The sequence below is a fragment of the Podarcis pityusensis genome, assembly GCF_964106645.2.
Source record: "Podarcis pityusensis genome assembly, chromosome: 4".
Taxonomy (NCBI): Eukaryota; Metazoa; Chordata; class Lepidosauria; order Squamata; family Lacertidae; genus Podarcis; species Podarcis pityusensis.
In genome coordinates, this window is record NC_138027.1 from 2,317,233 (window position 1) to 3,430,006 (window position 1,112,774).

The 1,112,774-nt window shown below is 45.5% G+C and overlaps 49 protein-coding genes and 6 long non-coding RNA genes across 90 annotated transcripts; 31 read left to right on the forward strand and 24 right to left on the reverse strand.

Moving 5' to 3' along the window:
- Positions 1 to 6,193: 6,193 nt before the first annotated feature.
- Positions 6,194 to 350,020, reverse strand: LOC308475059 (uncharacterized protein). 8 transcript variants are annotated; one of them, XM_081001830.1, is made up of 6 exons: positions 349,968 to 350,020; positions 189,292 to 189,784; positions 47,875 to 47,968; positions 18,620 to 18,702; positions 15,771 to 15,897; positions 6,194 to 9,720 (listed from the first exon to the last, which is right to left on the reverse strand). In XM_081001830.1, the coding sequence occupies exons 2-6, from the start codon at positions 189,691 to 189,693 to the stop codon at positions 7,250 to 7,252; spliced, it is 3,177 nt and encodes a 1,058-aa protein (XP_080857956.1). In that variant the 5' UTR covers positions 189,694 to 189,784; positions 349,968 to 350,020; the 3' UTR covers positions 6,194 to 7,249. The 8 variants fall into 8 exon arrangements, with proteins under 8 accessions (XP_080857956.1, XP_080857957.1, XP_080857954.1 ...); XM_081001831.1 differs by lacking the exon at positions 349,968 to 350,020 and adding an exon at positions 266,610 to 266,651; XM_081001828.1 differs by lacking the exon at positions 349,968 to 350,020 and adding an exon at positions 190,973 to 191,427.
- On the forward strand, positions 65,814 to 75,668 carry LOC308475390. 4 transcript variants are annotated; one of them, XR_013985132.1, is made up of 7 exons: positions 65,814 to 66,168; positions 66,740 to 66,825; positions 66,936 to 67,015; positions 67,176 to 67,275; positions 67,379 to 67,496; positions 67,721 to 67,847; positions 75,536 to 75,668. It is a non-coding gene; the product is annotated as an uncharacterized lncRNA (long non-coding RNA). The 4 variants fall into 4 exon arrangements; XR_013985133.1 differs by lacking the exon at positions 75,536 to 75,668 and adding an exon at positions 69,347 to 69,630; XR_013985134.1 differs by lacking the exon at positions 75,536 to 75,668 and adding an exon at positions 68,010 to 68,030.
- On the forward strand, positions 80,998 to 252,832 carry LOC308475087 (uncharacterized protein). The gene is made up of 7 exons (XM_081001920.1): positions 80,998 to 81,401; positions 82,285 to 82,401; positions 207,210 to 207,702; positions 208,048 to 208,129; positions 208,400 to 208,482; positions 245,543 to 245,669; positions 249,566 to 252,832. The coding sequence occupies exons 3-7, from the start codon at positions 207,301 to 207,303 to the stop codon at positions 251,458 to 251,460; spliced, it is 2,589 nt and encodes an 862-aa protein (XP_080858046.1). The 5' UTR covers positions 80,998 to 81,401; positions 82,285 to 82,401; positions 207,210 to 207,300; the 3' UTR covers positions 251,461 to 252,832.
- On the reverse strand, positions 86,600 to 92,380 carry RPS11 (ribosomal protein S11). The gene is made up of 5 exons (XM_081002494.1): positions 92,249 to 92,380; positions 90,546 to 90,677; positions 89,579 to 89,654; positions 87,385 to 87,514; positions 86,600 to 86,776 (listed from the first exon to the last, which is right to left on the reverse strand). Exons 1-5 carry the CDS (start codon positions 92,261 to 92,263, stop codon positions 86,653 to 86,655), a joined length of 477 nt encoding a protein of 158 aa, XP_080858620.1. The 5' UTR covers positions 92,264 to 92,380; the 3' UTR covers positions 86,600 to 86,652.
- Positions 95,371 to 98,383, reverse strand: LOC308475289 (olfactory receptor 52P1-like). Its single transcript, XM_081002349.1, has one exon. The coding sequence runs from the start codon at positions 96,807 to 96,809 to the stop codon at positions 95,850 to 95,852; it is 960 nt and encodes a 319-aa protein (XP_080858475.1). The 5' UTR covers positions 96,810 to 98,383; the 3' UTR covers positions 95,371 to 95,849.
- On the reverse strand, positions 99,076 to 116,828 carry LOC308476322 (uncharacterized protein). The gene is made up of 2 exons (XM_081003861.1): positions 114,915 to 116,828; positions 99,076 to 101,080 (listed from the first exon to the last, which is right to left on the reverse strand). Exons 1-2 carry the CDS (start codon positions 115,882 to 115,884, stop codon positions 100,128 to 100,130), a joined length of 1,923 nt encoding a protein of 640 aa, XP_080859987.1. The 5' UTR covers positions 115,885 to 116,828; the 3' UTR covers positions 99,076 to 100,127.
- Positions 110,367 to 111,771, reverse strand: LOC308475476. Its single transcript, XR_013985241.1, has 2 exons — positions 110,918 to 111,771; positions 110,367 to 110,558 (listed from the first exon to the last, which is right to left on the reverse strand). It is a non-coding gene; the product is annotated as an uncharacterized lncRNA (long non-coding RNA).
- Positions 119,155 to 146,598, reverse strand: LOC308476323 (uncharacterized protein). The gene is made up of 3 exons (XM_081003862.1): positions 142,694 to 146,598; positions 126,967 to 127,053; positions 119,155 to 120,502 (listed from the first exon to the last, which is right to left on the reverse strand). Exons 1-3 carry the CDS (start codon positions 143,647 to 143,649, stop codon positions 119,500 to 119,502), a joined length of 2,046 nt encoding a protein of 681 aa, XP_080859988.1. The 5' UTR covers positions 143,650 to 146,598; the 3' UTR covers positions 119,155 to 119,499.
- Positions 125,190 to 130,069, reverse strand: LOC308475304 (olfactory receptor 51L1-like). 2 transcript variants are annotated; one of them, XM_081002374.1, is made up of 2 exons: positions 127,339 to 130,069; positions 125,190 to 126,435 (listed from the first exon to the last, which is right to left on the reverse strand). In XM_081002374.1, exon 2 carries the CDS (start codon positions 126,380 to 126,382, stop codon positions 125,624 to 125,626), a length of 759 nt encoding a protein of 252 aa, XP_080858500.1. In that variant the 5' UTR covers positions 126,383 to 126,435; positions 127,339 to 130,069; the 3' UTR covers positions 125,190 to 125,623. The 2 variants fall into 2 exon arrangements, with proteins under 2 accessions (XP_080858500.1, XP_080858499.1); XM_081002373.1 differs by having other exon boundaries at positions 125,190 to 130,069.
- Positions 130,089 to 138,766, reverse strand: LOC308475395 (olfactory receptor 51A4-like). The gene is made up of 3 exons (XM_081002524.1): positions 137,165 to 138,766; positions 136,571 to 136,918; positions 130,089 to 130,481 (listed from the first exon to the last, which is right to left on the reverse strand). Exons 1-3 carry the CDS (start codon positions 137,498 to 137,500, stop codon positions 130,173 to 130,175), a joined length of 993 nt encoding a protein of 330 aa, XP_080858650.1. The 5' UTR covers positions 137,501 to 138,766; the 3' UTR covers positions 130,089 to 130,172.
- LOC308475269 (olfactory receptor 51G2-like) lies at positions 150,591 to 154,422 on the forward strand. Its single transcript, XM_081002325.1, has one exon. The coding sequence runs from the start codon at positions 153,060 to 153,062 to the stop codon at positions 154,065 to 154,067; it is 1,008 nt and encodes a 335-aa protein (XP_080858451.1). The 5' UTR covers positions 150,591 to 153,059; the 3' UTR covers positions 154,068 to 154,422.
- LOC308475303 (olfactory receptor 51G2-like) lies at positions 160,275 to 161,814 on the forward strand. The gene has a single exon (XM_081002372.1). The coding sequence runs from the start codon at positions 160,431 to 160,433 to the stop codon at positions 161,364 to 161,366; it is 936 nt and encodes a 311-aa protein (XP_080858498.1). The 5' UTR covers positions 160,275 to 160,430; the 3' UTR covers positions 161,367 to 161,814.
- LOC308476324 (uncharacterized protein) lies at positions 162,416 to 206,011 on the reverse strand. The gene is made up of 5 exons (XM_081003863.1): positions 204,412 to 206,011; positions 171,990 to 174,527; positions 168,426 to 168,668; positions 166,819 to 166,871; positions 162,416 to 164,740 (listed from the first exon to the last, which is right to left on the reverse strand). Exons 2-5 carry the CDS (start codon positions 173,029 to 173,031, stop codon positions 163,652 to 163,654), a joined length of 2,427 nt encoding a protein of 808 aa, XP_080859989.1. The 5' UTR covers positions 173,032 to 174,527; positions 204,412 to 206,011; the 3' UTR covers positions 162,416 to 163,651.
- Positions 177,430 to 187,998, reverse strand: LOC308476325 (uncharacterized protein; the record flags this gene model as incomplete). The annotated part of the gene is made up of 5 exons (XM_081003864.1): positions 177,430 to 178,852; positions 185,707 to 185,760; positions 185,824 to 185,950; positions 187,153 to 187,232; positions 187,983 to 187,998. The coding sequence occupies 5 exons, from the start codon at positions 187,996 to 187,998 to the stop codon at positions 177,861 to 177,863; spliced, it is 1,269 nt and encodes a 422-aa protein (XP_080859990.1). The 3' UTR covers positions 177,430 to 177,860.
- On the forward strand, positions 220,577 to 224,413 carry LOC308475460. Its single transcript, XR_013985219.1, has 2 exons — positions 220,577 to 221,651; positions 223,559 to 224,413. It is a non-coding gene; the product is annotated as an uncharacterized lncRNA (long non-coding RNA).
- Positions 256,266 to 262,624, reverse strand: LOC308475212 (uncharacterized protein). Its single transcript, XM_081002221.1, has 2 exons — positions 261,957 to 262,624; positions 256,266 to 257,620 (listed from the first exon to the last, which is right to left on the reverse strand). The coding sequence occupies exons 1-2, from the start codon at positions 261,988 to 261,990 to the stop codon at positions 256,278 to 256,280; spliced, it is 1,377 nt and encodes a 458-aa protein (XP_080858347.1). The 5' UTR covers positions 261,991 to 262,624; the 3' UTR covers positions 256,266 to 256,277.
- On the reverse strand, positions 270,919 to 436,523 carry LOC308475163 (olfactory receptor 52E4-like; the record flags this gene model as incomplete). 4 transcript variants are annotated; one of them, XM_081002132.1, is made up of 4 exons in its annotated part: positions 436,438 to 436,523; positions 435,387 to 435,469; positions 430,785 to 430,911; positions 425,571 to 427,412 (listed from the first exon to the last, which is right to left on the reverse strand). In XM_081002132.1, exons 2-4 carry the CDS (start codon positions 435,425 to 435,427, stop codon positions 425,679 to 425,681), a joined length of 1,902 nt encoding a protein of 633 aa, XP_080858258.1. In that variant the 5' UTR covers positions 435,428 to 435,469; positions 436,438 to 436,523. The 4 variants fall into 4 exon arrangements, with proteins under 4 accessions (XP_080858261.1, XP_080858260.1, XP_080858258.1 ...); XM_081002135.1 differs by lacking the exons at positions 425,571 to 427,412; positions 435,387 to 435,469; positions 436,438 to 436,523 and adding exons at positions 270,919 to 271,921; positions 430,649 to 430,702 and having other exon boundaries at positions 430,785 to 430,836; XM_081002134.1 differs by lacking the exons at positions 425,571 to 427,412; positions 430,785 to 430,911; positions 435,387 to 435,469; positions 436,438 to 436,523 and adding exons at positions 270,919 to 271,921; positions 272,637 to 273,221.
- LOC308475140 (uncharacterized protein) lies at positions 292,511 to 304,463 on the reverse strand. The gene is made up of 5 exons (XM_081002092.1): positions 303,980 to 304,463; positions 303,697 to 303,784; positions 302,656 to 302,738; positions 298,473 to 298,599; positions 292,511 to 294,985 (listed from the first exon to the last, which is right to left on the reverse strand). Exons 1-5 carry the CDS (start codon positions 304,394 to 304,396, stop codon positions 293,643 to 293,645), a joined length of 2,058 nt encoding a protein of 685 aa, XP_080858218.1. The 5' UTR covers positions 304,397 to 304,463; the 3' UTR covers positions 292,511 to 293,642.
- On the reverse strand, positions 337,600 to 348,733 carry LOC308475110 (uncharacterized protein). 2 transcript variants are annotated; one of them, XM_081002024.1, is made up of 5 exons: positions 348,265 to 348,733; positions 347,982 to 348,069; positions 346,950 to 347,032; positions 342,815 to 342,941; positions 337,600 to 339,357 (listed from the first exon to the last, which is right to left on the reverse strand). In XM_081002024.1, the coding sequence occupies exons 1-5, from the start codon at positions 348,664 to 348,666 to the stop codon at positions 337,763 to 337,765; spliced, it is 2,295 nt and encodes a 764-aa protein (XP_080858150.1). In that variant the 5' UTR covers positions 348,667 to 348,733; the 3' UTR covers positions 337,600 to 337,762. The 2 variants fall into 2 exon arrangements, with proteins under 2 accessions (XP_080858150.1, XP_080858151.1); XM_081002025.1 differs by lacking the exons at positions 347,982 to 348,069; positions 348,265 to 348,733 and adding an exon at positions 347,355 to 347,960.
- LOC308475402 lies at positions 363,149 to 375,813 on the forward strand. Of its 2 annotated transcripts, XR_013985148.1 has the most exons (3): positions 366,094 to 368,704; positions 373,881 to 374,510; positions 374,873 to 375,813. It is a non-coding gene; the product is annotated as an uncharacterized lncRNA (long non-coding RNA). The 2 variants fall into 2 exon arrangements; XR_013985147.1 differs by lacking the exon at positions 374,873 to 375,813 and having other exon boundaries at positions 363,149 to 368,704; positions 373,881 to 374,476.
- On the reverse strand, positions 379,618 to 676,153 carry LOC308475072 (uncharacterized protein). 2 transcript variants are annotated; one of them, XM_081001889.1, is made up of 7 exons: positions 676,074 to 676,153; positions 438,568 to 438,688; positions 393,814 to 394,306; positions 393,530 to 393,611; positions 392,155 to 392,237; positions 387,641 to 387,767; positions 379,618 to 382,095 (listed from the first exon to the last, which is right to left on the reverse strand). In XM_081001889.1, the coding sequence occupies exons 3-7, from the start codon at positions 394,213 to 394,215 to the stop codon at positions 379,973 to 379,975; spliced, it is 2,817 nt and encodes a 938-aa protein (XP_080858015.1). In that variant the 5' UTR covers positions 394,216 to 394,306; positions 438,568 to 438,688; positions 676,074 to 676,153; the 3' UTR covers positions 379,618 to 379,972. The 2 variants fall into 2 exon arrangements, with proteins under 2 accessions (XP_080858015.1, XP_080858014.1); XM_081001888.1 differs by lacking the exons at positions 392,155 to 392,237; positions 393,530 to 393,611; positions 393,814 to 394,306; positions 438,568 to 438,688; positions 676,074 to 676,153 and adding exons at positions 637,014 to 637,096; positions 639,778 to 639,859; positions 640,056 to 640,563; positions 642,173 to 642,225.
- Positions 396,062 to 399,292, forward strand: LOC308475427. Its single transcript, XR_013985181.1, has 3 exons — positions 396,062 to 397,343; positions 398,085 to 398,201; positions 398,598 to 399,292. It is a non-coding gene; the product is annotated as an uncharacterized lncRNA (long non-coding RNA).
- On the forward strand, positions 409,014 to 425,398 carry LOC308475406. Of its 2 annotated transcripts, XR_013985153.1 has the most exons (4): positions 409,014 to 409,443; positions 410,707 to 411,101; positions 411,533 to 412,775; positions 424,691 to 425,398. It is a non-coding gene; the product is annotated as an uncharacterized lncRNA (long non-coding RNA). The 2 variants fall into 2 exon arrangements; XR_013985154.1 differs by lacking the exon at positions 409,014 to 409,443 and having other exon boundaries at positions 409,909 to 411,101.
- On the forward strand, positions 472,039 to 527,538 carry LOC308475116 (uncharacterized protein). 3 transcript variants are annotated; one of them, XM_081002039.1, is made up of 8 exons: positions 472,039 to 472,218; positions 473,413 to 473,905; positions 474,108 to 474,189; positions 475,478 to 475,560; positions 476,415 to 476,541; positions 476,605 to 476,658; positions 488,255 to 489,781; positions 509,671 to 509,810. In XM_081002039.1, exons 2-7 carry the CDS (start codon positions 473,504 to 473,506, stop codon positions 489,748 to 489,750), a joined length of 2,244 nt encoding a protein of 747 aa, XP_080858165.1. In that variant the 5' UTR covers positions 472,039 to 472,218; positions 473,413 to 473,503; the 3' UTR covers positions 489,751 to 489,781; positions 509,671 to 509,810. The 3 variants fall into 3 exon arrangements, with proteins under 3 accessions (XP_080858165.1, XP_080858167.1, XP_080858166.1); XM_081002041.1 differs by lacking the exons at positions 476,415 to 476,541; positions 476,605 to 476,658; positions 488,255 to 489,781 and adding exons at positions 504,905 to 505,031; positions 527,100 to 527,538 and having other exon boundaries at positions 509,671 to 510,968; XM_081002040.1 differs by lacking the exons at positions 476,605 to 476,658; positions 509,671 to 509,810 and having other exon boundaries at positions 488,255 to 490,182.
- On the forward strand, positions 536,222 to 538,641 carry LOC308475286 (olfactory receptor 51G1-like). Its single transcript, XM_081002346.1, has 2 exons — positions 536,222 to 536,793; positions 537,030 to 538,641. Exon 2 carries the CDS (start codon positions 537,075 to 537,077, stop codon positions 538,032 to 538,034), a length of 960 nt encoding a protein of 319 aa, XP_080858472.1. The 5' UTR covers positions 536,222 to 536,793; positions 537,030 to 537,074; the 3' UTR covers positions 538,035 to 538,641.
- Positions 543,335 to 544,294, forward strand: LOC308475288 (olfactory receptor 51H1-like; the record flags this gene model as incomplete). Its single annotated transcript, XM_081002348.1, has 1 exon — positions 543,335 to 544,294. The coding sequence occupies one exon, from the start codon at positions 543,335 to 543,337 to the stop codon at positions 544,292 to 544,294; it is 960 nt and encodes a 319-aa protein (XP_080858474.1).
- On the forward strand, positions 549,512 to 550,489 carry LOC308475277 (olfactory receptor 51H1-like; the record flags this gene model as incomplete). Its single annotated transcript, XM_081002336.1, has 1 exon — positions 549,512 to 550,489. The coding sequence occupies one exon, from the start codon at positions 549,512 to 549,514 to the stop codon at positions 550,487 to 550,489; it is 978 nt and encodes a 325-aa protein (XP_080858462.1).
- LOC308476326 (olfactory receptor 51H1-like) lies at positions 554,427 to 559,897 on the forward strand (the record flags this gene model as incomplete). Its single annotated transcript, XM_081003865.1, has 2 exons — positions 554,427 to 555,387; positions 559,674 to 559,897. 2 exons carry the CDS (start codon positions 554,427 to 554,429, stop codon positions 559,895 to 559,897), a joined length of 1,185 nt encoding a protein of 394 aa, XP_080859991.1.
- On the forward strand, positions 566,446 to 567,408 carry LOC308475284 (olfactory receptor 51H1-like; the record flags this gene model as incomplete). Its single annotated transcript, XM_081002344.1, has 1 exon — positions 566,446 to 567,408. The coding sequence occupies one exon, from the start codon at positions 566,446 to 566,448 to the stop codon at positions 567,406 to 567,408; it is 963 nt and encodes a 320-aa protein (XP_080858470.1).
- Positions 573,178 to 577,801, forward strand: LOC308476327 (uncharacterized protein; the record flags this gene model as incomplete). Its single annotated transcript, XM_081003866.1, has 2 exons — positions 573,178 to 574,118; positions 576,835 to 577,801. The coding sequence occupies 2 exons, from the start codon at positions 573,178 to 573,180 to the stop codon at positions 577,799 to 577,801; spliced, it is 1,908 nt and encodes a 635-aa protein (XP_080859992.1).
- On the forward strand, positions 586,072 to 587,046 carry LOC308476328 (olfactory receptor 51H1-like; the record flags this gene model as incomplete). Its single annotated transcript, XM_081003867.1, has 1 exon — positions 586,072 to 587,046. The coding sequence occupies one exon, from the start codon at positions 586,072 to 586,074 to the stop codon at positions 587,044 to 587,046; it is 975 nt and encodes a 324-aa protein (XP_080859993.1).
- On the forward strand, positions 591,738 to 599,935 carry LOC308476329 (olfactory receptor 51H1-like; the record flags this gene model as incomplete). The annotated part of the gene is made up of 2 exons (XM_081003868.1): positions 591,738 to 591,773; positions 599,009 to 599,935. 2 exons carry the CDS (start codon positions 591,738 to 591,740, stop codon positions 599,933 to 599,935), a joined length of 963 nt encoding a protein of 320 aa, XP_080859994.1.
- LOC308475293 (olfactory receptor 51H1-like) lies at positions 609,441 to 610,394 on the forward strand (the record flags this gene model as incomplete). Its single annotated transcript, XM_081002358.1, has 1 exon — positions 609,441 to 610,394. One exon carries the CDS (start codon positions 609,441 to 609,443, stop codon positions 610,392 to 610,394), a length of 954 nt encoding a protein of 317 aa, XP_080858484.1.
- LOC308475290 (olfactory receptor 51H1-like) lies at positions 620,402 to 621,836 on the forward strand. The gene has a single exon (XM_081002350.1). It carries the CDS (start codon positions 620,414 to 620,416, stop codon positions 621,371 to 621,373), a length of 960 nt encoding a protein of 319 aa, XP_080858476.1. The 5' UTR covers positions 620,402 to 620,413; the 3' UTR covers positions 621,374 to 621,836.
- LOC308475228 (uncharacterized protein) lies at positions 623,172 to 651,683 on the reverse strand. The gene is made up of 3 exons (XM_081002248.1): positions 651,608 to 651,683; positions 636,769 to 636,952; positions 623,172 to 626,193 (listed from the first exon to the last, which is right to left on the reverse strand). The coding sequence occupies exons 2-3, from the start codon at positions 636,800 to 636,802 to the stop codon at positions 624,947 to 624,949; spliced, it is 1,281 nt and encodes a 426-aa protein (XP_080858374.1). The 5' UTR covers positions 636,803 to 636,952; positions 651,608 to 651,683; the 3' UTR covers positions 623,172 to 624,946.
- Positions 645,092 to 727,558, reverse strand: LOC308475068 (uncharacterized protein). Of its 3 annotated transcripts, none has more exons than XM_081001865.1 (6): positions 676,101 to 676,217; positions 673,461 to 673,959; positions 673,178 to 673,259; positions 671,662 to 671,744; positions 649,286 to 649,412; positions 645,092 to 647,588 (listed from the first exon to the last, which is right to left on the reverse strand). In XM_081001865.1, exons 2-6 carry the CDS (start codon positions 673,866 to 673,868, stop codon positions 645,445 to 645,447), a joined length of 2,844 nt encoding a protein of 947 aa, XP_080857991.1. In that variant the 5' UTR covers positions 673,869 to 673,959; positions 676,101 to 676,217; the 3' UTR covers positions 645,092 to 645,444. The 3 variants fall into 3 exon arrangements, with proteins under 3 accessions (XP_080857991.1, XP_080857992.1, XP_080857993.1); XM_081001867.1 differs by lacking the exons at positions 645,092 to 647,588; positions 649,286 to 649,412 and adding exons at positions 665,252 to 668,765; positions 671,417 to 671,543; XM_081001866.1 differs by lacking the exons at positions 649,286 to 649,412; positions 671,662 to 671,744; positions 673,178 to 673,259; positions 673,461 to 673,959; positions 676,101 to 676,217 and adding exons at positions 716,778 to 716,904; positions 717,022 to 717,104; positions 717,338 to 717,419; positions 726,597 to 727,558.
- Positions 690,140 to 693,449, reverse strand: LOC308475189 (uncharacterized protein). Of its 3 annotated transcripts, XM_081002182.1 has the most exons (4): positions 693,217 to 693,449; positions 692,902 to 692,984; positions 692,658 to 692,784; positions 690,140 to 692,082 (listed from the first exon to the last, which is right to left on the reverse strand). In XM_081002182.1, the coding sequence occupies exons 1-4, from the start codon at positions 693,275 to 693,277 to the stop codon at positions 690,806 to 690,808; spliced, it is 1,548 nt and encodes a 515-aa protein (XP_080858308.1). In that variant the 5' UTR covers positions 693,278 to 693,449; the 3' UTR covers positions 690,140 to 690,805. The 3 variants fall into 3 exon arrangements, with proteins under 3 accessions (XP_080858308.1, XP_080858309.1, XP_080858310.1); XM_081002183.1 differs by lacking the exons at positions 692,902 to 692,984; positions 693,217 to 693,449 and adding an exon at positions 692,164 to 692,346 and having other exon boundaries at positions 692,658 to 692,735; XM_081002184.1 differs by lacking the exons at positions 692,902 to 692,984; positions 693,217 to 693,449 and having other exon boundaries at positions 690,140 to 692,078; positions 692,658 to 692,785.
- On the reverse strand, positions 714,758 to 716,337 carry LOC308475260 (uncharacterized protein). The gene is made up of 2 exons (XM_081002312.1): positions 716,316 to 716,337; positions 714,758 to 716,234 (listed from the first exon to the last, which is right to left on the reverse strand). Exon 2 carries the CDS (start codon positions 716,206 to 716,208, stop codon positions 715,126 to 715,128), a length of 1,083 nt encoding a protein of 360 aa, XP_080858438.1. The 5' UTR covers positions 716,209 to 716,234; positions 716,316 to 716,337; the 3' UTR covers positions 714,758 to 715,125.
- Positions 727,559 to 745,054: 17,496 nt separating the features above from the next.
- On the reverse strand, positions 745,055 to 795,174 carry LOC308475135 (uncharacterized protein). Of its 2 annotated transcripts, none has more exons than XM_081002075.1 (6): positions 795,101 to 795,169; positions 793,357 to 793,849; positions 793,069 to 793,150; positions 747,442 to 747,524; positions 747,199 to 747,325; positions 745,055 to 746,621 (listed from the first exon to the last, which is right to left on the reverse strand). In XM_081002075.1, the coding sequence occupies exons 2-6, from the start codon at positions 793,756 to 793,758 to the stop codon at positions 745,204 to 745,206; spliced, it is 2,112 nt and encodes a 703-aa protein (XP_080858201.1). In that variant the 5' UTR covers positions 793,759 to 793,849; positions 795,101 to 795,169; the 3' UTR covers positions 745,055 to 745,203. The 2 variants fall into 2 exon arrangements, with proteins under 2 accessions (XP_080858201.1, XP_080858202.1); XM_081002076.1 differs by lacking the exons at positions 745,055 to 746,621; positions 747,199 to 747,325; positions 747,442 to 747,524 and adding exons at positions 786,755 to 790,423; positions 790,987 to 791,113; positions 792,339 to 792,421 and having other exon boundaries at positions 795,101 to 795,174.
- Positions 774,343 to 783,738, reverse strand: LOC308475267 (uncharacterized protein). The gene is made up of 4 exons (XM_081002323.1): positions 783,655 to 783,738; positions 778,918 to 779,000; positions 778,673 to 778,799; positions 774,343 to 777,513 (listed from the first exon to the last, which is right to left on the reverse strand). The coding sequence occupies exons 2-4, from the start codon at positions 778,987 to 778,989 to the stop codon at positions 776,675 to 776,677; spliced, it is 1,038 nt and encodes a 345-aa protein (XP_080858449.1). The 5' UTR covers positions 778,990 to 779,000; positions 783,655 to 783,738; the 3' UTR covers positions 774,343 to 776,674.
- A 2,493-nt stretch (positions 795,175 to 797,667) lies between the features above and the next one.
- On the reverse strand, positions 797,668 to 804,927 carry LOC308475278 (olfactory receptor 51G2-like). Its single transcript, XM_081002337.1, has 2 exons — positions 804,741 to 804,927; positions 797,668 to 799,375 (listed from the first exon to the last, which is right to left on the reverse strand). Exon 2 carries the CDS (start codon positions 799,348 to 799,350, stop codon positions 798,376 to 798,378), a length of 975 nt encoding a protein of 324 aa, XP_080858463.1. The 5' UTR covers positions 799,351 to 799,375; positions 804,741 to 804,927; the 3' UTR covers positions 797,668 to 798,375.
- Positions 804,928 to 818,408: 13,481 nt separating this feature from the next.
- Positions 818,409 to 823,692, forward strand: LOC308475280 (olfactory receptor 51E2-like). Of its 2 annotated transcripts, none has more exons than XM_081002339.1 (2): positions 818,409 to 818,482; positions 822,177 to 823,692. In XM_081002339.1, the coding sequence occupies exon 2, from the start codon at positions 822,211 to 822,213 to the stop codon at positions 823,174 to 823,176; it is 966 nt and encodes a 321-aa protein (XP_080858465.1). In that variant the 5' UTR covers positions 818,409 to 818,482; positions 822,177 to 822,210; the 3' UTR covers positions 823,177 to 823,692. The 2 variants fall into 2 exon arrangements, with proteins under 2 accessions (XP_080858465.1, XP_080858466.1); XM_081002340.1 differs by lacking the exon at positions 818,409 to 818,482 and adding an exon at positions 818,489 to 818,493.
- Positions 823,693 to 826,373: 2,681 nt separating this feature from the next.
- Positions 826,374 to 827,336, forward strand: LOC308475285 (olfactory receptor 51E2-like; the record flags this gene model as incomplete). Its single annotated transcript, XM_081002345.1, has 1 exon — positions 826,374 to 827,336. One exon carries the CDS (start codon positions 826,374 to 826,376, stop codon positions 827,334 to 827,336), a length of 963 nt encoding a protein of 320 aa, XP_080858471.1.
- Positions 827,337 to 832,737: 5,401 nt separating this feature from the next.
- On the forward strand, positions 832,738 to 833,700 carry LOC308475283 (olfactory receptor 51E2-like; the record flags this gene model as incomplete). Its single annotated transcript, XM_081002343.1, has 1 exon — positions 832,738 to 833,700. The coding sequence occupies one exon, from the start codon at positions 832,738 to 832,740 to the stop codon at positions 833,698 to 833,700; it is 963 nt and encodes a 320-aa protein (XP_080858469.1).
- A 10,367-nt stretch (positions 833,701 to 844,067) lies between these two features.
- LOC308475297 (olfactory receptor 52K1-like) lies at positions 844,068 to 845,015 on the forward strand (the record flags this gene model as incomplete). Its single annotated transcript, XM_081002366.1, has 1 exon — positions 844,068 to 845,015. The coding sequence occupies one exon, from the start codon at positions 844,068 to 844,070 to the stop codon at positions 845,013 to 845,015; it is 948 nt and encodes a 315-aa protein (XP_080858492.1).
- A 3,966-nt stretch (positions 845,016 to 848,981) lies between these two features.
- On the forward strand, positions 848,982 to 849,941 carry LOC308476346 (olfactory receptor 52D1-like; the record flags this gene model as incomplete). Its single annotated transcript, XM_081003888.1, has 1 exon — positions 848,982 to 849,941. One exon carries the CDS (start codon positions 848,982 to 848,984, stop codon positions 849,939 to 849,941), a length of 960 nt encoding a protein of 319 aa, XP_080860014.1.
- Positions 849,942 to 916,010: 66,069 nt separating this feature from the next.
- Positions 916,011 to 923,497, forward strand: LOC308475149 (uncharacterized protein). The gene is made up of 6 exons (XM_081002105.1): positions 916,011 to 916,105; positions 918,736 to 919,228; positions 920,548 to 920,629; positions 920,957 to 921,039; positions 921,158 to 921,284; positions 921,851 to 923,497. The coding sequence occupies exons 2-6, from the start codon at positions 918,827 to 918,829 to the stop codon at positions 923,125 to 923,127; spliced, it is 1,971 nt and encodes a 656-aa protein (XP_080858231.1). The 5' UTR covers positions 916,011 to 916,105; positions 918,736 to 918,826; the 3' UTR covers positions 923,128 to 923,497.
- LOC308475129 (uncharacterized protein) lies at positions 916,046 to 977,421 on the forward strand. Its single transcript, XM_081002053.1, has 6 exons — positions 916,046 to 916,136; positions 974,013 to 974,431; positions 974,633 to 974,714; positions 974,881 to 974,969; positions 975,082 to 975,208; positions 975,591 to 977,421. The coding sequence occupies exons 2-6, from the start codon at positions 974,030 to 974,032 to the stop codon at positions 977,033 to 977,035; spliced, it is 2,145 nt and encodes a 714-aa protein (XP_080858179.1). The 5' UTR covers positions 916,046 to 916,136; positions 974,013 to 974,029; the 3' UTR covers positions 977,036 to 977,421.
- LOC308475322 (CD209 antigen-like protein D) lies at positions 934,191 to 946,283 on the reverse strand. 7 transcript variants are annotated; one of them, XR_013985109.1, is made up of 10 exons: positions 945,226 to 945,356; positions 943,436 to 943,522; positions 942,505 to 942,606; positions 941,707 to 941,817; positions 940,515 to 940,613; positions 939,567 to 939,653; positions 938,677 to 938,798; positions 938,010 to 938,086; positions 936,948 to 937,057; positions 934,191 to 934,560 (listed from the first exon to the last, which is right to left on the reverse strand). XR_013985109.1 is itself a non-coding variant. In XM_081002403.1 (9 exons), exons 3-9 carry the CDS (start codon positions 942,590 to 942,592, stop codon positions 934,407 to 934,409), a joined length of 801 nt encoding a protein of 266 aa, XP_080858529.1. In that variant the 5' UTR covers positions 942,593 to 942,606; positions 943,436 to 943,522; positions 946,199 to 946,283; the 3' UTR covers positions 934,191 to 934,406. The 7 variants fall into 7 exon arrangements, 6 of the variants coding, with proteins under 6 accessions (XP_080858529.1, XP_080858532.1, XP_080858527.1 ...); XM_081002403.1 differs by lacking the exons at positions 938,677 to 938,798; positions 945,226 to 945,356 and adding an exon at positions 946,199 to 946,283 and having other exon boundaries at positions 938,010 to 938,161; XM_081002406.1 differs by lacking the exon at positions 938,677 to 938,798 and having other exon boundaries at positions 945,226 to 945,355.
- On the forward strand, positions 951,361 to 954,238 carry LOC308475143 (uncharacterized protein). Its single transcript, XM_081002096.1, has 4 exons — positions 951,361 to 951,636; positions 951,917 to 951,999; positions 952,118 to 952,244; positions 952,608 to 954,238. The coding sequence occupies exons 1-4, from the start codon at positions 951,426 to 951,428 to the stop codon at positions 954,233 to 954,235; spliced, it is 2,049 nt and encodes a 682-aa protein (XP_080858222.1). The 5' UTR covers positions 951,361 to 951,425; the 3' UTR covers positions 954,236 to 954,238.
- A 32,350-nt stretch (positions 977,422 to 1,009,771) lies between the features above and the next one.
- On the forward strand, positions 1,009,772 to 1,028,061 carry LOC308475086 (uncharacterized protein). Of its 2 annotated transcripts, XM_081001918.1 has the most exons (6): positions 1,009,772 to 1,009,845; positions 1,011,049 to 1,011,541; positions 1,011,738 to 1,011,819; positions 1,012,104 to 1,012,186; positions 1,023,809 to 1,023,935; positions 1,025,892 to 1,028,061. In XM_081001918.1, the coding sequence occupies exons 2-6, from the start codon at positions 1,011,140 to 1,011,142 to the stop codon at positions 1,027,784 to 1,027,786; spliced, it is 2,589 nt and encodes an 862-aa protein (XP_080858044.1). In that variant the 5' UTR covers positions 1,009,772 to 1,009,845; positions 1,011,049 to 1,011,139; the 3' UTR covers positions 1,027,787 to 1,028,061. The 2 variants fall into 2 exon arrangements, with proteins under 2 accessions (XP_080858044.1, XP_080858045.1); XM_081001919.1 differs by lacking the exons at positions 1,009,772 to 1,009,845; positions 1,011,049 to 1,011,541; positions 1,011,738 to 1,011,819 and adding an exon at positions 1,011,840 to 1,012,001.
- An 11,764-nt stretch (positions 1,028,062 to 1,039,825) lies between these two features.
- Positions 1,039,826 to 1,072,577, forward strand: LOC308475127 (uncharacterized protein). Of its 3 annotated transcripts, XM_081002049.1 has the most exons (7): positions 1,053,660 to 1,053,735; positions 1,058,999 to 1,059,503; positions 1,059,707 to 1,059,788; positions 1,060,070 to 1,060,152; positions 1,060,271 to 1,060,397; positions 1,061,309 to 1,063,641; positions 1,063,674 to 1,064,247. In XM_081002049.1, the coding sequence occupies exons 2-6, from the start codon at positions 1,059,090 to 1,059,092 to the stop codon at positions 1,062,772 to 1,062,774; spliced, it is 2,172 nt and encodes a 723-aa protein (XP_080858175.1). In that variant the 5' UTR covers positions 1,053,660 to 1,053,735; positions 1,058,999 to 1,059,089; the 3' UTR covers positions 1,062,775 to 1,063,641; positions 1,063,674 to 1,064,247. The 3 variants fall into 3 exon arrangements, with proteins under 3 accessions (XP_080858177.1, XP_080858176.1, XP_080858175.1); XM_081002050.1 differs by lacking the exons at positions 1,061,309 to 1,063,641; positions 1,063,674 to 1,064,247 and adding an exon at positions 1,070,323 to 1,072,577 and having other exon boundaries at positions 1,053,656 to 1,053,735; XM_081002051.1 differs by lacking the exons at positions 1,053,660 to 1,053,735; positions 1,058,999 to 1,059,503; positions 1,059,707 to 1,059,788; ... (2 more) ...; positions 1,061,309 to 1,063,641; positions 1,063,674 to 1,064,247 and adding exons at positions 1,039,826 to 1,040,089; positions 1,040,371 to 1,040,453; positions 1,040,573 to 1,040,699; positions 1,070,323 to 1,072,577.
- A 19,217-nt stretch (positions 1,072,578 to 1,091,794) lies between these two features.
- On the forward strand, positions 1,091,795 to 1,095,442 carry LOC308475274 (olfactory receptor 51E1-like). The gene is made up of 2 exons (XM_081002332.1): positions 1,091,795 to 1,093,115; positions 1,093,453 to 1,095,442. Coding segments are annotated over exons 1-2 (981 nt in total). The 5' UTR covers positions 1,091,795 to 1,093,114; the 3' UTR covers positions 1,094,433 to 1,095,442.
- A 5,519-nt stretch (positions 1,095,443 to 1,100,961) lies between these two features.
- Positions 1,100,962 to 1,102,780, reverse strand: LOC308475266 (olfactory receptor 52N1-like). Its single transcript, XM_081002322.1, has one exon. The coding sequence runs from the start codon at positions 1,102,713 to 1,102,715 to the stop codon at positions 1,101,666 to 1,101,668; it is 1,050 nt and encodes a 349-aa protein (XP_080858448.1). The 5' UTR covers positions 1,102,716 to 1,102,780; the 3' UTR covers positions 1,100,962 to 1,101,665.
- Positions 1,102,781 to 1,108,410: 5,630 nt separating this feature from the next.
- LOC308476347 (olfactory receptor 52P1-like) lies at positions 1,108,411 to 1,109,262 on the forward strand (the record flags this gene model as incomplete). The annotated part of the gene is made up of 1 exon (XM_081003889.1): positions 1,108,411 to 1,109,262. One exon carries the CDS (start codon positions 1,108,411 to 1,108,413, stop codon positions 1,109,260 to 1,109,262), a length of 852 nt encoding a protein of 283 aa, XP_080860015.1.
- Between the last annotated feature and the right edge of the window lie 3,512 nt (positions 1,109,263 to 1,112,774).

Here is a 1,112,774-nt window from a genome sequence, read left to right on the forward strand (position 1 = left end):
CATTGCCTACAGACAGCCACCCAATCTTAAACAACTCCTAACCCACAATAATACTACAACCAGACTTAACACGGACACTGGCACCAGAGCCTGCAATAAACCCAGATGCCAACTTTGCTGCCACATACACCCGGACAACACCATTACTGGCCCCAACAACATCACACATACCATCTCGGGACTATTCAATTGCTCATCATCTAACATTGTGTATGGCATCAAATGCCAACAGTGTCCTTCAGCTCTCTATATTGGACAAACAGGCCAAACCTTACGCCAAAGAATAAATGGACATAAATCTGACATCAAGAATCACAAAACAGAGAAACCAGTAGGAGAACACTTCAATCTCCCAGGACATTCTATACAAGATCTCAAAGTAACTGTTTTACTACAAAGGAATTTCAGAAATAGACTGGAAAGAGAAGCTGCTGAATTGCAACTCATTACCAAACTTAAAACCATAGAGAGACCTGGTTTGAACAAAGACATTGGATTCTTATCCCATTATACATGACTAAGCCATTTCTCACCTTCTCACCCCTTGCCTTTTCCTGTAAGACCTATTACAGTCGTTAAGAGTCGTCAGCAGGCTCATCTCAGCTATCTGCCAATCTCCAATTCCCACCACCCTTCTGAGTAATACCCCTCCCCACCTTCTCACTATATAGAAGGATCTGGCAACTTCTGTTTCAGTGTATCTGAAGAAGTGTGCTTGCACACGAAAGCTCATACCAAGAACTAACTTAGTTGGTCTTAAAGGTGCTACTGGAAGGATTTTTTTTATTTCATCTCACATAACAAAGCATAGAACCCCATATGTGACACACCCCCAGGGACAGGACATCACTCCGTGAGCTATTAACCCTGTAAGCTCTGGTTCTCCTAACATGTTCATCACGAAGCCCATTCAAAATGATGAATCTGGCTTTGCTGTTCTTTTCTTTCTAAGCTCTTATCTTGGCTAAATCACCCTCACTTGTGCCTGTAGGCTGAGTGCTTCTTACTGAATGCGAACAAACTTAATTAATTAATTACCTTTCTACCTGATTTGGAGTTTAGAATATGTATTTGGGAGCATTCTAGTGCAGTCTCCTTATAAACATGAATATATATAAAATGTGAAGAAGTGACAATATATGTTTCTGACATCAGTCAATACAACATGCACAAACATGAATAATAAATCCTCTCCGGAGTGAAGTGGGGTGAGTGGTGCGGTGCTGTGAATTGACTGCTTTTTCCACGGAGCGAAGCCGCACAGCCGTTGCTGGAGAGCGCTGACTTTTTCCTGTGGACAATTTGATTTTAAAAGCAACTACCCGTGAGTAGAATAAATTGGAAGTTTTTAAAGGGAAAAAAGACCTAATTTGGCACTGAAGCGGGGAGGCTCAAACAGGAAGTCCGCCTTCCGCTTTTGTAAATAGATCAAAGCAAAGAGCTTGCAAGCTAAAGTCTTGGAAAGTCGATCGGAAAGGACTAATTTTCCAACATTAAAAAATAGTGAATTCCCCCCCTTGGAAGCAGGAGAAGAGGGGGAAATTCGACCATATATACCTGCAAGAGAGAGGGAAGGAAGTTAAAATTCCACTGCTCAGAACCTGGGAACGGGCTGCCAACAGAACAATAAGATTGCCGTACATTTCAGTGTATTGACTGTGAATAGACCATCTGCTGACAGCTAGCTGAGTAAGAGAGATACACTGTTTTCAGCTGCCCCCTTTTGATCTTAAAAAGGAGGAAAAGTAACTGAAAACTGAAACTAACTTTCTTGCTTGAGTTGTGTTTTAAAAGGTGTTATTTTGGATTAACAGTACAGATAGCAACTGTTTCCCCCTAGAGGAAGTTTCTGAAACTGTTACAAGAGTTGTATCAGGGGAATTTTCCACTTGTAAGACAAAACTGTGGGACTGTGGGACTGACCTTGGATTTTTTAAAGTGTTATGGCAGACGGGAAAGAAAAAGTAGATCTGTCACTCCCAGACAAAACAACAAGGTCTGAGAAGTCTTGGCAGGGAAGAGCGTCAGCATCCGGCCCTTCTGCCTTATCTGCGGCTGTACCAACACAATCTAAATCAAGAGGAATGTCATCAGAAGAAGCTCTAGCGCTTGCATTAAGTAAGATAAATGAATCATTGGAACAACTTAACAAGAAAGCAGATGCTACAAATGCAAAAGTGGATGCTGCAGTTATTAAAATTGATGTAAATACAGAAAGCATAAATAGTTTGGGACAAAAGGTGAATACTAACACAGAAACCATTGAGAAACTGATACAGGAATCTAATTCGGCACGACAGACCGCAGAGGAAGCCAAGGAAAAAGTTGCTGCTGTGGAATTTAAGGTAACACAATTGGAAACAGAGAGAGTTCCAGATCTACAGAGGCAACTTCAGGACCATAAGCTGACGCTTTCTATGATTGAGCTTAAGGAGAAACAGACAAATTTGAGGATCAGAGCTGTACCTGAACTGGAGAAGGACAGTTTGATAGACTTTCTCACGCAGGAACTTGCAGAATTTTGGGAGCTGGATTTGGAACAAGAGGAATTTAAAATTGTGAGGGCCTTTAGATTGGGAAGAGGAGGGAAGAAAGAGAAGAACAGAATAAGAGACTGTTTGATTACCCTCAGATCTAAAGAAGAGAGAGACAGAATTTTGGGTTGGCATTACCAGAAGACTTTGGTAATACAACAGTCAAGAGTGGAAATATTTAAAGATATCCCAAAACATCTTTTGGACCTTAGGTCCAATTACGGAGATTTGGTTGTCCTGCTGAGAAGGAACAAAATCATCTTCAGGTGGGAATTTCCCCAAGGCCTATCCTTCAGTTTCAAAGGAAGGAAAATAAAAATAAGATCAGTAGAAGATAAAGCAAAGTTTTTGAATAACTACGAGGAAGATCTGCAGAAGGAACTTGGAAAAGAGTCAAGAGCATCGGACAGAAGATCACCAGACAGAGGATTAGAGCAAAGAGCATTGGACAGAAGATCACCAAAAAGAGGAATAGTGGACATTGCAACATTACCTTTTGGACTGGACGGCCTAGTGACACCGACACTACCAACAGAAGAAGAGCAGGCATTGGGTGCAGTTGGAGGAAAATCAGAGTAATTACATCATGACACTGCAAGTATTAAGCTGGAATGTTAATGGACTGAACTCCCCGGAAAAAAGGTGGAGAGTCTTTCATTTATTGAAAAAAGAACAATTGGACTTGATTTGTTTGCAAGAAACACATGTGACAAGGCTACACAGGAAGATATTGAGTAATAAAAGATTGGGCCAAGAATTTATTTCATCAGATAAAGTCAAAAAAAGAGTAGTCCTTTGTGTAAAGGAGAGCCTATCACCAAAATTTATATTTAAAGATGACCAAGGAAGATTTGTCGCAATTGAAATTCAATCACAAGGAGAGAAATTTTTGATAGTAGGCATTTATGCACCAAATGAGGGGAAATCGGAATTTTACAAGAATTTACGAGACTCTGATGGACTATATGGATTACAATATGATTTTGATGGGGGACATGAATGGAGTGGTGTCTACAAATATGGACAAGGCACTGAGACAGGTAGTCACCAAGGATGGTAGACTACCAAAGACTTTTTTTGATATGACTGACAATATGGATTTAGTTGACATCTGGAGAATGAAGAACCCTTTGGGAAGAGAGGGAACTTTCTTCTCTGAGGCCAAAATGACATGGACAAGAATTGACCAAATTTGGGTAACTAGAGGGTTGGCTCCGAAGATTAGAAAAGTGGAAATTTGCCCTAAAACTTACTCCGACCATAATGCTGTGAAGATGGAAATGAAACTAACACCAACTGGTTCCTTTAGATGGAGGATGAATGACACTTTGTTTAGGAACGAAGAAGTGACTAAGAAGGCCCCAAAAACCTTGAGAGATTATTTTGAGATAAATATGAACACCATTATTGAAAAAAGAGTAATCTGGGACGCAAGTAAAGCAGTTATGAGAGGATTTCTGATACAACAGAATGCAATTAAGAAGAGAACTCAAAATGAGAAAAAAGACAAGATTTTGGAGAAAATAAAGGAAGGAGAGAAGAAATTGAGAGTGAAACCAAAGTCGCAGGAGATCCTGAAAGAGATAAAGTTATATCAAGTACAATACATGAAAATGATGAACCAGGAAATAGAATGGAAAATTAAACAGATGAGACAAAAGACATTTGAATCGGCAAATAAATGTGGGAAACTGCTGGCTTGGCAAATGAAAAAAAGACAAAAACTTAATACCATTACAAATTTGGAAGTGGAAGGAAAGAATATACAGAATCCAGTGGAGATCAGAAAGTGCTTCCAGAGGTACTTTAAACAACTATATACACAGGAGACGCAGAAAGAAATGGACATTGACCGATTTTTGGAAACAAATGGACTACAAAAAATCTCTCAAGAAAACAAACTAATGTTGAACTACAAAATAACGGAGCAAGAGGTAGAAGGGGCCATCCAGAACATGCAATTAGGCAAATCTCCAGGACCGAATGGTTTGACCTCAAGATATTATAGATCCCTGAAAGAATGGTTAGTACAGCCATTAAAAGAAGTTTGTAATGAAATATTGGAAGGGGAAAGGGCACCAGTCGTGGAAGGAAGCATATGTCACACTTATACCGAAAACAGAGTCTGAGAAGACACAGCTTAAGAACTACCGCCCCATATCTTTGCTTAATGTGGATTATAAAATTTTTGCAGCCATTTTGGCTAAAAGATTAAAAAAGGTACTAGTAGAAGAAATTCATAAAGATCAAGTGGGCTTTCTCCCGGGCAGACACTTGTCTGACAATACGAGGAACCTAATTAATATTCTAGAAAAACTACAAGTGAATATTAATACTAAAGCAGTTTTGATATTTGTGGAAGCGGAGAAAGCCTTTGACAATATTTCCTGGAGTTTTATGAATAAGAATTTACAGGGGAGGGGGGTTGGTCAAAGTTTTGGAAATGGATTAGGTGCAATTTACTCAGAACAAAAGGCTAAATTAATTGTGAATAATGTAGTGACGGAAGAATTTAAGATAGAGAAAGGAACACGACAAGGCTGCCCAATCTCTCCATTGCTTTTTATATCGGTCCTGGAGGTTCTCTTAAATATGATTAGAAGGGACCAAATGGTTAAAGGTATACAAGTCGGAGCTAAACAGTACAAATTGAAAGCATTTGCCGATGATTTGGTATTGACATTACAGGAGCCAGAATCTAGTACCAAAAGAGTACTGGAACTGATTCAAGAATTTGGTCAGGTAGCGGGTTTTAAGTTGAACGAGATGAAAACTAAGGTTTTAGAGAAAAATCTAACAGTGACTGAGAGAGAGAGGTTTCAGAAGGAGACAGGATTAACATTGGTTAAGAAAGTGAAATACCTAGGGGTCAATATGACTGCCAAGAATGTGAATTTATTTAAGGATAACTATGAAAAATGTTGGATGGAAGTGAAAAAGGACTTAGAAATATGGTCAAATCTGAAGTTATCATTGCTAGGCCGAATTGCTGTGATAAAAATGAATGTATTGCCAAGGATGCTGTTTTTGTTTCAAACATTGCAAATTTTGGATAAATTGGATTGTTTCAAAAAGTGGCAGAGAGATATTTCTAGATTTGTCCGGCAGGGCAAGAAGTCTCAAATAAAATTTAAGATATTAACCGATGCTAAAGAAAGAGGTGGATTTGCCCTGCCAGACTTTAAACTTTATTATGAATCAGCCACGCTTTGCTGGCTGAGAGAATGGCTGCTTCTTAAAAATACTGACGTGCTGGACCTAGAAGGTTTTAACAATGTATTTGGGTGGCATGCATATTTGTGGTATGATAAGGTTAAAGCACATAAAGCGTTTAAAAACCACATTGTCAGAAAAGCACTGTTTAATGTCTGGATAAGATATAAGGACTTGCTTGAAAATAAAACCCCAAGGTGGTTGTCACCAATGGAAGCGAAGGCTCAGGAAAAGCTCAATATGGAGGCCAATTGGCCGAAATATTGGGAAATTTTGGAACAAGAGGGAGACAGATTAAAATTGCAGTTTTGAAACACTAAAAAATAGAGTGCGAGACTGGCTCCATTATTACCAAATAATGGAGGCGTATAATTTGGATAAAAACATTGGCTTCCAGGTGGAAAAATCAAAATTGGAAACAGAACTGTTAGATCCCAAAACTAAGAACTTGTCAAGAATGTATAACTTGCTGTTGAAATGGAATACTCAGGATGAAACGGTGAAATCTGCTATGATTAAATGGGCACAAGATGTTGGACATAATATTATGTTTGCTGACTGGGAACAGTTATGGACCACAGGTATGATGTTCACGGCATGTAATGCCTTAAGAGAGAATATTATGAAAATGATATACAGGTGGTACATGACCCCAGTCAAGCTTGCAAAAATCTTATCATTTGCCTGATAATAAATGTTGGAAATGTAAGGAAACTGAAGGTACATTATTTCACCTTTGGTGGACGTGCCCTAGGATTAAGGCTTTCTGGGAAATGATATATAATGAATTGAAAAAGGTATTTAAATATACCTTCCTGAAGAAACCAGAGGCCTTTCTCCTGGGCATGGTCGGCCAATTGGTGCCAAAGAAGGATAGAACTTTTTTTATGTATGCTACAACAACAGCAAGAATACTCATCGCGAAGTATTGGAAGACACAAGATTTACCCACCCGGGAAGAATGGCAGATGAAGGTGATGGACTACATGGAACTGGCGGAAATGACTGGCAGAATCCGAGACCAGGGAGAAGAGTCGGTGGAAGAGGATTGGAAGAAATTTAAAGTTTATTTACAGAAACACTGTAAAATTAAGGAATGTTAGAAGGATGTTGGAATGAAGTAATGTAGTTTTAGCAGAAATGCTATAAAGGATTAAGAAAAAACAGATTGTTAAATGGTAAAAGGAGGGAAAGTAAAGTTACATTATATTAAGATAAAATATAGGACAAAAACTGGAAAAGATGGAAAGGACTTGCTGAAATAGCTAACTGAACTAGAATACAAAAAGGGAGGTGTGAGGAGGTCAAGGAAACAAGCAAATGAAACATAAGTTATGGGAAGGTTGATTGTCTTTTTTTCCTTCTTTTTTCTTTAACTGTTTTTATCTTTTTAGTCTTCTTTTTGTGATGCTTTGTTTTTGCTTAATATGTTGTTTTCTATTTTTTCTTTCTGTAACCTCTTAAATCTTAATAAATATTATTTTTTCTAAAAAAAATAGATGTTAATCAGCCAAAGGCCTCGTTTTTGCCTGGCACCTAAAGCTATATGATGGTTTTTTTCCAAACTTTGTATGAATTCTTTGATGGGAAGTGAGTTGGGAGCCCTGACTGAAGCTCTTTCCACATTCCATACACTGATAAGGTTTCTCCACTGTATGAATTCTCTGATGGGAAGAGAGATCGGTACTCCTACTGAAACTCTTTCCACATTCCACACACTGATAGGGTTTATCCCCTGTATGAATTCTCTGATGGAATGTGAGTTTGCTGCTCCGACTGAAGCTTTTTCCACATTCCACACACTGATATGGTTTCTCCCCTGTATGAATTCTTTGATGAGAGGTGAGATGGCCACTATGACTGAAGCTCTTTCCACATTCCACACACTGATAGGGTTTCTCCCCTGTATGAATTCTCTGGTGGGAAGTGAGATCAGAGCTCGTACTGAAGCTCTTTCCACATTCCATACACTGATAAGGTTTCTCCCCTGTATGAATTCTCTGATGCCTAGTGAGATCGTAGCTCTTCCTGAAGCTCTTTCCACATTCCACACACTGATAGGGTTTCTCCCCTGTATGAATTCTTTGATGGGAAGTGAGATGGCCACTCTGACTGAAGCTCTTTCCACATTCCACACACTGATAGGGTTTATCCCCTGTATGAATTCTCTGATGGAATGTGAGTTTGCTGCTCCGACTGAAGCTTTTTCCACATTCCACACACTGATATGGTTTCTCCCCTGTATGAATTCTTTGATGGGAGGTGAGATGGCCACTATGACTGAAGCTCTTTCCACATTCCACACACTGATAGGGTTTCTCCCCTGTATGAATTCTCTGGTGGGAAGTGAGATCAGAGCTCTTCCTGAAGCTCTTTCCACATTCCATACACTGATAAGGTTTCTCCCCTGTATGAATTCTCTGATGCCTAGTGAGATCGTAGCTCTTCCTGAAGCTCTTTCCACATTCCACACACTTATAGGGTGTCTCCCCTGTATGAATTCTGTGATGGGAAGTGAGAGAGGAGCTATGAGTGAAACTCTTTCCACATTCCACACACTGATAGGGTTTCTCCACTGTATGAATTCTCTTATGGGAAGAGAGATCGGTACTCCTACTGAAGTCCTTTCCACATTCCACACACTGATGGGGTTTCTCCCCTGTATGAATTCTTTGATGGAATGTGAGTTTGCTGCTCTGACTGAAGCTCTTTCCACATTCCACACACTGATAGGGTTTCTCCCCTGTATGAATTCTCCGATGGGAAGTGAGAGAGGAGCTTGTACTGAAGCTCTTTCCACATTCCACACACTGATAGGGTTTCTCCCCTGTATGAATTCTCTGATGGGAAGTGAGATTGGAGTTCGTATTGAAGCTCTTTCCACATTCCACACAATGATAGGGTTTCTCCCCTGTATGAATTCTCTGATGGGAAGTGAGATCAGAGTTCTTCCTAAAGCTCTTTCCACATTCCACACACTGATAGGGTTTATCCCCTGTATGAATTCTCTGATGGGAAGTGAGATTGCCACTCTGACTAAAGCGCCTTCCACATTCTCCACACTGATAGGGCTTCTCCCCTGTATGAATTCTCTGATGGGAAGTGAGAGAGTAGTTGTGACTGAAACTCTTTCCACATTCCACACACTGATAGGGTTTCTCCACTGTATGAATTCTCTGATGGGAAATGAGACTGTAGTTTTGACTGAAACTCTTTCCACATTCCACACACTGATAGGGTTTCTCCCCTGTATGAATTCTCTGATGGAATGTGAGTTTGCTGCTCCGACTGAAGCTTTTTCCACATTCCACACACTTATAGGGTGTCTCCCCTGTATGAATTCTTTGATGAGAAGTGAGATGGCCACTATGACTGAAGCTCTTTCCACATTCCACACACTGATAGGGTTTCTCCCCTGTATGAATTCTCTGGTGGGAAGTGAGATCAGAGCTCGTACTGAAGCTCTTTCCACATTCCATACACTGATAAGGTTTCTCCCCTGTATGAATTCTCTGATGCCTAGTGAGATCGTAGCTCTTCCTGAAGCTCTTTCCACATTCCACACACTGATAGGGTTTCTCCCCTGTATGAATTCTTTGATGGGAAGTGAGATGGCCACTCTGACTGAAGCTCTTTCCACATTCCATGCACTGATAGGGTTTCTCCCCTGTATGAATTCTTTGATGTTTAGTGAGAGAGGAGCTCTTCCTGAAGCTCTTTCCACATTCCACACACTGATAGGGTTTCTCCCCTGTATGAATTCTGTGATGGAAAGTGTGAGAGGAGCTATGAGTGAAACTCTTTCCACATTCCATGCACTGATAGTGTTTCTTTCCAATGAGAGTTTGCTGATGGGAAGTGGAATGGGAGCTCTGACTGCAGCTCTCTCCATACTCCAAATTTTTACATGGCTTCTCCTCCCTGGGGATTTTATCATGGTCACCTTTGTTGTTGATTTCCAATTCATTACAATCTGCAATGGAGACAAAAAGGGATTAGAGCCTCAGGAACAAATGGAGACGAACTGAAGGGAGTTGGGTGTATGATCATTATCTTTGTTGTTTGTCATTTACCAATATATTTATTATTAGATTTTTATGGATTATTGAATGTTGCTTTGTTTGATATACAGTACTGGCCCAAATTGTGGAAGCCTTTTGGAAAAAAGTGTATTTCAGAGGTTTGTTGGCTCAAAAAACCACTTATTTTGGAGTTATTTCATAAAATTGTATATCAATGGAAAGATAATTTAATCAAGAATGTAATGCAACAAAATTTGTTCACTTCACTGTATTCTATGAAAAGTTTTAGCCAAATAATAATTTTCATTGGTTTTTTGCAGTTATTTTAAACATAACATTCAACTTATATATAATATAGAAAGCATTTGGCTACAACAGCCTGAAATTTTCCTCTTCCTCAACTAATGGTTTTCCCACTTATTATTCTATATTTCATTTTGGGATTATAATTATTATCTTTAAATCCTAATCATAAACCAACGATTTGTAAATTATACTTTGCAATAATTGATAAAATCCACCTTACAAAACTTCTTGTAACTCTACTTGTGAAGTTAGTTATTGTAATGGCTTGGGTCTCCCCCAGAGAAGTGAGACAACTCCGGCAGAAATTATTTCATATTTATTGCTCAAACTCATTAATCACTGCGGAGCTCAATCTTCGGCTTCTTCCCCCAAGTTTGATGTTGAGTCTGAGCTCCGCCCCTTCCTTCAACGACAAGCCCCCACAGTCTCTTCCGCTCTTTTTCACACCTCTCATGAACTTTCATAGCTCGACGAGATTTGGCAGAGATCATTTCATTTCACTGTGTCTGTTTCACTCTCAGTGCTCTGCAACTTTCTTCTCTCTGCGTTCTGTCCCCCTCTGTGTGTACAAAGGTTGAATTCCTGGGGCTAATTGCTTCCTCCCCTTCTCAGGAATTCTCACTGTTTTTCCACTGTTCCAGTCTCTGTCTTGCCTGTCAAAGAATCCTGTTCTCTGACATCACCCCCTCCTCTAAGCCCCCTTCCTCCTCCTCTTCGGCCTTGCTGCCTGCCACAGAGGACTCTCTCGGTTCTGGTTCCCACCCTGTATCACTCTCCTCAGCTTCTTAGCTAAGATCATTTTCCTCCCTCCACCCTCTAGGCTTGGGCTTGTGGGGGGTACCTACAGTGGAACTGCCTCTGCAATTCTTGGGTGTGTAAATCCTGGCTCTGTACCCAAGAGTTTTCCTGAGGTCCATAACCTTTCCATGACACTAAATACTGCAACTTTCTTCTACACAGCCTTGACTTTATAATCTGTTGGATCACAAATTCCTCCTGGTCTTCTACCATAATGGCGGGAGGGGGTGCCTGCCTAGGTTCCTGGTAGTGGTGTGCAGGGACATACAGTGACAGGAGAGCCCTATGGAAAACGGGATATATCTTCATTGAGGCTGGGAGTATAAGTTTGAACGACACTGGGTTTATCTGTTCTACCACTTCAAAGGGCCCCAACCGCCTTGCCTCCAACTTCCTGCACCTCCCTTTCATTGGCAAGTCCTTTGTTGACATCCACACCTTATCCCCCACTTTGATCTCCTCCCCTGTTGTCTACACCCGTCCACATCTTTTCTGTACGAGGCCTGAGCCCCGTCCAGTTTTTCCTTCAGTACTTCTTGTAAAGCCTGCATCTCCCCCACAAACTGCTCTGCAGCTGGCACTGACAAGGTGCTCCATGCGAGACCAGGGAGAAGAGTCGGTGAAAGAAGACTGGAAGAAATTTAAAGACTATTTAAAGAAATACTGTAAAATTAATGAATGTTAGAAGGATGTTGGATAGAAACTAAGTGGTTTCCAGCTGTAAGACTTTAGGAGACATGAAAAAAGGATTATAAATGGGTAAAAGTTTAATGGTAAGGATTTGCTGAATTAACAAATTGAACTGGAATACAAAGAAGGGAAGTATGAGGCGGTCGGAGGAAATAAGTGTATGGAAGTTATGTTATTGAAAATTAATGTGTGTTTTTAATTGTCTGTTATTTTGTATGTTTGTTTTTTGTTTTAAAAACTTTCAATAAATATATATATATATATATATTTTTAAAAAAACAAGGTGCTCCATGGATCTGGAAATGCTCTGGGATGTTTTCCATAGTTGGCTAAAAACAGTGTTTGTTGGGTCGACGCAAGCACCGCATTGTTATATACACTTCTACTTCCAAAAGCTGCATCAGCTTCCTCCAAAATTGTGAGGTAAATTGTGTCCCTCTGTCCGAAATCACTCGGAATGGCAACCCGTGCAGCTTGAACATGTGGTCGACAAACATCTGCGCAGTTTCCTGTGCTGAGGGCAGCTTTGGACATGGCACAAAGTGTGCCATTTTCATGAACAAGTCCACCACAACCCAGACCACTATCTGTTTACTGGAGGCTGGCAAGCCTGTGATAAAGTCCATCGTAATCACCTCCCATGGTCCTTATGGAGTCGGAAGTGGCTGCAGCAGTCCAGCCAGCACTGCCCGTGGCGTTTTTGCTCACTGGCAAGTGTCACATGCCTTAACATACTCCTTAGCCTCTTCTCTCATTCTGGGCCACCAAAACCGTCTCCTTAGCTGATCTACGGTCTTGTACTATCCAAAGTGGCCCACTGTTGGGTTGTTGTGACACTGCCGCATGACTTGCGCCCGCAAGTTACCTTCTGGTATGTAGAGCGCCTCTCCCTTGAACAAGAGACCTTCCCTTTCAATGAATCCTTCAGTATTGTTCTGACCGCTCTGTATCGCTGTCAGTTTCTGCTGTGCAAATTCATCTCCTTCTAGTTGTTGCTTAAACTCATCTACTCCGACAACAGGCGCCGCCGCCACTTGCAACTGTTCTGGCTTCAGAATGTGTTTCAACTCTTGTTTCTGTTCTCTCTCCATGTACTCAGGTTTCCCAGACAAGGCGTCTGCCCTCTGATTCTGATGCCCTGGCACATATTGTATGTGGAAGTTGAAATGAGCAAAAAACTGCGCCCATCGGATTTGTCTCTGGTTTAGTTGTGTCACGGTCTGCCAGTATTCTAAGTTCTTGTGGTCTGTGCGCACCTCCACTTGGTGTTGTGCTCCTTCTAGGAAGTGCCTCCATGTCCCTAAGGCTTCCTTTATAGCTAGCAGTTCTCTCTCCCAAATGGTGTAGTTCTGTTCCGAGGTGTTCAGCTTCCGAGAGTGGAACGCGCACGCCCTCAGGTTGCCATGGCTATCTTCCTGAAGCAGCACTGCTCCTACCGCCCTTTCAGAAGCATCCGACTCCAGCACCATCAGTTGATAATGATCTGCATGGTACAGATACTCCTCTGCTGCAAACATCTCATTGAGCTTCTTGAATGCACGCTGTGCCTCCTCCGTCCAGGCAAATGGCTTCTTACCTCTCAAACAGTCCATGAGGGGCGTGGTGAGTTGCGAGTAGTTGGGCACAAACTTCCGGTAATAGTTAGTGAAGCCCAAGTGCCTCTGCAAGTCCTTCTTTGTCTTGGGCTTCTGCCACTCTAACACCGTCTTCACCTTCGCAGGGTCCATTTACACCCCATCGGGAGACACTCGATACCCCCAAAACTCCACTTCTCTCCTGTGGAACTGGCATTTCTCCAACTTGGCGTAGAGCCTGTGTGCCCTCAGCCATCACAACACCTCCTTCACGTGTTGCACATGTGCTTTAAGGCTCTCCGAGAAAATTAAGAGGTCATTGAGGTACAATAAGACCCATTTGTCTAAGAGGTCTGCCTACACGTGATTGATGAAGGCCTGGAAGGTGGCCATACCTGATTGCAAACCAAATGGCATGACTAAATACTCGAAAGTCCCATATCTGGAATTTGGTCAGGTTGCAGGATTTAAACTGAATAAGTTAAAAACCAAGGTTTTAGAGAAAAATTTAACACCGATCGAGAGAGAGAGGTTTCAGAATGAGACAGGTTTGACAGTGGTTAAGAAAGTGAAATACCTGGGGATTAATATGACAGCAAAAAATGGGAATTTATTTAAAGACAACTATGAAAAATGCTGGGCCTACGTGACAGAAGAAAATCATCTGGGTGTCTACAAGATGACATGGCACAATGTAATGTGAAGTTGAGTGCAAGGACTGGTCTAAATGTTAGATTTCTAAGGGAAAAGCCACTGTTATCTCTCAAGCCAAGATTGAAAAGATTAAACTGGGCTAAAAGCCATGTTAACTGGACAGTGGAACAATGGGGCAGTGTTATTAGGAGCAATGAGACCAAAATCTCCTCGCTTGGTAGTGATGGCATGAAATATGCAAGGAGAAGAATCGGAGAAGATTTACCGTATTTTTCGCTCTATAACACGCACCAGACCATAACACGCATGTAGTTTTTAGAGGAGGAAAACAATAAAAAAAATAATTCTAAACGAAATAGTGGATATATGATTTTTGTGGTTCATGCTGTGGCCACAGACATGTGATCTGACAGTGAGTTTGGAGTAGCCCAATGCAAAAATCCTGAGGATCCACGTGGATCCATGCTTTGTAACCACGGAGGAGGGAAGGAAGGGGAACCATGGATCCTCTGCTCACGACTGCAGCAGATCCCCCCCGCCACCCATAGGCATTCCCTCCATAACACGCACAGACATTTCCCCTTACTTTCTAGGAGGAAAAAAGTGAGTGTTATGGTGCAAAAAATACGGTACATCCTACATGCATTACATTGACTTTGAAACACCCAGATAGTGTTATGATCTGGGGTTGTATGACAGCAAAAGGAGTGGGCAGAATTTGCATCAATAATGGGAATGTAAATGCTTTAAAAACATAAATGAAATACTTGAGCCCAAACTGAAGTGTTCCACATATGATCTTTTCCCAGATAGTTAAGTGTTTATATATATTTCTATAAATAATTATTTATTTATTTATTTTATACTTCAACAGGATTCAGCTCCATGTCATGTTGCTGCTGTGTGCAAAAGGTGCTTTCAAGATAAAGATATTCCACTGCTTGAATGGCCTGGGAATAGCCCAGACCTTAACCCAAGTGAAAGTCTATGGAGCCGCCTAAAGAAACTTGTTAGTCAGAAGCAACCCAGCAATAAAGTCCAATTAACAGAGGCAATAATTTAATCTTGGTTTCACTTTATTACAGCTGCAGAACTAAAAAACTTGGTTCACTCCATGGGAAGGCATTGTAAGTCCGTTAAGTAAAGCTAAAGGTTACCAAACTAAGTATTATTTGACATAGTGAGAATTTTTGTATTTCTCATTTTTTCTATGTATTTCACTTTTCTTCTTTATGACTGCTGTTCTAATAAATAATCCTTTATAAATGTTATTGCATTACATTCTTCATTTTATTATCTTTCCATTGATGTATAACGTTATGGTATTATTCCCCCCAAAAGTGGTGTTATAAGCCATCAAACCTCAGAAATACACTTTTCCCAAAAGGTTTCTACAATTTTGGCCACTACTGTAAGTTGTTCATTTTAAAGTTAATGTACTTTTTATATCGGATCAGATTGTTATTATTAATGTTTCATATATATATGTGTGTTGGAAGACAGGCAGGATATAAATAAAAATTATTACTATTACTATTATTATTATTATAATTATTACTTCTACTACTACCTGAGATTCAATAAGCCTGGCTCTTCTCTGGGACGGATTTTGTTTGGCCCACTCATGGCATCCCCTCCATCTCCAGTGTCAGTCATCTCTCTGGTCAACCCAAGACTGACAGCAGCAAAATCAAAAACAGAAAACCTGACAGAAGCTACTTATCTTTCCTAACAACTCTGAAGCTGACATTTAAGATGCCTGGGCAGTTCAGATCAGCCCAAGTGTGGTAGAAGGAGGCAGAACTGGAGGAAGATCGTTCACAGAAAAAAACTGTAATTTACTGCTTCTAGTGGGGGGTGTAAGGTTCCCAGGTGTTGCAGGGGGCGCTTTTGAGCTCTGTGGAAATATATGAGGTTTGTCACATAGAGGTATTTTTTGAATTTCCAGGCAGATAGGGCGATCCCACAGGGAGCCTTACCAAGAGAGGCCATGATCCCACGATTCTCCTCCATGACGTCCTTATGCAGAGCTCTCTGGTCAGGATCCAGCAACGCCCACTCCTCGTCCATGAAACGAACAGCGACATCTTCAAAGCACACTGGACCCTAAAAGAAAAAGGGAAATGTCCTCCTCTGAGACAGCAGAAATATGATCTGCTCTACAATGCTCTGTGGTTTCCTTCCTGTAAATTGCAGTGTTGTTTCAATAGGATTCCTTTGCTGCACATTTTAATTCTGGATGCCTATTTTGACATTTTAATTGAATTATTTCATTAATTATGGGTATTCGTCTTTGTGCAAATAGTTGGTACTCCACCTTGTGGTTTTCAAATCATTCTGCCTACGCAAGCATTCCAGTTTCCCCGATGGAAGGATCCACTTTCTCCTCTCCTCGTGAGTTGTTCTGGGGAGTTCCCTCCCAATGCCCTAGAGCCAAATTCAAGGGGTTCATGGGGGCATGGAGAGGGGGAGGAGTGGGGGGCAGGCCCCATTTTGCAACGGATGGGGCTAGTTAGGTGACTCCTGGCCACTATTTGTTATTGTCTGTCCACAGCATAGAAGCCTATTTCAGCACTCAGTGGTGAATATAGAAATACAAGAAGCCTAGTTTGGATGTCCATCTGTCTTGGGTGATCTAGCTGAGACTCCTGCAGTGCAGGGGGTTGGACTTGATGACCCTTTGGGTCCCTTTCAGCTCTAGGATTCCATGAAAACTGCAACTAAAGATGTATATGGGCAGGAAATCCCACAGTTCACAGCTGGAGTTAACTCTTTCTTAGCAAGAACACGATATTCACAGACTTGGCTGAGTTTCAGGTCTCATGAGAACAGCAGCTCATTCCCTGAGGGTCTGCCAGTTTGTATTGTCAATTAATGGACTAGTCTAGGTGGAAGTTTCTTTAGTGTGGAGGTATATGAAAAGTGATATTATATAGTGCAAAGTTTAAGTGCTCTTGTAAAGAGGTGCTCTGTTGAGTATTTTGTTAGAGAGGTAGTAGTAGTAGTAGTAGTAATAATAATAATAATAATAATAATAATTTATTGTTTATACACCGCCCATCTGGCTGGGTTTCCCCAGCCACTCTGTGCGGCTTCCAACAAAATATTAAAATACAATAGTGCGGCAAACATTAAAAGCGTCCCTAAACAGGGCTGCCTTCAGATGTCTTCTAAAAGTCTGGTAGTTGTTTATTTCATTGACAACTGGTGAGAGGGTGTTCCACTGCGTGGCTGCCACTACCAAGAAGGCCCTCTGCCTGGTTCCCTGCAACTAGACGTCTCGCAGCAAAGGAACCACAAGAAGATCCTAGGTGCTGGACCCGTGTCTGGGTGGAATGATGGGGGTGGAGACACTCCTTCAGGTATACTGGACCGAGGCCGTTTAGGTTTATTATAAAGCAGGGGTGCCCAAACTTTTTTCAAAGAAGGCCAGATTTGATGTAGTAAACATGTGTGAGGGCTGACCAAAGTTGCTGACCTTTTTTTTGGATTGAAATTGTTGGGCTTTAGGTCCCCAAAATGGACACTGGACCTGCCTGCTATAAAGTGTGGCTTTCAGGCCTGGGTTTATATATTTGAGTGGAGTTTATATATTATAGATAAGATGATAAGATAAGTTAAAATAAAATAAGAAAAGATGAGATGATAAGATAAGCTAAGGTTTATAAGATAGCTGTTTTGTGTAAATGTTTTTCTATAAGTGTTTTGCATATCAGTACTTCCTTCACAAAATAAATGGGGAGGTTGTCGGTTTGCATTTCTTAGTACAGAAAGTATTGATCTGATATGTAGAGCTCTTTCCTATTCTAATTAATTCAAGAGGGCTCTGGAAGAAACAAGCAGAAAGTTCCTGGTGTTTGGGTTATTCCTTCGGAGAAAGTGAGCACAGTTGGTTTAAACTGGTTCTGTTATCTCTTTCTCTCAAGGTCATGCTGACTATAATAAGAGGCCAGAAGGAGCCTGGGGTTCACTTTCTCTTTCTGTCTCGGTTCTTTCTGATGTTCTGTACACAGTATGCTTAGTGTTAAGGTTTAGACTTATTATAAGTTATGGTAAGAATTTATGTTAAGTCTGCTGCAACTGGATTTCTTATGGGCAGTGCCAATCCTGAATGTATTGGATTTGTGACCATTATGCTCATTAGTCTTCAGTAGCAGTAAAGCTCTGATGAATGAAATACAATTGCCTCTGGTCTATTTTTTGGGAATCCTGTAACATGTTTAAATTTTACTCTGCTAACTATATATTGGAGTTCTGCTCTGGATCAATATTGAGTAGAATTCCATGTCAGGGTCTTCCTCCATGAAATCAGTTGCCGAGAGGCAAGGCCCCCGGCTCCCCACAGCTTTCCAAGTCCCCTCCTCTCTGGGGTTTCTGGCAAGTGATTGAACAGTGCGCCAATGTGCAGCCTGCCTTTGCTCCTCCATTGTCAGACGTCTCCTGGCTCTGAGAGACAAGCAGGGAGGGTGGCTTCTGGCAGAAGGAGAGGGAGCCATCGGTGGCTCCTCCTTCTCCTGACTCACCTCAGCCTCTCGACCTTCCTCTCCCACTCGCTTCCTTCCTCTTCTGCCTCTGATTCTGCACCGCATTCTGCAACAGAGTCTCCCAGCTCACTAAGCCCTGTTACCCCTTCAGCTTCTGACACCTCCTCTTCCCAGGCTTCCCCCTCTTCCCGCCCATCCTTTCTCCACCTCCACTCCTTGGGCTCTGAGTTGTCTTCCCTTCCTGGTTCCCCGGCTGCTTCCTCCCACCATTCCTCTGTGCCCAACCAGTCCATGACAATACTCCATCCCTCGGCCTCTGTCCCCACAAGGCAGCTTCCTCTGACCTGATCTGGTTCCACAGCCACTGCTTCCCTTCTGCCCCCATGAATAGATGGATAAGGAGGTCCTGCTGGCATCCTTCTGTCACCTGCAAGAGAGAAAAGGTAATCAGGATGGCAGGAGTGCCTGCTTCCCTCACAGGTGAAACAGGGCATCTCTAACTATAGATCAGCCTTTGAGAAGCCTTACCTGCTGAGTGCATTAGGAACTTTGTGCCCATTTCATATGTTAGGTAAAGGTAAAGGGACCCCTGACCACTAGGTCCAGGTGTGGCCGACTCTGGGATTGCGGCGCTCATCTCGCTTTATTGGCCGAGGGAGCAGGCGTACAGCTTCTGGGTCATGTGGCCAGCATGACTAAGCTGCTTCTGGCGAACCAGAGCATCGCACGGAAACGCCGTTCACCTTCCTACTTGCACTTTGATGTGCTTTCGAACTGCTAGGTTGGCAACAACCGAGCAACAGGAGCTCAACCCGTAGCAGGGATTTGAACCGCCGACCTTCTGATCAGCAAGTCCTAGGCTCTGTGGTTTAACGCACAGCGCCACCTGCGTCCCAGATTTCATATGTTAATTGTGCAAAAATACATCTCCCCTCCTCTGGACCCCTGTTCCCAACTGTCTCCCCCCAAAACAAGATGAAAAGAACCCTCAGACAAGTTGGAAAACCAACAGAATGAGACCAAAAGGAGAAAAACCACCTTTCTCCTTACCCAGTGGCCTCTCTCTGGTGTCCAACGGAGGCCTCTCTGCCTCACAGGAATCCAGGTCCATTTCTGCAAAGAGATCCTTTCCCTGAGAAAGAAACAAGGATTCAAAACAGAGAATGGGGAGAAATACTAGAAAGAGAATGACAAGGACTTGAAGGGTGTGAGATCTCATTCCATGGACGTCTTCTCAGAAAAAGGATGGGCCATCAGTAGAGCATTATGGGATGTTCTCCGTCCTGCTTGGAGCCCCTTGGGAGTATCCAGAGAAAGGTCTCTCTCACCTGCTTTCTCTCCTCTGCCTGACTCAGGAGGAAACCTTCGGCCAGGGCCACCGCCTGGGAACTGGTCTCCGCTCCACAGTCCCTCACCCAGCTCTCCATCTCCGGGGGAAGGACAGCCAGGAACTGCTCCAAGAGCACCAGGTCCAGCATCTCAGCTTTCGTGTGCCTTTCTGGCTTCAGCCACTGGTGGCAAAAGTGGTAGAGTCGGCTGCAAACCTCTCGGGGTCCTTTAGCCTCCTGGCAGCAGAACTGCCTCCACTGCTGGATCTGCACCTCTGAGCGGAGGGTGCCCTCCTCACCCAGGATCTTCTGCACAGAGTTTTCCCAGAATCCCCCACTGCTCCCAATTTGGTTGGCATGGCCTCTTCTTGCTTCAGGGCGAGCTGAGTCTCGCACATCCATCTGTGCTCTCAGGAAGCCTCTGAGAGATTGGAAGGAACACTTTGGTCTTCTGCCAGGTTCTGTCCGTATTAATGTGAAGCTGTACCAAAACCTACAAAGCAAATACATTGTTCTGTTACAGAATCTGTAGGACGGGGGGGGGGGGGATGGTTCCCTGCACAAGCATGGCTTGCTGGGAACCAGGGCTGGACTGCACCGCATCCCAGACCATGAGCTATCTTTTTTAAAAGAAAGAGGAGGAAGAGGAGAGGAAATAAGTCTCTAGCCTTCTAGCAATGCAAAATGTGGAGGCAACTGAAGAGATTTCTACGAGATGAATCAGCCTGGTAGCTCCTGCCTTCCAGTCAATGCATGAAGTCAGAACTGACTGACAAGGGAGTCATTTGTATCTTGTGGAAAATGGATGCCTGGCTCTAGTGGGGGTCCTCACCCGGGGGTCCTCAGAAGTTGCTCCCCCCACCCCCACTCCCCTGCTTCTGTCTCCTTTTCTTGCACTTGGACTCTCTGCTGCTCTCCAGACATACTCCTGGGGTGGGGTCCCTTTTTCTTTGCTCCGAGGGCCAGGTATGTATCTGGAAAACCCCAGAGAGCCAAGTGGACGGGGCCAAAGACATTTCCCTTGAAATTTAGGCGACCAATTTATTATGATTATTCTCTTAGATAGCTTAACACACGCACAGCCGTTGATGCCAAGGTCCCTGGAGGCTCAGTGAGTAGCAGCGCCCATTTCCAGCAACAATCCCTTTGGGACAGAGAGGATGTGGTCCTGGGATGCCCTGCTCTGGGTGCGAGGGGATTGCTGCAGTGACCTCTGTGGGGAGCTGCCCTTGGAGACACTGGGAAACTGGTCCGCAATGCAGCAGCCAGACTTTCCTTCCCTTATCCCCATGGTTTTTTTGGGGGGGGGGGGGCTAGTCCACCTCCTTGTGCAGCTTTGGAAAACCATTTGCCGATGTTTTGCAGTGATGCTGAGAGACGTCACACAGAGTTAAAGTCCTAGGGACTCCTTTGTTTAAAGAAGAAGGTGGAATCCAAAATGAGTCCCATGAGTTTGGGATCCTCTGATCTGCAGGAAGGAGAGCGTGGCAGACCTGGCCCCTCCCTGGCAGGACCCTCTCCTCCCTGCAGGAGCAGATCAGGCCCCCCAGGAATCCTCCCCTGCTGCAGCCCTGGGACCCCCACCAGATCCCAGAGAGAGGAGACTCACCAGATCCCGGGAGAGCCAGCGATGCAGCCCTTGCAGGAGAGACACAGAAGCGGGAAAGGATTGGGGAGGGAGGGGCCTTGGCTCTGGACCTGCCCACCCACTTCCTGTCCTCTCTAGGAAGGCAGCTCAGTTCCCTTTAACCCTTGCAGGGCCGTGTCCACCTGGCTCAGCCATTTCTCGCTTGGCAGGACCTCAAATTTTTATTATTTTTTATGGATTTGGGGGGGGTAGCTGCCCCCCTGGCTATGCCTATGGTAAGGGACCCTTTTGGGGGGGGGGACTTTGGCTGTGGGTTGGGCTCTGAGCATCTCGCTCGGTCCCTTGGCCAGAAAGCGGAGGAGCAGCAGCCGGGAGAGCAGCGCAGTCCAGGCTGGAGCGCAGCGGGAGAGACACTGCTGGTCTGGCTTGGGAGAGCGAGCCCTGCTGCAGCCAGAGGAAGGCCGGAGCCCGAGAGAAGGAGGCCGGGATGGGGGGGGGAGGAGAGCGCTGTGTTGGAGCTTCCTGGGTCTGGCCCTGAGACACAGAAGTTCTTCCTTTGGTTACATTCACTGTGTGGTTGCCTCATTTCAGAGGGCGTTTCTTTCATTTTTTCATATTTTACACCATTATTTCAGCTTTGAGGTCGTACATGTTCCCGTTAGTCTTTGTCAGTATTTTCATGCCTCCCATTGCAAAGATCATGTTTGTTTTACTTTCTGTCTCAGAGAAAAGAGGGGCGGAAACCACTCAAAAAAATCAAATATCTTTAATACGGTCTTCCGTCTCTAGCACTGTGCTGTTTTTCTTTGATCTGCCTAGAGACTAGGTGGCAGTATGAGAGAGCTGACTCTCGCGTGCATGTTTGTTATGTTCTTTTGTTTTAGATTTAGATTTATAGAACTGTTGGAAGGGACCACGAGGGCCATCTAGTTGTTTAACCAGTAGTAATAAAATGAGGTATGGAACAAAATAAGGTATGCAACAGCATCTTAAAAAGTAGAGCACCTAAGGAGCACCGAATCCTTGGTCTCCCACAGGCCTGGTCATATCATTATTAGGCAGAGACAGCATCTTAAAAAGCAGAGACATCACCTTGCCCACAAAGGCCCGTATAATAAAAGCTCTGGTTTTCCCAGTAGTGATGTATGGAAGTGAGAGCTGGACCATAAAGAAGGCTGATCCCCGAAGAATTGATGCTTTTGAATTATGGTGCTGGAGGAGACTCTTGAGAGTCCCATGGACTGCAAGAAGATCAAACCTCTCCATTCTGAAGGAAATCAGCCCTGAGTGCTCACTGGAAGGACAGATCCTGAAGCTCAGGCTCCAATATTTTGGCCCCCTCATGAGAAGAGAAGACTCCCTGGAAAAGCCCCTGATGTTGGGAAAGATGGAGGGCACAAGGAGAAGGGGACGACAGAGGACGAGGTGGTGGGACAGTGTTCTCGAAGCTGCCAGGATGAGTTTGACCAAACTGCGGGAGGCAGTGGAAGACAGAAGTGCCTGGCGTGCTCTGGTCCATGGGGTCACAAAGAGGCGGACACGACTAAACGACTAAACAACAACAACAACATGCAACAAAACCTCCATTGTTTCGCTTCCATTACTCTGCTGCATTTGAGGTGCTCACAGTAGCAAATGTGAGTCCGCTGCACCAGGACATGTTCCAGAGGAATGCTGTGCTCTGCTGTTCCTGCATTCCTGTGATCGAAGGGTCAGAGAAGGTGCTCCTGACACTCAGCCCATGCAGGAGCTGAAGACGTGGGCTTTAAAGGGTGTACGGACAGTCTGTTGGCAAACACTTTATTAATAGGAGGTTACAGGACTGTGACAGGGCACCCCCCCCCCCATGATCCTTTTATATCAGCAGGAAGCAAGGAACCTCATCCTAGAATTCAGGAGTGGGAGGGATAGAAGGGGATCCCAGGGTCATCTAGTCCAACCCCCAGCAATGCAGGAATCTCAGCTAAAGCATCCAGGGCAGATGGCCGTCCGATCTCTGCTTAGAAACCTCCAAGGAAGGAGAGTCCACCGCCTCCCAAGGGAGACCTTTCCCCTGCCAAACTGCAGTTAGATGTCCCTCAAGGCAGCTGGTCCTGAGTTCTAGCACTGCTGAAACAATCGCACTGGCCACCAAGGAGGAACCAAGTGAAGTTCAAAATAAATAAATCCTATTCTCATCATAAATTAGTAATACTTTCTGATGCATGCTTTTATGCTAATACAGTGGTACCTCTAGTTACGAACTTAATTCCTTCCTGAGGTTTGTTCTTAACCTGAAACTGTTCTTAACTAGAGGCGTGCTTTCGCTAATGGGGCCTCTTGCTGCTGCTGCACCGCTGGCACATGATTTCCATTCTCGTCCTGGGGCAAAGTTCTCAACTCGAAGTAACTCTTCCAGGTTAGTGGAGTTTGTAACCTGAAGTGTTTGTAACCTGAGGCGGTTGTAAGTAGAGACTGTATACAAAGTGTATCAATTCCTCTTCCTGAAATACTTAATTGCTAATTCAAGGGACACTGAGGTCCTTGCAGAGATGACAGGACAGCTTTTCAGATTAGTTAGCTGGGAGTGAGACAGTTGGCAGAGTGGCATTGGGCCCGCTAAGATGCCAGCTACTACAGGAAATGCTTTATTGAGAGTTTTTAGGAATGCAATACCATTTTCAATTTTTTTTTGAAGATTCATTTTTAAGTAATGGCCGTGTGTGAGCAAATCCTCCACATTTGCCAAGCTTGCAGAAGCAGGACTAAGGGGTGAAATGAAGCCCCCTAGATCCCCAAAGGTTGAGGGAAAGGCTCTATCTCCCTTCTTCCTTCCCATTAACAGTTATTTCCACCTAAGAAATGGGAAGAAAGCAGCTGCTCATGCTAAGCGCAGGGTTTGTTGGGGTTGAGATTAATGAGATGACTGTGGTGTGATTTGTCAGCAATAAATATTTGTTCTTATCTGTAAGTGAAGTCACATTTGAAACAATACAGAAGCAGTCAAAGGGAATTTCCTAGGAAGTCTTTTATTCAGTCTCACCTGCCGTCATGTGTGCTGAACACACAGAAACACATAGATAATGTGAAATTACAGTCTCCAAATAACAGAAAACACATATAAGCAGATTATTGGAATAGTACACATGATTTCTCTACCTCCTTTTTAAAAGAAAAAATAACATTGCTTTTATTTATTTTCATGGTACAAAAGATAATTTTAAAGAAAGCAATGGTTACAACAGTAAATAAGAAATAACTTGTCCTCATGAAATTGTAGACTTTCATTCTGCCGTGTTAAAGTTTCATTTGATTATTCTAAAAAAGATCACACCACCTTTTCCCATGAGTGCTGGGTGGATTCTTGCAACAGTCGTCACAATTTATGTATTCAATAAACATTGGCCACATGTTATAAAAGGAATATGGATTGTGTTCCCCCACCTTCTTCATTTCTCCTGGCAAACAAAATTTAAGATACTTAAATGGTGGTGCCAAGAATCGAACATAGTATTCTAGGTGGGGCCTGAATCAAGATGAATTTTAACAGGGAGAAATGTAAAGTATTGCACTTGGGCAAAAAAAATGAGAGGCACAAATACAAGATGGGTGACACCTGCCTTGAGAGCAGTACATGTGAAAAGGATCTAGGAGTCTTGGTTGACCACAAACTTGACATGAGCCAACAGTGTGACGCGGCAGCTAAAAAAGCCAATGCAATTCTGGGCTGCATCAATAGGAGTATAGCATCTAGATCAAGGGAAGTAATAGTGCCACTGTATTCTGCCCTGGTCAGACCTCACCTGGAGTACTGTGTCCAGTTCTGGGCACCACAGTTCAAGAAGGACACTGACAAACTGGAACGTGTCCAGAGGAGGGCAACCAAAATGGTCAAAGGCCTGGAAACGATGCCTTATGAGGAACGGCTAAGGGAGCTGGGCATGTTTAGCCTGGAGAAGAGGAGGTTAAGGGGTGATATGATAGCCATGTTCAAATATATCAAAGGAGGTCACATAGAGGAGGGAGAAAGGTTGTTTTCTGCTGCTCCAGAGAAGCGGACACGGAGCAATGGATCCAAACTACAAGAAAGAAGATTCCACCTAAACATTAGGAAGAACTTCCTGACAGTAAGAGCTGTTCGACAGTGGAATTTGCTGCCAAGGAGTGTGGTGGAGTCTCCTTCTTTGGAGGTCTTTAAGCAGAGGCTTGACAACCATATGTCAGGAGTGCTCTGATGGTGTTTCCTGCTTGGCAGGGGGTTGGACTCGATGGCCCTTGTGGTCTCTTCCAGCTCTATGATTCTATGATTCTATGATTCTAAGGCAGAATAAAGTGGTCTGATTCTGCCTTCTGCAACATTAGCCTCCGCTCCCGGTTTGGTGTTAATAGTAATAATAATAATTTATTTTTTATTTATACCCCGCCCATCTGACTGGGTTTCCCCAGTCACTCTGGGCGGCTTTCAACAAAATATTAAAATACAATAGTCCATCAAATATTAAAAGCTTCCCTAAACAGGGCTGCATTCAGATGTCTTCTAAAAGTCAGATAGTTGTTTATTTCCTTGACATCTGATGGGAGGGCAGTCCACAGGGAGGGGCCCCACCACCAAGAAGGCCCTCTGCTTGGTTCCCTGTAGCTTCTCTTCTCACAGTGAGGGAACCGCCAGAAGGCCCAATGCGATGGACCTCAGTGTTCGGGCAGAACAATGGAGACGTTCCTTCAGGTCTACTGGGCCGAGGTCATTTAGGGCTTTAAAGGTCAGCACCAACACTTTGAATTGTGCCCAGAAACATACTGGGAGCCAATGTAGGTCTTTCAAGACCAGTGTTATATGGTCTTGGCAGCCGTTCCGAGTCACCAGTCTAGCTGCCGCATTCTGGTTTAGCTGTAGTTTCCAGGTCACCTTCAAAGGTAGCCCCACGTAGAGCGTGTTGCAGTAGTCCAAGCAGGAGATAACTAGCACCACTTTGGCGAGACAGTCTGTGGGCAGGTAGGGTCTCAGCCTGCATACCAGATGGAGCTGGTAGACAGCTGCCCTGGACACAGAATTGACCTGAGCCTCCATGGACAGGTGTGAGTCCAAAATGACTCCCAGGCTGTGCACCTGGTCCTTCAGGGGCACAGTTGCCCCATTCAGGACCAGGGAGTCCTCCACACCAGCCTGCTCCCTGCCTCCCCCCAAAACAGTACTCTTTTCTTTTCAGGATTCAACCTCAATCTGTTAGCAGTCATTCATCCTCCAACCGCCTCCAGACACTCACACAGGACCTTTAGAAGGGGATTGGGCTGGATCTGGCCCCCAGGCCTTAGTTTGCCTACCCATGCTCTAGACCAGGGATGTCCAACACGTTGATTGCAATCTACTGGTCGATGCCTGCAATGTTTTGGCAGATCATGGTTGATCGCTGGCCCCCTTCCGGCCCCGCCCTCTCTCCCTGCACCGGCCTCTATTGTTGCAGAAGGGAAGCTGGAGTTTAGAAACCGAGGCCGTTATCTGGCCAGCGATTGTAAGGTTAGTGACTGCATCTATTCCTCCCTCCTTAAAAAAAGGTCAGCAACCTAGAGCTGAATCCCTAAAAGACAGGGCATTTCCCCTCCCCAAAAAAGCTCAACAACTCTTTGACCTCAATTCCTAAAAAACGGAGGTAGATCACTGCCAGATTTTAATTTTGAAAGTATATCGCAGTCTCTCGGGAGTTGGCCACCCCTGCTCCAGATGGTCCAGAAGGATGTTATGGGCAATGGTATCAAAAGCCACTGAGAGATCCAGCAGAACTAGGAAACAGTTCTCACCTTTGTCCCTAGCCCACCAGAGATCATCGACCACTGCGAACAAGGCATTTTCAGTCAAATGATGAGGCCTGAATCCCGACTGGAAGGGATCCAAATGGTCTGCATCTTCCAGGCGTGTCTGGAGTAGTTCAGCAACCACTTGCTCAATCACCTTGCCCAAGAATGGAAGATTTGAGGTTGGGTGATAGGTGGCCATATTGGCCAGGTCTAAAGATGTTTTTTAAAGAAGCGGTTTAATAACTGTCTTTTTCCGTGGGTCTGGGAAGGCCCCCTCACAGCGAGAAGCATTCACCACTCCATGAAGCCCATCGCCCAGCCCTTCCCGGCTTGCTTTTATCAGCCAGGATGGACAGCAGGTCCCATCCTGGACCAGATGAAGAGAGGCAGGGACGGGACCTGCAGGTACTCACAGCAGGGGTTGCCTGCAAATGTGATGAGCATCCCCTCAGTTCCTTCATCCAAGTTATTTCTAAAGACGTTGAACAACAACGGGCCCAGGACAGAACCCTGCAGCTGTTGGGATACTGCCAGGGAGACAAAGTCCATCATGGCCCCCAGGTCGCCTCCGGACGTCCATCGATCTCCCGTAGACACGCAGTATCAGCAATTAGCGACACGAGCTCCAGAAATAGCCTGCCACATTCCAGAGCCGATGCACGCTCTATCAGCAGATAGGGCACAGCGAAAGATGCACGCAGGAGAGCATTATTTACAAGTTTATTCAGCATTGAGCATAACAAAGAAAACATGACTGCCTGCTTCAGTGTCTCTGACACAGAGAGAGAAACGAAAGCAAAGACACAACAGAAACATCCTGTGAACAGGAAATACGCAGACTCTGTGACTCACAAAGCCTGCTCCCTTTTAAGGTGGAACGGAAATATCCTAACATCCTCCCCCTTTCCGTGTAACCTGTGGTACCTGTGGTTCAACCCAATTGCAACCTCTGTACATAAACCTTAAATTGTTCTCTGTTAACAACCTTAGACAACAGATCAGCAGGTATTTCATTTCCTGCCATGTAGGACACCTGAATGAGTCCTTTCTCAATACACTCTCTTGCACGATGTAGCTTAATCTGCAAGTAGTTGGTTCTTTGCTTGCAACTCTCTGAGTTCAGCAAAGCCAAACAGGATCTATTGTCTTGATACACTTGTATAGGACATTTCACAGAAACTCTGATGTCCTTAAACAGTTGCATCAACCATTCACAATCCATGAGTGAAAATGACAGAGCATTGAGTTCTGCTTCACAGGAACTTAGGCTTACTTAGGCCTTGAAGACCCATTTGCTGCCAACCAGTCTCATTCCTGGGACTACCGGTACCAGTTCCCAAGTTTGGTTCCTATTCAAGGAATCAACTTCAGCCTTCATGGCATTAAGCCAAGGCTCAGCATCTTTAGAGGTTAACTCCTGAACCTCTTTGAAGCTTGAAGGTTCCCACACCTTCTCTGAGCTACTAAGAACAGCAGTTGCCGTTTTAGCAAACTCATCAGCAAATCTCTTTGGAGGTTTGCCCTTCGTCGCCCTTTCAGATCTGTGTACTAGACGCAAGTCTTCTGGCCTCATCTCCTCCTTCTTAGGAGAAAAGTGACCAATGGTGAACAGTGGTTCTTCCAGTTCATTGTCAGACGCATCAGATGGTCTGACTGAGGCCTTTGCGCTCTTATAGTCTGCTGTCATCACTGTCGCTGACATCAGCAGCAGCGCCGCCCACTGAACTGGAATCCGAACTCTGATCATCATCATCATCATCCTCATCCTCAGCTTCCTCTTCTAACTCAACATCAGCTGCTTTTTTCACATCACCTTCATCTTCCTCTGGATAACTCTGGAAAATTCCCACATTTCCCCCCCACTTAGGATTGTACTCAACACTCTTTGTGAACTTAATGGACTTAGAATCAGCATTAGACACAACAGCACCATTGTCATCATAAGTTATACAGAACAATCCATCTATAAACTTTGCATGCAAAATGTCCTCTTTGCCTTTCCTAATGACACAGACGCTCCTCTTGAAGGAAATCTCAAAACCACGCCCAGTCAGCTGTGGGACACTGAGGAAATTGTCTGCAGCACCTGGAACATAAAGTACACCTTTGATGGTTGTGTGCAGACTTGCCAGTCTCACAGTCCCTTCTCCTGCGATTCGCAACGTCTTTCCGTCAGCCAGGTGGATCTCACCATCTTGTATTTAAAAGAAACAAAGTATTTGAAAAATGAAAGTAATCTTTTTTTTCTTGTTGGTCCTGCTTTCAAAAGATGGATACAAATAGAAATTGTCTCCTCTAGAGGGAACTTGTTAATTTGTTGCTGGAGTCGATCTGGGGATTTCACAGCTGTAAGATTATGATCGTGAGACCAGACTCTGACCTTGAATAAAAATGTGTTTACAAGAAGTTTTGGTGCTTGCTCATTGCAAGACAAGCGCTTTGCTGGAGCAGATGCATGAGAAGATGGATTTGATGACTGTTGCAGTTAAAAACTTTGGACAAACAGCGAATACCCATATAGAAACCATTCAGGAACCAGCCCAGGAACCTGTGTTGACAGGGCAAGCGCAAGTGCAGAAGATAATGGAGGAGGTTGCTGTTGAACCTCAAGTAACACAAATGAAGAGATCCGAGGCCTTGCAGGAGCATAAGCCGTTGTTCTTGAAATTTGAATCTGGAGTGGACCAGGGGGGGGTCTGGAGTTGTGAGGGCTCTTAATTTTGGAAGGACTTTGAAACATGCTTTTAAATACTTTCTGGATTACAGTGTTGACTGTGGGGTAATGGGACTGTGGGGAATGGGCTGATCTGCTGAGGAGAGATGGAGATATTTTTGGATTGGAGTCCCCCCTGAGACCTACCCCCCAATGAGAAAGGAAAGAAATTAAGAAAAAGATCAACAGAAGACAAAGTAAAGTGCAGATATAAACAAGAAGAAGATCTGCAGAAGGGACATGGAAATGACTTAAGAGCCTCGGACATAAGATTACCAGGTTGAGGGACTAGATGGAATGGACAAGAAGGACTGACAAAACCCGAGACCAGGAAGAAGAGACGTTGGATGAAGATTGGAAGAAAGTTTTTAAAAAATTATTTTGAGAATTAGTGTAAAATTAAGGAGTATTAGGAAAAATGTTGGAATGAAACTATTTGGCTTTAGTAGAAATGATATAAGAAGTTATGTATATTAAGTTTTAAGTTTTAAGGTTTTTTTTTATGGTAAGATAAGGTTAAATAAATTAAGGTAAATTGAATGACAGAATATAGTGAAAGATGGAAAGGATTTGTTGAGTTAATTAAAAGGTTAGATCGTTAAGATAAATTATATAACAAAAATTGAGAAAGATGGAAAGAATTTGCTGAAACAATAAATTAAACTAGAATACAAAAAGGGAGGTGTGAGGAGGTCGATGAAACAAGTAATCGAAAGATAAAGATATGGAACATTGGATGTGTGTTTTAATGTTATTGTGTTTTTATTTTTTTGCTGTATTGTATTTTTTATGCTTTTCTTTTTATCTTTGTCAAATTTTTTGTTGTTTTTTTCTCTCTCTTTTTTCTGTAATTCTTAAACTTTTAATAAATATCATTTTTTAAAAAAATAAAAAAACAGAAACATCCTGTGAACAGGAAATACGCAGACTCTGTGACTCACAAAGCCTGCTCCCTTTTAAGGTGGAACGGAAATATCCTAACAGCAGCACCCCTCTTGTCACTTTTCCCCAGGATGATGAGGAACCATGAACGAGTCCTCTTTGGGTTCGGTCAGTCAAATCCACCTAACAGTTACCTCATTCAGCCCACATTTTACCATCTTCCTCACATAAATATCACAGGGGACTTTGTCAAAAGCCTTACTGAAATCAAAACACACTACAAAATTTGTAACTCCATCCAAAAAAGGGGAGGAGAGATTTCTCTGGCTTGACTTGTTTTTGAGAAAGCCATGCTTTCATCCTTTGTGTTTCTGTTGTGAAATCTTCAGGAGAAAGGCACATAAACTTTAAAAATGATAATAAATAAGGATATTGACAAGCTGGAACATGTGCAAAGGAGAGCGATTTATGTATTTATTTAATTTGTATACCACCCGACCCAGTGATGCCAACTTGAATAAAATATAGGTGGGGGGGCCAGGTAAGGCCCCCCTTGCACAATCAATGACATGATGCATGCACACCATTTGAATGGCAATGCCTACCAACTGGGGGTTTCCCAACTGGTTGCAAATGGGATCAGTTCCGGAGCCATGTTCACAACCTGAAAGGAACACAATCCACATCTGCGTGTCTGCGCATGCGTGGGTCGCAATTTGCCGCTTCTGCACATTCGTGTGATGTCATTTTACATGTCTGCACATGTGTGAGTGGCAAAACCTGGAAGTAAACCCTTTCAGCCACTTCCGGGTCACTGCGGGATGCAACCTGAAAAGACGTAACCTGAAACAAATGTAACAAGAGGTACGACTGTATATTATGGGGGGGGGGGCAAAGACCCATCGGCCTCTAAAAGTCGACTCCTGTTCCCACATGTCTCAGGACGGTTACAACATAAAAAGACAATATAAAAACACAAAATACACATCTGTAACCCCCGTCCCTACCACATTTTAAAAGGGCATTAGATGTCAATCAGCCCAAGGCCTGGTTAACAAGGTGCGGATTTGCCTGGCTCCTAAAGCTATATAATCGTTTTTCCAACGTTTGTATGAATTCTCTGATGCTTAGTGAGATGGGAGCTCTGACTGAAGCTCTTTCCACATTCCATGCACTGATAGAGTTTCTCCCCTGTATGAATTCTCTGATGGGAAGTGAGATAGTGGCTGTAACTGAAGCTCTTTCCACATTGCATGCACTGATAGGGTTTCTCCCCTGTATGAATTCTCTGATGGGAAGTGAGAGAGGAGCTCTGAGTGAAGCTCTTTCCACATTCCACGCACTGATAGGGTTTCTCCCCTGTATGAATTCTTTGATGGGAAGTGAGATCGGAGCTCTTACTGAAGCTCTTTCCACATTCCACACACTGATAAGGTTTCTCCCCTGTATGAATTCTCTGATGCCTAGTGAGAGAGGAGCTCATGCTGAAGCTCTTTCCACATTCCCCACACTGATAGGGTTTCTCCCCTGTATGAATTCTCTGATGCATAGTGAGATTGGAGCTCTTACTGAAGCTCTTTCCACATTCCACACACTGATAGGGTTTCTCTCCTGTATGAATTCTTCGATGGGAACTGAGATAGGAGCTCGTATTGAAGCTCTTTCCACATTCCAGGCACTGATAGGGTTTCTCCCCAGTATGAATTCTCTGATGGGAAGTGAGATGGTGGCTGTAACTGAAGCTCTTTCCACATTCCACACACTGATAGGGTTTCTCCCCTCTATGAATTCTTTGATGGAAAGTGAGAGAGGAGCTCTTACTGAAGCTCTTTCCACATTCCACACACTGATAGGGTTTCTCTCCTGTATGAATTCTTCGATGGGAACTGAGATAGGAGCTCGTATTGAAGCTCTTTCCACATTCCACGCACTGATAGGGTTTCTCCCCTCTATGAATTCTTTGATGGAAAGTGAGAGAGGAGCTCTTACTGAAGCTCTTTCCACATTCCACGCACTGATAGGGTTTCTCCCCTGTATGAATTCTCTGATGGGAAGTGAGATGGTGGCTGCAACTGAAGCTCTTTCCACATTCCACACACTGATAGGGTTTCTCCCCAGTATGAATTCTCTGATGGGAAGTGAGATGGTGGCTGTAACTGAAGCTCTTTCCACATTCCACACACTGATAGGGTTTCTCCCCTCTATGAATTCTTTGATGGAAAGTGAGAGAGGAGCTCTTACTGAAGCTCTTTCCACATTCCACGCACTGATAGGGTTTCTCCCCTGTATGAATTCTCTGATGCATAGTGAGATCGGAGCTCTGACTGAAGCTCTTTCCACATTCCACACACTGATAAGGTTTCTCCCCTGTATGAATTCTCTGATGCCTAGTGAGAGAGGAGCTCATGCTGAAGCTCTTTCCACATTCCCCACACTGATAGGGTTTCTCCCCTGTATGAATTCTCTGATGCATAGTGAGATGGGAGCTCTTACTGAAGCTCTTTCCACATTCCACACACTGATAGGGTTTCTCTCCTGTATGAATTCTTCGATGGGAACTGAGATAGGAGCTCGTATTGAAGCTCTTTCCACATTCCACGCACTGATAGGGTTTCTCCCCTGTATGAATTCTTTGATGGGAAGTGAGATCAGAAATCTGTCTGAAGCTCCTTCCACATTCCATGCACTGATAGGTTTTCTCCCCTGTATGAATTCTCTGATGGGAAATGAGATGGGAGCCCAGACTGAAGCTCTTTTCAAATTCAAAGCACTGATAGGGTTTCTCCCCTTTATGAATTTTCTGATGGGAAGTGAGATTGAAGCTTTTCCTGAAGCTCTTTCCACATTCCATGCACTGATAGGGTTTCTTTCCAATGAGAATTCTTGGTTGGGAAGTGAGAGAGGAGCTCTCACTGCTGCTCTCTCCAAATTCCAAATTTTTGCATGGCTTCTCCTCTCCGGGGGTTTTGTCATGTTCATCCCTGTTCTTGTTTTCCAATTCATCAAAATCTGCAATGGAGACAAAAAAGGGATTAGAGGCTCAGGAACAAATCAAGAAGAACTGAAGGGAGTGGGGTGTTTGTTCGTTGCCTTTGTTGGTTGTCATTAACCAACATTTTTATTAATATATTCTGATGGATTGATGAATGTCGATTTGTTTAATATACAATAGTGGCCAAAACTGTGGAAGCCTTTTGGGGGGAAAGTGTATTTCAGATATTTGATGGCTCATAACGCCACTTTGTTTTGAGTAATACCTTAGAATTATGTATCAATGGAAAGATAATTTAATGAAGAATGTAATCTGTATCTGTATTCTATCAAAAGTCAAAACTGAATAACCAGAAAAAGGAAGCACAACTTGCTTAGGTTGACTTTTGACAGTGTGTTGTGTGATGGCTATCATGTTGGTTGGTTATTTGTTGTTTTTTCATTTAGTGGTTTGTAAAACATAATAAAATTAAAGAAATGGCACAAGAAGTTGACTGGACACCCAGAAAGTGATGTAAAATAGTACTATTAAGTGAAAAAGGCTACAGTTATGAAGAAATTAGAAGAAAGATGGAGGATTCTTTTTCTTTTTCCAATTTTATCCAATTTTGTTTTAAAAAGTACTGTATTTTTTGCTCCATAGGGCGCATGGGGGGGAAATCAAGGAAAAAACTTATTTCTCCCCCCAGCCCCAAAGAGCAATGAAGCCAAGAAAACGAGCGGGCTCCATCCCGCGGGCTGTCTTGGCTTCCTCTTTAGCTGTGCCAACCTCTCCAGCCGGGAGAGGCTGCGTACGGCTTTGGCAGAAGCCAAGACAGCGAGCGGGATGGATCCCGCTCGCTGTCTTGGCTTCGTTTTTAGCCGCGGGGCTGGGGCGGGGTCCCCCGACCCCAGCCCCCAGAACAGGTCCAGGAGCAGCGGCAAGATTGAGCGCAACCTTGCCGCCACTCCCGGAGCTTGCGGGGCTGGGGACGGGCTTCCCCCACCCCAACCCCCAGAACAGGCAGCTATCCGCAAGCCTTCCGAGCACAGTGGGAACTCCTGCTGCACTCGGAAGGCTTGTGGATAGCTGCCTGAAGCCCCTAGAGTGCAGCCTTTGATGCCTCCGCAGAGAAGCAGGGTGAAGGCACCCCGCTGCCCTGCGGAGGCTTTGCGCAGCTATCCCAAAGCTAGAACAGTGAGACGGAGCGCTGCGCAGCCTGCATTCGCTCTACAGGATGCACACACATTTCCTCTCAATTTTTGGAGGGGGAAAAGTGCGTCCTATAGAGCGAAAAATACGGTATATAGCATTTTATTAGAGTGGGAAACCAAAGATGAAGAGGTTAAATCAGTCATGTTTAAATGGGCTCAGTATGTGGGACACAACATTCAGGTTGCAAGTTGGGGGAAATTGTGGAAAGTTGACATAAAATTTACAGATTGTATATTATTAAGAGAAATTTACATGAAAATGATGTATAGATGGTATATCACACCAGTGAAAATGGCAAAGATGTTTAAGAAAGAAAATAAGAGATGCTGGAGATGTAAAGAAAAGGAAGGAACATTTTATCATATGTGGTGGGAATGCAAATGCATTAAAAAATATTGGGAAATGATATATAATGAACTGAAAAAAATGTTTAAAATGAGCTTTGGTAAACATCCTGAAGCCTTTCTGTTAGGTATCTCAAATCAAGAGCTGCCAAAAGAAAAATGGACATTATTTATGTATGCTACAACAGTGGCAAGAATCTTGACTGCACAAAATTGGAAGATGGAAGAAATACCATCAAAAGAACAATGGTAAGAAAAACTGGTGAATTATGCAGAATTGGTTAAGCTAACAGAGAAACTATGAGAGAAGGACAAAAAGGATTTTGAAAGAGTTTGGGAACCATTTACAGGTTATTTGCAGAAACAACAAAATGGATTGGACTCACTGGCAGGGTCTGAATAAACATTCACAACTTTATTATAGTAATAGAAATTTTAACAAAATGATAAGGGAATTTACTTTTATATAAAGCAGGACACAATAAATAAAACTAAATAACTCAGTAGACGGGGAGTTACAGATAGGTAGCCGTGTTGGTCTGCCATAGTCAAAATAAAAAAAATCCTTCCAGTAGCACCTTTAAGACCAACTAAGTTAGTTCTTGGTATGAGCTTTCGTGTGCAAGCACACTTCTTCAGATACACTGAAACAGAAGTTGCCAGATCCTTCTATATAGTGAGAAGGTGGGGAGGGGTATTACTCAGAAGGGTGGTGGGAATGGGAGATTGGCAGATAGCTGAGATGAGCCTGCTGACGACTCTTAACGACTGTAATAGGTCTTACAGGAAAAGGCAAGGGGTGAGAAGGTGAGAAATGGCTTAGTCATGTATAATGGGATAAGAATCCAGTGTCTTTGTTCAAACCAGGTCTCTCCATGGTTTTAAGTTTGGTAATGAGTTGCAATTCAGCAGCTTCTCTTTCCAGTCTATTTCTGAAATTCCTTTGTAGTAAAACAGCTACTTTGAGATCTTGTATAGAATGTCCTGGGAGATTGAAGTGTTCTCCTACTGATTTCTCTGTTTTGTGATTCTTGATGTCAGATTTATGTCCATTTATTCTTTGGCGTAAGGTTTGGCCTGTTTGTCCAATATAGAGAGCTGAAGGACACTGTTGGCATTTGATGCCATACACAATGTTAGATGATGAGCAATTGAATAGTCCCGAGATGGTATGTGTGATGTTGTTGGGGCCAGTAATGGTGTTGTCCGGGTGTATGCGGCAGCAAAGTTGGCATCTGGGTTTATTGCAGGCTCTGGTGCCAGTGTCCGTGTTAAGTCTGGTTGTAGTATTATTGTGGGTTAGGAGTTGTTTAAGATTGGGTGGCTGTCTGTAGGCAATGAAAGGTCTTCCTCCCAGAGCTTGAGAAAGAGAACCTCTCCTGGACAATGACAGTTCTCTTTCTCAAGCTCTTCCAAAGCCTGTGAACTTCCCGGAATTTACTTTCCAACAGCTAGCCATATCACATGATGTCAACAAGCTGGCTGTCTGCAGCTGCGATGTTCTCATATTGTAACAGAGTCAAGGGAAATCCGGAGGACGGGACGGAGAACAATGGTATATAACATCATGATTAAGATATTTTTATTTGTTATAAAATTCAATAAATATTCATTTTTAAAAAAGAAAAAAGAAGAAAGATTGAGGAAAACTTAACCAAAGCTGGCCTTTCTATATTTGTGAAGAGGTATAAGAAGACTCAGTCACTACAAAATCAGACTGGTAAAGGAAGGAAAAGGTGCACAACAGCAAGTGACGATCGAAGGATGAAGAGACTGTGCCTACGTGACAGAAGAAAATCATCCGGGTGTTTACAAGATGACATGGGGCAATGTAAGGTGAAGTTGAGTGCAAGGACTGGTATAATGCTAGAATTCCAACGGAAAAGCCATTATCTCTCAAGCAAAGGTGGAAAAGATTAAACTGGCTAAAACCCATGGTAACTGGTCAGCGGAACAATGGGACAGTGTTATTTGGAGCAATGAGACCCCAATCTCCTTGCTTGGTAGTGATGGTATGACATACGCGAGGAGGAGAATGGGAGATTTACATCCTACTTGCATTACACCGACCGTAAAACACCCAGATAGTGTGATGATCTGGAATTGTATGACAGCAAAAGGTGGGGGCAGAATTTGTGTCATTAATGGGAACGTAAATGCCCCCAAATACATAAATCAAATACTTGAGCCTGAACTGAAGTGTTCTGAATGTGAAATCATATTCCACTGCTGGAATGGCCTGGGAATAGCCCAAGCGAAAATCTTGGGAACCGACTAAAGAAACTTGTTAGTCAGAAGCAACCCAGCAATAAAGCCCAATTAATAGAGGCAATAATTCAGTCTTGGTTTCACATTATTGCAGCTGCAGAACTAAAAACCTTGCTTCACTCCATGGGAAGGCGTTGTAAGGCCGGAATTAAAGCTAAAGGTTACCGAAGTCAGTATTAATTGACATGGTGAGAATTTCTGTATATCTCCTTTTTTCTAAGCGTTTCACATTTCTTTGTAATGACTACTGTTCTAATAAATACTCCTCCATGAAAGTTATTGCATTGCAATCTTCATTAAATTATCTTTGCTATGGTAAGGTAAAGGTAAAGGGACCCTGACCATTAGATCCAGTCGTGACCGACTCTGGGGTTGCGGCGCTCATCTCGCTTTATTGGCCGAGAGAGCCAGTTTGTCCACAGACAGCTTCCGGGTCATGTGGCCAGCATGACTAAGCCGCTTCTGGCGAACCAGAGCAGCGCACGGAAACGCAGTTTACCTTCCCGCCGGAGCGGTACCTATTTATCTATTTGCACTTTGACGTGCTTTCGAACGGCTAGGTTGGGAGGAGCAGGGACCGAGCAACGGGAGCTCACCCCGTTGTGGGGATTCGAACCACCGACCTTCTGATTGGCAAGCCCTAGGCTCTGTGGTTTAACCCACAGCGCCACCCGCGTCCCTTTCCTATGGTATCATTTCCCAAAAAAGTGGTGTTATGAGCCATCAAACACACTTTCAAAAAAGGTTTCCATGATTTTAGCCACTAGTATAAGTTGTTCATGGATCATCCCCTTCATGGATCACTGCCTTGCCATGGCGAAGGGGCTTGAATAACTCAGAGAAGCTATGAGCTATGCCGTGAAGGGCCACCCAAGATGGACAGGTCATAGTGGAGAGTTTTGACCAAACGTGATCCACCTGGAACAGGAACCGGCAAGCCACTCCAGTATCCCTGCCAAGAAAACTCCATGGACAAAGACAACAGGCATCTAAATGTTATGACGCTGGAAGATGAGCCCCTCAGGTCAGAAGGCGTCCAACATGCTACTGAGGAAGAGCGGAGGACAAGTACAAGTAGATTCAGAGCTGATGAAGCGGCTGGGCCAAAGCCGAAAGGACACTCAGTTGCGGATATGCCTGGAAGCGAAAGGAAAGTCCAATGCTGTAAAGAAAAATATTGCATAGGAACCTGGAATGTAAGAATCATGAACCTTGGCAAGTTGGATGTGGTCAAAAATGAGATGGCAAAAATAAATATTGACATCTTGGGCATCAGTGAACTAAAATGGACGGGAATGGGCGAATTCAGTTCGGATGACCATCACATCTACTACTGTGGGCAAGAAACCCGTAAAAGAAATGGAGTGGCCCTCATAGTCAACAAAAGAGTGGCAAAAGCTGTACTGGGATGAAATCTCAAAAATGATAGAATGATCTCGATACGAATCCAAGGCAGACCTTTTAACATCACAGTAATCCAAGTTTATGCACCAACCACTGGTGCTGAAGAAACTGAAATTGACCAATTCTATGAAGACTTACAACACCTTATAGAAATGACACCACCAAAGAAGGATGTTCTTCTCATTATAGGGGATTGGAATGCTAAAGTAGGGAGTCAAGAGATAAAAGGAACAACTGGCAAGTTTGCCCTTGGAGTTCAAAATGAAGCAGGGCAAAGGCTAATAGAGTTCTGCCAAGAGAACAAGCTGGTCATCACAAACACTCTTTTCCAACAACACAAGAGACGACTCCACACATGGACATCACCAGATGGGCAGCATCAAAATCAGATTGATTATATTCTCTGCAGCCAAAGATGGAGAAGCTCTATACAGTCAGCAAAAACAAGACCTGGAGCTGACTGTGGCTCAGATCATCAGCTTCTTATAGCAAAATTCAAGCTTAAACTGAAGAAAGTAGGAAAAACCACTGGGCCGGTAAGATACAATCTAAGTCAAATCCCTTATGAATACACAGTGGAAGTGAGGAACAGGTTTAAGGATTTAGATTTGGTGGACAGAGTGCCTGAAGAACTATGGATGGAGGCTCGTAACATTATACAGGAGGCAGCAACTAAAACCATCCCAATGAAAAGGAAATGCAAGAAAGCAAAGTGGCTGTCCAATGAGGCCTTACAAATAGAGGGGGAGAGAAGGCAAGCAAAATGCGAGGGAGATAGTGAAAGATACAGGAAATTGAATGCAGATTTCCAAAAAATAGCAAGGAGAGACAAGAAGGCCTTCTTAAACGAGCAATGCAAAGAAATAGAGGAAAACAATAGAACGGAATGAGACGGAAACATGGAAGGTGCCTAAAGAAGCCAGGGTGGCTATCTAAAGAACTTTTAACTGAGTTAGGATTAAAAAAGGATGTGTACAAAAAATGGAAAAGGGGGGAACCACCAAAGAGGAATTCAAACAAATAGCCAGCACGTGTAGACACAAAGTCAGAAAAGCTAAAGCACAGAATGAACTCAGGCTTGCTAGAGAGGTTAAAAGCAACAAAAAAGGCTTTTATGGGTATGTCCGTAGCAAAAGGAAGAACAAAGAAACAGTGGGGTCACTCAGAGGAGAAGATGGTGAAATGCAAACAGGGGACACAGAAAGGGCTGAACTCCTCAATGCCTTCTTTGCCTCAGTCTTCTCCGATAAAGAAAACATTGCCCGACCTGAAGAATTTGGAGCAAATGATTCAGCAGAGGAAACACAGCCCAGAATAACTAAGGAGATAGTACAAGAATACTTGGCTAGTTTAGATGTATTCAAGTCTCCAGGGCCAGATGAACTGCATCCAAGAGTATTAAAAGAACTGGCAGATGTGATCTCAGAACCACTGGCAGTCATCTTTGAGAATTCCTGGAGAACAGGCAAAGTCCCAGCAGACTGGAGGAGGGCAAATGTTGTCCCCATTTTCAAAAAGGGGAAAAGAGAGGACCCAAATAATTATCGCCCAGTCAGTCTGACATCAATACCAGGGAAGATTCTGGAGCAGAGCATTAAGCAAACAGTCTGTGAGCACCTAGAAAGGAATGCTGTGATCACCAATAGTCAGCATGGATTTCTGAAAAATAAGTCATGTCAGACTAACCTGATCTCGTTTTTTGACAGAATTACAAGCCTGGTAGATGAAGGGAACGCAGTGGATGTAGCCTACCTTGATTTCAGCAAGGCATTTGACAAGGTGCCCCATGATATTCTTGTAAAGAAGCTGGTAAAATGCGGGCTTGACTATGCTACCACTCAGTGGATTTGTAACTGGCTGACCGACCGAACCCAAAGGGTGCTCATCAATGGTTCCTCTTCATCCTGGAGAAGAGTGACTAGTGGGGTGCCACAGGGTTCTGTCTTGGGCCTGGTCTTATTCAATATCTTTATCAACGACTTGGATGATGGACTCAAGGGCATCCTGATCAAATCTGCAGATGACACCAAACTGGGAGGGGTGGCTAACACCCCAGAGGACAGGATTACACTTCAAAACGACCTTGACAGATTAGAGAACTGGGCCAAAACAAACAAGATGAACTTTAACAGGGAGAAATGTAAAGTATTGCACTTGGGCAAAAAAAATGAGAGGCGCAAATACAAGATGGGTGACACCTGCCTTGAGAGCAGTACATGTGAAAAGGATCTAGGAGTCTTGGTTGACCACAAACTTGACATGAGCCAACAGTGTGACGCGGCAGCTAAAAAAGCCAATGCAATTCCGGGCTGCATCAATAGGAGTATAGCATCTAGATCAAGGGAAGTAATAGTGCCACTGTATTCTGCTCTGGTCAGACCTCACCTGGAGTACTGTGTCCAGTTCTGGGCACCACAGTTCAAGAAGGACACTGACAAACTGGAACGTGTCCAGAGGAGGGCAACCAAAATAGTCAAAGGCCTGGAAACGATGCCTTATGAGGAACGGCTAAGGGAGCTGGGCATGTTTAGCCTGGAGAAGAGGAGGTTAAGGGGTGATATGATAGCCATGTTCAAGTATATAAAAGGATGTCATATAGAGGAGGGAAAAAGGTTGTTTTCTGCTGCTCCAGAGAATAATAATAATAATAATAATAAATTTTATTTATATCCCGCCCTCCCCAGCCGAAGCCGGGCTCAGGGCGGCTAACAACACTAAAATAGTGCAACATTATAAAAACATCAAAGAATTAATTAAAATCAAAATTGATGGCAACCATAAACTAAAGTATTGTAAAGATTGCCAAAGGAGGGAGTCAGGCTGCGCCCTGACCAAAGGCCTGGTGGAACAGCTCTGTCTTGCAGGCCCTGCGGAAAGATGTCAAGTCCTGGAGGGCCCTTGTCTCTTGTGACAGAGCGTTCCACCAGGATGGAGCCGCAGCCGAAAAAGCCCTGGCTCTAGTTGAGGCCAGCCTAACCTCTCTGAGGCCTGGGACCTTCAAGATGTTTTTATTTGAAGACCGTAAGTTCCTCTGTGGGGCATACCAGGAGAGGCGGTCCCGTAGATACGAGGGTCCTAGGCCGTATAGGGCTTTGAAGGTTAAAACCAGCACCTTAAACCTGATCCTGTACTCCACCGGGAGCCAGTGCAGCTGGTATAGCACCGGATGAATGTGATCCCGCAGCGAAGACCCCGTAAGGAGTCTCGCTGCGGCATTCTGCACCCGCTGGAGTTTCTGGGTCAGTCTCAGGGGCAGCCCCACGTAGAGCGAGTTACAATAATCCAGTCTGGAGGTGACCGTCGCGTGGATCACAGTGGCTAGGTCAGGGCGAGAGAGGTAAGGAGCCAACTGCTTAGCTTGGCGGAGATGAAAAAATGCCGCCTTTGTTATAGCTGCAATCTGCGCCTCCATGGAGAGGGAGGTATCGAAGATTACACCCAAACTCTTAACGGACGGTGCTGGCACTAATTGCACCCCCGCAAGAGATGGGAGTTGCCCCCTCAATCCCATATCGTCCCGTCCCAGCCAGAGGACCTCTGTCTTCAAAGGATTTAACTTCAACCGGCTCCCACGTAACCATCCAGCCACAGCTTCCAAGCATCTGATCAGTGTGTCTGGGGCCGAGTCAGGATGGCCATCCATCAACAGATAGAGTTGGGTGTCATCAGCATACTGATGGCAGCCCAGCCCAAAACTCCGGACAAGCTGGGCGAGGGGGCGCATAAAGATGTTAAAAAGCATCGGGGAGAGTATCGCACCCTGGGGCACTCCACACACCAAGGAGTGGCGGGATGACAGTTCCCCCCCAAGCACCACCCTCTGTCCCCGACCAGAGAGAAACGAGCGCAGCCATTGAAGGACTGTGCCCTGGATCCCCATGTCGGCAATGGAGCAATGGATCCAAACTACAAGAAAGAAGATTCCACCTAAACATTAGAAAGAACTTCCTGACAGTAAGAGCTGTTCGACAGTGGAATTTGCTGCCAAGGAGTGTGGTGGAGTCTCCTTCTTTGGAGGTCTTTAAGCAGAGGCTTGACAACCATATGTCAGGAGTGCTCTGATGGTGTTTCCTGCTTGGCAGGGGGTTGGACTCGATGGCCCTTGTGGTCTCTTCCAACTCTATGATTCTATGATTCTATGTGTTGAAGCCACCCAGAGGAGCTGGGGCAACCCAGCCAGATGGGCAGGGGATAAATAAAAATTATTACTATTACTATCACTGCTATTACTACCTGAGATTCAATAAGCCTGGCTCTTCTCTGGGACGGATTTTGTTTGGCCCAGTCATGGCATCCCCTCCATCTCCAGTGTCAGTCATCTCTTTGGTCAACCCAAGACTGACAGCAGCAAAAACAAAAACAGAAAACCTGACAGAAACTACTTATCTTTCCTAACAACTCTTAAGTTGACATTTAAGATGCCTGGGCAGTTCTGACCAGCCGAATCGTAGTATAAAAAGGCAGAACTGGTGGAAGATTTTTGACAGAAAAAACTGTAATTTGCTGTTCAAGGTTTATTGTGGGGGCATTAGGTTCCCAGGTGTTGTGGGGGGCGCCGTTGAGCTCTGTGAAAATATATGAGGTTTGTCACATAGAGGTATTTTTTGAATTTCCTGGCAGATAGGACGATCCCACAGGGAGCCTTACCAAGAGAGGCCACGATCCCACAAATCTCCTCCATGACGTCCTTATGCAGAGCTCTCTGGTCAGGATCCAGCAACGGCCACTCCTCGTCCGTGAAACGAACAGCGACATCTTCAAAGCACACTGGACCCTAAAAGAAAAGGGAAATGTCCTCCTCTGAGACAGCAGAAATATGACCTGCTACACAATGCTCTGTTGTTTCCTTCCTGTTAATGCAGCCGCTGGGAGAGATCATCCGGGGGTTTGGGCTGGGTGTTCATCAGTATGCGGATGATACCCAGCTCTACCTCTCTTTCAAATCAGAACCAGTAAAGGCGGTGAAGGTCCTGTGCGAGTGCCTGGAGGTGGTTGGTTGGTGGATGGATGGTGGTTACCTCTCTCGCCCTGACCTAGCCACTGTGATCCACGTGACGGTCACCTCCAGACTGGATTATTGTAACTCGCTCTACGTGGGGCTGCCCTTGAGACTGACCCAGAAACTCCAGCGGGTGCAGAATGCTGCAGCGAGACTCCTTACAAGGTCTTCGCTGCGAGATCACATTCACCCGGTGCTATACCAGCTGCACTGGCTCCCGGTGGAGTACAGGATCAGGTTTAAGGTGCTGGTTTTAACCTTTAAAGCCCTATACGGCCTAGGACCCTCGTACCTACGGGACCGCCTCTCCTGGTATGCCCCACAGAGAAACTTACGGTCTTCAAATAAAAACATCTTGAAGGTCCCAGGCCACAGAGGGGTTAGGCTGGCCTCAACTAGAGCCAGGGCTTTTTCGGCTGTGGCTCCAATCTGGTGGAACACTCTGTCACAAGAGACCAGGGCCCTGTGGGACTTGACATCTTTCCGCAGGGCCTGCAAGACAGAGCTGTTCCACCAGGCCTTTGGCCAGGGCACAGCCTGACTCCCTCCCTCGGCAATCTTCGCGGAGCTCTGGTCCAATGGTTGCCAGTGGCTTGAATTAATAAATTTTATAATGAATGATTTTAGAATGTTGTTTATGCTGTACTTTTGTACTGTTTTATTGTTGTTAGCCGCCCTGAGCCCGGCTTCGGCTGGGGAGGGCGGGATATAAATAAAATTTATTATTATTATTATTATTATTATTATTGAGGTCGAATCCTGACAAGACAGAAGTACTGTTTTGGGGGGACGGGGGTGGGTGGGTGGGTGTGGGGGACTCCCTGGTCCTGAATGGGGTAATTATGCCCCTGAAGGACCAGGTGCGCAGCCTGGGAGTCAATTTGGACTCACAGCTGTCCATGGAGGCGCAGGTCAATTCTGTATCCAGGGCAGCTGTCTCCCAGCTCCATCTGGTACGCAGGATGAGACCCCTCCTGCCCGTGGACTGTCTCGCCAGAGTGGTGCATGCTCTGGTTATCTCCCGCTCGGACTACTGCCATGCGCTCTACCTGGGACTACCTTTGAAGGTGACCTGGAAACTACAACTAATCCAGAATGCGGCAGCTAGACTGGTGACTGGGAGCAGTCATTTTTTTGTAAATAGGTGGTACTCCACCTTGTGGTTTTCAAATCATTCTGCCTATGCAACATCCCAGTTTGCCTGATGGAAGGATCCACTTTCTCCTCTCCTCATGTGTTGTTCTGGGGAGGTTCCCTCCCAGTGCCCTGGAGCCAAATTCAAGGGGTTCATGGGGGCATGGAGAGGGGGAGGAATGGGGGGGCAGGCCCCATTTTGCAGGGGATGGGGCTGGCTAGGAGAATCCTGGACACTATTTGTAATCATCTGTCCACTGCTTAGAAGCTTATTTTAGCATTCAGTGTTCAATATAGAAATAAAAGAAGCCTAGTCTGGATGGTCATCTGTCTTGGATGATCTAGCTGAGAATCCTGCAATGCAGGGGGTTGGACTTGATGACCCTTGGTGTCCCTTTCAACTCTAGAATTCTATGAAAACAGCAACTACAGATGAATCCTACTGGCGATATTCAGAAGGCTGGTGTAAAGGTGGTGTTTCCCCTGCACAGTAACACTTTGGCACAGTCAGTGTGGTATTTACAGTCTTTATTACACACGGCATTTTTTCATCTCCGCCAAGCTAAGCAGTTGGCCCCTTGTCTCTCTCGCCCTGACCTAGCCACTGTGATCCACGTGACGGTCACCTCCAGACTGAATTATTGTAACTCGCTCTACGTGGGGCTGCCCTTGAGACTGACCCAGAAACTCCAGCGGGTGCAGAATGCTGCAGCGAGACTCCTTACGGGGTCTTCGCTGCGAGATCACATTCACCCGGTGCTATACCAGCTGCACTGGCTCCCGGTGGAGTACAGGATCAGGTTTAAGGTGCTGGTTTTAACCTTTAAAGCCCTATACGGCCTAGGACCCTCGTACCTACGGGACCGCCTCTCCTGGTATGCCCCACAGAGAAACTTACGGTCTGCAAATAAAAACATCCTGAAGGTCCCAGGCCTCAGAGAGGTTAGGCTGTCCTCAACTAGAGCCAGGGCTTTCTCGGCTGCGGCTCCAATCTGGTGGAACGCTCTGTCACAAGAGACTAGGGCCCTGCGGGACCTGACATCTTTCCACAAGGCCTGCAAGACAGAGTTGTTCCACCAGGACTTTGGTCAGGGCGCAGCCTGACTCCCTCCTCTGGCAACCTGCACAGAACTTTGCTTAACTGTTGCCATTAATTTGATTTTAATTAATTTTTATAATGAAATGTTTTAGAATGTTGGATTATTTGATTGTTTGATTATTTGTTTGTTGTTAGCCGCCCTGAGCCTGGCTTTGGCTGGGGAGGGCGGGATATAAATAATTTTTTTTATTATTATTATTATTATATACAAGAAACAGCTACAGTTCAGAATTACGCGTCCAAACCTGTTGAGTCAGATTCGGGGAGCGGCTTCCTACGATTCCCGCGCAAGACGTCATTGATCTTTACGTTTCATTTCCCTTCTTCTCTGTGCTGATTTGAAAGCCCCCTCCCTTCCGGAGTCTCAGCTTCCTCCCTGAGCCTCTAGGTGGTTGAGGGGATCTTCAGCATCCCTGAGCCCCGGCTCCCCCTGACTGCTCTCCGCCCCCTGTTCTGCCTCTTCTGTCCATTACTCCTCCAAATCCTCCCTGACAGCTGGCGCCACAGAGTTGTATGGGCAGGAAAACCCACAGTTCACAGCTGGAGTTAACTCTTTATCAGCAAGAACACGATATTCACAGACTTGGCTGAGTTTCAGGCCTCATGAGAACAGCAGCTCATTCCCTGAGGGTATGTGTAGGCCCCTGGCTCCCCACAGCTTTCCAAGTCCCCTCCTCTCTGGGGTTTCTGGCAAGGGATCAAATAGTGCGCCAGTGTGCAGCCTGCCTTTGCTCCTCCATTGTCAGACGTCTCCTGGCTCTGAGAGACAAGCAGGGAGGGTGGCTTCTGGCAGAAGGAGAGGTAGCCACCAATGGCTCCTCCTTCTCCTGACTCACGTCTGCCTCTCGACTTTCCTCTCCCTCTTGCCTCCTCCTCTTCTGCCTCTGATTCTGCACTGCATTCTGCCACAGAGTCTCCCAGCTCATTAAGCCCTGTTACCCCTTTAGCTTCTGACATCTCCTCTTCCCAGACTTCTCCTCTTCTCCCTCTGACCGCCCCTCCTTCCTCCACCTTCACTCCTTGGGCTCTGAGCAATCTTCCCTTCCTGGTTCCCCGGCTGCTTCCTCCCACCATTCCTCTGTGCCCAACCAGTCCATGACATTGCTCCATCCCGCGGCCTCTGTCCCCACAAGATAGCTTCCCCTGACCTGATCTGGTTCCACAGCCGCTGCTTCCCTTCTGCCCCCATGAAAAGATGGATAAGGAAGTCTTGCCGGCATCATTCTGTCACCTGCAAAAGAAAAAAGGTAAGCAGGACGCCAGGAGTGCCTGCTTCTCTCACAGGTGAAACAGGGCATCTCTAACGACAGATGGGCCTTTCAGAAAGCCTTACCTGCTGAGTGCATTTGGACGTTTGTGGCCATTTCATGTTAGTTGTGCAAAACTACTTCTCCCTTCCTGTCAGAAATGAGTTGTGAGCACTCAGCGGAGATAAGAGCCCGGGAACCCAGCCATATTTACAAAGGGTTTATTTCTTCTTGACATTATTTACAGCAGTTCAAAAGTGCGACTCGATCATGGTGGGTAGTTGTCCCGACTAACTTCCTTCCGTTTTGGGGGCCAGCATAGCCAACGTCGAAGCCCAACCCCCCTCCTTCCTCTATGACGAGAGGTGCTTGCCCTCAGAAGTTCATCCTCCCTCTCAGATTCACCCCCCTCTGACCCCTCTTCGTCTTCTCTCTCTTCTGAAGAAGAACAGCTGCTGATCAAAGGAGGTCTCTTCGCAGGCCCTTCTCCCTTTCTGTCTCCATTTCCCTGACACTTCCTTTGGACCCTTGGTCCCAACTGCTCCCCCCCCCAAAAAAAATAAAAAAAACAAGATGAAAACAACCCACAGATTAGTTGGGAAAGCAACAGAATGAGACCAGTGGAGAAAAACCACCTTCCTCCTTACCCAGTGGCCTCTCTCTGGTGTCCAACGGAGGCGTCTCTGCCTCACAGGAATCCAGGTCCATTTCTGCAAAATGATCCTTTTCCTAAAAAAGAAACAAGGATTGAAAACAGAGAATGGGGAGAAATACTAGAAAGAGAATGACAAAGACTTGAAGGGTGTGAGATCTCATTCCATGGATGTCTTCCCAGAAAAAGGATGAGCCATCAGTAGAGCATTATGGGATGTTTTCCATCCTGTTTGGAGCCCCTTGGGAGTATCCAGAGGAAAGTCTCTCTCACCTGCTTTCTCTGTTCCTGCTTTCTCTCCTCTGCCTGACTCAGGAGGAAACCTTCGGCCAGGGCCACCGCCTGGGAACTGGTCTCCGCTCCACAGTCCCTCACCCAGCTCTCCATCTCCGGGGGAAGGACAGCCAGGAACTGCTCCAAGATCACCAGGTCCAGCATCTCAGCTTTCGTGTGCCTTTCTGGCTTCAGCCACTGGTGGCAAAAGTGGTAGAGTCGGCTGCAAACCTCTCGGGGTCCTTCGGCCTCCTGGCAGCAGAACCTCCTGAACTGCTGGATCTGCACCTCTGAGCGGAGGGTGTCCTCCTCATCCAGGATCTTCTGCACAGGGTTTTCCCAGAATCCCTCATTGCTCCCAGTTTGGTTGGCATGGCCTCTTCCTGCTCCAGGGCCAGCTGAGTCTTGCTCATCCATCTGTGCCCTGAGGGAGCCTCTGAGAGATCAGAAGGAACCCTTTGGTCTTCTGCAAAGTTCTGTCTTAATGAGAAGCTCTAGCAATTCCTACAAAGCAAATGCATTGTTACGGAATTGTTTTTATTATTCTTAGTTAATATTTTTATTTTTTTGTATAGTTGATATAGTTTTATATAGTTTGTATAGTTTTGTTCCTTAGGTGAGAGGGTCAGGGCTGTCTGGGAGTGGGCCCCATCCAACAGAATGGCAGGGACAAGTTCCCCGGGGTGGGGGTGGGGATGCACTGGGACACCTGATCACAGTGGTCACGGGTAGGAGGAAGTGTTACACCAAGACCAGACCACGTCATTGTTTGAGGACTATCCCTGCCTCCGGGTCAGGTCTTGACTGGATGGATGCTGGAATCAGCAAGGGAGACCCACGTGACCTTAAGGGTCTGCTACGCAATGCCAGGTCAATGGTTCATGAGACCACTGCCATCCATGATTTGGATGGAGGACTTGACCTGGCATGTTCACCTCTATGGATGTGGGTGATCTGACACGAAGTGAAACTAAAACAAAATAAGTGTCATGGTCAGATCACTTCCTGGTGCAACTGGACTTCTCCACGACCTTTCCCCTCTGCAGGGAGGTGGGACTGATTCGGATGGCCCACCCCCACCACTTAATAGATCCAAATGGTTTCCAGAAAGGAGAAGGGGATGTTTTATCCTATGTTGATGGCCTTTTAGCTGATTTCCTTGTGGCCCCTGGAATGTGGAGTTAACCAGGGCTATCGATGGCCTGGTTCCGAAGCGACCTCTCCGATACATGGAGCCTGGGATAGCCCCGTGGATTTCCCTGGAACTGAGGGCGATGAAACAATCACTGAGATGGCTAGAGTGTTGGTGGCAGAAAACACACTCTGAATCTGACCAGATACGAGATAGAGCTCAACGTTAAGCCTACCAAGTGATGATAGCGATGACTTTCTTCACTGCCTCTATTGCATCTGCAGAAAACAACACCAGGAGACTCTTTTAGGTGGTTTGCAATTTAGTGATTTGGCAAAGTTTTTTGCAGATAAAGTCACTCAGATTTGGAAAGAGGTAGACTCCACCGTGTGAGCAGGGCCAGGGCAGGAGAGTGCTAGAGTCCTGTCTAGTTAGGTTGTGTGGGATCAATTCAAGTTTGTTACCTCCAAGGATGTGGACGGGCTGCTTGGACAAGTGAAACTGACCACCTTTCTCCTTGATCATCCTGGCTCATAAAAGTGAACCGGGAAGGGCTGAGTGATGGGCTCTGCAGGGTGGTGAATGCTTCTCTCTGTGAGGGAGCCTTCTCAGACCCGATGAAAGAGGCAATTATTAAACCACCAGCCCAATATAGCCAACTATCACCCAGTCTCAAATTTTCCATTTTTGGGCATGGTGATTGAGCGGGTGGTTGCTGAAAACCTCCAGGCATGCCGGCAGGCTAGGGGCAAAGGGGAGAGCTGTTTCCTAGTTCTGATGGATCTCTCAGTGGCCTTTGATACCATTAACCACAACATTCTTCTGGACCGGCTAGAGGGACTGGGAGCTGGGGGCACTGTTATACAGCGGTTAATCTCCTTCCTCCTGGGCCATGTTCAGAAAGTGGTGGTGGGGGATGAATCTTCAGACCCTTGGGCTCTCACTTGTGGGGTGCCTCAGGGTTCTGTCCTCTCCCCGATGCTTTTTAACATATATATGAAGCTACTGGGAGGGATCATCAGGAGGTTTGGGCTGGGTGTTCATCAGTATGCGGATGATACCCAGCTCTACCTCTCTATTAAATCAGAACATGTGAAGGCGGTGAAGGTCCTGTGTGAGTGTCTGGAGGCGGCTGGTTGATGGATGGATGGGGGCTAACAGATTGAGGTTGAATCCTGACAAGACAGAAGTACTCTTTTGGGGGACAGAGGGCGGGCAGGTGTGGGGAACTCCCTGGTCTTGAATGGGGCAACTGTGCCCCTGAAGGACTAGGTGTGCAGCCTGGGAGTCATTTTGGACTCATAGCTGTCCATGAATGTGCATGTCAATTCTGTGTCCAGGGCAGCTGTCTACCAGCTCCATCTGGTACACAGACTGAGACCCTACCTGCCCGCGGACTGTCTCGCCAGAGTGGTGCATGCTCTAGTTATCTTCCGCTTGGACTTCTGCCATGAGCTCTATGTGGGGCTACCTTTGAAGGTGACTCAGAAACTACAACTACCATAACCCAGAATGCGGCAGCTAGACTGGTGACTGGGAGCGGCCACCGTGATCACATAACACCAGTCCTGAAAGACCTACATTGGCTCCCAGTACATTTCTGAGCACAATTCAAAGTGTTAGTGCTGACCTTGAAAGCCCTAAAGGGCCTCAGCTCAGTAGACCTGAAGTAGCATCTCCACCTCCATCATTCAGCCTGAGGTCCAGCTCCGAGGGCCTTCTGGCGGTTCCCTCCCTGTGAGAAGTAAGGTTACAGGGAACCAGGAAGAGGGCCTTCTTTTTACTGGTGCCCGCCCTGTGGAACAGCCTCCCATCAGATGTCACGGAAATAAACAACTATCTGACTTTTAGAAGACATCTGAAGGCAGCCCTTTTTAAGGAAGTTTTAAACGTTTGATGTTTCATTCTGTTTTTAGTATTCTATTGGGAGACACCCAGAGTGGGTGGAGTATAAATATCATCATTATCATCATTATTATTGGAACCAGGGCTGGACTGCACCACAGCCCAAACCATGAGGTATCTGGAGGAGGAGGAGGAGGAGGAGGGGGAGGAGGAGGAGATGAAGAAAGCAGCCTCTAGCTCACCTAGCTCTCCTAGCTCCTAGAAGAAAGATTGCAATGCAAAATGTGGAGGCAACTGAAGGGATTTCTACGAGATGAATCAGCCTGGTTTCTCCTGCCTTCCAGTCAATGCATGAAGTCAGAACTGACTGACAAGGGAGTCATTTGTATCTTTTGAAAAATGGATGCTTGGCTCTAGTGGGGGTCCTCACCCGGGGGTCCTCAGGAGTTGCTCCCCCCACCCCCACTCCCTTGCTTCTATCTCCTTTTCTTGCACTTGGACTCTCTGCCGCTCTCAAGACAGACTCCTGGGGTGGGGTCCCTTTTCTTTTGCTCTGAGGGCCAGGAATGTATCTGGACAACCCCCTGAGGGCCAAGTGGGTGGGGCCAAATACATCTCCCTTGAAATTTAGGCTGGCAATTTATTATGATTATTCTATTGGATATCTTAACACACACACAGCCATTGATGCCAAGGTCCCTGGAGGCTCAGTGAGTAGCAGCGCCCATTTCTGGCTGCTTTGACAGCAAGAATCCCTTTGGGACAGAGAGGATGTGGTCCTGGGATGCCCTGCTCTGGGTGCGAGGGGATTGCTGCCGTGGCCTCCGTGGGGAGCTGCCCTTGAAGACACTGGGAAACTGGTCCCCAATGCAGCAGCCAGACTCTGGGCTGGGATCCCTCTCTTTATTCCTGGCCTTTCTTTCCCAACTTTCCTTCCTTTCTCCTCATGAGTTTTTTTGGGGGGAGGGGCTAGCCCATCTCCTCGTCCAGCTTTGGAAAACAATTTGCACATGTTTCCTCTGTTGTGCAGTGACCCTGAGAGACACAGAGTTAAGGGAGATCTTTTCTGAAAGGGGGGGGGGGCGGAGGGTCAAATGAGTTTGGGATCCTCTGCTCTGCAGGAAGGAGAGCGTGGCAGACCTGGCCCCTCCCTGGCAGGACCCTCTCCTCCCTGACTTGGGGTCCCCCCCCCCTTGCAGGAGCAGATCCGGCCCCCCAAGTCCCCTCCCCTGCCCCAGCCCTGGGACCCCCACCAGATCCCAGAGAGAGAGGAGACTCACCAGATCCCAGGAGAGACACCGAAGCAGGAAAGGACTGGGGAGGGAGGGGCCTTGGCTCTGGAGGACCTGGCCCCCTCTTGCTTCCTGTCCTCTCTAGGAAGGCAGCTCACTTCCCTTTAACCCTTGCCAAGCCGAGTCCACCCAGCTCAGCCCTCTCGCGCTTGGCAGAACCTCAGATTATTATTATTTTTTTATGGATTTTGGGGGGGGGCAGCTGCCCTCCTGGCTACGCCAATGCTCAGATATCCTTTTGGGGTTTTTTTGTTTTTTAAAATAATGTTTATTACTTTTATAGATTACAAAAAGAGAAAAAAGAAGAGAAAAAAACAAAACAAAACAGAAAAATAGACAAAGAAGGAAAGCAAAAAGAAAAAAAGCAATACAATACAATATATAAACAATACAAAACACAACCTAAACTCAAAACTAAACACATTAAACTAAACTAAACAAACCCCACTCCCTAGCCTTAACCCTAAATGAAACAAAACAAAAACAATTTAAAAACATACATCATCTCTTTTCCGTACTCTATCTTTCATTCCCTTGTTTCCTCGACCTCCTCTCACCTCCCTTTTTGTATTCCACTTCTTTTAATTGTTTCAGCAAATCCTTTCCATCTTTCTCCTTTTTCTATCATATTGTAAATAACGTATTTTTTTAACCTTATTTTCCATTAAAACTAAAATACTTATATATGCTTAACTCCTTATAACATTTCTGCTAAGCCCATAAAAAAATCATTCCACCATTTTTCTATCACTCATTAGTTTTACCATAAGTCTATATATAAACTTTAAATTTTCCAATCTTCTTCCACCATCTCCTCTCCCTGGTTTCGGATTCTGCCAGTCCTTTCCGTCAACTCCATAAAGTCCATCAACCTGGTGATCTTATGTCCGAGGCTCTTAACTCTTTTCCAAGTCCCTTCTGCAGGTCTTCTTCATTTTCTTTAATGCTAAAGAGCAAATCTCGGGGAAACTCCAACCTGTCAATCCTTTTCTTCCTTCTGAACAAATCAGCCAAATTTCCATAGTTAAAGCTACAGTCCATAAAGTATTTCAGGGCATAGTCCATGTCCCAAAAGTCAGTTAATCCCTGCATAGAGGGATCTTTCCAACTTTCCTTCTTTCGTCCAAGCCGGGGTCCATTCCTCAGAGTCTGACTTTTCCTAGATTCAATCATAAAAGGCCTCAACTTATAGTCCTCAATTTGCTTCTGTAAAGCCACGGATCTCACTTGTATTACTTTATGTTCAACTTTATGTTCAACAACAGCAGCATTCTCCTTCTCCTCCTTCTCCTCCACCATTTGTCCTGCCAAAATGGATTCCTGTACCAAGTCCTGAATTATTTCTGTATTGATGTTCGCTTTTTGACTCAAATTAGTCACTTTCTGTTCCAAATTATCAACTTTAAAAGTCATGTCATCCATCTTCTTGTGAAGGTGTCCCAGCGAACAGCTTATCTTACATAAAACAGTCACAATGGCCTCTCCTGTCAACATTTTTAAATGGTCCAAGGTCGCTCTCTGGTTCTCAGAATCCTTATCTGCAGCTGGAAATCCCCCAGTTACAGTCCTGTAACTGTTTCAAAAGCTCCCTCTAGAGGGAAACAGTCTTCACTTGTATCAGTTCTTTCAGGCACAACTCCAGCATTAAAGATAAAATTTCAGTTACTTTTCCTCTTTTTTAAACGCAGAGGAGGACAATGGAAACAGTATCTTACTCTTATTTAGCTAGCTGCAAATCCGTTCTGTCAAATGCACTCTCTCCAAACGTCATCTGGCAGCCCGTTCCAGGTTCAGAACAGTGGTAATTTGATTTTTCACTCTCTCCTGCAGGCTCACTAGATCCAAAATTTCCCCCTCTTCTCCTGCTTCCAAGGGGGGTTTTGTATTTTAAACCGATGGAAATTTAATCCTTTGCCAAAAGCTTTCAAAGACTTTAACTTGTAACGTCTTTGCTTCAGTCTATTTACAAAAACGGGAGGCGGACTTCCTGTTTATGACCTCCCGCTTCAGTGCCAAATTAAAGTATTTAAAAATCCAATTTTCCGATTTACTCACGAGTAGTTGTTTAAAATCCAATTGTCCACAGGAAAAAGTCAGCGCTCTCCGGCAACAGCAATGCGGCTTCACTCCGTGAAAAAAGCAGTCGATTCAAAGCACCGCGCCACTCACCCCATGTCACTCCGGATCCCCAAAACAGGGTTTCCCTGCGAGTAGGGGAGGCGCAAAAGGTGCCAGCCGAATCCCAGGTTCACAAGCCTCTCCTGCTTGTGATTTCAATGGGTCTCCACCTTCGCTGTGGCGGTCAGACCCTGTTTTTCACGGAGCAAGTTCCTCCCGAATGGAGGAGCTCCGCCATTGCCAGAGGTGCCAACCCGGAAGTCCTTGCCCAGATATCCTTTTGGGGGTGAGACTCTTGGTTGGACTCTGAGCATCTCCCTCCCTTGGCCAGAAACCAGAGGAAGAGCTTGCAGGGAAAAGGGCTTTGCAGGAGGCAAGGAAGCTCCTCCTAGAATTCAGGAGTGGAGAGATAGGAGGGGATCCCAGGGTCATCTAGTTCAACCCCCAGCAATGCAGGAATCTCAGCTAAAGCGTCCATGGCAGATGGCCGTCCGATCTCTGCTTAGAAACCTCCAAGGAAGGAGAGTCCACCACCTCCCAAGTGAGACCTTTCCCCTGCCAAACTGCTCTTAGATTTCCCTCAAGGCAGCGGGTCCTGAGTTCTAGCCCTGCTGAAACCATTGCACTGGCTGCCAAGGAGGAACCAAGCGAAGTTCAAAATAAATAAATCCCATTCTCAGCATAAATGAGTAATACCTTCTTATGCTCTGTGACAATGGGGAAGAGCAGAAACTAGCGCCAACAGCATATCCCCCAGCTCAAAGTAAGTATCTTGCCTTCCGGTATTCATTTCTTTGGTTGCTTCCATCCTCCCAATAGCACATTCCCCAAGTGACTTTTAATGCAGATGATGCGGTGTGTGTTCCTGGGTGCCAGGATGAGGCCAGAGGCTTTTCCTACCCCTTTTCCTGCTGCTGCCCCTCTACCTAGGAGTCCTCACAAGGGAGCTGGTCCTGGAGGAAGAACTGTGAGGGGAGAGACTCCATCAGGCAAGGCCTCCTTCCACCTGCCTTGCTCTACCCTCTGCTTCTCAGTGTGTATTGTATTATTTTGTGTACTGTGGCTTGCCGTTTTTTTATTGATTATAGTTTAGATATTATTGTAACTGTTGAGTGGATTTCGGTTTAACTTTTATATGTCGATATTATTATTTTATACTATTCTAACAATTGTTGAATGTTACTTTTTTGATGGAGGTTGCCTATTTTAAAGTTATGTTTTATTATCACATTTTTGTATTGCATTAGATTGTTATAAGATGTACATTTTTTGTTTCTTCAGCTTGTAAACCGCCTTGAGTATTGTAAGATAGAAAGGCGGTATACAAATCCAAAATGATGATGATGACCTCTGCCCAGGAGGCTGCAGGGCTCAGGGTGGTCCTCTGGGACAAGGGATTGGGTCCAAGGTGGGTGCAGCCATCCAAGGTGGGTTTCGTAGTGTCATCTGACCCAGATTTTTCTTTCCTCTGCAGAATGTCATGGCTCGGCCGGAGTTGGCCTACCTGTGGCCCGATCGAAGAGAAGGTAAGCCCCACACCTTGGAGACAGGGAACTCCCTTGTCCCTTCTTTGCCCAAGACTCACCTCCCAGGTTTTCTTGCTGGGAGTCCTGCAGGACCTGCTTCCCACCTGGTCTGGGAGGGCAGCACCCGGACTGACTCCAGCTACAACAAGCGGAGGGGGATGAACAGACTCTAGGGTTGGGGTCTTGTGGAGGGGTGTTTGCTAGCAGGGGTGCTTCCTGTTTCCTTTGCCCTCAATGGTCTCCTTGCCTGAGCTGACAGAGCTGGTCTCGCAGGCAGAGTTGAAGACTACCTAACTGCTGGTGCTGGCCGACTTTGAAATCCGTGCTGAGGCAGCTGGCTCTGGGGTGGCTCAGGACTTCCTGGTTGCCCTGATGACCATGGGGCTGTCCCAGCTGGTCACCCCCCAAGGCAGATAGCCGGCCACACTGGGCAGGAGAAGGGGGGTTGAAAGTGAGGGACCTTGACCCAGTCCCTTGGTTGGACTACTGCAAGCCATTCTACATAGGGCTGCCTCTGAAGACAGTTCAGAAATTCCATCTGGTGCAAGATTCAGCGGCCAGGTTGCTCACTGGAGGATCTTGCACTGATCCTGCCCCAACTGCACCATCTGCCAATTAGTTTCCTGGCCCAATTCAAACTGCTGTTTTTAATACATTTCCAACCTGGGACTTTTGGCGGAAGGATGGGTTAAAATGTGGGGAATTAAAGGCCTGTGGAAAAACTATGTCTCTCATTTTGATTCTCTTCCATACAGATGATCTGATCCTCAAAGATTTATAGCCAGTCGTCCACGCAGTGCAGGATTTGAACACTGGAAGAATGACAAACCCTGCTGATAAAACCGAAACAAACTCACGCCTCAAAAGTCATAAAAATGTCAGCGGTACTAAGAAAGATGACCTTCAGCAACCCAAGTCTTTCCTGAAGGAATCTTTGGATTTAGAACTTTTGGTCTTGAAAGGAAAAGGAGAAAACCCTGAGTCAATGATCGCAGCAGAAGACACAGGGGACCAAGACCCAGAAACACTCCAGCAAACTAAACGCATCCCTTTCATTTTTTATGACATTCAAACATCCAAGACAAAAAACCTTCAGTTATATTTTTCTTACTGCATCTCTTCAATAATCCGACTTTTTTGTTAGTTTTTAAGATAGTTTTTAATTTTAAGATAATCCTGCAAATGAATTGAATTGTTTACAATAACTTTTCAAATAATTGTACATTGTTCAGTCAGAATCTTTGTTGTAACTTTGTTGTAAGCCAGAGGAAACAAGCTCACTCCATCTTCCATGCGACAGCCCTTGTGGTTGAGACTCTCTCTGGTGTCGCTGGATCAAGTGGATCAATTTCCTTGCATTACCTAAAGAGTTTTAAACGTCCATTTAATTGTTACTGTTTTGAAATTCATTGTTTATTGTGTTATTATCTCCCATTGGTCTGGACACTATTCTGTTGTTGCAGCCTGAAATAGCATGAGCTTTTTCTGCTGCTGCATCACAGTCAGGTTGACTAATGTTTAGCTTGTGGTCCACTAAGACCCCTAGATCCTTTTCACAGGTACTACTGGCAAGCCAGGCCCCCCTCCACCCCCCACCTCTTACATTGGTGCAGCTGGTTCTTCCTGCCAAAGTGCAGAACCTTAGATTTGTCTCTCTTGAAATTCTTTTTGTTACAGTCATTTTGAACCCTGATTCTGTCTTCTGTGGCACTAGATCCTTCTCCCAGTTTGGATGGGGAACAAGCCAAGGGAAGGAAAATGTCTCTGAGTTATATGCTCAGGTTGTATATATGTGCAAATAAAACCAGGTATCCTGAAGACTCCACAGTCTTTGTTGCTAACCTTCGTTCCCAGAAAACTAAACCCCGGGTAAGGAGAAGCACCCCGGAGTTTCTTGTTACACAGAGATTGGGGTGCTGGATAAGTAAAGGACACACCCCAGAAGTCAGAGCAATGGCGGATCGTGGCATCTCAAATGGCAGTGCCGCCCTGTACAATGCCAAATTCTGGCACCGCCACCCCCTTGCCTCAGGCCTTCCATTGGATTTCATAGTTGTTGCGCCCCAGAAGCTGTGCACCCGGTGCAAGCGAACTGGCCATGTTCCAGTTGTACCAAAAATAGAAGGCGATGCATTATGTAAGATGAGTTTTCAGGCTCCAATCAATGAGCTTGTGAATGGGAAAAGTAGGAGAAAAAGCAGAGTCAGCTAACTTTTTTAAACAAGGAAAGAGTAGCATAAATTCCATGTATGTAAATTCGTTTTGCACTGCTGTGGGGGTGAGGCTTTGAAGATTGAAAATGTTAAGAACATGCGGTGGGTTTCTGGCAAAGGGCAGTGGCCGGATTAAGAACTTTAGAGGCCCAAAGCGCTTAAAAGATGTTGCTTCCTCCATTTATATAAATATATTTCAAAGCATGTACAATAATATACCGGAAAATAAAATTTTCATTTTCGAAATGGGATGGAACCTACAGTAAGACAAAAAAATGATGTTTATTATTGTATACTTCCAATTTATTTATATTTGAACAATTTTGTTGGGTGAGCTGATTTGTACTGATTTTTGATGTTTCTGACTGCTGCTCTGTGATCTGCCTGTTGCTCAGCTGCAGGGTCTTTTTACACACACACACACACACACACACAATCACACACTTACGGGTTTCAAAGGGGTCAGTCTGGATGATGCCCTAAGTTCCTTCCTATTTGTGGGGGTCCTGTACCCAGGGAGGGTCAGAATCTAATTGGGGACTTTTCTGAACTGTTTGGACAAGTTTCTTCATAAGACTGTGACCTTTGCTGGCCCCTTGAGTGTCATCAGAATCTCCAAAGGAAGAGCTGGGCTGCAGGAGCTGCAGCAAGGGGATGGGGCAACCCAGGAAATGTGCCTGCCCCATCTCACCTGGCTGCTAGGTAGGAGGGCAAGGGCCAGAGGGAGTTGTGCAGGAGCTGAGCTGGAAGCTGAAGACACAGAGACCGGCTTCCTCTGTGCTGGAGCCAAAGCTCTTAGCAATGGAGAAGCAAGATCTGTTGAGGGTGTCAATGCTGTGACCCCCCCCCCCCAAAAAAAAGAATTCTCTGCTCAGGTTGTATAGATGAGTAAATGAAACCATCCGCCCTTAAGACACCCCAGTCTCTGCTGACCTTGGTTCCAAGGAAAACGGACTCTGGGTAAACTAGGATTCATTATTGTTTTTAAGAGGGAACTAAAGGGGGAATTTACCAGGAACAATCCAATCTGAATAAGCCAGACCGGATCGCTCAGTCTGTATGATTCTAAAAAATGCATCAACTAGCTTCCAGTAATGTGCAAGAGAATGTGCTCTGCTAGCATGAGTGAGGAAGGACAATAGATCCTCTCCTACTATCCACAACATTCCCACACTAAGATGCTGAGAATCGAAGTGCCTTCGACCCCTGGAGTCTCATTTGTGCCTGTGGTTATAATAATTATTAATAATAATTTATTATTTATACCCCACCCATCTGGTTGAGTTTCCTCAGCCACACTGGGCGGCTCCCAATCAAGTATTAAAAACAATACAGCATTAAATGTTAAAAACTTCCCTGAACAGGGCTGCCTTCAGATGTCTTTTAAAGGTAGGATAGATACTTTTTTCCTTCACATCTGAAGAGAGGGTGTTCCACAGGGCGGGTGCCACCACCGAGAAGCCCCTCTGCTTGGTTCCCTGTAACATCACTTCTCACAATGAGGAAACCGCCAGAGGGCCCTCGGCGCTGGATCTCAGTGTCCGGGCAGAACGATGTGTTAGGATATTTCCGTTCCACCTTAAAAGGGAGCAGGCTTTGTGAGTAACAGAGTCTGCGCATGTCCTGTTCACAGGATGTTTATGCTTGCTGTTTCCTTTCGATTTCAGTCGGGTCAGAGACGCTGACACAGAACGGTCATGTTTTTCTTTGTTCTGTTCAACGCTAAATAAAGTCTGTAAATATGCTCTTCTGCTCTTCTGCGGTGCAAGCTTTCTGGCTGTGTTTCTGCTGATAAAGGATGTGCACGAGCCTGGAATGTGGCAGTCTATTTCCAAGGCTTCGTGTCACTAATTGCTGGATCTGCGTGGCTACAGAGATCGATGGACGTCCGGCAGCCGGCTTGGGGCTCAGATGGACGCTATCTCCCTGGCAGTATCCCAACAACAAGGTTTCGGGCCCAGATTCACAGCACCTACAGGAGAGTAAAGCTGCAACAGACTGCGTCTGAGAGGTATGTCAAAAGCGAAAGAGAGGTTTTTCTCTGTTTACCTCGGAAGGAGCTTTTGGAACTCCGGCAGATTAATGGCTCTGGGAGCCAAGCCAGAGAGTTCGTGATTAATGAGCTGCCAAGATAAGAAGTCTTTGAAGGCATAAGAGACTCCCGGCTCAAAGGAAAAGCTGAAATGGAGTTTTTCCAAGCTTCTGAGGCTGAGGAGTGCCCAAAGTTAAATCGGCACAATTATGAAACCTGGGCAAAATGGTGTGAATCTTTGCTGCGTCAGTTTGGAGTGTGGCATACTGTGTCTGAAGCCCCTCCAGTTCCTCTGACAGATAGATGGAGGGCCGCTAATTCGAAGGCCGTTGACGTAATCGTCTTGTCCGTCTCTCTGGAGGAAATAAAGACGCTAGCTGGCAATCTGACTGCACGAAACATGTGGAATGCTTCGATGAAAGCTCACAAGCCAGTCATCCCAGCCCAGAATTTGACTGCATCGGAGGTCCTAGCTGTTTCCCAGAATGCGAGTGAATGCAGGGATGCTGAGGGCACCGGTTGCAAGCTGCAGGGGGAGCTGACCGTCACGTCATCCCAGGCAGCATTCCAGCCTCCAGGGGGAGCCAAGGAGTCGGCAGCTGAGAGCTCTGTTTCTCGTGGGAACCAAGGTCATCGTCTTTGCAGAGGCCGGAAGGCCAGAGGTAAACAAAGACAGATGCCTGCAGATTGCCAGAAGCAGAGGGAGGGTGAAGAGCCCGCGCCAGGGAAAAACAAAGCGTTGTTTGCTGGCACTGCTTCACCAAAGGCTAAAGGCACGTCTGCTGACCAGAAGCAGGGGGGCAAGCTGCAAAAGCCCACGCCAGTGGAAAACAAGGCTATGTTTGCTGGCACTGCTTCACCAAAGGCTAAAGGCACGTCTGGTGGCCAGGAGCAGCAGGGGGGCAAGCTGCAAAAGCCCACGCCGAAGAAAAACAAGGGTTTGCTTGCTGAAAAGACTGCTCCAACAGCCAAAGGCAGATTTATTGTCGATTCAGGTGCGAGCCGCCACGTTTCGAAGGACCGCCATCTCTTTATCTCCTTCAAGCCTCAGGAAGGTGAGATCCACCTGGCTGATGGAAGGACGTTGCAAATCGCAGGAGAAGGGACTGTGAAACTTGCAAGTCTGCACACTACCATCAGTAATGTACTTTATGTTCCAGGCGCTGCTAGCAACTTGCTAAGTGTCCCACAGCTTACTGGGCGTGGTTTTCAGATTTCCTTCAAGAGGAGCGTCTGTGTCATCAGTAAAGGCAAAGAGGACTATTTGCATGCAAAGTTTATGGATGGTTTGTTCCATATAACTTATGAGGACACTGCTGTTGTGTCTAATGCTGATTCTTGTTGTGTTGCACAAACTAACAAAGTTCTTCATGCAGGTTGCATTCACGATGCGCATCGAAAGTTTGGTCATCTCTCTTGGAAGGCACTGGCCAAGATGCCAGAGGTGGTTGAGGGTTTGAACATCAAACCCTGTAAATTTCACATGAAATGTGTATCTTGTGCAGAGAACAAGGTGAAGGTTGCTCCAAAAGGCAAGGAGTCTAGCAGGCAGGCTTCCAAACCCTACCAGCTAGTGCATGCGGACCTGGTTGGTCCACTTACGCCCTCTTTAGGGGGAGCAAGGTACTTCATGGTTCTAATTGATTCTTTTTCCAGGTACATTCATGTGTTTTTGCTCGAACAGAAATCGCAAGCGTTTCCGAAGTTTAAGGCATTCTGTGCTTGGTTGGAGAATGCCCACGGCAAACGTATCGGTTGTTTGTTTACCGATCGAGGCGGGGAGTTCACTTCTCAGCAGTTTGAAGCTTTCCTGACTGAGAAGGGAATCCAGCATGACATGTCAACGCCCAGATCGCCATGGATGAATGGGCTTGCGGAGCGAGCAAATCAGACATTGCTGCAAGGAATGAAAACCTTGTTGCATGATGCCAATCTCCCTGATAAGTTTTGGGGGGAAGCTTTGGGGAATTTGGTTTACTCCTTTAATCGCAGATTGTCATCACCCATTGGCTGTACCCCCTATGAGAAGATGTTTGGCAAGAAACCCAACACCAAACACATGAGAATCTTTGGTTCTGACATGTGGGTACACTCCCCACAAACCAACAAGCTTGGGAAGCGTGGGGCACATGGTTTGTTCATGGGGTACGAAAAAGGTGCATACAGGGTATGGATGACTAACTCTAAGTCCATTAAGTTCACAAGGAGTGTTGAGTACAATCCTAAGTGGGGGGGAAATGTGGGAATTTTCCAGAGTTACCCAGAGGAGGATGAAGGTGATGTCAAGCAAGCAGCTAAAGCTGAGGAAGCTGCTGAGGATGATGAGGATGAGGATGATGATGATGATGATGATGATGATCAGAGTTCGGATTCCAGTTCAGTGGGCGGTGCTGCTGCTGGTGTCAGTGACAGTGATGACACAGCAGACTACCAGAGCGCAAAGGCCTCAGTCAGACCATCTGATGCGTCTGACAATGAACTGGAAGAACCACTGTTCACCATTGGTCAATTTTCTCCTAAGAAGGAGGAGATGAGTCCAGAAGACTTGCGTCTAGTACGTAGGTCTGAAAGGGCGACCAAAGGCAGACCTCCAAAGAGATTTGCTGATGAGTTTGCTAAGACAGCAACTGCTGTTCTTAGTAGCTCAGAGAAGGTGTGGGAACCTTCAAGCTTCAAAGAGGTTCAGGAGTTAACCTCTAAAGATGCTGAGCCTTGGCTTAATGCCATGAAGGCTGAAGTTGATTCCTTGAACAGGAACCAAACTTGGGAGTTGGTACCGGTAGTCCCAAGAATGAGACTGGTTGGCAGCAAATGGGTCTTCAAGGCCAAGACAGACCAGAATGGCAAGGTAGTCAGACACAAAGCCAGATTGGTTGCCAGAGGTTTTTCACAGGTACCAGGACAGGATTACCACGAGACCTACTCACCCACAGTCAAATATGAGAGCATTCGGCTGATGCTCAAGGTCGCTGCGGAGGAGAAACTGCATGTTTCCCATCACGACATTAATACAGCTTTTTTGTACGGGATTTTGAACGAGGAGCTGTTTATGCTTCCACCTGATGGGATGGAGATACAGAAGGGAATGGTCTGTAAACTGCGGAAATCCTTATATGGTCTCAAGCAAAGTGCCAGGTGTTGGAACTGCGGAAATCCTTATATGGTCTCAAGCAAAGTGCCAGTGACGTTGGAACGTCACTGAGACGTTGCTTTCTCTAGGTTTTCACCAGGGCAAAGCTGATCCATGTGTGTTTGTCAAGGAGGAGGGGCAAAACAAACTGTATTGTTTATGTTTTGTTGATGATCTTCTGATGTTTTGGAAGAATCAGGCTTTTTACCAAAGCACCCTAGCTCAGCTGAAGGAGCACTTTGACATGAAGGATCTTGGTGAGGTATCCAACTATCTTTCTCTGCAGGTGGAGAGGGACCAAGCAGGTAATTTTCTGGTACATCAAACACAGAAAATTGCTGATGTATTAACCAGATTGAATTTGGTTGATGCAAACCCAGCAGACACACCGATGGTGACAGGTTACCAGGTAGACAGTACTGCTGAAGCGTTTTCTGACACAACGCTGTACAGATGCATTCTAGGCAAGTTGAATTTCACTGCCAGATGTTCAAGACCTGACATTGCTGTAAGCTGTAATCTGCTTAGCAGACATGCCAACAATCCTACAGTTCAGGATTGGAAAGCTCTGAAGCGCATAGCCCGCTATTTGAAAGGGACTATGCACTACAGGCTGAGGTTCACCAGTCAGAAGACTGGAGGTCTTGAAATCTTTGCTGATGCAAGTTTTGGAAGTGACACCACGGATGGTACAAGCACTTCTGGAGTATGCTACATGTACAACCACTGCCTGTTTGACTGGTTGTGCAAGAAGCAGACGACAGTGAGCCTAAGTTCCTGTGAAGCAGAACTCAATGCCCTGTCATTTTCACTCATGGATTGTGAATGGTTGATGCAACTGTTTAAGGACATCGGGGTTTCTGTGAAATGTCCTATACAAGTGTATCAAGACAATAGATCTTGTTTGGCTTTGCTGAACTCCGAGAGTTGCAAGCAAAGAACCAAGTACTTGCAGATTAAGCTACATCGTGCAAGGGAGTGTATTCAGAAAGGACTGATTCAGGTGTCCTACATGCCAGGAAATGAAATTCCTGCTGATCTGTTGTCTAAAGTTGTTAACAAAGAACAACTTAAGGTTTATGTACAAAGGTTGCAATTGGGTTGAACCACAGGTACTACAGGTTACACGGAAAGGGGGAGGATGTTAGGATATTTCCGTTCCACCTTAAAAGGGAGCAGGCTTTGTGAGTAACAGAGTCTGCGCATGTCCTGTTCACAGGATGTTTATGCTTGCTGTTTCCTTTCGATTTCAGTCGGGTCAGAGACGCTGACACAGAACGGTCATGTTTTTCTTTGTTCTGTTCAACGCTAAATAAAGTCTGTAAATATGCTCTTCTGCTCTTCTGCGGTGCAAGCTTTCTGGCTGTGTTTCTGCTGATAAAGGATGTGCACGAGCCTGGAATGTGGCAGTCTATTTCCCCCCCCCCCATCTTCCCCAGGGTCACTCGGCAGAAAGCCAAACCACTGCAATCTGTCAGAAAAGATACTATTTTTCTTTCTCGTTTATTGCTTCGCTTAAAACATTAGTATAAAGCACATAGAAATAATTACACAAATGTAGAGGGGAAATCAAAAATATCCTATCCTACTTTTTCTGCATTATTAAATCTCTCTGTGTAGCGATTTGTCTTCCCCAAAATTCAGATGAAACAGGCATGAAGATGACACAGGCCCACTTTGCATGCAGCCTTGAATATTTGCTTTATGAACAACAATTGCAGCTTAACGTGAACAAGCGGCATTCGTTGGAACTTCCCTTCCTGAGCCTGGCTCCCTCCTTGGGGTCTTTGGCCAGCAGGTCAAGACTTCCTTGTCCCAAGAGGCTTTGGGGAAGTGACAGCTTTGCATGAAAGCGCTGGTGGCATGCTGCCTCTATGGGAATGTTCTGTATGCTTCCAAGATACCAGATATATCTGTGAATTACATTAATATGTAATGGTTTCTTAAATTATTACACTTTTTCCATGTGCTTAGCTGTTTCTGTCTTAAATGTAAGCTGCCTAGAGTCCCTCTCAGAGAGAAAGGCAGGATATCAACATGTAATACGTTTAGAATGATTGAGTTAAAAATTAAGGCACTTGGCGTGCGATCCAAAGGGCCCCTAAGAGAAATCAGATCAGCTCCTCCTATACTGGAGACAAGATATCAAGAACCACCTCCCAACTTCTGGCTCCTCCAATGCCTCGATCCTCTCTTCATTGGAGATCCAACATCAGCAGGGCCAACCAAAATGGAGAGCATTTTAAGGTCCACCGCCCCCCTGACACCCCCCCCCCGCCCAAACTGGAGATATCCACTCACGTTCTTGAGTAATACAACCACTTTCCTATTCCCCTCCCCCCCCCCAATCTTTGGCCAGGGCATTGGAGGAATGGGGCTGCAGGAAGAAGGATGCGAAAGGAAGATGCAGCCCAGAGGCAGGCGGAACAGCAGGGGCCTCCGAGTTCTGAAGGAGGAGCATCACCAGGTGGGCCCGGGTCCAGGTGAGGAGGTTGCCACGGTGACAAGGACCCGCCCTCCTTTGTGACATCTCTTGCTTCTCCTTTAAAAGCCTCCGACTTGCAGGCAGCCATTGTGGGTTAGGAGTGAGGCAAATGGAGGAGAGAGGAGTTGGTCTGGGGTTGGGGTCAGAGTTAGGCTTGGATGGGCATTTTAGATAGTTAGCTAGTTCAGAGAGGAAGGTGGGATTTTTTTTCCTGGACGAAATGGGCAGGCTGTAAGTAGGATTCTTTCCCTTTCTCTTGGTCTCCTGGGGGGGGGGTGAGTCCTGGGGTCCCCTGCACAGTCTTGGCTCTCTGGAAATTGACCCGGCCAGTCTTCTCTAGAGAGCTCAGCTCCTCCACACTCTTTCCCTGCCTTCCCCTTTTCTCTCCCCTCTCATCATCCACTTTTGTTAGGACGTTCCTAGCCCACTTTCCTCCCAGGAACTCAAAGTGGCCTTCATGGTTCTCCTTGCCACCAATTTTTATCTTGCCAGCAGCCCTGTAAAGTAGGCTAGGCTGGCCCAAGGTCCACCAGGGAGCTCCATGGCTGAGTGGGGATTCGAACTCTCCTCTTCCCGGTCCTCCTAGTCCAGCCCTCCAACCACAACACCTCTCCCTGGCTCCATCTTGCATCTCTCCAGCTGCCCAACACCATCGGCCTTCTCCCCCTTCATGGGGGTCTCTCTGGTTCCAAGGAAGACTCCACCACCTTCCTCTCTCAGCCCCCCGCACAGACACAAACACCCCCCACCCATTGGGGCTCCTGGGTCACTCTCTCTCCCCCCCCCCACTCCTCTCTTCTAGGTTCAGGTGGTTCAGGGCCCTGTTCAGCTGCCAGCAGAGGAACAGGGTGGCCCCGCTGCAAGTCCCGGAGGAGCCCGTGGTGATAGGTGAGCAAGACACCAAAGGGGTAGGGGGCATCTCAGGGTGCAGTTCTCTGGCTGCCTCCCCGCCCCGCCCCCCCAGAAAGAGCTGACTTTCCTCCTCTGCTCTCTTCCAGGACATCTTGGGGCACTTGGAGCGCTTCAGGGATCAATCCCTGAACCTGGCCCTGGCCTTGGAGGCCCTCCTCCAGCTGAGGTGAGGTTTTTTTGGGGGGGATGGACAGGGTTGTGGGGGTGGGTGGGGGGCAGAACTCCAGGGGGAGCTCCGGGTGGGGAAGAGCAGGCAGGAGGGAGAAGGGGGCAAGGGAGACTCAGAGGAGGCAGCATCTAACCCTCTCCCCCCTTCATCTCTGCAGCATCATGAGGCCAAAATTCAACGGCGATATGCGCAGTGCCATTCTGCACAGGACATTTGAGGCAGTGCTGAAAGGGGCTGAGAAGGTGGAGGACAGAGAAGTATGTCCTCTGTCTTGACTTCCCTTTGCACAGCTCTTTCTTCTTCTCACACCCTTGCAATATTTAACGCAGTGCTCAACCTCTCTTCTCCCTTTTCCCACAGGCACTGAAGCAGCACTTCCATAGCCTGCTGGGCGGTCCTCCACTTCAGAGATGGGCCTCACAATTCTCCACACAACTTTCCAGGCCAACTAGAGGAAAAGAATGAGAGAACATGGGAGGTTTGTCCTTAGTCCTCTTTACTTTTCCTGTGAGGCAGCAGCACTGAGGGGCTTTTGGAACATCCAGCTGCCCAAGAATTGCACTGCAGAGTCCATTCTGGTTGTGTGAGGGACCCCAGGAGGGAGCTGTCAGGGATGGGCAAGCCAAGCCTGGAGTTTGAGGTCGCAGGTGGCCTCCTGATGCCCGCGGAAGGACCTGACTTTCCTCCTCTTCTCTCTTCCAGGACATCCTGGGGTGCCTGGGGTGTTTTTACGAGCGCCCCATAATCCAAACTTCTCCGACCTCTTCAGTTCAATAGTCCACAGGATGTTTCAGGCACTCCTGGAGATGAAAAGCAGCTGAACAGGAAGGTTTGTAACCGTTGGTCTTGACTTCTCTTGACATGGCTCTTTCTTCTTCCTCTTCACATACTTCCACAACTGCACTCAGGACTCAAAATCTCTTCTCTCTTCCCCTCCTTCCCCTTTGTGGACCTGCTGGCTTGAAATGGGTGTCTCCCGGGGGGGCACTAGGGGCGCATTGGAAGATGGCCGACAATACCATCTCTCCGACCCACACGAGGTAATTAAGAGGCTGTTATTGGAGTATGCAGCCTCCCTGCCCCCCCAAGGGAATGGGAGGGACTGCCCTTGCCTGCTGTGCCCATAAATCACCCCCGGATTCGAGGGGGTGAGGGCACTAGGCAGAACGCTCTTGTGTGGACTTCGGCTCTCCTGGACGCTGTCTCTGATCGCGCCACTAGCTGCAGCAACTTGAAAATAAACAATTAGGAAGAAGCAAATGCACATATTTCAAGTGAATAATGGGGAGTAAAGACTGCTAATTGAAGGGACCTCTGTGAAAGAAGACGGGTCGGATGAACAGGAATATATCATGAGAAGACACATCAAGGCTCGGTATGTTGGCAGCGGGACTGGATGGGGGGGGACTTTTCTTTCTTTCTTCTATGTAATTAACCAATAATCCCCCCTCACAAGTCAGAAATGCCGCTTAAATGACCTAAGCTGGATGATTTAATACTGTGTGGAAATAAATTCTAACCAAAAGCATGTTTTAAGGAGATCGAGGAAAGTACAAGAGCTTTGGGATGACGCAGTAAAAAAACAGCGTCGCCATTTTGGCAAGTTCTGTCGAAAGATTTATGTCTGGGAGGAGGAATGGATTTGTTTTCATACTACGAGTGAACCTCCTCAGAGGACTAAAGAAGGCGACAGATTTGTGAAGATTAATGATGGAAAGAGTGCTTTTATTTATGGAAGTGATGATATATGGAAACCATCTCGATATGGCTATTGGACGAACGGAAAAATTCACACAGGATTACAACTTGTTTTTACCTGCTTAAGGAGATCATCAGAAGAGGTCACAAAGAGAAAGAAAAAATATATGAAAATAACAAGATGAGATGTGGAAAACAGCAAGATAGGACAGGATAGAATTATGAACATTATTTGGACAGATTTGTGGACATTAATGCAGCAGCAAGAAGATGATTGGATCCCCTTCGGAACTTGAAATATGGGTACCCCCAACAAAAATTTAAAATTCGGCTTTGTAATTTGGAATTTATGTGATGTGATTTGATTTGATTTGATTTGATTGGTCGGTTAATAAAAATTATTTATAAAAAAAATGAAATGGGCGTCTCCCACAGGAAGTGAAGTGGCACTTCCATCATCTGCTCTGACAGAGATCCCCAATGCTCTGCACCTCCTCCTCCTGCTTAACGCAAGTCTCTGGATGGCATCAGAGATGGTAAAGGAAAGCCAGGGACTCTGTGGTGGGGGCAGGGGAGGGCCGCTTTGGCCCAGGCTGGCCCCTGACTCTGAGATGCTCTTTCCTCCTGCAGGACCTCGGATGTTACGCCCTTTGGGAAGTGGGGAGGAACAGAAACTAGTGGCCAACAGCATCTCTACTTAGCTAGCCTTTGCCCGAAGTTCCCCCATCTCAGAGCAAGTAGCTCTCCCTCATGGATTCAGTCCTTTCATCACTTCCATCTCCCCAAGAGGCTCCCAAGGCTACTCATCCTCTGCAGTTGATAGCAGACCTAACTGGAAAAAACAGCTTCCTCTTCTGGTGACACCAGAGAATTCTAGAAAGCATTAACCCTTTCCATAGCAGTATGGATGCACAATGGTTGGAATCTCCTTTCTCACAAGTCATTTGGGTCCTTGTCTCCAGAGCAGGAGCAGGTGCAAGCTTCTTGCAACTTCCAGTGGGAGCCCTTCGGGCATTTGAAAACGGCTCTCGAGTCATGCCTCCGTCTCCCCTTCTCCAGGCTACACATCCCCAACTGTGAAATCCACTTAAAAAATAATAATAATCTGGCCTTTTTGCAGTTTGGAAAATGAAGGGTAAATGCATTGAAAAGTGTGGTGGGAAGACTTTTAAGAAATTGGGATGAGTGTTCATGGTCCTATACCTGCCCCACAAAGAAATCTGAATTGGATAGAATCTGATCTCCGTGTGCAGAACCTTAGATTTGTCCCTCTTGAAATTCTTTCCTGCTCTGTGCCAGACTCCAAAGCTGGGCTTGGGGCTTTATGGGAAACCTAATGCAGAAGCAAGATCTGTAAGGGGGGGTGCTAAGAGCCCCTCCATCCTATGCTCAGGTTGTATATATGTGCAAATAAAATCAGGTATCCTGAAGACTCCACAGTCTCTGCTAACCTTTGTTCCCAGAAAACTAAACCCCAGGTAAGGAGAAGCACCCCTGGAGTTTCTTGTTGCACAGAGATTGGGGTGCTGGGTAAGAAAAGGACACACCCTAGAGGTCAGAGCAATGGCTGATCGTGGCATCTCAAATGGTGGTGCTGCCCTGTACGATGCCAAATTCTGGCACCACCTCCCCCTTGCCTCACGCTTTCCTCCCCCTCAGCTTTATTAATATCCTTGCAATATATATATATATATATATATATATATATATATATATATATATATTACATCTTGTAAAATAGATTAAAGTTTCAATCACATATATACAGACACACAAAAAGGAACATATACCTGTCTTTTCTTACATATTTATGAACCTTACGCTTCAACTATATTATTTTTTTATGTGATATCCTATGTCCAGCTATGTGCACTGCTACACTTGCAAATAGCCTTAAGAGAAGAAGAAGAGGAGGAGGAGGAGGAGGAGGAGGACTTTGGATTTGGTATCCCACTTTATCACTACCCGAAGGAGTCTCAAAGCAGCTAACATTCTCCTTTCCCTTCCTCCCCCACAACAAACACTCTGTGAGGTGAGTGGGGCTGAGAGACTTCAGAGAAGTGTGACTAGCCCAAGGTCACCCAGCAGCTGCATGTGGAGGAGCGGGGAAGCGAACCTGGTTCACCAGATTATGAGTCCACCACTCTTAACCACCACACCACGCTGGCTCTCAAGAGGCCTGACATGCAAGTCTCTTAAGATTTACATGAAGGCATCCATTTACAACAAACCAGGTTATTATCTGCGGGGCAATATTTTTTTAGAAAAAATTATAGCCCCAAAGGGGGAAAATGTTAAAATAATTTTTTAGGATATATTATATAAATGTTCCTAAATGTACCAAGCAAATACATATATAAATATATAAACCACATGTCCAAAACCCACAGGAAAAGCCCTAAAGCCATTTTCACTCTTTTACTCACCTCAAATATTTCTCTACAAGGTCGAAGGAAATGCAGAAACCTCCCCACTGTCTCTGTCCTCACAAATCCTGCCTTAAGGGCACATTTAAGGTGTGAATAGGGTGAGACTGCGACCTGGCTCAGGAATTAAGTATTATCATTACAAAAGAATGTCCAGGCTCCCCAGGTAATTCAGTCAAGTGACCATTAACAGGTAACCTGGCAGACAAGGTAAAAACAACGCACTCAGATTTCTGTTGTAGACCGCTTTTTCTGTGACGTAGGTATGATGCATCTGGGGGGTAGTTTTGGGCCACACCTCTTCTGTGATGTATGTATGGTGTTTCTGGGGGTGGTCTTGGACTCCAGGGTGGGCAATTAAAAATGTCTATATAAGGGCCTGCATGCATGGCTCGGGGTCCTCCTCCTCTCTCCTGCATGTGGGGGAGAACCCTGTTGCAACAGTTAGTAAACAACAGGCTTACTGGCTGCTTTGCTTTTCAATATTCTCTGGTTGGTCTCTGCTATTTTCTCCTACTGATAGAGAACCTACAAAAGGACTGTATAGGGGCCCTTGGGTACCCCATAAGCAAAAAGGAGCAGGTTTTTTTACTCATATCACCTGCAATCATGTGTGGTGTGTTAGCAATTCACTCCTCCGGTTGCTGGATATGTGGCTAGTATGTCGCATGCCCCTGTTTACTTTCCTAGGATTGGAAAGTGTAAGAACGGAAGTCAGCCTTATCTCTTCCGCTCTGCTGTGCTTTTGCACTGTTCTTTGTCTCACTGTCTGTTGCTGAAGAAAAGAGAGGATGCCATTATGATCCATTTGGTGTCGTCTGCAAATGTGATGAGCATCCCCTCAGTTCCTTCATCCAAGTCACTTATCAAGACGTTGAACATCAACGGGCCCAGGACAGAACCCTGCAGCACCCCTCTTGTCACTTTTCCCCAGGATGAGGAGGAACCATGAAGGAGTCCTCTTTGGGTTCGGTCAGTCAAATCCACCTAACAGTTACCTCATTCAATCTCATTTTACCAGCTTCCTCATATAAATATCACAGAGGACTTTCTCAAAAGCCTTGCAGAAATCGAGATGCACTACTTCCAAAGCAGTTCCCTGATCAACAAAGTTTGTAACTCCATCCAAAAAAAAGAAAAGGAGAAAAGGAGAGATTTCTCTGGCTTGTCTTTTTTTTTTTTGAGAATGCCATGCTTTCATCCTGTATGTTTATATTGTAAAATCTTCAGATGAAGGGCAAATAAATTTTAAAAAGCATAAATGAGGATATTGACAAGCTGGAACATGTGCAAAGGGAGGCGATTTATGTATTTTTTTAACTGGGAAACCACCCAACCCAGGGGTGCCGAATTGAATAAAATATTGGTGGGGGGCCTTGCACAATCAATCACAGGATGCATGCACGCCATTTGAATGGCAATGCCTATAATGGCAGTGACTTTTTAAAAAAGTAGTATTTTGAGCCCATAGTTCAATTTCCCAGCAGCTCCCCTTGCCCCGGAGAACACTTCTAGCATTTAATCTCCTCTACCTGTGGCATTGTTCAGCAGTGGGGAAAGTGACCTCTTCATACCGGATGTCCATTTGGTATGGCCCTTTCCAGGTTTTTTCCTGCCCCTTGTGTTTGTCTTTCATTTGTTCGCCTATGTGTGTTGCCAGTAGAAGACACAATTCTGTGGGTACTCTAGGTGGTGCAGAAAGCACCTAGAAGCTCCCTAGAGGTTGAAGTGCCGATCAAATTTCAGTTTTGCGCTCTATAAATTCCAATTAGCAGTACTGGGGGTGGTTCAGATTCTGGGGCAGTGCTTTTGGCCAGCAGAGGGTGTCACAGGGCCAGCCCACTTCCCCTTTAAAGCAAACTTGGGTCTCCAGCTGTTTTTGGACTACAACTCCCATCATCCCTAGCTAGCAGGACCAATGGGGAGGGATGATGGAAACTGTAGTCCCGGGAGCTGCTTGGGACCCAACTTTGGGAAAGCCTCCTTTAAAGCAACTTTTGCGTTTGGCCTGCAAAGATGGGACCTGTCCATGTTTGTATTTTCTTGTATTTTGGTTTTCTCATGACCTTTGTGCGGTTTTAAAAATTTCTTAAAAGGGCAAATTGAAAGCGAAATGGTATGGCAAGTTGCGAAAGAAAAAAAGGTTGCATTTGAAAAAAACACACAAAGAAAACCTGGGGGGTGGCCTCCTCAAATATTTTATGGGGGGGCGCAAAGACCCCTAGGAATTTAAGAGTGGCTGTATTCCCTACACCCACAGGTCTCAGGAGGCTTAGAATATAAAAACACAACATAAAAACACAAAACATCACATGTTAAAATAGCATTAGATGTCATTAAGAAAAAGGCCTGGTTAAAATGGTGTGGATTTGCCAGGCTCCTAAAGCTGTATAATGGTTTTTCCAATCTTTGTATGGATTCTTTGATGGGAAGTGAGTTTAGAGCTAACAGTGAAGCTCTTTCCACATTCCACACACTGATAGAGTTTCTCCCCTGTATGAATTCTCTGATGGGAAGTGAGATGGCCACTCTGACTAAAGCTCCTTCCACATTCTCCGCACTGATAGGGTTTCTCCCCTGTATGAATTCTTTGATGGGAAGTGAGAGAGGAGCTCTGACTGAAGCTCTTTCCACATTCCACACACTGATAGGGTTTCTCCCCAGTATGAATTTTTTGATGGGAAGTGAGATTGGCGCTCTGCCTGAAGCTTTTTCCACATTCCATACACTTATAGGGTTTCTCCCCTGTATGAATTCTTTGATGGGAAGTGAGATTGTGGCTGGTACTGAAGCTCTTTCCACATTCCACACAGTGATAGGATTTCTCCCCTGTATGAATTCTTTGATGGAAAGTGAGATTGGAGCTCTTCCTGAAGCTCTTTCCACATTCCATACACTTGTAGGGTTTCTCCCCTGTATGAATTCTCTGATGGACAGTGAGAGAGGAGCTATGAGTGAAGCTCTTTCCACATTCCATACACTGATAGGGTTTCTCCCCTGTATGAATTCTGTGATGGGAAGTGAGAGAGGAGCTATGAGTGAATCTCTTTCCACATTCTATGCAGTGACAGACTTTCTTTCCAATGATATTTTGTTGATGGGAAGTGGAATGGGAGTTTTGACTGCAGCTTTCTCCACACTCCAAATTTCTACATGGCTTCTCCTCCCTGGGGATTTTATCGTGGTCACCTTTGTTCTCAATTTCCGATTCATCACAATCTGCAATGGAGACAAAAAGGGATTAGAGCCTTAGGAACAAATCGAGAAGAACTGAAGGGAGTTGGGTGTGTGTTCATGACCTGTGTTGTTTGTCATTAACCAACATATTTATTATGAGATTCTGATGAGTTGTTGAATGTTGCTTTGTTTGATATAAAGTAGTGGTTAAAATTGTGGAAGACTTTTGAAAAAAAGTGTAGTTCTTCTTTTGTAGTAATATTATAAATTGATATATCAATGGAAAGATAATTTGATCAAGAATGTAATCAAGAATGCAATCCAACAAAGTTTGTTCAATTACCTATATTTTATCAAACCTTATAGCCAAATAACCAGAAAAAGGAAGCACAACTTGCTTAGGTTGACTTTTGTCAGTGTCTTATGTGATTGCTATCAAGTTGGTCATTTAGTGAGGTTGAAAAACATAATCAAATTAAAGAAATGGCACAAAGAGTTGACTAATCACCCAGAAAGTGATGTAAAATTGTACTATTAAGTGAACAAGGCTACAGTTATGAAGAAATTAGATGAAAGATTGGGAAAAACTACACCAAAGCTGGCCTTTCTATATTTTTGAAGAGGTATAAAGAGACTCAGTCACTACAAAATCAGAGTGGTAAAGGCAGGAAAAGGTGCACAAAGGCAAGTGACGATCGAAGAATGAAGAGACTGTCCCTACATGACAGAAGAATATCATCTGGGTGGATACAAGATGACATGGTGCAATGTAATGTGAAGTTGAGTGCAAGGACTGGTCTAAATGTTAGAATTCTAAGAAAAAGCCATTGTTATCTCTCAAGCAAAGGTGGAAAAGATTAAACCCATGTTAACTGGACAGCAGAACAGCGGAACAGTGTTATTTGGAGCAATGAGACCCAAATTTCCTTGCTTGGTAGTGATGGCGTGACATACGCAAGGAGAAGAATCAGATAAGATTTACATCCTACTTGCATTACACTGACTGTGAAACACCCAGACAGTGTGATGATCTGGGGTTCTATGGCAGCAAAAGGTGTGGGCAGAATTTGCATCATTAATGGGAATATAAATGCTCCAAAATGCATAAACAAAATACTTGAGCCCAAACTGAAGTGTTCCGCAGGTGATCTTTTCCCAGATACTGAAGCATTTATATATATTTATAAATTTTTATTTTTATGTATTATTTCAACAGGATTCAGCTCTATGTCGTGTTGCTGCTGTGTGCAAAAGATGCTTTCAAGATAATGATATTTCACTGCTGGAATGGCCTCGGAACAGCCCAAACTTTAACCCAATCAGAAATCTATAAAGCCGACTAAAGAAACTTGTTAGTCAGAAGCAACCCAGCAATAAAGCCCAATTAGCAGAGGCAATAATTCAGTCTTGGTTTCGCATTATTACAGCTTCAGAACTAAAAACTTGGTTCACTTCATGGGAAGGCGTTGTAAGGCCGTAATTAAAGCTAAAGGTTACCAATGGTTACCAAAGGTTTCACATTTTTTCTTTATGACTGCTGTTCTAATAAATACTCCTTCATAAAATTCATTGCATTACATTCTTCATTAAATTATCTTTCCATTGCTATATAATTTTATGGTATTACTCCACACAAAAGTGGTGTTATGAGCCATCAAACCTCAGAAATACACTTTTCACAAAAGGTTTCCACAATTTTGGCCACTAGTATAAGCTGTTCATTTTAAAGTTAATGTTCTTTTTATATGGGATCAGATTATTATTATTTATGTTTCATGTTTATATGTGTGTTGGAAGCCGCCCAGAGTGGCTGGAGCAACCCAGTCAGATGGGCAGGGGATAAATTATTGTTGTTGTTGTTGTTGTTGTTGTTGTTGTTGTTGTTATTGCTACAGTGGTATCTTGATTTAAGAACAGTCCTCTTCTGGAAAAGATTACGTTTGTAAACTGAGGTACCACTGTATCATCATCTTCATCATCATCATCATCACCACTGCTACTACTACCTGAGATTCAATAAGTATAGTTCTTCTCTGGGATGAATTTTGTTTGGCCCAGTCATGGCATCCCCTCCATCTCCAATGTCAGTCGTCTCTTTGGTCAACCCAAGATTGACAGGAGCAAAAACAAAAACAGAAAACCTGAAGCTACTTATCTTTCCTAACAATTCTGAAGCTGACATTTAAGATGGCCTGGGCAGTTCAGACCAGCCCAATCGTGGTAGAAAAAGGAATAATCTGAGGAAGATTGTTCAAAGAAAAAACTGTAAGTTACTCTTTATTGTGGGGGTGTTAGGTTCCCAGGTGTTATAGGGAGTGCTGTTGAGATCTGTAAAAATTTATGAGGTTCGTCTCATAGAGGTATTTTTGGAATTTCCTGGCATATAGGACGATCCCACAGGGAGCCTTACCAAGAGAGGCCACGATCCCACGATTCTCCTCCATGACGTCCTTATGCAGAGTTCTCTGGTCAGGATCCAGCAACTCCCACTCCTCGTCCATGAAACGAACAGCGACATCTTCAAAGCAGACTGGACCCTAAAAGAAAAAGGGAAATGTCCTCCTCTGAGACAGCAGAAATATGATCTGCTACACAATGCTCTGTGGTTTCCTTCCTGTTAATTGCGGTGTTGTTTCAATAGGATTCTTTTGCAGCACATTTTAATTATGGGTGCTTATTTTATTCTGCATTTTAATTATGGGTATTCGTCTTTGTGCAAATAGGTGGATCTCCACATGTGGTTTTCAAATCATTCTGCCTATGCAGGGATTCCAGTTTGCCAGATGGAAGGATCCACTTTCTCCTCTCCTCATGTGCTGTTCTAGGGAGTTCCCTCCCAATGCTGTAAAACCAAATTCAAGGGGTTCCTGGGAGCATGGAGAGGGGGAGGAATGGGGGGCAGGCCCCATTTTTCATCCGATGGGGCTGGTTAGGTGAATCCAGGCCACTATTTGTTCTCATTTGTCCACTCCTTAGAAAACAATTTTAGCATTCAGTGATCAATCTACAATTAAAATAAGCCTATTTTGGTCTCCTGGCTCTGAGAGACAAGCAGGGAGGGTGGCTTCTGGCAAAAGGAGAGGGAGCCACCGGTGGCTCCGCCTTCTCCTGACTCAACTCTGTCTCTCGCCCTCCCTCTGCCCACTCACCTCCTTCCTCTTCTGCCTCTGATTCTGGACTGCATTCTGCCACAGAGTCTCCCAGCTCACAAAGCCCTGTTTCCCCTTCAGCTTCTGACACCTCCTCTTCCCAGGCTTCTCCCTCTTCTCCCACTGACCTCTCATCCTTCTTCCACCTCCACTCCTTGGTCTCTAAGACGTCCTCCCTTCCTGGTTTCCCAGCTGCTTCCTTCCACCATTTCTCTGTGCCCAACCAGTCCATGATATTGCTCCATCCCTCGGCCTCTGTCCCCACAAGGCAGCTTCCCCTGACCTGATCTGGTTCCACAGCCGCTGCTCCCCTTCTGCCCCCATGAAAAGGCGGATAGGGAGGTCTTGCCAGCATCATTCCGTCACCTGCAAGAGAAAAAACGTAAGCAAGACGCCAGGAGTGCCTGCTTCTCTCACAGGTGAAACAGGGCATCTCTAACTAAAGATGGGCCTTTGAGAAGGACTTACCTGCTGAGAGCATTTGGACGCTTGTGCCCATTTCATATGTTTGTTTGTGCAGAAATTCATCTCCCTTTCTCTGGACCCTTGTTCCCAACTGTCTCCCCCAAAACAAGATGAAAAGCACCCACAGATGAGTTGGAAAACCAACAGAATGAGACCAAACGGAGAAAAACCACCTTCCTCCTTACCCAGTGGCCGCTCTCTGGTGTCCAACGGAGGCCTCTCTGCCTCACAGGAATCCAGGTCCATTTCTGCAAAGAGATCCTTTCCCTGAAAAAGAAACAAGGATTCAAAACAGAGAATGGGGAGAAATACTAGAAAGAGAATGACAAAGACTTGAAGGGTGTGAGATCTCATTCCATGGATGCTTTCCCAGAAAAAGGATGGGCCATCAGCAGACCATTATGGGATGTTCTCTGTCCTGTTTGGAGCCCCTTGGGAGTATCCAGAGGAAAGTCTCTCTCACCTGCTTTCTCTCTGCCTGCTTTCTCTCCTCTGCCTGACTCAGGAGGAAACCTTCGGCCAGGGCCACCGCCTGGGAACTGGTCTCCGCTCCACAGTCCCTCACCCAGCTCTCCATCTCCGGGGGAAGGACAGCCAGGAACTGCTCCAAGATCACCAGGTCCAGCATCTCAGCTTTCGTGTGCCTTTCTGGCTTCAGCCACTGGTGGCAAAAGTGGTAGAGTCGGCTGCAAACCTCTCGGGGTCCTTTGGCCTCCTGGCAGCAGAACTGCCTCCACTGCTGGATCTGCACCTCTGAGCAGAGGGTGTCCTCCTCACCCAGGATCTTCTGCACAGAGTTTTCCCATAACCCCCCACTGCTCCCAGTTTGGATGGCATGGCCTCTTCCTGTTCCAGGGCCAGCTGAGTCTCGCTCATCCATCTGTGCTCTCAGGAAGCCTCTAAGAGATCGGAAGGAACCCTTTGGTCTTCTGCCAAGTTCTGTCCGTCTAAATGAGAAGCTCTAGCAAATCCTACAAAGCAAATACAATGTTTTGTTACAAAATCTGAAGGACGGGGGGGGGGGGGGGGGAGGGGAAATGGTTCCCTAAGCAAGCATGGATGAGTCTTGCTGGGAACCAGGGCTGGACTGCACCGTATCTCAGACCATGAGCTATCTTTTTGAAAAGAAAGAGGAGGAGGAAGAGGAGAAGAAATAAGTCTCTATCCTTCTAGCAATGCAAAATGGAGGCAACTAAAGGGATTTCTTTGAGATCATCCTGGTTTCTGCTGCCTTTCAGTCAATGCATGAAGTCAGAACCGACTGACAAGGGAGTTATTTGTATCTTGTGAAAAATGGATGTTTAGCTCTAGTGGGGGTCCTCACCTGGGGGTCTCAGGAGTTGCTCCCCACCCCCACCCCCACCCTCACCTCCACTCCCTGCTTCTGTCTCCTTTTCTGTACTGTCTGCCGCTTGCCAGACAGATTCCTGGAGTGGGGACACTTTTTCTTTGCCCTGAGGGCCAGGTATGTATCTGGCCAACCCCTGAGGGCCAAGTGGATGAGGCCAAAGACACCTCCCTTGAAATTTAGGTGTGTAATTTAGTATTAGTATTCTGTTAGATAGCTTAACACACAGAGAGACATTGATGCCAAGGTCCCTGGAGGCTCAGTGAGTAGCAGCGCCCATTTCCAGCAACAATCCCTTTGGGAGAGAGAGGATGTGGTCCTGAGATGCCCCTGGGTGCGAGGGGATCGCTGCAGTGGCCTCCGTGGGGAGCTGCCCTGGGAGACGACTGGGAAACTGGTCCCCAATGCAGCAGCCAGACTATGGGCTGGGATCCCTCGCTTTATTCCTGGCCTTTCTCTCCCACCTTAACTTCCTTCCTCCCTGTGGGTTTTTTTTTGGGGGGGGGCTAGTCCACCTCCTCGTCCAGCTTTGGAAAACCATTTGCAGATGTTTCCTCTCTTGTGCAATGACGCTGAGCGATGTCACACAGAGTTAAATTCCCAGGGACTCCTTTGTTTAAAGAAGGGAGATCTTTTCTGAAGGGGGGGGCAGAGGGTCAAATGAGTTCGGGATCCTCTGATCTGCAGGAAGGAGAGCGTGGCAGACCTGGCCCCTCCCTGGCAGGACCCTCTCCTCCCTGACTTGGGGTCCCCCCCCCCACATGAGCAGATCAGGCCCCCCAGCCCCCTCCCCTGCTGCAGCCCTGGGACCCCCACCAGATCCCAGAGAGAGAGGAGACTCACCAGATCCCAGGAGGGGGCAGCGAGGCAGGAAGCAGAGGAACCCTTGCAGCAGAGACACCCAAGCAGGAAAGGACTGGGGAGGGAGGGGCCTTGGCTCTGGAGGACCTGGCCCCCCCTTGCTTCCTGTCCTCTCTAGGAAGGCAGCTCGGTTCCCTTTAACCCTTGCCAAGCCGAGTCCCTCCAGCTCAGCCCTCTCTCGCTTGGCAGAACCTCAGATTCTTATTATTTTGTATGCATTTAGGGGGGGCAGCTGCCCCCCTGGCTACGCCAATGCCCAGATATCCTTTTGGGGTGAGGCTCTTGGTTGGACTCTGAGCATCTCCCTCCCTTGGCCAGAAACCGGAGGAAGAGCTTGCAGGGAAAAGGGCTTTTCAGGAGGCAAGGAAGCTCCTCCTAGAATTCAGGAGTGGAGAGATAGGAGGGGATCCCTGGGTCATCTAGTCCAACCCCCAGGGATCTCAGCTAAAGCATCCATGGCAGATGGTCGTCCGATCTCTGCTTAGAGACCTCCAAGGACGGAGAGTCCACCACCTCCCAAGGGAGACCTTTCCCTGCCCAACTGCTCTTAGATGTCCCTCAAGGCAGCGGGTCCTGAGTTCTAGCCCTGCTGAAAGAATCACACTGGCTGCCGAGGAGGAACCCAGCAAAGTTCAAAATAAATAAATCCCATTTTCATCATAAATGAGTAATACTTTCTTATGCACGCAACAAAAGTATGCCATTTCCCTTTGCAGAAATGCTTAATTGCTAATTCAATGGACTGAAAATGGTTGTTGTTATTATGTTTAGGGAAGCTTTTAATGTTTGATGGACTATTGTATTTTAATATTTTGTTGGAAGTCGCCCAGTATGGCTGGGGAATGCAGCCAGATGGGTGGGGTATAAATAATAATAATTATTATTATTATTATTATTATTATTGATCAGGTGAGTGTTCTCCTTCCGAAAGAGGCAGGTGGAATCTCCACGGTTGCTAATAGCATAGCGTTGAAAGGCTAGTGAAATATGGGGAACCCTTGAGCATCTGCTTGGCATGCAGAATGTCCCAGGGTCAACCCCTGGCATCTCCTGCAAGGGCTGAACGAAATCCCGGCCTGAAACTCTGGGGAGCTGCTGCCAGTCAGTGTAGGCCAGGGGTCCTCATACTATGTCCTGTGGGCTGAATCCAGCCCTCCAGGGTCGTGAATTTGGCCTGCACGGCCATTTCAGAACCCGCCAAGTGTCCGAGGCTGAAAGCATCTCGCCACCCGCTCAGTCAGTCCCTGCGTTGCGCTGAGGTAAACGCTACCGGCGTGGTGGCAGCTCTACCAATGAAAGGCCAGGGGGTTTCGCTCGGGGACGGGGAAGTGTTGTCTTTTGACTTGAAGAGAGGAGTTGAGGTTGGCGGAGGAAGGCAGACTTGGGACGATATGGTTTCATTACGTAGACGTTTACTTTAAAGGTGGGAGAAGGAAGTATAGTCCTATTTCTGTGAGTGGAGCAGCGGTCTTTCCACTCATGTGGTTTACATGCTCTGAAAGTTGGGATCTGTTTTGTTATTTTAATGTTAAAAGGATGGAGTGGAACCGGATATTGACCATCTTGTTAGCCTGGGGCAGGGGTCAGCAACCTCTTTCAGCCGTGAGGCGGTCCACCGTCCCTCAGACCATGTGGGGGGCCAGACTATTTTTTTGTCTGGGGGATGAACCAATTCCTATACCCCACAAATAACCCCGAGAAGCATTTTAAATAAAAGGACACATTCTACCCATGTAAAAACACGCTGATTCCCGAATCATCCACAGGCCGGATTGAGAAGACGATTGGGCCGCATCCGGCCCCCAACCCTTAGTTTGCCTATCCCTGACCTGGGGAGCCACATTCTGGTTGAAGGAGGCCAGGACTGGCCCGCAAGGCTTGGGATGTCCCTCCTCCCCTGCAGTAGGACTTGGAATCCAGGAGAAAACTCTTGAAATAGCCTTTCCAGGTGCTCAGGGACGGACTCATCTGTCCCCATGTCCTTCTTTTTTCAGATGTCCTGCGGTTGCACATCCCTCCCCCAGGGGTGAGTATTGGAGAGAACCAGAGCAGGGACTCAGACCTGCCCTCCTTGCCCCCCACTCTGCACTCTCGGATGTGGAGAAGCCCTCCCTTCGTGAGGAACTGACTTTTGCCTTTCAGCTGCTGGAGGAAGATCAGCTGTACCTGCCGGAGGTGATTCAGAACTGCCAGGCAGCTCAGCTCAGGGGGCTCTGAACCCAGAACTGCTCCAAGCAGGAGGCGGCCAAAGCCATCCTGGTGAGTGATGGGAGGTGTGGGAGACCCCCATGGGGAAGTGGGGGGGAGGGGCTTTGGGGGAGGGGTTGTCCGTCTGCCAGAGAAGAGGACCCTACTGGCTTAGATTCACGTATCCTGTTTGAAAGGGGAATCATCTTAGGGACTTCTTGTGAAAATCTGGGTCAGGAATGCTGTTCCTGGAATGGACAAACACACAAGACGTAACGGGCTGTGCATTCATATAAACAATAATCTTCTATATATTCTTACCACAATATCAAATGTTTATCTTCCACATAAACACATAAAGTGCAATAATATAGACGGAAGTCCCAACAAATCAGTTCATTCATAAAGACCAAATGTCTGCTAGTTTCTGTTCCAGGTATGTTCATAAAGTCCAAATTGGGGACTACTACAGTTCCACATTGTTGACAAGGTGTGATGGCCTGGGATTCGGACTTGGATGCTGAACCTGAGGGATCCCAGCCTGCACACAATTCCCCTCCTCCACAACCAGCTGAGCCAGGGCTGGGGCATGAGCCTGAAGGGTCTTCACCTGTGCTGGATCCTCAGGTGCAGGCACCAGCTGAGTCTGCTCTGGCTCCTGAGATGATGGAGGACCCATTGCCTGCAGGTGCTCCACTCTCAGTCCCGTCAGAGAAAGCTGAGGTTGCCTCTGGGTCTGGTAACCCTCCAGCCTCTCCTGGGCTGCAGAGGCTCAGGGTTAGAGAGGCGAGTCACCAGAGGATCGGGGCCGCCCTATGCCTCAGGACAGATAAAAACCGGCCAGCCCCAGTCCCAAGTTGCGGGAGCAACATTGTTGATTGCTAGTTCCTGCCTGAGCTCCTGACCCGCCCTGGCTCCCTGCTTGCAAGCCTGTTCCTGACTTCACCCAACTCCCTGCCCTGCACCCAGCTTCAGCTACTACAGATTGCCTCCACGTTGCACCTTTGAGCACGGACCGGACTGGACCTAGCCTCTCTGGTAACCCACGGGACCAGCACAGTTTGCTCCCGCCACATCCGCACTCCCCCTTCGTTGGGGTGCATTCAGGAGGAACCAGAAGCCATGGCTGACCAGGCGTCTGCGCTGGTGGCATTGGCTCAGGAAAACCAGGTCTTGACCCACACCGTTCAGCAGCTAAGCAATGCAGCTACAACGCTTCAGCAGCGCTTGGACACCTTACCAGCTCCTGGTGCCGACGCCCCAGCTTCTGGCAAGTACCCAGTGGCCCTACCAGAGAAATTCAATGGGTCCCCGGCCAGCTTTCCCATGTTTCTTGCCCAGACCAAGCTGTATATTCAGGGGTGAGCCCGGAATTTCCCCGATGACTGCACCAAGGTGCACTTCCTGATCAGCTTGCTGAAGGACCGGGAGGCCAAGTGGGCATTGCCGCTGCTCCAGCAAGACTCTCCCTTGCTGACAGACTATACAGCGTTTTGCAACCATCTGGAAACCGCGTTCGGCAACCCTCAGAAGGGGAGTCAAGCCAATCGGGCGATTCGGCGGTTGAAACAGGACAAGTCCATAGTGGCCGCCTACGCCACAGAATGTCAGCTGTTGGCACAGGACTTGTCCTGGAATGACTCCACCCTTCAGGACCAGTATCTCTAGGGGCTTTCGGATGAGATACTGGACCAGCTGGCCAGATGGATCGCCCCACCACTCTGGACACCCTCATTCAACGGAGACTGCAGATAGACGATCGGTTGGAGGACCGTCGCCAGGCTCAGGGCCGCCATCACTCCCGGCTCCCGTCCTTCCCAGCAGTTCCACGACCACAGCCAAGTCACTGGAGGAGCCAATGCAGCTCGGGGCAGCGCGGCCTCGCCTCTCCCCCTTGGAGAAGACTCGGCGTCTGGAGGAGAACCTGTGTCTCTACTGCGGCGGGAGTGGACACTATGCCCAATCCTGTCCCAAGAAAACGCCGGCCACAGGGAAATGGCCAACCCCAGTAGCTGATGGCCCAGGCTACCTGGGGTCCCAAACACTTCATGATGGGCCCTCACCGGTGGAATTGCAACACCTCATGGTTCTGGTGCGTCTATACCCCCCGGCGGGCCCTGGGTTCTCACCCACGCTTTGGTAGATTCAGGGGCAACCCGCTCCTATATGGACTCTGCCTTCGCCGCCCGTCATCAGGTGCCACTCCAGGACAAGCCAGAACCGGTACAGGTGGAGGCAATTGACGGACGGCTCCTGCGCTTGGGTGCTGTTACTCAGGAGTCTCAGCCCTTGGTCCTGTGTCAGCAGCAGCACCGGGAGGTGCGCACCTTGGACATTGCCACTATGCCCTGGTTTCCCCTGGTGCTCAGGATGGACTGGCTGGAATCTCACAATCTTCAGATCGACAGTCAATCAGACTGTGTGCTTCCCAGACCCGTGTCCCCATGCTCGGTCCGAGATGCTAGTGGCCGCACCCACAGGGGAAGCTGCGTCACTGCTCCCCGCTTTTTACCAGGACTACCAAGAAGTGTTTGAGGAACAGGGGTCAGAGCAGCTGCTGCCTCATTGGTCTTTCGACAGCGGCATAGACCTCCAGCCTGGGGTGCCCCTGCCTGTGAGCTGCCTATACGCTCTTACGGAGCCAGTGCGCTAAGCCTTGCAGAGGATTAGTGAATTGTTATTTTTTCATTTTCTTATCTTGATTTCATTTATTACTTTTATTTATTTTGATTTTTTTATTCTTTATTTTAGCACTTAAATTAGCACTTATTTTTCATCTTTGTTTTTTATTTTACATTTTTGTGCACATCTGTGCATATTTTGTATATATTTATTTTGTACATAGAGGAGTAGTTAGGGTTAGGTGTAGGGTTAGGATGGGGGTTGGGGTTGAGATCATAGGCTTGGGTGGGCATTTTAGATAGTTACTTTAGATAGGAGGGTGGGATCTTTTCATGGACAACATGGGCAGGCTGTAAGTAGCATTCCTTCCCTTTCTCTTCATCTCCTGGGGGGTCCCCTGCCCAGACTTGGCTCTCTGGAGAGGCCTGGTCAATAATAATAATAATAATAATAATAATAATAATTTTTATTTATACCCCACCCTCCCCAGCCAAGGCCGGGCTCAGAGCGGCTTAAAAGCAATAATAAAAACAAGTGAAATGATTACAACTTAAACACAAAATTAAAAAATACAACATCAAAATATTGAAACATTAAAATATTAAAATGTAGCCTCATCGCAGGAGAAGGAAAAGAAAAAAGAAAGAGAGGGAGTTCATTTAGTCAATGAACTGTTGCAACCACATGGAAGAAGCCCATTTCACCCACAACACCTTTTAATAAAATGTCATACATGCATCACATCTGTGTCATACATACATCACTAATCTGTGGGTTAGTAGTGAAGCGAGTGGAGGAAAGAGGAGTTTGTGGTGGTTGGAGAAGAGTTTGGTTTATTGTTTTTCCAGTTTCTTATTTTGTCTACCATTTCATTTAATAATTTTATTTGATTTATTTCTTAGTTTTTTATTTTAACACTTTTATCTTATTGTTCTTTATTTTAATATTTTTTATTTTATTTTGTGCACATATGTGCATATTTTGTATATATTTATTTTGTATATATTTATTTTGTACATAGAGGGGTAGTTAGGGTTAGGCTTAGGGCTGGGGTCAGAGTTAGGCTCGGATGGGCATTTTAGATAGTTGGCTAGTTTAGAGAGGAAGGTGGGATTTTTTCCTGGACAAAATGGGCAGGCTGTAAGTAGGATTCTTTCCCTTGGTCTTGGTCTCCTGGGGGGGGGGTGAGTCCTGGGGTCCCCTGCACAGTCTTACTTAATCTGCAGCAGCATTGAGACTTCTTCATTTAATAGGTTTGCAATGCTTGTTTGCCCCCAGTATTAGTGCTGTAGTTAAGGAAACACTCTTCTAAGCCGTTTTACCCAGGCAAGAAGAACAGTCTCCAGATGTTGCATTTTTAAAAAATGTTTTTTAAAAATCCAATCAACTCCCCTGCTGGTGGGTTAGATATGACCAGCAAACCCCCTTTTGCCCTTCAAAACATAACCACCAGGCAGCCTTACTTTCAAGTAATGCAGATGAAACACAGGGGCATTTATCCAGTCCAAAGCAACAGATGAGCATGGTTCCTTTAACTCTGAAACCCTATCCTAAAAAAGAAAATAGCTAGGTCACCAGCAAGCCGCAAGGGAGTTGTGTCCCCTACCCCCCAAAAAAAACTCCTTCCCCAGAAGTAACAAAATCAAAGGTCTTTACAAAAGGTTTATTTGAGCATCCCAAGGAGAACCATGAGGCGCCACTTTAGAACTTTTGGAACTGCTTCTTGGTGCCAGCAGCCTTGGTCACCTTGAGGACGTTGAACCGGACAGTCTTGCTGAGAGGACGGCACTCACCCACAGTCACAATATCTCCAATCTGCACATCCCTGGAAACATGAGAAAGTAACAACAACTTTAGGGCAGGGATGTAGGAGAGCGCGTATTGAGGGAAAGAAGGGCTTGTTAATTTTTTGACAGAATACAAACTAAGCCTGAGGGAACATGAAAAGACCAATAAATAAATAAATTGTGGCAGATGTGTTGATGAACAGCTTATATGATCCCTAAAACAAATATAAATAAAACACCAACTCAGGTGACAAAAACAACAATAACTACCCTCTAACTGAGCAAGCTTTATGGTTCAGTGACTGCCAGACTGGCATTTTCAGCAGCCTCTCATTCACGAGAGAGCTAGGAAGACCATCGTGAGTTTGTACATCATCACCAACATGCTTGCTAGACCAACCACAAACCCAGTTACAAAAAGTTCTCTGTTATTTGCTCTAAAAGAGGGCTACAAATGTACAGGGGCAAAGATAACTGGTGCTGTTCTTTGTGTGTTGTAATCATTTTATCTGTGTCAGCTTATACAGCACGAAGCAGGAACTGATCTGCAAACCTTATGCGTTTTTCTATAAAGACCTGAAGGAACCAGATAAAACAGTATCTGCACCAGGTCGGGGACGGAAGCTAGAGACCCGCACCCTCTCACCTGAAGCAAGGGGACAGGTGCACAGACATGTTCTTGTGCCGTTTCTCAAAGCGGTTGTACTTGCGGATGTAGTGCAAGTAGTCCCTGCGGATCACAATGGTGCGCTGCATCTTCATCTTGGTGACCACGCCTGAGGGATGGAGGGAGAATGGAAGACGAATGAGACACCTGCTCTGCGAAGGAACAGGCCTGCCTCTGTCCCCCACCCCCTCACCTCTCATGAGTTCCCCCAGGGATGCCTGTGTGTGAGTGGTGGGATGGCAGAGGCACAAAATACCACACAAACACCAATAGAGTGCATTTAGGAGGCTCAATTCAGATGCAGCAGACCTAAAGATAAGGAAAGCACATCTGCTCCTCAGTCCACTCAAGCACCATCAGTTCAGCCACAAGGCAATTTCATCAGAACCCTGTTCACCATGGGCGCTCAGCAGACCATCGTGAGAAAAACATCACTTGCAGCTTGAGAACTGTTGGAAACAGATGTGCAGCACCTCTGGGCTATTGGCAGCAAAATATGGCTCTGCCACACAGCTCTATGGGGGAATGCTCCAAATAATCATTCAAGTGATCTGTTACAAGCCCACCACTTTTCACATAAAATCAAACCAGATGAGGAATTTGGGGGACCTTTCGGATGTTGCTGGACTCCCAACACCAATTAGCCTCAGCCAGCATGGCCCACAGCCAGGGATCATGGGAACTGTGGTCCAACAGTATCTGGAGAGCCAAAGGCTCATCACCTCTGCTTTAAGACTCAATCTAGTTTCCCAGTTACAATAAGGTAGTCAAAAGTAACAAACTTGACCAGTAAAGCTCAATAAAGTCCCAATTGCTTCATTTACCAAAATGGGTCTGGATGTCAAAAGAACATTGGAACAATGGCCACACCAAAATCTCTGATTACAGGATGCTGGGGTCTGTTTCTGAACAGGGAGGCTGCCCTACCGTGCATCAAACACATTTCCTATCCAATCTCAACCCATTTTGACCAATTCTCCCTGCGAAACAATTCCTTAACCCAAGAATTAGCAAACACTTATTCCATCAGGCATTTGTGAGCTGTACGGATTTTACTGTTTTGTTGTTCGTTTAGGCAGTTGTATAGCTTTTAAACTCTATCCATCTTATTGCAGAGTTAAGTTGCATGCTACTTAGGGTGCTTTCTTGTAGAAATCTGGTTTATAAATCCTGAAAACAAAAGGAGAGGGGTTACACCCAAGGCATAAAAATCTTCACGTGCCCTGCATGAACTCCTTGCTCTGCCCTGGGAGTCTGGGAAGAATTTGCTGCCTTGAAGACAGCACTACCATGTGGCAGTAAAGTGGCACCTGTCATCATTGCTGATCAGATGCAATGTCTCTTGCTGGGGCAGATGGGAGTGGTCCATCCACACTGGGAGGGCCACAGGCACCCAAGGTTTCCTTTTCCATGTGGGATTTTTAAATGTACACTTGCTTTACCGTACCATCACTGCAATATGAGTGTGTACTTCATGCTGCTTCAAAACTCACCTTCTGTATTGTTTTTAACTGCTTTTATTGAACAAATGCACCTCTACAAAGCACACAAAGGCTTATTGGTGCGCTGGAAAAATTCAATGCACAGATCACTGTTAAACTTCTCGATGGCTCACAAATGGTGCCATAGATAGATGCAGGAAACAAAAGAATTTCCAGGAAGCAAATCCACCACAGGGCACAAGAGAAACAAGAGATCCCGTATTTTTCGCCCTATAGGATGCACCGGCCCATAGGACGCACCTATATTTTTTTGGGGGGGGGGAGAATTATTTCCCCCCCCCATCAGGCGGGGGGCTGGGGCGGGGGAAGTCCGAGCTTCCCCTGACCCCAGAGCGATGCCGGAGCCGCGCCGGGCTCCGGAGGGTTGTGCGGAGCTGCGTGGACCCCGGGAGCGCAGGCAGCTCTGCGCAACCTTTGGGAGCCCGGCGCAGCTTCGCGCCGGGCTCCCGAGGGTTGCACAGAGCTTCCTGAAGCCTGGAGAGCGAGAGGGGTCGGTGTGCACCGACCCCTCTCGCTCTCCAGGCTTCAGTGAAAGCCTGTATTCGCCCCATAGGACACACACACATTTCCCCTTCATTTTTGGAGGGGAAAAAGTGTGTCCTATAGGGCGAAAAATACGGTAAGTGTCCACATCTTGTACTGTGTTAGCTTTAAACAGCACCTCCTCCTACCTGATAAAATGCGGCCCCGAATCGACACATTGCCAGTGAAAGGACATTTTTTGTCAATGTATGTGCCTTCGATGGCCTGGATGCAAAGAGAGAGTTATCAGAACACAACCAAGGAAGGAGACAACACAAGCACAATGAAGGGCCCCCTTTCTCCTCATACAATTACAGCAATAGTCCTCCCTGTTAAGACCTCTCCCCATTTCTTTCCCAGCCAGAGACAATCTGAAAGGAGAGCTGCTTCTCAGCCTGCCTCCTAATGCAGTCCTGTTCTCAGCTTGACTTCAGCTGATGATGGGAATGAAATTATCACCAAAGGGGTAAAACCTACATCTGGGCTGCTACTTCAGCCCGGAAGTATGTGTGTGTATCTACACTGATCTTACATCATAGAAGCTTCCTGCAAAACCCGCCCCCACAAATCCTTGTTTAGAGAAAAGGATCATGGATGAAAAGGCCAAGCAAGAACCTTTCTCTCTGATGCATTTCCTGCACCTAACAGTAATGTATCTCTTGGAAGTAGGCACATCCCATTATGTGGATGCTGCCAAAAGCAGTGCAGCCCAGACAGAAAGGTCTGCCACCTTGATGATAAAATCATATCCTAGATGCAAGAGGCTGCTATATGAAGAATTAGCCAGGCCTCTTGCTTTTATGCACATGAGCTGACGTCAGTAAGGTCCTATTGGACACTCTCGTCAAAGCCCCTTCACCATTGGGGCTTGGAAGACCATCGTGAGAATGTACATCATACGTCAGCAAAGGGAAACTATCCTACTGTTTAAACATTTGGCCTGATGACTCCACCACATATAGTAATTTATTTTGAGCATACAGGTTTGTACTCAAGTTTCCAAAAAGGAAAGTATAAAAGCGGAAATGTAGTCTACCTTTGTGTATAATTTTACAAACTTCACAGGGCTTAACAAGCACCCTCCCATTGGCCCAAACTGCCTTCTAAGCTCAATACCTCTTTGGGGGTCTTGAAGCCCAGACCAATGTTCTTGTAGTAGCGGGGGAGTTTCTCTTTGCCAGTCTCTCCCAAGAGCACACGTTTTTTGTTCTGGAAGATTGTGGGCTGCTTCTGATACGCCCTCTCAGTCTGCATGTGAGAAAAAAGGAATGAGTTTAGAAAGGAAGAACATAGACTAGATTGTCATCTGTTAAGGGTCATTAGCAGATGAGCAGCTTCTGTGGGTCTTGCAGAGTCCACAGGCAGCTTCTTTGGCTCTTCTGTCTGGTAGGATACACTAGATCATGGACTAGGTGCTGAACTGCACCACAACAAACACTCTTATAACATTGTATACTAAATGGACTAGTTGGCTGCTTTGGGAAGCGGTCTTGGCTAAAAAGTAAGCTGTAGAAGCTTTAACTCCCTTTAACAGAAAAATTGGGCCACCAGGCCTATAGGAGTTAAGAGGATGGTTGTTTCGCATGCTGAAAAGCATATATGGGGCGGGCGCTTGCAAGATGGAATGGAGCAGCCTAGAAATGGGCCATGGTTCACCAGACACATCCTGCTCCATGTGAATATTAGAAGCAGTGTGACCCCAAGTTTGAGCATCTTAGGAAACTGTTCCCAGAAGCAAGAGGGACGAGGTGCCAATAGGAAGGCAGCACATGCAAGCTGGGCCCCAACTACCTTAGGAAGGCACAGCAATTAATTTGGTGTTGCAGAGAATAGTCACCAGCAAAGCTGCAGTCCTCTTGCGATGGAAAGGAGCGGCTGAGCCTAAACAGGCACTCTTTCTTCCTCTGGACCTGGGAAGGCCTCCCCCCCCCTTGCCAGCTGCTTTGAATGGGTGAGGGCAAATTCATGGAGGAGAGGGCCATTGGGTGCCCTCTACAGTTTGAGGTAGGGCTGCCCTTGTGCTCCTGCTTGCTGCCTTCCCCTAATGGGCAGCTAATGGGAACCAGGCAAAGGGTCTTCTTGGTAGTGGCACCCACCCTGTGGAACACCCTCCCACCAGATGTCAAAGAGAAGAACTACCAGACTTTTAGAAGACGTCTGAAAGCAGCCCTGTTTAGGGAAACTTTTAATGTTTAACAGACCACTGTATTTTAATGCTTTGTTGGAAGCCGCCCAGAGTGGCTGGGGAAACCCAACCAGATGGGCGGGGTATAATAAATTATTATTATCATCATCATCATCTCATCAGCCACCGTGAGAAGAGGATGCTGGACCAGGTGATCCCTTTCCGGCCTGATCCAGAACCCCCTTCTCATCGTTTTACAGGAAGCACAGGAGGGGAGAGCACGTGTTGTGCCCGATTTCCAGCTCCTCATAATGGGCTGCAGCGCTGCCCCCCCCCCCGGGCCTGATTCTGCAGCAGGGCCCTCCTTCGTCGTGGTCTTAGGAAGGGGGTCAAGGACCGTTCCCTAAGCCGGGATTTTGGGGGTGGGGTCTCGACCTGCGGACCACGAGGGCGAGCAGAGCAGCCTTGCAGGGCCGCCTGGGCGTTGGAAGGGGAGGCAGGCGAGGGCCGGCGGCGAGGCCCTCCTGCTGCTGAGGGAAGCCGGCCTCGGAGGCCTCAGGGCGGGAGAAAGCAGGAGCCCCCCCTCCCCACTCAGGCCCCCCCACCAATTAACCCCCCAGGCACCCCCTTCCCCGTTTCCAGGGGACCCGCAGTCTCTCCCCCTCCCCCCCGCGTCACGGGGAGCCGCTCCGACCTGCGTGTCCGCCATCTTGGCCGCGCGAGGCGAAAGGAGGATGCGCGGGGGATGACGGGAAACTTATCGCCGTGAGGGGGTGGGGTGGGGAGAAGGAGCCGCGGGAAGTGACGTCAGCCGAGCTCCTCCGTCCCGACCATACAGAGAGGCGGGGGGGATTACTAGGCGGAGCGAGCGAGGAGAGAGGCGCCTGTTCGCCCCGACGTCATCGCGTTGAGCGAAGGCGGGTCCGAGGAGCGCTCAGTTTTTCCGCGCCGATGCCCCGCCCCCTTCTTCCCTAAGAAGCCGCGGCGGCCATTGCTGTGTGGGGCGCCGGCGCGCGCAGCCCGGTCGCGAGGCGCGGGAAGGCGGAGTGGGGGAGGGGCAGAAGAACCTGAGGAGAAAAAATATTTCTCAAAAAAACCCCCGTTTAAATGCTGTTGAAGAGAAAAACTTCCCATATTTCCCTTCTACTCGTAAAAGGGGTCATAGCAGCCGCTCCTTCATTTTTTTTAGTTATGTATATTTAGGCGATGCCTTTTCCGCCGCTTTGCGTGAGAGGAAAATGAGGCGTTTCTGTCGCCTCGGTGCTGCCACTGCGCCAAAAAGAGGCCTCCCTCGACCCTCCTGAGGGAAATTTACATGTGTTATTTCTATAATAAATAATATTTTTTTGGGGGGGGGGGGACTCAGGGCAGCTTTGAGCGAACGGAGACGCCACACAGTTTGGTTTAATTTGGCATTGATTTGGAAAACTTCACAAATAATGAAAACCGCGCAGGTGAAATGCAGCTGTGCTAAAACGCAGAAAAGGTGATGGTTAAAAACAGAATTAAAATGGTGGGGTAGGGGGAAATGCAGGTCCTAAAATGAAGACAGAACAAAACACTCCCTTTGCCAGCCTGCGGCTCTTGCTGTTGCCAAGTCAGCACTTAAAAAAACCCCATAGCTACATGCTTATTTTATTTAGCTCATGACATTTATACATTTCTCAATTGGGGAAAAAATTGCCAGCACCTCAAAGCAGCTTACAAAACCAAACCAAAAAGCCTAATAAAATAATTAGCAAAAACAAAACATTTTTTTCAAAATGTTGACAGGAGTTTAAATGTTTGTTTTATTTAGTTCATACATTTTATATACCACTTGATTGTAACAAGCAAATCTCAAAAGCAGTTTACAAAAACACCCCGTAAGAATATTGCTAAAAACCATTAAAACTTTTAAAAAAGAAATGTAAATTGAAAAAGGCTGAAGTGGGTTTATTGTTTTTGGATGGAGCCAGGATGCAACGTTGGCTCCCAGGTGCCCATAATCTCAGAGGTCTTCATCCAGCTGCCAGCACATCTGTAGGCTCTGGTGAAGGAGACTTTTAAGTCTTTTACGGTCTTTTTGAAATGCATCCTTGTGGAACTTAACTACTACGTAAGCGTTTTAAAACAAAACTTTTGAAAAGATAACAATAGACTAGAAGCAAAACATTTAAACTTGACCAGCTTTCTAAACATCTGGACAGGCTCGTCCAGACAAAAATGTTTTTAGCAGAAGGTGGAAAAGAATACGGCGTGGTTGTCTTGAAACTTCTGTGACAATACTAGAGGGGGAGATTATGCTTTCTCCTTGGAAGCATGTAGGCCAACAACCCCAGGAGCATGTGGCCATTCATTTGTTTGGAAATCCAATTACAAAAGCTTTTTCCAGGTCTTGCAACCTCCTCAAAAGCTTTTGAACACGCAATGTTTGATATGTGGTGATGGTGGGAATCCCTTGTATGGATTAGAACCATATGCAGTTTCTGATGGACTATATGGAACTGGCTGAGATGACCGGCAGAATTCGAGACCAGGAAGAAGGGTTGATGGAAGAAGACTGGAAAAAATTTAAAATATATCTTCAGAAATACTGTAATATAAAAGAATGTTAGAAAAAGGTTGGAAAATTTTATATTAGGCCGTATTGGCAGACATGGCATAATGGAATAAGTAAAAATGAAGTGTAAAATGAGGATAGAGAAGGATTAAATATTTTCGAATGTTAAAATAAGTAAAAGAAAAGAAGGTTAGAAGGATTTGCTGGAGATACGATCTAAACTAGAATACAAAGCAGGGAGGTGAGAGGAAGTCATGGAAATAAGTAAAAGGGAAAAAGGTTGTAAAGGTCTAATTTGATTTTTGTTATTCTTTATTGTGATGCATGTTTATTCTTTGTTGAGGGTTTTTTTTTTTATTGTCTGTTTTTTGTAACGTGTATGGTTTGTTTTTTCTTCTTTTTTTGTAACTTTGAAACTGGAATAAATATTCTTTAAAAAAAAAAAATAGAACCATATGCAGTTTCACCTAACACGCATATTTTGCTAAGCGTATTTCCCCTGATGTATCTTTGTATGTTATTTTCAGTGATGCATGCATTTGCTCACACACTTTCCCCAGTACGTGCATTCTTATACCCATAACTTGGCTGGAGAACTGCATTGCAAAATCTGGAGAAGTGTGAATTTTGAAGGGTGCCTGCTTTTCGGATCTTTTTTTTTTTTTTTGTGAACTGCAAGTTAGTTAGATTAGCCTTTAGATGCAAACTGAATCAAATTTCTTCTCTATCCCTAGGCCATTGTGACATATGCCCCGGTATATGCACCTGGAGCCTGGAGTTGGTGCAGAACACTGAGTTCGTGGTGGTGAGTAGGGCCCTTTACCAGGCACATATATCCATGCTAAAGGATCTACACTGGCTGCCTGTTAGTCAGCAAGCCAGTATTAAGGCCGTGTGTGTGTGTAAGCCCTAAACAACTCTGTACAAGTTGTTGTTGTTGTTATTTATTATCTTCTAAACCACTGTCTCAATTTAAACACAATACAAATTCATTTAAAACAATGAAGTTTTGTGGTAAAGATCCATTTATCCAACTGAGAAAGTCTGTTGGAACAAAAATGTACTCAGTCATTTCCAGAATGTGCAGATAGTACCTGTTGTTACCTTGAGAAGTACCCTATTCCACAGACCAAGACAGCCATTCTAAAAGCCTTGCTCTGAGTCACTGCAGAGGAGGCTTTTGAGATCTTTGAAACTTGCAAGAGAAACTCTCTTGCAGACTACAGTGATCTGCAGACTACAAGACTCTCTTGCAGACTACAGTGTAGATAAGAAATAACTCTCAGGTAACCTGGTCCTGAGCTGCATAAGGACTTGTGTGTTAGGACCAACACCTTGAACTATCTGGAAGATTGTATTCCCCTCCGGTACCTGCTAAAGGGGATTAAGATCAACAAATGGAATTTGGCTAGTCTTGTCTTGACCTAATCATTATTTGTTTTTAGGGGACACTGGTGGCCCTGGTGTAATAGAATGCACTCCCTGTTGAAATACAAGAGACCCCTTGTGTGTTGGCACCTATCTGCACCTGCCTTCCCTTGATCTCTCAGCCTGTCTCTCCTACTTTAATTGCTGTGTTATTTTAGTGCATATTTTAATTATGGGAATTTTTAAAATGTTCATATACTTCATAAGAGATATGATTCTGGTCCAAGACCAAGAGTGAGTGGATTTGTGTCCTTTCTTTTTTCTTTTTGGCATTCACTGCCCCACCAGTGGGTGTCCAGATGCGTCACTAGCCTCTATTTTTTTTTTAGGAGACATCTTTTCTCCTCAGGAGTAAGCCGACCACCTTGTCACGGATCAGCTTGGTCTTCACACCATAGACGATGGGATTGCAGAAGGGAGGCACCAGAATATAGAAGTTGCCGATGAGGATATGAATGTAGGGGGCCACATTGTGGCCAAAGCGGTGTGTGAGGAAGGAGAAGAGGGCAGGTGTGTAGGCCAAGACAATCACACAGATATGGGAGCCACAGGTGTTGAAGGCCTTGGCCTGGGCTTCCCGAGATGGCAGCCTCAGCACGGTCACAATGATCTTTGCATAGGACACACCAATGAATGTTAAATCCAGGCCCACCACCAGCAAGGCCACGGTCAAGCCGTACATGTTGCTGATCACAGTGCCAGCGCAGGCCAGCCTGACGATGCCCATGTGCTCACAGTAGGTGTGGGGGACCACATTGGTTCGGCAGTAAGGCAGCCTGCTGGCAAGGATGGGGAATGGGGCAGTCAGAATGGCCCCCCTGGCAACCGCCAGGCAGCCAATCTTCACGATGGCAGGATTTGTGAGGATGGCCGCATAGCGCAGCGGCTGGCAGATGGCCATGTAGCGGTCAAAGGCCATGGCCAACAAAATGGCCGACTCGATGATGGACAGCGCATGGATGGAGAACATCTGCGTCAAGCAAGCTTCAAAGCGAATCTCTCGTGAGCCGAACCAGAAGAGGCAAAGCATTTTGGGCACAACGGAGGTAGATCCAGCCAGGTCAATGACAGCCAGCATGCAGAGGAATAAGTACATGGGCTCATGCAAGGTCTCTTCCACCCAGATGACGAACATGATGGTGCAGTTCCCCAACACAGTCACCACGTAGATGAAGCAGAGGGGGATGGCCAGCCAGACGTGGGCCGCCTCCAGCCCTGGGATCCCCAGCAGGAGGAAGATTGAAGGGTGGAGGGTGCCATTGTAAGCGCCGCCAAAGGCAGACATATTAGACTGGAGGGGCCTTGGGACTCCTCCTATAGCCTGTGCAAAGGAGAAGCTTCTTGTTAATCTGGAGGTGGGGGAGGCAGGCAACAGTTAAAGGGCATGTTCTGCATCCAGCAAAATTTCACACCACCATTTTGAGGTCTTGTTTCCACCAGCAGGTATAAATTAGCCTGGTTGCTCAACCCCATTCCTGCTGGCAGGAAGAAATACAAGCTTTCAGCATGGCCTAATGGTGAAGGTTGGCAGCGATACAACAGTCGAAAATGTAAGTATTGGGTAACAGCACTCAGGAGTGTGATAGATACTCAGAGCCAATACTCAGATACTAGTGTGCCTGGCTGCCTACATTTAAAGGACGCTAACGTTAATTGAGCATTCAGCGATATTTTCTTCATTTAGTCAAGTAGCAAAATGTATATAGTTATCTCAGCCGCCCCTCCCCCAGCTGCTTCTGCTGTCTCCTGCCTAGTCCTTCCTCACTAGCTGTTCCTGCATTGCAGGGGGTTGGACTAGATGACCCTTGGGATCCCTTCTAACTCTATGATTCTGTGAAACTCTTCAGCCTGAAAAATTTGCACCTTCTTACTCTGCTGGTATAACAGTAGCAACTGGCGATAAGGCTCTTGAGGCCTTTAACAGCTGGATACCCGGCAAAAGTTCACAGATGCAGCTTTCCCCAACTGGATATGTAAATAGTGAGGACCCATAGTCCAGTTGCAGGGCCCAGGAGTTCAAATCCCCACCTGGCGATCTCGGACAAGTCACTGTCTCTCAGCCTCACCTACCTCACAGGGTTGATGTGAGGGTGAAATGGGGAGATGAGAACCAGGTTCACCACCGTGAGCTCCTTGAAATAAAAGGTAGTATAGAAATATAAGAAATACTGCAAGTAAATAAATAAATAAATAAATATGCAGGAAGTCCCAGGCTCAATTCCTAACAGCATCTCCAGTTAAAGGCGTCGGGTAGCAAGAGACAGGAGAGACGTTTGGGAGATTCTGACATGAGATACATCAAAAAAAGAAGTCTCACCCGCTTTGCTTCATCTGCTTTGCCTGTCTATTCCTGGCTTGTTTCTGATGTGCTGCTCTACCCTGTGGAATTATCTAGGGGTGTGTGCATGTGGAGAAAGTTAAACAACAAGAAAATCCCTTGTGGATTTTGCACAGGTAATCTGTGGGCTTAATGTCAGATTCATATTGCCAGCTTCTACAGAATCCATTTGCCTAATACATTATGACATGACATGTCTCTTTTGGGCATATCAGTTATGTGTTGAAAGCTCCCTCATGCTTTTCCTTGGAGAGTACAGTATGCATATAAGATGAGCCCTTCTGGATTAGGGCAATGGGGTCCCAACTAGTCCAGCATCATATTCTTACAGTGGCCAGTCACATGCCTGTGGGAAAGCTGCAAGAAGGACCTGAGGACCACCTCTCTCACCTCCCGTGGTTTCCAGCACCTGGAATTCAGAAGCATTGCTGCATCTATGGCCCCAGACTTAGCAAGGGGGCTTTCAGCTAGAAGATTAAATTGATGTTTTAACAGCAGCCTTTGCCTCTCAGCGTACACTTCCCTGTATATAAAAGCCAGTCCAAGCTGACTTTCCAAGCTGGGTCCAAAGTCTCAGCAGGTCTTCAAGGGAGAATGTATTCTTTCATGCAATTGACTGTAATTCCAGCCCTAAAAAGCCTAATCCCACTGGCTGGGTGAAGACACAGGCTATGGAGATGGTCACCTCTGCCTTCCATGCTGCTTCTGCATCCACCTGAGGGAGTTATCACCAGCTCTTATAGGGGAACAGCACCTGGGTGATATAACCTGCCTGGGGCTAAATATAGTCACTCACCTTAGCAGATTGTAGAATCTCCCTTTGAAGAAGTGGCCATGCTGTGCCCAGTGCCCTTGCCAGCCTCTCTAGGATCCGGTGGCGGGAACTGCTGCCAGGTCTTATTTATAGGTCAGTCTGGTCAGCACCCAAGAGGAGGCTTCTAATTCCCTTCAGCCTCCGCCAGTTGCATTCAAAGACCTCTGTGGGCAAGGATGCCTCCCTCTCCCCTCTTCCTTAGATAGCCAACAGGTGCTCTTGGGAACAAGAGTACTTTTTCCAGCATACACACAGACACACTCTTCACTTTCCAGATCAACATTATGATCTAAGTACCTTTGTGAGTGGGGAAGCTCTCCCATCTATTTTCCTACTTAAAATCTCTTCTAACCTGAAGTAGTTCTTCCTTTTATGGCAGTGTTGGGATTTATTTATTAATTTTTTTAAAAAACAGCTGCACACAAAATATATGTGGAACATCTGGCTAGCTAGTAGTACATGTGAAAAGGATCTAGGGGTCTTAGCGGACCACAGGCTTAACGTGAGTCAGCAATGTGATGCAGCAGCAAAGAAAGGCCAATGCTGTTCTAGGCTTTATCAACAGAATTATAGTGTTCCAATCACAGAAAGTAATTGTACCGCTCTATTCTGCCTTCGTTAGGCCACACCTGGGGTATTACATCCAGTTCTAGATTACCCTCAGGATCCCTTTCAACTCTGTTAGTGTTGTTTTTGGCATCTGCCTGTCTCAGGCTCCCTTTCATTTTAAGAGTCTTGTGCTCTGGAGATCCTTGTGACCATGACAGGGAATTATAGCAGGTACAATAGGGTTCCGGGTACAGGGATTTCTGAGCTGTCTACATACAACAAATGTTTATTTACTATATCACAAAAAAGTTACACAAAACTTGTAGTATAACAAAAACCATATAAGGGGCTTACAATTCATGTAAAACAGTTGCAAACACATTTTAAAAAGATGAATCTAAATTTGACATAAATACAGCTGCAGAGAGAATAAAACAAATTAAGCATATTCTGTATATTATGGGCTATAGCCAATGCCAGTCCCGCTCAGAGTAGGCCCGTTAACCCTAAGTTACTCATGACCATTAGATTCCAGTGGGTCTGCTCTGAGTAGGACTAACATTGGATAAAGCCGTATATACTTACAGAAGCACGAACAATTTCACAGATATGTTGAACACCAGATATAACATCAATAAAGCACAAAAAGACTTTGGGTGGTATTCAGCTAAGTTTTATTCAAGAGTAGACCCACTGAAATTAATGGGCCTAACTTAGTCATATTCATTAATTTTGATGGGTCTATTCTGAGTAAGAGTCAGTTGAATACCACCCGTTAAGATGAAAAAACATGGGATTAAAAAAAAGTGCTTACACCCTTACTACTTTTTAATATTTCTTTACTGTCTGCGGCTTTCTAGATGTTGCATTCAACACTGCAAGCCTTTATTGAGAGAGTGTTGTTATGTAGGTCGCTTCCTCCTGAGAACTATGTGAGTCACTCGTTCACGGATCTCCTTGGTCTTCACACCATACACAATGGGGTTCAGCATGGGCGGGAAAAGGAGGTAGAAGTTGGCCAGAAGGATGTGAACATGAGGCTGAACATGATGGCCAAATCTGTGTGTTAAGATGGTGAAAAGAGCTGGGGTGTAGGAGACCAGGATCACCACCACGTGAGGTGCACAGGTGCTGAAAGCCTTATAGCGGGCGTCTTTTGACGGCAGAGCCATGACAGCCCTGGCGATCATGCTGTAGGACAAAGTGATGAACAGCAAATCCACCCCCACTACGAGGAGAGCCACCAGAAGCCCATAGACAACATTGGCAAGGATGCTTGAGCAGGCCAGCTTCACCACAGCCATGTGCTCACAGTAAGTGTGGGGGATGACGTTGGTCTTGCAGTATGGAAGACGGGCTGCCAAGATGATGATTGGGATGATGAAGACTGTGCCTCTCAGGATGACCCCTGCTCCAATCTTGGCCAGCAGTGGGTTGGTTAGGATGGAGTCGTATCTCAGAGGATTGCAAATAGCTACGTAACGGTCAAAGGCCATTGCTACAAGCACTGTCGACTCCATGATGGAGAAGGAGTGGATGAAGAACATTTGGACCATGCAGGCACCAAAATCTATTTCCCCAGCTCGGAACCAGAGGATGCAGAGCATCTTGGGCAGGGTGGAGGTGGAGAGCACCAGGTCTATGCTAGCAAGCATGCAGAGGAAGATGTACATGGGCTTGTGGAGGCTCTGCTCTGTTTTGATTGTATACAGTATGGTGCAGTTTCCTAGCAATGTGATGACATACATTGAAGAAAGAGGGATGGAGAGCCAGTAGTAGGACGCTTCCAGACCAGGGATACCCAGCAGGATAAAGGAGTAGGGGGTGGCATAGCTCCCGTTAAATACAGACATCACTCATGGGAGGCATGGCGCATGGATAGTCTTGCTGGCTGCAGTGGAGGGAAGAGCCAGAAATTGAGACAGCATGTGAACTTTGTGCATCCTCAACAATGAAAGCATTCCCCTGATAAATAACTTTAAAGGTGTCAGTATGAATAGCATAAATTAGGGATTCCCTTAGGTGTAGACTTGGGGAAAGCTAGGCATTACAAGGGTCTGGAAACCAAGCCTTACGAGGAACAGTTGAGAGACTTGGGGATGCTTTGCCTGAAGAAGAGAAGACTGAGAGGTGATATGATGACCATCTTCAAATATCTAAAAGTCCATCTCATGGATGATGGACCAAGCTGGTTTTCTGCTGCTCTGGTGGATAGGACATTACGAAGAGCTTTTTGAAAGAGCTGTTCAGCAGTGGAATTGACTCTTTTGGAAAGTGGCGGACTCTCCTGCACTGGGTGTTTTTAAAGAGAGATTGGATGGCCATCTGTCAGAGATATTTTGGTCTTTGATTCCTGCTTTGCAAGAGGATGGACGAGATGACCCTTGTGTTACCTTCCAACCCTACAATTCTGTGAGTCTATATTTCATTCTAGCAGGCCAAGCACCTGCTCGTTTATGTGGAAGTAAACCCTATTGAGTTCATTTTTTGTTTTTGTTTTAATTACATTTATATACCAACCTTCATCTGAGGATCACAGGGAAGTTTACAATATAAAAACACAAAAATACATAATATGGTAAACAGTTGTGCTTACTTGAAAATAATGCATGGAAAAAATTGCTTTCTTAGAAAAATCTTGATAGTATGGGTTACATCCAGTGAATTGTGTTTAGCTGCCACTGAAATCAAATAGGACTTAAGTCGTGTGCTAAACTTTCCACATTGGTTCCAGTGGGGCTGAAGCACATCTATCATAATTGACATTTGGTGCAGTGAAGGGCAGCTATGTGTTCTGGGCAAGTGTCTCCCCTATTCTCATATCAAGTGGAGTGGGTATCCCTACAGACACAGCCTTGAGTTGCATGGAAGAAAGCGGGGAGATAAACGTTGTTAGATGCTGCTGAGCCCCTTCTCTATTATTGACATTTTCTTCCCACCCCAACAACCCCCAACCCTTGTCATGTAATAATAATAATAATAATTATTATTATTATTATTTTGTATTTGTACCCCACCCTCCCCGGCCGGAGCTGGGCTCAGAGTGGCTAACATCTTATAAATAATACAATATGCATAAAAACAAGCAATCAGTTGATTAAAATGCATCCCAAAATTAATTCAAATAAATTAAAGTTAAAGTTAAAACTGGACAAATAACAATCCTCAAGTGAAATTGAAAGCGGTTAATACTCGCCAGGACCAACTGTTTCCACTGATATTATAAGGACCTGTGAGCAGGCTGGGAAACCTCCTTCGTGCTTGTTCTTATACAAAGAGAAAACAAAGAGAGTCAGACTGAACCCTGACCAAAGGCATGGTGGAACAGCTCCGTCTTGCAGGCCCTGTGGAAGGATGTCAAATCTTGCAGGGCCCTGGTCTCTTGTGAGAGAGCATTCTGCCAGGCCGGGGTCACGTCCAAAAAGGCCCTGGCTCTGGTCAAGGCCAGTCTAATATCCCTGGGGCCCGGAATCTTCAGGGTGTTGTTATTTGCAGACTGTAAGGTCCTCCATGGGACATACCAGGAGAGGCGGTCCCATAGGTACGAGGGTCCTAGGCCATATAGGGCTTTAAAGGTTAAAACCAGCACCTTAAACCTGAACCTGTACTCCACTGGGAGCCAGTGCAGCTGGTAAAGCACTGGGTGAATGGGATCCCGCGGCAAAGACATAGAATAAAACATTTTATCACTGCAGTTGGAGGCAGCAGTGCTTCTGAATGCCAGTTACTGGAAACAGGCATCTGTTTCACCATTGTGAAAACAGGATGTTCTTGCATTTCCTACTGGAACTGTATATATGTATATGTTCCCTTGCACCTAATTCTGGAAATATCCTAACAGAATGACATTGTTCTCTCGGATGCTGTTTGTCAAGTTCTTTTTCGAGGGGAGGGGAGGCAATATTTTCTGGCCATTATGGTAAGTACACCAGTAAATGGGTTCAACAAGTGCATTATCTTTATTCTAAAATTACCCTCTCCTAGAACTTCCTGCACATTCTGCTGGTATATGGCATTTTAAAAAGGCATATTTTATTAATTACTTTCTTATGCATGCACACACATACACTTAGTCAATGGGCATGCAATTTTTGATACAGTAATTTTTTAAACAAAATATATGTCATTTTCTGAAATCGTTATTTACTAAAAACCAGCTTACAGAAAGTACAGAGAAAGTAAAATGTTGAGTGTGTGTCCAATATCCTCCAGTGCTTTAAAAAACCCCGACTCACATTCTCCCGGTTGGGGTCTGTATTGTTATTGCATTAAACTAATAGGCTCACGGGCATTGCTTTGTACTTTAGATTTTCTTTCACTTACTCAGATAGTACTTGTAAGCCACTTTCCACTTAGCAATGTAGTAGGGAGTCCTTGGAGCACCCCACAATCGCCTAACCTTGACTCCCTTAGGTTCAGGTCCAGGTCGCAAGCAACAGACTCTTTGTCTTTGCCTTGTGGTGTGGCGAGGCAAGGCTCGTGGTGGTGGTGGTCCCTCACCCTCCCCTTCCAATTTCCCAGTAATAACAAAGGAGTGCCCAAATGATATTTTTACCCTCTAGAAAGAAAGACCCCAGACCATCAAGGTCTGGTGTATTTTTATCCCCGTACTAAGCAATAGCCTAACAAAATCCAGTACAGAACCAAATTATGTGGCTCTGTGCAGTGCTCAAAGGCAAGTGAAGGTCCCGGGTGTCAGCCAGAGTAATCCAGTGGTGATACTCACTTCTGGTGCTGAGCAACAGGCGCTTGAAACAAACATGCTAACTTCACGGGGGCAACAGCAGGAGGAGGAACCATCGGCCTTTGCATGTCCTGCCCCTTAGCTGTTCCCTGTGGGAAGCAGGATCCTGGACTTTGGTCTGACACAGCAGACTCTTCTTATGTCTTTATGTGCTCTAGGAGTAGAGGGAGCATTTATCCAGCTTTCTTCAGTGCCGCACTGTGTGCAGATGGCCCCAGTGGTTCTGAAAGCACAAGATTTCCCTCTGGATCAGTAGTTTAGGCTGTTTTGTCTCTTTATGGCCTCCTCTCAGGGTTTCTGTGATGGCCTGGGATTCCGATTCGGAGGATGAAACAGAGGAATCCCAGCCTGCACAGGAGTCCCCGCCTCCAGGGCCGGCTGAACTGGGGCAAGGCCTAGATGCTGAAGAGCCTGCACCTGTGGCAGTGCATCAGGAGCTGGCCCCAGGTGAAGCCCTTCTGGCCCCAGAGGGGCTTGACGACTCAGTGGCCACAGGTGAGCCTCCTCCAGGGCCCAGTAACCCTTCGGCCTCTCCTGATCTGCAGAGGCTTAGGGCAGAGAGGCGAAGGGAACTGGTTGCCCCCAGGAGGAGTGCTCGCCTTAAGGCCAGAGGAGGCGGGGCTCCTGGGGACCGGGACCGCCCCTGGCCTTAGAAGAGGATAAAAGCCCAGTCAGCCCGGCCCCAGGTTGCGGGAGCAACGTCGTTGTTGGCTTCGGACCTTCCTGTGTTCCTGATCCCTGCTCGGCCTCCTGTTCCTGACTATCCGGTACTCCTGTTCCCTGCTCGGCTTCCTGTTCCTGACTATCCGGTACTCCTGTTCCCTGCTCGGCCTCCTGTTCCCGACCATCCGGTGTTCCTGTTCCCTGCACAGCCTCCTGTTCCAGCGTTCCTGTTCCCCGCCCGGCTCTCTGCCTCGGACCTTGCCCCTCTTCGTGTGGACTCTGCTACACCCAAGGTACCTTACCCCCGGGACCAGCACAGTTTGCTCCCGCCACACCCGCACTTCCCCTTCGTAGGGGTGCGTTCGGGAAGAGCCAGAGGCCATGGCTGAACAGGCGGCTGCACTGGTGGCTTTGGCCCAGGAGAACCAGGCCTTGACTCACACCGTGCAGCAGCTCAGCGACGCGGTTGTGGCACTTCAGCAACGCTTGGAAGCCCTACCGGCTCCTGGGGCCGACGCCCCGGCTCCTGGCAAGTACCCAGTGGCTTTGCCTGAGAAATTTGATGGAGCCCCGGCCAGCTTTCCCATGTTCCTGGCCCAGGCCAAGCTGTATATTCAGGGGCGAGCCCGGAACTTTCCTGACGACCGCACCAAGGTGCACTTTTTGATTAGTTTGTTAAAGGACCAGGCGGCCAAGTGGGCGTTGCCGCTTCTCAGGCAAGACTCCCCCTTGCTGGCAGACTATACGGGGTTTTGCAATCGTTTGGAGGCCGCGTTCGGCAACCCCCAGAAAGAGAGTCAAGCCAACCGGGCGATTCGGCGTTTGAAACAGGGCAAGTCCACGGTGGCCACATATACCACGGAGTTTCGGCTGTTGGCACAGGACTTGACCTGGAATGACTCGGCACTGCGGGACCAGTATCTCGAAGGGCTTTCGGACGAGGTACTGGACCAGTTGGCCACAATGGAACGCCCCACCACGCTGGACACTCTCATTCAACGGAGTCTACAAATAGACGACCGGTTGGAGGATCGTCGTCAGGCCCGGGGTCGCCGACACCTCCAGTTCACGGCACCAGCTTTTTCCGGCAGCCCCACGGTCACAACTGATTTAACGGAGGAGCCTATGCAGCTCGGGGCAGTGCGGCCACGCCTTTCCCCCGCAGAGAAGGCGCGGCGTCGGGAGGGAAATCTCTGTCTTTACTGTGGCGGAAGTGGACACTTCGCTCTGTCCTGCCCTGAGAAACGCCAGCTGCAGGGAAACCGCCAACCCCAGTAGCTGATGGCCCTAGCTACCGGGGGTCCCAAACCGTACAGAATGGGCCCGCACCAATGGACTTGCAACATCTTATGGTTTCGGTACGTTTATACCCTCCAGGTGGGCCCTGGATCCTCACCCATGCTTTGGTAGATTCAGGGGCAACCCGCTCCTATATGGACGCTGCTTTTGCCGCCCATCATCAGGTGCCACTTCGGAACAAGCCAGTACCGGTCCAGGTGGAAGCGATTGACGGACGACTCCTGCGTTCAGGTGCCGTTACTCAGGAGACCCAGCCCCTGGTCCTGTGTCTCCAGCAGCACCGGGAGTTGCGAACTTTGGACATTGCCTCTATGCCCCGCTTCCCCCTGGTGCTCGGGATGGACTGGCTGGAAGCCCACAACGTTCAGATTGACTGGGTCAAACGGACCGTGCACTTCCCAGACCCATGTTCCCATGCTCAATCCGGAACGCTGGCGGCCGCGCCCTCAGAGGAGGCAGCACCCACGCTCCCAGCCGTGTACCAGGACTACCAGGACGTGTTCGAGGAACGGGGGGCAGACCAGCTGCCGCCGCATCGGCCTTTTGACTGCAGCATAGACCTCCAACCCGGAGCGCCTTTACCAGTGAGTCGCTTATATTCCCTAACAGAGCCAGAGCGCGAGGCTTTGCAGGACTTCTTGCGCAAGAACCTGGAGCGTGGGTTCATTAGGCCTTCCACCTCGCCTACCGCGGCACCAGTGCTTTTCGTTAAGAAGAAATGTGGGGAACTCCGCCCTTGCCATGATTACCGAGCCCTGAACAAAATTACCGTCCCAGACCGATACCCCTTGCCCCTTATCTCGGAGCTGCTGGAGCGGGTGCAAGGGGCACAGGTGTTCACCAAGCTGGACCTCCGGGGGGCCTACAACTTGATTCGGATCCGAGCCGGGGATGAGTGGAAGACAGCGTTTGGGACCCGGTACGGGCAGTTCGAATATTTGGTTATGCCTTTCGGTTTGTGCAACGCGCCTGCTGTGTTCCAACGCTACATCAACCACGTGTTTCAGGACTTGTTAGACAAGTACGTGGTGGTGTATTTGGATGACATACTGATTTACTCCCGTGACCCGGCTTGCCATGAGGGACATGTCCGGACCGTGCTGCAGCGCTTGCGTGAGCACCGTTTGTACGCAAAGCTCAGCAGGTGCGAGTTCCATCAGCGGACTGTGGACTTCCTTGGTCACCGGCTCTCTCCAGATGGGGTGCAAATGGACCCGGGGAAGGTGACAGCGGTTCAAGAATGGGCGGCACCCCGGAACCGCAAGGACCTGCAGCGTTTCCTGGGGTTCGCCAATTACTACCGGACCTTCATCGCTGATTATGCTCATCGCACCACCCCGTTGACCCGGCTACTGCGCCCAAAGACGCCGTTTTCCTGGGACAAGGAGGCAGAGGAGGCGTTTCAGGGGTTGAAGGCCTGTTTCCAGAGGGCACCAATCTTACAACATCCTGACCCCTCTCGACCCTTTGTGGTGGAGACCGACGCTTCCAGTACGGCTCTCGGTGCCGTCTTGTCTCAACAGATTGGTCCTGAAGCGCCACTCTTACCCTGTGCCTTCTATTCTCGCCAGCTCCTACCAGCGGAGCGTAACTATACTGTGTGGGAGCGGGAACTACTGGCCATCAAGGTAGCCTTTGAGGTCTGGCGCCACCATCTTGAGGGGGCACGACATCCGGTGGAGGTGAGAACCGACCACCGGAACCTGGAGTACCTCCAGACCACCCGCAAGCTGAACCAAAGACAGATCCGGTGGGCGTTGTTCTTTTCCCGGTTCCAGTTCCGGATCCGCTACATCCCTAGCTCTCAGAATCAGAAGGCGGATGCCCTGTCCCGGAAACCTGAAGACAACACAGACACGGTACAGCAAGCAGAACCCACCACGATCCTACCTCCGGCTGCATTCCTGGCCACCCAGGAGGCGCAGCCACTGCAGGTTCGGGTGCGGGAACAGCAGCGGGTCGACGCTTGGGCCCAGGAACGACTCCGGGAGCTGGCTGAAGGGTCCAGCCCACAGTATCCGGGGCTGGTCCTGCATCAGGGCCTCCTGCTGCACCACGGTCGTCTGTACATCCCGCCAGGGCCACTGCGGCTGGAGGTTCTCCGGATGGCCCATGATGCCCCAGCAGCGGGGCACTTTGGACGGTATCGGACCACCCATCTGGTCAGTCGTGAGTTTTGGTGGCCCCGCCTGAAGGCTGACGTGGCTCGCTACGTTGCTGGTTGTGATGTCTGCCGGCGCACCAAGGGACCTACCGGGCGACCCCCCGGCCTACTTCAGCCATTGCCAGTTCCACCGCGCCCTTGGCACACAGTTTCGTTGGACTTTGTAGTGGACTTACCCTCGTCTCGTGGCTGTACCTGCCTTCTGGTTTTCTCCGACCATTTCACCAAGATGGTGCACTGCGCTCCCTGTCCATCTGTACCCACAGCCAAGGAAACTGCTCAGCTGTACCTTCAGCATGTCTTCCGCCTGCATGGACTACCTGAGCGCGTGGTGTCCGACCGGGGCGTTCAGTTCACATCCCGGTTCTGGCGAGCATTACACCAGACCCTCGGGACAGAGGTCTGCCTCTCGTCAGCCTACCACCCACAGACCGATGGCCAGACGGAACGGGCGAACGCGGTGCTGGAGCAGTACCTCCGGTGTTACTGCAGCTACCAGCAGGATGACTGGGTCGACCACCTGGCATTGGCGGAGTTCGCCTATAACAACGCGGTGAATGCGTCCACCCAGCAGACCCCGTTCCAGGCCAGTTATGGTTATCATCCACGGCTGTTTCCAGAGGTGCTGCCGGCATCCGCGGTCCCGGCGGTGAAGGAGTGGCTTCAAGAGCTCCAGTCCCAGCAACAGCTTTTGGTGGAGCAACTGCACCAGGCCAAGGAAGCGTACAAAGCCCAGGCCGACCGCCACCGCCAGGTGGGGCCGGAACTTCGCGTCGGTGACCTGGTTTGGCTCTCCACTCGCCACCTCCACCCCTCTCGACCTTCGCGGAAGTTGGACGCCCGCTTCACCGGCCCGTTCCCTATCGTAGACCAAATCTCTCCTGTGGCATTCCGTCTCCGGTTACCCGCAACCCTGAAGGTTCACCCGGTCTTCCACAGGTCCCTTTTGAGTCCGGTGGCCCCACCCGACGAGTTCCACCCGAACCGTCCCCGACCGCAGCCAGTGTTGGTTCGGGGAGAGCCTGAGTACGAGGTGGAACGCATCCTGGACTCCCGTTACCGCAGGGGAAAGCTGCAGTATCTCATTGACTGGAAGGGGTACGGACCGGAGGACCGTTCCTGGGAACCAGCGGCCAATGTCCACGCACCTGCCTGCCTCCGAGAGTTCCACGCGACGTACCCCGGCAAGCCGGGTCCGGACCCTCGGTTGAGGGGGGGGCCTGGGAGGGGGGATGGTGTGATGGCCTGGGATTCCGATTCGGAGGATGAAACAGAGGAATCCCAGCCTGCACAGGAGTCCCCGCCTCCAGGGCCGGCTGAACTGGGGCAAGGCCTAGATGCTGAAGAGCCTGCACCTGTGGCAGTGCATCAGGAGCTGGCCCCAGGTGAAGCCCTTCTGGCCCCAGAGGGGCTTGACGACTCAGTGGCCACAGGTGAGCCTCCTCCAGGGCCCAGTAACCCTTCGGCCTCTCCTGATCTGCAGAGGCTTAGGGCAGAGAGGCGAAGGGAACTGGTTGCCCCCAGGAGGAGTGCTCGCCTTAAGGCCAGAGGAGGCGGGGCTCCTGGGGACCGGGACCGCCCCTGGCCTTAGAAGAGGATAAAAGCCCAGTCAGCCCGGCCCCAGGTTGCGGGAGCAACGTCGTTGTTGGCTTCGGACCTTCCTGTGTTCCTGATCCCTGCTCGGCCTCCTGTTCCTGACTATCCGGTACTCCTGTTCCCTGCTCGGCTTCCTGTTCCTGACTATCCGGTACTCCTGTTCCCTGCTCGGCCTCCTGTTCCCGACCATCCGGTGTTCCTGTTCCCTGCACAGCCTCCTGTTCCAGCGTTCCTGTTCCCCGCCCGGCTCTCTGCCTCGGACCTTGCCCCTCTTCGTGTGGACTCTGCTACACCCAAGGTACCTTACCCCCGGGACCAGCACAGTTTCATTATGCATTCACAGCTCTGCTGGTTCCCACCCTCCGATGAAAGACTCAGGCTCCCAACTCAGGAAATCCCAAAGTTTTATTAATGAAATGAGCAGGTGGTCTCGGCATCAGCTCAAAGTACAGGTTACACAGTTGGAAGGGTGCACCAGCAGCAGCTAGAATACATGGTTAAAGGTAAAGGGACACCTGACATTTAGGTCCAGTCGCGAATGACTCTGGGCTTGCAGCACTCATCTCGCTTTACAGGCCGAGTGAGCCGGCGTTTGTCCGCTTCCGCAGACAGTTTTTCCAGGTTATGTGGCCAGCATGACTAAGCCGCTTCTGGCGAAGCCAGAGCAACGCACAAAAACACCGTTTACCTTCCCGCCGGAGCGGTACCTATTTATCTACTTTCACTGTGTGCTTTCGAACTGCTAGGTTAGCAGGAGCTGGGACCGAACAACTGGAGCTCACCCTGTCTCGGGGCCTCAAACCGCTGACCTTCCGATAGGCAAGCCTGACGGGCACAGTGGTTTAAACCACAGTGCCACCCGCATCCCTAGGATACATGGTGTCGGAGCCAGCCGTACAAATGGCGAAGTTTAGCATAAAATTATGACACAGAGAGCCAGCAATATTTTCATGATGGTAGGAGCAGCTCCTCTCGAACTTCCCTCTCCTCCTCCTGCAAACTTCTTTATTTCTTTGTCCCTCTCCAGCCGCATGGCTGTTTGCCAGTGTCTCACGTTACCTCATCCGGTCAAGGCTTTTATTGCCCCCTTCACCATATAGGGCAATCACTGCCCAGAGGAAACACAACTGCATTACATTCCAATACATTGTAAAGCTCAGAGTGCTGGTCAGCCGAGGTCAGGGGGCACCCTGCAATATTACAAGCCTTTACCGTGGCGTTATGACTCCCACAACATGGTTAGGAATAAGCAAAGACATCCCAACACTTGACATGCCCGTTTTGCTGTCCCTTTAAAGGAAAGGAGCAGGGCCCTTCACTTGGGCTACTGTTGTCCCAGGTGGGAAGGTTAAAATTGAAAGCAAACACCTACCTGGGGCAAGGGACTGAATCTGTGCCTGTGCCAATGGTGGTGCATAGTTGCTAATGGGACTGAAGTCCAGCCCTCTGACTTGCCCTCCACTTGGCCATCCCCACTGACTGGCCTACCGGCTCTTCAGCTACAGGACGAGCCTCTTTCCCACAGGAGGCAGTGACGACAGCCGACCTGGATGGTTTTAAAAGAGGATCAGACAAATTCATGGAGGAAGAGAAGGCTATGGATGGCAACGAGCCAGGATGGCTCTGCTCTTCCTCCACAGCTGGAGGTAATACTTATTCCAGCAACTGGTATTCAGGACCATTGCTGCCTCCAGCTGTGGAAACAGAGCATAGCCAACGTGGCTAGTAGCCTTTTTGATTTCTTTTTATTTTTTATTATGACAAAGTAATAATAATAAATAAATAAGAATAAAAATGTGCACCTCACCCCAAGACCATTCCATTATAACTATCCAGCCTCCCAAAATTTCAACACCTCTTGCGATGGGTTGACCTTTTCCATTTTAACAGTGCAAATTCTGCAAACACCTTCCATATCTCCTCAAAATCATTTCTGCTGCATATTCCCCATCTTAATAGCACATGTTAATTTATCATGGATAGCTATATCCCACAGCTCTTTGTACCATTCTTCCATTTTATACTGATACGGAATGGGGGGGCATGTCTTCTTCACCTTCTTCTTCGCTACAATACAGTGGTGCCCCGCAAGACGAATGCCTCGCAAGACGGAAAACCCGCTAGACGAAAGGGTTTTCCGTTTTTGAGTTGCTTCGCAGGACGAATTTCCCTATGGGCTTGCTTCGCAAGACGAAAATGTCTTGCGAGTCTTGAGATTTTTTTTCCCGCTTTTCCCCCCCTTTATCTAATCCGCTAAGCCTTTAATAGCCTTTAATAGCCTTTTAGCAGCTAATCCGCTAAGCCTTTAAGCCTTTAATAGCCGCTAAACCGCTAATAGCGCTAATCCGTTAAACCGCTAATAGGGTTGCTTCGCAAGACGAAAAAACCGCTAGACGAAGACTCTCGCGGAACGGATTAATTTCGTCTTGCGAGGCACCACTGTATATCCATTTATTTCCTAGTCCAATTGTCAATGTCAAAAGGGACTAAAATCTATAAAATTCATAGAAAATCAACGTGCCAATTTGCTCAATTTCTCTAGGACTCTATGACACCTCCCCTGTCCTCCATAATCCCTCAAGCAAGGTGTCAAGGCCCTAATCCTGTCAAATCACTCTGCCAAGCCTTTCCTCTGGGCAATGCCAGGTGGCAGACTAGGCATACATGGACCATTGTCTTCTCATCACTGGTACTCAGGATGTGCTTATCTGCGCATATCTCCAGCTCTGCATATTCCCCCTCCCTCCTCCATATGTTAATCCTGTGTAACCCAACCTCTTCTTCTTCTTCTTTTTTATAAGATATTTATTAAGATTTTTAAAAATATTACAATAAAAATGAAAAAAAATAACAAAAATACAAAATAAAAATAGTTAAAAACACACAGATTTTCCATTACTTATTTTCCTTTAGCTTGTTTCCCGGACCTCCTCATACCTCCCTTTTTTGTATTCCACTTCAATCTGTTGGTTCAGCAAATCCTTACCCTCTTTAATTATCCTAATCCTTGATCTTAAAAATAATAGCATTAGATTTTTACCTATTTATAACCCTTTTTTCATATTCCCTTAAAGCATTACAGCTGGAAACCACTTAATTTCTATCCAACATCATTCTAATATTCATTAATTTAACAATATTTCTGTAGATAATCTTTGAATTTCTTCCACTCTTCTTCCACCGACTCTTCTCCCTGGTCTCGGATTCTGCCAGTCATTTCTGCCAATTTCATATAGTCCATCAGCTTCATCTGCCATTCTTCCAAAGTGGGTATATCTTGTGTCTTCCAATACTTTGCAATGAGTATTCTTGCTGCTGTTGTGGCGTACATAAAAAAAGTTCTATCCTTCTTTGACACCAATTGGCCGACTATGCCCAGGAGAAAGGCCTCTGGTTTCTTCAAGAAGGTATATTTAAATACCTTTTTCAGTTCATTATATATCATTTCCCAGAAAGCCTTAATCCTTGGGCACGTCCACCAAAGGTGAAAGAATGTACCTTCGGTTTCTTTACCTTTCCAACATTTATTATCGGGCAAATGATAGATTTTTGCAAGCTTGACTGGGGTCATGTACGACCTGTATATCATTTTCATAATATTCTCTCTTAGGGCATTACATGCCGTAAATTTCATACCTGTGGTCCATAACTGTTCCCAGTCAGCAAACATAATATTATGTCCAACATCTTGTGCCCATTTAATCATAGCAGATTTACAGCAAGTTATACATTCTTGACAAATTCTTAGTTTTGGGTTCTAACAATTCTGTTTCTAGTTTTGATTTTTCCACCTGGAAGCCAATTTTCTTATCCAAATTGTATGCCTCCATTATCTGATAATAATGAAGCCAATCTCGCACTTTGTTTTTTAATTTCTCGAAACTCTGCAATTTCAATTTGTCTCCTTCTGTAACCCAACCTCTTCCTAATGTATTCATGACGGAATCCTGTGTAACCCAACCTCTTCTTAATGTATTCATGATGTAATCTGTGTAACCCAACCTCTTCTTAATGTATTCATGATGTAACTGGGATGTATTTTGCACTGTATTCTGGGACATGGAGGGAAGTTTCAAAAGTTCATGTCGCCCCTTTCTCGCTGTTCAATCTCACCTTGAACCTGTTGCGCAATAAACTTGGATCTTCTGCAGCTTCCTCCTGTCTCCGGCTGAGCTCATTTTCCTCCGCAGGGACCCGCGGACTTAGTCCGACGAGCTGGGTGGCAGAGCAGCCTCGCACCCAGATTTTACCATAACAATACTCACCTTGCCCCTTCCGCTTCCTTGCTATAATAACTCCTGTAGCTGTCAATAAATTTGTGAGCAAGACCTTCATAGCCTTCAAACCTCCCACCCCATCATAAATTGATAATAGTGCTACCTCTAGGCTTTCAGCCAGCTTTAACCCAGTGATTTCTGTTATCTCCTTAAACACCCTTTGCCAAAAAATTGTACATATTTACACACCCACCACATGTGAACACATAGCAAATCCCTCTGCATTATTTCCATATCTTTATTTTCCAATTCTCTCCTTTTTATCTTTAGCCAAATGGGCGGTTGTATAAGTAATAAATTATTATTATTATTATTATTATTATTATTGATAACTTCTTTTATCTTTACCATTAATATATTGGTTTTCCAGCCTCCTAATTTCTTCTTCTAATTCTCTCATCTCTTGTTTTCCCCCCAATTTACTGGATTCCCTAATACTAATTCCCCTCATCACTTCTTTCATCTTATCTCATATTATTGCTTGAGTACTTTGCACCTTCTCCTTAATCTCCCATGTGTCTAATAATTCTTTCCCCATCCTATTTACTGTTTGGCTATTATGGAAGATCCTCGTATCTAACCTCCATCTTCTGGCTTCCTTATAATCTTTCTTTATTTTTAATACCATATTAACCAATGCGTGTTTGGTTACCTTTATGCTAGTAGCCTTTGACAGCCCTCTCCTCCATGAATTCACTTTTAAGGCCATCAAAGTTGTGGCCATCACAGCCTCCTGTGGGAGGGAGTTCCACAGTTTGCTCTGCATGAGGAAGCCCTTTTTATCTCTTCCGAATCTTGCAACATTCAGCTTCATTGGATGTTCCAAAGTGCCAGACAAATATAATTCCTAGCCTTTATACAAGAGATGGTTTTAACTGGAGATGCCTGGGATTGAACTTAAGGGGTTCTCCATCCAAACCCTGTGAGCCACCATTGAGCTATGTGCCCTCCCTGAAAGTTGTTCTTTGTCCACCTGAAATAAGGAATATAGTGAGAATCCTCTCCCTGATCATCTTGGTTTTCACCCCATATATAACAGGATTCAAAGTGGGGGGCACCAGAAGGTAGAGAATAGCCACTATAATGTGGATATGGTGGGGGACATTGTGGCCAAACCGGTGAGTGAGGAAAGTGAAGAGAGCTGGAATATAGAAAGAAAGAATAACACAGATATGGGATGCACAGGTCCCAAAGGCTTTCAAACGAGCTTCTTGGGATGGGAGTCTCAACACGGTCTTGAGGATCATGACATAGGACATAGCAATGATGAAGATATCGAATCCAACAACCACAAAAGCCACAAAGAGGCCGTAAACAACGTTGACTCGGATGTTCCCACAAGCCAGCTTCACCACAGCCATGTGCTCACAATAGGAGTGGGAAATGAATTGGTGGCCACAGTAGGGAAGCCTGTTAGCCAGGAAGGCAAAGGGGCTGATGAGGAGAACTGCACGCAGAAGAACGAGGCTGCCCAGGGTCCCTATGGCTTGCAAGGAGAGGATGGCCGAATGCTGGAGCGGGTAGCAAATGGCCACATAGCGGTCAAGTGCCATGGCCATGAGCACACCCGACTCGACAGACGAGAAGGCATGGATGAAAAACATCTGGGCCAGGCAGGCATGGAAGTCAATGGCCCCAGCACTGAGCCAGAAAACAGCCAGCATTTTGGGCATGGTGGAGGTGGAAAGAACTAGGTCGGTGATGGCCAGCATGGCCAGGAAAAGGTACATGGGCTCCTGCAGTCTGGGCTCAGTCTTGATCACGTAGAGAATGATGCTGTTTCCCAGGGCTGCAATGACATACATGGTGCACAAAGGGATGGCAATCCAAGCCTGCACCCACTCCAAGCCTGGTATGCCCACCAGGAGAAAGAAGGCAGGATGCTGCTGGGCACCACTGTCATTGACCGGCAACATGGCACACAGTGGACTCTTTGTTTCTGCCTCCAGCCTCTGGCATCAGAGCATCTCTGTTCCACTTCGCCGTATTCTTGTTGATCCAGTTGTCAGGTTCATTAGGCTTCTGCTACTCTGCGAGTTTTCAAGGAAAAGAACATTGGTCATATTTTGAAATTGGATATCATGTGACTTTCACTGTAAGAGGGAGAGGCTTGATGGACCCTGGTAGATCAATAGATTTTATTTATTTATTTCCTACAATTTCTATCTCACATCATTGTAGAAAAAAACTCAAAACCAATTACAAAAAAGATAAAACCATAAAATTATCAGCAGCAGCTCTCAGTTTGAGCCCTGTCCCATTTTTTCAAGCCAGTCATTTAACTTTGGAACAAGAGGGAGAGGGATTAATGCACCAAGGTTGCACCTTTTGCTAAAGAAAAGTATTTGGGCTTGGAGAACATGGTCACCATACTCAACATAAGCTTTTTACTAGGTTCTGCTCCTCCTCTGTTGGCAACCATTTGTCTTTCTTGCACTGGAGTCCTATTAGAACTCTGTTCTGTTAGGACTGAGATATAGAAGGAAAATGTAGCCGAAACAAGAATGTGCCCTCCAGCAGGATCTGTGATGCCTGTGCTGTTTGCATACCCTTGTTCTCTGTGATTCAGGACTCTTTTTTTTAAGAAGGAGAGCTTTGCTAGAGAAGACCAAAGTAAGCCCACTTAGCCCAGAACCCTCTTTCCCACAAGGCCACAAAGGAAAGTCCATTAGCAGTCATTAAAGCAACAACCACTGCCCCAACCCTTGCTTCCTCAAATCATAGATTTGTATAGTCCAACACCCTGCGAGGTTTGAATCACAGCTTCCCTGAGCTACAAGTTGAATAAAGAAATGGGTACCCTAAGCAAGGAAAAATAACAGCCCATTCAGTTGAAAACAGCTGTTGTGTTGTTTAGTCGTTTAGTCGTGTCTGACTCTTCGTGACCCCATGGACCAGAGCGCGCCATGCACTCCTGTCTTCCACTGCCTCCCGCAGTTTGGTCAAACGCATGCTGGTAGCTTCGAGAACACAGTCCAACCATCTCGTCCTCTGTCGTCCCCTTCTCCTTGTGCCCTCAACCTTTCCCAACATCAGGGTCTTTTCCAGGGAGTCTTCTCTTCTCATGAGGTGGCCAAAGTCTTGGAGCCTCAGCTTCACGATCTGTCCTTCCAGTGAGCACTCAGGGCTGATTTCCTTCAGCTGAAAACAGCTAGAATCAGAATATTTTTGGGAGGAGGGAATGAATTTTCCATGAAGGAAACTGAGTGAAAATTAGCAAAACTTACCCCTCTGAAAGTCTTAAGAGGTTTATTCTGCTGTGTACAATGAAAATACCCGTCTTGTTTGCACAATGTCATTGTGTTTGCTGAGATAACCGAAGAAGGTTTAAGTGGATGCTTGTGAATCGCTTTTGGGAGACCTGCTCCCTCTCCTGGGAGCTGGTGCTGATTATGGGCACATTCTGGGTGATTACTGCCATCTTCACTGGTGGGAAGCTCAAGTGCAAAAGAGAGAGAAAATGCAACCAGGGGCCCATCTCCCATATGGTGCCCTATTGGTTGTGCATCTACTAGGGGTGGCCAACTCCCAAGGGGGTTCAGGTCAAAGCTGTTGAGCTTTTTTAGGGAGGCCTAAGTTGTTGAGCTTCATTGGGGGGAGCCACTGATCTACCACAGACGATCTGCCTGCTGGACGTGCCTGTAGTACACTAACACACTGGCTCAATGCAGCTTGTGTGACATTAGGCAGGCGCCATCACTGTACTCTGAGATGCCTGCTTAAAACATTTTTCTTTCAGCAGGTCTATCCAGACACTTTGGGTAGGATAAAACTAATGAATCCTCCCAGTGGAGAGCCAGTGTGGTGAAGAGCGGTAGACTCATAATCTGGGGAACTGGGTTCGCGTCTCCGCTCCTCCACATGCAGCTGCTGACTGACCTTGGGCTAGTCACACTTCTTTGAAGTCTCTCAGTCCCACTCACCTCACAGAGTGTTTATTGTGGGGGAGAAAGGGAAAGGAGAATGTTAGCCACTTTGAGACTCCTTCGGGTAGTGATAAAGCGGGATATCAAATCCAAACTCCTCCTCCTCTTCTTCTTCTTCTTCTTCTTCTTCTTCTTCTTCTTCTTCTTCTTCATCAGAGCATAAGGAGAGCCTGCTGGGTCAGGCCAATAGGGCCCATCTAGTCCAGCATCCTGTTCTCATGGTGGCCAGCCAGGTGCCTCAAGGGGAAGCCCACACGTAGTGCCTTTTTGCAAGAACCCTCTCCCCTCTTGTGATCTCCAGGAACATTCCTGCCTCCAGCTGTGGAGGCAGAGCATAGCCATCATGGCTTCCACACCTGCATACCTCCTGTGATCCCTGAAGTTGGCTCTGTGGGCCCAGGAAAAGCCCCAGAATAGCATGTGTGGGAAGGAGAGGCAGGTTGCTCTGTTAGTCAAGGTGAAATGCTTGCACTGGTGGTACGTTCAACGTAGCTCAACGTTGAATTCCTCACATGATTTGGTGACACCTGCTCTTATATTTGTTTTAGATAATGTGTTCTGATGTTTTTAACAGTTTTTTAATGCTTGAGATTTTATTTCTTTTATTTTCAGTTGTATTTTGATGAATAGAATCAAGACTGAAGCTTTATGTAAATAAATAATATTTTTATTAATGCATTACAGACTTCTGTGTGATTATTTTGTTTAGAAGGAAAAAGCATCCTAGATAATTAATAATAAGGTTAAGCAACCTTGTCTCAGAAGTTTCCGCATTTCATGCTGCAAAGTGATGCTAACTAGATGTTAAACTAACACAAGTGAGTAAAAGGAGGAATAAATAATAAATAATGTTATTTATTATTATTATTCATTTAATTTCTATACCACTTTATATTTTAAAGAAAAAAATCTCAAAGCATGCATTACTGACTTCTACGTCTGTGTTCCTTACCTTTTGCTTTCCCTGAGATGTATTTATGCGTAATGTGACTTTCATTTCCCTTTGATACGCTTTGTGGATTATGCATACATATTTCATAAAGGTAAAGGTACCCCTGACCATTAGGTCCAGTCGTGGACGATTCTGGGGTTGCGGCGCTCATCTCGCTTTAATGGCCGAGGGAGCCGGCATACAGCTTCCAGGTATGTGGCCAGCATGACGAAGCCGCTTCTGGCGAACCAGAGCAGCGCCCGGAAACGCCGTTTACCTTCCCGCCAGAGTGGTACCTATTTATCTACTTGCACTTTGACATGTTTTCAAACTGCTAGATGGGTAGGAGCTGGGACCAAACAACTGGAGATCACCCTGTTGCGGGCATTTGAACTGCCGACCTTCTGATTGGCAAGCCCTAGGCTCTGTGGTTTAGATCACAGCGTCCCTTGCGTCCCCACATATTTCATAGACTGCAATAAATTTAATGGGTTCTTTTGTTGATTAATTTCATATACATTCTTAAAACTGATTTCACCCTCTAGTCATAATCAGGTTACAAGTCTCTAACTTCACCGGGGCAAATTAAGGGCATGAGTTTCAAAATCCAGACTTGGGAACAACACAGCCTCCTACACATAAATGTGTTGAATGTTTTTTCTAAGATACTTCAGTTAACTTTTGCCCTTCTGAAACAGTTTAACTATCCTTGTTCGAATCTGTTTGGTTTTCACACTGTACACAGTGGGATTCATCAATGGTGGCACCAGAAGGTACACATTGGCCATGAGGATGTGGACAATGGGTGGGGCATTTTTCCCATAGCGGTGGATCATAGAGAGGCCAATCATTGGGATATAGAAAGTGAGGACAGCACAGATGTGAGAGATGCAAGTATTCAAGGCCCGAAGGCGCTCCTGCTTGGAGGCAATGCTCAACACGGTTTTGAGGATCATGATATAGGAAAAAACCAGCAACACAGAGTCAAGAGCCATGGAGGAGATCACCACCATCAAGCCATAGATGCTGCTAATTTTCCTGTCGGAACGTACCACCTTCAGAATATCCTGGTGCAAGCAGAATGAATAAGAGAGCACATTCTCTTTTCCATACCGTAGCCTCTTCAGGAGGAAGGAGGCTGGGAACACAAGAAGGGCAGCCCGAAGGGCAACCCCAACTCCTATCTTGATGATGTTTCTGTTGGTCAAGATAGATGTATATCTCAGAGGGTTCCGGATGGCCACCAGACGATCAAAGGCCATGGAGATTAGAATGCCTGACTCAAGAATAGAGAAAGTATGGATGAAGTACATCTGGACCAGGCAGGTGTTGAAACCAATTGTGCGGTGGTTGAACCACAGGACTCTCAGCATGGTGGGCAGAGTGACACAGGATAGTCCCAGGTCTGTCATGGCCAGCATGGAGAGGAAATAGTACATGGGCTCATGGAGGGTTTGGTCCATCTTGATGATGAAGAGGATGGTGCAGTTTCCCGCGATGGCTGTGAGGTACATGGAGCAGATGGGGATGGAAATCCAGGTGTAGTGTTTCTCTAGCCCAGGAAAGCCCGTGAGGAGGAAAGCAGGAGTACTGACTGTCTCGTTGATGGAGAACATGATCTTGTCAAAGACTGTTCTTCTGTGCCCTTTGCTGCTCCCTGAATTAGAAAAAAAAAGCCTGATTATTCAGACATCCCATTCCTTTCCACCAGCTGCAACTGATCCTTTCCCTCCTACAGTAGCCATCGCAGCCTGAACACAAAATAAAGATAATAGTATTTTACAATTTGATTTTGACTACAAAATCTACCCCACATTCTTCAGTTCAAAACCATCTGTTCCAAAGCACCCAAGAGCAATATCATATTCGATAATTAATTTATCCCAGTAGACCTTTGATACATCTCGGTCTTGTCTGTTGTAAAAGTACCACAATTCATCTGGTAAGCATGCCGGGCAACTAGAAAGGGGCCACCCAGTGGCTGGCTTCCCCCACAAACAAACTGATTGCAAATGCAACTTTGGCCTAATCATTTGGAAAGTCGGACATCTGTACTCTCACACCTAGCTCAAACTCTTGGCAGTTTCTTCAGAACTTGGCAGGGAACAAGACTCGGGTCTGCACTAGTGGCGCATGGCAGGGGCAGCATGAGGTGCTGCTTGCATGGCAGTCATGTCAGCCTTCAACTGCATTAACTGACCTCATATATTCTGGTTTTCTCAGTAGAAGTTTTGAGTAGCTTGGTCTGTGTCAAGGACCAGCTCCTTGGGAGCCTGGCTGATGGCTTTCAGCACATCCCACACTTCTGATATGTGTGCATTGATACTCCCCAAATGGAGAATTCTGTCTTTGTCTCTGTTGAATCAGCTCAGGTTCCCATTCTATCAAAAGGGAGTCATGAAATCCTGCCTAGTACTTCTCCGAGTTCATTAACATCAGGTTTCTTCAGGGTTCACACTTGATTAGGCTCACCTTTGGATTCATGTAAGATCCTGAATTCCAGCATTACATTGTCACTTTTCCACCCTGCTGTTTTGCGTGTGATGTTGCTAAGTGGCAAGGAAACAGCCCCTGAGGAAATACCAGCCCTACTTCTTCTATAATTCCAGCAGACTTTCCGTTCAAAATTCCTTGTGTTCATTTGTTCTTTGAGGTAGCACCACAAATATTTTCTCTTTTCTTCCCTTTAAGAGAGAGGTTGGAAACACTGTATGTTCACGTTTGCCCAGATTTATCTCAGTGAAGGGCTGGTCAAAGCCTGAGAAACAATGTTAAAATACTTAATGCCTGAGGATGCCTTCCAGCGGGACAACTAGAATTATCCTGGGGAGGAGGGCTGTCAGGGGGGTGCTCTGCAGGGTGGGGTGTTAGAGAGAGAGGGAGTTTTGAGCTGCCAGAGAGAAGAGAGAGTGAGAGTGTGCTAGGAGTGTCTAACTTGAGTGAACTGGACTTAGGATATGTATGGCACTGAGCAGTGGAGGCTACACACATTGATTTCTGGGAATGTGATGTGCACTGTCTGCTACAGTAAGCTTTTGGTTTCTGTGTGGTATGTTCTGTTCGTATATTTGTAGTAAAGCAAATACTGAAGATGCCCCAAGTCCACAGTGCCCTCAGTTCTGGCAGCACACTGGTGGGTGCCATTGGCATTATAAGAGAACAAGGGAGGTGTTCGTGGTGAGTTCTGGCACCTCTTTTTCTAGAAAAATAGCACTGGACAGATCTGAAGTTGCATGCCAGCTCATCTTCCTTCTTCTTCTTCAAGTCTGCCACAGTCAAAGTCATGTGATAATAATAATAATAATAATAATAGTAATAATAATAATAATAATTTATTATTTATACCCCACCCATCTGGCTGGGTCCCCCCAGCCACTCTGGGCAGCTTCCAACAAAACACTACAATACAATAACCTATTAAACATTAAAAGCTTCCCTAAACAGGGCTGCCTTTAGATGTCTTCTAAAAGTTTGGTAGTTATTTTTCTCTTTGACATCTGGTGGGAGGGCGTTCCACAGGATGGGTGCCACTACCGAGAAGGCCCTCTGCCTGGTTCCCTGTAACTTGGCTTCTCGCAGCGAGGGAACCGCCAGAAGGCCCTTGGCGCTGGACCTCAGTGTCCAGGCAGAACAATGGAGGTGGAGACACTCCTTCAGGTATACTGGACCGAGGCCGTTTAGGGCTTTAAAGGTCAGCACCAACACTTTGAATTGTGCTCGGAAACGTATTGGGAGCCAGTGTAGGTCTTTCAAGACCGTTGATGATGGGGTTTCTCTGCTCTGTTCTCACCTAAGTTGAACCTACTGCACTGACAACCCCTAAGCCTTGTTAAGGTGAGTCTATAATGATGTCAAGGAAATGCAACTCACCAAACCGCCTCTTGTTAGAGGACTTGAAGCAAGTCAATTCTGGTGGACTTTTCCTGCATCTCCGATGCTACAGCAAGAGGCACCCAGCCTTGCCTCTACTCATGGACACATGTCTGTGATGCCAGCAGTGCAAGGGAGCCTTTATGTGTTCCCATGTTCCCCTGTGGGAAGTGCTTGCATCAGCTGCCCTTGGGTTGCACCATTCTGACGAAATGAATGTGCAAGCCATGCTGCAGTCCCATGTTCATGCTTAGAGGAGCCCCTTCTGAAAGGCAATTGTTTTCCTGATTTAGGAGACCTACGGTCAACAAACCTAGATTTATTCAGCCTCATGGATTGTGATGGAAGTAAGAAAGTCAGGGTAATATTGGAACTGAATTGGATGCCACATACCTGAGGACTCTCCTTTATTTATTTATTTATTTGGGAAAGTAGCCTTGGAGGCTGCAATCTTAAACGGAAGAACAAATGAGAGTAGAGACGAACTCTTCCCCTTCCTTCTCACTCCCTTAAAAGGGATGACCCAAGAGCCCAGAGCCAAGACTCTGAAGCAGAAGGACTGAATCCACACTAAAGCCACTTTCACTTGTGAAGCACTGCAGTTTGTTTCTTTTTTTTACAAAGCAAATTGCAGGGGAGAGGGGACACTGTACTGAACACTTGGCCGTTTTTCTCTTGATTATAATGCTATTCCCTGCTGCATGACACTTCAAAGTGTAATAATGTAATATAAGCTTCTTTCCAAGTGTTTGGCATCCTTCCTTCTCTTAAGACTTTATTCATTACCTCACTTAATACCGGTGTTAGATGTTGTGATAGTATTTTATAATATTTTGCTGAGATGCCATCCGGTCCTGGGGCCTTCCCTATTTTCATTCTTTTTATTGCCTTCATGATCTCTTCTTCTGTTATTTCCTGATTAAGCATTCTTTTTTCTTCTTCTGAGATTTGATGTAGTTTATGGTCTTGGATGTAATTTTCTATTCTCTTATTATCTTCTTTATCTTTCCTATAGAGATCTCTATAGAATCTCTGGAATACTTTCCTAATTTCCTAACGTGCACATGTTTTTTAAAAAGAAACTGGTGGGAAATGCAGGAAGACAGGTCCCTTGAGTCCTAAAGTTTAAAGTAATGTGTACGCATATCACTAGTTCTGGGTGTGTATGGGTTTCTACTCCTTGTCCCCCCCCCCCCCATGTTCCACTATCTTGTGGCCTAGAAAAGAAGTGGGGATTGATCACTGGATATCAGTAAACTTAAAGACATCACATTCTGATGGAGACTCAGCATTCTAAGCAAGAAGTACATTCTAGGCAAGAAGTACAAGTTGAACCAAACAACCTTGAGCCCATCCTCAGAGTTCACCAAAGGAACTTTCCCAATATTTCTCTAGTGGTTTTTTCCCCCTGTGGTGCTACCACTAGTAATGATTGTGTGGTTCCAAATTCTGGAAATAACCCATTGTGCAAAGAGGAATAAATGATTATGCAAATACCTGTTTGTTGCCCTGGTCAACTCCTGAACAGGGTAGGGAAAATTCAGATGCAGACTTAGAATTAATGAGAAAATTTGAATTTTATCTAAACAAACCAATGGAGTGGATAACTCTGTAAAGAACAGCATTGTCCCTCTTTATATGTATTTCTCTAGTCAGAAGTGGATCTCTGGCAGGTTGGTTGGCTCTTGTATTTATTTGATTATTTTTTGCATTTAGTTGTAAGCTACATAGCATGATGACAGACTGAATTTCTTGCATTTGTGCCCTCAATTTGGGAAAAACAAACCCACAAATTGCCCCCTTACTCCCTGTATGCAGTTTAGAGCTATGTACTCACCTAGGTGACCGCATTTTAAAAATAGCTGTTTGGACTGTGTTCCACTTAGCCACCGTAAATTACCGTATTTTTCGCTCTATAACACGCACCCGACCATAACACGCACATAGTTTTTAGAGGAGGAAAACAAGAAAAAAAATATTCTGAACGAAACAGTGGATGTATGATTTTTGTGGTTCATTCTGTGGCCACAGACATGTGATCTGACGGTGAGTTTGGGGTAGCCCAATGCAAAAATCCTGAGGATCCATGTGGATCCATGCTTTGTAACCATGTTTTTGCACCACTGCGGCCCCAGGCAACAGTGGGTGCGTGATTTTTTTGGTGCAAGCTGTAGCCATGGACATGCTATGTGATCTGATGGTGAATTTGGGGTGACCCAGTGCAAAAATCCTGAGGATCCATGTGGATCCGTGCTTTAAAGCAAGCAGGCTCTCTGTCCCTCTCTCCTCCCCACTCAGCGGCTCTTCTCCCGCTTTGCTGTTTCAAAGCGAGCCACGGAGGAGGGAAGGAAGGGGAACCATGAATCCTCTGCTCACGACTGCAGCAGATCCCCCCGCCATCCGTAGGCATTCTCTCCATAACACGCACAGACATTTCACCTTACTTTCTAGGAGGAAAAAAGTGAGTGTTATGGTGCAAAAATTACGGTAGTTAAACTTCAAGGTGTTACAACAATGCACTGTTCTTTTCAATGCAAAATTTGCAATTGTACAGTTGGAGGAAGGGACTGATGTCCTGCACCCCTGACTTGAAAGGGATACATATCACTCCAATTGGAGCTCTCCAGCATTTACAAAAGGTGTCATGGACTTTGAAGAAGTATGAACTCAGGGTAAAAAGGAGAAATGAGCTAAGAGGAAGGCACGTTTGGCGAACCCTCACTGTGATCAACTCCCACCTGGAAACCTATGTCCCCACTGTGGAAAGACATGTGGATCCAGAATTGGCCTCCACAGTCGCTTGCGGACTCCCGGTTAAGACCATTTTCATGGAAGACAATCTTATTCGGCTACAAGTGATCACCAAAGAAAAAAGATAATCCCTCCTGTAACTTGCTTGCTCTGGTTGCTCCTGCTAAGAGTTTTCTGTTAACTCTTCCAAAACTGTCTGATTATCCTTGTTTGGATTTGTTTGGTTTTCACACTGTACACAGTGGGATTCATCAATGGTGGCACCAGAAGGTACACATTGGCCATGAGGATGTGGACAATGGGTGGGGCATTTTTCCCATAGCGGTGGATCATAGAGAGGCCAATCATTGGGATATAGAAAGTGAGGACAGCACAGATGTAAGAGATGCAAGTATTCAAGGCCCGAAGGCGCTCTTGCTTGGAGGCAATGCTCAACACAGTTTTGAGGATCACGATATAGGAAAAAACCAGCAACACAGAGTCAAGAGCCATGGAGGAGATCACCACCATCAAGCCATAGATGCTGCTAATTTTCCTGTCGGAACACACAACATTCATAATATCTTGGTGCAAGCAGAACAAATAAGAAAGCACATTGACTTTTCCATACCTCTGCCTCTTCAGAAGAATGGCAGTTGGAAAGAGAAGAAGGGCAACCCGAAGGGCAACCCCCACCCCTATCTTGGTGATGTTTCTGTTGGTCAAGATAGATGTATATCTCAGAGGGTTCCGGATGGCCACCAGACGGTCAAAGGCCATGGCCAACAGAATATCTGACTCAACGATGGAGAAAGTATGGATGAAGTACATCTGAATCAGGCATATGTTGAAATGGATAATGCGGTGGTTGAACCACAGGACTCTCAGCATGGTGGGCAAAGTGGCGATTGATAAACCCAGGTCAGAGAGGGCCAGCATGGAGAGGAAATAGTACATGGGCTTGTGGAGGATTTGTTCCGTCCTGATGATGAAGAGGATGGTGCAGTTTCCTGCGATGGCTATGAGGGAAGTGGAGCAGATGGGGGTGGAAAGCCAAATATGTTTTTTTTCCAACCCAGGGAAGCCTGTGAGGAGGAAAGCAGCAGCACTGACTGTTTCGTTAGAGGTGGACATGATGTTGTCCGAAGACCATTCTCCCTTGTTGCTCCCTATTTAAGAGAAAAAGAAGTCATCTGGCTATTCAGACATTCAAATCCTCCCCACCAATGGCAACACAGCCTCTCTTCCAAGAGTTGACATCAGAGCCTGAATGTGAAACAGAGATTTCCTTATGCTGATTTACATTTTGATTTTAACTGAATAATCTGTCCCATACTCTTTGATTCAAAACCACCAATTCCCCCCCCCCTCATTAGAATTGTGGGTATGAGTGTGCCTTTTTGCAGCTCCTTCTTGACGATCTCCCACACACCTTGGGCTCATTTTTGCACCAGTATTGTTTGGGATTCTACCTAACATTCCTCTGAGTTCATTAAAAAAAGATTTCCTCAAGTTTCAGACACACACTTGACAATTCTCACCTTTGGATTTCCAAAAGCTCCCGACCTCTAGCATTGTGTGGTCGCTTTCCCCCAAGGCCCTCGCTCCTTGCTGTTTGTGTTGTGAAGCTGCAATGGGGCAAAGGAGCATCTGCCAAGGAGACACCAGGCCTACTCCTACAATTCTAGCAGACTCGCCTTTTGAGAAGCCTTGCATTCCTTTGTTCTTTGAGATAACAGCACAGATAAATTCTCTTTTCTTCCCTTTAACAGAGAGGCAGGCTGGCTGATGGGACAAACAGGAACTGTATATTGGTGTGTTTCCCCAGATTTATCACTGTGAAAGGTTGGTTAGAACCCAAGAACAAACTTTGACATGCTTAATGCCTGCAACTGCTCTCCATATGGAACCACTTGAATTATCCAGGAGAGGAGAGGTTTGAATGCACTGCAGCTGTTTTAAAGACAGTGAGGTTTGAATTGCAAGAGATAAGAGAGTGAGGGAATGCTAAGGGTGTCAATCTGGAGTTAGTTGGACTTGGGATATGCACTGAAGGGCAGAGGCTACACACATTGATCTCTGGGAATATATTGTGCCCTGCCTGCTATAGTAAGCTTTTGGTCTCTGCAGTATGTTCTGTTTGCAGTAAAGCCATTACTGAAGATGCCCAAGTCCTCAGTGCCCTCCCACACACCAGAAGGAAACTAAACCAGGGACCTCTGCTCCCCAACAATGTCTCAGCATTTGAGTTTTAGGGGGTCCTCAGAAAGACCAAAGGCAGGGAAAGAGGTGTCTATGCAGACCGAAGGAAATGCAGGGCACAAGGTGCTCAACAAGGCTTATCTTATTTCTTCTCTCGACACTTGCATCTGGAAGTAATGTTTGCTACAGTAAAATTCATGTGGTGCTGGCGTTTTGTGGTGGGCTTACCCTGCTCTCTCATCTGAGTAGAACCTTCTGCACCAGCAAACCCCCATGGCCTGTCAAAATGAGCCTATAAAGATGTCAAGTAAATGAAGTGCAACTCACCCAAATCACATCTCATTAGAGGACTTAAAGCTAGTCAGTTCAAGTGGGCTTTTGGTGCCTCGCTCCAGCAATTTTGTGTGTCTTGCATTCTACAGCAAAGAGACATTCAGCATCATCTTTGCACATGAACAAGTGCTCACAATTCCAGCAGTGCAAGGAGCCTTTATGTGTTCCTGTGTTCCCTTCTTGGGAGATTCTTACATCACTGGAAGCTGCCCTTGGGCTGAAAAGTTCATTATCCGCAAAGCCCGAAATGAATTCCTGGGTAATTTTTGCAGGATTTTGTGTGTGATGCTTATGGATGCTTGACAAAGTTGGTCTTGTGAATTTTAATATGAACTGAAATTATCCCTATCTCTTGCACTGAGGGCAGGAACGTAGTTTCCTTCAGATTTCACAATCCACCAAATTTGCTGCGGCCATGTTTGGTTTAAAGATGTAGTAAGATGTATTTTAAAATTCATGTTTTCGGAATAAGGATTGGAGAAGTGTATTTTGTGAGAAGATTTACAAAAATATATTGAAATGGAATTTTTTATGCAGGGGTGTTTTGTGTTTGGTACTTTTAAAGTGGATTAATGCATAAAAAGTGAAGGGCAAGTGGTGCTCAATTCACCTGGGAAGGTAACCCATCCAGAAGGAAAACTCTGAACCTAAATCTCTGCTTCCCTGCGGCATATTTTTGGCATAACAATAATAATAATAATAATAATAATAATAATTTATTTATTTATTTATACCCTGCCCATCTGCCCTGGTCTCCCCAGCCATTGAGAAAAAAAAGGCTCATGAGATGGCTCCTTGTACATCTCCTTCCAGCAACTCCTACACCCAGGCTGGTGCCAAATGTCTTGCTCTGCTTTCCTTTGGACCACATCAGCAGGTCCAAAAAGGTGATGTTGTCTGGGTAGCCCATGACCTCCAGAAATACTGCCCAGGCTTGCACCCTGAGGAGGTCACTTTGGTGTTGCTAATACAGTGGTTTGACTTCACCCCCCAGGGGCACATTCTATTGTCTCTTGAATCAGATGGATGACAACAAATGCAGAAACAGGTAGGAATGGACTCATGAATGAGCAGATTTGAAAGAGTTGTTGGGGTAGATTCACCTCACCAACCCCGTCAGCAGAAGCATTGTGCGAATACTTCTGCTTATGAAGTGTGGCTTTCCCATGTCTCTTCCCCCTGCACCCCCACACCCTCTGAAAAAGGCCTGGGAGGGGGCTCAGTAGAACCCCCTGAGCAGCACATAGAAGGAGGAGAGGGGCATCTTTCCATCTGGCAAACAGCAATGCCTCACAGACAGAACGATTGGAAAGGGGCAATGTTGAATTCCATCTATCGCCTGGCACGTGATGGAGGAGAGCTCAGAAGGCAGGGGTGGGAAAGGGGAGAAACTTACACTTAAATTTCTCTGCTGTGCAAATTTAACAAGTCTACATACCCTCCAACATTCCTCAAATAATAGAATGCCACGATTTTCATTTGAGGAGTGTTGGAGGGTATGAGATAAGACAGAGGCACTGTTAGTGGGTGGTTTTGTAGATGGGAAGGTGGGATACTGCCTGCTCTTCATGAGGTTACACTCCCTGTAAAGGAGCAGAAACATAGCTTGGGGTTTCTTCTGAACCCATTGCTGTCACTTGAGACCCAGGTGACCTTGGAGTGCCTTCTATCATCTTCGACTGGTGGCCCCTGTATGAAAAGGGCTAGCCTAACTTCTGTGGCCTATGCCCTGGTAATCTCTAGGTTAGATTACTGTAAATTGTTATACACAAGGCTGCCTCTAAAGATGGTCCAGAAACTTCAGCTAGTGCAAATTTTGATGGTCAGGTTGTTCACCAGGGCAAGACAATTCTGGCTCAGCTGCACTGGCTACTAAGTAGTTCTGGGCCCAATTCTGAGTGCTAGAGCTCAGCTAAAATGTCTTACATGGCTCAGGACCTCAGTACCTTAAGGACCATCTCTCCCCATACAAGCTGACTCAGATGCTGTGCTTGTCTTCCAAGGCCCTTCTCTGTGTCTCCACTCCCTGAGAGGTTCAGAGGGTGACAACCTGAGGGCTCCTTGTTTGTGGAACTCCCTTGCCAGAGAGGCTCACCATCATTACATGTCTTTAGGTGCCAGGTGAAAACTTTTCTTTTTACCTAGGTCTTTGGCCATAAAACAATCAGAATGAATAAATAAAATAAATAAATATGTAGCATTGGGAAACCTGTCACTTTGAGGCTTTTAATGCCTTTTCCTTCTTCCGGAGTTTCAAGATTATCCGTGTGCGGATCTGCTTGGTTTTCACACTGTACACAATAGGGTTCATCAGAGGCGGCACCAAGAGATAGACATTAGCGATGAGGATGAAAATGATGGGCGGAGCATGCTTCCCATAGCGGTGGATCATTGTCAGGCCAAGCATGGGGATGTAGAAACTTAGGACAGCACAGATGTGGGAGACACAAGTACTCAGCGCCTTGAAACGCTCCTCCTTGGCACTTCCGGGGGCGGCGCGAACGGCAATGGCGGTCCTCTTCTGAACGGGAGAGGAGGCTCCGCAGACAACGGGTCGTCCGCTACGGCGAAGCGGAGACCCATTTCGGAAAACCCCAGGCAGCAAGAGCCTGGGGTCTTGAGGCTCGGTGGGCGCCTTGAGCGACCCTCCAAGCGCTAAAGGAACCCCGTAAGGGGCTCCGGAGCGTGGAGGGGGGTTGCGGCGCTGAGAGCTGCTTCACAGTCTGTGGAGCGAAGCCGCGCTGCTGCTGCCGGTGAGCGCTGATCCCTTTTCCTGTCAAATTACGGATTCGGACGAAAAGCAACTAATTTGTGAGTAAAAGACTGAATCACTTGAAATTAGAGACTTTAAAGGAAAAATCTAAATTGGCTTGAATTTGGCTGAAAGCGGAGAGACATGGAAACAGGAAGTCCGTCTTCCGCAGCCATTGAACTTGAAAAAAGCAATCAGCTGGAGGAGTGGAGGCTGAAAGAAAGAGATTCTAAACTTTACAGATCTAAGCATCTATTGAACTTGCATCTTAAAGTAACGACTTTAAGCTAAAGATTTGGGATTATTACTTGCACCTGACTTTCCTCCTTTTATTGGATTACAAATTAGAAGGTGAAACCCAGAGTCAGGAGCTGCCTGAGCACTAAGAGATTGAGCTGTCAGTACTGCAGATTTGGATACTGTATATTGGAACTTGCAACAATCTGAGGGTATTGAGACCTTTTAAATTTGAAACATTCTTTTTGGAGATAAATAAGCACTGTCTGTAACAAAGTGACCATTTATAAACTCTGCTAAACATTTGTATTTGAAGGTTCTTGGACATTAAATTAGACCCTGAAAGACATTTTAAGCTCCCTCTAGAGGATTGGATTAAAACAGTGACTTTACATGTACATTTTACATTCGATTCCCTTGTTGTTTGCTTGCTCTGGGCCTTTCCATTCCCATGGGAATAACTCAGTGTGACCTTGACTGACAGATAACGTTGGAATGAGTGGCACAAGAAAAAGAGGGAGAGTTAGACAAACAACTTTAACAACTCTAACCTCAGCCTCGCAGACACGTAGATCATCTGTACCTACTTTGCCCTCAGAAGTAGAAGTTGAAGAAGTTGCCTTGTCACAGGCAAAAGAGGGAGAGGGTGAAGCAGAGCAGTTACAGTTGGAAGATATGGCCTCAGGAGTATCTGTTTCTGTTCTAGACAAAATTTTTGAAAAATTGGAAGCTTTGGACAAGAAAGTAGATGTGCAATCAGCAAAGATTGACAAAAATACAGAATGTCTAAATAAACTAACCATACAAGTGGTACAGAATACACAAGCAATTGGACAGTTAACGGAGGCCTCAGCAGAAAATCGGAAATTGGCTGAGGACACCAGACAAAAATTGGAAAATTTAGAGCAAGAGGTAAGACCACTCACTAAACAAGTTGGGGAACATCAGATTTATCTTTCTATGATAGAACTGCGAAATCGTGAGAATAATTTGAGGATTAGATCATTACAAGAGGCAGAAGAAGGACATCTAACTGAGTTTTTGACCAAAGAATTCTCCAAGTTCTGGAATTTGGAAGAAAAGGACTTTAAAATTGTGTCAGCTTTCAGACTTGGAAGATTCATAAAAAAGGAGAGGCCCAGAGACTGTTTGATAACATTGAGATCAAAGGAGGAAAGGGATAAGATTTTGGGCCTACATTACGTAAAGTCACTGGAGGTTTTGGATAGAAGAATTGAAATCTATAAAGATATCCCAAGACAACTGCTGGATCTTAGAGCCGCCTATTCTGAACTTGCTAAACTACTAAGGAGCAACGCAATTCCATTCAGGTGGGAATTTCCCCAAGGAATATCTTTTACCTTTAGAGGGAGAAAGGTCAAAGTAAGAACACTGGAAGAGAGAGACAAATTTTTGGCTACATACGGAGAGGATCTTCAAAAAGGAATTGAACTACCTTCTGGGCCTGGGGCAACGCCAGTATCAACACCAGCACCTGGGGAACCTGAAGATTCAGAGAAGATACCACCCCTGGAGAAATAACCAGATTGATCCAGGATGTCTCTGCAACTGCTGAGTTGGAATATTAATGGTTGTAACATTCCGGAAAAAAGGAAGAAAATATTTCATATATTAAAAAAAGAACAATTGGACATTATCTGTTTACAAGAAACACATGTGACGAGGCTCCACAGAAAAGTGTTAATAAATAAAAGATTGGGCCAGGAATTTGTATCGTCGGCCAAAGTTAAGAAGAGAGGCGTGGTGATATATGCAAAAGAGAGCCTGTCACCTAAATTCCTATTTAAAGATGAACATGGAAGAATTTTGGCTATTGAGATACAATATCAAGGAGAGAAACTGTTGATATTAGGAATCTATGCACCTAATGAAGGGAAATCGGAATTTTACAAGAAGCTGCAGGAGACAATGCTGGACTATCTGGATTACAACAACATCATAATGATGGGAGATATGAATGGGGTCGTATCAACTAACATGGACAAGTCACAAAGTCAAAATGTTACAAAAGACGGCAGACTACCTAAAACTTTTTTTGAAATGACTGACAATATGGATTTGATTGACATTTGGAGGACAAAGAACCCACTAGGAAGAGAGGGAACATTCTTTTCTGAAGCCCAACTGACCTGGACAAGAATCGACCAAATATGGATTTCTAGAGGCCTGGCACCTAAGGTCAGAAAAGTGGAAATCTGCCCAAAGACCTGTTCCGACCATAATGCAGTAAAGATGGATATGACACTATTACCAACTGGATCTTTTAGATGGAAGATGAATGACAATTTGTTTAGAGATCAGGAAATTACCAAGAAGGCCCAAAAAGTTTTGAAGGACTACTTTGAGATAAATATGAATAATATGGTGGAAAAAAGAATAATCTGGGACGCAAGCAAAGCTGTAATGAGGGGATTCTTGATACAACAGAATGCAGTAAAGAAAAGAACACAAAATGAGAAAAAAGATAAGATCTTGGATAAAATAAAAGAATTAGAGAAGAAATTAAGAGTGAATCCGAAGTCACAGCCAACTCTGAGAGAAATTAAACTTTATCAAACACAATATTCTAAATTGATAAATCAGGAAATTGAATGGAAGGTTAAATTAATGAATCAAAAAACGTTTGAGTCGGCGAATAAATGTGGAAAACTGCTAGCTTGGCAGTTGAAGAGAAGACAAAGATTAAATACTGTTACAAACTTAGAGGTTGATGGAAAAAACATTCAGAATCCAGTGGATATCAGAAAGTGTTTCCAGAGATATTTCAAAAAATTATACACCCAAGGGCCGCAAGACGATGTTGAGATTAAACAATTTTTGGCAAAAAACGGACTATCTAAATTGTCACAAGAAAATAGGACAATCCTGAATTCTAAAATAACACGACAGGAGATCGAACAAGCCATCCAGAACATGCAACTCGGCAAATCTCCAGGACCAGATGGGCTGACCTCCAAGTACTATAAGACATTAAAAGACTATTTGATACAACCTTTGATGGAGGTCAGCAATGAAATTATGGAGGGGAAGAGGGCACCGGAGTCGTGGAAGGAAGCGTTCATCACATTAATACCAAAGTCGGAAGCTGAAAAGACACAACTTAAGAACTACCATCCCATCTCTCTTTTAAATGTGGATTACAAAATATTTGCAGACATTTTGGCAAATAGATTTAAAAAAGTTTTAAATGAAGTAATTCATAAGGACCAGGCCGGCTTTCTCCCAGGTAGACATCTGTTTGCTAATACAAGGAACATTATTGACATTTTGGAACTTTTGCAAACAGATATAAATACAAAAGCAGTTTTAATTTTTATAGACGCGGAGAAGGCCTTTGACAATATCTCCTGGAAATTTATGATGGGAAATTTAAAAGAGATGGGAGTGGGACGGGGTTTTGAGAATGGGATTGAGGCGATATATTCAGAACAGAAAGCTAAATTGATAGTTAATAATGTGGTTACAGAAGAGTTCAAAATTGAAAAAGGGACACGACAAGGTTGCCCTATTTCCCCTTTGTTATTCATTTCGGTTCTGGAAGTGCTATTGAACATGATTAGAGGGGATCGGTTGGTGGAAGGAATTCAGGTCGGTCAGAAACAATATAAATTAAAAGCTTTTGCAGATGACCTGGTTTTGACCTTGCAGAAGCCAGAGCCCAGTACGAAAAGAGTATTACAACTGATTAATGACTTTGGTCGGGTGGCTGGATTTAAACTAAATAAACAGAAAACTAAGGTTTTGGGGGAAAATTTGACTGATACAGAGTCAGAACGGTTTCAGAATGAGACGGAACTTAATGTGGTTAAAAAAGTAAAATACCTAGGGGTAAACATAACAGTAAAAAATCTAAGTCTATTTAAGGACAATTATGAAAAATGCTGGACAGAAATTAAGAGAGACTTAGATAGTTGGTCAAAATTGAAACTTTCTTTGTTAGGCCGAATTGCTGCTATCAAGATGAATGTATTGCCAAGGATGTTGTTTTTATTCCAAACACTTCAGGTTTTGGACAAAACGGAGTGCTTTCAGAAGTGGCAGAGAGACATTTCTAAGTTTGTCTGGCAGGGCAAAAAGCCCAGAATTAAGTTTAAGATATTAACCGATGCAAAACAAAGAGGGGGCTTTGCCCTGCCAGACTTAAAGTTGTATTATGAAGCCGCAGCGTTCTGCTGGCTAAAAGACTGGCTACTTCTTGAAGACACTGATGTGTTAGATTTGGAAGGGTTTAACAATGCCTTTGGATGGCATGCATATTTATGGTATGACAAGGTTAAAGCAAATAAGGCCTTTAAGAACCATATTGTCAGAAAATCATTGTTTAATGTCTGGACAAAATATAAAGACTTGCTGGAAAATAAAACACCAAGGTGGCTTTCACCTCTGGAAGCCAAGGCCCGAAAAAGACCCAATATGGAGGCTAAATGGCCAAAATATTGGGAAATACTAGAAAAGGATGGAGACAATTGGAAATTGCAGAGTTTGGAGAAAATGAAAGACAAAGTGCGAGATTGGTTACATTACGCTCAGATTAAAGAAGTTTTTAAAAATGATAAGAAACTAGGGTTCCAGGTGGAGAAATCGAAATTAGAAACAGAATTGTTAGAACCAAAGATTAAGGTACTTTCAAGGATGTATAACTTGCTGTTGAAATGGAATACACAAGATGAAACGGTTAAATCGGCTATGATAAGGTGGGCACAGGACATTGGGCATAATATCATGTTTGAGGACTGGGAGAGGTTGTGGAGTAATGGATTGAAATTTACTGCATGTAACGCTCTGAAAGAAAATGTAATGAAAATGATTTATAGATGGTATATGACCCCAGTCAAACTTGCCAAAATTTACCACCTGTCTGATAATAAGTGTTGGAAATGTAAAGAGTGTGAGGGAACGTTCTTCCACCTCTGGTGGACTTGCCCTAAAGTGAAGGCGTTCTGGGAAATGATTTATAATGAATTGAAAAAGGTATTTAAATATACCTTCACTAAGAAACCAGAGGCTTTCCTTTTGGGTATTGTCGGCCAAGGGGTGGCAAAGAAGGACCAGACATTTTTTATGTATGCAACAACAGCAGCAAGGATACTTCTCGCAAAACACTGGAAAACTCAAGATCTACCCACACTGGAAGAATGGCAGATACAACTGATAGACTACATGGAACTGGCTGAAATGACCGGCAGAATTCGTGACCTGGGAGAAGAGAGGATTGAGGAGGATTGGAAGAAATTTAAGAACTATTTACAAAAGCATTGTAATTTGAGTGAATGCTAAATAAGATGCTAGATTAAAATAACTGAGCACCACTAAATTTAGAAGTTTTTAAGAAAATAAGTAAGATTGTGAAAATTTAGCTCCTTTCGAGAATTATAAGATTATGAAATATAGAAGGGATATAAGAATTTAAATAAGATGATAAATTGCTGACAAAATGTTACAACGATGAAAGTGGGAGCGGGAGATGTGAGGAAGTCCAAAGAAAATGTGAAACTATGTTAAGACAAATGTTATATTGTTTATTATGTTTACTTTTATTGTAAAACCCAATAAATTGCTTTAAAAAAAAAAAAAAAGAAACGCTCCTCCTTGGAAGCAACTCCCAACACAGTTCTGAGAATCATGAAGTAGGACAGGACGAGCAACAGGGAATCCACACCAGTGGAAAAGAGCATGACCAGCAAACCAAAGATGCTGTTGGTTCTCTTGTCTGAATGCACCTCTTTCAGAACATCCTGGTGCAAGCAAAATGAATAGGAAAGCACACTTACTTTTCCATACTGCAGCCTTCTCAGCAGGAGGGATCCAGGGAGGACGAGGAAGGCAGCCCGAAAGGCAACCCCCACCCCAATCTTGATTATAGTTTTGTTGGTCAAGATAGTTGTGTACCTCAAGGGGTTCCGAATGGCCACCAAGCGATCAAAGACCATGGCCAACAGAATTCCTGACTCAGAAGAAGAAGAAGAGTTTGGATTTGATATCCCGCCTTTCACTCCCCTTCAGGAGTCTCAAAGCGGCTAACATTCTCCTTTCCCTTCCTCCCCCACAACAAACACTCTGTGAGGTGAGTGGGGCTGAGAGACTTCAGAGAAGTGTGACTGGCCCAAGGTCACCCAGCAGCTGCATGTGGAGGAGCGGAGACGCGAACCCGGTTCCCCAGATTAGGAGACTACCGCTCTTAACCACTACACCACACTGGCAATAGACAAGGTGTGGATGAAGTACATCTGGGCCAGGCAGGCGTTGAAGCTGATCACACGGTGGCTGAACCACAGAACGCTCAACATGGTGGGCAGAGTAGTAATGGACAAGCCCAGGTCTGTCATGGCCAGCATGGAGAGGAAATAGTACATGGGCTCATGGAGGGCTTGGTCCGTCTTGATGAGGAGGAGGATGGTACTGTTGCCTGCAATGGCCACTAGGTACATGGAGAAGATGGGGATGGAGATCCAGGCATGGTGTTTTTCTAGCCCTGGGAAGCCTGTCAGGAGGAACACAGGAGGACTGAAGGCTGAGTGGTTGGAGGACATGACAGCCTTCCAAGAACTTTCTCCCGTATTCTTTGCTGTTCTCTGTTAAAAGAAACACAGTTATTTCTTTCATAAAGTTTACACATCACTTGATTGCAGGGGAAAACAACAACCTCAAAGCGGTTTTCAAAAAGTTATTTTCTTGAGTGGTGTGCATTTCCCCCCCCTTCCAGGCTAAGTGGGAATCAAAAATTGCTTTTCCATTGTCACGTGGACATTGAGCATTGCAGGGAAGCCTGTGTAGATGATGGCAACCAAGATGATCAGGGGACCTGAACCTCTGGATTCAAGTTACAAGAAAGGACGTTCCGACTAAACATCAGGAAGAACCTTCTGACAGTAAGAGCTGTTGGATAGTGGGACAGACTCCCTCACACTCCCTCACAAGGTGGATTCTCCTTCCTTGGAGGTTTTTAAGCAGAGGTTGGATAGCCATGGATGCTTCAGTTGAGATTCTTGCATTGGATGGGGCTGGAGTGTATAACCTTGAGGTCCCTTCCAACTTTACTTTCTATGATTCAAGGCTGGTGACAGTTACATTGATTAATCTGTGGTAGTCAGTCAGCTCAATGGGAAATTTAGCAAAGACTTTGCTGCTGGCATTTATAAAGGAAGACTGACATATGAATATGTCACCATTCTAAATGGAAGTGACATATGGCCCCCTATACAACTTTGCTTGAGAGCAGATGGTTGCCTGTTTTGGGTATGCTGTGACTGCCACTAATATCAACAGCTAAAACCCCAATGATCTACTGATGGGTCCCTTTTGGGAAAAACAGGCAGTGTTCATGCGCAGAAGGTGGGCAGGGTCTACATCTTCCTACAAAAGCTGTACAGCAGTTGCATCAGTGTTACTGGTCATCAGGAATTTGGCCACTTGGGCACCTCAATGATGGTGGCAAGGAGCCACAAGGCATTGTCTACATGTGCCATAGCTGCCATGGCAGACTGTACCCAAGCCTTTTCGGGTGTTGCAGGGCAACTGCCCAGCAGACCAGACCCCTGGAAAAAAATATCGTTGTGTAAATCGGTCAGCATTGTAGTGCAAACTCTTCCTAATACAGTACACACATTTTTGTATGCAGTTCTAGCACACACATTTTTGAAAGCAATTCCCCCTAATTTTGTGCGTGTGTGCATGTCATTTTCACTAATACGTGCATTTTCTTGCACATTACTCCCAATATATACATTTTCTGTACAGATTTCTTTGTTAGAGAACTGCATCACAAAATTCAGAGAAATGTGAATTTCAGAGGATAGCTCTGTGAGGAGTGCTCTGATGGTGTTTCCTGCTTGGCAGGGGGTTGGACTCGATGGCCCTTGTGGTCTCTTCCAACTCTATGATTCTATGTTTCTATGATTCTGTTTCTGTCATGCTGCCTCTTTGTGAGTAGCATTTAAGGATGGATAAGGTTGAGGTAATGGCACCTTCATTCTCCGCCCAACCACCCAAGGCCTCTCCCTATTTGTGTTTCACTACGCTTTATCAAGAAGGCTGCCAACTGCAAACCTTAGCATTTCATTCCTTTATATAGGATGAAGCATCTCTGCATAACATCTAAGCCTTCCCTTCTAAAAAAAATTCACAAACCAGCTTTTGACAATTTCTGTGCTGCCAAAATTTTGGACCACAACTTCTATCAACCTCAATCACAGTTTTTTGAAGTTGTAGTCTGAAACATCTGGAGGGCATCAGGTTGGCAAAGCCTGCTACAACCTCATTGCAGAGGCCCTTTAGGCCCCTTTTAACTCTACAGTTGTATGATTCTGTGAACTTGTTAGGGGTTTAAGCAGGTCTTTTCTCTCTCTCTCTTCCTCTCTCCCTGTCTAACCGCCTTCCATTTACTTATCTATCACGACACAGTATAAACGAAACACAGCTCACCGAAATGACCTTCAGTTAGAGGATTCAAAGCAGGTTGGTTCAGGTGGGCTTTGGGTGCCTTCTTCCAGCTTTCTGAAGCTCTGTCATAAGAAGACAACCATCCCCTAGCCTAGGGACATGGGCTCATGCCTGCAACACTATCACAACAGAAGAGCCTTCTTTATATGTCCCTTTGCACCTCTCCTGGGAAGCGCTTGCATTCAGCAGAAGCTGCCCCTGGGAGCTGCTAAGTAGCAAAGCTCATTCACTGTGAAGCCTGGGACAAATTCCTGGGAGCCAGGTAAATTTTGCAATACCTCCATCTGTGGACAAGTGGCTGGGGATCAGCTGAGTTGTTGCCATTGTAGCTACCAGTATGTTTAAAATATTTGTGCCACGTAGTCTGAACATTTTTTATTTATTTTGCAGTGGAATCCTATAGCTAGCCACTCAGCAGTAAGTCCCATTGGATTTAAGGTGACCGACTCCCAGTTGGGCATGTCAGAGGAATCTCTTGAAAATGACGATCAAGTGGATGTGCTTCCATTCTTCCATTTGACCTCCATTGTGGCAGAAACTCTCTCTGTGAAAGCTCTTCACCTTAGTTCTCTAGGATGAACATTTTTCCTTAAAAACATGCACAAGTTACTTGTAAAAAGTTAAGTAAAGCCTCAAGCAGGCCAAGGTTATCTTGGGGGTGGTGTTGGATAAACCCAGAACTGTGGTTTTGGGTGGCTTTAAAATCCATGCTGAGGATGCCTCAGGTCTGTTTTGGAAGTTCATGGCCTGCATGGTGACCATGGGCCTGTCTCCTATGGTCATCAGTCCAATGCACAGAGCAGGGCATAGCCTTGTTTAAGTCTTTGGTCTTCCTGGGGTAGTGGTGGTCTGAAAATAAGAGGAGTGGAATGTCATGGTCACACCTCTTCAAGGTGTGGTTTGGACTTGCAGCAACCATTCTCTCCTGCAAGGCCAGAGGATCAGATAGGATCATCTGCCCCCAAGGTTATGTCCAGAGTGTAGGACTGGGTGAGTGTTCCTTAGCCTCCTGGCATTTGTGCTATGGGGTTCCACAGAGTACTGTTCTCTCCTCAGTGCTATTTAATACCTATATGAAACTGTTGGAAGCCGTCATTAGGAGTTTTGGAGCAAAGTGCCACCAGAACATTGATGACGCACAGCCCTACTTCTCCACTACATCTGAACCAGAAGTGACTGTGAAAGCTCTGAACTGTCGTCTGAATGCAGCGGTAGACTGGATGAGGGCCAATAAACTGTACTTGAATCCTGGGAAGATGGCAGCTCATTGTGTGGGTAGTTGCCATGTTCATGTGACAGGCAATTTAACCCATCTGTTTTGGGTGGGGGTACACTCCCTCTGAAGGAGCAAGTGTGTACTCCTGGGCACAACTTTGTCACTAGAGGCCCAAGTGTCCTCTGTGACCAAGAGTATCTTTTACCAGCTTTGTCTAATGTGCCAACTAAGGCTGTACCTAGACAGTCTATGAGTTGGCAAACTCAAGGCAACATACTGTGTATGAAGCTGCTACTGGGTTTGTTTCATATCCTCCAACACAATGTGGCCCAAATCCATCATCTTATGGGTCTGACTTCCCGTGTGAGTCATGTGACCCATGTGAGATCATGGACCTGGAAAAAGTGCTTGGGGGGCACAGTGTCCAAAAACATGCATTTTGGGGGACTATGCAAAATCGCGGGCCCCCAAAAATGCTTTTTTTTGGGGGGGGGGGCAAGATCTCAACCTGAAATTGTGCGAGAACAAGGCGCCCAAAATGTCCTGGTTTTTCTAGGGCAGTTGATGAGTATGTTGTTTTGGAACTCCAGCTGGTGTGGAATGCAGCAACCAGACTGCGGATGGGGACGTGGTTGTGAATATCTGGCACCATTGTTAAAACAACTGCATTGACTGCCCCTGTCTGCTACTGAGCCAGGTTCAAGGTCCTCGTCAAAGCACTGAACCACTTAAGTCCAGTGCGCCTTAGTGATCACCTGAACACTTGTATCCCAGCTAAGTCACTGAGTTCATAGGCATAGCAAAGCATAGCATAGGGAACTGCCTTATGCTGACTCAGACCACTGATCCACCTACCATTGTCTTGTCTACATTGACTGGCTGTGACTGTCCAGAGTTTGAGGCAGGAGCCTCTCTCAGTCGTATCTGGGGCTTGAACCTGGGACCTTCCTCAGGCAAGGCAGATGCTGTTCCACTGGGCTGCATCCCTTCCGCCATCATCTGCAGGAGAGCTGTTGGTTGATCCCTGAGTTGGCAAGGGTCAGTTGACCATGAGAAACTGAGCTTTTGGTGTCATCAACCAGTATTGTGCAATACTCTGCTAATAGTGATTATATTTTAACTTCCAAAGTCTGCTGAAAACATTTCTGTTCCATCAGACTTGTGAAGGCAATTAAGAATACTGATTTCTGATTTTAATATTTTTATATGGTTATTATTGTATGGTTTTATGTAGAATTATTGTAAACTGATCTGATATTTTTTATGAATAGCAGTATGTAAATATTTTTTATAAATGCATTCAAAAATGTTTTGCAATAGATATTTACATATTCATTGATGTATACAGGTGCCTTTTCTTGTTTCAATTTATTGCCAAAGGCAGTTGATGTGCACTATAACTGCAATCCTAGCCATGTCTACTCAGAAGTAAATCCCATTAAATTCTTTACAACAACAGCAAATCAGTGAGGCTTTCCCTCAAATTTCACTTTTAATCTACTATTGTGACTTTTGAAAACCAATGGAATGCCTCATTATTTTCATATGGAAATGTATTTCTTTCATAACATTTATACACTGCCTGATTGTAGAAAAATCCTCAAAGGCACTTACAACTTACAGAGTAAGTTGGGCAGGATTGCTCTGTCAATTTCATAAATAAGTACAATTTTATATACTAAATTATGAACTATGTATTTTATGTTGTTAAAGCAGTAAAAAAAAACTTGATGAGAAAGCACGTAGTGTAACCTTTAATTTCCCCCCAAAATTCATTCCCCTTCCACACGAGCACCTCCCAAAGCAGGATTTTTCCATGCTTCAGAATTTACAAAGCTTTTAATATCTAATCCAGCAGCAAAGTAAAACATTTCTATTTCCTTCCCAGAACATTCAGTGCATGTATTTTTAAACTGTTGTTTGTATTTTGGGCTGTATAGCACTGTAGGGACAGGAGCCAGAAAGTGGGGTAGAAATTCAGAACCAAAACAATGAACAAGTAAATGAACCATAAAGCAACATAGCTGAAGAATTCTCAGTGGAAACCTGGAGTATCCAAAGCCATTCCTAGTGGATGGTCCTTTTCTTACCAAATGCCATCAGGATGCCCTTCTGAATGGGCTGAGTTTTCACGCTGTACACAATGGGATTGAGGACTGGTGGGATGAGGAGGTAGACATTGGCCATGAGGATATGAGCAACGGGGGAAATGTGCCTCCCAAATCGGTGTATCATTGACACCCCAATCACGGGAATGAAGAAGATCAAGACAACACAGATGTGGGAGACACATGTGTCGAAAGCCTTGAGCCGCTCCTCCCTGGAGGCAATGACTGTGATGGTCTTAATGATCTTCATATACGACAACAGGATGAGCAGAGAGTCTATCACCAAAGTGCAAAGGACAACACACAAACCATAGACACTGCTTACTCTTGAGTCAGAGCAAGAGAGCTTCAGCACATCCTGGTGTAAGCAAAAGGAGTGGGAGAGCAGCAGGGTGCCCCTGGGGTACTTGTACGTCCTGAGTAGCCATGGTGTTGGCAGCACAATGCCTGAACTCCTTGCGGCAATGGCCAGGCCAATCTTGACCAACGCTGAATTTGTCAAGATGCTGCTGTATCTCAGTGGGTTGCAGATAGCAATGTAGCGGTCAAAGGCCATGGCCAACAGCACTGAGGACTCCATGAAAGAGAAGGTGTGAATAAAGAAGAGTTGTGTGGCACAGGCGTTAAAGTCAATCTCGCTCACATTGAACCAGAAGAGCCCCAGCACCGTCGGTAAGGTGGAGATGGACAAGCCCAAGTCGGTGATGGCCAGCATGGAAAGGAGAACATACATGGGCTGGTGAAGGCTTGGGTTGGTCTTGATGACAAAGAGGATGGTGCTGTTGCCTAAAAGGGCCATGAGGTAGATAGTGCAGAATGGGACGGAGATCCAGTGGTGATACATCTCCAGCCCAGGGAATCCCATCAGCATGAAGGTTGGTGGACTGAAGTCACTGCTGTTGCTCAGAGTGGGCATTATCTGGGATCAGGAAGGGATCTAGTTACAGACTGGAGATTTTATTTTATGTTAGAAAAAAAGCAGCAATTACAAATCCATTGCCGTACATAATCTAGCAGCAGACCATCAATCCATGAATAACATAATGGCATTTAGGACGCTGAGAACTGGGTTAGGTCAGTTGTTTAGAGTGTTGTGCTGATAATGCCAAAGCTGTGGGTTTAATCCCCTTATGGGCCACCTGCACATTCCTGTATTGCAGGGGGTTGGACTAGATAACCCTAGTCATCCCTTACAACTCTACAATTCTATGATTCTGTGGTGTAGCCATCTTAAATATCTCAAAGGCTGCCATATGGAAAATGGAGCAAGCTTGTTTTCTGCTGCTTCAGTAAGCAGGATCTGAATCAGTGGAGTCAAATGACAAGAAAGAAGATTCCAACTAAAAATTAGGAAGAACTTTCTCATAGTAAGAGCTGTTCAACCATGGAATGGACTTCCCCAGAAGGTTATGGACTCTCCTCCCTTGGAGGCTTTTAAGCAGAGGTTGGATGGCCACTTGCCATGGATTCTTTAGCTGTCATTCCTGCCTTGCAGGGAGTTGAACTAGATGACCTTGGGGTTACTCCCAACTCTACAGTTCTCTGTTTCAATTATTCATTGATTCTAGAAAGAGAAGAGCCCTACTGAATCAGACCAAAGGATGATGCAGCCCAGCATCCTTGCCCCCATAGTGAGCAAGGATGCATGAGCAAAAAACATCTTGAAATTCATTGATTGTCATAATCTTGACTCTTCAGGACCCATCTGGTGCTAGATTTCCCCCAGCATCGCAGTCCTGATCTGAATCAGGCCTTTTCCAACTGCTAATAACAGTTTTAAAACCTGCAAGGGATGGATTTCCCATGTCACTCACATCTAATGTAACAGTGAGCCAAAGAACATAAGGAGAGCTTGCTGGATCAGGCCAGTGGTCCATCTAGTCCAGCATCCTGTTCTCACAGCTGCCAACCAGATGCCCTAGTGGGAAACTCCCAAGCAGAATTTGAACACAAGACCTCTCCACCCTCTTGAGGTTTCCAGCAACTGCTATTTGGAAGCATTGCTACCTCAGATTTTGACGCAGAGCAGAGCCATCTTGGCTAGTAGCCATCAATAGCCCTCTCCTCCTCCATGGTTTTATCTAATCCTCCTTTAAAGCCATCCAAGTTGGTGGCTCCCTCCTGTGGGAGCGAGTTCCATAGTTTGGCTCTGTGCTGCATGAAAAAAATCCCTTCTTTTATCTGTCCTCAATCTTCCAGCAGGTGTCTGGCTTAACAAACTCTGGTATTCCCCCTACCCAACTCCCTCCTTAACTGCCTTTTGGGATGTAAGTAGAAAAGTTTATCCAGACGTCACCACTGTGCACTTTGCTAACCTTTACAAGCAGAAGAGTAGTCAGCCTTCAAACCGAGAGAGCCCACAGGCATGCTGGGAAATTTGCCATGTATGGTACAGAGTCTCTCAGTCCTGTAAGGAATGTTCCAGCTATCATTCCGATCACTCTGGGGCTCTGGCAATGTGTGAATCTCCTTCCTATTGTTCTGTAGCAGTCTGTCACTGCCGTCATGCGAGCCTTGTTCTAGGCAGCTTTTGAAGTAGTGAGGTTTTATTGGATCTGGGGAATTCCTTAAGGAGAATCCCCAGGTGCAAGTCTAGCTTGTGGCTGGCGTCATTCCAAGGAGTGGCCTTGAGGAATGAACAGCAGAGCCATTTGGACCTGAAGAACATTCTGGTGGGCATTCGGATCAAGAACTGAGGTTTGATACCAACTGGATTTTTAAAAAAAGTATTTCCAAAGAGAGAACCTCCACTGTTTCTCAGGACACCGCTCTGCAGCTTGTGATTTTCTTCGCAAGGCAGAGTTCAGCTTAATTTGTCTGCAATTATTTTTTCCATTCTCAGTCTTAGAATGAGACTTGCCACTAGGTTTCCCACATTTTCTCTCTCTCTCTTAGCAGCCAGTAAGACAAAGAGCTTTGTATAAATCAAAAGCCCCCACACACTATAGTGAAACTTAGTTTTTCCTAATAAAGTAAAGGTATTCTCTTAAAGTTCCTGATTGAATCTTATTCTACTTAACTCTTTTAAAAAATCTGCTGTCTGTGACATGGATGCTCTCCAAATGTTGCTGAACTCAAGTCCCAATAGTGTAAGAATATAACATAAGAAGATGATGTGCTGTTGGATCAGGCCAAAGCCCATCTGACCCCACATCCTTTTCTTGCAGAGGCCATCCAGATGCCTAGGGAAAGCTTGCAAGCTGGACCTGAGTGCAGCAGCCCCAATAACCAGCATGGCCAATGGTCACAGATGATGGGAGTTGTAGTCCAGCACCGCCTTGAGGGTCCTTACGGGTCTATGGTGTTTCTCATCAATGGTTCCACCCTTAGTCCATGTGACCTTTAGTTGATATTCCTGAATTGCAGGGGATTGGACTAGATGCCCTTTGAGGTCCCTTCCAACTCTGTGATTCTGCAACCTGTTTGTGGTCCCATCCGTCAATGAATCTGCAACATTTGAGCGTTCTCCCACCCACTGTTGGGTGGATGCTCTAGGTCAGGTTGTTTGTGGACCAGATGAGTCACCAAAGGAACTTGGACCCCTATCAATTGCAAGGCAGCCGAGCTCCAAATGGTTAATGTTTTCTTGGTGTCAGGCTGGAGCCCTCCTCATCTCCCAGCCGGGCTACTGGATGTCACTGGAAGTGACAGATGGCAAGAAACAAAGAGGCTGGCTCTGCCTAGTCTGGATGAATAAAAGGGGCTGCTTCTCCCACCACCATGCCATTCTCTCCTCCCCCCCCCCCCAACAGGAGTCTGTAGCAAGGCACAAGTGAGAAGGGCTTCTATGTTTTATTGGAAAGTGGATATTGGAAAACTGCTACAATGAGATTTATGGAAACTCAGTCAGGGGGGATTCGAGGAAGTTGCTTAACAATGAAAATTAAATCGGGCTTCAAACAGTTAGGTGTTTATATGTTTGTTTGTTTGTTTGTTTTCTTTTTAATATTGTAATGTTTTTTCTTTTATGTGTGTTTGTTGTAAATTATGAAAACCAATAAAAAAAATTGGGGGGGGGGAGAGAAGGGCTTCTATGAGCAATGGAGGTTCCCTTGTAAATTTAACCACAGGTGAGGGAGGGGATGGGCAGCTGCCTAGGATGGGTTGAGCCCAGAACTGAAGGCTCCCATGTCTCACCACATATAAGGCATCTTGGGTAGATGCAACGCCCTGGGATCTCAGGTTGCAGCTGCTCCTCCTGCCGTTGTTTCTAAACAGTGAAATGTATATGGCTAGACTGGGAGAAGAAGCGGTTCACCTACAAAGGAACCACAGCAAAAGGAGAAATGGAACACGGGAAGAAGCCCTCTACTGACTCAGACCATCGAGTTCAATGTTTTCTACAGTGACTGGCAGCCAAACTCCTGCGTTTCAGGCAAGGGACATTCCAACCAGCCATCAGGGATTGAACCTTCTGCATGCAAATCGGGTGCTCTATCACTAAGCTACAGGTGCCTTTCCCGTCTACAAAGCCTGCCTCTTCTTAATCTTTCCTGTCTGTGGGGACATTGCACTAGGGTAGTAGTCAGAGACTGTCTCAGACAGTGAATGGAAAAGGTACCGTATTTTTCGCTCTATAACACGCACCCGACCATAACACGCACGTAGTTTTTAGAGGAGGAAAATCCATAGGCATGCCACCCGTAGGCATTCCCTCCATAACACGTACAGACATTTCCCCTTACTTTCTAGGAGGAAAAAAGTGAGTGTTATGGTGCAAAAAATACGGTAAGTTTGAGGGGGTGGAGAAGATTCAGAGGGAAGCCCTGGCTGGGAGTGGAGGGGGACACTCTCAAATTCATAATATTGTTACACGCCGCCCCATCTCCACAAGAGTGAGATTCCAGACGTTGCATGCCCACCTATTAGGGTCTGTGTTCCCTTTTGGGACAATGAGGCACAGTGGAGAATGTAGTGTCTTTATGATACATGGTTTTATTTACACATACATGCAACCTGCACCTAGATGGAGAGATTGCAGAGCCATCCTATGAAGGTCTGGTTTCCCCCATAAGGGCAGCATTGGATTCAAAGGACAGCAAAAAGCCACCCTCTGTGTCTTTTGGTTTCAGCTTGTCATTTCCAGCTCACTTGAAGTGCTGCCCCTCCTTCTCCTTCTCTACTGAGCTACCTCGCTACTAACTGACTCCAAAGACCTCCCCCAGGCTACATCATCCAAAGGTGAAACCCCAAACCTAGACTTTGCCTCTGCCCACTGGCACCCAGCAGAGAAGGAGTCCCACTCCCCCTTGCCAGGCAGTCTTGCCCTCCAATGGTTTTCTTGATGGGCCATCACTGGCCTTTGTCCCCTGCTTATGGCCCATCCAGCTAGCTCCACAGAGCTGGTTTGCCTTGTTAGCATAACTAAATTCAGGGGGTTTCTGTGTTTGGCAAAGTTTAATCAACAGCAGTCACAAAATCAAAAGACACCTACTTCTTGGGAGAAAAGCAATGGCAAACCTAGACAGCATCTTAAAAAGCAGAGCCATGGTTTTCCCAGTAGTGATGTATGGAAGTGAGAGCTGGACCATAAGGAAGGCTGATTGCTGAAGAATTGATGCTTTTGAATTATGGTGCTGGAGGAGACTCTTGAGAGTCCCATGGACTGTAAGAAGATCAAACCGATCCATTCTGAAGGAAATCAGCCCTGAGTGCTCACTGGAAGGACAGATCGTGAAACTGAGGCTCCAAGACTTTGGCCACCTCATGAGAAGAGAAGACTCCCTGGAAAAGACCCTGATGTTGGGAAAGATGGAGGGCACAAAGAGAAGGGGACGACAGAGGACGAGATGGTTGGACAGTGTTCTCGAAGCTACAAACATGAGTCTGACCAAACTGTGGGAGGCAGTGGAAGACACGAATGCCTGGCGTGCTCTGGTCCATGGGGTCACGAAGAGTCAGACACCACTAAACAACAACAACAACCCTTGATTGGTGGGGTATAAATAAAGTTACTACTACTACTACTAAATCCAGGAATCATGGGGAGGACCTGGCACCCAGGAATTTAGGGGAATCTAGCCCCCCACAAACTCATAACAATATTCTGCTGGAGATGTTTTGCTTGAGCTTTGCATTACAGAATCAAAAGTTTTGCAGGATTTTTATTGTGGGCATCACCTGGAATGAACAGATCCATGTTCCCTGACCCCCAGATGAATGCATTTTGTAAGACTGCCATACTCTGAATGTTCTTTACTTGCTCAGAATTCAGGGAAGCAGGTTTCGCTCCTTTGTTGTCAGTTTGCATCATGATTAGCAATGGGTGATCAAGCTCTGAAACTCTAGGGGCCATAAAAGGAATGAAGCCTCCCCCCACATTTCCCAGGACTCTGGTGGTGCTTCTTATGTTCTGATCTGGCAGTGTTTGCCACCTTCATTCATAGGAGGGCTGGAAGCACCAGAAGGAAGGTGCCAGGTGGGTGGACCCAACTGATTAGCACAAAGGAGCGTCTGATATAATTGGAGTGACAGGGACTTTGCTCAAAGGGAGCCATTGAGATTAGGGTTGTGTTTCTCCTGCCTGCACGAGGGAGCAGTAATCTTCAAAAATGTGCCACCCGAAAACAATGAGGAGGATTTGGGGCCCTGGCTTTCGAAGTCCTGAGGGCAACTGCAGGCCCTGGTGTCTGCACTGCAGATGCAAGTGACCTGCAAGTTCCCTGGAACCCTCAGCACCTCGCAGAATTAATCCGGTTAGTTATTCTGCTTCCGTGCGTCTTTTACTGCAAGCTCCCGCAGCTGTTTCATAGGCTAATGTGAGACTGTCCTTGTGTTTCTCTCTGATAATCTGACATGAAAACACAGAGGCTGGCTTGCTTTTCAGGGAAAAGGATCCCTGATGAGGAGGTGTCTTGCCCCATTCTGAACATGCTCCCTTAGGATGGAGAAGTTCCCCAGGAGTTCAGGGGAACTTATTTCCTGGTGAGGATGCTTCGGGTGCTGCTGGTCTTAATCTTGCCCAACAAAATAGCAGCAGGATGAACGGAGAGGTTCAGAGCAATCAAGCAGCTTTCCTTCTCTACCTCTATTTCTAAGTATCTGGAAGCTGCAGTTAGCACAGAATTGCTGACAGGTGGAAGGCCTTGTCAGAGGTAGGTGACTTCAATGTACTCTTTTTGGTGCCTACCGAAAACATTCTTCTTTAGACAAGCCTGTCCAGAAATGTAGAATGTTGATGTGTGCTTTATTCTGTTTTTAGGTTATTGTTAGTTTTATTGATCAGGTTATAGTTTCATTGGTCCCAGTTCGGTAGTGCTTAAATTTTATGCAATGCCTAAATAAGAAACGAATCCGTTCTATGATTCTACATGCCATGCCCTGGGAAGGAACAAGTGGCACCAGCTGCTTTTCCTTGGCGCCATTTGGGTTTGTACATAACAACCTTCCCCAGCCTGCCCACTCCTGCCGGCTTGGTGTTTTGAACTACGGCTCCGTTGGGGCTCCAGGGTGGGGAAAGCAGATGCAAATTCCTTCCCTGCCACCCAGCCCACAGCCTGGCACATGCAGCTACAGCACAGCTCTGGAGTGTATTATTTGTTCAATAAAATATATTTATTTTACATCTGGGAAGCCTTTTGCATTCACCATCACTTGTTATGGAGTGGGAGCAGGCAGAGCTGCATTGGCAAATCTCTTCCTGCACAGCCGGATTGCTGGCAACCTCCCTTAAAGAATGTAAGAGCCTTCATTTGAGGAAGCTGGGTTTGTTTGGCCTGGAAAAGAGACTGAGATAACCATCATATCTATCCCTGGGATAGCTCAGTCGGTAGAGCATGAGACTCTCAGGGTTGTGGGTTTGAGCCCCATGTTGGAAGGGAAAGATTCCTGTATCGCATGGGGTTAGATGCGATACAGATGCGATATTAGATGACCCTTGGAGTCCCTTCCAACTCTACAATTCTAGGATTCTGGGGAAGCGCAGCACAGCAGCAGGAGCAAATGGCAGCAAACAGCCATTGCCCAAGAAGAGAGAGTGTGGCATGGCATGGCACAGTCATGCAGCTGAGCGTTCCGCTGGGTGAATGTTCCCTGAATAAATAGCAGTGGGGAGGGCACAAAACGCAAGAGTGAGCTGTTAGTTAAAAAGCTCCCCCCCCTCTTTTTTCCTGGAATGAGGCACTGGAATTATTCCAGGGAACAGAAGACAGAAGAGTTCCTTCTTCCCACTGTAGGGCATGAAACTAAAAGGAACTGCAAACTGCGAAGCAGCCAAAGTGAAGTGCAAGGCAGGTGCAGTGTGAGACAAAGGGAAGTTATTTAGAGTTTTGAATCAATGCTTCCCTTCCCTTCTGTATAATGCTTGTCAGGTGATTCAAATGCAAAGCAAAAGATGGAATACAGAGCCCAGTCTACATCACATGCTCCTGATGCTTCTCTTCTTCAAAAAGAACCCAAGCCAGAGGTTGTCTTAGGTTCGCGTGACCATTGTGGCTGTACTGGTCATTGCTGCAGAGGGTGCCACTACAATGCTGTAGGATGGAGTGCAAAAGGCAGGGGCAGCGGGGAAATTTTTTAGTGTTGCACAGGTTGCCAATGAAATCTGAGAGGCCAAAGTCTGCCACTGTCCAAGGCATGGCTGCGTAGAGTCTTCCTTGCTGGCCCAGTTCGGATTCAATCTGCAGCTGCAAAAGAAGAATCTCTTAATAGATAAATCACCCAGCTTGAACTTGGCACTTTTTGAATTTGTGCAACAACAATAAAAAGTGCGCTCAACCAGGCGCTCAACAATTTGCATTGATTTTTAGACAGGGTTTACTCTCTCTTCTGTTATTGCTTTGTTCTGCATTAGGCAGCAGGAGTTATTCTGGCTAAGAGAAGGTTGGATAGTGATCTGTTAAGAAAATGGTGTGGTTAGTTTTGGCTGGGCAAATGACAGCAGTTGTGGCCACAAGAATCCACAGCCAGGGGCATTTGAGAAACGTTTGCATTTTAGTCTCACTCTTAGGTGCTTGCAGATAATGGTGATGATCAGGGATCCTAGGGAGAAGACGTGCATTTCCAAGAAGAGCTTTTTGGACTGCAGACACATTGAAACCACCTGATTTATTATTACTATTTTAAGATTTTGCAATTCAGCAACACCCATTTAGTGCAGCAAAGTATAAGTAAGTGGCATTACAAGTAAAACATAAAAGGGGGGCTTGAGAAGAAAGAAAGAAATGACAAATTGAGAGAGCATAAACTTTGGGATTAGTATTGAAAGGAGAGATATCATCAAATACACCATCACTCCAAAAAGTCAGTCCCATGGAGTATAATGGGACTTGCTCCCCAATAACTGCACAGGGATGATGTTCCAAACCTTCTTACTTCCATCAACTGCATGGGAGAGTCACAACCCAACTGATGCTTCAATCCAATGTGCAGTTATTACACTGGCTATACATTCCATATGTTAGTTACCAATGACATAAATCAATCAACTATTGATTATGGTCTACCAACTATTAAAGAAAGTACGAAATCAGATCCTGAATGCTATAATACCATCTCTGTTTAGTGAAGATCAAAATTTATTTCTGTGCAAAATAATTGAGAATGAATGTCCACATCATCTTCATGATCAATTTACATAAGGTAGAAACAAAAAACCCCCAAACAGGTCAGCAAATGTGAGTTTAGTTATGTAAGTATTAATAATTATATTACCTGTCATTAAGTGCTTAATTTTCTCATGCACTTCATCCTCTTGAGCATGCAATGTATTGACCTAGTCACTTAGATGATTTTTTTTTTATAGTGAGTGACTAATAAATCAAATAAAAAATAACAATAAGAATTTTGGAATGAAAAAAGAGATTTGCATAATCCACAATTGGAGGTAGTAAATGCTTCTGAATCCCACTTGCTGGGCGGGAGTTGCTCTTGTGCCTGAGTCCTGCTTGTGCGTTTCCCACTGAGACATCTGGTCGGCCACTGGCCTGATCCTGCCGGCTCTTCTCATGTTCTTATTTGCAGTCTTAGTTTCATTCCTTTTGCCAGCTTTGCATTGGGTGGTCTTGATGAGGCACCTCAAACTCAGTCACCTGTTGACATTAAATTGTCGTTTGTTGCAACCAACATTGCCCAGCTGAGACAAAGCGCAGCTCACTGGCTCCCGAGAAACCTTAGAAATGTGATTTGAGCAGGGAGGTGGTGGCGATGCTGCTGCATTGGCCGTGTGTTACTGCTTTTGCAAGACATACATTGTGCACAGACATTGTACTTTTGTGGTTAAAATTCTCCATGTAAAAGCAAAAGTGATAACTTGTGTGATGACTTTAAGAATAATCATTCAAATGCACAATTGCTTCACTTCTCGTTTCTTGCATCCTTTTCTAGAGAATGGAGCTGCTAGACCCTCCATCAACGATGAGTAATCACACCATTCTTCACCATCCTAATAATACTGCCCTCCCTGGTCTTCTCTTTCTCCTGATGGGTTTTCCTGGACTGGAATCCACCCCATATTGGCTGGCTTTCCCCGTGGGCACAGCCTACCTGCTGTCCGTTCTTGGGAATGGGGCCGTCCTCTTTGTCATAATCACGGAAACAGCCCTCCATTCCCCCATGTACATCTTCCTTGGCCTGCTAGCTGCCTGTGACTTGGGCTTGGCCACAGCCCTCCTGCCCACAATGCTCCGGGTCTTCCTCCTTGGATCAAGGGAGATCAATCTGGATGCTTGCCTCTCCCAGCTCTTCTTCATCCACACGTTCTCCATCATGGAGTCCTCTGTGCTCTTGGCCATGGCCTTTGACCGCTTTGTGGCCATCTGCTACCCTTTGAGGTACACCTCCATTTTGACCAGCTCCAGGCTGGTCCACATTGGCTTGGCCATTGGCCTCCGGGGTGTGGCCTTGCATGTGCCAATCCCCTTTCTTCTCAGGAGGCTGACTTACTGCCACCATATTAACGCCCTTTCTCACTCATACTGCCTGCACCCGGATGTGATGAAGCTGGCCTGCCACAAGTCCAGCAGGGATGGCATCTACGGGCTCTTAGTGGTCTTCTCCACTATGGGTCTGGACCCACTGCTCATTGTCTTGTCTTACATCTGGATCTTGAAGACCGTTGTGGCCATCACCTCGCTGGATGAGCGCCACAAAGCTCTCAACACCTGTGCCTGCCACATCTCTGTGGTCCTGCTGTTCTACACCCCCATGTTGGCATTGTCCTTGATCAGCCGCTTCAAGCTCCACACCCCACCCTTCCTCCACATTCTGTTGTCCTACATCCACTTCCTGGCCCCACCTTTGCTCAACCCCGTGCTCTACTGTGTCAAAATGAAAGAGGTGCGCCAAAGGATATCTGCAAAATTCTTTTTGGCCCAAAGGGTCCATTGGGAAGGCTGAAGACCCTTGTCCACCTGCTCTGCTGCAGAATCAGAAGGGATGCCAGCTCCACGAGGGATCCATTGCCTTTCCCAATAGTTCAAATCTCCCATCTCAACTTACTCCCCTTTTTGTATCTGCTCCCAGCCTAAAACAATGCACATTCCATGTGGCCATGACTTCAACACACAATAGCAAAACAGCATCTTTGAGAGCAAGTTCCATCTTCTGCCAGGTGAAATCTCTATGTAAAATGAACACAGGCTTGCAAATTTGTGCCATAGAATTTGCCTTTTCTTTACACAGAAGCAATCCATGTCCAGTAAGGAAATGGAAGGTCTTGTTTCAGTGCTAATAAAGTTTTTAACCAATTTTCTACTGTTTGTTTGTGGAACTGCTGCAATCACAAAAAGCTGCATAGCTCCATATAGCAAGTCCAACAAATTTAACATGGGATAAAATTTTCATTAACCAGAGTCCACTTCAAATGCATTGTATGTGGTGGACTTTAGTCCACAAAAGTTTCTGCCCTGATAAGTCGGTTAGTCTTGAAGGTGCTGCAAAATTCTGTTCTGCTGTTCCACCCTCTAAACCAAAGTTTGGACCACTGACCACAGTGTGGTCCCATACTCATCCCCAGCACCCCCTACCCTACGCTATAAAAAGCATTATTCGGAATAGGGGTTTGCACAACCCACCAAGGAAGGTAGTGGCACAATAAAATTCAAAACAGTAACCATTATTGCACACTTATTCAAAATCCAATTAAAACTAGTTAGTTTAATGAATTAATTAGTTTAATTAATTCAACAAAATTGATGAGCTTGATCAGTGATTTTTTTTCAAAGTCTGATAGGCGTTCTCACCTCTAGTGCCCTCTTGCCTCTTGACACCCCCCACCCAGGGTGCAGTTCCACACACTTTGGGAAGCATTACTTTAAATGGTGCCTCTGGCACTAAGTGCAGATCCATCTCCCAGCGGAGTCAGCAGAGGGAGGCAATTACAAGCAGGTACCTGCTGGGAGGCTCAAAGCTGGCAGAGCTTCCTCCTTCCCGCAGGGACAAAAGGCCGCAGAGGTGTCAGCCTGGGAAGAACCATAAAGGCCATTTGATTGCTCTGTGGACTACAGGTTCTGCAACAGAATCACTTTCTCACTCATGATTTCTAGGGTTCTGAAGCCCCCAGGACCTGTCTTCTAGATAGATTAGGGTGTGCTGGACCACCTAGTTTTCAGGGTATGAATGCATGCTTCTGTGTGGGAAGAGGTCTGTTTGGGCAGCAAACCAGCAAATGAGCCATTGGTTCTTCCATGCCTACCAGCCATTTTCTCCGTAATGGTACCACATTCAGGACAGATACAAGAAACAATTTCTTCTTGCAGCACATTGTTAAACCATGGAACTCGCTCCCAAAGGAGGCAGTGATGGCCACCAGTGTGGATGGCTTTAAAAGAAGATTGAACAAATTCTTGGAGGAGGAGAGGACGACCGAGGGTGCTCTGCCTGCACAGTCATAGATGGTAATGCTTCTGGAAACTACAGGTGGGGAGACAGTGCTCTTGTGTTTGAATCCTGCTTGTGGGTTTCCCCTTGTGGCATCTAGTTGCCCACTGTGAAAAGGAGACACTGGGCCAGATGGCCCATTGGCCTGATCCAGCAGGTGCTTTTTACCTTCTGGTATGATTTGACACTGATATCTACAGCACTAGTCCAGAGTGTGATCTGGTTCCTGCACAGAGACTTTGGTCTGCATCAGATGCAGGTAGTTGGGGGAGAAGCCAGAGTTGAACAAGCAAAGAGTGGGATGGAGAAAGGAAGGTGAGGTGAAGCGAGGAGGGCTAAGGTGGTCCAGAAAGGTCTGTAGAGGAGCTGGGTCTTGAAAAGGTACTTGAAAGAGGAAAGCGATGGAGCCATCTGCAGACAGAGGAAAGCTGGTCCAAGCAGAGAAGAGGCTGCCCTATACAGAGTCAGGCACAGGTCTCTGCCTGGTCTAGCTGCTGCTGCAGCTGCTGCTGCTGGGGATCTTTTCACCTACCGCTGAGCTACAGCCATGGCACTGCCAATAGAGCAACTCAAGAGCAGCTGTAGATTCGGGACAGACTACATTCTTCTTCACACAATGCAAAATCAATGCCACAGGAGGCAGCGATGGCCCCCATCATGGATGGCTTTAAAAGGGGAATTAGACAAAAGCACACGAAAGCTCATACCAAGAGCAGACTTAGTTGGCTTCTAAAGTGCTACTAGACATTATATATATATATGTGTGTGTGTGTGTGTGTGTGTGTGTGTGTGTGTGTATGTATATGTGTGTGTGTGTGTGTGTGTGTGTGTATATATATATATATATATATATATATATTCCACAGAGGGTAGTTAGGATATCAATGGCTATCCATCACAATGGCTGTGTTACAATCCTAGAACTGTAGAGATGGCACCCTTGCTATCGTAAGGCTTTTTCCGGATTTTGAATTCTTTCTGCCCACCTTGTGTATTCAGTTACAACATCTCACAACTTTAAATGCCTACCCAGATGATTAGAAAGTTGAGGTATTTTTTAATCTGTTTTGATTTTTACCTTTTGTTTGTTTTAATGTAGGGCTGTATTTTCTCTCTCTTGCTTTTACTGTTCTGTTTTCGCTTTGAGGTTTTGTCTCGTTTTGTTTTACAAATGGATAAATTTGTGAAATAAATAGAATAAAATAAATTATTTGAGGACTTGGTGGCACAACTATCCAGCCCCGCAGAGGCTGATGGACCCTGATAGATTCTGCCAAGCCTTGCGGGACCTTGCTCCCCCTGGCAACTCATTGACTGAGCTTGTTGAGGGCTGGAATATCCAGCTCCTGGCAGCCATCAATGAGATCGCACCTAAGCGCCCTCTGCGACCCCACAGAAACCAGGCTCCCTGGTTTACCGAGGAGCTCCGGAAAATGAAGTGGGACCTCAGATGGCTAGAGCGAGTGTGGCAGGGTGCCTGTGACGGAGCCTCAAGAACATCTTATAGGGCTTTTATGAAAACCTACGAGATGGCAGTGAAGGCTGCTAAGAAGTCTTACTTCTCGGCCTCCATTGCATCCGCTAGCTCTCGCCCGGCGCAATTATTTAGTATAATCAGGTCTTTAACGTCCCTTGAGGGACAGCCAAATTTAAATAACAATTTGACACACAGCTGTGAGGCATTTGCGAGCTTTTTTGCAGAGAAGGTCTTGTTGCTCCGCCATGACCTCCCTGCCAATTTGGATACAATAAAGGAACTGGAGGCCCCTCAACTGTCCTCGGGTCCAGTATTGGACCACTTCAACCGGATATCCCCAGCCGATGTGGACAGACTCCTCCGAGCTGGAAAGCCCACCACTTGTCCTCTCGACCCGTGCCCGTCTTGGCTGATTAGAGCGTGTCCAGACGAGGTGTGGGCCCCCCTGGGGGATATCATCAATTTGTCCCTTGGCACGGGGACATTCCCAGGGGAACTGAAGGAGGCAGTGGTGCGCCCGCTCTTAAAGAAAACATCATTAGATCCTTTAGATCTATCCAATTACCGCCCGGTTTCGAATCTTCCGTTCCTGGGTAAGGTGATTGAGAGAGCGGTTGCTGAACAGCTTGGTGGGTTTCTGGATGAAACATCGGCTCTGGATCCATTCTAGTCCGGCTTCCGCGCTGGTCATGGGACTGAGACGGCTCTGGTTGCCCTAACAGATGATCTTCGTAGACAGCTGGATCGAGGTGGGTCGGGGCTGCTGATTCTTCTAGATCTGTGAGCAGCTTTCAACATGGTCGATCATGAACTTCTGGACCACCGCCTTGCCGACATGGGGATCCAGGGCACAGTCCTTCAATGGCTGCGCTCATTTCTCTCTGGTTGGGGACAGAGGGTGGTGCTTGGGGGGGAATTGTCATCGCGCCACTCCTTGGTGTGTGGAGTACCTCAGGGTGCGATACTCTCCCCGATGCTTTTCAACATCTTTATGCGCCCCCTCACCCAGCTTGTCCGGAGTTTTGGGCTGGGTTGCCATCAGTATGCTGATGATACCCAACTCTATCTGTTGATGGATGGCCATCCTGACTCGGCCCCAGACACACTGATCAGATGTTTGGAAGCTGTGGCTGGATGGTTACGTGGGAGCCGGTTGAAACTAAATCCTTCGAAGACAGAGGTCCTGTGGCTGGGATGGGACGATATGGGATTGGGGGGGCAACTCCCATCTCTTGCGGGGGTGCAATTAGTGCCAGCACCGTCCGTTAAGAGTTTGGGTGTAATCTTCGACACCTCCCTTTCCATGTAGGCGCAGATTGCAGCTACAACAAAGGCGGCATTTTTCCATCTCCGCCAAGCTAAGCAGTTGGCTCCTTACCTCTCTCACCCTGACCTAGCCACTGTGATCCACACGACAGTCACCTCCAGACTGGATTATTGTAACTCGCTCTACGTGGGGCTGCCCTTGAGACTGACCCAGAAACTCCAGCGGGTGCAGAATGCTGCAGCGAGACTCCTTATGGGGTCTTTGCTGCGAGATCACATTCACCCGGTGCTATACCAGCTGCACTGGCTCCCGGTGGAGTACAGGATCAGGTTTAAGGTGCTGGTTTATGTTACGGAAAAGCAGCAATGCGGGAGCGAGCTGCGGGTGGCTGGAAAGCAAAACAGGATGTTGATGTTTGGGACTGTACCATGGGAACAAAGGGGCAGTCTATTCACTGTACTGAGCACCGGATGTTAGCTCAGAGTGTCATCTGACCTGTACTGGAAGTACAGGGAGGGGTTTATCTCTCTGCTGTTTGGAGTCTGATGAGTGCAGACACATTTCTCTGTACTGCTGCAAGGACAGAAATAAAGCGATGTAAATACATTTCTGTCTAACTCTTTCCCCTCCCTGGGGAGGCAGGGAGGAGGGGAGAGTGGTGTATTCTTCTCACGCTTGAGAAGGATCGCCGATAGTGACCTAGCCTGTATACTGCCGGGAGACGCAGACGGGGAGGTCAACAAGGATCTTAAGCCGAGTGCCTGGAGAGTGGCCAGTTTCCCTCTGATAAGGCTCAAGAATCCGACAGTTTAAACCTTTAAAGCCCTATACAGCCTAGGATCCTCGTACCTACGGGACCGCCTCTCCTGGTATGCCCCACAGAGAAACTTACGGTCTTCAAATAAAAACATCTTGAAGGTCCCAGGCCACAGAGAAGTTAGGCTGGCCTTAACTAGAGCCAGGGTTTTTTTGGCCGTGGGTCCGATCTGGTGGAACGCTCTGTCACAAGAGACCAGGGCCCTGCGGGACTTGACATCTTTCTGCAGGGCCTGCAAGACAGAGCTGTTCCACCAGGCCTTTGGCCAGGGCACAGCCTGACTCCCTCCCTCGGCAATCTTCGCGGAGCTCTGGCCCAATGGTTGCCAGTGGCTTGAATTAATTAATTTTATAATGAATGATTTTAGAGTGTTGTTTGTGCTGTAATTTTGTACTGTTTTATTGTTGTTAGCCGCCCTGAGCCCGGCTTCGGCTGGGGAGGGCGGGATATAAATAAAATTTATTATTATTTAGGAAAGGAGGCAGGCAGCAAGAAGAGAGAGGGCGAGAGATGGCATTTCTGGGTGCTGGAGAGAGCTTTGGGGAAAGATAAGATCTCTAGAGGGCATTCACTTAGGGTGCTGAGGAACTCCTACCTCCTCTTTGCCGCCCCTCAAAAGTCACTTGCACAACTCCTCTTTCTTCTACAATGAGCCCAATTCTGGCTTTTACATAAGCTCACTTCTAGACAGTTGAATTGGATTTTGTACTGGCATTTGGAAGTAGACAGTACTCTTTTCAGCCCACGACAAAATCGAAATATGCCCTGCAAAAAGAAAACTCTCACTGTAGTCTCATTATTTGAACCATACAATAAGATTGTCTTCCATAAACACGGTTTTAACATCTAGCCCAACTTCCTGCAATGCAGGAATCACAGCTAAAGAATCTCTGACAGATGGCCATCCAGCCTCACCCTGCCTTCTTTCATACAACCAGTCCATGAGATTCCTCTGGCTGTCGGCTTCCTCTGCCTTAGCCTCCCTGTTGCCCCTTGTAGAATTCAACAGGGAGGATGAAGAAGATGGGGACAAAAGTAGAATGAGTTGGCTCTGCCTGTTGTTGGCTCTGGCAACACCCACTTCCCTAAGCCCTACCAGCCCCCACAGCTTTCAGGCAGCTGTGCTATCGAGTTACTACCATTTTTCTGCCTTTTTCGTCTCAGGAGTCCCATCTCCAGAAGACAGGAAAGGACAAAAAGTTGTAAGGAACTCCTTGGATATTCTTCATGCCCTAACCAATGTTGGTTGGTAGTAGGATACCTTTTCCTTACTTGCACCCAAGAGGCTGATGCTCCTGGAGGGACCCACCAGACCACATCATGGATCTCCAAAACAGCACCAAGACCAAGCCACCAGTGGTCTGGCTTACTGGGTTCCCTGGCATGGAATCCAGCCACATCTTGATTTCCATCCCATTCTGCTCCATGTACATCATTTCCATCTTGGGAAATGCCATTATTCTGTTCATTATCAAAACAGACCAAAGCCTCCATGAGCCCATGTACATTTTCCTTTCCATGCTGGCCATGACAGACCTAGGCTTATCCCTCTCCACCATGCCTACCATCCTGGGCATCTTTTGGTTCAACGCCAGAAGAGTCAGCCTGGATGCCTGTTTCACTCAGCTGTTCTTCATCCACTCACTGTCCTTCATAGAATCCTCCGTTCTCTTGGCCATGGCTTTTGACCGCCTCGTGGCCATCCGGAACCCTCTGAGATATGCCTCCATCTTAACTGTGCCGAGGATAAGCAAGATGGGGCTGGCCTTCGTGTTCAGAGGTGTGGCCCTGATTTTCCCACTGCCCTTCCTTCTCAGGAGGCATCAGTACTGCCGGGTCAATGTTCTCTTCCACTCTTTCTGCCTGCACCAAGAGGTGATGAAGCTGGCCTGCTCAGACATCACGGTCAACAGCATCTACGGGATGTTCGTCATCGTCTCCACAGTGGGCGTGGACTCGCTCCTGATCCTGCTGTCTTACATCATGATCCTCAAGACAGTCCTGAGCATCGCCTCGCGGGAGGAGCGCCTCAAGGCCCTCAACACTTGCGTCTCCCACATCTGCGCTGTCTTGCTCTTCTACATGCCCATGATTGGCTTGTCTGTGATTCACAGGTTTGGGAAGGATTCTCCTCTCCTCATCCGCATTTTCATGGGGTATGTTTACCTGCTGGTGCCACCCCTAATGAACCCAGTTGTGTACAGTGTGAAAACAAAGCAGATTCGGGCCAGGATAATCCAGATATTCTCCAAGTGAAGGACCAGCTCCTCATTCTTAGAACCTGTTCTGCTTTTCTGAAATTTGCTGGCAAAGGGGTGGTGGTGGGGAGCCACTCTGCAACAGTTTCAGTGGTGATGGTTGGGAACTCTGGGTCAGATGAGGACAGCTGTGGCCCAGCAAAGCTCATCTTATGTTCCTGGTGAGGTTGTGATCCATGTCCTGGGTAGATGGAGAGAGCAGCAGGTGTCTAAGATTTAAAAAGACCTCCCAGAGTGTCTTACAAAGACCACTAATAAGGCAGTCCCTGTCCCAAGGCTTTAGAATCTAAAATACCCATTTATTTCTCGGGAGTAGGGTTATAGGTTTGGTTTGGTTTTATTATTATATTTTGTGTTCTCATTTTGTATTTTAATGTGAAGCGCCCTGTGTTCTTTGGATGAAGGGTGGTGTACAAATTTAATAAATAAAAAATAAATTTCTACCCAATTCCTTGTTAAGTTTGGTGCATCTGCAGCAGCACAACCAGACACCTTCATCTGCCCCACCTGCAACACAACATGTCCCTCCTGAATCAGTCTCTGCAGCCACAGCAGGTGCTGCAATCTTCCAACAGTTTGACTTCACCTTCAAAGGTTCACTCCTCCATTGTCTCCTGGGACAGACGGATGCCAATCATTTTATTCACCATCCATGTTTTGGCTTTTTACCTTGTTCCTTATTGGCTACATCCACTTTATAATTGCATTTGCATTACCTGGTTTGCCTCAGTAAACAATGAAAATTGTTTCAGATATGACCTTGTGATTTGTGGCCCTTCCTACTTCTTCAGCCGTATCCACTGGGGTGCAATATTGAGCCCAGGTGCGCTTTCCTTTGAGGAAAGGTTGCAGCATTTGAGGCTTTTGAGTTTAGAGAAAAAGTGAGCAAGAGACAACATAATCTTAGTTTATAGAATTTTGCATGGCACAGTGAAAAGCTTTTCTCCCTCTCTTCTAACACCCTGCAATCGTGGAGATCCAATGAAGCTAAATGTTGGAAGATTCATTATCTGTCCTGAATCTTCCAACATTTAGCTTCACTGGATCTCCACGATTGCTAGGTGTTAGAAGAGAGGGAGAAAAACTGTGCAGTGCACAGTCAAACTATGAAACTCCCTCCCACAGGAGGCAGGAATGGCCACCAACCTAGATGGCTTTAAAAGAGAATTAGACACATTCCTAGAAGAGAGGGCTATCAATGGCTATTAGCCCTGATGACTAAGCTCTGCCTCCACAGTTGAATGCTTCTGAATCCCAGTTGCTGGAAACCACAGGAGGGGAGAGTTGCTCTTATACTTGAATCCTGCTTACAGGTTACCCATAAGGGGCGCCTGGTTGGCCACTGTGAGAACAGGAGGCTGGAGTAGATGGGCCACTGGCCTGACCCAGCACAGGCTCTTCTTATGTTCTTATGCTCAGCTGCTGCCACCGGACATTTGCCTCCTTGTGTCAGGTGTGGAGAGTCCTCCCCTCCCTTTGGTATCTTCACAGATAAGAATTAACAAGCAGTTGATAGATTTATAGTCTTTTTATTACAGCATCATGTTGTGAACACAAATGCACAGCTCTCCGCAAGGAGGGCAGTTGGCTAGTCCAATCCTCCTTCCGGCTTCTGCAGCATTTTGAACGCCAACGGGAAGTTCCTCCCTCCCTCTGACTCTGAAATATGCACAAACTGAAATACGCACACTCATATAAGCAGCATAAATTACAAAGTCAGTTAAAAATAATGAGCAACTAAACCATTATTACCATCCACTCTCGATCTACAAAAATCCCAGGAAAAGCAAATAGGCCTTTACATGGTGCTGAAATGACCTAAGAGTTGGTGCCAAAACTGCCTCTAATTTTTTTTTTGGGTGGGGGGCACTCCAAAATCTAGAATTCAGCTTTAAAGAGCAGGCTTTTGCAGGGTGGAGAAAACATGTTCGGACACGGAGCGTTAAAGCTCTGCCTGGAAAGAGAGGGCCAAAAACTGAGTGCGGATAAGCTATTGCACTACTCCTGTTCTTTTGGCAAGAGGTCATTAGAGGCTGACTGGTGTTGTGTGATATACTGCTTTAGTTATACCTCTATACAAGTTGAGCATAGGTGGATGAGAATCTAAGACGAGACTCCTGGATTAGGCCAATGGCCAATCTAGTTCTCAGCCTGTTCTCACAGTGTCCAGCCAGATGCCTGTGGAAACCAGGAAGCAGAGAATGAAGAGCCCTCTCTTCTGTCTGTGGTTTCCCGCAACTGGATGCAGCTGAACTCAAAGAGATGCTCCAAGTTCCTGGCCTTTTATCTGGTTTTGACACAGAAGATCTTGAAGAGACCCTGCTGGATTCTCTTGGTCCTTACTCCATAAATAATGGGGTTCATCATGGGTGGAAGGAGCAGGTATATATTTGCTACCAGAATGTGGACATGGGCAGCCACGTGACCAAACCGGTGGGTTAAGAAGGAGAAAAACGCTGGAGTGTAGAAGACCAGGATGACACAGGCGTGAGAGCCACAGGTGCCAAGAGATTTGACCCGTGCTTCCTTGGAAGGGAGCTGGAAGACAGCCTGGAAAATGAGGATGTAAGACACGATGATCAACACCAAGTCCAGCCCCCCAGTTAGAAAAGCAACCAAGAGACTGTAGGCCCTCTCTGCCCCTGTGTCCACGCAGGTCAGTTTCATCAGAGCCATGAACTCACAGTACGTGTGCAAGATGACGTTGCCTCTGCAATACGGGAGCCATTTCAGGAGGAAAGGGTGCGGGCTCAGGAGGATGGCCCCCCGTAGCACAATGGTCAGTCCCATCTTGGCAACCACATCATTGGTCAGGACCGCTGCATGTCTCAAGGGCTTGCAAATGGCCATGTAGCGGTCAAAGGCCATGGCCAAGATGAACCCTGATTCCATGGTTGAGAAGGAGTGGAGCAAGAAGATTTGGGCCAGGCAGCCATTTATATGGATGCTTCCATGGCCAAACCAGAAAATGCTCAAGATTTTGGGCACAATTGTGGTGGTGACCACAAGATCGGCACCTGCCAGCATGCAGAGGAATAAGTACATGGGCTCATGGAGGCTCGGCTCTCTCTTGACAACTACCAGGAGGAGGCAATTCCCAAGGAGGGTGAGGATGTAGAGACAGCAGAAGGGGATGGAGATCCAGATCTGAACATCCTGCAGGCCTGGAATTCCCACTAAGATGAAGGTGGAAGGGTGGAGCAGGGTCCAGTTGGAAGCCAACATTGTATGCTGAGCTCCTAGGAAAGGCTTCACTGAGCAGCAGCCATGGTATGTCTTTGAGCCTGCAAAGAAAGATCCCAGATAGTATTGTAAATTTGAAGAGGAGTCAGTCTGGATGATGTCACAAGTCCCTTCCAGTTCTTGGGGGTCCTGTACCCAGTGAGGTTAGAATCTGACAAGAGAAGTTTGCTAAACTGGTCAGACAGATTTCTTTCTAAGATAATGGTCTTAGCTGGCCATTTAAGTGTCAGCATCTCAAAAGAATGAGCTGGGTTGCAGGAGCTACAACTAAAAGATGATGCAATCCAGGCTAATGGGTGAGCCTCACCTCAAAGCTGCCAGGTGGAGAGAACAATAGGAGTGCATTGTCTGTGAACTGCTGGAAGTAGGCTAGAAGCTGGAGACACAGAGACTAGCTTGCTCTGTGCTGGATCCAAACCTGTGACTAATGGAGAGCAAAATCTGTTGTGGTATTAATGTAGTGAGCTCCTCCATGCTTATGGGGTGTGCGCTCACAACCATGTATCATAAAGACAACACAGTCTCTGCTGGCCTTCATTCCAAGAAAACTGAACTCCAAGTAAGTGCCTAGAACCCATGGGAGAAACATGAGTGTCAATAATTGACGCTTTTTATTCCAGGGTCTCCCTACTAACCCTACTATCTCCATCCATTTCTTTGATTCAGCTGAATTCAATTTTCTTACCCAAAGGAAGCCCAAAGCAGCTGGGAACACCATGTGCAAACCAATGCAATGATGCCAAAAGACAAACAATTAGAGGAATTATCTAATTAGGGAGCAGGAGGATGCCCTCTGTTTGTGAATGATGTCAAATTGATGGAGATGCTGCAAGAAAAGTAGATAGAGGCAGAAAAGTAAAATATAAGCAGCCCTCACTTCTTGTGGAGGACTTTTCCTGGTCCCTCCAAATTACCTAGAGCGACGGTGGGGTGGGCTCCCTTCCTTTCTGGGAGGCTCTTCAAGCAGTGAATGAGCAACCAGCTCTTAGGGATATCCCAGCTCTGGATTTCCTGCAGTGAGCAGAAATGACTGGACTATATGGCATTCAGGGATCCCTTCCAATGCTATCATTATATGGTTCTACTGACTCACTCTAGACTCTCCCCTTCCCAATATAACAAGTCTCAGTTCCCTCAACTTCTGGTGCCAAGGGATCAAATATTCTGATGCATTTACAGTAACTCTTTGCTCACTCAGCTCTTATCTACAGTTTCTAGGACTGCCTATTGGGTACCAGGCCCAGAGTTTGCTGAAACGTTTGCATGGCACCCTTCCTGTCTCTTGCCCTCTGAATTTGGCACAAGAGTCTCATTTTGACTCCTCCTGGCAAGCTGGTTTCCCCTGGGCTACTCAGCGTCCTCCTACCTCATTTTCTCTGGCACCAGCGGTGAGGAAAACTGAGCCAAGCATTCCCAAACCCCTTTTCCTTCAAGGTCACGATGCCAGGCCCATCAGAGATAACCTCGGTCCTGGAGTGTGCTGAGGCCAGCATCTGAAGGTAGGCCCCGTTAGCATTCTTGGTTGTCATATCCATCCAAAACACGATTGTTTTGTTCAAAATGTAAATCCCTCAGTACATCTTGAAAAAAAGGCCATTGGGTTCTGTACGATGCTTATATTTCACAAAGAATATGCTTGATGCCTCATTTTACCTGAGTTTAAAATATTTCTGTGACTAAATTTCGTGGATTTTTTTTTTTTGATGGGGGGAGGGAACCTGTGTGACCATAATGTAAATGTTTATGCAAGGGCAACATTAAGGTTGCTTAAGCTAATCATTTTTTAAATTTAAAGTACTGGTATTTCTATAAAGTAACCAATGTCAGGAATTTTGAATGTTAAATGTTGGATATGAATAATAATAACAATACTAATATATACCTCACCCATTTGGCTGGACATTTTATAGTTATGTTAAGAATTTTTATTAGTCAATTGGATATTTTCCTAATAAACTGCTCCCTTGACACCCTCTGAAGAACAGCTTTGAATGAGGAGAAAGATCTCATCAGCTGCATGGAGAAAGTGAACTCAGTTAGACTTACTCTTGAGTAAGCCCACACAATCTTATGCACACATTTACCTAAAAGTAAAGCTCCATGGTTGGACCCAGGCAGACTTACTCCCCAAGAAAAGCAGAAAGAACCAAACTGTAAAGTGAGCACGATCCTATCTGTGAGCACTTACTTGGTACTGAAGCACTTACTTCAATAAATGAATCAGAAACTGGTGCAGAAATGGGGCAAAGTAAGCAGAAGGCTGAACAAGGAGAAACGGAGAGAAACCAAGATTAACAGATTCGCCCCTTCCCCATTAAGATCCAAGGACTTTTCTGAAATTCAGTAGCAGTTGCTGGAAGCCGCAGGAGGGGAGATTTCTCTTGTGCTCAGATCCTGCTTGCAGGTCTCCCATTGAGGCATCTGGTTGTCCACTGTGAGAACAGGATGCAGGACTGGACAGGCCATTGGTCTGATCCAGCAGGCTCTGCTTATGTTCTTATTCCCTGTATTTACCTGTTCCTGTGGTAGCAGCAGGTAGAAGGGGAGGGCATCTCCAGAAGGCAGAAATTGGACCTGGGAGGTTTTTATGCACCTCTTGCTCAGGGAGGAGATGGTGCAAATCTGCTGGGAATCTTTTCCCATCAGATTTGCACCATCTGCTGAGAATTGCTACAATCACACTGAGATTCAGCTTGGTTCTAAATGTGTGTTTCATGAACAGTTGTGCAGGCTGGGAGGGGGAGCCTCCCTGAACTGCAGTGGGTGGGTGTTGAGGGTGTGAGTTGGAGCAACCCTCCATCTGGTTGTGGCAATGTCTTAGCACTTAAAAGGATTTCACAGTGTTGTAAGATGAGTGATCGGACAGGAAAGGGTTAATGGACCCAGGAGTCGTACTGCCAGGGGAATGGTTGGAGAGGCCTCTGGAAACTTGGGAAGCATTTTGGAGGGAGGGCCCTGCTCTTTTTCTCAAACCCCACCCCTTTAAGGAAAGATGTTAAGATCTAGGTGTCTGCGAGGGAGAGTGATGGCAGGAGACCGAGAAAGGTACCAATGCACAGAGAGCGGAACCTGAACTCTGCCAGCATCTTAGGGAACTGACTGCCTCCCCGGAGGTCAGATGGGGAACTGCAGGTTTTGAAGTGTTAAACGGTGAGATCCCACCTGTTGTGGGGTGTTCCCCGGGCTTAAGTTGGATCATTAAACAAAAGGCCCTGGCCAAGATAATGAAGCAGAACAGCAGTTAGGAGGCCTGATCTTTATTGTTGCAACAAGACTTCAAGCTGCAAGGAGCAGAGAGAACCCCCAAACAAAGGGTGCTTCTCCTTTTAAAAGTTCCGCATACTTCAGCTGAGCTCTATACATGTCGATATAAGTTGAACATAGGTGGATGAGAATCTAAGAAGAGACTTCCCCTCACCTGAGCTGGGTCTGCAACGCAGGCTTTGACAGCTGCAGTTCCAGGGGAGCCCTTGTTAGGGGGCGCTATTGTATAAGTGCATCGTTGTTGCTGTCAAAATGGATTCTTCTGATTGGTAGTCGGTTTGACAGCTATTTGAATGATAGTTCTTGATTGGCTAGGCATCTGGTGGATGGGGAATCATGAATGAATATTGCAGGGGTCGGCAAACTATGGCCCAGGGGCAAGATGCGGCCTGAAAGGGCCACGAATCTGGACTAGAACGGCCATCTGAAAACCCGTCAAGTGTCTGTGGGGTGGCAAGCATCTCAGCCTGGCTTTTCAGCGGTGCGGGAACTGATTGGTGAACTCCAACATGGCCTTTCATTCATTGAGCCACCGCCAACACGCAGCCACCCATGGCTCCCACAGCAGTGGGGGGCTGAGCAGAGAGTGATGCAGGATGGAGCAGCGAGGGGGCTGGCGGCTTTGGCGAGCTTGTGGGGCTGGCGCTGAGGTTGCAGCTGAAGCTGGCCTTCCTCTTGTGCACGGTGCTGCTGCTCAGCTCCTTCCTGGGGCTGCTGCTGCTCTGGTCATTGCTCTCGCCCCATGCTGAAGAGCCCAGCCCGGGGGGGCAGGGTCCAGGAGAGACGCTGCTTCCTGGCCAAGGGAAGGCAGAGGAGGAGGCGGGGTCTCTGCACCTGGATGGATGGTGGACCTCCCCTCCACCCCGGCAGTCTCCCTTCTCCCTATCCTGCCTGCCGCCCACCCACTTCAGAGGTGCCGGGCTGAAGCCCTCTTTCTCTCTGCCTGGGCGCCTTCCTCTTCAGCCTGGGCCGGCGAGCGGGCCGGGAGGGGCAGCTTCAGCAGCAGCGGTGTCTGCTGTCCCTGCCCAGGCCACCTGTGGCATTGGTGAGGCGCAAGGAAGGGGAAAGGAGCAGTGAGGGGCCCAACAGGGAGTCATGGCCAGCGAGGCGGCAGTGCTTGGGCCCCAGGTCAAACAGATTGCTCACTGGCCTTGCAGACAACTTCATTGTCCAGAAAGTGGGAGAAGCAACAAGAGGAACAGCCATTTTAGATCTGGTCCTAACCAATGTTGATGACCTGGTTAGTGGGGTAGAAGTGGAAGGATCGTTAGGCGCGAGTGATCATGCTCTTCTGAAGTTTACTATACAGCGGAAAGGAGCAGCCAAGCATACTAGGACTCAATTTCTTGACTTTAAGAAAGCCGACTTCATAAAACTTAGGGAAGTGCTGGGTGAGATCCCATGGACAGTAATACTAAAAGGAAAGGGAGTTCATGATGGCTGGGAGTTTGTTAAGAGGGAGATAGTAAAAGCACAACGTCAGGCAATACCAATGAGACGGAAACATGGAAGGTGCCTAAAGAAGCCTGGTTGGCTATCTAAAGAACTTTTAACTGAGTTAAGATTAAAAAAGGATGTGTACAAAAAATGGAAAAGGGGGGAAACCACCAAAGAGGAATTCAAACAAATAGCCAGCACGTGTAGACACAAAGTCAGAAAAGCTAAAGCACAGAATGAACTCAGGCTTGCTAGAGAGGTTAAAAGCAACAAAAAAGGCTTTTATGGGTATGTTCGTAGCAAAAGGAAGAACAAAGAAACAGTGGGGTCACTCAGAGGAGAAGATGGTGAAATGCAAACAGGGGACACAGAAAGGGCTGAACTCCTCAATGCCTTCTTTGCCTCAGTCTTCTCCGATAAAGAAAACAATGCCCGACCTGAAGAATTTGGAGCAAATGATCCAGCAGAGGAAACACAGCCCAGAATAACTAAGGAGATAGTACCAGAATACTTGGCTAGTTTAGATGTATTCAAGTCTCCAGGGCCAGATGAACTGCATCCAAGAGTATTAAAAGAACTGGCAGATGTGATCTCTGAACCACTGGCAGTCATCTTTGAGAATTCCTGGAGAACAGGCGAAGTCCCGGCAGACTGGAGGAGGGCAAATGTTGTCCCTATTTTCAAAAAGGGGAAAAGAGAGGACCCAAATAATTACCACCCAGTCAGTCTGACATCAATACCCGGGAAGATTCTGGAGCAGATCATTAAGCAAACAGTCTGTGAGCACCTAGAAAGGAATGCTGTGATCACCAATAGTCAGCATGGATTTCTGAAAAATAAGTCATGTCAGACTAACCTGATCTCGTTTTTTGACAGAATTACAAGCCTGGTAGATGAAGGGAACGCAGTGGATGTAGCCTACCTTGATTTCAGCAAGGCATTTGACAAGGTGCCCCATGATATTCTTGTAAAGAAGCTGGTAAAATGCGGTCTTGGCTATGCTACCACTCAGTGGATTTGTAACTGGCTGACTGACCGAACCCAAAGGGTGCTCATCAATGGTTCCTCTTCATCCTGGAGAAGAGTGACTAGTGGGGTGCCACAGGGTTCTGTCTTGGGCCCAGTCTTATTCAACATCTTTATCAACGACTTGGATGATGGACTCAAGGGCATCCTGATCAAATTTGCAGATGACACCAAACTGGGAGGGGTGGCTAACACCCCAGAGGACAGGATCATACTTCAAAACGACCTTGACAGATTAGAGAACTGGGCAAAAACAAACAAGATGAATTTTAACAGGGAGAAATGTAAAGTATTGCACTTGGGCAAAAAAAATGAGAGGCACAAATACAAGATGGGTGACACCTGGCTTGAGAGCAGTACATGTGAAAAGGATCTAGGAGTCTTGGTTGACCACCAACTTGACATGAGCCAACAGTGTGACGCGGAAGCTAAAAAAGCCAATGCAAGTCTGTGCTGCATCAATAGGAGTATAGCATCTAGATCAAGGGAAGTAATAGTGCCACTGTATTCTGCTCTGGTCAGACCTCACCTGGAGTACTGTGTCCAGTTCTGGGCACCACAGTTCAAGAAGGACACTGACAAACTGGAACGTGTCCAGAGGAGGGCAACCAAAGTGGTCAAAGGCCTGGAAACGATGCCTTATGAGGAACGGCTAAGGGAGCTGGGCATGTTTAGCCTGGAGAAGAGGAGGTTAAGGGGTGATATGATAGCCATGTTCAAATATATAAAAGGATGTCCCATAGAGGAGGGAGAAAGGTTGTTTTCTGCTGCTCCAGAGAAGCGGACACGGAGCAATGGATCCAAACTACAAGAAAGAAGATTCCACCTAAACATTAGGAAGAACTTCCTGACAGTAAGAGCTGTTCAACAGTGGAATTTGCTGCCAAGGAGTGTGGTGGAGTCTCCTTCTTTGGAGGTCTTTAAGCAGAGGCTTGACAACCATATGTCAGGAGTACTCTGATGGTGTTTCCTGCTTGGCAGGGGGTTGGACTTGATGGCCCTTGTGGTCTCTTCCAACTCTATGATTCTATGAACAGCAGCAAACAGGAAAACAAGGAATATGCTCTCAGGCAGAAAACATTAATGTTTCTACTGCTGGGACTTATGTGGTAGCCTCATAACAGAAACAGGGAAGGTGCAGAACAAAAATAAATGTAAGCTTATTCAGCGGCGTAGCATGGGTTGTCAGCACCCGGGGGAAGGCAAGTAATTTGCGCCCCCTAACCCGGGGCAAGGCAAGTAATTTGCGCCCTGCCGCCCCCTAACCCCTAACCTGCCTCCGCTGCCAGCTTCTTCTTGCTGCTGCCTGGGCTGGTATGGTGTGGTTCTCTCCCGCGCTCAGCGCTGCGCTGGGCGGCCGCTGCACTGTCCCTCCCCCAGATAGTCCCTCGCTCTCTCTCCGCACCGCACGCCTGGCACCCACCCCCTCCACAGTGGGCGGCGACCCAGCGGCTCGGATCGGATTCGCACAGCCAGCACTGCAGTGAGAGAGAGTGAGTGAGCCAGGTAGGGGCAGAGAGCTGCGAGTGCGAGCGCGCCCACCCCCGATGTTGCGCCCGGTGCAGCCGGCCCCCCCCTGCACCCCCCATGCTACGCCACTGAGCTTATTCAGTTCAGTCCCACTGGGATGATGCAGGGCCCTATTTTCTCATTTCCATGTTTCCAGCAGAGGAGACCCCAAGGGTTCTTAGGATGCTTTCTCGGATCTTCTTTGTCTTTGCCCCATAGATGATGGGATTCATCATGGGCGGAATCAAGACATAGATGTTGGCAACAATAATGTGGACGCAGGGGTTGACCCTGTGGCCGAATCGGTGGGTGAGGAAGGAGAAGAATGCCGGAGTGTACGAGATCAGGATGACACAGATGTGGGAGCCGCAAGTGCCCAGGGATTTGGCCCGCGCCTCCTTGGAAGGCAGCTGGAAGACCGTCCGCAGGATCAGGGTGTAGGACAGGATGATGAAGGTGAAATCCAGCCCCCCAGTCAGGAAGGCAACAGTCAAGCTGTATGCTCTGGGGGCACGGGTATCTGCACAGGTCAGTTTCACCAGCGCCATGAACTCACAGTAGGTGTGGGAGATGACATTTCCCCTGCAGTATGGGAGCCGCTTCAGCAGGAAAGGGTGGGGCAGCAGGAGCACTGCCCCCCGAATCAAAACAGCCAGCCCAATCTTGATCACAACGGTTTTGGTCAAGATGGCGGAGTGTCTCAGCGGGTTGCATATTGCCACGTAACGGTCGAAGGCCATGGCAGCGAAGAAGCCCGACTCCATGGTGGAGAAGGAATGGATCAGGAACACCTGGGCCAGGCAGGCACTGGTGTGGATGCCTCTGTCCTGAAGCCAGAATATAGCTAGGATTTTCGGTAAGGTGGTAGTCGAGACCACAAGATCTGCCACTGCCAGCATGCAGAGGAACAAGTACATGGGCTCATGGAGGCTGGTCTCCTTCTTGATGACCGTCAAGAGGAGGCAGTTCCCCAGAAGGGAGAGGATGTAGATGGAGCAGAAGGGGATGGAAATCCAGGCATGGAAGGCTTGCAGTCCCGGGATCCCAAGAAGGATGAAGGTGGAGGGGTGGAGCAGAGTCCAGTTAGCAGCTGACATGCCAGAACTGGGGACGTGGGCCTGCTCACTTCTGAAACATGGTGGCCTTTCTGAAAGGAAGCAAGCGTTTAGATGTGTTAAGAACATAAGAAGAAGCTGACAAAACAGGGTCACAGCCCATCTCAAGTGGCATCCTGTTTTTACAGTGGCCAACCAGATACCAGTGGGGAACCCACAAGAAGGATTCACGCACAAGAGCAGCGCTCTCGCCCGCTATGGTTTCCAGGAACTGGCATAGCTGTTGGTCATATGAGATGTGCCTGAATGAGGACCATCCATCCTGAGCGCCAATCCCTCTGTCCCTCAACACTGTCAAGGTGGTAGCACATGACCTGGATTCTTTGCAGCATGCTGAGCAGGGAATGAGCTCAGCCAGAAGGACTTGTGCTATGTGTGTGAATCTGTGTGTGTCAAGAGCAACAAATAACCCTGGCAAGGATCCAAGCAGTGCCTCAAGCAAAAATTGAATAACTTTCCAAACTTTATTTGTTTTGTTCCATTCACAGGGATGGAATTCCAGCAATAGAACACACAATGATAAGAAACAATTGTAAGATACACAAAACCATTCCAAATAGGAATGGTTCACTTTCTATGAAGTGGGCTAATCCTTCTCCACGATTCACTGGTAAGGTTAAGATCAGTGAGAATTAGACATGCTTGGGATCCTGTTGTTTGTTTCCAAAGTTGGGTCTTAAATCAGTTCTACATGCAGAGGCAACACTTTCTCCAGCAAGAGCAGACTCTACTATTTATCTGAGGAAACTTTGGATTAGGAATAGGGAGCGAAGTTCATTCAGTTTACAGTTCAACATAAACCAGCCTAATTTGCTCTTCCTGAACCACTAAGCAGTCCAAAATGCAGCTAGCCTTGAAAATCTGCACTTCTCAAAATTTGCAGCCTTTCCGCCAACACAAAAATGTGTTTATTAAGGGGAAACTGCACGCAACCACGGGTTAATGGGAACAAGGGACAAAAACGCATTGCCTTGTGGCAAATGGCGTGCAAAAGTGTGTCGGCTGGACAAGGCGGTAAGCAAAAGTGTGTTTGTGTTTCTGTGCACCCATTAAAAATAAACCACAAACTGGTGCAGAAATGGGGCAAAGGAAACATGAGACTCAAAAAAGAGAAACTGAGAGAAACCAAAATTGACAGACACACCTCTTCTACATTATTTTTTAAATTAAACATGCATTTATTCAAAAGTTGCATTACAGCTTTGTCCACTGCCATAATACCACAGAACAACCACTCCACTCCTCAGTCTTTAATCAGCTTCACGTTGGCTCACCCAACACTCTCAAGAGAACCCAGCTACCTTTCCCCATTTTGATCCAAGGACATTTCTGAAATTCAGTAGCAGTTTCTGGAAGCCACAGGATTCCCTGTATTTACCTGTTCCCGTGTCAGCAGCAGCAGCAGCTGGTAGAAGGCGAGGGCATCTCCTGGGGTGGCCAACAGGCAACAGGCAGGATGCCCAGGAAAGACAGAAGGCAGAAGTTGGAACTCAGAGGTTTTTATGCACCTCTTGCTCAGGGAGGAGGCAAGGTCCCAGCAGATTTGCACCATCTGATGAGAATTGCTACAATCACACACAGATTCAGCCTGGATCTAAATGTGTATTTAATTACCAGTTGTGCAGGAGGGTGGGGGAGCCGCCCTGAACTGCAGTGGGTGGGTGTTGAGGGTGTGAGTTGGAGCAACTCTTCTGGGGGAAGGATAAGGGGAATTCCCAGGAGTGCTTTGCTGCTCAGCACTTCATCACAGGGTTCAGGTGATGGAACATGGCCTGTGGCAAGGATGCTCAGCAGCCCTATATGGTTACAACACCCAGTAAAGTAGGCCAGTGCTATACTCTCCCCGTATTGCAGCTGTGGGGGCTCCTGAGGCTGAGACAGGGGCCTAGCTAAAGTCACCAAATTACACAAGGGCAGAGGCTGGAACCGGGGACCCCCAGCTATGTAGCTCATAGCACAGTCCTAACCAGGCCTACTCAGAAGAAGTTAATCCCTTTGAATACAATGAGGCTTGCTCCTGGGTAAATGCCGGTGTCATCTGTACTGAGCTAGACAGATCTAGCTTCCTCAGATCAGCAAAGTTCCCTGGGTTGAGAGAATGGTGCCCCCTGCTCAGGCTGGCTGCCCTAGCCCACCCCTCAAGGCCATTACCCAGGACCGGATTAAGCATTCAGCAAAATAAGCACATGCTCAGGGCATCAAGGGAAGGGGGCAATTCAGACATTTCCCATGCTGGATTTTTCACATTAATGGTCACCAATTGCTCAGCTGAGCTTTCCTTTCCTCAGCTGAAGTCTATGCAAAATCCCAACAGAACTACTCTGCAACAAAGGCAGGCTGAGAGTCTTATCTCTCTCAAGAATAGAAGGAGATGCAACGTGGAAGATGAGTTTTGATAATGCAATCAGAAAAAGTAGGATCCCCCCCCCCAAAAAAAATATATAAAGTGGAAGTATACAAAAATAAACATTCTTTCCCATCTTACTGTAAATTTTGTTTCATTTCAAAAAATAAATGGACCACTTATAAACGCCATCTCCAATTCCTTGAAAGATTCCATCAACAGTGTCTCTGAAAACTTTTACGCATCACTTGGGAAGACAGGCGAACTAAGGCCAGTGTACTGGAAGAAGCAAAGATCACCTGTGTTGAAGCAATGATTCTTCAACATCAACTTCATTGGACTGGTCATGTTGTGCGGATGCCTGACGTCTTCCAAAGCAACTACTCTATTCCGACCATAAAAATGGAAAGCGTTATGCTGCTGGTCAACAAAAGAGGTTTAAGGACTGTCTCAAGGCAAATCTAAAAAAATGTAGTATAAACACTAACAACTGGGAAACACTTGCCTGCGAGCGCTCCAATTGGTGTCCAATTGGTGTTTACCAAAGGTGTCATGGCTTTGAAGACAGTTGAACTCAGTACACAAAGGAGAAACGTGCCAAGAAGAAGGCACACTTGGCAAACCCACACTGCCCAGACAATGTCCCCACTGTGGAAGGACATGTGGATCCAGAATTGGCCTCCACAGTCATTTATGGACCCATTGTTAAAACCATGTTTATGGAAGACAATCTTACTCGGCTACGAGTGATTGCCAAAGAGAAGACACTCAGGTTAAATATGAGAGTAAATAAAACTATCTAACATAAAGACACCACAGTCTCCGCTGACCTTCGTTTCAAGGAAACCGAAGATGGGCCAGGGATCCCTGGAGTCTCACCGCTCAGAGACGGGGGTAGTTTGCAAATAGAAACACACAAGAATGTATTGCTGTGTTCCTAATACAGTGGTACCTCTACTTACAGTCACCTCCAGTTACGTATCCTTTGGGATACGCACCCGACAAATTTCTGGATTTCACCGTGTGCGCACTCTTTTTTTTTTTATAAAATATTTATTAAGATTTTTAAAAATATTACAGTAAAAATGAAAAAGAAAAAGAAAAATACAAAATAAAAACAGTTAAAAACACACATATTTTCTATTACTTATTTTCCTTTAGCTTATTTCCGGGACCTCCTCATACCTCCCTTTTTTGTATTCCACTTCAGTTCATTGGTTCAGCAAATCCTTGCCATTAAGCTTTTACCCATTTATAACCCTTTTTTTCATATTCTCTTAGAGCATTACAGCTGGAAACCCCTTAATTACTATCCAACATCATTCTGTCATTCATTAATTTTACAATATTTCTGTAGATAGTCTTTAAATTTCTTCCAATCTTCTTCCACCAACTCTTCTCCCTGGTCTCGGATTCTGCCAGTCATTTTTTTAGTCATCCGTTTTTTGTATTTTGTATTTTCTTTTTTTTTCTTCTAGGATTTTTTGTTGTTGTAATTTTTTGTATTTTTCTTGTTATCTTTTTTCTTTTTCTCTCTATGTTTTCTTTTTAGTTTGTTAAACCTGTGTTTATTGTAAAATCCTAATAAACATTTTTTTAAAAAAATAAATAAATTATTATTATTATTATTATTATTTAATTAATTAATTAATTAATTAAATTGATCAGGTGAGTGTTCTTTCGAAAGAGGCAGGTGGAATCTCCACGGTTGCTAATAGCATAATGTCGAAAGTCTAGTGAAATATGGGGAACCAAGAGCATCTGCTTGGCATGCAGAATATCCCAAAGTCAACCCCTGACAACTCCTGCAAGGGCTGGACGAAATCCCTGCCTGAAACTCTGGGGAGCTGCCACTCATTGAAGACCAGGGGTCCTCATACTATGTCCCACGGGCCGAATCCAGCCCGCCAGGGTCGTGAATCTGGCCTGCACGGTCATTTCAGAACCCACCAAGTGTCCGAGGCTGAAAGCATCTCGCCGCCCGCTCAGTCAGTCCCTGCTACTGGCGTGGTGGCAGCTCTACCAATGAAAGGCCAGGGGATTTCGCCCGGGGACGGGGAAGTGAGGCGTTCCCAAAGTAAAGGGAGGATTGAACTCTGATTAATAAGAATACACACAGAGGCTTGAACCAGCAAGACTCTGGGAAGGGTGCGTATAATAATCTCTGTCTGTGTCTCTCTCTGTCTACCCCTCGGCCCAGGTCGTTTTATTCACAAAAGAACTTTTACAGAGTGTTCATAAGAACCAATCAGATTTCTTCTGAGCATTTCAACAGACCCCACGGGGGAAAAGTTAAACTACAAACACTAGTTAAGCATGCATATTTTTGGGGGAAATGAATGAAAACTTAAAAGGAGTGCATTCAGCAACCCCGGAGGTCATAAACAATAAATACATATGATAAGAAGGGTGGCCAGGAGGACAAAAAAGTGCCTAAATGTGGGGAATTGGACTAGAAGCACCTTGTGGTACCTTCCAACTTGACAATTCTATGATTCTATTACTCCCCTCCTTTCCACTCACCTTGAGAGGACCTTTTGTTCTGCCAGCTCACCTACAGATTAACACAGCAAGGTGTGCTCTGCTGAGCCAGTGTCAAAGGTCTACTGGTAGCTGCATCGTGGATGGAGGAGCATCCCTCAGGTCTGACTCCTGTATGAATTCTCTGATGGGAAGTGAGATTGGATCTCTTACTGAAGCTCTTTCCACATTCCACGCACTGATAGGGTTTCTCCCCTGTATGAATTCTTTGATGGGAAGTGAGATTGGATCTCTTACTGAAGCTCTTTCCACATTCCACGCACTGATAGGGTTTCTCCCCTGTATGAATTCTTTGATGGGAAGTGAGAGAGGAGCTCTGAGTGAAGCTCTTTCCACATTCCACACACTGATAGGGTTTCTCCCCTGTATGAATTCTTTGATGGGAAGTGAGAGAGGAGCCACACGTGAAGCTCTTTCCACATTCCACACACTGATAGGGTTTCTCCCCTGTATGAATTCTCTGATGGGAAGTGAGTTCAGTGCTCCTACTGAAGCTCTTTCCACATTCCATGCACTGATAGGGTTTCTCCCCTGTATGAATTCTTTGATGGGAAGTGAGAGAGGAGCTATGAGTGACGCTCTTTCCACATTCCACACACTGATAGCGTTTCTCCCGTGTATGAATTCTTTGATGGGAAGTGAGAGAGGAGCTTTCAGTGAAGCTCTTTCCACATTCCACACACTGATAGGGTTTCTCCCCAGTATGAATTCTTTGATGGGAAGTGAGAGAGGAGCTATGAGTGAAGCTCTTTCCACATTCCACACACTGATAGGGTTTCTCCCCAGTATGAATTCTTTGATGGGAAGTGAGAACGGTTCTCCTACTGAAGCTCTTTCCACATTCCACACACTGATAGAGTTTCTTTCCAAGGATATTTTGTTGATGGGAAGTGGAATGGGAGCGCTGACTGCAGCTTTCTCCAAACTCCAATTTTTTACGTGGCTTCTCCTCTCTGGGGATTTTATCGTGATCACCTTCATTCTCGATTTCTGATTCATCACAATCTGCAATGGAGACAAAAAGGGATTAGAGCCTCAGGAACAAATGGAGAAGAACTTAAGGGAGTTCAGTGTGTTTCTTACCTTTGTTGTTTGTCAATAACCAACATATTTATTATGAGATTCTGTTGAGGTGCTGAATGTTGCTTTGTTTGATATACAGTAGTGGTCAAAATTGTGGAAGACTTTTGGAGAAAAGTGTATTTCAGTGGTTTGATGGCTCATAACACTGCTTCTTTTCGAGTAATATCATAAAATTATGTATCAATGGAAATTGTTCAATTACCTGTATTCTATCTAATGCTATAGCCAAATAACCAGAAAAAAGGACAAATTGCTTAGGTTGACTTTTGTCAGTGTCTTTTGTGATTGCTTTCAAGTTGGTTGTTTTTTTGTGTGTGTTCTTGTAAAACATAATAAAATTATAGAAATGGCACAAAGAGTTGAGGAGGCTTCCGGGGATTGCCGGAGTGAAAGCAAGCGGGATTCCTCAGTGCTGAGAGAATCCAGCTTTTGAGGGAAAAAGGGAGTGCTGCAAGAGCGCCGCAGCCCCCCAAACACCCTTGAAAGGATATTCAGGGGGCAGGGTCCCGGCACGGTCCAAGAGCTTATCCTCCGGCTGCCAAGTAACCTCTTTTTGGGAGGCGACGAGAGCGGTGGGGTAGAGAAGCGGACAGCAGGAGGCCATTTCTATCCCTCAAGAGCGAAGCTCCGAGCTTGCACACAGAAGCGATCAGCTCTCGAACATTAAGAAATCGAATTGGGACTTTTAAAAATACAAATCCATGGATTAGAGCCAATTTGAAGTGGGTAAGGTGGAAAAAAGGAGGTCAGCCTTGCCTGGAATTTAAACTACACACAAGAACAATCTTCAGAGCGGGACAAAAACGTAAGTCAAGGCAAAAGGATTAAACTGATAATTTATTTGACTGCCTTTTAAAGGACTATAAGGAGTATAAGGATTATAAAGATAGAGAAAAGGGGGAGAGTCATTTGGAAGGCAATTAATAGTCTTATCAGTGAGTCGGTGGGAAATGTTGGGGGAGAAGACTCCAAGAGCTTTCTACTTTTGTTTTTAAAAAGATCTGCCCAATTGGCAGCGACGGACTGATTTATTAATTCTAGCCTGTGAAGAGAGACAGAAGATACTAAGAGGGAAAATACTGTTTCTTTACCTTAATTTGGTGGAAGTTTAAAAGAAGTTTGAGAGGAATTAGGAGTGTTTTTGCCCTCTGAAGTTCATACCCCCCCTCCCTCCTTCTCTGTGGAGTATTTGAATGGGATACAAAGAAGCGAACTGCGCCATTTTTGTATCTTTGATGGGGGAGGCTTTTGCCCTTCTCCTTCTCTTCCCCTCTCTTTGAGATTTAACACAGACTTTTATTCGTTTGGTGGCATCTTATGGATGTTGATTTCAAGATACATCTGGCAGGGCAAAAAGCCGAGAATAAAATTTAAGTTGTTAACAGATTTAAAAGAGAGGGGAGGCTTGGCCCTGCCAGATATGAGATTATATTAAGAAGCAACGTGCATATGTTGGTTGAAAGAATGGATGAAATTAGAAAATAGAGATTTGTTAGATTTGGAAGGATATGACAATAGATTCGGTTGGCACACATGTTTATGGTATGAAAAAAAACGAGTGCATAAAGGTTTCAAAAATCATATTATTAGAGGATCTCTGAATGAGGTATGGGGTAGGTACAAAAACCTACTTGAACCAAAAATACCACACTGGTTATCACCATTAGAGGCGATGAGTGTTAAAAAGATCAATATGACTGGGAGGTGGATAACATATGGAAGTTTAATTGAGAAAGAGGGAAGTAAGTGGAAAATGAAACCATATGAAGAAGTGAAAGAATATGTAAACGATTGGCTGCATTATTTTCAGATTAATGAAATGTTTAGAAAAGAGGTTGCAGAAAGAGGCTATTCTGAAAAAGAATCTAGGTTTCAACGAGAAGTATTGAATAACGAAGTTAAAAATTTATCTATGATGTATAAATTATTATTAGAATGGCATTTGAAGGATGAAGAGGTTAAATCAGTTATGATTCAATGGGCCAAAGACTTTGGATATAACATTCAATTTGATGATTGGATAAAATTGTGGAAGGAAGGGATGAGATTTACGGCATGTACCACAATTAAAGAAAATGTTATGAAAATATCGATGGTATATAACATCAGTTAAATTAAGTAAGATGTCTAAGGTGAGTAATAAATGTTGGAAATGTAAAGAGAAAGAAGGGACATTTTATCATGTGGTGGGAATGTAAAAAAATGAAGTGCTTCTGGGAAATGATATATAATGAGATAAAGAAAATACTGAAATATACATTTGTTAAAAACCCAGAAGCATTTCTATTAGGAATATTAGGTGGTGAAATAAAAAGGAACGATCAGAAAGTATTTCTGTATGCAGTAACAGCAGCCAGAACTCTTTTGGCCCAGAAATGGAAACAAGAAGAAATGCCTACGATTGAAGAATGGAGATTGAAATTAATGGATTACGCGGAACTGGACAGATTGACAGGGAGGAGTCGCAACCGACGAGACCAAAGATTCACTGAGGACTGGAGTAAATTTACAGAATATATTAAAAATATTTGTGATAATGATATAACATTTGTAAGTTTTCAAAAAGCTCTGTAAGAAGATTTGGTAGAAATATTGTTTAAACAACATGGTAAGAAAGGATATATATAATGCAATATAAATTAAGATCTGTGATAATTACGGAAAATTATCAGACATGTTGATGGAAGTCTAAAAGAAAAAAAAGATATGTGATGAGTTTTTGATGTTTAATGATGTTATAAATTTGTTTTTATTGGAAAATTAATAAAAATCATATTAAAAATGTGTTCTTGTAAAACATAATAAAATTATAGAAATGGCACAAAGAGTTGACTGGTCACCCAGAAAGCGATGTAAAATTGTACTGTTAAGTGAACAAGGCTACAGTTTTGAAGAAATTGATGAAAGATTAGGAAAAACTTAACCAAAGCAGGCATTTCTATATTTTTGAAGAGGTATAAGGAGACTCAGTCACTACAAAATCAGACTGGTAATGGCAGGGAAAGGTGCACAAAGGCAAGTGACAATGGACGAGTGGAGAGACTGTCCCTACATAGAATCATAGAATCATAGAGTTGGAAGAGACCACAAGGGCCATCGAGTCCAACCCCCTGCCAAGCAGGAAACACCATCAGAGCACTCCTGACATATGGTTGTCAAGCCTCTGCTTAAAGACCTCCAAAGAAGGAGACTCCACCACACTCCTTGCCAGCAAATTCCACTGTCAAACAGCTCTTACTGTCAGGAAGTTCTTCCTAATGTTTAGGTGGAATCTTCTTTCTTGTAGTTTGGATCCATTGCTCCGTGTCCGCTTCTCTGGAGCAGCAGAAAACAACCTTTCTCCCTCCTCTATGTGACATCCTTTGATATATTTGAACATGGCTATCATATCACCCCTTAACCTCCTCTTCTCCAGGCTAAACATGCCCAGCTCCCTTAGCCGTTCCTCATAAGGCATCGTTTCCAGGCCTTTGACCATTTTGGTTGCCCTCCTCTGGACACGTTCCAGTTTGTCAGTGTTTGTCAGAAGAAAATCATCTGGGTGTATACAAGATGACATGGCACAATGTAATGTGAAGTTGAGTGCAAGGACTGGTCAAAATGTTATAATTCTAAGGAAAAAGCCATTGTCATCTCTCAAGCAAAGGTTGAAAACATTAAACCCATGTTAACAGGACAGCGGAACAATGGGACAATGTTATTTGGTGTGATGAGACCCAAATCTCCTTGCTTGGTAGTGATGGCATGACATACGTGAGAAGAATCAGAGAAGATTTACATTCACTTGCATTACACCGACCGTGAAACACCCAGATAGTGTCATGATCTGGGGTTGTATGGCAGCAAAAGATGTGGGCAAAGTTTACATGATTAATGGGAATGTAAATGCCCTAAAATGCATAAATGAAAGACTTGCTCCCAAACTGAAGCGTTCCTCAGGTGATCTTTTCCCAGATGCTGAAGCATATTGTCAGGGAACTGCCATCGGTTCAGGAGGGAGAGAGGAAAAGCCGAATGGATTACAGAGAGCCTCCAGGGATCATTGGAAGCAGCTCCCCTTCAACGGAGGAGAATAAAGACGCCTCCAGTGGAGAGGAGCTGCAGGAGTCGGAAGAGGCGAGGCGGTGCCAGGAAAACTTGCCTGGGCAAAGCGGGGAGGAGAGGGGTCCTCCGTTACCCACGGCCTCCTTGCGCAGAGAGGGGAGGCGCAGACTGGGCGTCAATAAGCTGCTTTGCTGGGGAAAGTTTAGGAACCTCCCACTCACGGATTCTGCCAGCGACTGAGTCAGCCATGGGAGAGTGGCGCTCTGAACAGGTAAGGTTTATTTTGGCAGCAAAAGCAAGGCTTCACAGCCAAGCAGGGAGATATTTGCCTGCTTGCTCTCGAGCAACCCCTTGGAAACATTACACACACACACACACACACACACACACCACACACACATATATTCTATTTTCTATTTCAACAGGATTCCGCTCCATGTCATGTTGCTGCTGTGTGCAAAAGGTGCTTTCAAGATAAAGATATTACACTGCTGGAATGGCCTGGGAATAGCCCAAACTTTAACCCAATCAGAAATCTATGGAGCCGACTAAAGAAACTTGTTAGTCAGAAGCAACCCAGCAATAAAGTCCAATTAACAGAGGCAATAATTTAATCTTGATTTCACTTTATTACAGCTGCAGAACTAAAAACTTGGTTCATATCATGGGAAGGCATTGTAAGGCCTTAATTAAAGCTAAAGGTTGCCAATGGTTATGACTGCTGTTCTAATAAATACTCCTTCATAAAAGTTCTTTCATTACATTCTTCATTAGATTATCCTTCCATTGATATATAATTTTATGGTATTACTCCACACCACACGGGTGGCGCTGTGGGTAAGAAGAAGAAGAAGAAGAAGAAGAGTTTGGATTTGATATCCTGCCTTTCACTCCCTTTAAGGAGTCTCAAAGCGGCTAACATTCTCCTTTCCCTTCCTCCCCCACAACAAACACTCTGTGAGGTGAGTGGGGCTGAGAGACTTCAAAGAAGTGTGACTGGCCCAAGGTCACCCAGCAGCTGCATGTGGCGGAGCGGAGACGCGAACCCGGTTCCCGAGATTACAAGACTACCGCTCTTAACCACTACACCACACTGGCTCTCAGCGCCTAGGACTTGCCGATCGCATGGTCGGCGGTTCGAATCCCCGAGGCGGGGTAAGCTCCCGTCGTTCGGTCCCAGCTCCTGCCCACCTAGCAGTTTGAAAGCACCCTTAAGTGCAAGTAGATAAATAGGTACCGCTTTATAGCGGGAAGATAAACGGCGTTTCCGTGTGCTGCGCTGGTGCAGGCTCGCCAGAGCAGCTTCGTCACGTGACCCGGAAGTGTCTTTGGACAGCGCTGGCCCCCGGCCTCTTAAGTGACATGGGCGCACAACCCTAGAGTCGGACACGACTGGCCCATACGGGCAGCGGTACCTTTACCTTTACTTACTCCACACAAAAGTGGTGTTATGAGCCATCAAATCTCAGAAATACACTTTTCACAAAAGGTTTCCACAATTTTGGCCACTAGGAGAAGTTGTTCACTTTAAAGTTAATGTTCTTTTTATATGGGATCAGATTATTATTATTTATGCTTCATGTTTATAAATGTGTTGGAAGCCATGTTTATATATGTGTTGGAAGCCGTCCAGAGTGGCTGGGGCAACCCAGCCAAATGGGCAGGGTATAAATAAAAAATATTATTATTACTACAGTGGTACATCGATTTAAGAGCAGCCCTGTTCCGGAAAAGATTAAGTTTGTAAACCATCTTCATCATCATCATCATCATCACTGCTACTACTACCTGAGATTCAATAAGTCTAGCTCTTCTCTGGGATGAATTTTGTTTGGCCCAGCCATGGCATCCCCTGTTGGGATACTGCCAGGGAGATAAAGTCCATCATGGCCCCCAAGCTGGCTGCCGGACATCCATCGATCTCCCGTAGACACGCAGTATGAGCGATTAGTAGCGACATGAGTTGTTTCTAGAAATATCTTGTCACATTCCAGAGCTCATGCACACCTTTTATCAGCAGATAATGCACAGCCAGAAGTCGCACCCAGGAGAGCAAAATTTAAAATCTTTATTCAGCGTTGATCAGAACAAAGAAAGACATGACTGTTCTGCGTCAGTGTCTTCGACCGAGAGAGAAATCGAAAGCAACAGCAAACATAAACATCCTGTGAACAGGAAATACGCAGGCTCTGTGACTCACAGCCTGCTCCCTTTTAAGGTGGAACGGAAATATCCCAACATCCCCTCCATCTCCATTGTCAGTCATTTCTTTGATCAACCCAAGACTGACAGGAGCAAAAACAAAAACAGAAAACCTGAAGCTCCACATTTCCTGGACTTGTATCAGAGCAGCAGAGCGAGTGCTGCTTGTGTGTGTGAGCTTGCAGAACTCAGGGTCCAATACACTGCTGTTCCTCTAAATTAGAAAGCTTTTTTGTATGTACAGCAAGATAAACCATCGGAAGATGCAGACGTTGCGTCTTCCTTGTCTCAGCAGAAAACGAAAGTCAGAAAGAACGAAGAAACAGCTTTCCCGGATGTTGAGAAAGCTCCTCCCCAGATGCAGGACATTCTGAGCTGTTAACCCTGTAAGCTCTAAAGCTCACAACTTATCTTTCCTAACAATTCTGAAGCTGACATTGAAGATGGCCTGGGCAGTTCAGACCAGCCCGGTCATGGTAGAAAAAGGAATAATTTGAGGAAGATTGTTCAAAGAAAAAACTGTAAGTTACTGTTTATTGTGGGGGTGTTAGGTTCCCAGGTGTTATAGGGGGCGCTGTTGAGCTCTGTGAAAGAGAGGTATGTTTTGAATTTCCAGGCTGATATGATGATCCCACACGGAGCCTTACCAAGAGAGGCCACGATCCCACGAGTGTCCTCCATGACGTCCTTATGCAGAGCTCTCTGGTCAGGATCCAGGAACGCCCACTCCTCGTCCGTGAAACGAATGGTGACATCTTCAAAGCAGACTGGACCCTAAAAGAAAAAGGGAAATGTCCTCCTCTGAGACAGCAGAAATATGATCTGCTACACAATGCTCTGTTGTTTCCTTCCTGTAAATTGCTGTGTTATTTCAATAGGATTCCTTTGCTGCACATTTTATTTATGGATGCTTATTTTATTCTGCCTTTTAGTTATGGGTATCAGTCTTTGTGCAAATAGGTGGAACTCCACCTTGTGTTTTCCAAGTCATTCTGCCTACGCAAGCATTCCAGTTTCCCCAATGGAAGGATCCACTTTCTCCTCTCCTCGTGAGTTGTTCTGGGAAGGTTCCCTCCCAATGCCCTAGAGCCAAATTCAAGGGGTTCATGGGGGCATGGAGAGGGGGAGGGGAGGAATGGGGGGCAGGCTCCATTTTCCAGCGGATGGCGCTGGTTAGGTGAATCCATGCCACTATTTGTTCTCATTTGTCCACTTCTTAGAAACCAATTTTTGCATTCAGTGATCAGTCTAGAAATAAGATAAGCCTATTTTGGATGGCCATCTGTCTTGGATGATCTAGCAACGCAGGGGGTTGGACTTGATGACCCTTGGTGTCCCTTTCAACTCTAGGATTCCATGAAAACTGCAACTTCAGATGAATCCTACTGGCGAAATTCAGAAGGCTGGTGTCAGAGTTATATGGGTAGGAAATCCCACACTTCACAGCTGGAGTTCACACTCTCTTAACAAGAACACAATATTCACAGACTTGGCTGAGTTTCGGGCCTCATGAGAACAGCAGCTCATTCCCAGAGGGTCTGTCAGTTTGCATAATCTAGCAGAGATTCCTGCAACGCAGGGGGTTTCCTGGCTCTGAGAGACAAGCAGGGAGGGTGGCTTCTGGCAGAAGGAGAGGGAGCCCCTGGTGGCTCCTCCTTCTCCTGACTCACCTCTGCCTCTCAACCTCCTTCCTCCCACTCGCCTCCTTCCTCTTCTGCCTCTGATTCTGCACTGCATTCTGCCACAGAGTCTCCCAGCTCACTAAGCCCTGTTTCCCCTTCAGCTTCTGACACCTCCTCTTCCCAGGCTTCTCCCTCTGATCACTCATCCTTCCTCCACCTCCACTCCTTGGTCTCTAAGATGTCTTCCCTTCCTGGTTCCCCAGCTGCTTCCTCCCACCATTCCTCTGTGCCCAACCAGTCCATGACATTGCTCCATCCCTCAGCCCCTGTCCCCACAAGGCAGCTTCCCCTGACCTGATCTGGTTCCACAGCCTCTGCTTCCCTTCTGCCCCCATGAAAAGGCGGATCAGGTTTTGCTGGCATCATTCTGTTACCTGCAAGAGAAAAAATGTAAACAGGACGCCAGGAGTGCCTGCTTCTCTCACAGGGGAAACAGGGCATCTCTAACTACAGATGGGCCTTTCAGAAAGCCTTTCCTGCTGAGTGCAGTTGGATGTTTGTGCCCATTTCATATGTTAGATGTGCAAAAACCCATCTCCCCTCCTCTGGACCTTTGTTCCCAACTGTCTCCCCACAAAACAAGATGAAAAGAATATCAGTGTTTGTAAAAAAAAAAAAAAGGTTCTGTTGGCATAAAAGAGTCCACGAGAAGAGTATCCTTGCAGAGTACTGGTGTAGCTGCTCTGTGAGTCGCCTACTGTGGTCCTCTAGGAGTTCAAACTGTTCCAGTAGCCAATGTTGAGTGCTTTCCTGATCCTCAGATCCTAGCTGCCCCAGCGTCACTGCAGACAGTTACAGCTTGCCACCAACTGCTCCAACGCACAGCCACTAGCTCCATACACCACCAGGACGCACCAGCTCCCTGCTCAGATGCTGTCAGTCGTTTTGCACTCTGCACAAGCTCAGAAACACTGGGCCCATAACCTGTCAGTGTTTGTAAAACAGAAAAGAAAAAAGGGTTCTAACCTCCCTTTGTTGCCTCAGCCTGGTCCTCGGACCCTTGTTGGCATAAAAGAGTCCACAAGAAGAGTATCCTTGCAGAGTGCTTTCTGCTTTTATTCTTAAAAGCCTTTCTGCAAAAGCGACTGACCAACTGTACACACTGTTGGTTTCTGCTTCCTCACTGAGCAGCGAATGCATGTCACAAGAAATTGTTTTGCATTCCACACTCCAAGTTACTGTTGGATTCCCACGGGAATGGGAGACTGGATGTGACGTACATGTTGGGAAAAAGCACCAAGGCAAAAGCCAGCTCCAGATGGCTGGAATGCAAAACAGGATGTTATGTTTTGCAGATGTACTGTTGGAGAAAAGGTGGAGCCTATTCTCTGTACTGAGCACCGGATGTTAGCTCAGTGTGTCATCTGACCTGTGCTGGAAGTACAGGGGAGGAGTTGAGACTCTTCTGATGGAGACTGAAGGGTGCAGTCACATTTCTATGTACTGTTGAGTGACAGGAATAAAACATGTAGAAAGGACTCCTGTCTGTATCATTTCTCCTCCCTGGGAGAATGCAGGGAGGGAGAGAGAAGCAGAGAAGCAGAGGGTGTGTTCTATCTCACGACTAATGAGAAGAATCGCCGGGTTTGTTTACCTAGCCTGCCGGAGGTCGCAGACGGACGGTAAACACAGTATCTCGCTCAATTGCCTCGGGGGAGGCCAGGTACCTCTGACTGTGAGCCGAAGATACTAACTGGTTTGCTGTTTTTCACTGTTCTCTCGGTTTCTTTGTTAGAGAGACAGGTTGCTTCTCTGCTCTCACAGAGGCAAGTTGCATGTTTGTATTCTCTCACCATAGAGTGGAAATAAAGTTAAGAATGTGGCACATACTGCTTATCCTTCTGCTGTGTGGACTACTCTGCTTGGGCTCAAGATAAGAAAAGCCTGTATCAGCTTCAGATGGGCCGAAGCTGGTCAAAATCTCTCACACACATCAACACTACCAGCTTTCACCAACCAACCAACCCAAACCAAACTAACATTTCTCACTCTATATATACAACCTGGTGCAGGCCGCTGACTCATGCTGACCCAGCTTTTTAAGCATTAAAGAAACAGCTGCCAATTTTTAGCCGTGACAAAGAACCCTCAGATGAGTTGGAAAACCAACAGAATGACACCAGTGGAGAAAAGCCACCTTCCTCCTTACCCAGTGGCCTCTCTCTGGTGTCCAACGGAGGCCTCTCTGCCTCACAGGACTCCAGGTCCATTTCTGCAAAGAGATCATTCCCCTGAAAAAGAAACAAGGATTCAAAACAGAGAATGGGGAGAAATATTAGTAAAAGAATGACAAAGACAAAAACATTCAAGGTGTTACATCTCATTCCATGGATGCCTTCCCATAAAACAGATGGGCCAACAGTAGAGCATTATGGGATGTTCTCCATCCTCTTTGGAGCCCCTTGGGAGTATCCAGAGGAAAGTCTCTCTCACCTGCTTTCTCTCCTCTGCCTGACTCAGGAGGAAACCTTCGACCAGGGCCACCGCCTGGGAACTGGTCTCCGCTCCGCACTCCCTCACCCAGCACTCCATCTCCGGGGGAAGGACAGCCAGGAACTGCTCCAAGATCACCAGGTCCAGCATCTCAGCTTTCGTGTGCCTTTCTGGCTTCAGCCACTGGCGGTCAAGGTGGTAGAGTCGGCTGCAAACCTCTCGGGGTCCTTTGGCCTCCTGGAAGCAGAACTGCCTCACCTGCTGGCTCTGCACCTCTGAGCAGAGGGTGTCCTCCTCACTCAGGATCTTCTGCACAAAATTTTCCCAGAACCCCCCACTGCTCCCAGTTTGGATGACATGGCCTCTTCCTGCTCTAGGGCCAGCTGTATCTCGCTCATCCATCTGTGCTCTCAGGAAGCCTCTGAGAGATCGGAAGGAACCTTTTGGTCTTCTGCCAAGTTCTGTCTGTCTGAATGAGAAGCTCTAGCAAATCCTAGAAAGCAAATACATTGTTCTGTTACAAAAGTTGTACAATATCAGGAGAAGAAAAAGGTTCCCTGAGCAAGCATGGATGAGTCTTGCTGGGAACTAGGGCTCGACTACACCACATCCCAGACCATTAGCTATCTTTTGGGGAGTAAAGAGGAGTAAGAAGAGAAGAAATATGTCTCTAGCCTTCTAGCAATGCAGAATGTGGAGGCAACTGAAGGGATTTCTGGGAGATGAATCAGCCTTGTTGCTCCTGCCTTCCAGTCAATGCATGAAGTCAGAACTGACTGACAAGGAAGTCATTTGTATCTTGTGGAAAATGGATGCTTGGCTCTAGTGGGGGTCCTCACCCGGGGGTCCTCAGGAGTTGCTTCCCCCCACCCCCACTCCCCTGCTTCTGTCTCCTTTTCTTGCACTTGGACTCTCTGCCGCTCTCCAGGCAGACTCCTGGGGTGGGGTCCGTTTTTCTTTGCTCTGAGGGCCAACCCGCTGAGGGCCAAGTGAGTTGTGCCAAAGACATCTCCTTTGAAATTTAGGTGGGTAATTTAGTATTAGTATTCTAATAGATAGCTTAACACAGACAGACATTGATGCCAAGGTCCCTGGAGGCTCAGTGAGTAGCAGCGCCCATTTCTGGCTGCTTTGCCAGCAACAATCCCTTTGGGACAGAGAGGATGTGGTCCTGGGATGCCCTGCTCTGGGTGCGAGGGGATTGCTGCAGTGGCCTCCGTGGGGAGCTGCCCTGGGAGACGACTGGGAAACTGGTCCCCAATGCAACAGCCAGACTCTGGGCTGGGATCCCTCTCTTTATTCCTGGCCTTCCTCTCCCACCCTTTTTTTCGGGGGGGGGGGGCTAGTCCACCTCCTCGTCTGGTTTTGGAAAACCATTTGCACATGTTTCCTCTGTTGTGCAATGGCGCTGAGCGATGTCACACAGAGTTAAAGTCCCAGGGACTCCTTTGTTTAAAGAAGGGAGATTTTTTCTGAAAGGGGGGGCGGAGGGCCAAATGAGTTTGGGACCCTCTGATCTGCAGGAAGGAGAGCGTGGCAGACCTGGCCCCTCCCTGGCAGGACCCTCTCCTCCCTGACTTGGGGTCCCCCACCCCTGCAGGAGCAGATCAGGCCCCCCAGGCCCCCTCCCCTGCTGCAGCCCTGGGACCCCCACCAGATCCCAGAGAGAAAGGAGACTCACCAGATCCCAGGAGGGGGCAGCGAGGCAGCCCTTGCAGCAGAGACACAAAGCAACACCCCCCCCTTCCTTGCAGAAAAGGACTGGGGAGGGAGGGGCCTTGGCTCTGGAGGACCTGGCCCCCCCTTGCTTCCTGTCCTCTCTAGGAAGGCAGCTCGGTTCCCTTTAACCCTTGCCAAGCCGAGTCCCTCCAGCTCAGCCCTCTCTCGCTTGGCAGAACCTCAGATTCTTATTATTTTTTATGGATTTAGGGGGCACCTGCCCCCCTGGCTGCGCCACTGCCCAGATATCCTTTTGGGGGTGAGGCTCTTGGCTGGACTCTGAGCATCTCCCTCCCTTGGCCAGAAACCAGAGGAAGAGCTTGCAGGGAAAAGGGCTTTGCAGGAGGCAAGGAAGCTCCTCCTAGAATTCAGGAGTGGAGAGATAGGAGGGGATCCCAGGGTCATCTAGTCCAACCCCAGCAATGCAGGAATCTCAGCTAAAGCATCCATGGCCGATGGCCGTCCGATCTCTCCTGAGAAACCTCCAAGGAAGGAGAGTCCACCACCAAGGGAGACCTTTCCCTGCCCAACTGCTCTTAGATGTCCCTCAAGGCAGCGGGTCCTGAGTTCTAGCCCTGCTGAAACCATTGCACTGGCTGCCAAGGAGGAACCAAGCAAAGTTCAAAATAAATAAATCCTATTCTCGTCATAAATGAGTAATACTTTCCTATGCATGCTTTTTATACTAATATACAAAAGTATGCCATTCCCTTGTCCAGAAATGATTAATTGCTAATTCAATGGACTGAAAATGGATGGTTATTGTTATTATTATATTTAGGGAAGCTTTTAATGTTTGATGGACTATTGTATTTTAATATTTTGTTGGAAGCCGCCAAGAGTGGCTGGGGAAACCCAGCCCGATTGTTGGGGTATAAATAAATTATTATTATAATTAATTAATTAAATTGATCAGGTGACTGTTCTCCTTTCGAAAGAGGCAGGTGGAATCTCCACGATTGCTAATAGCATAACATTGAAAGGCTAGTGAAATATGGGGAGTCCTTGAGTATCTGTTTGGCATGCAGAATGTCCCACGGTCAACTCCTGACATCTCCTGCAAGAGCTGGACGAAATCCCTGCCTGAAACTCTGGGGAGCTGCTGCCAGTCAGTGTAGGCCAGGAGTCCTCATCCAGCTCGCCAGAGTCATGAATTTGGCCTGCATGGCCATTTCAGAACCCGCCAAGTGTCCGAGGCTGAAAGCATCTCGCCGCCCACTCAGTCAGTCCCTGCTGAGGTAAACGCTACTGGCGTGGTGGCAGCTCTACCAATGAAAGGCCAGGGGGTTTCGCCCGGGGACGGGGAAGTGAGGCGTTCCCAAAGTAAAGGAAAGATTGAACTCTGATTAATAAGAATACACACAGAGGCTTGAACCAGCAAGACTCTGGGAAGGGTGCGTATAATAATCTCTGTCTGTGTCTCTGTGTACTCTCTGTCTGGCCAGGAGGACAACAATCATTATTACCTTTATGTGGACCTGTTTCCTGGCCCTAAGATTAACAGCCTAAGATTAACATATCAGAAAAGCTACAGCAAAGAAACTGCCCCCTGTCTTTGATGACCCAGGACGCCTGCCTGTCTAAGTGGGTACGTGACTTGTGAAGAAAGAGAAATGGAACAGGGATGCAGAGGAGTGGATTGATCAAGAATCATATGAAAATAGTTTAAACCCAGTCAACGCAATGCTTTCATTGCTGACACAGATGGCTTACTCTATATTTGTTATAAATCCTCATAGCAATCCCACCTGATCACTACAGGAAGTGTTGTCTTTTGGCTTGAAGAGCGAAGCTGAGGATGGCGGAGAAAGGCAGACTTGGGTCAATTCTCTTTCGTTACATAGACGTTTACTTCAAGGGTGGGAGAAGGAAGCACAGTCCTATTTCTGTGAGTGGAGCAGGGGTCTTTCCACTCATGTGATTTACATGCTCTGAAAGTTGGGATCCATTTTGTTATTTTAATTTTAAAAGGATGGAGTGGAACTGGATATTGACCATCTTGTTAGCCTGGGGAGCCACATTCTGGTTGAAGGAGGCCAGGACTGGCCCCCCAAGGCTTGGGATGTCCCTCCTTCCCTGCCGTAGGACTTGGAACCCAGGAGAAAACTCTTGGAATAGCCTTGCCAGGTGCTCAGGGACGGACTCACCTGTCCCCATGTCCTTCTCTTTGCAGATGTGCTGCGGTTGCACATCCCTCTCCCAGGGGTGAGTATTGGAGAGAACCAGAGCAGGGACTCAGACCTGCCCTCCTTGCCCCCCCACTCTGCACTCTGGGATGTGGAGAAGCCCTCCCTTCGTGAGGAACTGACAGCCTGACTTTTGCCTTTCTGCCAGCTCACCTTCAGATTAACACAGCAAGGTTGGACTAGAAGCACCGTGGACTAGAAGCACCTTGTGGTCCCTTCCAACTTGTCCATTCTATGATTCTATTACTCCCCCTCCTTTCCACTCACCTTTATAGGACCTTTTGTTCTGCCAGCTCACCTACAGATCAACACAGCAAGGTGTGCTCTGCTGAGCCACAGAGTCAAAGGTCTACTGGCAGCTGCATCGTGGATGGAGGAGCATCTCTCAGATCTGACTCCACTTGGCTGACCAGAAAGCAGCATTTCCGCCAAGCCTTGCGGGACCTTGCTCCCCCTGGCGACTCATTGACTAACCTTGTTGAGAGCTGGAATGTCCAGCTCTGGTCACTGTAGAGCTGCAAGAGGTGAATGAGAAGATCAGGGCGTGTGGTGGTGGAGGAATCAGGTTCCCCGCAGAGAAAGGCTGGTTTTGATGAAGGAGACGTTAGTGGGAAATGTGGCGGCGGGGGGGGGGGGGACACACGACAGAAGAATACAGAACCATGTACAGGATGAGGAAAGTGGAGAGCCGCCACCCCCACCAGCTTTGTCAGACTAAATTGGCCCAATGAATTGATGGGTGGGAGAGGAGAAGCAGACAGGAAAGGTCCTCATACAGCAGCGTGCAGACTGCTTTTTCATTTTCTTTGTTTGGACACAGGGACCTACACTCTGGCCAAATCCAGCTAGCAGGCTCATCCCCTCCACACAAACACACAATTGTTTTCTTAACATGAAACAGGATTGCTAGGCAAGGGTCTATGTGTCCATGAGGAGCCATGGAGGAAAATGCTGGCCTGTTTTCTTCTTCATGGCAGGGTCGCAGTGACCTGTTCTCTGGCTGGGTCCAGGAGGAGAATGCCACTGTCTAATGCCACCCACTTTTATTCCCCCACCTTCATCCTGCTGGGGGTCCCGGGGCTAGAGGCGCTTCACTCCTGGATCTCCATCCCCTTCTGCCTTGGCTACCTCGTTGCTCTCGTGGGCAACTGCACCATCCTCTTCATCATCAAAACGGAAGCCAGCCTCCACCAGCCCATGTTCTACTTCCTCTCCGTCCTTTCGGCCATCGACCTGGGCCTCTCCACCTCCACCCTGCCCAAGACACTGGCCATCTTCTGGTTTGGCCTTGGGGAGATCAGCCATGGGGCCTGCCTGGCTCAGATGTTCTTCATCCACAGCTTCACGGGGATGGAGTCTGTCGAGTGTTTTGTAAGGCTGGGAGAGAAACCCCAGAGAGCGGTTGCTGCCAATCAGTGTAGGCCATCCTGAGGTAGATGGATTGACGGTCTGATTCAGAACTCTGCAGTTCTTTGATCCTGGCAAGCTGGACTCTGGCCCAATTCACTGCAGTGCAATTTGGGGCAGCGGATCGGGAGGGGCAAGAACTTTTCAACAATGTGCACCAGAATTGTTGTTGTTGCTGTTGTTGTCCTGCCTTTCTCTCTGACAGGGGCTCAGGGCACAGAAATGGCTCCTCTTTCTTGAAGGGCCCCACAGACCTCATGAGACACCCGAGAAGATCCCCTTGCTGCTTTTTTCATAAATCAGCAACAGAGGTTGCATTTCCTTATTTATAGGAGGGCTGTTGCTAAAGCACATGACATGCTCTTCACGCTTAATTATGTATTAGGAACACAGGCACAAATTATTTCGTGTGTGTGCATATTTGCAAACTACCCCCATCTCTGGGCAGTGAGACTCTAGGGGCCCCAGGTCCATATAGTTTTATTTACTCACAAATTCAACCAGAGTGTAGGATGGAGGGGCTCACAGCATGGACACCCCCAGCAGGTCTGGCTTCTCCATCTCTCGCAGCTTTGGCTCCGGCACAGAGGAAGCTGGTCTCTGGGTCTCCCACAACTGTCTCTGGGTCTTGCTTTCCTAGCTAGACAGCCCCCCCCCATTAGCCTGGGTTGCCCCCCCCCTTGCTGCAGCTCTTGCAACCCAGCTCCTTCTTTGGAGATGCTGAGGAGGACACTCTATGGCCAGCAAGGCCCTTGTCTTTTTTTTTTTTTTTTAAATAAATTTTTATTAATTTTCCAAACACAAAATAAAAAAAACAAACAATACACAATACACCAACATACAAACATATAAACATGTATAATTTCATAGCCATTTTTTCATAAACCTTACTTTCCGGACTTCCCCATACCTCCCCTTTTCTGCATCCTTGTTTTATATTTCTTCAGCAACTCCTCACAACTAAATATTCAATTCAATTTCTTTTAAGTTCTTCTAATATTGTTAATTACAGCTGCAATTCTCTGTTTCCCAACCCCTTGACATTTTAACATTCCTGAATTTTACAACAAGTTCTAAGATAAACTTTGAATTTCTTCCAATCTTCTTCCACTGTCTCTTTCCCCTGGTCACGGATTCTGCCAGTCAACTCCGCCAGTCCCATGTAGTCGATCACCTTCGTCTGCCATTCTTCCAGTGTGGGTAGTTGTTGTGTCTTCCAATACTTTGCTAGAAGAATCCTTGCTGCTGTGGTCGCATACATAAAAAACGTCCTGTCCTTCCTTCTCACCAATTGGCCGACGATGCCCAGGAGAAAAGCCTCAGGTTTTTTAGGGAAGGTCCATTTAAGAACCTTCTTAATTTCATTATAGATCATTTCCCAAAAAGCTTTTATCCTCGGGCAGGTCCACCAAAGGTGATAAAAAGTACCTTCAGACTCATTACATTTCCAACATTTGTTATTGGGCAAATGATAAATTTTTGCAAGCTTGACTGGGGTCATGTACCACCTATACATCATTTTCATAATGTTTTCTCTTAAGGCATTACATGCCGTAAATTTAATACCGGTGGTCCACAACTGTTCCCAGTCAGCAAACATAATGTTATGACCAATATCTTGTGCCCATTTTATCATAGCTGATTTCACTGTTTCGTCCTGTGTGTTCCATTTCAACAGCAGATTATACATTCTCGACAGATTCTTAGTATTGGGTTCTAACAGTTCTGTTTCTAATTTTGACCTCTCCATCTGGAAACCTATTTTCCTGTCCTGTTTAAATGTCTCGTTTATCTGAAGATAGTGCAACCAATCTCGCACTTTGGACTTTAATTTCTCATAACTCTGTAATTTAACTTTTTCCCCATCTTGTTCTAAAATTTCACAATATTTTGGCCATTTAGACTCCATATTAAGTTTTTTCACCTCTTTAGCTTCCATTGGTGACAACCACCTGGGAGTTTTACTTTCCAATAAATCTTTATACCGCATCCAAACATTATATAATGCTTTCCTAACAATATGGTTTTTGAAACCTTTATGCAGTTTTACCTTATCATACCATATGTATGCATGCCAACCAAATCTATTGTCAAACCCTTCTAGATCCAAAATGTCTGTATTCTCAAGAAGTAGCCAATGTTTCAACCAGCAGAAAGCCGCCGATTCATAGTAGAGTCTTAAGTCCGGCAGGGCAAACCCCCCTCTATCTTTTGCATCAGTTAGAATCTTAAATTTTATTCTGGGCTTTTTGCCCTGCCAGACAAATTTAGATATATCTTTCTGCCACTTCTTGAAACAGTCCATCTTGTCCAAAATCTGCAATGTCTGAAATAAAAACAACATTCTAGGCAATACATTCATCTTGATAACAGCAATTCGACCTAACAAAGAGAGTTTCAATCTTGACCATATTTCTAGATCTTTCTTTACCTCTGTCCAACATTTGTCATAATTGTCCTTAAATAAATTCACATTCTTAGATGTTAAGTTTACCCCCAGGTACTTTACTTTTTTCGTTATCACTAAACCTGTTTCATTCTGAAACTTCTCTTTTTCAGCCAATGTTAAATTTTTGTCCAACACTTTCGTTTTCTGTTTGTTCAGTTTAAATCCTGCTACTTGACCAAATATCTCAATTAGTTCTAATACTCTTTTAGTACTAGTATCTGGCTGTTGCAAAGTCAGTACTAGGTCATCTGCAAATGCCCTTAACTTGTAATGTCTAGCTCCGACTTGTACTCCTTTAACCAACTGGTCTCCTCTAATCATGTTTAACAAAACCTCCAGGACTAATATAAAAAGTAAAGGGGATATTGGGCACCCCTGTCGTGTACCTTTTTCTATAGATATTTCTTCCGTAACCACATTGTTTACAATTAACTTTGCTTTTTGTTTAGAATATATTGCACCTATACCGTTTTCAAACCCTTGACCTACCCCCATCCCTTGGAGATTCTTCTTCATAAAGCTCCACCCAATATTGTCAAAGGCTTTCTCCGCGTCCACAAAAATTAAAACAACCTTCCTATTGATGTCCACTTCTAACAGTTCCAAAATGTCTATAATGTTCCTCACATTGTCCGACATATGTCTCCCTGGAAGAAAGCCAGTTTGGTCCTTATGAATCTCCCCTACCAACACTCTCTTCAGTCTTTTTGCCATAATGTCTGCAAAAATTTTGTAATCCACATTGAGTAATGATATAGGGCGGTAGTTTTTAACCTGGTTCTTTTCAGTCTCAGTTTTCGGTATAAGTGAAATAAAGGCTTCTTTCCACGACTCCGGTGCCTTTTTCCCCTCCAAAATTTCATTACATACTTCCTTCAGTGGTTGTACTAACCATTCCTTCAACGCTTTATAATATCTGGCGGTCAAACCATCTGGTCCTGGAGATTTTCCCAATTGCATCTTCTGAATGGCACCCTCTATTTCTTGTCCTGTTATTTTCTCATGCCAGCAAGGCCCTTGTCTTGCCAAGAAACTTGTCTGTGGGAATCGTGCATCCATAATGCTATGGAAAGGGTGAATGTCTTCTAGAATTCTCTGGTGTCACCAGAAGAGGAAGCCGTTCTTTTCAGTCAGGTCTGTTCTCAACTGCAGAGGATGAGTAGCCTTGGGAGTCTCTTGGGGAGATGGAAGTGATGAAAGGACTGAATCCACGAGGGAGAGCTACTTGCTCTGAGATGGGGGGACCTTCGGGCAAAGGCCAGCAGAGAAGGGATGCTGTTGGCTGCTAGTTTCTGTTCCTCCCCGCTTTCCCAAAGGGCGTAACATCTGAGGTTCTGCGGGAGGAAAGAGCGTCTCTGGGTCAGGGGCCAGTCAGGGCCAAAGCGGCCCTCCGCTGCCCCCACCACAGAGTCCCTGTTAATGGTTTCAGAACTCACAGAGTTAAAGAGTTCTGGTGACGTCTCTTTCCTGAGGCGTGGTTAGAAACACTTAAGGGAGGGGTTTGACTCCGTGTGTTTCAGTCTGACTCTCGGACGCCATGCGAAAGGGAGAATGTGTCAGTTCTCGCCAGGTCTGAATTTATGGTGTTATTCTTCATGATTAAAGACAAGAGTAGATAAGGACTGCCTTGTGTCTGCTCTGATTTATTCCACACGTGCTGCACTTTGCTTCTCACCGCTGTGTTTCGCTCTGCTACCGGCAAGAGAAAGAGGCCTGAGGAGGACTTTTGCAGGAGGCACGGATAGCTTGCAGAGTTTCGCAACGGAAGTGTGCCAGGCTCCATGTTCAGTCTCTGTGTACACTCTTGTCCGGTGTAATCTCAAGAGGTTATGGAAGCTCGCCAAAGCTTTGAAGCATTGCAGGAACGTCCCACGTGTGGGGGAAGCCAGCAGGAAAGTTGCTGGGGTCCAGCTGGAGCTCTGGAGCTGTGTCTTTGAAGCTGGAAGGAGCTCGCTGGGAGGAGAAGCCGATCTGCCGGAGCCGGGAGACGTGAGTAAGCTCAGCCCCCGGGGAGGAGGAGATGGCTCAGTCCCAGGAACACGGCTTTGAGCTCAAGCTGCCGTGTGCGAAACTAACTCTTAACTCGTGGCTAGAGTGGAGTTATTTAGCAGAGTCAAAAAGCTGCGTGGGTGATGCAACATGTCTGCGTGAGGAGCTTGGAGAGAGGCAAGCTGCTGGGGGCCCTTTACCCATCACTGGGGGTGCAGGAAAGCGTCCTGGGAGCCCTGTGAGCAGTGGGGGGGCGGTGAGCGGTAAAAGCTCAGTGAAGCCTCTTTTTCCAAAGGCTGCCAAGAGTTGTTTGCGTCGTGAGTCGAAGCCTGGGAAACAGGAAGGTGCTGAAGGCTTCAAGGCCAGCCATCTGCTGCAGAGGGAGATACGTGCTGCAGAGCTGTCTGGGAAATCTGAGATAAGTCCAGTCTTCAGAGCAACGCAGGAAGTTGCGGTTACGGACGCTGCCAAGGACAGGTGCAGCCAGACGTTTGTTGGCATGGCAACGCTACAGAACAATGCCAGCAGGGACACAGCTGTGAAGTGGGTGTTGGATTCAGGAGCGAGTCATCACCTGATAACGCCATCTGCTGGGGAGCTGCAGAATTGCAGAGCTGTTTTGACTGGAATGACTTGTAAATTAGCTGACGGGACAAAACGAAATGTATCTAAAGCAGCAAATGTCTATGTTTCTGTTTTGCAGGCTGAGCTGGAGTGCTTCATTGTACCAGGGATGAAGTGTTGCCTGTTATCGGTTTCTGCTCTGGCGAAGCAGGGATACAAAATTTGTTTTGAAAATAATACCTGTTCCATTTTCAGAGGGGGGAAGCAACTTGTCAACGTGGAGAGCAAGGACAATCTCTTTGTTCTGGAAACACCTCTGGAGGGTGGTGGGAATGCAGGGAAAGCACAGGCGCAGTGTGCTAGTGTTCCCAGCCATGATTCATGTGTTCATGTATGGCACAAGAGAATGTCTCATGCTTGTCTGGAGGATGTTAAAAGGTTGCCAGGCTGCACCAAAGGTTGTAAAATCACGCCATGTGAGGGATCCCTAGTGTGCAGGGCATGCAGCAAGGTCAAAAGGTGCAGGTTTCCCGGGGTAAAGAGGGTAACCACAAAACCTTTTGAGTTGATTCACACAGACCTTACAGGACCAATGAAATGTGAGAGTCTGGGTGGGGCCAGGTTTCTGCTATTGTTAGCGGATGATTTTACTCAGAATTTATGGTCTTTTTCTCTCAGGTCGCAGAGAGAGGCGGCGCAACTCATCCAGGATTGGGTTGCGGAGGTAGAACTAAGGTTCTCCACCAAGGTGCAAGAGTTCAGGAGCGACCGTGGGTCACAGTTCACTGGGTCTGCTCTGAAGGAGTTCTTCAAGGAAAAGGGAATTCGTCACCAGGTGACGGGTGCAAAGTCTCCTCAAGAGAGAGGCGTGGCAGAGCACAGGAGTGAAGCACTGGCTGAAGCTGTCAGGGTTTTACTGTGTGACTCTGGGCTGCCTCAGAGCTTTTGGAGTGAGGCTGGGAAGTTTGCCAGCTTTATTTTTAACAGGTCCTACAATCACGATGTAGGTGACACACCGTATTTTCTGTTGCACAAGAGGAAGCCACAGGTGCATTTCTTCCGTTCGTTTGGTTCCAAGGCTTCAGTGCCAATACCAACAGCGCAACGGAAGGAGGGTGGTCCTAGGTACCAGGACATGATTTTCTGTGGGTATGATCCTGCAACAAATGGGTGGAAGTTTGCATACCCAGAAGGTGATCAGACCACGCTGCTGGTCAGCAAGCATGCTGAGTTCTTTGAGCAGGGTGGTTGGTCACAACCTAGGTATGGTCCTGATTTTCTCTCAGAATGTCTGTCCGATTCTGAGGGGGAGGAAAGGGAGGAAGAAAGGGAGGAAGGAGAGGCAGAGGCGGAGCCTGTTGCTGAAGACCAGGTTGCCGATGATGGTCAAGCACAGGGGTGGGTTTCTCCACAGGTTAAGAGGGAACCCAAGAGTGAGCCTTCATCTCCTGTTAGCCAAGTGCAGGAAGCCCGAAGACGCAGCAAGTCAGAGGGGGAGTCTTCTGAGCTTGCTGGAGACACACTTGCTGACCCCAGTGGGTCAGGAGGAGCGCCCGAGGTTGTGCTCCGGCGGTCAACTCGGACCACAAAGGGGATTCCACCGGAGAGGTTTCAGGTCACCAGTGCGTGGGTTGGTTTCGCACAGTGTGATTCTGGGAGTGTGGAAGGGATTCAACAATTGCCTGGGATGGATGCCAGTGGGAGGCAAAAGGCAATGGGAGGTGAGTTGAACTCAAAGAGGTCTGTAAATAGGGGTTCACAGTTTCCCTCAGGATTCGTGACGAGAGGGGGTGTTAATGGTTTCAGAACTCACAGAGTTAAAGAGTTCTGGTGACGTCTCTTTCCTGAGGCGTGGTTAGAAACACTTAAGGGAGGGGTTTGACTCCGTGTGTTTCAGTCTGACTCTCGGACGCCATGCGAAAGGGAGAATGTGTCAGTTCTCGCCAGGTCTGAATTTATGGTGTTATTCTTCATGATTAAAGACAAGAGTAGATAAGGACTGCCTTGTGTCTGCTCTGATTTATTCCACACGTGCTGCACTTTGCTTCTCACCGCTGTGTTTCGCTCTGCTACCGGCAAGAGAAAGAGGCCTGAGGAGGACTTTTGCAGGAGGCACGGATAGCTTGCAGAGTTTCGCAACGGAAGTGTGCCAGGCTCCATGTTCAGTCTCTGTGTACACTCTTGTCCGGTGTAATCTCAAGAGTCCCTGGCTCTCGTCTATATTATTGCACTTTATGTGTTGTTCATGTGCAAGATAAACATTTGATAATGTGATAAGACTATATAGAAGAGTATTGTTTATGTGACTGCACACCCAGTTACGTCTTGTGTGTTTGTCCATTCCAGGAACAGCATTCCTGACCCAGATTTTCACAAGAAGTCCCTAAGATGATTCCCCTTTCAAACAGGATACGTGAATCTAAGCCAGTAGGGTACTCCTCTCTGGCAGACGGACAACCCCGTCCCCAAAGCCCCTCCCTCCCCCACTTCCCCATGGCGGTCCCCCACACCACCCACTACTCATCAGGATGGCTTTGGCCGCCTCCTGCTTGGAGCCGTTCTGGCTTTGGAGCCCCCTGAGCTGAGCTGCCTGGCAGTTCTGGATCACCTCCAGCAGGTACAGCTGATCTTCCTCCAGCAGCTGAAAGGCAAAAGTCAGTCTGTCAGTTCCTCACGAAGGGAGGGCTTCTCCACATCCGAGAGTGCAGAGTGGGGGGCAAGGAGGGCAGGTCTGAGTCCCTGCTCTGGTTCTCAATAATAATAATAATAATAATAATAATAATAATAATAATAATAATTTATTATTTGTACCCCACCCATCTGGCTGGGTTTCCCCAGCCACTCTGGGCGGCTTCCAACAAAGATGAAAGATACACTAAAATGTCACATATTAAAAACTTCCCTGAACAGGGCTGCCTTCAGATGTCTTCTGAATGTCAGGTAGATGTTTATTGCTTTGACATCTGATGGGAGGGCGTTCCACAGGGCAGGCACCACTACCGAGAAGGCCCTCTGCCTTGTTCCCTGTAACTTGGCCTCTTGCAGTGAGGGAACCGCCAGAAGGCCCTCGGAGCTGGACCTCAGTGTCCGGGCAGAACGATGGGGGAGGAGACGCTCCTTCAGATATACTGGACCGAGGCCATTTAGGGCTCTAAAGGTCAGCACCAACACTTTGAATTGTGCTCGGAAACGTAATGGGAGCCAATGTAGGTCTTTCAAGACCAGTGTTATATGGTCTCGGCGGCCGCTCCCAGTCACCAGTCTAGCTGCCACATTCTGGATTAGTTGTAGTTTCCGGGTCACCTTCAAAGGTAGCCCCACATAGAGCGCATTGCAGTAGTCCAAGCGGGAGATAACCAGAGCATGTACCACTCTGGCGAGACAGTCTGCAGGCAGATAGGGTCTCAGCCTACGTACCAGATGGAGCTGATAAACAGCTGCCCTGGACACAGATTTGACCTGTGCCTCCATGGACAGCTGTGAGTCCAAAATGACTCCCAGGCTGTGCACCTGGTCCTTCAGGGGCACCGTTACCCCATTCAGGACCAGGGAATCCTCCACACCTGCCCGCCTCCTGTCCCCCAAAAACAGTACTTCTGTCTTGTCAGGATTCAACCTCAATCTGTTAGCCGCCATCCATCCTCCAACCGCTTCCTGACACTCACACAGGACCTTCACCGCCTTCACTGGTTCTGATTTAAAAGAGACGTAGAGCTGGGTATCATCCGCATACTGATGAACATCCAGCAAAACCTCCTGATGATCTCTCCCAGTGGCTGCTTGTAAATGTTGAAAAGCATGGGGGAGAGGACAGAACCGAGGCACCCCACAAGTGAGAGCCCAGGGGTCTGAACTCTCATCCCCCCCCACCACTTTCTGAACACGGGCCAGGAGGAAGGAGCGGAACCACTGTATGACAGTGCCCCCAGCTCCCAGCCCCTCAAGACGGTCCAGAAGGATGTTATGGTCGATGGTATCAAACGCCGCTGAGAGATCCAGCAGAACTAGGAAACAGCTCTCACCTTTGTCCCTAGCCCGCCGGAGATCATCAACCAGTGCGACCAAGGCAGTTTCAGTCCCATGATGAGGCCTGAATCCCGACTGGAAGGGATCCAAATGGTCCGCTTCTTCCAGGCGTGCCTGGAGTTGTTCAGCAACCACTCGCTCAGTTACCTTGCCCAAGAATGGAAGATTTGAGACTGGGCGATAATTGGCCATCGTGGCCGCATCTAAAGATGGTTTTTTAAGAAGCGGTTTAATAACCGCCTCTTTCAGCAGGTCTGGGAAGGCTCCCTCACGGAGGGAAGCATTCACCACCTCACGAAGCCCATCGCCCAGTCCTTCCCGGCTAGCTTTTATAAGCCAGGATGGGCAAGGATCAAGGAGACAAGTGGTTGGTTTCACTCATCCAAGCAGCCTGTCCACATCCTGGGGGGTAACAGACTGGATTTGATCCCACACAACTTGACTAGACAGGACTCTAGCACTCTCCCGCCCTGGCCCTGCTCCCACGGTGGAGTCTACTTCTTCCCGAATCTGAGCGATTTTATCTGCAAAAAACTTTGCAAAATCATTGCAGGAGATCATGTGGCCCGTACTGGGCCCCGATGTCGCAGGTGGTTCCGCTAAATTGTGAACCACCTGAAAGAGTCGCCTGCTGCTGTTTTCTGCAGATGCAATAGAGCCACTTGGTAGGCTTGACGTTGAGCTCTAACCCGTGTCCGGCCCAATCCAGAATGAGTTTTCCGTCACCGGCGCTCTAACCGTCTCAGCGATTGCTTCATTGTCCTCAGCCCTGGCGAAAACCATGGGGCTGTCCAGCCTCCATGCAATCGGAGAGGGCACTTCGAAGCCAGACAGTCAATACCCTTAATTAGCTCTACATTCCAGCGGGACACCAGGGAATCAGCTGAAAGGCCATCAACATGGGATAAAACATCCCCAACCACTCTCTGAAAATCATTTGGATCCATTAAGTGGTGGGGGTGGGTCATCCGAATTGGTCCCACCTTCCTGCAAGGATCCGACCAATACACTTCTTTTGTTTCAGTTTCACTTAGTACCAGATCACCCACATCCATAGAGGTAAACCCCAGGTCCAAGGCATGTCCGCGACTATGAGTTGGGCCAGACTTATTCAGGGACAGCCCCATGGAGGCCATGCTTTCCATGAAGTCCTAAGTGGCCCCTTGTAAGGTCATGTCAGCATGGTTGTTAAAATCTCCTCGGACAACTAATCTAGGTGTCTCCAGGAGAACATCCACCACAACCTGAAGCAGCAGGGAATCCTTGGTGTAGCGGGGAGGTTGGAACCCCAAAAGAAATCCTGTACTGCCCCTATGGCCCAACTTCCAGAACACTTACTCAGAAAACTGGGTCTTCCTAATAGGACGCCTGGTACAAGCTAATGACTTCCTAAAAATCACTGCAACCCTCCCTCCCTGCCCACATGACCTGGTTTGCTGTGCATAAGAGAAACCTGGTGGACAAACAGTGGCAAGAACAGGCCCATCTGCTTCATCCAACCAAGTCTCTGTTACACATGCCAGGTCAAGTCCTCCATCCACAATTAAGTCATGGATGACAGCTGTCTTGTGAGTCATTGACCTGGCATTGCACAGCAGCACTTTAAGATGTGGGTCTCCCTTGCTGATTCCAGTATCCTTCCAGTATCCACCAGACCCGGAGGCAGGGATAGTCCTCAAACAACGACTAAACCTGCCTCCTCGGTAATGACATTAGCATAGCTCCTCCTCCTTTCTGTGATCACTGAGATCTGTTGTGGCCTGTAGAACTTGCCCCAGCCATTCTGTTGGGTGGGGCCCACTCCCCAGCAGTCCTGTCCCCCTCTTCTTAAGAACCAAATACAAACTATATAATAACTATACAGTAGGTCAGTAGAAACTAATTTAAAAAACAAGAACAGCACACAACAACTTACATTTATACTGAAATTAAACTAATCCCCAGCCCGAACTAAACGTTTATCCCACCCCCAACAGAGGAAAAATCCAAGACTCAACATTGGAAGCGCCACAGATTAAAAACCATTTTAAAAGATTTGCCCCAGCCCCAGAGTTTCTTCCAGTGAGTCTGGGCTCCCCAGGATTCACAGCAGGGCAATGTCCCTCCGGCCTCCCAGGAGTCTCTTCTGTTGAGCAGGGGGAGTCTGGTCCTCACCCCCCAGGCCAGGTGGGAAAAGGCCTTGCAGGGAGCAGGTCTTCCTTCCAGCACTCAGGGCAGCAGCAGCAGCAGACTTGGAGATTTGAAAGGATTTGAGGTGAGGCATCATCGGTCTGCGTCTCATGTGTTCTGTGTTTTAAAGGTCTCTGAGATCTCTTGATGAAAGGAGGGAGATGCTGAGAGTCCAGCCAAGAGCCTCACCCCCAAAAGGGTGTCTGGCCATTGGCGGAGCCGGGGTGGGAAGCTGCCCCCCCCCGAAATCCATAAAAAATGATAGAAATCTGAGGTTCTGCCAAGTGAGAGAGGGCTGAGCGGGGGGGGGGGGGGACACTCGGCTTTGAAAGGGTTACAGGGAACCGAGCTGCCTTCCTAGAGAGGCCAGGAAGCAAGGGGGGGCAGGTCCTCCAGAGCCAAGGCCCCTCCCTCCCCAGTCCTTTCCCGCTTCGGTGTCTCTCCTGGGATCTGGTGAGTCTCCTCTCTCTCTGGGATCTGGTGGGGGTCCCAGGGCTGCAGCAGGGGAGGGGGCCTGGGGGGCCTGATCTGCTCAGCCGGGGGGGGGACCCCAAGTCAGGGAGGAGAGGGTCCTGCCAGGGAGGGGCCAGGTCTGCCACGCTCTCCTTCCTGCAGATCAGAGGATCCCAAACTCATTTGACCCTCCGCCCCCCTTTCAGAAAAAATCTCCCTTCTTTAAACAAAGGAGTCCCTGGGACTTTAACTCTGTGTGACATCGCTCAGCCTCGTTGCACAACAGAGGAAACATCTGCAAATGGTTTTCGAAAGCGGGACGAGGAGGTGGACTAGACCCCCCCCCCCAAAAAAAAAAATGGTGGGAGAGAAAGGCCAGGAATAAAGAGAGGGATCCCAGCCCATAGTCTGACTGCTGCATTGGGGACCAGTTTCCCAGTGTCTCCCAGGGCAGCTCCCCACGGAGGCCACTGCAGCAATCCCCTCGCACCCAGAGCAGGGCATCCCAGGACCACATCCTCTCTCTCCCACAGGGATTGTTGCTGGCAAAGCAGCCGGAAATGGGCGCTGCTACTCACTGAGCCTTCAGGGACCTGGGCATCCGTGGCTCTGTGTGTGTTAAGCTATCTAATAGAATAATCATAATAAATTGCCAGCCTAAATTTCAAGAGAGGTGTCTTTGGCCCCGCCCACTTGGCCCTCAGGGGGTTGGCCAGATACATACCTGGCCCTCAGAGCAAACATTTGTTGCCTCCACATTTTGCATTGCTAGAAGGCTAGAGACATATTTCTTCTCCTCTTACTCCACTTTCCCCCCCAAAAAAGATAGCTCATGGTCTGGAATGCAGTGCAGTCCAGCCCTAGTTCCCAGCAAGACTCATCCATGCTTGCTCAGGGAATCTTTTTCTTCTACTGACCTACAAATTCTGTAACAGAACAATGTATTTGCTTTGTAGGATTTCCTAGAGCTTTTCATTAAGACGGACAGAACTTGGCAGAAGACCAAAGATTTCCTTCTGATCTCAAAGAGGCTTCCTGACAGCACAGATGGATGAGCAAGACTCAGCTAGTCCTGGAGCAGGAAGGGACCATGCCATCCAAACTGGGAGCAGTGGGGGATTCTGGGAAAACTCTGTGCAGAAGATCCTGAGTGGGGAGGACACCCTCCGCTCAGAGGTGCAGAGCCAGCAGTGGAGGCAGTTCTGCTGCCAGGAGGCCAAAGGACCCCGAGAGGTTTGCAGCCGACTCTACCACCTTTGCCGTCAGTGGCTGAAGCCAGAAAGGCACACGAAAGCTGAGATGCTGGACCTGGTGATCTTGGAGCAGTTCCTGGCTGTCCTTCCACTGGAGATGGAGAGCTGGGTGAGGGACTGTGGAGCGGAGACCAGTTCCCAGGCGGTGGCCCTGGCCGAAGGTTTCCTCCTGAGTCAGGCAGAGGAGAGAAAGCAGGTGAGAGAGACTTTCCTCTGGATACTCCCAAGGGGCTCCAAACAGAACAGAGAACATCCCATAATGGTCTGCTGATGACCCATCTGTTTTCGGGGAATGAAATCTAACACCCTTAAAGTATCTGTCTTTGCGTTCTCTTTCTAATATTTCTCACCTTTCATTTACTGTTTTGAATTCTTGTTTTTCTTTCAGAAAAGGGATCATTTTGGAGAAATTGATGGCCCATGCTTTTTCTGGGAAGACATCCATGGAATGAGATTTAACACCCTGAATGTTTTTATCTTTGTCATTCTCTTTCTAGTATTTTCCCCCATTCTCTGTTTTGAATCCTTGTTTCTTTTTCAGGGAAAGGATATCTTTGCAGAAATGGACCTGGATTCCTGTGAGGCAGAGAGGCCTCCGTTGGACACCAGAGAGAGGCCATTGGGTAAGGAGGAAGGTGGTTTTACTCCATTTGGTCTCATTCTGTTGGTTTTCCAACTCATCTGAGGGTTCTTTTCACCTTGTTTTGGGGGGTGACAGTTGGGAAGAGGGGTCCAGAGGAAGGGACAACTAACATATGAAATGGGCACAAACATCCAAATGCTTTCAGCAGGTAAGTCTTTCTCAAAGGCCCATTTGTAGTTAGAGATGCCCTGTTTCACCTGTGAGAGAAGCAGGCACTCCTGGCGTCTTGCTTATGCTTTTTCCCTTGCAGGTGACAGAATGATGGCAGCAAGACCTCTTTATCCGCCTTTTCATGGGGGCAGAAGGGAAGCAGTGGCTGTGGAACCAGATCAGGTCAGGAGAAGCTGCCTTGTGGGGACAGAGGCTGAGGGATGGAGCAATGTCATGGACTGGTTGGGCACAGAGGAGTGGTGGGAGGAAGCAGCCAGGGAACCAGGAAGGGAAGATGGCTCAGAGTCCAAGAAGTGGAGGTGGAGGAAGGATGAGCGGTCAGAGGGAGAAGCCTGGGAAGAGGAGGTGTCAGAAGCAGAAGAAGTAACAGGGCTTAGTGAGCTGGGAGTCTCTGTGGCAGAATGCTGTGCAGAATCAGAGGCAGAAGAGGAAGGAAGCGAGTGGGAGAGGAAGGTCGAGAGGCAGAGGTGAGTCAGGAGAAGGAGGAGCTACTGGGGGCTCCCTCTCCTTCTGCCAGAAGCCACCCTCCCTGCTTGTCTCTCAGAGCCAGCAGATGGCTTACAATGGAGGAGCAAAGGCAGGCTGCACACTGGCGCACTGTTCAATTGCTTGCAAGAAGCTCGAGAGAGGAGGGGACTTGGAAAGCTGTGGGGAGCCGGGAGCCTTCACTCTTTGCAACTGTTTTTGTGCAGGAAGAGGCTCAGGGAATGAGCTGCTGTTCTCATGAGGCCCGAAACTCAGCCAAGTCTGTGAATATCGTGTTCTTGCTAAGAAAGTGTGAACTCCAGCTGTGAACTGTGGGATTTCCCTCCCATATAACTCTGACACCAGCCTTCTGAATGTCGCCAGTAGGATTCATCTGTAGTTGCAGTTTTCATGGAATCCTAGAGTTGAAAGGGACCCCAAGGGTCATCAAGTCCAACCTCCTGCATTGAAAGATCATCCAAGACAGATGGATATCCAAACTAGGCTTATTTTATTTCTAAATTGATCATTGAATGCTAAAATTGGTTTCTAAGCAGTGAACAGATGAGAACAAATAGTGGCCAGCATTCACCTAACCAGCCCCATCCGTTGCAAAATGGGGCCTGCCCCCCACTCCTCCCCCTCTCCATGCCTCCATGAACCCCTTGAATTTGGCTCTAGGGCATTGGAAGGGAACCTCCCCAGAACAACTCACAAGGAGAGGAGAAAGTGGATCCTTCCATCGGGGAAACTGGAATGCTTGCGTAGGCAGAATAACGTGCAAAACATAAGCTGGAGTACCACCTATTTGCACAAAGATGAATACCTGTAATTAAAAGCAGAAAAAAAAATTCAATTAAAGCATTAAAATAGGTGCCCATAATTAAAATGTGCAGCAAAGCAAGCTTATTGAAATAACACAGCAATTAACAGGAAGAAAACCACAGAGCATTGCGTAGCAGATCATATTTCTGCTGTCTCAGAGGAGGACATTTCCCTTTTTCTTTTAGGGTCCAGTGTGCTTTGAAGAGGTCGCTGTTCGTTTCACGGACGAGGAGTGGGCGTTGCTGGATCCTGACCAGAGAGCTCTGCATAAGGACGTCATGGAGGAGAATCGTGGGATCGTGGCCTCTCTTGGTAAGGCTCCCTGTGGGATCGTCCTATCTGACTAGAAATTCAAAAAATACCTCTATGTGACAAACCTCATATATTTTCACAGCGCCCCCTACAACACCTGGGAACCTAACACCCCCACAAGAAACAGCAAATTGCAGTTTTTTCTATGAACCATTTTCCTCTAGTTCTGCCTCCCTCTACCACAGTTGGGCTGATCTGAACTGCCCAGGCATCTTAAATGTCAGCTTCAGAGTTGTTAGGAAAGATAAGCAGCTTCTATCAGGTTTTCTGTTTTTGTTTTTGCTCCTGTCAGTCTTGGGTTGACCAAAGAGATGACTGACACTGGAGATGGAGGGGATGCCATGACTGGGCCAAACAAAATCCATCCCAGAGCAGAGCCAGGCTTATTGAATCTCAGGCAGTAGTAGCAGTGATAATAATAATAGTAAAAATAATAATTTTTATTTATATCCTGCCCATCTGGCTGGGTTGCTCCAGCCACTCTGGGCTGCTTCCAACACACATATAAACATGATACATAAATAATAACAATCTGATCGCATATAAAAAGTACATTAACTTTAAAATGATCAACTTATACTAGTGGCCAAAATTGTGGATACCTTTTATGAAAAGTGCATTTCTGAGATTTGATGGCTCATAACACCACTTTTTGGGGAATAATACCATAAAATTATATAGCAATGGAAAGATAATTTAATGAAGAATGTAATGCAAGAAATTTTATGAGGGAGTATTTATTAGAACAGCAGTCATAAAGAAAAAAGTTGGTAACCTTTAGCTTTAATTACGGCCTTAGCATGGAGCGAACCAGGTTTTTAGTTCTGCAGCTGGAATAATGTGAAACCAAGACCGAATTATTGCCTCTATTAATTAGGCTTTATTGGTGGGTGGCTTCAGACTAACAAGTTTCTTTAGTCGGCTCCATAGACTTTCACTTGGGTTAAGGTCTGGGCTATTCCCAGGCCATTCCAGCAGTGGAATATTATTATCTTCAAACGACCTTTTGCACACAGCAGCAACATGACATGGAGCTGAATTCTGTTGAAATATAAAATAAATAAACAAATATTTATGCAAACATATGTAAATGCTTCAGTATATGGGGAAAGATCACATGCAGAACGCTTCAGTTTGGGCTCAAGTATTTCATTTATGTATTTTGGGAAATTTACATTTCCAATGTCAGTGTATGACTTCCTTTGTCTCCTCAGCCTGGTCCTCAGACCCTTGTCGGCATAAAGGAGTCCACAAGAAGAGTGCCCTTGCAGAGTATTTTCTGCTTTTATTCTTAAAAGTCTTTATTTGCAAAACAGCCGACCAACTGTACACACATCAACACTACCAGATTTCACCAACCAACCCACACCCAACACTAACATTGACCACTCTATATATACAGGTACAATTAGGTGAAAGGTTGCATGAGTCATTGTAGGCCGCTGACTCATGCTGACTTAGTTCTTTTAGCATTAAAGAAACAGCGGCCAAATTATAGCCGTGACACCCATTAATGACACAATTTCATAACACTAACTGGGTGTTTCACGGTCGGTGTAATGCATGTAGGATGTAAATCTTTGATTCTTCTACTCCCATATTTCAGGCCATCACAACCAAGCAAGGAGATTTGGGTCTCATCGCTCCAAATAACACTATCCCATTGTTCCGCTGCCCATATACCATGGGTTTAATCTTTTCAACCTTTCCTTGAGAGAGAACAATGGCTTTTTCCTTAGAATTCTAGCATTTAGACCAGTCCTTGCGCTCAACTTCACATTACATTGCACCATGTCGTCTTCTATACACCCAGATGATTTTCTTCTGTCACGTGGGCACAGTCTCTCCATTCTTCGATCATCACTTGCTGTTGTGCACCTTTTCCTGCCTTTACCAGTCTGATTTTGGAGTGAAGTGAGTTTCTTCTTTTTTAAAAATAATTTTTATTAACAGGCCAATTACATCACATTAATTCCAAAAAACAATAATTCCAAATTACATAGCCAAATTTTTTAACATTTTTGTTGGGGCTACCCATGCTTCAAGCTCCGAAAGGGATCCGATTATCTCTCTTGCTGCTGCTTTAATTACACAGTTCTGTCAAAATAATATTCACAATTCTGTTCAATCTTCTCTTTGTTGTTTTCCTCATCTTCTTGTTGTTATCTCCTTTCTTTGTGATCTCTGATAATCTCCACAAGCGGGTTGAAGACAAACATCGTTATTTCCTGTGTGGATTTTACACTCATCCAAGAGCCATAAAAGTTGACAGACGCCATTTCAACACCTCCGTACAAAACATTCCGACAGTCTGTCCTTATCTCCCCAGGCCCGCCGCTCCCTCATAAATTTTCTCAGGGGGCCCTGCTAGGCCGAACCCACACTCCAACATAGTAACAGCCATAGTCCTCCTCCCCCTGGATTCCTGCGGGCGAGCCTGCCATGATAAATCTCTTTTTATAACTGCGTCACAAAGGACTTACTTTCGTTTCCCGATGCTCCCATAAGCCACATCCTTGCATAGTAACTAATTTCCACACAGTTATTATTTCTCCTGCTTGTGATCAGTAATTGCAACGATTCTTTTTTGGGGGGGGGATTATTGGGTACTCACATAAGACAAAAAAAGAAAAGTTTTTCTCCCCCCCCCCCCTTTTCAGTCTTGCTCCGACATACCGATCCTTTGATGAATCTTCTTCTTGATTTATTCCTCTTCTTGATTTATTATTAAGTCCAGCCCGTCGCTCCTCTTCCCAGAGATCCCTTTAGTTAGCAGTCCTTATTCCCGATCATCGCTTGAAGTATGTGCGTTTGCTTCTGTTCTGATTGTTTATTTTGAGCTCCCGCAACTAGCTGCGCAGATCAGAGACAGCGTCCAGGAGAGCCGACCCACATGAGGGCTTTTGTGCCTAGTGCCCTCACCCCCTTTCGAATCTGGGGGTGAATTATGGGCACAGCAGGCAAGGCAGCGTTCCCCATTCCCTTGGGGTAACGAGGGAGGCTGCATACTCCCATAACAGCCTCTTAATTACCTCGTGTGAGCCGGAGAGATGGTATTGTCGGCCATCTTCCGATGCGCCCCCTAGCGACCCCCCAGTGAATGGGTTTCTTATACCTCTTCAAAAATATAGAATGGCCAGCTTTGGTTAAGTTTTCCCAAATCCTTCTTCTAATTTCTTCATAACTGTAGCCTTGTTCACTTAAAAGTATTAGTTTACATCTCTTTCTGGGTAACCAGTCAACTCTTTGTGCCATTTTAAAAATTTTATTATGTTCTGCAAACTCACTAAATGAAAGAACACGAAAAAACCAGCCAACTTGATAGCAATCACATAAGACACTAACAAAAGTCAACCTAAGCAAGTAGTGCTTCTGCTTCCTATTTCTGGTTATTTGGCTATAATTTTTGATAGAATACAGCTAATTGAACTTTGTTGCATTATGTTCTTGCTCAAATTATTTTTCCACTGATATATGATTTTATGATATTACTCCAAAACAAGTGGTGTTATAAGCCATTAAAGCTCTGCAATACACTATTTCCAAAAAGGCTTCGACAATTTTGGCCACTACTGTACAGTGGTACCTCGCAAGATGAATGCCTCGCAAGACGAAAAACTCGCAAGACGAAAGAGTTTTTCGTTTTTTGTGTTGCTTTGCAAGACGAATTTCCCTATGGGCTTGCTTCGCAAGACGAAAACGTCTTGCAAGTTTGTTTCCTTTTTCTTAAAACCGTTAATACCCAGGGTGCATTGCTTGAAGAGGCGCAGTTGCGACTTGACTTCGAGGAGCAACTCATAGCACGTGGTGTGGTAGCCTTTTTTGAGGTTTTTGAAGACTTTGGTGATTTTTGAAGCTTTTCCAAAACTTCTTTTGCAGCCATTTGGTAAGTTAAACTTTTAAAACTTTTTTGGGGTTTTTTGGATTTTGGGTTGGGGTGTTTGGAATTCAAGGACTTGGTGTTCGGGAGGGGTTTGCAAGAATCTGGAAGCTTGTTTGTTTTTTTCTGCATTTTTATGATTTTTTGTGACCATTGGGGCACTCTGCTGTTGTTAAAAAAAAAGATTTCTGGGTTTGGATTTCTGTGTGGTGGGTGGCTGGGGGGGGGTCAGGGAATTGTTGAGAAGGGGTTTGCAAGAATCTGGAAGCTTGTGTGTTTTCTGGGAGGTTTGGTGCTTTTGAATTTTTTGGATGTGAAGCACTGATTTTTTTTGGGGGGGGGTTTGTGAAGGTAGGAGCTGTGCTGCCATGGGGCCCAAGAAGACTGCTGCTGCAGAGGCCGGCGAGAGGAAGAAGGAGAAGGTTACGCTGGAAATGAAGAAGGAGATCATCCGGAAGCACGACGGTGGAATGCGTGTGACAGACCTCGCCAGGGAGTACGGGAGGAATCCATCGACTATCGGGACCATCCTGAAGATGAGGGAGAAGATCCTTGCAACTGATGTAGCCAAGGGAATCTGCAGGATCGTGAAGAACCGCCCAGCTGTTCTGGAGGAGGTGGAGAAGTTGCTGCTCATCTGGTTAGAAGAGAAGCAGCGTGCAGGGGACACAGTAACTGAGGCCGTCATTTGTGAGAAGGCCAAGGCCTTGCACGCAGACCTTGTCCGGGAACAGCCAGGAACCTCAGGCGAGCCAGAAGTCTTCAAGGCAAGCAGAGGCTGGTTTGACCGGTTCAAGATGAGATCTGGAATCCACAGCGTGGTCAGGCATGGAGAGGCTGCCAGTTCTGATATTACTGCAGCTGAAGACTTTGCAGCGGAGTTCCTGGAGGTTGTGACGACGGAGGGCTACGTTCCACAGCAGGTCTTCAACTGCGACGAGACCGGGCTGTTTTGGAAGAGGATGCCCAAAAGGACTTTCATCACTCAGGAGGAGGCCAAGTTGCCTGGCCACAAGCCCATGAAGGACCGTCTGACCCTGCTCTTCTGTGCCAACGCAAGCGGTGACCTGAAGATCAAGCCCCTGCTGGTGTACCCCTTGGAGAACCCACGGGCCTTCAAGAAACACAAGGTCGACAAGGAGCAGCTGAGTGTCATGTGGCGATCCAACAGTAAGGCTTGGGTCACATGTGTGCTGTTTGTGGACTGGGTCAATCTTGCTTTTGGCCCTGCTGTCAAACAGTACCTGCTGGACAACGACCTGCCGCTGAAGGCTTTGCTTCTGATGGACAATGCTCCTGCTCATCCTAAAGGCCTTGAAGAGGACTTGTTGGAGGAGTTCAGCTTCATCAACATCATGTTCCTGCCGCCTAACACCACGCCACTGCTCCAGCCGATGGATCAGCAGCTCATCGCCAATTTCAAAAAACTCTACACCAAGGAGCTTTTCAGGCGATGCTTCGAGGTGACTGATTGCACCACCATCACCCTGCGGGAATTCTGGAAGGACCACTTCGACATCGTCACCTGCTTGAAGATGATCATCACGGCATGGGACGGGATCAGCCAGAGAAATTTGAATTGTGCTTGGCGCAGCCTGTGGCCGGACTGTGTGGCACCAAGTGACTCTGATGCACCAGAGTCAACAGTGGTGCAGGACATTGTTTCCTTGGGGAGGACCATAGGCCTGGAGGTCACAGAGGAGGACGTCAGCGAGTTGGTGGAGGAGCACGACCACGAGCTGACCACCCAGGAGCTGGTCGAACTGCAGGCAGAGGCTGCACAGGAGCAGGCCTTGCTGGAAGAGGAGGAAGCAACTGAGGAATGGCTGTCCTCCAAAGAACTGAGGGACATTTGCCAGAAGTCGAAAGATGTGCAGGCTTTTGCACAGCGGCACCACCCTGACAAGGACCTGACACATGACCTTGCGAACACTTTTGATACGAGGGTCATGTCGTCTTTCAGGGAGGTACTGAAAAGGCGGATGAAGCAGCAGACCATGGACAGGTTCTTCAGCAAGAAGCAAAGAGTGGAAGAGGAACCTTCTTCGAGTTGTCCCCCAGAGTCTTAGAAAATGTATGTACAGTACACTTTGGTGATTTTTAAATGCTTTTCTGTCATGTTTAGAAACTTAAATTATTGTTCCTTCAATTTTTTAAATGCTCTTTACAGTATGTGTGACTTTAAAGAGCACTTAATAAACTCTTTTTGTACCAAATTTGGCTTTGTTTGGACTTTTTTTGACCATAGGAACGCATTAATTGATTTTAATGCATTCCTATGGGAAACCGTGCGTCGCAAGACGAAAAATTCGCAAGACGAAAAAACTCGCAGAACAAATTAATTTCGTCTTGCGAGGCACCACTGTATATCAAACAAAGCAACATTCAACAACTCATCAGAATCTAATAATAAATATGTTGTTTAATGACAAACAACATACCGTTCTTCTGTATTCATTCCTGAGGCTCTAATCCCTTTTTGTCTCCATTGCAGATTGTGATGAATTGGAAATTGAGAACAAAGGTGACCACAACAAAATCCCCAGAAAGGAGAAGCCACATAAAAATTTGGAGTGTGGAGAAAGCTGCAGTCAGAGTTCCCATTCCACTTCCCATCAAAGAAATCTCATTGGAAAGAAACCCTGTCAGTGCGTTGAATGTGGAAAGAGCTTTAGGAAGAGATCTGACCTCACTTCCCATCAGAGAATTCATACAGGGGAGAAACCCTATCAGTGTGTGGAATGTGGAAAGAGCTTCACTAATAGCTCCGATCTCACTTGTCATCAAAGAATTCATACAGGGGAGAAACCCTATAAGTGTGTGGTATGTGGAAAGAGCTTCAGTAAGAGCTGCAATCTAACTTCCCATCAAAGAATTCATACAGGGGAGAAACCCTATCAGTGTATGAAATGTGGAAAGAGCTTCAGTAAGAGCAGCAATCTAACTTCCCATCAAAGAATTCATACAGGGGAGAAATCCTATCACTGTGTGGAATGTGGAAAGAGCTTCAGTACCAGCCACAATCTCACTTCCCATCAAAGAATTCATACAGGGGAGAAATCCTATCAGTGTGTGGAATGTGGAAAGAGCTTCAGTCACAGCCACAATCTCACTTCCCATCAAAGAATTCATGCAGGGGAGAAACCCTATCACTGTGTGGAATGTGGAAAGAGCTTCAGTCACAGCCACAATCTCACTTCCCATCAAAGAATTCATACAGGTGAGAAACCCTATCAGTGTGTGGAATGTGGAAAGAGCTTCAGTAGGAGAACCATTCTCACTTCCCATCAAAGAATTCATACTGGGGAGAAACCCTATCAGTGTGTGGAATGTGGAAAGAGCTTCAGTCATAGCCACAATCTCACTTCCCATCAAAGAATTCATACAGGGGGGAAACCCTATCAGTGCGTGGAATGTGGAAAGAGCTTCAGGAAGAGCTCCAATCTCAATTCCCATCAAAGAATTCATTCAAAGGTCAGAAAAACCCTTCATTATAGACTTCAGATTGGCTCGCCCAATTATGGCGGACAGGAGTTCTTTCACGGAAAGGGCACCAGCGCTTTGAAGACAGAGGAGAGTCGCTAGAGCACATCGGCGCCCCAAAAAACCCTCAGATCGAGCATTCTGAGGACCTGCAGGTGCCAGGAATGACTCCCCTGCTCCCCGTAAGCTCTAAAAAAGAGGGCCGAGTGAGAGCGGGGTTAGAGACGGTGGCACTAGGGAAACAATTCGCTTCCTTCAAAGCACAAAGCTCTGAGTCCTGCGATCATGAGCGGCCAATTCCTCCAAGGGAATTTTTTTTTTTTTTTGGACTATCCCTCTTGGAAATCGTGAGTAAAACGATTTCATTTGGAACTTTGAATTGGGAAGGAAAGGGATTTAAAAACAGAGGTCGATCCCTTTCACTGAAGTAAAAACGAAAGCAGCTAACACTACCAAAAACCTCAACTTTAGTCTCATCTTTTAGAAACTTTCAAGTCTTTCCTATATCCCCCTTTTGGAAAAACTCTTTCCAAAACTTACCGACTCCTCCTTGACCGGACAGTCAAGGAGGAGGAGGTAACAGTGGCAGTGGTGAGGTGGTCCCAGGATTTTGGCCACTCAATAACCATGGCCCAATGGGAAAATTTATGGAAGATCAATTGGAAATTCACAAATTGTTACACGATTAGAGAGAACTTTCAAAAAATGCAACATTGACGGTATCTAACACCATGGAAGCTTTCAAAAATGTATAAAAATGTATCAAATAATTGTTGGAGATGCGGAGACTCAGGAACATTCTACCATATGTGGTGGATATGTAGGAAAATACAGGTATTCTGGGAGAGTATACATGCAGAACTGCTAAAAATGCTAAAGATCTCTTTCAGTAAAAAACCAGAGGCCTACCTCCTGGGAATAACAGATTTGGATATTCCACAAAAGAGGAAGGGTATCTTTTTATATGCGACGGCGGCAGCAAGAATTTTGATCGCAGCAAAATGGAAGAGTAATGAAATCCCCTCTATTCAAGATTGGATCCAAAAGCTGACAAAATATGCTGAATTAGATGGTTTATCAGAAAAAATAAAAAACAAATCAAAACAGGAATTTGTTTCTAAATGGGAGGTTTTTAAAGAATATCTGAAAAATGAATATAGTAGTTTAAATTCTGTTGCAGCATTCGAGGAACTTCAGTAATAGTTGCAAGGTAGATATAAGAAATTAGATTTAATGAGAATAAGTTTAATTATGAAAAAAAAGTGTATTGGCAATAAGTAATATGAATTTGAAGTATGGAATAGACGGGAGGTTGGGTCTTTAGTGTTAAGACCAATAGATGTCTTATCGTTTGCTAAGAATATTAAGTGTCTATGGTTATTTTTGTAATTTGTGTGTAATTCGGTATTTGTGTTTTTTGTTTGTTTTTCTTGTTGTATAAATAAAAAACTTTTTAAAAAAAAGGAAATTGTGAGTAAAACGATTTCATTTGGAACTTTGAATTGGGAAGGAAAGGGATTTAAAAACAGAGGTCGATCCCTTTCACTGAAGTAAAAACGAAAGCAGCTAACGTTACCAAAAGCCTCAACTTTAGTCTCATCTTTTAGAAACTTTCAAGTCTTTCCTATATCCCCCTTTCTAGCAGGGGGAAGGGGGGAAAAGACAAAACTTTTGGGACTTGTTTAAAGGAGAAAATAAAGACTTGTACTTATATTTACTAGATTGAAAGACTGTGGTGAGGAAAGACTCTTACTCTGGAGTGGGGATTTTTGCAGCTGGGAAACAGTCTGTTTATCCTATTGTCTCCCTCTTTTGACTGTAGCTGACCTGGGGGGGGGGGAATAAAACTATGGATGGGGGTGACAAAGGAGACAAGACAGAAAAGTCAGAGAGACCGGAAAGAACAAAAATTAAACCAAGAAGAGAATCTAGAACACCAACATTTGAAGAATCATAGAATCATAGAGTTGGAAGAGACCACAAGGGCCATCAAGTCCAACCCCCTGCCAAGCAGGAAACACCATCAGAGCACTCCTGACATATGGATGTCAAGCCTCTGCTTAAAGACCTCCAAAGAAGGAGACTCCACCACACTCCTTGGCAGCAAATTCCACTGTCAAATAATAATAATAATAATAATAATAATAATAATAATAATAATAATAATTTATACCCCGCCCATCTGGCTGGGTTTCCCCAGCCACTCTGGGCGGCTTCCAAAAGAATATTAAAATACAATGATACATCAAACATTAAAAGCTTCCCTAAACAGGGCTGCCTTCAGATGTCTTCTAAAAGTCTGGTAGTTGTTGTTCTCTTTGACATCTGGTGGGAGGGCGTTCCACAGGGAGGGCGCCACTACCGAGAAGGCCGAACAGCTCTTACTGTCAGGAAGTTCTTCCTAATCTTTAGGTGGAATCTTCTTTCTTGTAGTTTGGATCCATTGCTCCATGTCCGCTTCTCTGGAGCAGCAGAAAACAACCTTTCCCCCTCCTCTATGTGACATCCTTTTATATATTTGAACATGGCTATCATATCACCCCTTAACCTCCTCTTCTCCAGGCTAAACATGCCCAGCTCTCTTAGCCGTTCCTCATAAGGCATTGTTTCCAGGCCTTTGACCATTTTGGTTGCCCTCCTCTGGACACGTTCCAGTTTGTCAGTGTCCTTCTTGAACTGTGGTGCCCAGAACTGGACACAGTACTCCAGGTGAGGTTTGACCAGAGCAGAATACAGTGGCACTATTACTTCCCTTGATCTAGATGCTATACTCCTATTGATGCAGCCCAGAATTGCATTGGCTTTTTTAGCTGCCGCGTCACACTGTTGACTCATGTCAAGTTTGTGGTCAACCAAGACTCGTAGATCCTTTTCACATGTACTGCTCTCAAGCCAGGTGTCACCCATCTTGTATTTGTGCCTCTCATTTTTTCCCCCCAAGTGCAATACTTTACATTTCTCCCTGTTAAAATTCATCTTGTTTGTTTTTGCCCAGTCCTCTAATCTGTCAAGGTCATTTTGAAGTGTGATCCTGTCCTCTGGGGTGTTAGCCACCCCTCCCAGTTTGGTGTCATCTGTTCGACAGTGGAATTTGCTGACAAGGAGTGTGGTGGAGTCTCCTTCTTTGGAGGTCTTTAAGCAGAGGCTCGACAACCATATGTCAGGAGTGCTCTGATGGTGTTTCCTGCTTTGCCGGGGGTTGGACTCGATGGCCCTTGTGGTCTCTTCCAACTCTATGATTCTATGATTCTATGAATTTGATCAGGATGCCCTTGAGTCCATCATCCAAGTCGTTGATAAAGATGTTGAATAAGACCGGGCCCAAGACAGAACCCTGTGGCATCCCACTAGTCACTCTTCTCCAGGATGAAGAGGAACCATTGATGAGCACCCTTTGGGTTCGGTCAGTCAGCCAGTTACAAATCCACTGAGTGGTAGCATAGTCAAGACCGCATTTTACCAGCTTCTTTACAAGAATATCATGGGGCACCTTGTCAAATGCCTTGCTGAAATCAAGGTAGGCTACATCCACTGTGTTCCCTTCATCTACCAGGCTTGTAATTCTGTCAAAAAACGAGATCAGGTTAGTCTGACATGACTTCTTTTTCAGAAAATAAGCTCAATTGAAGCTCAATGAATCAGTAATGCAATTTCTTCAGGAAATTAAAACAGAAGTAAGAGGGAATCAAAAAACCATTCAAGACTTGAGGAGTGACTTTTCTGAACTGAAAGAAGACTTGAAGACAGTGAGGTCCAACATTACCTCACATGAGGAAAGAATTACACAACTGGAAATGGTAAGAATTCGGGATTTAGAGACTGTCCAGCAGCAGGCGTTAAATTTGATTCCGTTTTTGGAATTAAAGGAGAACGAGGCTCATCTGAGACTGAGGGGAGTGGTCCAGAAGGAACAGGATAACTTGAAGGGTTGGTTCATTGAGGAATTTTCAACTTACTGGGAGATCTCAAAAGAGGAATTGAATTTGTGGATTGATAAAGCATATAGATTTGGTCCTAAAAAGGGTTCTAAAATCACACATGACTGTATGGTGATTTTTAAAACAAAGGAACAAAGAGACACGATATTGGGACATCACAATAAAAAAAGTTTAAAGATAGATGGGAAAGCGGTGATCTTGTTCCAAGAGGTCCCACAACATTTTTTTATCTTTGAGAAGTTATTATTCAGATCTGGCAACTGCCCTAAGGAAGAAAAATATCTTCTTCAGGTGGGAATTCCCAAAGGGTCTTTCCTTCAAATTTCAAGGGAGGAAACAGAAAATCAGAACTGTAGGAGAGAAGGAGAGATTTCTGGAGAAAAACGCAAAAGAGCTCGGTTTGGAAAGTTCCCCTTCTCACACTTCCGGTTCAAGCGCCATCGACTAATGGCGGATTCCCTCCGAGCTCCGGAGGGAATCGGCTCCGTAGAAGACGGGTCTTGCCGCGGCGGCGGCGCGGGGACCCTCAGAAACCACAGGCGCGGTAGCCTGTGGACTTGGTGACTCGGCGGGCACCATTTGCGCCCCCCGACCCGCGAAGGAGCCTTTTTAAAGGCTGCGGAGCGGGGGACGGGGAATGGCGTGGTGCTGAGAGTAGACCGCTTCTCCTACGGAGTGAAGTCGCATGCCATGGCCGGAGAGCGCTGACTTCTGTCTTTGAACATTTGGACTTTAAAAGTAACAACCCATGAGTAGTACGGAAATTGGAACTAAAAATTTCTTTTTTTGAATTAGGCACGATCGGGGGAGGTGTTAAAAGGAAGTCCATCTCCCCCTCCTGTAGATAAATTAAAGCAAGAATTAGATAACTAAGGTCGAGAGAACATTCCTCTCTTTATTGGATAAAAGCTACTAATTCCACGACTTGGCAGTACAAGTAATTTTGCTGGAGGATAAGAGTCGATTTTAAGAGCTGAAGTGCAACCCCCCGGGATCCGGGAGTGATCCGCGAGAGAGCCTGCTGAGGAGACATAAAGAGTTTGACAGCTGTCAAATTAGCTGTCAAAGTTGGAAAAGGAAAACTTGGCTTCTGTTATCTTTGCTGGTTATTTTTGTTACAATTGGATTTTAAACTTTTGAAAATAAGGAAGAATAGAAACAAATTAACTTGACTGTTGGATTGGAGTGGGAAGGAATACTAAGTAACCAGAATCCCTCCAGAGGGGGTTCTGAGACATTACAATGGCTGCAGGTGGAAAAATACAGGCTGAACTGGACAGAATGTTTTTTTTCTTGGGAAAGTTACAAGGTCAGAGTGAAGTTTTGGCTACAAACGCTACAACTTTGAATTTAAAAGTAAACAAACTTGCTGAATCTGTCAAGGACTTGACTCAAGAAACCTATGCAGCTGAACAAGAAGAGATATGTGCTGTTTCAGAGGAGTGGGAAGGAGGAGCTGAAATGCCGCAGATGAAAAAGGAGAGCCAGAGGCCTGCTAAGATGGACACTAAGAAAAACCAGACCTGGATGATGAGAATTTGGTTTGAATCGGAGAATGAAGAATGGAGGGATCTCCCTATGGGGAGATCTGAAGATCTATGGATTACAAATCTGATCAAGGCGAAAGTTGGAGCCTTTGGGACATTTGGGACATTTGGACTTAAAAGGAACAAGAAACAAGATTTGGGCTCCACTTTTGAACATGGAGGTCTGGTTGGAAGAAACATAGACCCTATTGGGACAGAGCTTCTCCGAGACTCGATGTTTAATATAAAGGACTACCAAAAAAACCGGCAGAGAGGGAATGAGAGAGATTTGAGGGCCTCGGACGTGAGATCTCCAGGCTGATAGTTGATAGACTGATGGACATTTTTTGGGGATCGAAACCGGGAAAGGGGGGGTGAGAGTTTTGGAATCCAAAGGGTGTATAATTATATGTTGTTTTTCTGTTATTTTGTTTTGTAATTAATATAAAAATTGGGAAATTTGTGGAAGGGAATTTGGGTCGACCTTAGAAAAGGGTGTAAAGAATGAGTATTGTTGTTTAAATTGAGGTCTATAAGTTAAAATTGGTTAATTAAGATGAATTAAGTTTAATAATAATAAGCTAAAAGTTGGGGATAAGAACTTGCTGAGCTAACTATTGGAATTGGAATACAAGAAGGGGAGGTGTGGGGAAGTCAGGGAAAGATGTTAAGAAAAAAAGGATCCAAAACTATACTTGTTATTTGTGTTGTGTTTGTTTGTGTTTCTGTGTTTGTTTAAAAATTTGTGAAACTTTAATAAAAATGTATATATATATATAAAAAGGAAAGTTCCCCTTCTCTGGCTGTAGGGGCTGAAGGACCCTAAAAAATTAAGATGTCTTTAAGAGTTTACTCCTGGAATGTTAATGGCTTAAATTCCCTGGAAGAAAGAGGCCGAGTTTTCCATACCTTGGCAAGAAACAATTTGGATATAATTTGTTTACAAGAAACCCATGTTACTAGACTACATAGAAAAATTTTACAGAATAAAAAACTTGGACAGGACTTTATTTCATCAGACAAGGTAAAAAAAAGAGGAGTGGTGTTTTATATTAAAGAAAAATGGAACCCCAAGCTTTTGTTTAAGGACGAGGAAGGGAGATACATTGCAGTTGAAATTACAACACAAGGCGACAAATATCTTTTATTGGGAATTTATGCACCAAATGATGGAAAAGTGGACTTTTTTAGGAACTTGGACTTGAAGCTCAATGAATCTTTGGATTACAAAATAATATTGATGGGAGATTTGAATGGAGTAGTCTCCACATTAATGGACAAATCACAAGAACAAAAAGTACAAAATGGAGGCAGACTTCCAAAACTGTTTTTTGAGATGGTGGATAAATATGACCTGTCAGATATATGGAGACTACAAAATCCGTCTGAGAAAGATTACACATTTTTTTTTCAAATTCCTCCCAAACATTTTCAAGAACTAATTATTTATGGATTACCAGAGATTTAACTCCAAGGGTATCAAAAATTCAAATATGTCCTAGGACATGCTCTGATCATAATGCAGTGTTATTTGTAATGAAATTGTATCTGCAGGGTTCCTTCAGATGGAGGATGAATGATGGGTTGTTGAGGAACGATTTGGTGGTGGGAAAGGCCCAAAAGACTCTAAAAGATTACTTTGAATTAAATATAAATACAGTGGTGCCCCGCAAGACGAATGCCTTGCAAGACGAAAAACTCGCTAGACGAAAGGGTTTTTCGGTTTTGCGTTGCTTCGCTAGACGAATTTCCCTATGGGCTTGCTTCGCAAGACGAAAACGTTTTGCGCTTTTTTTTTTAAAGCCGCTTGAAGAGGCGCAGTTGCGACGGACCGTGCTTCGCAAGACAAAAAACATTGCAAGACGAAAAGACTCGTGGAACGAATTCTTTTCGTCTTGCGAGGCACCACTGTACAGAGGTAGAAGCAAGAGTCATTTGGGATGCTAGTAAAGCTGTTATGAGAGGTTTCCTCATACAACAGAGATACAAAAGGAAAAAAAGGAAAAATTCTTTCTCAAATAAAAGAGAAAGAAAAGAATTTAAAATCAAAGCCTAAAAGCCAACAGATATAAAAAGACATTAATCATTGTTAACAATGTGGTATCGGAGGAAATTAAAATGGAGAAAGTGTTGCAAGGATTTTAAGATGTCAGTGACCAACTCAAATAGAGTCTAAGAAATGGCAGACGCAGCAGTGCAGAAAAAGAAAGTGATGTTTATTGCTGAGCAATAATTGACCCAGTGGAATCCTTTCCAAAAGACTGGGCCCCAAGCCCTGGCTCCCAGGGGCTTTATACCTTGAGTACATACATCACAGATATGACATAATCAGATACATCGCAAACAGCAACAAAAAATAAGCTAACGAGCGCATTTAAGCCTCTCTCCTGGCCATGTAAAGAGTTTCCTCCCAACTTCTGCTTTTTAGTTTGAACATGCAGTCTTAACCTTTCCCCTAGATTTATTGCAAGAAATAGAAACTTAAGGCAAAAAGGAACTTTGGCTGTTGAGCTCCTACGCAGCCATCTGCTACAAGGGACATTCTGCGGTTTAGCATCTTCCTGTTTCACAGCCCAGATCCTGTCTGGACAAGGGGAGGGGGGGGGGAATGTGCCAGCACATCAAATTTATTGCTTCCCCCTTCTTGTTCAGTGAGATAGGGAGAGAACAAGGAGGTACTGGGACAAAGTTCATTTCAGATTTCTCAGATCTAAGCAATTTGCTATTAAGCTAAGCAGAAGCTTTCACGATTCAAACATGGATTATAAAATCATTGTAGAAATATCTGGTTATATATCAATATATATGAATATATTGATAACTGATAAGTGATTGTATGGATAACTGATTATATGAAAAGCATAAGGGTAAAATTCCTCCAGGTCCTCCTTCAAAAGGAACCAGGCAAGGGTGCCCTCTTTCCCCTCTACTATTTATTTTGGTCCTGGAGGTATTGCTGAATATGTTGAGGAAAGAAGAGAAAGTGAAGGGCATTGTGGTAAGATCTAAGCAGTATAAATTAAAAGCCTTTGCAGACAACTTGGTTTTAACTTTACAGGATCCAGAGGCCAGTGTAATGAAAGCACTGGAGATGATACAGGAGTACGGGCAGCTGGCAGGTTTTAAATTGAACAAGAGCAAAACTAAAGTATTAGAAAAGAATCTAGATAAAGATGAAAGAAAAACCCTTATTAAAAAAACAGGCCTGGTATATAATCATATAACCATATAATCAGGAAGGTGCTTTATAATGTATGGATTAGATATCAGGATCTTTTGGTAAGAAAAACACCCAAATGGATTTCATCAATGGAAGCTCAGGCACAAAAAAAGTTAAATATGGAGAATAAGTGTTTGAGATATTCAGATTTATTGATAGAGGATGCTGAGAGATTTAAATTAAAACCATTTGAACAAATTAAAGATAAAGTGAATTGGCTTCAATATTACCAAATTAATGAACTATTTAAGATTGATACCCAGCTTTTCAACCAGGCCTTTGGCTGATTGACATCTAATGCCCTTTAAAAATGTGCCAGGGACGGAGTTTACAGATGTTTATTTTCTATTTTTATATTGTACTTTTATGTTGTAACTGTCCTGAGACCTGTGGGTGTAGAGAATAGGAGCCTTCTCTTAGAGGCCTGGGGGTCTTTGCTCCCCCCATTAAAATATTTGAGGGGGCCACCCCCCAGATGAAATGCTATAAGTGTTCTCCAGGTCAAGGGGAGCTGCTGGAAACTGAACTATGGGCTCAATTTTTTTTTTAAAAAAAAATTTATTACTTTTTCAAAATTTCCAACACAACACTACAAACAAAAAGAAAAAGAAAAAAAAAAGGAAAAATAATACGAATACAATACAAAAACGCTACATGGACTAACAAATCAAGCAAAAACAAACAAAAACAATTTAAAAACATCTCAAACATTTTCAATCTCTTATATTTCATTCACTTATTTCCAGCGACTTCCTCGCACCTCCCTTTTTGTATTCCACTTCTATTATTTGTTTCAGTCTTACTAGCAGCCCGTTTCCAGGGTCAGAGCGGCGGTGTTTTAAGCCTCTTCGCTCTCTCCCGCAGGCATACTCAATCCGCAACTTCCCCCTCTCTTCTCCTGCCTCCAAGAGGGGGTTTAATGTTCTTTACCGTTGGAAATTTGATCTTTTACAAAAGACCTTCCAGGACTCCAGCTTGCAACTTCGTTGCCTCAGTCTATTTACAAAGAGGGAAGGCGGACTTCCTGTTTTGAACCTCCCCGTTACGATACCAAATTAAACTTTCAAAGATCCAATTCTTCCGTTTCAGCTCTACTCACGGGTAATTACTTTAAAGTCAAATTGTCCACAGGAAAAGGTCAGCGCTCTCCGGCAACAGCTATGCGGCTTCGCTCCGTGGAAGAAGCAGACGGTTCAATGCACCACGCCGCTCACCCCACGTCGCTCCGGAGCCCCAAAAACCGGGGTTCCCCATGAGTGGGGGAGGCACAAAAGGTGCCCGCCGAATCCCACGTTCACAGGCTTCTCCCACCTGTGATTTTAACGGGTCTCTGCCTTCGCCGTGGCGGCCAGACCCAGATTTCCACGGTGCAGATTCCTCCCGGTCAGAGGAATTCTGCCATTGCTGGAGGCACCTCCCCCGGAAGTCCAAAATTTTACTTTTTAAAAAAGTCACTGCCATTATAGGCATTGCCATTCAAATTGTGTGCATGCATCATGTGATTGATTGTGCAATGTGGGCCTTACCTTGCCCCCCACCAATATATTATTCTAGTTGGCACCTCTGGATCGAGTGGTATACAAAATAAATAAATAAATCGCCTTTCTTTGCACATGTTCCAGCTTGTCAGTATCCTTATTTATTATCATTTTTAAAATTTATGTGCCCTTCATCTGAAGATTTCACAACATAAATATACAGGATGATAGCATGGCTTTCTCAAAAACAAGTAAAGCCAGAGAACTCTCTCCTCCCCTTTTTTTGGATGGAGATACAAACTTTGTTGGTCAGGGGACAGCTGTTGAAATAGTGCATCACGATTTCAGTAAGGCTTTTGACAAAGTCCCCTGTGATATTTATGTGAGGAAGCTAGTAAAATGTTGCCTGAACGAGGTAACAGGGGGATTCCACTGACCGAACCCAAAGAGGACTCCATGAGAGCCAGTGTGGTGTAGTGGTTAAGAGCGGTAGTCTCGTAATCTGGGGAACCGGGCTCGCGTCTCCGCTCCTCCAGATGCAGCTGCTGGGTGACCTTGGGCTAGTCACACTTCTTTGAAGTCTCTCAGCCCCACTCACCTCACAGAGTGTTTGTTGTGGGGGAGGAAGGGAAAGGAGAATGTTAGCCGCTTTGAGACTCCTTAAAGGGAGTGAAAGGCGGGATATCAAATCCAAACTCTTCTTCTTCTTCTTCCTCATCATCCTGGGGAAAAGTGACAAGAGGGGTGCTGCAGTGTTCTGTCCGGGGCCCGTTGTTGTTCAACGTCTTTATAAATGACTTGGATGAAGGACCTGAGGGGATGCTCATCACATTTGCATACGACACCAAACGGGGAGCAGAGGCCAATGTGGCAGAAGGCAGAATCAGATCAAGGGCAGGAATAGTACCACTTTCTTTTGCCTTGGTCACACCCCAGCTAGAATAAATACTGTGTTCAATTCTGGGCACCACAATTTAAGTATCTCAAATTTTGTTGGCCTGGGGAAATCAAGAAGGTTGGGCTACACATTCCATATTCCCTTTATAACAGGTGGCAAATGTTTATTGAATACATATATTGTCAAGACTGTTGCAGGAATCCACCCAGCACTCGCGAGAAAATATGGCGTGATCTTTTAAAATAATCAAATCGGACTTCCGGGGTGGCGCCTCCAGTGATGGCGGACTCCCTCTGAACTGGAGGGACAAGCTCCGCATGAAACGGGTCTTTCCTGCTGCGGCGTAGCGGGGACCCTTCTGAAAATCACAGGCGGATGAAGCCTGTGACCGTGGGACTCGGCGGGCACCTTTAGCGCCCCCCCAACCCACTAAGGAACCCAGAAACAGGCTCCGAAGTGAAGAGGGGGAAGTGGCGCGGTGCTGTGAGTCAATTGCTTTTTCTGCGGAGCGAAGCTGCACAGCCGTTGCCGGAGAGCGCTGCCTTTTTCCTGGGACAATTTGGCATTGAAAAGAACTAACCGTGAGTACTGGAACGCTAAACACCTGGACTTTAAACAAGAATTGGCGAAATAAAAGGAACTTGGACTCTAAAATTTACCTGAATTTGGTACTGAAACGGAAAGGGCTAAACAGGAAGTCACCCTTCTGTTTTCTTGTAGTTACAACAAAGCAAAGACAACGTAAACTAGAGCCTTAAAAATTACTTTTAAAGGATCGTCTTTCATCATTCTAAATTGCGGAACCCCCCTTTGGAAGCAGGAGAAGAAGGGGGGCTTTTATTGAGTTGTTTAAACCTGCAGAAATAAAGTTAAAGTAAAGTAATTTTCCACTGTCCTGACCCTGGAGCGGGGTGTCAGATTTGACGTTTGAAGCTCATTGATCAGAAACAAATGTTTTGACAAATAGTTAAAAGGAGGGAAACATTGTGATTCCATTGTTTCCTTTCGTGTTTTTTTAAAAGAACAAGTATGGACAAAATATCTTAAAGAAGAAACTCTGTTGCTATTGTTTCCAAGGAAAAGAACAACCAGAAGTTTTTCCCCCAGAGGGGAGCCATGAAATTGTAACTAAATCCTGGGAAATTGTAGCTGTTGCTGATTACAACCATGGGAAAGGGTTTGGTGACCTTGCAGGCCAATGCCTTCGGAAGCACTGTTGGGTGCTTTCTGTAAAATTAATGCCCTATTGGATCAGTTAAGTCAGAAGGTGGTTTTTATGACTAATGCTGCCAGAACCTTTGATCAGGTAGTGGGAAAGTATATGGAACCCACTCAGGAACTAAAACAGGAGCGTGCCATGACAGAACAACAGAAAGAAGAGGATCTTGCTGAATCTGGGTCGCTAGAGATGGAGGGGCTTTTGGCCAAGCAGGAAAAGGTAGCAGGGCAGCAGTTGAAGAAGGAGCCAAAAGGGTTTTCTTGTGTGTGTGTGTTTCTTTGTGGCTGATTAGCTGTTCTCCCTGTGCAAAGGTCAGAGGGGGCAGGGTTTCTGTTGAGGAAGGTGATTAGCTGTGGGAGGAGCTTATCAGAGGTAGTAGGGCAGCGGCGCGCGCCTAGTGGCGCGCGCAGTTTGATCCATCTTTTAGATTTAGGGGCGCTAGTCTCAAACGTTTGTTGGGGGAGACCTAGGTTTTTTTTGTGGGGGGAGTTATTTGTCCTGTCTTCACACTTTTTATGATGGAGGACCGCTGTAGCCACCCCAACGACGTTCTCAAGATGGAGGGGGAGGGAACAGCTGCAGTCACCTGCGGTTCCTGCGCAATGTTTGCCATCTTGCCAAAGGTTGCAGGCAGCTTTACCTGCAGCAATTGCATGTTGATTGCCCTCTTAAAAGACAAAGTCCAGCAACTGGAGGAACGTGTAGCTACGCTCCAAAGAATTAGAGATCTGGAGCTCTTCTTGGAAGCAACAGAGCACACCGTCTCCACCAAGGAGGAGACAGGGGACTCCCCTGAGAAGGAGGCTAGTTCATCAACACAGGAGCCAGATATATGGAGAAACGTGACTCAAAGAAGTAGGAGGCCCAGGGTTCGTTCTGATTGTTTAGAAATACACAATCGCTTTGAGGTCCTCTCCCCTAGCATGGAAGACGAAGAGCAGACTCCATTTGAGGATCTCTCCCTCATTTCAGTCGATCAGGTATATGAAGACGAGCAGCAAAGTCAGTCCTCAGGGAATGTGCAGGCGACCTTGGAACGGACAGCTCATGGAAGAACCCCGACCAAACCTAAGAGGAGGCGTGTAGTGGTGATAGGGGATTCCCTACTGAGGGGAACAGAAGCAGTGATCTGTGGGCCTGACAAGATGTCTCGGGAAGTGTGCTGTCTCCCCGGGGCTAAGATCCAAGATGTAACTGAACGACTGCAAGGAATCATAAAACCCACTGACAAATACCCCTTCCTCTTGGTTCATGTGGGAACCAATGACACTGCAAGCAATAGCCTCCAGAAGATCAAAAGAGACTACGAGGCTCTGGGCAGGAAATTGAAGCAATTAAATGCACAAATTGTCATCTCATCTGTCCTCCCAGTTGAACGACGTGGCCCAGGGAGAGAGGGAAAAATAGTGGAAGTGAACAGCTGGCTTCGCAAATGGTGTAAACAGGAACGGTTTGGATTCTTAGATCACGGACTGCAGTTTCTTGAAGATGGACTTCTGGCAAGTGATGGGCTGCACCTCACAACGGTTGGGAGAAATGTTTTTGCCAAAAATCTCAGAAACCTCATCAGGAGGGCTTTAAACTGACTAATGTGGGGGAGGGAGACAGTGCTCCTGAAGGTAGGAGTCTATCAATTGATGAAGATGATCATCCAAATGTCATAGACCAAATGGAGCAAACAGCACGCAGACCTAGTGGTGGGAGGAAAAAATCCTTAAATAAGAGACATGGGGGAATGATTAATGGACTTCAATGTCTGTACACTAATGCGCAAAGCATGGGAAATAAACAAGATGAGCTTGAGCTCTTGGTACAGCAAACTAAATATGACATAATAGGCATCACTGAAACCTGGTGGGATAAGTCCCATGATTGGAATGTAATAATGGGGGGATACAATCTATTTCGGAGAAACAGACCAGACAAGAAAGGAGGAGGAGTGGCGTTATATGTCAGGGATGTGTATACCTGTGAAGAGATCCAAGATTTAGAACCTCAAAGCCAAAGTGAGAGCATTTGGGTCAAAATTAAGGGAGAGAAGAATAACAGAGACCTCATTGTGGGAGTTTACTATAGATCCCCAAACCAAACAGAGGACATAGATGATGCCTTCCTGGAACAGATGGCCAATCATGCAAAAGGAAGGGAGATAGTAGTAATGGGGGACTTCAATTACCCGGATATTTGTTGGATGTCAAACTCAGCCAAGAGCATAAGGTCAAACAGATTCCTCACTGGCCTTGCAGACAACTTCATTGTCCAGAAAGTGGGAGAAGCAACAAGAGGAACAGCCATTTTAGATCTGGTCCTAACCAATGTTGATGAGCTGGTTAGTGGGGTAGAAGTGGAAGGCTCATTAGGCGCGAGTGATCATGCTCTTCTGAAGTTTACTATACAGCGGAAAGGAGCAGCCAAGCATACTAGGACTCAATTTCTTGACTTTAAGAAAGCCGACTTCATAAAACTTAGGGAAGTGCTGGGTGAGATCCCATGGACAGTAATACTAAAAGGAAAGGGAGTTCATGATGGCTGGGAGTTTGTTAAGAGGGAGGTAGTAAAAGCACAACGTCAGGCAATACCAATGAGACGGAAACATGGAAGGTGCCTAAAGAAGCCAGGGTGGCTATCTAAAGAACTTTTAACTGAGTTAAGATTAAAAAAGGATGTGTACAAAAAATGGAAAAGGGGGGAAACCACCAAAGAGGAATTCAAACAAATAGCCAGCACGTGTAGACACAAAGTCAGAAAAGCTAAAGCACAGAATGAACTCAGGCTTGCTAGAGAGGTTAAAAGCAACAAAAAAGGCTTTTATGGGTATGTTCGTAGCAAAAGGAAGAACAAAGAAACAGTGGGGTCACTCAGAGGAGAAGATGGTGAAATGCAAACAGGGGACACAGAAAGGGCTGAACTCCTCAATGCCTTCTTTGCCTCAGTCTTCTCCGATAAAGAAAACAATGCCCGACCTGAAGAATTTGGAGCAAATGATCCAGCAAAGGAAACACAGCCCAGAATAACTAAGGAGATAGTACAAGAATACTTGGCTAGTTTAGATGTATTCAAGTCTCCAGGGCCAGATGAACTGCATCCAAGAGTATTAAAAGAACTGGCAGATGTGATCTCAGAACCACTGGCAGTCATCTTTGAGAATTCCTGGAGAACAGGCGAAGTCCCGGCAGACTGGAGGAGGGCAAATGTTGTCCCTATTTTCAAAAAGGGGGAAAGAGAGGACCCAAATAATTACCACCCAGTCAGTCTGACATCAATACCAGGGAAGATTCTGGAGCAGATCATTAAGAAAAAAGTCTGTGAGCACCTAGAAAGGAATGCTGTGATCACCAATAGTCAGCATGGATTTCTGAAAAATAAGTCATGTCAGACTAACCTGATCTCGTTTTTTGACAGAATTACAAGCCTGGTAGATGAAGGGAACGCAGTGGATATAGCCTACCTTGATTTCAGTAAGGCATTTGACAAGGTGCCCCATGATATTCTTGTAAAGAAGCTGGTAAAATGCGGTCTTGACTATGCTACCACTCAGTGGATTTGTAACTGGCTGACTGACCGAACCCAAAGGGTGCTCATCAATGGTTCCTCTTCATCCTGGAGAAGAGTGACTAGTGGGGTGCCACAGGGTTCTGTCTTGGGCCCGGTCTTATTCAACATCTTTATCAACGACTTGGATGATGGACTCAAGGGCATCCTGATCAAATTTGCAGATGACACCAAACTGGGAGGGGTGGCTAACACCCCAGAGGACAGGATCACACTTCAAAACGACCTTGACAGATTAGAGAACTGGGCCAAAACAAACAAGATGAATTTTGACAGGGAGAAATGTAAAGTATTGCACTTGGGCAAAAAAAATGAGAGGCACAAATACAAGATGGGTGACACCTGGCTTGAGAGCAGTACATGTGAAAAGGATCTAGGAGTCTTGGTTGACCACAAACTTGACATGAGCCAACAGTGTGACGCGGCAGCTAAAAAAGCCAATGCAATTCTGGGCCTCATCAATAGGAGTATAGCATCTAGATCAAGGGAAGTAATAGTGCCACTGTATTCTGCTCTGGTCAGACCTCACCTGGAGTACTGTGTCCAGTTCTGGGCACCACAATTCAAGAAGGACACTGACAAACTGGAACGTGTCCAGAGGAGGGCAACCAAAATGGTCAAAGGCCTGGAAACGATGCCTTATGAGGAACGGCTAAGGGAACTGGGCATGTTTAGCCTGGAGAAGAGGAGGTTAAGGGGTGATATGATAGCCATGTTCAAATATATAAAAGGATGTCCCATAGAGGAGGGAGAAAGGTTGTTTTCTGCTGCTCCAGAGAAGCGGACACGGAGCAATGGAGCCAAACTACAAGAAAGAAGATTCCACCTAAACATTAGGAAGAACTTCCTGACAGTAAGAGCTGTTCGACAGTGGAATTTGCTGCCAAGGAGTGTGGTGGAGTCTCCTTCTTTGGAGGTCTTTAAGCAGAGGCTTGACAACCATATGTCAGGAGTGCTCTGATGGTGTTTCCTGCTTGGCAGGGGGTTGGACTCGATGGCCCTTGTGGTCTCTTCCAACTCAATGATTCTATGATTCTATGATTCTATTATTCTATGAAAATAAGCCTTTGGATCTGATAAATGAATTTGGGAAAAAACAGATTTGGAAAGATAAAGTTTGGACTGAACTGGAAATGGGGGGTTGTTTGGACTTTCCGAGTCTAGTAATGGGCCGTCAAAGGTTTGGAGCTGTTGGGACTTCCACTTTTGGAGGGAATTTGAAATATGTTTTTAAGCATCACATGCAGTTTAGTCTGGACTATGAGAAAAGGGCTGATTTGCTGAAAAGGGTCAAAAACACCACTAAGCTGGAGTTCCCGCGAGTGAAAGGAAAATATGAAGAAGAGCTGCGAAAGGGACATGGAAGAGATTTGAAGGCCTCGGACATAAGGGCACCAGGTTAATGTGCCAGACTAATGGGGGGGGGGGGAGACTGACAATCCCGGGACCGGGGGGAGGGGACCCTGGAAGAAGATTGGATTGCTTTTATTTTATTGTATTTTTTATATTATTGTTAATGGTTTCAGAACTCACAGAGTTAAAGAGTTCTGGTGACGTCTCTTTCCTGAGGCGTGGTTAGAAACACTTAAGGGAGGGGTTTGACTCCGTGTGTTTCAGTCTGACTCTCGGACGCCATGCGAAAGGGAGAATGTGTCAGTTCTCGCCAGGTCTGAATTTATGATGTTATTCTACATGATTAAAGCCAAGAGGAGATAAGGACTGCCTTGTGTCTGCTCTGATTTATTCCACACGTGCTGCACTTTGCTTCTCACCGCTGTGTTTCGCTCTGCTACCGGCAAGAGAAAGAGGCCTGAGCAGGACTTTTGCAGGAGGCACGGATAGCTTGCAGAGTTTCGCAACGGAAGTGTGCCAGGCTCCATGTTCAGTCTCTGTGTACACTCTTGTCCGGTGTAATCCGAAGAGGTTATGGGTGCTCGCTAAAGCTTTGAAGCATTGCAGGAACGTCCCACGTGTGGGGGAAGCCAGCAGGAAAGTTGCTGGGGTCCAGCTGGAGCTCTGGAGCTGTGTCTTTGAAGCTGGAAGGAGCTCGCTGGGAGGAGAAGCCGATCTGCCGGAGGCCGGAGGAAGCTACTGCCGAGTCGTGAGTAAGCTCAGCCCCCGGGGAGGAGGAGATGGCTCAGTCCCAGGAACACGGCTTTGAGCTTAAGCTGCCGTGTGCGAAACTAACTCTTAACTCGTGGTTAGAGTGGAGTTATTTAGCAGAGTTGTCCCTAGTTGGAGCCAAGCTCTGGGAAACAGTCACGCCGATGTCTACGTCAGCTGGGGCGGTTACAAGCCAACGTGAAGCTGAGGAGTGTGTGCTTACTTTTCTGGCTGAGAACGTCAGTGCTGATTTGAGGCCTATTGTTCTGGATGCAAGGAAGCCTGAGGTCGCTTGGGTAGCTCTCCAGGAAGCGTGTGAAGCTGGGGGCACAAGCCAGGGCCGGGAGATGGCTGCATCAGGGCAAAAAAGGCAAGAAAGCACGGAAAGCCGGTGCACAGCTGGGAAAGGCTGTGGGACCCCTGAGGGGGGCGAAGGGACTGTTGCCACTGCTGCTGCTGCTGCTGGTTTAGCAGAGTCTAAAAGCTGCGTGGGTGATGCAACATGTCTGCGTGAGGAGCTTGGAGAGAGGCAAGCTGCTGGGGGCCCTTTACCCATCACTGGGGGTGCAGGAAAGCGTCCTGGGAGCCCTGTGAGCAGTGGGGGGGCGGTGAGCGGTAAAAGCTCAGTGAAGCCTCTTTTTCCAAAGGCTGCCAAGAGTTGTTTGCGTCGTGAGTCGAAGCCTGGGAAACAGGACAGTGCTGAAGGCTTCAAGGCCAGCCATCTGCTGCAGAGGGAGATACGTGCTGCAAAGTTGTCTGGGAACTCTGAGATAAGTCCAGTCTTCAGAGCAACGCAGGAAGTTGCGGTTACGGACGCTGTCAAGGACAGGTGCAGCCAGACGTTTGTTGGCATGGCAACGCTACAGAGCAATGCCAGCAGGGACACAACTGTGAAGTGGGTGCTGGACTCAGGAGCGAGTCATCACCTGATAACGCCATCTGCTGGGGAGCTGCGGAATTGCAGGGCTGTTTTGGCTGGAATGACTTTTAAATTAGCTGACGGGACAAAACGAAATGTATCTAAAGCAGCAAATGTCTATGTTTCTGTTTTGCAGGCGGAGCTGGAGTGCTTCATTGTACCAGGGATGAAGTGTTGCCTGTTATCGATTTCTGCTCTGGCGAAGCAGGGATACAAAATTTGTTTTGAAAATAATACCTGTTCCATTTTCAGAGGGGGGAGGCAACTTGTCAACGTGGAGAGCAAGGACAATCTCTTTGTTCTGGAAACACCTCTGGAGGGTGGTGGGAATGCAGGGAAAGCACAGGCTCAGTGTGCTAGTGTTCCCAGCCATGATTCATGTGTTCATGTATGGCACAGGAGAATGTCTCATGCTTGTCTGGAGGATGTTAAGAGGTTGCCAGGCTGCACCAAAGGATGTAAAATCACGCCATGTGAGGGATCCCTAGTGTGCAGGGCATGCAGCAAGGTTCAAAGGTGCAGGTTTCCCGGGGTAAAGAGGGTAACCACAAAACCTTTTGAGTTGATTCACACAGACCTTACAGGACCAATGAAGTGTGAGAGTCTGGGTGGGGCCAGATATCTGCTACTGATATCGGATGATTTTACTCAGAATTTATGGTCTTTTTCTCTCAGGTCGCAGAGAGAGGCGGCGCAACTCATCCAGGATTGGGTTGCGGAGGTAGAACTAAGGTTCTCCACCAAGGTGCAAGAGTTCAGGAGCGACCGTGGGTCACAGTTCACTGGGTCTGCTCTGAAGGAGTTCTTCAAGGAAAAAGGAATTCGTCACCAGGTGACGGGTGCAAAGTCTCCTCAAGAGAGAGGCGTGGCAGAGCACAGGAGTGAAGCACTGGCTGAAGTTGTCAGGGTTTTACTGTGTGACTCTGGGCTGCCTCAGAGCTTTTGGAGTGAGGCTGGGAAGTTTGCCAGCTTTGTTTTTAACAGGTCCTACAATCACGATGTAGGTGACACACCGTATTTTCTGTTGCACAAGAGGAAGCCACAGGTGCATTTCTTCCGTTCGTTTGGTTCCAAGGCTTCAGTGCCAATACCAACAGCGCAACGGAAGGAGGGTGGTCCTAGGTACCAGGACATGATCTTCTGTGGGTATGATCCTGCAACAAATGGGTGGAAGTTTGCATACCCAGAGGGTGATCAGACCACGCTGCTGGTCAGCAAACATGCTGAGTTCTTTGAGCAGGGTGGTTGGTCACAGCCTAGGTATGGTCCTGATTTTCTCTCAGAATGTCTGTCCGATTCTGAGGGGGAGGAAAAGGAGGAAGAAAGGGAGGAAGGAGAGGCAGAGGCGGAGCCTGTTGCTGAAGACCAGGTTGCCGATGATGGTCAAGCACAGGGGTGGGTTTCTCCACAGGTTAAGAGGGAACCCAAGAGTGAGCCTTCATCTCCTGTTAGCCAAGTGCGGGAGGCCCGAAGACGCAGCAAGTCAGAGGGGGAGTCTTCTGAGCTTGCTGGAGACACACTTGCTGACCCCGGTGGGTCAGGAGGAGCGCCCGAGGTTGTGCTCCGGCGGTCAACTCGGACCACAAAGGGGATTCCACCGGAGAGGTTTCAGGTCACCAGTGCGTGGGTTGGTTTCGCACAGTGTGATTCTGGGAGTGTGGAAGGGATTCAACAATTGCCTGGGATAGATGCCAGTGGGAGGCAAAAGGCAATGGGAGGTGAGTTGAACTCAAAGAGGTCTGTAAATAGGGGTTCACAGTTTCCCTCAGGATTCGTGACGAGAGGGGGTGTTAATGGTTTCAGAACTCACAGAATTAAAGAGTTCTGGTGACGTCTCTTTCCTGAGGCGTGGTTAGAAACACTTAAGGGAGGGGTTTGACTCCGTGTGTTTCAGTCTGACTCTCGGACGCCATGCGAAAGGGAGAATGTGTCAGTTCTCGCCAGGTCTGAATTTATGATGTTATTCTACATGATTAAAGCCAAGAGGAGATAAGGACTGCCTTGTGTCTGCTCTGATTTATTCCACACGTGCTGCACTTTGCTTCTCACCGCTGTGTTTCGCTCTGCTACCGGCAAGAGAAAGAGGCCTGAGCAGGACTTTTGCAGGAGGCACGGATAGCTTGCAGAGTTTCGCAACGGAAGTGTGCCAGGCTCCATGTTCAGTCTCTGTGTACACTCTTGTCCGGTGTAATCCGAAGAATTATTATTAATAGAAATGCTTTACGAATGTTGGGAAAATGTTGAAATGAAATTATTTGGCTCTTGTAAAAATGTTTAAAGAATTTGGCAAAAAGTTAATGGTTATGAGAAGTTGGTAAAAAAGATTTAAGTTTTAAGCTCTAAGGTCGTTATTATAAGACAAAATGAGAACAGAGTAAGGTAATGCAATGATAAAATATTATGAATTATGGAAAGGATTTGCTGTGACAATTACTAATTAAGATACAAGAGATGGGAGGAGGAGGAGGTCGTGAAAAGAAGGTAATGGAAATTGGAGAATTTGAAAGGGATGGTTTTATTTTTTATTTTTTATTTTTTCTCTTATTTTTTTCTTTTTTTCTTTTTTGTAATTTTGTCTGTTTTTCTGTGTAATTTTAAAAAATTCTTTTGTTTTAATAAATATCATTTAAAATAAAATAAAATAATCAAATGAAACTTTAACACATGTCAAGATGAAAGTCTGCAATTTCATCAGGACATGTTATTTGTTGTTTACTGTTGTAAATATTGCTTTCTCAAAATTTATCTCTGTACCATGAAAATAAATAAAAACAATGATTTTTCAAAGGAGGTGGGGAATCATGTGTGCTATTCCATTAATCTGCTTGCATGTGTTGAGTGTTATTTGGAGGCTGTAACTCCCAGTAATTTCACATTATGTGTTTCTGTGTCAAAATAAAAAAATTCCTTCCAGTAGCACCTTAAAGACCAACTAAGTTAGTTCTTGGTATGAGCTTTCGTGTGCATGCACACTTCTTCAGATACACTCTGTGTTTCTGTGTGTTCAGCACACATGACTGCAGGTGAGACTGAATAAAAGACTTCCTAGCAAATTCCCTTTTACTGCTTCTGTATTGCTTCAAATGTAACTTCAGTTCCAGTTCTTGCCAGGCACTAATTGGCCAGCAGAAGCAGCAGACCCCTTGATTTGTAACGGCCCTCTGATAAGGACAGTAAAAGGTAGTTCCAGCTTGAGCTAAGCTGTGGAATGAACCTTTTGAAAGGGGTAAAAATCCCAGTCCCTGAGTTACGTAGAGGGAATGGGAAAAGCTGCTTTTCGACAGAGTGAGAAGAGCTGCTTGGTGCGGCAAGCCTTTGCCGAGAATGTAGCCCTTGATTTATGTGCTACAAAGGGAGAGCATTTCCCGATGCTTCTGAGCATTCCCTAAGAAGAGAGTGGGGAGCGGCAGAAAGTGAAACTTCAACTTCATTGGACCGGTCATGTTGTGCGGATGCCTGACGTCCTCCAAAGCAACTACTCTATTCCGAACATAAAAATGGAAAGCGTAATGCTGCTGGTCAACAAAAGAGGTTTAAAGACTGTCTCAAGGCAAATCTAAAAAAAAATAGTATAAACACTGACAACTGGGAAACACTGGCCTGCGAGCACTCCAGTTGGAGAACAGCCTTTACCAAAGGTGTCATGGGCTTTGAAGACACTCAAACTCAGGACGCAAAGGAAAACCGTGCCAAGAGGAAGGCACACTTGGCAAATCCACACTGCCCAGACAATGTCCCCACTGTGGAAGGACATGTGGATCCAGAATTGGCCATATAACGTAAAGACACCACTGTCCGCTGACCTTCGTTCCAAGGAAACCGAAGATGGGCCAGGGATCCCTGGAGTCTCACCGCTCAGAGACGGGGGTAGTTTGCAAATAGAAACATACACACACAAGAATGTATGGCTGTGTTCCTAATACAGTGGTACCTCTACTTACAGTCACCTCCAGTTACGTATCCTTTGGGATACGCACCCAGCAAATTCGGAAGTGTTTTTCTGGGTTTCGCCACATTCACTTGCGCAGGAGCACTCTATGCGCTGCATGTATGTGCAGAAGTGTGCTAGTGTGCACAGAAGCGGCACCTCCAGTTGCAGAAACCTCGGGATCCGACTGGAGCTCCAGAATGGATCCTGTCTGCAACCAGAGGTACCACTGTACATAGCCATGTGTGAAGGGCTTTTAGATACATTCATCCTCCAGCCACCTCCACACACTCACACAGGACCTTCACCACCTTCACTGGTTCTGATTTTAAGGAGAGGTAGAGCTGGGTATCATCTGCATAATGAAGAACACCCAGCCCAACCTCCCTGATGATCTCTCCCAGCAGCTTCATTGCCCTCAGCCCTGGGGAAAATCATGGGGCTGTCCGGGCTCCATGCAATCGGAGAGGGCGCTTTGAAGCCAGTCAATACCCCAGTTAACTCTACATTCCAGCGGGACATCAGGGAATCAGCTGAAAGGTCATCAACATGGAATAAAACATCCCCAACCACTCTCTGGAAACTATTTGGATCCATTAAGTGGCGGGGGTGGGCCTTCTGAATTCGTCCCACCTTCCTGCAGAGGGGAAGCGTCACAGAGAAGTCCAGTTGCACCAGGAAGTGATCTGACCAAGGCACTTCTTTTGTTTCAGTTTCACTTAGTGTCAGATCACCCACATCCATAGAGGTGAACCCCAGGTCTAAGGCATGTCTGTGACTATGAGTTGGGCCAAACTTATTGAGGGACAGCCCCCTTGTAAGGTCATGTCAGCATGGATGTTAAAATACCCTAGGACAACTAATCTAGGTGTCTCCAGGAGAACATCCACCACAACCTGAAGCAGGAAATCCTTGGTGTAGCGGGGAGGTTGGTACCCCAAAAGAAATCCTGTACTGCCCCTATTGCCCAACTTCCAGAACATGCACTCAGAGAACTGTGTCTTCCCAATAGGACACCTGGTACAAACTAATGACTTCCTAAAAATCACTGCAACCCTCCCTCCCTGCCCACATGACCTGGTTTGCTGTGCATAAGAGAAACCTGGTGGACAAACAGTGGCAAGAACAGGCCCATCTGCTTCATCCAACCAAGTCTCTGTTACACATGTCAGGTCAAGTCCTCCATCCACAATTACCGTATTTTTCGCTCTATAGGACGCACTTTTTCCCCTCCGAAAATGAAGGGGAAATGTGTGTGCGTCCTATGGGGCGAATGTAGGCTTTCGCTGAAGCCTGGAGAGCAAGAGGGGTCAGTACGCACCGACTCCTCTCGCTCTCCAGGCTTCAGGAAGCTATCCACAAGCCTTCGGAGCCCGCTGGAGTTCCCGCCGGGCTCCGAAGGCTTGTGGAAAGCAGCCAGAAGCCGGAAGCCCGGGGGCGCAGCACCAACTCCCGCGGCCCAATGAGCTGAGCTGGCGGCGAACAGCGGGGCGTTTGGAGTTAGGAGCACGGCAGGCGTGGACAATAGCAGGCGCACACGGGCAGCCAAGTGGGGGGGGGGAGGTGGCAGGAGAATAGGCGCCTCCGACCACCGGAGTGGTCGCTGAGGGGGCGCTGGGCGAGAAGTGCGTCAGCTTCGTTCCAAAGGCGCGCGCACCTCTCTCTTGTGTGTGTGTGCGGGCGCTACCTGCGAAAGCGGTGCTCTTTCTTTCCTTCAGGTCGAGTGAGGCTAACCCAGCTGGGCTGCCAATCTGATACGGAGTTGGCTAACCAGGAGAGAGACCTGGATTAAATTAATGCTACGTGACTGGCTATTGACCGGGAGGGGGAAGGGTGGGTGGCTTATCCCACCCATTTGGGCAGGGGTACAGACGTTTGGTCTGTAACACGTGGATCATCAGTCTGCGTCTCATGTGTTCTGTGTTTTAAATGTCTCTGAGATCTCTTGATGAAGGGAGGGAGATGCTCAGAGTCCAACCAAGAGCCTCACCCCAAAAGGGTATCTGGCCCTTGGCGTAGCCAGGGGGGCACCTGCCCCCCCCATCCATTAAAAATAATAAAAAGCTGAGGCTCTGCCAAGCGGGAGAGGGCTGAGCTGGGGGGACTTGGCTTTGCAAGGGTTAAAGGGAAGTGAGCTGCCTTCCTAGAGAGGACAGGAAGCAAGGGGGGGGCAGGTCCTCCAGAGCCAAAGCCCCTCCCTCCCCAGTCCTTTTCTGCTTTGGTGTCTCTCCTGCAAGGGCTGCTTCACTGTCCCCTCCTGGGATCTGGTGAGTCTCCTCTCTCTCTCTGGGATTATCATTTTCATAATATTCTCTTCCGCCCCCCCCTTTCAGAAAAAATCTCCCTTCTTTAAACAAAGGAGTCCCTAGGACTTTAACTCTGTGTGACATTGCTCAGCATCATTGCACAACAGAGGTAACATGTGCAAATGGTTTTCCAAAGCTGGACGAGGAGGTGGAATAGCCCCCCCCCTCAAAAAAACTCACAGGGAGTTAAGCTATCTATTAAAATACTAATACTAAATTACCCACCTAAATTTCAAAGGAGATGTTTTTGGCACAACTCACTTGGCCCTCAGCAGGTTGTCCCTCAGAGCAAAGAAAAAGGGACCCCACCCCAGGAGTCTGTCTTGAGAGCAGCAGAGAGTCCAAGTGCAAAAAAAAGGAGACAAAAGCAGGGGAGTGGTGGTGGGGGGAGCAACTCCTAAGGACCCCCGGGTGAGGACCCCCACTAGAGCCAAGCATCCATTATTTAAAAGATACAAATGACTTCCATGTCAGTCGGTTCTGACTTCATGCATTGACTGGACGGCAGGAGCAACCAGGCTGATTCATCTCCCAGAAATCCCTTCAGTTGCCTCCACATTTTGCATTGCAATCTTCCTTCTTGGAGAGCTAGAGGCTGCCTCCTCCTCCTCCTCCTCCTCCTCCCTCTTATTCTTCCCTCTTGCTTGCTAAGGGAACCTTTTTTTTCTACCGACCTACAAATTCTGTAAAAAAACATTGTATTTGCTTTGTAGGATTTGCTACAGCTTCTCCTTAAGACAGACAGAACTTGGCAGAAGATCAAAGGGTTCCTTCCGATCTCTCAGAGGCTTCCTGAGAGCACAGATGGATGAGCAAGACTCAGCTGGCCCTGGAGCAGGAAGAGGCCATGCCATCCAAACTGGGAGCAGTGGGGGATTCTGGGAAAACTCTGGGCAGAAGATCCTGGGTGAGGAGGACACCCTCCGCGCAGAGGTGCAGATCCAGCAGGTGAGGCAGTTCTGCTGCCAGGAGGCCAAAGGACCCCGAGAGGTTTGCAGCCGACTCTACCACCTTGACCATCAGTGGCTGAAGCCAGAAAGGCACACGAAAGCTGAGATGCTGGACCTGGTGATCTTGGAGCAGTTCCTGGCTGTCCTTCCCCCGGAGATGGAGAGCTGGGTGAGGGACTGTGGAGCGGAGACCAGTTCGCAGGCAGTGGCCCTGGCCGAAGGTTTCCTCCTGAGTCAGGCAAAGGAGAGAAAGCAGGTGAGAGAGACTTTCCTCTGGATACTCCCAAGGGGCTCCAAACAGGACGGAGAACATCCCATAATGATCTGCTGTTGGCCCATCCTTTTTCTGGGAAAGCATCCATGGAATGAGATCTAGCACCCTTCAAGTCTTTGTCATTCTCTTTCTAGTATTTCTCATCATTCTCTGTTTTGAATCCTTGTTTCTTTTTCAGGGAAAGGCTCTCTTTGCAAAAATGAACCTGGATTCCTGTGAGGCAGAGAGGCCTCCGTTGGACACCAGTGAGAAGCCACTGGGTAAGGAGGAAAGTGGATTTTCTCCGTTTGGTCTCATTCTGTTGGTTTCCAACTAATCTGTGGGTTCTTTTCATTTTTGGGGTGGAGGGGTGGGGCGGGGGGACTGTTGGGACCAAGGGTCCAGAGGAAGGGAGATGTATTTTTGCATATCTAACATATGAAATGGGCACAAACATCCAAATGCTCTCAGCAAGTATGGCTTTCTCAAGGGCCCATCTGTAGTTAGAGATGCCCTGTTTCACCTGTGAGAGAAGCAGGCACTCTTGGCATCCTGCTTACTTTTTTCCCCTTGCAGGTGACAGAATGATGCCAGCAGGACCTCCTTATCCACCTTTTCATGAGGGCAGAAGGGAAGCAGCGGCTGTGGAACCAGATCAGGTCAGGGGAAGCTGCCTTGTGGGGATAGAGGCTGAGGGATGGAGCAATGTCATGGACTGGTTGGGCACAAAGGAGTGGTGGGAGGAAGCAGCCAGGGAACCAGGAAGGGAAGACGGCTCAGAGCCCAAGGAGTGGAGGTGGAGGAAGGATGGGCGGTCAGAGGGAGAAGAGGGAGAAGCCTGGGAAGAGGAGGTGTCAGAAGCTGAACGGGAAACAGGGCTTAGTGAGCTGGGAGACTCTGTGGCAGAATGCAGTGCAGAATCAGAGGCAGAAGAGGAAGGAGGCGAGTGGGAGGAGGAAGGTCGAGAGTCAGAGGTGAGTCAGGATAAGGAGGAGCCACCGGTGGCTCCCTCTCCTTTTGCCAGAATCCACCCTCCCTGCTTGTCTCTCAGAGCCAAGAGAGGTCTAACAATGGAGGAGCAAATGCAGGCTGCACACTGGCGCACTGTTAGATTGCTTGCCAGAAACCCCAGAGAGGAGGGGACTTGGAAAGCTGTGGGGAGCCAGGGGCCTTCACTCATTGCAACTGTTTTTGTGGAGGAAGAGGCTCACGGAATGAGCTGCTGTTCTCAAGAGGCCCGAAACTCAGCCAAGTCTGTGAACATCGTGCTCTTGCTGATAAAGAGTTAACTCCAGCTGTGAACTGTGGGATTTCCTGCCCAGATAACTCTGTGACTCCAGCCTTCTGAATGTCGCCAGTAGGATTCATCTGTAGTTTCAGTTTTCATGGAATCCTAGAGTTGAAAGGGACCCCAAGGGTCATCAAGTCCAACCCCCTGCATTGCATGAGTCTCAGCTAGATAATCCAAGACAGATGGCCATTCAAACTAGGCTTCTTGTATTTCTATATTCATCAATGAATGCTAAAATAGGCTTCTAAGCAGCGGACAGACGATAACAAATAATTTCCAGGATTCACCTAGCCAGCCCCATCCGCTGCAACATGGGGCCTGCCCCCCATTCCTCCCCCTCTCCATGCCCCCATGAACCCCTGAATTTGGCTCTAGGGCATTGGGAGGGAACCTCCCCAGAACAACTCATGAGGAGAGGAGAAAGTGGATCCTTCCATCGGGGAAACTGGAATGCTTGCGTAGGCAGAATAACGTAAACATAAGCTGGAGTACTTAGTTAAAATGCAGAATAAAAGAATTCAATTAAAGCGTTAAAATAGCTACCCATAATTAAAATGTGCAGCAAAGCGATCCTATTGAAATAACGCCGCAATTAACAGGAAGGAAATAACAGAGCATTGTGGAGTAGATTATATTTCTGCTGTCTCAGAGGAGGAAATTTCCCTTTTTCTTTTAGGGTCCAGTCTGCTTTGAAGATGTCGCTGTTTGTTTCACGGACGAGGAGTGGGCGTTGCTGGATCCTGACCAGAGAGCTCTGCATAAGGACGTCATGGAGGAGAATCGTGGGATCGTGGCCTCTCTTGGTAAGGCTCCCTGTGGGATCGTCCTATCTGCCAGGAAATTCAAAAAATACCTCTATGTGACAAACCTCATATATTTTCACAGAGATTAATGGCTCCTCCTATAACTCCTGGGAACCTTACACCCCCCAAGAAACCTTGAACAGCAAATTGCAGTTTTTTCTGTGAACAATCTTCCTCCAGTTCTACCATAGTTGGGCTGGTCTGAACTGCTGAATTTCAGCTTCAGAGTTGATAGGAATGATAAGTAGTTTCTGTCAGGTTTTCTGTTTTTGTTTTTGCTGCTGTCAGTCTTGGGTTGACCAGAGGGAGGACTGGAATTGGAGATGGAGGGGATGCCATGACTGGGCCAAACAAAATCCGTCCCAGAGAAGAGCCAGGTTTATTGAATCTCAGGTAGTAGTAGCAGTGATAATAATAATAGTAAAAATAATAATTTTTATTTATACCCTGCCCATCTGGCTGGGTTGCCCCAGCCACTCTGGGCTGCTTCCAACACACATATAAACATGATACATAAATAATAACAATCTGATCGCATATAAAAAGTACATTAACTTTAAAATGATCAACTTATACTAGTGGCCAAAATTGTGGATACCTTTTGTGAAAAGTGTATTTCTGAGATTTGATGGCTCATAACACCACTTTTTGGGGAATAATACCATAAAATTATATAGCAATGGAAAGATAATTTAATGAAGAATGTAATGCAAGAAATTTTATGAGGGAGTATTTATTAGAACAGCAGTCATAAAGAAAAAACGTGAAACCTTTGGTAACCATTGGTAACCTTTAGCTTTAATTACGGCCTTAGCATGGAGCGAACCAAGTTTTTTAGTTCTGCAGCTGTAATAATGTGACACCAAGACTGAATTATTGCCTCTATTAATTAGGCTTTATTGCTGGGTTGCTTTTGACTAAGAAGTTTCTTTAGGCGGCTCCATAGACGTTCACTTGGGTTAAGGTCTGGGCTATTCCCAGGCCATTCTAGCAGTGGAATATTATTATCTTCAAACGACCTTTTGCACACAGCAGCAACACGACATAGAGCTGAATTCTGTTGAAATATAAAATAATTAAATAAACAAATATTTATACAAACATATGTAAATGCTTCACTATATGGGGAAAGATCACATGGAGAACGCTTCAGTTTGGGCTCAAGTATTTCATTTATGTATTTTGGGAAATTTACATTTCCATTGTCAGTGTATGAAAATGCAAAGGACCTGACTTCCTTTGTCTCCTCAGCCTGGTCCTCAGACCTTTGTCGGCATAAAGGAGTCCACAAGAATACTTGCAGAGTATTTTCTGCTTTTATTCTTAAAAGTCTGTATCTGCAAAACAACTGACCAACTGTACACTCATCAACACTACCAGATTTCACCAACCAACCCACACCCAACACTAACATTGACCACTCTATATATACAGGTACAATTAGGAGAAAAGTTGCATGAGTCATTGTAGGCTGCTGACTCATGCTGACTTAGTTCTTTTAGCATTAAAGAAACAGCAGCCAAATTATAGCCGTGACACCCATTAATGACACAATTTCATAACACTAACTGGGTGTTTCACAGTCGGTGTAATGCACGTAGGATGTAAATCTTCTTTGATTCTTCTACTCCCGTATTTCATGCCATCACTACCAAGCAAGGAGATTTGGGTCTCATCGCTCCAAATAACATTGTTCCATTGTACCGCTGTCCAGTTAACATGGGTTTAATCTTTTCAACCTTTGCTTGAGAGAGAACAATGGCTTTTTCCTTAGAATTCTAGCATTTAGACCAGTCCTTGCAATCAACTTCACATTACATTGCGCCATGTCATCCTGTATACACCCAGATGATTTTCTTCTGTCACGTGGGCACAGTCTCTCCATTCTTCGATCATCACTTGCTGTTGTGCACCTTTTCCTGCCTTTACCAGTCTGATTTTGGAGTGACTGAGTCTCCTTATACCTCTTCAAAAATATAGAAATGCCAGCTTTGGTTAAGTTTTCCCCAATCTTTCTTCTAATCCAGTCTGGAGTGTCAACACAAGGGGGCTTGTGAAGAAGGCGCAGCAGAGACTGTACTTTTTGAGAATACTAAGGAAAAACCATCTTCCGCAGAAACTGCTGCTTGCCTTCTATCACTGTGCCATTGAGAGCGTGCTCACTTATGGCTTATGTGTGTGGTACGGAAGCTGTACTACCCAGGACAGGATGGGGTTGTGCAGGGTTGTTAAGGCAGCAGAGAGCATTGTTGGCTGCCCACTCTCCACCTTAGAGCAGATTTATGCCACAAGGTGCCATAGGAAGGCACTGGACATAGTAAAAGATCCATCGCATCCTGGTCACTGTCTCTTTGAGCTCTTGCCGTCGGGACGGAGATACAGGACGATGAAGACAAGAACGAGCCGTCTTAAGAACAGCTTCTTCTCCAGAACGATCTCGGCCCTGAATGGGAAGCCCGGACTTTGAAAGTCATCTAATCTCCCTTGCTGTGTTATACTGTATTGATTAATTAGTGTTTTTATGGAGCAGTCAAGTAATTTCGTTGTCCCCGAAGGGGGCAATGACAATAAAGATATTATTATTATTATTATTATTATTATTATTATTATTATTAATTTTTTCATAACTGTAGCCTTGTTCACTTAATAGTACTATTTTACATCTCTTTCTGAGTAACCAGTCAACTCTTTGTGCCATTTCTTTAATTTTATTATGTTCTGCAAACTCACTAAATTAAAGAACACGGAAAAACCAGCCAACTTGATAGCAATGCACATAAGACACTGACAAAAGTCAACCTAAGCATGTAGTGCTTCTGCTTCCTATTTCTGGTTATTTGGCTACAATTTTTGATAGAATACAGCTAATTGAAATTTGTTGCATTATGTTCTTGCTCAAATTATCTTTTCATTGATATATGATTTTATGATATTACTCCAAAAGAAGTGGTGTTGTAAGCCATTAAAGCTCTGAAATACACTTTTTTCCAAAAAGCTTCCACAATTTTGTATATCAAACAAAGCAACATTCAACAACTCTCCAGAATCTAATAATAGATATGTTGGTTAATGACAAACAACAGAGGTAATAAACACACACTGTAGTGATCAGGTGGGATTGCTATGAGGAATTATAACAAATATAGAGTAAGCCATCTGTGTCAGCAATCAAAGCAATGCATTGACTGGGTTTAAACTATTTTGATATGATTCTTGATCAATCCACACCTCTGCATTTCTGTTCCATTTCTCTTTCTTCACAAGTCACGTACACACTTAGACAGGCAGGCGTCCTGGGTCATCAAAGACAGTGGGCAGTTTCTTTGCTGTAGCTTTTCTGATATGTTAATCTTAGGATGTTAATCATAGGGCCAGGAAACAGGTTTCACATAAAGGTGGTAATGATCGCTGTCCTCCTGGCCATCCTTCTTATCATGTGTATTCATTGTTTATGACCTCCAGGGTTGCTGAATGCACTCATTTGTGGTTTTCATTCATTTACCCCAAAAGTGTGCGTGTTTAATTAGTTTTGGTAGTTTAAGTTTGTCCCCACGTGGGGTTTGTTGAAATGCTCAGAAGAAATGTGATTGGTTCTTACGAAAACTCAGTAAAAGTTCTTTTGTGAATAAAACGACCTGCGTCGAGGGGTGGAGGGAGACAGAGATTATTATATGCACCATTCCCAGAGTCTTGCTTGTTCAAGCCTCTGTGTGCATTCTTATTAATCAGAGTTCAAGCCTTCCTTTATTTTGTGAACTCCTCAACACACTGAACTCCCTTCAGTTCTTTATTCGTTCCTGAGGCTAATATAATAAATATGTTGGTTAATGACAAACAACATACCGTTCTTCTGTATTCATTCCTGAGGCTCTAATCCCTTTTTGTCTCCATTGCAGATTATGATGAATTGGAAACCAAGAACAAGGGTGACCACAACAAAATCCCCAGAAAGGAGAAACCACATAAAAATTTGGAGTGTGGAGATAGCTGCAGTCAGAGTTCCCATTCCACTTCCCATCAAAGAAATCTCATTGGAAAGAAACCCTGTCAGTGCGTTGAATGTGGAAAGAGCTTTAGGAAGAGATCTGACCTCACTTCCCATCAAAGAATTCATACAGGGGAGAAACCCTATCAGTGTGTGGAATGTGGAAAGAGATTCACTAATAGCTCTGATCTCACTTGCCATCAACGAATTCATACAGGGGAGAAACCCTATCAGTGTGTGGAATGTGGAAAGAGCTTCAGCGACAGCCGCAATCTCATTTCCCATCAAAGAATTCATACAGGTGAGAAACCCTATCAGTGTGTGGAATGTGGAAAGAGCTTCAGTAGGAGAACCGTTCTCACTTCCCATCAAAGAATTCATACTGGGGAGAAACCCTATCAGTGTGTGGAATGTGGAAAGAGCTTCAGTCATAGCCACAATCTCACTTCCCATCAAAGAATTCATACAGGGGAGAAACCCTATCAGTGCATGGAATGTGGAAAGAGCTTCAGTACAAGCTCCCTTCTCACTTCCCATCAAAGAATTCATACAGGGGAGAAACCCTATCAGTGCGCAGAATGTGGAAATAGCTTCAGTCAGAGCTGCAATCTCACTTCCCATCAAAGAATACATACAGGGGAGAAACCCTATCAGTGCATGGAATGTGGAAAGAGCTTCAGTTGGAGCACTGATCTCACATCCCATCAGAGAATTCATACAGGGGAGAAACCTTATCAATGCAAGGAATGTGGCAAGAGCTTCAGTCAGAGCTGCAATCTCACTTCCCATCAAAGAATTCATACAGGGGAGAAACCCTATCAGTGTGTGGAATGTGGAAAAAGCTTTACTGATAATGCCTATCTCACTTCCCATCAGAGAATTCATACAGGGGAGAAACCCTATCAGTGTGTGGAATGTGGAAAGAGCTTCAGTCAGGGCTCCCATCTTTCTTCCCATCAAAGAATTCATACGGGGGAGAAGCCCTATCAGTGTATGAAATGTGGAAAGAGCTTCAGTAAGAGCTGCAATCTCACTTCCCATCAAAGAATTCATACGGGGGAGAAACCCTATCAGTGTGTGGTATGTGTAAAGTCCTTCACTCATAGTTCCTCTCTGACTTCCCATCAGAGAATTCATACAGGGGAGAAACCCTATCAGTGTGTGGAATGTGGAAAGAGCTTCAGTAGGAACACTGATCTCACTTCCCACGAAAGAATTCATACAGGGGAGAAACCCTATAAGTGCATGGAATGTGGAAAGAGCTTCACTAAGAGCCACAATCTCACTTCCCATCAAAGATTTCATACAGGGGAGAAACCCTATCAGTGTGTCGAATGTGGAAAGGGCTTCACTGATAGCTCCTCATTCACTTCCCATCAAAGAGTTCATACAGGGGAGAAACCCTATCAGTGTGTGGAATGTGGAAAGAGCTTCACTTATAGCTCCTCTCTCACTTCCCATCAAAGAATTCATACAGGGGAGAAACCATATAATTGTTTGGAATGTGGAAAGAGCTTCACTGATAGCTCCTCTCTCACTTCCCATCAGAGAATTCATACAGGGGAGAAACCCTATCAGTGTGTGGAATGTGGAAAGAGCTTCAGAACGAGCTCCAATCTCACTTCCCATCAAAAAATTCATACAGGGGAGAAACCCTTTCAGTGCATGGTATGTGGAAAGAGCTTCAGAAAGAGCTCCCATCTCACTTCCCATCAAAGAATTCATTCAAAGGTCAGAAAAAACCCTTCATTATACAACTTTCAGAGCCAGGCAAATAAACAGCTTTTCAACCAGGCTTTTGGCTGATTGACATCTAATGCCCTTTAAAAATGTGGTGGGGACGGAGCTTACAGATGTTTATTTTCTATTTTTATATTGTACTTTTATGTTGTAACTGTCCTGAGACCTGTGGGTGTAGACAATAGGAGCCTTAGAGGCCTAGGGGTCTTTGCCCCCCCATTAAAATATTTGAGGGGGTCACCCCTCAGTTGGTACACATTGACATTCCAGTGACGCACATGCATCATGTCATTGATTGTGCAAGGCAGGCCTTACATGCCCCCCCCAATATTTTATTCCAGTTGGTACCACTGGGTCGAATGCTATACAAAATAAATAAATAAATAAATCGCCTTTCTTTGCACATGTTCCAGCTTGTCAATATCCTTACTTATTATCATTTTTAAAATTTATGTGCCCTTCATCTGAAGATTTCACAATATAAACATAGAGGATGAAAGCATGGCTTTCCCAAAAACAAGTAAAGCCAGGGAAATCTCTCCTCCCCTTTCTTTGGATGGAGTTACAAACTTTGTTGGTCAGGGGACAGCTGTTGAAATAGTGCATCATGATTTCAGTAAGGCTTTTGACAAAGTCCCCTGTGATATTTATGTGAGGAAGCTGGTAAAATGAGGCTGAATGAGGTAACAGGTGGATTTGACTGACCGAACCCCAAGAGGACTCCTTCATGGTTCCTCATCATCCTGGGGAAAAGTGACAAGAGTGGTGTTGCAGGGTTCTGTCCTGGGCCCGTTGTTGTTCAACGTCTTTATAAATGACTTGGATGAAGGACCTGAGGGGATGCTCATCACATTTGCATACGACACCAAACGGGGAGCAGAGGCCAATGTGGCAGAAGGCAGAATCAGATTAAGGGCAGGAATAGTACCACTTTCTTCTGCCTCGGTCAGACCCCACCTAGAATACTGTGTTCAATTCTGGGCACCACAATTTAAGTATCTTAAATTTTGTTGGCCTGGGGAAATCAAGAAGGTTGGGCTACACATTCCATATTCCCTTTATAACAGGTGGCAAATGTTTATTGAATACATATATTGTCAAGACTGTTGCACCCATCACTCATGAGAAAATATTGCATGATCTTTTAAAATAATCAAATGAAACTTTAACACATGTCAAGATGAAAGTCTGCAATTTCATCAGGACATGTTATTTGTTGTTTACTGTTGTAACTATTGCTTTCTCAAAATTTATCTCTGTACCATGAAAATAAATAAAAACAATGTTTTTTAAAAAGACAGTGGGAAAATCATGTGTACTATTCCATTCATCTGCTTGCATGTGTTGAGTGTTATTTGGAGTAATTTCACATTATGTGTTTCTGTGTGTTCAGCACACATGATTGTAGGTGAGACTGAATAAAAGACTTCCTAGGAAATTCCCTTTGACTACTTCTGTATTGTTTCAAATGTAACTTCACTTCCAGATAAGAACAAATAATATTCATTGCTGACAAATCATACCACAGTCAGCTCATTAATCTCAACCCCAACAAACCCTGCGCTTAGCATGAGCAGCTGCTTTCTTCCCATTTCTTAGGTGGAAATAACTGATAAGAAGAAGGGCGATAGACCCTTTCCCTCAAACTTTGGGGATCGGGGGGGAGGGTTCATTTCACCCCTTAGTCCTGCTCCTGAAAGTTTGGGAGATGTGGAGTATTTGCTCACACACTACCATGACTTAAAAATCAACCTTTTAAAAAATAAATGTAAAAATGGTATAGTGGTACCTCGGGTTAAGTATTTAATTCGTTCCAGAGGTCCATTCTTAACCTGAAACTGTTCTTAACCTGAAGCACCACTTTAGCTAATGGGGCCTCCCGCTGCCGCCGCCCCGCCGAAGCACAATTTCTGTTCTCATCCTGAAGCAAAGATTTTATGCCGAGGTACTATTTCAAAGAATTGATGCTTTCGAATTATGGTGCTGGAGGAGACTCTTGAGAGTCCCATGGACTGCAAGAAGATCAAACCTCTCCATTCTGAAGGAAATCAGCCCTGAGTGCTCACTGCCAGTCGGGCATGTGTCTCTGCTAGAGTCCTACATGCGAGTAGGATGATCCTTAGATGGTTATGGGCCCAGGAATCGGGGCCACAGACTTTGTTCCAGTACAAAGTCTAAGGCAAACCTTTGTGGAAGATGGAACTGGTTCACCACATTTACACCACAGAAGGGTCCGACCCACCAGTTGGGTGAAGATTCCTTGGAGGTGCAAAGTGTTGTGGAGTCTGGCACACTTCCCTGTGTTCCATTCAGCTTTCCGTACTTGTAGCAGAGTGTGCACAGCGCTAGCCACTTGGTGTTTAAGCTTGCAGAAGATAAGAGTCCACACACTGTTCTTCTAAACTAACAGCTTTATTTACAGCAGAACAGTAAAAATAAACCATCCGAGACAGCAGGCATCTTGCTTCCTTGCTCGGCAGCAAAAGCGAAAGTCAGACAGAACAAACAAACAGCTTCTCCAGAAGTTGGAGACAGCTCCTCCCCAGAACAGGCAGGACGATGGGTTCTGAGCTGTTAACCCTGTAAACTCTGATTCCCCATCACACCCCCTCTCGTCCTGCACTGCTGGGGGCTCGTACGTTTCACCACTTACCCCAAACACAGACCTTTACATAACTCCCCATGACGCTGAAAGCTCAAAGTTTTCATGAACCCATCTGCCAGGTTCTTCTGGCTTGGGCAGTACTGCAATCTCACCAAGCCTAACTGGATACTCTGACACACATTCTGGAAACAGATGTCTAGGTGTTTGGTTCTGGCCTTAAACTGCCCAGACTCTGCCAGCTTCGGACAGGGTTGATTGTCCTCCTACACCGCGACTGGCAAACAACAATCCCTGCAGATTTCTTGAACCAAACAAATATAGAATTCCAATTCCCTGCAAAGCTCAGACAGCACACTTAATTCAGCTTCAGTAAAGTAAAGCGCAAGGAGACTTTGCTTCCGGGTGTAATGGCCTGGGACTCGGATTCAGATGCTGAACCTGAGGAGTCCCAGCCTGCACAGGATTCCCTGCCTCCAGAACCAGCTGAGCCAGGGTTGGGGCATGAGCCTGAAGGGTCCTCACCTGTGCTGGATCCTCAGGTGCAGGCATCAGCTGAGTCTGCTCTGGCTCCTGAGGTGATGGAGGACCCACTGCCTGCAGGTGCTCCACTCTCAGCCCCGTCCGAGGAAGCTGGAGTTGCCTCTGGGTCCGGTAACCCTCCAGCCTCTCCTGAGCTACAGAGGCTTAGGGCAGAGAGGCAGAGGGAACTAAGTTCCCGCAGGAGGAGTGCTCGCCTCCAGGCCAGGAGAGGCGAGTCATCTGAGGATCAGGGCCGCCCTATGCCTCTGGACATATAAAAGCCAGCTAGGCCCAGTTCCTGCCTGAACCCTACCCTGCACCCATTTTTGACTTTTATGGACTGCCTTCATATTGCTTCATTGACCACGGACTGGACTCGGACCTTGCCTCTTGATTAACCCCCGGGACCAGCACACCAGGACTTCCACCCAACCAAAGAGTCCCCAAACCTTACCACCATCCCAGATACGGACTTCCTGTTAGCCAGATTCGCCCAATCGCTATCTGTCCAGCACGTCAGCTTGGAGTCACCCTTAGCTGACAGCTTGAGACAGAAATCCTTGGTATCCTGCAGATACGCAGCACCCTCTTGATACCATTCCAGGCACTCACACTGGGGTTTGTAGCTTCCCTGCTGAGCAGATTGGTAGCAAAAGCAATGTCCGGTCTGCTCCACTGGGACAGATACAACAGACTACCCAGAGCTGACGGAAAGATCTCAGCATTTTTGAACTCAGTGCATTCTACTTGCTATCTTTCACGTAACTTGTCTCCATGGGTGTCCTGACCCCTGAATTCAGACATCCTGAACTTCTCAAGTAGTGATGCTGACTTGAATAAAATATTGGTGGGGGCCAGGTAAGGCTCTCCTTGCACAATCACATGATGCATGCACACCATTTGAATGGCAATGCCTACAATTGCAGTGAAAGTAAAATTTTGAGCCCAGCAGCTCCCCTTGCCCTGGAGAACACTTCTAGCATTCCATCTCCCCTACCTGTGTCCATTTGGTATCACCCTTTCCAGGTTTTTTCCTGTCCCTTGTTTCTCTTTCATTTGTTCTCCTATGTGTGTTGCCAGTAGAAGCCACAATTCTGTGGGTACTCTAGGTGGTGCAGAAAACACCTAGAAGCTCCCTATAGGTTGAAGTGCCGATAAACTTCAGTTTTGAGATCTATAAATTCCAATTAGCCAGCAGAAAGTGTAACAGGGCCAGCCTACTTTCCCTTTAAAGCAAACATGGGTCTCCAGCTGTTTTTGGACTACAACTCCCATCATCCCTAGCTAGCAGGACTAATGGGGAGAGATGATGGGAACTGTGGTCCGGGAGCTGCTGGGGACCCAAGCTTGGGAAACCCTGCTTCAAAGCAACTTTTGTGTGTGGCCCGCAAAGATGGGACCTGTCCATGTTTGTATTTTCTTGTATTTTGTTTTTCTTGTGACCTTTGTACATTTATTTATTTATTTAAAGAGAGAAAATTAAAAGAGAACTTGTATGGCAAGTTGTGGAAGAATAAAAGGTTGTGTTGGGGAAAAAACAAAAAAAAATCCTGGGGGTGGCTTCCTCAAATATTTTATTGGGGGGAGGGCAAAGACCCCTAGGCCTTTAAGAGTTGTTGCCTATTCCCTACACCCACAGGCCTCAGGAATGTTACAACAGAAAAACACAATATAAAAACACAAAACACCACATGTTAAAAGGGCATTAGATGTCAATCAGCCAAAGGCCTGCTTATAAGGGTGCAGATTTGTCTGGTTCCTAAGGCTGTATAATGTTTTTTCCGACCTTTGTATGGATTCTCTGATGGGAAGTGAGATCGGAGCTCCTCCAGAAGCTCTTTCCACATTCCACACACTGATAGGGTTTCTCCCCTGTATGAATTCTTTGATGGGAAGTGAGATTGGAGCTCTTACTGAAGCTCTTTCCACATTCCACACACCGATAGGGCTTCTCCCCTGTATGAATTCTCTGATGGGAAGTGAGATCGGTGCTCCTACTGAAGCCCTTTCCACATTCCACACACTGATAGGGTTTCTCCCCTGTATGAATTCTTTGATGGGAAGTGAGACTGTGGCTGTGACTGAAGCTCTTTCCACATTCCACACACTGATAGGGTTTTTCCCCTGTATGAATTCTTTGATGGGAAGTGAGACTTTGGCTGTTACTGAAGCTCTTTCCACATTCCATGCACTGATAGGGTTTCTCCCCTGTATGAATTCTTTGATGGGAAGTTAGATCGGAGTTCCTCCTGTAGCTCTTTCCACATTCCACACACTGATAGGGTTTCTCCCCTGTATGAATTCTTTGATGGAAATTGAGATTGTGGCTGTGACTGAAGCTCTTTCCACATTCCACACACTGATAGGGTTTCTCCCCTGTATGAATTCTTTGATGGGAAGTGAGACTTTGCCTGTGACTGAAGCTCTTTCCACATTCCACGCACTGATAGGGTTTCTCCCCTGTATGAATTCTTTGATGGGAAGTGAGATTGTGGCTGTTACTGAAACTCTTTCCACATTCCACACAAAGATAGGGTTTCTCCCCTGTATGAATTCTTTGATGGGAAGTGAGATCAGAGCTCCGTCTGAAGCTCTTTCCACATTCCACACAAAGATATGGTTTCTCCCCTGAATGAATTTTTTTATGAGAAGTGAGTTTGGAGCTTTCAGTGAATCTCTTTCCACATTCCACACACTGATAGGGTTTCTCCCCAGTATGAATTCTTTGATGGGAAATGAGAGAGGAGCTCTTTCTGAAGCTCTTTCCACATTCCACACACTGATAGGGTTTCTCCCCTGTATGAATTCTTTGATGGGAAGTGAGATCGGAGCTCTGACTGAAGCTCTTTCCACATTCCATACACTGATAGGGTTTCTCCCCTGTATGAATTCTTTGATGGGAAGTGAGTTTGGAGCTATGAGTGAAGCTCTTTCCACATTCCATGCACTGATAGAGTTTCTTCCCAAATATATTTTGTTGATGGGAAGTGGAATGGGAGCTCTGTCTGCAGCTTTCACCACACTCCAAATTTTTACGTGGCCTCTCCTCTCTGGGGATATTGTCGTGGTCACCGTCGTTCTCGATTTCTGATTCATCACAGTCTGCAATGGAGACAAAAGGGATTAGAGCCTCAGGAACAAATGGAGAAGAACTGAAGGTATTTGGGGAGGTGTTCATTACCTTTGTTGTTTGTCATTAACCAACATATTTATTATGAGATTCTGCTGGTTGTTGACTGCTGCTTTGTTTGATATACAGTAGTGGTCAAAATTGTGGAAGACTTTTAGGGGAAAGTGTATTTCAGAGGTTTGATGGCTCATAACACCACTTCTTTTGGAGTAGTATCATAAAATTATATATCAACGCAAACATAATTTAATCAAGAATGCAATTCAACAAAATTTGTTCATTTACCCATATTCTATCTAATGTTATAGCCAAGTAACCAGAAAAAGGAAGCGCAACTTGCTTAGGCTGACTTTTGTTAGTGTTTTGTGTGATTGCTATCTAGTTGGTTGGTTTTTGTGTTCTTGTAAAACATAATAAAATTATAGAAATGGCACAAAGAGTTGACTTGTCACCCAGAAAGCAATGTAAAATTGTACTATTAAGTGAACAAGGCTATGGTTATGAAGAAATTGATGAAAGATTAGGAAAAAACATAACCAAAGCTGTCATTTCTATATTTTTGAAGAGGTATAAGGAGACTCAGTCACTACAAAATCAGACCAGAAAAGGCAGGAAAAGGTGCACAAAGGCAAGTGACGATTGGAGAATGGAGAGACTGTCCCTGCATGACAGAAGAAAATCATCTGGGTGTATACAGGATGACATGGTACAATGTAATGTGAAGTTGAGTGCAAGGACTGGTCTAAATGCTAGAATTCTAAGGGAAAAGCCATTGTTATCTCTCCAGCAAAGGTTGAAAAGATTAAACCCATGTTAACTGGACAGCAGAACAATGGAACAGTGTTATTTGGAGCAATGAGACCCAAATCTCCTTGCTTGGTAGTGATGGCATGACATACACGAGGAGAAGAATCAGAGAAGATTTACCGTATTTTTCGCTCTATAACACGCACCTGACCATAACACGCACGTAGTTTTTAGAGGAGGAAAACAAGAAAAAAATATTCTAAACAAAACAGTGGATGTATGATTTTTGTGGTTCATGCTGTGGCCACAGACATGTGATCTGACGGTGAGTTTGGGGTAGCCCAATGCAAAAATCCTGAGGATCCATGCTTTGTAACCACGTTTTTGCACCATTGCGGCCCCATGAAACAGTGGGTGCGTGTATTTTTTGGTGCAGGCTGTAGCCATGGACATGCTATGTGATCTGATGGTGAATTTGGGGTGACCCAGTGCAAAAATCCTGAGGATCCATGTGGATCCGTGCTTTGTAACCACGTTTTAAGTGGGGAGGGAAGGAAAAGCACTCAAGGGACAAGGAGCACGCGTGGGGTGTGTGGAGAAGGATGCTGCTAATAATGCAGGAGAGGCTCCTCTCCGGCTTTGCTCCTTTAGAACAAGCAGGCTCTGCTTCTCTCCCTCCTCCCCGGCAAGGAAACCACGATAGTAACCACTATGAGACAAATCAAGAAAAATTGCGACCAACACTCTCCCCCAACAAGCGCAGTGAGGTCAAAACACACACACACACACACACACACACACACACAGAGAGAGAGAACTGGCCCTAAAGTCGCAGGGTGCTGGAAGTCGCAGGGGCGCTGGGGGAGTGAACGGGAAGCAAGAGAAGGAGAACGATCCCTCACACACAGAGAGACACACAGAGTGTCAATTCTAAAGTCGCAGGGGCGCAGGGAGAGTGAATGGGAAGCAAGAGAAGGAGAAGGAGCCCTCACACACACAGACACACAGAGTGTCAATTCTAAAGTCGCAGGGAGAGTGAACGGAAGCAAGAGAAGAAGGAGCCCTCACAGACACACAGAGTGTCAATTCTAAAGTCGCAGGGGTGCTGGGAGAGTGAAGGGGAAGCAGCAGGAGGAGAACACACAGTCCCTACAGTGGCTAATCCAAAAAACTGCAGGCAGGGACAGACAGCAGGGGTTGTTTTAAAGCAGCCAACTCCCGCTCTGCTTCTCTCCCTCCTCCCCGGCTCCGCTAGCTGACAGGAGCCGCTTACACCCGCTTTGCTGTTTCAAAGCGAACCACGGACTGCTCACGACTGCAGCAGATTCCCCCACCATCTGTAGGCATTCGCTCCATAACACGCACAGACATTTCCCCTTACTTTCTAGGAGGAAAAAACTGCGTGTTATGGAGCGAAATTTACGGTACATCCTACTTGCATTACACTGACTGTGAAACACCCAGATAGTGTGTTGATCTGGGGTTGTATGGCAGCAAAAGGTGTGGGCAGAATTTGCGTCATTAATGGAAATATAAATGCCCCAAAATGCATAAATGAAATACTTGCTCCCAAACTGAAGCGTTCCACATATGATCTTTTCCCAGATGCTGAAGCATATATATATATATATATACACACACACACACACACACACACACACACACACATATATATATATATATATATATATATATATATAAATAATTTTCTATTTCGACAGGATTCCGCTCCATGTCATGTTGCTGCTGTGTGCAAAAGGTGCTTTCAAGATAATGACATTTCACTGCTGGAATGGCCTGGGAATAGCCAAAACTTTAACCCAATCAGAAATCTATGGAACCGACTAAAGAAACTTGTTAGTCAGAAGCAACCCAGCAATAAAGTCCAATTAACAGAGGCAATAATTTAATCTTGGTTTCACTTTATTACACCTGCAGAACTAAAAACTTGGTTCACTTCATGGGAAGGCATTGTAAGGCCGTAATTAAAGCTAAAGGTTACCAGTACTTATGACTGCTGTTCTAATAAATGGTTATGCCTGCTGTTCTAATAAATACTCCTTCATAAAAGTTCTTTCATTACATTCTTCATTAGATTATCTTTCCATTGATATATAATTTTATGGTATTACTCCACACAAAAGTGGTGTTATGAGCCATCAAACCTCAGAAATACACTTTTCACAAAAGGTTTCCACAATTTTGGCCACTAGGAGAAGTTGTTCACTTTAATGTTATTTTTATATGGGATCAGATTATTATTTATGTTTCATGTTTATATATGTGTTGGAAGCCGCCCAGAGTGGCTTGGGCAACCCAGCCAAATGGGCAGGGTATAAATAAAAAATATTATTATTACTACAGTGTTACATTGATTTAAGAGCAGTCCTGTTCTGGAAAAGATTAAGTTTGTAAACCATCTTCATCATCATCATCATCATCACAGCTACTACTACCTGAGATTCAATAAGTCTAGCTCTTCTCTGGGATGAATTTTGTTTGGCCCAACCATGGCATCCCCTCCATCTCCATTGTCAGTCGTTTCTTTGGTCAACCCAAGACTGACAGGAGCAAATACAAAAACAGAAAACCTGAAGCTACGTATGTGGTGCCCGGTACGTTTCCACAGCTCCAGAATTCCCGGACTTGTAGCAGAGCGGCACAGCGAGTGCTGCTTGTGTGTGTGAGCTTGCAGAACTCAGAGTCCAATACACTGCTGTTCCTCTAAATTAGAAAGCTTTATTGTATGTACAGCAAGATAAACCATCGGAAGATGCAGACATTGCGTCTTCCTTGTCTCAGCAGAAAACGAAAGTCAGAAAGGACGAAGAAACAGCTTTCCCGGATGTTGAGAAAGCTCCTCCCCAGATGCAGGACATTCTGAGCTGTTAACCTTGTAAGCTCTAAACTTCACAACTTATCTTTCCTAACAATTCTGAAGCTGACATTTAAGATGGCCTGGGCAGTTCTTGTCAGAGTTGCGTTCGATCGAGCGACTCCTCCAGTCGAGCCTTCGGATTCCCCTCCAATGATAATTAGCGACCTGAGCCTCTGATAAGACTCCAGGCACATTTCCCCCCCATTACGCAGAGTATCCAGCACAGGGAAGGACGAGAAATATGAGTTACATGCTAAGGGTTTTATTGCTAAGCTACGCAGACAGAAAAAAAATACATCCTCTCTCTGTGAGAGCAGAGAGCAACTGAAAAACAAGGGAACAGGAAACCAGTAACATCACATCCATCTCCTGTCTTCCGTGAGACTTCCAGCAGTCTGGAATGTCTCTGGAATGTAAACAGAGTCTTGTGACTCCAAGAGCACTGCACAGTGGCAACACACAGAAACTAACAGTTCAGGCCAGCCCAATCATGGAAGAAAAAGGAATAATTTAGGAAGATTGTTCAAAGAAAAAACTGTATGTTACTGTTTATTGTGGGGGGTGTTATGTTCCCAGGTGTCATAGGGACCACAGTTGAGCTCTGTGAAAATAGATGAGGTTGGTCACATAGAGGTATTTTTTGAATTTCCTGGCAGATAGGACGATCCCACAGGGAGCCTTACCAAGAGAGGCCATGATCCCACGATTCTCCTCCATGACGTCCTTATGCAGAGCTCTCTGGTCAGGATCCAGCAACGCCCACTCCTCGTCCGTGAAACAAACAGTGACATCTTCAAAGCAGACTGGACCCTAAAAGAAAAAGGGAAATGTCCTCCTCTGAGACAGCAGAAATATGATCTGCTACACAATGCTCTGTTGTTTCCTTCCTGTTAATTGCGGTGTTGTTTCAATAGGATTGCTTTGCTGCACATTTTATTTATGGATGCTTATTTTATTCTGCGTTTTAATTATGGGTATTCGTCTTTGTGCAAATAGGTGGTACTCCACCTTGTGTTTTCCAAGTCATTCTGCCTACTCAGGCATTCCAGTTGGGCAGATGGAAGGATCCACTTTCTCCTCTCCTCGTGTGCTGTTCTGGGAAGGTTCCCTCCCAATGCCCTAGAGCCAAATTCAAGGGGTTCATGGGGGCATGGAGAGGGGGAGGGGAGAAATGGGGGGGCAGGCCCCATTTTGCAGCGGATGGGGCTGGTTAGGTGAATCCAGACCACTATTTGTTCTCATTTGTCCACTGCTTAGAAACCAATTTTTGCATTTAGTGATCAGTCTAGAAATAAGATAAGCCTATTTTGGATGGTCATCTGTCTTGTATGATCTAGCAGAGATTCCGGCATTGCAGGGGGTCTCCTGGCTCTGAGAGACAAGCAGGGAGGGTGGATTCTGGCAGAAGGAGAGGGAGCCCCCAACCTCCCTCCTCCCACTTGCCTCCTTCCTCTTCTGCCTCTGGTTCTGGACTGCATTCTGCCACAGAGTCTCCCAGCTCACCAAGCCGTTACCCCTTGTTGCGTTCACAAAGTAAATGAAGGATATTTACTTGAGGCGTTCACAAAGTAAAGGAAGGATTGAACTCTGATTAATAAGAATACACACAGAGACTTGAACCAGCAAGACTCTGGGAAGGGTGCGTATAATCGTGTCTCTCTGTGCCTGTCCGTGTGCAGACCCTGGCCCAGGTAGTTTTTATTCACAAAAGAACTTTTTACAGAGTGTTCGTAAGAACCAATCAGATTTCTTCTGAGCATTTCCACAAACCCACGTGGGGAGAAAGTTAAACTACCATAACTAATTAAGCACAGGGTAAACAAAGAACAGAACTACAAATAAGAGCATTTGGCAACCCCAGAGGTGATAAACAAACAATACACGGGATAAGGATGGCCAGGAGGACAGCAATCATTATCACCTTCATGTGAGATCTGCTTCCTGGCCCTAAGATAAACATCCTACATCAAAGAAACTTGCCCACTATCTTTATGGCCCAGGATGCCTGCCTGTCTAAGCAACTGGGCTGTGTACGTGACAAGAGAAATGGCCAGCAGAGGAAATGGCCAGAGATGCAGAGGTGTAGATTGATCAAGAATCATATCAAAATACTTTAAACCCAGTCAATGCAATGCTTTCATTGCTGACACAGATGGCTTACTCTATATATGTTATAATTCCTCATAGCAATCTCACCTGATCCCTACAACCCCTTCAGCTTCCGACACCTCCTCTTCCCAGACTTCTCCCTCTGATGACTCATCCTCCCTCCACCTCCATTCCTTCGGCTCTGAGCCATCTTCCCTTCCTGGTTCCCCGGCTGCTTCCTCCCACCATTCCTCTGTGCCCAACCAGTCCATGACATTGCTCCATCCCTCGGCCTCTGTCCCCACAAGGCAGCTTCCCCTGACCTGATCTGGTTCCACAGCCGCTGCTTCCCTTCTGCCCCCATGAAAAGGCGGATCAGGAGGTCTTGCAGGCATCCTTCTGCCACCTGCAAGAGAAAAAAGGTAATCAGGGTGCCAGGAGTGCCTGCTTCTCTCACAGGGGAAACAGGGCATCTCTAACTACAGATGGGCCTTTGAGAAAGCCTTACCGACTGAGAGCATTTGGATGTTTGTGCCCATTTCATATGTTTGTTTGTGCAGAAATACATCTCCCCTCTTCTGGACCCTTGTTCCCAACTGTCTCCCCCAAAACAAGATGAAAAGAACCCACAGATGAGTTGGAAACCAACAGAATGAGACCAAAGAAAAACCACCTTCCTCCTTACCCAGTGGCCTCTCACTGGTGTCCAACAGAGGCTTCTCTGCCTCACAGGAATCCAGGTCCATTTCTGCAAAAAGATCCTTTCCCTGAAAAAGAAATAAGGATTCAAAACAGAGAATGAATTGTTGGGTTGAAATCACGACAGACGAGTGGTAGGTGTCATATGAGAGGCGTCTGCCGGGGCGAGCCCCGGGAACTCTCTTTTATTGAATATTACAAACATTGCCACAGGTGTGCTTGTGGCTGATTGGTTGATACAAACACAAAGCATCTTGTTGCTGATTGGTTAACATAGGTGCAAGGCGGGAATTACATATGACCATTTATTACTGATAGATCAAAGGATGAGAAATGGAGCTGGAACTAGACAGGCATGAAACCTCCTAATTAAATTATAACTAAAGATTGATATTGAAGGAACATAACATGAAAGAATACAACAATCACGTTCCGTAGATGTGGTCAGCAATGCATTAAGAACAGACCATATTGTTTTGTTCATGAACTTGAAATGAACTGAAGAATGAGAGAATGTCTTGGTGTGTTTGGCTTGGTGTGTTTGGAACAGTATGTGCAGAAGCAGAAGCAAGACTTCCCAGAATGCAAGAGAAAAGAAGCAAGACTTCCCACAATGCCACAGTTATGTGCAGTAAGAGAACTGCAGAAAGAAAACTTCCCTTCAATGAATGGTGAGAAATACTAGAAAGAGAATGACAAAGACTTGAAGGGTGTTAGATCTGATTCCATGGATGCCTTCCCAGAAAAAGAATGGGCCAACAGTAGAGCATTATGGGATGTTCTCCGTCCTGTTTGGAACCCCTTGGGAGTATCCAGAGGAAAGTCTCTTCTCACCTGCTTTCTCTCTGTCTGCTTTCTCTCCTCTGCCTGACTCAGGAGGAAACCTTCGGCCAGGGCCACTGCCTGCGAACTGGTCTCTGCTCCACAGTCCCTCACCCAACTCTCCATCTCCGGTGGAAGGACAGCCAGGAACTGTTCCAAAATCACCAGGTCCAGCATCTCAGCTTTCGTGTGCCTTTCTGGCTTCAGCCACAGATGGCAAAGGTGGTAGAGTCGGCTGCAAACCTCTCGGGGTCCTTTGGCCTCCTGGCAGCAGAACTGCCTCAACTGCTGGCTCTGCACCTCTGAGCGGAGGGTGTCCACCTCACCATGGATCTTCTGCACAGAGTTTTCCCAGAACCCCCCACTGCTCCCAGTTTGGATGGCATGGCCTCTTCCTGTTCCAGGGCCAGTTGAGTCTCGCTCATCCATCTGTGCTCTCAGGAAGCCTCTAAGAGATTGGAAGGAACCCTTTGGTTTTCTGCCAAGTTCTGCCCGTCTTAATGAGAAGCTCTAGCAAATCCTACAAAGCAAATACATTGTTCTGTTACAGAATTTGTAGGTCAGTAGAAGAAAAAGATTCCCTGAGCAAGCATGGATGAGTCTTCCTGGGAACTAGGGCTGGACTGCACCACAGCCCAAACCATGAGCTATCTTTTTTGGGGGAAAAGAAGAGTAGGAGGAGAAGAAATATGTCTCTAGCCTTCTAGTAATGCAAATTGTGGAGGCAACTGAAGGGATTTCTGTGAGATTAATCAACCTGGTTTCTGCTGCTTTCCAGTCAGTGCATGAAGTCAGACCTGACTGACAAGGAAGTCATTTGTATCTTTTGAATAATGGATGTTTGGCTCTAGTGAGGGTCCTCACCTGGGGGTCCTCAGGAGTTGCTCCCCCCACCCCCACTTCTGGGCACATTTCTCCCCTGCCTCTGTCTCCTTTTCTTGCACTTGGACTCTCTGCCACTCTCAAGACAGACTCCTGGGGTGGGGTCCCTTTTTCTTTGCTCTGAGGGCCAGGAATGTATCTGGCCAACCCCCTGAGGGCCAAGTGGGTGGGGCCAAAGACATATCCCTTGAATTTAGGCGGGTAATCTATTATTATTATTATTATTATTATTATTATTATTATTATTCTCTTAGATAGCTTAACACACACAGCCACTGATGCCAAGGTCCCTGGAGGCTCAGTGAGTAGTAGCGCTCATTTCTGGCTCGGCTGGTTTTCCAGCAACAATCCCTGTGGGAGAGAGAGGATGTGGTCCTGGGCTGCCCTGCTCTGGGTGCGAGGGGATTGCTGCCGTGGCCTCCGTGGGGAGCTGCCCTGGGAGACACTGGGAAACTGGTCCCCAATGCAGCAGCCGGACTCTGGGCTGGGATCCCTCTCTTTATCCCTGGCCTTTCTCTCCCACCTTTCCTTTCTTCCTTCCTCCCTCCCCGTGAGTTTTTTTGAGGGGGGGGGCTAGTCCATCTCGTCCAGCTTTGGAAAACCATTTGCCCTCTGCTGTGCAATGGGACTCCTTTGTTTAAAGAAATGAGATTTCGTGTGAGAATCATTGTTTTTCTGAATGGGGGGGAAGGCCAAATGAGATTGGGATCCTCTGATCTGCAGGAAGGAGAGTGTGGCAGACCTGGCCCCTCCCTGGCAGGACCCTCTCCCCCCTGACTTGCCCCCCCCATGAGCAGATCAATCTCCCCAGGCCCCCTCCCCTGCTGCAGCCCTGGGACCCCCACCAGATCCCAGAGAGAGAGGAGACTCACCAGATCCCAGGAGGGACAGCGATGCAGCCCTTGCAGCAGAGACACAAATCAACACCCCCCCCCTTTCTTGCAAGAAAGGACTGGGAGGGAGGGGCCTTGGCTCTGGAGGACCTGGCCCCCCCTTGCTTCCTGTCCTCTCTAGGAAGGCAGCTCACTTCCCTTTAACCCTTGCAAAGGCAGTCCCTCCAGCTCAGCCCTCTCTCGCTTGGCAGAACCTCAGATTCTTATTATTTTTTTATGCATTTAGGGGGCCAGCTGCTCCCCTGGCTACGCCAATGCCCAGATATACTTTTGGGGGTGAGGCTCTTGGTTGGACTCTGAGCATCTCCCTCCCTTGGCCAGAAACCAGAGGAAGAGCTTGCAAGGAAAAGGGCTTTGCAGGAGGCAAGGAAGCTCCTCCTAGAATTCAGGAGTGGAGAGATAGGAGGGGATCCCAGGGTCATCTAGTCCAACCCCCAGGAATCTCAGCTAAAGCATCCATGGCAGATGGCCGTCCGATCTGCTCAGAAACCTCCAAGGACGGAGAGTCCACCACCTCCCAAGGGAGACCTTTCCCTGCCCAACTGCTCTTAGATGTCCCTCAAGGCAGCGGGTCCTGAGTTCTAGCCCTGCTGAAACAATGGCACTGGCTGCCAAGGAGGAACCAAGCAAAGTTCAAAATAAATAAATCCTATTCTCATCATAAATGAGTAATACTTGCCTATACTTGCTTTTTTTTTGCTAATATACAAAAGTATGCCATTTCCCTTTCGAGAAATGCTTAATTGCTAATTCAATGGACTGAAAATGGATGGTTATTGTTATTATTATATTTAGGGAAGCTTTTAATGTTTGATGGACTATTGTATCTTAATATTTTGTTGGAGGCCGCCAAGAGTGGCTGGGGAAACCCATCCAGATTGGCGGGGTATAAATAAATTATTATTATTATTATTATTATTAATTAATTAATTAATTAATTAATTAAATTGACCAGGTGAGTGTTCTCCTTTTAAAAGAGGCAGGTGGAATCTCCACGGTTGCTAATAGCATAACATTGAAAGGCTAGTGAAATATCGGGAGCCCTTGAGCATCTGCTTGGCATGCAGAATGTCCCACGGTCAACTCCTGACATCTCCTGCAAGGGCTGGACAAAATCCCTGCCTGAAACTCTGGGGAGCTGCTGCCAGTCAGTGTAGGCCAGGAGTCCTCATCCAGCCCGCCAGGGTCATGAATCTGGCCTGCACGGTCATTTCAGAACCCACCAAGTGTCCGAGGCTGAAAGCATCTCGCCGCCCGGTCAGTCAGTCCCTGCGTTGCGCTGAGGTAAACGCTACCGGCGTGGTGGCAGCTCTACCAATGAAAGGCCAGGGGGTTTCGCCCGGGGACGGGGAAGTGTTGTCTTTTGGCTTGAAGAGCAAAGTTGAGGTTGGCGGAGGAAGGCAGACTTGGATCAATTCGGTTTCATTACATAGACGTTTACTTTAAAGGTGGGAGAAGGAAGTATAGTTAGTCCTATTTGTGTGCATGGCGCAGGGGTCTTTCCACTCATGTGATTTACATGCTCTGAAAGTTGGGATCTGTTTTGAGATTTAAATTTTAAAAGGGTGGAGTGGAACTGGATATTGACCATCTTGTTAGCCTGGGGCAGGGGTCAGAAACCTTTTTTAGCCGTGAGGCGGTCCACCGTCCCTCAGACCATGTGGGGGGCCAGACTATATTTTTTTGGGGGGGGATGAACAAATTCCTATACCCCACAAATAACCCAGAGATGCACACTAATTCCCGAATCGTCCGCGGGCCGGATTGAGAAGACGATTGGGCTGCATCCGGCCCCCAACCCTTAGTTTGCCTACCCCTGACCTGAAGAGCCACATTCTGGTTGAAGGAGGCCACGATTGGTCCCCAAGGCTTGGGATGTCCCTCCCCTACCATAGGACTTGGAATCCAGGAGAAAACTCTTGGAATAGCCTTTCCAGGTGCTCAGGGACGGACTCACCTGTCCCCATGTCCTTCTCTTTGCAGATGTGCTGCAGTTGCACATCCCTCCCCCAGAGGTGAGTATTGGAGAGAACCAGAGCAGGGACTCAGACCTGCCCTCCTTGCCCCCCACTCTGCACTCTCGGATGTGGAGAAGCCCTCCCTTCGTGAGGAACTGACAGCCTGACTTTTGCCTTTCACCTGCTGGAGGAAGATCAGCTGTACCTGCCGGAGGTGATTCAGAACTGCCAGGCAGCTCAGCTCACGGGGCTCTGAACCCTGAAGTGCTCCAAGCAGGAGATGGCCAAAGCCATTCTGGTGAGTGGGTGGTGATGTGGGGGACCCCCATGGGGAAGTGGGGGTTTGGGGAAGGGGTTGTCCGTCTGCCAGAGAAGAGGACCCTACTGGCTTAGACTCACATATCCTGTTTGAAAGGGGAATCATCTTAGGGATTTCTTGTGAAAATCTGGGTCAGGAATGCTGTTCCTGGAATGGACAAACAGACAAGACGTAACCGGCTGTGCAGTCACATAAACAATACTCTTGTATATAGTCTTATCACAATATCAAATACAGATATGTAGCCGTGTTGGTCTGCCATAATAATAATAAAAAAAAAATCCTTCCAGTAGCACCTTTAAGACCAACTAAGTTAGTTCTTGGTATGAGCTTTCGTGTGCAAGCACACTTCTTCAGATACACTGAAACAGAAGTGACTAAGCCATTTCTCACCTTCTCACCCCTTGCCTTTTCCTGTAAGACCCATTACAGTCGTTAAGAGTCATCAGCAGGCTCATCCCAGCTATCTGCCAATCTCCCATTCCCACCACCCTTCTGAGTAATACCCCTCCCCACCTTCTCACTATATAGAAGGATCTGGCAACTTCTGTTTCAGTGTATCTGAAGAAGTGTGCTTGCACACGAAAGCTCATACCAAGAACTAACTTAGTTGGTCTTAAAGGTGCTACTGGAAGGATTTTTTTATTTTCACAATATCAAATGTTTATCTTGCACATAAACAACACATAAAGTGCAATAATATAGACGAGAGCCAGGGACTCTGTGGTGGGGGCAGCTGAGGGCCGTTTTGGCCCAGACTGGCCCCTGACCCAGAGATGCTCTTTCCTCCCGCAGGACCTCAGATGTTACGCCCTTTGGGAAAGTGGGGAGGAACAGAAACTAGTGGCCAACAGCATCCCTTCATTGCTGGCCTTTGCCCGAAGGTTCCCCCATCTCAGAGCAAGTAGATTCAGTCCTTTGAACACTTCCATCTCCCCAAGAGGATCCCAAGGCTACTCATCCTCTGCAGTTGATAACAGACCTCACTGAAAAAAACAGCTTTGTCTTCTGGTGACACCAGAGAATTCTAGAAGACATTCACCCTTTCCATAGCATTATGGATGCACGATTCCCACAGACAGGTTTCTTGGCAAGACAAGGGCCTTCGCTGGCCATAGAGTGTCCTCCTCAGCATCCCCAAAGAAGGAGCTGGGTTGCAAGAGCTGCAGCAAGGGGGGGGCAACCCAGGCTAATGGGGGGGGGCTGTTTAGCTAGGAAAGCAAGACCCAGAGACCGTTGTGGGAGACCCAAAGACCGGCTTTCTCTGTGCCGGAGCCAAAGCTGCGACAGATGGAGAAGCCAGACCTGCTGGGGGTGTCCATGCTGTGAGCCCCTCCATCCTACACTCTGGTTGAATTTGTGAGTAAATAAAACTATATGGACCTGGGGCCCCTGGAGTCTCACTGCCCAGAGATGGGGGTAGTTTGCAAATATGCACACACACGAAATAATTTGTGCCTGTGTTCCTAATACATAACTAAGCGTGAAGGGCATGTTATGTGCTTTAGCAACAGCCCTCCTGTAAATAAGGAAATGCAACCTCTGTTGCTGATTTATGAAAAAAGCAGCAAGGGAATCTTCTCGGGTGTCTCGTGAGGTCTGTGGGGCCCTTCAAGAAAGAGGAGCCATTTCTGTGCCCTGAGCCCCTGCCAGAGAGAAAGGCAGGACAACAACAGCAACAACAACAATTCTGGTGCACATTGTTGAAAAGTTCTTGCCCCTCCCGATCCGCTGCCCCAAATTGCACTGCAGTGAATTGGGCCAGAGTCCAGCTTGCCAGGATCAAAGAACTGCAGAGTTCTGAATCAAACTGCAGTTCTGAATCAGACCGTTGATCCATCTACCTCAGGATGGCCTACACTGATTGGCAGCATGTTATATATCTGAATTCCCACTCAACAGATTGTAGGAATGCAAAATAGAATCGTAGAGTGGGGAGGGACCCTGGGGGTCAACTAGTCCAACCCCCTGCAAGGCAGGAAAATCAGGAAACATTGGACAAAGGCGCCCTTTTGGAGAACAAGAACTGCAGGATCCTCCTGCGCAGCTCCCGGGTCCGGATGCCGTAAATTACGGGGTTGAGCACCGGGGGCAAAATGACATAGAGATTGGCAATGAGGATATGTGCATAATGGGGGATGTTGCGTCCGAAGCGGTGGGTGAGGAAGGAGAAGAAGGCAGGAGTGTAGAAGACAAAAATGACTGCAACATGAGAGCCACAAGTGCCCAAGGATTTGAGCCGGGCCTCTTTGGAGGGGAGCCGGAAAACAGACCGCAAGATCAGCACATAGGACAAAAGAATGAAGACCACATCAAGCATGAGGATGGTAATAGTGAACAAGCCATAAATCATGTTGATCCGGATGTCGGCACAGGCCAGCTTGGCGATGCCCATGTGCTCACAGTAGGTGTGGGCAAGGATGACGTGATCGCTGCAAAAGGGCAGGCGGAGAGTCAAGAGGGCAATGGGCAGCACAAATAGGAATGTCCTCAGCACAACGGAAGCACACATCCAGGCTACCCTTGCCTTGGTCAAGATGGTGGTGTATCTCAGAGGGTCACAGATGGCCACGTACCTGTCAAAGGCCATGGCTAGCAGCACGACAGACTCCATCCCCGTGAAGCTGTGGATGAAGAACATCTGAGCTAGGCAGGCCCCATGGCTGATCTCCCCAAGGCCAAACCAGAAGATGGCCAGCGTCTTGGGCAGAGTGGAGGTGGAGAGGCCCAGGTCGATGGCCGAAAGGACGGAGAGGAAGTAGAACATGGGCTGGTGGAGGCTGGCTTCCGTTTTGATGATGAAGAGGATAGTGCAGTTGCCCACGAGAGCAACGAGGTAGCCAAGGCAGAAGGGGATGGAGATCCAGGAGTGAAGCGCCTCCAGCCCCGGGACCCCCAGCAGGATGAAGGTGGGGGAATAAAAGTGGGTGGCATTCGAAAGAGGCATTCTCCTCCTGGACCCAGCCAGAGAACAGGTCACTGCAACCCTGCCATGAAGAAGAAAACAGGCTAGCATTTTTCTCCATGGCTCCTCATGGACACATAGACCCTTGCCTAGCAATCCTGTTTCATGTTAAGAAAACAATTGTGTGTTTGTGTGGAGGGGATGAGCCTGCTGGCTGGATTTGGCCAGAGTGTAGGTCCCTGTGTCCGAACAAAGAAAATGAAAAAGCAGTCTGCACGCTGCTGTATGAGGAACTTTCCTGTCTGCTCCTCCTCTCCCACCCATCAATTCATTGGGACAATTTAGTCTGACAAAACTGGTGGGGGTGGCGGCTCTCCACTTTCCTCATCCTGTACATGGTTCTATATTCTTCTGTCGTGTGTGTCCCCCCCCCCCGCCACATTTCCCACTAGTGTCTCCTGCATCAAAACCAGCCTTTCTCTGTGGGGAACCTGATTCCTCCACCACCACATACCCTGATCTTCTCATTCACCTCTTGCAGCTCTACAGTGATCAGAGCTGGACATGCCAATTGCAACAAAGGTTCCTTGGAAGGAGAGGTAACTTGCTGCCCTCCCCCTTCCAAAAATGGTCCCGGCAACTGCCCCTCCCTCCCCATCTCAGTCTCTTAATCTCAGGGTCAAGCCCCATGTTGGGCGAAAAAGTCCCTCACTGTGGGGAATTGGACTAGAAGCACCTTGTGGTCCCTTCCAACTTGTCCATTCTATGATTCTATTACTCCCCTCCTATCCACTCACCTTGAGAGGACCTTTTGTTCTGCCAGCTCACCTACAGATCAACACAGCAAGGTGTGCTCCGCTGAGCCACAGAGTCAAAGGTCTACTGGCAGCTGCATCGTGGATGGAGGAGCATCTCTCAGATCTGACTCCACTTGGCTGACCAGAAAGCAGCATTTATAGTGTTTCTGTGGAGGCGCTGGGGTGGACATCTCAGAGGGTTGTTTCACTGTAGAAAGAGTATTGTTCCATCCAAATTCCCATGGCATCCAAACCGCCCAGACCTGGAGCATCTCTTCCAAGTTTACAGAGTCAGGGGGACTGTGGAGAGCGGACCCCAATCCCACCTCCAGGCTTAGGATTCTTTATCATTCTACGTATCCAGCAGACTTGGGAAGAGTGGAACAGAAGGTAGCTTGAAAGAGACAACAGCTTCCCAGCTAGAGGGAATTCACAGAGAATCCTGTAATGGGCAGAGCAGGAATACCAGATAGGTGGGTTGGCAGGCAGAGAAAAAAACAGTGTGATACCTGTATGCATTGATGAATATAAATGGTCAGATTTTTATTTTTTTAAAGAATGGGGAACTGAGGTAGGGCAACTCGTTTTCTTAGAGTGGCAATGGCACCCACCCAAGAGGGGCCAGAACTGAGTTCCAGCAAGTTCTGGCTGGAAAAATACCCTGATTAGGCCCATTAATAAGTGAGGCCAGTGTAACATGCACAGGAATGGGAACTGACCACAAGACTAGTAAAAACCAGTTAAAGGGGAAAATAATGGCTGATTGTTAAAGAGAAAAACAACTCCAGATAAGGTACAAGGAGGGTTCTGACACATGTACTAAAATCAAATGGGTTGGGTAAGTGTTTTTCATGAACTATGGCTTGATGAGAGATGGTGAAGTGCAGACGAGGCAGAAAGTGGTTGGGTAAAGGATGAACAGCTAAGATTATGCATACTTTGCCTATGCTGTATAGTCTGTGTCCTAATAGAAATGTAATGCATTACTGAATGAAGTCCTACTGATTGGGGATTTGGTGTGAGGCTCCGTTCTTGAAATCACAAGGAGAACCCCCCCCCAACCCCATACCTCGATACTGAATACAGTGGTACCTCTGGTTACGAACTTAATTCGTTCCAGAGGTCCGTTCTTAAGCCTCTTATCCTGAGGTGCACTTTCGCTAATGGGGTACACACCTCCTGTGCACAATTTCCATTCACATCCTGGGGCAAAGTTCACAACCAGAAGCAGCTACTTCCAGGTTAGCGGAGTTCGTAACCTAAAGCGTTTGTAACCAGAAGCGTTCATAACCAGAGGTACCACTGCACAGGCCTCCTGGCAGCTCTGTCTTGCCCTCAAGACTCTGCCCAGGCCACATCCCTCATTGGCCCCATTCTGCACTCTCCCCAAGTGATTTTACCCAGCTGCCATCTGTCTTGGAACTATGATAATTGCTCTTGGTTGCCTGGATGAAGAGGGGTATATGTCTGACCACACCCATTTTGCCACACCCACCTCTGGGATGTGACTCCCAGAAAGCTTTTGATAAGAAAACATGGCCCTGAGGCTGAAAAAGGGTCACCACCACTGAATAAATCCCTGCTTTTTCAGGACTGGAAACCCAGAGTAACATGGCATCAAAGTTCCAGATTTTATTAGGCCAGAGATATGATCAAATCAGTGATTAGATTTAGGAACGAAACTTGACCATCATTTGTTAAAGCAGTCTATTACAGTATTACATACAGAACAATATAAATATGTCATTTCTGTGTGCAACCTGAGCAACATGGAAGAGATGGAGGAATACTGTAGGTCCTCAGAAATCTCCACTAATTCCATTTCTTGATTTTCATGATCAAAACAAATATCTCCAGTACAAGGGGTGGACATCCAGGGGGTTGTTCTATGTTCAGGACCTTATTGAGTTGTGCTGACCCATCTTATAATAACCTTTGTGAATCCAGTTGAAGGGTCCTCAGTATAACTGACTCCAGATAGCTCAGGTATGATCATTTATAGGCAATCTTTTATGGAAGCAGGAGGGACTTCATTATCAGAAAGTGTATGAATCTTTTTTATCTAACTCTGGAATGTATATACCAGGAGAACAACCAAGATGACCAAGGAACTGGAAATCAAGCCTTATAAGGAATGGCTGGAAAAGAGGATATGATAGCCATCTTCAACTATCTGAACAGCTGCCACATGGAAGATGGAGCAAGTTTATTTCCTGCTTCTCCAGAAGGTTGGATTCAAATGGCATGAAAGAAGATTCCAACTAAACATTTGGAGGAACTTTCTGACAGTAAGAGCAGTTTGATGGGGGAACAGACTACTTCAGAAGGTGGTGGACTCTCCTTCGTTGGAAATTTTTAAACAGAGGTTGGAGGACCATCCATCAGGGATTGTTCAGCGGTGATTCCAACAATGCAGGAAGTTGGGCTGGGTTACCCCTGGGGTTTCCTTCCAACTCTATGATTCTATGATTCCATGAGGCATTTGGAGCTTCAGGATGGACCAACAACTGCAGGCTGGATTGATCAAAGATGGCATATAAACCTGTATGGACATTTGACACAACACAGCAGAGTTGTTAGAAGGGGAATGAAACGAAAGGCAGGACTGAGATTTGGATATGCTTCGAGGTTCAGGCTATGGGAAGTCGTAAAATCAAAATTACAATTCGGAAGTGTGATGAGTATGAGTTACTCGTGCGTAAACTGGTGCCTCTCTAGGCTAATTTGCCTTGTTAAACCTTTCTGACTGCACAGCCCTTTCTAATTGTGACTGCCTCAGTCACTGGCAGAATCCGTCAGTGGGCGTTTCTTGAACCTCTTCCAACATAAACGTTGTTTGACACCCAGTCTCCTCCTCCTCTCACTGCGCGGGAGTCTTCTGCGCAGGGAGGGCGTGGGTAGCGGAGGACCTGTCCCCTCCTCACTGAGTTCCAGTGAAGAGTCCTGGAGCCCTCTCTCCGATTCCCCCATCTGCCCACCTTTATCCCTGGTGTTGCGCTTAAATGCTTCCCCCTCAACTGAGCTGTTTCTCCCCCTGCTGCTGGGTCCTTCTCCAGCATCATCTAGGAGCCTCCCCTTCGCCTCTCGCTCCGATGTCAGTTCCCTGACATCCACCTCCGCCCCAGAATCCCCTCCACCCCTGGACCGACCTGTGGGATCAACTTCGTCCCCTTCAGCGGCCGACGACGCTGGGAACCCCCAGAAGGAACTGTCACCATCTTCTGTGGATTTGAAACCCGCTTCCCACCCGCTCTTACACCTGCCAACGGGGTGGTCCTCCCAGTCTGATTCTTCTTCCTCCGAAACCTCTCCTCCCTCCTCCTCGGAGTCAGAAAATCCCTCAAAAACCTCTTCATCATCTGTGGTTCCAAATTGCTCCTCCCAGAATCTCTCCAGGGGTTTGGGTTTGTCCGGGAACCGGCGGTGGAATACCTCCACCAGATACCTGTCCTCGAAGGCTTCCGTGGGGACCCACGTGTTTTCGGACCTGGGTTCCCCCTCCCACGCTACCAAATACTCCACCCGGCGCCCTCGCCACCTTGAGTCCAGTATTTCCGTGGCCCTGTGATGGTGTTCCCTTTCTTCTACCTGCGGGTGTGTGGTGACTTCTCCCTCTTGCCCCTGGAATTCCCGCCCTTCCCTATGAGGTGAGAGCAGGGACCTGTGGAAAACCGGGTGTATTTTCATGCTATCAGGCAACTTGAGCTTAAATGCCACGGGATTAACTTGCTGTGTTACCTCAAAAGGTCCCAGCCGTCTGGGCTGCAACTTCTTGCACCCCCCTTTGAAAGGTAGCCCTTGGGTGGACAACCACACCCGGTCCCCCACCCGTATGGTCTCCCCTTCCCTGCGGTGCTTGTCTGCCTGCCTCTTGTAAGTTTCCTTGGCCCGCTCCAAGTTCATCTTAAGTTGCTGGTGCAGGGCCTCCATTTCTTCCACAAACTGCTCTGCAGCGGGTACGCTCCAGCTTTCCTCCCCACTCCCCGGGAAGGCCCTGGGATGACACCCATGGTTGGCCATGAATGGGCTCATTCCCGTGGACACGTGTTCCGCGTTGTTGTACGCGAATTCAACCAGCGCTAGTTTTTCTACCCAATCGTTCTGCCTCTCGCTGACGTAGCAGCGTAGGTATTGCTGGAGTATACTGTTCGCTCTTTCTGCTTGCCCGTTGGTCTCTGGGTGTCTCGCCGTCGAGAAACCCACCTCCACCTGCAGCAAGCTCATGAGCTTCCTCCAGAACCGGGAAGTAAATTGTTTTCCGCGGTCGGAGATAACCCTCAAGGGGGTGCCATGCAGCCGGAATATGTGCTCCACAAACAACCGGGCTGTTTCCTCTGCCGTTACAGCATGTGAGCAAGCTATAAAATGGCACATTTTTGTCAGTAGGTCAACCACTACCATGACTGCTGTCTTTCCCCGGGACTTGGGCAAATCTGTCATAAAATCAATGGATACCACCTCCCAGGGTTTTCCCGGCGTGGGTAAGGGTTCCAGTAATCCTGCGGGGGCAGCCCGCTCCCCCTTTGCCCTTTGGCAGCGGTCGCACCCCCGTACATATTCCCGTACATCCTCCCTCACCCTGGGCCACCAGAACTGCCTGGTCACGAGCATCATGGTTTTGTGCTGTCCAAAGTGCCCTGCTGTGGGGTTGTCGTGGAGTTGTTTGAGTACCTTTCCCCTCAGGGTCTCCCCCGGTACGTACAGCGCTCCCCTATAGTACAGTACCCCCTTCCTTCTCCTCAAACCCTTCTTGGGTCCCTCTTCCGTCTCATAGTTCACGGATTTTAGTTTGCGCGAACACGTCGTTTCTGGTCAGCCCGGCTAGTTCTCGTTTCCCCACCAAAGTTCCCCCACACACCCATCTGTCCTCGGGGATCACGTGTCGTTTCTCCGGCGGCCCCTCTCCTTCCAGGTACTCCGGTTTACGCGAGAGAGCGTCTGCTCTTATGTTTTCCTCTCCGGGCACGTATCGGATTTCAAAGAAAAACTTGGAGAACTCCTGTGCCCATCGAATCTGTCTCTGGTTGAGTACTCGTGCGGTTCTCCAGTACTCCAAGTTCTTGTGATCTGTGCAAACCTGGATCTGTTGTTGCGCCCCTATCAGTAGATGACGCCAACGACGAAAGGCCGCATAGATCGCCAGCAGTTCGCGGTCATACACTGTATAGTTTTGCTCCGACTTGCTCAGTTTTCTCGAGAAAAAGGCACACGGTTTCCATTCCTGCTTGCCCCTCCCTGGCTGCAAAAGGACCACCCCTACGGCTCTGTCGGACGCATCGGTCTCTAGCCTCAGGGGTTTCTCCAGATCTACGTGCAGGAGTTGCTCTTCCGATGCGAACGCCTTCTTCAGTTTTTCGAAGGATTGCTGGGCCTCTTCTGTCCACACAAACTTCTTTTTGCTACTGAGACAATCCGTGATGGGCGCTGTCAAGTGGGCAAAGTTCTTGATGAACTTCCTGTAGAAGTTGCTGAACCCTAGGAACCACTGTACGTCCTTCCGTGTTTTGGGAGCCTTTCACTCCAGCACTGCCTGCACCTTGCTTGGGTCTATCGCTAAGCCTTTGTCAGACAACTTGTACCCCAGAAACTCGACTTCTCTGGCGTGAAACTGACATTTTTCCAGCTTGACCCACAACTGGTGCTTCTGCAGTCGTTGTAACACTTCCCTGACGTCTCTAACATGTTGCTCCTCGTTGTCCGAATAAATTAAGACGTCGTCCAAGAAGGCTACGCAGTTTTTGTACAGCAGAGACCCCAACACGTGGTGCATGAAAGCTTGAAAACAGGCGGAGCCCGACTGTAATCCCAAAGGCATAACTAAGTACTCAAAGGCACCTAGGGGTGTGAACATTGTGGTCTTCCATTCGTCCCCCTCCCTCATCCTGATCAAATTGTATGCGCCCCTGAGGTCCAGCTTGGTAAAAATTTTGCCTTTCCTCACTCGCGTTAAAATCTCGTCAATCCTGGGCATTGGGAAGGTCACGGGTTCTGACACCAAATTGACAGCCCTATAGTCCACTACGAGCCTGGGTTTATTTGTGTCCTTTTTGTCCACAAAGAACACCGGACTGCCCCCCACCGCCTTTGATTCTCTTATGAAGCCTCTTTTCAGGTTCTTGTCAATAAATTCTTGCAACTCCTTCATCTCCCTGTCAGACATGGCATACAGCTTACCCACTGGCAGCTGAGCCCCCGGAAGCAAGTTGATCTGGCAGTCAAAGGGCCTATGGGGTGGCAGTCTATCTGCCTCCTTCTCGCTGAAGACCTCCCGCAGATCTGCGTATTGCGGCGGCACCTCCCCTTTCCGCTCCACAGCCATCTCAGCCACCACTGGCCACGGTCATTCTTGGGGCTTCCCCCCCAGACAGTGTTCCAGGCAGTAAGCTGACCCAAAGGTGACTGTCCTCTGATGCCACACCACCACTGGATCATGTTGTGCTAGCCAGCTCATCCCTAATATTATTGGGGGCCCTGCTAGTGAGGCGACGTAAAAGGCGATGGTCTCCGAGTGCCTGAACACCCTCATTCTCATTGGTGGGGTCTGGTGTGTCACTTCCCCTCCTAGAAGCTCCCTGCCATCAATGGTGGTCACTTGCAAGGGAAAATCCAAAGGCAGTAAGTGGAGCTGGTGCTCTAATGCAAAGTCTTTGCTGAAGAAATTACATGAGCTGCCTGAATCCAGCATCCCTTTCACCTTGACTGGGTGCCCGTTTGGGAGTTCTAGCACCACCTCGATGGCTATTGCCGCCTTGGGGGGGTCTGGTTGGGGCACTTTTACTGGTGGCTGGCCTGGCTGCTGTGCCCCTTGATTGGCAGCCAAGCGTTCCCGTTTCCCTGTTCCTGTTCCTTTACCACCTCCTCCTCACCCCCTGCGGCTCCCACCATTCCTTGCCAGGCCTTTCTTTGAGGGCAGGCTCTGGCAAAATGTCCTGGCCGCTGGCAAAGGAAACACTTCTTGGAGGTTTTCCAATCCTTTCCCTCCTTTTTGCGCCCTTCACTGGCGCTTGAAACTTCCCGCGCGCGTGCCCCATCTATTTCCATTGGCTCTGCTGGCGGGGAAGGCTGCCTTGGTATTTCAGGAATGCAGTAGTCATGGCAACATTGCTCTCTCCCTTCCCGCCTCTCCTGGGCCCGCGCTTCCTGGCGCACGCCAATCGCAAGCACAGCCTTGGTCAGCTGATCCATCCCCTGTGGGCAGGGTGCGCGGGAAAGTTCATCCTTAACCGTTGGGGACAACCCCTCCTCGAATAACATTTGTATGGGTTCGGAGTCCAGTTGCCAACCGAGGTGGTGAACTATCTTTTTTTTATATATATAGATTTTTATTGGTTTTACAGCATTTTTTAAACAATACAAACAAATAAAAAGACAAACAAACATGTATAATTTCATAACCTTTTTTCCATAACCTTCGTTTCTCGGACTCCCCCATACCTCCCCTTTCTGCATCCCTGTTTGCAAAATTATTTCAGCAGCTTCTGAGCAATTTTATCAAATATATGTCCTCTTAGTCCTTTCTCTAACTTAATCTTAAGTCACTGTTTCCCTTTTTCTCTCAGCACCTCGGCATTTTAGCATTCATCAATTTTATAATAGGTCTTAAGATAAATTTTAAATTTCTTCCAGTCCTCTTCCGCCGTCTCTTTCCTCTGATCACGGATTCTGCCAGTCATCTCAGCCAGTGTCATATAGTCCATCACTTTCATCTGCCATTCTTCCACGGTGGGTAGGTCTTGTGTCTTCCAATACTTTGCGATGAGTATTCTTGCTGCTGTCGTAGCATACATAAAGAAAATTCTATCTCTCTTTGACACCAATTGGCCGACAATGCCCAAGAGAAAGGCTTCTGGTTTCTTAGGGAAAGTAGATTTAATTACCTTTTTCATTTCATTATATATCATTTCCCAGAAAGCCTTAATCTTCGGGCACGTCCACCAAAGGTGATAGAAAGTACCTTCAGTTTCTTTACACTTCCAACACTTATTATCAGGCAAATGATAAATTTTTGCTAGCTTGACTGGGGTCATGTACCACCTGTAGATCATTTTCATAACATTTTCCTTTACGAGGCGGTGAACTATCATGGCAAAGCGCGACCAGTAGTCCCTAACTGACTGGCTCCCCTGTTTACAGTTCATCAGTTCCCGCTTTGTCACACTTTGTTGTACATCACTGGAAAACATTGCATCCATTGCCTGGAAGAATTTCCTCAGGTCCTGCATGGCGGCATTCTGCGTCGCAATAAGGGGCCTGACCCATTCCCTGGCCCCGTCCTGCAGGTGACCCACAATGTATGCCACCCGCGCCGCGTCTCCTTCAAAATCGTCATGCTGCAGTTCCAATGCGTACTCTATTTCCGTTCGAAACGCACTATATTCCTGTGGCTTCCCCCCAAATTTGTGCACCAGTCCCGGTACCTTCCTTGCTATGGGGGTGGGCCTGACCTGTGCATCTTGAGACCGCCTTTCGTCCAGCCGCGCCGTCAGAATGGCCACATGCTGCTCCAACTCTCGGTTCCTCTCCACCAGCGTTTGCCCTCCAGCTGCTCCCCCCTGGGTGCTTGCTTCTCCGGGTTTGCTCATGATGCTGCCTGCCTGCTGCTGTGCACGAGCAACTTTCAGGGACTGACGAATTGCTGTGATGAGTATGAGTTACTTGTGCATAAACTGGTGCCTCTCTAGGCTAATTTGCCTTGTTAAACCTTTCTGACTGCACAGCCCTTTCTAATTGTGACTGCCTCAGTCACTGGCAGAATCCGTCAGTGGGCGTTTCTTGAACCTCTTCCAACATAAACGTTGTTTGACACCCAGTCTCCTCCTCCTCTCACTGCGCGGGAGTCTTCTGCGCAGGGAGGGCGTGGGTAGCGGAGGACCTGTCCCCTCCTCACTGAGTTCCAGTGAAGAGTCCTGGAGCCCTCTCTCCGATTCCCCCATCTGCCCACCTTTATCCCTGGTGTTGCGCTTAAATGCTTACCCCTCAACTGAGCTGTTTCTCCCTCTGCTGCTGGGTCCTTCTCCAGCATCATCTAGGAGCCTCCCCTTCGCCTCTCGCTCCGATGTCAGTTCCCTGACAGGAAGACAAGTTGATCTTTTTTTATTTTAGTTTTTTATTTTTATTGGATTATGATTTGATATGTTAATTGGATGTTTTTTATTGGGAAATTAATATACACTCTAACGGAAAAAAGAAGGGGAATAAAACAACATTAGCCAGCGTGGTGTAGTGGTTAAGAGTGGTGGACTCGTAATCTGGTGAACCGGGTTCGCTTCCCCGCTCCTCCACATGCAGCTGCTGGGTGACCTTGGGCTACTCACACTTCTCTGAAGTCTCTCAGCTCCACTCACCTCACAGAGTGTTGGTGGTGGGGGAGGAAGGGAAAGGAGATTGTGAGCAGCTTTGAGACTCCTTAGGGTAGTGATAAAGCAGGATATCAAATCCAAACTCCTCCTTGTCGTTGTCCACTTCTTCTTCTTCTTCTTCCTTTGGACAGGCAGTCTCCCCACCCCTACCCCCTTCCCAGCGCATCAATATGGAGATAGTGCTTCCCTTTGGTTTAAGCACTAGATGCTGGGAGTAAACATTTATTCATTCCACTGGTCACCCGTCTTGGTTCCTACTCGAACAGTACGTGGGCACTTCTACATAACTGTTGCTATTGTGTTTGTGATGTGCGTAGTTCATTCTGTCATGAATGCTTTAGCTGAGTTTCTTGCATTGCAGGGGGTTGGACTAGGTGTCCTTTAGGGTCCCTTTCAACTCTATGATTCATTCAAAACCATTAAAATGTTTGTAAAAGAAAAAAGAAAGATGATGGTTAGATCCAGTGCTTTTTTTCTGGGGGTACTCAGGGGTACTAACATTTTGTGAATCTTTGCCAGAATCTCCGCTCGGCCAAGCCGATAAGGCCTCATCTTCCTCCAAGCTGAGCCTTTGAAATTGCCTCCGACGTGTATAATGACCTGAGCCTTTGATAAGGCCTCAAGCACATTCTATCCAGCAGGGTTCCCAGCACAGGGAAGAGACAAGAGGTTTGGTTACATTGTAAAGAGTTTTATTTCTAAACTACGCAGAACAGAAAAGACATCCTCTCTCTATGAAAGCAGAGAGCAACTGAACAAAGGAACAAAGGAAGAAAGGAAACAGGAAACCACTAACGTCACATCCCGTCTCCCTTTCCTGTGAGACTGCAAGGTCTCTGGAATGTAAACACACAGCTGCACAGTGAGAAACAGAAACTAACATCCTCCCCCTTTCTGTGAACACCACTGGGCAGCGTGTCAGTACATTATCAGTACAAACCCAATTTCTGTACATAGGTACAGTGTTGATCCTTCGGAACAACCTTGGACAATAAATCAGCAGGAATTTCATTACCTGGCATGTAGGACACCATTACAAGTCCTTTCTGAACACATTCTCTAGCATGTTGCAGCTTCAATTGCAAGTGCTTCGTGCTTTGCTTACACCCTTCAGAAGTCAGCAAAGCCAAACATGCTTTGCTGTCCTGATAAACCTGGATTGGACATTTGACAGGAATTCTCATGTCTTTACACAACTGTAACAACCATTCACAATCCACAAGTGAATAAGACAGTGCATTCAGTACAGCTTCTGAAGAACTTAAACTTACTGTTGTTTGCTTCTTGCACAACCAATCAAATAGACCCTGGTTGTACATATAGCAAACTCCAGATGTGCTTTTCCTGTCTGTAGTGTCACTTCCAAAACTCGCATCAGCAAATATCTCAAGACCACCAGAATTCTGATTGTTAAATGTCAGTCTGTAATGCATAGTGCCTTTCAAATAGTGAGCTATGCGTTTCAGAGCTTTCCAATCCTTAACAGTAGGATTGTTGACTTGTCTGCTTAGTAAATTACAGCTAACAGCAATGTCAGGTCTTGAACATCTGGCAATGAAGTTTAGTTTGCCTAGCACACTTCTGTACAGTGTAGTGTCAGAAAATGCTTCTTCAGTGTCATCTACCTGATAACCTGTTGCCATCGGTGTGTCTACAGGGTTAGCATCCATCAGGTTTAGTTTGCTTAACACATCAGCAATTTTTCGTGACTGGTGTACTAGAATGTTACCATCTTGATCTCTTTCTATTTCCAGGGATAGGTAGTTGTTTACCTCACCAAGATCTTTCATGTCAAAGTGCTCTTTCAGTTGAGCTAGGGCGTTATTGTACATTGTGACATCTTTCCAAAAGAACAGAATATCATCAACATAAAACAAGCAATACAGCTTCTTTTGCTCCTCCTCTTTGACAAATACACATGGATCAGCTTTCCCTTGCTGAAAACCTAGAGAAAACAATACTTCAGTGAGTTTTGTGTGCCAACACCGTGCATTTTGTTTGAGACCATAAAGAGACTTCTTCAGAGAACAAACAAATCCCTGTTTTACCTGTACGCCATCAGGTGGAAGCATATAAAGAGATTCACCTAGAGATCCATACAAAAACGCTGTATTCACGTCGTGGTGACTTACGTGAAGATTCTCTTCTGCAGCAAGTTTGAGCATAAGCCTAATGCTCTCATACCTCACGGTGGGTGAGTAGGTCTCGTGATAGTCTTCACCTGGTACCTGTGAAAAACCTCTGGCTACCAATCTGCCTTTGTGTCTGACTATCTTGCCATTTTGATCAGTCTTCACTTTGAAGACCCATTTGCTTCCAAGCAGTTTCATTCCTGGAACTACTGGAACTAGCTCCCATGTTTTGTTCCTCTCTAAGGAATCAAGCTCAGCCTTCATGGCATTTAACCATGGCTCAGCATCCTTTGAATCCAAATCCTGGATTTCTTGGAAACTTGAAGGTTCAAATACCTTCTTGGAGCTTTTAACAGCTGCTACTGCTGTCTTAGCAAATTCATCAGCAAATCTCTTTGGAGGTCTGCCCTTTGTGGCTCTTTGAGACCTGCGAATTAGCCGTAGGTCTTCAACACTCTCCTCTTCCTTCTTAGGAGAAAAATGACCTATTGTGAACAATGGTTCCTCCAATTCTTGATCAGAGCTTTCAGAGGGTCGCATAGAGGCTTTCGCACTCTTGAAATCCTCTGAATCACCCGATTCAGTCTCAGACTCAGAATCAGGACCTTCATCAGTGGGTGTGGGTTGTTGCCGCAGCTGTGGCTGTTGCTGCTGCTGTGGCTGTTGCCTATCCTCAGTCTCATCACTGTCATCAGGATAACATTGGAAAATTCCCACATTCTCCCCCCACTTGGCATTGTACTCAACACTTCTTGTGAGCCTAATTGTCTTAAAGTCAGTCATTATTATTCTGTAAGAACCTTTCTGATACCCAAGAAAGATACCATGCAATCCACGCTTGCCTAACTTGGAGCTTAGTGGTGTGTGAACCCACATGTCAGAACCAAAAAATCTCATGTGTTTGATGTATGGTTTCTTGCCAAACATCTTCTCATAGGGGGAACAACCAATCGCTGAAGATAACCTGCGATTATAACTGTAAACAAAATACGCCAAAGATTCCGCCCAATAACTCTCTGGAAGATTGGCATCATGCAGCAAGGTTTTTAGACCTTGAAGCAATGTCTGATTTGCTCTCTCACAAAGTCCGTTCTGCCATGGCGAGCGAGGATTAGACAAATCGTGCTGAATTCCTTTCTCAGTCAGAAAAGCTTCAAACTGCTGAGAAGTGAATTCCCCCCCCCCCGCGATCAGTGAAAAGAGTCTTTATCTTCTTACCATGCACATTTTCCAACCAAGCACAGAATTCCTTGAACCTTGGAAAAGCCTCTGATTTCTGCTCAAGATTGTACACATAAATATACCTGGAAAATGCATTACTGAGTACCATGAAGTACCTGTTTCCACCCAAAGAGGGCGATAGTGGACCAACCAAATCAGCATGCACTACCTGGTATGGTTCTGTAGCTTGCCTACTAGACACCTTACCTTTCGGAGCCATTTTCACTTTGTTTGCTGCACATGCCTTACACTTCATGTGGTACCTGCAGGGTTTAATAGTCATACCTTCAACCAAGGCAGGCATTTTAGATACTGCCTCAAAATGCAAATGACCAAATTTCCTGTGAAAATCATGAATACATCCTGCATGCAAACTTTTGTTAGAACCTGCAATGCAACAAGTTTCATCCTGCACATCATCATCATAATACAAAACAAACAAACGATCAACATATTCAGCATGCAATACATAATCATTTTTCTTTGTGATGGTGCACTTCTTATTCTTGAAGGAAACGTCAATTTTCCGTTCATTCAGCTGCGCAACACTGAGTAGATTGTGTGAAGCATCTGGAACGTAGAGAACATCTTGTATCGATAAGTCCAAACTGTGAAGAACAACAGTTCCGTAGCCTTGACTGGGGATCGTGTGGTCATCCGCCTGGTGAATCGCACCTTCCTGCGGTGTAAAGGACATGAACAGTCGCTTGTCGTTGCATAAGTGGTGCGTTGCGCTCGTATCCACCATGAAGAAAGATCTAGACATCTTCTGGACCTTTGCAACCTTTGGAGTGAAGTGTGAGACCATTGCCTTGTGCTGCGTTGTCCTGGACACCGGACCTTTGCCTTTTCCACGCGATGAGCTTTCGCTGCGCTGCTCTGTCTTGGCCCTGGGAAATCTGCATTCCCTCGTCATATGGCCTAGACGTCCACACGAGTAGCATTTCACTGCCTTCAAAGCTTTGGTGCCATCTGGTGGTTCCACTGCATTCTGGGATGACGTCTGTGAAGACTCCCCCTTACCCATGCAGCTAGCACCTCGCCTGTCCGCTTCATTCAGAATCACGGCAGTAACATGTGCTACTGCGATCTGAGCAGTTGGCTGAACAGCAATCTGAGTGGCAACAGACTCCCAACTTGAACCCTGTTAGGTAGATTTATTGCTTTATTCTTGGCGTCCAGCACACTTCCCCCTGCGAGCCTCTGCAGGTCGTAAAGCAATTAGCAGAATTGCACAGCGTCCGTGTTGAAAGGGCAGTAAAACAAGTCCCACACGTTTCTTCTTTCCTAATAGCACTTTATTTGCTCAAAAGTAGCATATTTACAATCCAGAAACACCATCTGATTCAAGCTGCATCTTTTTTGCGTCCTTCTCTCAGCTTGCAGCTGCGCAACTAAGCTGCTTTCACTTTTCACTCAGCTCACAGCATTCCAAGCTGCTTTCGTCACGTCCTGGCTTACTTCCCTTGTAAGCGCCTCCTCTCAGTCTCGAGACACAGAAGGTTAACCCTTCACTACACCCAACACCCCCTCTTGTCTCGCGCCTGAGGGGAGAATCGACCCTTGGTCGTCCCAAACCCAGACCTTCACAAAACTCCCCATGTCTTTGGAAGGTGAGTGGCTTCGTGAACCCATCAGCTAGGTTCTTGGCAGAGGGACAATACTTCAGTGCAACTAATCCCTCCTGAACACTCTGGCACACATTCCGAAAGCGAATGTCTAGGTGTTTCGTTCTGGCCTTGAACTGACCTGACTCTGCCAAACACAGGCATGGTTGATTGTCCTCGAAAACACGTATCGGCAGACAATCCACTTCGCAGAGTTCCTGCACCAAACAAGCATAGAACTCTACTTCTCTGCACATCTCTGAAAGAGCACTGAACTCAGCCTCAGTGGATGAGAGCGCTATAAGACTTTGCTTCTTGGACCTCCATCCAACTACTGAGTTCCCAAACTTCACCACTAGGCCAGACACAGACTTGCGATCCTCAAGATTAGCCCAGTCCGAGTCCACAAAGCAAGTCAGTTTCACTTCTCCTTGTGCTGGCAACCTAAGACAAAAGTCTTTGGTCTCCTGCAAATACCTCAGAACTCTCTTGACGCCATTCCAGGCTTGCACACTAGGGTTTGATGCCTCCCTGCTGAGCAGATTGACAGCAAACACTATATCAGGTCTGCTCCACTGGGACAAGTACAACAAACTCCCTATAGCTGACTGAAACACTTCAGTATTTTCGAACGCAGCGCGTTCTACTTGCTGGGTGTCCTTCACAAAACTAGTCTCCATAGGACTTCTCACTCCTGCACAATCACTCATCCTCATTTTCTGAAGCAATTGCTCAATTTTACCTCTCTGGCTGAGCAAAAAACTTCCATCCTGTGCACGCTCAACATTGACACCTAGATAGGTTTTGACAGCACCAAGCTGTTTAAGCTTGAACCGTTTACCTAGCTCTTTGGCAAACTTCTCCGCCTGTTCATCTGTTTCTGAGAAGAAAAGCACGTCATCAACCCAAATCAGCACCAGTTCCTGTGAGTCTCCTGATCCTCTAAGGAACAGGCAACTGTCAGCAAGACTCTTCCTGAAACCTAGCTTCTCCAAAGCTTCATTCAGGCACATGTTCCAGTTTCTAGCAGATTGACGTAATCCATAGATGGATTTGTGCAATCTCCACACAACACCCTGCCTTAAGTTCTCAAACCCCGGAGGAGGAATCATGTACAGCTCCTCCTGGAGATCTGAGTTAAGGTAGGCAACATCCACATCAAAGTGGTTTACTTTCCAGCCTCTCTGTGCTGCACAAGCTAAAAGCGTTCTCAGAGTCTCCGCTCGTGACGTTGGCGAATACACCTCCGTGAAATGTATTCCCTTCCTCTGAGTAAATCCTCGAGCAACTAATCTGGCTTTATACTCTCCAGCATCAGTGGGTTTCAAGCGGTAAACCCACCTGGAACTCACAGCCTGCTTTCCCGGTGGCAACTCTGTGAGTGAGAACACACCTAGATCTTTCAAGGACTTCATCTCTTTGTCCATTGCCCTGTGCAATTTGCCTGCTTCTTCCTCAGGTAAACTCTGAATATCCTCGAAGGATCCAGGTTCACATCTTGCAGAACCAACCCAGACGCTTGAAGCGTCGTACCGATCAGGAGGCCTCTTTGTCCTCGCTGATCTCCTCAGTGTGAATCTTGGTGACCCTGCCGCTTCACTGGGTCCAGCTAAATCATCCTCTGTGTCTTCCCCCTCTGACCTGCTGCGCCTCTTGGGCCTTACAGCTGGTCCAGCATGTGAAGAAGGCTCACTCTTTGGCTCATACTTGACACTTGCCTGAGGAGGTGTTCTAGGTTCCCCCCTCTGAGGGATCCTGAGCTGTCCCTGCCTTGGACTCTGTCGCTCTGGACCGTGGTCCCCAGCAACAAGTTCCTCTTCCTCCTCAACATCTGAGTCATAGAACTGCTGTGGAAGCACGTCTGGATTAGCGTGCAGACGTTTCCAACCAGCTTGCTCACAGAACTCAGCGCTATTGCTGATAACCAACCTAGACTGGTCTCCACTTGGGTATGCAAACCTCCAGGCCTTTGAGCCAGGCTCATACCCTACAAAGATCATTCTTCTAGATCTTGGCTCACCTTTCTTGCGTAGAGCCTTTGGAATAAGCACCCAAGCCTCACAACCAAACACACGAAGGTAGTGTACCTTGGGCTTCTCTCCATGAAGTAAGAAATACGGTGTATTTCCTACACTAGAGTTGTACACTCTGTTCTCGGTATGGACCACATATCGCCAAGCCTCCGATCAATATTTCTGGGGTAGCCCTGCGTCCCACAGGATCGCAGACACAGCTTCCTGCACCGTCCTGTTCTTTCTCTCTGCCAGCCCATTCTGTTGCGGAGAGTAAGGAGCGGTCAGTCTGTGGCTAATCCCCTTCTCCCTAAAGAAATCCTGTAAAGCAGAACCAGTGAATTCAACACCTCTGTCACTTTGAAAACCACGAACTTTGGTGGAAAAAGTTACCTCAACTGCTGTGATCCAATCCCTGATCATTTTAGCCGCCTCCCCTTTCGTTTTCAGAGAGAAGGTCCAAGCAGACCTCGAAAAATCATCAATCAAAAGCAGAGAATACTTCGAACCTCCCAGTGACTCAACAGACATGGTCCACACAAATCTGCATGAATTAATTCAAAGGGTTTTGTGGTCTGCCTCTCTGACTTTGGATATGAGCATGTCACAACTTTCGCCTGTTTACATGCATTGCAATCTAGAAATTTGTCACAAGCATTAAATTTGCACCCTTGTGTCAGCTCCGGCGCTTTCTGGAGATATCTCCAATTCAAATGGGCGAAGCGTCTGTGCCAAATATGTGAACAACCATTGTGGGGTGCTACATTCACACATTGGCCCTTTGCATCTTCGGTGTCATCCTCTCCTGTGGAAAAAGGCACATTTACAGCAAACAAATTATCTTTAGACTGCACTGTGTACACATGTTTCCCATCCTTGGAAAATTCACATTTGTCACCTGCAAAAGAAATGTGAAAACCATCGATCAATAGATCATGCACACTTAACAAACAGTTAGTTAAACCGGGCACTGCATAAGCTTTGACTTCATGCTTAAGAAAAGGACAGAAGAACAGTCCTGTTTCTGTCAGCCTTTTTCTGCTTCCATCTGCAAACGTAACATACTTCTCAGTTTTTACTGTCCTGCAATTCCTCAAAAGACCAGGAGATGGCACCAATGAATTTGAGGCACCAGAGTCTATTATTATAGTGAGAAAGTCTTGTTGTTTACATTCCTGGGTCGCCAGGGCAACAATCTCCTCACTACCCCCCTCCTTGGGGCTTCTGCAGATGTCCTCTCTGGTTGTCACGGCAACAGACTCCCCCCGGCAGGAAGACTTGCCCACGACCTTGACAGCTTCCGTAGATGCAACTCTCTCAGTTGCCATGGAGACTGGACTTGTCTCGGCGTTCCCACACAACTCTGAAGCTCTTATCTCTACTTGCTGCAGGTGGCTGACCTTGAAGCCTCTAGCTCTTTTCAGCTTCCCAGGCTCCGACTCACGACGTAAACAACTCTTGGCAGCTTTTGGAGAAAGAGGCGTCTCTGAGCTTTCACTGCTCACTGCCCCCCCCCCACTGCTCAAGGGGTCTCCAGGACGTTTTTCTGCACCCCCTCGGATGGGTAAAGGGCTCTCAACACTTGACCTCTCTCCAGGCTCCTCACACAGACACGTTGCAGCATCCACACAGCTCCCAGGCTCAGCAAAAGCACAAGCAGCATTGCTAGCAACAACAACAGCAACAGTCCCTTCGCCCCCCTGTGGGGGCTCACAGCTCCTCCCAGCTGTGTATCGGCACTCAAGAATGTGGCCGGCGCCATCTTGCCTCTCCCTTTCGGATGCAGCCACTTCTCAGCCCTTGCTTCCCACTCCAGCTCCACAAGCTTCTTGGAGTGCTAGCCAAGCAGCCTCTGGCCTTCTTGCACCCAGGACAACAGGCACCAGATGAGCATCCACACTTTCTGCCGAAAAAGCAAGCACACGCTCCTCCACTTCACTTTGCTCTGCAGCCCTTTCAGCCTCTGCTTTCCCAGCTGCATTCGGTGTGGGGTGAATTAAATTCCACAGCTGCTCCCCCACTAGCAAAAGCTCCACTTGAAAGCTCCACTGCAGCCAGTTTTGGCTAGTCAGTTTCTGACATGGCAGTTTAAGCTCAAAGCCATGTTCACAGGGCTGAGCCATTGCCCCCTTCTGTTGGCTTTTCCCAAAGGTACTCACTCAGCCAAACTGGGCACTCCGGACGTCATGGCTCTCAGCTCCCTCTGTCAGCCTCCTCCGATCTGCCCCTTTGAAGTCTCCGGCAGTCGATCAAGCTGACGATCAGCAAAAAAAGCTTCAAAGCCCTTTCTCACACGCTTCACGTTGACCCATAACCATGTTAGGTAGATTTATTGCTTTATTCTTGGCGTCCAGCACACTTCCCCCTGCGAGCCTCTGCAGGTCGTAAAGCAATTAGCAGAATTGCACAGCGTCCGTGTTGAAAGGGCAGTAAAACAAGTCCCACACGTTTCTTCTTTCCTAATAGCACTTTATTTGCTCAAAAGTAGCATATTTACAATCCAGAAACACCATCTGATTCAAGCTGCATCTTTTTTGCGTCCTTCTCTCAGCTTGCAGCTGCGCAACTAAGCTGCTTTCACTTTTCACTCAGCTCACAGCATTCCAAGCTGCTTTCGTCACGTCCTGGCTTACTTCCCTTGTAAGCGCCTCCTCTCAGTCTCGAGACACAGAAGGTTAACCCTTCACTACACCCAACAAACCCAAAGAATGTAGTATCATGAAGGAATACACAGCCTCTGGAAAGGTGAGTCCTCTCTGTTGCAGCTCATGTCTCAGATTCTGCATCTCCATCAGATGTGTACGCACGTCTGCACCTTCAGCAAGTGCCATATCATATAGCTTGGCATAGTAGAACAAAGAAGCACCAGCTTCTGTCCTCAAATGAGCCTCTCTCAAAGTGTCCCAAATCTCTCTGGCTGAGGTCTTATCACGCAACAGACAGAGCTCTTCTGGGGAGACTATCAATGTAAGAGTTCCCCTTGCTTTGCAATCCTTAGCTGCCCATTCATCTGTTATTGGAGCTGGGGGGTTGTCTGTAAAAACTGTAAACAGACCTTCTTTTTGCAGAAGAGCCTCTGCGTAGAGTACCCACTCCACATAATTCTTATTGAGCCTAGGAATCCCACAAGCATCAGCCAGTCTTGCATTAGCCATCATTGCTGCTTTAAACAAGCTGCGTCTGTGTACAGCTGCTTCCAAAAGCACTTGTAAAAGTACTTTCGGTTTTCAAGCCTCCCGAGCCTGTGAGCTTGTGCGGCGGCAAACGGCTTTAAAAGTTCAAAGTCCAGCCATAAAGCCATTAACTAGGAGCTGGCAGGCTGCCCGGAGCATGAGCACATACCTCTCATCAATCTTCTTGATGCGCAGAGCAGATAACGTCCGATCCGTTCCTCTGCCAGCAGCCATTCTGCAGTCCGATTCCGTTTCTCTGGGCCCATAACCAAAAATGTGAGATTTTGACCAGCTTCGGCCCATCTGAAGCTGATACAGGCTCGTCTCATCTTGAGCCCAAACAGAGTAGTCCACACAGCAGAAGGATAAGCAGTATGTGCCACATTCTTATCTTTATTTCCACTCTATGCTGAGAGAATACAAACATGCATCTTGCCTCTGTGAGAGCAGAGAAGCAACCCCTCTCGGAAAACAAAGAACACTGAGAGAACAGTGAAAAACAGGAAACCAGTGTACGTCACATCCAGTCTCCCATTCACGTGGGAATCCAACAGTAACTTGGACTGTGGAATGCAAAACAATGTCTTGTGACTGCAGTTGCTGCTCAGTGAGGGAAATAGAAACCAACAATCACATGATGCATGCACACCATTTGAAGGGCAATACCTATAATGGCAGTGACTTTTTAAAAAAAGTAAAATTTTGAGCCCAGCACCTCCCCTTGCCCTGGAGAACACTTCTAGCATGTCATCTCCCCTACCTGTGTCCATTTGGTATCACCCTTTCCAGGTTTTTTCCTGTCCATTGTGTTTGTCTTTCATTTGTTCTCCTGTGTGTGTTGCCAGTAGAAGCCACAATTCTATGGGTACTCTAGGTGGCGCAGAAAGCACCTAGAAGCTCCCTAGAGGTTGAAGTGCCGATCAAACTTCAGTTTTGCGATATGTTAATTTCATTTAGCTAGCAGAGGGTGTCACAGGGCCAGCCTACCTTCCCTTTAAAGCAAACATGGGTCTCCAGCTGTTTTTGGACTACAACTCCCATCATCCCTAGCTAGCAGAACTAATGGAAAGGGATGATGGAAACTGTAGTCCAGGAGCTGCTGGGAACCCAAGTTTGGGAAACCCTGCTTCAAAGTAACTTTTGCGTTTGGCCTGAGAATATGGGACCTGTCCACTTTTGTATTTTCTTGTATTTTGATTTTCTTGTGACCTTTGTACATTATTTATTTATTTATTTATTTATTTATTTATTTATTTGTAGAGGGAAAATTAAAAGAGAAATTGTATGGCAAGTTGCGGAAGAATAAAAGGTTGTGTTTGGAAAAAAAAACCCCTGGGGGTGCCCCCCTGAAATATTTTATTGGGGGACAAAGACCCCTAGGGCTTTAAGAGTTGGTGCCTAGTCCCTACACCCACAGGTCTCAGGAATGTTACAACATAAAAACACAATATAAAAACACAAAACCAATGTTAATCAGCCAAAGGTGGAGATTTGTCTGGTTCCTAAAGTTGTTTAATGGCTTTTCCGACCTTTGTATAGATTCTTTGATGGAACGTGAGACTGTGGCTGTGAGTGAAGCTCTTTCCACATTCCACACACTGATAGGGTTTCTCCCTTGTATGAATTCTCTGATGCTTAGTGAGATCCGAGCTCGTACTGAAGCTCTTTCCACATTCCACACACTGATAGGGTTTCTCCCCTGTATGAATTCTCTGATGGGAAGTGAGATGGGAGCTCTGACTGAAGCTCTTTCCACATTCCATGCACTGATAGGGTTTCTCCCCTGTATGAATTCTTTGATGGGAAGTGAGACTGTGGCTGTGACTGAAGCCCTTTCCACATTCCACACACTGATAGGGTTTCTCCCCTGTATGAATTCTCTGATGGGAAGTGAGAGAGAAGCTCTTCCTGAAGCTCTTTCCACATTCCACACACTGATAGGGTTTCTCCCCTGTATGAATTCTTTGATGGGAAGTGAGAGAGGAGCTTTCAGTGAAGTTCTTTCCACATTCCACACACTGATAGAGTTTCTCCCCAGTATGAATTCTTTGATGGGAAGTGAGAGAGGAGCTCTTCCTGAAGCTCTTTCCACATTCCACACACTGATAGGGTTTCTTCCCTGTATGAATTCTGTGATGGGAAGTGAGGTTGGAGCTATGGGTGAAGCTCTTTCCACATTCCATGCACTGATAGGGTTTCTCCCCTGTATGAATCATTTGATGGGAAGTGAGATCAGAGCTCTGACTGAAGCTCTTTCCACATTCCACACACTGATAGGGTTTCTCCCCTGTATGAATTCTTTGATGGGAAGTGAGATCAGAGCTCTGACTGAAGCTCTTTCCACATTCCACACACTGATAGGGTTTCTTCCCTGTATGAATTCTTTGATGTGAAGTGAGATTGGAGCTCTTACTGAAGCTCTTTCCACATTCCGCACACTGATAGGGTTTCTCCCCTGAATGAATTCTCTGATGGGAAGTGAGATCGGTGCTCCTACTGAAGCTCTTTCCACATTCCACGCACTGATAGGGTTTCTCCCCTGTATGAATTCTCTGATGCCTAGTGAGAGAGGAGCTCCTACTGAAGCTCATTCCACATTCCACACACTGATAGGGTTTCCCCCCTGTATGAATTCTTTGATGGGAAGTGAGAGAGGAGCACTGACTGAAGCTCTTTCCACATTCCACACACTGATAGAGTTTCTTTCCAAGGATATTTTGTTGATGGGAAGTGGAATGGGAGCGCTGACTGCAGCTTTCTCCACACTCCAAATTTTCACGTGGCTTCTCCTCGCTGGGGATTTTATGGTGGTCACCTTCGTTCTTGATTTCTGATTCATCACAATCTGCAATGGAGACAAAAAGGGATTAGAGCCTCAGGAACAAATGGAGAAGAACTTAAGGGAGTTCAGTGTGTGTTTCTTACCTTTGTTGTTCGTCAATAACCAACATATTTATTATGAGATTTTGTTGAGTTGTTGACTGCTGCTTTGTTTGATATACAGTAGTGGCCAAAATTGTAGAAGACTTTTGCAGAAAAGTGTATTTCAGAGGTTTGATGGCTCATAACACTGCTTCTTTTGGAGTAATATCATACAATTATGTATCAACAGAAATTGTTCATTTACCCATATTCTATCTAATGTTATAGCCAAATAACCAGAAAAAGGAAGCACAACTTGCTTAGGTTGACTTTGTCAGTGTCTTTTGTGATTGCTATCAAGTTGGTTGGGTTTTTTTGTGTTCTTGTAAAACATAATAAAATTATAGGAATGGCACAAAGAGTTGACTGGTCACCCAGAAAGCGATGTAAAATTGTACTGTTTAATGAACAATGCTACAGCTATGAAGAAATTGATGAAAGATTAGGAAAAACTTAACCAGAGCTGGCCATTATATATTTCTGAAGAGGTATCAGGAGACTCAGTCACTACAGAATCAGACCGGTAAAGGCAGGGAAAGGTGCACAAAGGCAAGTGACGATGGACGAGTGGAGAGACTGTCCCTACATGACAGAAGAAAATCATCTGGGTGTATACAAGATGACATGGCACAATGTAATGTGAAGTGGAGTGCAAGGACTGGTCTAAATGTTAGAATTCTAAGGAAAAAGCCATTGTCATCTCTCAAGCAAAGGTTGAAAAGATTAAACCCATGTTAACTGGACAGCAGAACAATGGAACAGTGTTATTTGGAGCGATGAGACCCAAATCTCCTTGCTTGGTAGTGATGGCGTGACATACGTGAGGAGAAGAATCAGAGAAGATTTACATCCACTTGCATTACACCGACCGTGAAACACTCAGATAGTGTGTTGATCTGGGGTTGTATGGCAGCAAAAGGTGTGGGCAAAATTTACGTCATTAATGGGGATGTAAATGCCCTAAAATGCATAAATGAAAGACTTGCGCCCAAACTGAAGCGTTCCTCAGGTGATCTTTTCCCAGATGCTGAAGCATATTGTCAGGGAACTGCCCTCGGTTCAGGAGGGAGAGAGGAAAAGCCGAATGGATTACAGAGAGCCTCCAGGGATCGTGGGAAGCAGCTCCTCTTCAACGGAGGAGAATAAAGACGCCTCCAGTGGAGAGGAGCTGCAGGAGTCGGAAGAGGCGAGGCGGTGCCAGGACAACTTGTCTGGGCAAAGCGGGGAGGAGAGGCGTCCTCCGTTACCCACACCCAGCTTGCGCAGAAAGCATCCGCGCAGAGAGGGGAGGCACAGACTGGGAGTCAAGAAGCTGCTTTGCTGGGGAAAGTTTAGGAACCGCCCACTCACAGATTCTGCCAGCGACTGAGTCAGCCACGGGAGAGTGGCGCTCCGGACGGATAAGGTTTATTTTGGCAGCAAAAGCAAGGCTTCACAGCTAAGCAGGGAGATATTTGCCTGCTTGCTCTCGAGCAACCCCTTGGAAACATTACACACACACACACACACACACACACACATATATATATATATATATATATATTCTATTTTATACTTCAACAGGATTCCGCTCCATGTCATGTTGCTGCTGTGTGCAAAAGGTGCTTTCAAGATAAAGATATTTCACTGCCGGAATGGCCTGGGAGTAGCCCAAACTTTAACCCAATCAGAAATCTATGGAGCCGACTAAAGAAACTTGTTAGTCAGAAGCAACCCAGCAATAAAGTCCAATTAACAGAGGCAATAATTTAATCTTGGTTTCACTTTATTACAGCTGCAGAACTAAAAACTTGGTTCATATCATGGGAAGGCATTGTAAGGCCGTAATTCAAGCTAAAGGTTGCAAATGGTTATGACTGCTGTTCTAATAAATGGTTATGACTGCTGTTCTAATAAATACTCCTTCATAAAAGTTCTTTCATGACATTCTTCATTAGATTATCCTTCATTGATATATAATTTTATGGTATTACTCCACGCAAAAGTGGTGTTATGAGCCATCAAACCTCAGAAATACACTTTTCACAAAAGGTTTCCACAATTTTGGCCACTAGGAGAAGTTGTTTACTTTAAAGTTAATGTTATTTTTATATGGGATCAGATTATTATTTATGTTTCATGTTTATATATGTGTTGGAAGCCGCCCAGAGTGGCTTGGGCAACCCAGCCAAATGGGCAGGGTATAAATAAAAAATATTATTATTACTACAGTGTTACATTGATTTAAGAGCAGTCCTGTTCTGGAAAAGATTAAGTTTGTAAACCATCTTCATCATCATCATCATCATCATCACTGCTACTACTACCTGAGATTCAATAAGTCTAGCTCTTCTCTGGGATGAATTTTGTTTGGCCCAACCATGGCATCCCCTCCATCTCCATTGTCAGTCATTTCTTTCATCAACCCAAGACTGACAGGAGCAAATACAAAAACAGAAAACCTGAAGCTACGTATGTGCTGTCCGGTACGTTTCCACAGCTCCAGAATTCCCGGACTTATAGCAGAGCGGCACAGCGAGTGCTGCTTGTGTGTGTGAGCTTGCAGAACTCAGAGTCCAATACGCTGCTGTTCCTCTAAATTAGAAAGCTTTATTGTATGTACAGCAAGATAAACCATCGGAAGATGCAGACATTGCGTCTTCCTTGTCTCACCAGAAAACGAAAGTCAGAAAGAACGAAGAAACAGCTTTCCCGGATGTTGAGAAAGCTCCTCCCCAGATGCAGGACACTCTGAGCTGTTAACCCTGTAAGCTCTAAAGCTCACAACTTATCTTTCCTAACAATTCTGAAGCTGACATTTAAGATGGCCTGGGCAGTTCTTGTCAGAGTTGCGTTCGATCGAGCGACTCCTCCAGTCGAGCCTTCGGATTCCCCTCCAATGATAATTAGCGACTTGAGCCTCTGATAAGACTCCAGGCACATTTCCCCCCATTACGCAGAGTATCCAGCACAGGGAAGGACGAGAAATATGAGCTACATGCTAAGGGTTTTATTGCTAAGCTACGCAGACAGAAAAAAAATACATCCTCTCTCTGTGAGAGCAGAGAGCAACTGAAAAACAAAGGAACAGGAAACCAGTAACATCACATCCATCTCCTGTCTTCCGTGAGACTTCCAGCAGTCTGGAATGTCTCTGGAATGTAAACAGAGTCTTGTGACTCCAAGAGCACTGCACAGTGGCAACACACAGAAACTAACAGTTCAGGCCAGCCCAATCATGGAAGAAAAAGGAATAATTTAGGAAGATTGTTCAAAGAAAAAACTGTACATTACTGTTTATTGTGGGGGGTGTTATGTTCCCAGGTGTTATAGGGGGCGCTGTTGAGCTCTGTGAAAATATATGAGGTTGGTTCCATAGAGGTATGTTTTGAATTTCCAGGCTGATATGATGATCCCACAGGGAGCCTTACCAAGAGAGGCCACGATCCCACAATTCTCCTCCATGACGTCCTTATGCAGAGCTCTCTGGTCAGGATCCAGGAATGCCCACTCCTCGTCCGTGAAACGAATGGTGACATCTTCAAAGCAGACTGGACCCTAAAAGAAAAAGGGAAATGTCCTCCTCTGAGACAGCAGAAATATGATCTGCTACACAATGCTCTGTTGGTTCCTTCCTGTAAATAATGATAATGATAATAATAATAATAATAATAATAATAATAATAATAATAATTATTATTATTATTATTATTTATTATTTATACCCCGCCCATCTGACTGGGCTGCGGTGTTGTTTCAATAGGATTGCTAACTGCACATTTTATTTATGGATGCTTATTTTATTCTGCCTTTTAATTATGGGTATCCGTCTTTGTGCAAATAGGTGGTACTCCACCTTGCGTTTTCCAAGTCATTCTGCCTACGCAAGCATTCCAGTTTCCCCGATGGAAGGATCCACTTTCTCCTCTCCTTGTGAGCTGTTCTGGGAAGGATCCCTCCCAATGCCCTAGAGCCAAATTCAAGGGGTTCATGGGGGCATGGAGAGGGGGAGGGGAGGAATGGGGGGCAGGCTCCATTTTCCAGCGGATGGCGCTGCTTAGGTGAATCCAGGCCACTATTTGTTCTCATTTGTCCACTGCTTAGAAACCATTTTTTGCATTCAGTGATCAGTCTAGAAATAAGATAAGCCTATTTTGGATGGCCCCCTTCATGGATCACTGCCTTGCCGTGGCGAAGGGGCTTGAATAACTCAGAAAAGCTATGAGATGGCAAGAATAAATATTGACATCCCGGGCATCAGTGAACTAAAATGGACGGGAATGGGCGAATTCAGTTCGGATGACCATCACATCTACTACTGTGGGCAAGAATCCTGTAAAAGAAATGGAGTGGCCCTCATAGTCAACAAAAGAGTGGCAAAAGCTGTACTAGGATGCAATCTCAAAAATGATAGAATGATCTCAATATGAATACAAGGCAGACCTTTTAACATCACAGTAATCCAAGTTTCTGCACCAACCACTGGTGCTGAAGAAACCGAAATTGACCAATTCTATGAAGACTTACAACACCTTATAGAAATGACACCAAAGAAGGATGTTCTTCTCATTATAGGGGATTGGAATGCTAAAGTAGGGAGTCAAGAGATAAAAGGAACAACTGGCAAGTTTGGCCTTGGAGTTCAAAACGAAGCAGGGCAAAGGCTAATAGAGTTCTGCCAAGAGAACAAGCTGGTCATCACAAACACTCTTTTCCAACAACACAAGAGACGACTCTACACATGGACATCACCAGATGGGCAGCATCGAAATCAGATTGATTATATTCTCTGCAGCCAAAGATGGAGAAGCTTAAACTGAAGAAAGTAGGAAAAACCACTGGGCCAGTAAGATACAATCTAAGTCAAATCCCTTATGAATACACAGTGGAAGTGAGGAACAGGTTTAAGGATTTAGATTTGGTGGACAGAGTGCCTGAAGAACTATGGATGGAGGCTCGTAACATTATACAAGAGGCAGCAACTAAAACCATCCCAATGAAAAGGAAATGCAAGAAAGCAAAGTGGCTGTCCAACGAGGCCTTACAAATAGCGGGGGAGAGAAGGCAAGCAAAATGCGAAGGAGATAGTGAAAGATAAACTGAATGCAGATTTCCAAAGAATAGCAAGGAGAGACAAGAAGGCCTTCTTAAACGAGCAATGCAAAGAAATAGAGGAAAACAATAGAATGAGAAAAACCAGAGATCTGTTCAAGAAAATTGGAGATATGAAAGGAACATTTCGTACAAAGATTACCATAATAAAAGACAAAAGTGGAAAGCACCTAACAGAAGCAGAAGACATCAAGAAGAGGTGGCAAGAATACACAGAGGAACTATACCAGAAAGAAATGGATGTCTCGTATACCCCAGGTAGTGTGGTTGCTGACCTTGAGCCAGACATCCTGGAGAGTGAAGTCAAATGGGCCTTAGAAAGCACTGCTAATAACAAGGCCAGTGGAAGTGATGATATTCCAGCTGAACTATTTAAAATTTTAAAAGATGATGCTGTTAAGATGCTACGCTCAATATGCCAGCAAATTTGGAAAACTCAGCAGTGGCCAGAGGATTGGAGAAGATCAGTCTACATCCCAATCCCAAAGAAGGGCAGTGCCAAAGAATGCTCCAACTACCGCACAATTGCACTCATTTCACACGCTAGCAAGGTTATGCTTAAAATTCTACAAGGCAGGCTTAATCAGTATGTGGACCGAGAACTCCCAGAAGTGCAAGCTGGATTTAGAAGAGGCAGAGGAACCAGGGACCAAATTGCAAACATGCGCTGGATTATGGAGAAAGCTAGAGAGTTCCAGAAAAACATCTACTTCTGCTTCATTGACTATGCAAAAGCCTTTGACTGTGTCGACCACAGGAAACTAAGGCAAGTTCTTAAAGAAATGGGAGTGCCTGATCACCTCATCTGTCTCCTGAGAAATCTCTATGTGGGAGAAGAAGCTACAGTTAGAACTGGATATGGAACAACTGATTGGTTCAAAATTGGGAAAGGAGTACGACAAGGCTGTATATTGTCCCCCTGATTATTTAACTTATATGCAGAATTCATCATGCGAAAGGCTGGGCTGGATGAATCCCAGGCCGGAATTAAGATCGCCGGAAGAAATATCAACAACCTCAGATATGCAGATGACACAACCTTGATGGCAGAAAGTGAGGAGGAATTAAAGAACCTTTTAATGAGGGTGAAAGAGGAGAGCACAAAATATGGTCTGAAGCTCAACATCAGAAAAGCGAAGATCATGGCCACTGGTCCCATCACCTCCTGGCAAATAGAAGGGGAAGAAATGGAAGCAGTAAGAGCTTTTACTTTCTTGGGCTCCATGATCACTGTAGATGGTGACAGCAGTCACGAAATTAAAAGACGCCTGCTCCTTGGGAGAAAGGCGATGGAAAACCTAGACAGCATCTTAAAAAGCAGAGACATCACCTTACCAACAAAGGTCCGTATAGTTAAAGCCACGGTCTTCCCAGTAATGATGTATGGAAGTGAGAGCTGGACCATAAAGAAGGCTGATTGCCGAAGAATTGATGCTTTTGAATTATGGTGCTGGAGGAGACTCTTGAGAGTCCCATGGACTGCAAGAAGATCAAACGTATCCATTCTTAAGGAAATCAGCCCTGAGTGCTCACTGGAAGGACAGATCGTGAAGTTGAGGCTCCAATACTTTGGCCACCTCATGAGAAGAGAAGACTCCCTGGAAAAGACCCTGATGTTGGGAAAGATGGAGGGTAAAAGGAGAAGGGGACGACAGAGGATGAGATGGTTGGACAGTGTTTTCGAAGTTACAAACATGAGTCTGACCAAACTGTGGGAGGCAGTGGAAGACAGGAGTGCCTGGCATGCTCTGGTCCATAGGGTCACGAAGTCGGACACGACTAAACAACAACAACAATTTTGGATGGCCATCTGTCTTGGATGATCTAGCAATGCAGGGGGTTGGACTTGATGACTCTTGGGGTCCCTTTCAACTCTAGGATTCCATGAAAACTGCAACTACAGATGAATCCTACTGGCAAAATTCAAAAGGCTGGTGTCAGAGTTATATGGGTAGGAAATCCCACAGTACACAGCTGGAGTTCACACTTTCTTAGCAAGAACACGATATTCACAGACTTGGCTGAGTTTCGGGCCTCATGAGAACAGCAGCTCATTCCCAGAGGGTCTGTCAGTTTGCATAATCTAGCAGAGATTCCTGTAATGCAGGGGGTCTCCTGGCTCTGAGAGACAAGCAGGGAGGGTGGCTTCTGGCAGAAGGAGAGGGAGCCACCGATGGCTCCTCCTTCTCCTGACTCACGTCTGCCTCTCGACTTTCCTCTCCCTCTTGCCTCCTCCTCTTCTGCCTCTGATTCTGCACTGTATTCTGCCACAGAGTCTCCCAGCTCACTAAGCCCTGTTACCCCTTTAGCTTCTGACATCTCCTCTTCCCAGGCTTCACCCTCTGATCACTCATCCTTCTTCCACCTCCACTTCTTGGGCTCTGAGCCATCTTCCCTTCCTGGTTCCCCAGCTGCTTCCTCCCACCATTCCTCTGTGCCCAACCAGTCCATGGCATTGCTCTATCCCTCGGTCTCTGTCCCCACAACGCAGCTTCCCCTGACCTGATCTGGTTCCACAGCCGCTGCTTCCCTTCTGCCCCCATGAAAAGGCGGATCAGGAGGTTTTGCTGGCATCCTTCTGCCACCTGCAAGAGAAAAAAGGTAAACAGGACGCCAGGAGTGCCTACTTCTCTCACAGGGGGAACAGGGCATCTCTAACTACAGATGGGCCTTTCAGAAAGCCATACTTGCTGAGAGCATTTGGATGTTTGTGCCCATTTCATATGTTAGATGTGCAAAAACCCATCTCCCCTCCTCTGGACCTTTGTTCCCAACTGTCTCCCCACAAAACAAGATGAAAAGAATATCAGTGTTTGTAAAAAAAAAAAAAAAGGTTCTGTTGGCATAAAAGAGTCCACGAGAAGAGTATCCTTGCAGAGTACTGGTGTAGCTGCTCTGTGAGTCGCCTACTGTGGTCCTCTAGGAGTTCAAACTGTTCCAGTAGCCGATGCTGAGTGCTTTCCTGATCCTCAGATCCTAGCTGCCCCAGCGTCACTGCAGACAGTTACAGCTTGCCACCAACTGCTCCAACGCACAGCCACTGGCTCCATACACCACCAGGACTCACCAGCTCCCTGCTCATATGCTGTCAATCGTTTTGCACTCTGCACAAGCTCAGAAACACTGGGCCCATAACCTGTCAGTGTTTGTAAAAAAAAAAAGGAAAAAGGGTTCTGACCTCCCTTTGTTGCTTTGCCTGGTCCTCGGACCCTTGTTGGCATAAAAGAGTCCACAAGAAGAGTATCCTTGCAGAGTACTTTCTGCTTTTATTCTTAAAAGCCTTTCTGCAAAAGTGACTGACCAACTGTACACAAAAGCAACTGACCAACTGTACACACATCAACACTACCAGCTTTCACCAACCAACCAACCCAAACCAAACTAACATTTCTCACTCTATATATACAACCCGGTGCAGGCCGCTGACTCATGCTGACCCAGCTTTTTAAGCATTAAAGAAACAGCTGCCAACTTTTAGCCATGACAAAGAACCCTCAGATGAGTTGGAAAACCAACAGAATGACACCAGTGGAGAAAAAGCACCTTCCTCCAGTGGCCGCTCTCTGGTGTCCAACGGAGGCCTCTCTGCCTCACAGGAATCCAGGTCCATTTCTGCAAAGAGATCCGTTCCCTGAAAAAGAAACAAGGATTCAAAACAGAGAATGGGGGAAAATATAAGAAAGAGAATGACAAAGATTTGAAGGGTGTGAGATCTCATTCCATGGATGCCTTGCAGAAAAAGCATTTGCCATCAGCAGACCATTATGGGATGGTTTCTGTCCTGTTTGGAGCCCCTTGGGAGTATCCAGAGGAAAGTCTCTCTCACCTGCTTTCTCTCTGCCTGCTTTCTCTCCTCTGCCTGACTCAGGAGGAAACCTTCGGCCAGGGCCACCGCCTGGGAACTGGTCTCCGCTCCACAGTCCCTCACCCAGCTCTCCATTTCCGGTGGAAGGACAGCCAGGAACTGCTCCAAGATCACCAGGTCCAGCATCTCAGCTTTCGTGTGCCTTTCTGGCTTCAGCCACTGACGGTCAAGGTGGTAGAGTCGGCTGCAAACCTCTCGGGGTCCTTTGGCCTCCTGGCAGCAGAACTGCCTCACCTGCTGGTTCTGCACCTCTGAGCGGAGGGTGTCCTCCTCACCCAGGATCTTCAGCACAGAGTTTTCCCAGAATCCCCCATTGCTCCCAGTTTCGTTGAGATGGCCTCTTCTTTTGCCAGGGCCAGCTGAGTCTTGCTCATCCATCTGTGCTTTCAGGAAGCCTCTTTGAGATCAGAAGGAACACTTTGGTCTTCTGCCAAGTTCTGTCTGTCTGAATCCTACAAAGCAAAAACATTGTTCTGTTACAAAAGTTGTCTAATATCAGGAGAAGAAAAAGGTTCCCTGAGCAAGCATGGATGAGTCTTCCTGGGAACTAGGGCTGGACTGCACCGCATTCCAGTCCATGAGCTATCTTTTTTGGGGGGAAAGTGGAGTAAGAGGAGAAGAAATATGTCTCTAGCCTTCTAGCAATGCAAACTGTGGAGGCAACTAAAGGGATTAATGTGAAGTGAATCAGTCTGGTTTCTGCTGCCTTCCAGTCAATGCATGAAGTCAGAACCGACTGACAAGGGAGTCATTTGTACCTTGTGGAAAATGGATGCTTGGCTCTAGTGGGGGTCCTCACCCGGGGGTCCTCAGGAGTTGTTCTCCCCCCACCCCCACCCCCACTCCCCTGCTTCTGTCTCCTTTTCTTGCACTTGGACTCTCTGCCGCTCTCAAGACAGACTCCTGGGGTGGGGTCCCTTTTTCTTTGCTCTGAGGGCCACGTATGTATCTCGCCAACCCCCGAGGGCCAAGTGGATGAGGCCAAAGACACCTCCCTTGAAATTTAGGCGGGTAATTTAGTATTAGTATTCTGTTAGATAGCTTAACACACACACAGGCATTGATGCCAAAGTCCCTGGAGGCTCAGTGAGTAGCAGCGCCCATTTCCAGCAACAATCCCTTTGGGAGAGAGAGGATGTGGTCCTGGGATGCCCTGCTCTGGGTGCGAGGGGATTGCTGCAGTGGCATCCGTGGGGAGCTGCCCTGGGAGACACCGGGAAACGTCCCCAATGCAGCAGCCGGACTCTGGGCTGGGATCCCTCTCTTTATTCCTGGCATCTCTCTCCCACCTTAACTTCCTTCCTCCCTGTGGGGTTTTTTTGGGGGGAGGAAGGGGGCTAGTCCACCTCCTCGTCCAGCTTTGGAAAACCATTTGCACATGTTCCCTCTGTTGTGCAATGAGGCTGAGCGATGTCACACAGAGTTAAAGTCCCAGGGACTCCTTTGTATAAAGAAGGGAGATCTTTTCTGAAAGGGGGGGGGGCGGAGGGTCAAATGAGTTTGGGATCCTCTGATCCGCAGAAGGAGAGCGTGGCAGATCTGGCCCCTCCCTGGCAGGACCCTCTCCTCCCTGACTTGGGCCCCCCCCCCACATGAGCAGATCAGGCCCCCCAGGCCCCCTCCCCAACTCCAGCCCTGGGACCCCCACCAGATCCCAGAGAGAGAGGAGACTCACCAGATCCCAGGAGGGACAGCGATGCAGCCCTTGCAGGAGAAACACCAAAGCAGGAAAGGACTGGGAGGGGGGGCTTGGCTCTGGAGGACCTGGCCCCCGCCTTGCTTCCTGTCCTCTCTAGGAAGGCAGCTCACTTCCCTTTAACCCTTGCAAAGGCAGTCCTCTCTCGCTTGGCAGAACCTCAGATTCTTCTTATTTCTTATGGATTCAGGGGGGCAGCTGCTCCCCTGGCTCCGCCAATGCCCAGATATACTTTTGGGGGTGAGGCTCTTGGTTGGACTCTGAGCATCTCCCTCCCTTGGCCGGAAACCGGAGGAAGAGCTTGCAGGGAAAAGGGCTTTGCAGGAGGCAAGGAAGCTCCTCCTAGAATTCAGGAGTGGAGAGACAGGAGGGGATCCCAGGGTCATCTAGTCCAACCCCAGCAATGCAGGAATCTCAGCTAAAGCATCCATGGCAGATGGCCGTCCGATCTGCTCAGAAACCTCCAAGGACGGAGAGTCCACCACCTCCTAAGGGAGACCTTTCCCCTGCCAAACTGCTCTTAGATGTCCCTCAAGGCAGCGGGTCCTGAGTTCTAGCCCTGCTGAAACAATGGCACTGGCTGCCAAGGAGGAACCAAGCAAAGTTCAAAATAAATAAATCCTATTCTCATCATAAATGAGTAATACTTGCCTATACTTGTTTTTTTTTTTTTTTTTGCTAATATACAAAAGTATGCCATTTCCCTTTCGAGAAATGCTTAATTGCTAATTCAATGGACTGAAAATGGATGGTTATTGTTATTATTATATTTAGGGAAGCTTTTAATGTTTGATGGACTATTGTATTTTAATATTTTGTTGGAAGCAGCCCAGAGTGGCTGGGAAAACCAGATTGGCAGGCTATAAATAAATTACTATCATATAATTAATTAATTAATTAAATTGATCAGGTGAGTGTTCTCCTTTTAAAAGAGGCAGGCGGAATCTCCACGGTTGCTAATAGCATAACATTGAAAGGCTAGTGAAATATCTGGAGCCCTTGAGCATCTGCTTGGCATGCAGAATGTCCCACGGTCAACTCCTGACATCTCCTGCGAGGGCTGGACAAAATCCCTGCCTGAAACTCTGGGGAGCTGCTGCCAGTCAGTGTAGGCCAGGAGTCCTCATCCAGCCCTCCAGGGTCGTGAATCTGGCCTGCACGGCCATTTCAAAACCCACCAACTGTCCGAGGCTGAAAGCATCTCGCCGCCCGGTCAGTCAGTCCCTGCGTTGCGCTGAGGTAAACGCTACCGGCGTGGTGGCAGCTCTACCAATGAAAGGCCAGGGGGTTTCGCCCGGGGACGGGGAAGTGTTGTCTTTTGGCTTGAAGAGCAAAGTTGAGGTTGGCGGAGGAAGGCAGACTTGGATCAATTCGGTTTCATTACATAGACGTTTACTTTAAAGGTGGGAGAAGGAAGTATAGTTAGTCCTATTTGTGTGCATGGCGCAGGGGTCTTTCCACTCATGTGATTTACATGCTCTGAAAGTTGGGATCTGTTTTGAGATTTAAATTTTAAAAGGGTGGAGTGGAACTGGATATTGACCATCTTGTTAGCCTGGGGCAGGGGTCAGAAACCTTTTTTAGCCGTGAGGCGGTCCACCGTCCCTCAGACCATGTGGGGGGCCAGACTATATTTTTTGGGGGGGGGATGAACAAATTCCTATACCCCACAAATAACCCAGAGATGCACACTAATTCCCGAATCGTCCGCGGGCCGGATTGAGAAGACGATTGGGCTGCATCCGGCCCCCAACCCTTAGTTTGCCTACCCCTGACCTGAAGAGCCACATTCTGGTTGAAGGAGGCCAGGATTGGTCCCCAAGGCTTGGGATGTCCCTCCCCTACCATAGGACTTGGAATCCAGGAGAAAACTCTTGGAATAGCCTTTCCAGGTGCTCAGGGACGGACTCACCTGTCCCCATGTCCTTCTGAACAGCTGCCACATGGAAGATGGAGCAAGTTTATTTCCTGCTTCTCCAGAAGATTGGATTCAAATGGCATGAAAGAAGATTCCAACTAAACATTTGGAGGAACTTTCTGACAGTAAGAGCAGTTTGATGGGGGAACAGACTCCTTCAGAAGGTGGTGGACTCTCCTTCGTTGGAAATTTTTAAACAGAGGTTGGAGGACCATCCATCAGGGATTGTTCAGCGGTGATTCCAACAATGCAGGAAGTTGGGCTGGGTTACCCCTGGGGTTTCCTTCCAACTCTATGATTCTATGATTCCATGAGGCATTTGGAGCTTCAGGATGGACCAACAACTGCAGGCTGGATTGATCAAAGATGGCATATAAACCTGTATGGACATTTGACACAACACAGCAGAGTTGTTAGAAGGGGAATGAAATGAAAGGCAGGACTGAGATTTGGATATGCTTCGAGGTTCAGGCTATGGGAAGTCGTAAAATCAAAATTACAATTCGGAAGTGTGATGAGTATGAGTTACTCGTGCGTAAACTGGTGCCTCTCTAGGCTAATTTGCCTTGTTAAACCTTTCTGACTGCACAGCCCTTTCTAATTGTGACTGCCTCAGTCACTGGCAGAATCCGTCAGTGGGCGTTTCTTGAACCTCTTCCAACATAAACGTTGTTTGACACCCAGTCTCCTCCTCCTCTCACTGCGCGGGAGTCTTCTGCGCAGGGAGGGCGTGGGTAGCGGAGGACCTGTCCCCTCCTCACTGAGTTCCAGTGAAGAGTCCTGGAGCCCTCTCTCCGATTCCCCCATCTGCCCACCTTTATCCCTGGTGTTGCGCTTAAATGCTTCCCCCTCAACTGAGCTGTTTCTCCCCCTGCTGCTGGGTCCTTCTCCAGCATCATCTAGGAGCCTCCCCTTCGCCTCTCGCTCCGATGTCAGTTCCCTGACATCCACCTCCGCCCCAGAATCCCCTCCACCCCTGGACCGACCTGTGGGATCAACTTCGTCCCCTTCAGCGGCCGACGACGCTGGGAACCCCCAGAAGGAACTGTCACCATCTTCTGTGGATTTGAAACCCGCTTCCCACCCGCTCTTACACCTGCCAACGGGGTGGTCCTCCCAGTCTGATTCTTCTTCCTCCGAAACCTCTCCTCCCTCCTCCTCGGAGTCAGAAAATCCCTCAAAAACCTCTTCATCATCTGTGGTTCCAAATTGCTCCTCCCAGAATCTCTCCAGGGGTTTGGGTTTGTCCGGGAACCGGCGGTGGAATACCTCCACCAGATACCTGTCCTCGAAGGCTTCCGTGGGGACCCACGTGTTTTCGGACCTGGGTTCCCCCTCCCACGCTACCAAATACTCCACCCGGCGCCCTCGCCACCTTGAGTCCAGTATTTCCGTGGCCCTGTGATGGTGTTCCCTTTCTTCTACCTGTGGGTGTGTGGTGACTTCTCCCTCTTGCCCCTGGAATTCCCGCCCTTCCCTATGAGGTGAGAGCAGGGACCTGTGGAAAACCGGGTGTATTTTCATGCTATCAGGCAACTTGAGCTTAAATGCCACGGGATTAACTTGCTGTGTTACCTCAAAAGGTCCCAGCCGTCTGGGCTGCAACTTCTTGCACCCCCCTTTGAAAGGTAGCCCTTGGGTGGACAACCACACGCGGTCCCCCACCCGTATGGTCTCCCCTTCCCTGCGGTGCTTGTCTACCTGCCTCTTGTAAGTTTCCTTGGCCCGCTCCAAGTTCATCTTAAGTTGCTGGTGCAGGGCCTCCATTTCTTCCACAAACTGCTCTGCAGCGGGTACGCTCCAGCTTTCCTCCCCACTCCCCGGGAAGGCCCTGGGATGACACCCATGGTTGGCCATGAATGGGCTCATTCCCGTGGACACGTGTTCTGCTTTGTTGTACGCGAATTCAGCCAGCGCTAGTTTTTCTACCCAATCGTTCTGCCTCTCGCTGATGTAGCAGCGTAGGTATTGCTGGAGTATACTGTTCGCTCTTTCTGCTTGCCCGTTGGTCTCTGGGTGTCTCGCCGTCGAGAAACCCACCTCCACCTGCAGCAAGCTCATGAGCTTCCTCCAGAACCGGGAAGTAAATTGTTTTCCGCGGTCGGAGATAACCCTCAAGGGGGCGCCATGCAGCCGGAATATGTGCTCCACAAACAACCGGGCTGTTTCCTCTGCCGTTACAGCATGTGAGCAAGCTATAAAATGGCACATTTTTGTTAGTAGGTCGACCACTACCATGACCGCTGTCTTTCCCCGGGACTTGGGCAAATCTGTCATAAAATCAATGGATACCACCTCCCAGGGTTTTCCCGGCGTGGGTAAGGGTTCCAGTAATCCTGCGGGGGCAGCCCGCTCCCCCTTTGCCCTTTGGCAGCGGTCGCACCCCCGTACATATTCCCGTACATCCTCCCTCACCCTGGGCCACCAGAACTGCCTGGTCATGAGCATCATAGTTTTGTGCTGTCCAAAGTACCCTGCTGTGGGGTTGTCGTGGAGTTGTTTGAGTACCTTTCCCCTCAGGATCTCCCCCGGTACGTACAACGCTCCCCTATAGTACAGTACCCCTTCCTTCTCCTCAAACCCTTCTTGGGTCCCTCTTCCGTCTCATAGTTCACGGATTTTAGTTTGCGCGAACACGTCGTTTCTGGTCAGCCCGGCTAGTTCTCGTTTCCCCACCAAAGTTCCCCCACACACCCATCGGTCCTCGGGGATCACGTGTCGTTTCTCCGGCGGCCCCTCTCCTTCCAGGTACTCCGGTTTACGCGAGAGAGCGTCTGCTCTTACGTTTTCCTCTCCAGGCACGTATCGGATTTCAAAGAAAAACTTGGAGAACTCCTGTGCCCATCGAATCTGTCTCTGGTTGAGTACTCATGCGGTTCTCCAGTACTCCAAGTTCTTGTGATCTGTGCAAACCTGGATCTGTTGTTGCGCCCCTATCAGTAGATGACGCCAACGACGAAAGGCCGCATAGATCGCCAGCAGTTCGCAGTCATACACTGTATAGTTTTGCTCCGACTTGCTCAGTTTTCTCGAGAAAAAGGCACACGGTTTCCATTCCTGCTTGCCCCTCCCTGGCTGCAAAAGGACCACCCCTACGGCTCTGTCGGACGCATCGGTCTCTAGCCTCAGGGGTTTCTCCAGATCTACGTGCAGGAGTTGCTCTTCCGATGCGAACGCTTTCTTCAGTTTTTCGAAGGATTGCTGGGCCTCTTCTGTCCACACAAACTTCTTTTTGCTACTGAGACAATCCGTGATGGGCGCTGTCAAGTGGGCAAAGTTCTTGATGAACTTCCTGTAGAAGTTGCTGAACCCTAGGAACCTCTGTACGTCCTTCTGTGTTTTGGGAGCCTTCCACTCCAGCACTGCCTGCACCTTGCTTGGGTCCATCGCTAAGCCTTTGTCAGACAACTTGTACCCCAGAAACTCGACTTCTCTGGCGTGAAACTGACATTTTTCCAGCTTGACCCACATCTGGTGCTTCTGCAGTCGTTGTAACACTTCCCTGACGTCTCTAACATGTTGCTCCTCGTTGTCCGAATAAATTAAGACGTCGTCCAAGAAGGCTACGCAGTTTTTGTACAGCAGAGACCCCAACACGTGGTGCATGAAAGCTTGAAAACAGGCGGAGCCCGACTGTAATCCCAAAGGCATAACTAAGTACTCAAAGGCACCTAGGGGTGTGAACATTGTGGTCTTCCATTCGTCCCCCTCCCTCATCCTGATCAAATTGTATGCGCCCCTGAGGTCCAGCTTGGTAAAAATTTTGCCTTTGGGGCACTTTTACTGGTGGCTGGCCTGGCTGCTGTGCCCCTTGATTGGCAGCCAAGCGTTCCCGTTTCCCTGTTCCTGTTCCTTTACCACCTCCTCCTCACCCCCTGCGGCTCCCACCATTCCTTGCCAGGCCTTTCTTTGAGGGCAGGTTCTGGCAAAATGTCCTGGCCGCTGGCAAAGGAAACACTTCTTGGAGGTTTTCCAATCCTTTCCCTCCTTTTTGCGCCCTTCGCTGGCGCTTGAAACTTCCCGCGCGCGTGCCCCATCTATTTCCATTGGCTCTGCTGGCGGGGAAGGCTGCCTTGGTATTTCAGGAATGCAGTAGTCATGGCAACGTTGCTCTCTCCCTTCCCGCCTCTCCTGGGCCTGCGCTTCCTGCCGCACGCCAATCGCAAGCACAGCCTTGGTCAGCTGATCCATCCCCTGTGGGCGGGGTGCGCGGGAAAGTTCATCCTTAACCGTTGGGGACAACCCCTCCTCGAATAACATTTGTATGGGTTCGGAGTCCAGTTGCCACCCGAGGCGGTGAACTATCATGGCAAAGCGCGACCAGTAGTCCCTAACTGACTGGCTCCCCTGTTTACAGTTCATCGGTTCCCGCTTTGTCACACTTTGTTGTACATCACTGGAAAACATTGCGTCCATTGCCTGGAAGAATTTCCTCAGGTCCTGCATGGCGGCATTCTGCGTCGCCATAAGGGGCCTGACCCATTCCCTGGCCCCGTCCTGCAGGTGACCCACAATATATGCCACCCGCGCCGCGTCGTCTTCAAAATCGTCATGCTGCAGTTCCAATGCGTACTCTATTTCTGTTCGAAATGCACTATATTCCTGTGGCTTCCCCCCAAATTTGTGCACCAGTCCCGGTACCTTCCTTGCTATGGGGGTGAGCCTGACCTGTGCATCTTGAGACCGCCTTTCGTCCAGCCGCGCCGTCAGAATGGCCACATGCTGCTCCAACTCTCGGTTCCTCTCCACCAGCGTTTGCCCTCCAGCTGCTCCCCCCTGGGTGCTTGCTTCTCCGGGTTTGCTCATGATGCTGCCTGCCTGCTGCTGTGCACGAGCAACTTTCAGGGACTGACGAATTGCTGTGATGAGTATGAGTTACTCGTGCGTAAACTGGTGCCTCTCTAGGCTAATTTGCCTTGTTAAACCTTTCTGACTGCACAGCCCTTTCTAATTGTGACTGCCTCAGTCACTGGCAGAATCTGTCAGTGGGCGTTTCTTGAACCTCTTCCAACATAAACGTTGTTTGACACCAAGTCTCCTCCTCCTCTCACTGCGCGGGAGTCTTCTGCGCAGGGAGGGCGTGGGTAGCGGAGGACCTGTCCCCTCCTCACTGAGTTCCAGTGAAGAGTCCTGGAGCCCTCTCTCCGATTCCCCCATCTGCCCACCTTTATCCCTGGTGTTGCGCTTAAATGCTCCCCCCTCAACTGAGCTGTTTCTCCCCCTGCTGCTGGGTCCTTCTCCAGCATCATCTAGGAGCCTCCCCTTCGCATCTCGCTCCGATGTCAGTTCCCTGACAGGAAGACAAGTTGATCTTTTTTTATTTTAGTTTTTTATTTTTATTGGATTATGATTTGATATGTTAATTGGATGTTTTTTATTGGGAAATTAATATACACTCTAACGAAAAAAAGAAGGGGAATAAAACAACATTAGCCAGTGTGGTGTAGTGGTTAAGAGCGGTGGACTCGTAATCTGGTGAACCGGGTTCGCTTCCCCGCTCCTCCACATGCAGCTGCTGGGTGACCTTGGGCTACTCACACTTCTCTGAAGTCTCTCAGCTCCACTCACCTCACAGAGTGTTGGTGGTGGGGGAGGAAGGGAAAGGAGATTGTGAGCAGCTTTGAGACTCCTTAGGGTAGTGATAAAGCAGGATATCAAATCCAAACTCCTCCTTGTCGTTGTCCACTTCTTCTTCTTCTTCTTCCTTTGGACAGGCAGTCTCCCCACCCCTACCCCCTTCCCAGCGCATCAATATGGAGATAGTGCTTCCCTTTGGTTTAAGCACTAGATGCTGGGAGTAAACATTTATTCATTCCACTGGTCACCCGTCTTGGTTCCTACTCGAACAGTACGTGGGCACTTCTACATAACTGTTGCTATTGTGTTTGTGATGTGCGTAGTTCATTCTGTCATGAATGCTTTAGCTGAGTTTCTTGCATTGCAGGGGGTTGGACTAGGTGTCCTTTAGGGTCCCTTTCAACTCTATGATTCATTCAAAATCATTAAAATGTTTGTAAAAGAAAAAAGAAAGATGATGGTTAGATCCAGTGCTTTTTTTCTGGGGGTACTCAGGGGTACTAACATTTTGTGAATCTTTGCCAGAATCTCCGCTCGGCCAAGCCGATAAGACCTCATCTTCCTCCAAGCTGAGCCTTTGAAATTGCCTCCGACGTGTATAATGACCTGAGCCTTTGATAAGGCCTCAAGCACATTCTATCCAGCAGGGTTCCCAGCACAGGGAAGAGACAAGAGGTTTGGTTACATTGTAAAGAGTTTTATTTCTAAACTACGCAGAACAGAAAAGACATCCTCTCTCTATGAAAGCAGAGAGCAACTGAACAAAGGAACAAAGGAAGAAAGGAAACAGGAAACCACTAACGTCACATCCCGTCTCCCTTTCCCGTGAGACTGCAAGGTCTCTGGAATGTAAACACACAGCTGCACAGTGAGAAACAGAAACTAACATCCTCCCCCTTTCTGTGAACACCACTGGGCAGCGTGTCAGTACATTATCAGTACAAACCCAATTTCTGTACATAGGTACAGTGTTGATCCTTCAGAACAACCTTGGACAATAAATCAGCAGGAATTTCATTACCTGGCATGTAGGACACCATTACAAGTCCTTTCTGAACACATTCTCTAGCATGTTGCAGCTTCAATTGCAAGTGCTTCGTGCTTTGCTTACACCCTTCAGAAGTCAGCAAAGCCAAACATGCTTTGCTGTCCTGATAAACCTGGATTGGACATTTGACAGGAATTCTCATGTCTTTACACAACTGTAACAACCATTCACAATCCACAAGTGAATAAGACAGTGCATTCAGTACAGCTTCTGAAGAACTTAAACTTACTGTTGTTTGCTTCTTGCACAACCAATCAAATAGACCCTGGTTGTACATATAGCAAACTCCAGATGTGCTTTTCCTGTCTGTAGTGTCACTTCCAAAACTCGCATCAGCAAATATCTCAAGACCACCAGAATTCTGATTGTTAAATGTCAGTCTGTAATGCATAGTGCCTTTCAAATAGTGTGCTATGCGTTTCAGAGCTTTCCAATCCTTAACAGTAGGATTGTTGACTTGTCTGCTTAGCAAGTTACGGCTAACTGCAATGTCAGGTCTTGAACATCTGGCAATGAAATTTAGTTTGCCTAGCACACTTCTGTACAGTGTAGTGTCAGAAAATGCTTCTTCCGTGTCATCTACCTGATAACCTGTTGTCACTGGTGTGTCTACAGGGTTAGCATCCATCAGGTTTAGCTTGGTTAACACATCAGCAATTTTCTGTGACTGGTATACTAGGAATTAAAGCTGCATCACATGATGGACACTTCAAGATGGCGGGGGCTGCTGAGCAGACTGCCAGAGGTTACACCCCGGGGAAAGCTGAAACAGTATCCCAGACCATGCAGGGATGTGTTCCTGAAACCGAAAGCTTCACAAAAGGGAAGCTTTTGGAAGAAGAGTGCACGAGGGGGGTGTTTCCTGTTCAGGGGGTGAAATCTCCAAAGCAAGAGGAGCAAGGGGAGTTGGCTGCCACGTCATGTCAACCATCACTGCAACCAGCAGGAGGCACTGCTGTGTTTGAAGCAGTGGAAAGTTTTTCCTGTGAGAAGTTTGGGCAGAGTCCAAATGTTAGCCAGATTCGCCCAATCGCTATCTCTCCAGCACATCAACTTGAGGTCACCCTTAGCTGACAGCTTGAGACAGAAATCCTTGGTATCCTGCAAATACGCAGCACCCTCTTGATACCATTCCAGGCACTCACACTGGGGTTTGTAGCTTCCTTGCTGAGCAGACTGGTAGCAAAAGCAATGTTCGGTGTGCTCCACTGGGACAGATACAACAGACTACCCAGAGCTGACTGAAAAATCTCAGCATTTTTGAACTCAGCGCATTCTACTTGCTGATTATCTTTCACGTAACTTGTCTCCATGGGTGTCCTGACCCCTGAATTCAGACATCCTGAACTTCTCAAGCAGTGATGCTGACTTGAATAAAATATTGGTGGGGGCCAGGTAAGGCCCTCCTTGCACAATCAATCACTGTGAGATTTTGACCAGCTTCGGCCCATCTGAAGCTGATACAGGCTCGTCTCATCTTGAGCCCAAACAGAGTAGTCCACACAGCAGAAGGATAAGCAGTATGTGCCACATTCTTAACTTTATTTCCACTCTTTGCTGAGAGAATACAAACATGCATCTTACCTCTGTGAGAGCAGAGAAGCAACCCCTGTCGGAAAACAAAGAACACATCCAGTCTCCCATTCCTGTGGGAATCCAACAGTAACTTGGACTGTGGAATGCAAAACAATGTCTTGTGACTGCAGTTGCTGCTCAGTGAGGGAAATAGAAACCAACATCCTCCCCCTTTCTGTGAACATCACTGGGCAGCATGTTCGTACAGTATCAGTACAAACCCAACTTCTGCACATAGGTACATTGTTGATCCCTTGATACAATCTTGGACAATACATCAGCAGGAATTCATATATATATATATATATATATATATATATATATATATGTGTGTGTGTGTGTGTGTGTGTGTGTGTGTGTGTTATTTATTAAAATTTCAAAAGAAAAAGATCACATTAATAAGAAAATTAACAATAAAAATGAAAAATACAAAATACAAAAAAGAAAAAGCAGTTAAAAACAATTCCATCTTTTCCTCACTTCTTTTACATTTACTTGTTTCCCGGACCTCCTCATACCTCCCTCTTTTGTAATCTAATTCAATTTGTTAGTCCAGCGATTCCTTTCCCTCCTTTTTAATCCTGATCTTTAATCTTGATATATTATAACATTAAATTTTTAGATATTAAAAACCAATTTTTCCATATTCTTTTATACCATTACCGCATGAAACCACTTAACTTCAATCCGTCATCATTCTAACATTCATTAATTTTACAATATTTCTGTAAGTAATCTTTAAATTTCTTCCAATCTTCTTCCACCGACTCCTCTCCCTGGTCTCGGATTCTGCCAGTCATTTCTGCCAATTCCATATAGTCCATCACCTTCATCTGCCATTCTTCCAAAGTGCGTAGATCTTGTGTCTTCCAATACTTTGCAATGAGTATTCTTGCTGCTGTTGTAGCATACATAAAAAAAGTTCTGTCCTTCTTTGGCACCAATTGGCCGACAATGCCCAGAAGAAAGGCCTCTGGTTTCTTCAAGAAGGTATATTTAAATACCTTTTTCAGTTCATTATATATCATTTCCCAGAAAGCCTTAATCCTTGGGCACGTCCACCAAAGGTGAAAGAATGTACCTTCAGTTTCTTTACATTTCCAACATTTATTGTCGGGCAAATGATAGATTTTTGCAAGCTTGACTGGGGTCATGTACCACCTGTATATCATTTTCATAATATGCTCTCTTAATAATATGCATGCCGTAAACTTCATACTTGTGGTCCACAACTGTTCCCAGTCAGCCATCATTATATTATGTCCAACGTCTTGTGCCCATTTAATCATAGCAGATTTCACCATTTCATCCTGAGTATTCCATTTCAACAGCAAGTTATACATCTTTGACAAAATCTTAGTTTTGGGTTCTAACAATTCTGTTTCTAATTTTGATTTTTCCACCTGGAAGCCAATTTTCTTGTCCAAACTGTATGCCTCCATTATCTGATAATAATGAAGCCAGTCTCGCACTTTGTTTTTTAATTTTTCAAAACTCTGCAGTTTCAATCTATCTCCATCTTGTTCCAAAATTTCCCAATATTTCGGCCATTTGACCTCCATTTTGAGCTTTTTCAGAGCTTTCGCTTCCATCGGTGACAGCCACCTTGGTGTTTTATTTTCCAATAAATCCTTATATCTTATCCAAACATTAAACAATGCTTTCCTGACAATATGGTTTTTAAATGCTTTATGTGCTTTGACCTTATCATACCACAGATATGCATGCCATCCAAATACATTGTTAAAACCTTCTAAGTCCAAAATGTCAGTGTTTTCAAGAAGCAGCCATTCTTTCAACCAGCAAAAAGCTGCTGATTCATAATAAAGTTTGAGGTCTGGCAGGGCAAATCCATCTCTTTCCTTTGCATCTGTTAATATTTTAAATTTTATTCTGGGCTTCTTGCCCTGCCAGACAAATCTAGTAATATCTCTCTGCCACCTCTTGAAACAGTCCATTTTGTCCACAATTTGCAATGTTTGAAACAAAAACAACATTCTAGGCAATACATTCATTTTTACCGCAGCAATACGGCCCAGCAGTGAAAGCTTCAAATTTGACCAAATTTCTAAATCTTTTTTCACTTCAGCCCAACATTTTTCATAGTTATCTTTAAATAAATTCCCATTTTTTGCTGTCATGTTAATCCCCAGGTATTTAACTTTCTTAACCACTGTTAAACCTGTCTCATTCTGAAACCTCTCTCTCTCCACTGATGTTAAATTTTTCTCTAAAGCCTTGGTTTTTAACTTATTCAATTTAAATCCTGCAACTTGACCAAATTCTTGAATCAGTTCTAAAACCCTTTTGGTACTAGATACTGGCTCCTGTAACGTCAGTACTAAGTCATCTGCAAATGCTCTCAATTTGTACTGTTTGGCTCCGACCTGTATACCTTTAACCAACTGGTCCCTTCTAATCATGTTCAGCAGAACCTCCAGGACCGAAATAAAAAGCAGTGGGGAAATTGGGCAACCTTGTCGTGTCCCTTTTTCTATCTTAAATTCTTCCGTCACCACATTATTTACAATTAATTTAGCCTTTTGTTCTGAAGAAATTGCACTTATACCGTTTTCAAAGCCTTGGCCTACCCCCATACCCTGTAGGTTCTTCTTCATAAAACTCCAAGAAATGTTGTCAAAAGCTTTCTCCGCGTCCACAAATATCAAAACTGCTTTAGTATTTATGTTCACTTCTAGTTTTTCCAAAATATCAATTATATTCCTCAAATTGTCAGACAAGTGTCTTCCCGGGAGAAAGCCCGCTTGGTCTTTAAAATACTAACGGATGCAAAGGAAAGAGGTGGATTTGCCCTGCCAAACCTCAAACTTTACTATGAATCAGCAGCTTTTTGCTGGTTGAAAGAATGGCTACTTCTTGAAAACACTGACATTTTGGACTTGGAAGGTTTTAACAATGTATTTGGATGGCATGCATATCTATGGTATGATAAGGTCAAAGCACATAAAGCATTTAAAAACCACATTGTCAGGAAAGCGCTGTTTAATGTTTGGATAAGATATAAGGATTTGCTAGAAAATAAAACCCCAAGGTGGCTGTCACCAATGGAAGCGAAAGCCTTGAAAAAGGTCAATATGGAGGTCAAATGGCCGAAATATTGGGAAATTTTGGAACAAGACGGAGATAGACTGAAATTGCAGAGTTTTGAAAAATTAAAAAACAAAGTGTGAGACTGGCTTCATTATTTTCAGATAATGGAGGCATTTAAATTGGACAAGAAAATTGGCTTCCAGGTGGAAAGATCAAAATTAGAAACTGAACTGTTAGAACCCAAAACTAAGAATTTGTCAAGAATGTATAACTTGCTGCTGAAATGGAATACTCAGGATGAAACGGTAAAATCTGCTATGATTAAATGGGCACAGGACGTTGGACAGAACATTATGTTTGCTGACTGGTAACAGTTGTGGACCACAGGTATGAAATTTACGGCATGTAATGCCTTAAGAGAGAATATTATGAAAATGATATACAGGTGGTACATAACCCCAGTCAAGCTTGCAAAAATCTATCACTTGCCCGATAATAAATGTTGGAAATGTAAAGAAACTGAAGGTACATTTTTTCACCTTTGGTGGACGTGGCCAAAGATTAAGGCTTTCTGGGAAATGATATATAACGAATTAAAAAAGGTATTTAAGTATACCTTCCCTAAGAAACCAGAGGCCTTTCTCCTGGGCATAGTCGGCCAAATGGTGTTAAAAAAGGATAGAACTTTCTTTATGTATGCAACAACAGCAGCAAGAATACTCATCGCAAAGTATTGGAAGACACAAGAACTTCCCACGCTGGAGGAATGGCAGATGAAACTGATGGACTATATGGAACTGGCGGAAATGACTGGCAGAATCCGTGACCAGGGAGAAGAGTCGGTGGAAGAAGATTGGAAGAAATTTAAAGATTATCTACAGAAACACTGCAAAATTAAAGAATGTTAGAGTGATGTTGGATTGAAAATAAGTGGTTTCCAGCTGTACAGGATAAAGTTATAGATAGATCAAGACTAAAGATTAGGATTAAAGAAGTTTAAGGAAATGGAAATTTGGTACTTAAGAGGTAAAATTTTAACGTTATATTACAGTGAGATTAAAGATTAGGATTAAAGAAGTCTAAGGAAATGGAAATTTGGTACTTAAAGAGGTAAAACTTTGATGTTATATTATACTAAGATTAAAGACTGGGATTAGAAAAGTGGAAAAGAAATTGCTGGACAAACAATTTGGACTGGAATACAAAAGAGGGAGGTATGAGGAAGTCCAGAAAATAAGTAAATTTAAAAACGGAAATGAAAAAGTGATATTGTTTTTAATTGTTCTGTTTTTTCTGTTTTTTCTCCTTTTTGTTTTTTGTGTGTTTATCTTCCTTTTTTTGGATTATGTATTGTGTATTTGTGTATTTCTTTTTTATGTCTTTCTGTCTAACTTTTTATTGAAACCTTAATAAAAATCATTTATATATATAAAAAAAAAGCCCGCTTGGTCTTTATCAATCTCTTACATCAACACTTTTTTCAGTCTCTTAGCCAAAATGTCTGCAAAAATTTTGTAATCCACATTAAGTAATGATATGGGGCGGTAGTTCTTAAGCTGCGTCTTTTCAGTCTCTGTTTTCGGTACAAGTGTGATATAAGCTTCTTTCCACGACTCTGGTGCCCTTTCCCCCTCCATTATTTCATTACAGACCTCTTTCAAGGGTTGTACTAGCCATTCTTTCAAAGATCTGTAATATCTAGAAGTCAGTCCATCCGGTCCTGGAGATTTACCCAATTGCATGTTTTGAATGGCACCTTCTATCTCCTGTTCAGTTATTTTATAGTTCAACATTAATTTATTTTCTTGAGAGATTTTTTGTAATCCATTTGTTTTCAAAAATCGATCTACTTCAGTTTCTTTCAGTGGCCCTTGTGTATATAGTTGTTTAAAGTACCTCTGGAAACAATTTCTAATCTCAGCTGGGTTCTGTATATTCCTTCCTTCCACTTCTAAATTTATAACTGTATTTAATTTTTGTCTTTTTTTCATTTGCCAAGCCAACAATTTCCCACATTTATTAGCCGACTCGAATGTCTTTTGTCTCATTTGTTTAATTTTCCATTCTATCTCCTGATTCATCATTTTCATATATTGCACTTGATATAACTTTATTTCTCTCAAAATCTCTTGAGACTTTGGTTTTATTCTCAATCTTTTTTCACTTTCCTTTATTTTCTCCAATATTTTATCCTTCTTCTCATTTTGGATTCTCTTCTTTAATGCATTCTGTTGTATCAAGAACCCTCTCATAACCGCTTTGCTTGCGTCCCAGATTACTCTTTTTTCCACATTGGTGCTCATATTTATCTCAAAATAGTCTCTCAAGGTTTTTTGGGCCTTCTTAAGCACTTCTTCATCTCTAAATAAGGTGTCATTCATCCTCCATCTAAAGGAGCCAGTTGGTGTTAGTTTCATTTCCATCTTGACAGCGTTATGGTCGGAGCAGGTCTTTGGGCAGATTTCCACTTTTCTTGTCTTTGGTGCCATTCCTCTAGTTACCCATATTTGGTCAATTCTTGTCCATGTCATTTTGGCTTCAGAAAAGAAGGTTCCCTCTTTAGCCATGGGGTTCCTTGTTCTCCAAATGTCAACTAAGTCCAAGTTGTCTGTCATCTCAAAAAAAGTTTTCGGTAGTCTACCATCCTTAGTGACTACCTGTCTTTGTGCCTTGTCCATATGTGTAGATACCACTCCATTCATATCTCCCATCAAAATCATGTTGTAATCCAAATAGTCCATCAGGGTCTCATGCAACTTCTTAAAAAAATCAGATTTCCCCTCATTTGGTGCATAGGAATTTCATTAACTGGCATATAGGACACCGTTACGAGTCCCTTCTGAACATGTTCCCTAGCATGTTGCAGTTTCAATTGCAAGTGCTTCATGCTTTGCTTACAACCTTCAGAATTCAGCAAAGCCAAACATGCTTTGTTGTCCTGGTAAACCTGGATTGGACATTTGACAGGAATTTTCATGTCTTTGCACAATTGTAAGAACCATTCATAATTCTTAAGTGAATAAGACAGTGCATTCAGTTCAGCTTCACAAGTACTTAAGCTAACTGTTGTTTGCTTCTTGCATGACCAATCAAAAAGACCCTGATTGTACATATAGCAAACTCCAGACGTGCTTTTCCTGTCTGTAGTGTCACTTCCAAAACTTGCATCTGCAAATATCTCAAGACCACCAGACTTCTGATTGTTAAATCTTAGTCTGTAATGCATAGTGCCTTTCAAATAGTGAGCTATGCGTTTCAGAGCTTTCCAATCCTTAACAGTAGGATTGTTGACTTGTCTGCTTAGTAAATTACAGCTAACAGCAATGTCAGGTCTTGAACATCTGGCAATGAAGTTTAGTTTGCCTAAACCGCCAGATGGGCGGGGTACAAATAATAAATTATTATTATTATTATTATTATTATTATTAGCACACTTCTGTACAGTGTAGTGTCAGAAAATGCTTCTTCCGTGTCATCTACCTGATAACCTGTTGTCATCGGTGTGTCTACAGGGTTAGCATCCATCAGGTTTAGTTTGCTTAACACATCAGCAATTTTTCGTGACTGGTGTACTAGAATGTTACTATCTTGATGTCTTTCTATTTCCAGGGATAGGTAGTTGTTTACCTCACCAAGATCTTTCATGTCAAAGTGCTCTTTCAGTTGAGCTAGGGCATTATTGTACATTGTGACATCTTTCCAAAAGAACAGAATATCATCAACATAAAACAAGCAATACAGCTTCTTTTGCCCCTCCTCTTTGACAAATACACACGGATCAGCTTTCCCTTGCTGAAAACCTAGAGAAAACAATACTTCAGTGAGTTTTGTGTGCCAACACCGTGCATTTTGTTTGAGACCATAAAGAGACTTCTTCAGAGAACAAACAAATCCCTGTTTTACCTGTACGCCATCAGGTGGAAGCATATAAAGAGATTCACCTAGAGATCCGTACAGAAACGCTGTATTCACGTCGTGGTGACTAACGTGAAGATTCTCTTCTGCAGCAAGTTTGAGCATAAGCCTAATGCTCTCATACCTCACGGTGGGTGAGTAGGTCTCATGATAGTCTTCACCTGGTACCTGTGAAAAACCTCTGGCTACCAATCTGCCTTTGTGTCTGACTATCTTGCCATTTTGATCAGTCTTCACTTTGAAGACCCATTTGCTTCCAAGCAGTTTCATTCCTGGAACTACTGGAACTAGCTCCCATGTTTTGTTCCTCTCTAAGGAATCAAGCTCAGCCTTCATGGCATTTAACCATGGCTCAGCATCCTTTGCATCCAAATCCTGGATTTCTTGGAAACTTGAAGGTTCAAATACCTTCTTGGAGCTTTTAACAGCTGCTACTGCTGTCTTAGCAAATTCATCAGCAAATCTCTTTGGAGGTATGCCCTTTGTGGCTCTTTGAGACGTGCGAATTAGCCGTAGGTCTTCAACACTCTCCTCTTCCTTCTTAGGAGAAAAATGACCTATTGTGAACAATGGTTCCTCCAATTCTTGATCAGAGCTTTCAGAGGGTCGCATAGAGGCTTTCGCACTCTTGAAATCCTCTGAATCACCCGATTCAGTCTCAGACTCAGAATCAGGACCTTCATCAGTGGGTGTGGGTTGTTGCCGCAGCTGTGGCTGTTGCTGCTGCTGTGGCTGTGGCTGTTGCCTATCCTCAGTCTCATCACTGTCATCAGGATAACATTGGAAAATTCCCACATTTTCCCCCCACTTGGCATTGTACTCAACACTTCTTGTGAGCCTAATTGTCTTAAAGTCAGTCATTATTATTCTGTAAGAACCTTTCTGATACCCAAGAAAGATACCATGCAATCCACGCTTGCCTAACTTGGAGCTTAGTGGTGTGTGAACCCACATGTCAGAACCAAAAAATCTCATGTGTTTGATGTATGGTTTCTTGCCAAACATCTTCTCATAGGGGGAACAGCCAATCGTTGAAGATAACCTGCGATTATAACTGTAAACAAAACATGCCAAAGATTCCGCCCAATAACTCTCTGGAAGATTGGCATCATGCAGCAAGGTTTTTAGACCTTGAAGCAATGTCTGATTTGCTCTCTCACAAAGTCCGTTCTGCCATGGCGAGCGAGGATTAGACAAATCGTGCTGAATTCCTTTCTCAGTCAGAAAAGCTTCAAACTGCTGAGAAGTGAATTCCCCCCCCCCCCGCGATCAGTGAAAAGAGTCTTTATCTTCTTACCATGCACATTTTCCAACCAAGCACAGAATTCTTTGAACCTTGGAAAAGCCTCTGATTTCTGCTCGAGATTGTACACATAAATATACCTGGAAAATGCATCACTGAGTACCATGAAGTACCTGTTTCCACCCAAAGAGGGCGATAGTGGACCAACCAAATCAGCATGCACTACCTGGTATGGTTCTGTAGCTTGCCTACTAGACACCTTACCTTTCGGAGCCATTTTCACTTTGTTTGCTGCGCATGCCTTACACTTCATGTGGTACCTGCAGGATTTAATAGTCATAATTTCAACCAAGGCAGGCATTTTAGATACTGCCTCAAAATGCAAATGACCAAATTTCCTGTGAAAATCATGAAGACATCCTGCATGCAAACTTTTGTTAGAACCTGCAATGCAACAAGTTTCATCCTGCACATCATCATCATAATACAAAACAAACAAACGATCAACATATTCAGCATGCAATACATAATCATTTTTCTTTGTGAAGGTGCACTTCTTATTCTTGAAGGAAACGTCAATTTTCCGTTCATTCAGCTGCGCAACACTGAGTAGATTGTGTGAAGCATCTGGAACGTAGAGAACATCTTGTATCGATAAGTCCAAACTGTGAAGAACAACAGTTCCGTAGCCTTGACTGGGGATCGTGTGGTCATCCGCCTGGTGAATCGCACCTTCCTGCGGTGTAAAAGACATGAACAGTCGCTTGTCGTTGCATAAGTGGTGCGTTGCGCTCGTATCCACCACGAAGAAAGATCTAGATGTCTTCTGGACCTTTGCAACCTTTGGAGTGAAGCGTGAGACCATTGCCTTGTGCTGCGTTGTCCTGGACACCGGACCTTTGCCTTTGCCTTTTCCACAGGATGAGCTTTCGCTGCGCTGCTCTGTCTTGGCCCTGGGAAATCTGCATTCCCTCGTCATATGGCCTAGACGTCCACACGAGTAGCATTTCACTGCCTTCAAAGCTTTGGCGCCATCTGGTGGTTCCACTGCATTCTGGGATGACGTCTGTGAAGACTCCCCCTTACCCATGCAGCTAGCACCTCGCCTGTCCGCTTCATTCAGAATCACGGCAGTAACATGTGCTACTGCGATCTGAGCAGTTGGCTGAACAGCAATCTGAGTGGCAACGGACTCCCAACTTGAACCCAAAGAATGTAGTATCATGAAGGAATAGAATCATAGAATAGAATCATAGAATCATAGAGTTGGAAGAGACCACAAGGGCCATCGAGTCCAACCCCCTGCCAAGCAGGAAACACCATCAGAGCACTCCTGACATATGGTTGTCAAGCCTCTGCTTAAAGACCTCCAAAGAAGGAGACTCCACCACACTCCTTGGCAGCAAATTCCACTGTCGAACAGCTCTTATTGTCAGGAAGTTCTTCCTAATGTTTAGGTGGAATCTTCTTTCTTGTAGTTTGGATCCATTGCTCCGTGTCCGCTTCTCTGGAGCAGCAGAAAACAACCTTTCCCCCTCCTCTATGTGACCTCCTTTGATATATTTGAACATGGCTATCATATCACCCCTTAACCTCCTCTTCTCCAGGCTAAACATGCCCAGCTCCCTTAGCCGTTCCTCATAAGGCATCATTTCCAGGCCTTTGACCATTTTGATTGCCCTCCTCTGGACACGTTCCAGTTTGTCAGTGTCCTTCTTGAACTGTGGTGCCCAGAACTGGACACAGTACTCCAGGTGAGGTCTGACCAGAGCAGAATACAGTGGCACTATTACTTCCCTTGATCTAGATGCTATACTCCTATTGATGCAGCCCAGAATTGCATTGGCTTTTTTAGCTGCCGCGTCACACTGTTGGCTCATGTCAAGTTTGTGGTCAACCAAGACTCCTAGATCCTTTTCACATGTACTGCTCTCAAGCCAGGTGTCACCCATCTTGTATTTGTGCCTCTCATTTTTTTTGCCCAAGTGCAATACTTTACATTTCTCCCTGTTAAAATTCATCTTGTTTGTTTTGGCCCAGTTCTCTAATCTGTCAAGGTCGTTTTGAAGTGTGATCCTGTCCTCTGGGGTGTTAGCCACCCCTCCCAGTTTGGTGTCATCTGCAAATTTGATCAGGATGCCCTTGAGTCCATCATCCAAGTCGTTGATAAAGATGTTGAATAAGACCGGGCCCAAGACAGAACCCTTTGGCACCCCACTAGTCACTCTTCTCCAGGATGAAGAGGAACCATTGATGAGCACCCTTTGGGTTCGGTCAGTCAGCCAGTTACAAATCCACTGAGTGGTAGCATAGTCAAGACCACATTTTACCAGCTTCTTTACAAGAATATCATGGGGCACCTTGTCAAATGCCTTGCTGAAATCAAGGTAGGCTACATCCACTGCGTTCCCTTCATCTACCAGGCTTGTAATTCTGTCAAAAAACGAGATCAGGTTAGTCTGACATGACTTATTTTTCAGAAATCCATGCTGACTATTGGTGATCACAGCATTCCTTTCTAGGTGCTCACGGACTGTTTGCTTAATGATCTGCTCCAGAATCTTCCCTGGTATTGATGTCAGACTGACTGGGCGGTAATTATTTGGGTCCTCTCTTTCCCCCTTTTTGAAAATAGGGACAACATTTGCCCTCCTCCAGTCTGCCGGGACTTCGCCTGTTCTCCAGGAATTCTCAAAGATGACTGCCAGTGGTTCTGAGATCACATCTGCCAGTTCTTTTAATACTCTTGGATGCAGTTCATCTGGCCCTGGAGACTTGAATACATCTAGACTAGCCAAGTATTCTTGTACTATCTCCTTAGTTATTCTGGGCTGTGTTTCCTCTGCTGAATCATTTGCTCCAAATTCTTCAGGTCGGGCATTGTTTTCTTTATCGGAGAAGACTGAGGCAAAGAAGGCATTGAGGAGTTCAGCCCTTTCTGTGTCCCCTGTTTGCATTTCACCATCTTCTCCTCTGAGTGACCCCACTGTTTCTTTGTTCTTCCTTTTGCTACGAACATACCCATAAAAGCCTTTTTTGTTGCTTTTAACCTCTCTAGCAAGCCTGAGTTCATTCTGTGCTTTAGCTTTTCTGACTTTGTGTCTACACGTGCTGGCTATTTGTTTGAATTCCTCTTTGGTGGTTTCCCCCCTTTTCCATTTTTTGTACACATCCTTTTTTAATCTTAACTCAGTTAAAAGTTCTTTAGATAGCCACCCTGGCTTCTTTAGGCACCTTCCATGTTTCCGTCTCATTGGTATTGCCTGACTTTGTGCTTTTACTATCTCCCTCTTAACAAACTCCCAGCCATCATGAACTCCCTTTCCTTTTAGTATTACTGTCCATGGGATCTCACCCAGCACTTCCCTAAGTTTTATGAAGTCGGCTTTCTTAAAGTCAAGAAATTGAGTCCTAGTATGCTTGGCTGCTCCTTTCCGCTGTATAGTAAACTTCAGAAGAGCATGATCACTCGCGCCTAATGATCCTTCCACTTCTACCCCACTAACCAGGTCATCAACATTGGTTAGGACCAGATCTAAAATGGCTGTTCCTCTTGTTGCTTCTCCCACTTTCTGGACAATGAAGTTGTCTGCAAGGCCAGTGAGGAATCTGTTTGACCTTATGCTCTTGGCTGAGTTTGACATCCAACAAATATCCGGGTAATTGAAGTCCCCCATTACTACTATCTCCCTTCCTTTTGCATGCTTGGCCATCTGTTCCAGGAAGGCATCATCTATGTCCTCCGTTTGGCTTGGGGATCTATAGTAAACTCCCACAATGAGGTCACTGTTATTCTTCTCTCCCTTAATTTTGACCCAAATGCTCTCACTTTGGCTTTGAGGTTCTAAATCTTGGATCTCTTCACAGGTATACACATCCCTGACATATAACGCCACTCCTCCTCCTTTTTTGTCTGGTCTGTTTCTCTGAAATAGATTGTATCCCCCCATTATTACATTCCAATCGTGGGACTTATCCCACCAGGTTTCAGTGATGCCTATTATGTCATATTTAGTTTGCTGTACCAAGAGCTCAAGCTCATCTTGTTTATTTCCCATGCTTTGCGCATTAGTGTACAGACATTGAAGTCCATTAATAATTCCCCCGTGTCTCTTATTTAAGGATTTTTTCCTCCCACCACTAGGTCTGCGTGCTGTTTGCTCCATTTGGTCTATGACATTTGGATGATCATCTTCATCAATTGATAGACTCCTACCTTCAGGAGCACTGTCTCCCTCCCCCACATTAGTCAGTTTAAAGCCCTCCTGATGAGGTTTCTGAGATTTTTAGCAAAAACATTTCTCCCAACCTTTGTGAGGTGCAGCCCATCGCTTGCCAGAAGTCCATCTTCAAGAAACTGCAGTCCGTGATCTAAGAATCCAAACCGTTCCTGTTTACACCATTTGCGAAGCCAGCTGTTCACTTCCACTATTTTTCCCTCTCTCCCTGGGCCACGTCGTTCAACTGGGAGGACAGATGAGATGACAATTTGTGCATTTAATTGCTTCAATTTCCTGCCCAGAGCCTCGTAGTCTCCTTTGATCTTCTGGAGGCTATTGCTTGCAGTGTCATTGGTTCCCACATGAACCAAGAGGAAGGGGTATTTGTCAGTGGGTTTTATGATTCCTTGCAGTCGTTCAGTTACATCTTGGATCTTAGCCCCGGGGAGACAGCACACTTCCCGAGACATCTTGTCAGGCCCACAGATCACTGCTTCTGTTCCCCTCAGTAGGGAATCCCCTATCACCACTACACGCCTCCTCTTAGGTTTGGTCGGGGTTCTTCCGTGAGCTGTCCGTTCCGAGGTCGCCTGCACATTCCCTGAGGACTGACTTTGCTGCTCATCTTCATATACCTGATCGACTGTAATGAGGGAGAGATCCTCAAATGGAGTCTGCTCTTCGTCTTCCATGCTAGGGGAGAGGACCTCAAAGCGATTGTGTATTTCTAAACAATCAGAGCGAACCCTGGGCCTCCTACTTCTTTGAGTCACGTTTCTCCATATATCTGGCTCCTGTGTTGGTGAACTAGCCTCCTTCTCAGGGGAGTCCCCTGTCACCTCCTTGGTGGAGACAGTGTGCTCTGTTGCTTCCAAGAAGAACTCCAGCTCTCTAATTCTTTGGAGCGTAGCTACACGTTCCTCCAGTTGCTGGACTTTGTCTTTTAAGAGGACAATCAACATGCAATTGCTGCAGGTAAAGCTGCCTGCAACCTTTGGCAAGATGGCAAACATTGCGCAGGAACACAGCCTCTGGAAAGGTGAGTCCTCTCTGTTGCAGCTCATGTCTCAGATTCTGCATCTCCATCAGATGTGTACGCACATCTGCACCTTCAGCAAGTGCCATATCATATAGCTTGGCATAGTAGAACAAAGAAGCACCAGCTTCTGTCCTCAAATGAGCCTCTCTCAAAGTGTCCCAAATCTCTCTGGCTGAGGTCTTATCACGCAACAGACAGAGCTCTTCTGGGGAGACTATCAATATAAGAGTTCCCCTTGCTTTGCAATCCTTAGCTGCCCATTCATCTGTTATTGGAGCTGGGGGGTTGTCTGTAATAACTGTAAACAGACCTTCTTTTTGCAGAAGAGCCTCTGCGTAGAGTACCCACTCCACATAATTCTTATTGAGCCTAGGAATCCCACAAGCATCAGCCAGTCTTGCATTAGCCATCATTGCTGCTTTAAACAAGCTGCGTCTGTGTACAGCTGCTTCCAAAAGCACTTGTAAAAGTACTTTCGGTTTTCAAGCCTCCCGAGCCTGTGAGCTTGTGCGGCGGCAAACGGCTTTAAAAGTTCAAAGTCCAGCCATAAAGCCATTAACTAGGAGCTGGCAGGCTGCCCGGAGCATGAGCACATACCTCTCATCAATCTTCTTGATGCGCAGAGCAGATAACGTCCGATCCGTTCCTCTGCCAGCAGCCATTCTGCAGTCCGATTCCGTTTCTCTGGGCCCATAACCAAAAATGTGAGATTTTGACCAGCTTCGGCCCATCTGAAGCTGATACAGGCTCGTCTCATCTTGAGCCCAAACAGAGTAGTCCACACAGCAGAAGGATAAGCAGTATGTGCCACATTCTTAACTTTATTTCCACTCTATGCTGAGAGAATACAAACATGCATCTCGCCTCTGTGAGAGCAGAGAAGCAACCCCTCTCGGAAAACAAAGAACACTGAGAGAACAGTGAAAAACAGGAAACCAGTGTACGTCACATCCAGTCTCCCATTCACGTGGGAATCCAACAGTAACTTGGACTGTGGAATGCAAAACAATGTCTTGTGACTGCAGTTGCTGCTCAGTGAGGGAAATAGAAACCAACAATCACATGATGCATGCACACCATTTGAAGGGCAATGCCTATAATGGCAGTGACTTTTTAAAAAAGTAAAATTTTGAGCCCAGCAGCTCCCCTTGCCTGGAGAACACTTCTAGCATGTCATCTCCCCTACCTGTGTCCATTTGGTATCACCCTTTCCAGGTTTTTTCCTGTCCATTGTGTTTGTCTTTCATTTGTTCTCCTGTGTGTGTTGCCAGTAGAAGCCACAATTCTATGGGTACTCTAGGTGGCGCAGAAAGCACCTAGAAGCTCCCTAGAGGTTGAAGTGCCGATCAAACTTCAGTTTTGCGATATGTTAATTTCATTTAGCTAGCAGAGGGTGTCACAGGGCCAGCCTACCTTCCCTTTAAAGCAAACATGGGTCTCCAGCTGTTTTTGGACTACAACTCCCATCATCCCTAGCTAGCAGAACTAATGGAAAGGGATGGTGGAAACTGTAGTCCAGGAGCTGCTGGGAACCCAAGTTTGGGAAACCCTGCTTCAAAGCAACTTTTGCGTTTGGCCTGCAAATATGGGACCTGTCCACTTTTGTATTTTCTTGTATTTTGATTTTCTTGTGACCTTTGTACATTACTGTCAGGGGTTCAGGGACAGAGGCACAGGGTAGGCAGGAGATGGAGAGCGATGGGGATGAGTCCCAGGACAGCGAGGAAGAGGATGACAATGACTCAAGAGATTCCATGAGTCTTTCCAGCGAATCAGAGGATTCCCAGAAGGGGGCGCCGGTGGTCAAGGCCAGGGGAGCCCCAGGGGGAATGTGTCAGGAGCAGGGGGCCAGCGGGGGATCCCAAAGTGGCAGCTGGGTGTCAGGACCAGCCTCCCCGCCAGAGTGCAGCGAAGGGGGTGGAGGTTCCAGTGTATCAGGGGAAGCAGCTCCGGCAGCAGAGAAGGGAGGGAGGTCGGAGCAAGCCACCCTCCCGGAAGGGGAGGGGAGTAGTGAAGGGAGTAGTGTAGCTGTCAAAAGGAAGGTTAGAGGTTGGGCGCGCGCGCCAAGTTCAAATGTGGAGGCGCGCGGAAGTACAGGGAGCCCGGAGGAGGGGCCAGGTCCCAAAGCCCGCAGGAGGGGGCAAGAGCAATCTGGGGATTCCGCGTCAGGGGAATCCAGGAGGGGCGAAACCCCAGCGGGCAGGAAGACCCTGCGGAAAAGGAAAGAGAGAAAGAGGTGGAGCAGTGCAAGCCTCTTAAACTGGTGCAGGGGAGGGACTGACTCAGAGGGGACTTCAGCGGTCTAAGCGTAACAGACGTAGGGCTGCGCGCCTCGGATGTGAAGCAAACAATGAACTGCAATAAACACTTTTGTATATAAGAAGAGATTGGCGTTGGTCTTTTGTGAGCTGAGACTTGAGGCAGCCCTGACAGTAAGTCCCCTCTCCAAGAAACCGCAAAATTTTTTTTGCAAAGCTCACGAAGTTTGGCAGACATGACTACTGAGGAGCAGATAACGACCCTGCAAAACACAGTCGCTGAACTCTCCGCTGCAGTACGGGTCTCTCAGAAGACAGTTGCCGAAGCAGAAGCGCGATGCCAGGATCTGCAAGCCAGGTGGGATCATGCGTGCAAAGAGGGGTTCCCGGGGTCCAGATCAGAGGGAATCGGACTCGGACGGAGGGGGGGCAATTTAGTAGCCCACTTCGATGGAAACCTGAAGCATTATCCCAGTTTCAGAGCAGACGTCGTATACGCGCTGCATTTGCTTCGGAAAGACTTCAAAGATGAGGAGGAGAAGGTAGGCTTTATTGTGTCCCACTTGCATGGGGAAGCTAGAGCCTGGTTACGCAATTTGTGGCGCGAAGATGGTCCTGCCCGCAGGAACTCTGATGAATTTATCAAAGCCATGGACGCTTGCTTCCAATCTACAGTTGATGTTGATGTGGCGCGCCGGGAGATGCATGGATTGCGGCAGGGCAAGGCTACAGTGCGTCAGTACCATTCTCGCTTTTTTGCTTTGCTGAATGTGCTGGGCTGGTAAAAGGACTCATTGGCAGTGAGAGACTTGTTCTGGGAGGGGCTTCATGGCTCCGTAAAAGATGAGTTGGCCAGGGGGGACAGACCTCAAACCCTAGCAGACGTCGTGCAGAGGGCACTCACGATAGGAGTGCGCCACGAAGAACGCCCTTGGCACAGTGAGGAGGGGCGCCAAGTCCGCGCACCAGCTAGAACGCCTCCTTTTCTTCCCAGCAACCTGGGACGTACGCATCCCTCGCCTAGGCTGAGGGAGGGGGAGGAACCAATGGAACTGGGTGGTGCAAAGGCTCAGACAGCTGCCGGAGCCTCAGCGTCCGGAGCAGTCAAGGCGAAGCCTCCTAGAGGGACCAGGAAGTGTTACGTCTGTGACAGTGCGCAGCACATGGCCAAAGAGTGTCCCCAGAGGCTCCAGAAGCACACTGCAGCCTTAGCAACAGTAACAGGGGAAGCGCTCCAAGGAGCACAGTTTCAGGGAAACGACAATGCCTGGCTGGAAGCAGACATGCTGGGGCTCAGCCAGGCAAGTCAGTGAAGCAGTCCCCAGCGCTTTTGCAGCCTACAGACCCCTTACCACCCAAGCCTGTGGTGCAGCTCACTGCTACTCTCCAGCTACCTGATGGACTCACCCTGGAAGTCCCCATTACGATTGACTCAGGGAGCAACGCAGACTTCGTGGGGATGCAGTTCATCAAGCAGCATCGCATAGCGCTACTACCAGCCACGCTGCCTCTGAACGTCGTCACGGTAGATGGCAGAAAGTTGCTGGGTGGGCAAGTGGTACAACAGACGCCACCCATGCTGCTGAAAATTGGGAATCATCGCGAGGTCATCAGTTTCAATGTCACCCGACTGTCAGACACGCCTATAGTGTTAGGCATGAGTTGGCTGGATAGACACAGCCCATCATTAGCGTGGTACCAGCGGCAGCTCACCTTTGGCTCGTCCTACTGCGCACAACATTGCATCCAGACCGGCCAGGAGGAGGAGGGCCAGGAGGAAGGGCAACAGTTGCATCTAGGCATGGTGCAGGCAGTGCCCCACAAGTACAAGGGGTTTTTGGAGGTCTTCTGCGAAAAAGAAGCTGACCAATTACCACCCCACCGGCCCTACGACTGTGCAATTGACCTCTTACCAGGGGCGACGCTACCGACTGCGAAGCTGTATTCCATGTCTGAAGATGAGATGCAGGAACTCAGGGAGTTCATAGATCACAATTTGAAGCGGGGATTCATCCGAGAATCCAAGGCAGTGGGGGGCAGTCCTGTGTTTTTCGTGAAGAAGGACACGCCCCAAAAAAGGCTCATTGTGGACTATAGGGCCATAAACTCGATGACAAAGCCCAAGGCCTTCCCCATGCCCAAAATTGACGACCTGCTCGCGACGGTACGGAAGGGGAGGATCTTCACCAAGTTGGATTTACGCGGAGCATACAATCTAATACGCATGAGGGAAGGTGACGAGTGGAAGACGGCCATGTTCACACCGCTGGGCACCTATGAATACAGAGTTATGCCGTTTGGTCTCCAAAATGGCTCCCACTGTTTCCAAGCCTTCATGCACCACGTGCTAGCGGGACTCCTCTACAAGAAGTGCGTATGCTTCCTCGACGACATTCTGATCTTCTCAGAATCGCGGGAGACTCACGAGAGAGACGTAAAGGAGGTCCTGCAGAGGCTGCGGGAGCACACTCTACGCCAAACTGGAGAAGTGCCAGTTCGACGTGACGGAGGTGGATTTCCTGGGCTACCGGCTGTCCAACAAGGGACTAGCCATGGACAGCGCCAAGGTCCGCGCGGTGTTGGACTGGAATAGCCCGCGCAATCGGAAGGAAGTCCAGAGGTTCGTCGGCTTCGCCAACTTTTACCGCAAGTTCATCAGGGGTTTCGCGAAAGAGACGGCAGCTATCACGGACACCCTCAGTTCCAAGAAGAAAAAGTTCACATGGACGGACCAGGCGGAGCAGTCCTTCAGGAGACTTAAGAGCCTTTTCGCGTCCGAAGAACAGCTGCTACACGTGAATCCCGGCAGGCCCATGCGGGTTGAAACTGACGCATCTGACAGAGCAGTGGGGGCCGTCCTCTTGCAGGAAGATCCGCAAGGGAACTGGAGGCCCTGCGCTTTCTATTCCCGGAAGCTCAGCAAGTCGGAACAGAACTACACCATCTGGGACAGGGAGTTGTTGGCCATCCACGCGGCTTTCAAGGCGTGGCGGCACTTCCTCATCGGAGCCAAGCACACCGTGCAAGTCCGCACGGACCACAGGAACCTAGAGTATTGGCGCACGGCGAAGCTCCAGAGCCAGAGGCACATGAGATGGGCGGAGTTCTTTGCGGATTTCGACTTCAGGATAGAGTATATCCTGGGAGACAACAACGTCATAGCGGATGCCCTCTCCAGGAAACCGCAGTATCTCGAGGAAGCGGCACCAGTGGCAGCCAGGCACATTTTCGCACTGCAGGCGTGGGCATGCGCTTCCGCCGCCGTGGACCTGGACGCGGTACGCCGCGCGCTACAGACGGATCCGTTCGCACGATCCAAGATGGAGGAGGTGCGCAGAGGGACAGCAAAGGACGACGAATTCCAGATACGCGACGGCCTGCTAACCCGCAAGGGTGCTCTCTACGTGCCGGGAGACGATCTCCGCGCGAAGGTTTTACAGCAGTTACACGACGCACCCAGCGCGGGTCACTTCGGCAAAGAAAAGACGGCGGACTTAGTAGCCAGGGACTTTTGGTGGCCCCAGATGCGAGGAGAGGTCGCGGATTACGTCGCCAGGTGTGACACTTGTCAGAGGTCCAAGCCAGTGCACAAGAAGCCAGCGGGATTGCTGGAACCGCTGGAGACGCCACTACAGCCGTGGGAAAGGGTGGCGCTGGACTTTGTTACTGATCTGCCCAGTTCGCGAGGCAAGACGGCAGTGCTTGTGGTTGTAGACTTGTTCACCAAGATTGCACACTTCATTCCTTGCGCGAAGGTGGCAACAGCGGAACAGACCGCCAAGCTGTTCATAGACCACGTGTTCCGGGTGCACGGCTTACCACGGTCCATCCTGTCCGACCGGGGTCGCCAATTCATTTCCAGTTTCTGGCAGAAGCTCCTGGGCATCCTGAATGTCAAGATCAACTTAGCGTCGGCGAGACACCCGCAAACCAACGGCCAAGCGGAGAGGGTCAACGCCATCATGCAGCAGTACCTGCGATGTTACGCCAATCAAAAGCCTGCAACTTGGGTGGACTACTTACCGATGGCCGAGTTTGCCTACAACAACACGAAGCACGCGTCAACGGGGGTGACACCGTTCTTCGCCAACAATGGGCGACATCCCAGAACCTTCCCGGCGTTGGAGACAACGACGCAGGGGGAGTCGCAGGGAGCTGAGCATTTAGCAGCAGAATTGCAGGAGGTCCACGAGGAGCTACGACGGCACTTGGAACTAGCTAAACACGCCTACAAAGTGCAGGCAGACAGGCACAGGAGGGCAGGAGAAGACATCCAGGTGGGGGACTGGGTATGGTTAGCAGCCCAGGCAGTGCCGGCCAAGTCGTTAGCCAAGAAGAAGCTAGGACACAAACAGCTAGGGCCATACCAAGTTGAGGGCAAGATCAATCCCGTAGCTTTTCGGTTGACCCTCCCGGAAGGTTCCAGAATGCACCCGGTCTTTCATAGGTCGGTGCTTACACCCTACAAGGCCCCACACAGATTTCAGGAGCCAGGGACGGCACCAGACTCACGTAGAAAGTCACCAGGGGGGGAGAAGTCACCGAGGACCCCGACACTCAACGAGGTCACGGAAATTCTGGACTCGAGATGGGGGGAGGAGGGAGTAGAATACCTCCTCGCCAGGGAAGGTACCCCGGCCAGCGCCAACAGTTGGGTGCCAGATTATGCTCTGGAGGAACCTCTTCTTAAAGACGAGTTCCATGCACTCTTCCCACACAGGCCCATGCCAGCGGAGTATTTTGACGACTGGCTTTTTACGCCCACACTTTCAGACAGCACATTCCGGGGGTTCTCCTCCACAGAGGAGACCACGCCAGAATCGAGCCCTCCAAGGGGATCGTGCTCGGGGGTGGACACGGACCGCTCTTACTGGTGGGACGATCAATCAGAAGAGGAGTGGCGCAGGGGGTGGCTAAGGGGGCCTTGGCAAGCAGCATCGCCTGAAGTAACAGGGGGAGGGGAGGACTTGGATGTGTTGGGGGAGGACCCCGGTTTCGAGCACTCATACACTGAACTGGAAGCAGAGGAGATCGACGTCGACGAACTGTATCCAGCATCTACACCCACTACAACGGAGCTCCCGGAACCTGCGCCCGAGCAGCGGGAGGGGGGAAGGGGGGGCTTCGAGGGGGGGATGGATGTCAGGGGTTCAGGGACAGGGGCACAGGGTAGGCAGGAGATGGAGAGCGATGGGGATGAGTCCCAGGACAGCGAGGAAGAGGATGACAATGACTCAAGAGATTCCATGAGTCTTTCCAGCGAATCAGAGGATTCCCAGAAGGGGGCGCCGGTGGTCAAGGCCAGGGGAGCCCCAGGGGGAACGTGTCAGGAGCAGGGGGCCAGCGGGGGATCCCAAAGTGGCAGCTGGGCGTCAGGACCAGCCTCCCCGCCAGAGTGCAGCGAAGGGGGTGGAGGTTCCAGTGTATCAGGGGAAGCAGCTCCGGCAGCAGAGAAGGGAGGGAGGTCGGAGCAAGCCACCCTCCCGGAAGGGGAGGGGAGTAGTGAAGGGAGTAGTGTAGCTGTCAAAAGGAAGGTTAGAGGTTGGGCGCGCGCGCCAAGTTCAAATGTGGAGGCGCGCGGAAGTACAGGGAGCCCGGAGGAGGGGCCAGGTCCCAAAGCCCGCAGGAGGGGGGAAGAGCAGTCGGGGGATAGCGCGTCAGGGGAATCCAGGAGGGGCGAAACCCCAGCGGCAGGAAGACCCTGCGGAAAAGAAAAGAGAGGAAGAGGTGGAGCAGCGCAAGGCTCTTAAACTGGTGCAGGGGAGGGACTGACTCAGAGGGGACTTCAGCGGTCTAAGCGTAACAGACGTAGGGCTGCGCGCCTCGGATGTGAAGCAAACAATGAACTGCAATAAACACTTTTGTATATAAGAAGAGATTGGCGTTGGTCTTTTGTGAGCTGAGACTTGAGGCAGCCCTGACAATTACTTATTTATTTATTTATTTATTTATTTATTTGTAGAGGGAAAATTAAAAGAGAAATTGTATGGCAAGTTGTGGAAGAATAAAAGGTTGTGTTTGGAAAAAAAAACCCTGGGGGGTGGCCCTCTCAAATATTTTATTGGGGGACAAAGACCCCTAGGGCTTTAAGAGTTGGTGCCTATTCCCTACACCCACAGGTCTCAGGAATGTTACAACATAAAAACACAATATAAAAACACAAAACCGATGTTAATCAGCCAAAGGTGGAGATTTGTCTGGTTCCTAAAGTTGTTTAATGGCTTTTCCGACCTTTGTATAGATTCTTTGATGGAAAGTGAGACTGTGGCTGTGAGTGAATCTCTTTCCACATTCCACACACTGATAGGGTTTCTCCCTTGTATGAATTCTCTGATGCTTAGTGAGATACGAGCTCGTACTGAAGCTCTTTCCACATTCCACACACTGATAGGGTTTCTCCCCTGTATGAATTCTTTGATGGGAAGTGAGAGAAGAGCTTTCAGTGAAGCTCTTTCCACATTCCACACACTGGTAGGGTTTCTTCCCTGTATGAATTCTGTGATGGGAAGTGAGGTTGGAGCTATGGGTGAAGCTCTTTCCACATTCCACACACTGATAGGGTTTCTCCCCGGTATGAATTCTCTGATGGGAAGTGAGATAGGAGCTCTGACTGAAGCTCTTTCCACATTCCATGCACTGATAGGGTTTCTCCCCTGTATGAATTCTTTGATGGGAAGTGAGACTGTGGCTGTGACTGAAGCCCTTTCCACATTCCACACACTGATAGGCTTTCTCCCCTGTATGAATTCTTTGATGGGAAGTGAGAGAGAAGCTCTTCCTGAAGCTCTTTCCACATTCCACACACTGATAGGGTTTCTCCCCTGTATGAATTCTCTGATGCCTAGAGAGAGAGGAGCTTTCAGTGAAGCTCTTTCCACATTCCACACACTGATAGGGTTTCTCCCCAGTATGAATTCTTTGATGGGAAGTGAGATGGGAGCTCTTCCTGAAGCTCTTTCCACATTCCACACACTGATAGGGTTTCTTCCCTGTATGAATTCTGTGATGGGAAGTGAGGTTGGAGCTATGGGTGAAGCTTTTTCCACATTCCACACACTGATAGGGTTTCTCCCCTGTATGAATTCTGTGATGGGAAGTGAGATCGGAGCTCTGACTGAAGCTCTTTCCACATTCCACACACTGATAGGGTTTCTCCCCTGTATGAATTCTTTGATGGGAAGTGAGATCAGAGCTCTGACTGAAGCTCTTTCCACATTCCACACACTGATAGGGTTTCTCCCCTGTATGAATTCTTTGATGGGAAGTGAGATCAGAGCTCTGACTGAAGCTCTTTCCACATTCCACACACTGATAGGGTTTCTCCCCTGTATGAATTCTCTGATGCCTAGAGAGAGAGGAGCTCCTACTGAAACTCATTCCACATTCCACGCACTGATAGGGTTTCTCCCCTGTATGAATTCTGTGATGGGAAGTCAGGTTGGAGCTATGAGTGAAGCTCTTTCCACATTCCACACACTGATAGGGTTTCTCCCCTGAATGAATTCTCTGATGCTTAGTGAGATCCGAGCTCGTACTGAAGCTCTTTCCACATTCCACACATTGATAAGGTTTCTCCCCTGTATGAATTCTCTGATGCCTAGTGAGAGAGGAGCTCATGCTGAAGCTCTTTCCACATTCCACACACTGATAGAGTTTCTTTCCAAGGATATTTTGTTGATGGGAAGTGGAATGGGAGCTCTGACTGCAGTTTTCTCCACACTCCAAATTTTCACGTGGCTTCTCCTCTCTGGGGATTTTATGGTGGTCACCTTCGTTCTTGAATTCTGATTCATCACAATCTGAAATGGAGACAAAAAGGGATTAGAGCCTCAGGAACAAATGGAGAAGAACTTAAGGGAGTTCAGTGTGTGTTTCTTACCTTTGTTGTTTGTCAATAACCAACATATTTATTATGAGATTTTGTTGAGTTGTTGACTGCTGCTTTGTTTGATATACAGTAGTGGCCAAAATTGTAGAAGACTTTTGGAGAAAAGTGTATTTCAGAGGTTTGATGGCTCATAACACTGCTTCTTTTGGAGTAATATCATACAATTATGTATCAACGGAAATTGTTCATTTACCCATATTCTATCTAATGTTATAGCCAAATAACCAGAAAAAGGAAGCACAACTTGCTTAGGTTGACTTTGTCAGTGTCTTTTGTGATTGCTATCAAGTTGGTTGGGTTTTTTTGTGTTCTTGTAAAACATAATAAAATTATAGGAATGGCACAAAGAGTTGACTGGTCACCCAGAAAGTGATGTAAAATTGTACTGTTTAATGAACAATGCTACAGTTATGAAGAAATTGATGAAAGATTAGGAAAAACTTAACCAGAGCTGGCCATTATATATTTCTGAAGAGGTATCAGGAGACTCAGTCACTACAAAATCAGACCGGTAAAGGCAGGGAAAGGTGCACAAAGGCAAGTGACGATGGACGAGTGGAGAGACTGTCCCTACATGACAGAAGAAAATCATCTGGGTGTATACAAGATGACATGGCGCAATGTAATGTGAAGTTGAGTGCAAGGACTGGTCTAAATGTTAGAATTCTAAGGAAAAAGCCATTGTCATCTCTCAAGCAAAGGTTGAAAAGATTAAACCCATGTTAACTGGACAGCAGAACAATGGAACAGTGTTATTTGGAGCGATGAGACCCAAATCTCCTTGCTTGGTAGTGATGGCGTGACATACATGAGGAGAAGAATCAGAGAAGATTTACATCCACTTGCATTACACCGACCGTGAAACACTCAGATAGTGTGTTGATCTGGGGTTGTATGGCAGCAAAAGGTGTGGGCAAAATTTACGTCATTAATGGGGATGTAAATGCCCTAAAATGCATAAATGAAAGACTTGCGCCCAAACTGAAGCGTTCCTCAGGTGATCTTTTCCCAGATGCTGAAGCATATTGTCAGGGAACTGCCCTCGGTTCAGGAGGGAGAGAGGAAAAGCCGAATAGATTACAGAGAGCCTCCAGGGATCGTGGGAAGCAGCTCCTCTTCAACGGAGGAGAATAAAGACGCCTCCAGTGGAGAGGAGCTGCAGGAGTCGGAAGAGGCGAGGCGGTGCCAGGACAACTTGCCTGGGCAAAGCGGGGAGGAGAGGCGTCCTCCGTTACCCACACCCAGCTTGCGCAGAAAGCATCCGCGCAGAGAGGGGAGGCACAGACTGGGAGTCAAGAAGCTGCTTTGCTGGGGAAAGATTAGGAACCGCCCACTCACGGATTCTGCCAGCGATTGAGTCAGCCACGGGAGAGTGGCGCTCCGGACGGATAAGGTTTATTTTGGCAGCAAAAGCAAGGCTTCACAGCTAAGCAGGGAGATATTTGCCTGCTTGCTCTCGAGCAACCCCTTGGAAACATTACACACACACACACACATATATATATTCTATTTTATACTTCAACAGCATTCCGCTCCATGTCATGTTGCTGCTGTGTGCAAAAGGTGCTTTCAAGATAAAGATATTTCACTGCCGGAATGGCCTGGGAGTAGCCCAAACTTTAACCCAATCAGAAATCTATGGAGCCGACTAAAGAAACTTGTTAGTCAGAAGCAACCCAGCAATAAAGTCCAATTAACAGAGGCAATAATTTAATCTTGGTTTCACTTTATTACAGCTGCAGAACTAAAAACTTGGTTCATATCATGGGAAGGCATTGTAAGGCCGTAATTCAAGCTAAAGGTTGCCAATGGTTATGACTGCTGTTCTAATAAATGGTTATGACTGCTGTTCTAATAAATACTCCTTCATAAAAGTTCTTTCATTACATTCTTCATTAGATTATCCTTCATTGATATATAATTTTATGGTATTACTCCACACAAAAGTGGTGTTATGAGCCATCAAACCTCAGAAATACACTTTTCACAAAAGGTTTCCACAATTTTGGCCACTAGGAGAAGTTGTTTACTTTAAAGTTAATGTTATTTTTATATGGGACCAGATTATTATTTATGTTTCATGTTTATATATGTGTTGGAAGCCGCCCAGAGTGGCTTGGGCAACCCAGCCAAATGGGCAGGGTATAAATAAAAAATATTATTATTACTACAGTGTTACATTGATTTAAGAGCAGTCCTGTTCTGGAAAAGATTAAGTTTGTAAAACATCTTCTTCATCATCATCATCATCACTGCTACTACTACCTGAGATTCAATAAGTCTAGCTCTTCTCTGGGATGAATTTTGTTTGGCCCAACCATGGCATCCCCTCCATCTCCATTGTCAGTCATTTCTTTGATCAACCCAAGACTGACAGGAGCAAATACAAAAACAGAAAACCTGAAGCTACGTATGTGGTGTCCGGTACGTTTCCACAGCTCCAGAATTCCCGGACTTGTAGCAGAGCGGCACAGCGAGTGCTGCTTGTGTGTGTGAGCTTGCAGAACTCAGAGTCCAATACACTGCTGTTCCTCTAAATTAGAAAGCTTTATTGTATGTACAGCAAGATAAACCATTGGAAGATGCAGACATTGCGTCTTCCTTGTCTCAGCAGAAAACGAAAGTCAGAAAGAACGAAGAAACAGCTTTCCCGGATGTTGAGAAAGCTCCTCCCCAGATGCAGGACACTCTGAGCTGTTAACCCTGTAAGCTCTAAAGCTCACAACTTATCTTTCCTAACAATTCTGAAGCTGACATTTAAGATGGCCTGGGCAGTTCTTGTCAGAGTTGCGTTCGATCGAGCGACTCCTCCAGTCGAGCCTTCGGATTCCCCTCCAATGATAATTAGCGACCTGAGCCTCTGATAAGACTCCAGGCACATTTCCCCCCATTACGCAGAGTATCCAGCACAGGGAAGGACGAGAAATATGAGCTACATGCTAAGGGTTTTATTGCTAAGCTACGCAGACAGAAAAAAATACATCCTCTCTCTGTGAGAGCAGAGAGCAACAGAAAAACAAAGGAACAGGAAACCAGTAACATCACATCCATCTCCTGTCTTCCGTGAGACTTCCAGCAGTCTGGAATGTCTCTGGAATGTAAACAGAGTCTTGTGACTCCAAGAGCACTGCACAGTGGCAACACACAGAAACTAACAGTTCAGGCCAGCCCAATCATGGAAGAAAAAGGAATAATTTAGGAAGATTGTTCAAAGAAAAAACTGTACATTACTATTTATTGTGGGGGGTGTTATGTTCCCAGGTGTTATAGGGGGCGCTATTGAGCTCTGTGAAAATATATGAGGTTGGTTCCATAGAGGTATGTTTTGAATTTCCAGGCTGATATGATGATCCCACAGGGAGCCTTACCAAGAGAGGCCACGATCCCACAATTCTCCTCCATGACGTCCTTATGCAGAGCTCTCTGGTCAGGATCCAGGAATGCCCACTCCTCATCCGTGAAACGAATGGTGACATCTTCAAAGCAGACTGGACCCTAAAAGAAAAAGGGAAATGTCCTCCTCTGAGACAGCAGAAATATGATCTGTTACACAATGCTCTGTTGGTTCCTTCCTGTAAATAATGATAATAATAATAATAATAATAATAATAATAATAATAATTTATTATTTATACCCCGCCCATCTGACTGGGTTGCGGTGTTGTTTCAATAGGATTGCTAACTGCACATTTTATTTATGGATGCTTATTTTATTCTGCCTTTTAATTATGGGTATCCGTCTTTGTGCAAATAGGTGGTACTCCACCTTGTGTTTTCCAAGTCATTCTGCCTACGCAAGCATTCCAGTTTCCCCGATGGAAGGATCCACTTTCTCCTCTCCTTGTGAGCTGTTCTGGGAAGGATCCCTCCCAATGCCCTAGAGCCAAATTCAAGGGGTTCATGGGGGCATGGAGAGGGGGAGGGGAGGAATGGGGGGCAGGCTCCATTTTCCAGCGGATGGCGCTGCTTAGGTGAATCCAGGCCACTATTTGTTCTCATTTGTCCACTGCTTAGAAACCAATTTTTGCATTCAGTGATCAGTCTAGAAATAAGATAAGCCTATTTTGGATGGCCCCCTTCATGGATCACTGCCTTGCCGTGGCGAAGGGGCTTGAATAACTCAGAAAAGCTATGAGATGGCAAGAATAAATATTGACATCCCGGGCATCAGTGAACTAAAATGGACGGGAATGGGCGAATTCAGTTCGGATGACCATCACATCTACTACTGTGGGCAAGAATCCTGTAAAAGAAATGGAGTGGCCCTCATAGTCAACAAAAGAGTGGCAAAAGCTGTACTAGGATGCAATCTCAAAAATGATAGAATGATCTCAATATGAATACAAGGCAGACCTATTAACATCACAGTAATCCAAGTTTCTGCACCAACCACTGGTGCTGAAGAAACTTACAACACCTTATAGAAATGACACCAAAGAAGGATGTTCTTCTCATTATAGGGGATTGGAATGCTAAAGTAGGGAGTCAAGAGATAAAAGGAACAACTGGCAAGTTTGGCCTTGGAGTTCAAAACGAAGCAGGGCAAAGGCTAATAGAGTTCTGCCAAGAGAACAAGCTGGTCATCACAAACACTCTTTTCCAACAACACAAGAGACGACTCTACACATGGACATCACCAGATGGGCAGCATCGAAATCAGATTGATTATATTCTCTGCAGCCAAAGATGGAGAAGCTTAAACTGAAGAAAGTAGGAAAAACCACTGGGCCAGTAAGATACAATCTAAGTCAAATCCCTTATGAATACACAGTGGAAGTGAGGAACAGGTTTAAGGATTTAGATTTGGTGGACAGAGTGCCTGAAGAACTATGGATGGAGGCTCGTAACATTGTACAAGAGGCAGCAACTAAAACCATCCCAATGAAAAGGAAATGCAAGAAAGCAAAGTGGCTGTCCAACGAGGCCTTACAAATAGCGGGGGAGAGAAGGCAAGCAAAATGCGAAGGAGATAGTGAAAGATACAGGAAACTGAATGCAGATTTTCAAAGAATAGCAAGGAGAGACAAGAAGGCCTTCTTAAACGAGCAATGCAAAGAAATAGAGGAAAACAATAGAATGAGAAAAACCAGAGATCTGTTCAAGAAAATTGGAGATATGAAAGGAACATTTCGTACAAAGATTACCATAATAAAAGACAAAAGTGGAAAGCACCTAACAGAAGCAGAAGACATCAAGAAGAGGTGGCAAGAATACACAGAGGAACTATACCAGAAAGAAATGGATGTCTCGTATACCCCAGGTAGTGTGGTTGCTGACCTTGAGCCAGACATCCTGGAGAGTGAAGTCAAATGGGCCTTAGAAAGCACTGCTAATAACAAGGCCAGTGGAAGTGATGATATTCCAGCTGAACTATTTAAAATTTTAAAAGATGATGCTGTTAAGATGCTACGCTCAATATGCCAGCAAATTTGGAAAACTCAGCAGTGGCCAGAGGATTGGAGAAGATCAGTCTACATCCCAATCCCAAAGAAGGGCAGTGCCAAAGAATGCTCCAACTACCGCACAATTGCACTCATTTCACACGCTAGCAAGGTTATGCTTAAAATTCTACAAGGCAGGCTTAATCAGTATGTGGACCGAGAACTCCCAGAAGTGCAAGCTGGATTTAGAAGAGGCAGAGGAACCAGGGACCAAATTGCAAACATGCGCTAGATTATGGAGAAAGCTAGAGAGTTCCAGAAAAACATCTACTTCTGCTTCATTGACTATGCAAAAGCCTTTGACTGTGTCGACCACAGGAAACTAAGGCAAGTTCTTAAAGAAATGGGAGTGCCTGATCACCTCATCTGTCTCCTGAGAAATCTCTATGTGGGAGAAGAAGCTACAGTTAGAACTGGATATGGAACAACTGATTGGTTCAAAATTGGGAAAGGAGTACGACAAGGCTGTATATTGTCCCCCTGATTATTTAACTTATATGCAGAATTCATCATGCGAAAGGCTGGGCTGGATGAATCCCAGGCCGGAATTAAGATCGCCGGAAGAAATATCAACAACCTCAGATATGCAGATGACACAACCTTGATGGCAGAAAGTGAGGAGGAATTAAAGAACCTTTTAATGAGGGTGAAAGAGGAGAGCACAAAATATGGTCTGAAGCTCAACATCAGAAAAGCGAAGATCATGGCCACTGGTCCCATCACCTCCTGGCAAATAGAAGGGGAAGAAATGGAAGCAGTAAGAGCTTTTACTTTCTTGGGCTCCATGATCACTGTAGATGGTGACAGCAGTCACGAAATTAAAAGACGCCTGCTCCTTGGGAGAAAGGCGATGGAAAACCTAGACAGCATCTTAAAAAGCAGAGACATCACCTTACCAACAAAGGTCCGTATAGTTAAAGCCACGGTCTTCCCAGTAATGATGTATGGAAGTGAGAGCTGGACCATAAAGAAGGCTGATTGCCGAAGAATTGATGCTTTTGAATTATGGTGCTGGAGGAGACTCTTGAGAGTCCCATGGACTGCAAGAAGATCAAACGTATCCATTCTTAAGGAAATCAGCCCTGAGTGCTCACTGGAAGGACAGATCGTGAAGTTGAGGCTCCAATACTTTGGCCACCTCATGAGAAGAGAAGACTCCCTGGAAAAGACCCTGATGTTGGGAAAGATGGAGGGTAAAAGGAGAAGGGGACGACAGAGGATGAGATGGTTGGACAGTGTTTTCGAAGCTACAAACATGAGTCTGACCAAACTGTGGGAGGCAGTGGAAGACAGGAGTGCCTGGCGTGCTCTGGTCCATAGGGTCACGAAGTCGGACACGACTAAACAACAACAACAATTTTGGATGGCCATCTGTCTTGGATGATCTAGCAATGCAGGGGGTTGGACTTGATGACTCTTGGGGTCCCTTTCAACTCTAGGATTCCATGAAAACTGCAACTACAGATGAATCCTACTGGCAAAATTCAAAAGGCTGGTGTCAGAGTTATATGGGTAGGAAATCCCACAGCACACAGCTGGAGTTCACACTTTCTTAGCAAGAACACGATATTCACAGACTTGGCTGAGTTTCGGGCCTCATGAGAACAGCAGCTCATTCCCAGAGGGTCTGTCAGTTTGCATAATCTAGCAGAGATTCCTGTAATGCAGGGGGTCTCCTGGCTCTGAGAGACAAGCAGGGAGGGTGGCTTCTGGCAGAAGGAGAGTTACTACCAGTGGCTCCTCCTTCTCCTGACTCACGTCTGCCTCTCGACTTTCCTCTCCCTCTTGCCTCCTCCTCTTCTGCCTCTGATTCTGCACTGCATTCTGCCACAGAGTCTCCCAGCTCACTAAGCCCTGTTACCCCTTTAGCTTCTGACATCTCCTCTTCCCAGGCTTCACCCTCTGATCACTCATCCTTCTTCCACCTCCACTTCTTGGGCTCTGAGCCATCTTCCCTTCCTGGTTCCCCAGCTGCTTCCTCCCACCATTCCTCTGTGCCCAAGCAGTCCATGATATTGCTCCATCCCTCGGTCTCTGTCGCCACAAGGCAGCTTCCCCTGACCTGATCTGGTTCCACAGCCGCTGCTTCCCTTCTGCCCCCATGAAAAGGCGGATCAGGAGGTTTTGCTGGCATCATTCTGTCACCTGCAAGAGAAAAAAGGTAAACAGGACGCCAGGAGTGCCTACTTCTCTCACAGGGGAAACAGGGCATCTCTAACTACAGAAGGGCCTTTGAGAAAGCCATACTTGCTGAGAGCATTTGGATGTTTGTGCCCATTTCATATTTTAGATGTGCAAAAACCCATCTCCCCTCCTCTGGACCCTTGTTCCCAACTGTCTCCCCGCAAAACAAGATGAAAAGAATATCAGTGTTTGTAAAAAAAAAAAAGGTTCTGTTGGCATAAAAGAGTCCACGAGAAGAGTATCCTTGCAGAGTACTGGTGTAGATGCTCTGTGAGTCGCCTACTGTGGTCCTCTAGCAGTTCAAACTGTTCCAGTAGCCGATGCTGAGTGCTTTCCTGATCCTCAGATCCTAGCTGCCCCAGCGTCACTGCAGACAGTTACAGCTTGCCACCAACTGCTCCAACGCACAGCCACTGGCTCCATACACCACCAGGACTCACCAGCTCCCTGCTCAGATGCTGTCAATCGCTTTGCACTCTGCACAAGCTCAGAAACACTGGGCCCATAACCTGTCAGTGTTTGTAAAAAAAAAAAAAGGTTCTGACCTCCCTTTGTTGCTTTGCCTGGTCCTCGGACCCTTGTTGGCATAAAAGAGTCCACAAGAAGAGTATCCTTGCAGAGTACTTTCTGCTTTTATTCTTAAAAGCCTTTCTGCAAAAGTGACTGACCAACTGTACACAAAAGCAACTGACCAACTGTACACACATCAACACTACCAGCTTTCACCAACCAACCAACCCAAACCAAACTAACATTTCTCACTCTATATATACAACCCGGTGCAGGCCGCTGACTCATGCTGACCCAGCTTTTTAAGCATTAAAGAAACAGAGGCCAATTTTTAGCCGTGACAAAGAACCCTCAGATGAGTTGGAAAACCAACAGAATGACACCAGTGGAGAAAAAGCACCTTCCTCCAGTGGCCGCTCTCTGGTGTCCAACGGAGGCCTCTCTGCCTCACAGGAATCCAGGTCCATTTCTGCAAAGAGATCCGTTCCCTGAAAAAGAAACAAGGATTCAAAACAAAGAATGGGGGAAAATATAAGAAAGAGAATGACAAAGATTTGAAAGGTGTGAGATCTCATTCCATGGATGCCTTGCAGAAAAAGCATTTGCCATCAGCAGACCATTATGGGATGGTTTCTGTCCTGTTTGGAGCCCCTTGGGAGTATCCAGAGGAAAGTCTCTCTCACCTGCTTTCTCTCCTCTGCCTGACTCAGGAGGAAACCTTCGGCCAGGGACACCGCCTGTGAACTGGTCTCTGCTCCACAGTCCCTCACCCAGCTCTCCATCTCCAGGGGAAGGACAGTCAGGAACTGCTCCAAGATCACCAGGTCCAGCATCTCAGCTTTCGTGTGCCTTTCTGGCTTCAGCCACTGATGGTCAAGGTGGTAGAGTCGGCTGCAAACCTCTCGGGGTCCTTTGGCCTCCTGGCAGCAGAACTGCCTCACCTGCTGGCTCTGCACCTCTGAGCGGAGGGTGTCCTCCTCACCCAGGATCTTCAGCACAGAGTTTTCCCAGAATCCCCCATTGCTCCCAGTTTCGTTGAGATGGCCTCTTCTTTTGCCAGGGCCAGCTGAGTCTTGCTCATCCATCTGTGCTTTCAGGAAGCCTCTTTGAGATCAGAAGGAACACTTTGGTCTTCTGCCAAGTTCTGTCTGTCTGAATCCTACAAAGCAAAAACATTGTTCTGTTACAAAAGTTGTCTAATATCAGGAGAAGAAAAAGGTTCCCTGAGCAAGCATGGATGAGTCTTCCTGGGAACTAGGGCTGGACTGCACCGCATTCTAGTCCATGAGCTATCTTTTTTGGGGGGAAAGTGGAGTAAGAGGAGAAGAAATATGTCTCTAGCCTTCTAGAAATGCAAAATGTGGAGGCAACTGAAGGGATTAATGTGAGGTGAATCAGTCTGGTTTCTGCTGCCTTCCAGTTAATGCATGAAGTCAGAACCGACTGACAAGGGAGTCATTTGTATCTTGTGGAAAATTGATGCTTGGCTCTAGTGGGGGTCCTCACCTGGGGGTCCTCAGGAGTTGTTCTCCCCCCACCCCCACTCCCCTGCTTCTGTCTCCTTTTCTTCCACTTGGACTCTCTGCCGCTCTCAATACAGACTCCTGGGGTGGGGTCCCTTTTCTTTTGCTCTGAGGGCCAGGAATGTATCTGGACAACCCCCTGAGGGCCACGTTCGCAGGGCCAAAGACATCTCCCTTGAAATTTAGGCTGGCAATTTATTATGATTATTCTATTAGATGGCTTAACACACGCACAGCCACTGATGTCAAGGTCCCTGGAGGCTCAGTGAGTAGCAGCGCCCATTTCCGGCTGCTTTGCCAGCAACAATCCCTTTGGGAGAGAGAGGATGTGGTCCTGGGATGCCCTGCTCTGGGTGCGAGGGGATTGCTGCAGTGGCCTCCGTGGGGAGCTGCCCTGGGAGACACTGGGAAACTGGTCCCCAATGCAGCAGTCAGACTATGGGCTGGGATCCCTCTCTTTATTCCTGGCCTTTCTCTCCCACCCTTTTTTTTGGGGGGGGGCTAGTCCACCTCCTCGTCTGGTTTTGGAAAACCATTTGCAGATGTTTCCTCTCTTGTGCAATGACGCTGAGCGATGTCACACAGAGTTAAAGTCCCAGGGACTCCTTTGTTTAAAGAAGGGAGATCTTTTCTGAAAGGGGGGGGGAGCGGAGGGCCAAATGAGTTTGGGATCCTCTGATCTGCAGGAAGGAGAGCGTGGCAGACCTGGCCCCTCCCTGGCAGGACCCTCTCCTCCCTGACTTGGGGTCCCCCCCCCTTGCAGGAGCAGATCCGGCCCCCCAGGCCCCCTCCCCTGCTGCAGCCCTGGGGACCCCCCCCCGTCTCCCCACTGCACCCTCTGGGGGGAGAGAGAGGAGACTCACCAGATCCCAGGAGGGGGCAGCGAGGCAGCCCTTGCAGGAGAGACCCCAAAGCAGGAAAGGACTGGGAGGGAGGGGCCTTGGCTCTGGAGGACCTGGCCCCCCCTTGCTTCCTGGTCTCTCTAGGAAGGCAGCTCTGTTCCCTTTAACCCTTGCAAAGCCGAGTCCCTCCAGCTCAGCCCTCTCTCGCTTGGCAGAACCTCATATTCTTATTATTTGTTATTTGGCTACGCCAATGCCCAGATATCCTTTTGGGGGTGAGGCTCTTGGCTGGACTCTGAGCATCTCCCTCCCTTGGCCGGAAACCAGAGGAAGAGCTTGCAGGGAAAAGGGCTTTGCAGGAGGCAAGGAAGCTCCTCCTAGAATTCAGGAGTGGAGAGATAGGAGGGGATCCCAGGGTCATCTAGTCCAACCCCAGCAATGCAGGAATCTCAGCTAAAGCATCCATGGCAGATGGCCGTCCGATCTCTCCTGAGAAACCTCCAAGGAAGGAGAGTCCACCACCTCCCAAGGGAGACCTTTCCCCTGCCCAACTGCTCTTAGATGTCCCTCAAGGCAGCAGGTCCTGAGTTCTAGCCCTGCTGAAACCATTGCCAAGGAGGAACCATGCGAAGTTCAAAATAAATAAATCCCATTCTCGTCATAAATGTAATACTTTCCTATGCATGCTTTTTATACTAATATACAAAAGTATGCCATTCCCACATCCAGAAATGCTTAATTGCTAATTCAATGGACTGAAAATGGATGGTTGTTGTTATTATTATATTTAGGGAAGCTTTTAATGTTTGATGGACTATTGTATTTTAATCTTTTGTTGGAAGCCGCCAAGAGTGGCTGGGGAAACCCATCCAGATTGGCGGGGTATAAATTATTATAATTAATTAATTAATTAATTAATTAGACCAGGTGAGTGTTCTTTCGAAAAAGGCAGGTGGAATCTCCACGATTGCTAATAGCATAACATTGAAAGGCTAGTGAAATATGGGGAGCCCTAGAGCATCTGCTTGGCATGCAGAATGTCCCATTGTCAGCCCCTGGCATCTCCTGCAAGGGCTGGACGAAATCCCTGCCTGAAACTCTGGGGAGCTGCTGCCAGTCAGTGTAGGCCAGGGGTCCTCATCCAGCACGACAGACTCTGGGGTCACGACAGACTCTGGGGGATGTTGCGTCCGAAGCGGTGGGTGAGGAAGGAGAAGAAGGCAGGAGTGTAGAAGACAAAAATGACTGCAACATGAGAGCCACTAGTGCCCAAGGCTTTGAGCTGGGCCTCTTTGGAGCTGGGCCTCTTTGGAGGGGAGCCGGAAAACAGACCGCAAGATCAGCACATAGGACAAAAGAATGAAGACCACATCAAGCATGAGGATGGTAATAGTGAACAAGCCATAAATCATATTGAAAGAGACAACAGCTTCACAGCTAGAGGGAATTCACAGAGAATCCTGTAATGGGCAGAGCAGGAATACCAGATAGGTGGGTTGGCAGGCAGAGAATAAAACAGTGTGATACCTGTATGCATTGATGAATATAAATAGTCAGATTTTTATTTTTTTAAAGAATGGGGAACTGAGGTAGGGCAACTGTTAGGTCCAGTGCTATTTTTCTGCTATTTTTCTAGAAAAAGAAGTTTCAGAATACCTCCCTCATTTTCTTAGGATGGCAATGGCACCCACCCAAGAGGGGCCAGAACTGAGTTCCAGCAAGTTCTGGCTGGAAAAAAGACCCAGGTTAGGCCCATTAATAAGTGAGGCCAGCGTAACATGCACAGGAATGGGAACTGACCACAAGACTAGTAAAAACCAGTTAAAGGGGAAATTAATGGCCGATTGTTAAAGAGAAAAACAACTCCAGATAAGGTACAAGGAGGGTTCTGACACAGATACTAAAATCAAATGGGTTGGGTAAGTGTTTTTCATGAACTATGGCTTGATGAGAGATGGTGAAGTGCAGACGAGGCAGAAAGTGGTTGGGTAAAGGATGAACAGCTAAGATTATGCATATTTTGCCTATGCTGTATAGTCTGTGTCCTAATGGAAATGTAATGTAGCACCCTGCTTGTGGTTAACGCTTAGCTGGAATGAAATATTCAACGCAGCAATAGAGAAATTAAAATAATAATTTATTTGTCAGACAAATAAATGAGAGGCACAGTGGTATATGGTTACCAAGCTCTGGCCTGGTCTCCTGCCATTATGGCCAGCACTTATATTCCCTCAGCCCAGCCCCCTTGCTCCTCCTTTGGCTGCCTCTGTCCAATCAGCCTGGTTGAATTTCCTATTGGCTGATTGCTATAACCAATCCTAAAAGATACACCCATTTCCTATTGCCTTTTATGGGATACAAAAAGCTATATATTCTTCTATCTATAAATGACAAATAAGTAGTCATATATGTTACATTTGTCTCAACAAGGAACCTTAATTACCAGCTCACCTCTTGCCCTCCTTGCCCTATTGCCCTCCAAAACAGATGGTTAATAGTTTTAAATTTTTATCTTAAACAGATGTCAGAGATCTTGGGTTCACATTCTCATGCATCATCAATGAAAGATCTCTTTTTTGGAGGTCTTTAAACAAAGGCCTGACAACCATATGTCAGGAGTGCTCGATGGCGTCTCCTGTCTGGCAGGGGGCTGGGCTCGTTTGCCCCTCTGGTCTCCTACAGCAATATGACTCTATGAAATAAGAATTTAACATTTCTTTCTTTCTAGATCCTTTGCATAATTACATTTAAGCCAGTATATTTCATACATTATCATAGATAGCTTTTTAGAAGAATAAACCTTCTTAAAGTAAAAGGAAGGAATAGTTTACAGCCTCAAAATAAAATAGGAAAAAAGCCTCTTCTTCTGTTTACACTCCCCTTCTCCAGCCAGTTGCTTTCTTTTCCATTTGCTCTTGGCCTTTAACCTTAGGAAGATATGGCTCAAGTTTAATGGGAGGCACATGGTTTTATTTTACTATTTACCAACTCTTAATTATGTAGGGTCAGTGTAACCTTGCTCTCAGCCTGTAATTCCCTTTTTACGACTTTGAGAATTGTTTTCTGCTATAAATCAGGGGGCCCCCTTGTCCAGGAGGATAAACATCTTGCCAAAGTACTTAGGCAGCTGGTCTTCTGCCTGGCATAAAACATTTGAAAATCTTTAAGCTCATTTTAAAATACAGACCCTAATCAAACTATAAGCCTTGATAAAAATGCAGGCTATGATTAGATGCCTCATTCCCCCCTTTCAAGCTCAAGGACCTTCATCCCAAGTGTCCTTGATAGCTTGACCTTCATCATATTCCTGAGGTAAAGCTCTATATAGGGCCATGATATGAGGTAGAGTTTCATTCGAAATCATCTTGCTAATTGTACTTCTAAAACATGAAATGATACATGGCACCATACATAAAACCATTATTACTACCGTCAAGAAAAACAAGCGAGACAATAGTATCCCTTTGAGTCCCGCAACATTAGGTAACCAGTTGGTGAGCCATCCCATATCCCATCCTTCCCATGTTTGTACTGGGACATGTGCTATACTCTCCATCTTTGTGGCCAACACACGGATTGCCTCACCATTATCAGAAATGTTAAAGCAACAGGCATTCCTTGTCAAGTTCAAGACTCCACATAGGCCTCCCTGCCTGGCAAGTACATAATCCATTCCCATTTTCAGCTGCAAAATGGCGGCTCTACTTTCATCCAGCTGTTGTGCAATAAGTCTCAAACTCTGGGCCGTTGCATTGGTTACAATTTCCACTACTGCTTGCAATCGAATTATTCTGTTTAGATTATAAATAGGATCCCGTGCCCCTTGTATGAGCTCACCAGGATTCCAGGAGGCAGGATCATAATAGGCTATAATGCGCTCTGGTGGCCAATCATCAGTATCGCTCCAACTTTGGGTACTTCCTCCTGCTATATGAGAAATATCAGCGTTTCTTCGTGTACGCTTGGCCGAATTAGTGGGCATAATCCACATTGGTGGTAATACCCATCCCAGGAAACAAGTCCCACTCCATTTGGAAGGGAGCTTCTTGTATGCCCATTCTCCACATATCCACCACAACCATCGGGTCTGAGGTTTTTGGTACGTGGAGTGCAGAAGGCGAAATATCAAAAGGGGTACAGAGTTCACAGTGCAGTATGTTAGATTGCCTTTTTCTGTCACAGTTATGTTCCATACCACTTTCCATGCATCAATAAAAGGAGGTGCACAGGGCAAGGTATTCCGAGTTCGATAGGTAGTACCGTTTACCCAGGTTTGACTATTCTTAATATAATCCCAAGTATAGTGACAATGAGAAGAGCCTACCATGGTAGGATCAGCTGCCTCTGATGATTTATGTACACAGAATTCCCCTTGCACAGGTATAACTCGTATTGGTTTAGTTGAGTTCCATCCGGGGAAATTCTGTACTTCTGTTTGCTGTGGCATTTCGCTTACCATACCAATGGCATTTAATGGTATCGGTAATAAGGGCATACCTCCCTCTGAATCATCTGGCCCAAGAGAGCAAACAAGGCAATTGGTCCTATTTGCAACATTGGCTACCATCTCAGCTACGCCTACCCACATATTGTGGTCATGGCGGAATCCATATTTAGTAAATTTGGTCAGATTCAAGGACCCTTCCCCTTCCCAAGGGATCAGGATTAATAATAAAATCATGTTGATGTGTAGTATATGCATTCCTTCCACAAAAGATTACCTTATTGTGATAGCATAAAAATATTAGCCCCAATATAATTCCCCCAGTGACAGAAATGGGGAACCACCAAGACCAAAACATATATCCCAAGGATCCCCAATGAGTAATATCTCTGATAATTGTTCCACAAGGGGGGGGGGCAGTCAATTAATTGTATTAGAGAATCTTCCCGTTCACAATCGCTGGTTTAGACGCTCCTCAAGCTTCAGGCGTGCGCAGGTCAGCCAGCTTCCAGGTTGTGGCTGCAGCAGGCCGGTCGTCTAATGTTGCCCGTGACCTAGCCCGTTCCCCGTAGGGCTAGATACAGGGGTTTTTGGAGAGAGTCAGTTTTAAAGGATTAGAGGGGTCACCTTTGCACGTCCAACTGCCTTCGGACTTCTTCAAACGGGAGTGATGAATCCAGGGGGTCACCTCAGCTACCTTCACCGCTGTTGGAGTAGAGAGCAAGACGGTGTAAGGTCCACGCCACTTAGGTGCAAGTGGATCTCGTTTCCACTCTTTCACCCATACGCTATCGCCAGCCTGGAACTGATGAATCGGCTCGGCAATGCTGCACGGCGTGCGCTCGAGGGCCCACCTGTTAAGAGAAACAAAAACACGGGAGAGAGATTGCACTTGTTCCTGTGTCACATGGTCTCCTATTTGTTTGAGGTCAGCTGGAATATCCTGAACAAAGGAGGGCGGCCTCCCATACAGGAGCTCAAAAGGTGACAACTTAAGTCTTTTTGTGGGTGCACACCGAACACGAAACAGTGTTATGGGTAACACATCTACCCATCCCAATCCCGTTTCCTGGGTTAATTTTGCCAATTGGGTTTTCAGAGTCCGATTCATTCTTTCAGTTTTCCCTGAACTTTGAGGCCTATATGCTGCATGCAGTCTCCATTTCACTTGTAGGACTCGACATACTTCTTGTACTACTTGATCAATGAACGCTGGCCCATTATCACTTCCAATGCATCTAGGTAACCCAAACCTCGGGATCAATTCAGTGAGGAGTCTCTTAGTTACCTCTCGTGCCTTTTCAGTTTGGGTGGGAAAAGCTTCAACCCATCCGGGAAGAGTATCTACAAACACAAGGAGATACTTGAATCCCTTAGAAGGGACCAGCTCTGTGAAGTCCACAATTAGGCTTTCCATGGGGACATATCCCACATGTTGGATTCCAGGAGGTTGTACCGGTCCCTGCCTGGGATTGTTTTTAGCACAAAGAACACATTTCTGTGAAATGCAAGTTGCTAATTGTGATAGGTTAATAATATACAACTTCCGACTGAGACTCTCTCTGGTTGCAGTACCGCCAAGGTGAGTAGATTCATGATAATTTCTTACAATTGTGCCTGCTAGGTGATGAGGTACATAAATCCTATTGTCCGGCAGGATCATCCAACCGTCCTTCACAACCGCTCCTTCCTGTTCAGCCCACTTCCTCTCTTCTGGGGTATAGTGAGGTTTAACTTCTCCTGGAACTACCTCTGGTATGAGGGCTGCTATAAATCCTCCCACAGGCTTTTGGGCTGCCTCTCGGGCTGCTTTATCAGCAGCATGATTTCCTCTGGTTATTGGATCCCTTCCTCGTCCATGACCTTTGCAGTGCATTACAGCAATCTGTTCTGGAGCCCATACTGCTTCCAACAGGATTTCTACTTCAGGTCCATATTTCAAGGCCTTCCCGTGGGCTCCGATTAGACCTCTTTCTTTCCATAGAGCACCATGTGCATGCAGGGTTAAGAAGGCATATTTAGAATCAGTATAGATGTTTGCCTTACATCCGGCTGCCAATTGCAGAGCTCTAGTTAAACCTATAAGTTCAGCTTTTTGTGCTGAGGTGCCAGCAGGCAAAGCTTCAGCTTCCACAACTTCCTCATTGGTGACCACAGCATATCCTGCTCGTCTGGCACCTTCATGCAGGTAACTGCTACCATCAGTATAATATACAACATCTGGATTTTTCAATGGTTCATCTTTCAGATCGGGTCTACTGGAATAAACTTCATCCATTATTTGGAGACAATCATGTGATTCTTCATCATCTACCTCTGGTAGGGGCAGCAAAGTTGCTGGATTGAGCATATTCACTACTCGTAGATGAATCCTGGGATTTTCACACAATAGGCCTTGGTATCTAGCCATCCTTGGGTTCGTTAGCCAGTAACTACCCTTATATTCCATGAGTGTCAGAACAGCATGAGGTACATTCACATACATCGTCTGGCCGAAGGTAAATTTATCAGCTTCTTTGACAAGGCTTGCAGTGGCCGCTACTGCCCTTAGGCATGGAGGCCATCCTTTTGCTACTGAGTCCAATTGTTTTGACAAATAAGCTACTGGACGATTCCAACTTCCTAATCTCTGGGTCAGGACTGCCGCTGCAATACCATTCTGTTCATGTACATACAGCTGAAAGGGTTTTTCCGAATTAGGCAGTCCAAGGGCTGGGGCCTCCATAAGTCATTGTTTGATAACTAAAAAGGCTTGTTGCTGCTCAGGTCCCCATATGAATGGGTCCTTTTCTGCACCTCGAGTGCTTTCATGTAAGGGCTTGGCCAGACTGCTGAAATCAGGTATCCATAGTCTACAAAACCCTGCTGTTCCCAGGAATCCTCTGAGTTGTTTCCTTGTGGTAGGTTCCTTGATAAGGCAAATAGCTTCTTTCCTCTCTGGCCTCAATGCTCGTTGTTGGTGTGAGATGTCAAAGCCCAAATATTTGACCTTTTCTAAACATAACTGTGCCTTTTTCTGGGAAACTCGGTAGCCAGCTTCCCAGAGCAAGTGGAGCAGTTCCTCTGTCCCTTCTTTACAGGTATCAAAATCCTTTGCTGCTAGTATAAGGTCATCTACATATTGCAGAACCACCTTTTCTCCAGGTATTGAGGGGTAACTTGTTAGATCCTTCGCCAAGGCAGTGCCAAATAAAGTTGGGGAATTTTTGAATCCCTGGGGCAATCTCGTCCAGGTTAGCTGGCCTTTTGTTCCTGTTAAAGGGTCTTCCCACTGGAAGGCAAATATAGGTTGGCTCTGTGGTGCCAGCCGGCAACAGAAGAATGCATCTTTCAAGTCCAATACAGTAAAAAATGTTGCTTCTGGTGGGATCAAACTCAGCAGGGTATATGGGTTTGGTACATTTGGGTGCAAGGTCTCGATAGCCTGGTTTACGAGCCTCAAGTCCTGTACTGGCCTGTATTCATCTGTCCCAGGTTTCCGAACAGGCAATAGAGGTGTGTTCCATTCTGATTGGCAGGGCTTAAGCAGACCATATTTTAATAGGCGGTCCAAATGTTTCTGGATGCCCTCTGCTGCTCGCCGGGGTAAAGGATATTGCTTTACAGATACAGGGGTAGCCATAGGTTTTAAGGTTACTACAATTGGAGCTATATTCTTAGCCATTCCTGGTGGGCTATTTTCGGCCCATACTCCTGGTGGCACCTGTAGGGTTCGGAGGAGCTTGTTTAACTCTGTATCCAATGTGGGTTGGACTTGCAGGGCTGACATTAGGCGCCATGATTGTTCCTTAGGTACTGAGAGGGAAATTATTCCTGCTGCATTTGATGGCAGTTTCATTTCTGGACCTCGAGGAGTGAAGGTGATTTGGGCCTGCAATTTGGACAGCATATCTCTACCTAAGAGAGGTATTGGACACTCAGGTATATACAAAAACTGATGGGTTTAACGATGTCCCCCAATCTGGCATTCCAAAGGTTGGAGGAAAGACCTCTTAGCTGACTGACCAGTGGCACTTTTAATGACTACACTTTTGGATGCCTTTTTCTGCAATAGTTCTGGGAGTACTGAGTATTCAGCCCCAGTATCAATCATAAAGTCTATTAAATGGCTCCCTAATTGAATCGTGACCGTGGGCTCCTGGAAGCCTAACTTTATGGAGTCCGGTCGTTCCTAGTCTTGGGTAAAATCCTCCTCTGCCAGTCCAATGAAATTGTTCCTACTCCGTCCTTGTCCAGGTCTCTGATATCTTCCATCTCGGATCATTCCCCGTCCCCGTCCCTGGTTTCTTGGGCCGGAGCCTGGGCCTGGGCCTGGGCCTGGGCCTGGGCGTACTTCTTCCAACCTCAGGGGTTCAGGACACTCCCGCTTCCAATGACCCTCCTTCTTGCAATTTGCACATTGATTCCTTCCCAGTGGTGGATTCCTTCCCCGCCCTCTCCCTCCATTTAAGGGGCGGTAGTCTTGCTTCACTGCTGTGGCTAACATCACCATCTTTTCCTTCTGCCACTTCTTCTTCTCTTGCTTCTCAGCCTCATCCCTATTCCGATAAACTCGGCGTGCAATGGCCATAATTTGGCTCATCAGCATCCCTTCCCATCCTTCTGATTTCTGAATTTTCTTACGAATGTCAGAAGCGCACTGGGCCACAAATGTAGCAGTAATCATTCTGCTGTTTTCAGGGGCTTCAGGGTCAAAAGGAGTCCATATACGATAGGCTTCCTGCAGCCTCTCTAAAAAGTCTCCTGGACTCTCATTTGGTTTCTGTTCTACTTCTGAGACTTTAGACATATTAGTGGGCTTCTGGCATGCCCTGCGGATACCTTGCACAAGCGTCTGGCGGTAGGTGGTAAGCCTGGCCAGATGAATTGCATTGTTTGGATCCCAATTAGGATCTTCCAAGGGAAAGTTGTCTTGGAGATGACGGTCAATATTAGAAATATTTCCCACTCTGGCCTGCTCACGCAAATATATCTGTGCCTTTTCAATTATGTCTCTCCTTTCCTCAGTGGTGAACAGAGTATTCAGGAGCTGGCGGCAATCTGTCCAAGTAGGACTATGAGTATTTATTATTGAAGTCACCAAGTCCATCATAGCCTGAGGTTTTTCTGCGAAAGATGGGGTGTGTGTTTTCCAATTCATCAGATCCGTAGTTGTGAATGGAATGTACTGGAGGGTCGAAGTTCGAGGTGGCCGTGGTCCGAGTTGCCCGTTAACCAGCACAGGCTCCTCAAGTGCATCAAATACTCTTCTGAGAGGGGCTACTACGTGATCTTTCTCTTCGCTTTGCTCTAGGGGCCTCAAATCATAGGGGATGGTATTTGTCCCAAGGCGTTCTTTTAGCAGCCTTATACGCCTGGCTGTATTGCTTGCTGACCGATTAAGGTCTCCCTGTAACTTCTGTAATAATTCTCTAGGACTTGGATGTACAGGGGTTTGGGGTAGGCAATCAGTTGTTCCACTAAAAGAGACTGTAGATGGAGTTCTACTGGGACTCACAGGTGGAATAACCACTTCTGCTTGGGCTTTATTATAGGCCTCCAATGCCTCCTGAAGATATTTATCATAATCTATCAAGGAATCAAGTTCTGTGACTCCAGCCCCATTATTCATTCCACTTTCTTGCCTTGGGGTTACAACTGGTGGAGTGTTTGGATTAGGCTCCCTTCGATGTGGAGCATAGGGTGGAGGTGGAAGCACCTCTTCCTCTGGTCCCTCAAAAATGGGTTTGAGTTTATTTGGCAATATTCCTTTCCTAGCTTCGGCTTTTACAGCCAATAATTTGCATCGTTTGACTTTGCATTCCCTTATCCATGGAGGATTTTTATTTAATGTGCTCAGCCAAGAATCTATATATGAAAATTGTTCTGGGCACCCTCCAGTTTCTTTGGCGATGTTAGACCAAAGTTTGCTTACTAAATTTATATCAAAGGTTCCCTGAGATGGCCATTCAGTATTTTGTTTCGGCCACTCTAATTCACATAACGTTCTCAGGCGCTCTGGCGTCATTTTGACTCCATATGCCCCTGAGAAGGCTTTCTTAAAATTATTTAACATACATTCAAGAGGTGTATTTTCCCCCTTTGAACCCCCAACTCCCATTGTATGGCCCTGTGAAGTATCCACTCAGTCACTCACACACACGCTTCGTGAGATTCCTTGCCCAGTGAAGTCGCCTTACTGGGAACCGAAGTACTACCCACTCCACACTCAGGTCAGCTACAAATTGTACTTTCTCACACATACAATGCGCTGGATACTTCACCACACTCTACCTCCCAACCTTTCCCTTTCCCTACACCAGATCACCATCTGATGTACCCAACCACCTAGCGTACTCAGTTCCCCTTTACTGAGACGCAGAAGTTTGATCAAGACTTCTCTTCCTCCCAATTAATTGGAGGGCCAAAAACCCCTTAGTGCACTTACCCTTAGTTGGTTGCCTGTTTATTTCTCTGGTTCCCCCCGGTCCGTCGCCGTCGGTGGGCAGGGTATCAGACAGACGAGACTTCTGCGTTCCCCTGGAAAAAAACTTTCCAGTGCGCGCTGGGTAAGCAGTGAGTGGTCCTCTCTCTTGTACCCTGCCCAGTAAGGCGAAGGGGCTGCGTTCCAGCAGACCACTTATCCGAGTCACAGGGGCACCATAAAATGTAGCACCCTGCTTGTGGTTAACGCTTAGCTGGAATGAAATATTCAACGCAGCAATAGAGAAATTAAAATAATAATTTATTTGTCAGACAAATAAATGAGAGGCACAGTGGTATATGGTTACCAAGCTCTGGCCTGGTCTCCTGCCATTATGGCCAGCACTTATATTCCCTCAGCCCAGCCCCCTTGCTCCTCCTTTGGCTGCCTCTGTCCAATCAGCCTGGTTGAATTTCCTATTGGCTGATTGCTATAACCAATCCTAAAAGATACACCCATTTCCTATTGCCTTTTATGGGATACAAAAAGCTATATATTCTTCTATCTATAAATGACAAATAAGTAGTCATATATGTTACATTTGTCTCAACAAGGAACCTTAATTACCAGCTCACCTCTTGCCCTCCTTGCCCTATTGCCCTCCAAAACAGATGGTTAATAGTTTTAAATTTTTATCTTAAACAGATGTCAGAGATCTTGGGTTCACATTCTCATGCATCATCAATGAAAGATCTCTTTTTTGGAGGTCTTTAAACAAAGGCCTGACAACCATATGTCAGGAGTGCTCGATGGCGTCTCCTGTCTGGCAGGGGGCTGGGCTCGTTTGCCCCTCTGGTCTCCTACAGCAATATGACTCTATGAAATAAGAATTTAACATTTCTTTCTTTCTAGATCCTTTGCATAATTACATTTAAGCCAGTATATTTCATACATTATCATAGATAGCTTTTTAGAAGAATAAACCTTCTTAAAGTAAAAGGAAGGAATAGTTTACAGCCTCAAAATAAAATAGGAAAAAAGCCTCTTCTTCTGTTTACACTCCCCTTCTCCAGCCAGTTGCTTTCTTTTCCATTTGCTCTTGGCCTTTAACCTTAGGAAGATATGGCTCAAGTTTAATGGGAGGCACATGGTTTTATTTTACTATTTACCAACTCTTAATTATGTAGGGTCAGTGTAACCTTGCTCTCAGCCTGTAATTCCCTTTTTACGACTTTGAGAATTGTTTTCTGCTATAAATCAGGGGGCCCCCTTGTCCAGGAGGATAAACATCTTGCCAAAGTACTTAGGCAGCTGGTCTTCTGCCTGGCATAAAACATTTGAAAATCTTTAAGCTCATTTTAAAATACAGACCCTAATCAAACTATAAGCCTTGATAAAAATGCAGGCTATGATTAGATGCCTCAGTAATGCATTACTGAATGAAGTCCTACTGATTGGGGATTTAGTATGAGGCTCCGTTCTTGAAATCACAAGGAGAATTCCCCCCCCCCAACCCCATACCTTGAAACTGAATACAGTGGTACCTCTGGTTACGAACTTAATTCGTTCCGGAGGTCCGTTCTTAAGCCTCTTATCCTGAGGCGCGCTTTCGCTAATGGGGCCTCCCACTGCGCACACACCTCCTGTGCACAATTTCCATTCATATCCTGGGGCAAAGTTCACAACCAGAAGCAGCTACTTCAGGGTTAGCGGAGTTCGTAACCAGAAGCGTTTGTAACCAGAAGCGTTCATAACCAGAGGTACCACTGTACAGGCCTCCTGGCAGCTCTGTCTTGCGCTCTACGTGGGGCTACCTTTGAAGGTGACCCGGAAACTACAACTAATCCAGAACGCGGCAGCTAGACTGGTGACTGGGAGCGGCCGCAGAGACCACATAACACCGGTCTTGAAAGACCTACATTGGCTCCCAGTACGTTTCCGAGCACAATTCAAAGTGTTGGTGCTGACCTTTAAAGCCCTAAACGGCCTTGGTCCAGTATATCTGAAGGAGCGTCTCCACCCCCATCGTTCTACCCGGACACTGAGGTCCAGCACCGAGGGCCTTCTGGCGGTTCCCTCACTGCGAGAAGCCAAGTTACAGGGAACCAGGCAGAGGGCCTTCTCGGTAGTGGCGCCCGCCCTGTGGAACGCCCTCCCACCAGATGTCAAAGAGAACAACAACTACCAGGCTTTTAGAAGACATCTGAAGGCAGCCCTGTTTCGGGAAGCTTTTAATGTTTGATGTATTATAGTATTTTAATATTCTTTTGGAAGCCGCCCAGAGTGGCTGGGGAAGCCCAGCCAGATGGGCGGGGTATAAATAATAAATTATTATTATTATTATTATTATTGCCCTCAGGACCCTGCCCAGGCCACATCCCTCATTGGCCCCATTCTGCACTCTCCCCAAGTGATTTTACCCAACTGCCATCTGTCTTGGAACTATGACAACTGTTCTTGGTTGCCTGGATGAAGAGGAGTATATGTCTGACCACACCCATTTTGCCACACCCACCTCTGGGATGTGGCTCCCAGAAAGCTTTTGATAAGAAAACATGGCCCTGAGGCTGAAAAAGGGTCACCACCACTGAATAAATCCCTGCTTTTTCAGGACTGGAAACCCAGAATAACATGGCATCAAAAGTTCCAGATTTTATTACGCCAGAGATATGATCGAATCAGTGATTAAATTTAGGAAAGAAACTTGACCATCATTTGTTAAAGCAGTCTATTACAGTATTACATACAGAACAACATAAATATGTCATTTCTGTGTGCAACCTGAGAAACATGGAAGAGATGGAGGAATACTATAGGTCCTCAGAAATCTCCACTGATTCCATTTCTGGATTTTCATGATCAAAACAAATATCTCCAGGACAAGGGGTGGACATCCAGGGGGTTGTTCTATGTTCAGGACCTTATTGAGTGGTGCTGACCCATCTTATAATAACCTTTGTGAATCCAGTTGAGGGGTCCTCAGTATGACTGACTCCAGATAGCTCAGGTATGATCATTTATAGGCAATGTTTTATGGAAGCAGGAGGGACTTCATTATCAGAAAGTGTATGAATCTTTTTTGTCTAACTCTGGAATGTATATAACTGGAGAACAATCAAGCCTTATGAGGAATGGCTGAGGCAATTTGGTATGTTTAACCTGGAAAAGAGGCTATGATAGCCATATTAAACTATCTGAACGGCTGTCACATGGAAGATGGAGCAAGTTTATTTCCTGCTTCTCCAGAAGGTTGGATTCAAATGGCATGAAAGAAGACTCCAACTAAACATTTGGAGGAACTTTCTGACAGTAAGAGCAGTTTGATGGGGGAACAGACTCCTTCAGAAGGTGGTGGACTCTCCTTCGTTGGAGATTTTTAAACAGAGGTTGGAGGACCATCCACCAGGGTTTGTTCAGCAGCGATTCCAACAATGCATGAGGTTGGGCTGGGTTACCCCTGGGGTTTCCTTCCAGCTCTATGATTCTATGATTCCATGAGGCATTTGGAGCTTCAGGGTGGACCAACAACTGCAGGCAGGATTGATCAAAGATGGCATATAAACCTGTATGGACATTTGACACAACACAACAGAGTTGTTAGAAGGGGAATGAAATGAGAAACAGGACTGAGATTTGGATATGCTTCGAGGTTCAGGCTATGGGAAGTCGTAAAATCAAAATTACAATTCGGAAGACAATTTGATCTTTTTTATTTTAGTTTTTTATTTTTATTGGATTATGATTTGATATGTTAATTGGAGGTTTTTTATTGGGAGATTAATATACACTCTAACAAAAAAAAGGGGAATGAAACAACATCAGCCAGTGAGGTGTAGTGGTTAAGAGCGGTGGACTCGTAATCTGGTGAACCGGGTTCGCTTCCCCGCTCCTCCACATGCAGCTGCTGGGTGACCTTGGGCTACTCACACTTCTCTGAAGTCTCTCAGCCTCACTCAACTCACAGAGTGTTTGTGGTGGGGGAGGAAGGGAAAGGAGATTGTGAGCAGCTTTGAGACTCCTTAGGGTAGTGATAAAGCGGGATATCAAATCCAAACTCCTCCTCTTCATTGTCGTCTTCTTCTTCTTCTTCTTCTTCTTCTTCTTCTTCTTCTTCTTCTTCTTCTTCTTCTTCTTCCTTTAGACAGGCAGTCTCCCCACTCCCACCCCCTTCCCAGTGCATCAATATGGAGATAGTGCTTCCCTTTGGTTTAAGCACTAGATGCTGGGAGTAAACATTTATTCATTCCACTGGTCACCCGTCTTGGTTCCTACTCGAACAGTACATGGACACTTCTACATAACTGTTGTTATTGTGTTTGTGATGTGCGTAGTTCATTCTGTCATGAATGCTTTAGCTGAGTTTCTTGCATTCAGGGGGCTGGACTAGATGTCCCTCGGGGTCCCTTTCAACTCTATAATTCTATGATTCATTCAAAACCAATAAAATGTTTGTAAAAGGAAAAAGAAAGATGATGGTTAGATCCAGTGCTTTTTTCCTGGGGGGCACGAAGGGGTACGCATACCCCTAAACATTTTGTGAATCTTTGTCGGAATCTCTGCTCGGCCAAGCCGATAAGGCCTCATCTTCCTCCGAGCTGAGCCTTTGAAATCGCCTCCGACTTGTTTAGTGACCTGAGCCTTTGATAAGGCCTCAAGCACATTCTATCCAGCAGGGTTCCCAGCACAGGGAAGAGACGAGAGGTTTGGTTACATTGTAAAGAGTTTTATTTCTAAACTACGCAGAACAGAAAAGACATCCTCTCTCTATGAAAGCAGAGAGCAACTGAACAAAGGAACAAAGGAAACAGGAAATCACTAACGTCACATCCCGTCTCCCTTTCCCGTGAGACTGCAAGGTCTCTGGAATCTAAACAGAGTCCTGGGACTCCACACAGCTGCAGTGAGAAACAGGAACTAACATCTTCCCCCTTTCTGTGAACACCACTGGGCAGCGTGTCAGTACATTATCAGTACAAACCCAATTTCTGTACATAGGTACAGTGTTGATCCTTCGGAACAACCTTGGACAATAAATCAGCAGGAATTTCATTACCTGGCATGTAGGACACTGTTACGAGTCCTTTCTGAACACATTCTCTAGTATGTTGCAGCTTCAATTGCAAGTGCTTCGTGCTTTGCTTACAACCTTCAGAAGTCATAATCTGAATTGGACATTTGACAGGAATTATCATGTCTTTACACAACTGTAACAACCATTCACAATCCACAAGTGAATAAAACAATGCATTCAGTTCAGCTTCACAAGAACTTAAACTACTGTTTGCTTCATGCATGATCAATCAAATAGACCCTGGTTGTACATATAGCAAACTCCAGATGTGCTTTTCCCGTCTGCAGTGTCACTTCCAAAACTCGCATCAGCAAATATCTCAAGACCACCAGACTTCTGATTGTTAAATGTCAGTCTGTAATGCATAGTGCCTTTCAAATAGTGTGCTATGCGTTTCAGAGCTTTCCAATCCTTAACAGTAGGATTGTTGACTTGTCTGCTTAGCAAGTTACAGCTAACTGCAATGTCAGGTCTTGAACATCTGGCAATGAAATTTAGTTTGCCTAGCACACTTCTGTACAGTGTAGTGTCAGAAAATGCTTCTTCCGTGTCATCTACCTGATAACCTGTTGTTAGCTTGGTTAACACATCAGCAATTTTCTGTGACTGGTATACTAGGAATTAAAGCTGCATCACATGATGGACACTTCAAGATGGCGGGGGCTGCTGAGCAGACTGCCAGAGGTTACACCCCGGGGAAAGCTGATACAGTATCCCAGACCATGCAGGGATGTGTTCCTGAAACCGAAAGCTCCACAAAAGGGAGGCTTTTGGAAGAAGAGTGCACGAGGGGGGTGTTTCCTGTTCAGGGGGTGAAATCTCCAAAGCAGCAGGAGCAAGGGGAGTTGGCTGCCACGTCATCCCAACCATCACTGCAACCAGCAGGTGGCACTGCTGTGTTGGAAGCAGTGGAAGTTTTTCCTGTGAGAAGTTTGGTCAGAGTCCAAACGCCAGGATGATCTGCGCAGATGTGGTCACTAGCTGTTCCAGTACAAAGGCTAAGGCAAACCTTTGTGGAAGATGGAACTGGTTCACCATATTTACACCAAGAAGGGTCCGATCCACCAGTTGGGTGAAGACTCCTTGGAGGTGCAAAGTGTTGTGGAGTCTGGCACACTTCCCTGTGTTCCATTCAGCTTTCTGGACTTGTAGCAGTGTGCGCACAGCGCTAGCCGCTTGGTGTGTAAGCTTGCAGAAGATAGAGTCAACACGCTGTTGTTCAAAACTAACAGCTTTATTTACAGCAGAACAGTAAAAAGAAACAAACCATCCAAGACAGCAGGCATCTTGCTTCCTTGTTCAGCAGCAAAAGCGAAAGTCAGACAGAACAAAGAAACAGCTTCTCCAGAAGTTGGAGACAGCTCCTCCCCAGAACAGGCAGAACGATGGGTTCTGAGCTGTTAAGCCTGTAAGCTCTGATTCCCCATCACACCCCCTCTCGTCCTGCACTGCTGGGGGCTCGTAAGTTTCACCACTTACCCCAAACACAGACCTTTACAGAACTCCCCATGACGCTGAAAGCTCAAGGTTTCATGAACCCATCTGCCAGGTTCTTCTGGCTTGAACAGTACTGCAATCTCACCAAGCCTAACTGGATACTCTGAAACATATTCTGGAAACGGATGTCTAGGTGTTTGGTTCTGGCCTTAAACTGCCCAGACTCTGCCACCTTCAGACAGGGTTGATTGTCCTCCCACACCGTGATGGGCAAACAACAATACCTGCAGATTTCTTGAACCAAACAAACATAGAATTCATATTCCCTGCAAAGTTCAGACAACACACTGAATTCAGCTTCAGTAAAGGAAAGCGCAATAAGACTTTGTTTCCGGGTGTGATGGCCTGGGATTCGGATTCAGATGCTGAACCTGAGGAATCCCAACCTGCACAGGATTCCCCACCTCCAGAAGCAGCTGAGCCAGGGTTGGGGCATGAGCCTGAAAGGACCCCACCTGTGCTGGATCCTCAGGTGCAAGCACCAGCTGAGTCTGCTCTGGCTCCTGAGGTGATGGAGGACACATTGCCTGCAGGTGCTCCACTCTCAGCCCCATCAGAGGAAGCTGGGGTTGCCTCTGGGTCTGGTAACCCTCCAGCCTTCCTGAGCTGCAGAGGCTCAGGGCAGAGAGGCGGAGAGAACTAAGTTCCTGCAGGAGGAGTGCTCGCCTCCTGGCCAGGAGAAGCGAGTCACCTGAGGATCAGGGCCGCCCTATGCCTTGGGACATATAAAAGCCAGCCAGCCCCAGTCCCAAGTTGCGGGAGCAACGTTGGTGGTTGTCAGTCGCTGCCTGAACCCTGCCCGGCACCCAGCTTCAACTTTTATGGACTGCCTTCATATTGCTTCATCAACCATGGGCTGGACCTTGCCTCTTGATTAACCCCCGGGACCAGTACACCGGGACTTCCACCCAACCAGAGAGTCCCCAAACCTTACCACCATCCCAGATACGGACTTCCTGTTAGCCAGATTTGCCCAATCGCTATCTGTCCTGCACATCAGCTAGCCATCACCCTTAGCTGACAGCTTGAGACAGAAATCCTTGGTATCCTGCAGATACACAGCACCCTCTTGATACCATTCCAGGCACTCACACTCGGGTTTGTAGCTTCCTTGCTGAGCAGACTGGTAGCAAAAGCAATGTTCGGTGTGCTCCACTGGGACAGATACAACAGACTACCCAGAGCTGACTGAAAAATCTCAGCATTTTTGAACTCAGCGCATTCTACTTGGTGACTATCTTTCACATAACTTGTCTCCATGGGTGTCCTGACCCCTGAATTCAGACATCCTGAACTTCTCAAGCAGTGATGCTGACTTGAATAAAGTATTGGTGGGGGGCCATGTTGGTATTAAAGGGTTAAGAGGCTCTAATCAAGACGCTCTAATCACTGAGCAGCTGGAAGTCGTTAAGCTTCCAGGAATGTGAGTTTGTATAGTCAGCTCACTCGTGTGTTTGTCCTCCTTCCTTTTTGGGCGTGTTTGCTGATATGTGTGGTTTGTCACCAGGGTTTTTTTCTTTGTGTAAATAAACCTTTTCTTTGAGTTCCAAACCGCTTGCTCCAAGATTCCTTTATTGAAAAGATACTGACTCTCCAGCCCTTCTTAAACCGCTGCGCGAAATGCTCTGCTGTAATGGGACATTGTGGCATTGGAAGCGCACTGGACATTTGCTTAGCATTAAACTAATTAAAGTTTAATAGGACAGGTTATGGCTGTTTGTATGTCAAGAAGGAGATAAGGAGTGCAGTTCAGAGTGATTTAGGAAAGGAATGGAGCGAAGACAGAAGCGGTTGCCGACAACGAAAGCCTTCAAAGCAGCTTGAGTCCTGCAACGTGCCTAGAAAAAGTTTTAAACAGGCACTGCGCAGTTTGTACTCGCTGGAAGACGTCTTATTCCTCAAGGAGCCACCTCAGCAGCTGGGAGACGGTCAACAGGTGTGTGAGTATCGTTCCTAAGCCCCAGGGAGGATGGCAGAGTCCCAGGAAAGTTTTACTGTCCCATTTACGCGACTCAATGGGAAAAATTGGCAAGATTGGAAGGCTAGAGTAAGGGTTTGGTTGCAAGCAAAAGAGTTGTGGAGTTGTACTGAAGCACCGCCTTTACAGGCAGCTGCAGACACGTCTGCAGAAGACAAAGAAGCAGCAGCAGCTTCACAGAAACGCGACAGGAAAGCCCAAGGTCTACTAGTTTTGGCAGTGGGACCAGAGCAAAGGCCTTATGTTTCTGAGTTAAAGAACACGCATGAGGTCTGGACGGTTCTGCAGCGGCTAAATTCCAGAAACACTGCGGGTGCCAAGATCCATGCTACAAGATGTTTGTTTGATTTACGTCTCCAACCGGGAGCGTGTGTGAAAGAACATATTGCCAAAATGGTGTCTGCCTTTAATCAACTAAGACAGCTGGGCATTCCTTTCTCTATGGAGCAGCAGTCATACATATTGTTGTCTTCTCTTGATAAAAGCTATGAGACTCTAGCTTTAACTTTGGAAGCTATGCCTTCAACTGAATTAACCCTTGAATACATTTCTTCTCAACTTGCAGATGAACAGGATAAAAGGCAAAGAGAAAGAGGTTTGTCTTCAAAGGGGAGTTATGCTGTGCCTAAGAGTGGGGATGCTGAGTTTGAGAACACAGTAAATGCTTTTGCAGCTAGACACTGTTTTCGCTGTGGTTCCTCTTCCCATTTAATCAGGAATTGTACACGTGAACCTGGTCAAGACAGCACCAAGGCCGTTACCACTAGTTACCAGACAAGGAGTTCCAGGGGACGTCGAAGAAGAGGAGGAGGTCGTGGCTACTCCCACAGCACACAGCACATGGCTTCAGCAATGGCGTTGATGCAAGGGCGTGGCCAAGGCAGCAATCTACGCTGGTTGATCGACAGTGGTGCATCTCACCACCTGGTGGCACCATCTAGTGTCCGTTTGCAGAATTGCAGACATTTGCAAACCCTTAAAGTTGTGACAATGGCAGATTCAACTAAACGTTCCTTAGAGACCGTAGGCACAGTGTTCCTGAATTGTTTGCAAACAGAAATTGATGCCTACGTGCTAAAGGGAATGAAGGGGTGTATTTTGTCTGTGTCAGAACTTGATAGAAATGGGTTTAAAAGTGTGTTTGAAAATGGGGTTTGCCCTATTTCAAAGAATAACGTATCTCTTTTGCAGGTGGAATGCAGAGATGGGTTATATTATTTTGAGACAAGTCCAGATGAAGTTGAACAGGTTCATGCTGGTTGTGTGAACTCGCCTACCCATAATTCTTGTGTTCATTTATGGCACCGCCATTTGGGACATATTAATTTTCAGTATGTTAAAAGGCAACCTGAATTATCAGAAGGGTGCAAATTGAACAAATGTACTAAGTATTTGGATTGTACTGCATGCAAAAGGGCGAAGGTTCATAGATGCAGCTATCCCAGTTCAAATAGGAAATCTGACAAAGTATTCCAACTTGTGCATATGGACCTATGTGGCCCAATGCCTGTTGCTAGCATGGGAGGTTCGAGGTATACACTGTGTCTCTCGGATGACAAAACAAAGGTTACATGGTTTTTGCCTCTCAAAACAAAAGCAGATACTGCAGAAACAGTTAAAAATTGGGTTCATGCAGTAGAACTTGAATTCGGTACTAGAGTACTTGCTTTTCAGACAGACAGAGGGTCAGAATTTACCGGGTCTGTGTTGCAGAATTTCTTTAAGAAAAAGGGAATTAAGCATCGTCTGTCTACACCTTATTCCCCTCAAGAAGGAGGTGTGGCCGAACGTAAAAACAGGGTTCTGCAAGAGTTGGCAAACTCTATGTTGTTTGATGCTAAACTCCCTCAAAGTTACTGGGCGGAAGCCTGGCAGGCGGCTACTCATATTCTGAACCGAGTATATAATTCGGTAATTGATACTACGCCATATTTTGCTTTATATGGGAAGAAGCCCAAAGTTAATTACTTTCGGGTGTTTGGATCTCAAGCCTATGTACTTATCCCAAAAGCGTTAAGGAAAAAGGGAAGTCCAAGGGCTAGGAAACTCATCTTTTGCGGGTACGAACCACATGCCAAATCTTGGAGGTTCGTGAACCCAGATGGGGATACTACAAGAGTGGTCCTCAGTAGGAGCGCTGAATTTTGTGAGCAATCCGGATGGACTCACTTACATGCTAACCCTGACATTTTGAGAGATGATTTAGGCATTTATGCTGAGAAAGAAAGTCCAGAGGGTGGTGAGCCAGAAGGGGACGGTGCACATGGTTCAGATGCAGATTCTGACCAGGCACAAGGTTCTTCTCCTAAGGTAGAAAAGTCAGAATCTAGCAGTGTTCCAACATCGCCAGTCAGTAGGCCTAGCAGACAGCAAAAGCGAAGCAGGTCGCCTGCAACACCAAGCCCAAGGGAGGTATCTAAACGGAGGTCTTTATCCCTAGAGGCACATCCAGACATAAAGTCTGAGACAGATTCTGACAGCCAACGGTCAGAGGGGGCACAAGAGGAGCAATCGCGCAGGTCAAAACGTGCCACAAAGGGCAAGCCGCCAGAGCGGTTTAAGGTGACAAGTGTATACGTAAATATGGCACAGTGTGAGCCAGATAGCTATATGGAAGTACAACAGCTTCCAAGCTCAGAAGCCGTAAAGTGGCAGGAAGCAATGGAAAAGGAGATGGCTTCAATGAAGTCTCTCGGTGTGTTTACAAGTACAGAGCTTCCAAAAGGGCAGCAAGCTGTAGGTTGTCGATGGATATATCGTTTAAAGCCCACAACTACTGAAGAGTTGCAATATAAAGCCCGACTAGTTGCAAAAGGGTTTTCGCAGCGCAAAGGAGTTCACTATTCTCAAATCTATGCCCCTACTTCAAGATCGGAGTCATTAAGAATGCTTTTAGCCTCTTCAGCTAAGAAGGGAAATAAGCTGTTTCATTTTGATGTCAATGTGGCTTATTTAAATGCAGACTTACAGGAGGAAGTCTATATGACACCACCACCAGGTTTTGAAGGAGACAAGCCAAACCAGGTCTGGCGCCTACACAAATCCATTTATGGGTTGAAACAGTCCGCCCGTAATTGGAATTCCTGCTTAAACGATGCTCTAGAGAGCATGGGGTTCAGAAAGAGCGCAGCAGATGCGTGTCTTTATCTAAAAGGCTCGGGATGTGAACAAGAAGCAGTCTTGATATTTGTTGATGATTTATTATACAGTGGAAAGGACGATAAACTTGCACAACAATTTGCCACAAAGCTTGGAGAAAGGTTTCAGATAAAATCACTAGGCAATGTATCTGTTTATTTAGGAGTTAAAATTCAGCAAGATGAAGATGGTAACTATTGGCTCAGCCAAGAAGCTAAGATCCAGCAGTTGCTGGAAAGGTTTAAAATGGACAACTGTGCCGGTGTTAAAACCCCAATGGAGTTAAGTTACACAAAGGATGCTCAAACTGAGCAACAGGCAGAGTTCTGTAATCCCGGGGTTTACCAGTCAACGATAGGCAGTCTACTCCACATTGCACAGTGGACTCGGCCCGATATAACATATGCTGTCAACATGCTGTGTAGGCAAGCTGAAAAACCATCAATGCATGCTTGGCAAGGAGTAAAAAGAGTTTTAAGGTATCTCCAAACTACCAAAAGGTTTCGCTTAAAACTATCAGCAGAGGGCAGCACACAACTTGAATGTTGGGCCGACAGCAGTTGGGCAGATGCTGGACCAGATAGAAAATCAGTGTCAGGAATGGCGATAAAATTTGGAAATGTACTAATTGGTTGGAGATCAAGAAAGCAATCACTTATAACTTTAAGTTCAACTGAATCTGAGTTCAATGCATTATCAGATGTATGTAGAGAACTGGAATTTTATAAGCAACTGGTACAAGAATTGTTTGGAGAATGTTCCCTACCTATCAGAGTGTGGGAAGACAATCAACCTTGTATTAAACTAGCCAAATCAGGTCAATTCAAGGCACACACAAAACACTTGGATATCCGTTATCAAAATGTATGCCAAAGTGTAAAACAAGGTTTAATTGAACTAAAGTATTGTCCAAGCCAAGAAAATCTCGCAGACGGTTTTACAAAAGCTTTGAGTCCGCAATCTCATAAATGTTTCTGTTCAGGTATAAATTTGAATTAAGGTTGGTACAGCTCAGTGTTACGAGCGAGAGGGGGTGTTGGTATTAAAGGGATAAGAGGCTCTAATCAAGACGCTCTAATCACTGAGCAGCTGGAAGTCGTTAAGCTTCCAGGAATGTGAGTTTGTATAGTCAGCTCACTCGTGTGTTTGTCCTCCTTCCTTTTTGGGCGTGTTTGCTGATATGTGTGGTTCGTCACCAGGGTTTTTTTCTTTGTGTAAATAAACCTTTTCTTTGAGTTCCAAACCGCTTGCTCCAAGATTCCTTTATTGAAAAGATACTGACTCTCCAGCCCTTCTTAAACCGCTGCGCGAAATGCTCTGCTGTAATGGGACATTGTGGCATTGGAAGCGCACTGGACATTTGCTTAGCATTAAACTAATTAAAGTTTAATAGGACAGGCCAGGTAATGCCCTCCTTGCACAATCAATCACATGATGCATGCACACCATTTGAATGGCAATGCCTATAATGGCAGTGACTTTTTAAGAAAGTAAAATTTTGAGCCCAGCAGCTCCCCTTGCCCTGGAGAACACTTCTAGCATGTCATCTCCCCTACTTGTGTCCATTTGGTATCACCCTTTCCAGGTTTTTTCCTGTCCATTGTGTTTGCCTTTCATTTGTTCTCCTATGTGTGTTGCCAGTAGAAGCCACAATTCTGTGGGTACTCTAGGTGGTGCAGAAAGCACCTAGAAGCTCCCTAGAGGTTGAAATGCCGATAAACTTCAGTTTTGAGATCTATAAATTCCAATTAGCCAGCAGAGGGTGTCACAGGGCCAGCCTACCTTCCCTTTAAAGCAAACATGGGTCTCCAGCTGTTTTTGGACTACAACTCCCATCATCCCTAGCTAGCAGAACTAATGGAAAGGGATGATGGAAACTGTAGTCCAGGAGCTGCTGGGAACCCAAGTTTGGGAAACCCTGCTTCAAAGCAACTTTTGTGTTTGGCCTGCAAATATGGGACCTGTCCACTTTTGTATTTTCTTGTATTTTGATTTTCTTGTGACCTTTGTACATTACTTATTTATTTACAGTGGTGCCTCGCAAGACGAAAAGAATCCGTTCCGCGATTCTCTTCATCTAGCGGTTTTTTCATCTTGCGAAGCAAGCCCATTGACAGCTTAGCGGATTAGCGCTATTAGCGGTCTAGCGGTTTTTAGCGATCAGCTGAGAAGCGGCTTATCAGCGGATCAGCTGTTAAGCGGCTTAGAGGCTTAGGAAAAGGGCGGAAAAAGCGGAAAAAACCTGCGGGAACTCGCAAGACATTTTCGTCTTGCGAAGCAACCCCATAGGGAAATTCGTTTTGCGAAGCGCCTCCAAAACGGAAAACCCTTTCGTCTAGCGGGTTTTCCGTCTTGCGAGGCGTTCGTCTTGCGGGGCACCACTGTATTTGTAGAGGGAAAATTAAAAGAGAAATTGTATGGCAAGTTGTGGAAGAATAAAAGGTTGTGTTTGGAAAAAAAAACCCTGGGGGGTGGCCCCCTCAAATATTTTATTTGGGGACAAAGACCCCTAGGGCTTTAAGAGTTGGTGCCTATTCCCTACACCCACAGGTCTCAGGAATGTTACAACATAAAAACACAATATAAAAACACAAAACCGATGTTAATCAGCCAAAGGTGGAGATTTGTCTTGTTCCTAGTCTGGCCTGAATTGGAGAGTGAAAAATGGAGAGATCTCCTTATGTGGAGATCTGAAGACCTGAAGATTACAAATTTGATTAAGGTGGAGGTTGGAGCTGTGGGGACAATCGGATTTCAAAGGAGTATGAAGCAAGATTTGGCCCCATAGGCTTCACCTTTAAGTATGGAGGTCTGGCTGGAAGAAATATGGATCCTGTTGGGCCGGAGCTTCTCCAAGATTTGGTGTTCAACATTAAGGACTATCAAAAAGACCGACAGAGAGGAAGTGAGAGAGAATTAAGAGCCTCGGATGTTAGATCTCCAGGCTGATTGCATATTGAGACTGATAGACATTTGTTGGGGACTGAAACCGGGAAGGGGGTATGGGTGGAATAGAAATTGGGAATTTAAAGGGTATATAATTATAACTTGTTTTCTTTTTTGTTTTGTTATTTGTATGAAAATTGGGAAATTCGTGGAAGGGAATTGTGGTCGATCTTAGAAAATGTTTTAAGAATAAGTATTGATGTATAAGTTTGGATGAGAGCTAAGATTAGATAAAGTAAAATTGGTTTTTAAAGTGAATTAAATTAGGTGAGGACTTGCTGAGCTAATAACTTGAATTGGAATACAGAGAGGGGAGGTGCGAGGAGGTCTGTGAAATAAGTTAAAAGAAAAGCAAGCAATTGAAATTCTATGTGTGTGTTTTTTATATAAATATTTTATTAAATTTTCAAACACAAATCAAAATAACACATATCAAACATACAAAATCCCTACACCATAGAAATCAACAAACAAAGAAACAAATACAAATACACCGACAATACCTGTAAAAGAAAAAGAAAAGACAAAAATAAAAAAATAAAAAAGATAACTGTTCATAACCTTTTTTATATATATATATATAACTAATTGGACTTCCTCACATCTCCCTTACCCTGCGTTCTCTATAATAAAAATATCAGCAAATTATTACCTTGTTTCCTTCCTTATTTTATACTTCTCAAATATCATATTTCTTAGCTTAAAGTAATTATTGTCGATTAATTGTAACTTAATCTTAACATAAATATTGCTTTAAACTTCATCCTTCTCTTACATATCACTTAATTATCTATATCCCACAATCAAATTTGCTGGAACCATATTTTTCTAAATCGTGCAATTTGTTAACATTCATACAATTTATACTGTTTTTGTAGGTAATCTTTAAACTTTTTCCAGTCCTCCTCCATTGTTTCTTCTCCCAAATCTCGGATTCTGCCAGTCATTTCCGCCAGTTCCATATAGTCCATCAGTTGCGTCTGACATTCTTCCAGTGTGGGCAAATCTTGTGTCTTCCAATACTTTGCAATAAGTATTCTTGCTGCTGTAGTCGCGTACATAAAAAAGATCCTATCTCTTTTTAACACTTTCTGGTCGACAATGCCCAAAAGGAAGGCCTCTGGTTTCTTAGTAAAGGTATATTTAAATACCTTTTTTAACTCATTGTAGATCATTTCCCAGAAGGCCTTCACTCTTGGACAGGTCCACCAGAGATGAAAGAATGTTCCTTCAGCCTCCTTACATTTCCAGCACTTGTTATCAGACAGGTGATATATTTTTGCAAGCTTGACTGGGGTCATGTACCACCTATATATCATTTTCATAATATTCTCCTTCAAGGCATTACATGCCGTGAATCTTATTCCGGTGGTCCATAACCTTTCCCAGTCCTCAAACATGATGTTATACCCAATATCCTGAGCCCATTTTATCATGGCTGATTTAACCGTCTCATCCTGGGTATTCCATTTAAGCAGCAAGTTATACATTCTCGAAAGTATCTTAGTCTTTGGTTCTAACAGTTCTGTCTCTAATTTTGATTTTTCCACCTGGAATCCTATCTTTTTATCCAAATTAAATACCTCTTTGATTTGAGCGTAGTGTAACCAATCTCGTACCTTATTCTTTAATTTCTCCAAGCTTTGCAACTTCCAATTTTCTCCATTTTTTTCTATTATTTCCCAATATTTCGGCCAGCCGGCCTCCATATTGAGTCTTTTCCAGGCCTTAGCCTCCATTGGTGATAGCCATCTTGGGGTCTTGTTTTCTAATAAGTCTTTGTATTTAGTCCAGACAATAAATATTGCTTTTCTGACAATATGGTTTTTAAACCCTTTATGAACCTTTACCTTGTCGTACCACAAATATGCATGCCATCCAAAAGCATTATTAAACCCTTCCAGATCTAGGACATCAGTGTTCTCAAGAACTAACCAATCTTTCATCCAGCAGAAAGCCGCAGCTTCATAATATAACCTTAAGTCCGGCACGGCAAACCCCCCTCTTTCTTTTGCATCGGTTAGTATTTTAAATTTTATTCTGGGCTTTTTGCCCTGCCAGACAAACTTAGAAATATCTCTCTGCCACTTTCCAAAACATTCCACTCTGTCCACGATCTGTAGGGTCTGAAATAAAAACAACATCTTTGGCAGTACATTCATCTTTATAGCTGCAATTCGACCCAACAAGGAAAGTTTCAATCTTGACCAAGTTTCTAAGTCCTTTTTGATATCTGACCAACATTTTTCATAATTGTCCTTATATAAGTTCAAATTTTTAGCAGTCAAATTAACCCCTAGGTATTTCACTTTTTTAACCACATTTAACTCTGTCTCTTTCTGAAACCTTTCTGATTCCGAATGTGTCAAATTTTTTTCCAGGACCTTAGTCTTTTGCTTGTTCAATTTAAATCCCGCTACCCGACCAAACTCATGAATCAATTCTAAAACTCTTTTCGTACTAGATTCTGGCTCCTGTAATGTCAAAACCAAGTCATCTGCAAAAGCTTTAAATTTATACTGTTTCACTCCGACCTGTATTCCTTGCACCAGCCGGTCCTCCCTAATCATATTCAAGAGCACCTCCAGGACTGAAATAAATAACAGAGGGGATATAGGGCAACCTTGTCGTGTTCCTTTTTCAATTTTGAACTCTTCTGTCACCACATTGTTAACTATCAATTTGGCTTTTTGCTCTGAATAAATTGCTTCAATTCCATTTTCTAACCCCCGTCCCACTCCCATCCCTTCAAGATTTTTCTTCATAAACTTCCAAGAAATGTTGTCAAAGGCCTTCTCCGCATCAATAAAAATTAACACTGCTTTTGTATTGGTATTAGTTTGCAAAAGTTCCAAAATATCAATAATATTCCTAGTATTATCAGACAAATGTCTACCTGGGAGAAAGCCTGCCTGGTCCTTATGAATTACTTCATTTAACACTTTTTAAAGTCTACTTGCCAAGATATCTGCAAAAATTTTGTAATCCACGTTTAGGAGTGAGATGGGACGGTAGTTCTTAAGTTGAGTCTTTTCAGTTTCCACTTTAGGTATCAGTGTGATGAAAGCTTCTTTCCACGATTCCGGTGCCTTCTTCCCCTCCATAATCTGGTTACAAACCTCCAATAATGGTTGTATCAAAAAATCTTTCAATGTCTTGTAATACTTGGAGGTAAGCCCATCAGGCCCTGGAGATTTGCCTAATTGCATGTTCTGAATGGCACTCTCAATTTCTTGTTGTGTTATCTTATAGTTCAGGATTGTTCTCTTTTCCTGGGATAACTTTGGTAGTCCATTGGTTTTTAGAAAGTGATCTATCTCAGTCTCTTTCTGCGGCCCTTGCGTATAAAGTTGTTTGAAGTATCTCTGGAAGCACTTTCTAATTTCCTCGGGTTTCTGGATATTTCTCCCATCAATCTCTAGGTTTGTGACCATATTCAATTTTTGTCTCTTTTTCAACTGCCATGCTAGCAGTTTCCCACACTTATTTGCCGATTCAAATGATCTTTGTTTCATTAGTTTAATTTTCCACTCAACTTCTTGATTTATCAGTTTCGCATATTGTGCTTGGTGGAATTTGATTTCTCTCAGAACCTCCTGTGATTTGGGCTTTGATCTCAATTTTTTCTCACCATCTCTTATCTTCTCTAAGATCTTGTCCTTTTTTTCATTCCAAAGTCTCTTCTTTATCGTATTCTGTTGTATCAAAAACCCTCTCATAACAGCTTTACTTGTATCCCAGATTACTCTTTTTTCCACTGTAGTTTTTAAATTTATGTCAAAATAGTCTTTTAAAGTCTTTTGGGCCTTCTTCACAATCTCCTGATCTCTTAGCAAGGTGTCATTCATCTTCCATCTGAAGGACCCGATTGGAGTTAGTCTCATTTCCACTTTCATAGCGTTATGGTCGGAGCAGGTTTTTGGGCAGATTTCCACTTTTCTGGTCTTAGGTGCCAGACCTCTAGTTATCCATATTTGGTCAATTCTTGTCCATGACAGGTGGGCTTCAGAAAAGAATGTTCCTTCTTTTCCTAGGGGGTTCTTTGTCCTCCAAATATCAATCAAATCCATGTTGTCAGTTAGTTCAAAGAAAGTTTTAGGTAGTCTGCCATCCTTTGTTAAATTTTGACTCTGTGACTTGTCCATATTTGTGGAGACCACCCCGTTCATATCTCCCATCATAATGATGTGAAATTCTATGTGTTTTTAATTGTTTTTAATTTTTGCATTTTGTATTTTTGTTATTTTTTTGTTTTTGTATCTTGTATTATTTTGGAAATGCTAATAAATATTCATTATAAAAAAAGAGATTTGTCTTGTTCCTAAAGCTGTTTAATGGCTTTTCCGACCTTTGTATAGATTCTTTGATGGAAAGTGAGATCGGAGTTCCTCCTGTAGCTCTTTTCACATTCCGCACATTAATATGGTTTCTCCCCTGTATGAATTCTTTGATGGGAAGTGAGACTGTGGCTGTGAGTGAAGCTCTTTCCACATTCCACACACTGATAGGGTTTCTCCCCTGTATGAATTCTTTGATGGGAAGTGAGATCTCAGCTCGTACTGAAGCTCTTTCCACATTCCACACACTGATAGGGTTTCTCCCCTGTATGAATTCTGTGATGGGAAGTGAGGTTGGAGCTCTGACTGAAGCTCTTTCCACATTCCACACACTGATAGGGTTTCTCCCCTGTATGAATTCTTTGATGCGAAGTGAGATTGGAGCTTTCAGTGAAGCTCTTTCCACATTCCACACACTGATAGGGTTTCTCTCCTGTATGAATTCTTTGATGGGAAGTGAGAGAGAACCTCTTCCTGAAGCTCTTTCCACATTCCACACACTGATAGGGTTTCTCCCCTGTATGAATTCTTTGATGGGAAGTGAGTTCGGTGCTCCTACTGAAGCTCTTTCCACATTCCACACACTGATAGGGTTTCTCCCCTGTATGAATTCTTTGATGGGAAGTGAGAGCGGAGCTCAGACTGAAGCTCTTTCCACATTCCACACACTGATAGGGTTTCTCCCCTGTATGAATTCTGTGATGGGAAGTGAGGTTGGAGCTCTGACTGAAGCTCTTTCCACATTCCACACACTGATAGGGTTTCTCCCCTGTATGAATTCTTTGATGCGAAGTGAGACTGGAGCTTTCAGTGAAGCTCTTTCCACATTCCACACACTGATAGGGTTTCTCTCCTGTATGAATTCTTTGATGGGAAGTGAGAGAGAACCTCTTCCTGAAGCTCTTTCCACATTCCACACACTGATAGGGTTTCTCCCCTGTATGAATTCTTTGATGGGAAGTGAGTTCGGTGCTCCTACTGAAGCTCTTTCCACATTCCACACACTGATAGGGTTTCTCCCCTGTATGAATTCTTTGATGGGAAGTGAGAGCGGAGCTCTGACTGAAGCTCTTTCCACATTCCACACACTGATAGGGTTTCTCCCCTGTATGAATTCTTTGATGGGAAGTGAGATTGGCGCTCTTCCTGAAGCTCTTTCCACATTCCACACACTGATAGGGTTTCTCCCCTGTATGAATTCTTTGATGGGAAGTGAGATGGGAGCTCTGACTGAAGCTCTTTCCACATTCCACACACTGATAGGGTTTCTCCCCTGTATGAATTCTTTGATGGGAAGTGAGAGAGGACCTCTTGATGAAGCTCTTTCCACATTCCACACACTGATAGGGTTTCTCCCCTGTATGAATTCTTTGATGGGAAGTGAGTTCGGTGCTCCTACTGAAGCTCTTTCCACATTCCACACACTGATAGGGTTTCTCCCCTGTATGAATTCTTTGATGGGAAGTGAGATCGGAGCTCTGACTGAAGCTCTTTCCACATTCCACACACTGATAGGGTTTCTTCCCTGCATGAATTCTTTGATGGGTAGTGAGGTTGGAGCTCTGACTGAAGCTCTTTCCACATTCCACACACTGATAGGGTTTCTCTCCTGTATGAATTCTTTGATGGGAAGTGAGAGAGAACCTCTTCCTGAAGCTCTTTCCACATTCCACACACTGATAGTGTTTCCCCCCTGTATGAATTCTTTGATGGGAAGTGAGAGAGGAGCTTTCAGTGAAGCTCTTTCCACATTCCACACACTGATAGGGTTTCTCCCCTGTATGAATTCTCTGATGCCTAGTGAGAGAGGAGCTCTGACTGAAGCTCTTTTCACATTCCATGCACTGATAGGGTTTCTTCCCTGTATGAATTCTTTGATGGGTAGTGAGGTTGGAGCTCTGACTGAAGCTCTTTCCACATTCCACACACTGATAGGGTTTCTCCCCTGTATGAATTCTTTGATGGGAAGTGAGAGAGGAGCTTTCAGTGAAGCTCTTTCCACATTTCACACACTGATAGGGTTTCCCCCCTGTATGAATTCTCTGATGCCTAGTGAGAGAGGAGCTGTTACTGAAGCTCTTTCCACATTCCACACACTGATAGGGTTTCTCCCCTGTATGAATTCTCTGATGCCTAGTGAGAGAGGAGCTGATACTGAAGCTCTTTCCACATTCCACACACTGATAGAGTTTCTTTCCAAGGATATTTTGTTGATGGGAAGTGGAATGGGAGCACTGACTGCAGCTTTGTCCACACTCCAAATTTTCACGTGGCTTCTCCTCTCTGGGGATTTTATCGTGGTCACCTTCGTTCTTGATTTCTGATTCATCACAATCTGCCATGGAGACAAAAAGGGATTAGAGTCTCAGGAACAAATGGAGAAGAACTGGAGGGAGTTCATTGTGTGTTTATTACCTTTCTTGTTTGTCATTAACCAACATATTTATTTATATCATTTATATCTAATGCTATAGCCAAATAACCAGAAAAAGGAAGCACAACTTGCTTAGGTTGACTTTTGTCAGTGTCTTTTGTGATTGCTATCAAGTTGGTTGGTTTTTTTGTGTTCTTATAAAACATAATAAAATTACAGAAATGGCACAAAGAGTTGACTGGTCACCCAGAAAGCGACGTAAAATTGTACTGTTAAGTGAACAAGGCTACAGTTATGAAGAAATTGATGAAAGATTAGGAAAAAATTAACCAGAGCTGGCCTTTGTATATTTTTGAAGAGGTATCAGGAGACTCAGTCACTACAAAATCAGACCGGTAAAGGCAGGGAAAGGTGCACAAAGGCAAGTGACAGAAGAAAATCATCTGGGTGGATACAAGATGACATGGCGCAATGTAATGTGAAGTTGAGTGCAAGGACTGGTCTAAATGTTAGAATTCTAAGGAAAAAGCCATTGTTATCTCTCAAGCAAAGGTTGAAAAGATTAAACCCATGTTAACTGGAAAGCAGAACAATGGAACAGTGTTATTTGGAGCGATGAGACCCAAAACTCCTTGCTTGGTAGTGATGGCATGACATACGCAAGGAGAAGAATCAGAGAAGATTTACATCCTACTTGCATTACACCGACCGTGAAACACCCAGATAGTGTGTTGATCTGGGGTTGTACGGCAGCAAAAGGTGTGGGCAAAATTTACGTCATTAATGGGAATGTAAATGCCCTAAAATGCATAAATGAAATATTTGCGCCCAAACTGAAGCGTTCCTCAGGTGATCTTTTCCCAGATGCTGAAGCATATTGTCAGGGAACTGCCATCGGTTCAGGAGGGAGAGAGGAAAAGCCGAATGGATTACAGAGAGCCTCCAGGGATCATGGGAAGCAGCTCCTCTTCAACAGAGGAGAATAAACACGCCTCCAGTGGAGAGGAGCTGTAGGAGTCAGAAGAGGCAAGGCGGTACCAGGACAACTTGCCTGGCCAAAGCGGGGAGGAGAGGGGTCCTCCGTTACCCATGCCCTCCTTGCGCAGAAAGCATCCGCGCAGAGAGGGGAGGCGCAGACTGGGCGTCAAGAAGCTGCTTTGCTGAATAACAATGGTGAAGGATACCCTCTCTCACCATTGTTATTTATAATGGTTCTGGAAATTTTCTTAAATTCAATAAGGAGAAATGAAGCAATAAAAGGTGTGTCAGTAGGCCGGAATGAGTATAAAGTAAAAGCCTTTGCCGATGATCTGGTAATAACAGTGGAAGAAACGCTGGAAAGTGCAAAAGTAGTTTTGGAAGAAGTTGAACAATTTGGTCAAGTGGCAGGGTTTATGTTAAAAAGAAAAAAACCAAAATACTTACAAAAAACATGGAACAAGGTATGATAGAAACAATGCAACAACAAATAGGGATAGAAGTGGTGAAAAAAGTTAAATATTTGGGAATCTGGTTAACCCTCAAGAATATTGATTTGTTTCAGAATAACTATGAGCCAGTGTGGAAGGGAATAAAGAAAGATCTAGAGGTGTGGGGTCGAATGAAGTTATCTTTATGGGGGAGAATTTCAACGATTAAGATGAGCGTGCTGCCAAAGATGTTGTTTTTGTTTCAGACAATTCCAATAATCAAGGGGACAGTGATTTTTAAAGAATGGCAAAGAGCAATTTCAAGATATATCTGGCAGGGTAAGAAGCCTAGAATTCAGTTTAAGTTATTAACGGATGCGAAAGAAAGAGGAGGCGTCGTCCTGCCAGACTTGAAATTATATTATGAAGCTTCATGTCTCTGTTGGTTGAAGGAATGGATAAAGTTAAAAAATACTGATTTGCTAGATTTAGAAGGTTTTGATAACAGATTTGGCTGGCACGCATATTTATGGTGTGAGAAGAAAAAAATCCATAAAGGTTTCGAAAACCACATCTTTAGAAGATCTCTCATAGAAATATGGGAGAGGTATAAAAGTATATTAGAACCAAGAATTCCCCACTGGCTATCTCCGTTAGAAGTTATGAGTCTTAAGAAAGTCAATATGAGGGGGAACTGGATTACATATAAAGAACTGATAGTAAAAGAAGGAGGAAAATGGAAAATGAAACCTTATGAAGAAGTGAAGGAGCACGTATATGACTGGTTGCATTATTATCAGGTTAATGAAATGTTTAAAAAGGAGTTTAAAGAAAGAGGTTTTGATGAAAAAGAATCAAAATTTCAAAAGGAAATAATAAATAATGAGTACAAAATTTTATCTAAAATGTATAAAATGGTGCTGGAATGGTACACAAAAGATGAGGAAGTTAAATCGGTTAAAATACACTGGGCCAGAGATTTGGGTCATAATATATAGTTCAATGACTGGATAAAATTATGGAATGAAAATATAAAATTTACGGCATGCACAGCGTTAAAGGAAAATGCTATGAAAATGGTTTATAGATGGTATATTACACCCGTAAAATTGGCAAAAATGTATAAAACATGTACAGTGGTGCCTCGCAAGACGAAATTAATCCGTTCCGTGAGGCTCTTCGTATAGCGGTTTTTTCGTCTTGCGAAGCAAGCCCATTGGCAACTTAGCGGATTAGCGCTATTAGCTGTTTAGCGGCTTTTAGCGATCAGCTATTAAGCGGCTGATCAGCAGATCAGCTGATAAGCGGCTTAACGGCTTAGGAAAAGGGGGGGAGGGAAAAAACCCCGCAGGAACTCACAAGACATTTTCGTCTTGCGAAGCAAGCCCATAGGGAAATTCGTTTTGCGAAGCGCCTCCAAAACGGAAAACCCTTTCGTCTAGCGGGTTTTCCGCTTTGCGAGGCGTTCGTCTTGCGGGGCACCACTGTAATAAGTGTTGGAAATGTAAAGAAAAAGAGGGAACATTTTATCATATGTGGTGGGATTGTAAGAAGGTGAAGGGTTTCTGGGAATTGATATATAATGAGTTGAAAAAGATGTTGAAATATACATTTGTTAAGAAACGAGAGGCCTTTCTTTTAGGAATAGTAGGAAATGAGATAAATAGAAAGGACTGCAAACTTTTCCAATACGCAGTAACTGCAGCGAGAATACTACTCGCCCAAAAATGGAAACAGGAACAACTACCGACGTTAGAAGAATGGAGAATGAAACTGATGGACTATGCAGAAATAGATAAACTAACGGGGAAGATCAGATATCTACGTGACCAAAAGTTCATCGAAGATTGGGGAAAATTTTCAGATTATTTGAAATGTATATGTGATGAGCAAACAACGCTAGTGGGATTTCAAGAAGCTCTGTGAATATTTGAGGAATATTGTGTTGAAGAAAAATAAGAGGGTGAAGGTATATAAAATGCAATATAAAAATTAGGAAATGTGTAATTAAAAAATTGAATAATGGATGATTGTTAGAGAGGCTGAAGGAATTCCAAAAGAGAAAATATGTGATAAATTTAGATTGGATATTATAAATGTATGTTGGAAAATTAATAAACATTATTTATAAAAAAACAAACAAGAAGCTGCTTTGCTGGGGAAAGTTTAGGAACCGCCCACTCACGGATTCTGCCAGCGACTGAGTCAGCCACGGGAGAGTGGTGCTCCGGACAGATAAGGTTTATTTTGGCAGCAAAAGCAAGGCTTCACAGCCAAGCAGGGAGATATTTGCCTGCTTGCGCTCGAGCAACCCCTTGGAAACATTACACACACACACACACACACACATATTCTATTTTATACTTCAACAGGATTCCGCTCCATGTCATGTTGCTGCTGTGTGCAAAAGGTGCTTTCAAGATAAAGATATCTCACTACTGGAATGGCCTGGGAACAGCCCAAACTTTAACCCAATCAGAAATCTATAGAGCCGACTAAAGAAACTTGTTAGTCAGAAGCAACCCAGCAATAAAGTCCAATTAACAGAGGCAATAATTTAATCTTGCTTTCACTTTATTACAGCTGCAGAACTAAAAACTTGGTTCATATCATGGGAAGGCATTGTAAGGCCGTAATTAAAGCTAAAGGTTGCCATTGGTTAGGACTGCTGTTCTAATAAATACTCCTTCATAAAAGTTCTTTCATTACATTCTTCATTAGATTATCCTTCCATTGATATATAATTTTATGGTATTACTCCACACTACGCGGGTGGCGCTGTGGGTAAAACCTCAGCGCCTAGGACTTGCCGATCACATGGTCGGCGGTTCGAATCCCCGCGGCGGGGTGAGCTCCCGTCGTTCGGTCCCAGCCCCTGCCCACCTAGCAGTTCGAAAGTACCTTTAAGTGCAAGTAGATAAATAGGTACCGCTTTATAGTGGGAAGGTAAACGGCGTTTCCGTGTGCTGCGCTGGTGCAGGCTCACGAGAGCAGCTTTGTCACGCTGGCCACGTGACCCGGAAGTGTCTTCGGACAGCGCTGGTCCCCGGCCTCTTAAGCGAGATGGGCGCGCAACCCCAGAGTCAGACACGACTGGCCCATACAGGCAGCGGTACATTTACCTTTACCTACTCCACACAAAAGTGGTGTTATGAGCCATCAAACCTCAGAAATACACTTTTCACAAAAGGTTTCCACAATTTTGGCCACTAGGAGAAGTTCACTTTAAAGTTAATGTTCTTTTTATATGGGATCAGATTATTATTATTTATGCTTCATGTTTATAAATGTGTTGGAAGCCATGTTTATATATGTGTTGGAAGCTGTCCAGAGTGGCTTGGGCAAGCCAGTCAAATGGGCAGGGTATAAATAAAAAAATATTATTATTACTACAGTGGTACATCGATTTAAGAGCAGTCCTGTTCCGGAAAAGATTAAGTTTGTAAACCATCTTCATCATCATCATCATCATCATCATCACTGCTACTACTACCTGAGATTCAATAAGTCTAGCTCTTCTCTAGGATGAAATTTGTTTGGCCCAGTCATGGCATCCCCTCCATCTCCATTGTCAGTCGTTACTTTGGTCAACCCAAGACTGACAGGAGCAAAAACAAAAACAGAAAACCTGAAGCTTGCAGAACACAGAGTCCAATACACTGCTGTTCCTCTAAATTAGAAAGCTTTTTTGTATGTACAGCAAGATAAACCATCAGCCTCAGCAGAAAACGAAAGTCAGAAAGAACAAAGAAACAGCTTTCCCGGATGTTGAGAAAGCTCCTCCCCAGATGCAGGACTCTCTGAGCTGTTAACCCTGTAAGCTCTAAAGCTCACAACTTATCTTTCCTAACAGTTCTGAAGCTGACATTTAAGATGGCCTGGGCAGTTCAGACCAGCCTGATCGTGGTAGAAAAAGGAATAATTTGAGGAAGATTGTTCAAAGAAAAAATGGTAAGTTACTGTTTATTGTGGGGGTGTTAGGTTCCCAGGTGTTATAAGGGGGTGCTGTTGAGCTCTGTGAAAATATATGAGGTTGGTTCCATAGAGGTATGTTTTGAATTTCCAGGCTGATATGATGATCCCACACGGAGCCTTACCAAGAGAGGCCACGATCCCACAATTCTCCTCCATGACGTCCTTATGCAGAGCTCTCTGGTCAGGATCCAGCAACGCCCACTCCTCGTCCGTGAAACGAACGGCCACATCTTCAAAGCACACTGGACCCTAAAAGAAAAAGGGAAATGTCCTCCTCTGAGACAGAGAAATATGATCTGCTACACAATGCTCTGTTGTTTCCTTCCTGTAAATTGCGGTGTTGTTTCAATAGGATTGCTAACTGCACATTTTATTTAAGGATGCTTATTTTATTCTGCCTTTTAATTATGGGTATCCGTCTTTGTGCAAATAGGTGGCACTCCACCTTGCGTTTTCCAAGTCATTCTGCCTACGCAACCATTCCAGTTTCCCCGATGGAAGGATCCACTTTCTCCTCTCCTTGTGAGCTGTTCTGGGAAGGATCCCTCCCAATGCCCTAGAGCCAAATTCAAGGGGTTCATGGGGGCATGGAGAGGGGGAGGGGAGGAATGGGGGGCAGGCTCCATTTTCCAGCGGATGGCGCTGCTTAGGTGAATCCAGGCCACTATTTGTTCTCATTTGTCCACTGCTTAGAAACCAATTTTTGCATTCAGTGATCAGTCTAGAAATAAGATAAGCCTATTTTGGATGGCCCCCTTCATGGATCACTGTCTTGCCGTGGCGAAGGGGCTTGAATAACTCAGAGAAGCTATGAGCTATGCCGTGCAGAGCCACCCAAGATGGACAGGTCAAAGTGAAGAGTTTTGACCAAACGTGATCCACCTGGAGCAGGAACCAGCAAGCCACTCCAGTATCCCTGCCAAGAAAACTCCATGGAGAAAGACAACAGGCATATAAAAGTTATGACGCTGGAAGATGAGCGCCTCAGGTCGGAAGGCGTCCAACATGCTACTGAGGAAGAGCGGAGGACAAGTACAAGTAGATTCAGAGCTGATGAAGCGGCTGGGCCAAAGCCGAAAGGACGCTCAGTTGCGGATATGCCTGGAAGCGAAAGGAAAGTCCAATGCTGTAAAGAAAAATATTGCATAGGAACCTGGAATGTAAGAACCATGAACCTTGGTAAGTTGGATGTGGTCAAAAATGAGATGGCAAGAATAAATATTGACATCCTGGGCATCAGTGAACTAAAATGGATGGGAATGGGCGAATTCAGTTCGGATGACCATCACATCTACTACGGTGGGCAAGAATCCTGTAAAAGAAATGGAGTGGCCCTCATAGTCAACTAAAGAGTGGCAAAAGCTGTACTAGGATGCAATCTCAAAAATGATAGAATGATCTCGATACGAATACAAGGCAGACCTTTTAACATCACAGTAATCCAAGTTTATGCACCAACCACTGGTGCTGAAGAAACTGAAATTGACCAATTCTATGAAGACTTACAACACCTTATAGAAATGACACCAAATAAGGATGTTCTTCTCATTATAGGGGATTGGAATGCTAAAGTAGGGAGTCAAGAGATAAAAGGAACAACTGGCAAGTTTGGCCTTGGAGTTCAAAACGAAGCAGGGCAAAGGCTAATAGAGTTCTGCCAAGAGAACAAGCTGGTCATCACAGAAACTCTTTTCCAACAACACAAGACACGACTCTACACATGGACATCACCAGATGGGCAGCATCAAAATCAGATTGATTATATTCTCTGCAGCCAAAGATGGAGAAGCTCTATACAGTCAGCAAAAACAAGACCTGGAGCTGACTGTGGCTCAGATCATCAGCTTCTTATAGCAAAATTCAAGCTTAAACTGAAGAAAGTAGGAAAAACCACTGGGCCAGTAAGATACAATCTAAGTCAAATCCCTTATGAATACACAGTGGAAGTGAGGAACAGGTTTAAGGATTTAGATTTGGTGGACAGAGTGCCTGAAGAACTATGGATGGAGGCTCGTAACATTATACAGGAGGCAGCAACTAAAATCATCCCAATGAAAAGGAAATGCAAGAAAGCAAAGTGGCTGTCCAACGAGGCCTTACAAATAGCGGGAGAGAGAAGGCAAGCAAAATGCGAGGGAGATAGTGAAAGATACAGGAAATTGAATGCAGATTTCCAAAGAATAGCAAGGAGAGACAAGAAGGCCTTCTAAAACGAGCAATGCAAAGAAATAGAGGGAAACAATAGAATGGGAAAAACCAGAGATCTGTTCAAGAAAATTGGAGATATGAAAGGAACATTTCGTACAAAGATTACCATAATAAAAGACAAAAGTGGAAAGCACCTAACAGAAGCAGAAGACATCAAGAAGAGGTGGCAAGAATACACAGATACACAGAGGAACTATACCAGAAAGAAATGGATGTCTCGTACACCCCAGGTAGTGTGGTTGCTGACCTTGAGCCAGACATCCTGGAGAGTGAAGTCAAATGGGCCTTAGAAAGCACTGCTAATAACAAGGCCAGTGGAAGAGATGATATTCCAGCTGAACTATTTAAAATTTTAAAAGATGATGCTGTTAAGGTGCTACGCTCCATATGCCAGCAAATTTGGAAAACTCAGCAGTGGCCAGAGGATTGGAGAAGATCAGTCTACATCGCAATCCCAAAGAAGGGCAGTGCCAAAGAATACTCCAACTACCGCACAATTGCACTCATTTCACACGCTAGCAAGGTTATGCTTAAAATTCTACAAGGCAGGCTCAAGCAGTATGTGGACCGAGAACTCCCAGAAGTGCAAGCTGGATTTAGAAGAGGCAGAGGAACCAGGGACCAAATTGCAAACATGCGCTGGATTATGGAGAAAGCTAGAGAGTTCCAGAAAGACATCTACTTCTGCTTCATTGACTATGCAAAAGCCTTTGACTGTGTCGACCACAGCAAACTATGGCAAGTTCTTAAAGAAATGGGAGTGCCTGATCATCTCATCTGTCTCCTGAGAAATCTCAATGTGGGACAAAAAGCTACAGTTAGAACTGGATATGGAACAACTGATTGGTTCAAAATTGGGAAAGGAGTATGACAAGGCTGTATATTGTCTCCCTGCTTATTTATCTTATATGCAGAATTCATCATGCGAAAGGCTGGGCTGGATGAATCCCAAGCCGGAATTAAGATCGCCGGAAGAAATATCAACAACCTCAGATATGCAGATGACACAACCTTGATGGCAGAAAGTGAGGAGGAATTAAAGAACCTTTTAATGAGGGTGAAAGAGGAGAGCGCAAAATATAGTCTGAAGCTCAACACCAGAAAAACGAAGATCATGGCCACTCCATGATCCATGATCACTGCAGATGGTGACAGCAGTCACAAAATTAAAAGACGCCTGCTCCTTGGGAGAAAGGCGATGGCAAACCTAGACAGCATCTTAAAAAGCAGACACATCACCTTACCAACAAAGGTCCGTATAGTTAAAGCCATGGTCTCCCCAGCAGTGATGTATGGAAGTGAGAGCTGGACCATAAAGAAGGCTGATTGCCGAAGAATTGATGCTTTTGAGTTATGGTGCTGGAGGAGACTCTTGAGAGTCCCATGGACTGCAAGAAGATCAAACGTATCCATTCTTAAGGAAATCAGCCCTGAGTGCTCACTGGAAGGACAGATCGTGAAGTTGAGGCTCCAATCCTTTGGCCACCTCATGAGAGGAGAAGACTCCCTGGAAAAGACCCTGATGTTGGGAAAGATGGAGGGCACAAGGAGAAGGGGACGACAGAGGACGAGATGGTTGGATGGTGTTCTCGAAGCTACAAACATGAGTCTGACCAAACTGCGAGAGGCAGTGGAAGACAGGAGCGCCTGGCGTGCTCTGGTCCATGGGGTCACGAAGAGTCGGACACGACTAAACGACTAAACAACAACAACAACAACAATTTTGGATGGCCATCTGTCTTGGAAGATCTAGCAACGCAGGTGGTTGGACTTAATGACCCTTGGGGTCCCTTTCAACTCTAGGATTCCATGAAAACTGCAACTACAGATGAATCCTACTGGCAAAATTCAGGAGGCTGGTGTCAGAGTTATATGGGTAGGAAATCCCACAGTACACAGCTGGAGTTCACACTTTCTTAGCAAGAAGACGGTATTCACAGACTTGGCTGAGTTTCGGGCCTCATGAGAACAGCAGCTCATTCCCAGAGGGTCTGTCAGTTTGCATAATCTAGCAGAGATTCCTGTAATGCAGGGGGTTTCCTGGCTCTGAGAGACAAGCAGGGAGGGTGGCTTCTGGCAGAAGGAGAGGGAGCCACCGATGGCTCCTCCTTCTCCTGACTCACGTCTGCCTCTCGACTTTCCTCTCCCACTCGCCTCCTTCCTCTTCTGACTCCGATTCTGCACTGCATTCTGCCACAGTGTCCCCCAGCTCACTAAGCCCTGTTACCCCTTTAGCTTCTGACATCTCCTCTTCCCAGGCTTCTCCCTCTGATAACTCATCCTTCTTCCACCTCCACTCCTTGGGCTCTGAGCCATCTTGCCTTCCTGGTTCCCCAACTGCTTCCTCCCACCATTCCTCTGTGCCCAACCAGTCCATGATATTGCTCCATCCCTCGGCCTCTGTCCCCACAAGGCAGCTTCCCCTGACCTGATCTGGTTCCACAGCCGCTGCTTCACTTCTGTCCCCATGAAAAGGCGGATCAGGAGGTTTTGCTGGCATCATTCTGTCACCTGCAAGAGAGAAAATGTATACAGGACGCCAGGAGTGCCTGCTTCTCTCACAGGGGAAACAGGGCATCTTTAACTACAGATGGGCCTTTGAGAAAGCCTTACTTGCTGAGAGCATTTGGATGTTTGTGCCCATTTCATATTTTAGATGTGCAAAAACCCATCTCCCCTCCTCTGGACCCTTGTTCCCAACTTTCTCCCCGCAAAACAAGATGAAAAGAATATCAGTGTTTGTAAAAAAAAAAAAGGTTCTGTTGGCATAAAAGAGTCCACGAGAAGAGTATCCTTGCAGAGTACTGGTGTAGCTGCTCTGTGAGTCGCCTACTGTGGTCCTCTAGCAGTTCAAACTGTTCCAGTAGCCGACGCTGAGTGCTTTCCTGATCCTCAGATCCTAGCTGCCCCAGCGTCACTGCAGACAGTTACAGCTTGCCACCAACTGCTCCAATGCACAGCCACTGGCTCCATACACCACCAGGACTCACCAGCTCCCTGCTCAGATGCTGTCAGTCGTTTTGCACTCTGCACAAGCTCAGAAACACTGGGCCCATAACCTGTCAGTGTTTGTAAAAAAAAAAAAAGGTTCTGACCTCCCTTTGTTGCCTCAGCTTGGTCCTCGGACCCTTGTTGGCATAAAAGAGTCCACAAGAAGAGTATCCTTGCAGAGTGCTTTCTGCTTTTATTCTTAAAAGCCTTTCTGCAAAAGTGACTGACCAACTGTACACACTGTTGGTTTCTGCTTCCTCACTGAGCAGCGAATGTATGTCACAAGAAATTGTTTTGCATTCCACAGTCCAAGTTACTGTTGGATTCCCACGGGAATGGGAGACTGGATGTGACGTACACTGGTTTCCTGTTTTTCACTGTTCTCTCGGTCTCTTTGTTAGAGAGACAGGTTGCTTCTCTGCTCTCACAGAGGCAAGATGCATGTTTGTATTCTCTCAGCATAGAGTGGAAATAAAGTTAAGAATGTGGCACATACTGCTTATCCTTCTGCTGTGTGGACTACTCTGCTTGGGCTCAATATAAGACGAGCCTGTATCAGCTTCAGATGGGCCGAAGCTGGTCAAAATCTCACACACACATCAACACTACCAGCTTTCACCAACCAACCCAAACCAAACTAACATTTCTCACTCTATATATACAACCCGGTTCAGGCCGCTGACTCATGCTGACCCAGCTTTTTAAGCATTAAAGAAACAGCTGCCAATTTTTAGCCGTGACAAAGAACCCTCAGATGAGTTGGAAAACCAACAGAATGAGACCAAACAGAGAAACACCACCTTCCTCCTTACCCAGTGGCCTCTCTCTGGTGTCCAACGGAGGCCTCTCTGCCTCACAGGAATCCAGGTCCATTTTTGCAAAGAGATCCTTTCCCTGAAAAAGAAACAAGGATTCAAAACAGAGAATGGGGAGAAATATTAGTAAAAGAATGAGAAAAACAAAAACATTCAGGGTGTTAGATCTCATTCCATGGATGCCTTCCCAGAAAACAGATGGGCCAACAGTAGAGCATTATGGGATGTTCTCCATCCTGTTTGGAGCCCCTTTGGAGTATCCAGAGGAAAGTCTCTCTCACCTGCTTTCTCTCCTCTGCCTGACTCAGGAGGAAACCTTCGGCCAGGGCCACCGCCTGGGAACTGGTCTCCGCTCCGCATTCCCTCACCCAGCTCTCCATCTGGGGTGGAAGGACAGCCAGGAACTGCTCCAAGATCATCAGGTCCAGCATCTCAGCTTTCGTGTGCCTTTCTGGCTTCAGCCACTGACGGTCAAGGTGGTAGAGTCGGCTGCAAACCTCTCGGGGTCCTTTGTCCTCCTGGCAGCAGAACTGCCTCACCTGCTGGCTCTGCACCTCTGAGCGGAGGGTGTCCTCCTCACCCAGGATCTTCTGCACAGAGTTTTCCCAGAATCCCCCACTGCTCCCAGTTTGGATGGCATGGCCTCTTCCTGCTCCAGGGCCAGCTGAGTCTTGCTCATCCATCTGTGCTCTCAGGAAGCCTCTGAGAGATCAAAAGGAACCCTTTGGTCTCCTGCCAAGTTCTGTCTGTCTGAATGAAAAGCTCTAGCAAATCCTACAAAGCAAATACATTGTTCTGTTACAAAAGTTGTCTAATATCAGGAGAAGAAAAAGGTTCCCTGAGCAAGCATGGATGAATCTTTCTGGGAACTAGGGCTGGACTGCACCGCATTCCAGTCCATGAGGTATCTTTTTTGGGGGGAAAGAAGAGTAGGAGGAGAAGAAATATGTCTCTAGCCTTCTAGCAATGCAAATTGTGGAGGCAGCTGAAGGGATTTCTGTGAGATTAATCAACCTGGTTTCTGCTGCCTTCCAGTCAATGCATGAAGTCTGAACTGACTGATAAGGGAGTCATTTGTATCTTGTGGAAAATGGATGCTTGGCTCTAGTGGGGGTCCTCATCCGGGGGTCCTCAGGAGTTGCTTCCCCCCACCCCCACTCCCCTGCTCCTGTCTCCTTTTCTTGCACTTGGACTCTCTGCCGCTCTCCAGACAGACTCCTGGGGTGGGGTCCCTTTTTCTTTGCTCTGAGGGCCAACCCGCTGAGGGCCAAGTGAGTTGTGCCAAAGACATCTCCTTTGAAATTTAGGTGGGTAATTTAGTATTAGTATTCTAATAGATAGCTTAACACACACAGCCATTGATGCCAAGGTCCCTGGATGCTCAGGGAGTAGCAGCGCCCATTTCCAGCTGCTTTGCCAGCAACAATCCCTTTGGGACAGAGAGGATGTGGTCCTGGGATGCCAAGCTCTGGGTGCGAGGGGATTGCTGCAGTGGCCTCCGTGGGGAGCTGCCCTGGGAGACACTGGGAAACTGGTCCCCAATGCAGCAGCCAGACTCTGGGCTGGGATCCCTCTCTTTATTCCTGGCCTTTCTCTCCCACCTTTTTTTTTGGGGGGGGGCTAGTCCACCTCCTCGTCCAGCTTTGGAAAACCATTTGCAGATGTTTCCTCTGTTGTGCAATGAGGCTGAGCGATGTCACACAGAGTTAAAGTCCCAGGGACTCCTTTGTATAAAGAAGGGAGATCTTTTCTGAAAGGGGGGGGGCGGAGGGTCAAATGAGTTTGGGATCCTCTGATCTGCAGGAAGGAGAGCGTGGCAGACCTGGCCCCTCCCTGGCAGGACCCTCTCCTCCCTGACTTGCCCCCCCTGCAGGAGCAGATCAGGCCCCCCAGGCACCCTCCCCTGCTGCAGCCATGGGACCCCCACCGTCTCCCCACTGCACCCTCTGGGGGGAGAGAGAGGAGACTCACCAGATCCCAGGAGGGACAGCGAGGCAGCCCTTGCAGGAGAGACACCCAAGCAGGAAAGGACTGGGGAGGGAGGGGCCTTGCCTCTGGAGGACCTGCCCCCCCTTGCTTCCTGGCCTCTCTAGGAAGGCAGCTCACTTCCCTTTAACCCTTGCCAAGCCGAGTCCCTCCAGCTCAGCCCTCTCTCGCTTGGCAGAACCTCAGGTTTTTATCATTTTTTATGGATTTAGGGGGGCAGTTGCCCCCCCCCCGCTACGCCACTGCCCAGATATCCTTTGGGGGGTGAGGCTCTTGGCTGGACTCTGAGCATCTCCCTCCCTTGGCCGGAAACCGGAGGAAGAGCTTGCCGGGAAAAGGGCTTTGCAGGAGGCAAGGAAGCTCCTCCTAGAATTCAGGAGTGGAGAGATAGGAGGGGATCCCAGGGTCATCTAGTCCAACCCCAGCAATGCAGGAATCTCAGCTAAAGCATCCATGGCCGATGGCCGTCCGATCTCTCCTGAGAAACCTCCAAGGAAGGAGAGTCCACCACCAAGGGAGACCTTTCCCTGCCCAACTGCTCTTAGATGTCCCTCAAGGCAGCGGGTCCTGAGTTCTAGCCCTGCTGAAACCATTGCACTGGCTGCCAAGGAGGAACCAAGCAAATTTCAAAATAAATAAATCCTATTCTCATCATAAATGAGTAATACTTGCCTGTGCATGCTTTTTATACTAATATACAAAAGTATGCCATTCCCTTGTCCAGAAATGCTTAATTGCTAATTCAATGGACTGAAAATGGATGGTTGTTGTTATTATTATATTTAGGGAAGCTTTTAATGTTTGATGGACTATTGTATTTTAATCTTTTGTTGGAAGCCGCCAAGAGTGGCTGGGGAAACCCATCCAGATTGGCAGGGTATAAATTATTATTAATTAATTAATTAATTAAATTGACCAGGTGAGTGTTCTTTCGAAAGAGGCAGGTGGAATCTCCACGATTGCTAATAGCATAACATTGAAAGGCTAGTGAAATATGGGGAGCCCTAGAGCATCTGCTTGGCATGCAGAATGTCCCATTGTCAGCCCCTGGCATCTCCTGCAAGGGCTGGACGAAATCCCTGCCTGAAACTCTGGGGAGCTGCTGCCAGTCAGTGTAGGCCAGGGGTCCTCATACTATGTCCCGTGGGCTGAATCCAGCCTGCCAGGGTCGTGAATCTGGCCTGCACAGCCATTTCAGAACCCACCAAGTGTCCGAGGCTGAAAGCATCTCGCCGCCCACTCAGTCAGTCCCTGCTGAGGTAAACGCTACTGGCGTGGTGGCAGCTCTACCAATGAAAGGCCAGGGGGTTTCGCCCGGGGACGGGGAAGTGAGGCGTTCCCAAAGTAAAGGAAGGATTGAACTCTGATTAATAAGAATACACACAGAGGCTTGAACCAGCAAGACTCTGGGAAGGGTGCGTATAATAATCTCTGTCTGTGTCTCTCTCTGTCTACCCCTCGGCCCAGGTCGTTTTATTCACAAAAGAACTTTTACAGAGTGCTTATAAGAACCAATCAGATTTCTTCTGAGCATTTCAACAGACCCCACGTGGGGAAAAGTTAAACTACAAACACTAATTAAGCGTGCATATTTTTGGGGTAAATGAAAACTTAAAAGGAGTGCATTCAGCAACCCCGGAGGTCATAAACAATCAATACATATGATAAAAAGGATGGCCAGGAGGACAGCAATCATTATCACCTTTATGTGAGACCTGTTTCCTGGCCCTAAAATTAACAGCCTAAGATTAACATATCAGAAAAGCTACAGCAAAGAAACTGCCCCCTGTCTTTGATGACCCAGGACGCCTGCCTGTCTAAGTGGGTACGTGACTTGTGAAGAAAGAGAAATGGAACAGGGATGCAGAGGTGTGGATTGATCAAGAATCATATCAAAATAGTTTAAACCCAGTCAAGGCAATGCTTTCATTGCTGACACAGAAGGCTTACTCTATATTTGTTATAAATCCTCATAGCAATCCCACCTGATCACTACAGGAAGTGTTGTCTTTTGGCTTGAAGAGCGAAGCTGAGGTTGGCGGAGGAAGGCAGACTTGGGTCGATTCGGTTTCGTTACATAGACGTTTACTTTAAAGGTGGGAGAATGAAGCATAGTCCTATTTCTGTGATTGGAGCAGCAGTCTTTCCACTCATGTGGTTTACATGCTCTGAAAGTTGGGATCTGTTTTGAGATTTAAATTTTAAAAGGGTGGAGTGGAACCGGATATTGACCATCTTGTTAGCCTGGGGAGCCACATTCTGGTTGAAGGAGGCCAGGAATAGCCCCCAAGGCTTGGGATGTCCCTCCTTCCCTGCCGTAGGACTTGAAACCCAGGAGAACACTCTTGGAATAGCCTTGCCAGGTTCTCAGGGAGGACTCACCTGTCCCCATGTCCTTCTCTTTGCAGATGTGCTGTCGGTTGCACATCCCTCCCCGAGGGGTGAGTATTGGAGAGAACCAGAGCAGGGACTCAGACCTGCCCTCCTTGCCCCCCCACTCTGCACTCTGGGATGTGGAGAAGCCCTCCCTTCGTGAGGAACTGACAGCCTGACTTTTGCCTTTCAGCTGCTGGAGGAAGATCAGCTGTACCTGCTGGAGGTGATCCAGAACTGCCAGGCAGCTCAGCTCAGGGGGCTCTGAACCCTGAAGTGTTCCAAGCAGGAGGCGGCCAAAGCCATCCTGGTGAGTAGTGGGTGGTGTGGGGGACCCCCATGGGGAAGTGGGGGAGGGAGGGGCTTTGGGGACGGGGTTGTCCGTCTGCCAGAGAGGAGTACCCTACTGGCTTAGATTCACGTATCCTGTTTGAAAGGGGAATCATCTTAGGGACTTCCTGTGAAAATCTGGGTCAGGAATCTGTTCCTGGAATGGACAAACACACAAGACGTAACTGGGTGTGCAGTCACATAAACAATACTCTTCTATATAGTCTTATCACATTATCAAATGTTTATCTTGCACATAAACAACACATAAAGTGCAATAATATAGACGAGAGCCACGGACTCTGTGGTGGGGGCAGGTGAGGGCCGTTTTGGCCCAGACTGGCCCCTGACCCAGAGACGCTCTTTCCTCCCACAGGACCTCAGATGTTACGCCCTTTGGGAAAGTGGGGAGGAACAGAAACAAGCAGCCAACAGCATCTCTTCTCTGCTGGCTTTTGCCCGAAGGTTCCCCCATCTCACAGCAAGTAGCTCTCCCTCATGGATTCAGTCCTTTCAACACTTCCATCTCCCCAAGAGACTCCCAAGGCTACTCATCCTCTGCAGCTGATAACAGACCTCACTGAAAAGAACGGCTTCCTCTTCTGGTGACACCAGAGAATTCTAGAAGACATTCACCCTTTCCATAGCAATATGGATGCACGATTCCCACAGACAAGTTTCTTGGCACGACAAGGGCCTTCTCTGGCCACTTGAGTGTCCTCCTCAGCATCTCCAAAGAAGGAGCTGGGTTGCAAGAGCTGCAGCAAGGGGGGGGGGGACAACCCAGGCTAATGGGGGGGGGCTGTCTAGCTAGGAAAGCAAGACCCAGAGACAGTTGTGGGAGACCCAGAGACCGGCTTCCTCTGTGCCAGAGCCAAAGCTGCGACAGATGGAGAAGCCAGACCTGTTGGGGGTGTCAGTGCTGTGAGCCCCTTCATCCTACACTGTTACCGGGAAATCCGAGGGCTCCCTTGGACAAAATCAAGACACCAACCAGAGCAAATTGGAAGCAAATCAGCAGCCAGTAGGCTTGGTCTTTATGGTAGAAAAGACTGTCGCGACAGGGCTCCCACCGCCCAGAGGTGAAGCAAAATGGAAACCCCGAACAAAAGAAGACCCCAACTTTTATTAGCTCATAATCAACTGTAGCAGGAACCCCCCCACCCCAGTCATTCTGTTTGTGCAAACTTCACACACACACTCACTCACACCTACATATGCCACATTTCTGTTATAAATTCATAGAAAATCAACCATACATCAGATTTGCACTGTTCCATTTTTATTTTACTCCATATGACAAGGACTATCAAAGGGGGGTGGCTTGGTTCTGGTCAGCCATAATCCCTTCAGCATACCAGCACATCCACAGGAGCCCTGCCCAGTTGCTATGTCAACCCTGGTAATCCCAGACAGAAGACCATCAAAATCACAAAGAACCTGCATATGGTAGTGGATTCAGCATGGACTGAAACAAAGGACAATAATCAGATCTTCCCTCTGGGGGCAGGAAACTGCAAACTCCCCTTTGTCTCCTGGAAGTGACTCATGGGCAGGGGGAAAGGAGGAACCAGCCAGGTGACAGGACACTCAGGTTACCACCACAACTCCTCCCTCAACCCCTCCTTTCTGTAATGTATGCATGATGTCAACCCTTTCTGTAATGTATGCATGATGTCAACCCCTTCTGTAATGTATGCATGATGTTTCTGGGGGTGGGCTTGACCTAGAGGAGGGGAATTTCAAAAGTTTTTATAAGGTCTTGCACACCATCTTTCTGGGTCTTTCCTCTCTCTTGCAAGTGAGGGGAACACCCTGTTGCAACAGTTCAATAAAGGCCAAGCCTACAGGCTGCTGTTTTGCTCCAAGTTATCCTGGTTGGTGTCTTTGTTTTTGTCCAAGGGAGCCCTCGGATTTTTCCGGCAACACCCCTAAGTTACACCCCTAGAAATACATCATATCTACATCATGACTACATTAAGAACAGGAGGAGTCAGGGGAGGGGTCGCACAGGTAATCTAAGCATCCTGACACCTGGCGGGAGCCCCCTCCCTTCCTCCTCATGAGTCATTTTTAGAAACAAAGAGAAAGGCGCAGTTTCCTGCCCCCTGAGGGGAATCCGATCACAGTCCCTTTGTCAAAGTCCGTGTTGAATCCACTAGTGTATGCAGTTCATTGTGCCTCTGATAGTTCTTCATCTGAGCCCATCAAGATGATTATCAAGGTTGCTGTGTCAACTGGGGCAGGGCTGCAGAGTACGTGCCTGGCCGGTCAAGGGATTATGGCTGGCTGGTATCAAACCACCCCCCTTTGACAGTCCTTGTGATATGGAGCAGAATAAAAGTAGTCCGGTGAAAATCCGACGTACGGTTGATTTATGATGAATTTATGAAGAATACTGTCATTGAGGTTCAAAGTACTTTCGCCTTTCAGGAAGTGGCTTGCAACATTTTGATTAAATCAGTCACGGTCAATTGAACTCGGAAACTTTGTATTAAGAGGCTGTCAAAGACAAGGAAGCGGGAGTCTGCTGCCTGCAGTACCAGCGTGGTCGCCACAAGAGGCGCTGTTCGGTAACGCTGATTGGCTGAAACGGCAGCCGACTGACCCAGAGTTTGGGCGGCCGGTCTACTCATGATAAGGATAGGGCGAAGTGGAGCGTTGTAAGAAAATTCATAGAAAATAAAGGGGTTAGCGCTTCCTTATTTACGGAAGGCTATCGTTCTTTGGGGTGATGCCCCTCTAGAAGGGACATCTCCAGGCTTGGGGAATGGTGTGTGCGTGTGTGTGGTGCTTGTGCAACACGATGTCATGAAGGGGGGGGTGATCTCCTGCTACAGTTCCCCCCTTCGGAGATAAGATTGCGAGGGAGGACACCGCGCAATCCTTTTCTCCACACAAGCTTAGTAAAAGTCTGATGTGCCATACCTAAGATCCGGGTCGCGCGGGGCTCCTTGGGGTTCCATCTCGATGAAAGTCGAAGGGGTTCCCGTCGGGATCATCCTATGAGAGGCAGTGGCGTGGGGGTGGAGAGACGGTGCTTGTGCAACACGATGTCATGGGGGGGGGATCTCCTGCTACAACACTCTGGTTGAATTTTATAATGAATGATTTTAGAGTGTTGTGTTGTGTTGTGTTGTACTGTTGTACTGTTTTATTGTTGTTAGCCGCCCTGAGCCCGGCTTCGGCTGGGGAGGGCGGGATATAAATAAAATTTATAGTGTTTCTGTGGAGGCGCTAGGGTGGACATCTCGGGGGGTTGTTTCACTGTAGAAAGAGCTTTGTTCCATCCCAATTCCAATGGCATCCAAACCGCCCAGACCTTGAGCATCTCTTCCAAGGTTATAGAGTAAGTGGGACTGTGGAGAGCGGACCCCAATCCCACCTCCAGGCTTAGGATTCTTTATCATTCTACATATCCAGCAGACTTGGGAAGAGTGGAACAGAAGGTAGCTTGAAAGAGACAACAGCTTCACAGCTAGAGGGAATTCACAGAGAATCCTGTGATGGGCAGAGCAGGAATACCAGATAGGTGGGTTGGCAGGCAGAGAATAAAACAGTGTGATACCTGTATGCATTGATGAATATAAATGGTCAGATTTTTATTTTTTTAAAGAATGGGGAACTGAGGTAGGGCAACTGTTAGGTCCAGTGCTATTTTTCTGCTATTTTTCTAGAAAAAGAAGTTTCAGAACACCTCCCTCGTTTTCTTAGGATGGCAATGGCACCCACCCAAGAGGGGCCAGAACTGAGTTCCAGCAAGTTCTGGCTGGAAAAAAGACCCAGGTTAGGCCCATTAATAAGTGAGGCCAGTGTAACATGCACAGGAATGGGAACTGACCACAAGACTAGTAAAAACCAGTTAAAGGGGAAATTAATGGCCGATTGTTAAAGAGAAAAACAACTCCAGATAAGGTACAAGGAGGGTTCTGACACAGATACTAAAATCAAATGGGTTGGGTAAGTGTTTTTCATGAACTATGGCTTGATGAGAGATGGTGAAGTGCAGACGAGGCAGAAAGTGGTTGGGTAAAGGATGAACAGCTAAGATTATGCATATTTTGCCTATGCTGTATAGTCTGTGTCCTAATAGAAATGTAATGCATTACTGAATGAAGTCCTACTGATTGGGGATTTAGTATGAGGCTCCGTTCTTGAAATCACAAGGAGAATCCCCCCCCCAACCCCATAGCTCGAAACTGAATACAGTGGTACCTCTGGTTACGAACTTAATTTGTTCCAGAGGTCCATTCTTAAGCTGAAACCGTTCTTATCCTGAGGTGCGCTTTCGCTAATGGGGCCTCCCACTGCGCACACACCTCCTGTGCACAATTTCCATTCACATCCTGGGGCAAAGTTCACAACGAGAAGCAGCTACGTCAGGGTTAGCGGAGTTCGTAACCAGAAGCGTTTGTAACCAGAAGCGTTCATAACCAGAGGTACCACTGTACTGGCCTCCTGGCAGCTCTGTCTTGCCCTCAGGACCCTGCCCAGGCCACATCCCTCATTGGCCCCATTCTGCACTCTCCCCAAGTGTTTTTGCACAGCTGCCATCTGTCTTGGAACTATGACAACTGTTCTTGGTTGCCTGGATGAAGAGGAGTATATGTCTGACCACACCCATTTTGCCACACCCACCTCTGGGATGTGGCTCCCAGAAAGCTTTTGATAAGAAAACATGGCCCTGAGGCTGAAAAAGGGTCACCACCACTGAATAAATCCCTGCTTTTTCAGGACTGGAAACCCAGAATAACATGACATCAAAAGTTCCAGATTTTATTAGGCCAGGGATATGATTAAAATTAGGAAAGAAACTTGACCATCATTTGTTAAAGCAGTCTATTACAGTATTACATACAGAACAATATAAATATGTCATTTCTGTGTGCAACCTGAGAAACATGGAAGAGATGGGAGGAATACTGTAGGTCCTCAGAAATCTCCACTAATTCCATTTCTGGATTTTCATGATCAAAACAAATATCTCCAGGACAAGGGGTGGACATCCAGGGGGTTGTTCTATGTTCAGGACCTTATTGAGTGGTGCTGACCCATCTTATAATAACCTTTGTGAATCCAGTTGAGGGGTCCTCAGTATGACTGACTCCAGATAGCTCAGGTATGATCATTTATAGGCAATATTTTATGGAAGCAGGAGGTTCTTCAGTATCAGAAAGTGTATGAATCTTTTTTGTCTAACTCTGGAATGCATATAACAGGAGAACAATCAAGCCTTATGAGGAATGGCTGAGGCAATTTGGTATGTTTAACCTGGAAAAGAGGATATGATAGCCATATTAAACTATCTGAACGGCTGTCACATGGAAGATGGAGCAAGTTTATTTCCTGCTTCTCCAGAAGGTTGGATTCAAATGGCATGAAAGAAGATTCCAACTAAACATTTGGAGGAACTTTCTGATAGTAAGAGCAGTTTGATGGGGGAACAAACTACTTCAGAAGGTGGTGGACTCTCCTTCGTTGGAGATTTTTAAACAGAGGTCGGAGGACCATCCACCAGGGATTGTTCAGCAGCGATTCCAACAATGCATGAGGTTGGGCTGGGTGACCCCTGGGGTTTCCTTCCAGCTCTATGATTCTATGATTCCATGAGGCATTTGGAGCTTCAGGGTGGACCAACAACTGCAGGCAGGATTGCTCAAAGATGGCATATAAACCTGTATGGACATTTGACACAACACAGCAGAGTTGTTAGAAGGGGAATGAAATGAGAAGCAGGACTGAGATTTGGATATGCTTCGAGGTTCAGGCTATGGGAAGTCGTAAAATCAAAATTACAATTCGGAAGACAATTTGATCTTTTTTATTTTAGTTTTTTATTTTTATTGGATTATGATTTGATATGTTAATTGGAGGTTTTTTATTGGGAAATTAATATACACTCTAACAAAAAAAAGAGGGGGAATGAAACAACATCAGCCAGCGTGGTGTAGTGGTTAAGAGCGGTGGACTCGTAATCTGGTGAACCGGGTTCGCTTCCCCGCTCCTCCACATGCAGCTGCTGGGTGACCTTGGGCTACTCACACTTCTCTGAAGTCTCTCAGCCTCACTCAACTTACAGAGTGTTTGTGGTGGGGGAGGAAGGGAAAGGAGATTGTGAGCAGCTTTGAGACTCCTTAGGTTAGTGATAAAGCGGGATATCAAATCCAAACTCCTCCTCTTCTTCTTCTTCTTCTTCTTCTTCTTCTTCTTCTTCTTCTTCTTCTTCTTCTTCTTCTTCTTCCTTTAGACAGGCGGTCTCCCCACCCCCACCCCCTTCCCAGTGCATCAATATGGAGATAGTGCTTCCCTTTGGTTTAAGCCCTAGATGCTGGGAGTAAACATTTATTCATTCCACTGGTCACCCGTCTTGGTTCCTACTCGAACAGTACATGGACACTTCTACATAACTGTTGTTATTGTGTTTGTGATGTGCGTGGTTCATTCTGTCATGAATGCTTTAGCTGAGTTTCTTGCATTCAGAGGGCTGGACTAGATGTCCCTTGGGGTCCCTTTCAACTCTATAATTCTATGATTCATTCAAAACCAATAAAATGTTTGTAAAAGAAAAAAGAAAGATGATGTTTAGATCCAGTGCTTTTTTCCTGGGGGTACGCATACCCCTAAACATTTTGTGAATCTTTGTCGGAATCTCTGCTCGGCCAAGCCGATAAGGCCTCATCTTCCTCCGAGCTGAGCCTTTGAAATCGCCTCCGACATGTTTAGTGACCTGAGCCTTTGATAAGGCCTCAAGCACATTCTATCCAGCAGGGTTCCCAGCACAGGGAAGAGACGCGAGGTTTGGCTACATTATAAAGAGTTTTCTTTATAAAGACTGAGATTTCTACCCAAAATATAAGGACAGTAGAGCCTAGAGCACAATATTTAAAGACGTCCAATAGCTCTTTATCCCATAGAAAGACATCAGTGCATCTCCCTGTTCCCTTTTCAAACGACACCAAATTAGATGAGGAATTTGGCACCTCCGACATTTCTATGGCAACAACACCTAAAGAATTCTACGTTGCTGACAATCTGGAGATATCCAGCACCAACTCTACATCTGGACCTTTGCCTAATGTTCCAAAAACTTATCAGAATGATCAGCCTTCTCTACTGTACTCCTGGCGAGACAGGATGGACAGATCTTCCGAATTCGAATCTGGCTCTTTGTTGGCCAGTGATCCACATTTTATAACACATACTTCATTAATACTTCCACAGCCACAGATAGAACCAACAATCCTCCAATTAACCCAGGAGGGAGAGGGGGATTGACAGTTAATGAAACACCATGGGACTGTCCCCCCCGCTTGGGGTGCGGTTGGTTGGGTTTTATCTTCTAGGGATACTTACCCTATCAGACCTCCACCTCTTTCCCATACCATTTTGACCCAGGAGTCCTGGCCCAAGGATGACTTGTTATTGAGGGGATGTTACCCATCTATTGGGGAGGCTAGTATGGGATCTGGGATTTCCACAATTGAAGGGCTAGGGAGGAATGGCGGTAGGGCTAGATATCTCTATCGGCGAAGGGTTTCGAGATGCAGTGATCCTCGAACCCCTTCCAATCTACGCCCCATCCCAAGGGATGAGGGTAGGGAGAGCAAGGATTACACACCTCCGTCATTGGTGCTGTGCAATGCCAGGTCCATAGGCAACAAAACTGCCACCATGCGTGACTTTTTTGTCTCGCAGGGGATTGACCTGGCTTGCGTGACGGAGACCTGGGTACGGGAAGGCGAAGTAGTCTCCCTACATGAGATAACACCCCCAGGTTTCTCTGTCCTCCATCAATCGCGGACTGTGGGTCGGGGGGGGGAGGAGTAGCGTTGTTATTCCGGGAGGATTGCTCTTTCAGAGCTCTGCCATCACCAGCGATCTCCGGCATTGAATGTGTTGGTCTCGTGTGGGGCACCAAGGAGAGCTTGGCTGTCTGGCTGGTGTACCGACCACCCAGCACATCTGCAGCCACCCTGTCAGATCTGCTGGAGGTGGTGGCGGGCTGGGCCTTGGAGTTCCCAAACCTACTGGTTTTGGGAGACTTCAACGTCCATGCCGATGCCGCTCCCTCCTCACAGGCTCTGGACCTAGTGACTTCCATGGCAACACTAGGGCTCTCCCAGTTTGTTTTGGGCCCCACTCATCAAGCAGGCCACACGCTGGATCTGATCTTTGGGGCTGGCATAGATGTGATCATGCTCCCCGCTGTGAAAGTGCCATGGTCTGATCACTACGCTTTAAAAGCCAAGATTGACTTCCCGCTCCTCCCCGGCTCGGGTGGCGAACCTATTTGGGCTCGTCCGCGAAAACTGATGGATCCTGATAGATTCCGACAAGCCTTGCGGAACCCTGCTCCTCCTGGCGACTCATTAGATGACCTTGTTGAGGACTGGAATAACCGGCTCTTGGCAGCCATTGATGAGATCGCGCCTAAGCGCCCTCTGCGACCCCGTCGAAACCGGGCCCCTTGGTTTACTGAGGAGCTCCGGAAAATGAAGCGGGATCTCAGACGGCTAGAGCGAGTATGGCGACAGACTCGTGACGGAGCCTCAAGAACATGTTATAGGACGCTTATGAAAGCCTATGAGATGGCTATGAAAGCTGCTAAGAAATCTTACTTTGCAGCTTCCATTGCATCCGCTAGCTCTCGCCCGGCACAACTTTTTAGAATAATTAGGTCAATAACGTCCTTAGGCGGACAACCAAATTTAAGCACAAATTCGACCCACAGCTGTGAGGCATTCGCGAGCTTTTTTGCGGAGAAAGTCCTGTTGCTCCGCCGTGACCTCCCTGCCAATTTAGATACAGTGACTGAACTGGAGGCCCCTCGACTGACTTCAGGTCCAGTGTTGGACCATTTCGATCGGATACTCCCTACTGATGTGGATAGATTCCTCCAAGTTGGTAGGCCCACCACCTGCCTCCTTGATCCGTGCCCGTCTTGGCTGATTAGGGAGTGTCCAGATGTTGCGCGGACCCCCCTGGTTGAAATTATCAATTTGTCCCTTGACACGGGGACATTCCCAGGGGAACTGAAGGAAGCAGTGGTGCGTCCACTCTTAAAGAAAACTTCATTAGATCCCTTAGACCTATCCAATTACTGCCCAGTTTCAAATCTTCCATACCTGGGTAAGGTAATTGAGAGAGCGGTTGCTGAACAGCTTGGTAGGTTTCTGGAGGAAACATCGGCATTAGATCCATTTCAGTCCGGTTTCCGTCCTGGTTTTGGGACGGAGACGGCTCTGGTTGCCCTAACAGATGATATCCGTAGACAACTGGATCGAGGCGGGTCAGGACTGCTGATCCTTTTAGATTTGTCAGCAGCCTTTGACATGGTCGATCATGATCTTCTGGACCATCGCCTTGCAGACGTGGGGATACAGGGCTTAGCCCGTAACTGGTTGTGCTCTTTTATCTCTGGTCGGGGACAGAGGGTGGCACTAGGGAGGGAAATGTCGTCACGCCACTCCTTGGTGTGTGGAGTGCCGCAGGGCGCAATTCTCTCCCCAATGCTTTTTAACATCTTTATGCGCCCCCTTGCCCAGATTATCCGGAGCTTTGGGCTGGGCTGTCATCAATATGCTGATGACACTCAGCTCTATCTGCTGATGGATGGCCACACCAACTCGGCCGCTTACACACTGACCAGATGCTTGGAAGCTGTGACTGGATGGTTTCGTGGGAGCCGATTGAAACTAAATCCTTCGAAGACAGAGGTCCTATGGCTAGGTCGGGATAGCATGGGGATGAGGGACCAACTCCCTTCTCTTGCGGGGGCCCAATTAGTGCCATTGCCTTCCGTTAAGAGTTTGGGTGTAATCCTTGACGCCTCCCTTTCCATGGAGGCGCAAGTCACAGCAACAGCCAAGGCGACATTTTTCCACCTTCGCCGCATCAAGCAGTTGGTCCCTTACCTTTCCCGCCCCGACCTGGCCACAGTGATCCATGCGACAGTCATCTCCAGGCTTGACTACTGTAATTCGCTCTACGCGGGGCTGCCCTTGAAGCTGTCCCAGAAACTCCAGCAGGTACAGAATGCTGCAGCGAGGCTCCTCACGGGGTCTCTGCCATGGGAGCATATTCATCCAGTGCTTTTCAAGCTGCACTGGCTCCCGGTGGAGTACAGGGTCAGATTTAAGGTGCTGCTTTTGACCTTTAAAGCCCTTCACGGCCTAGGACCCTCGTACCTACGGGACCGCCTCGCCTGGTATGCCCCACGGAGAGCCTCAAGGTCCATAAATAACAACACCCTAGTGGTCCCAGGCCCTAAGGAAGTTAGATTGGCTTCAACCAGAGCCAGGGCCTTTTCAGCACTGGCCCCAACTTGGTGGAACGCTCTGTCTCATGAGACCAGGGCCCTGCAGGATCTGATTTCTTTCCGCAGGGCCTGTAAGACAGAGTTGTTCCGCCTGGCCTTTGGATTGGAGCCAATTTGATTCCCTCCCCCCCCCCTTTTTCTTTTTTCTTTTCCTTCTCCTGCAATGAGGCTTCATTTTAATATTTTAATGTTCCATTATTTTAATGTTGTATTTTATTTTTGTTTTTAAGTTGTAATCACTCATCTTGTTTTTATTATTGCTTGTAAGCCGCTCTGAGCCCGGCCTTGGCTGGGGAGGGCGGGGTATAAATAAAAAATTATTATTATTATTATTATTATTATTATTATTATTATTATTTCTAAACTATGCAGAACAGAAAAGACATCCTCTATGAAAGCAGAGAGCAACTGAACAAAGGAACAAAGGAAACAGGAAATCACTAACGTCACATCCTGCCTCCCTTTCCCGTGAGACTGCAAGGTCTCTGGAATCTAAGCAGAGTCCTGGGACTCCACACAGCTGCAGTGAGAAACAGAAACTAACATCTTCCCCCTTTCTGTGAACACCACTGGGCAGTGTGTTAGTATATTATCAGTACAAACCCAATTTCTGTACATAGGTACAGTGTTGATCCTTCGGAACAACCTTGGACAATAAATCAGCAGGAATTTCATTACCTGGCATGTAGGACACCGTTACGAGTCCTTTCTCAACACATTCTCTAGTATGTTGCAGCTTCAATTGCAAGTGCTTCGTGCTTTGCTTACAACCTTCAGAAGTCATAATCTGAATTGGACATTTGACAGGAATTCTCATGTCTTTACACAACTGTAACAACCATTCACAATCCACAAGTGAATAAAACAATGCATTCAGTTCAGCTTCACAAGAACTTAAACTACTGTTGTTTGCTTCATGCACGATCAATCAAATAGACCCTGGTTGTACATATAGCAAACTCCAGGTGTGCTTTTCCCGTCTGCAGTGTCACTTCCAAAACTCGCATCAGCAAATATCTCAAGACCACCAGACTTCTGATTGTTAAATGTCAGTCTGTAATGCAGAAAGGTAAAGGTAAAGGTACCCCTGCCCGTACGGGCCAGTCTTGACAGACTCTAGGGTTGTGCGCCCATCTCACTCAAGAGGCCGGGGGCCAGCGCTGTCCGGAGACACTTCCGGGTCACGTGGCCAGCGTGACATCGCTGCTCTGGTGAGCCAGAGCCGCACACGGAAACGCCGTTTACCTTCCCGCTAGTAAGCGGTCCCTATTTATCTACTTGCACCCGGGAGTGCTTTCGAACTGCTAGGTTGGCAGGCATAGTGCCTTTCAAATAGTGTGCTGTTTCAGAGCTTTCCAATCCTTAACAGTAGGATTGTTGACTTGTCTGCTTAGCAAGTTACAGCTAACTGCAATGTCATGTCTTGAACATCTGGCAATGAAATTTAGTTTGCCTACCACACTTCTGTACAGTGTAGTGCCAGAAAATGCTCCTTCAGTGTCATCTACCTGATAACCTGTTGTCATTGGTGTGTCTACAGGGTTAGCACCCATCAGATTTAGCTTGGTTAACACATCAGCAATTTTAGGTGACTGGTGTACTAGGAATTAAAGCTGCATCACATGATGGACACTTCAAGATGGTGGGGGCTGCTGAGCAGACTGCCAGAAGTTACACCCCGGGGAAAGCTGAAACAGTATCCCAGACCATGCAGGGATGTGTTCCTGAAACCGAAAGCTCCACAAAAGGGAGGCTTTTGGAGGAAGAGTGCACGAGGGGGGTGTTTCCTGTTCAGGGGGTGAAATCTCCAAAGCAGGAGGAGCAAGGGGAGTTGGCTGCCACGTCATCCCAACCATCACTGCAACCAGCAGGTGGCACTGCTGTGTTTGAAGCAGTGGAAAGTTTTTCCTGTGAAAAGCTTGGGCAGAGTCCAAACACCAGGATGATCTGCGCAGATGTGGTCACTAGCTGTTCCAGTACAAAGGCTAAGGCAAACCTTTGTTGAAGATGGAACTGGTTCACCATATTTACATCAAGAAGGGTCTGATCCACCAGTTGGGTGAAGACTCCTTGGAGGTGCAAAGTGTTGTGGAGTCTGGCACACTTCCCTGTGTTCCATTCAGCTTTCTGGACTTGTAGCAGAGTGTGCACAGCGCAAGCCGCTTAGTGTATAAGCTTGCAGAAGATAAAGAGTCCACATGCTGTTGTTCTAAACTAGCAGCTTTATTTACAGCAGAACAGTAAAAATAAACAAACCATCCGAGACAGCAGTTATCTTGCTTCCTTGCTTGGCAGCAAAAGCGAAAGTCAGACAGAACAAAGAAACAGCTTCTCCAGAAGTTGGAGACAGCTCCTCCCCAGAACAGGCAGGACGATGGGTTCTGAGCTGTTAAGCCTATAAGCTCCGATTCCCCATCACACCCCCTCTCATCCTGCACTGCTGGGGGCTTGTAAGTTTCACCACTTACCCCAAACACAGACCTTTACAGAACTCCCCATGATGCTGAAAGCTCAAAGGTTTCATGACCCCATCTGCCAGGTTCTTCTGGCTTGAACAGTACAGTGGTGCCCCGCAAGACGAAATTAATTCGTTCCGCAAGTTTTGTCGTCTAGTGAATTTTTCGTCTTGCGAATCACGAAATCCCATAGGAATGCATTGAAAATCAATTAATGCGTTCCTATGGTCAAAAAAAGTCCAAACAAAGCCAAATTTGGTACAACAACAGTTTATTAACTGCTCTTTAAAGTCACACATACTGTAAAGAGCAGTTCAAAAATTGAAGGGAAAATAAATTAACTTTATAAACAAAACATGTCTTTGTTTTTAGACAAAGGAAACAAAGCCGCGAGACGTTTTCGTCTTGCGAAGCAAGCCCATAGGGAAATTTGTCTTGCGAGGCAAATCGAAAACGGAAAAACCTTTCGTCTAGCGAGTTTTTTGTCTTGCGAGGCATTCGTCTTGCGAGGTACCACTGTACTGCAATCTCACCAAGCCTAACTGGATACTCTGACACACATTCTGGAAACGGATGTCTAGGTGTTTGGTTCTGGCCTTAAACTGCCCAGATTCTGCCAACTTCAGAAAGGGTTGATTGTCCTCCCACACCGTGACAGGCAAACAACCATGCCTGCAGATTTCTTGAACCAAACAAACATAGAATTCCAATTCCCTGCAAAGCTCAGACAGCGCACTGAATTCAGCTTTAGTAAAGGAAAGCGCAATGAGACTTTGCTTCCGGGTGTGATAGCCTGGGATGCAGATTCAGATGCTGAACCTAAGGAATCCCAACCTGCACAGGATTCCCCGCCTCCAGAACCAGCTGAGCCGGGGTTGGGGCATGAGCCTGAAGGGTCCCCACCTGTGCTGGATCCTCAGGTGCAGACACCAGCTGAGTCTGCTCTGGCTCCTGAGGTGATGGAGGACCCATTGCCTGCAGGTGCTCCACTCTCAGCCCCGTCAGAGGAAGCTGGGGTTGCCTCTGGGTCCGGTAATCCTCCAGCCTCTCCTGAGCTGCAGAGGCTTAGGGCAGAGAGGCAGAGGGAACTAAGTTCCCGCAGGAAGAGTGCTCGCCTCCTGGCCAGGAGAGGCAAGTCTTTTGAGGATCAGGGCCGCCCTATGCCTCAGGACATATAAAAGCCCCAGTCCCAAGTTGCGGGAGCAACGTTGGTAGTTGTCAGTCCCTGCCTGAACCCTGCCCTGCACACAGCTTCAACTTTAAGGGACTGCCTTCATATTGCTTCATCAACCACGGACTGGACTTAGACCTTGCCTCTTGATTAACCCCCGGGACCAGCACACCGGGACTTCCACCCAACCAAAGAGTCCCCAAACCTTACCACCATCCCAGATGTTAGCCAGATTCGCCCAATTGCTATCTGTCCAGCACATCAGCTTGGCGTCACTCTTAGCTGACAGCTTGAGACAGAAATCCTTGGTATCCTGCAGATAACGCAACACCCTCTTGATACCATTCCAGGCACTCACACTCGGGTTTGTAGCTTCCCTGCTGAGCAGATTGGTAGCAAAAGCAATGTCCGGTCTGCTCCACTGGGACAGATACAACAGACTACCCAGAGCTGACTGAAAAATCTCAGCATTTTTGAACTCAGCGCATTCTACTTGCTGACTATGTTTCACATAACTTGTCTCCATGGGTGTCCTGACCCCTGCATTCAGACATCCTGAACTTCTCAAGCCGTGATGCTGACTTGAATAAAATATTGGTGGGGGGCCAGGTAAGGCCCTCCTTTTTTTTTTTTTTTTTAAACAATTTATTGGGTTTTACAATAGAAACAAACATAATAAACAATATAACATTTGTCTTAACATAGTTTCACATTTTCTTTGGACTTCCTCACATCTCCCGCTCCCACTTTCATCGTTATAACATTTTGTCAGCAATTTATCATCTTATTTAGATTCTTATATCCCTTCTATGTTTCATAATCTTATAGTTCTCGAAAGGGGTTAAATTTTCACAGTCTTACTTATTTTCTTAAAAACTTCTAAATTTAGTGGTGCTCAGTTATTTTGGTCTAGCATCTTATTTAGCATTCACTCAAATTACAATGTTTTTGTAAATAATTCTTAAATTTCTTCCAATCCTCCTCAATCCTCTCTTCTCCCAGGTCACGAATTCTGCCGGTCATTTCAGCCAGTTCCATGTAGTCTATCAGTTGCATCTGCCATTCTTCCAGTGTGGGTAGATCTTGAGTTTTCCAGTGTTTTGCGAGAAGTATCCTTGCTGCTGTTGTTGCATACATAAAAAATGTCTGGTCCTTCTTTACCACCCCTTGGCCGACAATACCCAAAAGGAAAGCCTCTGGTTTCTTAGTGAAGGTATATTTAAATACCTTTTTCAATTCATTATAAATCATTTCCCAGAACGCCTTCACTTTAGGGCAAGTCCACCAGAGGTGGAAGAACGTTCCCTCACACTCTTTACATTTCCAACACTTATTATCAGACAGGTGGTAAATTTTTGCAAGTTTGACTGGGGTCATATACCATCTATAAATCATTTTCATTACATTTTCTTTCAGAGCGTTACATGCAGTAAATTTCAATCCATTACTCCACAACCTTTCCCAGTCCTCAAACATGATATTATACCCAATGTCCTGTGCCCACCTTATCATAGCCGATTTAACCGTTTCATCTTGTGTATTCCATTTCAACAGCAAGTTATACATCCTTGAAAGTACCTTAATCTTTGGTTCTAACAATTCTGTTTCTAGTTTCGATTTCTCCACCTGGAACCCTAGTTTCTTATCATTTTTAAAAACTTCTTTAATCTGAGCGTAATGTAACCAATCTCGCACTTTGTCTTTCATTTTCTCCAAACTCTGCAATTTCCAATTATCTCCATCCTTTTCTAGTATTTCCCAATATTTTGGCCATTTAGCCTCCATATTGGGTCTTTTTCGGGCCTTAGCTTCCAGAGGTGAAAGCCACCTTGGTGTTTTATTTTCCAGCAAGTCTTTATATTTTGTCCAGACATTAAACAGTGATTTTCTGACAATATGGTTCTTAAAGGCCTTATTTGCTTTAACCTTGTCATACCATAAATATGCATGCCATCCAAAAGTATTGTTAAACCCTTCCAGATCTAACACATCAGTGTCTTCAAGAAGTAGCCAGTCTTTTAGCCAGCAGAACGCTGCGGCTTCATAATACAACTTTAGGTCTGGCAGGGCAAAGCCCCCTCTTTGTTTTGCGTCAGTTAGTATCTTAAACTTAATTCTGATGGCTCACCTCCGGGGGGTTGGATCCAAGATGGCCACCGTGTAAGTTTCCTCCTTCCAGTTCTCTCCGACCTCTTCTCCTGACTTGGATTTTACAACCGCTGGAGTAAGCTATTTACTTTAGTTTTGCCTTTTGCTAGACAAGTAATTGCTGGACTCTCCACTGGTGTGATGCCAGATTTTAATTAAGTTTGACGAAGGAGGATTGCTTTGGATTGATCTGGGTGGTGCCAAACTTGTGTGCTTCATAGAACAACGATCCTTCAGACCTGTACCGCCGGCACGAAGAGAAACTCCCCTGTTTAAGGTTTCTTATTGCTAAATGATTTTCTCTTCTGGGGGACACTCGGACAATTGACTGAGAATTGTAAGTAAGCAACGAACTTTACCTTATTTTTTCTTCGCTCACCACTCCCCTGCCTCCTGCAATACTCTCTAAGGTGCATTAAGATAATTCCAATTATTGCGGATATTTCTCCTAATCTCCACTATGGGCCATGGCAAGCGGCCAAGGGACCTGGATGAGGCAATGCCTCCCCCGAGGCCCAAACAGTCTAAGATTGATTCTTTCTTTCTTAACTGTAGCAGAAATAACGAGGAAGACAGCTACACGGTTGAAACTCACAATCGTTTTAATCCTTTAATTGACCTCGCACCCGATATAGAAGTGGAGGGGGTGAACTCGAAGGCAACGAATAATGCTAATGATAATGACAAAGAAGTGAGAGTCACCTCGAAGGGGGAGTCCGAGTTGGCCCTGGGCGATGGTTTGGGATTCGAGCATTTCCAATTAATAACCAGGACCCTGCGCTGCATCTTTAAGAGCATAAATGGGATCTCCATGCAGGTGAATAATCTCCACCAAAAGCTTGAGGCCCATTTGCTGGAGCTGCAGCACAACCTCACTCTGCCTCCGAGGGATTTAAAGGGACAGTGGTGTACCTCCCCTGTTAGACATGAAAGTGGTACTGGTGTTCACCTCCTAAAATCTCAACTGGACTTTCAATCTCTGATCTTACAACCAAACAAAATATGTCTAACTATACGCAGCAGTGACCCCAGGTCCCCAAGGTGGAATAATCCGAGAGAGGTCAAAGATCATCTAAGGCAACTCCTTCAGATTTGGCCTCCGCTAATAGATCTCAGTACAGTGAAACTTTCATACTACCACCATCGGTTCCAAAAAGTACTGCTCTCCTTCCAGTCACCAAAAATTCCCTCCATACTGGTTAGGCGCAAAGCGTTATTGGCCACCTGGGGCATCTTCCCAACGAGAGTCTTTAATGACACCAGGATTAAACCTCTTTTCCGTAGCATCGTACAAAAAGGTATCCGCTCGCCAGACAGGCGCGACATAGTCTTGAAACTCAAGCTGTCCACCCAGGAACCTCACCCTCCCTCTCAGCCCAAGCTTCCTGGTTTATCTACCCCAGCAACAGAGAAGCATGACCAAAGCGGGCCCAGTCATCTGGCTGCCTCAGAGGAGAGGGACCTTATTTCATCCTATGGCGAGTTGCCATTAGTAGAACAGCAGGAAGTTATAAACAGGCTTGATACACTCAAGCAGCAACTTACACATGTACTTCAAGAGAAAATCTCCTCAAAACCTGGTCATAGCAACCTATTAAATCAAAGGAACGCAGTCATGAAGGGGCTAACACCCCAGAAACCCCTGCCAATCACTGGGACTCCAATAACGGATGATATGGCAGTCTGCCTGGCGGAAGCTCCTCATACACCGTCGCAACGCAGACCCCCTTCACCTCTACTAATAGATCTGCAATCAACTACCTCGTCCTCCGCCTTAAAGAGCAATATGCCAAACACCACTCATCCTGGTAATCTGTCAATGTCCTATTCTTCTATGCCTGACCTGGAGTCCTCATCCAGTGCGGTCCAGGCAGATGACTGTATATCCTCGTCCTTTGCCAGTCAACCTCGTTTGGTAGAACCTCATGTATCCGCAACCTCTTCAAGCCAATATATAAACGTTAAGGAAGCCACTGCGCAAAGAGACAGCTCAGGCTTTATTGAAGACCCTGCTGGCCACATCAATCAAATTACCACCCCTTCGATACCTTCGGCTGTATCACGCCTGGCGCTGTCTCAGACCCTTGGCAATGCTTCTTCCACCAGCAACCAGAGTAACTGACTAGCACATAGTCCCTCCTCAAACTGCTTCAATGTGCTATCCTGGAATGTGGCGGGATGGACGTCCAAACAGGATGGCGGGGATATGATAGAGTTTTTAGCGAAATTCCAGATTATGGGTATACAAGAGACCTGGTGCTTAGAATCGTCACCCCCCCCTTCCCTACTGGGCTATGACGCCTTTGTGATTCCTGCGACCAAAACATATTTGTATGGGCGCCCTAGTGGAGGCCTGGTAACATTTGTTTCGCAGGAGCTTCAACTTAATATCTCTCCTCTCTTTTGGTTAGAGAGTAATTGTATTCAAACTTTGCACATCACTAACAGCCCGGTTGGGGACTTCATATGTGTTAACTTGTACAATCCATCTACCTACTCCTCTTCCCATACAAATCAGTTTTGGGAGGATCTAAGATTTATCCTTGATAAATCTGTGGCTGAATTCCCAAAGTCAGAGATCCTCATAATGGGGGACTTTAATGCCAGAATCGGAGCAGATATAAGCTCATTCACCGATAAGTCGCAACTATTCATAGAAGAGGAGTGGTTTCCTACGTGGAATTCACATGACAAGACCATTAATAGGGCTGGCATCATGCTGCTGGAGTTTACCATTAACTGCGGGCTGCACAGCTTGCATGGTACACCCAAAGACTGGTCCGGGGGATGCTATACTTTTCTAGGATCTAGAGGGGCAAGCGTTATAGATTATATCTGGTCCTCCTCGGCACTTAATGATAAGGCATATTGTTTCAATGTGTTCAACAGAACCGAAAGTGACCACCTTCCTATTGCCATCTCCTTCCACCACACACAGCTGGGGCTTCCCAGCTCACCCCACCTCCAGGATTCACTGACCTTAGCCCCCGGTCGTAAGAAGTGGGATATCTATCTGGAGCAAGACATAAAAGTCCTCCTAAATTCCCCTGAGATCCTAGCCCTGAAAGCTCAGCTGGTAACAATGAATGTGAACCATTTCTCAAGTTTCCAACAAATTCTAGCCTACTTGCTCCCAACACTTACGAAACCCTCCCGTGCGAGTCTAACCTGGAAGAATCAAACTTGGTTCGACCAAGAATGCAAACAGTGCAGAAGTAGGCTTAGATTTCTTCAGTCTGATATGAAATCAGACAGCACCCAGAGCAAAATCAGGGAGTTAGCCCAATTCCGTTCTTACTACAAGAAGTTGCTCCAACATAAGAAATTGCTCTTTGCGAAAGAACGCTGGACGGCATTGTCAGTGGCCATTAAAACCCGTGACGACAAGAAATTCTGGAATTTAATTAATGCAGGTTTAAGACCCCCCTCATTCATCGTTAATAACATCACAGCAGCCAGTTGGCACTCTCACTTTGCTCAGCTGTATTCCGCCCCAGATTCCGACGTAAACGCAGTTTCCACTCTTCCTGCATCTGCCTTGCCCACCTGGGAGCCAGTCTCCCCAGAGAGATGTGTACAACTAATTAGCATGCTATCAGGGGATAAATCCCCGGGGGAGGATATGATTCCACCCGAGGTATTCTTATTGAACCAGATGTGGTGGGCCCCTATTTTTGCATCTCTCTTTACCACTATTAATGCCACTCTTAAGATCCCACCTAATTGGAAACAGAGCATAGTCATCCCAATACATAAAAAGGGGGACCCACAAGATCCGCGTAACTATCGACCTATCAGCCTGCTAGACATATCATACAAGGTTTACTCTAGATTCTTGCTAGAGAAATTAATCGAGTGGGCAGAAGAAACAAAGCTATTCCACCCGGAACAGGCTGGCTTCCGTAAAGGTCACAGCACATCTGGCCAATGTCTTGTTCTATTTACCCTGATTGATAAATACCTAAACAGGTTCAACTGCAAACTACACGCGGCTTTTGTGGACCTGACCTCCGCTTTTGACTCCATTCCCAGAGATAGGCTATGGCAGAAGCTTAGTTACACCAACATAGATAAGAGACTCCTCCTCCTTCTTATGGAAATTCATAATGACATATCGGCCAGAGTAAAATTCGGCCCTCTGGGAGCTCTTTCTGATTCTTTCCCTCTGAATAAAGGGGTCAAACAGGGCTGCCTCTTGGCCCCTTTTCTATTCAATTTCTATATCAACGACATCGTTACAACTATGCAGGCCCTAAATCAATCTGCCCCCTCTTTACAACAGCTCAAGATCCCCATATTACTCTATGCGGACGACATGGTGATACTGTCTTTAACCAAGCAGGGCTTAAACAACATGCTCAGAGGGCTCATGACATATTGTGATACCAATTCCCTCAAAATCAATTTCGCCAAAACCAAAATTCTTACTTTTGGCACGAAAACTCGGAAGTCATTCTGGAATTTTGAGGGCCACTCTATTGAATATTGCTCAGCATTCAAGTATTTGGGAATCACTTTTCAGCATGGGCTTAGCTGGTCAGCTCACCTAAATATGACCATCCTGGCTGCCCGTAGAACCATCAAAGCCTTGGAGAAATTCTTCTATGCAAAAGGCGGCCAGTTGGTTCCACCAATCAGAAAAGCATTTATCAGCAAAGTCCTCCCGATGTTACTGTATGGGGTTGAAATCTGGGGGTGGAATTTAAAAACACTACAACGGCTGGAGATTCTACAAAACTCTTTTGCACGAAAGATACTGGGTCTCCCCAAGGGCTCGGTTGCTGCACAGTTAAGAACAGAACTGGGCCTCCCCTCCATTGTTGCGAGAGCCCACATTAGAATTATTAGTTTTTATTGCAAATTAATCAATGCCCCAGGTTCCCTACTAGCCAGGCAAGCCTTTTTAACTTGTTCTCATTCCAACAAATGGTCCAAGGCCATGGAGACTATTACTGCACGCTACTCCCTCCCAGATCTCGACACGCTGTCATCTTGGGACCAACATAAAATCCGGGCCTGGATTCTTATAAGAGATGAGGCCATGGACCGGGCACAGTCCACCTCAGCTCGCCTCTCCATGTGGCTCCCTAAAGTGAAAGTGGTAAGATCACTTGCCAACTACTTGATAGACCTGACGGAGCCCAATTTGAGAAGAGCGTTTACAATGGCCCGTTTCCATTCTATACCCACGGCCTTCCTGCAGGGGATCTACTCTAAGACCCCTATTACTCAGCGTCTATGTCCATGCACAATGAATGAAGTAGAGGACTTCATACATTTCTTTTTCTACTGCCCTATTTATGACCCAATAAGACCTAAGCTCCTCCTCTTGATCCCGTCCTCCATTTCATCTAAGGAAGACTGTTTGAAAGCACTTCTTGTGGACGCAAATCCCCAAATTTCACGTGGGGTGGCAATCTTCATAGTGCAGGCTCTGAAACTCAGGGCTACTCTGACAGGGTAGTGTGTCCTAGTCCTGGACCTGTTTTAATTCTTTTATTACCTTTTTTAACTCAATGTGCTGAGCCTATTTTGGGGCCATTTTATGCTTTATTTATATCCGCATACTAGTTTTTTTGGCGCTGGCAACTAAATCTCTGTATTATTGTCTTAGGGTATTTTAAATGTCATTACGCCAGCAATATCGCTTTGAATTTTGCTTGGTTGCTTGTCTCCAACATTTTTGTATTGTCTTATTTTGCTATGGCTGTATGCTAATGCAATTAAATTAAATGAAAATGGGCTCACCTCCAAAAAAAACTTAATTCTGGGCTTTTTGCCCTGCCAGACAAACTTAGAAATATCTCTCTGCCACTTCTGAAAGCACTCCTTTTTGTCCAAAACCTGAAGTGTTTGAAATAAAAACAACATCCTTGGCAATACATTCATCTTGATAGCAGCAATTCGGCCTAACAAAGAAAGTTTCAATTTTGACCAACTATCTAAGTCTCTCTTAATTTCTGTCCAGCATTTTTCATAGTTGTCCTTAAATAGACTTAGATTTTTTGCTGTTATGTTTACCCCTAGGTATTTTACTTTCTTAACCACATTAAGTTCCGTCTCATTCTGAAACCGTTCTGACTCTGTATCAGTCAAATTTTTTCCCAAGACCTTAGTTTTCTGTTTATTTAATTTAAACCCAGCCACCCGACCAAAGTCATTAATCAGTTGTAATACTCTTTTCGTACTAGGCTCTGGCTTCTGCAGGGTCAAAACCAGGTCATCTGCAAAAGCTTTTAATTTGTATTGTTTCTGTCCGACCTGAATTCCTTCCACCAACCGATCCCCTCTAATCATGTTCAATAGCACTTCCAGAACCGAAATGAATAACAAAGGGGAGATAGGGCAACCTTGTCGTGTCCCTTTTTCAATTTTGAACTCTTCTGTAACCACATTATTAACTATCAATTTAGCTTTCTGTTCTGAATATATCGCCTCAATCCCATTCTCAAAACCCCGTCCCACTCCCATCTCTTTTAAATTTCCCATCATAAATTTCCAGGAGATATTGTCAAAGGCCTTCTCCGCATCTATAAAAATTAAAACTGCTTTTGTATTTATATCTGTTTGCAAAAGTTCCAAAATGTCAATAATGTTCCTTGTATTAGCAAACAGATGTCTACCTGGGAGAAAGCCGGCCTGGTCCTTATGAATTACTTCATTTAAAACTTTTTTAAATCTACTTGCCAAAATGTCTGCAAATATTTTGTAATCCACATTTAAAAGGGAGATGGGACGATAGTTCTTAAGTTGTGTCTTTTCAGCTTCCGACTTTGGTATTAATGTGATGAACGCTTCCTTCCACGACTCCGGTGCCCTCTTCCCCTCCATAATTTCATTGCTGACCTCCATCAAAGGTTGTATCAAATAGTCTTTTAATGTCTTATAGTACTTGGAAGTCAGCCCATCTGGCCCTGGAGATTTGCCGAGTTGCATGTTCTGAATGGCTTGTTCAATCTCCTGTCGTGTTATTTTAGAATTCAGGATTGTCCTATTTTCTTGTGACAATTTAGATAGTCCATTTTTTGCCAAAAATTGTTTAATCTCAACTTCGTCTTGCGGCCCTTGGGTGTATAGTTTTTTGAAGTATCTCTGGAAACACTTTCTAATGTCCACTGGATTCTGAATGTTTTTTCCATCAACCTCCAAGTTTGTAACCGTATTTAATCTTTGTCTTCTCTTCAACTGCCAAGCTAGCAGTTTTCCACATTTATTCGCCGACTCAAACGTTTTTTGTTTCATTAATTTAACCTTCCATTCAATTTCCTGATTTATCAGTTTAGAATATTGTGTTTGATAAAGTTTAATTTCTCTCAGAGTTGGCTGTGACTTCGGATTCACTCTTAATTTCTTCTCTAATTCTTTTATTTTATCCAAGATCTTATCTTTTTTCTCATTTTGTGTTCTTTTCTTTACTGCATTCTGTTGTATCAAGAATCCCCTCATTACAGCTTTGCTTGCGTCCCAGACGATTCTTTTTTCCACCGTAGTATTCATATTTATCTCAAAGTAATCCTTCAAAACTTTTTGGGCCTTCTTAATAATTTCCTGATCTCTGAACAAATTGTCATTCATCTTCCATCTAAAGGATCCGGTTGGAAGTAATGTCATCTCCATCTTTACTGCATTATGGTCGGAACAGGTCTTTGGGCAGATTTCCACTTTTCTGACCTTAGGTGCCAGGCCTCTAGAAATCCATATTTGGTCGATTCTTGTCCAGGTCAGTTGGGCTTCAGAAAAGAATGTTCCCTCTCTTCCTAGTGGGTTCTTTGTCCTCCAAACATCAATCAAATCCATATTGTCTATCATTTCAAAAAAAGTTTTAGGTAGTCTGCCGTCTTTTGTAACATTTTGACTTTGTGACTTGTCCATGTTAGTTGATACGACCCCATTCATATCTCCCATCATTATGATGTTGTTGTAGTCCAGATAATCCAGCATTGTCTCCTGCAGCTTCTTGTAAAATTCCGATTTCCCTTCATTAGGTGCATAGATTCCTAATATCAACAGTTTCTCTCCTTGATATTGTATCTCAATAGCCAAAATTCTTCCATGTTCATCTTTAAATAAGAATTTGGGTGACAGGCTCTCTTTTGCATATATCACCACGCCTCTCTTCTTGACTTTATCCGACGATACAAATTCCTGGCCCAATCTTTTATTTATTAACACTTTTCTGTGGAGCCTCGTCACATGTGTTTCTTGTAGACAGATAATGTCCAATTGTTCTTTTTTTAATATGTGAAATATTTTCTTCCTTTTTTCCGGAATGTTACAACCATTAATATTCCAACTCAGCAATTGCAGAGACATCCTGAATTAATCTGGTTATTTCTCCAGGGGTGGTATCTTCTCTAAATCTTCAGGTTCCCCAGGTGCTGGTGTTGATGCTGGCGTTGCCCCAGGCCCAGAGGGTAATTCAATTCCTTTTTGAAGGTCCTCTCCGTGTGTAGTCAAAAATTTGTCTCTCTCTTCCAATGTTCTAATTTTAACCTTTCTCCCTCTAAAGGTAAAAGATATTCCTTGGGGGAATTCCCACCTGAATGGAATTGCGTTGCTCCTTAGTAGTTTAGCAAGTTCAGAGTAGGCGGCTCTAAGATCCAGCAGTTGTCTTGGAATATCTTTATAAATTTCAATTCTTCTATCCAAAACCTCCAGTGACTTTCCGTAGTGTAGGCCCAAAATCTTGTCCCTTTCCTCCTTTGATCTCAATGTTATCAAACAGTCTCTGGGCCTCTCCTTCTTTGTGAATCTTCCAAGTCTGAAAGCTGACACAATTTTAAAGTCCTTTTCTTCCAAATTCCAGAACTTGGAGAATTCTTTGGTCAAAAACTCAGTTAGATTTCCTTCTTCTGCCTCTTGTAATGATCTAATCCTCAAATTATTCTCACGATTTCGCAGTTCTATCATAGAAAGATAAATCTGATGTTCCCCAACTTGTTTAGTGAGTGGTCTTACCTCTTGCTCTAAATTTTCCAATTTTTGTCTGGTATCCTCAGCCAATTTCCGATTTTCTGCTGAGGCCTCCGTTAACTGTCCAATTGCTTGTGTATTCTGTACCACTTGTATAGTTAATTTATTTAGACATTCTGTATTTTTGTCAATCTTTGCTGATTGCACATCTACTTTCTGTTCCAAAGCTTCCAATTTTTCAAAGATTTTGTCTAGAACAGAAACAGATGCTCCTGAGGCCATATCTTCCAATTGTAACTGCTCTGCTTCACCCTCTCCCTCTTTTGCCTGTGACAAGGCAACTTCTTCAACTTCTACTTCTGAGGGCAAAGTAGGTACAGATGATCTGCGTGTCTGCGAGGCTGAGGTTAGAGTTGTTAAAGTTGTTTGTCTAACTCTCCCTCTTTTTCTTGTGCCACTCATTCCAACGTTATCTATCAGTCAAGGTCACACTGAGTTATTCCCATGGGAATAGAAAGGCCCAGAGCAAGCAAACAACAAGGGAATCGAAAGTAAATGTACATGTAAAGTCACTGTTAATCCAATCCTCTAGAGGGAGCTTAAAATGTCTTTCCGAGTCTAATTTAATATCCAAGAACCTTCAGATACAAATGTTTAGCAGAGTTTATAAATGGTCACTTTGTTACAGACAGTGCTTATTTGTCTCCAAAAAGAATGTTTCAAATTTAAAAGGTCTCAATACCCTCAGATTGTTGCAAGTTCCAATATACAATATCCAAATCTGCAGTACTGACAGCTCAATCTCTCAATGCTCAGGCAGCTCCGGACCCTGGGTTTCACCTTCTAATTTGTAATCCAATAAAAGGAGGAAAGTCAAGTGCAAGTAATAATTCCAAATCTTTAACTTAAAGTCTTTACTTTAGGTTGCAAGTTCAGTAGATGCTTAGATCTGTAAAGTTTAAAATCTCTTTCTTTCAGCCTCCACTCCTCCAACTAGTTGCTTTTTTCAAGTTCAATGGCTGCGGAAGACGGACTTCCTGTTTCCACGTCTCTCCGCTTTCAGCCAAGTTCAAGCAAATTACGATTTTTCATTTAAAGTCTCTAATTTCAAGTGATTCAGTCTTTACTCACGAATAAGTTGCTTTTCGTCCGAATCCGAATTTTGACAGGAAAAGGGATCAGCGCTCACCGGCAGCAGCAGCGCGGCTTCGCTCCGCAGACTGTGAAACAGCTCTCAGCGCCGCAACCCCCCTCCACGCTCCGGAGCCCCTTACGGGGTTCCTTTCGCGTTTGGAGGGTCGCTTAAGGCGCCCACCGAGCCTCAAGACCCCAGGCTCTTGCTGCCTGGGGTTTTCCGGAGTGGGTCTCCGCTTCGCCGTAGCGGACGACCCGTTGTCTGTGGAGCCTCCTCTCCCGTTCAGAAGAGGACCGCCATTGCCGTTCGCGCCGCCCCCGAAGTCCAGGTAAGGCCCTCCTTGCACAATCAATCACATGATACATGCACATTTGAATGGCAATGCCTATAATGGCAGTGATTTTTTAAAAAAAGTAATATTTTGAGCCCGTAGTTCAATTTCTAGCAGCTCCCCTTGCCCCAGAGAACACTTCTAGCATTCCATCTCCCCTACCTGTGTCCATTTGGTATCACCCTTTCCAGGTTTTTTCCTGTCCATTGTGTTTGTCTTGCTTTTGTTCTCCTATGTGTGTTGCCAGTAGAAGCCACAATTCTGTGGGTACTCTAGGTGGTGCAGAAAACACCTAGAAGCTCCTTAGAGGTTCAAGTGCCGATAAACTTCAGTTTTGTGATCTATAAATTTCATTTAGCCAGCAGAGGGTGTCACAGGGCCAGCCTACCTTCCCTTTAGAGCAAACATGGGTCTCCAGCTGTTTTTGGACTACAACTCCCATCATTCCTAGCTAGCAGGACTAATGGGAAGGGATGATGGAAACTGTAGTCCAGGAGCTGCTGGGAACCAAAGTTTGGGAAACCCTGCTTCAAAGCAACTTTTGCGTTTGGCCTGCAAATATGGGACCTGTCCACTTTTGTATTTTCTTGTATTTTGATTTTCTTGTGACCTTTGTACATTATTTATTTATTTATTTATTTATAGAGGGAAAATTCAAAGAGAAATTGTATGGCAAGTTGTGGAAGAATAAAAGGTTGTGTTTGGGGGGGGAAAACCCTGGGGCCTTGCCCCCCTCAAATATTTTATTGGGGGACAAAGACCCCATGGGCTTTAAGAGTTGGTGCCTAGTCCCTACACCCACAGGTCTCAGGAATGTTACAACATAAAAAAACAAGATAAAAACACAAAACCGATGTTAATCAGCCAAAGGTGGAGATTTGTCTGGTTCCTAAAGATGTTTAATGGTTTTTCCGACCTTTGTATAGATTCTTTGATGGAAAGTGAGATTGGAGCTCCTCCAGAAGCTCTTTCCACATTCCACACACTAATATGTTTTCTCCCCTGTATGAATTCTTTGATGGGAAGTGAGATTGCAGCTGTGAGTGAAGCTGTTTCCACATTCCACACACTGATAGGGTTTCTCCCCAGTATGAATTCTTTGATGCGAAGTGAGATTGGAGCTTTCAGTGAAGCTCTTTCCACATTCCACACACTGATAGGGTTTCTCCCCAGTATGAATTCTTTGATGCGAAGTGAGAGAGAAGCTCTTCCTGAAGCTCTTTCCACATTCCACACACTGATAGGGTTTCTCCCCTGTATGAATTCTTTGATGGGAAGTGAGACTGTGGCTGTGACTGAAGCTCTTTCCACATTCCACACACTGATAGGGTTTCTCCCCTGTATGAATTATTTGATGGGAAGTGAGAGAGGAGCTTTCAGTGAAGCTCTTTCCACATTCCACACACTGATAGGGTTTCTCCCCAGTATGAATTCTTTGATGCGAAGTGAGATAGGAGCTCTTACTGAAGCTCTTTCCACATTCCACACACTGATAGGGTTTCTCCCCTGCATGAATTCTTTGATGGGAAGTGAGAGAGGAGCTTTCAGTGAAGCTCTTTCCACATTCCACACATTGATAGGGTTTCTCCCCAGTATGAATTCTTTGATGCGAAGTGAGAGAGGAGCTTTCAGTGAAGCTCTTTCCACATTCCACACACTGATAGGGTTTCTCCCCAGTATGAATTCTTTGATGCCTAGTGAGAGAGGAGCTCTTCCTGAAGCTCTTTCCACATTCCACACACTGATAGGGTTTCTCCCCTGTATGAATTCTTTGATGGGAAGTGAGAGAGGAGCTTGTACTGAAGCTATTTCCACATTCCACACACTGATAGGGTTTCTCCCCAGTATGAATTCTTTGATGGGAAGTGAGAGAGGAGCTTTCACTGAAGCTCTTTCCACATTCCACACACTGATAGGGTTTCTCCCCAGTATGAATTCTTTGATGGGAAGTGAGTTTGGAGCTATAAGTGAAGCTCTTTCCACATTCCACACACTGATAGGGTTTCTCCCCAGTATGAATTCTTTGATGGGAAGTGAGAGAGGAGCTCTTCCTGAAGCTCTTTCCACATTCCACACACTGATAGGGTTTCTCCCCAGTATGAATTCTTTGATGGGAAGTGAGTTTGGAGCTATAAGTGAAGCTCTTTCCACATTCCACACACTGATAGGGTTTCTCCCCAGTATGAATTCTTTGATGGGAAGTGAGAGAGGAGCTCTTCCTGAAGCTCTTTCCACATTCCACACACTGATAGGGTTTCTCCCCAGTATGAATTCTTTGATGGGAAGTGAGTTTGGAGCTCTTACTGAAGCTCTTTCCACATTCCGCAAACTGATAGGGTTTCTCCCCTGTATGAATTCTCTGATGCCTAGTGAGAGAGGAGCTGTGACTGAAGCTCTTTCCACATTCCACACACTGATAGGGTTTCTCCCCAGTATGAATTCTTTGATGGGAAGTGAGATCGGTGCTCCTACTGAAGCTCTTTCCACATTCCACGCACTGATGAGGTTTCTCCCCTGTATGAATTCTCTGATGCCTAGTGAGAGAGGAGCTCTGACTGAAGCTCTTTCCAGATTCCACACACTGATAGAGTTTCTTTCCAAGGATATTTTGTTGATGGGAAGCGCTGACTGCAGCTTTCTCCAAACTCCAAATTTTCACGTGGCTTCTCCTCTCTGGGGATTTTATCGTGGTCACCTTTGTTCTTGATTTCATCACAATCTGCAATGGAGACAAAAAGGGATTAGAGCCTCAGGAACAAATGGAGAAGAAATTAAGGGAGTTCAGTGTGTGTTTCTTACCTTTGTTGTTTGTCAATAACCAACATATTTATTATCAGATTTTGTTGAGTTGTTGACTGCTGCTTTGTTTGCTACAGAGTAGTGGCCAAAATTGTGGAAGACTTTTGCAGAAAAGTGTATTTCAGAGGTTTGATGGCTCATAACACTGCTTCTTTTGGAGTAATATCATACAATTATGTATCAATGGTAAATTGTTCATTTACCCATATTCTATCTAATGTTATAGCCAAATAACCAGAAAAAGGAAGCACAACTTGCTTAGGTTGACTCTGTGTCTTTTTGTGGTTGGTTTTTTTGTGTTCTTGTAAAACATAATAAAATTATAGAAATGGCACAAAGAGTTGACTGGTCATCCAGAAAGCGATGTAAAATTGTACTGTTTAATGAACAATGCTACAGTTATGAAGAAACTGATGAAAGATTAGGAAAAACTTAACCAGAGCTGGCCATTATATATTTTTGAAGAGGTATCAGGAGACTCAGTCACTATAAAATCAGACCGGTAAAGGCAGGGAAAGGTGCACAAAGGCAAGTGACGATGGACGAGTGGAGAGACTGTCCCTACATGACAGAAAAAAATCATCTGGGTGTATACAAGATGAAATGGCGCAATTTAATGTGAAGTTGAGTGCAAGGACTGGTCAAAATGTTATAATTCTAAGGAATAAGCCATTGTCATCTCACAAGCAAAGGTTGAAAAGATTAAACCCATGTTAACTGGACAGCAGAACAATGGAACAGTGTTATTTGGAGCAATGAGACCCAAATCTCATTGCTTGGTAGTGATGGCATAACATACACGAGGAGAAGAATCAGATAAGATTTACATCCACTTGCATTACACCAACCATGAAACACTCAGATATTGTGTTGATCTGGGGTTGTATGGCAGCAAAAGGTGTGGGCAAAATTTACATCATTAATGGGGATGTAAATGCCCTAAAATGCATAAATGAAAGACTTGCGCGCAAACTGAAGCGTTCCTCAGGTGATCTTTTCCCAGATGCTGAAGCACATTGTCAGGGAACTGCCCTCGGTTCAGGAGGGAGAGAGGAAAAGCCGAATGGATTACAGAGAGCCTCCAGGGATCGTGGGAAGCAGCTCCTCTTCAACGGAGGAGAATAAAGACGCCTCCAGTGGAGCGGCGCTGCAAGAGTCGGAAGAGGCAAGACAGTGCCAGGACAACTTGCCTGGGCAAAGCGGGGAGGAGAGGGGTCCTCTGTTACCCACACCCTCCTTGCGCAGAAAGCATCCGCGCAGAGAGGGGAGGCGCAGACTGGGAGTCAAGAAGCTGCTTTGCTGGGGAAAGTTTAGGAACCACCCACTCACGGATTCTGCCAATGACTGAGTCTGCCACGGGAGAGTGGCGCTCTGGATGGATAAGGTTTATTTTGGCAGCAAAAGCAAGGCTTCACAGCTAAGCAGGGAGATATTTGCCTGCTTGCTCTCGAGCAACCCCTTGGAAACATTACACACACACACACACACACACACACATATATATTCTATTTTATACTTCAACAGGATTCCGCTCCATGTCATGTTGCTGCTGTGTGCAAAAGGTGCTTTCAAGATAAAGATATTTCACTGCCGGAATGGCCTGGGAATAGCCCAAACTTTAACCCAATCAGAAATCTATGGAGCCGACTAAAGAAACTTGTTAGTCAGAAGCAACCCAGCAATAAAGTCCAATTAACAGAGGCAATAATTTAATCTTGGTTTCACTTTATTACAGCTACAGAACTACAAACTTGGTTCATATCATGGGAAGGCATTGTAAGGCCATAATTAAAGCTAAAGGTTGCCAATGGTTATGACTGCTGTTCTAATAAATACTCCTTCATAAAAGTTCTTTCATTACATTCTTCATTAGATTATCCTTCATTGATATATAATTTTATGGTATTACTCCACACAAAAGTGGTGTTATGAGCCATCAAACCTCAGAAATACACTTTTCACAAAAGGTTTCCACAATTTTGGCCACTAGGAGAAGTTCACTTTAAAGTTGATGTTCTATTTATATGGGATCAGACTATTATTTATGTTTCATGTTTATATATGTGTTGGAAGCCGCCCAGAGTGGCTTGGGCAACCCAGCCAAATGGGCAGGGTATAAATAAAAAATATTATTATTACTACAGTGTTACATTGATTTAAGAACAGTCCTGTTCTGGAAAAGATTAAGTTTGTAAACCATCTTCATCATCATCATCATCATCATCATCATCATCACTGCTACTACTACCTGAGATTCAATAAGTCTAGCTCTTCTCTGGGATGAATTTTGTTTGGCCCAACCATGGCATCCCCTCCATCTCCATTGTCAGTCATTTCTTTCATAGAATCATAGAGTTGGAAGAGACCACAAGGGCCATCGAGTCCAACCCCCTGCCAAGCAGGAAACACCATCAGAGCACTCCTGACATATGGTTGTCAAGCCTCTGCTTAAAGACCTCCAAAGAAGGAGACTCCACCACACTCCTTGGCAGCAAATTCCACTGTCAAACAGCTCTTACTGTCAGGAAGTTCTTCCTAATGTTTTTGATCAACCCAAGACTGAGAGGAGCAAATACAAAACCAGAAAACCTGAAGCTACGTATGTGGTGTCCGGTACGTTTCCACAGCTCTCTGGGATGAATTTTGTTTGGCCCAACCATGGCATCCCCTCCATCTCCATTGTCAGTCGTTTCTTTGGTCAACCCAAGACTGACAGGAGCAAAAACAAAAACAGAAAACCTGAAGCTCCACATTTCCTGGACTTGTAGCAGAGCAGCACAGCGAGTGCTGCTTGTGTGTGTGAGCTTGCAGAACTCAGAGTCCAATACACTGCTGTTCCTCTAAATTAGAAAGCTTTATTGTATGTACAGCAAGATAAACCATCGGAAGATGCAGACGTTGCGTCTTCCATGTCTCAGCAGAAAACGAAAGTCAGAAAGAACGAAGAAACAGCTTTCCCGGATGTTGAGAAAGCTCCTCCCCAGATGCAGGACTCTCTGAGCTGTTAACCCTGTAAGCTCTAAAGCTCACAACTTATCTTTCCTAACAATTCTGAAGCTGACATTGAAGATGGCCTGGGCAGTTCAGACCAGCCTGATTGTGGTAGAAAAAGGAATAATTTGAGGACGATTGTTCAAAGAAAAAACTGTAAGTTACTGTTTATTGTGGGGGTGTTAGGTTCCCAGGTGTTATAGGGGGCACTGTTGAGCTCTGTGAAAATATATGAGGTTGGTTCCATAGAGGTATGTTTTGAATTTCCAGGCTGATATGATGATCCCACAGGGAGCCTTACCAAGAGAGGCCACGATCCCACGAGTCTCCTCCATGACGTCCTTATGCAGAGCTCTCTGGTCAGGATCCAGGAACGCCCACTCCTCGTCCGTGAAACGAATGGTGACATCTTCAAAGCAGACTGGACCCTAAAAGAAAAAGGGAAATGTCCTCCTCTGAGACAGCAGAAATATGATCTGCTACACAATGCTCTGTTGATTCCTTCCTGTAAATAATAATAATAATAATAATAATAATAATAATAATAATAATTTATTATTTATACCCCGCCCATCTGGCTGGGTTGCGGTGTTGTTTCAATAGGATTGCTAGCTGCACATTTTATTTATGGATGCTTATTTTATTCTGCCTTTTAATTATGGGTATCCGTCTTTGTGCAAATAGGTGGTACTCCACCTTGTGTTTTCCAAGTCATTCTGCCTAGGCAAGCATTCCAGTTTCCCCGATGGAAGGATCCACTTTCTCCTCTCCTCGTGAGTTGTTCTGGGGAGGTTCCCTCCCAATGCCCTAGGGCCAAATTCAAGGGGTTCATGGGGGCATGGAGAGGGGGAGGGGAGGAATGGGGGGCAGGCTCCATTTTCCAGCGGATGGCGCTGGTTAGGTGAATCCAGGCCACTATTTGTTCTCATTTGTCCACTGCTTAGAAACCAATTTTTGCATTCAGTGATCAGTCTAGAAATAAGATAAGCCTATTTTGGATGGCCCCCTTCATGGATCACTGCCTTGCCATGGCGAAGGGGCTTGAATAACTCAGAGAAGCTATGAGCTATGTCGTGCAGGGCATAAAGATGGACAGGTCATAGTGGAGAGTTTTGACCAAACGTGATCCACCTGGAACAGGAACCGGCAAGCCACTCCAGTATCCCTGCCAAGAAAACTCCATGGACAAAGACAACAGGCATATAAAAGTTATGACGCTGGAAGATGAGCCCCTCAGGTCGGAAGGTGTCCAACATGCTACTGAGGAAGAGCGGAGGACAAGTACAAGTCGATTCAGAGCTGATGAAGCGGCTGGGCCAAAGCCAAAAGGACCCTCAGTTGCGGATATGCCTGGAAGCGAAAGGAAAGTCCAATGCTGTAAAGAAAAATATTGCATAGGAACCTGGAATGTAAGAACCATGAACCTTGGTAAGTTGGATGTGGTCAAAAATGAGATGGCAAGAATAAATATTGACATCCTGGGCATCAGTGAACTAAAATGGATGGGAATGGGCGAATTTAGTTCAGATGACCATCACATCTACTACTGTGGGCAAGAATCCTGTAAAAGAAATGGAGTGGCCCTTAGAGTCAACAAAAGAGTGGCGAAAGGTGTACTAGGATGCAATCTCAAAAATGATAGCATGATCTCGATACGAATACAAGGCAGACCTTTTAACATCACAGTAATCCAAGTTTCTGCACCAACCACTGGTGCTGAAGAAACTGAAATTCACCAATTCTATGAAGGCTTACAACACCTTATAGAAATGACACCAAAGAGGGATATTCTTCTCATTATAGGGGATTGGAATGCTAAAGTAGGGAGTCAAGAGATAAAAGGAACAACTGGCAAGTTTGGCCTTGGAGTTCAAAATGAAGCAGGGCAAAGGCTAATAGAGTTCTGCCAAGAGAACAAGCTGGTCATCACAAACACTCTTTTCCAACAACACAAGAGACGACTCTACACATGGACATCACCAGATGGGCAGCATCGAAATCAGATTGATTATATTCTCTGCAGCCAAAGATGGAGAAGCTCTATACAGTCAGCAAAAACAAGACCTGGAGCTGACTGTGGCTCAGATCATCAGCTTCTTATAGCAAAATTCAAGCTTAAACTGAAGAAAGTAGGAAAAACCACTGGGCCGGTAAGATACAATCTAAATCAAATCCCAAATCCCTTATGAATACATAGTGGAAGTGAGGAACAGGTTTAAGGATTTAGATTTGGTGGATAGAGTGCCTGAAGAACTATGGATGGAGGCTCGTAACATTATACAAGAGGCAGCAACTAAAACTATCCCAATGAAAAGTAAATGCAAGAAAGCAAAGTGGCTGTCCAACGAGGCCTTACAAATAGCGGGGGAGAGAAGGCAAGCAAAATGCGAGGGAGATAGTGAAAGATACAGGAAACTGAATGCAGATTTCCAAAGAATAGCAAGGAGAGACAAGAAGGCCTTCTTAAACGAGCAATGCAAAGAAATAGAGGAAAACAATAGAATGGGAAAAACCAGAGATCTGTTCAAGAAAATTGGAGATATGAAAGGAACATTTTGTACAAAGATTTCCATAATAAAAGACGAAAGTGGAAAGGACCTATCAGAAGCAGAAGACATCAAGAAGAGGTGGCAAGAATACACAGAGGAACTATACCAGAAAGAAATGGATGTCTCGTATACCCCAGGTAGTGTGGTTGCTGACCTTGAGCCAGACATCCTGGAGAGTGAAGTCAAATGGGCCTTAGAAAGCACTGCTAATAACAAGGCCAGTGGAAGTGATGATATTCCAGCTGAACTATTTAAATTTTTAAAAGATGTTGCTGTTTAGGTGCTACGCTCCATATGCCAGCAAATTTGGAAAACTCAACAGTGGCCAGAGGATTGAAGATCAGTCTACATCCCAATCCCAAAGAAGGGCAGTGCCAAAGAATGCTCCAACTACCGCACAATTGCACTCATTTCACACGCTAGCAAGGTTATGCTTAAAATTCTACAAGGCAGGCTCAAGCAGTATGTGGACCGAGAACTCCCAGAAGTGCAAGCTGGATTTAGAAGAGGCAGAGGAACCAGAGACCAAATTGCAAACATGCGCTGGATTATGGAGAAAGCTAGAGAGTTCCAGAAAGACATCTACTTCTGCTTCATTGACTATGCAAAAGCCTTTGACTGTGTCGACCACAGCAAACTATGGCAAGTTCTTAAAGAAATGGGAGTGCCTGATCACCTCATCTACAGTTAGAACTGGATATGGAACAACTGATTGGTTCAAAATTGGGAAAGGAGTACGACAAGGCTGTATATTGTCCCCCTGCTTATTTAACTTATATGCAGAATTCATCATGCGAAAGGCTGGGCTGGATGAATCCCAAGCCGGAATTAAGATCGCCGGAAGAAATATCAACAACCTCAGATATACAGATGACACAACCTTGATGGCAGAAAGTGAGGAGGAATTAAAGAACCTTTTAATGAGGGTGAAAGAGGAGAGCACAAAATATGGTCTGAAGGTCAACATCAGAAAAGCGAATATCATGGCCACTGGTCCCATCACCTCCTGGCAAATAGAAGGGGAAGAAATGGAAGCAGTAAGAGCTTTTACTTTCTTGGGCTCCATGATCACTGCAGATGGTGACAGCAGTCACAAAATTAAAAGACGCCTGCTCCTTGGGAGAAAGGTGATGGCATACCTAGACAGCATCTTAAAAAGCAGAGACATCACCTTACCAACAAAGGTCCGTATAGTTAAAGCCATGGTCTTCCCAGTAGTGATGTATGGAAGTGAGAGCCGGACCATAAAGAAGGCTGATCGCCAAAGAATTGATGCTTTTGAGTTATGGTGCTGGAGGAGACTCTTGAGAGTCCCATGGACTGCAAGAAGATCAAACGTATCCATTCTTAAGGAAATCAGCCCTGAGTGCTCACCGGAAGGACAGATTGTGAAGTTGAGGCTCCAATACTTTGGCCACCTCATGAGAAGAGAAGACTCCCAGGAAAAGACCCTGATGTTGGGAAAGATGGAGGGTACAAGGAGAAGGGGACGACAGAAAATGAGATGGTTGGACAGTGTTCTCGAAGCTACAAACATGAGTCTGACCAAACTGTGGGAGGCAGTGGAAGACAGGAGTGCCTGGCGTGCTCTGGTCCATGGGGTCACGAAGAGTCGGACACGACTAAACGACTAAACAACAACAACAATTTTGGATGGCCATCTGTCTTGGATGATCTAGCAATGCAGGGGGTTGGACTTGATGACCCTTGGGGTCCCTTTCAACTCCAGGATTCCATGAAAACTGCAACTACAGATGAATCCTACTGGCGAAATTCAGAAGGCTAATGTCAGAGTTCTATGGGTAGGAAATCCCACAGTACACAGCTGGAGTTCACACTTTCTTAGCAAGAACACGATATTCACAGACTTGGCTGAGTTTCGGGCCTCATGAGAACAGCAGCTCATTCCCAGAGGGTCTGTCAGTTTGCATAATCTAGCAGAGATTCCTGCAACGCAGGGGGTTTCCTGGCTCTGAGAGACAAGCAGGGAGGGTGGCTTCTGGCAGAAGGAGAGGGAGCCACCGATGGCTCCTCCTTCTCCTGACTCACCTCTGCCTCTCGACTTTCCTCTCCCACTCGCCTCCTTCCTCTTCTGCCTCTGATTCTGCACTGCATTCTGCCACAGAGTCTCCCAGCTCACTAAGCCCTGTTAGCCCTTTAGCTTCTGACATCTCCTCTTCCCAGGCTTCTCCCTCTGATCACTCATCCTTCCTCCACCTCCACTCCTTGGTCTCTAATATGTCTTCCCTTCCTGGTTCCCCAGCTGCTTCCTCCCACCATTCCTCTGTGCCCAACCAGTCCATGACATTGCTCCATCCCTCGGCCTCTGTCCCCACAAGGCAGCTTCCCCTGACCTGATCTGGTTCCACAGCCGCTGCTTCCCTTCTGCCCCCATGAAAAGGCGGATCAGGAGGTTTTGCTGGCATCATTCTGTCACCTGCAAGAGAAAAAATGTAAACAGGATGCCAGGAGTGCCTGCTTCTCTCACAGGGGAAACAGGGCATCTCTAACTACAGATGGGCCTTTCAGAAAGCCTTACTTGCTGAGAGCATTTGGATGTTTGTGCCCATTTCATATGTTAGATGTGCAAAAACCCATCTCCCCTCCTCTGGACCCTTGTTCCCAACTGTCTCCCCGCAAAAGAAGATGAAAAGAATATCAGTGTTTGTAAAAAAAAAAAAAAGGTTCTGTTGGCATAAAAGAGTCCACGAGAAGAGTATCCTTGCAGAGTACTGGTGTAGCTGCTCTGTGAGTCGCCTACTGTGGTCCTCTAGCAGTTCAAACTGTTCCAGTAGCCGATGCTGAGTGCTTTCCTGATCCTCAGATCCTAGCTGCCCCAGCGTCACTGCAGACAGTTACAGCTTGCCACCAACTGCTCCAACGCACAGCCACTGGCTCCATACACCACCAGGACTCACCAGCTCCCTGCTCAGATGCTGTCAATCGCTTTGCACTCTGCACAAGCTCAGAAACACTGGGCCCATAACCTGTCAGTGTTTGTAAAGAAAAAAGAAAAAAGGGTTCTGACCTCCCTTTGTTGCTTTGCCTGGTCCTCGGACCCTTGTGGGCATAAAAGAGTCCACAAGAAGAGTATCCTTGCAGAGTACTTTCTGCTTTTATTCTTAAAAGCCTTTCTGCAAAAGTGACTGACCAACTGTACACAAAAGCGACTGACCAACGGTACACACATCAACACTACCAGCTTTCACCAACCAACCAACCCAAACCAAACTAACATTTCTCACTCTATATATACAACCCGGTGCAGGCCGCTGACTCATGCTGACCCAGCTTTTTAAGCATTAAAGAAACAGCTGCCAACTTTTAGCCATGACAAAGAACCCTCAGATGAGTTGGAAAACCAACAGAATGACACCAGTGGAGAAAAGCCACCTTCCTCCTTACCCAGTGGCCTCTCTCTGGTGTCCAATGGAGGCCTCTCTGTCTCACAGGAACCCAGGTCCATTTCTGCAAAGAGATCCGTTCCCTGAAAAAGAAACAAGGATTCAAAACAGAGAATGGGGAGAAATATTAGTAAAAGAATGACAAAGACAAAAACATTCAGGCTGTTACATCTCATTCCATGGATGCCTTCCCATAAAACAGATGGGCCAACAGTAGAGCATTATGAGATGTTCTCCATACTCTTTGGAACCCCTTGGGCGTATCCAGAGGAAAGTCTCTCTCACCTGCTTTCTCTCCTCTGCCTGACTCAGGAGGAAACCTTCGGCCAGGGCCACCGCCTGGGAACTGGTCTCCGCTCCACAGTCCCTCACCCAGCTCTCCATCTCCGGTGGAAGGACAGCCAGGAACTGCTCCAAGATCACCAGGTCCAGCATCTCAGCTTTCGTGTGCCTTTCTGGCTTCAGCCACTGACGGCCAAGGTGGTAGAGTTGGTTGCAAACCTCTCGGGGTCCTTTGGCCTCCTGGCAGCAGAACTGTCTCACCTGCTGGCTCTGCACCTCTGAGCGGAGGGTGTCCTCCTCACTCAGGATCTTCTGCACAGAGTTTTCCCAGAATCCCCCACTGCTCCCAGTTTGGATGTCATGGCCTCTTCCTGCTTCAGGGCCAGCTGAGTCTCGCTCATCCATCTGTGCTCTGAGGGAGCCTCTGAGAGATCGGAAGGAACCTTTTGGTCTTCTGCCAAGTTCTGTCCGTCTTAATGAAAAGCTCTAGGAAATCCTACAAAGCAAATACATTGTTCTGTTACAGAATTTGTAGGTCAGTAGAAGAAAAAGATTCCCTGAGCAAGCATGGATGAGTCTTGCTGGGAACTAGGGCTGGACTGCACCGCATTCCAGTCCATGAGCTATCTTTTTTTGGGGGAAAGAAGAGTAGGAGAAGAAATATGTCTCTAGCCTTCTAGCAATGCAAAATGTGGAGGCAACTGAACGGATTAATGTGAGGTGAATCAGTCTGGTTTCTGCTGCCTTCCAGTCAATGCATGAAGTCAGAACTGACTGACAAGGGAGTCACTTGTATATTGTGAATAATGGATGCTTGGCTCTAGTGGGGGTCCTCACCTGGGGGTCCTCAGGAGTTGTTCTCCCCCCACCCCCACCCCCCTGCTTCTGTCTCCTTTTTGTGCACTTGGACTCTTTCCTGCTCTCAAGACAGACTCCTGGGTGGGGTCCCTTTTTCTTTGCTCCAAGGGCCAGGTATGTATCTCACCAACCCCTGAGGGCCAAGTGGATGAGGCCAAAGACACCTCCCTTGAAATTTAGGCGGGTAATTTAGTATTAGTAATAATAATAATAATAATTTATTATTTGTACCCCGCCCATCTGGCTGGGTTTCCCCAGCCACTCTGGGCGGCTTCCAACAAAGATGAAAGATACACTAAAATGTCACATATTAAAAACTTCCCTGAACAGGGCTGCTTTCAGATGTCTTCTGAATGTCAGGTAGATGTTTATCGCTTTGGCATCTGATGGGAGGGCGTTCCACAGGGCGGGCGCCACTACCGAGAAGGCCCTCTGCCTTGTTCCCTGTAACTTGGCCTCTTGCAGTGAGGGAACCGCCAGAAGGCCCTCGGAGCTGGACCTCAGTATCCGGGCAGAACGATGGGGGAGGAGACGCTCCTTCAGATATACTGGACAGAGGCCATTTAGGGCTTTAAAGGTCAGCACCAACACTTTGAATTGTGCTCGGAAACGTAATGGGAGCCAATGTAGGTCTTTCAAGACCAGTGTTATATGGTCTCGGCGGCCGCTCCCAGTCACCAGTCTAGCTGCCGCATTCTGGATTAGTTGTAGTTTCCGGGTCACCTTCAAAGGTAGCCCCACGTAGAGCGTGTTGCAGTAGTCCAAGCGTGAGATAACTAGAGCATGCACCACTCTGGCGAGACAGTCCGCGGGCAGGTAGGGTCTTAGCCTGCGTACCAGGTGGAGCTGGTAGACAGCTGCCCTGGACACAGAGTTAACCTGCGCCTCCATGGACAGCTGTGAGTCCAAAATGACTCCCAGGCTGCGCACCTGGTCCTTCAGGGGCACAGTTACCCTATTCAGGACCAGGGAATCCTCCACACCTGCTTACCTCCTGTCCCCCAAAAACAGTACTTCTGTCTTGTCAGGATTCAACCTCAATCTGTTAGCCGCCATCCATCCTCCAACCGCTTCCAGACACTCACAAAGGACCTTCACCGCCTTCACTGGTTCTGATTTAAAAGAGAGGTAGATGGCTTAACACACACATAGCCATTGATGCCAAGGTCCCTGGAGGCTCAGGGACTAGGAGCGCCCATTTCCGGCTGGTTTTCCAGCAACAATTCTTTTGGGAGAGAGAGGATGTGGTCCTGGGAAGCCATGCTCTGGGTGCGAGGGGATTGCTGCAGTGGCCTCCATGGGGAGCTGCCCTGGGAGACACTGGGAAACTGGTCCCCAATGCAGCAGCCAGGCTCTGGGCTGGGATCCCTCTCTTTATCCCTGGCCTTTCTCTCCCACCCTTTTTTGGGGGGGGGGCTAGTCCACCTCCTCGTCCAGCTTTGGAAAACCATTTGCAGATGTTTCCTCTGTTGTGCAGTGAGGCTGAGCGATGTCACACAGAGTTAAAGTCCTAGGGACTCCTTTGTTTAAAGAAGGGAGATTTTTTCTGAAAGGGGGGGGCAAATGAGTTTGGGATCCTCTGATCTGCAGGAAGGAGAGCGTGGCAGACCTGGCCCCTCCCTGGCAGGACCCTCTCCTCCCTGACTTGCGGTCCCCCCCCAGGAGCAGATCAGGCCCCCCATACCCCCACCAGATCCCAGAGAGAGAGAGAGGAGACTCACCAGATCCCAGGAGGGGGCAGCGATGCAGCCCTTGCAGGAGAGACACAAAGCAACACCCCCCCCCTTTCTTGCAGGAAAGGACTGGGGAGGGAGGGGCCTTGGCTCTGGAGGACTTGCCCCCCCTTGCTTCCTGTCCTCTCTAGGAAGGCAGCTTGGTTCCCTTTAACCCTTGCCAAGCCGAGTCCACCCAGCTCAGCCCTCTCTCACTTGGCAGAACCTCAGATTCTTATTATTTTTAATGGATTAAGGGGGGCAGCTGCCCCCCTGGCTACGCCAATGCCCAGATATCCTTTTCTTCACCGCCTCTATTGCATCTGCAGAAAACAGCAGCAGGAGACTTTTTCAGGTGGTTCACAATTTAGCGGAACCACCTGCAACACCGGGGCCCAGTACGGGCCACATGTTCTCCTGCAATGATTTTGCAAAGTTTTTTGCATATACCATCGACCATAGCATCCTTCTGGACCGTCTTGAGGGGCTGGGAGCTGGGGGCACTGTCATACAGTGGTTCCACTCCTTCCTCCTGGGCCGTGTTCAGAAAGTGGTGGTGGGGGATGAGTGTTCAGACCCCTGGGCTCTCACTTGTGGGGTGCCTCAGGGTTCTGTCCTCTCCCCCATGCTTTTCAACATTTACATGCAGCCGCTGAGAGAGATCATCAGGGGGTTTGGACTTGGTGTTCATCAGTATGCCGATGATACCCAGCTCTACCTCTCTTTTAAATCAGAACCAGTGAAGGCGGTGAAGGTCCTGCGTGAGTGTCTGGAGGCGGTTGGAGGATGGATGGCGGCTAACAGATTGAGGTTGAATCCTGACAAGACAGAAGTACTGTTTTTGGGGGACAGGAGGCGGGCAGGTGTGGAGGATTCCCTGGTCCTGAATAGGGTAACTGTGCCCCTGAAGGACCAGGTGCGCAGCCTGGGAGTCATTTTGTTTTTTTTTTAATAAATATTTTTATTGAATTTCCAGATACAAATTTAAAAACATACATTGAAGAAGAAAATAGAAGAACAAGAAAGAAAAAAAGAAAGAAGAAAAAACCAACTTTTCATAACATTCTTTATATAACTAACCAGACTTCCTCACATCTCCCTTACCCTGCGTTCTTTATAATAAAGATATCAGCAAATTATTACCTTGTTTCATATCTTATTTTGTGCTTTTCAAATACTATACCTCTAAATTTAAGATACTTTCATCAATTACTTATATCTTGAATTAAGCATAGTATTACCTTAGATTTTAATCTTTTCTTTCCTAAAACATAATTTCCTATTGCCCAAATCTAATTGCTGAAGCTATAATTTCCGAATCGTGTAACATTTTAACATTCATACAACTTATATTGTTTTTGTAAATAGTCCTTAAATTTTTTCCAGTCCTCTTCCGTTGTTTCTTCTCCCAGATCTCGAATTCTGCCAGTCATTTCAGCCAGTTCCATGTAATCCATCAATTGCGTCTGCCACTCTTCCAGTGTGGGTAAATCTTGTGTCTTCCAATATTTTGCAATCAGTATTCTTGCTGCTGTAGTTGCATACATAAAGAAAGTTCTATCCTTCTTTAACACTTTCTGGCCAACAATGCCCAAGAGGAAGGCCTCTGGTTTCTTGGGGAAGGTATACTTAAATATCTTTTTTAACTCATTGTAGATCATTTCCCAGAAGGCCTTCACTCTTGGACAAGTCCACCAGAGGTGAAAGAATGTCCCTTCAGCTTCCTTACATTTCCAACATTTGTTATCAGACAGGTGATATATCTTTGCAAGCTTGACTGGGGTCATGTACCACCTATATATCATTTTCATAATATTTTCCTTCAGGGCATTACATGCCGTGAATTTTATTCCGGTGGTCCATAACCTTTCCCAGTCCTCAAACATAATGTTATACCCAATATCCTGAGCCCATTTTATCATGGCTGATTTGACTGTCTCGTCCTGAGTGTTCCATTTAAGCAGCAAGTTATACATTCTCGAGAGTACCTTAGTCTTTGGTTCAAGCAATTCTGTCTCTAGTTTCGATTTTTCCACCTGGAATCCTACTTTTTTGTCCAGTTTGAAAACCTCTTGAATTTGAGCATAATGTAACCAATCTCGCACCTTATTCTTTAATTTTTCTAAACTCTGCAGCCTCCAATTATCTCCAATTTTTTCTATTATTTCCCAATATTTCGGCCAGCCGGCTTCCATATTGGGTTTTTTTCAGGCCTTAGCCTCCATTGGTGATAACCATCTCGGGGTCTTGTTTTCTAATAAGTCTTTGTATTTTGTCCAGACAATAAATATTGCTTTTCTGACAATATGGTTTTTGAACATTTTGTGAACCTTTACCTTGTCGTACCACAAATATGCATGCCATCCAAAAGCATTGTTGAACCCTTCCAGATCTAGGACATCAGTGTTCTCTAAGAGTAACCAATCCTTCATCCAACAGAAAGCTGCAGCTTCATAATATAACCTTAAGTCCGGCAGGGCAAATCCCCCTCTTTCCTTTGCATCAGTTAGAATTTTAAATTTTATCCTGGGCTTTTTGCCCTGCCAGACAAACTTAGAAATATCTTTCTGCCACTTTCCAAAACATTCCACTCTGTCCACAATCTGTAGGGTTTGAAACAAAAACAACATCTTTGGCAATACATTCATTTTTATAGCGGCAATTCGACCCAACAAGGAAAGTTTCAATCTTGACCAAATTTCTAAATCCTTTTTAATTTCTAACCAACATTTTTCATAATTATCTTTAAATAGATTCAAATTTTTAGCAGACAAATTAACCCCTAGGTATTTCACTTTTTTAACCACATTTAACTCTGTCTCTTTCTGAAACCCATCTGTTTCTAAAGGTGTCAAATTTTTCCCCAAAACCTTGGTTTTTTGCTTATTCAACTTAAATCCCGCCACCCGACCAAACTCATGAATCAGTTCTAAAACTCTTTTTGTACTAGATTCTGGCTCCTGTAACGTTAAAACCAAGTCATCTGCAAAAGCTTTCAGTTTATATTGTTTCACTCCGACCTGTATTCCTTGCACCAACCGGTCCTTCCTAATCATGTTCAGAAGCACCTCCAGGACTGAAATAAATAAGAGAGGGGATAGGGGGCACCCCTGTCGTGTTCCTTTTTCAATTTTAAACTCTTCTGTCACCACATTGTTCACTATCAATTTAGCTTTTTGCTCTGAATAAATTGCCTCTATTCCATTTTAAAACCCCCGTCCCACTCCCATCCCTTCCAAATTTTTCTTCATAAACTTCCAAGAAATGTTGTCAAAGGCCTTCTCCGCATCAATAAAAATTAACACTGCTTTCGTATTGATGTCAGTTTGCAAAAGTTCCAAAATGTCAATAATATTCCTAGTGTTATCAAACAAATGTCTACCTGGGAGAAAGCCTGCCTGGTCCTTATGAATTACTTCATTTAGCACTTTTTAAAGTCTACTTGCCAAAATATCTGCAAAAATTTTGTAATCCACATTTAGGAGTGAGATGGGACGGTAGTTCTTAAGTTGAGTCTTTTCAGTTTCCAGTTTAGGTATCAGTGTGATGAAAGCTTCTTTCCACGATTCCGGTGCCTTCTTCCCCTCCATAATCTGGTTGCAAACCTCCATTAGTGGGTGTATGAAATAGTCTTTTAATGTCTTATAATACTTGGAGGTAAGCCCATCTGGGCCTGGAGATTTGCCTAGTTGCATATTCTGAATGGCACCCTCAATTTCCTGTTGTGTTATTTTACAGTTCAGGATTGTTCTCTTTTCCTGGGCTAATTTTGATAATCCATTAGTTTTTAAAAATTGGTCTATCTCAGTCTCTTCCTGCGGCCCTTGCGTGTAGAGTTTTTTGAAATATCTCTGGAAACACTTTCTAATTTCTTCTAGTTTCTGAATGTTTCTCCCTTCGATCTCTAGATTGGTAACGGTATTCAATTTTTGTCTGTTTTTCAACTGCCATGCTAACAGTTTTCCACACTTGTTCGCTGATTCAAATGATCTTTGTTTCATTTGTTTGATTTTCCACTCAACTTCTTGATTTATCAATTTAGCATATTGTGCTTGGTGGAATTTAATTTCTCTCAAAACCTCCTTAGATTTTGGTTTTGATCTCAAATTTTTCTCTCCATCTCTTATCTTCTCTAAAATCTTATCCTTTTTTCCATTCCAGAGTCTTTTCTTAATCGTATTCTGTTGTATCAGAAACCCTCTCATAACTGCTTTACTTGCGTCCCAGATTGTTCTCTTTTCCACCGTGGTGTTCAAATTTATTTCAAAATAGTCTTTTAGAGTTTTTTGGGCCTTCTTCACAATCTCCTGATCTCTTAATAGGGTGTCATTCATTTTCCATCTGAAGGAACCGATTGGAGTGAGTCTCAATTCCATTTTCATAGCATTATGGTCGGAGCAGGTTTTTGGGCAGATTTCCACTTTTCTGGTCTTAGGTGCCAGCCCTCTAGTTATCCATATTTGGTCGATTCTTGTCCATGACAAGTGGGCTTCAGAAAAGAAAGTTCCTTCTTTACCTAAGGGGTTCTTTGTCCTCCATATATCAATCAAGTCCATACTGTCAGTTAGTTCAAAGAAAGTTTTAGGTAGTCTGCCGTCTTTTGTTAAATTTTGGTTTTGTGACTTATCCATATTTGTAGAGACCACCCCATTCATATCTCCCATCATAATGATGTTGGCATAGTCCAGATAGTCCAGCATTATCTCATGCAGCTTCTTGTAAAATTCTGATTTCCCCTCGTTTGGTGCATAAATTCCTAATATCAAAAATTTTTCTCCTTGGGTCTGTATCTCAATTGCCAAAATTCTTCCTTGCTCATCTTTAAATAAGAATTTTGGTGACAGGCTCTCCTTTGCATAGATCACCACTCCTCTTTTCTTGACTGTCCGATGAGATAAATTCTTGGCCTAATCTTTTATTTATTAATACTTTCCTGTGGAGCCTAGTCACATGCGTTTCCTGCAAGCAAATAATGTCCAATTGTTCTTTTTTCAATATATGGAAGATTCTTCTTCTTTTTTCCGGAGAATTTCCGCCATTAATGTTCCAACTAAGAAGCTGCAGAGACATCCTGGATCAATCTGTTAGTCCTGTGATGGCGTCTCTTCTTTTTGGTCCTCTGGTCCCGAGGGTATAGATGCCGGTACAGGTGCAGGCAGGGGTGGTGGTCAAGATTCTGCTGCTCCCTTTTGGAGATCCTCTCCGTAGTCGTTCAAAAACTTTTGTTGGTCTTCTGCTGTTTTAATTTTAACTTTCTTTCCTTTGAAGTTAAAAGATAATCCTTGGGGGAACTCCCACCTATAAGGAATTGAGTTGCCTCTCAAAAGTCTTGCCAATTCTGTGTATGTAGCTCTGAGGTCCAAAAGTTGTTTCGGTATGTCTCTGTAAATTTCTGCTTTGTTGCCTTGAATAACCAGTGGTTTTCCAAAATGAAGGCCTAGTATTTTATCTCTCTCTTGCTTGGATCTCAAAATGATCAAACAGTCTCTGGATCTGTCCTTCCTCACCACTCTTCCCAGTCTAAAAGCAGTTTCAATTTTGAAGTCCTTATCTTCTGCTATACCCCAGAACTTTGAAAGTTCTGATGTCAAATAACCAATCAAATCACCCTGTTCAAGTTCTGAAATAGCTCTCAGTCTAAGGTTGTTTTCCCGGTTTCTCAGTTCAACCATAGACAGGTAGGCCTGCTGTTCACTGATCTGTTTATGTAGCGGCTTTACTTCCACTTTTATTGCCTCGGCCTTCTGATTGGCTTCCTCTGCTTTCTGATTGGCTTTCTCAGCCAGTTTGCGAGTTTCTGCAGTTGCTTCCTGTAGATTCCCAATTGCTTGTGTATGTTGAGCAACTTGGTCGGTCAGTTTGCTAATAGAAGCAGTGGCTTGATCAATTTTAGTCGAATGTTCAACCTCTTTTTTGTTTAAAATTGCCAGTTGTTCAAAATTTGGTTTAAAACTGTTTCAGATCCTCCTGAAGCCATATCCTCTAATGGTGTCTGCTCAGCTTCTCCTTCTTGTATTCCTAAAACAGCTGGGACAGATGATCTGCGTGATTGAGAAGTCAAAGTTGTTTGCACCAATTGTCTTGCTTTCGTTTTAGCCAATCTTGCTTTTCCTGTGCCACTCATTCCAAACCTGTCTATGTGTCAAGGTCAAGCTGTAAACAGTCCCATGGGAAAGGCAGCTCCAGAGTGTAAACAACAAGGCAGCAAAGAGTCAAAACAAAATACAGTTCCCAGACACTTATAAATCCAAAATCCTCTAGGGGGAGTACCACCGTAATTCAGAGGAAAGAAAGGGGTTTTTCCACCATTAAAATCCCTGCAGACCAAAGCGAAGTACAAAAGAACCTTCAACTTTCTTTTTGGCATGTAGAGCTATTCTCTAGTTAAAACAAAGTCTCAGAAAAGGTGCAAGAAACAGTTTCCCTGTTTGTATCCAAACTGTAGCAGTTACTTGTAGCACTTTCAAAGTTAAATACAGTTTCCGCAATTTGACAGTTCTTCTTTAACCTGGCAGTCCGGGGTTTGGGTTTCTTAATCACTTATAAATCCAAAAGGGAGAGGAAAAGTCTAATCAAAGATCCAATATCAATAAAACAGAATTGTCTCTTTTAGTTTCTCAGGAACAAGTTCAATTGTTGCACGGTAATCCAAACCTTTTACAGTCTTTTTCAAAGCGCTTCCCGCTTGTCAAATTTTTGCTTTGATCCCTTAAGCACGATCGGCAGACGGACTTCCTGGTTGCGTCTCCCGTTTTCAGCCAAATTTAATCCCTTTAGTCCCGGTAATTTTAAAGGTCCCTACTCACGGGTTTGTGGTTTGAAATCTGATGTTCCAAGAAGAAAGGTCAGCGCTCATCAGCAGCAGCCGCGCGGCTTCGCTTCCGCAGAAAGAGCGATGAACTCACAGCACCGCTCCCCCTTCCACGTTCCGGAGCCCCTTACGGGGTTCCCTCTTCGCTTCTGGGGGGGCTTCTGGTGCCTGCCGAGTCCCACGGCCACGGGCTCGCTCTGCCCGTGGTTTTTCTTAGTGGGTCGCCGCTTTGCCGCAGCGGACGACCCTTTCCTGCGGAGCCCCTCTTCAGAGCACGAAGAGGACCGCCATTGCTGTTTCGCGCCGCCTCCGGAAGTTGCAGCCTGGGGGACAGGAGGTAAGCAGGTGTGGAGGATTCCCTGGTCCTGAATAGGGTAACTGTGCCCCTGAAGGACCAGGTGCGCAGCCTGGGAGTCATTTTGGACTCACAGCTGTCCATGGAGGCACAGGTCAAATCTGTGTCCAGGGCAGCTGTTTACCAGCTCCATCTGGTACTTAGGCTGAGACCCTATCTGCCTGCGGACTGTCTCGCCAGAGTGGTGCATGCTCTGGTTATCTCCCGCTTGGACTACTGCAATGCACTCTACGTGGGGCTACCTTTGAAGGTGACTCGGAAACTACAACTAATCCAGAATGCGGCAGCTAGACTGGTGACTGGGGGCGGCCGCCGAGACCATATAACACTGGTCTTGAAAGACCTACATTGGCTCCCAGTACGTTTCCGAGCACAATTCAAAGTGTTGGTGCTGACCTTTAAAGCCCTAAACGGCCTCGGTCCAGTATACCTGAAGGAGCGTCTCCACCCCCATCATTATGCCCGGACGCTGAGGTCCAGCGCCGAGGGCCTTCTGGCGGTTCCCTCACTGCGAGAAGCAAAGCTACAGGGAACCAGGCAGAGGGCCTTCTCGGTAGTGGCGCCCGCCCTGTGGAACGCCCTTCCAGCAGATGTCAAAGCGATAAACAACTACCTGACATTCAGAAGACATCTGAAGGCAGCCCTGTTCAGGGAAGTTTTTAACGTGTGATATTTTATTGTATTTTTGGTTTTTATGGAAGCCGCCCAGAGTGGCTGGGGAGGCCCAGCCAGATGGGCGGGGTATAAATAATAAATTATTATTATTATTATTATTTGGGGTGAGGCTCTTGGCTGGACTCTGAGCATCTCCCTCCCTTCATCAAGAGATCTCAGAGACCTTTAAAACACAGAACACATGAGACGCAGACTGATGATCCACGTGTTACAGACCAAACGTCTGTACCCCTGCCCAAATGGGTCATAAACAATCAATACATATGATAAGAAGGATGGCCAGGAGGACAACAATCATTATCACCTTTATGTGACACCTGTTTCCTGTTAGTATCTTAGCTCACAGTCAGAGGTACCTGGCCTCCCCCGAGGCAATTGAGCGAGATACTGTGTTTACCTTCCGTCTGCGACCTCCCGGCAGGCTAGGTAAACAACCCGGCGATTCTTCTCATTAGACGTGAGATAGAACACACCCTCTGCTTCTCTCAGCTTCTCTCCCTCCCTGCATTCCTCCAGGGAGGAGAAATGAGACAGACAGGAGTCCTTTTACATGTTTTATTCCTGTCACTCAACAGTACATAGAAATGTGACTGCACCCTTCAGACTCCATTAGAAGAGACACAACTCCTCCCCTGCACTTCCAGTACAGGTCAGATGACACTCTGAGCTAACATCCGGTGCTCAGTACAGAGAATAGGCTCCACCTTTTCCCCAACAGTACATCTGCAAAACATAACATCCTGTTTTGCATTCCAGCCATCTGGAGCTGGCTTTTGCCTTGGTGCTTTTTCCCAACATCCTCCCCCAAAAGCATCAATAGGCAAAACATGATCCAGAGAAGAGAACAAACAGTTGTTATACATATAACAGTCCCCTGTTGTTTCAGTTCCACCCTTGGAACTCCCCACCACTGGTTTCACCAGTGTACCTCTCTGGTTGTCTGGCTTCCAAGGAATGAGTGCTTCTGCATTACCTTGGCTTGCTTCTCTCTGTTGTGTCTTTGTCTCTGACTTAGACACTGCTTTAATCTGCTTTGAGTTGTTAACAATAGCAACACATGCAACAGCTAAGTTAGCAAACTCTTTTGAGTACCTCTTTGGTGGTACACCCTTTGTGACTCTCTCAGACCTGCGTATGAGGTTCTGATCCTCTGTGCTCACTGGTTCAACCTCTGGACTTTGTTGAGAACCAGTAGCAATCAGTGGTTCTTCCTTCACCTGTGAAGGTCTATCCATTGTGTGAGATTTTCTCTCAATGACAGTTACAACTGAACTCTCTGAGCTATCACTGTCATCGTCAGTACCACTGTAATCTGTGACATCAGAAAAATCATCATCATCATCATCATCTGAATAGTTTCCTGTGGGAAATGTGTGTTCTCCTACCCGCTCTTGCTCAGGAGCACTCTCTAGAAACTTTGTGAGAATCACCTGACCAGATTCAGACAAAATTACTCTGTAGAGACCCTTTTCATAACCCACAAAAATGCCTCTGGCATTCTTTACTCCACCTGGAGCTTCTGTTCTCACATGAGACCCGAAAACCTTGAAATAGGCAACAGAAGGTTTTCTGTGGAACAGCTTCTCAAAAGGAGAACATCCCAACTCTGTTGAGACTTTTCTCAACCACACATGAAGATAGGACGCTAGAGACTCCGCCCAATAATCATGTGACAAATGTGAACTCAGCAATTGCGCATGCATCCCCTTTTGCAATTCTGTGTTCACCCTAACACAGACCCCCCTGTTCCACGCTTCGGTCGAAACAGCAATTTTGTGGTCTATGCCTTTTCCATCCAGGAACTTCTGAAACTTCTGTAACAGAAAAATTTGCTTTTCATCTGTGAAAAGACAATCAATGTTAGCATCATGCATATTTTTAACCTTGTCACAAAACTCCTGAAACTTTTCTAAAGTTTCTTGCGGTTTCTCCATCAAATAAACCCAAGAATAATTAGTGAAACAATCCACACACAAAAGGTAATATTTTGCATTGCCCCTAGATGGTTCTAGAGGACCAATCACATCAGCATACACCCGCTGAAACGCTCTGTCGACCTTCTTGGTCACCTTCCTGGTGCTCACACTGGTCACACCTGCAAGAGAGATTTCATTAGAATCAGAAGAATTACATTTCATGTAATCACTTTGATCAAAAGTCAACAAATACAGTCCATCTTTCTCTTTGGCAGTAAGAAACAGTTCTCCATCTTTGTAGATCTTGCAGCTTTTAGCATCATAGGACAGTTTCAGTCCTTTCTTTGCAATCTGCGACACACTCAGCAGATTGAATCTCAGTTCTGGAACCAGGTAAACATCACTTATAGTCAGGTTCAGACTCTCAAGATACACAGTCCCAATTCCAGTCGCTTCCAACTCCTGACCGTTGGCCTGTTTCACAGTGAAGCTTTGCTTCTTCAACGTCGAAAACAGTTGTCTGTGCGGGCACAAATGTTTTGTGCATCCAATGTCGATTATAAAGGCATTCCCAACATCTGGCGTGGTTCCTTTCGCCATCATAGCCTTTGCAGGTTTCACCTGGCACTTGGAACGGCTTTTGCCTGATGCCTCAGGCTTCGTAGAGCTGCTCTTTGCTCCTCTTGACTGGCGCGGCTTCTTACAGTTTCGCTGTAGATGCCCAGTCTGTCCACAATTGTAGCATCGGACAGCACTCAATGCTGCAACACGCTCTCCAGTAGATTCAGCAGTGGGGGAATTAGAACTCTGTTCCTCCCTCCCCCTGTCAGCAACACCCATTGCACCTTGTTCAGGAACACCAACAGTTCCAACAGCCACAGTTCCTGCACTCTCCCCTCTGGGGTCAAAGCTCTCCTCAGCTTTCGATGAGCTCTTAGGAACCTGGCCAGCATCATCTTGGCTCACCCCTTCTGGGGTAGTTATCCATCCAGACCATGATGAATAACTGTCTCTGGTCAGGGGAGATGAACAGGGCAGGGCTCCCCCTTTCTTGGCATCCATTTTGAAGCCAAGCCTCCAGCTCACACTCTCAAACAAGCTGTAAAATCCAACAGTTGTTTTTTCCTTTCTCAGGCAGGCAAACTGCAAGTTGTTTACGCTCTTTGGCACCTGGCAGCTAAACTCTGGCTGCTATGGAAAGTCCCTCCAAGAGCTCGTAAACCTTGTAGCCAAAACACTCAATGGTTTTGTTTCGCTTTTCCCAGGCTCACAGTCCAGCCCCTTTGCCAGTAACTTTCCAACTTTCCGTTACTTAGCAAGAGTGCATTCAGGACTTCTTATCTTAACCACAAGAATTTGTGGAATGCAGGCTTCAGCCTCTGAGCTGCAGGCCTTTCCTTCCGGAGCTTTTGTTTTTCAAACGCAGAGCTCCCGTGAACCAGGGAATTAATCAACCTGCGTTCACACTTTTAGCCCGAAATGCAGCATACCTTGATCTCTGTTGCTTGGAAAACACCTTCCTCTGGGTCTGTTCAGCCTCTGGCTTCTGTCAGACGCTTGCCTTCTCCCTTGGAGCAGAGGAGGACAATCCACCAGCCTCTCATGCAGATGTCCGATGAATCGCAACCATCCTAAGGCTGCCATATGTTAGTATCTTAGCTCACAGTCAGAGGTACCTGGCCTCCCCCGAGGCAATTGAGCGAGATACTGTGTTTACCTTCCATCTGCGACCTCCCGGCAGGCTAGGTAAACAACCCGGCGATTCTTCTCATTAGACGTGAGATAGAACACACCCTCTGCTTCTCTCAGCTTCTCTCCCTCCCTGCATTCCTCCAGGGAGGAGAAATGAGACAGATAGGAGTCCTTTTACATGTTTTATTCCTGTCACTCAACAGTACATAGAAATGTGACTGCACCCTTCAGACTCCATTAGAAGAGACACAACTCCTCCCCTGCACTTCCAGTACAGGTCAGATGACACTCTGAGCTAACATCCGGTGCTCAGTACAGAGAATAGGCTCCACCTTTCCCCCAACAGTACATCTGCAAAACATAACATCCTGTTTTGCATTCCAGCCATCTGGAGCTGGCTTTTGCCTTGGTGCTTTTTCCCAACATTTCCTGGCCCTAAAATTAACAGCCTAAGATTAACATATCAGAAAAGATAAAAAAATTCCTTCCAGTAGCACCTTAAAGACCAACTAAGTTAGTTCTTGGTATGAGCTTTCGTGTGCATGCACACTTCTTTTTTTTTTCTTCTTCTTTTTTTTTTGACTATGGCAGACCAACACGGCTACCTATCTGTAACTGGAACCATATCAGAAAAGCTACAGCAAAGAAACTGCCCACTGTCTTTGATGACCCAGGACGCCTGCCTGTCTAAGTGGGTACGTGACTTGTGAAGAAAGAGAAATGGAACAGGGATGCAGAGGTGTAGACTGATCAAGAATCATATGAAAATAGTTTAAACCCAGTCAACGCAATGCTTTCATTGCTGACACAGATGGCTTACTCTATATTTGTTATAAATCCTCATAGCAATCCCACCTGATCACTACAGGAAGTGTTGTCTTTTGGCTTGAAGAGCGAAGCTGAGGTTGGCGGAGGAAGGCAGACTTGGGTCGATTCGGTTTCGTTACATAGACGTTTACTTTTTAAGCATAAAATAAAGACACAGAGGCCACCAATATTTCCATGGACGGAGGGCAGCTCATATCAGACTTCTCCTCTCCCTCCAGTCCGTTTATTTCTCTTTGTTCCTCTCCAGCCGCATGGCTGCATTCCAATGTCTCACGTTACCTACATCCGGTCCTGGCTTTAACCCACCCACAAACGATATAGGGGTTACACTGCCCAGAGGGGGGGAAACATAACTCCATATAAGGTCATGCATTCCAATACATTGTAAAGCTCAGAGTGCTGGTCAGCCGAGGTCAGGGGGCACCCTGAAATATTACAAGCCTTTACCATGGCTATATGACTCCCACATGCCCTCTTTCTTTATTTTATATCAGTACCAATACAGTTATATCAAGAGCGATAGACGACTCATGTGAGACCGGAAGCGGGCCGCAGACTGGAGAACCATGCAGTACATACAGAAATTAAAGAAGGAATACATTGTATACAGCAACACAAAATAATGCAAATAACTACTATAATGATCACTAAAATCAATAATGTCGAAGCCAACTTCCATCCGGAAGCCAAGAATATAAGAATTCTGATTCCAAGCTACATGGTAGGCTTCCTTTCTAGTTTATTAGCCATGCACTGGTGTCACTTCTATAGCACTGAGATTGGTCATTGTATGTTCCTGTAAGAGAACAAGAGCTATTAAAAGTGAATTTCAATGTATATTGACAGTTTGGATATATACCCCATGATTCTTTCCCCTCCTTAATTTGAAAATAAATGGGGGCAGGCTCATGGAGGGTCAAGTGTACTGGAGGCCAAAAAGATTGCTTAGGGGATATAATATTTGTAAAGTGAAAAGATCCATTGACAGGCACATCATGAAGCATTATGCCTGAATGACTCGCAAAAGGGTGGCATGTGCATACATAACCAACATTTAGAAGCATGCAATAAACTGGTAAACTTAATCATATCTTGTACAAAAATATTATCCCTCCATATCTTATGATAATTTTCTACCCTAAAAGTCTTATTCAACAATGCTGTTCTTATAGTTCGAAAGTGGCTGAGCCGTGGATGCTGCCAGCCAGAGTAGGATTCAGGCGACAGCTGCTTGCCAGCCGATAAGGTGAAATATGGTGGCTGCAACTGGATTGTGTCGTCTGCTTCTCTTCCATGTATAACGGTGCAACAAAGGATGGCAAGGCAAATGGTTAGGAAGGCGCATCCGCGGTTAAAGAGACTCGCCATGGCCGCACGCATTGAGCTGGAACCCACAAAGGCTTGTCCTCGACGTCCACTGCCGCGTACCCTCGTCCCCACGTGATCAGCAGGACAGGTCCATGCCAAGCGGGCTCAGGCAAGCGTCGGTACACCACCAAGGGGCGGGGGAGTGCCTCTCCTTCCTAAAATGCAATTCAGTGGGGGTATGGGTCCTAAGATGTGGATATAAAAAATGGTTAAGTACAAAAAGAACTTGGTGAACAGCCGAAGGGATATCTGCTGTTGGTATGCTTCGGCCGCCAAGCTGTTTAAGCAATAGTGTTTTGAATGTCAGATGTGCTCTTTCCACCTGCAGAGTTAAAGGGTATGCCATAAGTTAATTTCACATTCCACAACATACAAATTTCTGAAAATGTTTTAGAAATATAAGCTGGACCATTATCAGTTTTGATACGCGCAGGTTTACCCATGACTGAGAAACAGCGGATAGTGTGCTGAATGACATGCTATAGTATAGGATCAGAAAAGAGAGAAAAGGCAGAAATGTTCTCAGAGCCGCATCTGCTCTTGCATTGCCCTCTGCTAAATACCCTGGGTGCGATGTGTGGGAGCGAAGATGTGCAACATAATAAGGGAACTCTCTATGCTGAAGTAAGGCCTGCAGGCCAAGAAACAAGGAAAACAAGTCAGAATCCAAGGAAGGAGTTATATAAGATATTGGTAAAATAGCAAAAAGGCGATATACATACTGAGTATCCACAATAAGATTGAAAGGTTGAGTAGGAAAGGATTGAAAGGCAAGAATCACAGCCGCTAGCTCTGCTCGCTGAGCAGAAGACTGTGAAGGGGTATATAAACATTTCTGTCAGGGGTTCAGGAGCAGAGGCAAGGGCAAGGGAGGAAACAGAGAGCGAGGGAGAGGAGGCAGAAGAAAAGATGAGTGATGACGACGACCCGAGATCTCCGAGTCTTTCCAGTGAATCAGAAGATTCACAGAAAGGAGCACCAGTGGCCAGGGCAAGGGGGGAGCCTAGGGGGACACCCCAGGAAGATAGAGCCAGAGGGGACTCAGAGGGGAGCAGTTGGAAATCAGGACCAGCGTCACCGCCAGAGAGCAGGGAAGAGGAAGGGCGCCAGGGATCAAGCGCTGGCAGCTCACAACAGGGGGGAGGGCACGAGTCAGGAGTGGCCACACCTCCATCGGGGAGCGAAGAAACGGTCAGACGGAAGGTGGAAGGTTGGGCGCGCGTGCCAAGTTCAAATGCACAGGAAGGTGGGGCAGTAGGCAGCCCGGAAAGGGAGCCAGGTCCTAAAGCCCGCCGAAAGGAGGGAGAAGAGTCAGGGGGGTCAGCGTCAGCGTCAGAGGAATCCAGGAAGGAAGAGACCCCGGGGGGCAGAGGGACCCAGAGAAGAACAGTCAGGCGGAAAAGGTGGAGCAAGGCTAGGATATTAAGTTGGTGTACAAGGGGCGGAGACTCAGATGGAGCTTCGCCGATCTAACCATGAGACGTAGAGTTGCACGCAGCAGCTTGAGAATGGAAACTGTAACTCAATAAAGACTTTTATTTAATGATCGCTGGCTAGCGTGATCCTCTGTGAGCTAGGATCTGGAAGCAGCTCTGACAGTAAGCCCCATCTCCTAATTGTGGGCATCTACGTCCTCGCGGAGAGGAGAGAAAGAGGGTGCCTACTAGCGAGCTCACGAACGGCAGACAACATGACGGCCGAACAGCAGATAGTGGAACTCAGAGAAGCAGTGACACGACTGAATGCCGAGGCTCTTGCATCCAGGAAGAGAGAGGAGGACGCAGCTGCCGCCTACAGGGATCTCCAGGTCAGGTTGGAAGTGCTTACGAAGCAAGGGCAACTGACACCCAAACCGGAGGGGATTGGGTTGGGGAGACGAACAGGCGGTCTGGTCTCTCACTTCGATGGGAATTTGCAACAGTACCCCAACTTTAGAGCAGATGTAATGTGTGCACTGCAACTGCTGAACAAAGACTTTAGAGATGAGCAAGAGAAGGTGGGATTCATCATGTCCCATTTGCATGGAGATGCTAAAGCATGGCTGCGCAATTTGTGGAGAGATAAGGATCCGGCGCTCCAAAATGCGGATGCCTTTATTAAAGCGATGGATGGGTGCTTTTTATCAAGCATTGACGTGGATCTTGCTCGGCAGCAGATACATGGACTGAAGCAAGGGAGGGCCAGCGTACGGCAGTACCATGCCCGCTTTTTCGCTTTGGTCAGTGCCCTGGAATGGGACAGAGATTCGGCTCCTGTAAGAGACCTGTTTTGGGAGGGATTGCACGGCTCGGTTAAAGATGAAATTGCGAGGGGGGAGAGACCCCGGACCACGCAGGAGATCGTTCAGAGGGCGCTGGCGGTGGGGGTGCGGCTGGAAGGACGTCCGTGGAGCAGGGACGAAGGGCGTGGAGGGCGCGAACCAGCCAGGGGCTCCTCCTTCCTTCCCAGAGAAGCAGCGCGTGCGCAATCCACGCCTCCGCCAGGAGGAGGAGCGGAACCTATGGAGGTTGGAGGTGCAAGGGCTCAGTCAGCAGCCAGAGCCCTAGCACCGGCAGCAGTGAAAGCGAAGCCTCCTAGAGGGAACAGGAAGTGTTACATCTGCGATGATCCACAGCATATGGCGAAAGAGTGTCCCCAGAGGCTCCACAAGCACACTGCAGCCTCAGCAATGGTAACTGCAGCAACGCAGCAAGGACAACCACAGCAGGGAAACGAAGGAGTCTGGTTGGAAGAAGAGGCACTGGGGCCCAGCCAGACGTGTCAGTGAAGCAGTCCCCAGAGATTTTACAGCCCATGGACCCCCTCCCGCCCAAACCGGTAGTGAAGCTCACCGCGTCGCTCCAGCTGCCCAATGGAATCACCATGGACGTGCCAATCACCATTGACTCCGGAAGCAATGCGGACTTTATAGGGCAGGACTTTGTCGACCGGCATGCTATACAGTTGCTGCCTGCCACGCTGCCCCTGCAGGTTGTCACGGTGGATGGCAGGGAGCTGCTAGGGGGGCAAGTGGTGAAGCAGACGCCACCAATGGTGATGCGACTTGGGAATCACAGGGAAATCATCAGCTTCAATGTCACTCAACTATCGGACACGCCCATTGTATTGGGCATGAGTTGGCTGGACAAGCACAGCCCGACGCTGGCTTGGTACCAGAGGCAGCTGACCTTCGGCTCTTCCTTTTGCGCTGAACACTGCATCGTGCCCAGGCAGGAAGGAGGGGAAGAGGAGTCACAGCTGCAGCTAGGCACGCTGCAAGCGGTTCCCCACAAGTACGCAGAATTTTTGGAGGTTTTCTGCGAGAAAGAGGCAGACAGGCTACCCCCCCACAGACCATATGACTGCAAAATTGACCTGCTGCCGGGGGCGGCGCTGCCCAAAGGGAAGCTGTATTCCATGTCTGAGGACGAACTGCAGGAACTCAAAGAGTTCATAGATCATAATTTGGAGCGCGGTTTCATCCGAGAGTCCAAGGCAGTGGGGGGCAGTCCGGTATTCTTTGTTAAGAAGCGGGACACGCCCCAAAAAAGACTTGTAGTGGACTTTCGCATCTTGAACAGTGTGACCAAGCCATCGGACTTCCCCATGCCCCGAATCGACGACCTCCTCGCAAAGGTACGGAAGGGCAGAGTGTTCACCAAGTTGGACCTGCGAGGGGCATACAACCTCATTCGCATGCGGGAGGGAGATGAGTGGAAGACAGCCATGTTCACGCCCCTGGGCACCTACGAATATAGAGTTATGCCTTTTGGATTGCAAAATGGCTCCCACGTTTTTCAAGCTTTCATGCATCACGTGTTGGCGGGGCTCCTCTACAAGACGTGCGTCTGTTTCTTGGATGACATCCTGATCTTTTCGGAATCGCAGCAGGAGCATGACAGACACGTCAAGGAAGTGCTGAGCAGGCTACAGCAACATAGGCTTTACGCCAAGCTGGAGAAGTGCCAATTCGACGTGACCGAGGTGGATTTCCTGGGCTACAAGTTGTCTGATAAAGGGCTCGCCATGGACAGCGCCAAGGTCCGAGCAGTGTTGGATTGGAAAAGCCCACGCAACCGGAAGGAGGTCCAACGGTTTGTCGGCTTCGCGAACTTCTATCGCAAGTTTATCAAAGGCTTTGCGATGCAGACAGCGGCCATCACGGACACGCTCAGCTCCAAGAAAAAGAAGTTCATCTGGACAGAGCAGGCGGAGCAGTCCTTTCAGGCACTCAAGCGTCTCTTCGCGTCGGAAGAGCAGCTGCTTCATGTCAACCCCAGCAGGCCGATGAGGGTGGAGACAGACGCTTCGGACAGAGCCGTGGGAGCAGTCCTGCTGCAGAAAGACCCGCAGGGGGTTTGGAGGCCGGGAGCGTTTTACTCAAGGAAGCTCAGCAAGTCCGAACAGAACTACACCATCTGGGACAGGGAGTTGCTGGCCATTCATGCAGCGTTCAAAGCGTGGAGGCACTTCCTGATCGGCGCCAAGCACACGGTGCAGGTCTGCACGGACCACAAGAATCTAGAGCACTGGCGCACGGCACAGTTCCTGAACCAGAGGCAGATACGTTGGGCTGAGTTCTTTGCGAATTTCGACTTCCGAATAGAGTATGTCCCGGGGGACACCAACATCATGGCGGATGCTCTCTCCCGTAAGCCACAGTATCTGGAGGAGGCAACGCCAGCGGCCGCCATGCACATCTTCGCACCGACAGTGTGGGCGTGCGCGGCGGCAACAGTTGACCTGGATGCGGTGCGACGAGCGTTGCAGGATGACTCCTTCGCGCAAGCAAAGATGGCAGAGGTGCACAGGGGCACGGCAGCGACCGACGAGTTCCAGCTGCGAGATGGTTTGCTCATCCGTAAAGGGGCCATCTACGTGCCGGGAGACGAACTTCGCGCCAAGGTACTGCAGCAGCTGCACGACGCGCCCACTGCCGGGCACTTTGGCAAGGAGAAGACGGTGGAATTAGTAGCCAGAGACTTCTGGTGGCCCGGAATGAGAGGGGAAGTCGCGGACTACGTGGCGAGGTGTGACACCTGCCAGAGGTCCAAACCAGTGCACAGACCGCCGGCCGGACTGCTGGAACCGCTGCAAACTCCGTTCGAGCCATGGGAGAGAGTGGCCCTGGACTTTGTCACGGATCTGCCCAGCTCGAGGGGCAAGACGGCTGTGCTGGTGGTGGTGGATTTGTTCTCCAAGATGGCACATTTCATTCCGTGTGCGAAGGTGGCCACGGCGGAACAAACCGCCAAGCTGTTCATAGACCACGTGTTCAAGGTTCACGGTCTGCCGCGGTCTATTCTGTCCGACCGAGGGCGACAGTTCATCTCGAACTTCTGGCAGAGGCTGATGGGCTTCCTGAACGTCAAGATCAACCTGGCGTCGGCTAGACACCCGCAGACCAACGGGCAAGCGGAGCGGGTCAATGCCATCATGCAGCAGTACCTGAGATGTTATGCGAATCAACAGCCTGCGACGTGGGTGGATTACCTGCCTCTCGCCGAGTTCGCCTACAACAACACGAAGCACGTGTCCACGGGGGTCACGCCGTTCTTCGCCAACAACGGGAGGCACCCTAGAACCTTCCCGGGACTGGAAAGAATGGGGGAGGGGGAGCCGCAGACAGCAGATGCGTTCGCGTCGGAGTTGCAGGAGGTCCACGATCAGCTGCGGCGGCACCTGGAGCTGGCTAAACACGCATACAAGGTACAAGCGGACAAACACAGAAGGGTTGGCGAAGAGATCCATGTGGGAGACTGGGTCTGGTTAGCAGCACACGCAGTGCCGGCCAGGTCGTTGGCGAAGAAGAAACTAGGGCATAAACAACTGGGGCCCTACCAAGTCGACGAACAGGTCAACCCGGTGGCTTTCAGGCTGGCTCTTCCGGAGGGTTCCAGAATGCATCCGGTGTTCCACAGATCGGTGCTCACTCCCTACAAGGCACCTCACAGGTTTCAGGAACCAGGAACGGCACCGGGTCCGCTCCGAGAGAGAACCGGGCAAGGGGGAGTGGCACAGGAGGAGCGCATCAACGAAGTCACGGAGATTTTGGACTCCAGATGGGGGGAAGAGGGGGTAGAATACCTTCTCGCCAAGGAGGGCACCCCGGCCAGTGCCAACAGCTGGGTGCCGGGCTACGCTTTAGACGAACCTCTGCTCAAAGAAGAGTTTCATGCCCTCTTCCCACATAGGCCAATGCCAGCAGACTTTTTCGACGACTGGCTTTTCACGCCCACGCTTTCAGCCAGCACGTTCCGGGGGTTCGACTCGGACGAGGAACCGACACGAGACGCCCGTTCCCCAGAGGGGTCACCCTCGGGATCTGCTTCAGAACCCTCGTATTGGTGGGATGATCGACCAGAGGAGCAGTTCCGCAGAAGGTGGCTGGAGGGTCCAGGACGAGCAACGTCTCCAGGAGGCAACGAGGGAGAGACGGACATGGACGTTTTCGGGGACGACCCGGGTTTCGAGCACGGCGGCACAGAGATGGAAGCGGAGGTGACCGTCATCAACGAGAGCAGGGAGGAAGAACCGGAAGACTTCGGATGGCGGCCCGCCACGGGAAGCGAACTGTATCCGACATTCGTCCCCCTGACACGGCAGCACCCAGATCCCGCACCGGAAGGAGGGGAGGGGGGAAGAGGGGGCTTCGAGGGGGGGATGGATGTCAGGGGTTCAGGAGCAGAGGCAAGGGCAAGGGAGGAAACAGAGAGCGAGGGAGAGGAGGCAGAAGAAAAGATGAGTGATGACGACGACCCGAGATCTCCGAGTCTTTCCAGTGAATCAGAAGATTCACAGAAAGGAGCACCAGTGGCCAGGGCAAGGGGGGAGCCTAGGGGGACACCCCAGGAAGATAGAGCCAGAGGGGACTCAGAGGGGAGCAGTTGGAAATCAGGACCAGCGTCACCGCCAGAGAGCAGGGAAGAGGAAGGGCGCCAGGGATCAAGCGCTGGCAGCTCACAACAGGGGGGAGGGCACGAGTCAGGAGTGGCCACACCTCCATCGGGGAGCGAAGAAACGGTCAGACGGAAGGTGGAAGGTTGGGCGCGCGTGCCAAGTTCAAATGCACAGGAAGGTGGGGCAGTAGGCAGCCCGGAAAGGGAGCCAGGTCCTAAAGCCCGCCGAAAGGAGGGAGAAGAGTCAGGGGGGTCAGCGTCAGCGTCAGAGGAATCCAGGAAGGAAGAGACCCCGGGGGGCAGAGGGACCCAGAGAAGAACAGTCAGGCGGAAAAGGTGGAGCAAGGCTAGGATATTAAGTTGGTGTACAAGGGGCGGAGACTCAGATGGGGCTTCGCCGATCTAACCATGAGACGTAGAGTTGCACGCAGCAGCTTGAGAATGGAAACTGTAACTCAATAAAGACTTTTATTTAATGATCGCTGGCTAGCGTGATCCTCTGTGAGCTAGGATCTGGAAGCAGCTCTGACAATTTCCTTTTTCCTCCCTCCTCCCACGTCACTCCTCCCCTACTTCTTGTTCCATCCGTGAAGAGGGTTAGTGCAGAGGAGAGAGGTGTGAGAGACAAGGGGGTAGCCAAAACATAGGTGACCTGTGTCAGAAATGTCAAACGGTCATCCTTTGGAGGGTTAAAAATGATGACACCTATAAAATCAGCTAAAGCAATTTGCACGGCAGCATTAGTTATGAATAAATGCTGCTGTTCAGTCTGTGAAAAGGGAAAATATATTGATGCAACATCATAACCGCTTAAAGCTATTGCTCGTGAACGTCCTTTGATAACAGTGTCTGATGTGGATTCAACTATGGAATAAATGTTTTTTGGTGGGGTATGAGGTAAATGTAGCCATTCTATAATGCAGATAGTCTTCTTCTTGTTCCGCCTGAGCATATAAAATTCCTGTTGGCAACAACGGTGTAGCAAACACTGCCAGATGCAGCTTGTGTGCAGCACCTCTAGGTGGCGCATGCGGAAAGGTTTCAATGCTTCACCCACAAATTGTTGACAAAGTGTAGGGGAGTTCCGCATGCCTTGAGGCAGGACAATCCACTGATATCGCTTGGTGGGCTACGAATTGTGATATGCTGGCAATGTAAAAGCAAACTGTTCCCTGTCTGCTGGAGCCAGTGGGATGAAGATGGTTCAATGTGGCCGAAAGTCAATTGTTCAGAAATAAGCTGTTCAGAAACAAGATGGTGCCATTGCTGCGGATTTTCCTTTTGGTGGAGGCCACCGTTCTACCCACACTGAGGTATCGGTGATCCTGGTTTGCCACGCTGGAAACGTTGTATCGGTGGCTACAGGCTGGTTTTCATTGAGCGCTGCTGCCAGCAAATGGGCCTTGTGGGTGGCTGTACCAACGGACTGAAAAATGAGAAGCATGGCTGCTGTGTCTGTGGCAGGATTGTATATTATCGGTTGTAACGCAACCTTACAATCCTCTTTGGCATTTTCAAAGGCCAATTGTTTGATAATTATTTGTTTGGCTTCAGGATTTTCAATTTGACGACTCACTGCTGTAAGCAGCCTGTCCAAAAAGGAAGAATATGATTCTCTTGCCTCTTGCCTGATTGAACCCCACCTTGATTGAATACTGGGTTCTGGGATTTTTCTCCTTGCTTGTTTAGCAGCAAGAGCAGTATCCCTCAATAAGATCTGCAGCAGTGTGGCTTGTACTGAAGCCTGAGCGAAAGGGTCACGCCCCATCATGGCATCTACGATGTCTGCAAGGGTTATATTTGGATTATTTCCCCTGATTTGTTGTAACAAGGCTGGAGCACGGCAGGCAGTTTCCCATTCATGGGCAAACAAAACACCTGCTGATGGGGGTAACACTGTACGTGCCAAAAGCTTGATGTCATCTGGAACCAAAGGCTGGGCTAATGTGGCTTCCAAAAGACCCTGTGTAAATGAGGCTTGAAGTCCATTTGTCCTTACTGACAATTGAAGCTTTTTCAAGATTTTAAAGTCAAAAGGTTGGTGCTGGGCTTGAGTTCCTGCTGGAGCACCAGCAGGGGGCACAATAACAGGGAATGCCATAGTATCCTGAATTAAGGAACAGGCAACGACTGCACGTTGAAAAGGGGTAGCTGGGTCTGCCTCTGAAAGATTAGGACTATTGCCAGCCAGACCATGGTATTTTTGCAGGATTGGGTCCTCTGGTGAGAAACTGTAGTCCGGAGGTTTGGGGTCTGGAGCTGCTGGCAGGGCAAGGATTGGAACAAACTCTAACACAGCAGACTCTAACACAGCAGGCTGGATTAAGGAAGCTGGAGGTTGTGTTGGCAATGCAGCCATGGAGATATTTTTTGGTGATAAAGAGCCCATGGCGTAATGAACCTTGCACCATGCATTTAAAATCCGAGTACTGATGCTGGGGAGCTCATGAAAATGTTCACCAATCTTGTCCCAATGTTTTAATTCCCAAGTCCCATTTGCAATTACACCCAAGTCCCAGGGAGAATGTTCATCAATAGCCAGAATGAGCTGTATCAAATCACCCTCTGGAACTTCCAATTTGTTGGAGGAGAGGAGAAATTTTAAGTCTTTTAAAAATTTCTGTTGGGGATTAGACAAAGAGCTGCCCATTTTTCAAAAATCAATATAATATAAGAGAAGAGAAGGGATCGGACTCACCAGGGATCCTAAGATGCTTCAGCGCTGTGCAACCCTTGCCGGGCGTGATAAGCCGATGATATCCACTGCTTGGATAGAAAAACCTCTCAAAGTTTCTTTTAAAATCCTCTTAGTCTGCCTCAGACTGTTTGCTTTAATTTTGCCTCTTTTCTTTAAGTTAGCCTCTTCTTTTTAGTTAGCCTCACACGGGGCACCACTTGTCGGAGCCCGCCGTTACAAATGGTGCTTTTTAAGCATAAAATAAAGACACAGAGGCCACCAATATTTCCATGGACGGAGGGCAGCTCATATCAGACTTCTCCTCTCCCTCCAGTCCGTTTATTTCTCTTTGTTCCTCTCCAGCCGCATGGCTGCATTCCAATGTCTCACGTTACCTACATCCGGTCCTGTCTTTAACCCACCCACAAACGATATAGGGTTACACTGCCCAGAGGGGGGGGGGAAACATAACTCCATATAAGGTCATGCATTCCAATACATTGTAAAGCTCAGAGTGCTGGTCAGCCGAGGTCAGGGGGCACCCTGCAATATTACAAGCCTACCATGGCTATATGACTCCCACATATTTCTGTGAGTGGAGCAGCAGTCTTTCCACTCATGTGGTTTACATGCTCTGAAAGTTGGGATCTGTTTTGAGATTTAAATTTTGAAAGGGTGGAGTGGAACCGGATATTGACCATCTTGTTAGCCTGGGGAGCCACATTCTGGTTGAAGGAGGCCAGGATTAGCCCCCAAGGCTTGGGATGTCCCTCCTTCCCTGCCGTAGGACTTGAAACCCAGGAGAAAACTCTTGGAATAGCCTTGCCAGGTTCTCAGGGAGGACTCACCTGTCCCCATGTCCTTCTCTTTGCAGATGTGCTGCGGTTGCACATCCCTCTCCCAGGGGTGAGGAGGACTCTCCTGTGTGAGTGTCTGGGGGCCCTGCTCCTTCCTGCCACTTACCACCTGGCCCAGGGCAGGGCCTGACGGGCCTCACTCGGACAGTTGCTGTTACTGCTGGAGGGGTGCAGAGTGCTTTTAAAATGTTTTAAAAAATTTCTCTTGAATTTTTTGTATGTTGGGGGGTGGGGTGGGATGGATGTTTATTGGGCCTGGGAATTTGTTTGATTTTATGTTTTTGTAATTTTTATTGTTTTTTGTTCGTATTGTTTTATTTGTTTTTGTTTTTTTAAAGTGTTATTTTGTTCTTAAGGGAAGGGGTCAGGGCTGCTGGGGAGTGGGTCGCAGCCAACAAAATGGCTGGGGCATGTTCCACAGGGGGGGATGCACTGAGACAACCAATCTCAGTCATCACGGGTAGGAGGAGGAGTTACGCTAAGACCAGACCATGTCATTACAGAGGAGGCAGGTTTAGTCGTTTTCTGAGGACTATCCCTGCCTCCGGGTCTGGTCCTGACCGGATGGATACTAGAATCAGCAAGGGATACCCACATGACCTGAAGGTGCTGCTGTGCAATGCCAGGTCAATGATTCATAAGACCACTGCCATCCTTGACTTGATCATGGATGGAGGACTTGACCTGGCATGTGTAACAGAGACTTGGTTGGATGAAGCAGATGGGCCTGTCCTTGTCGCTGCTTGTCCACCAGATTTCTCTTACGCACAGCAGCCCAGGTCATGTGGGCGGGGGGGGGGGGTTGCAGTGATTTTTAGGAAGTCATTAGTTTGCACCAGGCGTCCTATTGGGAAGACCCAGCTTTCTGAGTGCATGTTCTGGAAGTTGGGCAATAGGGGCAGTACAGGATTCCTTTTGGTGTACCGACCTCCCCGCTGCACCAAGGATTCCCTGCCCGAGCTGCTTCAGGTTGTGGCGGATGTTCTCCTGGAGACACCTAGCTTGGTTGACCTAGGGGATTTTAACATCCATGCCGACACGACCTTACAAGGGGCCGCTCGGGACTTCGTGGAAAGCATGGCCTCCATGGGGCTGTCCCTGAATAAGTCTGGCCCAACTCATAGCCACGGACATGCCTTGGACCTGGTGTTTACCTCTATGGATGTTGGTGTTCTGACACTAAGTAAAAGCAAAACGAAAGAAGTGCCATGCTCAGATCACTTCCTGGTGCAATTGGACTTCTCTGCGACCCATCCCCTCTGCAGGGAGGTGGGACCGATTCGGATGGTCCGCCCCCGCCACTTAATGGATCCAAATAGTTTCCAGAGAGTGGTAGGGGATGCTTTATCCCATGTTGATGGCCTTTCAGCCGACTCCCTGGTGGCCCGCTGGAATGTGGAGTTAACCAGGGCTATTGACTGTTTGGCTCTGAAGCGCCCTCTCCGATTGCATGGAGCCCGGAGAGCCCCGTGGTTTTCCACGGATCTGAGGGCAATGAAACAATCGTTGAGACGGCTAGAGCGCTGGTGGCGGATAACTCATTCCGAATCTGAGCGGACACAGGTTAGAGCTCAACATCGAGCCTACCAAGTGGCGATAGCTGCCTCTATTGCATCTGCAGAAAACAGCAGCAGGAGACTTTTTCAGGTGGTTCACAATTTAGCGGAACCACCTGCGACATCGGGGCCCAGTACGGGCCACATGATCTCCTGCAATGATTTTGCAAAGTTTTTTGCAGATAAAATCGCTCAGATTCGGGAAGAAGTAGACTCCACCGTGGGAGCAGGGCCAGGGCGGGAGAGTGCTAGAGTCCTGTCTAGTCAAGTTGTGTGGGATCAAATCCAGTCTGTTACCCCCCAGGATGTGGACAGGCTGCTTGGATGAGTGAAACCAACCACTTGTCTCCTTGATCCTTGCCCATCCTGGCTTATAAAAGCTAGCCGGGAAGGACTGGGCGATGGGCTTCGTGAGGTGGTGAATGCTTCCCTCCGTGAGGGAGCCTTCCCAGACCTGCTGAAAGAGGCGGTTATTAAACCGCTTCTTAAAAAACCATCTTTAGATGCGGCCACGATGGCCAATTATCGCCCAGTCTCAAATCTTCCATTCTTGGGCAAGGTAACTGAGCGAGTGGTTGCTGAATAACTCCAGGCACGCCTGGAAGATGCGGACCATTTGGATCCCTTCCAGTCGGGATTCAGGCCTCATCATGGGACTGAAACTGCCTTGGTCGCACTGGTTGATGATCTCCAGCGGGCTAGGGACAAAGGTGAGAGCTGTTTCCTAGTTCTGCTGGATCTCTCAGTGGCGTTTGATACCATCGACCATAACATCCTTCTGGACCGTCTTGAGGGGCTGGGAGCTGGGGGCACTGTCATACAGTGGTTCCGCTCCTTCCTCCTGGCCCGTGTTCAGAAAGTGGTGGTGGGGGATGAGTGTTCAGACCCCTGGGCTCTCACTTGTGGGGTGCCTCAGGGTTCTGTCCTCTCCCCCATGCTTTTCAACATTTACATGCAGCCACTGGGAGAGATCATCAGGAGGTTTGGGCTGGATGTTCATCAGTATGCGGATGATACCCAGCTCTATCTCTCTTTTAAATCAGAACCAGTGAAGGCGGTGAAGGTCCTGTGTGGGTGTCTGGAAGCGGTTGGAGGATGGATGGCGGCTAACAGATTGAGGTTGAATCCTGACAAGACAGAAGTACTGTTTTTGGGGGACAGGAGGCGGGCAGGTGTGGAGGATTCCCTGGTCCTGAATGGGGTAACGGTGCCCCTGAAGGACCAGGTGCGCAGCCTGGGAGTCATTTTGGACTCACAGCTGTCCATGGAGGCACAGGTCAAATCTGTGTCCAGGGCAGCTGTTTATCAGCTCCATCTGGTACGTAGGCTGAGACCCTATCTGCCTGCAGACTGTCTCGCCAGAGTGGTACATGCTCTGGTTATCTCCCGCTTGGACTACTGCAATGCGCTCTATGTGGGGCTACCTTTGAAGGTGACCCGGAAACTACAACTAATCCAGAATGTGGCAGCTAGACTGGTGACTGGGAGCGGCCGCCGAGACCATATAACACTGGTCTTGAAAGACCTACATTGGCTCCCATTACGATTCCGAGCACAATTCAAAGTGTTGGTGCTGACCTTTAAAGCCCTAAATGGCCTCTGTCCAGTATATCTGAAGGAGCGTCTCCTCCCCTATCGTTCTGCCCGGACACTGAGGTCCAGCTCCGAGGGCCTTCTGGCGGTTCCCTCACTGCAAGAGGCCAAGTTACAGGGAACCAGGCAGAGGGCCTTCTCGGTAGTGGCGCCCGCCCTGTGGAACGCCCTTCCATCAGATGCCAAAGCGATAAACATCTACCTGACATTCAGAAGACATCTGAAGGCAGCCCTGTTCAGGGAAGTTTTTAATATGTGACATTTTAGTGTATCTTTCATCTTTGTTGGAAGCCGCCCAAAGTGGCTGGGGAAACCCAGCCAGATGGGTGGGATACAAATAATAAATTATTATTATTATTATTATTATTATTATTATTATTAGGGAGAACCAGAGCAGGGACTCAGACCTGCCCTCCTTGCCCCCCACTCTGCGCTCTCGGATGTGGAGAAGCCCTCCCTTCGTGAGGAACTGACAGCCTGACTTTTGCCTTTCAGCTGCTGGAGGAAGATCAGCTGTACCTGCCGTAGGTGATTCAGAACTGCCAGGCAGCTCAGCTCAAGGGGCTCTGAACCCAGAATGGCTCCAAGCAGGAGGCGGCCAAAGCCATCCTGGTGAGTAGTGGGTGGTGTGGGGGACCCCCATGGGGAAGTGGGGGAGGGAGGGGCTTTGGGGACGGGGTTGTCCGTCTGCCAGAGAGGAGTACCCTACTGGCTTAGATTCACGTATCCTGTTTGAAAGGGGAATCATCTTAGGGACTTCTTGTGAAAATCTGGGTCAGGAATGCTGTTCCTGGAATGGACAAACACACAAGATGTAACCGGCTGTGCAGTCACATAAAAAATACTCTTCTATATAGTCTTATCACAATATCAAATGTTTATCTTGCACATAAACAACACATAAAGTGCAATAATATAGACGAGAGCCAGGGACTCTGTGGTGGGGGCAGGTGAGGGCCGTTTTGGCCCAGACTGGCCCCTGACCCAGAGACGCTCTTTCCTCCCACAGGACCTCAGATGTTACGCCCTTTGGGAAAGTGGGGAGGCACAGAAACTAGCGGCCAACAGCATCCCTTCTCTGCTGGCCTTTGCCCGAAGGTTCCCCCATCTCAGAGCACGTAGCTCTCCCTCGTGGATTCAGTCCTTTCATCACTTCCATCTCCCCAAGAGGCTCCCAAGGCTACTCATCCTCTGCAGTTGATAACAGACCTCACTGAAAAGAACGGCTTCCTCTTCTGGTGACACCAGAGAATTCTAGAAGACATTCACCCTTTCCATAGCATTATGGATGCACGATTCTCACAGACAGGTTTCTTGGCAAGACAAGGGCCTTCGCTGGCCATAGAGTGTCATCCTCAGCATCTCCAAAGAAGGAGCTGGGTTGCAAGAGCTGCAGCAAGGGGGGGGGGGACAACCCAGGCTAATGGGGGGGGCTGTCTAGCTAGGAAAGCAAGACCCAGAGACAGTTGTGGGAGACCCAGAGACCGGCTTCCTCTGTGCCAGAGCCAAAGCTGCGAGAGATGGAGAAGCCAGACCTGCTGGGGGTGTCCATGCTGTGAGCCCCTCCATCCTACACTCTGGTTGAATTTGTGAGTAAATAAAACTATATGGACCTGGGACCCCTGGAGTCTCACTGCCCAGAGATGGGGGTAGTTTGCAAATATGCACACACACGAAATAATTTGTGCCTGTGTTCCTAATACATAACTAAGCGTGAAGGGCATGTCATGTGCTTTAGCAACAGCCCTCCTGTAAATAAGGAAATGCAACCTCTGTTGCTGATTTATGAAAAAAGCAGCAAGGGGATCTTCTCGGGTGTCTTGTGAGGTCTGTGGGGCCCTTCAAGAAAGAGGAGCCATTTCTGTGCCCTGAGCCCCTGTCAGAGAGAAAGGCAGGACAACAACAGCAACAACAACAATTCTGGTGCATATTCTTGAAAAGTTCTTGCCCCTCCTGATCCACTGCCCCAAATTGCACTGCAGTGAATTGGGCCAGAGTCCAGCTTGCCAGGATCAAAGAACTGCAGAGTTCTGAATCAGACCGTCAATCCATCTACCTCAGGATGGCCTACACTGATTGGCAGCAATTGCTCTCTGGGTTTCTCTCCCAGCCTTACAAAACACTCGACAGACTCCATCCCTGGGAAGCTGTGGATGAAGAACATCTGAGCCAGGCAGGCCCCATGGCTGATCTCCCCAAGGCCAAACCAGAAGATGGCCAGCATCTTGGGCAGGGTGGAGGTGGAGAGGCCCAGGTCGATGGCCGAAAGGACGGAGAGGAAGTAGAACATGGGCTGGTGGAGGCTGGCTTCCGTTTTGATGATGAAGAGGATGGTGCAGTTGCCCACGAGAGCAACGAGGTAGCCAAGGCAGAAGGGGATGGAGATCCAGGAGTGAAGCGCCTCCAGCCCTGGGACCCCCAGCAGGATGAAGGTGGGGGAATAAAAGTGGGTGGCATTAGACAGTGGCATTCTCCTCCTGGACCCAGCCAGAGAACAGGTCACTGCGACCCTGCCATGAAGAAGAAAACAGGCCAGCATTTTCCTCCATGGCTCCTCATGGACACATAGACCCTTGCCTAGCAATCCTGTTTCATGTTAAGAAAACAATTGTGTGTTTGTGTGGAGGGGATGAGCCTGCTAGCTGGATTTGGCCAGAGTGTAGGTCCCTGTGTCCGAACAAAGAAAATGAAAAAGCAGTCTGCACGCTGCTGTATGAGGACCTTTCCTGTCTGCTTCTCCTCTCCCACCCATCAATTCATTGGGCCAATTTAGTCTGACAAAGCTGGTGGGGGTGGCGGCTCTCCACTTTCCTCATCCTGTACATGGTTCTGTATTCTTCTGTCGTGTGTCCCCCCCCCCCCGGCACATTTCCCACTAACGTCTCCTTCATCAAAACCAGCCTTTCTCTGCGGGGAACCTGATTCCTCCACCACCACACGCCCTGATCTTCTCATTCACCTCTTGCAGCTCTACAGTGACCAGAGCTGGACATTCCAGCTCTCAACAAGGTCAGTCAATGAGTCGCCGGGGGAGCAAGGTCCCGCAAGGCTTGGCGGAAATGCTGCTTTCTGGTCAGCCAAGTGGAGTCAGATCTGAGAGATGCTCCTCCATCCACGATGCAGCTGCCAGTAGACCTTTGACTCTGTGGCTCAGCAGAGCACACCTTGCTGTGTTGATCTGTAGGTGAGCTGGCAGAACAAAGGTCCTATAAAGGTGAGTGGAAAGGAGGGGGAGTAATAGAATCATAGAATGGACAAGTTGGAAGGGACCACAAGGTGCTTCTAGTCCATGGTGCTTCTAGTCCAACCTTGCTGTGTTAATCTGAAGGTGAGCTGGCAGAAAGGCAAAAGTCAGGCTGTCAGTTCCTCACGAAGGGAGGGCTTCTCCACATCCCAGAGTGCAGAGTGGGGGGGGGGGGCAAGGAGGGCAGGTCTGAGTCCCTGCTCTGGTTCTCTCCAATACTCACCCCTGGGAGAGGGATGTGCAACCGCAGCACATCTGCAAAGAGAAGGACATGGGGACAGGTGAGTCCGTCCCTGAGCACCTGGCAAGGCTATTCCAAGAGTTTTCTCCTGGGTTCCAAGTCCTACGGCAGGGAAGGAGGGACATCCCAAGCCTTGGGGAGCCAGTCCTGGCCTCCTTCAACCAGAATGTGGCTCCCCAGGCTAACAAGATGGTCAATATCCAGTTCCACTCCATCCTTTTAAAATTAAAATAACAAAATGGATCCCAACTTTCAGAGCATGTAAATCACATGAGTGGAAAGACCCCTGCTCCACTCACAGAAATAGGACTATGCTTCCTTCTCCCACCCTTGAAGTAAACGTCTATGTAACGAAAGAGAATTGACCCAAGTCTGCCTTCCTCCGCCATCCTCAGCTTCGCTCTTCAAGCCAAAAGACAACACTTCCTGTAGTGATCAGGTGGGATTGCTATGAGGATTTATAACAAATATAGAGTAAGCCTTCTGTGTCAGCAATGAAAGCATTGCGTTGACTGGGTTTAAACTATTTTCATATGATTCTTGATCAATCCACTCCTCTGCATCCCTGTTCCATTTCTCTTTCTTCACAAGTCACGTACCCACTTAGACAGGCAGGCGTCCTGGGTCATCAAAGACAGTGGGCAGTTTCTTTGCTGTAGCTTTTCTGATATGTTAATCTTAGGATGTTAATCTTAGGGCCAGGAAACAGGTCCACATAAAGGTAATAATGATCACTGTCCTCCTGGCCAGACAGAGAGTACACAGAGACAAAGACAGAGATTATTATACACACCCTTCCCAGAGTCTTGCTGGTTCAAGCCTCTGTGTGTATTCTTATTAATCAGAGTTCAATCTTTCCTTTACTTTGGAAACGCCTCACTTCCCCGTCCCGGGGCGAAACCCCCTGGCCTTTCATTGGTAGAGCTGCCACCACGCCGGTAGCGTTTACCTCAGCAGGGACTGACTGAGTGGGCGGCGAGATGCTTTCAGCCTCGGACACTTGGTGGGTTCTGAAATGGCCGTGCAGGCCAAATTCATGACCCTGGCGGGCTGGATGAGGACTCCTGGCCTACACTGACTGGCAGCAGCTCCCCAGAGTTTCAGGCAGGGATTTTGTCCAGCCCTTGCAGGAGATGTCAGGAGTTGACCGTGGGACATTCTGCATGCCAAACAGATACTCAAGGACTCCCCATATTTCACTAGCCTTTCAATGTTATGCTATTAGCAATCGTGGAGATTCCACCTGCCTCTTTCGAAAAGAGAACAGTCACCTGGTCAATTTAATTAATTAATTAATTAATTATAATAATAATTTATTTGTACCCCACCAATCGGGCTGGGTTTCCCTAGCCACTCTTGGCGGCTTCCAACAAAATATTAAAATACAATAGTCCATCAAACATTAAAAGCTTCCCTAAATATAATAATAACAATAACCATCCATTTTCAGTCCATTGAATTAGCAATTAAGCATTTCTGGAAAAGGGAATGGCATACTTTTGTATATTAGTATAAAAAGCATGCATAGGAAAGTAGTACTCATTTATGACGAGAATAGGATTTATTTATGTTGAACTTTGCTTGGTTCCTCCTTGGCAGCCAGTGCAATGGTTTCAGCAGGGCTAGAACTCAGGACCCGCTGCCTTGAGGGACATCTAAGAGCAGTTGGGCAGGGAAAGGTCTCCCTTGGGAGGTGGTGGACTCTCCTTCCTTGGAGGTTTCTGAGCAGAGATTGGACGGCCATCTGCCATGGATGCTTTAGCTGAGATTCCTGCATTGCTGGGGGTTGGACTAGATGACCCAGGGATCCCCTCCTATCTCTCCACTCCTGAATTCTAGGAGGAGCTTCCTTGCCTCCTGCAAAGCCCTTTTCCCTGCAAGTTCTTCCTCCGGTTTCCGCCCAAGGGAGGGAGATGCTCAGAGTCCAGCCATGAGCCTCACCCCCAAAAGGATATCTGGGCAGTGGCGTAGCCAGGGGGGCAGGTGCCCCCTAAATCCATAAAAAAATAAAATAATCTGAGGTTCTGCCAAGCGAGAGAGGGCTGAGCTGGGTGGACTCGGCTTGGCAAGAGTTAAAGGGAACTGAGCTGCCTTCCTAGAGAGGACAGGAAAGCAAGGGGGGGGCAGGTCCTCCAGAGCCAAGGCCCCTCCCTCCCCCGTTCTTTCATGCAAGGAAGGGGGGGGTGTTGCTTTGTGTCTCTGCTGCAAGGGCTGCATCGCTGCCCCCTCCTGGGATCTGGTGAGTCTCCTCTCTCTCTGGGATCTGGTGGGGGTCCCAGGGCTGCAGCAGGGGAGGAGGCGTGGGGGGGCTGATCTGCTCCTGCAGGGGGGGCAAGTCAGGGAGGAGAGGGTCCTGCCAGGGAGGGGCCAGGTCTGCCACGCTCTCCTTCATGCAGATCAGAGGATCCCAAACTCATTTGGCCTTCCGCCCCCCCCCCTTTCAGAAAAAATCTCCCTTCTTTAAACAAAGGAGTCCCTGGGATTTTAACTCTGTGTGACATCGCTCAGCGTCATTGCACAAGAGAGGTAACATCTGCAAATGGTTTTCCAAAGCTGGACGAGGAGGTGGACTAGCCCCCCCCCCCCCGAAAAAAAGGGTGGGAGAGGAAGGCCAGGAATAAAGAGACGGATCCCAGCCCAGAGTCTGGCTGTTGCATTGGGGACCAGTTTCCCAGTCGTCTCCCAGGGCAGCTCCCCACGGAGGCCACTGCAGCAATCCCCTCGCACCCAGAGCAGGGCATCCCAGGACCAGCTCCTCTCTGTCCCAAAGGGATTGTTGCTGGCAAAGCAGCCGGAAATGGGCGCTGCTACTCACTGAGCCTCCAGGGACCTTGGCATCTATGTGTGTTAAGCTATCTAACAGAATACTAATACTAAATTACCCGCCTAAATTTCAAGGGAGGTGTCTTTGGCCTCATCCACTTGGCCCTCAGGGGTTGGTGAGATACATACCTGGCCCTCAGAGCAAAGAAAAAGGGACCCAACCCCAGGAGTCTGTCTTGAGAGCGGCAGAGAGTGCAAGTGCAAGAAAAGGAGACAGAAGCAGGGGAGTGGGGGGTGGGGGAAGCAACTCCTGAGGACCCCCGGGTGAGGACCCCCACTAGAGCCAAGCATCCATTTTTCACGAGGCACCAATGACTCCCTTGTCAGTCGGTTCTGACTTCATGCATTGACTGGAAGGCAGGAGCAACAAGGCTGATTCATCTCCCAGAAATCCCTTCAGTTGCCTCCACATTCTGCATTGCTAGAAGGCTAGAGACATATCTCTTCTCTTCTTACTCCTCTTTACTCCCCAAAAGATAGCTAATGGTCTGGGCTGTGGTGCAATCCTACCCTGGTTCCCAGCAAGACTCATCCATGCTTGCTCAGGGAACCTTTTTCTTCTCCTGATATGGTACAACTTTTGTAACAGAACAATGTATTTGCTTTGTAGGATTTGCTAGAGCTTCTCATTCAGACAGACAGAACTTGGCAGAAGACCAAAAGGTTCCTTCCGATCTCTCAGAGGCTTCCTGAGAGCACAGATGGATGAGCAAGACTCAGCTGGCCCTGAAACAGGAAGAGGCCATGACATCCAAACTGGGAGCACTGGGGGGTTCTGGGAAAATTTTGTGCAGAAGATCCTGAGTGAGGAGGACACCCTCTGCTCAGAGGTGCAGAGCCAGCAGGTGAGGCAGTTCTGCTTCCAGGAGGCCAAAGGACCCCGAGAGGTTTGCAACCGACTCTACCACCTTGACCGTCAGTGGCTGAAGCCAGAAAGGCACACGAAAGCTGAGATGCTGGACCTGGTGATCTTGGAGCAGTTCCTGGCTGTCCTTCCAACAGAGATGGAGAGCTGGGTGAGGGAGTGTGGAGCAGAGACCAGTTCCCAGGCGGTGGCCCTGGCCGAAGGTTTCCTCCTGAGTCAGGCAGAGGAGAGAAAGCAGGTGAGAGAGACTTTCCTCTGGATACTCCCAAGGGGCTCCAAAGAGGATGGAGAACATCCCATAATGCTCTACTGTTGGCCCATCTGTTTTATGGGAAGGCATCCATGGAATGAGATGTAACACCTTGAATGTTTTTGTCTTTGTCATTCTTTTACTAATATTTCTCCCCATTCTCTGTTTTGAATCCTTGTTTCTTTTTCAGGGAAAGGATCTCTTTGCAGAAATGGACCTGGATTCCTGTGAGGCAGAGAGGCCTCCGTTGGACACCAGAGAGAGGCCACTGGGTAAGGAGGAAGGTGGTGTTTCTCTGTTTGGTCTCATTCTGTTGGTTTTCCAACTCATCTGAGGGTTCTTTGTCACGGCTAAAAATTGGCAGCTGTTTCTTTAATGCTTAAAAAGCTGGGTCAGCATGAGTCAGCGGCCTGAACCGGGTTGTATATATAGAGTGAGAAATGTTAGTTTGGTTTAGGTTGGTTGGTGAAAGCTGGTAGTGTTGTGTGTGTGAGATTTTGACCAGCTTCGGCCCATCTGAAGCTGATACAGGCTCGTCTTATATTGAGCCCAAGCAGAGTAGTCCACACAGCAGAAGGATAAGCAGTATGTGCCACATTCTTAACTTTATTTCCACTCTATGCTGAGAGAATACAAACATGCATCTTGCCTCTGTGAGAGCAGAGAAGCAACCTGTCTCTCTAACAAAGAAACCGAGAGAACAGTGAAAAACAGCAAACCAGTGTACGTCACATCCAGTCTCCCATTCCTGTGGGAATCCAACAGTAACTTGGAGTGTGGAATGCAAAACAATTTCTTGTGACATACATTCACTGCTCAGTGAGGAAGCAGAAACCAACAGTGTGTACAGTTGGTCAGTCGCTTTTGCAGAAAGGCTTTTAAGAATAAAAGCAGAAAGCACTCTGCAAGGATACTCTACTTGTGGACTCTTTTATGCCAACAAGGGTCTGAGGACCAGGCTGAGGCAACAAAGGGAGGTCAGAACCCCCCCTTTTTTTTTTACAAACACTGACAGGTTATGGGCCCAGTGTTTCTGAGCTTGTGCAGAGTGCAAAACGACTGACAGCATCTGAGCTGGTGAGTCCTGGTGGTGTATGGAGCCAGTGGCTGTGCGTTGGAGCAGTTGGTGGCAAGCTGTAACTGTCTGCAGTGACGCTGGGGCAGCTAGGATCTGAGGATCAGGAAAGCACTCAGCATCGGCTACTGGAACAGTTTGAACTGCTAGAGGACCACAGTAGGCGACTCACAGAGCAGCTACACCAGTACTCTGCAAGGATACTCTTCTCGTGGACTCTTTTATGCCAACAGAACCTTTTTTTTTTTTTTTTACAAACACTGATATTCTTTTCATCTTGTTTTGCGGGGAGACAGTTGGGAACAAGGGTCCAGAGGAGGGGAGATGGGTTTTTGCACATCTAACATATGAAATGGGCACAAACCTCCAAATGCTTTCAGCAGGTAAGGCTTTCTGAAAGGCCCATCTGTAGTTAGAGATGCCCTGTTTCCCTTGTAAGAGAAGTAGGCACTCCTGGCATCCTGTTTACATTTTTTCTCTTGCAGGTGACAGAATGATGCCAGCAAAACCTCCTGATCCGCTTTTTCATGGGGGCAGAAGGGAAGCAGCGGCTGTGGAACCAAATCAGGTCAGGGGAAGCTGCCTTGTGGGGACAGAGGCCGAGGGATGGAGCAATATCATGGACTGGTTGGGCACAGAGGAATGGTGGGAGGAAGCAGCCGGGGAAGCAGGAAGGGAAGACGTCTCAGAGCCGAAGGAGTGGAGGTGGAGGAAGGATGAGCGGTCAGAGGCGGAAGAGGGAGAAGAGGGAGAAGCCTGGGAAGAGGAGGTTATCCATATAACTCTGACACCAGCCTTCTGAATTTCGCCAGTAGGATTCATCTGTAGTTGCAGTTTTCATGGAATCCTAGAGTTGAAAGGGACACCAAGTGTCATTAAATCCAACCCCCTGCGTTGCTAGATCATCCAAGACAGATGGCCATCCAAAATAGGCTTATCTTATTTCTAGACTGATCACTGAATGCAAAAATTGGTTTCTAAGAAGTGGACAAATGAGAACAAATAGTGGCATGGATTCACCTAACCAGCGCCATCCGCTGGAAAATGGAGCCTGCCCCCCATTCCTCCCCTCCCCCTCTCCATGCCCCCATGAACCCCTTGAATTTGGCTCTAGGGCATTGGGAGGGAACCTTCCCAGAACAACTCACGAGGAGAGGAGAAAGTGGATCCTTCCATTGGGGAAACTGGAATGCTTGAGTAGGCAGAATGACTTGGAAAACACAAGGTGGAGTTCCACCTATTTGCACAAAGACGGATACCCATAACTAAAAGGCAGAATAAAATAAGCATCCATAAATAAAATGTGCAGCAAAGGAATCCTATTGAAACAACACCACAATTTACAGGAAGGAAACAACAGAGCATTGTGTAGCAGATCATATTTCTGCTGTCTCAGAGAGGACATTTCCCTTTTTCTTTTAGGGTCCAGTCTGCTTTGAAGATGTCACCATTCGTTTCACAGACGAGGAGTGGGCGTTCCTGGATCCTGTCCAGAGAGTTCTGCATAAGGACGTCATGGAGGACACTCGTGGGATCGTGGCCTCTCTTGGTAAGGCTCCGTGTGGGATCATCATATCAGCCTGGAAATTCAAAACATACCTCTCTTTCACAGAGCTCAACAGCACCCCCTATAGCACCTGGGAACCTAACACCCCCACAATAAACAGTAACTTACAGTTTTTTCTTTGAACAATCTTCCTCAAATTATTCCTTTTTCTACCACGACCGGGCTGGTCTGAACTGCCCAGGCCATCTTAAATGTCAGCTTCAGAATTGTTAGGAAAGATAAGTTGTGAGCTTTAGAGCTTACAGGGTTAACAGCTCAGAGTGTCCTGCATCTGGGGAGGAGCTTTCTCAACATCCGGGAAAGCTGTTTCTTCGTTCTTTCTGACTTTCGTTTTCTGCTGAGACAAGGAAGACGCAACGTCTGCATTTTCCGATGGTTTATCTTGCTGTACATACAAAAAAGCTTTCTAATTTAGAGGATCAGCAGTGTATTGGACCCTGAGTTCTGCAAGCTCACACACACAAGCAGCACTCGCTCTGCTGCTCTGATACAAGTCCAGGAAATGTGGAGCTTCAGGTTTTCTGTTTTTGTTTTTGCTCCTGTCAGTCTTGGGTTGATCAAAGAAATGACTGACAATGGAGATGGAGGGGATGTTGGGATATTTCCGTTCCACCTTAAAAGGGAGCAGGCTGTGAGTCACAGAGCCTGCGTATTTCCTGTTCACAGGATGTTTATGTTTGCTGTTGCTTTCGATTTCTTGGTCGAAGACACTGACGCAGAACAGTCATGTCTTTCTTTGTTCTGATCAACGCTGAATAAAGATTGTAAATTATGCTCTCCTGGGTGCGACTTCTGGCTGTGCATTATCTGCTGATAAAAGGTGTGCATGAGCTCTGGAATGTGACAAGATATTTCTAGAAACAACTCATGTCGCTACTAATCGCTCATACTGCGTGTCTACGGGAGATCGATGGATGTCCGGCAGCCGGCTTGGGGGCCATGATGGACTTTATCTCCCTGGCAGTATCCCAACAACAGGTTTCGGGCCCAGATTCACGGTACTTACAGGAGAGTAAGACTGCGACAGACTGCGTTGAGAGGTATGTGGAGGAAAAGCGAAAGTAAGACTTTTCTGTTTGCCGAGGCAGGAGCCTTTGAACTCCGGCAGACTAATGGATCTGGGAGCCGCGCCAAAGGCTTCGTGATTAATGAGCTGCTGAGATAAGACGTCTCTGAAGTGTATAAGGCTCACGGCAAAACCAAAAAGCTGGAAACGGAGTTTTTCCAAGCTTCTGAGGCTACTGAGTGCCCAAAGTTGAATGGGCACAATTATAAAACCTGGGCTGTGTGGTGTGAGAGTTTGCTGCATCAGTTTGGAGTGTGGCATACTGTGTCTGAAGCCCCTCCAGTTCCTCTGACAGAGAAATGGAAAGGCCAGAATTCGAGGGCCATTGACGTAATAGTCTTGTCCGTCTCTCTGGAGGAGATTAAAACGTTGGCTGGCCACGTGACTGCACGTAAGATGTGGAATGCTTTGAAGATAGCCCACCAGCCAGTCATCCCAGCCCAGAGTTTGACTGCGTCGGAGGTCCTGGCTGTTTCCCAGAATGCGAGTGAATGCAGGGATGCTGAGGGCACCGGTTGCAAGCTGCAGGGGGAGCTGGCTGTCACGTCATCCCAGGCAGCATTCCAGCCTCTAGGGGGAGCCAAGGAGTCGGCAGCTGAGAGCTCTGTTTCTCATGGGAACCAAGGTCATCGCCTTTGCAGAGGCCGGAAGGGCAAAGGTAAACAGAGGCAGACGCCTGCAGATGGCCAGAAGCAGAGGGAGGGTGAAGAGCCCACGCCAGTGGAAAACAAGGTTTTGTTTGCTGGCACAGCTTCACAAAAGGCTAAAGGCAAGTCTGATGGCCAGGAGCAGGGGGGCAAGCTGCAAAAGCCCATGCCAGTGGAAAACAAGGGTTTGCTTGCTGTAAAGACTGCTCCAAAAGCCAAAGGCAGGTTTGTTGTTGATTCTGGTGCGAGCCGCCATGTCGCGTAAGACCGCCACCTCTTTATCTCCTTCAAACCTCAAGAAGGTGAGATCCACCTGGCTGATGGAAAGACGTTGCAAATCGCAGGAGAAGGGACTGTGAGACTGGCAAGTCTGCGCACAACCATCAAAGATGTACTTTATGTTCCAGGAGCTGCAAGCAACTTGCTCAGTGTCCCACAGCTTACTGGGCGTGGTTTTGGGATTTCCTTCAAGAGGAGCATCTGTGTCATCAGAAAAGGCAAAGAGGACATTTTGCATGCAGTGTTTATGCATGGTTTGTTCCATATAACTTATGACGACACTGGTGCTGTTGCTGTGTCTAATGCTGATTCTTGTTGTGTTGCACAAACTAACAAAGTTCTTCATGCAGGATGCATTCACGATGCACACAGAAGGTTTTGTCACCTCTCTTGGAAGGCACTGGCCAAGATGCCAGAGATGGTTGAGGGTTTGAACATCAAACCCTGTAAATTTCACATGAAATGTGTATCTTGTGCAGAGAACAAGGTGAAGGTTGCTCCAAAAGGCAAGGAGTCTAGCAGGCAGGCTTCCAAACCCTACCAGCTAGTGCCTGCAAACCTGGTAGGTCCACTTGCGCCCTCTCTGGGAGGAGCAAGGTACTTCATGGTTCTAATTTATTCTTTTTCCAGGTACATTCATGTGTTTATGCTCGAGCAGAAATCGCAAGCGTTTCCTAAGTTCAAGGCATTCTGTGCTTGGTTGGAAAATGTTCACGGTAAACGTATTGGTTGTCTCTTTACTAATCGGGGCGGGGAGTTCACTTCTCAGCAGTTTGAAGCTTTCCTGACTGAGAAGGGAATCCAGCATGACTTATCAACGCCTAGATCGCCATGGATGAATGGGCTTGCGGAGCGAGCAAATCAAACGTTGCTGCAAGGAATGAAAACCTTGTTGCATGATGCCAATCTCCCTGATAAGTTTTGGGGGGAGGCTCTGTCGAATTTTGCTTACACTTTTAATCGCAGATTGTCATCACCTATTGGTTGTACCCCCTATGAGAAGATGTTTGGTAAGAAACCCAACATCAAGCACATGAGAATCTTTGGTTCTGACATGTGGGTACACACCCCACAAAGCAACAAGCTTGGGAAGCGTGGGGCACATGGTTTGTTCATTGGGTACGAAAAAGGTGCATACAGGGTATGGATGACTAACTCTAAGTCCATTAAGTTCAGAAGGAGTGTTGAGTACAATCCTAAGTGGGGGGGAAATGTGGGAATTTTCCAGAGTTACCCAGAGGAGGATGAAGGTGATGTCAAGCAAGCAGCTAAAGCAGCTAAAGCTGAGGAAGCTGCTGAGGATGATGATGATGATGATCAGAGTTCGGATTCCAGTTCAGTGGGCGGCGCTGCTGCTGGTGTCAGTGACAGTGATGACACAGCAGACTACAAGAGTGCAAAGGCCTCAGTCAGACCATCTGATGCGTCTGACAATGAACTGGAAGAACCACTGTTCACCATTGGTCACTTTTCTCCTAAGACTGAGGAGATGAGTCCAGAAGACTTGCGTCTAGTACGCAGATCTGAGAGAGCCACAAAGGGCAGACCTCCAAAGAGATTTGCTGATGAGTTTGCTAAGACAGCAACTGCTGTTCTTAGTAGCTCAGAGAAGGTGTGGGAACCTTCAAGCTTCAAAGAGGTTCAGGAGTTAACCTCTAATTTGCTGAGCCTTGGCTTAATGCCATGAAGGCTGAAGTTGATTCCTTGAACAGGAACCAAACTTGGGAACTGGTACCGGTAGTCCCAGGGATGAGACTGGTTGGCAGCAAATGGGTCTTCAAGGCCAAGACAGACCAGAATGGCAAGGTAGTCAGACACAAAGCCAGATTGGTTGCCAGAGGTTTTTCACAGGTACCAGGACAGGATTACCACGAGACCTACTCACCCACCGTCAAATATGAGAGCATTTGGCTGATGCTCAAGATAGCTGCAGAGGAGAAACTGCATGTTTCCCATCATGACATTAATACAGCTTTTTTGTACTGGATTTTGAACGAGGAGCTGTTTATGCTTCCACCTGATGGAATGCAGATACAAAAGGGAATGGTCTGTAAACTGCAGAAATCCTTATATGGTCTCAAGCAGAGTGCCAGGTGTTGGAACACAAAACTCACTGAGACGTTGCTTTCTCTAGGTTTTCACCAGGGCAAAGCTGATCCATGTGTGTTTGTCAAGGAGGAGGGGCAAAACAAACTGTATTGTTTATGTTTTGTTGATGATCTTCTGATGTTTTGGAAGAATCAGGCTTTGTACCAAAGCACCCTAGCTCAGCTGAAGGAGCACTTTGACATGAAGGATCTTGGTGAGGTATCCAACTATCTTTCTCTGCAGGTGGAGAGGGACCAAGCAGGTAATTTTCTGGTACACCAAACACAGAAAATTGCTGATGTATTAACCAGGTTGAATTTGGTTGATGCAAACCCAGCAGACACACCGATGGTGACAGGTTACCAGGTAGACAGTACTGCTGAAGCGTTTTCTGACACTACGCTGTACAGATGCATTCTAGGCAAGCTGAATTTCATTGCTAGATGCTCAAGACCTGACATAGCTGTAAGCTGTAACCTGCTTAGCAGACATGCCAACAATCCTACTGTTCAGGATTGGAAAGCTCTGAAGCGCATAGCCCGCTATTTGAAAGGGACTATGCACTACAGGCTGAGGTTCACCAGTCAGAAGACTGGAGGTCTTGAAATCTTTGCTGATGCAAGTTTTGGAAGTGACACCACGGATGGTACGAGCACTTCTGGAGTATGCTACATGTACAACCACTGCCTGTTTGACTGGTTGTGCAAGAAGCAGACGACAGTGAGCCTAAGTTCCTGTGAAGCAGAACTCAATGCTCTGTCATTTTCACTCATGGATTGTGAATGGTTGCTGCAACTGTTTAAGGACATCAAAGTGTCTGTGAAATGTCCTGTACAAGTGTATCAAGACAATAGATCGTGTTTGGCTTTGCTGAACTCAGAGAGTTGCAAGCAAAGGACCAAGTACTTGCAGATTAAGCTACATCGTGCAAGAGAGTGTATTCAGAAAGGACTCATTCAGGTGTCCTACATGCCAGGAAATGAAATTCCTGCTGATCTGTTGTCTAAGGTTGTTAACAGAGAACAACTTAAGGTTTACGTACAAAGGTTGCAATTGGGTTGAACCACAGGTACTACAGGTTACACGGAAAGGGGGAGGATGTTAGGATATTTCCGTTCCACCTTAAAAGGGAGCAGGCTGTGAGTCACAGAGCCTGCGTATTTCCTGTTCACAGGATGTTTATGTTTGCTGTTGCTTTCGATTTCTCTCTCGGTCGAAGACACTGACGCAGAACAGTCATGTCTTTCTTTGTTCTGATCAACGCTGAATAAAGATTGTAAATTATGCTCTCCTGGGTGCGACTTCTGGCTGTGCATTATCTGCTGATAAAAGGTGTGCATGAGCTCTGGAATGTGACAAGATATTTCTAGAAACAACTCACGTCGCTACTAATCGCTCACACTGCGTGTCTACGGGAGATCGATGGATGTCCGGCAGCCAGCTTGGGGGCCATGATGGACTTTATCTCCCTTGCAGTATCCCAACAGGGGATGCCATGGCTGGGCCAAACAAAATTCATCCCAGAGAAGAGCTAGACTTATTGAATCGGCTTCCAACACATATATAAACATGGCTTCCAACACATTTATAAACATGAAGCATAAATAATAATAATCTGATCCCATATAAAAAGAACATTAACTTTAAAGTGAACAACTTCTCCTAGTGGCCAAAATTGTGGAAACCTTTTGTGAAAAGTGTATTTCTGAGATTTGATGGCTCATAACACCACTTTTGTGTGGAGTAAGTAAAGGTAAAGGTACCGCTGCCCGTATGGGCCAGTCGTGTCCGACTCTAGGGTTGTGCGCCCATGTCACTTAAGAGGCCGGGGGCCAGCGCTGTCCGAAGACACTTCCGGGTCACGTGACGAAGCTGCTCTGGCGAGCCTGCACCAGCGCAGCACACGGAAACGCCGTTTATCTTCCCGCTATAAAGCGGTACCTATTTATCTACTTGCACTTAAGGGTGCTTTCAAACTGCTAGGTGGGCAGGAGCTGGGACCGAACAACGGGAGCTCACCCCGCCGACCATGCGATCGGCAAGTCCTAGGCGCTGAGAGCCAGTGTGGTGTAGTGGTTAAGAGCGGTAGCCTTGTAATCTCGGGAACCGGGTTCGCGTCTCCGCTCCTCCACATGCAGCTGCTGGGTGACCTTGGGCCAGTCACACTTCTTTGAAGTCTCTCAGCCCCACTCACCTCACAGAGTGTTTGTTGTGGGGGAGGAAGGGAAATGAGAATGTTAGCCGCTTTGAGACTCCTTAAAGGGAGTGAAAGGCAGGATATCAAATCCAAACTCTTCTTCTTCTTACCCACAGCGCCACCTGTGTGGTGTGGAGTAATACCATAAAATTATATATCAATGGAAGGATAATCTAATGAAGAATGTAATGAAAGAACTTTTATGAAGGAGTATTTATTAGAACAGCAGTCATAACCATTGGCAACCTTTAGCTTTAATTAAGGCCTTACAATGCCTTCCCATGATATGAACCAAGTTTTTAGTTCTGCAGCTGTAATAAAGTGAAACCAAGATTAAATTATTGCCTCTGTTAATTGGACTTTATTGCTGGGTTGCTTCTGACTAACAAGTTTCTTTAGTCGGCTCCATAGATTTCTGATTGGGTTAAAGTTTTGGGCTATTCCCAGGCCATTCCAGCAGTGTAATATCTTTATCTTGAAAGCACCTTTTGTTTTTGTTTTTTAAATAAATTTTTTATTGGTTTTACAACATTTTTTAAACAACACAAACAAATAAACAGACAAACGAACATGTATAATTTCATAACCTTTTTTTCATATCCCTCGCTTCTCGGACTCCCCCATACCTCCCCTTTCTGCATTCCAATTTCAAAAATTATTTCAGCAGCTTCTAAATAATTTTATCAAATATATGTTCTATTAGTCTTTTCTTCAACTTAATCTTATGTCACTGTAATCCCTTTTTCTTTCTCAACACCTCGACATTTTAGCATTCATCAATTTTGTAATAGTTCTTAAGATAAGTTTTGAATTTCTTCCAATCCTCTTCCGTTGTCTCTTTCCCCTGATCTTGAAAGCACCTTTTGCACACAACAGCAAAATGACATGGAGCGGAATCCTGTTGAAATAGAAAATAGAATATGTGTGTGTGTGTGTGTGTGTGTGTAATGTTTCCAAGGGGTTGCTCAAGAGCAAGCAGGCAAATATCTCCCTGCTTGGCTGTGAAGCCTTGCTTTTGCTGCCAAAATAAACCTTACCTGTTTGGAGCGCCACTCTCCCATGGCTGACTCAGTCGCTGGCAGAATCCGTGAGTGGGAGGTTCCTAAACTTTCCCCAGCAAAGCAGCTTCTTGACGCCCAGTCTGCGCCTCCCCTCTCTGCGCAAGGAGGCCGTGGGTAACGGAGGACCCCTCTCCTCCCCGCTTTGCCCAGGCAAGTTTTCCTGGCACCGCCTCGCCTCTTCCGACTCCTGCAGCTCCTCTCCACTGGAGGCGTATTTATTCTCCTCCGTTGAAGGGGAGCTGCTTCCCACGATCCCTGGAGGCTCTCTGTAATCCATTCGGCTTTTCCTCTCTCCCTCCTGAACCGATGGCAGTTCCCTGACAATATGCTTCAGCATCTGGGAAAAGATCACCTGAGGAACGCTTCAGTTTGGGAGCAAGTCTTTCATTTATGCATTTTAGGGCATTTACATCCCCATTAATGACGTAAATTTTGCCCACATCTTTTGCTGCCATACAACCCCAGATCATGACACTATCTGGGTGTTTCACGGTCGGTGTAATGCAAGTGAATGTAAATCTTCTCTGATTCTTCTCCTCACGTTTGTCATGCCATCACTACCAAGCAAGAAGATTTGGGTCTCATCACACCAAATAACATTGTCCCATTGTTCCACTGTCCTGTTAACATGGGTTTAATGTTTTCAACCTTTGCTTGAGAGATGACAATGGCTTTTTCCTTAGAATTATAACATTTTGACCAGTCCTTGCACTCAACTTCACATTACATTGTGCCATGTCATCTTGTATACACCCAGATGATTTTCTTCTGACAAACACTGACAAACTGGAACGTGTCCAGAGGAGGGCAACCAAAATGGCCAAAGGCCTGGAAATGATGCCTTATGAGGAACGGCTAAGGGAGCTGGGCATGTTTAGCCTGGAGAAGAGGAGGTTAAGGGGTGATACGATAGCCATGTTCAAATATATCAAAGGATGTCACATAGAGGAGGGAGAAAGGTTGTTTTCTGCTGCTCCAGAGAAGCGGACACGGAGCAATGGATCCAAACTACAAGAAAGAAGATTCCACCTAAACATTAGGAAGAACTTCCTGACAGTAAGAGCTGTTCGACAGTGGAATTTGCTGCCAAGGAGTGTGGTGGAGTCTCCTTCTTTGGAGGTCTTTAAGCAGAGGCTTGACAACCATATGTCAGGAGTGCTCTGATGGTGTTTCCTGCTTGGCAGGGGGTTGGACTCGATGGCCCTTGTGGTCTCTTCCAACTCTATGATTCTATGTAGGGACAGTCTCTCCACTCGTCCATCATCACTTGCCTTTGTGCACCTTTCCCTGCCTTTACCGGTCTGATTTTGTAGTGACTGAGTCTCCTTATACCTCTTCAAAAATATAGAAATGCCTGCTTTGGTTAAGTTTTTCCTAATCTTTCATCAATTTCTTCAAAACTGTAGCCTTGTTCACTTAACAGTACAATTTTACATCGCTTTCTGGGTGACCAGTCAACTCTTTGTGCCATTTCTATAATTTTACTATGTTTTACAAGAACACATTTTTAATATGATTTTTATTAATTTTCCAATAAAAACAAATTTATAACATCATTAAACATCAAAAACTCATCACATATCTTTTTTTTCTTTTAGACTTCCATCAACATGTCTGATAATTTTCCGTAATTATCACAGATCTTAATTTATATTGCATTATATATATCCTTTCTTACCATGTTGTTTAAACAATATTTCTACCAAATCTTCTTACAGAGCTTTTTGAAAACTTACAAATGTTATATCATTATCACAAATATTTTTAATATATTCTGTAAATTTCCTCCAGTCCTCAGTGAATCTTTGGTCTCGTCGGTTGCGACTCCTCCCTGTCAATCTGTCCAGTTCCGCGTAATCCATTAATTTCAATCTCCATTCTTCAATTGTAGGCATTTCTTGTTTCCATTTCTGGGCCAAAAGAGTTCTGGCTGCTGTTACTGCATACACAAATACTTTCTGATCGTTCCTTTTTATTTCACCACCTAATATTCCTAATAGAAATGCTTCTGGTTTTTTAACAAATGTATATTTCAGTATTTTCTTTATCTCATTATATATCATTTCCCAGAAGCACTTCATTTGTTTACATTCCCACCACATGATAAAATGTCCCTTCTTTCTCTTTACATTTCCAACATTTATTACTCACCTTAGACATCTTACTTAATTTAACTGATGTTATATACCATCGATATTTTCATAACATTTTCTTTAATTGTGGTACATGCCGTAAATCTCATCCCTTCCTTCCACAATTTTATCCAATCATCAAATTGAATGTTATATCCAAAGTCTTTGGCCCATTGAATCATAACTGATTTAACCTCTTCATCCTTCAAATGCCATTCTAATAATAATTTATACATCATAGATAAATTTTTAACTTCGTTATTCAATACTTCTCGTTGAAACCTAGATTCTTTTTCAGAATAGCCTCTTTCTGCAACCTCTTTTCTAAACATTTCATTAATCTGAAAATAATGCAGCCAATCGTTTACATATTCTTTCACTTCTTCATATGGTTTCATTTTCCACTTACTTCCCTCTTTCTCAATTAAACTTCCATATGTTATCCACCTCCCAGTCATATTGATCTTTTTAACACTCATCGCCTCTAATGGTGATAACCAGTGTGGTATTTTTGGTTCAAGTAGGTTTTTGTACCTACCCCATACCTCATTCAGAGATCCTCTAATAATATGATTTTTGAAACCTTTATGCACTCATTTTTTTCATACCATAAATATGTGTGCCAACCGAATCTATTGTCATATCCTTCCAAATCTAACAAATCTCTATTTTCTAATTTCATCCATTCATTCAACAAACATATGCACGTTGCTTCTTAATATAATCTCATATCTGGCAGGGCCAAGCCTCCCCTCTCTTTTAAATCTGTTAACAACTTAAATTTTATTCTCGGCTTTTTGCCCTGCCAGATATATCTTGAAATCAAAATCCATAAGATGCCACCAAACGAATAAAAGTCTGTGTTAAATCTCAAAGAGAGGGGAAGAGAAGGAGAAGGGCAAAAGCCTCCCCCATCAAAGATACAAAAATGGCGCAGTTCGCTTCTTTGTATCCCATTCAAATACTCCACAGAGAAGGAGGGAGGGGGGTATGAACTTCAGAGGGCAAAAACACTCCTAATTCCTCTCAAACTTCTTTTAAACTTCCACCAAATTAAGGTAAAGAAACAGTATTTTCCCTCTTAGTATCTTCTGTCTCTCTTCACAGGCTAGAATTAATAAATCAGTCCGTCGCTGCCAATTGGGCAGATCTTTTTAAAAACAAAAGTAGAAAGCTCTCGGAGTCTTCTCCCCCAACATTTCCCACCGACTCACTGATAAGACTATTAATTGCCTTCCAAATGACTCTCCCCCTTTTCTCTATCTTTATAATCCTTATACTCCTTATAGTCCTTTGAAAGGCAGTCAAATAAATTATCAGTTTAATCCTTTTGCCTTGACTTACGTTTTTGTCCCGCTCTGAAGATTGTTCTTGTGTGTAGTTTAAATTCCAGGCAAGGCTGACCTCCTTTTTTCCACCTTACCCACTTCAAATTGGCTCTAATCCATGGATTTGTATTTTAAAAAGTCCCAGTTCGATTTCTTAAAGTTCGAGAGCTGATCGCTTCTGTGTGCAAGCTCGGAGCTTCGCTCTTGAGGGATAGAAATGGCCTCCTGCTGTCCGCTTCTCTACCCTGCGGCTCTCGTCGCCTCCAAAAAAGAGGTTACTTGGCAGCCGGAGGATAAGCTCTTGGACCGTGCCGGGACCCTGCCCCCTGAATATCCTTTCAAGGGTGTTTGGGGGGCTGCGGCGCTCTTGCAGCACTCCCTTTTCCCCTCAAAAGCTGGATTCTCTCAGCACTGAGGAATCCCGCTTGCTTTCACTCCCGCGATCCCCGGAAGCCTCCTCAACTCTTTGTGCCATTTCTATAATTTTATTATGTTTTACAAGAACACACAAAAAAACAACCAACTTGAAAGCAATCACAAAAGACACTGACAAAAGTCAACCTAAGCAATTTGTCCTTTTTTCTGGTTATTTGGCTATAGCATTAGATAGAATACGGGTAATTGAACAATTTCCATTGATACATAATTTTATGATATTACTCGAAAAGAAGCAGTGTTATGAGCCATCAAACCACTGAAATACACTTTTCTCCAAAAGTCTTCCACAATTTTGACCACTACTGTATATCAAACAAAGCAACATTCAGCACCTCAACAGAATCTCATAATAAATATGTTGGTTATTGACAAACAACAAAGGTAAGAAACACACTGAACTCCCTTAAGTTCTTCTCCATTTGTTCCTGAGGCTCTAATCCCTTTTTGTCTCCATTGCAGATTGTGATGAATCAGAAATCGAGAATGAAGGTGATCACGATAAAATCCCCAGAGAGGAGAAGCCACGTAAAAATTTGGAGTTTGGAGAAAGCTGCAGTCAGCGCTCCCATTCCACTTCCCATCAACAAAATATCCTTGGAAAGAAACTCTATCAGTGTGTGGAATGTGGAAAGAGCTTCAGTCAGAGCTCCTCTCTCACTAGGCATCAGAGAATTCATACAGGGGAGAAACCTTATCAGTGTGTGGAATGTGGAAAGAGCTTCAGTAACAGCTTCTCTCTCACTTCCCATCAAAGAATTCATACAGGGGAGAAACCCTATCAGTGTGTGGAATGTGGAAAGAGCTTCAGTCAGAGCTCCCATCTTTCTTCCCATCAAAGAATTCATACAGGGCAGAAACCCTATCAGTGTGTGGAATGTGGAAAGAGCTTCAGTAGGAGCACCGATCTCATTTCACATCAGAGAGTTCATACAGGGGAGAAACCCTATCAGTGTGTGGAATGTGGAAAGAGCTTCACTAATAGCTCCGATCTCACTTGTCATCAAAGAATTCATACAGGGGAGAAACCCTATCAGTGTGTGGAATGTGGAAAGAGCTTCAGTCAGAGCTCCCATCTTTCTTCCCATCAAAGAATTCATGCAGGGGAGAAACCCTATCAGTGTGTGGAATGTGGAAAGAGCTTCAGTAGGAGCACCGATCTCATTTCACATCAGAGAATTCATACAGGGGTGAAGCCCTATCCATGTGTGAACTGTGGAAAGAGCTTCACTCATAGCTCCTCTCTCACTTCCCATCAACGAATTCATACAGGGGAGAAACCCTATCAGTGTGTGGAATGTGGAAAGAGCTTCACTCATAGCTCCTCTCTCACTTCCCATCAAAGAATTCATACTGGGGAGAAACCCTATCAGTGTGTGGAATGTGGAAAGAGCTTCACTGAAAGCTCCTCTCTCACTTCCCATCAAAGAATTCATACACGGGAGAAACGCTATCAGTGTGTGGAATGTGGAAAGAGCTTCACTCATAGCTCCTCTCTCACTTCCCATCAAAGAATTCATACGGGGGAGAAACCCTATCAGTGCATGGAATGTGGAAAGAGCTTCAGTAGGAGCACTGAACTCACTTCCCATCAGAGAATTCATACAGGGGAGAAACCCTATCAGTGTGTGGAATGTGGAAAGAGCTTCACGTATGGCTCCTCTCTCACTTCCCATCAAACAATTCATACAGGGGAGAAACCCTATCAGTGCGTGGAATGTGGAAAGAGCTTCAGTAAGAGATCCAATCTCACTTCCCATCAAAGAATTCATACAGGGGAGAAACCCTATCAGTGTGTGGAATGTGGAAAGAGCTTCAGTAAGAGATCCAATCTCACTTCCCATCAGAGAATTCATACAGGAGTCAAATCTGAGGGATGCTCCTCCATCCACGATGCAGCTACCAGTAGACCTTTGACACTGGCTCAGCAGAGCACACCTTGCTGTGTTAATCTGTAGGTGAGCTGGCAGAACAAAAGGTCCTCTCAAGGTGAGTGGAAAGGAGGGGAGTAATAGAATCATAGAATTGTCAAGTTGGAAGGTACCACAAGGTGCTTCTAGTCCAATTCCCCACATTTAGGGACTTTTTTGTCCTCCTGGCCATCCTTCTTATCATATGTATTGATTGTTTATGACCTCCGGGGTTGCTGAATGCACTCCTTTTAAGTTTTCATTCATTTTCCCCAAAAATATGCATGCTTAACTAGTGTTTGTAGTTTAACTTTTCCCCACGTGGGGTCTGTTGAAATGCTCAGAAGAAATCTGATTGGTTCTTATGAACACTCTGTAAAAGTTCTTTTGTGAATAAAAGGACCTGGGCCGAGGGGTAGACAGAGAGAGACACAGACAGAGATTATTATACGCACCCTTCCCAGAGTCTTGCTGGTTCAAGCCTCTGTGTGTATTCTTATTAATCAGAGTTCAATCCTCCCTTTACTTTGGGAACGCCTCACTTCCCCGTCCCTGGGCGAAATCCCCTGGCCTTTCATTGGTAGAGCTGCCACCACGCCAGTAGCGTTTACCTCAGTGCTGCGCAGGGACTGACTGAGCGGGCGGCGAGATGCTTTCAGCCTCGGACACTTGGTGGGTTCTGAAATGACCGTGCAGGCCAGATTCACGACCCTGGCGGGCTGGATTCGGCCCGTGGGACATAGTATGAGGACCCCTGGTCTTCAATGAGTGGCAGCTCCCCAGAGTTTCAGGCAGGGATTTCGTCCAGCCCTTGCAGGAGTTGTCAGGGGTTGACTCTGGGATATTCTGCATGCCAAGCAGATGCTCTTGGTTCCCCATATTTCACTAGACTTTCGACATTATGCTATTAGCAACCGTGGAGATTCCACCTGCCTCTTTCGAAAGAACACTCACCTGATCAATTTAATTAATTAATTAGTTAATTAAATAATAATAATAATAATAATTTATTTTTTTTAAAAAAATGTTTATTAGGATTTTACAATAAACACAGGTTTAACAAACTAAAAAGAAAACATAGAGAGAAAAAGAAAAAAGATAACAAGAAAAATACAAAAAATTACAACAAAAAATCCTAGAAGAAAAAAAAAAGAAAATACAAAATACAAAAAACAGATGACTAAAAAATTTTTTTTTTAAGAAAAATCAATTTTTCAATATCTTTAGGCTCATTTCCTTTACATCAGTTAATATTTTAAATTTTATTCTGGGCTTCTTGCCCTGCCAGACAAATCTAGAAATATCTCTCTGCCACTTCTTGAAACAATCCATTTTGTCCAGAATTTGTAGTGATTGAAACAAAAACAGTATTCTTGGCAATACATTCATCTTTATAGCAGCAATTCGACCCAACAAGGAAAGCTTCAAATTTGACCATATTTCTAAATCCTTTTTCACTTCCGACCAACATTTTTCATAATTGTCTTTAAATAAGTTCCCATTTTTAGCTGTCATATTAATCCCCAAGTATTTCACCTTCTTAACCACTGTTAAGCCTGTCTCATTCTGAAACCTCTCTTTCTCATTCGGTGTTAAGTTTTTCTCAAGAACTTTAGTTTTTAACTTGTTCAAGTTAATTCCTGCCACATGACCAAATTCTTGGATCAGTTCTAATACTCTTTTAGTACTAGATTCTGGCTCCTGTAACGTCAATACCAAGTGATCTGCAAAAGCTTTCAATTTGTATTGTTTAGCTCCGACCTTTATACCCTTGATCAGATGGTCCCTTCTAATCATATTTAACAAAACCTCCAGGACCGAAATAAAAAGCAATGGGGAAATTGGGCAGCCTTGTCGTGTCCCTTTCTCTATCTTGAATTCCTCTGTCACCACATTATTAACTATTAGTTTAGCCTTTTGTTCTGAATAAATTGCACTTATACCATTTTCAAACCCTTGACCGACCCCCATCCCCTGAAGATTTTTCTTCATAAAGCTCCAAGAAATATTATCAAAAGCTTTCTCGGCATCCACAAAAATTAAAACTGCTTTGGTATTGATGTCCACTTGCAACGTCTCCAAAATGTTGATTATATTCCTCGTGTTGTCAGACAAGTGTCTGCCTGGGAGAAAGCCAGCTTGGTCCTTGTGTATCTCTTCCACTAATACTTTTTTTAGTCTTTTGGCCAAAATGTCAGCAAATATTTTGTAATCCACATTTAACAGGGATATGGGTCAGTAGTTCTTAAGTTGTGTCTTTTCAGACTCAGTTTTCGGTATAAGTGTAATATATGCTTCTTTCCACGACTCTGGCGCTTTTTTCCCTTCCAAAATTTCATTGCAAACCTCCTTTAATGGTTGAATTATCCAGTCCTTCAAAGTTCTATAGTATTTTGAGGTTAAACCATCCGGCCCTGGAGATTTTCCCAACTGCATGTTCTGAATGGCACCTTCTACCTCCTGTTCCATAATTTTGTAATTCAGCATTATCTTATTTTCTTAAGAGATTTTTTGTAATCCATTTGTTTTCAGAAATTGGTCTATATCAAACTCTTTCTGAGGCCCTTGTGTATATAACTGTTTAAAATACCTCTGGAAACATTTTCTAATTTCCACTGGATTCTGGATGTTCTTTCCATCCACTTCCAAATTAGCAATGGTGTTAAGCTTTTGTCTTTTTTTCATCTGCCAAGCTAACAGTTTCCCACATTTATTAGCCGATTCAAAAGTCCTTTGTCTCATTTGTTTAATTTTCCATTCAATTTCCTGATTCATCATCTTCATATATTGCACTTGATGTAGCTTTATTTCTCTCAGAATCTCTTGTGAATTTGGTTTCACTCTCAGTTTCTTCTCGCCCTCTTTTATTTTTTCCAAAAAAAATTCTTTTTTCTCATTTTGAGCTCTCTTCTTTAATAAATTCTGTTGGATCAGAAACCCCCTCATAACTGCTTTACTTGCGTCCCAGATTACTCTTTTTTCCACGGTAGTATTCAAATTTATCTCAAAATAGTCTCTCAGGGTTTTTTGGGCCTTCTTAGTAACCTCTTGATCTCTAAACAAGGTGTCATTCACCCTCCATCTGAAGGAACCGGTTGGTGTTAATTTCATCTCCATTTTCACGGCATTATGGTCGGAGCACGTTTTAGGGCAGATCTCTACTTTTCGAGTCTTAGGTGCCAGTCCTCTAGTTATCCAGATTTGGTCAATTCTTGTCCACGTCATTTTGGCTTCAGAAAAGAAGGTTCCCTCTCTACCCAAGGGATTCCTAGTTCTCCAAATGTCAATCAAATCCATATTGTCAGTCAATTCAAAAAAAGTTTTTGGTAGTCTACCATCTTTGGTAACTACCTGTCTTTGTGACTTATCCATGTTTGTGGATACCACTCCATTCATATCTCCCATCAAAATAATGTTGTAGTCCATATAGTCCAGCAAAGTCTCATGCAACTTCTTATAAAATTCAGATTTCCCCTCATTCGGTGCATATACTCCTACTATCAAAATTTTTTCTCCTTGTGTTTGAATTTCAATTGCTACAAATCTTCCTTGATCATCTTTAAAAACAAATTTCGGTGATAGGCTCTCTTTTGCATAAATAACTACTCCTCACTTTTTAACCTTGTCCGATGAAATAAATTCTTGGCCCAGTCTCTTATTAATCAATACTTTCCTGTGTAGCCTTATCACATGTGTTTCCTGTAAGCAAATCAAGTCCAATTGTTCCTTTTTCAGTAAATAAAAGACGTTCTTCCTTTTCTCCAGGGAATTGAGTCCGTGAATGTTCCAGCTTAATAGTTGCAGAGACATGATGTATTTAATTTGTTCTTCCTCCAGCTGCTCCCAATAAATCCTCTTGTTCTGACGGTGGTATCACTTTCTCTAACTTGCCCAATCCCGAAGGTAGTGATACTTTGTCTAATGTTCCTGGTCTTAGGGCTCTTGGCTCTTCTTCCACTCCTTTTTGCAGGTCTTCTCCGTGATCTCTCAGAAATTTTTCTTTATCCTCCACTGATCTTATTTTAAACTTTTTACCTTTAAAGGTAAAAGATAGGCCTTGGGGAAATTCCCACCTAAAGATGGTTCTATTACCTTTCAGCAGGGCCACCAAATCTCCGTAGTTAGACCTAAGGTCCAAAAGATGTTTATTTATAACCCGCCAATCTGGCTGGGTTTCCCCAGCCACTCTTGGCGGCTTCCAACAAAATATTAAAATACAATAGTCCATCAGACATTAAAAGCTTCCCTAAATATAATAATAACAATAACCATGCATTTTCAGTCCATTGAATTAGCAATTAAGCATTTCTGGAAAAGGGAATGGCATACTTTTGTATATTAGTATAAAAAGCATGCATAGGAAAGTATTACATTTATGACAAGAATGGGATTTATTTATTTTGAACTTCGCATGGTTCCTCCTTGGCAGCCAGTGCAATGGTTTCAGCAGGGCTAGAACTCAGGACCCGCTGCCTTGAGGGACATCTAAGAGCAGTTGGGCAGGGAAAGGTCTCCCTTGGGAGGTGGTGGACTCTCCTTCCTTGGAGGTTTCTAAGCAGAGATTGGACGGCCATCTGCCATGGATGCTTTAGCTGAGTTTCCTGCATTGCTGGGGGTTGGACTAGATGACCCAGGGATCCCCTCCTATCTCTCCACTCCTGAATTCTAGGAGGAGCTTCCTTGCCTCCTGCAAAGTCCTCCTGGGATCTGGTGGGGGTCCCAGGGCTGCAGCAGGGGAGGAGGCCTGGGGGGGCTGATCTGCTCCTGCAGGGGGGTCCCCAAGGCAGGGAGGAGAGAGTCCTGCCAGGGAGGGGCCAGGTCTGCAACGCTCTACTTCCTGGAGATCAGAGGATTCCAAACTCATTTGGCCATCCGCCCCTCCTTCAGAAAAACAATGGCTCTCCCATGAAATCTCATTTCTTTAAACAAAGGAGTCCCATTGCACAACAAAGGAAACGTGCAAATGGTTTTCCAAAGCTGGATGAGGAGGTGGACTAGCTATCTGATAGAATAATCATAATAAATTACCCGCCTAAATTTAACATACAGGTTAAAATACGTCGGCAAGTTTTACCTCACCTGGGCCGGTTCACTCCCTTGGAGATTGCTCCGTGGGCCGGATAGCATCTGCACAGACGATTTCTGGTGCCGCGGAAGTGAGTCCCCACTCCACGCTGTGTGGGTTTAGCACAGTGCACGGGGACTTGCTACGTGGGCAGCTTGATTTGGGGGGCGGCTCGTGGGTGATTTAAACTACCCCCGTGGGCAGGTTGCCAACCCCTGGGTTAAAAGCTTTCTCAAAAACAAGTAAAGCTAAAGAAATCTCCCCTCCCCAATTTTGGATGGAATTCTTAACCCAAGGTACTATTTCTGGTTTAGTGGAGTCTGTAACCTGAAGCGTCTGTAACCCGAGGTACCACTGTATTTAGACCCTCAATTGGAGTACCTTGGGGGGCATCACCGAAATCATTTATGCTACAGGTACCATTAGGCATGCAATTTTCAAGTAAATGTATAGAGTTTATTTTTCTTGGGTATGACAATTAGTCTACAGAGGCATGAAGTCCTTGGTGCTTTACTTTACTTGCTAAGTACTGAAGTACTAATCACTGTACTTTTCCGTGTATAAGACTAGGGTTTTTTATTTTAGGGTTAAAAATGTGGGGGTGTCTTATACACGGATAGTGCATATGCCCAGTTTCTAAATTTGGGGTCCCCAGAAGTAGGGGGGGGTCTTATACATGGGGGCGTCTTATACATGAAAAAATATGGTACTTTGTGGACTTCAGCGTCAGGTCAATGAACACAAGGTGCAGCTGCTGTACAGGGTGACATTAACTAGCACAAGGTGGTTCTATTAGTAGGGAGATAGGCTTGAAGTGCCCTTCATGGATCACTGCCTTGCCATGGCGAAGCGGCTTGAATAACTCAGAGAAGCTATGAGCTATGTCGTGCAGGGCATAAAGATGGACAGGTCATAGTGGAGAGTTTTGACCAAACGTGATCCACCTGGAGCAGGAACCAGCAAGCCACTCCAGTATCCCTGCCAAGAAAACTCCATGGACAAAGACAACAGGCATATAAAAGTTATGACGCTGGAAGATGAGCCCCTCAGGTCGGAAGGCGTCCAACATGCTATTGAGGAAGAGCGGAGGACAAGTACAAGTAGATTCAGAGCTGATGAAGCGGCTGGGCCAAAGCCGAAAGGACGCTCAGTTGCGGATATGCCTAGAAGCGAAAGGAAAGTCCAATGCTGTTAAGAAAAATATTGCATAGGAACCTGGAATGTAAGAACCATGAACCTTGGTAAGTTGGATGTGGTCAAAAATGAGATGGCAAGAATAAATATTGACATCCTGGGCATCAGTGAACTAAAATGGACGAGAATGGGTGAATTCAGTTCAGATGACCATCACATCTACTACTGTGGGCAAGAATCCCGTAAAAGAAATGGAGTGGCCCTCATAGTCAACAAAAGAGTGGCAATAGCTGTACTGGGATGCAATCTCAAAAATGATAGAATGATCTCGATACGAATCCAAGGCAGACCTTTTAACATCACAGTAATCCAAGTTTATGCACCAACTACTGGTGCTGAGAAAGGAGTACGGCAAGGCTGTATATTGTCTCCCTGCTTATTTAACTTATATGCAGAATTCATCATGCGAAAGGCTGGGCTGGATGAATCCCAAGCTGGAATTAAGATTGCTGGAAGAAATATCAACAACCCCAGATATGCAGATGACACAACCTTGATGGCAGAAAGTGAGGAGGAATTAAAGAACCTTTTGATGAGGGTGAAAGAGGAGAGCACAAAATATGGTCTGAGGCTCAACATCAAAAAAATGAAGATCATGGCGACTGGGCCCATCCTCTCCAGGCAAATAGAAGGGGAAGAAATGGAGGCAGTGAGAGATTTTACTTTCTTGGGCTCCATGATCACTGCAGATGGTGACAGCAGTCACGAAATTAAAAGACGCCTGCTCCTTGGGAGAAAGGCGATGGCAAACCTAGACAACATCTTAAAAAGCAGACATCACTTTACCAACAAAGGTCCGTATAGTAAAAGCCATGGTCTTCCCAGTAGTGATGTATGGAAGTGAGAGCTGGACTATAAAGAAGGCTGATCGCCAAAGAATTGATGCTTTTGAGTTATGGTGCTGGAGGAGACTCTTGAGAGTCCCATGGACTGCAAGAAGATCAAACATATCCATTCTTAAGGAAATCAGCCCTGAGTGCTCACTGGAAGGACAGATCGTGAAGTTGAGGCTCCAGTACTTTGGCCACCTCATGAGAAGAGAAGACTCCCTGGAAAAGACCCTGATGTTGGGAAAGATGGAGGGCACAAGGAGAATGGGAAGACAGAGGATGAGATGTTACAGATAGGTAGCCGTGTTGGTCTGCCATAGTCAAAATAAAAAAATTCCTTCTAGTAGCACCTTAAAGACCAACTAAGTTAGTTCTTGGTATGAGCTTTCGTGTGCATGCACACTGTGTATCTGAAGAAGTGTGCATGCACACGAAAGCTCACACCAAGAACTAACTTAGTTGGTCTTTAAGGTGCTACTAGAAGGAATTTTTTTATTTTAGAGGATGAGATGGTTGGACAGTGTTCTCGAAGCTACAAACATGAGTCTGATCAAACTGCGGGAGGCAGTGGAAGACAGGAGTGCATGGCGCGCTCTGGTCCGTGGGGTCACGAAGAGTTGGACACGACTAAACGACTAAACAACAACAAGGTTTGAAGCTGCTCTCTTTGCAGAGGATGCAATCCTAGGTTAGAAGTGAGTAGTTGCAAAGTAGCTTTCTGACACATTTCAGTAAGACCCATTTGTATAACTCCTGCTATTTCCATAAATGATATTTTTACTAGAGGCTTATGTGAATTGCTGAAACAGGCACACAGCCTAAAAGGTAAATACTGTTTAGGGAGCTCTTAATATCTGAAGGACTATTGTATTTTAATATTTTGTTGGAAGTCGCCCAGAGTGGCTGGGAAAACCCAGCCAAATGGGCGGATTATAAATAAATTATTATTATTATTATTATTATTATTGTTATTATTATTAGTAGTACTAGTAGTAGATACTGCCATTTTTACAGCAATTTCCTGTTTGCTTTGAGCCTTAATTCAAATCTCTGAATAGTTAATCTAAAATTCAGTTTACGTTGCTAGACATCATGTGAGAGAAGTTTTTCAAAACTAAAATCAAGAGTTATCTTAGGTCCACTATGAGTCAAGCTGAGCTCTCTGGCTTAGCCATCTTGTCAGCTGAAAACAAAGTAGCAAAAGGAAATGATTTTGATGACGTGATTTCAAAATTTGCAGAGAACAAAGTGGGGGGGGGGAATGTTTTGAGTGCTTTTGCTCACAATGTTAAGTAAATAAACCAGAAAATAACACTTGCAACTGTAAGCATCTTATTTTTTCTTCTTTTAATAATTTAAGGGGGGGTGACAAGCAAAACAGCCCCCCCCTTGAGGGAGTGCTATGAACAGGCGAAGGGTGGAATTGCAACTGCCAGAAAAGGAGCTCAGCTCCGTTTGCAGGAGGAGCGTGGGAAACCCCCCCCCCCCCAGAGAACAGGGAAAGTGTCGATTCCAAGCGGATACAATGTATCTGCCCTTGGCCCAATATTAGCCTATGTGAGAACTCTCGGGGAAGGAAAGCAGGAGGCGTCCCCCAAAAAGCATCTCTGGAAGTGTGAAATGCGCGCAAGAGAGAAAAACGCGGAGGGGGCAGCTGGGCACGCTGGGCTTTGCAAGGGTTAAAGGGAACTGAGCTGCCTTCCTAGAGAGGCCAGGAAGCAAGGGGGGCCAGGTCCTCCAGAGCCAAGGCCCCTCCCTCCTCAGTCCTTTCCTGCAAGAAAGGGGGGGGGTGTTGCTTTGGTGTGTCTCCTGCAAGGGCTGCCTCGCTCTCCCCTCCTGGGATCTGCTGAGTCTCCTCTCCCCCCCCCCAGAGGGTGCAGTGGGGAGACGGGGGGTCCCAGGGCTGCATCAGGGGGAGGAGGCGGGGGGGGGCTGATCTGCTCCTGCAGGGGGGGGCCAAGTTAGGGAGGAGAGGGTCCTGCCAGGGAGGGGCCAGGTCTGCCACGCTCTCCTTCCTGCGGATCAGAGGATCCCAAACTCATTTGGCCCTCCGCCCCCCCCTTCCAGAAGAAATCTCCCTTCTTTAAACAAAGGAGTCCCTGGGACTTTAACTCTGTGTGACATCTCTCAGCCTCATTGCACAAGAGAGGAAACATGTGCAAATGGTTTTCCAAAGCTGGACGAGGAGGTGGACTAGCCCCCCCCCCCAAAAAAAACCCCACAGGGAGGAAGTTAAGGTGGGAGAGAGAGGCCAGGGATAAAGAGAGGGATCCCAGCCCAGAGTCTGGCTGCTGCATTGGGAACCAGTTTCCCAGTGTCTCCCAGGGCAGCTCCCCACGGAGGCCACTGCAGCAATCCCCTCGCACCCAGAGCAGGGCATCTCAGGACCACATCCTCTCTCTCCCAAAGGGATTGTTGCTGGCAAAGCAGCCGGAAATGGGCGCTGCTACTCCCTGAGCCTCCAGGGACCTTGGCATCAATGGCTGTGTGTGTGTTAAGCTATCTAACAGAATACTAATACGAAATTACCCACCTAAATTTCAAGGGAGGTTTCTTTGGCCTCATCCACTTGGCCCTCAGGGGTTGGCCAGATACATACCTGGCCCTCAGAGCAAAGAAAAAGCAAATAACATCTCTTGGAGTTTTATGAAGAAGAACCTACATGGGATGGGGGTAGGCCAAGGTTTTGAAAATGGTATAGGTGCAATATACTCTGAACAAAAGACTAAACTAATTGTAAATAATGTGGTTACGTAAGAATTTAAGATAGAAAAAGGGTCACGACAGGGGTGCCCAATCTCCCCACTGCTTTTTATATCGGTCCTGGAGGTCCTGCTAAACATGATTAGAAGGGACCGGTTGGTTAAAGGTATACAGGTCGGAGCCAAACAATATAAACTGAGAGCATTTGCAGATGACTTAGTATTGACGTTACAGGAGCCAGAATCTAGTATTAAAAGGGTTTTAGAATTAATTCAGGAATTTGGTCAAGTGGCAGGCTTTAAACTGAATAAGTTAAAAACCAAGGTTTTAGAGAAAAATTTAACACCGATTGAAAGAGATAGGTTTCAGAATGAGACAGGATTGACTGTGGTAAAGAAAGTGAAATACCTGGGGATTAATATGACAGCCAAAAATGTGAATTTATTTAAAGATAATTATGAAAAATGTTGGACGGAAGTGAAAAAAGATTTAGAAATTTGGTCAAATTTGAAGCTTTCACTGTTGGGCCGAATTGCTGTGATAAAAATGAATGTATTGCCAAGATTGTTGTTTTTATTTCAGACTTTGCAAATTGTGGACAAGATGGACTGTTTTAAGAAGTGGCAGAGAGATATTTCTAGATTTGTCTGGCAGGGCAAGAAGCCCAGAATAAAATTTAAGATACTGACAGATGCAAAGGAAAGGGGTGGATTTGCCCTGCCAGACCTTAAACTTTACTATGAATCAGCAGCTTTTTGCTGGTTGAAAGAATGGCTACTTCTTGAAAACACAGACATTTTGGGTTTAGAAGGCTTTAATAATGTATTTGGATGGCATGCATATTTATGGTATGATAAGGTCAAAGCTCATAAAGCATTTAAAAATCATATTGTCAGCAAAGCTTTGTTTAATGTCTGGATAAGATATAAAGATTTGTTGGAAAATAAAACCCCAAGGTGGCTGTCACCAATGGAAGCAAAAGCTTTGAAAAGGCTCAATTTGGAGGCCAAATGGCCGACATACTGTGAAACTTTGGAACAAGAAGGAGACAAACTGAAATTGCAGAGTTTTGAAACATTAAAAAACAAAGTGAGAGACTGGCTTCATTACTATCAGATAATGGAGGCATATAAATTGGATAAGAAAATTGGATTCCAGGTGGAAAAGTCAAAATTAGAAACAGAATTGTTAGAACCCAAAACTAAGAATTTGTCAAGAATGTATAACTTGCTGTTGAAATGGAATACTCAGGATGAAACGGTGAAATCTTTTATGATTAAATGGGCACAGGATGTTGGACACAATATTATGTTTGCTGACTGGGAACAGTTATGGACCACAGGTATGAAGTTTACGGCATGTAATGCCTTAAGAGAGAATATTATGAAAATGATATACAGGTGGTACATGACCCCAGTCAAGCTTGCAAAAATCTATCATTTGCCCGATAATAAATGCTGGAAATGTACAGAAACTGAAGGTACATTCTTTCACCTTTGGTGGACGTGCCCAAAGATTAAGGCTTTCTGGGAAATGATATATAATGAATTGAAAAAGGTATTTAAATATACCTTCCTGAAGAAACCAGAGGCCTTTCTCCTGGGCATTGTCGGCCAATTGGTGTCAAAGAAGGATAGAACTTTCTTTATGTATGCAACAACAGCAGCAAGAATACTTATTGCAAAGTATTGGAAGACACAAGACCTACCCACCTTGGAAGAATGGCAGATGAAGGTGATTGACTACTTGGAATTGGCAGAAATGACTGGCAGAATCCGAGACCAGGGAGAAGAGTTGGTGAAAGAAGACTGGAAGAAATTTAAGGACTATTTACAGAAATATTGTAAAATTAATGAATGTTAGAAGGATGTTGGATAGAAACTAAGTGGTTTCCAGCTGTAATGCTTTAAGAGATATGAAAGAAATAAGGTTTCACAAATGGGTAAAGGTTGAATGGTAAGGATTTGCTGAACTAACAAACTGAATTGGAATATAAAGAAGGGAGGTATGAGGAGGTCCGGGGAAATAAGAGTAAGAAAGTTATGTTATTGGAAATTAATTTATGTTTTTAACTGTTTTTATTTTGTATGTTTATTTTTCATTTTTTGTTATATTTTAAAAAATCTTCAATAAATATCTTTTAAAAAAAGAAAAGAAAAAGGGACCCCACCCCAGGAGTCAGCCTGGAGAGCGGCAGAGAGTCCAAGTACAAGAAAAGGAGACGGAAGCAGGGGAGTGGGGGTGGGGGGGAGCACCTCCTGAGGACCCCCAGGTGAGGACCCCCACTAGAGCCAGGAATCCATTTTCCACAAGATACAAATGACTCCCTTGTCAGTCAATTCTGACTTCATGCATTGACTGGAAGGCAGGAGAAACCAGACTGATTCATCTCCTAGAAATCCCTTCCGTTGCCTCCACATTTTGCATTGCTAGAAGGCTAGAGACATATTTCTTCTCCTCTTACTCCTCTTTTTACCAGGAAGGAATTTTTAATAGTAAGACTCAGATGAGTCAGCAACAAGCTGATCGCTGCGTAATCTAAAAAAGGGGGATGTATGGAACTAGAATATGGAACTTGCTAGTGCATGTTAGGAAGCATATCATTCAATAATATATCTTCTTCTAACTCCCCAATTATCCCCACAGATTTAATATGCTGTAAACCGCTTTGAGATTTCTCTTTAAAATATAAAGTGTTATAGAAATTTAAATAAATAAAATAGCTCATGGTTTGGGCTGTGGTGCAGTCCAGCCCTGGTTCCCTCCAAGACTCATCCATGCTTGCTCAGGGAACCTTTTTCTTCTCCTGATATTAGACAACTTTTGTACCTGAACAATGTATTTGCTTTGTAGGATTTGCTAGAGCTTCTCATTCAGACAGACAGAACTTGGCAGAAGACCAAAGGGTTCCTTCCGATCTCTCAGAGGCTTCCTGAGAGCACAGATGGATGAGCAAGACTCAGCTGGCCCTAGAGCAGGAAGAGGCTATGACATCCAAACTGGGAGCAGTGGGGGGTTCTGGGAAAATTCTGTGCAGAAGATCCTGGGTGAGGAGGACACCCTCTGCTCAGAGGTGCAGAGCCAGCAGTTGAGGCAGTTCTGCTTCCAGGAGGCCAAAGGACCCCGAGAGGTTTGCAGCCGACTCTACCACCTTGACCATCAGTGGCTGAAGCCAGAAAGGAACACGAAAGCTGAAATGCTGGACCTGGTGATCTTGGAGCAGTTCCTGGCTGTACTTCCCCCGGAGATGGAGAGCTGGGTGAGGGACTGTGGAGCGGAGACCAGTTCCCAGGCGGTGGCCCTGGCCGAAGGTTTCCTCCTGAGTCAGGCAGAGGATAGGAAGCAGGTGAGAGAGACTTTCCTCTGGATACTCCCAAGGGGCTCCAAACAGGACAGAAAACATCCCATAATGCTCTATTGTTGGCCCATCCTTTTTGTGGGAAGGCATCCATGGAATGAGATCTTACACCCTTCAAGTCTTTGTCATTCTCTTTCTGGTATTTCCCCCCATTCTCTGTTTTGAATCCTTGTTTCTTTCTCAGGGAAAGGATCTCTTTGCAGAAATGGACCTGGATTCCTGTGAGGCAGAGAGGCCTCCGTTGGACACCAGAGAGAGGCCACTGGGTAAGGAGGAAGGTGGTTTTTCTCTATTTGGTTTCATTCTGTTGGTTTTCCAACTCATCTGAGGGTTCTTTTCATCTTGTTTTGGGGGGAGACAGTTGGGAAGAAGGGTCCAGAGGAGGGGAGATGTATTTTTGCACAAACAAACATATGAAATGGGCACAAACGTCCAAATGCTCTCAGTTGGTAAGTCCTTCTCAAAGGCCCATCTGTAGTTAGAGATGCCCTGTTTCACCTGTGAGAGAAGCAGGCACTCCTGGCAACCTGATTACCTTTTCTCTCTTGCAGGTGACATAATGATGCCGGCAAGACCTCCCTATCCACCTTTTCATGGGGGCAGAAGGGAAGCAGCGGCTGTTGAAGCAGATCAGGTCAGGGGAAGCTGCCTTGTGGGGACAGAGGCTGAGGGATGGAGCAATGTCATGGACTGGTTGGGCACAGAGGAGTGGTGGGAGGAAGCAGCCAGGGAACCAGGAAGGGAAGATGGCTCAGAGCCCAAGGAGTGGAAGTGGAGGAAGGATGAGCGGTCAGAGGGAGAAGCCTGGGAAGAGGAGGTGTCAGAATCTGAAGGGGTAACAGGGCTTAGTGAGCTGGGAGACTCTGTGGCAGAATGCAGTCCAGAATCAGAGCAAGAAGAGGAAGGAGGTGAGTGGGCAGAGGGAGGGCGAGAGACAGAGTTGAGTCAGGAGAAGGAGGAGCCACCGGGGGCTCCCTCTCCTTCTGCCAGAATCCACCCTCCCTGCTTGTCTCTCAGAGCCAGGAGACCCCCACACTGCAGGAATCTCTGCTAGATCATACAAGACAGATGACCATCCAAAAGAGGCTTGCCGTATTTTTCGCTATATAAGACGCACCCAACCATAAGACCCACCTAATTTTTAGAGGAGGAAAACAAGGAAAAAATATTCTGAATCAAATGTAGTTGAAGAAGGAGGAGGAGAGAGGATCAGGCCAAGGCATCACAACAAGAGGCACTGCACAGCTCTCCCTCTTGCTGTGCTGGCTTCAGTGAAAGCAAGGCAAAGCTGAAGAGGCTTTGCGCAGCTATTCCTGAAGCCAGCAGCAATCCCTCTTGCTGTGCAATCTCTTTTGCCTGCCTGCTGTTCCCAAACCTTACCGGGGTTGCAGGGGGAAGCGGAGGCTGTTGGCGGAGCAGCGTGGCTCCCCCCCCACCAAAGAGCAGCTCAGGAGCATGCTGCTCTCCGGCAATTTGGCTCCAGGGACCACACATTCACTCCATAAGACACACAGACATTTCCCCTTACAATTTAAGAGGGGGGAAAGTGTGTCTTATGGAGCGAAAAATACAGTATTTTATTTCTAGATTGATCACTGAATGCTAAAATTGGTTTCTAAGAAGTCGACAAATGAGAACAAATAGTGACCTAACCAGCGCCATCCGCTGGAAAATGGAGCCTGCCCCCCATTCCTCCCCTCCCCCTCTCCATGCCCCCATGAACCCCTGGAATTTGGCTCTAGGGCATTGGGAGGGAACCTTCCCAGAACAGCTCACGAGGAGAGGAGAAAGTGGTTCCTTCCATTTGGGGAAACTGGAATGCTTGCGTAGGCAGAATGACTTGGAAAACGCAAGGTGGAGTACCACCTATTTACACAAAAATGAACAACCATAGTTAAAATGCAGAATAAAAGAAGCACCCATAATTAAAATGTGCAGCAAAGCAATCCTATTGAAACAACACCACAATTAACAGGAAGGAAACAACAGAGCATTGTGGAGCAGATCATATTTCTGCTGTCTCAGAGGAGGACATTTCCCTTTTTCTTTTAGGGTCCAGTGTGCTTTGAAGATGTCACTGTTCGTTTCACAGACGAGGAGTGGGTGTTGCTGGATCCTGACCAGAGAGCTCTGCATAAGGACGTCATGGAGGAGAATCGTGGGATCGTGGCCTCTCTTGGTAAGGCTCCCTGTGGGATTGTCCTGTCTGCCTGGAAATTCAAAACATACCTCTATGTGACAAACCACATATATTTTCACAGAGCTCAACTGTGGTCCCTATGACACCTGGGAATCATAGAATCATAGAATCATAGAGTTGGAAGAGACCACAAGGGCCATCGAGTCCAACCCCCTGCCAAGCTAACACCCTAACACCCCCACAATAAACTGGAACTTACAGTTTTTTCTTTGAACAATCTTCCTCAAATTATTCCTTTTTCTACCACTATTGGACTGGTCTGAACTGCCCAGGCCATCTAAAATGTCAGATTCAGAATTGTTAGGAAAGATAAGTAGCTTCAGGTTTTCTGTTTTTGCTCTTGTCAGTCTTGGCTTGACCAAAGAGAGGACTGGCAGCGACGCTCAGGTGCTGCCAGCCAGAGAAGAAGCAGGCCTAGGGAGAGGAGAGTTAGCAGCGGAAGGCAGAGAGTATGGGGCCAAGATGGCGTCCGGCACTCTTCTTAGCTGCGCCACTGTGCTGTCCGTGCCGGTCGAAACCTCCTCCAGCCTCTTTGGCCCTTTAGCAGAGTGTACACAGCGGTAGAAGCTGCTGCACTGTGTGGGTAATAAATCAGACTGCACGCAGGCTTTCTTGCTTATCTCCAACAGCCTTTAATCGTGTAGAACAACATCGTAAATTCAGCCTTAAACACCCGGCGACAAAGCGCACATCTCTCGCCTCTCGATCAGAACCGAAAGAGAACTTACACACAGAGTAAGATTCCCGTATGTGAAACATAGCCACGCCTCATGATGTGAGACGTCACTCAGAACTGTTAACCCTGTAAGTTCTGATTCTCTTCACAGAGAGGAGGGGGAGAGGAACTGTCATCTGAGCTCTGAACAAGGGGGAGAAGAAAAAGAGAGACAGAGTGACAGACAGGTTTGTGAGAGCTACAGGAGTGAGTCAGACGTTGGAATGCAGGAAGCATTCTCTGCCAAATCTCGTAGGATCTGAAAAGTGGCGGAGACAGGCGAAAGATACTGGAAGAGAAGGTGGGGAAGGGGGAGGAGCTCAGTCCGGGCAATGCCATCTTCTGGGGAGGACGATGAGTAGAGGAGCTCTGTGCAAGTTCATTGTTTTAGCAATAAATCTGAAATAATTAGCAGCCAGAGTCGTCTCACGTTTGTGGGAAAGACCAAGCCATAACAACGACTGACATTGGAGATGGAGGGGATGCCATGACTGGGCCAAATAGAATTCATCCCAGAGAAGAGCAAGGCTTATGGAATCTCAGGTAGTACTAGCAGTGATGAGGATGATGATGATAGTAATACAGTGGTACCTCAGTTTACAAACTTAATCTTTTCCAGAACAGTACTGTTCTTAAATCGAGGTACCACTGTAGTAATAATAATAATTTTTATTTATACCCTGCCCATCTGGCTTAGTTGCCCCAGCCACTCTAGGCACAACACATATATAAACATGAAACATAAATAATAATAATCTGATCCAAATAATAATAATCTGATCCCATATAAAAAGAACATTAACTGTAAAATGGACAACTTATACTAGTGGCCAAAATTGTGGAAACCTTTTATGAAAACTGTATTTCTGAGGTTTGGTGGCTGATAACACCACTTTTGTGTGGAGTAATACCATAAAATTGTCCATTAAACTTTAATTAGTTTAATGTTAAGTAAACGTCCAGTGTGCTTCCAACGCCATAAATCTTATCTCAGCAGAGAATTTCGTGCAGCGGTTGAAGAAGGCAGGAGAGTCAGTACCTTTCAATGAAGAATCCTGGAGCAAGCACTTTGGAACTCAGGAGAAAAAAACTTTATTCACAAAAGAAAAACCCTGGCAATAAAGCACACATGCTTTTATCTCCGGCATAAAGAAAACTTTACTCTAAACTTAACTCATCTTAGCAAACACGCCCATGGCCACAAACTGAGTCTGTGAGTCAGGTCAAGGGGGGGGGGAGAGAGAACACACGGGTGAACTGACTATTTATACAAACTAACTCACATTCCTGGATGCTTAATGACTTCCAGCTGCTCAGTGATTAGAGCGACTTGTTACCTCTTAACCCTTTAGTACCAACAAAATTATATCCCAATGGAAGGATAATTTAATGAAGAATGTAATGCAAGAAATTTTATGAGGGAGTATTTATTAGAACAGCAGTCATAAAGAAAAAATTTGAAACCTTTGGTAACCATTGGTAACCTTTAGCGTTAATTACGGCCTTACAACACCTTCCCATGAAGTGAACCAAGTTTTTAGTTCTGCAGCTGTAATGTGGTACCTCTGGCTACGTATCTAATTCGTTCTGGAGGTCCGTTCTTAAGCTGAAACTGTTCTTATCCTGAAGCACCACTTTAGCTAATGGGGCCTCCTGCTGCTGCCATGCCGCCAGAGCACGATTTCTGTTCTCATCCTGAAGCAAAGTTCTTAACCTGAGGTAATATTTCTGGGTTAGCGGAGTCTGTAACTTGAAGCGTCTGTAACCTGAGGTACCACTGTAATGTGAAACCAAGACTGAATTATTGCCTCTATTAATTGTGCTTTGTTGCTGGGTTGCTTCTGACTAATAAGTTTCTTTAGTCGGCTCCATAGATTTCTGATTGGATTAATGTTTGGGCTATTCCCAGGACATTCCGGCAGTGGAATAGGATTAGCACCTTTTGCACACAGCAGCAACATGACATGGAGCTGAATCCTGTTGAAATAGAAAATAAATAAATAAAGATATAAAGATATCTAAATGCTTCAGTATCTGGGAAAAGATCACTTGTGGAACGCTTCAGTTTGGGCTAAAGTATTTCATTTATGCATTTTGGGGCATTTACATTCCCATTAATGATGCAAATTCTGCCCACACCTTTTGCTGCTATACAACCCCAGATCATCACACTACAGTGGAAGCTTTACTTACAACCATAATCCATTCTGGAGGTCCGGTCATAACTAGAAACGTACATAAGTAGAGGCACCCTTTTCCATAGAAAGTAATGGAAAAGTGAATTGATCCATTCTAGACAATGAAAAACACCCCCAAAACAGCAATTTAACATGGATTTTACTCTCTAACAAGACCATAGATCGATAAAATGAAGGCAATAATCAATGTACTGTACTATAAAATAAATAAGACAGTATTGTAGATGAAAAAAATTAACGTTTTTTTTTCCTTACGTGCACTGTGGATGGGTGGGCTTACCTGGCTACAAGCTAGGGGCGGGGCAAGGGTCAGTAAAGAGCTAATTCACTTCGGCCAGGGTCATGCTTTTTTCTTGCCAGGCCAGGTTCTTCTCTAGACTTCCTCAGGTTGGTTCTTCGGTGGGGTTTGGGGCTGCAGTGCTCCCTGCTGTGTCTCTTGCAGGCAGGCGACACCTTTTCCACAGCTTCGGGGGTGGGATGGGGGCCCTCTCCCCGGCATCAGAGGCCTCAGCGCTGCCCCACAGCCAGCCGGGCGAGCTCCCGGCTGCTGGCAAGACCGCTGTATATAGAGGAAAGTTCATAAGTCAAAGCGCCTACTGAAGGTCATAACTGGAATCGCACGTAAGTAGAGCCATGCGTAAGTCGAGGTTCCACTGTATCTGGGTGTTTCATGGTTGGTGTAATGCAAGTAGGATATAAATCTTCTCTGATTTTTCACCTCGCGTATGTCATACCATCACTACCAAGCAAGGAGATTTGGGTCTCATCACTCCAAATAACACTGTTCCATTGTTCCGCTGTCCAGCTAACATGGGTTTAATCTTTTCAACCTTTGCTTGAGAGATGTTAATGTCTTTTTCCTTAGAATTCTAGCATTTAGACAAGTCCTTGCACTCAACTTCACATTACATTGTGCCATGTCATCTTGTATAAACCTACATGATTTTCTTCTGTCATGTAGGGACAGTCTCTCCACTCGTCCATCGTCACTTGCCTTTGTGCACCTTTCCCTGCCTTTACCAGTCTGATTTTGTAGTGACTGAGTCTCCTTATACCTCCTCAAAAATATAGAAATGCCAGCTTTGGTTAAGTTTTTCCTAATCTTTCATCAATTTCTTCATAACTGTAGCCTTGTTCACTTAACAGTACAATTTTACATCACTTTCTGGGTGACCAGTCAACTCTTTGTGCCATTTCTATATAATTTTAATATGTTTTACAAGAACAAAAATACCCCCAACCAACTTGATAGCAATCACACAAGACACTGACAAAGTCATCCTAAGCAAGTTGTGCTTCCTTTTTCTGGTTATTTGGCTATAGCTTTAGATAGAATATGGGTAATTGAACAAACTTTGTTGAATTGCATTCTTGATTAAATTATCTTTACGTTGCTATATAATTGTATGATATTACTCCAAAAGAAGTGGTGTTATGAGCAATCAAACCTCTGAAATACATTTTTTACAAAAATCTTCCACAATTTTGACCACTACTGTATATCAAACAAAGCAACATTCAGCAACTGAACAGAATGTTGGACTCGATGGCCCTTGTGGTCTCTTCCAACTCTATGATTCTATGAATCTCATAATAAATATGTTTGTTAATGACAAACAAAACATGTAATGAACACACACACAACTCCTTTCCGTTCTTCCCCATTTGTTCCTGAGGCTCTAATCCCTTTTTGTCTCCATTGCAGATTGTGATGAATCAGAAATCAAGAACGAAGGTGACCACGACAATATTCCCAGAGAGGAGAGGCCACGTAAAAATTTGGAGTGTGGAGAAAGCTGCAGTCAGAGTTCCCATTCCACTTCCCATCAACAAAATATCCTTGGAAAGAAACTCAATCAGTGCATGGAATGTGGAAAAAGCTTCAGTCAGAGCTCCTCTCTCACTTCTCATCAAAGAATTCATACAGGGGAGAAACCTTATCAGTGTGTGGAATGTGGAAAGAGCTTCAGGAAAAGCTCCAATCTCACTTCCCATCAAAGAATTCATACAGGGGAGAAACCCTATCAGTGTGTGGAATGTGGAAAGAGCTTCACTTATAGCTCCTCTCTCACTTCCCATCGAAGAATTCATATAGGGGAGAAACCCTATCAGTGTGCGGAATGTGGAAAGAGATTCAGTAGGAACAGCTCTCTCACATCCCATCAAAGAATTCATACTGGGGAGAAACCCTATCAGTGTGTGCAATGTGGAAGGAGCTTCAGTAACAACCACCATCTCACGTCCCATCAAAGAATTCATACAGGGGAGAAACCCTATCAGTGTGTAGAATGTGGAAAGAGCTACAGGAGGAACTCTGATCTCACTTCCCATCAAAGAATGCATAGAGGGGAGAAACCCTATCAGTGTGTGGAATGTGGAAAGAGCTTCACTTATAGCTCCTCTCTCATTTCCCATCAAAGAATTCATACACGGGAGAAACGCTATCAGTGTGTGGAATGTGGAAAGAGCTTCACTCATAGCTCCTCTCTCACTTCCCATCAAAGAATTCATACAGGGGAGAAACCCTATCAGTGCATGGAATGTGGAAAGAGCTTCAGTAGGAGCACTGAACTCACTTCCCATCAGAGAATTCATACAGGGGAGAAACCCTATCAGTGTGTGGAATGTGGAAAGAGCTTCACGTATGGCTCCTCTCTCACTTCCCATCAGAGAATTCATACAGGGGAGAAACCCTATCAGTGTGTGGAATGTGGAAAGAGCTTCAGTCACAGCCACAGTCTCACATCCCATCAGAGAATTCATACAGGGGAGAAACCCTATCAGTGTGTGGAATGTGGAAAGAGCTTCGGTCACAGCCACAGTCTCACATCCCATCAAAGAATTCATACCGGGGAGAAACCCTATCAGTGTGTGGAATGTGGAAAGAGCTTCAGGAAGAGCTCCTCTCTCACTTCCCATCAGAGAATTCATACAGGGGAGAAACGCTATCAGTGTGTGGAATGTGGAAAGAGCTTTAGTCACAGCCACAGTCTCACTTACCATCAAAGAATTCATTCAAACGGACTTCCGGAGGCGGCGCCAACAGCAATGGCGGTCTCCTTCTGAGTAGGAGGAGAAGCTCCGAGGAATTTTAGGGGTCTCGCCGCTACGGCGCAGCGGAGACCCGAAAAAACTGCAGGTGGGAGAAGCCTGCAGCCGTGGGACCCGGCGGGAGCCAGAAGCGCTCCCCCATTTAGCGAGGGAACCCCGCGAGGGGCTCTGGAGCCGAGCGGGGGTAGCGCGGCGCTGAGGGACGATCGCTACTTCCTTGGAGTGAAGCCGTGCAGCTGTTGCCGGAGAGCGCTCTACTCTTTCCTTTAAAATTTGGATTATAAACTTCAACCCGTGAGTAAGACTTTTAAATTAAGAGATCAAAGGATTGGATTACCTTTGATCGGGAAAAAAGATTTTGAACTTGGCACTGAAGCGGGAAAGACGCAAAAAGGAAGTCCGTCTTCCGCTCTTGTAGATAGAAACAGAGCAAAGACCTTCAAAGCTAGAGCCATAGAAATTAAATTGAAAAGGTTTGGATTTCAATGTCTGAAGTAAGAACCCCCCCTCCGGAGTGAGGGGAGAGGGGAACTTTGTGGACTTGAGTTTGAGATTGAAAAGAAGGGGGGGGGAAGAAACCACTGCCTAACCCCTGATTTTGGACTGCCAGAGACAATAAGAAAGTGTTGCACCGTTTATAAAGATTTGTAACTGTCTGAAGTAACTCTGCTTTTGAACTGGAAGGGACTCATTGTAACAGTTGGAGTTGGAATTGGAAGAACTCTCTGTAATTGTTGCCTTTATTTGGAAAGTGATTGTAGGACAGGACTGCCTTTGGAAAACTGTTCTGAAAGTAACATTGTTGCAAAAGTACTCCCCTAGAGGAGGTTTGGAATATAGCTGGGGACTTTCCACTACAAGGTTTGAAATTCTTCCCATCGGAAAGGAATTTGAACTGCGCAAGTGACCTTGATGTTGAACAACAAAGCAATGGATCAGGATAAGCCCCAGCTGCAGTCAACAAGAAGTAAAACTAAACTACAACAACAAAGAAGACAATCAGTAGCAGCACCGCCTGTTGTTGAAAAAGAGGACACTGGACAAATTACTGCAAAAAGTTCAGGTGCTGAAGAAAATCTAAGTGCATCATTGGATAGAATATTTGGAGCCTTGGAAAAATTGTCAGCTAAAATCGATTTAAATACTACAACTATCAGCTCCAATTCGCAAGCTATTGACAGATTGGTACAGGAATCTAAATTGACAAAGAAAATTGCTGAAGAAGCCAGAGAGAAGGTGCTGGTGGTTGAAGGAAAATTGCAACCAATCAACAAGCAAATAGAAGAGCACAAGGCACAACTGTCCTTACTGGAATTGAAAGAGAAACAGGCTAACCTGCGGATCAGGGCGGTACCGGAATCAGAAGAAGGTAACCTGTCTGAATTTCTTACACAGGAATTTGGAGATTTCTGGGGCCTTGATCCAGATAAAGACTTTAAGATAGTGACAGCCTTTAGACTTGGCAGAGGGAATAAAGAGGGAAGAAAGAACAAGGTAAGAGACTGTTTAATAACACTTGGATCCAAAGAAGAGAGAGATAAAATACTAGGCCTACACTACCAGAAACCACTTGAAATAGAGGGTTCAAGGATTGAGATTTACAAAGATATCCCAAAACACCTGCTGGATCTTAGAGCGAAATATAGTGACTTGGTGACCCTACTAAGAAGGAACAGCATTGTCTTCCGGTGGGAGTTCCCACAGGGACTGTCCTTTACTTATAAAGGGAAAAAAGTTAAAATAAAATCGGAAGAGGATAAAGAGAAGTTATTGAAGGTGCATGAGGAAGATCTGTACAAGGAAGTGGACAGCAGAGAACAAAGGCCGAGACCAGGAATTCTAGACCCAACAAAGCCAATACTGGAGGATAAACCAAAAGCGACACCGCCCACAGACCAAGAGCAAACATTGGGAGCAGTTGGAGGAGAAGCAGAATAACTTCACAATGTCTCGGCAAGTATTAAGCTGGAATATTCGAGGTTTGAACTCCCCAGACAAGAGGAAAAAAATCTTTCATCTATTGAAAAAGGAAAAATTGGACTTTATATGCCTGCAAGAAACTCACGTTACTAGAACACACAGGAAAGTTTTAATTAACAAAAGATTAGGACAAGAATTTATTTCATCAGACAAAGTTAAAAAGAGAGGAGTTGTGATCTACGCAAAAGAAAGTCTATCACCTAAATTTATTTTTAAGGATGAACAAGGAAGATTCGTGGCTATTGAAATACAATATCAAGGTGAGAAATTTTTGATAGTAGGGATATATGCACCAAATGAGGGGAAATCAGAATTTTATAAGAAATTGCATGAGACATTGCTGGACTTTATGGACTTAAACATTATTATGCTTGGAAATATGAATGGAGTGGTGTCGACAAATATGGATAAGTCAGAAAGACAAGTGGTGACAAAAGATGGAAGACTACCGAAAACTTTTTTTGAACTGACGAACAATATGGACTTAATTGACATTTGGAGAACAAAGAACCCCCTAGACAAAGAAGGGACATTCTATTCTGAAGCCCAAAAGACATGGACAAGGATCGACCAAATCTGGATAACCAGAGGAATGGCTCCCAAGATTCAAAAAGTAGAAATCTGCCCAAAAACTTGCTCCGACCACAACCCTGTGAAGATGGAAATGAAACAAATATCGACTGGATCCTTCAGATGGAGGATGAATGACGCCTTGTTTAGAGATTCAGAAATTATTAAGAAGGCCAAAAAAACAATAAAAGACTACTTCGAGATAAATTTGAAGACTACAGTGGAAAAAAGAACAATTTGGGATGCAAGCAAAGCTGTAATGAGAGGGTTTTTGATACAACAAAATTCAATAAAAAGGAAAATTCAAAATGAGAAAAAAGAGAAGATTTTGGAGAAAATAAAAGGAGAGAAAAAACTTAGGAGCAAACCAAAATCCCAAGAGATCCTGAGAGAATCATAGAATCATAGAATCATAGAGTTGGAAGAGACCACAAGGGCCATCGAGTCCAACCCCCTGCCAAGCAGGAAACACCATCAGAGCACTCCTGACATATGGTTATCAAGCCTCTGCTTAAAGACCTCCAAAGAAGGAGACTCCACCACACTCCTTGGCAGCAAATTCCACTGTCGAACAGCTCTTACTGTCAGGAAGTTCTTCCTAATGTTTAGGTGGAATCTTCTTTCTTGTAGTTTGGATCCATTGCTCCGTGTCCGCTTCTCTGGAGCAGCAGAAAACAACCTTTCTCCCTCCTCTATGTGACATCCTTTTATATATTTGAACATGGCTATCATATCACCCCTTAACCTTCTCTTCTCCAGGCTAAACATGCCCAGCTCCCTTAGCCGTTCCTCATAAGGCATCGTTTCCAGGCCTTTGACCATTTTGGTTGCCCTCCTCTGGACACGTTCCAGTTTGTCAGTGTCCTTCTTGAATTGTGGTGCCCAGAATTGGACACAGTACTCCAGGTGAGGTCTGACCAGAGCAGAATACAGTGGCACTATTACTTCCCTTGATCTAGATGCTATGCTCCTATTGATGCAGCCCAGAATTGCATTGGCTTTTTTAGCTGCCGCGTCACACTGTTGGCTCATGTCAAGTTTGTGGTCAACCAAGACTCCTAGATCCTTTTCACATGTACTGCTCTCAAGCCAGGTGTCACCCATCTTGTATTTGTGCCTCTCATTTTTTTTGCCCAAGTGCAATACTTTACATTTCTCCCTGTTAAAATTCATCTTGTTTGCTTTTGCCCAGTTCTCTAATCTGTCAAGGTCGTTTTGAAGTGTGATCCTGTCCTCTGGGGTGTTAGCCACCCCTCCCAGTTTGGTGTCATCTGCAAATTTGATCAGGATGCCCTTGAGAAATTAAGTTACACTAAGTACAATATATGAAAATGATAAACCAGGACATTGAATGGAAAGTTAAGCAGATGAGACAAAAAACCTTTGAATCAGCCAACAAATGTGGAAAATTGTTAGCATGGCAACTGAAGAAGAGACAAAAATTAAATACTGTAACTAATCTTGAAGTGGATGGAAAAAACATTCAGAAGCCACAGGAGAGTAACAGGGAGAAATGTAAAGTATTGCACTTGGGCAAAAAAAATGAGAGGCACAAATACAAGATGGGGGACACCTGGCTTGAGAGCAGTACATGTGAAAAGGATCTAGGAGTCTTGGTTGACCACAAACTTGACATGAGCCAACAGTGTGGCGCGGCAGCTAAAAAAGCCAATGCAATTCTGGGCTGCATCAATAGGAGTATAGCATCTAGATCAAGGGAAGTAATAGTGCCACTGTATTCTGCTCTGGTCAGACCTCACCTGGAGTACTGTGTCCAGTTCTGGGCACCACAGTTCAAGAAGGACACTGACAAACTGGAACGTGTCCAGAGGAGGGCAACCAAAATGGTCAAAGGCCTGGAAACGATGCCTTATGAGGAACGGCTAAGGGAGCTGGGCATGTTTAGCCTGGAGAAGAGAAGGTTAAGGGGTGATATGATAGCCATGTTCAAATATATAAAAGGATGTCACATAGAGGAGGGAGAAAGGTTGTTTTCTGCTGCTCCAGAGAAGCGGACACGGAGCAATGGATCCAAACTACAAGAAAGAAGATTCCACCTAAACATTAGGAAGAACTTCCTGACAGTAAGAGCTGTTCGACAGTGGAATTTGCTGCCAAGGAGTGTGGTGGAGTCTCCTCCTTTGGAGGTCTTTAAGCAGAGGCTTGACAACCATATGTCAGGAGTGCTCTGATGGTGTTTCCTGCTTGGCAGGGGGTTGGACTCGATGGCCCTTGTGGTCTCTTCCAACTCTATGATTCTATGATTCTATGAGATTAGAAGCTGCTTCCAGAGATATTTCAAAGAGCTTTATACACAAGGGCCGCAGATGGAGTCGAAAATTGATCAATTTTTGAATACCAACGGATTACAAAAAATTTCTCAAGAAAATAAAGACTTTCTGGATCAGAAAATATCTGAACAAGACGTGGAAGGCGCAATTCAAAATATGCAACTGGGTAAATCTCCAGGACCTGATGGACTTACCTCCAAGTACTATAGAACTTTGAAAGACTGGTTAATTCAACCTTTGAAGGAGGTTTGTAACGAAATTATGGAAGGGAAAAAGGCACCTGAGACGTGGAAAGAAGCTTACATCACACTTATACCGAAAACTGAGTCTGAGAAGACACAACTTAAGAACTACCGCCCCATATCCCTGCTTAATGTGGATTACAAAATTTTTGCTGATATTTTGGCCAGAAGATTGAAAAAAGTTTTGGCAGAGATAATACATAAAGACCAGGCTGGCTTTCTCCCTGAAGGCACTTATCGGACAACACGAGGAATATTATTAATATTCTAGAAAAGCTGCAGTTGAACATCAATACTAAAGCAGTTTTGATCTTTGTGGATGCGGAGAAAGCCTTTGACAACATTTCCTGGAGTTTTATAAAGAAAAATCTTCAGGGGATGGGGGTTGGACAGAATTTTGGAAATGGTATAGGTGCAATATACTCTGAATAAAAGCCAAATTGATAGTTAACAACATGGTTACTGAAGAGTTTAAAATAGAGAAAGGGACACGACAAGGTTGCCCAATTTCCCCACTGCTTTTTATTTTTGTTATGAAATATTTATTGAAAGTTTTAAGCAGTTTAAACTATACACTAAAATCAAAACAACAAAGAAAAAGGAAAAAAAGAAAAAAACATAGAAAACCTACAAAAATACAAGTAAGAAATGCATAAAAAAGCACTAAAGAGAAAAAAATTCATTTTCTTAAATATTATTTCCATAACTTTCTTTCATGACTCCCTCACGTCACCCTTTTCTGTGTTCTTGGTTACAAAATCATGTTCCGCAATACTACACCTTCTCTCAAAATTTGTTTTAAATTGTACATTTCAACAATTATGTCTCTTACTTTTACCTTTTGTTATCAAATATTCAAAATGTTTAAGCTTGACATAATATTATTCAGATTAGATCCTTGTTCTTATAATTCAGTTATTTTCATACTCCTTTCTGCTAGGTTACTAATGCCATGTTGTTTTTATATCCTGCATCAATTTAACATTCATACAATTTACAATACTTATGCAAATAGTCCTTAAATTTTTTCCAGTCCTCTTCCACTGTCTCCCAGGTCTCGGATTCTGCCGGTCATTTCTGCCAATTCCATGTAGTCTATCAGTTGCATCTGCCATTCTTCCAGCATGGGCAAATCTTGAGTCTTCCAGTACTTTGCGATGAGTATTCTTGCTGCTGTTGTCGCATACATAAAGAGAGTTCGGTCCTTCTTTAACACCATTTGGCCGACAATGCCCAAGAGGAAGGCCTCTGGTTTCTTAGGGAAGGTATATTTAAATACCTTTTTTAACTCATTATAGTGTTGGAATTCTGCCTGGGTCAGAGGAATGTGCCACAAGCGTAGGCACCGGCAGATATTCCTGTCGACCTCCCCGCGTCTCCCAACCTCTGCTGATAAGCAGGCGAGGTCCGGCGATTCTTCTCAGATGTATGAGAGGAACACACCGTTCTTCCTCTCTCCCCTTTGGTGTCCCCAGGGAGGGGAAAGAAGCAGACAGAAAACTATTTACATCATTTATTTCTGCCTCTTACATCAGTACAGAGAATCATGTCTGCACTCAACAACAGCAACAAGAAACTCCTCCCAAGTACATCCAGTACGGGTCATATGACACACACACACTGAGCTAACATCCGGTGCTCAGTACAGAATGGACTGCCCCTTTGTTCCCATGGCAACAGTCACAAACATCCTGTCTGGCTTTCCAGCCACAAGCAGCTGGCTGAGCTGCTGGAGCCTTTGCTTGCTGCAGCATTGGTGCTTTATGGTAACATACTCCCCCTAAAGTATCAATGTGTGCTGCGAGCAAAGCGTCATCCAGAGAAGAAAACAAACAGTTGTTATATTTATAACATTCCCCTGTTGTTTCAGTTCCACCCTTGGAACTACCCGCCACTGGTTTAACCAATGTACCTCTCTGGTTGTGTGACTTCGCATTACCTCGGTTAACAACTCTCTGTTGTGCCTTTGTCTCTGACTCAGACACAGCTTCAATCTGTCCTTGGTCGTTTACAATAGCAACATATGCAAGGTTAGCAAACTCTTTTGAATACCTCTTGGGTGGTACACCCTTCGTTGCTCTCTCAGACCTACGTATGAGGTTCTGATCCTCTGTGCTCACCGGTTCAACCTTTGAACTCTCTGGAGAACCAGTACTAAGCTTAATCAATGGTTCACCCTCCTCTTCTGAGGGTCTAGTCATTATGTGAGATTTCCTCTCAATGACTGTGACAACTGAGCTGTCTGAGCTATCGCTGTCATCATCAGTACTACTGAACTCAATAAGATCAAACTCCTCATCATCATCATCAGAATCGTTTCCTGTGGGAAATGTCTGTACTATCCGCTCTTGCTTTGGAGCACTCTCTAGGAACTTTGTGAGAATCACCTGACCAGATTCAGACAAAATTACTCTGTAGAGACCCTTTTCATAACCCACAAAAATGCCTCTGGCATTCTTTACACCACCTGGAGCTTCTGTTCTCACATGAGACCCGAAAACCTTAAAATAGGCAACAGAAGGTTTTCTATTGAACAGCTTCTCAAAGGGAGAACATCCCAACTCTGTTGAGACCTTTCTCAACCACACATGAAGATAGGACGCTAGCGATTCGGCCCAATATTCATGTGGCAAATGTGAACTCAGCAATTGCGCATTCATCCCCTTTTGCAATTCTTTGTTCACTTTTACACAGACCCCCCTGTTCCACGCTTCTTGCGAGACTGCCACTTTGTGGTTTATCCCTTTTCCATCCAGGAACTTCTGAAACTTCTGTAACAGAAAAATTTGCTTCTCATCTGTGAAAAGACAATCAATGTTAGCATCATGCATACTTTTAACCTTGTCACAAAACTCCTGAAACTTTTCTAAAGTTTCTTGCGGTTTCTCCATCATATAAACCCAAGAATAATTTGTGAAACAATCCACACACACAAGGTAATATTTTGCACCGCCTCTAGATGGTTCTAGAGGACCAATCACATCAGCATACACCCGCTGAAATGCTCTGTCGACCTTTTTCGTCACCTTCCTGGTGCTCACACTGGTCACACCTGCAAGAGAGATTTCGTTAGAAACATCAGAAGAATTACATTCCATGTAATCACTTTGATCAAAAGTCAACAAATACAGTCCATCTTTCTCTTTGGCAGTAAGAAACAGTTCTCCATCTTTGTAGATCTTGCAGCTTTTAGCATCATAGGACAGTTTCAGTCCTTTCTTTGCAATCTGCGACACGCTCAGCAGATTAAATCTCAGTTCTGGAACCAGGTAAACATTATTTATAGTCAAGTTCAGACTCTCAAGATACACAGTCCCAATTCCAGTCGCTTCCAACTCTTGACCGTTGGCCTGTTTCACAGTGAAGCTTTGCTTCTTCAACGTCGAAAACAGTCCTCTGTGTGGGCACATGTGAACCGTTGCGCCCGTGTCAATTATGAACGAGTTCCCAACATCTGGCGTGGTTCCTTTCGCCATCATAGCCTTTGCAGGTTTCACCTGGCACTTGGTATGGCTTTTGCCTGACGCCTGAAGCTTCGTAGAGCTGCTCTTTGCTCTTCTTGACTGGCGCGGCTTCTTACAGTTTCGCTGTAGATGCCCAGTCTGTCCACAATTGTAGCATCGGACAGCACTCAATGCTACACCATGCTCCCCAGTAGCATCAGCAGTGGGGGAATTAGAACTCTGTTCTTCCCTCCCCCTGTCTTTTTCTTCCAGTGCAGCAAGTCTGTCGTGTTCATTCAGGACCACAGCACAAACTCTCTCCGCGGTCAGCTGCGCGGCCGGTAGGGAACCAAGCTGACTGGCAACAACCTTGTAGTTGCGGCTAAGGCTGTTTATCATCATGAAGCAAAACACTTCCTCCTGAAGACGGAAATTGCGTTCCACCATCTGTTGACGCAGAAACTTCATTTCTGTCAGGTGCGCTTGAACATCTCCATCAGGCGCAAGTCTCAGATTGGTCAATTTCTCAAAATACAGCAACGCTGAAGAACCAGCATCTCTCTGATGCGTTGTACGCAGCGTGTCCCATACCTCTTTCGCATTTTCTAAATGCTGAACATGCACCAACTGATCATCTGAGACACATAGAATTATAGCAGTCCTGGCCCTTACATTCTGTGACTCCCAACCTCTGGTTGGTGCTGCAGGGATGGGGTTTTCAATTACATCAAAAAGCCTCTGATTCTGCAGCAGGGCCTTCATCTTTACAGACCAAGATGAATAATTGTCATTGGTCAGGGGAGGTGGGCAAGGCAAAGCTCCTTTCTTGGCATCCATCTTGAAGCCAAGCCTCTTCAGCTTTCCAGCCCACACTCTCAAACAAACTGTAAAATCCAACAGTTGTTTTTTCCTTTCTCACGCAGCAAACTGCAAATTGTTTACGCTCTTTGCACCTGGCAGCTAAACTCAGGCTGCTATTGAAAAGTCCCTTCCAAGAGCTCGTAAACTTTGTAGCCAAAACATTCTGTGGCTTTGTTTCGCTTTCCCAGGCTCACAGTCCAGCCCCTTTGCCAGTAACTTTCCGTTACTTAGCAACAATGCATTTCAATAGGACTTCTTATCTACCACAAAATTTGTGGAATGCAGGCTGAGCTTCCAAGCTGCAGGCCTCTTCCTCCGGAGCTTTTGTTTTCTCTGAAACGCAGCTCCGTGAACCAGGGAATTAATCTTCCTGCGTTCACACTTTTAGCCCGAAATGCAGCATACCTTGAACTTTGTTGCTCTGGAAAACACCTCTTCTTTCCACCAGCTGTCTGTGGAGCCTCTAGCTTTTCTCAGACGCTTTTCTCCCTCCTTGGAGCAGAGGAGGACAATCCACCAGCCTCTCATGCAGATGTTCGATGAATCGCAACCATCCGAAGGCTGCCACTGTTGGAATTCTGCCTGGGTCAGAGGAATGTGCCACAAGCGTAGGCACCGGCAGATATTCCTGTCGACCTCCCCGCGTCTCCCAACCTCTGCTGATAAGCAGGCGAGGTCCGGCGATTCTTCTCAGATGTATGAGAGGAACACACCGTTCTTCCTCTCTCCCCTTTGGTGTCCCCAGGGAGGGGAAAGAAGCAGACAGAAAACTATTTACATCATTTATTTCTGCCTCTTACATCAGTACAGAGAATCATGTCTGCACTCAACAACAGCAACAAGAAACTCCTCCCAAGTACATCCAGTACGGGTCATATGACACACACACACTGAGCTAACATCCGGTGCTCAGTACAGAATGGACTGCCCCTTTGTTCCCATGGCAACAGTCACAAACATCCTGTCTGGCTTTCCAGCCACAAGCAGCTGGCTGAGCTGCTGGAGCCTTTGCTTGCTGCAGCATTGGTGCTTTATGGTAACATATAGATCATTTCCCAGAAAGCCTTAATCTTTGGGCATGTCCACCAAAGGTGAAAGAATGTTCCCTCAGTTTCTTTACATTTCCAACATTTATTGTCTGGCAGGTGATATATTTTTGCAAGCTTGACTGGGGTCATGTACCATCTATATATCATTTTCATAATATTTTCTTTCAAGGCATTACATGCCGTGAACTTCACACCTGTGGTCCATAACCTTTCCCAGTCAGCAAACATAATATTATAACCAATGTCTTGTGCCCATTTTATCATAGCTGATTTAACCGTTTCATCCTGAGTGTTCCATTTTAACAGCAAGTTATACATTTTTGAAAGTACTTTAGTTTTTGGTTCTAACAGTTCTGTTTCTAGTTTCGATTTCTCCACCTGGAAGCCTATTTTTCTGTCCAAATTAAAAGCCTCCCTGATCTGAGCGTAATGTAGCCAGTCTCGCACTTTATCCTTTAATTTCTCAAAGCTCTGCAATCTCCATGTGTCTCCATCATTTTCTAGTATTTCCCAATATTTTGGCCAATTGGCCTCCATATTGAGTCTTTTCTGAGCCTTAGCTTCCATTGGTGACAGCCACCTTGGGGTCTTATTTTCTAGCAAATCTTTGTATCTTGTCCAGACATTAAACACTGCCTTCCTGACAATATGGTTCTTGAAAGCTTTAACCTTGTTGTACCACAGATATGCATGCCACCCAAATACATTGTTGAACCCTTCCAAATCCAAAACGTCAGTGTTCTCCAGAAGTAGCCAATCTTTCAACCAGCAGAAAGCTGCTGATTCATAGTACAATTTCATGTCTGGCAGGGCAAACCCCCCTTTTTCTTTCGCATCAGTTAATATTTTAAATTTTATTCTGGGCTTTTTGCCCTGCCAGACAAACCTGGAGATATCTCTTTGCCACTTCTTGAAACACTCCATCCTGTCCACAATCTGCAAGGTCTGAAACAAAAACAACATTTTTGGCAATACATTCATCTTTATAGCAGCAATTCGACCCAACAAGGAAAGCTTCAATCTTGACCAAATTTCTAGATCCTTTTTAATTTCTGATCAACATTTTTCATAGTTATCTTTAAATAGGTTCAAATTTTTAGCTGTCATATTTACCCCTAGATAGTTCACCTTCTTAACCACATTTAAGTCTGTCTCCTTCTGAAACCTTTCTTTCTCTGCAATTGTCAAGTTTTTCCCCAAAACCTTAGTTTTCTGCTTATTTAACTTAAATCCCGCCACCCGACCAAATTCTTGAATCAGTTCCAACACCCTTTTCGTACTAGATTCCCCACTGCTTTTTATTTCAGTCCTGGAGGTTCTCTTAAACATGATTAGAAGGGACCAGCTGATCCAGGGTATTCAGGTCGGAGTTAAACAATACAAATTTAAAGCCTTTGCAGATGATCTTGTTATGACATTACAGGAGCCGATACCTAGTACTAAGAGGGCCTTAGAAGTAATCCAGGAATTTGGTCAAGTGGCAGGTTTTTTGTGTTTGTTTTTTTTAAAAAAAGTTTTGTTCAGATTTCACAAAAATTTTTAACAAACACAGCAACACAAACAAACACAAAACTAAACAAAAAACATGTATAATTTCAAATCCTTATTTTCATATAACTTATTTCCCAGACTCCCCCATACCTCCCCTTACTGCATTCTAATTTCAGACTTTTTTCCAGCAAATTCTTACTCTCAATCTTCTCAAATTTATAACCTCCTTTCTTCTTTTTAGTCTTAATCTTTACAGCTGTAAACCCCTTAATTTATAAAACCAGCGCCATTCTAACACTCATTAATTTTACAGTTACAGATGGGTAGCCGTGTTGGTCTGCCATAGTCGAAGTAAAAAATTCTTTCCTGTAGCACCTTAAAGACCAACTAAGTTAGTTCTTGGTATAAGCTTTCGTGTGCATGCACACTTCTTCAGATATGTGTGTATCTGAAGAAGTGTGCATGCACACGAAAGCTTATACCAAGAACTAACTTAGTTGGTCTTTAAGGTGCTACAGGAAAGAATTTTTTAATTTTACAGTGTTTCTTAAGATAGTTCTTAATTTTTTTCCAGTTTTCTTCCACCGCCTCTTTTCCCTGGTCTCGGATTCTGCCGGTCATTTCTGCCAGTCCCATATAGTCTATCACCTTCATCTGCCATTCTTCCAAGGTGGGTAGCTCTTCCGTCTTCCAATACTTTGTGATGAGTATTCCTGCTGCTGTTGTGGCATACATAAAAAATGTTCTGTCTTTCTTTGACACCAATTGGCCAACAATGCCCAAGAGAAAAGCCTCTGGTTTCTTAAGGAAAGTACATTTAAGTACCTTTTTCATTTCATTATATATCATTTCCCAGAAAGCCTTAATCTTTGGGCACGTCCACCAAAGTTGAAAAAAAGTACCTTCAGTTTCTTTACATTTCCAACATTTGTCGTCAGGCAAATGGTAAATCTTTGCTAGCTTGACTGGGGTCATGTACCACCTATACATCATTTTCATAATATTTTCTTTCAAGGCATTACATGCCGCAAATTTCATACCGGAGGCCCAGAACTGTTCCCAGTCAGCAAACATAATGTTATGACCAATATCTTGAGCCCACTTAATCATAGCTGATTTTACTGTTTCATCCTGTGTATTCCATTTCAACAGCAAGTTATACACCTTTGACAAACTCTTGGTTTTGGGTTCCAACAACTATGCCTTAAGTTTTGACCCCTCCACCTGGAAGCCAATTCTCCTGTCCAATTTATAAACCTCCATTATCTGATAACAATGAAGCCAATCCCTCACTTTATCTTTCAACTTTTCAAAACTCCGCAATCTCAGTTTATCTCCTTCTTGTTCCAGAATCCCCCAACATTTCGGCCATTTGGCCTCCACATTACGCCCCTTCAAAGCTTTCGCTTCCATCGGTGACAACCACCCCGGGGTTTTGTTTTCAAGTAAATCTTTATATCTTATCCAAACACCAAACAATGCTCTCCCTACAATATGACTTTTAAATGCCTCATGTGCTTCGACCCCATCACACCACAAACATGCATGCCAACCAAATACATTGTTAAAACCTTCTAAATCCAAAATGTCTGTATTTTCAAGAAGTAGCCACTCTTTCAACCAGCAAAAAGCTGCTGATTCGTAGTAAAGTTTTAAGTCTGGCAGGGCAAATCCACCTCCTTCCTTTGCATCAGCTAATATCTTAAATTTAATTCTAGGCTTCTTGCCCCGCCAGACAAATCCAGAAACATCCCTCCGCCACCTCTCGAAACAGTCCATCCCGTCCACTATTTGCAATGTTTGAAATAAAAACAACATTCTAGGCAATACACCCATTTTGATTACAGCAATACGGCCTAGCAACGAAAGCTTCAGATTTGACCAAATTTCTAAATCTTTTTTAACCTCTGTCCAACATTTCCCACAATTATCTCTAAATAAGTTCACATCTTTAGCTGTCACGTTCATCCCCAAGCATTCCACCTTCCCAACCACACTTAAACCTGTCTCATTCTGGAACTTCTCCCTTTCAATATCTGTTAAGTTTCTCTCCAAGACCTTGGTTTTCGATTTATTCAGTTTGAATCCTGCAACCTGACCAAACTCCTGAATTAATTCCAATACCCTTTTAGTACTAGAGCCTGGCTCTTGTAATGTAAGTACCAAGTCATCTGCAAATGCTCTCAATTTGTACTGTTTAGCTCCGACCTGTACCCCTTTAACCAGCTGGTCCTTTCTAATCATATTCAGTAAAACCTCCAGGACCGGAATAAAAAGTAACTAAGGTTTTGGAGAAAAATTTGACACCGATAGAAAGAGAAAGGTTTCAGAATGAGGCAGATTTAACAATAGTAAAGAAGGTAAAATACTTGGGGGTGAATATGACATCTAAGAATGTAAATCTTTTTAAAGATAATTATGAAAAATGCTGGTCAGAGGTGAAAAAAGACTTAGAAATTTGGACGAACTTGAAGCTTTCCTTGCTGGGTCGAATTGCTGTTATTAAGATGAATGTATTGCCCAGAATGTTATTTCTATTCCAATCATTGCAAATCATTGATAAGATGGACTGTTTCAAGAAGTGGCAAAGAGACATATCTAGATTTGTCTGGCAGGGCAAAAAGCCCAGAATAAAATTTAAAATTCTCACTGATGCTAAAGACAGAGGGGGGTTTGCCCTGCCAGACTTAAAACTTTATTATGAGGCAGCAGCTTTCTGCTGGCTGAAAGAATGGCTACTTCTGGAAAATACAGATGTTTTGGATCTTGAAGGGAGTGACAATGTATTTGGGTGGCATGCATATCTTTGGTACGGCAAGGTAAAAGCGCATAAGGCATTTAAAAACCATATTGTCAGAAAAGCACTGTTTAATGTCTGGATAAGGTATAAAGACTTTTTGGAGAATAAAACTCCAAGGTGGCTATCACCTATGGAGGCGAAAGCCTTGAAAAACTTAACATGGAAGACAAATGGCCAAAATACTGGGAAATTCTAGAACAGGAGGGTGACAAACTGAAATTGCAGAGTTATGACAAGCTTAAGGAGAAGGTGCGGGACTGGCTACATTACTTTCAAATAAGAGAGGTCTATAACTTGGATAAAAAAATTGGTTTCCAGGTGGAAAAATCAAAGTTGGAAACAGAACTGTTAGAACCCAATGTAAAGATACATTCGAGAATGTATAATCTGCTGTTGAAATGGAATACTGAGGAAGAAACAGTAAAATCGGCAATGATAAAATGGGCACAAGACATAGGTCATAACATTATGTTTGCTGACTGGGAGAAGTTGTGGACCACCGGGATTAAATTTACGGCATGTAATGCCTTAAGAGAGAATATAATGAAAATGATGTATAGGTGGTACATGACCCCAGTCAAGCTTGCAAAAATATATCATTTGCCCGATAACAAATGTTGGAAATGCAAAGAGATTGAAGGTACATTCTTTCACCTTTGGTGGACGTGCCCAAGGATCAAGGCCTTCTGGGAAATGATATATAATGAACTGAAAAAGGTATTTAAATATACTTTCCTGAAGAAACCAGAAGCCTTCCTCCTGGGCATAGTGGACCAATCGGTGTTAAAGAAGGATAGAACTTTTTTTATGTATGCTACAGCAGCAGCAAGAATTCTCATCGCAAAGCATTGGAAGACACAAGATCTACCCACCTTGGAAGATTGGCAGATGCAACTAATGGACTACATGGAAATGGCGGAAATGACTGGCAGAATCCGAGACCAGGGAGAGGAGACGGTGGAGGAAGATTGGAAGAAATTTAAAATTTATTTGCAGAAATATTGTAAAATTTATGAATGTTAAGGACATTGAAATGAATCGCAGGGGCTTTAGCAACAAAGTAAAATGAAAGATTGGATTAACAACAGATAAATTAATAGGATATGAATTTGCTGAATTAATTTTTAAAAAGGGATACAAGAACGGGAGACGTGAGGAAGTCCGGAAAATAAGCTAATTGAAGATGAGAAATTAAGAAAGAGGGAATTTTTGTTTTTTGTTATTATATGTGTTTTTATTTCTTTTTCTTTTGATGTGTTTAATGTTTGTATTTTTGTATTGTATTTTTTGTGATTTTGTATTTTCTTTGTCTTTTATTGTGAAAACTTAATAAAATATTTATAAAAAACAAACAAACAAAGAATTCATTCAAACGTCAGAAAGACCCTTCATTATACAGCTTTCGGAGCCAGGCAAATACACACCCTTTCAACCAGGCCTTTGGCTGATTGACATCTAATGCCCTTTAAAAATGTGGCGGGGAGGGGGGTTACAGATGTTTATTTTCTATTTTTATATTGTACTTTTATGTTGTAACTGTCCTGAGACCTGTGGGTGTAGAGAATAGGAGCCTTCTCTTAGAGGCCTAGGGGTCTTTGCCCCCCCATTAAAATATTTGAGGGGGTCACCCCTCAGTTGGTACACATTGACATTCCAATGGCGCACATGCATCATGTCATTGATTGTGCAAGGCGGGCCTTACATGCCCCCCCCCAATATTTTATTCCAGTTGGTACCACTGGGTCGAATGGTATACAAATTAAATAAATAAATAAATCACCTTTCTTTGCACATGTTCCAGCTTGTCAATATCCTTATTTATTATCATGCCACGCCCAGATCTCCTTGGCAAAATGGTTTGTGTGAACGAGTGATCCAAACCTTGCAACAAAGTATAAGAACTCTGTTGCAAGATTCGGGCCTGCCCAATCCCTTTTGGGCCGAGGCTCTTTCCTGTTTTTCTTATGTGTACAATCGTAGATATCAGTCCGCTATTGATTGCACCCCATATGAAATGCTTTACAAAAGGAAGCCATACGTAAAACATTTCAAAATTTTTGGTTCAGAGGTATGGGTGCACACTTTGCAGGACAACAAATTGAGCAAACGTGGTGAACATGGTATTTTTCTGGGATATGAAAAGGGTTCCTATCGTGAGTTAATCACTGACACAAAAGTGATTAGGTTGACCAGAAGCATAGATTGTAATCAAAATGGAACAGAGTTGGCATTTTTCAATGTCATCCCATTTCAGATGATGATGGTGCAAAAGCAGTTAAGAGGCAAGATTCTGTTCTTGCTGATGATAATGCTGATGCCAACATACCGTATTTTTTGCTCTATAACACGCACCCGACCATAACACGCAAGTAGTTTTTAGAGGAGGAAAATCCGTAGGCATGCCACCCGTAGGCATTCCCTCCATAACACGCACAGACAGTTCCCCTTACTTTTTAGGAGGAAAAAAGTGAGTGTTATGGTGCAAAAAATACGGTAGATTCTGATGATGACACAGCCCAAAAAGCCCAAAAACCTCAGATGAGTCTGACACTGATTCAGACACAGCACCTTCATTTACTTTAGGCCATCATTCTCCCAAGGAGGAGGAGACACCAGACCCAGAGGATCAGAGAGTTTTGCGTAGATCTAAAAGAACTACAAAGGCCATACCACCTACACAGTTCGCCAAAGAGTTTGCTAAAGCTGCTGTTACTAGCAACTCTGGTGCGGTTCTTGAACCAGCCAACTACAAAGAGGTTCAAAATCTGTCCGCAAAGGATGCTGAACCTTGGCTGGACGCCATGAAAGCCGAGTTGAATTCCCTAAAGCAGAATGATACTTGGGAATTGGTTCCAGAAGAACTAGGCACGAAGTGTGTTGATAGTAGGTGGGTCTACAAGACAAAAACTGATCGGAATGGAAAAATAGTCAGATGCAAAGCCAGACTAGTGGCACGAGGTTTTTCTCAAATACCTGATCAGGACTATCATAAGACGTATTCATCAACAGTAAAGTTTGGGCCTGACAAGATGTCTCAGGAAGTGTGCTGTCTCCCCGGGGCTAAGATCCAAGATGTAACTGAACGACTGCAAGGAATCATAAAACTCACTGACAAATACCCCTTCCTCTTGGTTCATGTGGGAACCAATGACACTGCAAGCAATAGCCTCCAGAAGATCAAAAGAGACTACGAGGCTCTGGGCAGGAAATTGAAGCAACTAAATGCACAAATTGTCATCTCATCTGTCCTCCCAGTTGAACGACGTGGCCCAGGGAGAGAGGGAAAAATAGTGGAAGTGAACAGCTGGCTTCGCAAATGGTGTAAACAGGAACGGTTTGGATTCTTAGACCACGGACTGCAGTTTCTTGAAGATGGACTTCTGGCAAGCGATGGGCTGCACCTCACAACGGTTGGGAGGAATGTTTTTGCCAAAAATCTCAGAAACCTCATCAGGAGGGCTTTAAATTGACTAATGTGGGGGAGGGAGACAGTGCTCCTGAAGGTAGGAGTCTATCAATTGATGAAGATGATCATCCAAATGTCATAGACCAAATGGAGCAAACAGCACGCAGACCTAGTGTGGGAGGAAAAAATCCTTAAATAAGAGACACGGGGGAATGATTAATGGACTTCAATGTCTGTACACTAATGCGCAAAGCATGGGAAATAAACAAGATGAGCTTGAGCTCTTGGTACAGCAAACTAAATATGACATAATAGGCATTACTGAAACCTGGTGGGATAAGTCCCACGATTGGAATGTAATAATGGAGGGATACAATCTATTTCAGAGAAACAGACCAGACAAGAAAGGAGGAGGAGTGGCGTTATATGTCAGGGATGTGTATACCTGTGAAGAGATCCAAGATTTAGAACCTCAAAGCCAAAGTGAGAGCATTTGGGTCAAAATTAAGGGAGAAAAGAATAACAGTGACCTCATTGTGGGAGTTTACTATAGATCCCCAAGCCAAACGGAGGACATAGGTGATGCCTTCCTGGAACAGATGGCCAAGCATGCAAAAGGAAGGGAGATAGTAGTAATGGGGGACTTCAATTACCTGGATATTTGTTGGATGTCAAACTCAGCCAAGAGCATAAGGTCAAACAGATTCCTCACTGGCCTTGCAGACAACTTCATTGTCCAGAAAGTGGGAGAAGCAACAAAAGGAACAGCCATTTTAGATCTGGTCCTAACCAATGTTGATGACCTGGTTAGTGGGGTAGAAGTGGAAGGATCATTAGGCGCGAGTGATCATGCTCTTCTGAAGTTTACTATACAGCGGAAAGGAGCAGCCAAGCATACTAGGACTCAATTTCTTGACTTTAAGAAAGCCAACTTCATAAAACTTAGGGAAGTGCTGGGTGAGATCCCATGGACAGTAATACTAAAAGAAAGGGAGTTCATGATGTCTCGGAGTTTGTTAAGAGGGAGATAGTAAAAGCACAACTTCAGGCAATACCAATGAGACGGAAACATGGAAGGTGCCTAAAGAAGCCAGGGTGGCTATCTAAAGAACTTTTAACTGAGTTAAGATTAAAAAAGGATGTGTACAAAAAATGGAAAAGGGGGGAAACCACCAAAGAGGAATTCAAACAAATAGCCAGCACGTGTAGACACAAAGTCAGAAAAGCTAAAGCACAGAATGAACTCAGGCTTGCTAGAGAGGTTAAAAGCAACAAAAAAGGCTTTTATGGGTATGTTCGTAGCAAAAGGAAGAACAAAGAAACAGTGGGGTCACTCAGAGGAGAAGATGGTGAAATGCAAACAGGGGACACAGAAAGGGCTGAACTCCTCAGTGCCTTCTTTGCCTCAGTCTTCTCTGATAAAGAAAACAATGCCCGACCTGAAAAATTTGGAGCAAATGAATCAGCAGAGGAAACACAGCCCAGAATAACTAAGGAAATAGTACATGAATAGTACATGAAGTCCCGGCAGACTGGAGGAGGGCAAATGTTGTCCCTATTTTCAAAAAGGGGAAAAGAGAGGACCCAAATAATTACCGCCCAGTCAGTCTGACATCAATACCAGGGAAGATTCTGGAGCAGATCATTAAGCAAACAGTCTGTGAGCACCTAGAAAGGAATGCTGTGATCACCAATAGTCAGCATGGATTTCTGAAAAATAAGTCATGTCAGACTAACCTGATCTCGTTTTTTGACAGAATTACAAGCCTGGTAGATGAAGGGAACGCAGTGGATGTAGCCTACCTTGATTTCAGCAAGGCATTTGACAAGGTGCCCCATGATATTCTTGTAAAGAAGCTGGTAAAATGCGGTCTTGACTATGCTACCACTCAGTGGATTTGTAACTGGCTGACTGACCGAACCCAAAGGGTGCTCATCAATGGTTCCTCTTCATCCTGGAGAAGAGTGACTAGTGGGGTGCCACAGGGTTCTGTCTTGGGCCCGGTCTTATTCAACATCTTTATCAACGACTTGGATGATGGACTCAAGGGCATCCTGATCAAATTTGCAGATGACACCAAACTGGGAGGGGTGGCTAACACCCCAGAGGACAGGATCACACTTCAAAACGACCTTGACAAATTAGAGAACTGGGCAAAAACAAACAAGATGAATTTTAACAGGGAGAAATGTAAAGTATTGCACTTGGGCAAAAAAAAAATGAGAGGCACATTGGAAGACACAAGATTTACCCACTCTGGAAGAATGGCAGATGAAGGTGATCGACTACATGGAATTGGCAGAAATGACTGGCAGAATCCGAGACCAGGGAGAAGGGTTGGTGAAAGAAGACTGGAAGAAATTTAAAGACTATTTACAGAAATATTGTAAAATTAATGAATGTTAAAAGGATGTTGGCAAGAAACTAAGGGGTTTCCCTCACTACGAGAAGCCAAGTTACAGGGAACCAGGCAGAGGGCCTCTCGGTAGTGGCGCCCTCCCTGTGGAACGCCCTCCCACCAGATGTCAAAGAGAACAACAACTACCAGACTTTTAGAAGACATCTGAAGGCAGCCCTGTTTAGGGAAGCTTTTAATGTTTGATGTATCATTGTATTTTAATATTCTTTTGGAAGCCGCCCAGAGTGGCTGGGGAAACCCAGCCAGATGGGCGGGGTATAAATAATAAATTATTATTATTATTATTATTATTATTATTATTATTATTATTTCCAGCTGTAATGCTTTAGGAGATACGGGGAAAAAAGGTTTACAAATGGGTAATAATAATAATAATAATAATAATAATAATAATAATAATTTATTATTTATACCCCGCCCATCTGGCTGGGTTTCCCCAGCCACTCTGGGCGGCTTCCAAAAGAATATTAAAATACTATGATACATCAAACATTAAAAGCTTCCCTAAACAGGGCTGCCTTCAGATGTCTTCTAAAAGTCTGGTAGTTGTTGTTCTCTTTGACATCTGGTGGGAGGGCGTTCCACAGGGAGGGCGCCACTACCGAGAAGGCCCTCTGCCTGGTTCCCTGTAACTTGGCTTCTCGCAGTGAGGGAACCGCCAGAAGGCCCTCGGTGCTGGACCTCAGTGTCCGGGTAGAACGATGGAGGTGGAGACGCTCCTTCAGGTATACTGGACCGAGGCCGTTTAGGGCTTTAAAGGTCAGCACCAACACTTTGAATTGTGCTCGGAAACGTAAAAGCTTAATGGTGCTCGGAAACGTAAAAGCTTAATGGTAAGGATTTGCTGAACTAACAAATTGAAGTGGAATACAAAGAAGGGAGGTATGAGGAGGTCTGGAGAAATAAGCGTAAGGAAGATATGTTATGGAAAATTATTTGTTTTTTAACTGTTTTTATGTTGTATTTTGTATTTTGTATTTTTTTATTTTTCATTTTCATTGTTATATTTTAAAAACTTTAATAAATATCTTTTGGGCAAAAAAAGAGAGAGGCACAAATACAAGATGGGTGACACCTGGCTTGAGAGCAGTACATGTGAAAAGGATCTAGGAGTCTTGGTTGACCACAAACTTGACATGAGCCAACAGTGTGACGCGGCAGCTAAAAAAGCCAATGCAACTCTGGGCTGCATCAATAGGAGTATAGCATCTAGATCAAGGGAAGTAATAGTGCCACTGTATTCTGCTCTGGTCAGACCTCACCTGGAGTACTGTGTCCAGTTCTGGGCACCACAGTTCAAGAAGGACACTGACAAACTGGAACGTGTCCAGAGGAGGGCAACCAAAATGGTCAAAGGCCTGGAAACGATGCCTTATGAGGAACGGCTAAGGGAGCTGGGCATGTTTAGCCTGGAGAAGAGGAGGTTAAGGGGTGATATGATAGCCGTGTTCAAATATATAAAAGGATGTCACATAGAGGAGGGAGAAAGGTTGTTTTCTGCTGCTCCAGAGAAGCGGACACGGAGCAATGGATCCAAACTACAAGAAAGAAGATTCCACCTAAACATTAGGAAGAACTTCCTGAGAGTAAGAGCTGTTCGACAGTGGAATTTGCTGCCAAGGAGTGTGGTGGAGTCTCCTTCTTTGGAGGTCTTTAAGCAGAGGCTTGACAACCATATGTCAGGAGTGCTCTGATGGTGTTTCCTGCTTGGCAGGGGGTTGGACTCGATGGCCCTTGTGGTCTCTTCCAACTCTATGATTCTATGATTCTATGATTCTAATGCATACAGGTATCACACTGTTTTATTCTCTGCCTGCCAACCCACCTATCTGGTATTCCTGCTCTGCCCATTACAGGATTCTCTGTGAATTCCCTCTAGCTGTGAAGTTGTTGTCTCTTTCAAGCTACCTTCTGTTCCACTCTTCTCAAGTCTGCTGGATATGTAGAATGATAAAGAATCCTAAGCCTGGAGGTGGGATTGGGGTCCGCTCTCCACAGTCCCCCTGACTCTGTAAACCTGGAAGAGATGCTCCAGGTCTGGGCAGTTTGGATGCCATGGGAATTGGGATGGAACAAGGCTCTTTCTACAGTGAAACCCCCCGAAATTTCCACCCTATCACCTCCACAGTCCTTTTTTCTGGGGTTACGCACACCCCTAAACATTTTGTGAATCTTTGTACTTTTGTCCATTTACTGTATTTATTTTTCCTGATTTGAACTATAAAATGGTGATTTTCTTGTATCAAAATGAGAGTACCCCTAAACTTATTTATTTATTAAAAGAAAAACAGCACTGGTCAGATCTGCCCAAGGCCACATGCTGAATCCCTGACAGAGGGTGGACTTGAACCCAGGTCTCAGGGGGGTTTGTTTGGGAACAGAACACAGTTGTGTTTTCCCTTCGATACTTGCAATACCAGCTGTGTTTTTAGTTCTGGATACTTAAGCAACAATATTCCCTAAGTCCTTGTACATCGGCACCAGGAGCCTTGCCCTTTCTCAAGCTGTGTTGTCTCAAAGGGATTCCTTGCCAGTTCTACAAAGGAGGCTTCTGCACACAGACCCACAACCTCACTCTCACTCCCAACCATCTGTCCAGGAAAGAATCTGTGCCAGCTGCTCCCTTTATCACCAGACCTTGGTAAGCTGCCTCTGATTTTGTGTTAATAAACACCTTTTCCCCCTGTGTCCGTTTGGTGTTCCGTTAGGGAACCCCAACTAGGTCAAACTCTTTTTAAATTTCTCCAACATTTAGGCTATATGGCCCTGGAGATCCCTTCTAGTTCTAGGATACAATGATTTCAAGACATGTAGGCATTGCCCGCTAAAGAGCTCTCAATTCAACGGGGCTTGTGCAGGAAAATTGGCCCCCACAGTCACTTGTGGACACATTGTTAAAACTGTTTATGAAAGACGATCTTACTCGGCTACCAGTGACCTCCAGAGAAGGAGTCTCTGTGCTTCACAGTGACAGCACCTCGTCATTCTACTTCCATCCCTGATTAGAAGAAGTTTGAAGGTGAAGCTGCTTTTGGTGGTTGAACTGCTGGCCCACCCAATTCAGTATCTGTGTTTTGATCAGCAGCAGCTCTGAGGGATCTCAAACAGATTTTTTTTTCTCAAATCTGCCTCCTGGCCTCCTAATTTGTATTTTTTCCCAAAGCATTTTTATCCTGCTCTTTGCAGGGGGAGGGGGAAGGATTCCGGGATGACACGAAAGGAAGAGAGATGGAGAGGCAGCAGGAAAGAGCAAACAGGCATTTTCTTAATAAAAAAAATCCTTCCAGTAGCACCTTTAAGACCAACTAAGTTAGTTCTTGGTATGAGCTTTCGTGTGCAAGCACACTTCTTCAGATACACAGAAGTGTGCTTGCACACGAAAGCTCATACCAAGAACTAACTTAGTTGGTCTTAAAGGTGCTACTGGAAGGATTTATTTTTTTTTGACTATGGCAGACCAACACGGCTACCTATCTGTAACTGGAACCATGGAAGGCATTTTCTTAGTTACATAATTCTTGCAACGATCAGCTAGAACAGTGTTTTTCAACCACTGTTCCGCGGCACACTAGTGTGCCGCGAGATGTTGCCTGGTGTGCCGTGGGAAAAAGTGAAAAATTCGAAAGATTTTTTAAAAAATAAATGTCAAATTTTCGCCCACTAGGTGGGCGCCGGACTGTGTCCACCCTATTTTCCATCCGTCCTGGGTGGGGATCAAATCGGATGGGATCGGATGAGAGCGGACAGGCGGTCCGCTCTCATCCAATTCCCCATAGAGAGCAGCGGGGCTGTGACATCTCCCTCTCCGCACACAGTGGTGGTGTGCCTCGTGATTTTTTTCATGAAACAAGTGTGCCTTTGCCCAAAAAAGGTTGAAAAACACTGAGCTAGAAGGGGAAGATTTCAAAGAGGAATCAAAAGCTGCTGCTGCTTCAGCAGGGCTGATCCTTTATAAGAATCATCATAATGAAGTCTCCACTTAAAGGAAGGTGGAATGCTTTGGTGTCTTCTGTGGTTTGTTGCTGATTTTAGTCATTATACTTTGGGTGGCCGAAATATAAAATAAATAAATAAATAAATAAATAGTCCAGTAGCACCTTAGAAACCAACTAAGTTTGTTCTTGGTATAAGCTTTCGTGTGCATGCATACTTCTTCAGATACTTCAGATACTCTTCTGAAGTGCTACTGGACTTTTTTTAAAAATATATATATATTTCGACGACGTCAGACCAACACGGCTACCTACCTGAATACTTTAGGTGGTGTTCAACTAAGTTTTACTCAGTGTACGCCCATTGAAATGAATGGGTCTAGCTTAGTCATGTTCATTGATTTCATAGGGACACGGGTGGTGCTGTGGGTTAAACCACAGAGCCTAGGACTTGCCGATCAGAAGGTCGGCGGTTCAAATCCCTGCGACGGGGTGAGCTCCTGTTGCTCGGTCCCTACTCCTGCCAACCTAGCAATTCGAAAGCACATCAAAGTGCAAGTAGATAAATAGGTACCGCTCTGGCGGGAAGGTAAACGGCGTTTCTGTGCGCTGCTGGCCACATGACCCGGAAGCTGTACGCCGGCTCCCTCGGCCAATAAAGTGAGATGAGCGCCGCAACCCCAGAGTCGGTCATGACTGGACCCAATGGTCAGGGGTCCCTTTAGCTTTACTATGAATACCACCCATTATATTTTACCTCTGTTTTGTGGCAAGCCACCCAGGGAAAAGTTATTGATGGGTAGCTCTGAAATTGAAATGAATAGATAAATATACAATTCCACTGAGAAAAATAGTTGATGCCACCTTGGGCTGTGTTAACAGCAAGATAAGTTCCAGATTATCAGAAGAAGACAACCCCCCGTCCAGGCTCCCTGGCTCTCTTCTACCATATGCCACCATCTCCAATCTCACAGGCCTGCACATGGTGGGAGCTGAACTTCTGCTCTGCTCACCTAGGTTCCCTGAAATGATCAAGCACCCCAGAAGTAAAGATGAGGGAGAAACTTGACTCGGTGTTGCATTTAAAGGCAAACCTTCTGAATCCACACTTTCTGACATTATATGTGTTGTTTGTTGTTGTTAAAGATTTTCCTTGCTTACAAAAGCACATGTATTGACTCTTTCTTCAGGTTGTGTTTTCTACAGATCAGTTACATTTGTTGTGATAAAAAGTGATAAAAAAGAAGAAGAAGAAAGAAGTAAAGTACAATTATATGTGAACTGAAACATAGGTATCTTTCAGTACAATTTTCCGCCAAGTAATATGTATGAAAATAAATATGCTGGGGAAAAGTGGCCACAAAAACGCAATAATTTCATGTAAAGAAGCATAAAGCAATCTAAAAACATAAAACATCTCCAAGTAAATTTGTATGCCAATGATTTATTTGTTTTGCAAATATCTACCACCTCTAGCAAGATCTTTCCACCTCTAGTATTCTACAATAAAAACTGTTTTGCTTTCTAGGCACTGACTTTAAAGCACAGAAGTGAAGTAGGACTCTCTTGTGAAATGAACATCTCCCATTTGGAGAACAAAACCTTCAACCCCTCCACATTTCTCTTGACGGGCTTCCCTGGGCTGGAGTACGCCTATCGCTTGATCTCCCTTCCCTTCTGCTTCATCTACATGACGGTGATCTTGGGGAACTGCACAATCCTCCATGTGATCCGAACAGACTCAAGCTTGCATGAGCCAATGTATTATTTCCTGGCCATGCTGGCCCTGACTGACCTGGGCTTGTGCCTCACTACGTTGCCCACAGTGCTGGGCATATTTTGGTTTGATGCTCGTGAGATCCCTTTCAGCGCCTGCTTCACACAGCTCTTCTTCATTCACTCCCTCTCCCTGGTTGAATCTTCCGTGCTCTTGTCCATGGCCTTTGACCGCTTCGTGGCCATCTGCAACCCGCTGAGATATGGCTCCATCTTGACCACCCAGAGGATCGTGACAATGGCGCTGGCCTTTGCATTCCGCAGCTTTTCCCTGATTGTGCCTCTGCCTCTGCTTCTCCGCCGCTTCCATTACTGCAGGACCAATGTTCTCTCTCACTCCTACTGCTTGCATCTGGAAATCATGAAACTGGCCTGCTCAGACATCATCGTCAACCACATCTATGGGCTGACCGTTGTGGCCTTCACGGTGGGAATCGACTCCCTCCTGATCTTCCTCTCTTACGTCTTCATCCTGAAAACAGTCCTGAGCATTGCCTCCAGAGAAGAGCGCCTCAAGGCCTTCAACACTTGCGTCTCCCACATCTGTGCTGTCCTGCTCTTCTACGTGCCCATGATAGGCCTGTCGTTGATCCACCGCTTTGGGGAACGTGCCCCTCACATCGTCCACATACTCATGTCCTACGTCTATCTGCTGGCACCTCCTCTGATGAACCCAGTTGTGTATAGTATCAAGACGAAGCAGATCCGCCAACGTATCCTCAAGAAACTCTGTGCTGTGAAGCTCATCCAGACATAAGGACAATAAAAAGTTTAAGTGCTACACTTACATTACAATATATTATATCAATGAATAATGTTGCACGAGTCAGGTGGGTGCATACCATCTATTTTGCTTCTCAGGTCTATTCAGGACCTCAAAGTTCAGACACCAACTAAAGACAACATGCCCTGTGATGATTGTATGCTCTACTGCTTCCATTCCACTGCTGTTTGTCTTCCACCAACCAAACCATGCTATTTGTCCCAGTGTTCACTGTGGTGGAATTATGTTCCTTATGTAATTTACATAATATATAAAAATTCTGTTGTCATTGTGTTATTCAGCCCCCACCCATTCCAATGCGAAGGAAACACAAAGCGGATGGAGGGAAGTCATCAATTGCATAATCAGGGCTTTTTCCCCAGCTGGAACGCAATGGAACTCAGTTCCAGCACCTCTCAGGTTTGCACCGTGGCCATTATAAGAGTTCTAGAAAAACAGCCTGGCACATCATGTGTGCAAACTGAAAGCAACATATGATTACTAACTGTACTTGCTGGATTGTGTTCCATTCCAAAGAAAAAATAAATAAGCACCAGCAATTTCTGCTCTCGAATTTTTTCTTGCAAGAATTCTCTGATGTCCCTTGCGCTAGGGTTACTGAATGCTCGGTCTCTCAGAAGACTTTATGATTCCCAGGACTGTGTGGGATGGGATTATGCTGAGTAACTAAGCTAGTGAAACATTGAAACTGAAAAGTTGTGGGGGGGGGGGGGGGGACATAAATAAGCTTGAAGGAATTTTACGTTTACTGGAAAGCTTTTTAAATGCTCTTACTGACAGAAATGGATGGAGCCTCTGTGTACACAGGAAGGCAGGCAGGCAGAAATATATTGTTATGCTCTCCCCACTTCCCCAAATGGTGTAAATTTTCAAGGGTCTAGAACTTGCCCAGCTTTCTTTTGCTTTGGAATGGGGGGTGGGAAGCCTCAGGCTCAAGACCCTGGAAAATGCATGTGAAAATTGGGTGGTTTCAAAAGAGGATCGGGCAAATTCATGGAAGAGAAGCCTACCAATGGCTCCTGGCCTTGAATGTCGATGCTCTGCTTCCATGGTCAGGGACAGTGTGCGTCTGCATAAAAGTTGCTGGAAACTTCAGGAGGGGAGAACAGTGGCATAGCGTGGATTGCCAGTTCCCGGGGCTGCACGGGGGTGGGGTTGGTTGGAGGGAAATGGACAGAGTACACATGCACATTCAACTGCCTAACAGTTGAATCATTCTGTTGCCTGGAGGGGTCACTTCCTGCTTGGCATGGAGAAGCTGCTCTCAGCAGAGCCCAGCGACAGAAGCACACAGCTATATTGAGGCAGCACTGGATGCTGAAATTTTGCACCCCTAGCAATTTTCTCCCTGGGGCAACCACCCCGTGCACCTCCCATGCTATGGCACTATAATTCAGAAAGTTCTTCCTGATGTTTAGTTGGAATCCCCTTTCTTGTAACTTGAAGCCATTAGTTGGGTCCTACCTTCCAGAACAGCAGAAAACAAGCTATACCCTATAAGCATTGAAAGCATTGAAGATATATATTACAATATTATATTAAAGTTAAAGATTGGGATTAAAAAAGTTGAAAAGAAATTGCTGGACAAACAATTTGGATTGGAATACAAAAGAGGGAGGTATGAGGAAGTCCAGAAAATAAGCAAATTAAAAAAAACGGAAATGGAAAAGAGATATTGTTTTTAATTGTTATGTTTTTTGTTTTTTATTGTTGAATTGTGTTCTTTTTTGTGTGCTCTTGTTATCTTTTTTTTCTTTTTTTGAGATATGTATTGTGTATGTTTTTCTTTTCTTTCTTTGCTGTTCAAAACTTAAATAAAAATTATTTATAAAAAAAAAGAAAGCTGATAGAGGATGCTATTGGCTGACACTTAAGTGCCTTCCTCAGCATAACAAAAGAGGTTGCTCAGTGCCATAGGGCAAGTGAGTGGGCCTCCCCACCCTCACTTAACTGCTGGGTGGATGGAACAATAGGACAGGGTGTGGTGAGAGAGCAGAGCAAAGAGCAGGTGGAGAAGCTAGACATGGAGCGATAGAAGCAAGACCCATTGGGGTGTTAATGCAGTAAGCCCCTCCATTCTATTCTCAGGTTGCATATGTGTGTTGATATATGCTAAAGATGCTGTAGACTCTGCTGTCGCTCATTCCAAGGAAACTGAGGTCAGGGTCCCCTGAAGGCTCTCACTGCTCAGAGATTGGGGTGGCATTTAACAATACAATAGTACCAAATTACTTTTTAAAAATGCTCTCATCTTACTCATCTGCTGTCATGTAAGAGCACACACAAGATCTCCAGAGCATCTCTCCGAGAGTCTTTGCAGAGGGATCCTTAGAGATTTTCTAGCAATTGCTACTGCGATTTCACATATTACATTCCTCTGGGATTCAGCAGTTTTCCAGCAGTTTTGGGACAGCCTCCCTCCCAGAGGGAAAGCACAGGAGGTTTTAACCAGGCCTTTTGTTCAGCTGCAACACAGTGGGCGCCACTGTCATGATAAGAGAACAAGATATGTGAGTTCCTCTTTTTCTAGATAAGTAGCTCTAGTTTTAACCCTAACTGGAACACAATAAAAAGAGGCATGAATCCCTTAGTGCAGGGGTCAGCAACCTTTTTCAGCAAGGGGCTGGTCCACTGTCCCTCAGACCTTGTGGGGGGCCGGACTATTTTTTTTGGGGGGGGGTGAACGAATTCCTATGCCCCACAAATAACCCAGAGGTACATTTTAAATAAAATGACACATTCTACTCATGTAAAAACGCGCTGATTCCTGGACCATCCATGGGCCGGATTGAGAAGGCGATTGGGCCACATCTGGCCTACGGGCCTTAGGTTGCCTACCCTGCCTCAGTGCTTACTGTCAGGAAAATCATGCTGCACCCAGAGCTCATGCCTTAGAGTCCATTAAGTGCAGAGACCTCTTTTGAATATAAACATTTTAATTGACTTCAGATAGGTCTTTATCAGTCAAAAATGACAGAGCTTATGCATTTTAAGCATGGATAATATAAGAACCCAAGAAGAGCTCTGCAGGATCAAACTCTAGGTCCACTCAGTGTTAATCTACACCATCCCATAAAATGTCCAAATATCCACATTTCTCTTATTTAGATTGTCCCCTTGTAGTCCAGGCTGGTGGCTTTTGTGCTTTCTCCATACTTGAAGCAAACCTATCTCCAAGCTTCCTGGCAATTTTTCAGTAGATTCCCTCCCTAAGGGAAAACATTTTTGCTACAATTCCGACACCATAAAAAGCACATGCTGAATAATTACTGGAACAGCAGAGTCTGGTTCAGCATTGACCATGGGAAAAACCACACCAGTTTCATGGTTTGTGCCATAAAGTCAGGTAAGTTCAAAGGATTCCTTGAGAAACAAGGCAGACGAGTTTTTCTTTGATCATCGACAGGTAGGCCTACAGTCATGATGTTATGAAATGGCAGAGCTAATATCTTTTACATAGGAATAGCATGGATAACAAAACAATCTAAGGCCACACCTTGTTCTGGTTGCTGCACCTTAAAGGAAGATTGTAGACCAAAAGGTTGAAGGGCTGGAGGGAAGGATATGACAATTGGGAGATTTTAGCTTAGGAAAAAATGAGACCAGGGGAAGGAGACACAATGGTGCTGTACAAAATTATGCACAGTGCAAGAAGTTCTTCTCCCTCTGCCACAACACTAGAACCTGATGGGAAAGTGAATGTCGGAAGGTTTCTGACAAAATACAGTACAATACCACGAACAGAACACCTGCAAATATTGAAGCGTAATATATTTTTGTGGCGGGCGGTGAATTTTGATTAAGTGAACAACTCACTGTATCATTTTGCTACTCCACAAAGCAAAGGAGCTTATGAGTTCGGACAAGGTTTTCATAGCTGATCAGGACAGATTTATACTAGGCGGTCATAGATTGGAGACAGACTATTTCTGTAAACATGCCGTTTTTCTTCAATGATTCCTGGAGATCCAACCAGATAAGACCTTGCACTGAAGTGTCTCACATATGCTGATTGCCACGCTTAACACGTCATAAGAATTCCGAAAATAACAGCATGATACAAGGTCTGTGTCATGACTCTTTGGGGGTCTATAGCTGAGGAAGGTCTTCTGGTAGAGAGGTGCAGGGTTTACATGTGTGTGGGGGGGTGTTACACTGCCTTTTTATTTCACTGTTGTGAAATGAATTTAATATGTTACTATATTTGTTTTATTTGGGACGCGGGTGGTGCTGTGGGTTAAACCACAGAGCCTAGGACTTGCTGATCAGAAGGTCAGAGGTTCGAATCCCCGCAGTGGGGTGAGCTCCCGTTGCTCGGTCCCTGCTCCTGCCACCCTAGCAGTTCGAAAGCACGTCAAAGTGCAAGAAGATAAATAGGTACCACTCCGGCGGGAAGGTAAACAGCGTTTGCGTGCACTGCTCTGGTTCACCAGAAGCAGCTTAGTCATGCTGGCCACATGACCTGGAAGCTGTACGCCAGCTCCCTCAACCAATAAAGCGACATGAGCACCGCAAGCCCAGAGTCGGTCACGACTGGACCTAATGGTCAGGGGTCCCTTTACCTTTATATTTGTTTAATTGGAATGATTTTTTTCTCAGATTGCCACATAATGCTCTGGAAGGAATAAGTATATGCAACATTTTAGTTTAGGAAAGAGAAGAGCAAGGGAAGGGGACACAATGAAGGTGTTTAAAATTATGCATGGTGTAAGGAAAGTTTTCCTGTGTCACAACACTAGATCCTGATGGAAAACGGAATCCTGGAATGTTTCTGACAAAATGCAGTACAATGCCATGAACAGACATTGCTCCAAGTGACCTTTACGAAAGACCTGCCATGTAGACTGGTATCATGCTTCAACTGCAGGAGAAGGACAAAGCCTTTGTGGCTGAAGAAAGCTTTCCAGCAAAGGACTTATCAGGTCCCTGTTCAGAATTGTAGCTGCTACAAATGATGCCAATGCTCTGTTGTCAAACCCACTGGTGGAAGGAAGAAGTTCATCAGATCTCCTTTCAACTGCAAGATTTTGCTTCTGGGACTCACAACTTACACAAGAGATGCTTAAACTGACATTAGTTAGAGAGCTGGGGATTAATATTCATGCAAAGGTTGGAGTGTTATTTGCCTCAGGTAGACAGAATATTGAGTGAATGAGTTTTGGGGTACTAATGCAACTTTTTCCGCTGAACTTAAACTCAGACATTTATCTCTCTTCAGAATGAAAATATAACCACTTCCTTAATATCTTTCCACCAAATGCACATGGGAAACGATGTCCTCCATCACCAGATTCAACGAGAGCCTTGTGAGCCACCAAACCTTTGTCCTGATTGGCATCCCTGGGATGCAGGAGAAGAACTCTTGGGTGGCCTTCCCATTGTTTGTGCTCTACGCCCTGACTCTGCTTGGGAACATCACGATCCTCTATGTCATCAAGATTGACCAAAGCCTCCATGAGCCCATGTACTTCTTCCTTTGCCTGCTCGCCTGCTCGGATCTGGGCCTCTCCATTTCAACCATGCCAACAATGCTGCAAGTCTATTGGTTTGACTCAGGAGAAATCCCATTCAATGCCTGCATCACCCAGATGTTTTTTCTCCATTCGTTCCAATGGGCAGAATCTGGCATTCTTGTGGCAATGGCTTTTGACCGCTTGATTGCCATCTCTGAGCCATTGAGATATAGATTACTTCTCCCAAACACAGTAATTGCAAAAATAGGTATAGCTGTGTTTTCCCGAGCTTTCTGTGTCATCTTCCCAATCCCTTTTATTATTAAACGGCTCCCTTTCTGTAGATCTAATGTCCTTTCCCACTCCTACTGTCTGCACCCAGATGCTATGAAATTAGCTTGTGCAGACACAAGAGTCAACGTCTTATATGGTTTGATTCTTGTCATGTGCACTTTGGGGTTGGACGTGGTCATCATTCTTGTATCGTATGTCCTGATTCTGAAGACTGTCTTGAGCATTGCCTCCCGGGAAGAGTGTCTGAAGGCTCTCAACACCTGCGTCTCCCACATTTGTGCCATCTTGATCTTCTACGTCCCAATGATTGGTGTCAGTGTAGTACATCGATATGGGAAGCACCTTTCCCCCATTGTCCACATGCTGATGGCCAACATCTATGTTGCAGTCCCACCACTTCTCAATCCCGTTGTGTACAGTGTGAAGACCCAGCAGATTCGGCAAAGGATATGCAACATTTTGAAGTTAAGGAAAAGTAGGGCTTGATCTTTCTACCAAAGAAGAATTCCATAATAAAGTGGTGTGAAAGTGTATTGTATTTAGGAATACACAGATAAACCCCATATTGGTACCCTATATATTCAATAACTGGTCTGACTTGTCATAAGAACAAGAAGAGGCTCCTAGATGAGGCCAATGGCCTATGTAGTCCAGCATTCTCTTCTCACAGTGGCTCTCCAGATGGCTATTATGGGAAATCCGCAAGCAGGACCTGAGTCCAGCTCTCTCACTTCCTGCAGCTTCCAGAGGTATAGTGTCATTCAGCCTCTGATAGTGGTAGAATAACCATTGATAGCCTTTCTGAACAATGTTATTTATTTCAACATCATCATCATCAAGTTAGTCTGAGAGCTGATTTCTGCCTTTTAGAAAGAAACAAATAAATTTAAAGAGACTCAGTACAGCCAGTAATGTCATTGTTAAGTGAGCACAATGCCTTTTAATATGTTCAAAAGAAGGGGCCATATTTTTTAATGTGCCTTTCTGGGGAAATGAAGACACAAAATCATGCACACATAAAATCACACACGTACACACACACACACACACACACACACACACAAAAGCTGGCCCCATGTGGGGAACGTTGCAGAGCAAGTTACATGCCAAGTCACTCAGCTGCGCTTGGATATTGCCACCATGCTTGAAGTAAGATCCAGGGAGGTTTCTAGGACACCACTTGGTCAAACGGTAAATGATCAGAATCAGCTGTTGCTGCCTGAGGACACGACACGTCAAGGGGTTCAGCCAATCACATCAGCTCCTGACCCTTCCCAATCAGGACTAATAAGATCTAACCAAAGGAGTTTGGTTGGCTGGGTATGTATGTGTGTGTGTGTGTGTGTATAGCAGAGAGGGATTGTCACTTGCCTTGAACATGATTATTTCTGAAGCTACTACAGCACTACTTTAACTGATATGTATTCAATGTGCTTTATTAAATTATTGTGAACCAATTGCTTCATGGTTCTATTATTTGTGTATATCATTTTCAGATCCTTCAGGATGACAGATGGTTTATAAATGCAAATAAATAAATAAATAAATAACCACTGTTGCCACTTCTGATTCCCTGAACAAATGCTACATTTAATCCTTGAACATCTTTTGGACCTTGGCAGTAATAACTTCATTCCTTTACTCATGCCCATATTTTTTGTTGTTTACCATAATCCTCCAAGATGGGGATGGGACCTTTCGGTAAAGAGATTTTACTTTGTATCAATTATGCTTCCTGTATCAAAGAGAGAATCACACAGGAGGCCTGTTTCAGGTTCATAGCTGTAAGTGCAAAGAACTGCTTGAGATACAAAGCAGATGAGTTTCCCCATGATCTACTTCAGGGGTCACCAACCTTCTTCAGCCGTGGGCTGGTCCACCGTCCCTCAGACCATGTGGTGCGCCAGACTCTGTTTTGGAAAGAAAATGAATGAATTCCTATGCCCCAGAAGTAACCCAGAGATGCATTTTAAATAAAAGCACACATTCTACTCATGTAAAAACATTCTGACTCCCGGACTGTCCGTGGGCCAGATTGAGAAGGCAATTGGGCCGCATCCAGCCCAAGAGCGTTAGGTTGCCTACCCCTGATCTACTTCATCCCTTCCAATCTGGCTTCAGGTCTGATTTTGACACTTGAATGGCCTTGATCATCTTGGCTGATGATTCTGATCAAGTAAGATAGTGGACACTATATTCTCCTTGCTCTCTCTGCAGACCATCATGTCCTCCAAGTGTGGTTCTGTGCATTGGATGTTGGATATGGGTATCAGATTTTTTTTCAATGAATCCGGGGACCTTTTTTGGGGGGGGGAGCTGAGTAGCAACAGGGAGTCAGTAGTGGGGGTGGTGAGCAAAAGACCCTGGGCCCAAGCACACTTGCATATTGTATAAAGGTGCAAAGCCCTTCTTTCACACCCTGTGAAACATAAATGCGCAGAGTTTTTAAAAAACTGGGCAACGGCCCCCCACCCACAACTCCCAAGCCTCCCCCGATCAGTCAAAACAAAAGGGGAAGGGGGCAGGAGATCTGTACCGCTGGACGTCCCCAGTTCCCCTTCGACTGTGGTGGCAGCAGATGCAGTCAGCAGCCCAGAGACAGCCTGGTAGCGCAGTTGGCTCTGGCTGGCTTCAGAAGCTGCTCGCTGCCCACTGCTGTGGTGCCCACCATTTTTCCTCACTGGAAGTTCGGGCCGGCAAGGAAAAATGGTGGGCACCACAGCAGCAGGCATCGAGCAATTCCTGAAGCCAGCCAGAGCTGAGGCTGCCGCTGCCGCTGCCACTTTTCCTGGGGATAGATTTGCAAATCCAGGGACTGTCCCCGGGAACATCTGGTAACCCTATTGTAGGAGAGAAGATGATACAGTTGTTCTGCTCATGCAGAGTGGCATCAGGGGACTGCTTTACCCTTTAGCTTTTGGTCTGTGAGATCCTAAATGATGTCATCTTCGCTTTATTGTGATTCTCTCTCTCCATTGTGTATTCCTAGACTGCTTTCTAATACCCATTGGCCACAGTCCAGAGACTGACAATGTGATAATCATCTACTTTGCAAATGCTAAGAGACCACAGGATCAAAGGATGTATCTTACACATACAGCAGAATGTTTTGGTAGAGTGAACTGTACCGATTCCAGTTTGTAGATCAATCACATTCTGAATGTTCCCTTCTGTTAAACACTCCCTACTAACAGAAGGTAAGCACGACAGGGAGTAGATTGTAGCCAAAGTATTTGCCTGATATGACTTTCTATTTTCATTGACCTTGGGAATTAAAAAAAACATACGGGGAGAGCATGGTGGTACCGCACATATAAAGCAGTACAATCTAACCCAGCATATCTATATAATGCTATGGGAAGTCATCATATGGGGACTTGGAACACAGCATCATGGATAGTCTATGCAGGGCTCTGTTGGTTAGAGTGTGGTGCTGATAACACCAAGGTTACAGGTTCGATCTTGGTGTTAAGTTCAAAATTAGTTCTCCGTTCTGCTGATACACATTTGAGGCATGGAACGCCTCCACAAGAGTGAAGGAGGAAAGAGGCAACAAGGAGAGGGATTAATTACATTGAAAAGTTGAAAAGTTACATAAGCTGGGACATGATCTGACACTGCACTCACTGCACACATCAAGAATCCGATGGGACCTAAAAAGCGATACAAGGATGTTGTTGCAAGTGTGGATAGCATGGTGATAAGGACAGAACATGTAATTTTTCCAGCACAAAAAGAAAATGGGGGGCACAGAGTCTCTGAGAAGACAACTGCAGGTCCATGGGGATTCCCTTGTAATGGCTGTTGGGATTTCAAGTGTCTCTTCCCAGTTTTCTGGCGTCTTGGGGCAGCTGGCCTCTCTGAGGGAAAAGAGATTTACTGCACCCTTCCATGCCATAAAAGGCACAGGCAGATTCCCTCTTGGAGCAGCAAAGTCAGCTTGGAAGAAGTCATGTCAGGTTCATGAGCTGCACCGTAAACTCAGGTAAGTGCAAATGACTGCATGAGATACAAAGCAGATGGGTTTTCCCTTGACTGACTTCAGAGATGTCTTTCACAGTCATGAGGCCATGAAAAGATGGAGATGGTTATAAGCCTTGTCTATAGGAGCAATCTCGCCTACATGCTGCAAAACGAAGCACCTCAGCTTCACGACGTCTTTTCACAAGAGGAGGAGATGGAGTGAGACCTCCATGCTGCTAACCCAATACTTAGAGGTGGATTTAGGGGAGCGCAGGCAGTGCAGTCGCCTCAGGGGTTCTGCAGGAGACGCCACAACTATTATTTAGAATGGAGTGTGAAAGGCAGAGAGGTGCCAGATTTTGGCATTGCACAGTCTGCCACCGAAATTTGAGACCCAAAGGTCTGCCACTGCAATACATTTAGTCATTTAGATATCTCATTTCCAATCCACAATGAAACTGTGATTGTTATTCCTGATTTTCAGGTGAGAAATTGAAAGAATATGAATGTGCCAAACGACATGCTGCAATCCTCAACAAGAACAACACCTGGGAGTCTCTTTGACACCCCTCAACAAATAATAATGCTAATAACTAATACATTTAAAAATGATATTCACACCGGTTGGAAAGGGGAGACTGTTGGGAATTGAAATTCATGAGAGGGTTAGGGTTGTATTTGGCCAAGGTAGAAGAATCATTCCAGACGTCCTATGAAAACTTTCCCCTTTAGACTGAACTAAACAATTTAGTCCTGTTCAGAATGAGAGAGATAGATAAAACTTTATTCTCATTAGCCAATGGCCATAGCAACAGTAAAACATTACAGAATATGCAGAACAGGAAATTTGATATAAAAGCACAATTTAAAGTCCTGAATCAGCAGTCTGTTAGTGGCCCTTAATCTGATTGCCCCTGCTATGAACCTAGCAACCTTTGCTGTTATCTGCTCATTTTGATCTGATAGAAGAAAGGACATTGTGGCAGTGGCTGAGCGCCCTGGGATGGTTAGTACGAGTGGGGTGATGATCTCGTTCCTCAGGTCTTTGTAGAGAGTACAGGACAGGAGGACGTGTGCCGCTGTTTTGGTGGTACCATCTCCACAGGGGTAAAGACTTTTATCAGGCAGGATCTTTTGGAATCAACCCTCGAGTACCGCAGATGGCAAAACTTCCAGTCTTGCAAGTGTAAAAGCACGTCTGTATTTTAGGAGAATAAGTTTGTGCAGATATGGGGCCAGAGAATCAAAATGGAGAGGTGGAAACTGAACATACCAAGGGCAGAATTTCCTTATCGTGGCCAGGTTGTTTTGATGCTCGATATCTTTTAGACGTTGACCAATTAGACTGTTTGCTTTAGTGGGGCCCATAGTGGGTAGGTGTTGTGAGAATAGGCCACAAGAGTGAAGTTTTTGATAGACGGTTTTAAGCCAGGCACTTTTATGGGAGTCTTGAAGTACTAGGGATAGTAAACCGGGGGGGGGGGGATTTGAGTTTAGGCGGAGCCAGAAATTAAAAGTTCTTTGCCAAGTCCGTACTTAAGGGAGACTTGCCTCCAGTCTCAACAATGCGTTTGGGACATGTGACGGTACAGAACAAATCTACCTTAGAAACTTTGATTGCCTGTTCAGAATGTCAATATAAGCTTTACAGAATCTGTAAAATCATTTCAGAACCTCTAATATTCATATCAATTTTCTGGCTCCTTAGAATCTTTCTAAGAAGAAAAACATCGGGGAACAATGTCCTCCATCACCAGCTCCAATGAGACCCTGGTGAGTCACCAAACCTTTGTCCTGATTGGCATCCCTGGGATGCAGGAGAAGAACTCTTGGGTGGCCTTCCCACTGTTTGTGCTCTACGCCCTGACTCTGCTTGGGAACATCACGATCCTCTATGTCATCAAGATTGACACAAGCCTCCATGAGCCCATGTACTTCTTCCTTTCCATGCTTGCCTGCTCGGATCTGGGCCTCTCCATGTCAACCATGCCAACAATGCTGAGCGTGCATTGGTTTGACTTCAGAGAAATCCCATTCAATGCCTGCATCAGCCAGATGTTCTTCATCCACACCTTTCAGTGGATAGAGTCTGGCATTCTTGTGGCAATGGCATTTGATCGCTTGATTGCCATTCGTCATCCACTGAGATATAGATCACTTCTGCCAAATTCAGTAATTGTGAAAATAGGCATTGTCGTCTTGTCCAGAGGCCTTTGTGTTATTTTCCCAATCCCTTTTCTTATTAAACGGCTCCCTTTCTGCCGATCCAATGTCCTTTCTCACTCCTACTGTCTCCACCAAGATGCCATGAAGTTAGCCTGTGCAGACACAAGAGTCAACCTCTTGTATGGTTTGACAGTAGTTATTTCCTCTTTAGGGTTGGATGTTGTGAGCATTCTTGTGTCCTACGCCCTGATTCTGAGGACCGTTTTGAGCATTGCCTCCCATCAAGAGTGCCTGAAGGCCCTGAACACCTGTGTGGCCCACATTGCTGCCATCTTGATTTTCTATGTGCCAATGATCGGCACCAGTATGGCGCATCGATTTGGGAGACACCTTTCCCCCATTGTCCACATGCTGATGGCCAACATTTTTGTTGCTGTCCCCCCACTTCTCAATCCTGTTGTGTACAGCGTGAAGACCCAGCAGATCCGGGAAAGAATATGCAGTGTTTTGCAATTAAAGAAAAGATGTTTCTTTCAAAGAAGGATTCTGTGATATAGTGAAGCGAAAGGTATTTTATTTTTATCAACCAGTGCATCCATCCCATGCTGCTTTCATATCTGTTTAATAGCTGGCCTTTGTCCTTTTTTAAAAATGAAACTTCCTAAACAACTCTGCACACTTCAGACCTTGATTTTAGGGCAGAGAAGAAAGTGAGGGGGGGTCCTGTTTTCAATGCCCAAGGGGATTCAAGTGGCTCCACTCCCAGATGCAGAGTTCAGCCACAGAAGGAGTCCGGTCACAGCACTCCAGCCACCTCTCAACTGGCTTCTTGCAATGTGATCTATGAGGGGCTAGCCTTCAGCACAGTCCAGAAGTTGCAGCCGATTCCAAATTCAGCTGCATGCATTGTAAGTGGTGCTGCAGGAAGGGATCATGGAACACCAATCCTATGGGAACAGCTTGTTAGCCTGATTGCTGACGGGCCCAATTCAATGTGTTAACTTTAATGTACAAAGCGCTAAACAGATTGGGTCCCAACTGTGGGATATGCAGCCACAGTGGTATCCTCCTTGAGCATCTGTCTGAGTGAGGGGTGGGTGGCCAAAACATTTCTCTTCCACCAGGTATTTGGCTGATTGTCATCCTATACCCTTCTAAATGTGTGTGTGTGTGTGTGTTTGGGTGTGTGTGCGTTATTGGTTTGTTTCTGTTTTTATTATGTATTTTTTGTACTTTATCTTTTTTTTGTGAACCACCCTAGGATCTACGGATGAAATGTGCTATACAAATTTAATAAATAAAATAAAACCAACATGCTTAAGTCTAATTACTGCATGAAGGGGTTAATACCATAAACTATCCTGCTATGCCCACTTCCCCTCACCTTGGGAGGAACTAGGTAATCAAGCCTCAAACAGCATGGCTCTCACCAGCCTCTTTTGAGTTCCAATCATTTAGGAAGTTTCACAACTTTGTAACTAAGCCAGGTTTTACTGCCTAGACAACCTTTTCAAGTTGCAAGACAGGAGGTTCCAACTGAACATCAGGAAGAACTTCTGAGGGTAAGAGCTGTTCAACTGTGGAATGGTCTCCCTGGGGAAATTATGGACTCTCCTTCTCTGAAGGTTTTTAAGCAGAGTTTGGATGGCCACCTGTTGTGGATGCTCCAGCTGAGATTGCTGCATTGCAGAGGTTGGGGCCAGATGACCCTCAGGATCCCTTCCAACTCCCTCCTTCTTAATATATTATGTCTGCATCCCACCTCTCTGGTTTGATGGAAGATGGGAGCAGGGAGTGATCTCTTGAATGCCTCTGAGAGCAGAACTGCAGCTTCTTATGCAGAATCTGTGAAGATTTTCTAGTAATTGCTGTTGGGATTTCAGAGATGTCTTCCCACTGGGGTTCAGCTGTTTTCTGGCAGTGCAGAGGCAGGTTGGTTCCCTGCAGGAAAGCAGTTTTTCTATCATGCTTAATGCCATAAAAAGCAGAGACAGAGTCCATATAGGAACAGCAAAGGCAGGCTCAGTGTCCACCATGGGAGAACTCTTTTCAGGTTTATGGGTTGTCCTATAGAGTCAGGTAAGTGCAAAGGTCTTCCCCAATCATGAGGCCATGAGATGATGGAGTTGCTTTCTATTTGGTTCTGATTCTTTTACCAGGTTTTATTTTATAGTGTTTTAAGGTCGGGGAGCATATCTCAATCAGAGGCCTTTTTGCTTATTGGTATTTCAATATGAGCATTAAGATAATAAGAGGAGACTGAGAGGTGATATGATGGCCATCTTCAGATATCTGAAGGGTTGCCACATGGAAGATGGAGCAAGCTTGTTTTCTGCTGCTTCAGAGTGTGAGACCCGGGTGGATGGATTCAAACAACAAGAAAGAAGATTCTGGTTCAACATTTCAAAGAACTTTCTTAGGGTAAGAGCTGTTCAGCAGTGGAACAGTCTCCCTCAGAAGATGGTGGGCTCTCCTTTCTTGAAGGTTCTCCAGCAGAGGTTAGGTGGCCACCTGTCAGGGATTCTTTAGGTGGAACCACACTGAAAATGCTGCAATTCATCCTGGGCAGGCCAGAGAGAGGCTGGCATTTCATTTGATTTCATATTGGAAGGAGGTTTTGCACCATTCAGGAAAACAACTGGCTTCCTGAAACAGGAGCCCATACGTTGGAGTTGTATTGCTCTGCTCTTGGGTTTTTGTTGGGGGGGGGGGTGAGGTCCACTGACCTGGGGTACTGAGGACAATGACAGCCATAAACAATGGTAAAACAATCTTCTACATTTTATTTATTCATTTGTCTCTTTGATTTCTGGTGCTGGGGTGGGCTACAACAATAAAATATACAATTATCAAGCGCAAAGAACAATTCCAGCCATAAAACAAGAAAACTGTGGAAACAGTTGCAAACAGTTCCATATGTAAAAGATTTTTTAAAATCCCAATATAAATACCATACAAACATTTAAGAACTATTCCGTTTATAAAACTGGTAAAAGCAGTTCTAATGCAGTTGCAGACAGGGATTGAGACGTCCACTTGAAAGGCTTGTTGGAAGAGGAGGGTTTTCAGCAGGTGCAGGAAAGACAACAGAGACACCATCACACCAAAGGTCAGGTGCCTGCATATATAAGTCAGTGCTCTGTCAACTGGGTCCAGAAGCCAATTCTTCCAGCCTTTCACAATCTTTTTACACTGGGTTAGATCCTTCTGCTCCATCTTTTCCACAGACGATTTTATGCCGCTCTTATTTTTATTTGGATATCTGCAGATGGTCAGTATTTCCTGAGAGTGAGTCAACCACACACCAAAGATTTAGGTTTACACATTTAAAGTGGATTAAATCCACTTTTCCTCGCAGTTTGGAAGGTTGCCCACATGGGAGGTGCTGGAACTGAGTTGCTGTGATTTCCGCCTGGGAAAAAAGGCTTTGCTAAAGTATGATGCCTCTCACAAGAACAAGTGCACTCCCTGGTTTCCAGCTGATGAAATTTCACATTTTTAATTCCACAACCAGCTGAGAGCCATTTGGTGGAAAAGGAGAAAGTTGGCCGTCTTAGAGCCCCCAACCCCTGGGTTGCTCTTCCTCAGGTAATTCTTAAAGCAGGGGCAATAATAAGCTTTAGATGCCTCTTAAACATGAAGGTTTCCTTGACCCTAACTCTTAATATGAATTATTTTCTTTTGTGAAGAGCTCAGTTTGTTATTTCCTCTGCAAGAAAATCTGTTTTCTCGTTCAGTGATGTTTTTCTATAAAAATGATAAATCAATCAATATTCCATCCCCTGATTTCAGTCTCTGGTCATATCCGGTCACATCCCTCTTGCCCACTGGGTAGGGCTGCAAAATGAAGGAGCTCAGTTTCAAGGTGTCTTCTCAGAAGAGAAGGAGGTGAGGTGAGACATGTGGCCTCTCCTTTCCTTTTACTGTTATGCACTCAGTCATTAAGGCATATCCTATCTAACTCAACAACTGAACTGTGATTCTTATGTCTACTTTGCAGATGAGAAACTGAGAGATGATGAATTTGCAAAAGCCACACTCTTTGACCTCCACAGCCAATATTCAGCAATAACTCTTTGGGAGTCTCTTTGACTCAAAAACAGTATAGCTGCCCAAGCCACACATTGCAATGTCTAGTACTCAAGAATGATAATAATTTGGGGATCTTTTTTACATAAAAAGGTATAAGTGATTTAGGCAATGAGTTAAATAATGAAATTCACACTGGTGGGAGTTGGAAGATTTGGGGGAATGGGTTTCAGTATAGAGTCTGGGTGTTGCTTAGCCAGGGAAGAAGGAGCATTCGGGACTGTTCTTCCTTCTTTGGAGGGTCAAACACAACATTTTGTGTTGGAGAAAACTAAGAAATTTGTGCCTGCTTAGAATAACAATAGAACCTTTACAAAATCTGTGAAATAATGCCAGAATCTCTAATATACAGATCAATTTTAGGACTTCTCCAAGTCCTTTCACCAAACGCTCTTGTGGAATGATGTCCTCCATCACCAGATTCAACGAGAGCCTTGTGAGCCACCAAACCTTTGTCCTGATTGGCATCCCTGGGATGCAGGAGAAGAACTCTTGGGTGGCCTTCCCACTGTTTGTGCTCTACGCCCTGACTCTGCTTGGGAACATCACGATCCTCTATGTCATCAAGATTGACACAAGCCTCCATGAGCCCATGTACTTCTTCCTTTGCATGCTTGCCTGCTCGGATCTGGCCCTGTGCATGTCCACCATGCCAACAATGCTGGGGGTCTATTGGTTTGACTCCAGAGAAATCCCATTCAATGCCTGCATCAGCCAGATGTTCTTCATCCATGCATTACAAGCAATAGAGTCTGGCATTCTTGTGGCAATGGCTTTTGACCGCTTGATTGCCATCCGTGATCCACTGAGATACAAATCACTTCTACCGAATTCAGTCATTGCAAAAATAGGAATAGCTATATTGTCCAGAGGTTCCTGTGTCTGCTTCCCATTCCCATTTCTCATTAAACGGCTCCCTTTCTGCAGATCCAATGTCCTTTCTCACTCCTACTGTCTCCACCAAGATACCATGAAATTAGCCTGCGCAGGCATAAAAGTCAACATCATATATGGCTTGATTATAGTCATGTGCACTATAATGCTGGATGTTCTTATCATTCTTGTATCGTACATCCTGATCCTGAAGACAGTTTTGAGCATTGCTTCCCGAAAAGAGTGTCTGAAGGCTCTCAACACCTGTGTGGCCCACATTTCTGCCATCTTGATTTTCTACATCCCAATGATTGGCATCAGTGTGGCACATCGATATGGGAAGCACCTTTCCCCCATTGTCCACATGCTGATGGCCAACATATTTGTTGCTGTCCCACCACTTCTCAATCCCATTGTGTACAGTGTGAAGACCCAGCAGATTCGACAAAGGATATGCAACATTTTGCAATTAAAGAAAAGATACAGTGGTACCTCGAGTTAAGTACTTAATTCATTCCGGAGGTCCATTCTTAACCTGAAACTGTTCTTAACCTGAAGCACCACTTTAGCTAATGGGGCCTCCTGCTGTCACTGCACCACCGGTGCACGATTTCTGTTCTCATCCTGAAGCAAAGTTCTTAACCTGAGGTACTATTTCTGGGTTAGCGGAGTCTGTAACCTGAAGCGTATGTAACCTGAAGTGTATGTAACCCAAGGTACCACTGTATATCTTTCAAAGAAGAATTCTGTGACAAAGGGAAGAGAAAATTGTTTTGTTCTTAGTAATAGATGGATTCATCACATGCTGCTTTTGTATCCAATTAATAACTGATCTTCATCCTTTTTTCTATGTGTATTTTTTAATGTCCTAAACAATTCTGCTCACTATACACAAGCACACACAGAGACTGACACACAAAAATTTCCATACAAAGATTTGGGATTGCATTATCTTGTCAATTTTCATTCTGATAAGTTTTTTCCCCATGAAACAAAGGGCTTTCTCCATAATATTTATATCTATATCTGTACTGAGTTGCAAATTCATCTTCTTGAAAGGGTGGTGTCCCCTTCTCTTAATGGGGCAGAGAACCGAAGAATGTAAATGGAACTGTCCAGGAAAACTGCACCAGGGAAATGGATTCTGTTACTTATAGCTCTGCTTGGATTATATCATACTTTCTATGATGCTGAGCCTGTGCTGGACAGCAGAAGACATTGTATGGATAGTTTTGTGATGTATCATTTGATGCTTGTGTTTTGATTTGAAGAGTTCTTCCAGTAAAAGTTTGTCAATGCTTGGACAATGCTTCATTTCCAAAGAAGTCAGTTCTTCCGCTTCCAGTCGCTTCAGGAGGCACAATAGTAATATATGCAACAATTTCTACTTATGAGGCAGTCTGAGGGATGCTTTCTGTCTTTAATCACCCAACTCACCCTTTTAACATTATGTAGAGCAGCAAGTAACTGGATGTTTAGGTGGGCAGAAAGCCTTCTAATCTGGTCCCAGGAAGTGAAGGTATTTCTTGATTTTCCTTCCTAGGTAAATAGACAAAAAAGAAAAAGATGGCTAGCCCCATGTAGGAACATTTGTATAGCACATTAATAGCAAAGTAACACACGCAGAACTGTGTGTTTGCCTATTTGCTATCAAACCCAATTCAAGGTGTTCACTTTAACTTACAAAGCAGTTTTGAGCATTGCATCCCATGAAGAATGTTTCAAGGCTCTGAACACCGGTGTCACCCACATTTCTGCCATCTTGATTTTCTACATCCCAATGCTCGATGTCCCATTGGTACATCACTTTGGGAGACATCTGTCCCCCATTGTTCACATACTGATGGTCAACATCTTTCTTGCAGTCCCTCCGCATCTTAATCCTGTTGTGTACAGGGTGAAGACCCAGCAGATTTGGCAAAGGACTGCAACATATTGCAGTTCAAAAGAAGTAGGGGTTGATATTTTTCCCAGAGGAGAATCCTGTCATAAGAGGAAGATAAAGTGTTAATATTTCTCCCTATGGAGAACCCATCCAGCCTGTGTCGTTTCTGCATCTGTTCACCAAGACAGCACACTTTGTGCCTTGTAGGGGACTTCAGACAGCCCAAGAAACATCACAGCTCTTTGTAGATTATGTATTCAAGTTGCACGGTCTCCCACTACAGATTGTGTCTGATAGGGGAACCCAGTTCACCTGCAGTTCTGGAAGAAGCTCATGCAGCTTCTCAAAGTGGAGTTGTGTCTTGCCTTGGCCCGGCATCCAGAAACTAATGGAGAGTTGGAAAGGATCAATGCCACATTGCAGTGCCTACGTTGCTATTTGAACTACCAAAATGATGATTGGGTATCCAATAATAATAATAATAATAATTTATTATTTATACCCCGCCCATCTGGCTGAGTTTCCCCAGCCACTCTGGGCGGCTCCCAATCAAGTGTTAAAAACAGTACAGCGTTACATATTAAAAACTTTCCTGAACAGGGCTGCCTTAAGATGTCTTCTGAATGTCAGGTAATTGTTTATCTCTTTGACATCTGATGTGAAGGCGTTCCACAGGGCGGGCGCCGCTACCGAGAAGGCCCTCTGTCTGGTTCCCTGTAGCCTCACTTCTCGCAATGAGGGAACCGCCAGAAGGCCCTCGGCACTGGATCTCAGTGTCTGGGCTGAACGATGGGGGTGGAGACACTCCTTCAGGTATACAGGACCGAGGCCGTTTAGGGCTTTAAAGTTCAGCACAAACACTTTGAATCGTGCTTGGAAACGTACTGGGAGCCAATGCAGATCTCTAAGAACTGGTGTTATGTGGTCCCGGCGGCCACTCCCAGTCACCAGTCTAGCTGCCGCATTCTGGATTAATTGCAGTTTCTGGGTCACCTTCAAATTTAGCCCCATGTAGAGCGCGTTGCAGTAGTCCAAGCGTGAGATAACTAGAGCATGCACCACTCTGGCGAGACAGTTCGCGGGCAGGTAGGGTCTTAGTCTGCATACCAGGTGGAGCTGGTAGACAGCTGCCCTGGACACAGAGTTAACCTGTGCCTCCGTGGACAGCTGTGAGTCCAAAATGACTCCCAGGCTGCGCACCTGGTCCTTCAGGGGCACAGTTACCCCATTCAAGACCAGGGAATCCCCCACACCCTTCCGCTCCCTGTCCCCCAAAAACAGTACTTCTGTCTTGTCAGGATTCAACCTCAATCTGTTAGCCGCCATCCATCCTCCAACCGCCTCCAGGCACTCACACAGGTCCTTCACCGCCTTCACTGGTTCTGATTTAAAGGAGAGGTAGAGCTGGGTGTCATCTGCATACTGATGAACACCCAGTCCAAACCCCCGATGATCTCTCCCAGTGGCTTCATATAGATATTAAAAAGCATGGGGGAGAGGACGGAACCTTGAGGCACCCCACAAGTGAGAGCCCAGGAGTCTGAACACTCATCCCCCACCACCACTTTCTGGACACGGCCCAGGAGGAAGGAGGTGAACCACGGTATGACAGTGCCCCCAGCTCCCAGCCCTCTAGACGGTCCAGAAGGATGTTATGGTCAATGGTGTCAAAGGCCGCTGAGAGATCCAGCAGAACTAGGAAACAGCTCTCACCTTTGTCCCTAGCCCGCCGGAGATCATCAACCAGTGCGACCAAGGCAGTTTCAAGTCCCATGTTAAGGCCTGAATCCCGTCTGGAAGGGATCCAAATGGTCTGCTTCCTCCAGGCTGCTTGGAGTTGTTCAGCAACCACTTGCTCAATCACCTTGCCCAAGAATGGTAGATTTCAGACTGGGCGATCATAGAATCATAGAAACATAGAATCATAGAATCATAGAGTTGGAAGAGACCACAAGGGCCATCGAGTCCAACCCCCTGCCCAGCAGGAAACACCATCAGAGCACTCCTGACATATGGTTGTCAAGCCTCTGCTTAAAGACCTCCAAAGAAGGAGACTCCACCACACTCCTTGGCAGCAAATTCCACTGTCAAACAGCTCTTACTGTCAGGAAGTTCTTCCTAATGTTTAGGTGGAATCTTCTTTCTTGTAGTTTGGATCCATTGCTCCGTGTCCGCTTCTCTGGAGCAGCAGAAAACAACCTTTCTCCCTCCTCTATGTGACATCCTTTTATATGTTTGAACATGGCTATCATATCACCCCTTAACCTCCTCTTCTCCAGGCTAAACATGCCCAGCTCCCTTAGCCGTTCCTCATAAGGCATCGTTTCCAGGCCTTTGACCATTTTGGTTGCCCTCCTCTGGACACGTTCCAGTTTGTCAGTGTCCTTCTTGAACTGTGGTGCCCAGAACTGGACACAGTACTCCAGGTGAGGTCTGACCAGAGCAGAATACAGTGGCACTATTACTTCCCTTGATCTAGATGCTATACTCCTATTGATGCAGCCCAGAATTGCATTGGCTTTTTTAGCTGCCGCGTCACACTGTTGGCTCATGTCAAGTTTGTGGTCAACCAAGACTCCTAGATCCTTTTCACATGTACTGCTCTCAAGCCAGGTGTCCCCCATCTTGTATTTGTGCCTCTCATTTTTTTTGCCCAAGTGCAATACTTTACTTTTCTCCCTGTTAAAATTCATCTTGTTTGTTTTGGCCCAGTTCTCTAATCTGTCAAGGTCGTTTTGAAGTGTGATCCTGTCCTCTGGGGTGTTAGCCACCCCTCCCAGTTTGGTGTCATCCTGGTGGGCAAGCAGTGGCAAGGACAGGCCCATCTGCTTCATCCAACCAAGCTTCCCTTGGTGGAATTCGCATACAACAATGTTCCTCATGCTTCAGCACAGAAGACCCCCTTCTTTGCCAGCTATGGATACCATCCTTACACCTTCCCAACCTTGACTGACACTCTGTCAGTGCCTGCAGCAGAAGACTTCATAGAAGAACTGTCAGCAATACAGAGTTTGCTGAAAGATCATTTGGATTTTGCCAAAGAGGCCTATAAGAGATCGGCTGATACGCACCGACAACCTGGCACTGAGATTAAGGTGGGAGATAAGGTGTAGCTGTCAACAAGTGATTTGCCACAGAAGGGCAGATGCAGGAAACTGAACCCACAGAAGGTAGTCCCATTTGAAGTTGTGGACAGACCAACCCTGTGAATTTCAGGCTTCAACTACCTGTATCTATGAAGATTTACCCTGTTTTCCACAGATCAGTTTTGTTGCCTGTCATGCCGGCACACCCTTACCAGGCACCTAGACAAGCACCTCTGCCTCCCTTCATGGTAGAAGGAGAGGAAGAGTATGAAGTAGAACAAAATCTAAACACCGGGATGTGAAGAAAGAAGTTGCAGTACCTAATTGCATGGAAGGGTTATGGTCTTGAAGAAAGATCATGGGAGTATGCAGAACCCTAAATGTGAGAATCCCTCCTTTGCAGCTTCCAGGCGATCCATTCCAGAGGTGGAAATAAGCCATGAGATCCTTAAACACACAGCGAGAGGCAGAGGGAGACTGTTTCAAACTGCCAGAAGTCTGCTGAATACCACAAGGAGGAGATCTCTGCAATCCCAGCAGCAGTTGCTAGAGGGACCTCTAAGGTCCTGTGCAAGGACCTGAAGTTTGCTCTCGGGGAAATGTTCCAGCAATCAATTCTGCATTTCTTTCTATCATGGTGGAAGGCGAGGGAGATGTAGCCAGCAGCCCTTTGCTCTGAAGTCCCACCATGGCCTGGGGGTCCCGAGGAGCCCATCATTCTAGGTCTTGTCACAATTGCAATGGCAACATGCATAGTGCAGAACACAGAAAGGAGCTGTTACTTTTCCAGTTGATTTGCTACCCAGATTAGACCGGCAGGCCAGGACTGAAGATATTGGTTAGGGTTTATAGTAAGTTATGAGGAGAGACTGTGCATCCACCATAGCAGGGGTCCTCAAACTTTTTAAACAGGGGGCCGGTTCACTGTTCCTCAAACACTGTCAGGGGCCAGACTATAGTTTTTTTAAAAAAATGTGTATTTATGAGGAAGTCACTCCCCTATTTTTTACTCAAGAGTAAACCCGTTGACATGAGTGGCCATGCCTAACCCGGGTCCATTCATTCCAGTGGGCCTGACCTCTGTGTAAAAGTGAAGTTGACATCACACCCCACCAGAGCACAACAACTCCTGGGTAAGTATGCACCATGCAATGGTCACAACAATATGGTGGCAAGGTCTCTGTGTGCGTGCGTAATCACTGGCCCTGTGCAAGCGCCACACAAATCTTCTTGCAGCAATCATCCCCTCCGCTTTGCATGCTCCTCTTCACTGTGGGGAACCGGAGAGCAGCCCCTCGCCTGAGGCCCAAGCCCAGTTACCTGTAATGGCGGTGCCTCTTTCTTCCTCATATCCCACCCTCCTGGAAAGGGGCCGTGGCTGGTGCAGCAGCGTCGGGGAGTAAGAGAAGCAGCAGCAGGAGCAGCAATGGCAGAGGCAGAGGAGGAGAAGGAGGAGGCCGAAGGAAAGCCAGAGGCCCTTGCCAAGCATGCACCGTTGCCATGGGGAAAGCCCTGCTCAGGTCCTGGGGGCGGCAGCGCCACCTCCGCTCTGCTCCATGCTGTCGCCTCCCCTGCACGCAAATCCAAATGCCGAGGCTTTGAATTGGCTGCAGGAGCTTCCTGCGGCCAATCCAAAGCTGTGCCAGCATCGCCACCTGCCCAGAAGCCATGCCAGCATAGCGGAAGTCAGTCCCTGTGTGGTGAGGCATCCGCAGAGCGCAGGGACTGACAAAGCGGGTGGCAGGGACCACGGGCCAGATTTATGAGCCATGGGGGCTGCATCCAGCCCCCGGGCCATAGTTTGCTGACCCCTGCACCATAGTTATACCACTGGGAGTAACTACCCATGTGGTATAAGGAAATGTCATGTGAACTATCATAATGTTTGAGAGATCGCATAGCCATCTTCCAAGGTTCAAAGTGCAGGTTGAATAGAGGTGATGGGGCAAATTTGTCTTCTACAGCTCTAGAGGGCAGGACCAGAACCAAAAAGTTCAAATTGCATGAAATTTAGACTAAACATAAGAAAGATGTTCTGACAGCAGTGCAGTGAGGGCTTCACTTGTTCAATGAATCCAGGTGAGAGATGCAGCAGCAGGAAAGACTGTTTCATACTCTCAGGTATTTGAGGCTGGTAAAATATTGATATGACCTCAAGTGACCTGTTAAGTTCTTTGCATTGAAAGTAGGCAAAGTTTCACTCTATGGTACACATTCCAGATGAGCTTCTAATATTGTGTTTTTAAACACCTCCCTCTTGACTTTGCCTTTTAACTTGCTTTTTTCTCACCACCAATTCCCTCATTTTGGGGAAATGTCCTCTTCTGAAGTCAAATGTGACCATGTTGGGTTTCCCCCGCGATGGGGTGAGCTCCCATTGCTCTGTCCCAGCTCCTGCCAACCTAGCAGTTTGAAAGCACAAAGTGCAAGTAGATAAATAGGTACTGCTGCGGCGGGAAGGTAATTGACGTTTCCGTGCGTTCTGGCTTCTGTCATGGTGTCCCATTGTGCCAGAAGCAGTTTAGTCATGCTGGCCACATGACCCGGAAAGCTGTTTGCAGACAAACGCCGGCTCCCTCGGCCTGAAAGCGAGATGAGCACCGCAACCCCATTTGAGTGGACTTAACCAGGGGTCCTTTACCTTTTTGCATCCTAAGTGCTGCAAGCATCTAGAAACCATTTTTGTTAGAAAGCAAGGGGAGAAAGAACCAGGGGTCTCCTTGGACCACATCATAAAAAATTAGCAAATATGAGTTGGAGGAATCTCTGCTTGTACAGATTCTAGGCATACAGTCTAATTTGCCTGTCCCCATTGCAATCCAAGCACAGCCCTTCATTTGTCAAATGAGGAGGTTCACTCCAAATTGTGGAACTATTTGAAGTCCATCCCCATCCCTACTTTGCTGTGATGTGTGTGACTCCAAACCCCCCCCCCCCCCCAGGGTTGAACGGTTCAATCTTCCCTCAATTTCTCATGGCATAGATGGCTTCCATTCAAGCCAGCTCCCCCGCCCGCCCTCCTTCACTCCACCCTCTTTTGTTCTTCCTCCCACCCCCCACAAAACTAAACTAGCCAAACATTTGTAATAAGGTCTAAAACTTGAGGCTCCCCAAGATCTTCAAGGAGGTGTGATATCTCAGCATGAAGGGTTCCTGGTAAGGAAGGGCATAGGTGTTGTTCCAGAAAGTATGGATTGGATAGGTTCACTTTTGAATGCGAACAGAATCAAATTTCTCCCCCATTGGGGCACATCTCCTTTGTCTATCCTTATGAAAGAGAGAAGCACACACAAGATCTCCAGAACGTCTGGCCCAGAGCTGACCTCCAGGACCTTGACCAGGAGCTTTAGAAATTTCTGAGTAATTGCCACCAGGTTTTCAGAGATCTCCTTCCCCTGAGACAAAGCAGTTTTCTGGCAGTTTTCAGACAGCCTCACTCCCAGAGGGGAAACGTTTCTTCCATAATTGTCAACCCCATAAAAAAGCACAGGGATAATCTCTCCTGGAACAGCAAAGGCAGGCTTAGTGTTTGCTGCTGCGGAAAACGTGTCACATTGACCATGCCATAAAGTCAGGTATGTGCAAAGCGCTGTTTGAGATATAAACTTTTTGATCGGTTCCAGATAGATCTCTCACAGTATTGTGAAATGACAGAGCTTGTATCGTTTAAGTATGGATAGCATAAGAACCCCAGAACAGCCCTGCAGCAACAGACCAAGAGTCCAGCTGGTCCCTGACCGCTTCATTTTTAAGTCTTTGCTTTAGAGCTCCATGGATCTTTGGCATTTCTGCCAAAAAAGGTAGGCTTCCGAAAACCTTTTGCGAAATGGCAGAAAATCTGAATTTAATAGATATTTGGAGAAATAAACATTTATTAGATAGGGAATTCACGTTTTATTCACATGTGCATGGAAGTAGTGCCAGAAATGATGCCATCTGGATATCTAAAGAATTGGAATTAATAGTAAGAAAAATAGAAATAAAACCAAGAACATTATCGGAACATAACCCATTATTAATGGAGTCACTGGATACTTCTAAATAGTAATATAAGAATAATCTAACAACCTGTTCCCAGCAGGAGGAAGAGAAGTGTCAAAGAGGTCACCAAGTCTGCTCACAGCCAAATATATGCACCTGGGATGCATGGTGGGTCCAACAGGAAGGATGTTTGTGGAAACTTCAGCTGTGAAGCCTAGATGCTTCAAAGGCAAGGTGTGTTTAGGGAACGCTCTGTGGGTGGTCCCTCAAGAACGATTGGCTTGGGATGTTTAGATTTATCAACTCCCAGTTCAGACCTACAGCCACTACACAAATCAGTGGTGGAGGGAGTGTCCCAGTTTCCCTTTCAGCTCAATCAAACTGGCTTTAGGATCCATGAGCTACACAAGTGATGCTAAACTCCCATCAGGCTGCAGAATAGAGCGGAAGAAAAGCAGGGTTGCCCCACTGATTTGCTGAAAGACCAGCTCCCATCCGTTCTCCACAAGAGAGGCTGAGTAGACATTCCAACAGGCTGCCACAGGTAGTCTCTGCAAGAACTGTAGCTTTAAGTGCGGAATAGCTTCTTCTGCTTCCCTCCCCAAGCATTTCTCTGTCACATCATTTTAAATAGAAACCTAAGAGCAGAAACCCTCTTGCTAATGAACTTCAGAAGCCACTTTGGCAGCACCTTTGGCAAAGCTGTGGATTAAAACTTTCTAAATAACAATTTTTTTTTTGTAAGATATTTATTAAGATTTTCAAAATATTACAAAATAAAAAGAAAAAAAAGAAAAATACAAAATAAAAATAATTAAAAACAACACAATCTTTCCATTACTTATTTTTCATTAGCTTATTTCCCGGACCTCCTCACGCCTCCCTTTTTTGTATTCCAGTTCAGTTTGTTGGTTCAGCAAATCCTTCCCCTCTTTGTTTATCCTAATCTTTGATCTTAAAAGATTGTAACATTAAATTTTTACCTATTAATAATCGATTTTTCATATTCCCTTATAGCATTGCAGCTAAAAACCACTTAATTTCTATCCAACATCATTGTAACATTCATTAATTTTACAATATTTCTGTAAATAGTCCTTAAATTTCTTCCAATCTTCTTCCACCGACTCTTCTCCCTGGTCTCGGATTCTGCCAGTCATTTCCGCCAGTTCCATATAGTCCATCACCTTCATCTGCCATTCTTCCAGAGTGGGTAAATCTTGTGTCTTCCAATACTTTGCAATGAGTATTCTTGCTGCTGTTGTGGCAAATGAATAAATCATAAAACTGTCACTGGATGGGTTTAGAAGAGGAAATAATATGTCTGAGTTGGAATATTTCTTTTCCGAATGGGTTTTGAGGCTCTAATACAATGTCTGATGTTGGACTAAACTAGGATAGAACCTGTAAAATAATACCAGATTTACAGATATCCATTTGACTTTTATTTTATTTTTTTTAATGATATTTATTGAGATTTTTTTAAAAAAAAATTACACAAAAGAAAGAAACAAGACAAAAAAAAAGAAAAAGAAAAAGTAAAACCGTCATTCTCCAATTCTCCACTTTCAATACCTTCTTTCCTTGACCTCCTCCTCCTCCCTTTTCCTGTATCCTGATTTATAATAATCACAGCAAATCCTTTCCATAATTCATAATATTCTGTCCTCACATTACCTTAATCTATTTTCATCTTATCTTATATATAAAAAAGTTTAGAACTTAAATCTTAATTTTTACCAACTTCTCCTAACCATAACATTCTTACCTAATTCTTTAGACATTTTTATAAGAGCCAAATAATTTCATTTCAACATTTTCCTAACATTCATCAATTTTGTAAAACAGTCCTAATGATAAAAATAGAAAATTAAGCAATCCAATCTTCATCCAGCGTCCCTTCCTCCTGGTCCCGGGTTTTGTCAGTCCTTTTTGTCCTATTAATCTAGCACATTAACCTGGCAATCTTATATCCGAGGCCCTCAAGTCTCTTCCATGTCCCTTCCGCAGCTCTTCTTCATATTTTCCTTTTATTCGTGGGAACTCCAGCTTGGTAATGTTTTTGACCCTTTTCAACAAAACAGTCCCTTTTCCATAGTCCAGACTAGACTCGATGTAGTATTTAAAAACATGTTCCAGATTCCCTTCAAAGTTGAGAGACCCCACTGCTCCAGACATCTGACGGCCCCTTTCCAGACTCGAAAAGTCCAAATCTCCCTGTATAGGGGGGTCTATCCAACCCCCCATTTCCAAACCAAACCAAATTTTATCTTTCCAAGTCTGGTCTTATCTAAGTTCATTTGTCAAATCCAAAAATTTATATTCCTGCTGGGCCGCAGCTCCTTCCGTCTCTGGCGCCCAAGATTCAGCAGAATCCTCTTCTCTCAGCTGTTCTGTCATGGCACGCTCCTGTTTTAGTTCCTGGGTGGGCTGCATATAATTTCCCACTACCTGTTCAAAGGTTCTGGCCGCATTAGTCATCAAATCCGTCTTCTGGCTTAACTGATCCAATACGGCATTTATTTTGCAGAAAGCACCCAGATATCCATTTGACTTTTATTCCTTAATATCTTTCCACCAAAAGCACTAGGTGAATGATGTCCTCCATCACCAGTTTCAACGAGAGCCTTGTGAGCCACCAAACCTTTGTCCTGATTGGCATCCCTGGGATGCAGGAGAAGAACTCTTGGGTGGCCTTCCCACTGTTTGTGCTCTACACCCTGACTCTGCTTGGGAACATCACGATCCTCTACGTCATCAAGATTGACCAAAGCCTCCATGAGCCCATGTACTTCTTCCTTTGCCTGCTTGCCTGCTCGGATCTGGGCCTCTGCATGTCCACCATGCCAACTATGCTGGGGGTCTATTGGTTTGACTCTGGGGAAATCCCATTCAATGCTTGCATCAGCCAGATGTTTTTTATCCATTCATTCCAATGGGCAGAGTCTGGCATTCTTGTGGCAATGGCTTTTGACCGGTTCATTGCCATCCGTGATCCACTGAGATACAGATCACGTCTCCCAAATACGTTAATTGCAAAAATCGGCATAGCTGTCTTTTCCAGAAGTTTCTGTATCTGTTTCCCACCCCCTTTTCTTCTTTCAAAGCTCCCTTTCTGCCGATCCAATGTCCTTTCTCATTCATACTGTCTCCACCAAGATGCCATGAAGTTAGCCTGTGCAGACACAAGAGTCAACATTTTATATGGTTTGATAGCAATTATTTCCACTTTAGGCTTGGATGTATTCATCATTCTTGTATCATATGTCCTGATTCTGAAGACTGTTTTGCGCATTGCATCCCGAAAAGAATGTCTGAAGGCTTTGAACACCTGTGTGGCCCACATTGCTGCCATTTTGATATTCTATGTGCCAATGATTGGCATCAGTATGGCACATCGATTTGGGAGACACCTTTCCCCCATTATCCACATGCTGATGGCCAACATTTTTGTTACGGTCCCTCCACTTCTCAATCCTGTTGTGTATAGCGTGAAGACCCAGCAGATTCGACAGAGGTTATGCAACATTTTCCAGTTTAGAAAAAGTAGGGGTTGATATTTATTTTGAAATGCCTTTTATTTATTTATTTAGGATAATTATTTGATAAAGTGGTTTAAAATTATGGATGGGTTGAACCATATCTCCTCCAGAAGCCTCTGTGTCTGCTTCCCATTCCCATTCCCATTTCTAATTAAATGGCTCAATTTCTGCCAATCTAATGTGCTTACTCATTCATACTGTCTTCACCCTGACACAATGAAGTTAGCCTGTTCTGGCGCAAAAGTCAAGATTTGTATGGTTTGCAGAGACACAGCTAACTTCATATAGATCCCATTAGACAACTGGATTTTCTGTAACCCTTTCCCCACAAATATTGTGCATTTAGTGTGCTTGTAGTAGTAAGCAGAACTCCAGGACCTTGCTCAGGAGCTTTAGAGATTTCCCAGTAATCTACAAGAGTATGTGGTACAACTGCTTAAAGATGTAATGAATGAGATTTTAAATATTGGGAAAATACGAGAGTCTTGGACAGAGGCCTATATCACATTGATCCCAAAGCAGGCCGATTTCTCTATTAAATAATGATTATGAATTATTTGCAAATCATATGAAAGGGATGTTAAAGGATTTAATTCATCATGAACAGGCTGTTTTTTTACCAAGCCACCAGGTGAAGGACAACTTAAGGAATATAATTGATATTATAGGATATCTGGGGGCCAGGAATGAAAAACAAGCTGCATTGATGTTTATAGATGCAGAGAAGGCATTTGACAATGTCTCATGGTCATTTATGAAAAAAAGTAATGATGAACTTTGGAGAGGCATTTGGTACAGGTATTGAGGCAATTTATTCAGACCAACAGACTATGTTGATTGTCAATAATGTGATGACTGAAAAATGTAAAATAACAAAGGGGACAATACAAGGGTGTCTCCTGTCACCGTTATTGTTTATTTTAGTGTTAGAAACATTGCCAAGGGATATCAGATCAGATGAGACAATAAGAGGAATAATGGTAAAACATATAAACTGAAAGCTTTTGCAGATGACCTTCTGATTACTGTGGAAGATCTGAAGAGTAGCATACCAAGAGTCTTGGAGAGGATCCAGGAATTTGGTCATGTGGCAGGTTTCAAATTAAATAAAAATAAAGATAAGGTTTTGGTGAAAAACATGACAGAGCAATATAAAAAGGACCTACAGCAAACCACTGATTTATGTAGAGAGAAAAAGTTAAATATGTAGGTGTATGGTTAACAGTTAAGAATATAAATATTTTTAAAGATAATTACACAGCTACTTGGAAAGAAATAAAGAAAAACGTAGAGATTTCAAAGAATGGCAAAAAAAAATAAAAATTCTAGATTTATCTGACAGGGGGGTAAACCTAGACTAAAATATAAATTATTAACAGATGCTAAAGAAAGAGGGGGCTCCACCCTGCCAGATTTAAAATTCTATTAAGAGGCCCTGTCTCTGTTGGCTCAGGGAATGGATAATATTGAAAAACATAAATATTCTAGATTTGGAAGGACATAATAACAGATTTGGATTGCATGCATATCTCTGCTATGAAAAAGCAAAAGTACAAAAAGGGTTCCAGAATCATTTAGTTATAAAATCAGTTTTTACTGTTTGGGGAAAATATGAAAACTTACTAGAACAGAAAACACCGTGGTGGCTTTTCCCGCTAGAAGTGACATCTCTGGAAAAAACTAAACATGAGAAGTAATTGGGAAATACAGGGAGCTGCTAAGTGACGTAGAACATCAGCTGAAACTGAAAGATTTTGAAGAATTAAGGAATTTATTAACTAATTAATTACAGTTTCACCAATTAAATAATATTTTTAGGATAGACAAAAAGAAAGGTTTCAGCTATGAGACCTCAAGATTTGAAAAAAGATTTGTTAGAAAATAATATAAAATTACTGTCGAAAATGTACAGATTGCTCCTGGAATGGCATACAAAAGATGAACAGGTTAAATCTAATGATACACTGGGAGACGGATTCGGGGCAAAATATTAAACTTTCAGATTGGGAAAGGTTATGGAAAACTGATTTGAAATTCTCAGCATGTTGTACACTGAAATAAAAGGATATGAAAATGATGCACTGGTAGTATTTGACTCCTAGTAAATTAGCAAAAATGTATAAGACAAGTACAAATACCAGCTGGAAATGTAAAGAAAAAGCAGGTGTGGTGGTCGTGTAAAGTAATAAAAGCATTCTGGGAAATGATATATAATGGAAAAAAATGTTTAAAATAACCTTTATTAAAAAGAAAACCCAGAAGCGTTTTTATTAGAAATTGTAGATGCCAAGATCCCAAAGGAGCAGAAAAGACTTTATGTATGTGACAACAGCCGCACGGATGCTACTAGCCCAGAGATGGAAAGAAGATAAAGTCCCTACCAGAGAAGAATGGCAGATGGACTACGCCAAAATGGCAAAACTGACCGGAAAGCTCAGGAACCAAGAAGACAAAAAGTTCAATAAAGAAAGGGGGGAGATTATAATTTATCTAGGAGACCACTGTAAGCAGATGGAAACACTGGCAGGATTCTAATAACACCTGTAATGGAGCAAATATCATGGACAATATGGAAAGATATAAAAAATGGATTATGAAATAAGATGCAGTTGAAAAGGTTGACAATAGCACCCATGGAGGGGAGGGCGGGAAGCCTGGTGATTCAGAGAACTCTCTAAATATGGATATGTATTTTGTATTGTTATAATTGTAAAATCAAATAAAAATTATTTCAAAAAGAAGAAGAGAAATTTCCGAGTAATTGCCCCCTGGGTTTCAGAGATCTCCTCCCCCTGAGGCACAGCAGTTTTCTGGCAGTTTTGAGACAGCCTCACTCCCAGAGGGGAAACGTTTCTTCCATAATTGTCAACTCCATAAAAAAGCACAGGGATAATCTCTCCTGGAACAGCAAAGGCAGGCTTAGTGTTTGCTGCTGCGGAAAACGTGTCACATTGACCATGCCATAAAGTCAGGTATGTGCAAAGCGCTGTTTGAGATATAAACTTTTTGATCGGTTCCAGATAGATCTCTCACAGTATTGTGAAATGACAGAGCTTGTATCGTTTAAGTATGGATAGCATAAGAACCCCAGAACAGCCCTGCAGCAACAGACCAAGAGTCCAGCTGGTCCCTGACCGCTTCATTTTTAAGTCTTTGCTTTAGAGCTCCATGGATCTTTGGCATTTCTGCCAAAGAAGGTAGGCTTCCGAAAACCTTTTGCGAAATGGCAGAAATCTGGATTTAATAGATATTTGGAGAAATAAACATTTATTAGATAGGGAATTCACGTTTTATTCACATGTGCATGGAAGTAGTGCCAGAAATGATGCCATCTGGATATCTAAAGAATTGGAATTAATAGTAAGAAAAATAGAAATAATACCAAGAACATTATCGGACCCTAACCCATTATTAATGGAGTCACTGGGTACTTCTAAATAGTAATATAAGAATAATCTAACAACATGAGGAAGAGAAGTCCGCTCACAGCATGATATATGCACCTGGAATGCCAGGTGGGTCCAACAGGAAGGATGCTTGTGGAAAATTCAGCTGTGAAGCCTAGATGATTCAAAGGCAAGGTGTGTTTAGGGAACGCTCTGTGGGTGGCCCCTCAAGAACGATTGGCTTGGGGATGTTTAGTCAGGAGAAGAGGAGATTGAGAGGTGATCTGATAGCCATCTTCAAATAGCTGGAGGGCTGTCCATGGATGGAGCAAGCTTGTTTTCTCCTGTTCTGGAGGGGAGCACCTAAACCAGTGGAATGAAATTACAAGAAAAGAGATTCTGACTAAGCAATTGGGGGGGGGGGCTTTTTGTTGCTCAGACCAATAAAAACATCCTAGCATCAGCCCTTTCCTTAAAAACAGTCAGCTCCAAACGTTCTGCAGGGATAAATCTGTCTTCACCTGCTGGTGAAAGGATATGAAGGAGGAAGCCAATAGAACATCCCAAGGAAGGGAGTTCCAAAGACTGGGAGCAGCCACCAAGAAGTCCCTCTCCTGTGTCCCCACCAAATGTGTCTAGGAGGGTGATGGGTCTGAGCCTCCCCCAAAGATCTCAGAGCCCAGGCAGATTCATATGAGAGAATATCTATCTTTCAGATAGACTGGACCTAAGCCATGTATAGCAGCAGCTTGAATTAATTCTAAGCAAAAACAACAAAACAAACAGAAAACGTGCATGAAAAGGCTGATTTGAAAGTTCAACTTATGTGAATGGTAGTGTATTCAGCATCATATGCTAATGAGCATTTTTTGCTTTAGCTTATACATGCACTCCTTGTATTAATTCTAAGCTTATTTTCTGTATCCTCCACACCCCCGTAATCATTGTGTCCAAATGTGTTTTCAAATGCATACACGGTTCCTTATATTTTCCTTCCCCAAGTTGAATTTATGTATACTGTAATGTGCCTTTGATTTTCCTTTGGTATGTTTTAGGAATATGGTAACATCTTGAACACACTGAAATACAGTCACTAGTTTTTTGATTATGCACTTTAAATATTTTTACTGATTTCAGCCTCTGGTCATATATGGCCCTAACCCACTTGCCCCCTGGAGCTCCAAAGCTCCAGGTTCCTTGACAGAAGAGGAGGTGGGATAAGACCAGCCTCTTTTCAATTGCACAGTTATCCATTCTGCCATTTAGATACAGTGGTACCTCTGGTTAAGAACTTAATTTGTTCCGGAGGTCCATTCTTAACCGGAAACAGTTCTTAACCTGAGGTACCACTTTAGCTAATGGGGCCTCCTGCTGCTGCACCGCCACCGCAGGATTTCTGTTCTCATCCTGAGGTAAAGTTCTTAACCCAAGGTACTACTTCCGGGTTAGCAGAGTCTGTAACCGGAAGTGTTTGTAACCTGAGGTGTTTGTAGTCCGAGGTACCACTGTATAGCATTTCTAATTCAACAGTAATACTGTTCTGCAGATGAGAAACTAAGAGACTCTGAATTTGCAAAAGTCACATATGGCCACCTCCAACACTGAGCCCTTAGACACAATATTCAAGCCATCAGAAAACTTCAGGTATTTTTTCCCTCAGTAACCTTCACAAAATCCATGCAGTGTAAACCAGTATTTTCATGCTGGGATTGCGGATTCCTACTGAGGGTATACAACGACTTCATGGCTGACGGAAGATTTTCAACAAAATGATTTAGCAGCTCCCAGTTCAGACTGACAGCCACTACACAAATCAGTGGGGGAGGGAGTGTCCCAGTTTCCCTTTCAGCGCAATCAAACTGGCTTTAGGATCCTTGAGCTACACAAATGATGCTAAGCTCCCGACAGGCTGCAGAATAGAGCGAAAGAAAAGCAGGGTTGCCCCACTGATTTGCTGAAAGACCAGCTCCCATCTGTTCTCCACAAGAGAGGCTGAGTAGACATTCCAACAGGCTGCCACAGGTAGTCTCTGCAAGAACTGTAGCTTTAAGTGCGGAATAGCTTCTTCTGCTTCCCTCCCCAAGCATTTCTCTGTCACATTATTTTATATAGAAACCTAAGCGCAGAAACCCTCTTGCTAATGAACTTCAGAAGCCACTTTGGCAAAAGTGTGGATTAAAACTCTGTAAATAACAAACAAATAAATCATAAGACTGACACTGGTTGGCCTTAGAAGAGGGAATCATATGTCAGAGTTGGAAGGCTCTAATGTTTGGAAGCTCTAATGCAATATCTGATGTTGGACTAAACTAGGACAGAGCCTGTAAAATCATACCAGATTTCTAATATTCATTTGACTTTTATTCCTTAGCATATTCCCAACAAACACACTTGGGGAATGATGTCCTCCATCACCAGATTCAACGAGACCCTGGTGAGCCACCAAACCTTTGTCCTGATTGGCATCCCTGGGATGCAGGAGAAGAACTCTTGGGTGGCCTTCCCACTGTTTGTGCTCTACACCCTGACTCTGTTGGGAAACTTCACTATCCTCTATGTCATCAAGATTGACCAAAGCCTCCATGAGCCCATGTACTTCTTCCTTTCCATGCTCGCCTGCTCGGATCTGGGCCTCTCCATTTCCACCATGCCAACAATGCTGCAGGTCTATTGGTTTGACTCAGGGGAAATCACACTTGATGCCTGCATCAGCCAGATGTTCTTTATCCATTTGTTTCAATGGGCAGAGTCTGGCATTCTTGTGGCAATGGCTTTTGACCGGTTCATTGCCATCCGTGATCCACTGAGATACAGATCACTTCTCCCAAATTCTGCAATTGCAAAATTAGGAATAGCTATATTGTCCAGAGCTTTCTGTGTCTGCTTCCCACTTCCCTTTCTTATTAAACAGCTCCCTTTCTGCCGATCTAATGTGCTTTCTCATTCATACTGCCTCCACCCAGACACAATGAAGTTAGCCTGTTTTGGTGCAAAAGTCAACATTTTGTATGGTTTGGTAATAGTCATGTCTACTTTGGGGTTGGATGTTGTCATCATTCTCATATCCTATATCCTGATCCTGAAGACTGTTTTGAGCATTGCATTGCACCAAGAGCGCCTCAAGGCTCTCAACACCTGCGTCTCTCACATTTGTGCTATTTTGATCTTCTATGTCCCAATGATTGGCGTCAGTGTGGTTCATCGATTTGGGAACCACCTTTCCCCCATTGTCCACATGCTGATGGCCAACATATACATTGCGGTCCCTCCACTTCTTAATCCTGTTGTGTACAGTGTGAAGACCCAGCAAATTCAACAGAGGATTTACAAAATGTTCTTGTTAAAGAAAACCAGGGGTTGATATCTTTTCCAAATGACAATTCTGTGCTAAAGGGGACAGAAAGTGGTTTGTAAGGGAACTCAAAGCCTGAAAGGACACAAAATGAAATACTCTTACCAGGTTCAATCCTTAAACCTCCCTTTAAATTTATCTCAGCCAAAAGGAGGGAACTCACCTTGAAACTTATCTATAGATGGTACTTAGCACCACGTACGTTAGTGCTGATACACACAGGAACCTCACCAAAATGCTGGAGAGACTGCACCTCCAATTGCATAATTCAACCCTTTCAGACACTAGTCCTACAAAAATATGCAAAATAAATAAATAGGTATTAGATTCCACCCCCAAACTGGCCCTGTTTAGCATTTTCCAAGACATTTATGCACCATCACACTACAAAGAACTTATAACCCACCCACCTCTCTTCTCTCCCAGCCTTATACAGTGTACAGCATTAAAGTCTCACACCGAATATAACTGATCTGTGAAAAGGACTTTGTGATTTGAAAATATATATGTGTACTTTTTGTAACCCAAGAAACTTAAAGTATATAGAAATGTTAGTTTTACCATTATTATTTTTTCCTTTAGTCTTCTCATTTCAAAGGTTTTTAAAGAAATGGTTCCAGTGGGTTAACTCCAGCTTCCAGTCTATTTTTACTGGGTTAAATGTGTGGAAATGATAAGCCAACTGATTTTATTCTGAAAACCTGTCATCAAATGGTTCCACTTCCAGATACAGGGCTTAACTACAGAGGGAAGGTCTGTAGTCATCTCCCAATTAGCTTATTGCAATGCTCTCCAGGGAAGTCTGGAAGCTGCAGAGGAATTCTGCTGCGTGCATTGTAAGTGCTGCATTATGTTGAGCTCATACTGCACAAAACCTGTGTGCACCTCCCTGGTCAGAATGGTCTGCTAACCAAACCTCTTTGGGACCTTCATGACAAGAACCCAATTATTTTACTCAGACCCAGGTTTTAAGGGTCTTCACTTTTGCAGGGAGGATGAGACCTCTCTGTTAAGATATTCTGTACATCTCCTATTTCTCTGGTTATACAAAGGAGAGGAGCACAGAGTGATCCCTGGAATGCCTCTGAGACAAGAACTCCAGGTCCTTGTGCAGGATCCACAGAGATTACCTAATACTTGCCATTGGGATTTGCAAGATCTCCTCTCACAGGATTCAGCAATCGTCTCCCGGTTTGAGGGCAGCTTGTCTCCCTGAGGGAAAAGAGTTTTTCAGTAACTCTTTACACACCATAAATATCACAGACAGAATCCCTCTTACAGCAGCACAGGCAGGATAAGCGTTGCCCCTGGGAGAAAGCATGTTAGCTTCACAGGCTGTGCCATGAAGTCAGGTAAGTGCAAAGGACTGCATGAGCTGTCAAACAGATGTGTTTTACTCCGATTGACTTCAGAGATGATTTCCTGAGTAATATAAATAAGCTGCCAGTAATACAGGGTCAACCAGAAAGAGATGGGGTTTAATTTGGAACTTCGAAATGGGGGGGGAGGGTTTGTGCTGGTCAAGAAAACATCTGGTTTCCTGGATCAGGAGTCAATAATCCAGAGGTTGTACTGCTCAGCTCTAGCTTGTGGTTGGGGGTAGGGGTGGGGGTCTGCTTTCCAGAAAGGAGGAGGAGGAGGAGAAGGACTACAGAGCAGAAGGACTACAGGACCACTCAGTGAGGAAGAATGGAAAATTGTGGTGGGCTGCAGTTTTTGCTGCAAGATCTGTCTGCAGTATGGAGAAATATGTAAGCTTCTCTTCTATAATAATAATTTATAATAATAATTTATTATTTATACCCCACCCATCTGGCTGAGTTTCCCCTAGATTTTCTTTCCATTGTTACCTATTTTAGTTCTTTCCTGCCCTTCCCAGGGTGAGTTGCCACAATAAAGTATATGATTATAAAGCATTTGAACACCTCTTAAAGATGAATAGGCTTGTGCAATCTCTCCTGAGCTATTTACTCTTAATATATATTTGCTTTCTTTGGAAGCACCTTAGTCTCTTTTCAAGGACCATTTATTCAGTGTTATTTGTATCTCTGTTCTGCCCACCCCAACATGTAGACTTCAGTCACTACTTTACAGTTCTATGATTCTTGATGTCCTCCATGGTCCTTTCCGCTCTACATTTCTATGATTCTGTGATCACAATCCTCTCATCAACTGGATAGGGCTGCAAAATGAAGAACCTCGATATCAAGGTGTCTTCTCATAAGAGGAGGACATGGGGTGAGGCCAATCCTGTCCTTCTCCAATAATACTATACGTCTAGTGATTTATCTCTATGAGTTCTAATTTAACTCTTACACTGTGAATGTTATTCCTATTTTGCAGATGAGAGTTTGGGAGACTGAATCTTTGAAAGCCACACTGTTGTGACCTCTACTCCACTGCACAAAGTTGGAAGACTGTTGGGAACTGATTTTGATGATGATGTCGGGGTGGTCTATGGCCAGGGGAGAAGGTGAGCTGAGGCAGGAATCAGGACTTCTCTTCCTTCTTTGAATGGAAGCTCCAGTATTATTTTTCCTAGTGGGCTAAACTAGGAAATTTATCCCTCTTCAGAATACAACTTTACAGAATCTGTAAAATCGTGTCAGAATAAGAATTAAATGACTCCTTAGAATCCTCCCAATTTTTTTTAAATTTTTTTTTTGTGTGTGCCATGTCATCCATCCCTGGGTATAATGACAGTGTTGGGAGCCACCAAACCTTTGTCCTGATTGGCATCCCTGGGATGCAAGAGAAGAACTCTTGGATGGCCTTCCCACTGTTTGTGCTCTACGCCCTGACTCTGCTTGGGAACATCACGATCCTCTACGTCATCAAGATTGACCAAAGCCTCCATGAGCCCATGTACTTCTTCCTTTGCCTGCTCGCCTGCTCGGATCTGGGCCTCTGCATTTCCACCATGCCAACTATGCTGGGGGTCTATTGGTTTGACTCGAGAGAAATCCCACTCAATGGCTGCATCAGCCAGATGTTCTTTATCCACATATTTCAAGAGATGGACTCTGGCATTCTTGTGTCAATGGCCTATGACCGGTTCCTCGCCATCCGTGATCCACTGAGGTACAGAATACGTCTACCAAATTCAGTCATTGCAAAAATAGCTATAGCTATCTTCTGCAGAAGTCTCCTTGTCTGCTTCCCATTTCCATTTCTTATTAAACGGCTCCCTTTCTGCCGATCTAATGTGCTTTCTCATTCATACTGCCTCCACCCAGACATAATGAAGTTAGCCTGTTTTGGTGCAAAAGTCAACATTTTGTATGGTTTGGTAATAGTCATGTCTACTTTGGGGTTGGATGTTGTGATCATTCTCATATCCTATATCCTGATCCTGAAGACTGTTTTGAGCATTGCATCGCACCAAGAGCGCCTCAAGGCTCTCAACACCTGCGTCTCTCACATTTGTGCTATTTTGATCTTCTATGTCCCAATGATTGGACTCAGTGTGGTACATCGATTTGGGAAGCAGCTTTCTCCCATTGTCCACATGCTGATGGCCAACATATACATTGCTGTCCCACCACTTCTTAATCCTGTTGTGTACAGTGTGAAGACCCAGCAAATTCGACAGAGGATTTACAAAATGTTCTTGTTAAAGAAAACCGTGTTGGCTGCCCGTTCTGCTGGAAGGGTGAGCTCTTTCACTTGAAAGAGCACCGGTGCTTTGAAGGTTGGGGAAACTGCTAGAGCGACGCAATACCCCTTAAAAACCTCGGATTGAGCATTCTGAGGACTTGGTGTTCCTGCAGGTGCCTGGAACGACTCCCTCACCCCCGGTAAGCTCTTGATAAGGGCTCCGAGAGCGGGTGGGGTTGGAGACGGAGGCACTTGGGAATAGACTCGCTTCCTTCATCGCATGAAGCTCCAAGTCCGGTGATCGTGAGCGGCCAATTTCTCCAAGCAACTTTGATTGAAAAAGAGTGAGTAATAAATTAAAAATTTGGACATTTATTTGGAGAGGACAGGGGCTTAAAAAATCAATGGATGTCAGTCCATTCCTCTGATTAAGAGACAAAACAGCTACATTAGCCGAAGCTGCGATCTAAAATTTACGACTTTCTAAAGACTTTCAAGTTAATCTCTGTATCCCTCCTACTAGCAGGGGGAAGGGGGGGAGATACTTTTCAGACTCTTTTAATCATTGCAGACAGTTTGGATTTACCAGGTATTTTCTTTGTGGAAGCGGACTACTCGGTCGGGAAGACTAGACTCCATTGTGACGTTGTAAAGAAAAGGACACTTTCTACTTTCGTTTTCCTACTGGGGGGGGGGAGTAACTGCAGCTGCCCGAACTCAAAGGTCTTTCTTTTCCCTTTCTCTTTTAAACAGTACCCCTACCCTCAGATATAAATTGTAAATTGGGACTGTGTTATTAACATCTGGGGAATTAAGAAAGGATTACAAGTTAGAGAGACTGTTGACTTTTATATTAAGACTGGTGGAAATGCTTGAGAAGAGAAACTGTCTGTCTCCTTATCTCCCCTTTGTTTGAGACTGACCTTGAACAAAAGAATTGCAAGTTATGGATGGGGGAGAGAAAGGAGAGAGGACAGAGAAAGCAAAAATTAAACCAAGAAGGGACTCTAAGTCACCAACTTTTGAGGAGTCTGTGTTGCAATTGCTTCAGGAAATTAAAACAGAAGTAAGAGGAAATCAAAAGTCTATACAGGAATTAAAAAGTGACTTTGCTCAATTAAGACAAGATTTGATGCAAGTTAATTCAGATGTATCAGCACATGAGTCAAGACTGGTGCATTTGGAAACTGTGAGAATTGCTGATTTAGAGGCAATTCAGCGACAATCTCAAATTTCAATTGCGTCTCACCAGCTAAAACAGAGGGAATGTAATCTGAGATTGAGGGGTGTAAGAGCGGGATAATTTGAAGGAATTGCAGCGTATTGGGGCCTCTCAAAAAAAAAATTAAATTCCTGGATTGATAAGGCCTACAGATTTGGACCTAAAAAAGATACTAAGATCACACATGACTGTAAGGTGATTTTTAAAACCAAAGAGCAGAGAGATATTATTTTAGGCCACCATTACAAAAAAAGTTTAAAGATAGATGAGAAGGGAATAATTCTGTTTAAAGACATTCCGACATACTTTTTGGCCCTGAGAAATAATTATACGGATTTGGCCAGTGCCCTAAGAAGAAAGAACATTTTCTTCAGGTGGGAGTTCCCAGAAGGATTATCTTTTAAATTTCATGGAAGGAAACAAAGAATAACAACTGTCGCAGAGAAAGAAAGATTTTTGGAGAAAAACGCAAAAGAGCTTGGACTGGGAAGTTCTCGTTCATTAGGGGCAGGGGCAGGGGGCCCCTAACAAATCAGGATGTCTTTGAAAATCTACTCCTGGAATGTGAATGGTCTAAATTCGTGTTTTAAGAGGAATCAAGTTTATCACGTACTGGCAAGACAGAATTTGGACATAATTTGTCTACAAGAAACACATGTTACAAGACTTCATAGGAAAATTCTCCAAAATAAGAAACTTGGGCAGGAATTTATTTCATCCCACAAAGTGAAAAAAAGAGGTGTGGTTTTTTTATGTTAAAGAAAAATGGAACCCCAAATTGTTGTTTAAAGATGAGGAAGGGAGGTACATTGCAGCTGAAATTACGGCACAAGGCGATAAATTTCTTTTGCTGGGAATTTATGCACCAAATGATGGCAAAGTGGAATTTTTTAAGAATCTGGACTTAAAACTCATGGATTATATGGATTACAAATTGATTTTAATGGAAGACCTGAATGGAGTAGCATCAACATTAATGGATAAAACGCAGGGACAGAAAAATCCAAGTTTCGGCAGACTACCAAAGATTTTCTTTGATATGACTGATAAATACGATTTGTCGGACATATGGAGGCTACGAAATCCAATGGAGAGAGATTTCACTTTTTTCTCAAATTCAAATCAATCTTTCTCTCGAAGCGACTATTTATGGATATCCAGAGATTTGGTTCCTAAGGTTACTAAAACAGAAATTTGCCCTAAGACTTGCTCAGATCATAACGCAGTGGTTTTGGAGATGAAATTATACCTGCAGGGTTCCTTTAGATGGAGGATGAATGATAAGTTGTTGAGGAATGAACAGATGATTAGTAAGGCCCAAAAGACTCTAAAATATTATTTTGAACTAAATATGAACACAGAGGTTGAAACAAGAGTCATTTGGGATGCAAGTAAGGCAGTAATGAGAGGTTTCCTCATACAACAGAACTCGATAAGGAAAAAGATACAAAATGCGAAAAAAGAGAAAATTCTGTCTCAAATAAAAGACAAAGAGAAGAGTTTAAGATTAATGCCAAAGAGTCAACAGATTCCAAAAGAAATTTAAGCATTGCAGATTCAATTTTCTCAAATTATTAACCAGGAAATAGAATGGAAAATTAAAATGATGAAACAGAGAAATTTTGAATCTGCGAATAAATGTGGGAAATTGTTGGCTTGGCAATTAAAAAAGAGACAGAAGCAAAGTACTATTACAAACATTGTATCTGATGGAAAATCTATGGAAAACCCTGCAGATATAAGAAAATGTTTTCAGAAATACTTTAAACAGCTGTATAAAAAAGGTAAAGAAGATAAGGATAAAATTGAGCAATTTCTTGTGGCGAATGAAATGCAGAAAATTCCCGAGGATAAAAGGTTCCTACTAAATGGCATGATTACAAGACAGGAGGTTGAGATGGCAATAAATAAGATGCAGTTAGGCAAAGCAATAAATAAGTTGCAGTTAGGCAAAGATGGCAATAAATAAGATGCAGTTAGGCAAAGACCGGATGGTCTTTCTGCAAAATATTATAAAATATTGAAAGATTGGCTAATTCAACCATTGGCAGATGTGTGTAATAAGATTTTAAGAGGGGACAAAGCTCTCGAAACCTGGAAAGATGCATTTATCACTCTGATTCCAAAAATACATCAAGATAGATCTGATGTAAAAAATTATAGACCAATCTCATTACTTAATGTGGACTATAAAATCTTCGCAAACATTTTGGCCAATAGATTAAAAAAGGTTCTATCAAATTATATACATAAGGACCAGGCAGGATTTCTGCCTGGGAGACATATGAAAGATAACATTAGAAATATAATTGATATAATAGAAAGGTTAGAAGCGAAAAGAAATTGTAAAGCAATGTTAATGTTTATTGATGCTGAAAAGGCCTTTGATAATGTTTCTTGGTTATTTATGATGAAAAACCTAGAAAGAATTGAGGTTGGCCAGGAATTTTTAAATGGTATCAATGTGATCTATTTTGAACAAAAAGCAAAAATCATAGTTAATAATGTGGTCTCAGAGGAAATCAGAATTGAGAAAGGAACCAGGCAAGGGTGACCACTTTCCCCTCTGCCATTTATTTCTGTTCTGGAGGTTTTGCTAAACATGTTGAGGAAAGAGGAGGAGGTTAAAGGCATTGTAGTAGGATCCAAGCAATATAAATTAAAAGCCTTTGCTGATGACTTGGTTTTAACCTTACAAGATCCAGAAACCAGTGCAGTAAAAGAACTGGAGCTGATTCAAGAGTTTGGGCAGGTAGCAGGATTTAAATTAAACAAGAGCAAAACCAAAGTTTTAGGAAAAAACTTAGATAATGAGGAAAGAAAAAACCTTTTTGAAAGGACAGGCCCTGTTTCTGTGAAAAAAGTTAAATATTTGGGTGTGAACTTACCGGTAAAGAATTTGAATCTTTATAAAGATAACTATGAAAAATTATGGAATGAAATCAAGAGAGATCTTGAGTTATGGTCAAACCTAAAACTCTCATTGATGGGCCGAATATCGGTGGTTAAGATGAATGTATTGCCGAAGATGCTGTTTTTATTTCAAGTTTTACCAATCATTGATAATTCTAAATGTTTTAAAGAATGGCAGAAGGCACTGTCTAAATTTATCTGGCAGGGGGGGAAACCTAGAATTAAATATAAATTACTTACAGATATAAAAGAAAGAGGGGGCTTTTCCCTACCAGATTTGAAGATATACTTTGAAGCTGCCGCATTCTGCTGGATCAAGGATTGGATTCAATTAGAGAATGATGATGTGTTAGACTTGGAGGGAATGGATAATCGATTTGGATGGCATGCATATCTATGGTATGACAAGGTAAAGGCCCACAGTGGTTTTAAGAATCATGTAATTAGAAAGGCATTATACAATGTATGGACTAGATACAAAGATCTCTTAGTAAGAAAAACACCAAAATGGATTTCCCCAATGGAAGCACAGGCCCAAAAAAAGTTAAATATGGAAAACAAATGGTTGAGGTATTCAGATTTGTTGTTAGAGAATCAGGAAGGTTTTAAATTAAAACCATTTGAACAAATTAAAGATAAAGTGAATTGGTTGCAATATTATCAAATTAACGAATTATATAAGATGGATAAGAGAAATGGTTTTGCAACAGAAAAAACCAAATTGGAAACGGAGTTGTTAGAAACTAATGATAAGAATATGTCTAAAATGTACAGTTTGTTGTTGGAGTGGCAACCAAAGGATGAACAAGTTAAATCAGTTATGATTGATTGGGCAAGGGATGTGGGACATAACATAATAATGGAGGATTAGGAGAGGCTATGGAGGAAAGGGGTTAAGTTCACTGCATGTACAATGTTAAAGGAAAACATTATGAAGATGATGTATAGATGTTACTTGACCCCTGTAAAACTAGCAAAGATTTATCACAAAAGTGATAACCTTTGTTGGAAATGTAAAGAAAAAGAAGGTACTTTTTTCCATATGTGGTAGACTTGTCCCAAGGTGAAAGACTTCTGGGAGAAGATTTATGACGAACTGAAAAAAAATGTTGAAATATACATTTATTAAGAAACCAGAGGCCTTTCTCCTTGGAATAACAGGTTTAGAATTGCCCAAGAAAGATGTTAAATAATTTTTGTATGCCACAATGGCCACTCGAATATTACTTGCTAAAAATTGGAAAACACAAGAACTACCAACAGTGGAAGATTGGCAGATGAAGATGATGGACTTTTCGGAGCTAGGTGACCTGACTGGAAGAATCTGCGACCAGAAAGAAGAGGAGTTTCAAGAGGATTGGAGGAAATTTAAGGACTATTTGAACAAATATTGTAATATAAAAAATTAGAAATTACTTGAAAGAAACAAATAGGCCTAGGATAAGTTAAGTTTTAATTAAATAAATGGGATTTAGAATGTTAAGAAAAGTGAATAAGATGACAATAATTGGAAATTGTTTTAGTTTAATAAGGATATTGGAAAGCTGTTACTTTTAAATTACAAGGAAACTCAGAAGGGAGGGACTTGAGGAAGTCAATTAAGATGTTTAAAAAGTTGGATTTGGGAAGAATTAAGTTTGTTTTTATTGTATATTTGTTTATTGTTCCCCCCTTCCCCCCTTTTCTTTTTCTCTCTTTTTCTTCCCCCCTTTTTTGTTTTTGTTTTTTGTTGTTGTTGTTTTTTGTGTATCATTTTGCTTTGTGGTTTGTGTTATTATGATGGAAAACTTAATAAAAATTTATTTTTTAAAAAAAGAAAAGAAAACCAGGGGTTGATACCTTTTCCAAATGACAATTCTGTGCTAAACGGAAGAGAAAGTGTTTTGTAAGGAAACTCAAAGCCTGAAGAAACAACAGGGTACAAAAGGGAAATACTTTTAGCTGGTTCAATCCTTAAAAGGATTAAAAATATATAGGAATTTTAGTTTCATTGTTAAAAAATGTTGTTCTTCAGTCTTTGGATTTCAAAGGTTTTTTTGTGTGTGTGTTTTTAAAGAAAGTGACAGAGATAGATGAAGCAAGGGTGCAGGAAGAAACTCACATGGGCTAAAGCTCGGAATGAGCTCAGACTTGCAAGAAAGGTTAGAAAAATACAATAGGGGTTTTTCCAGCTATGTTTGATGCAAGAGGAAGAACAAGGACGTAGTAAGTCCTTTGTGTGAAGAAGAAAGAGAACTGTTACAAGCTTGGTGGATCAGGGGAATGCTGTGGATGCAATATATCTAGATTTTAGCAAGGCTTTTATAAAAGTCCCCCATGCTATTGCTGAGAAGAAGCTGGTATAATGTGAGCTAGATAGTGTCACTGTGAGGTGCATTTGTAGCTGGTTGACTGAACGAACCCAAAGTGTCATCATTAATGCTTCCTCATCATCTGTCAGGATGCTGTCAGCGACTCTCAGCTGTTGCCCAGGAAAGTATAAAGACAAGGGAAGATTTCTTACCATCCTTTTCTTATTCAGTATTTACAGAGAGAGGTTATACAACCCAGCCTCTTGGATAATGGCGTTGTCCTGGGTGAATCTCCCCCACCCCACCCCCGGTTCTCCCATATGCCCATTAGTCACTTCTACAGGTGCTGCTACGTACCCACTGTCTCTGAGTTCTTTGCTCTCTTACTTTCGGGACTCACTGGTTTCTGGGAGATGGAGGGTCTGGAATGCTTTATAATGATGTGTCAGCCAGGTGTTGCTCTGGCTCTCCCATGATTTCCCAACTTTCCTTCTCATCTGCCTCTGAGCTGCAGGGATCAGGGGTGCCCACTTGAATAATATATGGGGCGCAGGTAAGCCCTGCCCTGCATAATTGATCACATGACACAGTGCACACGCATCATTTGAATGGCAATGCCTATCAACTTAGCAGGGACAGCCCCATCAAATATTTTATTGGGGTGCCAAAGACCTTTTTGCCCCTAGGAGTTGGTTCCTCTGCCAAGGAGGATGAGACCTCACTGTTAAGAAATTCTGTACATCTCCAATTTCTCTGGTTATACAAAGGAGAGGAGCACAGAGTGATCCCTGGAACGCCTCTGCGACAAGAACTCTGGGTCCTTGTGCAGGATCCACAGAGATTACCTAATACTTGCCATTGGGATTTGCAAGATCTCCTCTCACAGGATTCAGCAATCGTCTCCCAGTTTGAGGGCAGCTTGTCTCCCTGAGGGAAAAGAGTTTTTCAATAACTCTTTACACACCATAAATATCACAGGCAGAATCCCTCTGACAGCAGCACAGGCAGGATCAGCGTTGACCCGGGGAGAAAGCATGTTAGCTTCACAGGCTGTGCCATGAAGTCAGGTAAGTGCAAAGGGCGGCATGAGCTATCAAGCGTTTTCCTCCGATTGACTTCAGAGGGATTTTCCTCAGTTATGTAAATAAGCTGCCATTCATACTGGGAGACAGAAAGAGATGGGGTTTAATTTGGAACTTCATATGGGGGGGAGGGTTTGTGCTGCTCAATAAAACATCTGGTTTCCTGGATCAGGAGTCAATAATCCGGAGGTTGTACTGCTCTGCTCTATCTTGTGGTTGGGGGTAGGGGTGGGGGTCTGCTTTCCAGAAAGGAGGAGAAGAAGGAATTGAAAATTGTGGTGACCTGCAGTTTTTGCTGCAACATCTGTCTGGAGTAGGGGGAAAATGTCCCCCATGGTCCTTTCCACTCTACATTTCTATGATTCTATGATCACAATCCTCTCATCAACTGGATAGGGCTGCAAAATGAAGGACCTCCATATCAAGGTGTCTTCTCATAAGAGGAGGACATGGGGTGAGACTAGTCCTGTCCTTCCCAAATAATACTATATGTCTAGTGATTTATATCTACCTTTTCTAATTTATGTATTGCACTGTGATTGTTATTTGAATTTTACAGATGAGAAGTTGGGAGACTGAATCTTTGAAAGCCACACTCTCGTGTCCTCCACTCCACTTGTTAAAGTTGGGAGACGGCTGGGGACTGATTTTGATGATGGGTTGGGGTGCCTACTACCTACTCAGGTGAGCTGAGGCAGCATTCAAGACTACACTTCCTTGTTTGAATAGAGGCTCTAAGGAACTTTCTCAATACTTTACAGAATCTGTCAAATCATGTCAGAATAAGAATTTTATGACTTATTAGAATCATTTCACCGAAAGCTCTTGGCATGCCATGTCCTCCATCACCAAATTCAACGAGAGCCTTGTGAGCCACCAAACCTTTGTCTTGATTGGCATCCCTGGGATGCAGGAGAAGAACTCTTGGGTGGCCTTCCCACTGTTTGTGCTCTACACCCTGACTCTGTTGGGAAACTTCACTATCCTCTATGTCATCAAGAGTGACCCAAGCCTCCATGAGCCCATGTACTTCTTCCTTTGCATGCTCGCCTGCTCGGATCTGGGCCTCTCCATTTCCACCATGCCAACAATGCTGCAAGTCTATTGGTTTGACTCAGGAGAAATCACACTCAATGGCTGCATCAGCCAGCTGTTCTTTATTCACATATTTCAAGAGATGGACTCTGGCATTCTTGTGTCAATGGCCTATGACCGGTTCATTGCCATCCGTGATCCACTGAGGTACAGAATACGTCTACCAAATTCAGTCATTGCAAAAATAGCTATAGCTATCTTCTGCAGAAGTTTCTGTGTCATCTTCCCTTGTCCATTTCTTATTAAACGGCTCCCTTTCTGCCGATCTAATGTACTTTCTCATTCATACTGCCTCCATCCAGATGCAATGACGTTAGCCTGTTTTGGTGCAAAAGTCAACATTTTGTATGGTTTGGTAATGGCCATGTCTACTTTGGGGTTGGATGTTGTGATCATTCTCATATCCTATATCCTGATCCTGAAGACTGTTTTGAGCATTGCATCGCACCAAGAGCGCCTCAAGGCTCTCAACACCTGCGTCTCTCACATTTGTGCCATCTTGATCTTCTATGTCCCAATGATTGGCGTCAGTGTGGTTCATCGATTTGGGAACCACCTTTCTCCCATTGTCCACATGCTGATGGCCAACATATACATTGCGGTCCCTCCACTTCTTAATCCTGTTGTGTACAGTGTGAAGACCCAGCAAATTCGACAGAGGATTTACAAAATTTTACGTTTAAAAAAACCAGGAGCTGATACCTTTATCAAATGACAATTTTGTGTCGAAGGGAAGAGAAATTGGTTTGCAAGGAAACTCAATTAGACACAAAAAGGAAACACTTTTATCCAGTTCTGTCCTTAAAAGGATAATATATATATATATAGAAATTTTAGTTTCACTGTTAAAAAATAGTGTTCATCAGTCTGTAGATTTCAAAGGTTTTTTTTAAAGAAAGCATTCCAGTGACAGAGATGGATTAAACAAGGCTGCATCCAAACCAATTTTTGTGCACACCCAACTTCTCCCAAGTGGTTTGAAGTTCCAAGAGTGCAGCTCCCTTGTAGTGATCAGGTGGGATTGCTATGAGGAATTATAACAAATATAGAGTAAGCCATCTGTGTCAGCAATGAAAGCATTGCATTGACTGGGTTTAAACTATTTTGATATGATTCTTGATCAATCCACACCTCTGCATCCTGTTCCATTTCTCTCTGCTTGACAAGTCACGCACACAGCCCAGCTGCCAGCTGCTTCACCAGGCATGCATCCTGGGCTGTGAAAGATAGTGGGCAGCTTCTTTCAAGTAGCCTTTCTGATATGTTAATCTCAGGATGTTGATCTTAGGGCCTGGAAATAGTTTCACAGGAAGGTGATAAAGATGCCTATCTCCTTGCCATCTTTCCATCCTCTCCTGTTTATGATCTCCAGAGTTTCTCTAGTCCTCTTTTATTTACTCTCAGATTATGTATGCATGCTCAGAGTAGTCCTTGTAGTTAAAAGAATTTCTTTTGATCTAACTTTGTCCCCACGTGGGGTTTGTTGAAATGCTCAGAAGAAATCTGATTGGTTCTTACAAACACTCTGTAAAAAGTTCTTTTGTGAATAAAATGACCTGGGCCAGGGGGTGGAGAGACAGATTATTATACGCACCCTTCCCAGAGTCTTGCTGGTTCAAGCCTCTGTGTGTATTCTTATTAATCAGAGTTCAATCCTTCCTTTACTTTGAGAACGCCTCACTCCCTTGGATTCATTTGGAAGGAGTTTTCTGGAGACCTATCTGCATAGCCTCTTCTGCCGGACCATTCCTCATTTGGCTCCCAGGCCTTCTCTCTGGAATGTGTGGCATTTCAAACAGCCTCTCCTGCAGCCTGATAACAGCTCCCCTCTCTTGCTTCCGCCCCTGCAACTGCTGGTCGAGCTTCAAGGCCACTTGCATCAATGCCTCCAGGGAACTGGCAGAAGGGTCCATTCTTGCCAACTCATCCAGCAGGGTTTCACTCAGCCCTGCATGGTAAATCGCCATCAAGGCTTCCCGATTCCACACTAACTCCTGCAACAGCAAACAGAACTCTGTACTGTTCTCCATTACTGAGTTAGACCCCTGCTTCAACTTCAAAAAATTTCTTGTACATGCAGATTTCTGCTTCGGTTCCTGGAATATGGACTCAAGATGAGCCATAAAACTGTCCAATCTCAACAAACAAGGGTGTTGGTTAATCAGTAAGGGGATCTCCCAAGGCTAGCAACTCCTTCCAGAAGATTAATTACAAAAAAACACACATTCCAGGTCTGTCTATAAATCATCTTATCTCACCTTGAAGAACATTTACACATTTGCTTTAAACACAAGGAACTTGGAAGTCTCTCCACTGAATTTCAATGGAGGAATGGGGCACTGAACACCTCTGAGCTTCTACTCCCGGTCTTCCGAGTTCTGTATTTTGATGATTTATTGTGCTTGTTAATTGTTTTACGTGTCCTCTTAACAATAAATTTGTTGTAATAGCCATTGAAATAATTCTCCCTGGTTATCAGTACTGGCATTCTGCTCCTGCACCTTCTGTCAGTATTTATGACTTGACCAGCAATTAAAGTTGACTCGGGACGATCTGTCAGGATGCCATCAGTGACTCTCAGCTGTTGCCCAGGAAAGTATAAAGACAAGGGAAGATTTCTTACCATCCTTTTTTATTATTCAGTATTTACAGAGAGAGGCTATAGAACCCTGGGTGAATCTCCATCCCCCCTTCTCTCCCACTTGCCCATTAGTCACTTCTATGGGTGCTGCTACGTACAATCTGTCTTTGAGCTCTTTGCTCTCTTACTTTCAGGGCTCACCAGATTCTGGGACATGGAGGGTCTGGAATGCTTTCGAATGTTGTGTCAGCCAGGTGTTGCTCTGGCTCTCCCATGATTTCCCAACTTTCCCTCTCATCTGCCTCTGAGCTGTGACCTTCCTCATACAGGAATTGTAAATCAATACTGTCTTCCTCTTCCTTCTTCCAGGAAGGTTCAGGAAGTGGGGGGCAGTCGCCACCATTCCTCCTCTGCCCAGTCCTTGACATCATCCTGGAAAAAAGTGACATGTGGGGTGCCACAGGTTTCTATTCAGGGCTCGTTGTTGGTCAAGGTCTTGATAAATGACTTGGATGAAGGAATTGAGGGGATACTCAATAAAATTGCATATGACACCAAACTGAGAGGGGTAGCTAATGCCACAGAAGCAGAAGCAGGATTTGAGATGAATTTAACAGATTGCAGAAGTGGGCCAAAACTGACAAAATGAATTTCTGTTTGGACAAATGTACAATTCTACATGCAGGCAGGAATAACCAGGTGCAAAAATATATAGAATGGGAGACACCTGGCATGCCAGCACCATACCGACAAGCTGGAAGGTGTGAAGAGGGGAGCGACCAAGATTATCAAGGGTCTGAAAACCAAGCCTTATTTGTGAGGAATGGTTGAGGGAGTTGGGTATGTTTAGCCTGGAACAGAGGAGACTGAGAGGAGATAATAGTAGCCACCATCATATATTGAAAGGGCTGTCCATGGAATATGAAGCAAGCTTATTTTCTTCTGCTCCAGGGGGGTCAGACAAGAAGGCCCTTTGGATCCCTTCCCACTCTGCGAATCTATGGTTCTATAAAATTAGAATCCATCAGCAGATATCCAGTTTTAAAACAAAGCAAAAACATTCTGAAACTCTTAAAACATTCTAAAGACAAATGCAATGAAAAGGATCTGAAAGCAGTTACAATTACATGCATTGTAAGTGGTGCACCACAAAGGGCTTATCCATCCTCATGCACCCTGATCTGTTTAGTAACTGATTCTCTTTTGAACCTTCATGTCAAGAGCTGGATTCTTTTACTCAGACCCACATTTTAGGGGTCTTCGTTCTTCAGGGATCAGGGGTGCCCACTTGAATAATATATGGGGCGCAGGTAAGCCCTGCCCTGCATAATTGATCACATGACACAGTGCACACGCACCATTTGAATGGCAATGACCATCAACTTAGCAGGGACAGCCCCATCAAATATTTTATTGGGGTACCAAAGACCTTTTTGCCCCTAGGAGTTGGTTCCTCTTCCAAGGAGGATGAGACCTCACTGTTAAGAAATTCTGTACATCTCCTATTTCTCTGGTTATACAAAGGAGAGGAGCACAGAGTGATCCCTGGAATGCCTCTGAGACAAGAACTCCAGGTCCTTGTGCAGGATCCACTGAGATTGCCTAATACTTGCCACTGGGATTTGCGAGATCTCCTCTCACAGGGTTCAGCAATCGTCTCCCGGTTTGAGGGCAGCTTGTCTCCCTGAGGGAAAAGAGTTTTTCAGTAACACTTTACACACCATAAATATCACAGGCAGAATCCCTCTGACAGTTGCACAGGCAGGATCAGCGTTGACCCGGGGAGAAAGCATGTTAGCTTCACAGGCCTTGCCATGAAGTCAGGTAAGTGCAAAGGACTGCATGAGCTATCAAACAGATGTGTTTTCCTCCAATTGACTTCAGAGATGTTTTCCTGAGTAATGTAAAGATGCTGCCATTCATACTGGGAGCCAGAAAGAGATGGGGTTTAATCGGGAACTTCATGGGGGGGGGAGGGTTTGGGCTGATCAAGAAAACATCTGGTTTCCTGGATCAGGAGTCAATAATCCGGAGGTTGTACTGCTCTGCTCTATCTTGTGGTTGGGGGTAGGGGTGGGGATCTGCTTTCCAGAAAGGAGGAGAAGGACTACAGAGCAGAAGTACTACAGGACCACTCAGTGAGGAAGAATTGAAAATTGTGGTGGCCTGCAGTTTTTGCTGCAACATCTGTCTGGAGTAGGGGGAAAATGTCCCCCATGGTCCTTTCCACTCTACATTTCTATGATTCTATGATCACAATCCTCTCATCAACTGGATAGGGCTGCAAAATGAAGGACCTCCATATCAAGGTGTCTTCTCATAAGAGGAGGACATGGGGTGAGACTAGTCCTGTCCTTCCCAAATAATACTACTACAACTAGTGATTTAGATCTACCTTATCTAATTTAAATATTGCACTGTAATTGTTATTTCAATTTTTCAGATGAGAAGTTGGGAGACTGAAACTTTGAAATCCACACTCTTGAGACCTCCACTCCACTGGTAAGACTTGAGAGACTTTTGGGGATTGATTTTGATGTTGGGGTTGGGGTGTTCTATGGCCAGGGCAGAAGGTGAGATGAAGCAGCAGTCAAGACTGCTGTTCTTTCTTTGATTAGAGGCTCTAAGACAACTTTTCCTCTTGGACTAAACTGGGAGATTTCTCAATACGTTACAAAATCTCTTACATCATGTCACAATAAGAATTTTATGACTCTTTAGAACCCATCCACAGAAAGCTTTTGAGGAGTCATGTTCTCCTTCCCCAGGTTCAACATTTAACTTTTATTATTCCTTAATATCTTTCCACCAAAAGCACCAGGGGAATGATGTCCTCCATCACCAGCTCCAATGAGACCCTGGTGAGCCACCAAACCTTTGTCCTCATTGGCATCCCTGGGATGCAGGAGAAGAACTCTTGGGTGGCCTTCCCACTGTTTGTGCTCTACGCCCTGACTCTGCTTGGGAACATCACGATCCTATATATCATCAAGACCAACCAAAGCCTCCATGAGCCCATGTACTTCTTCCTTTCCATGCTCGCCTGCTCGGATCTGGGCCTCTGCTTCTCCACCATGCCAACTATTCTGAGTGTGTATTGGTTTGACTCTGGGGAAATCCCACTCAATGGCTGCATCAGCCAGATGTTCTTTATCCATGCATTGCAAGGGATTGAGTCCGGCATTCTTGTGGCAATGGCTTTTGACCGCTTGATTGCCATCCGTGAGCCACTGAGGTACAAATCACTTATTCCAAATACAGTCATTGTAAAAATAGGAATAGCTATCTTATCCAGAGGTTTCTGTTTTTGTTTCCCATTCCCATTTCTCATTAAACGGCTCCCTTTCTGTAGATCTAATGTCCTTTCTCACTCCTACTGTCTCCACCAAGATGCCATGAAGTTAGCCTGTGCAGACATAAAGGTCAACATTTTCTATGGTTTGATAATAGCTGTTTGCACTTTAGGGACGGACATTGTTATCATTCTTGCATCATATGTCATGATCCTGAAGACTGTTTTGAGCATTGCCTCTCATGAAGAATGCTTCAAGGCGCTGAACACCTGTGTGGCCCACGTTTTTGCCATCCTGATTTTCTATGTCCCAATGATTGGCATTGCTGTGGTACATCGATACGGGAAGCACCTCTCCCCCATTGTCCACATGCTGATGGCAAACACATTTGTTATGGTTCCACCACTTCTTAATCCTGTTGTGTACTGTGTAAAGACCCAGCAAATTCGGCAAAGGGTATGGAATATACTGCACTTTAAAAAAAAGTTGGGTTTGATATTTCTACCGAAATAAAATTCTCTGATGAAAGGAAGATAAAGTAGTTTATATTTAGGGATAGATGGATCCATCCCAGGTCATCTCTGTTTTTGTTTTTGTTTTCAATATGATTTTCAGTTATTTACATTTCAATTGTTTTACGATCATTTTAACATTTTGATATTCGACTTCCTCCTCTTTCTGCAGTTCCTTAGATATATTTTTTTATATTTCCTGCATATTCCAAATTAACTTAACTTGTTCATTTATTCATCCACTTTAAATAAAACTGCAGGTCATTACAATAATCCTGCCAATGTTCTTATCTTTTTACACTTCGTTTTTAAATATTCCATAAACCATTTCCATCCTTTTATAAAAAGTTTGTTATCTTGATTTCTTATTCTTCCAGTAAATTTCACCATTTCTGCATATTCCATGTTTTTGTATCAATTCTTCCTTTGCTGGGACTTCTGCTTCTTTCCATTTTTGGGCAAGTAACATTTTTGCTTCTGTAGTAGCATACATAAATAAGTTTCTATACAGTTTGTGTAGTTCTGGGTTTTTTACAAATATAAAATGTAGAAATGCATCCCAGATTATTTCTGAATCTGTTTAATATTGAGTCTGTTTTGTCCTTTTTATTCTGATATGTTTAATGGCAGACACTGAGCAATTCTGCACAGGATTCACAGTACATTTCCGAGCACAATTCAAAGTGCTGGTGTTGACCTTTAAAGCCCTAAACGGCCTCGGCCCAGTATACCTGAAGGAGCGTCTCCACCCCCATCGTTCTGCCCGGACACTGAGGTCCAGCGCCGAGGGCCTTCTGGCGGTTCCCTCATTGCGAGAAGCAAAGCTACAGGGAACCAGGCAGAGGGCCTTCTCGGTAGTGGCACCCACCCTGTGGAACGTCCTCCCATCAGATGTCAAAGCGATAAACAACTACCTGACATTCAGAAGACATCTTAAGGCAGCCCTGTTCAGGGAAGTTTTTAATGTGTGATATTTTAGTGTATTTTTGGTTTCTATGCTCAGAGTGGTTGGGGAAACCCAGCCAGATGGGCGGGGTACAAATAATAAATTATTATTATTATTATTATTATTATTATTATTATTCCATACACAAAGAAGAAGAAAGATTAATACTTAGGAATAGGGCTGTTGATGGAGAATAATACTTTTTTTCTTTAAAATTGTATCTTCCTGAAAACTCCATTTTCTTTTGAGCCTGTGGCCAAGCTAAACTGCATGAGCAATATTTACCTCTTACAGTGCAGAATAGGTTGCTTTTTAGGTAGCAGATGTTTGTTCCAGAACACTGAAAAGAATAAACTGATAAAGCCCATGGCAACTGCTGTATGCAGGAAAGGAGGGTTGGCTAGGCTAGGTGATTATGCTTAAACCTGAAATGATATCAGAATGGAGATATTCATCATAGATAGATGAGAGAGGAGGCTGATGGATCCAATGGGTTTCCAGATGGCTCTGGGAGATTTCCTGGCTGATATCACTGGAGCTCCTGGCAAAGACCTGGCCAACTTCTGGAACATCCAGATGGTTCAGGCCATTGATATGATCACCCCTGAGTGCCCTTTCCCACCTCATGGAGCCCCTTGGCTCCCTGGTATACTCCAGTGCGTAGGATGAGGAAACATACTGGAAGATGTCTTGAACATGAGTGAAGGAGAGATTTGGTCAAATGCAATGGGGAGGGCTCATTATCAAGCCTACCTAGAGGCAGTGTAGACAGCAAAGAAGGCATAGTCCATTGAATCCTCACTATGCCATCCAGCAGAGCTTTCCTGTCTAGTATTGTTTGCAAAGCATTTTGAGGATAAAATCACTTTCACCCACCAAGATCTTGACTCCACTGTTTTAGCAGCTGAAACTCAAGGGGTGTCCAGAGCACAGTCTAGTCCTGTTATGTTGCATGAGTTTCAGTTGGTGAGGCTCAAGGATGTGGACAAGGTGCTTGGATCGGTCAGGGTGACGCTCTAGACCAGGCATGGCCAAACTTGGCCACCCAGCTGTTTTGGGACTACAACTCCCATCATCCCTAGCTAACAGGACCAGTGGTCAGGGATGATGGGAATTGCAATCCCAAAAGAGCTCGAGGGCCAAGTTTGGCCATGCCTGCTCTAGACCTTTGCCTCTTTTGGCTGGTAAAAGCCAGCAGGGTGTGGGTGTTAGTTTCTGTTTGCCACTGTGTAGTGTTTTGGAGTCACAAGACTCTGTTTTGCATTCCACACATTCCATACTGTTGGAAGTCTCACGGAAGACAGGAGACGGATGTGACGTTACTGATTTCCTGTTCCTTTGTTGTTCAGTTGCTCTCTGCTCTCACAGAGAGAGGATGTATATTTATTTTCTGTCTGCATAGCTTAGAAAATAAATCATAGCGATGTAGCCATAAATCTCATCACTTCCACGTGCTGCTTTGATTCTCTGCTGAATGGGGGATGTGCCTGGAGCCTTGTCAGAGGCTCAGGTTGTCAATCACGTCGGAGACGATTCCGGAGGACTTGGCCGGAGGAGGAATCTCCGCTCGACCGAGCTGATAAAGCTCATCCTCCTCCGCTTGGTGAATCGTACCTTCCTGCGGAGTAAAGGACACGAACAGGTGTTTGTCTTTGCAGACGTGCCGGGTCACTCCTGAGTCAATGATGAAGAAAGATCTAGACGTCTTCCGGACCTTTGGAGTGTAGCATGAGACCATAACCTTGTGTTGCATTGTCTTGGACTTCTGACCTTTGCCTTTGCCTTTTCCACGCGAGCTGGCTGGGTCAAGAATGTGATCAATGCCTCTTTAGGAGAGGGGGTGGTCCCTGCCTGTTTGAAGGGGCACATCTTTAAAGAGACACAGCTTCAGGCGCCAAGCAAAAACATTCCTCTTCAACCAGGCCTTTGACTGATTAACACCCAATGACTTTTAAAAGTGTTGAGGGGGGTGAAGCAATATTGGGTTGTTTTCTTATTATTATTATTATTATGTATCCTGTGGTTTTTATCCTGTATTTTTATGCTGTGAACTGCCCTGAGATCTAAGGATGAAGAACGGTATACAAATGTAATAAATAACTCCATTTGACTGATTAATTGCCACCTGCGATCCACTGACATGCAGATCACTTCTCCCAAATTCTTTAACTGCAACATTTGGCGCAGCTATCTTGTTCAGAGGTCTTGGTTTGTGCTTCCTATTTCCTTTTCTTATTAAACGGCTCCCTTTCTGTAGATCCAATGTCGTTTCTCACTCTGACTGGTGAAAACAACTTCTTTAACCAAAAGTGGATTGATTAAGTCAAGCCAAATCAAACATGCTCATAAACACAATATCTAGACAGGACTCCCCTGCAGATCCCAGGGCCTGACCTGGCAGAAATGGGGAGAGGCGCTCCATCAGGTACTTGGTTCTCAGGTTGTGTGGGGCTTTGTACATTAAAAAAAAAAACAATCACATTGGCCCCGGTTGCAAATAGGCAAACACACAGTTCACACACGGTTGGTGTTACATGATCCCTTTCTGTTGCACCACTTGCAATGCATGCAGCAGACTTTGGAATCCACTGCAGCTCCTGGACTATCCTGAAGGGTAGCTCCTCGTAGAGTGAACTGTAGCAATCCAGTTGCGAAAGCCATAAGAGTATAGGTCCATGTGCCCCATAATTGTCCTTCTCTGGTCAAGCCCTGCATCTAGGAGCGGAACCCCTTCTTGAGGTGTCTTGTCTGCGGCATCAGGTATCAGTAACGAGAAACCTCTAGGTCTCACCTCAGCCATAGAATCAAGGACCAAATGAAGCTGAGTTTCTTTGCCCTTTATGTGCTCTGCAAATTTCCCCTGTATGGGGCAAAGTCGTTGTGATTTAAATAGGATTTCTCAGCTCTGTGTGGATAGTTTTTCCCGTTTTTATGCTCTTAGCCTCATTCATCTTCATTTTTTGTCATATTTGGTTAAGTTCTACTAAGCAGAACTCATGGGCGCCCATCAAAGCTGAATGTTGGAAGATCTGGTGCAGTTAAAAGAAATAACACATTTGAGCAATGCAGAGTTAAACTGTGGAACTCTCTCCCACTGGAGGCAATGATGCCCACCAACTTGGATGGCTTTAAAGGAGGATTAGACAAGAAGAAGAAGAAGAGTTTGGATTTGATATCCTGCCTTTCACTCGCCTTCAGGAGTCTCAAAGCGGCTAACATTCTCCTTTCCCTTCCTTCCCACAACAAACACTCTGTGAGGTGAGTGGGGCTGCGAGACTTCAAAGAAGTGTGACTGGCCCAAGGTCACCCAGCAGCTGCATGTGGAGGAGCGGAGACTCGAACCCGGTTCCCCAGATTACAAGACTACCGCTCTTAACCACTACACCACACTGGCTCTCACATGGAGAAAAGGCCCTCCTGTAGCATTGCTTTTTCTGGTTTGATGAAGATATGGTGAGTTTTTCTTAAAGTATTGAAAAGCAACTTTTTAATGATTTTATTGTGTGTGTATACCACCATCCTACAGGTTGAGCGATGGAATATGAATGAAATGTACTAACTAACTAACTAACTAACTAACTATCACTGTTCTCGCAGCTGACAATTGTTTGTTTACTACTTGAAACTCTTTTAGAGTTTACAGCAATGTCATTCGTTTACCCAGACCCAGATTTTAGGGGTCTTCAGATCTGCATGGAGAATGAGACCTCCCTGTTAGGATAGTCTGTATGCATCCCACTTCTCTGGTTATACAAAAGAGGGGAGCGCCGAGTGATCTCTGGAATGCCTCTGAGAGCAGAACTGCAAGTCCTTGCGCAGGATGCCTGGATGTGTCCTTCTACTTGCAGCAGGGATTTCAGAGATCTCCTCCCAAGGGGGTTCAGCAATTTTCTGGTGGTTTGGGAGCAGCTGGCCTCTCTGAGGAAATACATTTTTGCTATAACCCTTTGTGCCATAAAAAGCGCAGATGGGATCCTTCTTGGAGCAGCAAAGACAGGCTCAGCGTCCCTCCTGGGAGAAATCATGCCAGGTACACAGCCTGGGCCATAAAGTCAGGTAAGTGCAACAACGCCATAAGACACGAGGGAGAGGAGTTTTCCATTGATCAGCTTCAGAGAGGTCTTCCTCAATCAAGAGGCCACGAGATGATGGAAACTGTTCTGATTTTATTCTCATGCTCATATTTGGGGGGTTGTAAATATTGTGCATATCAGAGTTCTTGCTAATTGTTAGTTTCAGGTAATAAGAAAAGAACAGTGACACGTTTATGGGAAGCTATCACATATATGAAGTACTGTGGTATCACTGCTGAATTTTGATGAGAACAATTATTATCTTTTCCAATACGGTTATTATGGTCCTTATCATGAAACTTAAAATGCTGCAATTCATAGTGGGTCAGCCAGAGAGAGATTGGGATTCAATGTAGAGTTTCATATTGGGGGGATGGTTTGGGCCAGTCAGGAAAACAGCTGGTTCCTGGAACAGGAGACAATAACATGGAGTTTGCACTGCGTTTCTGTTGCTTATTGTGAACAGGAGCATTGCCCAGGGATATAGAGGACAAGGTCTACAGAACAATGGAATGGTAGAAGCTTTCGTTTGAGAACTGTAGCTTATATAAAGCCTGACTGTTTCTGACAGGAAAAAACATTAACAACCTCTTAAAGAAAAATAGATTTATATAAGATTTCCTTCACTCTTTAATATTTATTTATCTTCCTCTGCAAATAGCTTGGTGGTTCTTATCTTCTGCAAGCAAAATCTAATTTCAGCACTTTTTATTCAGTGTTGTTTGTATTTTTCTTTTTCTGTTAAAAATTACTCTATCAATATTCTCTTTCTTCATATTTCAGCTTCTGATCATCTCTGGTCATGTTCCTCCTGCCCACTGGATGGGGCTGTAAAAAGGACCTCTGTTTCAAGGTGTCTTCGAAGACGAGCAAGAGGAGGGGTGAGTGCTATGCAATCCTTCCCTTGTACAGCTATACACCCAGTCATTTGGACAGATAATTTCTAATTCAGCAATGTCACTGTATTTTTTATTTCTGTTTTGCAGATGAGAAACTGGGAATTTTTATGATAGGGTTGGAGTGTTATTTGGCCAGGATAGGAGGTGAACTGAAGCAGCATTCAGGACTGTTCTTCCTTCCTTGAATAGAGGCTCTAACACAAATTTTGCTGTTGATGTATCCCCTTTCATAAAGGCAATATGACATTGACAGAATCTGTAAGGTTGTATAAAAATCTCTAATATACAGATCAATTTTAAGACTCCTTCAACTCCTTTCACCAAAAGCATTTGGGGGATGATTTCACCTCTGACCAGCTCCAATGATAGCATTATGAGCCACCAAACCTTTGTCCTGATTGGCATCCCTGGGATGCAGGAAAAGAACTCTTGGGTGGCCTTCCCACTGTTTGTGCTCTATGCCCTGACTCTGCTTGGGAACATCACGATCCTCTACGTCATCAAGATTGACCAAAGCCTCCATGAGCCCATGTACTTCTTCCTTTGCCTGCTCGCCTGCTCGGATCTGGGCCTCTGCATCTCCACCATGCCAACTATGCTGGGGGTCTACTGGTTTGACTCTGGGGAAATCCCACTCAATGGCTGCATCAGCCAGATGTTCTTTATCCATATATTACAAGCAATAGAGTCTGGCATTCTTGTGGCAATGGCTTTTGACCGCTTGGTTGCCATCCGTGGTCCACTGAGATACAGGTCACTTCTCTCAAATTCAGTCATTGCAAAAATAGGTATAGCTATCTTATCCAGAGGTCTCTGTGTCTGCTTCCCATTCCCCTTTCTCATTAAACGGCTCCCTTTCTGCAAATCCAATGTCCTTTCTCACTCCTACTGTCTCCACCAAGATGCCATGAAGTTAGCCTGCGCAGACACAAGAGTCAACGTTTTATATGGTTTGATTGCAGTTATGTGCACAGTTCTGTTGGATGCTCTTGTAATTCTTGTATCTTATATTCTGATCCTGAAGACAGTTTTGAGCATTGCTTCTCGAAAAGAGTGTCTGAAGGCTCTCAACACCTGTGTGGCCCACATTTCTGCCATCTTGATCTTCTACGTCCCAATGATTGGCATCACAGTGGTACATCGATACGGGAAGCACCTTTCCCCCATTGTCCACATGCTGATGGCCAACATATTTGTTGCGGTCCCACCACTTCTCAATCCTTTTGTGTACAGTGTGAAGACCCCGCAGATTTGGCAAAGAATATGCAACATATTGCAGCTGAAAAGAACTAGGGGTTGATATTTCTCCCAAAGGAGGATTCTGCCATAAGAGGAAAATAAAGTGTTTGTGTTTTATTATTAGGGATAAATGGATCCATCCCATGTCACTTCTGTATCTGTGCGCCCTTTGTGCCTTTGTGCAATAAGGATGGGAAGCTTCTCCCAGTTGTTGTGCCAGTGGCAGGCACTCAGCAATACCTCAGCACTCCAAAGTCCCCAATGGTCTACTGTCTTACCACAGATGATGAAGGATTTCTGGGGTGATTTTTGCACCACTTCTGAGCCTGCGGTGGGGGCAGGTTTTGCCAGCACCTAGGTATGCCTCTGCCTCTCTAATAACTAGTCTGCTTTGTCCTTTCCTCAATTTTATTTCCTTACAAAGGAGCCTAAACAATGCCACAGGTTCCATAGAAAATATAATCTATGCTTACTTACAAGTAGGGCTCTAAGGTGCTGTCAATTTACCTTTCGATGTGTATTCTTTAAACCAAGGGGTTTCTCCCATCATGTTGCTGTTCACATTTGGCATTAAAAGAAATGGAATTCATTTTGTTGGTTCTTCTTCTTCAACCTGCTGTCTCGCTTCAACCTTCTGCCCAAAGGGAAGCACAAGTCCCACCGTCTCTCCATCCCTATGTTGCTCTGCAGGCTTAGCAGAGACACTATCTTAGCTTAGAGAAAATGTGGGTAAGGGGAGACATGAAAGAAGTCTATAAAACAATGCCCAGCATGGAGAAAGTTTTTATCCCTTTCTCATAACGCTAAAACTCATGGACACCCATTTATTTATTATTATTTATACCCCGCCCTTCTGGCTGGGCTTCCCCAGCCATTCTGGGTGGCCCCCAGCAAAATATCAAAACACAGTAATGCATCAAACATTAAAAGCTTCCCTAAACAGGGCTGCCTTCAGATGTCTTCTAAAAGCCTGGTAGTTGTTGTTCTCTTTGACATCTGGTGGAAGGGCATTCCACAGGGCAGGTGCCACTACTGAGAAGGCCCTCTGCCTGGTTCCCTGTAACTTGGCTTCTCGCAGTGAGGCAACCGCCAGAAGGACCTCAGATCTGGACCTCAGTGTCTGGGCTGAACGATGGGGTGGAGCCGCTCCTTTAGGTCTACTGGGCCGAGGCCGTTTCGGACTTTAAAGGTTAGCACCAACACTTTGAATTGTGCTCAGAAACGTACTGGGAGCCAATGTAGGTCTTTCAAGACCGGTGTTATATGGCCTCGGCGGCCGCTCCCAGTCACCAGTCTAGCTGCCGCATTCTGGATTAGTTGTAGTTTCCAGGTCACCTTCAAAGGTAGCCCCACGTAGAGCACATTGCAGTAGTCCAAGTGGGATTGAAGTGGAATGCTGGACGATTTAGGACAGATAAAAGGAAGTCCTTCTTCACACAGCACAGAGTTAAACTGTGGAACTGGCTCCCAGCCCCATAGGAGGCAGTGATGGCCTCCAACTCAGATGGCTTTAAAGTGGGGCTGCCTTATTTTAAAATGTGAAAATCCAGACACAAAAGTTGTTGAGATTTTTTCCCCAACAGACGAATCCCAGATATGTCTGAGAAAACTCAGATGTATGACAGCCATATTTAAAAGAGGATTCATGGAGGAGGAGAGGACCATTGATGGCTACTAGCCATGATAGCTGTTGTCTGCCTCCATAGTTGGAGGCAGTAAGGCTTCTGAATAGCAGTTGTTGGGAATGACAGGAGCAGAGTGTGAATATTTTCACCCCCTCCCATTGCAAGAATCTCCTGACAATGTTTTCAGAAAGGAGGGGGCGGAAACTGCTCTTCGCTGTGGGAGTCTAGGTGTTATCTCAGTAGTGATTAGATGGCGGAGTGAGAGCTGTAACACTCATGCAAGCCAGTACTTCTTTAGTTTAGTTTGCAGTAGCTTTTAGAAAATAAAGAAGTTATGCTTCACAGCTTTCTTCCGTGTTGTTCATACTCTGCTGAGTTTGGTGCTCACAACTCACAGTTGTGGGTCCAGTGCACTTAGACCTGCTTTCCAGGAGTGGAAGGTCTCTGGAAGTGCTCTCCAGTCGCCTAGCCCAGTCAGGGCAGAAGAAGTTGTTGAACCCAGTTGTTGGCATTGGCTCAAAGGCCTACTGACACAGAGAGGGCGCTGGGGCTTTGTTTCCAACTTATGGGTTTCAATGTGGGAGCAGGAGGCTGGACAAGATTGGCCATTGGCTTAACCCAGCAGCCTCTTCTTATGTTCTTCTTGACTGGTCCCAGCCACCTCACAGGAGCCAGAGACAGACACACACCCATCACCTTGGTCTAGGAAGAGTCAAAAGAGAAGGAAGCAGTGGGCTCAGCCCACCAGGAAGAGCGAGCAGCTGCAGAAACCCTTAGAGCCTTAGCAGCCCAGGGGAATAGTGTGGGGCATGCCAGAGGGGCAGTGCCCCCGGGCTCAGGTTTTTGAGGGGGTGCAAAACAGGTGCCCCCAAAGCAGGCTAGCACTCCTCTCCCAGCATTGGAGGACCCAGCGTTCACAGAGAGGAGCACCAGGCTGTGCTGTGCTGTGCTGTGCTGGGGGCGCCAATGGGCGGGTGCCTGCTTCATGCCCCCCAAGTGCCACGTCGTCTGACTGGGCTCTCTCCTGTAAATGCACCCTTCAAGGGGCATGTGGCTGTTCCGCCCTTTTCACACCTCTCTCCCTGGATCCACTCAGAGAGGTAGGTTGAGACCTCCTGGTTAAGATATTCTGTCTGTGTTATATACAGTGGTACCTCTGGTTGCAAACGGGATCCGTTCCGGAGGCCTGTTTGCAACATGAGCAGAATGCAACCCTCATCTGTGCGTCTGCGCATGCACGTGTCGCAATTCGCCACTTCTGCGCATGCGTGTGATGTCATTTTGCGCATCTGCACGTGCGTCAGCCGCGAAACCCGGAAGCAACCCTTTCCGGTACTTCTGGGCCGCCACAGGACGCAACCTGAAAACGCGCAACCTGAAGCAAACGTAACATGAGGTGTGACTGTACTGAGCTTGGATCCTAGAACAATAGACAGGTAGGATCCTAGAATGCAGCAACCTGATTCATCTGCAGGAGTAGCCCAGTCAGGCTCCAAGAGAGGGGTTGAATCAGCCGATCACACATTGTGTAAATAATGTATATATAGCCAGAGGTTTGGAGGGAAATTTGCACTGTTGTTGTTGGGTTGAAATCACGACAGACGAGTGGTAGGTGTCATATGAGAGGCGTCTGCCGGGACAAGCCCCGGGAACTCTCTTTTATTGAATATTACAAACATTGCCACCGGTGTGCTTGTGGCTGATTGGTTGATACAAACACAAAGCATCTTGTTGCTGATTGGTTAACATAGGTACAAGGCGGGAATTACATATGACTATTTATCATTGATAGATCAAAGGATGAGAAATGGAGCTAGAACTAGACAGGCATGAATCCTCCTAATTAAATTATAACTAAAGATTAATATAACATGACTAAAACAATTACTAATGATTGATCATAACATGAAAGAATATAATAATGAAGTTCCTTAGATGTGGTCAGCTATGCATTAAGAACAGACCATATTGTTTTGTTCATGAACTTGAAATGAACTGAAGAATGAGAGAATGTCTTGGTGTGTTTGGCTTGGTGTGTTTGGAACAGTATGTGCAGAAGCAGAAGCGAGACTTCCCAGAATGCAAGAGAAAAGAAGCAATAGTTCTAAAAACAAGACTTTCCCACAATGCCACAGTTATGTGCAGTAAGAGAACTGCAGAAAGAAAACTTCCCTTCATCTCCCCCTTTCTTTTCTTGTTTGCGAGGCGTTCTAGGTAGATAAGGCAAAAATACTTCAGGATTAGTGGTGTGCCAGCGAATGCCCAAAATAAGTTCGCCAGGGTCGATGGGACAAAAATACTTCAGGATACGTGGTTTGCCAGCGCATGCCCAAAATAAGTCCGCCCACATCTCCCCTAAAGTTTACTGTTGGTGTTGCCATTTCGCAAAGTAGGCAGCAAGGAGTTTACTTGGTGGCTGAGGGGGAGAGAGAAGCCGAGAGAAAAGACTTATGAGGCTAGGAACGCATTGAAGGAAGCAGCATAGTAAAATAAGAATACAAATAATGACAATAGCATATTGAAAAAGACCACGAAGCCAAGTAAGGTTAGGCAGCCAAGCAGTAAGCCACTGGGTGAAAGAATCCCAGAGGCCAGAAAATCCAACGTCCTGTTTAATGTGATGTGTAAGATTTTGCAAATGAGAGATTTGGCTTTGAATGGCTCTAGAATTGTCAGTAATATTGAAACAACACATGTCATTCACTTGTTCACAGCCATAATGATGAAGCATCAGCAAATAATCTATAGCGGCACGGTTCTGTAAAAGCCCATGCTGGAGTTCACTTTGCTCTTTATTCAAAAGGTGAAGGGCTTGAGAAGTATAGTTCAGCGCTTTTGCTGCAGAACAAGCTAGAGAATTAATATTTCTACTATTGCGTACAGCCAATCCAGGAACTCCTAAGAGAGAGACAGCTAAGGAGATATATTCGGACCTACTGGGAAGAGAAATTGAATCATCACAATCATTAGTTAATTCAATAGAGCAGCGATGTCGAGAAGGGGTCAAATGATGCTTTTTGGGTAATACAATGGACAAACGGCTTAAACAACAGGGTGTTCCATGGCTGATGTTTGCAGGAATGTAATTAAATGTATAGCCAGGACACGACCAGAACCAACCCGCAGGTAGTTCTGTGTATTTATATAGATAGGAAATATTTACATAATCAGAGCAGTGGAAATTATCAGTGGCCATTTTCACGCAGTTGGCTTTTGTGCAATTCACCATACGGGCACAAGTGACATTAAAGGAAGCCACGTATGGGGTCGATAAGTCAATGGCCAGAGATGGGCGGCGGCGCACTTGGTTACCTCAGACATAATAACCAGAATAACCAAGGGTGCGGAGAGAATCATTCGTGGGTAGGGATGAGAAAAACCAGGTATCATTTTGTATATCAAAAGGGTCATGGCAAACAGGGATAAGGCAGGAGCCAAGAATTTCCCCTATAGATACCTGTTGGGTAAGGCAAAAGGAAGAAATATTGAGTGTCTTTGCAAAAGATTCCCACACATTTGTTGGTGCGTGGGTATCACTAGTAGGAGTGGAAGCAGAAAGAGGCAAAAACAAAACACTGAGAATGAGCACTATCATGGAATTAATGTTAAGGCAGGAAATAACGCACAGGAGCAAATTCTCAGGGGTTGCTTCAAGCTGCTTTTCCTTTCTAAGCTGTTCAGCCTGACATGAGAGTGATTTTATTTGGCCCCATGTCACAGGTCCATTACGAATTCCCCGCTTGCGAGTCCTGGGGGGGCTGGGCGTTGCAGCCTGGGCGATCCGTAGTTTGCGGTCGAACTGCGGTATCGGATTCGGAAGGGACTGTCGCCACGCCATGGTATAGGCGGATGCAGTGTGCGGGAACCCAGCGAGCACCCTGTGGAGTAGAAACTGCAGCGTAACCCTTTCCCCAGGTGATCAGTTTTACAGGTTCACTCCATTCGTTGGAGGGTAATATCTTATAGCGGACCAGTGGGGCTATCTCTGTTTGTTGAAAATGCTTCTGCAGGCGAGTATAAGATTGATGATCCTGTATGGAAACATTCAAATGGTTGAGAGTAAAGAGAACACTGGCCAGCCAGCCTTCCTTTTCGGAAAGTGAGGCTGGGACACCGGCCTTCTTTTCCTGGCGAATCAAAGCAGTTTTCAAGGTGCGATTGGCGCGTTCAACAATCGCTTGGCCTTGAGAATTGTAGGGGATGCCAAATAAATGGTGAATATTCCAAGTTTCACAGAACTGAGCAAAGGTTTTTGCACAGTACGCTGGGGCATTGTCAGTTTTCAGGGAATGAGGCTTGCCCATGACTGACATGGTACGAACAAGATGATTGCAAACATGTTTAACCTGTTCTCCCCTTTGAGGGGTGGCCCAAATAAAGCCAGAGAATGTATCAACACAAACATGTATGAACTTCCAAGGTGAAAAAGGGGCGAAGTGAGTTACATCCATTTGCCACAACTGGTTGGATGCCAGCCCACGGGGATTAACACCAGGGCTGGGGTGGCCAATCTGATTAGAGCATTGAGGGCATTGTTGAATAATTGCACGTGCCGCTTCCAATGGGATTTGGAACTGGCGGCTAAGGGCTTTCACATTTTGATGATGGAAAGCATGACTTTCAATAGGGGAAACAGGCAAAGCTCTAAGCAAGGAATCTGCTTTTGCATTGCCATCAGTGATAAAGCCAGGGAAGGGTTGGTGAGAGCGAATGTGCACCACAAATAGAGGGTGGGAGCGAGTGGAAAGAAGCAATTGTAAAGATAGGAAAAGGCTCAATAAATTGTCATCCAACAAAGGACTTACATAACTGCCTTGTAGACGAGTTATGACTATGAGCTGAAATAAAGAGCACGAAATCAATACTCCACTCTGAGCATATTTCCGCCTGCATCCCACTTCTCTGGTGTTAAGGAACAAGGGAGCACAGAGTGGTCTCTAGAACACCTCTGAGAACAGAATTGCAGGTCCCTTCACAGGATCCTTGGGGATTCTCTAATAACTGCTCTCAGTGGGTTCAGCAGTTCTGGGCACCTAGGCCCCATGGTGTCATTGCCCAGAGGGAAAACAGTTTTTCTACAATGCTTATTGCCATGAACATCACAGGCAGGAGCTGGCAGGTTCCATGTTCACCAGGTCAGGTTCACAGCCTGTGCCATAAAGTCAGGTAAGGGCAAAGGACTCGTTGAGATACAAAGTATGTGAGTTTTCCCTTGACTGAGCTCAGAGAGGTTTTCCTCAGTCATGAGGCTATAAGATGATCGAGAGAGTTTACACTTGCTTTTTGTTCCAATGTCCCATGTTAAATATTGTGTATACCAGAGGCATTTTTCTTAACTGTTAGCAGCAAATAACAATAAAATAATAGTCTAATATCCACATCCATATGGAAAAGCAACATATGCCTCTGTACTACTGCTGAACTTTGATGATAATCATGCTTCTCATTATCAATGTGATTATTATGATCACCATTATCATCTTTATCATTTGAGTGAAAATGCTGCAATTGCTACTGGGCAGGCCAGAGAGAAAGTGGGATTTAATGTGTAATTCCATATTGGAGGAGTCCATCTGCTGCCCAGGACTACGGAGGACAATGGAAGCTGTAAACAAGTCTAAGAAGAATCTTTTAGCTTTGATTGCTTTATCGGTTTGATTTCTTCCCCATCCTTCACCACATAGTCCCAGGGAAGGTTGCCACCAGAAAGTATACAAAGAAAGATGAAATATGCAAGAAAGTTGGGGGGGGGGACCACAGTTGAAAACTGTTCCATATGTTTTAAAATTCCAAATGATTCCAATATAAAAACCATACGGAGATTTAGGAGCAAATTCATTTATACAAACACTCTAAAAGTGCAGGTGCCAACTGGGACTGAAGAGGAGGGTCTTCAGTAGGCGCCCAAATCGCAACAGAGGCAGCGCTGTCTCATACTGAAGAACAGGCCATTCCAAAGGGACACTGGGTCCCATTCAGAAGGCAATTCCAGAGGTCCGCTTCCTTTATTGTGCAGGTCCCACATCTTGCTAAGATGGTATCTGCAGGAGGTCCCAGTCTACATATATAAAGGGTGAGTTGATCATTCAGGTTATCTTATTCCCAACCTATATCAAGCAGAACACGCCAGTACATGCACTTCACACAGAGCCTGGAAGAAATTCTCCCTGCTTTTCAATATAATTTTATACTGGATTAGATCTTTCTGCTCCATCTTTCCCACAGACATTAACTGTTGCTCTGATTTATTGTTGGGCATCTCCAGACCACCAATATTTCAGGTGAGTGCTTCAACCACACACCAGAAATTTCAGTTTACACATTTAAAGTGGGAATGCTCTATCACCCCAGAACAACAAATCTACTTCTTATATATATTTATTTAAAAAACAGACTGTTTGCAATTTGGAAAGTGACAGGGAAATGTCTTGAAAAGTGCAGGATGAACAAATGAGTGACTGACAGATGAGCAAGGGCTCTGAATGCAAATCAGGATGAAGGCAGGATAAATATGCATTCTCTTATAACCACCTCACAAACCAAGCAGAATGAAAATGCAGTCACTAACCTCTCTGTCAGATTTGCACAAGCAACTCAAGATGAATCCTCAATAAACTGGTCATCTAGAGGGACCCTTTGTAATTCCTTTGAGAAGATCTTGCTTCTCTCTTATCGCAACAGGCCCATCTTAGGACTGAGGTATGAACAGAGGCGGCTTTTTCTAGGCTTCAGACTATGGACGGCTTTGAATAAGTTTAGTTGTAAAAGGCTACTTTTTCCTTCTCCTTCCATACTTCATTTTATTCTGTTTTATATTTACATTTGCATGCTGTAAGTCTTGCAGGTTTTAGCCACTTTTCCTCATGCAGATTCACATCTTATTTTCCCAGATCGTCATCATAATTACTGTTTTTATCTATTGTATTTGTCTACTGCTCTTCACCCAACATCAGAGGGAGCTTCCCAACATAACATTACAAAATAAGGCAAAATGCATAACCAAAAGACAAAAAAGCAAACAAAAGACTCTGCTCCCACAATTGTTTAAAAGACCAGAGATTGTTCAACCAGCCAGAAGCCTGGTGTTAGAGAAACATTTTCACCTGGCGCCTAAAGGTATGTTATCCTGGTATCCTAGTTTTCCTTCCTTCATCCATTCTTAATATTCATTTCTACTCATTTGTACATTTTTGTTTTTATGTACACAATTATAAAATCAGTCAATATCTGCCCCCGCCCCCGCCCCCCCCCCCCGATTCCAGCCTCTGGTCATATCTGGTCACATCCCTTTCGCTCACTGGGCTTTTCAGTTTTAAGGTTGTCTTCTCAGAAGAGGAATGATAGACTTGTAGAGTTGGGAGGAACCTCAAGGGTGAAGGAATGGCAGCCAAAGCATCCATGACAGATGGCTGTCCAACCTGTTCTTTAAAGGGGGAGGAGAAGAAGGTGAGATGAGACTTGTCCCACCCCCTATTCCTTATTGCTGCTATACATTTAGTCATTTAGATATATCATTTCTATGTCAGCAGTAACACTGTGATTGTTAGTCCAAATCTGCAGATGAGAAATTGAGAAACAATGAATTTCCCAAGGCCACAAAAGCCAGCACCACCTTGACAAAAGCAAGCAAACAGGTATAGAAGCTTTAAATAATAAAAGAGATGAACTGGTTGGAGTTGGGAGACTGTTGAGGACTGAGATTGATGATGATGATGATACTTACTTTTATTATTTATATCCTGCCACTCTGGGCAGAGGGGTTCTTAGTTGACCATCATAAAAGGAGAATTTAGCATTGATTTTAGGACTGTTTCTCCTTCTTTGAATGGAGGCTCTAATAACAACATTTCATGTTGGACTGAACCAGGATATCAGAATCTCTAACGTTCAGATCAATTTTGTTACTCCTTAGAATCTTTCTACCACAACACTTAGGGAACGATGTCCTCCATCTCCAGCTCCAATGAGACCCTGGTGAGCCACCAAACCTTTGTCCTGATTGGCATCCCTGGGATGCAGGAGAAGAACTCTTGGGTGGCCTTCCCATTGTTTGTGCTCTATGCCCTGACTCTGCTTGGGAACATCATGATCCTCTATGTGATCAAGATTGACCAAAGCCTCCATGAGCCCATGTACTTCTTCCTTTGCCTGCTTGCCTGCTCGGATCTGGCCCTGTGCATGTCCACCATGCCAACAATGCTGGGAGTCTATTGGTTTGACTCAAGAGAAGTCCCGCTCAACAGCTGCATCACCCAGATGTTCTTTATCCATATACTTCAAGAGATAGAGTCTGGCATTCTTGTGGCAATGGCATTTGATCGCTTGATTGCCATCCGTGATCCACTGAGATACAAATCACTTCTATCGAATTCAGTCATTGCAAAAATAGGAATAGCTATCTTATCCAGAGGTTTCTGTTTTTGTTTCCCATTCCCCTTTCTCATTAAACGGCTCCCTTTCTGTAGATCTAATGTCCTTTCTCACTCCTACTGTCTCCACCAAGATGCCATGAAGTTAGCCTGCGCAGGCATAAAAGTCAACATCATATACGGCTTGGTTGTAGTCATGTGCAGTATAATGCTGGATGTTCTTATCATTCTTGTATCGTACATCCTGATCCTGAAGACAGTTTTGAGCATTGCTTCCCGAAAAGAGTGTCTGAAGGCTCTCAACACCTGTGTGGCCCACATTTCTGCCATCTTGATTTTCTACATCCCAATGATTGGCATCAGTGTGGCACATCGATTTGGGAAGCATCTTTCCCCCATTGTCCACATGCTGATGGCCAACATATTTGTTGCTGTCCCACCACTTCTCAATCCTGTTGTGTACAGTGTGAAGACCAAGCAGATTCGGCAAAGGATAGGCAACATTTTACAATTTAAAAATAAGTAGGTGTTGATATTGCTTCTGAAGAAGAAGTTAAAGTGGTTTATAATTAGGGATAGATGGGTTAATTTTGTATTTTTTCCATATCTCTTTAATAAGTATTCTGTTTTTTCCTTTTAATGTGTTGATTTTTTAAATGGAAGATCCTAAACCATTTTGCACAATTTATTTCCCCAATGAATACTTCCAAGTAGGGCATTAAGCTGTTTATTTCCATCACAATGTTTATTCATTAAAGAAATTGCCCCCCCCCCCCGATGTATACTCAATCATTTCTTTGAATGAGATTTATTCGATAAAGGATTTGATAGATCATAAGTTCAAAACCACAGAGCCTAGGACTTGCCGATCAGAAGGGCGGCGGTTCAAATCCCCACGACGGGGTGAACTCCCATTGTTCGGTCCCTGCTCCTGCCAACCTAGCAGTTCGAAAGCATGTCAAACTGCAAGTAGAAAAATAGGTACCGCTCCGGCGGGAAGGTAAACTTCATTTCCGTGCGCTGCTCTGGTTCGCCAGAAGTGGCTTAGTCATGCTGGCCACATGACCCGGAAAAACTGTCTGCAGACAAACGTCGGTTCCCTCGGCCTGTAAAACAAGATGAGCACCGCAATTCCAGAGTCGTCCGCGACGGGACCTAATGGTCAGTGGTCCCTTTACCTTTACCTTTAAGTTCAAAACACATGCACTGTAAACATTTGTAATTCACCATCGATCCCCGGCATTGAATGTGTTGGCCTAGTGTGGGGCTCCGAGGAGAGCTTGGCTGTCTGGCTGGTGTACCGGCCACCTAGCGCACCAGCAGCCACCCTGTCAGGCCTATTGGAGGCAGTGGCCGGCTGGGCCTTGGCGTTCCCTAACCTATTGGTATTGGGGGACTTCAACATCCATGCTGATGCCACTCCCTCCTCACAGGCTCTGGACCTGGTGTCTTCCATGGTGACACTAGGGCTCTCCCAGTTTGTTTCGGGCCCCACACATCAAGCAGGCCACACGCTGGATTTGATCTTTGGTGTAGGTATAGATGTGATCATGTCTCCTTCGATGAAGGTGCCATGGTCTGATCACTACGCTCTGAAAGCCAGGATTGACTTTCCACCCCCACCCTGCTTAGGTAGCGAGCCGATTTGGGCTCGCCCGCAGAGGCTGATGGACCCTGATAGATTCCGCCAAGCCTTGCGGGACCTTGCTCCCCCTGGCGACTCATTGACTGAGCTTGTTGAGGGCTGGAATATCCAGCTCCTGGCAGCCATCGATGAGATCGCACCTAAGCGCCCTCTGCGACCCCGCAGAAACTGGGCTCCCTGGTTTACTGAGGAGCTCCGGGAAATGAAGCGGGACCTCAGACGGCTAGAGCGAATGTGGCGGGGTGCCCGTGACTGAGTCTCAAGAACATCTTATAGGGCTTTTATGAAAACCTACGAGATGGCGGTGAAGGCTGCTAAGAAGTCTTACTTCTCGGCCTCCATTGCATCCGCTAGCTCTCACCCGGCGCAATTATTTAGTATAATCAGGTCTTTAACGTCCCTTGAGGGACAGCCAAATTTAAATAACAATTTGACACACAGCTGTGAGGCATTTGCGAGCTTTTTTGCGGAGAAGGTCTTTTTTTAAAAAAATAATAATAATTTTTATTAACTGGCCAATCACATCAAATTAAATCATATCACATAAATTCCGAATTACAAAGCCGAATTTTAAATTTTGTTGGGGGGACCCATATTTCAAGATCCGAAGGGGGATTCTGATCATCTTCTTGCTGCTGCGTTAATGTCCCAATCAGTCCAAATCAGTCCAAACAGAGTTCATAATTCTATCCCATCTTATCTTGCTGTTTCCACATCACATCTTGTTCATATATTTTCTCTTTTTTCTTTATGATCTCTTCTGATAGTCTCCTTAAGCCGATAAACACCAATAGTAATAATAGTCCTGTGTGAATTTTCCGTTCTTCCAATCTTCAAATCGAGATAGTTTCCATATATCATCTCCTTCATAGATAACATCACTCTTTCCATCATAGTCTCGTAAAACTGTCGCTCTTAAGTCCCACTGAGGAGTTTAACCCACAATATATAAACAGATCTATTTCTCTCTTTCTCCTCCCAGACTCAAGACCTCCGACAGAACTTCCCAATATGGTGACGGCATTCTTAACTGCGTCATTCCAGAGCTCTTACGCATTCCATGCTCTTCTTAAAACGTGCTTTGGTTCGAAAGTTTATCTCCACACAGCCTTAAATCCACAGCTTAAGTCCTTAAAACGACATTTCTGACTCGTATGGGGAGGGGATTCTTGTTTAATCACATAGGGAAAGAAGGGAAAGGTTTTTTTTTCCCTCCCCCATCAGTCATTTGCCGTACCTTGTCTTGGCGTATCTTCTCATGTTTTATTCTTATCTTGTTTTGTCAGAGATCTCTTCTGTTAGCAGTCTTTACTCCCCATTCTTTCTTGAAATATGTGCATTCCTTTCATCCAAATTGTTTCTTTCGAAGTTCTTGCATCTAGTGGCGCGAATCAGGGACAGCGTCCAGGAGTGCCGAAATCCCACAGGAGGGCTTTGTGCCTAGTGTCCCCACCCCCACAAATTCGGGGGTGGTATAGGGCACAGCAGGCAAGGGCCGTCCCCCCCCCACAATCCTGGGGGGGTTAAGGAGGCTAATTACCCCCATCATAGCCTCGAAATTACCTCGTGTGGGTCGGAGAGATGTTATTGTCAGCCATCTTCCAATGCGCCCCCTAGTGGCCACTCTTTGCAGAGAAGGTCTTGTTGCTCCGCCATGACCTCCCTGCCAATTTGGATACAATAAAGGAACTGGAGGCCCCTCGACTGTCCTCGAGTCCAGTATTGGACCACTTCAACCGGATATCCCCAGCCGATGTAGACAGACTCTTCCGAGCTGGAAAGCCCACCACCTGTCCTCTCGACCCGTGCCCGTCTTGGCTGATTAGAGCGTGTCCAGACGAGGTACGGGCCCTCCTGGGGGATATCATCAATTTGTCCCTTGGCACGGGGACATTCCCAGGGGAACTGAAGGAGGCAGTGGTGCGCCCGCTCTTAAAGAAAACATCATTAGATCCTTTAGATCTTTCCAATTACCGCCCAGTTTCGAATCTTCCATTCCTGGGTAAGGTGATTGAGAGAGCGGTTGCTGAACAGCTTGGTGGGTTTCTGGATGAAACATCGGCTCTGGATCCATTCCAGTCCGGCTTCCACGCTGGTCATGGGACCGAGACGGCTCTGGTTGCCCTAACAGATGATCTTCGTAGACAGCTGGATCGAGGTGGGTCGGGGGCTGCTGATTCTTCTAGATCTGTCAGCAGCTTTCGACATGGTCGATCACGAACTTCTGGACCACCGCCTTGCCGACGTGGGGATCCAGGGCACAGTCCTTCAATGGCTGCGCTCGTTTCTCTCTGGTCGGGGACAGAGGGTGGGGCTTGGGGGGGATGTGTCATCACGCCACTCCTTGGTGTGTGGAGTACCTCAGGGTGCAATACTCTCCCTGATGCTTTTCAACATCTTTATGCGCCCCCTCGCCCAGCTTGTCCGGAGTTTTGGGCTGGGTAGCCATCAGTATGCCGATGACACCCAACTCTATCTGTTGATGGATGGCCATCCTGACTCGGCCCCAGACACACTGACCAGATGTTTGGAAGCTGTGGCTGGATGGTTACGTGGGAGCTGGTTGAAGCTAAATCCTTCGAAGACAGAGGTCCTGTGGCTGGGACGGGACGATATGGGATTGGGGGGGGCAACTCCCATCTCTTGCGGGGGAGCAATTAGTGCCAGCACCGTCCGTTAAGAGTTTGGGTGTAATCTTCGACTCCTCCCTTTCCATGGAGGCGCAGATTGCAGCTATAACAAAGGCGGCATTTTTCCATCTCTGCCAAGCTAAGCAGTTGGCTCCTTACCTCTCTCGCCCTGACCTAGCCACTGTGATCCACGCGACGACGGTCACCTCCAGACTGGATTATTGTAACTCGCTCTACGTGGGGCTGCCCTTGAGACTGACCCAGAAACTCCAGCGGGTGCAGAATGCTGCAGCGAGACTCCTTACAGGGTCTTCGCTGCGAGATCACATTCACCCGGTACTATACCAGCTGCACTGGCTCCCGGTGGAGTACAGGATCAGGTTTAAGGTGCTGGTTTTAACCTTTAAAGCCCTATACGGCCTAGGACCCTCGTACCTACGGGACCGCCTCTCCTGGTATGCCCCACAGAGAAACTTACGGTCTTCAAATAAAAACATCTTGAAGGTCCCAGGCCACAGAGAAGTTAGGCTGGCCTCAACTAGAGCCAGGGCTTTTTCGGCCGTGGCTCCGATCTGGTGGAACACTCTGTCACAAGAGACCAGGGCCCTGCGGGACCTGACATCTTTCCGCAGGGCCTGCAAGACAGAGCTGTTCCACCAGGCCTTTGGCCAGGGCACAGCCTGACTCCCTCCCTCGGCAATCTTCGCGGAGCTCTGGCCCAATGGTTGCCAGTGGCTTGAATTAATTAATTTTATAATGAATGATTGTAGAGTGTTGTTTGTGCTGTACTTTTGTACTATTTTATTGTTGTTAGCTTCCCTGAGCCCGGCTTCGGCTGGGGAGGGCGGGATATAAATAAAAAATTTTATTATTATTATTATTATTATTATTATTATTATTATTATTATTATTCTTAAAAATATATATCTGAATGGGAGTTACATACATACTTCCGAAACATAAATGATATGTTGGTGTTCGCATCTGAGCATACTAAAAGTATCAGTGCTAAAAGTAGGATTCTTTGTGGACACTACTTGTTTAACTAATCTATAAAGGTGGTTTGTTTGTTTGTTTGTTTGTTTGTTTGTTTGTTTGTTTGTTCATAACAAGAGACATAAGGGTATTGGTTCAAAATAGAGGGAGCCAGAAGACATTGGCCTTGGTGGACTGCTTGGGCCCTTAGCTTTTGTCCTGGGAGGCCCTGCCTGATTCCCTCATGTCCCCCTGCAGCTTAATATCTACACAAAGCCATGGGTAGACATCCTCAGGCCTTCTCACTTGAGAACCGCTGTCATTTAGTGACTTTGTTGTTGTTGTTTAGTCATTTAGTCGTGTCTGACTCTTCGTGACCCCAGGGACCAGAGCACGCCAGGCACTCCTGTCTTCCACTGCCTCCCGTGATTTTGTCAAACTCATGCTGGTAGCTTCGAGAACACTGTCCAACCATCTCGTCCGCTGTCGTCCCCTTCTCCTTGTGCCCTCCATATTTCCCAACATCGGGGTCTTTTCCAGGGAGTCTTCTCTTCTCATGAGGGGGCCAAAATATTGGAGCCTCAGCTTCAGGATCCTTCTTTCCAGTGAGTACTCAGGGCTGATTTCCTTCAGAACGGAGATGTTTGATCTCCTTGCAGTCCATGGGACTCTCAAGAGTCTCCTCCAGCACCATAATTCAAAAGCATCAGTTCTTCGGCGATCAGCCTTCTTTATGGTCCAGCTCTCACTTCCATACATCACTACTGGGGAAACCATAGCTTCTACTATATGGACCTTGTTTAGTGACTAAGGGTGCCTCTTTCCAGCTACAATGGTTCACCGCCTATGAGCGGAGTGTAAATAATAAAAATATAAAATTATTATTATTATTCCTGAGAAGTACAATCTGGCCACAAAGACCCACAGTGTGGTGGCCTTCGCAACTGAATTAGGGCAATGCACTGTATGAGGGGCTACTCATTGGTTTATTCCAGCAGCTGCAGCTGGTTCCAAATTCTTCTGCATGTGTTTAAGAGGTGCGGCAAGAATGGATCACATGGCACCAACCAGGCGTGAACTGTATGTTTGCCTCTTTGCTACTGGCCCAATTCAAGGTAGTGACTTCAATGTGCAAAGCCCTGAACAACTTGGGTGTCAGGGACTGGACTGAGGAGGAATGGTGGAGATCGCCTCCCCTCACCCCCAAATCTTCCAGAGAAGAGGGAAGCAGTATAGATTTAAAACAGTGGTTTGCAGAAGGGCATGGCTCAGAGATAGAAGAGGGACAAAGCTGGGAAATACAGGGAGAAGGAGAGGAGGAGGGGGAAGCAGAGCCGGAGCAGCCAGCTGACATGTTATCACTAGAAAGCATTCCAGCCCCCCCTCCCCCTTCTCCCAGAACCCGGAGAGCAGTGAAGCAGAGAGAGCAGAGAGCTAGAAGACAGTTGGCCTTAAGCAGCCATCATAAGGGGGACGAATGAGAAGGGAAGGGGGTGAAGTTTACTCGGAGCAACGCCATTACTCCAAGAGGCAGCATTCCTAAGGCTCTCTCTGTAGATATTGAATAAAGAGCTTTCTTGTCTACTTTCCTCAGCAGCCTGCCGTGAGGGGGGAGGATTGGATTTCCCTGGAGCCTGACATTGGGATCCAACTGTGAGGAATGAGAATGTTGCTTTTCCCCTTAAACCACAAATGCAACCAGTTAGACATTAGCAGTTCAGATCGATTCACACCCGAAAACTGGAGAGGTTTAGAGCATGTGGCCAGAATGCATTTATAACTGGTTAGACAGACTCCCGCAGTCTAAGTCAACCCACTTCTTATGACTGTAGATGTTTAGAACTTGCAGTGAGGATGTGGTATTTTTGCTTGACTTAGCAACTAACTGCATAGGAACATAGACCAAATAAGAGAATTAATAAATACTGGTAAAGGGGCGCTGAAATCCAAGTAATGTTTTGTGTAATTAATTAATTAACCACCATTCTTTTCACTTGTGTTAATAATAATAATAATAATAATACCTTTATTGTCAATGTACAACCTGTGTACAATGAAATTAACCAAGCCTCCCTCCCTCCCCCACAAACACTCAATCTCATTGCACTCTGTGTGCTTGTCGTACAACACACCAACCCCGAAAGTCAGTTGCACTATATTACTTTCCGTTCAGCAGCCTAACAGCCCACAGATAAAACTGTATTTTAGCCTGTTGGTACGACTGATTATACTTCTATATCTCTTGTCCGAGAATAGAAGATTAAAGAGGTGCGGGTCAGGGTATGAATCATCCCTGAGAATTTTTCTCACTCTCCTAAGGCAACAATCCCTTGCAATGTCATCTAGAGGGCTCAGGGGACAGCCCATGATATCATGTGCTGTGTTCACCACCCTCTGTAAAGACTTCCTGTCCGTGGCTGTCAAGCCAACGTACCACACTGTGATACAATATGAGAGGACACTTTCTATTGTGGACTGGTAGAAGGAGGTCATCAATTGTTCTTTAACATTGTTCTTTCGCAAGACCTTGAGGAAATGGAGTCTCCTTTGGGCCTTCCTAACCACCTGAGTTATAATGTTTTTCTAGGTGAGGTCTTTCCTTGGTTTGAAATGATACATTTACTATTTCAACCTCATTTAAATCTAGAGGACGATAATATCCTTTTGCTTAAATACACACGTTTTAGTGGTCCTCAGATCTGTGGGGAGGAGGGCCTCTCTCTTTTTATATTCTATCTACATCCAAGTTCTCTGGTTTCATGGAAGGTGGGAGCCCAGGTGGTCTCTGGAATGCCTCTGGGAGCAGAACTGCAGGCCTTTGGGCAGGATGTGTGGAGATTCCCTAGTAATTGCCGACGGGATTTCAAAAATCTCTGCCCAGATATCTAACAGTCTGGGAACAGCTTGTCTCCCTAAGGGCAAACATTATCACTATAACCCTTCCTGCCATAAAAAGCATAGGCAGAATCCCTCATGGAACAGCAAAGGCAGACTCAGCATTCATCCTGGGAGAAATCGTGTCAGGTTTGTGTCCTCTGTCCTAAATTCAGGCAAATTCATGAGATATAAAACAGATGAGTTTTCCTTTGATTAACTTCAGAGAGATCATCGTCAATCAGGAGGCCATGAGATTATGGTGATGGCTTGCATTTGTTTCCGATTTTATTCCCGTGTTGTATGTTATATTTTATTGGAGGTGGTCAGCTAAATATTGTGGATATTACTCAGAGTTCTTTTTTGGTAATTGCAGATGATGATGATGATGATGATGATGATGATATGTTGAAGTATCATATGCATTAAGTACTAGTACTAGAGAACATACCGTAATTATCAATATGATGGCCATTAAGCTCATTGTCATCAAAGGGGAAAATGCTGCAATTCACGCTGGGCTAGCCAAAGTGAGACTGGGATTCATTTCAGAATTTCACATTGGGGAGAAGGTTTGGGCCAGTCAGGAAAGCAAGTGGATTTCTGGAACAGGAACCAATAACCTGGAGTTTTTACTGCTGTGCTCTTGGTTTCCCATGCGGGGGAGAGGGATGTCAGACTTCACCATTTTATTTTGAACATTTTATGGAACATTTTATGGAACATTTTTACTTGGAATGAATTTCTATTTGGGGCTTTCTGGCTCCTATATTCCAAATACCTGACTTCTCTGCGTTAACCACCACTTAAGAACATTGATGTCTGGGAGTCGCTTTTAAAATGATAGCTAAGTTCCTCTTGGCTCTCTCTATCATCTTCTAATCTAGTTCTTAGAACCTTTTATTGAACATTGTTTGGATTTTTGTATTCATATACAGTGGTACCTCTAGTTACGAACTTAATTCGTTCCAGAGATCCATTCTTAACCTGAAACTGTTCTTAACTAGAAGCATGCTTTCAGTAATAGGGCTTCTTGTTGCCGCTGCACCGCTGGCACATGATTTCCGTTCTCATCCTGAGTTAAAGTTCTCAACTATGTAAATATTCCAGGTTAGCAGAGTTTGTAACCTGAAGCATTTGTAACCTGAGGCGTTTGTACCTCGAGGTCCCTCTCTCTCTCTGTGTGTGTGTGTGTGTGTATTATTGAATGTTTGGTTGTTGGTTTTTTTGTAAATTAATTTTTTAAAAGTCAAATTGATTTCAATTTCTGGTCACAACCCTTTCACCCACTGGAGGTGAAAAATTCAGGACCTCAGTTTCAATGTCTTCTCAGAAGAGGAGGAGCTAGGGTGAGACATGTCCAATCCTCCCCATTTAACTATCCATTTCGTCATTTAGATATATCTTTTCTAATTTAACTATTACACTGTGGTGTTTATTTCTATTTTGCAGAGGAGAAATGGAGAGGCTGTGAATTTGCCAGAGCCACACGATGAGATCTCCAACGCCAATACTCAACAACAACACTTCACACTTTGATAGAGCATGTAAGAATTAAATTACTCTGCGCATTTTCTCTCCTTGATCCTCCCAGAAGCCCTGCACTGTAAACCAGTATCATTCTTGGATAACACAGTCGGGGAGAGACCATCCAGTGACTTTGTGGCTGAAAAAAGATTTTGAACACAGGACTTCTCATTCCTGCATTGCAGGGGTCCTTTCCAACTCTACAGTTCTATTATTCATCTCCCTGTTTAGATTTCTAGGCCCTCAACATGACACCTACTCTCTATTAGTGAGTCCATGTTGGAGAACATCAGATCCCCTATCATCTGTATTCTGCTGGCTTTTGAGATTCATCGGCTACACAAGTGATGGTAAAATTCCACCAGGCTGCTGTGTCATTGCATCTGCTGAGAGACCAGCAGCCTTTGAGTTGCTGGACTGTTGCCACCTCAAGTGTTCATTGTAATAATTTAATTTGAGAAAGCATTCCCAATCACCCTCCATCCCACTCCATCCCTCTTTCTTTTCATGTCATGTCTTTCATATAGTAATTTCGAGGGTGAGGACTCTTATGCAATTTCTTACTCAACTTTGTAAAATGCTTTAAGTGTCTCTTTGACAAAAGAGCCAGGTATAATGGCATAGACCTTCTTTTTTAAAAAACCACACTGCTTGGAGGAGGGTGAGTGCCGGAGATTGACTTAATATTCGAGTTGGGGAGATTATCTGCACAGGACAGGATGAGCACTGAGGACTAACTTTCCTTCCCTGAATAAGTTTGGGGCTCCACTCTCAGGCACAGAGAAAGCACCTGAACACTTGCCTACAACTTGAGTATTTCCCAAAGTCCTTTATAGCAAATATTCACAGCTTATTACAACTCAGCATTTTCCCACCAAATACACTTGGGGAACAATGTCCTCCATCACCAGATTCAACAGCAGCCTTGTGAGTCACCAAACCTTTGTCCTGATTGGCATCCCTGGGATGCAGGAGAAGAACTCTTGGGTGGCCTTCCCACTGTTTGTGCTCTACGCCCTGACTCTGCTTGGGAATTTCACTATCCTCTATGTCATTAAAAGTGACGAAAGCCTCCATGAACCTATGTATTTCTTCCTTTCCATGCTTGCCTGCTCGGATCTGGGCCTCTCCATGTCCACCATGCCAACAATGCTGGGAGTCTATTGGTTTGACTCAAGGGAAATCCCATTCAACGCCTGCATCAGCCAGATGTTCTTTATCTATATATTTCAATGGGCAGAGTCTGGCATTCTTGTGGCAATGGCTTTTGACCGATTCATTGCCATCCGTGATCCACTGAGATACAGATCACTGCTCTCAAATTCTGTAATTGTGAAAATTGGTATAATTCTCTTTTCAAGAGGCCTGTCTGTCTGCTTCCCCATCCCCTTTCTTATTAAGCGTCTCCCTTTCTGCAGATCCAATGTCCTTTCTCATTCCTACTGTCTCCACCAAGATGCCATGAAGTTAGCCTGTGCAGACACCAGAGTCAACGTCCTATATGGTTTGATCGTAGTCATGTGCACTGTAGTGTTGGATGCTCTCATCATTCTTGTATCTTATATTCTGATCCTGAGGACTGCTTTGAGCATTGCCTCCCGCAAAGAATGTCTGAAGGCTCTCAACACCTGCGTATCCCACATTGCTGCCATCTTGATTTTCTACGTCCCAATGATTGGCGTAAGTATGGCACATCGATATGGGAAGCACCTTTCCCCCATTGTTCACATGCTTATGGCCAACATCTATGTTGCAGTCCCACCACTTCTTAATCCCATTGTGTACAGTGTGAAGACCCAGCAGATTCGGCAAAGGATATGCAACATTTTGCAGTTAGGGAAGAATAGGGAGTGATGTGTCTTCTGCCGTGTCTTCTGTCTCATCATGGGAGTGAAACTGCCTTGGTTGCACTGGCCAATGATCTCCGGCGGGCCAGGGGCAAAGGTGAAAGCTGATTCCGAGTTCTGCTGGAACTCTCAGTGGCCTTTGATACCATCCTTCTGGAACAGCTAGAGGAGTTGGGAGATGGGGGCACAGTTATACAGTGGTTCTGCTCCTTCCGCCTGGGTCATGTCCAGAAAGTGTTGTTGGGCTCTCACTTGTGGGGTGCCTCAGGGCTCTGTCCTCTCCCCAATGCTTTTCAACATCTATATGAAGCCACTGGGAGAGATAATCAGGGGGTGTGGGCTGGGTGTCCACCAGTATGTGGATGATACCCAGCTCCACCTCTCCTTTAAATCAGAACCAGTGGAGACAGTGAATGTCCTGTGTGAGTGTCTGGAGGCCGTTGGAGGATGGATGGTGGCTAACAGATTGAAGTTGAATCCTGACAAGACAGAAGTACTGTTTTAGGGGGAAGGGGGTGGGTGGGTGTGAGTGACTCCCTGGTCCTGAAAGGGGTAACTGTGCTCCTGAAGGACCAAGTGCACAGCCTGTGAATATTCTTGGACTCACAGCTGTCCATGGAGGTGCAGGTACATTCTGAGTACAGGGCAGGTTGGTGTTGACCTTTAAAGCCCTAAACAGCCTCAGCCTAGTATACCTGAAGGAGCATCTTCACCCCCATTGTTCAGCCCAGATGCTGAGGTCCTCCTCCAAGGATCTTCTGCTGGTTCCCTCGCTGTGAGAATTACAGGAAACCAGGCAGAGGGCCTTCTCGGTGGTGGTGCCATCCCTGTGGAATGCCCTCCCATCAGATGTCAAAGAGATGGGGTCCAGAAGACTAATTTGACACTGGGCACAAAATAAAGCTGAAGCAAGAAAACTTGCTTCTTTATGAATAGGCCTTCCTGCAGAGTGTAAAGCATAGACAATCATGTTCAAAGCAAGGGACACTACTTCTCCAAAGGTTTTTAAATGTCCATAAATGATTTAAAAAGAATTTTCTATTGGAATCCATGAGGTTGGTCTCCTCACTGAATCTTAAGAGGGACCCAATGCAGGAATCTTAGCTGGATCATCCAGGACAGATGGCCATCCAAACTATGCTTATTTTATTTCTATCTTTCCTAACATATGTTTAAGGGTGTTTTAGGACTCTCTGTTTGCTGTGTTTGAACTACTTTATCGGCTTTTGTCCTGATGTGCCTCGGGGCAGACCTTCTTAATTAGCACATTGAGTGAGCTCTGTCCTATTGCAACAGATAAATAAAAACACAGATGGATGCTGGCTTTCAAAGAAGTGAATGATTACCACAATATCTTACAAGGAGAGTGGGAAACATGTTTTGGAAAATTGTACTGAATTGAATTAAGTTGGCAATGACTTGTAATAATCTGGAAAATCAATAAAAACAATTGAAAAGAAATTCCGCCCAGCCGCCAAGGTTGGATAACTTTCTATCATTGTTCTGTAGCTGTGCCCTGTGAAAATCCAGTCTCACCTGCTGAATTGAAGCTCGGTTAAGCAAAATCTCCCTTGGGATTTCCCACTTTAACCTCGTCCAAAAGTTTGAGGGAAAAGGTATACCTCCTTTCCAATATCAGTTATTTCCACCCAAGAAATTGTGGGAAAGAAGTTACTCATGTTAAGTGCAAGGTTTGTTGGGGTAGAGATTAAGGAGCCAACGATGACATGATTTTTCAGCAATAAATATGATCTTATGTGTAAATGAAGTCACATTTGAAACAATACAGAAGCAGTCAAAGGTAATTTCCTAGGAAGTGTTTTACTCAGTCTCACCTGTAATCATGTGTGCTGAACACACAGAAACACATAATGTGAAATTACTGAAATTACAGTCTCCAAATAACACTCAACACATGCAAGCAGATTAATGGAATAGTGCACGTTTCCCCCTTCTCTTTTTTTTAATTACTTTGATTTATCTTCATGGTATAGAAGATGAATTTTCAGAAAGCAATGGTTACAACAGTAAAAAACAAATAACTTGTCCTGATGAAATTGAAGACTTTCATCCTGCCATGTGCTACAAGTTTCATTTGATTACTCGAAAAGATCACAACACATCTTCCCTTGAGTTCTGGGTGGATTCTGGCAACAGTCCTAACAATATATGTATTTAATAAACATTGGCCACGTGTTATAAAAGGAATATGGATAGTGTTCCCCCCCACCCTCTTGATTTCCCCAGACAAACAAAATTTAAGATCTGGTGCCCAGAACTAAACACAGTATTCTAGGCAAAATAAAGTGGTACTATTCCTGCACTTGATCTGATTCTGCCTTCTGCCACATTGGCCTCCGCTCCCCATTTGGTGTTGTCTGCAAATTTGATGAGCATCCCATCAGTTCCTTCATCCAAATCATTTATAAAGATGTTTAACAACAATGGGCCCAGGACAGAACCCTGCAGCACCCCTCTGGTCAGTTTTCACCAGGATGAGGAGGAACTATGAAGGAGTCCTCTTTGGGTTTGGTCAGTCAAATCCAGCTAACAGTTACCTCGTTCAGCCAACATTTTACCAGCTTCCTTGCAAAAATATCATGGGGGACTTCATCAAAAGCCATACTGAAAGAAAGATGCACTATTTCCACAGCAGTCCCCTGATCAATGAAGTTTGTAACTCCATTGAAAAAAGAAAAGAGAAAGAGAGGTTTTTCTGGCATGACTTGTTTTTGAGAAAGTCATGCTTTCATCCTTATGTTTATGCTGTGAAATCTTCAAATGAAAGGCATATAAATTTAGAAATGATAATAAATAAGGATATTGACAAGCTGGAACATGTGCAAAGGAAAGCAATTTATGTATTTATTTAATTTGAATACCACCCGACCCAGTGGTGCCAACTTGAATAAAATATTGGTGGGTGGCAAGGTAAGGCCCACCTTGCACAATCAATCACAGGATCCTGTATACCTGAAGGAGCATCTCCACCCATTGTTCAGCCCGGACTCAGAGATCCAGCGCCAAAGGCCTTCTGGTGGTTCACTCATTGTGAGAAGTGAGGTTACAGGGAACCAGACAGAGGGCCTTCTTGGTAGTGGCGCCCACCCTGTGGAACACCCTCCCTTCAGATGTGAAGGAAATAAGTAGATATCCTATCTTTAAAAGACATCTGAAGGCTGCCCTGTTTAGGGAAGTTTTTAATATTTAATGCTGTATTATTCTTAACACTTAATTGGGAGCCACCAAGAGTGGCTGGAGAAACTCAGCCAGATGGGCGGAGTATAAATAATAAATTATTATTAGTATTATTATTATGATGCACATCATTTGAATGGCAATGCCTATCAACTGGGGGGTGGCCCCCTCAAATATCTTATTGGGGGGCAAAGACCCATTGGCCTCTAAGAGTTGGCTCCTATTCCCTACACCCACAGGTCTCAGGACAGTTACAACATAAAAGCACAATATAAAACCACAAAATACACATCTGCAACCCCCATCCCCACCATACTTTAAAAGGGCATTAGATGTCAATCAGCCAAAGGCCTGGTTAAAAGGGTGCGTATTTGCCTGGCTCCTAAAGCTGTAGAATGAAGGGTTTCTCCTCTGTATGAATTCTTTGATGGAAAGTGAGATAGGAGCTTGTATTGAAGGTCTTTCCACATTCCACGCACTGATAGGGTTTCTCCCCTGTATGAATTCTTTGATGGGAAGTGAGACTGTGGCTGTGACTGAAGCTCTTTCCACATTCCATGCACTGATAACGTTTCTCCCCTGTATGAATTATTTGATGCGCAGTGAGATGGGAGCTCTTCCTGAAGCTCTTTCCACACTGCATGCACTGATAAGGTTTCTCCCCTGTATGAATTCTTTGATGGGAAGTGAGATAGGAGCTCAAACTGAAGCTTTTTCCACATTCCAAACATTGATAGGGTTTCTCCCCTGTATGAATTTTTTGGTGGGAAGTGAAATCGGAGCTCCAACTGAAGCTCTTTCCACATTCCGTGCACTGATAGGGTTTTTCCCCTGTGTGAATTCTTTGATGGGAAGTGAGAGAGGAGCCCTGACTGAAGCTCTTTCCACATTCCATGCACTGATAGGGTTTCTCCCCTGTATGAGTTCTTTCATGGGAAGTGAGATAAGAGCTCAAACTGAAGCTCTTTCCACATTCCATGCACTGATAGGGTTTCTCACCTGTATGAATTCTTTGATGGGAAGTGAGATGGCCACTCTGACTAAAGCTCTTTCCACATTCCCCACACTGATAGGGTTTCTCCCCTGTATGAATTCTTTGATGAGATGTGAGAGAGAAGCTGTTACTGAAGCTCTTTCCACATTCCACACACTGATAGGGTTTCTCCCCTGTATGAATTCTTTGATGGGAACTGAGATGGGAGTTACTACTGAAGCTCTTTCCACATTCCACACAGTGATAGGGTTTCTCCCCTGTATGAATTCTTTGATGGGAAGTGAGATGGCCACTCTGACTAAAGCTCCTTCCACATTCCCCACACTGATAGGGCTTCTCCCCTGTATGAATTCTCTGATGGGAAGTGAGAGAGGAGCTGTTACTGAAGCTCTTTTCACATTCCAAACAATTATATGGTTTCTCTCTTGTATGAATTCTTTGATGGGAAGTGAGATGGGTGCTCTGACTGAAGCTCTTTCCACATTCCAAGCACTTATAAGGTTTCTTCCCAATGGGATTTATTTGATGGGAAGAGGAATGGGAACTTTTTCCACATTCAATATATTTATACTGCTTCTCCACTGTGGATATTTTTTCATGGTCACCCTTGTTCTTGATTTCCAATTCATCACTACCTGCAATGAAGAGAGAAATGGATTAAAGCCTCAGGGAGAAATTAATGAAGAATACCTTTTAACACTGGTCACTGGGGAATAACACAAGTGGGTTAGATGGTTTTCTGAAGGGTTGGGTGCATTAACTAACGGGGATCAACCGACATCCTTAGGGGAACCTGTGATTCGATAAGCCTGGCTCTTCTCTCAAATGGATTTTGTTCGGCTCCATCATGGCATCCCTCCATTTCTAATGTCAGTCTTCTCTTTTGTCAGCCAAGGACCGACAGGAGCAAGAACAAAAACAGAAAACCTGACAGAAGCTACTTAAACTTACCTAACAACTCTGAAGTTTACAGATAAAATGGTCTAGGTAGTTCAGACCAGGCTGATAATTGTTTAAGAAGCTGTAACTGGAGGAATGAGACTCTTGAGAGTCCCATTGGCTGCAAGAAGACCAAACGTATCCATTCTTAAGGAAATCAGCCCTGAGTGCTCACTGGAAGGACAGATCGTGAAGCTGAGGCTCTAAGACTTTGGCCACCTCATGAGAAGAGAAGATTCCCTGGAAAAGACCCTGATGTTGGGAAAGATGGAGGGCACAAGGAGAAGGGGACGACAGAGGACGAGATGGTTGGACAGTGTTCTCGAAGCTACCAGCATGAGTTTGACCAAACTGCGGGAGGCAGTGGAAGACAGGAGTGCCTGGCGTGCTCTGGTCCATGGGGTCACAAAGAGTCGGACACGACTAAATGACTAAACAACAACAACAACTGGAGGAAGGACACTCACAGAAAAAAAAGTAATTTCCTGTTCAAGGTTAATTGTGGGAATATTGTAATCCCGGTTGTTATTGAGTTCTGTGAAAATATATGAGGTTCATCACAGAGAGCTGCTTTGAATTTAAAAACAGATATTTTGATCCCAAAGGGAGCTGTCAGGGATGCTTTCCGTCTGACAGAAAGTGAGAAATCCAGAGAGGAGGGAGTGCAAACTGGGGGGCGCAGGAGCTGGAGTCCTTCGCATAGTCAGGAAGAGACAAGCTCTAGAATGCAGCCTGTGGAATGTCAAAACAACACAGAGGAAGCCACAGGAGGAGGGGAACCGTTTGAATCTACTCTAGACAAAGGGGGGGCTGACAGAACCAGACTCCCCCAAGACTAGAAGAAATAATAAGGTATTAGCTTTGCGCAGGACCAGAAACAGGGTGACCCAGAGGTGGAATTTAGGTTGCCTGGGAAAACCACGGAAGTTCAGTGCAGCAACTGACTCTGGTAGTGATTGATGTGTTACAGAAGCTGGGCTACTGAGCTCGGTAATTGCTTAATAAATCAGAAGGTAAAACAGCTTCCAGCCTGTCATGTCTTGTTTGGGAGAGCCTTACCAGACCTGACAGCTTGCCGCACTCAACCTCTCTCACACTGACGGACCCCAGAGAGTGACGATGGACAGGCAAGTACAATGGGCCAGGGGACCAGAAGGGGCCGGAGGAGTGGGAGAGTGACCAGCCTAGACAAGGGACCCCCTTGTCAATACAGCTGGCAGTTGAAATTGTAGCTAGATATGCTACCAGGAGCATTCTCAGAACAGAGACTGCAGCTGCAGACAGAGAGCTCTCAGAGCATGTAAGACTTCTTTTGCAAGCCCGTCCCAGTAGTCCAGCAAACCAGAGGAGTATCATGCCTTCAGAATGGAATTGCTTTATTTTATGGACATCAGAGAGTCAGAATTTAGCTCTGATCAGCTTATATAATCAGCTTGCTAGGCGGAGATGCAAAAGCTTGGCCAGTTCCCCTTATAGCAGGCAAACACAGTGCCCCCGCAAATTTGAGGGAGTTTACGTTGATGATGGATAAAATCTTTCAAAAGCCCCTGAAAAATGTGACAGCCGAGCAGGAGTTACTGAATCTGTGCCAAGGCAGTAAAACAGTCTCTGCTTTTTGGACTGCTTTCAATTTGCTGGTTCCAAAGCTTGGCTGGCAGCCGAACAGTGCTCCTTTGGCTGCCTTATATCAGGCAGAATTATCAAGAATGGCGCCCCTAGAATCTCGGGAGGAATTAGGCCATGCTTCCCTGCAACTGGGTCTAAGACAGCAGCAGAGGATGCTCAAGAAGAAAGGACAGGGACCGCTGATGTTTGTGAAAAACCACATTCCTAACATGCCAGAGCCAAGAGTTGGTACGCCCAGACAGGAGGACCTTCCTGAACCAATGCAACTGGGCTCAGCAGGGAAGGGGAATCCAGGAGCAGAATGGATGGAGGGGGGCAGACGTCATCAAGAGACCAGACGTTGCTTTGCATGTGGCAAAGCTGGACATTTGGCAAGACAGTGCTCAAGTTAAAAGGTGGGGAGTTCCCTGCCTGGGGCCTGCGTGGGGGAGGATCACAGCTTGAAGAGGCACAAGCGGGAAATGGAAGGCCACAGTCCATGAAGGAGGCCGACGGCTGGGATGAAAGGGCCTCAGGTTGAAACACTCATCCCTCAAATTGCTGTGCCGGTGACACTATGACTCCCAGATGGCTGCAGGGTGCAGGGCTCATAGACTCAGGGGCTTCCCTGGACTTTTTAGACTCAGACTTTGTGGAGCAGCAGAAGCTGGGCACACAGTGGCTAGAAGCCCCATTGGAAGTGCAAACAATTGATAGCAGACCATTGGGGGGGGCAAGTTGCCTATGCCACACAGCCTATGGGGGTGGAGTTGTCAGGCCACAAGGAGGCAATGATGTTTCATATCACCAAGTTAGCTACCTACCCCCTAGTCTTGTGAATGATGTGGCTCACTAAGCACGATCCAGTAATAGCATGGGGGCAGCGTTCCGTAACGTTTGCTTCAGCTTACTGCCAAGCACACTGTCTAGGGTTCCAGGTGCCAACAGAGGCAGGAGCCAAAGGGGCAGAGGTGGGGGGGGGACTCACAGGAGAAGAGTTCCATACCCCCGCAGAGCCGGGTCCTGTGAAAAGGAGGCGGACAGGCTACCTCCTCACAGACCTTACAACTGCAAGATAGACCTGCTGCCTGGTGCCCAGTTGCCCACCAGTCGTCTATACACCATGTCAGAGAAGGAATTGGCTGATTTCAGGGAATTTCTGAAGAAACTGGAGCATGGGTTTATTTGGCTGTCAAGGGCGCCTGGTGAGTCACCAGTGTTCTTTGTGAACAAGAAGGACACCCCAGAACGCCGTATTGTGGTGGACTATAGAAAAAGCAACCACCTCATGATTCCCAGCCAGTACCTTTTGCCCCATATTGGTGACCTGCTGGAGAGGTTATTGTCAGCGAAAATTATCACCAAGCTGGACCTGAGGGGGGCGTACAACTTGATACGAGTGAAACAAGGTGATGAGTGGAAAACGGCATTTAATACCAGATATGGAAGTCTTGAATACTTAGTTATGCCATTTGGGTTACAATCGGGCACAGCCACATTTCAGGCATTCATCAGTCACGTACTGGCAGGGTTATTGGACAATATAGTTCTGTGTTATCTCGATGACGTCTTGATTTATTCAGAGAACCCAGAAGAGCACGCACAGCATGGGATGGAGGTGCTGCGCAGACTGAGGACACACAGCCTCTATGTGAAGTTGGAAAAGTGCCAGTTTCACATCAAGGAAGTGGAGTTTTTGGGATATCGTGTGCCTCATGAAGGGGTGTACATGGACCTGGCCAAGGTGCAGGCGGTGCTAGAGTGGCAGAAGCCAAAGACCAAAAAAGATTTGCAGAGGTTCTTGGGCTTTGCTAATTATTACCACAAGTTCATGCCCGGATATTCGCAACTCACGACTCTTCTTACGAACTGTCTGAGAGGCAAAAAGCCGTTCAGGTCGACAGCAGAGGCCCAAGATGCATTTGAGAGGCTCAAGGAGATGTTCACTGCAGAAGAGTATCTGCACCACGCAGACCCACAGCGACCATTGGTGGTGGAAATGGACGCATCAGAAAGAGCCATAGGAGTGGTGTTACTGAAAGAGAACAGCCAGAGTGATCTGAGGCCATGTACCTTTCACTCCAGGCAGTTGAACACTTCAGAACAGAACCACACCATTTGGGAGAGAGAACTGCTTGCCAGAAGAGAGGCCATAGCAGTTTGGAGACACTTCCTTGAAGGGGCACAACACTAAGTGGAGGTGTGCACAGACCACAAGAACTTAGAATACTGGCAAACGGCAAGACACCTGAACCAGAGGCAAATCGGTTCTGGTCACTGCAGATGCCAGCCCAAAAGGAAATCTTGGTTAGACTGGACACCCTGAGAAGCAAATTGACCACAAAGAAGGCCTATGTTGAGACTACGGAAGGCTCACACACAGAGCCTATATCCCCCAAGTGCCTAGTGGACAAGAGGACGGTGGGTGGCGCCTTTAAATGTGTAGATCCAGAAGACCAATTGCAGCCCCCGCTGGTATATGGTAAGGCAAAACTAAAACAGACTGTCACATCCCCGAGTACTTGGTTCAACTATCTAAAACTCTACCCAAATGAAATAGCTACTCCCCCAAGTCCAAACTACCCCCTTAAGTCCCCAAGAGCTATGGATAATCATTCCCTTATGCAGCAGTTGCCTATTGACAAACTTAATGGGAGTGTTTTTTTAGATGTAAAGGGGTCACTGGACACCGTGGACCCAACAAATTAACATCATGGAGGGACAGAGAATTAAAGCTGCTGTCCTGGAACATTGCAGGATGGCGTGCTAAGAAAAACAATCAACAACTTGCAATGTTTCTTAAGCGATTTGATATCATCCTCCTGCAGGAGACCTGGCACAGCGACCCCATTCTGTTCAATGGGTATTCTTGTCACTCCCTATTCGCTACTCCATCTGTGAGGGGAGGTAGGCCTAGTGGAGGTTTAGCCAGCCTTATCTCCTTAGAGCTTGAACATTCCTTAAAAGCTCTCCCAAACTGCAACTCACTAGCCACGGCAGTCCTACTCAGATCTAAGAGAGATGCACTGGTAGTGGTCAATGTCTATCTGCTCCCCTGCCAAAAGAAATCTATTGTGAAAGCTAATTGGGCAGAGTTAGAGGCATTCTTAGAGTCCATAGAAGCTTCCCACCCTTCTACACCGATTATAATCGGGGGGGGGGGGGATTTCAACGCCCGTATGGGAATTGATGATAACAATCTTTACAGTCAATATAATCAGATTCAGGACCCAGAAAGTCCAACCGAAGCAGGCGTTTCACGACTTTCTAAAGATAATAAATGCAACTTCTCGGGCCTATGTCTAGTCCAGGTCGCAAAAAGAAGGGAGCTGATGATATTAAACGGTAGTAAGGAAGAGGATTGCCCAGGGGAGTATACCCATTTTTCAAAGATGGGAGGAAGTGTGATAGATTATATTCTGATATCAAGATGCGCCTATAACTCTGTGTCGAAATTTCAAGTGGGACATAACACCGAAAGCGATCACCTTCCACTAATTTTAGCACTCAATGGCCCATCGTTTAACAAACCCGCGGCTAACCTTTACTACACCCCTATCGTTAATCTGGGATCACTGGCCCCCAGAAGAATCAAATGGACCCCCATGCTCAATACAGAGCTAACTTATCTCCTCCACTCGGAAGACGTGAAGACCATCTACTTAGCCATTGTATCAGCTAACACCGGGGGAAAGGCCATGGACTCGTTTAACGAGTTATTAGTAAGACTAAAGACCTTCCTAACAACTGAGATACTTAATTCTGTTACAAAGCGGGGAATGGATCAAGAGAGATGGTTTGATTTGGAGTGTAGACAAGCAAGGAAACGCCTGAGATCAACCTATCGGAATTACAGAAACACCGGAACACCCTCACTATTTATGGCTTATATCTATTTAAGACTAAACTACAAACAGCTATTAAAGGTAAAAAAACAAAAAGCTGAGAGACTGGCCTGGTGTAATTTAGTGAAGGCCTCGAATGAGAAAGACTCAACCTCCTTCTGGCGTACCATTACGGGGCTCCTGGGCCAGGAGCGGATTGATCCCATATGTACTGTGGAACCCCAGGAGTGGATGAAATATTTTCAAACCCTCTTCTATGACGACAAAGCTCAGCCCAATGATCCAAGTGCCTACTCCGAGAACTCACCATATTGGCCTCCTGTCTCCATAGAGGAGGTGGGGAAACTAATTGCCCAACTGAAAAACAACAAAGCCCCGGGCATAGACCACATTCCAGCAGAGCTCATGAAGAACAATATCAGTTGGTGGGCGCCTATAATGGCATCAATATTTACATACATCGACTCAACAGGCATAATCCCTGGTTGCTGGACAGAGGCAGTAATCATCCCAATCTACAAAAAGGGTCCAATGGCAGATCCAGCGAGCTATAGACCCATTAGCCTCCTTACTATCCCCAGCAAATTGTATGCCAAACACCTCCACATCAAACTAATTGACTGGATGGAAACTGAGGCAGTTCTGGCAGAGGAGCAAGCCGGCTTCAGACAGGGCAGAACAACAATAGACCATTGCTTCGTATTAGCACACCTCATTGATAAATATGTCAACAAAACACGTGGGATTCTATGCGCAGCTTTTATTGACCTGAAGGCGGCCTTTGACTTGATCTCACGAGTCAAACTTTGGGCTAAACTCAATGCTACCAACATTGACAAAAGATTACTATTCTTGATAAAAAGCCTTTACAAAGACTCCAAGTTATATGTAAGAACCTCAATTAATGGGCAACTAATTGGCCCTGTACCAGCCACCAAAGGAGTCAAGCAGGGCTGTATTTTAGCCCCGGCCTTAGTCAACTTATATATAAATGATATGGTCAAATACCTAACATCCCCGGAATTTCATGCCCCCAAACTGGCCAAAAAATCAATTTCAGCGCTCCTCTATGCGGACAACGCGGTCCTCTTATCACGAACTAAAGTAGGCCTCAAAAGGCTACTAAGAGAATTCTCAGCCTACTGCAGGAGAGATCAACTGGTGGTTAATCACCAAAAAAACCAAAGTCATGGTCTTCGCTAGGAGACACAGACATCACAGGTGGGAGATGGACAATCAGCCAATAGAACAGGTCAAAATTTTCAAATACCTCGGAGTAGTTTTCCAGTCATCTGGGACCTGGGAGGCCCATCATAAATATGCTAGGGAAAAAGCATCTCAAAGCGCCAAAATACTGTCTCGCTTTTACTTTACAAAGGGGGGCAGACATATCCCAGCAGCTCTGGAGGTCTTCCAAGCAAAACCCTTGGCGCAATTACTCTATGGGGCCCAAATCTGGACGGTAAATCATTGCCGCACACTTGAAACGGTCCAGTCTAAATTCTCAAGACAGATTCTAGCCGTTCCACCATGCGCACCAAATGCGGCCCTACGGCTGGAGACTGGCCTCCTCTCCGTCGAAACCCGAACCTGGTTAAGAACATTCAACTATTGGCTTCGCTTAAATTTAAACCCATCCGGACTACTACCTCTAGTAGCACGAGATGCTCATAGAAGTCGGTGGTCCAAACTAGTGCATCAAAAACTACTTACATGTGGCCTCCAAGCACAGCATCTCCTGAAAATGGGTCTCCCCAAGGCAAAAACCATTATCGACCAGCGCATGAAGGATATTGAGCAGCAGAATAATCTGGCTTATATTAAGAAATTTAGTGCTTGGTACGCTTATCTGCCCCCCTCCCACTTTGATTTTCGGGCACCTTATTTGTCTACCTTAACTATTCCAAAATTCAGACGGGCCTTTACATTGGCCAGACTAAATATGTTACCCTCAGCTGTTCTTGAAGGTAGATATCAAAAAATTTCATTCGAGAACTGGCTCTGCCCCTGTGGAGCTGGCTACGTAGAGACTGTGTCACACGTTCTCCTGTCTTGTTCCCTATATAAAGATCTCAGGGACGAGACCATCACGCCACTCCTATCTGCCATCCCGGGCCGCTCTTGTGAAGCCAAATTGTTCTCACTCCTAGCCGACCAGAACAGCTCGACAACAGAGAAGGTTGCTAAATTTATCGAGAGAGCAATGAGACTGAGAGCTGCCATCTGAATGACATCAGTGTCGTCATCTGGATTTCTCGCTTAGGATTTTATCATTATTATCATTATGTTTTATTATTAGTATTTTATTATCTCTGCCAAGTTTTAAGTACTGAGATTATTAATTTATCTGCATCTGGTTATCATTATCTTTCTCCCTGTCCTGACCATTTATATTTATATTCTTTCAATTTGGCTGGTCTATTTACTTAACCGACCTGGAACAATCTACCAGAGAAAAGGCCTCCGCCCATGGGACAGAGGGTCATTGATGAATGATAATCCAGCTTTTACCTAGGGTTTTAATAGGCCATAAGATTATATGGTAACTATATTTGTAATGTATTTTTGTCGGTGTTTGTCCTTTGATGCTATGGCCTGTTGGCTACGCAAATAAAGTCCTTGTTGTTGTTGTTGAGCCAGAGGCAAATCAGATGGGTGCAGTTTTTTGCTCAGTTCAACTTCCAAATGTGCCAAGGCACCAGATCGAGAGGGTGTATGCCCTGTCCCAGAAGCCAGACTATCTGGAGGGGGAGTTAAACACCGGACCGAGACATATTCTGAAACCGGAGCAATTACAACTGCCAGCGACGCCAAAGGTGGAAACTGCAGACTTCGAAAGACAGACGGCAACGGATGGCTTCCTGGAAAGCAAGTTTGAGGCAATACAGAGAGGTGAGGATGCAGCTGAGAGTTTCACCAAGAGAGAAGACTTGCTGTTCAAGGAAGCGGTGGTTTATGTTCCAGAAGGGGAGTTGCGCTCCAGAGTGCTACAGCAGTGTCACAACAATCCCACAGCAGGTCATTTGGGACACTACAAGACTCTGTGATTTGAAGAGACAATTTTGGTGGCCAAAGATATGAGAAGAGACGAGAGAGTATGTGAGAGCATGTAAGACCTTGTCAATGGACCAAAACACCCCGGGAAGCGCCGATGGGATTGCTACAGCCACTACTGACACCACAAGGACCATGGGAAGCAGTTGCAATGGACTTCATCACGGATCTTCCAGCCTCGCAGAAACAGACTATAAATGGGTAGTACTAGACTTGTTCATGAAAATGGCACACTTTGTGTCCTGCCAGAAACTGCCATCAGCTCAGGAAATGGCCAGGATGTTTGTGGACCACGTTAAAAGCTACAAGGATTACCTCTGAAGGTAATCTCTGATAGAGGGGCACAATTTACCTCCCAATTTTGGAGGAGACTAATGCAGTTGTTGGGTGTAGAGGTGTGCCTGACATCGGCAACGCACTCGCAAACCAATAGAGAGTCAGAGAAAACCAATGCGACGTTGCAGCAGTACCTTCATTGTTATGTGAACTATCAGCAAGATGACTGGGTGAACAAGTTGAGCCTGGCAGAGTTCACTTACAACAATGCTGTGCATATGCCTACACAGCAGACTCCATTTGTCGCCAACCACGGATGACACCCGAGGGCATTTCCTGATCCGTGGAGTAACCTGCCAGTACCGGCAGCAAAACAATTCATGGAAGAAATGTGGGACTTGAACTGCTATGGGAAAAACTAGACATGGCTAAGGCCACGTACAAGAAGGGTCTGATGAGCATAGGCAGCAGGGCAAGGAGATTAAAGTGGGGGATCAGGTATGGTTGTCAGGGAAAGATTTGCCCATGAAGTGGAGGTGCAGGAAACTGAAACCACGGAGGTTAGGGCCTTTTGAAGTAGTAGAACAGATTAACCCTGTATCGTTCAGGCTTAAGTTGCCTAACTCCACGATAATCCATCCTGTTTTCCACAGGGCACTCCTATCACCATTTGTTCCAGCACACCAGTACCAGAAACCTAGGCAGGCACCGCCTCCTCCAGTCCTGGTTGATGACCAAGAGGAGTATGAGGTTGCGGAGATACTGAATTCTAGGTTTCACAGAAGGAAGTTACAGTATTTAGTTTCCTGGAAGGGCTATACGGCTGAGGAAAATTCATGAGAGAAAAGTGAGAATGTGCACGCCCCCGACTTGCAGAGACAGTTTGACTGTCGTTAACCAGACAAGCCCAAACCTGGAGGGTGGAGGCAGACCTCAGTGAGGAAGAGGAAAAAGCAGAGGAGACTGAGGGATGGTGGAGGCCAGTTTTGAGAGTCCTCCATGGCAGGCAGCGAGGCCGCGGGGGGGGGGGGGTGTCAGGGACGCTTTTGCTCTGACAGAAAGCGAGAAATCCAGAGAGGAGGGAGTGCAAACTGGGGGGAGCAGGAACTGGAGTCCTTCGCATAGTCAGGAAGAGACAAGCTCTGGAATGCAGCCTGCGGAACATCAAAACAACACAGAGCAAGCCACAGGAGGAGGGGAACCGTTAGAATCTACTCTAGACAAACAGAACCAGGCTCCCCCAAGACTAGAAGAAATAATAAGGTATTAGCTTTGCGCAGGACCAGAAACAGGGGGACCCGGAGGTGGAATTTAGGTTGCCTGGGAAAACGATGGAAGTTTAGGGCAGCAACTGACTCTGGTAGCGATTGATGTTTTACAGAAGCTGGGCTACTGAGCTCAGTAATTGCTTAATAAATCAGAAGGTAAAACAACTTCCAGCCTGTCGCGTCTTGTGTGGGAGAGCCTTGCCAGACGTGACAGGAGCCTTACCAAGAGAGGCCACGATCTCATGATTCTCCTCCATGACATCCTTATGCAGAGCTCTCTGGTTAGGATCCAGCAAACCCCATTCCTCGTCCGTGAAATAAACAGCAACATTTTCAAAGCACACTGGACCCTGAAAGAAAAAAGGAAATGTCCTCCTCTGAGACAACACTGTTGTTCACCACCACTCCTTGAGCTAGGACATTGTTCCACCCCTTGGCCTCTGTCCCCGCAAGGCAGCTTCCCCTGACCTGATCTGGATCCACAGCTGCTGCTTCCATTCTGTCCCCATTCAGAGATGGATGAAGAGGTCTAGCCAGTATCACTGTGTCACCTGCAAGAGAGAAAAGGTAAGGGGGAGGCCCAGAGTGCCTTCTTGTCTCACAGGTAAATCAGTGCATCTCAAACTACAGAGGAGCATTTGAGAAAGTCTTGCCTGCTGATGATTGAGAGTATTTCAGATGTTAGTTGTGAAGAAAAATATTTCCCGATCTAACAGATCTCTATTCTTTAACAAAATCCAATCCCTTAACAAACAACAGCAAGTTAGATCTGGAAGGATATGATAACAGATTTGGATGGCATGCTATTTACTGTATGAGAAGGTAAAAATGCATAAAGAATTCCTGAACCACATTATAAGAAAGACAATTTATGAGGTGTGGAATAGATATAAAGTCTATTAGAATGTAAGACTCCATGGTGGCTCTCACCATTGGAAGTGATTGCAGTTAAAAAAAATAAATATGGAAGAAAAATGAGCCACCTACAGAGATACAGTGGTGGAGGAAGGAAACCAGTTAAAATTAAAAACGTTTGAGGAAACAAAAGAATTATTGAGGGATTAGTTGCATTATCGTCAGATAAATGAAGTGTTTGAAGAGGATAAAAAGAAAAATGGTTTTGAAACAAAAAGATCTAGATTTGAGATAGATTTATTGAATGATAAGACAAAAATATTGTCAAAAATGTATACATTATTATTGGAATGGCATACTAAAGATGAAGAGGTAAAATCATTAATGATACAATGGGCTAAAGATATTGGGCATAGTATACAGTTAGAAGATTGGGAGAGGTTATGGAATGAAAGTATTAACTTCACAGTACGCTTAAAGAAAATGTTATGAAAATGATGTACAGGTGGTATTTAACACCAGTTAAACTGGCCAAAATGTATAGAACAAAAAATGAACGTTGGAAATGTAAGGAAAAGGAAGGTACTTTTTACCATATGTGGTGGACATGTAAAGACGTAAAAGCTTTCTGGGAAATTATATATAATGAGTTAAAGAAAATGTTTAAAGACACCTTTGTTAAAAAACCAGAAGCTTTTTTATTACCGTACTTTTCGCACCATAACACTCAGTTTTCCCCCCCTAAAAGGTAAAGGGAAATGTGTGTGCGCGTCGTTATGGAGCGAATGCAGGCAGGAGGAGCCGCTCTTGCTGGCTGTTCGGCAGCCTCTCTTCCTCCGCTTGGCTCGTTGAGAAGCCGGCAACAGCTGAGCAACAGCTGAGTGTGGGGAGACAGCCTCTCTTCCTCCTGTCTGCCTGCTCTATGGCTTTTTAGCGAGGTGGGAGAAGGGAGGCAGCTCGGAAGCTGGCAAGAGCTGTGCGCAGCGTGTAAAAGCCAAGGTGGGGAAAGGGAGACAGCCTCTCTTTCTCAGTGTCTGCCTGCTCTATGGCTCTCCCTTACACAAATGTAAGCGGCTCTTACTCTGCTTTCTTTACAATGAGCCGGAAGGAGGGACAAAGAGGGCATCCCCTTCCGTCCCTCCCCCAGCACCTCACCGGTAAATTCAAACAAAGCGGCTTACAAGGCTCGTGTCCCTGAGTCTCCTCCTCCTCTTTTTGCTCCGAGGCAAGGCAGCTGCATAAATGTGAGTTCCCCCTCTCTCTTCCTTCCCTCCCTCCCTCCCTCTTCCAACTTCAAAAAATATTGGGGGGCAGCCAGGTAAGCCCCACTTCATGGCACTCAGTGAAGGAGGAAATCGTTGCACAGTCATTCAAAAAATGTGGTTTGGTTTGGATGCAAAAGAAGATGACATTTTATATGAAGATAGTGAAGAAAGTGATGTCAGTGATTGTGAGCAACTGAACTTCATAAATTCTGACTCTAGCAGTGATGAGTTCTTGGGGTTCACAGAAGACTAGAAGAGTACTCGAACCTAAAATTCTCTCTTCATTTGTTAATGACAGTGATGATGGTTCTTAATGCCACTGTTGACTGCTGTTCACTTTACATGCTTGTAATATGATTCTGATATACCGGTTGTTTATTAAATAGTTTGGTACAACATTTGATTCAGAATATTTTTTTTCTTGTTTTCCTCTAAAAACTATGTGCGTGTTATGGTTAGGTGCGTGTTATAGAGCGAAAAATACGGTAAGTATAGTGGGTAGAGAGATACCGAGACCAGAGAAAAAATTGTTCTTATATGCAACAACTGTGGCAAGAATTTTGTTAGCCCAAAGATGGAAACAACAGGAGTTACCAACAGAAGAAGGGTGGCAGATGAAAATGATGGACTTTGCAGAACTGGCGAAACTGGTGGGAAGAATCCAGAACCAGTGAGACCAAGCATTCCAAAAGGACTGGAACAAATTTGCATTATATTTGAACGATAACTGTAAGCAATTAACATCATTAGCAGGGTTATCTGAAGATCTGTAAGGTGAAATTGCTACCTATTCAGGTAGAGGTAATGATATAACAAGGATAGGAAATGAAGCAAAAGCTGTAAAGTTTAATTTTGTAAACCATCAGACGGGAGGGAGGGAAGTCATTAGGCTCAGCCGAGATAAAGAGATAAAACAAGAGGATACGATGTTATGTAATGTGATTATATGCAAAACAAATAAAAATCATTTATAAAAAAAGAAATATATATTTCCCCTCCTCTGGGTTCTTGGCCCCAACTATCTCCCCCAACAAAAGATGAAAAGGATTCACACAGGAGTTGGAAAACCAACAGAATGAGACCAAATGGAGAAAAACAACCTTCCTCCTTACCCAGCTGCCTCTCTCTGGTGTCCAACGGAGGCCTCTCTGCCTCACAGGAATCCAGGTCCATTTCTGCAAAATCATCCTTTTCCTGAAAGAACAAGGTTTAAAAACAGAGAATGAATGGCGAGAAATATTAGAAAGAGAATGACAAAGACTTGAAAGGTGTGAGATTTCATTCCATGGATGTCTTCTCAGAAAAAGGATGGGCCATCAGTAGAACATTTTGGGATATTCTCCATCCTGTTCGGAGGCCTTGGGAGTATCCAAAGGAAAGTCTCTCTCACCTGCTTTCTCTCTTCCTGCTTTCTCTCCTCTGCCTGACTCAGGAGGAAACCTTCGGCCAGGGCCACCGCCTGGGAACTGGTCTCCACTCCACACTCCCTCACCCAGCTCTCCATCTCCGGTGGAAGGACAGCCAGGAACTGCTCCAAGATCACCAGGTCCAGCATCTCAGCTTTCGTGTGCCTTTCTGGCTTCAGCCACTGGCGGCAAAAGTGGTAGAGTCGGCTGCAAACCTCTCGGGGTCCTTTGGCCTCCTGGCAGCAGAACTGCCTCAACTGCTGGCTCTGCACCTCTGAGCGGAGGGTGTCCTCCTCACCCAGGATCTTCTGCACAGAGTTTTCCCAGAACCCCCCAGTGCTCCCAGTTTGGATGGCATGGCCTCTTTCTGCTCCAGGACCAATTGAGTCTTGTTCATCCATAAGGGCTCTCAGGAAGCCTCTAAGAGATTGGAAGGAACCCTTTGGTCTTCTGCCAAGTTCTGTCTGTCGTAAGGAGAAGCTCTAGAAAATCCTACAAAGCAAAAGCATTGTTCTGCTGCAAAAGTTGTCTAATATCAGGATAAGAAAATGGTTCCCTGAGCAAGCATGGATGAGTCTTGCAGGGAACCAGGGCTGGACTGCACCACAGCCCAAACCATGAGCTTTCTTCTGAAGAAGAAAAAGAGGAAGGAGGAGGAGGAGGAAGCAGCCTCAAGCCCTCCTAGAAGGAAGATTGCAATGCAAAATGTGGAGGCAACTGAAGGGATTTCTGGGAGAAGAATCAGCCTGGTTTCTCCTGCCTTCCAGTCAATGCATGAAGTCAGAACTGACTGACAAGGGAGTCATTTGTATCTTGTGAAAAATGAATGCTTGGCTCTAGTGGGGGTCCTCACACGGGGGTCCTCAGGAGTTGCTCTCCCCCCACCCCCACTCCCCTGCTTCTGTCTCCTTTTCTTGCACTTGGACTCTCTGCCACTCTCAAGCCAGACTCCTGGGGTGGGGTCCCTTTTTCTTTGCTTTGAGGGCCAGGTATGTTTCTGGCCAACCCCCAGAGGGCCACGTGAATGGGACCAAAGACTTCTCCCTTGAATCTTAGGCGGGTAATTTATTAATATTCTTTTAACACACACACACAGCCATTGATGCCAAGGTCCCTGGAGGCTCAGGGAGTAGCAGCGCCCATTTCCGGCTGATTTGCCAGCAACAATCCCTTTGGGACAGAGAGGATGTGGTCCTGGGATGTCATGCTCTGGCTCTGAGGGGATTGCTGCAGTGGCCTCCGTGGGGAGCTGCCAGGGCCATATTTATTTATAAGCTAAACAAAATATAGCTTAGGGTCCCACTCTCTTGGGGGGGGTCCCCAAAAATATTAAAGGGGAAAAAACCTGGATAAAATAAAACCTACATACAGCAACAGTGTTTTGTATTGTGTAGGCTGCTATGATGTAAGTAATGGCCCCGCCTGCTAGCCTGCTTCCTAAAATATCACTGGTTTGCTCATTTCTATATATAGGGTGTCGGCATTCTGCAAGTACTGGTAGCATGGCAACAGGTGCAAATAACTATTAGGTCCATAAATAACCGTATAGCATATATTCAACAACAAAAAAACCCAGCGACTATTTGTTGTTGACAAAGGGCAGCTGGACATATAAAGGGCCCCATTACTTTCAGGAGCTTAGGGCCTCATCAAACCTAAATCCGGCCCTGGGAGTTGCCCTTCGAGACGACTGGGCAGCTGGTCCGCAATGCAGCAGCCAGACTATGGGCTGGGATCCCTCTCTTTATTCCTGGCCTTTCTCTCCCACCTTTTTAGAGGAGGGGGGGGCTAGTCCACCTCCTCGTCCAGCTTTGGAAAACCATTTGCACGTTTCCTCTGTTGTGCAATGACGCTGAGTTAAAGAAGGAAGATTTCGGGGGAGTCAGTTTTTTTCTGAAAGGGGGGAGGCAGAAGGCCAAATGAGTTTGGGATCCTCTGATCTGCAGGAAGGAGAGCGTGGCAGACCTGGCCCCTCCCTGGCAGGACCCTCTCCTCCCTGACTTGGGGTCCCCCCCTGCAGGAGCAGATCAGGCCCCCCAGGCACCCTCCCCTGCTGCAGCCCTGGGACCCCCACCAGATCCCAGAGAGAGAGGAGACTCACCAGATCCCAGGAGGGGACAGCTAGGCAGCCCTTCCAGGAGAGGCACCAAAGCATGAAAGGACGGGGGAGGGAGGGGCCTTGGCTCCGGAGGATCTGCCCCCCCCCTTGCTTCCTCTCTAGGAAGGCAGCTCGGTTCCCTTTAACCCTTGCAAAGCCCAGCGCGCCCAGCTGCCCCCTCCGCGTTTTTCTCTTTTGCGCGCATTTCACACTTCCAGAGATGCTTTTTGGGGGACGCCTCTCCTGCTTTCCTTTCCTTCTGGCGTTTCCAGCTAGGCTAACATTGGGCCAAGACCAGATACATTGTATCCGCTTAGAATTGACACTTTCCCTGTTCTCGGGGGGGGGGGGGGGAGGTTCCCACGCTTCTCCTGCAAAAGGAGATGAGCTCCTTTTCTGGCAGTTGCAATTCCCCCCTTCGCCTGTTCATAGCACTCCCTCAACGGGCGGGTTTTGCAATGTCCTGCTGCGGAAAATTTCTTGTCACCACCCCCCTTAAATTATTAAAAGAAGGAAAAATAAGATACTTACAGTTGCAAGTGTTATTTTCTGGTTTATTTACTTAACATTGTTAGCATAAGCACTCAAAACATCCCCCCCCCCCGCACGTCATCAAAATCATTTCCATTCGCTACTGTGTTTTCAGTTGACAAGATGGCTAAGCCAGAGAGCTCAGCTTGACTCATAGTGGACCTAAGATAACTCTTGATTAATTTTAGTTTTGAAAAACTTCTCTCACATGATGTCTAGCAATGTAAACTGAATTTTAGAATAACTATTCAGAGATTTGAATTAAGGCTCAAAGCAAACAGGAAATTGCCCTAAAATGGCAATATATACATATATTTGTAATAATAATAATAATAATGTTGTTGTTTAGTCGTTTAGTCATGCCCCACTCTTCGTGACCCCCTGGACCAGAGCACACCAGGCACTTCTGTCTTCCACTGCCTCCTGCAGTTTGGTCAAACTCATGCTGGTAGCTTCGAGAATACTGTCCCGCCATCTCATCCTCTGTCGTCCCCTTCTCCTTGTGCCCTCCATCTTTCCCAACATCAGGGTCTTTTCCAGGGAGTCTTCTCTTCTCATGAGGTGGTCAAAGTATTGGAGCCTCAGCTTCAGGATCTGTCCTTCCAGTGAGCACTGGGGGCTGATTTCCTTCAGAATGGAAAGGTTTGATCTTCTTGCAGTCCATGGGACTCTCAAGAGTCTCCTCCAACACCATAATTCAAAAGCATCAATTCTTTGGCAGTCAGCCTTCTTTATGGTCCAGCTCTCACTTCCATACATCACTACTGGGGAAACCATAGCTTTAACATAACAACAACAACAATTTATTATTTGTACTCCGCCCATCTGGCTGGGTTTCCCCAGCCACTCTGGGCAGCTTCCAACAAAATATTAAAATACTATAGTCCTTTAGATATTAAAAGCTTCCCTAAACAGTATTTACCTTTTAGGCTGTGTGCCTGTTTCGGCAATTCACATAAGCCTCTAGTAAAAATATCATATATGGAAATAACAGGAGTTATACAAATGGGTCTTACTCAAATGTGTCAGAAAGCTACTTTGCAACTACTCACTTCTAACCTAGGACTGCATCTTCTGCAAAGAGATAGAGCAGCTTGAAGCCTATCTGCCTACTAATAGAACCACCTTGTGCTAGTTAATGTCACCCTGTACAGCGGCTACACCTTGTGTTCATTGACCTGACGCTGAAGTCCACAAAGTACCATATTTTTCTGTGTATAAGTCGCCCCCATTTATAAGACACCCCCTACTTTTAGGGACCCCAAATTTAGAAAATGGGCATATGCACTATCCATGTATAAGACACCCCCAGATTTTTAACCTTATTTTTAAAGTAAAAAGAATCTAGTCTTATACATGGAAAAGTACAGTACTTAGTACTTCAGTACTTAGCAAGTGAATATAAAGTAAAGCACCAAGGACTTCATGCCTCTGTAGACTAATTGCCACACCCATGAAAAATAAACTCTATACATTTACTTGAAAATTGCATGCCTAATGGTACCTGTAGCATAGTTGATTCCGGTGATGCCCCCCAAGTTACTCAAATTGAGGGTCTAAATACAGGGGTACCTCGGGTTACAGACGCTTCAGGTTACAGACTCCGCTAACCCAGAAATAGTACCTTGGGTTAAGAATTCCATCCAAAACATGGGGAGGAGAGATTTCTCTAGCTTTACTTGTTTTTGAGAAAACTTTTAACCCAGGGGTCGGCAACCTGTGGCCCATGGGCCGCAAGTGGCCAATGGGGGTAGTTTAAATGGCCCACGAGCCGCCAGCCAAATCGAGCTGCCCGCTCAGCAAGTCCCCATGCACTGTGCTAAACCGGCACAGCGCGGAGTGGGGACTCACTTCCGGAAATCGTCTGTGCAGACGCAATCCAGCCCACGAAGCGATCTCCGCGGGAGTGAACCGGCCCAGGCGAGGTAAAACTTGCCGACCCGTTTTAACCTGTATGTTTATGTTGTGAACCACTGTGAAATCTTCAGATGGCCGCTGGAGAAAGCGCTGTTCTCACCTGCCTCCCTCCTGCGCCCTTTCAGGAGCCCAGAAAGGACTATTGCCCGGCTGCTGCTAAAACCAAGGGCCCATCTAGCCTTGTTCTCACAGTGGCTGATCAGGTGCCCCAACAGGAAACACCCAAGCAGGATCCGAGCACTAGAGCCCTTTTCTTCCCCTCCTGCGATTTCCAGCAACTGTTTTTCAGAAGCTTGGCTGCCTCTCCCTGTGGAGCCAGAGCAGAGCCCTCTCCTCCTCCTCCGGGAATTTGTCTAACACTCCTTGAAAGGCACATCAGTTGGTGGCCTCATGACCTTGGCATCTATGGCTGTGTGTGGGTTAAGCTATAATTAAAAATGATAATAATTAAGAAGAATATTGACAAACTGCAACTGAAAGCAACCAAGATGGTATTATTTTATTTATGCATTTATTTAATTTCGATACTTCCCTATACCAGGGGTACCAACTTGAATAAAATATAGAAGGGGTTTAGTGAGCACCACCTCACATAATCAGTCACATGCTGTGGTGTGTGCATGCCATTTGAATGCCAATGCCTATCAACTGGGGGGTGCCCCCTCAAATATTTTATTGGGGGGGGGCAAAGACCCCTCGGCCTCTACGAGTTGGCTCCTATTCCACAGGTCTCAAGATGGTTACAAGATAAAATAACAATATGAAAACAAAAAACACCTCCCCAACATGTAATCCCCACCTCCCTATCACATTTTTAAAGGATATTATTACATGTCAATCAGCCAAAGGCCTGGTTCAAGAGGTGTGTTTTTCCCTAGTGCTGAAAGCTGTACAATGAAAGCTTTTTCATCCTTTGTATGAATTCTTTGATGGCAGATGAGATCAAAGCTGTCCCTGAAGCTCTTTCCACATTCCACGCACTGATAGGGTTTGTCCCCTGTATGAATTCTTTGGTGGGAAGTGAGATTGGAGTTCTGACTAAAGCTCTTTCCACATTGCACACACTGATAGGGTTTCTCCCCTGTATGAATTCTGTGATGGGAAGTGAGATGGGAGGTGGCACTGAAGCTCTTTCCACATTGCACACACTGATAGGGTTTCTCCCCCGTATGAATTCTGTGATGGGAAGTTAGAGAGGACCTCTTCCTGAAACTCTTCCCACATTCCATGCACTGATAGGGTTTCTCCCCTGTATGAATTCTTTGATGGGAACTGAGTTGAGAGCTGTCCCTGAAGCTCTTCCCACATTCCACACATTGATAGGGTTTCTCCCCTGTGTGAATTCTTTGATGGGAATTAAGAGAGGAACTGTCCCTGAAGCTCTTTCCACATTTCACGCACTGATAGGGTTTCTCCCCTGTATGAATTCTTTGATGGGAAGTGAGATCAGTGCTCCGAAGGAATCTCTTTCCACATTCCACACACTGATAGGGTTTCTCCCCTGTATGAATTCTTTCATGGGAAGTGAGAGAGGAGCGATCAGTGAAGCTCTTTCCACATTCTACACACTGATAGGGTTTCTCCCCTGTATGAATTCTTTGATGGGAAGTGAGAGAGGAGTTCATACTGAAGCTTTTTCCACATTCCGCACACTGATATGGTTTTTCCCCTGTATGAATTCTTTGGTGAGAAGTGAGATGGGAGCCCTGAGTGAAGCTCTTTCCACATACCAAACAATTATATGGTTTCTCCCCTGTATGAATTCTTTCATGGGAAGTGAGTTCAGAGCTCTTCCTGAAGTTCTTCCCACACTCCATGCACTGATAGGGTTTCTCCCCTGTATGAATTCTTTGGTGAGAAGTGAGATGGGAGCCCTGAGCGAAGCTCTTTCCACATTCCAAACAATTATATGGTTTCTCCCCTGTATGAACTCTTTGATGGGAAGTGAGATGGGAGCCCTGAATGAAGCTCTTCCCGCATTCCACACACTGATAGGGTTTCTCCCCTCTGTGAATTCTCTTATGCTTAGTGAGATCGGATCTCTTACTGAAGCTCTTTCCGCATTCCACACAATGAAAGGGTTTCTCACCCGTATGAATTCTTTGATGGGAAGTGAGATGGGAGCTATGAGTAAAGCTCTTTCCACATTCCACACACTGATAAGGTTTCTCCCCAGTATGAATTCTTTGATGGGAAGTGAGTGAGGAGCTATCAATGAAGCTCTTTCCACATTCCACACACAGATAGGGTTTCTCCCCTGAATGAATTCTCTGATGCTTAGTGAGATCAGAGCTCGTACTGAAGCTCTTTCCACATTCCACACACTGATAGGGTTTCTCTCCTGTATGAATTCTCTGATGGGAACTCAGAGAGGAGATTGTAGTGAAGCTCTTTCCACATTCCAAGCACTGATATGGTTTCTCTGTTGTATGAATTATTTGATGGCAAGTGAGGTGGCCACTGTGACTAAAGCTCTTTCCACATTCCCCACACTGATAGGGCTTCTCCCCTGTATGAATTCTCTGATGGGAAGTGAGATGGGAGCTCTTACTGAAGCGCTTTCCACATTCCATGCACTGATGGGGTTTCTCCCCTGTATGAATTCTTTGATGGGAAGTGAGATCAGAGCTCTGGCTGAAGCTCTTTCCACATTCCACACACTGATAGGGTTTCTCCCCTGTATGAATTCTTTGATGGGAAGTGAGATGGGCTCTCTGTCCGAAGCTCTTTCCACATTCCATGCACTGATAGGGCTTCTCCGCTGTATAAATTCTTTGATGGGAATTGAGAGAGGAACTCTGACCGAAGCTCTTTCCACATTCCATGTACTGATAGGGTTTCTTCCTAATGAGATTTCCTTGATGGGAAGTGGAACTGGAACTTTTTCCATTTTCAAGATATTTATACAGCTTCTCCATTGTTGGGATTTTGTCATGGTCACTCTTGTTCTTGATTTCCAGTACATCACTATCTGCAATAAAGAGAAATGGATTAGAGCCTCAGGGAGGAATTAATGTAGAATACTTGTTAAAACTGGTCAAAAAGAATGTTGAATCCATACCCTGAAAACGCAGTAAGGTAAAGGTAAAGGTAAAGGTAAAGGTAAAGGTAAAGGGACCCCTGACCATTAGGTCCAGTTGTGACCGACTCTGGGGTTGTGGCGCTCATCTTGCTTTATTGACTGAGGGAATCGGTGTAATAATAATAATAATAATTTTTATTTATACCCTGCCCTCCCCAGCCAAGGCCGGGCTCAGGGTGGCTAAGAAGCAAAAATAAAAACAAGTTGAATGAATACAACTTAAAAACAAGATTATAATACAACATTAAAATATTGAAACGTTAAAATATTAAAATGCAGCCTCATCACAGGAGGAGAAAGGAAAAAGAAAGAGGGTGAGGGAATCAAATTGGCTCCAAGCCAAAGGCCAGGCGGAACAACTCTGTCTTACAGGCCCTGTGGAAAAAAATCAGATCCTGCAAGGCCCTGGTCTTATGAGACAGAGTGTTCCACCAGGCCGAAGCCAGTGTTAAAAAGGCCCTGGCTCTGGTTGAAGCCAATCTAACTTCCTTAGGGCCCAGACCATTAGGGTGTTACTATTTATGGACCTTAAGGTCCTCCATGGGGCATACCGGGAGAGGCGGTCCCATATGTACGAGGGTCCTAGGCCGTGAAGGGCTTTAAAGGTCAAAACCAGCACCTTAAATCTGACCCTGAATCCACCGTGAGTCAGTGCAGCTGGAAAAGCACTGGGCGAATATGCTCCCATGGCAGAGACCCCGTGAGGAGCCTTGCTGCAGCATTCTGCACCCGCTGGAGTTTCTGGGACAGCTTCAAGGGCAGCCCTGTGTATAGCGAATTACAATAGTCAAGCCTGAAGGTGACCGTCGCATGGATCACTGTGGCCAGGTCGGGGCGAGAAAGGTAAGGGACCAACTGCTTGATGTGGCGAGGGTGGAAAAATGTCGCGTACAGCTTCCAGGTCATGTGGCCAGCATGAGTAAGTCGCTTCTGGTGAACCAGAACAGCACACGGAAACACCATTTACCTTCCCGCCAGAGCGGTACCTATTTATCTACTTGCACTTTGACGTGCTTTCGAACTGCTAGGTTGGCAGGAGCTGGGACCGAACAACGGGACCTCACCCCGTCGCGGGGATTCGAACTGCCGACCTTCTGATCGGCAAGTCCTAGGCTCTGTGGTTTAACCCACAGCGCCACCCGCGTCCCTAACGCAGCAGTTCACATTTTAAAACAGCCAAACACCTTTGTCAGGCAACCCACTCTTGGGTTGGTGGAGAGCAAAGGTTATGGAATCCCTTCCATTTCCAACATCACTCTTCTCTTTGGACAACCAAAGACTGACAGGAGCAAAAACAAAAAGTTAAAACCTGACAGAAGCTACTTCAACTTCCCTAACAACTCTGAAGTTTACAGTTAACATGGCCTCGATAGTTCAGACCAGCCTGATCCTTGTTTAAGAAGCTGCAACTGGAGGAAGATCATTCACAGAAAAAACAGTAATTTACTGTTCAAGGTTTTTTGTGGGAATATTGTAATCCCAGGTGTTGTATGGGGCGCTGTTGAATTCTGTGAAAATATATGAGGTTCATCACAGACAGCTGTTTTGAATTTAAAGAGATATTATGATCCCACAGGGAGCCTTACCAAGAGAGGCCACGATCCCACAATTCTCCTCCATGACCTCCTTATGCAGAGCTCTCTGGTCAGGATCCAGCAACGCCCACTCCTCGTCCGTGAAACGAACAGCGACATCTTCAAAGCACACTGGACCCTAAAAGAAAAAGGGAAATGTCCTCCTCTGAGACAGCAGAAATATAATCTGCTACACAATGCTCTGTTGTTTCCTTCCTGTAAATTGTGGTGTTGTTTCAATAGGATTGCTTTGCTGCACATTTTAAATATGGATGCTTATTTTAACGCTTTAATGGAATTATTTAATTCTGCATTTTAATTATGGGTATTGGTCTTTGTGCAAATAGGTGGTACTCCACCTGGTGTTTTTCAAGTCATTCTGCCTACGCAAGCATCCAAGTTTCCCAGATGGAAGGATCCACTTTCTCCTCTCCTCGTGAGTTGTTCTGGAGAGGTTTCATCCCAATGCTCTAAAGCCAAATTAAAGGGGTTCATGGGGGCATGGAGAGGGGGAGGAATGGGGGGCAGGCCCCATTTTGCAGTGGACAGGGCTGGGTAGGTGAATCCTGGCCACTATTTGTTATCGTCTGTCCACTGCTTAGAAGCCTATTTTAGCATTCAGTGATGAATATAGAAATACAATAAGCCTAGTTTGGATGGCCATCTGTCTTGGGTGATCTAGCTGAGACTCCTGCAATGCAGGGGGTTGGACTTGATGACCCTTGGGGTCCCTTTCAACTCTAGGATTCCATGAAAACAGCAACTACAGATGAATCCTACTGGCGACATTCAGAAGCCTCGTGTCACAGAGTTATCTGAGCAGGAAATCCCACAGTTCACAGCTGGAGTTAACTCTTTCTTAGCAAGAACACGATATTCACAGACTTGGCTGATTTTCAGGCCTAATGAGAACAGCAGCTCATTCTCTGAGGGTCTGCCAGTTTGTATTGTCAAGTCTAGGTGGAAGTTTCTTTAGTGTGGAGGTATATGAAAAGTAAGATTAGGTAGTTTGTTTAAGTGGTCTTGTAAAGAGGTGCTCTGTTGAGTATTCTGTTGGAGAGGTTTGCTATGAAGTGATGTTTTCAGGTCTTGGTTTATATATTTGAGTGGAGTTTAAGATAAGGTAACGTAAGGTAAGGTTTATAAGATAGCTGTTTTGATGAGTGAGTTGCGTCTTTTCCTTAACTGTGTCAGGTTTCATAGGTACTGTTTTGTTTTATAATGTGAGGGACTACATTTGAAAAACGTGAGTTGGCTTTTTAGGAGTCAGGATGTTGTTCTGCTGCTCACAGAAGCATCTGGTCAGACTGTTTCGTCTTTGGTCTACCAACCAAAGGCTAGGATTTATTCTTGTCGAAGGAAAGTGTACATGCAATGTTTTTCTAGAGGTGTTTTGCATATCAATACTTCCTGCACCTAATAAATGGGGGGGGGGGGTTGTCAGTCTGCATTTATTAGTGCAGAAAGCATTGATCTCTTTCCTATTCTGATTAATGCAAGAGGGTTCTGGAAGCTTGTCTGCATAAGAGAAATAAGCAGAAGGTTCCTGATGTTTGGGTTATTCCTTCAGAGAAGCTGAGTACAGCTGGTTTAAAGTGGTTCTCTTATCTCTTCTGTCAAGGTCAGGCTGACTATAATAAGAGGCCAGAAGGAGCCTCTTTCTCTTTCGCTCTCTCTTCCTTCTGGTGTTCTGTACAAAGTATGCTGAGTGTGAAGGTTTAGACTTATTATGTTATGTAAGTAAAGTCGGCTGCAACTGGATTTCTTATGGACAGTGCCAATCTGCTAACTATATATTAGAGTTCTGCTCTGGATCAATACTGAGTCGAATTCCACGTCAGGGTCCTCCTCCACAAAATCAGCTGCTGAGAGTGAAGGCCTCCGGCTCCCCACAGCTTTCTAACTCCCCTCCTCTCTGGGGTTTCTTGCAAGCGATTGAGCAGTGCACCAATGTGCAGCCTGCCTTTGCTCCTCCATTGTCAGACGTCTCCTGGCTCTGAGAGACAATCAGGGAGGGTGGCTTCTGGCAGAAGAAGAAGGAGCCAATGGTGGCTCCTCCTTCTCCTGACCTGCCTCTCGACCTCCCTCCTCCCACTCGCCTCCTCCCTCTTCTGCCTCTGATTCTGCACTGCATTCTGCCACAGAGTCTCCCAGCTCACTAAGCCCTGTTACCCATTCAGATTCTGACACGTCCTCTTCCCAGGCTTCTCCCTCTTCTCCCTTTCACTGCTCATCCTTGTTCCACCTCCACTCCTTGGGCTCTGAGCGGTCTTCCGCTCCTGGTTCCCCGGCTGCTTCCTCCCACCACTCCTCTGTGCCCAACCAGTCCATGACATTGCTCCATCCCTCGGCCTCTGTCCCCACAAGGCAGCTTCCCCTGACCTGATCTGGTTCAACAGCCGCTGCTTCCCTTCTGCCCCCATGAAAAGGCGGATCAGGAGGTCTTGCCAGCATCATTCTGTCTCCTGCAAGAGAAAAAAGGTAATCAGGATGCCAGGAGTGCCTGCTTCTCTCACAGGTGAAACAGGGCATCTCTAACTACAAATGGGCCATTGAGAAAGCCTTACCTGCTGAGTGCAGTTGGACATTTGTTTCATATGTTTGTTGTGCATAAATATGTCTCTCCTGTTCTAGACCCTTGGCCCCAACAGTCACCCCCCCAAAGAAAAAACAAGATGAAAAGAACCCACAGATTAGTTGGGAAACCAACAAAAGGAGACCAAAAGGAGAAAACCCACCATTCACCTTACCCAGTGGTGTCTCTCTGGTGTCCAACGGAGGCCTCTCTGTCTCACAGGAATCCATGTTCATTTCTGCAAAATGATCATTTTCCTGAAAGACCAACAAGGATTCAAAACAGAGAAAGGTGAGAAATATTACAAAGAGAATGAAAAAGAAAAAAACTTTAAGAGTGTTAGATCTCATTCCATGGATGCAGCCCCAGAAAAAGGATAGGCCATCAGTAGGTCATTATGGGATGTTTTCCATCCTGTTTGGAGGCCTTGGGAGTATCCAGAGGAAAGTCTCTCTCACCTGCTTTCTCTCTGCCTGCTTTCTCTCCTCTGCCTGACTCAGGAGGAAACCTTCGGCCAGGGCCACCGCCTGGGAACTGTTCTCCGCTCCACACTCCCTCACCCAGCTCTCCATCTCCGGTGGAAGGACAGCCAGGAACTGCTCCAAGATCACCAGGTCCAGCATCTCAGCTTTCGTGTGCCTTTCTGGCTTCAGCCACCGATGGTCAAGGTGGTAGAGTCGGCTGCAAACCTCTCGGGGTCCTTTGGCCTCCTGGCAGCAGAATTGCCTCAACTGTTGGTTCTGCACCTCTGAGTGGAGGGTGTCTTCCTCTCCCAGGATCTTCTGCACAGAGTTTTCCCAGAATCCCCCACTGCTCCCAGTTTGGATGGCATGGCCTCTTCCTGTTCCAGGGCCAGCTGAGTCTTGCTCATCCATCTGTGCTGTCAGGAAGCCTCTGAGAGATGAGAAGGAACCCCTTGATCTTCTGCCAAGTTCTATCCGTCTTAATGAGAAGCTCTAGCAAATCCTACAAAGCAAATAAATTGTTCTGTTACAAAAGTTGTACAATATCAGGAGAAGAAAAAGGTTCCCTGAGCAAGCATGGATGAGTCTTGGAGGGAACCAGGGTAGGACTGCACCACAGCCCAGACTCTGAGCTATCTTTCTAAAAAGGAGGAGGAGGAGGAGGAGATGATGTAGGCCTCTAGAAGGGAGATTGTGGAAATGTGGAGGCAAGCGAAGAGATTAATGCGAGGGGACTCAGCCTGGTTGCTCCTTCCTTCCAGTCTATGCATGAAGTCAGAACTGATTGACAAGGGAGTCATTGGTGCCTTGTGAAAAATGACTAGGTGTGTTGATTCCGAATCTCCTTTCTTGTAGCTTGAAGCCATTGGTTGGAATCCTACCCCCAGGTGAGATGGCTCTCCTATCTCCTCTCTGTCTCCTCCTCTCCAACTAAACATACCCAGCTCCCCATAAAGCTTGGCTTGATCTGCTTGGCTGGCCTCCTCTGCCAATAAGGGGGCGGTAGAAGCAGAAAGAAAGGAGAGAAACAAAGGAAGAGGTTTGGGAGCAACCATTCATGCATGTTTCCTCTGTTGTGCAATGACGCTGACCCGTCTCACACACAGCAGAAGTAGTACAGGAGAAAGAGGAGGAGGAGGAGGAATAGGAGGAAGCAGCCTCTAAATAGGTAAAAATCTAATGTCATAATATATTAAGATTTAGGATTGGAATTAAAAAGGAGGGAAAGAAATTGCTGGGCTTACAAACTGAATTGGAATACAAAAGAGGGAGGTATGAGGAAGTCCGGGAAACAAGTAAATGTAAAAGAAGTTATGAAAAGACGGAACTATCTTTAACTGTTTTTTTCTTTTTTTTTCTTTTTTCTTTTTTTACTTTTTTCTATTTTGTATTTTGTATGGTGTATTTTTCTCTGTTTTTGTTAAAAAATTTCTTGTTTATTAATGTGATTTTATTATTTCTGAAACTTTAATAAATATTAAAAAAAAAAAAATAGGAGGAAGCAGCCTCAAGCCCTCCTAGAAGAAAGATTGCAATGCAAAATGTGGAGGCAACTGAAGGGATTTCTGGGAGCACCACAGCCCAGACTCTGAGGTATCTTTCTAAAAAGGAGGAGGAGGAGGAGATGTAGGCCTGTAGAAGGGAGATTGTGGAATTCTGGAGGCAAGCGAAGAGATTAATGGAGGGGACTCAGCCTGGTTGCTCCTGCCTTCCAGTCAATGCATGAAGTCAGAACTGACTGAGAAGGGAGTCATTTGTATCTTGTGAAAAATGGATGCTTGGCTCTAGTGGGGGTCCTCACCCGGGGGTCCTCAGGAATTGCTCCCCCCCACCCCCACTCCCCTGCTTCTGTCTCCTTTTTTGCACTTGGACTCTCTGCTGCTCTCCAGAAAGACTCCTGGGGTGGGGTCCCTTTTTCTTTGCTCCGAGGGCCAGGTATACATCTGGTCAACCCCCTGAGGGCCAAGTGGGTGGGGCCAAATACACCTCCCTTGAAATTTAGGCTAAGGTCCCTGGAGGCTCAGTGAGTAGCAGCACCCATTTCCGGCTGCTTTTCCAGCTACAATCCCTTTGGGGCAGAGAGAGGATGTGGTCCTGGGATGCCCTGCTCTGGGTGCGAGGGGATTGCTGCAGTGGCCTCCGTGGGGAGCTGCCCTGGGAGACACTGGGAAACTGGGATGCAATGCAGCAGCCAGACTCTGGGCTGGGATCCCTCTCTTTATTCCTGGCCTTTCTCTCCCACCTTTCCTTCCTTCCTCCCCATGGGTTGTTGTTTTTTTTTGGGGGGGGGGCTAGTCCACCTCCTCGTCCAGCTTTGGAAAACCATTTGCAGATGTTTCCTCTCTTGTGCAATGAGGCTGAGCGACGTCACACAGAGTTAAAGTCCCAGGGACTCCTTTGTTTAAAGAAGGGAGATTTTTTCTGAAGGGGGGGCGGAGGGTCAAATGAGTTTGGGATCCTCTGATCTGCAGGAAGGAGAGCGTGGCAGACCTGGCCCCTCCCTGGCAGGACCCTCTCCTCCCTGACTTGGGGTCCCCCCCTTGCAGGAGCAGATCAGGGCCCCCCCCCCGGCCCCCTCCCCTGCTGCAGCCCTGGGACCCCCACCAGATCCCAGAGAGAGAGGAGACTCACCAGATCCCAGGAGGGGACAGCGAGGCAGCCCTTGCAGGAGAAACACCGAAGCAGGAAAGGACTGGGAGGGAGGGGCCTTGGCTCGGGAGGACCTGGCCCCCCCTTGCTTCCTGTCCTCTCTAGGAAGGCAGCGCGGTTCCCTTTAACCCTTGCCAAGCCGAGTCCCTCCAGCTCAGCCCTCTCTCGCTTGGCAGAACCTCAGATTCTTATTATTTGTTATTGATTCAGGGGGGCAGCTGCCCCCCCCCCGGCTACGCCAATGCCCAGATATCCTTTTGGGGGTGAGGCTCTTGGCTGGACTCTGAGCATCTCCCTCCCTTGGCCAGAAACCAGAGGAAGAGCTTGCAGGGAAAAGGGCTTTGCAGGAGGCAAGGAAGCTCCTCCTAGAATTCAGGAGTGGAGAGATAGGAGGGGATCCCAGGGTCATCTAGTTCAACCCCCAGCAATGCAGGAATCTCATCTAAAGCGTCCATGGCAGATGGCCGTCCGATCTCTGCTTAGAAACCTCCAAGGAAGGAGAGTCCACCACCTCCCAAGGGAGACCTTTCCCCTGCCAAACTTCTCTTAGATGTCCCTCAAGGCAGCGGGTCCTGAGCTCTAGCCCTGCTGAAACCATTGCACTGGCTACCAAGGAGGAACCAAGCGAAGTTCATAATAAATAAATCCCATTTTCATCATAAATGAGTAATACTTTCTTGTGCATGCTTTTTCTGTCTAATAATTCTTATGCATGCTTGTTATGCTAATATACAAAAGTGTATCATTTCCCTTTCCAGAAATGCTGAATTGCTAATTCAAGGGACACTGGAGTCATTGCAGAGATGACAGGACAGCTTTCCAGATTAGTTAGCTGGGAGTGAGACAGTTGGCAGAGTGGCACTGGGCTCGCTAAGATGCCAGCTACTACAGGAATTGCTTTCTTGAGACATTTTAGGACTGCAATACCATTTTTTATTTTTTTGGGAAGATTCATTTTTAAGTCATGGCAGTGTGTGAGCAAATACTGCACATCTGTCAGGCTTTCAGGAGCAGGACTAAGGGGTGAAATGAAGCCCCCCAGATCCCAGGTCTATCTCCCTTCTTCCTTTTCATTATCAGTTCTTTTCACCTAAGAAATGGGAAGAAAGCAACTGCTCATGTTCAGCACAGGGTTTGTTGGGGTGGAGGTGACGATGGTATGATTTGTCAGCAATAAATATGATTTGTTCTTATCTGTAAGTGAAGCCGCATCTGAAACAATACAGAAGCAGTCAAAGGGAATTTCCTAGGAAGTCTTTTATTCAGTTTCACCTGCAATCATGTGTGCTGAACACACAGAAACTCACAGATAATGTGAAATTACTGGGAGTTACAGTCTCCAAATATGCAGATATGCAGATGACACAACCTTGATGGCAGAAAGTGAGGAGGAATTAAAGAACCTTTTATTGAGGGTGAAAGAGGAGAGCGCAAAATATGGTCTGAAGCTCAACATCAAAAAAACAAAGATCGTGGCCACTGGTCCCATCACCTCCTGGCAAACAGAAGGGGAAGAAATGGAGGCAGATGGTGACAGCAGCCATGAAATTAAAAGACACCTGCTTCTTGGGAGAAGGGCAATGACAAACCTAGACAGCATCTTAAAAAGTAGAGACATCACCTTGCCAACAAAGGTCCGTATAGTAAAAGCTATGGTTTTCCCAGTAGTGATGTATGGAAGTGAAAGCTGGACCATAAAGAAGGCTGATCGCCGAAGAATTGATGCTTTTGAATTATGGTGCTGGGAGAGACTCTTGAGAGTCCCATGGACTGCAAGAAGACCAAACGTATCCATTCTTAAGGAAATCAGCCCTGAGTGCTCACTGGAAGGACAGATCGTGAAGCTGAGGCTCCAATACTTTGGCCACCTCATGAGAAGAGAAGACTCCCTGGAAAAGACCCTGATGTTGGGAAAAATGGAGGGCACAAGGAGAAGGGGACGACAGAGGACGAGATGGTGGGACAGTGTTCTCGAAGCTACAAACATGAATCTGACCAAACTGCGGGAGGCAGTGGAAGACAGAAGTGCCTGACGTGCTCTGGTCCATGGGGTCACGAAGAGTCGGACACGACTAAACGACTAAACAACAACAACAGTCTCCAAATAACACTCAACACATGCAAGCAGATTAATGCAATAGTACATATGATTTCCCCACCTCCTTTTTAAAAAATTGCTTTTATTTATTTTCATGGTAGAAAAGATAATTTTAAAGAAAGCAATGGTACAACCATAAACAACAAATACCTTACCCTGATGAAATTGCAGACTTTCATCATGCCATGTGTTAAAGTTTCATTTGATTACAGTGGTACCTTGGGTTAAATATGCTTCAGGTTACAGACGCTTCAGGTTACAGACCCCGCTAACCCAGAAATATTACCTCGGGTTAAGAACTTTGCTTCAGGATGAGAACAGAAATCGTGCTCCAGTGGCACGGTGGCAGCGGGAGACCCCATTAGCTAAAGTGGTGCTTCAGGTTAGGAACAGACCTCCGGAACGAATTACCGTATTTTTCGCTCTATAGGACGCACTTTTCCCCCTCCAAAAATTAAGGGGAAATGTTTGTGCGTCCTATGGAGCGAATGCAGGCTCCTTGGCTTCAGCAAAAGCAACGCGAAGCCTCCAAAGCGCAGAGGGAGCGCTCCAGAGGCTACGCGTTGCTTTCGCTGAAGCCTGGTGCACACCGACCCCTCTTGCTCTCCAGGCTTCAGGGATAGCCGCCTGAAGCCTTTGGAGCACAGCGGGAACTCGGGTTGTGCTCCAAAGGCTTCGGGTTCCTTTTGCTGAAGCCAGGAGAGCTGTGGCTTGAAGCGCGACTGGCAGTGTCTGCGCAGCTTGCCCCGAGGCAGCTTTTTTTTTTTTTTTAAATAAATTTTTATTAATTTTCCAAACACAAAATAAAAAAAACAAACAATACACAATACACCAACATACAAACATATAAACATGTATAATTTCATAGCCATTTTTTCATAAACCTTACTTTCCGGACTTCCCCATACCTCCCCTTTTCTGCATCCTTGTTTTATATTTCTTCAGCAACTCCTCACAACTAAATATTCAATTCAATTTCTTTTAAGTTCTTCTAATATTGTTAATTACAGCTGCAATTCTCTGTTTCCCAACCCCTTGACATTTTAACATTCCTGAATTTTACAACAAGTTCTAAGATAAACTTTGAATTTCTTCCAATCTTCTTCCACTGTCTCTTTCCCTTGGTCACGGATTCTGCTAGTCAACTCCGCCAGTCCCATGTAGTCGATCACCTTCGTCTGCCATTCTTCCAGTGTGGGCAGTTGTTGTGTCTTCCAATACTTTGCTAGAAGAATCCTTGCTGCTGTGGTCGCATACATAAAAAACGTCCTGTCCTTCCTTCTCACCAATTGGCCGACGATGCCCAGGAGAAAAGCCTCAGGTTTTTTAGGGAAGGTCCATTTAAGAACCTTCTTAATTTCATTATAGATCATTTCCCAAAAAGCTTTTATCCTCGGGCAGGTCCACCAAAGGTGATAAAAAGTACCTTCAGACTCATTACATTTCCAACATTTGTTATTGGGCAAATGATAAATTTTTGCAAGCTTGACTGGGGTCATGTACCACCTATACATCATTTTCATAATGTTTTCTCTTAAGGCATTACATGCCGTAAATTTAATACCGGTGGTCCACAACTGTTCCCAGTCAGCAAACATAATGTTATGACCAATATCTTGTGCCCATTTTATCATAGCTGATTTCACTGTTTCGTCCTGTGTGTTCCATTTCAACAGCAGATTATACATTCTCGACAGATTCTTAGTATTGGGTTCTAACAGTTCTGTTTCTAATTTTGACCTCTCCATCTGGAAACCTGCCCCGAGGCAGCTTGGCCGGCCGGGTGGGCTGAGGGAACTCCTTGGCTATGCAGACAAAGTGCGGCATCACCGCCTGGTAGCTCGAGTAGATGCCCATCAGCTCTGTGGGCTTGGCGGCGGAGGCGGCAGCCATCAAGCGGGGGAAAGAGAAAAGCAGCAAAAAAGGGAACGCCGAGAAAGAGCGTGCATGCCAGAAAACCAGTGGCCCGAAGAGCTTGGGTCTCGCTTTGTGCTGCTGCTTATTCTTCGCTGCCTTGAGGCGTTTCTCTCTAATGCGAGGGAGACCCGGGCGAAAAAGGCAGGAAAGCCGCCGGAGGTGGGACGAGAGGGCGGCTTCTGCAGCTGAAAAAGCGCGCTGGGGAGGAGGGTAAATCCTGCTGGTGGCGGCAACGGGCAGAAAGAAGCGGGTGCTCCGCTGGTGTCCCTGCGCCACGCTCTCTCTCTCGCCTGCCCACACAGGAGCTTGCTCAGATGACATGTAATGCCATTTAAAGGCGGTGAGGCCGCTTCCCTTCCGCCTGACGCGCGCTCCCACTGCCCCTCTCCCTCGCCGCCGTGGGGGGATTGCTCTTCCAAGGAACGGCGGAAAGACCCACCAGCACCCACCACAGAAACGGCGGGGGAGGGAGCGAGGGAACCCAGAAGGTGAGGCGGAGTGGGGGAGACGAGGGACGCGCCAAAACACGTCGCCCCTGCCTGCTGGAGGGGGGTTCCTGGAGAAGAAGCGGCCCCTTTTTTGCAGGGGGAGGCGGCAAAGGCAGCCGGGAAAGCAGACATGGAATAGGCACGATGGGATCTCCCGACTTTCTTACTTTTTTAAAAACTTTGAAGCAGCCACAGGGGAAGCATAGAATCATAGAAGTCCGACTTTGATCATAGAATTGTAGAGTTGGAAGGGGTCCCAAGGGTCATCTAGTCCAACCCACTGCAATGCTAGGGGATTTTATTAGCAGCGTTTACGGGGGGGGGGGTTAAGCGCATGAGTGTGGATTTAAACCCCGCTCCCCACATGGTCTGTTTCCTTCCTCTTTGCAGCCCCAAATTCTGGCTGCTGTTACCCCACCTGCACTGGGGACGATTTTCACACACAAACACGACTTAAGACGGCAAAAAGATCAGTGCAGACATACATTGTGTCGCTTGCAAAGCAGCGTTTGGCTTTGTCAACCCGATTTGGAAGGAAGATGTCTTTGGGATGGTTGGTCTGGGGCTCCGTCACTTCAGCCCCCCTAACCCTAGCCTTGTGCTGCAAAACGGATCCCCACATCAATTTTCTTGATTCCCCCCCTAAAAACTAGGTGCGCCCTATGGTCTGGTGCACCCTATGGAGCGAAAAATATGGTGAGTAGTTAACCCGAGGTACCACTGCACTCTAAAAGATCACACCATATTTTCCCATGATTACTGGTTGGAGTCTTTAAAAAAAAACATTTTTTTTTTAGCAAGTTTTACATAACAAATTTAAATTCAAACAAATATTTCATCTCATCATGGAGGATTCTCTGACTCCCTGACTCCCTGAGAGCCAGTGTGGTGTAGTGGTTAAGACCGGTAGTCTCGTAATCTGGTGAACCGGGTTCGCGTCTCCGCTCCTCCACCTGCAGCTGCTGGGTGACCTTGGGCCAGTCACACTTCTCTGAAGTCTCTCAGCCCCACTCACCTCACAGAGTGTTTGTTGTGGGGGAAGAAGGGAAAGGAGAATGTTAGCTGCTTTGAGACTCCTGAAGGGGAGTGAAAGGCGGGATATCAAGTCCAAACTCTTCTTCTTCTTCAAGGACTTCTTCCACCTGCCTTGCCCCCTCTCTGGCCCTAGGACTCCTCATGAGGAGCTGTTCCTGGAGGGAGACCTGTGAGGGGAGAGACTCCATCAGGCAAGGCCTCCTTCCACCTGCCTTGTTCCACCCTCTAGTCTCTGCTTTTCAATTTCCATTGTATTATTTTATGTACTGTGGCTTGCCATTGTTTGATTTATTATAGTTTAGAAATTATTTATTGTAACTGTTAAGAGTGAATTTCTGTTTAACTTTTATATGCTGATATTATTATTTTATACTATTCTAATGATTGTTGAATGTTACATTTTTGTTGTAGGTTGCTTATTTTAAAGTTATGTTTTATTATCTCGTTTTTGTATTGCATTAGATTGTTATAAGATGTACATTTTTTGTTTCTTCAGCTTGCAAACTGCCTTGAGTATTGTAAGATATAAAGATGGTATACAAATTTAAAATGCTGATGATGATGATTTCCAGCAAACATTTAAAGCAATTCTATACATTTTTGCTACTCTTACAGGTGTTAAATTCCACCAATACATCATTTACATATAATTTTCCTTCAACGCACAGAACGCTGTAAATTTCAAGTCCTCCCTCCAGTTTTTCCCAAGATGAAAATTGAATATATATTGTGTATATATATAATATATTGTGTTTAATCATTACTGATTAAACACCTGCTACAATTTGACTTCTTCGTCTTTTGTATGCCACTCTAGCAACAATTTATACATTTTAGAAAGTAACTTCACATTATTTTCCAATGTCTTTTTCAAACCTTGAAATTTCTGTACTAAATCCATTTTTCTTCTCTATTTTAAACACATCATTTAATTGATGCTATTGCAACCAATCTGTAACCAACTTTCTTACATCTTCAAAACTTTTCAATTTCAGTTGTTCTACTTCTATGAATAACTTTTTATAGGTTGCCCATTCACATTTAGCATTAGTCTTTTTTAGACATATAGCTTTCACTGGTGAAAGCCACCATGGTGTTTTCTGTTCTAACAGGTTTTTATATTTTTCCCATACTCCATAAATTGCTTTTCTTACCAAATGATTCAAAAATCCTTTTGCACTTTGGTCTTCTTATACCATAAATGTGCATGCCAACCAAATATATTACCATGACCCTCAAGGTCTAAGTTGTCTGTATTTTTTAACATTATCCACTCCCATAGCCAGCAGAGACATGATGCCTCATAATATAATTTCAAATCCAGCAGAGAGAAGCCACCTCTTTCTTTGGTATCTGTTAATAGTTTATATTTACTCCTTGGTTTCTTGCCCTGCCAGATAAATTTGGAAATATCTTTTTGCCATTGTTTGAAGTGTCCCTCTGTGTTGACCATGGGTATTGTTTGAAATATAAACAACATTCTTGGCAATACATTCATTTTCATAACTGACATTCTTTCCCAAAGTGATAGATTCATCCATCCCCAGATCTCCACGTTTTTCTTTGTCTCATTCCATGTTGTTACATAATTATCCTTTAAAATGTTTATATTCTTAGCAGTTAACCATACCCCCAGATACTTCACCTTTTTTAATTGTCAATTGCGTTGCTAGTTGTAGTTTATTTTTATTTTGTTCTGTCATATTTTTCACCGGTACTTTTGTTTTATTTTTATTTAACTTGAATCCTGCTACCTGTCCAAACTCAAATATTTTATCTTATACCCTTGGTATACTTAGCAACGGGTTTTCCACTGTTATTACAAGGTCGTCTGCAAATGCTCTCAATTTATACACTTTGCACCCAACTGTTATACCTTTTATTTCTTCATTAAATCTTATGTTCCTCACCAGGGTCTCTAATACTAAAATAAACAATAATGACAACAAGGGGCAACCCTGTCCTGTCTCATTTGTAATTTTACACTTTTCTGATACTACATTATTCACTATCAGCATTGCCTGCTGATCTGTATAAATTGCGTCAATTCCTCTTAAAATGTTTCTCCAAAATTCACCATTTCCATAGATTTTTTCCAGGACACATTGTCAAAGGCCTTCTCTGCATCCACAAACATCAAAGCAGCCTGCTTTTTATTCCTCACCTCCAGATATTCTATTATATCAATTATATTCCTTATGTTGTCCTTCAGCTGTCGGCCAGGAAGAAAGCCAGCTTGATCCTGATGAATTAACTTTTTAACAACAATTCACCATAATGTTAGCAAATAATTTATAATCATTGTTGAGCAGAGAAATAGGCCTATTTTTTACTGAAAGCAAATCTGTGTCTTGTTTGGAAGTAATTTTATGCATGCCTCTTTCCATGAATTTGGAATTTTCCCTTGTGTTCAATATTTTATTCATTACATCTTTCAACGGTTGTATCAGAAAGTCTTGTAGTTATTTTTATAATATTTGGCTGATAGACCATCTGGCTCCGGCGATTTACCTAATTTTAAATGGTTAACTCCTTGTTGCACCTCTTGTATTGTTATTGGTGCATTCAAATAATTTTCTCCTTCAGAATTTTTGGTAACTTACTCTGCTTTAAATATTCTTCAATTATATCTTTATTTTCTTTACCAGTTTGATATTACGCTGTATAATATTTTACAAATTGCCTTCTAATATCCTTCGGGTTATCTACTATTTTGCCTTCTATTCTCAATTTATTTATTACAGTCTGTCCCTGTTTCTTTTTTTAATTGCCAGGCAAGTAGTTTCCCTGGTTTATTTGCAAATTCAAAGTTTTTCTACCTTAGCATTTTAATCTTCCATTCAATTTCTCGGTTCACTAACATTGAGAATTGTGTTTGTAACATTTTTACATTCTGTTTTATTGACTCTTTTCCAGGTTGTTTTTTTTTTTGAAATCAATTCTTTTTCATTTCTAATCAATTATTTCAAAATTTCTTTTTGCCTCCTCTAACCTTTTTTTGACAAGCACTTTGCTGAATATAGAAACCTCTCACCACTGCTTTACTTGTATCCCAGACCATATTATTTCCTGTCCCTTGATTCAAATTTAATTCAAAGTAATCTTTCAGGATTTTTTCTGTTTTTTTGCAAAGTTAGTTGGTGTCAGGGGACTGCCATCAGAACAGAGGAGGGAGGCAGGGGAGCGGTTGGGATACAGAGTGTCTCCAAAGATCCTGAGGAGCAGCTCCTCCTCCAGCGGTGGGGAAAGCCACACCTCCAGTGAAGGAGAGATGGAAGGGACCAGCCAAGTGGGGAAAGGGGTTGCGGATGCTGTGGAGAGCCCCAGCACCTCACATAGCCAGGCTGACCAGGAGAGACGCACACCCCTTCCGTTGCCCAGCCTGCACACAGGGGTGAAACGTAAGGAAGGGAGGTGGAGGCTTGGGGTACCGAAGTTCTTATGCTGGGGGAGAAGCCAGAAGGGGCCACTCCCGGATTCTGCAAGTGACTAAGATGGACATGAACTTTGTGTTTCTGCACTGTAAATAGTTTGCACCACTAAAAACTGTAAAAGACAGGTCGGAATCCCACCTGGTTACTCATGAGCAACTGCCACCCACATCTGAAAACAATCCGGTAGTCATTGCGGTTGCTCGCGTGTAGCAGTGGAGAGCGGTACGATGGATCAAGAGGATACTGGGAGTCTGGAGGAGCAAAGAGCAGCGGCCAGAGGGGCTACAGGCAGAAGTGCTGGGGAAGAGGTGGCGTGGAATGTAGCAGCCCTGAGGCAGAGGAACGTGGAGCTGGAAGCGCACGTCGCTGAGCTCGCAGCGAGGCTGGAGGAGCGCAGAGTGCAGGACCAGCAAATCAGAGCAGCTCCGTTGGGGAGAAAAGTACCATCTCTGGTGAGCAATTTTGGTGGGAACCCTCAAGAATACCTTGCTTTTAAGATTGAGATTAAATATGCCTGGACTTACAAAGGAGGGAATTTGCTAATGATGAGGAGAGGGTGGCGTTCATAATTTCCCATTTAGAAGGGGCAGCCCAGGAATAGGTGAGACGTCTAATAGTGGTGGGAAACGATGCCCTCCAGGACTTGGGGAAATTTTATGAGGTGATGGATGCAATGTTTACCAGTGAAATTCAGGGGGATGTCACACAGCAGGAGCTACTGACCCTCAAGCAGGGATCCCTGACTGTTTGCAGCTATTGGTCACGGTTCGCAATGCTGGTGCACAAGCTGGACTGGGATTTGTTGTCCGAACCCATGCAGGCGCTCTTTAGGGCAGGCTTAAATTTGGACATTAAGGATGAACTCTCCAGGGGACCCTGACCGAGATCCATGGATGAGCTGACCAAGGCGGCGTTATCTATTGGTGTTCGGCAAGAGGCGCGTGTACAGGAAAGGCGGGAAGTCAGAGGGGTTATATTTATTCTTTGCATAAATTACTGCACCTTTTTAGTTTTGTCTGATGATATAAAGTCCATCCCCAGTTGTTTGTTCATCAAGACTTTTCTGTTTTCTTGCTACATGTGCTTCTTGCATATTATGTCCAAATTCTCTAGTCACCTAATCAACAAAGTTTGTAACTCCATCCCTAAAAGAGAGACTTCTCTGGCTTAATTTGTTTTTGAGAAACCCATACTTTCAACCTGCATATTTATGTTGTGAACCACTGTGAAATCTTCAGATGAAGGGCACATAAATTTTAAAAATGAGAATAAACAAGGATATTGACAAGCTGGACCATGTACAAAGGAAGATGACCAAGATGATCTAATATTATTTATGTATTTATTTAATTTGTATACCATCCTATACCAGGACTGCTAACCTGAATAAAATATTGGGGGGGGGGCAGGTAAGCCCCACCTCGCATAATCAATCACAGGATGTGATGCAGGCACACCATTTGAATGGCAATGCCTATCAACAGGGGAGTGGCCCCCTGAAATTTTATTTTGTTTTTGTAAAAAAAAAATCTGATGTAAACAGCATTTATCAATCTCAAATTACAATTACAATTCAAATATATATCAATTATAAAGCAAATTATACATTTTGTGTGGCCTCCTGCATGGTAGATTTCAAGGTGAGATAATTTTATTTCATCCTGCTTCTGAAATCTTAATTAATCCAATTATATTCTGTCTTGATCTTAATCCCTTACCTTATCAGCAGCTTCAAAGTTTTTGACTTCCATTCGTATTAACACATTTGTTAAATTTTATTTCTGCAAGAGGAATTCTGTATCCCCTATATTTCCTGTGTGTGATGTTTATTTTATCCATGTTTCTTCATCCTTCCTCTTCTCCATCATGTCCTGCACAGCATCGCTACTTCCGCTCTTTTCCTTTGTTCCTAGAGAATGAACCTGTAATTTCAACTGTGTCACACGCCATCTTTTTGTTGTTGTTATTGTTTGAGTCTACATAGAGAGTAATTTGGCGTCCTGCCAAATCTCTAGCAAGACTCCACCTACTGCTTCTCATCCAACTCTCTCAATTATGATCTGGCGTCCAAGCAAAGCCTTGGCCAATCTTCAAAGATCAAAATCCAGGTCATCCCATTGCAATACAGTGGAAATTCAATGTTCTAAATTCATTTCAATTTTCTCACACTGCTCTATTTTCTGTTGTACTTCGTAAGTATAATCCCATTCTTCTCTTGCCTTTTATCAGGTTGTTAGCATTCAAGGGGGGTTTGCTGAATCATTTATGTAGCAAACATGATATATATAAAGAAAGGGTAAAGGCTCCCTCCCCCTCACATACCATATTTTACATCGAAGGAAGTCTTCTTTCCAGTTTGAATCATTATGGCTTTGTAGCTGTTTCAGTTTAAGGGTCTGGTGACTTCTGTTTCAGTGTATCTGAAGAAGTGTGCATGTACACGAAAGCTTATACCCAGAACAAACATAGTTGGTCTCTAAAGTGCTACTGGACAATTTTTCAATTTAGCAGTTTATGATATTTTCCCATCTTTTGCAGCATGTGTCTGTATATTAGTTCTAAATTCATTCTAATAAACAGAACTCCCTCTGCTTCTTAATGGCTGCATAGGAGGGTTACAGATAAGCAAAATGCTTTTGCACTCAGCGCCTCCCTGCCACTCTGATTCCATGCCGGAGCAAGAGCCAGGTACCGAGATGATCTGTGAGTGAAGCTAACTCCCCCCGGGTCCTGGGGGGAGCTTGCAAGGAAAATTACTCTCAAATAATCCATGTTTATTCTTTGCTAATGATCACCGCTATAGTGGCAGTGGCATTAAGGCAGACCGGAACCGGAAGTCCAGCCCCCTAAAATATTTTATAATGGGAGGGGGCAAAGACCCCATGGCCTCTAGGAGTTAGCTCCTATAGCCTACACCCACAGGTCTCAGGGTGGTTACAACATAAAAACACAATATAATAAAACGAAAATACACATACACAAAAAACACCTTACACTCTCCCTCCACACATTTTAAAAAGGCATTAGATGTCAATTGGCCAAAGACCTGGTTAAAGAGGCGCAGATCTGGCTGGCGACTAAAGCAGTATTATGAAGGGTTTTTCTGCCCTTCGTATGAATTCTTTGGTGGGAAGTGAGATGGGAGCTCTTCCTGAAGCTCTTTCCACATTCGCTGCACTGATAGGGTTTCTCCCCTGTATGAATTCTATGATGGAAAGTAAGATAGGAGCTTGTACTGAAGCGCTTTCCACAATCCATGCACTGATACGGTTTCTCCCCTGTATGAATTTTTTTGTGGAAAGTGAGATAGGAGCTCGTACTGAAGCTTTTTCCACATTCCATGCACTGATAAGGTTTCTCCCCTGTATGAATTCTTTGGTGGGAAGTGAGATGGGAGCTATAGCTGAAGCTCTTTCCACATTTTACACACTGGTAGGGTTTCTCCCCTGTATGAATCTTTTGATGGGAAGTGAGATAGGAGCTCATACTGAAGCTCTTTCCACATTCAACACACTGATAGGGTTTCTCTCCTGTGTGAATTCTTTGATGGAAGGTGAGATAGGAGCTCGTATTGAAGCTCTTACCACATTCCATGCACTGATAGCGTTTCTCCCCTGTATGAATTCTTTGATGGGAACTGAGAAGTGAGCTCGTACTGAAGCTCTTTTCACATTCCAAGCACTGATAGGGCTTTTCCCCTGTATGACTTCTTTGATGGTAAGTGAGATCAGTGCTCCGACGGAATTGCTTTCCACATTCTAAACATGTATAGGGTTTCTCTCCTGTATGAATTCTTTGATGGGAAGTAAGAAGGGAACTCGTACTGAAGCTTTTTCTACATTCCAAGCACTGATATGGCTTCTCCCCTGTATGACTTCTTTGATGGGAAGTGAGATGGGCACTCTGACTAAAGCTCTTTCCACATTCTAAGCATATATAGGGTTTCTCCCCGGTGTGAATTCTTTGATGGAAAGTGAGATCACTGCTCCGACGGAAGCTCTTTCCACATTCCAAGCAATCGTATGGTTTCTCCCCTGTATGAATTCTTACATGGGAAGTGAGATCGGTGCTCCGACGGAAGCTCTTTCCACATTCCAAGCAATTATATGGTTTCTCTCCTGTATGAATTTTTTGATGGGAACTGAGATGGGAGCTCATACTGAAGCTCTTTCCACATTCCACGCAGTGATAGGGTTTCTCCCCTGTATGAATTCTTTGATGGGAAGTGAGATCAGTGCTCCGACAGAAGCTCTTTCCACATTCCACACAATGAAATGGTTTCTCTCCTGTATGAATTCTTTGATGAGAAGAGAGATGAGAGCTCTTACTGAAGCTCTTTCCACATTCCACACACTGATAGGGTTTCTCCCCTGTATGAATTCTTTGATGGGAAGTGAGATGGGCGCTCTGACTGAAGCTCTTTCCACATTCCACGCACTGATAGGGTTTCTCCCCTGTATGAAATCTTTGGTGGGCAGTGAGATGTGAGCTCTTTCTGAAGCTCTTTCCACATTCCACACACTGATAGGGTTTCTCTCCTGTATGAATTCTTTGATGGGAAGTGAGATGGTGGGTCTTACGGAAGCTTTTTCCACATTCCACGCACTGATAGGGTTTCTCCCCTGTATGAATTCTCTGATGGGAACTCAGAGAGGAGCTTGTACTGAAGCTCTTTTCACATTCCAAGCACTGATATGGTTTCTTCCTAGTGGGATTTCTTTGATGGGAAGTGGAATGGGAACTTTTTCCACATTCAAGATATTGATACGGCTTCTCCATTGTAGAGATTTTGTCACGGTCACCCTTGTTCTTGATTTCCAGTCCATCACTATCTGCAATGAAGAGAAATAGATTAGTGTCTCAAGGAGAAATTAATGAGCAATAGTAGTTAATATTGGTAATAGAGGCATTAACACATGGATGGTTTTACTAAAGGGTTGGGTGCATTTATTTAAGGTATTTAACTGACATCCTTAGGGGAACCTGTGATATATAATTTAAAATATATTTTAAATGCGGCGCCCTGAAAAGACTCAGTTTGAATTCCAGTGAGCCGCAGCTACCAAAAAGGAGCGCGAGGCTACCCTCCGGGGGGTCTCGAATAACACTGGGGTCCAGAGGCATCACGAAGGCTCCGTGAACCTCGAAACCCCAGGAGGATTACCCTGGGGGACAGAGTACCCGGTGGTGCTGCGTGTGCTCTCCTGTTTTTTAGTTTTTAACAGGATTTGAGCTGCAACACGAGGGGAAGCAACAAACCCCGTGCTGTGAAGCCTCAGGCTCTGAGTGAAAGCAGTGAGCCTCCAACAGCAGTTAAGAAGCTGGATACAAATAAGGCAACGAAAGCAACAACAAATAGAAATTTGGCCAAGAAATTTGGCTAAGAAAACCAGCGGAATAAGAAGACGTGGGGAGAAAGTAGAAGGAGTCCACTGCAGCGGTAAGAGTAAAATGGAATATAGCGGAAGGCTGGGAGAGGAGAGAAAGTAAGAAAGTAACTGCTAAGTGGGTGTAGCGGAGAGACCTCGGATACAAAGTATAAGAAATCTGAGGCAACGAAATGACTGAAAATATCTTAATGGATTAGAGAGAAGTGAATGGAAATTAATTGTTTCTCCAGGTCGGAGTGTGTTACGCCAGCGACTAGTTTGGGACACATAAGTGAGACCCTGCAATCAACCCTCTTGCTTGCCTGTTTAAACAGTGCCCGTTTTAAATAGTGCTTAAACTGTGATTTCCGCCTCCCACGTTTAAACAGTGACTGTTTTATACTTGAGGCGTCTGAAGGACTAAAAATTGAACTGGAAATAAGAGGAACTGAAACGCTGAGAGGCAGCGTCTCTTTAAGGAGGTTTGGGAGGAGAACACGAACTGTATGAGGAGAGTTTGAGAATACAGTGGGACTCTCCGCCGCCATTTCACACTTTGTTTCCTCCTCCTTCTTTAAAGTGGTACACAACAACAACTAATTAGGAGAAGATGGACGCTGCACTTTAAGCGATTGAATTACCGCTTTAGTCGGAAGAGACTGGGGGCAAACGGACAAGGAAGGAAGGCTTAAGTAGGACTTTTCGGCAAGACCTTCTGTTACCCCGGGAAGCTCCTCTCCTCGTGGAGCTCCTTCCACTTAGCTCCGCCTCTCTTCCCTGTTTCTGCTCTCGCATTAAGACTCACCTCGTATTCTGTTCCTGTTCCTTAGAACTTTTTGGTTGTGTGTCTTCCCCCTCACCTTTCCCCCCCCACGGTTTCTTGTTGTTCTTTTCCCCTCTCCTTCCCTCTCCTTCTTTGTATTTTTTGTATTTTAAGAGTTAAGACTTGGAAAGCAATTAAGGCGCCACTGTGTGGGGGTAGAGGGGAACTACATGGGAAGAACTACATCGGAAGAATAGAGAAAGTCAATATCTCAGCTTTGAGACCTCTAGGAGTGGGGAAAATCTTACTAGATAATTAATATAAGGCAACTAAGGCGCCACCGTGTGGGGGCAGAAGGGAACTACACTAGAAGAACTACATTGGAGGAATAGAGAAATTCAATATCTCAGTTTAGCGACCTCTAGGGGTGAAAAATTTTTTACTAGTTAATTAATATAAGCTGAAATACAAAATGAAAAAAGGGGTGGGAACGCCAGTAGAAAGGGAACCATCCAGACAAGAAAATGGGAAAGAAGGGAAAGAAATCAAGGATTATGACATCTTAATGGCGGAAATAAGGAAAGAATTTAAACATAATGAACAATATATTGAGAAAAAGTTATTAGAAGTACAGGATACATTGGATAAGAGATTGGAGGAGGTGGTGGGAGAGCTGACAGGAAAAGTGAAAGATTTGACGGTAAGATCCAAAGCTCTTGAGGACTCAATGAAGAGGGTGCAAAAAGATATGAAAGAAAGTAGGAAGGATATGGATAGGATTAAAATAGAGGTCAAGGAGAAAAATAAAATACAGGAAGAATTGTTGGACAGTATGGCAATGACTCAGATGAGACAGAAACAATCAAATCTGAAATTCAGGGGGATCCCAGAGGACCCAAATGAAAATATAAGACCTAAACTGGTTAGATATGAAAGAAGAGGATATGGCAGCTTGGTTAGATATGAAAGAAGAGGATATGGGATATTCAATAGCAAACATCTTTTGGATAAAAGTAAAATCCGCTAAAGCTAGAGGGAAGAAACTGCCAGGAGACGTATTAGTTATGTTCAACTCTTTGGACATGAAGTATTGAAACAGAACTATAACAAAAAGTTGTGTATTCAGGGAAAACCAATTATTATAATTAAAGAGATTCTTTCAAGATTTCTTCGAAGGAGAGATGTTTATAAAAAATTAACCAGCAATTTACTGTTCAAGGTTAATGGTGGGAATATTGAAATCCCAGGTGTTGTAGGGGACGCTGTTGAATTCAGTGAAAATATATGAGGTTCATCATAGAGAGCTGTTTTGATTTTAAAAACTGATATTATGATCCCACATGGGCCTTACCAAGATAGGCCATGATCCAACGATTCTCCTCCGTGACGTCCTTATGCAGCGCTCTCTGGTTAGGATCCAGCAACGCCCACTCCTCGTCCGTGAAATGAACAGAAACATCTTCAAAGCACACTGGACCCTAAAAGAAAAAGGGAAATGTCCTCCTCTGAGACAACACTGTTGTTCACCACCACTCCTTGAGCTAGGACATTGTTCCACCCCTCGGCCTCTGTCCCCGCAAGGCAGCTTCCCCTGACCTGATCTGGTTCCACAGCCGCTGCTTCCATTCTGTCCCCATTCAGAGATGGATGAAGAGGTCTAGCCAGTATCACTGTGTCACCTGCAAGAGGAAAAAGGTAAGGGGGAGGCCTAGAGTGCCTTCTTGTCTGACAGGTGAATCAGTGCATCTCAAACTACAGAGGGGCCTTTGAGAAAGTCTCACCTGCTGAGTGCATTTGGATGTTTGGGTGCATTAGAGATGTCAGTTTTGAAAAAATATATCTCCCCTCCTCTGGGCTCTTGGTCCCAACTATCTCCCCCAATAAAAGATGAAAAGAACCCACAGATGAGTTTCAAAACCATGGTGGATTAGAAAAGCAATGATTAAAAAATATATAAAATAAACAGGGTTTTTTAAAATTTAATTTGGATTTTTAAAATTTTAAATCTGATTTTTAAAAATAAATTGCTTTTGGAGGAAAAATCTTTCTATTGACAGTTTTCTATTTAAGTAGCATTATAGTCCAAAGGCTATTCATAAGGAAATAAGGATTTGTTTTTAATTATGTAGCATGAGCCTTTATATACAATGTCTGAATTTTTTGGTAAATGAATTCCATTAATCCATTCACAATGTCATGCAATTCCAGAGGTTTCTGTAAGAATATTTGGGGCAGTTTTTCTAACATGAAGATATTATCACAGATGTTTGTTTTTGCAGTTCTGAAAAGCGTGAATTTGTGTCCGCAAAGAAATCATGCCTTTTCTTCACAGGAAAAATGTTATAAAATAAACATACAGAGTTGAGGAGAAAACCTTCACCTTATTCTTCCTTTGCAAATTTATATACACAGAATCAACCCTTTAACTCTTAAATGTTAAGTTCCAAGAGGTTCAATGAACAGATTGTTTGGAGTGGAATAGATCTGCACAAGTAGCTAAGTGTGAAGCAGTAAAAATAAAAGTGCAACCTTGTGAGAAGAATACTCCACAAGTCTTGGGATCTTTGGGTGGTAACTGGGATCTGCAAGTTCCTGACGAGACCTTGAAGTGCTGGCCAGTCAACTAATAAGGTTGACGGGTTCCAGGCCCTTCTTCCCAGGACTCAACTGGCACTGTCCAAACAATAAAATCTCTAACTACTGTACGCTAGTTAAAAAACATGGATACATATGCTGTAATGTTATTGTTTTAGTTAAATAAATTATTCAAATTGTTATTAAGGAAATGATTATTTATTTATTTTTCTCCTTCCAATAAAGTACAGCAGAAAAGTTGTCCAAATATAAGCAGCTAACTTATTAAACCTGACAATAATTCCATAATTATCTATGTATTTCTAACCAAATCAGTAATCTTTTATCAAAGATTGTAAAAACCACTCTGAAAATCTATTATTCTAAAAATGAAACCTTCATCTGGTTGTAAATATTAAGATTATACCAGCAAGCATGAGATTTTCTGTAAAAAACAAATGATTTGATTCAAATCCATCCTGTTCAAAGCCAAAGGAATATGACCAAATGGAGAGAGGAAAAACTCCTCCCTCCTTACCCTGATGCCTCTCTCTGGTGTCCAACGGAGGCCTCTCTGTCTCACAGGAATCCAGGTCCATTTCTGCAAAATGATCATTTTCCTGAAAGACCAACAAGGATTCAAAACAGAGAATGAAGGGTGAGAAATATTACAAAGAGAATGAAAAAGACTTGAAGGGTGTTAGATCTCATTCCATGGATGCCTTCCCAGAAAAAAAAATGAGCCATCAGTAGAGCATGATGGGATGTTTTCTGTCCTGTTTGGAGCCCCTTTGGAGTATCCAGGGCAAAGTCTCTCTCACCTGCTTTCTCTCTGCCTCCTTTCTCTCTTCTGCCTGACTCAGGAGGAAACCTTCGGCCAGGGCCACCGCTTGGGAACTGGTCTCCGCTCCGCATTCCCTCACCCAGCTCTCCATCTCCAGTGGAAGGACAGCCAGGAACTGCTCCAAGATCACCAGGTCCAGCATCTCAGCTTTCGTGTGCCTTTCTGGTTTCAGCCACTGATGGTCAAGGTGGTAAAGTCGGCTGCAAACCTCTCGGGGTCCTTTAGCCTCCTGGCAGCAGAACTGCTGGCCCTGCACCTCTGAGCGGAGGGTGCCCTCCTCACCCAGGATCTTCTGCACAGAGTTTTCCCAGAATCCCCCACTGCTCCCAGTTTGTATGGCATGGCCTCTTCCTGCTCCAGGGCCAGCTGAGTCTCGCACATCCATCTATGCTCTCAGGAAGCCTCTGAGAGATCGGAAGGAACCCTTTGGTCTTCTGCCAAGTTCTGTCTGTCTTAGTGAGAAGCTCTAGCAAATCCTACAAAGCAAATACAGTGTATAAAGTTGTATAAAGTTTACACACCCTCTTCTCTCTCTACTGAGCACCCAAGAATCCTGCAAAATCCCTTTGTCAATAAATACAGTATGGGGAAAAAGCATTTTAGATTTTTTTAGCAACAATGCCAAAATTGTTAGGAAACCAGACAATGAGGAAGAGGAGGCTACCAGCACCAACAATAGTGATATAAATCCGCACAGGAAAAATGCTAATCCACCAACTTTCTCAAAGTTGCAGTGAGAACATCCATGACTGGAGATGTTTTGGTATGCCCTGACTGCTAAGTATTTGCCTGGGCCGAGGACACAGGTTTTGTGAAAAGCAGAGCAGCATAAAGGAATGAAACAGGGTGTATATATTTATATTCTGCTTTTGAAATGTGGCATTTTTGTGATATGGAAGGAAGTGGGTGAAATCTAAGAGGAGTCAGTCAGTGAATAAAATTCTCAGGCTCCTTTAAGACCAGATAGTGCATGAGTCCATGTTCTCTGCTTATGGTGATGTTTTATTCTCTGGGCTTGGTCTGAGTTACATGTGAAACCCATTTCCGGATTGTTTTATTCAGTGCTGTGATGTGTTGCAAAATCCAGGACTGTCCCTGTGAAATAGGGACACTTGGGGGTCTGCATCATGCACCCCATTCCTTCCCCACAGGAGAAAGGGAATCTAGTCTACAAGTAACTACGGAGAAGAAGAACTGAGCGAAATAACAGAAGCATTGCCTAGCAATGCAAAAGTTGACAAGAAAGCCATCATGGAGGAATTTCGGAGTTTTAAAGACAAGCTGGGCAAGGTCTCCAGGCAGAGTCTGCAGCTTCTGGCTCATATCTTAATCTATGCAGAGTTCTGAACTTCTTGCAGCTTCTCCCACTTAGTACTGCAGAATGAAAAATGGGGGGGGGGGGGGAGGGAGCCAGCTAAATCTGGTGAAAACAGCCGGAATCGCTTGCTTGTCACTACCTGTGATGAATGTGATACAGCAGCAAAAGAAGAAGAAAAAAGCTAGCGCTATTCTAGGCTGCATCCACTGAAGTCTCGAGTCCAGATCATGGGAAGTCATATTCCTGCTCTATCCTGCCTTGGTGTCATTCTCCCCCCCACCCCCCCATGGGGAGTGGAAGGCCAAATGAGTGGAGAGGAGACTCACCAGATCCCAGCAGGGGACAGCGATGCAGCCCTTGAAAGACAGACACAAAAACTGACTCCTAAGGGAATAATTTGCATCTTTTGAATAATGGATGCTTGGCTCTCATTGGGGTCCTCATCCGGGGGTCCTCAGGAGTTGCTCTCCCCCCACCCCCACTTCCAGGCACATTTCTCCCCTGCTTCCGTCTCCTTTTCTTGCACTTGGTCTCTCTGCCGCTCTCCAGGCAGACTCCTGGGGTGGGGTCCCTTTTTCTTTGCTCTGAGGGCCAGAAATGTATCTGGCCAACCCCCTGAGGGCCAAGTGGACAGGGTCAAAAGACACCTCCCTTGAAATATAGGCGGGTTATTTATTATTATTATTCAATTAGATAGCTTAACACATACACAGCCATTGATGCCAAGGTCCCTGGAGGCTCAGTGAGTAGCAGCGCCCATTTCCAGCAACAATCCCTTTGGGAGAGAGAGGATGTGGTCCTGGGATGCCCTGCTCTGGGTGCGAGGGGATTGCTGCAGTGGCCTCCGTGGGGAGCTGCCCTGGGAGACACTGGGAAACTGGTCCCCAATGCAGCAGCCAGACTCTGGGCTGGGATCCCTCTCTTTATTCCTGGCCTTTCTCTCCCACCTTTTTTTTGGGGGGGGGGGGGCTAGTCCACCTCCTCGTCCAGCTTTGGAAAACCATTTGCACATGTTTCCTCTGTTGTGCAATGACGCTGAGCGACTCACACAGAGTTAAAGTCCCAGGGACTCCTTTGTGTAAAGAAGGGAGATTTTTTCTGAAAGGGGGGGCAGAGGGTCAAATGAGTTTGGGATCCTCTGATCTGCAGGAAGGAGAGCGTGGCAGACCTGGCCCCTCCCTGGCAGGACCCTCTCCCCCCTGACTTGCCCCCCCCCATGAGCAGATCAATCTCCCCAAGTCCCCTCCCCTGCTGCAGCCCTGGGACCCCCACCAGATCCCAGAGAGAGAGGAGACTCACCAGATCCCGGGAGGGGACAGCGATGCAGCCCTTGCAGCAGAGACACAAAGCAACACCCCCCCTTGCAGGAAAGGACTGGGGAGGGAGGGGCCTTGGCTCTGGAGGACCTGCCCCCCTGCTTCCTGTCCTCTCTAGGAAGGCAGCTCACTTCCCTTTAACCCTTGCCAAGCCTAGTCCCCCCAACTCAGCCCTCTCTCGCTTGGCAGAACCTCAGATTCTTATTATTTCTTATGGATTTCGGGGGGCAGCTGCCCCCCTGGCTCCGCCAATGCCCAGATATCCTTTTGTGGGGTGAGGCTCTTGGCTGGACTCTGAGCATCTCCCTCCCTTGGCCGGAAAGTGGAGGAGCAGCTTGCAGGGAAAAGGACCAATTCTGCAGCTCCAGCTCCAGAGGCATAGCAAGATCAGGTGGTACCCGGTGTCACACCCCCCCCCCCCACACACACATACAGAATTTTTTTCATCAGTAAAAGAAGTTACACACAACTATTTAAAATATTTAGAAATAATTACAAATGAACCGTTTGCTGAGAATCAGATTACAATACATGTCCACATTTTAAATATCTGGAAGGGCTTGCCTAAACAAACATTTATTTATTTTTGCAGGCACCAAAAAGAAAAGCAGGAAAAAGTAGTGCAGGCAGGGAGTTCCAAAGTCTACCTGTGTTGCCACACTTAAATTTTGAATTCTCACAAGTACAGGTGTTCTATGTGGAACCAGTAACTGTGCCAGTTTTCTCAAAGCAGTTGAGTTGGGAATACATGGGGGAAGGCAATCTCTCAAGTAAACTGATCAGAAGCTGTTAAGAGCTTTGTAGTCCACCATAAGATGAGTGGGACCAGGACAATGGCCAGCCTAGCCTGAGAAACATGGCTGTAGGGAATTTTTTTTAAAACCCAACTTTTTTTGTTAAGTACCTTTCATCATCCTCAAGCACCAGCACCAACCAATAGTCATTTTAACCACCAATCAGAAAGAAGCCGTTCCAAAGCAGTGTTGTGGTGCAGAGACAGACAGACAAGTCTTTGGGAGCAGCCAGATTTTTATGTGTCAAACAAAAGCACCATGCATTGCCCTAAAAGTCATCCATGCGACGGTCATCTCCAGGCTTGACTACTGTAATTCGCTCTACGCGGGGCTGCCCTTGAAGCTGTCCCAGAAACTTCAGCGGGTGCAGAATGCTGCAGCGAGGCTCCTCACGGGGTCCCTGCCATGGGAGCATGTTGGGTTGAAATAACGACAGACGAGTGGTGTCATATGGGAGGCATCTCTCGAGGAAGTCTCGAGGAGTCTCTTTTATTGAATATTACAGCATTGCCACATACGTGATTGTTGCCGATTGGTTAACACAAGTACAAAGCAAAGGGTTGCATATAGGCATTAATCACCAATAGATTAAAGGGTGGGAAAGGCAACACAGAATTGGACAGGCGTGAAAACCTCCTTATTAAACTTTTACTAGTGATGGATATAGCATTCATCCGTAGATGTGGTCAACTATGCATTAAGAACAGGTCAGGTACGAACTCAATGTGAACTGAACATTCTAGGAATGTTTCAGCTTAGAACGGTTTGCGCAGCATCATATGCAGAAGCGAAGCTTAGAAGCAAGACTTCCCATCAGGCCACAGTCATGTGCAGAAGCAAGGCTTTCCTTCATCTCCTCCTTTCTTTTTTATTTAAAAGTGAGTGGGACAAAAATACTTCGGGATACGTGGTTTGCCAGCGCATGCCCGAAATAAGTCTGTCCACCGATGTTGCTATGTGATTTCAGGGTGAATGGGACAAAAATACTTTGGGATAGGTGGTTTGCCAGCGCATGCCCAAAATAAGTCTGCCCACATCTCCCCTAATGTTTACTGTTGGTGCTGCCATTTCACAAAATAGGCAGCAATAATTTTATTGGGCGGCTGAGGAGGATAAAAACACTGAGACCAAAGGCGTATGAGACCAGGGATGCATTGGATGAAGCAACATAGCAAAATTAATATACATATTATGATAATGACATATTGAAAAAGATTGTGAAGCCAATTCAGATTTGGCAACCAGGCAGTGAGCCACTGGGTGAACGAATCCCAGAGGCCAGAAAATCCAACGTCCTGTTTGATGTGATGTGTGAGATTTCGCAGATGAGAGATTTGCTTTTGAATAGCTTTGGAATTGTCAGTAATATTGAAACAACACATGTCATCCACTTGTTCACAACCATAATGATGAAGCATTAGCAAATAATCTATTGCAGCGCGATTCTGTAAGAGTCCATGCTGGAGTTCACTCTGCTCTTTATTCAAAAGGTGAAGGGCTTGTGAAGTACAGTAAAGTTCAGAGCTTTTGCTGCGGAGCAAGCTACAGAGTTAATGTTCATACTATTCCGTACAGCCAATCCAGGGACTCCTAAGAGAGAGACAGCTAGAGAAATATATTCAGATCTGCTAGGGAGAGAAACAGAATCATCACAATCATTAGTCAATTCTACAGAGCGTCGATATCGAGAGCAGGACAAATGATGCTTTTTGGGTAAAATGATGGACAAACGGCTTAAGCAGCAAGGTGTGCCATGGCTAATGTTTGCTGGGATATAATTGAATGTGTAGCCTGGGCACGACCAGAACCAGCCTTCAGGCAGCTCTGTATATTTATATATATATGAAATATTTACATAATTAGAGCAATTAAAATTGTTATCCTTGCCCATTTTCACACAGTTGGTTTTTGTGCAATTGACCATACGGGCACAAGTGGCATTAAAGGAGGCCACGTATGGGGTCAACAAATCAATGGCCAGAGGTGGGCGTCGGCGCAGTTGGTTACCCCAGTGATGGTAACCGGAATAACCAAGGGTGCGGAGAGAATCATTTTGGGGTAGGGATGAATAAAACCAGGTATCATTTTGCAAATCGAGAGGGTCATGGCAAACAGGGATAAGGCAGGAGCCAAGGATTTCACCTATTGATACCTGTTGAGTTAGGCAAAAGGAAGAAACATTGAGGGTTTTTGCAAAAGATTCCCACACATTTATCGATGTGGAACCACCGCTATTAGGAGCGGAAGCAGAGAGGGGCAAAAACAAAACACTGAAAATGAGCACTATCATGGAATTTATATTAAGGCAGGAAATGAGACACAGAAGCAAATCTCCATTTCCCACTTTTCATTTCTTTTTTTTTTTTTTTGACGAAGATGGGGGTATTATCCGCCAGGGGCTCTGCATTGTTTAGCAAAATAACCTGGGCATTTGCAGTTGAAGCAGTTGCCTGTCGGCTTATTACCAGCCTGGATGGCACCGGCAAGCAAAGACATCGCATGGCTCTGACTTCCAACATCTGCACAGGTTTGAATCATATCGGCCAGGTCATATTTGGGGCGATGTATGATTGACTGCAAAGCTTTCTTGCAATCGGTGTTTGCATTTTCAAAAGCCAATTTTTTCATCAATTCATTTTGAGCTGTAGGGTCATCAATCTGCCTGGTGATTGATTCTTTCAGTCAATCTCTAAATTGATGGTAAGGCTCCGAATGTTGTTGCTTAATATTTACGAAGGAGCTCAGTGGTTGCCCTGAGACAGGGACTTTCCGAAAGGCGCGTTGCACACAGGTCGCGGTGCGACTGAAATGTAAAGGTGTTAATTGCGCCTGGGCTGGTATATTATCATACAGACCAGCACCAAAGAGTTGGTTGGCTGAATGCTGTGGATCAGCCAGGGCTGCTGCGCTATGCTTAAATTTCCTTTCAAAAACTACATACTGAGCAGGAGATAAAAGCATGCGCATCAAATCCTTCCAATCTTGAGGTAACATTGTGTAACCATTTGCGATCTCCTCCAGCATCCCCAGCACATAGGAAGATTTGAGGCCAGAATCAGTAATGGCTTTCCTTAATTCTCTCAGAACAGAATAAGGAAGCGCCTCGTACATTATCTGTTGCTGCGCAGTGCTGGGGTTGGTATAGCAGATAGGGAAAGCAGATGGCATTTCCCCCGCCCATCCAGCCTCTTCCTCTAAGGAGAGGTGCCCTTGCTGCCTAGCTTGAGAAAGCGCGGCGCGTACAGCTCCTGTGGAAGAGCACGCAGGGGCTGGGGCAGGCAGAGGGATGGGGGGGTGGATGTGGGCTGAGGCGTAGGGAGGGGTTGGCAAGGTTGCGATGGGGTGAAATCTTAGGGTAAGGTGGAGGATTGTCTGCAACGGCTGAAGGAGCAGGTGCCGTCGGGGATGCCTGAGATGCCTGAGGTCCTAATCTAGCGACGGCATCTGCACACTTCTGCCAAGTGAGCAGACAATGAATCGGTGCCCTCGGTTCTGCAAAAAGGGTTTTTCCGATCTTTTGCCAAGCCTCTGACCCTAAAGACCCCGATTCCGGATACCACGGGCACTGGCAAGCAATCTCACATAACAATTGTTCAATTTAATTCAAAGAAATATGAGCACCTGCCACCCGCTGTCTAACGAGATGGAGCAGGTCCTTGGTATGCTCTTTTTGGAATTTTGTCAACCCCCCCCCCCATACTCACAAAGTAGCGCGCTAATACTTTTCCAGTCGAGTGAAGTACAGGGGCTGGCTGCGTAAGGGATCTGGCAATCACGTCGGGGTCACCAGATGTTGGGTTGAAATAACGACAGACGAGTGGTGAGTGTCATATGGGAGGCATCTCTCGAGCAAGTCTCGAGGAGTCTCTTTTAGTGACTATTACAGCATTGCCACATACGTGATTGTTGCTGATTGGTTAACACAAGTACAAAGCAAAGGGTTGCATATAGGCATTAATCACCAATAGATTAAAGGGTGGGAAAGGCAACACAGAATTGGACAGGCGTGAAAACCTCCTTATTAAACTTTTACTAGTGATGGATATAGCATTCATCCGTAGATGTGGTCAACTATGCATTAAGAACAGGTCAGGTACGAACTCAATGTGAACTGAACATTCTAGGAATGTTTCAGCTTAGAACGGTTTGCGCAGCATCATATGCAGAAGCGAAGCTTAGAAGCAAGACTTCCCATCAGGCCACAGTCATGTGCAGAAGCAAGGCTTTCCTTCAGGAGCATATTCATCCAGTGCTTTTCCAGCTGCACCCTAACCTTTAAAGCCCTTCACGGCCTAGGACTGTCGGGAAACCAGCCCACCAGGTGCGGAGGAAAAATGACGAGGAGTCATGGGTGAAGGTTTAAAGCAAGGAGTGAGCTCTCTCCCCCAGCAGCCTTGCATGTTTATTAGCCTTGCGCACATTACATCATGTTGCATATACACGTGTAGCACTCGGGTGGAAAACAGCTAGGGTTTGCATTTCTTAGAATAACTTCTCTACCAGACAGCATGACAGCCGCGTAAGCTTTGCGGTTAGGCAGCGCGACACTGACCCAGGCGTGTGGGGGAACAAGTCAGCAGATGCTTCCTCTTGCACAATCTTGCACAAGGGTGCTATTTTTTTATTGCATCCCCACATGCCCTCCTTTTTTATTTTATTTAATCAGAGTCATAAATTTCATTGCGAAAGCGCGTGTATCTGGCAAAATATTCTCGGCGGGGGACACCTAAGGAAATGCGTCGCGAAGACCACCACCCCATACATTGGGTGATCAGCGAGGGAACACATTGTATGCAACAACAAATACACACAAATCCTATAACCAATCCTAAGCCTATTAGCAATAAATGACGAAACCAAAATCCATCGGGAAGCCAGGAAAAAAGCCATTCCCAAGGGTCAGGAATGGGAGGATGTGAGATCGGATTTTGTTTAACCATGGCTTCCATTTCATTAATAGTTGTGGAAATACTAAGATTATAATCTTTTATATACATACAGCAGTGTGATAACACTAACCCACACACCCCTCCCTTGGAGGCCAAAATGGTGTCCAAAGCATAGCGGTTCTGCAGGGAAACCTCACGAATATTGGACATTTCTTGGTTAATTACTTTCAAGGCTTTTATAGTTGCATTGAATAGCCCTTCTGTCCAGTTGGAGAGTCTGTGGAGGTCCCTGTAATTCATGGCAACACCAAGAGGGGGCAGGGCAGCCCTAGCAATTGCAGTTTCAGCATAATGAACTATAGGAGCATTAACATCTCTCTTATTGCGAAGCCGAAGCGAAGAAATATTATCTAACTTATAAATCAATGGAACTACAATACCAAGGGTGCAAATCCCTGAAAAACTTTTAGGAATTTCCTTATAGGCTTTACGTCCGCAGAAAAGCCAAAGATCATTCTGTAAAACCATGGATGTCCTACTACTCTTTTTCATCCACCATATCCATCCATCAAAATCATTGCACATTGCATGCTGGCCCCATGTCATACGGTGGGTAACATTCCCTATAACTACTGGTGGTCTTCCACTGCGTGTGGTTGTGTTCAAGAAACAAGAGGAGGTATTGACATATTCATAAGTCCAAGCACAATTAGGGTAGTTCCCTAGAAATACAGATGTGTTATGTTTAAACTTAAAACACCTATCTGCTGGTTCTAACAAGGTCAATACCACTGGTGGAAAACGTGTGCGGTTAATCTTGAGATTATTACTTATCTTAAAAGAATCATTAATGGGGATGCCATGCAACAATATGCCAGAGCGTCGAGCCTGTGGAGGAATATGCATACAAATCCAACAATTAGTATAATTCAAAATCTTTGACAATTGAGCCATGTCTTTTACAAAGGTATTATCAGTCCAGAGAGCATGATAGTCCTCTGAACGATTAGTTTTAGACAAAATGCTGGGATCATGGCTAGCTGAGCGTCGATGTCTTCGAAAGTGCTGTGGATGCAGCCAGCCAGTAGAATTTTTTTGTTTCGGCCAATGTTGCAGGAACCAGATGAGCTGTGCAGGTGGGCAATATGGGTTATAAGGGAAAAGGACAGCAACTGCCACCTCTTCACAGCCTCTGTGAAAGAGGGTGGCAACATTTCCTTTTTTCAGAAACCAAAAACCTGGTTTAGTCCAACAACCAGTGCGACAGACACATGATCCCAATTGACCAATATAGGCTTTGTTAATTGGTGACAGGGAATGTTGGAAAGACCATTCCCAATTTGTGGTGGGAACACAAATAGGGGTACTATCACGGGGCGGCAAAACCCATGCCAGACCTGTATATCGCGGGCATCCTTCATAGCCAGGAGAGTTTCCTAAGCAGGCAGCGGCAAAACCATAATGAAACCTTTTTGTGTGGTTCCAGGAGCGTCGTGGAGCTTGCAAAGAATAAGGTACAAGATGGTTTGGTAGTTTTGCAGGAAAGACTGGTATCGCTGTTACAGGTGATTCCAACCACGGCATGTTCAGGGTCAGATGGCGATGTCTCCAAGTGCAGTAGGGACTCAGGGCTGCAGGAAGGCGACGTCCGCCAGAGAGGGTGAAGTATGGCTCGTTGCTGCTTTCACTTCCGAGGCAGAAGCTCGCCAGGGTCGCACACAGCGCGCTGGTAACCAGGTAGGCCGTCCATCCAGGTCCACTGCCGCGTAGCCGCGTCCCCAGGAGATGAGTGGCACAGGACCATGCCATGTTGGATCAGGTAGCTGTCTGTAAGATACAAGAGGTCGAGCCAAAGGCTCTGCTTTTCGAAAATGAATCTCAGCCGGTGTATATTCCTTATTATGGGGACACAAAATATGGTTAAGGGTGAATAAAACAGTATGCACAATTGAAGGAATCTCGGCGGAGGGGGCACTTCGACCTCCAAGTTGTTTGGACAGCAGAGTCTTGAAGGTCAGGTGCGCCCTCTCCACAATCGCCTGTCCTGTTGAATTGAAAGGCAAACCATGGATTAATTTCACATTCCATAAATCACAAAAGGATGAAAACTGAGAGGAAATATAGGCTGGGCCATTATCCGTTTTAATGCTTTGTGGCTTACCCATCACAGCAAAACAGCGCAGGGTGTGCTGAATGACGTGACGAGCGGTCTCACCCTTCAATGGGGTGGCCCAGATAAATCCAGATGAGGTGTCCACTGTCAGGTGAACTTTTGAAAATGGTGCGAGCAGAGGGGTGTGAGTAACATCCATCTGCCAAACCGCAAGAGGGGACGTACCCCTAGGGTTCACCGCATCAAAGGGAATCATGGTTGGAGCCTTAGAACAGATAGAACATTGAGAGACAATGTCTCGTGCCTGTGCAATAGGGATTTTAAACATTTTTGCCAAAACTTTAGCAGGCTGGTGAAAGGTAGAATGAGAGAGAATAGGGTCAGAAAACAAGGAAAACACTTCAGATCGCAGTGCAGCGTCTGCCAAGGCATTTCCCTGAGCCAAAAACCCTGGGTGATTGGTGTGGGAACGAAGGTGTGCAACATAAAAAGGATGACGGCGTTCTTGAATAAGATACTGCAAGGTAGAAAAAAGAACAAACAAATCAGCATCTAACGCAGGCGTGATATAAGAAACAGGCAGGGAAGACAGAAGGCGATACACATATTGTATATCAACAAGCAAATTAAAAGGTTTATCAGGAAAGAGTTGAAAGGCAAGGATTACAGCAGCAAGTTCAGCCCGCTGGGCGGACCTCTGTTGCTCAGTAAATTCAGTTTTCCATTTTCCACCCTCCTCCCATGCCACCACCCCCCGCGTTTTTGACCCATCAGTGAAAAGGGTAAGGGCAGAGGGGATGGGGGTCGGAGAGAGAGCAGTTTTTAAAGTATAGACAGTTTGAGAAAGAAAAGACAGGCGTGGATCAGAGGGGGGATTATGCGTGATGGTTCCCAAAAAATCCACAAGTGCTACTTGAGTAGCCACGGAGGTGGAAATCAGGTGTTGTGTTTCTGTGAGTGAAAAAGGCAAGTAAATTTTTTCAACGTCCAGTCCAGAGAGGGCTTTTGCTCGAGCGCACCCTTTAATTACCAAATCCATTACAGCCGCTGGAGAGGAATAAATGTTGCGCGGTGGAGTATGCGGAAGGTGGATCCATTCCACAATGTTGACACCCGAGGGGGCAGCCGCTTTCTGTGAGTAGAGAATGGCTGTAGGCAGCAAAGGTGTGGAAAAAATTGCCAAAGATAACTGCACATTGTGCAGAGTGTCTATGCGATCCACCATTCGGTCTCTTAATAAAGCATTAACCTGTTGTAAGGCTTGTAGCATTTCTTCTGTAAGTGGGATGACTTCTCCAGGTAGTTTGCGTCCTTGTAAGGCAGAAAACAATGGTGACAAGGTGCTAGTAGGCAGATTAAGGTAATTCTTTATCCAATTCAGGTGTCCCAAAAGTTGTTGAAGGTCAACCAGCCGTAGGCGGGCAGGAAAAGACAATTGGGGAACAACCGGAATGGCAGCTTGTTGTGTCAATTTATGTCCAAGATATAACATAGGCAAAGTTTGCTGAACCTTATCTAGGGCAATACACAGTCCAAAATCTGTGAGGGCAGATGTAAGGTCTTTTAACAATTCCATTGATATGTCCTGTGCAGCCACAAGGATATCATCCATGTAATGACAACAAATAACCTCTAGGTGGCGCTGGCGGAAAGGTTTTAGGGCTAAATTGACAAAGTGCTGGCATAAAGTTGGAGAATTTCTCATACCTTGTGGCAGAACAACCCATTGGTAGCGTTCCGTTGGTTGAGCATTGTTGAGAACAGGCAATGTAAAGGCAAAACGCTGACGATCTGCCGGGGCTAGTGGTATGGAAAAGAAGCAGTCTTTTATATCTACCACCAGAAGTTTGTGGTCTTTTGGTATCATATTAAGATTAGGAAAACCAGGCTGTAATGCGCCCATAGGTTGCATCTGGTTGTTTACCATCCTTAAATCCTGAATGAGCCTCCAATGGCCAGAGGTTTTCTTTTTGATGACAAAAATTGGTGTATTCCATGGGGAGGAAGAAGGCTCTATGTGTCCGAGGCGAAGTTGTTCTGAGACAAGCTGGGCCGCCGCTGCAAGTTTGTCTTTAGTCAGAGGCCATTGCTCAACCCAAACAGGCGTGTTTGATGTCCAGGTGAGGGCTAGCGTGGTCCTCGGGTGTGCAGGGGCGGCCCTTAAAATAAATTTGTCTGAATGGAAGAGCCTGAGGCTTCAAGAACATCCCGTCCCCAAAGACAAACAGGAATGTCCAAAATGAGAGGATAAATGGTGACAGAAAGACCCGAAGGGCCTTGAATCATAATTGGGTGAAGGCTTTGACAAGCTGGGGTTTCTCCCCCGACACCCAAAACTTGGGCAGCTGCCTTTGTAGGCCATTCGGGAGGCCAGGCTTGTTTAGCAATCACAGTAACGTCTGCCCCTGTATCTAGAACCCCCTCTACCTCACGTCCACCCAGTGTCATTTTTAAGGTAGGGCGCTGAGCTGTGAGAGGCATTGCAGCAGCAATTAAGGGGGTATCTGTAAGAGTTGTGGCATCCGCAGGGAGCAGTATGACTTTAGCCACTGGCGTGCCAGATGGGAGATAGCAGGGGCGATCAGCATATAGCGTAATGGTGATTGAATCATAGGGTCCTTGAATGGTTCCAGGCACAGCATATACCCCAACAGTTTGTGCAGAGGCAAGTGGCAAGACAAGACAACGTTGAGAATTGTCTATAGCAAATCCACAGGCTATAACCAAGGCTTTGTGAGGACAAAATGGAACCGGGAATCGTACATCCTGAGTGAGAATAAGTTGTGGCATCAGACATTGTCCCCCTATTGATTTACTGGGGCCCGGGGAGGGCCCGTTTGCCGGTTTCCCTGGTTCTGGGATGATTGTCCTTGGCTAGAGGTTTGATTCTGATTAGCAGGGTTTGAGTGGCATTGATTTGCCCAATGAAAGCCTTTCTTGCAGATAGGACACTTAGAGGGGGGGCGCTTTCCAGACTGACTGCCAGTGGAGCGGCATTGTGCGCGGAAATGGCCAGGCTTATTGCATCCAAAACAAAGTTTGTCTTTCATAGGGTTGGCAGCCTGGGATAAAGCTGCGGCAAGTAGCCGTGCCTTGTGGCTTTCTGAGCCGATGGACTGACAAGCCTTTAGCATGTCGGCTATGTTTATCCCTTGCTGGCTGATCAGAGGGCGAAGTGCCACTCTACAATCCTCACTCGCATTATCAAAGGCAAGTTGTTTCAAGATCACCTCCTGAACTTGAGTGTCTGCTATTTGGGGCTTCAAAGAGTCATATAGGCGATCGATAAAGGCAGCATATGGCTCATTTGGACCTTGGCGAACAGTACCCCAACGGGACGTACTGTCACCCTTCGTGTCAGGCACCTTTTGAAACGCTGTCTGGGCGCAGCGGGTAGCAACTTCCCAATATGCAGCGCCTGCAGCAATCTGTTGGGCGATGGTAAAAAAATTGCCAGTTCCAATAAGACCATGCATAACGTCCTGAGGAGTAAGGACTGGAGGGGGGGGGAGGTGCTCCTCCTGCGGCAGGTGCTGGAGCTGCGGCCGCTGCTGCTGCATTGTTTAAAGCCATGGCAACATTTGGGGCTTCTTGTTGGCACAGAAATTGCCATTCCTGCATAAATACAATGACTCCAGACAGTGGCAGTATGGTCCTAGCCAACAATTTTGTGTCCTCCGGAAGACAGGGCTGCTGAAAAATAGTGTTCAACAGACCTAAGGTATAAGGAGCCTGGATGCCATTTTTCTGGACGGAGTCATGCACCTCTTTAATTAGTCTATAGTCAAATTGTTCATGACGAGGTGGCCCTCCCCCTGGTCCAGCAGGTACCAAGACAGGAAAAAGTTCTGTGCCAGATGAAAAACCTAAGAGAGGGGCTGCTTGTTTAATTGCAGTCCCCAGTGGTGTCGGTGGGTGCGATTGAGGATTAATGGGTGGAGCAGACGGTGCCGGTGAAGGCTGAGAATCTGGCGGTCGTGGAGGAGGTGTAAAAGGTGGTGGAAGAGGCGGTGCGTCTAACGCAGATGCTGTTTTTTGTTTTGGTTGCGATGAAGCCAAGAGAATGTTTTTGGGCGTAAGTGTTGCCATGCAGCCACGGACTTTAGCCCAGGCACTGAGGACGTGAACATTTATGCGGCCATGGCCATGAAAGTGGTTGCCAATCCTATCCCAGGCTGGAATTTCCCACGTCCCCTCCTCAGGGAAGCATGGACAATGTTCATCTATGGCCAGAATCAATGCAATTAGATCACCTTCAGGTACTTGCTGTTTATTTTCCCGAAGGAGGTGCTGCATGTCTTTTAAAAATTATTTCTGAGGGTTAGAGAGCGCAGAACCCATGATAAAAATAGAAAAATAGCTACTCACCGGGGATCCAAAGATGAGAAGGCGCCTGAGCCCGTGCCGGGCGGGTGAGTAGCAGGAAGGACCGTCTTTGACAGCACGCGTCCTGGAAGCCGTTCAGGCAATCACACGAGGCACCATTTGTCGGGAAACCAGCCCACCAGGTGCGGAGGAAAAATGACGAGGAGTCATGGGTGAAGGTTTAAGCAAGGAGTGAGCTCTCTCCCCCAGCAGCCTTGCATGTTTATTAGCCTTGCGCACATTACATCATGTTGCATATACACGTGTAGCACTCGGGTGGAAAACAGCTAGGGTTTGCATTTCTTAGAATAACTTCTCTACCAGACAGCATGACAGCCGCGTAAGCTTTGCGGTTAGGCAGCGCGACACTGACCCAGGCGTGTGGGGGAACAAGTCAGCAGATGCTTCCTCTTGCACAATCTTGCACAAGGGTGCTATTTTTTTATTGCATCCCCACATAGGACCCTCGTACCTACAGGACCGCCTCTCCCGGTCTGCCCCACGGAGAGCCTCAAGGTCCATAAATAGCAACACCCTAGTGGTCCAGGGCCCTAAGGAAGTTAGATTGGCTTCAACCAGAGCAAGGCCTTTTCAACTCTGGCTCCGGCCTGGTGGAACGCTCTGCCTCATGAGACCAGGGCCCTGCAGGATCTGATTTCTTTCCGCAGGGCCTGTAAGACAGAGTTGTTCCGCCTGGCCTTTGGCTTGGAGCCAATTTGATTCCCTCCCTCCCTCTCTTTCTTTTTTCCTTTCCTTCTCCTCCTGCGATGAGGCTACATTTTAATATTTTAATGTTTCAATATTTCAATGTTGTATTTTAATTTTGTTTTTAAGTTGCAATCATTCATCTTGTTTTTATTATTGCTTGTAAGCCGCTCTGAGCCCGGCCTTGGCTGGAGAGGCGGGGTATAAATAATAAAATTATTATTATGTATTATTAAAAGTCCAGGGAACATTAGATGCTTCTAATTTTTCCGATGAAGTGTTTTACTCAGTCTCACCTGCAATCACGTGTGCTGAACACACAGAAACACATACAGATAATGAAATTACTGGGAGTTACAGTCTCCAAATAAAACTCAACACATGCAAGCAGATTGATGGAATAGTACACATGATTTACCCATCTCCTTTTTAAAAAACATTATTTTTCTTTATCTTCATGGTACAGAAGATAAATATTCAGAAAGCAATAGTTACAACAGTAAACAAAAAGTAACCGTCCTGATGGAATTTCAGACTTTCAGCATGTCATGTGTTAAAGTTTCATTTCATTATTCTAAAACAGGCATCCCCAAACTCGGCCCTCCAGATGTTTTGGGACTACAATTCCCAGCATCCCAGACCACTGGTCCTGTTAGCTAGGGATGATGGGAGCTATAGTCCCAAAACATCTGGAGCGCCGAGTTTGGGGATGCCTGTTCTAAAAGACCACGATATATTTTCCCATGAGTGCTGGGTGGATTCCTGCAACAGTTTTAACAATTTATATATTCAACAAACATTTGCCATGTGTTATAAAAGGAATATGGATTGTGTTCTCCCACCTTCTTGATTTCCCCTGGCAAAGAAAATTTAAGATACTTAAATTGTGGTGCCCAGAATTGAACACAGTATTCTGGGTGCGGCCTGACCAAGGCAGAATAAAGTGGTACTATTCCTGCCCTTGATCAGATTCTGTCTTTTGCCACATTGGCCTCCGCTCCCCATTTGGTGTCGTCTGCAAATGTGATGAGCATCCCATCAGTTTCTTCACCCAAGACATTTATAAAGAACTTGAACAACAACGGGCCCAGGACAGAACCCTGCAACACCCCTCTTGTCACTTTTCCCCAGGATAATGAGGAACCTTCTTTGGGTTCGGTCAGTCAAATCCACCTAACAGTTACCTAGTTCAGCCTCATTTTACCAGCTTTCTCACATAAATATCAAGGGGGACTTTGTCAAAAACCTTACTGAAATTAAGATGCACTATTACCACAGCAGTCCCGAGAAACAATCTGTAACTCCATCCAAAAAAAGAAAAAGAAAAAAGAGAGATTTCTCTAGCTTGACTTGTTTTTGAGAAAGCCATGAAGGGTACATAATTTTTTAAAATGATAATATTAAGAAGGATATTGACAAGCTGGAACAAGTGCAAAAGAAGGCGACCAAGATGATTTTGTTTTATTTATGCATTTATTTGACTTCTATAGTACGCTATAGCAGGGGTGCCAACTTGAATAAAATATAGGAGGGGTTTAGCAAGCCCCGCCTCGGTTAAACAGTCACAGGATGCGGTGCAAGCATGCCATTTTAATGGCTATTCCTATGAACTGGGGGGTGGCCCCCTCAAATATCTTATTGGGGGGCAAAGAGCCCTCAGACTCTAAGAGTTGGCTCCCATTCCCTACACTCACAGGTCACAGGATGGTTACAACATAAAATCACAGAATGAAAACACAAAACACCGCCCCCAAAACCTGTAACCCCCACCTTCCCACCACATTGTAAAAGGGCATTAGATGTCAATCAGCCAATGGACTGGTTAAAGAGATGAGTTTTTCCCTGGCGCTGAAAGCTGTATAATGACGGGTTTTGGGAACGTTGTATGATTTCTTTGATGGGAACTGAGATCACAGCTCCTCCTGAAGCTCTTTCCACATTCCACACACTGATAGGGTTTCTCCCCTGTATGAATTCTTTGATGGGAAGTGAGATGGCCACTCTGACTAAAGCTCTTTCCACATTCTCTGCACTGATAGGGTTTCTCCCCTGTATGAATTACTTGATGGTAAGTGAGAGTGGAGCTATCTGTGAAACTCTTTCCACACTCCACACACTGATAGGGTTTCTCCCCTGTATGAATTCTTTGATGGGAAGTGAGAATGTGGCTGCGACTGAAGCTCTTTCCACATTCCATGCACTGATAGGGTTTCTCCCCTGTATGAATTCTTTGATGGTAAGTGAGAGTGGAGCTATCTGTGAAACTCTTTCCACATTCCACACACTGATATGGTTTCTTCCCTGTATGAATTCTTTGATGGGAAGTGAGATTGTGGCTGTGACTGAAGCTCTTTCCACATTCCACACACTGATAGGGTTTCTCCCCTGTATGAATTCTTTGATGGGAAGTGAGATTGTGGCTGTGACTGAAGCTCTTTCCACATTCCACACACTGATAGGGTTTCTCCCCTGTATGAATTCTTTGATGGGAAGTGAGACTGTAGCTGTGAGTGAAGCTCTTTCCACATTCCCCACACTGATAGGGCTTCTCCCCTGTATGAATTCTTTGATGGGAAGTGAGACTGTGGCTGTGAGTGAAGCTCTTTCCACATTCCACGCACTGATAGGGTTTCTCCCCTGTATGAATTCTTTGATGGGAAGTGAGATGGTGGGTCTTACGGAAGCTCTTTCCACATTCCACGCACTGATAGGGTTTCTCCCCTGTATGAATTCTCTGATGGCGAGTGAGACTGCTGCCGTGAGTGAAGCTCTTTCCACAAGCCACACACTGATAGGGTTTCTCCCCTGTATGAATTCTTTGATGGGAAGTGAGATGGTGGCTGTGAGTGAAGCTCTTTCCACATTCCACACACTGATAGGGTTTCTCCCCTGTATGAATTCTTTGATGGGAAGTGAGATTGACCTTTTGACTGAATCTCTTTCCGCATTCCACGCACTGATAGGGTTTCTTCCTAATGGGATTTCTTTGATGGGAAGTGGAAAAGGAACTTTTCCCACATTCAAGATATTTATTCAGCTTCTCCATTGTGGGGATTTTGTCATGGTCACCCATGTTCTTAATTTCCATTCCATCTCTATCTACAATGAAGAGAAATGGATTAGAGACTCAGGGAGAAATTCATGAAGAATACTTGTTAACACTGGTAATAGAGGAATAACACAAGTGGGTTAGATGGATGGTTTTCTGAAGGGTTGGGTGCATTAATTAACAGGGATCAACCGACATCCTTTGGGGAACCTGTGATTTGATAAGCCTGGCTCTTCTCTCGAATGGATTTTCTTTGGCTCCATCATAGCATCCCTCCATTTCCAATGTCAGTCTTCTCTTTGGACAACCAAAGACTGACGGGAGGGAAAACAAAAACTGAAAACCTGACAGAAGCTACTTCAACTTCCCTAACAACTCTGAAGTTTACAGTCAAAAGGGTCTGGGGAGTTCAGACCAGGCTGCTGCTTGTTTAATAAGCTGCAACGGGAGGAAGAACATTCACAGAAAAAACAGTAATTTACTATTCAATGGGTTTTTTGGGGGGGATATTGTAATATCCAGTGTTGTAGGGGGCGCTGTTGAGGTCTGTGAAAATATATGAGGTTTGTCACATATGGAGTTTTGAATTTAAAAACTGATATTATGATTCCACTAGGAGCCTTACCAAGATAGGCCATGATCCCCCAATTCTCCTCCATGACGTCCTTATGCAGAGCTCTCTGGTCAGGATCCAGCAACGCCCACTCCTCGTCTGTGAAACGAATAGCAACATCTTCAAAGCACACTGGACCCTAAAAAAAAAGGGAAATGTCCTCCTATGAGACAACACTGTTGTTCACCACCACTCCTTGAGCTAGGACATTGTTCCGCCCCTTGGCCTCTGTCCCCGCAAGGCAGCTTCCCCTGACCTGATCTGGTTCCACAGCCGCTGCTTCCATTCTGTCCCCATTCAGAGATGGTTGAAGAGGTCTAGCCAGTATCACTGTGTCACCTGCAAGAGGAAAAAGGTAAGGGGGAGGCCCAGAGTGCCTTCTTGTCTCACAGGTAAATCAGTGCATCTCAAACTACAGAGGGGCCTTTGAGAAAGTCTCGCCTGCTGAGTGCATTTGGATATTTGGGTGCATTAGAGATGTTATGTGTGAAAAAATATATCTTCCCTCCTCTGATGAGTTGGAAAACCAACAGAATGAGACTAAACAGAGAAAAAAATCCTCCCTCCTTACCCAGCTGCCTCTCTCTGGTGTCCAGCGGAGGCCTCTCTGCCTCAGAAGAAATCTGGTCCATTTCTGCAAAGAGATCCTTTCCCTGAAAAAGAAACAAGGATTCAAAAGAGAGAATGGGGAGAAGGATTCAAAAATGAATGTCAGAGAGAATTCCGGCTGATCGCGGGAGCGAAGACAAGCGGGATTTCTCTCTGGAGAGGGAATCCAGCTCTTGGAAAAAGGGGGTGCTGGAAGGGCGCCGCAGCCCCCCAAAACACCCCTGGAAGAAAATCCAGGGGGCAGGATCCCGGCACGGCCGTTTTGCGATTCCTCCAGCCGCCAGGTAACCTCCTTTGGAGGCGACGAAAGCAGCGGGGTAGAAAGGCAGGCAGTGGGAAGCCATTACTATCCTCCAGGAGCGAAGCCCCGAGCTGGTGCGCAGAAGCGATCGGCTCTCAAACACTAAGAATTCAAATTTAAAAGGACTTAAAAGGATTAAAAAATCAAAATAACAATTGGAGACAATTCGATGAGGACGAGGTGGGGAAAAGGAGGTCAGCCTCGTCTGGAATTCTAAGTATACACAGGAGGGATTCACAGAACGGACAAAACTGTAAGCTAATTCAAATCGATTTTACTTTGGCGATTAGAAATCTTTTTTATGGACCTTTAATTAACGCTAAGAGGGATGAGGAATTAAAAAAGCCTCTTTTTTTTACAGTCTTTTTTGTGAAATTTCTGGGAACGTCAAAAATGGACCTCTGTTCTTTCTACTTTCGATTACAAAAGATCTGCGTAATAGACAATTAGTGCCTCTAAGACCTTTGATGTACCTTCTATTTTTTTATGGTGGAGGGATGGATTAAGTGGTAAAGTTCTTAGAAGACAGAGGCTGTTCTCTTTCGTCATTTTTGTTATTTTTGTGACTTATGGGACTTTGAGAGTGCTTCTCTTTTTCTTGGAGACTGTATTCCCCCCCCCTTCTTTTTTGCTTCAATTTCTGTGACGCAGGAAAATAAGCAGCGCCATTTTAATTCTCGGAAAGGGAGAATTTCTCTTTCTGATATAAATAAAAACTTTTTGTCTTTTGTTTCTTCTTAGAGGCTTGTTTTTGGAGTTTGGGATTTCTCTTTATAATTTTTTTTTTGTGTGGACTTTTTGTCGGGAAATTGGGAATAGCCAAACAAGTGGCAAGAAGGCTATTGTAATAAGTGGATATTTTAACTCCCTGGCTGTTGGAGCGTGGATTGGATTAGCCATACAAGTGGCAAGAAGCTAATATTTAATATTAGGAATGTCTCATACTCAAAAAAAAAGTAAAGGGGCGACACCAGTGGAAAGAAAAAGTTCAAGGCAAGAGTCAGAATTAAAAGGGGAAATAGTAAAGATGTTTGCAGAAATTAAATCAGAAATTTAAAAAATTGAGAAAAATTTAGAGACAAAATTAGAACAGATGGACAAAAAAATAGATGTCACAGTTAAAAAAAGAGACTTAACATTTAATGAACTAAAAGGACAAATGAAAGATATGTCCAAGAAAACACAAAGTTTGGAGGAAGGAATGAAACGAACAAAATTAGAAATGAGAAAGGTTAAAAGAGAGGAGGAAAAGATTAAGGCTGAGGTGTCAGAAGTTAATAAGGCGCAGGAGGAGTTATGGGACGCAATTGCAATGAATGAACTACGGCAAAGAGAGACAAATTTGAGACTGAGATCTGTGCCCGAGGTTCAGGGAGAAATGATCAAAGAAAAACTGATGTCAGAGATTGCCCAATGGTTAGAAATGGAAGTGGAAGAGGTCGCTAAAGCAATTCAAAACGCTTTTCGAATTAAGATGAGGACAACAAGAGCAAAGAAATTTCCAGGAGATTGTTTGATTATCTTTAAAGACAGAGAAATGAGGAATTTAATTTTACAAAAAAAAAACAGAGAGAAGACTGAATATTGATGGAAATTATATAATGATTTTTAAAGACGTTCCACTTCGTCTGTTGAAAAAAAGAGACCAGTATAAACACCTGGTGCAATCTCTGAGGAAAAACCAAGTTGAATTTAAGTGGGAATTCCCAGAGGGGATATCATTTTCCTATAAGGGGGAAAAAATAAGCTTACAAAACCCGATGAAACATACAGGTTTCTAAGAAGATACAAAGAGCTGGGGAGAGAAGAAGATGAAGCGGAAACGGCGGAAGCAGGAGCTTGCGGGGGAGACTCTTCAGAGTTGGAAGAAGAAGAAAGGAGAGATAAAAAAGATAAAAGAGGAAGGGAAAGAGAGGATAAAGAGGAAGAAGAAGAGGAAGAAGAAGAGGCGGAAGTAGAGAAACAGATTTAAGAATTTATTGGACTTTAAAAGAAAAAACATCATGGCGCTGAAATTATGGACATGGAATGTGAATGGGATGAACGATAGAAAAATGAAATAAAATCAAACAATATTTAAAGCAAAAGAATTTGGATATTATTTGTCTGCAAGAGACGCATGTGGCGAGACGACATAGAAAATTTTTAATCAATAAAAAATTAGGAAGTGAGTTTATTTCATCTGACAAAAGCAAGAAGAGAGGGGTGGTAAAACAAATTAGAGGCTCAACAGATCTTCAAGGATGAAGAGGGCAGAATTATAGCGGTACAAGTCAAATGGCAGGGCAAAAAAATTGATAATTGTCGGAATATATGCACCAAATGGTAAAGTTATTTGGTTGAATATTTGGATAAAAAGATTATAATAATGGGTGATAAGAATGGAGTAGTTTCAATGGAAATGGACAGATTAAGAGCAGTGGGTAGGACAAAAGAAGGAAAACTACCAAAACCTTTTTTTCCCTATGGTTGAGAACTGCAATTTGATTGACATTTGGAGATTAAGACACCCATTAGAAAAACAATTTACTTTCCTTTCAGAATCGAATCAATCGATGTCTAGAATTGATCAGATATGAATCGGGTCTTGCCGCCGCGTCGAAGGTGGAGATCCTTCAAAATACCAGGCGGAGGAAGCCTGGGAACGTGGGATTCGGCTGACACCAGGAGCACCTACCCTACTCGCAGGGAAACCCTTTTTTGGGGATTCGAAGCGACGTGGGGTGAGCGGCGCGGTGTTTTGAATCGACCGCTACTTTTATGGAGTGAAGCCGCACAGCCGTTGCCGGAGAGCGCTGACTTTTTCCTGTGGACAATTGGACTCTAAACAAGTACCCGTGAGTAGAACAGAAAATTGGATTAAGAAACATTTTAATTTGGCACTGAAGCGGGAAGGTTCTAAACAGGAAGTCCGCCTTCCGCTTTTGTAAATAGACTGAAGCAAAAATTTGCAAGCTAAAGTCTGGAAAGTCGTATATAAAGGCCTAAATTTCCTTCAGTTTTAACCACCAAAACCCCTCTTGGAAGCAGGAGAAAAGGGGGGGAATTTTGATTGTTCAAGCCTGCAGGAGAGAGAGTAAAGAAAGATAAATTTCCACCGTCTCAAACCTGGGAACGGGGTGTCAGAGACAGAAATTTTTGGGGAAGTTCATTGACTGTGAATGGAACGTCTTTTGACAGATAGTTAAAGAAGAGAAACAAATTGATTCCAATGTTGCCTTTTGCATTCAAAAGAAACAAAATATTTGAAAAATGAAAGTAATTTTCCTTTGTTGGACCTGTTTTCAAAAGATGGATACAAATAGAAATTGTCTCCTCTAGAGGGAGCTTGTTGAATTGTTGCTGGAGTCAATCTGGGGATTTCACAGCTGTGGAGATTAGGATCGTGGGACCAGACTCTGACCTTGAATAAAAATGTGTTTAGAAGAAGTTTTGGTGCTTGCTTTTTGCAAGACAAGCGCTTTGTTGGAGCAGATGCATGAGAAGATGGATTTGATGACTGTTGCAGTTAAAAACTTTGTTTTTTTTTATTATAGATTTTTATTGGTTTTACAGCCTTTTTTAAACCATACAAACAAATAAAAAGACAAACAAACATGTATAATTTCATAACCTTTTTTCCATAACCTTCGTTTCTCGGACTCCCCCTTACCTCCCCTTTCTGCATCCCTGTTTGCAAAATTATTTCAGCAGCTTTTGAGCAATTTTATCAAATATATGTCCTCTTAGTCCTTTCTCTAACTTAATCTTATGTCACTGTTTCCCCTTTTCTCTCAGCACCTCGGCATTTTAGCATTCATCAATTTTATAATAGCTCTTAAGATAAATTTTAAATTTCTTCCAGTCCTCTTCCGCCGTCTCTTTCCTCTGATCAGGGATTCTGCCAGTCATCTCAGCCAGTGTCATATAGTCCATCACTTTCATCTGCCATTCTTCCACGGTGGGTAGGTCTTGTGTCTTCCAATACTTTGCGATGAGTATTCTTGCTGCTGTCGTAGCATACATAAAGAAAATTCTATCTTTCTTTGACACCAATTGGCCGACAATGCCCAAGAGAAAGGCCTCTGGTTTCTTAGGGAAAGTACATTTAAGTACCTTTTTCATTTCATTATATATCATTTCCCAGAAAGCCTTAATCTTCGGGCACGTCCACCAAAGGTGATAGAAAGTACCTTCAGTTTCTTTACACTTCCAACACTTATTATCAGGCAAATGATAAATTTTTACTAGCTTGACTGGGGTCATGTACCACCTGTAGATCATTTTCATAACATTTTCCTTTAAGGCATTACATGCCGTAAATTTTATACCGGTGTTCCACAACCATTCCCAGTCAGCAAACATAATATTATGACCAATGTCCTGTGCCCACTTAATCATAGCCGATTTAACTGTTTCATCTTGTGTATTCCATTTCAGCAGCAAGTTATACATTCTTGACAAATTCTTGGTATTGGGTTCTAACAATTCAGTTTCTAATTTTGATTTCTCCACCTGGAAGACAATTTTCCTATCTTGTTTGTAGACCTCCATTATTTGATAATAATGGAGCCAATCTCTTACTTTAGGTTTCAATTTCTCATGACTCTGCAATTTCAATTTATCTCCATCTTGTTCCAAGATTTCCCAATACTTTGGCCATTCAGCCTCCATATTGAGTTTCTTCAATGCCTTAGCCTCCAAGGGTGACAACCATCTAGGGGTTTTGTTTTCCAACAAGTCTTTATATCTTATCCAAACATTAAATAACGCTTTTCTGACAATGTGATTTTTAAAGGCCCTATGCACTTTGATTTTATCATACCATAGATATGCATGCCAACCAAATGTATTATTGAAACCTTCTAAGTCCAAGATATCTGTGTTCTCGAGGAGCATCCACTCTTTCAGCCAGCAAAACGCTGCTGCTTCATAGTACAATTTTAAGTCCGGCAGGGCAAATCCCCCTCTTTCTTTTGCATCTGTAAGTACTTTAAATTTTATTCTGGGCTTTTTGCCCTGCCAGACAAATTTCGAAATATCTTTCTGCCACCTCTTGAAACAGTCCATCTTGTCAAGAATCTGCAAAGTTTGAAACAAAAATAACATTCTAGGCAATACATTCATCTTAATAACTGCAATTCGGCCTAACATTGACAATTTCAAATTTGACCATATTTCTAGATCTTTTTTAATTTCTGACCAACATTTTTCATAATTGTCTTTATACAAGTTCAAATTTTTAGATGTCAAGTGAACCCCTAGGTATTTCACCTTCTTAACCACTGTCAAACCTGTCTCTTCTTGAAATTTCTCCTTCTCCATAGCTGTTAAGTTTTTTTCTAAAACTTTAGTCTTTTGTTTGTTCAGTTTGAATCCGACTACCTGGCCGAATTGTTGAATTATCTCCAACACCCTTTTTGTACTAGTGTCTGGCTCTTGTAAGGTTAGTACTAAGTCATCTGCGAAGGCCCTTAACTTGTAATGTTTAGCTCCGACCTGTACACCTTTAACCTGCTGGTCATCTCTAATCATATTTAGCAACACCTCCAGAACAGAAATAAAAAGCAATGGGGAAATTGGGCACCCCTGTCGTGTCCCTTTTTCTATCTTGAATTCTTCAGTTATCACATTATTTACAATCAACTTAGCTTTTTGTTCAGAATATATCGCACCCATACCATTCTCAAAACCTTGGCCTACCCCCATCCCATGAAGATTCTTTTTCATAAAACTCCAAGAAATATTGTCAAAGGCTTTCTCCGCGTCCACAAATATCAGCACTGCTTTAGTGTTTATATTCACCTCCAATAGTTCCAAAATGTCTATTATATTCCTCACATTATCTGATAAATGTCTTTTTGGGAGAAAGCCTGCTTGGTCCTTATTAATCTTCTCCATCAACACTCTTTTCAATCTTTTTGCCAAAATGTCTGCAAAGATTTTGTAATCCACATTAAGTAGTGATATTGGGCGGTAGTTCTTGAGTTGAGTCTTTTCAGTCTCTGTCTTTGGTATGAGTGTAATATAAGCTTCTTTCCACGATTCTGGCGCCCTTTCCCCCTCTAAAATCTCGTTACAGACTTCCTTTAACGGTTGAACCAACCACTCCTTCAAAGCTTTGTAGTATCTGGAAGTCAGTCCATCTGGTCCTGGAGATTTGCCCAATTGCATGTTCTGAATGGCACCCTCTATCTCTTGTTCTGTTATTCTCTGGTTTAGATCCACCTTACTTTGATGAGAGATTTTTTGTAATCCATATTTTTTAAGGAATTCGTCTATGTCCTCTTCATTCTGTAATCCTTGTGAATGTAGTTTTTTAAAATAACTCAAGAAACAGTTTCTAATCTCGTTGGGTTTGGATATATTCTTTCCATCCACTTCTAGATTTGTGACTGTATTTAGTTTCTGTCTTTTCTTCAATTGCCAAGCCAGAAGTTTACCACATTTATCTGCAGATTCAAATGTATTTTGTCTCATTTGCTTTATCTTCCACTCAATCTCTTGATTCATCAATTCCATATATTGTGTTTGATATAACTTAATCTCTCTCAAAATCTCCTGGGACTTTGGTTTTGATCTTAATTTCTTCTCTCCTTCTTTTATCTTTTCCAAGATCTTTTCCTTCTTCTCATTTTGCTTTCTCTTTTTTATTGAATTTTGTTGAATTAGGAATCCTCGCATCACAGCTTTATTTGCGTCCCAGATCACTCTTTTTTCTACATCAACCTTTAAATTTATTTCAAAGTAGTCCTTTAGAGTTTTTGGGGCCTTTCTGTGGATCTCCTCATCTCGAAACAGGGTGTCATTCATCCTCCATCTGAACTGACCAGTTGTTGTAAATTTCATCTCCATCTTCACGGCATTATGGTCGGAGCAAGTCTTTGGGCAGATTTCTATTTTCTTAATCTTTGGAGCCATCCCACTAGTAATCCAAATTTGATCGATTCTGGTCCAGGTCGTCATTGCTTGAGAGAAAAAAGTTCCTTCTCTCTCGAGAGGGTTCCTTGTTCTCCAAATGTCTATCAAGTCCATATTTTCAGTCATTTCAAAGAAGGTCTTCGGAAGTCTCCCTTCCTTGGAAATTGTCAGTCTTTGTGCCTTGTCCATATTTGTAGAAACTACGCCATTCATATCTCCCATAAGTATTACATTATAATCCAAATAGTCCATCAGAGTTTCATGGAGCTTCTTAAAAAAATCCGCCTTGCCTTCGTTTGGTGCATAAACTCCAACTACTAAGAATTTTTCTCCTTGTACTTGTATTTCAACTGCCAGGTATCTTCCTTGTTCATCTTTAAACATCATTTTTGGGGCCCATTTCTCTTTTACATAGATCACTACTCCTCTTTTCTTGACTTTGTCCGATGAAATAAATTCTTGTCCTAATCTTTTGTTTATAAGTAATTTCCTATGTACCCTGGTCACATGAGTTTCTTGCAGACAGATCAAGTCCAATTGTTCTCTTCTCAAAATATGAAATACTTGACGTCTCTTCAAAGGCATGTTCAGCCCATTGCAATTCCAACTAAGGAATTGCAGGGCCATCTTGTTATTTCTCAGATACTCCTCCTACTGCTCCAAGTTGTTGCTCTTCCTCTGATGGTGGTGGTTTAAGTCCAAACGATAAGTTCAGAATATCTACTGCTCTCCTCTGTTCCAAAATTGGGTCGACCGTTCCCTTCTGTAAATCCTCGTGGTTTCTCTCCAAAAACTTCTCTTTATCTTGAATTGTCTTTATTTTCACCTTCTTTCCCTTGTAATTAAAGGACAGTCCTTGTGGGAACTCCCACCTAAAGAGGATGTTGTTCTTCTTCAACAGGTAGACCAGATCTTTATAGAAGGTTCTCACCTCCAAGATATGTTTAGGGATGTCTTTAAAAATTTGTATAGGTGAATTTTCAATCTCCAAGGCCTTTTGGTAATGTAGTTTTAATATTTTGTCTCTTTCTTCCTTGGATCTGAGAGTAATCAGGCAATCCCTCGGAGTCTTTCTATTCTGTCTCCTGCCCAATCTGAATGCTGTTGTTATCTTAAATTCTTCCTCCTCCAAATCTTCCTGCCAACAGTCAGTAAACTCTTGTGTAAGGAACTCCACAAGGCTGTCCCCTTCACTCTCAGGAATTAGTCTTAATTTCAGGTTTCTCTCCTTTCTCTGTAATTCCATCAAGGACAACGCCAGATCATGTTCATAGACTTTTTTCGAAATCGGTTCTAATTTTTCCTGTGTCTCTTCAGCAGTCTTTCTGGCGTCCTCTGCAATTTTACGTGTAGCAGAGTTCTCCTCAATCAATTTATTTATGGATTCTGTATTAGATGTCACACTTTTCGTATTAAGGTCCAATCTTGCTGTTAATTCTGTTAGTTTTTGTGAGTTCTCTGTACTCTGCTTTGTCAGAGCTTCCAAGGATTGATTTATCTTGAGTAACGCCTGTGTCATAGAATCCATGGAGGCAGCCGTCGCTTTTTCCTGAGCAGCTGCTCCAGTCTGTGTCAAACTTGATATTGAACCTCTTTTCTTTTGTTGTTGTTGTTTTGCTTTGGCTCTAGTTGTAATCTCGTCTGCTGGGCCACTCATGTCCCAAGGACGTTCTCACAGGAGCAGTTCCCAAATGGAAAATCCCACTGTCTTACTCTGTTATTCCAATTGTTACTTCTTACCCTCTAGAGGGAGCAAGACATAATGTCCAAGTGAAGGAAACAAAAAGCAGGGAACAAAGAAACCAGGAAAGTTCAATATAGATGCTGCAACAGTTTTTCTGCGTAATTTAACTGTCAAAGTCCGATATATTGTGGCAGCAAAGTCCAAACTCTGTATCAAGTAGAACATCCACTATGTATCCTTATAAAGATTTCTAAAGTTTCTAAAGTCTCTATCCTGGTATCTTATTTTGGCAGACCGTATCAAAGGAATTAAGGCAGCTGGAAACTTTCCTCTCTCAATAAATCATGCAGGTTAATAAGGTTACTTTCCCCCCCTCTGCTCCTGCTTGCTAGAGGGGGGGTTTAAGTCCAATGCCAGGCTTAAGCAATTCTATCGTTATTTCCATACAGATACAGCTCTTTCTCTTTCGTTGCTTTCATCTGTCATGCAGTCGGGGGGAGGCAGACTTCCTTAATTTTACCCTTCCCCGTTTCCGGCCAAGTTTCTAATTAAATTTTTTAAAAAAAAAAAAAATTCCAGTAATCGTTCAGTCCTACTCACGGGGTTTTGAATTCAGTTCATTTTGCAGGAAGGAATCGGCGCTCTCCGTCAATGGCGACGCGGCTTCACACTGCGGGCTGGGTAACGACTCTCAGCACCGCGCTCTCCCGATGCCGTTCCGGAGCCTTTAAAAAGGCTCTTTCCCAGTAAAGGGGGGCGCTTCTGGTGCCCACCGAGTCTCCTTGTTCTCAGGCTTCCGTGCCTGTGATTTTAGGGGTCCCCCGCTTGCCGTAGCGGGTCAGACCCGAACTCGCAGCGCAGTCCTCCTCCGGAGCTCGGAAAGAGGACCGCCATTAACGCTGGCGCCGACCGGAAGTCGTTGCAGTTAAAAACTTTGGACAAACGGCGAATACTCATATAGAAACCATTCAGGAACCAACCCAGGAACCTGTTTTGACAGGGCAAGTGCAAGTGCAGAAGATAATGGAGGAGGATGCTGCTGAACCTCAAGTAACACAAATGGAGAGACCCGAGGCCCTGCAGGAGCATAAGCCGCTGTTCTTGAAGATTGAATCTGGAGTGGGCCAGGGGGGGTCTGGAGTTGTGGGGGCTCTTAATTTTGGAGGGACTTTGAAACATGCGTTTAAATATTTTCTGGACTACACTGCTGACTGTGGGGAATGGGACTGTGGGGAATGGGCTGATCTGTTGAGGGGAGATGGAGATATTTTTGGGTTGGAGTTTCCCTGAGACCTACTCCTCAATGGGAAAGGAAAGAAATTAAGAAAGAGATCAATAAAAGACAAGGTAAAGTGCAGGTATAAACAAGAAGAAGATCTGCAGAAGGGACATGGAAAAGACTTAAGAGCCTCGGACATAAGATTACCAGGTTGATGGCTTAGATGGAATGGATAGTAAGGACTGACATAACCCGAGACCAGGAAGAAGAGACGTTGGATGAAGATTGGAAGAAAGTTTTTAAAAAATTTATTTTGGGAATTAGTGTAAAATTAACGAGTATTAGGAAAAAAGTTGGAATGAAACTATTTGGCTTTAGTAGAAATGATATAAGGAGTTATGTATAAATAGTATTAAGTTTTAAGGTATTTTATGGTAAGATAAGGTTAAAATAAATTAAGGTAAATTGAACGACAGAATATAGTGAAAGATGGATAGTATTTGCTGAGTTAATTAATAGGTTAGACTGTTAAGATAAATTACCCAACAAAAATTGAGAAAGATGGAAAGAATTTGCTGAAACAATTAACTAAACTAGAATACAAAAAGGGAGGTGTGAGGAGGTCGATGAAACAAGTAAATGAAAGATAAAGATATGGAATATTGGATGTGTGTTTTTTATTGTTGTATTGTTGTATTGGTTTTTATGCTTTTTTTATCTTTCTTCCTTTTTTTATGTATCGGAATGTATGTCTTGTTAAATTTTTTGTTGTTTTCTTTTCTTCTTTTCTCTGTAATTTTTAAACTTTTAATAAATATTATGTTTAAAAAATTTAGAATTGATCAGATATGGATTTCTAATGAATTAACATCAAGAATTCTAGAGATTGAAATACAGCCAAAGGTTCTTTCGGATCATAATGCAGTAAAATGTATACTAAAAGGATATGAAGAAAAATCTTTCCGGTGGAGAATAAATGACAATCTTTTTGATGATCAGAAAATAGTGGAAGGAGCACAAAAATGTTCGGCAGACTACTTTGTAAATAATGTTAATAAAGAGACAAAAATGAGTACCGTATTTTTCGCTCTATAACACGCAGATTTTTTCTCCTGAAAAGGAAGGGGAAATGTCTGTGCGTGTTATGGAGCGAATGCGTGGTCCCTGGAGCCGAAAAATCAGACAAAAATCAAATCGGGCTTCACGATTGCTGAAACGGAACAAAGAGCAGGGAAAGCCCCTCCCCTCCAGGCAAGCAGAGGGGAAAAGAGGAAGCAGCTGCTTTCCTGCATTCTGCCTCAGGGTCTTACTGCCCACCCGCTCTGTTTCGTTGCTGTGTTTGCTGAAACGGAACAAAGAGCAGGGAAAGCCCCTCCCCTCCAGGCAAGCAGAGGGGAAAAGAGGAAGTGGTTGCTTTCCTGCATTCTGCCTCAGGGTCTTACTGCCCACCCGCTCTGTTTCGTTGCTGTGTTTGCTGAAACGGAACAAAGAGCAGGGAAAGCCCCTCCCCTCCAGGCAAGCAGAGGGGAAAGCAGAGTGTCTGCTTTCCTCTCTGTGCTTCGGAGGGAACAATGTTTGTGAAGGGAAGAGAGATTACAGGTTCAGCTTAAAATTCTGATTTGACTTCCTGCTTTTTGTTTTTGGGGACACACAGCATTCAAATATGCTTTCTTCAATTTAAAAGGATGAAATCCTTAAACAGTGTTTTGCCTGTAAATTCATGCGATCTGGAAGATTACAGTGTCTGTACCTCTTAAGGGATGGCAAAGCTTAGGTTTCGCTGCTAAATAGTTCTTAATGCAGTTAAAATGCTTTCTTCTGTCAAGGCAATTAAAAAAAATAAATATCAGGCAGCCGGAAAACATGCAGATGGGAGAGAGAGAGAGAGAGAGAGAGAGAGCGAGCGCTGGCTGGCTTGTGTGGGTGGGTGGGGGGGAACTTTTGCCTTCCTTTCCTCACGTTATAGCCCTCTCCTGCATTCTTAGCCTTCTGTGTTTTTCCTTCCCTCCCCACTTAAAATGTGGTTACAAAGCATGGATCCACATGGATCCTCAGGATCTTTGCATTGGGTCACCCCAAATTCACCATCAGAGCACACAGCATGTCCATGGCTACAGCCTGCCCCCCCAAAATCACGCACCCACTGTTGCCTGGGGCTGCAATGGTGCAAAAACGTGGTTACAAAGCATGGATCCACATGGATCCTCAGGATCTTTGCATTGGGTCAGCCAAAATTCACCATCAGAGCACATAGCATGTCCATGGCTACAGCCTGCCCCCCCAAAATCACGCACCCACTGTTGCCTGGGGCTGCAATGGTGCAAAAACGTGGTTACAAAGCATGGATCCACAGGGATTCTCAGGATTTTTGCATTGGGTCACCCCAAATTCACCATCAGATCACATGTCTGTGGCCACAGCATGAAGCACAAAAATGATACGTCCACTGTTTCATTCAGAATATTTTTTCCCTTGTTTTCCTCCTCTAAAAACGATGTGTGTGTTATGGTCAGGTGCGTGTTATAGAGCGAAAAATACGGTACTGTTTGGGACGCTAGTAAAGCGGCGATGAGAGGTTTCTTTATTCAACAGAACACAATTAAAAATAAATTCAGAGAAAAAGGGAGAAAAGAAATCTTAAAACAAATAATGGAAAATGAGAAGAATTTAACTACCAGGCCCACTGATAAGAAATTGAAGCAAAACATAAAACTGTTACAAACTCAATTTGCGATGATAATCAATAAAGAAGTGGAATGGAATATTAAAAGAATGAAACAGAAGAATTTTGAGTTTGCAAATAAATCAGGGAAATGGTTGGCTTGGCAAATTAAAAAAAAGGAAAGAACAAAACATAATTAACAAAATTAAGGTGGAAGACCAAGAAATAGACAATCCGAAAGAAATTAGAAAAGGATTTGTTGACTTTTATAGACAGTTATATAAAAGAAAAGAGAGAAGCAACATAAAAAAAATAGAAGAATTTCTAAAAGAAAAAAAGGTGCAGAAAATACCGACGGACAAAAAAGACCAATTGAATGAACTAATTGAAATAGAGGAAATTAAAAGCGAAATAAAAGAATTGAAAAGTGGAAAGACACCAGGACCGGATGGATTCAGTGCAAGATATTATAAAGAATTGAAACACACCCTACTTGTGCCGTTGAAAGAAGTGATGAATAACATTTTTAAAAAGGAGGAAATACCAGGAACATGGAAAGAAGCCTATATCACTTTTATTCCAAAACAAGATTCTGACCTGACTCAAGTTAAAAATTATAGGCCAATTTCATTGTTAAATAATAATTATAAATTGTTTGCAAGTATATTAGCAAATAGGATGAAAAAGAGATTAAAGGAAATGATACATAAGGACCAAGCAGGTTTTCTTCCTGGTAGGCAGATGAAAGACAACATAAGAAATATAATAAATATAATGAAATATCTGACTACCAGGAACGATAAACAAGCGATGTTAATGTTTGTGGATGCTGAGAAGGCCTCTGACAATATTTCATGGGAATTTATGTTGAAAAACTTAGAATTTATGGGTATGGGTCAATCTTTCCTTAATGGTATAAGGGCGATATATACTGATCAAAGAGCGAAATTAATAGTTAATAATGTAACAACAGAAAATATTGTCATAACTAAAGGCACAAGACAAGGGTGTCCTCTTTCACCGTTGTTATTCATTTCGGTTCTGGAGGTCTTTCTAAGATCAGTAAGAAGTAATGAGCTAATAAAGGGAGTGACAGTTGGTCGAAATGAATATAAAGTAAAGGCCTTTGCCCATGACTTGGTCATAACAGTGGAAGATCCCCTAAGTAGTGTTAAAGAGGTGTTAGAAGAAATAGAACAGTTTGGTCAGGTTGCGGGTTTTAAATTAAATAAGAAAAAGACAAAAATAATTGCGAAAAATATGGATCAAGAAATAATTGAAAAAATGCAGCAACAAATAGGGATAGAGGTGGTTAAGAAAGTTAAATATTTGGGGATTTTGTTAACCCCTAGGAGTATTGATCTGTTTCAAAATAATTACATACCAATATGGAATAAAATTAAGAGAGATCGAGAGGTGTGGGGGAGAATGAAGTTATCATTTTGGGGAAGAATTGCAATGATAAAGATGAGTGTGTTACCGAAAATGTTATTTCTGTTTCAGACTATTCCAATAATCAAAGGGGCGGCAATATTTAAGGAGTGGCAAAGAATGATTTCAAGGTATATCTGGCAGGGTAAGAAGCCGAGAATAAAATTTAAGTTACTGACAGATGCAAAAGATAGAGGAGGCTTCGCCCTGCCAGACTTGAAATTATATTAGGAAGCATCGTGCCTCTGTTGGCTGAAAGAATGGATAAAATTAGAGAACACAGAATTGTTAGATTTGGAAGAATTTGATAACAGATTCGGTCGGCACGCATATCTATGGTATGACAAGAAACGAGTGCACAAGGGTTTCGAAAACCACATCATTCGAAGATCTCTCATAGAAGTCTGGGATAGGTATAAAAACCTACTGGAGTCAAAAATTCCACATTGGTTGTCTCCGTTGGAGGTGATGAGTGTGAAGAAGATCAATATGAGGGGGAGGGGGAGAGCATACGGAAGTTTAATAATGAAAGAAGGAAGTAAATGGAAACTGAAACCATATGTTGAAGTAAAAGAAAATGTAAATGATTGGCTGGATTATTTTCAGATTAATGAAATGTTTAAAAAAGATGTATTAGAAAGAGGTTTTACCGACAAGGAATCAAAATATCAATTGGAAGTACAGAATAATGATGTAAAAATTTTGTCTAAAATGTATAAATTATTATTGGAATGGTATACAAAGGACGAGGAGGTTAAATCGGTTATGATCCATTGGGCCAAAGATTTTGGATATAATATACAATTTAAAGGCTGGGTTAAATTGTGGAATGAAGGACTGAAATTTACTGCGTGTACTATAATAAAGGAAAATGTGATGAAAATGATATATAGATGGTATGTAACACCAGTAAAATCAGCAAAAATTTATAAAGTAAGTAATAAATGTTGGAAGTGTAAAGAAAATGAAGGAACATTTTACCATATGTGGTGGGAGTGTAAAAAAGTGAAATGCTTTTGGGAAAGGATATATAATGAGTTAAAAAAGATGTTGAAATATACATTTGTTAAGAAACCAGAAGCATTTCTATTAGGAATAATAGGAAATGAAATTAATAAGAAAGAATGGAAGTTATTTTTATACGCAGTAACGGCAGCAAGAATACTAATGGCCCAAAAATGGAAACAAGAAGAATTACCTATGGTTGAAAAATGGAGAATGAAATTAATGGAATACGCAGAACTTGATAAATTAACAGGAAGGATCCGGAACCGACGAGACCAGAGATTCACTGAAGAATGGATTAAATTTACAGATTATATGAAAACTATTTGTGATGACCAGATAATATTTGTAAGCTTTCAGGAAGCTCTGTGAGAATGTATGGTAGAAATATTGTTTAAAAAATAAGGTAAATTAAGATATTATTGTAGTGCAATATTAAATTAAGAAATGTGCAAGAAGTGATCAAGACGGAGAATTATCAGACATGTTGATGGAAGTAAAAAAAAAAGATGTTGGTGATAAATTGGATGTTTTGTTTTGTATAGTTTTATATTGGAAAACTAATAAAAATATATATTAGAAAAATAAAAAATAAAAAATGAATGTCAGGGCCAACAGCTTTAAGGATGTCAGAACTCATTCCATGGATGCCTTCCCAGAAAAAAAAATGAGCCATCAGTAGAGCATGATGGGATGGTTTCTGTCCTGTTTGGAGGCCTTGGGAGTATCCAGAGGAAAGTCTCTCTCACCTGGCTTTCTCTCCTCTGCCTGACTCAGGAGGAAACCTTCGGCCAGGGCCACCGCCTGGGAACTGGTCTCCGCTCCACAGTCCCTCACCCAGCTCTCCATCTCTGGTGGAAGGACAGCCAGGAACTGCTCCAAGATCACCAGGTCCAGCATCTCAGCTTTCGTGTGCCTTTCTGGCTTCAGCCACTGATGGTCAAGGTGGTGGAGTCGGCTGCAAACCTCTCGGGGTCCGTTGGCCTCCTGGCAGCAGAACTGCCTCAACTGCTGGTTCTGCACCTCTGAGCGGAGGGTGTCCTCCTCACCCAGGATCTTCTGCACAGAGTTTTCCCAGAACCCCCCACTGCTCCAAGTTTGGATGGCATCACCTCCTCCTGCTCCAGGGCCAGCTGAGTCTCGCTCATCCATCTGTGCTCTCAGGAAGCCTCTGAGAGATCGGAAGGAACCCTTTGGTCTTCTGCCAAGTTCTGTCTGTCTTAAGGAGAGGCGCTAGCAAATCCTACAAAGCAAATACATTGTTCCGTTACAAAAGTTGTCTAATATCAGGAGAAGAAAAAGGTTCCCTGAGCAAGCATGGATGAGTCTTGGAGGGAACCAGGGCTGGACTGCACCACAGCCCAAACCATGAGCTATTTTATTTATTTAAATTTCTATAACACTTTTTATTTTAAAGAGAAATCTCAAAGCGGTTTACAGCATATTAAATCTGTGGGGATAATTAGGGAGTTAGAAGAGGATATATTATTGAACGATATCCTTCCTAACATGCACTAGCAAGTTCCATATTCTAGCAGAGTTCCATACATCGCCCTTTTTTAGATTACGCAGCGATCAGCTTGTTGCTGACTCATCTGAGTCTTACTATTAAAGATTCCTTCCTGGTAAAATCCCTTCCAATCCCTCTTAAATGAATAAGCACAATAATCTGATTCACATTAATATAAAAGTAGTTTACTCACAGATTTGTTCACGTTCACAGACATATCCCTGAAGGCAGGCTTAGGTTACATAACAATTAGAACTATTCCATAAAGAAGTTAGTCCCAAATGACTGCCACTAAAGAGTCACTTCTCCAAACACACAGCAACATACAAAATGGAGAAGACACACTGATCAGAAGATGGAGGCCGTGTGCTCCTCCATGCTAGTACAACAGACTGCACCCTCTTCACGTCACATGTAGTGGAAGTCTGTCCCAGCTCAGGCGGAAACAGGAGGTCTTCTCCTGAGTGGTAGAAAACATCCCCTAATGTGTCCCCTGTAGGAATATTGTACTTGACTGCAGTTTCACATCCCACAAAATCAATAAAATAGAAATAAAACAAGCTGAAGAAAGTCAAATATATAGACTATAGTCAAAGCAACATAACAGAAAACAAATACTCTCTTAAAGATATCAAAATAAAACATTACAAAGGAGGTCAACTACAGAATAGATATTTAACACAGTAGGGCTGGGTGAGTCTGGGCCTCACCCCTAGGCCAGGTGGAAAGGGCCTTTCTAAAAAGGAGAAGAAAGAGGAGGAGGAGGAGGAAGAGGAGGAGGAGGAAGAGGAGGAAGCAGCCTCTAGCTCTCCTAGAAGAAAGATTGCAATGCAAAATGTGGGGGCAACTGAAGGGATTTCTGGGAGATGAATCAGTCTGGTTGCTCCTGCCTTTCAAGTCAGACCTGACTGACAAGGAAGTCATTTGTATCTTGTGAAAAATGGATGTTTGGCTCCAGTGGGGGTCCTCACCTGGGGGTCCTCAGGAGTTCCTCCCCCCACCCCACTCCCCTGCTTCTGTCTCTTTTTCTTGCACTTGGACTCTCTGCCACTCTCCAGACATACTCCTGGGGTGGGGTCCCTTTTTCTTTGCTCTTAGGGCCAGGTATGTATCTGGAAAACCCCAGAGAGCCAAGTGGACGGGGCCAAATACATCTCACTTGAAATTCAGGTGGGCAATTTATTACTATTATTCTGTTATACAGCTTAACGCACACACAGCCATTGATGCGAAGGTCCCTGGAGGCTCAGTGAGTAGCAGCGCCCATTTCCGGCTGCTTTGCCAGCAACAATCCCTTTGGGACAGAGAGAGGATGTGGTCCTGGGATGCCCTGCTCTGGGTGCGACGAGATTGCTGCAGTGGCCTCCGTGGGGAGCTGCCCTTGAAGACGCTGGGAATCTGGTCCCCAATGCAGCAGCCGGACTCTGGGCTGGGATCCCTCTCTTTATTCCTGGCCTTTCTCTTCCACCCTTATTTTTTTGGGGGGGGTCTAGTCCACCTCCCCGTCCAGCTTTGGAAAACCATTTGCACATGTTTCCTCTGTTGTGCAATGACGCTGAGCGATGTCACAAAGTCCCAGGGACTCCTTTGTTTAAAGAAGGGAGATCTTTTCTGAAGGGGGGGGGGCGGAGGGTCAAATGATTTCGGGATCCTCTGATCCGCAGGAAGGAGAGCGTGGCAGACCTGGCCCCTCCCTGGCAGGACCCTCTCCTCCCTGACTTGGGGTCCCCCCCCTGCAGGAGCAGATCAGGCCCCCCAGGCCCCCTCCCCTGCTGCAGCCCTGGGACCCCCACCAGATCCCAGAGAGAGAGGAGACTCACCAGATCCCAGGAGGGGGCTGCGATTCGGCCCTTGCAGGAGAGACACAAAGCAACACCCCCCCCCCCCTTCCTTGCAGAAAAGGACTGGGGAGGGAGGGGCCTTGGCTCTGGAGGACCTGGCCCCCCTTGCTTCCTGTCCTCTCTAGGAAGGCAGCTCACTTCCCTTTAACCCTTGCCAAGCCTAGTCCCCCCAACTCAGCCCTCTCTCGCTTGGCAGAACCTCAGATTCTTATTATTTTTAATGGATTAAGGGGGGGCAGCTGCCCCCCTGGCTACTCCAATGCCCGATACCCTTTGTGGGGTGAGGCTCTTGGCTGGACTCTGAGCATCTCCCTCCCTTGGCCGGAAAGTGGAGGAGCAGCTTGCAGGGAAAAGGACCAATTCTGCAGCTCCAGCTCCAGAGGCATAGCAAGATCAGGTGGTACCCGGTGTCACACACACCCCACACACACATGCAGAATTTTTTTCATCAGTAAAAGAAGTTACACACAACTATTTAAAATATTTAGAAATAATTACAAATGAACCGTTTGCTGAGAATCAGATTACAATACATGTCCACATTTTAAATATCTGGATGGGCTTGCCTAAACAAACATTTATTTATTTTTGCAGGCACCCCCCCCAAAAAAAAGGAATAAAAAAAGAACTGCAGGCAGGGAGTTCCAAAGTCTACCTCTGTCGCCACACTAAAACTTTGCTTTCTCACAAGTACAGGTGTTTTATGTGGAACCGGTAACTGTGCCAGTTTTCTCAAAGCAGTTGAGTTGGGAATACATGGGGGAAGGCAATCTGATCAGAAGCTGTTAAGAGCTTTGTAGTCCACCATAAGATGAGTGGGACCAGGACAATGGCCAGCCTAGCCCTAGAAACGTGGCTTTAGGGAATATTTGTAAACCCAACTTTTTTTGTTAAGTACCTTTCATCATCCTCAAGCACCAGCACCAACCAATCGTCATTTTAACCACCAATCAGAAAGAAGCCGTTCCAAAGCAGTGTTGTGGTGCAGAGACAGACAGACAAGTCTTTGGGAGCAGCCAGATTTTTATGTGTCAAACAAAAGCACCATGCATTGCCCTAAAAGTCATCCATGCGACGGTCATCTCCAGGCTTGACTACTGTCATTCGCTCTACGCGGGGCTGCCCTTGAAGCTGTCCCAGAAAATCCAGCGGGTGCAGAATGCTGCAGCGAGGCTCCTCACAGGGTCCCTGCCATGGGAGCATATTCACCCAGTGCTTTTCCAGCTGCACTGGCTCCCAGTGGAGTACAGGGTCAGATTTAAGGTGCTGCTTTTGACCTTTAAAGACCAGAGGACTTTAAGGTCCATATATAGCAACACCCTAGAGGTCCCGGGCCCTATGGAAGTTAGATTAGCTTCAACCAGAGCCAGGGCCTTTTCAGTGATGGCTCCAGCCTGGTGGAACGCTCTGCCTCATGAGACCAGGGCCCTGCAGGATCTGATTTCTTTCCGCAGGGCCTGTAAGACAGAGTTGTTCCGCCTCGCCTTCGACTTGGAGCCAATTTGATTCCCTCCCTCTCTTTCTTTTTTCCTTTCCTTCTCCACCTGCGATGAGGCTACATTTTAATATTGTAATGTTTCAATATTTCAATGTTGTATTTTAATTTTGTTTTTAAGTTGCAATCATTCATCTTGTTTTTATTATTGCTTGTAAGCCGCTCTGAGCCCGGCCTTGGCTGGGGAGGGCGGGGTATAAATAATAAAATTATTATTATGTATTATTAAAAGTCCAGGGAACATTAGATGCTTCTAATTTTTCCGATGAAGTGTTTTACTCAGTCTCACCTGCAATCACGTGTGCTGAACACACAGAAACACATACAGATAATGAAATTACTGGGAGTTACAGTCTCCAAATAAAACTCAACACATGCAAGCAGATTGATGGAATAGTACACATGATTTCCCCATCTCCTTTTTAAAAAACATTATTTTTCTTTATCTTCATGGTACAGAAGATAAATATTCATAAAGCAATAGTTACAACAGTAAACAAAAAGTAACTTGTCCTGATGGAATTTCAGACTTTCAGCATGTCATGTGTTAAAGTTTCATTTCATTATTCTAAAACAGGCATCCCCAAACTCGGCCCTCCAGATGTTTTGGGACTACAATTCCCAGCACCCCAGACCACTGGTCCTGTTAGCTAGGGATGATGGGAGCTATAGTCCCAAAACATCTGGAGCGCCGAGTTTGGGGATGCCTGTTCTAAAAGACCACGATACATTTTCCCATGAGTGTTGGGTGGATTCCTGCAACAGTCTTAGCAATTTATATATTCAACAAACATTTGCCATGTGTTATAAAAGGAATATGGATTGTGTTCTCCCACCTTCTTGATTTCCCCTGGCAAAGAAAATTTAAGATACTTAAATTGTGGTGCCCAGAATTGAACACAGTATTCTGGGTGCGGCCTGACCAAGGCAGAATAAAGTGGTACTATTCCTGCCCTTGATCTGATTCTGCCTTCTGCCACATTGGCCTCCGCTCCCCGTTTGGTGTCATCTGCAAATGTGATGAGCATCCCATCAGTTCCTTCATCCAAGACATTTATAAAGAACTTGAACAACAACGGGCCCAGGACAGAACCCTGCAACACCCCTCTTGTCACTTTTCCCCAGGATGGTGAGGAACCATGAAAGAGTCCTCTTTGGGATCGGTCAGTCAAATCCACCTAACAGTTACCTAGTTCAGCCTCATTTTACCAGCTTCCTCACATAAATATCAAGGGGGACTTTGTCAAAAACCTTACTGAAATTAAGATGCACTATTACCACAGCAGTCCCCTGAGAAACAATCTGTAACTCCATCCAAAAAAAGAAAAAAGAGAGATTTCTCTAGCTTGACTTGTTTTTGAGAAAGCCATGAAGGGTACATAATTTTTTAAAATGATAATATTAAGAAGGATATTGACAAGCTGGAACAAGTGCAAAAGAAGGCGACCAAGATGATTTTGTTTTATTTATGCATTTATTTGACTTCTATAGCGCCCTATAGCAGGGGTGCCAACTTGAATAAAATATAGGAGGGGTTTAGCAAGCCCCGCCTCGGTTAAACAGTCACAGGATGCAGTGCAAGCATGCCATTTGAATGGCTATTCCTATGAACTGGGGGGTGGCCCCCTCAAATATCTTATTGGGGGGCAAAGAGCCCTCAGACTCTAAGAGTTGGCTCCCATTCCCTACACTCACAGGTCACAGGACGGTTACAACATAAAATCACAGAATGAAAACACAAAACACCGCCCCCAAAACCTGTAACCCCCACCTTCCCACCACATTGTAAAAGGGCATTAGATGTCAATCAGCCAAAGGACTGGTTAAAGAGATGAGTTTTTTCCTGGCGCTGAAAGCTGTATAATGACAGGTTTTGGGAACTTTGTATGAATTCTTTGATGGGAACTGAGAGAGGAGCTCCTCCTGAAGCTCTTTCCACATTCCACACACTGATAGGGTTTCTCCCCTGTATGAATTCTCTGATGGCGAGTGAGACTGTGGCTGTGACTGAAGCTCTTTCCACAATCCACACACTGATAAGGTTTCTCCCCTGTATGAATTCTTTTATGGGAAGTGAGACTGTGGCTGTGACTGAAGCTCTTTCCACAATCCACACACTGATAGCGTTTCTCCCCTGTATGAATTCTTTCATGGTAAGTGAGACTGGCGCTCTGACTGAAGCTTTTTCCACATTCCACACACTGATAGGGTTTCTCCCCTCTATGAATTCTTTGATGGAAAGTGAGACTGGCGCTCTGACTGAAGGTCTTTCCACATTCCACGCACTGATAGGGTTTCTCCCCTGTATGAATTCTCTGATGGGAAGTGAGATGGTGGTTGAAATTGAAGCTCTTTCCACATTCCACACACTGATAGGGTTTCTCCCCTGTATGAATTTTTTGATGGGAACTGAGAGAGGAGCTCTGACTGAAGCTCTTCCCACATTCCACACACTGATATGGCTTCTCCCCTGTATGAATTCTTTGATGGGAAGTGAAAGAGGAGCTATCTGTGAAACTCTTTCCACATTCCATACACTGATATGGTTTCTTCCCTGTATGAATTCTGCGATGGGAAGTGAGAGACGAGCTCTGACTGAAGCTCTTTCCACATTCCACGCACTGATAGGGTTTTTCCCCTGTATGAATTCTTTCATGGGAAGTGAGATTGTGGCTGTGAGTGAAGCTCTTTCCACATTCCACACACTGATAGGGTTTCTCCCCTGTATGAATTCTTTGATGGGAAGTGAGATTGACCTTTTGACTGAATCTCTTTCCACATTCCACGCACTGATATGCTTTCTTCCCAATGGGATTTCTTTGATGGGAAGTGGAAAAGGAACTTTTCCCACATTCAAGATATTTATTCAGCTTCTCCATTGTGGGGATTTTGTCATGGTCACCCATGTTGTTAATTTCCAGTTCATCACTATCTGCAATGAAGAGAAATGGATTAGCACCTCTGGGAGAAATTAAGGAAGAAGACTTGTTAACTCTGGTAATAGAGGCATAACACAAGTGGGTTAGATGGATGGTTTTCTGCATTAATTAACAGGGATCAACCGACATCCTTTGGGGAACCTGTGATTCGATAAGCCTGGCTCTTCTCTCGAATGGATTTTCTTTGGCTCCATCATGGCATCCCTTCATTTCCAATGTCAGTCTTCTCTTTGGACAACCAAAGACTGACGGGAGGAAAAACAAAAACTGAAAACCTGACACAAGCTACTTCAACTTCCCTAACAACTCTGAAGTTTACAGTCAAAAGGGTCTGGGGAGTTCAGACCAGGGTGCTTCTTGTTTAATAAGCTGCAACGGGAGGAAGAACATTCACAGAAAAAACAGTAATTTACTATTCAAGGGTTTTTTTTGGGGGGGGGGATATTGTAATATCCAGCTGTTGAGGTCTGTGAAAATATATGAGGTTTGTCGCATATGGAGTTTTGAATTTAAAAACTGATATTATGATTCCTTACCAAGAGAGGCCACGATCCCACAATTCTCCTCCATGACGTCCTTATGCAGAGCTCTCTGGTCAGGATCCAGCAAATCCCACTCCTCGTCTGTGAAACGAACAGCAACATCTTCAAAGCACACTGGACCCTAAAAAAAAGGGGGAATGTCCTCCTATGAGACAACACTGTTGTTCGCCACCACTCCTTGAGCTAGGACATTCTTCTGCCCCTTGGCCTCTGTCCCCACAAGGCAGCTTCCCCTGACCTGATCTGCTTCCACAGCCGCTGCTTCCATTCTGTCCCCATTCAGAGATGGATGAAGAGGTCTAGCCAGTATCACTGCGTCACCTGTAAGAGAAAAAAGGTAAGGGGGAGGCCCAAAGTGCCTTCTTGTCTCACAGGTAAATCAGTGGATCTCAAACTACACATGGGCCTTTGAGAAAGTCTCGCCTGCTGAGTGCATTTGGATATTTGGGTGCATTAGAGATGTTATGTGTGAAAAAATATATCTTCCCTCCTCTGATGAGTTGGAAAACCAACAGAATGAGACTAAACAGAGAAAAAAAATCCTCCCTCCTTACCCAGCTGCCTCTCTCTGGTGTCCAGCGGAGGCCTCTCTGCCTCAGAAGAAATCTGGTCCATTTCTGCAAAGAGATCCTTTCCCTGAAAAAGAAACAAGGATTCAAAAGAGAGAATGGGGAGAAGGATTCAAAAATGAATGTCAGAGAGAATTCCGGCTGATCGCGGGAGCGAAGACAAGCGGGATTTCTCTCTGGAGAGGGAACCCAGCTCTTGGGAGGAAAAGGGGGGTGCTGGAAGGGCGCCGCAGCCCCCCAAAACACCCCTGGAAGGAGATCCAGGGGGCAGGATCCCGGCACGGCCGTTTTGCGATTCCCCCGGCCGCCAGGTAACCTCCTTTGGAGGCGACGAAAGCAGCGGGGTAGAAAGGCAGGCAGTGGGAAGCCATTACTATCCTCCAGGAGCGAAGCCCCGAGCTGGTGCGCAGAAGCGATCGGCTCTCAAACACTAAGAATTCGAATTTAAAAGGACTTAAAAGGATTAAAAAATCAAAATAACAATTGGAGACAATTCGATGAGGACGAGATGGGGAAAAGGAGGTCAGCCTCGTCTGGCATTCTAAGTATAGACAGGAGGGATTCACATAAAGGACAAAACTGTAAGTTAATTCAAACGGATTTTACTTTGGCGATTAGAAATCTTTTTTATGGACCTTTAATTAACGCTAAGAGGGATGAGGAATTAAAAAAGCCTTTTTTTTTTTTACAGTCTTTTTTGTGAAATTTCTGGGAACATCGGAAATGGACCTCTGTACTTTCTACTTTCGATTACAAAAGACAATTAGTGCCTCTAAGACCTTTGATGTACCTTGTATTTTTTTATGGTGGAGGGATGGATTAAGTGGTAAAGTTCTTAGAAGACAGAGGCTGTTCTCTTTCGTCATTTTTGTTATTTTTGTGACTTATGGGACTTTGAGAGTGCTTCTCTTTTTCTTGGAGACTGTATTCCCTTCCCCCCTTCTTTTTTGCTTCAATTTCTGTGACTCAGGAAAATAAGCAGCGCCATTTTAATTCTCAGAAAGGGAGAATTTCTTTCTCTTTCAGATATAAATAAAAACTTTAAGGACGTTGACTTGGAGTGGATTAGTGGACTATATTTGGATATTTGGACATTTTTGATTTTTTTCTTCCCCTTTTTTCCCCTTCCCTTTCGTGGATTATAAAGTCTTCTTCCTTTGCTAAGTTTTTGTCTTTTGTTTCTTCTTAGAGGCTTGTTTTTGGAGTTTGGGATTTCTCTTTATAATTTTTTTTGTGTGGACTTTTTGTCGGGAAATTGGGAATAGCCAAACAAGTGGCAAGAAGGCTATTGTAATAAGTGGATATTTTAACTCCCTGGCTGTTGGAGCGTGGATTGGATTAGCCATACAAGTGGCAAGAAGCTAATATTTAATATTAGGAATGTCTCATACTCAAAAAAAAAGTGAAGGGGCGACACCGGTGGAAAGAAAAAGTTCAAGGCAAGAGTCAGAATTAAAAGGGGAAATAGTAAAGATGTTTGCAGAAATTAAGTCAGAAATTTAAAAAAGTGAGAAAATTTTAGAGACAAAATTAGAACAGATGGACAAAAAAATAGATGTCACAGTTAAAAAAAGAGACTTAACAGTTAAGGAACTAAAAGGACAAATGAAAGATATGTCCAAGAGAACACAAAGTTTGGAGGAAGGAATGAAACGAACAAAATTAGAAATGAGAGAGGTTAAAAGAGAGGAGGAAAAGATTAAGGCTGAGGTGTCAGAAGTTAATAAGGCGCAGGAGGAGTTATGGGACGCAATTGCAATGAATGAACTACGGCAAAGAGAGACAAATTTGAGACTGAGATCTGTGCCCGAGGTTCAGGGAGAAATGATCAAAGAAAAACTGACGTCAGAGATTGCCCAATGGTTAGAAATGGAAGTGGAAGAGGTCGCTAAAGCAATTCAAAACGCTTTTCGAATTAAGATGAGGACAACAAGAGCAAAGAAATTTCCAGGAGATTGTTTGATTATCTTTAAAGACAGAGAAATGAGGAATTTAATTTTACAAAAAAAAAAAAAAAAACCAGAGAGAAAAGACTGAATATTGATGGAAATTATATAATGATTTTTAAAGACGTTCCACTTCATCTGTTGAAAAAAAGAGACCAGTATAAACACCTGGTGCAATCTCTGAGGAAAAACCAAGTTGAATTTAAGTGGGAATTCCCAGAGGGGATATCATTTTCTTATAAGGGGAAAAAAATAAGCTTACAAAACCAGATGAAACATACAGGTTTCTAAGAAGATACAAAGAGCTGGGGAGAGAAGAAGATGAAGCGGAAACGGCGGAAGCAGGAGCTTGCGGGGGAGACTCTTCAGAGTTGGAAGAAGAAGAAAGGAGAGATAAAAAAGATAAAAGAGGAAGGGAAAGAGAGGATAAAGGGGAAGAAGAAGAGGAAGAAGAAGAGGCGGAAGTAGAGAAACAGATTTAAGAATTTATTGGACTTTAAAAGAAAAAACATCATGGCGCTGAAATTATGGACATGGAATGTGAATGGGATGAACGATAAAAAAATGAAATAAAATCAAACAATATTTAAAGCAAAAGAATTTGGATATTATTTGTCTGCAAGAGACGCATGTGGCGAGACGACATAGAAAATTTTTAATCAATAAAAAATTAGGAAGTGAGTTTATTTCATCTGACAAAAGCAAGAAGAGAGGGGTGGTAAAACAAATTAGAGGCTCAACAGATCTTCAAGGATGAAGAGGGCAGAATTATAGCGGTACAAGTCAAATGGCAGGGCAAAAAAATTGATAATTGTCGGAATATATGCACCAAATGGTAAAGTTATTTGGTTGAATATTTGGATAAAAAGATTATAATAATGGGTGATAAGAATGGAGTAGTTTCAATGGAAATGGACAGATTAAGAGCAGTGGGTAGGACAAAAGAAGGAAAACTACCAAAACCTTTTTTTCCCTATGGTTGAGAACTGCAATTTGATTGACATTTGGAGATTAAGACACCCATTAGAAAAACAATTTACTTTCCTTTCAGAATCGAATCAATCGATGTCTAGAATTGATCAGATATGAATCGGGTCTTGCCGCCGCGGTGAAGGTGGAGACCCTTCAAAATCCCAGGCGGAGGAAGTCTGGGAACGTGGGATTCGGCTGACACCAGGAGCACCTCCCCTACTCGCAGGGAAACCCTTTTTTGGGGATTCGAAGTGACGTGGGGTGAGCGGTGCGGTGTTTTGAATCGACCGCTACTTTTATGGAGTGAAGCCGCACAGCCGTTGCCAGAGAGCGCTGACTTTTTCCTGTGGACAATTGGACTCTAAACAAGTACCCATGAGTAGAACAGAAAATTGGATTAAGAAACATTTTAATTTGGCACTGAAGCGGGAAGGTTCTAAACAGGAAGTCTGCCTTCCGCTTTTGTAAATAGACTGAAGCAAAAATTTGCAAGCTAAAGTCTGGAAAGTCGTATATAAAGGTCTAAATTTCCTTCAGTTTTAACCACCAAAACCCCTCTTGGAAGCAGGAGAAAAGGGGGGGAATTTTGATTGTTCAAGCCTGCAGGAGAGAGAGTAAAGAAAGATAAATTTCCACCGTCTCAAACCTGGGAACGGGGTGTCAGAGACAGAAATTTTTGGGGAAGTTCATTGACTGTGAATGGAACGTCTTTTGACAGATAGTTAAAGAAGAGAAACAAATTGATTCCAGTGTTGCCTTTTGCATTCAAAAGAAACAAAATATTTGAAAAATGAAAGTAATTTTCCTTTGTTGGACCTGTTTTCAAAAGATGGATACAAATAGAAATTGTCTCCTCTAGAGGGAGCTTGTTGAATTGTTGCTGGAGTCGATCTGGGGATTTCACAGCTGTGGAGATTAGGATCGTGGGACCAGACTCTGACCTTGAATAAAAATGTGTTTAGAAGAAGTTTTGGTGCTTGCTTTTTGCAAGACAAGCGCTTTGTTGGAGCAGATGCATGAGAAGATGGATTTGATGACTGTTGCAGTTAAAAACTTTGGACAAACGGCGAATACTCATATAGAAACCATTCAGGAACCAACCCAGGAACCTGTTTTGACAGGGCAAGTGCAAGTGCAGAAGATAATGGAGGAGGTTGCTGTTGAACCTCAAGTAACACAAATGGAGAGACCCGAGGCCTTGCAGGAGCATAAGCCGCTGTTCTTGAAGATTGAATCTGGAGTGGGCCAGGGGGGGTCTGGAGTTGTGGGGGCTCTTAATTTTGGAGGGACTTTGAAACATGCGTTTAAATATTTTCTGGACTACACTGCTGACTGTGGGGAATGGGACTGTGGGGAATGGCCTGATCTGTTGAGGGGAGATGGAGATATTTTTGGGTTGGAGTTTCCCTGAGACCTACTCCTCAATGGGAAAGGAAAGAAATTAAGAAAGAGATCAATAAAAGACAAGGTAAAGTGCAGGTATAAACAAGAAGAAGATCTGCAGAAGGGACATGGAAAAGACTTAAGAGCCTCGGACATAAGATTACCAGGTTGATGGACTAGATGGAATGGATAGTAAGGACTGACATAACCCGAGACCAGGAAGAAGAGACGTTGGATGAAGATTGGAAGAAAGTTTTTAAAAAAATTATTTTGGGAATTAGTGTAAAATTAACGAGTATTAGGAAAAAATTTGGAATGAAACTATTTGGCTTTAGTAGAAATGATATAAGGAGTTACGTATAAATAGTATTAAGTTTTAAGTTTTAAGGTATTTTATGGCAAAATAAGGTTAAAATAAATTAAGGTAAATTGAACGACAGAATATAGTGAAAGATGGAAAGGATTTGCTGAGTTAATTAATAGGTTAGACTGTTAAGATAAATTACCCAACAAAAATTGAGAAAGATGGAAAGAATTTGTTGAAACAATTAACTAAACTAGAATACAAAAAGGGAGGTGTGAGGAGGTCGATGAAACAAGTAAATGAAAGATAAAGATATGGAATATTGGGTGTGTGTTTTTTATTGTTGTATTGCTGTATTGGTTTTTATGCTTTTTTTATCTTTCTTCCTTTTTTTATGTATCGGAATGTATTTCTTGTTAAATTTTTTGTTGTTTTCTTTTCTTCTTTTCTCTGTAATTTTTAAACTTTTAATAAATATTATGTTAAAAAAAATAGAACTGATCAGATATGGATTTCTAATGAATTAACATCAAGAATTCTAAAGATTGAAATACAGCCAAAGGTTCTTTCGGATCATAATGCAGTAAAATGTATACTAAAAGGATATGAAGAAAAATCTTTCCGGTGGAGAATAAATGACAATCTTTTTGATGATCAGAAAATAGTGGAAGGAGCACAAAAATGTTTGGCAGACTACTTTGTAAATAATGTTAATAAAGAGACAAAACTGAGTACTGTTTGGGACGCTAGTAAAGCGGTGATGAGAGGTTTCTTTATTCAACAGAACACAATTAAAAATAAATTCAGAGAAAAAGGGAGAAAAGAAATCTTAAAACAAATAATGGAAAATGAGAAGAATTTAACTACCAGGCCCACTGATAAGAATTTAACTACCAGGCAGCCCTGTTTAGGGAAGCTTTTAATGTTTGATGTATCATAGTATTTTAATATTCTTTTGGAAGCCGCCCAGAGTGGCTGGGGAAACCCAGCCAGATGGGCGGGGTATAAATAATAAATTATTATTATTATTATTATTATTATTATAAGAAATTGAAGCAAAACATAAAACTGTTACAAACTCAATTTGCGATGATAATCAATAAAGAAGTGGAATGGAATATTAAAAGAATGAAACAGAAGAATTTTGAGTTTGCAAATAAATCAGGGAAATGGTTGGCTTGGCAAATTAAAAAAAAGGAAAGAACAAAACATAATTAACAAAATTAAGGTGGAAGACCAAGAAATAGACAATCCGAAAGAAATTAGAAAAGGATTTGTTGACTTTTATAGACAGTTATATAAAAGAAAAGAGAGAAGCAACATAAAAAAATAGAAGAATTTCTAAAAGAAAAAAAGGTGCAGAAAATACCGACGGACAAAAAAGACCAATTGAATGAACTAATTGAAATAGAGGAAATTAAAAGCGAAATAAAAGAATTGAAAAGTGGAAAGACACCAGGACCGGATGGATTCAGTGCAAGATATTATAAAGAATGGAAACACACCCTACTTGTGCCGTTGAAAGAAGTGATGAATAACATTTTTAAAAAGGAGGAAATACCAGGAACATGGAAAGAAGCCTGTCAGGGAACTGACATCGGAGCTAGAGGTGGAGGGAAGGCTCTCTGATGATGCTGGAGAAGGGCCCAGCAGGGAGAGAGGCAGCTCAGCAGATGGGGAAGCAATTCAGTGCAACACCAGGAATAAGGAGGGGCAGATGGGGGAATCGGCGAGAGGGCTCCCAGACTCTTCACCGGACACCAGCGGGGAGAGCACTGGTCCTCCTCTACCCACGCCCTCCCTGCGCAGAAGACTTCCGCGCAGAGAAAGTAGGAGGAGACTGGGTGTGAAACAACTTTTATGTTGGAAAAGGTTTAAGAAACGCCCACTGACGGATTCTGCCAGCGACTGAGGCAGCCACGAATTGAAGGGCTGTCCAGACAGAAAGGTTTAACAAGGCAACATAGCCAGGAGAGGCGGCAACTTACGCACGAGCAACCCCATACCATTATAAAGCCTATATCACTTTTATTCCAAAACAAGATTCTGACCTGACTCAAGTTAAAAATTATAGGCCAATTTCATTGTTAAATAATAATTATAAATTGTTTGCAAGTATATTAGCAAATAGGATGAAAAAGAGATTAAAGGAAATAATACATAAGGACCAAGCAGGTTTTCTTCCTGGTAGGCAGATGAAAGACAACATAAGAAATATAATAAATATAATGAAATATCTGACTACCAGGAACGATAAACAAGCGATGTTAATGTTTGTGGATGCTGAGAAGGCCTTTGACAATATTTCATGGGAATTTATGTTGAAAAACTTAGAATTTATGGATATGGGTCAATCTTTCCTTAATGGTATAAGGGTGATATATACTGATCAAAGAGCGAAATTAATAGTTAATAATGTAACAACAGAAAATATTGTAATAACTAAAGGCACAAGACAAGGGTGTCCTCTTTCACCGTTGTTATTCATTTCGGTTCTGGAGGTCTTTCTAAGATCAGTAAGAAGTAATGAGCTAATAAAGGGAGTGACAGTTGGTCGAAATGAATATAAAGTAAAGGCCTTTGCCCATGACTTGGTCATAACAGTGGAAGATCCCCTAAGTAGTGTTAAAGAGGTGTTAGAAGAAATAGAACAGTTTGGTCAGGTTGCGGGTTTTAAATTAAATAAGAAAAAGACACAAATAATTGCGAAAAATATGGATCAAGAAATAATTGAAAAAATGCAGCAACAAATGGGGATAGAGGTGGTTAAAAAAGTTAAATATTTGGGGATTTTGTTAACCCCTAGGAGTATTGATCTGTTTCAAAATAATTACATACCAATATGGAATAAAATTAAGAGAGATCTAGAGGTGTGGGGGAGAATGAAGTTATCATTTTGGGGAAGAATTGCAACGATAAAGATGAGTGTGTTACCGAAAATGTTATTTCTGTTTCAGACTATTCCAATAATCAAAGGGGCGGCAATATTTAAGGAGTGGCAAAGAATGATTTCAAGGTATATCTGGCAGGGTAAGAAGCCGAGAATAAAATTTAAGTTACTGACAGATGCAAAAGATAGAGGAGGCTTCGCCCTGCCAGACTTGAAATTATATTATGAAGCATCGTGCCTCTGTTGGCTGAAAGAATGGATAAAATTAGAGAACACAGAATTGTTAGATTTGGAAGAATTTGATAACAGATTCGGTCGGCACGCATATCTATGGTATGACAAGAAACGAGTGCACAAGGGTTTCGAAAACCACATCATTCGAAGATCTCTCATAGAAGTCTGGGATAGGTATAAAAACCTACTGGAGTCAAAAATTCCACACTGGTTGTCTCCGTTGGAGGTGATGAGTGTGAAGAAGATCAATATGAGGGGGAGGTGGAGAACATACGGGAGTTTAATAATGAAAGAAGGAAGTAAATGGAAACTGAAACCATATGTTGAAGTAAAAGAAAATGTAAATGATTGGTTGGATTATTTTCAGATTAATGAAATGTTTAAAAAAGATGTATTAGAAAGAGGTTTTACCGAGAAGGAATCAAAATATCAATTGGAAGTACTGAATAATGACGTAAAATTTTTGTCTAAAATGTATAAATTATTATTGGAATGGTATACAAAGGACGAGGAGGTTAAATCGGTTATGATCCATTGGGCCAAAGATTTTGGATATAATATACAATTTAAAGACTGGGTTAAATTGTGGAATGAAGGACTGAAATTTACTGTGTGTACTATAATAAAGGAAAATGTGATGAAAATGATATATAGATGGTATGTAACACCAGTAAAATCAGCAAAAATTTATAAAGTAAGTAATAAATGTTGGAAGTGTAAAGAAAAAGAAGGAACATTTTACCATATGTGGTGGGAGTGTAAAAAAGTGAAATGCTTTTGGGAAAGGATATATAATGAGTTAAAAAAGATGTTGAAATATACATTTGTTAAGAAACCAGAAGCATTTCTATTAGGAATAATAGGAAATGAAATTAATAAGAAAGAATGGAAGTTATTTTTATACGCAGTAACGGCAGCAAGAATACTAATGGCCCAAAAATGGAAACAAGAAGAATTACCTATGGTTGAAAAATGGAGAATGAAATTAATGGAATACGCAGAACTTGATAAATTAACAGGAAGGATCCGGAACCGACGAGACCAGAGATTCACTGAAGAATGGATTAAATTTACAGATTATATGAAAACTATTTGTGATGACCAGATAATATTTGTAAGCTTTCAGGAAGCTCTGTGAGAATGTATGGTAGAAATATTGTTTAAAAAATAAGGTAAATTAAGATATTATTGTAGTGCAATATTAAATTAAGAAATGTGCAAGAAGTGATCAAGACGGAGAATTATCAGACATGTTGATGGAAGTAAAAAAAAAAGATGTTGGTGATAAATTGGATGTTTTGTTTTGTATAGTTTTATATTGGAAAACTAATAAAAATATATATTAGAAAAATAAAAAATAAAAAATGAATGTCAGGGCCAACAGCTTTAAGGATGTCAGAACTCATTCCATGGATGCCTTCCCAGAAAAAAAATTGAGCCATCAGTAGAGCATGATGGGATGGTTTCTGTCCTGTTTGGAGGCCTTGGGAGTATCCAGAGGAAAGTCTCTCTCACCTGCTTTCTCTCCTCTGCCTGACTCAGGAGGAAACCTTCGGCCAGGGCCACCGCCTGGGAACTGGTCTCCGCTCCACAGTCCCTCACCCAGCTCTCCATCTCTGGTGGAAGGACAGCCAGGAACTGCTCCAAGATCACCAGGTCCAGCATCTCAGCTTTCGTGTGCCTTTCTGGCTTCAGCCACTGATGGCAAAGGTGGTAGAGTCGGCTGCAAACCTCTCGGGGTCCGTTGGCCTCCTGGCAGCAGAACTGCCTCAACTGCTGGCTCTGCACCTCTGAGTGGAGGGTGTCCTCCTCACTCAGGATCTTCTGCACAGAGTTTTCCCAGAACCCCCCACTGCTCCCAGTTTGGATGGCATGGCCTCTTCCTGTTTCAGGGCCAGTTGAGTCTCGCTCATCCATCTGTGCTCTCAGGAAGCCTCTGAGAGATGAGAAGGAACCCTTTGATCTTCTGCCAAGTTCTGTCTGTCTTAAGGAGAGGCGCTAGCAAATCCTACAAAGCAAATACATTGTTCAGTTACAAAAGTTGTCTAATATCAGGAGAAGAAAAAGGTTCCCTGAGCAAGCATGGATGAGTCTTGGAGGGAACCAGGGCTGGACTGCACCACAGCCCAAACCATGAGCTATTTTATTTATTTAAATTTCTATAACACTTTTTATTTTAAAGAGAAATCTCAAAGCGGTTTACAGCATATTAAATCTGTGGGGATAATTAGGGAGTTAGAAGAGGATATATTATTGAACGATATCCTTCCTAACATGCACTAGCAAGTTCCATATTCTAGCAGAGTTCCATACATCCCCCTTTTTTAGATTACGCAGTGATCAGCTTGTTGCTGACTCATCTGAGTCTTACTATTAAAGATTCCTTCCTGGTAAAATCCCTTCCAATCCCTTTTAAATGAATAAGCACAATAATCTGATTCACGTTAATATAAAAGTAGTTTACTCACAGATTCGTTCAGGTTTGTTACATAACAACTAGAACTATTCCATAAAGAAGTTAGTCCCAAATGACTGCCACTAAAGAGTCACTTCTCCAAACACACAGCAACATACAAAATGGAGAAAACACACTGATCAGAAGATGGAGGCCGTGTGCTCCTCCATGCTAGTACAACAGACTGCACCCTCTTCACGTCACATGTAGTGGAAGTCTGTCCCAGCTCAGGCGGAAACAGGAAGTCTTCTCCTGAGTGGTAGAAAACATCCCCTAATGTGTCCACTGTAGGAATGTTGTACTTGACTGCAGTTTCACATCCCACAAAATCAATAAAGCAGAAATAAAACAAGCTAAAGAAAGACAAATATAGTCTATAGTCAAAGCAACATAACAGAAAACAAATACTCTCTTAAAGATATCAAAATAAAACATTACAAAGGAGGTCAACTACAGAATACATATTTAACACAGAAGGGCTGGGTGAGTCACCCCTAGGCCAGGTGAAAAGGGCCTTTCTAAAAAGGAGAAGAAAGAGGAGGAGGAGGAGGAAGAGGAGGAGGAGGAGGAGGAAGAGGAGGAAGAGGAGGAGGAAGAAGCAGCCTCTAGCTCTCCTAGAAGAAAGATTGCAATGCAAAATGTGGAGGCAACTGAGAGGATTTCTGGGAGAAGAATCAGGCTGGTTTCTCCTGCCTTCCAGTCAATGCATGAAGTCAAAACTGACTGACAAGGGAGTCATTTGTATCTTGTGGAAAATGGATGCTTGGCTCTAGTGGGGGTCCTCACCTGGGGGTCCTCAGGAGTTCCTCCCCCCACCCCCACTTCCCTGCTTCTGTCTCCTTTTCTTGCACTTGGACTCTCTGCCACTCTCCAGACATACTCCTGGGGTGGGGTCCCTTTTTCTTTGCTCTTAGGGCCAGGTATGTATCTGGAAAACCCCAGAGAGCCAAGTGGACGGGGCCAAAGACATCTCACTTGAAATTCAGGTGGGCAATTTATTACTATTATTCTGTAAGACAGCTTAACACACATACAGCCATTGATGCGAAGGTCCCTGGAGGCTCAGTGAGTAGCAGCGCCCATTTCCAGTAACAATTCCTTTGGGACAGAGAGGATGTGGTCCTGGGATGCCCTGCTCTGGGTGCGAGGAGATTGCTGCAGTGGCCTCCGTGGGGAGCTGCCCTTGAAGACACTGGGAAACTGGTCCCCAGTGCAGCAGCCAGATTATGGGCTGGGATCCCTCTCTTTATTCCTGGCCTTTCTCTTCCACCCTTATTTTTTGGGGGGGGGTCTAGTCCACCTCCCCGTCCAGCTTTGGAAAACCATTTGCACATGTTTCCTCTGTTGTGCAATGACGCTGAGCGATGTCACAAAGTCCCAGGGACTCCTTTGTTTAAAGAAGGGAGATCTTTTCTGAAGGGGGGGGGCGGAGGGTCAAATGATTTCGGGATCCTCTGATCCGCAGGAAGGAGAGCGTGGCAGACCTGGCCCCTCCCTGGCAGGACCCTCTCCTCCCTGACTTGGGGTCCCCCCCCCCCACATGAGCAGATCAGGCCCCCCCGGCCCCTTCCCCTGCTGCAGCCCTGGGACCCCCACCAGATCCCAGAGAGAGAGGAGACTCACCAGATCCCAGGAGGGGGCTGCGATTCGGCCCTTGCAGGAGAGACACCAAAGCAGGAAAGGACTGGGGAGGGAGGGGCCTTGGCTCTGGAGGACCTGGCCCCCCTTGCTTCCTGTCCTCTCTAGGAAGGCAGCTCACTTCCCTTTAACCCTTGCCAAGCCGAGTCCCTCCAGCTCAGCCCTCTCTCGCTTGGCAGAACCTCAGATTCTTATTATTTTTAATGGATTAAGGGGGGGCAGCTGCCCCCCTGGCTACTCCAATGCCCGATACCCTTTGTGGGGTGAGGCTCTTGGCTGGACTCTGAGCATCTCCCTCCCTTGGCCGGAAAGTGGAGGAGCAGCTTGCAGGGGAAAGGACCAATTCTGCAGCTCCAGCGCCAGAGGCATAGCAAGATCAGGTGGTACCCGGTGTCACACACCCCCCCCCCACACACACATACAGAATTTTTTTCATCAGTAAAAGAAGTTACACACAACCATTTAAAATATTTAGAAATAATTACAAATGAACCGTTTGCTGAGAATCAGATTACAATACATGTCCACATTTTAAATATCTGGAAGGGCTTGCCTAAACAAACATTTATTTATTTTTGCAGGCACCCCCCCCCCAAAAAAAAGGAATAAAAAAAGAACTGCAGGCAGGGAGTTCCAAAGTCTACCTGTGTCGCCACACTAAAACTTTGCTTTCTCACTCGGACAGGTGTTCTATGTGGAAGCAGTAACTGTGCCAGTTTTCTCAAAGCAGTTGAGTTGGGAATACATGGGGGAAGGCAATCTGATCAGAAGCTGTTAAGAGCTTTGTAGTCCACCATAAGATGAGTGGGACCAGGACAATGGCCAGCCTAGCCCTAGAAACGTGGCTTTAGGGAATTTTTGTAAACCCAACTTTTTTTGTTAAGTACCTTTCATCATCCTCAAGCACCAGCACCAACCAATCGTCATTTTAACCACCAATCAGAAAGAAGCTGTTCCAAAGCAGTGTTGTGGTGCAGAGACAGACAGAGTAAGACTTTGGGAGCAGCCAGATTTTTATGTGTCAAACAAAAGCACCATGCATTGCCCTAAAAGTGATCCATGCGACGGTCATCTCTGTTGTGACGTGGGGTTTGTGATTTCAGCTCTCTTGATATAACATGCTGGAGACAGTTCTCTAGTAACACTTCTTTATTAAAGCAACAAGACTAAAGACTGGGGAGAGGAAAGCTACATTTATAGGGACAGGGAACTAGCTAGAAAGGATACTGTCAGGGGTTCAGGAGCAGAGGCACAGGAAAGGGAGGAAATAGAGAGCGAGGGGGAGGAGTCCGAAGGAAATGTTAGCGATGACAGCGGTCCGAGGTCTCTGAGTCTTTCCAGCGAATCGGAAGATTCACAGAAAGGGGCTCCCATGGTCAGAGCAAGGGGGGTGCCTAGGGGGACACCCCAGGAAGAAGGGGCCAGAGGGGACTCAGAGAGCAGCAGTTGGAAATCAGGACCAGCGTCCACACCAGAGTGCAGTAGGGGGGAGGAGTCCCAGGCATCGGGATCAGGCGGCGCACTGCCAGTGGGAGGACATGAGTCAGGATTGGCCACGCCTCCATCGGGGAGCGAGGAAACGGTCGAGAGGAAGGTTGAAGGCTGGGCGCGCGCGCCAAGTTCAAATGTACAGGAGGGCGGCGCAGTTGGCAGCCCGGATAGGGAGCCAGGTCCCAAAGCCCGCCGAAAAGAGGGGGAGGAGTCAGGGGGGTCAACGTCAGCGTCAGAAGAATCCAGGAAGGAAGGGACCCCGGGGGGTAGCAGGACCCAGAGGAGAAAGGAGAGACGGAAGAGGTGGAGTAAGGCTAGAATCTTAAACTGGTGTACAGGGGGCGGAGACTCAGATGGAGCTTCGCCGATCTAACCCCTAGACGTAGAGCTGGGGCGCTGCGGCTTGAAAATGGAAACTGTACTTCAATAAAGACTTTTGTACATTACTGCCGGCTAGCGTTGGTCCTCTGTGAGCTGGGACCTGGAGCCAGCTCTGACAGTAAGCTCCATCTCCAAAAGTTTTGCACCAAAAACCTCGTAACGTGAGTGGACGCAGCGAGGGAAGAAGATTGGTGCTTCGCGAGCTCACAAAAGTCAGGCAAGATGACTACAGAACAGCAACTAGCAGCCCTGCAAGATGCAGTGACACAACTCAACGCGGAGGTACTCGCATCCAGGAAAAGGGAAGAGGAAGCGGCTGCCGCCTGCAGGGATCTCCAAGCCAGGTTGGAAGTGCTTGCTAAGCAGGGGCAACCGGGACCCAAATCAGAGGGGATTGGGCTGGGGAAAAGAGGAGGCAGCCTGGTATCTCATTTCGATGGGAATTTGCAGCAGTACCCTAACTTCCGAGCAGACGTGCTGTTTGCGCTGGAACTGCTGGATAAAGACTTTAGAGATGAGCAAGAGAAGGTGGGGTTTATCTTGTCCCATTTGCATGGGGAAGCTAAAGCGTGGCTGCGCAATCTGTGGAGAGATAAGGATCCGGCGCTCCAAAATGCGGATGCATTCATTAAAGCGATGGATTCGTGTTTTTTATCAAATATAGACATTGATATCGCCAGAAAAGACATACATGGGCTCAAACAAGGCAGAGCCAGTGTAAGGCAGTACCATTCCCGCTTTTTTGCATTAGTCCATGCGCTGGGATGGGAGAAGGATTCTGCCCCAGCCAGAGACCTTTTTTGGGAAGGCTTGAATGCAAATGTGAAAGATGAGATTGCAAGGGGGGAGAGACCAAAGAGCACTCAGGAGGTTGTCCAGCGGGCGCTGCAAATTGGGGTGCGTCTGGAAGAACGTCCATGGAACAGAGAAGAAGGACGTTGGGGACGTACGCCAGTGAGAGCACCTCCCCTCTTTCCCAAGGATGCAGCGCGTGCGCAATCCACACCTCCGCAGGGAGGGGGAGAGGAACCGATGGAGATTGGAGGCGCCAGGGCTCAGTCAGCAACCAGAGCCCTAACACCGGGAGCAGTCAAAGCGAAGCCTCCTAGAGGGAACAGGAAGTGCTACATCTGCGACAGTGCTCAGCACATGGCGAAAGAGTGTCCCCAGAGGCTCCACAAGCACACTGCAGCCTCAGCAACAGTAACAGACGCAACTCAGCAGAGAGAACCACAGCAGGGAAACGACAGAGTCTGGCTGGAGGAAGAGGCACTGGGGCCCAGCCAGACAAGTCAATGAAGCCGTCCCCAGAGATTTTGCAGCCCACAGACCCCCTCCCGCCCAAACCAGTGGTGCAGCTCACAGCATCGCTCCAACTACCCAATGGACTCACTATGGAAGTGCCGATTACCATTGACTCTGGTAGTAACGCAGACTTCATAGGACTGGATTTCATTCAAGAGCACAACATAGCACTCCTGCCAGCCACGCTGCCTCTGAAGGTTGTCACGGTGGATGGCAGGGAATTGCTGGGGGGGCAGGTGGTGCAGCAAACGCCTCCGATGGTGATGCAAATTGGGAATCACCGAGAAGTCATCAGCTTCAATGTCACCCAACTGTCGGACACGCCTATAGTATTAGGCATGAGTTGGCTGCACAGGCACAGTCCAGCATTGGCGTGGTACCAGCGACAACTGACCTTCGGCTCCTCATACTGTGCGGAACATTGCATTCTGCCTAGCCCGGAAGGGGAAGAGGATGACCCGCAGCTACAATTAGGCACGCTGCAAGCAGTGCCACTCAAGTACGCAGCGTTTTTGGAGGTTTTCTGCTAGAAGGAAGCGGACAAGCTGCCTCCCCACAGGTCCTATGACTGCAAGATTGACCTCCTGCCAGGGGCGACGCTGCCAACCGGGAAACTGTATTCCATGTCTGAAGACGAGCTGCAGGAACTCAGGGAGTTCATAGACCTCAACTTGAAGCGCGGTTTCATCCAGGAGTCGAAGGCAGTGGGGGGCAGTCCTGTATTCTTTGTGAAGAAGAAGGACACGCCCCAAAAAAGGCTTGTGGTGGACTATAGAATTTTGAACTCGAAAACCAAGCCCACAGCCTTTCCCATGCCCAAGATAGATAACCTGCTCGCAACGGTGAGGAAAGGACGCGTTTTCACAAAGTTGGATCTGCGAGGGGCGTACAACCTGATTCGCATACGGGAGGGCGACGAATGGAAGACTGCCATGTTCACGCCCCTGGGCACCTATGAATACAGAGTTATGCCCTTTGGATTACAAAATGGCTCCCACTGTTTTCAAGCCTTCATGCATCACGTATTGGCGGGTCTCCTCTACAAGAAATGCGTCTGCTTCCTGGACGACATCCTGATATTTTCAGAATCAGAGGAGACCCACGAGGGAGACGTCAAGGAAGTTCTGCAGAGACTGCAGGAGCACAGGCTGTACGCCAAGCTGGAGAAGTGCCAGTTCGACATGAAGGAGGTAGATTTCCTGGGCTACAAGTTGTCGGACAAGGGGCTCGCCATGGACAGCGCCAAGGTTCGCTCAGTGTTGGACTGGAAGAGCCCGCGCAATCGGAAGGAGGTCCAGCGGTTTGTCGGTTTCGCCAACTTTTACCGCAAGTTCATCAAGGGGTTCGCGATGCAGACGGCGGCCATTACCGACACGCTCAGCTCCAAGAAGAAGAAGTTCATCTGGACGGAGCAAGCGGAGCAGTCCTTTCAGAAACTCAAGCGTCTCTTCTCGTCCGAAGAGCAGCTACTGCATGTGAATCCCAGCAGACCGATGAGGGTTGAAACGGACGCCTCAGACAGAGCCGTGGGAGCAGTACTGTTGCAGCAAGACCAGCATGGGGACTGGAGACCGTGTGCCTTCTACTCCAGGAAGCTCAGCAAGTCAGAGCAGAACTACGCCATCTGGGACAGGGAGTTGCTGGCCATTCATGCAGCATTCAAGGCGTGGCGGCACTTCCTCATTGGAGCCAAACACACAGTGCAGGTCCGCACGGACCATAAAAACCTGGAGTACTGGCGCACGGCAAGGTTCCTGAACCAGAGGCACATACGATGGGCGGAGTTCTTTGCGGATTTCGACTTCAGGATAGAGTACATCCCAGGCGACAACAACATCATGGCGGATGCACTGTCCAGAAAGCCGCAATACCTCGAGGAGGCGGCCCCAGCAGCGGCCAAGCACATTTTCGCACCGAAAGCGTGGGCGTGCGCTTCAGCAACCGTGGACCTGGATGCTGTACGTCGAGCACTGCAGGAGGACCCCTTCGCACAAGCCAAGATGGAGGAGGTGCACAGGGGCACGGCGGAGGACGACGAGTTCCAGATACGCGACGGATTGCTCATCCGCAGAGGGGCCCTCTACGTACCGGGAGACGACCTCCGCGCGAAAGTACTGCAGCAGTTGCACGACGCACCCACCGCCGGGCACTTTGGCAAAGAGAAGACGGTAGAATTAGTAGCCAGAGATTTTTGGTGGCCCAAGATGCGGGGGGAAGTCGCGGATTACGTCTCGAGGTGCGACACCTGCCAAAGGGCCAAGTCAGTGCACAAACCGCCGGCGGGACTGCTCGAACCGCTGCAGACACCGCTCGAACCGTGGGAGAGGGTGGCCCTGGACTTTGTCACGGATCTACCCAGCTCGAGGGGCAAGACGGCAGTGCTAGTGGTGGTGGACATGTTCACCAAAATGGCCCACTTCATTCCGTGCGCGAAGGTGGCCACGGCGGAACAGACCGCCAAACTGTTCATAGACCACGTGTTCAGGGTTCACGGTCTGCCACGGTCTATCCTGTCCGACCGGGGGCGACAGTTCATCTCGAACTTCTGGCAGAAGCTGATGGGTTTCCTGAACGTCAAGATCAACCTAGCGTCGGCGAGACACCCGCAGACGAACGGACAAGCGGAGCGAGTCAACGCCATCATGCAGCAGTACCTGCGATGCTACGCAAATCAGCAGCCGGCAACATGGGTGGACTACCTGCCGCTCGCTGAGTTCGCCTACAACAACACGAAGCACGTGTCCACGGGGGTGACACCGTTCTTCGCCAACAACGGGAGGCATCCCAGAACCTTCCCGGGATTAGCGAGAGCGGGGGAGGGGGAGCCACAGGCAGCGGAAGCCTTAGCATCAGAGTTGCAGGAGGTTCACGAACAGCTTCGGAGGCAGTTAGAACTAGCAAAGCACGCATACAAACTGCAGGCTGACAAGCACAGAAGGGTTGGGGAAGACATACAGGTGGGAGACTGGGTTTGGTTAGCAGCCCAGGCAGTGCCGGCCAGATCGTTAGCGAAGAAGAAGCTAGGGCATAAGCAGCTAGGACCTTACCAAGTCGAGGCACAGGTCAATCCAGTGGCCTTCCGGTTGACACTGCCGGAGGGATCCAGAATGCACCCAGTTTTCCATAGATCAGTGCTCACGCCCTACAAAGCACCTCATAGATTTCAGGAGCCAGGCACGGCACCAGACCCGTTCAGGGAGACGCCCACAAGGGGGGGGGTCGCCAAGGCGGGAACCCGTCAACGAGGTCACAGAGATTTTAGACTCGAGATGGGGGGAAGGGGGAGTAGAATATCTTCTCGCCAGAGAAGGTACCCCGGCCAGCGCCAACAGTTGGGTGCCAGACTATGCCTTGGACGAACCTCTTCTCAAGGACGAGTTTCATGCCCTTTTCCCACACAGGCCCATGCCAGCCGAGTATTTCGACGACTGGCTTTTCACACCCACATTTTCAGCCAGCACATTCCAGGGGTTCACCTCGGACGAGGAACCGGCACTAGAAACACGTTCCCCGGAGGGATCACCCTCGGGGTCTGCCTCAGACCGTTCCTATTGGTGGGACGATCGACCAGAGGAGCAGTGGCGCAGGAAGTGGCTGGGGGGTCCTTGGCAGGCAACGTCCCCGGAGGAGACCGGGGGAGAGACGGACATGGACGTGTTGGGGGAGGACCTTGGGATCGAGCACGGCGGCAAAGAGATGGAAGCAGAGGAAATTGAGGTCGGCGAGAGCACGGAGGACGAGCCGGACTTATCCGGCTGGATGCACGCCACGGGGGACGAACTGTATCCGGCACTCACCCCCACAACGACGGAGCACCCAGTACCCACACCTGAAGGAGGGGAGGGGGGAAGGGGGGGCTTCGAGGGGGGGATGGATGTCAGGGGTTCAGGAGCAGAGGCACAGGAAAGGGAGGAAATAGAGAGCGAGGGGGAGGAGTCCGAAGGAAATGTTAGCGATGACAGCGGTCCGAGGTCTCTGAGTCTTTCCAGCGAATCGGAAGATTCACAGAAAGGGGCTCCCATGGTCAGAGCAAGGGGGGTGCCTAGGGGGACACCCCAGGAAGAAGGGGCCAGAGGGGACTCAGAGAGCAGCAGTTGGAAATCAGGACCAGCGTCCACACCAGAGTGCAGTAGGGGGGAGGAGTCCCAGGCATCGGGATCAGGCGGCGCACTGCCAGTGGGAGGACATGAGTCAGGATTGGCCACGCCTCCATCGGGGAGCGAGGAAACGGTCGAGAGGAAGGTTGAAGGCTGGGCGCGCGCGCCAAGTTCAAATGTACAGGAGGGCGGCGCAGTTGGCAGCCCGGATAGGGAGCCAGGTCCCAAAGCCCGCCGAAAAGAGGGGGAGGAGTCAGGGGGGTCAACGTCAGCGTCAGAAGAATCCAGGAAGGAAGGGACCCCGGGGGGTAGCAGGACCCAGAGGAGAAAGGAGAGACGGAAGAGGTGGAGTAAGGCTAGAATCTTAAACTGGTGTACAGGGGGCGGAGACTCAGATGGAGCTTCGCCGATCTAACCCCTAGACGTAGAGCTGGGGCGCTGCGGCTTGAAAATGGAAACTGTACTTCAATAAAGACTTTTGTACATTACTGCCGGCTAGCGTTGGTCCTCTGTGAGCTGGGACCTGGAGCCAGCTCTGACAGATACATTTTGGAGGGAACAATATCAGGCAATCACAGTCCTGCCTTTTGGAGGGAACCAATAAGACAGAGGATCCAAATACAGCAGCTTAAATGAACCAATAGTAGCTGTACCCTCTGGAACCAAAAGGCAGTTACTTTACCCTAATGCAAATACAGACAATAATAATACAGATATAAAATCCTTTGACTCAATACACAACCCCCCTCCCCCCCTAGTGAGCACAGCAGACCTAATCTCTCAGGTACTGTGGGGTCCTACAACTTCTACTTGATCTCTTGACAACAGGTGTTGCCGGTTCTGGATTGGGTGTTACCTGTGGTAGGGGGGCTGCTATAGGGGTTTCGTCAGGAACAGATGGAGTCCCAGACATCTTAGGGTCCCCTACCTGTACCTCGTCATCCTGAGGACTAGCAGACCCTGGTCCATTTGCTGAAGCCCCTGGTGACTGCACCTCTGAGCCATTTTCACTCTGGTCTTGCAGCTCTGCGTCGTTAGCCAGGGATGAATTATCTGACTCCTCCCTGCTGAGCGCCCGGCACCTCAGCTGATCTATATGTCTCTTCCAAACTTGCCCATTTTCCAAGGTCACATAATAGGACACAGGTCCACTAGTCCGGGTGACCACACCAGCCACCCACCGCGAACCTCGTGAATAGTTCCTCACCCAGACCAGATCTTCAGGGGCAAGATACCCTGTTGTGTCAGTCTCAGCCTGGGGGGTTGCTCTTGAATTACCGTTTGGCATTTTATCCGGGTGGACATAATCCAGCACCGTTACCAGTCTTCTACCCAAGACCAGCTCAGCTGGCGACTTGCCCGCCGCAGTACACGGCGTCGCATGCTGCAAAAATAACATTCGCGCGATGCGAGCTGACCAGTTACCCTCCATTAAGTGCGCAATGGATTCTTTGGCTGTTCTTACCATGCGCTCAGCCTGCCCATTGGAGGATGGGTGAAAGGGTGCGGATGTGACCCCTCTTATGAAGTTATCAGCCAAGAATGCCCTGAATTCTTGGGATACAAAAGCTGCCCCATTATCTGATACAATGGTCTCAGGTAACCCGTGGGTTGCAAACAGCTGCCTCAACACCTTGATTACGGCAGCTGATGCCATGCTAGGGACCATCGCCACTTATAACCATTTGGAATATGCATCGACGATAACCAAAAAGACCTTCCCCTGGAATGACCCAGCAAAATCTAAGTGCAGCCGGCTCCAGGGAGATCTGGACTGCTCCCACCAGTGGACTGGTGCTCTGGCCACTTCTGGCCGCACCTCTTGGCATGCCTTGCATGTTCGTACCCATTGTTCTATGTTCTGGTCCATTCCAGGCCACCACACATAACATCGGGCTAGCGACTTCATCCTGACCATTCCTGGGTGTCCCATGTGAAGCGTCTCAAGAACCCTGTTTCTCAGTGGTGCTGGGATGATCACCCTATCTCCCCACAGGAGACAACCCTTATGCATGGACAACTCGTGCTGCCTTGTCGCATAAGGCCTGAATTTGTCTTCATGCGGACCACCTGGCCACCCCCTCCCCACCCAAGTGAGCACACGGGAGAGAACAGCATCTTTCCTCGTTTTCTCAGCTATATCAGTAGCCGTTACAGGAGCCCCCGGAAGTGTTTCCAGCATCATTATGTGCTCCGCTGGAGCAGGATCCTCAGTGCTCCCGCCAGGAAGGGGCAATCGACTCAGCACATCAGCGTGGCACAACCGTTTCCCCGGCACATGGGTCAAGGTGTACTGGAACCCGTTCAGGAATATAGACCAACGCAACATTCTGGGGGAGAGAATTTGTGGTGTTTGTTTGTTCGGGTTGAACAACCCTAACAGTGGTTTGTGGTCCGTTTCAATGGAGAAATGGCGACCGTACACATAATCATGGAACTTTTTGATTCCTGCCACAATTGCAAGCGCCTCTTTGTCAATTTGAGCATAGTTGCGCTCCGTGGGCGACAACGTACGGGAATAGAAAGAGATGGGCTTTTCCGACCCATCCGGTTCCCTATGACTCAGCACCGCCCCCAGGCCGTATTGAGAGGCATCACATGCCAGGACCAGCGGCTTCGACTCATCATAATGAGCAAGGACGCTCCTGCTACTCAGCATTCCTCACAAGGAGTCAAAAGCCTTCTGCTGCCCCTGCCCCCATCGCCACACAATTTTTCTGCAACAGTCTATGTAACGGTTCAGCTACCGAAGCTTTCTGGGGTAAGAACGAATGATAAAAGTTAATAAGTCCCAGGAATGACTGCAACTCCGTCTTGTTCTGTGGTCGTGGTGCCTCGATGATGGCTTTAATCTTAGCATCTGTGGGGTGGATGCCTGATGCATCAATTTTAAACCCCAAGAAATCCACAGTTGGCACCCCAAAACTGCATTTTTCCTTTTTCAGTTGCAACCCCACCTCCTTGAACTTGAGCAACACTGCCCGGACACGCGCAACCAGTTCCTGTGGGTCTTTTCCAGCAATCAAAACGTCATCAAAAAATGGCAAGACCCCCGGCAGACCTCTTAACAGGCGTTTCATGAGCCCTTGAAAAATCCCTGGGGCCACACAAACTCCAAATTGTAATCTGTTAACTCTGAACGCCCCTTTATGTGTGACAATAGTCTGTGCTTCCGCTGATTGTGGGGTTACTGGCAGCTGTTGGTAAGCTTGTGCCAGGTCAATTTTGGCGAACACCTTGCCCCCAGCCAGTTTAGCCAACAGATGTGATACGACTGGAATGGGGTATGAGTTTCCCCTGAGTGCCTTATTGATAGTACATTTGTAATCTGCACAGATCCTGACTTCCCCATTTGCTTTAAGGGGCGTGACGATTGGAGTCTCCCACTTAGCAGAGTCCACGGGTGAGAGAACTCCCTGCTTGACCAATTTATCCAGCTCTGCTTCGATCTTGGGTTGCAGTGCAAATGGCACTCGTCTTGGTTTGAGTCGGATTGGGGCCACCCCAGGGTCCAACTCGAAGTCAACTGGGGGCCCTTTATAACAACCCAGTTTTCCATTAAAGAGACCAGCAAATTCTTTGCATAATGCCTCGCTCATCTCAGGGCAGGTTTGGATTGAATTAAGCCCTGATATACTCAGTCCCAGGGCGGGGAACCAGTCAGTGCCCAGGAGACTGGGGCGACTGCCCTTCGCAATCACCAGTTTGAGTACCGCCTGTTTGTCCCGGAACTGTACTCTCACGGCACACATTCCCATAACATGGATGCGGCCCGCTGAGTATGACTGCAAAGTTGCCGGGAAGGGCTCCAGAGGGGGCAACTTACCCCTGGGGAAGAATGTCCTCGCGGTCTGGTCCGACACGATAGTGAATCCAGATCCGGAGTCCACCTCCATGTCGCACAGCTGACCCTCAATCTTCACCTTGACGTGTGCCTTGCCTTGCGCTGGAAACTGCACGACCCTCCCGTTGATCTCCGTTACGTAGTGACAGTCCTTTAGAACATGGTTTGCTGTGGGCGGTCTGCGATGCTCCAGTCTAGGTGCTCCTGTCGCTCCCAACGCCGCCGATCTACAGACCCTGGCGATGTGACCTGTCTTCCCGCACGTCCGGCACATAGCATCCCGGAAACGACAACTCTTCCGCTCATGGTTTCCGCCACAACCTGGGCACCTGCCTCGGTGATCTTTGTGCACTGTGCAGGCCTGACGCACTGACTCGACCCCACGGACTGGGCTCTGGCTCGGAGTAGCCTCTAGCTCGTCCATGGCATGCGCAACTTCTATCTGTGGCTTAGGGGCCTTGCGACTGGCTTCAAGCTCCTCTCTTTCATAATTCTCCGTGGCGGTGGCCTCCTTCAAGGCTGAAGCAAAGGTAACCTCTTCTTTAGCCACGATGCGTCTTCTGGCTTTCTTGCTGCTCAGACCACCGATAAACCGATCCAGGAGAGTCTCTTCCAGATCTTGGAAGTCGCAGTGCTGAGCGAGCTTCCGCAGTTCAGCTAGAAATGCAGATACAGACTCCCCAGCACGCTGCTGCCTCTTATGAAACTCCATCCGCTGGGCCATCTTGGTCTCAGTAGGCACCAAATGGCTTGTTAGGCAGGCAAGAATATCTTTGAGAGATGTCTCACTTAGCTTCGCTGGAGCAAGCAATGCCTTGGCCAGCTTGAAGATCTCAGGCCCACAGTAGCTCAGGAATGCGGCCCTTCTTTTGCTGGCATCGGTGATCCCTTGAGCCACTGCGAAGAACTCGAAGCGTTCGACGTAGTCTTCCCACGTGTGGGGCTCTGATGGCTGGAAGGGCTCCAATACCCTTGGACTCTCCATTGTCCTGTGGGCAGAGTCGTCTTCTCAGCTGGCCAGTGAGTCTTGTTCTTAGCTACAATCTGGACTCTGAGGCAGGGCTGCGTTTAACCGCTCCTCAGCATTCCGGATCCCATCCTCGTCGCCAGTTGTTGTGACGTGGGGTTTGTGATTTCAGCTCTCTTGACATAATGTGCTGGAGACAGTTCTCTAGTAACACTTCTTTATTAAAGCAAATAAGACTTGGACCTGAGGAGGGGAGAGCTACATTTATAGGGACAGCGAACTAGCTGGAAAGGATACATTTTGGAGGGAACAATATCAGGCAATCACAGTCCTGCCTTTTGGAGGAAACCAATAAGACAGAGGATCCAAATACAGCAGCTTAAATGAACCAATAGTAGCTGTACCCTCTGGAACCAAAAGGCAGTTACTTTACCCTAATGCAAATACAGACAATAACACAGATATAAAATCCTTTGACTCAATACACAACAATCTCCACGCTTGACTACTGTAATTCGCTCTACGCGGGGCTGCCCTTGAAGCTGTCCCAGAAACTCCAGCGGGTGCAGAAAGCGAGGCTCCTCACAGGGTCCCTGCCATGGGAGCATATTCAACCAGTGCTTTTCCAGCTGCACTGGCTCCCCGTGGAGTACAGGGTCAGATTTAAGGTGCTGCTTTTGACCTTTAAAGCCCTTCACGGCCTAGGACCCTCGTACCTATGGGATCGCCTCTCCTGGTATGCCCCACAGAGAGCCTCAAGGTCCATAAATAGCAACACCCTAGTGGTCCCGGGCCCCAAGGAAGTTAGATTGGCTTCAACCAGAGCCAGGGCCTTTTCAGTGATGGCTCCAGCCTGGTGGAACGCTCTGCCTCGTGAGACCAGGGCCCTGCAGGATCTGATTTCTTTCCGCAGGGCCTGTAAGGCAGAGTTGTTCCACCTGGCCTTTGGCTTGGAGCCAATTTGATTCCCTCCCTCCCTCTCTTTCTTTTTTCCTTTCCTTCTCCTCCTGCAATGAGACTACATTTTAATTTTTTAATGTTTCAATATTTCAATGTTGTATTTTAATTTTGTTTTTAAGTTGCAATCATTCATCTTGTTTTTATTATTGCTTGTAAGCCGCTCTGAGCCCGGCCTTGGCTGGGGAGGGCGGGGTATAAATAATAAAATTATTATTATGTATTATTAAAAGTCCAGGGAACATTAGATGCTTCCAATTTTTCCGATGAAGTGTTTTATTCAGTCTCACCTGCAATCACGTGTGCTGAACACACAGAAACACATACAGATAATGAAATTACTGGGAGTTACAGTCTCCAAATAAAACTCAACACATGCAAGCAGATTGATGGAATAGTACACATGATTTCCCCATCTCCTTTTTAAAAAACATTATTTTTCTTTATCTTCATGGTACAGAAGATAAATATTCAGAAAGCAATAGTTACAACAGTAAACAAAAAGTAACTTGTCCTGATGGAATTTCAGACATTCAGCATGTCATGTGTTAAAGTTTCATTTCATTATTCTAAAACAGGCATCCCCAAACTCGGCCCTCCAGATGTTTTGGGACTACAATTCCCAGCATCCCAGACCACTGGTCCTGTTAGCTAGGGATGATGGGAGCTATAATCCCAAAACATCTGGAGCGCCGAGTTTGGGGATGCCTGTTCTAAAAGACCACGATATATTTTCCCATGAGTGTTGGGTGGATTCCCGCAACAGTCTTAACAATTTATATATTCAATAAACATTTGCCAAGTGTTATAACAGGAATATGGATTGTGTTCCCTCACCTTCTTGATTTCCCCTGGCAAACAAAATTTAAGATACTTAAATTGTGGTGCCCAGAATTGAACACAGTATTCTGGGTGCGGCCTGACCAAGGCAAAAGAAAGTGGTACTATTCCTGCCCTTGATCTGATTCTGCCTTCTGCCACATTGGCCTCCGCTCCCCTTTTGGTGTCGTCTGCAAATGTGATGAGCATCCCATCAGTTCCTTCATCCAAGACATTTATAAAGAACTTGAACAACAACGGGCCCAGGACAGAACCCTGCAACACCCCTCTTGTCACTTTTCCCCAGGATGAGGAGGAACCATGAAGGAAGACTGTTCGGGTTTGGTCAGTCAAATCCACCTAACAGTTACCTAGTTCAGCCTCATTTTACCAGCATCCTCACATAAATATCAAGGGGGACTTTGTCAAAAACCTTACTGAAATTAAGATGCGCTATTACCACAGCAGTCCCCTGAGAAACAATCTGTAACTCCATCCAAAAAAAGAAAAAGAAAAAAGAGAGATTTCTCTAGCTTGACTTGTTTTTGAGAAAGCCATGAAGGGTACATAATTTTTTAAAATGATAATATTAAGAAGGATATTGACAAGCTGGAACAAGTGCAAAAGAAGGCGACCAAGATGATTTTGTTTTATTTATGCATTTATTTGACTTCTATAGCGCCCTATAGCAGGGGTGCCAACTTGAATAAAATATAGGAGGGGTTTAGCAAGCCCCGCCTCGGTTAAACAGTCACAGGATGCGGTGCAAGCATGCCATTTTAATGGCTATTCCTATGAACTGGGGGGTGGCCCCCTCAAATATCTTATTGGGGGGCAAAGAGCCCTCAGACTCTAAGAGTTGGCTCCCATTCCCTACACTCACAGGTCACAGGACGGTTACAACTTAAAATCACAGAATGAAAACACAAAACACCGCCCCCAAAACCTGTAACCCCCACCTCCCCACCACATTGTAAAAGGGCATTAGATGTCAATCAGCCAAAGGACTGGTTAAAGAGATGAGTTTTTCCCTGGCGCTGAAAGCTGTATAATGAAGGGTTTTGGGAACTTTGTATTTATTTTTTTTAAATACATTTTTATTAAAGTTTTAAACAAACACAAAAACACAAACAAACACAACACAAATAACAAGTATAGTTTCAAAACCCTATTTTCTTAACATCTTTCCCTGACTTCCCCACACCTCCCCTTCTTGTATTCCAATTCCAATAGTTAGCTCAGCAAGTTCTTGTCCCCAGCTTTTACCTTATTATTATTATACTTAATTCATCTTAATTAACCAATTTTAACTTATAGACCTCAATTTAAACAACAATACTCATTCTTTACACCCTTTTCTAAGGTCGACCCAAATTCCCTTCCACGAATTTCCCAATTTTTATATTAATTGCAAAACAAAATAACAGAAAAACAACATATAATTATACACCCTTTGGATTCCAAATCTCTCACCCCCTCCTTTCCCAGTTTCGATCCCCAAAAAATGTCCATCAGTCCATCAACTATCAGCCTGGAGATCTCACATCCGAGGCCCTCAAATCTCTCTCAGTCCCTCTCTGCCGGTTTTTTTGGTAATCCTTTATATTAGACATCAGGTCTCGGAGAAGCTCTGTCCCAATAGGGTCTATGTTTCTTCCAACCAGACCTCCATGTTCAAAAGTGGAGCCCAAATCTTGTTTCTTATTGCTTTTAAGTCCAAATGTCCCAAATGTCCCAAAAGCTCCAACTTTTGCCTTGATCAGATTTGTAATCCATAGGTCTTCAGATCTCCCCATAGGGAGATCCCTCCATTCTTCATTCTCTAATTCAAACCAAGCTCTCATAATCCAGATCTTGTTTTTCTTAGCAGCTATCTTAGCAGGCCTCTGGCTCTCCTTTGTCATCTGCGGCATTTCAGCTCCTCCTTCCCACTCCTCTGAAACAGCACATATCTCTTCTTGTTCAGCTGCATAGGTTTCTTGAGTCAAGTCCTTGACACATTCAGCAAGTTTGTTTACTTTTAAATTCAAAGTTGTAGCATTTGTAGCCAAAGCTTCACTCTGACCTTGTAACTTTCCCAAGAGAAAAAACATTCTATCCAGCTCAGCCTGTATTTTTCCACCTGCAGCCATTGTAATGTCTCAGAACCCCCTCTAGAGGGATTCTAGTTACTTAATATTCCTTCCGGGTTTTGGGAACTTTGTATGAATTCTTTGATGGGAACTGAGATTGCAGCTCCTCCTGAAGCTCTTTCCACACTCCACACACTGATATGGTTTCTCCCCTGTATGAATTCTCTGATGGCGAGTGAGACTTTGGCTGCGATTGAAGCTCTTTCCACATTCCACACACTGATAGGGTTTCTCCCCTGTATGAATTCTCAGATGGCAAGCGAGACTGCTGCTGTGACTGAAGCTCTTTCCACAATCCACACACTGATAGGGTTTCTTCCCTGTATGAATTCTTTGATGGGAACTCAGAGAGGAGCTTGTACTGAAGCTCTTTTCACATTCCCCACACTGATAGGGCTTCTCCCCTGTATGAATACTTTGATGGGAAGTGAGTTTTGAGCTATTCCTAAAGCTCTTTCCACATTCCACGCACTGATAGGGTTTCTCCCCTGTATGAATTCTTTGATGGTAAGTGAGACTGGCGCTCTGACTGAAGCTTTTTCCACATTCCACACACTGATAGGGTTTCTCCCCTCTATGAATTCTTTGATGGAAAGTGAGACTGGCGCTCTGACTGAATCTCTTTCCACATTCCACGCACTGATAGGGTTTCTCCCCTGTATGAATTCTCTGATGGGAAGTGAGATGGTGGTTAAAACTGAAGCTCTTTCCACATTCCACACACTGATAGGGTTTCTCCCCTGTATGAATTCTCTGATGGCGAGTGAGACTGCTGCTGTCACTGAAGCTCTTTCCACAATCCACACACTGATAGGGTTTCTCCCCTGTATGAATTATTTGATGGGAAGTGAGACTGTGGCTGTGACTGAAGCTCTTCCCACATTCCACACACTGATATGGCTTCTCCCCTGTATGAATTCTTTGATGGGAAGTGAGAGAGGAGCTATCTGTGAAACTCTTTCCACATTCCACACACTGATATGGCTTCTCCCCTGTATGAATTCTGTGATGGGAAGTGAGGGAGGAGCTCTGACTGAAGCTCTTTCCACATTCCACACACTGATAGGGTTTCTCCCCTGTATGAATTCTTTGATGGGAAGTGAGATTGTGGCTGTGGGTGAAGCTCTTTCCACATTCCACACACTGATAGGGTTTCTCCCCTGTATGAATTCTTTGATGGGAAGTGAGCTTGTGGCTTTGACTGAAGCTCTTTCCACATTCCACACACTGATAGAGTTTCTCCCCTGTATGAATTCTTTGATGGGAAGTGAGATTGACCTTTTGACTGAATCTCTTTCCACATTCCATGCACTGATAGGGTTTCTTCCCAATGGGATTTCTTTGATGGGAAGTGGAAAAGGAACTTTTCCCACATTCAAGATATTTATTCAGCTTCTCCATTGTGGGGATTTTGTCATGGTCACCCATGTTGTTAATTTCCAGTCTATCTCTATCTACAATGAAGAGAAATGGATTAGCACCTCAGGGAGAAATTAAGGAAGAATACTTGTTAACTCTGGTAATAGAGGCATAGCACAAGTGGGTTAGATGGATGGTTTTCTGAAGGGTTGGGTGCATTAATTAATGGGGATCAACCGACATGCTTTGGGGAACCTGTGATTCGATAAGCCTGGCTCTTCTCTTGAATCGATTTTGTTTGGCTCCATCATGGCATCCCTCCGTTTCCAATGTCAGTCTTCTCTTTGGACAACCAAAGACTGACGGGAGGAAAAACAAAAACTGAAAACCTGACAGAAGCTACTTCAACTTCCCTAACAACTCTGAAGTTTACAGTCAAAAGGGCCTGGGGAGTTCAGACCAGGCTGCTGCTTGTTTAATAAGCTGCAACGGGAGGAAGAACATTCACAGAAAAAACAGTAATTTACTATTCAAGGGTATTTTTTAGGGGGGGAATTTGTAATATCCAGTGTTGTAGGGGGCGCTGTTGAGGTCTGTGAAAATATATGAGGTTCATCACATATGGAGTTTTGAATTTAAAAACTGATATTATGATTCCACTAGGAGCCTTACCAAGAGAGGCCATGATCCCACAATTCTCCTCCATGACGTCCTTATGCAGAGCTCTCTGGTCAGGATCCAGCAACACCCACTCCTCGTCTGTGAAATGAACAGCGACATCTTCAAAGCACACTGGACCCTAAAAAAAAGGGAAATGTCCTACTCTGAGACAACACTGTTGTTCACCACCACTCCTTGAGCTACGACATTGTTCCGCCCCTTGGCCTCTGTCCCCGCAAGGCAGCTTCCCCTGACCTGATCTGGTTCCACAGCCGCTGCTTCCATTCTGTCCCCATTCAGAGATGGATGAAGAGGTCTAGCTAGTATCACTGTGTCACCTGCAAGAGAAAAAAGGTAAGGGGGAGGCCCAGAGTGCCTTCTTCTCTCACAGGTAAATCAGTGCATCTCAAACTACACAGGGGCCTTTGAGAAAGTCTCGCCTGCTGAGTGCATTTGGATATTTGGGTGCATTTCAGATGTTAGTTGTGAAGAAAAATATCTTCCCTCCTCTGATGAGTTGGAAAACCAACAGAATGAGACTAAACAGAGAAAAAAATCCTTCCTCCTTACCCAGCTGCCTCTCTCTGATGTCCAGCGGAGGCCTCTCTGCCTCAGAAGAAATCTGGTCCATTTCTGCAAAGAGATCCTTTCCCTGAAAAAGAGGCAAGGATTCAAAAGAGAGAATGGGGAGAAGGATTAAAAAACGAATGTCAGAGAGAATTCCGGCTGATTGCGGGAGCGAAGACAAGCGGGATTTCTCTCTGGAGAGGGAATCCAGCTCTTGGGAGGAAAAAGGGGGTGCTGCAAGGGCGCCGCAGCCCCCCAAAACACCCCTGGAAGGAGATCCAGGGGGCAGGATCCCAGCACGGCCGTTTTGCGATTCCCCCGGCCGCCAGGTAACCTCCTTTGGAGGCGACGAAAGCAGCGGGGTAGAAAGGCAGGCAGTGGGAAGCCATTACTATCCTCCAGGAGCGAAGCCCCAAGCTTGTGCGCAGAAGTGCACAAACACTAAGAATTCAAATTTAAAAGGACTTAAAAGGATTAAAAAATCAAAATAACAATTGGAGACAATTCGATGAGGACGAGGTGGGAAAAAGGAGGTCAGCCTCGTCTGGAATTCTAAGTATACACAGGAGGGATTCACGGAACGGGACAAAACTGTAAGTTAATTCAAACGGATTTTACTTTGGCGATTAGAAATCTTTTTTATGGACCTTTAATTAACGCTAAGAGGGACGAGGAATTAAAAAAGCCCTTTTTTTACAGTCTTTTTTGTGAAATTTCTGGGAACGTCGGAAATGGACCTATGTACTTTCTACTTTCGATTACAAAAGATCTGTGTAACAGACAATTAGTGCCTCTAAGACCTTTGATGTACCTTCTATTTTTTTATGGTGGAGGGATGGATTAAGTGGTAAAGTTCTTAGAAGACAGAGGCTGTTCTCTTTCATCATTTTTGTTATTTTTGTGACTTATGGGACTTTGAGAGTGTTTCTCTTTTTCTTGGAGACTGTATTCCCCCCCCCCCTTCTTTTTTGCTTCAATTTCTGTGACGCAGGAAAATAAGCAGCGCCATTTTAATTCTCGGAAAGGGAGAATTTCTTTCTCTTTCCGATATAAATAAAAACTTTAAGGACGTTGAGTGGATTGGAGTGGATTAGTGGACTATATTTGGATATTTGGACATTTTTTATTTTTTTCTTCCCCTTTTCCCCCCTTCCCTTTCGTGGATTATAAAGTCTGCTTCCTTTGCTAACTTTTTGTCTTTTGTTTCTTCTTAGAGGCTTGTTTTTGGAGTTTGGGATTTCTCTTTATAATTTTTTGTGTGTGGACTTTTTGTCGGGAAATTGGGAATAGCCAAACAAGTGGCAAGAAGGCTATTGTAATAAGTGGATATTTTAACTCCCTGGCTGTTGCAGCATGGATTGGATTAGCCATACAAGTGGCAAGAAGCTAATATTTAATATTAGGAATGTCTCATACTAAAAAAAAAAGTGAAGGGGCGACACCGGTGGAAAGAAAAAGTTCAAGGCAAGAGTCAGAATTAAAAGGGGAAATAGTAAAGATGTTTGCAGAAATTAAATCAGAAATTTAAAAAAGTGAGAAAAATTTAGAGACAAAATTAGAACAGATGGACAAAAAAATAGATGTCACAGTTAAAAAAGTAGACTTAACAGTTAAGGAACTAAAAGGACAAATGAAAGATATGTCCAAGAGAACACAAAGTTTGGAGGAAGGAATGAAACGAACAAAATTAGAAATGAGAGAGGTTAAAAGAGAGGAGGAAAAGATTAAAGCTGAGGTGTCAGAAGTTAATAAGGCGCAGGAGGAGTTATGGGACGCAATTGCAATGAATGAACTACGGCAAAGAGAGACAAATTTGAGACTGAGATCTGTGCCCGAGGTTCAGGGAGAAATGATCAAAGATAAACTGACATCAGAGATTGCCCAATGGTTAGAAATGGAAGTGGAAGAGGTCGCTAAAACAATTCAAAACGCTTTTTGAATTAAGATGAGGACAACAAGAGCAAAGAAATTTCCAGGAGATTGTTTGATTATCTTTAAAGACAGAGAAATGAGGAATTTAATTTTACCAAAAAAAAAAAAAAAACCCAGAGAGAAAAGACTGAATATTGATGGAAATTATATAATGATTTTTAAAGACGTTCCACTTCATCTGTTCAAAAAAAGAGACCAGTATAAACACCTGGTGCAATCTCTGAGGAAAAACCAAGTTGAATTTAAGTGGGAATTCCCAGAGGGGATATCATTTTCTTATAAGGGAAAAACATAAGCTTACAAAACCCGATGAAACATACAGGTTTCTAAGAAGATACAAAGAGCTGGGGAGAGAAGAAGATGAAGCGGAAACGGCGGAAGCAGGAGCTTGCGGGGGAGACTCTTCAGAGTTGGAAGAAGAAGAAAGGAGAGATAAAAAAGATAAAAGAGGAAGGGAAAGAGAGGATAAAGAGGAAGAAGAAGAGGAAGAAGAAGAAGAGGAGGAAGTAGAGAAACAGATTTAAGAATTTATTATAATTGGACTTTAAAAGTAAAAAACATCATGGCGCTGAAATTATGGACATGGAATGTGAATGGGATGAACGATTAAAAAATGAAATAAAATCGAACAATATTTAAAGCAAAAGAATTTGGATATTACTTGTCTGCAAGAGACGCATGTGGCGAGACGACATAGAAAATTTTTAATCAATAAAAAATTAGGAAGTGAGTTTATTTCATCTGACAAAAGCAAGAAGAGAGGGGTGGTAAAACAAATTAGAGGCTCAACAGATCTTCAAGGATGAAGAGGGCAGAATTATAGCAGTACAAGTCAAATGGCAGGGCAAAAAAATTGATAATTGTCGGAATATATGCACCAAATGGTAAAGTTATTTGAATATTTGGATAAAAAGATTATAATAATGGGTGATATGAATGGAGTAGTTTCAATGGAAATGGACAGATTAAGAGCAGTGGGTAGGACAAAAGAAGGAAAACTACCAAAAACTTTTTTTCCCTATGGTTGACAACTGCAATTTAATTGACATTTGGAGATTAAGACTCCCATTAGAAAAACAATTTACTTTTAGAATCGAATCAATCAATGTCTAGAATTGATCAGATATGAATTGGGTCTTGCCGCCGCGGCGAAGGTGGAGACCCTTCAAGATCCCAGGCGGAGGAAGCCTGGGAACGTGGGATTCGGCTGACACCAGGATCGCCTCCTCTACTCGCAGGGAAACCCTTTTTTGGGGATCCGAAGCGATGTGGGGTGAGCGGTGCGGTGCTTTGAATCGACCACTACTTTTACGGAGGTGTGAGGAGGTCGATGAAACAAGTAAATGAAAGATAAAGATATGGAATATTGGGTGTGTGTTTTTTATTGTTGTATTGGTTTTTATGCTTTTTTATCTTCCTTTTTTTATGTATCGGAATGTATGTCTTGTTAAATTTTTTGTTGTTTTCTTTTCTTCTTTTCTCTGTAATTTTTAAACTTTTAATAAATATTATGTTAAAAAAAATAGAATTGATCAGATATGGATTTCTAATGAATTAACATCAAGAATTCTAAAGATTGAAATACAGCCAAAGGTTCTTTCGATCATAATGCAGTAAAATGTATACTAAAAGGATATGGAGAAAAATCTTTCCGGTGGAGAATAAATGACAATCTTTTTGATGATCAGAAAATAGTGGAAGGAGCACAAAAATGTTTGGCAGACTACTTTGTAAATAATGTTAATAAAGAGACAAAAATGAGTACTGTTTGGGACGCTAGTAAAGCGGTGATGAGAGGTTTCTTTATTCAACAGAACACAATTAAAAATAAATTCAGAGAAAAATGGGAGAAAAGAAATCTTAAAACAAATAATGGAAAATGAGAAGAATTTAACTACCAGGCCCACTGATAAGAAATTGAAGCAAAACATAAAACTGTTACAAACTCAATTTGCGATGATAATCAATAAAGAAGTGGAATGGAATATTAAAAGAATGGAACAGAAGAATTTTGAGTTTGCAAATAAATCAGGGAAATGGTTGGCTTGGCAAATTAAAAAAAGGGAAAAAACAAAACATAATTAACAAAATTAAGGTGGAAGACCAAGAAATAGACAATCCGAAAGAAATTAGAAAAGGATTTGTTGACTTTTATAGACAGTTATATAAAAGAAAAGAGAGAAGCAACATAAAAAAATAGAAGAATTTCTAAAAGAAAAAAAGGTTCAGAAAATAACGACGGACAAAAAAGACCAATTGAATGAACTAATTGAAATAGAGGAAATTAAAAGCGAAATAAAAGAATTGAAACACACCCTACTTGTGCCATTGAAAGAAGTTATGAATAACATTTTTAAAAAGGAGGAAATACCAGGAACATGGAAAGAAGCCTATATCACTTTTATTCCAAAACAAGATTCTGACCTGACTCAAGTTAAAAATTATAGGCCAATTTCATTGTTAAATAATAATTATAAATTGTTTGCAAGTATATTAGCAAATAGGATGAAAAAGAGATTAAAGGAAATGATACATAAGGACCAAGCAGGTTTTCTTCCTGGTAGGCAGATGAAAGACAACGTAAGAAATATAATAAATATAATGAAATATCTGACTACCAGGAACAATAAACAAGTGATGTTAATGTTTGTGGATGCTGAGAAGGCCTTTGACAATATTTCATGGGAATTTATGTTGAAAAACATAGAATTTATGGATATGGGTCAATCTTTCCTTAATGGTATAAGGGCGATATATACTGATCAAAGAGCGAAATTAATAGTTAATAATGTAACAACAGAAAATATTGTAATAACTAAAGGCACAAGACAAGGGTGTCCTCTTTCACCGTTGTTATTCATTTCGGTTCTGGAGGTCTTTCTAAGATCAGTAAAAAGTAATGAGCTAATAAAGGGAGTGACAGTTGGTCGAAATGAATATAAAGTAAAGGCCTTTGCCCATGACTTGGTCATAACAGTGGAAGATCCCCTAAGTAGTGTTAAAGAGGTGTTAGAAGAAATAGAACAGTTTGGTCAGGTTGCGGGTTTTAAATTAAATAAGAAAAAGACAAAAATAATTGCGAAAAATATGGTCATGAAATAATTGAAAAAATGCAGCAACAAATGGGGATAGAGGTGGTTAAGAAAGTTAAATATTTGGGGATTTTGTTAACCCCTAGGAGTATTGATCTGTTTCAAAATAATTACATACCAATATGGAATAAAATTAAGAGAGATCTAGAGGTGTGGGGGAGAATGAAGTTATCATTTTGGGGAAGAATTGCAAGATGAGTGTGTTACCGAAAATGTTATTTCTGTTTCAGACTATTCCAATAATCAAAGGGGCGGCAATATTTAAGGAGTGGCAAAGAATGATTTCAAGGTATATCTGGCAGGGTAAGAAGCCGAGAATAAAATTTAAGTTACTGACAGATGCAAAAGATAGAGGAGGCTTCGCCCTGCCAGACTTGAAATTATATTAGGAAGCATCGTGCCTCTGTTGGTTGAAAGAATGGATAAAATTAGACAATACGGAATTGTTAGATTTGGAAGAATTCGATAACAGATTCGGTCAGCACGCATATCTATGGTATGACAAGAAACGAGTGCACAAGGGTTTCGAAAACCACATCATTCGAAGATCTCTCACAGAAGTCTGTGATAGGTATAAAAACCTACTGGGGTCAAAAATTCCACATTGGTTGTCTCCGTTGGAGGTGATGAGTGTGAAGAAGATCAATATGAGGGGGAGGTGGATAACATACGGGAGTTTAATAATGAAAGAAGGAAGTAAATGGAAACTGAAACCATATGTTGAAGTAAAAGAAAATGTAAATGATTGGTTGGATTATTTTCAGATTAATGAAATGTTTTAAAAAGATGTATTAGAAAGAGGTTTTACCGACAAGGAATCAAAATATCAATTGGAAGTACTGAATAATGACGTAAAATTTTTGTCTAAAATGTATAAATTATTATTGGAATGGTATACAAAGGACGAGGAGGTTAAATCGGTTATGATCCATTGGGCCAAAGATTTTGGATATAATATACAATTTAAAGACTGGGTTAAATTGTGGAATGAAGGACTGAAATTTACTGCGTGTACTATAATAAAGGAAAATGTGATGAAAATGATATATAGATGGTATGTAACACCAGTAAAATCAGCAAAAATTTATAAAGTAAGTAATAAATGTTGGAAGTGTAAAGAAAAGGAAGGAACATTTTACCATATGTGGTGGGAGTGTAAAAAAGTGAAATGCTTTTGGGAAAGGATATATAATGAGTTAAAAAAGATGTTGAAATATACATTTGTTAAGAAACCAGAAGCATTTCTATTAGGAATAATAGGAAATGAAATTAATAAGAAAGAATGGAAGTTATTTTTATACGCAGTAACGGCAGCAAGAATACTAATGGCCCAAAAATGGAAACAAGAAGAATTACCTATGATTGAAAAATGGAGAATGAAATTAATGGAATACGCAGAACTTGATAAATCAACAGGAAGGATCCGGAACCGATGAGACCAGAGATTCACTGAAGACTGGATTAAATTTACAGATTATATGAAAACTATATGTGATGACCAGAAAACATTTGTAAGCTTTCAGGACGCTCTGTGAGAATGTATGGTAGAAATATTGTTTAAAAAATAAGGTAAATTAAGGTATTATTGTAGTGCAATATTAAATTAAGAAATGTGCAAGAAGTGATAAAGACGGAGAATTATCAGACATGTTGATGGAAGTCAAAAAAAAAGATGTTGGTGATAAATTGGATGTTTTGTTTTGTATAGTTTTATATTGGAAAACTAATAAAAATATATATTAAAAAAATAAAAAATAAAAAATGAATGTCAGGGCCAACAGCTTTAAGGATGTCAGAACTCATTCCATGGATGCCTTCCCAGAAAAAAAATGAGCCATCAGTAGAGCATGATGGGATGGTTTCTGTCCTGTTTGGAGGCCTTGGGAGTATCCAGAGGAAAGTCTCTCTCACCTGCTTCCTCTCCTCTGCCTGACTCAGGAGGAAACCTTCGGCCAGGGCCACCGCCTGGGAACTGGTCTCCGCTCCACAGTCCCTCACCCAGCTCTCCATCTCTGGCGGAAGGACAGCCAGGAACTGCTCCAAGATCACCAGGTCCAGCATCTCAGCTTTTGTGTGCCTTTCTGGCTTCAGCCACTGATGGCAAAGGTGGTAGAGTTGGCTGCAAGCCTCTCGGGGTCCTTTGGCATCCTGGAAGCAGAACTGCCTCAACTGCTGGCTCTGCACCTCTGAGCGGAGGGTGTCCTCCTCACCCAGGATCTTCTGCACAGAGTTTTCCCAGAACCCCCCACTGCTCCCAGTTTGGATGGCATGGCCTCTTCCTGTTCCAAGGCCAGCTGTGTCTCGCTCACCCATCTGTGCTCCCAGGAAGCCTCTGAGAGGTCAGAAGGAACCCTTTGGTCTTCTGCCAAGTTCTGTCTGTCTTAAAGAGAGGCGCTAGCAAATCCTACAAAGCAAATACATTGTTCAGTTACAAAAGTTGTCTAATATCAGGAGAAGAAAAAGGATCCAAGAGCAAGGGCTCAGCCCAAACCATGAGCTATTTTATTTATTTAAATTTCTATAACACTTTATATTTTAAAGAAAAATCTCAAAGCGGTTTACCGCATATTAAAGCTGTGGGGATAATTGGGGAGTTAGAAGAAGATATATTATTGAATGATATGCTTCCTAACATGCACTAGCAAGTTCCATATTCTAGTTCCATACATCCCCCTTTTTTAGATTACGCAGCGATCAGCTTGTTGCTGACTCATCTGAGTCTTATTATTAAAAATTCCTTCCTGGTAAAATCCCTTCCAATCCCTTTTGAATGAATAAGCACAATAATCTGATTCACATTAATATAAAAGTAGTTTACTCACAGATTTATTCACGTTCACAGACATATCCCTGAAGGCATGCTTAGGTTACATAACAATTAGTTTACTCACAGATTCGTTCAGGTTGTTACATAACAACTAGAACTATTCCATAAAGAAGTTAGTCCCAAATGACTGCCACTAAGGAGTCACTTCTCCAAACACACAGCAACATACAAAATGGAGAACACACACTGATCAGAACATGGAGGCCATGCGCTCCTCCATGCTAGTACAACAGACTGCACCCTCTTCAAGTCACATGTAGTGGAAGCCTGTCCCAGCTCAGGAGGAAACAGGACGTCTTCTCCTGAGTGGTAGAAAACATCCCCTAATGTGTCCACTGTAGGAATGTTCTACTTGACTGCAGTTTCACATCCCACAAAATCAATAAAAGAGAAATAAAGCAAGGTAAAGAAAGTCAAATATATAGACTATAGTCAAAGCTGTTGGAATTCTGCCTGGGTCAGAGGAATGTGCCACAAGCGTAGGCACCGGCAGATATTCCTGTCGACCTCCCTGCGTCTCCCAACCTCTGCTGATAAGCAGGCGAGGTCCGGCGATTCTTCTCAGATGTATGAGAGGAACACACCGTTCTTCCTCTCTCCCCTTTGGTGTCCCCAGGGAGGGGAAAGAAGCAGACAGAAAACTATTTACATCATTTATTTCTGCCTCTTACATCAGTACAGAGAATCATGTCTGCACTCAACAACAGCAAGAAGAAAACTCCTCCCAAGTACATCCAGTACGGGTCATATGACACACACACACACTGAGCTAACATCCGGTGCTCAGTACAGAATGGACTGCCCCTTTGTTCCCATGGCAACAGTCACAAACATCCTGTCTGGCTTTCCAGCCACAAGCAGCTAGCTGAGCTGCTAGAGCCTTTGCTTGCTGCAGCATTGGTGCTTTATGGTAACATACTCCCCCTAAAGTATCAATGTGTGCTGCGAGCAAAGCGTCATCCAGAGAAGAAAACAAACAGTTGTTATATTTATAACATTCCCCTGTTGTTTCAGTTCCACCCTTGGAACTACCCGCCACTGGTTTAACCAATGTACCTCTCTGGTTGTGTGACTTCGCATTACCTCGGTTAACAACTCTCTGTTGTGCCTTTGTCTCTGACTCAGACACAGCTTCAATCTGTCCTTGGTCGTTTACAATAGCAACATATGCAAGGTTAGCAAACTCCTTTGAATACCTCTTGGGTGGTACACCCTTCGTTGCTCTCTCAGACCTACGCATGAGGTTCTTATCCTCTGTGCTCACCGGTTCAACCTTTGAACTCTCTGGAGAACCAGTACTAAGCTTAATCAATGGTTCATCCTCCTCTTCTGAGGGTCTAGTCATTATCTGAGATTTCCTCTCAATGACTGTGACAACTGAGCTGTCTGAGCTATCGCTGTCATCATCAGTACTACTGAACTCAATAAGATCAAACTCATCATCATCATCTGAATCGTTTCCTGTGGGAAATGTCTGTACTATCCGCTCTTGCTTTGGAGCACTCTCTAGGAACTTTGTGAGAATCACCTGACCAGATTCAGACAAAATTACTCTGTAGAGACCCTTTTCATAACCCACAAAAATGCCTCTGGCATTCTTTACACCACCTGGAGCTTCTGTTCTCACATGAGACCCGAAAACCTTAAAATAGGCAACAGAAGGTTTTCTATTGAACAGCTTCTCAAAAGGAGAACATCCCAACTCTGTTGAGACTTTTCTCAGCCACACATGAAGATAGGACGCTAGCGATTCGGCCCAATATTCATGTGACAAATGTGAACTCAGCAATTGCGCATGCATCCCCTTTTGCAATTCTTTGTTCACTTTTACACAGACCCCTCTGTTCCACGCTTCTTGCGAAACTGCAACTTTGTGGTCTATCCCTTTTCCATCCAGGAACTTCTGAAACTTCTGTAACAGAAAAACTTGTTTGTCATCTGTGAAAAGACAATCAATGTTAGCATCATGCATACTTTTAACCTTGTCACAAAACTCCTGAAACTTTTCTAAAGTTTCTTGCGGTTTCTCCATCATATAAACCCAAGAATAATTAGTGAAACAATCCACACACACAAGGTAAAACTTTGCACCGCCTCTAGATGGTTCTAGAGGACCAATCACATCAGCATACACCCGCTGAAATGCTCTGTCGACCTTTTTCGTCACCTTCCTGGTGCTCACACTGGTCTTGGTCACCCCTGCAAGAGAGATTTCGTTAGAAACATCAGAAGAATTACATTTCATGTAATCACTTTGATCAAAAGTCAACAAATACAGTCCATCTTTCTCTTTGGCAGTAAGAAACAGTTCTCCATCTTTGTAGATCTTGCAGCTTTTAGCATCATAGGACAGTTTCAGTCCTTTCTTTGCAATCTGCGACACGCTCAGCAGATTAAATCTCAGTTCTGGAACCAGGTAAACATCATTTATAGTCAAGTTCAGACTCTCAAGATACACAGTCCCAATTCCAGTCGCTTCCAGCTCTTGACCGTTGGCCTGTTTCACAGTGAAGCTTTGCTTCTTCAACGTCGAAAACAGTCCTCTGTGCGGGCACATATGAACCGTGGCGCCCGTGTCAATTATGAACGAGTTCCCAACATCTGGCGTGGTTCCTTTCGCCATCATAGCCTTTGCAGGTTTCACCTGGCACTTGGTACGGCTTTTGCCTGACGCCTGAGGCTTCGTAGAGCTGCTCTTTGCTCCTCTTGACTGGCGCGGCTTCTTACAGTTTCGCTGTAGATGCCCAGTCTGTCCACAATTGTAGCATCGGACAGCACTCAATGCTACACCATGCTCTCCAGTAGCATCAGCAGTGGGGGAATTAGAACTCCGTTCCTCCCTCCCCCTGTCTTTTTCTTCCAGTGCAGCAAGTCTTTCATGTTCATTCAGGACCACAGCACAAACTCTCTCCGCGGTCAGCTGCGCGGCCGGTAGGGAACCAAGCTGACTGGCAACAACCTTGTAGGTGCGGCTAAGGCTGTTTATCATCATGAAGCAAAACACTTCCTCCTGAAGACGGAAATTGCGTTCCACCATCTGTTGACGCAGAAACTTCATTTCTGTCAGGTGCGCTTGAACATCTCCATCAGGCGCAAGTCTCAGATTGGTCAATTTCTCAAAATACAGCAACGCTGAAGAACCAGCATCTCTCTGATGCGTTGTACGCAGCGTGTCCCATACCTCTTTCGCATTTTCTAAATGCTGAACATGCACCAACTGATCATCTGAGACACACAGAATTATAGCAGTCCTGGCCCTTACATTCTGTGACTCCCAACCTCTGGTTGGTGCTGCAGGGATGGGGTTTTCAATTACATCAAAAAGCCTCTGATTCTGCAGCAGGGCCTTCATCTTTACAGACCAAGATGAATAATTGTCATTGGATAAGGAAGGTGGGCAAGGCAAAGCTCCTTTCTTGGCATCCATCTTGAAGCCAAGCCTCTCTCACCTCCAATGTCAAACAAACTGTAAAATCCAACAGTCGTTTTTTTTCTTTCTCACGCAGCAAACTGCAAATTGTTTACGCTCTTTGCACCTGGCAGCTAAACTCAGGCTGCTATTGAAAAGTCCCTTCCAAGAGCTCGTAAACCTTGTAGCCAAAACATTCTTTCGTTTTGTTTCGCTTTCCCAGGCTTACACTCAGAGTCCAGCCCCTTTGCCAGTAACTTTCCATCTTTCCGTTACCTAGCAACAATGCATTTCAATGGGACTTCTTATCTACCACAAAAATTTGTGGAATGCAGGCCTCTTCCTCCGGAGCTTTTGTTTTCTTTGAAACGCAGCTCCGTGAACCAGGGGATTAATCTTCCTGCGTTCACACTTTTAGCCCGAAATGCAGCATACCTTGAATTTTGTTGCTCTGGAAAAACACCTCTTCTTTCCATCAGCTGTCTGTGGAGCCTCTGGCTGCTTTCAGACGCTTCTCTTCCTCCTTGGAGCAGAGGAGGACAATCCACCAGCCTCTCATGCAGATGTCCGATGAATCGCAACCATCTGAAGGCTGCCACTGTTGGAATTCTGCCTGGGTCAGAGGAATGTGCCACAAGCGTAGGCACCGGCAGATATTCCTGTCGACCTCCCTGCGTCTCCCAACCTCTGCTGATAAGCAGGCGAGGTCCGGCGATTCTTCTCAGATGTATGAGAGGAACACACCGTTCTTCCTCTCTCCCCTTTGGTGTCCCCAGGGAGGGGAAAGAAGCAGACAGAAAACTATTCACATCATTTATTTCTGCCTCTTACATCAGTACAGTACAGTACAGTACACAAGCAGCTAGCTGAGCTGCTAGAGCCTTTGCTTGCTGCAGCATTGGTGCTTTATGGTAACAAAAGCAACATAATAGAAAACAAATACTCTCTTAAAGATTGAGCTTGCAGGGCAGCAGTTGAAGAAGGAGCAAAAAGGGTTTTCTTGTGTGTGTTTCTTTGTGGCTGATTAGCTGCTCTCCCTGTGCAAAGGTCAGAGGGGGCTGGGTTTCTGTTGAGGCAGGTGATTAGCTGTGGGAAGAGTTTATCAGAGCTTGCAGGGCAGCAGCGCGCGCAGTTTGATCCGTCTTTTAGATTTAGGGGAGCTAGTCTCAAACGTTTGTTGGGGGAGACCTAGGTTTTTTTTGTGGGGGGAGTTATTTGTCCTGTCTTCACGCTTTTTATGATGGAGGACCGCTGTAGCCACCCCCAACGACACGTTCTCAAGATGGAGGGGGAGGGAACAGCTGCAGTCGCCTGCGGTTCCTGCGCAATGTTTGCCATCTTGCCAAAGGTTGCAGGCAGCTTTACCTGCAGCAATTGCATGTTGATTGCCCTCTTAAAAGACAAAGTCCAGCAACTGGAGGAACGTGTAGCTACGCTCCAAAGAATTAGAGAGCTGGAGCTCTTCTTGGAAGCAACAGAGCACACCGTCTCCACCAAGGAGGAGACAGGGGACTCCCCTGAGAAGGACGCTAGTTCACCAACACAGGAGCCAGATATATGGAGAAATGTGACTCAAAGAAGTAGGAGGCCCAGGGTTTGCTCTGATTGTTTAGAAATACACAATCGCTTTGAGGTCCTCTCCCCTAGCATGGAAGACGAAGAGCAGACTCCATTTGAGGAGCTCTCCCTCATTACAGTCGATCAGGTATATGAAGACGATCAGCAAAGTCAGTCCTCAGGGAATGTGCAGGCAACCTTGGAACGGACAGCTCACGGAAGAACCCCGACCAAACCTAAGAGGAGGCGTGTAGTGGTGATAGGGGATTCCCTACTGAGGGGAACCGAAGAAGTGATCTGTGGGCCTGACAAGATGTCTCGGGAAGTGTGCTGTCTCCCCGGGGCTAAGATCCAAGATGTAACTGAACGACTGCAAGGAATCATAAAACCCACTGACAAATACCCCTTCCTCTTGGTTCATGTGGGAACCAATGACACTGCAAGCAATAGCCTCCAGAAGATCAAAAGAGACTACGAGGCTCTGGGCAGGAAATTGAAGAAATTAAATGCACAAATTGTCATCTCATCTGTCCTCCCAGTTGAACGACGTGGCCCAGGGAGAGAGGGAAAAATAGTGGAAGTGAACAGCTGGCTTCGCAAAAGGTGTAAACAGGAACGGTTTGGATTCTTAGATCATGGACTGCAGTTTCTTGAAGATGGACTTCTGGCAAGCGATGGGCTGCACCTCACAACGGTTGGGAGAAATGTTTTGGCCAAAAATCTCAGAAACCTCATCAGGAGGGCTTTAAACTGACTAATGTGGGGGAGGGAGACAGTGCTCCTGAAGGTAGGAGTCTATCAATTGATGAAGATGATCATCCAAATGTCATAGACCAAATGGAGCAAACAGGACGCAGACCTAGTGGTGGGAGGAAAAAATCCTTAAATAAGAGACACGGGGGAATGATTAATGGACTTCAATGTCTGTACACTAATGCGCAAAGCATGGGAAATAAACAAGATGAGCTTGAGCTCTTGGTACAGCAAACTAAATATGACATAATAGGCATCACTGAAACCTGGTGGGATAAGTCCCACGATTGGAATGTAATAATGGGGGGATACAATCTATTTCAGAGAAACAGACCAGACAAGAAAGGAGGAGGAGTGGTGTTATATGTCAGTGATGTGTATACCTGTGAAGAGATCCAAGATTTAGAACCTCAAAGCCAAAGTGAGAGCATTTGGGTCAAAATTCAGGGAGAGAAGAATAACAGTGACCTCATTGTGGGAGTTTACTATAGATCCCCAAGCCAAACGGAGGACATAGATGATGCCTTCCTGGAACAGATGGCCAAGCATGCAAAAGGAAGGGAGATAGTAGTAATGGGGGACTTCAATTACCCGGATATTTGTTGGATGTCAAACTCAGCCAAAAGCATAAGGTCAAACAGATTCCTCACTGGCCTTGCAGACAACTTCATTGTCCAGAAAGTGGGAGAAGCAACAAGAGGAACAGCCATTTTAGATCTGGTCCTAACCAATGTTGATGACCTGGTTAGTGGGGTAGAAGTGGAAGGATCATTAGGCGCGAGTGATCATGCTCTTCTGAAGTTTACTATACAGCGGAAAGGAGCAGCCAAGCATACTAGGACTCAATTTCTTGACTTTAAGAAAGCCGACTTCATAAAACTTAGGGAAGTGCTGGGTGAGATCCCATGGACGGTAATACTAAAAGAAAAGGGAGTTCATGATGGCTGGGAGTTTGTTAAGAGGGAGATAGTAAAAGCACAACGTCAGGCAATACCAATGAGACGGAAACATGGAAGGTGCCTAAAGAAGCCAGGGTGGCTATCTAAAGAACTTTTAACTGAGTTAAGATTTAAAAAGGATGTGTACAAAAAATGGAAAAGGGGGGAAACCACCAAAGAGGAATTTAAACAAATAGCCAGCACGTGTAGACACAAAGTCAGAAAAGCTAAAGCACAGAATGAACTCAGGCTTGCTAGAGAAGTTAAAAGCAACAAAAAAGCCTTTTATGGTTATGTTCGTAGCAAAAGGAAGAACAAAGAAACAGTGGGGTCACTCAGAGGAGAAGATGGTGAAATGCAAACAGGGGACACAGAAAGGGCTGAACTCCTCAATGCCTTCTTTGCCTCAGTCTTCTCTGATAAAGAAAACAATGCCCGACCTGAAGAATTTGGAGCAAATGATTCAGCAAAGGAAACACAGCCCAGAATAACTAAGGAGATAGTACAAGAATACTTGGCTAGTTTAGATGTATTCAAGTCTCCAGGGCCAGATGAACTGCATCCAAGAGTATTAAAAGAACTGGCAGATGTGATCTCAGAACCACTGGCAGTCATCTTTGAGATGCAGAACAGGCGAAGTCCTGGCAGACTGGAGGAGGGCAAATGTTGTCCCTATTTTCAAAAAGGGGAAAAGAGAGGACCCAAATAATTACCGCCCAGTCAGTCTGACATCAATACCAGGGAAGATTCTGGAGCAGATCATTAAGCAAACAGTCTGTGAGCACCTAGAAAGGAATGCTGTGATCACCAATAGTCAGCATGGATTTCTGAAAAATAAGTCATGTCAGACTAACCTGATCTCGTTTTTTGACAGAATTACAAGCCTGGTAGATGAAGGGAATGCAGTGGATGTAGCCTACCTTGATTTCAGCAAGGCATTTGACAAGGTGCCCCATGATATTCTTGTAAAGAAGCTGGTAAAATGCGGTCTTGACTATGCTACCACTCAGTGGATTTGTAACTGGCTGACTGACCGAACCCAAAGGGTGCTCATCAATGGTTCCTCTTCATCCTGGAGAAGAGTGACTAGTGGGGTGCCACAGGGTTCTGTCTTGGGCCCGGTCTTATTCAACATCTTTATCAACGACTTGGATGATGGACTCAAGGGCATCCTGATCAAATTTGCAGATGACACCAAACTGGGAGGGGTGGCTAACACCCCAGAGGACAGGATCACACTTCAAAACGACCTTGACAGATTAGAGAACTGGGCAAAAACAAACAAGATGAATTTTAACAGGGAGAAATGTAAAGTATTGCACTTGGGCAAAAAAAAATAAGAGGCACAAATACAAGATGGGGGACACCTGACTTGAGAGCAGTACATGTGAAAAGGATCTAGGAGTAATAGTGCCACTGTATTCTCCTCTGGTCAGACCTCACCTGGAGTACTGTGTCCAGGCCTGGAAACGATGCCTTATGAGGAAGGGCTAAGGGAGCTGGGCATGTTTAGCCTGGAGAAGAGGAGGTTAAGGGGTGATATGATAGCCATGTTCAAATATATAAAAGGATGTCACATAGAGGAGGGAGAAAGGTTGTTTTCTGCTGCTCCAGAGAAGCGGACACGGAGCAATGGATTCAAACTACAAGAAAGAAGATTCCACCTAAACATTAGGAAGAACTTCCTGATAGTAAGAGCTGTTCGACAGTGGAATTTGCTGCCAAGGAGTGTGGTGGAGTCTCCTTCTTTGGAGGTCTTTAAGCAGAGGCTTGACACCCATATGTCAGGAGTGCTCTGATGGTGTTTCCTGCTTGGCAGGGGGTTGGACTCGATGGCCCTTGTGGTCTCTTCCAACTCTATGATTCTATGATATCAAAATAAAACATTACAAAGGAGGTCAACTACAGAATACATATTTAACACAGTAGGGCTAGGTGAGTCTGGGCCTCACCCCCTAGGCCAGGTGGAAAGGGCCTTTTTAAAAAGGAGAAGAAAGAGGAGGAGGAGGAAGAGGAAGAGGAGGAAGAGGAGGAGGAGGAAGCAGCCTCTAGCTCTCCTAGAAGAAAGATTGCAATGCAAAATGTGGAAGCAACTGAAAGGATTTCTGGGAGAAGAATCAGGCTGGTTTCTCCTGCCTTCCAGTCAATGCATGAAGTCAGAACTGACTGACAAGGAAGTCATTTGTATCTTGCGAATAATGGATGCTTGGCTCTAGTGGGGGTCCTCACCTGGGGGTCCTCAGGAGTTGTTCTCCCCCCACCCCCACTCCCCTGCTTCTGTCTCCTTTTCTTGCACTTGTACTCTTTGCCCCTCTCAAGACAGACTCCTGGGGTGGGGTCCCTTTTTCTTTGCTCCAAGGGCCAGGAATGTATCTCGTCAACCCCTGAGGGCCAAGTGGACAGGGTCAAAAGACACCTCCCTTGAAATATAGGCGGGTTATTTATTATTATTATTCTGTTAGATAGCTTAGCACACAGAGAGACAATGATGCCAAGGTCCCTGGAGGCTCAGTGAGTAGCAGCGCCCATTTCCGGCTGGTTTTCCAGCAACAATCCGTTTGGGACAGAGAGGATGTGGTCCTGGGATGCCCTGCTCTGGGTGCGAGGGGATTGCTGCAGTGGCCTCCGTGGGGAGCTGCCCTGGGAGACACTGGGAAACTGGTCCCCAATGCAGCAGCCAGACTCTGGGCTGGGATCCCTCTCTTTATTCCTGGCCTTTCTCTCCCCAACTTTTTTTTTTGGGGGGGGGGGCTAGTCCACCTCCTTGTCCAGCTTTGGAAAACCATTTGCAGATGTTTCCTCTGTTGTGCAACGAGGCTGAGCGATGTCACATAAAGTCCCAGGGACTCCTTTGTTTAAAGAAGGGAGATTTTGTTCTGAAGGGGGGGGCGGAGGGCCAAATGAGTTTGGGATCCTCTGATCTGCAGGAAGGAGAGCGTGGCAGACCTGGCCCCTCCCTGGCAGGACCCTCTCCTCCCTGACTTGGGGTCCCACCCCCTGCAGGAGCAGATCAGTCCCCCCAGACCCCCCCCAGATCCCAGAGAGAGAGAGAGGAGACTCACCAGATCCCAGGAGGGGGCAGCGAGGCAGCCCTTGCAGCAGAGACACAAAGCAACACCCCCCCTTCCTTGCAGGAAAGGACTGGGGAGGGAGGGGCCTTGGCTCTGGAGGACCTGGCCCCCTCTTGCTTCCTGTCCTCTCTAGGAAGGCAGCTCACTTCCCTTTAACCCTTGCCAAGCCGAGTCCACCCAGCTCAGCCCTCTCTCGCTTGGCAGAACCTCAGATTATTATTATTTTTTATGGATTTAGGGGGCACCTGCCCCCCTGGCTACGCCACTGCCCAGATATCCTTTTGGGGGTGAGGCTCTTGGCTGGACTCTGAGCATCTCCCTCCCTTGGCCAGAAACCAGAGGAAGAGCTTGCAGGGAAAAGGGCTTTGCAGGAGGCAAGGAAGCTCCTCCTAGAATTCAGGAGTGGAGAGATAGGAGGGGATCCCAGGGTCATCTAGTCCAACCCGAAGCAAGAGGGGGCCGGGTCTAGTTCCCTAAACAGGCAGCCCTGTTTAGGGAAGCTTTTAATGTTTAATAGGTTATTGTATTTTAGTGTTTGATTGGAAGCTGCCCAGAGTGGCTGGTGAAACCCAGCCAGATGGGCGGGGTATAAATAATAATAATAATAATAATAATTATTATTATTATTATTACAACCCCCAGCAATGCAGGAATCTCAGCTAAAGCATCCATGGCAGATGGCCGTCCGATCTCTTCTTAGAAACTGTTGTGACGTGGGGTTTGTGATTTCAGCTCTCTTGATATAACATGCTGGAGACAGTTCTCTAGTAACACTTCTTTATTAAAGCAACAAGACTAAAGACTGGGGAGAGGAAAGCTACATTTATAGGGACAGGGAACTAGCAAGAAAGGATACATTTTGGAGGGAACAATATCAGGCAATCACAGTCCTGCCTTTTGGAGGGAACCAATAAGACAGAGGATCCAAATACAGCAGCTTAAATGAACCAATAGTAGCTGTACCCTCTGGAACCAAAAGGCAGTTACTTTACCCTAATGCAAATACAGACAATAATAATACAGATATAAAATCCTTTGACTCAATACACAACACCCCTCCCCCCCTAGTGAGCACAGCAGACGTAATCTCTCAGGTACTGTGGGGTCCTACAACTTCTACTTGATCTCCTGACAACAGGTGTTGCAGGTTCTGGATTGGGTGTTACCTGTGGTAGAGGGGCTGCTCTAGGGGTTTCGTCAGGAACAGATGGAGTCCCAGACATCTCAGGGTCCCCTATCTGTACCTCGTCATCGTGAGGACTAGCAGACCCTGGTTCATTTGTTAAAGCCCCTGGTGACTGCACCTCTGGGCCATTTTCACTCTGGTCTTGCAGCTCTGCGTCCTTAGCCAGGGATGAATTATCTGGCTCCTCCCTGCTGAGCGCCCGGCGCCTCAGCTGATCTATATGTCTCTTCCAAACTTGCCCATTTTCCAAGGTCACATAATAGGACACAGGTCCACTAGCCCGGGTGACCACACCAGCCACCCACCGCGAACCTCGTGAATAGTTCCTCACCCAGACCAGATCTTCAGGGGCGAGGTACCTGGTTGTGTCAGTCTCAGCCTGGGGGGTTGCTCTTGAATTACGGTTTGGCATTTTATCCGGGTGGACATAATCCAGCACCGTTACCAGTCTCCTACCCAAGAGCAGCTCAGCTGGCGACTTGCCCGTCGCGGTACACGGCGTCGCATGCTGCAAAAATAACATTCGCGCGATGCGAGCTGACCAGTTACCCTCCATTAAGCGCGCAATGGATTCTTTGGCTGTTCTTACCATGCGCTCAGCCTGCCCATTGGAGGATGGGTGAAAGGGCGCGGATGTGACCCCTCTTATGAAGTTATCAGCCAAGAATGCCCTGAATTCTTGGGATACAAAAGCTGCCCCATTATCTGATACAATGGTCTCAGGTAACCCATGGGTTGCAAACAGCTGCCTCAACACCTTGATTACGGCAGCTGATGCCATGCTAGGGACCATCGCCACTTCTAACCATTTGGAACATGCATCAACGATAACCAAAAAGACCTTTCCTTGGAATGGCCCAGCAAAATCTAAGTGCAGCCGGCTCCAGGGAGATCTGGACTGCTCCCACCAGTGGACTGGTGCTCTGGCCACTTCTGGCTGCACCTCTTGGCATGCCTTGCATGTTCGTACCCATTGTTCTATGTTCTGGTCAATTCCAGGTCACCACACATAACATCGGGCTAGCGACTTCATCCTGACCATTCCCGGGTGTCCCATGTGAAGCGTCTCCAGAACCCTGTTTCTCAGTGGTGCTGGGATGATCACCCTATCTCCCCACAGGAGACAACCCTTATGCATGGACAACTCGTGCTGCCTAGTCACATAAGGCCTGAATTTGTCTTCATGCGGACCACCTGGCCACCCCCTCCCCACCCAAGTGAGCACACGGGAGAGAACAGCATCTTTCCTCGTTTTCTCAGCTATATCAGTAGCCGTTACAGGAGCCCCCGGAAGTGTTTCCAGCATCATTATGTGCTCCGCTGGAGCAGGATCCTCAGTGCTCCCGCCAGGAAGGGGCAATCGACTCAGCGCATCAGCGTAGCACAACCGTTTCCCCGGCACATGGGTCAAGGTGTACTGGAACCCGTTCAGGAATATAGACCAACGTAACATTCTGGGGGAGAGAATTTGTGGCGTTTGTTTGTTCGGGTTGAACAACCCTAACAGTGGCTTGTGGTCCGTTTCAATGTAGAAATGGCGACCGTACACATAATCATGGAACTTTTTGACTCCTGCCACAATTGCAAGCGCCTCTTTGTCAATTTGAGCATAGTTGCGCTCCGTGGGCGACAACGTACGGGAATAGAAAGAGATGGGCTTTTCCGACCCATCCGGTTCCCTATGACTTAGCACCGCCCCCAGGCCGTATTGAGAGGCATCACATGCCAGGACCAGAGGCTTTGACTCGTCATAATGAGCAAGGACGCTCCTGCTACTCAGCATTCCTCGCAAGGAGTCAAAAGCCTTCTGCTGCCCCTGCCCCCATCGCCACACATTCTTTTTCTGCAACAGTCTATGTAATGGTTCAGCTACCGAAGCTTTCTGGGGTAAGAACGAATGATAAAAGTTAATAAGTCCCAGGAATGACTGCAACTCCGTCTTGTTCTGTGGTCGTGGCGCCTCGATGATGGCCTTAATCTTAGCATCTGTGGGGTGGATGCCTGATGCATCAATTTTAAACCCCAAGAAATCCACAGTTGGCACCCCAAAACTGCATTTTTCCTTTTTCAGTTGCAACCCCACCTCCTTGAACTTGAGCAACACTGCACGAACACGCGCAACCAGTTCCTGTGGGTCTTTTCCAGCAATCAAAACGTCATCAAAAAATGGCAACACCCCCGGCAGACCTCTTAACAGGCGTTCCATGAGCCCTTGAAAAATCCCTGGGGCCACACAAACTCCAAATTGTAATCTGTTAACTCTGAACGCCCCTTTATGTGTGACAATAGTCTGTGCTTCCGCTGATTGTGGGGTTACTGGCAGCTGTTGGTAAGCTTGTGCCAGGTCAATTTTGGCGAACACCTTGCCCCCAGCCAGTTTAGCCAACAGATGTGATACGACTGAAATGGGGTATGAGTTTCCCCTGAGTGCCTTATTGATAGTGCATTTGTAATCTGCACAGATCCTGACTTCCCCATTTGCTTTAAGGGGCGTGACAATTGGAGTCTCCCACTTAGCAGAGTCCACGGGTGAGAGAACTCCCTGCTTGACCAATTTATCCAGCTCTGCTTCGATCTTGGGTTGCAGTGCAAATGGCACTCGCCTTGGTTTGAGTCGGATTGGGGCCACCCCAGGGTCCAACTCGAAGTCAACTGGGGGCCCTTTATAACAACCCAGTTTTCCATTAAAGAGACCAGCAAATTCTTTGCATAATGCCTCGCTCATCTCAGGGCAGGTTTGGATTGAATTAAGCCCTGATATACTCAGTCCCAGGGCGGGGAACCAGTCAGTGCCCAGGAGACTGGGGCGACTGCCCTTCGCAATCACCAGTTTGAGTACAGCCTGTTTGTCCCGGAACTGTACTCTCACGGCACACATTCCCATTACATGGATGCGGCCTGCTGAGTATGACTGCAAGGTTGCCGGGAAGGGCTCCAGAGGGGGCAACTTACCCCGGGGAAGAATGTCCTCGCGGTCTGGTCCGACACGATAGTGAATCCAGATCCGGAGTCCACCTCCATGTCGCACTGCTGACCCTCAATCTTCACCTTGACGCGTGCCTTGCCTTGCGCTGGGAACTGCACGACCCTCCCGTTGATCTCCGTTACGTAGTGGCAGTCCTTTAGAAAATGGGTTGCTGTGGGCGGTCTGCGATGCTCCGGTCTAGGTGCTCCTGTCGCTCCCAACACCGCCGATCTACAGACCCTGGTGATGTGACCTGTCTTCCCGCACGTCCGGCACATAGCATCCCGGAAACGACAACTCTTCCGCTCATGGTTTCCGCCACAACCTGGGCACCTGCCTCGGTGATCTTTGTGCACTGTGCAGGCCTGACGCACTGACTCGACCGCACGGACTGGGCTCTGGCTCGGAGTAGCCTCTAGCTCGTCCATGGCATGCACAACTTCTATCTGTGGCTTAGGGGCCTTGCGACTGGCATCAAGCTCCTCTCTTTCATAATTCTCCGTGGCGGTGGCCTCCTTCAAGGCTGAAGCAAGGGTAACCTCTTCTTTAGCCACGATGCGTCTTCTGGCTTTCTTGCTGCTCAGACCACCGATAAACCGATCCAGGAGAGTCTCTTCCAGATTTTGGAAGTCGCAGTGCTGAGCGAGCTTCTGCAGTTCAGCCAGAAATGCAGATACAGACTCCCCAGCATGCTGCTGCCTCTTATGAAACTCCATCCGCCGAGCCATCTTGGTCTCAGTAGGCGCCAAGTGGCTTGTTAGGCAGGCAAGAATATCTTTGAGAGATGTCTCAGTAGGCGCCAAGTGGCTTGTTAGGCAGGCAAGAATATCTTTGAGAGATGTCTCACTTAGCTTCGCTGGAGCAAGCAATGCCTTGGCCAGCTTGAAGGTCTCAGGCCCACAGTAGCTCAGGAATGTGGCCCTTCTTTTGCTGGCATCGGTGATCCCTTGAGCCTCTGCGAAGAACTCGAAGCGTTCGACGTAGTCTTCCCACGTGTGGGGCTCTGATGGCTGGAAGGGCTCCAATACCCTTGGACTCTCCATTGTTCTGTGGGCAGGGTCGTCTTCTCAGCTGCCCAGTGAGTCTTGTTCTTAGCTGCAATCCGGACTCTGAGGCAGGGCTGCGTTTAACCGCTCCTCAGCATTCCGGATCCCATCCTCGTCGCCAGTTGTTGTGACGTGGGGTTTGTGATTTCAGCTCTCTTGATATAACATGCTGGAGACAGTTCTCTAGTAACACTTCTGTATTAAAGCAACAAGACTGAAGACTGGGGAGAGGAAAGCTACATTTATAGGGACAGGGAACTAGCAAGAAAGGATACATTTTGGAGGGAACAATATCAGGCAATCACAGTCCTGCCTTTTGGAGGGAACCAATAAGACAGAGGATCCAAATACAGCAGCTTAAATGAACCAATAGTAGCTGTACCCTCTGGAACCAAAAGGCAGTTACTTTACCCTAATGCAAATACAGACAATAATAATACAGATATAAAATCCTTTGACTCAATACACAACAGAAACCTCCAAGGAAGGAGAGTCCACCACCTCCCAAGGGAGACCTTTCCCCTGCCAAACTTCTCTTAGATGTCCCTCAAGGCAGCGGGTCCTGAGTTCTAGCCCTGCTGAAACCATTGCACTGGCTACCAAGGAGGAACCAAGCGAAGTTCATAATAAATAAATCCCATTCTCATCATAAATGAGTAATACTTTCTTGTGCATGCTTTTTCTGTCTAATAATTCTTATGCATGCTTGTTATGCTAATATACAAAAGTGTATCATTCTCTTTCCAGAAATGCTTAATTGTGAATTCAAGGGACACTGAAGTCCTTGCAGAGATGACAGGACAGCTTTCCAGATTAGTTATCTGGGAGTGAGACAGTTGGCAGAGTGGCATTGGGCTCACTAAGATGCCAGCTACTACAGGAATTGCTTTCTTGAGACTTTTTAGGACTGCAATACCATTTTTTTGGGGGGGGGGAGAGATTCATTTTTAAGTCATGGCAGTGTGCGAGGAAATACTCCACATTTGCCAAGCTTTCAGGAGCAGGACTAAGGGGTGAAATGAAGCCCCCCAGATCCCCAAAGGGTGAGGGAAAGGGTCTATCTCCCTTCTTCCTTTTCATTATCAGTTCTTTTCACCTAGGAAATGGGAAGAAAGCAGCTGCTCATGCTAAGCGCTGGGTTTGTTGGAGTGGAAATTCATGAGCTGACGATGGTATGATTTGTCAGCAATAAATATTATTTGTTCTTATGTGTAAGTGAAGTCACATTTGAAACAATACAGCACCAGTCAAAGGGAATTTCCTAGGAAGTCTTTTATTCAGTCTCACCTGTAATCATGTGTGCTGAACACACAGAAACACATACAGTGGTACCTCTGGTTACAAACTTAATTCATTCCGGAGGTCTGTTCTTAACCTGAGACTGTTCTTAACCAGAGACGTGCTTTCGCTAATCGGGCCTCTTGCTGCCGCTGCACCGCCAGCACACGATTTCCATTCTCGTCCTGGGACAAAGTGCTCAACTCAAAGTAACTCTTCCAGGTTAGCAGAGTTTGTAACCTGAGGCGTTTGTAACTTAGGGTACCACTGTAATGGTAAATTACTGGGAGTTACAGTCTCCAAATAACACTCAACACATGCAAGCAGATTAATGGCATGATTTCCCCACCTTTCTTATAAAAAAATAATAATACAGTGGTACCTCTACTTATGCTCCCCTTGTTACCTATCCTTTGGGATACACACACGGCCAGTGGCGTAGCGTGGGTTGTCAGCACCCGGGGCAAGGCAAGTAATTTGCGCCCCCTAACCCGTGGATTTGTGCCCCCTAACCCTAACCCCCAGATGTTGCGCCCGGTGCGGCCGGCCCCCCCTGCAACCCCCACGCTACGCCACTGCACGCGGCAAACCCAGGAGTGTCTTTCTGGGTTTCGTCCCGCGCATATGCGCATAAGCACTCTACGCATAAGCACATGTGCAAAACAGGCACCTGCGGTTGAGGAGACCTCGGGATCCGACCAGTGCTCCGGAACAGAACCCGTGCGCAACTGGAGATACCACTGTATTGCTGTTATTTTCACAGTACAAAAGATAATTTTAAAGAAAGCAATGACCACAACAGTAAACAACAAATAACTTGTCCTGGTGAAATTGAAGACTTTCATCCTGCCATGTGTTAAAGTTTCATCTGATTATTCTAAAAGATCATGGCACATTTTGCCATTAGTGCTGGGTGGATTCTTGCAACAGTCTTAACAATTCATGTATTTAATAAACATTGGCCAAGTATTATAAAAGGAATATGGATTATGTTCCCCCACCTTCTTGATTTCCCCTGGCAAACAAAATTTAATATACTTAAATTGTGGAGCGCAGAACTGAACACAGTATTCTAGGTGGGGCGTGACCATGGCAGAATAAAGTGGTAATATTCCTGCCCTTGATCGGATTCTGCCTTCTGTGACATTGGCCTCTGCTCCCCTTTTGGTGTCGTCTGCAAATGTGATGAGCATCCCCTCAGTTCCTTCATCCAAGTCATTTATAAAGACGTTGAACAACAACAGGCCCAGGGCAGAACCCTGCAGCACCCCTCTTGTCACTTTTCTCCAGGATGATGAGGAACCATGAAGGAGTCCTCTTTGGGTTCGGTCAGGCAAATCCACCTAACAGTTACCTTGTTCAGCCTCATTTTACCAGCTTCCTCACATAAATGTCGCAGGGGACTTTGTCAAAAGCTTTACTGAAATCAAGATGCAGTATTTTCACAGCAGTCCCCTGATCAACAAAGTTTGTAACTCCATCCAAAAAAAGGGGAAGCGAGATTTCCCTGGCTTTCCTTGTTTTTGAGAAAGCCATGCTTTCATCCTGTATACTTTCAGCATGGGGGGAGCTGTGGAAGGAAAATCTCAAATTCACAGCATGCTATACCCTCAAAGAAAATTATATGAAAATCTTTAATGCTGGTATGTAACACCTAATAAAATGGCAATGATGTATAAAAATAATTCATATTTGTGTTGGAAATGTAACATAGCAGTCGGGACAATGTATCGTGCATGGAGTGTAAAAAAAAGGGAGAATTCTGGGATACAATTTACAATGAGTTAAAAAATATGTTTAAATTAACATTTCCTAAAAAGCCATAAGCTTTTCTCTTAGGAATCCTTGGAGATGAAATCCCCAAGTTCTGAAGAAGTTACTTTATGTGCGCCACCACAGCAGCGAGAATATTGTTAGCACAAAACTGGAAAGGAAACCAAATTCCAATGAAGAGGGAGTGGCAAATTAAGTTGAAAGTTGATGGAATATGAAGAGATGGATAAGCGGACAGGGCAGTTTTGAGGACTTTTAACCTTTTCCCAAAAGGAGAGGTTTAGAGGTCCCCACCTTTCAATATCAAAAGAAATTTCATTTATATTTTTATTCAAATTTAATTTTACAATTTGATCTATATCTAATGAAATCATTATACCCAAGTATTTAATAAAGTCTTTGCACATCCGAAACTGATGGTTTCTATACAATGTAGCCCTTGGCCCTATGAGTAAAATCTCTGATTTTGTCCAATTTATGGAATATCCCGATATTCTGCCAAAGGTTTTTATTTTCTCCATAATTTTTGGAATTCTATCTTCTGGTTTTGTAATAAATAAAAGGATATCGTCCGCAAATAATACAATTTTGTAATTATCTTTGTTGTGCTTTACACCCTTGATATGCTCATCCTGAATTATTGCTCTTGTTAATGGTTCCAGGCAGAGATTAAATAATAACGGAGAAAGAGGACATCCTTGTCTCATTCCTTGATTTAAACTAATCAAATTCAAAATTCTTCCATTTGTAACAATCCGGGACGGTTTTTTATAAATCATTTTAATCCAATTACAGTATTCTATAGGGAAACAAAATTTACGTAACACAAACCCTATGAATTCTTTATATATTCTGTCAAAAGCCTTTTCTGCATCTAATGACAATATCATAAACTCCTTTTAATCTTTGTTTAAATTTATCAAATCTATTGTTAATCTGATATTATCTGTAGCTTGTCTTGTTTTTATAAAACCTGTTTTATTATTAGGAATCAAGTATTGAATAACTTTTTGTAATTTTGCAGCCAATATTGCATTCAAAATCTTCGCATCAACATTCATTAATGATATTGGTCTATAATTTGCACATTTAGTAGGGTCTTTGTTACGTTTTGGTATAATTATTATTAAAGCTTCATTGAATGTTGCAGCAGATATACCTTTCTGAGCTATTTCCTCATAGACTTCTAGAAGTCTGGGGAATAGTAGCTTTTGAATATTTTATACCATTCTATAGGAAAACTGTCTGGTCCAGGTGATTTCCCATTCACCATTGTTTCTATTACATTCTCAATATCTGATATATTTAGGGGTGCTGATAGCATATATTTTTGATATTCTTCAATAGTTGGTATTTTAATATCTTGAAAGAAATTCTCCACCTCATCCTCTGATATATTTTCTGGCCCTTCATATAATTTTTTGTAGAATTTAAAAAATTCATTATTGATATCAATTGATGAGGTCGCTGCGATGTTATTTTCATTTCTGTTTAAAGGTATTATTTGGTTCGCTTTCTTTTGTTTTAGACGATTAGCTAGAATTTTTGTCAGTCTTTCTCCCTGTTCCCAATATATTTGTCTTAGACTTAGTAGTCTGAACTCAATTGTTTGAGCTAGTATATTATTCAGTTCTAATGTTTGTTGTTGTATTCTTTCATATGTAACCTTAGATGAGTTTTTTGCCATATCGCCCCATAGTGTTTTTTAAGAAATTTTTAGATTATTTTCTTTTAATCTTTGCAGCTTGGCTTGTTGGCCAAGAAGGATATAATATTCCCTCTGATGTGAGTTTTATATCCTTCCCATTCCATCAGTCTTGATGTTGAAGATTTGGAGTTATTTTAAATATATATTTGCGTTTCTTGGGTTATATATTGAAATGTTTTTCATTTTCATTTAAAAATCATATATTAAGATACCATCTCCTCATACTTCCCTGGGTTTTAGATAAATTATATTCCAGTATTGAAACTGTTCTTAACTAAAGGCTTGCTTTCACTAATGGGGCCTCTTGCTGCTGCTGCGCTGCCGTCAAACAATTTCCGTTCTCATCCTGGGGCTAAGTTCTCAACTCAAGGTAACTCTTTCAGGTTAGCAGAGTTTGTAACCTTAAGCATTTGTAATTCGAGGTACCACTGTATATGAAAATGAAACCCCCCTCCAGTAATTCCCATTTATTGTTTCTCAGTGCATCAGCCAGGAATTTGTAACTGCTTCTTTTTCCCCAGCAATCTCACTGGGATCTCCTTCAAAAGTATATTTTCATCTCCAAAATGTAATCTTTTTTTCACATTCACCTGTAATATTTTCTCTTTCATTCCTCTTGAATTAAAAGTCACCAAACAGTCACCTGGCCATTTTTTGACTTTTGTGAAGCTTGATTTAATTCTGAAGAGTTTGTCAATTGTAAAAATTACTTCTTCATGTATCTGTAACCAGTTTGCGAGTGTTTCTATGATTTTCTTGCTAATATCCTCTCCCTTTGTTTCAGGGATCCCCCAAATTTCAAATTTAATTGCTTCTGATGCATTTCCATTACCGCCATAGAGTCCCAGGTCACTTCCTGTAATGTACTCAATTCTGCCGCTTCCAGCTTTGTCTTCTCTTGGCCTCTCTTCAGTTCTTTAACCTCTGTTTGTGGGTTTTTTCAAAGTGCCTTCTAAGCCTTTTGTCTTGATGTTTAACTCTTGGACTATTTTCCCTAACTCACTAATTTGGCCCAACAAGACTCCCACTGATTTCATGTTTTGCTCTATCTTAGTTTCTATACAGTCTAACTTATTTGAATTATCTTTTAAGTCTCTCTTTAGTTCAGCCAGCATTTCTGCAATTAACATTATAGGTTCAGGATCCTGCATGGACCTTCTCTGTTGAGCTTGTGTTGTTATCACCACTGTTAACCATATTCTATTTGTTTTAACTTTTTATTTTTAACATCTGACGTTCCTTATTTGTCCCTATAAATGTCACTTTATTCTTTTCTTAAAGGCAGAATATGATTTCACATCCTACCAGTACATGGCGTTAACCTGTTCTACCTGTGTTTTCCCACGCTTCGTATGAATTCTTTGATGGGAAGTGAGAGAGGAGCTATCAGTGAAGCTCTTTCCACATTCCACAGAGATAGGGTTTCTCCCCTGTATGAATTCTTTGATGGGAAGTGAGACTGGCGCTCTGACTGAAGCTCTTTCCACATTCCACGCACTGATAGGGTTTCTCCCCTGTATGAATTCTTTGATGGGTATAGAGATGGGAACTATGACTGAAGCTCTTTCCACATTCCACACACTGATAGGGTTTCTCCCCTGTATGAATTCTTTGATGGGAAGTGAGAGAGGAGCTCCTACTGAAGCTCTTTCCACATTCCACACATTGATAGGGTTTCTCCCCTGTATGAATTCTTTTATGGTTAGTGAGATCAGTGCTCCAACGGAATCTCTTTCCACATTCCACACACTGATAGGGTTTCTCCTCTGTATGAATTCTTTGATGGGAAATGAGATCGGTGCTCCGACGGAAGTTCTTTCCACATTCAACACACTGATACGGTCTCTCCCCTGTATGAATTATTTGATGGGAAGTGAGATGCTTGCTCTTACTAAAGCTCTTTCCACATTCTAAGCACTGATAGGGTTTCTCCCCTGTATGAATTCTTTGATGGGAAGTGAGACTGTCCTTCTTACTGAAGCTATTTCCACATTCCACACACTGATAGGGTTTCTCCCCTGTATGAATTATTTCATGGGAAGTGAGATGGTCACTTTGACAGAAGCTCTTTCCACATTCCACACCCTGATATGGTTTCTTCCCAGGGAGATTTCTTGGATGGGAAGTGGAATGGGAACTTTTTCCACTTTCAATATATTTATACAGCTCCATTGTGGGGATTTTGTCATGGTCACCCTTGTTCTTCATTTTCAGTCCATCACTATCTGCAATGAGGAGAGAAATGGATTATAGCCTCAGGGAGAAATTAATGGTGCATTCACACAAAATCTTATATGAAGAACAAACTTCATTAGTCTCTAAGGTGCTACTTTACAATTTTTAAAATAATTCGACTGTGTCAGACCAACACGGCTACCTACCTGAATCTAGAACTTGTAAACACTGGTATTAGAGGAATAACATATTGAAGTTTCGCAACCTTAACCTGTTGCAGGATCTTAGCCAGACCAAGTTGAATATAGCAGTGCATATGCAGACTTCCAGAAGCAATCAGTTGCAGGCATGTAGGATGAAGCAGGAACAAGACGCTGCTACCAGTAACTTGGTTACTTATAGGTGTTTATTATTAAAGCAGATTCACAAGTTACTATATACAGGATACGGATCTTAACTCTCTCACTTAATAAACCCCAAACGACTCTCAGAACACACACTGTTCAACCAACTAACCAACCAACCAACCAAGGAAGGTCATGAGTCATCATGCCTAAGTAGAGACCTCAACCAATAGCAGAACTGTATCCAAGGCCCCATATCTGTAGGCAGAACAACTCCCTCTGCTCAGTCTTCTTGGCCTTCGGCCAACTTCTTAATTGCTTTGTGAGAAGCTGCATCAAATAGCACGTAGGCAAAAAAATCCCAACATAACACAAGTGGGTTAGATCGATGGTTTTACTAAAGGGTTGGGTGCATTTATTAACAGGGATCCACTGACACCCTTAGTGCAACCTGTGATGCAAAAAGCCTGGCTATTCCCTCGAATGGATTTTCTTTGGCTAAATCATGGAATCCCCTCCATTTCCAATGCAAGTTTCTCCTTGGTCATCCAAAGACTGACAGGAGGAAAAACAAAAACTGAAAACCTGACAGAAGCTACTTCAAATTCCCTAACAACTCTGAAGTTTACAGTTAAAAGGGCCTGAACAGTTCAGACCAGGCTGATCCTTGTTTTAAGAAGGTGGAGGAAGAACATTAACAGAAGAAGAAGAAAAGTAATTTACTGTTCAAGGTTTATTGTGGGACTATTGTAATCCCAGATGTTTTAAGGGGGCACTGTTGAGTTCTGTGAATATATATGAGGTTCAACATAGAGAGCCGTTTTGAATTTAAAAACTGATATTATGATCCCACAGGGAGCCTTACCAAGAGAGGCCAAGATCCCACGATTCTCTTCCATGACCTCCTTATGCAGAGCTCTCTGGTCAGGATCCAGCAACTCCCACTCCTCATCCGTGAAACAAACAGCAATATCTTCAAAGCACACTGGACCCTAAAAGAAAAAGGGAAATGTCAACCTCTGAAACAACACTGTTGTTCACCACCACTCCTTGAGCTTGGACATTGTTCCACCCCTTGGCCTCTGTCCCCACAAGGCAGCTTCCCCTGACCTGATCTGGTTCCACAGCTGCTGCTTCCATTCTGTCCCCATTCAGAGATGGATGAAGAGGTCTTGCCATCATCGTTCTGTCACCTGCCAGAGAAAAAAAAGTTGGATGCCCAGAGTGCAGTGCATCTGCAACAACAGATGGGACTTTGAGAACGCTTTGCCTGCTGAGTGCATTTGGATGTTTGGGCGAATTTCAGATGTTAGTTGTGAGAAAAAATATATCTCTCCTACTCAGCCCTCACACGTCTTCAAATTTAGCCCTCTTTCATGGCCCCACAAGTTGCCTCCGGACGATCCATCGTTCTCCCGTAGATACAGTATCAGCAATTAGCGACACGAGCTCCAGAAATAGCCTGCCACATTCCAGAACTGGTGCACGCTCTATCAGCAGATCATGCACAGCGAAAGATGCACACAGGAGAGTATTATTTACAAGTTTATTCAGCGTTGGTCAGAACAAAGAAAACATGACTGCCAGCTTCAGTGTCTCGGCACAGAGAGAGAAACGAAAGCAAAGACAAAACATAAACTTCCTGTGAACAGGAAATACGCAGACTCTGTGACTCACAAAGCCTGCTCCCTTTTAAGGTGGAACGGAAATATCCTAACATACACGGCCCCGGAGTTGCCTCCTGCTGCCCCACTCCTGGCCGCCCCTTCCCAACCGAGATACCCCCAGAGGAGAAACGCACAAACTTCACGAGCGAGGGCTCTTTTCCCGCCCCTTCCAGCCGCCTTTCCTCTCTGTCTGCGCTCCTCTCCACGCAGGACTTGCCCCGCAGAGTTCCTGCCTGCAAGCGAGCGGCCAGGGCTCCAGTCAGACCTCTTGCAACGCCCGCCTGCTGAGAAACCTGAGCAGGGAGGCTCTCTCCCTAACTGGGAGGGAGCAAGAAGACGGGACGCAGTAAAAGCGAATCTCTTTGCCTGCCTTCAACTCTCCCCGTGAGTCCTTATTAAGAGAGCCATGCAGGGGCAGGCCACCCCTGGTGCCATCATGGAGGGGGGTGACAAATTATCAAGGAAAAATTACAGTGGTGCCCCGCAAGATGAAATTAATCCGTTCCGCGAGTCTCTTCGCCTTACGGTTTTTTCGTCTTGCAAAGCACGGCTATTAGTGGCTTAGCGGCTATTAACGGCTTAGCGGCTTTAAGAAAAAGGAAACAAACTCGCAAGAACTTGCAAGACGTTTCGTCTTGTGAAGCAAGCCCATAGGGAAATTCGTCTTGCGGAACGACTCAAAAAACGCAAAACCCTTTCATCTAGCGAGTTTTTTGTCTTGCGAGGCATTCGTCTTGCGGGGCACCACTGTACTGCCCTACTAGGGCGGTTCATAAAAAAACCTTTTTTTTGAAAATGCCTGCTCCAAAGGTCTTATCTTACTACTCTAGAGATTATATAGCTATATATGAAATTTCATGCATATCAGTTAAGATCTTGACCCTCCTCCACAAAAACAGCTGTTTACTTGGCCGTTTTCCCATGTGGTGAAGGCTGAAATTTCAATTCAGTGGAGCAGGGTCAAGCTATTAACTGATAGGCACGAAATTTCAGATATAGCTACATAATCCCTAGTTTAGTAACACCTTTGGAGCAGGCATTTTCACACACAAAAGAGTTTTCTATGATCCATCCTGCTGCCCTATACTCCGCTGGGCTTCCCGGGTCCTGGAAAGTCGGCCTGTGTGAAGAAAATGAGACTAGGCTGAGTAGATTAGGCCTTGCCTTACCTTTGCCCCGCCCCTGCCCGCAGCCGATTGGCCAGCTGGGTTGGGGGCGGGGCGAAGGCAAGGCAAGGCTGAAACTAATTCACCTAGTCTCATTTTCTTCACCTAGGCCGACTTTCCGGGCTGCTGAGGAGGCCTGACAAGACCGCTGCCTGTCCTGGGCGCCCGCTTTAGGTCCGAAAAACCTTTGCTGCCCCCAAAAGTGGAGCGTGTGGGACAATGGCAGCGCTGCCGCCCTGTTTTGTCCACGCGTGGCACCAGGAGGAGCAGCTCAGTGCTGCCCTGGGCGCTCGGCAGGCCAGCTTCCCTCTGCCCCCAGTCTTCCCTTCATGAAGCTAGGACCCCCCAAAAGCAGTTGTGGAATTGAAAGAAGATGAGAAAAAAATCAGCAAACCTATTCTGTGGCTAATTGACCAATTCCTTTAAATAGGGTCTATTAATGAAGTTCACACTTTTGACAACCAGTCTGATTCTTTTGCAGAAAAATATTACTTTTTTATAATTTTTATTTTTTATTTTTAGCATACAAATTTTTTTAAGACATACCACACAAATTATTATACATATGTCCTTGTTTGGACTTCCCTCAGCATCTCTGATAGCCTTCCGTCTGTGTCTCCCTTGTATCTATCAGGGACTACAGTGGTACCTCGGGTTACATACGCTTCAGGTTACAGACGCCGCTAACCCAGAAATAGTACCTCAGGTTAAGAACTCTGCTTCAGGATGAGAACAGAAATCGTGCGGCGGCGGCGCAGTGGCAGCAGGAGGCCCCATTAGCTAAAGGGATGCTTCAGGTTAAGAACAGTTTCAGGTTAAGAATGGACCTCCGGAACGAATTAAGTACTTAATCCGAGGTACCACTGTATTCTCTTGCCTTTCCTTTGATATCTATGCTACTGATTACTTCTGCCATTTTAATTTTTGAGAAAGAGTTTTAATTTAAAAAGGATCTGTACTATAGAATAACAGTGGTAACAATATATTGAAGACAAGTAAATATTTTGGGAGGGTGGTCCCAGAGCCCTGGAGCCACGGTCCCAAAGAGGATAAAATGGGCGGACTTTGGCACTCTTGTGTCCTGTCCTCTCGCAATGTATTTTTCTCTATCTGAGCTGGCTCCCTGCCTGTTACCTTACATGTGGGGAAACCCCTGTGGGGTTCCTCTCTGTGTAAAGTCTTCAAGCTGTTCCTGCGCACAGCTGACAAATCTGCCCCATTGTCAAAATTTATCTTTTCTCCCACCTCCAGTTGTGTGTCCTGGCTGAGGGGGAAAACAGAAGACTGAAGGTCTAGTTGAGATTCCTGCATTGCCCCAGGGGGTTGGCTAGATGACCCTCAGGGGTCCCTTCCAACTCTACAATTCTCTGCTGCAGGCTTGTGCAGAGTTTTAGGCAGAAGTTGGATGCAAGGGGTGCAAAGGATTGCAGCGAATCTTATGCACCGTCGGCTCGGGAATAAGTCCCACTGATCAAGATGGGACTAGATTGCTGCTGTGCAGTCCTGTTTTTTAAATAAATGTTTTCCTTTTCAGATAATACAGAGCATGGTGAAATCACAATAAATAAAACCTCCCCTTCAGTAGTTTCAAGCACTACTACGGGTTCCGCATAACAGCTGTACTGCATTGTTTACTGTGACAGCACCTGCACTTTGGAACTCCCCACCTATTGCAACAAAGAACGTGCCTTTCCTAGACTCTTTTCGGGCACCTGCTAAAAGCATTCTTCTTTAGGCAAGCATATGTAGATGCTTAGGAAGTTGAAGTAAATTTAATCTGTTTTAATATTTTAGCTTTTGTATGTTTTAAAGTAGGATTGTTGATTTTTCTTGATTTTACTGCTGTGGTTTTTTTTGTTTGTTTGCTTTTTGTTTTGGTAAACCACTTTGCAGGTTTTTAAAAATAAATTTTATTAAATAAACAATAAATATAAATAAAATAACACAATCCATCCTGTAGATTTAAGTATCTGTCCATAGTTGCCTACTTGTTATCAGAGGCCGAGAATCGACATTCCTTTGTAAGAAAATATGAAATAACGCAAAACCATTTTTGCAGGCAAAAAATAAAATGAAAAAAATCAATGGGAGGGGCGGCAAGAAATTTTCCGCACCGGGTACCACCTGACCTTCTTCGCCTCTGGAGCCACGTGCTTTTAGCTCAGCCTTAAGCGGGCTTACTCGGGAGTAAGTGACCTGGCACGCCTTGAGACTTGGCAGGCGCTGCTGCGCAGACCCTGTACAGATCCTGCTGGAGTGCAGGATGACCCGGGCAGGCCCCTCCCACCGGCCAAGCGACCAATCGCAGCAAAAGCAGCACCTCCCAAGGGAAGCAACCGACCAATCGCAGCCCGCCTCTAAACTTCCTTGGCGGAGCGTTGCTCCAGGGGAGAGTAAGCAGAGCAGCAGGCAGGCGCTTTGCATGGGGGGGGGGTTGGCTTTGCAACAGATGGATTTTTCCAAATTGCACGTGGGCCTGTTTTAAACCTCCCCGCAGGAGCCACCCCCCCTTCTCCCCACTGCACCCTCCTGGGGGAGGGGGAGAGAGAGGAGACTCACCAGATCCCAAGAGAGGATTGCCCTTCCCAAAGGAGTAAGCAGCGTCTTTATAGAAATGCAGAATATACAGTACTGTAGTTGCGGACCTCGTGCGATTTCGCCCCTCCCTGGCAGGACCCCCTGCTCCCTGGGGCTTCCCCCCCCCCATGAGCCACCCTCCCCTGCTGCCTCCCTGGGACCCCCCCCTTCTTCCCACTGCACCCTCGGGGGGGGGGGAGGAAGAGACTCACCAGATCCCAGGAGAGGATTGCCCTTCCCAAAGGAGTAAGCAGCGTCTGTATAGAAATGCAGGACATACAGTACTGTAGTTGCAAACCTCGCGCAACCCCGTCCCTCCTTGGCAGGACCCCCTGCTCCCGGGGCTCCCCCCCCCATGAGCCACCCTCCCCTGCATCCCTGGGACCCCCACCTTCTCCCCACTGCACCCTGGGGGGGGGGAGGAAGAAGAGACTCACCAGATCCCCGTGGAAGAGAGCAAGGCAGCCTTTGCAGCAGAGGAAAGCAAACCCCCCTTGCAGGAAGGGGAGGGAGGGGCTTTTCCCCTGGAGGACCTGCCCCCTTACTTCCTGTCCTCTCTAGGAATGCAGCTCAGTTCCCTTTAACCCTTGGAAATCCGGGTCCACCCTGCTCAGTCCTCTCTGCCTTTTCTCTCCTGCATTGCAGAATCCCAGAGATGCTCATTTTGAGGGGACGCTCTTGGTTGGTCTGTGATCTGCTCCCTCCCTTGGCCAGAAACTGGAGGAAGAGGTTGCAGGGAAAAGGGGTTTGCAGGAAGCAAGGAACCTCATCCTAGAATCCAGGAATGGGAGCGATAGAAGGGGGTCCTACGGTCATCTAGTCCAACCCCCTGCAGGGCAGGAATCTGCAAAAGCATCCCTGACAGACGGCCTCTGCTCTGAAACTCCAAGGAAGAAGAGTTCCACCACCTTCTTACCTTCAGAAAGATTTTCCAGCTGTTGAGTCAGAACCTTTTTCTTGCCACTTGAAGCCATGGGTTTGGGTCCTACCCTGGGGAGCAGGAGAAAACAAGCTGTCTCTCATGTCTCCCATTCAGCTAGATCACAGCTGAGGGTGGAGTAGGACACGCTGTTCCTGCCTCTCCTGGGAGTGAAGATGAAATGTCCCTGTTGATTTTTAGTTGCATTTAGGATACTTAAATTGTGGCACCCAGAACTGAACACAGTACAGTGGTACCTCGGGTCTAGTACTTAATTCGTTCTGGAGGTCCATTCTTAACCTGAAACTGTTCTTAACCTGAAGAACCACTTTAGCTAATGGGGCCTCCTGCTGCTGCCGTGCTGCCGGAGCAAGATTTCTGTTCTCATCCTGAAGCAAAGTTCTTAACCTGAAGCATTATTTCTGGGTTAGCGGAGTGTGTAACCTGAAGTGTATGTAACCTGAAGCGTATGTAACCCGAGGTACCACTGAGATGCCTCCCACTTTTCTTTGTTGCTGAAATTGTCTGCGTTTGTGCCTTTCATATTTCTCCTTGGGGAAACTGCCATCCATCCTGGACTCAGCGGCGTAGCGTGGGTTGTCAGCACCCGGGGCAAGGCAAGTCATTTGCGCCCCCTAACCCGTGGATTTGCGCCCCCTAACCCTACAAATCTATGCCTATGAATGATGGTCCCTCTCTCTCTCTCTCTTTCTCATATTCCAATTGATTCCCATTTCCGCCGATCGATCCCCGAAGCTCTCACCCAGCGAAATTCGTGCGTAATTACGCTTCGCCATCCCTAATTCTGCCGCTTCCACCGGGAAATCATGACGGCGCGTTTCTCCTCTCCAAACTTTCCCCGGCGCTCTGCCTGCCGGTGCAGCCCTTTTGGCTACGAGCTCCCCTCCTTCTCTGCCCGCTTCCGACCCCACCTCCCCGTCCAGCCTCCCTACCTCCTGAAAAAAGGCGCCGGCGCCGAGCAGGACACCCCCGTGGCCATCGGAGAGAGGCGGGGCCGAGGGAGGCAAGCCAATGGGCGAGGCGGGGGTAGGTGGCCACGGGGGCGGGCGCTGCCGCAGTCCTCGGGTGGGCAAGGTAGGAGCAGGCAGAGGCTGGCCGGCCGCTCTGACAATAGGGGCGGGCCGAGGGCACGACGGGGCTGGGCCCTCTGGACTCGCGCCCCCCCAGATGTTGCGCCCGGTGCGGCCGGCACCCCTGGCACCCCCCCACGCTACGCCACTGCCTGGACTCCCTTCTCTTGGAGTATTTCTGACCATGGAATCTCACCCCGTAGCTCCTTCAGCTTTTTGAAATTGGCCTTCTCGGAGTCTATAGCGTGTGTCCAACTACACTCAGCTTTCCCTTCCCTCTGTATCGTGAAACTTAGGAGTACCCAGATCTTCCTCTTCCTGCCTGTGCATGCATTGCTCACTATTTATAAAAAAAATATATAGCAGGAATTTCTATCCCTTTTGATCTGGCGGAGTTTTGATGAAGCCTCCAAAGGAACATCGGAAGCTGCCTGAACTCTAAGAGGCCCTTCTTCATATGCCGCCTCCTCGAGAAGTCCAGAGGGTGGCAACATGAGATTGGGGCCTTCTCTGCAGTGGCTCCCTGTCTATGGAATGGTCTCTCCAGGGAGGTGTGCCTGGAGCCTTCATTATACACCTGTAGTGTCAGGCGGATGTCAGCAACTCCCGGCTGGTTGCCCAGGAACGAATAAAGACAAAGGAATGTTTCTTATCATCCTCTTTTCATTCATTTTTTACAGAGAGGCTATAGAACCCAGCCTTTTGGATAATGGCATTGTCCCGAGTGAATCTGTCTTTGAGCTCTTTGCTCTCCTACTTTCAAGGCTCACCAAGTTCTGGAAGATGGAGGGTCTGGAATGCTTTCTAAATACATTGTGTCAGTCAGTTGTCACCACCCTGCTGCTGCTGCTGCTGCTTCCTCCTCCTCCTCCTCTCCCATTATTTCCCAACTTTCCCCCTCATCTGCCTCTGAGCTATGACCTCCCTCAAACCCCTGTTGTAAATGTAAACTGTCTTCTTCTTCCTCCTCCTCCTCCCTGGAAGAGTCAGGCTGGGGAGGCGGTCTCCACCATTCCTTCTTTGCCCAGTCCCTGACATTTAGGCACCAGGAGAAAACGTTCCTCTCGAACCAGACCTTTGGCTGATTGACATCCAGTGCCCTTCTGAAATGTGTTGGGGAGGTTATTGGCTTGTTTTTGTTTTTATTTTGATTACCGTATTTTGTGGTTTTATATTCTGATTTTATTCTGTGAACTGCCCCGAGGCCTGTGCATATAGTGTGGTATATAAATTTAATAATAATAATGCTATTAGTAATCCTGGAGATTTGACTTCCTCCTTCAAAAGAAGGACCGTCACCTGACTAAAGGAATAGGAGGTGGTGCATAATTGTTCTACCTTTTATGTGTTCTATGTTTTAAACAGTCCTCGGGTCTTTTGATACAACGGCAGTGTATAAATTTAATAGATAATAACAACAATCATCGATTTTTAGTCCATTGAATTAGCAATTAAGCATTTCTGGAAGGGGAAATGGCATACTTTTGCCTATTTGAATAAAAAGCATGCATTAAAAAGTATTAGTCATTTATGATCAGAATATGATTTATTTGTTTTGAACTTTGCTTGGTACCTCATTGGTAGCCAGTACAATTGTTCCAGAAGTGGTAGAACTCAGGACCCGCTGCCTTATGGGACATATTTGGGAGAAGAAAAGGCTGTGGAATTAGCCCTACACAAATCCAGACTGGAGTCCCTAAGGCGGTTGGATGGTGCCTTCTTTGCCTCCTTCCTGCAACTCTTGCAGCCTAGTTTGTGTCTAATGTCTTGGTCTGCTTTCTTGTGGATGACTTCAGAGAGGCCAAGAAGAGGGTCTTCTCTGGGCAGCTCAGGAGCTCCAGACACATTGCCCAGGCTTGGGCCCCACGGAGCTCACATTGGTGCTGCAAAAGCAGCAAATAGCCTCTAAGAATGCTACAGCTTTTTATATGGTATATAAAGATCCAATAATCATAGAATTGTCTTGTCCAAACTAAAGCATCCATGACAGATGCCCATTCGACCTCTGCTTAAAAACCTCCAAGGAGTCCACAACCTCCAGAGGAAGACTGTTCCACTGTAGAACAATTCTTACTGTCAGAAAGTTTTTTCTGTATATTTAGTCAGAATCTCCTACCTTGTAAATTGAAGCCATGGGTTCGAGTCCTACCCTCCAGAACAGGAGAAAACAAGCTTCTTCCCCCTTTCATGTGACAGCCCTTGAGATATTTGAACATAGCTCTCATATCTCCTCTCAGTCTCCTTTTTCCCCAGGCTAAACATTCCCAGCTCCTTCAACTGCTCCTCACAAGGCTTGGACTCCAGACCCTGGATCATCTTGGTTGTCTTCCTCTGCACATGTTCCAGCTTGTCAACATCCTTCTTAAATCGTGGTGCCCAGGACTGGACCCAAGACTCCAGCTGTAGCCTGACCAAGGCAGAATACAGTGGTACACTTACTTCCCTTAAGAGGGGCACTAGCCTAGCCTAGAGTAGAATTAGCTTTTTTGCTGCTGCATCACACTGTTGACTTAGGTTAAGCAGGCAGTCCACCACAACTCCTAGTTCCTTTTCACCTGTAATGCTAGTAAGCCAGATATCCCCCATCTTATATTTGTGCACCTGGTTCTTCCTGCCTAAGTGCAGAACCTTACATATGTCTTTACTGAAAATCATTTTGTTAGCTTGTGCCCAGTTATCCAATCTGTTACGGTCATTTTGAATCCCGATTGTGTCTTCTGCAGCATTAGAAACCCCTCCCAGTTTGGTGTCACCTGCAAATTTGATTAGCATCCCCTCAATTCCTTCATCCAAATCGTTTATAAAAACATTGACCAACAACACCCAACTTGTCAATTTTTCCTACGATGATAAGGAACCATTAATGAGAACTCTTTGGGTTCTGTCAGTCAACCAACTACAAATCCACCTAATGGTTACCTCATTCAACCCACATATCAACATATATATATATATATATATATATATAATAAAGAAATTGTCCAGTAGCACCTTAGAGACCAACTAAGTTTGTTCTTGGTATAAGTACACGAAAGCTTATACCAAGAACAAAGTTAATTGGTCTCTAAGGTGCTACTGGACAATTTCTTTATTTTTTATATATATTTTGATTGCGTCAGGACAACACGGCTGACTACCTACCTGAATCTAGAACCACATTTCAACAGTTTTCTTGCAAGAATATCATGGGGGACTTACTGAAATCAAGATACACTATGCACACAGCATTCCCCTGATCCACCAAGCTTGTAACTCCATAAAATGATTTGTCTTGCATGACTTGTTTTTGAGAAACCCATACTTTTATCCTGTATGATGTGAACTGCCTTGAAATATGTGGATGAAGGGTGCTACATAAATTAAATAAATAAAGAATAACTAATAAGAAGGATATTGACAAGCTGGAACACGTGCAGAGGAGGGCTACCAAGATAATCAAGGGTCTGGAAACCAAGCATTATGTGGAAAAGCCAAGGGAGTTGGGTATGTTTAGCCTGGAGAAGAGGAGACTGAGAGGGGCCATGAGAGCCATCTTTGAATAACTTGTGTCATAGAAGATGGAGTAAGCTTGTTTTCTCTGGCTCCATAGAGTAGGCCCTGAAGAAATGTCTTCCAGTTACCACAAAGGAGATTCTAATGAAACATCAGGAAGAACTTTTTCATAGTATGAGCTTTCATGTGCATGCTCACTTCTTCAGATACCTGTCTGAAGAAGCATCTGAAGAAGTGTGCATGCACACCAAAGCTCATACCAATAACAAACTTAGTTGGTCTCTAAGGTGCTACTGGAAGGAATTTTTTTATTTTGTTTCGACTATGGCAGACCAACACAGCTACCTACCTGTATCTAGAACTTTTTAATGGTAAGAGCTGTTACAGTGAAGTGGACTCCCTTTAGAGTGGTGAACTCTCATTTATTGGAGGCCAGCAGACGTTAGATAGCTCTCCATCATGGAGGCTTTCGTTGTGATTTCTGCATTCAGCAGGTTGGACTAGATTACATTGGGGGTCACCTCCAACTCCACAATTAAAGGATTCTCAGATTCTCCCCTGTATGAGTTCTTTGATGGGAAGTGAGATTTTGCTTCCAGCTGAAGCTCTTTCCACATTCCACACAATGATATGGTTTATCCCCTGTGTGAATTCTTTGATGGGAAGTGAGATTGCCCTTTTGACTGAAGGTCTTTCCACAATCCAAGCACTGATATGGCTTCTGCTCTGTATGAATTAAGTGATGGGAAGTGAGAGAGGAGCTCGTGCTGAAGCTTTTTCCACACTCCACACACTGATAGGGTTTCACCCCCGTATGAACTCTTTGATGGGAAGTGAGAGAGCTCCTGTGACTAAAGCTCTTTCCACATGCCAAACACTGATGGGGTTTTTCCCCTGTATGAATTTTCTGATGGGAAGTGAGAGAAGAGCTTGTATTGAAGCTTTTTCCACATTCCACACACTGATAGGGTTTCTCCCCTGTATGAATTCTTTGATGGGATGTGAGAGTGTCCTTCTTATTGAAGCTCTTCCCACATTCCACACACTGATAAGGTTTCTCTCCTGTATGGATTCTTTGATGTGAAGTAAAAGAGGAGCTCTTACTGAAGCTCTTCCCACATTCCAAGCAGTGATAGGGTTCCTCCCCTGTATGAATTATTTGATGGACAGTGAGAGTGTTCTTCCAGGTGAAACTCTTTCCACATTCCACGCACTGATATGGTTTTGCCCCGCTGTGAATTCTCTGATGGGAAGTGAGATAGGAGCTGGTACTGAAGCTCTTTCCACATTCCACACACTGATATGGTTTCTCCCCACTGTGAATTCTCTGATGTAAACGTAAATCTGTGTTTCTAGCAAAGCCCTTCCTGCATTCTCCACACTCATAAGGTTTCTCCCCTGTATGAGTTATTTGATGGGAAGTGAGAGAGGATCTGCGAATGAAGCTCTTTCCACACTCTTCACATTTAAATCGTTTCTCCCCACTGTGAATTTTCTGGTGTGAATGTAGATCTGTGCTTCTACTAAAGCCCTGGCTGCATTTTCCACACTGATAAGGTTTCTCCCCTGTATGAGTTCTTTCATGGGAAGTGAGCTGGGAGCTCTGACTACAGCTCTCTTCACACTCCAAATTTTTATGTGGCTTCTCCTTTCTGGGGATTTTGTTGTGGTCACCTTTGTTCTTGATTTCCAATTCATCACAATCTGTAATGGAGAAAAAAAGGGATTGGAGCCTCAGGAACAAATAGAGCCCCCAATTATGTAATGATGCTAATTAAAGCTTGCGATGGAAGAACTGAAGGGAGTTGGATATGAGGTCAACCTTTGTTGTCTGCCATTATCTAGCACACTTATGGGAATGTGAAATTTGATACGCCTGGCTCTTCTCTGGGATGGGTTTTGCTTGGTCCAGTCATGGCATCCCCTCCATCTCCAAAGTCAGTCGTCTCTCTGGTCAACCCAAGACTGACAGCAACAAAAACAAAACCTGACAGAAGCTACTTATCTTTCCTAACAACTCTGAAGCTGACATTTTACATGGCAATTTTACATGGCATTTTACCTGGTAATTGTTTAAGAAGCTGCAACTGGAAGAAGAACATTCATAGGAAAAAGAGTAATTTACTCTTCAATGTTTATTGGGGGATGTTGTAATCTCATGTGTTGTAGGGGAAGATATTGAGCTCTGTGAAAATATATTAGGTTCATCTCAGAGAGATAAGTTTTGAATTTCAATACAGATATTATGATCCCACAAGGAGCCTTACTAAGAGAGGCCATGATCCCAAGATTCTCCTCCATGACATCCTTATGCAGAGCTCTCTGGTCAGGATCCAGCAACACCCACTCCTCGTCCGTGAAACGAACAGCAATATCTTCAAAGCACACTGGGACCTAAAAGAAAAAGGGAAATGTCCTCCTCTGAGACAGCAGAAATATGATCTGCTACAGAAATCTCAGTTGTATATGGGTATTTAACTATGGGTATTTGTCTTTGTGCAAATAGGTGTTACTCCACATTGTGTTTTTCAAGTCATTCTGCTTATGCAAGAATTCCAGTTTCCCAGATGGAAGGATCCACTTTCTCCTCTCCTCGTGAGTTGTTCTGGGGAGGTTCCCTCCCAATGCCCCAGAGCCAAATTCAAGGGGTTCATGGGGGCATGGAGAGGGGGAGGAGTGGGGGGCAGGCCCCATTTTGCAGCGGATGGGGCTAACTAGGAGAATCCTGGACACTATTTGTTATTGTCTGTCCACTGCTTAGGAACCTATTTTAGCATTCAATGATGAATATAGAAATAAAAGAAGCCTAGTTTGGATGGCCATCTGTTTTGGATGATCTAGCAATGCAGGGGGTTGGACTTGATGACCCTTGGGGTCCCTTTCAACCCTAGGATTCCAGGAAAACTGCAACTACAGATGAATCCTGCTGGCAACATTCAGAAGGCTGGTGTCACGGAGACATATGGTCAGGAAATCCCACAGTTCACAGCTGGAGTTTACTCTTTATTAGCAAGAATATGATATTCACAGGCTTGGTTGAGTTTCAGGCCTACTGAGAACAGCAGCTCATTCCATGAGCATCTTCCTCCACAAAAGCAGTTGCAGAGAGTGAAGACCCCCGACTCCCCACAGCTTTCTAAGTCCCCTCTCGGGTTTCTTCCAAGCGATCCAACAGTGCACCAGTGTGCAGCCTGCCTTTGCTCCTCCATTGTCAGACGTCTCCTGGCTCTGAGAGACAAGCAGGGAGGGTGGCTTCTGGCAGAAGGAGAGGGAGCCCCCGGTGGCTCCTCCTTCTCCTGACTCACCTCTGCCTCTCGACCTTCCTCTCCCACTCGCCTCCTTCCTCTTCTGCCTCTGATTCTGCACTGCATTCTGCCACAGAGTCTCCCAGCTCACTAAGCCCTGTTACTCCTTCAGCTTCTGACACCTCCTCTTCCCAGGCTTCTCCCTCTTCCCCCTCTGACCGCCCATCCTTCTTCTACCTCCACTCCTTGGGCTCTGAGCCATCTTCTCTTCCTGGTTCCCTGGCTGCTTCCTCCCACCATTCCTCTGTGCCCAACCAGTCCATGACATTGCTCCATCCCTCGGCCTCTGTCCTCACCAGGCAGCTTCCCCTGACCTGATATGGTTCCACAGCCGCTGCTTCCCTTCTGCCCCCATGAAAAGGCGGATCAGGAGGTATTGCCGGCATCATTCTGTCACCTGCAAGAGAAAAAAGGTAAGCAGGACGCCAGGAGTGCCTGCTTCACTCACAGGGGAAACAGGGCATCTCTAACTACAGATGGGCCTTTGAGAAAGCCATACTTGCTGAGAGCATTTGGACATTTGCGCCCATTTCATAAGTTAGTTGGGCAAAAATACATCTCCCTTCCTCTGGATCCTTGACCCCAACTGTCGGTTGGGTGATAATGCCGAGGCTGCTCCCTCCACCGCAATGCAGCGTTGCCCAGGATCCATCACTCTGGTCTGCCGTCACGCTGATGTGGCCCATCTCCAGGGACATGAGCACACAACTAGCAGAGTTCAAACAGAAGCTTAGCCGTGAGGAGTAACATCTAAGCCTAATTTATTGCGCATAAAAACAAACCTAACAGAACAAAGAAAAACATGGCTTCTCTCTCTGTCTTTCTTCCTCGGAGAGAGGACTGCAAAAGCAATACAGAGCAGAAACAGCGTATCTCCCTTTCCGCTCACAAGACCCAATAATCAGTGCTGGAATATAAATAGACGTGTGACATGTAACAATCCCACACATCTGCAGCACTGTCCCCTGCCCCAAAAGACACCAAGATGAAAAGAATCCACAGATTAGTTGAAAAACCAACAGAAAAATACTCCTTCCTCCTTACCCAGTGGCCTCTCTCTGGTGTCCAACGGAGGCCTCTCTGCCTCACAGGAATCCAGGTCCATTTCTGCAAAATGATCCTTTCCCTGAAAGAGCAACAAGGATTCAAAACAGAGAATGAATGGCGAGAAATGTTAGAAAGAGAATGACAAAGACAGAAGCTTTAAGGGTGTTAGATATCATTCCATGGATGGCTTCCCAGAAAAAGAATGGGCCAACAGTAGAGCATTATGGGATGTTCTCCATCCTGTTTGGAGCCCCTTGGGAGTATCCAGAGGAAAGTCTCTCTCACCTGCTTTCTCTCCTCTGCCTGACTCAGGAGGAAACCTTCAGCCAGGGCCACCGCCTGGGAACTGGTCTCCGCTCCGCATTCCCTCACCCAGCTCTCCATCTCCAGGGGAAGGACAGCCAGGAACTGCTCCAAGATCACCAGGTCCAGCATCTCAGCTTTTGTGTGCCTTTCTGGCTTCAGCCACTGATGGTCAAGGTGGTAGAGTCGGCTGCAAACCTCTCGGGGTCCTTTGGCCTCCTGGCAGCAGAACTGCCTCAACTGCTGGCTCTGCACCTCTGAGCAGTGGGTATCCTCCTCACCCAGGATCTTCTGCACAGAGTTTTCCCATAACCCCCCACTGCTCCCAGTTTGGATGGCATGGCCTCTTTCTGCTTCAGGGCCAACTGAGTCTTCATCATCCATCTATGCTCTTAGGAAGCCTCTGAGAGATGAGAAGGAACCCCTTGATCTTCTGCCAAGTTCTGTCTGTCTGAATGAGAAGCTCTATCAAATCCTACAAAGCGAATACATTGTTCTGTTACAGAATTTGTAGGACGGGGGGAAATGGTTCCTTGAGCAAGCATGGATGCTTCTTGCTAGGAACAAGGGCTGAACTGCACTACAGCCCAAACCATGAGCTATTGTCTGAAGAAGAAGAGGGAGGAGGAGAAGAAGGAGAAGGAAAAGGAGGAGGAGGAAGAGGAGGAAGCAGCCTCTAGCTCTCCTAGAAGAAAGATTGCAATGCAAAATGTGGAGGCAATGGAAGGGATTTCTGGCAGATGAATCAGCCTGGTTTCTCCTGCCTTCCAGTCAATGCATGAAGTCAGAACTGACTGGCAAGGGAGTCATTTGTATCTTTTGAATAATGGATGCTTGGCTCTAGTGGGGGGTCCTCAGGAGTTGCTCCCCCCCACCCCCACTCCCCTGCTTCTCTCTCCTTTTTTACACTTGGACTCTCTGCCACTCTCAAGACAGACTCCCTTATCCTTTGCTCTGAGGGCCAGGTATGCATCTGATTAACCCACTGAGGGAGAAGTGGACGTGGCCAAAGACACCTTCCTTGAAATTTAGGCAGGTAATTTATTACTATTATTCTATTAGATAGCTCAACACACACACAGCCACAGGTCCCTGGAGGCTCAGTGAGTAGCAGCGCCCAATTCCGGCTCCTTTGCCAGCAACAACCCCTTTGGGACAGAGAGGATGTGGTCCTGGGATGCCCTGCTCTGGGTGCGAGGGGATTGCTGCAGTGGCCTCCGTGGGGAGCTGCCCTGGGATACACTGGGAAACTGGTCCCCAATGCAACAGCCAGACTCTGGGCTGGGATCCCTCTCTTTATTCCTGGACTTCCTCTCCCACCTTTCCTTCCTTCCTCCCCATTGCTTTTTTTTTTTTTGGGTGGGGCGCTAGTCCACCTCCTCGTCCAGCTTTGGAAAATCACTTGCACATGTTCTCTCGTTTGTGCAATGACGCTGAGAGATGTCACACTGAGTTAAAGTCCTAATGACTCCTTTGTTTAAAGAAGGGAGATTTCGGGGGAGTCAGTTTTTTCTGAAAGGCCAAATGAGATTGGGGTCCTCTGATCTCCAGGAAGGAGAGCGTTGCAGGCCTGGCCCCTCCCTGGCAGGACCCTCTCCTCCCTGACTTGGGGTCCCCCCCCCCTGCAGGAGCAGATCAGGCCCCCCAGGCCTCCTCCCCTGCTGCAGCCCTGGGACCCCCACCGTCTCCCCACTGCACCCTCTGGGGGGAGAGAGAGGAGACTCACCAGATCCCAGGAGGGGACAGCGAGGCAGCCCTTGCAGGAGACACACCAAAGCAACACCCCCCCCCCCTTTCTTGCAGGAAAGGACTGAGGAGGGAGGGGCCTTGGCTCTGGAGGACCTGGCCCCCCTTGCTTCCTGGCCTCTCTAGGAAGGCGGCTCAGTTCCCTTTAACCCTTGCCAAGCCCAGCGCGCCCAGCTGCCCCCTCCGCGTTTTTCTCTTTTGCGCGCATTTCACACTTCCAGAGATGCTTTTGGGGGGACGCCTCCTGCTTTCCTTTCCTTCTGGAGTTTCCAGCAAGGCTAACATTGGGCCAAGACCAGATACATTGTATCCGCTTGGAATCGACACTTTCGCTCTTCTCTCAGCAGGGGGTCCCACGCTTCTCCTGCCAACGGAGCTGAGCTCCTTTTCTCGCAGTTGCAGCGCTCGCCTTCGCCTGTTCATGGCGCTGTTTTGCAATCGCTGATTGGCCAGCTGTCAAATGCTGATGACCCCGACTGGCCTCCCATTGAGAACTGAGGTCCCTCGCGGTGTCTGGCTCTGCTACAGCGCTAGGACTTCCTCTCTGGTGGGGTTTGTAATCGGGAAAGATCAGGAATAGGTGTTTGCCTGGGGCTCCGTGGTTCGCGTGTCCCCCCCCCCCTTTGTGTCCATATCACACACACTCAAGCAATGAGCAGGAAGAACAAGGCGTGTTTATATCTTCTCTAAAATGTTCCTCCAAGGCCTAGGGACACATTGCTCTCTACCAAGGCAACGCACAGAGTGTCCCTTTTCCATTTTGCATAGAGATCATTTACTGAACGTTTAAAGCAGTACTGTAAACGACTTAAATCATTAGCAGGACCGACATAAAAACGTGCAGTGAAATATTTTAAATAGGATTGCATGGGACAAAACACAATTAGGTTTAGCTTGGATATGCAAAGGGAAGGATATAATATAAGCAACCACAGAAAGCGGAGGAGGCTGGTCGATTTCAATATTGAGTATATCAACTTTATTGAATAAAAAGATATTTCGATGATGTAAAATCGGGAAATTGAATTTTTTTATTATTTAAAAAACAATCCCATGGAGTGTCCTGGAGACACCCAAGATGAGGCCACTGTCACCAGCTGGCCTGGACTGTCACCAGGCGACCGGCGCTGAGCTGTGGTTATGTCACATGGAGCTCCCACAGCGCCAACTGCGACACGGATCACTCCATGGTCGCTAGCAAGAACCACAGAAGGCCCATAGGAGAAAGCATGGAGTTCAGCCTGGAATCAACGCTTCCAGAACGGCCGTACCTGAACGTTGTGAACTTTTCTCTGGTTCTGTTGAACAAGCTCTACTGAACTGCCCCATAGAAAGAGTTGAAACAAGGGGGAGCCACATGAGAGAAGCCATCTAGGACACAGCCAATACCTGGAACCCCCCCGGATTCTCTCACCACTGGATCCTAGAACAATAGGCAAGCAGGATCCTAGAATGCAACAACTGATTGGCTTGCAGGAGAAGACCAATCAGGCTCCAGGAAGAAGTTAACCAGCCTATTAGGCTGGTAGGATCCTAGAATGCAACAATTAATTGGCCTGCAAGAAAACACCAATCAGGCTCCAGGAGGGAAGCAGAATCAGCCAATCAGATGGGACTCATTGGGTAAATAATGTATATAAAAGCCTGAGGTTTTTTTGGGGGGGGGCAATTCAATCACTATTTTACAAGCTGCAATAAAGAGCATGAAATCACTACAGGACTCTGAGTATATTTCAAACTTGTTGGAAGCAGTTGATGACTCATTAGAATCTTTTAATTAAGCAATCCAGTCTGGCTTGTGCAAAGTGGATTCTTCCTGGTAAATTTCCCCTTTCTTTCCCTCTTAAAATAAGAATAACACAACACAGACTTCTTGAAAACAACAAGCTGTAATCTGAAGGCAGGCTTCATCTTGTGGTCACAGTTTCATCTGTAGAGAAAATGAAGTCTGTGCTAAATCTCAGACTTGCTACTTGTGGGCTCCGTCCTTTGTAAAGGATGAGCCATGCGATGGCTAAGAGCCAGGAGCAGTGGAGATCCAGAAGGACGAAAGGGAGAAGCAGGTAAGAGGGAGATAGCCATGTGCCCGGCCCTTTTATTTGCACCAGGTAGGGTCACGCCCATCGACCTGGTCATAGTCAGAAGGAGGTTGCTCCCAACAGGTACTGCAAGAAATCCTCTCTGTTTGGAGCCACGTTCCCCTGGATGTCCATTCTAGGCAACAGGAAAAGGTGGTACTTGACCTACTGATGACAACACAGGAAATAGCAGTGACGTGGCCAGTTGTGGGCTGTGAGGCATGTCGCCTCTTATGTGAGCCAGACTTCACTTGTCTATGCAGGTGTGTGATAATCTGACCTAGAGACACCTTGCTTTATGGACCAGGAAGCAGATTTCCCTGACACTGTGTTTTCTCTCCCTTCTGTGATTTGTTCCCTTATCTCTGGGTTGGGCTGGCTCCAGAGAAATTTTCCAAGACCCCTTTGAAAATCTTGGCCTTGGCAGTACAGTAAAAGTGTGTTCCAAAGCATTGTGTGAGACACAGCCAAAGATTAATTGGTTTAATCTACCCAAAATACAAAGTTTGCCACATTTTTCACTTCTCAAGACATAAATCAGAACCTGAATACAAAACAGAAAAACTGCCTTGATGCACCTAAGTGAGAAGCATTGCGACTCCTACAGTTTGGTGTTGAATTGAAGGTATGCTTCACAGAATCATGGAATCGTAGAATTGCAGAGTTGGAATGGACCCCAGGGGTCATCTAGTCCAGCCCCCTGCAATGCAGGAATCACAGCTAGAGCATCCACGACAGACAACTATCCAACCTCTGCTTAAAAACCTGCAAGGAAGGTGAGTCCACCACCTTCTGAGGGAGTCTGTTCCACTGTTGAATGGCTCTTAGCATCAGAAAGTTCTTCCTAGTGTTTAGTCGGAGTCTTTTTGTCATTTGGATCTGTGGGTTCTTGTCCTTCCCTGTGGAGCAACAGAAAACAAGCTTGCTCCATATTCCCAGTGAGAGCCCTACTAGTGGAAGACGGCGCCAGCTTGACAAGGACACGTTCTGATCTTCCAATTTGCTTCAGCTCTTTTTGCAATTCGGTGGAGTTGTCAATCATTGTGCTGGTGTCCTTTGCAAAATCGGTGCAGGCAGCTCCACAGGGTACAAAACTGTCCAGGGAACCGCAACATGGCTAGTTTCACAACGGTTGAACTGAACTGAAACAGTTACTGCTTGACCTCTCCGCTCCATTTCACAGAGGGACCGTCTTCCAAAGCAACAGCTTCCAGATGGCTTTCCGGATCTGCTTGGATTTAATACTGTAAATGATAGGGTTCAAAGCGGGGGGCACGATCAGGTAGACGTAGGCAACCATGGCTTTTACTAGCGGGTCCACACCGTTGCCAAATCGATGGATGATGGATAGGCCAATCATGGGGATGAAAAAAATGAGGACCGCACAGATGTGAGAGACACAGGTATTCAAAGCCTTCAGGCACTTCCCCTTGGGACCCACCTTGATGACAGTCCTGATGATCAGGAAATAAGACAGCACAATGAGGAGCGAATCTATACCAGCTGTTGAAAGAATGATGATTAAACCGTACAGAACGTTGACGCTGATGTCAACGTCTTTGCAGGCCAGCTTCATGATGTCAGGATGCAAGCAAAAGGAGTGGGAGAGGCTGTTGTCGCTGCAGTACGTCAGCCTCCTGAGCAGAAAAGGGATCGGGAGCAGGGAGACGGCTGCCCTCACCAACATGGCCAGGCCTATCTTGACAATAGTTGGCTTGGTCAAGATGGCTTTGTACCTCAGGGGGCGTGAGATGGCCACAAAGCGGTCAAAGGCCATGGCCAGCAGCACTGAGGATTCCAGCATGGAGACGACATGGATGAAATACATCTGGGTGAGGCAGGCATCAAAGCCAATCGCCCTGACGTCGAACCAGAAGATGCCTAGCGTGGTCGGGAGGGTGCACAGAACTAGGCCCAGGTCCATGAGGGCCAACATGGAGAGGAAGTAATACATGGGCTCATGGAGACTGGTCGTTCTGCCAATGATGAACAGGATGATGCAGTTCCCCAAGACGGCCACAAGGTAAAGCAAGCAGAAGGGGATGGAGACGAGTCTATGGTGGCTCCTGCCCATTCCAGGGATGCCCATCAGGAGGAGCACGGAAGGCTGGTAGAAGGAGGCGTTGGGAGCGTCTGGCTCGGGAGGTTCCATCCTGCCTTGGGCGCTGTGTCATGATCTGGAATTGAAAGGAAACCAGCTCCGTATTACTGTGTGATCTCCAGGAATTGTAGAAGCATAGAATTAGCAGAAAATTATTAGGAGTTAGTTTGGACATGGTATTTAACGCCAGTCAGATTAAATCAAATAAACAAGGAATATTTGGTGTTATGCTGGAGGGGATGCCCGGAAACTGGGACTTACATTCACATGTGATGGAGGTGCATATATGTATAATTTTTTTGGGCAAAGAGTGTTCAAGGAGATAACAGAAATCATGGGGTTAAAGCTAACCGTAAGTCCAGAGGTACCATTATTATCAATTTACGATGGGGTGGAAATTTACAAAATCAAAACAATTGAGACAATCTGTGAGAGACAATGGAAAGTGGGCAGTCAAAAATGCACCCCAGGAAACACGTTGGGATGATCGGAAGTCATAATGGAATCTGTTACGTATGAATCTATTTTCCCTCCTTTTTGTAATATGTATTGATTTTGGATTCTTTTGTCAATTTTGTTTTTGCAAAAATTAATAAAGCATTTACAAATTATGATGGGGTGGAAGGTTCACAGGCTATGAAGGTCTTGCTCACAGATTTATTGACACAAGTTATTATAGCTAGGAAGTGGAAGGGGCAAGGTGACTATAAAATGGAAGAATGGTACAAAGAGGTGTGGGATATAGCTATTCATGATAAATTAGCATGTTCTATTAATGTGAGATGGGGAATATGCAGAAGAAATGATTTTGAGGAGATATGGAGGGTGTTTGTAGAATTTGTACAGTTAAAACGGGAAAGGGTCAAACCATCGCAAGAGGCGTTGAAGTTTTGGGAAGTTGGATAGTTACAACGGAAGGCTCCTGGAGGTGGGGGTGCACATTTTTATTCTTATTTATTTATTTATTATTACTTTGGCAAAATAAAAAATAAATCTGAACAAACATAGAATTGTAGAGTTGGAAGGGACACCACGGGTCATCTAGTCCAACCCCCTTGCAAGGCTGGAATGCAGCAAATCAAACACTGGCTAATGAGCCACATAAAGCAGAGACATCACCTTGCTAACAAAGGTCCGTATAGTTAAAGCTCTGGTTTTCCCAGTACTGATGTATGGAAGTGAGAGCTGGACCCTAAAGAAGGCTGATCGCTGAAGAATTGATGCTTTTGAATTATGGTGCTGGAGGAGACTCTTGAGAGTCCCATGGACTGCAAGAAGATCAAACCTATCCATTCTGAAGGAAATCAGCCCGGAGTGCTCACTGGAAGGACAGATCGTGAAGCTGAGGCTCCAAGACTTTGGCCACCTCATGAGAAGAGAAGACTCCCTGGAAAAGACCCTGATGTTGGGAAAGATGGAGGGCACAAGGAGAAGGGGACGACAGAGGACGAGATGGTGGGACAGTGTTCTCGAAGCTACCAGCATGAGTCTGACCAAACTGCTGGAGGCAGTGGAAGACAGGATTGCCTGGCGTGCTCTGGTCCATGGGGTCACGAAGAGTCGGACATGACTAAACAACTAAACAACAACAACAACAATGGGCCACATAGGAAGGACCCCAGAGACAAAGGAGCTGCCTTATGCTGAATAGACCACTGGTCTATTTAACCCAGCACTGACTGGTTGCAAAGACTCTGCAGGATTTTAGAGCCTCTCCCAGACCTACCTAGAGGAGCCAGAAATTGAACCTGGGAACTTCTGCAGGCAAGGCAGTTCCTCTGCCACTGAGCTATGGCCCCCCTTTGCCCCAATGAACAGGCCAAGAAGTCCTCCTGTATGTGCAGAACGTTGCCAGCAGTTGCTTCGTTCCAGATTCATGTGATAATTAGCTTTTAGTACGGATTATGTAATGGGTGCCGCAGGCAGAAAGATAAGAGACAGGATATGAAGAGGAAGTTGCTGTTTTGTGGCGCACACTCCCCACTTTCCATAAATTGACATCTGCCTCCAGGGATTTATTGACATTGCTTTCTCTGACACAGGTTAATTGGAAATCTGGTTGCAAACACAAGAAAAGGGCAGCCATCACCGTGTTTGGCTTTCTGCTACTGTATATGGGAGGAACTGTTCCTGTGGGTTCCTAGAAGAGGTCAGCATGCGACAGCGGCCACAATCCCAGGAATGGCCTTGACTGGCTGGCAAAACCAGGTGAGGGGAGCCGAATGGGTCTCATGCCCTCTGTGAGTTAGGGGCCTCCGCTGCCTGCAAAGACAGGCTCTGGGAGATGGACCGGACAAGACCATTCGTGGGTCCTGACACTCAAGAAGGTGGTTTCTGCACATAGAGGGAAGTGAGGGGCAGATGGGGCTTGACAACATGGGAAAAACTCAACAGGGAAAATGTTCCGAAAGGCTTGTAAACTCCAAAGTGGCAGTCAAAACAACACTAATTGGCTAATTGGCTTGTTTCGATGCTTTGCTTCTGTGACTATGGGACGCTTGAAGTTTCTGGCCCAACTGATATATGACCCTTTCTGTATACAGTGGTACCTTGGGTTACATACTCTTCAGGTTACAGACTCCACTAACCCAGAAATAGTGCTTCAGGTTAAGCACTTTGCTTCAGGATGAGAATCGTGCTACGGCAGCATGGTAGCAGCAGGAGGCCCCATTAGCTAAAGTGGTGCTTCAGGTTAAGAACAGTTTCAGGTTAAGAATGGACCTCCGGAACGAATTAAGTTCTTAACCAGAGGTACCACTGTACAGTCGGACCGCAGAAGTCAAACGGAATCCATTCCGGAAGTCTGTTCGGCTGCCAAAATGTTCAGAAACTAAGGCGCGGCTTCCGATTGGCTGCAGGAAGCTCCTGCAGCCAATTGGAAGCGTGGATGTCACGTTGGATGTTCGGGTTCCAAAGAACATTCGCAAACCGGAAGAATCACTTCTGGGTTTGTCGCATTCGGGAGCCAAAACGTTTGACTCGCAAGGTGTTCGGGATCCAAGATATGGCTGTATAATGCATTTTATTATTATTATTTATTTTATTTTATTTTTTAGAATTTTTATTGATTATTTTCACCTAACAAATTATTTTAACAATTATATTTCCCCCCCATTTCCCACCCCCCACAACAACCTCTCCCTCCCCTACGACTTCCCTCCGCTCCTCTCTCTGATTTATCAACACATATTGTTCTCTGCATATTGTAAAAAAGTAAAGATCTCTAAACTATCCATCTATTATGTTAACAAATAAATTTGTGTATGTTTATTCAAAACCTGCCAAGGAGTCCAATTCGTTTTGTTCTTTTTAATCTTTATAATGCATAACATCAGTGGCGGTTTGGGGGCTTTAAAATTTCAGTGGCGCCCTCTGTGATGCCAAAATTTAGTACTTCCAAGCCTCTCCCCTTCCATTGTTCACCACCACCGCCATTTTAATAATTTTATTATTTATACCCCACCCCCTGAAGAACCCTCTCATCTCAGCCCCCTGTGTGGGCAAATTGGTCTCACTCCCCTAAATCTGCCTCTGCTTGACACGCTTGCCCGGGTGCGGCAGTCGCAAGAAATGCTTGCTGTTTACTTTGCAGGCTTCCTTCTAATAAATCACTGGAACTGATCCCTGTACCATTTTGGGCGTCCTTCTCTGGGAACCCTGCATTTAACAAACTCGCACTGGCTTTCCTTTGGGCACTAATTATGGCAGCAGACGAGCTGCTCATTTGCATGGCTAACTTTAAATGCAAAGCACATCCATGTTTCTGTTTCCATTCATCTAACAACACACGAGAGGCAGGCTGGAACGGTGCTGGGTTGTAAATTGCCTTTGAAACAAAGCGTTGATGACCACTGTCAGGGGATTTAGAATTGGGAATGGGGACTAAAAGTTATGGGAAGTAAATGATAAAAGTGAAAAAGAAGGGGCAAATGAGAGAATCATAGAACCCTAGAGTTGGAAGGGACCTCAAGGATCATCTAGTCCAACCCCCTGCAAGGCAAGAATCTCAGCTACAGCATCCAGGACGGATGCCCATCCAACCTCTGCTTAAAGACCTCCAAGGAAAGAGAGCCCACCGCCTTCCAAGGAAGCCCGTTCCACTGTTGAACAGCTCATACTGTCAAAAAGCTTTTCTGTATGTTTAGTCGGAATCTGCTTTCTTGTCACTTGAAGCCATGGGTTCGAGTCCTGCCCTCCAGAGCAGGAGAAAACAAGCTTGTTCCCTCTCCCATGGGACGGCCTTTGAGGTATGGCTCTCCTATCTCCTCTCAGTTTCCTCTTTCCCAGGCTAAACATACCAAGATCCTTCAACCGCTCCTCATCAGGCTTGGCTTCCAGACCATGGATCAAAAGGAAGTCCTTCTTCATGAACTGCAGAGTTAAACTATGAATTTCCCTTCCACAGGAGGCTGTGATGGCCACCAACCTAGGTGGCTTTGAAAGAGGAGTTAGGATTCCTGCATTTCTTTCCGTGTGAGTAAGAAATACCTGGGGAGAGGGCAAGGGGTTACGTTTCCATTCCCCCCAGCACAGCTATGCTGGCACCATTAAATTTGCAGCCCCCTCCCCTCTGTTTCCATTAAAAAGAATAGCTGGATCACAGATCTCCCAAAGGATCTGGTGTGCAGTTTGGTCTTGAGCATCCAGGTCCCTTGACTGATCTCTGAGGTTAAAGGGCAGGAAGCAGAGGGTCAGAGTAAACCCACAGCACATACAATAGGGGGAAGTCAGTGGTGAGGGCTGCCAAGCAACAGTCCTCAGACCGGTGCTTTCCCGCATTTCCCCTGGGGGGGGGGGAGAGTTAGCACTGCCCCAGCCCAAGACACTTTGTGCCCCACAGTCAAGTCACTGGGGCTCAGCATCTTCTACCACACTGCAAGTGATACTGGTGGGCTCCACGTGGACCTTGCTCTGCTCCATTCCTGCACCCCCCCTCCCACAAAGCACATTACCCCTTAAGGCAATCGGATCATCTTCCAGCCTTTGCCAACTGGGTGCCCTCCAACTCTCATCAGCACCCGAGCAGTGGACTCGTAATCTGGTGAACTGGGTTCGTGTCTCCGCTACTCCACATGCAGCTGCTGGGTGACCTTGGGCCAGTCACACTTCTCTGAAGTCTCTCAGCCCCACTCACCTCACAGAGTGTTTGTTGTGGGGGAGGAAGGGAAAGGAGAATGTGAGCCGCTTTGAGACTCCTTCGGGTAGTGATAAAGCGGGATATCAAATCCAAACTCTTCTTCTTCATTGAAAACCGATTTGTGCATAGAAGGGACCCCACTGGGGAAGGGACACCCACAAGGGCCATCAGGTCCAACCCCCCTGCAAGGCAGGAATCACAGCTGAAGAGCCCCCTACAGAGGGCCACCCAACCCCTGCTTAGAAACCTGCAAGGGAGGAGATGATACAAGGAAGGAATAGCGCTTGCTATCCTATCTACTTACTGAGCTTACATGACCGTCGGGTTAGAGTCCATAGCCAGAGCCTCGTCCCACGTTAGAAAAAGCATTGAATCCTGCTTGCGATCCAGAACGGTTGTTTTCCCAGGCTGGGGGGGGGGGATGCCTTTTATTTGGCATCCTGAAAAAGAGCCCAGCTGTTGCGGCTGCCCAACCAATCAGGGGCCGCCTCCACTTCAGTGCAAAGGCCCACGAGGATAGAGGATGCTCTGGGCAGTAAATCACATCTTTCCCCACTGATGACGCTGCTGCCTCTGCTTCTGCTGCTGTCTTGGCAAAGGCTGCTTTTCCTCTCTGGGTCTTCTGGGCAAGCTGTTTATCATCATCATCAGCACCCCCCCCCCCCAATCTCCCGGCCCACAGCACAGATTTATTACCAGATGAGCCAGCCGTGCTCTGGGAAGACAAACAACTTTATGGTGAGAAGGGGCTCAGAGGACAAACACCAAGAGGACACTGGGGGATTAAAGGGAAGCTGGCCCACCCCCACCCCCACCCAAGGGCACCACAGCCTGAAGTTATTCAATTAAAAGCCACTTTAAAAAACAAAATGAAAGACTACCATTATTTTCAACTGCGAAGTTATAAAGCAGCCAATTACTCGGGTTGTTAAGAGCTGAACAGATCTGCACTGATCAAAGTTCAATGTTGCATTGTGGGTCGCAAACAGTTACTAAGAGGCACAAACAGCTACCAAGAATGCATTGAATTAATACACTGGTACCTTGGTTCTCAGATGTCTTGGTACTCAAACAACTTAGAACCCAAACACTGTTCTGTTTTTTTGGGGAACTTTTTTCAGAAGCCGGACATACTCCGTTTTGAGTGTTACACTTCCTATTTGAGTGCCACCCTGAGGTCTGTCTTTTTTTGCTATTTACAGTGGTATCTCGGGTTACAGACGCTTCAGGTTACATACGCTTCAGGTTACAGACTCCGCTAACCCAGAAATAGTGCTTCAGGTTAAGAACTTTGCTTCAGGATGAGAACAGAAATTGCGAGGCTGAGAGACTAGTCCAAGGTCACCCAGCAGCTGCATGTGGAGGAGCGGGGAAGCGAACCCAGTTCACCAGATTACGGGTCCACCGCTCTTAACCACTTCACCTAACTGGCTCTGAAAATAAGCACGGGGTGGGACTCGGGCCAGAGAATAGGGACAGCTGAGGAAGGACTGTATGGCCTGGTATAGACACATCATAACCCATGAAGGTTGTCCAAAAAGGTTGCCCAACAGAAACTGCATCTTGAGGGGCAACAAACCAACCGCCCCCCAGCCCTCTCCACCTCAGCTCTCCTCTCCTCATTCCCTCCCACCTGCCACCAACTCATCAGCCTCCAGCTTATGAGTGACAGGCTGCACCAAGCCAAGCAGAACCTTCACTTCCCCCCCTGTAGAACCTGCCCTGCGATGTCAGTGACCGGTCGCCAATTCTGAAGGCTGAGACCCCTGGCACCAATCACGTCTCAGGCCAGGCTGCCCAACCTTGATGCTGGCGGGTGTCAGGGAGCAGCGGGAGCGAATAAATCCCGCCTCCAGAGACAGCCTATTGGATAGCCCTCACCAAATGCTCAGATTGATTACTCAATCCTGTTGTGGGGATAACTCTCTATTTGTCCTGTCATTGGTTTAACGAGCTTTGTCTGGATGTTACTTCGTGCGCGCACAAACACACGAATGGGAGTTGGGGTAGCTTGCCACCACTGGCTACCCTCTGTTACACGTGGCAAGGGAAGCCCAGTGGGTTGGCATGATGGGTTAAGGCGAATGTGTGGCCGCCCTTAGCAACGGCCACTGTGGATGCTCCTTTGGAACTTAGCAAAGGCCACATGTTGGACCACTCTAACTTGGGACTTCCCATGGCACCGTGACAAGCTGTGGTTGCTAGACAGTTTTGGGGATGATCCCAGCATTTTCAGGACAGTTGGAGGGTATGCTCTCCTCCTGTGATTTCCAGTGACGATATTCATCAGTGACCCCTCTTCGCCATGAATTTCTCCAATACTCTTTTAAAGCCATCCAGTTTGGTGTCCATCCCTGCCCCCATAGTTTCCATGAAGAAAGACTGTCCTGAAACTCCCAACATTCAGCTTCACCGGAGCTCCATGAATCCTAGCGGGATGTGAGAAAAACTCCCCTCCGTGCAATTTCTCCATGCCTTGTGTAATTTTATAAACTACTATCATGTCACCTCTTTCTTGTTTCAAACTAAAAAGTCCCAAACACTGCATCCTTCCTTCTTTCACTCCAGCCCCTTGATCATTTGGGGCCCTTTGCTGAACCTTTTCCAACTCTACAATACCTTTTCAGAGGCGAGGCAACCAGAATGGTACACAGTGTTCTGTATGTGGTTGCACCATAGATTTGCATAATGGCATTATGATACTGGCAGTTTCCTTTTTAGTTCCTTTCCTAATGAAAGTTCATTTCCCACATTTGCTTCTGCTCTGTGGGTCCCCCGTGAGTGAGAACTGCAATGTGTGTTCTGTTAGATTTCTGTTGTGCCGCTGTGCAGTTTTTGGAGTCACAAAACTCTGTTGATATTCCAGACTGTTGGAAGTCTAACAGGAGACGGGAGACGGATGTTGATGTTACTGGTTTCCTGTTTCTTTGTTCCTGTTGTTTTCTGTCTCTCACAGAGAGCAGACACATATTCTTTCTGTCCTGCATAGTTAGAAATAAAAGTAGCAATGTAGCACATATTTCTGGCTCTTCTGCTGCTGTCTGGGTACTCTGCATAATGGGGAGCGTGATTGAAGTCTCATTCAAAGACTTAGGTCATTAATCCATGTCGGAGGAGAGCCTGGATGGGTTCTGAAGATACGACGAGGAGAGCCATTTCAGCTCGGTCGTACGGAGGCTCCAACATAGTAATAATAATAATAATAATAATAATAATAATAATAATAAATTTTATTTGTATCCCGCTCTCCCCAGCCAAAGCCAGGCTCAGAGCGGCTAACATCATATAAATAAGACAATATGCATAATACAATATACAATATGCAAATAAAATAACATTCAACATTCAGTAAAATAATATAAAATAATATTAAATATCAGCATTTCAAAATTAAACAGAAATCCACTCAACAATTACAATAAGTAATTTCTAAACTCCAATCAATAAAACAACAGCAAACCACAGTGCACAACATAATACAATACAAAATGAGAAGCAGAGACAGGAGGGTAGGGCAAGGCAGGTGGAAGGAGGCCTTGCCTGATGGAGTCTCTCCCCTCACAGTTCTTCCTCCAGGCACAGCTTCCTTATGAGGAGACCCAGGACCGGGGGGGGGGGCAAGGCGGGTGGAAGGAGGCCTTGCCTGATGGAGTCTCCCCCCTCACAGTTCTTCCTCCAGGCACAGCTTCCTTATGAGGAGACCCAGGACCGGGGGGGGGGGGGTCAAGGCAGGTGGAAGGAGGCCTTGCCTGATGGAGTCTCCCCCCTCACAGTTCTTCCTCCAGGCACAGCTTCCTTATGAGGAGACCCAGGACGGGGGGGGGGGCAAGGCAGGTGGAAGGAGGCCTTGCCTGATGGAGTCTCTCCCCCCCAAATCCCTTTTCTGTGCAAGCTTGCCTTGCTTGCAGAGGCATAGTAAGGTCAAGTGGTACCCGGTGGAGAAAATTTATTGTCATCCCCCCCACATTGATTTTTTTTTTTTTTTTGCCTGCAAAAATGGTTTTACATTATTTCAAATTTTTTTACAAAGGAATAATAATAAGTAATAATAATAATAATAATAATAATAAACAACTTATTTATATCCTGCCCTCCCCGGCCGAAGTCGGGCTCAGGGTGGCTAACATCAGAAACATAACATTGATATAAAATCAAACAATAATTAAATTACCTCCTAAAAACATGTCAAAATCAAATTAAAGTCTAATTAAATGGCTTTCCGTAGGATTAGGGTTGGGAACAGTAAGTGTTCCACTGGATTGAAATTTCAGCCTTCACGACATAGGAAAACGGCCAGGTAAACAGCTATTTTTGTGGAGGAGGGTCAAGATATTAACTGATATGCATGAAAGTTCATATATAGCTATATAATCCCTAGTGTAGTAAGAAAAGGCCTTTGGAGCAGGCATTTTCAAAAAAAAGTTTTTTATGAACCGCCCTAAGGTAAAGGGACCCCTGACCATTAGGTCCAGTCGTGACCGACTCTGGGGTTGCAGCACTCATCTCGCTTTATTGGCCGAGGGAGCCGGCGTACAGCTTCCGGGTCATGTGGCCAGCATGACTGAGCCGCTTCTGGTGAACCAGAGCAGTGCACGGAAACACCATTTACCTTCCCGCCAGAGCGGTACCTATTTATCTACTTGCACTTTGACGTGCTTTTGAACTGCTAGGTTGGCAGGAGCAGGGACCGAGCAACGGGAGCTCACCCCGTCGTGGGGATTCGAACTGCCGACCTTCTGATCAGCAAGTCGTAGGCTCTGTGGTTTAACCCACAGCGCCACCCGCGTCCCATATAATCCCTAGTATAGTAAGAAAAGACCTTTGGAGCAGGCATTTTCAAAAAAAAGTTTTTTATGAACCACCCTAGTAGGGCAGTAATTGTTCATTGATAATTTGTCACCCCCCTACATGATGGAACCTGGGTCGACCTGCCCCCCACCCCCCCCTTCCTGTGCCCCTGCTTGCTTGCCTTTACTGACTCTACCTGGCCAGGACGTCAGGAAGTTTACATTCTGTTCTGCTTCCCTTTGAAAAATTCCTCTCCCAAACCCCATTTCTCATCTCTCTTTTTTGGCAGCACATAATGCAAGCACCTCCGCTTGGCAATTAAACAAACTTCCTGAAGATGTTTAGAACTGACAGTCTGTTTATTTTATTTTCTAAAAAGGACAACCAACGTGCTTGGAAGTGAGCAGTGTCAGATCATTAGGGTCTGCTGGCTGGAATCAATAGAGAAGGTTGCCTGTGTTAAAATCAATGGAGAAGGCTGCCCGTATCTGCAGAGGCACTTCGAAGGAAACCTGTTGTTACAACCCCGCACAATCTCCAAACGGTGAGATAATTCTGGCATTCCAGGTTTCAGTTTCCTTGGAATGAAGGCCAGCGGAGACTGTGGTCTCTTTAGGATTTATGGTTTTATTTGCATATATCTCTTGGCCACTGGGCCCATCACCTCCTGGCAAATAGAAGGGGAAGAAATGGAGGCAGTGAGAGATTTTACTTTCTTGGGCTCCATGATCACTGCAGATGGTGACAGCAGCCACAAAATTAAAAGACGCCTGCTCCTTGCGAGAAAAGCAATGACAAACCTAGACAGCATCTTAAAAAGTAGAGACATCGCCTTGCCAACAAAGGTCCGTATAGTAAAAGCTATGGTTTTCCCAGTAGTGATGTATGGAAGTGAGAGCTGGACCATAAAGAAGGCTGATCGCCAAAGAATTGATGCTTTTGAATTATGGTGCTGGAGGAGACTCTTGAGAGTCCCATGGACTGCAAAAAGATCAAATCTATCCATTCTTAAGGAAATCAGCCCTGAGTGCTCACTAGAAGGACAGATCGTGAAGCTGAGCCTCCAATACTTTGGCCACCTCATGAGAAGAGAAGACTCCCTGGAAAAGACCCTGATGTTGGGAAAGATGGAGGGCACAAGGAGAAGGGGACGACAGAGGACGAGATGGTTGGATAGTGTTCTCAAAGCTACCAGCATAGAATCATAGAATCATAGATTTGGAAGAGACCACAAGGGCCATTGAGTCCAACCCCCTGCCAAGCAGGAAACACCATCAGAGCACTCCTGACATATGGTTGTCAAGCGTCTGCTTAAAGACCTCCAAAGAAGGAGACTCCACCACACTCCTTGGCAGCAAATTCCACTGTCGAACAGCTCTTACTGTCAGGAAGTCCTTCCTAATGTTTAGGTGGAATCTTCTTTCTTGTAGTTTGGATCCATTGCTCCGTGTCCGTTTCTCTGGAGCAGCAGAAAACAACCTTTCTCCCTCCTCTATGTGACATCCTTTTATATATTTGAACATGGCTATCATATCACCCCTTAACCTCCTCTTTTCTAGGCTAAACATGCCCAGCTCCCTTAGCCGTTCCTCATAAGGCATCGTTTCCAGGCCTTTGACCATTTTGGTTGCCCTCCTCTGGACACGCATGAGTTTGACTAAACCGCAGGAGGCAGTGGAAGACAGGAGTGCCTGGCATGCTCTGGTCCAGGGGGTCATGAAGAGTCGGACACGACTAAACAACTAAACAACAACAACAACATATAACCTGAGCCTAAGATGGAGGGGCTCACAGCATCAACATCCCAACAGGTCTTGCTTCTCCACTGGTCACAGCTTTGGCACCAGCACAGAGCAAGCAGGTCTCTGTGTCTCCAGCTTCCAGCTTCTCCACACACAATTCCTGCAGCTCTTGTCCACCTGCCTAGCAGCTAGGTGAGGGCGAGGAGGAAAGGTACATTCATTAGCCAGAACTACACCATCACTTATTTGTAGCTCTTGCAAGCTAGCTATTTCTTTGGGGATGCTGGTGAGGACACTGAAGTGACCAACTAAGGTCGTTGTCTTCCAAGGAAACTCATCTGACCAGTTCAGCAAACTCTGAACCAGAGAGCCAGTGTGGTGTAGTGATTAAGAGCCGTAGACTCGTAATCTGGGGAACCGGGTTCGCGTCTCCACTCCTCCGCATGCAGCTGTTGGGTGACCTTGGGCCAGTCACACTTCTCTGAAGTCTCTCAGCTCCACTCACCCCACAGAGTGTTTGTTGTGGGGGAAGAAGGGAAAGGAGATTGTGAGCCACTTTGAGACTCCTTAGGGTAGTGATAAAGCGGGATATCAAATCCAAACACTTCTTCTTCTTCTTCTGTTAGATTCCTCCCTGATTACTGGACCTCAAGAACTGGGAGGACTCAGGGCATCATTCAGACTGACCCCCACCGACCCACCACACTATTTTAGCTGGACTTTGGATGGGAGGGCGGGCCGATAGAAAAGAGGAGAGGGCCTTTTTGTACGGACCAACATGGCGGCAACCTGTGCTTTTTAGAGCTCCAGGGATTCTCTGATAGTCCTTGAGCTCCAATCCACATCCTTGGCTGGCCCTAGGAAAAAGCAGGGAGGTTCATAGAATCATAGAATAGTAGTATTGGAAGTCCAACCCCTTGCAATGCAACAATCACAACTAAAGCATCCCTGACAGTTGGCAGCCCTGACCATGGTGGAAAAGCCCCCAAGGGAGGAGAGTCTACCACCTTCTGAGAGAGTTCGTTCCACTGTCAAACAGCTCTTACTCTCAGAACGTTCTTCCCAAGGCTTAGTCCAAATCTTCTTTCTGGCCATTTGAATCTGTGTCCTCTCCTCTGGAGCAGCAGAAAACAGGCCTGCTCCACCTTCCATCTGACAGCCCTTCAGATATTTCAATAGTCCTGCCTCTCGTTTCTCTCCAGGATTCTCCTTCCCTGGTGGAATCTACACAAAGTTCTGAAAATGCTTTTTTTTAAAAAAGCGTTTAAAAAAATACATTGAATTTTCCATAAGGCTCACCATCACCATCTAGTGTCACATTGTATGTTGCACTTTGTTGTTGTTTAGTCGTGTCCGACTCTTCGTGACCCCATGGACCAGAGCATGCCAGGCACTCCTGACTTCATATTGCACTTAAAACATTCTATTTGCAGCTGTAGAGCTGAGTCTCTTGTGTGACTTGCTGGTTGAGTTCAGCATTCCTCCCCTAAGAAATGTAGGAAACGGGAGGGGGTGAGGTGTAATCTGGATTGTGCTGGCCTTTTCTTAAGGCTGGTGTCTCCAAAGGGGTCGCCCCTGGCAGAGGAGAGAGAGCAGAGAGCCACATCACTTGACACCAGCACAAGCACATCAATTTGAGTTGAATTAATTTTATAATGAAATGATTTTAGAATGTTGTACTATTTTATTGTTGTTAGCCGCCCTGAGCCCAGCTTCGGCTGGGGAGGGTGGGATATAAATAAAAATTATTATTATTATTATTATTATTATTATTATTCGTTTCCAGGACAATTCCTTCATGGAAATCACATGAGGACACCCACCTAGAGCCAACATTTGAGAAATCTGTAAATTGTAGCAGGAACCCCCCACCCCAATCATTCAGTTTGTACAAACTTCACACACTCACACTCACACACTACATATGCCACACTTCTGTTATAAATTCATAGAAAAATCAACCATACATCGGATTTGCACTGTTCCATTTTTATTTTACTCCATATGACAAGGACTATCAAAGGGGGGTGGCTTGGTTCTGGTCAGCCATAATCCCTTCACCATCCCAGCACATCCACAGGAGCCCTGCCCAGTTGCTATGCCAACCCTGATGGTCCTAGACAGAAGACCATCAAGATCACAAAGAACTTGCATATGGGAGTGGATTCAGCATGGACTGAAACAAAGGACAATGATCAGATCTTCCCTCTGGGGGCAGGAAACTGCCAACTCCCCTTTGTCTCCTGGAAGTGACTCATGGGCGGGGGGGGGGGGGAGGAGGAACTAGCCAGGTGACAGGACACTCAGGTTACCACCACAACTCCTCCCTCAACCCCTCCTTTCTGTAATGTATGCATGATGTCAACCCCTCCTTTCTGTAATGTATGCATGATGTCAACCCCTCCTTTCTGTAATGTATGCGTGATGTTTCTGGGGGTGGGCTTGACCTAGAGGATGGGAATTTCAAAAGTTTTTATAAGGTCTTGCACACCATCTTTCTGGGTCTTTCCTCTCTCCTGCAAGTGAGGGGAACACCCTGTTGCAACAGTTCAATAAAGGCCAAGCCTACAGCCTGCTGTTTTGCTCCAAGTTATCCTGGTTGGTGTTTTTATTTTGTCCAAGGGAGCCCTCGGATTTTTCCGGTAACAAAATAAATATCTAAATAAACTACTGGGGATTAACTGGGTCATGCAAACTGGAAGAACACTCCCCACTCCACCCGGAGCTTCCTGGACATGTGCAAGCATGAAAGATGTGCCATTTTGCTGGCCAGAGCCCCCTTCTCCTTTTGCGCCAAGTTGGAACCCCCCCCCCAAGCTCTTCCATTGCATGGCCAGTTCCCCAGTTCCCCAGCTCCACCTGGTCCCCTCAATCTTCCCACCAGTCGCCCTGCCCTGGAGGAAGCAGCAGCTCTGATCTGGAGAGGTAGGGGGGAGAGAAAGAAAAATGGGGGTGGAAGGAGGGAGGGAGAATTCAGCAGACTTATTTTTGACTCTGGGAACAAAAATTGCTTTCTGGAAGGGGGGGGGGGGTGGCGGAAGACGGACCCAACACAGTGGGATAAACAGACCACATCCTTTCTCTGAGATGTTTCCATCTGGGGAGAAATGTAACTCGGAAGGAAAACAGCCTGGCTTGAGGGCATGCAAGATAATGTGCTTTGAAGGAAAAGAGGGGTAATTTGGAGTGTCTTTGCTTAACCCATAGATTTGAATCTCATGGTTTGCTTCTTGTTTTCCGGCTTCTGTGCGTCTTATTAGATCTGTGGCATAGATCTCTCAGTAGTCAGGAGAGAGTCAAGAAATCAAGGTGTGGACTTCTATTTCATATTACTATTATTTTGCAAGCTGACTGAAGTTTCCAGGCCTCTCCATGTTCAGCACAGTGCTAGTCCAAACGGGAGCTTACTGGGGTCAGTGTCAAAACCCTACAAAACTGGGAGAGGCAAGTTAACAGGTCTGCTTTGTTTGTAAGTTCGGGCCGTGATGCTTCGCTAGAACCTAAAAAGCTGGAGATGTATATTTCTGGAAAGTGAGCTGAGGGGGTCCTACCCCTCCTGTGGCTGGAGGTGAAATCCACAAGGTCTGTGTGTGAGAGAGGGAGGACAATAGCCAGTCAGTTTGAGATATGACCCTGGGGAAAAGAGAGGGGCCTTATTTGTCCTCAGCTAGAATCCAAGTAATGCCTTCCAGGACCCCACCCCACCGCCAAAAACCTAATGGGGCAGCAGGATCTGCTGGAAGGTGAATGCTCTAAATTATACTCAACTTGAATACAGTAAAGGGACCCCTGACCATTAGGTCCAGTAGCGGACAACCCTAGGGTTGTGGCATTCATCTCGCTTTATTGGCCAAGGGAGCCAGCGTACAGCTTCCAGGTCATGTGGCCAGCAGGACTAAGCCGCTTCTGGCAAACCAGAGCAGCGCACGGAAACGCCATTTACCTTCCTGCCGGAGCGATAACTATTTATCTACTTGCAGTTTGACGTGCTTTCAAACTGCTAGGTTGGCAGGAGCAGGGACAGAGCAACGGGAGCTCACCCCGTCGCAGGGATTCGAACCACCGACCTTCTGATCGGCAAGCCCTAGGCTCTGTGGTTTAACCCACAGCGCCACCAGCGTCCCTTGTATACAGTATGTGTATTCAATGAACTTAATATCACAGAAAAGGCTGCAGCCTTCAGTGACCTTCCTTCCAAGGAAACTTAAAACAAGGTATACACACCCCACAAAATTACAATTACAAGGAAGGAGATTCTGATTCAATGTTAGAAAGAGTTTTCTGAGGGTAAGAGCTGTTTGACGGTGGAACAATCCCCCTTGGGAGGTTGTGGAGTCTTAAGCAGAGGTTGGGTGGCCATCTGCCATGGATACTTTAGCTGAGGTTCCTGCATTGCAGGGGCTGGACTAGATGACCCTCAGTGGTCCCCTCCACCTCTACACTTCCATGGCTGTATAAGCCCCACCATTACTGGCTCCTGGTTTTGAACAGAAACGGGTTTACTTACGTCTCTTGACATGAGACTCTCAGAATAGCCTCAAACAGAGAGAAGCAGACAGACAAAACTCAGCTGCTGCTCTTTTTTGTTGATTTTACAATGTCTTTTTTTTAAAAAAACACAGTCCCTATTTTGGAAAGGAATTAATACTTGGGACAGCACTGGATTATATATGTTTATTGGTTTCCTTTTGGAGGATGAGAGTCCAGACCAATAAGCTGAGTTTATTAACTGTTGCAACAGGGTCCCCGCTCGCCACACGCAGGAGGTAACAGTTAATAAAGATCAGGTTCACTAGCTGCCTTGCTTCTCAATATTCTCTGATTGGCCTCTCTTATTTTCTCCTTCTGATAGGGACTTAAGAACTTAAGGACTCTATATGGGCTCTTGGATACCCCAGAAGGGAAAAGGAGCAGTATTTTCCTTATAACAGTTGCCATCGCAATGCTAATAAAAGAGTCTGGTGGCACCTTATATACCAACAAAATTTATTGTGCCAGAAGCTTTTTGTGGGCTTCACTTTATGGGGAACGGCTGCAGCTGGGTGGTGGGGCATCTGCCATCCATGCAGAAGGTCTCAAGTTCCACCTGAATCATAGAATCTTAGAGTTGGAAGGCACCCTGAAGGTCATCTAGCCCAACCCCCTGCAATGCATGCCCGGGAGAGCCAGCGTGGTATAGTGGTTAAGAGTGGTAGACTCGTAATCTGGTGAACTGGGTTCGCTTCCCTGCTCCTCCTGCAGGGTGACCTTGGGCCAGTCACACTTCTCTGAAGTCTCGCAGCCCCACTCGCCTCACAGAGTGTTTGTTGTGGGGGAGGAAGGGAAAGGAGATTGTGAGCCGCTTTGAGACTCCTTTGGGTAGTGATAAAGCGGGATATCAAATCCAAACTCTTCTTCTCTTCTTCTTCTTCCTACCTGACACCTTGATGAGCCACTGCCAGTCAGTCTAGACCAGGGGTAGTCAACCTTCTTATACCTACCGCCCACTAATGCATTTTTTTCTCGATGGTAAAATTTCCTTACCACCCACCAGTGCTGCAGTAACATGTGGTGTAGAACCCCCTACCACCCACCTGGAATCCTGAAATGCCCACTAGTGGGGAGGAGGGACCAGGTTGACTACCCCTGGTCTAGACAGTACTGAGACAAAAGAACCTATGGCCTGAGTTGGTGGAAGGCAGTTTTCCACACTCTCTTTTATTCACTTCACCAGCTGCAGAAAGTGCCAAGTGTGGTGCGTTCTATGAAAACTTAATAATGCTGGTTATGAACATCATTGGGTCACCCACTCCACAGTGGGTGGATGAGTCGCGAAATCTGGAGGTTGTCTGCATTTCCGTTCTCATTTTGTTTCTGGAATCACGAGTTTGATCAATTCAGCTCTGAAGGCAAACTGAACTGATTCCTGTCACATCCCTATGCACATATCCAAATAATGTTCTCTTGGAACTAAGTCCTACTGCTTTCAATAAACCACAACCCTTTCCTATTCATAGAATTGTGGAAAGGACCCCAGGGGTAATCTAGTCCAACACTCTGAAATGCAGAAATCACAACTAGAGAAGCCCTGGCAGATGGCCAGCCAACCTTTGCTTATAAACCTCCAGTTTCCTGTCTTGGATGCTTTAGCTGAGATTCCTGCATTGCTGGGGTTAGACTAGATGACCCTCAGGGTCCCCTCCACCTCTACAGATCTATGGCTTCCTGTAGGGGGGGGGGAAACCTCCAGTGAAGGGGAGTCCACCAGCTTCCAAGGAAGTCTGTTCCACTGCCATACAGCTCTTATCCTCAGAAAGTTCTTCCTAATATTTAGTCAGAATTACAAGAAAGCACATATTTTCAGACTGCAGCCTCAGCCAGCTGCCTTAGGCTGCAAACCTGTGTGCATTTACACAGAGGAGGAAGTTTCACAGAATGCAACTGGTTGAGCTGGAAGAAACCCAGAGGGTCATTCAGGGACCACAGCAAATGTAATTTACTGAACGCTTTTTATGCTCATCATCGGAAACTGATGGAATTCAGAAACACTCTGCTCATGACCCCGTTTCCCCTGCTCTTCTTCCAATTCAGTTTGACCAGAGACCTCCCTGGGCCACGGATCCTTCCTCCTCAGCGCCTGAGTTATCTGTTTGTCAGCAACATGGTGCAACCTGCCGTGATCATCAGCAAGAGAGAACTGGGGCAGAGGCATACTGAAGCCCTTGTCTGCCTGTGTGCTGCAGTAGAATAATAATAATAATAATAATAATAATAATAATAATTTATTATTTATTTATACCCCGCCCTCCCCAGCCAAGACCGGGCTCAGGGCAGCTAACACCAAATATAAAAACAATTGATTGAAATACTGCTGAAAAAACAAGATTAAAATACAACATTGAAACATTAAAACACAGCCTCAATTCAGTGGAAACTCAATCAAAAACTTTTTGGGGGATAAAAACGTCAAGTCTTCACCAAGGCTAAGAAGAAGAAGAAGAAGAAGAAGAAGAAGAAGAAGAAGAAGAAGAAGAAGAAGAAGAAGAAGAGGAGGAGGAGGAGGAGGAGGAGTTTGGTTTTAATATCCCACTTTTTCACTACCCTAAGGAGTCTCCTTTCAAGTAGTGTCACAGAGCACATCCTGTGCATGAATAATAATAATAAAAATAAAATTTTATTTATATCCCTCCCTCCCCAGCCGAATAAGGTCCCTGGTTCAGTCTTCATCCTCATCTTTCATCGGAAAGGGATCCTCAGGCTGGGAAAATGGCTCTGTCTGAAGAGCTACTGCTGCTGTATGTCAGAACATGCCACACTGACCTAGCTATATAAGGCAGCTTCAGTTCAACAGTTGAGCTTCTTGCAGCCCCCCCCCCCCCCGTGGCAATGACAAACTGTCCCCAAGGGGCCGGGCTTGAGAGTGTGCTATAATTCCAGCCTCCTCCGCCTGTTCAGTTCTGCTAGTGGCTTTCGTTGCAAGGAAGGATCCACCTGGCCTCTGGTGCCAGAGGATGAGCCCCCTCCCAGAGTGACAAAGGTACGGGAAAGGTAGGGGATGCTTGCCTCTTGAATCTTAGGTGCGTTGCGAACCTGGGCTTTGTGTATCCCCCCCCCCCAAAAAGTTGAGAATCCTTTCATCCTGTCTCGAGGCGTCTGCTCGCGATAAAAGGCACCGGAGCAGAAACAGGGAGATGTGATGTTTGTATGAGGCCAGACAATTGTATGGGGCTTTTTACCAAGATGATATCAAGGAGAGGCTGGGAGAATAACTTCCTGGGGCTGGTTTGCAGGCTTCTTTTACGCAGAGGTTTCCCAAGAGTCAATTTGCTTGTCTGCACAGTCTCATGGGCTGTGTAAACACTGTACCGTTAAAAGACATTTTGAAGCATATTTTGAAGGACATTTGAAGGCTCTTCTTATTTCCCCCCTCAAAGAATTGTGGGCACTGCAGTTTGCGCCTGCATTGATGGAAACCACAGGAGGGGAGGATGCTCTTGCACTCGGATCCTGCTTGTGGTCTTCCCATAACAAGCATCTTTTTGCCACTGTGAGAACAGGATACTAGACTAGACGGGCCATTGGCTTGATCACACAGGCTGCTCTTACGATCGAAGGGTTTCTGGGAACTTTAGCTCTGTGCAAGGTGAACAAGAGAATCATTTAAGGGACAGAACATGCTCCAAATGTGCTAAAGTTATGGTGTGTACACTGCCTGCCCTCTATAAAAACCACAGCAACCTCCATGTATCCTAGTGTTCCACTCAAAGTATTGTTACGAAGGTTGCATTCCATGCCCTAATCTCTGCAGAGCGATAGCAAGATTCCAGGGGGGTCCAGAAACTCACCCAAGATTGTGTTTCCACTGGGAAAATCAAGGCACTGTGAAGGCTAGAGTTTCTCTAAGAAACACTGTGTTGGCCCGAATATAAGCCGCACCTGCAAATAAGCCGCACCTTTAAAATTCAAAGGGGAGGGGAGATGAAAAAAGACAATACCCGAATATAAGCCGCTCCCTTAAAATTGGGTTACAGGCTGAAAACTGCTGCGGTTAGTAGAATTGTAACTCCTAGTCAATTCAAGCCTTCGGTCTTGCAAGCCCGCAAAAGTTAACATAGAATTGCTAAAGCTGCAAATCGCTATTCAGTTGCTACAATTCCGCAGGCCTTCAGGCTCGCAAATTGGCAATAAAACATTTTTTTTTTTTTTTGGTTCTGTTTTACCGTACGTCTGTTTCAGCAGTGATATCGTAAAAGCCAATTTTTGTAAGGTCGCGAATTTAAGCCGCACTTTAACTTTTCATGGTCGGAATTTGGAATAAATGTGTGGCTGATATACTGGCCAATGCGGCATGGTTTATTTGGAATATATTTACGCCGAAGGTTTTCAATGGGGGGGGGTTGCAGAACATTATGCCCCTAGAGTGTCCCTCATTGCCCCCCTTCAGAAAGCTTAAGTCCAAAGCTAACCTAGGAAATCTGCATATGTCACAGTTCCGCAGATTGTATTTTCCCTTCATATCCCAGATATTATCTAAATGCTGCCATGTATTGATTTCTACCATTCACTGACAGACTCTGGTACCCAAGATCTATGACAATATTCTGCTCTGTATGAATGGAAGAAGTGCTGGGGAGACAGGGCTACATAATATTTCCCCCTCTCACCCTTTCCACAACTCAGGGAGCAAGCGCCATGAAAATGTGCAAACTTTGAGCCGCAGAAGCATTGTAGCATTGTTAAGATACCCCAAGGCTCATTGAGTCCAACTTCCTGCATAGCTCTGCTTTCCAGCTCCATTTTTGAACTCAAGACAGACAACCCTGGTGCTTAGATGAGCCTTTGTGATTCTGGCGCCTTCCATATGTTTTCGTCTCAGACCATTGCCCATGCCGGCTGCTGAATGAGATGGAAGCTATCGTCCAAAACATCTGGAGACATCAGGTTGGCAAAGGTTGACCTGGTTGTTTCGGTAACCTCTGAGTAGGACGTGTTAGGCTGCTGTTCTGATGTCTTTGCAGTCAAAGGTAGGAAAGAGCAGTGCTTTTTTTTCCTTTTAAAAAAATATTTAGGGATACTCTCGTTTTGACTCAAGAAAATCACCATTTTATAGTCCAAATCAGGGAAAATAAATACAGCAAAATGGACAAAGGTACAAAGATTCACAAAATGTTTGGGGGTATGCATCCCCCCCCCCAGAAAAAAAGGACTGAGAAAGGGTGTGGCCACAGCAACTGGGTCATTGGAGAAGAGAGGCTGGCCGGCAGGCTGACCACTCACATGGCACCTTTTGCACATAATGCAGCAGCAGCAGGAGGAGCAGCAGCAGCAGCAGCAGCAGCACTGAATGCGTCGTGAATCTAATGTTCTGCTCTTAAAGGTAAAGGTAAAGGGACCCCTGACCCTTAGGTCCAGTAGTGGCCGACTCTGGGGTTGCGGCGCTCATCTCGCTTTATTGGCCGAGGGAGCCGGCATACAGCTTCCGGGTCATGTGGCCAGCATGACTAAGCCGCTTCTGGCGAACCAGAGCAGCGCACAGAAACGCCGTTTACCTTCCCGCCAGAGTGGTACCTATTTATCTACTTGCACTTTGACGTGCTTTCGAACTGCTAGGTTGGCAGGAGCAGGGACCGAGCAACGGGAGCTCACCCCGTTGCGGGGATTAGAACCGCGACCTTCTGATTAGCAAGTCTAAACCACAGAGCCACCCGCATCCCTTCAATGTTCTGCTCTTAGTCGCCAGTATTTGCTAGTCAGAGAAGTTCACCACAACCAAGCATGGAGGTTGCATTTTAATTTGACTTGTGGTCATTAATAACTACTGCTTTTATGGCAGTTATTGATTTTATCCTGTCCTCTGATGTTCTTGTTGTTTTTGTTGTTAAAAATGGGAAGGTCCATAGCTCAGTGGTAGAGCATTTGCCTGGAAGCAGAAGTTCCTGGGTTCAATCCTTGGCATCTCCTAGTAGACGTGGGAGAGACTCCTGCCTGAAATCTGAGTCACTGCCAGTCAGTGTGGGAAATACTAAGCTAAATAGACAAATGTATCTGACTCAGTATAAGGCAGCTTCCTATGTTCCTAGTCATGGAATTGTAGAGTTGGGTGGGACCCCAAGGGTAATCTAGTCCAACCCCCTGCAATGCAGGAATCTACAACTAAAGACTCCCCAACAGATGGCCACCCAACTTCTGCTTCAAAACCTACAAGCAAGGAGAGTCCACCACCTCTCATGGGAGTCTGTTCCACTGTCAAAAGGCTCTTACTCCTGAGATGTAGTCGGAATCTCCTTTCTTGTAACTTGAAACCATTGGTTCAGGTCCTCTGGAGCAGCAGAAGAGATGCTTACTCCATCTTCCATGTGACATCCCTTCAGCTATTTGAAGATGGCTATCGTGTGAACTCTCTGTATTCTCTTCCCCAGGCAAAACATAACCCCTAAGGGTTCCTCGTAAAATTTGGTTTCCTGATCCTTGGTTTGAAGAACATGAGCTGTTCATTTTTAGTTCTGCTCTGCTTTGGGTTTTTACTGACTGGCTTAAAACTGGACTAGAAATAAGTCAACTGGCAGGCCTGGGCATTACCCTCATTGTTCCTTCAACCCCTCCTAGCTAATGTTCATCCTAGTGCCCCTTGGAATTGACTCCCTCTGCTTGGCCACATAGGAATGGGGAGCTGCCATTCTGGTTTCATGGGCTCAAACCCACTTGACTCCTTCTCTCTCCTTCCCTTTCAGCTGTGTAGAACAACACAAGGGCATCGCACCAGACATGTCATTGTCAGCCACCAACAGAACTCATAGCGACACCTTCTCGTTCATCTTGATGGGCCTGCCTGGCCTGGAAGGTGCCCACTTCTGGCTGGCCTTCCCCCTCTGCGCCATGTACCTTGTGGCCGTGGTGGGCAACTGCACCGTGGTGCTTGTCGTGAAGATGGAGCCAGCCCTCCACACGCCCATGTACTTCTTCCTCTGCATGCTGGCTGCCGTGGACCTGGCCCTCTCCACCTGCACCATGCCCAAACTCCTGTCCCTCTTCTGGTTTGATGCCAAGGAAATTGGCTACAGGACCTGCCTCCTCCAGATGTTCTTCATCCACTCTCTGTCCGGAGTGGAGTCCACCATCCTTCTGGCCATGGCTGTGGATCGCTATGTGGCCATCTGCCACCCTCTGCAACATTCCTCCATCCTCACCAACGCAGTGACGGTGAAAGTGGGCTTGGTGGCCGTGGTGAGAGGTGTCGTCTTCTTCCTTCCTCTGCCCTTTCTGATCAGCCGCCTGCACTTCTGCGGCTCCACCAACCTCACCCATTCCTACTGCCTCCACCAAGATGTCATGCACCTGGCTTCGAGCAACAGCACCACACCCAATGTTGTGTATGGCTTGGCTGCCATTCTCCTGGTGATGGGTCTCGATTCTCTGCTCATCTTTGTCTCCTACGTGATGATCATTAAGACTGTCTTGCAGCTGAAGTCAAAGGAGGAGCGCCTCCGGGCTTCTGGGACCTGTGTGGCCCATGTGTGTGTTGTCTTGTCCTTCTACGTGCCCCTGATTGGGCTGTCTGTGGTGCACAGGTTTGGGAGAGACCTTCCTGTGCTGATTCAAATCACAATGGGCAATGTCTACCTCTTGGTGCCTCCAGTGCTCAACCCCATTGTCTATGGAGCCAGGACCAAGGAGATTCGGAAACGGGCATTGAGGATAATGAGGATAGGGAGTGAGGGAGGTTCTCATTGACCCAGAATTTTCTTTAGAACAGATTATCCTAGAGTTATTTCACCAACAGCTCATCTGTACAGCTGTGCTTGGTCAACCTTTAAGATCACAGTCCTTGTTAGAAAAATCAGGCAGAACAAAGCTGTGCACTGCTGCATCTCCAAGCCACTGTAAGTCAATGGCCATGTGTCCTTCCAGGCAACTCTCAGTAGCTGCAAGACCCTAGTAGCCATGATTCTTCTGTAGTTGCCACACCATTTCCTGGAGACTGAAGCTCATACCTGAAGGATCTGTCCTCTACCCAACTGATCACTGAGCTCCGTGGACAAGGGCCTCCTGCAGAAAGAGGCCCCCGAAAAGGTGTTTCTTAGTGACCTACCTCGGTGTTATTCAGGGATGTGTAACAAAAGGGTTGTCAACCACTATGTAGGTGATATATGCTTTGGAATTTATTGTGCAGAATAGGAAATCTCCTAAACCCACTTATACTCATTGTTGCTTGTGAGGTGGCTATAGAGAGCTTCATGCTCCTGGAAAGGCAAGGTGGAGGAGGACTCTCCCTGTAGGTGACAGAAAAGGGTCCCTTGAGAGACCCTCCCTCCCTCCCTCCCTCTCTATCTCTCTCCCACTTTCCTCATACTGTTGATAATAAATTGAAAAATGCATGATGGGTTTATTCCATAATTTTAAACAAACCGAAGTATAATTAACTTTTGGCAAACTGAATTGGGCCTCTGGAAATATTGTATGCACATTTGTTCCTACCTTTATGGAAACTTGTTGTGTGGTGAATAAAAACTACCTTTTAGATTACATCTATCTGCGTTGCCTCTTTAGGAGACTTGAATCCCCACATACACTTCAGAGGAAGCCTATCAGGGAAAGCTGTAGTGATGGTCACCAACAGGGGTAGCTTCAAACAAGGATTAGACAGATTTGTGGAGGAGGCTTTCAATGACATTACATCGTAAAGGGTTGGACTCTACAGTCCCTTGATTCCATGTGCAAAACAGCCTCAGCATAAAAGAAATGTCTGTATGTATTAGATTAGGGCAGATCCTTCAGTTTGGAATCCGTAGCTGGTTTCTCAGAGGTAACAAATTGGCCCCCAGGGACTGGGCAGTCTATAAATGCATCTCCTTTGCACAGCTGTGTTGGCTGTGTGAGGTTGTGCAGGCAGGGTTCACACAGCGACTGCTGCTGCAGAGCGTTCTCTCGAAGGTATGTTGGGGGGGGTTTCTTCTTGGTACTAGAATCATAGAAGTATAGGATCATAGAGTCAAAGAGTTGGAAGGGACCCTGAGGATCATCCCGTCCAACCTCTTGCAGTGCAGGAATAGGCAGCTGTTCAATACGATACGATATGATACTATAGTCTTTATTGTCATTGTCCCATACAGAACAACGAAATTGAAAAAATCTACATCAGACATTCAAAAACCAACAAGCCTGCTATCCCAGCTATCCCAGCCTGGTTAACCCCCTAAAAACTCTGACACCCCATAATTAAATACAATATACTCCCATAGAGACTACCTTACACTGTGTTTAAAACCAAAATCACATTTGGGTGGAAACTGTTTCGCAGACGGCTAGTCCTGGTCTTTAGAAGCCTGTACCTTCTTCCAGAAGGCAGAAGCTGAAAGAGATCATTTCCGGGGTGCGCACTATCCTGCGCTATCTCTGCAGCTTTCTTATGGCACCTGGAAGCGTAGATTTGATCCAAGGTGGGAAGACTGCACCCAATTATTCTCTCCGCAGTCTTTACAACCCTGGACAGCATTGTTTTTTCCCTGACCGTGGGGATCAAACCTGCAACCTTGGTGTTATCAGCACCAGACTCTAACCAACTGATCCATCCAACCCCACTTGGAACCCTCTCCTGCTTAGTCCGAAGATGGGCATTTTATTTGTATTAAATATATTTATATTATATCAGTTGCTGGGAACCACAGGAGGGTTCCTGTGCTCGAATCTTGCTTGCTGGTTTCTCACAGGCATCTGGTTGGCCACTGGGAGAAGAGGATGCTATACCAGATGGATCATTGCCCTGATCCAGCAGCCAGGCCTGTGGGAAATGTTGAATAGCACTGTTGCTGACCACAATAGACTTCTTTTGACAAGCCATTATAAAACTCGTTCCATTAGATTTCAGGCACTGAGGGAAAGTTCATCAAGCAGAAGAGCTGGTTCGGTGCTTCTGGGAATGGCTATTGCAGGCTCCTGTTGCCAATGGCCAAGCTTGCCTCTTATTAACAAAACCAACAAAAATGCTCTGCTGCGTTTCTTGTTCCCAATAAGACCCTGAATGAGCCCTCAAGAGTCTTAGAATGGTTCTTTACTCGGATTCCATTTGGTGGGTCCTCAAGACCCCAAGGAGAAAAGGGTCTTTTTCATCCTCACAAGGCCCCTTAGGCACCAGGTGGGGCGGGGAGTGGACCGGCAGGTACAATCCAAGACAACCGCTGGTGGACGCACAGTGGCCCAAGCTCACTCAACCTTTATGTGCAGCAGTGACCACTGTCCATGGTCTGTGGCCATGTTGCTCCTCACCAGCTGCTCCTGGAGTTGGGTGTATCTACCTGAAGACACAAATCGTTTCTAATCTGCACAACTTGCAGACTTAGCATATAGAATAAGAGAACAAGAAGAACATAGGTTTGGAGAAGATTGGAAAACCTTTATTGAATATATGGGGAATAATTGTATACAGCTGAAAACGTTGGCAGCATTAAGATCAATTCAATAGTGTAAATAGGTTTTGATGGATGCAATTATGGAAAACTGATTGGTATAGTTTTTGTAAAATATGCAGGGGTTTAAGATATGTAAAATGAACCATGAAAGAGAAGAAGGGAAGTCATTCATATCTTAAGGATGTAAAATGAGTATTTGAAATTGTAAAACTGAAAATTTAATAAAAATTATTAAAAAGTCACAAATCGTTTCTCAAACTGTCTTGCCCTAATGCCCAACACATCAGGCCTAAGCAATGAGTCCTGCTGGTTAAGATACATTATGTGATCAGTAAAGGCTACAATGGGGGGGGGGGGGGAGAGAGAGTGACAGAGAAAGAGAGAGGCAGGTGCTGGCTCATGGCTTACAATTAGAGACAGGAGGGCATTTTGGTTTCATGGAATCAAACCCAATTTGGCATTGTGAATCTACCCTCTCCTTCTCTTTCAGGTGAGTAGCACTCACAGGGCTTCAAGCCAATCATGTCATTGTCAGCCACCAACAGAACTCATGGCGACTCCTTCTCATTCATCTTGATGGGCCTACCTGGCCTGGAAGGTGCCCAATTCTGGCTGGCCTTCCCTCTCTGCGCCATGTACCTTGTGGCCGTGGTGGGCAACTGCACGGTGGTGCTTGTCGTGAAGGCGGAGCCAGCCCTCCACACGCCCATGTACTTCTTCCTCTGCATGCTGGCTGCCGTGGACCTAGTTCTCTCCACCTGCACCATGCCCAAACTCCTCGCCTTCTTTTGGTTTGATGCCAATGAGATCAGCTATGGGAGTTGCCTTCTCCAGATGTTCTTCATCCACACTCTTTCAGGCATTGAGTCCACCATCCTCTTGGCCATGGCTGTGGATCGCTATGTGGCCATCTGCCATCCCCTGCAGCATTCCTCTATCCTCACCAACGCAGTGACGGCTAAAGTGGGCTTGGTGGCCGTGGTGAGAGGAGTCGTCTTCTTCCTCCCTCCTCCATTGCTGATCATTCGCCTGTACTTCTGCGGCTCCACTGTCCTCACACATTCCTATTGTGTTCACCAAGATGTGATGCACCTGGCTTGTGGGGACAGAATGCCCAACATTGTATATGGCTTGACTGCTATTCTCCTGGTGATGGGCCTTGATTCTTTGCTCATCTCTGTCTCCTACGTGATGATCATTAAGACCGTCCTGCAGCTGAGATCAAAGGAAGAGCGCCTCCGGGCTTCTGGGACCTGTGTGGCCCATGTGTGTGTTGTCTTGTCCTTCTACGTGCCCCTGATTGGGCTGTCTGTGGTGCACAGGTTTGGGAGAGACCTTCCTGTGCAGGTTCATGTCACAATGGGCAACGTCTACCTCTTGGTGCCTCCAGTTCTCAACCCCATTGTCTATGGAGCCAGGACCAAGGAGATACGAGAAAGGGCATTGAGGATAATGAGGATAGGGAGGGAGGGAGGCCCTCATTGACCCAGATATATATATTTTTAGAACAGATTATCCTAGAATATTCCACTTAGCAGTGTATCTAGACAGAGGTTCTTGGTCAACCTTTAAGATCATTGTTCTCATTAGACAAACTGTGCACTGATCTGCTGTATCTCTAAGCCTCCCATAAGTCAATAGCCATGTGTCCTTCCAGGCGGCTCTCAGGATCTGCAAGACCCTGGTAGCCATCTTTCCTGTGTGGTTGCCGCACCATTTCCTGGAGACTGAAGCTCGCACCTGATAGAACATCTCAGCACTCATACACCCAACCAATTACTGTGCTTTGCGGGTGAGGGCCTCCTGCAGAAACCATCTTATCAAGAGGTCCACCCCACACATTGAAGGAATCGGACCTTTAGTGTGGTGACGCCTTTGGATATCCCTGCCCTATATATGAGGCAGGCACCATCTCTGTTAAGACCTTCCTCTTCCATCAAGCATTTTAAATCTGCATCTGTATTGGAATTCTTTTAAATATTACCGTATGTTATTGTTCTCTTGTTGTATGCCACCCTGAGCTCCTTTGGGAGGAAGGTTGCGATATAGATTTAATAAATAAATTAAACAAAATTAATACCACATCCAGGCTGCACTCAGGCTGTACCCCCCACCGCTGTGTTACATCACTCCGGTGTCAAGACATCCCAAAACACAACATACGTTGGGTAGGAATTTCTCCCCTTTCGGGTGGAGGGACGCTGCATAATGTTGAAGGTGTTTTTTGCTATTGTTTTTAGGCCAGCTCCTGAAGAGGCAAAGAATCATAAGAAAAAATGTCACTTCCTGACAAAAATGACCATATTTTCTTCTCTCTCTCTGTGTGTGTGTTGACAAGCATTCTGCCCCTCTGAGTTTTGGGTCGTCTCCACCTGGGGAAATTGTGTGGCTGTTCCATTCTGTTAGATTTTCTGAGCTCAGGGTGGTTGGGGAGAAAGTTAAACAGGGAAAGAAAGCTTTGAGGAGGGAATGCTGTGATCACAATATTGTGCAGATGCCCCACAAAAAATGGGTCAACAAAGTGTGGGTGGTCCCAAGTAGGTGCTCATTGTAGAAGCAAATGGATTAGGTTTTTAGTTTTTTCGCTATCTGCATTTCAATCGATTAGGTTTTTTTGCATTGTTTAAATTCCATTATTAATTACTATTTAACTATTATACTATATTTGTTTTTAGAGCGTTTGTGTTTGAGCCGAGCTTGCTTTAATTTTTGTAAGCTGCCATGAGTCCCAGTTCTGGGGGAAAGGCAGATAAATAATATAACAAATAAATACAGTAACAGCAGTACCCACCAAAGGGAGTTTCTTAGGAACCAACCTCAGTGTTATACAGGGATGTCTGAGAAAAGGGCTATCAGCCACTGTGTTGGTGATAAATGATACAGAATTCACTACACAAAACAGGAAATCTATTTGTATCTCTCCTGAACTCGCCCTTACTCATCTTTGTTTGTGAGGCAGGCTAGAGAAAGTTTCATGCTCAGGAAGAACAAGGATATAGTCTGAATGCTTCAGCTCTATAAATCGCTTAATGTGTCAATACGAAGGGAAGTCATTAAAATTGCAGTTGCTGTATAAGGGATTGTTCGTTGACTGGAAATCAGTAACATTTTGGAATTCAGAAATAAAATAATTTCTTGGAGCTTTATGAAGAAGAATCTACAGGGGATGGGGGTAGGTCAAGGTTTTGAAAATGGTATAGGTGCAATTTATTCAGAACAAAAGGCAAAATTAATTGTGAACAATGTGGTGACAGAAGAATTTAAGACTGAGAAAGGGACACGACAAGGTTGCCCAATTTCTCCATTGCTCTTTATATCGGTCCTTGAGGTTTTGTTAAATATGATCAGAAAGGACCAAGAGGTTAAAGGTATACAAATTGTTTTTGTTTTGTTTTGTTAGTTTAATGTGTTAGTGTTATGTATTGTTTTTGTATTGAATTGTATTGTTTATTCATTTTTTGTAATGTTTAAATTGTTGGAAAAGTAATAAGTATTTTTTTTAAAAAAATAAAGTAAATCATCAAAAGATCAATTCTAGCACCTAAATTGTATAATTTGGCATCTGAATGATTGGCATTAGTAATTGTATTATAATTTGGTATTGTTATAATGAGGCTTTTATTGGATTGTTGTAATTGATAACTAATAAAAAATATCCAAAAGAAAAAAGAGAAAGAGAAAGTTTCATGCTCCAGGAAAGGCAAGGTGGAGAAGGACTCTCCCTCTCAGTGGCAGAAAAGGGTCCCTCAGAAGACTATCTCCCTCAGAAGACATGTGAAGGCAGCCCTGTTCAGGGAAGTTTTTAATGACTGATGTTTGAATGTATATTTTTAATCTTTTGCTGGAATAAATTATCATTCTCATTCTCATTCTCCTCATCCTCATTTCTCCGCCATTTCCCTCATACTGTGGATATTATTTTGAAAAACACACGATGGGTTTCTTCTATCATTTAAAACAAACCCAAGTGCAATTTACTTTTGGCAGACTAAATGGGCCCCTGGAAATACGGTGTGCAGATTTGTCCCCCTCTTTCTGGAAACCCGTCACAAGGTGGATAAAAGTTACCCTTGAGCTTCTTGTGTCTGCCTGCATTGCCTCTTTAGGAGACTTGAATCCCCACATAGGGAAGCCTATTGGGAAAAGCTGCAGTGATGGCCACCAACAGGGGCAGCTTTAAACAAGGATTAAACAACTTCATTAAGGAGGAGGCTATCAATGGCTCTTAGCTGCAATGGCTACCTTCCATCTCCACCATTGGACTCAGTAAGCTTCTGAAAATAGTAATAATAGTAATAATAATAATAATAATAATAATAATAATAATAATAATAATAATTTATTTGTACCCCACCCATCTGGCTGGGCAGCTTCCAACAAAGATTAAAAATACATTAAAATCTCACACATTAAAAACTTCCCTGAACAGGACTGCCTTCAGAGGTCTTCTAAATATCAGGTAGTTGTTTATCTCTTTGACATCTGGTGGGAGGGCGTTCCACAGGGCGGGCGCCACCACTGAGAAGGCCCTCTGCCTGGTTCCCTGTAACTTGGCTTCTTGCAATGAGGGAACCGCCAGAAGGCCCTCGGAGCTGGACCTCAGTGTCCAGGTAGAACTATGGGGGTGGAGACGCTCCTTCAGGTCTACTGGACCGAGGCCGTTTAGGGCTTTCAAGGTCAGCACCAACACTTTGAATTGTGCTCGGAAACATACTGGGAGCCAATGTAGGTCTTTCAGGACAGGTGTTATATGGTCTCGATGGCTGCCCCCAGTCACCCCAGTGTTGTGTTGCTCCTGTCCTTCTAACAAGCTTCCCATTGGGACATCTGGTTGGCCGGCAAGGGTGCTCGATTAGAGGGACCATTGGCCTTACCTACTCATGTTCTTAATGTTGTCACCTCTAAACAAGTTGGCAGGAGCTGCACCTTCTCATGAGTCAAGTCACACATTATGGAAATGTCTCTGATTCTTTCCTCCATGGGTTGTTGGGCTGTTGTTTTTTGTTTTCTTTTCTTTTTCTTTTTTAAAGCCTAAAGCATCTTTTGGTGGGTGCAGAGGAGAAGGCAGGTGGGAGAAGAGGGCCAGAAAGATCTCTTTGGTACCAGTGGGGGAAATATGGTGCATATGGAAACCGTTGGGTGAACAAAAACTGACTCTTGTATTGAAATGAAAATTATTCAGTCCAAAAATATGGCCCAAAAGTTTTACTTACTCAGAACTTAACTCCAAACAACTTAAAGCAAATAAAGTTACATTCCATTAGATGCATAATTATTTATACTGATCCCAGCCTAAGGCCTATCTTAGATTACAAATATAGTGGTATCTCGGGTTACAGACGCTTCAGGTTACAGTCTCCGCTAACCCAGAAATAGTACCTCGGGTTAAAAACTTTGCTTCAGGATGAGAACAGAAATCGTGTGGCGGTGGCGCAGCGGCAGCTGGAGGCCCCATTAGCTAAAGTGGTACCTCAGGTTAAGAACAGCTTCACGCTAAGAACGGACCTCCAGAACGAATTAAGTTCTTAACCTGAGGTACCACTGTATATTGCATCCTGAGCTAAAAATCAAAGTTCACTCTCTTCTCCACTGCAGCCTCCATTAGCCCCAGGCTGTTTGCTGGAGGCAGAGACTCACAGTCCATTCTCTTCAGCAGCTTGGAACAAAGAAAGCAACCCACCAAAGGTGGATGCCTGCAGATTAGCATATGCATAAACCTGTAACACAATCCATTTCATGTGACAAAACTAGAAGACATACAGTCCCATGATGCAGCCCCATTAATGATAAACCTGTTAGGCTCTTCTTTAGCTCCAATGGAAATTTCCTGCCATGCCTCACATTACAATGCAGGCACATTATAGATATATTTTCCATTTCAATGTACATTACACAATTATGCTTAACAATTCTGACTGAACATTAGGAAGAGTTTTTTGATGGGAAGAGCTGTTCAACAGTGGAACGGACTCCTTCTGAAGGTGGTGGACTCTCCTTCCTTGGAGGTTTTGAAGCAGAGGTTTGGTGGCCATCTGTCTTGGGTGCTTTAGCTGAGATTCCCAGCATTGCAGATTTGGGATGCCTCTTTGAGTTCCCTTCCAGCACTACAGTTCTATGATTCTATATGCCAAACAGCCTCAGCATAAAAGAAATGTCTAGATACATTGCATTGTGGCACACCCTTCAGCTGGTTCCTCAGAGGTAACAAATTGGCCCCTAGCGGCTTTGCTTTCTATAAATCTCTTTCCTTCTCTCAGTTGTGTTGGCTGTGTGAGGTCCAAACAGCGACTGGCGCTGGAGAGCGGTCCCTCAAAGGTATGGAGTGGGGTTTTTTCCTTGAGATTAGGGCAGACTTTTTGTTTCTGATAGACTAACATTCCCTTGAGACCTGGAACCCCCTCCTGCTGAGTCTGAAGATGGGCATTTTATTTGCCTTAAATATATTTATATTATATTAGTTGCTGGAAACCTCAGGACGGGAGAGGCCTGCTCTTGTGCTCATGTTCTGCTCCCTAGTTTACCACAGGCATCTGTTTGGCCACCTTGAGAACAGGATGCTGCTCCTGCAGTTATGGGATGCATCCATCAAAGAGCACAAATGGTTTCTTAAGCGCTCTTGTCCTACTGCCCAACACATCAGGCCTGGACAATGAGTCCTGCTGGTTAATCATGCAGTATGTGATCAGTAAAGAAGGCAACAATGGGAGCGGGGAGAGAAAGAGAGTGAGTGAGAGAGGAAATGAGTGAGAAACAGATGCTGCCTTGTGCTTTGCTCTTATGGAGAGAACATTTTGGTTCCATGGAATCAAACCCAGTCTGACACTGTTAAACTACCATCTCCTTCCCTTTCAGCTGCGTAGAACAACATAAGGGCATCATACCAGACATGTCATTGTCAGCCACTAACAGAACTCATGGCGACTCCTTCTCATTCATCTTGATGGGCCTGCCAGGCCTGGAAGGTGCCCAATTCTGGCTGGCCTTCCCTCTCTGCGCCATGTACCTTGTGGCCGTGGTGGGCAACTGCATGGTGGTGTTTGTCGTGAAGATGGAGCCAGCCCTCCACACGCCCATGTACTTCTTCCTCTGCATGCTGGCTGCCGTGGACCTAGTTCTCTCCACCTCTACCATGCCCAAACTCCTTGCCTTCTTTTGGTTTGATGCCAATGAGATCAGCTATGGGAGTTGCCTTCTCCAGATGTTCTTCATCCACGCACTATCAGGCATTGAGTCCACCATCCTCTTGGCCATGGCTGTGGATCGCTATGTGGCCATCTGCCACCCTCTGAGGCATGCTGCCATCCACACCAATGCAGTGACGGCTAAAGTGGGCTTGGTGGCCCTGGTGAGAGGGGTCATCTTCTTCCTCCCTTTTCCATTGCTGATCATCCGCCTGGACCTCTGCGGCTCCACTGTCCTCACACATTCCTATTGTGTTCACCAAGACGTGATGCACCTTGCTTGTAATGACAAGTTGCCCAATGTTGTATATGGCTTGGCTGCCATTCTCCTGGTGATGGGTCTTGATTCTCTGCTCATCTCTGTCTCCTACGTGATGATCATTAAGACCGTCCTGCAGCTGAAGTCAAAGGAGGAGCGCCTCCGGGCTTCTGGGACCTGTGTGGCCCATGTGTGTGTTGTCTTGTCCTTCTACGTGCCCCTGATTGGGCTGTCTGTGGTGCACAGGTTTGGGAGAGACCTTCCTGTGCTGGTTCATGTCACAATGGGCAACGTCTACCTCTTGGTGCCTCCAGTTCTCAACCCCATTGTCTATGGAGCCAGGACCAAGGAGATACGAGAAAGGGCATTGAGGATAATGAGGATAGGAAGTGAGGGAGGTCCTCATTGACCCAGATACAATGCCATACTTTTCTCCAGTCATGCCTTGCTGCCCTGAGCCATGAACACTGAGGTTCATTCTACTTTGCCTCCCAACCCCACTTTTACTTGAACATTGCTCTGGTCCTGACTACCATCTTATCCAGGGCTGACTTTCCAGACACCCACTTCCATGTCTCTGGCAGAGATTTCGCCTCCAACAGATCCTAAGGCCCATTTTGGGTTACCTGCAGATTCCCTTTGTCTTCATATAAATGTGGGCATGATAGCCATAGTTGAAGTCAGCTTTTGCAATTGTGAGACATGTGCTTTCCCCATCTCTCTCCATTGACCAGGGTCTGTTTCTCAGTACTGTGTGATCATTGCTCATGTGAGAGTTCCCGTCCAGAGGCACCATGGATACACAAAATCATGCATAGCTGAAAGCTGTCTGATGGAAGGGCAGGAACCTTTTTCTCCACTGCCAGAGGAAGAAGAAACAGAGGAAATCCCAGGATGAAGAAACCTGGATTCCTTGGCTGTGGAAGAGAGGGGGAAAGCAGACATCGAGAGAGGCAAGCGGAACCTGCAGCATGATTCCAGCATTTTTCTTCCACCTGCATCTCTCTGTCAGCCTCTCTCCTCCCTTCCACAGTTGGAGTTTCTTCCTCCTCCATCGACCTCCATTTCCTCACTCATTTTGTAGCCTAGGGCACCAGGGTTCCTTCTCCCTCTGTCTGCGTCTGCCTCCCTCCTGCCTTATTCTCTTCTTCTCCTCCACTACAACCGTCACCTGGAAGGCTGGCTCTGGCTGCCCCAGCCAAGCTCTCATAAAGGAATTTGTGCAGGTAGAATCATAGAATCATAGAATCATAGAATCATAGAATCATAGAGTTGGAATAGACCACAAGGGCCATCGAGTCCAACCCCCTGCCAAGCAGGAAACACCATCAGAGCACTCCTGACATATGGTTGTCAAGCCTCTGCTTAAAGACCTCCGAAGAAGGAGACTCCACCACACTCCTTGGCAGCAAATTCCACTGTCGAACAGCTCTTACTGTCAGGAAGTTCTTCCTAATGTTTAGGTGGAATCTTCTTTCTTGTAGTTTGGATCCATTGCTCCGTGTCCACTTCTCTGGAGCAGCAGAAAACAACCTTTCTCCCTCCTCTATATGACATCCTTTTATATATTTGAACATGGCTATCATATCACCCCTTAACCTCCTCTTCTCCAGGCTAAACATGCCCAGCTCCCTTAGCCGTTCCTCATAAGGCATCGTTTCCAGGCCTTTGACCATTTTGGTAAAAGGTACATGTGATGTGAGTGCACTTCAAATCAATGTCTCCGTTTTATCTTGAGGTACCTCTTAAGTTATGAGTGCAATGCCTGCTCCTGTGATGCCACAGAATACTGAGCCAGTGAATACGAAGGCAAGGAGCAGTAAGAAGAGTAGGGAGGCTGGAGGAAGGGTGAGTTAGCAGAGGAGAGCCATGAAGCAGAAGCAGAAGGGAGACCTCAGGGTGGAGGCAAAGAGGAAGGAGAAAGTGGAGAGGGAATATTGCAAGCCTCAGAGAGAAGGAAAGCGGGGAGAGCCAGTGTCAGAAATGTCAGACCGTGGACGAACAGCCTCTCCACAGGGTCCATCTGCCTCCATGAATCTAAGCAAAATATTATAAAGTATTTTTCAACAATAAAACTTAATAACACTAGATGTTCTAAGAAGGGAAGAAGAGACATTGGAGGTTTTTAAGCCGATGTTGGGTGGTCATCATCATGGATGCTTTCGTTGAGATTCCTGTACTGCAGGGGCTTTAGATGACCCTCGGGGTCCCTTCCAACTCTACAATTCTATGATTCTGTGGCATGGAGCCTGCCCTGGTCACCAGTAAAGGACCATCTCGCTCATCAATTCATTTGGCCTTTGTTGACCTCTAGATACTACAGATCTTTAAAAGAATGGTTAATTCAACCACTGAAAGAGGTCTGCAACGAAATAATGGAGGGGAAGAGGGCACCAGAGTCGTGGAAAGAAGCATATATTACACTTGTACCAAAAACAGAGACTGAAAAGACACAACTTAAGAACTACCGCCCTATATCATTACTTAATGTGGATTACAAAATTTTTGCAGATATTTTGGCGAAGAGATTTAAAAAAGTGTTGATGGAAGAGATTCATAAAGACCAAGCGGGCTTTCTCCCAGGAAGACATTTGTCTGACAATTTGAGGAATATAATTGATATTTTGGAAAAACTAGAAGTGAATATAAACACTAAAGCAGTTTTGATATTTGTAGACGCGGAGAAAGCCTTTGACAATATTTCTTGGAATTTTATGAAGAAGAATCTACAGGGTATGGGGGTAGGCCAAGGTTTTGAGAATGGTATAAGTGCAATTTATTCAGAACAAAAGGCTAAACTAATTGTAAATAATGTTGTGACGGAAGAACTTAAAATTGAAAAAGGGACACGACAAGGTTGCCCAATTTCCCCACTTCTTTTTATTTCGGTCCTGAAGGTTCTGCTGAATATGATTAGAAGGGACCAGATGGTTAAAGGTATACAGGTCGGAACCAAACACTATAAATTGAGAGCATTTGCAGATGACTTAGTATTGACGTTACAGGAGCCAGAATCTAGTACTAAAAGGGTTTTAGAATTGATTCAAGAATTTGGTCAAGTGGCAGGATTTAAATTGAACAAGTTAAAAACCAAGGTTCTAGAGAAAAATTTAACACCGTTTGAAAGAGAGAGGTTTCAGAATGAGACAGGTTTAACAGTGGTTAAGAAAGTTAAATACCTGGGGATTAACATGACAGCAAAAAATGGGAATTTATTTAAAGATAACTATGAAAAATGTTGGTCAGAAGTGAAAAAAGATTTAGAAATTTGGTCAAATTTGAAGCTTTCACTGCTAGGCCGTATTGCTGCGATAAAAATGAATGTATTGCCTAGAATGTTGTTTTTGTTTCAAACTTTGCAGATCGTGGACAAAATGGATTGTTTCAAGAGGTGGCAGAAAGATATTTCTAAATTTGTCTGGCAGGGCAAGAAACCCAGAATAAAATTTAAAATACTAACGGATGCAAAGGAAAGAGGTGGATTTGCCCTGCCAGACCTCAAACTATGAATCAGCAGCTTTTTGCTGGTTGAAAGAATGGCTACTTCTTGAAAACACTGACATTTTGGACCTAGAAGGTTTTAATAATGTATTTGGATGGCATGCATATTTATGGTATGATAAGGTCAAAGCACATAAAGCATTTAAAAACCACATTGTCAGGAAAGCGCTGTTTAATGTTTGGATAAGATATAAGGATTTGCTAGAAAATAAAACCCCAAGGTGGCTGTCACCAATGGAAGCGAAAGCCTTGAAAAAGGTCAATATGGAGGTCAAATGGCCGAAATATTGGGAAATTTTGGAACAAGACGGAGATAGACTGAAATTGCAGAGTTTTGGGACTTCCGGGTTGGCGCCATCGCCGAATGGCGGACTCCCTCCGAGCTCCGGAGGGAGTCTGCTCGGCAGGGGCTGGGTCCTACCGCACCGGCGATGCGGGGACCCTTAAAAACCACGGCCACGAGGGCCGTGGACATGGAGACTCGGCTGGCACCGTCAGCGCCCTCCCGACTCGTGAAGGAGACTTTTTAAAGGCTACGGATCGGGTGCCGGGGAGAAGCGTGGTGCTTTGAGTCCTCTGCTATCCCTGCCGAGCGCAGCCGCATGCCATCCGGTGGAGAGCGCTGACTTCTTCTATTGAAAATTCGGACTTTTTAACAACAACCTGTGAGTAATTTGGAAACTGGGTTTAAAAGGAGAAAAAAAAGAATTTCTTTTCGAATTGGACACGAGCGGGGGGGGGATCCAAAAAGGAAGTCAGTCCCCCCCCCTATTGTAAACCTTCCAAGACAAGGATGGGGAAACCAAGGTCCAAAAAGATTTGTATTGCTGTTAAAAACTAAGAATTCCACGATGGGGAACCATAAGAACTGTGCTGGAGGATGAATTGAGGGAGAAGAAACGTAACCCCCCCCCCCTGGGAACCGGGGTGATTGAAGAGAGAGCCTGGTGAAAAGAGTCGGAGATTTTGACAGCTGTCAAAGTAGCTGTCAAAGTCGGAAAGCAGAGAGGATTTTATTATGAGAACTTTGCTGGCTAAATTTGTTACAATTTGCTACAACTTGTTAAAACTTGGATACAAAATGGCGAAAACATGGATAACAATTGGACTTTTGGACTAGAGAAAACAAAGTTACAACAATCCCCCTAGAGGAGCTCCGGGACATTACAAAGATGGTCGTAAGTGGAAAAATACCATTGGAATTTTACAGGACTGGTTATCTTCTGGGAAAGCTGCAAAACGGAAATAATATTTTGTCTACAGGGTGTTCAGCTAAAGGAGACAATAGAATTTTCTATTGAAGAAAGGAAGGGACTGAACGCAAGTTTTTGTTCCTGAATAACAATAATCCCTGCAGACTTACTAAGCTTCTGAATTAGAACGTTTCAGCAGCGGAACAAGAGGAAACTGGACTACAATTTGGAAAGAACAATGGGGGGAGCTTTATTAAAGATCTGAAGTTAAGTGTTTTAAAAATAATAAAAAAAAAAAAGAAAAAAAAAAGCCAGCAAGGAGTTGGGGGAAATAGGCGATTTATGGATTGTAAGAATTCCAGGCGGATAACATGGTTTGGTGGCCAGGGGGAAATTAAACCGGGGACAGGGGGGGAGAACTAAAATCCAAAGGCTTGTCAATTTCTTTTTTTTTGAACTGGCTTTGTTTCATCTATTATATCTTTTATTTCTTATTTTTGATATTTCTATTATGTGGGGTGTCATTATTATTAAAAAAAGGGAAATTGTGGAATAAAAATGGGGTGGGCCCTGGGAAAGAAATTTTTTGTTTTCTTTTTATTAAGGGTATTGATGAGGAATGTAGAATTTTTAAATTCGAATAATGATCTAAACAAATTAAGTTTCTTTTTTAATCAGAACCGAGAGCTTGTGGAGTCAACAACATGAAAAAGGAATATGATAGGGGTGGGGGAAGGGGGGAGTCCCAGAAAGTGGATATATGAAAATAAGGTTCTGAATGTATTTTAATTCTTTCTTTCTGTATTTTTGAAAATCTTAATAAATATTATTTAAAAAAAATAAAAAAAAAAAATGAAATTGCAGAGTTTTGAAAAACTAAAAAACAAAGTGCGAGACTGGCTTCATTATTATCAGATAATGGAGGTATTTAAATTGGACAGGAAAATTGGCTTCCAGGTGGAAAGATCCAAATTAGAAACAGAATTGTTAGAACCCAAGACTAAGAATTTGTCAAGAATGTATAACTTGCTGCTGAAATGGAATACTCAGGATGAAACGGTAAAATCGGCTATGATTAAATGGGCACAGGACGTTGGACATAACATTATGTTTGCTGACTGGGAACAGTTATGGACCACAGGTATGAAATTTACGGCATGTAATGCCTTAAGAGAGAATATTATGAAAATGATATACAGGTGGTACATAACCCCAGTCAAGCTTGCGAAAATTTATCACTTGCCCGATAACAAATGTTGGAAATGTAAAGAAACCGAAGGTACATTTTTTCACCTTTGGTGGACGTGCCCAAAGATTAAGGCTTTCTGGGAAATGATATATAATGAATTAAAAAAGGTATTTAAGTATACCTTCCCTAAGAAACCAGAGGCCTTTCTCCTGGGCATAGCCGGCCAAATGGTGTTAAAAAAGGATAGAACTTTCTTTATGTATGCAACAACAGCAGCAAGAATACTCATTGCAAAGTATTGGAAGATACAAGAACTTCCCACACTGGAGGAATGGCAGATGAAACTTATGGACTATATGGAATTGGCGGAAATGACTGGTAGAATCCGTGACCAGGGAGAAGAGTCGATGGAGGAAGACTGGAAAAAATTCAAAGACTATCTTCAGAAACATTGCAAAATTAAAGAATGTTAAAGTGATGTTGGACTGAAAATAAGTGGTTTCCAGCTGCACAGGTTAAAGTTAATGATAGATTAAGATTAAAGATCAAGATTAAAGATGTTTAAAGAAATGGAAATTTGATATTAAAAGGGAAAATTTTAACGTTATATGATATTAAGATCAAGGATTAGGTTTAAAAAAAAAAAGTTGAAGTTATATATTTTAACATTTTATTAAATTAAAGATTGGGATTAAAAAAGTGGAAAAGAAACTGCTGGACAAATAATGTGGACTGGAATACAAAAGAGGGGGGTATGAGGAAGTCCAGAAAATAGGTAATTTAAAAATGGAAATGGAAAAGAGAGTTTGTTTTTAATTGTTATGTTTTTTGTCTTTTATTGTTGAGTTTTGTACTGTTTTTTCTGTGTGTTGTTTTTTCTGTTGTTTAAAACTTTAATAAAAATTATTTTAAAAAAAATAATTAAAAAAAATCAATTCATTTGGCCTTTGACTTATGGTGAAACTTTCCATTGTTATTATTTTGCCCCTTCAGGATTTTTGTGTGTATTTTGTGAGCAAACACTAAATGACGGCGTCATTCTAATGAAACTCTAAGCATGACTATGCCCAGAGTTACCATATTTTTTGCTCCATAGGGCACACCGGACCATAGGGTGCACCTAGTTTTTAGGGGGGGGATAAAGAAAAAAAATTATCCCCCCCCCCAGCCCCAAAGAGCAAAGAAGCCAAGACAGCCAGCGGGATCCATCCACTTTAGCCACGTGCAACCTCTCCAGCCGGGATGGATCCCGCTGGCTGTCTTGGCTTTGTTTTTAGCCGCAGGGCTGGGGCCAGGGAAGCCCGAGCTTCCCCTGACCCCAGCCCCCAGAACAGGTCCGGGAGCTACCTGAAGCCCGGGGAGTTGGCGCTGCGCTCCCCGGGCTTCAGGCTGCAGGCTGCTATCCGCAAGCCTTCGGAGCCCGGCAGGAACTCCTGCCTCGCTCCGAAGGCTTGCGGATAGCTGCCTGAAGCCCAGGGAGCGAGAGGGGTCAGTGCGCACCGACCCCTCTCGCTCTCCAGGCTTCAGCGAAAGCCTGCATTCGCTCCATAGGATGCACACACATTTCCCCTTCATTTTTGGAGGAGGAAAAGTGCGTCCTATAGAGTGAAAAATATGGTATTTTGGATTAATGAGCTGCACTGCAGCAAAGCAGCATGGCCTGTGATTACAGCACATTGAGAGAGGTGGTGTGTCAGCCGCCAGATCCCAACTCTGCTCTCTCCTCTCAGGGAATCATTAGCTCTGATACCTGCATTCCAAAGGATTGGACCAGGTGACACTTTGGGCCCCTCTCCCAACTTCACAACTTTGCGATTCCTCTTGAAAACAAGGGGTCCAAAGTGGTGTTCTTCTGAGCCTTGCTGGCAGAAGTTTCCCCACAATCATTCCTCAAAGATGTCCTCTTGGTGGTGGCTGAAGTTGACTATCTGAGCAGAAGTCACTTCTCGTCGCCACTGGCACAGGGCCCTCTGCGGCCGATTCCTTTGAGATGCTTCATGACTGTGACTTCTCAGCAAATCCTCCATTGAGCTCCGTCTGCCCCTTTACCAGCATAAAAATAATAATAACAAGAAAACTGCTTCTAATAGTGATTTACATTAAAAGCAGCTGCCCCCCAAAATGGGCTGCCATTGCCAGCACCTTTAACAAACGACAGCTCCCAGCACTCTTTTTATCAGTGTGTGTATGTTTAAAATGTTTTGTGTGACGGACTGCTAGATTCTCCATTGACAGAACAACACATTCCACCTCACTCAGGTAGGGCTTGTCTGGGTTGCTCCCAGGCAGAGGTTTCTAGGCAGAAGCCAAGTGAGCTTCATAGAACCCCTTGCACCTTACCCACCCAGAATCACCAAGGGATGTCTCACCTGTGCTCCATCTCCCACGGATGAAGCACCTGAGGGACTCTGAGGTCCCTGGCCATTATCTCGACCTAGCCATTCAAAAGTCTATAAAATGAAGGCACTGAATCCGCCCACTTCGCAATTGCTCCTGTGCACATTTGAGCTGTGAATCCAAGCTACTTCTAGACCCAGGACTCCTCACCAGCAGAAAAGATGTTAAAAGCTGATCTACCGTGGCAGGTCTGTGTCGGTGAACCGTTTCTGATTAATTACTCATAGGGTGGGTTGCAAAAAGTCTGGTATCTGCTCTGCAACTGAAGAGGGAATACAAGGGTGTTGCTAGCAAAATAATGGAAAGGTCCATCTGTACCTTCTCTGCCAGAGGAGGGGAGAATTGTTTGCACATTGGGGCTGGGCTGGGTGGAGGGGCTTCAAAGCACAAATATGTGGACAAGAGGATAACTAATATGGGGACCAGTAGCAGCTGTGCAAACATTCTCACTTTAATAATAATAATAATAATAATAATAATAATAATAATAATAATTTATTATTTATACCCCACCCATCTGGCTGGGTTTCCCCAGCCACACTGGGTGGATTCCAGCAAAATATTAAAATACAATAATTCATCAAATATTTAAAGCTTCCCTAAACAGGGCTGCCTTCAGATGTCTTCTAAAAGTCAGATAGTTATTTTTCTCTTTGACATCTGATGGGAGGGCGTTCCACAGGGTGGGTGCCACTACTGAAAAGCCCCTCTGCCTGGTTCCCTGTAACCTCACTTCTCACAGGGAGGGAACCGCCAGAAGGCCCTTAGAGATGGACCTCAGTGTCTGGGCTGAACGATGGGGGTGGAGATGCTCCTTCAGGTCTACTGGGCTGCAGCCGTTTAGGGCTTTACAGGTCAGCACCAACACTTTGAATTGTGCTCGAAAACGTACTGGGAGCCAATGAAGGTCTTTCAGGACCAGTGTTATGTGGTCTTGGTGGCCACTCCTATGGGATCCTAGGGACAGTGAAGAGGGAAAATCTATTGCCTTCATGCCTTGTTTCTGGGCTTCACGGGAGATACTGGCTTCCCAGCCTAGGAAGCAAAAGAAAATCTGGAGAACAGCTGGGGGGAGGGGTGGGAAACTAAGGTGGTCTGTGATTGATCAGAGACTGACAGTTCATGGAGCAAAGCTGTCATAGAATCATGGAACTGTAGAGTTGGAAGGGATCCCAAGGGTCAGCTAGTACAACTTCCTGCCATGCAGGAATCTCAGCTAAAGCTTCCATGACAGATGGCCACCCATCCACTGCCTAACAGCTCTTACTGTCAGAAAGTTATTTCTGCTTTTTAGTCGGAATCTCCTTTCCTGTAATGTGAAGCCACGGGTTCAAGTCCTACTGTCCTTGAGCCATTGGCTTGAGTTCTAGTTTCAAATGTGTGTGATTCCTGCATTTCAGTGGTTGGAATAGATGGTGCTTGGGGTCCCTTCAAACTCTACAATTCTATGATTCTATGAAACTACAGTTTTCAATGGAACATTTCCCACTTTGGAGCAGTACGGTACTATGTGGATAGAGGTGAGTTTATGGGGCAGGTTGGTGGTGATAATAGTGGTCATAGAGAAGGACTATGTGCAGAGGAGGGTGACCCAGATATTCTTGGGTCTGGAAACCAAGCCTTATGCGGAATGGTTGAAGGAGTCAGCTATGTTCAGCCTGGAAGAGAGGAGACTTGAGGATAATCATCTCCCACTATCTGAAAGGCTGTCACATGGACGATGGAGCAAGCTGGTTTTCTCCTGCTCCAGAGAGTAGGGCCTGAACCAGCGGATTCAGATGACAAGGAATGAGATTCTGACGAAGGATTAGGAAGAACTTTCTGATGGCAAGAGCCATTCTACCCAACAGGCTTTGTCACGGGACTGAACAACAGTGTGCGACGGCGTCACCTCTTATCAATCACCTTCCTTTTACTCCCCCTTACATTGAGGGGAGTTGCTAGTTTATAGCCATTTTTGTAAACCCGAGTTGTAGCCCATTGGGAAGGGGAATGGCCACAGCATCATGCTGCAACACTTCCTTTGCCTGGGGAAGGTCCAAGGTTCAGTCTCCAGTGGCAGATATAGGTAAGGCTGGGGAAAACCCCTGTAGCCAATACTGAACCAGATGGTTCCATAGTCTGTCAATCAGCATACTGAGGCAACTTCCTGTATTCATATGGACAAATGCAAGAAGGATGAGTCTGTTTGTTGGTCATCATGGATGAAAGAAACCGATTGAGGTAATATGTCTCTGAATTCCAGATGGAAGCATCAAACAGCGGAAGGAGGGTGGGGGATGCAGAGTGCTTGACTAGTTGGACCCTTGCCTGATCTATCAAAGCAGTGGCTAGTGTTCTTATCTTCTCCCCTTTTTGCCAACAGAATTTGTGTCTCTGATGTCATAAGGAACTCCCCAGTTGTAGCATTGCAGAGTTATAGCTCAGAAAGAGCTTATGGTCCCATCTGGTATGCCTTGCCTGTGAAAGGAAAGACTATTTGATGCAGATATCGACATGGACACGACTCCCAACCACACCTTCTCTGACCCCTCAGTGTTCTTCCTGTCTGGTATTCCTGGACTGGAAAGCTCCCACGGTTGGATCTCCATACTTTTCTGCTCTGTCTTCACCAGCTCCTTGCTGGGCAACAGCACCCTGCTGTGCGTGATCAAGACTGATGAGAGCCTCCACAAACCCATGTTCTTCTTCCTCTCCATGCTGGCCTCCATTGACCTGACCTTGTCCCTCACTACCATGCCCAAAACACTGAGCATCTTCTGGTTCAGGGCCAGGGAAATAAGTCTGACCGCCTGCCTTGTTCAGATGTTTCTCCTCCACACCTTTTCCATCATGGAGTCTGCTGTGCTCTTGGCCATGGCCTTTGATCGCTACGTGGCCATCTGCCACCCTCTGAGGTACACCACCATCCTCACCAATTCCTTGGTAGCCAAAATTGGGCTGGTGGCTTTGGTGCGGGCTGCGGTCCTGGTGCTCCCATTGCCCTTCCTGCTTAGTAGAATGCCCTATTGCCGCTCCCACGTTATCGCCCACTGCTACTGTGAGCACATGGCGGTGGTGAGATTGGCATGTGCCCACACTCGGTTCAATAACATCTACGGGATCATAGTTGCTCTCTTTGTTGTAGTACTTGATTTGACCTTTATTGGCCTTTCTTACACCAAGATCCTACAAACTGTCCTCAGTCTGGCTTCAAAGGAAGAGCAGCTCAAAGCCTTCAGCACTTGCATCTCTCACCTGTGTGCCATATTGGTTTTCTACACTCCTGTGGTCCTCTCCTCAGTCATCCATAGATTTGGTCACCATGTTGCTCCCTACATACACATCCTGCTGGCCAACTTCTACCTCCTCTTCCCACCCATGATGAACCCCATCATCTATGGGGTGAAGACCAAACAGATACGGGACAGAGCTCTCCTCCTCTTCCACCGGAAAAGCTTCTGAAGGGCAATCTGGCATGGGAAGCCACGCCAAGGTGCCTGTTCACAATGATTATCATACCCATGGGTGGTTCTGTTCTTCACGGTTACAAACTTGGTTGGATGCTCAACAGCTTTAAAGGAGGATTATACAAATCCCACTTGGTGGAAATCACAGAAGGAGAGAGTGTCCATGTGAGGGGAGGGGAAATAAATGGAGCCATTTCTTAGGGAGTTTTGGGGTAGTTGAGAGATGGTTTACAGAAGAGTAGGAGGAAAAGAGGGAGATAGAGAATTGGTTCTGGCTTGTGTGTAACATCCACTCAACTTTTCCCGCCCCAATCTGGCCACAGTGATCCATGCGGCGGTCAGCTCCAGGCTTGGCTCCTGTAATTCGCTCTATGTGGGGCTGCCCTTGAAATTGTCCCAGAAACTCCAGCGGGTGCGGAATGCTGCAGCGAGGCTCCTCCCGGGATCCCTGCCATGGGAGCATATTCACCCAGTGCTTTACCAGTTGCACTGGCTCCCGGTGGAATATAGGGTCAGGTTTAAGGTGCTGGTTTTGACCTTTAAAGCCTTTTGTAGCTTAGGGCCCTCATATTTACCGGACCGCCTCTCCTGGTATGCCCCACAGAGGACCTTAAGGTCCATGAATAATCATAGTTTAGAGGTCCCAGGCCCTAAAGAAGTCAGATTATCCTCCACCAGGGCTAGGGCCTTCTCAGTGATGGCTCTGACCTGGTGGAATGCTCTTTCCCATGAAACTAGGGCCCTTCAGGATTTAACCTCCTCCCGTCGGGCCTGTAAGACAGACCTATTCCGCCTGGCTTTCAATTTGAATTTAGCCTGATCTTTTATTCCCTTTCCTTCCCTCCCCTTTTTATGAAGATTACCCGCTCTGGATTCCCACAGCTAATTCTCCCCTGGCCTCCTCACTGGCCCAAATAGGACTAATTTAGCCAGCTAGCCCTGGTGATCATCTAATGTTTATTGGATGGGTTTTCCCCTAAATTGATTTTTGAACTTGTTATTCACGCTTTTATACTGTATTTTATGCTGTTTTTTATTGTATCACAATTAAGTGTTTAAAATTTGTTATTAGCCGCCCTGAGCCCAGTTTTCTGAACCGGGAAGGGTGGGGTATAAATAAAAAATATTATTATTATTATTATTATTATTAATTATTAAGGAAAATATCTGCAGCTAGAGAAAGGTGTATCTGAGCTTAGACAGTAAAACTGTGTTGAGTGTCTTGTGAGAGTCTTCAGAGAGGAGTTGACTGGAGGGCTGAGTTTGAGCAACAGAAGTAGAAGCTGGGGGGATAATGTCTCCTTGGGTCTCATTCCAGTCAGGAAGGGAGAGATCTAGTCTGGAAACCTATAACCTATTACCTAAAGTGTAATAAATGAAGAAAGTTAATCAAGCTGTGCTTGATTAGAAGCCTGTAACATCCATGAGATTTAGTATATTATTAATAAGTTAACTGCTTCCTGAAAGAATATTACCTCCTGATACATCCTTTGCTTTATCCATTTCATTCTGTTAAATAAATCTTTCCTATTTGTTCAACTTCTACCTGATTCTCCAAGTACCAAAGTTTTCCCTCATACAATATCCAGCAGAGCTAACTTGTGCTGGTTAAAAAAAAACATATTGATAGGAGACATAGGGAGTCCACCATGCCTCATGTCTCTGAACTCCCCCGAGATCTCCTCTGGAGTATCTGCAGGGAGGACGAGTCATTTGCCAGTGGCCTTGAACTACAGCTCACAAGATTCTCTCTCTCTCTCTCTCTCTCTCTCTCTCTCTCTCTGTGTGTGTGTGTGTGTTGGTGTGTGTGGTGTGTATGCAGCCTTGGTGATTTTCAGCAAGAATCTCCCTGGACAGAACACATTCCATCCCAGCTGCATGAAGCTGGCCTGGCCTGCTCCCTAGCAACCATCTCTAGGCAATAGCCAAGTGGGCTTCATAGAACCCCTTGCACCTTACGCACCCAGAATCACCAAGGGATGTCTCACCTGTGCTCCATCTCCCACGGATGAAGCACCTGAGGGACTCTGAAGTCACTAAAAATCCCCTGCCATTATCTCAACCTAGCTGTTCCAAAGCCTATAAAATGAAGGCACTGAATCCGCCCACCTCGCAGATGTGCCTGGGCTGGGCACACGTGAGCTATGCATCGAAGTTGTTTCTGGACCAAGGACCCTGCAAGGACCCTGGAGAGCTCCATGCACCTTGCCAGTTGATACAGACATTAAAAACTGATCTAAAGTAACAGGTGTGTGTCCATGTACCATTTCTGATTAATCACCTACTGTGTGTGTTGCAAAAAAGGCTGGTATCTGCTCTGCAGTCTAAAAGGGAACACAAGTGTGTTGCTAACAAAACCATGGAAGAAGAAGAGGAGGAGGAGGAGGAGGAGGAGAAGTGTTTGGATTTGATATCCCGCTTTATCACTACCCGAAGGAGTCTCAAAGCGGCTAACATTCTCCTTTCCCTTCCTCCCCCCACAACAAACACTCTGTGAGGTGAGTGGGGCTGAGAGGCTTCAGAGAAGTGTGACTGGCCCAAGGTCACCCAGCAGCTCCATGTGGAGGAGCGGGGAAGCGAACCCGGTTCACCAGATTACGAGTCCACCGCTCTTCACCACTACACCACACTGGCTCTCCAGCTGCACTTTCTCCGCTGGAGGATGGTAGAATGGTCTGCAAGGAGTGGCCATTGGGGGGCCCACGGCTGGGCTGAGGGTTTTGAACATAGGCTAGTTGATAACATTAGTCAGTGAAGACAATTGTGAGCTGGATGGAGCAAAGGTTTCACTCAGTATAGGATAGCTGCTTATAGCTGTTCTGCTTTTAGGCTTCCCGTTGGGACATCTGGCAAAGCAGAATGCTGGACCAGGTGAACTTTCTGCCTGATCAAGCTACAGGGCTCTTCTTGTGTTTTTCATGCTGGGTGCATATGGGGGAGGGAGATGGGTGCCTTATGCTGGAACAGTTGACTGGATCCCAGAAGAGAGCCACTCCATGTGTAAATGTCTTCTGAAAGCACTTATGCTCCCTGACCCTAACCCTGAATTTATCTGCAGTTGTGACATGGCCTGGATCCATCCTCATGTTTAGGGAAGCTTTTAATGTTTAATAGGTTATTGTATTTTAGTGTTCTGTTGGAAGCCGCCCAGAATGGCTGGGAAAACCCAGCCAGTTGGGCGGGGTATAAATAAATTATTATTATTATTATTATTATTATTATTATTATTATTATTATATCCTTTCTTTTCATGCAGGTGCTTTACTCCAGAATTGGACTTCTGAGGATGTTGTTCTGGCACTAGTTTTTCTCTTCTTGAACTTCATTTTTTCCTTTCAAAGATATAAATTAAGTCAAAAATATATTTTTTAAACATTATCACCCTCAAAGACCAGCTCAGAAGAGCTGAAGAATGGGGGGTAAACAAAAGCAAATTTTCCAAAAAGGGGGCTTCTTGATGAGTAATTGATGGGGGGATCCTAGGAGAATCTATAGAGCACCCCTGAATTGTCTGATTCCACAATTTAAACCAAGCAGCAAAAGCCCACCTCTCTCAAGCCTCCTCATTGAGAAGCATCAAATTCATTTTCTATCTGCTTGCTTTTTGATGGAGCATATAAAGAGAACCGACCTTAGAAGAACAGAGACTATTTGTAGCAGCAGGAAAGACCCTAAGGTCAGTAGTCTCCCACTGGGCAATGTCTCGGGAAGCCAGTATATGCAACTACAGGAAAATCTAGAGGAAGCCACCTTTTACGATTTTGCAAGGAGCAGTCTGAACACATCCATGTAAAGTTAGGAGCACCTGTGTCACAAAGGGAGAAATTCTGATATATTAGCCGCAGGGTCAGGTCTTTGCTCAATTTAACATGAACAATCTCACTGCAATGGGGGCGCTTTAATCAAAGGAAGTGGCTCTACTCTCTCTGCATACCACATATGCAATTCACTAATATCTGTCATGCCAGACATTAGCAACATTAGCAGCCATGCCCCTTCCTCCTCCTCCTTCTTTCTCCTGGGTCTCCCAGGTCTGGAGAACATACAGGTTTGGATCTCCATTCCCTTCTGCTTCATCTATGCCATGGCTGTCTTTGGCAATGCCACCCTGCTTTGGATCATCAAGACTGATTCCAGCCTCCACAAGCCCATGTACCTCTTCCTCTCCATGCTGGCTTTGACAGATATAGCCATGCCCACCTGCATCGTTCCCAAGATGCTGGGCATCTTCTGGGCTGGTGCCCAAGAGATCACCTTTGCTGGCTGCCTGGTGCAGATGTTCATGATCCATGCCCTCTGTGCGGTGGAGTCTGGGACCCTCACTGCCATGGCTTATGACCGCTACGTGGCCATCTGCTCCCCACTCAGCTACACAACATTACTGACGACAAACACTGTGGCAAAGTTTGGTGCTGTTATCGGGGTCCGGGCCTTCGTCATTGTCTTGCCCTTTCCTTTCCTGGTGAAGAGACTGCCGTTCTGCCACTCCCACCTTATATCCCATTCCTACTGTGAACATATGGCAGTAGTGAAGCTCGCATGTGGGGACACCACACCCAACAACCTCTATGGGTTGATACTATCCCTTGTCATTGTCGGTGCTGACCTTGGCTTTATCTTCGTCTCCTATGGACTGATCCTACATGCTGTTTTCCAGCTGCCTTCGCTGGAGGCCAGGCACAAGGCCTTGGGTACCTGTGGGGCCCATGTGGGGGTCATCATCATCCTCTACACACCGGGCCTCTTTTCTTTCCTCACGCACCGCTTTGGACATAACATCCCTCACCACGTCCACATCTTCCTGGCAAACATCTATCTCATGGTTCCAGCCATGCTCAACCCCATCGTTTATGGGGCCAAGACCAAGGAGATCCGTGAGCGGGTGCTGAGTGCACTGGGGCTGAGGAAGAGCGCCTCCTAGACTCCCAAGGCGGAACTGCAGGAAGAGCAGGAGAGGAGCAGGAGGACAGGGATGAACTGCCAGGGGCGTCGAAGAACTTTACCCCCATGGTGTCTTCTCAAGTTGTCAGGGGAGGTGTCAGAATTCATCCATTGCTTTTTAGCACAGCATGTTTAAGTAAGGGGGTTTGTGTGGGGGGGGGGTGTATTCACTTGTCGGTGATGATAAGTAACAATATTGTCTCGTGGTCTTACCAATATTTTTTGTAATGCTACTGCTTTGTCCTGGGTGAGGCATGGGACTTTTGTCTGGGGAGCTGACCAGTTAACATGGAGGGTTTGTCTGGTATCAGGTTTGTTACAGGAATTCTAAGGTCTCAAATATAGAATAAATGTTGATAATTGGACAAGGTTGAAGCAGGAGTCTCTTAGCCAATAAAGGAATGACCAAGGATTTGGTTGCAACCAATCTCCAGTCTTAAGGCAGACTGAAGCGTCAAGCTATGCTTAGCTCAGGCTTTTTTAGAGGAGTTTGGATTTGATACCCCGCTTTATCACTACCTGAAGGAGTCTCAAAGCGGCTAACATTCTCCTTTCCCTTCCTCCCCCACAACAAACACTCTGTGAGGCGAGTGGGGCTGCGAGACTTCAGAGAAGTGTGACTGGCCCAAGGTCACCCAGCAGATGTATGTGGAAGAGCAGAGACGCAAACCCGGTTCCCCAGATTACGAGTCCACCGTTCTTAACCACTACGCCACACTGGCTCTCACCAGACTTATACATTTCAGAGGACCAGCCCACATGATACAAGAGCAATTAAACTCGAACACTCTGGTATACCGTATTTTTCACCCCATAAGACACATCTGACCATAAGACGCACCTAGTTTTTAGAGGAGGAAAACAGGGGGGAAATATTCTGAATCAAATGTTGTACTAAACTATTTAATAAACTACCGGTATATCAGAGGGAGAGGGAGAGGGACAGGAGCTTTATGTTTCTTTAGCATGCGTGCTCAAGGAGCGACGAGTGGGGAGGCAGCACGCCCCCGGACGGACCTGACACAGGAACCCCAGCAGCCTCCTCTCGTGTAAGCGGCTCCTCTCTGGCTCTGCTGCTTCAAAGCGAGCCACGGAGGAGGGAAGGAAGGGGAGCCATGGATCCTCCGTTCGCAACTGCAGCGGGATCCCGCCGCCGTCCGTAGGCATTCACTCCATAAGACACACAGACATTTCCCCTTACTTTTTAGGAGGAAAAAAGTGTGTCTTATGGAGCAAAAAATACGGCAATTCATGACACAGGATGAGCCAGATGAGCAACAGGTCAAGAAGGTCGTTACAGCATGCAATTATGCAGTGCCGGTTTCTTACACGGCTTCCCATTCTTCCCTTAGATCTCTGGGCCAAAGATAACAATTGGCAAGCTTCCTGGTAACCTTGCACTTAACAGGCGAGGATCTCTAGCTTACGCCTATCAGGTAAGGATTTCAATCACTGTCACATTTCAGGAGGCCTTTCATCTATATTGCTAAGATTCATGCATGTTTAGCCTGCAAGTCTTCCCATTGGAGCAATTTTACAATTTATAAACTTTCTTTGCTGCACTGTGATGTTTGCTTTGATCCATCCTTGTTAGCATGAGAGTTTTCATGATAATTGCCCAGCTCCTATCTGCTGGTCTGTTCACAGTGACCTTGAAAGTGTTTCTGCTCTTCCTATATGCACGGCACGAGGGACTGGATATGACAGGAAACTAGAATTCCCCTTTGCAGCAGCCTTCTATTTAAACAAGCTCCTTTTGGGGTGCCTTTTAAAGTCAAGTCTTTTAAATGATTTTAATTGTCTTTTAAAAAAAATTATTTTCCAGCTTGTGCTGTTTGCATTCACAAAGCTCCTTTAGAATTAACAGGCTTCCCTGTGATGATTTCTCAGCTCCTGAGGAGTATCTGGAGTTTGTCTATAGCACTGGTGGGCTGTAATGAGCTGTAACTTAGCGGAACTTCAAAAAGAATTTTCTAGACATTTGAACTCTTGTTCAGCATAGGAAAGAGAGAAAACTTTTTGCATGCAAGCATTTCAGTGTTGGTGTTTTTAAGCTACCTTTCTCATTTCTCTAAGCAAACTTCTTTTTTTAAAAAAAATAAATTTTATTTAAAGTTTTTGTGACAGAAAAAGAAGTAAAAACTGGGGGGGGGGGGACTTACAACCACAGTCACTCAACATAATTCCAATTACAAACACAATCATTTTACTTTTATATCACATTCTTAATAATTTTCCAAATACCACCCTCTACTTCCCTCCCCCCACACCCGACTTCCCTTCACCCATGTGAGATCTTATTGGCATTTGTTGCTTGTTATGTTAGCACTTATTTATACTTAATAGTCATATCCTTTATAATATCATCTTGTATCCTTGTGAATCTTTCCTTTTACGTTTATGTTAAAATTAATTTCTATAGCCATATTTTTTCCATATATATCTCTACACAATCCCACTCTCTCTTAATTTTTTGCTTGGGGCAGCCCCTAATTGATGCTGTTAATTTTTCCATCTCCATAAATTCACAAATCTTAATTCTCCATTCTGATCATTCTGGTATTTTGCCTGTTTTCCAATTTTTTGCCACTAGTAATCTAGCCAGTGCTATCACATAGAGGAATATATTCTTTTTATCTTTGGGAATATCATTGGTTATTAAGCCTAACAGATATGCTTCTGGCTTTTGGAGGGTTGTGCTCTTAAATATTCTTTTCAACTCTTCATGTATCTTGGTCCAAAATTGTTTAATCACCTTACACCCCCACCACATATGGTGCCTTGTTCCCACCTCCGCTTTACATCTCCAACAAAGGTCTGAATATTTTTTATAGATCTTTGCCAATTTTACTGGGGTGAGGTACCAATGATAACACGTTTTCATTATATTTTCTCTTATCAAATAACAAGCTGTGAAATTTATGTTGACACTCCATAATTTTTTCCCACCTACCTAAATGTATTTTCTTGCCCAGATCTTGTGACCACTTTAACGTTGTTTCTTTTATTAGTTCATCTTTCAATTCCCACTCAAGGAGTAGATTGCACATTTTTGATATAATTTATTATTATTATTATTATTATTATTATTATTATTTGGTCTGGCATACAAAGGAAAATACCTCAGGAGTGAGATTGCTAAGAGAGAGGGGAACCGAGGAAAAGTGGCCCCTTGCTCTGTCGGGATTCACAGAATGCTGTGTGAGATAGTAAGTCTGCAGGCTTGAGTTTGCTAGCTGATGCAACTGGCTGATGCAATCAGCCTGCAATACTTTCTATGGAAGTGCTGGGTCAGAAAGACTCAGCAGTAATGTGCTGTCAGTTGATTGGTTGTCATCAGTTTAAAAGGGAAACCTGTCCAGCAGTAAGTGTGCGGTGTAGAAGAGTGTGGTCGGAGAGAGAGAGATAGAAAGGTCTTCCTATTTGCCTTAAGGTGCAGCCAGGTACTCTGTTTGATTGTATGAACTGCTCATGTATTATAGCCTGCAGATTATGGTATATATTTGTGTATATATAGCTCACAATAAATACACTGCACTGCACTGAAGAACCTGGAACTCTGAGCATTTCTGCTAAAATGCCACGGAGAATTCGCGACAGGGTTACGGGCCCAGCACGCTTCCGCTGTGCAAGAGTACGGGTAGCAGTTATCTAGCCGTGGGTGCTGGAGGTGAGCTGCAGGTATGGAGCAGTCCAGAGCTAGCATGTTGCTGGAGAAGCTGACGGCCACGAATTACAGCATCTGGTCGGTCCACATGTAACACTTTCTCAAGCGTGAGGGCCTGTGGAAAGTGGTGGAAATTACACCGCAGCCCCGAGGAGGAGGAAGAGGATGATGAAAAGCTAGCACAAACAGAGGCCCAGCTAGAAAAGGATGAGAAAGCCTTGGCTACGATCATCCTTGGAGTGGACGACACCTAAAGTTCCTAACATGCTGTTTCCAGGAGCTAGCCTTAAGAGGGAGGCCTGCAGGGGAAGAAGACAAAGTCTTTATGGTCTTCAGTTCCCTTGATGACAGCTATGATATGCTGGTCAATTCCCTTGAGTCGATAGGGACTGATAAGCTGACTCTGGAATACGTTACTGGACGGTTGTATGCAGAAGAGGACAGGCATGCAGAGCAAAAAACGACCTCAGTCCAGCTGTCAGAGCATCCCAAAGGGAACAACAGCCGGGAAGAGCAGAGATGTCGGGAGCCAGAGAAACAACCAGGAGGACCTGCTGCAGACCAGCCGGTGGTCAACAAAGTAAAAAGGTGTTTTTGCTGCAAGTCCAGTGGACATCTGCTTCAGGACTGCCCGAGAAAACAACAAAACAGCAGAAGCACAGGAGGCAGCAGAGAGAGTCTACCGCTTGGGTGTCTGCAGATGGCCAAGAAAATGAAGAGCTGTGGGTTCTGGGCAGCGGAGCTTCTCAAACTTTTTGTAAAAGAAAAGCATTGCTGGCTGATGCTAGGACTTCAAACAAAAAGCATGTAAGTCTTGCTACAGGCCAGAAAGCTAATGTGATCTGTGAGGGGGAGATTGTGGGACACACATTCAGGAATGTGTTGTGTGTGCCGAGTTTGCAAAACTATCTCCTGAGTATTCCTGACTTGGCAAAAGCATGCTTTGAAGTAAATTGTGGGAGATCAGTGCCAGATAAAGCAAAATGGGGCAGTGTTGGCAAATGCTAACCTTAGAACCAATATGTATGTACTATGGTGTGAGTCTAAGGTTGTGAATGTGCAAAATGTCCCAACCCACAATATGTGTATTCATCTCCTGTACAGGCATCTGGCTCATGCTGGCTTTAAGGTGCTGAACAAAACTTTGGAGTTGTCGGGGGGGGGGGGGATGAAAAACATTAAAAGTTGTGATAATTACTTAGACTGCAATATTTGCAAGGAAGTTAAAACCAGGGCTTGCCCAGTAGCAGGAGCAAGCCAGAGAGAAACCAAAAACCCACTGGAGTTGATTCATGCTGATGTATCGGGACCTTTTCCACCAAGTGTCTCCCATAACAAGTATTGTTTAATACTAGTGGATGACTAGTTTTGGCTGGGTCTACCCACCAAAGCAAAAGTCTGAAGTTGCCCAAACTTTAAAGTTATGGGTAAGAAGGGTAGAAAGGTAGCTTGGCCAAAAGGTGTGCTCTATTCAGACAGACAGGGGAGGAGAATTTATGACACACTCCCTAAGAAACTGGTTGTGATCCCAAGGGATTAAACAGGCTTACCAACGTGGCAACTCCTCAGGAGAACAGAGTAGCAGAGCTTAGGGGAGGTGTCTTGCAGACACAGATGAAAGCATTGTTAGCAGATGCAAATCTTCCAATTAAATATTGGGCTGAGAGTATTAAGACAGCCAATTATATTGGAAATCGTTTTTGGTTAAGTGTATTAGACGACATACCATACAAGATTCTCTTTAACAAAAGTCCCAGTTTGTGACGTTTGAGAATATTTGGGACAAAGGCATGGGTTGACATATCTGTAAAAAACTGGAGAAAGGGTCGAAAGAGGGCACAGCAGTTGCTATTTCTTGGGTATGAAAGCAGAATGAAAGCCTACAGGTTTGAAGACGATAAAAATCTTTTGAGTTACAGTCGGTCAACCAGCTTTAAGGAACAAAGAAATTGGCCCAAGATACATGCAAACCTGCTGCCAGAAAAAGTTTTACTGCTGAGTGTACCTGATAAGGGAGTTGAAACAAAGCTAAGAATTGGCAGCACTTCCAGGAAAATTGAAAGGGAGGGGGTAAAGAATGAGCATTTTTCTCCAGCTGCTCTTGTGGAGCAGGGGGGAAAAGAAAGTGCAACCGGGACAGGAGGAGGTAAATCTCCAGTCAATCCATCCCAAAAGCAGCCCTGATGGTAGCCCAGGGGGTGAGATTAATGAACCAAGGAGGTCTGAAAGACGTAATAAAGGTCAGCCTCCAGTCCATTATGGGTTCCCTGTCACCATAAACCAGGTTTATGTAACGAGCCAGAAAAATTTGAAGAAGTGCAAGAGTTACCTACTATAGAGAGAGAGGCGTGGTTAAAGGCAATGCAGGCAGAGTATAACTCTCTGCTAAACAACAATGTGTTTGTACCTACAGAATTGCCTGAAGGTAAAAAGCCCATAAGCTGTAAGTGGGTTTTTTAAATGAAAAAGCTGGCTGATGGTAGTTTTCAAAGGAAAGCCAGGTTGGTCGCAATGGGCTTTTCACAAAGGAAAATGATACATTATGATGAAGTGTTTGCCCCAACAGCAAATGCTGAAACAGTAAAATCAGTTTTAGCAATGTCAAGTCTGAGGGCGTTAAAAGTTAATCATTTTGATGTTGCCTCAGCGTATTTAAATGCTCCTATGGACACCGAGGTGTATTTACAGCAAATACCAAGTTATTAGCTGGAAAAAGACAGTACGGTGTTAAAGCTGCAAAGGGCACTATATGGTTTACACCAAAGTGCGTGTCTATGGCATGAATGCATAGACACAACTTTGAAAAAGATGGGATTCAAACAAACCCTGGCTGATTCCTGTTTACATTCAACAATGGTGCAAGGAAGCGTTTGTTATTTACTTTTGTATGTTGACGACATATGTCTAATAACTGTCTAATAACAAATGCACAAAAGCAAGTGTCTTGGTTTATGAACAACCTAGGTAACAAATACAAACTGAAGTATTTAGGAGAGATTCAAAATTACTTAGGAGTAGAGGTTCAGAGAAATGAAGAGGATGTCTACTCTCTAAGTCAGAAGGAAAAGATCAAAAAGTTCCTGAAGACATATGGAATGGAGAGGGCAAATGAGGTTGACACTCCCATAACTAAACAGTATAAAAATGAACCAGAAGGACAAAAATGTGAGAATGCAACAGCGTTTCATTCTCTGTTAGGTTCTCTGTTATATTTAAGTTGTTGGACAAGACCCGACATAACATTGGCAGTGCACATGTTAAGCCAAAGAAGTGCAGACCCGGCTCAGGGAGATTGGGTAGCACTTAAAAGAATCCTAAGGTATCTGAAAGGCACAAAAGATTACAAACTGGTGCTGGATACAGGATATGATCAGCAAGTTTATGCATACACTGATGCCAGCTGGGGAGACAGAGAAAATGGAAAGTCTACCTCTGGCTATGCTATATATATTGGAAATGCCCTGGTTCAGTGGAAATCCCAGAAACAAACATTTGTTGCCACAAGTACTTGTGAAGCAGAGTATTTGGCCATAAGCGAATGTGTGTCACAAATAGAGTGGTTTGCTTGCCTAACAAGAGAACTAGGAATACCTTCTGAAATGCCAGTCACTGTGCTCAGTGACAACATGGCTGCACAACAGCTTGCCAACAAGCAGAACTTTAAAAGTAAACACATTGCAATAAGATATGGCAATGTAAAAAATGCTTTGGAAAGAAATGTGTTAAAAGTACAGCATTGTAACACAAGATGTAATGTGGCAGATTTATATACAAAATGTTTGGATGCTCCTAAATTTTGAGACTGGAGAGAATTGTTAGGTCTCAAGCCTTTGACTTAAGGAGGAGTGTTAGGATTCACCCCCTGCCAGATAAATCTAGAAATATTTTTTGTCATTCTTTGAAATCTCTAGACACCCTTGTATTGTCCCCTTTGTTATTTTACATTTTTCAGTCATCACATTATTGACAATCAACATAGCCTGTTGGTCTGAATAAATTGCCTCAATACCTCTACCAAATGCCTCTCCAGAGTTCATCATTTCTATCTTTTTTCCATAAATGACCATGAGACATTGTCAAATGCCTTCTCTGCATCTATAAACATCAATGCAGCTTGTTTTTCATTCCTGGCCCCCAGATATCCTATAATATCAATTATATTCCTTAAGTTGTCCTTCACCTGGTGGCTTGGTAAAAAAACAGCCTGTTCATGATGAATTAAATCCTTTAACACCCCTTGAAAATAATTCATAATCATAGAGAAATCGGCCTGCTTTGGGATCAATGTGATATAGGCCTCTGTCCAAGACTCTCGTACTTTCCCAATATTTAAAATCTCATGCATTATATCTTTAAGCGGTTGTACCACATACTCTTGTAGATTACTGGGAAATCTCTAAAGCTCCTGAGCAAAGTCCTGGAGTTCTGCTCCAGATGTTCTGGAGATCTTGTGTGTGCTCCTCTCTTTCATAAGGGTAGACAAAGGAGATGTGCCAGATGGGGAAGAAATTTGATTCCGTTCACATTTAAAAGTGGAGTTACTACTACAAGCACATTAAATGCACAATATTTGTGGGGAAAGGCCTACAGAAAATCCAGTTGTCTAATGGGATCTATATGAAGTTAGCTGTGTCTCTGCAAACCATACAAATCTTGACTTTGGGGCCGAAACATGCTAACTTCTTTGTGTCTGGGTGAAGATAGTATGAATGAGTAAGCACATTAGATCGGCAGAAAGGGAGCCATTTAATAAGAAATGGAAATGGGAAGCAGACACAGAGGCTTCTGGAGGAGATATGGTTCAACCCATCTCTAATTTTAAACCACTTTATCAAATAATTATCCTTCTGTGATAAAAGGCATTTCAAAATAAATATCAACCCCTACTTTTTTTAAACTGGAAAATGTTGCATAACCTCTGTCGAATCTGCCGGGTCTTCACACTATACACAACAGGATTGAGAAGTGGAGGGACCGTAACATAAATGTTGGCCATCAGCATGTGGATAATGGGGGAAAGGTGTCTCCCAAATAGATGTGCCATATTGATGCCAATCATTGGCACATAGAAAATCAAAATGGCAGCAATGTGGGCCACACAGGTGTTCGAAGCCTTCAGACTTTGATTGAGCTGAAAGGGAAACTGGGACACTCCCTCCACCACTGATTTGTGTAGCGGCTGTAGGTCTGAACTGGGAGCTGAGAAATCTAAACATCCCAAACCAATCATTCTTGAGGGGCCACCCACAGGGCGTTCCCTAAACACACCTTGCCTTTGAAGCATCTAGGCTCCACAGATGAAGTCTCCACAAGCATCCTTCCTGTTGGACCCACCATGCATCCCAGGTGCATATATCAGTCTGTGAGCGGACTTGGTGACCTCTTTGACACTTCTCTTCCTCCTGCTCGGAACAGGTTGTTAGTCTACTATTTACAAGTACCCAGTGACCAAAAAAAGAAAGGTGAAAATTGCAATGCAAAGTGGACATAAACACAGACGCAAACTGAAAGCAACATCAGAATTAAAACTGAACAGGAGAGATTATCCCTGTGCTTTTTATGGTGTTGACAAAAACGTTTCCCCTCTGGGAATGAGGCTGTCTGAAAACTGCCAGAAAACTGCTTTGTCTCAGGGGAAGGAGATCTCTGAAAACCTGGTGGCAATTACTCGGAAATCTCTAAAGCTCCTGGGCAAGGTCCTGGAGTTCAGATCTGGGCCAGATGTTCTGGAGATCTTGTGTGTGCTCCTCTCTTTCATAAGGATAGACAAAGGAGATGTGCCCCAATGGGGGAGAAATTTGATTCTGTTCACATTCAAAAGTGAACCTATCCAATCCATACTTTCTGGAACAACACCTATGCCCTTCCTTACCAGCAACCCTTCATGCTGAGATATCACACCTCCTTGAAGATCTTGGGGAGCCTCAAGTTTTAGACCTTATTACAAATGTTTGGCTAGTTTTGTGGGGGGTGGGAGGAAGAACAAAAGAGGGTGGAGTGAAGGAGGGCGGGCGGGGGAGCTGGCTTGAATGGAAGCCATCTTTGCCATGAGAAACTGAGGGAAGATTGAGCCGTTCAACCCGGGGAGGGGGTCTACCTCTAAAAGTTTTGAAGGCATACACATCGCAGCAAAGTAGGGATGGGGGAGGATTTCGAGTAGTTCCACAATTTGGAGTGAACCTCCTCATTCGACATATGAAGGGCTGTGCTTGGATTGCAATGGGGACAGGCAAATTAGACTGTATGCCTAGAATCTGTACAAGCAGAGATTTCTCCAACTTACATTTGCTAATTTTTTATGATGTGGTCCAAGGAGACCCCTGGTTCTTTCTCCCCTTGCTTTCTAACAAAAATGGTTTCTAGATGCTTGCAGCACTTAGGATGCAAAAAGGTAAGAGGTAAAGAGCGAGGTGCAAATTTGGAAATGAGAATGGTAACTTAAGTAGAAATACTGTACATTTTCTCTCCATAGTGGGAGAGACTAGGTGACCGGTGTGCTTCTCTGCTCGGTCTACTTTCCCAGTGCAGCTGTGGATGGGCATCTTCAAGGTCCCTGATGTTCTCCTCCCGGTGGTTCTTTATCATTAGATTGGCCATGCCTGGGATAGCCCTTCAAACAGAGGACTGTCCTCTGCCAAGCTGGACACTTGGTCACTGAAATATACTCAGAGTCGAGAGTGGATTTCATGCTCTTTATTCAGCTCATAGTGGTGAGGAGGAATGGAAGTTCCCCCAGAATGTCTGCTTTATATACATTATTAACACAATGGGCCCCACGTGATTGGCTAATTCTGGGATTCTCCTGTAGGCCAATCAGGTTGTGGATTCACTCCCACCTGGAGCTGGATTGGGTGGCTCCTGTGGACCAATCAGACTGCTGCATTTTGGGTCCTATTGTTCCAGGACCAATCAGACTGCTGCATTCTGAATCCTATTGTTCCAGGACCAATCAAACTGCTGCATTCTGAATCCTATTGTTCTAGGACCAATCAGACTGCTGCATTTTGGATCCTATTCAACTCAGTACATAACAGTCACCATAAGTCGAAATGGGTGAGTGGAAAATAGTTGTACCATAGGCAAAATTTCCTTATTGTGGCCAAGTTGTCCTGGACTAGGCGGTGCAAGGAACTGAAAGGCAGCTAAAAACCCGCAGGAATATTTATTGGGGTGGATGTGGGGCCTCCATTCCCAGGAGAGGCAGGAACAGCATGTCTTCTTATTCCTCCCTCAGCTGAGATCTGGCTTGTTATGGAAAAAATCTAGGTGTGAGGCTGCTCAGTCACCCAGCTCGTCGGGCAGAGACAACGGGTCCTGCGGAATAAAGGAAGGAGTCCAGCCACCAACCGGCGCAAATAGCTGTAGACCAAAGTTTATTGCGCAACAGGTTTGAAGAGGAATTTTGAACCCCGAGGATGGGATGACACGGACTTTTAAAACTTTCCCACCATATCCCAGAATACAGTTCGTATAGCTTCATTGCTACATCACTGATATGTCCCAAAAGGGGAGGGGTAGAGAAGGGTTACACTAGTTTAACCTTGGCAAAGATGTCCAGACAAGTCCTTGGTACAAGATTAGCATAAGCAGAAATGGCAGGGCAAGACTCAGGTATAAGATTAGCATAGGCAAACACCTCTGAATTCCCACCACCCAAAGCACAATAGAACTTCCTTTGCATGTCTGGACCCCTTGGTAGGTCTGGTGTTGGGATTAGGCTTGCCTTGGCCAACAATCAGCTCAGCAATTGTCACCTCTGGACACTTCCTGGGGTAGGAGGTGTCTATAAATGTCTCCACGCTTGGGGAGGTGGCAGTGAAAAGAGTCGTTTTTCCAAGGGCAAAATAGTGTTGAAATGGAGGAAACTGGCAAAGGAGTTGATTTTATATGATTGTTAAAGCTAGGTAACTTCCCTGAGCTATCAAGTCGAAGGAATACCTTTATGCATAATATTTGTAACAGTTAACAACTTTAACTGCCCCCCCCCCTCCGTAATCTCCCTAACAGGATGGATGGAAGACCTGAGAGCCACCTCTCAATATCTGGAGGGCTGACCCATGGAAGAGGGAGCCAGCTTGTTTTCTCCTGCCCTAGAGGGGAGCACCCAGAATAAGGGACCCAGAGGACCAGAAAGCAGTTTCTGCTGCCTAAACAGCAGGAAGAACATTCTGACGGGAAGAGCAGCAGAATCCCTTGGGAGATGGCGGACTCTCCTTCCTTGGAGGTTTTTAAGCAGAGGTTGGACGCTTTGGCTGAGCTTCCTGCCTTGCAGGGGGGTTGGAATAGATGACCCTTAGGGCTCCCTCCCATTCTAGGATGAGGTTCCTTGCTTCCTGCAAACCCCTTTTCCCTGCAACCTCTTCCTCCAGTTTCTGGCCAAGGGAGGGAGCGGATCACAGACCAACCAAGAGCGTCCCCTCAAAATGAGCATCTCTGGGATTGTGCAATGCAGGAGAGAAAAGGCAGAGAGGACTGAGCAGGGCGGACCCGGATTTCCAAGGGTTAAAGGGAACTGACCTGCATTCCTAGAGAGGACAGGAAGTAAGGGGGGGCCAGGTCCTCCAGAGGAAAAGCCCCTCCCTCCCCTTCCTGCAAGGGGGGGCGGGGTTGCTTTCCTCTGCTGCAAATGCTGCCTTGCTCTCTTCCACGGGGACCTGGTGAGTCTCTTCCTCCTCCCCCCCCCCCCGAGGGCGCAGTGGGGAGAAGGTGGGGGTCCCAGGGAGGCAGGGGAGGGTGGCTCATGGGGGGGGGGAAGCCCCAGGGAGCAGGGGGTCCTGCCAGGGAGGAGCGAAATCGCACGAGGTCCGCAACTACAGTACTGTATATTCTGCATTTGTATTGTTGATGGAGAAATCTGAGGGTTCCTTTGGACAAAAAACAAGGACACCAACCAGTTATAGCAGAGCAAAACAGCAGCCAGTGGGCTTGGTCTTGATTGCAGACTGTCGCGACAGGACTCCCACCTGCCACAAGCTGGAACAAGATGGAAGCCCCGAACAAAAGAGAACACAAACTTTGATTAGCTGCTAATCCCCATGTTACACCCCCCCCCAAACTACATCACTAATACATCCCGGTTACATCGTGAAGGGGGAGGTCTGGTGGCAGTAATCTGAGCATCCTGGACCCTGCCCCATGGTTCTCCTTGCCCTCCACCAAACACACATGGAGTGTAACAAAAGAGATATTTTCATTTCCCTGTTTCCCAGCCAAGTTAATCCCACCCTTTTGTCTCCATCTGGGTTTGTTATTTCTGGAATGGCTACCTGTCCTGCACTCAGGTATCAGGAGGCCAGGGATTATCCCTCAGGCAGAGGGGCTGCTGAGGAGCTGAGCTCACATGTCTATAGGAATTTCTGGAGTTTTCCCAGTGAGCCAGTACATAGATACATTGAGCAGTGAATTCTTACATTTGGTATCGTGCAGCAGAGGCCCTTTGAAAAGATAGGAAGAAACTGTGATGAAGTGTTTTGTGGGGACAAGTCACAAAAGGGATTGTGCTGATTTTGGTAGTGGGCTGCATGTGTATGATATCTGCTGGAGGGGCAAAACTCCACCACCACCACCTATACATAAATTCCTGCAACAGTATAAATGCGCTGCTTGCCGCTTTGGGAAGGCGTCTGTGTGTCAGGGGAAAGGTAAAGGTACCCCTGCCCGTACGGGCCAGTCGTGTCCGACTCTAGGGTTGTGCGCCCATCTCACTTAAGAAGCCGGGGGCCAGCGCTGTCCGGAGACACTTCCGGGTCACGTGGCCAGCGTGACGAAGCTGCTCTGGCGAGCCAGCACCAGCGCAGCACACGGAAACGCCGTTTACCTTCCCGCTATAAAGCGGTACCTATTTATCTACTTGCACTTTTAGGAGTGCTTTCGAACCGCTAGGTGGGCAGGAGCTGGGACTGCAGACGGGAGCTCACCCCGCCGCGGGGATTCGAACCGCCGACCATGCGATCGGCAAGTCCTAGGCACTGAGGACTTACCCACAGCGCCACCCGCGTCCCGCCGTCACGCAAATAAACTCCCTTCAGATTTAGGAATCAGCCACGTCTATTAGCATAGGCTGCAGCCAGACAGAAACGTTTGGCTAATAGATAAATGCAAGAAATGGAAAACAACAACAACCCGGACTTACGCAATAAATCAATAAATCCTTTTGGAAGATGGAGGTGCCGAGTTGAACTGTGGAACTCCTTCCCGCAGGAGCCAGGGAGGGCCACCAACCCGGGTGGCTTGAAAGAGGATGGGGCCAGTTCATGGAGGAGGAGAGGGCGATGGGGGCTCCTGAATCCTCCAGGAGGAGAGCTTGGCTCTTGTGCTCCAGTCCTTCAGGGGTGCAAGGCAGGAGAGGCACCAGGTTGCCCTGTGGTCAGAGGAGGCTGGACGCAAGAGGGACCCTCTGGCCTCATCCTGGCTGGCACACTTGCACTCATTCAAAATAAAAAAAATCCTTCCAGTAGCACCTTTAAGACCAACTAAGTTAGTTCTTGGTATGAGCTTTCGTGTGCAAGCACACTTCTTCAGATATCTGAAGAAGTGTGCTTGCACACGAAAGCTCATACCAAGAACTAACTTAGTTGGTCTTAAAGGTGCTACTGGAAGGATTTTTTTTATTTTGACTATGGCAGACCAACACGGCTACCTATCTGTAACTGGAACCATGGGAAGGCGCCACATTGAGCCGCATGAAATGGAAGTCCATCAACCTTATCTGAAGAAGTGTGCTTGCACACGAAAGCTCATACCAAGAACTAACTTAGTTGGTCTTAAAGGTGCTACTGGAAGGATTTTTTTTATTTTGACTATGGCAGACCAACACGGCTACCTATCTGTAACTGGAACCATGGAAGGCACCACATTGAGCCGCATGAAATGGAAGTCCATCAACCTTATCTGAAGAAGTGTGCTTGCACACGAAAGCTCATACCAAGAACTAACTTAGTTGGTCTTTAAGGTGCTACTGGAAGGATTTTTTTTATTTTGACTATGGCAGACCAACACGGCTACCTATCTGTAACTTGCACTCATTCAGACATGCAAGCCCCCAGAGGATCTTTGGAGACTGAACAGAAAGCCCTGCTGAGAATCAGGGAAGGTCTCACCATCCAAGGCAGGAGAAGACCTGCTGGGAAGGAAGCAAACCTGGGCTAGGGTTGAAAGAGGCAACCCCCCCCCCCCCCCAGTGCTGAGAGTGGTTGGGAGACCCTCTCTCTCCGTCCTGTCCCTCCCGACTGAGCTACCATTCCTAGGGATGGGGGGGGGGGTCTCCTAGCAACTCTCAGCATCCTTAGCCAAGTACAGTTCCAAGTACAGAAGCCAGGACTCCTGGTCGTGGCCTGATCCTGCTGTGAAGATGCAGCGCTGGTTGGGGCCTGGGTGTGTTTGTTGCCTTTTTATTCTCTTTCTGGAATAACTTTCCACTGGGGTTTTGTAAACAAGAAGCCTAGGAATGATAAATGATAAAGAGTAATAGACCGAATCTTCTCATGTAGTTTGTATGTCACAAAAAATTATATGCTATTGACCCAAAGTTATCCTATGGGGAAACTTTAGAAGGAAAGAAAAGTAGGAGGCGTCCGTCCCCCCCAAGCATCTCTGGAAGTGTGCAATGCGTGCAAGAGAGAAAAACGCCAAGGAGAGAGCTGGGCGCGCTCGACTTGGCAAGGGTTAAAGGGAACTGAGCTGCCTTCCTAGAGAGGACAGGAAGCAAGAGGGGGCCAGGTCCTCCAGAGCCAAGGCCCCTCCCTCCCCAGTCCTTTCCTTTTTAATGCTTTATTGTTCGTTTCTTATATACGTACAACATTCAATAATAACCATTTCTATTAATCCAATGAAGGTATCAATGGTCACAAAAGATACATACAATTTCGATTAGGTGTTTTCTTCACAAACCTATGACTTCCCATCCTCTCCATATTTTTCCCCTTTTAATAAACATTACATAATTCTGCCTTTGTTATTTTGTAAAACCATCTTTTCTGTATCGATATCATTTTCCTTAATATGTATTAATTACAGAAATCATTCAAAGGCTACTACCGTGTTTAGGCTACTACAGCTACTTTTCAGATATTTCTTGAAATTCTCCCATTCTAGAATGAACTCCTGTCTAGGCATGTCTCTGATTCTTTCAGAAAGGGGGGGCTAACCGCATTTTCTGTCAATTTTAATAACCATTCAGCCCTGGTAGGGAATTTGTCATTTTTCCAATACATCGCAATAAGAACCCTCACGGCTGCTCTTGCATACAGAAACACTTTTCTTATACCCTTAGGAATGTCAGTGCCTGTAATGCCCAGGAAGAATGATTCTGGTTTTTTGAGGAAATTTACATTCAGCATTTTTTTTAGTTCTGAATATATATCATTCCAAAACCCTTTCACCTTCCTGCAGGTCCACCATATGTGAAACATGGTACTGCCTGTTTCACCACATCTCCAACAAATATCTGGTATACTTTTGGACATCTTGGGAGAGTTTTGTTGTTGTTTAGTCGTGTCCGCCTCTTCGTGACCCCATGGATCAGAGCACGCCAGGCACTCCTGTCTTCCACTGCCTCCCGCAGTTTGGTCAAACTCATCCTGGTAGCTTCGAGATCACTATCCAACCATCTCGTCCTCTGTCATCCACTTCTCCTTGTGCCCTCCATCTTTCCCAACATCAGGTCTTTTCCAGGGAGTCTTCTCTTCTCTTGAGGTAGCCAAAGTATTGGAGCCTCAGCTTCACGATCTGTAATTCCATTGAGTACTCAGGGCTGATTTCCTTCAGAATGGATAGGTTTGATCTTCTTGCAGTCCATGGGACTCTCCCCCAGCACCAGAATTCAAAAGCATCAATTCTTTGGCGCTCAGCCTTCTTTATGGTCTAGCTCTCACTTCCATACATCACTACTGGGAAAACCATGACTTTAACTATATGGACCTTTGTTGGCAAGGTGATGTCTCCTTTTTAAGATGCTGTCTAGGTTTGCCATCGCCTTTCTCCCAAGAAGCAGGCGTCTTTTAATTTCGTGGCTGCTGTCACCATCTGCAGTGATCATGGAGGCCAAGAAAGTAAAATCTCTCACTGCCTCCATTTCTACCCTTCTATTTACCAGGAGGTGATGGGCCCAGTGGCCATGATCTTCGGTTTTTTGATGTTGAGCTTCAGACCATATTTTGCGCTCTCCTCTTTCACCCTCATTAAAAGGTTCGTTAATTCCTCCTCGCTTTCTGCCATCAAGGTTGTGTCATCTGCATATCTGAGGTGGTTGATATTTCTTCCGGCGATCTTAATTCCGGCTAGGGATTCATCCAGCCCAGCCTTTCGCATGATGAATTCTGCATATAAGTTAAATAAGCAGGGAGACAATATACAGCCTTGCCGTACTCCTTTCCCAATTTTGAACCAATCAGTTGTTCCATATCCAGTTCTAACTGTAGCTTCTTGTCCCATATAGAGATTTTTCAGGAGACAGATGTGATCAGGCACTCCCATTTCTTTAAGAACTTGCCATAGTTTGCTGTGGTCGACAAAGTCAAAGGCTTTTGCATAGTCAATGAAGCAGAAGTAGATGTCTTTCTGGAACTCTCTAGCTTTCTCCATAATCCAGCGCATGTTTGCAATTTGGTCTCTGGTTCCTCTGCCTCTTCTAAATCCAGCTTGCACTTCTGGGAGTTCTCGGTCCACATACTGCTTGAGCCTGCCTTGTAGAATTTTAAACATAACCTTGCTAGCGTGTGAAATGAATGCAATTGTGCGGTAGTTGGAGCATTCTTTGGCACTGCCCTTCTTTCGGATTGGGATGTAGACTGACCTCTGGCCACTGCTGAGTTTTCCAAACTTGCTGGCATATTGAGTTTAGCACCTCAACAGCATCATCTTTTAAAATTTTAAATACCGTATTTTTCGCACCATAACACTCACTTTTTTCCTCCTAGAAAGTAAGGGGAAATGTCTGTGTGTGTTATGGAGCGAATGCCTACGGATGGCGGGGGGATCTGCTGCAGTCATGAGCAGAGGATCCATGGTTCCCCTTCCTTCCCTCCTCCGTGGCTCGCTTTGAAACAGCAAAGCGGGAGAAGAGCCGCTGAGTGAGGAGGAGAGAGAGACAGAGAGCCTGCTTGCTTTAAAGGAGCAAAGCGGGAGAGGAGAGGAGCCGCTTACACGAGTGTAAGCGGCTCCTGTCCGGTTGGCTCCTTTAAAGCAAGCAGGCTCTCTGTTCCTCTCTCCTCCCCACTCACTAAATAACAGCAAATATTTTTCAAGCAGGCTCTCTGTCTCTCTCTCCTCCCCACTCGCTAAATAACAGCAAAGTTTTTTCAAGCAGGCTCTCTGTCTCTCTCTCCTCCCCACTCCTCTTATAAGAGCCTTCTCCTCTTATACCCCTCTTCTGCATTATTAACAGCATCCTTCTCCACTCACCCCACGCGTGTTCCTTGTCGCTTGAGTGCTTTTCCTTCCCTCCCCACTTAAAACATGGTTACAAAGCACGGATCCACACGGATCCTCAGGATATTTGCACTGGGTCACCTCAAATTCACCATCAGATCACATAGCATGTCCATGGCTACAGCTTGCACCAAAAAAATTATGCACCCACTCTTGCCTGGGGCCGCAGTGGTGCAAAAACATGGTTACAAAGCACAGATCCACATGGATCCTCAGGATTTTTGCATTGGGCTACCCCAAACTCACCGTCAGATCACATGTCTGTGGCCACAGCATGAACCACAAAAATCATACATCCACTGTTTCGTTTAGAATATTTTTTTTCTTGTTTTCCTCCTCTAAAAACTATGTGCGTGTTATGGTTGGGAGCGTGTTATAGAGCGAAAAATACGGTAGTTCAGCTGGAATATCATCACTTCCACTGGCCTTGTTATTTGCAGTGCTTTCTAAGGCCCATTTGACTTCACTCTCCAGGATGTCTGGCTCAAGGTCAGCAACCACACTACCTGGGGTGTACGAGACATCCATATCTTTCTGGTATAATTCCTCTGTGTATTCTTGCCACCTCTTCTTGATGTCTTCTGCTTCTGTTAGGTCCTTTCCACTTTTGTCTTTTATTATGGTAATCTTTGTACGAAATGTTCCTTTCATATCTCCAATTTTCTTGAACAGATCTCTGGTTTTTCCCATTCTATTGTTTTCCTCTATTTCTTTGCATTGCTTGTTTAAGAAGGCCTTCTTGTCTCTCCTTGCTATTTTTTGGAAATCTGCATTCAATTTCCTGTATCTTTCACTATCTCCCTCGCATTTTGCTTGCCTTCTCTCCCCCTCTATTTGTAAGGCCTCATTGGACAGCCACTTTGCTTTCTTGCATTTCCTTTTCATTGGAATGGTTTTCATTGCTGCCTCCTGTATAATGTTACGAGCCTCCATCCATAGTTCTTCAGGCACTCTGTCCACCAAATCTAAATCCTTAAACCTGTTCCTCACTTCCACTGTGTATTCATAAGGGATTTGACTTAGATTGTATCTTACCGGCCCAGTGGTCTTTCCTACTTTCTTTAGTTTAAGCTTGAATTTTGCTATAAGAAGCTGATGTTCTGAGCCACAGTCAGCTCCAGGTCTTGTTTTTGCTGACTGTATTGAGCTTCTCCATCTTTGGCTGCAGAGAATATAATCAATCTGATTTCGATGCTGCCCATCTGGTGATTTCCATGTGTAGAGTCGTCTTTTGTGTTGTTGGAAAAGAGTGTTTGTGATGACCAGCTTTTTCTATTGACAGATTTCTATTAGCCTTTGCCCTGCTTCGTTTTGAACTCCAAGGCCAAACTTGCCAGTTGTTCCTTTTATCTCTTGATTCCCTACTTTAGCATTCCAATCCCCTATAATGAGAAGAACATCCTTCTTTGGTATCACTTCTATAAGATGTTGTAAGTCTTCATAGAACTGGTCAATTTCAGTTTCTTCAGCACCAGTAGTTGGTGCATAAACTTGGATTACTGTGATGTTAAAAGGTCTGCCTTGGATTCGTATCGAGATCATTCTATCATTTTTGAGATTGCATCCCAGTACAGCTTTTGCCACTCTTTTGTTGACTATGAGGGCCACTCCATTTCTTTTACGGGTTTCTTGCCCACAGTAGTAGATATGATGGTCATCCAACCTGAATTCGCCCATTCCCGTCCATTTTAGTTCACTGATGCCCAGGATGTCAATGTTTATTCTTGCCATCTCATTTTTGACAACATCCAACTTACCCAGGTTCATGGTTCTTACTATTCCAGGTTCCTATGCAATATTTTTCTTTACAGCATTGGACTTTCCTTTCGCTTCCAGGCATATCCGCAACTGAGCGACCTTTCGGCTTTGGCCCAGCCGCTTCATCAGCTCTGAATCTACTTGTACTTGTCCTCCGCTCTTCCTCAGTAGCATGTTGGACGCCTTTTGACCTGAGGGGCTCATCTTCCAGCGTCATAAACTTTTATATGCCTGTTGTCTTTGTCCATGGAGTTTTCTTGGCAGGGATACTGGAGTGGCTTGCCGGTTCCTCCTCCAGGTGGATCACATTTGGTCAAAACTCTCCACTATGACCTGTCCACCTTGGGTGGCCCTGCACGGCATAGCTCATAGTTTCTCTGAGTTATTCAAGCCCCTTCGCCACGGCAAGGCAGTGATCCATGAAGGGATGGGAGAGTTTATGCAGCATCAAATACCAGTGATACAACATTTTTTGCAGGTTTTCCCTAATAGTAGCAAGCTGTAAACTTCCAATTTACCTTCCATAGGTTCTCCCATTGGGACATCTCTATGGTATGACCTGGGTTTTGTTGGATTGCAAGCCCCCTCCACAGAGGCTGGCCCCTCTCACTGTCCTCGGAGCTTGCATACCGGTAACCTCCTCTGGCTGACATCCAGACAGACCAGGGAGATTTTGATAGGCGACATTTTCCCAAGAGTGGGTAAAATGCACAACCCCTCCCTCCTGCTTCCGCAGGGGAAAGAAAACAAGTCAGAAATCTATTTACATGATGTTTATTTCTGACATTACAGCACTAGAGAAAAACATGTCCTTTCAGTTCAGTTCTTCTAGCAGGTCTGACAAACTTCCTGAACATGCGCAAATGGAAGGTTTCAAATTACACTCTTCACAAAGACTTATCCAGCCTGTGAATGTCCTGGGAAATTCTTCTTTCCCACAGATAGGCACATCATGTGATGTCAACAATCTGGCTGTCTGCAGCAGTGATGTTTCCATATACTGGGCCCATTTGATCATAGCCAATTTAACCTCCTCCTCCTTGACTTCCCACTCAAGGAGGAGTCGGTAAGTTTTAGAAAGAGTTTTAATTTTGGAGTTAATAGAATCTGTTTCAAATCTTGTGTTTTCTACTGCGAATCCCTTCTTTTTATCAACCTCAAATCTTTCACGCAATTGATAGTATTGAAACCAGTCACCTGATTTCTTAGTTCTTCAAAAGTTTTTAGTTTTAATTCATTTCCTTCCTCTTTTAGTAATGTTTGATAGGTGGGCCAATTTCCAATTGTATTCTTCCTCTTCACAGCTAGTGCCTCACTTGGTGAGATCCACCATGGTTCTAGAAGGTCTCTATATTTCTCCCAGACGTTGAATAGGGATTTTCTGATGGTATGATTCGTAAAATCTTTGTGTACTTTAGCTTTCCCATAGGTCAGGTACGCATGCCAACCATACCTGATGTTATATCCTTCTAGGTCTAGTAAGTCTGGGTTCCTAAGTGTGCACCAATCCCTTAACCAAGTGAGACAGGCCGCCTCATAGTACAATCTTACATCTGGAAGGGAAAAGCCTCCTCTATCCTTAATGTCAATTAGAATTACAGTGGTACCTCAGGTTAAGAACTTAATTCGTTCTGGAGGTCCATTCTTAACCTGAAACTGTTCCTAACCTGAGGTACCGCTTTAGCTAATGGGGCCTCCCACAGCCGCCACACAATTTCTGTTCTCATCCTGAAGCAAAGTTCTTAACCTGAGGTACTATTTCTGGGTTAGCGGAGTCTGTAACCTGAAGCATCTGTAACCTGAAGTGTCTGTAATCTGAAGCATCTGTAACCCAGGGTACCACTGTAGATGTTTTATTCTGGGTCTTTTTTCCTGCCAGATAAATTTTGAAATATGTTATTTCCATTCCCTGAGACGGGATCGCTTGAAAAAGAAACGAGTTTTGAAGGCACACTCATTTTTATCATAGAGACCCTTCCTGAAAGGATAACTTCAGTCTGCTCCAGATATCCAAATTTCTTTTAATTTCAGCCCAAGCTGGCGCATAATTATCCTGGTACAAGTTGATGTTCTTTGAGGTTATCCAGATGCCCAAATATTTAGCCTTTTGGCAGATGTTTAATCCAAATGTTCTTTCCAAATCTTCTCTTTCTTGGTTTGATATATTTTTAGCTAGTAATTTGGTTTTTGACACGTTCAGTTTGAAGCCTGCCACCTTGCTGACATTTTTTATTACAGTATCTCAATTGATCTATGAAGGCTCTCTTTTGGGTTGTGAGTCATTATAAGCAGGTCATCAGTGAATGCCTTTACTTTGTACACTCTTTCTCCTAATGTTATTTCTTTGATCTTACTATCTTCTTGTATCAACTTATTTAGAACTTCCAAAATCAGAATGAATATTAGGGGAGACAATGGGCAGCCTTGACGCGTTCCCTTATTTATTGGGTATTCTTCCGTAATATCACTATTTATAATCATTGTTGCTCTCTGTTCCGCATAGATGGCATTAATCCCCTTACAGAAAGTATCTCCGACGTCTATTTTTTTCCAACAGCTCTTTCATAAACTTCTATGAAATGTTGTCAAATGCCTTTTCTGCGTCAATCAACATTATCATGGCCGGCTTATCTATTTTAAAATCGAGATACTCTTAAGACATTGGTAACATATCTGAGGTTGTCTTGCATGTGTCGTCCTGGAAAGAACCTGGTCTGGTCTTTGTGAATGACTTCTTGAAGGGTTATTTTAAGCCTAGATTCCAAAATATCCGAAAAAAATTATCATTATTTAGGAGTGCGATCAGTCTTTAATTAGCAATATTTGCTGGCTCTGATTTTTCTAGGAATTAGGTAAAATCCCGTTGCCTAATATATCGTTCATCGTGTCCTTAAGGGGTAGAAATAATATTTCTTCCAGCTTTTTATAATATATTGCTGGGAGTCCATCCGGGCCAGGGGTCTTTCCTGTTTGTGATCTTTGTATCGCTTGTTGGACTTCAAGGGCCGTAATGGGTGAATTTAATAAGGTGAGTTTGGCTTTTGGAATTACAGGTAGATTATTGTTCTCCAAAAGTTCTACAATTTTTTATGTTTATTCCGGACTTTTAAAATATAGCTCTCTATAATAATTGGCAAAGTTTCTATTGATTTCCTTTGGATCATCAATCCACTTATTGTCTACCTTGATCTTATTGATAATTCTCTCATCCCCTTTCTTCTTTAACTGCCAGGCTAGGAGCTTGCCTGGCTCATTTCCAAATTCAAAAAATCTGTGTTTTAGCCATTTGATTTTGCATTCTAATTCCTCATTAACAACCATCGAGAATTGTGTTTGAAGGACTTTGATGTTTTGTTTGATGTTTTCATTATCTGGGTTATTGAATAATTCCTTTTCGTTCTTATTTCCTCCCATATTTCAGTTTTTTTCCCTTTCTTTCATTTTCCTTTGATGCCTTTTGTTGAATGAAGAAACCCCTAAGTACAGTACAGCTTTACTCGCCTCCCAGACTATTTTAATGTCTGTTCCTTGGTTTAAATTTAATTCAAAGTAGTCTAACATTTGCTTGGCCGCTTGTAGAATTTTTTTCATCTTTTAGCAATTTTTCGTTCTTGTGCCATTTCCTTACACTCTTTTCTTTCCCTTTTAAGATAAGTTGAACTGGGTTATGGTCCAAGATAGTTCTGGGTTGGATTTTAGCTTTTTTAACCTCAGTGAACAAATTCTTAGTAGTCCAAATCCCATGAATTCTTCCAGCAGATGTTTTGGCATCAGAAAATGAGTAAATTCCTTATCCGTAGGGTGCTTAAACCTCCAGGTATTGTTCAAGCCTAGGAGGTCAGTTAACTGGAAAAAAGTATTTGGTAATATACTCTGCTTACTTTCTGGGTTTTTTTAGCTGTTTTGTCCAGTTCCAGTTCTGCAACCCCATTAAGGTCACCCATCAATATATTTTCTGGCCCAGATAGTTCATTGTTTTTTTCCTGCAACAGTTGGTAAAACTTGCACCTTTTTTTTCATTTGGAGCATATATCCCAATAACCACGATTTTTTCAGCTTTATATTGTACCTCCACAATTACTGTTCTTCCCTCTTCATCCTTATAGAGTAGTTTAGGATCAAATTTTGGTTTCACTTAAATGACCACACCTCTTTTTTTTGTTTTGTTTTTGTTTGATGAAATAAATTCCAACCCTTATTTCTTGTTTATTAATACTCTATTATGCTTCTTAGCTACATGAGTGTCTTGGAGACATATTATATCTTGTTTTTGTTTTTCCAATATGTATGCCACCTTATTTCTTTTGGATTTCTCATTGAGTCCATTCACATTCCATGATATGATTTTAAATTCCACACTTTATTCTGAGTTTAGTTTACAATAATAAAAAGGAAACTAGATGTCTATGTATTAGTTTTCGCCAGTAACGCTTGTTGTATCCTGCTCATCCACCTCTCCCTGCAGCTGTCTCTTCCCCCCTAGCTCTCTCCAGTATTTTCTACAGAACTTATTAACATCCAAAGCAGACAGACACTTCTTCTCCTTCCTTGAAAGAAGAACAAGATGCCTTCTGGGAATTCCCACTTGTAGTTTATCGCTTTTGTCTTCAAGGCTTTGGCTAGTGGCTTATAAATCTCTCTTTTTCAGCAAACTGTTTGGGATTATTTTATGAATAATATTTTCATTATCACCAACCCCAACCTCTTCACTAAGTTCACATCTATAAAGTGAGTCGATGCTCCAGAGTCTATAAGCATACACACTTGCTCGCTGCCCCACTGTAATTCCCGGAATCACAGGTCCTGGCGGAGGCCTGTCTATTGCATTTTCTCCCAACCCATGGCCTCCTGAATGGGCTGGGACAGTTTGTTTCCTGGCTGTGGCTCCGTGCACCCTTGCTTTGGTTCTATGCTCATCCCTGATAAGGCTCCTTGGTTGTTTCTGGCTGCACACTGCCACACTATATGTACTGCTGAGCCACAGACAAACCCCAACCACTCTTTTTGGCGTTTTCCCCTCTCTGCTGGCAAGGCTCCAGGAAAGCGCCCTCCCCTGGCAGCACTCAGTTGCATCAGTTCTTCCCCCTCCTGGTGCTCTTGGGGTCAGCTGCACACTTTCTCTTCTGGTGTGTATGCTCTGGAGATGTCTGACACACAACAGAGGAAACATGCAAATGATTTTCCAAAGCTGAACGAGGAGGTGGACTGACAATAAGCGTTATTGCTTATTGAGAGAATCATAGAACTGTAGAGTTGGAAGGGAATCTCAGCAAAATGACCGTGACAGATGGCCATCCAACCTCGGCTTAAAGGCCTCCAAGGAAGGAGAGTTCAACTGTCAAACATTTCTTTCTGTCAGATAGTTATTCCCGATGTTTAGTTGGAAACACCTTTCTTGCACCTTGAAGCCATTGGTTCGAGTCCTGCCACCAGATGTTAGTTATTTCACTTTCTCATTGCTGTTGGATCTCGTGATCCTATTACTTTGTGATAGGAGTGTGGGAATGGAACTCGAGACACTGTACTTCTGTATTATGTGCTTCTGGTTTTATGCTCTTTGTTCTCTGCTTTTGGACAGAGAAGATGTGTGTGAAGCTGCTTCTCACACTAGCCATGTTTGTTGTTTTGCTTTGTAAATAAAGAAGCTTTCGTGATGCCAAATGCCTCCACGGCCTCACTTTTTGCTGATACTCTGTTATTGCATTAGCATGCCCACAGCTCCACTGGATGTGGGTTGCTGGACACATGCATGCTGGACAGGCCAGGCTGGGCCGAGTGAGTGACTTGCCGGAGGAAGGGCCCAGCACAAGGCAGGGGCACATACACCAGAGCAGGAGAAAACAAGCATGCTCCCTCTTCCTGAATATACTTGGAGATAGCTATCCTTTTTTATATATATATATAAGATATTTATTGAAGTTTTCAATATATTACAAAACACACAAAAAAAGAGAAAATACAAAGTAAAAATATTTAAAAACAATTCATTCCTTCCATTACTTGACCTTCATTTGCTTAGTTCCAGGACCGCATCACACCTCCCTTTTTTGTATTCCAGTTCAATTATTTCGTTCAGCAAATCCCTCCCCACTTTATGTATCCTAATCATTAATCATAAAATATTGTAATTTTAGATTTTTACATATTAATAAACCATTTTTTCATATTCCTTATAACCTTTCAGCTAAAGTTCACTTAGTTTCTATCCAACATCATTCTAGCATTCATTAATTTTACAATATTTCTGTAGATAGTCTTTAAACTTTTTCCAATCTTCCTCCATCGACTCTTCTCCCTGGTCTCGGATTCTGCCAGTCATTTCTGCCAATTCCATGTAGTCAATCACCTTCATCTGCCATTCTTCCAAGGTGGGTAGATCTTGTGTCTTCCAATACTTTGCAATGAGTATTCTTGCTGCTGTTGTGGCATGCATAAAGAAAGTTCTGTCCCTCTTTGGCACCAATTGGCCGACTATGCCCAGGAGAAAGGCCTCTGGTTTCTTCAAGAAGGTATATTTAAATACCTTTTTCAATTCATAATATATTATCTCCCAGAAAGCCTTAACCTTTGGGCACGTCCACCAAAGGTGAAAGAAAGTACCTTCATTTTCTTTACATTTCCAACATTTATTATCGGGCGCATGGTAAATTTTTGCAAGCTTGACTGGTGTCATGTACCACCTGTATATCATTTTCATAATATTCTCTCTTAGGGCGGAGATAGCTATCCTACCTCCTCTCAGTCTCAGTCCCTTTTCCAGGCTAAACTTACCCAGCTCCTTCAACTTCTCCTCATAAGGCTTGGTCTCCAGACCCTGGATCATCTTGGTCACCCTCCTCTTCCCACCTTCCAGCTTGTCAACATCCTCCTTAAATTGTGGTGCCCAGAATTGGACACAGGACTCCAGATGAGGTCTGACCAAGGCAGGATAGAGCAGGAATATGACTTCCCATGATCTGGACTCTAGACTTCTGTGGATGCAGCCTAGAATAGCGCTAGCTTTTTTCTTCTTCTTTTGCTGCTGTATCACATTCATCACTGGTAGTGACAAGCAAGCGATTCCGGCTGTTTTCACCAGATTTAGCTGGCTCCCCTCCCCCCCCCCCCATTTTTCATTCTGCAGTACTAAGTGGGAGAAGCTGCAAGAAGTTCAGAACTCTGCATAGATTAAGGTATGAGCCAGAAGCTGCAGACTCTGCCTGGAGACCTTGCCCAGCTTGTCTTTAAAACTCCGAAATTCCTCCATGATGGCTTTCTTGTCAACTTTTGCATTGCTAGGCAATGCTTCTGTTATTTCGCTCAGTTCTTCTTCTCCGTAGTTACTTGTAGACTAGATTCCCTTTCTCCTGTGGGGAAGGAATGGGGTGCATGATGCAGACCCCCAAGTGTCCCTATTTCACAGGGACAGTCCTGGATTTAGAGAAGGCTTCCCAGTTCCTGATTTGATGCCCGAATGTCCCTCTTTTGCTTAGGATGCCCCTTTTTCCCTAGGATTGGAGGGTATGGAATTATCCAACCCTTGAGCCGTCTGAAGGCAGCCCTCTATAGGAAAGTAATTTTTGATGTTCAATATGTTTTTATAAATGTTGGAAGCCGCCCAGAGTGGCTTGGGCAGCCCAGTCAGACCAGTGGGAAAGTATTATTATTATTATTGTTATGTACTGAAGTTCTCACCCTGGGCCAGCAGGGGGATACTGTAGATAGTTTTCACTCAGGTCCACATATGCAAATAAGGGATTGAAAGTGACGTTCAGTGATTGGATAGTTACAGAAAGTGGTTACAGTTGCGTTGTACTGGAGCTCTATATAAGCAGGCTGGCTGAACCCTTCAGTTCAGTTCTGTTCTGGCCTGTGAATAAACAAGAGCTGTTTGAAGAATTGCTGTGTCATCTGATATGTTCACCCACAACTTAACATTTCTTCTTCTTCTTCTTCTTCTTCTTCTTCTTCTTATTATTATGGAGTAGGACGTCCCTGTTTTGACTGGATAAATGTTGGAGGGTTTGGTGATTTGGGATAATTTCTTGGCCATCTCCTCATGGGCAGGAAGTTAACCCTTTGAGGAAGACGACATCAGGGGCAGGGCAGCCACCTAAGTCCAGATCTGTGAAGCACAATGGTTTTATTTCCTGAAATGGGAATATTTCCTCAGGCCAAATCACTGAGCGCTTTTCACCTGGGCCTTTTCCCCTGTAGCCTTATTGGAGTTCACCGATTGGGTCTGCGTTGCTCCGGGACAGGAGGAAGGAAGTCAAAATGACACCGAGTTGGTTCAAAGAAAGAGTTTATTCTGCTCTCCGGATAGCAGAAGGCACTTGCGTGATTAGTCCACAGCAAGTCCAAAGAAATGACAAGTTTCATGCAGTTTATATATCCTCCAGGCACCCTCTCACTCCTCCCCTAGGAGCCCAACCACGTCGGCCTACGTATACAGGTTGAGATCACATATGTTCCTGCTCTGGTACTCTCAACCATAAAAGGATCTTCCTTCCTGTACTTCTGACCATAAAAGGATCTTCCTCTTCCTACTCTTATCTGGGAAGACGTCATAATCTCCGGGAACACGCTTTTGGCGTTTTTCCCGGACATTGGTCTTGTGCGTATTTTGTGGTCAGCACATAAGATAAAGTTCTGACATGTTTTCTTTGTTCCCCTGAAGAGTCAAGGCCATCCCTTGCCGTGATTGATAAAGGAGAGAACTGTTTATGCAGTTGTGTCCTCATTATGGTTTTGCTGAACAGTTCAAGTTTTACGCATTTAAAAGTGCTCTCTTTTGAAAGAACAAAAAAAAGGGGGGGGTTGAGACAGTTTTAAAACTTACTACACAGAAACCCATTCCTTCATTCCCTCCTCTTCTTTTGGACAGCCTTACGGCTCGTCCCAAGGCACTGGCTGGTATTCTCGTGTCAGTGCTATAATCTGGGGCCGAATCATTCATGACATCATTTTATGCATCATATTTTGCAAGCATTGCATTAAGCAGTGTATACAGGAGCAGAAAAGAAGCAAGATTAGCCCGGGGCCTATTAACATCATTAAAAGTCCTCTAAGCCATCCAAGGTTCGGAAGCCACTCAGTCAATCAAGACATGTCCCATCCGTTCCAGGTTGGGACAGGAACATGGGCTACTTTCTCTACTTCTGCTGCCAGGTGTCAAAAAGCTTCACCATGGTCAGAGATGTTAAAGCAACAGGCTCCTTCTGTCAATTTTAACGTGGCACAAAATACAGCGGAACCCAAAATTGGGGCCGTAACTGAGGACTCATTCCAAGGCACCATGTCCCCCCACAGCCCTACCGGCATCATTTGGGCACAGGGATATATCTATTTCCTAATAATACCTTCCTTCTTCTAATACCTGGGGTACCTCCCACAAAGCAATATACAAAGCTACATATTCAAAGGGAAAGAAAATAAAATGTCCTCTTTTAGTCCACGCTGGATTCTCCTTTTTCCATGCGTAGAGATGCCAGCTTCCAGCAGGGTGGTTGTCTGGTGGGTGGGGCCTAGCCGATGCGGTGAGGAGAAGCGTGAGGCGGCGTCTGTAGGGCACCAGGAGATGGTGAGTCGAAGGGGTTGGTGTAGATCAATCGTAGCAGTCCAATCTGATACTGCCTGGGGTTTGCTTCATCCTTCAAATCAGGCCTGCTGGAATATATGCAGTCAGGTGTTGGAGGCTCATCCTCTCCCATAGGTGGTAGTGTGACCAGGTTAAGAGTCTCAGTAATTCGCAGCTGCAACTGCGGGTGCATGGGCAGTATAAGTCAGCTGCTAGGCGCTTCATCATCTCTGCTTGGGATAGAAAAATAAGTTCCTTTCATGTCCAACAATGCTGGTACAGCATGAGGAGTGACACACGTGTTTCTTGTCCAAAGGTGAACCTGTCAGTTCTCTTTTAGTCAGAGTGGCAGTCGCCACTACTGTTCACATGCAGGGAGGCAAACCTTGTTCCGTAGTGGTAAAATTTTCAGACAAATAGGCTATGGGTTGGAATTCAAGCCTCTATCGGGAGAAGCTGGCAACTCTCCCAGGCCCCCGGCTTGAGTTCCAATGATCTACTCTGGCTGCCCACGTCCCGGCAGTCCAGGCAGACCTTGATAGGCGACCCTCCCCAGCATGGGAAGTGCACACCCGCTCTCTCCTGCTCCCCCGGCAGGGGAAAGAAATAGTCAGAAACGTTTTTACATGGCTTTATTTCTGACTCTTCAGCATTACAAAAATCATGTCTGCTCTCTTCAAGCATCGGCAAACAAGTGACAAAGACTTCCTGATGAGTATTAATGAAAATAATATATTAAGATGCTATTATTGAGAGAGAGTTTACTAAATATAGTGAAAGCTGAATTGCATAAAGGCTGTGTGTGACCAGCGACACACTGGTGTCAAAGTCTTGCATGTGCTGTTAAAATGCAATCAGATTCTTGGTTGAGGTTTTCATGAGTAAAACCAGCTTTTAAAGAATTCTGAATTAAGAATTAAGAATATAATATATTATAGAACAGCCCTCTTTTTGGCTAGCTGGACAGCTAACCATCCATAAATTAACGGCAAGAATAGGGACCTGGAATGTTGTTTGTGCTTTTTTAGTATGTCCCTCCCATGAAAGATACTCCTTGGACATCTATTAATTGAAGATTGAGATGGCTCTGAGTGTACGTGCCAGGAGAGGTCTTAGGCAAAGTAATTTTTATTTCCCTGTTCACATTAGGCTGTGGAAAGTGTTCCAAAACAAACATCTTATATGAGAAAGGGAGATATTGAAGCTCTTTGTGTTGATTGAACCTCCAAAGTTGTCAAATGCATTAGTGACAGCAGAATCAAGATGTTGATAGAGAAATACCTCAATGCTTATTGATACAATTACCCCCCCACTAGAGGACTAGTGGGTAGATGCGATCCAATATTTGTGTGTTAATAATGTCTACAGCTTGAAAAGCAAACAAAAGCTCTATTAGAGGCTCTTTCCTTCAACTATACAATCTCGCAGGAAGTGCAGAGAAAGTGGAACTTGGATTTTCAAACCAAAATGCTAAGTAAAACAGAATGTTGTGAACACTGGCCCAACTGAATGCAAAAGTGCATTATAATTTGTATGTCTGAATTACATAAATGTGCAGAATTTTATTATTACCAAACATGGTTACACTGACGCAAATTCAGGCACACTCCAGTTTAATATTCCTGTAACTACTTGATAAAGAATTCTGTGTGTGTGAATCCATGTAGGAAGAGTGTTAGGGTGAATAGCAAGTGTGTGTATTGAGAAACTGGGACCTTAATTCATAAAGCAAATAACACCAAGCAAGAGGCCCCACTGCCTGTATTCGTTGGTGGTTTGTGCCTTCCTTTGTGGTTTCAAATATGGAATTTAAAAAAAAAAAAGAGATTTATTGAGAATTTTAAGGTTACAAAGAAATAAGAAGGAAAAACCAAGAGGAAAAAAAAGGAAAGAAAAAAGTAGATAAAAGTAACAATTAAACAATACAAATCAATAAAAACCAAAGTCAAAAAGAAAAAACAAAACACACAATACATCAAAATCAAAAAGCAAAAATAAACAAAAAATTTAAAAACAAATCCAATATTCCCAGATCCTTAACTGTCATTACCTTATTTCATCGACCTCCTCGCACCTCCCTTTTTTGTATTCTAGTTATTAATTATCTCAGCAAATCCTTTCCATCTTTCACAATATTCTGTCATTAAATTACCTTAATCTATTTTAACCTTATCTTACCATAAAAAGTCCTAAAACTTAAAACTTAAATCTTATTTATACCAAATTCTCTTAACCATTACATATTCTTACATAATTCTTTTTAACATTTCTGCTAAAGCCCAATAATTTCATTCCAACATTTTTCTAATACTCATTAATTTTACAATACTTTTCTAAATGAATTTTTAAAACTTTCTTCCAATCTTCATCCATCGTCTCTTCTTCCTGGTCTCGGGTTTTGTCAGTCCTTTCTATGCCATCCATCTAGTCCATCAACCTGGTGACCTTATGTCTGAGGCTCTTAAGTCTCTTCCATGTCCCTTCCGCAGGTCTTCTTCATATTTATACCTGTACTTTACTTTGTCTTCTGCTCCTTTCACTCGAGGAGACTCCAGCTTGACAATATTTTTGTCCCTTCTCGACAAGTCAGCCCCTTTTCCATAGTCAACACCGAAATCCACGTGGTATTTGAAGGCATGTTTCAAGGCCCCTCCAAAGTTAAGGGCCCCCACAACTCCGAGCTCCCCCCAGCCCAAAGCCAGACTTGAAAAATCAAAACATCCCTGCATAGGGGGGTCCATCCAGCCCCCCATCTCCAAGCCAAACAGAACTCCATCTCTCCAAATCTGACTTTTTCCAGGTTCATTCGTCAAATCCAACAACTCATGTTCCTGCTGGGCTACAGCTCCCTCCATCTCTGCCACCCGGGGTCCAGCAACAGCCTCCTCCTTCATCTCATCTGTCAAAGCACATTCCTGGATTAATTCCTGAGTGGGTTCTATATAGGTACCCACTGTCTGTCCAAAATTTCCGATCGCAACAGTCATCAAATCCATCTTCTCATGTAACTGTTCCAATAAAGCACTTGTCTTGCAAAAGGCAAGCACCAGAGCCTCCGAGTACATTCTTGTTCAAGGTCGAAGTCTGGTCCCACGATCTTAATCTATTACAGCTGCAAAGCTCCCCAGTTCGGTTTTAATAACAGTTTCACAAGCTCCCTCTAGGGGAAACAATTTCTTTTTGTATCCATCCTTTTTTTTTTTTTTTAAGCAGATCTAGCAACAAAGTTTTCCTTTTTCGGATATTTTGTCAATATTTTGTTCCTTTTAAATGCGAAGGGGAACAATGGAATCAATATGTTTCTCTTCTTTTAACTATCTGTCAAAAACGTTTGTCCATAGTCAATGAACTTCCCCAGAACGTCTGTCCTGACACCCCGCTCCCGGGTTCAAGACGGTGGAAAATTGCCTTTCTTTACTCTCTCTTCTGCAGGTTTAAACAGTCTAAAAAAGGTTCCCCCCTCTTCTCCTGCTTCCAAGGGGGGGGTTTCAGTAATTTTAAATGATGAAATTTTGGTCCTTTACAGACGACTTTCTAAACTCTAGCTTGCCGTGTCTTTGCTTCAATCTATCTACAAAAAGCGGAAGGCGGACTTCCTGTTTAGACCTTCCCGCTTCAGTGCCAAATTAAAAAATTTCTTAATCCAATTTTCCGTTCTACTCACGGGCAGTTGTTTAAAATCCAATTGTCCACAGGAAAAAGTCAGCACTCTCCGGCAACAGCAATGCGGCTTCACTCCGTGAAAGAAGCAGTCGATTCAAAGCACCGCACCACTCACCCCATGTTGCTCCGGATCCCCGAAAACCGGGTTTCCCCGCGAGTAGGGGGGGCGCAAAGGTGCCAGCCGAATCCCACATCCACAGGCTTCTCCCGCCTGTGGTTTTTGATGGGTCTCCGCCTCGCCGTGGCGGTTCAGACCCTGTTTTCCACGGAGCGGATTCCTCCCGATCGGAGGAAATCCGCCATTGCCAGAGGCGCCAACCCGGAAGTCCTCAAATATGGAAGTTATCAGGCACTTCTTATCAGGGCTGCTTGTATGCTGTCGTATCCTTCTACGTGGTGTTCTCTAAAATGTTCCTAGTGCTCTAGGTCAGATATTTAGTTTCACATTATGAAAAGGAACAAGCAGGAACCTTTCCCCTAAACAGTGTCTTGGTACCTGCTCTCTCAACCCCCCCCCCATCTGATCTATATAGGATTGAATTTAATAGATATTCAAAAAAATTGGTGTTAAAAGTTGAGTTGCACCCTTTCAAACTGTTATCAGATGGTTTTTATAAGAAAATTGAGCCACACAGCAGGTGGAACTTAACTTATTGTTGTACCATGATTATAACTGAACCACTGTCCCAAGTCAATTAAGTACGTGAATATGTATATCAAGATTAAATTATTGGCAGATAAATAATAGATAATAATAGGGGAAAACTGGGAAGGACTGTCCTACAGTTTATTCAAAAGGTCAATCAACTTTCAAATGCAGCCCAACAGAACCCCCTTTCGCAGTGAATATTCTGAATTTAAAACAGAAGCATATCTTAAGAGGAAAAGGTAGGATAATCATGATAATATGCTACCTTCCGAGAGGATCTCATTCCTTTGTGATTTAATCTCTGCTTGCAATTTGTGTATACTCTTAACCTGGTTACGCTACCACCTATGGGAGAGAATGGGGTGCCCGCAACACGCAGAAATGGAAGCCTATTCTGCAAAACCGAACCAACTGCACGGTCTGCACCCAAAACCTCTCGCACTCTGTGACCTACAGTTGCTTTGGGAGGAGTACCCCTCCTCCCTGTGCCTTGGAATGAGCCCTCAGTTACGGCCCCGATTTTGGGTTCCGCTGGATTTTGGGCTGCGTTAAATTTGACAGAAGGAGCCTGTTGCTTTAACATCTCTGACCATGGTGAAGCTATTCAACACCTGGCAGCAGAAATAGAGAAAGTAGCCCATGTTCCTGTCCCAACCTGGAACGGATGGGACATGTCTTGGTTGACTGAGTGGCTTCTGAGCCGTGGGTGGCTTAGAGGACTTTTAATGATGTTAATAGGCCCCTTGCTAATATTGCTTCTTTTCTGCTCCTCTATACCCTGCTTAATGCAATGCTTGCAAAATATGATGCGTAAAATGATGTCACGAATGATTCGGCCCCAGATTATAGCACTGACATGAGAATACCAGCCAGTGCCTTGGGACGAGCCGTAAGGCTGTCCAAAAGAAGAGGAGGGAATGAAGGAATGGGTTTCCCAAACCCAAAACTTACTGTGCAGGCAGTTTGAAACTGCACCAAAATCCCTATTTTTCCTTAGCTAAAATCCATTAACTCGAGCTCTGAGCTCAATGCATAAACAAAAGCCCGGCTGTATAGACAAGTGCTGAGAGCCCTCTCCTTTATCAGTTGTGACAGCAACTATGGCCTTCACTGTACCAGTAGTAGAACAGAACAGAGAGAAGACACGTATGTGCTTTATCTTACGTCCTGGACACACTCTGACACACAAACCCAGGTCCGGGAACAAACGCCAGAGCGTGTTCCTGGAGATTATTACCTCTTCCCCAGAGTAGGAAGAGGAAGATCCTTTTATCGTCAGAAGTAGAGGAAGGAAGATCCTCTTATGGTTGAGAGTACCAGAGCAGGAACATATGTGATGTCAACCTGCATACATAGGCTGACGTGGTTGGAAGGAGGGAGAGGGTATCTGGAAGATATATATACTGCATGAAACTTGTCATTTCTTTGGACTTGCTGTGGACTCACCACGCAAGTGCCTTCTGCTATCCGGAGAGCAGAATAAACTCTTTCTTTGAACCAACTCGGTGTCATTTTGACTTCCTTCCTCCTGTCCCGGAGCAACGCAGACCCAGTCGGTGAACTCCAATAAGGCTACAATGGGAAGTCCTGCAACGAAAAGTGCAATGTGCAAATCACTCTCCATTGTTTTTATTGCCTGTGCCATTGGGATTGACCTAGGATTTGACCTGGCAGATTTAGCATGACCAACTTCTTGGTGAGTAGCAGACACAGCCTGTTTAATTATCCTAAAATGTAAGAAAAATGCAATTCATTATCATCATTATTTCATTCCTATACTGCGTTATGTTTTAAAGAAAAAAATTCATAGCAGTTTGCAACACGTCAAAGCATTAAATAAAACAATCTGGAAATGGGTTTCACATTCACAAGTCAGACCAGGCCCAGAGAATAAAACATCACCATAAGCAGAGAACATGGACTGAGTGCATCTGGTCTTAAAGGAGCCTGAGAGTTTTATTCACTGACTGACTCCTCTTAGATTTCACCCACTTCCTTCCAGATCACAAAAATGGCACATTTAACACCTGTACAAAATTTCAAAAGCAGAATATAAATATATACACCCTGTTTCATTCCTTTATGCTGCTCTGCCTCTCACAAAACCTGTGTCCTCGGCCCAGGCAAATTCTTGGCAGTCAGGGCATACCAAAACATCAGAAAGTTGGTGGATTAACATTTTTCCTGTGAGGATTTACGTTACTCTTGTTGGTGCTGGTAGACTCTTCTGCCTCTTTGTCTGGTTTCCTAACAATTTTGGCATTGGTGCCAAAAAAATCTGAAATGCGCCCCCCCGTACTGTATTTATTGACAAAGGGATTTTGCAGAATTCTTGGGTGATTAGGGGGAAAAGAGAGAGAGGAGGGTGTATAAACTTTATAGCAGAACAATGTATTTGCTTTGTAGGATTTCCTAAAGCTTTTCACTACGACAGACAGAACTTGGCAGAAGACCAAAGGGTTCCTTCCGATCTCTCAGGGGCTTCCTGAGAGCACAGATGGATGACCGAGGCTCAGCTGGCCCTGGAACAGGAAGAGGCCATGGCAACCAAACTGGGAGCAGTGGGGAATTCTGGGAAAACTCTGTGCAGAAGATCCTGGGTGAGGAGGACACCCTCCGCTCAGAGGTGCAGAGCCAGCAGGTGAGGCAGTTCTGCTGCCAGGAGGCCAAAGGACCCTGAGAGGTTTGCAGCCGACTCTACCACCTTGACCATCAGTGGCTGAAGCCAGAAAGGCACACGAAAGCTGAGATGCTGGACCTGGTGATCTTGGAGCAGTTCCTAGCTGTCCTTCCTCCAGAGATGGAGAGCTGGGTGAGGGAGTGTGGAGCAGAGACCAGTTCCCAGGCGGTGGCCCTGGCCGAAGGTTTTCTCCTGAGTCAGGCAGAGGAGAGAAAGCAGGTGAGAGAGACTTTCCTCTGGATACTCCCAAGGGGCTCCAAACAAGACAGAACACATCCCATAATGGTCTGCTGATGGCCCATTCTTTTTCTGCAAGGCATCCATGAAATGAGATCTAACACCCTTCAGGTTTTTGGCCCTGACATTCATTTTATATTCCTTCTCGTCATTCTCTGTTTTGAATCCTTGTTTCTCTTTCAGGGAAAGGATCTCTGTGTGGAAATGGACCTGGATTCCTGTGAGGCAGAGAGGCCTCCGTTGGACACCAGAGAGAGGCAGCTGGGTAAGGAGGATGGAGTTTTTTCTCTGTTTAGTCTCATTCTGTTGGTTTCCCAACTCATCTGTGGGTTTTTTTCCATATTTTGTTGGGGGAGATAGTGGGACCAAGAGCCCAGAGGAGGGAAGATATATTTTTTCACACATAACATCTGAAATGCACCCAAATATCCAAATGCACTCAGCAGGCGAGACTTTCTCAAAGGCCCCTGTGTAGTTTGAGATGCACTGATTTACCTGTGAGACAAGAAGGCACTCTGGGCCTCCCCCTTACCTTTTTCCTCTTGCAGGGGCCACAGTGATACTGGCTAGACCTCTTCATCCATCTTTTCTTGGGGACAGAAAGGAAGCAGTGGCTGTGGATCCAGATCAGGTCAGGGGAAGCTGCCTTGTGGGGACAGAGTTCAAGGAGCCGAACAATGTCGTAGATCAGGACGTGGTGGTGAACAATATTATTGTCTCATAGGAGGACATTTCCCTTTTTCTTTTAGGGTCCAGTGTGCTTTGAAGATGTTGCTGTTCGTTTCACAGATGAGGAGTGGGAGTTGCTGGATCCTAACCAGAGAGCTCTGCATAAAGATGTCATGGAGGAGAATCATGGGATCGTGGCCACTCTTGGTAAGGATCTCTTTGCAATCAGAATATCTGTTTTTAAATTCAAAACAGCTCTCTGTGATGAACCTCATGTATTTTCACAGAACTCAACAATACCCCCTTAGGACACCTGGGATTACAATATTGCAGCTTCTAAACAAGGATCAGTCTGGTCTGAACTCCCCAGGCCATTTTAACTGTAAACTTCAGAGTTTTAGGGAAGTTGAAGTAGCTTCTGTCAGGTTTTCACTTTTTGTTTCTCCTCCCGTTAGTCTTTGGTTGTCCAAAGAGAAGACTGACATTGGAAATGGAGGGATGCCATGATGGAGCCAAACAAAATCCATTCGAGAGAAGAGCCAGGCTTGTCGAATCACAGGTTCCCCTAAGGATGTCAGTTGATCCCCGTTAATTAATGCACCCAACCCTTCAGAAAACCATCCATCTAACCCACTTGTGTTATTCCTCTATTACCAGAGTTAACAAGCATTCTTCATTAATTTCTCCCTGAGTCTCTAATCCATTTCTCTTCATTGTAGATGGACTGGAAATCAAGAACAAGGGTGACCATGACAAAATCCCCACAATGGAGAAGCTGAATAAATATCTTGAATGTGGGAAAAGTTCCTATTCCACTTCCCATCAAAGAAATCCCATTGGGAAGAAAGCATATCAGTGTGTGGAATGTGGAAAGAGATTCAGTCAGAGCTCCTCTCTCACTTCCCATCAAAGAATTCATACAGGGGAGAAACCCTATCAGTGCGTAGAATGTGGAAAGAGCTTCAGTCAGAGAGCCCATCTCTCTTCCCATCAAAAAATTCATACAGGGGAGAAACCCTATCAGTGTGTGGAATGTGGAAAGAGCTTTAGTCACAGCAGCAATCTCACTTCCCATCAAAGAATTCATACAGGGGAGAAACCCTATCAGTGTGTGGAATGTGGTAAGAGCTTCACTGAAAGCTCCAAACTCACTTCCCATCAAAGAATTCATACAGGGGAGAAACCCTATCAGTGTGTGGAATGTGGAAAGAGCTTCAGTCAGAAATACAGTCTCACTTCCCATCAAAGAATTCATACAGGGGAGAAACCCTATCAGTGTGTGGAATGTGGAAAAAGCTTCAGTCAGAGTGCCAGTCTCACTTTCCATCAAATAATTCATACAGGGGAAAATCCCTATCAGTGTGTGGAATGTGGAAAGAGCTTTAGTCACAGCAGCAGTCTCATTTCCCATCGGAGAATTCATACTGGGGAGAAACCCTATCAGTGTGTGGAATGTGGAAAGAGCTTTAGTCACAGCAGCAATCTCACTTCCCATCAAAGAATTCATACAGGAGAAGAAACCCTATCAGTGTGTGGAATGTGGAAAGAGCTTCAGTCAGAAATACAGTCTCACTTCCCATCAAAGAATTCATACAGGGAAGAAACCCTATCAGTGTGTGGAATGTGGAAAGGGTTTCAGTCACAGCCACAGTCTCATTTCCCATCAAAGCATTCATACAGGGGAGAAACCCTATCAGTGTGTGGAATGTGGAAAGAGCTTTAGTCGCAGCAGCAGTCTCACTTCCCATCAGAGAATTCATACAGGGGAGAAACCCTATCAGTGTGGGGAGTGTGGAAAGAGCTTCAGGAAGAGCTCCCATCTCACTAAGCATCAGAGAATTCATACAAGGGAGAAACTCTATCAGTGTGTGGAATGTGGAAACAGCTTCAGTAACAGCCGCGATCTCACTTCTCATCGAAGAATTCATACAGGGGAGAAACCCTATCAGTGTTTGGAATGTGGAAAAAGCTTCACTGATAGCTTCAAACTCACTTCCCATAAAAGAATCCATACAAAGGTTGGAAAACCCATTATACAGCTTTAGGAGCCAGTCAAATCCGCACCTTTTTAACCAGGCCTTTGGCTGATTGACATCTAATGCCCTTTTAACATGTGGTGTTTTGTGTTTTTATGTTGTAACATTCCTGAGGCCTGTGGGTCTAGGAATAGGCACTAACTCTTCTGGGTTTACGCCATCGGCAATGGGACTTCCGAGTTTGCGCCATCGGCAATGGCGGATTTCCTCTGACTCAGAGGAATCCGCTCCGTGGGAATCAGGTCTTGCCGCCGCGGCGAAGGCGGGGACCCTTCAAAAATCACAGGCGGGTGAAGCCTGTGAACGTGGGATTCGGCGGGCACTATCAGCGCCCCCCCTACTCGTGGGGAAATCTGTTTTCGGGGATCCGGAGCGAAGTGGGGTGAGTGGCGCGGTGCTTTGAAGCGACTGCTACTTCCACGGAGTGAAGCCGCACAGCCGTTGCTGGAGAGCACTTTTTCCTGTTGACAATTGGATCTAAAAGTAATTACCCGTGAGTAAAGTGAAGTATTGGAGTTTCAAAAAGTTGAATTTGGCAACGAACGGGGGGAGGTTTAAAACAGGAAGTCTGCCTCCCTTTTTTGTAAATAGTCGGAAGCAAACAGGCTTAAGCTAAAGCCTTGGAAAGTTTATTTTCAACATTTAAATTACCAGCACTAAAAATAGCAAACCCCCCTTTGGAAGCAGGAGAGGAGGGGGGAGAGCTTTTGGACAATATTTGCCTGCTAAAAGAGAGGGAAAGAAGCTAAATTTCCATCGCTCAGAACCTGGGAATGAGATATCATTAAGACTGTTGTATTTTGGAGTTCTGCATAGACTGTGAATAGACCGCTCACTGACAGCCAGTGAAACAAGAGTGATACATTGTTTCAACTATCCTCTTCTGACTAAATAAAAGGAACTGAGTAATAAATAGCTGAGATTTGATACTAAATATACTGGTGCAACTGTGGTCTGGGAAAAAAGTGACATTTTGGACTAATATAATATAAACAGTAACCATTTCCCTCTAGAGGAAGACTTTGAAACTGCTACAAGGTTTGGAATTTTCCAACACCAAAGATAAGACTCTGGGACTGTGAAATTGGCCTTGAAAGGATTAAGTGTTATGGCAGATGGAAAAGAAAAAATAGATCTGCCAATCCAAGACAAAACAACAAGGTCTGGGAAGGTTTGGCGAAGAGCTTCCACATCCGGCCCTCCTGCTTCTTCTGTGACTGTATTAACTAAACCAAAGGGAATGATTCCAGAAGAGGCCCTGGCACTTGCCTTGAGTAAATAAATGAATCATTGGAACAAATGAACAAATATTAGATCAGAATACAGTGGTGCCTCGCAAGACGAAATTAATCCGTTCCGCGAGAGTCTTCGTCTAGCGGTTTTTTCGTCTTGCGAAGCAACCCTATTAGCGGCTTAACGGATTAGCGCTATTAGCGGTTTAGCGGCTATTAAAGGCTTAAAGGCTTAGCGGATTAGCTGCTAAAAGGCTATTAAAGGCTATTAAAGGCTTAGCAGATTAGATAAAGGGGGGGGAAGCGGAAAAAAAATCTCTAGACTCGCAAGACATTTTCGTCTTGCGAAGCAAGCCCATAGGGAAATTCGTCCTGCGAAGCAACTCAAAAACAGAAAACCCTTTCGTCTAGCGGGTTTTCCGTCTTGCGAGGCATTCGTCTTGCGGGGCACCACTGTACACAAAGTATAAATAGTCTGGGACAAAAAGTTAATTCAAATACAGAAGCCATTGAGAAATTGATCCAGGAGTCTAACTCAACTCGACAGATTGCAGAGGAAGCTAAGGAAAAGGTTGTGGCTGTGGAAGCAAAGGTAACTCAGCTGGAAACAGAGAGAGTCCCAGACCTTCAAAAACAACTTGAGGTCCATAGGTTGGCACTTTCTATGGTTGAGCTTAAGGAAAAACAGACAAACTTGAGAATTAGAGCTGTACCTGAACTGGAAAAAGATTCCCTGATAGACTATCTTACGGAGGAATTTGCATAATATTGGGACTTGGATTTGGAAAAAGAGGAATTTAGAATTGTGAGAGCCTTTAGACTGGGAAGAGGAGGGAAGAAGGAGAAGACCAGAATAAGAGATTGTTTGATTACCCTCCGGTCTAAAGAAGAGAGAGATAAAATTTTGGGCTAGCATTACGAGAAGACTTTGGTAATAAATCAATCAAGAGTGGAAATTTTTAAAGATATCCCAAAACATCATCTGGACCTTAGGTCCAACTTTGGAGATTTGGTTTCCTTGTTGAGAGGGAACAAAATCCTTTTCAGGTGGGAATTTCCTCAAGACCTATCCTTCAGTTTCAAAGGAAGGAAAATAAAAATAAGATCAGTAGAAGATAAAATAAAGTTTCTGCATAAATACGAAGAAGACCTACAGAAGGGAATTGGAAAAGAGCCAACAGCATTGGACAGAAGATCACCAGATAGAGGATCAGAGCAAAGAGCATTGGAGAGAAGATCACCAAACAGGGAAACATTGGACATAACGAGACTATCTTTTGGATTGGACCCCCCAGCGAATGTGCCAACACCACCACCAACAGAAGAGGAGCAAGTTTTGGGGGTAGTTGGGGGGGCACCAAAGTAGCCACATGATGGCGCTGCAGGTCTTGAGCTGGAATGTGAATGGACTGAACAGCCCTGAAAAAAGGCGGAGAGTACCGTATTTTTTGCTCTATAAGACTCACTTTTTCCCTCCCAAAAAGTAAGGGGAAATGTGTGTGCGTCTTATGAAGTGAATGCAGGCTGCGCAGCTATCCCAGAAGCCAGAACAGCAAGAGGAATTGCTGCTTTCACCGCGTAGCGATCCCTCTTGCTGTTCTGGCTTATGAGATTCAGAATATTTTTTTTCTTGTTTTCCTCCTCCAAAAACTAGGTGCGTCTTGTGGTTTGGTGCGTCTTATAGAGCAAAAAATACGGTATTTCATTTATTGAAAAAAGAGCATTTGGACTTGATTTGTCTACAAGAAACACATGTGACAAGGTTACACAGGAAGCTATTGAATAATAAAAGATTAGGCCAAGAATTTATCTCATCGGATAAAGTTAAAAAAAGAGGAGTGGTCCTCTATGCAAAGGAGAGGTTATCACCAAAATTTATATTCAAAGATGATCAAGGAAGATTTGTAGCAATTGAAATTCAAACGCAAGGAGAAAATTTTTTGATAATAGGTATTTATGCACCAAATGAAGGAAAATCGGAATTTTTTAAGAAGCTACATGAGACTCTGATGGACTATATGGATTATAATATGATTTTGATGGGAGACATGAATGGCGTTGTGTCTACAAATATGGACAAGGCACAAAGACAGTAACTAAGGATGGAAGACTACCAAAAACATTTTTTGATATGACTGAAAATATGGACTTAGTTGATATCTGGAGAATGAAGAACCCTCTGGGAAGAGAGGGAACTTTCTTCTCCGAGGCTAAAATGACATGGACAAGAATTGATCAAATTTGGGTAACCAGAGGTCTGGCTCCGAAGACTAGTAAAGTTGAAATCTACCCCAAGACCTGCTCTGATCACAATGCTGTGAAGATGGAAATGAAATTGATGCCAATTGGTTCCTTTAGATGGAGAATGAATGATACTTTGTTTAGGAATGAAGAATTTATTAAGGCCCAAAAAACTCTGAGAGACTATTTTGAGATAAATATGAGCATTACTGTGGAAAAAAGAGTAATCTGGGATGCAAGTAAAGCTGTCATGAGAGGATTTTTGATACAACAGAATGCAATTAAGAAGAGAATGCAAAATGAGAAAAAAGATAAAATCTTGGAAAAAATAAAGGAAGGGGAGAAGAAATTGAGGGCGAAACCAAAGTCCCAGGAGATTTGGAAAGAGATAAAGTTATATCAAGTACAATACATGAAAATGATGAATCAGGAAATAGAATGGAAGATTAAACAGATGAGACAAAAGACATTTGAGTCGGCAAATAAGTGTGGTAAATTGTTGGCTTGGCAAATGAAAAAAAGACAAAAACTTAATACCATTACGAATTTGGAAGTAGAAGGAAAGAACATACAGAATCCAGTGGAAATTAGAAAGTGCTTCCAGAGGTATTTTAAACAACTTTATACACAGGAGAAGCAGAAAGTAATGGACATTGACAAATTTTTGAAAATGAATGGACTACAAAAAATTTCTCAAGAAAATAAATTAATGCTGAACTACAAAATAACGGAACAGGAAGTAGAAGGGGCCATTCAGAATATGCAATTAGGTAAATCTCCAGGACCGGATGGACTGACTTCAAGATATTATAGATCTTTGAAAGAATGGTTAATACAACCTTTAAAGGAAGTCTGTAATGAAATACTTGAAGGGAAAAGGGCACCAGAGTCATGGAAGGAAGCTTACATCACACTTATACCGAAAACAGAGACTGAAAAGACACAACTCAAGAATTACCGCCCCATATCATTGCTCAATGTGGATTATAAAATTTTTGCAGATATTTTGGCTAAAAGATTTTAAAAGGTGTTAACGGAAGAAATTCATAAAGATCAAGCGGGCTTTCTCCCGGGCAGACACTTGTCTGACAATACGAGGAATATAATTAATATTTTAGAAAAATTACAAGTGAAGATTAATACCAAAGCAGTTTGGATATTTGTGGATGCGGAGAAAGCTTTTGACAACATTTCGTGGAGTTTTATGAAGAAGAATTTATTGGGGCTGGGGGTGGGTCAAGGCTTTGGAAACGGTATAAGTGCAATTTATTCAGAACAGAAGGCCAAATTAATTGTGAACAATGTAGTGACGGAAGAATTTAAGATTGAGAAAGGAACACGACAAGGTTGCCCAATCTCTCCATTGCTTTTTATATCGGTCTTGGAGGTTTTGTTAAATATGATTAGAAGGGACCAACTGGTAAAAGGTATACAAGTGGGAGCCAAACAGTACAAATTGAAAGCATTTGCTGATGATTTAGTATTGACTTTACAGGAGCCAGAATCTAGCACTAAAAGAGTATTAGAACTAATTCAAGAATTTGGTCAGGTAGCAGGTTTAAAGTTGAATAAGATGAAAACTAAGGTTTTAGAGAAGAACCTAACAGAGATTGAGAGAGAGAGAAGTTTCAGAAGGAGACAGGACTGACACTGGTTAAGAAAGTGAAATATTTAGGGGTTAATATGACTGCTAAGAATGTGAATTTATTTAAGGATAACTATGAAAAATGTTGGACTGAAGTGAAAAAAGATTTAGAAATATGGTCAAATTTGAAGCTATTGTTGTTAGGCCGAATTGCTGTGATAAAAATGAATGTATTGCCAAGAATGCTGTTTTTGTTTCAAACACTGCAAATTTTGGACAAAATGGACTGTTTCAAGAAGTGGCAGAGAGATATCTCTAGATTTGTCTGGCAGGGCAAGAAGCCTCGTATAAAATTTAAGATATTAACTGATGCTAAAGAAAGAGGTGGATTTGCCCTGCCAGACTTAAAACTTTATTATGAATCAGCCGCTTTTTGTTGGCTGAGAGAATGGATGCTTCTTGAAAACACGGATGTTTTGGATTTGGAAGGTTTCAATAATGTATTTGGTTGGCATGCATACTTGTGGTATGATAAGGTTAAAGCACACAAAGCATTCAAAAACCATATTGTAAGAAAAGCATTGTTTAATGTATGGATAAGATATAAGGATTTGTTAGAAAATAAAACCCCAAGATGGTTGTCACCAATGGAAGCAAAGGCCCAGAAAAAACTCAACATGGAGGCCAAATGGCCGAAGTATTGGGAAATTTTGGAACAAGAGGGTGACTGATTAAAACTGCAGAGCTTTGAAAAATTAAAAAACAGAGTACGAGATTGGCTCCATTATTATCAAATAATAGAGGCATATAATTTGGATAAAAAATTAGGCTTCCAGGTGGAAAAATCAAAGTTGGAAACAGAATTGTTAGACCCTAAAGTTAAGAATTTGTCAAGAATGTATAACTTGCAAGATGAAATGGTGAAATCTGCTATGATTAAATGGGCACAAGATGTTGGACATAATATTATGATGGCTGACTGGGAACAGTTATGGACCACTGGTATGAAGTTTACTGTCAGCATCGCCCTAGAGCCAGTGCGCCGACTGGACTCATGTACCTCAACCCCGACTGGGCTAGGCGAGCTGGGTAGCACCGCCAGAGACCTCCTTTCTCACAGGAACAGGTCACAGTGCTGTGGACTCACAGCTTAGAGCTGAGAGCACCGGATTCACTGTCTCAATAATACAGTCGTTGCGCAGCAGAGTTTTGCAGAGTCTTGCAGAGTATAAACCACTCGGAGAGCAGCTCTGTAGAATATTTTCCTTTTATTCTATAACTACAACTATGATACAAAGCTATATACAGAGCTGAATATTCTAAGCATAAATCAATGCTACACTGAGAGTCTGCAGCTGCTCTTAGCAGCAATCTTATCTCTAGGATCTCTAACACTCTCACTCTCTCCGATACACTGACTGACTGACTGACTCTCTCTCACACACACACACAGATAAGTTGCTGGGCAGAAAAAGTAAATAGGCAGGACACGCCTCCTTCTCTCTGGAGAGTCAGCAAAGACCATCAGGAGATGATCAGGAGATTCTTGTGTATGGGAGGGGTGAAATCTCATCCTCCCCCATTTCATCCGACCATTTCAAGAATCTTTAACATAACTGCAATTTGCACATACACTCCAAAAGTTGTTCTCTGCTTACAACCTTGGTTAACATATCTGCAGGTATCTCTCTCCCGGCATATAAAACACTTTTACAATACCATTGAATAAGCAGCTTCTGGAAAAATCTTCACACACATTTCTTCCTTTCAAATACAAATTGACATTTCTAATTAGGCAGATTTGAACAAACCATTTTTCAGAACTCAAATACACGCTTTCCTTCAAATATCAGGTAAGGAAATAAATAAAGCGTTTTGTGCTACTACTCTCAGCACACTTCATGCTAGGTTTGAAAACCCCACCAGAGTTGCTCGTGACCGCAGTCTTTGCAAACTCTTCAGAAAACCTTTTCGGTGGTACACCCTTGGTTGTTCTCTCGGACCTGCGCAGAACTCTTTGATCCTCTTGTTCTGGTGCTTCCTCCTCTTTGGGAGAATGGGGAGCTAAAGTATATGAAGCTGCTAAGTCTGAGTCAGCGTCAGACTCACCTGAGGCTTTTGGGGTCTGATAATCTGTGCCATCATCTGGAACTACATTGGCATCAGGATTATCATCACCAATAACACTTGCCTCCCTCTTAACTTTCTTTGCCCCTTTTGCACCATCATCACAAATGGGATGGCACTGAAAAACGCCAACTCTGTCCCATTGTGGATTGTCATCAATACTCCTGGTGAGCCTTATGGTTTTCGTGTCTGTGATCAGAACACGATAAGACCCTTTCTCATATCCTAGGAAAACACCATGTTCTCCACGCTTGCTCAGTTTGTCACCCTGCGAGGTGTGCACCCAAACCTCCGAACCAAAAATTTTAAAATGCTTTACACATGGCTTTCTTCCGTGAAGCATCTCATATGGGGTGCAATTTACACTAGACTGGTATCTCCTGTTATACACATGACAGAAAAACGAAAGAGCTTCGGCCCAAAAAGGATTGGGTAGCCCCGAATCATGTAACAGCGTTCTGATTCCTTGCTGCAGGGTCTGGTTTACTCTCTCACATAAACCATTCTGCCAGGGTGATCTGGGCGTGGCTGTCCTATGCTCAATGCCCTGTTCAGAAAGAAAACTCTCAAACTCTTCTGAACAAAACTCTCCACCCTTGTCTGTGAAAAGAAAACGTACATTCTCATTATGTACATTTCTGAGCCATTTACAAAACTGGCGAAACTTGGTAAAGGCTTCAGCCTTTTTCTGCAGCATATAGACCCAAACATATTTCGAATAGGAGTCTATCAGAACCATGAAAAACCTTGAATTGCCTCTAGAGAGCGCTAGAGGCCCCACTAAGTCTGCATGAATGACTTCATATGGTTTCTTGGCCTCTCTCCCAGACTCTGTACCTTTGGGAGCTTGCCTTGCCTTACTCTCTGCACAAGAAACACATTTCATGTGGTAGGGACATTCTTTCAACTTCATACCCTGAACCATATCAGGCATTTTTGCCACAGCCTGGAAATTCAAATGACCATAAACGCGATGGTAATAATGAATACATTGGTCATGCAACTTCTCATTCTTATCCACAGATAAATTGCAACACTCTTTCTCAGTTGCTTCTGCAGTGCCTGTACCTGAAACAAAAGGCAATTGGTACAATCCATTTACACATTTTGCATACAGAATGAGCTTGCCATCTCTAAGAATTTCACAGCGAGATTTAGCAAACACCACCTTAAACCCTTGACGATCAAGCTGGGAAACACTCAACAAATTGTCCTGACTATCAGGTGCATACAGGACATTCTTAATAATTGCATTCAGGCTCTTTAAGAACACAGTTCCCTGAGCCATACTCGTGAGAACTGTCCCATCTGCTTGATGAATTTCTTTCTCTTGCTTCTCAAGCTGAACAAAGAGATTCTTATCTTTGGCCACGTGGTTTGAACAGCCAGAGTCGACCACGAAGAAACTCCGCCCACGTTGACTGGAACAGCGAGAGATCAAGGCCTTTGAAGTAGCAGGTGCTTGGGGATTTCTTCCTCCTCCCCCTCTGCCTCTGAAGTTTCCCTTCTTCTTTGAAGACTTCTTACACTGGAAACTCAAATGGCCTTGTGCTCCACACGAAAAGCACCGCTTCAGTTTCAAAGCTTTAACAGCAGCAGTTTCACTTTCACTTTCCCCTGCTGAAGACTCAGGCACATTTTCAAGCATATTTTTAACAGCACAGTCCCGGCTTTCTTTAACAGCCTGTCTGCGATCCCACTCATTCAAGAGCACGCTAGACACATAATCTTCTGTTAGCCGGTCAGAAGGCATTGTGGAAATCTGGGCAGCCACTCCATCATAAGACTCATCTAGGCTATTGATCATCAGCATTGCAAACACAGCCTCTGAAATAGCCAGGTCTCGCTGAACAAGGTCCTGTCTGAGACGCTTTAATTGAGATAGATGGCTAGGCAAATCACCACCTTTCTCCAACTGCAGCCTGCACAGCTTCTTAAAGAAAATCACACTGGAACCAGCATTTTGTCTAAGATGCATATCTCTCAACTTATGCCAAACAGCTTGTGCAGTCTCTTGACCCTCTAAGTTCACCAGCAAGTGGTCTGAAACACTCAAAATAATTGTCCCTCGGGCTTTCATATCTGCAGCATGCCACTCAGCCCAATCATCATCATCCTTATCGGGAGGGTCATCTTCTATCGTGTGAAATAGCTTTTCCCTCTGTAAAAGCGCTTTCATCTTTACTTGCCAAACTGCATAGGTTTCAGGCGTGAGGAGAGGAAAGGACAGAGCCATCTGGCCAGAATGTGCACAGGCCATGTCTGCTATTACTTAGAGCAAGACACTTCCCTCGTGCAACACAGATAAAGCCTTGACTCCCTCAGCCACTCTCTCTCCCACTCAGAGCGCAATTAACAGGCAAACAGGGATGCTATCTTCTTCCTTTGGCAGTCAGCAACATACCTCCATAAATCAAGCAGCAGCAACGGCAACAGCGGCAGCTTGAACACTCTGCTCCAAAACAGCTCTGCTTCTGGGCACCGCAAATCAGTCCAGCATGCAGCGTCCGTTCCACCGTCCGGCAATCAGCAACAGAAACCTCTGGTGACTGGGACGCCTGGGATGACTGGAACAACGCCAGGTCAGACGACTGGAACAACGACTGGGCCCATAACCGATGTCAGCATCGCCCTAGAGCCAGTGCGCCGACTGGACTCATGTACCTCAACCCCGACTGGGCTAGGCGAGCTGGGTAGCACCGCCAGAGACCTCCTTTCTCACAGGAACAGGTCACAGTGCTGTGGACTCACAGCTTAGAGCTGAGAGCACCGGATTCACTGTCTCAATAATACAGTCGTTGCGCAGCAGAGTTTTGCAGAGTCTTGCAGAGTATAAACCACTCGGAGAGCAGCTCTGTAGAATATTTTCCTTTTATTCTATAACTACAACTATGATACAAAGCTATATACAGAGCTGAATATTCTAAGCATAAATCAATGCTACACTGAGAGTCTGCAGCTGCTCTTAGCAGCAATCTTATCTCTAGGATCTCTGCCAGATTTGTCTGGCAGGGCAAGAAGCCTCGTATAAAATTTAAGATATTAACTGATGCTAAAGAAAGAGGTGGATTTGCCCTGCCAGACTTAAAACTTTATTATGAATCAGCCGCTTTTTGTTGGCTGAGAGAATGGATGCTTCTTGAAAACACGGATGTTTTGGATTTGGAAGGTTTCAATAATGTATTTGGTTGGCATGCATACTTGTGGTATGATAAGGTTAAAGCACACAAAGCATTCAAAAACCATATTGTAAGAAAAGCATTGTTTAATGTATGGATAAGATATAAGGATTTGTTAGAAAATAAAACCCCAAGATGGTTGTCACCAATGGAAGCAAAGGCCCAGAAAAAACTCAACATGGAGGCCAAATGGCCGAAGTATTGGGAAATTTTGGAACAAGAGGGTGACTGATCAAAACTGCAGAGCTTTGAAAAATTTAAAAACAGAGTACGAGATTGGCTCCATTATTATCAAATAATGGAGGCATATAATTTGGATAAAAAATTAGGCTTCCAGGTGGAAAAATCAAAGTTGGAAACAGAACTGTTAGACCCTAAAGTTAAGAATTTGTCAAGAATGTATAACTTGCAAGATGAAATGGTGAAATCTGCTATGATTAAATGGGCACAAGATGTTGGACATAATATTATGATGGCTGACTGGGAACAGTTATGGACCACTGGTATGAAGTTTACGGCGTGTAATGCCTTAAAAGAGAATTTAATGAAAATGATTTATAGGTGGTACATAACACCAGTCAAGCTTTCAAAAATTTACCATCTGCCCAATAACAAATGTTGGAAATGTAATGAAACTGAAGGTACATTCTTTCACCTTTGGTGGACATGCCCAAAGATTAAGGCATTCTGGGAGATGATCTATAATGAAATAAAAAAGGTATTTAAATATACCTTCCTGAAGAAACCAGAGGCCTTTCTCCTGGGCATGGTCGGCCAATTGGTGTCAAAGAAGGATAGAACTTTCTTTATGTATGCTACAACAGCAGCAAGAACACTTATCGCAAAGCATTGGAAGACACAAGATCTACCCACCCAGGAAGAATGGCAGATGAAGCTGATGGACTACATGGAATTGGCAGAAATGACAGGCAGAATCCGAGACCAGGGAGAAGAGTTGGTGGAAGAAGATTGGAAAGTATATTTACAGAAATATTGCAAAATTAATGAATGTTAGTAGGATGTTGGAATGAAGTTATATGGTGTTAGCAGAAATGTTATAAAGAAAAACATTTTTTTCAACTCATCATAAATCATTTCCCAGTATTATTTTACCTTTCTACTTGCCCACCACATATGAAAAAAGTTCTTCCTATTTCTTTACATTTCCAACACATATCTGAGTCAACTTTACGCATCTTAGCCAACCTGCTCAGAGTTAAATGCCATCTATGAATCGTTTTCAAATAGTTCTCTTTCAGAGAATAACAGACGGTAAATTTCAAATCTCTTTTCCAGAGTTTCTTGCAGAGGCTTAGGTTTGTATTGTGTCCTATATCTATAGACCAGTGTGTCATTGATGCTTTAACTAGCTTGTCGTTTGTTGTGTAATGGGATGTCTCTCTCTCTGCTTCCCGTGTGGCTTAAAATTATTGCTTAACTGAATTAAAACTTCAAAAGATAAGAAAACGGGGCTAAAAGAGGATTTCAGCTAAATCAGTTATAAGCGAATTAACTTAAGTAGACCTTTTAAACCCCTATTGTTGAAAATTATTAATTGTATTAATTGGAGTGAGAGTACTGAAATTGATTTATTTTATTTATTTGATTAACTGATTTGCTGGTTACCAAAAATGTGTTAATGCAAGTGTATTAATCTGTATTGATCTGTATCAATTTGCTTAATCACAAGAATTGGTTAATTGGTGGAGATATTTAAGGAAATTGAGAAAAAAGTATATGAATATTGTGTTGGGGAAAGAAGTTGAAGAGAGACATCTTGTGGTATAATAGACAATAGGTTTCTTTCATATATAAAAGGCATTAGAGGGGGATTGTATGCCCCCTAGTGGTGAAATTGAGTATTGCATTACAAAAATTATGAAAAATTTCAGAAATTTTGTAAGATTTTGTAAGATTTTGAAAATTGATTTAAAATGGCAGGAAGGAATGGCAAAAAGATAGGAGGAACACCAGGGAGAAAGGAAAATATCCCAACAAGAAGAAATTAAAGATTTGGACATTTTGTGGTTGAAGATAAAGGAAGAATTTAAGCAAAGCGAACAACATATGGAGAAGAAGTTAGGAGAAGTGTAGGAAATGCTAGATAAAAAAATAGAAGGGGCAGTAGAACTCTCAAACAAAATCAAAGACTTGACAGTTAGATCAAAGACAATAGAAGAGTCAACTAAAAGAATCCAAAAGGAAGTGAAGGAGAACAAGAGAGAGACAGATAAGATTAAAGAGGAGTTAGGAGACCTGAATAAAAGTCAGGACCAAGTATGGGACAGTCTAGCCATGTTGGAGATGAGGCAGAAGCAAATGAATTTGAAATTTAGAGGAGTAGGAAAAGAGATGAATGAGAACATCAAAGTTAAAATGATCAAAGAGGTGGCAAGATGGCTGGACATGAAAGAAGAAGTTGAATATACAGTGGAAAATGCATTTAGAATAAAAGTAAGATCTTTACAAGCTAAATCAAAGAAACTACCAGGAGATTGTCTAGTGATATTTAACTTGTTAGATATGAGGAATGTGATACTGAAAATGAGTTACCAAAAAAAGTTGATAATTGATGGCAGGCCGATCATTATCTTCAAAGAAATTCCTACCAGATTTTTACGTAAGAGAGATGGCTATAAACAACTAGTGAGTGTTTTGAAAAGAAACGGTATACAACACAGGTGGGAGTTCCCGGAAGGGATCTCCTTTTATTACAAAAATAAAAGATTCAGGTTGATGGACATTCAAGAGGTGAGGAAATTTTCAATGAGATACGAAAAGGAGCTTGGAAAGGTAGAGGATTATTTGGAGAAAGGGATTCAGATTTAGAGGAGAGAAGAAGGAAAAGGGAGAGAGAGGAAGAGAAAGAAAGAAGAGGAAAAGAAGAGGAGGAGGAAACAGAAGAAAGAGAAGTGGGAGAAGAAGAAGAGGAGGAGGAGGACATAGGCGACAAAACCACTCAAATTTAATTTTAATTTGTTTCTACGGTTAATTCGGTTAAATAATAATGACGTTGAAATTAATAACCTGGAATGTGAATGGTTTAAACGAGAAATCTAAGAGGAATAAAATTGAAAATGTATTGAAGAAAAAAAATCTCGACATAATTTGTTTACAAGAAACTCATATTGCCAAAAAGCACAAATATATTTTGAAAAATAAAAGGTTAGGGGTGGAATTTATTAATTCTGATGTGAGTAAAAAAAGAGGGGTGGTACTCTATGTCAGAGAAAAATGGGAACCTAAATTAATTCGTAAGGATGAGGAAGGGAGAATATTGGGGGTACAAATCAATCACCAGGGTGAAAAACTTAATGTGGTTGCCATTTACGCACCAAATACAAATAAGGCAGAGTTTTATAGGAAATTGGAAGAGAGATTGATTGAAATAGAGGATCAAAAAATAATTTTATTAGGAGATTTCAATGGAGTGGTACAGTCAGAATTGGACAGGCTAACAAAGAAGAAAGGTAATCAAGGGAAATTACCAAGGTCCTTGTTCAATTTGGTGGAAAATCTGGACTTAATAGATGTTTGGAGAGATAAACATCCAAGTACAAAGCAATTTACATTCTTTTCGGAACCTCACCAGAGTTGGGCGAGGATAGATCAGGTCTGGACCTCAAGGTACCTAACTCCAAGAATTTTGAAATGTGAAATACAGCCAAGAACTCTATCAGACCATAATCCCATAGTCTTAGAAATAAAAGGTAAAGTGCAAAGTATATATAGATGGAGGATGAATGAAAATCTTTTTGAGAACTCCGAAATAATTGAAAAAGCTAAAGACACCCTGAAAGAATATCTTAAATGGAATTTAAATAATGATATTAATATTGACATAGTCTGGGACGCAAGCAAAGCCGTCATGAGGGGTCACCTAATACAGCAAAACAGCTATAGAAGAAAATTAAGAGAAAAGAAGAAAGAAGATATTCTAACACAATTAAGAGAATGTGAGAAGAATTTAACGATAAAACCCAAAGGCGAGCAGAATAAACGAGTAATTAAAATGTTACAAACCCAATATTCAATGCTGGTAAATCAGGAGGTAGAATGGAAAATAAAATCAATGAAGCAGAAATTTTTTGAATCAGCCAACAGAACAGGAAAATTTTTGGCATGGCAGTTACGGAAAAGACAAAAACAAAGTGTAATAAATAAGATAAAAGTTGAAGGACGTCAAATAGAAGATTCGAATGAAATAAAGAGATCATTCCATAAATATTATGAAAAACTATATAAAATAGAAAATGAAGAAACAAACAAAATAGGAAAATATTTAGAAGATTACAAAGGAAAATACATAACAGAAGAAGAAATGGCACAATTGAATAAACCAATTACGAAAAAGAAATACAAGAAGCGATAAAAAAGATGAAATTAGGTAAAGCCCCAGGCCCAGACGGATTACCGGCCAAATATTATAAAACCTTGGTGGACCAACTGACTCCGGTGTTATGTGATGTGATGAACAACATTTTGCAAGGAGGGAATATACCAGGTACCTGGAAGGAAGCGCATATAACCCTGATTCCTAAACCAGACACTGATAGACTGAATATAAAAAACTACAGACCTATTTCATTGTTAAACAATGATTATAAAATTTTTGCAGAAATACTGGCAAACAGACTTAAAAATTGTTTAAAGGATTTTATACATAAAGACCAAGCTGGATTTCTCCCAAATAGACAACTTAAGGACAATGTCAGGCATATCATAAATATTATAGAATATTTGGAAGTCAAAAATGAAATACCGGCGGCCCTAATATTTATAGATGCCGAAAAAGCGTTTGATAATGTATCATGGCAGTTTCTGTTAAAGAGCATGGAGACAATGGGGATAGAGGGCACTTTCATGAAAGGCATAAAAGCGATTTACTCTAATCAAACAGCTAAATTGATTGTTAACAATAATTTGACAGATTCATTTAATATTATTAAGGGAACAAGACAAGGCTGCCCTCTATCCCCTTTACTGTTCATAATGGTGTTAGAGGTAATAGCAAACAGGATGAGAACTACGCCAGAGATATGGGGGGTTAAAATTGGTACCAAGGAGTACAAGTTGAAGGCATATGCGGACGACTTAGAAGAACCACAAACAAGCATCGGTAAGGTTTTGGAACAATTAGAGGAATTCGGCAAATTATCAGGTTTCAAATTAAACAAAATAAAGACTAAAATGCTGGTTTAAATATGGGTAGGAATATAAGAGAGCAATTAGAACAAAAATATGGCATTAAAGTCGTTAAAAAAAGTAAAATATCTAGGTATCTGGTTGACATCGAAAAATATCAATTTAATCAGTGATAATTATATACCTACATGGAAAGAGATTAAAAAGGATTTGGATATATGGAATAGGTTAAAGCTTTCATGGTCCGGAAGAATGGCGGCAATAAAGATGAATATTCTCCTGAAAATGTTGTTCCTATTTCAGACTATTCCGATAATCAGGGGGCCTTCGATATTTAAGGAATGGCAAAAAATTCTTTCAAAATTCATATGGCAGGGAAAGAGGCCGAGAATTAAATACCAACTACTTACAGACTGGAGAGAAAGAGGCGGGTTTTCCGTGCCAAATCTAAGATTATATTATGAAGCTTCCTGTTTATGTTGGCTTAAAGAGTGGATTGTTTTAGAAAATTCAGACTTGTTGGACTTAGAAGGCTTTAATAATAGATATGGCTGGCATGCTTACTTGTGGCTCAACAAAGAAAAGGTTCACAAAGGTTTTTCAAATCATATTTTTAGAGGAGCCCTGTACGAAGTTTGGGAGAAAAACAAAAAACTTCTAGAAAGAAACACCCCCTGGTGGTTATCTCCGGTAGATATTTTAACAATAAAAAAATTGAACATGGAGGGGAAAAGGTTAACATATGAAGATTTATTGGTAAAAACAGGAAAAGGTTGGAAGATTAGAATTTATGAGGAATTGAAAGATAGATTGACAGGTTGGCTACAATACCACCAGATAAATGCACTTTGGAATGAAGATAAAAAATTGGGGATGAATGAAAAAAAAATCTAAATATCAGATAGAAATTCTAGAAGGAAAAACCAAACTTTTATCTAAGATGTATAATTTTTTGTTAGAATGCGATACAAAAGATGAGTTGATAAATGAAGTGATGGTAAAATGGGCAATTGATTTTGGATATAACAGAGTACGACAAGTGGGTGAGGCTATGGAATAAAGGAATGAAGTTCACGGCATGCGTCACATTAAGGGAAAACCTGGAGAAAAAGATGTACCAATGGTACATCACACCGGTAAAATTAGGAAAAATGTATAAAATTGGAAACATGCTGGAAATGTAAGCAGAAGGATTGGGACCTTTACCATATGTGGTGGGTTTGTGAGGAAATGAAAAAATTTTGGGAGCTTATATATAATGAATTAAAGAAAATTTTCAGATATACTTTTTCAAAAAAACCGGAGGCATTTTTGTTAGGAATAATAGGTGACGAAATTAAAAAGGAAGATCAGAGATTGTTTCAATATGCGACGGTGGCGGCCAGGGTATTGATAGCTCAAAAATGGAAATCAGCAGAGATCCCTACAGTTATGGATTGGCAAGTAAAATTATTTGAATACGCAGAATTAGCAAGAATGACACATAAAATTAGACACCAAGAAGGTACAAAGTTTATTGAAGAATGGAGTAAATTTGTGACATATATTGAAAGTAATTGTAGAAATTTAAAAACTACAATAGGCTTAACATAAACCTTGTGACGTGTACATAATTGGAACAGAAACTGTAAGAGTAGAAGTATACCAAGAAAACCACAACGGGATAGGAAGGAAGTCGAGGCGTGATCCAACGCAATGTTAATAAGATGATGGTACCAAAGAATGATCGTTAAGAGTGTTTGTTTTAGTTTTTGATTGATTTTTCTGGTCTGTTTTCTGTTTAACTGAAAATCTCAATAAAAATAATTTAGAAAAAGGAAAAAGGAAAGACAAACCTGGAAAGGGCCATACCAAATGGACATCCGGTGTGAAGAGGTCACTTTCCCCACTGCTGAACAATGCCACAGGTAGAGGAGATGGAATGCTAGAAGTGTTCTCCAGGGCAAGGAGAGCTGCTGAGAAATTGAACTATGGACTCAAAACATTACTTTTTAAAAAAGTTGCTGCCATTATAGGCATTGCCATTCAAATGGAGTGCATGCATCCTGTGATCGATAGTGCAAGGCAGGCCTTACCTGGCCCCCCACCAATATTTTATTCAAGTCGGCACCACTGGGTTGGGTGGTTTACAAATTAAATAAATACATAAATCACCTCCCTTTGCACATGTTCCAGCTTGTCAATATCCTCATTTATGTTTTTTAAAATTTATTTGCCCTTCATCTGAAGATTTTACAATATAAACATACAGGATGAAAGCATGGCTTTCTCAAAAACAAGCCAAGCCAGAGAAATCTCTCCTTTTCTTTTCTTTTTTTGGATGGAGTTACAAACTGTGTTGATCAGGGGACTGTTGTGGAAATTGTGCATCTCGATTTCAGTAAGGCTTTTGACAAAGTCCTCTGTGATATTTATGTGAGGAAGCTGGTAAAATGAGGCTGAATGAGGTAACTGTTAGGTGGATTTGACTGACCGAACCCAAAGAGGACTCCTTCATGGTTCCTCCTCATCCTGGGGAAAAGTGACCAGAGGGGTGTTGCAGGGTTCTGTCCTGGGCCCGTTGTTGTTCAACGTCTTTATAAATGACATGGATGAAGGAACTGAAGGGATGCTCCTCATATTTGCACACGACACCAAACGGATCATAATGGCATCCTCTCTCTTCTTCAGCAACAGACAGGGAGACAAAGAACAGTGCAAAAGCACAGCAGAGCGGAAGAGATAAGACTGACTTCCGCTCTTACACTTTCCAAGCCTAGGAAAGTAAACAGGGGCATGTGACATACTAGCCACATATCCAGCAACAGGAGGAGTGAATTGCTAACACAGCAGACATGATTGCAGGTGATATAAGGAAAAAAAACCTGCTCCTTTTTCCTTATGGGGTACCCAAGGGCCCATATAGAGTCTTTTTGTAGGTTCTCTATCGGTAGGAGAAAATAACAGAGACCAACCAAAGAATATTGAGAAGCAAAGCAGCTAGTAAGCCTGTTCTTTATTAACTGTTGCAACAGGGTTCTTCCCCACACACAGGAGAGAGGAGGAGGACCCCGAGCCATGCATGCAAGCCCTTATACAGACATTTTTAATTGCCCACCCTGGAGTCCAAGACCACCCCCAGAAACATCATACATACATCACAGAAGGGGTGTAGCCCAAGTCCACCCCCCAGATACATCATACCTACATCACAGAAAAGGCGGTCTACAACAGAAATCTGAGTGTGTTGTTTTTACCCTGTCTGCCAGGTTACCTGTTAATGGTCACTTAACTGGATTACCTGGGGGCATTGTTTTGTAATGATAATACTTCATTCCTGAGCCAGGTGACAGGCTCACCCTATTCACACCCTAAATGGGCCCTTAAGGCAGGATTTGTGAGGACAGAGACAAGGGGGAGGTTTCTTCATTTCCTTTGACCTTGTAGAGAAATATTTGAGGTGACTGAAAGAGTGAAAGAGTCAAAATGGCTTTAGGACTTTTCCTGTGGGTTTTGGACATGTGGTTTATATATATGTGTGTGTTTTCTTGGTACATTTAAGAACGTGTGTGTATGTGAGAGAGAGAGAGAGAGAGAGAGAGACCTAAAAATTATTATAACAATTCCCCCCTTTGGGGCTATAATTTTTTCTAAAAAATTGTTGCCCCACAAATAATAACATGGTATGTTGTAAATGGATGCCTTCGTTTAAATGTGGTGTCTTTTGTTGTTGTTGCTGCAGGTAATAAATAGTCTTGTGGTCACGAGGAATTCAGGTGAGGGTTTTCCATCATTGGGTCTACGTTAACATCTTTAGAGGAGATATCCTGTAAGCGGGGGGTGGGCAGGTCTTTTGGGTCTTAAAGGCACAGTTATAAAGGTAAGAGGTAAAAGTCAAAAAGGGGAGAATCTCCTTGAGTTTCTGAGCTGCAAAAAATAAAAATCTAAGCGAGTTAAGAATTTTCTTCATTTCAATACTATTATCATCACATTTCCATATAATTACTAATGTTATTATAAGCTAAAAATTAAAAAGGAAAAATATAAAAAGAAAAAAAGGTAAGAAAGATAGATTACCAGTTAAAAAAATTTTCCAGATAAAAAATAAATGGACTTGACACAAAGACAGTGATTTTTTTTAAAAAAATAATAATAATTAAATAATACCAAGATATTATCAAAACCACACAGATTATTACTGGACTGGAACCTTAAGGACTAGGAGGTGAAGGAGGTGGTGGTGAAATGGGCACACGATTGTGGCTATCCAAACAAGATGAAAAATGGGGGAAATTATGGGGAAAGACTTAAAATTCACCTCGTGCTATATGATTTTTAGATGGTACCTGACCCCATCCAAATCAGTCAAAATAAATAAATATTAGCAATAAGCGTTGGAGATGCAGACAAAATGAGGGAACATTATTCCACATGTGGTGGACATGTCCCCAAAAGGAAAATAATAAAATAAAATAAATACTATTTATTTTAAAGAAAACCAAAGCTTTCTTATTTGACATTCTAACGATAAGCATCCCAAATGAAAATAAAAGTGTTTCTTTACACAACAGCAGTGGCTAGGATGTTAATAGCAACATACTGGAAAATGAGTTAATATCAACAAAAGATGAGTGGCAATTAAAGTTGTGCTTGTACCTTGAACTAGCTAGAACGACAGAACGTCCAAGAAACTGAGATCTACTCCTAGTAATAAAAAACCTGCCAGTGATCTACCCATTGTCTTTGTCCAGAGTTCTTGAGCTTTTCTCAGGGAGCAGTGACCAGAGTTGGGGATTGACCGGTAGATCGCGATTGACCTGTTGCATGTGCCTCCATTCTAGGAACAGCATTCCTGACCCAGATTTTCACAGGAAGTCCCTGTAGCCACCCCCAACGACACGTTCTCAAGATGGAGGGTGAGGGAACAGCTGCAGTCGCCTGCGGTTCCTGCGCAATGTTTGCCATCTTGCCAAAGGTTGCAGGCAGCTTTACCTGCAGCAATTGTATGTTGACTGCCCTCTTAGAAGACAAAGTCCAGCAACTGGAGGAACGTGTAGCTACGCTCCAAAGAATTAGAGAGCTGGAGCTCTTCTTGGAAGCAACAGAGAACACTGTCTCCACCAAGGAGGAGACAGGGGACACCCCTGAGAAGGAGGCTAGTTCACCAACACAGGAGCCAGATATATGGAGAAACGTGACTCAAAGAAGTAGGAGGCCCAGGGTTCGCTCTGATTGTTTAGAAATACACAATCACTTTGAAGTCCTCTCCCCTAGCATGGAAGACGGAGAACAGACTCCATTTGAGGATCTCTCCCTCATTACAGTCGGATCAGGTATATGAAGACGAGCAGCAAAGTCAGTCCTCAGGGAATGTGCAGGCGACCTTGGAACGGACAGCTCATGGAAGAACCCCGAACAAACCTAAGAGGAGGCGTGTAGTGGTGATAGGGGATTCCCTACTGAGGGGAACAGAAGCAGTGATCTGTGGGCCTGACAAGATGTCTCGGAAGGTGTGCTGTCTCCCCGGGGCTAAGATCCAAGATGTAAATGAACGACTGCAAGGAATCATAAAACCCACTGACAAATACCCCTTCCTCTTGGTTCATGTGGGAACCAATGACACTGCAAGCAATAGCCTCCAGAAGATCAAAAGAGACTACGAGGCTCTGGGCAGGAAATTGAAGCAATTAAATGCACAAATTGTCATCTCATCTGTCCTCCCAGTTGAACGACGTGGCCCAGGGAGAGAGGGGAAAATAGTGGAAGTGAACAGCTGGCTTCGCAAATGGTGTAAACAGGAACGGTTTGGATTCTTAGATCACAGACTGCAGTTTCTTGAAGATGGACTTCTGGCAAGCGATGGGCTGCACCTCACAACGGTTGGGAGAAATGTTTTTGCCAAAAATCTCAGAAACCTCATCAGGAGGGCTTTAAACTGACTAATGTGGGGGAGGGAGACAGTGCTCCTGAAGGTAGGAGTCTATCAATTGATGAAGATGATCATCCAAATGTCATAGACCAAATGGAGCAAACAGCACGCAGACCTGTGGTGGGAGGAAAAAAATCCTTAAATAAGAGACACGGGGGAATGATTAATGGACTTCAATGTCTGTACACTAATGCGCAAAGCATGGGAAATAAACAAGATGAGCTTGAGCTCTTGGTACAGCAAACTAAATATGACATAATAGGCATCACTGAAACCTGGTGGGATAAGTCCCACGATTGGAATGTAATAATGGAGGGATACAATCTATTTCAGAGAAACAGACCAGACAAGAAAGGAGGAGGAGTGGCGTTATATGTCAGGGATGTGTATACCTGTGAAGAGATCCAAGATTTAGAACCTCAAAGCCAAAGTGAGAGCATTTGGGTCAAAATTAAGGGAGAGAAGAATAACAGAGAGCTCATTGTGGGAGTTTACTATAGATCCCCAAGCCAAACGGAGGACATAGATGATGCCTTCCTGGAACAGATGGCCAAGCATGCAAAAGGAAGGGAGATAGTAGTAATTACCCGGATATTTGTTGGATGTCAAACTCAGCCAAGAGCATAAGGTCAAACAGATTCCTCACTGGCCTTGCAGACAACTTCATTGTCCAGAAAGTGGGAGAAGCAACAAGAGGAACAGCCATTTTAGATCTGGTCCTAACCAATGTTGATGACCTGGTTAGTGGGGTAGAAGTGGAAGGACCATTAGGCGCGAGTGATCATGCTCTTCTGAAGTTTACTATACAGCGGAAAGGAGCAGCCAAGCATACTAGGGCTCAATTTCTTGACTTTAAGAAAGCCGACTTCATAAAACTTAGGGAAGTGCTGGGTGAGATCCCATGGACAGTAATACTAAAAGGAAAGGGAGTTGATGATGGCTGGGAGTTTGTTAAGAGGGAGATAGATAGTAAAAGCACAACTTCAGGCAATACCAATGAGACGGAAACATGGAAGGTGCCTAAAGAAGCCAGGGTGGCTATCTAAAGAACTTTTAACTGAGTTAAGATTAAAAAAGGATGTGTACAAAAAATGGAAAAGGGGGGAAATCACCAAAGAGGAATTCAAACAAATAGCCAGCACATGTAAACACAAAGTCAGAAAAGCTAAAGCACAGAATGAACTCAGGCTTGCTAGAGAGGTTAAAAGCAACAAAAAAGGTTTTTATGGGTATGTTCGTAGCAAAAGGAGGAACAAAGAAACAGTGGGGTCACTCAGAGGAGAAGATGGTGAAATGCAAACAGGGGACACAGAAAGGGCTGAACTCCTCAATGCCTTCTTTGCCTCAGTCTTCTCCGATAAAGAAAACAATGCCCGACCTGAAGAATTTGGAGCAAATGATTCAGCAGCGGAAACACAGCCCAGAATAACTAAGGAGATAGTACAAGAATACTTGGCTAGTTTAGATGTATTCAAGTCTCCAGGGCCAGATGAACTGCATCCAAGAGTATTAAAAGAACTGGTAGATGTGATCTCAGAACCACTGGCACTCATCTCTGAGAATTCCTGGAGAACAGGCGAAGTCCCGGCAGACTGGAGGAGGGCAAATGTTGTCCCTATTTTCAAAAAGGGGAAAAGAGAGGACCCAAATAATTATCGCCCAGTCAGTCTGACATCAATACCAGGGAAGATTCTGGAGCAGATCATTAAGCAACCAGTCTGTGAGCACCTATGCTGTGATCACCAATAGTCAGCATGGATTTCTGAAAAAGAAGTCATGTCAGACTAACCTGATCTCGTTTTTTGACAGAATTACAAGCCTGGTAGATGAAGGGAACGCAGTGGATGTAGCCTACCTTGATTTCAGCAAGGCATTTGACAAGGTGCCCCATGATATTCTTGTAAAGAAGCTGGTAAAATGCGGTCTTGACTATGCTACCACTCAGTGGATTTGTAACTGGCTGACTGACCGAACCCAAAGGGTGCTCATCAATGGTTCCTCTTCATCCTGGAGAAGAGTGACTAGTGGGGTGCCACAGGGTCCTGTCTTGGGCCCGGTCTAATTCAACATCTTTATCAACGACTTGGATGATGGACTCAAGGGCATCCTGATCAAATTTGCAGATGACACCAAACTGGGAGGGGTGGCTAACACTCCAGAGGACAGGATCACACTTCAAAACGACCTTGACAGATTAGAGAACTGGGCCAAAACAAACAAGATGAATTTTAACAGGGAGAAATGTAAAGTATTGCACTTGGGCAAAAAAAAATGAGAGGCACAAATACAAGATGGGGGACACTTGGCTTGAGAGCAGTACATGTGAAAAGGATCTAGGAGTCTTGGTTGACCACAAACTTGACATGAGCCAACAGTGTGACGCGGCAGCTAAAAAAGCCAATGCAATTCTGGGCTGCATCAATAGGAGTATAGCATCTAGATCAAGGGAAGTAATAGTGCCACTGTATTCTGCTCTGGTCAGACCTCACCTGGAGTACTGTGTCCAGTTCTGGGCACCACAGTTCAAGAAGGACACTGACAAACTGGAACGTGTCCAGAGGAGGGCAACCAAAATGGTCAAAGGCCTGGAAACGATGCCTTACGAGGAACGGCTAAGGGAGCTGGGCATGTTCAGCTTGGAGAAGAGGAGGTTAAGGGGTGATATGATAGCCATGTTCAAATATATAAAAGGATGTCACATAGAGGAGGGAGAAAGGTTGTTTTCTGCTGCTCCAAAGAAGCGGACATGGAGCAATGGATCCAAACTACAAGAAAGAAGATTCCACCTAAACATTAGGAAGAACTTCCTGACAGTAAGAGCTGTTCGACAATGGAATTTGCTGCCAAGAAGTGTGGTGGAGTCTCCTTCTTTGGAGGTCTTTAAGCAGAGGCTTGACAACCATATGTCAGGAGTGCTCTGATGGTGTTTCCTGCTTGGCAGGGGGTTGGACTCGATGGCCCTTGTGGTCTATTCCAACTCTATGATTCTATGATTCTAAGATGATTCCCTTTTCAAACAGGATACATGAACCTAGGCCAGTAGGGTCCTCCTCTCCGGCAGACAGACAACCCCTTCCCCAAAGCCCCTCCCTCCCCACCTCCCCATCACTCACCAGGATGGCTTTGGCCGTCTCCTGCTTGGAGCAGTTCTGGGTTCAGAGCCCCCTGAGCTGAGCTGCCTGGCAGTTTTGAATCACCTCTGGCAGGTACAGCTGATCTTCCTCCAGCAGCTGAAAGGCAAAAGTCAGGCTGTCAGTTCTTCACGAAGGGAGGGCTTCTCCACATCCGAGAGGGCAGAGTGGGGGGCAAGGAGGGCAGGTCTGAGTCCCTGCTCTGGTTCTCTCCAATACTCACCTGTGGGGGAGGGATGTGCAACCGCAGCACATCTGCAAAGAGAAGGACATGGGGACAGGTGAGTCCGTCCCTGAGCACCTGGAAAGGCTATTTCAAGAGTTTTCTCCTGGATTCCAAGTCCTACGGCAGGGAAGGAGGGACATCCCAAGCCTTGGGGACCAATCCTGGCCTCCTTCAACCAGAATGTGGCTCCCCAGGCTAACAAGATGGTCAATATCCGGTACCACCCCACCCTTTTAAAATTTAAATATCAAAACAGATCCCAACTTTCAGAGCATGTAAATCACATGAGTGGAAAGACCGCTGCTCCACTCACAGAAATAGGACTATACTTCCTTCTCCCACCTTTAAAGTAAACGTCTATGTAACGAAACCGAATCGACCCAATTCTGCCTTCCACTGCCAACCTCAACTCCTCTCTTCAAGCCAAAAGACAACACTTCCCCGTCCCCCTGTGAAACCCCCTGGCCTTTCATTGGTAGAGCCGCCACAACACTAGTGGCATTTACCTCAGTGCAACGCAGGGACTGAATGAGGGGGCGGTGAGATGCTTTCAGCATCAGACACGTGGCGGGTTCTGAAATGACCGTGCAGGCCAGATTCACGACCCTGCCGGGCTGGATTCGGCCCGTGGGACATAGTTTGAGGACCCCTGGCCTACACTGACTGGCAGCAGCTCCCCAGAGTTTCAGGCAGGGATTTTGTCCAGCCCTTGCAGGAGATGTCAGGGGCTGACCCTGGGACATTCTGCATGCCAAGCAGATGCTCTAGGGCTCCCCATATTTCACTAACCTTTCAATGCTATGCTATTAGCAACCGTGGAGATTCCACCTGCCTCTTTTGAAAGGAGAACACTCACCTGGTCAATTTAAATAACAACAACAACAATTTATTATTTATACCCCGCCCATCTGGCTGGGTTTTCCCAGCCACTCTGGGTGGCTTCCAGCAAAATACAGTGGTACCTCAGGTTACAGACGCTTCAGGTTACAGACTCCGCTAACCCAGAAATAGTACCTCAAGTTAAAAACTTTGCTTCAGGATGAGAACAGAAATCATGCTCCGGCGGTGCAGCGGCAGCAGGAGGCCCCATTAGCTAAAGTGGTGCTTCAGGTTAAGAACAGTTTCAGGTTAAGAACGGACCTCCAGAACGAATTAAGTTCTTAACCTGAGGTACCACTGTATTAAAATACAATAGTCCATCAAATATTAAAAGCTTCCCTAAACATAATAACAGCAACCATCCATTTTCAGTCCAATGAATTAGCAATTAAGCATTTCTGGAAAGGAAAATGGCATACCTTTGTATCTTAGTATTAAAAGGTATTACTCATTTATGATGAGAATAGGATTTATTTATTTTGAAATTTGCTTGGTTCCTCCTTGGTAGCCAGTGCCATTGTTTCAGCAGGGCTAGAACTCAGGACCCGCTGCCTTGAGGGACATCTAAGAGCAGTTGGGCAGGGAAAGGTCTCCCTTGGGAGGTGGTGGACTCTCCTTCCTTGGAGGTTTCTGAGCAGAGATCGGACGGCCATCTGCCATGGATGCTTTAGCTGAGATTCCTGCATTGCTGGGGTTGGACTAGATGACCCTGGGATCCCCTCCTATCTCTCCACTCCTGAATTCTAGGAGGAGCTTCCTTGCCTCCTGCAAAGCCCTTTTCCCTGCAAGCTCTTCCTCTGGTTTCTGGCCAAGGGAGGGAGATGCTCAGAGTCCAGCCAAGAGCCTCACCCCCAAAAGGATATCTGGGTATTGGCGTAGCCAGGGGGGCAGCTGCCCCCCCTGAATCAATAACAAATAATAAGAATCTGAGGTTCTGCCAAGGGAGAGACGGCTGAGCCGAGTGGACTCAGCTTGGCAAGGGTTAAAGGGAAGTGAGCTGCCTTCCTAGAGAGGACAGGAAGCAAGGGGGGCCAGGTCCTCCAGAGCCAAGGCCCCTCCCTCCCCAGTCCTTTCCTGCAAGGAAGGGGGGGTGTTGCTTTGTGTCTCTGCTGCAAGGGCTGCCTCGCTGCCCCCTCCTGGGATCTGGTGAGTCTCCTCTCTCTCTCTCTGGGATCTGGTGGGGGTCCCAGGGTTGCAGCAGGGGAGGGGGCCTGGGGGGCCTGATCTGCTCCTGCAGGGGGGGGGACCCCAAGTCAGGGAGGAGAGGGTCCTGCCAGGGAGGGGGCAGATCTGCCACGCTCTCCTTCCTGCAGATCAGAGGATCCCGAAATCATTTGGCCTTTCAGAAGAAAATGACTCTCACGAAATCTCCCTTCTTTAAACAAAGGAGTCCCTGGGACTTTAACTCTGTGTGACATCGCTCAGCCTCATTGCACAACAGAGGAAACATGTGCAAATGGTTTTCCAAAGCTGGAGGAAGAGGTGGACACTAGCCCCCCCTCCCAAAAAAAAAGGTGGGAGAGAAAGGGAAGGGATAAAGAGAGGGATCCCAGCCCAGAGTCCGGCTGCTGCATTGGGTACCAGTTTCCCAGTCGTCTCCAAGGGCAGCTCCCCACGGAGGCCACTGCAGCAATCCCCTTGCACCCAAAGCATGGCATCCCAGGACCACATCCTCTCTGTCCCAAAGGGATTGTTGCTGGAAATGGGCGCTGCTACTCACTGAGCCTCCAGGGACCTTGGCATCGATGTCTCTCTGTGTGTTAAGCTATCTAACAGAATAATAATACTAAATTACCCTCCTAATTTTCAAAGGAGATGTCTTTGGCCTCATCCACTTGGCCCTCAGGGGTTGGCAAGATACATTCCTGGCCCTCAGAGCAAAGAAAAAGGGACCCCACCCCAGGAGTCTGCCTTGAGAGCGGCAGAGAGTCCAAGTGCAAGAAAAAGGAGACAGAAGCAGGGGAGTGGGGGTGGGGGGAGAGCAACTCCTGAGGACCCCCAGGTGAGGACCCCCACTAGAGCCAAACATCCATTTTTCACAAGATACAAATGACTTCCTTGTCAGTCAGTTCTGACTTCATGCATTGACTGGAAGGCAGGAGCAACCAGGCTGATTCATCTCCCAGAAATCCCTTCAGTTACCTCCACATTTTGCATTGCAATCTTCCTTCTAGGAGAGCTAGAGGCTGCTTCTTCTTCTTCCTCCTCCTCCTCTTCCTCCTCCTCCTCCTCTTTCTTCTCCTTTTTAAAAAGGCCCTTTCCACCTGGCCTAGGGGTGAGGCCCGGACTCACCCAGCCCTACTGTGTTAAATATGTATTCTGTAGTTGACCTCCTTTGTAATGTTTTATTTTGATATCTTTAAGAGAGTATTTGTTTTCTATTATGTTGCTTTGACTATAGACTATATATTTGACTTTCTTCAGCTTGTTTTATTTCTATTTTATTGATTTTGTGGGATGTGAAACTGCAGTCAAGTACAACATTCCTACAGGGGACACATTAGGGGATGTTTTCTACCACTCAGGAGAAGACTTCCTGTTTCCTCCTGAGCTGGGACAGACTTCCACTACATGTGACTTGAAGAGGGTGCAGTCTGTTGTACTAGCATGGAGGAGCACACGGCCTCCATCTTCTGATCAGTGTGTCTTCTCCATTTTGTATGTTGCTGTTGAAGGAATGTGAGGACTGGTGCCCCACCTAGGCCCGAAGTCACCCCCCCCCACCAGGCCTCAAACTGTCCAAAATTCCTTTTGTCTTCTACAAATCCACAGCTAAAGCTTTCCTCTGTTTTCTCACAAGATGCTGTGCAAGGGCAAACCGTTACTTTTATGAGCACGTGAAGGCTTCAAAAGCTAATGAATAGGCTCTGTTCAAAGCAGGCCTGAGAACTGAATCTTATCTCATTCTAGTTGCAACATCTTGGACATGCTGAACCGCTCTCATTCCCCTTTCCTGGGAAGGGTGCCAAGAGTCCAAAAGAGTCCCAAGACAGGGGAGCTTTCTGTTCATGCTCAGAGGAACTCATGGGCAGGACTCTTGAAGAAGGAGGAGAAAGGGAGGGAACTGGAAGGGGAATATATACCCTGTGCACATGACTGTGAACTCGTGCTTGTTTGTGACTTATCACACTTCCTCCTTCTACCAGTTCATGGATGGTAGAAATAAAGGCTTTTCTCCGAAACTATTCCTTGAGTGTCTGTTGACTCCCATTGGCTACACTATGTGTTTGGGGAAGTGACTCCTTAGTGGCAGTCACTTGGGACTAACATCTTTATGGAATAGTTCTAGTTGTTATGTATCAACCTGAACGAATCTGTGAGTAAACTACTTTTATATTAACGTGAATCAGATTATTGTGCTTATTCATTTAAAAGGGATTGGAAGGGATTTTACCAGGAAGGAATCTTTAATAGTAAGAGTCAGATGAGTCAGCAACAAGCTGATCGCTGCGTAATCTAAAAAAGGGCGATGTATGGAACTCAGCTAGAATATGGAACTTGCTAGTGCATGTTAGGAAGGATATCGTTCAATAATATATCCTCTTCTAACTCCCCAATTATCCCCACAGATTTAATATGCTGTAAACCGCTTTGAGATTTTTCTTTAAAATATAAAGTGCTATAGAAATTTAAATAAATAAGATAGCTCATGGTTTGGGCTGTGGTGCAGTCCAGCCCTGGTTCCCTCCAAGACTCATCCATGCTTGCTCAGGGAACCTTTTTCTTCTCCTGATATTAGACAACTTTTGTAACTGAAGAATGTATTTGCTTTGTAGGATTTGCTAGCGCCTCTCCTTAAGACAGACGGAACTTGGCAGAAGACCAAAGGGTTCCTTCCGATCTCTCAGAGGCTTCCTGAGAGCACAGATGGATGAGCAAGACTCAGCTGGCCCTGGAACAGAAAGAGGCCATGCCATCCAAACTGGGAGCAGTGGGGGATTCTGGGAAAACTCTGTGCAGAAGATCCTGGGTGAGGAGGCCACCCTCCGCTCAGAGGTGCAGAGCCAGCAGTTGAGGCAGTTCTGCTACCAGGAGGCCAAAGGACCCCGAGAGGTTTGCAGCCGACTCTACCACTTTTGCCGCCAGTGGCTGAAGCCAGAAAGGCACACGAAAGCTGAGATGCTGGACCTGGTGATCTTGGAGCAGTTCCTGGCTGTCCTTCCACCGGAGATGGAGAGCTGGGTGAGGGACTGTGGAGCGGAGACCAGTTCCCAGGCGGTGGCCCTGGCCGAAGGTTTCCTCCTGAGTCAGGCAGAGGAGAGAAAGCAGGTGAGAGAGACTTTACTCTGGATACTCCCAAGGGGCTCCAAACAGGACAGAGAACATCCCATCATGCTCTACTGATGGCTCATATTTTTTTCCTGGGAAGTGTTACGGTAAAATCTGGGTGCGAGGCTGCTCTGCCACCCAGCTCGTCGGACTAAGTCCGCGGGTCCCTGCGGAGGAAAAAATGAGCTCAGCCAGAGACAGGAGCAAGCTGCAGAAGATCCAAGTTTATTGCGCAACAGGTTCAAGGCGAGATTGAACAGCGGGAAAGGGGTGACATGAGCTTTTGAAACTTCCCTCCATGTCCCAGAATACAGTGCAAAATACATCACAGTTACAACATGAATACATTAAGGAGAGGTTGGGTTACACAGATTACATCATGAATACATTAGGAAGAGGTTGGGTTACACAGATTAACATATGGAGGAGGGGGGGGGAATATGCAGAGCTGGAGATATGCGCAGATAAGCACATCCTGAGTACCGGTGATGAGAAGACAATGGTCCATGTATGCATAGTCTGCCACCTGGCATTGCCCGGAGGAAAGGCTTGGCAGAGTGATTTGACGGGATTAGGGTCTTCCTGAGAGTACGTGACACCTCGCTTGAGGGATTATGGAGGACAGGGGAGGTGTCATGGAGTCCTAGAAAAATTGAGCCGATTGGCACCAAAAGCAAGAAAATCGGTGTTGTGGTTGATTTTATATGAATTTTTAAAGATTTTAGCCCATTTTAGATTGACAATTGAGATCGGAAACAAAATGGATACATTGTAGCAAGATTTGACAATTTTATGAGTTCACAAGTTTTGATTCCATTGTTCTCCCAGCGGGGAGCCGTCAGCAGCTTGTCAAGAGGTTAAATGAGGCGTGCAGGAGCTCGCTGAGGTAGCTCTGCAAGACGAATGCATGGTTCTGATTGAGTAGAACGCACCCATTCAAAGGATAGGAAATATAACTCTATACGGTCTACCCATAGTAAAATAGAGCGGGAGGGAAGGCATAAGAGTTTGGGCTTATTTCGCCCGTAATAGCGGATCAGTGTAGGAAAGGGGAAAGGCACTTTATTTATGGGGCTTGGGGTAAAGTGTGGTGCTTGGTGTGGGGGCTGAGGGGGTCCATGTGGGGCTGGGTGCCCTTGAGGTCATCGCCTCGGACCCTCTGGTGACCGGCGGAAGGGTGAAGAAGACATGCTCCCCCCCCTTCCGTATCAGAAGGCATCCATGGAATGAGATCTGTCACCCTTGAAGCAGTTGGCCCTGTCATTCATTTTTTAATCCTTCTCCCCATTCTCTCTTTTGAATACTTTTTTCTTTTTCAGGGAAAGGATCTCTTTGCAGAAATGGGCCAGATTTCTTCTGAGGCAGAGAGGCCTCTGCTGGACACCAGAGAGAGGCAGCTGGGTAAGGAGGGAGGAGGTTTTTCTCCGTTTAGTCTCATTCTGTTGGTTTTCCAACTCATCTGTGGGTACTTTTCATCTTTTGTTGGGCGAGATAGTGGGACCAAGAGCCCAGAGGAGGGGAGATATGTTTTTTCACAACTGACATCTGAAATGCACCCAAACATCCAAATGCACTCAGCAGGCGAGACTTTCTCAAAGGCCCCTCTAGTTTAATAATAATAATAATAATAATAATAATAATAATAATAATAATAGTTTAGATGCACTGATTCACCTGTGAGACAAGAAGGCACTCTGGGTCTCCCCCTTACCATTTTCCCTCTTGCAGGTGACACAGTGATACTGGCTAAACCTCTTCAACCATCTCTGAATGGGGACGGAAGAGAAGCAGTGGCTGTGGAACCAGATCAGGTCAGGGGAAGCTGCCTTGCGGGGACAGAGGCCGAGGGGCGGAACAATGTCGTAGCTCAAGGAGTGGTGGTGAACAACAGTGTTGTCTCAGAGGAGGACATTTCCCTTTTTCCTTTAGGGTCCAGTGTGCTTTGAAGATGTTGCTGTTTGTTTCACGGATGAGGAGTGGGAGTTGCTGGATCCTGACCAGAGAGCTCTGCATAAGGAGGTCATGGAGGAGAATCGTGGGACCGTGGCCTCTCTCCGTAAGGCTCCCAGTGGGATCATAATATCTGTTTCTAAATTCAAAACTCCATATGTGACGAACCTCATATATTTTCACAGAACTCAACAGCGCCCCCTACAACACCGGATATCACAACCCAAAAAAACATTGAACAGTAGATTGCTGTTTTTTCTGTGAATGTTCTTCCTCCCGTTGCAGCTCATTAAACAAGGATCAGCTGGTCTGAACTCCCCAGACCCTTTTGACTGTATACTTCAGAGTTGTTAGGGAAGTTGACGTAGCTTGTGTCAGGTTTTCAGTTTTTGTTTTTTCTCCCGTCAGTCTTTGGTTGTCCAAAGAGAAGACTGACATTGGAAATGGAGGGATGCCATGATGGAGCCAAAGAAAATCCATTCGAGAGAAGAGCCAGGCTTATCGAATCACAGGTTCCCCTAAGGATGTCGGTTGATCCCCGTTAATTAATGCACCCAAACCTTCAGAAAACCATCCATCTAACCCACTAGTGTTATTCCTCTATTACCAGTGTTAACAAGTATTCTTCCTTAATTTCTCCCTGAGGCGCTAATCCATTTCTCTTCATTGCAGATAGTGATGGATTGGAAATCAAGGACAAGGGTGACCATGACAAAATCCCCACAATGGAGAAGCTGTACAAATATCTTGAAAGTGGAAAAAGTTCCAATTCCACTTCCCATCAAGGAAATCTCATTAGGAAGAAACCCTATCACTGTGTGGAATGTGGAAAGAGCTTCACTCACAGCCACAATCTCACTTCCCATCAAAGGATTCATACAGGGGAGAAACCCTATCAGTGCTTTGAATGTGGAAAGAGCTTCACTCACAGCCACCATCTCACTTCCCATCAGAGAATTCATACAGGGGAGAAACCCTATCACTGTGTGGAATGTGGAAAGAGCTTCAGTACGAGCTCCTCTCTCACTTCCCATCAAAGAATTCATACAGGGGAGAAACCCTATCAGTGTGTGGAATGTGGAAAGAGCTTCAGGAATAGGTTTAAACTCACTTCCCATCAAAGAATCCATACAGGGGAGAAACCCTATCAGTGTGTGGAATGTGGAAAAAGCTTCAGTCAGAGCTCCAATCTCACTTCCCATCAGAGAATTCATACAGGGGAGAAACCCTATCAGTGTGTGGAATGTGGAAAGCGCTTCACTGAAAGCTCCAAACTCACTTCCCATCAGAGAATTCATACAGGGGAGAAACCATATCAGTGCTTGGAATGTGGAAAGAGTTTTAGTCAGAGCTCCTCTCTCACTTCCCATCAAAGAATTCATACAGGCAAGAAACCCTATCAGTGTGTGGAATGTGGAAAGAGCTTCAATAGTAACTCCAATCTCACTTCCCATCAGAGAATTCATACAGGGGAGAAACCCTATCAGTGTGTGGAATGTGGAAAGAGCTTCAATACGAGCTCTGAGTTCACTAAGCACCAGAGAATTCATACAGGGGAGAAGCCCTATCAGTGTGTGGAATGTGGAAAGAGCTTTAGTCGCAGCAGCAGTCTCACTTCCCATCAGAGAATTCATACAGGGGAGAAGCCCTATCAGTGTGTGGAATGTGGGAAAAGCTTCAGTCAGAGCTCCAATCTCACTTCCCATCAAAGAATTCATACAGGGGAGAAACCCTATCAGTATGTGGAATGTGGAAAAAGCTTCAGTCAGAACACCAGTCTCACTTTCCATCAAAGAATTCATACAGGGGAGAAACCTTATCAGTGTGGGGAATGTGGAAAAAGCTTCAGGAAAAGCTCCTCTCTCAGTTCCCATCAAAGGATTCATACAAAGAGTGGAAAACCCTTCATTATACAGCTTTCAGCGCTAGAGAAAAACACACCACTTTAAACAGGCCTTTGGCTGATTGACATCTAATGCCCTTTTACAATGTGGTGGGGAGGTGGGGGTTACAGGTTTTGGGGGCGGTGTTTTGTGTTTTCATTGTGTGATTTTATGTTGTAACCGTCCTGTCACCTGTGGGTGTAGGGAATGGGAGCCAACTCTTAGAGTCTGAGGGCTCTTTGCCCCCCAATAAGATATGTGAGGGGGCCACCCCCCACTTCATAGGAACAGCCATTCAAATGTCATGCTTGCACCGCATCCTGTGACTGTTTAACTGAGGTGGGGCTTACTAAACCCCTCCTATATATTACTCAAGTTGGCACCCCTGCTATAGGGTGCTATAGAAATGAAATAAATGCATAAATAAATATAATAACACCATCTTGATTGCCTTCATTTGCACATGTTCCAGCTTCTCAATATCCTTCTTAATATTATCATTTAAAAAATTTATGTGCCCATCATCTGAAGATTTCATGGTGATTCACAACATAAACAGACAGTTTGAAAGCATGGCTTTCACAAAAACAAGTCAAGCCAGAGAAATCTCTCTTTTTTCTTTTTTTGGATGGAGTTACAGACTGTTTCTCAGGGCACTGCTGTGGAAATAGTGCATCTTGATTTCAGTAAGGTTTTTGACAAAGTCCCCCGTGATATTTATGTGAGGAAGCTGGTAAAATGAGGCTGAACTAGGTAACTGTTAGGTGGATTTGACTGACCGAACCCAAAGAGGACTCCTTCATGGTTCTTCATCATCCTGGGGAAAAGTGACAAGAGGGGTGCTGCAGGGTTCTGTCCTGGGCCCGTTGTTGTTCAACGTCTTTATAAATGTCTTGGATGAAGGAACTGAGGGGATGCTCATCACATTTGCGGACGACACCAAACGGGGAGTGGAGGCCAAAGTGGCAGAAGGCAGAATCAGATCAAGGGCAGGAATAGTACCACTTTATTCTGCCTTGGTCAGGCCGCACCCAGAATACTGTTCTAGTTACAGGTAAGTAACCATGTTGGTCTGCCGTAGTCGAATCAAAATAAAATGGTATCTGAAGAAGTGTGCATGCAGACGAAAGCTCATACAAATAACAAAATTAGTTGGTCTCTCAGGTGCTACTGGAAGGATTTTTTTTATTTTGTTTCCAGAATACTGTGTTCAATTCTGGGCACCACAATTTCATTATCTTAAATTTTTGTTTGCCAAGGGAAATTAAGAAGGTGAGGGAACACAATCTATATTCCTTTTATGACAAGTGACCAAAGTTTATTGAATATATAAATTGTTAAGACTGTTGCCGGAATCCACCTAGCACTCATGGGAAAATGTGGCGTGATCTTTTAGAGTAATCAAATGAAACTTGTAACACATGGCAGGAAGAAAGTCTGCAATTTCATCAGTGTAAGGTAATTGTTGTTTATAGTTGTAACCATTGCTTTCTTTAAAATTATCTTCTCTACCATGAAAATAAATAAAAGCAATTTTTTTTTAAGGAAGTGGGGAAATCATATGTACTATTGCATTAATCTGCTTGCATGAGTTGAGTGTTATTTGGAGTCTGTAACTCCCAGTTATTTCACATTATCAATGTGTTTCTGTATGTTCAGCACATATGATTGCAGGTGAGACTGAATAAAAGAATAAAATTCCCTTTGACTGCTTCTGTATTGTTTCAGATGCAGCTTCACTTACAGATAAGAACAAACCTTATTTCTTACTGATGAATCATACCATTATCAGCTCATTAATCTCCAACCCAACAAACCCAGCGCTTAGCATGAGCAGCTGCTTTCTTCCCATTTCTTAGGTGGAAATAACTGATAATGAAAAGGAAAAAGGGAGATAGAGCCTTTCCCTCAACCTTTGGGGATCTGGGGGGCTTCATTTCACCCCTTAGTCCTGCTCCTGAAAGCTTGACAGATGTGGAGTATTTGCTCACACTCTGCCATGACTTAAAAATCAACCTTTTTGATTTTTTAAAGAAATGGTATTGCAGTGCTAAAAAGGCTCAAGAAAGCAATTCCTGTAGTAGCTGGCATCTTAGCCAGCCCAGTGCCACTCTGCCAACTGTCTCACTCCCAGATAACTAATCTGGAAAGCTGTCTTGTCATCTCTGTCTGTAAAGACTTCCGTGTCCCTTGAATTCACAATTAAGCATTTCTGGAAGAGGAAATGATATGCTTTTGTTTAGAAAGCACTAATACTGGGCCACTGAATGTGCAGCCTGCCAGCCCTGCCCTGTAGGAACCTCCAACTTTAAAGATTGATCTTTTGGTGTGGCAGCAAGTGTACTTTGGAACTCCCTGCCACTTGACATCAGGCAGGAGGCTTCACGGTCCACTTTGCAGCGTTCAACTTTGTTACCGCTGCTGAGTTTGTGATAGCTGGATATTGAGGAGAAAGCAGCCAATCTTCTATGTATATCTGAATAAATTGAGAAAGTCTGGTTTTCAGTAAGTACGATTAAGCTAACATTACAAAAGAATGCATCTAAACCGGCCTAACGGACTCATGGGGAAATGGGTATTTTGGAGGATGTTTTATAAAAGTAAGTTTAGTGGACCAGTGAAGCCCTCTGAGCCAAAGGGTCATATGCCAAGAAGGCCTCGCTTTGACAGCAATCGTGCTGCAGCAATCTGCACCAGCTGAAGCTTCTGGACCAAGCGCAAGGGATGCCCCACAAGGAGGGCACTGTGGTCATCCAGCCTTGAAGAAGCGAAGGCGTGAGGCAAGGCTCTCCCAGTCCTGGAATGTGGAACCATCTGCAGTTGCTCAAAGGCACTTCCAGCCACTGAGTCTGCCTGAGTCTCGGCTGGATCCGGAAGCAGCCACAAGTCTCATAAGGTTCATATGGAGAGAACCTTTGGCTTACCCTATTTACTAATAAAAATAACTGGAAACAGACATGAGATAAATAAAACGAAAGCAAACATTTATGGCCGCCTCTTGTGGTTTCCACCCAAATGCCAGCATTGTGGTTTCCACCCAAATGCCAGCATTGTGGGAGAGGCACCATGACTGGCAGAGCCCGGCTTGGCACCCAGGAGGGCAAGGAGGTGTCTAGTGGTTTGCAGGCCCCTTCCGCCCTTGGCCAAAAAGGCCAAGCACCCTCTGGCGGATCTGCTGGGTCTTCACCCCACAGACTACGGGTGTCAGAAAGGGAGTGTGGATCCTTGCGAAGAGAAGAGCCCAGGATTCCAGCCTGTCTTTTTCAGGATTTATTGAGTGCAAACTTATGTACAGTGCAGAAGTTTCAAAAGCAGAATCCAGAAGTGCCCCCCTCCTATTCCCCCTGCAGCAAAAAAGACCCGGAAGCCCCCCTCTCCGTTTTTTTTCCTTACGTGGAAAACTACTGTGTGGGAGAGATAGCCATGGTAAAGGCTTGTAATATTGCAGGGTGCTCCCTGACCTCGGCTGACCAGCACTCTGAGCTTTACAATGGAATGCATGACCTCATATGGAGTTATGTTCCCCCCCCCCTCTGGGCAGTGTAACCCTATATCGTTTGTGGGTGGGTTAAAGCCTTGACCGGATGTAGGTAACGTGAGACATTGGAATGCAGCCATGCGGCTGGAGAGGAACAAAGAGTAATAAACGGACTGGAGGAAGGGGAAGAAGCATGAATTGAGCTGCCCTCCGTCCATGGAAATATTGCTGGCCTCAGTGTCTTTATTTTATGCTAAAAAGCACCATTTGTAACGGCGGGCTCCGACAAGTGGTGCCCCGTGTGAGGCCAACTTAAAAGAAGAGGCAACTTAAAGAAAAGAGGCAAAAATTAAAGCAAACAGTCTGAGGCAGACTAAGAGGATTTTTAAAGAAACCGTGAGAGGTTTTTCTATCCAAGCAGTGGATATCATTGGATCACCACGCCCGGCAAGGGTTGCACAGCGCTGACGCATCTTAGGATCCCTGGTGAGTCCGATCCCTTCTCTTCTATTATATTGATTTTTGAAAAATGGGCAGCTCTTTGACTACTCCCCAACAGAACTTTTTAAAAGACTTAAAATTTCTCCTCTCCTCCAACAAATTGGAAGTTCCGGAGGGTGATTTGATACAGCTTATTCTGGCCATTGATGAACATTCTCCCTGGGACTTGGGTGTAATTGCAAATGGAACATGTGAATTAAAACATTGGGACAAGATTGGTGAACATTTTCATGAGCTCCCCAGCATCAGTACTCGGATTTTAAATGCATGGTGCAAGGTTCGATATGCTATGGCTTCTTTATCACCAAAAAATATCTCCCTGGCTGCATTGCCAACACAACCTCCAGCTTCTTTAATCCAGCCTGCTGTGTTAGAGTCTGCTGTGTTAGAGTTTGTTCCAATACTTGCCCTGCCAGCACCTCCAGACCCCAAGCCTCCGGACTACAGTTCCTCACCAGAGGACCCAATCCTGCAAAAATACCGTGGTCTGGCTGGCTATAATCCTAAACTTTCAGAGGCAGACCCAGCTACCTCTTTTCAACGTGCAGTTCTTGCCTGTTCCTTAATTCAGGATACTGTGGCATTCCCTGTTATTGTGCCCCCTGCTGGTGCTCCAGCAGGAACTCAAGCCTCATTTACACAGGCTCTTTTGGAAGCCACATTAGCCCAGCCTTTGGTTCCAGATGACATCAAGCTTTTGGCACGTACAGTTTTACCCCCATCAGCTGGTGTTTTGTTTGACCACGAATGGGAAACTGCCTGCCGTGCTCCAGCTTTGTTACAACAAATCAGGGGAAATAATCCAAATATTACCCTTGCAGACGTCATGGATGCCATGATGGGGTGTGAGCCTTTCGCTCAGGCTTCAGCACAAGCCACACTGCTGCAGATCTTATTGAGGGATACTGCTCTTGCTGCTAAACAAGCAATGAGAAAAATCCCAGAACCCACCAGTATTCAGTCAAGGTGGAGTTCAATCAGGCAAGAGGCAAGAGAATCATATTCTTCCTTTATGGACAGGCTGATTACAGCAGTGAGTAGCCAAATTGAAAATCCTGAAGCCAAACAAATAATTATCAAACAATTGGCCTTTGGAAATGCCAATGAGGATTGTAAGGTTGCGTTACAACCGATAATACACAATCCTGCCACAGACACAGCAGCCATGCTTCGCATTTGTCAGTCTGTAGGTACAGCAGCTCATCTGCTGGTGGCAGCGCAAAATAAAAACCAGCCTGTAGCCACCGATACAACGTTTCCAGCGTGGCAAACCAGGATCACCGATACCTCAGTGTGGGTAGAACGGTGGCCTCCACCAAAAGGAAAATCCGCAGCAATGGCACCATCTTGTTTCTGAACAGCTTATTTCTGAACAATTGACTTTCGGCCACATTGAACCATCTTCATCCCACTGGCTCCAGCAGACAAGGAACAGTTTGCCTTTATATTGCCAGTATATCACAATTCGCAGCCCACCCAGCGATGTCAGTGGATGCTCAAGGCATGCGGAACTCCCCTACACTTTGTCAACATTTTGTGAGTGAAGCATTGAAACCTTTCCGCATGCGCCACCTAGAGGTGCTGCACACAAGCTGCATCTGGCAGTATTTGCTACACCATTGTTGCCAACAGGAATTTTATATGCTCAGACGGAACAAGAAGAAGACTATCTGCATTATAGAATGGTTACATCTACCGCACACCCCACCAAAAAACATTTATTCCGTAATTGAATCCACATCAGACATTGTTATCAAAGGACGTTCACGAGCAAAGCTTTAAGCGGTTATGATGTTACCTCAATTTATTTACTTTTCTCACAGACTGAACAGCAGCATTTATTGATAACAAATGCTGCCGTGCAAATTGCTTTAGATGATTTTATAGGTGTCATCATTTTTAACCCTCCAAAGGATGACCGTTTGACATTTCTGACACAGGTCACCTATGTTTGGCTACCCCCTTATCTCTCACACCTCTCCCCTCTGCATTGACCCCTTTTCACGGATGGAACAAGAAGTAGGGGAGTAGTGACGTGGGAGGAGGGAGGAAAATGGAAATGGTTATTTACCCCTTCACAGTCTTCTGCCCAGCGAGCAGAGCTAGCGGCTGTGATTCTTGCCTTTCAATCCTTTTCTACTCAACCTTTCAATCTTATTGTGGATACTCAGTATGTATATCGCCTTTTTGCTATTTTACCAATATCTTATATAACTCCTTCCTTGGATTCTGACTTGTTTTCCTTGTTTCTTTCCCTGCAAGCTTACTTCAGCACAGAGAGTTCCTTTATTATGTTGCACATCTTCGCTCCCACACATCGCACCCAGGGTATTTAGCAGAGGCAATGCAAGAGCAGATGCAGCACTGAAGAACATTTCTACCTTTTCTCTCTTTTCTGATCCTATACTAGGTCATAACACCTTTCACCTTCCTGCGAAAGCATTGGCAAAGCATTTTTCTATTCCCTTGGCCCAAGCAAGGGATATAGTTTCCCAATGTGCTTCTCAGCTGGCCATTCCTTTTGATGCTGTCAATCCTAGGGGCACGTCTGCATTGGCGTGTTGGCAGATGGATGTCACACACACACCTGTGTTGGCTCCACTCTCCAAGGTTCACCTCATGGTGGACACCCACTCTGGATTCATATGGGCTACGCCCATGAGGAGGGAAACAGCTCGGCATGTCATTCAGCACACTATCCGCTGTTTCTCAGTCATGGGTAAACCTGCGCGTATCAAAACTGATAATGCTCCAGCTTATATTTCTAAAACATTTTCGGAATTTTGTATGTTGTGGAATGTGAAATTAACTCATGGCATACCCTTTAACTCCGCAGGTGGAAAGAGCACACCTGACGTTCAAAACACTATTGCTTAAACAGCTTGGCGGCCGAAGCATACCAACAGCGGATATCCCTTCAGCTGTTCACCAAGTTCTTTTTGTACTTAACCATCCCTTTATATCCATATCTTAGGACCCATAACCCCACTGACTTGCATTTTAGGAAGGAGGAGGCACTCCCCCGCCTCTTGGTGGTGTGCCGACGCTTGCCTGATCCTGCGTGGCATGGACCTGTCCCGCTGATCATGTGGGGACGTGGCAGTGGACGTCGAGGACAAGCCTTTGTGGGTTCCAGCTCTATGCGTGCGGCCATGGCGAGTCTTTAACCGCGGATGCGCCTTCCTAACCATTTGCCTTGCCATCCTTTGCTGCACCATTATACAAGGAAGAGAAGCAGACGACCCAGTCCAGTTGCAGCCACCATATTTCACCTCATCGGCTGGCAAGCAGTTGTCAGCTTCCTACTCTGGCTGGCAGCATCTACGGCTCAGCCACTCTCGAACTATAAGAACAGCATTGTTGAATAAGACTTTTAGGGTAGAAAATTATCATAAGATATGGAGGAATAATATTTTTGTACAAGATATGATTATGTTTACCAGTTTATTGCATGCTTCTAAATGTTGGTTATGTATGCACATGCCGCCCTTTGCCAGTCATTCAGGCATAATGCTTCATGATGTGCCTGTCAATGGATCTTTTCAATTTACAAATATTATATCCCCTAAGCAATCTTTTTGGCCCCCAGTACACTTGACCCTCCATGAGCCTGCACCCATTTATTTTCAAATTAAGGAGGGGAAAGAATCATGGGGCATATATCCAAACTGTCAATATACATTGAATTTCACTTTTAATAGCTCTTGTTCTCTTACAGGAACATACAGTGACCAATTTCAGTGCTATAGAAGTGACACCAGTGCATGGCTAATAAACTAGAAAGGAAGCTACCATGCAGCTTGGAATCAGAATTCTTATATTCTTGGCTTCCGGATGGAAGTTGGCTTCGACATTTATTGATTTTAGTGATCATTATAGTAGTTATTTGCGTTATTTTGTGTTGCTGTATACAATGTATTCTTTCTATAATCTCTATATGTACTGCATGGTTCTCCAGTCCGCGGCCCGCTTCCGGTCTCACATGAGCCGCTTATCGCTCTCGATATAACCGTATTGGTACTGATTAATTAAATAAAGAAAGAGGGCATGTGGGAGAGATAGCCATGGTAAAGGCTTGTAATATTGCAGGGTGCTCCCTGACCTCGGCTGACCAGCACTCTGAGCTTTACAATGGAATGCATGACCTCATATGGAGTTATGTTCCCCCCCCCCTCTGGGCAGTGTAACCCTATATCGTTTGTGGGTGGGTTAAAGCCTTGACTGGATGTAGGTAACGTGAGACATTGGAATGCAGCCATGCGGCTGGAGAGGAACAAAGAGTAATAAACGGACTGGAGGAAGGGGAAGAAGCATGAATTGAGCTGCCCTCCGTCCATGGAAATATTGCTGGCCTCAGTGTCTTTATTTTATGCTAAAAAGCACCATTTGTAACGGCGGGCTCCGACACTACTGCTCATTCCTTTCCTTGGTCGCAGTTTTTTGGCTCCGCTCTCTCTCATCTTCCATGTCTCCTGAAAGCTGCCCCTTCCTTCCCTGACTCTGACGATGTGCAGCTGCTCAGCAGAGGGGGGGCTCTCTGTACATGCCTGTCTCTCCCCCCTCCCCTGCAAACAGATCCCTGACAACGGGGTTCACCATGGGCGGCAGGAAGAGGTAGAGGCAGGCCAGCAGGATGTTGGCGTAGTTGCCGCTAGGCAGGGTGGGCGACCCGGCAAACGACATTCTACGTGCCAGCCTACTCTTCTCATCTGGGATCCATCAATCTTCTTCCCTGATGAGATTCTGTGACTCATGTCCAGAGTCACTGAGCACACATTAGCAAAGAAAGAACATCAGCAGAAGCCAGGCTCTGGGGTGTGAGTACTAAGCTACTTTATTTATATACACAATCAGGACAAAGGAAAACATGGCTCCTCTCCTCCTTGCTCTCGGAGAGGAGAGAACAAAAAGCAATGCAGAACGGATCTTCCGTTCACAAGACTCCAACAATCAGTGCTTGAATGTCAAACACAGATGTGACTAAAACAATCCCACACCTCTGCACAGCGGGGGAATGGAATACCAACATCCTCGCCCTTTCCATGTACCCACTGCTGCAATCCTTCAGCACAACTGCAACCGCCATACATATTCATCAAGCTGTTCTCTGGGAACAACTTTTGACAACAGATCTACAGGAATCTCTTTTCCTGACATGTAGGACATCTGAATGAGTCCCTTCTGGAGAAGGAGGATCTCCCAAACTTTCCAGGGAGGTCTCTGCCGTCTGCTCCCTCACTCCCCCCTCCTCCACCACTATCTTGTAACTAGGCATTTCTTCCTTCAGCTACAATTCAGCTCTGTCTTCTTCTCCTCTTGAAACTGCTGGAGACAAGGGGCAAACCTCCCCACCCTCCCTCCTCTTATGAGAGGAGCCAAGCAGACTGAGTGGACACTTCCCAGTCTTCCTGTTCAGTTTATTCCTTGAAAATAAAGAATTAAAATATCAGTTCTCCTTGGCTTGGTATGCAGGGCAGATTGAAGCGACCACAGCCACTTCCAGCCATCAATCTTGCAAGACATGACAGGAGAGGTCCCTGGCTAGACTCCTGGGGTGCTAGTCGTCAACACAGACCAAGCTATTCGCACCTTGTAAAGGTGTGATTCAGAACAGCAGAATCTAATATGTTATTTAACTCTGTTGACGGCCACTGTACAAAGGAGCCAACTCCTAGGGGCAGAGGTCCCTTGGCCCACACCCAATATAATACTTGAGGGGGCCACCAAATATTTGATGGACATTGCCATTCAAATGGTGTGTGTGCACTGTCTTGTGATCAGTTATGCAGGGTGGAGCAGGTAATATTTTATTCAAGGTGGCGCCCCGCCACCATGAATGCCATGAAAGCAGCGCCACATGTTGCCAGTGCTGTGCCTACAGTGGTGTGGACCCCAGTCTTTCCCCTTGCCAAGTTCTGAAGAAATCGAGAGCAGTTCAATGTGTTTGTTGCCCAGTACAGGATCAGGTTTAAAGTGCTGGTTTTAACCTTTAAAGGCCTATACAGCCTAGGACCCTCGTACCTACGGGACCGCCTCTCCTGGTATGTCCCACAGAGGAACTTACAGTCTTCAAATAAAAACATATTGAAGGTCCCAGGCCACAGAGAGGTTAGGCTGGCCTCAACTAGAGCCAGAGCTTTGTCGGCCATGGCCCCGATCTGGTGGAACATTCTGTCACAAGAGACTAGGGCCCTGCGGGACTTGACATCTTTCCGCAGGGCCTGCAAGATGGAGCTGTTCCACCAGGCCTTTGGCCAAGGCACAGCCTGACCCCCTCCGTTGGTAATTCTTCACAGAACTCTAGCCCAATGGTTGCCATCAATTTGATTTGAACTGATTATGTAATGAATTGATTTTAGAATGCTGTATTATTTTACTGTTGTTAGCCACTCTGAGCCCAGCTTTGGCTGGGGAGGGCGGGATATAAATAAAAATTTATTTATTTATTTATTATTATTATTATTATTATTATTATTAGAGAGTAAGGGTGCCGTAATGTCCCAGTGATGAAGTCAAAGTTGTGTTTGTGATTAGCCTGCTAGAAGGGGACACCAGGTTGTCAGGTGTGCATGTAGGAGCCAGGCCCTGTGACCAATAGGACTTTGCAGGACTGGGGCCTTCCTAAGTTTGTTCTGAAGAGGCAAAGCACGGCCTCACAGGTGAGGCCAATTGGTAACTCACAGCACCTGGTGGCAAGAGCTGGGAAGGGCTATAAGGTCAGCATTTGCCTTCAGCTCTTTGCCACAGCAACACGCTTCCCGCCTTGCTGTGTTTGGCTTCTTGCTTCCTGATCCTTGGCTTCTAGACTCTGCTTCTTGATCCTCGGACCCTTGACTTCTTGACTCCTTGCTTCTTGATCCTCAGACCCCTGGCTTCATGACTCCTGGCTTCTGGACCCCCGTTCCTGCTCCCACCCCACCATCTTGCCCCCGGTCCTGATGTCCCCTGCTGGGACTTTGGTCGCCTGTGAACCAGACCGTGACACAGGCGCTGTCCCCCATTCTCATTGCTTGGCATGCATGGTTGTCCTTATGTGCCTTGTAAGGTAGCGACCATGGAGATCAGAAGGGGCAATGGGGCATCAACACACAGAGTAAGGAAACAAATACTGGTATACATTGCAAATAAAGACATTAAACAGAAAACAGGCTATGACTGGACCCTTCCATTCTTTATTTTCGTAGCCATCTATGTTTGAGCTTGCAGATTAAGGTCTTTTCACTGTGTGTTTGAGGGGTGGTGCCAGAGAGTCCCATAATCTAGGTGGCAGGGTGTGGATTGTGCATTAAAACCGTGGGGTGATCTCTTGGTTTTGGTTTTGTGTAGTGATCATGGGATCCAGTTACGTTCATCTTAAGGTGTCTTCTTAGAGCCAAGTATCATTAGGCACCTTCTTACAAATATAGTGTATTTGTAGATCACATTCGAATGCCATCCAGCATTTTCCATAGTAGCAGTCATAGGACACAGCAACACAGTCATGGTTCGCTTCATAATTTGGCTCATAGTAATTCCAGTAGCTGAAAAGAAAAGCAGGACTGATCAATCAAGATTGGATGTCTACTTCCTCGCTCACTCCCCATGTCTTCTACCATTAAAAAGATGTTCAGCTCTTTCTCTCTTCACATCCACCCACAATTGTGATGGATTTTTCTCCCCAGATTTTAGAATTCTAACCATGTAAAAGAACAAAAAAACCACAACTGTGGGTCAAGACTATTTTCTTCTGATATGAAGTGATTCCTCATAGGAAGAAAAGAAAAAAAAAGAGGGTGTCACTGTGGAAGGCTCAGTGGTACACACTGTTAAGTTAGATTTATTGCTTTATTGTTGTGGTCCGGCACGCTCCCCTGCACCTCTGCAGGTCGTAAAGCAATTAGCAGAATTGCACAGCAGTTCGTGTAGAAAGGGCAGTCAGTAAATAGGTCCCACACGTTTCTTCTTTCCTAGTAGCACTTTATTTGCTCAAAAGTAGCATATTTACAGTCCATCTGATTCAAGTTGCATTTTGCGACCTGTCTCTCTCAGCAGCTGCGTAGCAAAGCTGCTTTCACTTTTCACTCAGCTCACAGCATTCCAAGCTGCTTTCGTCACGTCCTGGCTTACTTCCCTTGTAAGCGCCTCCTCTCAGCCTCGAGACACAGAAGGTTAACCCTTCACTACACCCAACACACACAAGAACTTGCAGTCACTTTATTTAACAATTTTGTGTAGTATCCCATGCAGTACTTCTGCTATAGCCAGGATTTCCATTTCTGCAACAGAACTGGCCCTCTCTCCTCTCCATCTGCACCCACCTCCTCCTCAGATCTGCTGTGGACCATTTTGGGTGTTGAGAGATCCTTACTCTCTCGTAGCAGAGTTAGCACAGTAGTGATTGTTCTGAGCAAATAAAAACTTTGTTAGATTTGCATCTGCCATAATCCACCTCCTCTCACATCTATCACTCACCTTATGCACAAGGATGGCAATGACACTATACAGAAACAAAAATAGCTAAGTCTACAACTGAAATACAAAATAATATCTATAACCACAAAGCCATTATAGAGATGGTTGGAATGATATGATTTCTCTCTCATATATATATATATATATATATATATATTTACTCTAATCAATTATCCATAGTTGATAGCCCCATGCTTATTGTCACTTCTGGTAAGGCCTTGCATTCTCCAGTGTCCACTGTATATTGAATCAAGTCCCACTACAGAACACTAAAATTCTGTGTAAATGTATACTATAACTCCCCCATTTTTAACTCTCCATGAATCTATTCAATTGATATTAGTAATAATGGTGTAGTGGGTGTTCTTTTACTCCCATGAGATGTTGGGGTTGGATCTGCCCTTTGATCAAGTCTAAGTTCACATACAGCAGTGATTCACCAATTGGAAGTCCAAGGACCACCCACCCAGCGGCTCCATTACACCATTCGCATGACAAAAACTGCCACAGAGATATCCAAATGTTCAAAGGTAGAGGGGCCCATGGCTTGGCTTTTGAAAAAGAAGGGGTCTGTACTACTTAGCTAACTGGGAACCACTGGCATACAGGGTTTAAGTTCCCAGCTGGTATTATCCAACTCCAATGGCCGTTTGTGAACTTTACTCAATGCCTTTGCCAAAAAGGTTAAGTGATTAGTATTGGCTGCATCAATGGAGATGAATGTCATTGGGTTTTGTTCCAGGAGAAAGCGACCCTCTGTTCATCCAGTCTTGGTAATAAATGCCAGACCAGCTCGCTGTTCTACTACCAAGCTGTGGATGAGTGAGATCTTACTCTGACCTTGTCAATCCATCAACACGGGTTGAAAAGAGTTGTTAGGTACTTAAAGGGAACCATGAACTGTCTTAAACAACCCAAAACTATTGGGGATCTGTCAGTGATTCCTGCTTTGCAGGGGTTGGACTAGATGACCCTTGGGGTCTTATCCAATGCTAAATTTCTATGTGTCTATGATTCTATCCAAGAGAGTGACGTGAACTACGCTCTCTCACACACTTGCCTCCTCTGCTCCTATTATTTTAGTTCTGAGATTGCTAGTTATTCAGATTGTTCAGCAGATAACTGTAGAAATATTTTCCTAAAGAGAGTGTTGCTCAGTTTAGGTTCCTGCAAGTCCTTTTGCAGCTGAGCTAAGCAGCACAAACCATTGAAAAGGATGCCCTCACCCTCTTCTGAATCACCACATTCACTAGGTTAGAGAGGCAGGAAGAGCAGCCTTGCTCCAACCTTGAGAGAAGAAGCAGTCGCTCACCTGGACAATGCTGTGGAGGAGTACATATGCAGATCTTTGGTAGTAGAGAAAAGTGCATGGCAAAATATATTTGGAGGGTGAACAGATCAGTTATGTAACTTTTTGGAATGCACGCCATTAACAAATGTTTCTTCAGGAACTTACTGGACTGCAGCCTCCATTCCTGACAGCCACGACCATTTCTTCCCCTTGTCTTTAAAGACTCCAATCCAAAAAAACTTTTGATGTCTTTCTACTTGCTTGTTTATAAAATACTAGGGAAGGGGTGCAGAAAGAACAAATACAATCTTTTAAGACAATGTCCTTTTCTCTAGGAGACTATAGCCCTTGACAGAAATTCAACATGCATAAAACAAGCACATTTTAAAAGCAGCAGGTGTCACATTTGAAGGTCCAATCCACATATATTGAGGAAGCAGTGATCAAAACTATACATAGTATTCCCATCACCGAGAATAATTTCGTACAGTGGATGTGGTATTGTCCCCCTGATCACAATTATGATGATGATGATGGAAGCAAGGAAGCATCCCAAAGAGGAAATATTGTAGGGAAGGGTAACTTCACCTGCCCTCACCGAGACTGGCTACACATGTCTTCCAGTCATGACACAGAGTTAAAATGACTGTGCCAGAGAACAGTTGGTCTTGGAACCACCTAGCAGGACAGTGACCTGTGTGGCAAATACTCCAATTTCTGCCGCCATGTTTGTTGGTTGGCTCCAAAGACACTGGAATCAGTCTGCTTGTGGGATACTTGATGGCATGATGATGGGGTCTCACCCATGTCTGTGCCCTGTAGCAGCCCAGTAGCTCCTCTACCAGGGCTAAGGTGCTGGGAGAGGGATATACCTTGCTAGCTCCTCTAGAGTAATCTCCATGATACTCTCATGCCAGAGGGTTAGGGTGGTGAGTGAAGCCTTCTTTCTAAGCACTCAGTACATCTCACAGAGTAGAGGAAGAATTTACCAGCAAGCCAAGGGATAGATGCCCCTCAAGTATCTCCTCCTTCACCTCCTTCAAGACCTCCTTCCTGACAGCCAGCTTCATTCTATTAGAGCTCAGCAGCTCCAAGAAACCTCAGTGAGTCCCAGATGGTAGCAGCTGCTCCCTGCCCCACCCACCCCTTGGCTTGACTGATGGAGTTGCTGTCTTGGCTGCATACAGGGGGATTGGAGCTTCTTGAATGGATAGTGATGATGCTCACCTGTTCTTCCCTTGTTTCCACAGAAATGAGCCTGGCGCCCTCCTGCTCACAATTTTTTTGGGCATCCGTCCATGAGCCTATCTCAATAGAAAACCAATAGAAGGTCCTTTCATATATGACCCAGCCATTGTTCAAGTTTTCAAGAAGGGTATCTTTGAGTCAAGCCATGTATGGAGGAAGTAGAGGGGGGAAATAGGGAATTTAATGGGGACCACCTTGTTTGTCTGTGCAGATTTCAGTTATTTTTGTTAAGTTCATTCCTGTGGCCACGTGATAACATATATTCATCTAGGAAGCTCAGAAAGATTAAAACAAGAACAACATTAACGCTTCAACCCATGCTGGTGCTGCAGTAAATATCTGGGTGGGGAGAGCTGGAAAAGGAACGCAGTCAAGAAGCTTTCATTTGAGGGAACAGACAAAAGATGTACGTCCCCTCACAGGCGTTATCTGAACCTCTGGGGCCTCGCCTATTTGTTAAAAATCTGGATACTCAGGGCAGCATCAGGGCAGATTTGAAGGTTGGGGAGGGGAAGTAGCTGTGGTTTATCAAAATTCTCTTTCTCTCTCCAGGCTCTCTGTCCACTTGTGGAGGGGGGAGGGGAACCTAGAGTGTGTGTTGCTGGCACTGGGCAACTGGGACAGATGAGGGAGTCTGCTGGTTTACCATCCAGTTTGCTGCCCAGCAGTCTCCCTGCCTGAGCTGACAGGGTGGATCCAGTGGGCTTCCAAAATGGCTCTGGGGGATTTTGGTGCTCCTGCCGAACTTTGGCCAAGCTCTGGAACAACCTAATAATAATAATAATAATAATAATACTTTATTTATATGCTGCCCATCAGACTGGGTTTCCCCCAGTCACTCTGGGCAACTTCCCATAAATTAAAACAGAATTGGACACCAACCATTAAAAACTTCCCTGAACAAGGCTGCCTTCAAATGTCTTCTGAAAGTCAGATAGTTGTTTTTTCCCTTGACATCTGGTGGGAGGGAATGCCACAGGGCGGGTGCAACTACCCAGAGGGCCCTCTGCCTTGGCTTGGGCCATTGACACAATTGGCCCTGATTGCCCATTCCTGCTTCTTGCAGCCTGTTTGGCCCCCTGGTATACTGCAGAGGTTAGGGCAAAGAAAGATGCTGGAAGATGGCTTTTACGCGAGTGGAGGAAAAATCTGGTTGAATGCAATCGACTACTGGTGAGGGCTCATCATCGAGCCCACCAAGTGGCAGTGAAGGCTACAAAGAAGACGTGCTCTGCTTCCTCCATTGTGCCATCCAGCAGAGCTTTCCCGGGTAGAGTACGGCCTGCTACAGTCTGGCCCGAAGGAGATGATAGAACTAAGAGCAGCTTTCTGTGACTTGCTTGCAAAACATTTTGACAGTCCAGGAGAGCTGATCTGAATATCTCTGATGTTTCCCTAGGGTGGCTGGATGCGAAGGAGGGCAGCAGTCTGCTCTGGCTCTAAGAGTTTTCAGCTAGAGGAGGGGCTTTCAACTGGTGCAGAATCAGCGCAGGTTCCCGCTGCACTACAATTTTCCAGCATCGTAGGGTAGCTTACCAATTTCTTTTTGCAGTTGATCATTTAAGTTGGCAAAATACTGCATTTCCTCCGATATGTTTTGAGCTGCAGCAAGTATTTCTAAGTCTAAAAGATTTGAAACAGTTTAAGGCAGGAGTATCTGAAATAACAAGCTGCAAATATCAGGAAACCATTTCCAAATACTTAAAAACACTCAAGCCTGAAACAAGAAGCAGAGCTCCAGGGTGGATTTCTTATGAATATAAGGGCAGAGTTGATTCTCTGTGGCTGAGATCACCAACGAAAAGCCTCTGAAGACCCCTGCAGCTGGATCAGACCAAAGACCCATGCAGTCTACTATCCTGTTCTCATATTAAAAGTGGCTCATGAAGTATCTCTGATGTTCCCTTCCTATGTCCTCCTTTTCTGCTGGGAATCACAGGGTCACAAACCAATTCTGCCTTGAATTCCACAGGAAAGCCAAATATACAAAGAATACTTTGCCGTTTTCAATTATGCTTTGTGAGATCTAAGAAAACAGAGGCACTGAAACTCTTTTTATGATGTGGGATATAATGTCAGTGCAAGGATTTTCCCTTGTGCAATGCGATCTTCAGCCTCCTTCCCTCCAATCTGTTCCAAAGCCCCCCCCCCCCCCCGGAGAGCAGCTTTGGTGATGGCATGCAGGGAGAAGTGGGGGGAACGTTGCCTTGTGCTAGTGCTAAAATCTTGCACTAGCACAAACATTGTGAGTTACAGTGTGATGGGCGAGGACAGCATTTCTAGTAGGGAGATGTGAGAATCACAACCGTCTGCTTTTCTTCCTGCTGAGCAATGAAAAAGTGATGAACTCTGTTGCGTGATGAGTTTCATTGAACATATGTATTGCTCAAGCAATATGAACCCCAAATTTAACTACAGGAATTGAAGTCTGTTTAATTTAAATGTGTTACAGCAAAAGTGTGGATGTGCATATAAAATGCTTACCATCCTTGTCTTCGTAGATTGGATCAGTCTCAACAACAACGGTTCGTATCATATCCATTGCCACTTGAAGCTCCTCTCTCTTTTTCAGTTCCTTCCGATCTAAGAAGGAGGGAGGTAGAAAAGAAATGAAGAAATTGTGTTCTGGCACACTAATCTGATAAGCTGGGGAAGGGGATGCTTGGTTTCAAACTGCTATTAATATAGAATTTAAATTGCCGACTTATAACGTGCCCCGGGTCCTTAGGGAGAAGGGCAAATAAAAAATCAAATCAACAAAAACATGAAAATGACTTCTATTAATATTTTCTGCTCTCAGCCCTTAGATTGAGGGTTCCCATGCCTTGATTTAAGCTGCCCTGGTCGTCTGAAGTCCTGTTTCCATTTAGCCTGCTACTTCTTCACCAGATAGTTGGCCTTCCTTAGAGAGCGTTAGATTTTTGGTTGTCTAGATACACCTGTCCTCTTTGTCCTACAGACTTGCCTTTGCCAGGCTGCCTCGTGCTCTGCCGTATGCTTAAAATATGCAAATTCTTGGATCATTGGACTCCCTCACCCCAAGCTTTGCTTACTTTAAAAATGAATTCACTAGGCAAATAGGCCATGTGTTCATCTATCCAGTGCTATTTTTCTAGAAAAAGAGGCACTCAAACTCGCCATTAATGCCTCCCTTGTTCTCTTAGAATGGAAACATCACCCACCTGAGAGGGGCCATAACTGAGTCCTGATGAATTCCGGCTGAAAAAAGCCCTGCATATATCTCAATATTTAGGTAGGCTATGGACCCACCCACATTAGCCATGGCCTTATCCTTTGCAGCCTGTTTTCCCCAAACACTTTCCTTGAAGGGACTGGAGCCCTAGCAGAGGGCAGGGTGGCGAGGACCAGAAATGGGGGGAGGATTAGTTGGGAAAGGAGGAGAGAATTGCAAGCTGGGAAAGGGAATTGTCCAGGGTGTCCCAGGGACTTGTGTTAGCCTGTGCTTCTGTTCCAAGTGCTGGAACTCACTTATTCAGGGAGAACAAAACAGTGACATTGCTCTCACTGGGTGACAGCTGGAACTCCCTCCCTGATATGAAAGAGAGATGAAAGGGGTCAATGGAAGCTGCATCCTGCCATCTCTTTTTGGAAATGCTATTGGCATTGAAGCAAAGCCCACGATAGAAGTATCACCATATGCCAATTGTGTACTTACACAGAATGAAAACCATCAGTGTCATGACAGTAAAGATGAAAATCTCAAGTACGATCAATCTTTCACCCATTGGAGATTTGAAGAAAGTAACCAAGTCCTGAAAAGCAGATGCTTGAAGAAAGAAAATCCTGCTTTAGTCATCAGTAGCCAACATACCATTGCCACTCCAGGAAAAAGGGTTTCCATATGCTGTGGAAGCCATCAGCCAGAGACACTCAACTGTTCAGGGGGTGGACACTTGGGAGGATAAAAGCAGGTGGAGGAAGCAAGTCGAGATGCCATGCTGCTTGTGGAAACTTTTCTGACCAATGTCTGGATCAGAAGACAGGAGCCTTTGATACTACTTTCTGCCCCCCAGACAAATGACAAGATGCTCCCTCCAAACACATAATTCCACATACACAAGCTGGGCTGGGCTGGCCATTGGCTCTTCTCTCAATGTGGCTAATGGGGCAGCAGACTAACTGAGGAGGCGCAGTGCAGTTTGTGTGGTCTGCACATCTCTACCCACCCCAGACCTGCTACCTGAGGCAACTGCCTCATTCTGCCTAGTTGTACAGCCATTCCTGGCTGCACACACTAAAGGAACACAGCAGCCAGCAGCAAAGATTAGGCCCACCCCTGGGGTTTCTATGGGGCTTAGTGGCTCTCTGGCACCCAAAGAGCTGTGTGGGCTTTTCTCAGCACTCCTCCCTGGCACAATCCACTCCCTGCCCGTCTCTCCATCAACTTCCCTTTCCCGCGCATTCCTCTACTTTATGAGAAACCTCAGCCCATATGACTGTGCTGTATACAGACCACCAGTTTCATTTGCTTTTGCTTTGCGCTTTCTGGACGCTGCGTTCCTTCTGGACGCTCCACGCTTTGCAAGCGCTAGCTTCCCCATCCTCTTGGTTTTGTCTGAGTAAGAACAAGACAAGAACAAATGGAGAATAACACTAGGAGCACATTAGGTCTATCAGTATTAGACCATCCTTTCCCGTAAAGAGGTTGTTGAGTCCAATATAACTGAAATATCTTTCTTTTTCTTTTGCTAGATCAATCTCAGTTTTGAACCAAAAGAAATGTTCTATATGGATTCCAATGCATTTTTGAAAATTGTTTTAGGTAATATAGCACTTTCTCATTTTGCATCCTATTCCTCTCTAAACTCCTGGACATCTCGTTTGCAGGACTCCATTAAGATGTTCACCATTTACTAGATCTTGTGGGATCTATGAGGTCTTCCTATGTTCCTGGGTGCCAACTCCCTGCATCACAGACATCATGGTCAATGGTTGAGGACGATGGGAGTTGTAGACCAATAACATCTGGAGGGTCACCACCCTTGATGGAAGGTAAAGGTAAAGGGACCCCTGACCATTAGGTCCAGTCGTGGCCGACTCTGGGGTTGCGACACTCATCTCGTTTATTGGCCAAGGGAGCCGGCGTACAGCTTCCGGGTCATGGGGGCAGCATGACTAAGCTGCTTCTGGCAAACCAGAGCAGCGCACGGAAACACTGTTTACCTTCCTACCGGAGTGGTACCTATTTATCTACTTGCACTTTGAGGTGCTTTCAAACTGCTAGGTTGGCAGGAGCAGGGACCGAGCAACGGGATCTCACCCCGTCGTGGGGATTCGAACCGCTGACCTTCAGATCAGCAAGTCCTAGGCTCTGTGGTTTAACCCACTGCGCCACCCTTTGCTTCCCTTTGATGGAAGGTATATACATTTAATTATAGAACTACCTCCTGATCATCAGAAAAGATGGGGTACAAGATCCAGTCTCCGTGAGATGCATAGAAATCCAATTGAATGGAGACCATGAGTTGGAACTGGAAAAGAAGCAGAGAGGAAGCTGTTACACAGGCTCTCCAAGTCTGCCAAGACCCAGCCTGACAACTGATGCTGTGGCTTAACGAAAGAACGAAGAGGCCTGTTGTCGAATTCCGTTTTGAAGCCATCTGAGCTAGCAAATGGAATTGCAAAGACTTGCATTTTCTGGATCATGATCTGGATCTGGATCTGGACTGACAAACTGGGCCCATGAATCAGAGCAGGGCACCAGGGAATAAAACAGAATGTGGTGCTTCTGATTTGCAGTGTAGCTGTAGCTTTAATATAAGGAACGTGGCTGTTTGAGAAGAAGTGAAAGCATGGGAACGTAATCTCTGCTCACACCCCCTCCAGGAGGTGGGTGGGGTTTGCGACACAGCGGGGGGCTTACCTGCCAGGTGCCACCCACCTTGCTGCAGAGTGACTGTCACCCTGCCCCCATCTCAGCAGGACAATGGGCCCCCAGTTGGGGGTGGGGTGAGGGCCAGGAAAAGGGCCGGTGCTCTTCAGGCCAGGCTCGCTTTGTTTTCTTCCTCTTGGATGCATTGCTGGACTTCGCTCTTGGTGAGGTGAGTGGCTCACCTTCATGGCTTCCCCCCGGGGATGGGCAGGGGATTGGGGCCGTGGTGGGGCCTGCTTAGGCCTTGCTGCAGCCCGCACCTCCTTCCCAGCATCGGGGCCAGGTCATAGCTGTCAACCTTTCCCTTTTTTTAAGGGAAATTCCCTTATTCCGAATAGGATTCCTTGCAAGAAAAGGGAAAAGTTGACAGCTATGGGCCAGGTTGCGGCCACGTGGGTGGTGTGGCCTGACTCAGGCCCCCGGAGCAGCCTGCTGGGCCTCCCGCGGTCAGCACCTCTTCCACGGCTTTGGGGGTGGGATGGGGGCTGCGGTCCAGCCTGCTGGGCCTCCCACGGCCTGCGCCTTTCCCTCCGGCAGTGTGGGGTGATTGGGGCTGTGCAGGATGGGAACCTAATTACATCAAAGGATGGGAACGTAATTACAGCATGAATTACATCTGTTGCCAGCTTGGCATGAAACCTTCACTATGGACTATATAAGGGCCAGCAGCTTAAGGAGACAGGGAGATCTTGATATATTGTTCTATGCTCCATTCCAGAATGTGAAGAGAGCAACCGTCTGCCAGTCTGAAGTGTCCCAGATAAACCTTCCAAATCTCCATCGGCTGGGGAGACATGAAGAACTCTACCTATTCTATCTGTATTATGATTATTGTTGCCTAAGATTTTTTGGCTTATTGGTTATATTGCTAGCTCTGTAGTTTATTCTAGTTGCTGTTGGCTTTGTATTAGACTCTTATTCTACGGTGCTGATCAATTTCTTTGCTGATGTTTACCAATTAATAAACGCTTGTCTCTACCTAAGAGTCTGTCAGTCCTCCGTCCAGTGGAATCTAAAAGACCTCTAGATTGTCTGGTGGTTGCTATTGGCCAAAAAGCCATTGGGGGCGCTGGCAAGACAGCACGTGTACACAGCCCTAGAATGTACCACCAGTCAGTTTCATTGGCTGACCCACAGTTCTAGTACTGTATTTAAAAGAGAAAAACCATCTGTACAGTACTTTATAAAAGCTCCTGATCATTTTCCCTCTTAGTGACCTTTTGGCCCTGGAATGAGACCCTGCAAATATCACAGCTCATAAGGAAAGTGTTCCACCCTCCAGACCTTTTTCTGTTTGGATACCTTGGTGTTGCCATATAACAATCTTTTCTCTAATTTCTTCTTAAGGGTGTTTCATCCTCCCACTGGCTGAGAGCCTCCTCCCTTGTGATGTCAGGGATTCCAGAACTCCTCCCATTCAGCATTCCACATTAAGCATAAACCCAGGAAAATGTTTTTTTTTCCAGATCAGCTACACTACTTATTTTTCCAATCCTTGCTGCAGTTGTTGTATAAATAAATAAAAATTTTAATTATTTATTATCATTAAAAGGGTAAAACACTATTATCATTGCTGAGTTGCTTCCAGTCTCTGGGTTATTTTCCACGTTCTGTCTCTGCCCACTCAGGACTGGCACCCATGACCTGTTAGAGGGGTTTTTCTTCTGGTGGCAGACAACAGAACTATGAGACCACGAGACTGGTGTAAAACACTCAAACAAAGGTTTTATTACTAAAACAACACAAACAAAGCACGTGGGTGTTCTCTCTCTGCAGGCAAATTCATACTGCAACTTTCCCTCCTTTTGTAGTCATGACCAGCTGTACCTAATCAGCCCAGAACTCACAGAAAAGGTTCTTAAAGTTACAATCATCTTTTCTGTTTCTTTGCAAAATGACTCCTAACATGGAATGAGGAGAGGCGGTTAAAGTATGGATTTTCTACGAATTTATGAAGCTAGGTACCTTACCTGAGCTGTCAAGTCAAAAGGATACATTCAGGCCTAATATTTGTAACATTGCAACAACTATAAAGATGTGCCTCCCCCATGATTTCCATAACATTTAATTTTTTTTGCCTAGGGAATTCCAGGAGGTGGGGGAATCATTTGTCCTATTCCAATAATCTGCTTGCATAGGTTTAATGTTCTTTGGAGACAGTAACACCCATTAATTTCACGTTATCTAGGTATTTATTCAGGTGAGGATGAATATAACACTATAGAAAAACCCTTCATGACTGTGTCTGCAATGTTTCCAATATGAGTTCACTTACCCATTAAAGTGTGTCATTAAATGCTGAGAAATCGTACCATACTCAGCTTACGGATCTCAACCCCAAGAAACCCGACACAGAGTAGCTGCCTTTCCCCCAATTTCTTAGCTAGAAATAACTGATATTGAGAAGGAAGAGAGAGAGGTAGGCATCCTTTCGGCAATACTTCCCCGCTCCAGTTTGCCTCTGTCGGCCCCCGATGCCCCTTTCCTGTGGCCCCTGAATGGCTCTCTCCTCATCCGTCTGTCTCGGGAGACAATGGAGGACGGCTCAAGCGGTGGGGAGATTGCAAGGCCTGCTGGGGCAGCTGGCTGCTGTGACGGACAGCAGAGCCAGAGCAGAGTCTGGGGGTGCAGTGCCTCACCATTCCACCAGAGGGCCAGAGCCTCTTTCTGATTGGCTACCCAGAGGGGGGTGGCGCCAGCACTTTTGGAGGGAAAATAAAGAGAGCCGTTTCTGAGGGGATTTTTAGAAAGGGCTGGGTTTGAGATGGGAGAGAGGGAAGGTTGGGAGAAGATGAGGATGAGGAGAGGGAGGGAGGGAGAAGTGGCTCTGCTCTGAGGAGAATATCTATGGAGCCAGAGGAAGGAGCCTCATAGCTGAGATGGGGAGACCATGTTGAGGGTCTGAAGGGAGTATTCAGATGGGAGAGAAGCTGGAGGGAGAAGCTGTGGGAAGACTCTCCTCTTCTTCTGGAGTCTCCTTCCAGTCAGGAGGGGAGAGATCTTCTAGGAAAAGGAGATTCCCAAGTCCGTGGCAAGGGCTGAGAGGATCCCCTGGGTCTGGCATACAAAGGAAAATACCTCAGGAGTGGGATTGCTAAGAAAGAGGGGAAGCGAGGAAAAGTGGCCCCTCGCTGTGAAGGAAGCTGGGCTGTGTCAAAAGTACCTCACGGAAAGACCTCTCATAACTAAGTGAGGGGATGAGAGAGAAGCAGCAGAAACAGAGTTCAGCCTTTCACCACCTATTCTGGGAACCTGAACATCTACCTGAAGTGTGACAACTGATTTTGAGAGGAGGGAGTTGAAGAGAAGCTGTGCCTGCAGAACCGTGTTTAATCCTGAGACATTTAGCTGAAGTAATAAGTTAACTTCTACCTGAAAGAACACATCTCCTGTCTTCACTTTGTTTCACCATTCTCTTTTTTTTTTGTAAATAAAGCTTTCCTTATCTGATTATCTCCTGCCAGAGACTCCCTGGATTGCAGTTTCCCTCACACAAAGTAGCCTGTGGGAAATCGTAGACATTTGTTCAATCTTCATCATCATCATTTTATTTTATTTGTAACCTTTCCATCGTTAAAACAACGCTCAAGGCAGCTTTCAACATGATAGGCAAAGGGCCTTCTCGGTCGTGGCGCCTGCTCTGTGGAACGCCCTCCCATCGGATGTCAAAGAAATAAACAACTCTCTGACGTTTAGAAGACTCCTGAGGGCAGCCCTGTTTAGGGAAGTTTTTAATGATTGATGTTTTAATGTAGTTTTAATCATTTGTTGTAGGCTGCCCAGAGTGGCTGGAGAAACCCAGCCAGATGGGTGGGGCATAAATAATAAATTATTGTTGTTATTGTTATTGTTATGACAAGATTTACATAATTACCAACATAACCAAAGTCATAAACGATAAGTAAAACACATCCAAAGGTACACAACCAAATGGAAAAGAATTTCCACATAAATCATAAGATCAAAAATTCAGAATATAACATTTATATCAATAACAATTGAAAATGCCAGATAAAAAGCCAAAACCATTTGAAGAAGGAGGCCTATCTGCCCAGCAGCAGTATTATTATTATTATTATTTATACATACCCCGCGCATCTGGCTGGTTTTTCCCAAGCCACTCTGGGCGGCTTCCAACAAAATATTAAAATACAATAGTCCATAAAATATTAAAAGCTTCTCTAAGCATAACAACCATCCATTTTTAGTCCATTGAGTTAGAAATTCAGCATTTCTGGAAGGGGAAATGGCATACTATTGAATGTTTGCATAGCAACATGCTTAAGAAAGTTTTAGTTATTCATGATGAGAATAGGATTTATTTATTTTGAACTTCGCTTGGTTCCTCCTCGGCAGCCAGGGCGATTGTTTCAGCAGTGCTGGAACTCAGGACCGGCTGCCTTGAGGGGCATCAAAGAGCAGTTTGGCAGGGAAAGGTCTCCCTTGGGAGGTGGTGGACTCTCCTTCCTTGGAGGTTTCTGAGCAGAGATCGGACGGCCATCTGCCATGGACGCTTTAGCTGAGATTCCTGCATTGCTGGGGGTTGGACTAGATGACCCTGGGATCCCCTCCTATCTCTCCACTCCTGAATTCTAGGAGGAGCTTCCTTGCCTCCTGCAAAGCCCTTTTCCCTGCAAACTCTTTCTCTGGGTTCCGGCCAACGGAAGGAGATGCTCAGAGTGTTATGTATTGAAGTACCACTGTATATAGTTTTCACTCAGGTCCACATCAGTTACTTTAGGCGGGAAACCCTGGGTTGTTGTTGCTTGAATGTTGAAAGCCTATAAAAACCGGCCGGCTGAGCAGTTTGATGTTCAGTTCTGTTCCAGCTCACAAATAAAGAGCTGCTTTGGAGAAACTGCTGCATCGTCTACCCACTATTGAACACAGAGCCCAGCCAAGAGCCAAAATCCACCCCCACCCCCCCAAAAAAGCATCCCTTACCATAGGCATAGCTAGGGGGCAGCTGACCCCTTAAAGCCATTAAAAATAACAGAAATTAATAGAAATCAGAGTTCTGCCCTGGCTAAGTGAGTGTGCAATGTAAGGGGGGGCTGAGCTGAGCGGACTGGCCTTGCAAGGGTTAAAGGGAACCGAGCTGCCTTCCTAGAGAGGACAGGAAGCGGGGGGGGCAGGTCCTCCCGAGCCAAGGCCCCTCCCTCCCCAGTCCTTTCCTGCAAGAAAGGGGGGGGGTGTTGCTTTGTGTCTCTGCTGCAAGGGTTGCATCGCTGCCCCCTCCTGGGATCTGGTGAGTCTCCTCTCTCTCTGGGATCTGGTGGGGGTCCCAGGGCTGCAGCAGGGGAGGGGGCCTGGGGGGCCTGATCTGCTCATGTGGGGGGGGGACCCCAAGTCAGGGAGGAGAGGGTCCCGCCAGGGAGGGGCCAGGTCTGCAACGCTCTCCTTCCTGCAGATCAGAGCATCCCAAACTCATTTAGCCCTCCCCCCCTTTCAGAAAAAATCTCCCTTCTTTAAACAAAGGAGTCCCTGGGACTATAACTCTGTGTGACATCACTCAGCGTCATTGCACAATAGAGGAAACATGTGCAAATGGTTTTCCAAAGCTGGACAAGGAGGTGGACTAGCCCCCCCCCCCCCCAAAAAAAGGTGGGAAAGAGAGGCCAGGAATAAAGAGAGGGATCCCAGCCCATAGTCTGGCTGCTGCATTGGAGACCAGTTTCCCAGTATCTCCAAGGGCAGCTCCCCACGGAGGCCACTGCAGCAATCCCCTTGCACCCAAAGCATGGCATCCCAGGACCACATCCTCTCTGTCCCAAAGGAATTGTTGCTGGAAATGGGCGCTGCTACTCACTGAGCCTCCAGGGACCTTGGCATCAATGGCTGTGTGTGTGTTAAGCTATCTAACTGAATAATAATACTAAATTACCCTCCTAATTTTCAAAGGAGATGTTTTTGGCCCTGCCCATACCTGGCCCTCTGAGCAATGAAAAAGGGACCCCACCCCAGGAGTCTGCCTTGAGAATGGCAGAGAGTCCAAGTGCAAGAAAAGGAGACGGAAGCAGGGGAGTGGGGGTGGGGGGAGAGCAACTCCTGAGAGCAACTCCAGGTGAGGACCCCCACTAAAGCCAAACATCCATTTTTCACAAGATACAAATGACTCCCTTGTCATTCAGTTCTGACTTCATGCATTGACTGGAAGGCAGGAGAAACCAGGTGGATTCATCTCCCAGAAATCCCTTGCCTCCACATTTTGCATTGCAATCTTTCTTCTAGAAGAGCTAGAGTCTGCTTCTTCTTCCTTCTCCTCCTCTTCTTCCTCCTCCTCCCCCTCTTCTCCTTTTTAGAAACGCCCTTTTCACCTGGCCTAGGGGTGAGGCCAAGACTCACCCAGCTCTACTGTGTTAAATATCTATTCTGTAGTTCACCTCCTTTGTAATGTTTTATTTTTATATCTTTAAGAGAATATTTGTTTTCAGTTATGTTGCTTTGACTATAGACTATATTTGTCTTTCTTTAGCTTGTTTTATTTCTGCTTTATTGATTTTGTGGGATTTTGTGGGATGTGAAACTGCAGTCAAGTAGAACATTCCTACAGTGGACACATTAGGGGATGTTTTCTACCACTCAGGAGAAGACTTCCTGTTTCCGCCTGAGCTGGGACAGACTTCCACTACATGTGACTTGAAGAGGGTGCAGTCTGTTGTACTAGCATGGAGGAGCACACGGCCTCCATGTTCTGATCAGTGTGAGTTCTCCATTTTGTATGTTGCTGTGTGTTTGGAGAAGTGACTCCTTAGTGGCAGTCATTTGGGACTAACTTCTATATGGAAAAGTTCTAGTTGTTATGTAACCTAAGCCTGCCTTCAGGGATATGTCTGTGAACGTGAATGAATCTGTGAGACTCATCCATGCTTCCTCACGGAACATTTTCTTCTCCTGATATTAGACAACTTTTATAACGGAATAATGTGTTTCCTTCGTAGGATTTGCTAGCGCCTCTCCTTAAGACAGACAGAACTTGGCAGAAGACCAAAGGGTTCCTTCCGATCTCTCAGAGGCTTCCTGAGAGCACAGATGGATGAACGAGACTCAGCTGGCCCTGGAACAGGAAGAGGCCATGCCATCCAGACTGGGAGCAGTGGGGGGTTCTGGGAAACCCAGAAGATCCTGGTTGAGGAGGACACCCTCCTCTCAGAGGTGCAGAGCCAGCAGTTGAGGCAGTTCTGCTGCCAGGAGGCGAAAGGACCCCGAGAGGTTTGCAGCCGACTCTACCACCTTTGCCATCAGTGGCTGAAGCCGGAAAAACACACAAAAGCTGAGATGCTGGACCTGGTGATCTTGGAGCAGTTCCTGGCTGTCCTTCCACCAGAGATGGAGAGCTGGGTGAGGGAGTGTGGAGCGGAGACCAGTTCCCAGGCGGTGGCCCTGGCAGAAGGTTTCCTCCTGAGTCAGGCAGAAGACAGAAAGCAGGTGAGAGAGACTTTCCTCTGGATACTCCCAAGGGGCTCCAAACAGGACAGAGAACATCCCATCATGCTCTACTGATGGCTCATTTTTTTTCCTGGGAAGGCATCCATGGAATGAGATCTGTCACCCTTGAAGCTGTTGGCCCTGACATTCATTTTTTAATTCTTCTCCCCATTCTCTCTTTTGAATCCTTGTTTATTTTTCAGGGAAAGGATCTCTTTGCAGAAATGTGCCAGGTATCTTCTGCAGCAGAGAGGCCCCTGTTGGACACCAGAGAGAGGCAGCTGGGTAAGGAGGATGGAGTTTTTTCTCCGTTTAGTCTCATTCTGTTGGTTTTCCAACTCATCTGTGGGTTCTTTTCATCTTTTGTTGGGAGAGATAGTGGGACCAATAGCCCAGAGGAGGGGAGATATATTTTTCAAAACTAACATCTGAAATGCACCCAAATATCCAAATGCACTCAGCAGGTGAGACTTTCTCAAAGGCCTCTCTGTAGTTTAGATTCACTGATTTACCTGTGAGACAAGAAGGCACTCTGGGCCTCCCCCTTACCTTTTTCCTCTTGCAGGGGCCACAGTGATACTGGCTAGACCTCTTCATCCATCTTGTCAAGGGGACAGAATGGAAGCAGTGGCTGTGGATCCAGATCAGGTCAGGGGAAGCTGCCTTGTGGGGACAGAGGTCAAGGAGCAGAACAAAGTCGTAGATCAAGACGTGGTGGTGAACAATATTGCTGTCTCATAGGACGACATTTCCCTTTTTTTTTTAGGGTCCAGTCTGCTTTGAAGATGTTGCTGTTTGTTTCACAGATGAGGAGTGGGAGTTGCTGGATCCTGACCAGAGAGCTCTGCATAAAGATGTCATGGAGGAGAATCATGGGATCGTGGCCACTCTTGGTAAGGATCCCTTTGGAAACATAATATCTGTTTTTAAATTCAAAACAGCTCTCTGTGATGAACATCATATATTTTCAGAGAACTCAACAGCGCCCCCTTAAGACACCTGGGATTACAATATTGCAGCTTCTGAACTCCCCAGGCCATTTTAAGTGTAAACTTCAGAGTTGTTAGGGAAGTTGGAGTAGCTTATCGAATCACAGGTTCCCCTAAGGATGTCGGTTGATCCCCGTTAATTAATGCACCCAACCCTTCAGAAAACCATCCATCTAACCCACTTGTGTTATTCCTATATTACCAGTGTTAACAAGTCTTCTTCCTTAATTTGTCCCTGAGGCGCTAATCCATTACTCTTCATTGCAGATAGTGATGGACTGGAAGTCAAGGACAAGGGTGACCATGACAAAATCCCCACAATGGAGAAGCTGAATAAATATCTTGAAAGTAGAAAAAGTTCCAATTCCACTTCCCATCAAGGAAATCTCATTAGGAAGAAACCCTATCAGTGCATAGAATGTGGAAAGAGCTTCAGGAAGAGCTCCTCTCTCACTTCCCATCAGAGAATTCATACAGGGGAGAAGCCCTATCAGTGTGTGGATTGTGGAAAGACCTTCAGTGACAGCAGCAATCTCACTTCCCATCAAAGAATTCATACAGGGGAGAAGCCCTATCAGTGCTTGGAATGTGGAAAGAGCTTCGGGCAGACAGCCCATCTCACTTCCCATCAAAGAATTCATACAGGGGAGAAACCCTATCAGTGTGTGGAATGTGGAAAAGGCTTCAGTCAGAGAGCCAATCTCTCTTCCCATCAAAGAATTCATACAGGGGAGAAACCCTATCAGTGCGTAGTATGTGGAAAGAGCTTCACTAATAGCTGCAGTCTCACTTCCCATCAGAGAATTCATACAGGGGAGAAACCCTATCAGTGTGTGGAATGTGGAAAGAGCTTTAGTCAGAGCTCCTCTCTCACTTCTCATCAAAGAATTCATACAGGCAAGAAACCCTATCAGTGCGTAGTATGTGGAAAGAGCTTTAATGGTAACTCCAATCTCACTTCCCATCAGAGAATTCATACAGGGGAGAACCCCTATCAGTGTGTGGAATGTGGAAAGAGCTTCAGTCAGAGTGCTGGTCTCACTTTCCATCAAAGTATTCATACAGGGGGCAACCCCTATCAGTGTGTGGAATGTGGAAAGAGCTTCACTCACAGCTCCGATCTCACTATCCATCAAAGAATTCATAGAGGGGAGAAACCCTATCAGTGTGGTGAATGTGGAAAGAGCTTCAGTCAGAGCTCCAATCTCACTATCCATCAAAGAATTCATACAGGGGAGAAACCCTATCAGTGTGGGGAATGTGGGAAGAGCTTCAGTCAGAGCTCCAGTCTCACTTCCCATCAAAGAATTCATACAGGGGAGAAACCCTATCAATGTGTGGAATGTGGAAAGAGCTTCAATAATAACTCCAATCTCACTTCCCATCAGAGAATTCATACAGGGGAGACACCCTATCAGTGTGTGGAATGTGGAAAGAGCTTCAGTCAGAGTGCCGGTCTCACTTTCCATCAAAGAAATCATACAGGGGAGAAACCCTATCAGTGTGTGGAATGTGGAAAGAACTTCAGTACGAGCTCTGATCTCACTTCCCATCAAAGAATTCATACAGGAGAGAAACCCTATCAGTGTGTGGAATGTGGAAAAAGCTTCAGGAAGAGCTCACATCTTTCTTCCCATCAAAGAATTCATACAGGGGAAAAACCCTATCAGTGTGTGGAATGTGGAAAGCGTTTTAGTGTGAGCTCCTCTCTCACTTCCCATCACAGAATTCATACAGGGGAGAAACCCTATCAGTGTGTGGAATGTGGAAAGCGTTTTAGTGTGAGCTCCAATCTCAGTTCCCATCAAAGAATTCATACGAAGAGTGGAAAACCCTTCATAATACAGTTTTCAGCGCTAGAAAAAACACACCACTTTAAACAGGTCTTTGGCTGATTGACATCTAATGCCCTTTTAAAATGTGGTGGGGAGGTGGGAGTTACAGGTTTGTGATGTGTGTTTTGTGTTTTCATTGTGTGATTTTATGTTTTAACCGTCCTGAGACCTGTGAGTGTAGGGAATGGGAGCCAACTCTTAGAGTCTGAGGGGTCTTTGCCCCCCAATAAGATATTTGAGGGGGCCACCCCCCAGTTCATAGGAACAGCCATTCAAATGGCATGCATGAACCGCATCCTGTGACTGTTTAACCGAGGTGGGGCTTGCTAAACCCCTTCTATATTTTATTCAAGTTGGCACCCCTGCTATAGGGCACTATAGAAATGAAATAAATATAATAACACCATCTTGATCGCCTTCATCTGCACATGTTCCAGCTTGACAATATCCTTATCATCATTTAAAAAATTTATGTGCCTATCTGAGGATTTCACGGTGTTTCACAACAAAAACATACTGGTTGAAAGAATGGCTTTCTCAAAAACAAGTCAAGCCAGAGATAAGAAAATATGGGAATTTTCCAGAGTTACCCAGAGGAGGATGAAGGTGATGTCAAAGAAGCAGCTAAAGCTGAGGAAGCTGCTGAGGATGATGATGACGATGATGATCAGAGTTCGGATTCCAGTTCAGTGGGCGGCGCTGCTGCTGGTGTCAGTGACAGTGATGACACAGCAGACTACAAGAGCGCAAAGGCCTCAGTCAGACCATCTGATGCGTCTGACAATGAACTGGAAGAACCACTGTTCACCATTGGTCCCTTTTCTCCTAAGAAGGAGGAGATGAGTCCAGAAGACTTGCGTCTAGTACGCAGATCTGAAAGAGCCACAAAGGGCAGACCTCCAAAGAGATTTGCTGATGAGTTTGCTAAGACAGCAACTGCTGTTCTTAGTAGCTCAGAGAAGGTATGGGAACCTTCAAGCTTCAAAGAGGTTCAGGAGTTAACCTCTAAAGATGCTGAGCCTTGGTTTAATGCCATGAAGGCTGAAGTTGATTCCTTGAACAGGAACCAAACTTGGGAGTTGGTACCGGTAGTCCCAGGAATGAGACTGGTTGGCAGCAAATGGGTCTTCAAGGCCAAGACAGACCAGAATGGCAAGGTAGTTAGACACAAAGCCAGATTGGTTGCCAGAGGGTTTTCACAGGTACCAGGACAGGATTACCACGAGACCTACTCACCCACCGTCAAATATGAGAGCATTCGGCTGATGCTCAAGATAGCTGCAGAGGAGAAACTGCATGTTTCCCATCATGACATTAATACAGCTTTTTTGTACGGGATTTTGGGGGAGGAGCTGTTTATGCTTCCACCTGATGGAATGCAGATACAGAAGGGAATGGTCTGTAAGCTGCGGAAATCCTTATATGGTCTCAAGCAGAGTGCCAGGTGTTGGAACACAAAGCTCACTGAGACATTGCTTTCTCTAGGTTTTCACCAGGGCAAAGCTGATCCATGTGTGTTTGTCAAGGAGGAGGGGCAAAACAAACTGTATTGTTTATGTTTTGTTGATGATCTTCTGATGTTTTGGAAGAATCAGGCTTTGTACCAAAGCACCCTAGCTCAGCTGAAGGAGCACTTTGACATGAAGGATCTTGGTGAGGTATCCAACTATCTTTCTCTGCAGGTGGAGAGGGACCAAGCAGGTAATTTTCTGCTACACCAAACACAGAAAATTGCTGATGTATTAACCAGGTTGAATTTGGTTGATGCAAACCCAGCAGACACACCGATGGTGACAGGTTACCAGGTAGACAGTACTGCTGAAGCGTTTTCTGACACAACGCTGTACAGATGCATTCTAGGCAAGTTGAATTTCATTGCTAGATGTTCAAGACCTGACATAGCTGTAAGCTGTAACCTGCTTAGCAGACATGCCAATAATCCTACTGTTCAGGATTGGAAAGCTCTGAAGCGCATAGCCCGCTATCTGAAAGGGACTATGCACTACAGGCTGAGGTTCACCAGTCAGAAGACTGGAGGTCTTGAAATCTTTGCAGATGCTAGTTTTGGAAGTGACACCACGGACGGTACAAGCACTTCTGGAGTATGCTACATGTACAACCACTCTCTGTTTGACTGGCTGTGCAAGAAGCAGACGACAGTGAGCCTAAGTTCCTGTGAAGTGGAACTCAATGCTCTGTCATTTTCACTCATGGATTGTGAATGGTCGATGCAACTGTTTAAGGACATCGGAGTTTCTGTGAAATGTCCTGTACAAGTGTATCAAGACAATAGATCCTGTTTGGCTTTGCTGAACTCGGAGAGTTGCAAGCAAAGAACCAAGTACTTGCAGATTAAGCTACATCGTGCAAGGGAGTGTATTCAGAAAGGACTCATTCAGGTGTCCTACATGCCAGGAAATGAAATTCCTGCTGATCTGTTGTCTAAGGTTGTTAACAGAGAACAACTTAAGGTTTACGTACAAAGGTTGCAATTGGGTTGAACCACAGGTACTACAGGTTACACAGAAAGGGGGAGAATGTTAGGATATTTCTGTTCCACCTTAAAAGGGAGCAGGCTGTGAGTCACAGAGTCTGCGTATTTCCTGTTCACAGGATGTTTATGTTTTCTGTTGCTTTCGTTTTCTCTCTGTGTCGTAGACACTGAACCAGGCAGTCATATTTTTCTTTGTTCTGATCAACGCTGAATAAAACTTGTAAATAATGCTCTCCTGAGTACGACTTTGGCTGTGCATTATCTGCCGATAGAGTGTGCATGAGCTCTGGAATGTGGCAAGATATTTTCTAGAAACTCATGTCGCTAATTGCTGATACTGCGTGCCTACGGGAGATCGATGGATCGTCCGGCAGACGGCTTGGGGCCATGATGGACTTTGTCTCCCTGGCAGTATCCCAACAGTTCATCCACGAACAAATGGGGGTAGCCTCAGGCGTTCTAACTCAACCCACAGTATAGCGCCCAAGCCGCGGAATTAATTGCACTCATACACGCTTGTGAAATTAGCGAAGGAAAAAGGACCACCATTTATACGGACAGCAAATACTGCTTCGGGCTAGTACACACGACCGGCCAAATATGGCTCCAAAGGGGCTTCTCAACTGCCACCGGCTCCCAAATTTCACATGCCGCCCTGGTGGAGAGACTGCTAATGGCCATCCACTTACCCACCACAATAGCTGTCATCCACTGTAAGGCGCACACCAAAGGAAGGGACCCAGCCTCAAGGGGTAACAGATCTGCCCCCGCCTTGGGCCTGCCAGACTACCGGATTCCCTTTAATTTGTTCATCCACGAACAAATGGGGGTAGCCTCAGGCGTTCTAACTCAACCCTTCCGAGATCAAGAAAGGCCAGTAGCCTATTACAGCTTACAGCTAGACAATACCGCAAAGGGAGCAGTAAGTTGCCTAAGGGCTATTGCCGCCGCTGCGATCCTCCTCGAAAAGGCCCAGGAAACAGTATTGGGACATGAAATCACCATCCATGTTCCCCACTCTGTCTCCACCCTCCTAACCCTGAGAGGCTGTCACCACTTCTCCAATTCCCGCTTAAACCGATACGAGGCCCTTCTGCTAACTCCATCCAACGTCACCATTAAACGGGTGAATTCCCTCAACCCAGCTACCTTGTTACCCCTTCCTGACGATGGCACCCCACAACATGACTGCGCCACAATAGTCCGCCAAGCTGAGAAACCCCGAGAGGATTTAGATCACCTCCCCTTAGAAAACCCGGACCTAATACTTTACACTGACGGCAGCTCTAAAGTCATCGATGGGGAAAGAAAGACCGGGTATGCCGTTGTCTCTGACTTTGAAGTCTTAGAGTCCAACCCAATTAACCCACAGTATAGCGCCCAAGCCGCGGAATTAATTGCACTCATACGCGCTTGTGAAATTAGCGAAGGAAAAAGGACCACCATTTATATGGACAGCAAATACTGCTTCGGGCTAGTACACACGCCCTGGTGGAGAGACTGCTAACGGCCATCCACTTACCCACCGCAATAGCCGTCATCCACTGTAAGGCGCACACCAAAGGAAGGGACCCAGTCTCAAGGGGTAACAGACGGGCTGATAAAGCAGCCCAGACGGTTGCGCTTCGCCCCCCAAACAATGAATCCGAATTCCAAGCCTTACAGTTTCCTGCCGACATAGACCCTACACAAATATACAAATCGGCCTTAGGGGAGGAGAGAGCCATGTGGGAATCTATAGGCGCTACTGAGCAAAATGGTATGTGGATCCTCCCCGATGGCAGAACCGTCCTTCCAAAAGCCTGGACTCCAAAATTGGTGAGGATCCTCCACCAACAAACACACTGGGGAAAGGAGAGGTTAATAGAGCATGTTAAGAGGTCTTGGTACGCTCCAGGGATAGCAGCCGCGGCTACAGCAGCCTCAAAGAACTGCATCATCTGTAATAACTTCAACCCCAAGCGTGAGCCCAGGAAACCACCAGGGGCTAGACCATGGGCCTTTGTCCCCTTTGAAAGCTTACAATTGGACTTTATCGATCTGCCCCAATGTCAGGGCTTTAAGCATGCCCTAATCATATTAGACCAATTCTCTTCTTGGGTGGAAGGGTTCCCCTGTCGGAAAGCCAGCGCCACAGTAGTTGCTAGGGCCCTCCTACAGGACATTATTCCCCGATTTGGAGTGCCCCGCCGCTTGGACAGCGACAGGGGAACTCACTTCACCGCTGACGTAGTGCAATTCGTGGCCAAGGCTCTCCAAATAAAGTGGGATCTCCATACTCCATACCATCCACAATCTTCTGGCCAAGTAGAACGTATGAACCAGGAGATAAAAATACAACTGGGAAAACTTTGCAGGCTCACAGGGCTGAAATGGGTAAATGCGCTCCCACTGGTCCTCCATAACATACGCAGTGCCCCAACCGGACCTTTGAAGCTTTCCCCGTTTGAACTCCTATTCGGGAGACCTCCTCCTGTTTACAACACCTAATTTCCCCTCTCAGAACTCGAGGTGGGGGAAGCAGAACTCACTAACTATATTATTCAGCTCCAGACACAGCTCCAGCGCCTCCACCAATACGCAGCTATCGAAGGACAGAACCTGCCCATCGATGTCCAAGCCCACTCTTTCCATCCAGGTGACTGGATCCTGGTCAAGGTTTACCAGAAACTACCCCTCCAGCCTGCTTGGGAAGGCCCCTACCAAGTGCTTCTGACCTCACCAACCGCTGTGAAAGTAGGAGAGAAAAACGGGTGGCTACACCACACGAGGTGCAAGACATCGCCACCACCCCAGGAGACGCTAGAGAGCCTCGGAGAGGATTATACCTTCGAAACCCCACCTCCCTCGCCGACCTCCTACGTCGACGACGACGAGGAACAGACCGGACCAGATCGGGGCCAGAGTCGGGCTCAACAGACCGGACCGGACGCCACATCACCCAACTGGACTTCCGAGATCATCCCAGACACCAACGCCATCAAATTACGCTTTAAACGGGTTTGACAGCTCATTTGACAGCTCGCTTTGACAGCTCCATAGACTGCCGCTTGCTTGACAGTTCATTTGACAGCTCGTTTGACAGCTCGTTTTGACAGCTCCATAGACTGCCGCTTGCTTGACAGTTCATTTGACAGTTCGTTTGACAGCTCGCTTAGACAGCTCTATAGATTACCTCCTTCTCCGCTTCCTTGACAGCGAGTCTTGACAACTAGTTTGACAGCCGACCTCCTTCCCCTTCCAGCCTCCCGTGACTGTGGACTGTGAACTCGAAACCGATCATGAACTTGATCCTCACCTTCCTTATCCTCATCGCCCTGACTGGGATCTCGCCTTTCTCACCGGACCATTGTACAGGACTACAAACGGACTATCACTTCTTGGATTACCACAGGGTCGAGACCGGAGGAAAGTCCAATCCCGACCGAATGGGGGACTTTGATTTCTGCCTTCCAGAATCTCGGACCCTGTTGCGCCATTCGCTTGTACCCCGATTCACTGATAACGAATACTGGGAACTGTTTAGCCGAGATAGGGACCTGCAACGCATCGGGTCAGCTGCCCTCACCCTCGATCACTCCTTCTACCGGCTGAAGTGTTATAATGGGACCTACCTTCTTTACAGCAACGGGGAAGTCTTGCGGAGCCCAAATTGGACCGAGATCGAGGTAGGAGGGGCCTCACATGTGAACCACCCCTCCGAGAACTTGATCTTCGGGTTCCAGTGCCTCCTTATGACCCCGGAACCCCGGAAGCCTCAACTCCAGGGACTCTGTCTGAGGCGGTTCTGCTGCCTGTGGAGCCTTGGGGTCACTCACGATTGGAAGGGGGCCGAGTACCTAGAAGGCTGGCACCACCCTGTGCACCCCTCACGCTCCCCCACATGGGACAATGTTGGGCCTCTAAGGTGCGGTGGCATTGCCAAGGATAGACGGCTTCTCAACACCAGTGACCCACTCCACCCATTCGGTACTGCACCCCGACAATTTGGCACGCACCCCGCCTTCCCAGGAGAAGACCTTCTCTCATCCTGGGAACAAAACTCCTATATCAAACTCCTCAGCCAGGTGGCAAAGGAAGCACCCTACCCAGGAAGCACATGCAGCCAGCCACCTTCAACAGAGCCTTCCCCTTGTCCCAGTGCCAGTGACTTTGGAGCAATTCTGTTCCTGAGATGTTACCTCCTGGAACCTAACCGCATTAAACCTGACACACCAGAGACAGGTTTAACAGTGGTTAAGAAAGTTAAATATTTGGGGATTAACATGACAGCAAAAAATGGGAATTTATTTAAAGATAACTATGAAAAATGCTGGTCTGAAGTGAAAAAAGATTTAGAAATTTGGTCAAATTTGAAGCTTTCACTGCTGGGCCGTATTGCTGCGATAAAAATGAATGTATTGCCTAGAATGTTGTTTTTGTTCCAAACTTTGCAGATCGTGGACAAAATGGATTGTTTCAAGAGGTGGCAGAAAGATATTTCTAAATTTGTCTGGCAGGGCAAGAAGCCTAGAATAAAATTTAAAATACTAACAGATGCAAAGGAAAGAGGTGGATTTGCCCTGCCAGACCTTAAACTTTACTATGAATCAGCAGCCTTTTGCTGGTTGAAAGAATGGCTACTTCTTGAAAACACTGACATTTTGGACTTGGAAGGTTTCAATAATGTATTTGGATGGCATGCATATCTATGGTATGATAAGGTCAAAGCACATAAAGCATTTAGAAACCACATTGTCAGGAAAGCGCTATTTAATGTCTGGCTAAGATATAAGGATTTGTTAGAAAATAAAACCCCAAGGTGGCTGTCACCAATGGAAGCAAAAGCCTTGAAAAAGGTCAATATGGAGGTCAAATGGCCGAAATATTGGGAAATTTTGGAACAAGACGGAGATAGACTGAAATTGCAGAGTTTTGAAAAATTAAAAAACAAAGTGCGAGACTGGCTACATTATTATCAGATAATGGAGGCATTTAAATTGGACAGGAAAATTGGCTTCCAGGTGGAAAGATCCAAATTAGAAACAGAATTGTTAGAACCCAAAACTAAGAATTTGTCAAGAATGTACAACTTGCTGCTGAAATGGAATACTCAGGATGAAACGGTAAAATCGGCTATGATTAAATGGGCACAGGATGTTGGTCATAATATTATGTTTGCTGACTGGGAACAGTTATGGACCACAGGTATGAAATTTACGGCATGTAATGCCTTAAGAGAGAATATTATGAAAATGATATACAGGTGGTACATAACCCCAGTCAAGCTTGCAAAAATCTATCACTTGCCCGATAACAAATGTTGGAAATGTAAAGAAACTGAAGGTACATTTTTTCACCTTTGGTGGACGTGCCCAAAGATTAAGGCTTTCTGGGAAATGATATATAATGAATTAAAAAAGGTATTGAAGTATACCTTCCCTAAGAAACCAGAGGCCTTCCTCCTGGGCATAGTCGGCCAAATGGTGCTAAAAAAGGATAGAACTTTCTTTATGTATGCAACAACAGCAGCAAGAATACTCATCGCAAAGTATTGGAAGACACAAGAACTTCCCACGCTGGAGGAATGGCAGATGAAACTTATGGACTATATGGAATTGGCGGAAATGACTGGTAGAATCCGTGACCAGGGAGAAGAGTTGATGGAGGAAGATTGGAAGAAATTTAAAGACTATCTTCAGAAACACTGCAAAATTAAAGAATGTTAGAGTGATGTTGGACTGAAAATAAGCGGTTTCCAGCTGTACAGGTTAAAGTTAATGATAGACTAAGATTAAAGATTAAGATTAAAGATGTTTAAAGAAATGGAAATTTGATATTAAGAGGGAAAATTTTAACGTTATATGATATTAAGATCAAGGATTAGGTTTAAAGAAGTTGAAATTATATATTTTAATATTTTATCAAATTAAAGATTGGGATTAAAAAAGTGGAAAAGAAACTGCTGGACAATCAATTTGGACTGGAATACAAAAGAGGGAGGTATGAGGAAGTCCAGAAAATAAGTAACTTAAAAATGGAAATAGAAAAGAGATATTGTTTTTAATTGTTATGTTTTTTGTTGTTGTTTCTTTATTGTTGAATTTTGTGTTGTTTTTTGTGTGTGTTGTTGCTATATGTACTGCGTATGTTTTTTTCCTCTTTCTTTGTTGTTTAAAACCTTAATAAAAATTATTAAAAAATAAATAAATAAACCTGACACACCAGTATCTGTATCTCACCGGCCCTACGAAAGGACCCCTCTGCCGCAGCTTCACTGGAGAAGGGACCTTCATCGGATCCAGCACATGCAACTCTGATCTGGAGATCCTACCCACTGGCCAAGTTACCATCACCGACATAGGGGGTTCCCAGACTTTCCCGGACCTCACTACTGCCTGGGCCACTGTTGTCGGCCACCCCCCCCCCCAACTGGAAGCCTCAACCCACGGACTTCATGCTACTGCAGGCTTTTGCTTCAGGCAGAATGGAGTCCTACCTCAGCGGCTTATTCTGGGTGTGTGGACACCGTGCGTACACCTGGGTAAGCCCACACATGTCTGGATCCTGTTTCGTAGGATATATCGTCCCCGGAATTAGGGTAGTTCCCCATCTACCCCCCGGGAGACAGAGGAACAAAAGAGAGCAGAAGGAGCTGTCAGACCTCTCAGACGTTGCTGCAAATGGAGAGACCGTAGGCAGAGCCCTCTTTCCCGCCTATGGGGCAGGATCTAATCATGTGGACATTCATAGAATCATAGAATCATAGAATCATAGAGTTGGAAGAGACCACAAGGGCCATCGAGTCCAACCCCCTGCCAAGCAGGAAACACCATCAGAGCACTCCTGACATATGGTTGTCAAGCCTCTGCTTAAAGACCTCCAAAGAAGGAGACTCCACCACACTCCTTGGCAGCAAATTCCACTGTCAAACAGCTCTTACTGTCAGGAAGTTCTTCCTAATGTTTAGGTGGAATCTTCTTTCTTGTAGTTTGGATCCATTGCTCCGTGTCCGCTTCTCTGGAGCAGCAGAAAACAACCTTTCTCCCTCCTCTATGTGACATCCTTTTATATATTTGAACATGGCTATCATATCACCCCTTAACCTCCTCTTCTCCAGGCTAAACATGCCCAGCTCCCTTAGCCGTTCCTCATAAGGCATCGTTTCCAGGCCTTTGACCATTTTGGTTGCCCTCCTCTGGACACGTTCCAGTTTGTCAGTGTCCTTCTTGAACTGTGGTGCCCAGAACTGGACACAGTACTCCAGGTGAGGTCTGACCAGAGCAGAATACAGTGGCACTATTACTTCCCTTGATCTAGATGCTATACTCCTATTGATGCAGCCCAGAATTGCATTGGCTTTTTTAGCTGCCACGTCACACTGTTGGCTCATGTCAAGTTTGTGGTCAACCAAGACTCCTAGATCCTTTTCACATGTACTGCTCTCAAGCCAGGTGTCACCCATCTTGTATTTGTGCCTCTCATTTTTTTTTGCCCAAGTGCAATACTTTACATTTCTCCCTGTTAAAATTCATCTTGTTTGTTTTGGCCCAGTTCTCTAATCTGTCAAGGTCGTTTTGAAGTGTGATCCTGTCCTCTGGGGTGTTAGCCACCCCTCCCAATTTGGTGTCATCTGCAAATTTGATCAGGATGCCCTTGAGTCCATCATCCAAGTCGTTGATAAAGATGTTGAATAAGACCGGGCCCAAGACAGAACCCTGTGGCACCCCACTAGTCACTCTTCTCCAGGATGAAGAGGAACCATTGATGAGCACCCTTTGGGTTCGGTCAGTCAGCCAGTTACAAATCCACTGAGTGGTAGCATAGTCAAGACCACATTTTACCAGCTTCTTTACAAGAATATCATGAGGCACCTTGTCAAATGCCTTGCTGAAATCAAGGTAGGCTACATCCACTGCGTTCCCTTCATCTACCAGGCTTGTAATTCTGTCAAAAAATGAGATCAGGTTAGTCTGACATGACTTATTTTTCAGAAATCCATGCTGACTATTGGTGATCACAGCATTCCTTTCTAGGTGCTCACAGACTGTTTGCTTAATGATCTGCTCCAGAATCTTCCCTGGTATTGATGTCAGACTGACTGGGCGGTAATTATTTGGGTCCTCTCTTTTCCCCTTTTTGAAAATAGGGACAACATTTGCCCTCCTCCAGTCTGCCGGGACTTCGCCCGTTCTCCAGGAATTCTCAAAGATGACTGCCAGTGGTTCTGAGATCACATCTGCCAGTTCTTTTAATACTCTTGGATGCAGTTCATCTGGCCCTGGAGACTTGAATACATCTAAACTAGCCAAGTATTCTTGTACTATCTCCTTAGTTATTCTGGGCTGTGTTTCCTTTGCTGAATCATTTGCTCCAAATTCTTCAGGTCGGGCATTGTTTTCTTTATCGGAGAAGACTGAGGCAAAGAAGGCATTGAGGAATTCAGCCCTTTCTGTGTCCCCTGTTTGCATTTCACCATCTTCTCCTCTGAGTGACCCCACTGTTTCTTTGTTCTTCCTTTTGCTACTGACATACCCATAAAAGCCTTTTTTGTTGCTTTTAACCTCTCTAGCAAGCCTGAGTTCATTCTGTGCTTTAGCTTTTCTGACTTTGTGTCTACACGTGCTGGCTATTTGTTTGAATTCCTCTTTGGTGGTTTCCCCCCTTTTCCATTTTTTGTACACATCCTTTTTAAATCTTAACTCAGTTAAAAGTTCTTTAGATAGCCACCCTGGCTTCTTTAGGCACCTTCCATGTTTCTGTCTCATTGGTATTGCCTGACGTTGTGCTTTTAGTATCTCCCTCTTAACAAACTCCCAGCCATCATGAACTCCCTTTCTTTTTAGTATTACTGTCCATGGGATCTCACCCAGCACTTCCCTAAGTTTTATGAAGTCAGCTTTCTTAAAGTCAAGAAATTGAGTCCTAGTATGCTTGGCTGCTCCTTTCCGCTGTATAGTAAACTTCAGAAGAGCATGATCACTCGCGCCTAATGATCCTTCCACTTCTACCCCACTAACCAGGTCATCAACATTGGTTAGGACCAGATCTAAAATGGCTGTTCCTCTTGTTGCTTCTCCCATTTTCTGGACAATGAAGTTGTCTGCAAGGCCAGTGAGGAATCTGTTTGACCTTATGCTCTTGGCTGAGTTTGACATCCAACAAATATCCGGGTAATTGAAGTCCCCCATTACTACTATCTCCCTTCCTTTTGCATGCTTGGCCATCTGTTCCAGGAAGGCAACATCTATGTGCTCCGTTTGGCTTGGGGATCTATAGTAAACTCCCACAATGAGGTCACTGTTATTCTTCTCTCCCTTAATTTTGACCCAAATGCTCTCACTTTGGCTTTGAGGTTCTAAATCTTGGATCTCTTCACAGGTATACACATCCCTGACATATAACGCCACTCCTCCTCCTTTCTTGTCTGGTCTGTTTCTCTGAAATAGATTGTATCCCCCCATTATTACATTCCAATCGTGGGACTTATCCCACCAGGTTTCAGTGATGCCTATTATGTCATATTTAGTTTGCTGTACCAAGAGCTCAAGCTCATCTTGTTTATTTCCCATGCTTTGCGCATTAGTGTACAGACATTGAAGTCCATTAATCATTCCCCCGTGTCTCTTATTTAAGGATTTTTTCCTCCCACCATTAGGTCTGTGTGCTGTTTGCTCCATTTGGTCTATGACATTTGGATGATCATCTTCATCAATTGATAGACTCCTACCTTCAGGAGCACTGTCTCCCTCCCCCCCATTAGTCAGTTTAAAGCCCTCCTGATGAGGTTTCTGAGATTTTTGGCAAAAACATTTCTCCCAACCGTTGTGAGGTGCAGCCCATCGCTTGCCAGAAGTCCATCTTCAAGAAACTGCAGTCCGTGATCTAAGAATCCAAACCGTTCCTGTTTACACCATTTGCGAAGCCAGCTGTTCACTTCCACTATTTTCCCCTCTCTCCCTGGGCCACGTCGTTCAACTGGGAGGACAGATGAGATCACAATTTGTGCATTTAATTGCTTCAATTTCCTGCCCAGAGCCTCGTAGTCTCTTTTGATCTTCTGGAGGCTATTGCTTGCAGTGTCATTGGTTCCCACATGAACCAAGAGGAAGGGGTATTTGTCAGTGGGTTTTATGATTCCTTGCAGTCGTTCAGTTACATCTTGGATCTTAGCCCCGGGGAGACAGCACACTTCCCGAGACATCTTGTCAGGCCCACAGATCACTGCTTCTGTTCCCCTCAGTAGGGAATCCCCTATCACCACTACACGCCTCCTCTTAGGTTTGGTCGGGGTTCTTCCGTGAGCTGTCCGCTCCAAGGTCGCCTGCACATTCCCTGAGGACTGACTTTGCTGCTCGTCTTCATATACCTGATCGACTGTAATGAGGGAGAGATCCTCAAATGGAGTCTGCTCTTCGTCTTCCATGCTAGGGGAGAGGACCTCAAAGCGACTGTGTATTTCTAAACAATCAGAGCGAACCCTGGGCCTCCTACTTCTTTGAGTCACGTTTCTCCATATATCTGGCTCCTGTGTTGGTGAACTAGCCTCCTTCTCAGGGGAGTCCCCTGTCTCCTCCTTGGTGGAGACGGTGTGCTCTGTTGCTTCCAAGATGAGCTCCAGCTCTCTAATTCTTTGGAGCGTAGCTACACGTTCCTCCAGTTGCTGGACTTTGTCTTTTAAGAGGGCAATCAACATGCAATTGCTGCAGGTAAAGCTGCCTGCAACCTTTGGCAAAATGGCAAACATTGCGCAGGAACCGCAGGCAACTGCAGCTGTTCCCTCCCCCTCCATCTTGAGAACGTGTCGTTGGGGGTGGCTACAGTGGTCCTCCATCATAAAAAGCGTGAAGACTGGAAAAATAACTCCCCCCACAAAAAAACCTAGGTCTCCCCCAACAAACGTTTGAGACTAGCTCCCCTAAATCTAAAAGATGGATCAAACTGCGCGCGCCGCTAGGCGCGCGCCGCTGCCCTGCAAACTCTGATAAGCTCCTCCCACAGCTAATCACCTGCCTCAACAGAAACCCTGCCCCCTCTGACCTTTGCACAGGGAGAGCAGCCAATCAGCCACAAAGAAACACACACACACAAGAAAACCCTTTTTGCTCCTTCTTCAACTGCTGCCCTGCAAACTCTTCGACTTACTGACATCCTTCTCAAGTTCATGCAAGAAGCGGCCCAGATCACGGACTCCCTGATGTCAGAACTGTCTGAGGTAAGACAGCTGAGTTTGCAGACCAGGATTGCGAAGGACTTTTTGCTGTCCAGTCAGGGAGGGACATGCGCCTTAATAGGCACAGAGTGTTGTACATATGTGACCGATCAATCCTTAAATATCACTGGGCATTTAAATAACATCCATGAGCTAGCAGGGAGGCTAAATGATATACAACATGAAGGGCTATCTGATGTGGACTTGTGGGGTTGGTTGCCCAAGCTAGGATGGCTCCGACAATTGCTCAAGGCTATATTTCTTACTGTCCTTATTGTTGTCCTTTGTCTCTCTATCCTCTGTTGTGCTATACATTGCATTACTCCTTGCTGCTCCCTCCTTCACTGCCCTGTTCAACCTGCCCCCTTTTCCCTCAGAGCCTATTCCCGCTCACAGGTTAGTCCGACGAGCTGGGTGGCAGAGCAAACTCGCAACCAGATTTTTTCCGTAACAAATTCATTTGACTGGCCTGACTACTTGCTACACCACCACCCATCTGGCTGGGTTTATTTATTTATATTTATTTGTACCTGCACACGCAGACAATCATTATTATCTCATATCAAAAATTGGGAGAGGGTCTCTTGGTACAGCCCTCCAGTGCACACTAGCGGCCAAAATTGTGGAACCTTCTGGACAAAATGTATTTCCGAGGTTTGATGGCTCATGACACCACTTTGTTTCGGAGTAATACCAGTGCTTCTTTTCTGTGGGGACGCAGGGGGACGCATACCCCTAAACATTTTGTGAATTTAACGGGAGAAGAAATTCACTGTATTTATTTTACCAGACTTGAACTGTATTTTTTTTCTCCCAGTGGTGATTTTCTTGAGTCAAAATGAGAGTACCTTAAACATTTTTTTTAGAAAAAAACCACTGAGTTATAGCATAAAATCATGTATCAATGGAAAGAAATTTAACGAGGAATGTAATGCAATAACATTTATGAAGGATTATTTATTACAACAGCAGTCATAAAGAAGAAACGTGAAAGACACAGGGAAAAAATGAGATATGCCGGTTAAATTGGGTTTGGGGTTGCAGTTTGGGGACTCGGTTTCTAAAAGGTTCGCCATCACTGCGCTAGAAGGAAAGCAAAGTAGGGGGGGCGTCCCCCAAAAAGCATCTCTGGAAGTGGAAAAGAAAGAAAAACGGGGAGGGGAGAGATGGGCACGCTGGGCTTGGCAAGGGTTAAAGAGAACTGATATGCCTTCCTAGAGAGGCCAGGAAGCAAGGTCCTCCCCAGCCAAGGCCCCTCCCTCCCCAGTCCTTTCCTGCTTCGGTGTCTCTCTGGGATCTGGTGAGTCTCCTCTCTCTCTGGGATCTGGTGGGGGTCCCAGGGCTGCAGCAGGGGAGGAGGCCCGGGGGGTCTGATCTGCAGGGGGGGACCCCAAGCCAGGGAGGAGAGGGTCAGGGGTGCAAAGACCCCCCCATATCCTCCTGCTACCCAGAGGAGGAAGGAGCCCCGGGGCTGAGAGCCAGAGCTTTTTGCCAGACTCCCCAGGAGGAAGATCAGGGAGGGAGAGAGTGTGTGCCGGGAAGAGGCCCCTGCCAGCCAGAGCCTGCCCACCCCAGGCAGGAAGGCAGAGGCGCCTGCCAGCCAGAGCCTGCCCCCCCAGGCAGGAAGGCAGAGGCACCTGCCAGCCAGAGCCTGCCCCCCCAGGCAGGAAGGCAGAGGCGCCTGCCAGCCAGAGCCTGCCCCCCCAGGCAGGAAGGCAGAGGCGCCTGCCAGCTAGAGCCTGCCCACCCCAGGCAGGAAGGCAGAGGCGCCTGCCAGCCAGAGCCTGCCCACCCCAGGCAGGAAGGTAGAGACGCCTGCCAGCCAGAGCCTGCCCACCCCAGGCAGGAAGGCAGAGGCGCCTGCCAGCCGGAGCCTGCCCACCCCAGGCAGGAAGGCAGAGGCGCCTGCCAGCCAGAGCCTGCCCACCCCAGGCAGGAAGGCAGAGGCGCCTGCCAGCCAGAGCCTGCCCACCCCAGGCAGGAAGGCAGAGGCCCCTGCCAGCTAGAGCCTGCCCACACCATTCAGGAAGGCAGAGGCACCTGCCAGCCAGAGCCTGCCCACACCATTCAGGAAAGCAGAGGCGCCTGCCAGCCAGAGCCTGCCCACACCATTCAGGAAGGCCGAGGCGCCTGCCAGCCAGAGCCTGCCCACACCAGGCAGGAAGGCAGAGGCGGCTGCAAGCCAGAGCCTGCCCACCCCAGGCAGGAAGGCAGAGGCGCCTGTCAGCCAGAGCCTGCCCACCCCAGGCAGGAAGGCAGAGGCCCCTGCCAGCTAGAGCCTACCCACACCAGGCAGGAAGGCAGAGGCACCTGCAAGCCAGAGCCTGCCCACCCCATGCAGGAATGCAGAGGCGCCTGCCAGCCAGAGCCTGCCCACCCCAGGCAGGAAGGCAGAGGCCCCTGCCAGCTAGAGCCTGCCCACCCCAGGCAGGAAGGCAGAGGCGCCTGCCAGCCAGAGCCTGCCCACCCCAGGCAGGAAGGTAGAGACGCCTGCCAGCCAGAGCCTGCCCACCCCAGGCAGGAAGGCAGAGGCGCCTGCCAGCCGGAGCCTGCCCACCCCAGGCAGGAAGGCAGAGGCGCCTGCCAGCCAGAGCCTGCCCACCCCAGGCAGGAAGGCAGAGGCGCCTGCCAGCCAGAGCCTGCCCACCCCAGGCAGGAAGGCAGAGGCCCCTGCCAGCTAGAGCCTGCCCACACCATTCAGGAAGGCAGAGGCACCTGCCAGCCAGAGCCTGCCCACACCATTCAGGAAAGCAGAGGCGCCTGCCAGCCAGAGCCTGCCCACACCATTCAGGAAGGCCGAGGCGCCTGCCAGCCAGAGCCTGCCCACACCAGGCAGGAAGGCAGAGGCGGCTGCAAGCCAGAGCCTGCCCACCCCAGGCAGGAAGGCAGAGGCGCCTGTCAGCCAGAGCCTGCCCACCCCAGGCAGGAAGGCAGAGGCCCCTGCCAGCTAGAGCCTACCCACACCAGGCAGGAAGGCAGAGGCACCTGCAAGCCAGAGCCTGCCCACCCCATGCAGGAATGCAGAGGCGCCTGCCAGCCAGAGCCTGCCCACCCCAGGCAGGAAGGCAGAGGCCCCTGCCAGCTAGAGCCTACCCACACCAGGCAGGAAGGCAGAGGCACCTGCAAGCCAGAGCCTGCCCACCCCATGCAGGAATGCAGAGGCGCCTGCCAGCCAGAGCCTGCCCACACCAGGCAGGAGGCAGAGCTCCAGGCTCTCCAAGCAGTTCAGTTCTGGGTAGGAGAGCCAAGTTTGGAGAGGTCTCCTTTTGGGGGTTTCCAGAGGGAGGGGGCCCTGGACCACCCCTCTTCTGTGCTGGGAGGGACTCGCACCCGGCCGCATCCTGATCTCCCCTTGCAGATGCAGAACTCTGTGCAGTGCTCAGCTCTGGGGTTCGCCCAAGAGGATGCAGTTTCTGGATGTTCCTGGGCCAAATCCTCTGAGCGGCCGATAACATCAAGTCAATCAAACAATCTTGGCAGAAATGTCGTGAAAACACAGCATAAAGCATTGTGTAAACAGCACCAAAAGAGACCAGTACGAAATGCTGGCGCTCAACTATTAAAACACCAACAGTTCATGGCAAACATAAATCATGGTTTACATGGACTTAGCAGTGGCATGCTGGAACGCGATTTGGGCTCATGATGAACAATTCAATCCATTTGCCACTGACATGGTACAACCTGAGCATGAGAAGAGTGCACAGCTGCTTCTGCAGTGCGTTTTGAGAAGGAGCTCATTTTAAGGACCACCTTCTGGACTTATTTCAGTGTGTGTCATCATCTTTTGGGACGCGGGTGGCGCTGTGGGTTAAACCACAGAGCCTAGGACTTGCCGATCAGAAGGTCAGCGGTTCAAATCCCCATGATGGGGTGAGCTCCCGTTGCTCGGTCCCTGCTCCTGCCAACCTAGCAGTTTGAGAGCACGTCAAAGTGGAAGTGGATAAATATGTACTGCTCCTGCAGGAAGGTAAACGGCATTTCCGTGCGCTGCTCTGGTTTGCCAGAAGTGGCTTAGTCATGCTGGCCACAAGACCCAGAAATACTCTCTGTGGACAATGGCCGGCTCCCTCGGCCAGTCAAGCGAGATGAGCGCCGCAACCCCAGAGTCGTTCGTGACTGGACTTAACTGTCAGGGGTCCTTTCCCTTTAATCGTATTTTGCATCACCTGCTGAATAAATTGAATGAACTGGGTGTGGTGATCCGGCCTCTGGCTAAATTAAAAATTTTAAATCTGCATTGTTAAGGAACTGTAGCCGCAATCCAGCACAGAGTAAAGCTGCAATTGTGGACCCATTTCCCTGGGAGCAAGCTCTGCTGAACTCAGAACAGAGAATTCTGCTGAGGGGAAAGGGGAAACCATTCCTGAGGGACTGTGAGGCCGGAGGGAGGCGAACTCTGGCACGAGTCTCCACACAGGTCTGCTTCTTCTCCTGAGGAAGAAGACTTTCATCCGCCACGCAAGGGGCAGCGTTGCCCATGTCTGCAGAAACACGGCTGCCTCATATCTGCATTCTTCTCATGCTCACAGAAAAACCATGTTACTTGACGTCCCCCCTCTGCTGAGAATTCATATACATAGAAAGATCTGCTTTCTGCCTTCGCCCTGCTCTGGGCAGGGCCAGAATAAAAGGCAGGAACGCCATCTTGGAAGGGAATCTTCTCTCTTTTTCCCCGGGTCCTCTTGCAGCTCCCTTTGGCTCTCCTGACTCCCTTTCCATTCTCTCCCTCCTCCCTAGATCTCTCTTCCTGCTCTCAATTTTTAGAGGCCTCTCTTGTATCTGATACTGTCAGACGGTTGATCCATTTCTAATTGGAATTTTTCTGTGAAATCTCTAGCTTTCTGTACTGAGTCCAGTCGAAATCTCTCTTCTTTGAAGGTAAACATCACTCCTTCTGGTACATCCCATCTAAATTGGATTCTTTTCTGCTTAGGTTTGGTAGCTAAGAAGGCATAGTCTATGAGTACATTCTGCCAAGGGCTCCATAGGTACATTTCACTTCATCTTCAAATATAGAATAAAAGGAAATGATCTCAGGTGCCACGGTGGACCACTCTGTTGAGCCATCCGCCAAAATACCAAAGAAATTGACTGTATTCCGTTGGGCATTGAGTTCCAGGCAGAGGCTTTTCAGTCTTTCCGCCTACCCTTGTGCCATTTTACTTGAGGCCTGGACAAAGGCATGGGAAGTCCTGCATCGAAAAGTGCAAGGAGGACCAGCTCCTCCCCATTCATGTGCAAATCCCTCTCCCTTGCTTTTATTGCCTGTGCCATTGGGATTGACATAGGATTTGACCTGGCAGATTTAGCACGACCAGCGTCATGTTGAGTAGCAGACACAGCCTGTTTTCTTATCTGAAAAGGTAAGAAAAATGCAATTCATCATCACCATAATTTCATTCCTATACTGCTTTATATTTTAAAGAAAAGATCTCATTGTAGTTTGCAAGACATCACAGCACTGAATAAAACAATCCGGAAATGGGTTTCACAAGTCAGACCAAGCCCAGAGAATAAAACATCACCATAAGCAGAGAACATGGACTCATGCACTATCTGGTCTTAAAGGAGCCTGAGAATTTTATTCACTGACTGACTCCTCTTAGATTTCACCCACTTCCTTCCAGATCACAAAAATGGCACATTTAACACCTGTACAAAATTTCAAAAGCAGAATATAAATATATACTCCCTGTTTCATTCCTTTATGCTGCTCTGCCTCTCACAAAACCTGTGTCCTCGGCCCAGGCAAATTCTTGGCAGTCAGGGCATACCAAAACATCAGAGAACATCTCCAGCCATGGATGTTCTCACTGCAAGTTTGAGAAAGTTGGTGGATTAACATTTTTCCTATGAGGTTTTACGTTAACTATTGTTGGTGCTGGTAGACTCTTCTGCCTCTTTGTCTGGTTTCCTGACAATTTTGTCATTGCTGCCAAAAGAATCTGAAATGCCCCCCCCCCCGTACTGTATTTATTGACAAAGGCATTTTGCAGGATTCTTGGGTGATAAGGGCGGGGGGGGGGAGAGGATGGTGTATAAACTTTATAGTAGAACAATGTATTTGCTTTGTAGGATTTCCTAAAGCTTTTCACTACAACAGACAGAACTTGGCAGAAGACCAAAGGGTTTCTTCCGATCTGTTACAGGCTTCCTGAGAGTATAGATGGATGAGCGAGACTCAGCTGGCCCTGGAGCAGGAAGAGGCCATGCCATCCAAACTGGGAGCAGTGGGGGGTTCTGGGAAAACTCTGTGCAGAAGATCCTGGGTAAGGAGGACACCCTCCGCTCAGAGGTGCAGAGCCAGCAGGTGAGGCAGTTCTGCTGCCAGGAGGCCAACGGACCCCGAGAGGTTTGCAGCCGACTCTACCACCTTTGCCGTCAGTGGCTGAAGCCAGAAAGGCATACGAAAGCTGAGATGCTGGACCTGGTGATCTTGGAGCAGTTCCTGGCTGTCCTTCCACCGGAGATGGAGAGCTGGGTGAGGGACTGTGGAGTGGAGACCAGTTCCCAGGCGGTGGCCCTGGCCGAAGGTTTCCTCCTGAGTCAGGCAGAGGAGAGAAAGCAGGTGAGAGAGACTTTCCTCTGGATACTCCCAAGGGGCTCCAAACAGGTCAGAAAACATCCCATAATGGTCTGCTGATGGCCCATTCTTTTTCTGCAAGGCATCCATGGAATGAGATCTAACACCCTTCAAGTTTTTGGCCATGACATTCATTTTATATTCCTTCTCATCATTCTCTGTTTTGAATCCTTGTTTCTTTTTCAGGGAAAGGATCTCTGTGTGGAAATGGACCTGGATTCCTGTGAGGCAGAGAGGCCTTTGTTGGACACCAGAGTGAGGCCACTGGGTAAGGAGGGAGGTGGTTTTTCTCCGTTTAGTCTCATTCTGTTCGTTTTCCAACTCATCTGTGGGTTCTTTTCATCTTTTGTTGGGGGAGATAGTTTAGATTCACTGATTCACCTGTGAGAGAAGCAGGCACTCTGGGCCTCCCCCTTACCTTTTTCCTCTTGCAGGTGACAGAATGATGCTCGCAAGACCTCTTCATCCATCTTTCCTTGGGGACAGAAAAGAAGCAGTGGCTGTGGATCCAGATCAGGTCAGGGTAAGCTGCCTTGTGGGGACAGAGGTCAAGGGGTGGAACAATGTCATAGATCAAGACGTCGTGGTGAACAATATTGTTGTCTCATAGGAGGACATTTCCCTTTTTCTTTTAGGGTCCAGTGTGCTTTGAAGATGTTGCTGTTCGTTTCACAGATGAGGAGTGGGAGTTGCTGGATCCTGACCAGAGAGCTCTGCATAAAGATGTCATGGAGGAGAATCATGGGATCGTGGCCACTCTTGGTAAGGATCCCTTTGGAATCATAATATCTGTTTTTAAATTCAAAACAGCTCTCTTTGATGAACCTCATATATTTCCACAGAACTCAACAGTGTCCCCTTAAGACACCTGGGATTACAATATTGCAGCTTCTAAACAAGGATCAGTCTGGTCTGAACTCCCCAGGCAATTTTAACTCAACTTCAGAGTTGTTAGGGAAGTTGAAGTAGCTTATCGAATCACAGGTTCCCCAAAGGATGTCGGTTGATCCCCATTAATTAATGCACCCAACCCTTCAGAAAACCATCCATCTAACCCACTTGTGTTATTCCTCTATTACCAGAGTTAACAAGTATTCTTCCTTAATTTCTCCCTGAGGCGCTAATCCATTTCTCTTCATTGCAGATAGTGATGGACTGGAAATCAAGAACAAGGGTGACCATGACAAAATCCCCACAATGGAGAAGCTGTATAAGTATCTTGAAAGTGGGAAAAGTTCCAATTCCACTTCCCATCAAGGAAATCTTAATAAGAAGAAACCCTATCACTGTGTGGAATGTGGAAAGAGCTTCAGGAAGAGCTCCGATCTCACTTCCCATCAAAGAATTCATACAGGGCAGAAACCCTATCAGTGCATGGAATGTGGAAAGAGCTTCAGTCACAGCCACAATCTAACTTCCCATCAAAGAATTCATACAGGGGAGAAACCCTATCAGTGTGTGGAATGTGGAAAGAGCTTCACTGATAGCTCCTCTCTCACTTCCCATCAAAGAATTCATACGGGGGAGAAACCCTATCAGTGTGTGGAATGTGGAAAAAGCTTCAATCGGAGCTCACATCTTTCTTCTCATCAAAGAATTCACATAGGGGAGAAACACTATCCGTGCATGGAATGTGGAAAGAGCTTCACTCACAGCCACAATCTCACTTCCCATCAAAGGATTCATACAGGGGAGAAACCCTATCAGTGTGGGGAATGTGGAAAGAGCTTCACTCACAGCCACAGTCTCACTTCCCATCAAAGGATTCATACAGGGGAGAAACCCTATCAGTGTGTGGAATGTGGAAAGAGCTTCAGGAGCAGCTCCAATCTCACTAAGCATCAGAGAATTCATACAGGGGAGAAACCATATCAGTGCTTTGAATGTGGAAAGAGCTTCAGTGAGAACTCCTCTCTCAATTCCCATCAAAGAATTCATACAGGGGAGAAACCCTATCAGTGTGGGGAATGTGGAAAGAGCTTCAGGAAGAGCTCCAATCTCACTTCCCATCAGAGAATTCATACAGGGGAGAAACCCTACCAGTGTGGGGAATGTGGAAAGAGCTTCAGTCAGAGCTACTCTCTCAGTTCCCATCAAATAATTCATACAGGGGAGAAACCCTATCATTGTGGGGAATGTGGAAAAAGCTTCAATCAGAGCGCCGGTCTCAGTTCCCACCAAAGAATTCATACAGGGGAGAAACCCTATCAGTGTGTGGAATGTGGAAAGAGCTTCAGGAAGAGCTTCGATCTCACTTCCCATCACAGAATTCATACAGGCGAGAAACCCTATCAGTGTGTGGAATGTGGAAAAAGCTTCAGGAAAAGCTCCTCTCTCAGTTCCCATCAAAGGATTCATACAGGGGAGAAACCCTATCAGTGTGGGGAATGTGGAAAAAGCTTCAATCAGAGCGCCAGTCTCAGTTCCCATCACAGAAATCATACAGGGGAGAAACCCTATCAGTGCTTTGAATGTGGAAAGAGCTTCAGGAAAAGCTCCTCTCTCAGTTCCCATCAAAGAATTCATACGAAGAGTGGAAAACCCTTCATTATACAGCTTTCAATGCTAGAGAAAAACACACCACTTTAAACAGGCCTTTGGCTGATTGACATCTAATGCCCTTTTACAATGTGGTGGGGAGGTGGGGGTTACAGGTTTTGGGCTGTGTGTTTTGTGTTTTCATTGTGTGATTTTATGTTGTAACCGTCCTGAGACCTGTGGGTAAAGAGAATAAGAGCCAACTCTTAGAGTTTGAGGGGTCTTTGCCCCCCAATAAGATATGTGAGGGGGCCAACCCCCACTTCATAGGAACAGCCATTCAAATGGCATGCATGCACCGCATCCTGTGACTGTTTAACTGAGGTGGGGCTTACTAAACCCCTCCTATATTTTATTCAAGTTGGCAGCCCTGCTATAGGGTGCTATAGAAATGAAATAAATGCATAAATAAAATAACACCATCTTGATCGCCTTCATTTGCACATGTTCCAGCTTGTCAATATCCTTATTATTATCATTTTAAAATTCATGTACCCGTCATCTGAAGATTTCACGGTGTTTCACAACATAAACAGATAGGTTGAAAACACGGCTTTGTCAAAAACGAGTCAAGCCAGAGAAATCTCCCTTTTTTCTTTTTCTTTTTTCGGATGGAGTTACAGACTGTTTCTCAGGGGATTGCTGTGGTAATAGTTCATCTTGATTTCAGTAAGGCTTTTGACAAAGTCCCCCGTGATATTTATGTGAGGAAGCTGGTAAAATGAGGCTGAACAAGGTAACTGTTAGGTGGATTTGACTGACCGAACCCAAAGAGGACTCCTTAATGGTTCCTCCTCATCCTGGGGAAAAGTGACAAGAGGGGTGTTGCAGGGTTCTGTCCTGGGCCCGTTGTTGTACAACGTCTTTATAAATGACTTGGATGAAGGAACTGAGGGAATCCTCATCACATTTGCAGACGACACCAAACAGGGAGCGGAGGCCAATGTGGCAGAAGGCAGAATCCGATCAAGGGCAGGAATAGTACCACTTTCTTCTGCCTTGGTCAGACCCCACCTAGAATATTGTGTTCATTTCTGGGCACCACAATTTAAGTATTTTAAATTTTGTTTGCCAGGGGAAATCAAGAAGCTTGGGCTACACATGCCATATTCCTTTTATAACACGTGGCAAATGTTTATCGAATACATATATTGTCAAGACTGTTGCAGGAATCCACCCAGCACTCGTGAGAAAATATGGCATGATCTCTTAAAATAATCAAATGAAACATTAACACATGTCAAGATGAAAGTCTGCAATTTCATCAGGACATGTTATTTGTTGTTTACTGTTATAACTATTGCTTTCTGAAAAGTTATCTTCTGTACCATGAAGATAAATAAAAACAATGTTTTTAAAAATGGTGGGGAAATCAGGTGTCCTCTTCCGTTAATCTGCTTGCATGTGTTGCGTGTTATTTGGAGTGTTACTGCCAGTTATTTCATATTATCTATGTGTTTCTGTGTGTTCAGGACACATGATTGCAGGTGAGACTGAATAAAAGACTTCCTAGGAAATTCCCTTTGACTGCTTCTGTATTGTTTCAAATGTGTCTTCACTTACAGATAAGAACAAATCATATTTATTACTGATGAATCATACCATTGTCAGCTCATTAATCTCCACCCCAACAAACCCAGCGCTTAGCATGAGCAGCTGCTATCTTCCCATTTCTTAGGTGGAAAGAACTGATAATGAAAAGGAAGAAGGGAGATAGAGCCTTTCCCTCAACCTTTGGGGATCTGGGGGGCTTCATTTCACCCCTTAGTCCTGCTCCTGAAAGCTTGGCAGATGTGGAGTATTTGCTCACACACGGCCATGACTTAAAAATGAATCTTCCCAAAAAAATTGAAAATGGTATTGCAGTGCTAAAAAGGCTCAAGAAAGCAATTCCTGTAGTATTTGGCATCTTAGTGAGCCCAGTGCCACTCTGCCAACTGTCTCACTCCCAGCTAACTAATCTGGAAAGCTGTCTTGTCATCTCTGTCTGTAAAGACTTCCGTGTCCCTTGAATTCACAATTAAGCATTTCTGGAAGAGGAAATGATATGCTGTTGTTTAAAAAGCACTAATACTGGGCCACTGACTGTGCAACCTGCCAGCCCTGCCCTGTAGGAACCTCCAACTTTAAAGATTGATCTTTTGGTGTGGCAGCAAGTATGCTTTGGAACTCCCTGCCACTTGACATCAGGCAGGAGGCTTCACGGTCCACTTTGCAGCATTCAACTTTGTTACCGTTGCTGAGTTTGTGATAGCTAAATATTGAGGAGAAAGAAGCCAATCTCCTATATATATCTGAATAAATTGAGAAAGTCTGGTTTTCAGTAACTACGATTAAGCTAAGTTAAAATGCTAATATTCACCTCAACTTTCTAAGCACCTGCACAGGCATGTTTTTAGCAGGTTCCCCAAAAAGGTGGGAGGGAGGCGCCTGCTTGATCTCAAGAGGCAGGGAGTTCCAAAGGGTCTGTGCTGCCATACTAAACAATTGAGGTCTTGCGTGGCACCTGTAGTTGAAGCGGTCGAGTGTCTGCCTGTGGGGTAAGGAGGGGATCTCATGGGTAAACTGTTCCCTATGATAATGGAAAGGCCTTGAACTGGGCCTGGTAGCCAATGGGCAACCAGTGATGCCCTCTGAGCCAAAGGGTCATATGCCGAGAAGGCCTCGCTTTGACAGCAATCGTGCTGCAGCAGTCTGCACCAGCTGAAGCTTCTGGACCAAGCGCAAGGGATGCCCCACATGGAGGGCACTGTGGTCATCCAGCCTTGAAGAAGCGAAGGCGTGAGGCCAGGCTCTCCCGGTCCTGGAATGTGGAACCATCTGCAGTTGCTCAAAGGCTCTTCCAGCCACTGAGTCTGCCTGAGTCTCGGCTGGATCCGGAAGCAGCTCAAAGTCCCACGAGGTTCATCATCATCATTTTTAATTTGTATACCGTCTTTCTACCTTACAACACTCAAGGCGGTTTACAAGCTGAAGAAACAAAAAATGTACATCTTATAACAATCTAATGCAATACAAAAATGAGATAATAAAACTTTAAAATAAGCAACCGACATCAAAAAGTAACATTCAACAATTATTTGTATAGTATAAAATAATAATATAAATATATACAAGTTTAAACAGAAGTCCACTTTTCAGGCTTTGCCCTCGGGTGGGAAGAGCATTGCACCCGGGGAGAGGGAAATGGGAGTCAAACAGACACTCGAGGGATAATTTTCAGAGAAAAAGCTTTATTTCTACCATCCGGGCTTGGTAGAAGGAGCTAGTGTGATAACTTCACAAACAAGCACAAGTTCACAGCCATTTGCACAGAGCATATATTCCCCTCCAGTTCCCTCCCCCTCCTCCGGAGTTTCCCTGAGCATGAACAGAAAGCTCCTGTCTTGCGACTCTTGGCACCCTTCCCAGGAAAGGGGGATGAGAAGCCAAGGGGGTTGAGGAGCCTTTGCGTTTCAGCATGTCCAACATTTGTTGCACCTGGATGAGATAAGACTCAGTTCCCAGGCCTGGCCTTGATAAGAGTCTATTCATTAGCTTTTTGAAGCCTTCTCGTACTGATAAAAATAACGTTTTGCCTCTGCAGCAGCATCTTGTGAGAAAGCAGAGAAAAGCTGGAGCTGTGGATTTTTAGAAGAGAGAAAGGGGAAATTTGGTCTTGAGGCCTGGGGTGACTTCGGGCCTAGGTGGGGTCACCTGTCCTCACCTCCTTCACACTCAACAGACACAATAAATAATTTCTAAACTGTAATCAGTAAAACAATGGCAAGCCACAGTACATAAAATAATACAATACAAATTGAGAAGCAGAGACTAGGGGATGGTACATATGGAGAGAACCTTTGGCTTACCTTATTTACTTAATATTAGGTTGGCCAAGCTCTTAGGACCTTCAGGAAACCCAAATTTCAGATTGCACTGCAGAGAGGGAGTTCTGTGTGTCTTTATTTGTTGCAAAGAAGAAGAAGAAGAAGGAGGAGGAGGAGGAGGAGAAGATTTTTATTTATATCCCTCCCTCCCCGGCCAAGAACGGGCTCAGGGTGGCTAACACCGAATATAAAATACAGTTTTAAAAAAGCAAAAAAACAATTGATTAAAATATAGCTTAAAATACAGCTTAAAATGCAGCCTTATTTTACTGGCGACTCACAAATCAAGACCATAAGGGAATGAAACATCAAATATTCACCAAGTTCAGCTATCCATGCTGGTCCTATATGGGCCAGCAAAAGGCCCGAGGGAAAAGTTATATACAGGATCCCATATAAGGGGTTCCATCAAAAAAAGAAAGAGGAGGATCAGACTGAGTCCAGACCAAAGGCCAGGTGGAACAACTCCGTCTTGCAGGCCCTGCGGAAAGATGTCAAATCCTGCAGGGCCCTGGTCTCCCGTGACAGAGCATTCCACCTGTTTGGGGCCAGTGCTGAAAAGGCCATGGCCCTGGTTGAGGCCAATCTAACGTCCTTGAGGCCCAAGACCTCCAAAATGTTGTTATTTATGGACCATAAGGTCCTCCACGGGGCATACCAGGAGAGGTGGTCCCGTAGGTACGAGGGTCCGAGGCCGCATAGGGCTTTAAAGGTCAGAACCAGCACCTTAAATCTGACCTTGTACTCCACCAGGAGCCAGTGCAGCTGGTAAGATAAAAGATAAAATCCCACCAGACATCATGGGACTTGTACAGGGTCATCTGAGCCTTTGGCAGCAAGTAATTTATAAGTTATTTTTTCAGCTAATGCTGAAATCCACATATTTCTATACCAAAGTGAAATCTGGAAATCATGTAAGGATTTCAGTGCTGGGTAGAGGTTTGGGTGGTGGACTCTATGACTTGGGGGACCAGGGTTCGAATCCCCACCCAGCCATGAAGCTCCCTGGGGTGACCTTGGGGAGAAAAAGGTGGAATATAAATGGAATAACTGAAATAAATAAGATTTTCTATTTTGGAGCAACGGAGGTTCTGGCAGCCGCTAGCGTCCTGGTCAAGAGTTCATGAGAGCTGACAAAATGGCAAAGTGGCAAACCTAGAGCCCTCTCTGTGGGCACACGGACTGTAATCCCAGCAGGGCCTTAGCCTCCTTGCCCAAGCGAGGGGCTCGCCAGTCTGTGTTTCCTACTCGGGAGTAAGCTGCCTTGAGTTCAGCAGGGCCTGACTCCCAGGTCAGTAAGCATAAAGACGGCCACATTAGAAGGGGCGGCTGGGTTGACATGTTTGCTGGGCTTTCCCATGGAAGACAACGGAGGAATTCATTCCTTGGAGGCTGTGAGCAAAGGGCAGCCGAAGAAACGGCAAAATATAAACACCACCACCACCACCACTGTGTCAACGTGCTCAGAGAAGGCGTTTTGGGAGTTAAAATGTTAAGCAAGGAAGCCATTGGATTGATCTAGGCCAGGCCCATATCCGGTACATGCACTCAGACACCCACTGCCCAGAGACACCCAGAGACGGGCTGATAAGGATTACCAAGTAAGGACAGGGAAGGGTCATGTCCGACTCCTCAGGCCCTGTCTCTAGGCAGAACCTCATGTATCTCTCTGGAACACAGTCTCCAGGCAAAGCTGTTTTTGTCTCTAGGCAGAATCTATTGTATCTATCAGAGTACAGTGGTACCTCGGTTTACATACGCTTCAGGTTACACACGCTTCAGGTTACAGACTCTGCTAACCCAGAAATAGTACCTCGGGTTAAGAACTTTGCTTCAGGATGAGAACAGAAATCATGTGGCGGCAGGGGGAGGCCCCATTAGCTAAAGTGGTGCTTCAGGTTAAGAACAGTTTCAGGTTAAGAACGGACCTCCGGAACGAATTAAGTACTTAGCCCGAGGTACCACTGTATGTGCAATGCTGTAACTTTTGATTGGATAAAGACCTGATTCAAGAACGTATAAAGGGAAGCCTCCCCTGCTGGGAAGGGCCAGACTACGGAACTTATTCCTCCGTGCCATTGCTTGCTGCCGGCAAACTTAACTTTCTTCCTTTAATTCTTCATTTGACTGGCCTGACTATTTGCTACACCACCACCCACCTGGCTGCGTTTATTTATTTATATTTATTTGTACGTGCACATGTTGTAAATAAAAATATGCCCTTTTCCCTTATGGGGTATCCAAGAGCCCATATAGAGTCCTTACATAGGTTCCCTATTGGTAGGAGAAAATAACAGAGGCCAACCAGAGAATATTGAGAAGCAAAGCAGCTAGTAAGCTTGATCTTTATTAATCTGTTGCAACAGGGTGCTCCCCTCACACGCAGGAGGAAGAGCACCCACAAAAATGCTGTGCAAGGGCTTATAAAGACTTTTGAAATTCCCATCCTCTAGATCAAGACCACCCCCAGAAACATTATGCATTCATCACAGAAGGGGTGTAACCTAAGACCACCCCTCAGATAAGGCGGTCTAAAACAGAACATTTGCATGTTGTTTTCTCCTGTCGCTTTGTTTATTTCCTGTCTGGCAGGTTACTTGATTGGATTTCTTGGGGAGCCTTGGCAGTCTTTTGTAATGATAAGGCTCACACCCTTATTCAAACACAGATTAAGACAGGATTTGTGAAGGAAGAGACAATGGGGAGGCTTTTCCATTTTTACCATGCAGAGAAACATTTGCTCAGTTTAGGAATCAAAATGGTTACAGGTTGGCTTTCCTGTGCTGATCTATGTACGTGTGGTTATGAACGTTGCCATATATCTAAAACCATAAAATTCCTATCACACCCCAAACAGGCAATCATTATTATCTCATATCAAAAACTGGGAGAGGGTCTCTTAGTACAGCCCTACAGTGTACACTAGCGACCAAAATTGTGGAACCTTCTGGACAAAATGTATTTCCGAGGTTTGATGGCTCATGACACCACTTTGTTTTGGAGTAATACCAAGGCTTTTTCTGTGGGGACGCATACCCCTAAACATTTTGTGAATTTAACAGGAGAAGAAATTCACTGTATTTATTTTCCCAGTTTGAACCGTATTTATTTTCCCCCCGGTGGTGATTTTCTTGAGTCCAAATGAGAGTACCCTAAACATTTTTTTAAGAAAAAGAGCACTGAGTTATACCATAAAATCATGTATCAATGGAAATATAATTTAATGAGGAATGTAATGCAATACTTTTTATGAAGGACTGTTTATTACAACAGCAGTTAGAAAGAAGAAACGTGAAAACATAGGAAAAATGAGATACGCAGGTTAAATTGCCGCGTTGACCCTTTGCGATAAAATAAATGTGTTTGGGTTTGTAAAAGGTTCGCCATCACTGCGCTAGAAGGAAAGCAAAGTAGGGGGGGCGTCCCCCAAAAAGCATCTCTGGAAGTGGGAAAGAAAGAAAAACGTGGAGGGGAGAGATGGGCACGCTGGGCTTGGCAAGGGTTAAAGGGAACTGAGCTGCCTTCCTAGAGAGGCAGGAAGCAAGGGGGGGCCAGGTCCTCCAGAGCCAAGGCCCCTCCCTAGAAAGGAATGCTGTGATCACCAATAGTCAGCATGGACTTCTGAAAAATAAGTCATGTCAGACTAACCTGATCTCATTTTTTGACAGAATTACAAGCCTGGTAGATGAAGGGAACGCAGTGGATGTAGCCTACCTTGATTTCAGCAAGGCATTTGACAAGGTGCCCCATGATATTCTTGTAAAGAAGCTGGTAAAATGCGGTCTTGACTATGCTACCACTCAGTGGATTTGTAACTGGCTGACTGACCGAACCCAAAGGGTGCTCATCAATGGTTCCTCTTCATCCTGGAGAAGAGTGACTAGTGGGGTGCCAAAGGGTTCTGTCTTGGGCCCGGTCTTATTCAACATCTTTATCAACGACTTGGATGATGGACTCAAGGGCATCCTGATCAAATTTGCAGATGACACCAAACTGGGAGGGGTGGCTAACACCCCAGAGGACAGGATCACACTTCAAAACGACCTTGACAGATTAGAGAACTGGGCCAAAACAAACAAGATGAATTTTAACAGGGAGAAATGTAAAGTATTGCACTTGGGGGGGGGGGGAATGAGAGGCACAAATACAAGATGGGTGACACCTGGCTTGAGAGCAGTACATGTGAAAAGGATCTAGGAGTCTTGGTTGACCACAAACTTGACATGAGCCAACAGTGTGACGCGGCAGCTAAAAAAGCCAATGCAATTCTGGGCTGCATCAATAGGAGTATAGCATCTAGATCAAGGGAAGTAATAGTGCCACTGTATTCTGCTCTGGTCAGACCTCACCTGGAGTACTGTGTCCAGTTCTGGGCACCACAGTTCAAGAAGGACACTGACAAACTGGAACTTGTCCAGAGGAGGGCAACCAAAATGGTCAAAGGCCTGGAAACGATGCCTTATGAGGAACGGCTAAGGGAGCTGGGCATGTTTAGCCTGGAGAAGAGGAAGTTAAGGGGTGATATGATAGCCATGTTCAAATATATAAAAGGATGTCACATAGAGGAGGGAGAAAGGTTGTTTTCTGCTGCTCCAGAGAAGCGGACACGGAGCAATGGATCCAAACTACAAGAAAGAAGATTCCACCTAAACATTAGGAAGAACTTCCTGACAGTAAGAGCTGTTTGACAGTGGAATTTGCTGCCAAGGAGTGTGGTGGAGTCTCCTTCTTTGGAGGTCTTTAAGCAGAGGCTTGACAACCATATGTCAGGAGTGCTCTGATGGTGTTTCCTGCTTGGCAGGGGGTTGGACTCGATGGCCCTTGTGGTCTCTTCCAACTCTAGGATTCTATGATACTTTTGTATATTAGCATAACAAGCATGCATAAGAATTATTAGACAGAAAAAGCATGCAGAAGAAAGTACTACTCATTTATGATGAGAATGGGATTTATTAATTTTGAACTTTGCTTGGTTCCTCCTTGGCAGCCAGTGCGATTCTTTCAGCAGGGCTAGAACTCAGGACCCGCTGCCTTGAGGGACATCTAAGAGCAGTTGGGCAGGGAAAGGTCTCCCTTTGGAGGTGGTGGACTCTCCTTCCTTGGAGGTTTCTAAGCAGAGATCGGACGGCCATCTGCCATGGACGCTTTAGCTGAGATTCCCGCATTGCTGGGGGTTGGACTAGATGACCCAGGGATCCCCTCCTATCTCTCCACTCCTGAATTCTAGGAGGAGCTTCCTTGCCTCCTGAAAAGCCCTTTCCCCTGCAAGCTCTTCCTCTGGTTTCTGGCCAAGGGAGGGAGATGCTCAGAGTCCAGCCAAGAGCCTCACCCCCAAAAGTATATCTGGGCATTGGCGTAGCCAGGGGGGGGCAGCTGCCCCCTAAATGCATACAAAATAATAGAAATCTGAGGTTCTGCCAAGCGAGAGAGGGCTGAGCTTGAGGGACTCGGCTTGGCAAGGGTTAAAGGGAAGTGAGCTGCCCTCCTAGAGAGGACAGGAAGCAAGGGGGGGCCAGGTCCTCCAGAGCCAAGGCCCCTCCCTCCCCAGTCCTTTCCTGCTTCGGTGTCTCTCCTGCAAAGTCTGCCTCGCTGTCCCCTCCTGGGATCTGGTGAGTCTCCTCTCTCTCTGGGATCTGGTGGGGGTCCCAGGGCTGCAGCAGGGGAGGGGGCTGGGGGCCCTGATCTGCTCATGTGGGGGGGGGGACCCCAAGTCAGGGAGGAGAGGGTCCTGCCAGGGAGGGGCCAGGTCTGCCACGCTCTCCTTCCTGCAGATCAGAGGATCCCGAACTCATTTGGCCCTCCGCCCCCCCCCCTTTCAGAAAAGATCTCCCTTCTTTAAACAAAGGAGTCCCTGGAACTTTAACTCTGTGTGACATCGATCAGCCTCATTGCACAACAGAGGAAATATGTGCAAATGGTTTTCCAAAGCTGGAGGAGATGGACTAGCCCCCCCCCTCAAAAAAAGGGTGGGAGAGAAAGGCCAGGAATCAAGAGAGGGATCCCAGCCCAGAGTCCGGTTGCTGCACTGGGGACCAGTTTCCCAGTCGTCTCCCAGGGCAGCTCGCCACGGAGGCCACTGCAGCAATCCCCTCGCACCCAGAGCAGGGCAGCCCAGGACCACATCCTCTCTGTCCCAAAGGGATTGTTGCTGGCAAAGCAGCCGGAAATGGGCGCTGCTACTCACTGAGCCTCCAGGGACCTTGGCATCAATGGCTGTGTATGTGTTAAGCTATCTAATAGAATAATCATAATAAATTACCTGCCTAAATTTCAAGGGAGAGGTATTTGGCCCTGGCCACTTGGCCCTCAGGGGGTTGGCCAGGTGCATACCTGGCCCTCAGACCACAGAAAAAGGGACCCCACCCCAGGAGTCTGTCCTGAGAGTGGCAGAGAGTCCAAGTGCAAGAAAAGGAGACAGAAGCAGGGGAGTGGGGGTGGGGGTGGGGGGAGCAACTCCTGAGGACCCCCAGGTGAGGACCCCCACTAGAGCCAAACATCCATTTTTCACAAGATACAAATGACTTCGTCAGTCAGGTCTGACTTGGAAGGCAGGAGCAACCAGACTGATTCATCTCCCAGAAATCCCTTCAGTTGCCCCCACATTTTGCATTGCAATCTTTCTTCTAGGAGAGCTAGAGGCTGCTTCCTCCTCCTCCTCCTCTTCCTCCTTCTCCTCCTCTTTCTTTTCCTTTTTAGAAAGGCCCTTTCCACCTGGCCTAGGGGTGAGGCCCAGACTCACCCAGCCCTACTGTTTTAAATATCTATTCTGTAGTTGACCTCCTTTGTAATGTTTTATTTTGCAATCTTTAAGATAATAATTGTTTTCTGTTATGTTGCTTTGACTATCGACTATATAATTGTCTTTCTTCAGATGGTATTATTTCTGTTTTATTGATTTTGTGGGATGTGAAACTGCAGTCAAGTACAACATTCCTACAGGGGACACATTAGGGGATGTTTTCTACCACTCAGGAGAAGACTTCCTGTTTCCGCCTGAGCTGGGACAGACTTCCACTGCATGTGACTTGAAGAGGGTGCAGTCTGTTGTACTAGCATGGAGGAGCACACGGCCTCCATCTTCTGATCAGTGTGTGTTCTCCATTTTGTATGTTGCTGTGTGTTTGGAGAAGTGACTCCTTAGTGGCAGTCATTTGGGACTAACTTCTTTATGGAATAGTTCTAGTTGTTATGTAACAACCTGCCTGTCTGTGAACGTGAACGAATCTGTGAGTAAACTACTTTTATATTAACGTGAATCAGATTATTGTGCTTATTCATTTAAAAGGGATTGGAAGGGATTTTACCAGGAAGGAATCTTTAATAGTAAGAGTCAGATGAGTCAGCAACAAGCTGATCGCTGCGTAATCTAAAAAAGGGGGATGTATGGAACTCTGCTAGAATATGGAACTTGCTAGTGCATGTTAGGAAGGATATCGTTCAATAATATATCCTCTTCTAACTCCCTAATTATCCCCACATATTTAATATGCTGTAAACCGCTTTGAGATTTCTCTTTAAAATATAAAGTGCTATAGAAATTTAAATAAATAAGATAGCTCATGGTTTGGGCTGTGGTGCAGTCCAGCCCTGGTTCCCTCCAAGACTCATCCATGCTTGCTCAGGGAACCTTTTTCTTCTCCTGATATTAGAAAACTTTTGTAACTGAACAATGTATTTGCTTTGTAGGATTTGCTAGAGCTTCTCATTAAGACGGACAGAACCTGGCAGAAGACCAAAGGGTTCCTTCCGATCTCTCAGAGGCTTCCTGAGAGCACAGATGGATGAGCAAGACTCAGCTGGCCCTGGAACAGGAAGAGGCCATGCCAACCAAACTGGGAGCAGTGGGGGATTCTGGGAAAACTCTGTGCAGAAGATCCTGGGTGAGGAGGACACCCTCCACTCAGAGGTGCAGAGCCAGCAGTTGAGGCAGTTCTGCTGCCAGGAGGCCAAAGGACCCCGAGAGGTTTGCAGCCGACTCCACCACCTTGACCATCAGTGGCTGAAGCCAGAAAGGCACACGAAAGCTGAGATGCTGGACCTGGTGATCTTGGAGCAGTTCCTGGCTGTCCTTCCACCGGAGATGGAGAGCTGGGTGAGGGACTGTGGAGCGGAGACCAGTTCCCAGGCGGTGGCCCTGGCCGAAGGTTTCCTCCTGAGTCAGGCAGAAGAGAGAAAGCAGGTGAGAGAGACTTTCCTCTGGATACTCCCAAGGGGCTCCAAACAGGACAGAGAACATCCCATAATTGTCTGCTGACGGCCTATTCTTTTTCTGCAAGGCATCCATGTAATGAGATCTAACACCCTTCAGGTTTTTGGCCCTGACATTCATTTTATAATCCTTCTCCCCATTCTCTGTTTTGAATCCTTGTTTCTTTCTCAGGGAAAGGATCTCTTTGCAGAAATGGACCTGGTTTCCTGTGAGGCAGAGAGGCCTCCGTTGGACACCAGAGAGAGGCCACTGGGTAAGGAGGAAGGAGTTTTTTCTCTGTTTAATAATAATAATAATAATAATAATTTTTATTTATACCCCGCCCTCTCCAGCCAAGGCCGGGCTCAGGGCGGCTAACAAGCAATAATAAAAACAAGTTGAATGATTACAACTTAAAAACAAAATTAAAATACAACATTAAAATATTGAAACATTAAAATATTAAAATCTCATTTAGTTTAATTTAGTCTCATTCTGCTGGTTTTCCCAACTCATCTGTGGGTTTTTTTCCATATTTTGTTGGGGGAGATAGTTGGGACCAAGAGCCCAGAGGAGGGGAGATATATTTTTTTCACAACTAATATCTGAAATGCACCCAAATATCCAAATGCACTCAGCAGGCGAGACTTTCTCAAAGGCCCCTGTGTAGTTTGAGATGCACTGATTCACCTGTGAGAGAAGCAGGCACTCTGGGCCTCCCCCTTACCTTTTTCCTCTTGCAGATGACAGAATGATGCCCGCAAGACCTCTTCATCCATCTTTTCTTAGGGAGAGAATGGAAGCAGGGGCTGTGGATCCAGATCAGGTCAGGGGAAGCTGCCTTGTGGGGACAGAGGCCAAGGGGTGGAACAATGTCCTAGCTCAAGGAGTGGTGGTGAACAACAGTGTTGTCTCAGCGGAGGACATTTCCCTTTTTTCTTTCAGGGTCCAGTGTGCTTTGAAGATGTCGCTGTTCGTTTCACGGACGAAGAGTGGGCGTTGCTGGATCCTGACCAGAGAGCTCTGCATAAAGATGTCATGGAGGAGAATCATGGGATCGTGGCCACTCTTGGTAAGGATCCCTTTGGAATCATAATCATCTGTTTTTAAATTCAAAACAGCTCTCTGTGATGAACCTCATATATTTTCACAGAACTCAACAGCGCCCCCTTAAGACTCCTGGGATTACAATATTGCAGCTTCTAAACAAGGATCAGTCTGGTCTGAACTCCCCAGACCATTTTAACTTTTAACACAGGTTCCCCTATGGATGTCGGTTGATCCCCGTTAATTAATGCACCCAACCCTTCAGAAAACCATCCATCTAACCCACTTGTGTTATTCCTCTATTACCAGGGTTAACAAGTATTCTTCCTTAATTTGTCCCTGAGGCACTAATCCATTTCTCTTCATTGCAGATAGTGATGGACTGGAAATCAAGGACAAGGGTGACCATGACAAAATCCCCACAATGGAGAAACTGTATAAATATCTTGAAAGTGGGAAAAGTTCCAATTCCACTTCCCATCAAGGAAATCTCATTAGGAAGAAACCCTATCACTGTGTGGAATGTGGAAAGAGCTTCAGGAAGAGCTCCGATCTCACTTCCCATCAAAGAATTCATACAGGGGAGAAACCCTATCAGTGTGTGGAATGTGGAAAGAGCTTTGGTCAGAGCTCCCATCTCACTAAGCATCAAAGAATTCATACAGGGGAGAAACCCTATCAGTGTGCAGAATGTGGAAAAAGCTTCAGGAATAGCTCCCATCTCACTAAGCATCAAAGAATTCATACAGGGGAGAAACCCTATCAGTGTGTGGAATGTGGAAAGAGTTTCAGTCAGAGAGTCAATCTCACTAATCATGAAAGAATTCATACAGGGGAGAAACCCTATCAGTGTGTGGAATGTGGAAAAAGCTTTGGTCAGAGCTCCCATCTCACTAAGCATCAAAGAATTCATACAGGGGAGAAACCCTATCAGTGTGCAGAATGTGGAAAAAGCTTCAGGAAAAGCTCCCATCTCACTAAGCATGAAAGAATTCATACAGGGGAGAAACCCTATCAGTGTGTGGAATGTGGAAAAAGCTTCAATCAGAGCTCCATTCTCACTTCCCATCAAAGAATTCATACAGGGGAGAAACCCTATCAGTGTGGGGAATGTGGAAAGAGCTTCAGGAAAAGGTCCCATCTCACTTCCCATCAGAGAATTCATACAGGGGAGAAACCCTATCAGTGTGTGGCATGTGGAAAGAGCTTCAGTACAAGCTCTGATCTCACTAAGCACCAGAGAATTCATACAGGAAAGAAACCATATCAGTGTATGGAATGTGGAAAGAACTTCACTGATAGCTCCAATCTCACTTCCCATCACAGAATTCATACAGGTGAGAAACCCTATCAATGCTTGGAATGTGGAAAGAGCTTCAGGAGGAGCTGTAATCTCACTTCCCATCAAAGAATCCATACAAATTTCGCAAAACCCTTCATTATACAGCTTTCAGTTCCAGTGAAAAGCTCAGCTCTTTAACCAGCCCTTTGGCTAATTAACATCTAATGCCCTTTTAAAATGTGGTGGGGAGGTGGGGGTTACAGGTTTTGGGGTGTGTGTTTTCATTGTGTGATTTTATGTTGTGACCGTCCTGTGACCTGTGGGTGTAGGGAATGGGAGCCAACTCTTAGAGTCTGAGGGGTCTTTGCCCCCCAATAAGATATGTGAGGGGGCCACCCCCCAGTTCATAGGAATAGCCATTAAAATGGCATGCTTGCGCCGCATCCTGTGACTGTTTAACCGAGGCGGGGCTTGCTAAACCCCTCCTATATTTTATTCAAGTTGGCACCCCTGCTATAGGGCTCTATAGAAATGAAATAAATGCATAAATAAAACAAAACCATCTTGGTCGCCTTCTTTTGCACATGTTCCAGCTTGTCAATATCCTTATTATTATTATCATTTTAAAAAAAATTGTGCCCATCATCTGAAGATTTCATGGTGATTCACAACATAAACAGATAGGTTGAAAACACGGCTTTGTCAAAAACAAGTCAAGCCAGAGAAATCTCTCTTTTTTCTTTTTCTTTTATTGGATGGAGTTACAGACTGTTTCTAAGGGGACTGCTCTGGAAATAATGCATCTCCATTTTAGTAAGGCTTTTGACAAAGTCCCCCGTGATATTTATGTGAGGAAGCTGGTAAAATGAGGCTGAACAAGGTAACTGTTAGGTGGATTGGACTGACCGAACCCAAAGAGGACTCCTTCATGGTTCCTCCTCATCCTGGGGAAAAGTGACAAGAGGGGTGTTGCAGGGTTCTGTCCTGGGCCCGTTGTTGTTCAACGTCTTTATAAATGTCTTGGATGAAGGAACTGAGGGGATGCTCATCACATTTGCAGACGACACCAAAAGGGGAGTGGAGGCCAATGTGGCAGAATGCAGAATCAGATCAAGGGCAGGAATAGTACCACTTTATTCTGCCTTGGTCAGACCCCACGTAGAATACTGTGTTCAATTCTGGGCTCCACAGTTTCAGTATCTTAAATTTTGTTTGCCAGGGGAAATCAAGAAGGTGAGGGAACACAATCCATATTCCTTTTATAACATGTGGCCAATTTTATTGAATATGTAAATTGTTAAAACTGTTGCTGGAATCCACCCAGCACGCATGGGGAGATGTGGCGTATCAGTGTGTGGAATGCGGAAAGCGTTTCAGCTTTAGCTCCTCTCTCGCTTCCCACCAAAGAATTCATACAGGGGAGAAACCCTATCAGTGTGTGGAATGTGGAAAAAGCTTCAGTAACAGCTCCAATCTCTGTTCCCATCAAAAAAATCATATGACGAGTGGAAAAAACCTTCATTCTGCAGCTTTAAGCGCCAGGGAAAAACGCACCTCTTTAACCAGGCCTTTGGCTGATTGACATCTAACTCTCTTTTAAAATGTGGTGGGGAGGTGGGGGTTACAGGTTTGGGGGTTTGTGTTTTCATATTGTGATTTTATGTTGTAACCATCCTGAGAACTGTGGGTGTAGGTGTCTGGTCATGTGGGATTGCTATGAGGAATGATGAAAAATGAAGCAAGCTACTGTGTCAATGGTGAAAGCATCGCTTTGAATGGGTTTGGGTCATTGAGTTGATTTCTGATCGATCCCACAAGCCTCTGCATCTCTGCGCCATTTTCTCTATGTCTGTCAGTCACGTGTAAAGCATTCTAACACAGACCAGTTGCTTACCAGGCCTCCTGGGTACATAAAAATAGGGAGGTAGCTTTGATGTAGCTTTTGTTAATCTTTAGGTAGATCTCAGGGCCAGGAAAAGAGTTCACATGGATGTGGTAAAATGCCTGTCTTTCCTTTTACTGCTGGGTTTATTACCACCGGGGTTTGTTAATTCCTCCTTGGTTCCTGTTTATTTAGCCTAAACATGCATTGCTAACGAAACTTTGATTCTCACTGTGATCTGTTATATTGTGTTAGTATGGATGTTGGGAACCTGGGTTACATGTAGCCATGTTTCAATTTATGTTCTAGTTTATGAGCTGTATCTTCATGATTTATGTATTAGCTGTCCTTCTGTCCCAGTGGAGGACGGCATCTTACAAAACCATCAGTTTCTTAGAGCTGCCAACTCGGCTCCACGGTGTTCCGTTTGGATGATGGCGTTACCCCAGCGATGTGCTCATTCAAAGGGTGACAATTTCAGTGTTCCCTTTGGATAACAACAAATTCTGGGCAGGGAAATTGGGAGAGCCTCTGTCTATTTCAACACAATCTCTGGAGTGCTAGCTTTGTCCACTCCCTCCAATAACCAGAGCCACCTTCAGGCTCCTCTCATCATCTCATTCTCCCGTGGTGGCCAGCTTGGCGGGCTGCCAACTCCGCTCTACGGTGTTCCGTTTGGACAATGGAGTTACCTTTCAGATGTTCTCTGCGATACAGGCATGGAGGGTTGTGAAAGCAAACCTCAAATCTGTGTAGAAGATAAACATTGCCTTCAAGGTGTACACATTCTCTTTTCCATCAATTTCTTTTTCTGCAAAGCATTCCAAATCTCTGCCCCCAGCCTCCATACTGGTTGCATCCCAGTCTCTCCCCTTTTTCTCCTGGGGTTCCAAGTTCCCCCACGTCCTCACAATGTCGGGGCTCCTACTGCAGTTGCTGCTGCCAAGAGCCTCGCCTTTTCCATTCCCAACATCCCATTCTTCACGTGCCACCCTCATTCCACGTCACATACACCTTCATCTTCATTGCCACATCCAGCAACTGTACTCTGTTCACATGTTCACTGGCCGTTTGGAGCCAGGCTCCCCAGGGGTCGTGAGGCCCCCCCCCAGTCCCTCTTGCTTGGATTATTGCGCAAAAAGGGGCTACATGACAAAATATAGACTCGAAATGAGAAAAACTGCACTACAAGGGTTCAAGTTGCCATGGCTGCAAACTGCAGGGGGGGGGGGAAATGAGACAAGGTGTACAGGTAATGGACAGATGCGCCTGCTTCAAAATCCAAGGCTACAAAGGTGTACAGAAATGCAAAAATAAGTAAGGTGACAGTTAAAATGAATACAGCTGTGTACAGGTAAACAACAGATGAGGCCTGCTACAGCAAGCCAAGGCTACAAAGGTGTACAAACTGAGAAAATAAGTAAGGTAACAGTTAAACCAGTACAATCCAGTAAAGAAGGCCTGTAGCCCTTTTGAACCAGTGGGAAAACATGAGAAGCCTATGTGCAAAAGCTTATAGAGGAGGCCTGTCAGAAGGCCTATAGCTTTAGCAGAAAGCGGTGGGGAAACATAGTTCAGGCACCAGAAATGTAAGGGACTCAGAATATCAATCAGAAATGAAAAGTCAGGCAGTAATATTTTTAAGAATAGTTTTTTATATTTAATTTGGTTTCTGTCAGACAAAAAGCAAATGGGTGTATTTAGGAAAATGAGAAAATGCCCCCCGAACCCCAGATGTAGACAGGTTTTATATCCTTAGGCATAGCACAGTTCAGTCCCTGGGCATTCCCCTTAGTCAATGACTAATAATTTCCTATGGTTTCTAATGTATATTTATTAAAGTTCTACTAATGAGAATTGGTTCGGTTCCAAGTTGCCTTATCCACTAGGTGGCGCTGATGGCTTAAAAACTATTTGACCTACTTTGTTGACTCCAGTAAATAACCCCTGACCATCTGCTTCCTGGAAAATGTACGAAGTAAGTCTGCGGTTTAACAACTTCTATAATTGGAGTCTTGTGGTCGTCATATGTCCTGTTGTTTGCTTGCTTGAGACTGTGTCAGGGGTTCGTTTCTCAGAAATAGTTTGGCCTCAAACTGGCAAACTTGCTGTAGGTGTAAGTTATTCTAACCGCAATTGCTTCTGTAAATGAGAGACAGATAAATAGCTTTTGTTCTCTAAAATGTTCTCTAAAATGGCTTTATGCTTTTAGCTTTTAGATGGCTCTATAATATGGCTTTAGCCTGGCTCTCACAGTATTCCAGTATTCCAAGGTGGGCCCGTGGCCTTCACTCCTTCAATAGCTTTAGCAGAAAGCGGTGGGGAAACATAGTTCAGGCCTGTTCAGAAGGCCTATAGCTTTAGCAGAAAGCGGTGGGGAAACATAGTTCAGGCCTGTTCAGAAGGCCTATAGCTTTAGCAGAAAGCGGTGGGGAAACATAGTTCAGGCCTGTTCAGAAGGCCTATAGCTTTAGCAGAAAGTGGTGGGGAAACATAGTTCAGGCCTGTTCAGAAGGCCTATAGCTTTAGCAGAAAGTGGTGGGGAAACATAGTTCAGGCCTGTTCAGAAGGCCTATAGCTTTAGCAGAAAGCGGTGGGGAAACATAGTTCAGAAGGCCTATTGAAGGGTTAATCTTAATATTATCTGCACATAGTGAGCTTCTGCACTAAACTTACTTCTGCAATTGTGGTCAAGCCAGCAACCAGACAGGCTGAGGGGTCGTTTCCTGCCTTGCGCTTCCTGCTTCAGTAATGCATGCTAGCAAAAAGACACGTGTACAAAGGAGAGGGGAGGGAGTGCTTAGCCAGCAGAAAGGCACACGTACAGGGGTAAGAGGAGGGAGTGCTTAGCCAGCAGTGCTTAGCCAGCAATATAGATATGCCCTAAATGGGAATAAGTTGAAAACTTGCCAGCTGATTGGGGAAGTTTGGGGGAAGTTTGGGAGGTGGGTGAATGCTTTCAGGTATAAGAATGCTTGCTGGACATAGTAAAGTTGCAGCCAGATTTCAGAAGTTATTCTGCTGGTTGTCTCTGTGCACAGATTGCAATAAACTCTTTTCTCCAAAGAAGAAAGCTTTCCTGGAACTTTTTGTTCTCTTCTCGGTTCTGGGCAAGCGGGTAGACAATTCCCTGGTGCAATAAGGCTTCATATTTTTGGTGCGTTGGCCGGGAAATCGCCCCACCCCAGAGGACCGAGGAGGGCCAGGCTTGACCTCAGGTGAACAGCTCAGATCGGCGTTTGCATTTCCAGTGCACACCCTGCCAGTTTGTAGGGGGAGATTGCCACACCATCCTGGAGTAGAGACACCTGGTTGAGGGAGAAAAGAGGACGGCCGAAAGAGGGAATCCGCAGCGAAAGAAAAAAAGGTAAGCCCGAAGGAAAGGGCTAGGGGCCCGAGGGAAAGGGCCAGAGGCCTGATCAGCCTCACCTGGTCGTGGCAGTAGAGTGCCGCCAGGAAAGGAACTGGCCATGCAGTAAAAGTGCCGCCAGTAAGGTTGGGGAAAGGGAATGGGGCAGAGGGAATTGAGTGTTTTGTTGGCATGTTGTGTGTCAGATACTCCGGTGAATGAATTATTGAATGAGGGCCAGGGCTTAGTGTCCCCTTGGCCAAGCGATTGTAGGGTTGTGCATTTTCTGACAATCTGTAGCATGTGGAGTGTGAAAGAATTTTGAAACCCGGTTAGGAGCGGAGTATCTGAAAAATGGGGTCTGGAGCAAGCCAATGTATTCCTCTGGAATGCTTTTTAAATAACTGGAAAACGGCTACGAAGAGTGATGATTGGGGATTCAAAAAAAAAACCAAAAAAAAAACAGAGTCTCAGAACTTTATCTGAGGTGGACTTGCCGACCCAGGGAACTGGGTGGCTTTGATTTGCAATTAATCAACCCCCTGTGGCGAATCAACCCCCTGTGGCAAAATATATTAAATGTCCACCCAGACCAGATCCCCTATATCTCTACATGGAAGACCAATGTAGAAAAGAATCTACCATGGCTAAAGTCTTGCCGTGACAGCAACACACAGAACAGGATTTGTACAGTGAAGCCTTGGTGTTAGAAGACCCAGAAGATGAGGAGAGGGGAGTGATTAAGCTACCACCTTACACTCCACCAACAGCCCCTCCAACAAACCCCCCAGGCCAAAATCAAGAAGCACAGGGAGGCGCTGGTGTAGGGGGAGGAGGACCTGCGAAGGAGGATAGTGAGACGGAAGAAGAGGAAGATGACGAGGAGTTTAGGAAGACACTAGATGATATGAATCAAGGAAAGAAAATGTGGACAGAAAAACAGAAAGAGAGACTAAAGGAGTTTGTAAAGCCATTTGAGGAAGAAGTAGATGTGTCCCCTCTCTTTCTTGAGGCGGCAAAGTGCAGCGAGAGGCAGTGGCAGAAGTGGCAGAAAAATGGACCAAGGCATGGGACTGGGCGGCCCTCCACAAGAAGGGACGAGAGGAAAGGGAGAAAAGGATAATGCCCCTTCGCCGAGTTTATGATCCGCCTGGCCCACCAGGGCCCAATGGGGCCACTGCGGAACACACTTACACGGTACAGCACGTTCCGTTCACAAGTGCAGATGTTTGTAATTGGCATAATCAGAACCCCTCTTTTGAGGAGAATCCAGCAAAAATTATAAAATTGTTTGAAGGGATTTTTAAAACCTATAATCCCACTTATGATGATGTACAATATCTCCTGGACTCACTACTAACTACAGAAGTATTGCTCGGCCCCTGCATGAGTCAACTAGGGGAATAGAGAAGGATCCTTTTATATGGGGCAGGGAACAGCAGCAGGCTTTTCAGGATCTCAAAGTGGCATTACAACAAGCCCCAGCGCTTGGCATCCCAAACCCCGAGAAGCCTTTTACCCTGTTCATAGATGAAGACCAGGGGGTAGCCAAGGGAGTCTTATGCCAGAAACTGGAAAATTGGCAGCAACCCGTCGCATACTTGTCAGAGAAGCTAACCCCAACAGAACAGAGGTTGCCCCCCCCTGTATGAGAGCGATTGTGGCAGTGGCCACCCTTACTTGACGTCCCAGCCTTACTTGACATGAAAGGCACCTATTTCCTATCACAAGCGAAAATGAGGAAGTGCCAGATGCTGTTATTACACCCACGCCTGAAGTTTCAGGTTACCACAGCCCTTAACCCAGCTACCTTATTACTGGTAGGAGAAGGTGGACACGGGAGCCGCCCACTCAGTCTTACCTGTGCCCGTAACAAAACCCACAAACCAAGTGGTTAATATAATTGGGGCCACAGGTAAATCACAAAAGGCCCCGTTTTTGCAGTCTGTTACCTGCTGCCTAGGCGGCCAAGTAGTCCAGCACAAATTTTTGTATATACCAGAGTGTCCCATTCCTTTCTTGGGCCGAGACTTGTTAACAAAATTACAAGCCCAGATTTCCTTCCAACCAACGGGGGAAGTAATGATGACAACTGGACCAGCAGGAGAGTTTTCTTTAGAAATGCCCCTGAGAGACCATTGGCGCTTGATGATGGTAAAAGAAGAGGAGGGAATCCTCCCTGTTAGCCTGCTTCATGATGTTGACCCTGGACTATGGGCGGAGGATAAAAACCAATACCCCATCCCACGATGGGCAGCTGAAGGAGTGTGGGTGCATCTGGAGCGATTGCTTCAACATGGAATCTTGAAACAATGCCAATCACAGTGGAACACCCCATTGTTGCCAGTGAAGAAGGAAGATGGTGGGTACCGCATATAGGCCCCAAAGTTCTGGAAAAGTGGAAAGGATGAACAGGACTTTGAAAAACCAGTTGTCCAAATTGACCCAAGAAACAGGGTCTAATTGGGTGTCCATGTTGCCCTTGGCTTTGCTTAGAGTCCGTAGTCTCCCATCGAAACGTATTCACTTGTCACCCTTTGAAGTGATGTTTGGGAGACCGGTTCCTTATGTGCGCATGCTTTCACCTATCCCTGCTCAAGATGTGGAATTGAACAATTATGTACAGTCACTCTCTCGAGATTTTCTCTCTCAACAGGTGGACCCAGGCCCGAACTCCTTGCGTGACCAGTTTGAGCCAGGTGACGAGGTGTGGATAAGACTGGTCCCAGGCACCACTGCAATCGTGCTGGAAGGGCCCATCTGCTCTCCACGCCCACAGCTGTGAAGGTCGCTGGCGTCACCCCTTGGGTCCACCACATTCGAGTGAAGAAAGCTGCTTCAGATTGGACTGTGTCTCAGCATCCTGAAGATCCCCTCCAGTTGACCATCTCCAGGTGCCTAGCGGACGACCGCCTTGCTGATATCACTCCGGAGGCTGATATCTCTACGCACGGCTGAAGAATTGGATGGGAGGGGCGCCCGCGGGCAGCGCCCCCAACGTAGACACTTGTTCTCCAGCCAATTTAGAGGCACCACCAGGACTTTTGATATTGGGACCAGAACCCCTTGATATAGTCACCCTGTGTGTCAGGCCGTTGCAGGGGTGGATATATTCTTGTGGGTGTAACATCATTTACGTAGAGGGAGGGGCCCCTTTTGGGTATAATACTCTCCTGAGAAACCACAGGGGTCCCCACCCATCGGGAATAGTTGGGAAGTTGCTCCACGTGGTAGGAGCTTCCGAAGTAAGGTGGAGAGGCACCCCTGAGGCCCGGCAAATAATTGAATACGAATATCAGTGGGCCCTTCAGCAATAAAGGAATATCAGAAATGACCCCTGAATATTGGTGGGAGGAGCCCTGGCATTCTTGGGGTTGGTGGGTGGGAGTTATCTCAACCGCCCTTGCCATATGGATGTGCATTTTCTTTTGCTGGCATGAGCGCCACAGGCTCTGCGGGAGGAGACATAACCCATCTATACCTTTGATGATTCTCCTTTTCTTTCTGGTTGGAGAACCTACTTGTGTATTGGCGAAAGCAGAAAGGAGTCCCCCGGCCTCCCTTGCCAACATTTCTCGCTTGATGACTGAGTGGGGCGCCCATAACCCCTACAATAGGTGGTTACAAATGGCTGAAATGGTAGCCCATTCTGTCAATAAGTCTAAATGTCTAGTATGCACCCTGGCCCCAACAGATGCCTCGAGTGGACTGCCGCTCCTCCCACTGCCACTTAACTGTTCCACCATCCACAATCTTTCCACCCTCCCAGATTCTCACCTCTGGCCTCAGTGGACTCGTCCATCACCCCTCCGTGTCCATAGGGTGAATGGGTGGGTCTGTGTGACGCAGGAAAAGAAACTGATTAGTAAAAGAGCAATTGGTGTCTCCCACTGCCATTGCACTTGTGACACCGCAAACGTCATCTCTGTGCAAAATAAGGTCACATACCCTGGCTGTAATGGTTCCTGCCAGCATATCATTGAGCTCCTCAACCGGATATTGATCTCCTTTACCATGACTACAGGCAAGGGGGATATTTATTGGATCCGTGGAACCAGGGCATATCATGATCTGCCCTCCAACTGGTATGATAATTGCCCACTATGATCCTGCCTCCTGGAAAGCAAGGAGGTTTTTGTGCTGCCCTGAACCTGACCGGTGGAGCATGTTGTTTCAATGTTTCAGACCATGGCGAGGCTATCCGTAATCTGGCGGCTAGCATTGAGAAGGTGGCACATGTCCCTGTACAAACCTGGGAGGGCTGGGATATGTCTTGGTTGGACGGCATCTTCCCAGGTGGATGGATGGGGAGGATATTGACTATGCTGGTAGGCCCAATAATGCTTCTATTGCTTTTCTGCTTCTGTATGCCCTGCTTGATACAAAGCATGCAACATATGATGGAGAAGATGATGTCCCGCATGATGGGACCCCGCGTGATTGCTTTAATGAGAGATTATAGACCCATACCCCAGAACGAACCTAAGTATTAGGTTGTTCAGAAGGAGAGGAGGGAGTGAAGGGTTAATCTTAATATTATCTGCATATAGTGAGCTTCTGCACTAAACTTACTTCTGCAATTGTGGTCAAGCCAGCTACCAGACAGGCTGAGGGGTCGTTTCCTGCCTTGCGCTTCCTGCTTCAGTAATGCATGCTAGCAAAAAGACACGTGTACGAAGGAGAGGGGAGGGAGTGCTTAGCCAGCAGAAAGGCACACGTACAGGGGTAAGAGGAGGGAGTGCTTAGCCAGCAGTGCCTAGCCAGCAATATAGATATGCCCTAAATGGGAATAAGTTGAAAACTTGCCAGCTGATTGGGGAAGTTTGGGGGAAGTTTGGGAGGTGGGTGAATGCTTTCAGGTATAAGACTGCTTGCTGGACATAGTAAAGTTGCAGCCAGATTTCAGAAGTTATTCTGCTGGTTGTCTCTGTGCACAGATTGCAATAAACTCTTTTCTCCAAAGAAGAAAGCTTTCCTGGAACTTTTTGTTCTCTTCTCGGTTCTGGGCAAGCGGGTAGACGATTCCCTGGTGCAATAAGGCTTCACTATAGCTTTAGCAGAAAGCGGTGGGGAAACATAGTTCAGGCCTGTTCAGAAGGCCTATAGCTTTAGCAGAAAGCGGTGGGGAAACATAGTTCAGAAGGCCTATAGCTTTAGCAGAAAGTGGTGGGGAAACATAGTTCAGGCCTGTTCAGAAGGTCTATAGCTTTAGCAGAAAGCGGTGGGGAAACATAGCTCAGAAGGCCTATAGCTTTAGCAGAAAGCGGTGGGGAAACATAGTTCAGAAGGCCTATAGCTTTAGCAGAAAGCGGTGGGGAAACATAGTTCAGGCCTGTTCAGAAGGTCTATAGCTTTAGCAGAAAGCGGTGGGGAAACATAGTTCAGAAGGCCTATAGCTTTAGCAGAAAGCGGTGGGGAAACATAGTTCAGAAGGCCTATAGCTTTAGCAGAAAGTGGTGGGGAAACATAGTTCAGGCCTGTTCAGAAGGCCTATAGCTTTAGCAGAAAGCGGTGGGGAAACATAGTTCAGGCCTGTTCAGAAGGCCTATAGCTTTAGCAGAAAGCGGTGGGGAAACATAGTTCAGAAGGCCTATAGCTTTAGCAGAAAGCGGTGGGGAAACATAGTTCAGGCCTGTTCAGAAGGTCTATAGCTTTAGCAGAAAGCGGTGGGGAAACATAGTTCAGAAGGCCTATAGCTTTAGCAGAAAGCGGTGGGGAAACATAGTTCAGAAGGCCTATAGCTTTAGCAGAAAGCGGTGGGGAAACATAGTTCAGGCCTGTTCAGAAGGTCTATAGCTTTAGCAGAAAGCGGTGGGGAAACATAGTTCAGAAGGCCTATAGCTTTAGCAGAAAGCGGTGGGGAAACATAGTTCAGGCCTGTTCAGAAGGTCTATAGCTTTAGCAGAAAGCGGTGGGGAAACATAGTTCAGAAGGCCTATAGCTTTAGCAGAAAGCGGTGGGGAAACATAGTTCAGAAGGCCTATAGCTTTAGCAGAAAGCGGTGGGGAAACATAGTTCAGAAGGCCTATAGCTTTAGCAGAAAGTGGTGGGGAAACATAGTTCAGGCCTGTTCAGAAGGCCTATAGCTTTAACAGAAAGCGGTGGGGAAACATAGTTCAGAAGGCCTATAGCTTTAGCAGAAAGCGGTGGGGAAACATAGTTCAGGCCTGTTCAGAAGGTCTATAGCTTTAGCAGAAAGCGGTGGGGAAACATAGTTCAGAAGGCCTATAGCTTTAGCAGAAAGCGGTGGGGAAACATAGTTCAGAAGGCCTATAGCTTTAGCAGAAAGCGGTGGGGAAACATAGTTCAGAAGGCCTATAGCTTTAGCAGAAAGTGGTGGGGAAACATAGTTCAGGCCTGTTCAGAAGGCCTATAGCTTTAACAGAAAGCGGTGGGGAAACATAGTTCAGAAGGCCTATAGCTTTAGCAGAAAGTGGTGGGGAAACATAGTTCAGGCCTGTTCAGAAGGCCTATAGCTTTAGCAGAAAGTGGTGGGGAAACATAGTTCAGGCCTGTTCAGAAGGCCTATAGCTTTAGCAGAAAGTGGTGGGGAAACATAGTTCAAGCCTGTTCAGAAGGCCTATAGCTTTAGCAGAAAGCGGTGGGGAAACATAGTTCAGGCCTGTTCAGAAGGCCTATAGCTTTAGCAGAAAGTGGTGGGGAAACATAGTTCAGAAGGCCTATAGCTTTAGCAGAAAACGGTGGGGAAACATAGTTCAGGCCTGTTCAGAAGGCCTATAGCTTTAGCAGAAAGCGGTGGGGAAACATAGTTCAGGCCTGTTCAGAAGGCCTATAGCTTTAGCAGAAAGCGGTGGGGAAACATAGTTCAGAAGGCCTATAGCTTTAGCAGAAAGTGGTGGGGAAACATAGTTCAGACCTGTTCAGAAGGCCTATAGCTTTAGCAGAAAGCGGTGGGGAAACATAGTTCAGAAGGCCTATAGCTTTAGCAGAAAGTGGTGGGGAAACATAGTTCAGACCTGTTCAGAAGGCCTATAGCTTTAGCAGAAAGCGGTGGGGAAACATAGTTCAGGCCTGTTCAGAAGGCCTATAGCTTTAGCAGAAAGTGGTGGGGAAACATAGTTCAGGCCTGTTCAGAAGGCCTATAGCTTTAGCAGAAAGCGGTGGGGAAACATAGTTCAGGCCTGTTCAGAAGGCCTATAGCTTTAGCAGAAAGCGGTGGGGAAACATAGTTCAGAAGGCCTATAGCTTTAGCAGAAAGTGGTGGGGAAACATAGTTCAGACCTGTTCAGAAGGCCTATAGCTTTAGCAGAAAGCGGTGGGGAAACATAGTTCAGGCCTGTTCAGAAGGCCTATAGCTTTAGCAGAAAGTGGTGGGGAAACATAGTTCAGGCCTGTTCAGAAGGCCTATAGCTTTAGCAGAAAGCGGTGGGGAAACATAGTTCAGGCCTGTTCAGAAGGCCTATAGCTTTAGCAGGAAGCGGTGGGGAAACATAGTTCAGGTCTGTTTGAAGGGAGAGGGGAAGGGTTAATCATTAATATTATCTGCACATAGTAAATTTCTGCACTAAGCTTACTTCTGCAATTGTGGTTAAACAGTTAGCAAGAATGCAGCTGCTTGCTAAATCTAACCAGACAGGTCAAGAGGCCATTTCCTGCCTTGCGCTTCTGCTTCAGTAATGCAAGATAAGAAAAGACACGTACAAGGAAAAGAGGAAGGGGTGCTTAGCCAGCAGTGCTTAGCCAGCAGTGCTTAGCCAGCAATATAGATATGCCCTAAACGGGAATAAGTTGAAAACTTGCCAGCTGATTGGGGAAGTTTTGGGGGAGGTCTGGGAGGTGGGTGAATGCTTTCAGGTATAAGAATGCTTGCTGGACATAGTAAAGTTACAGCCAGATTTCAGAAGCTATTCTGCTGGTTGTCTCTGTGCACAGATTGCAATAAACTCTTTTCTCCAAAGAAGCAGTTGCTTTCCTGGTACTTTTTTGTACTCTCCTCGGTCCTGGGCATGCGGGCAAACGATTCCCTGGTGAAATAAGGCTTCATGTTCAGAAGGCCTATAGCTTTAGCAGAAAGCGGTGGGGAAACATAGTTCAGACCTGTTCAGAAGGCCTATAACTTCAGCAGAAAGCGGTGGGGAAACATAGTTCAGGCCTGTTCAGAAGGCCTATAGCTTTAGCAGAAAGCGGTGGGGAAAGCTATAGTTCACCAGGTCTTCCCCCCTTTTTTTGAAACAAGGCCTGGGAATTCAGTAAAAAAGATGAATGCAAGGAACAATCAGGGAAAGAGAACAAAATATAAGAAGATACAATTTTTACTACAGTGCTACCTCTGGTTAAGAACTTAATTCGTTCCAGAGGTCCGTTCTTAACCTGAAACTGTTCTTAACCTGAGGTACCACTTTAGCTAATGGGGCCTCGATTTCTGTTCTCACCCTGAAGCAAAGTTCTTAACCCGAGGTAATATTTCTGGGTCAGCGGAGTCTGTAACCTGCAGCGTCTGTAACTTGCAGCGTCTGTAACCCGAGGTACCACTGTACTAGCTAGGGAACGCAAAGAAGGAAACTTCAGCAACAGCCCAGGCCCAAGCCTCAATGCAAACCACACAGAAAGGGAAAGAGTTTGCTGAGGGAGAAGCCACACACCCACACAGCTATTGTGTGTTATGCGTTCAGGGGTGCAGAATAAAACAAAAAGGGGTGCAAAGAGGCCAACCAGTTAAAGAAGAAAGAGAAACCAGCAGGCCGTCAGGAAAGCCTGGAGAAAGCAATGCGCTGGGAAAAGGGTTAAGCAATGTGCAACCAGGAAGGTAACAACAACAACAACAACAACCCATCTGGCTGGGTTTATTTATTTATATTTAATTCTATGTGCGCATGCAGACAATCATTATTATCTCATATTAAAAATGGGGAGAGGGAACCTGGAAAAAATGTATTTCCGAGGTTTGATGGCTCATGACACCACTTTGTTTTGGAGTAATGCCAGTGCTTTTTTCTCTGTGGGGACGCAGGGGGACGCATACCCCTAAACATTTTGTTAATTTAACTGGAGAAGAAATTCACTGTATTTATTTTCCCAGATTTGAACTGTATTTCTTTTTCCCCAGTGGTGATTTTCTTGAGTCAAAATGAGAGTACCCTAAACATTTTTTTAGAAAAAAGCACTGAGATATACCATAAAATCATGTATCAATGGAAAGAAAATTTAATGAGGAATGTAATGCAATAACTTTTATGAAGGATTACACTGGTCAACAACAAATTTGTTGTCTGCATTTTTTCAGTTGATTTAGGACGAATCTGATGCGCTGAATCCAAAAATCACATTGGTTTTGCTCAATCAGATCAAGTTTTTGAGCTATGGCCACATGTCTTTTTTTACGTTTTTGTTCACATGTACGCTTGTGTGGAGCATTTTAGAAGAAGTTGGTGGGGGTAAAATGCCATGTCGAATAATTGTTTTGATTGAAAATGATTATTTTAATGACAAGAAGTATTCAGTCTGATAGTTCTGGGTGATTATGTCGAAAAGGGATCAGTTTGAAGTCATAAAACCTCGAAATCTTCCATAAATTGGTGCGGCAAAGCATAAAGTTGCTTACCATGCTTATTTTGGTATTAAACTTGGTGACCAGGATAAAGCTTGGGCGCCACACATGGTGTGCAAGGCATGCACTGAGACTTTACGTGGGTGGACCAATGGCAAGAAGAGTCTGAACTTTGGAATTCCCATGGTTTGGAGGGAACCGACAAACCATGTCACTGACTGCTACTTCTGTGCTGTTGATGTGACTGGGATCAACAGAAAGAACCGGAGCAGCCTCAAGTATCCTGATCTGCAATCTGTCGGGATTCAAGCCTATATAAGTAGTAACTGGCAACTCTCCAGGCACCCGGCTTGATCTCCTGTTGACCTCCCTGTCTGCATTCCTCAGCAAGATCCAGGCAGAGGTCGCGATAGGCGATCCTTCTCAGTGTGAGAAGAACACACCCCTTTTTTGTTGCCCCCCCCGGCAGGGGAAAGAGAAAGACAGAAACGTATTTACATGCCTTTCTTTCTGTCTCTGCAGCGTTATAAAAAACATGACTGCTCTCTTCAAACTCCAGCAGTCGAGAGACAAAAACTTCCTGTACTTCCTGTACAGCTCATATTACACTCTGAGCTAATTCCGGTGCTTCGCACTGTGAATTGACTGTCCCTCTGTTTCCCACGGACAGTCCCAACATCATGTGATGTTTTCAAGCTAGCAGCTCGCAGCTGCATTGCTTCTATATCGTAACACAATCAGCACGTCGTGCTGTAGCTCATTGTGATGAAATTCCAGTGCCTATCTTCAGAGAACTTCCTGACATTAGTGACGAAGATGCCTCCGGTGTTGAAGGACATGAAGAAGAAGAAGTGGTTCTTGAAGATGATGCTCCACATCCATTTTCCCAAAAGGAGTTGAATGATCTAGTTCGCGACCTCAGCTTGTCAAAGGACTCTGCCGAACTGTTGGCATCCAGATTGAAGGGAAAAAACCTCCTTTCTGACAGTGCTCGCATCAGCTTCTTCCTCAACAGGCATCAAGAGTACCTCCGTTTTTTCTTGGAAGAGAAGGACTTGGTGTACTGTGCAGACATTGCGCAGCTTCTGCTCAAGCTTGGAGTGCCACAGTACGGACCCAAAGATTGGAGACTGTTCATTGACAGCAGCAAGCGATCACTGAAATGTGTTCTGCTACACAACGGCAACCAGTTTGCCTCTATACCCCTGGCTCACTCGACTACACAACGGCAACCAGTTTGCCTCTATACCCTGGCTCACTCGACTACACTGAAGGAGAACTATGAAGCAGTGAAGTACTGTATTTTTCGCTTCATTGGACGCACCGGACCATAAGACGCACCGGACCATAGGAGGGGGAGAACAGGGAAAAAATTTTTTTCTTGTTCTCCCCCTCTAAAACAAGGTGTGTTCAAGGTACATTCACCAGGGCTTGTGGGGCTGGCGGTGGGGGGAAGCGCTGCTTTCCCCCACCGCCAGCCTCAAAAATCCCTGAAGCCTTTGGAGCGCAGCGCCCCGCTGCCCTGCAGAGGTTTGCGCGCAGCCGTCCCCGAGCTAGAGCAGCGAGACGGAGCCCTCCGTCTCGCTGTTCTGGCTTGGGAACAGCCTTGCTAGCTTCTGCAGGACAGAGGGGTGAAGGCACCCCGCTGCCCTGGAAAGGTTTGCGCGCAGCCGTCCCCAAGCTAGAGCAGCGAGACGGAGCGTTCCTCAGTGCTCAGTCTTCCTGTTCTGCTTTGGGCTTAGCGGCGCAGCCTGCATTTGCTCTATAGGACGCACTCACATTTCCCCTTAATTTTTGGAGGGGAAAATGTGCGTCCTATAGAACGAAAAATACGGTATGTGCTGGAGAAAATTGGTTATGATCAGCATAAGTGGTTTATTTTTGTTGACCTGAAGATGGTGAACTTTTTGTTGGGACAACAGTCTGGCTTCACCAGTACCCATGTTTTCTGTGCATGTGGGATAGTAGGGACCGTGCTCAGCATTACATGAAGAAGGACTGGCCTGTGCGGGAGGAATTGGTGCCTTGCAAAGAAAGGAACGTCATCAACGACCCTCTGGTGGACAGAGACATAATACTCTTCCCACCACTGCACATCAAGCTCGGCTTAATCAAGCAGTTCACCAAGGCTCTGGACAAGGATGGTGACTGCTTCACTTACTTGTGCCAGGCTTTTCCAGGATTGACCATGGATAAGTTGAAAGCTGGCATCTTTGACGGTCCTCAGATCCATCAGCTCATCAGAGACCCAGAGTTCGGAAACTCAATGAACGAAGTGGAACTGGAACCATGGAAGGCATTTGTTCTGGTAGTGAAGAACTTTCTTGGCAACAATAAGGCCAGAAACTACGCAGAACTTGTCAACAACATGCTGACTGCTTTCAGAAACCTGGGCTGCAACATGAGCATCAAGATGCACTACCTATTTTCACATGTGGACCGGTTTCCTGAGAACCTGGGTTCAATGAGTGACGAGCAGGGGGAGAGATTCCATCAGGACATGAAAGAGATGGAGACCAGGTATCAGGGTCGCTGGGACACAGTCATGATGGCTGACTACTGTTGGACTCTGAAGAGAGACCTGACGCTGAGCATTCCAGGAATTCCAAGAAATGGAAGTTCAAGCCCTGAAGTTTGAGAAATGGTGAAGCAACATGCAGTTTTACGTGTACTTACCTTTATCAATGCCCACCATTCAGTTTACAGTAATCGATGTTTCTATCAGGTAATCAATATATGTTGTTGGGAAAACATTTTTTTCTCTTAAAAACATATTTAGGATGATATGTGTTATGTACTGAGTTGAACAGGATCCAAACTGCAGCAGTCTGATTGGTCCTAGAACAATAGGATCCAAAATGCAGCAGTCTGGTTGGTCCTAGAACAATGCAGCAGTATGATTGGTCGGCAGGAACCACCCAATCATGCTCCAGATAGAAGTGAATCCACAACCTGATTGGCCTACAGGAGAAGTCCGGAATTAGCCAATCACATGCAGCTCATTGTGTAAATAATGTATATAAAGCAGATACTTTGAGAGGACATTCATTCCCTCCTCACCACTATGAGCTGAATAAAGAGCATGAAATCACTTTGCGACTCTGAGTATATTTCAATATGTGTTGACAAAAATCAGCTGATGCCACAAAAATGTAATCAATTCAAATCAACATAGCACAAAAACCTGACCTGATGGAGAGAAACAGATGCCATTTCCTGATTCAGCAGTGCAAAAATACCCTAAAGCAGTTGTAGAAATCTAGACAACATTCAAAAAGTAAACAATTGTTGCCCAGTGTTATTTATTACAACAGCAGTCATAAAGAAGAAACGTGAAAACACAGGAAAAATGAGACATGCAGGTTAAATTGCCGTGTTGGCACTAAGCGATAAAATCAATGGGTTTGGGGTTGCAGTTTGGGGACTCGGTTTGTAAAAGGTTCGCCATCACTGCGCTAGAAGGAAAGGAAAGTAGGGGGGGCGTCCCCCAAAAAGCATCTCTGGAAGTGGGAAAGAGAAAAACGCGGAGGGGAAAGATGGGCGCACTCGGCTTGGCAAGGGTTAAAGGGAACTGAGCTGCCTTCCTAGAGAGGCCAGGAAGCAAGGTCCTCCAGAGCCAAGGCGCGCCCCCCCCCCCCCACTTCCCAGTCCTTTCCTGCTTCGGTGTCTCTGCTGGAAGGGCTGCCTCGCTCTCCCCTCCTGGGATCTGGTGAGTCTCCTCTCTCTCTGGGATCTGGTGGGGGTCCCAGGGCTGCAGCAGGGGAGGGGGCCTGGGGGGGGCTGATCTGCTCATGTGGGGGGGGGACCCCAAGTCAGGGAGGAGAGGGTCCTGCCAGGGAGGGGCCAGGTCTGCCACGCTCTCCTTCCTGCAGATCAGAGGATCCCAAACTCATTTGCCCCCCCCCCCTTCAGAAAAGATCTCCCTTCTTTATACAAAGGAGTCCCTGGGAATTTAACTCTGTGTGACATCGCTCAGCGTCATTGCACAACAGAGGAAACATGTGCAAATGGTTTTCCAAAGCTGGACAAGGAGGTGGACTAGCCCCCCCCCCAAAAAAAAACAACCCATGGGGAGGAAGGAAAGGTGGGAGAGAAAGGCCAGGAATAAAGAGAGGGATCCCAGCCCAGAGTCTGGCTGCTGCATTGGGGACCAGTTTCCCAGTGTCCCCCAGGGCAGCTCCCCACGGAGGCCACTGCAGCAATCCCCTCGCACCCAGAGCAGGGCATCCCAGGACCACATCCTCTCTCTGTCCCACAGGGATTGTTGCTGGAAAACCATCTGGAAATGGGCGCTGCTACTCCCTGAGCCTCCAGGGACCTGGGCATCAATGGCTCTCTGTGTGTTAAGCTATCTAATAGAATAATCATAATAAATTGCCAGCCTAAATTTCAAGGGAGATGTCTTTGGCCCTCCCCACTTGGCCATCAGGGGGTTGGCCAGATACATTCCTGGCCCTTAAAGCAAAGAAAAGGGGACCCAAGCCCAGGAGTCTGCCTGGAGAGCGGCGGAGAGTCCAAGTGCTAGAAATGGAGACAGAAGCGGGGGGTGGGAGAGCAACTCCTGAGGACCCCCGGGTGAGGACCCCCACTAGAGCCAAGTATTCATTTTCCACAAGATACAAATGACTCCCTTGTCAGTCAGTTTTGACTTCATGCATTGACTGGACGGCAGGAGAAACCAGGCTGATTCATCTCCCAGAAATCCCTTCAGTTGCCTCCACATTTTGCATTGCAATCTTCCTTCTAGGACAGCTAGGGTCTGCCTTCTTCTTCTTCTTCTTCTTCTTCTTCTTCTTCTTCTTCAGATAGCTCATGGTATGGGCTGTGGTGCAGTCCAACCCTGGTTCCCTCCAAGACTCATCCATGCTTGCTCAGGGAACCTTTTTCTTCTCCTGATATTAGACAACTTTTGTAACTGAACAATGTATTTGCTTTGTAGGATTTGCTAGCGCCTCTCCTTAAGACAGACAGAACTTGGCAGAAGACCAAAGGCTTCCTTCCGATCTCTCAGAGGCTTCCTGACAGCACAGATGGATGTGCAAGACTCAGCTGGCCCTGGAGCAGGAGGAGGTGATGCCATCCAAACTGGGAGCACTGGGGAATTCTGGGAAAACTCTGTGCAGAAGATCCTGGGTGAGAAGGACACCCTCCACTCAGAGGTGCAGAGCCAGCAGGTGAGGCAGTTCTGCTGCCAGGAGGCCAAAGGACCCCGAGAGGTTTGCAGCCGACTCTACCACCTTGACCGTCAGTGGCTGAAGCCAGAAAGGCACACAAAAGCTGAGATGCTGGACCTGGTGATCTTGGAGCAGTTCCTGGCTGTCCTTCCACTGGAGATGGAGAGCTGGGTGAGGGAGTGTGGAGCAGAGACCAGTTCCCAGGCGGTGGCCCTGGCCGAAGGTTTCCTCCTGAGTCAGGCAGAGGAGAGAAAGCAGGTGAGAGAGACTTTCCTCTGGATACTCCCAAGGGGCTCCAAACAGGACAGAGAACATCCCATAATGGTCTGCTGATGGCCCATCCTTTTTCTGGGAAAGCATCCATGGAATGAGATCTCGTACCCTTCAAGTCTTTGTCATTCTCTTTCTAATATTTCTTCCCATTCTCTGTTTTGAATCCTTGTTTCTTTCTCAGGGAAAGGATCTCTTTGCAGAAATGGACCTGGATTCCTGTGAGGCAGAGAGGCCTCCGTTGGACACCAGAGAGAGGCCACTGGGTAAGGAGGAAGGTGGTTTTTCCCCGTTTGGTCCCATTCTGTTGGTTTTCCAACTCATCTGAGGATTCCTTTCATCTTGTTTTGGGGGGAGACAGTTGGGAACAAGGGTCCAGAGGAGGGGAGATGTATTTTTTCACAACAAACATATGAAATGGGCACAAACGTCCAAATACTCTCAGTAGGTAAGTCCTTCTCAAAGGCCCATCTGTAGTTAGAGATGCCCTGTTTCACCTGTGAGAGAAGCAGGCACTCCTGGCATCTTGCTTACGTTTTTTCTCTTGCAGGTGACGGAATGATGCCGGCAAGACCTCCTGATCTGCCTTTTCATGGGGGCAGAAGGGAAGCAGCAGCTGTGGAACCAGATCAGGTCAGGGGAAGCTGCCTTGTGGGGACAGAGGCCGAGGGATGGAGCAATGTCATGTACTGGTTGGGCACAGAGGAATGGTGGGAGGAAGCAGCCGGGGAACCAGGAAGGGAAGATGGCTCAGAGCCCAAGGAGTGGAGGTGGAGGACGGATGAGCGGTCAGAGGGAGAAGAGGGAGAAGCTGTTGCGTTCACAAAGTAAAGGAAGGATTGAACTCTGATTAATAAGAATACACACAGAGACTTGAACCAGCAAGACTCTGGGAAGGGTGCATATAATCGTGTCTCTCTGTGCTTGTCCATATGCAGCCCCATATGTAGTTTTATTCACAAAAAAGCTTTTTACAGAGTGTTCGAAAGAACCAATCAGATTTCTTCTGAGCATTTCAACAAACCCACGTGGGGACAAAGTTAAATCATAGAATCATAGAATCATAGAGTTGGAAGAGACCACAAGGGCCATCGAGTCCAACCCCCTGCCAAGCAGGAAACACCATCAGAGCACTCCGGACATATGGATGTCAAGCCTCTGCTTAAAGACCTCCAAAGAAGGAGACTCCACCACACTCCTTGGCAGCAAATTCCACTGTCAAACAGCTCTTACTGTCAGGAAGTTCTTCCTAATGTTTGGGTGGAATCTTCTTTCTTGTAGTTTGGATCCATTGCTCCGTGTCCGCTTCTCTGGAGCAGCAGAAAACAACCTTTCTCCCTCCTCTATGTGACATCCTTTTATATATTTGAACATGGCTATCATATCACCCCTTAACCTCCTCTTCTCCAGGCTAAACATGCCCAGCTCCCTTAGCCGTTCCTCATAAGGCATCATTTCCAGGCCTTTGACCATTTTGGTTGCCCTCCTCTGGACACGTTCCAGTTTGTCAGTGTCCTTCTTGAACTGTGGTGCCCAGAACTGGACACAGTACTCCAGGTGAGGTCTGACCAGAGCAGAATACAGTGGCACTATTACTTCCCTTGATCTAGATGCTATACTCCTACTGATGCAGCCCAGAATTGCATTGGCTTTTTTAGCTGCCGCGTCACACTGTTGGCTCATGTCAAGTTTGTGGTCAACCAGGACTCCTAGATCCTTTTCACATGTACTGCTCTCAAGCCAGGTGTCACCCATCTTGTATTTGTGCCTCTCATTTTTTTTACCCAAGTGCAATACTTCACATTTCTCCCTGTTAAAATTCATCTTGTTTGTTTTGGCCCAGTTCTCTAATCTGTCAAGGTTGTTTTGAAGTGTGATCCTGTCCTCTGGGGTGTTAGCCACCCCTCCCAATTTGGTGTCATCTGCAAATTTGATAGGGACTTGAGTCCATCATCCAAGTCATTGATAAAGATGTTGAATAAGACCGGGCCCAAGACAGAACCCTGTGGCACCCCACTAGTCACTCTTCTCCAGGATGAAGAGGAACCATTGATGAGCACCCTTTGGGTTCGGTCAGTCAGCCAGTTACAAATCCACTGAGTGGTAGCATAGTCAAGACCGCATTTTACCAGCTTCTTTACAAGAATATCATGGGGCACCTTGTCAAATGCCTTGCTGAAATCAAGGTAGGCTACATCAACTGCATTCCCTTCATCTACCAGGCTTGTAATTCTGTCAAAAAACGAGATCAGGTTAGTCTGACATGACTTATTTTTCAGAAATCCATGCTGACTATTGGTGATCACAGCATTCCTTTCTAGGTGCTCACAGACTGTTTGCTTAATGATCTGCTCCAGAATCTTCCCTGGTATTGATGTCAGACTGACTGGGCGGTAGTTATCTGGGTCCTCTCTTTTCCCCTTTTTGAAAATAGGGACAACATTTGCCCTCCTCCAGTCTGCCGGGACTTCGCCTGTTCTCCAGGAATTCTCAAAGATGACTACCAGTGGTTCTGAGATCACATCTGCCAGTTCTTTTAATACTCTTGGATGCAGTTCATCTGGCCCTGGAGACTTGAATACATCTAAACTAGCCAAGTATTCTTGTACTATCTCCTTAGTTATTCTGGGCTGTGTTTCCTTTGCTGAATCATTTGCTCCAAATTCTTCAGGTCGGGCATTGTTTTCTTTATCGGAGAAGACTGAGGCAAAGAAGGCATTGAGGAGTTCAGCCCTTTCTGTGTCCCCTGTTTGCATTTCACCATCTTCTCCTCTGAGTGACCCCACTGTTTCTTTGTTCTTCCTTTTGCTACAAACATACCCATAAAAACCTTTTTTGTTGCTTTTAACCTCTCTAGCAAGCCTGAGTTCATTCTGTGCTTTAGCTTTTCTGACTTTGTGTCTACACGTGCTGGCTATTTGTTTAAATTCCTCTTTGGTGGTTTCCCCCCTTTTCCATTTTTTGTACACATCCTTTTTTAATCTTAACTCAGTTAAAAGTTCTTTAGATAGCCACCCTGGCTTCTTTAGGCACCTTCCATGTTTCCTTCTCATTGGTATTGCCTGACGTTGTGCTTTTACTATCTCCCTCTTAACAAACTCCCAGCCATCATGAACTCCCTTTCCTTTTAGTATTACTGTCCATGGGATCTCACCCAGCACTTCCCTAAGTTTTATGAAGTCGGCTTTCTTAAAGTCAAGAAATTGAGTCCTGGTATGCTTGGCTGCTCCTTTCCGCTGTATAGTAAACTTCAGAAGAGCATGATCACTTGTGCCTAATGATCCTTCCACTTCTACCCCACTAACCAGGTCATCAACATTGGTTAGGACCAGATCTAAAATGGCTGTTCCTCTTGTTGCTTCTCCCACTTTCTGGACAATGAAGTTGTCTGCAAGGCCAGTGAGGAATCTCTTTGACCTTATGCTCTTGGCTGAGTTTGACATCCAACAAATATCCGGGTAATTGAAGTCCCCCATTACTACTGTCCAACTGGGAGGACAGATGAGATGACAATTTGTGCATTTAATTGCTTCAATTTCCTGCCCAGAGCCTCGTAGTCTCTTTTGATCTTCTGGAGGCTATTGCTTGCAGTGTCATTGGTTCCCACATGAACCAAGAGGAAGGGATATTTGTCAGTGGGTTTTATGATTCCTTGCAGTCGTTCAGTTACATCTTGGATCTTAGCCCCAGGGAGACAGCACACTTCCCGAGACATCTTGTCAGGCCCACAGATCACTGCTTCTGTTCCCCTCAGTAGGGAATCCCCTATCACCACTACACGCCTCCTCTTAGGTTTGGTCAGGGTTCTTCCGTGAGCTGTCCGTTCCAAGGTCGCCTGCACATTCCCTGAGGACTGACTTTGCTGCTCGTCTTCATATACCTGATCGACTGTAATGAGGGAGAGATCCTCAAATGGAGTCTGCTCTTCGTCTTCCATGCTAGGGGAGAGGACCTCAAAGCGATTGTGTATTTCTAAACAATCAGAGCGAACCCTGGGCCTCCTACTTCTTTGAGTCACGTTTCTCCATATATCTGGCTCCTGTGTTGGTGAACTAGCCTCCTTCTCAGGGGAGTCCCCTGTCTCCTCCTTGGTGGAGACGGTGTGCTCTGTTGCTTCCAAGAAGAGCTCCAGCTCTCTAATTCTTTGGAGCGTAGCTACACGTTCCTCCAGTTGCTGGACTTTGTCTTTTAAGAGGGCAATCAACATGCAATTGCTGCAGGTAAAGCTGCCTGAAACCTTTGGCAAAATGGCAAACATTGTGCAGGAACCGCAGGCGACTGCAGCTGTTCCCTCCCCCTCCATCTTGAGAACGTGTCGTTGGGGGTGGCTACAGCGGTCCTCCATCATAAAAATTGTGAAGACAGGACAAATAACTCCCCCCACAATAAAAACCTAGGTCTCCCCCAACAAACGTTTGAGACTAGCTCCCCTAAATCTAAAAGATGGATCTAACTGTGCGTGCCACTAGGCGCGCGCCACTGCCCTGCAAGCTCTGATAAGCTCCTCCCACAGCTAATCACCTGCCTCAACAGAAACCCTGCCCCTTTGACCTTTGCACAGGGAGAACAGCTACTCAGCCACAAAGAAACACACACACACAAGAAAAACCTTTTTGCTCCTTCTTCAACTGCTGCCCTGCAAGCTCTGATAAGCTCCACCCCCTGGCCCAGGTCGTTTTATTCACAAAAGAACTTTTTACAGAGTGTTTGTAAGAACCAATAAGATTTCTTCTGAGCATTTCAACAAACCCCACATGGGGACAAAGTTGGATCAACAAACCCCACATGGGGACAAAGTTGGATCAAAAGAAATTCTTTTAACTACAAAGACTACTCTGAGCATGCATACATAATCTGAGAGTAAATAAAAGGGGACTAGAGAAACTCTGGAGATCATAAACAGGAGTAAACAGGAGAGGATGGAAGGATGGCAAGGAGATAGGCATCTTTATCACCTTCCTGTGAAGCTATTTCCAGGCCCTAAGATCAACATATCAGAAAGCTACACCAAAGAAGCTTGGCCACTATCTTTAATGACCCAGGATGCCTGCCTGGCTAAGCAACTGGGCTGTGTACGTTGACTTGTGAAGCAGAGAGAAATGGGCAGTAGAGGAAATGGCCAGAGATGCAGAGGGTTGTGGGATTTGGTCAGAAATTATTGTCAATGTATCAAGCCCAGTCAACACAATGCTTTCATCGTGGACACAACGGCTTGATGTATATTTTATAATTCCTCATGGTAATCCCATCTGATCACTACAGAAGCCTGGGAAGAGGAGGTGTCAGAAGCTGAAGGGGTAACAGGGCTTAGTGAGCTGGGAGACTCTGTGGCAGAATGCAGTGCAGAATCAGAGGCAGAAGAGGAAGGAGGCAAGTGGGAGAGGAAGATTGAGAGGCAGAGGTGAGTAAGGAGAAGGAGGAGCCACCGGTGGCTCCCTCTCCTTCTGCCAGAAGCCACCCTCCCTGCTTGTCTCTCAGACCCAGGAGACCCCCTGCACTGCAGGAATCTCTCCTAGATCATCCAAGACAGATGGCCATCCAAAATAGGCTTATTTTATTTCTAGATTGATCACTGAATGCTAAAATTGGTTTCAGAGTTCCGGAGACTTCCGGAGGCGGCGCGAAACGGCAATGGCGGTCCTCTTCGCGCTGTGAAGAGGGGCTCCGCGGAAAAGGGTCGTCCGCTGCGGCAGAGCGGAGACCCGTTAAGAAAACCCACAGGCAGAGTGAGCCTGTGGTCGTGGGACTCGGCGGGCACCAGGAGCGACCCTGAAAACGAAGAAGGAACCCCGTAAGGGGCTCCGGAACGTGGAAGGGAGAGCGGTGCTGTGAGTTCATCGCTCTTTCCGCGGAAGCGAAGCCGCGCGGCTGCTGCTGATGAGCGCTGACCTTTCTTCCTGGAACATCAGACTCTAAACTTCATACTCGTGAGTAAGAATTACAAGATTTTGGGGACTAAAACTATTAAATTCGGCTGAAAACGGGAGACGTAAACAGGAAGTCCGTCTTCCAATTCTGCTTAAAGATCAAAGTAAAGACCCCGACAAGCGGGAAGCGCTGAAAGGGGATTATAAAAGAAGTTGGTTTTATTGTGCAAAGTTCGAACTTGCTATTCAGAAGCTAAAAGGACTAGTTTTGTGCTAATTGATTGGACTTGGACTGGAATTCCTCCTTTTCTTGGTGGATTATAAAAGTTTGAGAAACCAAATCTGCGGGCTGTCAGGATACAAAAGAACTGTCAAATTGCGGAAACTGTATTTAATGCTGAATGTGCTACTTTTGAGCGTTACTGTTGGATACAAATAAGGAAACTGTTACTTGCAGCATCATTGAAACTTTGTTTTAACTTGGGGAAAGCTCTGCAAGTTTAAAGGGATATTGAAGGTGCCTTTGCAATTTTTTTTTCTTTGGACTGCTGGGATTTTAATGGCGGAAAAAGTTTCTCTCTCTTTCTGAACTACAGGGGACTCCCCCTAGAGGATTTGGGATTATTTAGTCTCTGGGAACTGCATATTATTTTGACTATCTTTTGCCTGGTTGTTTACACTTTGGACTGTCTTTCCCATGGGATTTACAGTTTGACCTTGACACATAGACAGCCGTGGAATGAGTGGCACAGGAAAAACAAGGGCGGCCAAAACAAAAGCAAAACAATCTGTACAGCAACTGTTACAAACAACTTTGACTGTTCAGCCACGTAGATCATCTGTCCCAACTGTTTTAGGCCTGCAAGAAGGAGAAGTTGAGCAGCCAGTCCCAGAGGATATGGCTTCAGGAGGGCTTGACCCAGTCTCAAAACAAATTCTGGAACAACTGGCAGTTTTAAACAAAAAAGCTGATGAACAGTCGACAAAATTTGATCAAGTTACAGCCACTATCAATAAATTGACTGAGCAAGTCTCTCAACATACACAAGCAATTGGGAACCTTCAAGCAACAACTGCAGAAAACCGTAAGCTGGCTGAGGAAGCTAACCAAAAAGCAGAACAAGCAAATCAGAAGGCCGAGGCAATAAAAGGGGAGGTAAGGCCACTGTGCAAGCAAATCAATGAACAGCAGGCCTATCTGTCTATGGTGGAATTGAAGAATCGGGAAAACAACCTTAGATTAAGAGCTATCCCAGAACTTGAACAAGAAGATCTGATTGGTTATTTGACATCAGAACTATCAAAGTTCTGGGGTATAGAAGAAGATAAGGACTTTAAAATTGTCACTGCTTTTAGACTGGGAAGAGTGGTGAGGAAAGACAGATCAAGAGATTGCCTGATCATTTTGAGATCTAGGCAAGAAAGAGACAAAATATTAGGCCTACACTTTGGAAAATCATTGGTAATTCAAGGCAAAAGAGCAGAAATTTACAGAGACATACCGAAACAACTTTTGGATCTCAGAGCTACATATACAGAACTAGCAAGACTATTGAGAAACAACTCAATTCCCTATAGGTGGGAGTTCCCTCAAGGATTATCTTTTAACTTCAAAGGAAAGAAAGTTAAAATTAGAACAGCAGAAGACCAACAAAAGTTTCTCAACGATCACGGAGAGGACCTTCAGAAGGGAGCAGCAGCATCTTGGCCACCACCTCTGCCTGCACTGGTACCAACACCAGCACCTCTGGGTTCAGACGAAAAAGAAGACACACCACTATAGCACTAACAGATTGATCCAGGATGTCTCTGCAGCTCCTCAGCTGGAACATTAATGGCGGGAATTCCCCGGAAAAAAGAAGAAGAATCTTTCATATATTGAAAAAAGAACAATTGGACATTATTTGCTTGCAGGAAACGCATGTGACTAGGCTCCACAGGAAAGTGTTAATTAACAAAAGACTAGGCCAAGAATTTATTTCATCAGACAGAGTTAAGAAAAGAGGCGTGGTGATTTATGCAATGGAGAACCTGTCACCGAAATTTCTATTTAAAGATGAGCAAGGAAGAATTTTGGCAATTGAAATACAAACACAAGGAGAAAAATTTCTGATATTAGGAATTTATGCACCAAATGAGGGGAAATCGGAATTTTACAAGAAGCTGCATGAGACAATGCTGGACTATCTGGACTATACCAACATCATTATGATGGGAGATGTGAATGGGGTGGTCTCTACTCACATGGATAAGTCACAAAATCAAAATTTAACTAAAGACGGCAGACTACCTAAAACTTTCTTTGAACTAACTGACAGTATGGACTTGATTGACATCTGGAGGACAAAGAACCCCCTAGGTAAAGAAGGAACATTCTTCTCTGAGGCCCACCTATCATGGACAAGGATCGACCAAATATGGACAACTAGAGGGCTGGCACCTAAGACTAGAAAAGTGGAAATCTGCCCAAAAACTTGCTCCGACCATAACGCCTTGAAAGTAGAACTGAGACTTACTCCAACTGGTTCCTTCAGATGGAAAATGAATGACACCCTACTAAGAGATCAGAAGATTGTGAAGAAGGCCCAAAAAACTTTAAAAGACTATTTTGAAATTAACTTGAACACTTCAGTGGAAAAGAGAACAATCTGGGACGCAAGTAAAGCAGTTATGAGAGGGTTTCTGATACAACAGAACACGATTAAGAAAAAACTCTGGAATGGAAAAAAGGATAAGATATTAGAGAAGATAAGAGACGGAGAGAAAAAACTGAGATTAAGACCAAAATCAAAAGAAGTTTTAAGAGAAATTAAATTCCATCAAGCACAATATGCGAAATTGATAAACCAAGAAGTTGAATGGAAAATTAAACAAATGAAACAAAGATCATTTGAATCGGCGAACAAATGTGGAAAACTGCTAGCATGGCAGTTGAAAAAGAGACAAAAATTGAACTTTGTTACCAATCTGGAGGTTGAAGGGAGAAATATTCAGAAACCAGAAGAAATTAGAAAGTGTTTCCAGAGATACTTCAAAAAACTTTTCACGCAAGGGCCTCAGGAAGAGACTGAGATAGATCAATTTTTAAAAGTTAATGGATTACCAAAACTATCTCAGGAGAAGAGAACAATCTTGAATCACAGAATAACACAACAGGAAATCGAGGGAGCCATTCAGAACATGCAACTAGGCAAATCTCCAGGCCCAGATGGACTTACCTCCAAGTACTACAAGTTATTAAAAGACTATTTGATACAAACACTAATGGAGGTTTGTAACCAGATTATGGAGGGGAAGAAGGCACCGGAAACGTGGAAAGAAGCTTTCATCACATTGATACCTAAACTGGAAACTGAAAAGACTCAACTTAAGAACTACCGTCCCATCTCACTCCTTAATGTGGATTACAAAATTTTTGCAGACATTTTGGCAAGTAGATTTAAAAAAGTGTTAATTGAAGTAATTCATAAGGACCAGGCAGGCTTTCTCCCAGGTAGATATTTGTTTGATAACACTAGGAACATTATTGACATTTTGGAACTTTTGCAAACTAACATTAATACTAAAGCAGTGTTAATTTTCATTGATGCGGAGAAGGCCTTTGACAACATTTCTTGGAAGTTTATGAAGAAAAATTTGGAAGGGATGGGAGTGGGACGGGGGTTTGAAAATGGAATAGAAGCAATCTATTCAGAGCAAAAAGCTAAATTGATAGTGAACAATGTGGTGACAGAAGAGTTTAAAATTGAAAAAGGAACACGACAGGGGTGCCCCCTTTCCCCTCTTTTATTTATCTCAGTCCTGGAGGTGCTTTTGAATATGATTAGGGAGGACCGGTTGGTGCAAGGAATACAGGTCGGAGTGAAACAATATAAACTGAAAGCTTTTGCAGATGATTTGGTTTTAACACTACAGGAGCCAGAATCTAGTACAAAAAGAGTTTTAGAACTGATTTATGAGTTTGGTCGGGTGGCGGGATTTAAGTTGAATAAGCAAAAAACTAAAGTTTTGGGGAAAAACTTGACACCTTTAGAAACAGATGGGTTTCAGAAGGAAACAGAATTAAATGTGGTTAAAAAAGTGAAATACCTAGGGGTTAATTTGTCTTCCAAAAACTTGAATTTATTTAAAGATAACTATGAAAAATGTTGGTCAGAAGTTAAAAAGGATTTAGAAACTTGGTCAAGATTGAAACTTTCCTTGTTGGGTCAAATTGCAGCTATAAAAATGAATGTATTGCCAAAGATGTTGTTTTTGTTCCAAACCCTACAGATTGTGGACAGAGTGGAATGTTTTGGAAAATGGCAGAAGGATATCTCTAAGTTTGTTTGGCAGGGCAAAAAGCCCAGGATAAAATTTAAAATATTAACTGATTCAAAAGAAAGAGGGGGATTTGCCCTGCCAGACTTAAGGTTATACTATGAAGCTGCAGCCTTCTGCTGGATGAAGGATTGGTTTCTATTAGAAAACACTGATGTTCTAGATCTGGAAGGGTTTAACAATTCTTTAGGATGGCATGCATATCTGTGGTACGACAAGGTAAAGACTCACAAAATGTTCAAAAACCATATTGTCAGAAAAGCATTATTTATTGTCTGGACTAAATACAAAGACTTATTAAGAAAGCAAGACCCCAAGATGGTTATCACCAATAGAGGCTAAGGCCCGAAAAAACCCCAATATGGAAGCCGTTTGGCCAAAATATTGGGAAATAATAGAAAAAATTGGAGACAATTGGAGGTTGCAGAGCTTTGAAAAATTAAAGAATAAGGTGCAAGATTGGTTTCACTATGCTCAAATTCAAGAGGTTTTCAAATTAGACAAAAAAAACAGGATTCCAGGTGGAAAAATCGAAATTAGAGACAGAACTGTTAGAACCAAAGACTAAGGTTCTTGCAAGAATGTATAACTTGCTGCTTAAATGGAATACTCAGGATGAGACGGTCAAATCAGCCATGATAAAATGGGCACAGGATATCGGGCATAACATTATGTTTGAAGACTGGGAAAGGTTATGGACCACCGGTATGAAATTCACGGCATGTAATGCCTTGAAAGAAAATATTATGAAAATGATATATAGGTGGTACATGACCCCAGTCAAGCTTGCAAAGATATATCACCTGTCTGACAATAAATGTTGGAAATGTAAGGAGGCTGAAGGGACATTCTTTCACCTCTGGTGGATCTGTCCAAGGGTGAAGGCCTTCTGGGAAATGATTTATAATGAGTTAAAAAAGGTATTTAAGTATACCTTCCCCAAGAAACCAGAGGCCTTCCTCTTGGGCATTGTCGGCCAGAAAGTGTTAAAGAAGGATAGAACTTTCTTTATGTATGCAACTACAGCAGCAAGAATTCTCATCGCAAAATACTGGAAGACACAAGATTTACCCACACTGGAAGAGTGGCAGACGCAATTGATGGACTATATGGAACTGGCTGAAATGACTGGCAGAATCCGAGATCTGGGAGAAGAAACAATGGAGGAGGACTGGAAAAAATTTAAGGACTATTTACAAAAATACTATAAGCTATATGAATCTTAAGAATTTGCATGATTTGGAAAATCTAGCTTCAGCAATAAGATTTGGTGATATGGGAAACTAAGTTATAACTATGAAAGGACTAAAGTTTAAAGCAACACTATATCTAATTTAGGATAAAAGTAAACTGATAATAAGTACCTTAAACTTAAAATATATTATTTTAAAAGTACAAAAGAATGCATGAAACAAGGTAACAATTTGCTGATATCTTTATTGTAAAGAATGCAGGGTGAGGGAGACGTGGGGAAGTCCGGTTGGTGATGGAAAAATGTCTTTGAAAGATGGATCTCTTTTTCTTTTTCTTTTCTTTTTTTCTGTTATTTCTCTTTTCATATCTGATTTTATATCTGTACCTGGAAAGCAATAAAAATATTAAAAAAAATAAATGCTAAAATTGGTTTCTAAGCAGTGGACAAATGAGAACAAATAGTGGCCTGGGTTCAACTAACCAGCCCCATCCACTGCAAAATGGGGACTGCCCCCCATTCCTCCCCCTCTCCATGCCCCCATGAACCCCTGGAATTTGGCTCTAGGGCATTGGGAGGGAACCTTCCCAGAACAGCTCACAAGGAGAGGAGAATGTGGATCCTTCCATCAGGCAAACTGGAATGCTTGCGAAGGCAGAATGACTTGATAAACACAAGGCGGAGTAACACCTATTTGCACAAAGACGGATACCCATAGTTAAAATGCAGAATAAAAGAAGCACCCATAATTAAAATGTGCAGCAAAGCAATCCTATTGAAACAACACAGCAATTAAGATGAAGGAAACAACAGAGCATTGTGTAGCAGATCATATTTCTGCTGTCTCAGAGGAGGACATTTCCCTTTTTCTTTCAGGGTCCAGTGTGCTTTGAAGATGTCGCTGTTCGTTTCACGGACGAGGAGTGGGCGTTGCTGGATCCTGACCAGAGAGCTCTGCATAATGACGTCATGGAGGAGAATCGTGGGATCATGGCCTCTCTTGGTAAGGCTCCCTGTGGGATCATCCTATCTGCCTCTATGTGATGAACCTCATATATTTTCACAGAGCTCAACAGCGCCCCCTACAACACCTGGGAACCTAACATCCCCACAAAAAATAGCAAATTATAGTCTTTTCTGTGAACAATCTTCCTCCAGTTCTGCCTCCTTCTACCACAGTTGGGCTGATCTGAACTGCCCAGGCATCTTAAATGTCAGCTTCAGAGTTGTTAGGAAAGATAAGTAGCTTCTGTCAGGTTTTCTGTTTTTGCTCCTGTCAATCTTGGGTTGACCAAAGAGACAACTGACATTGTGGATAGAGGGGAAGCCATGACTGGGCCAAACAAAATCCATCCCAGAGAAGAGGCAGGCTTTTCAAATCTCAGATAATAAATAATAATAATAATAATAATTTGTTTATACCTTGCCCACTCTGGGCGGCTCCCAACAGAATATTACAAGCACGACAAAACATCAAACTTTGACAATTCCCTAAACAGGGCTGGCTTCAGATGTCTTCTAAAAGTCTGATAGATGTTTATTTCCTTGACATCTGACGGAAGGGTGTTCCACAGGGCGGGTGCCACCACTGAGAAGGCCCTTTGTCTGGTTCCCTGCAGCCTCACTTCTTGCAGGCAGAGAACCGCCAGAAGGCACTCGGAGCTGGACCTCAGTGTCAGGACTGAATGATGGGGGTGGAGATTTTTTTTTGGTATACTGGGCTTGACCGTTTAGGGCAGGGGTCAGCAAACTTTTTCAGCAAGGGGCCAGTCCACTGTCCTTCAAACTTTGATGGGGGCCGGACTATATTTTGAAGGGGGACGGGATGAATTCCTATGCCCCACAAATAACCCAGAGATGAATTTTAAATGAAAGGACACATTCTACTCATATCAAAACACACTGATTCCTGGACCATCTGCGGGCCAAATTTAGAAGGCGATTGGACCCAGGCCTTAGTTTGCCTACTCATGGTTTAGGGCCTTAAAGGTCAACACAAACACTTTGAATTCTACTCGAAAACATACTGGGAGCTAATGTAGGTCTGGTGTTATGTGGTCTCAATGGCCCCTCCCAGTCACCAGTCTAGCTGCCGCATTCTGGATTAGTTGTAGTTTCCGGGTCACCTTCAAAGGTAGCCCCACGTAGAGTTCATTGCAGTAGTCCAAGCGGGAGATAACTAGAGCATGCACCACTCTGGTGAGACAGTCCTTGGGCAGGTAGGGTCTCAGCTGGCGTACCAGATGGAGCTGGTAGGCAGGTGCCCTGGATACAAAATTGACCTGTGCCTCCATGGACAGCTGTGAGTCCAAAATGTCCTTCAGGGACACAGTTGCCACATTTTTAGTTTAGCCTCCAACACAGAAAAACATGAAACAATAATAATGTTCTGATCCAATAGAAAAAGTACAATAACTTTAAAATGAACAACTTATATCAAACAAAGCCACATTAATAATCAATCAAAATCTAATAGTAATTATATCGGTTAATGGCAAACAACAATGGTAATGAACACACACCCTACTCCATTTACTGTATTTTTCGCCCTATAGGGTGCACTGGCCCACAGGGCACACCTAGTTTTTTTGGGGGGGGGGAAATAAAGGGGGGGAATATTTGCAACCCCAGCCCCCAGAATAGGCTGCTATCCGCAAGCCTTCGGAGCCCGCAAGACCTCCCGCGGGCTCTGAAGGCTTGCGGATAGCTTCCTGAAACCTGGAGAGCGAGAGGGGTTGGTACGCACCGACCCCTCTCGCTCTCCAGGCTTCAGCGAAAGCCTGCATTCGTCCCATAGGATGCACACACATTTCCCCTTCATTTTTGGAGGGGGGAAAGTACGTCCTATAGGGCGAAAAATGCGGTATTTCTTCCTCTAGCACAAATTCAATTAGCATCTTTCGATAACTGGGGCCTGCATTGGTTCCTGAGTCTGAATCCCTTTCTGTTTCCATTGCAGATTGTGAAGAATTGGAAATCAAGAAAAAGGGTGATCAAGACAAAATCCCCAGAGAGAAGCAAGGTAAAAATTTGGAGTGTGGAGAGAGCTGCAATCAGACCTCCGATTACACTTTCCAACAAACAATTATCATTGAAAAGAAACCCTATCAGTGGATGGAATGTGGAAAGAGCTTCCGTTACAGAAATAGTCTCACTTTTCCTCAAAGAATTCATACAGGGGAGAAACGCTATCAGTGCGTGGAATGTGCAAAGAGCTTTACTGTGAAAAGAGATTTCCTAGTACATCAGAGGATTCACAGTGGAGACAAACCATTTGAGTGTCAAGAGTGTGGAAAGAGCTTCTGTAACAAAAGCACTCTCACTTCCCATCAAAGAATTCATACAGGGGAGAAACCCTATCAGTGTGTGGAATGTGGAAAGAGCTTCAGAAGAAGCTCCTTTCTCACTTCCCATCAAAGAATCCATACAGGGGAGAAACCCTATCAGTGTGCAGAATGTGGAAGGAGCTTCACTGATAGCTCCTCTCTCACTTCTCATCAAAGAATTCATACAGGGGAGAAACCCTATCAGTGTGCGGAATGTGGAAAGAGCTTCACTGATAGCTCCAATCTCACTTCCCATCAAAGAATTCATACAGGGGAGAAACCCTATCAGTGTGTGGAATGTGGAAAGAGCTTCGGTCAGAGCTCCGATCTCACTAAGCATCAAAGAATTCATACAGGGGAGAAACCCTATCAGTGTGTGGAATGTGGAAAAGGCTTCAGTCAGAGAGCCAATCTCTCTTCCCATCAAAGAATTCATACAGGGGAGAAACCCTATCAGTGTGCGGAATGTGGAAAGAGCTTCACTGATAGCTCCTCTCTCACTTCCCATCAAAGAATTCATACAGGGGAGAAACCCTATCAGTGTGTGGAATGTGGAAAGAGCTTCAGAAGAAGCTCCTTTCTCACTTCCCATCAAAGAATCCATACAGGGGAGAAACCCTATCAGTGTGCAGAATGTGGAAGGAGCTTCACTGATAGCTCCTCTCTCACTTATCATCAAAGAATTCATACAGGGGAGAAAGCATATCAGTGTGTGGAATGTGGAAAGAGCTTCACATGTAGCTCCTCTCTCACTTCCCATCAGAGAATTCATACAGGGGAGAAACCCTATCAGTGCTTGGAATGTGGAAAGAGCTTCGGACAGAGAACCCATCTCACTTCCCATCAAAGAATTCATACAGGGGAGAAACCCTATCAGTGTGTGGAATGTGGAAAGAGCTTCAGTACCAGCTCCAATCTCACTTCCCATCGAAGAATTCATACAGGGGAGAAACCCTATCGGTGTGTGGAAAGTGGAAGGAGCTTCACACATAGCTCCTCTCTCACTTCCCATCAGAGAATTCATACAGGGGAGAAACCCTATCAGTGTGTGGAATGTGAAAAGAGCTTCACTAATAGCTCCAATCTCACTACCCATCAAAGAATTCATACAGGGGAGAAACCCTTTCAGTGCATGGAATGTGGAAAGAGCTTCAGTCAGGGCTCCTCTCTCACTTCCCATCAAAGAATTCATACAGGGGAGAAACCCTATCAGTGCGTGGAATGTGGAAAGAGCTTCAGTACCAGCTCTAATCTCACTTCCCATCAAAGAATTCATACAGGGGATAAACCATATCAGTGCTTTGAATGTGGAAAGAGCTTCAGTACCAGCTCCAATCTCACTTCCCATCGAAGAATTCATACAGGGGAGAAACCCTATCAGTGCGTGGAATGTGGAAAGAGCTTCTGTCAGAGATCCAGTCTCACTTCTCATCAAAAAACTCATAGTGAGCAGAATCATAGGATCATAGGATCGAAGAATTGTGGAGTTGGAAGTGACCTCTGGTGTAATCTAGTCCACCCCATGTGAAGCAGGCATCGCAGCTAAAGCATCCATGACAGGTGACCACCCAACTTCATAAAATCTCAAAGGATGGAGATTCCAGCACCTTCCAAGGGAGTCCATTCCACTAACAGCTTTTGCTGTCAAAAGTTCTTCCTCATGTTTAATCAGAAATCTCCGTTCTTTTAGCTTGAAGTCATTGGTTGATGTCCTAGCCTCTGCAGCAGGAAGGACAAAGGTTTGCTCTATCTTCCATTATTTATAGTTTTATTGTGTATTTTGTGTTTTTATAGTGTGATTTTATGTTGGGACGGGGCGATATGGGATTGGGGGGGCAACTCCCATCTCTTGCGGGGGCGCAATTAGTGCCAGCACCGTCCGTTAAGAGTTTGGGTGTAATCTTCGACACCTCCCTTTCTATGGAGGCGCAGATTGCAGCTATAACAAAGGCGGCATTTTTCCATCTCCGCCAAGCTAAGCAGTTGGCTCCTTACCTCTCTCGCCCTGACCTAGCCACTGTGATCCATGCGACGGTCACCTCCAGACTGGATTATTGTAACTCGCTCTACGTGGGGCTGCCCTTGAGACTGACCCAGAAACTCCAGCGGGTGCAGAATGCTGCAGCGAGACTCCTTACGGGGTCTTCGCTGCGAGACCACATTCATCCGGTGCTATACCAGCTGCACTGGCTCCCGGTGGAGTACAGGATCAGGTTTAAGGTGCTGGTTTTAACCTTTAAAGCCCTATACGGCCTAGGACCCTCGTACCTACGGGACCGCCTCTCCTGGTATGCCCCACAGAGAAACTTACGGTCTTCGAATAAAAACATCTTGAAGGTCCCAGGCCACAGAGAAGTTAGGCTGGCCTCAACTAGAGCCAGGGCTTTTTCGGCTGTGGCTCCGATCTGGTGGAACACTCTGTCACAAGAGACCAGGGCCCTGCGGGACTTGACATCTTTCCGCAGGGCCTGCAAGACAGAGCTGTTCCACCAGGCCTTTGGCCAGGGCACAGCCTGACTCCTTCCCTTGGCAATCTTCGCGGAGCTCTGGCTCAATAGTTGCCAGTGGCTTGAATTAATTAATTTTATAACGAATGATTTTAGACTGTTGTTTATGCTGTACTTTTGTACTGTTTTATTGTTGTTAGCCGCCCTGAGCCCGGCTTCGGCTGGGGAGGGCGGGATATAAATAAAATTTATTATTATTATTATTATTATTATTGTGATCACTCTGAGACCTATGGGAATAGGGTGGTATACAAATTCAATCAAATCAATCAATAAATCAATAGATTCTTGGTTGCCATCCTCTGTACATGTTTCAACTTGTTGATATCCTTTTTATTATTTATAAAAGTCATGTTCTGCCCTTCATCCGAAGATTTCAGTAATGGTTCTTCATCATCCTGGGATGAAGTGACAGATGAGGTGCCACATGATTCTGTCCTGGGCCCGTTGTTGCTCAACTTCTTTATAAAAAAAAATTGGGTGGGGGAATTCAGGGGATGCTGATGAAATTTTCAGGTGAACCAAACTGGGAAGAGCAGCTAATGCCACAAAAGACAGAATTGGGATTCAAAATGACCTTAATGGATTGGAGAACCGGGCCCAAGCTCACAAAATGAATTTCAGTAGGGAGAAAAGTAAAGCTTTGCACTTAGGCAGGAAGAACCAGATGCACCAATAGAAGACGGGGGTTTGATGGACAGCAGAGTCTGGGGATGCAGTGCCTGAGAATTCCACCAGAGGGCCAGAGCCTCTCTGATTGGCTACCTTGACCGCCAGCCAGAGGGAAGCGGATGGAGCCAGGACTTTGGGCAGGAAAATAAAGGGGAGAGAGTTGGAGAGGGCTGGATTTGAGATGGGAGAGCGTTGGATGGAGGGAGAAGTGGCTCTGATCCTCTTTGAGGAGAATATCTATAGAGCCAGGGGAGTATCTATAGAGTCAAACTTGTCAGTTTGCATTTCTTAGTACAGAAAGTATTGATCTGATGTGGAGAGATCTTTCCTATTCCAGTGAAATCAAGAGGGTTCTCGAAGCGTCTCTGTGTGTGAGAAACAAGAAGCACAAGGTTCCTGAAACGATTTTGAAAAGGATACCGATTTCATGCTATTGCCGCTTCTTTAAGCCTGGAACAGTTTGATCATTTAAATAAGACCCTATATGCTTTGCTGTGTGTGCATAATGATTCGTTAAAAGAAATTTCTATAGCTATCTCTTGTATTACTTTGCAACAAATGGTTATCAGAAGAGTTTGGATTTGATACCCCGCTTTATCACTACCTCAAGGAGTCTCAAAGCGGCTAACATTCTCCTTTCCCTTCCTCCCCCACAACAAACACTCTGTGAGGTGAGTGGGGCTGAGAGACTTCAGAGAAGTGTGACTAGCCCAAGTTCACCCAGCAGCTGCATGTGGAGGAGCGGAGACGCGAACCCGGTTCCCCAGATTACGAGTCTACCGCTCTGAACCACTACACCACACTGGCTCTCTCTATATAAAGATTGCATTATTAGGTAATAATGCTAATTGTTGTTGTTTAGTCTTTTAGTCATGTCCAACTCTTCTTGACCCCATGGATCAGAGCACGCCAGGCACTCCTGTCTTCCACTGCCTCCCGCAGTTTGGTCAAACTCATGCTGGTAGCTTCGACAACACCGTCCAACCATCTCGTCCTCTGTCGTCCCCTTCTCCTTGTGCCCTCCATCTTTCCCAGCATCAGGGTCTTTCCCAGGGAGTCTTCTCTTCTCATGAGGTGGCCAAAGTATTGGAGCCTCAGCTTCAGGATCTGTCCTTCCAGTGAGCACTCAGGGCTGATTTGCTTAAGAATGGATCGATTTGATCTTCTTGCAGACCATGGGACTCTCAAGAGTCTCCTCCAGCACCATAATTCAAAAGCATCCATTCTTCGGCGATCAGCCTTCTTTGTGGTCCAGCTCTCACTTCCATACGTCACTACTGGGAAAACCATAGCTTTAACTATGTGGACCTTTGTTGGCAAGGTGATGTCTCTGCTTTTTAAGATGCTGTCTAGGTGTGTCATTGCTTTTCTCCCAAGAAGCAGGCGTCTTTTAATTTTGTGACTGCTGTCACCATCTGCAGTGATCATGGAGCCCAAGAAAGTAAAATCTCTCACTGCCTCCATTTCTTCCTCTTCTATTTGCCAGGAGGTGATGGGACCAGTGGCCATGACCTTAGTTTTTTGGATGTTGAGCTTCAGACCATATTTTGCGCTCTCCTCCTTCATACTCATTAAAAGGTTCTTTAAATCCTCCTCACTTTCTGCCATCAAAGTTGTGTCATCTGCATATCTGAGGTTGTTGATATTTCTTCTGGCAATCTTAATTCTGGCTTGGGATTCATCCAGCCCAGTCTTTCGCATGATGAATTCTGCATATAAGTTAAATAAGCAGGGAGACAATATACAGCCTTGCCGTTCTCTTTCCCCTATTTTGAACCAATCAGTTGTTCCATATCCAGTTCTAACTGTAGCTTCTTGTCCCACATAGAGATTTCTCAGGAGACAGATGAGGTGACCAGGCACTCCCATTTCTTTCAGAACTTGCCATAGTTTGCTGTGGTCGACACTGTCAAATGCTTTTGCGTAGTCAATGAAGCAGAAGTAGATGTCTTTCTGGAACTCTCTAGCTTTCTCCATAATCCAGCGCATGTTTGCAATTTGGTCTCTGGTTCCTCTGCCTCTTCTAAATGCAGCTTGCACTTCTGGGAGTTCTTGGTCCACATACTGCTTAAGCCTGCCTTGTAGAATTTTAAGCATAACCTTGCTAGCATGTGAAATGAGTGCAATTGTGCGGTAGTTGGAGCATTCTTTGGCACTGCCCTTCTTTGGGATTGGGATGTAGACTGATCTTCTCCAATCCTCTGGTCACTGCTGAGTTTTCCAAACTTGCTGGCATATTGAGTGTAGTACCTTAACAGCCTCATCTTTTAAAATTTTAAATAGTTCAGCTGAAATATCATCACTTCCTATGTTGTGAGTTGGGAATACTTCCTTTATCAGTAAGAGTATGGTTGAGAACCTTGAAATATTGGATCTTCCTGCATTATAGAGCCCTATCTCCTAACTCACTCCTTTACAACCTTTTAAGTGATAATGTAATTTACAAATAGGGCTTCATCTAATTGACGTTGAAAATTCTGACCCCAAAGATACTTGAGAAATTATCAGGAATAATTTTGACAGGAAAAAGTGTTCTCTCCACTCTTGAGGTTGCAAAGCACAGCACTTGCTCTCCTCTCTATTTAAATCTCCCGTTGTGTAGAGATTTTCAAGAGGGTTACATAACAAATCTGAAGAATCATGAACTGTGCAGACTGTTTATGCTAGCCAGATTTAATATGTTTTAATATGTAAGAAGAAGATATTTAGCTCTCCCAGAAGCAGAGCGTCTCTGCAAATGTAGTAGGCAGGAACCTGATACATTGGAGCATATTTTCTTTTCTTGTGATTTTGGCATTTATGCCAGAAGACAATTGTTAGAGGCCTTACAATCTAACAGGCTCGGTTCTATGCTGCCAATGGTTCAGGACCTGCTCTCGGACAGGAATGATCAAATCACTTTAATAGTGGCTAAATTTCTGAGTGCTGTTCATGTGGAAAGACTGGGCCATTATAGAGAGATTTAGTGGTTCTTGAATGGTCGATGATGTGGTAGTCTTATACTGTTTATTTATGCGAATTGTTATGCTAAATTCATATTTTCCACAATCTGTATACGGTGTTTGATTTATAATGTGTGGTTTGCTATGCCTAATAAAGGATTGATTGATTGATATCATCATTTCCACTGGCCTTGTTATTAGCAGTGCTTTCTAAGGCCCATTTGACTTCACTCTCCAGGATGTCTGGCTCAAGGTCAGCAACCACACTACCTGGGGTGTATGAGACACTTCTGGTATAATTCCACAGAGGAATCATGGTCATATGTTTGTGCAAATAGGAAATCTTGAAAGTATATTACATACAGATTATTCTGAGTGGTTTAGATTAACTGATTACCTGATTATTAATGAAGTATGGAAAGTAGAATTATCATCACTTGAACATAGTAGAATACCACAATATCTATGATGTGCGATGTTACGCCTTTACCTATGATTGTTAATGATATATTTTGGGTTCCTTATTTTCTTTCTCACAAGGTGTTATGTTCTAATGTTTTGAATCATAAGGATAATGTTATGATTGAAATCTCTAGGTGTGAAAAATGGGGGAACGGATATGTCTGACCACCACATTTTGGACAAAGTGAACCTTGTGTGTTTGATGTTAGTGATGGAATCTGTCAATTAAAAAAGATGAGTAATGATACTTTTATTCAAGATGCTGGGATTGGATGCTTACGTGTTACCACTGTGGACCCTGAATTGTGGTCAGATGGAACTCTCACTGGAATTGATAAACATCAGGGATGCAAATGTAACCTGTAGTGATGTTGGGAAATCTACATAACCTATGTGCAAAATTTGAGAACTGGAAATATTGTGTTGGAAACAATTAAGGATTCTGTGTATTTGCCATTAAACCTATCAAGTTTTGATATTTCTATAGGACCAGACTATCAGAAGTTAATGGCATTGTTTTTTCATAATGATCAAATACGAAAACACTTGGAACAACATGCTTAGAATACAAAAAAGGCATTTGTAAAAATACAATATGAAAATGGAGAATTTCAATGAATTGCTAATGAAGAATCTAGCCTTACTGAATATCATTGGTGGGATATATTTAAAGGCTATTCTCCAAAGACGTCTGCTTTCTTACATCTATTGAAACACCCTATTGTGATTATTCTGTTGATATTATTCAGTGTAATTGGATATGCATTTTCCTTAAACGCTTAAAGAATCTGCAGACACGATTGAATTCTGTCTTAGAATATTTGCATATTGATATTAAAGTGAAGTATAAATAAATTTACACATCAAGAGGCGGAATATGTAATGAATGGCATGGTTTGTATGGGCCTAAGATGGCTGAAGAACACCACAAAATGGATGCAGTTGATCAGTGAACTGTGTTGATCAAAGAACTAATGGAATGTGCATGTTCTGGCCAAAGCAGTATGTTGGGAACGGTACATGCAAGGAGGCATGAAGACCAGCTATACAACATCAGTTTCGAACAGTAAGAGTTTTGATATGCCAAGAACATGCCAAGAAAGTACCGTAGTTTTCGCTCCATAACACGCATTTTTTTCCTCCTAGAAAGTAAGGGGAAATGTCTGTGCGTGTTACGGAGCGAATGCTTCCCTCCTCCGTGGCTCGCTTTGAAACAGCAAAGCGGGAGAAGAGCCGCTGAGTGGGGAGGAGAGAGGGGACAGAGAGCCTGCTTGCTTTAAAGGAGCAAAGCGGGAGAGGAGAGGAGCCTTCTCCCCTATACCCCTCTTCTGCATTATTAACAGCATCCTTCTCCACCTACCCCACGCATGCTCCTTGTCCCTTGAGTGCTTTTCCTTCCCTCCCCACTTAAAACGTGGTTACAAAGCACAGATCCACACGGATCCTCAGGATTTTTGCACTGGGTCACCTCAAATTCACCATCAGATCACATAGCATGTCCATGGCTACAGCTTGCACCAAAAAAATCACGCACCCACTGTTGCCTGGGGCCACAGTGGTGCAAAAACGTGGTTACAAAGCATGGATCCACATGGATCCTCAGGATTTTTGCATTGGGCTACCCCAAACTCACCGTCAGATCACATGTCTGTGGCCACAGCATGAACCACAAAAATCATACATCCACTGTTTCGTTTAGAAATTTTTTTTATTGTTTTCCTCTTCTAAAAACGACGTGCGTGTTATGGTCGGGTGCGTGTTATAGAGCGAAAAATACGGTATATAAGGTGAGGATTTCCAATTTGAGGTGTGTGCCAGACGCAGTGGGATTCCACTTCTGGTCCCCCCAAAACTCTTTCTGAACCTGATCAATTCCGCAGAGAGAGTGGTGAGTTTGGAAGCATGAATGTGTGTGTGAGACGGAGTGCATGTTGTCAGTATTTTCATCCCTCCCATTGCAAAGATCACGTTTGTTTTACTTTCTGTCTCAGAGAAAGGAGGGGGCGGAAACCACTCCTCCAGACTTCCGTCCCTAGCATTGTGCTGTTTTTCTTTGATCTGTCTAGAGACTAGGTGGCAGGATGAGAGAGCTGACTCTCACGTGCATAACAAAAAAATTCCTTCCAGTAGCACCTTAAAGACCAACTAAATTAGTTCTTGGTATGAGCTCATACCAAGAACTAATTTAGTTGGTCTTTAAGGTGCTACTGGAAGGAATTTTTTTGTTTTGACTATGGCAGACCAACACGGCTACCTATCTGTAACTCTCACGTGCATGTTTGTTATGTTCTTTTATTTGTTAAATCAGTAGAAATAAAATTAGTTATGCAACGAAAACCTCCACAGTATGGTTTCCGTTTCTCTGCTGCTTTTGAAGTGCTCACACTAGCAAATGTGAGTCCACTGCACCAGGACCTGTTCCAGGGGAATGCTGTGCTGCTGTGATCGGAAGGTCTAAGAAGGTCTCCTGACACCCAGCCCATGCAAGCGCTGAAGACGTGGGCTGTATATGGGTGTACGGTCACAGGTTCCCCTGTCTTGTTATTTCTATTTCATGGTAATCAATAAAGTAGTACTATACACTCTATACACTGCTCCAGAGCATTGACTGCCTGACCTGCAGATGTCAAGGAGAAGGAGAACTGAGTGTCACCAGCAAGTTGCTGACCACGTACCTCAAATCTCTGGATAACCCCACCTAGTGGTTTCATGTTTTCTTAGGGGATAAAATCAAACCCCAAGGAACCCCACATTGAAGGCTCCATGGGTCAAAGAGCACTTCCGAAGCATCCCTGAAATATACTCTGAGTCGAGAGTGATTTCATGCTCTTTATTCAGCTCATAGTGGTGAGGAGGAATGAATGTTTTCCCCAAAGTATCTGCTTTATATACATTATTTACACAATGGGCTGCACATGATTGGCTAATTCCGGAATTCTCCTGTAGGCCAATCAGGTTGTGGATTCACTTCCATCTGGAGCTGGATTGGTGGCTCCTGCAGACCAATCATACTGCTGCATTGTTCTAGGACCAATCAGACTGCTGCAGTTTGGATCCTGTTCAACTCAGTACATAACAATCGCCCTGTGGAGATGCTCATCCACAAAGGACCAGAAGCACTGCCAAGTGGTATCACCCACCCCTAACTCAGACAGAGGACACCATGATCAATGGTGGTAGTATTATTATTGTTATTATTATTATTTTGTGTACACTCATCACCATGGTAAACTCTGTCCATGGACCAGGACCATCAAGATGGGCCATCAAGATCTTTCCTCATGTTAACACCTGTATCCCAGGTGAGGCCCAGGCTTGGAAAGGGAGCTTAGCCTGTATTTTCCCAGTGGCCCCCAGTCTTCCCTTCAATACTCCAAATAATCAGATTCCTACCCTTTCTAGGTTTCTAGGCAGAGATCGGACGGCCATCTGCCATGGATGCTTTAGCTGAGATTCCTGCATTGCTGGGGGTTGGACTAGATGACCCTGGGATCCCCTCCTATCTCTCCACTCCTGAATTCTAGGAGGAGCTTCCTTGCCTCCTGCAAAGCCCTTTTCCCTGCAAGCTCTTCCTCTGGTTTCTGGCCAAGGGAGGGAGATGCTCAGAGCCCAACAAAGAGCCAAAACCTCCCCCCCCCCCTCCAAGCATCTCTGGCCATTGGCGTAGCCAGACTGCCCCCCTGCATCAAGAAAAAATAACAAAAATTCAAAGAAATCTGAGGTTCTGCCCTGGCTCCGGGAGTCTGCAATGGGGGGGGGGGGGGAGCTGAGCTGGGTGGACTCGGCTTGGCAAGGGTTAAAGGGAACTGAGCTGCCTTCCTAGAGAGGACAGGAAGCAAGGGGGGCTGGTCCTCCAGAGCTAAAGCCCCTCCCTCCCAGTCGTTTCCTGCAAGGAAGGGGGGGTGTTGCTTTGGGGTCTCTCCTGCAAGGGCCGAATCGCAGCCCCCTCCTGGGATCTGGTGAGTCTCCTCTCTCTCTGGGATCTGGTGGGGGGTCCCAGGGCTGCAGCAGGGGAGGGGGCCTGGGGGGACCCCAAGTCAGGGAGGAGAGGGTCAGGGGTGCAAAGATTCCCCCCCCCCCCATATGCTCCTGCTACCCAGAGGAGGAAGGAGCCCCAGGGCTGAGAGCCAGAGCTTATTTCCAGACTCCCCAGGAGGAAGGTCAGGGAAACGCGTGCCGGGAAGAGGCGCCTGCCAGCCAGAGCCTACCCACACCAGGCAGGAAGGCAGAGGCGCCTGCCAGCCAGAGCTTGCCCACACCATTCAGGAAGGCAGAGGCACCTGCAAGCCAGAGCCTGCCCACCCCATGCAGGAATGCAGAGGCGCCTGCCAGCCAGAGCCTGCCCACACCAGGCAGGAAGGCAGAGGCGCCTGCCAGCCAGAGCCTGCCCACACCATTCAGGAAGGCAGAGGCACCTGCAAGCCAGAGCCTGCCCACCCCATGCAGGAATGCAGAGGCGCCTGCCAGCCAGAGCCTGCCCACACCAGGCAGGAAGGCAGAGGCGGCTGTCAGCCAGAGCCTGCCCACACCAGGCAGGAAGGCAGAGGCACCTGCCAGCCAGAGCCTGCCCACACCATTCAGGAAGGCAGAGGCACCTGCAAGCCAGAGCCTGCCCACCCCATGCAGGAATGCAGAGGCGCCTGCCAGCCAGAGCCTGCCCACACCAGGCAGGAAGGCAGAGGTGCCTGCCAGCCAGAGCCTGCCCACACCAGGCAGGAAGGCAGAGGCGCCTGCCAGCCAGAACCTGCCCACACCAGGCAGGAAGGCAGAGGCGCCTGCCAGCCAGAACCTGCCCACACCAGGCAGGAAGGCAGAGGCACCTGCAAGCCAGAGCCTGTCCACACCATTCAGGAAGGCAGAGGCGCCTGCCAGCCAGAGCCTGCCCACACCAGGCAGGAAGGCAGAGGCACCTGCAAGCCAGAGCCTGCCCACACCATTCAGGAAGGCAGAGGCGCCTGCCAGCCAGAGCCTGCCCACACCAAGCAGGAAGGCAGAGGCGCCTGCCAGCCAGAGCCTGCCCACACCAGGCAGGAAGGCCAGGCTCGCCAAGCAGTTCAGTTCTGGGGAGGAGAGCCGAGTTTGGAGAGGTCTCCTTTTGGGGGTTTCCAGAGGGAGGGGGCTCTTCTGTGCTGAGAGGGACTCGCTCCCGGCCGCATCCTGATCTCCCCTTGCAGATGCAGAACTCTGTGCAGTGCTCAGCTCTGGGGTTCGCCCAAGAGGATGCAGTTTCTGGACGCTCCTGGGCCAAATCCTCTGAGCGGCCGATAACATCAAGTCAATCAAACAATCTTGGCAGAAATGTCATGAAAACACAGCATAAAGCATTGTGAAAACAGCACCAAAAGAGACCAGTACGAAATGCTGGCGCTCAACTATTAAACCACCAACAATAATAAAGTCAGATTTGCCTCAATCAGAGCCTAGGCCTTTTCAGTTCCTGGTGGAACGCTCTGTCTCCTGAGACCAGGGCCCTGCGGCATAGTCTACGAGTACATTCTGCCAAGGGCTCCATAGGTACATTTCACTTCATCTTCAAATATAGAATAAAAGGAAATGATCTCAGGTGCCACGGTGGACCTCTCTGTTGAGCCATCCGCCAAAATACCAAAGAAATTGACTTTACTCCGTTGGGCATTGAGTTCCAGGCAGAGGCTTTTCAGTCTTTCCGCCTACCCTTGGGCCATTTTACTTGAGGCCTGGACGAAGGCATGGGAAGTCCTGCATCGAAAAGTGCAAGGAGGACCAGCCCCTCCCCATTCGTGTGCAAATCCCTCTCCCTTGCTTTTATTGCCTGTGCCATTGGGATTGACATAGGATTTGACCTGGCAGATTTAGCACAACCAGCGTCTTGTTGAGTAAAACAATCTGGAAATGGGTTTCACATGTCAGTCAGACCAAGCCCAGAGAATAAAACATCACCATAAGCAGAGAACATGGACTCATGCACTATCTGGTCTTAAAGGAGCCTGAGAATTTTATTGACTGAATGACTCCTCTAAGATTTCACCCACTTCCTTCCAGATCACAAAAATGGCACATTTAACACATGTACAAAATTTCAAAAGCAGAATATAAATATATACACCCTGTTTCATTCCTTTATGCTGCTCTGCCTTTCACAAAACCTGTGTCCTCGGCCCAGGCAAATTCTTGGCAGTCAGGGCATACCGAAACATCAGAGAACATCCTCAGCCATGGATGTTCTCACTACAACTTTGAGAAAGTTGGTGGATTAACATTTCCCCCCTGAGGTTTTACATTACTATTGTTGCTGCTGATAGACTCTTCTGCCTCTTTGTCTGGTTTCCTAACAATTTTGGCATTGCTGCCAAAAGAATCTGAAATGTTACCCCCCCCCCCAATCTATATTTATTGACAAAGGGATTTTGCAGGATTCTTGGGTGCTAAGGGGGGAAAGCGAGAGAGGAGGGTGTATAAACTTTATAGCAGAACAATGTATTTGCTTTGTAGGATTTCCTAGAGCTTTTCACTACGACAGACAGAACTTGGCAGAAGACCAAAGGGTTCCTTCCGATCTCTCAGGGGCTTCCTGAGAGCACAGATGGATGAGCGAGACTCAGCTGGCCCTGGAAGAGGAAGAGGCCATGGCAACCAAACTGGGACCACTGGGGGATTCTGGCAAAACCCAGTGCAGAAGATCCTGGGTGAGGAGGACACCCTCCGCTCAGAGGTGCAGAGCCAGCAGGTGAGGCAGTTCTGCTGCCAGGAGGCCAAAGGACCCCGAGAGGTTTGCAGCCAACTCTACCATCTTTGCCACCAGTGGCTGAAGCCAGAAAGGCACACGAAAGCTGAGATGCTGGACCTGGTGATCTTGGAGCAGTTCCTGGCTGTCCTTCCACCAGAGATGGAGAGCTGGGTGAGGGAGTGTGGAGTGGAGACCAGTTCCCAGGCGGTGGCCCTGGCCGAAGGTTTCCTCCTGAGTCAGGCAGAGGAGAGGAAGCAGGTGAGAGAGACTTTCCTCTGGATACTCCCAAGGGGCTCCAAACAGGATGGAGAACATCCCATAATGCTCTACTGTTGGCCCATTCTTTTTCTGGGAAGGCATCCATGAAATGAGATCTGACACCTTTAAAGCTGTTGGCCCTGACATTCGTTTTTTAATCATTCACCCCATTCTCTGTTTTGAATCCTTGTTTCTTTCTCAGGGAAAGGATCTCTTTGCAGAAATGGACCTGGATTCCTGTGAGGCAGAGAGGCCTCCGTTGGACACCAGAGAGAGGCAGATGGGTAAGGATGGAGGAGGTTTTTCTCTGTTAGGGCTCATTCTGTTCGTTTTCCAACTCATCTGTGGGTTCTTTTCATCTTTTGTTGGGGGAGATAGTGGGACCAAGAGCCCAGAGGAGGGGAGATATATTTTCCACACCTAACATCTGAAATGAACCGAAACATCCAAATGCACTGAGCAGGTGAGACTTTCTCAAAGGCCCCTCTGTAGTTTGAGATGCACTGATTCACCTGTGAGACAAGAAGACACTCTGGGCCTCCCCCTTACCTTTTTCCTCTTGCAGGTGACACAGTGATACTGGCTAGACCTCTTCAACCATCTCTGAATGGGGACACAATGGAAGCAGCGGCTGTGGAACCAGATCAGGTCAGGGGAAGCTGCCTTGCGGGGACAGAGGCCGAGGGGTGGAGCAATGTCCTAGCTCAAGGGGTGGTGGTGAACAACAGTGTTGTCTCAGAGGAAGATATTTCCCTTTTTTCTTTCAGGGTCCAGTGTGCTTTGAAGATGTTGCTGTTTGTTTCACGGATGAGGAGTGGACACTGCTGGATCCTGACCAGAGAGCTCTGCATAAGGACGTCATGGAGGAGAATTGGGGGATCGTGGCCTCTCTTGGTAAGGCTCCTAGTGGAATCATAATCAGTTTTTAAATTCAAAACTCTATATGTCACGAACTTCATATATTTTCACAGACCTCAACAGCGCCCCCTACAACACTGGATATTACAATATCCCCCCCCCCCCAAAAAACCCCTTGAATAGTAAATTACTGTTTTTTCTGTGAATGTTCTTCCTCCCGTTGCAGCTTATTAAACAAGCAGCAGCCTGGTCTGAACTCCCCAGACCCTTTTGACTGTATACTTCAGAGTTGTTAGGGAAGTTGACGTAGCTTCTGTCAGGTTTTCAGTTTTAGTTTTTCCTCCTGTCAGTCTTTGGTTGTCCAAAGAGAAGACTGACATTGGAAACGGAGGGATGCCATGATGGAGCCAAACAAAATCGATTCAAGAGAAGAGCCAGGCTTATCGAATCACAGGTTCCCCAAAGGATGTCGGTTGATCCCCGTTAATTAATGCAAGCAACCCTTCAGAAAACCATCCATCTAACCCACTTGTGTTATTCCTCTATTACCAGAGTTAACAAGTATTCTTCCTTAATTTCTCCCTGAGGCGCTAATCCATTACTCTTCATTGCAGATAGTGATGGACTGGAAATCAAGGACACTGGTGACCATGACAAAATCCCCACAATGGAGAACCTGATTGTGGGAAAAGTTCCTATTCCACTTCCCGTCAAAGAAATCCCATTGGGAAGAAACCATATCAGTGCATGGAATGTGCAAAGCGTTTTAGTATGAGCTCCTCTCTCACTAAGCATCAGAGAATTCATACAGGGGGGAAACCCTATCAGTGTGTGGAATGTGGAAAGCATTTTAGTGTGAGCTCCTCTCTCACTAAGCATCAGAGAATTCATACAGGGGAGAAACCCTATCAGTGTGTGGAATGTGGAAAGAGCTTCAATCAGAACGCCAATCTCACTTCCCATCAGAGAATTCATACAGGGGAGAAACCCCATCAGTGTGTGGAATGTGGAAAGAGCTTCAGGAAGAGCTCCCATCTCACTTCCCATCAGAGAATTCATACAGGGGAGAAACCCTATCAGTGTGTGGAATGTGGAAAGCGTTTTAGTGAGAGCTCCCATCTCACTAAGCACCAGAGAATTCATACAGGGGAGAAGCCCTATCAGTGCGTGGAATGTGGAAAAAGCTTCAATCAGAACGCCAATCTCATTTTCCATCAAAGAATTCATACAGGGGAGAAACGCTATCATTGTGTGGAATGTGGAAAGCGTTTTAGTGTGAGCTCCTCTCTCACTAAGCACCAGAGAATTCACACAGGGGAGAAGCCCTATCAGTGCGTGGAATGTGGAAAAAGCTTCAATCAGAGCTCCAATCTCACTTTCCATCAAAGAATTCATACAGGGGAGAAACCCTATCAGTGTGTGGAATGTGGAAAGAGCTTCAATAGTAACTCCAATCTCACTTCCCATCAGAGAATTCATACAGGGGAGAAACCCTATCAGTGTGTGGAATGTGGAAAGAGCTTCAATAGTAACTCCAATCTCACTTCCCATCAGAGAATTCATACAGGGGAGAAACCCCATCAGTGTGTGGAATGTGGAAAGAGCTTCAGGAAGAGCCCCCATCTCACTTCCCATCAGAGAATTCACACAGGGGAGAAACCCTATCAGTGTGTGGAATGTGGAAAGCGTTTTAGTGAGAGCTCCCATCTCACTAAGCACCAGAGAATTCATACAGGGGAGAAGCCCTATCAGTGCGTGGAATGTGGAAAAAGCTTCAATCAGAACGCCAATCTCATTTTCCATCAAAGAATTCATACAGGGGAGAAACGCTATCATTGTGTGGAATGTGGAAAGCGTTTTAGTGTGAGCTCCTCTCTCACTAAGCACCAGAGAATTCACACAGGGGAGAAGCCCTATCAGTGCGTGGAATGTGGAAAAAGCTTCAATCAGAGCTCCAATCTCACTTTCCATCAAAGAATTCATACAGGGGAGAAACCCTATCAGTGTGTGGAATGTGGAAAGCGTTTTAGTGTGAGCTCCTCTCTCACTAAGCACCAGAGAATTCATACAGGGGAGAAGCCCTATCAGTGCGTGGAATGTGGAAAAAGCTTCAATCAGAGCTCCAATCTCACTTTCCATCAAAGAATTCATACAGGGGAGAAACCCTATCAGTGTGTGGAATGTGGAAAGCGTTTTAGTGTGAGCTCCTCTCTCACTAAGCACCAGAGAATTCATACAGGGGAGAAACCCTATCAGTGTGTGGAATGTGGAAAGAGCTTCAATCAGAACGCCAATCTCATTTTCCATCAAAGAATTCATACAGGGGAGAAACGCTATCATTGTGTGGAATGTGGAAAGCGTTTTAGTGTGAGCTCCAATCTCCGTTCCCATCAAAGAATTCATACGAAGAGTGGAAAACCCTTCATTATACAGCTTTTAGCGCTAGAGAAACACACACCACTTTAAACAGGCCTTTGGCTGATTGACATCTTATGCCCTTTTAAAATGTGGTGGGGAGGTGGGGGTTACAGGTTTTGGGCTGTGTGTTTTGTGTTTTCATTGTGTGACTTTATGTTGTAACCGTCCTGAGACCTGTGGGTAAAGAGAATAAGAGCCAATTCTTAGAGTCTGAGGGGTCTTTGCCCCCCAATAAGATGTGACGGGGCCACACACCCCCAGTTCATAGGAACAGCCATTCAAATGGCATGCATGCACCGCATCCTGTGACTGTTTAACTGAGGCGGGGCTTACTAAACCCCTCCTATATATTACTCAAGTTGGCACCCCTGCTATAGGGTGCTATAGAAATGAAATAAATGCATAAATAAAATAACACCATCTTGATTGCCTTCATTTGCACATGTTCCAGCTTGTCAATATCCTTATTATTATCATTTTAAAATTCATGTCCCCATCATCTGAAGATTTCACGGTGATTCACAACATAAACAGACAAGATGAAAGCATGGCTTTCTCAAAAACGAGTCAAACTAGAGAAATCTCTCTTTTTTCTTTTTCTTTTTTTGGATGGAGTTACAGACTGTTTCTCAGGGGAATGCTGTGGTAATAGTGCATCTTAATTTCAGTAAGGTTTTGACAAACTCCCCTGTGATATTTATGTGAGGAAGCTGGTAAAATGAGGCTGAATGAGGTAACTGTTAGGTGGATTTGACTGACCGAACCCAAATTTTCCTCCTCCATGGTTCCTCCTCATCCTGGGGAAAAGTGACAAGAGGGGTGCTGCAGGGTTCTGTCCTGGGCCCGTTGTTGTTCAACGTCTTTATAAATTACTGAAATGAAGGAACTGAGGGGATGCTCATCACTTCTGCAGACAACACCAAACAGGGAGCGGAGGCCAATGTGGCAGAAGGCAGAATTAGATCAAGGGCAGGAATAGTACCACTTTCTTCTGCCTTGGTCAGGCCCCACCCAGAATACTGTTCTAGTTACAGGTGAGTAACCATGTTGGTCTGCCGTAGTCAGAAAAAAATAAAATGGTATCTGAAGAAGTGTGCATGCACACGAAAGCTCATACAAATAACAAAATTTGTTGGTCTCTCAGGTGCTACTGGAAGGATTTTTTTTATTTTGTTTCCAGAATACTGTGTTCAATTCTGGGCACCACTATTTCAGTATCTTAAATTATTGTTTGCCAAGGGAAATTAAGAAGGTGAGGGAACACAATCTATATTCCCTTTATAACACGTGGCCAAAGTTTATTGGATATATAAATTGTTAAGACTGTTGCCGGCATCCACCCAGCACTCATGGGAAAATGTGGCGTGATCTCTTAGAGTAATCAAATGAAACTTGTAACACATGGCAGGATGAAAGTCTGCAATTCCATCAGGAGAAGTTATTTGTTGTTTACTGTTATAACTATTGGTTTCTGAAAAGTTATCTTCTGTACCATGAAGATAAATAAAAACAATGTTTTTAAAAATGGTGGGGAAATCAGGTGTCCTCTTCCGTTAATCTGCTTGCATGTGTTGCGTGTTATTTGGAGTCTGTTACTGCCAGTTATTTCATATTATCTATGTGTTTCTGTGTGTTCAGGACACATGATTGCAGGTGAGATTGAATAAAAGACTTCCTAGGAAATTCCCTTTGACTGCTTCTGTATTGTTTCAAATGTGTCTTCACTTACAGATAAGAACAAATCATATTTATTACTGATGAATCATACCATTGTCAGCTCATTAATCTCCACCCCAACAAACGTTGCGCTTAGCATGAGCAGCTGCTTTCTTCCCAATTCTTAGGTGGAAAGAACTGATAATGAAAAGGAAGACGGGAGATAGACCCTTTCCCTCACCCTTTGGGGATCTGGGGGGCTTCATTTCACCCCTTAGTCCTGCTCCTGAAAGCTTGGCAGATGTGGAGTATTTGCTCACACACGGCCATGACTTAAAAATGAATCTTCAAAAAAAATAATTGAAAATGGTATTGCAGTGCTAAAAAGGCTCAAGAAAGCAATTCCTGCAGTAGCTGGCATCTTAGCGAGCCCAGTGCCACTCTGCCAACTGTCTCACTCCCAGCTAACTAATCTGGAAAGCTGTCTTGTCATCTCTGTCTGTAAAGACTTCCGTGTCCCTTGAATTCACAATTAAGCATTTCTGGAAGAGGAAATGATATGCTTTTGTTTAGAAAGCACTAATACTGGGCCACTGACTGTGCAACCTGCCAGCCCTGCCCTGTAGGAACCTCCAACTTTAAAGATTGATCTTTTGGTGTGGCAGCAAGTGTACTTTGGAACTCCCTGCCACTTGACATCAGGCAAGAGGCTTCACGGTCCACTTTGCAGCATTCAACTTTGTTACCGTTGCTGAGTTTGTGATAGCTAAATATTGAGGAGAGTGCAGCCAATCTCCTACGTATATCTGAATAAATTGAGAAAGTCTGGTTTTCAGTAACTACGATTAAGCTAAGATTTTGGGGGATGTTTTGAAAAAGTAAGTTTAGTGATCATTTATTTATTTATTTCATAAAATGTCTATACCGCTTGATGGTAAACAAAACAAAACCCTCAAGGCAGTTTACAAATGATACATTGAAATCATGAAAAATGTACAGCAATACTTTAAAACATGCAAAAAGTTAAAATGCTCATATTCACCTCAACTTTCTAAGCACCTGCACAGGCATGCTTTTAGCAGGTTCCCCAAAAAGGTGGGAGGCGCCTGCTTGATCTCAAGAGGCAGGGAGTTCCAAAGGGTCTGTGCCGCCATACTAAACAATTGAGGTCTTGTGTGGCACCTGTGGTTGAAGCGGTCGAGTGGGTGCCTGTGGGGTAAGGAGGGGATCTCGTGGGTTAACTCTTCCCTATGATAATGGAAAGGCCTTGATCTGGGCCTGGTAGCCAATGGGCAACCAGTGAAGCCCTCTGAGCCAAAGGGTCATATGCCGAGAAGGCCTCGCTTTGACAGCAATTGTGCTGCAGCAGTCTGCACCAGCTGAGGCTTCTGGATCAAGCGCAAGGGATGCCCCACATGGAGGGCACTGTGGTCATCCAGCCTTGAAGAAGCGAAGGCGTGAGGCCAGGCTCTCCCGGTCCTGGAATGTGGAACCATCTGCAGTTGCTCAAAGGCACTTCCAGCCGTTGAGTCTGCCTGAGTCTCGGCTGGATCAGGAAGCAGCTCAAAGTCCCACGAGGTTCATCATCATCATTTTTAATTTGTATACCGTCTTTCTACCTTACAATACTCAAGGCGGTTTACAAGCTGAAGAAACAAAAAAATGTACATCTTATAACAACCTAATGCAATACAAAAATGTGATAATAAAACTTTAAAATAAGCAACCTTCATCAAAAAGTAACATTCAACAATTATTAGTATAGTATAAAATAATAATATAAATATATACAAGTTTAAACAGAAGTCCACTCAATAGTTACAATAAATAATTTCTAAAGTGTAATCAGTAAAACAATGGCAAGCCACAGTACATAAAATAATACAATACAAATGGAGAAGCAGAGACTAGAGGGTGGTTCATATGGAGAGAATCATTGGCTTACCTTATTTACTTAATATTAGGTTGGCCAAGTCCTTAGGACCTTCAGGAAACCCAAATTTCAGATTGCATTGCAGAGAGGGAGTTCTGTGTGTCTTTATTTGTTGCAAAGAAGAAGATTTTTATTTATACCCCCCCCCCCCCGGCCAAGAACGGGCTCAGGGTGGCTAACACCAAACATAAAATACAGTTTTAAAAAAGCAAAAAAGCAATTGATTAAAATATAGCTTAAAATACAGCACCTTAAACCTGACCCTGTACTCCACCAGGAGCCTGTGCAGCTGGTAAGATAAAAGATAAAATCCCACCAGACATCATGGGACTTGTACAGGGTCATCTGAGCCTTTGGCAGCAAGTAATTTATAAGTTATTTTTTCAGCTAATGCTGAAATCCACATATTTCTATACCAAAGTGAAATCTGGAAATCATGTAAGGATTTCAGTGCTGGGTAGAGGTTTGGGTGCTGGACTCTATGACCTGGGGGACCAGGGTTCGAATCCCCACCCGGCCATGAAGCTCCATGGGGTGACCTTGGGGAGAAAAAGGTATTCTGAAAGGGTATGAAGAAAAATCGTTTAGGTGGAAAATAAATGAGAATCTCTTTGATGACCAGAAGATTGTGGAAAGAGCACAGAAATGTTTAACTGACTACTTTGTGAACAATATAAATAAGGAAACAAAAAAGAATATGGTTTGGGATGCTAGTAAAGCGGTCATGAGAGGTTTCTTTATTCAGCAAAATGCAATAAAAAACAGACTGAGAGAAAGAGGGAAGAAAGAAATCTTAAGACAAATAATGGAGAATGAAAAAAAAACTGATTAACAGACCTAAGGATGAAAAAGTCAAGCAAAGTATAAAACTATTGCAGACACAATTTGCTATGATAATCAATAAAGAAGTAGAGTGGAATATAAAAAGAATGAAACAAAAGAATTTTGAATTTGCAAATAAATCCGGAAAATGGCTGGCGTGGCAACTTAAAAAAAGGAAAGAACAAAATACAATTAAAAAGATTAAAGTAGAAGAGCAAGACATTGAGAATCCGAAAGGAATAAGGAAAGGATTTGTGGACTTTTATAGAGATCTATATAAAAGAAAAGAGAAATCTAAGATAAAGATGATAGAAGACTATCTAAAGAAGAAAGGGGTGCAAAAAATTCCAGTGACAAATAAAAATAAATTGAATGAACCAATCGGAATAGAAGTTAAAACGGCAATAAAAGACTTAAAAAGTGGGAAGACTCCGGAACCGGATGGATTTGGTGCAAGATATTATAAAGAAATGAAAGACATCTTACTTGTACCATTGGTAGAAGTTATGAACAACATTCTGAAAGAAGGACAAATACCAGAGACATGGAAAGAAGCATATATAACATTAATTCCCAAGCAGGACTCAGATTTAACTCAAGTTAAAAACTACAGGCCAATCTCGCTATTGAATAATGACTATAAAATATTTGCTAACATCTTGGCAAATAGAATGAAAAAGATATTAAAGGAATTGATCCATAAGGACCAAACAGGATTCCTGCCAGGGAGGCAGATGAAAGACAATATAAGAAGCATAATAAATATAATAGAATATCTGACTAATAAGAAAGATAAGCAAGCGATGTTGATATTTGTTGATGCGGAAAAGGCATTTGATAATATTTCTTGGGAATTTATGTTAAAGAATCTGGAATCTATGGAGATGGGTCACTCATTTGTGAATGGTGTAAGGGCAATATATTCTGAACAAAGAGCAAAATTAATTGTTAATAATGTATTGACAGATGATATTGCTATAACCAAGGGTACAAGACTAGGGTGTCCCCTATCACCATTGTTATTCATATCGATCCTGGAAGTCTTGTTGAGAGCGTTAAGAAGTAATGATTTGATAAAAGGTGTGACAGTTGGTTGTAAGGAATATAAGGTAAAAGCCTTTGCTGATGATTTGGTCATAACAATAGAAGACCCTATTAAAAGTGTTAAAGTAGTGTTAGAAGAGATAGAGCAATTTGGACAAGTTGCCGGATTTAAATTAAATAAGAGTAAAATGAAAATAATGGTTAAAAATATGGACCAAGAGATAATAGAAAGAATTCAGCAACAAACAGACATGGAAGTGGTCTTGACTATGCGGTCTTGACTATGCTACCACTCAGTGGATTTGTAACTGGCTGACTGACCGAACCCAAAGGGTGCTCATCAATGGTTCCTCTTCATCCTGGAGAAGAGTGACTAGTGGGGTGCCACAGGGTTCTGTCTTGGGCCCGGTCTTATTCAACATCTTTATCAACGACTTGGATGATGGACTCAAGGGCATCCTGATCAAATTTGCAGATGACACCAAATTGGGAGGGGTGGCTAACACCCCAGAGGACCGGATCACACTTCAAAACGACCTTGACAGATTAGAGAACTGGGCCAAAACAAACAAGATGAATTTTAACAGGGAGAAATGTAAAGTATTGCACTTGGGCAAAAAAAATGAGAGGCACAAATACAAGATGGGTGACACCTGGCTTGAGAGCAGTACATGTGAAAAGGATGTAGGAGTCTTGGTTGACCACAAACTTGACATGAGCCAACAGTGTGACACGGCAGCTAAAAAAGCCAATGCAATTCTGGGCTGCATCAATAGGAGTATAGCATCTAGATCAAGGGAAGTAATAGTGCCACTGTATTCTGCTCTGGTCAGACCTCACCTGGAGTACTGTGTCCAGTTCTGGGCACCACAGTTCAAGAAGGACACTGACAAACTGGAACGTGTCCAGAGGAGGGCAACCAAATGGTCAAAGGCCTGGAAACGATGCCTTATGAGGAACGGCTAAGGGAGCTGGGCATGTTTAGCCTGGAGAAGAGGAGGTTAAGGGGTGATATGATAGCCATGTTCAAATATATAAAAGGATGTCACATAGAGGAGGGAGAAAGGTTGTTTTCTGCTGCTCCAGAGAAGCGGACACGGAGCAATGGATCCAAACTACAAGAAAGAAGATTCCACCTAAACATTAGGAAGAACTTCCTGACAGTAAGAGCTGTTCGACAGTGGAATTTGCTGCCAAGGAGTGTGGTGGAGTCTCCTTCTTTGGAGGTCTTTAAGCAGAGGCTTGACAACCATATGTCAGGAGTGCTCTGATGGTGTTTCCTGCTTGGCAGGGGGTTGGACTCGATGGCCCTTGTGGTCTCTTCCAACTCTATGATTCTGTGATTCTAAGAAAGTTAAATATCTTGGGATTATATTAACTCCCAAATGTATTGATCTTTTTCAAAACAATTACATACCAGTTTGGAATAAGATTAAGAAGGACCTGGAAGTGTGGGGAAGAATGAAGCTGTCATTTTGGGGAAGAATTGCAACGGTAAAAATGAATGTGCTACCAAAAATGTTGTTCTTATTTCAATCAATACCAATAATTAAAGGTGTTACGATATTTAAAGAATGGCAAAGAGCATTATCAAGATATGTATGGCAGGGCAAGAAGCCTAGAATAAAATTTAAGATTTTAACGGATGCAAAAGATAGAGGAGACTTTGCCCTGCCAGACCTAAAGTTATATTTTGAGGCTGCATGTCTTTGCTGGGTGAAAGAATGGATAAAGTTGGAAAATTCAGAACTTTTGGATTTAGAAGGATACGATAATAGAGTTGGTTGGCACGCATATTTATGGTATGAGGAAAAAAGAGTGCATAAAGGTTTTGAAAATCACATTTTCCGAGGTCCGCTGATTGAAGTATGGAATAGGTACAAAAATTTATTAGAGTTTAAAACTCCATTCTGGCTGTTGCCATTGGAGGTAATGAGTGTTAAGAAGATCAATATGACGGGGAGTTGGATTACATATGAGAATTTAATTATAAAAGAAGGAAATAAATGGAAATTGAAGCCATACGATGAAGTTAAAGAATATGTGTTTGATTGGTTACACTACTTCCAAGTGAATGCGATGTTTAAAAAAGAGATGCTGGAAAGAGGTTTTCAAGATGAAAAATCTAGATTTCAAAAAGAAATTGTGAATAATGATGTTAAAATTTTATCAAAAATGTATAAATTATTACTTGAGTGGCATACTAAGGATGAAGAGGTTAAAGTTGCAATGATTCAGCGGGCCAAAGATTTTGGTTATAATATTCAATTTGATGATTGGATAAGATTATGGAAAGAAGGAATGAAATTTACTGCATGTACTACAATAAAAGAAAATGTTATATAGATGGTATGTTACACCAGTAAAACTTGGAAAGATGTATAAAGTGAGTAATAAATGTGGGAAATGTCAGGAGAAAGAAGGAACATTTTATCATATGTGATGGGAATGTAAAAAAATGAAAGGTTTCTGGGAAATGATTTATAATGAATTGAAAAAAATGTTGAAATATACCTTTGTTAAAAAGCCAGAAACTTTTCTGTTAGGAATATTAAGAAATGACATAAAAAAGAAGGATGAGAAGTTGTTTTTATATGCAGTAACAGCGGCAAGAATTTTGGTGGCACAAAAATGGAAACAGGAAGCAATCCCGACGAAAGAAGAATGGAGGATGACGTTGATGGAATACGCAGAATTAGACAAACTAACGGGGAGAATTCGGAACCAGCGAGACCAGAGATTTACCGAGGACTGGAATAAATTTACAGAGTATATTAAAAATATATGTGAAGGTCAATTAACGTTTGTAGGTTTTCAAGAAGCTCTGTGATAATAAGGGAAAGAAATATTGTTTTATAATAATTGTTAAGATTAATTTGGTAAAAAAAAAAACAATACAGATACAAGAAATGTGAACAATTGTGAAAACATGAAAATTTCCAGATAGACTGAAGGAAGTCTGAAAGTGGAAAGATTAGAATTGGATGTATATTTCAAATGGAATGTGTGTTTTTTTAATTGTTATATTTGAAACTTTATAAATAAATTTTTTTTAAAAAAAGAGAGAGAGAGCTGATGAAATGGCAAAGTGGCAAACCTAGAGCCCCCTCTGTGGGCACGCGCACTGTAATCCCAGCAGGGCCTTAGCCTCCTTGCCCGAGCGAGGGGCTCGCCAGTCTGTGTTTCCTACTCGGGAGTAAGCTGCCTTGAGTTCAGCAGGGCCTGACTCCCAGGTCAGTAAGCATAAAGACGGCCACATTAGAAGGGGCTGCTGTGTTGGCATGTTCGCTGGGCTTTCCCATGGAAGCCAACGGAGGAATTCATTCCTTGGAGGGCAGCCGAAGAAACGGCAAAATATAAACACCACCACCACCACTGTGGCAACATGCTCAGAGAAGGCGTTTTGGGAGTTAAAATGTTAAGCAAGGAAGCCATTGGGTTGATCTAGGCCAGGCCCATATCCGGTACATGCACTCAGACACCCACTGCCCAGAGACACCCAGAGACGGGCTGATAAGGATTACCAAGTAAGGACAGGGAAGGGTCATGTCCGACTCCTCAGGCCCTGTCTCTAGGCAGAACCTCATGTATCTACAGTGGTACCTCGGGTTACATACACTTCAGGTTACAAACTCTGCTAACCCAGAAATAGTACCTCGGGTTAAGAACTTTGCTTCAGGATGAGAACGGAAATCATGTGGCGGCAGCGGGAGGCCCCATTAGCTAAAGTGGTGCTTCAGGTTAAGAACAGTTTCAGGTTAAGAACGGACCTCCGGAACGAATTAAGTACTTAACCCGAGGTACCACTGTATGTCTAATGCTGTAACTTTTGATTGGATAAAGACCTGATTCAAGAACGTATAAAGGGAAGCCTCCCCTGTTGGGAAGGGCCAGACTACGGAACTTATTCCTCCATGCCATTGCTTGCTGCCGGCAAACTTAACTTTCTTGCTTTAATTCTTCATTTGACTGGCCTGACTACTTGCTACACCACCACCCATCTGGCTGGGTTTATTTATTTATATTAATTTCTATGTGCGCATGCAGACAATCATTATTATCTCATATCAAAAACTGGGAGAGGGTCTTAGTACAGCCCTCCAGTGCACACTAGCGGCCAAAATTGTGGAACCTTCTGGACAAAATGTATTTCCGAAGTTTGATGGCTCATGACACCACTTTGTTTTGGAGTAATACCAGTGCTTTTTCTGTGGGGACGCATACCCCTAAACATTTTGTGAATTTAACAGGAAAAGAAACTCACTGTATTTATTTTCCCAGATTTGAACCGCATTTATTCCCCCCCCCCCCCCCGTGGTGATTTTCTTGACTCAAAATGAGAGTACCCTAAACATTCTTTTTTTGAAAAAGAGCACTGAGTTATTTCATAAAATCATGTATGAAATATACTCAGAGTCGCAAAGTGATTTCATGCTCTTTATTCAGCTCATAGTGGTGAGGAGGAATGAATGAAAGTCCCCTCAAAGTATCTGCTTTATATACATTATTTACACAATGGGCTGCACATGATTGGCTAATTCTGGAATTCTACTGTAAGCCAATCAGGTTGTGGATTCACTTATATCTGGAGCATGATTGGGTGGTTCCTGCCAACCAATCATACTGCTGCATTGTTCTAGGACCAATCAGACTGCTGCATTCTGAATCCTATTGTTCTAGGACCAATCAGACTGCTGCAGTTTGGATCCTATTCAACTCAGTACATAACAATGTATCAATGGAAAAATAATTTAATGAGGAATGTAATGCAATAACTTTTATGAAGGATTATTTATTACAACAGCAGTCATAAAGAAGAAACATGAAAACACAGGAAAAATGAGATATGCAGGTTAAATTGCCGTGTTGGCACTAAGCGATAAAATCAATGGGTTTGGGTTTGCAGTTTGGGGACTCGTTTTGTAAAAGGTTCGCCATCACTGCGCTAGAAGGAAAGCAAAGTGGGGGGGGCGTCCCCCAAAAAGCATCTCTGGAAGTGGAAAAGAAAGAAAAACGGGGAGGGGAGAGATGGGCACGCTGGGCTTGGCAAGGGTTAAAGGGAACCGAGCTGCCTTCCTAGAGAGGACAGGAAGCAAGGGGGGGCCAGGTCCTCCAGAGCCAAGGCCCCTCCCTCCCCAGTCCTTTCCTGCTTTGTGTCTCTCCTGCAAGGGCTGCCTCGCTGTCCCCTCCTGGGATCTGGTGAGTCTCCTCTCTCTCTGGGATCTGGTGGGGGTCCCAGGGCTGGGGCAGGGGAGGGGGCTGGGGGGACCCCAAGGCAGGGAGGAGAGGGTCCTGCCAGGGAGGGGCCAGGTCTGCCACGCTCTCCTTCCTGCAGATCAGAGGATCCCAAACTCATTTGACCCTCCGCCCCCCCCTTCAGAAAAAATCTCCCTTCTTTAAACAAAGGAGTCCCTGGGACTTTAACTCTGTGTGACGTCGCTCAGCGTCATTGCACAAGAGAGGGAACATCTGCAAATGGTTTTCCAAAACCAGACGAGGCGCTGGACTAGCCCCCCCCCCCAAAAAAAAGGTGGGAGAGAGAGGCCAGGAATAAAGAGAGGGATCCCAGCCCATAATCTGGCTGCTGCATTGGGTACCAGTTTCCCAGTCGTCTCCAAGGGCAGCTCCCCACGGAGGCCATTGCAGCAATCCCCTCGCACCCAGAGCAGGGCATCCCAGGACCACATCCTCTCTCTCCCAAAGGGATTGTTGCTGGAAATGGGCGCTGCTACTCACTGAGCCTCCAGGGACCTTGGCATCAATGGCTGTGTGTGTGTTAAGCTATCTAACAGAATAATAATACTAAATTACCCTCCTAATTTTCAAAGGAGATGTCTTTGGCCCTGCCCATACCTGGCCCTCAGAGCAAAGAAAAAGGGACCCCACCCCAGGAGTCTGCCTTGAGAATGGCAGAGAGTCCAAGTGCAAGAAAAGGAGACAGAAGCAGGGGAGTGGGGGTGGGGGGAGAGCAACTCCTGAGGACCCCCAGGTGAGGACCCCCACTAAACCAAACATCCATTATTCAAAAGATGCAAATGACTTCCTTGTCAGTCAGGTCTGACTTCATGCATTGACTGGAAGGCAGGAGCAACCAGCCTGATTCTTCTCCCAGAGATCCTTTCAGTTGCCTCCACCTTTTGCATTGCAATCTTTCTTCTAGGAGAGCTAGAGGCTGCTTCCTCCTCCTCCTCCTCCTCTTCCTCCTCCTCCTCTTTCTTCTCCTTTTTAGAAAGGCCCTTTCCACCTGGCCTAGGGAGTGAGGCCCAGACTCACCCAGCCCTACTGTGTTAAACATGTATTCTGTAGTTAACCTCCTTTGCTGCTGCTGCACCGTGAGTGTTGGGGAAGGCCGTTCCCTCCTCAGGCTAATTCCACCAGGCCTAGGGGGCTGGGCCCAGACTCACCCAGCCCTATTGTGTTAAATATGTATTCTGTAGTTAACCCATAGCTGTCAAGTGTCCCTTATTTGAAGAGACAGTCCCTTATTCCAGCGCCATGTCCCACTGCTGTCCCTTATTGATGGATGTCCCTTAAATGTCCCTTGAATGATGTCCCTTAAATTTCAAAGGAAGCAGCTCCTCTCCCTTCCTCCCTGCCAGCCAGGGAGGAGGGAGGCTCCAACTGTGTTGCTTGGCTGTCTTGCTCACCCAATAAGAAGTCTAAGATCGACTGGGGGGTGGAGCTTGCATGCCTTGTGTGTGGCTAGTTAATGCAAGCTTAGGGGGGTTTTGAATCATAGAATTATAGAGTTGGAAGAGACCACAAGGGCCATCGAGTCCAACCCCCAAATGCTGGACGCCATTTTGTTGCACGTGCTGCTGCAAACTTTGCAGTGCAAAGCCAGGCCGGGGAGCCATCTTAAGTTGAAGGTGCATAGGCCTTGTGGTGCATGTGATTCAGATTCTAGACAGTGGTTCTTTCAGGGCTCTACCATCGCCATTGATCCCCGGCATTGAATGTGTTGGCCTAGTGTTTGGCTCTGAGGTGAGCTTGGCTGTCTGGCTGGTGTACCGGCCACCTAGCGCACCAGCAGCCACCCTGTCAGGCCTGCTGGAGGCGGTGCCTGGTGTCTTCCATGGCGACACTAGGGCTCTCCCAGTTTGTTTCGGGCCCCACACATCAAGCAGGCCACACGCTGGATTTGATCTTTGGCGTCGGTATAGATGTGAACATGTCTCCTTCGATGAAGGTGCCATGGTCTGATCACTACGCTCTGAAAGCCAGGATTGACTTTCCACCCCCACCCTGCTTAGGTGGCGAGCCGATTTGGGCTCGCCCGCAGAGGCTGATGGACCCTGATAGATTCCGTCAAGCCTTGCGGGACCTTGCTCCCCCTGGCGACTCATTGACTGAGCTTGTCGAGGGCTGGAATATCCAGCTCCTGGCAGCCATCGATGAGATCGCACCTAGGCGCCCTCTGCGACCCCGCAGAAACCAGGCTCCCTGGTTTACCGAGGAGCTTTGGAAAATGAAGCGGGACCTCAGACGGCTAGAGTGAGTATGGCGGGGTGCCCGTGACGGAGCCTCAAGAACATCTTATAGGGTTTTTATGAAAACCTATGAGATGGAAGTGAAGGCCGCTAAGAAGCCTTACTTCTCGGCCTCCATTGCATCCTCTAGCTCTCGCCCGGCGCAATTATTTAGTATAATTATGTCTTGAAGGACAGCCAAATTTAAATAACAATTTGACACACAGCTGTGAGGCATTTGCGAGCTTTTTTGCGGAGAAGGTCCTGTTGCTCCGCCATGACCTCCCTGCCAATTTGGATACAATAAAGGAACTGGAGGCCCCTCGACTGTCGTCAGGTCCAGTATTGAACCACTTTGACCGGATATCCCCAGCAGATGTGGACAGACTCCTCTGAGCTGGAAAGCCGACCACCTGTCCTCTCGACCCATGCCCGTCTTGGCTGATTAGAGGTGTCCAGACGAGGTGCGGGCCCCTCTGGGGGATATCATCAATTTGTCCCTTGGCACTGGGATATTCCCAGGGGAACTGAAGGAGGCAGTGGTGCGCCCGCTCTTAAAGAAAACATCATTAGATCCTATAGATCTATCCAATTACCGTCCGGTTTCGAATCTTCCATTCCTGGGTAACGTGATTGAGAGAGCAGTTGCTGAACAGCTTGGCAGGTTTCTGGATGAAACATCGGCTCTGGATCCATTCCAGTCTGGCTTTCGCGCTGGTCATGGGACCGAGACGGCTCTGGTCACCCTAACAGATGATCTCCGCAGGCAGCTGGATCGAGGCGGGTCGGGGTTGCTGATTCTTCTAGACCTGTTAGCAGTCTTCGACATGGTCGATCACGAACTCCTGGACCACCGCCTTGCCGACGTGGGGATCTAGGGCACAGTCCTTCAACGGCTGCGCTCGTTTCTCTTTGGTCGGGAACAGAGGGTGGCGCTTGGGGGGGAATTGTCATCGTGCCACTCCTTGGTGTGTGGAGTGCCTCAGGGTGCGATACTCTCCCCAATGCTTTTTAACATCTTTATGCACCCCCTCGCCCAGCTTGTCCAGAGTTTTGGGCTGGGTTGCCATCAGTATGCCGATGACACCCAACTCTATCTGTTGATGGATGGCCATTCTGACTCGGCCCCAGACACACTGACCAGATGTCTGGAAGCTGTGACTGGATGGTTACGTGGGAGCCGGTTGAAGTTAAATCCTTCGAAGACAGAGGTCCTCTGGCTGGGACAGGACGATATGGGATTGAGGGGGCAACTCCCATCTCTTGCGGGGGTGCAATTAGTGCCAGCACCGTCCGTTAAGAGTTTGGGTGTAATCTTCGATACCTCCCTCTCTATGGAGGCGCAGATTACAGCTATAACAAAGGTGGCATTTTTTCATCTCCGCCAATCTAAGCAGTTGGCTCCTTATCTCTCTTGCCCTGATCTAGCCACTGTGATCCACGCGACAGTCACCTCCAGACTAGATTATTGTAACTCGCTCTACGTGGGGCTGCCCTTGAGACTCACCCAGAAACTCCAGCGGGTGCAGAATGCCGCGGCGAGACTCCTTATGGGGTGTTCGCTGCGAGATCACATTCATCCGGTACTATACCAGCTGCACTGGCTTCCGGTGGAGTACAGGATCAGGTTTAAGGTGCTGGTTTAAACCTTTAAAGCCCTATACGGCCTAGGACCCTCGTACCTACGGGACCGCCTCTCCTGGTATGTCCCACAGAGGAACCTACAGTCTGCAAATAAAAACATCCTGAAGATCCCAGGCCACAGAGAGGTTAGGCTGGCCTCAACTAGAGCCAGGGCTTTCTCGGCTGCGGCTCCAATCTGGTGGAACGCTCTGTCACAAGAGACTAGGGCCCTGCGGGACCTGACATCTTTCCGCAGGGCCTGCAAGACAGAGCTGTTCCACCAGGCCTTTGGTCAGGGCCCAGCCTGACTCCCTCCTCTGGCAATCTGCACAGAATTTTGCTTAACGGTTGCCATCAATTTGATTTTAATTAATTTTTATAATGAAATGTTTTTAAAATATTGGATTATTTGATTGTTGTTAGCCGCCCTGAGCCTGGCTTTGGCTGGGGAGGGCGGGATATAAGTAAAATCTATTATTATTGTTGTTATTATTATTATTGTAATGTTTTATTTTGATATCTTTAAGAGAATATTTGTTTTCAGTTATGTTGCTTTGACTATGGACTATATAGTTGACTTTCTTCCAATGGTTTTATTTCTATTTTATTGATTTTGTGGGATGTGAAACTGCAGTCAAGTAGAACATTCCTACAGTGGACACATTAGGGGATGTTTTCTACCACTCAGGAGAAGACTTCCTGTTTCCTCCTGAGCTGGAACAGACTTGAAGAGGGTGCAGTCTGTTGTACTAGCATGGAGGAGCACATGGCCTCCATGTTCTGATCAGTGTGTCTTCTCCATTTTGTATGTTGCTGTGTGTTTGGAGAAGTGACTCCTTAGTGGCAGTCATTTCGGACTAACTTCTTTATGGAATAGTTCTAGTTGTTATGTAACAACCTGAATGAATCTGTGAGTAAACTACTTTTATATTAACATGAATCAGATTATTGTGCTTATTCATTTAAAAGGGATTGGAAGGGATTTTACCAGGAAGGAATCTTTAATAGTAAGACTCAGATGAGTCAGCAACAAGCTGATCACTGCGTAATCTAAAAAAGGGGGATGTATGGAACTCTGCTAGAATATGGAACTTGCTAGTGCATGTTAGGAAGGATATCGTTCAATAATATATCCTCTTCTAACTCCCCAATTATCCCCACAGATTTAATATGCTGTAAACCGCTTTGAGATTTTTCTTTAAAATATAAAGTGTTATAGAAATTTAAATAAATAAGATAGCTCATGGTTTGGGCTGTGGTGCAGTCCAGCCCTGGTTCCCTCCAAGACTCATCCATGCTTGCTCAGGGAACCTTTTTCTTCTCCTGATATTAGACAACTTTTGTAACGGAACAATGTATTTGCTTTGTAGGATTTGCTAGCGCCTCTCCTTAAGACAGACAGAACTTGGCAGAAGACCAAAGGGTTCCTTCCGATCTCTCAGATGCTTCCTGAGAGCACAGATGGATGAGCGAGACTCAGCTGGCCCTGGAACAGGAAGAGGCCATGCCATCCAAACTGGGAGCAGTGGGGGGTTCTGGGAAAACTCTGTGCAGAAGATCCTGGGTGAGGAGGACACCCTCCGCTCAGAGGTGCAGAGCCAGCAGTTGAGGCAGTTCTGCTGCCAGGAGGCCAAAGGACCCCGAGAGGTTTGCAGCCGACTCTACCACCTTGACCATCAGTGGCTGAAGCCAGAAAGGCACACGAAAGCTGAGATGCTGGACCTGGTGATCTTGGAGCAGTTCCTGGCTGTCCTTCCACCGGAGATGGAGAGCTGGGTGAGGGAGTGTGGAGCAGAGACCAGTTCCCAGGCGGTGGCCCTGGCCGAAGGTTTCCTCCTGAGTCAGGCAGAGGAGAGAAAGCAGGCAGAGCAGCAGGTGAGAGAGACTTTCCTCTGGATACTCCCAAGGCCTCCAGACAGGACAGAAAACATCCCATCATGCTCTTCTGATGGCTCATATTTTTTTCCTGGGAAGGCATCCATGGAATGAGATCTGTCACCCTTGAAGCTGTTGGCCCTGACATTCATTTTTTAATCCTTCTCCCCATTCTCTCATTTGAATCCTTGTTTCTTTTTCAGGGAAATGATCTCTTTGCAGAAATGGACCAGATTTCTTCTGAGGCAGAGAGGCCTCCGTTGGACACCAGAGAGAGGCAGCTGGGTAAGGAGGGAGGAGGTTTTTCTCCGTTTAGTCTCATTCTGTTCGTTTTCCAACTCACCTGTGGGTTCTTTACATATTTTGTTGGGGGAGATAGTGGGACCAAGAGCCCAGAGGAGGGGAGATATATTTCTGCACAACTAACATCTGAAATGCACCCAAATATCCAAATGCACTGAGCAGGCAAGACTTTCTCAAAGGCCCCTCTGTAGTTTAGATTCACTGATTTACCTGTGAGACAAGAAGGCACTCTGGGCCTCCCCCTTACCGTTTTCCTCTTGCAGGTGACACAGTGATACTGGCTAGACCTCTTCAACCATCTCTGAATGGGGACGGAAGAGAAGCAGTGGCTGTGGAACCAGATCAGGTCAGGGGAAGCTGCCTTGTGGGGACAGAGGTCAAGGGGCCGAACAATGTCCTAGCTCAAGGAGTGGTGGTGAACAACAGTGTTGTCTCAGAGTAGGACATTTCCCTTTTTCTTTTAGGGTCCAGTGTGCTTTGAAGATGTCGCTGTACGTTTCACAGATGAGGAGTGGGAGTTGCTGGATCCTGACCAGAGAGCTCTGCATAAGGACGTCATGGAGGAGAATTGGGGGATCGTGGCCTCTCTTGGTAAGGCTCCCAGTGGGATCATAATATCTGTTTTTAAATTCAAAACTCCATATATGACGAACCTCATATATTTTCACAGAACTCAACAGCGCCCCCTACAACACCAGATATCGCAATACCCCCCAAAAAACCTTGAACAGTAAATTACAGTGGTGCCCCGCAAGACGAATGCCTCACAAGACGAAAAACCCGCTAGACGAAAGGGTTTTCCGTTTTTCGATGCGCTTCGCAGGACGAATTTCCCTATGGGCTTGCTTCGCAAGACGAAAATGTCTTGCGAGTCTTGAGATTTTTTTCCGCTCCCCCCCTTTTTCTAAGCCGCTAAGCCGCTAATAACCTTTTAGCAGCTAAGCCGCTAAGCCTTTAATAGCCGCTAAACCGCTAATAGCGCTAATCCGCTAATAGGGTTGCTTCGCAAGACGAAAAAACCGCTAGACGAAGACACTCGTGGAACGGATTAATTTCGTCTTGCGAGGCACCACTGTACTGGTTTTTTCTGTGAATGTTCTTCCTCCAGTTGCAGCTTATTAAACAAGGATCAGCTGGTCTGAACTCCCCAGACCCTTTTGACTGTAAACTTCAGAATTGTTAGGGAAGTTGAAGTAGCTTCTGTCAGGTTTTCAGTTTTTGTTTTTCCTCCCGTCAGTCTTTGGTTGTCCAAAGAGAAGACTGACATTGGAAATGGAGGGATGCCATGATGGAGCCCAAAGAAAATCCATTCGAGAGAAGAGCCAGGCTTATCGAATCACAGGTTCCCCAAAGGATGTCGGTTGATCCCCGTTAATTAATGCACCCAACCCATCAGAAAACCATCCATCTATCCCACTTGTGTTATGCCTCTATTACCAGAGTTAACAAGTATTCTTCCTTAATTTCTCCATGAGGTTCTAATCCATTTCTCTTCATTGCAGATAGTGATGGACTGGAAATCAAGGACAAGGGTGACCATGACAAAATCCCCACAATGGAGAAGCTGTATAAATATCTTGAAAGTGGAAAAAGTTCCAATTCCACTTCCCATCAAGGAAATCTCATTAGGAAGAAACCCTATCAGTGTGTGGAATGTGGAAAGAGCTTCAGTCAGAGCTCCCATCTCACTTCCCATCAGAGAATTCATACAGGGGAGAAACCCTATCAGTGCTTTGAATGTGGAAAGAGCTTCACTCACAGCCACCATCTCACTTCCCATCAGAGAATTCATACAGGGGAGAAACCCTATCAGTGTGTGGAATGTGGAAAGAGCTTCAGTACGAGCTCCTCTCTCACTTCCCATCAAAGAATTCATACAGGGGAGAAACCCTATCAGTGTGTGGAATGTGGAAAGAGGTTCAATCACACCCACAGTCTCACTAAGCATCAGAGAATTCATACAAGGGAGAAACCCTATCAGTGTGTGAAATGTGGAAAGAGCTTCAGTCAGAGCTCCTCTCTCACTTCCCATCAAAGAATTCATACAGGGGAGAAACCCTATCAGTGCATGGAATGTGGAAAGAGCTTCACTCACAGCCACAGTCTCACTTCCCATCAAATAATTCATACGGGGGAGAAACCATATCAGTGCTTAGAATGTGGAAAGAATTTTAGTCAGAGCGCCGGTCTCACTTCCCATCAAAGAATTCATACAGGGGAGAAACCATATCAGTGCTTAGAATGTGGAAAGAACTTCAGTCAGAGCACCGGTCTCACTTTCCATCAGAGAATTCATACAGGGGAGAAACCATATAATTGCTTGGAATGTGGAAAGAGCTTCATTCACAGGGCTCATCTCACTTCCCATCAGAGAATTCATACAGGGGAGAAACCCTATCAGTGCTTTGAATGTGGAAAGAGCTTCACTCACAGCCACCATCTCACTTCCCATCAGAGAATTCATACAGGGGAGAAACCCTATCAGTGTGTGGAATGTGGAAAGAGCTTCAGGAAGAGGTCTGATCTCACTAGGCATCAGAGAATTCATACAGGGGAGAAGCCCTATCAGTGTGTGGAATGTGGAAAAAGCTTCAGTCAGAGCGCCAGTCTCACTTCCCATCAAAGAATTCATACAGGGCAGAAACCCTATCATTGTGTGGAATGTGGAAAAAGCTTCAGTCAGAGCTCCATTCTCACTTCCCATCAAAGAATTCATACAGGGGAAAAACCCTATCAGTGTGTGGAATGTGGAAAGAGCTTCAGTACGAGCTCTGATCTCACTAAGCATCAGAGAATTCATACAAGGGAGAAATCCTATCAGTGTGTGGATTGTGGAAAAAGCTTCAGTAAAAGCTCCAATCTCACTTTCCATCAAAGAATTCATACGAAAGAGCGGAAAACCCTTCATTATACAGCTTTCAGCACTAGAGAAAAACACACCACTTTAAACAAGCCTTTGGCCGATTGACATCTTATGTCCTTTTAAAATGTGGTGGGGAGGTGGGGGTTACAGGTTTTGGGGGCGCTGTTTTGTTTTCATTGTGTGAAATTCATTATGTTGTAACCGTCCTGTGACCTGTGAGTGTAGGGAATGGGAGCCAACTCTTAGAGTCTGAGGGGTCTTTGCCCCCCAATAAGATATGTGAGGGTGCCACCCCCCAGTTCATAGGAATAGCCATTCAAATGGCATGCATGCACCGCATCCTGTGACTGTTTAACCAAGGCGGGGCTTACTAAACCCCTCCTATATTTTATTCCATTTGGCACCCTTGCTATAGGGCGCTATAGAAGTCAAATAAATGCATAAATAAAACAAAACCATCTTGGTCGCCTTCTTTTGCACATGTTCCAGCTTGTCAATATCCTTCTTAATATTATCATTTTAAAAATTTATGTGCCCATCATCTGAAGATTTCATGGTGATTCACAACATAAACAGATAGGTTGAAAGCATGGCTTTGTCAAAAACAAGTCAAGCCAGAGAAATCTCTCTTTTTTCTTTTTTTGGATGGAGTTACAGACTGTTTCTCAGGGGACTGCTGTGGTAATAGGGCATCTTAATTTCAGTAAGGTTTTTGACAAAGTCCCCCGTGATATTTATGTGGGGAAGATGGTAAAATGAGGCTGAATGAGGTAACTGTTAGGTGGATTTGACTGACCGAACCCAAAGAGGACTCTTTCATGGTTCCTCCTCATCCTGGGGGAAAGTGACAAGAGGGGTGTTGCAGGGTTCTGTCCTGGGCCCGTTGTTGTTCAATGTCTTTATAAATGACTTTATAAATGAACTGAGGGGATGCTCATCACATTTGCGGAGGACACCAAATGGGGAGCGGAGGCCAATGTGGCAGAAGGCAGAATCAGATCAAGGCCAATGTGGCAGAAGGCAGAATCAGATCAAGGGCAGGAATAGCACCACTTTCTTCTGCCTTGGTCAGGCCGCACCTAGAATATTGTGTTCAATTCTGGGCATCACAGTTTCAGTATCTTAAATTTTTTTTGCCTGGGGAAATTAAAAGGTGGGGGAGCACAATCCACATTCTTTTTATAACACGTGGCCAATTTTTATCGAATATATAAATTGTTAAGACTGTTGCTGGAATCCACCCAGCACTCATGGGAAAATGTGGTGTGATCTTTTTGAGTAATCAAATGAAACTTGTAACACATGGCAGGAAGAAAGTCTGCAATTCCATCAGGACAAGTTATTTGTTGTTTACTGTTGTAACCATTGCTTTCTGAAAAGTTATCTTCTGTACCAAGAGAAATAAAAACAATGTTTTTAAAAATGGTGGGGAAATCATGTGTCCTCTTCCATTAATCTGCTTGCATGTGTTGAGTGTTATTTGGAGTCTGTAACTCCCAGTAATTTCACATTATCAATGTGTTTCTGTATGTTCAGCACATATGATTGCAGGTGAGACTGAATAAAAGAATAAAATTCCCTTTGACTGCTTCTGTACTGTTTCAGATGCAGCTTCACTTACAGATAAGAACAAACCTTATTTCTTACTGATGAATTATACCATTGTCAGCTCATTAATCTCCAACCCAACAAACCCAGCGCTTAGCATGAGCAGCTGCTTTCTTCCCATTTCTTAGTGGAAATAACTGATAATGAAAAGGAAAAAGGGAGATAGAGCCTTTCCCTCAACCTTTGGGGATCTGGGGGGCTTCATTTCACCCCTTAGTCCTGCTCCTGAAAGCTTGACAGATGTGGAGTATTTGCTCACACACTGCCATGACTTAAAAATCAACCTTTTTTATTTTTTAAAACATGGAAAAAGTTAAAATGCTAATATTCACCTCAACTTTCTAAGCACCTGCACAGGCATGTTTTTAGCAGGTTCCCCCAAAAGGTGGGAGGGAGGCGCCTGCTTGATCTCAAGAGGCAGGGAGTTCCAAAGGGTCTGTGCTGCCATACTAAACAACTGAGGTCTTGCGTGGCACCTTTAGTTGAAGCGGTCGAGTGTCTGCCTGTGGGGTAAGGAGGGGATCTCATGGGTAAACTGGTCCCAAACTGGTCCCTATGATAATGGAAAGGCCTTGAACTGGGTCTGGTAGCCAATGGGCAACCAGTAATGCCCTCTGAGCCAAAGGGTCATATGCCGAGAAGGCCTCGCTTTGACAGCAATCGTGCTGCAGCATTCTGCACCGGCTGAAGCTTCTAGACCAAGTGCAAGGGATGCCCCACATGGAGGGCACTGTGGTCATCCAGCCTTGAAGAAGCGAAGGCGTGAGGCCAGGCTCTCCCGGTCCTGGAATGTGGAACCATCTGCAGTTGCTCAAAGGCACTTCCAGCCACTGAGTCTGCCTGAGTCTCGGCTGGATCCGGAAGCAGCTCAAAGTCCCACGAGGTTCATCATCATCATTTTTAATTTGTATACCGTCTTTCTATCTTACAATACTCAAGGCGGTTTACAAGCTGAAGAAACAAAAAATGTACATCTCCTAACAACCTAATGCAATACAAAAATGTGATAATAAAACTTTAAAATAAGCAACCTACATCAAAAAGTAACATTAAACAATTATTAGTATAGTATAAAATAATAATATAAATATATACAAGTTTAAACAGAAGTCCACTCAATAGTTACAATAAATAATTTCTAAACTGTAATCAGTAAAACAATGGCAAGCCACAGTACATAAAATAATACAATACAAATGGAGAAGCAGAGACTAGAGGGTGGTTCATATGGAGAGAATCATTGGCTTACCTTATTTACTTAATATTAGGTTGGCCAAGTCCTTAGGACCTTCAGGAAACCCAAATTTCAGATTGCATTGCAGAGAGGGAGTTCTGTGTGTCTTTATTTGTTGCAAAGAAGAAGAAGAAGAAGAAGAAGAAGAAGAAGAAGATGATTTTTATTTATACCCCCCCCCCCCGCCCCGGCCAAGAACGGGCTCAGGGTGGCTAACACCAAACATAAAATACAGTTTTAAAAAAGCAAAAAAACAACTAATTAAAATATAGCTTAAAATGCAGCTTAAAATGCAGCCTTATTTTACTGGCGACTCACAAATCAAGACCATAAGGGGATGAAACATCAAATATTCACCAGGGTCAGCTATCCATGCTGGTCCTATATGGGCAGCAAAAGGCCCGAGGGAAAATTTAGTATATACAAGTTCCCATATAAGGGGTTCCATCAAAAAAAGAAAGAGGAGGATCAGACTGAGTCCAGACCAAAGACCAGGTGGAACAACTCCGTCTTGCAGGCCCTGCGGAAAGATGTCGAATCCCACAGGGCCCTGGTCTCCCGTGACAGAGCATTCCACCTGTTCGGGGCCAGTGCTGAAAAGGCCATGGCCCTGGTCGAGACCAACCTAACGTCCTTGAGGCTTTTTCTGTGTGGGGACAAAGGGGGACGCATACCCCTGTGTCCCCACACAGGAATTTAACAGGAAAAGAAACTCACTGTATTTATTTTCCCAGATTTGAACTGTATTTATCCCCCCCCCCCCCCGTGCTGATTTCCTTGACTGCAAATGAGAGTACCCTAAACATTTTTTTAAGAAAAAGAGCACTGAGTTATTTCATAAAATCATGTTTCAATGGAAAGATAATTTAATGAGGAATGTAATGCAATAATTTTTATGAAGGATTATTTATTACAACAGCAGTCATAAAGAAGAAACGTGAAAACACAGGAAAAATGAGATATGCAGGTTAAATAGCCGTGTTGACCCTTTGCGATAAAATCAATGGGTTTGGGGTTGCAGTTTGGGGACTCGGTTTCTAAAAGGTTCGCCATCACTGCGCTAGAAGGAAAGGAAAGTGGGGGGGGGGGGCGTCCCCCAAAAAGCATCTCTGGAAGTGGAAAAGAAAGAAAAACGGGGAGGGGAGAGATGGGCACGCTGGGCTTGGCAAGGGTTAAAGGAACCGAGCCGCCTTCCTAGAGAGGCCAGGAAGCAAGGTCCTCCACAGCCAGGGCCCCCCCTCCCCAGTCCTTTCCTGCTTTGGTGTCCCTCCTGCAAGGGCTGCCTCGCTGTCCCCTCCTGGGATCTGGTGAGTCTCCTCTCTCTCTCTCTGGGATCTGGTGGGGGTCCCAGGGCTGCAGCAGGGGAGGGGACTTGGGGAGATTGATCTGCTCATGGGGGGGGGCAAGTCAGGGGGGAGAGGGTCCTGCCAGGGAGGGGCCAGGTCTGCCACGCTCTCCTTCCTGCAGAGCAGAGGATCCCAAACTCATTTGGCCCTCCGCCCCCCCCCTTCAGAAAAACAATGACTCCCACGAAATCTCATTTCTTTAAAGAAAGGAATCCAATTACACAACAGAGGGAACAAATGTGCAAATGGTTTTCCAAAGCTGGAGGAGGAGGTGGACACTCTAGCCCCTCCCCCCCAAAAAAGGTAGGAGAGAAAGGCCAGGAATAAAGAGAGGGATCCCAGCCCAGAGTCTGGCTGCTGCATTGGGGACCAGTTTCCCAGTGTCTCCCAGGGCAGCTCCCCACGGAGGCCACTGCAGCAATCCCCTTGCACCCAGAGCATGGCATCCCAGGACCACATCCTCTCTCTGTCCCAAAGGGATTGTTGCTGGAAAAGCAGCCGGAAATTACCCGCAGCTACTCACCAAGCCTCCAGGGTTAAGCTATCTAATTGAATAATAATAATAAATTACCCACCTAAATTTCAAGGGAGATGTCTTTGGCCCCGCCCACTTGGCCCTCAGGGGGTTGGCCAGATACATACCTGGCCCTCAGAGCAAAGAAAAAGGGACCCCACCCCAGGAGTCTGTCTTGAGAGTGGCAGAGAATCCAAGTGCAATAAAAGGAGACAGAAGCAGGGGAGTGGGGTGGGGGGAGAGCAACTTCTGAGGACCCCCAGGTGAGGACCCCCACTAGAGCCAAACATCCATTATTCAAAAGATACAAATGACTTCCTTGTCAGTCAGGTCTGACATTCATTTTATAATCCTTCTCCCCATTCTCTGTTTTGAATCCTTGTTTCTTTCTCAGGGAAAGGATCTCTTTGCAGAAATGGACCTGGATTCCTGTGAGGCAGAGAGGCCTCCGTTGGACACCAGAGAGAGGCCACTGGGTAAGGAGGAAGGTGGTTTTTCCCCATTTAGTCTTATTCTGTTGGTTTTCCAACTCATCTGTGGGTTCTTTTCATCTTTTTTGGGGGGGGGGGACCCAGGGCCCAGAGGAAGGGAGATGTATTTTTGCACAACTAACTTATGAAATGGGCGCAAATGTCCAAATGCTCTCAGTCGGTGAGGCTTTCTCAAAGGCCCATCTGTAGCTAGAGATGCCCTGTTTCACCTGTGAGAGAAGCAGGCACTCCTGGCATCCTGATTACCTTTTTTCTCTTGTAGGTGGCATTTAATTGCATTTTTAATTTCTATCATAGTAATGGGTGCATTTAGTGTTTCTCTTTGGGCTTCTGTTATTCCTGGTATTTTATGAAATTTTGGGTATTGTTCTATGTCCTCTAGCCTTTCTTTCCCTTTTTTATATAGCTTTCTATAGTATTCCACAAAATCTTGTCTGATCTTTTTTGGATCCTCCGTTGTTGTCTCTCCTATTTTCAATCTATTTATTAATCTTTTGATTTGTCTTTTCTTGATCTGCCAAGCCAGTAGTTTCCCTGGTTTATTGGCATTTTCAAAGTTTCTGCTTTTTAAGATGTTTAAGTTACAATCAATTTCTTGTTCTAATATAGAGGAGTATTCTGCTCTTAATAATTTGATTTCTTTAGAGATTTGTTCATTGCTAAGGTCCTTGGTCAGCTCCTTTTCTTTCTTTTTTATTTCCTCCAGTAAATCTACTTTATCTTTTTCTCTTTTCCGTTTTTGAATTGTGCTCTGCTGGATAAAATAACCCCTGAAGACAGTCTTACATGTGTCCCATGCCACCACTTTCTCAGTTCCCTTATTATTGTTGCTCTCGAAGAATTTCTTTAACACTTTGTTAGAGGTATCGGTTGGTTGCTCGAGAGCAATAAGGCAATATGCTTCAATAGTCTGTTTTAAAAGTTTCTTATTTATGATAAAAAGCCATTAGAATGCAGAGCGCTTCTATTCCGTCTCTTGCTCATTCACTGGCAGAATCTGAGAGTGGGTGGTCCCTAAACCTTCCCCAGCAGAGTAGTTTCTTGATGCCCAGTCTGCGCCTCCCCTCTCTGCGCAGAAGCCTACTGCGCAAGGAAGGTGTGGGTAACGGGGGACCTCTCTCTTCCCCGCTTTGCTCAGGCAAGGTGTCCTGGCACCGCCTCGCCTCCTCCGAGCCCTGCATCTCCTTTCCACTAGAGGCGTGGCTACCTTCCTCCTCTGAGGAAGTGCTGCTTCCCACAATCTTTGGGGGCTCTCTGTAATCCATCCAGCTTTTCCCCTCTCGTCCCTGAGCCGATGGCAGTTCCCTGACAACTTTCTTAGCTCTTAAAATTATTTTTTCATCATTTAGAAGGGATTCATCTAATCTCCATCTTTTCGGCCCTTCCCTCCCTTTCCCTCTCAGTTTTAGTAGCATTGAGTTATGGTCTGAAAGTGTTTTTGACTGAATTTCCACTGCTTCAATTTGTTCTAGTAAATCCTTGGAGATCCAAATGGCATCAGTTCTACTGGCCGATTTGTTTGACTCAGAGAAATATGTATAACCTTTTTTGTCTGGGTATTTATGTCTCCAACTATCAATTAAATCTAGGTGTTCTATCATAGCTATGAAACGGCACAGAAGTCCCCCCCCCCTTTCCTTTATTCCATCCTGCAGATCTATCCAGTTCTGGATTAAATACCCCATTCAGGTCTCCCATCAGTATTAGTTTCTCTCCTATATACTGTATCAGTATCTCTTCTAAACCTTTATAAAATTTTGCTCTTTTTTCATTTGGGGCATATATCCCAATTATCATAAAAGATTCCCCTTGTGATTTTTATCTTAATTATTATTATCCTTCCATTTGCGTCTTTATATATTAGCTTTGGCTCCAGGTTAGGTTTTACGTATATCACCATACCTCTTTTTTTTTTTTTTTTTTTTTTTTTTGTCTGCTGTTATAAATTCTGACCCTAGTTTTGGATTTATCAACACTCTTGTGTGTTTTTTATTTATATGTGTCTCTCGGATACATGCTATATCTAAATTCTGTTTTTCCACTATGCGTTCTAACTTGTTTCTTTTCTTTTTATCTTTCAATCCTTTTATATTCCATGATAGTATTTTTAGATTCATACTTTATTAATTTGAATAAAGAAGAAAGAAGACAAGAGAGAAAGAAAGAGGGGAGAAACAGGAAAAATCAGATATTACAATTAGACAATTTAAAAATGCAGTATTAACTGCACAGATTGTTTCTAAGAAGTAACTGCTAAAAGTTGCCTTGGTTTGTTATGCTCTTTCTTATACTCTTTTTATTTGTGGTGCCTAGTCACTGTCATGATCTTTATTTGATATTCCTGATTTGTTGCTGGGGTCTTCATCAATTGGTTGCCTACCACAAATTTAATTAGCATTAATCCATAACTGGGACTTTCATTTGTTCCTCAGGCTTAATTCCTTTTTGTTTCCATTGCAGATTGTGAAAAATTGGAAATCAAGAACAAGGGTGACCATGAGAAAATCCCCAGAGAGGAGAAGCCACATAAAAATTTGGAGTGTGGAGAGAGTTGCAATCAGAGCTCCCATTCCATTTCCCATCAAATAAATCTCATTAGAAAGAAACCCTACCAGTGCATGGAATGTGGAAAGAGCTTCAGTCAGTGCTCCTCTCTCACTTTCCATCAAAGAATTCATACAGGGGAGAAACCCTATCAGTGTGTGGAATGTGGAAAGAGCTTCAGTCAGAGCTCCAATCTCACTTGCCATCAAAGAATTCATACGGGGGAGAAACCCTATCAGTGTGTGGAATGTGGAAAGAGCTTCAGTCAGTGCTCCTCTCTCACTTCCCATCACAGAATTCATACAGGGGAGAAACCCTATCAGTGCTTTGAATGTGGAAAGAGCTTCAAGAAGAGCTCCCATCTCATTTCCCATCAAAGAATTCATACAGGGGAGAAACCCTATCAATGCTTTGAATGTGGAAAGAGCTTCAGTATCAGCTCCAATCTCACTTCCCATCAGAGAATTCATACAGGGGAGAAACCCTATCAGTGCATGGAATGTGGAAAGAGCTTCAGTCACAACGTTTCTCTCACTTCCCATCACAGAATTCATACAGGGGAGAAACCCTATCAGTGTATGGAATGTGGAAAGAGCTTCAGTATCAGCTCCAATCTCACTTCCCATCAGAGAATTCATACAGGGGAGAAACCCTATCAGTGCATGGAATGTGGAAAGAGCTTCACTGATAGCTCCTCTCTCACTTCCCATCAAAGAATTCATACAGGGGAGAAACCCTATCAGTGCATGGAATGTGGAAAGAGCTTCAGTCGCAACGTTTCTCTCACTTCCCATCACAGAATTCATACAGGGGAGAAACCCTATCAGTGCTTTGAATGTGGAAAGAGCTTCAGGGAGAGCTCCTTTCTCACTTCCCATCAGAGAATTCATACAGGAGAGAAACCGTATCAGTGCATGGAATGTGGAAAGAGCTTCAGTCACAACGTTTCTCTCGCTTCCCATCAAAGAATGCATACAGGGGAGAAACCCTATCAGTGTGTGGAATGTGGAAAGAGCTTCAGTACCAGCTCCAAACTCACTATCCATCAAAGAATTCATACAGGGGAGAAACCCTATCAGTGCTTTGAATGTGGAAAGAGCTTCAGGGAGAGCTCCTTTTTCACTTCCCATCAGAGAATTCATACAGGAGAGAAACCATATCAGTGCATGGAATGTGGAAAGAGCTTCTGTCAGAGATCCAATCTCACTTATCATCAAAAAACTCATAGTGAGTAGAATCATAGGATCGAAGAATTGTGGAGTTGGAAGTGACCTCTGGTGTAATCTAGTCCACCCCATGTGAAGCAGGCATCGCAGCTAAAGCATCCATGAGAGGTGACCATCCAACTTCATAAAACCTCAAAGGATGGAGATTCCAGCACCTTCCAAGGGAGTCCATTCCACTAACAGCTTTTGCTGTCAAAAGTTCTTCCTCATGTTTAGTCAGAAATCTCCGTTCTTTTAACTTGAAGTCATTGGTTGATGTCCTCCCCTCTGGAGCAGGAAGAAAAAATGGTTTCCTCTATCTTCCATTGTTTATAGTATTATTGTGTATTTTGTGTTTTTATAGTGTGATTTTATGTTGTGATCACTCTGAGACCTATGGGAATAGGGTGGTATACAAATTCAATCAAATCAATCAATAAATCAATAGATTCTTGGTTGCCATCCTCTGTACATGTTTCAACTTGTTGATATCCTATTATTTATAAAAGTCATGTTCTGCCCTTCATCCAAAGATTTCAGTAATGGTTCTTCGTCATCCTGGGGTGAAGTGACAAATGAGGTGCCACATGATTCTGTCCTGGGCCCGTTGTTGCTCAACTTCTTTATAAAAAAAAAATGGGTGGGGGAATTCAGGGGATGCTGATGAAATTTTCAGGTGAACCAAACTGGGAAGAGCAGCTAATGCCACAAAAGACAGAATTGGGATTCAAAATGACCTTAATGGATTGGAGAACCGGGCCCAAGCTCACAAAATGAATTTCAGTAGGGAGAAAAGTAAAGCTTTGCACTTAGGCAGGAAGAACCAGATGCACCAATATAAGACGGGGGTTTGATGGACAGCAGAGTCTGGGGATGCAGTGCCTGAGAATTCCACCAGAGGGCCAGAGCCTCTCTGATTGGCTACCTTGACAGAGGGAAGGGGATGGAGCCAGGACTTTGGGCAGGTCATTTTCGCCATTTCAACATAGTCCATCATCTTCATTAAGCATTCTTCTTTAGTAGGGACTTTTTGTTTCATCCATCTCTGGGCTATAAGTATCTGCGCTGCTGTCGTTGCATACATAAATAATCTTTTCTGATCCATTGGTATTTCTGCACCTAAAAGTCCTAGTAAAAATGCTTCTGGTTTTCCCACAAAGGTTATTCTAAACATTCTGGTGAATTCAAGATGGTTCTCGAAGCTTCTCTGTGTCTGAGAAACAAGAAGCACAAGGTTCCTGATGTTTGGGTTATTCCTTCATGAGAAGCTGAGTGCAGCTGGTTTAAACTGGTTCTGTTATCTCTTTCTGTCGACTATAATATGCTGACTATCATAGTGAGGCCAGAAGGAGCCAAGGTTTCACCCTGGGACATTCTGCATGGCAAGCAGGTGGTCTGGTGTGGAGCTAGGGGGCTTCCCCATATTTTGCTGGCCTTTCTTGTGTTGTTTAGTCATTTAGTCGTGTCTGACTCTTCGTGACCCCATGGACCAGAGCACGCCAGGCACTCCTGTCTTCAAAACTGCATGAACAAAGACAACAGGCCTTTCTACATTATGCTATTAGCAATTGTGATGATTTACTCAACTGAATTAGCAACTCAGCATTTCTGAGAGGGGAAACAGTATAGTTTTGCATATTGGTTTTTAGATAATGCATAAAAAGAAAATATTTATCATTTAGTATTAGTTTGTGAGACGTCCGAAGGGTGGCAACAGAAGAACAGGCCTTTTCAGTGGTGGCTTCTTGTATGTGGAATGCTCTTCACCTGTCATCTTGATTAAATATATTTAGGCACCAGGCCAGAATATTTCTCTTCTCTTTAGTTGATTAACATCCTATGGCTTTTTAAATGTGTGAGTAGTGGGGGAGGGGTGTTTTTATTGTGATTATTATGGTATGTATTTTGGTGGTTTTATATTGCAAGCCGCCATGTGATCCTCAGATGAAGGACGACATAGAAATTTAACAAATAATATATAAAATAATAAACTACCGGGTGGAATTGGTGTTATGTGTCACCTGTGGCAGTGCATTTTTCGCTGATTGCAGTGGTCAACTGGGAACACGTGGGGAAAGGAGATCTCATAGGTAGACTGCCACCAGGTTGTTGAGAATCCTGTACATTCCTGACAGGTTTTGGGGAGCCCAGTGGGGCTTCAGAGGCTGATCACAGGGTCTGGATTGGTTCATATGGAGAGAGGTGGGCCTTGAGGTATTGCAGTCTTGAGCCGTTTAAGGCTTTATAGGTCAAAACCAGCACTCTTAATTTGGCCCAGAAACTGTGTGGCCTCTGAAGTCGGGCAAAGATCAGTGTAATATGTTCAAACCATTTTACCCTAGTGAGCAACCTGTCCACTGAATTCTGCACCAGCTGAAGTTTTTGAACAGTCTTCTCCGATAAAGAAAACAATGCCCGACCTGAAGAATTTGGAGCAAATGATTCAGCAGAGGAAACACAGCCCAGAATAACTAAGGAGATAGTACAAGAATACTTGGCTAGTTTAGATGTATTCAAGTCTCCAGGGCCAGATGAACTGCATCCAAGAGTATTAAAAGAACTGGCAGATGTGATCTCAGAACCACTGGCAGTCATCTTTGAGAATTCCTGGAGAACAGGCGAAGTCCCGGCAGACTGGAGGAGGGCAAATGTCCCTATTTTCAAAAAGGGGAAAAGAGAGGACCCAAATAATTACCGCCCAGTCAGTCTGACATCAATACCAGGGAAGATTCTGGAGCAGATCATTAAGCAAACAGTCTGTGAGCACCTAGAAAGGAATGCTGTGATCACCAATAGTCAGCATGGATTTCTGAAAAATAAGTCATGTCAAACTAACCTGATCTCGTTTTTTGACAGAATTACAAGCCTGGTAGATGAAGGGAACGCAGTGGATGTAGCCTACCTTGATTTCAGCAAGGCATTTGACAAGGTGCCCCATGATATTCTTGTAAAGAAGCTGGTAAAATGCGGTCTTGACTATGCTACCACTCAGTGGATTTGTAACTGGCTGACTGACCGAACCCAAAGGGTGCTCATCAATGGTTCCTCTTCATCCTGGAGAAGAGTGACTAGTGGGGTGCCACAGGGTTCTGTCTTGGGCCTGGTCTTATTCAACATCTTTATCAACGACTTGGATGATGGACTCAAGGGCATCCTGATCAAATTTGCAGATGACACCAAACTGGGAGGGGTGGCTAACACCCCAGAGGACAGGATCACACTTCAAAACGACCTTGACAGATTAGAGAACTGGGCAAAAACAAACAAGATGAATTTTAACAGGGAGAAATGTAAAGTATTGCACTTGGGCAAAAAAAATGAGAGGCACAAATACAAGATGGGTGACACCTGGCTTGAGAGCAGTACATGTGAAAAGGATCTAGGAGTCTTGGTTGACCACAAACTTGACATGAGCCAACAGTGTGACGCGGCACCTAAAAAAGCCAATGCAATTCTGGGCTGCACCAATAGGAGTATAGCATCTAGATCAAGGGAAGTAATAGTGCCACTGTATTCTGCTCTGGTCAGACCTCACCTGGAGTACTGTGTCCAGTTCTGGGCACCACAGTTCAAGAAGGACACTGACAAACTAGAATGTGTCCAGAGGAGGGCAACCAAAATGGTCAAAGGCCTGAAAGCGGAGACCCATAAAGAAAAACCACAGGCAGAGTGAGCCTGTGGCCGTGGGACTCGGCGGGCACCAGAAGCCCCCCCCCCAGAAACGAAGAAGGAACCCCGTAAGGGGCTCCGGAACGTGGAAGGGGGAGCGGTGCTGTGTGTTCATCGCTCTTTCTGCGGAAGCGAAGCCGCGCGGCTGCTGCCGATGAGCGCTGACCTTTCTTCCTGGAACATCAGACTCTAAACTACAAACCCGTGAGTAGGGGAACTTAAAATTTTTGGGACTAAAGTGATTGAATTCGGCTGAAAACGGGAGACGCAACCAGGAAGTCCGTCTCCCGATCGTGCTTAAAAGATCAAAGTAAAGATTTTGACAAGCGGGAAGCGCTTTAAAAAGGATTGTAAAAAGTGTGGATTATCGTGCAATAACTGAAATTGATTTTAAAAAACTAAAAGAGACAATTTTGCTTTATTTTTGTTGGTTTTTGATTGGACTTTCCCCCTCCTTTGTGGATTTACAAATGACTGAGAAACCCAAAGCCTCGGACTGCCAGGCTAAAAAAGAACTGTCAAATTGCTGAAACTGTTCTCAATACTGAAAGTGCTACATGTGAGCGTTACAGTTTGGATACAAGCAGGGAAACTGTTTCTTGCACCTCTTTTGAGACTTTGCTTTAACTTGGGGAAAAGCTCTACATGCCAAAAGGAAGTTGAAGGTTCCCCTCAAATCTATTTTTAACTGCTGGGACTTTAATGGCGGAAAAATCCCTTTCTTTCTTCTGAAGTACAGTTGCACTCCCCCTAGAGGATTTTGGATTTACAATTGTCTGGGAACTGCACTTTGTTTTGATTCCTTGCTGCCTTGTTGTTTACTCTCTGGAACTGCCTTTCCCATGGGACTGCATATAGACTGACCTTGGCACGTAGACAGGATTGGAATGAGTGGCACAGGGAAAGCAAGATTGGCCAAAACGAAAGCTAAACAACTGGTACAAACAACTTTGACTTCTCAGCCACCCAGATCATCTGTCCCAGCTGTTTTAGGGACACAAGAAGGGGAAGTTGAGCAGACATCATCAGAGGATATGGCTTCAGGAGGATCTGAAACAGTTTTAAATCAAATTTTGGAACAACTGGGAATTTTAAACAAAAAAGCGGATGAGCATTCGTCCAAAATTGACCAAGCTACAGCCACTATTAGCAAACTGACTGATCAAGTTGCTCAACATACACAAGCAATTGGGAATCTCCAGGACGCAACTGCAGAAAATCGCAAATTGGCTGAGGAAGCTATTCAAAAAGCTGGGGAAGCCAATCAGAAGGCTGAGGCAATAAAAGTGGAGGTAAAGCCTTTGCACAAACAGGTTAATGAACAGCAGGCCTACCTGTCTATGGTTGAACTGAGAAATAGGGAAAATAATCTTAGATTAAGAGCTATCCCAGAACTTGAACAGGGAGATTTGATTGGTTATTTGACATCGGAATTCTCAAAGTTCTGGGGCATAGAAGAAGATAACGATTTTAAAATTGTAAGTGCTTTCAGATTGGGAAGAGTAGTGAGGAAGGACAGATCCAGAGACTGTTTGATTATATTGGGATCCAAGCAAGAGAGAGATAAAATATTAGGCCTTCATTTTGGAAAATCACTTGTCATTCAAGGCATCAAAGCAGAAATTTACAAGGACATCCTGAAACAACTCTTGGACCTTAGAGCTACTTACACAGGACTAACAACACTCTTAAAAGGCAACTCAATTCCTTTTAGGTGGGAGTTTCCACAAGGACTATCCTTCAACTTCAGGGGAAAGAAAGTTAAAATTAGAACAGCAGAAGATCAACAAAAGTTTTTGAACGACCACGAAGAGGACCTTCAGAAAGGAGTAGTAGGATCTTGGCCACCACCTCCGCCTGTACCTGCACCGACACCTGCACCCTCGGGACCAGAGGATCAAAAGAAAGAGACGCCACCACAGGACTAACAGACTGATCCAGGATGTCTCTGCAGCTTCTTAGTTGGAACATTAATGGCGGGAATTCCCCGGAAAAAAGAAGAAGAATTTTTCATATATTGAAAAAAGAACAATTGGACATTATTTGCTTGCAGGAAACACATGTGACTAGGCTCCACAGGAAAGTGTTAATTGATAAAAGATTAGGCCAAGAATTTATCTCATCGGACAGAGTCAAGAAAAGAGGAGTGGTGATTTATGCAAAGGAGAGCCTGTCACCAAAATTTTTATTTAAAGATGAGCAAGGAAGAATTTTGGCAATCGAAATACAGGCTAAAGGAGAAAAGTTTTTAATTTTAGGAATCTATGCACCGAATGAGGGGAAATCAGAATTTTATAGGAAGCTGCATGAGACAATGCTGGACTATCTGGACTATACCAACATCATCATGATGGGAGATATGAATGGGGTGGTCTCTACAAATATGGACAAGTCACAAAATCAAAATTTAACAAAAGACGGCAGACTACCTAAAACCTTTTTTGAACTAACTGACAATATGGACTTGATTGATATATGGAGGACAAAGAACCCCTTAGGTAAAGAAGGAACTTTCTTTTCTGAAGCCCATCTGTCATGGACAAGAATCGACCAAATATGGATAACTAGAGGGCTGGCACCTAAGACTAGAAAAGTGGAAATCTGCCCAAAAACCTGCTCCGACCATAACGCTATGAAAGTGGAAATGAGACTTACTCCAATCGGTTCCTTCAGATGGAAAATGAATGACACCCTATTAAGAGATCAGGAGATTGTGAAGAAGGCCCAAAAAACTTTAAAAGATTACTTTGAAATAAATTTGAACACTACGGTGGAAAAAAGAATAATCTGGGACGCAAGTAAAGCAGTCATGAGAGGGTTTTTGATACAACAGAACACGATAAAGAAAAGACTTTGGAATGAAAAAAAGGATAAGATCTTAGAGAAGATAAGAGATGGTGAGAAAAAATTGAGATCAAAACCAAAATCACAGGAGGTTCTGAGAGAAATCAAATTCTACCAAGCACAATATGCTAAATTGATAAATCAAGAAGTTGAGTGGAAAATTAAACAGATGAAACAAAGATCATTTGAATCAGCGAATAAGTGTGGGAAACTGCTAGCATGGCAGTTGAAAAAGAGACAAAAACTGAACATGGTTACTAACCTAGAGATTGAAGGGAGAAATATCCAGAAACCTGAGGAAATTAGAAAGTGTTTCCAGAGATACTTCAAACAACTTTATATGCAAGGGCCGCAGGAAGAGACTGAGATAGACCAATTTCTAAAAATTAATGGACTACCAAAATTATCCCAGGAAAAGAGAACAATCCTGAACTACAAAATAACACAACAAGAAATTGAGGGTGCCATTCAGAATATGCAACTAGGCAAATCTCCAGGATTTGCCCAAGATGGACTTACCTCCAAGTATTATAAGATATTGAAAGAGTTTTTGACACAACCACTATTGGAGGTCTGTAATCAGATTATGGAGGGGAAGAAGGCGCCGGAATCGTGGAAAGAAGCTTTCATCACATTGATACCCAAACTGGAATCTGAAAAGACTCAACTTAAGAACTACCGTCCCATCTCACTCCTAAATGTGGATTACAAAATTTTTGCAGATATTTTGGCAAGTAGACTTTAAAAAGTGCTAAATGAAGTAATCCATAAAGACCAGGCAGGCTTTCTCCCAGGCAGACATTTGTTTGATAACACTAGGAATATCATTGACATTATGGAACTTTTGCAAACTAATATCAATACAAAAGCAGTGTTAATTTTTATTGATGCGGAGAAGGCCTTTGACAACATTTCTTGGAGGTTTATGAAGAAAAATTTGGAAGGGATGGGAGTGGGACGGGGGTTTGAAAATGGAATAGAGGCAATTTATTCAGAGCAAAAAGCTAAATTGATAGTTAACAATGTGGTGACAGAAGAGTTTAAAATTGAAAAAGGAACACGACAAGGTTGCCCCTTATCCCCTCTGTTATTTATTTCAGTCCTGGAGGTGCTTTTGAACATGATTAGGGAGGACCGGTTGGTGCAAGGAATACAGGTCGGAGTGAAACAGTATAAACTTAAAGCTTTTGCAGATGACTTGGTAATAACATTACAGGAGCCAGAATCTAGTATGAAAAGAGTTTTAGAATTGATATATGAGTTTGGTCGGGTGGCGGGATTTAAACTGAATAAGCAAAAAACTAAGGTTTTGGAAAAAAAATTGACATCTTTGGAATCAGAAAGGTTTCAGAAAGAGACAGAGTTAAATGTGGTTGAAAAAGTGAAATACCTAGGGGTCAATTTGACTGCTAAAAATTTGAACTTATTTAAAGACTATTATGAAAAATGTTGGTCAGAAATTAAAAAGGATCTAGAAACTTGGTCAAGATTGAAACTTTCCTTGTTGGGTCGAATTGCAGCTATAAAGATGAATGTATTGCCAAAGATGATGTTTTTGTTTCAAACCCTACAGATTGTGGACAGAGTGGAATGTTTTGGAAAGTGGCAGAAAGATATTTCTAAGTTTGTCTCGCAGGGCAAAAAGCCCAGAATAAAATTTAAAATTCTAACTGATGCAAAGGAAAGAGGGGGATTTGCCCTGCCGGACTTAAGGTTATATTATGAAGCTGCAGCTTTCTGCTGGATGAAGGATTGGCTACTTTTAGAGAACACTGATGTCCTAGATCTGGAAGGGTTCAATAATGCTTTTGGATGGCGTGCATATTTGTGGTACGACAAGGTAAAGGTTCATAAAATGTTCAAAAACCATATTGTCAGAAAAGCAATATTTATTGTCTGGACAAAATACAAAGACTTATTAGAAAACAAGACCCCGAGATGGTTATCACCAATGGAGGCTAAGGCCCGAAAAAGACTCAATATGGAGGCCGGTTGGCCGAAATATTGGGAAATAATAGAAAAAATTGGAGACAATTGGAGGTTGCAGAGCTTAGAAAAATTAAAGAATAAGGTGCAAGATTGGTTACATTACGCTCAAATTCAAGAGGTTTTTAAATTGGATAAAAAAACAGGATTCCAGGTGGAAAAATCGAAACTAGAGACAGAATTGCTAGAACCAAAGACTAAGGTACTTTCGAGAATGTATAACCTGCTGCTTAAATGGAACACTCAGGATGAGACAGTCAAATCAGCCATGATAAAATGGGCTCAGGATATTGGGTATAACATTATGTTTGAGGACTGGGAAAGGTTATGGACCACCAGAATGAAATTCACGGCATGTAATGCCCTGAAGGAAAATATTATGAAAATGATATATAGGTGGTACATGACCCCAGTCAAGCTTGCAAAAATATATCACCTGTCTGATAATAAATGTTGGAAATGTAAGGAGGCTGAAGGGACATTCTTTCACCTCTGGTGGACTTGTCCAAAAGTGAAGGCCTTCTGGGAAATGATCTACAATGAGTTAAAAAAGGTATTTAAATATACCTTTGTTAAGAAACCAGAGGCCTTCCTCTTGGGCATTGTCGGCCAGAAAGTGTTAAAGAAGGACAGAACTTTCTTTATGTACGCGACTACAGCAGCAAGAATACTTATTGCAAAGCACTGGAAGACACAAGATTTGCCCACACTGGAAGAGTGGCAGACGCAATTGATGGACTATATGGAACTGGCTGAAATGACTGGCAGAATTCGAGATTTGGGAGAAGAAACAATGGAAGAGGACTGGAAAAAATTTAAGGACTATTTACAAAAACAATATAAGTTGTATGAATGTTAAGAACTTGCACAATCTAGAAAACTTCGGCTCCAGCAATTAGATTTTGTGAAACAGAAAATTAAGTTATAAGTAAGAAAAGGTCGAAATTTAAAGTAATATTATGTTTAAATTTAAGGTACAAGTAATTGATAAAAACTACTTTAAATTTAGAAGTATAACATTTGAAAAGTACAAAATAAGGTATGAAACAAGGTAATAATTTGCTGATATTTCTATTATAAATAATGCAGGGTAAGGGAGATGTGAGGAAGTCCAGTTAGTTATATAAAAAATGTCTTGAATGGTTAGGTTCTTTTTTTAATTCTTTTTTTTATTTCTTCTTTTTTATATTGCTTGTTGGTGTACTTGTTCTGGTTTTCTTGTTTGTTATTTCTTTGGTGAAGGGATTTTGTGTGTACATTTCTTACTTTGTATTTGAAAATTTAATAAAATATTTTTTTTTAAAAAAAATGGTCAAAGGCCTGGAAACGATGCCTTATGAGGAACGGCTAAGGGAGCTGGGCATGTTTAGCCTGGAGAAGAGGAGGTTAAGGGGTGATATGATAGCCATGTTCAAATATATAAAAGGATGTCACATAGAGGAGGGAGAAAGGTTGTTTTCTGCTGCTCCAGAGAAGCGGACATGGAGCAATGGATCCAAACTACAAGAAAGAAGATTCCACCTAAACATTAGGAAGAACTTCCTGACAGTAAGAGCTGTTCGACAGTGGAATTTGCTGCCAAGGAGTGTGGTGGAGTCTCCTTCTTTGGAGGTCTTTAAGCAGAGGCTTGACAACCATATGTCAGGAGTGCTCTGATGGTGTTTCCTGCTTGGCAGGGGGTTGGACTCGATGGCCCTTGTGGTCTCTTCCAACTCTATGATTCTATGATTCAGAGGCAGCCCTACGTATAAAGCATTGTGGTAATTTAACCTACAGGTTACCAGAGTATAGATGAAAGAAGCCAGGCTATCCCTGTCTAGATAGGGGTGCAGCTGGGCCACCGGCAAAAGCTGATGGAAGGCATTGCAACCCCATGTGACCACCTGAGCCTCAAACAGCAGCAAAGGATCCAGGAATCCTCCAGGCCACAAACCTGTTCCTTCAGGTGAAGGGTAACCCCATCAAGAGCAGGAGATCTCCCACCCATCTGGTGTGGGAAACCACCCACTAACAGGGCCTCAGTCTTATCTGGATTGAGCTTCAGTTTGTTGGCTCTTATCCAGTCCGTTATCGAGGACACCATGGCCAATGGTGATGGTATTATTATTATTATTATTATTATTATTATTATTATGTGTACACCCATCATCATGGCAAGCTCTGTCCATGGACCAGGACCCAGGACCAGGTTCTCAGATGGGCCATCAAGATCATTTCTCATGTTAACACCTCTATCCCAGGCATAGCTGTCAACTTTCAGATTTGAAAATAAGGGATCAGCAGCCTCAAAAATAAGGGATCAGCAGCCTCACCTATCTAACAATCTGGGATAGCAGCAGGAAGCAGCAGGAAATGGCACTGGAATAAGGGAATTTCCCGCAAAAAAAGGTTGACAGCTATGATCCCAGGTGAGGCCTTGGAAAGGAAGCTTAGCCTGTATTTTTCCACTGGCCCCGATCTTCCCTCCAGTACAGGTTATCCTGTTAATTGGATTTTAATTAACTGCCCTGCCCTGTAGGAACCTCCAACTTCAAACACTGATGTTTTGGTGTGGCAAGTGTACTTTGGAACTCCCTGCCACTTGACATCAGGCAGGAGGCTTCACGGTCCACTTTGCAGCTGAGTTTGTGATAGCTACCCATTGAGGAGAGAGAAGCCAATCTCTTTCATATATCTGAATAAATTGAGAAAGTCTGGTTTTCAGTAACTCCGATTAAGCTAACATTGCAAAAGAATGCATCTAAACCGGCCTAACGGACTCATGGGGAAATAAGTATTTTGGGGGATGTTTTGAAAAAGTAAGTTTAGTGATCATTTATTTATTTATTTATTTATTTATTTATTTATTTATTTCATAAAATGTATATACCGCTTGATTGTAAACAAAACAAAACCCTCAAGGCAGTTTACAAAAAGATACACTGAAATCATGAAAAATGTACAGCAGTACTTTAAAACATAGAGTTAAAATGCTAATATTCACCCCAACTTTTTAAGCACCTGCACAGGCATGTTTTTAGCAGGTTCCCCAAAAAGGTGGGAGGGAGACGCCTGCTTGATCTCAAGAGGTAGGGAGTTCCAAAGCGTCTGTGCTGCCATACTAAACAATTGAGGTCTATTATGTGGCACCTAAAGCTGAAGAGGTCGAGTGGGCGCCTGTAGTTCTCTCAATCCACTTTCTACATGCCGTGCAGAAATTCATAACCATCCATACCAGGATTTCAAAGGCGGAATTGTCCAACAACTTTCGGGGTGTCCTGGCTTTTACTTTTTGAAATCGGGCAACCCTAGGTCACTTGGGATACAATGGAGAATCTCCTTCAGGGCTGAAGTCAAACTGTTGGAAGATTGCAGCACCTGCAATAGAAGCCGATACAGGAGAGACATGTTTAGTTGCAGCTGGGGCTGATGAAGTCATCTGTTTGTGCTGCCACAGATGCACCAGGGCATGTTGAAACGTCACCAGCACGGGAGCTGTGCCAGCCTCCAGCCAGCCTCCCGAACATCCTGCAAAGGCGAAGCTTCGTGATCATCCCTGGCTGCCGTTCAGGAATCTTCCTCCTCCTCTCAGTCCAGGACGGTCGGACAAATGGGCAGCCTCTCTCTCATGAGGAAGCATACTGTCAGGGGTTCAGGAGCAGAGGCAAGGGCAAGGGAGGAAACAGAGAGCGAGGGAGAGGAGGCAGAAGAAAAGATGAGTGATGACGACGACCCGAGATCTCCGAGTCTTTCCAGTGAATCAGAAGATTCACAGAAAGGAGCACCAGTGGCCAGGGCAAGGGGGGAGCCTAGGGGGACACCCCAGGAAGATAGAGCCAGAGGGGACTCAGAGGGGAGCAGTTGGAAATCAGGACCAGCGTCACCGCCAGAGAGCAGGGAAGAGGAAGGGCGCCAGGGATCAAGCGCTGGCAGCTCACAACAGGGGGGAGGGCACGAGTCAGGAGTGGCCACACCTCCATCGGGGAGCGAAGAAACGGTCAGACGGAAGGTGGAAGGTTGGGCGCGCGTGCCAAGTTCAAATGCACAGGAAGGTGGCGCAGTAGGCAGCCCGGAAAGGGAGCCAGGTCCTAAAGCCCGCCGAAAGGAGGGAGAAGAGTCAGGGGGGTCAGCGTCAGCGTCAGAGGAATCCCGGAAGGAAGAGACCCCGGGGGGCAGAGGGACCCAGAGAAGAACAGTCAGGCGGAAAAGGTGGAGCAAGGCTAGGATATTAAGTTGGTGTACAAGGGGCGGAGACTCAGATGGAGCTTCGCCGATCTAACCATGAGACGTAGAGTTGCACGCAGCAGCTTGAGAATGGAAACTGTAACTCAATAAAGACTTTTATTTAATGATCGCTGGCTAGCGTGATCCTCTGTGAGCTAGGATCTGGAAGCAGCTCTGACAGTAAGCTCCATCTCTGAATTGTGGGCATCTACGTCCTCGCGGAGAGGAGAGAAAGCGGGTGCCTACTAGCGAGCTCACGAACGGCAGACAACATGACGGCCGAACAGCAGATAGTGGAACTCAGAGAAGCAGTGACACGACTGAATGCCGAGGCTCTTGCATCCAGGAAGAGAGAGGAGGACGCAGCTGCCGCCTACAGGGATCTCCAGGTCAGGTTGGAAGTGCTTACGAAGCAAGGGCAACTGACACCCAAACCGGAGGGGATTGGGTTGGGGAGACGAACAGGCGGTCTGGTCTCTCACTTCGATGGGAATTTGCAACAGTACCCCAACTTTAGAGCAGATGTAATGTGTGCACTGCAACTGCTGAACAAAGACTTTAGAGATGAGCAAGAGAAGGTGGGATTCATCATGTCCCATTTGCATGGAGATGCTAAAGCATGGCTGCGCAATTTGTGGAGAGATAAGGATCCGGCGCTCCAAAATGCGGATGCCTTTATTAAAGCGATGGATGGGTGCTTTTTATCAAGCATTGACGTGGATCTTGCTCGGCAGGAGATACATGGACTGAAGCAAGGGAGGGCCAGCGTAAGGCAGTACCATGCCCGCTTTTTCGCTTTGGTCAGTGCCCTGGAATGGGACAGAGATTCGGCTCCTGTAAGAGACCTGTTTTGGGAGGGATTGCACGGCTCGGTTAAAGATGAAATTGCGAGGGGGGAGAGACCCCGGACCACGCAGGAGATCGTTCAGAGGGCGCTGGCGGTGGGGGTACGGCTGGAAGGACGTCCGTGGAGCAGGGACGAAGGGCGTGGAGGGCGCGAACCAGCCAGGGGCTCCTCCTTCCTTCCCAGAGAAGCAGCGCGTGCGCAATCCACGCCTCCGCCAGGAGGAGGAGCGGAACCTATGGAGGTTGGAGGTGCAAGGGCTCAGTCAGCAGCCAGAGCCCTAGCACCGGCAGCAGTGAAAGCGAAGCCTCCTAGAGGGAACAGGAAGTGTTACATCTGCGATGATCCACAGCATATGGCGAAGGAGTGTCCCCAGAGGCTCCACAAGCACACTGCGGCCTCAGCAATGGTAACTGCAGCAACGCAGCAAGGACAACCACAGCAGGGAAACGAAGGAGTCTGGTTGGAGGAAGAGGCACTGGGGCCCAGCCAGACGTGTCAGTGAAGCAGTCCCCAGAGATTTTACAGCCCATGGACCCCCTCCCGCCCAAACCGGTAGTGAAGCTCACCGCGTCGCTCCAGCTGCCCAATGGAATCACCATGGACGTGCCAATCACCATTGACTCCGGAAGCAATGCGGACTTTATAGGGCAGGACTTTGTCGACCGGCACGCTATACAGTTGCTGCCTGCCACGCTGCCCCTGCAGGTTGTCACGGTGGATGGCAGGGAGCTGCTAGGGGGGCAAGTGGTGAAGCAGACGCCACCAATGGTGATGCGACTTGGGAATCACAGGGAAATCATCAGCTTCAATGTCACTCAACTATCGGACACGCCCATTGTATTGGGCATGAGTTGGCTGGACAAGCACAGCCCGACGCTGGCTTGGTACCAGAGGCAGCTGACCTTCGGCTCTTCCTTTTGCGCTGAACACTGCATCGTGCCCAGGCAGGAAGGAGGGGAAGAGGAGTCACAGCTGCAGCTAGGCACGCTGCAAGCGGTTCCCCACAAGTACGCAGAATTTTTGGAGGTTTTCTGCGAGAAAGAGGCAGACAGGCTACCCCCCCACAGACCATATGACTGCAAAATTGACCTGCTGCCGGGGGCGGCGCTACCCAAAGGGAAGCTGTATTCCATGTCTGAGGACGAACTGCAGGAACTCAAAGAGTTCATAGATCATAATTTGGAGCGCGGTTTCATCCGAGAGTCCAAGGCAGCGGGGGGCAGTCCGGTATTCTTTGTTAAGAAGCGGGACACGCCCCAAAAAAGACTTGTAGTGGACTTTCGCATCTTGAACAGTGTGACCAAGCCATCGGACTTCCCCATGCCCCGAATCGACGACCTCCTCGCAAAGGTACGGAAGGGCAGAGTGTTCTCCAAGTTGGACCTGCGAGGGGCATACAACCTCATTCGCATGCGGGAGGGAGATGAGTGGAAGACAGCCATGTTCACGCCCCTGGGCACCTACGAATATAGAGTTATGCCTTTTGGATTGCAAAATGGCTCCCACGTTTTTCAAGCTTTCATGCATCACGTGTTGGCGGGGCTCCTCTACAAGACGTGCGTCTGTTTCTTGGATGACATCCTGATCTTTTCGGAATCGCAGCAGGAGCATGACAGACACGTCAAGGAAGTGCTGAGCAGGCTACAGCAACATAGGCTTTACGCCAAGCTGGAGAAGTGCCAATTCGACGTGACCGAGGTGGATTTCCTGGGCTACAAGTTGTCTGATAAAGGGCTCGCCATGGACAGCGCCAAGGTCCGAGCAGTGTTGGATTGGAAAAGCCCACGCAACCGGAAGGAGGTCCAACGGTTTGTCGGCTTCGCGAACTTCTATCGCAAGTTTATCAAAGGCTTTGCGATGCAGACAGCGGCCATCACGGACACGCTCAGCTCCAAGAAAAAGAAGTTCATCTGGACAGAGCAGGCGGAGCAGTCCTTTCAGGCACTCAAGCGTCTCTTCGCGTCGGAAGAGCAGCTGCTTCATGTCAACCCCAGCAGGCCGATGAGGGTGGAGACAGACGCTTCGGACAGAGCCGTGGGAGCAGTCCTGCTGCAGAAAGACCCGCAGGGGGTTTGGAGGCCGGGAGCTTTTTACTCAAGGAAGCTCAGCAAGTCCGAACAGAACTACACCATCTGGGACAGGGAGTTGCTGGCCATTCATGCAGCGTTCAAAGCGTGGAGGCACTTCCTGATCGGCGCCAAGCACACGGTGCAGGTCTGCACGGACCACAAGAATCTAGAGCACTGGCGCACGGCACAGTTCCTGAACCAGAGGCAGATACGTTGGGCTGAGTTCTTTGCGAATTTCGACTTCCGAATAGAGTATGTCCCGGGGGACACCAACATCATGGCGGATGCTCTCTCCCGTAAGCCACAGTATCTGGAGGAGGCAACGCCAGCGGCCGCCATGCACATCTTCGCACCGACAGTGTGGGCGTGCGCGGCGGCAACAGTTGACCTGGATGCGGTGCGACGAGCGTTGCAGGATGACTCCTTCGCGCAAGCAAAGATGGCAGAGGTGCACAGGGGCACAGCAGCGACCGACGAGTTCCAGCTGCGAGATGGTTTGCTCATCCGTAAAGGGGCCATCTACGTGCCGGGAGACGAACTTCGCGCCAAGGTACTGCAGCAGCTGCACGACGCGCCCACTGCCGGGCACTTTGGCAAGGAGAAGACGGTGGAATTAGTAGCCAGAGACTTCTGGTGGCCCGGAATGAGAGGGGAAGTCGCGGACTACGTGGCGAGGTGTGACACCTGCCAGAGGTCCAAACCAGTGCACAGACCGCCGGCCGGACTGCTGGAACCGCTGCAAACTCCGTTCGAGCCATGGGAGAGAGTGGCCCTGGACTTTGTCACGGATCTGCCCAGCTCGAGGGGCAAGACGGCTGTGCTGGTGGTGGTGGATTTGTTCTCCAAGATGGCACATTTCATTCCGTGTGCGAAGGTGGCCACGGCGGAACAAACCGCCAAACTGTTCATAGACCACGTGTTCAAGGTTCACGGTCTGCCGCGGTCTATTCTGTCCGACCGAGGGCGACAGTTCATCTCAAACTTCTGGCAGAGGCTGATGGGCTTCCTGAACGTCAAGATCAACCTGGCGTCGGCTAGACACCCGCAGACCAACGGGCAAGCGGAGCGGGTCAATGCCATCATGCAGCAGTACCTGAGATGTTATGCGAATCAACAGCCTGCGACGTGGGTGGATTACCTGCCTCTCGCCGAGTTCGCCTACAACAACACGAAGCACGTGTCCACGGGGGTCACGCCGTTCTTCGCCAACAACGGGAGGCACCCTAGAACCTTCCCGGGACTGGAAAGAATGGGGGAGGGGGAGCCGCAGACAGCAGATGCGTTCGCGTCGGAGTTGCAGGAGGTCCACGATCAGCTGCGGCGGCACCTGGAGCTGGCTAAACACGCATACAAGGTACAAGCGGACAAACACAGAAGGGTTGGCGAAGAGATCCATGTGGGAGACTGGGTCTGGTTAGCAGCCCACGCAGTGCCGGCCAGGTCGTTGGCGAAGAAGAAACTAGGGCATAAACAACTGGGGCCCTACCAAGTCGACGAACAGGTCAACCCGGTGGCTTTCAGGCTGGCTCTTCCGGAGGGTTCCAGAATGCATCCGGTGTTCCACAGATCGGTGCTCACTCCCTACAAGGCACCTCACAGGTTTCAGGAACCAGGAACGGCACCGGGTCCGCTCCGAGAGAGAACCGGGCAAGGGGGAGTGGCACAGGAGGAGCGCATCAACGAAGTCACGGAGATTTTGGACTCCAGATGGGGGGAAGAGGGGGTAGAATACCTTCTCGCCAAGGAGGGCACCCCGGCCAGTGCCAACAGCTGGGTGCCGGGCTACGCTTTAGACGAACCTTTGCTCAAAGAAGAGTTTCATGCCCTCTTCCCACATAGGCCAATGCCAGCAGACTTTTTCGACGACTGGCTTTTCACGCCCACGCTTTCAGCCAGCACGTTCCGGGGGTTCGACTCGGACGAGGAACCGACACGAGACGCCCGTTCCCCAGAGGGGTCACCCTCGGGATCTGCTTCAGAACCCTCGTATTGGTGGGATGATCGACCAGAGGAGCAGTTCCGCAGAAGGTGGCTGGAGGGTCCAGGACGAGCAACGTCTCCAGAAGGCAACGAGGGAGAGACGGACATGGACGTTTTCGGGGACGACCCGGGTTTCGAGCACGGCGGCACAGAGATGGAAGCGGAGGTGACCGTCGTCAACGAGAGCAGGGAGGAAGAACCGGAAGACTTCGGATGGCGGCCCGCCACGGGAAGCGAACTGTATCCGACATTCGTCCCCCTGACACGGCAGCACCCAGATCCCGCACCGGAAGGAGGGGAGGGGGGAAGAGGGGGCTTCGAGGGGGGGATGGATGTCAGGGGTTCAGGAGCAGAGGCAAGGGCAAGGGAGGAAACAGAGAGCGAGGGAGAGGAGGCAGAAGAAAAGATGAGTGATGACGACGACCCGAGATCTCCAAGTCTTTCCAGTGAATCAGAAGATTCACAGAAAGGAGCACCAGTGGCCAGGGCAAGGGGGGAGCCTAGGGGGACACCCCAGGAAGATAGAGCCAGAGGGGACTCAGAGGGGAGCAGTTGGAAATCAGGACCAGCGTCACCGCCAGAGAGCAGGGAAGAGGAAGGGCGCCAGGGATCAAGCGCTGGCAGCTCACAACAGGGGGGAGGGCACGAGTCAGGAGTGGCCACACCTCCATCGGGGAGCGAAGAAACGGTCAGACGGAAGGTGGAAGGTTGGGCGCGCGTGCCAAGTTCAAATGCACAGGAAGGTGGCGCAGTAGGCAGCCCGGAAAGGGAGCCAGGTCCTAAAGCCCGCCGAAAGGAGGGAGAAGAGTCAGGGGGGTCAGCGTCAGCGTCAGAGGAATCCCGGAAGGAAGAGACCCCGGGGGGCAGAGGGACCCAGAGAAGAACAGTCAGGCGGAAAAGGTGGAGCAAGGCTAGGATATTAAGTTGGTGTACAAGGGGCGGAGACTCAGATGGAGCTTCGCCGATCTAACCATGAGACGTAGAGTTGCACGCAGCAGCTTGAGAATGGAAACTGTAACTCAATAAAGACTTTTATTTAATGATCGCTGGCTAGCGTGATCCTCTGTGAGCTAGGATCTGGAAGCAGCTCTGACACATACCAATTTTCCCTTGCACAGCAACAAAGGGAAAAGGCAGTCCTGTAGTTTCACAACTACTTTATTTACTGCAAAACAACAACAACACAAAGGACTGCATGTTTGAGCACCCAAGCTCTGGGTTTTGCCATACAACCCAGCTCTCTCCTGAGAGCGGAAGAGACTGGGAGAGACCCCTCCCAGCACACAGTGAGTCAGGCTGAGAATCCTCTCTGACTTCCTGTCTCACGCTGTGAGGCTTCACATGATGTAAACAGCACCTGCTGTTTCCTGCCAGCGTGGCAACTGGTGGGGCCTGAAATCCCAACAGGGTGTTTCTCCTCCCTGCTCTCCTCCCAGAGGTCATTCCTCCTCCGGTCACTGCTATGGAAACATGACCATATTGTCTGTCTCCAGGCTCTGCGGTCGTCTGTGGACTGTGTATCTCTTCCCTCACCCAAAGGGATACCTGAAAGATGGATAAATAGACCCAGGAAGTGAGTATTGTGTGTGAGGCCATGGCATGCAGGCTACAGGGCCTGGTGTATTTGTTTCAAGAAACAGTGAGAGGAGGTGAGTGTGCCATGATTTTGGTGGTGATATTTATGAGCAGAATTTGTGATCTTGTCATGTTTTAATTGGATCTTGAATTACACAAAGGAGGATATCTTCATAGAATCTTAGAGTCCAACCCCCTGCTATGCAGGAATCTCAGCTAAAGCATCCAGGACAGGTGTCCGTCCAACCTTTGTTTAAAAACCTCCAAGGAAGGAGAGTCCACCACCTCTTGTGGGGTGGGAGTCTGTTCCACTGTCAAACAGCTCTTACTGTCAGAAGATTTTTTCCAAATGTTTAGTCAGAATCTCCTTTCTTGCAACTTGAAGCCATTGGTTTGAGTCCTCCCCTCCATGAGCAGGAGAAAACAGACATGTTCCGTCCTCCATGTGACAGCCCTTAGAATATTTGAAGATGGCTCTCATATCTCCAATCAGTCTCCTCTTCTCCAGGCTAAACATACCCAGCTCCATCAAGCATTCCCCATAAGGCTTAGTTTCCAGAATCTTGATCATCGTGGTTGCCCTCCTCTTCCCACCTTCCAGCTTGTCAACATCCTCCTTAAATTCTGGTGCCCAGAATCGGACACAGTATTCCAAGTGTGGTCTGACTAAGGCAGAATAGAGTGCGACTATTACCTCCCTTGATCTGGACACTAGACTTCTGTTGGTGCAACCTAGGTAAAGGTAAAGGGGACCCCTGACCATTAGGTCCAGTCGCGGATGACTCTGGAGTTGCGGCGCTCATCTTGCTTTATTGGCCAAGGGAGCCGGCGTACAGCTTCCGGGTCATGTGGCCAGCATGACTAAGCCGCTTCTGGTGAACCAGAGCAGCGCACGGAAACGCCGTTCCCCTTCCCGCTGGAGCGGTACCTATTTATCTACTTGCACTTTGACGTGCTTTCGAACTGCTTTATTGGCAGGAGCAGGGAACAAGCAACGGGAGCTTACCCCGTCGTGGGGATTCGAACCGCTGACCTTCTGATCAGCAAGTCCTAGGCTCTGTGGTTTAACCCACAGCGCTACCCATGTCCCTTGATGCAGCCTGTTGTTGTTGTTGTTGTTGTTGTTGTTGTTGTTTAGTCATTTAGTCGTGTCCGACTCTTCGTGACCCCCTGGACCAGAGCACACCAGGCACTCCTGTCTTCCACTGCCTCCCGCAGTTTGGTCAAACTCATGTTCGTAGCTTCGAGAACACTGTCCAACCATCTCTGTCCTCTGTCGTCCCCTTCTCCTTGTGCCCTCCAACTTTCCCAACATCAGGGTCTTTTCCGGGGAGTCTGCTCTTCTCATGAGGTGGCCAAAGTCTTGGAGCCTCAGCTTCAGGATCTGTCCTTCCAGTGAGCACTCAGGACTGATTTCCTTAAGAATGGATAGGTTTGATCTTCTTGCAGTCCATGAGAATCTCAAGAGTCTCCTCCAGCACCATAATTCAAAAGCATCAATTCTTCGGTGATCAGCCTTTTTTGCTGCTGCATCCCATTGTTGACTCATGTTAAGCTTGTGGTCCACCAAGATCCCTAGATCCTTTTCACATGTACTGCTGCTAGTAAGCCAGGTGTCCTTCATCTTATATTTGTGCATCTGGTTCTTCCTGCCTAAGTGCAGAACTTTACATTTGTCCCTACTGAAATTCATTTTGTTAAGGTCGTTTTGAATTCTGATTCTGCAGCATTAGCTACCCCTCCCAGTTTGGTGTCATCTGCAGATGTGATGAGCATCCCCTCAGTTCCTTCATCCATGTCATTTATAAAAACGTTGAACAACAACAGGCCCAGGACAGAACCCCTCTTGTCACTTTTCCCAGGATGATGAAGAACCATGAAGGAATCCTGTTCAGGTTTAGACAGTCAAATCCACCTAACAGTTACCTCATTCAGCCCACATTTTACCAGCTTCTTCACATAAATATCACAGGGGACTTTGTCAAAAGCCTTACTGAAATCAAGATACACTATGTCCACAGCATTTCCCTGATCCACCAAGTTTGTAATGCCATAAAAATTTAAAAAAAAAAAAAAAACAGATTGGTCTGGCATGACTTATTTTGGAGAAATCTTAGTAATCACAGCACCCTTTTCTAAATGCTCACATACCAATTTGAATTATCTTTTCTAGGATCTTCCCTGGTATTGATGTCAAGTTCACCAGTCGGTAGTTACCTGGGCCTTCCTTTCCCTCCTTTCTGAAGATGGGGACAACATTTGCCCACCTCCAGTCTGTAGGGACATCACCTGTTGGATGACTGGGAGAGTGGTGACGGCAGCTACTGCACAGTAAGATCCAGTTGGCAGCACTGCAGGGTTGTTGTGCAGGAGATGGGCAAAAAAAGGGGTGTGAGGAGCTCTCCTAAGGCTCCTCTCCAACTTCTCCACAATGCATAGAACCACTAAAACACATATTCAGTAACGTTGTCAACTGGCTACACAGTACTACCTGAGTCTGAAGGGGGAAATTATTATTTATTCAATTAATATACAGCCCTTTATCAAATGATCCCAGGGCAGTGTGCAACATTAAAAACACATCAATGATAAAGCAAATTAAAAAGCATACTAACAGATAATAATAAATCAATACGATAAAAAAGAATACCCGCTCCTTGTGTTTCAGTGCTCACTGAATCCAGAAGGAACACAGAGGCACTGACCATGTCCTCTTTCCATCAAGGCAACGTTACCACTGCCATGTTCATTTTAGTCGGTTTCCCAGGCATGGAAGCATCTCACTTCTGGCTGGCTTTCCCCCTATGCTTCCTCTTTCTGCTGGCCATTCTGGGCAACTGCACCATCATCTACATCATCCGCGCAGAGCGGAGCCTCCACAAGCCCATGTACCTCTTCCTTTGCATGTTGGCAGCCATCGACATCATGATCACCCTGTCCACCGTGCCCAAGATGTTGGCCATATTCTGGTTCAGATCCACCAGAATCGCCTTTGATGCTTGCTTGGTCCAGATGTTCTGCATCCACAGCCTCTCTGGAATGGAATCCACCATCTTGCTAGCTATGGCTTTCGACCGCTATATCGCCATATGCTACCCACTGAACCACTCGTCTATCCTCACCACGCCCAGGATAGCTAAAATAGGACTGGTGGCTGTATTTCGTGGAGCAGCCCTGATGGCCCCTTTGCCCGTTTTCATTAAGAGGCTGCCCTTCTGCAAGTCCAACGTTCTCTCCCATTCCTACTGCCTGCATCAGGATGTCATGAAGCTAGCCTGCGCCAGCATCAAGGTTAACATCATCTATGGACTCGTGGTCATCATTTTCGCCATTGGGCTGGATTCCCTGCTCATCTCCTTGTCTTACTACTTCATCCTGAAAGCTGCCCTGAGTTTGAGCCAAGAGGCACGTGTCAAGGCCCTCGGGACGTGCCTCTCCCACATATGTGCTGTCTTCCTTTTCTACGTGCCCTTTATTGGCTTGTCCATGGTTCACAGGTTTGGTAAGACGCACGGCTCCAACATCCATACCGTGATGGCCAATGTCCACCTTCTGGTGCCTCCGGTGCTGAACCCAATCGTCTATGGGGTGAAGACGAAACAGATACGTCACCGAATAGGGCGGGCATTTTGCAGAAGTAGGTGCTGATAAGAACTTACCGCAATTAACTTTTTTAAAAATTAAACCATTCATTTCTCAGTTCCAACATCATGAAACATATGGTGATCCCTCTGCAGGGTGTGGGATGTCTCTCCAATGAATCGTTGGGTACAAGCTCCCATCTCCTGCTCCCTTTATTTTTCTTCTTCATGGATATTTTCCTCCTCAATACTAGAAGCATGGATGCGTCAAGAAGACCCCTTGCTATGGTGATTTTGAGCACTACAGATGACAGTCCTGGTTCTGCTCCATTTCACCCCCAAGTGGTTGTGAAGATCCTTCTGAAGATTCCACACTTTGAACTTCCATAACCACCCAGATCTAATATAGAGAACCACCCTTCTCTATATATGGGCTCATTCCTGGCCCATTTGAAAGAACCAGTACAGTTTTCTCTTACTGGCCATCTGTCAGGGATTCTTCAGCTGTGATTCCCGCATAGCAGGGGGTTGAACTAGATGGCCTTTGGGTGAACTTCCAACTCCACAATTCTATGATTCTGTGACAAGGAGGTTTGGAGTGAAATGCCATCAGCAGATGTTTGACAACCTGCTCTTTCTCTCTGTTCCACCAGAATCAAAAGAAGAAGTTGAGGTATGAGAGTGGTGCCCGGTTCAATAAACTGAAGTTGAATCTTGAAAATACAGAAGCATTTTGTGTCCTAAGTTATTGAATCTGGAAGATGACACTGATGATGTTGATGATGATGATTACCAGTTCTCTGTTCCATCGGAATCAGGAGAAGTGGTTGATGTTATTAGACTGGTGATCTTGAAATGACCCGTCATTTATGCTGAGTAGCTTCCTTTTGTTGTTGTTTTACCTTTCTGCTTTAAATTAGAGGCTACCTTGGCAGTAAATGCATAGAAGTAGGAACTTGGTCTAGATAGCAGAGGAAGTTTACAGTGGATTCCAGAGAAATTCCACCCAGCTTCTGATGAAGGCTAGCAGATTTTCATTCATTCATTCATTCATTCATTCATTCCATTTATGTCCCATTCAGCTCAGAGTGTCATCCAACAGTTATTGTTGTTGCTATTGTTGTTAGTCCCATCTTCCAGGAACTCACAATCTAAGACAATCAAATGGTTGGGGGATAAAATAGGGCAAATGAAACTAAAAAGACTTAGTAATGATAAATCTATCCTCTCAAAACTAACCCAAAGCCCCAGGGTAGCAGAGCTTGCTGTCAAGTCCTGCTGACTGCCAAGGGCAGTGGTTCTTTTAGGATTTAGAAGCAATGGACACACTGATGGGTGAAGACTGAAGGTTCTTTATTAATGCAGGGAAAGACTAAAGCATAAAAGTGAAGAACAAGACCACAGTGCTTATGTCCCTCTTATTGCTGGGAATCCCTTGAGCAGCAATGCAGAGACTCCTCCGTCTGCAGTCTGGGTGTGCACTGAGGTTCAAAGATGCAGGGCTTCTCTTGGGGTGACTATACTGCCTTCATCTCCTGGACCTCAAATTAACCTTGCACATCAGATTGATGCGTTAATCACACCTGTGGTGAGAATTAGACAACGGTCCTCCAGTTCATACATTCTTGCACACCTAGGTGAGTCTGTGGCAAGCAGCCAATATAGATGACTGCATTTATGCATTTCAAAGATAAGGGATGTGGTGGCAAGCAGCCAGTACAGAACCATCCCAGGTGCTCCCTTAGTCAGCTGGTGGGACATACTTAACTCAGGACATCCTTAACTTGGACAGAAACAGACATACGGACACACATAACTTGCTAGTGTGTGAGGAAATATTGAAGCAGAGAAATAGCGAAGAAAGCAGCAGAAAGAAGCTTGAGCTTGAGCTCTTGGTACAGCAAACTAAATATGACATAATAGGCATCACTGAAACCTGGTGGGATAAGTCCCACGATTGGAATGTAATAATGGAGGGATACAATCTATTTCAGAGAAACAGACCAGACAAGAAAGGAGGAGGAGTGGCGTTATATGTCAGGGATGTGTATACCTGTGAAGAGATCCAAGATTTAGAACCTCAAAACCAAAGTGAGAGCATTTGGGTCAAAATTAAGGGAGAGAAGAATAACAGTGACCTCATTGTGGGAGTTTACTACAGATCCCCAAGCCAAACGGCGGACCTAGATGATGCCTTCCTGGAACAGATGGCCAAGCATGCAAAAGGAAGGGAGACAGTAGTAATGGGGGACTTCAATTACCCGGATATTTGTTGGATGTCAAACTCAGCCAAGAGCATAAGGTCAAACAGATTCCTCACTGGCCTTGCAGACAACTTCATTGTCCAGAAAGTGGGAGAAGCAACAAGAGGAACAGCCATTTTAGATCTGGTCCTAACCAATGTTGATGACCTGGTTAGTGGGGTAGAAGTGGAAGGATCATTAGGCGCAAGTGATCATGCTCTTCTGAAGTTTACTATACAGTGGAAAGGAGCAGCCAAGCATACTAGGACTCAATTTCTTGACTTTAAGAAAGCTGACTTCATAAAACTTAGGGAAGTGCTGGGTGAGATCCCATGGACAGTAATACTAAAAGGAAAGGGAGTTCATGATGGCTGGGAGTTTGTTAAGAGGGAGATAGTAAAAGCACAACTTCTGGCAATACCAATGAGACGGAAACATGGAAGGTTCCTTAACTGAGTTAAGATTAAAAAAGGATGTGTACAAAAAATGGAAAAGGGGGGAAACCACCAAAGAGGAATTCAAACAAATAGCCAGCACGTGTAGACACAAAGTCAGAAAAGCTAAAGCACAGAATGAACTCAGGCTTGCTAGAGAGGTTAAAAGCAACAAAAAAGGCATTTATGGGTATGTTCGTAGCAAAAGGAAGAACAAAGAAACAGTGGGGTCACTCAGAGGAGAAGATGGTGAAATGCAAACAGGGGACACAGAAAGGGCTGAACTCCTCAATGCCTTCTTTGCCTCAGTCTTCTCCGATAAAGAAAACAATGCCCGCCTGAAGAATTTGGAGCAAATGATTCAGCAGAGGAAACACAGCCCAGAATAACTAAGGAGATAGTACAAGAATACTTGGCTAGTTTAGATGTATTCAAGTCTCCAGGGCCAGATGAACTGCATCCAAGAGTATTAAAAGAACTGGCAGATGTGATCTCAGAACCACTGGCAGTCATCTTTGAGAATTCCTGGAGAACAGGCGAAGTCCCGGCAGACTGGAGGAGGGCAAACGTTGTCCCTATTTTCAAAAAGGGGAAAAGAGAGGACCCAAATAATTACCGCCCAGTCAGTCTGACATCAATACCAGGGAAGATTCTGGAGCAGATCATTAAGCAAACAGTCTGTGAGCACCTAGAAAGGAATGCTGTGATCACCAATAGTCAGCATGGATTTCTGAAAAATAAGTCATGTCAAACTAACCTGATCTCGTTTATTCACAGAATTACAAGCCTGGTAGATGAAGGGAACGCAGTGGATGTAGCCTACCTTGATTTCAGCAAGGCATTTGACAAGGTGCCCCATGATATTCTTGTAAAGAAGCTGGTAAAATGCGGTCTTGACTATGCTACCACTCAGTGGATTTGTAACTGGCTGACTGACCGAACCCAAAGGGTGCTCATCAATGGTTCCTCTTCATCCTGGAGAAGAGTGACTAGTGGGGTGCCACAGGGTTCTGTCTTGGGCCCGGTCTTATTCAACATCTTTATCAACGACTTGGATGATGGACTCAAGGGCATCCTGATCAAATTTGCAGATGACACCAAACTGGGAAGGGTGGCTAACACCCCAGAGGACAGGATCACACTTCAAAACGACCTTGACAGATTAGAGAACTGGGCCAAAACAAACAAGATGAATTTTAACAGGGAGAAATGTAAAGTATTGCACTTGGGCAAAAAAAATGAGAGGCACAAATACAAGATGGGTGACACCTGGGTTGAGAGCAGTACATGTGAAAAGGATCTAGGAGTCTTGGTTGACCACAAACTTGACATGAGCCAACAGTGTGACGCGGCAGCTAAAAAAGCCAATGCAATTCTGGGCTGCATCAATAGGAGTATAGCATCTAGGTCAAGGGAAGTAATAGTGCCACTGTATTCCGCTCTGGTCAGACCTCACCTGGAGTACTGTGTCCAGTTCTGGGCACCACAGTTCAAGAAGGACACTGACAAACTGGAACGTGTCCAGAGGAGGGCAACCAAAATGGTCAAAGGCCTGGAAACGATGCCTTATGAGGAACGGCTAAGGGAGCTGGGCATGTTTAGCCTGGAGAAGAGGAGGTTAAGGGGTGATATGATAGCCACGTTCAAATATATAAAAGGATGTCACATAGAGGAGGGAGAAAGGTTGTTTTCTGCTGCTCCAGAGAAGCGGACACGGAGCAATGGATCCAAACTACAAGAAAGAAGATTCCACCTAAACCTTAGGAAGAACTTCCTGACAGTAAGAGCTGTTCGACAGTGGAATTTGCTGCCAAGGAGTGTGGTGGAGTCTCCTTCTTTGGAGGTCTTTAAGCAGAGGCTTGACAACCATATGTCAGGAGTGCTCTGATGGTGTTTCCTGCTTGGCAGGGGGTTGGACTCGATGGCCCTTGTGGTCTCTTCCAACTCTATGATTCTATGATTCTAAGAAGCATGGCTGACCACCAAAAGACTGTCAGGATCGTCCTACATGCAAGTAGGCATCCGATAGAGACACATGCCCGACTAGCATGTTCGCTCCCTCCTGGTTGGTTGTTTTGGAGCTTCAGAAGCTTTCTCGAGCCCGAACATCACAGTGACTGATACCAAGAGGCATCAGCGCACTTAGGAACAGCAGAGTGTTAGCAGTTCGCATAACAGACTCAGCAGCACAGCATTTTGGCTAATCTACTTTATTTACATATAGCACACTCAGAGCATTCTGACTCAGCTCCTTCCTCTTTCTCATCAGACAGCAAAGAGAGAAAGACAAAGGACAAGAGTCCCACATCACAGAAACACAGTACAGTGGTACCTCGGGTTAAGTACTTAATTCGTTCTGGAGGTCCGTTCTTAACCTGAAACTGTTCTTAACCTGAAGCACCACTTTAGCTAATGGGGCCTCCTGCTGCCGCTGCGCCGCCAGAGCATGATTTCTGTTCTCATCCTGAAGCAAAGTTCTTAACCCGAGGTACTATTTCTGGGTTAGCGGAGTCTGTAACCTGAAGCGTATGTAACCTGAAGCGTATGTAACCCGAGGTACCACTGTAATCCAAACATCCCGTCTCCATCACTTCCCACACTGTGGAATGAAAACATACGCCGTCATGTGATAAAAAACAATCCCATGACTGCAAGCACGGGGCAAGAATCCTAGCAAAGACTCGGGCAAGCTGGGTACAAAAGGACGAAGGGTGTCATACCACACAATGCTAACTCCTCAATATCACAATGGTCTTCCAATACACCCATCCCACACCATAAATAACCATTCTAATATGTCCACCAAATGACAATAATTCAGCCAGCTGCTAAATGCCCACTTTGCTCTTTGTTTTGATTGTTTCCTTTCCTTTTGGTCAAGGAGAACCTGAACATCCAGAAATACAACACAGTACGTGCCAAATACTTCAGATTTGCTCCTATCCAACAGGATGCTTGAGCTTTAGAGAAGACAGAGCTGGGTTTCCCAGCCTCTGACCACCCATGCTGCACCAGGTTTCCTGATTTTGAATCTTCATGCACAGCTTGCTGACTTGCTTCTTCGTTTATTTCAGTTGTGTCCCACTTTTTGACTGGAGTCTCCAAAGCAGCTGAGAACATTCGTTTAAAAAAAAGCAACCACAAAAGCAACCAACTGTTCCATTAAAAACTAAATTTAAAAATGGAAACCATGAAAAAGATAGAGAGGAGGTGGAGAACAAGGAAAATAAATTAAAAAATCATTCTGTGTAAGAAAGTGAAATGCTTCTGGGAAATGATTTATAATGAGATGAAAAAGATGTTGAAATATACATTTGTAAAAAAACCCAGAAGCATTCCTACTTGGTATTGTAGGCACTGACATTAATAGACAAGATTTTAAAAATTGTTTTTATATGCGACAACTGCAGCAAGAGTATTATTGGCACAGAAATGGAAGCAGGAAGAACTACTGATGAAAGAGGAATGGCAGATGAAATTAATTTGGATAAAGATGACAGGGAGAATTCGAAACCAGCAGGACCAGAAATTCTTGAAAGATTGGAGTAAATATGTGAGTTATTTGAAAGACAATTGTAATCATTGACTACGTTTGAAGGACTACAGGAAGTTTTATAAGGAGAACTATATGAAATATTGCAGAAAAGATTTATGAGAATGGATTTTAAGTTATTGATTACTAAAAGTAATAGTTAGGATAACAAATGCAAGATTAAGAGAGGAGGTTTGAGAATCATTAGACATGGTTGATGGAAGTCTCAGGCTAAAATAGCCAAAATGATGTATAAGATGAGATGAGATGTTCTGTTTGGAAAATATATGTAAAAACCAATAAAAATGTGTGTGTGTGTGTGTGTGTGTGTGTGTGTGTGTGTATCATTCTGGAGTAGTGAAACAAACAAACCACAGGAGAATGTTTAGTTCACCTGAATTTGGAATAGGGAACAGTGGGAGGGCAACTCTAAGATGAGCTATCTAATAATCTCTCTCTCTCTCTCTTTCTCTCTCTCTCTCTCTCTCTCATCTTTTATGACCCTGTGAGAGGCAAATGGGTCAAACAGAACCAGAATACCATAGTTTTTATTGCCTCCCGAAGGTCCTTTAATGGGCTAAGGAAGGAGAGGAAACAAGAAAAACTCCGTGCCTTCAAAGTTTCCCAGAACAGGCTCTTGTCCCACACATCTCCCATTTGCCACTTCCTCCACAATCGGATTGTGCAATGTCTCTTATGTGGCTGCTGAGGTTGCCTGCCAAGCCTACCAGAATCGCTTTGGGCAAAGCAATACTTGCTTCCGGTGTAGGGCGCAACATATAATGATTCCTGGAAAGTTCAGAGAGTAAGCAGCAGGCTAGGAAGAAGCTGGGATTTCATAGTGCCATTCAGATTAGAAACTTCAGAAAGATTAGAAAACTTCTGTACTGCTGTCATCTTGGCTGGCAGTTGGCCAAAAGATTCAGCATTCACTACTGTGTCCCTAAGAGGAGAGCTTTCTACCTAAAACTACAGCAGAAATACTGGATGAAATTTGGGCCTCCTGCATCTGAGGAGGTGATATGCATCGGTGATGGGGATGCACATAGAACGTGTTTGTTGATGGCTTGACCCATGTATCTTCTCCACCTTCAATGGCCATGAGGCACCATGGTCTTTCCCTTACAGAACAGCCTTAGGACGTTTTCACGTATCTCTTTTGTCTTCACGCCATAAACAATGGGGTTCATCATGGGGGGCAGAAGAAGGTAAAGGTTGGCCATAATGATGTGAACATGAGGAGCGATGCTGTGTCCCCCAAAGCGGTGGGCAAAGAACGTGAAGAAGGCCGGAGTGTAAGATACCGTGATGGCGCAAATGTGTGCGGTGCAGGTGCCAAAGGCCTTGCTCCTTGCCTCCTTAGAGGAAAGTCCCACCACCGCCTTCAGGATCATGAAATAAGACACTGTGATGCAGAAGATGTCGAAGCCCCCTATCAGCAGGGCTACCGTCAGGCCATAGATGGCGTCCACGTGGATACTGCTGCAGGCCAGCTTCACCACTGCCATGTGGTCACAGTAAGTGTGAGCAATGATGTTGGTGTTGCAATATTGCATCTTCCTGACCAGGAAAGGGAAAGGGAGGATGAGAACGGCGCCCCTGATGAAGGTCACTAGCCCCACCTTCAGAATCAAGGGGTTGGTCAGAATGGTGGCATACCTCAGTGGGTAGCAGATGGCCACGAATCTGTCCAGAGCCATAAGCATGAGGACGCCAGACTCCATCCCAGTGAAGGTGTGGACCATGTACATCTGGACCAGGCAGGAGTTGAAGTCAATCTCTTTGAGGTTGAGCCAGAAGATGCAGAATGCTTTGGGCATGGTAGATGTTCCCATCACTATGTCTGTGATGGAGAGCATGCAGAGGAAGAAGTACATGGGTCTGTGAAGGGCCTCCTCAGTCCAGATGATGTACAGGAGCCCACAGTTCCCCACCATGCCAATGAGATACATGGAAAAAAATGGGAAGGAGATCCAAAGGTGAGCATGTTCCAGGCCTGGGATCCCGTTCAAGATGAACTCCAAGAGAGGCTTACCTGTCCCATTGGTGGCTGCCATGTTGGAAAGAGAAAAATCATCTGGAGATCTAAAGATAATAAAACACAGGAAGAAATCCATTAAAATGTTTTCAGCCATGGACATTTCATAAAGTAGCTCTTGAGCTGAATAGTGTATGGGAATAAAAACAGGATTTTTACATATAAAATATTTGTTTTAAAAAATATTTATATACCCCTTCAGTTAACCACCAATTTACTGTTTTCAAAACTCTTTTATCCTTTGGAATCCATGAATGAAAGCTTTGTACAGTGGTACCTTGGTTCTCAGACTTAATCCGTTCTGAAAGCCTGTTCCAAAACCAAAGCATTCCAAAACCAAGGCCCACTTTCCCATAGAAAGTAATGCAAAACAAATTAATCCATTCCAGACTTTTAAAAACAATCCCTAAAACAGCAATTTAACATTAATTTTACTACATAACGAGACCACTGAACCATAAAAAGAAAGCGATAATCAATGTACTGTTGTTGTTGTTGTTTAGTCGTGTCCGACTCTTTGTGACCCCATGGACCAGAGCACGCCAGGCACCTCTGTCCTCCACTGCCTCCCGCAGTTTGGTCAAACTCATGCTGGTAGCTTCGAGAACCCTATCCAACCATCTCATCCTCTGTCGTCCCCTTCACACTGGGTTACAAGCCCTGCACTGGTACTGTGGTCCAGCGACACACAAGGAGCAGCATTCTCATGGCATGTATGCTGAGATTACTCAACAGTCATTGACAAGGAAAGTGCCCCCTGAAAAGCAGGGAAACTGCCATCATATACCATTGCATTATCAGTTATCAGCATAGTCAAACTTTGAACACCCTTCCATGTGTCAGTTATCTAAAACTCTCAGTTACTCTTTTGTAACCACCAGTTATATGGAAATTGAAGTGCGTTGTTTTTGGTGCTCAGTTCAGACGTAAGAACCTAAGAAGAGTCAGCTGGAGCAGGCAGCTTGAACCTAAGCCGTGTCGGGCTTTACAGGTCATAAAAAGCCCTTTTAATTGTGCCCAAAATCAGAGCAGTAGAGAGTGGAGCTGTTCTAGCAACGCTCCTTTTAACCAGCCCTGGTGAACCAATGGCTGCAGCTCTTTGAGGCAGTTTTCAAAGGCAGCCCCACCTAGAGCAAGTTCCCATGGTCCAAACAGGATGCAGCCAAAGCATGTGTCACTGTGGCCAAATCAAACATCTCAAGGAACGGGCGCAGTCCATACCCATTTTCAATACATGACATTTCACCATTCACTGGATTGATCATGCTCAACCTCATGTCCGTCAAGGATATCTCATCTTTTATTCGTTTGGAAATAAATCACACCACCAACATTAAGAGAAGGAAGATCCCTGTGGCCATTCTTAAAAGAAGAGATGGATTTGACCATAGAGAAAACGGTTAACTTACGAAAGCCCAGGAGCTCTCAGGAGCTCTGTTCATCATCAGCTGTCTGCTTGGTTTTTCCTTTCAGAACAGAATGTGAGACTGTTTATAAAGCTTTGGTGTATATAATCCCTTTGGGTTTTCACTAGGCAAAGAGCAGCCTGTGATTCTATACATAGCCCTCAGATCTCAAGGTAGACCAGGAGGAATTCCCTAACTAGAGGATGTTAAACTCTCCGGCATGCTGTTGGAGAACGTGGCAGCCTTTCACAAATGGATCTATGGGAATGGAATTACTGGCAACTGAGGGGCTAACCATAGGAATTAGCATCATCCAAGCATCTCAACCTGAGGAGCAAGAGGAGGCAGTGTGGTGTAGTGGTTAAAGCGTTGGAGACCAGGATTCGAATCCCCCACTCAGACATGAAGCTTGGGCCAGTCACTGCCTCTCAGACTAACCCACCTCACAGGGTTGTTGAGAGGAATAAATTGGGAGGGGTAAAAATGTATATCCTGCCTGGATCTCACTGGAAAGACAAGATGGGACACTGAGGACCAGCGCCGAGGGCCTTCTGGCAATTCCCTCCCTGCAAGAAGCCAAGTTACTGGGAACCAGGCAGAGGGCCTTCTCGGTGGTGGCACCCCCCCCCCCCGTGGAACGCTCTCCTATCAGATGTCAAAGAGAACAACAACTATTAGACTTTTAGAAGACATCTGAAGGCAGCCCGGTTTAGGGAAGCTTTTAATGCTTGATGTATTACGGTATTTAAATATTTTGTTGGAAGCCACCCAGAATGGCTGGGGAAGCCCAGCCAGATGGGCAGGGTATAAATTATTATTGTTGTTGTTGTTGTTGTTGTTGTTGTCGAGGTATCACAGAACTGAGAGGGACCCTTGGACTAGGTGGCTGTAGAAAACTAAACTGATATTATCCTCCACATTGCACACATTGAAGCCAAGCTGAAAGAGGCCTCAGTATCAACAGAATATGGTCAGCATAAAGAGGCTTCTGTAAATTCACCACTTTCGCCCATCAGATCATTTAACAAGGACCCATTTGAAGGAGTGCCACTGTATTCTGCTCTGGTCAGACCTCACCTGGAGTACTGTGTCCAGTTCTGGGCACCACAGTTCAAGAAGGACACTGACAAACTGGAACGTGTCCAGAGGAGGGCAACCAAAATGGTCAAAGGCCTGGAAACGATGCCTTATGAGGAACGGCTAAGGGAGGTGGGCATGTTTAGCCTGGAGAAGAGGAGGTTAAGGGGTGATATGATAGCCATGTTCAAATATATAAAAGGATGTCATATAGAGGAGGGAGAAAGGTTGTTTTCTGCTGCTCCAGAGAAGCGGACACGGAGCAATGGATCCAAACTACAAGAAAGAAGATTCCACCTAAACATTAGGAAGAACTTCCTGACAGTAAGAGCTGTTCGACAGTGGAATTTGCTGCCAAGGAGTGTGGTGGAGTCTCCTTCTTTGGAGGTCTTTAAGCAGAGGCTTGACAACCATATGTCAGGAGTGCTCTGATGGTGTTTCCTGCTTGGCAGGGGTTGGACTCGATGGCCCTTGTGGTCTATTCCAACTCTATGATTCTATGAGTGCTCCTCCCAGAACACATTTTCTAGGGGGAAATGGTGGAGAAATCCTCTTGAAATTTCAAAAATGGTTTGGGCCTGGAATGTGCGGTGGTGGGTGGATGAAAGAGGAGTGGGCAAGAAGAGGCCTGCTGGACTTGATGGAGCAGAAAAAGGACTTGGAAGGTCTTCAGGGACCCCTCCCAGCTTCATGGCTCCCTGGTTCTATTTGGGGAAGTAGCATATCCTTCATTATTCAATCTACAGTGGTACCTCCGGTTGCGAATGGGATCCATTTCGGAATTCCAGCCAGATCCTGAGTTTTTTGCAACCAGAGGAGAAGTGGTAGACCGCTTCTGCGCATGTGCGTGCGGCGGTAGAAGAAGAGAAGAAGAAGAGTTTGGATTTGATATCCCGCTTTATCACTACCCTAAGGAGTCTCAAGGAAGGGAACCCTAAACCACAGAGCCTAGGACTTGCCGATCAGAAGATCAGCGGTTCGAATCCCCGTGACGGGGTGAGCTCCCGTTGCTCGGTCCCTGCTCCTGCCAACCTAGCAGTTTGAAAGCACATCAAAGTGCAAGTAGATAAATAGGTACTGCTCTGGTGGGAAGGTAAACGGTGTTTCTGTGCACTGCTCTGGTTCACCAGAAGCGGCTTAGTCATGCTGGCCACATGACCCGGAAGCTGTACACCGGCTACCTCGGCCAATAAAGCGAGATGAGCGCCGCAACCCCAGAGTCGGCCACGATGCCCATGTAGACCTTGGTAGGTGAGTCTCTGGCCTTGTTCTTCCTCAAGTCTTGGCCTGTGATGTCACCTTTGAAATACTTTATTGTCACTTGTACAACTTGTATACAGTGAGATTACACGAGCACCCCCCATTCAGCTCTCTTAGTCTTAATTCCCCTCGTTTACTGACACACACCACCAAAACCTTTGGCCATCACCCTTGGCCATTGGCTATGCGTGCTGTGACTGATGGGAGTCATAGTTCAACAGCATCTGGAAGGCCAAATGTTCCCCACCCCAGAACTAGGAATTAAGAAGATGCCCTTGTCTTGGCTTCAGAGAATCATCTGAATGCAGCCATTGCAGAAGAGAGTGTAATTCCTTTCCACTTGAGCATCCTTTATGTTTTTAAAACACGGAATCAGGTTGGTATGGTTTTTAATTGTATCTAGAGCAGCGGTTCTCAACCTGTGGGTCCCCAGATGTTGTTGGACTACAACTCCCAGCATCCCTGAGCTAGGGCTGATGGGAGTCGTAGTTCAACAACATCTGGGGACCCACAGGTTGCGAAAGGCTGATCTAGAGGAACTTGGTAATATTTGCTACAGTTCACCAAGACAAAGTTGTGGTTTGCTGATGGTTTGTAGGAACTCTTATGGTGGCTTGCAAACCTACAAATAGAGCTCCCTGAAGAACGCACTGGATGAGGCCAATGGCCCCCTAGTCCAGCATCCTGTTCTCACAGTGGCCAACCAGATGCCTCAGTAGGAAGCACCCCAGCAGGACCCTCTTCCCTCCCGTGGTTTCCAGCAACTGGTATTCAGAAGCATTTCTGCCTCCGACTGTGGAGGCAAAGCAGAACCATGATGGCTAGAAGCCGTTGAGAGCCCTCTCCTCCTTCATAAACTTGTCCAATCCTCTCTTACAGCCATCTAGGTTGGTGGCAATCACTGCCTTCTGTGGAAGTGAGCTCCATCATTTAGTTATGCTTCCTTTCACATAGCTGTTTCATGAGCTTGATGATGACAAAATCGATGCAGTTAATGTTGATGATCTCATGGGCTCTGGGCTGAAGCTGCTGTCCCCCTAGGAGTTTCAGTAGAGAGTATAACTTCCTCCGCTCCCAACTGGCTTGCAGCAGGTTCTCCGCATGTGGCTGCAGAAACCCAAAAGGACACAGCTAGCATCAGAGCACAAGCACAGGCAAAAGTGTGGCCAGGCAGCATCTCCAACAGACCTTGGGAAGGGCAACAACTGAGATGGCCCCAGTTGTCTGCTTGAGAGCATGGGGCAGCTGGAGTTTCGCTGAGGAGCCCATGATAAGGTAACAACAGAGGGGAGCAGAAGGGTGATGCCAGCAGCTGAGGAGGCCGCTGAAAACTGGCTCCAAGGAAGGGAGGCAGCTAATGATCCAGACCTCCCTGTTAACATTGCCAGAACTGCTAGCTATTCATGGCAGTTAGGGGTCTAAGTAGACCACAATTTCTAAGCTCAACATCTCTATTCTGATACAGAACTTAGTGGAAAGGGGTGAACAGCGCCCCTAGCCTGATGGAGGATCTTGATTCTTATAATGACTCTGTATCTCATAGTATTGTTATTTTTAAAAACACAGTGGTAGAGGAATAAGCTGCTCCAGTTTTGTTCTCATTTTCCACCTCTGGGGTGGAGCTCTTAAGAACTGGATGTTCATTCCCAGGGTGAACGTTCCACACATTAGCAATCAGTGAAGTTCCTCCTAAACTGCTTGCTCCTAGTTTTGTGGTTAGGCCATACACTTGAAGATATGAAACTGGCCTTACTGGTGATTGGTTTTGAAGTATTTCTACCTCAGAGTCAAAGAGAGCTGATGCAGAAGACCAAGTGTTAAAACACTACTTTATGTTCCTAACCTCCTTGGTCTCACCTAACCATAAGCAGCAAGCGTAGTAGCACTGCCTAACTTCCTTTTCGCCTTAACAGCAGGCTATGAAATGGTTCCGGGAGCCAGGTGGAAGCCATGGCGTGCAACAATCGCTCCAACAGCAACCCCTCCATTTTCATCCTCGTGGGCATTCCTGGCCTGGAAGCTGCTTACTTTTGGATGGCCTTCCCCTTCTGCTCCATGTACTTAGTAGCCTTGCTGGGCAACTTGACCATCCTCTTTGTGGTCAAGAAGGAGCCCAGCCTCCACTTGCCTATGTACTACTTCCTGTGCATGTTGGCCGCCCTCGACTTGGTGCTGTGCTCCTCCACGGTGCCCAAGATCCTGGCCATCTTCTGGTTCCGGTCCCACTCCATTGGCTTCAAGGCCTGTGTCATCCAGATGTTCTTCATCCATGGTTTCTCAGCTGTGGAGTCAGGGGTGCTGCTCGCGATGGCCTTTGACCGCTACGTGGCCATCTGCGCCCCTCTACGCTACACCACCATCCTCACCAGCTCTGTCATTGCCAAGATTGGGTGTGCAGCCTTCGTGAGGGGCATTGGCTTGATGACCCCTTTGACTTGCATGGTGAGCCGTCTACCATATTATGGGCCCAATGTCATCAGCCATTCCTACTGCGAGCACATGGCCGTGGTCAAGTTGGCTTGTGGAGATATCACACCCAACCACATCTATGGGATCACGGCAGCCACCTTCGTGGTGGGCTCAGACACCATCTTCATTGCTGTCTCCTATGTGCTCATTCTCAGGGCAGTCATGGGGCTCTCCTCTAAGGAGGCCCGACAGAAATCCTTCGGCACTTGCGGCTCCCACATCTGCGTCATCCTGATTTTCTACACTCCTGCCCTTTTCTCCTTTTACACACAACGCTGGGGACACCACATCCCTGCCCACATCCACATCTTGTTGGCTGACCTCTATGTCCTAGTGCCCCCCATGCTCAACCCTATCATCTATGGCATGAAAACAAAGCAGATTCGGGAGCAAGTACTGAAGCCATTCTACCCGAAAGGAGTCAAGGTTGAGACTTGACTCCAACTGGTGTTAGACCCCCAAAGGATGAGAAGGTTAGAACTTGTTACGATTTATCTGCATTTAGATGCCCCTGCCAGGTGGAGCCTCCAAGCTTTGGGTAGCTCAGTTATTAGAAGTATGGTTCAAGTTTCATTATTCTTGTCTCAAGTATACCAAGAAATATCTAAAATAATTAATTTGCCTGTTCAGGCTTCCTCACAACTGTCATTACAGAATATGTGGATGGACAACACATGACAGCTTGTTGAAGAGTTCCTGACATGGATTTTTGCTGCAGCCAGGATTTCAATAGCCCATTAATGGGAAACCTTGAAAAAATCTACATTTGTCATTGTAATGTAAGAACATACGGATTTTGGCCATTGTGGAAAAAATCACACATAAATTGCATGTTTCCCAGGGGGTGGGGGATCCAGAACATTTTTATGTCAGCTGGTGGGATTTTATTCTCTATGCTTCAAACTTTGATGCTCAACATTCACCATCCATACCAGTTTGGGAAATATGGGTGTCTAGATTTATATTTGTGTGTGTGTGTCATCATTTCTTTCTCTTACTGTTTGTTTGTTTGTTTGTTTGTTTGTTTGTTTGTTTGTTTGCTCTGGGTATGGTATGATGTAATCCCTTGCTACCACACTTTTGGGTTAGAATAATAGAATCATAGAATCATAGAATCCTAGAGTTGGAAGAGACCACAAGGGCCATCGAGTCCAACCCCCTGCCAAGCAGGAAACACCATCAGAGCACTCCTGACATATGGTTGTCAAGCCTCTGCTTAAAGACCTCCAAAGAAGGAGACTCCACCACACTCCTTGGCAGCAAATTCCACTGTCAAACAGCTCTTACTGTCAGGAAGTTCTTCCTAATGTTTAGGTGGAATCTTCTTTCTTGTAGTTTGGATCCATTGCTCTGTGTCTGCTTCTCTGGAGCAGCAGAAAACAACCTTTCTCCCTCCTCTATGTGACATCCTTTTATATATTTGAACATGGCTATCATATCACCCCTTAACCTCCTCTTCTCCAGGCTAAACATGCCCAGCTCCCTTAGCCGTTCCTCATAAGGCATCGTTTCCAGGCCTTTGACCATTTTGGTTGCCCTCCTCTGGACACGTTCCAGTTTGTCAGTGTCCTTCTTGAACTGTGGTGCCCAGAACTGGACACAGTACTCCAGGGTTGTTAGTAATGGGGGGGGGGGGGGAGAGAGAGAGATGTAGTTCTAAATACTTATTGGTCCCTGTAGGAAGAACGGAGGATGGCGTGAGGTTGGATGCAGGTGAGCTGTGCAGGAGCAAGCTGGCAAGGATGCTCCAAGCAGGCTGCCGACTAGCTGTGCAGAGGCTCCTTTTATTAACAGAAGTCAACAATTGGAAACCACTCTGAACATGACATATCTCCATCTAAGCACATTTCCAGCGTTGTCAAATACACGTGTCAGCAGGTGTTTCCCGAAAATGTTTTCCCCGATACTTGATTACATCTGCGTCCCCGGGCATGCTCCAGCCAAGTGTTATGTCTAGTAACCAAATCTGTGAGAGGACAGACGATCAGGGGGAAACCCTGTCTTCTGGCCAGGAGGCTAGAGTTCAGGCAGAGTGGCCGCCAGGCTCCTTGGCACGCTGTGGCATGCCGGGTGCGAGGTGTGCCTTAGCACAGGTGGAGCATCGCTCCCACAGTCCCTGCATCACCTCATAGCTTTCAGCCAAGTATTTGCCTCTCAGGGTACCTATAGACAGAACTATTCAAGTTTATCATAGGATCATCCAACGCTTCCCACATTGCAAGATTTTAACTCCTAACAAAGCTGTCCAAAGTTAGGTGGAATGGATCATCTCAGGAGGTGGTAGACTCTCATTGGAGGTTTTACAACAGAGGTTGGGTGACCATCTCTTCAGGGATTCCTTAGTTGTCATTTCTGCATAGCAGGGGGTTGGACTAGATGGCCCTCCAACTTCACGGTTCTATTATTCTCTGTGTTAAAACAACTGACAAGTTACTTACGAAAGATACATATTTGTGATAAGCTGTAGAATGTCCTGGTTACCTCAGACGGTTGTTGTGTGGATAAAACTGGGAGAGGGAGAACTACATATTTCACCTTGAGCTTCCTGGAGGAGGAGGGGAAAATGGAATATAAATGTAATGGCTGTTAGGCTTTTCCTCAATAAAAATGGAAACTGTTTTTGAGGTACATTGTAATCTGTGCTTGACTTTATAACCCTTCCGTATTTTAATCTGCCTGCTGTTGAAGTTTTTTACCTGCTGCATTCTGCCATTTGTTGATTAGAGTGTCATGGAATTCTGCCCAATATGCTGATCCAGAGCAGAACTCCAATGTATAGTTAGCAGAGTAAAAACTTAAACACGTTGCAGGATCCCCAAAAAATAGACCAGAGGCAATTTCATCCAGCAGAGCTTTACTGCTACTGAAGGCAGATGAGCATAACGGTCACAAATCCAAAACCTTCGGGATTGGGCCTGCCCATAAGAAATCCAGTTGCAGCAGACTTAAACTTACAATAACTTATAATAAGACTAAAACCTTAACACTAAGCATACTATGTACAGAGCACCACACCGGAAGGAAGAGAGAGAGAAATAGAAAGTGAAACCCAGGCTCCTTCTGGCCTCTTCTTATAGTCAGCATGACCTTGAGAGAAAGAGATAACAGAACCAGTTTAAGCCAGCTGTACTCAGTGTCTCTGAAGGAATAACCCAAACATCAGGATGAACCTTCTGCTTGCTTCTTTCACACAGAGAAACTTCCAGAAACCTCTTGAATGAATTAGAATAGGAAAGATCTCTACACATCAGATCAATACCTTCTGCACTAAGAAATGCAAACTGACCTAGAGGTTTTTTTCCAGGTGGGGCGGACTGCCCTTAGAGGTCTGTCCCGCAGGCCTGTTCTAAGCTCAATAACTGACTTAGTGAGGAAGATTCTCAAAAACATTAGCCACATCTCCTTCCCCTCTTCCCTCATCCTTTCCTCAAAGAGAGCCATTGTCATGAAAACACCACCATTTCATGAACCTGTTACCAAAAAAAAAAGAGTCAGGCTTTGCTTTTGCAGCTCAACTCCCTCTCAAGGGACCTAAGACCCCGCAATGTCCGCTGTCGGTCAGAGGAAGTGAATAGAATTGACAACCAATTCCTTCCTTCATGGTGTAAAATAAAAGTGGAATGGTACAGATCCAATGCATGGCTGATTTGTGTGAGTGTGTGTGTGTCATGTTTGTACAAACTGAATGATGGGGGGGGGGGGGTTCCTGCAACAAGCTTTATCCATAAAACAGACAAAACAATCTCAGCCTTCTGCTGCTTCTTGAAACTTCTTCTTAGTTCTTCTCGGTTTCTGGAACAAACGATTCTCACACACAGAGAATATCCAACAGCTTCACATTTGGTGCTGTTTGCACCGTTCCTCCTGGGACCCTGGCTGGGAAGCAGAACTGAGTTGGGGAAGCCCTCAAATCCATCTGCACCACAGCACGGCCGGGCAGCCAGGCTGAC

Coding starts and splice junctions, on each gene's coding strand:
- RPS11 (XM_081002494.1), bottom strand. Junction 89,655..90,545: donor GCTTCAAGACCCCCAAAGAG/GTATTGAGCTTA, acceptor CTTTGCATCCAG/GCCATCGAAGGCACATACAT. Junction 86,777..87,384: donor CACCTGTCCCCTTGCTTCAG/GTGAGAGGGTGC, acceptor TCATGTTTCCAG/GGATGTGCAGATTGGAGATA.
- LOC308475289 (XM_081002349.1), bottom strand. CDS start 96,809: ATGTCTGCCTTTGGCGGCGCTTACAATGGCACCCTCCACCCTTCAATC.
- LOC308476322 (XM_081003861.1), bottom strand. CDS start 115,884: ATGTTGCCGGTCAATGACAGTGGTGCCCAGCAGCATCCTGCCTTCTTT. Junction 101,081..114,914: donor AAGAACAACTTTCAGGGAGG/GCACATAGCTCA, acceptor GCCTCCCATGAG/TGATGTCTGTATTTAACGGG.
- LOC308475304 (XM_081002373.1), bottom strand. CDS start 126,559: ATGTCCACCTCTAACGAAACAGTCAGTGCTGCTGCTTTCCTCCTCACA.
- LOC308475395 (XM_081002524.1), bottom strand. CDS start 137,500: ATGTCCTCCAACCACTCAGCCTTCAGTCCTCCTGTGTTCCTCCTGACA. Junction 136,919..137,164: donor ACACCTTGTCTATTGCCAGT/GTGGTGTAGTGG, acceptor TCTTCTTCTGAG/TCAGGAATTCTGTTGGCCAT. Junction 130,482..136,570: donor TTCTCAGAACTGTGTTGGGA/GTTGCTTCCAAG, acceptor TCTCCCGTTCAG/AAGAGGACCGCCATTGCCGT.
- LOC308476323 (XM_081003862.1), bottom strand. CDS start 143,649: ATGCCCACTCTGAGCAACAGCAGTGACTTCAGTCCACCAACCTTCATG. Junction 127,054..142,693: donor AAGAAAAGGACCATCCACTA/GGAATGGCTTTG, acceptor GCCCCATTGCAG/CTTCACAACACAAACAGCAA. Junction 120,503..126,966: donor GAGCTTTTGGAAATCCAAAG/GTGAGAATTGTC, acceptor CTGAATAATCAG/GCTTTTTTTTTCTAATTCAG.
- LOC308475269 (XM_081002325.1), top strand. CDS start 153,060: ATGGAGCTGCTAGACCCTCCATCAACGATGAGTAATCACACCATTCTT.
- LOC308475303 (XM_081002372.1), top strand. CDS start 160,431: ATGGATCTCCAAAACAGCACCAAGACCAAGCCACCAGTGGTCTGGCTT.
- LOC308476324 (XM_081003863.1), bottom strand. CDS start 173,031: ATGTTCTTAACACATCTAAACGCTTGCTTCCTTTCAGAAAGGCCACCA. Junction 168,669..171,989: donor CTCTGCTGGAAACATGGAAA/TGAGAAAATAGG, acceptor TCCCTTGGCCAG/GAAGCAGCGTCTCTCCTGGA. Junction 166,872..168,425: donor CACTGCTGTGGGAGCCATGG/GTGGCTGCGTGT, acceptor CTCCTTGTTCAG/CCTTCTGCTTACTTTGCCCC.
- LOC308475059 (XM_081001830.1), bottom strand. CDS start 189,693: ATGGATGAGCGAGATACAGCTGGCCCTAGAGCAGGAAGAGGCCATGTC. Junction 47,969..189,291: donor AGGCAGAGGAGAGAAAGCAG/GTGAGAGAGACT, acceptor TTTCTTTTTTAG/GAAAAGGATCATTTTGCAGA. Junction 18,703..47,874: donor GCCACTGGGTAAGGAGGAAG/GTGGTTTTTCTC, acceptor TCTCTCTTGCAG/GTGACAGAAGGATGCCAGCA.
- LOC308475087 (XM_081001920.1), top strand. CDS start 207,301: ATGGATGAGCAAGACTCAGCTAGTCCTGGAGCAGGAAGGGACCATGCC. Junction 207,703..208,047: donor AGGCAGAGGAGAGAAAGCAG/GTGAGAGAGACT, acceptor TTTCTTTTTCAG/GGAAAGGATATCTTTGCAGA. Junction 245,670..249,565: donor TGGGATCGTGGCCTCTCTTG/GTAAGGCTCCCT, acceptor TCTCCATTGCAG/ATTATGATGAATTGGAAACC.
- LOC308475212 (XM_081002221.1), bottom strand. CDS start 261,990: ATGGAGGAGAATCGTGGGATCATGGCCTCTCTTG. Junction 257,621..261,956: donor TGGGATCATGGCCTCTCTTG/GTAAGGCTCCCT, acceptor TCTCCATTGCAG/ACTGTGATGAATCAGAAATC.
- LOC308475140 (XM_081002092.1), bottom strand. CDS start 304,396: ATGGATGAGCAAGACTCAGCTGGCCCTGGCAAAAGAAGAGGCCATCTC. Junction 302,739..303,696: donor AGAGCGGCCACTGGAGGAAG/GTGCTTTTTCTC, acceptor TTTCTCTTGCAG/GTGGCAGAAGGATGCCAGCA. Junction 298,600..302,655: donor CGGCTGTGGAACCAGATCAG/GTCAGGGGAAGC, acceptor TTTTTCTTTTAG/GGTCCAGTCTGCTTTGAAGA.
- LOC308475110 (XM_081002024.1), bottom strand. CDS start 348,666: ATGGATGAGCAAGACTCAGCTGGCCCTGGCAAAAGAAGAGGCCATCTC. Junction 347,033..347,981: donor AGAGCGGCCACTGGAGGAAG/GTGCTTTTTCTC, acceptor TTTCTCTTGCAG/GTGACAGAATGATGCCAGCA. Junction 339,358..342,814: donor TGGGATCGTGGCCTCTCTTG/GTAAGGCTCCCT, acceptor TCTCCATTTCAG/ATTGTGATGAATCAGAATTC.
- LOC308475116 (XM_081002039.1), top strand. CDS start 473,504: ATGGATGAGCAAGACTCAGCTGGCCCTGAAACAGGAAGAGGCCATGAC. Junction 473,906..474,107: donor AGGCAGAGGAGAGAAAGCAG/GTGAGAGAGACT, acceptor TTTCTTTTTCAG/GGAAAGGATCTCTTTGCAGA. Junction 476,659..488,254: donor TAACACCCCCACAATAAACA/GTAACTTACAGT, acceptor TCTCCATTGCAG/ATTGTGATGAATCAGAAATC.
- LOC308475286 (XM_081002346.1), top strand. CDS start 537,075: ATGAACATCTCCCATTTGGAGAACAAAACCTTCAACCCCTCCACATTT.
- LOC308475290 (XM_081002350.1), top strand. CDS start 620,414: ATGTCCTCCATCACCAGATTCAACAGCAGCCTTGTGAGTCACCAAACC.
- LOC308475228 (XM_081002248.1), bottom strand. CDS start 636,802: ATGGAGGAGAATCATGAGATCGTGGCCTCTCTTG. Junction 626,194..636,768: donor TGAGATCGTGGCCTCTCTTG/GTAAGGCTCCTG, acceptor TCTTCATTGCAG/GTAGTGATGAATTGGAAATC.
- LOC308475072 (XM_081001888.1), bottom strand. CDS start 640,472: ATGGATGAACAAGACTCAATTGGTCCTGGAGCAGAAAGAGGCCATGCC. Junction 639,860..640,055: donor AGCAGGAAGAGAGAAAGCAG/GTGAGAGAGACT, acceptor TTGTTCTTTCAG/GAAAAGGATGATTTTGCAGA. Junction 387,768..637,013: donor CAGCTGTGGATCCAGATCAG/GTCAGGGGAAGC, acceptor TTTTTCTTTTAG/GGTCCAGTGTGCTTTGAAGA.
- LOC308475068 (XM_081001865.1), bottom strand. CDS start 673,868: ATGGATGTGCGAGACTCAGCTGGCCCTGGAGCAGGAAGAGGCCATGCC. Junction 671,745..673,177: donor CACCAGAGAGAGGCATCAGG/GTAAGGAGGGAG, acceptor TTCCTCTTGCAG/GTGACACAGTGATACTGGCT. Junction 647,589..649,285: donor TGGGATCGTGGCCTCTCTTG/GTAAGGCTCCCT, acceptor TCTTTATTGCAG/ATAGTGATGTACTGGAAATC.
- LOC308475189 (XM_081002182.1), bottom strand. CDS start 693,277: ATGGACCAGATTTCTTCTGAGGCAGAGAGGCCTCCGCTGGACACCAGA. Junction 692,785..692,901: donor CGGCTGTGGAACCAGATCAG/GTCAGGGGAAGC, acceptor CTTTTTTTTTAG/GGTCCAGTGTGCTTTGAAGA. Junction 692,083..692,657: donor GGGGATCATGGCCTATCTTG/GTAAGGCTCCTA, acceptor TCTTCATTGTAG/ATAGAGATGGAATGGAAATT.
- LOC308475260 (XM_081002312.1), bottom strand. CDS start 716,208: ATGGGTGACCATGACAAAATCCCCACAATGGAGAAGCTGAATAAATAT.
- LOC308475267 (XM_081002323.1), bottom strand. CDS start 778,989: ATGATGGCAAGACCTCTTCATCCATCTCTGAATGGGGACAGAATGGAA. Junction 778,800..778,917: donor CAGCTGTGGAACCAGATCAG/GTCAGGGGAAGC, acceptor TTTTTCTTTTAG/GGTCCAGTGTGCTTTGAAGA. Junction 777,514..778,672: donor TGGGATCTTGGCCTCTCTTG/GTAAGGCTCCCT, acceptor TCCTCATTGCAG/ATAGTGATGGACTGAAAATG.
- LOC308475135 (XM_081002075.1), bottom strand. CDS start 793,758: ATGGATGATGAAGACTCAGTTGGCCCTGAAGCAGAAAGAGGCCATGCC. Junction 793,151..793,356: donor AGGCAGAGGAGAGAAAGCAG/GTGAGAGAGACT, acceptor TTGCTCTTTCAG/GGAAAGGATCATTTTGCAGA. Junction 747,326..747,441: donor CGGCTGTGGAACCAGATCAG/GTCAGGGGAAGC, acceptor CCTTTTTTTTAG/GGTCCAGTGTGCTTTGAAGA.
- LOC308475278 (XM_081002337.1), bottom strand. CDS start 799,350: ATGGAACCTCCCGAGCCAGACGCTCCCAACGCCTCCTTCTACCAGCCT.
- LOC308475280 (XM_081002339.1), top strand. CDS start 822,211: ATGTCATTGTCAGCCACCAACAGAACTCATAGCGACACCTTCTCGTTC.
- LOC308475149 (XM_081002105.1), top strand. CDS start 918,827: ATGGATGAGCAAGACTCAGCTGGCCCTGGAACAGAAAGAGGCCATGCC. Junction 920,630..920,956: donor CACCAGAGAGAGGCAGCTGG/GTAAGGAGGGAG, acceptor TCCCTCTTGCAG/GTGACACAGTGATACTGGCT. Junction 921,285..921,850: donor TGGGACCGTGGCCTCTCTCC/GTAAGGCTCCCA, acceptor TCTTCATTGCAG/ATAGTGATGGATTGGAAATC.
- LOC308475322 (XM_081002403.1), bottom strand. CDS start 942,592: ATGGGGAAGCTAGCGCTTGCAAAGCGTGGAGCGTCCAGAAGGAACGCA. Junction 939,654..940,514: donor AATCTACGAAGACAAGGATG/GTAAGCATTTTA, acceptor CAAATCTTTTAG/ACTTAGAAATACTTGCTGCA. Junction 937,058..938,009: donor TGGAAACAAGGGAAGAACAG/GTGAGCATCATC, acceptor CCCCTTCCCTAG/TATTTTATAAACAAGCAAGT.
- LOC308475143 (XM_081002096.1), top strand. CDS start 951,426: ATGGCTCATTTTTTTTCCTGGGAAGGCATCCATGGAATGAGATCTGTC. Junction 952,000..952,117: donor TGGCTGTGGATCCAGATCAG/GTCAGGGGAAGC, acceptor TTTTTTTTTTAG/GGTCCAGTCTGCTTTGAAGA. Junction 952,245..952,607: donor TGGGATCGTGGCCACTCTTG/GTAAGGATCCCT, acceptor TCTTCATTGCAG/ATAGTGATGGACTGGAAGTC.
- LOC308475129 (XM_081002053.1), top strand. CDS start 974,030: ATGGATGAGCGAGACTCAGCTGGCCCTGGAGCAGGAAGAGGCCATGCC. Junction 974,715..974,880: donor CACCAGAGTGAGGCCACTGG/GTAAGGAGGGAG, acceptor TTCCTCTTGCAG/GTGACAGAATGATGCTCGCA. Junction 975,209..975,590: donor TGGGATCGTGGCCACTCTTG/GTAAGGATCCCT, acceptor TCTTCATTGCAG/ATAGTGATGGACTGGAAATC.
- LOC308475086 (XM_081001918.1), top strand. CDS start 1,011,140: ATGGATGTGCAAGACTCAGCTGGCCCTGGAGCAGGAGGAGGTGATGCC. Junction 1,011,542..1,011,737: donor AGGCAGAGGAGAGAAAGCAG/GTGAGAGAGACT, acceptor TTTCTTTCTCAG/GGAAAGGATCTCTTTGCAGA. Junction 1,023,936..1,025,891: donor TGGGATCATGGCCTCTCTTG/GTAAGGCTCCCT, acceptor TTTCCATTGCAG/ATTGTGAAGAATTGGAAATC.
- LOC308475127 (XM_081002049.1), top strand. CDS start 1,059,090: ATGGATGAGCGAGACTCAGCTGGCCCTGGAACAGGAAGAGGCCATGCC. Junction 1,060,153..1,060,270: donor TGGCTGTGGAACCAGATCAG/GTCAGGGGAAGC, acceptor TTTTTCTTTTAG/GGTCCAGTGTGCTTTGAAGA. Junction 1,060,398..1,061,308: donor GGGGATCGTGGCCTCTCTTG/GTAAGGCTCCCA, acceptor TCTTCATTGCAG/ATAGTGATGGACTGGAAATC.
- LOC308475266 (XM_081002322.1), bottom strand. CDS start 1,102,715: ATGTCCATGGCTGAAAACATTTTAATGGATTTCTTCCTGTGTTTTATT.